General features: G+C 37.3%; 2 protein-coding genes, 1 long non-coding RNA gene, 1 other non-coding gene and 1 pseudogene across 8 annotated transcripts; 2 read left to right on the top strand and 3 right to left on the bottom strand.

Moving 5' to 3' along the window:
* Positions 1-184,763: 184,763 nt before the first annotated feature.
* On the bottom strand, positions 184,764-1,044,758 carry DIAPH2 (diaphanous related formin 2). Of its 5 annotated transcripts, none has more exons than XM_058659089.1 (28): positions 1,044,335-1,044,756; positions 1,001,100-1,001,132; positions 997,866-998,042; positions 978,918-979,022; positions 974,071-974,091; positions 865,357-865,496; positions 841,516-841,590; positions 841,367-841,436; positions 837,750-837,886; positions 827,258-827,366; positions 817,173-817,283; positions 806,666-806,784; positions 803,783-803,899; positions 801,770-801,888; positions 798,646-798,710; positions 795,378-795,482; positions 791,538-791,849; positions 789,212-789,326; positions 693,972-694,073; positions 690,837-690,931; positions 657,521-657,622; positions 636,259-636,498; positions 607,785-607,914; positions 520,820-520,944; positions 416,270-416,434; positions 381,113-381,248; positions 346,962-347,057; positions 184,764-185,894 (listed from the first exon to the last, which is right to left on the bottom strand). In XM_058659089.1, the coding sequence occupies exons 1-28, from the start codon at positions 1,044,467-1,044,469 to the stop codon at positions 185,830-185,832; spliced, it is 3,321 nt and encodes a 1,106-aa protein (XP_058515072.1). In that variant the 5' UTR covers positions 1,044,470-1,044,756; the 3' UTR covers positions 184,764-185,829. The 5 variants fall into 5 exon arrangements, with proteins under 5 accessions (XP_058515072.1, XP_004590179.2, XP_058515069.1 ...); XM_058659086.1 differs by lacking the exon at positions 184,764-185,894 and adding an exon at positions 340,583-341,396 and having other exon boundaries at positions 1,044,335-1,044,758; XM_004590122.3 differs by lacking the exon at positions 974,071-974,091.
* Positions 540,006-540,153, top strand: LOC118760496 (U4 spliceosomal RNA). The gene has a single exon (XR_004996804.1). It is a non-coding gene; the product is annotated as a U4 spliceosomal RNA (small nuclear RNA).
* LOC118760564 (U2 spliceosomal RNA) lies at positions 640,946-641,096 on the bottom strand (annotated as a pseudogene).
* LOC105942098 (dual specificity protein phosphatase 12-like) lies at positions 858,175-859,303 on the bottom strand. The gene is made up of 2 exons (XM_036497873.2): positions 858,630-859,303; positions 858,175-858,448 (listed from the first exon to the last, which is right to left on the bottom strand). The coding sequence occupies exons 1-2, from the start codon at positions 859,301-859,303 to the stop codon at positions 858,370-858,372; spliced, it is 753 nt and encodes a 250-aa protein (XP_036353766.2). The 3' UTR covers positions 858,175-858,369.
* Positions 1,044,759-1,044,886: 128 nt separating the features above from the next.
* Positions 1,044,887-1,080,194, top strand: LOC131478476 (uncharacterized). The gene is made up of 3 exons (XR_009244484.1): positions 1,044,887-1,045,031; positions 1,046,016-1,046,123; positions 1,080,093-1,080,194. It is a non-coding gene; the product is annotated as an uncharacterized LOC131478476 (long non-coding RNA).
* Positions 1,080,195-1,153,433: the final 73,239 nt, after the last annotated feature.

The following is a 1,153,433-nucleotide window of genomic DNA, read 5'->3' as shown; positions in this document are numbered from 1 at the left end:
CTTTCATCCTCACTTGGAGCTGAACTCTTCTTTAAGAGCGTTTATGTTATTTTTTCTTGCTTCTGCTTTGTGTTAGAGTTGCCCAAACGCATCGTAAGAAAACTCACAAATTGCAGCCATTAACACATACTGTCAAAACAACACCACAACTTGGCCATCGATTCATATAGGGCAGTGTCAATGCAGGAAGGATAACATTACCAAATTCAGTTATTCCTAGGTAAGGTGACATGCCATAGTGACTCTGTGTGATGGGTATGGCTACTGATTGTAGAATGTTGAGCTTTCTTAGGGTGTCAGTATCTGTATTCAGTCTCTCCCTTATATTGTAAACATTTCAAATGTTAAATATGGCGAAAGCTAAGCTTATCAGTAATTTTGCTTCATTTTTAAGTAGCACATTAAAAAAACAGGAAAATGTACATTGGATCAGTCTTCTCATTACTGACACTGGGTTATTTAGACGCAATGAAAGGTATCTAGAAGACCAACACCATAGCTTAGTGAACTAACCACTTTTTCACTCCTATAACATATCTGAGAGGCACAACTTGGCAGGGGAAGGAAACTGATTTCAACTTAAAATTCGGAGGTTCGTCCCAAGATGGGGCAAACCAGTAGTCTGGAATCTGGTAGAGGCTGACACTGATGGAGAGGATATAGAGGAATGACCACATGGTGAGCCAGAAAGCAGAGAGACCTAGGGTACATACTCTTCTTCATCTGTACTCTGTGTAGTCTGGCTTTAATATGCCACCATGATTCATTCATTGAACCCTATCTTAGCACCCTAACCCAAACCAATCACTTTCCAATAACCATACCTTCAGACACCAGGATGGAATCAATCCTCCTTCCTAATCTGTTAGTCATGATCATTAATGCACTACCATTAACCTAAAACTTGCAGTTCTGAACATCTGCGTCATGAGTTTGGGGTGCTAAGTGCTGTTGGCTCCATAGCATCTTGGTTATCCAAAAAAAAAAAAAAAAAAAAAAACCAAACCTGAAACCAAAGTGTGTATGTTAATAATTGACCTAACAAGGTGATACCAGGGACAGGAAGGAGGGACAAGGGAGCACAAAAGAATCAATTCCAGAATGCAGCATTGGGTAGGCTGCAACTGTGATTGTTCAATTACGGTGGCTCCTCTGATTTTCTTCAGTAAGTGTAATTCATTACCACCCACCTAGAAGGAAAGGAAAACCATTCAACCATCAACTCTGTTTCCTACAAGCTAAAGGCAGCCTTGCCAAGTATAAGCTTTCCCCTATCCTACTTCCAGTTTGCTCTCCTTTGAATGCCAGAAAGCCTTATTGAAGAATCCCCCATTAAGGAATTAGAAAAGCCCCAGGACCAGAAGTGAGTTTCATTTGTGACTGGCCAAAGACAAGGCACTGCTATGTATTATTGCTGCATTACTGTTACAAAAAGCCTGCTCGACCACTCAGATATGACGGGTAATACATGCTGAAACCTGTTTATCTGAAGTGGTGCCCAAGAAGCACCTAAAATTAACTTCACAGAAACTGTTGTCCAAAAGCTACTTAATGCTTTATTGGATAGTGACAGACACCAGAGCAGCTGCTTTTCATTTAAGATTTTTTTTTTTGGAAAGGCAGATTTACAGAGAAGATGCAGAGAGAAAAATCTTCCATCCTTTGATTCACTCCCCAAGTGACCTCAATGGCCAGAGCTGAGCCAATTCCATGCAAAGAGCCAGGAGTCAGGTGCTTCTTCCGGATCACCCATGTGGGCACAGGGTCCCAAGGCTTTGGGCCATCCTTGACTGCTTTCCCAGGCCACAAGCAGGGATCTAGAAGGAAAGTGGAGCAGCTGGGACACAAACTGGCCCCCATAGCGGATCCTGATGCATGCAATGTGAGGATTTAGCCACTGAGCCATTGCTCTAGGCCTGAGCAGCTTACTTCTTTATAACCAATTTTTTTGAGCTCTCCTATGCGATGTAAACATACAGCGTAGAAGTTTGTTCCCCTTTCAATTAGCATGAATGAATAATGCCATTGGTGTCGGTTGCTTGATAAGCATCATGGAACTGATGAAAATGCATTTTTATTACTATTTGATCCTTATTAGTAGGGAAATTCCACAATCATGCCATTACACATAATTTTGGATAAGCAGCTTCTGATAATTATAAAATACAGAGTTATGGAATCTAATTTAAATAATTCCACTTACTAGAAGGTTTAAAATCACATCTGTGATTTTGTTCAAGACCGAGGATGACAAGTTTGCCTTTCATGACAGAAGACAATTTACTTCGCAACAAAAATCTGATTGTAATTACTAATGTGTCTAAATAGACACATACCCTTTCTGGTATTGATTTGAAGTATTTTGAAATAATAAAACTGCTACTACCTAACTTTGTGGTTGACCATGTACTTTGCAAAAGTCATACTTATTCCATTTGCTGTAATTCCCTTAGCATATGTCCATGTGGACTGAGAATAGAGGAGAGAGTTGAGAGAGGAAGCAGAAGGAAGGAGTGTTTGAAGACTGTATTATTAATATCTGCCATTGATTGAACTCCCAAAATATGATTGTCACTCTGCCAGATAAGTGCTTTTCACATACAGTGTCATTTGATAATCACCAAACAAACAAAACAAATGTTATTCATTTCCATTCAACAGATTAGGAAAGTGAAGCTCAGAGAGTTTTAGTAAGTTATGGCTGTAACCTATATAGTCAGGATTCAAACATATATTTAGCAACAGTATTCAGTCAGTATTCTGTGTTTGGGTTTTTGTTGTTGTTGCTGCTGTTTGCTTTTGAATTAGAGTCCTAGAATGGCTCATGAATTTTTGTACATGGGATTTTCTAGAAATTAGGTCTTTTGATTAATGTCTGGAGTCCAAAGTCTAGGAAAAAAAAATCCATCGCTACTGCCTCTTTCTGTACTTACAGCCTTAGAAAAACTCCTGTCAAGTCGGCTGCCAGTTACTTCATTTTCCTCTCAGCTGTGGTCAGCCAACACGACTTGGCTTTCTTTTTGAATAGTCCTAGAGCTTTCCAAACAGTACATTATTTTCAAGGAAAATGATGAGTAAAACTCATTAGCATTTCTATTCATCAATTTTTCATCATCCTTACAGAAATTCATTTTCTGAATTTTAATTGAAACTTCTAAATATTATATTCTCAACTGCACTAACAATTTAAAAGTTTTGATGCTGTCTAGGCCACTTTCCCAGGAATACTCTGCACAGAATCACCACACACTTTAAGCCCACCTCACTACCATCCATGTTCTCAAATGACAAGCTGAACAATGTTCATCAAATTAATTAAACTTGTCATTTTTATATATTCCAGTAGATACTTGGGCACTCAATGGAACTATGATTCTTTACTTTTCCTCAAGCAGAAATGACTCAGCAAGGCAAATGGGTTACAGACAGTATTCTGGGTTCTTTATTTCCGGAAAATGTGCGGCTCAACTTGGAAATAAACACATTATCTCTGCCCCAGTCTTAGTAAATGTTCCTGTATAATTGCTAATACCCGACCAAATTAGCCTGTATGTCATGAAGCAAGACTACTGGAAAGGTGTAGGCTTAATTAATTGACAGATAAAACATGTTTTTCTGCACATACTGGTTCCTGTTGGAGCAATGTCCTTTCAAAAGGATCATCACACCAAGACAGAGGTCAAATCTTTTATCATGTTTTGCATCAAGTTTCCAGTTGACATATGATGCCATTTAGTGGTTATAGGAATGATTAAAGCTCTATAGGAAGTATCTATAACAACAATTAGCTAACTATATAATAGAAGGACAAATGACACTTAGAAAGTTCACTTAGTTAATTACCAAGCCTTCCTTTGGGACATGTCGGGGTTGTTTGGCTCGGGCAGGCTGTTAATGTCACTTCTTTGAGCAACTGAACATGTGATTGGGAGAGTTAAATAACCTACATGTTGAATGTGTGGGTCAAAGTTTTTTGTGGCAATTTCCAAAAAGAAAAGCTATTGAAATATCCATATTGCTCTCTCAAATCATTTTTGACTACACGTCAAGGGAGATTATGATCACTAAACAGTCCAAGGTAGTCTGATTGCAGTCATAAAGAGCTTCAAATGTCAGTGGCTAAGTATGAAAATTTCATTTCGTATTCACCATATGGTCCAATCCAGTCATCTGTGAAAAACCTGCTACAAAGCCATACTGGAATCCAGATTATTTTCATGATGTGATGGCCCTAACCCCAAGTGCATCAAAGGCCCCCTTGGGATATTCTCCTTCTAGTTGTGTTACAGGGGAAGAGAAAACACAGAGAAGATGTATGTTAGACTTAGCTACCTGAACCAAACCATGACACACATAACCTCTGCCCACACCCATAGCAAGATCTAGTCACATGGCTCATACAGACGCAGTAGGACTAGGGAATAGACTATTGTAATATATGCCCAAAAAAGGGAAAGAAATGGATCTGCTTAACCACAATGAGAAACACATTTGAAGGATTATATCCTATGGCAGCAACATGGGTATTCGTTTTATAACATATCACAACACACCATTATATTATTGATGACCAAAATCAGTTTACTTGTTATTCTGCTTTGTTTTGCTTTTTTTGTCTCCCAAATAAGAAGGCATGGAGAATAATGACTTTGTCTGTGTTTCCTGCAATTGTCTTCCCAGCACCTGGGAATGCTTGCATTCCAATGCTAATGTAACAAAAAATAAAAGAGCAACCCTAACCAATAATTAATTCTAAGATGTGCTACCTAAGGAAAAATAGATTGGCAGTGGTGCAGAGGATCACCACCATAAGAAATACAAATATTGAGAATAAGGCACTACAGAATTCAGAAATATTGCTCTGAAAACTGTATAAGAATTCATGATAATTCTGGCTGGTGGATTCTGCAAGATTTCATTGAAGATATGTCATTTGCGCTAATGGAAAGCTGGCATTGTCAAGTTTAAAAAAAAAAACATGAAAAAAAAAAAACATGTTGGACATAGAGAATAGCATGGAGCTCCTCCCTTGGGAACAGTAACTTGATATAGTTAAGGTGAAGAGTGCTCAAGGGAGCAACTGAAGATGAGTCTGGAAAGACAGGCTCCAGCAATAGAATGTCATCGACAAATTCTAAGCAAAGAACTAACACTGTCAGTTTTGAGTTTTGCAAAAGTGATTCTGGTGGCACCATGAAGAATGCTACTACTAAGGGGGTCTGGAATCAAGGAAGCCAGTCATAAGGTGAGTGGGAAAATGTGAAGTAAATAGAAGGGTAAGTGGTTGTTACAGAAGGATATGTCAAAAACTTCATGACAAATGGAATTGGAAGATAAGTTAATTTTAGGTACAAAAAAAAAGTTGAATTCCATGCATACAAGGGACCTTTAAAAGATTCATGGGGAATGCATGCTATGGATTTCAAAATTTGCTTTGCACCAAAACAAACTTATTTTTTAATTCCATTTTCCACAAAATTTGTGAAGACCTTCATTTATGTTGACTCAATAAAATATGGCTAAGCTCTCTCTTCACTCTCCCATGAGACAATATGAAAAGCCATATTCTGTTCTATACAAAGGATAATGAAAGGATGACAGGAAAAAATTATTGTATGGAACTATTTGCTGAAGATAATGCCTCAAAATATCTAATCATCTTGGGCCACTTTATGAAAAATAGAAACCACTTTGTCAATACAGACTTTGCCCTTATAATGATCTATTTTTGCAACGTTCTATGTTGGGTTCAGTGTTGCGGCTAAACAGGCTAATTCTCTACATGACACCACCAACATCCCATATGGGCTCTAGTTGCTAGGTAAGCTGATCCACTTCTGATCAAGTTCCTTGCTAATGGTCTGAGAAGGCAACAGAAGATGACTCAAGTTCTTGGGTCCCTGCACCCACGTGGGAAATCTGGAAGAATCTCCTGGCTCCCAGTTTCAGATCAGCTAAGTTCTGGCCATTACAGCCATTTGTAGAGTGAGCTAGTGGGTAGAAGATCTCTCTGTTGCTTCTTTATTTTGTTAACTGTGACTTTCTTTTTTGTTTTTTTTTTTTTTTTTACGATTCATTTATTTTTATTACAAAGTCAGATATACAGAGAGGAGGAGAAACAGAGAGGAAGATCTTCCGTCCGATGATTCACTCCCCAAGTGAGCCACAACAGCCGGTGCTGTGCCGATCCAAAGCCAGGAACCAGGAACCTCCTCCAGGTCTCCCATGCGAGTGCAGGGTCCCAAAGCTTTGGGTCGTCCTCAACTGCTTTCCCAGACCACAAGCAGGGAGCTGGATGGGAAGTGGAGCTTCCAGGATTAGAACCGGCACCCATATGGGATCCCGGCATGTTCAAGGCAAGGACTTTAGCCGCTAGGCCACGCCGCCGGGCCCAACTGTGACTTTCAAATAAAAATCAAATAAATCTTTTTCTGAAGAATGATTTATACTGAATGTTCATTTTCTCTTTCTCTTTGTCTAAGCAATAAAGAACATTCCAGAGCTTGCAGCAATAGCCTAGTGGCTAAAATCCTCACCTTGCAGATGCTGGGACACCATATGGGCACCAGCTCATGTCTTGGTTGCTCCACTTTCACTCCATTTTCCTGCCTGTGGCATGGGAAAGCAGTAGAGGATGACCCAAAGTCTTGGGACCTTGCACCCATGTGGGAGACCCCGAGGAAGCTCCTGGCTCCTGGCTTTGGGTTGGCTCAGCTCCAGCTCTTGTGACCACTTGGGGAGTGACTCCGCGGATGGAAGATCTTTCTTTGTGTCTCTCCTTTTCTCTGTAGATCTAGATTTCTAATAAAAATGATGAATACATCATTCAAAAAAGAATGTTTCATCTCCATCATTTATTAAACTCAGTATGTGATAGAAGTTGTTTTGCTTTCTCTATGCCCCAAATCTTTCCTTTTTCCTATGTATACAGAACGTTATGAACTACACTTTAATGTTTTGCTTATGGATTTGAAGCTCTCTTTACTTTTTTTCTTGAATTCAGTGGCATTAGTATGACAGAGTTGAGAAATGAAAACCTGATGTGTGTTCTACTGAATGCTTCCTAGACATATCACAATTTATGGAAAGGAAAACAGGCTTTAGAGATGGAGAGACCTGGGCTGAGTCCTAGTGCCATCACTTACTGTACATTTCCTAATCGTCACTTCAATGAGAGTTTGGCAAAAGTATAATGTACTGCTTTAGCTAAAGGGCCTGGACATTGCCCCAGAGCTCAATTAATACGGATTGCATCTCATCCTGCAGGACCCCAGCCATCCATATAACCTCTCTCATGCTTTTTTGTGGCGCATATTCACACTTTAACTCTTCATATCACCACTGTAATTTGGCTCATATTTATTATTTTTTCAAGATTTACCTATTTATTTGGAAGTCAGAGTTGCAGTGGGAGACCCAGAGAGAGAAACAGAACCTTCCATCCATTGCTTTAGCCCCAACATGCATGCAATGGCCAGGGCTGGGCCAAGCTAAAGCTAGGAGCCAGGGGCATCATCCAGGTGTCCCATGTGAGTACAGGGACCCAAGTCCATTAGCAAAGAGCTGAATGGCAAGTGAAACAGCAGGAACATGAACCAGAGCCCATATGGGATGTCAGAATTACAGCCTGCAGCTTTACCCTTTATGTCACCATGCCTGTCCCTGGCTTGCATTTAAACACTTACCCACAGATAGCTTTCTTTCTGTTTTATATTTTTTTAATGGAAAACATTTTTAAACAACCTTTCCTTGCCTTTCATCCCTTTGTCCCAGTCAGCCTTCACAACACTTTCTCTCAATCAGTGTTGTCTTAGAATTTGTTCCCTTATCAGCAATGGGATCAGTTAGAAAATGTGAAGCAGTAGCAAGTATTTCTTAGCAATTCCGCTGCAGATGTGCATGGCTTTTGTATGTTTCTGCCAGTTACATAGTACCATCATAGCTCCCTATGACCCTTGTTGTTTCCTAAAAGGTGGGAATGCTGGTTCTCTCCATTGCAGAGACACTTTCAGTGACTTCTCTATTTTCAAATGTTTGTAGCTTAGTGCACATGATTTTCTTCTTTTCTAAGTGTTAATACTGTGGATTCAGTCTTCCTGCTCTGAACTTTTCTGGAGGTTTCCGCATTTTAAAGCCTTTCTTTGACTCCCACACAACTAGTTATTCTTGGCTCATAATCATTCCGCTTCAGGACTAGACCAGTTCGTTTTTAGCTCACCTCTAGCCATTGTTACAACACCCTTGCTTATGCTTCTCACTCAACTGTTTTGATTGCATACATGTGATGAGATTGAAAGCAGTGACTGTGATTTTGATTTATTGTTGTTCTGATGGTAGTAGGAAATTCTTTATAAAGTTCTTTTAAAAAATGCTTGTTTGAAAAAGCATCAAAGTAGAAAGAGAGATGAGTTAGAGGGAGAGAAGAAGAGGAGGGGAGTGGAGAGAGATCAATCCTCTATTTGTGGGTTTACTTTCTAAATGTTTACAATCACCAGAGCTGAGCCAGGCCAAAACCAGCAGCCAGAAGCTCCATCTGAGTCTTCCACAGGAGTGGCAAAGACCCACGGCCTGGGGCCATCTTCTGACCTCCTACAAGGTGCATTAGCAGGGAGCTGCCTTGGAAACAGAGCGGCCAGGGAGGCGCCAGTGTTTGAAAACAGCAACTTAACCCTACCGTAACATTGGCCTTGAATTCTTTTTAAGAAAAGACTTTCTTTTTGCTTCTTTATTATACAAGGTGGATGTGCATTGCCTTTTCTGTATACTTTCTCCTCTATACATTAAAAGGAACTTAAGACATCAGCCAGTCTTAAAATCATTTGGAATGTAGTGATTGTCTCAGTAATTTGAAGCAGCTGCTTCCTTTGTCAATAAAGTCTGATAGGCACATAACAGATAACACACAGTGCTTGGAACCTTCAGCAAAGGACTACCTCCTGAATCCCTAAGTTATATCCAGAGAATACAAGAAAATCCCTGTACTCTATCAGCATGGCTGTGATTCTGCCTTGGGCAAGGCTATGGCTTTAACATTTTGAATGATTAAGCAACTGGAATAAATACATTCAGAGTATTCATACTCAAAATTTATGAGTTATCTTGTTTCCCTTCCTGGAGCAAAAGCAACCTAGAGATAAAACACAAAGCCACAATGCAATAAGACTCAACATTTATTGAGTGTGTACTGTATGCCACTAACTGGTCATAAGGACCCCATCCAATTTCCAGAGAATGTGAAGAAGATGGAAAAATTTTGAGATTTAAATTCATAATCCAGGAATCATAGAAACCATTGGGCCTTTTTAAATCTCCATAAAACTCTGAAATGTCTGTTAATCTTCCTTATATTATTTGATTCAGCAAAGATGGTTTCTTGCATTTGAAGAGCAGAAGCATAAAAAGCCACAAATGTTGAAGCGGTTCTTTAGACAACAAACCAAAGGAAGGCAAAAATGCTGGTGTTTCAGTTATCAGCCTTCTGCCTAGTTAACCTTTGTTGTGAGACTGTAGACAGATGTGTGACTGTTGTCTGCCTGCTGTGATGGACACCATGAAATTATCCATCCCAATATGGTCATTTGGAATAACTCAGGCAATCAAAAAATTAGGTGTGCCTATTCACAAGCCACAAAGCCCTCATCAGAAGCCAAGAAGATGATAAAACCATGGGCCACAAGAAAAAAAAAAAGAACTTTAAAAATTATTCAGGTTCTTAGGGCCAGCACAGTAACGCAACAGCAATCCTCCGCCTATGGCACTGGCATTCCATATACACAATAGTTTGAATCCCAGATGTTTCACTCCCAATCCAGCTGCCTGATAATGACCTAAAGAAGCAGCACATTATGGCCAGGATCTTTGGGCTGCTGCATCCATGCGAGAAATCTGGAAGATGCCCCATGGCTCCTAACTTTGGACCCACCAAATTCCAGCCATTGCAAACACTTGCAGCATGAACCAGCAGATGGACGATCTTTCTCTCATACTTTCTCTTTCTGAAACTTTATGTTTCCAATAAAAATAAAGAGATCTTTCTCTAAAAAATTATTCGATCTCAAGTATTCTGTCATATCAACAAGAAATAGACAAACATTGGCATCTTATCACTTTACACCCTATTGTACCTTCGCCCACAACTAGTTGTGTGTACATATACATGCATGTGCTCATTTTGACCAATATAAGGATGATTTCAAATCATGTGGGCAAGAACTGCTGTTTTTACAATTGGTTGAGGGAGGAGAAACCCTCAGTTTAGAGAGGGACCCTGAGGAGGGCTAGAGCAGAAGACTCAAAGAGATGAAATGAGCTCTGGCAACACTGAGGCTTTTTGGACTGTCTGGTAGTTAAAGATGGAAGTTGAGGAACAAAACACAACCCTGATGCCCACAACAATCAACCTTGACATGGACAATGGCTTTATCATTATGGCCCTCAAAGAATGAGGCCTTTAAGGGATTTTTAATGACATAAGATGTGAATCAATAAGAATAGAAGAAACATGGCAATCCTAGCTCTTGGGAGAAACTAATAGGCTGGTTTGTAGGTACATATAAAACATTCCTCTAGAGACTCTTAGAAATGACTAACACTTGCTGTCTGTAAGGTTAAGACTACTTCTGCACAGTGGGAAGTTAGCACATCAATGCATCCATCGGTGGGTTGCAGTCAGTAATGCTTTCCCCATACCAGCACACAAAGCAGAGGGCATGGAGAACTAAAACTCAACACTTTGGCACTCTGGCCTCAAAAAGAGTCTAGGTTTCCATCTAACTACATCTCCAGAGGAAAAGCTAGTTCTCCAGCCATGCTTTATGGAACCCATGCTCACTTCACCATACACACACAGCCATCTAATATTTAATCTAAAAGCCTACTTTGTCTATATGCATCCCTCATATTTATCCAAACCTACCCCCACAATTCCCCTGCACCTCAGATCTTCCCCAAACAGCACGAAGTGAACTTATTATTTTGAAGTGTCAAATTTCTGCTGCAAATTTAGAATTTTTCTTCATGACTCCTTGGTATCAGTGGGAAAACCACTCATGTACCATTGCATTTCTCATTTTGGTTGCAACACTCTCAAATGTGCCCTTTTTATCCCATGTAATTACTTCTCACCTTTCCTCTTAGTGTCTTTTCATTGTCTTTCTACTTTTAAAAAAACGTATTTATTGCAGAGGGAGACAGAAAGAAAGAGAGAGAGGAGGACGTGATGCCCTCTGCTGGTTCACTCCCCAAATCCCTACAATGACCCCAGGCCAGGGATAAAAGCCAGGAGTTGAGAACTCAGGTCAGGTCTTCCACATGAGTTACATGGATCCAATCACTTGGGCAATCACCAGTGCTTCGCAACATTTGGTTAGTAGGAAGCTAGATTGAGGAGTTAGTAGTGAATATGACCCAGGTAGTTCAGAGTAGAACATGGGCATTCTATTTGGCATTTTAACCAATTAGGCCAAAGACCTGCCTCTTCAATTTTCTTTCCACACTCTACTCATCATCTTGCTGGGAAGTTGCTAGAAACCCAATTCTTCCAGAAGCAGAAACTTTTGAGTCTAATCTCCTAGGAAATTTATATTTGAATGAAGAACATCCCTCAATCAGAAGAAATTAAGTATCCCTGATGAAATTCAAAATCAGGAAAAGGTGCTGAAAAGTTTGCCTGGTAGTCCAATCACATCCATGGTTTTGCTTTCTGTGATCATGGTTATCCATAGTCTCGAAAATTATTAAATGGAAAATTCCATAGTTACACATTTTAAATTGTGTACCCCTTTGAGTAGTGTACCGCTCATACTCTTCTACTCAAGATGTGAATCATACTTTATCATCATGTCCATGTTACGTGTGCTACCTGCCTGTCACTTAGTTGCTAAGTTTTTGTTGTCAGATTGTTATGGCACTGAAGTACTTGAGATGTAGGCAAGGAGGTAACTAGCAAAGAGGAAGATTGGATGGCCTGCACATGTGTTGCATCCCCCACCAGCCCCATATGCCACTAAAACTCCACCACCTTCCATGCCAACCATGGCTTCAAAGGGTTTCACTGCTTAATAGGTGTCCTTGTCTAAAAATATTCAATACAGCCACAGACTGGGAGCCCGCAATGTCTTTTAGATCATTATGATGTCATTATAATAAGATTACCATACTTAGCATATCCACTCCTGTCACACATCTGACCCCAAGAGACTTCCAAGATTTCTTCACTTGCTCTTAAGGAACTCACATGTAAACCCAAATCTCATTCCCATAATGCACCTGAACTCTAGCCCCATCATGTACCTGACTCCATGGTACTTCCAAGATTTCTAAAAAGAACATGTACATAGGTGGTATTCAATACCCATCCAAAACTGTCTTCATTTGAATACTAAATAAAGCACCACCACCCCCTTATGCCTCCAGATCCTTTAAAAGGAAATCCTTAACTTTCGTTGAAGGCAGTGCTTTTCCATAAGATTGCCTGAACTTCACTTGAGTGTGTTCTTTCCCTTTGCCTTTAAATAAATTTTGCTTCTCTGCTCACCTTCACATCTCCACCTTGAATTCTTTCTCATATGGGGACAAGAACATGAACCAAGTCCAGCTAAGGGTACTGTTACAACCTTTGTGTTCACGTAATCTTTATGTGGTACCTTAACATGACACCACAATGCCTACAGCATTGAACTCAGTCATGTCATCACAAAGGATAACATCATCTCAAATTATCACAAAATGGTGACTATATGGTACATTAAGATATTTAGAGAGAGAGCAACCACGTTCGCATAACATATATTGCAGGGCAATGTTATAATTTTCCTACTTCCTTACTAGTAATTGTTGTTAAGCTTATTGTGCCTAATTTATAAATTAAACTTAAAAGATTTGTTTGAAAGGCAGAGTGATAGAGAAAAACTGAGAGAGAGAGAGAGAGAGAGAGAGAGAGAGAGAGAGAGAGAGAATCTTCTACCTGCTGATTCATTCTCCAAATGAGTGTAATTGCCAGATCTGGGACAACATGAAACTAGGAGACAAGAACTCCACCTAGATCCTACACTCTTCCAGCAGGTGCCCAAGTACTTGAGGCATCTTGTACTGTTTTCTCAGGTGCATTAGCAGAGTGCTGGTTCAGAAGTAAAATAGCAGCTAGGACAGTGGCAACATAGCCTGCAGCAACACAACACTAACCCCAACCCCTATCAAATTAAACTTTATCATAAGTATTCATGTATGTGTAAAAAAACCCCATAGTTTACATGGTGTTTAGTACTAGCTGCAGTTTCAGACATCCACTGAAGGTGATGGGGACAATTCTATAGAAAGTGAGGGAGGTCTCATCTTACTGCACATCTTACCACTGAACAATTGTATGCATTAAGGTTGAGTAGGTGACTTCGTTTTGATAAAATTTGGGACTTCAATTCCACAGAGCGCCCTCCTCCTGCCCCTGAATCTCATCAAGTCTATTTCCCCACACATTTGACTCATAGTTTGTGAGGAAGAATGGCTAGGGTCCAAATACCATTGCTATTTTGCTGATCCTGGTTGTTTAGACAAAAGGAGTAAAACCACATCTCATGTAAGAAGGAGCATAAGTTGATTTTCTCCTAGCTAGCGAATTATTTTGCTTGTGAGCCGCATGTAATCACTAATTTATATCTTCAGTAGTTGTATTCACCAGGTTCCTTTCCTCTAAAGAGTATGATATACTCTGACATGTCTTGTTTTTGAAGTAATAGAGTCTGAGCAGTTAGTGGAATACTGTCATAACACAGTCTTGAAACAATACCGACATGTTCAGAAAACAGCCTTCATCGGGAACCAGATTGTTCTGGGTTTGGTTTGAAGTAATGAGGACAGGACTTTGGTGGAGGAGTCTAAATTATGTTGTTTTGCTATTGAGAAGCAGTGGGGTTGAAACCGATTCACAGGAATTGTACATTCATAAGTAGAAGTAGGTTAAAGTAATTAATGCTGTGTCTTGCAGCCCCAACGTTTTCTCTCTTAAGAGAAATGACCCAGGGTCCAAGGCAGCTAACAATAAGGTGTAGTGATAAAGTGCTTGAGTTCTTTCTGGTTTGGGACCTGTTATTTGCTGCAATGTATGTTAGTCTGTTGCATGCAAAGTAAGTATTTTAAGCCAAAGAGCAAATATAAATTTCATGTATCCTCATATCCCCAGTCACAGATATGGAAAAATGCTTTTAGAAACATGAAATCACATTTTTAAAAGTAACTCAGTGGAACTATTCAAGAAGCAATTAGATGCCATCCTGGGGGGAAAAAACTTCAATAAAATGAGTGGGTAATTTCTCTTAGCATTTCTTATATTTCTAGTTTCATGCTTAATGAAACAGAAGCAGGAGAAAGAAGCTCAGCCCATTACCAGCTTTTTTTTTCCTGAGTAACTTTAAAGTAGTTTTGAAAAGTGCAATGTTATATAGGATCTTTGGACAAATAACTCCATGTAGCAACCCTGCTCCTGCCAATATTAAACCTGAAACTAAGTGCTTCATTCATTCTTATACTGGAAAACTCGAAAGCACACTTCATGTATTCATTCACAGATCAGCAAGAATAAAAGATGGACTCTCAGTCTAACGCCTTTGCTAGCTATCCGAGTAGTATGGAGATCCCTTTAGAACAAGCCACACAGAGTGCTTCTTTTATTCTAGGCATGGTGCAAAGTGCACTTGATCTTAGCCAACAGGCCGAGAAGCGATGCATGGTGCAAAGTGAACTTTAAGAATACCATAGCATTGGCAGGCACAGTAACCAAAGCATTTTGATTTCAAAAACAAAGTAACTAAGCATCAACAAGTTGAAGTGTTTTATCCCAGTAAGGGGTAAAGCTACTCCAAAGCGATTCCAAAGCCGAAAGTGTCTTCTTGTATTGACTCATTCCGCACATTGACCTCCCCCTGCACATAACTTGCTCCTACACCACATAAGAGAAAACACATACCAGTTTTTGGACAGTACAATTAAAATCCCTGCTTGGATGCTGATTAGGAAGCATCCTAAGCAAGGGTGAAAGAGCAGAGCTGAAATATACCAGGTCGGCAAAACAGACCAATTCACCCACCCAGCTCTACAACAGACGGAAAAGCCGGGAGCAGTTAGTTCTCCACAAAGCTTTGTTTGAGCAAAAATGTGACTTTGACCTCACTTATGAACCATGCTGGCCTCAGATTTTCTCATTTTTACCTTAGCAATCAAGGCTTGGAATATTTAAAAACAAACCCAGGTGACTGGAAATTTCAAAACTTCTAGAATCCCATATTTAATGCGTGCACACACACACCCAGTTCTGTCTGGAGTTCAGAATGTGCTTGTGAAATAATAATACATTGATTTCTTCCCCTAGATGCTTGCACAGAGCTTCGAAAGCCCTTGTAAGCTCCTTGCTGATAGATGCATCTTTATTCTAATTGAGGTATCTTGCAGGGCTTCTCACTAAGACAAATAAGCTGTGATTAGCAGCTTAGAAACTTCAGCTCCACTCCTCATCTTCTAGAAAAGCAAGAGGGCCTGGGAGTAGAGTTTGTCCTTGTTCATGCTTCTGTGAACATCCCCAAAGGGTGGAGTTCAGGGGCAGTTTTGGGATAGTGAATAAAGACGTGTCCTAGTACTGCTGGTCCATGGAGGCAGATGCCACTGGAGACTTCCTTTTTGTCTTAGGTATATCTTCATCTGGGTGACCACTTGTATCCTTTACCACATTCTTTATAATAAAGCATGCACAGTAAGTAAACTCATTTGGTTTGCGTGTACCACACATGGAAGGTGAGCCTGAACGGAGGTTGGGTTGGAACCTATGATTGCTGCCAAATCGAAGTTACAGGTAACCTGGGAACGAATAGTTTCAGCTTTTCGGTTCTGAAGTGGCAGGGAGGAGGCTTGTAGGGGGGAAGCCTTCCCTGTGAGGTCTGCACTAATTCTGGTGGGTGATCAAAACTGAAATGAACTATAGCATGCCTAGTTGATTTCAGAGATTTTCTTAATGTATGTGTATGCTGCAGGGGGCGAGGGGTGCGCTCATATTCCATCACAGATGTGTTCTACACTGACTGTTGAAAGTATGAAAAGGGAAAGTGCATGTTTGTTTCTCTCCAGACAATGCTCTATTCAGAAGCATGGACGAACGTCCTAGAAATGCTATTCCCCTTTAGGGGGAAAAAGTCATTTACCAAGTTTTTCCTCTGCTAAAATAAATGTCACCTTGATGGATATAGCTAAATAGAATATTGAAGGAATGGGAAGATCTGTCATTCTGAGGAGGAAAATTTCAGAATTTTATTTGTTTTAAAACTTAGTCAAATGAATGCAGTTTGAATAAATATGTGTGTAATAAAATAGCAGTATTTTGAACATATTAATTTTTAAGCCTACTTTTTTGGTAATGATTAATGATGAATCATTTTATAAAGCCTGGGTGATTCATCATCAAAGCAGCATGCCTTTAAAACAGGTGTTCTAGGAATTCACTAACTCCATCATACCGAGTTTTCTTTAGTCTTCGTATTATGGAGATTTCCAAGTTACCTGAAAGCAGGAATAGAGACAAAGAAAGTAGGAGGTATCTACTCTCAGCTTCCCAAATTCTTCCCATCTTCTTGGGGTCTTAATAAATTCAGCTATAACAAAATGTAAATCACAAGCAGAGTCCCATTTCAATAGAAGCCTAACAGCATTATTTTAAAACGATTGTATAGCTTTTGTAGCTTTTGTGGCACTGTTCTGCTTTGAAGTGTTTTGTCCTTGATGACAAAAGAAAAAAAAAAAAAAACCTCAGTAATAGCAAAAATGTGTCTCTTCCAGAGCTCATGTACTTTAAAAATGTGTGTAAAATGCCTAGACTTATACCATAGAAGAAAGAGTGCAAACATCATTTTAGTTAGAAGATATATAAGATGGTATGACAGAGACTAAGAGGTAGGAAGCGATGGAAGAGAAGCAGGTAATTACCTGCTCTTTGCATACCTCATCAAATAATTACATGATGGAAAGGTAATGATCACCCCTTACTTTTGTATCATAGCTTTAGTTTATCCAAAAATAAGGTCTCAATTTAAATGGCCAGCAATCAAAATGTTCAAATTATGATACACATGTGATAGGGCACAGCATGGCCCTATAATGAATGCTTTAGTACAATAGTTAAAATGCTTTTAATATCATTGAATAAAAAAATATACTTAAAATAGTATGATCTCAATTTAGAATATTTGGCTATAAAAATGATGCATGCTAATATTAGCAATGAGTATGTACGAACAGATTTCTTTTATCTTTCGTACTGTATGCCTCAAATATCCTACAATAAACTTGCATTTGTTTCACTATTAGAAAACAGTCACACTTTTTTAAGTCTTAAAGTTAAAGCTTTCTATTTTTAAACCAACACCAAATGTTGACTTATTTTTATCACTTTTTATTTTTCTAGTAACAAAAAAATTAACTCTAACATACAGTGAAGAGTGCCAGGACTTTTTCATTCTCTCTCTTTCTCTCTCTCTCTCTGCTTATACATGGCCTTCATATAGCCTTCTAACACAAAGATTCAGATTGTCCATTTCACATTGTGTTTAGCTTTCTTCTCTAAAAATAAAATTAATCATGTTTGTGATTGTCCAATGCTGATGTTTGTATAGTTATTTATCTGTTCATTTACTCCCTCAGAATTATTTTATTGAGAGATGCCAGAAGAGCTATGTCTCAGTGAGAGGAAGAGTTTAACCAAGAAAAAACAATGGGAGATGAGCTGACTAAAAAGATGCAGACCTAAGATAGGTCAGAATACGAAGAAAGGAATAGAGTAAAAAGATATTGAAAGAATGTGAAGAACAGAAGTTGATGACTCTGCATGTGCATATGCAACTGTGCCAGTACGACCCATATTCCCTGCTAATGTTGCTTGTACTGCGGTAAACAAGATGCACCTCTTCACTCTGCAAATCTCCAACACAACCTAATTCATTTCTCCCTTTCTCAACGAATGGCCTTATTCTTCTTTTGAGAAAACAGAGAAACCAGAAGAGAATTGCATCACAGTTCTATCTCCAATGTACTCACCTGCATCATCCACATAACAAGCAATCTTCAGTTTGTGGAAAATAATGTGTATTATGAAAAAAAATCAATAAATCTAAAAATTGTTTACACTGCAACGAAAGTATCTTAACTTCATGAACTTTTCAAAGTGCCCTTATATATTTTTTTTAAAGATTTATTTTATTTTTATTACAAAGTCAGATATACTGAGAGGAGGAGAGACAGAGAGGAAGTGGAGCTGCCGGGATTAGAACCAGCAGCCACATGGGATCAAGGCGAGGACCTTAGCCATTAGGCCACGCTGCCGAGCCCAAAGTGCCCTTATATTTTGACTTTCCTACTGTTAAAATGGAAAATGTGGACTGGGTAAGGTAGCTTAGCTGCCAAAGTCCTCGCCTTGCACGTGCCGGGATCCCATATGGACACCAGTTCCAATCCCAGTCACTCTGCTTCCCATCCAGCTCCCTGCTTGTAACCTGGGAAAGCAGTAGAGGACGGCCCAAAGTCTTGGGACCCTGCACCTGCATGGGAGACCCAAAAGAAGATCCTGGCTTCCGGCTTTGGATCAACTCAGCTCTGGCAGTTGGGGCCATTGGGCGTGAATCAGGGATGAAAGATCTTCCCCTCTGTCTCTCCTTCTCTCTGTAGATCTGAGTTTCCAATAAATAAATAAACAAACAAACAAATAAATAAATAAATAAATCTATCTTTAAAAATAACAAATCCTAAAAAGAAATGGAAAATCTGCCTACTTGCTCATGTGTATCGTGAATCTCCTCCTATCACCTCTTCAAAGATGTCATCTTTCTATTTGCCATAATAGTATGCACCTGCAAAACAACTCCCTCCATTGCATCATTCTAGTCAACTGACAATTAGTCTTCTAGTCACTAATCTTCAATATGTCCTTGATCTGAACATCTTGCAATCCAGCTAATATCCTATTTCTCTGCTAAAGATGCTTTTAAAACTCAAGATTTATCTACCTTGATATTTAGACTTACTCTGTCTCCATTCTTTCTAGAAGCCAATTGTGTTAGTCATTTGTCCAGGCAGCCTTACCCAAACTGAACTTATAATTGTCGCCAGTGATCACCAGGTTGTAAGAAACAAAGGCAGGGTCAAATTCATGGTGTTTGTACAGTCTGCACAATTGCCTAGGACAACTGCATTGAGAAAAGTCTCCTGCTTCTGTAATGCTCTGTCTTTGCCATCCTGTGATTTTTATTTTTTGGACAAAGAGCTCTGCATTTTCATTTTCAGTCACTGGCCTCAGCAAATTATTTAGCTGACTCTGTCTCTAGATTTGACAGCATTTGGCTGATTCGATCAGACCCTCCTGCACCTTTTCTCACTTGGCTTCCTGAACACTGTCCTGGCAGTTTTCCTTCTGTCTCACTGACTCTCCTGACCAGTAAGCAAGTCCTTGTATTCCTGACCTCTAAAGTAGTGAGTGGCTCAGAGTTCAGTATGCTGGTCCACTCTATCTATATTCCTTCTCTGAGTTATTTCATTTAGACCTATGATATTAAATAGAATTTAAATATAATTGCTCATCACTCTCCCTGACAAAAATCTCTCCTGGACTGGAATCTTGTATAAGCAATAGCTTGCTTAGTATCTATTTGAATGTTCAGTAGGTGGAATAACTATGCATCTCACTTTGGGGTAGTCACAACTTATACCTACCATCTATAAGTAGTGTTACCTTTTCACAGTCAAAAGCATAATGGCTTGGACAAGAAATTATATGGCGATCCTCTCAGTTGAAATATCTAACTGCACACATCCAAAATAAAATCCTGGTGTTCTTTCTCAAGCCTACCACACTCTCCTTCTTCTTAGTAAAATATACAACCATTCATGTAATTATTCAGAACCAAAAGTGCACACACAGTGTAGTTCACAAAGGCTCCATGATTCCTGATTTACACGTGCCCTTCCAGGACTGCAACTGTGAGTCTTAGCAATGCATCCACATAGTCACAAAGCCATATATGACACTGTAAAGACTTTTAATGAAGGCGTAGATTATTCTATTGAGACACAGACTTGAAAATATGCTGGGGATGGGCCCAGAGCAGTAGCCTTGCTGCTAAAGTTCTCACTTGGCACATGTCAGAATCCCATATGGGCACGTTTGTTCCCAGCTGCTCCATCCCTTCCAGCTCCCTGCCTGTGGCCTGGGAAAGCAGTAGAGGACAGCCCAAAGTCTTGGACCCTGCACCCACATGAGAAACCTGGAAGAAGAGGAGGAAGACCATGATTTCAGGTTTTTTATTAGCTCAGTTTTGGCAGTTGTGGCCACTTGGGGAGTGAAAATCTGATTTTCCAATAAAAATACATAAATTTTAAAAATATATATGTATATGTATATGTATATATATATATATATATACACATATATACCCATTTAAAAATATGCTGGGGAAATATTTAGTCACAGTTTTCTAGAGAAACAGATCTAATAAGACACATAGGAGATTTATTATAAAAACTGGCTCATCAATAATGGTGATCAAGAAGTTTCACAATAACTTTCCTATAGACTAGAAATTCACAAAGGCTGGTGGTGTAATGTGGCCTGAGTGTGAAAGCCTGACAGGAAAACCGATGGTATAGTTTCTGGCCTAGGGAGGAATAAAGGAGGTTTCTGGTGCCTGGAATGGAAAGGTCTGAGAAGTAACAGATCTGACACTTAAGAGCAGGAAAGGGCTGATGCCTTTGCTCAAGGAGAGAGGCTATTCCTCCCTTTCTCTGCCGTTGATTCTGTTAGGGCCTCCAATGAATTAGATGGGGGGCTGTCCACATTGATGCGATCGGATCTTCCTTATCGTCTGCTCATTTAAGTTCCTCCTGAGACACGCCCACATACACACTCAGAAGTGTTTTACTGGCTATGTGGGTATCCCGTAGTTCAGTCAAATTGATACATAAAATTAACCAACGTAATAAGTGTCAGTAGAATAGAGAAAATGTATAGATTCTTGATTTGGCTGAATACAAAAGCGGTTCCTTCTGTCATCTTTAAATTTATTTATTAAAGCACAGAGAAAATTCAGATAAAAAATTAATGAAACCAGAAGCACAAGTGGCAATGATGAGTGATGAAATCAATAAAGATTATTCTGACATTGAAAACTGAAATATATTTTACAGACCGTGCCAAAAGTAGTAATTCATTAGAAGGAAGTAATACATTTTTAATACAAGTAACAAATAGGTTCTTGAATTGTGTAAAAATCCAAATAGTAAAAAGAAGTGAATCATAAGAAAATTGGAAAAAGATTTAAATGTATTGCTTATTTGACACAATCTCATTGATTGACATAACAAAAACCCACAATAAAGCCATAACATGCACACTGACTCAAACTGCTTCATGAAGACCATCCATTCAGATAGCATTAAACATTAGTCAGTTTACAAGGAAACATGCCCTGAAAGCTTCAAGCTTATAAATTTAGTAAATTGAATGGAAATTTTGTTGACTTTGGCAAAAATCCTAAGGTTGGACATGTCATCATCAATAGGAAGTTGTGGAGAGAAAAAAATAATATAAAAACTATCAGTAACATAGTTGACCAACCATGACAGGGGGAAGAATGCCATCTTCTCAAAGTATCCAGACAAAAGCCATAGGAAAAAGACAACACAGCAGCCGACAGTTAACAAAAGTATTATGTTTTTTCCTGGCTTCGTACCATGTTGGCAGTTTTGTCAGCTTTTTTTTTTTAATAAGTGGTTTAAAGTGGCATCACTTGTCATTCTATAACAGTTGTATATTGCTATATTACAAATTATATCTGTAAGTAAAGCACTGAGAAGTATCTTGATTGGTATTCACATTCAGAGCCTCTCACACAGCAGTCATTAAGATGGTGGCTGAGGGCCCTGGCGCGATAACGTAGTGGTTAAAGTCCTCGCCTTGCATGCGCTGGGATCCCATATGGGTGCCTGCGTGGGAGACCCGGAAGAGCTCCTGGCTCCTGGGTTCGGATTGGCTCCGCTCCAGCTGTTGCAGCCACTTGGGGAGTGAACCATCGGACGGAAGATCTTCCTCTCTGTATCTCTCCTCCTCTCTGTATATCCGCCTTTCCAATAAAATTAAATAAATCTTAAAAAAAAAAGGTGGTGGCTGAAGATACCCATCAACGTAGACTGAATAAAGAAAATGTTGTATATATATACAGTATGAAGTATCTTTCATCCGTAAGAATTAAATCTGGTCTTTTGTAACTTAATGGAAACCATTATTCAACCAATTGGTAAATCATATTTTCCATGAGTTTGTGATAACTAATACCAGAGTCCAAAAAAACAAACAATAAGAAGTAACCAATTTGAGCAGGATTGACATCCTGGGAGTTGATTACTGTTTACAGTGTGTTTATTCTCCTGTGGAATAGTGGGCTTGATTTGTTTTGTTTTGTTTTCCTACTTGCTATGTGTTGACATCTTAACCTAATGGAGTTTTATGCTTGTGATTGTCAGCTGATATGAAAATATGCTATTGTAAAAATCAGAGAAAAAAAAGTAATAGGAAAGGGGGACGGTGGGTGGGGAAATGCAGGCAGGAAGAACATATCACTGTACTCCTAAATATGTATTGTGAAATACATAAGATGTGTTTACTGTATATACAAATAAATACATTTGTTAAAGATTTATTGATTTTATTTCAAAGGCAGATTTTTTTATAGAGAAAGAAGGGAGACAGGTCTTCCATCCTCTAGTTCGCTTCCCGATTGACTGCAATGCTCAGAGATGAGCCAGTCCGAAGCCAGAATGCAAGAGCTTCCTCCTGACCTGCCACCTGGGTGCAGGGGCCCAAAGCCTCAGACCATCCTCTGCTTTTTCCCCAAGCTACTCTGGACCAGTAAGCAAGCAGCCCATGTTGGATGCTGGTGCCACAGGCAGCAGCCTTACTTGCTACATCATAATGTTGGCCTCACCAAAGGTCATTCTAGAAGCCTGCTATCATCATCCTCCCTCTGACCATCTGTAGGAGGACAATGTGACTCTAGAAGGTTAGCTAGTACAGGATTACAATGGATAGGATGATATTTGTATGAAAGCAGCTGAGTGGGCACCATTCGTATAGCTAAATGGATATCATTTGTATGAGAACAACTGAGTGGACAGCTTGGGAATGAGAACACTTGGTGGATATACAAAACGAGAGTTCCAAGCAAAAGTATAGAAACAGCTGATGGGTTTTGTTGATAAGCTCAATACCTCCTCCCTTATCCTATATGACCCTCAGTGTATAAAGTCTAATGCTCCTAATAAACTTCGGCTTTCGACCATCAGTCAGAGTCCACGCGTGCTATTATCGGCTCAGTGCACCAAGTCCATCACTGCAGGACAGCGGCAACCATCAAAGATTCATCTTCTTGCTTCACATCTCTTTCATGTCCATCAGTTTAATATCATTCCACAATTAGTTCAGAGTCTAGAAACTTCTCCTCTCAATCTCACATGATCGTGTAGATGAGGATCTCTTAGGGCAGATCCTTTTTTTTTTTTTTAAATTTTTTTATTGTATTTTTGTTGACAATATTTACATAGTTAATCATGGTAAAAAAAAAAAAGGTTCAGGGGGTATAGGGAAGTGGGTAATAGTATTATGTCCATATTGTTTCCATCATGTATCTGAGGTAAAGGGGGGTATTGATGGAGAAGCCCCACCCAGTTTCCCACCCACCCCAAGTCCCAGATGTGGGGTATGCTCTGAGTTCCTTGTTCAAATGGTTTTAATAGTTCTCCAGTTATGAATCGCTGCCAGTTTCACTCGGTGAGGTCGTCCACTGATTGACACAGTCCACCATAGAGTCTTCATTTGCCCAGTATTTCGCTGTCAACATTTAGCTGAGATGGTTGATTGACTTGCTCTGTCCTCTGTCTTTTCTTGGCTAGGGTTCTGAGTCCAGCAGTTCGACTGGGGAGATCTCCAAAGAAACTTTGAGGTATTCCCAGACCAGATTCTTGTATGTTCTAGCAAGCACAGGGCCCAGAATAGTCTATCGCCCTGTTCAGCTGGTGGTTGCAATTGCTGGGTTGGTTCTGTTTTCAGTCCTGATTTCCACTGGAACCAATGGGTGTTGCAGTCCAGCCTGGTTCTGCCCAGCGCACACTCGGCCCCTGCATCAACCAGTGAGAGCTGCAGCCTAGTCGGGGTGACCCACAATAACCCCCTCCAGGCCCGCCCCCTACCCTGGTTTGCCAGTATGTGTAGCAGACTAGTCCAGTCTGTCCCACATCCTATTTGGCTCTTGTACTTGTCAGTGGGTATTAAAGCTTAGTTTCATCTAACCAACTCAACTCTCCAGCCCTCACGCATGTTGTTGAGTGCCTCTCTGTCTAGCCACCCCAGCCCCCATCTTAGTTTTCATGCCCTCCCACGGGAGTAGTGACCCAAGAGGGGGAAACCCACTATTTCCCTCCCAGGTCTCTCTCAGTCCCGGTTTATGCACTCTTCTGGTGGTTCTAGGGCAGATCCTTAAATTTAGCTCCACCTGAGTTTTGGCCCCAGGTCCTGGCAACTGAGGAGATTTACTTGCTTTCCACACATGCAGTGTGTGATAACGTGGTCGGCATAGCTAGGCTGTTCACTATAGATCTTTCTATTGAAGAAAAAGGGGCAACAGGCGGTGCACTGGCCCAATAAAGATGAAACAAAGCTGGAGCAAATGTTGCAAAGGCCTGTGGTTTGGCCTAACCCTTATTACTCTAGGGATTATTTTGCAAGGCCTTTGGCTCTACTCTTGTGCTCTTCGTTCTATCCTCTGAGTCCACATTTTCAGTTGCATGGTTTTTCAATCTGCTTTTTGGCTGTTAAAAAAAAAAAAAGCTTTAGAATCCGAAGTACTGCTTTTATTACAAGTTTTCTCTACTTTTCAGCAAAAATAGCAGTATATCTTCCAATACAGATTTTTTTGTTTGGTTTGGTTTGGTTTGGTTTTGGTTTTGAGAAAGTGAGAGAAAAATAGAAAGAGAGAACCCAACCTCTAATTTACTCTCCTAATGTCTGCAATGCTTGAAGCTGGGCAAGGCTGAAGTCTGAAGCCAGGAACCCAAGCCACATCTCTCACATCACTGACAGGAACTCAATCGCTTGAGTTATCATCACTGCTGCTCAGGTTCAACATGAGCAGTAAGCTGGAATCAGAGACCAGAGACCTGTTGAACCCAGGCTCTCCAATCAGGTACCTGGGCATCTTAAACAACATCTTATCTGCTAGACCAAACACTCACTGATCTGCCCTGATCCTTCCTCACATCTCCACAAACTCCTTCAGCTTCTGCTCACTACTTTTGCTCCAAAATGTCTCAATATTTTAAGCTTTTAGTATGGTAGACACCATTCCTGGCACTGAAACCTGATTTATATATCTTTCCTGCATACAAAATGACTCTAAATGTAGTGTCCTAAAATACAAATATTTATAGCATCGCACAGTTTCTATGGATCAGAAATCCAGCAATGATTCACTGGCTGGTTTTGGCTTGGCTTTTTTCAGAACATTGCACTCAAGATACGGCAGTCAAGATCATTAATAACCATCTTGGGGTCAGATCACCACACATTCATAATAAATGTTTGCTTCTTCATATGTATTTTCATTTATAATTTTGTGCTCGCAACTTGTAATTTTTAGTTTCCACAACATTTGGTTCTCCACTAACTCAGGCCAAAACTTGTCTCTGCCATTTTCTTATATCCCACAGTTGCTCTGTTAGTACAACCTGTTGGGTCCAGCTTCAAAATATATCTCAATTTAGTCACACACCACAACTTCCACTGTTACAATTTTCCTTTAAATGATAATACTATCTTACTGATTTTATTGCAATAGTCTTTTGTTGTGCTGGGATTTGTGCTGGGACAGCGGCAATTATGGCGGCAGCATCGCAGCTGAGTCTCTGGCTGACGGGACAGCAGCATAGATGGCTTCTGCCGTCATGAGCCAACGTGGAACTGTTGTAGCTTGGGCTACAGCGAGCCGCCTTGCTGTGACAGTGGTGCAGCTCTGGCTATGGTGAACCAGAGCCTGCAGCCGCTCTCGCTACTGCTGCTGCCATCCGCCTCTGTCCTGAGTTCCCCAAATCAATCGCCAGGAGTCGAACCTCAATGCAAACGCACAGGGGCGGTTTATTTGTGCCAGCTTGAGTCTCACGGATTGAGACTGGAGTGAGACCCCAAGGCAGACAATTGTAGGGTTTTTATACAGTCAAACAGCCAATCAGAATTGTAGCCTTTACGATCTTATGTACATAGAATCTTATCTCGGGGCATACTATTGGTCATTTATTACTCTAGCTTTTACTAATTTATTTGCATAGAGGCAATGACTATGGGGATACACTTTGAGCAAATAAGTCATATCTAAAAAGCACACCAGTGAGGAATGTTCTGTCATCGTGAGCTTGCACAGTTTCTTAGCTAAACAGGCAAAGCAGAAGTTACAGAAGCAGAAAATATCGCAGTTAGCAATGAGCAATGGGCCAATGGCTGGGATTCTGATTCTGAGCTTGTTCACCTTTTAGTTAGTTCTCCTGTTTCTATCTTTGTCTTCCTCCAGTCTGCCAACAAAATAACTAACAATGTGATCATTTAACGTAAAAGTCAGATCATGGTATTACAGTAATCACCCTGTCCGATTTCACCTTTCAGTTTCAGTTGCCTCTATTCAACCATGGTCAGATTATGCTAAACGGAAAAGCCCACAAATAAACAATTCACACACCATAGATTGTGTGCTATTATGAGTAGTATGATGATGTCCCACTGTATTCAGTCCAGGACATGAATCATTGCTTTGTTTATCATATCCACACTGTATATAGTACCTGCCCTTTAGTTATCTAGTGACTGCCAAATTTATCAGAACAATAATCTTGGTATTGCAGTATTTTTCCTCAACTAACTCTTATTTTATTTAATAATGGCCCCCCAGCACACAAAGAATGATGCTGGCAGATTGGATATTGAAAAAGAGAAGCCTTAAATTCCCTTCTTTAGGTGAAAATGTGAAATTAGGATATTTCAAGAGAGAGAAAACCAATCATGTAACTTTTATCTTAATATGTTGTCTTGATTATTATTTTATTATCGCTTATTGTTACTAAATTGTCACTGTATCCAATTGCTAAATTTTATCATAGTAATACATACCGTAGGAAATAAAACAGTGTATACATATATAAAATTTGGTGTTATCCTTAGTTTTGGGACTCTACTGGTAGTCTTGAAACTTACACTCTGCTAATAAGGAGAGACTGTCCTCCTTTGGTCAAACCTTTCTGTAACTCCCTAATTCACCCTGGTCATAGTCAAATCCCCTACAAGTTCTTTAAGACTTGGCATGATCAGGCCTTTCTCTGACCACTTACCTATCTCTCCTACTTAGCTCTGGCTACAATGGCCTCCAGCTGCTCCTTCCAGGAAAGCGTCATTTTTTGTTGTTGTTGTTAGTTTCTCTGAGTGTTCCTTCTTAACATACATTCCTCTTTCATTAAATAATACATTCATTTCACTCTTTTTACAAAATGTGTGTTTATTACCTCTCACCCTCCACTAAAATGTGAACTCTCTGAGTGAAGAAATTTTGTTTTATTCAGATTAGTACTCTTAATACAGAGAGAATAAGGCTTAAACCAGGTATCTAGTCGATAACTATTTATTATGTGAATGTACGGATGGATGGATGAATTAAAAATGAAGTTTTGGAAAGGTCAAATTTAGGCATAGGGTTGTAGAGTGCTAATGGTCAGGAGGAAAATGGAAACAAAAGAAAATGAAGTAATCATTTCTGTTGTATGCTATGGGGAGGCAGAAGATAAGGCCTGAAATCTACAGGGTAGGAAGAAAGGTCAAATTTTACAATTGGAAGATTATTTTATATAGTAGATGAACTGCGGTTGTGAAAGTGAGAATCAATGCCAAAAGGTAATGAGAGTGATAAGGAAATAAAGAGTTTGTGAGTATCCTTTTGAGAAAAAGGATCATGAATGAAAAGGAAGAAGGAAAAGGAAATAAGGGAAGGAGGGACAGAGGAAAGGAAGAAGAGAGGGATAAAGTAACAGAGATGAAGACTAAGACAGAGAAAGGACAGACCCAGTGCAGTAGTTAAGAGTTCTGGAGGAACAGTTACTAGTTCAAGCTCCACTTCCACTGCTAAGTATCTGCATGATTTGAATCAAGTTACTTAAACTCAAGAACCTTAGTTTTCTTTTTTCAGTTGGGAATAATAATATTTCCTCGCATATAAGGTTAATTTGAGGATTAAATACAAGTGTTTGAGTTCAAATCCATGTTTCAGCTGAAAAGAAAAAGCTTGCTTGAGACATAGTAAGCACTCAGTTAAGTATTACTCAAGAGTAAGTATCCTGGGGTTTACTCTGTGGCACTGTGGGTTAAAGTGCTGCCTACAAAATTGGTACCACAAATGGGTGCCAATTCAAGTTCCATCTGTTCCACTTCTTATCCAACTGCCTGTAATGCACTTGGAAAAGCAGCAGAAGATGGCTTAGTCCTTGGGTCTCTGCACTATGTGGGAGACCTACATACAGCTCCAAGATCTTGGGCCTGGCCTAACCCCAGCTGATACAGGTATTCAGGGAGTAAAACAGCAAACCAACCAGTAGATGGAAGATTGTGTGTGTGTGTGTGTGTGTGTGTGTGTGTGTGCATCTATTCCTCTGTCTGTTACTCTGACTTTCAAATAAATTTAAAAGTCAAATAAATAAATAAGTGTCTTAAATAATTGATAATGCTGGGAAAGGGAGTTTTATGTTTTGGTGTCATTTAGGACATGAGAAGGACGGATCAAGCTTAAAAGCCAATCAAAATAGCTGGTGAAAAGAGAAACAAAAAGTGTAAGAAATGCAAGTATGACATGAAAGTGGAAGGTTTTGGGTAGTCTTGGGAAGAATGGAATTGAATGATAAAGTCTACATTCTTGCCATGAAGTAGGTAAGAAAGATAATTGAATTGATGACTTGGAGAGATTTCAGAAGTGTAGGAAGCCATGCAGTTGGGTCGGATGGCATGGGTGTGTGATAAGCACTGCTCCTTGGTTAGCAAGGCTATGAGGAGTTTCTAGCAGCGAGGCAAGGCCCAGCGGAACGTCTCTGGTCACCTCATTGCTGCCTCACCCCATTGTATGGACACTCAATCACCTCTCTGATGTTTCATAGAATTCTCCTGAGGGTGTTGTTGTTGTTTTTCTGTTAATGTGAAGTGATTCCTGTAACTGGTATGACGCTACAGATTGATCAATCATGTTATGATAAAAACATCTTTAGCGATGTAAGGCTATGACACACAGCTAAAGTATACAATGGTACAACTGAGTCCACTATGTTTCCAAATATCCTGTTATGTGCCCACTTTTGTCCTGGAATTTGCCCTAGTATAAGTAATGTTTTCCTTAAGAAATGGCTTGATAGTATCTTGCAACTGATGGCAATCATGGAGGTACAAAGAGTTTGTTTACCATGCACCTTGAACTGTTACAACACATGATATGACGCATTCTAGTTTCTCACCACAGAAAGCAAAAGTATATGGGGCATCTTCTAAAGGGAAACAAATGTGAACCCCCTCAAAATGGCTTAAAATCTTAATCTTATATTGGCACTCATGTTTAGGGAAAGAAAACAGTTTATAAAGATAAAAGGAAGTTTCTTGCAAAGGCCCTCTGTTTGTAGATTGGCTGAGCTGCCTTGATCCCTTTCACTGCCCTTTAACAAAAGAACAAAAAACAATTGATTCAGTACTAGGTGAAGGTGACGGTAATTAATGCATGACTTGATTATAAGATTTAGCAAAGAATCTATGTTATATGCTTTTATAAGATCCTTTTATGATCTTTTAATTCTGTACTCTTAATATTCTAAGCAACATTAGTTTGCTTGTGTTTAGTAAAAATTCATTTTAAGTATAAGTAAATCATTTGTCACTATGTAACCACATGCACTGCCATCTGTGGAGTTCCTGACTTTAGCCAGGTGACTGCAGGTTTCAGTGAGTAATGATTGTTGAAAATGTTTTCCTTAGGATTGTTTTTTGTATTCTCTTAATCATGATGTAAAAGTGAAACAAGTGGATATTGTGCAAAAGCTTGTGATGATTTGTGTATAAATAAAGAAGGCAGCTTTTCTGAGTTGTCCATTATGAGCATCAAGCCATAATGGTCCGTGTCTTATCTGTTCTTCTTATCATCTCGCCGGTCCACGCATCCTTTGCAAGCTCTCAGTCAGCTGGAGCAGGTCTTCGGCACAGAAGGAGATCTTACTGTAAGTTAAACAGAAGGAATCTAGGCATCTGTTGAGAGGATGAAGCCATGGGATTGAAAGCTGAGCAAGGTACCGCCTCATTCTTTCCAGGTTTCTATTGCCTTAAAGGCTCGGATACTGTTTGCTCAAATTCATCCTCTCCTCGCCACGATCAGCTGGTGGTTGCAATTGCTGGATTGGTTCTGCTCTCAGTCCCGACTTGTACTGGAACCAATGGGTGTGGCGATGGACTGTGCCGGGCCCGGTGCTTACTAGAACATACAAGAATCTGGTCTGGGAATACCTCAAAGTTTCTTTGGAGATCTCCCCAGTCGAACTGCTGGACTCAGAACCATAGCCAAGAAAAGACAGAGGACAGAACAAGTCAATCAACCACCTCAGCTATATGTTGGGCAGCGAAATACTGGGCAAATGAAGACCCTATGGTGGACTGTGTCAATCAGTGGATTCTTCAATGGCCTCATCGAGCTGGGAGTGGCGAGATTGGCAGCGATCCATAACTGGAGAACTATTAAAACCACTTGAGCAAGTATCTCAGAGCATGCCCCACATCCGGGACTTTGGGCGGGTGGGAAACTGGGTGGGGCTTCTCCCTCAATATCCCCCTTTACCTCAGATACATGAAGGAAACAATATGGACATAAAAGTCTTACCCACTTCCCTATAGCCCCTGAACCTTTATACTGTAATTAACTATGTAAAGATTGTCAACAATATAATAAATTAAAAAAAAATTCATCCTCTCCTTCAGTGTTTCCCACAGTCTCCAGCACAACCAGATACTACCTTGTGTTTGCCTTGGAAAATGAGAGGATATTGACATCTTCTTTTTAAAAGATGATGCTCATGACCTAGAATGTGTGGTTTTATTTTTAATAACAAAACAGAAGCTTTTCAGGATTCATGTCAAAAAATAATTTTAAAGTTTTTCTATCTTCCACATCAGGCCATGACTACACATGCCTCAATGGATAATCAAATCATCAGACATCATTATTGTATCAACCCACATGGTGACTATATAGAAAATATTTCCTTTTTTAAAAACAAAGATTTATTTTATTTGTTTGAAAGGCAAACTTCTAGAAAGAGAGGAGAGACAGAGAAAGATCTTCCATCAGCTGGTTCAGTCCCCAAGTGGATACAATAACATGGGTTGACCAGGCCAAAATTTGAGTGGCAGGAGACCAAATACTTGGGGCATCTTCTTCTACCTTCACAGGGAGCTGGATCAGAAGCAAGGCAGCTAGACTTAGAATCAAAGCTCCAATACTGGATGCCAGGGCGACAAGCAGTGCCTTCCAAAGGTGCACCATAATACTTGCCCTGGAAAACATTTTCTGTTTTTCAGTTTTCTAAAAGCTGGCCTACATAATGTTTTGGCTTGGGTTTTGTTATTAGGGAAAGGGGTTTCCATCTGGTTTGTGAATGCAAGAGGATCAAGAATGGGCAATGTAGGGTGAGCTGCTCCAATCTTCTCAGGCAGAGAAGTCAGAAAGAAATAACCGCATTGAATAGACCTGGAACTACAGCACTGTGGCAGTGAAGGGTGAGAAAAAAATGCCCTAAAAGCACTTCGTGCTTTCTGGTGACATTGCTTCACTCCAAGGTTGACTAGCTCTATTTGTGGCTTTGAATAAACTGTGGGATATAGGAGAGGGTGAAGGGGAGAAATAGTGGGTCAGCTTTTACATTTAAAAAATGGTTTTTGGTCTGATAAATACAATCATCATCAACAACACCAAACATTTGTTGAGTACTTAGGACTTTGAGAGGAATTCTAAGGTCAGAGGAATGATTTTAAATGTCACTGCTTAGCACTGGGAGATTTATCAAGAGAAAAGAAGACATCAGTTGGATATTACTTGATCAGCTTTTTAAAAGACAGCTGGGTTTTCCAAATGATTCTGTCGTGTGTCTTCTAAACCCTAAGATAAGAAAACAAAGATATTATTAGTTAAATGGGCAAAGTGAGTGCATTTTTTCACATCATTCATTTATATAGAACTTAATAATTGCTTTTCATGCTAAATGCATGCATTAGAAAACATGTGGAGGGTATGAACACTTGTTACACATCACTGCTTAATTAAAGCTACCTTTTTGTTATTGAAATCTTAGTGAAGTAACTGAACCTCCATAATAATTGCTCCTATGGGAAATGTAATTCATTGTGTCGTAGTTTACAAGATCATAATGCAACTAATAATAGGGATCATATAGATTTTGTTTCCATTTCAAAATGTATGCATCACTTAAATGCACACTATATGAGTGTTCACGAGCTCAAGCATCTTGATTGGAATCAGCTGAAGAATAACATCTACCTCCCTGCCACACCCTCCCTTCTCTTCCTCCCTCCCCTATTCCCTATCAAGCAGGGAAAAGATGCAAATCCTAGAGAAGTATATCCTTATTTAAAATCAGGTCCTTAGAGATTTGTTTTTGAAATCCTGTTTCAGTGTGTGATGCTGAAAAGAAAACAAAAAGGCTAGGCAGAGGTCATGTTCCAAAGAAATGGCTCTTTGAAGGAGGGCTACTTCAGGATGTTCTAGAAAGACTATTTTGAAACCTTGAAGAAGATTCTGGCCCTTGTGAATTTCAATAGAGTAATGAGAAAGCGAGTAATAATGCACTGGAGTTATAAGAGAACTTTGAGAGGCTTAAGAAGCATCCCTGAGGTGAAGTGGCTTCAAGTGCGTATGTTACAAGGTAACAAGAAAATACTGTGTTCAAACTTAGGTCTCAGTTTTGCTTTCTTTTTCTTGGCTCTGTATTTAATGTTGCTTAATGTGTTTGCTCAGAATTCACGACATGAATGAAAGAAAACTAGCATAATTAATCCTCAGAAATTTCAGCGAAATAAAACATGGATGGGAGTGTAATTTGAAGGGAATTTCCCATTCAATTTTCAAGGATCTTAAAAGTGTTGCCTTTGATTCAATAATTCCATGCCAAGACATACATTCTAAGAAAATGATTGAGTATAATAAGGGTTCTTTTTGAAGTTTGTATATTTTATTTGTATGAAAAGGGGAGAGAGAGACAGGAGGAGAGAGAGAGAGAGAGAGAGACATCAGTCTTAAACTAGCTGGCTCATTCTTCCAAATGTTTGGTGAAATTGGACAAAGCTGAAACCCAGAGCCAGGGACTCAGTTCAGGTCTCCCATGTGTATGGCAGGAACCCAACACTTGAATCATTACCCATCGCCTCCTGAAATGAAACACTACTATGAAGCTGGAATCGGGAGCAGAGGTTAGACTTGAACCTGGGCACTCTTATGTAGAGTGCAGACACCCCAAGTGGCACTGGCCTCTGCCTAAGGTTTTTATGTACAAATTAGAGCAGACTTATTACTGTTTTACTCCTTCCTTCCATTCCATTACAAATGTTAAAGAATAATATTGTGATGACCTACAATTCCACCACCCAGAGTCAGTCACTCCAAGAATGCTCTTCCTGATGTTATTGTCTCCCAAACTATGTTACTTCGCTACTTGAAGTTAGTGCCTTAAAACAACATTGGTTTGTTATCTTATTTTTATGTAGATCAAAAAAGTCTGATCCCTATCTTTTCTGACCTAAAATCAAGGTGTGAGTGGGGCTCCTCAGTTTTCTGGGACTTTTAGGTGGAATTCAATCCTCTGCCTTTTTGCAGCTTTGCACTGATGGCCTGCTTCCTCCGTCCTCAAAGCCAATGATGATACATCTCCACTTTTAATGACCCATGTGATTAGGTTGAACCCTCTCGGATAATCCAGGAAAACATCCTAATCTTAAATTCCTTAAATTGCATTTACAAAGTTCCTTTTACTATTGAAGGTGATATAGTCATAAACATCTTTGAGGTGGGGGACATTATTCCACCCAACAAATGTTTTTATGAATAACCAAAAAAAAAAAAAAAAAGAACCACTGTTTGAGACAAAACTAAGTTGTGCATCTTGCTTTTCTCCTACAATATTCTGAGAATTTCTTCCTGTCACTAGAAGTGTTTTGAAAATATGATTTTTTTTAATGATACATAGTTCTTAGCTTCAGGGCTTGACTGTAATTTATTTAGCCATTTCTAAATTTTCAGTAATTCTGAAAACCCATTTTAACTCTGTTTATGAATATCTTGCATATAAACCTTTAGGGATAATTATAATGAACTCTGGGATAAATTCCTAGAAGTAGAGTTATTATGTGAAATTATTAAAAGGATGTATCTGGAGATAATAAATAATTATTTGGTAAACACCTGACAGTTTTACTCGAATGTGCTCTCTTCATCTTCCCTGATCCTGCCTAGGTTCATGTCACCATCATTTATGTTCAAAATAATGACCATGTCTTCACAACAAATTCCTCTTTCCCTGGTTTTGTTTCACCCCATTATGCAGCCACTGCTAGAGTGATCTTTCTGAAATACAGTAGGACTCTGTCACTCTGCCATAGGCTACCTCCACCATGTTCACTATTCCAGGGTTTTTTGTTGCTTGTAGTTTAACTTCAAGGGTCTCCGATTAACACAAAACTTAATGATTTCTACTATCCCCGATTCCATCTACGACTGTGACTTTCTGCTTAATAATTTGGACTCTTACCTCACTTGCAGTTTCTCACATTTATGCCTTTGCTCATGCCAGTACTTTTTTCTTGGCCTCTTTTACTTTGCCTAACTCTTCTATGGTCCTGTGACAGTTAGCTTAGGTACAGCTTCCTGTCTGGCTGGCAATTGTTCTTCACTCAGTCCCCATGTACTGTACTTCTCTTTGTTCCATACCACTCTCTACATATCCCTGTCATTGAACTCATTGCTTTCTCTGGCAATAGGTCATTTCGTAATAATACATAATTTAACGCACCAGGAAAATAGAACAAGCTTAAATGTACGTAGCCTAGTAATGTGGACTCAAACTACATAAAGCAAACTTGTACTTATCATTCTGAAGTGACTTTCTTTAAATAGTGCTTTTGGTTTTGTGACTTACAGTCTATGTTGGATATATGAACTTTCATTTATTAGTTCAATACAATTAAATTTTTTCATCATTTTACTCTCAAACTGCATCTTTATATTTTAAATGTGTATTTTTGTTTTTGCTTTTATTTAAATCTATTTGAAAGGCAGAGTTACAGAGAGAGGAAGGGAGAAAAAAGAGAGAGAGAGAGAGAGAAGAGCTATCCACTATTCACTACCCACTGATTCCCTGATTAGCTCTTCTAGTGGTCACAATAGCCAGAGATGAGCAAGGCCAGAGCCAGACACCAGGAGCTTCATTTGCTTCCCACATGGGTAAATGGGGATCAAGGAATTGGGCCATTTTCTGGCATTTTCTCAGTATCATTAGCAGGGATCTGGATTACAACTAGAGCAGCCAGGACTCAAACCGGCAGACATATGGAATGCTAGCATTATAGACATCACCTTAACCTTAAGCTACAATGCGGGCCCGGTGAGGTAGCCTAGCAGCTAGTCTTCCCCTTGCACGTGCAATGATCCCATATGGTTACTGATTCTAATCCCGGTGCCCTCGCTAACCATCCAGCTCCCTGCTTGTGTCATGGGAAAGTAGTCAAAGACAGCCCAAAGCCTTGGGACTCTGTACCAGCATGGGAGACCCAGAAGAGCTCCTGGCTCCTGGCTTAGGATCTGCACAGCTCCAACCATTGCAGCCACTTGGGGAAGGAATCAACAGATGGAAGATCTTCCGTCTGTTTCTCCTCCTCTCTGTATGTCCAACTTTCCAATAATAAAATAAAATAAATCTTTTAAAAAGCAAAGCCACAATGCCTGCCCCCAAATGTATGCTTTTATTATTTTTTTTCTGCCTCACATGTTTCACTTAAACCAGATATAGAATTTTGTGTTTGATACTTAAGTTTTTTATCACATGCTAGATTTTACTACAATCTCTGACTTCCATTGTTACCTTTGAATAGTTAGCTATCAACCTATGTCGTTCCTTGAAAGTGACCTGTAATTCCTCCAATGACTGATTTTGGTGGTCTATAGCTTTATTGTTACGCATCTAAGCATGGACTTATTTTAATTTATCCCACTAGGGATTTGTTTGGATTTTTGAATCTATGAGTTGATAACTGTCCTTGGTTCTCAAAAACTCTTAGTTAAGGTCCCTTGATATTTTCACTGTTCTACTATTTTTTGTTACACTTCTTGGATTTCAATCAAACACATGCTAGAGTTTTGTTACTATAATCTGTATTTTTACCCTTGCATCCCTGTTCTTGGTCTTTCTATAACACATCATGTATAAAGTTTTTCTATCAACTGTCAGACTCCTAATTTACTATTATTGGCATAATTAGTATTTATTTTTTCTCATATTTGTCTCAGATAAACTTGGAAGCACAATCAATCTACTAGTAAGCTTTTTTTTGTTAACTTTGCTTCAAAGCATAAAACATGTGCAAAAGAGTGCATAGCTTACAAATGTACAGCTTAATAAATTCTCACAAACTCAGCATTCTTAACTAATGTTTCCAGATCAAGAAAGCAGATTGCTGCCAGCATTCCAGAAGCCTCCATGACACTTGCTAGATACCACCATGAAAAGTATTTGTGGCGGAGTGTAAACGAGATCATGCCAGACAAGTCTAGGATTTATTATTGAGTCTTTATTAAGCAAGCTTGGTGATAAGAGGGCCCACTATAAATTAGCAAGTGACAAGTCCATATGGCAATTAGGTCAATCATAACCCCAAGAGGAACGAATGGGCATTACCCAGAAGTTCATCTGTTAAACTTAAGATCTATGTCCAAGTTTCCACTGCAATAAAAGTTATCCTAAAGGACATACAGCCAACAGCCTGAGGGCACTTACAAAACTGCAGAATTCACCTTTCCCTGGCTTCTCTGCCCACATTCCATTACCATTAAGCCTCACCTCTCTGAAACTCTCGAATACACACAAATTATAAATGCAAAGCATCTTAGCGTTAACATCCTGATGTCCCGCCCAAGCAGTGAACAGAGTGTGAGGAGTACAGACATACAAGGGGCCATGCTCAAGGGGCTATCTGTCCTCAGAGTCTGTCCGCAGGGAGCCAGAGAGCAAGCAGGTGCTGGGGAGGCCAAGAGTCAGAGTGCCACAGCAATGGAAGCACATGACCAAGAGAGAACCCTTACCTATCATGGGCCTTTATGGGGGTTTGTGAGGGGAGTGATAACACAACAATACAATAAGGCCCCCTTTCAGGTTTCAGGCATCACAGGTGGGCAGGAGGAAACAGTTAGGAGGGGTGGGGGAGTGATTTCCAAGTTTGTGACCCTGAACCAGCTGCCTACCCCACAACAGTATCCATTATTCCTTCTTCTAACAGTATTTGATAGTGAGACCATCCAGGACTGCTGAGGTCTAGGCCACACGTTCAGGTGGGCGGCACTAGCATTGTCCACCCATTTCCTAACTGATTAAGAGACCACCAATGGGGAACATCTTACCTGTAGGTTTCCACCCAACAAGGAGGGGTCAGGGAATGCTTAAAATCCCAAGACCCTTCCTTAAACCTTTGGTATCTCTCTCCCTCCCCCTTCGAGGGGCACCCCAGCTCATGGCTTTCTCTCCCAAGGTGCTCTCCCCTTCCTCTCCTTTCCCTGTTCACCTGGTCCCTTTGCAAATAAACTTTTCTGTCTGCAACAGATTCCCAGCATTTTATTTCTATACTAAGCAGGAAAGAACCCATTGGGCATTAGTGTTAACAGATAGTTTTGACTGTTTCTGTGCTTTGTGCAAGCAAAATTATACAGAAAGTACACATTTCTTTCATACAACATTTTAAAATTCATGGATATAATAGTTTCAGATTCCTGAAAATTGTTCCTTTTTTAAAGATTTATTTATTTTCATTTGAAGTACATATTCACAGAGAAGGAGAGACAGAAAGAGAGATCTTCCACCTGTAGGTTCACTCCCCAAATGGGAGCAATGTCTGGAGCTGAGCCAATCTGAAACCAGGAGCCAAGAGGTCCCACAAGGAGTAGATGAGAATTACAGCAGCTAGGATACTAACCATAATCTATATGAGATGTTGGTGCCGACAGGCAGAGGATTAGCCTGCTGAACCACAGAGCTGCCCCCTTGTAGATTCTTTTCCCTACTATATACTATTTATACTATATCCAGTATCTCAACTTATTTATAATTTCTCATCCCATAGTCTCAGTTACTTATAATTAACTGAGATCCAAAAAACTAAAGATATTTGTCTTGACTCTCTCAAGACAAAGAAAACACATTCACAGACAGTATTTCTTTTACCTATTTAAAGGTTCTACTTATTTGACAGGTAGAGTTACAAAACTGGGCCAAGCCAAAACCAGGAACCAGGAGCTTCTTCTAGGTCTTCCCCGTGGATGCAGGGGGCCAAGGACTTGGTCTTATCTCCCTCCTTTCCCAGGTGCATTAGCAGGGAGCTGAATTTGAAATGAAGCAGCTGGAACTCGAACTGGTGCCCATACGTGATGCATAAAAGGCCAAGTGTGGGTTTTTTTCCTATTGTTGCAGGGAATCCAAGGAGAAACACAGCAGCAACCTTGTTTCTAGTCTCACACAAAAGAAAAGTTTTCATGTGGACAACTGTAGTTGGCAAAGCAGGATTTATTTAAGAAGAGGAGGGAAAGAGGCTCCCGCCCTAGTGGCAGGAGGGGGCTCCAAGAAAGGAAAAGACCCAAGGAGATCAAAAAGGGAAAGAGAATGATTTCCTGCCATAATGGCAGGAAGGAGACCTAAGGAAAGAAAAGTAACCCGAGAAAATGGTGGAGATGGTGCCTCTTAGACACCATTTCAGGGGAGTCACTCAAAGGACAAAACAAACAAACACCTCATTCACAATGAGCATCAATTTCTGTCACCTGGTCCAGAGCTAAAGCACATCAGAAGGGTGGGAATGGTCCCTTCTTCCTCCCACTCTGACGATAAGCTGAGAACTCAGGCACCATCTCTTTGACAGTGACCCAGAGATGAGATCAGTGGGGGCCAAGTCTCCTGGCTTTTGTTAGGACAACAACTCTGAGATGGGGAATTAATGTGTTGGTTCTGTCCCTTTATCCTCCCTCAAGTGAAGAATGTGCTCTTGGAAGGTTAAGAAATGGAGAGAAATACATTTTGCATTTTAAAGAATTAACTTCACCAATGACCAGAAACCCTAACTGCCCAATATCCTGTTTGACTCCTCACACAATTATGTCACACACAGAGCCAGCCTCTTCACATAACGTTTATTACGGTATATTATCTTGATTTTCTATCGTCTATGTAGTTATTATTGTGAATCCCCTACTCTACCTAATTCATATGTTGAACTTTATCATAAGTTTCTATGTTTAGGAAAATGGGGTACTCATTTAGAGAAAGTTCAACACGATGTGTCAACTGAGGTTCTTGAGCGTGTCCAAGTAAGGGAAGACTATTTTTTTTAAAGATTTATTTTATTTGTATTACAATGTCAGATATACTGAGAGGAGGAGAGACAGAGAGGAAGTGGAGCTGCCGGGATTAGAACCAGCGGCCATATGGGATCAAGGTGAGGACCTTAGCCACTAGGCCACGCTGCCGAGCCCCAAGGGAAGACTATTACAGTATTTGAAGATATGATCATATCATTATTTATGTATCCATTCTACATTGGATATTTGAGAAATTCTCAATATAGAGATGGTAAATCTGTATTATAAGGTAAGTAGCAATGAATTTCTTCATTTCTTCCAGCAATGAAAAGTTCTATCTGCTCTATATCCTTGTCAACGCTTGTTATTTTCTGTCAATCGCTTCTTAGACACTATGATGGGTACATTTGTTGGATTTTTACCGATACTATACTCAATGTAGTTCTATAATCCTAACTGTAGTTTTCATTTGATTGGATAATTATTCAGGAACGTGTTTTGAAGCTACAACTGGTGTGTCCCTTTAAACTGTTGAATATCAATTATATTCCATTGCAAAAAAATATTCTTTGCAGTTCCTGCTTTTTGCAATTTATTACCCTTTATGATCTAATATGTGAGTACATTTGAAAATGTAAATTGGATATTTGAAAGTAATACATGGATTCTGTATTGTTTTAAATTTATTATAAAGTCCTGTTTAATATTTAGATCATTTATTGTTTTTAACCTACTTAATCTACGATAGAAAGGGCGGATTAAAGATTTCCACTTCAATTGTGTTTCTCTCATTTGCTTGGAGGCAGCACATGCAGTGGTTCTTAAATCTTAGCATGCAGAAGAATCAACTAGAGTACTTGTTAAAATGCAAATTTCAAAGCTTTAGAATAGTCTGAGGTAGATCCCGAAGTTTGCAGTCTTAGTAAACAACCCCAGTCATTCTTTTTTTTCCTTTCTTTTTTTATATTATTTTTAATTCATTAATTACATTGTATTATGTGACACAGTTTCATAGGTACTGGGATTCTCCCCACCCCTCCCCAAACCCTCCCACCATGGTGGATTCCTCCACCTTGTTGCATAACCACAGCTCAAGTTCAGTTGAGATTCCCCCATTGCAAGTGTATACCAAACATAGAGTCCAGCATCTTATTGTCCAGTCAAGTTCAACAGCTTCTTAGTTTTTTTTCCTTTCTTTTCTTTTTTTTATTATTTTTAATTCATTAATTACATTGTATTACACCCCCAGTCATTCTGATGCAGAAATAAACTTTTGGACACATTAACATAGTTCCTTAGAAGTTTTTTAGTCAAAAAAACTTCAAATCCAAGATATGCTCATAACACCATGAACCCTGATCAGGTTGCTCAATTATTTGTGTTTAGTTGTTTCAGGTGCTAAATGAGAACAATAACCATGTCTATCACATAAGTATTCAATTAGTCAATGCGCGGGCAAGCATGGTACTTGACAAAATTGTTCATTATTATATGAAGGCTCATGTCTTTTGTTTTCATTGACTATTTACTATTTTAACAATGTAAAATATTTTATGAGAAATTGATCATTACTAATGACCACCTATATTTGTTTAAAACATTTTATTTTACTCCTTTGATAGGCACGTTAGAGGTACAAAGAGAGAGAGAGAGAGTGAAATTTTCCATTCACTGTTTCACTCTCCAAATTGTTGCAACAGTCAGGACTGGGCCAGGCTGAAGCCAGGAGTCAGGAGCTCCAGCCGGGTCTCCCACACTGGTGGCAGGGGCCCAAGTACTTGCATCCATTTTCTCTGCTTTCTCTAGCACATTACAAGACTGGATTGGAGATGGAGCAGCCACGACATAAACTGCTACCCATATGGAATGCCTGTTTCCCAGGTGATGGCTTAACCCACTATACTGTAATGCCAGCCCTAAATAAAACTTTTTGATTAGTTTCTCACTGTACTTTTACTGATTTTATTTTTTGCAATATTCTTGATGTACTTATTTATTTGAAAAGGAGAGTGAGTGAGACCAAGACAAATTAAATCATAGATCGTCCATTTACTGGGTCACTTTCCAAATTTCAATAAACAATGGAATGTGGACCAGACCCAAGCCAGGAGCCAGGAACTTAATCAAGATCTCCAACTTGTGTTGTCACCTGTTACCGGCACAGGATGCACATTAGCAACCACCTGGAACTGGGAGTGGAGCGAGGACTTGCATCCAAGCAGTTAAGCATGAGATACAGGCATCCCCGCTAGTATCTTAGATGTTGTCCCAAACAATCAACGCATTTTAAGACATTTTCTTAAGATTTGTTTATTTTTATTGGAAAGTCAGATATACAGAGAGGAGGAGACACAGAGAGGAAGATCTTCTGTCTGCTGAGTCACTCCTCAAGTGGCCGCAATGTCTGGAGCTGTGCTAATCTGAAGCCAGGAGCCAGAAGCTTCTTCGGGTCTCCCATGCAGGTGCAGCGTCCCAAGGCTTTGAATCATCCTCTACTGCTTTTCCAGGCCACAAGCAGGGAGCTGGATGGGAAGCAGGGCTGCCGGGATTAGAATCAGGACCCATATGGGATCCTGGCTGTTGCAAGTGAGGACTTTAGCTGCCAGGCTACCGCACCAGGCCTGACATTTTAATTGAATATGATATGTCTGTCTTAAGTCACGTTATCTCCTCTGAGTCCTTTTTGATTTAGCACTTCAATATTTTCTTGCTATTTACTTGGCTTTATATGTTATATTTGCCCTTTCTTTTGCTTAGCTATGTGGAGAAAATGAACCATGTTTTAAATTTGTCTTTGGTTTTAAAAACTTGTACTTATATTTCTATCGGTGTTAAGCATGAAGAATGTTTCTTGACTTTTCTCATCCATGAGACATTGCCCCTGTTATAACTAAAGCAATGCTTAACACACCTCAATGTTCATGGAATGTGTTTTGAAGCACTGAATTTTTTCGTTTTTTCACCTGGAAATCTCTGGTCTTACTTGCCTCATGTATTCTGCACTATAATTGACCTTTATCGGCACAAAGATTTCCTGTAAACTTTAGTTTTTCTTTCCCTTTAATTTCTCTGTTCGTGCTTTTTACAGCTGATTTGTACCCTGGGAGCTTGTTCCATCCTCAACAAAGTATGGAACAGATGAACAAATTGAGAAAACAATTTTTAACCAAAGACCTTCATGGAAAAGAACAGAGAATTTGAAGGAGCAGAGAAAAAGCTCAGGGAAAAACGGCCAGGAGGGGCTTGTTCAGAAGGAAAAAAAGCCATTGAAGGAAAGTGATCTGGGGGTCTTATGCCTGTTGGAAAGTTTGTACCAGGCCCTTTATCGAAAGATTTCTTGGGTGGTAAGCTCATCCTGCCTTCTTGTCCCGCATTCCTTTAATTTATTTGTGACTTTCATAGGACAGAGAGCAAGTTCTATCTTGGGGCCTGTGCCGGAGGGAGCTGTTTGGTTTTCATCATACTCGAGACTGGGCACAGATAAATCCAGCCCCCTAGCCTTATGAGTGACCTTGATACCAGAGTCTGCTTTTCTCCCCGCTAATCAACAACATTCTTCATGTCTCATTACCACGCTTGCTAGCTAGCTCAGACCTGTTTCCCCAGTTAGGCTAAGAAAATTGGTTTATTTATTTGAAAGTCACAGAGAAAGAGAGATTTTCTCTCTCTTGGTTCACTCCCCAGATGGCTGTAACAGCCAGCACAGGCCAGGTTGAAGTCAAGAACTTCACCCATGTCTCTCCCACATGGGTGCAAGGTCCCAGATGGCTGCATCATTTTCTGTTGCTTTAGAGAGCTGGATTGGAAGTGCAGTAGATGTGACATCAACTAGTGCTTATATAGAATGCCAGCATCACAGGCAGCAACTTTACCCACAATGCCAAACCCTAAAATAATTTTTTAAAGTCTTTTAGGACTTGACTCTAATCTCTAGACAGCGACCAGCATCAATCTCTCCTATATGTATAATTTACCATATTTATCATACACAAACACATTTGTGTAGCTCTTAAAAAATTGCAAGTTTTAAAAAAGATTGAACTATTTTAAAAAGAGTTACAGAGGAAGATGAAGAGAGAAAAAGAGGACTGTTCAATAAATTAATATAAATGAAGAATAAAAGCAAGACAGACCAGCTGGGCAATCAAACAGGACTAAATGTTCTATTTAATTTTCTTTTAAGAAGGGAAGAAAGTCAGAACATGATGTCCCATAATTTTATGTGTTCTGTTACATAAAAGATGTAAAAGAAATTGCAGTACACTGAAATAAGTGAAACTAGAATGGTATATTGTTAAAATCACACATAAGCACTATTAAGGTAGACTATATCCTTAATTTGTAATCATAGCTATATTCATAAACGACTCAGGGACTTATGCATGCTTGAGCTGGCCAAGACTAATAAGGCAACTCTGAACTCGATTTCTTGCAAATAGAATTTTGGAAAAAGTCAGAGCATGTCAATATCAAAAGATGCAGTCTTTTCATAAATTCAAAAATGCTTCGACCCAAAGGTGAACAATATAAGATATGACTAAGGCATTGAAAGTACAACATTGAATAGCACATGAAAAGTTGCCATCAGGGTGTTTACCTTCTTTTTTCAGGTTAAAAATTCTTAAGCTCTTTTTATAAATTTTATTTTTGATGATTTTTATGTAGTTGATTAGGGTGCGAAGGGTCAAGGGCTGCAGCAAAGTAGGTCAGACCATTGTTTCCACATTCTCTTCTTTCCTTCCTGTATCTGGGGGAAGATGGGAAATAAAGGGAGAAGCCACACCAAGCCTCTCAACCATCGCAGGGTCCCTGATGTGGCTGCACTCACTGTCAGGTACTGAGATCAAGCCCTGTCACACAGGCTCCCAGCCCTAGCTTTCTTGCGGGCTGGCGTGTGGTGGTCAGCAATGTTCCATGTTAACAAGCCTAGCTCGGAACTCCCATGTGTGCAGGTGCACTGGTCTGACCAATAAAGGTCTTCTGGTCTCTCCCCTTCAAATCATCAGGCCTTAGTCCTCTCGCTCACCTGCAGGTACAGTGGACTTGTCATTGGGGGTCCTTCTGGAGTCATTCCTCACCTAAATGTATGGTGACCTTTTTCAAGGATGTCCCTCAGCAGTAATTCCTCAACTGGGCAGTCCCTCAATCTCCCTGCAAATCCACAACCCTAAGTACCCAAAGTGCACCACTGCATGGCCCAAGGGTTTCACAGGTAAGGGAAGATGCCTCCTCCCACTACCCTCTATGGCAGCCTCAGCCCACCCAGGTGACTGCCAAACCTGGGAACGGGGAAGATTTTACCTTCTAATAAGGCAAAATATATGACTAATCAGAATCTTCTTTTTTTAAAAGATTTATTTTTATCTGAAAGTCAGATATACAGAGAGGAGGAAAGACAGAGAGAAAGTTCCTTCATCCGTTGATTCACTCCCCAAGTTCCACAACGGCCAGAGCTGAGCCCATCCAAATCCAGGAGCCAAATGCTTCTTCTGGGTCTCCCACATGGGTGCAGGGTCCCAAGTATTTGCGCCATCCTTGACTGCTTTCCCAGGCCACAAGCACGAAGCTGGGTGGGAAGCAGGGCAGCCGGGATACGTACCAGCGCCAATATGGGATCCCTGCTCATGCAAGGCAAGAACTTTAGCCACTAGTGTATTGTCACAGGCCCGACTAATCAGATCCTTTGCAATTGCATATGATGTACATACAGTAAATTGATAGGCCAGGCAAAGTACTAGCTACTATGACAACACAAATAAAGCATACTTAACCTGGAGTGAGGAATAACAAGATCTGCATAAGCTGTAACTCTTAATACTCATATGGTGGGCAAAGTTGACCTAGCAGTGAGAGAGGTAGACAGTTGTGGTGGGAGTTGCGAAACACATCTCAAAAAAGAGAACAAAGGAAACAGCCTTGAGGTAGAAATAACTGGGGGGGGGGGTGGGGAATGGGCTTTTGGATGGATTGGATGGCTTTGTAGGAAAATTGTGTTTATCAAAGTAACTCAAAAGATGGAAAACAAGAAGGATGCGCTGATATGTTTAAAAAGCACTCAGACGTGACATCATGAAGGCATCTGTTGATGCTGTTAAAGATTTTGAGCCATGTTAACATTTTAGAGCAATGAGGGGTCAAAAAATTATTTTAAACAAAATGATAGCATGATTGAATTACAGTTTTAATCTTTTTTGGAGGATTTATTTATTTTTACTGGAAAGCCATATTTATAGGGAGAAGAAAAGCCAGACAGATACTCCATCTGCTGGTTCACTCCCCAAGTGGCTGCAACAGCCAGAGTGAGTTGATCCAAAGCCAGGAGCCCCGAGAGGCTTCGGGCTAACCTCCATTACTTTTCTAGGCCACAAGCAGGGAGCTGGATGGGAAATGGAGCAGCACAATACAATACAGGTGCCCAAATGGGATACTGGTGCATACAAGGTGAAGGTTTTGCCACTGAACCATTACAACAGGCTCTGGATTACAGTTTCTTTCTAAGAAGTATTATCTTACTGTGTAAACAAACAAACAAAAATATTGAGACAAATTTTTCCCCTATGCTTTTCTGTATAGGGAGGATTGTCCAGAACAATAATTTACCTGTGTTGATTCAGTTACTGATTTATCTGATCCTTTGAATTAGGGAAGGTTAAATTATGCTGCAGTAACAAACAATCCCACAACTCCAGTGCTTAAAGCAAAAAAAAAAAAATTGCTTTTTGTTTGTGATACATATTCATTTTGGGTCAACTGGTGGACTTTGTTACATGTTATCCTCATTCTAGGATGCTTGCTGATAGAACAACTTGATCTGGAGTATTTCCTGTTGCTGAGGAATTGACCTGTGGTTACACATATGAAATAGTACAAGAGCTCCAGATTTTCTGATAGCAATAAGTCATAGGGAAGTGTAGTGCTAGAAACAACTGAAAAGAGGAGAATCTATTTATTCATGACACAGGACAATCTAAGGGCCTATAGAACTGTATCATAGAATGATGATGATAATTTAAAAAGAGATAAAATTAAGTTTTAAAAAAGGAAAATAATAAGTAACGATGGGGAGATGGAGAAAGTGAAATTCTCATACACTGTCACTAGAAATATTAAATAGTTCAACCAATGAGGTTCCTTGATATGTTATACACAATTACCACATGGTTGCAGTTCTACACCTATCTTCATTGGCCTGAAGAATTTAAAAGAGACATGCATTATGTATGTATTCATATGTAATACATATCACAGCACATATTGTATTTCATTCTATGTAATATGTTATATTACATGTAATATATTACATATACTTGTAGTTATATGTAACACATTATGATACATAACAGAATATAATTTAATCATAAAATTACATACTGATACATCCTGTGATATGGATCAATTTTGAAAATGGTGAGTGAACAAGGCAAAGTCTGAAAGATTGCATATTGTTTTATCCCATTTATAAGAAATACTCAAAAAAAGCAAACATATAAGAAATAGAAAGCAGATTGATGGTGCCAGGGTCTAAGAGAGAAGGGAAGTGGGGAGTAATTACTTAATTGGTGTAAGGTTTCTTTTGGGAGTAAAGAAAATTTTTTACAAATAGATAAAGGTTAGTGTTTGTATAAAATTTAAATGTACTGAATGCTACTAAATTATTCACTTTAAAATGATTAATTTTACATGACATGAATTTCACTTCAATAGAAAATATTATTTTTTGGAAGATCTAATAACTACCACATCCTTTCCTTAAAATACCTATAATGATAGCTTGTAGGATGTTCTGAAATATTTTAAAGTGAAAATGCATTTTGGAACATAATGTGACCTTTGAGGTCTTTAAATGTTTCATTATAGTTACAATCCCTACCTTTGCAACTTTTCCTTGAATACATGTTTTGTTTTACAGAAAGAGAAGGAAACACACACACACACACACACACACAGTATAAATCTTGTGTCTGCTGGTTCACTCACCAAATTACTGCAGTAGTCAGGGCTGGACCAGGCTGAAGCCAGAATCCAGGAACTCTCTGCAGGTCTTCCACATGGAGGACAGGGGCCCAAGGACTTGAGCTACATTCTACTTCCTTTCCAGGTGTGTCAGCAGGAAGATGGATGGGAAGTGAAGCGACTGGGACTTGAAGTGGCACTCCAAAATGGAATTCTGGCATCACAATTGTCAACTAAACTCACTGTGACATAAGCTTAACTCTTACATTTGTTTTGTTTTTAGTTTTTCTTCAAAACGTTTATAATCATTAAGAAAGTTCTGTTGACTCCCCATTCCTGAAAGAGCAATCAATCATTAGCCCCTCTATGGCAATGGAAGCCTTGTCTGTTTGTGTATGGGGATCAGCTGATTACAATGTGAATGTTTAAGAGCCAAAGCTAGCAGAATGTCATAATTCTTTGGGAGGAACTAACTTTTAGAGGGAACAGAATGCTCTGAAATTCTCAGATCTGGCCCAAATAACCTGTACTGGGTTTTTAAGTGATATATTGGTAAGGCCTGAAACGAAGCCCTCAAAGTCACTAAGAAGGTTAGCTATGCCTTCTGAAGAAAGGAGAAGAGGCACCAGTGCAATTTCAGGTCTCACAGAGTTCATGCTATTGAGCCCTTAATATAGCTGCTGACTAGGAGCGTACTGAGACAAGTCTGATCGTTTAAGGTCACTCTGGCTTGCACTTGCTTCCCAGAGACAGTTTGGTGGTATGATCAAGTCATGAAATTCAAATTTAACTTGCTAAATAAAATGAAAGATATTTAAATTGTTACAGTAGGTCAAAATAATTTATCTAATGGTTCCCCAAACAGTCACTGTCCTTTTAAATCTAAGTTGACACTGCTGACAACGGTGTTTTCCATAGCAGATTTCTTACCTCAGCAAGTAGTGCAAAGAATCATTCAAATGGAGTGGCCAATGCAAAACCTGCCCCTCCATCTCTTAGCAGTCTCACACAAAGCATTATGGGTGTTAGAGAGCAATGGGTCCCAAAGGATATAGGCAAAGCAACAGCTGGTGATTTCTCTTTGGAGCCAGATACAAAATCCATCCAGACGGATGAGAACAGGATATAACATAATCCACAAGAGGAAGGAAGCGAAAACAGAGGAAAGCTGGTGTTAAGAGACTTTTGAAATTCTGAAAATTTTAAAATTCTGCTTCCACTGCTTACTAGCTGTGTGACCTTTGCCCATAACTTACTGTGCCTTGGCTTCTTCATCTATAAAACAGAGATGGTAATAATAACACATAGGGTTGCTATAAGGATTGCAAGAAATTGATACATGAAAAATGCTTAGAACACTGGTCTCAAATTTTCTCTGGTGCTGAAGCTGTTGTAAGGCTTTGTTGAAAGAAGGTGCTGCATCCTACCCCCAGAGAGCCTGTTTCAGTAGGTCTGAAATGGGACATGAAACTTGGTGTTTTTACCAAGTTCCCAGAGGTGGCTGCTGCTGCTGCTGCTGCTGCTGCTGGTGGTGGTTTAGGGATCAGCTTTGTCAAAACACCAGACCACTTGCATGTAGTAAGCTAGAAATTACTGTTTTATAAAACTCAATCGCCAATCAGCTTTTGCTTGCAGGCTAGCTACTAGATAGATTATTTTCTGTGTATTGCATCACATAAACAGCACAACGTTCTGAAGGAGGTGTTGTAAACCAATTCCTGACCACCGAGGAAGAAATTAACACAGAAAGAAGTTGGGCCAGTTGCTAACAGAGATGCAGATTAACTCAGTCTGGTGGCTGCTCAAATCTGTCACTGCCATTCTTCTCAGTAGTGCCTTGACCCAGGCCCCTGTACCTTTGTGCAATTCTCTTGGATAACCAGGAATTATTCTCCTTGCTATGCTCAGCCAGACCTTTAAAACGTCTATTTTGTGTGTGTTTGTTTTTCCCCATGACCTCCACCCTTATCGTCTAGCCCCAACCAGAGGGCAGGGGTCCAGTGTAACACCATCTGTATCAGCAATGCCCTTCTCTCCTCTCTACCTTAGAGATTTGCTGTTTTCTATTTTTTTCATGAATACCTAGCTCAGATGTCATCTTTAGAAATGCTTCCGTATTTACTTTTCTCTTTTTCTTCCCAATGAAGGTTCATCACATTTTTCTTCCCAGATTGCGGAAGAGTAGCTAAGAGCACAGCTTGTGAATTCTCAACTTATCCCTTATGTGTACTAGTTTCTTGGCTTTAAACAGCTTACTCAACCTCTCTTGGCCTCTGTCATTTAGCTTTAAACTGGTGATAATGATTGTGCTTTCCTAAAGATTATTATACATGGATTTATCCCTGCAAAATATGTACTTAGTATAGAAAATCTATGACCTGAAATGAAGAAAACACTCGAGACATCAGCAGCATTTTCATACTGTCTTTAAAATACAGTTTATATCTAAAATCTACACCTAACATATTACCTTATTGTGATTCTGTATTTGTAATCACTTTGCCCTTGTCTATGCCTTTTGCTACACCTGCAGGTCCCTGAGGAGTCCTTTTCCTCTGTATTCTTCATACCCACAGTTTTTAGGTGGTCTCTGCTTGGAGTTCAGAGATTGAGTCTGGAGTCTAGGTCATGGACCTAGGTTAGCTACACACTCCATTACTTTGACTTTGGACAATAAACTTCCGTCAGCCCAAGCAACACAGTGTGACTCATCAGATACCCTGTGAAGCACAAAGATTCTCTTTCTCAATTTCCAAGGCTCTACATTGATGATTCTCAAAGTCTAGACTTTGGACCTGTCAGCACCATCAGCATTTCCTGGGAACTCTACAGGAAGGACCACTATTTTGTGTTTTTAGCAAACCGTGGGCTAAAGTTGAGGACCACTGCTTTACCATGCCTGCTTAACACCTGCCTTAACTCCTGAGTGTCTACATGTTAGTAGCTTTTCTTATCTCCACAGGCACACAAGCGTATTGTGTGTTTTGGGTTTTTTTTTTTTGAGATTTTTCTGGAGTCAGTCTAGCAACATCACAGTGAAACACAAATTACTAGAGTCTGAGTTCATACCAAGGTTACTCTGAGAAGGAAATATGGATCTCAATATTGTACAAGATATTCTTAAACTCACTGTGTTGCTCAAACTACAATTTTCTAAGATTGCGCTATTCCTATGAGGAAAATATCATTTTTAGCCATCCTTATCACAATTAATAAAGCATCAAAAGACTAAAAGAAAACAAGCCTCTTTCGACAACAACAACAAAAAATATCCCTCTTTATGCTAAACTGAGACAATTTCCCATTGATCACAAGATATCTCTTCATCACATATTTAACTCCTCTATTGAATTGTGCTGCCTATTTATGCATACAGACAATTACTGACAACTGTAGAGAATTTTAACTTCTTGAGAGAGTTCCAGAGGCAATTCCTTAGTGGCAAAACAAAAGTGGCAACTTTATCAAAATACTCTAGACTTCATTTCCACATTGCAATGTGTTCAGTACTCTCCACGACTCCTGAAGACATGTGTTGCTTACATATGAACTAACAATAGTCTTAGCTGGTGAGGCTACAAAAATTCACTTTGGGGAGAGCTTCAGAGAATGCTGAGTGGGGAGTTAGGGCCCTTGCATTCTTGTCCAGGACCTGCTATGTTCTAGCTATGTAACCTTGAGCAAATCCTTCGCCTTTACACATCACACATCTATAAAATAAGAATGTTTGTCTAGTAATGTTCAAACATATGGCTTGAGCCTAGTGTGGTAGCCTAGTGGCTAAAGTCCTTGCCTGGGACGAACTGGAATCCCATATGGGTGTTGGTCCTAATCCCGGCTGCCCTGCTTGTGGCTGAGAAAGCAGCAGAGAATGACCCAAAGCCTTGGGACCCTGCATCCATGTGGGAGACCTTCAGGAGGCTCCTGGCTTCTGGCTTCAGATTGGCTCAGCTTGAGCCGTTGTGGTCACTTGGGGAGTAAATTAGCTGCAGACTAAAGATTTTCCTCTCTGTCTCTCCTCCTCTCTATAAATCTGACTTTCCAATCAAAATAAAACAAATCTTTAACAAAATGGCTTTTTAAAACTTTCTGGGTAGAAAGCAGAGATCATTTTCTCATAACTGGAATCATAATAGCATGAGTCTAAACAGTCTTTGTGAAAGGCTGTCTAGAAAGCACTGACGATAAGCATGGATGGTATGAGACTATGAGCAGAGATCCCATTCCTGCTTCGGGCTTCTCGGGTTCACTCTGTCTCTCACAGACCATTGAGGCTCAGATTGCTAATTCCTAAACACATCTGAAACAGTTCTGATCAAATCTAGGTGTTTGATATCTGTGGGCAGCTCTTTCCAACAATAGTGACAATGTAGCCAGAGGCTCTGAAAGTAACGTGGCTCACTTGGGACCATCTACAGCTCTGTAACGCTGCGTAACAATTCTCTGGGATAACGACTCTATCCTCACTGTTTAGGCCACTGTGTCTTAGAATCTGCTTCCAACTCCAAGATCTACAGAGCTTGCGGATTTGTCACTGTGACCTGTGCCACTGAGCATGTACTAGGATGATGTACTCTATTATTATTATCATCATCATCATTATTATTATTAATATTCTTTGGTGAAGTTGAAAACACTTTCTAGTGCTTCTTATGTATCTAAAATAGATTCCTCTAAAAATCTTTGCATCTGGAAAAGTCTTAGGTCATTAGTATTAGTAAAGTTTTATATTGCTAAGACATCCATCATCATTAATTTTTGAAAAACAAGAACAAAGTGTGAGAGATCTTCGAATTTATCCCAAGACAGGAAATAATGACACATTAGCCCTTGATCCACACAATTCAATATTGGAAAGCCTGATACAGGTTGAATTTCCCTTATCCAAAATAGGAGGGACCAGAAGTGTTTCAGATTTTGGAATTCTTTGGTTTGGGGGATCTCTGAATAAACATGACATATCAAGAGGATGGGACTCAATTCTAAACACAAATTCATTTATGTTTCATACACACCTTAGACACAGTTTGAAGGTAATTCAATGCAATCTTTGTAATGTGAGTACATTTTGAAGGGAACCCCTTTCCATGAGGTCCAGGATGGAATTTTCTACCTGTAGCATCACTTTGGTGCTCAAACAGTTTTGGATTTGGTAACATTTGAGATCTGGGGATTCAGGAAGTTCCACTTTTATCGGCATTGGTGATAAAACTATATGGGAGATATGTCAAAAGTTGTAGGTTGCAGATCATGATAGTGTTCATTGTCTAATTCTGGAGCCTTTTCTGTTGCTGGCTGAACTTTGAAATGCTTGTTTTGATCTGCAGGTATGAATTTGATGCTTCCTGATTTTGTCTGCTTGATTTTGGGTCATTACCCTTGTTTTACTCTTGGTTTTCATATTTAAATTCCAATGATTTTTTTTTTGTAAAGCTGGTAAATACTAAAACAGCTTCAAGATGAGCATAAGCATCTGAGTGCCCCGGGAACTGGCAGTTAGACAAACAAATACAGTTTAAGCAGATGCTTTACCAGCCAGGGGAGGCCTTGGGCAGAACTGAGTACTCAGCTTACAAGAGAGGCTGGCAGAGCCTGGAGACCCTCGTTTCCCAGTTTGTAAGCGGCCTAATCTCCCAGTGTTATGCCTCCAGTTGGGGGGGGTGGTGTTGTGGGCAAGAAGAAGGTTATTTCAGACATCAAAGTAGGTTCCAGGAAATTGGCCTCACTTATCCCAAACCTTTGCCTGAAGAGACCTAGAAAATGACATGGGGAAGCACAAACTCAAAGCAGACATAAAATCCCCAAAGTCTAAAAAGCATTTCCATGAATTTTAAAACAAGAGTTAGCATTCGTGGAGCACTTCTTACTTGCTAGGCACTGTGGCAAGTGCTTTCCACGGATTATCTAATATAATCTCCCACAACAGTCTACGCGGTAAATGCTATTTTCTCCCTTTACCAATGAAGAAACTCAAGCTGAAAGAAGCTAAGTGACATGCACAAGGTCACAGAGGTAGTAAGAAGTGGAATTAACTCTTAGATTCAAATCGTGTGACACCAGAGCCCACGTTCCTTGCCCCTACACCCCACAATCTGTACATAGCCTGTAGTATGAGTCACTTTTGCTGGACTATGTGTACTGAAGGCTACCCCAGGCAGCACCTGAGCAGTGTGCACTTACTGCCTGTGCATCGCATGCAAGCCCAGCACAGCAAATTGCCTCAAAGGTGATGTCATTATCTCCAGAGCATACCTGTTCTGGGAGAGGTAATTCTGCCAAACAAAACTCAGCAGATAAAAACCACTGCAGTCAAAAATTGGCCTGACAGGACACCAGGTGGCAAGAAATAAGGAAGAAAACACAGCAAAGGCCAGGATGATTTGAGGGAAGCCTGAGGGGCCATGGGAGGTAGAGAAAAAATAGCTTCTTCTCATTTGCCAAATGCACCCTGGGAAAGTTCCGTTTCAGAAAAAAAAAAATCCAGCCAACACACCAATATGCAGGTGAGTTAACTGGCTTCTAGCAGGTGCACAAAACCATTAAAATAATATCCTGTTTTTCCTGCACAGTCCCATCCTTGATGAGCTGTTCTTACTGATTCTATCCTGGTATGCCAAGATTGCTCCTGGACCTGGAGCAATCATCATCATCGTCATCGTCATCCTCTTCAGAGGAGTCTGGGGACTCTAGGTCAAGCACACAACCATGGGTGACCAAGCAAGTTTTTTTCTCCCCAAGGAAGTAATGCAAAACAAAACAAAACAAAACAAAAAAAAGTGGGTCAGGGGGAAGACTCTTCAGAGAAACCAGATGACAATGACCCCTGAAGAAGGCCCACGTCTTTTTGGTATGTGTCATAGACCACTTTGAAGATTATTCTGTGAGCATCAAGTTTACTTTACTCATGAGTAATGCAGGCAAGACATTGTACAACTGCAATTTCATCTACAGACTAAATCCCTTTGCCCCCCTGTGGTATTTTCTCAGCATCACTCTGCCCTGCTGTCCTCATATCTTGGAAAACACAGAGACCATAGCCTAATTTGCTCTCCTGGAAGAAGGCAATTTGTCCTTCACATACTGTGTTTCATTCACTCACATATTGAATGCTATGCATTGTAGTTAACCACTATCAAGGCTACACAAGGTAATTAGATATTTGACATCATCCTGACCTCATAGACGGCAGAAAACCAGAGGCGTTTCCCAAGTCGTTTTTTTTTTTCAGTCATTTAAAAAAAAATTCATTGGAAAATCAGATATATAAGAGGAGGAGAGAGACAGAGGAAGAACTTCATCCGTTGATTCACTGCCCAAGTGACTGCAATGGCCAGAGCTGTGCCAGCCCAAAGCTAGAAGCCTCTTCCATGCCTCCCATGCGGGTACAGGGTCCGAAGACTTTGGATCGTCCTTGACTGCTTTCCCAGGCCACAAGCAAGGAGCTTGTGGGGCTGCTGGTATTAGAACCAGCACCCATATGGGATTTTGGCATGTGCAAGTTGAGTAATTTGACTGCTAGGCTATTGCGCCATGCCCCCAAGTCTTAACAACTACAAGTACACATGAGACCACTTTTTGGCAATGACCAACATCTCATTTCTTTGTCCCACTTGCTAAGGTAGCAGCTTTAAGTTCTATCCAAACCTGTAAGAATGTTTAGCAAACACTGCTTTCAGGTGTCATTTGTCTCACCTCCTCTTACCATGTGGAGCTTAGGCATGAGCAAAATGGGAAGCTGAACTGGCAGTTAAACTCACTGGTATCCAGTAAACAGGGAACAAAAACTTGAGTCTATTTGATTTCAGGATTTGATCTCTTTCAGCACTATGTTGTGGATATTCCGACACATTGAGAGTCCTGTTTATTTGTGAATGTGAGCTTTTCAGTGGATATTATTTTGTCTTTCTATTTGCACATTCCAAACTTGAGTTAAGAGTATGGGCTTAGGGGCCAAGCACGGTAGCCTAACGGCTAAAGTCCTTTCTTTCCATGTGCTAGGATCCCATATGGACGCCGGTTGTAATCCCAGTGCCCCTGTTTCCCATCCAGCTCTCTGCTTGCGACCTGGGAAAGCGACTGAGGATGGTCCAAATCCTTGGAACCCTGCACCTGTGTGGGAGACCCAGAAGAGGCTCTGGGCTCCTGGCTTCGGATCAGCTCAACTGCGGCCGCTTGGGAGTAAATCATCAAACAGAAGATCTTCCTCTCTGTTTCTCCTTTTCTCTGTATGTCTGACTTCCTAATAAAAATAAAATAAATCTTAAAAAAAAAAAAGTATGGGCTTAGGGTCCAGCATGGTAGCCTAGTAGCTAAAGTACTCACCTTGAATAAGACGGGATCCCATTTGGGTGCCGGTTCATATCCTGGCTGCTATGCTTTGTATCCCAGCTGCTCTACTGCCCATCCAGCACCCTACTTGTGGTCTAGGAAAGCAGTAGATGATGGCCCAAGGGCTTGAGACCCTGCAGCTGAGTGGGAGACCCAGAAGAAGCTCCTGGATCCTGGCTTCAGATCAGCTCGGCTCTGGCCGTTGTGGCCACCTGAGTAGCAAACCAGCCGATGCAAGATCTTTCTCTCTGTATTTCCTTCTCTGTAAATCTGAGTTTCCAATAAAAATAAATAAATCTTTAAAAAAATATGGGCTTAGACAAAACAGAAAGGAAGGGTAATAATAATAAATATTAAAACCCATACCTCCACAGTGCCAAGTTTACAATCTCTCTCAGCTGTGGAAACAGAATTAGGCTCTTTCCAAAGCACCTTCCAATTCTAAGAGCGGAGAAAGCCCAGAATTTGCGAGCAGAGTCACTAGACACTGAAAAGCCAGACGGTACAGTACTGAGTACAAAGTACTCCACAGCCTGTTCTCGACTTTCATCTTTAGACTCTTTTCTGTATGATAGTGGTAGCTGAGGCTGTCTAAATTCACTACCTGCTATATGTCCTGCCCTATTTTTCTCCCTGAAAATGATGGTTTCGATTCATCTAATTTCTTCCCTTTGCGGCATTAACTCAAGGTGGCTTCAAAATGGTGTTGACCCAGTGAGTTTAATTATTCTCTAATATGCCTCACTGTGGCAAAGTTGTGTTTACTCCATAAATAGCTATTGTAGAAGACAGCAAGCATTTGTGTTTGCATCTCATCCTATTATGTTTTAGGGTTTTAAATCTTAAATCGTGACCTTTTCCAAGTAATGATACACTATAGCAAAATTGTCCGTTGGAACACAAACCTTTCTGTCTCTACCAAAAAACATTTTAATCACTTGTTTTTGTTCATCTATTTAATTCAAAAAACACAGATAAAGAAACAGAGATCTTCCAACTTTCAGTTAACTCTTCAACTGCCTTCACAGCCAAGGTTGAACTAGACCGGCTAGACACTTAACCTGGGTATCCCATTCAGGTGACAGGGACCTCAGCATTTGAACCATCAGCTACTGCCTTCCAGGTTGCTCATTCTCAGGAAATTGGAATCCCAAGTGAAGCTGGGCTTTGAACCTAGGCACCCTGATGTATAAAGTAAACAAATACCTTCAGCAGCATTTTAACTGCTATGCCAAATGGCCACAACCATATGTTTGTTTATCTGTTTATGTATTTGAAAGAAAAAAAAAACATGAAAGAGAGAGGGGGAGATAGAAACTTTTATCCATTGGTTCACTTCCCAAAAGCTGTTGTCAGCTTGACAGCTATGGTTGAATCAAGGCTAAACTTACAAGACCTGAACTCAATTGAGGTTTCCCATATAGGCAATATGAGCCTGATTTATTGAAACAACACCACTGCCTTGTAGGGTGAGCATGAGCAAGAAGCTAGAACTAGGAACCAGAGCTGGGAATTGGACCCATGCACGCGGATATAGAATGCAAAAGTCGTAACTACTAAGCCAATGTTTACTTTTTTTTGGTAAATAAAATTGAGTCAATTTTTACTATCATCTTTATCAAGTTAGTTCTCTCCACATCATTTTTCAAATGACTTGCGTTAGGATTTTTTAAAAAGGAAAGATTTATTAATTGAGAGGCAGAGTTAGAAAGAGGAGGGAGGGGTGAGGAACAACAGAGTTCTTCCATCTGCTAGTTCACTCTCCAAATGGTAACAGGTTGAAACCAGGAGACCTGAGCTCCATCTATGTCTCCCAGATGGATAACGTGGCTTAAGCACTTGGGCTGCCTTCTGCAGCTTTCCAAGGCACATTGGCAGGGAGCTAGTTTGGAGGTAGAGCAACCAGGATTTAACAGGTATTCACTTTGGTTGCTTGTGTTCCAATTGGGGGCTTAACCCACTATGCCAACAACGCCAGCCTCACCGCCAAATCACTGATTCTCTTGCAGAACATTTGGGTTATTTACTGTAGGATTAAGGTAGAATATGGCAGTATGTGTGTTAAAATGAAAGCAAAATAGAATAAAATATAGGAGAAGAAAACTCTTCGTCTTTTACTATTTGAACCACTTGTACTTGAAAAATCAAAATTATATTTGTCTTTGAGATTTTTTGTTCAAATCCTCTTCCTTTTTAATTTGTGATGTCAGAACAAGATACAGTATACTACCTTAAAGAGAAGTTTCCCAATTCTCTCTACAACAAAATATCCATTTCTTATTGTTCAGGATTCATTTTTTCCTCGCATGCAGAAATGATTTCTCAACTAGAAACTGCTTTTGTTTTTCATATCTTCACTTCACAACAGAAAGACTTTCTGTAGCGGCTTTGGCTACCACTTTCCAAGATAGTGTGAAGTTGCTCTGAGACTGTCTTCGGGACCCACAGCCTACTCAGACCTGCCCTACAAGGAATGCGCAGAAGGAAAATAGTCTCTGGCAGGCGGGACTTACCATTCAGAAAGAATTTGCTCATTTCATTCTTCTTTTACACTGTGTTTCCTTGTGCTCGATTTTGCAAAGACTGATGTTTCAAGCTTTGAGTTTCACACAATAAGCCAATGCCATTTGGAGAGCTTCCATAATCATATGATTATGGAAAGACTTCACAGGAAATTGTATGTTGGGCATGTGAAATGGAAACTTAAGTAGATCAAATTAACATAATAATACCTCCTTATACTTGTTTCAAGGAACTTTAAGTCTTGCAAAGCACTTTCATATGCGTTAGCTTATTTAATTCTCCTGTGGATTCTGTGAATTTCTACAGGGTAGGTATTTTCCCCAATTAAGCCATTTCTGAGGTTCTGAGAGGTTATGATTTGTCCCATAATCATGCTTCTCACCAAAATAAAAAGCTCTCTGAAGGTACTTTGCACATGTCATTGGAAAATTTGAACTATAATCAAATATTTGTTTCTAACACTTCTTCCAGGAGTTCATTTGCATCTGTAAAAATCCTACTTGAGTTATCCACTAGGGACATATATGCCACTATTTTCTCCCATTAGAACAGTTCTTGGGTGTTCCCAGGCACAACCACTAGGATTAACTGACCCTACATAGACAATGCTGGCAATATTCTGAAATTATCAAGAATTTTTTTGTGTAACAGGTAGCTGAATGCCCAAATATCAATTCATTCAATCACTGTTCTATCCCACCAAGTGGCAAACACTATTCTAAACACTGGAGACACATTGTTAGCACATAGCTAAACTACTTGAAGCTCTCATGGAGCTTACATACGAATGGTAGCAGAAGTACAGACCAGAAACACACAGAGGAGAAATAAGATGGCAGAATAGGGTAAGGACACATTTAAATGGATGGAAAAACATTAATCAGACAAGCAGTGAGGGAACAGGGTGTATTTCACAGCCCAGTCAGCCTCCCTAGAGCCTAATCAGGCGTCATTTTGTTTATGGAGGCAAAAGCTATGGGGCAGGACTGCACATGCACAGAGCTTGGAGTGAACTCATTTCTGATTCAGCAAACTGCAACAGCTTGGCATCCTATGGTTACACCCAAGACAGGTCCAGGTAGCCCCCAGACCTGACAGCCAACAGATCAAGAACTATAGTAGTGGCATGTCAGGCACCATTTTGTACAATGTGGCAAAAGTTTTAGGACTGAAGGCACAACAGTGAGCTGCACATGGAATGAGCTGGTCCCACAGGAAAATAATACTGACAGTACAGGTCCAAACAGGTCCATGTGGCCCTCAGATCTAACAGCCAACACGTTCCTGCAAGATTACCAGCAACAATCTGGCTGTGTAAGACTCCTGGTGCCTCCCTAATCCTGGTACCTGCTCTAACGTGAAGTGGGAGAAAGGTTGTAGAAACAATGGTACACCCTCAGCAGAGTGTCACAGGAGATGGAGACTGGTGAGCCAGAAGCTAGGGCTATGGAGATCTTGGTGGAAATCTAACCTAAGAACCCAGACCTGGAACTTGCTGGAGGAATTGGCATAAGTGACTGCAAACAAAGAGCCATGTACCAAATGCAATAAGTAAAATCGAACTGTAGACCTAGGGGTGAGAGGGCTTTGAAATTTGCCCCAAGGAGAAGATTTTGATAACCTGAAGTACAATGACCAAGAGCAAAAGAAGAGACAAAGGCACAATGAATATTACTGAAGACTCCCCTGCAAAGGATCAAAACCCTTTACCAACTTCAGAGTTAACTGAGGAAAACATTGAGAAAATGGGGGACACAGAATTCAAAACACTTGTTATAAAACTTCTTATCAACAAAGAGAAGCACATAAAGCAGGCATTCAAGAAATTTAAGGAATATGTCACACTGGATATGAATCAAATGAAAGCTGACACATCAGAAATGAAGAATACAGTGGAGCAGATTAAAAGTACAGTGGAGAGTCTCCAATATAGAATGAAGGAGGCAGAAGAAAGAATCTCAAAATTAGAAGCTATTTCTTGTCACCAGGGGGAAACAAACAAACAAACAAAAAGCTGGAAGCAAAGCTGGATCAAGCTAAAAAACTGTTCAAGAATTGGAAGACACTATTAAGAGGCCTAATATAAGAGTTATGGGGGGTCCCGAAAGGTGCAGAAAGAGAAGCTGGGTTTAAAAATATATTTAATGAAATAATAAGAGAAAATTTCCCCAATCTGGAGAAAGAATTGGGAAACAACATCCAGGAAGGGCACAGAACTCCCAACAGACTTGATCAAAAGTGATCTTCACCAAGACACATGATCATCAAGCTCTCTTCAACTCAACATAATAAAAAAGCTCCTTAAATGTACACGTGAAAAAATTCAACTGACATATAAAGGAATGCCAATTAAACTCACAGGAGATCTCTCACAGGAAACTATAGGCCAGAAGGGAATGGAGCCACATATTCCAAACTTTCAAAGCAAAAAATTGTCGGCCCAGGATAACATATCCAGCAAAACTTTTTGTCTTTGAAAATGAAATAAAATTTTTCCTCAGTAAAGAAAAGTTCAAAGAATATGTCTCTTCCAAACCTGCCCTAGAAAGGATACTTAAATATGTTCTCTTGACAGAGAAGAGGAAAAGCACCCACCAAAACCAAAGGCAAATGCAAAGAATATCGTAGTAAAATGACAACAGAAGACTAAATCAAAGAACAACCCATTGCTAAAATGATAGGACCAAATTACCACCTATTTGTAGTAAATGGGTTAAGCTCAATCAAACTTGTCTACGGGAGACACATTTCACCAAAAAAATCAGCAGAAACTGTATCTCATGGATTTTGATTTTTTGTTGTTGTTAGTTTCATCTCTTCAAAACACTTTCTTCTGATTAAATTAATCAATGACTCATAGATCATACAGTACCATCATTTTCTTCAAGAAGGCTCTTGATTTCCTTTTTCATTTCTTCAATGACACATTAGTCAATTCAGTAGCATGTTATTTAACTTCATGGTGCTGTTAATTTGTTTTTCTTCCTGCTGTTGATTTTGTTTGTGACATTTCATTTAAGGGGATGTATAGTAGCTGTGTAATGGAGACTCTCATATCTAGTAACATGTTATTTAACTTCATGGCATTGTAAATTTCTATTTTTCTTCCTATTATTGTTTTTGTATTGTGGCTTCTCATTTAAGGACATGTATAGTAATTGTATAATGGAGACTAACATATCTTGATGTGAGGATCCAATGCGGTATGCATCTCTACTTCCAGACTAAAGATGAACTCCCAAATGAAGCTGTTTACTATATGACAATAGTATGATAGACTCTCTGCCATTGCCCATGTCCTCAATAATGGACATATGACTGTGTTTGATACTTCAGTAATGATAGATGGGAATTTGGTGGGTGGACTAGGGGAAATTGGGGAGGGGATAAGGGAAACTCTCCAGGCCTATGGAACTGTATCATAAAATGATGATGATGATGATGATGATAATAAAAGTTTTTTAAAAAATAAACACACAGAATACAAACTTCAGATGATCAGGAATGATATGAATAGAATAAAATAAATGATGGGTTCTGTGACACAGAGTAATTTATGTTGGATTTTCATTATTACAGACTAACAAAGTGGCCAGTCTGTCTGAGGAGATGGTCTTTGAGCTGCAAATTGAATTGCAGTCCTGGTAGTGTGCCATTTCCCAGCTCTACGAACCTTAGGCAAGTAACTTAACTTTTAAAAGTGTTAGTTTATATCTCTGCTGAATTGAACAGAACTTGGCTCCTCAAACTCATGGAGATGTTTATACCCCATTCTCATGCTAATTGATATATGAAGAATGGAGAATAGATCTAATTATACCATCTGAGAGATGGGCCTTGTGGGACTACTGAGGGCTTGCCCTCAGAAACTAGCTCTCATGAGCTGGTCGGTTGTTCAAGCTCAGTGGCTTCCCATGCCTCCCTTTGCTTACAGGCTCCCAGGCACTCATTTTTCTACACACACTTGGCCATTGCCAGGTTCCGGAAGCATAACTGTGAACCTCCAATGTATAAACAGAAATAAAGCTCCTCTTTCTCTAGGAGTTCCTCTTAGTTATTTAGTAAAGCAAAACTGACTAACATATCTGTCAAATGTGGGTTGTACGTAAAAGCAGACTATCTACCTTATGGTGTCATTTAGAGAATTTAAACAAGATAATGCACATGGAGAATTTTTCATAAAGTTTAAGACAGTCATGAATCACATGTTGATATTTCATTCAACAATAGGACAAGTATATGATAATAGTCCTTTAATATTATAGTGGAGGTGAAAACTTCCTATAACTTAGCATGAAGACATCATAGTTTTCATACAATGCATTACTCACGGTTTATGGTGATACTGGTCTAAACAAAGCTACTGTGCTGCTTGCTGTAAGTCCTCCTATAAAAGTGTAGCACATGCAATCATTTGTAGTGTATAACATTTGGCCATGGTAATACCCAATTCCTACAAAATACATAAAACATTTGTATATACCATGTCATACTTTTGATCATTAGCTTAGAGTGGACTCCTGTGTGTTATGAAAACAGTCTGGGGCCCGGTGCAGTAGCCTAGTGGCTAATGTCCTCACCTTGAATTCACCAGGATCCCATATGGGAGCTGGTCCTAATTCCAGCTGCTCCACTTCCTTTTCAGCTACCTGCTTGTGGTCTGGGAAAGCAGTCGAGAACAGCCAAAAGCCTTGGGACCCTGCACCTATTTGGGAGACCCAGAGGAATTTCCTGGCTCCTGACTTCGAACAGCTTAGCTCTGGCTGTTGGGGCCACCTGGGGAGTGGAACAATGGATAGAAGACCTTTCTCTCTCTATCTCCTTCTCTCTGTACATTTGCTTTTCCAAACAAACAAAACCCACAGTCTGCCATCTGCCAATATGCTGTGATATATAGCCATCAGCCTCATTTAATCTTTTGTACATCAAGTGGCCACACTGGGTGGTTGACCTGCCCCATCTTGGTTTACGTTAAGTGTACTCTGTGATGTTCACTCAGTGTCAGCGTTATCTGACAACACATTTCTCAGAATGTATCCCTGTTGCTAAGTGATTCATAGCCGTGACAACAGCCATGCACTCAGCAACATGAGTACTTACCCCTGGTGTTACTTTGTCCTTTTAGACAAACTAGTGGTGCTTGTAAGATGGGGATTATCACGGCGATTTTGAAGTCAAGAAGATTGACATTTGGAAAGCTGAGGTGAGACTGGATTATTCCATGTATTGGTAACCTGCCGATGTTATCTATTTGCAAGTTAATATGGGTTCTATTAGCTATGTGTTTCCTGAGGCTGAAAACCAGGCAGACTTAGGGACAGACAACCCTTTTACACCTTTTAAATTAGAATAGGATTTGTCATTCCACGTTCAGACTGTCAGAGGGGTGTAGAACGTTTTAATGGTCATTTTCGTGGTCTCTAGAAAGTCGGTCTCATTCTGAGGATTCAGTAATGCTAAATATGTGCAGTATAAAGCAGCTTTGTTAGGATAGTTACTCCATGACTTGCTCCTATAATAATAATCAATGCATCGCCATCAAAATGAATACTCTCTGGCAAAATTCCAACCTATTTTTTTTTAACTTAGCCCTATGCATTTTTTTAAATATTTATTGATTTTATTACAAAGTCAGATATACATAGAGAAGGAGAGACAGAGAGGAAGATCTTCCATCCGATGATTCACTCCCCAAGTGAGCACAACAGCCGGTGCTGCGCCAATCCGAAGCCAGGAACCAGGAACCTCTTCCAGGTCTCCCACACGGGTGCAGGGTCCCAAAGCTTTGGGCTGTCCTCGACTGCTTTCCCAGACCACAAGCAGGGAGCTGGATGGGAAATGGAGCTGCTGGGATTAGAACCGGCGCCCATATGGGATCCCTGTGCGTTCAAGGCGAGGACTTTAGCCGCTAGGCCACACCGCCGGGCCCGCCCTATGCATTTTTTAATCTAATAGATTTAGAAAGAGTTTCTTCATAAGTGCTAAAAGCATCACATTTTTATATTTGAAGTGTCTGATATATAGGATCTATAAACTAATAGGTTATGATGGTGCATAATAAGATTAGACTAATATCCCTCAGAACAATTCACAAACCTGGGGGGGCGGGAACAATCTTTGTAGTAAAATAATCTACTTTAGAGGCAAAAGCTGAATGTATCTTCCTGTGACCACTTGAGTTGCACCATCCCCTTAAAGTGGCCTAGAATCTGGAATTGCCTTCAGGACAGAATTTGGGGTCCACTTCCATCCAGGTAGCAAAAATAACAGACGCAGATGACTTCCAGTTCCAAGTTGGGAATCAAAATGTCCAGTGGCCTTCAATTACACTTCATACTACTAAGTTAGGAACTTTGTGTTGTCCCTTTTAATAATTAACACAATAAGTGTGAATGATATTGCAGCCTTTATTTGGCGAGTTTGACAAGGATTAATTAATTTATTTGTCATCTTAGTTTCTGGGGCCACCATAACAAATATCACAAACTAGGCAGGTTGCAAATATAAATGTAGCAGCCAGCTTTGTCACACAGCAAGTTAAACTTCTGTGTGTGATATCCCCAAATAGGAATGCCAGTTAGTTCTTTCTGCTCTGCTTTCAATCCAACTCCCTGTTGATGCACCTGGGGAGTAAGTGGGGGGTGGTGCAAGCACTTGCGCCAAGGTCAATCACATTGGAGACTAAGGTGAAATTCCTGACTACTGCCTTTGGTCTAATCCAGCCTTTCTCTCTCTCTCTCTCTCTCTCTCTCTCTCTCCACTTTTAAAAGAAACAAAATCTTTTTAAGAGCCTTGATATTTCTGTTCTTACAGTTCTGGCTAGTCCAAGTTCAAGGCATTACCATTCTTGCTTGCTTCTGAGACCTCCATTTTTGCCTAACCAACAGTTGTTGTCTTAACTGCCTCTGCACATAAGTTTTCCTCGCTGACATTATACTCCACTGTTTCTTCTTTTTTAAAGTTTTAGCTATTTATTTGATAAGCAGAGTGACAGACCCATAGATGGAGAAGAGAGAGTTCATGTGTGAAACCGAAAGTGCAAAGAAGCTGTTCCATCACTCATCAATGTCCACAACATGCAAATCTAGCCCAGGCTGAAAGTAGGAGCCTGGGATTCCATCAGGGTTTGCCACATGGGTGGTAAACACCCAATACTTGAGCTAACACTGCTGCCTCCCAGCACATGCATTAGCAGGAAACTGTGTCAGAAACATAGAGTAGCTGTGACTCAAACCAGGAACTCTGATGTGGGATGAGGGCATTCAAGATGCAACTTAACCTGCTGTACTGCAGTGACTACTCCTTTAGCTTCATATCATTACAGCTCCACTGTAATGGCTTCATTTTTACTTAACTCTTTAAAGAACGTACATTCATCTGTATTATGTGATACGTGAAATTCATTCATTTTACATATATTTTAAAAAGATCTTGATCAATGTTGTGGTACAGCAGACTAATCCTTTACCTCTGGCATCAGCATTCTATGTGGATGTCAGTTCGTGTCCCAGCTGCTCCACTTCTGATCCAGCTTCCTGCTTAAGGCCTGAGAAAGCAAAGAAGGCTGATGCAAGTCCTTGGAGCCCTACACCCACGTGGGAGACCCAGAAGAAGCTTCTGGCTCCTGGGTACAGATTGGTCCAGGTCTGGCCTTAGCAGCCACAACAGAGTGAAATAGCAGTAGAAAGATCTATCTTTCTGTTCCCTCCCACCTTCTCCCCATAATTCTAACTTTCAAGTAAAATAAATAAAATTTTTAAAAAAGAATCTTATCTCCAAATAAGTTCACATTCTGTGATGCTAGATATTGGTTCATCCACGTGAATTTGGGGAAATGCATTTCAATCCCTATAAACATCTTTGCTTTAGAAATGAGGAAACTAGGCACCAGGGAATTGGGTACCTTGTGCCTAACAACAAAGTAGTTAATGTTAGAGCTGGGATTTGAACCCAAGGAGTTTGTCTGCTGAGCTAATGTACCTGATATGCCAGGAATGTGGGAATTCCCTGATGGCTCCTTGAAAGCCTTTTGGCAGTTCAATCCCTGTGCACTGCTTTTCTCTGTGTTGGGGTGTTGAAGGCAAACCACTGACAGTCAGTGCTGACTGAATTTTACGGTTTTCTTGAAATGTGGGAGATGAAGCGGTCAAACTACTGTTTGTTTACCCAAAGAACAATTTATAGTTTATGTGTATTCTCTGAAAGAGGATTATGTCTAAAGGGCAGCCCAGTCCCATCTTTCTTCATATCCTAAGGCTTCCATTTGTGATGCAACAAATTGTATGATGAATTCCACACTGTAAAATCAGTTAACCTTGATTTCCTTAAGAGGTCCGCAATGTCAAGTTTTCCTATAAACCTACCTCCCAGTGGCTGGGTATGTTCAGCCCTGGTCTCTCTTCCTTTTCCCTGTGACAGAGAAGGATAAAAGTGAAGATCAACTTTATTTGAGCTGAGGGCAAAGGGGACTTGACTCATGTAGCTTTGCCCTTGAGCTGGACATCAAGGAGATTTGTCCCACTTCTGAATAGGTCACCCTCTGCCGTGCTTGTTCAAAGTTGCTTAAGCTGATGGCTATCGCTTTTGGCTGCCCTCATCCTTTCTGTAAAATTGCTATAAACAGAGTTTCTTTACATTTGTGAACTAGAAGCAGGAGGTTGAGAAGCAATGTAGAAATCAGTATGAAACCTTCATTTACCCGAATCGTTAGGAGACTGCTTTGTGCAGCTGTTCTAGCATAGACAGGTCATTTTGAGAAAGATTTGTCAGTAGCTTCCTGGGATCACACACTTCCAGGTTTGTAGGACAAATTCATGATCGTTAAGTGCTATGAAACAATAAAGGACTTTTCAATGTCTAAATGTCATATCCAAAAAGAATTTAAAACAGACAGATGGCCAAACACTGATTTCTTTGGACAAAGGAGTCATGGAATTATACTTAATAAAATCTAGCCTATTCGTGAGCTTCAGAGCTGGCTTTTTCTGGTGGACACTTCTCCCTCTGCCATTGATGAAAATGATTAAGCCAATTTTTTCTTGAATTTCCAAACTGAAAGAATATTAGAGATTATTCAGCTCAGCTTTTTCATAAAGCTGGGCTTTAAAATTCATATTAAATGGTAGAAGAACTAGTTAATAAGTTCCATGGGTATGGATATGGTCTTTTCTCTGCTGCTTTCTTCAGAGTCCTTGGTCTATGGTAGGTATTCAATAAGTAGTTTCAAATGGATAAATGATGGGATACTCTTATGGCTGAAAAAGACCTTAAGAAATGCCATATGATTAATTCTCCTAACTTTTTCAAAGCCATATTAAATCCTCTACAAAACACACATTCATCTTGTTGCAGAAAGCTATCAAAGAAGGAAATTTCATAACCTCTATGGTGCAATATTCTAAGCACTAATGATTTTCACTGATCAGAAATCTGCTTTTGATAGAACTTCCATCCTTTATTCACATGATTCCCAAGTTGATGGAATTTTTGAAGGCCAATGTTCACTTGTCCCACTGTCATCTTTTTTCTAGCTTGAATAGATTTCACCGGTTTGACGTTTTAGTCATCGTGTTTCTCCTTTGGGACCTCTAAACTTTTCTGGTATTAAAATCCTCCAGATATATAGAGGTCAAATATTAAAACTAGTACAACAGTGTGAATGGACTGATAAAAATCTATTTCAAATGCAAATACACACAAAATGATAAGGATAAGCATTTTTTTCTCTCTTTTCATAACTACCTTTGAAAAGAAAATTTGATTTGGCAAGGAGAAATAAGGGTTGGGGTGGTCATGATTGTTTCAAACAAAACTTCCTTCATTTTCTCACCCAAGATTCTTGTTTTTTGCTTTTTATTTTTTTGGTCCTCCTTGCATTCTCTGCCTAAAGATTGTCTGGAGGTCTACTATTTCAAATATGTTGTCGTGCCTGTCTTCACATTTTCTATGATTTTAAAGAGAAGGTTCATATACTAAAGTTCCAAATATATTTAATAGCTTTCCAGTAAGTAAACTGAAAAAAAAAACTCTTTTTCATTTAGATATTTAGATATGATTCATTAAAATTCAATACATTTAAAGATTTTGTTTTCCAACTGGCCAGTTCTCCACAGCCTCATGTGACATTGACTACTCTAATAGACAATGCAGGCCTCATCACATGGTGACACTTTGTTTTCTAGATTTAGATACAATCAACATCCAACAGGTTGGAAACAAGACTTAGTCACTTTTGTTATTCCCCAAATTACGCAGATATATACACATATTTCCTTCCTGTCTTCCCTTTCTTCTCTTATGATAATATTATTTTGGAGGTCAGCAAAATTGTGGCACAGCAAGTTAAGCCACCACCTGAGACACTAGCATCCTATGTGAGTGCCATCTAGCCTCCCAGCTGCTCCACTTACGATTCAACAGTCTGTTAATACAGCTTGCAAAGCAGTACTTGACTCTTTTTTTTATGTTTTTTTTTATTATTATTTTTAATTCATTAATTACATTGTATTATGTGACACAGTTTCATAGGTACTTGGGTTCTCCCCACCCCTCCCCAAACCCTCCCACCATGGTGGATTCCTCCACCTTGTTGCATAACCACAGTTCAAGTTCTGTTGAGATTCCCCCATTGCAAGCGTATACCAAACATAGAGTCCAGCATCTTATTGTCCAGTCAAGTTCAACGGCTTCTTAGGTATACCCTTTCTGGTCTGAAGACAGAGCCAGCAGAGTATCATCCCAGTCAATTGAAAGCTCCAACATACCATCAGCAAAAATTTACATCATTATGGAATTAATTGACATAGTAATGAGTAACCAATATGTTAAAAGTAAATGCGAGTTCCTAGCCACCTTCTGTGACCACCTCACTTACATTTCAATTTTAGTTTATACACAACATATAACATACATAACATAACATGTTATACATAACATCATATCATCTTTAATTAAGGCAAACATGCAGCTGGCAAAGCAGTACTTGACTCTTACAACCCATGTGAGAGATTTAAAATGTGATTCCTGGCTCCTAACTGTGGCATGGCTAACCTTGCTCATTGCAGTTATTTTCAGAAGTGAATCAGCCAATGGAACATCTCTCTCTCTCTCTCTCTCTCTCTCTCTCTCTCTACCCCCACCCCACCACTCTGCATTTAAAATAAATTAAGTGAATCTTTTTAAAACTGTCATTTTGATTAAACCAGCATAGTCAATAGTTGTCTTTTTTTTCTTAGCTTTTCATGTACTTACTTTTTCCTCATGTCAGAATTTCCTCTTAAAAATACATTCAGATACAAGAAGTATGGTATCCACTTAATATTCTTGGCAAAATAATCTTTCTTAAATCTGTAGAATGTTCCAAGATGCTTCTTGTCATCATTCTGAGGATTCTCTGCCTTTCTTCTAAGGCAAAGCCTGTATGGGTCTCACCACTGGCCTCCTTCTCAGTTCACACCTCCATTTGGTGGAAGATATGTGTTAGTGATTTTCTACAAAGGAGTGTTTGAGGAGAATGGTGTATGTTTTGAGACATTTCCATTCTGAAAGTGCTTATTTACCCTCACAGTTGACTAATAGTTTTCCTAGATTTACAATTCCAGGTTGAAAGTAATTTTATCTCAATGTTTTGAAATCTTGCATTCCCTTCTAATTTCCAATGTTGCAAGTAAAAGTTCTATTAGTCTGACTTCAGTTCATTCTTACTGAATTTTTATAGGCTCCTCTCTTTGTCCTACGTATCCTGATGTTGATCTTTTGTGGTAGATCATTTCAATATGGTCATTGCCATCTTGTATGAATGGATATTTTTCTTGAATTATTTCTTAGATTTTCTTCACTAGATTTTCACTGTCTCTTTTTCTTGAAACTTCCTGCTATTCTAATGTTGAATTTTCTGTGATGGTCTAACTTTTTATCCTTTTTCTACCAGTCTGCCTTTTTGCTTTATATTCTGATAAACTTGTATCTATCTTTAGAATCTGCCTTTGGAATACCATATCATGAGGCTAACAGGGTAGCACTGAGGGGAAAGCTGTTTCATGTGATGCCAATATTCCATGTAGGTGTGACTGTTCAAGTCCTGGCTACTCTCCTTCTGATCCTGCTTCTTGCTGCTGTGAGGCAGCAGAAGACAGGCTAAGTACCCGGGTACTGGGTAGAGTTCCTGGTCTTGTACTAGGCCTTTGGCTTTGTCTGGCCTAGTTGCTGGGGTGCGCCTGGCTTCTGCCAACATGGGTTGGGTCATAGGTGCTTGGGAGTACAAGCTTGCAGAGGCCTTGGGGGAAGGCACCTGCATGGGTGTGTTGGGACCTGGTTGTTCATGCCCTTACAGGTGGAACTGCCTGGGGATTTCCCCACATGCCTTATCCCAGGTCATGGGGAATGCGCTGGGTGGGGAGAGCCCTAGGTTAGCAGTTTGGCATGGTGTGTTGGTGGATTGGGCTTGTGGAACTTCGAAAGTATTTGAATTTTAGGTGGACAGATGGGTAGGGTTCCAGGCCAGCACCCATGCCAGAAACTTGGGTCTCTAGTATGCAGGCAGAGCTCCAGACCAGCACACATCACTGGAAGACTGGATTTGGAAAGACTGGGCTGAGGAACCCATACGCTCCCAGGCATAGGGACTTTGCATTGCTCAGGTAAGGCAGTTATTGGATGTGTGGGATGGAGGACCATTGAAGAAGTATGTTGAAGTGAGGAATGATTTCTTAGGGTCCATTGGCAAGGCTGATGTACTTACAAGTAAGGGGGGGCACTGAGATTGAGCTGTTTGTTGAAAGTAAGCTGGAGGATCTTTCTGAATCAGACTGATACACCTGCCCACACAGGAGATCTCAGCTGGGCTAGCTAGCATTGACTGCCACCAACTGACACCCACCAGCACATAATAAAGCTAGGGTTGGGGGCCTACCTGGTAGGGCTAGACCACAGTACTCATCAGTGAGTGAGGGTGCAGGGGACGGGTAATGTTAGGCTGGGCATGACATTAACCAGCATACAAGAGAACCAGATCTGGGTGCAGATTCTATGTGGTATACATGGGCTTACCCCTGTAGAACTGCAGTTTCTACTGGTTTGCTCGAGAGCTGGGCATACTGATGGGCTGATCTAGGTATGACTATGGAACCCCAAGACACACATGGATACTGGGGTTAGGAATAGGCAAGGCTGGTCCAGGCTGCAGCTCCTGTATGTGCACCCATGAATAAGGTATGGGGCAAACTGGGCCACAACATCTACTAGCTCACACAAAGGCTGAGACAGAGGGGGCAGACTATGTCAGGTTAGTGCCTAGTACCCACCGGTACATGTGAGATCTGGGTCTGGGAGTAGGCCTGGTGTGGGAAATTTGGACACTCCCCTAATGAGCTGGTGAGCACATGAGTTAGTTTTGGTGTTGATCAGGCTGCGTAAAACAATTCCATTTTTTGGCGAGTGTGTGGGTTGGTTGGGGGGAGAGGGCAGCAGACTAGGCAGGGCCAGACCAAACCTTAGCACACTGGCACATGTAGGAGCCAAAATGCGGTGCAGGCCATGCTGGACTAGGCTCTCACACCCACTGGCTTGCATGAAAGACAGGAAAGGGTGCAGCCTGGGCAGGGCTAAGCTACAGCACCCACTAGAGAGAGTTGAGACTGAGGACAGGCCAGGATAAGCCAGGCTTTAAATCCATTGGCGAAGGCCAAAATGGGGGATAGGCAATGCCAGTTTGGGTCAGAGCAACCACTGGTATGCACAGCATCTGTTGCTGGGAGCAGGCCTGGTTGGAAAGCTAAGGGGACACCACGGCTGGGTAGTGGTTTGCACTAGTGAGCACAAGAGGCAGTATGGGGGTGGCAAACTGGGCTGGACATGACATGGGTATGAACTGGGTCTGGGGTATGTAAGACTGGGCTAAACTCCAGCACCCGTCGGTGCTCACTAGAGCCATAGTGGGTGTAAGACAAGTTGGACTAGGTCTTGGCATCATCTGAACTTCCAAGAGCTGGATCTGGGGCTGGACCAGACATGGCTAGGCTATAGCACCCAACAGTAAAATCAGAATGCATGTGGGCTGGTTGAGCAAGGCTGCTATTCTTGACAGCACAGGAAATAGATTAAGTTAGACTAGGTCAAGGACCCACCAGTATGCATGAGATCTGCCACTAGGAGGTGACCTCATAGAGGAACTTGGGAATTCCTCTGTCAGGATGCAATCCCTGCTGGTGAGTGCAAGAATAAAGGCAAAAAGCAGCCCAGCCCAGGCCAGGTTACAGTATCTGCCAGCATGCATGTAGGTCAGATCTGGCCAGGATGGACTAGTTCATAACACCTACTGGCAGATCTAAGAACCAGGATGGGGTGCAGGACAGGCTGGGTGGGGCCACAGCCCCAGCCAGTTCATATTAGGACTGGAACGGTGGCAGTCTAGCAAATGCTGAGGTGAGGTGAGCCATGCCAATCCGCGGACACAGCACCAATCCACACATGTAAGACCCAGAGGGAAGATGGGGGATACCTGTAGGGGGACAACAAGGATTCCCCTGCTGGAGCACTGCTCCTGCTGGTGACAGAATTGGGACCAGGGACAGACCAGGCTAAGCATGGCAACAACACCCATTGGCCTGCATGTGAGTTGGTTTAGGGGGAGAACCAGGCTGGGCTAAGCATCTATATCCACTGGTGCATGCATGAGCCAGAGTAAGTCTAAGCTGGTCAAGCTTTGCCATAGCAAGTCCTGTCAAGCTAGACTGCATAACCACCTGGAAAGCATAAGATTGGTGGTTGGTAGTGGGCCTAGTAAGGAAACTATGGGCACCTATCTGATGGGTTGCAGCTCCTGCTAGTGAGCATAAGAACCAGGGCTGGGAGTAGACCTGGCAAGACAGGTGGTAGCACCAACCATTATATGAGTGTGGGCTGGATAGTGGGTCAGTTGTGCTAAGCTAAGATTCATCACCCATCAGTGTGTGCAAAAGCCAAATGGGATGTGGGACTGACCAAATCAGTCTGCTACACATACCATCATGTGCAGGACCAGGCCTTGGGGTGAACCTGGTGGGGTTATTGGGGATCACTCTGGGCTGCAGTTCCCACTGGTGTACATGAAGGCTGAATGTGTGGTGAGAAGGGATGTACTGTCCCAGCAGCACTCATTGGTTTGCCTAAGAGATGGGCTGGGGACAGAACTGACACAGAAACTGCAACCACCAGTGCCTGTGTAGGCTGATGTGGTGATGGACTGAGCCAGACCCTGAACTGACTAGAGAGTCAGATATGGGGTCAACTCAGACAAGGCTTATTTGGAGACCCTCCCCCAACTGAACTGCTGAACTATGAACTCTAACCATGGGGAGAATTGCAGAATCTGTAATATGATCATGGTGTGAATGTGTCAGAATTGGGCTTCCTCAGTTGCTGAAAACAGTACAGTGGATGGCATGCCCAGATCCACACTGAGGATATGGCAGTCCACTGGGGCCTGCAGAGGACATCTAGTACCATAGCAGAGGATGGAGGGCAGAACAAACTGGACAACTCTCCCAGGCAAGCATTGACAGCAAGTATGTGGACGAATGGAGACTTTAAAGTGGACCATGCTAGCCAATGGGCCTTGGAAGGATTTCCTCATCCTTGGACCAATGAAATCAACAACCTCTTAGAACTGTAGAAAGCATTTGAGCAGAACCCTCGGAGCATGATCTGCCTTGGTGACTCTGGGATGACATTGGGTGGCCATCCCTTATCCTCAGGTACTGAGACAATTGGGAGGTTGGGTGTGGCTTCTCCCCTTCTTTGCCCCCTGCCCTCTTGCCCCAGATACAGAAAGAAGAAAAAGAAAATTGGAAATAATGCTGTCATCCACATTTTCCTATTCCTCAACCCTTTCCACCCTAATCAGTGCTCCACAAGGGATCCATTATTCTCAACACTGTAAGCATCATCAAAAATAAAATTAAAAAAAAAAAGAATATTTGGAAAGTGAACCAGTGGATGAAAGATCTCTTTCTCCCACAGTCTCTGATACTTGGCCTTTCAAATAAGTAAATGAAGCTTTGATAGTGATAAAATATCCCATTCTTTCGAGTAATTTAACTTCCGCTACATATTTAGTTTCTCAAATATCTTCCTCATTCTTTGAGTGTATATGTATGCATATGTGCTTAAAATGCAGTGTTTCATGAATTTCTCCTATTTCCTTTTTTAAGGAAGTATTTATTTGAAAGAGAAACTGACACTCAGAGAATTAGATCTTCTATTTGGGCTTATTTCCCAAATGGCCAAAGCCCAGGCTGGGCTATGCTGAAAACGGGAATCAGGAATTCTTTTTTCTTTTTGAAAATATTTATTTATTTATTTACAAAAGACAAGGGAAACAATGAAAAAAAATGTTCTATCTGCTGATTCACTCCCTAAATAGACCTAATGGTCAGCTGTTGTTGGTTAGTATTTATGGTCTGTCAACAGTGTTATAAAAATCCAAATGATACTTGACAAAAAACGGTTCCCCACCCTAATCCATCAGAGAGAGATGGGGGTGGGAGAAGAGAGAGAGAGAGAGAGAGAGAGAGAGAGAGAGAGAGAGAGAGAGAGAGAGAGAGGCACCTTTGTAGAAATGCCACATCAGAAACATTGGTGGGATCTAGTGTGATGGCTCAATGGTTAGACACTGACTTGCAATTACCAGGATCTCATATAGGTGCCAGTTCATGTCCTGGCTGCTCCACTTACTTTCCAGCTTCCAGTTTGTAGTCTGGAAAATCAGTATAGGATGGCCCAAAGCCTTGGGATCCTGTACGCACGTGGGAGATCAAGAAGCAGCTCCCGGTTCCTGGCCTTGGTTCGGCTCAGCTCTGGCTGTTGTTGCCATTGGGAAGTGAAGCAGTTCTCCTCCCCTTCTTTTTGCAAATCTATCTTTCCAATAAAAATAAATAAATGCTTTTTTTTTAAAAAAGAAAGAAATGTGTGATTTTACACAAATTGTCCGTATTAAAATACATAAAAACGTGACAACGTAAGTGCCAATAAGCCATAGTTCCAGAAATGTGTGATTTCTCCCCAACAAAATTTCTCCTGTCAGATTCAGAGGCCTGTATGTGTTATCGTACTTTACACTGAGTGCTATGACTTTTCCAATTGCCTGTGGGGAATTTTTTGAACACCTGGTCTCTGTTATGGGAAGCTGTAGTAAAATGAGAGCTGCATGTGGTCTGCACCATGAAGAATGTTGTGCCTGAATGGTCATTGGAAATAATTGACAGGCTATCTTCGTTGGCATTCTGATATAACAGCAGCATGGTAGCACCTAGTACAAAGCCTGAGGAGTCATAATTGCTCAAGCAATAACTGATAATGATGACAATGATAATGTTGATGATGATGATGCTATCAGTCTCACATAATCCAACTACAAGACTTGGACATATTATGATCTAGTCAGTATAAATGTTTCCATCAATTTATATTTTAATGCGGAGTGCTCTCTTTTATGCATGAACCACTGACCTTTTAAAAATTCAGTTTCAGAAACATCATCCCGGTCATTCAATAAAATAACCAAAAGCAGTATGCTAAGTAAATCAGGGGCCATTTTATGTAATTCAAATGACCTTCCAGTTTTAGTCAAATGTTAAACAGCTTGTTGGAGAGATGAAAGTATCGTTGTGCATCCAAACTAATACACAGCTTTTTCAAATTTTAAGGCATCTCCAATCAGGATGTAGCATATAAAGACCACGTATGTTTCTTCCCTCATTTTCAATGAACAAGGAAATGTTAGCAAATCTATATAATGTTCCCTTCAACAAATATTATTAAGGAAATATAACAAATAACATTAAGGAGAAATCCAGTTATTATCATAAACAGAAAAAAGGGTTTTTTCACCATGTTCTTCAGATAGTTTTAAAGAAAAGAAACAGGAATTATATAAGCTGGAGTGTCTGAAGAAACTTACCTCAGAATAACTAGGCCAATTGAATTGTGTCTAACCACACAAAAAACCAAATATACAAAGAGTATCCCTCACTGAGAAATAAACACCTTGCTCATTTTGGCCTCCTTTTTAACTCCAGTTCAAGTATCGAAAGGTTGGGGTTAGCATGGTGGTATAGCATGCTAATCTTCCATCTGTGTACCAGCACTCCATGTGGACACTGGTTCAACTCATTAGCTTCCTGCTAATGATCTGGGAAAACAGAAAGGGATCCCTGAGTCCTTGGGCCTCTGCACTCACACAGGACACCTAGGAAGAAGCTCCAGGCTCCCGGCTTCACAGACCAGAACTGCTCTGGGTGTGGCAACTATTTGTGGAGTTAATCAGCACCTGAAAGATCTCTCTATCTCCCTCTGTCTTTTCCTCTCTCTCTTTCTCTGTAGTTCTGGATAACAAGCAAAATATATATAAATCTTTTTAAAAAATAAAACACTGTTGTAGACTCCAAATTTTCATAGTGGCTTGAATTATGGCAACTACACCTCCAATTCAGCTTTCTGCTAATGAGCATTGCAAGGTGATTCAAGTACTTGAGCCTCTGCCACCTATGTGTGAGACCTGGATGCAGCCCCTGGCTGCGCCCTGGCTGAACAGTTATCTGGGAAGTGAACAACTCAGTCTCAATCTGTCTCTCTCTCTAATACTCTCCCTCTGAAGGAAGTAAGTAAATAAACTTAAAAACAGAAATGAAAAGTTAAAAACTAAAACAATCTTAAAAGCTATAAACTATTCATCCTCTTAGAGATTTAACCAAAGCTTATTTTGTGATAACTTTTTTTTTAAATGGAGGATAAGCCAGGCCAGTGTTGTATTATAAATAGGCTAAGGTGTCATACTGGAATGCTGATTAGTATCCCAGCTCTTCCTCTTTAAATCCAGCTTCCTACCTAGGAAATGTGACCTGAATGTTTGCATCCCTGCCACCCATGTGGGAGATCCTAATGGAATTACTGGCTCCAGGCTTCGAATTGGGTCAGCTCTAGTTGGTATGATCATGTGATGAGAGAATGAGTGAGTGGAAGATATCTCTCTGTCCCAGTGTCCCTCTTTCCCTCTGTTACTCTGACTTTCAAATAAAAGAACAAAGTATTGGAGCAGCATGTTAATCCTTCTCCTAAGGCACAACTTTACCATGTGGTTCTTATTAGTGGGACCACATGGCTGTACCATTCTACTACCTTTTTTTTTTTGTTTTAACATTGTCAATATTCTCTTGAATGTCAAAGCTTAAAAAATATGAAAAAAGAATAATACTTATGTATGTACTCAGAACTAATTTGTGGTCATTCATTCATCTACCTCCCTTTAGAAAGAAGCTATTATCATCCCTTTCTTCCATTTCCATTTCCATTTGTTTCCTTGTTTGCTAATTTGAAATATTGTGGTCTTAGCACATGGATTGAATCTTGGAGGAGATGAGCTTGTCTGTTTATATTTATGGTTCTGGAATGCTTTGATTAACTCGCTAACGACACAGGTGGAATCTCATTAGTTGAAAGCGTGTACCGATGATAAAATTCTGAAGTAGATGATAGTAAAGATGGTCCTGGCTAACATTATAAGATGTGTGAGATTTTTTTTTTCTTTTCTTTTTTTCCCATGCCTTGACTTCTTTCCCCTTTACTTCGATCTCTTTTAGCAGCTTTCTCTCCAGAGACCTGCTCTGGTTCTCTTTTCTTGGTTGGGATTATGACTTCTCACTCACGTCTCCCCTACAGCCTGCCCAGGGCTTCTCTCACTACATTTCCCTAAACTCTGTAATCAAATTGAAATTGATATGTCCTATATCTTCTCCCAAGCTCTTCAGGGTTGTTAATGCAGGATTTTCAACCTTCTTTCCATTGTGTCTCATGATATTACATATAAGGAGAGTACTTCAAAAGTTTGTGGAAAGTGATACAAGGAGGTAAGTTTATTTTGGTGCAAAAAGGTTTTCAAAATTCATGCATAGGCTTTTTCATAATACACAATTTCTATAAATTTTTGAAGACTCCTCAAATGAATGCATCTCAAAATATTTTGCATGGAATAAATGTATATTTTCATTCCATCTTCACACAAAGATTCTGAAATGCTCCCATACATGACCCAGTTCCCACACCATACCAGGATTTGCGCAGTTCTTTGTGTACAATCTCTAATTCACCAGTTAAAAAAGTATGTGCAAGTGTAAAAAGTAGAAATTGTGATATTCTAGGGCTATCTTAGAGTCTGCCCTAATTTAACTTGTTTTTGATGTAGATCTTTTCAACTTTAGAAAGTTGAAATCCACCATATCCCTTGTGATATCTCACAACTGGCTATGACACACAAAGGTGTCAGGACACTCGAATCCACTATGACACAATATGTCAGCAAGTTTATCTGAGGATCAAACCTTTGCTCAAAAATGTTGAGCTGACTTCCCTCTATCTCCCCAAATATCTACAAGAATATGAAAAGGAAGAGAGGAACATTCTGGTACATTATTAAGAGCTATATTTGAACCTCAGAGGGCCTTTTGCTAGCTTTTAAATAGTATCAGGCCATCAGTTTCTCTTTCTGTCTACGTGTAGAGTCATAGGTTTCCCAACCTTGGTCTAACAGACACCTATTAATCTCCAGCACACCTTTTCTAAGGTTTGTCCCCTCTCTGATCTACATGATTCCTATTGAAGCTATAAGTACATGCTGTGATTCCAACCCCTAGACACAACTGGTATTGAACCATTTGTGAGCTGAACTAATTTGTATATCTAGATGACAAAGAAATCAGTTTCTCTTTGGGTGGCTGCACTAGAGCATGAAATTCGGAGCATTGAGGGTTCCATGATTTTTATGATGCAGAGAGAAGCAACAGCAAAGTTGCATGGGGAGAATAATGAAGAAACCTCCAACGAATATGAGTTCTTGCTCTAGTTTGTTCTTGAGACCAAGTAGCGCTTCTGCCCTTCAGCTTTCTGAGGCACTGCACATTTCTTATCATGATCCTTCCTTTTTTGTTTGTTTGGTTTTTTTACCTACACTGAGTGGCTATTCCATCACCTTCCCTCAAAGAATTCCTCCATTAAAGATCTAGTAACATAAAACATACTCCAGCACTTTTTAAAGGGAAAGGATCATGTGAGGTTTGATTTGAAGAATGCGGTAAGTTTATTTTATGAATTTCTTCCTCATTCTTTTAGTTAAGTAAAACAATAGAAAATAAAACATGTATTACTTACATATCTATATGTCTTTCACTTGGAAATAAGCTCTCACTGGAAGGGACCATGATATTATTTGTATGATGTCTGAAGTATCTGGCATGATACCACACATGACACGACTTAATAAAATCTTCACGGTGTTGTATTTCATGACAGCAAGGGAAAATCTTAATTGCTTGGAGACTTAGGGAGCAAGCTAGCTGGAAAGCTGTGAGGAGACAGAGTGAGGTGAGTGCAGATGATATATTCCATAGATGGTTGCAACATCCACTCTGAGAAGTTGCCGAAAGTTGTCATTCCCTCTATCAAGAAATGCAGGTCATGTATCACAATGTCAGGCTGTACCTCTAAGTATGTAAAGCATTATGTACAAGCTGAAATTACTTATAAACTAATACATAAATAATGTGACTCGAATGCTGCCAATCCTTGAAATTAAGCTGGACTCATGTTTTCTTCTTTTTAAAAAATTCACTTGTTAGATGGCCAGAGTTCCCTACTGCAGCATAACATCTACAAATGCTCACAGGAACCCTAACTTTGACCTAAGCCAGACCTGGGAACTCAATCCAGGACTCCCAGGTAAGGGATAGAAACTCATTCAGTTAAGCCATCCCTGTCGACTCCCAGGATTTTCATCAGTAATAAGCCGGAGTCAAGATCCAGGGCTCAAACTCAGGTCCTCTGATGTGAGACACAGAGACCTTAACTTAGCTCTTTCCACTAGGCCAGATACTCACCGCTTGCTTCTGTTTTCCTTGTAACTGGTAAGGATCCAAAAATAGTGCTGCAGGATTTCCTAGGCTAGACCGTAGGAGGTGATACACTTCCCCTTTCTTTGCTGCTTTGAAACCAATGAGAAGAGAACTCCTGGAGAAGCATGAAAATCGCACAGAGACGGAGAGGGAGATGGGGAGGGACAGAGCGGTGCCCTGCCAGCCCGTTCTGCAAGAGCCTACCGCTGACCGGTTCCTGGTGCCCTTCAACTGAGTCTATAGTGTCAGAATCTCCCACGTCAGACTTTCTTGACTTCTGACCCACAGAAGCAGTGAGGGGTGATGAAATCGTTGTGGATGGTTTCAACTTTTATGCTTTCTGAGCCCTTTCCCCCTTAGTAATGGCAACTAGAATCAAAAGAGTAATCTCTCCAACTGCCACAGTGGAGGTTTCTGAAAAATATTAGGGTTATTTATCAACCAGCAAATAAGCAAAATCATTTCAGAATCGAAATGTGAAAACAGAGAAAGACATCAAATACATTATTCTTAGGTGTAGAATTTTTCTTAAAAGTAAATCTAGGATTTTTTTTATAAAAGTAATTTAACCTTTGTTTAGCTCAACACTCGTTTAGTGCTTTCAGTAGGAATGGCTCCCATATGTGAAATGTGCTGATAATGAGCCAGATGATGGATTCATTGGTGAAACTGTTCTGGTTACTCAATGATTGTCAGTTTCTACTGATGTGTACTCACAAACAACATCCTTACACACAACTGAAGGGAAGGAAAAGGAACAGAAAAAAAAAATCAATTTCAACATAATGGCTTATCCTGCTAATTTACTGACTGATTTAATAGTTACTGTAAGTTTTTCTGATACTCATATACCCCTTACAAAATGACTCACTTAGGTAGCAAATTGCCCATACAATTAATTGCCTTCTCTCTTTCTAGGTAGCATTGTAATGTGCTCTGTGTAACCAGTAGAAAGTAAAGGTTTAGAGGAACATCTAAAGGAGATTTGTGAATGAAACGGTGGCTTTGCTATAGATGCTATTGAGCAATACTTCAGAGGCTTTTCATGCAGACTTTCAACAATGGAGTGGAGGAAGGAGGGGAGTGGAAGGTTTCGTCCGATTCTTTAGGAATGAAAATGCAATCACAGCACACAAAGAAATCATTCCGCCTTCTATTTTCCAGGTGACAATCTAGTTTTAGCTCTTTGACTTGGTGTATCTTAAATAGCACATGCAAATTTCACTAGATATTTGAATTAATTTCCCAACTGCATGTGAAGTGAACTTTGACAGCCTGGGAACTAATATTAATTTCCTCTAGAGTCCCAGAATAGGGAAACTGTAATTTACCAAATGGCACCCCCGTGGTCTGCACGTTGATGCAGCTTCTCCAAGTGTCTAACTTTCCCCCAGGGAGGAGGGAAGCCTTTGGAGTATTTGGCTCATTAATAGTGAGAGATGTGAGGTTCACTCAAGGACTGCAGAGCAGAAGTAAAATTTGGCTGTTTGGGAGGTGTTTGAGATTCTGTCTTTTTGATTATTTCATTTCATGGCTCTCTGATGGACTATTGAATCCAGGAAGAAGAAACCTTACAAGGGAAAGTAAGTATGGCAAATATTAATAATACTAAGTTAGTCGTGCACTGCATGGGAATTTAAAATGCAGGGTTCTAGTTAAAATCAATTTCTTCCAGAAAATAAGGATTCGTTCCATCCAAAATACTAGGAAATGGAAAAAATACCCTGATTGAACAACTATATATTTAAGAGATAAGTATACTTATCCACGAAGCCTGATGTTGGTTGCCATTTAGTTATGGTTGTCATTATCTTACTTAATTAGCATGATTTTTAAAACAATCTGGTTCAAAAACACATGCACCAGCTTGGAACACTTAAAGTTATCATATTCCTAAGCTAACATGATGTCTACTCACCTTCAGCTATATGCATAACATCTGAATGTCATTTGAAACAGGTCGCTGTCTTGAGTGACAAAATTAGGGGACATAGCTGTGTTTAGTCCACTACCACCTTCTGCTTCAGAGCTACAAGTAATGTAACTATGTATTTTTTATTGAGGCAAAATTGGCATAAAAATTGACCTTTTTCAAGTATAAAACTAAGTTGTGTTTAGGATATTTACAATGGCAATCATCATTTGTGTCTAGTTTCAAAATCTTTTCACCACCCACCAAGGAGACCCCAGAGCCATTAAGCAGGTGCAGATGTTCTGCATTCCCTCTTCCTTCCAGTGCCTGGAAAGCACTAACCTGTTTCCTGTCTCTGGGAGTTCATCTATTCAGGATATTCCACATAACTGGAATCATGAAGCACATGGTGTCTTGTGTCTGGTTTCTTTTATCATGATGTTTTCAAGGTTCATATATGTTGCTGCATTGATCAGTAATACCTCAATCCTTTTACAAGTAGAATAATATTCCCCTAATGTGTGTGTGTGTGTGTGTGTGTGTGTGTATTCATATATTAATGGAAATTTGGATTATTTCTACCTTTTGGCTATTGAGGGCAGTGCTGTTATGAACATTCATTTACATTAAAGTGTTTGAACATCTTTTTTTCCTGTGTCTTGAGTATATACCTAAGAATGGAACTTCTGGGGGCTGGCATGACAGGTTAGTGGTTAAAATCCTTGCCTTGCATCTTCTGGTATTCCATATATGTGCTGGTTTCTCAACAGATGCTCCATTTCCCATCCATCTCCCTGCATGTGGCCTGGATGAGCAGTTGAGGATGGCCCAAAACCTTGGGTCCCTGCACTCACGTGGGAGACCCAGAAAAAACTCTTGGCTTCTGGCTTTGGATTGGCTCAGCTCTGGCCATTGCAGCCACTTGTGGAGTGAAACAGCAGATGGAAGAGCTTTCTCTCCATATCCCCTTCTCTCTGTAAATCTGCCTTCCAATGAAATAAATGTCAGAAAAAAAAATGGAATCTCTGGGTCATAATGTTCAACTTTTAACATTTAGGGTAATGGCCCTAAAAGTATGTTTAACTTTTAGGACAACAGCCAAGCTGTTTTATAGAATAGTTGAACAATTTTAACATTCTAACCAAATATTATGACACAATGTGACATGCTTTCGCCACATCCTCACAACACTTGTTATTTCTGAATTTTTAAATTATTTTTATTCTAACCATTCTAGTCAGTATCAGGTGATGTCTCCACACACTTTGGATTTAAATTTTCCTTCTAATGAATAATAATGTTGAATATCTTTGCATAACCTTATTGGCAATTTATGTATCTTCTTTGGAGAGGTGTCTATTCAAACAATCTATTCAATGTTTGGAGAGAGTTGTATTTTGTGATAGTATTTTATGTATTCTGAATACCAGACCCTTACCAGACAAATCAAATTGTGACAGTATTTTATATATTCAGAATATTATTTGTTAAACATATGAACCCCTGGTAATTTTGAAATCTACTGATCTAGTTGTAAGATAACACATTACTAAGTATGAAGGAATAGCAATAAGATTCCCTGGAAAATCATGGACTTTAATCAAAAGAATGAGGTCAAGACCAACAATTTGCCCTTATATACACAATGGTCCATGTGAAAATGAGAAGGTAGCATTTATTCTTGTATACTGATAAATAACCTCTGTGGAAGGTGGATTGAATTCTATATGCTTTCCATTTCCAAGTTCTGCCATAGATACAATAGGATATATTGGGGGCAAAAATTAAACCGTTCTTACATGAGAAGATAAATTATATATAACTCACTGGAAGAACACCATTTTTCCATCCACAGGAGAAACAAGAACCGGGAAATTATCTGACAATCAAATAAATCCACAGCTGGAACGGGCTGCAACCAATGCAACTGAATTTCACAGCCCTGGACATAGAAAAGCATAGCTTTTGAGACAAATAATTAAAATCCAAGTTACGTCACACAGATGAGCCGACTGTGTGACCTGGGTCAATGTTTAACACTTTAAAGCCTCAGTTTACTCATATGTAAGATTGGGTGAATAGCAACTACCTGTTGTAGCTGTCCAATAGGAATGCTATAGTGATTAAACGTTCCATCTAGAGCATGTGCCCACAAATGAGGAAAATCAATGATGTTATTGTAGTGACATTTCTTCTCTCTCCCTCCTTTTTTCCTTTTCTCTTTTTCCAGCCCCCTGCTCTCTTTTCCCTCTGTTTTCCTTCTCCTTTCTGTTGTGAGCATTGGTAGTTAAATTCACCTGTGTTAAATGTATTCGGCATGTGGCTCCTTTCCTAGCTAGCAGGAGATACTAGTCACCAGGGTGAGGATGGCATTCACGTATGAGTGTCCCATCAAGGAGTATCAGAAAAAAAATCAGGAAGAAGAACATGGCCTGTGGATGAGACAGCTCCCGAGAGACAATGGAACAGAAAGTGGTAGACCCCAAGCCACACAGAGAGCAGATTTTTGAATGTATAAATGAGATTAGAAGCAATTCATATTGGGGCCAGTAGCAGCATGGCACGGAGGCCAGGGTCCAAGTAGGGCAAGAAGGACATATGCTGAGTAAGTGGAGTTGCAGCAATAATAAAAAAATGGTAGATGTAGATAGATTGATAAAATAAGTAGCTACATTAAGAATACTGTAAAAATAGTTAAAATATGGAGAAAATATGATGAATTCTGTGGTGGTGGAAGGGCATTGTTGCTATTGATGTAAATTCGTCATTAATATAAATAGATAAATAAAAATATGGATGTTATTTGTGTATATATGTGTGTTTATATACACATGAATATGTTCCCTAATTTTGTTTATGAAGAGCTAATGTGAGCAGTGACTCTTAGCACAAGCACATTTACCACTCAGATCTTAGAGCGCTTAGGGTGGGTATTTCGTATATCAGTTAAGATGTCATTTGGGAGTGCTTGGTTTGAGTCCCAGCTCCTCAGCTTCCTACTCACCTTTCTGCCAATGTATACTCTAGGGGACAGTAGGTAATACTACAAGTACTTGGATCCTTGGCAGCCATGTGGGAGACTCAGACTGAGTTCTGGGCTCCTGGCTTCGACCTAGCTCAATGCTGGTTGCTGTGGCAAGTATTTAACTTCTCTCATCCACCCTCTTTCCCTTCTGCCTTTTGAAAGGAGACAAAAATGACCTTTTAAAAATTAATACGTATCTCTGCTAAAATGAATGATGACTCTATGTAGAAATGCTTGGTTCTGAAGCTAGGGCAGAGAAAATACAAAGCAGTCATGGGATATCTTATTGTGCCAGAAAGCAAGAAGGTACTGAGAATGATGAGTGCTTATTCAAAGGACATTGGAGTCAGTTTAAATGAGTCTCCCACAGATGAAATCTGGGACAATTTTAGCATCAAAATAAATACTGAATTTGTAGGTGCATAATTCTATATATAGAAAATACCAATAATCTCACAAACAGAAAAAAAACTACCAGGGATAATAAAAATATTCAGTAATGCTGAACTGTATAATATCAACACATCAAAAACAATTTTATTTATATACAGAACAATGAATAACCTAAAAATATATCGAAGAAAACAATTCATTTTATAGCAGTATCCAAAAGAGTAAAACACCCAGGAATAAGGTTAGCCAAGGAGGTAGACGTCTTCTGTACTGCAAACTATCCAACATTATTGAAAGAAATTAAACAAGACATAAATAAATGGAAAGATATTCTGTGTTCATGAATTGGAAGATTTAATAGTTTTAAGATTGTAATACTCTACAAAGTAGTATCCCACAATGGGATACCACTGACATACATAGATTCAGTGTATTTTTTAAATCAAGTTTCCAAAGATCTTTTGGAAAATATTTCTGTGATAACTTTTTTTAAAAGACTTATTTATTTTGAGGGTTCGTGAGCTCAGGCAGTGGGGGGGTCAGGTGGGACCAGGGTCACTTGGCCTTGTTCATTTGGCCAGCCTATGCAAGGGGAGCAGAGGGTTTGCTCCGGAGAGGGCCTGGAGCAGCCAGGGCCCAGGCCACCCAGCGGCATGTTTGCAGGCGCATGGAGGTACCGGCTTGCAAGGGTTCTGTGGGGAGGGCATAGGTGGAGCTGTGTAAGGATATGAGGGCTCATGTCCAGGATCGATGCAGTGCATGTGTCAGAACTGGGCCTTCTCAATGGAAAAACCGGCATGCTCAGATGTACATGGAGGATATGGCAGTCCATTGGAGCCTGAAGAGGACATGCAGTGCCATAGCAGAGGAAGGAGGGCAGAAGAAATTGAACAACTACCCCAGCCAAGCATTGATGGCAAATATCTGGACTAATGGAGACTCTAAAGTAGACTATGTCAGCCTATGGACCTTAGAAGGATTTCCTCATCCTTGGTTTGGCGATATCAACAGCATTTCAGAACTATTGAAGCCACTTAAACAAAATCCTCAGAACATGCTACACATAGGGACCTTGGGTTTATATCGGTTTGCGGTTCCCCATCCCCGTGCACTGTGTGATTGAGAGGCTGAGTGTGGCTTTTCCACTTACCTCTCTATTCCCCCAGATACAGGAGGAAGAAAAACAAAATTTGTAAACAACGGTCTCAACCACTTTCCTCTAACCCTCCCCACTCTGATAAACTATGCAAACACGATCATAAAAAAATTTATTTATTTTGGGCACAGCGAGATGGCCCAGTGATTAAATCCTGGCCTTACAATCGCCAGGATCTCATATGGGCACCAGTTGTGTCCCAGGTGCTTCATTTCCTATCCAGACCCCTGCTTGTGGCCTGAGAGAGCAGTAGAGGATGATCCAAAGCGTTGGGACCTTGCACCCATGTGGGAGACCTCGAGGAGGCTCCTGGATCCCAGCTTTGGATTGACTCAGCTCTAGCCATTGCAGCCACTTGGGGAGTGAACCAGTGGATGGAGGATCTTTCTCTCTGTCTCTCCTTTGTGTAAATCTGCATTTCTAACTAAAAATATATATTTACAAAGAGAAGCATAGACAAATATCTTCCATTCTCTGGTTCAGAGCTGAGCATATTTGAAGTCAGGGAGTTCTTCTGGGTCTCCTACATCCGTGTAGGGTCCTGAGACTTTGGGCTATCCTCAACTGCTTCCCCAGGCCACAAGCAGCGAGCTGGATGGGAAATAGAGCAGCTGGGACATGAACAGGCACCCATATGGGATCCCGCTGGCCCTTGCAACGTAACTATTCAGTCACTGAGCCATGGCTCTGAGTCCTTTAATGATATTTTTTTAACGTTTCTACTCATAAATTCATGGAATCTTCCCCAAATAGAAACAACAACCTCAACACATGTAAAAAGACAACAAAGTCAGATATTCACATATTCTGATCTTAAGACTTTCTATAAGTTTGCAATTATCAAAACACTGTGGTACTGGCCTTAACAGAAAGACAGATGGGATAGAATTTATAGCCCTAAAATAAAACTATGTATCTATGCACAATTTTCAAGAGTGCCCAAACCATTTAATGCTGCAAAAAATAGTTCCACCAATATATGGCGCTGAGACAATTGGATGCCCACATGCAGAAAACATCTTCGCATCATGCACAGTAATTAACCCCAAGTGGATGAACAACCTAAATAAAGAATTAAAACTATAGATTTTTAAAGAAAACATTGGGGTCAATATTAGTGACCTCATTTTTTATCATGAACTACTAGATGCAAAAATCAAGAATGTGAAAATTTAGCAAGATAAATTTGACTTTATGAAAATCACAGTGTACATTAGAGAACAGTATCTATAAATTGAAAATACAACTTACACAAAGGGAGAAGATGTTTGAAAATCACACATTTTCTGTAAGAATACACAAAGAACACTTAGTTCCTTTATAGGCTATATTAATAACAACATTAAAAAGATACTAATCTATTTTTAAAAAGAACAAAATATTTGCATAGACATTTTTCTAAGGAACACATCTAGATAACCAATAAGCATATTAAAAATTACTCGTTGTGCTTAGTGAAATAAGCCAGCCTCAGAAAAGACAACTATCACATGTTTTCCCTAATTTGTGGTAACTAATATAAAGAAAACAAAGAAATAAAAATGTAATGCATTTGAGTGGGAATAAAAAAGTAATGCCACTAATCATTAAGAAAATGCAAATCAAAACCACATTGGAACACCACTCACATCTGTGAGTCTGACTGCAATTTTTAAGGCAGAAAATGATTGGAGCTCTCATACATCATAGGCAGAGATGTAAAACAATGAAGCCACCATGGAAACAAGTGTTGGCAGAGACAGCAAACACATTAGCACTTGTCATAATCTGGGCAAAAAGAGGGGTTTGGGGCAGTGGGAAGACGAGCATCTGCTAACAGGTACAGGGTTTTATTTGGAGATCATGGAATGCTTTGGAACTAGATAACCTAGTGGTTAAACAGCAATTGTAAGCATATAAAATGCTTTGGATCGTTCACTTACAAATGATCAATTTTATGTTATGTGCACCTCACCTCAACAAAAATAATCATTGATAATAATAAATAATTGTCTTTTGAAGAAATTAGGAAATCTAAATCCATGGCAATATTAATCATTATTATATTTTAGTTTATTTATTTGTATATTTTCAATTTTGTTCTTATTTTCCATGATACAGTTTTGCAGGCATAGGGGCTCCTGCCTCCCATTCCCTTCTCCCTCTCTGTGTTTTCCTCTCCTGCCATTTCTCCCCCAATTTATCATAGTTAGTATAGTAAGTCCCTTAGTAATAGTTACAAGTTTAACTTTCTCTTATTTAAATGTATTCTAGCACGGTAGGTATAGGCAAAGTTGGAAAATCTAGTATCACACTGCAAAAGCATATGTAATGCTTCATTGGAAATCCTACTTTCATTTGGGGAGTACACTGAAAGCTTGATTAGGTGAAATAAACCAGGACCAAAAAGACAAATATTATATGCTTTCCCTGATTTGTGGCAACTACTATATGGAGTTCAAACATTTAATTGACATTTTCAAATCTGATTATTGTCTATAGCCATTGTCTATAATCTTAAGGAACAGCTTTTGCTCTACTTACTGCTTATTGTCTTTGTTTAGTGAGGGATTAAGCTCATGGTTATAAAGTTAACCGAAAATATGTCATAGTAAAAGTTAAAACAAAAATAAGAAAGGAGGAGGGAGGGTGGGAATGAGGGAAAGATGATGAGAAGTATCATATGTTTTTAAAACTATGTGTAGGAAATACATGAAATTTGCTTCCCTTTTATAAATTCATTTTTTTTTTAAAAAAGGAAGTTTGTTAAGAAATGATTTTCTGGGGCCCAGCGCGATAGCATAGTGGTTAAGATCCTTGCCTTGCACACGCAGTGATCCCATATGATCGCCAGTTCTAATCCCGGCGGCCCCGCTTCCCATCCAGCTCCCTGCTTGTGGCCTAGGAAAGCAGTTGAGGACGGCCCAGATCCTTGGGACTTTGCACCCGCATGGGAGACCCAGAAGAGCTCCTGGCTCCTGGCTTCGGATTGGCTCAGCTCCAGCCATTGTGGCCACTTGGGGAGTGAACCGTCGGACGGAAAATCTTCCTCTCTGTCTCTCCTCCTCTCTGTATATCTGCCTTTCCAATAAAAATAAATGAATCTAAAAAAAAGAAATAATTTTCTGCGCAGCTTCAATGTGCCACCACCTACACATATTTAATATTGTCAATGAAGAGGTTTATATTAGTGGAAGCTGGGTGATAAGTATATGAGATTCAATATACTATATGCTTGCTGTAAGTCTAAAATAATTTTAAAATAAACAACTACAAAATGTGATAAAGGGGAAAGATTAAATTTACAGCAGAGATGCCTGGCAGACATGATCTTAATGCAGTTATGAAAGTAAGTGAACATCAACAATAATGGAACAGATAGGAATCACATGCCGCTTGAAAGCATGTCGTGAGAAGGACGCAGCATCACTTCTCGGATATTCCTGCCAAAGGTCCATAATATGAACCCAATTAGGATGAAACATCAGACAGCTCAAAATCACAGACAAGCTGCCAAATAATTGGCCTATAATCTTTAAAAGTGTCACAGTGAAGAACCTCAGAATAAACTGAAGAAATGTCTTAGACTAAAGGAGGATATCGAAAAGAATGCAACTAATATGAACATTGTTTTCTAAACTGGAGCCTTTTGCTGTAGGAGGAATGGCTGGGACAACTGATGAAACCTTAATGGGCTTTGGGTATGAGATCACAGTGATGAATATCATGATGAAGGTGGTTGTATTGTGATTATGTAGGAGAGTTTACTTGCTTATAAGAAATAAGCACTGACAGGGCATCAACTTCTCATTAACTGATTTCGAGAAAAATATTATTTGTTCTGCTGCACTTTCTTTAAGGTTGAGGCTATATAAAAAAAAAAAAAAACAAACAAAGAGCAAGCAACCTAAAGCCAATTTACTAAAGGTGCTATTATTCGAGTGTATGAAATGTCATTCTGCAATACCTGCCTTATAAGAATCAGATTGCATTGTTTTGGCTGCAACTTGAAAGGACCAGCTCCATTATTTATCCTAATGATTTTCCTTTTCTTAAGATACATTATTCATATCATAGCTTAGTACCAAAGGTAGAGAAGGTAGAGGCAGCAAAGGCAGAATTCAGAGCAGCATGATGTTGCCAAGGAATGAGCTCTGCAGCAGGGGATGGCACAAGCCTCCAATCTAAGTTTTGCGGAGGTATATTGGGAACCAGTATTTAACCAAGCTACCCTATTGGCATTCCCCCTGCCATCCCTGGGTGATTGCTCCACTCTTTGAGCACAATACTGTGTAGTAATATCTAGATTACACTAGGACCTTGCTAGTTTCCTGGCAAATCCATCCATTTGAAGGGACCTAAGCAGACTCATCCTCTTTTCAGTTGAGAGAGTGAGAGCTTAGCTTTGCAGTTACTCTGTCAGAGTTTTTTTTTTTTTTTTTTTTTTAATTAGGACAAGGGATAGGAACAGAGGACTTTAACTTTGAAAAGTAAGAGAACCTCATTTCTTAGCATAATGACCAGGGAGCATAAAACAGTCCAAGGAGCCACAATATAAAAGTAATGTCTATCAAGTGTGCAGTTAAGCATTACCTAACTATAATAAACTGCAGGCAACAGCTTCCACCCAGCAACATGCAGTAAGATTACTCCCTTATCCTTTTATATTACAGTATGACAAAACCACTTTCGGAGAGAAATTGGGGCTTCTTCACAGCACTTGCAAAGTTATTACGAGCTTAGCCCCAGCCACATGGACTGCATTTACAAACACCATCTCTTTAAAATAAGACTACATTTAAAACTCTGCCTTACTACTGGACAAACAATCTAGGCAGGCAGTCAATGGGGATGATACATATTGGTTCCTCATCCTTTTTTGGACCCTTCTTTTATTCCTCGTGCTGTATTAACAGACTTTGGAAACCAGTGTCCCATGAAGTCAGAGTGAACACAGCATACGCTAAAATTCTTCCTAGTTAAAATATTGATAAGGCGTTGGCATGGGGGAGAAAAGGATTACATACAACTTGTTCCTTTGAAAATAGCCCTTTGAGTTTAGACAATTATACCACCCCAGCAACACGTAACATAACAGCTTTCTTTCATTTAAAAATCTCAAATAAATGTAACTTGATACTTGAATCATGATCCCTGTAATATAGTCAAGAACTTGTAGTCCCTATTTAATAGCATGTTTCACATCTCAGCTGTAGCAATTCATTGATAATTTTAAAAGATGATAAACCAGTAAACATACAACATCATTGGTCAAGAGAACTAGAAACCAGATCCATGGGAAAATGGACAAGTATCCTATCTCCTGAGGAAGCTTTTGTACTAGATCAAGGGTATGCAAAATATAGCAGTCAGGCCAAACTGGTTCAGCCTTCTGTTTTGTATTTTAATACTGGTTTTTACATGCTATGTTGTGTTGTTTTACCACCAATCCCATTCTTCTGCTGATTGTCCATGGTTGTTATTGTACTACAACTACAGAATTGTTGCCATAGACAATTGTAGATATAGTTGTTGACATAAACTGGTCAAGAAAACATAAAATAGCTACCATCTGGTTCTTTGCATGGAAAATTGTGCCAACCTCTGTCGTAGAAGCCTTTGGCATGTAGCATATCTTTTCTAACACAACTTCAGGTCACTGGATAGCCACCTGCTTTAGAGATACCACTAATAGTCCCATTGTCTATACAGTCCTGTTGGAGAATTTGTTTCCTCCATTAGTTGTATGGAGTTGCTCAAGAGACTCCACCACTCCTGAGCACCACTAGTAAGGCCTAGGATGGAAACCTGGCCCAATTACCAATGGAAATTGGCAAGCAAAACCATGTTTTATGTGGTGCCTGCAACGCTGAAGCCAGAATTATAGCTAGGAAACCAAATCAATGTGCAATCTAATGTGAGGAGGGAAGATGAGCTAAAAATTTTGCACTGAAGTTTCTATCTGCAGGAAATAAATTAGGAGCAGACACACAGTACATGAGAGACACTTCATGACCCCAGGGAAACAGAAGCAGATCATCTGTCTCAGTAATTTCTAGTCCCCTTGTGACTTGGCTCTGTTTCTTGTTTATTTATGCCTGTAAAATTTCTTATTTTTAACTTAAACATACTAAACTCAGTATTGCTTAACCTAGCTTGAGTGTTTGTAAGTAATTTACTACTTCTTATAGATAGGTACTCTATCTTGCTATATAAATACAGTCATGTGCTGCTTAACAATGAGGTGTCATTCTGAGAAATGCATCATTAGACAGTTTTGTCATTGTGTGCACATGAGAGAGTGTGCTTACAAAACCAAAAATGGCTGCAATGTCACTAGGCAATATAACCTTTTAGGACCACCTTTGTTTATATGGTCAATCTTTAATCAACATATCATGACTGTAATGTCTTGCATTATAAACAAATTACCTGAGGCTAAAATGTTTATTTTTATAATAATTGATCGTAGAAAAAAAAGACTCCTCACAAGAAGGTATAATATTTATTGTGTGCCTATCATGTGTCAAGCAGTTTTCTAGATGCTTAAAATGCAGCTGTATAGGAAGAATCCAAATCCACACCCTCATAGAATCCATATTTTAGTAGGAGGGTAGTGTATTTAGTTAAATTGCTTAGCTTTTCTTTATCACATCACACTCATTTGTGACAAGGAGGTTCCACCACTGTAGGATTTGTGTAATGATTAAATGAGATGTGTAATATGTGTATGTAAACCCCATCAAAGTCATGGCATAAATTACAGGTGTAATTAAAAGTGAGGCCTTTCTCTGAAAGGAAAGGCAGGAAATAAAGGCTATTGCCAGAGGAAATCTTGTGAATGCAGACAGATTCAGAGGTATTAGTGCAAAAATTGAAGAAACGTAGAATTGTATGTATCTTTGCTTTTTATAATACAGAAAGAACTTATCATTCAGTAATTTCAAGACAATCGGACAAGACTTCTTGTAACCAATCTCATAACTATTGATATAAAGGAGTGTCAGATAGACCTGAACAGTTTATAAACAAAGAAAGCTGATTTTGACCAAACCTGAAGACAACATTCATTTTAGAAATTTTCTTTTGAATAATGTACATTTTTGCAGACACAGCATGGGAGCAGGCAACCACTTAAAGTGGTCTCTGAATCAGCTGCACCTAAATCACCTGGGACAAATAGAGTGCTCCAGTTCAAAGAGTTTTGAGCTCACCATGATCCATTGACATAGAATACTTGTTGAGGTCCCATTGTGGTGGCTCTGTGGTTAAATTCTCGTCTTGCAAGTGCTAGGATCCCATACTGATGCCAGGTCATGTCCCGTCTGCTCCATTGCCCATCCAGCTTCCTGCTTGTGGCCTGGGAAAGCAGCAGAGGATGGCCCAAAACTTTGGGACCATGTACTTGTGTGATAGACCTAGAAGAAGTTCCTGACTTTGGATTGGCTCAGCTTCAGCTATTAAAGTAAATTTTTATTTGTTCACCAAAAAACTGCAACAACAGATCTGGGTCAGACCAAACTCAAGAGCTCAAAACTTAATTCATGGCTCCTCTATGGGCGACAGGAACTCAAATACTGGACAGTTATCTAATGACTTATGGATTATTAGCAGGAAGCTGGGATCACAAATTGAGTCAGGACTCAAACCCAGGCACACCTATATGGGAAGTGGGCATCCCAAACAGTGTCTTAACCGCTACAACAAATAACTTGCCTCTAACTATATTTTTTAAAAGATTCTTTGACTTTAATATCTGACCCTTTTAAAAATTAACTCTTTCTGGGAAAGGTAATATACTAAAGATGTAAACTTACTAATCAGCAATTCATTTATAAACAGCTATGCAACATCAGAGCTCCCAGAATACATGACTAGAATACAGAGAAAATGATGGAATCAGGAAAGCATTGGCCTCTTGTAAAAGTATTACAAAGAGAAGAAAGAGAAGTGGGCAATACTTCATAGTTTTCCCCACAAGTCTGTTCTGCTCACAATGTTGTGTACCAGCTTGTGTGGAAGCTCTTGGGTAGGTGATATCATTTCATCAGAAGTTGTACCTGATGTTAGGCATTTAGTTTAAGAGGACACACCATGTATCCTATGTCAAAGTGACTGTATTCATGACCCAACTCCATTCCCACGTCCAGCTTCCAATCCAACACACGTAGGAGGCTGGAGGCAATGTTTCATGGCTTAAGTAGTTGGGTCTCTGCCATGAGTGAGAGACAGTTTCTAGTTGCCAGCTTCAGCCTGGATCAACCCTGCGTTTTGTGGATATTTGAGAAAGTGAACCAATGAATGGGAGTTCTTTCTCTGTGTGTCTTCTTTCTCTTTTTCTCTCTGTCTCTGAAAAAGAAGCTGTTCTTGAGCTTAGCTTATGTCAGGAAGGCATATTACTGAGGAGGATAGAAGCTGTGTAAGTTTGGAAGGGGTCTTTCTAGGTACAACTCATCTAACTTGACCTTGATAGCAGTTCAGCCCTTGTGTGAGCGAAAGGGAGAGTGATGACCTTTATGTTCTCCGTTACAAGTACCTGCAAGACAGTAGGAACTGTAATCCCCCATTGAGAGCTCAAAGCTCTTTTTCCCTGGATGAAATGGTGACATTACTGAAAAAATCACCAACCCCATTATTGTTCCCACCTTGCCCATTGCTGAATTAAAGAAAAATCATTAGGTTTGTGGGGAACAAGCTTTCTTTCTTGTTAAATGATGTAAAGCCAAGCCTTGTGGGCAGCTCTGGCTGATTATCAGGATTTTCAAATTGACTCTTCTACTGTGTAGAAGGAACTTAATTCTGTATCTAGTTTTAATCTGCATCCCGTGGTCAGGCGTGTTGTGTTAAAGCATTTGTTAACATTTAAAGAGGGGGAGACGATTATATTGATCTTTCTTATGTAAATTGGCCAAGGTGATCAATTTTGGGTTGTAAACTTTTGGTGTTTAAATGCATTGCCTTAATATCATTTAAGCACAGTCAATTGTTAACCCCATTAACGCATGGTGTACGGTCTGAATTTGGATGTAACCCAATATTTCTGGAACAAGAACATGTCAAGAAAAGGCTAGCAATCTGTAAGCCAAGTAGGTCCATGTTTGTTTTACAGGCCCTTCTGTAGTATGTAATACTGAAATTTGCAGCCATGAGGTCCTTCTCATAGATACAGATTATATTACTGAGACTCTACTCCTACTTTCTCTTCCTGTATCAACTGTAATCACTTGAGAATACCCACACTCGTGTTAAGTTAGCATCTGGGAATTTAGTGTGCAGTGGAGGATTAATATTGACATCTGTTGTTGCAAACCATCAAGAGGCACACACAAAGACAAATATTGTCAGTGCAAAGCTGTTGACACAAAGAGGCTAAGTATCACAATTATTTCCACAGCCCTGGAGATGTTTCTCAAATACAAAGTGATGTGGTAGCAATAAAATTGCCAGCAGGTAATCCCCTCCCAAAGGGCTTCTGTGCTCTTTGCCCTAACAATAGATTCCCTCTATTAGGAAAAACCTTGATTGAATTCTATATCTATTATAATTATGTGTAACTGTGAGTGATTGAAAACCAAGTGACATAAACACATAAAGTTGAATCTTCTCACATGAGAGCTAGAGGTTGGTAATCCACAGACAGTATGGTGGTTCCATGGCATTTGCAGCGTTAATACCCCTCCATCCATAGGGCATGGACTCTTACGTTAATGACCCCAGATGTTGGCTTAAACTCTCGCTACTCACTATTACATCACACCTCCAGACAGCAGAACTTAGCCATTGACTGGATTCAGATATAAGGGAGACTGGAAAGTATGATCTTATGCATATGTTCTCATGAAATTCAATACTACCAGTGGAAGGAGCAGGTATTAGGGTTAACTGTCTCTTCCAAGTTCTATACATGTTGGAAGTGGAAAGAAGATTATTGAATCAAGCTTTTTGTTTTCCACTTTTATCTTGTCATCATGTACTGACAACACTAGGTTTCTTCTTGTCTCAACCCATCTAAAAAGGATTCAGCAACCCAGATAAGATTGAAAAGCCCCCAAAATCCTAACCCAGAAAGATCCAAGAGGAGTGAAAGTAGCACATGGGACATCAGTATTTCTTCCTCAAATGATTTCATTTGCTCATTTTATGAGATAGTCATGGTCCTCAGTTCTTTCTCATCTTCACTCCCATAAACTAAGAAGTGACTCATTTTTTCTTTTGATGTATTTGCATCTTCCATGAAAAAGCTGCTACTATTTTCAAATGAAGATCATTTGCCTGTGATTTGAGGAGTCTCCAGAAGAAACCTCCCCAGCTAGCATATCTGCTATTCCACTTGTTCTTGGTCATCCGTGAGGTGTCTTGCCATCTGGTGATGTCCCTTAACCATGTGTCCATGCTCCAAGATGTAGCTGAGGGTTCACTGGGTTCCCCTGGAACTGAAAAAGGTCTTTTCCTTAGGGAAATATTTTTAAGAACTGAGAATTCACATTTCTTTAGGGAAGTTTCTTGAACACCTATTTGGAAATGAAGAAATCTCTAATAAGGATGCTTCTCAACCTGGGGATTAGCTGAGCTTAATGATTCAGCACAGCTAAGCTTCACACTGCTCTCTTATTTTATGCTTCTTGACTGTCTCTTTGACTGCCCATCTATGTGTGCTGAGGGAATGCAAATTTAAGTTTAACAGAAGCCCAGGCAAAATATAATTGAGAAGGCAACTTTCTACCAAATAATATACAAGTTAAAATAGAAATGATTTTAAAATTATCAGTGTCACATTCATTGATGTGGATAATCAAGGAATGACTATACAGTAAAGCCTCATTATTTTGGGCTCCAGTAATTCAGAATTTTGTGATTAAATTTCTGCCCAGTTTCTGTTCAAATTACCATTGCCCTATCTCTGAATGAATGGTTAGCTAAGCAAAGTAATAGTGTAAACAAGATTGCAAAGAGACATGTTTAACCTAGGAAGGATCGATCTCTTTTTAAAGGCTTTGACACATTAATTATTTGCATGCAAATGAGTGTTACTCATTATAGATAAATCTTATTTAGTCATTAAAACTTGTAGTGAGACTTCGTTTGGGAGCATTTTGTTACTAATTGGTTTGTTGAAATGTATGATTGCAGGAAAAAAACTCTAGCCAATTTTTAAAATATGTAACTTGGATTGTTCACAAGTGAGACTACAGCTTGCCCCATTTGGCCTGAAGCAGTGCAGTTTCCCTTGTATGTATGGAGATCTGTCTAGCTGTCCACAGGCTGAGACTAACTCATTTATAGTAGAGTGACTATTTCTGAAAAAAAGGGGGCAACTAGCCTTATCCATATGCAGAAAGACAGGATAATTAAAAACCACCTGAAAGATTTATAAACTCTGAAGGCACTCAGGGGATGCACTAGTCAGAAATTCCAGCTTTGATTCTAGCCTAATTCTATCAAGTCACAGCCAACGACCTTAAAAGTACTAAAATGACACTGAAAGTCTTTCTTTGTTTAATGTATATCAGATCAGCACCACTACAAATTGAAGTAGCTAAGTATGTTTAAAACAACTGGAAAATAACAAATAGCATTTTAATACATTTAGTATCAGTGGCATTTTGGTTACATGGCTCATGTAACCCGGTTAACTCTTTATAATTAAAGTCCCAACTCGTAAGTTCCCTGGCTTACCAAACAGGCTTACTAAGAAAGTAGTATTTCATTTTGATTCAGAGCATAAGACAGCATAATTCAAACCTAGTTTTTCTTCTCTTACCTCAGGCATACCATAATATGGTCTCCTCACTTATAAAATGGGGAATATATTCCCTATGTCAAAGAGTAAGAATTTAGCAAGGTGCCTTGGAAATAATATCATCATCATAGCTTCCATTATTACTGGCAATACTCTTCACTGAATTTATGTAGCAAGGTCATAAAAGCAAAGAACTTTAAGAGGGACATACAGTCCATTGTTTGTGAGGCGCAAGGAGCTTAACCAATATGTATCCCCAGTCACTGGCATTTAGCCATGGAGTATTTAAACCTTAGTTAACCTTTTTATGTGTTGACAGACACAACTTGAAAGCCCATTATGAACTGTATTTGAGTGTAACTGAAAAAGGTCACTGTGGGATCGATAGTACCTTCCAAACTAAGCACATGTGAAATTTGTCCTCTGATTAGTGAGTGTGGCCACCATCCAAATTGCCTGCCACCTAGACTCACCATATGCCACGACATATTGTACACACATAAGAAATTCCCAGGCTCAAGTCATTTCAATGGTTTTAAAGATGTGCTCATAGATCACCACTGCCCACCACAAAAGCTAGAACAACAGTGGCACAGAAAAAACAGTAACACAAGTGAAAATCTGACTAAGGTCGTCAGCAAAACAGGCTTTCTTGCAGTATCATATGGAACGGCAAACCTTTCAAAAAGTAGTTTACAGCTTCTCAGCATCTTAATGTAAGAATACTGTATCAGCTATTCACCAATCTCTCTCCTTCAAAAGTACATATCACTGCATTACCAAAAGGATAAAACATAGGTGCATAAGAATTAAGAGAATGAAATTTGTCCTTATTTAGACTCTAACTATGCAAACTAAGAGGCAGCTTTTTTTCTTTTCCTTTTTCTTTTTCTTTTTTTTTTTTTTTTGCAGCTGAGAAAGAAAGTGGAATTGAAAAGCTACACTGTGTATCTGTAAGTGCTTAAAGATGTCAAAGGGAATTGGGTGAAAATAGTGAAGTACTGATATTTAGGTACGACGGAAACTTTGTAAGGCAAGAGTGAAATCAAAGCCATCCTTCCATAGGCATTATTTTCATTTATATGCATTCCTCTGATATTTTCTTGGGTGGCAGAGAAAAACGCAGACTATCTCTCATACACAAGAAATGGAGTATTGCACATAACAGGCATGTCAAAGATGTGAAGGACTGGATAGCAACATGCCCTACCTTGTGTATTGTGACTGAAAAAAAGATAACCACTGACTTACAATGTGCAGCACAGCACCTGCTGCCCAGGATTGGCCTTGCAATAAAAGCTCCTTGTTTCATTTTACTTTCTCATCTCTCCTCTTGTGGCAACCCTCAATTCCTTCATATCTGAAGAAATCTACTACCTGAGCTTTATCCTTAGAATTTATTTATGACCAATTAAAGTATAAAGTAGACTTTCCATTTTTTCTTTTATGTGTTAGATCACTTGTTTTTGGAATGTTCAGGACCTGATAGTGACAAACACTGATGGATTCACCTTTGCCCAAAAACTTACCTCATCTGAAGAAAAAACCTAGACAAAAACTACAAGAAGACTTTCTTGGGCAAATAATTGAACCCAAGCATAGGCATTTAGAGTGAAATGGCCACATATTTCTCAAGGTCACATTGTCACTGTGTAGTAATATGGAAATCTGCCTGTAGGAAAAATACTGAGTTTCTCACCTTAAAACAGATTAGAAAACAGTAATCTACCTCTTCATTAATGGGTTCTGAAGACTCTTAGATCAGTGCTTTTTTTTTTTTTAAAAAAGAATCATTTATTTTTATTGGAAAGGCAGATTTACAAAGAAGAGAGACAGAGAGAGATATTCTGTCCACTGGTTCATTTCCCAAGTGGCCACAATGGAGAGCTAAGCCAATCCGCAGCCAGGAGCCAGGAGGTTCATCTGGGAGACTCCCACATGGGTGCAGGGTCCCAAGGCTATGGGCCATCTTCTACTGCTTTACCAGGCCACAAGCAGGGAGCTGGACAGGAAGTGGAGCAGCCGGACATGAACTGGCGTCTTATGGGTTCCTGGAGTGTGCAAGATGAGGATTTTAGCCACTAAGTCATCATGCTGGGCCCTAGATTGATGCTTTTTAAAGGGAGGTTAAAGCAATGCTTAGTTCTTGTGTAGACAACTTAAAGCAGTGAATAATGGAATTTGTGCTTCATTAATCAGTTCTGCAATATAAGTGTATTAGGGGAAATCAGCCCGTTTTTTCAGCTTTCATTGAAAATTTACAGTTCTGAAATAATTTTGTGTTCCTACTTGCCAATTTGTCATTGACTATTGAAACTGGTGCCTGCTTATTGGTTTTGTGCGCATTCACCTATCCTCTGTTGAGAACTACTGGTAAATCAAAGGGTATCATGAGGATACAGTGTGTACCTGTAAGGAAGCTAGGGTATAGTTGGTGAAAGAGTGGATGCTGTCAATTCGGTCTGGAAATGCCATTAGCAGAATCAGTTTGTACCACTAGGTTTAAATAAACCTTAACTTAATATTTGCCCTGCATTTTAGAATATACTCGCAGTCTTCCACCTTGGCATGTGTGGCTGAACTCCTGGTATTTATGTACCAACCACAGTTCAGCTATTTATTCCACTGGGAAGAAGATCTAATCAAAAGGTATGATGTATTCTTCATACTTGAAAATTATAACTAGATCCTCAGATTGGAAGCTAAGGAAGAACTCTTAAATCAGAGAACAGACCAGCATTAATAATTCCTTTTCAAAATATTTTGGTCTATAGAGTTCAGTTGGATTTGCCAATGTTAACCAGTGTTACTCCTAGATAGTTGAAAAGCATATATTTGATGTTAAAGAACAAAATAATATTCTTGAAATATTAATAAGTTTGAGAAATAATGATAGAATGAGCATGCGTTTCTGCCAACACACAGTTTAAAATGTAAAACATTACCACTCTCTCCAGAGTCTGAAGTGTCACACACTGACTTGAGATCCTGTTTGCCCCCCTCAGAGGTCATCACTAGTTTGGATCATGTATTTATAATGATTGCATCCATTGCATTTCTTCTGCTTTATTGCAAATATTTGTTTCTTTAGATATTATCTCGCTTGGTTCTGCATGATTGTGAATTTGATTTCTAAATAAGAAGAATGCATATGATCTTATACTTAATTAGTAAAATTTTAACATACACACGAAAGCCACATGTTTGTGGAGTATCATATGATGTTTCAATGCATTTACATTAAATATCTTCCACTTGGTTCCAGTATGAGTCATCTGGATAGTAGCACGATTCTGTGCTTCATTAATTTTAATGACAATGTAGTATCAAGGATACAAAATCATTTCTTGGTTCACTTCACTATTGATGGCCTTCGGTTTGCTCTAGTTTTTGGCTACTAGGGACAGCTGTGCTACAAACACTAGTGTCCAAGTCTTCAACTCTGTATTTTTCTCACTTCACTGTCATTATATTTTTAGTTTTCTTAATGATTTGTTCTTTGTGTGTTTATAAAATATCTGGAGGGATACTACCGTGACATAGTAGGCTAGCCTCTGCCTGACATGCCAGCATCCAATACGGGCACCGGTTCGCGTCCCAGCTGCTCCACTCCCCATCCAGCTCCCTGCCTGTGGCTTGGGAAATCAGTGGAGAATGGCCCTAAGCCTTGGGGCCATATGCCCACATGGGAGACCCAGAAGGAGCTCCTGGTTCTTGGCTTCAATTTGGCACAGCTCCAGCAGTTGTGGTCATTTAGGGAGTAAACCAGCAGTTGGGTGATCTCTCGTTCTCTCCTCCCACCTCTTATAAATTTGTCTTTCAAATAAAAATTAAGTAAGTCTTCTAAAATAAATCTGTGTACTAATTGTTCATCGTGTATGTTGCAAATATTTTCTCTCAAACTGTTGTTTGTAGTTTTGCTTTATATTTTCCTATATAATATGACTTTTCCATAATTTCCTTGAGTATTCCTTTTCTACCTCAGAGTGATAAATATACATTATATATATGTACTCCCTACTGTAGAGTAATACATAGAGTATGTGTCTCCCATATGTGCCTTTGACAACAGTGATTTTTTTAACTTTACATTTTAGTCTTTAGTACACTGAGAAGGATTTTAAGTATACAATGCAAGATACCTATGTAATTGTGTTATGCATTTCTATGTAGCAAAACATCCCAAAATGTAGTGGATGAAAAAATAATTTGTTATTATTTCATATGAGTTTGAGAGTTGACAGGCTTATGTGGTGCAGATTAAGTTGTGGTTACTCATACAGTTGTTGTCAGAGGATTGCTGATACTAGAGTAAGCTGACAATTTCTTCATTCCTATTTGTGGGATCTGGGCTAGTCTCATGCCCCTTCTTCACAAAACTTTTCCATGTGCCTGACCTGGACTACTTCAGAGAACAGCAGGTCGGGGCAGTCGATAGCTAACTTCCTCCAGGCCAAATATTCTAAGGAAATGAAAGTGGAGATTGATAGTTTTAAAGACTCAAATCCAAAAAACTGGCACATATGAATATTCCAGTCTTCCATATTCCATTGTTCAGAAAAGTCACATGGTCTACCCACTTCCTGTGAGAGAAGTAGACCCCAACTCCCAATGAAGGATTTTCATAGAGTTTGAAACCGTCTGTAACTGGCCACAGTATCCAAATTTATTAATTTCCATATGGATAGTGACCCGGTCCACTAGAACCAACATGGTACCACTTCTGACAAAATGACCACTTTAAACTGAATTTCTAAGAACAACTTCCCCTCCACCCAATACTAATTTTTGAGACAAGCAGTTTTCTTTAGAATACCAGAGTATATGAGCAAGGATTGACCTTATTTGAAGTTCATCTTTACAATGGGGACATACTTTGGCGGATTCTAGTTTTATATGAAAGTAGTAGTGTTATGGTGAATTTTCTATTTGTTTGGCCCTGGTGTTTTAATTTTTTCCTTCACATCACACTCATAAGATCATAAAAAACTGAAAGCTCAAATACATTGCCAAATGCCTTCATGGCAGAACTGGGGTTCTTGCTTAGGATTCCTGCCTTCATTGTTGTCTCTTACTATGTATTTTCTACTTTCCCAATGACATACACACACACACACACACACACACACACAGACAGACACTTAGCATGGCTGAGCAAAACCGATGTCAAAAGAATGCTAGTGTTATGGAAATTAAAACATGTGAAGAAGAGAAGAGAACAACCACATTTTCCTGCAATGTGTAACTCAGTGGAAGCTGCCATGGTTTTCTTAGTCACTGCAATACTTTGATTTCATTTGGTTTTGGTTTGGTTTGTTCTTTGCACTGTTATTACAGAAGGTGTAGTTTCTTCATCTCAGGTCTGAAAAAGACACTCCATCTAGAAAGACAGTGGATCACACACAGGTAAATCATTACAAACTTGTGAACTTTAAAAAATGTGTTCAGCTAAAAAGGCATTTCTTGAGTGAAGTCTCATGTCATAAACTGCATGTGTTTTTCAATCCTCACTCAGAGGTATATGTGAAAAGTTTAACATTAAGAAAAAGATGAATAGATAAAGATTGGTAAAAATTTGAATGGTGGTTTTTATAGTGTGTGTTTATTTTGTGTGTTTTCTTTTACTTGAGGACATTTTTATGTGTCTTAAAAGGATAACCAAGTGATATGTTTCAAAAACAATTCTATTAGCAAGTAAAGTTTTAAAACACAATCCTTGACCTTATCCCACATCCAAATCTGAGATGAAAAAATATGGTATAAAGTCATTTGCAAGCACTCTGTAGCAACCCTGCTCCACTATTTCTTAGGCATGTATATAATTTTGTCATCAATTAATCCCTCAATTTTAGTTGCCTTCATCTGCAAATGGAGATAAATTAAATAGCCAGTGTCAAACAACACTTTCTTGGTTATTTAAACACTTAAATAACAGTTGTAGTTGTTGCTGTTAAAATAATGATTGATACTGTTGAATGAGCCTTGGGAATGATAATATAAAAAATACCAGATTTGAGGTGGGGGTTTTGTGGTGGGGCCGTTAAGAAGTTGCTTCGGATGTCTGCATCCTATACTGGAGTGTCTTAGGAGTTCTGACTGTGCTCCACATTCAGATTTCCTGCTAGCATGCACCCTGGGAGGCTCACATGATGGCTGATGGGTTCCTGTCACTGACATGAAAGACCTGAACTGAATGTCTGGCTACTCGGTCTACTCCAACTCCTGCTAAAGCGATCATCTAGGAAATGAAAATTAAATGGGACGATCTCTCCACTCACCCTTTTTCCACACCCCATTTCAAATAAAATAAGTAGATAAATAAAGAATAAGGGCTTTTTAAAATAATTAAAACGGAGTGACAAAATCAATGCTTTAGAAAAAAACAAAAATGAGACTTTAATCTAATTTACTTTAAAACCGTTGATTCTGAGTTGAGTATTTGATCTTGCAGTTGTGATGTCTGTATCCCACTTCAGAGAGCTTAGGTTTGATACTCAGCTTCATTCAAGACTTCATCTTCCTTGTAATGCAGAAGTGGTAGCGGTTCGAGTGATCGGATTCTTGCCACCCATATGGGAAACTTGGATTGAGTTTCTGGCTTCCAACTTTGAGACAATCTAGCCCTGGCATTATGGGCATTGAGGGAGTAGGCTGGCGGATGGAAGTGTGCCCTCTTTGCCCCTCTGTGCAAATGTGCTTGTCTCTCCATCACTGCCTCTCAAATAATTAATTGAAAAAAATCAAGCAGATGATTTTGAAAAAATAAAACACCTATGTCAAAAGGGCTGTGGCAAATTTCTTGCATCTTTTAATGAAGATCATAGTAAGGCCTTCAGTTTTGAAAAGCACATAGTCCAGTTTTTGCTGAATAATATAGGTAAACAGGGAAAGATGTGATTAATCCGGCTTTTGCTTCAGTCATGACTGCATTTCACCTAAGGGTGAATGGCAATGTCTATGGCAGGGCAAGGGAATAGGAATTAAAAGGAATCCAATAAGTTAAAAACTGTTTGCTGCATTTTTCACTTGAGCAAATTGTTGATTGAGCTAGCTCCTTCAATGTACAATTGCATGCACAGTTTTATTTATTAACAATCACCAATGAACTCCATAATTTGGATGTAATGGTTAAACAATTACCTATTGCATTTGAACTGGAAAAAAAAGAAGAAAGAAAGTCATTTAATTGCTAGTAATTTTTCCTCATTATACAAAAGCCCTTCCTTATAGCTTGGTAACGTAATAATAACAGCCAGATAAAACAGTGATTTGGCACTCAATAACTCGTTTCCCTCCTTAATAGCCAAACTATAAATCCCAAATGGCCTCATATAGCATATAAGCCATAGGGCTAAGAAGAATGTATTTTCAGTCCTTTAAAGAGAAAAGCAGAGAGGTCATGCTAAAACTTCAGACTAAGTGCAGTCTTTCTCCAGGCTCATGGTTTTTTTTAAAATCAATTTTACTTTTTTACATTTTTATTAATTATACTTATTTTTGATGATACTTGATTTGGGGTATAAGGATCAAGGGCTACAGAAAGGTGGCGAGCTCCCCATTTACACATTCTCTTTTTTTATCCTTCCTGTATCTTGGGGAAGTGGGGGAAAAGAGCAGAGAAGCCACAACCAGCCAACCAAATGCCTGTGTACCCAGGGATGGAGGACAGCAACTCAACACCACCCCAGGATCCCCAATGCATGGCATGCACTGAGGGTCCTGTTCAAGCGGTTCTGATAGTTCAACAGTTCTGAATTACTGCCTATCTCATCACTCCAAGCACAATGAAATCTCTCCAGAATTCACTGGTTGACATAGTCCACATTGGAGTCTGTGTTTTGTTTGCCCAGATATTCACTTCCAACACTTGGCTAGGGGTAGTTGATCAATTTGTTCTGCCCTCTGTCCTCTATTATGGTACCAGGTGTCCTCTGCCAGCTCCAACATACTGCCATATCCTCCATGTGCACCTGGATATGCTGTCCACTGCTCCATCTGAGCCACTGAAAAGGCCCAGCTCGGACACATGCACTCCATGGTCAGACCATGGGACCTGCAATTCTCTTCATGTTTGGGGATGTGAGTCCAGCAGTTCAGTAGGGGTGATCCCCAAAGAAACTTCCTCTGAGGTGATCCCAGACCTGATTCTTGTATGTGCTTGCTAGTACAGGGTCCAGCATAGTCGCTTGCCCCAGTCAGCTTGAGCACTTGCTGGTGGCTGCAATCACTGGGTCAGTTCTGCCTACAGCCCTGTCTTCAACAAAAACAAATGGGTGTTGTAGCCCTGCCAGATCCTACAAACCACATGCTCGGCCCTCACGCAAACCAGTGGGGCTACAGCCTAGTCAGAGTGACTCACAATAACCCATAACAATCCTGCTCCCTGTCCTGGTTTCCGTGCCTACCAGTATGTACAGTACACTGGCTCAGTCTGTTCCATATCTCATTCAGCTCTCATATATATCAATGGGCACTGAAGCCTAATTCAATCCAATCAACCGCACTATCCAGTCCACATATATGCTGGCAGATGCCTTGCTCTGTCTAGCAATGCTTGCCCCAGTCCTGGTTCTCAGGCTCACCAGGAGGAGTGGCAACCCAAGAGGGAACTGCCCACAGTTTCCCTACTAGGCTCACTCTCACTCCTGGATCCTAAACTATCCAGGTGATTCTGAAATTTAACTTGACAGAATTAGCCCCCAGTGCCAGCATCTAACAGCTAATGCTGCAGCAAAGTCAAACCAGCCCACACCCACTCTGACCTATGCATGCACCAGCAGGAACAGTCAGCCAAGCCTGGCTTTCCCTTGATCCAGCTCACATGAAGCCAGTAGGTGTTGTAGACCTGCTATTAGAATCTGCACTCATCCCAACGCACAATCTCTAGTGGGAGTGGTGATCTAGCAGAGGAGACGGACCCAGCCCCTCTTCCAGCTTAGACATCTCCACCCCCTGGGTCTTCCATGTGCTGGTTGGTGCTATGGCACAATCTGGCATGGCCAACATCAACCCGGCAATTGAAAGTGGATGCTGTAACCTGGTTGGGCCAAGCCCACACCCAGTTAAACTCACACTGGGGGGGGGGGGGGGCTACAACCTAGTCCACCCAAGCCAGCCCACAGTCTGGTACTCCATCCCAGGCAATGAAACTGGCTTGTATTGTGACCCAACCTGGTATGACCCACACTTCATTCTTGTATTCAGATCCAGCAGCAGTTGATGTGAACTGGCCCTGACTGTTCACCCCTGACCTATACCACATATATGTTGGAGGGTACCGTTCTCTGGCTTGATCTTGGCTATTTTCTATCAAGGCTGTTATGTTCACCTGTGGGGACTGTGTCCCAACAGATGTATCGCCCAAGCTCCTCCATCAGAACCTCTCCCAATACCAGATCTCACGCCCATGGTGAATCTATGGGCCAACCATAACAGTCCACCTCCTGTCCTAGCAGGAACAGTGCCCTTTCCTGATTTCCTTTCACTCATTCCAGTTGTTACTGTCTGGTGTTACAGCCTAGCCATCCAGGTCCAGACTCAGACAAGCTCACACATGGCTTAGCTGGGGCAGAGACTTAGTGTAGCCCATCCTACACCTATCCTGGTTCTCACGAGCACCAGTAGTTGCTAGAGCCTTGTCCAATCGGATGCACCTCAGACCCAGGCCATACTTGTGCCGAGGTATACTGCAGCCATGTCCAGACCAGAATGAAGCCCCACTCCAGCCTTGGCATTCACCAATGGGAACCACAACCCAGCCGGACCATCCCCTTAGCTCTCCAACCAGGCATGTTCCTCTACACAGATTTTGCATCTGACGGTGGATACTAAGACACACACTAACATATCCCTCACCTGTCATGGGCTTTGCCTTTGCATGCTGTAGCCTAGCTTAACCCAGCCTATCACCAGTCCCAACTCTTACTGGAGGGCCCTGGAACTTGGCCCTGCTCAGTATGCTCCCATCCATGGCTCATGCAAAACGGTAGGTGTGACAGCCTAGCCTGGAATGACCTGTGCTTCAGCCTTGTTTCTGCACTTGCCAGGGAGCTAAGATTTGCTTGGCCCTACCCAGTCTGCCCCCTTCCAAAACCAACCCACACATTGGACAACAGTTGAAGCTGTCCTGCCCAGCCTTCCTGATCTCCAGGCCTGGATCACGTGCTCACCAATGGGAGTAATGAACCATTAGGGGAGTTTTACACCTTCCCTACTCGGCCCACTCCCTTACCCAGATCTCATGCATGACAGCAGGTGTTAAGCCCTTACCCGGCATAGCCTGCCCCTCCATCTTGGCCTTGTATGAGCTGGTGAATGTTACAGCCAAGACTGTCCCACACCCTGTTTTAGGATGCACATGCAGGTGTTGCAGACTGCATCTGCCCAGACTATTCTCAGTCCGCGTATCGTGAGCATGGCAGGTTCCATGATCACACCTAGCTCAGCCCATCAGCACCACAACTCTTGAGCTAACCTTTGGGACTTGTATTTCCACAAGGTTGGGCCCACATATCCCACACAGACTCTATCCCTGGACCTGGTTGTCTCACGTGCTGCTTAGAGACATGGCCCTTCCTCATGGGACTAGTCTCCTGCTCTGACATTCAGTCAGGTACTGGGATCTAGGTCTGCTATGCAGTTCCTCAGTCTTAGTTTTCGAGTGGCCCGGCGTGTGGCGGTCAGCAATGTTCCATGCTAACAAGCCCTACTCAGAACTTTAATGTGGGCTGGTGTATCATTCTGACCCATACAGATCTTCCAGTATCTCCCCTCCAACCCACCAGGCTTATTGCCCTCTCTTACCTACAAGTACGGTGGCCTTATCAGTGCATGTCCCTAAGCAGTAGTTCCACAGCCCCAAGACTCCTGAGATCTCCATCAGGCAATCAAACTACAGAGTCCTGTGCCGGCTGGCGCTCTGTGTGCACAAGCCCAATATGGGGGAGGTAGGTGGAGTCCTGGACTGACCTGAATTCCCATGTGATCCCTTCACATAGTTCTTACTGTAAAGGGAGAAAATTCTCAGGCCTAGTCAATCCCTGGACTCACACTGCTTGGCAGTGATGGCTGGGGCTAGTGCTTTAAACATGAGTCCGACTAGGCTCAGGTACCCCCAGTAGCCGCCACACTGATGGGAGCTCCCTCCATCAAATCCCCAAGGTCTAATGCCCCTTGCCCCTTGCCGCCAAGATGGTGGCAGCTGGTGGAGCCAGAGACTGAACTGAGCTCCCAAGATATCCCTTCACAGTGTACCTATTGTGTTTTTTCATAATGCAGTTTACCAGAGCAATATAAAACCATGTTTAGTCTTCCTTTCCTCCTCCTTCTTCTCCCGTTGATACTTCTCCACACACCCACATACATGATCTTCTGACTGCAGTTTGAAATGGTTTGTAATGACAGATTTGAGTGAATAATTTGGTCATCTGGGTGAAAGAAAAAGATGATTTGAAATATGATTCGATTTATCTTGTTTTGGGGTTTTATTTCCAGATGTGTCAGAGCAGCTCACCAAGAGTAACATGAGTCAAACAGAAAAATCTGGGGTATTGGGAAGGTCACATATTTTCTGGCAGATTCCTTGTCATCTATATCCAAGTAATTTATTCATGTTAGTATCTACTTTAATCATGGAGAGAGTGAAAGAAAAACAAGTCTGAACAGTAATTTGGAAAACAGAAATTGTTGGGCTTCGCTCCCAGCATTAATGTCAACTGCCTTTATAGCCTGGGTGCATCCCAGAAGCATTCTCCAAGGATTAATTAGCTTACTAAATGCTTTGAATGTGAAATATGTTAAATAAACATATGACAACTTCAACTCACCAGAGGAAAAAGAAACTTGAATTTGGGAGGAGGGGTTGGAAAACCATTACAGAATGATAGATTATTCAATATTTGTTCATTCTTACTTGGAACAACAGGAAGAAAATATACTCAAGAGTTATTTCACTTTGTGCAAGCTGAAGGAGGAGGATAAGTTTTAAAAGTCATCAGAAACTAATAGAATATTTTGATCCATAACCAGGGACTAGAGGTTGGTGGCTGTGTGAAGATGAGGATGAACCATATCAAAATTCATTGCCAGTTTCTGAGGCTAGAAAAAAATAACTAATCTTTTGAGAAAGAAAATAAGACATTGGTCTAAGGAAGCAGAGAGCATGATAGTACAGCCAGGAAGCAACAAGCCTAGATAATTAGATGGACTTGACCCGGAGGAAATAAGTCAAGAGGAGGGGGAGGTGGGTAATTGTAATGCTATGGGGAGATGGCCACTATAACGCTAAAGCAATGTTGCTGAACCAAAACACAGGAGCTGAGAAATGATGTAGTCAAAACTAGAGGGAATGATTGAAAATGAGATGGGAAATTTACTGCAGTAAAATAATAAGCTAGTCCTAAAGTACCGCCTATCAGGTTGGAAAAAAACTGCAGTAAAATTTCAGAGGGGGTGGACAGTGTGAGAACATAATATGGCCCAAAATGCAGTTTCACTCAGGCATTAGAATATGCAGGAAGACAGAAGTGGAACCGTAACACACAAAAAAAGAGAGAGGTCCAGAAAATGAAATGATACTCAGGTGAGAGGGTAGACATTACACGAGTAGATTTGTTGCAGAATAAGGTCAAGCATGGAACTTTGACATGCCTGCTATCTAAAATTTCTATAAAGGAAGGGTTTAAAAACAGGAATGGAACTATTGTGATATATGACTTACTTGTTGAACCCAGCTTAGCTTCCCCATAATAACATTGCGTGTCCAGTTTGCATTTGCTTCTGCAGAATGGATGTGTACATCTGCTCAGATCACTTTGTTATCATATTAGCCTGTCCACTATGAAAATCAGAGTCAGAGCTTTCATTTCCCGCATATTGATGTAAATCCTACTTACCCCCATGATTTTCTGTAGAGGCAGTGATTCCACCTGGCAACTCTACTAGCACCGGCATCACTTCAGATGTTTGGGAAATCCACGTCGTCAACATCAACCAGTTAATTCTCAAGCTGTGAATTTTTTGACAGGGTATGTTAAAAGTTAAAACCTTTCTGTAAGCTTTTCCTTGCTTATCTTTATTTTACACAATGTTATGCCTCCTTGAAAATACTTACAATGCATTTCGTGAAACCCATGCTACAAAATTATTGGTGATTTAGCTAGTTACCTCTTCTGAATTAGCTAGATAAAAGCCATAAACCTTAATTACATAATAAAGTTTCCTCCTAAATATCAAAATCCCTAAGAGAACCATCATTTGCTGCATCCATCGGGTTTTATGTAGAAGATCACCATGTATCCTGTAGGGTTTAGTGTACAGACTACCACAGGTTCAGAGTTTACCTATTTAATTCACTGCCGTCTTTGCTTTACACCACCAGAAATAATTGACCTACAAATGGTAGAGGGTATTAATTCGGAATGAATTGGCTCTGCTATGTATTTTCTTCATTATGCTTGAATTGCTTAAGTTACCCCAGTTGACCACTCAAAATTGGCCCAATATCTATTGCAATAGCTTGCTTGATGCATTTTCTGTTATTATCATATTCCTATGAATTTCTTCAAAAATAATAATTGCTCATTATACAAAGTTAAATATACAAAAAAAGTGTCAAACAGAGACAAAGACTTGAATAGATACTTCTTCATGAAAGATACACACATGATTAACAGACCCATGAAAAGGTGCTCAACATCACCATTCAGCACAATATAAATTAAAACTACAACATGATTTCGTCTCACATCTACCAGGAGTGTCACTAGTGGATCATTAATTTCCAATCCAAAAGCAGAAAATAACACGCGTTGCCCAACATGTGGAGTAATTGGAACCCTCACACATTGTTGATGGGTATGTAAAAATGGTGCAGCCTTTATGGAAATCAGCATGAAAGTTTCTTATAAAATTAAAAATAGTATCATGGTATGATCAAACAATCCTGGGTGTATATCTAAAAGAATCGAAACCCAATTCTGAGTATATATCTAAAAGAATTCAAAGTAAGATCTCAAAGAGATGTTTACACTCCCATGTTCATTATAGCATTATTTACAACAGCCAAGAGATGAAAACAATCCAAAGACCTATTAATGGATGAATAAAGAAAATGTGATATATACATTCAATGGAATATCATTTAGCCTTAGAAATAAGAAAATCTTGTGATATGCCACCATACGGATGAACTCTGAGGATGCTATAACTAAGTGAAATGTTCTAATACCAAAAAGACACATACTGTATGATTCTATTTATGTGACTCATCTAAAACATTGGAACTCACAGAAACGTAAAATTAAACAGTGATTGCCAAAGGTTGAGGGAAGGGGGGGAATGGACATATCATTCAGTGGTTATAGAGCTTCAGTTTTGCAGAATGAATGCATTCTGGAGATGATACACAACAGTGGGAATACACTTGACACTATTAAACTGTACCCTTAAAATGGTTCAAATGGTAAATGTTACATTATTATTGTTAAACAATGATGAAAGCTAATTTTAAACACAGAAGAAGAAGCAGTGCTTTGACAAGTTTCCTGTATGCTGGGGCTCTCTGGCTTGTTAAGTTTGGGACATTGTCATGATGGGACTGTGTCCAGTCTAGTCTGCTGCAGGGTACAGGAGCACCTCTCAGTAGACAGCTAACTAGCACCGGCAAAGCCAACAGCCCATCTCAGACACAGGCAAGAGTCACAGCAAGGAACTGCTGAGCCTGAGCCAGAGCCTTGGCACCATCTTGCACAGCAGAGCCCAAATCGTTGACCTACATATTTTTAAGCTAAACAAATAGTTGTTTGAGAAAACAAAAACAAAAAACAAAAACAAAAAAACAGAAATAACTTAAAATCCTCCCGCCCAGAGTGATTACATTCTCTGGGGAAAAGCTATATAGAATAAATTACCCAGTGCATTAACTGATCTTTAACATGGAGGAGGTGGAGTGAATTTTCTTTTCATATCCATTTACAGCATTTCATCTTTTCAGTCCCACATCGTTTCACTCCAAAAATCATCTGATTAACCACCTTAATGAGCAGACTGAGAAAGACCTCTACAGACAATGAGAAGAAATATTAATGGGTAGGTTTTTATTATAGAGAGTGACACACAAATGCAACCCAAATAGAAATAAAATCTATTGCTACAGTTGCTATGTCTGCCAGGTCTACAAAATGTAGCAGAGTTTGCAGTGCCTAGGGTGAAATGCAATACACATTCGAAAGAGAAAACAGACACTAAGAGCTTTTATGTTAATAGTGTTAATAATATGCTAATAATGCTATAAGAACCACTAAATTGTGCTTGCATAAGTGCATGCAAAATATTGTTTTATCCACACCCTTGAGGAAGTAATATTAAGGTCTATTTATTGCTCATTTCCATCTATTTCAAATGCCAGCCAGTCTATGAAAGGTATATATCATGAAGCCTATTCAGCTGAAGGCTGTCATCTAAATGGCAAGAACAAACATTCTGTTTAGTGAGGTTTCCTCATAGCTAAATATTTTGAACTGCAAGCAAAAGAACCCTTTCTTCTTTTAAACTCATGAGTAAAAAAATGCTTTGTCCCTCTTACTGTCTGCAATGTGAGTATGACCTAAGAACTGTATGTGCCTGTGAACAGGAAAAAAGAGAAATATTTCCTTCAGGAGATTAGAGCACATAGTTTATTTGAGTTTAGACAAATGTATTTAGATTATGCTCAATAACTCATTACTTACTGGGCAGCTAATATCTTTGATGAATTTTTCTACAAACAAAGATTTTTGTCAGGTTCAATAATGGATTAACCAGGAAAGATGCTGGGTTAAAGTTGAACTTGGTGAGCCTGGATCCCAGAGTATCAGAGTGTGTGGGAGTCCCTGAGTTCCAATGTTCAGATCCAGTTTCCTAGGAGGCACACTGTGGAAAACAACACATGATGTGTAAGTACAAGGGCCCCTACTACCAACATGGGGGACCAAGATGGAGTCCTAGTCTCCTGGATTTCACCTCCCTTTGGCAGTTTGGCGGCATCTGGGGAGGGAGTCAGTGAATGAAAGAGCTCTTTCTCTGCTTTTCAAGTAAATGAAAATAAATAAACAAATATAAATATAAAAACATAAATGTAAAGGACAAGGGAGGGGTCCAAGGGTTCAACCTCAGGTCTTGGGTTTACGGACCTACCAACACCATGGTTGATGCTGGGGGATCTGAGCAAGGTCATACTTAATGCTTGGGGCCATAGCCACAGCCACTGCTGCCAAGCAATGGGCAAATCCCGGGATTGTGGGCTGCCAAGCGCAAACAGAGCAAGGGTTTCCCCCACTGGCCACCTGCTGTCAAACTCTGGGGTCTTGGGGGTGCGGAATTACTACCTAGACACATCCATGTATGTGTAGGTTAGGGATGTGTCCTGAGGGACTCCCACGACAGGGTTCTTGTACTTGCAAGTAAGAATGGATAAAACGTGGCAATTTGGAGGAGAGACTGAACGATTTGTATGGGTCAGAATAATACACCAGCCCACATTAAAGTTCTGAGTAGGGCTTGTTAGCATGGAACATTGCTGACCGCCACACGCCGGGCCACTCGAAAGCTAAGACTGAGGAACTACATAGCAGAGCTAGATCCCAGTACCTGACTGAATGTCAGAGCAGGAGACTAGTCCCATGAGGAAGGGCCATGTCTCTAAGCAGCACGTGAGACAACCAGGTCCAGGGATAGAGTCTGTGTGGGATATGTGGGCCCAACCTTGTGGAAATACAAGTCCCAAAGGTTAGCTCAAGAGTTGTGGTGCTGATGGGCTGAGCTAGGTGTGATCATGGAACCTGCCATGCTCACGATACGCGGACTGAGAATAGTCTGGGCAGATGCAGTCTGCAACACCTGCATGTGCATCCTAAAACAGGGTGTGGGACAGTCTTGGCTGTAACATTCACCAGCTCATACAAGGCCAAGATGGAGGGGCAGGCTATGCCGGGTAAGGGCTTAACACCTGCTGTCATGCATGAGATCTGGGTAAGGGAGTGGGCCGAGTAGGGAAGGTGTAAAACTCCCCTAATGGTTCATTACTCCCATTGGTGAGCACGTGATCCAGGCCTGGAGATCAGGAAGGCTGGGCAAGACAGCTTCAACAGTTGTCCAATGTGTGGGTTGGTTTTGGAAGGGGGCAGACTGGGTAGGGCCAAGCAAATCTTAGCTCCCTGGCAAGTGCAGAAACGAGGCTGAAGCACAGGTCATTCCAGGCTAGGCTGTCACACCTACCGTTTTGCATGAGCCATGGATGGGAGCATACTGAGCAGGGCCAAGTTCCAGGGCCCTCCAGTGAGAGTTGGGACTGGTGATAGGCTGGGTCAGGCTAGGCTACAGCATGCAAAGGCAAAGCCCATGACAGGTGAGGGATATGTTAGTGTGTGTCTTAGTATCCACTGTCAGATGCAAAATCTGTGTAGAGGAACATGCCTGGTTGGAGAGCTAAGGGGATGGTCCGGCTGGGTTGTGGTTCCCATTGGTGAATGCCAAGGCTGGAGTGGGGCTTCATTCTGGTCTGGACATGGCTGCAGTATACCTCGGCACAAGTATGGCCTGGGTCTGAGGTGCATCCGATTGGACAAGGCTCTAGCAACTACTGGTGCTCGTGAGAACCAGGATAGGTGTAGGATGGGCTACACTAAGTCTCTGCCCCAGCTAAGCCATGTGTGAGCTTGTCTGAGTCTGGACCTGGATGGCTAGGCTGTAACACCAGACAGTAACAACTGGAATGAGTGAAAGGAAATCAGGAAAGGGCACTGTTCCTGCTAGGACAGGAGGTGGACTGTTATGGTTGGCCCATAGATTCACCATGGGCGTGAGATCTGGTATTGGGAGAGGTTCTGATGGAGGAGCTTGGGCGACACCTCTGTTGGGACACAGTGCCAGCAATTGCAGCCACCAGCAAGTGCACGAGCTGAGTGGGGCAAGCGACTGTGTTGGACCCTGTACTGGCAAGCACACACAAGAATCAGGTCTGGGATCACCTCAGAGGAAGTTTCTTGGGGGTCCCCCCTACCGAACCACTGGACTCACATCCCCAAACATGAAGTGGACAGTGGACAGCATATCCAGGTGTACATGGAGGATATGGCGGTACGTTGGAGCCTGCAGAGGACACCTGGTACCATGATAGGGTACATCTGGTACCACAGCAGAGGAGAGAACAAATTGATCAACTACCCCTAGCCAAGTGTTGGAAGTGAATATCTGGGCAAACAAAACACAGACTCCAATGTGGACTATGTCAACCAGTGAATTCTGGAGAGATTTCATTGTGCTTGGAGTGATGAGATAGGCAGTAATTCAGAACTGTTGAACTATCAGAACCGCTTGAACAGGACCCTCAGTGCATGCCATGCATTGGGGATCCTGGGGTGGTGTTGAGTTGCTGTCCTCCATCCCTGTGTACACAGGCATTTGGTTGGCTGGTTGTGGCTTCTCTGCTTGTCTTACCTCTTCCTCCAGATACAAGAAGGAAAAACATGGAATATGGAAATGATGATCCCACCACCTTTCTGTAGCCCTTGATTTTTATCACTCCATTCAACTACGTAAAAATCATCCAAACTAAAAATATTTAATAATAAAATAAAGTATAAAGTTGTTAAATTAGTATTAGAAAACGAATGTGAGTAAGTGTATTGAAAATTATATATTGAGGCCAGTGTTGCGGAGAAGCAGAATACCCTAATGCACACAGTGCCAGCAGCCCATATGAGCACCGATTTGAATCCAGTTCTAATTCCCACGTAATGTTCTTTGGAAGACAGAGGAATACAGCCAAAAGCTTGGGCCCCTTCCACCTACGTGTGTGACCCTAATTAAATTCAAGTTTCCTGACTTTGTCTTGTTCCCATTCTGCTTGTTGCAGCCATCTGGGGAGTGAACCAGCAAATGGAAGCTTCTCTCTCTCTCTCTCTCTCTCTCTCTCTCTCTCTCTCTCTCTCTCTCTCTCTCCCCTCCCCATGTCCTCTCTTTCCCTGTAACCCTCCCATTTGAATTAATAAATGCATCTTGAAAAAAATTAAAAATACATAAGTGATGATATTAAAGCAATTGGAAAATTTCTTTGTCGTACTTTGTATAACTATTCCCTTGAGAATTACCAGAACTGAATCAGTATATAGGCAACTAATAAGAAGCCCTCTGGGTCCATCTCCAAGCCTCAGACTTTACTGACACTGTGCAGGCAGCAGCTATCACTAACAATCTGACATGCATCCTTACACACAGAACTTCCCCATCCCCTCCAACACCTGGAAGTGTGGTCAGTGTGTGGGTACACCAGAGCTATTCCAAAATGGGGATGAAGTCCCATGGAACCCCAAAGAAACTGTCTCTATTGCTGCTCCCCAACTGTTGTGCACAAAGCACCTTGTAGGGCTACATCTCATCATGTGCCAACAGCATAGCCAAGTCAGTGTGATACTAACCACTGAGAACAAATTTTCCAAAATGCTGTCATCATTAATTTGGGTAATGGTTAACAATTAACCTGATTTTATTGGGAGTGGTCATGGGGGTCAGGAATCTGCTTTCTCCCATGGTCACCCCACCTTCCCCACTCCTGGAGGGGCAAGCCAAAAGCTTCTTAATGTAATGCTAGGAGGCGTGGTTCGACTCTTGGAACAAGAGCACGTCTTTTTTTTTTCTTCTTGCCTGCTTTATTCGTAGCACTCTGCATGAGGGAGAGCATTTATGAGAGAACTGTTTCAAATGCCCAGCTGACTTAGTCTTGACATACACCTACATGTGTGAGCACACACACACTGACAGTAAGTTAAAGTAAACATGATTTCCTCCCACATTTTATTTTAGAAAAAGAATTTTCAGCAGACTTGTATGGTTAAATGCCTTAAATGTGGCATTTAACAAGCTACTAAAATTTCTCTTGTTCTCTCTCTCTTTCCCACTTTTGCTCCCCTTCTGGGAAGAAAAGAGAGCAGAATTTCAGACATTTGTCTTGTTTATGACCTAAAGATGGTAGACATGGTGTATTATAAACTTAAGATCCATGATTTAATTATATCTCCTCACCCCAGACATATATTTTCAGTGTTTTCCTCTTAACCAACGATTCTCCCTTATCTTTCCACTTTTCACATGAGGAATATAGGACCTGGACATCCCTGATATGCACGTATTATTGTAGATACAGAAAAAAGACTGAGATTGTGGGCAAGCAGATCTTTTACGTACACAAAAAGAATTGAAAGTATGCTGGCACAGTAATTAACACAGATGAAAATAGTTTGTATTCTTTGTTAGACTTCATGTGGGTGATGAATGGCCTTAGCTGCAAACTATATTTTCAAGTTATAAATCTTCATATGACTAATGACTTCCCTGTATCTTGCAATGAAATTGGAGAACAAATATTAAGATGTAGTCTTTACTTATCTATAAAATTATAATACCAGAGCAACAGCATGAACCTGCACAGGAAATTAGGGCCATAACTTATCACTTCACGGCCATTTTACCTATTAAAATACAAGGATAGCAGTAGGTAGATATAAAGGCAAGATAGCAATAGATCATAGTCCTTCTTCTAGTCAAGTGGTTAAAACCTCCCCATTGATGGAACCAATTAATTTTTGAACTATGCATTTTAATGTGAATCTTTTTTCATGGATTTGAAACTCAGATTACTGAAAAGATCAGAATCATGTAGCAAATACTTTTTTGATTGGATATTGCAGGTTGCTTACATGTCACAAGTGCTCCAGCCCACTGTTAAACTGGAAAACAGTTCAACAGAAAAATATTGCATCTACTGCTTTCAGCAGGCATTCAGGGGGACTGCTTCCTCAGTCCAAACGTTGCCTGGAAGGATTTTACTTGGAACTTAGAACAACACTCAAACATAGCCATGAACTTTTGAATACCATTCACATTAAAAAACATATTTATTTATTTGAAAATCTGAGTTACAGAGATGATGGGAAAAATAGAGAAAGAGGTTTTCCAGCCCAAAACTCCTGAAGTGGGTGCAACAGCCTGAGCCGAGCTAGGCGAAAGTCAGAAGCCAGGAGCTTCAAGGGGCTGATCCGTGGTGAGTGTCAAGGACCCAAAGACTTGGGCCATCTTCTGCTGCTGTCTCAGGCCATTTCCTGAGAGCTATCTTGGAAGTGGAACATTCAGGACATGCCCTGGTGACCAAGTAGAATGTAGGCAATGCCAACAGTGACCTTACTCGCTATACCACAATGCTGGCCCTAATTTTTTTTTTTTTTAAAGTGGAATGACCGAATTCTGAGCCAGAGTTACCATCATAGTCAAACAAATAGATTTCAATATAGGTAGACAAAAAATGAGTTTGACCTATGGCTCAGCAGCTCCTAAATCTTAAGTCTAACTACACTAGCCAACTCATGATGTGGGAGAAGCACATCTTTCAAACCTAAGAGCACTAACAGGCTATAGAAAACAGAAAAACTGTGTTACCCATGACACATAGAATTTCACCAAAGTTCAAATGCCCACCCATGGGGGATACAATAAGGGAAATTTACACATCAATGCACCTGAAGCCTATTCCAGCTTCCTCAATCTATGACCTGAAGGTAGAATTTTTTTAATGTTTAATTTTATTGTTAATATTGTTTACGTAGCTGAGATGGATGCATGCCCATGTGGGCCACCAATTAGGGTGGAGGCGGGTCAAGACATGGAGGAAGGTGAGTGGGACAAATGTTTCAGTTCTTTTTCTTTTTATGCTCCTGTGTCCTCAGAAGGGAAGGGGGAGGGATTTGTTCCTTGCTAACAGACTACATCAGCTTCCTGGGATGAGGGACAGTGATCTGTTGATCCCTTAGAGACCCTGATGGGATGGAAAATATTTTGAGGGTATTACTTGAGTGGCTTCTAATTAGGAGACATTGCTAGCTTTGTTGTTCCATTGTTGAGAAAATCTTTCCAAAGTCTATTGGCTGACCAAGTCTACCTTACAACATCCACACACCCAGATATTTGCTGCAAAATTAGCCAGGAGAGTTGTTCAGCCTTTTCTGCTTTCCATCTTCTGCTGAGGCACTCCACATCCTCTGCTGGCCTAGATGAGCTTGTTGTCATGTCTGTCATATGCACCTGGGCATGCTGTTCACTGTACAGGCATCAGCAACTAAGGAGGACCAGTCCAAATACATGTACTCCAAGGTCGGACCACATATATTGTGATTTCCCTTGAGGCAGGGATTTGAATCCAGTGACGTTCCCTAATAAACCTTACCTGGAGTGACCTCAGACCTGACTCAGGCAGATCAGCCAGCGCAGGGTCGGATTCAGTCCATCAACCACACCAGCTATCTCATTTACTAGTGGATGCAGCTGTCTAGTCAATTCCACTCCAAGCCCTATCTCTCATGCAAACCAATGAGTGCTGGAGGAAAGCCCAACGCAGCTAATTGCAGGCCTGGCCTAAACATACACCTACACATGCCACAGCCTAGTTGGGGTGATCCCCAATAACTTCTGCCGGGCCCACTCCAAGCTCAGGTTTACTCACATGCCAGGTTGTGCTGTGGCCTAGCCTGGCCTGTACCACATTCCATCCAGTTCTCATGCACTCATGAGTGCTGCAGCTTAGTTCAGCCCAACTCACCCCTAGACCCTACCTGCACATATGCTGGTGGGTTCTGATGCCAGGCCCAACCTTGACCTGACTCCAACCCTGGCTTTTGTACTCACCAGTGAGAGCTACATCCTTGCAGGAGAGTGTCCATAGTTCCCCTACCAAGCACATTCCAATCCCAGGATCTTGTGCTTGGGTTACTGTGGTACAGCCTAACATGAATTACACCCAGTTCCATCACTTAGCGGCTTGTTGGCCTAGCCAGGCCAGCCTGCACCCATTCTGGTTCTCACAAGTGCCACTGGGTACAAATGCCTAGTCCAACCTAGTTTGCTCCAAGACCAAGCATACATGTCAGCTGATAGGTGCTGCAGCCCTGCCTGGACTGGCCCACCGCCCAGTCCCAGCTCTCATGCACACTAGTGGAAGCGGTGGCCCAACACGGGAGCTGCCAAAGTTTTTCTACCAGGCCTCTCTGAGCCCTGGGTCTTGCATGTGCTGGCAGGTGCTGCAGCCCAGTCTGAGATGGCCTACCGCCAGTCTTGGCATTTGCTGGCAGGTGCTGTAGCCTGGATGATCCTGGCTCACCACAAGTCCTAACTCTTGCTGGTAGGTACAGCAGCCTATCCCAGCCTGGTTAACCCCCAGCCTTGGGCACTCATGTGAACCCAGACTGGCCTGCACTCCATCCTTGTTCTTGCTCATGGCAGTATATACTATGAACTGGCACAGCTCCCAGACCACCCTCAGACCCAGTCCACATGCACGCAAATGGGTGGCATAGCCCTACTTGGCCAACAGAGCCAGTAACATGGACAGAAAGAGGGTCTGGGGATGAAGCACTGACAGGAGACCAATGATAGTAGAAGTCTCTGCGAAGTCTCACTTTATTGTGCCTTCACCTCTCCTTATATACTCTTCCCCTACATCCTCATTTAGCAGGATATTGGATGCACATGAGTCCAATTAGTCTAGGTGCTTTTAGCCACAAGCCCAGTTCCTATTCCTGCCCAGGCTAACAAGCACTATTCAACTACTTAGCCCACAACAATGTGGACCACTACTAAGGATGGGAAAGGTCAAGGAATAAGGGAAAGTGGATGAGAGCATTGTTTCTACTTTCTTCCTCTTTTTCCCATATCTGGGGGAAGAGGTCAAGGGAAAGAGAAGGGAAGAAGCCACATCCAGCATCCTAATCATGTCAGTACCTGGGCATGGGAAACAGCCACCAGATGTCATCCCAGAGTCCCCAATGTGGATCATGCTCCGAGGGTTCTGCTCAAGTGGTTTCTATAGTTCTGAGAGATTGTTGATTTCATTGGTCCAGGGATGAGAAAATCCTTCCAAGGTCCATTAGCTGGCATAGTCCACCTTAGAGTCTCCATTCACCCACATACTTGCTGTTAGTGCTTGCCTGGGAGAGTTGTCCAATTTTGTTCTGCCCTCCATCCTCTGCTATGGTACTAGATGTCCTCTGCAGGCCCCAGTGGACTGCCATATCCTCAGTGTGGATCTGAGCATGCCACCCACTGCACTGTCTTCAGCAACTGAGGAGGCCCAATTCTGACACATTCACTCCATGATCATACCACAGATCCTGCAATTTTCCCCATGGTTGGAGTTCAGAGTCCAGTGGTTCAATTAAGGGGATGTCTCCGCAAAAACATCACCTCAAGTGACCTCAAATCTGACTCTTGTGGGTTCTAGAAGACAATGTATAGTCCAGACTTCAATATTCTAATAGCATGATGGACATACTGAGAAAAATACCACTTATTTCCCATTTTATCATCCCTTTTATGTTAATTTTATAACAAATTAAAATGAGTTAGGTTTCAGAATGGAATTGAGCCTTGTAACTTACTTAAACTCCCACACGTAACTATTGGAAACGTCACCTAATGTACTGCTGGAGGGAATGTAAACTACTACAACCACTATGGAAGACAATAAGAAGATTCCTCAGAAATCTCAAATTAGATATATCCCATGACCTGACCATTCCACATCTGGGAATTTAGCCAAATGAAATGAAATCAACATATGAAAGAGTTATCTGTATCCCACTTTATTGCAGCTTGGTGCATAATAGCTAAGATATGGAATAAGCCTAGATACACATCAACTGATGATGGAATGAAGGAATTATGGTATATACACTGTGAAGGATTACTCAGCCATAAAAAAGTCTTTTGGGCAACAAAATGAATATAGTTGAAAACCATTATGATTAGTAAAATATGCCAGGCCTCAAAAGACAAATAGCACATATTTTGTCTGATATGCAACAGTTAATGTAGAACACAAAAATATATAAGAAAAAATGTGCATCTTGTTATAGAAATATTGCTTTTAGTTCTTGTTTATGCTCCTGTGGGACTGCTGTCTTCCTCATTTTATTTGTTGGATATAATCGTTACTTGTGAATTTTGCCTGTAATTGTAGAATGCATTGAAAATTATCTTTTCAAAAATTAAAAAAAAATAAAGGCAGGAAGAAGAGGAGTTGAGGTAGGGAAAAAGAGATGAAGGGGAATATGGTTATCTTCTTGGAACTATAACTATATTGTATGACGTCTACTCTCTTTATATTAATAAACATGTTTTCATAAAAATGAGTTGACCCATTACATTACTAATTTATAATTAAAAAGATATAATAGGTGAAAATGTCAGGATTTGGTGAAAATCATCAACATAGAGAGATAAAATCTTAGCAAACACCAAGAAGTATAAATAAAACAAGAAACAGGCATCTCTCAATCTCATTTCTGAAACATATTAGCTAGGAAGTCATAAAAATGATCTTTCCCAATACTAACTCTAAATACAAAAATGTTGAAGATGCATGTCACAATCCCTAGACCTAACACTGCAAAATAAAAAGAACCAAAGTTAAAAGCCCAAATGACAAATTTAAGCAATATTAGTTTAAGATTTTAATTAATTCAAAAGACAGGAATGGGAGAATGGACAAACAAAATGTCAAATCAGAGAAATAAGACAAATTATGGGGCCAGCAAGATGGCTCAAATAGCTAATCCTTCACCTGCAAGCCCCAGAATTCAGTAAGGGCTCTGGTTCATGTCCACGTTGCTCCACTTCCTATCCAGCTTTTTACTTATGACCTGCGAAAGTAGTAGAGGATATCCCAGAGCCTTGGGACCCTGCACTCATGTGGGAGATCTGGAGGAAGCCCCAGGCTCATGGCTACAGATTAGTTCGGTCGTTGTGGCTATCTGGGGAGTGAACAAGAAGATTGACAGATTTTTCTCCCGACATCTCTCCTTCTCTGTAAATCTTCCTGTCCATTAAATAAATAATTAAATCTTTAATAATAACCGAATAAAAAAGTGACCTATTAAAAAGGAAGATAGTAGACTTCAACCCAAACATAGTAGTACTTATCTTTTTAGAAAGGTAGAATAATTTCCTAATTAGAAGGCAGATTTACAGCTGCATGTTACACCATAACCAACTAGTATTTATCTCCAGTGTGCAAAGACAATTCAACATACAAAAATCAATTAATGTGACACATCACATTAACAGAATAGATAAAAATATTGCATGATTCACTCAACACATGTTGAAAATAGCATTTAATAAAATTCATCCTTTCATAAGAGCCCTCCACAAATTAGCTACAGAAGAAATACAATGCAATACCTCAATACGATAAAGGAGGTCATCTATGACAAATACACAAATAATATCACTCATAAAAATCTTAAATCTTTTTCCCTAAGCTCAAGAGCAAGGTAAGCATGTCCATAGTTGATACTTTTATACAGCATAGTTCTGGAAGTCCTAAAACAAGCAGGAGGGGGGGAAATGGCATTAAAATCAGAAAGGAAAAAAAAAGATGTAAGATGGAACAGCAACACAAAAGCAGCCACATTTCTATCAATTAACAAATTAATTATGTCAGAGAAATTAAGGATTTCATTTGCAATACCACCGGAAAACTAAGTACTTAGAAATAAAAATCTACAAAATGTCTTTACACTAAAATCTATAAGGCTCTGATTAAGAAAATTTATAAATAACACAAATAAATGGAAATAAGCTCCGTGTTTATGAAACAGGTGATACAATATTGTCAAAGTATCTATTGTATCCACAGTGATCTACAGATTCAGTGCAATTTCTCTCAAAATTTCAATGTCATTTTTCAGAGAATTTAAAAAAATGTGAAAATTCCTATGGTGACACAAAATGCCCAAATAAAGAGATCATTAGCAACCAGAACCAAAGTGGAGGCATCACATTTTCGGATTGCAAATCTATACTAACCAAAATAATGTGGCACTGACTTAAAAACAGGCACACAGACCAACACAATGAAAGAGAAAATCCAGAATTAGACCATTGCACATATGGTTAACAAATCCTTGATAAAAACACCAAAAATGAGAAAAATAAACTCTGCAGTAAATGGTGCTCAGAAGACCCACTCTATAGCATGGTGACTGTAGTTGATAATTCTCTGTTATACATGTGGTATTTTCTAAGAGTAAATATTAACTGCTCTCATTATGCATAAAAAAGAATAGCTATAGGAGGTAATGAATATGCAAACTAAGCTTGAGTGTGATAATCATTGCACAATGACATCACAGCACATACCTCAAATACATATGTAGTTTTATGCATCCATGATACCTCAGTGATGGTAGAAAAATAAGTGAATAAAAGTAAACTGTAGTATACATTCTTGTCTGTTAAAAGAAGTGTTTTTATTCAACTTCCTCTAGCTATAACACCAAAATCATCACAGTAGTACCAAGGGAAATATTCTTTATCATTTTGTCTGCAAAGAAAACACTTTAATTTTGGATTTTAAAAAGTAGGTCATGGGCCTGGTGCAGTAGCCTAGAAACTAAAGTTCTCTCCTTGCATGTGCCGGGATCCCATATGGACACATGTTTTCCTACTTCCCATCCAGCTCCCGGCTTATGCCCTGGGAAAACAATAGAGGACGGCTCAAAGCCATGGGTCCCTGCACCTGCATGGAAGATCCAAAAGAAGCTCCTGGCTCCTGGCTTTGGATCAGCTTAGCTTCGTCCGTTGTGGCCACTTGGGAAGTGGATAGAAGATCTTTCTCTTTGCATCTCCTTCTCTCTGTGAATCTGTCTTTCAAATAAAAAAATATATATATATTTTTAAGTAGGTCACGATGTTTATCTGGAAACACATACTGTCCTACCAGTAATGGTCACTTCCTCCATTGGCAAAGAAAAGCAGTACTTATGATATGTACATATTCCTTAATAAAGATCTGTTGAGTGCTTGTAAAACCCACTACCTGTCCCATCAAAATAAACATATACTTTCTGCTTTTTTTGTAAAGCTTGTAGGCAATACTCAAAGAGGCACACTCAACCAGAATTTCTTCTAGATCTCCAAAGGATTCGTGGTCTTCATGGAGGTGCTGCTACTTGGTAGATGGTCTCTCTTAAGATACAAATAGTAATCACAATGCTTCTACCTGAGTGACTTTCAGGGTTTATTTCAAAGTTTCAGAAGACTCTCTCAATGCAGAATTCTGTCCAAGAGTCAAGGGAGAAAGCCTTGTTCTGCTTTTTAAAATCATCTAGGCGTATTACGTTGAACAATATGACGCTGCAATTGTTGTAGGCCAAAAACCAGATTAATGCAAGTTTCACGGAGATCATCCTAAGGTAAACTGAAAGCAGTCCCATGCATTCTGGAAGAAATGAAAAGATCACTTTCTGATAGGATTTTAAGTTAGTGAGGAAGCAAAGAAGGGAAACCACTGCCTTTGGTAACTCATTTGTTTGCTTCCTTCATAGTCATCATGAAATTCACTGTTGGTTAATCCAAATGAGCTAAATACTTCATTGGACTTCAAGAAGAACTGTAAAACTCAAAGGTAGGATTTATAAAGCGAACACTGGTTTTAGACCCACTTTTGACCCAAAGTTATAAGACGTCGTGTAATACTGATTGTCTCTAGTGGGCACACTTACTACCCAGGATGCAAGATAGTATGCTCTGCATCCTACACAGCAAAGGATCTTTGTCAGGTAGTGCATAAATCCCGCAGAGTGCCAGATGTTTTGAATGTGTCCCACTCGAAATTCATGTGGAAGCTTAATCTCCATTGCAGTGGTTTTTAAGAGAGGATTCTGTTTGAAGATGATTAGTTCATGGTGGTTCTGCCCTTGTGAATGAATTAGCGTGTTATAAAATGACGTGAGCAGAAGATTTTGTTATTTCTGTGCTTTTTGCCATATGACAAGAGAGCATTTATCTTCCCAAAGGACCCAGCACCATGGCACCATGTTGGAAGCACAGACAGCATTTGCTGTCAGATGACACCAAGTACTTGATCTTGGATTTCTTAACCTCCAGAATGATGAGAAATATATTTCTGTTCTCTGTAAATGACTCAGTCTCAGATATTTTGTTATAGCAGCACAAAGTAAGACAGAGAAGATATTACATCCATTTTGCTGGAAGTTGAGAAACAGAGAAATAGAGCTTAAAGAGATCATTATATTTTCCAAAGGTTTGGGACTCACTATTAACCTCACAGAGGGGTGTGGACACAACTTGGTGAATGCAAATAAGTGTATTTAAAGAGAGACTGTGATAAGTGTCATGGAGTCCAGAGAAGTAAAAATGTAATTCTCAATAGGAGATAGCAGTGAGAAATTTAGGAGAAACATTTGGCATGCAAGCGTGGGAGATTTTCTTTAATGTATTTAGTCAGAGTAGTGATGTCCAGAATAATGTCCATGTGGGGGGATGAAGACGGTGCTGAACTTCAGAGATGAGATTACAAACATTTGGCAAGTGATTAACTGAGATGACAAGTGCATAGGGGATTGGAATCTCATGCCAAACCTTTAAGCCTAAGTGAATGGGATGATCAACTTCCCACTTACAGAAGCAAAAATCATGCCTCTGTTATCTTACCCAATTCTAAAAATACTACATTGATGAGTTAGCATTTAATTCTTTACAATAAAGCAATTCAAATGCATACAGTAGTGGAGAGAACAATTCATTGAATCTACTTAACACCTAAATTCCATAGTTATCAACACTAGGTCCTTATTTTGATTTTAGTCTACATTCAGATTGTTTGGGTAGCCCAATTCTCCATGGATAAGTTTTATTTTATGAACAACCTAAGAGTATATAAAATTGTGTGTGCCTATGTACAGTCATAGACACAGAAAAAAATTCATACTTTCTAGTAGGTTCTATGATGTAACATCATCCTGTATCTGCCCACCTCCCAAAAGAATTTCTATAGAAAGAGAATTATTTAAGAGAATTCATTATTTATGACCACTGGGAGCTTGCAAGCAAGTTGACCATTGCTGTTGATGAGTTATCCTGATGCCTTAAGGCTGGAGTATTAAGGAAACTGGACACTAAGTGGGTACATTCTAATTTGGAAGTAAGAATATCTGGAACACGAAATGATGCATGCAGAGGATAACATCTATGGATGTGGTCCCATTTATATTGGACCATACATATGCTCACAGATGTAATGATGTCGCAGGAAATTCAAAGAGGATATCTAAAAAGGAAATGAATATTGACAATACACAGTCTTCATTTACTCATTCAGTGAACATTATCTTCCAGGCACTATGCTAGGCCATAAGGGTATAAAAAAGACTACTACTTTAGTAAATTATAGTGGAGACACATTATTGTAAAGAAAATTATATAGCAGCAAATGAAAAGAAAAACATAAGCAATAGTATGTGTAAATGCCGAGTGATGGGAATGAACATGAAAGCATATCTGCACCCTAAGCCATGGCCACAAATGGAAGGAATTAAAATCTTAGTGCTGACTGGTGCTCAGAGAATGAGGAAAAATCACACTGCATGATGGCATTTGATTGGCAGATAGGCAGGCGACAGACTCTGCTGGGCACTGAAAGCCATACTAAGGAGTGTTGTCTGAAAACTACAGAAAAGTTTCATATTTTCAACAGAGGTTCTGGGAAGAGCTTAAGTAAGTTGAACTGTTCATATCTGCATTCACTAAGATATGATTTTGTCTAGAATGTGAATATATATCGAGAATTCTTTATCTAAAATGCTTGGTATTGGTTGTGTTTCAGATTTGGATTTGGAATTATTTTTTTCTCTTTATGCAAGTTGGATTTTTTTTGGTGAATTTTATGGTACAATTCCATAGGTCTGGGATTTCCCCCAAATGAATTTCCCAATATTATTGCAATAATGTAGTCCTTAACAAGCATTCATAAGTCCATCAGACTGCTATTTAAGTGTGCCCCAACATTGCTGGTACAGACAATGTCAGGCAGTCCAACATCCCATTGTTTAGATATGTTCAACAGTTTCATTGGAGTCCATTTTTGATTTGGAGGTAGCGATGCATATCGCATTGTATCTTCATATCTGAATGTGATAGTCTATTAAGCCATCACTGTACATTCCGTCAAATAAGAAGCCATGAAACAAAGTCAACAACAGGTATGAATATAAAACAAAAAATTTACAGTACCATGCAGTTGAAAACCTCGCCACTGAATAACCAACGCATGGGTAAAGAAAACACAAAAGCCTCTTGAGTACAATGATGCCACCGTGTGATCCATGAGCCAGTGATTAAATCAACAAGAGAAAAAACACATTTGGAAGAAATGAAAATCTGAACAAAAACATAAAAACACATGGGTTGCAGCAAAAACAGTATGGAAAGGGCTATTGATTTTACAATCTGCATGAAGGCTGCTTTATATCAGAGAGAACATATGGCATTTGTCTTTTGGGGATTGACTTATTTCACTGAGCATATTGGTCTCTAGTTGCAAAAGGTATGATTTCATTCTTTTAATGGCTGAGTAATATTTCGCGGAGTACATGTACCACAATTTCATTAACTACTCCTGTTTGGATAGGCATCTGGGTTGTTTCCATGTCTTTGCTGTTGTAGATTGCGCTGCTATAATATAGTATTATAAATCCCTTTTCATATGCAGTTTGCATTTCCTTTGAATATATTCCTAGGAGCAGGATAGCTGGGTCATATGGCAGGTTTAATTGCATTTCTCTAAGCACTCTCCATGATGATTTCCATAGTACAAGCCTACACTCCCACCAGCAGGAAAGGAGGGTGCCTTTCTCTCCACATCCACGCCAGCAGGTATTGTTAGCAGAGTTCTGAATGTGGTCCAACCTCACTACAGTTAGGTGGAATCTCAGTGTGGTTTTCATTTGTATCTCCCTGATAGTTACGGAGAGCCTGGGCATCTTTTCATAAGTCTATTAGCCATTTGAATCTGTTCTTTTGAAAAATGTCTGTTCATTTCCTTTGCACCATTTCTTCACAGTTTTTTTTTTTAACTGTCCGTGGGTTTCTGGATCTCTTTGTAAATCCTGGATATTAAAGTCCCCTATCACTTGTGTAGCGTGCAAAGATTTTTTCCCATTCTGTTAGTTGCTTCTTCACTTTGTTAATACTTTGCTTTGCTATACAGAAGCTTTTTAGTTTGATGTAGTCTGACTTGTTTATTCTGATTTTGACTGCCTGTGTTTTGGGAGTCTTTTCCAAGAAGCCTTTCCCCATTCCTATATCTTGGAGAGTGTTTCCTATGCTTTCCTTTAATAGGATGGTTTCTGGGTGTAGATTTAGGGTTTTGATCCGTTTAAAGCTGATTTTTGTATAATATGACAGGTGCGAGTCTGGCTTCTATTTTTTCTTAATTTTAGAATATTTACACATACATAAAGAGATGCTTTAGAGATAGAATGCAATTCATTTATTATGTGAATAAGTGAAACTCATGTATTAGGTTTCATTTACATCTTATACTCATGGCCTGAAGGTGTTTTTATGCCTATTTTTAGTGTGCTGATATTTTGACTGCAGCCAGTCACATGAAATCAGCTGTGGAATTTTCTACTGGTGGAATCATTGAAGCACTTAAAAAATGTGGGAATGGGAACATTTCTGATTTCATATTTTCAGATTAAGAATGCCTGTTTGTCCTGAATTTGGAGAGGGGACACAATCCATGTGAAGTGACCAGCTTAGGGGAACATTTATAGTTCAGAGAGTTAAGGGTGGGCGTGAGGAACATGGGGAGAACTACATTTTGTACAGTCCCTTGATGTACTAAACAATTTTGACATAATCTACTGCACTGGGATGGTTGAGCCCCATGCATGACTATCCTCAAATGCTGTCACTTACGTGAGTTTCCTAGTAGCTTGGCTGTTCAAGTTGGAGTTAAAACTGTGAGTCAGGTTGAAAGCCACGTGTGACCAAGTCAGGCCTGGAGCACAGGCTTATGTTCAGGTTGTATGCTCAGGATAATCACCACTGATTAATTCTGCAAAACCCTTTGGTCAGGCATACCTATCTTATCCACAATCAATCAGCACAGCTTATTGACTGAGCACTGGGCAGAAAACACAAGTATCCCACAAAAATAACCTCTAGTGTACTAAGACATAAGCAGCCCCTCAATATGTATGATACACTCAATGAATAAATTTTAAATATCGAATAGCCACTATTGAACCTAGCACTAGGCTCTGCAGAATCGCCAACGGCAATTCACAGCATGGGCGTGCTAAAGAATCTTGAGTTGGATAAGGTAATTTCTAACTATTCGAATGAGAACATGGGGAAAGCCAATTGTGTTAGGTGTAAATAAAAGAACCTTAATGATTCTTTCTCTTAACTCAGAAAAAAAAGTAGCACATATGTTGATCTCCCTCATGATTGATCTCCTGCAGTGGTGTTTTTCTCCCTTTTTTTAGGACCTATACAAAAATATCATTAATAAAAGGCAATAGCTCTTTAATAGGAGGCTGGCAGAATCAGAGAATCGAAAAACACTGCTCTGGTATAAGGAACTGATGGTCTTGTACAAGGTATGAGCACAATTTATTTCATGAGCCTCAATTTACAGTAGCCTCCTGCCTGATCTGGCTGACCTTGCTCTGCCAACCTGCCAGAATCACTGACTCCTTAAGTGGGATGCTGACAACACCTTGCTTACTTTGTTACCCACCACCTGGCTGTCTGCCACTTTTCTTCACTTTTGATTTTAAGACCTGCTAGAGTTAGATCTGGTTTTATGTGGGCCAGTTCAGTAGCAGGGTATCCTAATCATCCACCTGTGGTGCCAGCATTCCATATAGGCACCAGTCCCAGCCCTGGCTACTTCACTTCTGATCCAGCTCCCTGCTTACAGCCTGAGAAAACAAAGAGGATAGCCCAACACCTTGGCCCCTGTACCCTCGTGAAATACCTGAAAGAAGCTCCTGGTTCCCAGTTTTAGAGCAGACCTCTCAGGACATTGTGGCCATGTGGGGAGTGAACCAGCAGGTAAAAAAATCTTTACCTCTCCTTCTTTCTCTGTAAATGTTACTTTCAAGTAAGAATAAAATAAATCTTTTTTTAAAAAAATTAGCTTCATATTTGAAAAGCATAAGGAACTCTTTCTGATTCACTCCTCCCATGCCCAAAACAGCAAGGACTGGGCCAACCCCAAGCCAGGAGCAATTTTCCAATGTAGGTATCAGAGACTCAAATATTTGAGCTGCTGCCTCCCAGAATGTTCCTTGGCAGGAAGCTGGAATCAGAAGCAGACACTCAGATTCAGGATGCAGGCTCCCTGAGTGGGGCATTAACCACCATGTCACCCACATACCCCTTCTCCATTCTTCAGTCTATCATCTTTACTACCACTTCTGGGTCCACATAGAGGCATTTGCCACTGCTTAGTGGTTGTCATGCTGCAACACCGGAAATTCCGAGTGCACCACCCTTGACTATGCTGCTCAATTCTGTCTACATGTTACCATGTTATATCTCTGTCAAATGGAGCTCCATAGACTGGCTTTGCATCCCACCTGCTACGGGTGGGTCTGGGACTAAGTATTTTTAGAAAACTTCCCAGGTGTTTTAGAAACAATCCAATTTACCAGTGTTTCAGACTCTATGCAAACTGTTGGACTTTGGGATCCGCTCAGAGGTTTCAAATTCCCAGCAAAGGACAGACATGTCAGCACCTCGCTAGTTATGCTTCTCTCAAGAAAAAGTACTCCTTCTCAGAACAGGACATCGAATTAAAGTACTACTGCTAACCCCAATTGCTGCAGGGAGTACACCATTTTCCACTCATACAAACCAATACATTTATTGAGCATTTAGTATGAGGAGTGATTCAAGTATCGACTGGAGTATCGGCCCTGAAAACTAATATGCCTCGCGCCTTTCAGACACTTGCTTCACCTTGGGTTTGGCTTCTGCAACTTCCGCATTCTTTAGAAGTTGCGTAAGCCAGTTCCTGGCCCCTAACAAAGTCTCCAAAAGAGGAAAATCCTAGATCCCTCACCAATCTGCTATCGTTCTTGGACCCTTAATGGCCAATCCTCCAATCCCTTACGGCCCCGTGCTTCCACTACCAGCCTCATTGATACGAAAAATGTGCTCCCTTTATTCTCTCTCTCTCTCTCTCTATTCACCCTCTTGAACTTTCTCGCTCGCTCGCTCTCTGCTTCTCTTCCTTCCTATGGCCACCTTCCTGTCCGCCGAATAACATTTAGTATGTGTTACTCAGTACGCAGTGTTTTTCACAATTTGCAGATTTCATCTTAACAATCTTCTGAGCATTTACAGTGACTTGCAGTAATCAGATGAGAGAAGGGAGCCTCAGAGAAGTAAGCACCCTGCCTGAGAGAAAGTGCTGTGTTTAATTCCAAATCTGACAGGTGGCAACATGCATTCTCCCAGCCACACAGTCAGTACCTCATAATAAACAAGTGGAAGAGTAAATGCTCTCCCCCTCTGCTGGACTCTTTGGAGCTCACTATAAAGTGCTCCATTGTGTTGAGCAGACACTCCCCTTACCTCCACCCCAGGATCAAGGAGGAGGTTTGGGCTGAGACCTGTACCAGCTGCCCGCAAATAAAGGTTTGATATCACTGGTGAGTCTCATAAGAAAGGTGGTAATAACAAACCTGAGGCAAAATCATGTGTTTTGAACACCCTGGCTGTTTTTCAATTCTTTCAGAACTACAGTTCCAACTACTGCCTCAGTAACTTCTGGGTTTTGCTGTGATGCTGTTACTTACTGTGAAAGTCACCACAGACCTGAGGTTGCCAATACTGCAGGTGAAGCTGCTGGCAGCCGCCTGGACACCATTGTCTTTCTGACCTCTGTAACTCACACAGTCTCCTCCCCCTCTGTAGGCAGCATTCATTATTCAGTAGCCCAGCCAGATGCCTTTATTCAGCTCCAGAAGGGGCAGAATAAACACAAAAAGGTACCCTCAACTTCATGGCTATTAAACTACTGTAATCATGGCAAAGTGCTCTGGCACTCCCAAGAAGTTGATGTGCCGTGGCTGAGTTCTGAGAAGTGTACAAGAAACAAAAGGATTTTGTAACAGATGGGATTCGTGTTGAGTTCTTAACATTTTCATTGCAGGTTCTATTTCTACTGAATTTGCCAGGGACAAATAACAGCAGTTTTGATCCTACTCTTCAGAAAAAAGCTATACGGTAATATAGTAGAAAGGCTGCTCATTATAGGAGATCTATTGGGATACAAGACACAATTAATTATTCTAAGATTTGCCAGCATTAAAATAAAATACCTGCTAATGATTTTACTTTCTAATGCAAAACTAGATTTTGGAAATAATCTGCATGTAATGTTTGCACCAAATACAAGTAACATCTGCTTTAAGTATTTCCTTTCTCACTGTGCATATACTATATTTCATTTTAAATTGTATTACACAGTATTAGTATCCTGATAAAGCAGATAATGAATACTTAAGAGTCAATAGAATGGATTTACCCATTTCTGATTATCTATGGAAATTAGATTACTGTTCGGTGCTTCCTGAAGAATCATATCTTAATATAAGCGGTAAAACTACGATGCAGGCAATGCAGGTTGTTCAGCCCAGCGGGCCATTTAGCTAGATAGGCTCCATGCAAAGATTACAGATCTCTCTTTTGCCATGCTCTGAAATGACTCCTTGATCCAGTTTGCATGAGTAAAAAGGCACTAAAGTGATCTGACACTGGCAAAGTATCAGCTAAGTGAAAAATTAGGCATAGTGAGTTTTGCCACAGCTAGAGACACAAAAAACAGGAAGGACAATTTTGTAGCTAAGCTTTTGGGAAGGTCTACCTGAAGAAGTTGATGAATTCCAAGCTGCTTGTATGCCCTGGAAGGCTGTAGAAATGTTGTGGCTTGACATATCCTTGCTCCCTTCTGGAGACACAAGTGTCTCCTTGCCCTCTTACTGGCATCACAGTATAGATAGACATTATTTTACAAACCAAGTCAGGCTTTAAATAAAGTCTTAGAAACGCAATACCCAAGAAACTGTGTTACTGAGCAGCACCCCAAACTGGTTAGAGGCATTGTGGATAGAACTCCCAAACTAGGTCCGCTCATCTGACACACAGAAAGCCAAGTATTTACTTCAGATGGTGGAAAAATTAAGTCTTGATTGCAATGTACATAGCAAGGAGCCAGGCAGCTATCACTTAATTCTCAGGCTCCCCAAGTAGTCAGGGGTGCAGGGTTTGCTTTTTTGTTGGCTTATTTTTGAGATTTATTTCTTTTTATTGAAAGGCAGTGTTACAGAGAGAAAGAGATAAAGAAAGATTTCTGTTTGCTGGTTCACTCCACTAGTGGCCACAATGGCCAAAGCTGAGCTGAGCTGAGCTGAAACCAGAAGCCAGGAGCCCAGAGCTCTTTACAAGTCTCCCATGCATGTGTAGGGTCCATAGGCTTTGGTCCATCCTCAACTGCTTTTGCAGGCCATGGATGGAAAGTGGAGCATCCGGGACACGAACCAGCACTCATATGGTGTCCTGGCACATGCAAGGCAAAGGCTTTAGCTACCACGCTGGGCCCAGGGGTGAAGGTTTTTACAGAAAAATTTGGGGCAAGTTTCCTCAGTTGGTTAGCCATGCTATGATCTTTAATGAATTTCCAATTATTCAGTAGGCTCCAGCTCATGGGGTAAGTATTACTTCAATATAGAAACAGGATTTCCTTCCAGAAAACACTGACAATTAAGATTCTTATCTATTGGGGAAGCAAATGACTCCTGGCAATCATTCCCTTCCTTAAGTCAGTGAATTCCTTTTGCTAAAAGGCAGGCAAGGATGCCCTGTGCTAAGGGAGACAGTCAAAGACACGTGGAGCTAAAGGAAGAGCATGGGTCTGGACCATGATTTAACAATGTAAGAGCTTGGTTTTCTTGACTTTTATTTATCCAAAATCTGAAAAACAATAGTTTCAAGTGAGTTAACAGATTCATCACATGATCATATCATGGAAGTTTCTGAAACAGGCCACGTGAAAGAACAAGAACACACGTTTGCATCTTTTTGTCCTTCCCAACAGGAGTTTTTAATACTATATTTTAAAAGGCCAGTCTAACCTGCTCTCATCCTGGTCTGCATTTCCTTGCCCTCAGTTAGCAGCACTACCAAGGTTGAAATGCCCTAGAATTTTCCTGGAATCCCCCTACTCTTAGGGATACTCCCAAACTTACAACGATAGAAAGCCCAGCTTGTTGAAGGGCTGGGCCCCTGTTACATGTTAACTCCATCTACATGGGCAATTGACCACCCTCTGTGGTTTTATTTTTCTTGGATCAAAAAAGAACTAAAATCAGATTTGTGAATCCCTACTACTGCCGGGAATTCGATGCAAACACGACAGCAACCTCATTTCTTGTCTAACACGAAAGAAAAATTTTCATGCAGACAAGTCTAGTTTGCCTTGGGACCCTGCACCGTCTAGTTTGCCTTGGGACCCTGCACCTGCGTGGGAGATCCAGAAGAGGCTCTTGGCTCCTTTCTTCAGATCAGTATAGCTCTGATTGTGGCCACTTGGGGAGTGAATCACAGGACAAAAATCATCCTCTCTGCCTCGCCTCCTCTCTGTATATTTGAGTTTGCAATAAAAATATATAAATCTTAAAAAATGGTAACTTTACCAGGGACCAGAGATCCTAACTGCCTGTTATCCCATCTGACTCCTCACACTACCCCATCTCTCTCTCTCTGTTCTGCTTCTGTTTCATAACACTACCTACCTTATGAAAAGTTTTGTTCCGTTTTTTTGTTTGTTTGTTTGTTTGTTTTGCTTGAGCTCACTAGTAAACTCACAAGAAAATAAGTACTTAGATTGTATGTGGAGGGGCTTATCCAATGAACTTGACCGTTTACTAAATCTAAAATTCTGACACATCCATATTAAGGGAAGTAAGTAGCTCTCAGCACATTCTTTAACTTGAAAAATTCCAATTTTGACGCCTTGCGATATTATTATATTAATTAAGTAATAATTATATATTGATTAATTATATAATTATTATTGATTATTATTTAGAGCCATTCCAGGAACTCAGGACTTTACAGGTAGAGATGGTCTCAGCGTAATGACTACAGAATCACGCTTTAAGGTTAGCTTCTATCAGCAGCCTTGGCAGGCAGCCTCCTGGTGCAGGCAGAGATACTCATACACACAGCGAACTGTATTTGAAACGCTGTCTTTCTAACATGAGTCAGTGTTTCCTGGAAGCATTTGCCTAATTAGCTCTTTTAACTTACTGCTTCCAAAGAGAATACCAGACATTAGTACCAAAAGATTGACGTTTTATTAGCAAGTGCATCAGTATAGATAGCATTAGCAGAAGTCCATGGCAATGCATTTGCCCAGCGATCTGCTGCAACACCAATCCCCGCATCATCAGAGTGGAAATTCCTGACACGAGAAAATGAACCTGGCAATGGGAACATTTTCAGCATGTCTTTGGACAAAAGCATCCTTCTTGTGTTGTGCTTCCCTCCTCTTTTTCTCCCCAGGTTTTGTACACAGCCTGTTTTGGAAGTGGAATGCAGAAAACAAAAATCAGTGACTAGGCTGAAGAGATGGTTATTAGAATATCGCACACATTCGACAAGATAGAGTGTTAATCACAGACAAACAGTACACAATCAGTGGCAGAGGAATTTGCTCTCAAAGCCGAGTTCGTCCGTGGTTCTCCCCTCAACTTGTTTTCCTCCCACCTCCTTATTTTCTTCCCCTTCTGTTGGCTCCTTGGAGCTGCAGTAAATCACGTTGCGAAATAAGATGAGTTGGAATAGCAAAAGCATTAAGATTTCACATTCTCCAGCATAACAATGAACTGCCTTATGTTAGAATTCCAGCTTGTTAGTAAGGCTCACAAATATTATCATCTCCTATAGTGGCAATTTACTACGCATCCAGAAAAGTGGCTTCTGCTACCACAGCCAATGTCAGCCAAGCCCTGAGAGCTGCAGATGGGATCTCTCCACCACAGTTCTATGTTCTGCACTGCACGACATCCAATTCGTGCTTGCAAGCCAGTGTGTCAGAATCTGTGATAGATTGTATGGAGGCATTGTGCTAAACACATGACGGGAATGGGAGCTCAAAGGGGATTTTCTTTGAGAGAGGCCAGGCAGCTCTGGGAAGGCAGGTCAGTGGCCGAGGACCACACTTACAGGGCCTGTTGAGTGCATCCAGTATACTAGTGCCGTGTCCAGATGAGGGAGGCATGCAGGAGACATCTCCAGTTAATTGTGACTCTATTCAATGACCTGCTTATTTAGTGGCATGGGCAGTGTCTGCTTCACTATCTTATGCTCTAATTCAGCCCTGAGAGTGTGGGGAGAGTGCATGATGGGGAAGAAGCACAGGAGAAGATGATGAAAAATTCTTTTTGAGACTGCCAACCAAAGCAATTGCTGTCGTTGAGTGCCATCAATCTCTCCCTCCCACCCTCAATTTCTACCTTAAGGGGTTTTGAGTCTTTCAAAAAGCCAGGCTACAAAACTAATAGTCCTCTTAACAAATAGGGAGGGACAGCCAGTGAGAAATTCTTCAGGACATGAACTGGCCTTGGTTGTAGTAAAATGGGAAACAATTCTTGTTGCCCTTTTTAATATTAGAATTCCTGAGACAAAGTGGATGACAGATTAATGTACATAGAAAAGGTTAATGTTAAGGTGTGTTTTTCTTCAGGTGATGATCAGAATTCAACTATTACTTTCCAAAAGCTTGAAATTTAGTACAAATCAAATCCTCATTGAGGGGCTAATTGCCATGCCTAGTTAGGAGACAGATGAAGAAAAAATGTCTTAAATTTAATAGAAATATCAGAGGACAGATAATATGCTGATGAGAAACAAGTTTTTATCTTTCTAACTAAAAAATATATTTTCTAAGTGGGATTTTGACAAGGAAAGTAAAGCTCTACAGATTTCTTGAATAGACACTTTGATTTTTAATCCTGGACTATATGACCTGAAATGTGTATTCACTGTGGATTCTTTTCCCTAGAGACATGACATCTTAGGTCTCAAAGGAATGAAAGCAAGCGTATGTTTTCATCTTTAGGGGAGACTTACATGAGTAGTAATGGAAGCGATGCTTTTTAATATTTTATCTTCCTAGAAAGAGAAAAAAGATTGCACAGAACAACTCCACAAGAGCCCTGTTGAAGTGAGTCTCAAATATGAGAGTGCGCTTTCACAGAAGTTTCCCTTTGGTGCTAAAATTTTAAAATGGCACATATGAAGGATCTTCAGAAAGTTCATGGAAACTGTGTAGTATGAGAAATTATAAGAGAGTTCAAGAAATTTTAAAGATTTATCTATTTTTATTGGAAAGGCAGATACATAGTGAGAAGGAGATACAGAGAGAGTGGCCAAGTAGCCGCAATAACTGGGGCAAAGCCTATCTATGAAGCCAGGAGCCAGGAACCTCTTCTGGGTCTCCCACATGGATGCAGAATCTCAAGCTTTAGGCCGTCCTCAACTGCTTTCCCAGGCCACAAGCAGGGAGCTGGATGGGAAGTGGAGCAGCTGGGAAATAAATCTGCCCCTATGTGGGATCTCGGCACTTGCAATATGAGTATTTACCCTCTAAGCTATCACCCTCCCCTCTCCCCCCACCCCAAAACTTTTGTATTTATTTTTTCATTCCATTTTCCAATAACTTTTGTTAAAAAGTGTTATATTTACTCACCACAGGGACTTTGATGTGGCAAGGAATCTATCCAATAGTACCACGTACATGCAGCTCCCGTGGTCCCATGGCAGAGAGGAGAAAGAGGTTTCAGGACTGTCTTGATCGTAGGAAATGAGAGCCAAAGATTCTTGTACTGACTGTAAAATGTTCTCAGCTCTCTGTTCTTACATTGACATAGGATTCATTCTTCCAACAGAAGACATTTTCAGTCAACATAATTCCATGTCAGAATCAATACAAAATCTTTTCCTGTAATATTTACCACTCTTGATACCATTCTGCTTTTCTCCTTTCTTCTAAGCCACATTCCTCAAAGAAATAGTCTGGTCTGGATCTTCTGTCTTCATTTGCCTATTTCCCAATTACTCCTTGAGTCACGACATTGGTTTCCTTGAGTCACAACACTGGTTTTTCTGTGAACCCCTAGAATGCCGCACACCACCAGCACCATCACAGCTCTATTTAGGATGTCCTAAGCATGGCAGTTGGCATTTGTATATAACAAAATCCAAAACTTGTTCTGTCTGACCTCCCATCACCATTTGCCATTTGACTTTCCTCCTTCAAATTCTCTTCTGTTGAATTCTGTTGCACTGATAGCTTTACTCCTGCTTATCCAACCCATCCTCCCCCAATTTTCTACAAACTTCACTGACTCTACCCAGTCATTAAAAACAGGTATTCATAAGGTTCTTGGGATTTTTTCATTTGTTTGCTTGCTTGTTCTTTAACCTTTATACTCCTCTTGGGTTAGCTCACATACTCAGATGCCCACGAAAATACAGCCTCATCTCTGACCTCTTTTCTGTTTCAGTCCTTTGTTGTCCCACTGCCTGATCGAAATTTCCCCTGGGATGTTTTGATGATATCACAAATTCCGACCTCTAATACTGAAGGCATCTTCCTCTCCAAACCTGCTACTTGTCTTGTGTTTCTGACCCTCATAAGTGACATCATCACTATTCCCCAAGCCAGAAATGTGATGCCATTCTTGGTACTGTCTTCTCCTTTTTCTCCTACGTCAAACTTAACCCCACCTGTCAAATCCATGTAGCTTGCTCTATCCTCATGCCATCACCTTAGCTGAAGCCACCATTATTTGCAGATTGGCTTCTTAACTGCACTCCCCTCTCTTGTTCTGATCCTTTTTCATGGGTTCTGGTGCCTTATAATCAGAGTATGCTTTCCCAAATGCAAACCCTGAGTTGGGTGGCTTCCTGTTTGTACCCTGCACATGGCTTCCTCTTGTACCCATCAATAATTCTTGAGCTTTTTGACTGAATTCAAAGGATCTTCATCTTCTCAACTTTTCATACTTAATCAATCTCTCTCTGGCCACACTTTCCTTTATACCCTACATTCTAATTATGCCTAACTGGTTTTATTCCCTCTCTCCTGCAAAAGTTACCAGGTTTCGCCTTCCCAGCAGACTTTCATACCTGGTATCTTCTCTGAACAATTTTTTCTGTTACTGCACTTCTTTGCCTCCTTGCAAATGAATTCCTGTTTAATCTGAGGTATAAATTCCTCAGAAAAGCCCAGGAAATGTGTTGTCTCTGATATAACTCTTTGATTTTTCATGGAATTAGTTACCTGTCCCTCTGCTAACTTGTACTTTCTTTGAGGTTTGGAAACTTACAAGTCTTATTCACCACTTTATCCCCAGTTTTTAGCATGAGTGTTCAGGAAACATTGGTTGAGCAATTGGTGAAAGAACAAAGTGTTATGGGAAAGGAGGTAGCAGAGAACTACTTTTCTGTGGAGATTTACAAAGATGTGGGAAAATGAAATGCATAAATAAGCTCATTTTGATGCAAAAAGCTTTTGGATGTGGTATATAGTTTTTCACATTTCCCATGAAAATTTTCAGGACCCCATCATATATTCTTTGATCTTGGAAGAATAGTTAATAGCTAATGAGAAATGCCAAAAATTACTCAAGGGTGGGCATTTAGCACAGTATTAAGATATTCTTGGGGGACAGGTGGAAATATGGGAGCTGTGGTAGAGTATGTAAAACCTCTGCTTATAGTGTCAGAATCCCATATGGGTACTGGTTCAAGTCCCAGCTACTCCACTTCCAATTCAGCTCCCTGCTTAAGGACTGGGAAAGCAGAGGACAATTGCTTAAGACCTTGGACCCCTGCACCGATGTAGGAGACCTGGAAGAAGCTCCCGGCTTCTGGCTTCAAACTGGTCCAGCTCTGGCAGTTGTGTCCATTTGTGGAATGAAGCTCTTTATCTCTCCTCTCTCCATAAATCTGCCTTTCAAATAAAAATAATGATTTTTTTAAAAAGCTAATGACTGGGAATGTCCATGCCCACTGTTGGAGTCCTGACTGCTCCTGATTTCCTCCTTCCGGTTATGTGCACTCTGGGAGGCAGCAGCTGCTTGACACTCTGCCATTCACATCAAAAGAGTTCCTTACTCCTGGTTTCTGCCTGACCCACCCTTGGCTATTGTGGGTATCTGGGGGAGAAAATCAGTAGATACAGATTCTCTCCCTCTTTCTCCCTTCTACCCAAAATGAATAAAACACATACTCTATTTTAAGTTTCTCATACACTTCATGGCCCTCTCTAGAGGAAATGCTTCTAATACTTAGAAAATTATCAACCAGAAAGAGTCAGCTCTGGATGGAGTATGCAAAATAACTGTAATAGTGGATCATTCAAACTACCTAAGGACATTTGGAAATGCTGTAACTGCATGGCGGAAAGGATCTGGTCCAAAATCAAAGGCAGCAGGACAATAATTTATCTGGGAGAAATAGATCGTGAATACGGGCATAAGGGCACTGGTGAGCACCCCATTATCAGTGTGAGGACTCAGCTACCCCAGTGGCAGAGAAAGCAATCATGAGCACAATCACCATCAGTTCAAGAAGTGCAGGGGCTACTATCTTTGCAATAGAAAGTGTAAGCCACTAGGAGTCTTTGGAAAAAGGGCTGCTAATTCTTGGAAATTCTAGCAATTCCTCTGGAATGAAAAATTTGTTTCATGACATGGGAACAGCAGGAGACTCTTGGTAGTTAGGATTCTGCCTAGGGCATTCTTAGTCTAGTTCCCCACATACAAATAGAGTGAACACTTCCTCTCTCCGAAGGGATAGAAGCCTTGTCTTGCTGCCTGCTCACTTCTGTCCACTGAACTATTACACACACACACACACACTAGCTGTCACTCACTTCTTTCCCAACCTAAGCTGATGTTTACAGCTAACACGAGATTTTCAAAGACAAATCACCTGGCACACTTCCCAAGATATAGTGATTCCTCACCTGCTGTTTACTTTCTAAACTACAAGTGGAAAATAAAAAAAAAAAAAGAAGAGGAGAAAAAATCTTCAGATTGCGAAGTAGCTGCCAAAAAAATGGTAAAGATACAGAAGAGAAATTAAACTTGGCACCGACGTGTTTCTGACTGAGCAACATACTTTCCCTTTATCTGAAGATATTTGATTTTGGAGCAACAAAGTTCTAGAGAATTCAAAACAGCATATTGAGCATGTGTAATGCCATATTGTCTTCTGTACCTTTACAAAGACATGCTGAGCTGTGTTCCTTTGAATGTTCACACATGTGGTTATTTGAATGTATGATTCAAAAGGAAGAGGGAAGAGGAACAGAAGGGAAAAGACCTTGAGGTGATATTAAGCACCATGAAGCAAAATTGATCTTCCTCTACCGTGTTTCTTCCAGGAAGCTGGCATGTTCAACAACATTGCCCAGAGCAGAAGCCAAATCACCTACGCTTAACAGTTGGGCTCATCGGCTGCACAGGGCTTTCCAAGTTTCATAACAAGAAAATGAATTCGAATAGTAAAAAAAAAATGCAGGGTGGAGGGACACACATTACAGTCCTGGAGAATTGCAATGGCAGCTATTTCAGTTTCTACTTTTAAATCAAGTTCAGGAAAAAGGCTGCCTTACTTCTCAACACTGTATTATGATTCTACCCTTAATTATTAAATATATTAATGATGTGTCTGCCTACTTTTAGAATCATAATCAATATCCCCTATGAAAACAGCCATTTATAAGTAGCAAATGTCATCAAGAATGAGAAAATGTGGTGTTCATTTCCTATGCTTTCAGATTCTCCATAGGCATGAGCTGGTCTTCTGAGAAAATATAGATATATAGGATGTTTTCTTTCACTATGATTCCATGGTTATTGGTGAAAACCTACAGTAAGAGTGTAACAAACATCAATTTGTTTAATCTGGATTTTTATCTCGCTCTGTGTTCCTTTTCTACTTTCTCTGTCTTTCTAGGATCTCTCAATGTCAACTCGCGCGCGTGTGTGTGTGTGTGTGTGTGTGTGTGTGTGTGCCTACCTCCCTTTGTTCTTTATCATCTTTCTCCCTTTTACATTTATTTTATTCTGAAACTCTCTTCTACTTGTAAATTTTCAAACTGATTTGAGAAAGAAAGAAACGAGAGAGAGAGAGAGAGAGAATGAGAGAGAGATTCCATTAGCTGGCTTACTCTCCAAATACTTACAACAGCCGAAGCTGGACCAGGGCAAAGTCAGAAACCTGGAAAACTCAATCCAGGTCCCCCGTATAGGTGGCATGGAACTAAACATTTGAGCTATTACCTGCTGCTTACCAAGGTGAGCATTATGAGAAAGCTGGAATCAGAAGCACAGCCAGGACTCAAATCCAGGTACTTCGATATGACATGGAATGCAGGCTTCCCAAGTGATGCCTTAACCGCTAGACCAAATATACCCCCTGCTCTTAGCTTTAGAGCCTCCAATGTTTGCAGTCTTTCTGTGACTCTGGTAGTCTCTTTGTACCAGCCTCTGTGTGTCTCTCCTTTTTTTGCTTTCTTGCTGGTATATTTCTCCTCACCCTTAAGGACTGAAAGATAATCCAACTTCCCTGAAAACCTTTGCTGAATACTGATTTATACTCATTCCTACTTGTCTTTTCTGTAGCTCTTTCACATTGAAGTGTAATCTGCAGTGAGAAAGAATAGTGTGGCTAACCAGGTCTGGTCTCAAAGTCTGTGTAACGTGATTTAAGAGTACTGGAAGGAATTCTTAATTAAAATGATCTCTATTCACCTCTAGTGTTGAGGCCTAAGGGGTTAAGCTGTCATCTGCAATGCTGGCATCCCATATGGGTGCGCTAGTTCAAGTCCTGGCTGCTCTACTTCCAATGCAGCTCCGTGCTAATGTGCCTGGGAAAACAGCAGAGGACGGACCAAGTGCTTAGGCCCTTTAATGCTCATGAGAGACCCAGAGGAAGTTCTTGGCTCTTGGTTTCACATCAACCCTGTTCTGGCCATTTTGGCCATTTAGGGAGTGAACCAGATATGGAAGTTCTATGTGTGTGTATCTATGTATTTGCCACTCTTTCTTTCATTTTAACTCTTCCTTTTACATACATAAAATAAATCCTTATTAAAATAAACTTTAATGCTCAAATTTCACTTCTGTTGCTTAAGAAAGGAGGGCATGCTTCCCTGCATCCATGACCTTGAGCAATGGTTCTAAACAACTGACACACACATTGGGTAATGGTTTCTCAGGTACCTGGTTAGATAGTGGAGTACATCTTGCCTCAGACACACCAATACCCGACTCCTTAACTCTGTCTGCACTTTGATGTGAGAATGGTGAGCTTCAGTCTTTGCTATGCGTCGGAATCCCTTTGGAAGTCTATTGAAGCTACAAATACCTTAGATCTTACTCTGGAATCAAAATTGGGGAGTATGCTGTTTGTATTTCTAACAAGCTCCCCAGGGCACCATGATGCTCAGTAAAGGCTGAAAATCAATCATTAGAGCATTTCTGTGGTTAAGCATTGATCATCCCCTGGACCTCATTTAAAGTAAAAGATGAGCATCCTCATGCGTTCTAGAAGAGCACCATAATAAGAAACCAATATCTTGGTATAGCAAATTTACCATCAGGATTCTTAAAGACATGAACTAAAACAATAAGCATATACTTAGCACACAACATATGCTAGACATTATGTTCCCAAACTACTTGATTGTTAGGCAAAATTCCTATTTCAATGGTCTTGCTAGCTACATTCCTTCTACTACAGTAAAACTTCAGAATTCTATTCCCACTCTCACTTCCACCCTTGAGATAGAATTGCCAGGTAAAATACTGGATGCCTATGACGTTCAAATTTCAGATTAATAGTCAATAATGTTGGTAGGATAAGTGTGTCCTAAACACTGTGTGGAATATATTTGTATTAAAGACTATTACTTGGGCCCCAATGTGGTGGTGGTTAAAGTCCTCACCTTGCAAGTACTGGGATTCCATATGGGTGTTGGTTCATTTTCCAGCTGTCCTGCTTCCCATCCAGCTCCCTGCCTGTGGCCTGCAAAAGCAGTCGAAGAAGGCCCAAAGTGTTGGGAATTGACACCCAAATGGGAGACCCGGAAGAAGCCCCTGGCTTCGGATCAGCTCAGCTCTAGCTAACGTGGTCACTTGAGAAGTGAACCAGCAGATAGAAAATCTTCTTCTGTCTCTCTTTCTCTCTGTAAATCTGACTTGCCAATAAAAATAAATCACTATTTTTTAAAAGTTTTAAGAAATACTTGTTGTCTGAAATTGGAATCTAACTGTGTTTTTACGTTGTGGTGTCTTAAATCTGGTGCTCTTACCTATGGGAGGAGTAGTGAATGATCTCAGCAGATTCAGTGATTTATATTCTGTACTTGGGTAGACGTCAGAAGACATCCTAAGCAAGTTTGTCTGCTCTAGAGACCTGAACTTCTACAAGTGAAATATCACGAAGACCAGAGGTAGACAGGAGAGAACTAATAAAACCATCTGGCTGTGTAATAGAGGTATTCTCTTGAGTTTGTCCTTATTGGCGATAACTTCACTTGCTCTACGCCTGCATTTAACAAGTATTTCTCAGTTGGTTCTGTAATTAGATATCCATCATTTCCTCCTCTAACAGCCACCGTGACTCTCTTATTTACCTTAATCTATTCAGTGCCTTTGTGAAGTAGGTGCTTTAATTCCTGTTTTATAATTTTAAAAATGGTAGATCACTCAAATAAGGAATGGAAGGAGAACAATTCAAAGTTCCCCACACATGCTTTGGCCTCAGGCATTTGATTAGGGTAGATTTTTCCATCCCATTAAAGTGAAACTGGCACCTGAATCTGTGTTTGACTTGGCTGTTCAAATACACTGGTCTTAAATCATGAGAAAAGAATAAAGCTTTCTGCGCTAATGGTGCCTTTATCCGTTTTGACAAAAGGAAACGTGAAGTATTGTCCTCTAACTCTCATCCAATGCTTTATGAATGCACAAACTATTTTTTTTCTAAACAACGAGAACAAGGCCAATGAAGAAGATAAAAAGCAGCAAGCCTAAGGGGAAAAAAAAATCCTCTCCTCAAACATCAATTAGAAACATTTATTTGTGGTATTCAATTGACACTTCACATTTATTTCCAAGAAAATAGGATGAATCCTCTTTAGGCTAGGATGTTTTAAAGGCTGAAGGTAGGATGTAGTGCTTCAGCATAATTGCTAAAGACAAGTGACCTTTGGAATCTAGCATTAGTCAGTCACAGGAAGAGAAAGAGAATATAGGCAAAAGACCAGTTGAAAACTCATCTTTAGATTTTTTTTTTCGTGGCTCTTTAGTTTAAGCCATGAGTGTATGCTATACATAAGTATTAGCTTTTTGAACAAATTAAAGGAGGTTGAAATAAGCAGTCACTTGAAAATGATTGAATATTAACTCTTGAATGTGCATCTGAATATGACTCTGTGTATCTGGGGCTGGATGTTTGAGTGTAAACCTGTTTTCTGTATTCAAATGTTTTTGTACACATCAGTTAAGCTTGACCCTGTCACTTGTCAACTACATCTCTCTTCATCTGTTATGGTACAAATCATACAAAGACACCTGCTATCGAGTCTGCTCAGCTGGTGTCACTGAGGCTTGTGGTCTGAGGGCTCATCCCCAGCAGTTCTTAAGCTATTCATGACCAGGGTAGAAAACATACTAGAGGTTTCAACCACACTCGTAGGTGGCAACTAAAGCTGTTGTTGCTGTCCTAGATCCTTTATCGCGTGTGCTGGCCTGACCCATGGACATTTGATGCTGCTTCCTTTCCATACCTTTCAGACTGGACCCCTCTGCCATGATTCTACCCTATTCAAGGCCAAAGTCTGCATGGCTCCCCTGATATTTTATGTTAGACTTTCAAGTCTTGCCTTCAGAGGTAGTCCTGTATTTTCCTCCTCCATGGTCACTTACTTCTTCACCTTCTTGCCACTGGCCTTCATTTATGTATGTTGAATCTCGTGCTAATCCTCACCCCTGATCATTGCTCATTATGAGGCCTGTTGATGCTGTGTTGCAAGAGTTCCCAACTTCTGTGCTTGTGATTGTATGAATGTTAATCCTTTAAGCATGAGGGATTTTTGCTTCAATTACACATCACTTACCATAAGTTACTCTAGCTGTTATGCAAATCCATGTGATACAAACATTCTGGCTTGAGTAGACCCTGACATGGCATTGCTGCTGTGATAATAGGGCTTCTCTTGGTGTGCTGTGGTTCAAAGCGTAAGTAAGAATATCTTCTAGGCTGAAAGAGACTCTTCTCTGATCAACAAATGTCTTTCTCTAGGGTGCATCTTCCTTTCCCATAGGGTTGAGGGATCCAAGCCTGAGTTTTTCTTTACCACTGTGTATACAGCAAGGAGTCTTAGGCAAATTTGAAGTATCTGTGCTGCCATCTACCCTCTTTCCTGAGTGATAACAGTAGCCATAAAAAGAGTTAAGTACAGTATGGAGAGAGATTGTTTACTAGTATTTGGAAAGCCCTAGGGAGAACCCTTCCAATGACTTGAGGGCCTTAATTTTGGAGATTCTATTAAGCTGGATCGGGTTTTGAGACAGTTGCATATGAGGCCTTCAGGTCTGTATTAAATATTCACTTTCTAGTATAACTCACTTTCTGGCTCTCTGTCCTGCTTTGTGACTGCTCTTGGTTTGGTTGGGGGCTCCTGCACACTTAAGGCAGGGGGGGTGGTGTCCACAGGAATGACGCAATCACTGGAGCTGATCAGTTCTACACTCTCAAAAGTACAAGTGGAGAACCTGAGCAAGGGGCACCGGCAGACCCTGACGATGATCAGACACAGCAAAGCAAAACTGGTCATCCTCTGCAACAACTGTCCAGCACTGAGGACATAGTAACAGAGAGTTGTACAGATTGAAAAACTGGTACCACCACAATAGTGGTAGATTGAATTGGCACAGAGAGGAAAACAGAACTTAGTACCAGCCCAGGCTACCAGCAATCCAAAGAATTCTGATATTATCAGAAATGAGCAACACCAGATGGTAAAAAAGGAAACCATGCCAAGTTTTCCTTGAATAATAAGCTAAAATAAGAGAATTTTAAAATAACACTAGTCATAAAGATAAGTAATACATGTAATGTTTCCCACTTCTAGCTGCCATGCTGTGTTCTTCCCACGTTATTTTCTCAGTTAAGAAACAGCACGATCGTAACTTACAGACTTTAAATCCATGAGCGCAGAGACCTTGTTATGTGTATTATCACGAACACCCAGTGTAGAGACCAACATAAGTTTGTTGAATGAATAAATGAAGGTTAGTTTTATTATTAACTTTTAGTTTTGGAGATAAAGGAATGGAAAAGATGATACAAGCAGTTAAGTAATGATCCCAGTGTTGCACGAATCAGTCTGAGATTCACATCAATCTCACTGCAAAACCTCCATTCTGAGTCCTGTGCTGTATGGTGCCTCTGTTCAGGAAATTTGTTACCACCCACCTGGTGTTCAATGACCACTTGGCTTCCACAAGAAAATCCTGATTGAGCTAGTCACCTGAAACAGTAGCAGAGAGCACATTGCTAGAATAGAAGCAGACTCCGTGATCCTCTGTGACATCATAAAAGCAGTCATCCCTGCCAGCTAATTATGTCCAGAAACCTTTGCATCAGATCCCTAGATGAATCTTAGGGTTTTAGTCTACAAGGAGTCACTCCAGCAGAATGATAAGCCACTGAGGAAATATTTTTGGTTCTGAGATATTTCAGCAGGACCTTTCACATCACAACACATGAGTGGCCTTGTATCCAAGGACAACCTAAGAAACACTCATTTTTTTCTCTACACTTAGCACATTAATACAGAAATGTGTCAAATGAATCCTTCAATGACATAAGGTAAGAAGTCATACAATGTAGAAAAAGATCACCTGTGAGAGGATGCCATACAGGCTTCTGTTAAGGGGTAAAAAGCAGTGTGGTGCAAAGTCAAATCAGGCAAGGTCCCTAACCTTCATATGGTTAAAATTTAGTTGACGACTAAGGCAGTTTAGGAGTGAAATCAATTCCATAATACATGAGCTGTCACAACTCCATCTGTGATAAACTTCCAAATGAGTAGTACAGGGAATGAAGACTGAGCTCAAAGGCATGAGAGCTCAGTGTGGATGGGAAAGGCTTCATTGCTTAGTTGACATCTCAGAAAGTTGTACACTTGCCTCCTGGTTTCTGGTTCATTCTTTTCAAAGCACTTATGATTCAAATAGTGTGTTTTCTGTATGAGATTCAGAACATTTCTCTATACAAAGCAGTAGCCTGTTTCTGTGACAAAGCAACAGAGTAACCCTCAGCTAGTGACTTATGCTACCCGTTTAGTTTCTCTTCCCCTAAATTTGAAAATGGGGATCAAATGCAATTGTTTCCAGATTCACATATCATATTCACCTTTCATCCATTCAGATTCCTCTATGCAGTTCAAATCCCACTGATTCAGAAATCTGGGTTTGAAAAAAATAGTATCTATAAATTTTGGAATATTCATGCATAAATTTGCTTCGAAACAATCTAAAAAGGAAGTGAGTTGGGTGAAATAGAAATGAAATGAGAGTGACCATGGGTGGATAATTGTGAAAGTTGGAGGATGAGCATTTGGGAGCTCTTGGCAATAGTCTCCCATTTTCTAAAAAATGTTTGAATTTGTGGGTAATAAAAAGCTTAGCGAAACTAAAGCCAAAAAAATCTACATTTGTCAGAAGTCCCCTGGTAATTCAGATGCAGCTGGATTGCAGACTGGCATTAAGGAGTCTTCAGACAAAATTATCTTTCAAAGCTTTTCTAGAGAAGACATAGTGTTTTCCTCACGGGGGCGGGGATGAGATCTGAATAGGACAAATCAGGAAGTGCCATTTTTGTTAGGGATATATGTTAGCTTTTCTGGGAATAAATTTAGATTAACATCTATACATGTTAAAGCAGGCAAATACATGAAAAAATACTGTCTATTCCGCATAGAAGTAAATCATAGAACTGAAAGGGCGAGTGATGAACAAACAGAAATCTTTTCCACTGGGATAAGTAGGAAGTGAAGAATCAAGAGGGACCTTTTTTAGCCAGTAATGATATTGTTCAAACCAGGGGTGGTGATGTTAATACCTTATAACACTATCCCCTTTAAATCAAATGCCTTACACATGATGTAAAGAAAAGAGGGTGGAGTGATACATGGGCATGGCAAGGATTTATTGTTTTTTTTCCTTTGTTTATTGTTTTATGGTATGATTGCAAAGTTCAATGTTGACTCAACATTGGTTTCAAGCCACTTTGCTTCCATAGATTAGTGGAGTCTACTACTACTTCAAAAGTCTTACATTAGGCTTCAGTAGTCCAGACATTTTCAAGTATACAAAATTACTTTTGCCAAGATAGAGCATTTAATTTTTAAAAAATTAGCAGTGGACATTAGTTGCCTATGTTTTTAAATTGAGGCAGAGTGTCCTTCTTTTAGAATAATAACAAAAAGAAAACTGAGTCTTGGGTACTATCCTAAAAGTAAGGGAAATGGTAACCCAACACCAGGACTTTGCAGAGGTAGATTTAGCCAGAAGAGGTGTGTGAAATTGGATCTGAAGCTGCAATGCATATTTCAAGGTTTCTTAACAAATGTTTGAGAAAAGATGCTTCTTGTCAACTTCTGAGCGACTATATTGAGCTTTCCCTCATTTAATTCTTAGGAGCGTTATGTTGCTAATCAAATATTCTATACACGTTACCTGAAAATGTACCTGGCGTGTCATAGAATCACCATTGATTATTCCTAACCATCAGACAACACTGAGTTGTTAAATGTAGTTGATGGCAGCACATATGAACAAAATAACAGTATCTGAACTATAAATTCACTTTTTGATTAATTGGAGTCAAAAATTTTCTGATACGAAGTAAAGTTGTCCCTGTAAATTTCATTAAACTGGTACGGAGCACACCTGGGTTCTCAGCATTGTTCAACCACTTGATTGACATTGATGGGTAGACTTTAGAAAACGTTACAAATTTGCTCCACATGCTAACCACAATCAAGTTACAAAGAACAGCAACATGTTCCACCTATCACCATCAAGCAAAGTTTATCGGAAATAAACTGCATAGCTTAGTAAGCTGTCGTCTCACAAGGAGTGTCCTGTTACTCCATCCTTCACTGCTCCATCCTCTACTGCTCTGCTATTAGGTCCGCTCAGTTATGCTTTCACTGCTTCTATTTTTTCCTCTACTGACCAATGGGACAGCTTTTTCAGGACCAAACTGGAACTGTTTCTGAGTGAAGATGTGATTGCCTAGACATCAATTCAGTGTTAAGTCATGGGCCATTGCTTAACCACATAAATACTGCCTTTGAGTGCAGTGTTAACCCACCATTCAGTTATTGATAGCCAAGTAACTGAGTCATATAGTAGGTTACCATCTGACCTCACTGATTACCTCATTTTTAAAAAGCTCCAAGTATATCTTCAATAGAAAATGAGAAAAGACAGTCGGCAATGAATGATCTTGTCTAGTGGACACTTTGCAAATGTATTTCAGCAATCAGATATATATAAGTATTATATATAATATATTGAGTAGAAATACAATATATCTAAAATATATAAACATATGATATAGATATATAGAGAAATATATAATATATATAGTATATTAAGTAAATATATATTGAGATATATTGACTCAGAGAGAGAAACAGAAAGAGAGAACTATATATAATGGAGAGAAAGAAAAGAAATTTCCCACTGGCTTTCTTATCAAAGGTTAAATGGAGATACTGATACATAAGAATTAGCTAAAAATGGATGAAAATTATCTGAAAAGTATAGCACTTGGACAGTATATTCTTTTTTAATATTTTGCAGATTAATTCTGCTTTTATTTGACTTTCATTCCATTTGCCAGTAAGAACTAAAAAGGAAATGTCATAACATTCACATTACACCACACTCATTTGAAAGATCATTGTAATAAAATGGCTCTGCAAATCCTTCCAAAAGCTACCCAAATTACTGAGATCCATAGGTCCTGCTAACAACATCTTGGATGCTGAACAGTATTACTAATTGCATCATGTGAAAGGACAATTAAAAATGACCACCTTTGAGAAAACAAATTCAAATAGAGAATACTTGAGCAAATAAACTAATTGTGTGGCCAATCACTTTTACAGTCTTCTTAAAGCATTCCTTTCATCAGCTGGACTGCAGCTACATGTGCTATTAAAATTTTTGGAGAATTATGACCAAATATCCAGTTGCTGCATAGTTAAAATGTTTACTTGACATGAGAAGCATCAATACACTGCCATCACAAGGTTTGTGTGGAGTTCATCAATGCTGGAAGCAAAAGCAGTGCAAAGACTCAATCTCTGTTCTAAAAAAAAAAAAAAAAAAATCAAGGTCTTCAAGTTCCCCAGACCATTTGGATCTGTCTGTGCCTTCAAATTTACTGGGCAACTCACAAGTTTTGGAATAATGAGTGAATATATTTCAACTCTTGGATCTAGATGTGTTTTGGCCTGAAGCTGACCAGATTTTTGAGGTGGCCATTTCTTAAAGTAAAATTCTTACGTGTTGAACATAAGGGATACTTGCCAGGTGAGGAGAAAACTAAGACGACTTATCAGTGCTAAACTACAACATGAAAACTTGAACAGGTCCCATCATTACCATTTGACGCCAGGATAACTTACAGGAACAAGCCAAGCACTTGGTGAATAAGACATGGGGCAGTGGTCATCACTGTTGTGCTTGTCTTGTCTCCAGACTAGGGGAGTTGACTTAAAGGTTAAGCAGATAGGTTTTGATTCATTTTCTCTTTGGGACCTTCCCTCTGGGGAACTTTGAACTCATATCAACACTCTTACAGAGTCAGGAGACTGTTCTCTTTGGGAAGAAAATAAATTTTGGATCATTGCAGTCTCTCTGGGAAGGAAAAGAGTGATTCATCTCTTCTATTCCTTTAAATATTTATCAAACACTTACTATATGCTGATCACTATGTTAGAAGAGGAGATAGGCTTTGACAAAACAATTACACTGATAGTGATGATCATATCATCAGAGGCTAACACAATACTATGAAGCAAAGAAAGATGATTCTCTGAAATCATATATAGAAAAGAAAATTCACTTAGAGAAGAAAGTCAGGAAAATATTTCTTTGGAAAAACATCTGAGACAAGATCCAAAAGATGAGTTGTGTGGTCAACTATGTATGTTTCAGTGGGTGTGTGGGGGTGTGGAGGGGATGCTGAGAACATTGTACATTGATAGCAGAGCTCATGCCGGAATTCTGTGGCATCCCAATTTTAGTAAATGTGCTGCCAAAGCAGGCACCATGCTAGAACTCTGCAACAGGAGGAACTGTGTCCTAGTCATGAAAAAGAAAAAGAGAAAAAGAAAATGAGTCTGGAACAACAGGATTAGCCAGGCCTGGCAGAGCCTTGTAGATCCTGATGAATCACTTAGTAACCATAAGAGCAACAGAAATCCATTGAAAGTTTTTGTTCAGATAGATGGCATACCAGAATTTTATGCAGGTATCTCCTGCAAGTATCTCCTGCAGAATGGATGATTAGGCAGCAAGAGTGAAAGTGGGGAGACCAGGTCAAAGGCTGGGGCAATAATCCAACTGAGTGAAAGTGGTAGATGAGTTCTAGATGGGCTAATCAAGGGACTGTAAGCCAATGAATAAATCAGCAAGGAATTACCACGCACCTGTCTATGTACGCATGAGTAGCTCTACTTATCATCTTGAAGGGAGATTCATCTTCGGCCTCCCACCTCTCTTTTTGGCAGTCTGGCTTCTTTCCAGTTATCAAGAATTCCAACTTAATGGTGCTGAGTTAATAAGGTGTTACTTTATTAAAAGTATTAGCATTTAAGGAAATCAGGAGAAAGAATTGATTCAAGTAATGTTAATGAGTGTTTTCTTAAGGAACAGTATTTCTCAATTGTTGATTCAAAAAGTTAATGTCTTAGAGTCCCCTGGAAGTCAGAGAGGAGGAGAGGAGGAAGGTTTTAAAAGACATCAAACTCCTGGACCCTAACCAAACTTATAGAACCAGGACCTGAGGTAGAGAAGAAGATTAAGAAAGGGTATGTTTAATCATTTGCCAGGTGATCCTGATACATATTAAAGCTTGACAATCCCTGCTTCTGTGAGTTAAATTGGAAATTGCTTTTTTTTCAAGTCTTACAGATTTCTTTCTTTTTATTGGAAAGGCAGATCAGATTTACAGAGACAAGGGGAGAAAGAGAGAAAAGATTTCCATCAGCTGGCTTACTCCCTAAATGACCACAATGTCTGGAGCTGAGCTTAGATGATCCAAAGCCAGCAGCCAGGAGCTTCTTCCAGATCTCCCACACAGGTGCAGGGTCCCAAGGCTTTGGACCATCCTCTACTGCTTTCCCAGGACACAAGCAGGGAGCTGGATGGGAAGTGAAACAGCCAGGACACAAACCGCTGCCCATAGGCGATGCTGGTGCTATTGGCAGAAGATTCTCTTGCTGTGCTACCACACTGGCCCCTTGTTGTTCATTTTCTGTCCTGTAATTTTACTAAATTCGTGTATCAGTTGCTGCCTTTCTAATTGATCGATGTAGGTACTAATTGCTGTTAGCATCCCTCTCAACACGGCTTTTGCCATAGCCCAGAAGTTTTGATACTTGGCATTGTTATTTTCATTTATTTCTAGGATTTTTTTTAGTTTTATTAATTACATTGCATTATGTGACACATTTTTATAGGCACTGGGATTTTCCCCCATCCCTCCCCCATCCCTCCCCAAACCCTCCTCCCACGGTGTATTCCTCCACCTTTTTGCATTACCATAGTTCAAATTCAGTTGAGATACTTTCATTGGCGGTATTTACCGAGCATAAAGTCCAGCATCTTATTGTCCTGGTAAGTTCAATGGTTTCTTGGTGAGACCATCTCTGGTCTGAAGGTAGAGTCGGCAGAGTATCATCCCAATCAATTAAAAGCCCCAACATAATATTTACAACAGTTTATAACATTATGGTATTAATTGACATGGTATTGATTAACCAATATGTTAATAGGAAAATGCAGATTCTCAACTACATCCTGTGACTTGTTCATAGACATTTCAATTTTGGTTTATATTCAACCGGGTTCTATTCACCTTAAAATGGCTATAGATTACTATTTAGCTGTCTGCTGTCCATTTTCTTTTTAGTATTTAGCTGTTTATAGTGTTGAAGCATGATTTTGCTGAACTTAGTTGTTTTTTGGAATGGTCTGAACTGGCTTATAGCTCTAACAAGAAATGTGTCAACAGTTCAAGTGCAGAACAGTTTTAGGAAGGGTGTGCAGAGAAATCCCCAATACCCCAGTGAGGAGTAACTAATCTTTGTGTCCCACCTAGTGAGATATGAGTAAATCCACGCTGGCCATTTCCTGTCTGATTCATCGGGATCGCTCCAAAAACCCCTCAAAACAAACACACAAACATACAAACAAACAAAAATAAACCTAGAATAGATAGACAACAACAAGGAATTGCTTTTTGAACAACAAGGAAAATGACTGTGACAGAGAAGAGAGGGCATTCTGGGTTGAAGATGATCTTGAGACATGCCACGAAATACTTAGCGATTTAAGTGCAAGGAAAGCAGTAAGTAAACTGATTTGGTAGCATGCAGGAGCCATTTTGGGGGCAATAAAAAATCCCCTTGATTGAATAGAAAAAAAGAGAAGAAAAAGGACAATATGCTTTAGACATCAGTTTTGTCAAACCTGAGCCACACCAAAGTAAGTACTTTCAGTTAATCATGGACTGACAGATATCTAGGAACAAAAACTTGGGATTTTACTCTTGTCTACAATGAATGAGTCATGGACATTATTCCTTCATCACTGCTGTAGTATGAGTGTTCATGTTGCCCCCCCCCCAATTTTTATGTTTATTAGGCTAAGAAAGCTGAGTCTTTTGGATTGGTGTTAGTGCCCTTATGAAAAGAGACCCAGGAGAGCTATCTTGCTCCTCTCCCCATAGGATGACATAGTGAGAAGGTACATTCTGTGACCAAGAAAGTGAGCCCTCACTAGACACCTTGTCTATTTCCATCTGGATCTTGGACTTCCTAGCTTCCCAAACTGTGAACAACTGAATTCTGTTGTTTATAAACCACTGAGTTCACACTATTAAGCTTTGGCAATATGAAGGGAACAAGACAGTCACATGGTGATACTTGCCAACATTATCAGTTTGTGCTACATGCCAGGCACTTTACAAAATATGATAAATGCTTTACATCATCTAATCCTGCAATGTCACTATGAGAAAGATACAATCATCCCCATTTTATAGATGAAGAAACTGAAACACAGGAAGATTTAATAGCTCATTCAAGGTCACATAGCTGATAAGTGGCTAAGCCAGAATGTTGGCCTAAGGTTCTTTTAAAAGATTGCACCTTTAATTACAATGCTGGATCAGTCAGATAATGTTTTAATGGTTTATATATGTATGTATATATGTATATATGTTAGTATTTAAAAGGCAGAGTGGCAGAGAGAGAAGGAGAGACACACAGAGAGATTTTCCATCGGCTGGTTCACTCCCCAAATGTCCACAACAGTCAGAGATAGGCCTATTCAAATCCAGGAGCAAAGAACTCCATCCTGGTCTCTCACACAAGTAGAAGAGACCCAGTGCTTAGGCTATCTCCCACTGCCTTCAAAGGCTCACGTGTGGGAAGCTAGATATGAAGCAGAGCAGCCAAGACTTAAACTGGTGCTGTGAGATTGAAAGTAGATGTCCTAAGCTTTAACTTAACACACTGCGTCACAATGCCAGCCCCCACACATATCACTTTTGACTCATTCCCCAGAGGGTTTGTATTCCTTTAAAGAAGGGCGCATGCACTCTCTTGAACTTGGTAATCATGATGAATCTGGGGGAGAGAAAGACAATTGGAAAGGGCCTGAACTGGCATACACTCATGCAGTACTCATCATATTTCTTTGAAGACTAAGCTATACATATAGCTATTGAGGGTTAGCACTCAGGGATACTACAACTTGAGAGCATTTCTCTGTTTCTCTAATACAAAAACTGGGAACCTTTTCTTTCATATGGCTTCTCTTTGTAATACAAGAATTTGTCTAGTAATTTATTTTTTATTATACTTTACAAAAAGTTTCAAAGGATTGAAAATTGAAAAGAAGCAAAACAGAGCAAATATTCTTGATTCTTCACTGCAGATGGTTTGTGGTGCATGGGTCTAATGGGTCTAATAAAAATGTAAGCCAGTAAAGCTGCCAAAATATTTTCCAATTCAGGTGTAGGTGGGAGGCTGATCAGTGAAGCTCAGCTGAATCTTTTCCTTTGACATGGCAGCCTTCTAAGTTACTGAATCAACCCTCTTGAGGATTAGTATGACAGCAGATTAGTGTGTGAAGCCAGCCCTTTTTAAAATAGTCTTAAATTCTTAGAGGTCATGCATTCAATGATGGGCAATTACTGTCAATTTAAACATTCAAGATGAAAGAAGGAAGTGTATAATTAATCAAGCACAGGCTTATAGAACCTAAGCAGTAGACTCAATGGGATAATGAAAGGGGGTATAGAGAAAGGGACTCTTATTAATTTCATTGACAGTATTCGCAGTCAGATGTTAATCTTAAACACTTCCAATTTGTACTTATGCCAAAACAGGGCAAGACATGGGGAAAACGACACAGTAACATTGAATGTGTCCTCTTCCTCATTGGTTCAACTTAATACTGGCCCTTCTGTTTGGCACTTGTGGCTACCAGTATTAACCAGATTGAACCCTGTCCTCAAGGATGCTACAGCTGAGTGGGACAGACATTGACATAGTCGTAACTAGAAATAAAGTCTGAGCAATATAGCTTCATTTCTTAAAGAGTTACACATATTCTTCAGAAGCAAAATGGGCAGGGTAGGAGAATAAATTGGAAGGATCTACCAATATTTATCATTATTATGTCACTATTGAGGCAGAAAAAATAAGCACACTGGTTTCTTTGTTTTTCCTATAAAATATTTTATTTATTTGAAAGACAGAGTTAGAGAGAGTGAGAGAGAGACAGAGAGAGAATATTCCATCTGCTGGTTCATTCCCCAGATGGCTACAACAGCTAGGATTGTCTTGGGCCAAGCCAAAGCCTGAAGCCAGTTCTCTCACATAGGTAGCAGGGATCTAAACACTTGTACCATTTTTCATAGCTTTCCCAGGCATATTAGCAGGGAGATGGATCAGAAGAGGAGCAGGCAGGACTTGAGCCAGCACTCTTACGGGATGTCACTATCACATGTGGCAGCTTCATTCACTACACCATAACGCCAGCCCCACATACTGGTTTCGTAACATCAAAAATGCTCAAATAGGGAGGCTGACCTCTCAACTGGGTATATACAAGTTCATGGAGGAAGGGGGCTAGCAGCAGCTCTGGTAGTGCAGATTTTTTTAGTTATTTATTTTCATTAGAAAGGTAGATCTACAGAGAGGAGAGACAGAAAGATCTTCCATCTGCTGGCTCACTCCCAAAATATCCTCAATGGCAGGAGCCAAGCTGATTCGAAGTCAGGAGCCAGAAGCTTCTTCTGAGTCCAAGGCTTTGCCCCCCTCTACTGCTTTCCCAGGCCACAAGCAAGGAGGTGGAAAGGAAGTAGAGCAGCTGGGACATGAACCAGTGCTCAAATGAGATCTCGCATGTGCAAGGTAAGGAATTTAGTCGCTAGTCTACCATGCTAGGACCAACTCTTTAATTTATACTCCTTCTGCTATACTATGTAACTTCTTAGAAACCATATTTGTTGGATTTTAAAATTTAGCTGCTGTGAACCTTTGGACCATGCCCCACACTGGGGACCCTGGGGTAGTGTCTTGTGTCTGTCCTCCATTCCAGTGTACAGAGGGGTTTTGGAGGCTGGGTGTGGCTTCTCTCCTTGTCTTCCCTTTTCCCCCAGATATAGGAAAGAGGAAAAAAAAGAGAGAATGTGGAAATGATAGTCTCATCTACTTTCCTGTAGCCCTTGACCCTTACCACAATAATTAACTATGTAAAAAATCATCAAAAAATCTTTAAAAAATTTAGCAGTTGTAATACAAAGATAAACCATGGTATTGTATTAGATAAGACACAAAAATGAAGTTCTACCATTAGATTGCTTTTGACCTGCAAACAACAGCGAATATTTCCACTGACGTTATAAAAGTCTGCAAGTGAGGGTAAATGCTTTCACTGCAAATAGTGATGTGATTAATTTACTTGCAATAATCATTGGACGCTAACATTATATTGATGCTAACAACTTTAGTGCACCAATTCTGGAAGTATTAGAATGTTTTTGTGGAAACAGGTATGCAAAAACTGACTTTAAAAGTGCCTTTCAAAGTAGAGCATCATGGTTGTGGTGCCGTAGGATAAGGTGCCATTTGAAAAGCCTGCTTCCCCTATCTTCGTGCCTGATTAGGTCCCAGAAATGCTGCAAGTACATTGTTTCCTACCATTCACAAGGGAGACTCTGATGGAGTTCCTGGCTGCTGGCTTCAGTCTGGCTTTTTTTTTTTTTTCATTATTATTAAGAACATTGCATTATGTGACACAGTTTCATAGGCTCTGGGATTCCCCCAACCCCTTCCCATACCCTTCCCCCATGGTGGATTCCTCCACCTTGTTGGGTAGTGCAGATATTTGACACAGTGGTTAAGCTCCCACTTGGAATGGCCACATCTCATATTAGTTCAAGTCTTTGATGCACTTTCAGCTCCAGTTTACTACTAATTTACACCTTGGGTAGCAGCTTGAGTATTTGGGTCCCTACCACCCACATAGGAAGCTTGGATTGTGTTCCAGGATCATGGCTTCTGCCTTGGCCAGTCGAAGCTGTTGTGGTAGGCATCAGAGGGTGGGAGACTCTCTCCCTCTCCCTCTCTCTTTCTTTCTCTCTGGTTCAAAATAAATAAAGCAAAGTTAATTTCCTTTTCAGTAAGTTCGTGTGAAGTGGAAAAAATTTATTTTTGTGCAAAAATATTTTGAGATCCATATACAGCTCTTTTTTTTAAAAATATTATCCTTGAATACATTGAGATACTTTGTATATTCATTCCAGTGTCTTTGCAAGGAGTAAGGGGAAAGGAAGAATGGAAAAACGTGAAATATTATTTGTAAGAGGAGCAGGTGTAAAAACACCAACAAATACTTATGAATTGAAAGTTAAAGGACAATCCATGGAAACTACCTGGGCTTGGGAAGAGGCAGATGCAAGGACCCTTCAAAAGTTTAATGTGAAAATGAAATGAAAAGATAAGCTTCTTTGGATGCAAAACCACTGTGAAATCCATGTAGAGGTTATTCATAATATGATTTTGTTTTAATTTTATTTCTTTTTATTATTATCATTTTATGATAAAATTCCATAGGCCCTGGAATTTCCCTTATTTTCTCCCCAAACCCCTTCCCCCGCACTGAGTCCTCCTATATCATTACAATAGTACAATTCCCCATAAACAGGACATGCAGGCATGGACAATGGCAGAGAGTCCAGCATCCTATTGTCCAATGTAATAGACAGTTTCAGTGGGAGTTCATCTTTGGAAGTAGAGATGCATACTGCATTGTATCCTCACATCTGGATATGATAGTCCACATTACACAGTTACTATTCTTAAATGAAAAGCCACAAAACAAAATTAACAGCAGGAAGTAAAAAAAAAAAGTAATTAACGACACCATGATGTTAAATAACATGCTAAAGAATGACTAACGTGTTGCTGAAGAAACGAAAAAGGAAATCAAGAACCTTCCTGGAGAAAATAATGCTACTCTATGATCTAAGAGTCACTGAAGAATTTAATCAGAAGAAAGTGTTTTGAGGAGATGAAACTAACAAAAAAAATCAAAATCCATGAAATATAGCTTCCGCTGATCTTTGTTGGTGAAATGTGTCTCCTGTAGGCAATAAATAGATGGGTTTTGTTTTTTAATACAATCTACTAATCTATGACGTCGGATTGATGAGTTTAAGCCACTTACATTCAGGGTTAATATGAATGGGTGGTAATTTGGTCATGTCACTTTAGCAATGGATTGTTCATTGATTTCGTCTTCTGTTGTCATTTTACTGGGATTTTTTCGCATTTGTCTTTGGTTTTGTTGGGTGCTATTACTTTTCTCTGTCAAGAAAACATCTATAAGTATCATTCTTATAGCAAGTTTGGAAGAGGCCTATTCTTTGAAATTTCTTTACTGTGGAAGAATTGTATTTCATTTTCAAAGACAAAGGAAAGTTTTGCTGGGTACAATATCCTGAGCAAACAATTTGTTTCCTTTAGAATCTGGAATATGTCTCTCCATTCTCTTCTGGGCTGTAGAGTTTCCTGTGAGAGATCTCCTGTGAGGTTCATTGGCATTCCTTTTTATGTCAGTTGATTTTTTCATGTGTACATCTAAGGATTTTTTCCTTATGTTTGAATGAAGAGAGCTTAATTATCATGTGTCTTGGTAAAAATTGCTTTTGGTAAAGCCTGTTGGGAGTTCTGTGCCCCTCCTGGATGTTGTTTCCCAATTCTTTCTCTAGATTGGGGAATTTTCCCTTATTATTTCATTAAATACATTTTTAAACCCAGCTTATCTTTCTGTACCTTCTGCGACTCCCATAACTCTTATATTTGACATTTTAATAGTGTCTTCCAATTCTTGAATACTTTTTTCAGCCTGATCCAGCTCTGCTTACAGCTTTTTGTTTGTTTCCCCCTGGTGACAGGAAATAGCTTCTAATTTTGAGATTCTTTCTTCTGCCTCCTTCATTCTATTTTGGAGACTCTCCACTGTACTTGTAATTTGCTCCACTGTATTCTTCATTTCTAATGTATCAGCTTTCATTTGATTCATATCCAGTGTGACATATTCCTTAAATTTCTTGAATGCCTGCTTTATGTGCTTCTCTTTGTTGATAAGAAGTTTTATAACAAGTGTTTTGAATTCTGTGTCCCCCATTTTCTCGATGTCTTCCTCAGTTAACTTTGAAGGGGAATCTTCAGTAATATTCGTTGTGCCTTGGTCTCTTCTTTTGCTCTTGGTCATTGTACTTCAGATTATCAGATTCTTCTCCTTGGGGCAGGTTTCTAAGCTCTGTGTCCCACGGGTCTACAGTTCGATTTTACTTATTGCATTTGGTACATGGCTCTTTGTTTGCAGTCACTTGTGCCACTCCCTCCAGTGAGTTCCAGGTCAAGGTTCTTAGGTTAGGTTTGCCACCAAGATCTCCATAGCCCCAGGTCCTGGCTCACCAGTCTCTACCTCTTGTGATACCGTTGTCTGTACAACCTTTCTCCCACTTCCAGTTGGAGTAGGTCCAAAGATCAGGGAGACACCAGGTTTCCTATATAGATAAGTTGTTGGTGATGCTGATCTTGCAGGAACGTGTTGGCTGTTAGATCTGAGGGCCACATGGAACTATGTTGACACCTATAATGCCATAGTAGGTAGTATTTTCCTCTGGGACCAGTGCAATGCACTGAGTTCAGTGAGTTCTCGCGAGCTCAGTGCATTTGCAACTCACTATTGTCCCCTGCAGTCTTAAATTCTTTGCCACATTGTAAGAAACGGGGCCTGATGTGTCACTACTAGAGTTCTTGATCTGCTGGGCGTCAGGTCTGAGGGCTATCCGGACCTGTCTTGGGTGGAACCTGTAGGATGCCATGTTGTTGCAGTTCACTGAGTCAGAAATGAGATCACTCGCAGCGCAGTGCACGTGCTGTCCTGCCCCATATCCTCTGCCTCCTTTAACAAAATGGTGCCTAATTTGGCTCTAGGAGGCAGATTGGGCTATGAAATCCACCCTGTTCCCATACTACTCGTCTGGGATCTGCCACTCTGTCTGTGCTCCTGGTCAAATCAACAGACCAGCAAGATGAAAAATTCTTTGTCTGGGTTAACATCTGGAGCTCCAGGTAAAAGTCCTTTCCCACCTGGTGGCTGGTGGAGTTCCAGCTGCTGGTGCAATTCAGATGGCCGTTAGCTGAATGCCGTTGGAGTATCAGTCACTGCAACACCACACTGTTGTGCCCGCTGCTTTCCTGTGTCTGTCAGTCTCCGGGTACCCCTCTGATATTGTTCTGTCCTCTCCTATTTCCTGGAATGTGCCCTCTCTGCTTTACATTGGCTAATATTTCTCCATCCATTTAAATGTGTCCTTACCCTTTTCTGCCATCTTGATTCTCCCCTATAATATAATTTTGTCCTAAAATTTTTAACAGCCATTAGGTAGAAACAATGCATATAGGATAAAAAAATCTTCAATAAGAAACAAGAATATGAGAAATAAAGAGCAGAGGCTGGTATTGCAATACAATAAGTAAACCCACTGCCTATGATTCTAGCATCCCATCTGGGCACTACTTGCTCCACTTCTGCTCCAGCTCTGTGCTAATAGTACCAGAAATCAGCAGGTGATCCAAGTGCTTTGGCCTCTGCATCCATGTGGGAGACCCAAAAGAAGCTTGTGGCTTCAGCTTCAGCCATTGAAGCCATGCTTTTCCCTCCATCCTTGGACATCAGAGAAGAGCTGATGCCAAACCCACCAAGGGCAGCCATTGTGCTCAACGATGCTGACTCTGACGTGTTTGGGATGTGATGCTAAGGTGGTAGCCGCTGGGGCTGGAATCCTTGGTTCTGAACACTGCACGTTTCAGAAATAGGACACAATAACCTCAACAGACTTCACAGGCTTGGGATGAGGCTTCAAATAAAATAGTTGATGTAAAACATTTTGTGAACTCTTAAAGCGCACATGATTGGATGTAGACTCTCCCGTTTCCAACTGTCCCTCCTCCCTACCCCAAGGCAATCAGAAGCCCTCAAGGAGAAGGAGACAATCGATGCAGAACACACTAAGCCCTGCAGAATGCAGTCAGCCTGTGGAAATATTAATAATAATGATCCACATCTGTTCCTTGCTGATAATGCCTTTCTTTAAAGTCTTGACACCAGAGGTACACACAATGCCCTCTACTGTTAAAAATAGGGTGCACTACTCTGTTTTCAGCTGCCAAGCATTTTCTTTCTTTCTTCTTCTTGTTCTTTTTTTTTTAATTTCAGTGCTTCTTGCCAAAATCTAGAGTCAGACACTTACGTAACTATTGTCTGTGAAAAATGTTCATCATCTCTCAGACCATCAACCAGATACCAGATCATGATGAGCCACTGGTCACATCTGGCCACAGCCCTTTGAGAAACTTTGTGTTAGGAATCCCTTGGTGGAGCAGAGCTCACAGAGAGACAAAGATGGGCAGCTTTTGAAAAACTTAAAGGATGGGCCAAGGCTCAGATCTGTATCATGCACCATGCAAAGCCTGGCTGGCTGAAGTCAGGGCATCCAGGAGAGAAGTGGGCAACCCCAAACCATGCCAGGCTGGCCCCTGGTACTAGCTGTGAAAAACACATTCACATCACCTTAAGTAGTGTGGCTTTCCCTTTGCAAGTACTTTCTGGTGAGCTGAAACACAGAAGCATCGGCATCTCTAGGAATGGCAGCAAGACTGACCAAGATCAGGACAAGGAAGTCAACAAAGCCAATCTCTGAATATCTCAGCTGCCCGCCCACCATCCTTGGGCCGTTTTGGGCCTTCTGGGCAACTCAGGCTTCAAGCACTTCCTGCTTTCCCTTCACACTCTTGTCTTGCATCCTGTTCCTAAGCACCTTACCCTGTGAAGTTCAGTTCTGCTGGATCTATTCAAACCAAGAAATTAATAGCTGTGAATGGCTCTGTTTTCCACACGAGTCTGTCTTAAAGCAGTGGCCATTGGATTTTGGAGTGGAGTGGGGAGCTAATTCTAGATCTCACTCCATTTATCACATGGAGAACATTGGGCGACAGGCTAGTTCTAGGGGGCAGAAATTCCACCGAGATTCAAAGACAGAAGAGAGAACATGGTGATATATTTTTTCCTTTACCTCAGCCCAAGAGAACTCAGAGTCAGACACTACAAACGTAATATATCACAATTAAAGCAAGTCTTGTAAATGGACTTAATCATTTCTCTTGCTCTCTGTGTCTTCGGGAGCAGTTTTTTTTTTTTTTTTTAATTCTATCGTCACCATCCAATAAATGGAGGCTTATAAATACAGCTAAACTTAATTTTTGAAGGGTGATCTAGCTTTTAAAATTAAGATTGTTCCCATTTTGTAGAAGAAAGTATCTACATGGTGGCACTGTGAGTCACTGGGACATGCGTGATTGAAATCTGGGAAGAAAATCAAGGCTGACAAAGAATTGTCTTGTCATTTGGGACACACTTTTTTTTCTTATTCTATAATCAGCAAGAGCTACTTTTCATGGGTCCTTCTAGTGACTCTAGAATTCTTCAGGTCAGAGAACAGGGAGTAGCTGAAAGGCTTCCCTCCCTTTCAAGCCATGGATCTCAGGCTTCAGTGTCCAGAATCCTCCAGCCAGGAGTCACGGAGGGAGTGCTCCGCAAGATGGACTGCAGCGCTTCTCAGAGCCTAATGCGCACACAAATCACCTGAGAAATGTGTGAAAATGCAGATTCCAATGTGGTCCTCTGGATGAAGGCCAGGGATGCTGCATTGCTAACAAGCTCCCTGCTGAGGCTGACACTGTGGTCCCTGGAGGCTATTTCCAGTAGCAAGAAGCACTTCCCCATGCAAAGTCTGAAGAGAGCCCTTTGCCTGGCCCTAGCAGTGACAGGCACAGAGAGGCTCAGCTGAAGAGCAGCAGAGACGGCAGGGCACAGAGCAAAGGAAACAAACAGCCGAGCTGAAGCACAGGACATTCACGCACCAGGGGGCTTCAAGCGCCACAGATTTCAATCAACACGTGCTGGAAAGGCAGCAAGGAGGACGAAATCCCTGCAGAGTTTTAGTTGCAGTATCCATTTCCATCAACTTTTTGAGGACTCCTTGTAGGCACTGATTTCCAGGTTCTTTTACACCGAAACAAACTAAATTTTAATTCCTTTTTCAAAGGACTTTTTGAAGGATCCTCCTATGGCTGCTGGTTAGAGTAGCTGTTACAGCACGTGCTGTACCACTTAGGCTAAACCTTGATTGTATGCTTCGCTCCCTGTCCCTCAGTCGATTCATCTGTAAAATATGAATAATAGAGGCTATCTCAGGATGGTTGTGAGGATTAAAAGAAATGAAGAGTGCAAAGCTTTCAAATAGCACTTGCCACATAGTGTTCAATAAGTGGTAGCTATTCTGACACTTCCCATCTTTGAGCTGATACGGCTTCAGTAGTACTGTGCTTTATTGAAGTGTTAGCCAGCCATGGTAGTGCCATATTGGCTTTTGATGTGAATCTCAAAGCAGCTTCCATTGTTTGAGACATACGAAAACTCGGAGATCTCAGATTTAAATAAATGAAATTGCAGACAAAAGCATCAGAGAATGAAGGAAAGCTCCCTCGCAGGAGCAATGCTTATTTTAGGCTTTGACCCTGGTCGCTGCCTCTGCCTATAACTTCACCAGCTTAAGAACTGTTTAGGGGAAAAGATGTTTTCAAAATAAAGATAGATTGGAGAAACAAACTGTCTTCTGTCTGTGCCAAAAAAAGATGCAGAAGCCAGGGCAGGCCAGGCCCAAGGCAGCAGAAGGGAAGAAAGAAGCCCTGGAGAAAAGTAAGCACAGACTTTGAATCAGGCATCAAATGTACAGGGAGCATCTATGTATTGTAGGCTCTGTCTGGAAATAAATCAAGACCATAGGCAGCAGTACTGGTCCTGGGGCTCATATTCCAATTGGAATGATATTAGAATCAAATAGACATGTATACGTGCACACACACACACACACACACACGGAGAGAGAGAATGCCAAGTTGTAGCAAAGCTCCAGAGAGATGCTTTGGGTACAGAAAAGGGTGGGATTCTGGGGGTGGGGTGAAAATTGTTCAAGAAAGGGAAATTAGATCTGACTGTGCAGGTCCCTGAATGTAAAGTGTACTCTCTCTGGACATAAGTGCAAGTAAATGATGTTTACATGGTGGTAGGGAAGTGTCTATTTAAAAAACTGTTTTAGGGAAGATTGATCAGGAAACAGTTTGGGCAATTTCACAATTTCCTGAGTGCGGCATAGAGCACCAGGGTCCGAAGTGCCGAGCTTGGCAAGGATACAGAAAAGACAATATCTATACTTCTAGGAATCAAACACCTCTGCCCCAGCAAAGAAGCAAATGTAATGATCTTTAATATGGGGTAGGAGCAATTTCAGGGCAATGTGTTATCAAAGTTGTATATGGAAGAATCTTTAACGTGGGCTCAATGCAGGGTCCACAATAAGGCATTCGGTTTGAATAGGATGGAAGATGTGTATTTAGGGCCCAGCGAGGTAGCCTAGTGGCTAAAGTCCTTATCTTGCATGCACAGGGATCCAAATGGGCACTGGCTCTAATCTTGGCAGCTCCACTTCCCATCCAGCTCCCTGTTTGTGGCCTGGGAAAGCAGTCAAGGACAGCCCCAAGCCTTGGGACCTTGTGCCCATGAGGGAGACCCAGAAGAGACTCCAGGCTCCTAGCTGTGGATAAGCTCAGCTCCAGCCCTTGCGGCCACTTGGGAAGTTAATAAGTAAATGGAAGATCTTCCTCTCTCCTCCTCCTCTCTGTATATCTCACTTTCCAATAAAAATAAATAAATCTTAAAAAAAACCGTGTTTATATGCAAGAGAACTTCAGAAAGTTTATAGAGAGGTATGAATTTGACACAGTGGTTAAGTCATTGCCTCAGATGTCTCATCCCATGTCTGCCTGAATTTGGATCCTAACCATGCTCCCTGATTCCAGCTTCTTGCTGATGCACATCACAAGAGGCCGCAGATGATGGCTCCAACACTTGAGTCTTTGCAACATGTGTGAGAGACCTGGTTGGCGTTCTGGGCTGCCAGCTTCAGCATGACCCAGCCCTGTTTGTTGTAAGCATCTAGGGAGTGAAACAGCTGATCGGAGAGCTTGCTTTTCCGCTTTTTTAAATAAAATGAAAATTAGGAAATATCTAAAAAGAAATGCTCATGGAAAGCAGAAGTACCAGTTGATTATTTTGGGACCCAGCATGGAGTCATAATGGCTAAATCTTTGCCTTGCATCAGCCAGGATCGCATACCAGTGCCTGTTCATGTCCCAGCTATTCTACTTCCCATCCAGCTCCCTGCTTGTGGCCTGAGAAGTAGTAGAGGATGGTTCAAAGCCTTGGGATCCTATACTCACGTGGGAGAGCCAAAGGAATCTCCCAGCTCTTGGTTTTGGATCAGCTCAGCTCTGGTCGTTATGGCCACTTGAGCAGTGAGCGAGCAGACAGATCTTTCTCTTTTTCTCCTTCTTTCTAAAAATCTGACTTTCCAATTAAAATAAATAAATCTTTAAAATATGTTGTTTATTTTGGTACAAAAATGTTGTGAAACCCATGTGTTGAAATATCACACTGCGCCTAATAAAAATATACAGGTATTATTGCTAATCGAAAGATTTTTTAAAAGGCAACTTTTTATAAACTTCCTATAACATATTTGTATACTCTGTAAGCATCTGCAAAAACATGGAAAGATCTAATAACATGGGTTGCCTCTAGGGAAAGGAATGAGAATGGCTGGGATAGTGGGCATAGACATATTGTATTCATACCCATTGGCACCTTCTTGAGTTGAAAGCAAAGCTTACATGATCCACTGAAGATGTTTAAAAATTGATCATAACACATGGTAACATGGGAGCCAAAAAAAGATAAGTGTGTGGATTGAGATATACTCTGAGTGTATAATCTGCACAGATATTTGGGGGCACAGTCTGTATAAAAGTGTGTAAAGCTTGTCATTAGTTTTTATATTGAAGTTGCAATTATATTACTCGGGATAGAGTGCGCTAAATGAACTATATTAAAATAAATTACGTGTGTTTCTCTTTACTTTTTTTTTTTAAACACAAGTGCTTGGTCATTGAAAATGTTATGTGTGGCTTCTGCAAATTTCTCCTAAATGGGTGCTGATGTACATCAGAGACATTTTCAATGAATAATGATTTCAGTTGGTATGGCTGCAGCAGAGGGTGTAATGGGTAAAAGTGGCAGGAAGGGTCAGGAAAAGTAAGCCCTGCCAAATTGTGGAGGGCATTAGCCACTCAGCTGGAGTTTGGCTTTGTATTTATTGGTGAATGACTGCAAGGCTGAATGAAGGAATTAGATGATCAAAAGGCTGCTTTGGTCACAGAATGAAAGTCTGTAGACAAGAAATATAGCTATTGTATGAGGGTCTTCAAAAATTTCATGGAAGTGTATCTCCTGTAAAACAGGAGTGAATTTTAAAATACTTAGCACCAAATAGACATCTTTTAATTCCATTTTTCATTAACTTTTTGGGGTCCCTTCACAGCAATGAAATCATGAGACTCCAGGTTCTGAGTTTGAGTTGTGGATTTGAAATCAGAACAAGAAACATGTAAACCATATTATAGAAGAACTGATAGAAATGAGTAGGTGAGTGGATGTCAGAGATAGCTTGAAGTTCTCTAGCCATGGTAAATAAGAGCATGTCCGTTCTAGGAAGAAAGATAATGAAGTCTGCAGAAGGAGCCAGATGTGGATTGCTGGGAGAAAAGATGAGTTTTATATGCTTTAATTTGGAAAGCAGAGTTACAGAGAGGAAGAAGAGAAAGAGAAATTTTCCATCTGCGGTTTCACTTCTAAAATGGCCACAACAGCCAGAACTGGGTGAGTCTGAAGCCAGGAGCCAGGAATTTCTTCTAACTCTCTCACATGGGTACAGGTACCCAAGGAGTTTGGGTATCTTCTGCTGCTTTCCCAGGTACATTAGCAGGGAACTGGATTGGAAGTGGAGGAGCTGGGCTCCATATGGAATGTCAGTGCTGCAAGTGGCAGCTTTACTCACTATACCACAGTACCAACCCTAGACCATTTTTATTTTTTCATGGTAGGGAGCTTCAGATGGCTGAAAACACACAACCGAGGGTATGGGAAACAGACAGATGTTTGCATCTTGATAGAGATGATCGTAGCAGTTAGATAATTACAATAATGATTATCATTTGCATTGCATTGTAATATGTAACATCTGTGTTTTATAGCTTATTTTATTGTACTTCTTACAGTAGTCTGAGGCTCAGAGAGTTGAGGTAACTTGCCCAAAGTCAACTATACAGCTACTTAGTGGCCAACATAGTGTGCCAAAAATCTCTCTTCTTTTCAGCATTTTATTAACACACACACACACACACACACACACACACGGTGGGGGGAGATCTCCTTTGATGATTACTCCTCAGATGAACTCAACAGCCAGTGCTTTACTCATATATCCCACATGTGTGGCAGCAACCAAAGTACTTAAGTCATCATCCATTGCATCCCAGGCACATTAGTAGGGAGCTAGATCAGAATAACATTCATATAGTAAATGGACATGCCAAGCGGTGTTTTATCTTGATGCACCACAACACCTACCCCTGTTTCTTTTCATTGTATTAATTGGAAAAAAATCCAGGAAAATGAAGAGAAGTTAAATTTTAAATTATTGTATGATATGGAATCAACCCAGTTGTTCATGAACACATAACTAAATAAAGGTAACATGGCATATACAAGCTATATTATACTACTCAGCTTTAAGAAAGAATGAAATCCTATCTTTTGCAACAAAAAATGGATGCAACTGTTAGTGTATAATAGTTTCCCAGTCCCAAAAGACAAACATGTTGTTTTCTCTGATAGGTAGTAGTTAATACAGGTACAAAAAATGTATAGGAACAAAATGGCATCTTGTGATTTGATTGTTCTTAGCTGTTGTTTGTACTCCTGAAGAACTGAGGTGTTTCTGCCTTTTACATTTTTTGTATTGTGGTTAGTAATGCAGTAACCTGTGTTTATAAAGTGGATTGAAAGCGTTATTTTGCAAAAAAAGGAACAAAAGCAAGAAAGGACAGAAGGGAATTTTGGGAGGGATAGGGGAAGGGATGGCATTATGGTTATCATCTTAGAATCATACCTATGAAAGTTTTCCCTTTACATTAATAAGCAATTTTTTTTAAAGATTTTATTATTATTGGAAAGCCGGATATACAGAGAGGAGGAGAGACAGAGAGGAAGATCTTCCGTCCGATGTTTCACTCCCCAAGTGAGCCGCAATGGGCCGGTACGCGCCAATCCGATGCCGGGACCAGGAACCTCTTCCGGGTCTCCCACGCGGGTGCAGGGTCCCAAAGCCTTGGGCCGTCCTCGACTGCTTTCCCAGGCCACAAGCAGGGAGCTGGATGGGAAGTGGAGCTGCTGGGATTAGAACCGGCGCCCATATGGGATCCCGGGGCTTTCAAGGCGAGGACTTTAGCCGCTAGGCCACGGTGCCGGGCCCAATAAGCAATTTTTAAAATTATACTTCTTCAGTTCCTCCAAGCTGCTTCCTAAGTTTAAGACAGTCTTCAACCCTGACAAAACCGTCTTAGATTATCTTCAATTGTTTCAAACATCATTTTTAGAGATAAAGAAACTGAGACCCTGCGACCTTAAGTAAGATGTCATGAATATCTACTGTAAGAAGATGTAACTGGAACTTGGACAAAGGCAATGGCAAACTGCGCTCTTGTTTCCAGGCGTTAATTCCTCCCTCCATGTTAGAGAGCATATGCCATGCTACTCAAATGAACCAGTACCAAGTGGCTTGGTTATAGTAGTCACCTGAGTCAATGTAGTTTGGGCTAAGGTGACCTCTGCCACATGCGATCAGGAGCTTGAAAGTCCATCTGTGCTTTTTTCCATCTGCTCTAAGATTGTCATGTCCAGAGAAAGGGCTCCTCCTCCAGCACTGATGAACGTGCTAGAACGTGTAATTGCTATCAACCAACATGGCTGTTGGCTGACAAATGAGGTTTGGGAATTGTTGGTAACTACAATTAAGTTTGGCAAAAGCTGACTAACACACTACCCTATTGTGTAGACTATTTCCTTTACACTGACTTCATGCAATTGCTGTCTTTTCATCTAACTAATTTCTACTCATCCTATCGAGCTCAAATTTAATAACGCTTCTTCAGAAAGGCTTCTCTATGGGCATAAATGTCTTAGCACACCCAACTTCCTCAAACATGCATGTAACACACCCTCCTTTTATCCTGTACTATTCTTTTATTACATGTCACTTAATCCAATTGTAATCATACATTGATTAATTTGCCATCATCATACTCCACCTGATTATGAACCCAGAAAGTCTCATAACATGTCTACTTTTTCTCACTGTTGTGGAATGCCTAACACAATACCAGTCATTTAGTAGATACCCAGTGAATATTTGTGAAATGAATGTTGAAGAGATGAGTGTCTTATTGTTAATATGATTTTGGGGTCAAAAAACAGGAGGGTGGTACAATTAGGGGAAATGAGATTCCTAACATACTTCTTGGGTGCAGAACGAACTAATTTCTTTTTCTTTCTTTTTTGGTCCTTCTCTTTCAAGGAAACTTTGAAGGCCATGGCACTTTTCAAAAATACTTAAAAATGGGTGAATTTGCCAATGGACTTCTTCTGCCTGGCACGTTTCCTGCCTGATTCCAAGAAAGCCTACAAATCTACTAGAATAACTCCGGAGAACAAGAAAAAGTACTTTTGCCAGATTATACATAGTTACATGGAGTAAGAGATCTGTGTTTTCCCTTCTGAATGGTTGGTCCAATTTATTGAGAACTTGGGGGAAGGGGACTGCTCAGAAAAAGGCATTATAAGTTATGTATAATAGATGCTTTTCTGGAACAATCAAGAAAAATCAGGTCTACTTTCCCTCACTTTATTTTCCAATGCACTTAAGAGATGGCTTTGGAATGTCTCACGTCAGCCTGACAATCAGGAGTTGGAAGGCCTTGTACAGAGTGGCCAGCTTGTTAAGGACAAGCTGTAGGGTTGACAATATCTGTTGCCTTGGATGGCAATGGAGGAGGATGAAAGAGAAATTCTGTGCTTTTGATCACATCATCCTTGTATGCAGAAGCCCACCAAGTCTCATAGTTTAAACTGTTGAAATACACAGGGACCCCTAACATAGAGGGGTTTAACGACAGTGGGCCCCTTACTGAAGGTGCCCATCAATCCTGTGATCCTGAAGTTCCTGCCTTTTGTGACTCCACAACACAAAGTCAGACCAAGTTCTCTAGGCAGAATAGGAGAAGCTTACAGGGATATACTGCACTTCTTAAAAGTAAAATAAATGTAACAAAAAAGCAGGAAGCATAATTGCCATGACTTTATACCCCATGACATTTGATAATAACAATGTTGGTACATTACAAATAAGTTCCACATTTACAACTCTGTCTTGATATTTGCACTTATTAAATTGTTTAGGGAGGTGGTTTCTGTATGCTGAGGGTCCATATGTATAAACTATATTAGCATAATTGGAACACAGCCAAATCCCTCAGTGTACATTGCAGACATTTGTTAAAAGTTTGACCTTGGAGAAGAAAAAAAAAACCTTTCTATTTGTCTTCACTCAATCATAAGTTCCTGCTGGTACTCCTCTAAAGTCAACTCCAGCCATCTACATTTGGGGGAGCTTGTCCTCAACACTGACCTTAGGCAGGTCCTCAGGTCCCAGGATGAGGTAATTAGCTATGATTTTCCATTACCTGTACCAAGCATTCCTTTTCATTTGTTTAATTCCCTGAGAGTTGACACTAGACATTAATTCATTGAGCAATTGCTTTGTGTAAAGGCCCAGAGATGAATGAGACAGTCATTGCTATCAAGGAACTAAGACTTTAGTCAAGGACACAGACAACTAGTTATGGTAGAAAGCATGATGAAATAACGGCCATAACAGAGGTATGAACAGATTGCTATGGGAGCATAGATAGCACAATTTGCTTTAATGGGGGAAGGAAAATTAAGAAAGCCTTCAGGAAGGCAATATTGGTCCTTGAAGGATTAAACAGTAGTAAAAGGGTAAGCTTGAGTGGTAAGGCTACAGCAGCCAGACTAAGCTGCATGTGTGCACAATGGCATGAAGGTATACACACATTTAAGTATGTAATCACATGTGTGTGGGATAGGCCTTTAGAGAGGCAGGTTAAATTGCTGCTTTGGACCCTGGTATCCATATCGAAGTGTCAAAGTTGGTGTCCCAGAGGCATTTTCAATTCTAGTTTCCTGTGAATGAGCATTCTGGGAGGCAGACGGTGAAGGTTCAAGGATTTGGGTCCCTACTACCCACATGGGAGACTTTTAATTGAGTTCCTGACACTTGCCTTCAGTCTGGGTCAGCCAAGGCTGATACAGGTATTCATGTAGTGGACCTGTGAACAGAAACTTTGTCTTTCAAATAAACAAAATAAACTCTTTGAAATGATGATTTTTGTTTAATGTTACATTCAAATGATAAACGCAGTGCAGCATTGTTAGAATAGGAGAAGCTTGAAAGTTAGGTTTAAGTCTGCTCCTTGGAACTCCGAAGGCGATACCACCTTGGTTAACAAAGGAGAACGATTAAAAATGAATTAAGTGGACCAAGAAAGGAACCGGAGGAAGCTATCTTGAAAAATCTGAAGGATGGGTGACAGATGTAGGAGATGGAAATGTGAAGAGCAGCTTCCAGCCTGAGTAGACTAAATATTAGGGGAGAGGGAAGTACACAGGATGCTTTCTGGCACATCTAGCCTTAAACACTGGGGAAAGATGGTGCCAGTAATGAGACAGGGAACCTGAATGGAAAAGTCAGTTTGTTGCACAACAAGCTGGGCCAGTGTGAGAAGGCAGTTGTGTGGCCCTCGGGAAATCTGAGTCTTCCGTTTGAAGGGAATTGTCAGCACTGTGGCTTTACAGGCGATGATGCTGAAGCTCAGGAGAATGCATACGGGAAGACAATCACTAGTGCAGGAGACTGGAGGAAGACAGGGCTAGAAATACTTGGAGGAAGATATGGGAGAAAGTATGTGGGGTGAGGATTGGGAGGGGTTCATAGCATTTGGCAGTTCATGGGTCATTGGCAGCCTTGAAAGAGGCAGGTTCACAGGAAGGCTGCAGTTTAATGAGTTGGTAGAAACTTGAGTATGTTTGTGCACAGAATGGAAGTGAGATGGTGGAATATTAGATGTGAAAAATGAAAGTCTTCAAACGTACAAAGTGTTACATAATATAAGGTCACAGCAAGTCAGCTTTTTATCATAGATGCTCCGGAGTTAAAAAGTTAATTGACATCTGAAAAACACTTTCTTATCAGTGTACTGGCTTGTGCTAGGGAGGCTTAGAACACAACACGTTTCGTCCTCCCGCCCCCATCTCCATAAGTGCCATCTGGTGTTCAGCTGAGGAAAGCATACCAGTTCTTGATTTTTCTCAAAAATTCTAGACTTATGTGATATTGTACAACCTAATTTTCTCCAAAGGCTATACAGAAAGAAAATCTATAGTATTGGCATATTTTTTTTAATTTAGTTCCCATTGTATTCTTTGGGTTTTATGGTAAAATGGAGGGGCAGTTGCATGAGGTATTTGGAACATAGGGAAGTAGAGTAAATTCATAAATCTGTTCCCATAATAAAACCATTTAAAATAAAGTCATTTGGTGTTACACGATCCAGCAGTTGAATGCACTTGGCATCAAACCATTATGGTTCTTTCAGTACCAAGGTATTTAGCTTAAAAGAAAGGATTTGGGGACAGTTTGGAGTCTGGGACCTTGCTGGGAAAAGAGTAAAATGGGAGAATTTTTTGACCTTTGGTAGAGTAATAATAATTCAATGGCCTCTTAAATGGATGGTTAAAATATTAAGCAGACACTTAAGAAGCTCTGTGAACTAATTAAACCTTTCCCCATAAATTGCACTTCATCTAAATGTCTTGCTTTCCTGTCAGTATGAGACCAAAGCTGAATCAGTACAATTTAATGTCCACTCAGATTTTGTTGGTTACTTTTTTTTCCTCCAGCAGCCATTTAATGTTTTGGTTTTCACCATTGTTAAAGAATGGGAGAAAAGAAAAGGGAAGGGAGTGGGGAAATAAAGGAAAGAAAAAGGAAAAAAAAGTAACCTAAAGAACTCTCCTTTCACCCTTATTGCCATAATCACTACACTCATTAGATAAGTTCGTACACAGAAATCATGTTCTCCTGTTTGCTCTATGCCTCAATGATTTGATGTTGCTTATATACAAAATTTGCATGAACCACTCTATATGGTTAATAGGCTCATACTAATGTCAGCTGTGACTGTGCATGGTCATGGTGCTGTAAAAAAGATGAGCTCTTGTGATCAATTTTTCTACTGAGGGCCCCCCATCAGTTTCTCAGGTCTGAAACCTTGGAGTCAAATTTAACCCCTCTCTTGGGCCTGGCATGATAGCATAGTGGTTCAAGTCCTCGCCTTGCATGCACCAGGATCCCATGTGGTCGCTGGTTCTAATCCCAGTGCCCCTGCTTCTCATCCAACTCCCTGCTTGTGGCCTGGGACAGCAGTTGAGGATAGCCCAAATCCTTGGGACTCTGCACCTGCGTGGGAGACCTGGAAGAGCTCCTGGTTCCCGGCTTCGGATCGGCTCAGTTCCAGCCGTTGTGTTCACTTGTGGAGTGAACCATTGGATGGAAGATCTTCCTCTTTGTCTCTCCTCCTCTCTGTATATCCGACTTTCCAGTAAAAAAAAAAAATAAGTCTTTAAAAAAAATTAACCCCTCTCTTTGTGCTTTCAAGCTCAATTGGCTACCAGTTCAATAGATTTCACATGGATCTGTCACACTGATGCTACCCCAGGTTTCACCCTCATTTCTGAAAAGTATAAGTGTACCATACTCCAACAACTTTGTCCTTCTCTAACATCTCAAATCTCAAACTGTCATATAACAGGATTTCTGGAGTTATCATTCTAACGTGCACCATGTAATTTCTTTGCTGGCAACCCCTTAATATTTTCCTCCTTTTGTAAAACCAAGCTCAAATCACACAACCACTACTTCCCTTCATCAAACATGTTTTATTCAGATTCAATTGTTCAACACTCCCTCAATATGCACCTTAATGTTCTACGTATGTGCCTTTGCTCATGATGTCTGCCCTCCTTGCTTAAAAAGACCTAAATTCCATGGGAACATGGGTGACATCTACCTGGTTCACTGTTAGATTCTCAGAGCCAAGTACTGTAGTAGATAATGAATATCCCTGAATGAACAGCAATGCCATATACACAGATGTGCCCATCTTACACATTTCAGTTCCAATGCCACTCATCCAAACGTCTACACTGATACCTCCTTCCTACCCCAACCCTCCCCACATCTCTGTCAAAGTGATTGGTGTCTGCTGGACTTCTACAGGCTTTATCTATAGTGCCCTTACAATGTTGATCAGTTTATTTCCACTTCAGATGGCAATTCTGATTGTACCTGTCTCTCACTAGATTGTGAGGTCTTGAGGATAGCTATGTCCTGAAAAAGCAGCTTCCACTTAAGTGGGTCCTCAGTGACTAGAACAGCCATGTTAGGAGGTGAGGGCAGGGAAGGTGTGAGTAAAGCAGAGAACTTGAAGTCTTCCCTATTATTTATTATTATGTCTAGTATATAATAGCTCTTGAACTTTGCTCATAAACATCAAATTTTGAATATCCTGGCTAGATCTCAAGCAGCCAAGATACAGGTGAAAATATGTTCTGAGCCTCTGTTAGTCAAGATGTAAGGTCATTATGGCTGAGAATTGAACTCTGGCAAATCTCCAAATGCTAGTAACAAAGTTATGACTTCCATAATTCATGTATTTACAAGTTGCTTTCCCTACAATGGGTACTAACTGTAGCAATATTTTATTTGTGGATAATGGGACTCTCAACACATAAAATTCAGTCTGTGAACAGGATCTTTTGCTATAGTTGCTATTTTACTATGAATTGAAAATATATAGTTTTACATGCGTAGTGTACATATGCATATTGCATACATGTGTATATATGTATGTGTATATATACGCATATATATACATAAACAATGCATGTAAGTGTATATATATATATATACACAAATTTCCACTTTCCTTGAGCTTTTGGAATGAAGCTCAAAATCCCCCTAGTTATGGATACTCAGGTTTTTAAGCTCCCTACTCAATAATTTACCTATTTGGAGGGAAAAAGACAGTATACTCACATATTTTTCCTAGGGTGAGTCATTCCAAGGGAACAATGGTCATGCTGGATTTTGGATCATATCTCACAGACCTGGCTATTATACTGTCCAGCCCTTCAACTTCAAGCCAGTCCACCCATAATGAAAGATTTTTTTGAAAGACCTCTAAAGCGCAATGATTTCAATCATCCTATTACTCTAGATTTTTATGTCTCTGAGCCTTTGAGGCTCATTGGCTTTTAGTTCTATACTCAAGACAAAAAGCAGACCACCCAAATCCTTTTGTCTGTAAGAGCATTTTCTGTGAAGCATGTAAATAGCACTTCTGACTTTCCTAGACTTCACTTGTTCAGTTGTATAAGCCTGCTGTTACTCTGGCAAACAGTGATAAAGAATACTAAACAGAACTTGAGTATGAGCTCATGATCTCCACCTGACCACACCCTTACAAAAGCTGACTGTGAGGCAAGTATTTGCTATAGCAGTTAATGTGCACCTCGGGATGCCTGCATCTCCTGTGAGAGTGCCTGTGCTTGTCACAGCTCCACTTTCAATTCCAGCTTTCTGAACACGCACACACCCAGGGAGACAGCAGGGCACGGCTCAAGTACTTGCGCTTCTGCCAATCACACAGGGGACCAGATGGAGTTTGTGGCACCTGCTTTAGGTTGAGCCCTGGCTGTTGTGGGCATCTGGAGAGCCTGTACATTGCAGATGTCTTTCTTTGCCTTTCCAATAAATAAAAGCAATGTTTAACAAATATTTATTTATTTATTTACTTAAATTAGAAAGGCAGATTTACAGAGAAAAAGATCTTCCATCCCCTGGTTCACTCCCCAAGTGGCAACAATGGCCAGAGCTCAGCCGATCTGAAGCCATGAGCCAGGAGCTTCCTTTGGATCTCCAATATGAGTGCAATCTCCACTGTTTTCACAGGCCACAAGCAGAGATGGATGGGAAGTGTAACAGCAGGGACATGAACCAGTTTCCCTATGGGATCCTGGCGATTGCAAGACAAGGATTTAGCCACTAGGCAACCGCACCAGGCCCCCCAAAATCCAATTTTTAAAACATACAAAACTCACACTTTGGTTCTATTGAAGCTTCTAGAATGTTCTCACATCCTGTCTTGATACTTCATTTGGTGTCTTTTCCACTGGCTCTAAATTGTCATAAGCAGCATATCATTTAACATACATCTTTATTTTATTGAATAAGTAAGTAGGCATTACATATAGATTGCAAGTCATTCTTGGTCCTGTTAAGAGACAGGATTTATTTCAAGATGAAATGAGAGCACAAATCCACAATTCTAATACTACTAAAAATACTTCTTCAGGATGGCTTGCAATGGACACAATCTCCCTCAATACCCATTCAAAGAAGTCTTTGCTTTCACCTCTCCCTTCAGCGGAGGGATTTACAATGTATAGAATACACTTGTAAAGAATCCTTCTGTACCAGAGGTAGTTTTGTGTCTGTGTTATGAATATTATGGGAAACATTTGGCCAAAGACTCCATAAAAGGTGTAGAAGAGATACAGAGATACACCAGAGCACAAAAAGGTGAGATCAATAATATTTTCAAGCTAAGTAGCCACAGATGCGAAAGTATTAACTAAAATTTAGACTAGCTAGTTCACCCACTTAACAAAGCATGCAGTAGTCTGTGTAGGCAGCTTTTAGAGACAACTTTCAATTTGGCTTGAGCACCAAGGATGTTTTAATTCTTGAAAAATATATGTTTATGTAATCACTAATGTAGTGGTCCCCACAGATATGTCCATGTTCTAATCCTGGGAACCTCTGGAACCTGCAATAATGCATTATGTAAAAAGAAGGGTCTTAACGAATATACTTAATTTAGGATCTTGAGATGAAGAAATTATCATGGATAATCTGAGGAAGTACTAAACGTCATCACAAGTGTCCTTACAATAGAAACAGAGGTAGATTAGATACACAGAGAAGGTGATATTAAAATAGCAGAGAAAGATTCAGCCACGAGCCAAGGAGTTACGACAAGCACAAGGAACTAGGAGATACTCAGGGTAACTGTACCTTTACAGTCCTGTCAACACCTTGATTTTGGATCTGGCCTCCAAAATAGCCAAACGAATATATTTCGGGCCCGGGGCAGTGGCCGAGAAGCTAGTCCTTGCCTTGAGCACACCAGGATCCCATATGGGAGCTGTTTCTATCCTGGCAGCCCAGCTTCCCATCCAACTCCCTGCTTGTGGCCTGGGAAATCAGTTGAGGATGGTCCAAAGCCTTGGAACCCTCATGGAAGACTCAGAAGAACTCCTGGTTCCTGGCTTTGTATCGGCTCAGCTCTGGTGGTTGCGGTCATTTGGGGAGTGAATCATTGGACAGAAGATCTTCCTCTCTGTCTCTCCTCCTCTCTATATATATCTGACTTTGCAATAAAAACAAAATAAATCTTAAAAAAATACATTTCTATTATTTTGAGCCACCAACTTTGAGGCAAATTGTTACAGCAGCCACAGTAATCTAATACAGATTTCAGTACTAGGAAATGTGATACTGCTATAAGAAATACCTAAAAATATAAAGTGGCTCTGGAATTGGATAAAGGCAACAGCCTGGAAGAATTCTGATACATGTGATACAAAAACAGACTGCCTTAACCAAACCCGAGGTAAAAATATGAATGTTGAAACTGTTTCTAGTGAAAGTTCAGAAGGACAGGTGAGAAACATTTTATTGGGAGCTAGATGAAAAGCTATCCCCGCTATATAGTGGCAAAACACTGATATGAATTGTATCCTGTGATGGGTAGAAGGCAGAACTTGCAAGTGATGAACTTGCCTGTTTTAGCTGAGCAGACTCCAAGCAAGGTGTTGCAAATGTGGCCTAATGTCCTGTTGTTGCTTGTATTAAACTAATAGAGGAAAGAGGCAAACAAAGGTAAGAGCTGCTAAGTGAAAAATAAATCACACTTTAATGAGTTGGGGAATTTGGTTGGGAGGTGGCTAAAATAAAGAGCTTCACAGATAGTAAAGTGTGCTCTGATATAAGCCTAAGGCTATGGCTGGACCTTTTGGTAAGGTTTAAGAAATTAGGACTGGTCCATGGATCTACTCTGGTATCTAAGTGCAATCTTATTATGGAGATGGGGTTATCCAGGATATATCAGTGAGGACCCTCTTTTGTAAAGGTAGGAATCGAGCGACATACACAGGAGAACCACATGGTTTTTGAAAATGTTGTATCAGCAGAAATACTTCTGGCTTGACTGAAAAGAGTCAGGAAAAAACGAGAGATGATGCCCAGACTACCAAAACTCTACAGGTAGGAAACAGGCCGACAAAACTACTGAGCTGCAAATATGCGTTACCTTTCATGATAAGGAGTAGAACTGTGAATGCAGAGGCAAAGGACCTAGCATTTCAACAAGGTGTGTGTATATATATATACAAACTGTGGGAACAGAGGCAGAGACCCAATACATAGTCTAGAAGGGAAGAGGTGCAGACACAATGGGTAGAGTCCTGAGACAAAGAGGTTATTGTCAGGCCTTGAAATCTAAGGGGAGTTTTTTTGGCTGCATTTTGAAAATGCTTGGGACACCTGAGTTCTTTCTACTTTGTATCCTCTTCCCTTTGGGTTTAGGAATGGCTGTGATTGTTATAGCATGCATGTCCCCATTGTAGTTTCAAATCAGTTAACTTCTTTTCCATTTGAGTGGTTCACAGGTGGAGAGGGATTTTTGTCATAGGATGGACCCTACCCAGAGTTTCACACACACGCAATTTAGATGATCTGGAGGATGAGATTTGGGACTTTGGAACTGATGAGATTTGGGCTTTTGAACTGCTGATATTTGGATGAGACAATGGATTTACAGTTGATGTTGTGATGGACTGAGACTGTTGGAAAAGTTGAGCATGACCATTATAAATATGGGGAAGCAAACCTTTCATCCTAATTGTTAGAATTTCCCTGAAAGACCCTAAAAGGCTTTTTTGTTTGTTTTTGTGAAAAGCATGTGAGAGTTTTCTAAATACAAATATATAATTTATCAGTAACAGCATTCACTGTTGTTCACACACTAGAAAATAAGGCAAGTTCACATCCAGAAAAGGCAATAATATATCAGTATTTCTACCTTGTCAAGTTTGGCAATATGGCAAGGCAAATGCCTCCCAGTTTTAGTCAGGGTTAAAATTTCTAAATCCCTTTGCTACAGGCTAAAAAGCTATCATTAGAAGATTCAAACAAGCCATACCACAATGGTTTCAGAAAAGATCTTGAAAGTCAAAAATACACATACTCAATATTTACATAAATTAGTGAAACCTAAACTTTTGTTGTTGTTAAAAAGTGTGAAGTTGGTATCTCTTAAATATGTGTGTGTGTGTTTTCAGTAAAGATAAAATTATAATGTCTCAGATGCCAATATTCTTTTTGATTTCTATACTGTAGCAGTTTCAGAGCATTTTGAAATATGCTACCTAAGTAAAACTGCACTGGAGGAAAAGACAGCAGTTGAAGCATTATAAATCTTGATCAAGGACCATGTGAACTACTGTCCACTTATTTCCATTCTCTCCAATGGTGACTTGCCAAGCCAGTCATTTGTTCTTCTCTTTGAATGTCTATAATGTGCTCTGTGGGAGAAGAAGTAGGATTTTCTACACAGGAAGGACACATATGAGAAATCTTTTATAATAATCACAATCATCTGCATGAATTAGTCTTAAAATTGCACTCAAGAGAAGTTATACCACATTATTCCAATGCATCTTTTAAAATAACAGACAAGTCAAGTGTAACTTTTGCTCCCTCGTCTATTTAAGAGAAATACAGAATAGGTTTTTCCTCCTATAGTTGTCTTGGCAGCATCATTACAATTTCTTGTTACACGGTAAGTAAGTATGATGACAATTGAGAAGTTCATTTAGTTAGTGGGAAGCAGAGTTGCTGCAGAAGGAGACGTAAATATATACACAAATACACACATACATACATGGAATTTAGTTTTCTTCTTCAGACCACCAAAATGGAATTGGAAAGGGGAGTAAAACAATTGACCTTTCAGACAGTTTTCTGCTGCCTCCTGCAGAAAGAAATCTTTTTCCTCTCAGGTCTTCTAGAACTCGATTCCCTGCCTTCAAGGGGGTCAAGGGAGGAAGAAGCAATAGAGAGAAGAAATAAACAACAGGGACTAGGAATCAATACCTGCTTTGGAAATCTACATGAAGGTAACAGAATCTTCGGGTTTATCCCTAACATAAACATTAAAACGTGAGAGCATTTTTCTCCTCAAAAATAGTCATACAAACTATCTGTATAAAGTAGACATCTGCATATAATTAGAAAATTTCTCTTTCAATAAAGTTTAGATCATTTTCCTTAACTGATTCCATGAAAACTTTGGTTTAGTTGTAGATGGTAAGTGCCTGTGATAGCATGCTGACAGTTTAGACTAATGATAAACTTTAAATGCAGCCACAGTAGATGAATCCGTCAGCTTTTCTTGGAGCTAAGATTCGAAATAACTCATCTGGGGTGATCAGTACTTTGGGGAATTTTCAAAAATGTGTTTTTTTAATTGTCTGTGCAATACTAGACCCTCTTCACATCATTAACATGCACGTTTTACTTGGCTTTTCCCTTTTCTGTATTACTGATTAGAAGTAGACATTAAATAATTTCTTCTTGTTCTCTTCTATTTTGGTGGAAGTAACCTACAAATGGTAAAATTTTTGCTGGATAAGATCCTTAGAACTCTTAAGTGTCTCACACTTTCATCACCACAGTCAGATCACACACAATGGCAAATAATATACATCTTTACAGTAAAATGAAAAATGCATTTTATAATCTTGGTGACAGTGTTCAGATCAGTACAATTGTGGGAAGTCTTGCAAGAGTTTTACAAACAGTGCTTCATCAAACTCAGCTCCATCTTCGCAGAAATGCACTTCTTTCTTCTCTATCCCTTGACTGCATGTTTTGTTCTTTTCAAATCATGCGACTTTGTTTACTTAAATATTTTCATATTCTTTGGCATCAGGAATCACTTGGATGAGATAGCTCCATTGTGGCGAGAGCGTGACCTTTCTAAAGGTACTCGTCTGTTATCTGGAAGACAAAGGAAAAAAAGAACCAAAAACAGTGAGCTTCAGATCTTGTCTGTTACAAGATGTTGGGTCGAGAGGCATTTTCAAATAGTCCTGAAAAATAACTTCAAATGAATATGTAAATAAGCATCAAGAAGCCAAGATCTGAGGTGTTCACACTGCAGCTGCCAGGCTGAGTTCAAGAGTTCCGCAATCAGCAATAAATGACTTTTCTTGATAAGCAAAGTCAGAGTGATAACAGAAATGGAAGAATTCTCTCAAGCACGGTCCCCTTGGAAATAGCAGGCAACAACAAAATTCCTTGGTAAAGATGTTAAATTGAAGGAGTCTATGTACAGTGCCTTTTGTTGGAAAGCACTCCATTTCCCCAGGAGTGTTCAATCTCTTATGTGGGCTACCTCTAAAGGACACCAGCGTGGGCAAAGAAGAAAAAGAGCTTTGTATTTTTTACAGTGATTGCAATATGTGGCAATCAAACCAGCTTCCAAGCCTGCCTGATTGTATGATGTAAACAAATTCAATACATTATAGAGTCATTACAGGAATGAATAATGAATGGGACCTGTTCTAGGTCCCATGCCCCCACCCATCACAGAAAGAATAATCACTGAAGAGATATGTGTTGGCACATAGCTTGGAAAACAAAGTTTAAAAGCAATGAAAGTTGCTGAAAATAGTTTTGGCTTTAATAGGAAAAAGGCTCACAGCTCTGCATTGCAATGATCACTACCATGTTATTATCTGTTTTATGCTCGGCTTAAATGCAATTGATGTGGATGAACATCTCTTTCTGACAAAAGCATAATATGCTTAGATTCTCCATTTAGAATGAGACTAGGTCCCCAGAAATAATGACAACCACCAGCACTTACATAAATGCTAACATTTTACACTTGTTAATTTGCTAATTCACACAACATCCCCGGGAGGTAAGCCCATTTCATTCTATCCTATTATCTCTGCTTTAGTGATGAAGGTTACGCAGCAAATCAATGGTATGATGGGGGATTAAAATGCAAAGTTAATGCCTAAATATCAGGCTTGCTTTGTTCAGAGGTACATGTTGGGACCTCCCAAGCTGCACTCATTTCCTCTCTAAGATGATGATGTCCAAATAACGCATCCTGCCTGTGACATGGAGAGGATGGTCTGAGAAGTGCTGAAGTTTTGCCATGGTGCTTTCCTTGTTCATGCTAAGGTTTCACGATGTTTGTGGTCAATTCACCAAGCAAAGCTAACTGGCCCCATGACCTTTTGCCTCATTAACACCAAGGTATGAGCACAGTGAGCTAACCAGCTGTGAGCTTAAAGCCTATCAAGTGCATCATAATGCAATAATATCACCAAGAGGTGTGAAAGAAAATGGCATTTTATATACTCAGAGATATATCTAGTGATGAATTATTTGGGTATCCTTTCGAAGATACTATTAAAAACTCCATTATTTAGTTTGTGATATGGATCACAATTCAGCCAAAAAAGGGGAAGATAACATTCTGGGGTAAATGTTTTATTACTTGGATGTCACTGGTTTGCATACAGATTGGTTTGGAACTTCTTGGAACACATTTAAAAATGAGATTACAATATAACAGCTTCCACTGCATTGCTAACATTTAAGCTTGAGTGGTAAAGCCATCAGATGTGAGAATGATAGCAGCATTCTTAGAAGAGTTTGTTGGTTTGAAAACACATATTCTGCCTTGGTGCTCTTACATACTGAAATAAATAGGCGGCCAGATTTCACTCCTGCAATGCCAATGGCATTCCTTACAATTACTCTCTCCTCCCCCACCCTCAGCCCAAATCCAAGACCAGAATGCTGCTAAAAGCCCAGCCTCAAAGCATTAAACCATGGGATTCATATCAACCTGAAACTTACTGATGCAACACGGTGTGAGAAAGTTTCAGGTCAAACCAAACTGAGGAAAGAATACAAAAGCTTTTGGAAAGCTGACTACACAGTGATTCAGGACCCATATCCAATATTTGGCATACACAAAAGAACATTGTTCTAGTTTTTCTACAACTTCTTTCTTCTCCCTCAGCCCCCATTTTTGTGGTTGCCTAATTGGTTCTCAAGTTAATGAGATAAGTATATGAATAATTCCATGAGGCTACCACTTACTTTTTCAAAATGTCAAGCTATAATCTTGTTTATGAAAAATTAGCAGCAAAGGTCGATCTGAATCTGTTGATTATTTTCAATTCTCTGTATTGATGTTAAAAACTAATTTAGTTACAAAAATATATTCAAATTACGGACTTGTATGGGTGAAGTTAGAAGTGAAATTTATAGAATACCACGAAATATACACATACTTGGGGACTTAGGGGACTTCAAAAAGTCCATGAAAAATGTTCATTGTTTTTAATTCTATTTTTCTATGAATTTTGGAAGGCTTTGGTGTATGGGTACCTCTCTAACTGTATTCATTTTTTCATCTGTCCCCATATCTAATGGCTAGCAATCTAATGATGACAACTTTTTATGCTTGGAGTCATGTTTTCTCAGAAGTAAAGATTGAAAAATCACTGATCTGTTTGATATACACCTTTTATATTTATAGTATTAAGAAATAATGGGTAAAAATCAGTGACCTGGCTCACATAAGGTCAGAACTCATAGATGGCATTACATTCATGAGGAAAGAACAAATGTTAGATATTATTGCTGTCACAGGTGATGGAGCAATTTGGGCTATAGACTGCATTTTCTATTTGGAAACACAGGTAGAAAAAGTGGGTGCCCATGTGATGATTTGGGCTTGATCCAAATATACTTTTTGAACTAGTTTTATTCTCCCAATATGCTGTGTAACTTAAATGGCAAAAATAGAAGTCTCTCCTCTAAAAAGTAGACAGTTTAAAGCATATGTATTTGTCTTAAATGATATGGAGAGTGGCTCTGATAACAAGTAGTGGCATCCTTTTTCATTTGCTCATTACCTTTTTGGAACTCAAAGAGTTGAAGAAGCAGGGGAAAAGATATCTTTGCATGTGTACTTGCTGGAACTTTATGCAATGAGATATAGAAAAACACATTTCATTGGAAGATGGGGGAGTACATGATTTGTCATGCTTTTCCTTTGATTCTGCTGTCTTAATTCACGGAGTAAACAGCATGTTAATGAGTAAGAAAGCCCAGATGGTCTAAAATATCCTCATGCTCTAAAAATTCATTCAGGAATTTAGTTAAGCTTATAAACACAAGGACTATTGAAGCAATTATCCTGAGATATGTGTCCCAAAACAAACCTTTCTAATCCATCATAGTTGGACATGCACACCCTGACAGATCCCTTTGTTCAATAAGGGTTTGGCTTTTAAATATGGCCCATGTTGAGACTGCACAGATTCTGATATTAAGGGGAGTGACATGAGCAAGATGAAGCTGGAGACAGGGACACAGATACAACAAAATACGTATTCTACAGAGGAAGGTTGGCCAAAATGAACACATTCAAGCCTTTCTCCAAAATGAAATATAATACCATGGCTCAGCTTCAACATAGTTACACCCCTTCTGAATAGCAGGCTAACCAGTCCACATTGGTGTCAGAGCTTCTCCTGCTGTCAAAAGAGCAACAAGTTTTACACCCTTTCCAAGTTAAAGTTGATTTGGCATTTATCTCAAGCTTTGATGAGGTTTTCAGTGAATGTATCAAATCCATGATTGTATTGCTCTAGAATTCATTTGGACAACCTTTGTTCAGCAACTATGTACAAAGCACATCATCCATGAAACACCTGAAAGGCACAAAATTTCAGATCTGCAACCAAATCTACAACATTAATTTCCTTCTCCCTGATAACTTTGCTAAGTGGAATATCTAAGGACTAGCACTGCACACTTTTTACACACAATGTGACATGGGGTCCACTAGATGACAGCAACTTGTGATATGTAACCTGAGTGTGTAAGTAACCCTTTAACAAAGTGAACTTATATCAAAAGTACAGTGCAGCTGTAACTTGCATGCTGTCTCAGAATGTTAAGCTGGAATTTGAAGAAAGTGTGATAAAGAGACCAGTTTTCCCTCCCCTAACCTCACATCCCACAACTTTCCTCGACTTGGTCGTATTGAAAATGTGAGTATTTTCTTTGGATGACAGAATTTTAAATAACCCATGAAAAGCTTCACTTTTCAAATAATCATCCCACTCAGGAGGATTACCTGGGCCTCATAAACTAATTTGTTTAGGTAAATGTCTGAGAAAAGTAGTGAAAAGATATGCCTTCTCTGGTTGCAAAATCTAGGAATCAAGCAATTTAACTTTTCCAAATTATACTCTTATCAATGCTTATAAGTGGATAGTAGATTCATTTATATGTGGATGTTCTTGTATAGCACTGTCATTGTTACCTATTGTTACCTAACACAGCACTCCAAATTGTAGTGACTAAAGTCGACAGCTACAGTTTTGTAGGTGGGCAATGTAGGCTGGTCCTTATGATCTCACATGGCCTGTTAGTCAACTGCAATTCACGAAGTTCAGTAAAAATAATGCTGAATATAAAATAAACTGCTGAATATAAAAGTGAAAATAGACACAAGACAGCTGAATAGTACCCTATAGTCATTTTAAGGTGGATAGCAGCCAGTTGTGTATAAACTAAGATTAAAATGTCAATGAAGTAGTCACAGGATATGGTTAAGAACTTGCATTCTCTAACATATTAGTCACTCAACAACATGTCAATTAACTCCATAGTGTTGTAAATTGTTGATGTTATGTTGTGGCTTTTAATTGGTCGGGATGATATTCTGCCAGCTCTGCTTTTAGACCAGAGATGGTCTCCCCAAGAAACTGTTGAATTTATCTGAACAATAAGAGGCTGGACTCTATGCATGGTACATGCTTGCAATGAAGGAATCATGAATGGATTTGATCTGTAATACTGCAACAAGGTGGAGAAACCCACCATGGAGGGAGGGCACGGGGAGGGGTTGGGGGAATCCCAGAGCCTATGAAATTGTGTCATAAAATGAAATGAAATAACAAACAATATTCTTTCTTAAAAAAAAAGAGACCAGTTTTCCATTATTCATTCCTCCTAAGATTAGGTATTACTTTGCTGTTCTCTATGGAAGAACCTTTTCCTTGTTTTCTTACTGTTGCTTCAAAGGCATGTAGATATACTAATGGAATGGTATACCTTAGCCCTTCATACCACAACAATATAAACCAAGACTCTGTTCTACATGTACTACACACTGTGCTATATCTTACTTTACTGCAAAATACTTGGGTAGAAACAAAGTAAAAGAAGTCTTCTGTGATTTACAGTGACAAGCTCTTCCAAAGCCATGATGTTGCAGATTTACCATCCAAGAGTGGCCACTGTTTCCAGTAAACATAGCAAATGGGGTTATGGGCCTACACGGCTTAGACCAGGCAAGAAAATGTCCACTAAATGCTTGTTGGCATCCCAAAAGTGATGAGGGATTAGATTGTTACACTGAAAGGATCTCATAGAAAGCCATGCTTCAGCTTTAATTTTCAGTTTGAACTCTACATGTTAAGATAGTAATCATTTAAACTATTTATTAGAAATGTTTCCCTTCGGTTGTTGACTACCTAATTGTTTTACTTTTTATGTGAGGCTTTAGGAACATAGAGTTTCATTTCCATCATTTTTATGTGACCAAAGATACTGATCTTTTACATTGTGTTTGGGAACCAAATCCCCAAATAGTGGTTTAAATGAAGATGTTAGATATCATCAATCCCCAGTTTCCTAGCCACCCCTCCCTTGGCTTAACTTACCCCTTAATCTGTTGACAGATTAAAGTTCTCTTGCTTTTATCCTAAAACCCTTGTCCTCGTTATTTTGATTGGCACTGGGGACAGAGACTGAATTTTCAGTAACAGCTTGTCCCATTGTTTTTTTGTTGTTGTTGTTGTTTTTTACATTTTTTTTATTGTTAATTATTTTACATTATGTGACAGTTTCATAGGCTCTGGGAATCCCCCCCTCCCTCCCCCTCCCCTCCCCCCAGTGGATTCCTCCACCTTGATGCAGTATTACAGTTCAAATTCAATCAAGATTCTTTCATTGCAAACATATACCAAGCATAGAGTCCAGCTACTTATTGTCCAGATGGGTTGAATAGTTTCTTGGGGAGACCTTTTCTGGTCTGAAGTTTGAGCTGGCAGAATATCATCACAGTCAATTAAGAGTCCCAATATAACATCAACAGCAATTTGCAATGTTATGGAATTGACATGGTTTTGAGTAACCAGTGTATTAAAAAGAAAAAAAAAAAAAAGGAAAACAAGTCCTAGCCACCACCTATGATTAGCTCATTGACATTTCAATTTTAGTTCATATACAGGACCGGCTGCTCTATACCTTAAAATGGCCATAAGGCACCATTCAGCTGTTTCGTGTCCATTTCATCTTAGTATTTAGCCAGTTGTTGTGTTGAAGTAAAATTTTGCTGATCTTGGCAGATTTTAGGATAATCCAGACTGGCTTGTAACTCTAACAAGATATATGTCAACATTTTAGGTGCAGAACATTTTTTTTGGGGGGGGGTGTGCAGGAAAATCCTCAACACCATGGTGAGGAGTAACTAATCTTTGTGACCCACCCAGCGAGGCATGAGCCAATCCATGCCAGCTCTTTCCTGTCAGATTTCAAGTTCTACTTTCTGTTGTTTATTTATTTTAGGTTTTTTTTTTTTTTTTTTTTTTTTTTTTTTTTTTTTTTTTTAGTTTGTATGATTGTTTGTTTGCTGTGAGGGGTTTTCGAAGCGATCCCGATGGTCATTGCGAGGGAGGGGGGGGGTCCAGAGGTGGAGCCAGGCTCGGACCAGAGAAAGCTCTCCTCCCTGGTCCCGAAGGACGTTTATTGTTCTTCTGTTTCTGCAGACCACTCAGGGCTTCTGGTTGTCTTTCCGATGACGTTGGTTTCTGCATGGTAGTGTTTGGACTTCTTCCATCCCCTGTGGAAGCTCCGGTTGGGGGTGGGTGACCTCAGAGTACTCGGCCTCCGAGGGCATCCAATTCCCTGTGGCCTCCTTGGCAGTTGGGATATAGTCCTTGTTGCTCGTATTAATAGTTTGTGGTGAAGGTCTGGGAGTCTTCATGGTTGGGATCCAAGCTTCCTCCTTACCACCTGCTCCACTCTGGAGTGCTCCCCTGCTCCACGCACATGACCTCCTGTTAAGAGGTTGTCAGGATCGCACCCGATTCCCCCCTCATGCATTGGTATAGTAGTTTTATTGTTGTTTAGCGCCGCTTTGAGTCTGTTATCTATGAATTACCAGATTTGATCTTGATAGGCTATATTGTACTTTTTTCTCACTCTTTTTATGGTCCTGAAAGATTTCCCTGCACTCCCCCCCATTACAGGTTAACATAGCGTATTGAGGGTATAGTAGGTTTTACAGTTTTTCGATGTAGATTTTAAGTATTCTGACATTAATTGTTGGTTTATAGATTATATCGCGTTATCTTATTGCATTGGATACAGGTTATAAGAGATTGCACTAATATTACAATATACAGGTACTATTTTCCAAGTTGTTCTCTTTTCATCTCAGATTAAGGCAAACATGTGGTATTTAACCTTTTGGGATTGGTTCATTTCTCTTAGCATGATGGATTCCAGTCGGGCCCATTTGTCCACAAAGAACTGCATTTTGTTTTTTTTAATAGCTGAGTAGTATTCCATGGAGTAGATGAACCATAGCTTTCTTAGCCAGTCTTCCGCTGATGGGCATTTTGGCTGCTTCCAGGTTTTTGCGATCATAGATTGTGCTGCTATGAACATAGGCGTGCATGTTGGTTTCTTGAGTAGAAGATGTTTTGGATATATCCCAAGGAGTGCTATTGCTGGATCATATGGTCCCATTGTTTTTAAGCTCAGAAATTCCTTTTAGAGCCAGACTCATTTGATAAATATTCATCTAAATCTCCTTTCATTCTTTAAGGTTTGAGTCTCTTCTCTTTTAAATATTTATTTTATTTATTTGAAAAGCAGAGTTACAGACAGAGAGAGAGACAGAGATCTTCCTCCTATCTACTGATTCACTCTCCCAAATGGCCACAGTGGCCAGGGCTAGGCCAGAAGCCAGAGGCCTCTGCCAGGTCTCCCTAATGGGTGTGAGTCCAAACACTTGGGCAGTCCTCCATTGCTTTCCCAGGTCAATAAGAGGGAGCTGGATCAGCAATAGAGCAGTCAGAACTCAAACCAGAATCCATATGGGATGCTGGCAACACAGGGAGTGGCTTAACCCATGATGCCATGACACTGACCTTGATTCTTCCAACATTTAACTAATCTGTAATTTATTTTATTGTAGGATGTCACATAAGTTTCCAAGCTGATTTTGTAGTTTCTTGAAGAAGACGTGGGTTTTACTAACACCATGTGTTGAAAAATCTTGAATTTCTGCACTGATCCATAATATGTCCTTTATCAATTATTATGATACATTAGAGTAAGTGAATGAATAAATAGACAGACAAGTCAAGTATAAAATGAAAACCACAGTAACAGAGAGGAAGAATTTTTCTCTCTATTGGTTCTCTTCCTCAAATGCCCACAATAGTCAGAGCAAAGTTGGGCTAAAGCCAGGAGCCAGGAGCCAGGAGCCAGGAATCTTGGTTTTGATGTATGTAGCAGGAATCCAAGCATTGGGGGGGGGGGGGGGCATTACCTTATTGCATTCAAGGTACATCAATAGCAAGCTGGATGTGAAATATGCGGTAGCCAGGTCTCAAAGCATATGGGGTACAGGCATCTCAAGCCATAGTCTACATAACTCACTGAGCCACAGTGTCTGCCCCTTTACTGATATTTTTAAAAGTTCTCACATTCATTTTCTTAAACACCTAATAAAAGTCTTTTCCCCTGTATTCGTATAAGTTTTGTTGACAAATGATCATTTTCCCCCTTAGAAATATAGCAAATTGTAGCCCTAACCAAAAGAATGCCTAGAGATTTTAGAATACAAGGAAGTTTCGCAAAGTTCTTGGAAAATACACATTATATTTTCATTCTATTTTCTACTGAGTTTTTGAAATCCTCTCTTGATTTTGCTCTCATGGGTTTTAACCTTGTCAACAATCTGAATAATTGGAATTAATAAGCACATGGTTTTATTGGCTATTGTAGAGTCTAGTGTTTCAGTTTGGAAACTATTTTCTTCCAAGTTTTACAGAAAATCTTATAAATTTGGCATCCACCAGAAACCACAGGTATCAACCTAAATGTATCTGGTTTATTCCAGTGTTATTGTGTATAAATGGTGCTGTGCAAAAATGCATACATAAAACCCAATCAGCTTCCTCCACTTAACAACTAGAGTTCTATCCCAATTCAAATCTTAGTCACATTGTAATGTTTTTAAAAATAAATCAGGCCATCCTTCACTATTTGCAAATAAATCCATGAAAAGAAAGCAGAACCCCGGGTTTCATTGGTAGTTCAAGTTGGCAGAAGAGGAGAAAGTTATTTTAATGAGGATGATAATGGAAAGCAATAATGTTAAAATAGTTCAGAGGTGACTGTGACTATAGACACACAACTCCCATTAACTGTAATTGGAGTTAAGCACATCTAATGATAACGAAATAGAACCTTAAATGCCTTTCCAATTGGAAAATAAGCAAATGTGTTCAAGGAAACAGCGTTCTTTTGTGTGGAAAATGCAGTATTCTAATTGAGAAGCACAAATTATTTTCACATTGATACTGTTCAATGTAGGATGCCAGAATTTTTTCTGTGCTTGGGGTGTAGTTCTCCTAGAGGTAACATCTGTACAAATGCCTTCCTTTTTCCTAATGCTCAGCATTCGTTATGTTATTAAAGGAAAAGTCTCAATAGCTGCAATGGATTTATTAATTCAGGAGCTTGTTATCAGCATGAAACTCTGCTGTGCTAGGGGAAAAACAAATTATATTTTATAAAACTGCAGTAGTGAGATTAAATCACTTTTCTATATTTCACTTTCTTCTAATCCTTCCTGCCAGGTAGTAACTCTACTCTCTATCTCTGTCTCTATTATGAACCTCATATTTTGCAAACTATCAAGTCTTGTAGTAATATAAAGGAACATTATCAAACAAACTCAATTATAGCAACTTTACGAAGATTGAAATAAGTGATAAAAGTAAAATCACATAGTACAATATTACTTCAAGGCATTTAAAAAAACAATATTAAGTAGCAAAGCATAGAAAATATGCAATACTTACTTTTGTCTATCATAAACAAGTTACTTTCATAACATGTAAAACCAATCTCTGAGTATTTTAAATGACTAGTATTTATATAATTTATAACTTGAGTGTTTCAAAGGATTTTTTAAAGAGTGGCTCAGAAAAAAAATCAAATTAGTACACTGTTCAGTATTTCAGATACCACAGTCTGTGTTATTGATTATCTTTGGACTCAGTGTCAAAGCTAGTGAATAGATTTCTCTTAATGTCCTTGGTTTTGTACATTAGCCATGCTTTATGTTTTTTTATTTTTATTAGTTTTTTTTTTTTTTACTTGAGACTACATCTCGGCTCTACAACAATTGTTTTTCTTTATGGGGTTGAAAATCTGATGAGGATGCTGACTGATCTGGAAAATGTGTGGAAACACTGACAAACAGAAATGTAAAAAATACTAAAATAGTTGAGGAAGCTCTTGAGGAAATTATATAAGTTAAGCTTATGTTGTGGAACAAACCAGCAGAAATCGCACAAACAGAGTTGCTCAAGGCATCTATCATAGCAGTTTCCACACAGCCATTTCTCAAACCATCTGATTATGTAATCATCCAGTCATCAGCAACAAATCAGGAATTGATCCTTGAATTCACCTTCAGCTATTCTGCTTATACAGAGGCAATTTTGCCAATAACATTGGAAAGGAAAGATATCCTTTGGTCTGTCTGTATATCCACAAGTTTCACTGCCTAAAATATCTTCAGGGACCCGCGTAGGAGACCTGGAAGAGGCTCTGAGCGCCTAGCTTCGGATTGATTCAGCTCCAGTCGTTGTGGCCGCTTGGGAAGTGAATCTTCGGATGGATGATCTTCCTCTCTGTCTCTCCATCTCTCTGTATATCTGCCTTTGCAATTAAAAGTAAATAAATCTTTAAAAAAATATCTGCAGGGCCCGGCACTGTGGCCTAGCAGCTGAAGTCCTTGCCTTGAACACGCCGGGATCCCGTATGGGAACCTGTTCTGGTCCCAGCAGCTCCACTTCCCATCCAGCTCCCTGCTTGTGGTCTGGGAAAGCAGTCAAGGATGGCCCAAAGCCTTGGGACCCTGCACCTGCGTGGGAGACCTGGAGGAAGTTCCTGGCTCTTGGCTCCAGATCAGCACAGCACCGGCTGTTGCGCTCACTTGGGGAGTGAAATATTGGACAGAAGATCTTCCTCTCTATCTCTCTTCCTTTCTATATACCTGACTTTGTAATAAAAATAAATAAATCTTTAAAAAATATGTGCAGGGTAGCATAGTAAGTCCCTTATGCATTATTGGGATGGAAAAGTGTACCAGCAAACATAATATATAACTATTTTTCTCTGTAGCATACAATACGTTCCAAGTACAGTGGAAATTTAGAGTTGAGCAAAATCATAGCCTTTAACAGTAGCAGTTGTGGTCAGTGAAAACTTCATCCCAATTAAGTTTTAAAAGGTATATATTTCAACAAGAAGAAACAGAAGCATAGTAGTCTTTAATTTTTTTTAAAAAAAGACAAATTAACTAATTTGAATGGCAGAGTAACAGAAAGGAAGAGTGGGAAAGAGAGTCCTCAGCCACTGGTTTACTCTCCCAATGTCTATAACAGTCGGATCTGGGCTGGGCTAAAGCCTGAAACCAGGATCTCCAACGTGGGTGGCAAGGACTCAAGGACTCGGGCCATCTTCCGCTGCTGTCCCTGGCACATCATCACGGAGCTGAATCAGTAGAGGAGCAGCAAGGACTGGAATTGCTGTATTGGTATGGGAAGCTGGCATAATAAGCAGCGGCCTAATCTTCTGCACCACATCGCTGGCCCCAAAATATAGCTGTTAATGTCTGATGGGAAGTATACCAGTTCCTTATACTGCTGAACACTTAATTGCCAAAATTTTCCTGTGAGTGGAGGATGCAACACAATGAAGATATAAATGGAGAATCAGCATGCCTACACATATATAATGTTACTTTTCCTAAGAAATAATGAAATGAAATGCACTGCCTGGATTCACAGTGAGGACTAGGATATAGTGGTGGCAGTTTGCATAAGCATGTGCCTTTGATCGTAGTTGCATTTTTTAAAGAAGAGTCCTGATATATTTACACTGTACTACCCAAAACAAAGAAAACAGAATGTTAGAAAATTGAGCCTTCTGAACTTGTCTGGTGAGGCTGTGTTGTTGAAGTCTAGACAGTGTGAGTGAGAGTGACAGTGGAAGAGCTGGGCAAAGCATAGATTGCAATGACCTTGGCCAAGAGTGCTTGGCAGGGTGAGAGCTTGAGTAGCCATTTGGGGTGATACAGAATAAACTAGTTGTTTAATGGCAGTGGGGCTACAGGGTCAATTCATTACTACCACCTGTCAACTTTGTGCCTTTCAAATCTGTGTATGGTATAGATCCCTGTGACTAAGCACAGCCATGTCTCTATCTTTGATCAGGTGATGGACAATCCTCTGTCATTTCCTGTGGCAGCTGCCTGTGATCTCACTGAGCTTTGTTGCTGATATGCTGACCTGGAATGTACTCACCTGTCATCTGCTTTTGTTTCTGAATCACTCTGAGACTACCTATCGATTCTTCTGTTTTGTTTTGAACGTGTGAAACCCATCTTTTGGGTCTGGGATACCTACTTCTTGCTGATGATGGAACTTTTCCAATAGTCAGCCGAACTCTCTGGCTTAAGGAGCCCCAGATAACAAGAAGGCAGAAATGGCAGTCCTTTTCTTGTTGATGCCTCCTTCTCCTAACGATCAGATCAGAGAAAAATAACACTAGCCATTCCTGTGATTTTGAATAGAGAATATATTTAACCTAGTGCTTATAATGCGAAAATCTGCAAACAGGTGTTCCCTATTAGTGGTATCGCCCATGCTAGCCTGTGCTTAATTACACAACAAGTTGTATGGACAAAGGCAACCTGTACAGTTAATATTACAGACACTTTAGCAGCTGCTAGTGCCATTGTTTTAAAATATAAACTGTTCCTCAAGGTAAAAGTCAGACAGCAGTTGCTTTAAATATGACCAATTATGATGGAGTTAAAATGCTGCAATCTCCATTTCGTATTCATAACTGGCAGAAGTCCCTTTGTAACTTTAGCGTCTAAATGTAATACTTGCACAAACTGAGAGCCAGGCCTAGCAACAAGGGAATGAAAATGGCTGCAAACTAGCAACTTATTTCTCACCTAAAAAGTTTCACAGACTCATTCTTGGTTTTTGAGTGTACTGGAATAAAGCCAGTCCTCACATTATCAGACAAATGCTTAAGTATGAATGGTTATTCTTTCAGTTTTTTGTAGAGCATTGTATGTGGCAGTAAAATCAAGAATAGCCTCCATGTGTATTAAAAGATTAGATATAGGATGGAATCTATGTACACTGGAATACTATGCAGCCACCCTAAATTATTAAAAAGATGGTTACGTGACAGAAAGAACTCCACATTACAAAGTGAAGAAGACAAGTTAAAAGGGAGTATATAGGGTAGGCCTTATGGTATAATGGGTTAACCTATCAGTTGCAATGCCCCCATCCTATATGAGAGTGCCAGTTTGAGTCTTGGCTATGTTGCTTGTGATCTAGCTTCCTGTAAATGTACCTGGGAAGGTAGTGGATGATGCATGTGGGAGACCTAGATGGAGTTTCAGTCTTCTGGTCTTAGATTGGCTCAAGAGGGCCCTATAGCTCAGGGGTTAGAGCACTGGTCTTGTAGATTGGCTCAGCCCTGGCTGCTAAAAGCATTTGGGGAGCGAGTTAACAGAGAAAATCTCTCTCCTCCCAGCCCCTGACACCCTGTCTTTCAAGCAAATATTTTTTGAACATGGAGAGTCTCATATTCTTATTTTTAAAATGTTATTTTAATATTTTTTATTTAGAGTTTAGAATGATATATATATATAGTTTTTTAAAGTGGTTGTTTATCTCTGAATGGTGGGATCATGATTTTTTTTGTTTAAAGTACTTCCCTTATTACCTGAAATTTTGGCAATGCAGATGACAGATTTGGCAAATTAGGGAAAAACCAGACTGGTTGTTAAACTTTCAATCATCAGCTACAAATTACATACTGTTTTCAATATATATAAAAAGAGCAGTTTAGGATTCAATAATCTCTGAATTAATTCCTTACTGATTATACCATCACTAAGTAAACTGTAATGGACAAAGAAAAAAGGCACAAAAAACAGGTGCCATTTTCCTGCCCTGCTTAAGTGAGGCCTACGGAATGTTCCCTGATGGGAAAGTAATAACTTACAAGTTTTAGAGTCTAAATAAAATTGTCTTCACACACTGTTATCATTTTAAAGGTATTTCAAATTTCTCAGATCCTAAATTCTTGAAGTTCAAGTCTCTTAAAAATGACTTTCTCCAAGTGGTAGATTTGCTCCAGAAATATAGGCAAAAATGCAGAAAGAGAAGTATGCCATTTTGTCATTCGGAGAGGGTTCTGTTGCAATGATAAAAATCACATGATACTTGAGAATTGCTCTGTAACGTATTCTCTGTAAATGACAATTAAGAAAAAATAAAATTGATCCTTTGAAGGAAGGTGATACTCATTTTCAGCAAGGCATGCATTCTGGTTTGTTTTTCAAATCTATTCTGCAGAAAGCAATGTATACGTGGGTGCAGAGGGGAAGTTTGACACTATGCATTATACTATTTCTTATCATTGTTGTTATTAGAATGCATGATGATGAAGCAATGAAATCTAGCTAATATATGTAGTCTTTAAACTTACTAACACAGTAGATGCAATTTTTTCTATGCAGACTTCTCTCACATATATGTGTATGTACATATATGCTACATGAACCTTTCTAAATTTCAATTGTCTCACCTGCAAAATGGATACAATAATAGTACTTGACACTGTGGCTGTTAATAAGACTAAAGAAGGTAATCACCCATTAGTAGATATAGAGTTTGCCTGTGTCTGTTCCCCCATGCTTGCATGCACATGTGTGCATTCATACATAGAGACACACACACATCTACAGACTTCTAGTGAAAAGTTTTGACTTTAAATGGATAGCCACAATTTTGAGTTACAGAGAAGTCCAAATGATGTATTTGCCTTCCTTTCTTTGTTCTGTCACTTAATAGTTATGTCTTCCTAATTTTAAATTCTCTTCTGTAAGCAATGAAAACAATGTGAAAAACCCAGAATGCTATCTGGTACAGAGTAAAAGCTGGATATTTCTAATACTTGATATTGTGAGGATCAAATCCCAAAGCTTTTAGCCTCAAGATTTTATTGTATGCTTTAGTCTACATAGATTCATCCAATCACTATGACATTTTTTAGCCACTTTTGGGAAAATGAGACAAGATGCATATAGATGTTTAAAGATGTCATTTTCAGATTAGCCTATAAAAACAAATACTTAATAAAGATCAGCCAGGAAATCAGAATTTATCAAACTTCTTGCATTTTATTTGTTTTAGAAACCATCAGGTACTACAGGTATTTATATTCTTAGGGAGCATTGAAAATTTTTCATAACTATTTTTCCTTCTCAGGAGTATGTAAGTAACGGGATATTGCCAGACCACTTTCTACTACTACTCTGCTTTAGGATTTCAGTTGTCTGAACAGATTTGTCCCTTAGGGTAGATAGAAGTTATTTCTAGAGATTCCAGCCTCACTTGAATGATGCATGTGAGGTAAGACACAAATGGTAAGACATGGGTTATACCCTCACACCCATCACACAAGCCTGGGTTTGAGCACTAGCTCTGCCTCCTTGCCTCCTGCTGTTGTGGAGCCTAGGAGGCAGTGATGATGGCTAAAATGACTGAATTCCTGCCACTCACAGGGGAGATTAACACTGAGTTCCCAGCTCCTGGCTTAGGCCTGAGTCAGCCTTTGCCATTGCTGACTTTCAGAGAGCAAATGAGTGATAAGAGATCTATGTCTGTGCCTCTGCCTCTCAAATACACAGAGAACAAAAATACACACCGAGAGCTTTTTCACTTAAAATAATATGCGTGGCTACAAGCAATTTAGTGTTGATTAATAGCAGGAGACTGCAGCCAGGATAGAGGCTGGTCTTTTATACTATCTTAAGGATTTTGGATTTTAGATGTGCAACTGTGTGTAATTATAAGATGATTTTTGGTGATCATGGAGTAGATGAACTTGGAGGACAAAGCAAAGATCAGACATTGATTGGATATGAGCCTCAGAGAAGAAGTCCAAAAAAATTTTAAGTTTTATAGCCTACATATTTTGGAGACTGCTGGTCCATCATTTAATATAAGATGCACATTCAATAAGAGAAGTTTGAGATGTGTTAAATTGGGGACAGTTTTAAAACATTCAGGTAAGCTCAAGAAAGGCAATACCAACAAAATAATCTGCCTAACAAATGTCCAAACGCTATGAATGAACATTTTTCAAAAGAAGAAATACAAATGATGGATATACACAAAGAAGCTCAAGAATCACAAGCTACAAGGAAAAAGCAAATAGAAACTGCAAAAAGTTATCACCTCACCACAGTTAGAATGATTATACAAAAATTTAAAAATAACAAATCCTAATGAGAACGTGGAAAAAGGAAAATCACTATTCAGTGGGAATGCAAATTAGTATACCCATTATGGAGAACAGTGTTGCTTTCCTCAATAAACTACAAATAGATCTACCTTATGACCCAACTAGTTCACTTCTGGGATTACATCTACAGGAAGTGAAGTCAGCATATGAAAGTGACACCTGTTCTCGCATGTTTGCAGCAGTCCAATTCAGAAAGACAGCAATATGGAATCCATTTTGATGTGCATCAACTATTGACTGGGCAAGCAAAATGTGGTATATAAACATGACAGACTATCACTGAGCCCTAGAAATGTCTAAAATCCTGATATTTGCAAAAATAAAAATAGGTGTAACTGGAGATCATTATGCTAAGTGAAATAAATCTGAGGCAGTAGAATAAGAAAAATTACATGCCTTCCTTCATGTATGGAAGTTAATACAAAGGGAGTATAAAAATGTTTGTGCTTGTATGCAAAATATAGTTAAAAATACCATCTTCACTGCATTATATCATCTATGTGACAATATATTCTTCACTTTATGATCATAGTTATGAATTCTACATTATGTGCTATTTAATGTCCCTATTTTGAAGAAAATACCATATTTTTATAGGTATATAATATCTACACACCAACATGAACCTAGAAAAATGTTAAACACCATTAAACCCTAGAACAAAAAATGCTTTTTTTAAAAATAAAAAGCTTTGGGGTACAAATCATAAAAGAAATACCATACTGTATTCCATAAACATATAAAATACTGTTTATAAAATACTTAATGAAAAACCTCAGGACAATCTAAGGATAAAAATTCTGTTAAATATCTAACAGGCTATTCAGTATTACAGGGCTGAGGAGTGGGGCAGGCAAAAAAACTGTAAGATTTGGAAGAATCATCACACAGACAGGAACAGAAGAATCAGTCAGGTATGTACATAGACAGAGTGGGGCAGTGGACTAATAATCAAATGCTGAGAAACACTGATATTTAGGAGATGGGCATAAGAAGAGAAAGACAGAAAATATTCAGAGAGGCACAGACAGAAGTAGTAAAGTAGTACATGTTATAGAACACAAGGTCATAAATGGAGAGTTTCAGAAAAAAAAAGAGGTGGGGGCAGAAGTAACAATATCATAGGTTAGAGAAAGATGCAGTAAAATAAAGACCAAAAACTATCATATTTTAAAATATTGAGGTCATTAGAGACCTTAATGAGAGCAATTTTAGTGAAATAAGGGGAATAGAATCCAGATTGCAGAAGGCCAAGGAATAAGTGAAAGCAATGAATATAACTTACACTCGCATTTCCCATGACCCTGGAAGAAGTGATATTTTCTGAGTGGAAACAGGTAGCTTGTGCGTGACAAGCTCACACCACTTCTAGCTGCAACTGATCTGCTCAGAGCTTTGTTTCTTTGTTTTTATTTTCTTCTCGCACAAGAGTGATCCACTGACTGAGCCAGAGAAGGCAATATTCATAAGTTCGCCAATATTTTGGATATGACATGATTTTTCACGAAAGGCACTACTTAATGGGGCAATTAACAAGATGAAAAAGAACAAAATGAACTGGTAAACAGAAGTAAATGCAAATAATTTTGTTTAAGGTTTTTGTAGTGAGTTTCTGTTCTAAAAAAAAAAAAGCCTAAAATGTAACAAATAAGTTAATTCTGTGATGTAATTTTCAATATTGTGGCAAATTTTATTTTTAAAATAGACCATCAAATTCACTACAAAATTATTTCTTACAGCAGTTTTCATTTTATAACCACATAAGCATATCTTGCCTTATGATCTTATAAATGCTTATTTCATTGATCACTGAGACATATAAAAGCCTAAGTATACATTTGTCTGATTTTTGTATCAGGAACCCCAGCCAACACCATGGTGTGCTATACTAATGAATGATTAATAATAATGTGAATAGAGAAAATGTACAGAGAACTGAATTACCACAGGATATGATACTCTTCTACAATGATACAGGAAAGCCGGACACATATTTCAATCCTAGCTTTATCCTCATGTGAGAAATACAACTTTACTAAGTTATCGAGTTAGTACTGTAATAAAATTGGAATTTGAGAGTTGTTCACTAGCAGAGTTTCACTTAAATATAAAGATGCTGAGTTCTATCACAAAGTCTTGTAGGTATTAATGCCATTTTGTCCAGCCTACTTATACAACAGATTCTCAGTATTAGGAACCCTGAGGGCACCATGTATAACTAGATCTGAAGCTAAATCTTTCTATTATTAACTTCTGCATCAACAATCACACTAAGCAAATGTTGACTTTATTTTCATCTGTTTTATAGTTACTTCTTAAAAAAATCCTATTTCATTGAAAAGCAAAGATACAGAGAGAGGTAAAGGAAAAGAGAAATATTTCCCATCCGCTGGTTCACTCCCCAAATGTCCACAAGAGCCAGGACCAGGCCAGGCCAAAGCAAGTGCTTCTGGGTTTCCAATATGGCTCACAGGGCACAAGGACTTGGGCCATCTTCTGCCTTTTTTTCCCCCATAACTGATAACAGAGAGCTGTATTGGAAGTGGAGCAGCTGGGACTTGAACCATGCATTATATGGGCTGCTGACACTGTAGAGAGCTGCTTAACTTGCTGCACTATAGCACTCAGCTCCTACAATTACTTACTTGTTTGAAAGAGGGGCCAGTACTGTGGTTTAATGGGTTAAGCTGCTGCTTGCAATCCCCGTATTCCACATGGAGGACCAGCTGGAGTCTTAGTTTCATTTTCAGTCCAGCTCACAGATAATGTGCATGGGAAGGCAATGGAAGATGTCCTAAGTCTCTGGGCCCGATCATTTGTGTGAAAGACTTGGATGAATTTCTTGTCTCCTGGCTTCAACCATTATGGCTGTTTCAGAAGTGAATCCACAGGAGGAAGATCTATGAATCTCCCTCAGTCACTCTGTTTTTAAATAAATAAATACAAAAGAGAGGGAGCTAGATAGGTAGGTAGGTAGGTAGGTAGGTAGATAGATAGATAGAGAAGATAGAAGATGAGTGTGCTTCTATCCACTGGTTCACTTCTCAAATGTCCACAACAGCCAGGACTGAGCCAGAGCCAAGAATTTATAACTTAATCTAGGTCTTGTACATGAGTGATAAGGATTAAATTATTTGGGCCAGGATTTGTTGCCTCCCAGGATCTGCTTAAATAGCAAGGTGGTACTGGGACTCAAACCTAAGTATTCTAACATGGGACTTGAGTCTTCTAATTGGCAATTCAGTTGCTGTGCAAAATGTACCATTTTAAACTTTTATAAAATTGTTAAAGATAAATGAGTTCATGCCAATTTTTACGTGTTGATATTTAAGTAACAATATATTATAAATAATATTAAGGTCATTAATGAAGACTCAAAAATTTTGGATACTCTTAAAAGGATGAATTAAGTCACTTTTGCTACTCCTAAAATTTGAAAACAGGGGTGGGTGCTATGAGGCAATGGGTTAAGTCAGAGCATGCAGTGCTGGTATTCCATGTGGGTTTGAGTTTGAGACTCAGATGCTCCATTCATTCTTCTTTTTGCTAATGTGCTTGAGAAAGCAGTAGAGAATGGCTCAAGTGCTTGCGATCCTGCACCAATGTGGGAGACCCAGAATAAGCTCCAGGTTCCTGGCTTCATATCAGCCAGCTTTGGCCATTACAATCATTTGGGGACAGAAGATGAAAAATCTCTCTGTATGTCTCTCCCATTCTTTGGGTAACTCTGCTTTGCAAATAAATACATACATAAATAAATCTTTAAAAAAAATACTTGAGAAACAAAGTTGTTATTCCCAAGCATAGGCTTTCCTCCCATCACGTCATAATCTAACCCATTTTTCCAAGGAGTCTTCTCCAAGAGACCTTACTACCCGGCTCAAAAGCTCAAAGTGGATTCTAAACAAGACTCACCGGCTTAATACTGATTTGAATCCCAATTGGTGAAAAAAAAGAGAGAGAGAGAAGAGAGAGAGAGAGAAAAGGCAACATTAAAAATAGTAACAAGCTAACTTGTTACAGGATTTCAAAAAAATCTCAATGATTAAAAGGCGCTGCAAGGTGAAACACAGGAAGATAAACACAGATTTACTCAAAAGGAAGCAGCTGGGGGAGATCAGAATATAACAAATTCGGCTATAAAATCTGTGCCAGTTAAAAAAACAAGGAAAGGCGATACTTCCAGTTACTGTTGTTTGTTTTTACAGCAATCTCATTTTGACCAATCAAATTTTCCCCAACTCACTATTACCCTACTACTCATCCTGGAATCTAGCTAGGTTGACTTCATAAACATCCCACAAACACTCCTACACATATTCCAGATTTCTGTTTATAGGGAGACTGTCTTTACAAGTCCAGCCTTCATTGTCCTGTCCAAATCTCACCTCAAACCTCCAGCCTGAACTTTCTCTGGATTCCATCAGTATACATGCAGCTTGTACCATATAACCCAGCTTCTAATTACAGCTGGTTTAACACTGTATAAATTTCATGTATTCGCTTTTCATGAAGATAGATCGGGTATGGCAAAACATGTATCACCTATCTTTTAAAAGACTTATTTATTTGAAAGGCAGAGTGACAGAAGGGAACAGACATGGAAACAGAGACAGAGACATTTTTTCATCTGATGGTCCATATACAAATGCCTGCAAAATCCAGCAGCTGGGAACTTCATGAATATTTCCCACACGGCTGGCAGGGACCCAAGCGAATGAGCCATTATCCACTGGTTTCCCAAGTGCTTTATCAGTGTGCTGGATTGGAACCGGGTAGCTTGGACTTTAACTGGGCAATTTGATACAGATATCGGTGTTCAGCTATGCCACATGACCTGCAGCTTTCCTATTTACTTTCTCTGTACTAAACAGCCAAGCAATAAATGTATATTGATTTTTTTCTCTGAATAAAACTTTCATGAGCATTTACAGACATATAAATATGTCATCTGTAACCAAATCTACATATTTGTTTGGAACAATAGTTTATAAACTCTCTGTTTTCCACACATTCTTTCCAAAGCAGATCGTGCATATATTCCTTCTAAAAGACAGTCTGTTGGGGTTATTTAATTACCCTTAAAAAACATTTCAGCATTGAATAATTTTATTGCATTTTAATTAGGTTTTATTAGATTTACTAGATTACTTAGTAAAATAAAATGTTGAGTAGTATAAAAGTTCATAGTACAATTTCATTTTTTTCCTTTTCTCTAAGTAATACAAATAGAGGGGAATTCTACTAAAAATGTAAAGTATGTTCCATGATGATTCCTTTCATGAACAGGCTTATCCTGAATCACTATCACGGTACCAACTTAAGTATTAAGACTTTTCCTTCCATCTTCATTTGTCTTGACCTCTTCATAGCACATGACAATGGTTCTTCGAAATTATTTATTTGAAACACAGAAACTCATGCACATGGAGCTCCATTTACTAGTTCATTTCTCAAATGCTCAGAATAGCTGAGGTCAGACCAGGACCAAATCCAGGAAAAAGCCCAGGACTGCAATCCATAATGCTTGACATGGATGGCAGGGACATCACTACTGATTTTCAAGGTCTGTGTGACACTGAAATCAGAATCATCAGCTGGTTACGGAGTGTAGGATCTCTGATTTGGTACATGGTTGTCAGAACTGGCATTTTAATTGAAAAGAAGGCAGGGAAAAGGAGAGGAGGGAGAGACAGATCTTCAGTATGTTGGTTTACTCTCTCAGTGGTCTCAACAGCTGGGGTGGCCCAGGTAGCAAGAATCCTGGGACTCCATGTGGTTTTTAACATGGGTGTTGGGCCAAGTACCAGCAGGTCACTGGATCAGATGCAGAGGAGCTGGGGTGCAAAAATGCCATTCACATGGGATGCAGACATTGCAGATGGTGACTTAACCTGGTATGCCACAGCACTGACCCATTGCTCTATTCTTTAATTTATTCCTTGTGAGATTTTCGGTGTTTTATATGTTCTTACTTCACATACTTGTTTTATATACTTTCCAAAAGTATAATCATCTACATGAAAAAAATGGTACCTCCTGTATGCAAAGGGAGTTCAATTCTGCATTTCCCAGGCTCTAGACAGTAGCTTCAATTACCTTCTGAGGTATTTCTCCAGATTATTTCAAATTTCCTAATTTCATCCTATTTCCTCCTTTTCATGTTTTCTTGTTTTAATGACTTGGAGTCATTTATGGGATGCATTTGTATTTCCCCAAAATTCATTTGTTGGAGTTTCTAATTCTCAGTAAGAACAAGATGATCCAGTCTTGAGTTTATTAGAACTGGTGTTCTAATAAAAATGGAGACAAACATATACTATGAAAGGTCATGAGAAGATGACGGCATTGATCAAAGTAATCACTTTCCCATTCAAAGAATGCCAACATTTCCAGAAACCCCAGGGATCCTAGATCAGATACTTCCCTAGCATGTTCAGAAGGAACATGACCCAGTTGACACCATAATATTGAACTTATAGTCTATGTGAGTTATGAGACAATATATTTCTGCTGATTAGGCCATTCAGTTTGCAGTATTTTAGAACAGAAGCCCTAACAAACTAAGATAGCTATCATATAACATGCCATAAAATAAATAATAGCTCCCCCCTTTCTTGTTATTATTCTATTTTATTTTTAATTTTATGATACACTTCATGGGCTCTGGGATTTCCCTTCTCCCTTCCCCAAATTCCCTCACCTCTACTGATTTTCCCCATATTATTACAATAGTATAGTCTTTCATAACCAGTCATAGGCTCATAATTCCGTTATTTAAGTATATGCTGACATTGTGGATACAGACAATGGCAAACAGTCCAGCATCCTATTTTTAAGATACACCCAGCTGTTTCAATGGGAGTCTACTTTGATTTGGAAGTAGAGATGCATACAGCATTGTATCTTCACAGCTGAATATGATAGTCTCTATTACACAGTTACCATACATCCCCTTAAATGAAAAGCAACCAAACAAAATCAACAACTGGAATAAAGTTTACAGATTTTACAACATCATGGAGTTATATAACATGCTAGTGAATAATGTGTCAATGAAGAAATGAAAAAAAAAAGAAAGCAAAAAACCTTCCTGGAGAAAATGATGTTACTGTATGATCTCTGGGTCAGTGAAGAATTCAACAAGAAAAAAAGTAACTATTTTGAATAAACAAAAATAAAAATAAAAACATCATGGCCCATGAGTGGCAGCAAAAACAGTATTGAAAGGGCTATTGATCTTGTAATTTACATGATGGTTGCCTTTTATCAGAGAGAACATATGGTATTTGTCCTTTTGGGATTGAGTTATTTTGTTGAGCATAATGGTCTCTAGTTGGGACCACTTGGTTGTCCTTCCCCCTTTTAATACTTATGTCTGATTCTTCAACAAATTCTGTCAGTCATAATTACTCAACCATCTTTGCATCTACTACGTCATCATCATCTTCACTACTACACTACTACTGCCCCAGGGCAGGCCTTCATTTTCTATTGCCTAGGTTGTCATCATAGATTCTCTAGGGAGACAGTCTTGCCTCTAGCCTCACCCCCATTGAATCAAACATCCACATCATTTCCGGACATAATCATTCCATGAAGGCTCGACATAAGTTAAAGCCTGAGATGACTGCCCAATATCCAAGCAGTAAAATTAATAAATTAATTAATTAAACTCCTCTCGTGGCTGTTTAGCTTTCCAGCCTCTCACATTTGTACTCTGGCAATTCTGAACAGTTGGTTCTTCCTTGAATATAACATGTTCGCCTAGTGCCTTCACAAATGCTGCTTCCTTTCTTGGATCATGCTTCTCTTTCTTTTCCTACCCAAGAAACTCCTACTCATCTGTTAAGATTCAGCTTGCGATTTATGCTGTGATTTCCCCAGTGCAATCTGTCCTCCCCCACTGTGCTGTGAGCTCTATCAAGGCAGGAAATACCTTTTTCATCTGCCTTCCTGGGGCCTGGAATATAATGGGTACTTAATAAATGATCTTTGAATGAATACACAAATGTACACATTTCCTTGTTCATCATATACCCCTTCCAAAAAAAGCAAAAATATTACATCATAATATTCACTTGAATAAGTAATTCTGTGGTATGTATTCAAATTATCCTTTAGGTAAGTGAACTCAGCTTTAATTCTCCTTCTTAGTAAAGAGTTAGACATATCCATCTTTCATTGTTGCTCAAGACATATTGCAAATTTTAATTTTTTCATGTCTTTGAAGCCTGCAACAAGAGAGTTCTACTGCTGATCTGTTAGTTCAATGGTCATTATAGGGCAGAATTAAATTCATCTTTCTACTCTTTAGATCTTTAAAGTTTTTTTATATCTGTCAAGTCTCCTTACACATCGTGTAGAAAAATCAAAGGCAGTCAATTTTATGTTACAACATACAGTGACATAGGAGAAATGAAACATTGCATTACTACAGAATGTCTAATTGCTACTTTCTACTTCAATAACCCAAATTACACTTGATACCATTTTATTTTCTGAACAGAAAGAGTTAGGTGGCCCTCATTTCTCACAGGTAGTATAGGTTAACGATCCTCTCCCCCGACCACCCTGCCAAGCATGCAGTGAGCTCAGTCATCGCTTACTATTGCCTCTAGGTAGCAAATCTTTGGGAGAATCATTATTATCTTGAAACAGCAAGAAAAACATTCCTGAAAATACATAATTCCCTCTTCTTCCTCTCCACACAGGATGAACCTAGCAGCACACACACACAGAGCTTAGTTAATACATCACAAAACATATTGCCAAAAAAAATACCGAGTGCTTGTGAAAATAGTAGCAAGTGCTTTCGGACCATAGCATTGAAACTGTTTTACTAAACCTTTAATGTGAATTTGCTCAATGGGACTGTGCATACAGGTGTAGAACAATTATTAGATTTGATATCTGAATGAACTCAGGTTCCCATTAGAGCTTGACTGCTTCAATGACCCCATTATTTTGCTTCCACTGCTCCCCAAACTGATCAACTTAATTATTCTGATTAACGAAACATTTAGGACATGAATTTCTTATTTGTTTTAAACCATATGGGACATCTAAAAGAGCTTCCCTTTAAAGAATTAGCATACAGAAGAAATGACTGTATATTAGAGGCTTGGAAGTAGGGCAGGACCAAGATCCATCCAGGACACATATAACTACACTTTGCCAGAATAGTTCTTCTGTTTAGACACCTTCTTGGTGCCAGTTGTTATTCTTTAGCAATTTCACTTTGCTACACTCAAAATGGAAATCACTAATTCGGTACTTGGAGGAAGGGACTGAAATCTTGTGTCCTCTACTGTAATAGATTTGTATTCTTAAAACAGCTAATGTTCAGAAAGGAAAATGAAATGCTTTGCAGAGCAAGGCAGTTAAGAGAGAATAAAGAAAAAGAAATAAATAGCACATGGAAAGGTAAGGAAGATAGCCTTTCATAGGTTGAGAATTGAGGGCAAATCACGATTCCTAACAAGAAGCAATATCATATTTGAAATACCGGATTTTTTTGTCATTAAGATTATGTGAAATAGTTAATCAGCAAAAATATGAAAGTGCTTCGAAAAGTCCATAGAAACGGAATTAAAGATATATAGTGCAAAAACTGAAATCCATACAGTTTTTTTTTTTTAGGATTTTTTGAAATTTATTTAATGGCAGTTACAGAGAGAGATGGACAGACACACACACACACACACACACACACACACACACACACACACAGAAGGCTGCAACTCCATCCTGGACTCCCACACCAAAAAGGGCTCAAGTACTTGATTCATCTTCTGATGATTTCCCAAGTACATTTGTGGGGACCTGGATTAGAAGTGGAGCAGCCAGGAGGTAAGCAATTCTCCAATGGGATGCTGGCATCACAGACAGTGGCTTAACCCACTGTGCCATTTTACCAACATCCCATACAGCTTTCTGATAATTCATATTTTCTTTCAGCCTTTGAAAACCCCTTGGGTTCAGGCCTGGCCGATGTGGCCTAGTGGCTAAAGTCCTCCCCTTGAAAGCCCCGGGATCCCATATGGGCGCCGGTTTTAATCCCGGCAGCTCCACTTCCCATCCAGCTCCCTGCTTGTGGCCTGGGAAAGCAGTCGAGGATGAGGACGGCCCAAAGCTTTGGAACCCTGCACCCACGTGGGAGACCCGGAAGAGGTTCCTGGTCCCGGCATCAGATTGGCGCGTACCGGCCCATTGCGGCTCACTTGGGGAGTGAAACATCGGATGTAAGATCTTCCTCTCTGTCTCTCCTCCTCTCTGTATATCCGGCTTTCCAATAATAATAAAATCTTAAAAAAAAAAAAAAAGAAAGAAAAAAGAAAACCCCTTTGGTTCATTCATTTATCATTTTGTGTTGAAAGATATTTTATTATATTTTCCACAAACTTTCTGAAGTATCCTTGTATATTGACTGAAAATTCACCATGGTTTCTTTTTTTTTAAGATTTATTTATTTATTTATTTATTATTTTTTATTATTTTAATTCATTAATTACATTGTATTATGTGACACAGTTTCATAGGTACTTGGGTTCTCCCCACCCCTCCCCAAACCCTCCCACCATGGTGGATTCCTCCACCTTGTTGCATAACCACAGCTCAAGTTCAGTTGAGATTCCCCCATTGCAAGCGTATACCAAACATAGAGTCCAGCATCTTATTGTCCAGTCAAGTTCAACGGCTTCTTAGGTATACCCTCTCTGGTCTGAAGACAGAGCCAGCAGAGTATCATCCCAGTCAATTGAAAGCTCCAACATACCATCAGCAAAAATTTACATCACCATGGAATTAATTGACATAGTAATGAGTAACCAATATGGTAAAAGTAAATGCGAGTTCCTAGCCACCTTCTGTGACCACCTCACTTACATTTCAATTTTAGTTTATACACAACATATAACATTCATAACATAACATGTTATACATAACATCATATCATCTTAAATTAAGGCAAACATGTGGTATTTAACCTTTTGGGATTGGCTCATTTCCCTTAGCCTTATGGTTTCCAGTTTGGCCCATTTGGCCACAAAGAACTGCATTTTGTTTTTTTTAATAGCTGAGTAGTATTCCATGGAGTAGATGAACCATAGCTTTCTTATCCAATCCTCTGTTGATGGGCATTTTGGTTGCTTCCATATTTTTGCAATTACTGATTTATTTATTTTTATTACAAAGTCAGATATACAGAGAGGAGAGACAGAGAGGAAGAGCTTCCCTCCGATGATTCACTCCCCAAGTGAGCGCAACGGCTGGAGCTGAGCCGATCCGAAGCCGGGAACCAGGAACCTCTTCCAGGTCTCCCACGTAGGTGCAGGGTCCCAAAGCTTTGGGCCATCCTCGACTGCTTTCCCAGGCCACAAGTAGGGAGCTGGATGGGAAGTGGAGCTGCCGGGATTAGAACCAGTGCCCACATGGGATCCCGGCGTGTTCAATGCCAGGACTTTAGCTGCTAGGCCACGCCACAGGGCCCCACCATGGTTTCTTAATTGATGTTTTTATTTACCACCTATAATACTGATCCTTATTTCAGTTTACGTTGATGAGTATTAAAATGTTATATGTTTGCCAATAGGAAAAGAAGAAGGCATGAAAGTATCACTGTTTTCCAAAGTTTCACAGATGCCAGCTTATTTCTTATCAGTGAATGCATTTGCCCTTAAAAAGAATGAAACTGACACAAAATGGTCCCTCTGGTCTGTTGCCTCCTTTCACTAATGATAATGTAACGGCTGCTGAGCCTGCAATAAACGTGTTCATGTCCAGTCGGATTGCCATCATTTACAATCCAATCTGATTTCTACAAAAATAAGTAAGTAAATAAATAAATAAATAAATAAATAAATAAAGAAGGAAGGAAGGAAATCACAAGAGACTAGCCCAAGTCCCTACTTCGAGGCAGTCACTGACATCCGCCTTCACTTTGTACTTCTGCTCAAAGCACCTGATTTGACAAAGCACACAGAGAAATGAGGAGACAAAGTGCGAAGAGAACTCTGGAGAGGAGTGTCTTCATCTCATCTCCGCAACTCTCCACCAGGAGTCAATAAAGATTGCTTCACACAGTCCCACTTTAACAATTGCAGATGAAAGCGTGAAGAGGAACTTGCATGCTGTTCCTTACACTGTTTTCCTAAAGAGGGGTGTCATCATGGCTCAGCCTCAGTGGGGCTCCTCTCCTCCTCTGGTCCCACCCTTTCTATTTGAACAGTAAATCGCTTAAATAACACAAGTTCCCAGGAGGTCAGGCAGCCATGCATGCCTCCTGCAAGCATGGAAGCCCAAACGGAAAAGAGCTGTCTATAATAAAAAAGCAGTCTGTCTTCTGTAAAAGAATTTTTTTAATAACAGAGGCTGGGTAAAATGATCTGCTCTTGTGTCCTCCTACTGTTTTTATACAAAGCGGCTACCATATTTTTCTTCTTCGGCTACATCTACCTACAGACTGTCAAAAGCAAACGACTTTTCCCCTTACAGTGCCATAATCATCTACTGTATTTTTAATGCAGTCAAGACAAATTTTCTTATTATAAAATAGTAGTGACAATCCTGGTATTCCCAGTGTAAAATGATATATTTGAAATACAATAATCATAAAAGCAGCCTATCCATAATTACCATTTTTAAATTAAATAAAATATCAACATTTTTTATTCATGCTTAGGTTAACATTTGCAATCAGTTGTTTGCAATATTTAAATGCAAATGAATATGTTATGAAAAAACTTTAGAAAAAACAAGTAAACTTGAAGATTGGTTCTTTGTTGCATGGCTTACTGTCCTTATCACTCACCCTGCAGCTTCATCACCTAACACGAAAGAAAAAACTCAGATTTGATGTTAGTGTGGTCATCCCATCATTCCTGTAGGCTATGTCTCTGTGACCACCAACTGTGACTCACTCAATTTTGAACATGCACTAAATGGTTATTTAGACTCTAAGTGGGTCTATTTTAATAAAATGTGCCATGGTAACAGGGATGAATAAATACAACCTAATTCACAAGATTCTGAAACATGCAGATTGGAAGCTGATTATACATCTGGATAATAACTACATGTCAGCTTGTGCATTTAAAACTAACTTTGGTAGCGATGATGGAGCCTGTATGATTAAAGGTCAAGGATAAGAACAAGTAGAGGCAACGTCTGAGTGTTTTTTTCTTAGGACAAAGAGCTCAGAAAACTAACCATGTTACTATGAAATATATGAGTAAATAGAAGATCGTAGTAGTAGGAGGGAAGATTTGGAAACAATGGTCTCACCCTGGTTAACTAGGTAAACATCGTCAAAAATTAAAACTAATTTTTTTTTTAAAAAAGATCTTACTGATGAATTGTGAAGAAAATTTCATTCTTGCTTTGCTCCCTCAAGTTAAACTCCCTGGCTAAAGTATACTACAAAGAATCTTAGCTGACATTTTGTTAGACATGATTACTTTCCCCAAGTATCTACAGTACTTCCCATATTTTTTGACAACCATTACATTGTGCACTGTATGACTGGCTACAGTTTGTTTCTTCTTACAATACTCTTTACCAAGGGAAGCGTTCCTCTGTGTTTCATCATAAACTTGAAGACTAATTATCCCTACATTTTCTCTTTCCTGGGACTATTTCCAAATGCATCCATCCCTCCTCATGGCATCAAGCAGAAAGGAGTTTTGATAACACAACAGTTTTCCATTCATGCACAACAATACAATAACAAGCTTTAAGTAGATGGATTTGAACAGTCTTGTGTCGGACCCGGCGCCGTGGCCTAGCAGCTAAAGTCCTCGCCTTGAACGTGACGGGATCCCATATGGGAACCTGTTCTGGTCCCGGCAGCTCCACTTCCCATCCAGCTCCCTGCTTATGGCCTGGGAAAGCAGTCAAGGACGGCATAAAGCCTTGGGACCCTGCACCTGTGTGGGAGAACTGGAAGAAGCTCCTGGCTCCTGGCTTCAGATTGGCGCAGCACTGGCAGTTGTGCTCACTTGGGGAGTGAATCATTGAACGGAAGATCTTCCTCTCTGTGTCTCCTCCTCTCTATATATCTGTCTGACTTTGTAATGAAAATGAAATAAATCTTAAAAGAGTCTTGTGAATTTATATAGTAATTTGAAGTTAGTGAATAGAACAGAGGTTTTTGAACCTGAAGGGAATTTGTGAATTATCTGTAGTCCAACTGTAGTCCAGCTTGATATTTTATAGACAATGATGCTACCTTCCAGAAAATAGAATTTACTGATCAAAAATAATACACACAACAAATATATGGAACTATAAGACCTAAATCAAGGAATGGCATATAAAGTAATGAGATATATAACTGCAAATATTCAATCACTCATTTTTTGGGCAGTTATGATTAAGCTTTGGCAAAACATACTTTTGAAGAAACATAGTAATACATGACAGACCATGATCATCTGATAATCATATATAATAATCATTCCGGTTAGGTAATTATGCAGTTACAGTGAATTTGAAACTGCTGCAACTTATAATAATGCAACATCTAGCAATTCACTTCTTTTGAAAGGGAAACTTCATCAGCTCCTATAATCTGCATTAATTTTTAAAAAATATATATTTATTTTCATTTTGCTTGGAATTGGGGAAAGAGATAGAAACAGAGAAAGAAGACAGACAGGCCTTCTGTCATCTGGCGCACTCCCAAAATGCCCATGCCAACCTGCAGTAGACTAGGCAGAAGGCAGGAGTCCAGAGCACAAGGATGGGATTGCATGTGTGTGCCAGGGGACAAAGTGCCTGAGCACCTGCTGCTTTCCTGGGTGTGTAGCAGCAGCAAGCTGGAATTGGAAACAGGGCCATGACTTGAACACCTGAAGATTCATATACATTCACACATGCACACATGTGCACGTACATGTAGGTAGAGATGCATATATCTGACACTTGGCACCATGTCTTTATTAAAATGTGTATTAGATATAGTTAAGATTGAAAGGTCAAAAGCTCTTCTGGCAAATGCAAGTTCAAAAGCCCAATACTGCCACCTCTGGAAACCTCAAGTGTCACATTGTTGATACAGTTCAAAGCTGCTACTATCCCATTAATGCTCACTGTCACCTCTTTTGTCAATCTTTGTCCTTACCTTAATCCTATTTACATACAGTATGTGTATTAGTATTCAGGACAGTGTCTGCATGGTTTGGCTGTGAGCTGGGTATTTTAATTTAGGTTGATTGGTAATAAAACATAATTCAAAGCCAACTGTCAGGTGAATAAGTTAAATGAGAACTCTGTTTCATAAAGTCTCTGTTTCCAATTATTCCCTGGAATTTGAATGAGCTGTACATCATCAACAGAGGTATTTAGAAGTTGACTAGAAAGCAATACCTTTCTTTGCAGGCATTTTTTATGCCACTTGCTATTGGGTATCTGTTTTAAAATGCTGTAAAATACTGTCCTTTCACTCACTGATTTCAACTCTGTAATTCTCTTTCTGAACAATTACCTTCTCACCTAGCTTCCTCACTCCCGTGAGCCATAAAGATAGTGACTAGAGCAAAAGGAGATGGGTGTTTATGCACACATGGTTTATATAAATGAATCTCATTACATTATAGCTGCATTTCCTATTTCTAAAATATTTCACTTTCCTCCAGGATATTCCCTTTCATTCTGCTAAAAAAAGATTATTTTCCAATTAATCATTCTATATGGTTCATAATGGTAAGTTTTCCTGCTTTCACTTTAAAACACCGGTTAGTGGAAACTGTACACATTTCAATTTCAGCAATATTCCAGCACTTGTAGAGAAACTAAGATCGCATTCATCTCAGTGCAGCCCTAATAACATCAAGTGATGAGTCACAAATATTTCTCATACCTGATATGACTTGGTGTACCAATCAATGTTTGATGCTTTAATTTATATTCCTTGTATTTTTAAATTTAGGATTCTCTAAAAGATTTTGGGGTTTTGTATGGCTTATGGTAACATGCAATAATATATTCATTTCCTGTTATTATTGGTCAGCATGCCAACTTCATGCTCCCCTTAAATGAAATTTCACGAAGTTTTAACAGCTTCTAAATTTTATGCAACTGACATCATTAAAGTAGTAGAGAATCTTGCTTTATATTCAGATTTCACTTAAACTATTTGTATAATTTTCATTGCTTTATATCAAATTTTCTAAACGCCTTACAAAGAAATTTTGTAGGGTCTGGCGCATTAGCCTAGTGGCTAAAGTCCTCATCTTGCATACCCAGAATTCCATATGGGCGCTGGTTCCAATCCCAGCAGCCCCACTTCCTATCCTGCTCCCTGCTTGTGACCTGGGATAGCAGTAGTGGACAGCCCAAAACCTTGGGACCCTGCATCCACATGGGAGACCTGGAAGAAGCTCTGGGCTTCTGGCCTTAGATTGGCTCAGCTCCGGCCCTTGTGGCCACTTGGGGAGTGGATCAACGGACACAAGATCTTCCTCTCAGTCTCTCCTCTTCTCTGTGTATCTGCTTTTTCAATGAAAATAAAATAAATCTTAAAAAAAATTGTAATAACAGCATACATGCTTAAGTGAGGAAAACAAATATACTTCAATAACATTTTGTTCTGCAGTGACAGGAAGAGAAGGAGAGAGAAAATGAAGAGAGAGAGTGTGTGCTCTTCTATCTGCTGGTTTACCATCCCAAAGCCCACAACAGCCAGGACTATGCCAAACCAAAGCCAGAAGCTAGGAACTTCATCTTGGTCTCCCACATGGGTGGCAGGAGCCCAAGCACTTGGTCAACTCCCTCTATTGCCTTTCCACAAGCAGTAGCAGGGAGCTGGAAAACATCACAATGATTTGGGATGCTGACATTTCACGTGGTAGATAGAAATCTTTTGCTAAAATGTTTTCTAAAATATCACTATGCATGTTTAAAACTACACTATAACTCATAATACTAAGTGAAGCTCTTTTCATTGGTAGCAAGCTACTTAAAAGGCACCATGGCAGGGGTGGGGATTTGGCACAGCAGTTAACATGCTAATTGGGATGCTTGTGGGTTTCAGTCCTGGCTCTGCTTCTGGTCCCAGCTTCCTCCTGATGCACACCCTGAGAGGCAAAAGAGGCTCAAGTGTAAGTCCCCGACACTCACGGGAGAAATCTGGGTTGAGTTCCGGGCTTCTGACTTCTGCAGGTATCTGGGGAGTGAACCCACAGTTAGAAGATGTCTGTCTTTCAGATGAAATGAAAATAAAAATAAGGGAGAGGGTCAGTGCCTTGGCAAAGCAAGCTAAGCATCCGCCTATGGTACCAGCATCCTATGTGTGTGGCAGTGCATGTCCCAGTTGCTCCACTTGTGATCCAGCTCCCTGTTTCTGGATTAGGAAGACAGTGGAGGATGGCTCAGGTTCTTAGGTCCAGGTATCCATATGGGAGACCTGGAGGAAGCTACTGGTTTCTGGTCAGCTCAGCTGTAGCCATTGTGGGCATTTGGGGAGTGAATCTGTGGATAAGCTTTCTCTGTCTCTCCTTCTCTCAGTAATTTTGCCCTTCCAATAAAAATTAAAATGCTTAAAATTAAGTTTTTAAAAGATTTATTTATTTTTATTTGAAAGGCAGACACAGAGAGAAATATCTTCCATCACTCACCATGTTGCCACAATGGCCAGAGTTGAGCCAATTCAAAATCAAGAGCTGGGAGCTTCTTCTGGGTTTCTTGCATGGGTACAGGGGGCCAAGGCTTTGGGTCATACTCCATTGCTTTCCCAAGGCCACAAGCAGGAAGCTAGATGAAAAGTGCCCATGTGGGATGCCGGTGTTTGCAAGGCAATGATTTGGCAAATAAGCCATTGCGTCAAGCCCCCAAAAGGCAGCACTTTAAAAAGGAAAGAATGTTCTGGACCAGAAGAGAACTATACACTGAACCGATGCTTAGTTTTGTCAAGCAAGAATGGGGATAATACTAAAAGAGTAGGGATAATAATCTAAAAATCCAGATCTCAGATGGTCACAATCAAGATCAAATAAATTCTGTTCTGTAGCATGTCAGGCAATGATGTGTTGCATATAGCAGATCATCACTTCCTCCAGTGTGTTAGGTACATATAAATCCAAACCTCAGTTTCCAATGCTTAATAAATACATCTCAATGTGTCAACTTGAGGCAAGGCAGAGGGAACATTCGACTGACAAAGAAAAGTCCAGATAGAGCAAACATTAGAAGTGAGAGAGACGTAATAAGGCAGTGACAAGTTTACATGTGCAGTATTTATTTAACAGGGGCAAAGAATTCATATTGTGGAGGGATTAAAAATGTAGATTGTTAGGATTTATGAGCAAAAGATTCTCATTTTTCTCATTACTATAACAAACAGTGATCAAAAAATGCCTCATCAGACTTACTGTAAAGAAGGGAACTGCAACTTCAATTAAGTCCTTGATTTATAGATAATGTTGCAACATCATACACAATGAACATCATTTTCTACTACAATCTATTTGCAAAGATATGTGTATGTGTTTTAGGGAATATGATGGGGAATCATTTTTCATTTCATTCTTTTCAAATTAGTATGCACTAAAATAACTATTACCGAAACAAAATGCAAATGAATGTTAAACTACTTATACTCTTTCAAATTCTTTTCCAATAGATGTCTACATACACACATTATTATAGGTATAATCAGTGTTTATATACTCACTTCTGATCTAATTCTTTCATTTAACACTGTTACGTGTATATATTTCCATGAATTATCAATCAGTGGTATTCCCATCAAGTTGTATCTGCTTCCCTTTAGTGTCTCTAACACCTTACTTTGGTTTTAGACATTACAATTGCTTCATGTTGGTACATTACTGACATATTAATTTACACTTCTCTCCTCATCTGGTGAAAAGCTTGTGTTTCCATGCGATGATTTATTATGATATGACATTTACATGTAAGATTTCTTCACCTTTATCGGTATGTAAGTGGTCTTGTGAAACAATTCTGTAGGCCTCTCAGAGCTATTTTGTCCAATATTAGCATAACAAAATTTGATGACAAATTTGTTACGAACTCTTGGGGATGGGGGGTACAATTCATATCTTCTCTCTGTAAATACTTTCTACATAGCAGACATTCAAGGTATTTCATTTGAATGGTATTTTCCCCTAGTTTAAAAAAAATACCAACATGATAAGAACATTGTCTCTTAAGGAGCTTTCACTATATCAGCATTTTGTTTTTTGGGGGTTTTTTTATTTTACTTTATTTTTTTTATTATTAAATTTATTCATTAATTACATTGTGTTGTAATTTCACAGGAACTGGGATTCTCCCCACACTTCCCCATACCCTCCCCCCATGGTGGGTTCCTCCACCTTGTTGCATAACCACAGTTCAAGTTCAGTTGCACCTCAGCATTTTGTACATATATGCAATGAGTAAAAAATACATGTTTATTTGAAAAATGTGTTAAAAGAGATTTTCAAGGAAATATTTCTCATATTCCCTAATACGAAGCAGATATCCTCTTAGCTCCATCCCAGGTATTTCTCAGAAAAAAAAGAAGGTTATTTAGATTCAAGTCCTTACAAAATCTAAGGGGTCATTTTTAAAATTGTTTCTAATATCAAAGTACTCTGAAGAATACTGATTCTTCTAGGACAACCGTAAATAGTAAGAGTTTCCCATGCTTATAGAGATAAACTTATAAGATGGGGACAGGGAAACAGATTCTGAAATGTAACAGAGATCACATAGCTATTTATATGGGACCTGATTTCACGGTATCAGTGTTGGGTATTATTATAAATGAACCGTTGGAAGATTAAAACTTAAAACTGGGGCAAATGCGGTGGTCAACAGGCACCAGGATCCCATATTGCTGCCAGTTCATGTTCAAGCTGCTTCACTTCCCCCCATCCAGCAACATGTTTAAGGCCTGGGAAAACAGTGGAGGAGACCCAAGAACTAAGGACACTGCATCCATGTAGGAAACCTGGAAGAAGCTCCCAGCTCCTGGTTTTGTTTTGGCCAAGCTGTGGCTGTCACAGTTATTTGAGGAATGAGACAGTGGATTGAAGATCTTTTCCTCTCTTTCTCTCCTCTTTATAAATCTGCCTTTCCAATGAAAATAAATTGTTAAGAAACAAGAGCATTGTAAAACTGCAACATAATAAATATTTCAAGAATATCACAAATATACACAAATAGGTTGAATAGAAAATCAGCATGATACAGTAAAATACAAATGGTATAGGGAATGGGGTAAAAATAACAGTGATGCTATCAAATATGGCTTAAGGTGCTATGCCTCTACCTAACAACTTAAATGGCCAATAATGTAATGTGCCCCAGAAAACTGTTACTGCGATTAAAAAACTGACTCTAGTGCTTCAACAAACACTGACATCAGAGACACATGTGTGAAGAGTCTAGACAGAATCATTTTACAAAATGGGTGCTGGGAGAAAAAGTGAATGATCTATGTAAAGATATTATTTTATGCCACTGTCAGTATGAATTAAGCATAACCAAATTACACATCATAATTAGACACTTTGCTATTTTATCTACATTTCTAAATGTCTACTTTGTCTCAACAAAATACATAAATATATTATTAGGAAATGGGTCTCATATATCATATTTGCTACAAAAATTTTTTGAGCTTTATAAGAAATCTTTTATTTTTTGATATGATTTTTTTACTTCTTTTTATTATTATCATTTTATGATACAGTTCCATAGGCCCTGAGATTTCCCTTATCCCCTCCCCAAACCCCTCCCCCCACACTGAGTCCCCCTATATCATTACAATAGTACAATTCCCCATAAACAGTCATGGACATGCAGGCATGGATGATGGCAGGGAGTCCAGCATCCTATTATCAAAATATAGTAAACAGTTTTGGGCCCGGCCGATGTGGTTTGAGGCTGAAGTCCTCGCCTTGAATGCCCCGGGATCCCATATGGGCGCCGGTTCTAATCCCGGCAGCTCCACTTCCCATCCAGCTCCCTGCTTGTGGCCTGGGAGGGCAGTTGAGGACGGCCCAATGCACTGGGACTCTGCACCCACGTGGGAGACCTGGAAGAGGTTCCTGGTTCCCGGATTCGGATTGGTGCACACAGGCCCATTGCGGTCACTTGGGGAGTGAATCATCGGATGGAAGATCTTCCTCTCTGTCTCTCCTCCTCTCTGCATATCTGACTTTGTAATAAAATGAATAAATCTTTAAAAAAATATGTAGTAAACAGTTTCACCAAGAGTCCATCTTTGTCTAGAAGTAGAGATGCATACTGCATTGTATCCTCACATCTGGATATGATAGTCTCCATTACACGGTTACTACACATCCCCTTAAATGAAAAGCCACAATACAAAATCAACAACAGGAAGAAAAAAAGAAATTTACAATGCCATGAAGTTAAATAACTTGCTGCTAGATATGATAGTCTCAATTACACAGTCACTATACATCCCCTTAAATGAAAAGCTGCAAAATAAAATAAACAGCAGGAAGAAAAAAAATTAACAACAGCATGAAGTTAAATAACATGCTACTGAAGAATGACTAATGTGTTGCTGAAGAAATGAAAACGAAAATCAAGAACCTTCTTGAAGAAAATGCTTCTGTGTGATCTATGAGTCACTGAAGAAAAAGAATAGTGCCCACCAATACCAAAGGCAAACGCGAAGAACATTCCACTAAAATAACAACTGAAGACTAAATCAATGAACAACTCATTGCTAAAACGACAGAACCAAATTACCACTTATTTGTATTAAACCTGAATGTAAACATATTAAACTCATCAATCAAACATCATAGATTAGTAGACTGCATTAAAATACAAAACCCATCTATTTGTAGCCTACACAAGACACATTTCACCAACAAAAATCAGTGGAAACTGTATCTCACGAATTTTGATTTTTTTGTTAGTTTCATCTCTTCAAAACACTTTCTTCTGACCAATGCTACAATATTTTGAACTCAGAGTTGTATATACTTAGCTCAGAAACATAGTATGAACTGTCGTTACATAGCATTTGGATTGTAATGCAAATGTGTTGTGAGTTACATATGCCAACAAATCTGTACATTAGGAAGTATGAACTCTTCTTGTAAATCAGAAGGGTGAGCCTCCAAGAAAGTGAAAATCAAGCTCAAGGTCATTGACTTAATAAGTGGTAGACATATGTGGAGTTTCATTGCCCATAACCTGACCCACCACACCATATGGTCTCCACAATCACTGAGATTCTAGGTGTGTGACTTTGACAAGATGATGTTTTGTGTAAAACAGGGGAGTCAAAAATAGGACAAGAACAAGAAGTTTTGAAATTCACAAATGGATTACTGTCACATTAATAACTCTTATCACACACTTTTAATCTAAAATCAGGAAACTACAAAATTCATGATATTTTGAGCTCCAATATTCTGGATGGGAGGCACAAAGTGATGCTTTGTAGAAAGGAATGGCTTGTCCTCCTTTACTTCTCTTATGAAGCAACCATATCTGTAGAGTATACGAATGGATCTGAACCACTTTTTACAACATGATAGTTCTGGGGGTAGGAATTTGGTGTAGGATGTAAGCCACTGCTTGGGACATCCACAACCCATATCAGAGTTCCTGGGTTCAAATCCGCGCTCCACTTCTTATCCAACTTTAATGCCCACTATGGGAGGATCAGGTGATGGCTCAAATTTGGGTCCACGTTGAATAAATGAAAGACCTGGAAAGAGTTCATCTCTTCATCTTTTAAAATAAATAAATAAATAATAATATTTATTATTTTAGAATGATTATATAATTTATATCATTGTATATAATTTATGTTACTATTATTTATATAATAATTTATATGATGATGTCAGTCCAAAGTATTTCATTACAGTCACCTAAATGGACTAAGATAATCCTTATTTTGAACAAACTTGGGTTTTGGTAAACAAGTTTGTACCTGTCCTAAGAAAACCTTTAAAAATTCATGGACTCTGCGTATGGCCTCACATATCCAGCATACTTTTTCAACAAAAAAGTTTCAGTGTTCTAGCCTTTCATAGCAAAATATTGCCTCCAGTTCTGAGTTTATAACAGTCTGATCTAGTGTGGTGCTCTCTAGTCTGATGAAGCACCAGGCTCCTTTTAAAAAAGAGCAGCAGCCAGAATCCCCAGTCACATACAAAGACCCCAATCATATACAAAGGAAGTAGAATGCTCTCTGGATGCCAATCTCTTTCCTGATGCTGACCAACAGCAGGATAAACATTGGTACTACAGTATATTCGTTAACTAACTTTAATGAAATGGTACTGCTCAGTTCTGGATCTCTTTTTAAGCACTGAGCTGGAGAAGTGGAAGCATGGCAGCCTGTGAATGCCAACTGGCTGTGTTCCTGTCTCCCTCCACGTGTTACTGAAGTTCACTCACAGCTTCTTGACGCCCTTAGGAGACTTCTGAGAGCTTCCTGCAGTGTCTCCCTAAAAGCCTGGCAATTCATTTTCAGTGACCTGAGAACAGCTGAGTGTCAAATGCAAACTCCCCAACTTCAGTTTTCAAAACTTTTTGATGAGACACAGCATTTTCTCCAGGTAATTAGGGTGATAGAGTTTAAAATTGAATGAAATATTTTAAATGTAAAATTATCCTCCAATTAAAAAAAAGAAAGGCTGGTCTGTGTTTTTGTTTGTTTGTTTGTTTTTTGTTTGTGTTTTTTTTTTTTTGGTTGGTTGCAATGATAGTTAAGAAAAGAAAAAAAAATAGAAATAAAAACCAATCAACCATAAAAACAAAACACAGACCAGCATGGTGGCTCAACAGCCTAACCCTTTGTCTACAATGCTGACATCTCATAAGATCTCTTGTTCGAATCCCAGCTGCTCTATTTCTACTCCAGCTCTCTGCTTATGGACTGGAAAAACAGTGGGGAATGGCCCCAGTCCTTGGGTCCCTTCACCCATGTGGGAGACCACAAAGAAATCCCTGGCTCCCAGCTTTGAATCAGCTCAGCTCTGGCTGTTGCTGCCATTTGGGGAGTGAACCAATAGATGGAAAATCCCTCCATCTCTGTTTCTCTGTAATAATCTGCCTTCCAAATAAATAAACCTTAAAAATATTCACTCTTCTTCACAGTGATAATGGAAAGTAAATCAGATGATAAGCCTCAATTTAGACATATTATTAGTCTCTCATATTTCATTTACTGTCATCAGTCCTTCCAATTGGCCCTTCCTCCTATTAGTTGCTTTGCAATTTAATCCTCCTTTTACATATTTAAAGAGCTTAACGTTTATCATTGTTTCATTTTTAAAATGGTACTTCCCATTCTAGGAAGCCTTATTAATTTTATAATATTCCATTTCAGATTGTAAGATAAATAATTTCTAGCTTTCTCAGATATGTCTCAATTGTTATGAGGGCTTATTATGAATTAAAAAAATCAATTAGCAGAAATTTAATTTTCTGTGGACATTTCACCAGAAAATAGTGAAGACAAGACGGCAATGATTTTAATGCAGTTGTTTTACTACATGAAAGAAATGTAATTCCATGCTATTTTTTCCAAGTTGCTTTGCAAAATTCAACTATACTTACTTTTGGGGATATCTTTCTTCATTTATACCACAAAACGATGATGTTGGTTTAAGTAATAACCACCATGATGTTTCCTTCCTCTATAAGTCTAGGCAATTGTGAATTGTTCAGTGGCCTTAAGAACTGTCTTAATTTTAAACTCTGTCCGGAACACAGCTTGCTTTTGTCAGTTAATATTGTTGGATGATGTGTTAAGCAAGAAAAATGGAAAGAGTACTGAGAACTTGAATTCAAGAATCTTTAGGCTCGAATTCTGGCTCAGCTTCATTCAAGCCAGGAAGCTAAGAGTAAGTCACTTCACCTGTAAAATGAGGACAACCCTACATCATTATGTTCACATATTTCTTCTAAAGATCAAATACAATATTATAAAATTAAAGTAGTTTATAAAAATAGCTTCCTAGGTAACTACAAAATTTTATTATAATTGTTTTATTAACTGCAAGTCTTATCTAAAGATAGACCATCTTTCAAGTGCACTAATTTATCTCTATTCTATTATTGCTTCTGTACTTTATCATAAGATATCTTGAAAAATACTCATGTTACTATGGCTATATTCATAGTAAAATATTTATACATTGTTACTCCTATTTACCATTTTTTTAAGTTCAGGTTCTTCAGCACAAACCATTCTGATGATGCTTAAAACAAGACTACCAAATGACACTATCATGATCTGAAAATGTGTTGCAAAGTCCATTGGTAAGTCTTAGCAAATGTTAGAGCATCTCTAAAGCAAGGCAGATTCTCAAGATGGGTAACAATCCCTGAAGTTAGTACAAAGATTCACCAGGGTACAGGGGAAAGGTCTACTTGATGCCCAAAGGTCAAGTGGCACAAGTTCAATGATGAGTAAAGCAAAAAGTCACTTAGCATTATGATTGGTGATGCCAAATCAGTGCAGGGTAATTTAAGAGACATACAGTCAAAATGGATACCTTAATCTATCTCTCTTCATTTTTGACCAAAAAAAATGTAGAAAAGCCAACAACTAAAAATGTCTCTAGGCAGCAGCCACCTGTTAAGCAGCAGTCAGTAGGCTATGTAGTTGAATCACAATTCAAAGGCACCATAGTGGAGGATAATTCACAGACTTACAGAGAAATTATCTTTACAAATCTATTAAGAATGGTCCTATTGGAGTGATTATCACTCCCAAATAAGTGGTTTATTTTTCTTTTATGTATTTATCAAGACAATGTAGAAATCTAAAAGAATTAGCCTAAGGGACCTAAATCAAATGACACAACTGTCATATATGGCAGTTGTATAGCTACTCTTGTGAAGTGTGCTTTTTCCTGTTAGTCCTTTTTTTTTTTCCATTTACAAATCAATTCAACTGAAGAGTTTAGGGAGAGAACTATTAAATAATAGCATTATAAATTATAAATAATGTTATAAAATGCTATGATTTACAATAAATACATTACTTTGATGTTGGCTAAAGTGTAACACAGGAGGTACAATTCATAAGCCCCAATTTGATAGTTTGGAGTTTGAAGCAGCTTGTTTTCTTAGATCTCATAGTATGTAAACACTATACATTTCAAGATAAACATTCAAATAAAATGCTACCAGTATATTTTGTTTATCTTGGTTAGATATGAGATTTTTTCTGGAAAAAAATTTTTTGCACAAAAAGGTGTTGGAAAATCATTGCTTCAATCTCTTCTTCCAAATTATTTCCAGGCACCTCCATCTAAAACTCAAATTCATGATGACTCTCTTCTGCTTAAAGCTTCTTAAAGGATTCAGTATCAGACAAGACATTCAAACTCCTCCGAATCAGAACTATTCTTGCTGTTGTCTAGTAGTCCAGCCTCATTCCCTATCTTGTTCCTTCATAGCCTAAATCAAGCCTTAACATACTCTTAATTTATAGCATCATTGGGACTTCAGCAAAGCCATAATGCCCTCTAACCACCTAAGGTATGTGTCCAATATCTAAGCTACTGACTCCACAGTTTAAACTATTATGATTCCCCAGTAAAACCACTCATTACACTTCAAAATTCAATCTAAATATAAAGCCTCCCTAGCAGGCTTCCTTCTTTACCTAGCAAAAAGCTATGTCTTCCTTCTATTGCATTCAGTCCGCAATCTGCATACATTACCATCCTCTAATTCAACAAGCTTTAATGTATTGTTTGTTTTCATCTTGGTTTCCCCAACTAGACTGTGAGTTGTATGAGGACAGGGACATTCTCTAATCTTTGAATCCTTGCTACTTAAGATGGAATCTGATTTCTAGGTGTTACGTAATAGATACATTTGAATAACTCAAGGGTGGCTAATTCAGAATTCATCACAGTTGCCTAGGGACTAGCATCAATGTTTACCTTTGTTTAGCAGACCCTTCCCCATAGATAATCTAAAATTAATAGCTTAAGTAAGATTATACGGAGAATATTTAAAATGCTTAGGAGAACTGACTTTTCAAATCCCCTCAAGTACTTTATAAGCATCAATTTACATACAAACAATTGATATGCTAATTACAATTTAGCCATATTTGTTCATTAAGACTGTGTCCTTGTGGGCCTCTACTAGGGGATGTTTAGAATGAGTGAAACTTTTAAACTCAGTTCCAGGTTCTATACATAATAGAAACAAGTTAAAATCCTTTTTCTTATATGTATTTTCTAATTCAAATAATTTTTTCAAAATCAAAATTTTGGTTTTCTAAAACTTGCAAGATATTTTATTTACTACTTCATTTTAAGACAAACTGAAATATGTTTTATTGCTTTAAGAACTAAGAAATATGTACAAGACTATTGGTATAGACCATCTCTTATATTTTATACAGCTCCAAGTCTCTGGCATGAGATAGAATACCTTCTGCCATCTACCATCTGCTCTTTATTCTCTTTGATATATTCCACCTCCATAATTTGCTACGCTATACAACCAAACCTAGTGACCAGTATATCAGTTCTATGCCTCTCATTCTTAAGGTACACAAGATCTTATCATGACCCCATTTACTCATATCACTGTTTTTTTGAGGTGTGAGAGTGTCCTTCACACCCTTAAAACCATGAATTCATCTGTGAACTCCAATATCTTTAACTCAAAAGACATTCCTCAGTTACATTTTTTTGTCATGTAAAACGATGTTATAGTCTTTCTTTTATTCATGTTCTCACAGCACATTTTTGGAACACATATTACAGTACTTATGATACCATATTATAATTATATATTTATGTCTACTGTCTTATGAAGTCCTTGAGTGCAGGGGACTTCATGTTATTCATTTTTCTATCCCAAGCATCTAAGATTGTAACTGGCAGAAAGATTTTTGCTGTGAGTTGAATTGTGTCCTCCACAAAGGTATGTGGAAATTTTAACCTCTAGAACTTGTGAAAGTTGCATTTCTTGGGATTGATGGGCTCTGTAGATGCAATCAAGTTAAGATGAGGTCATACTGCATTGTTTTGGACTTTAAGTGGAATGACAGGTATGTTTATTAGGAGAAAGAAATTGGGATATGCAGAGACACAGAATTGGAAGAAGCCATGTGATGACATATGCAGACACTGGAGTGAAACAACTGTTAAGTCAAAAAACTGCAAACATTACTGAGAAGCAATTGAAAACAGAAGACATGGAATGGACTCTCCCTTACAGCCTCTAGAAGGAGCCAATCCCATTCATACTCTGATGTCAAAACCTAGCCTCCAGAATAAATTTCTGTTAAGTCACCTAGTTTGTGGTAATATGTTACAGCAGACATAAAACCTAATACAACATCCCACACATTTTTAATGAATGAAAATTAAATGCATAGTGACTAACAAAGTTGGTTTTTTGTTTTGCTTGTTTGGTTTTTTTACTCAGTAGAGGAATCTACATTCAACCAGTTCTGCAAAGTCAGCCTCTCAGTCAGCATAATGGACAATACTGTCACAATCTCCACAGGTGTTTAATTCCACAATAATTTGGGTTGGAGGAAATAAAGTAATTGTAAAAGCCTTGGATAATTGACTGTGTCACCCTAACGTTATTCTCACTGGAGTTGGAGTAGATATCTCAAAGGAACAATTGGAAGATCTAGATCACAAATGAGCCTCCAAAATTGCTTCTCTGTTATAGTATATTCCCTTTTAAGTTTTGACTGAAATATTATGGTATTAAACAGGCCACACTGGTAGCTCTTCTGTGCAGCAGTTAAGACACTGCGTAGAATGCTCACATCTCGTACCATCGAAGTTCCCAGATGCTGGTCTTGGAAGCACTCCCAATTAGAGTTTCCAAATTACACCCAGGAGGCAATAGGTGGTGGCTCGGTTATTTGGGTTCCTATCCGATTGAGACCAAGATTGAATTCCTAGACCCATCTTGCCCAGGCCTGGCCATTAGGGACATTTGAGAAGTAAATCAGGCAGTGAGATTTATTCATTCATTCTCTTTCTCCCTCCCTTCCTTCAAATAAAAATTAAAAGAAATGCTTGATGCATTAGTTACAATTCTATTGTGGACAGCTGCATCTCATATCACATATCTAGGTTCAAGTCCTGGCTCTACTTCTCATTCCATCTTTCTACTAGTGTGCACCTGAGAAGGAAGTACGGTTGGCCGAGTAGTTTGGGCTCCACCACCCATGTGTCTGACTTGAATTGAGTTCCCAACTTCCAGCTTCTTCTTGGCCCAATCCCAGCTGTTGTAAGAATTTGAAGAGTGAGCTAGTAGATGGAAGATCTCCATTTTTTGTCTGTACTTTCTATCAGCCTTACAAATATGCAAAGATTGATCATATGATGCTGGAGCCCTCATGGGAATGTTCCCCAATCTTGTGGCAGAATGACAGACTAATCAGGACTGTTGCCAAGCCTGATATTGTAGATAAGATCTATTGCAAGGCAAGTTTGGTTTTGTTGTTGTTGTTGTTTTGTTTTGTTTTTGCTTTTTTAAAGGCATAGTAATGAACACAGTGAAGCCATATCTGAAACTGGGAAAGCTATTGCTTCTAAAATAATTTAATTAACACAGCCTTTGTTAAACAAACAGCCATCCCCAACGATCATGTAAAGCACTATTGTATATGAAAGGCTTACCACAGTATTATTTAAAATCAATATAAAATTATCTTTTACTCATTTTTTCAATATGTAGAAAAAATTTTTCTACCTTACTATCTTTGATTTCCTATCCTGACATTGATTTCTGGGTTTATTATAGGATTTCAGCTTCTTCATCTCTGTTTCTATCTTTCTTAATAACGTTTTCTCCCACTCCCCTTAATTATAACTACAGACCATCATATTCATTATAATGATATCTCTGTAAAAGGATTTCAACTCTCATTTTTGTAGCTAGCTCTTCCTTCTTAATTCCCTCACTTAAAAAGAGAAGATTAAATATTGAAGGCAAAAGAAGATTGAACTACTTAAGAGTTTGCATTGTAAGTTCTTTCCTGAAGAATGTAGATCTGGTTTGCAGGCGATAGGCCTGCCACTGTTTCTTTTTTTTTTTTTTTAAAGATTTATTCATTTTATTACAGCCAGATATACAGAGAGGAGGAGAGACAGAGAGGAAGATCTTCCCTCCGATGATTCACTCCCCAAGTGAGCTGCAACGGGCCGGTGCGCACCAATCCGAATCCGGGAACCAGGAACCTCTTCCGGGTCTCCCACACGGGTGCAGTGTCCCAATGCATTGGGCCGTCCTCAACTGCCCTCCCAGGCCACAAGCAGGGAGCTGGATGGGAAGTGGAGCTGCCGGGATTAGAACCGGCGCCCACATGGGATCCCGGGGCTTTCAAGGCGAGGACTTTAGCTGCTAGGCCACACCCGCCAGGCCCGCCACTGTTTCTTCGTGGGTACTAAAGTTACCATGATCAGGAAGTAACAGACCTCAATGTTACCAATATTTTTTCCTGTCCAGTGATGCGTATTGGTGAAAACAGATTAGTAAACCCAGAAAGAGGAGCTGGCATTGTGCTGCAATAGGTTAAGTTGCAGCTTGCAGTACCTGCCTCCCATATTGGAGTACTAGTTTGAGTCCCAGGTGCTCCATCTCTAATCTGGCTTCCTGTTAATGCACCTGGAAGATGATTAGAGATGGCCCAGGAGCCTGGGTTCCTACCACTCATACAAGAGACCAAGATGGCCTCAGGGGACCCTGGCTTTGGACTTGCCCAGATCTGACTTTTGGGCTTTCTGAGAGTAAACCTGCAGATGGAACATCTTTTCTGTTTCTTTCACTCTGTGTCATTCTGCCTTTCAAATAAATAAATAAATCATAAAAAGTTTAAATACAGAAAGAGACATACATTAATGATGAAGACACCAGAAACACAGATTGCGAAGTGCCAAAGAAATACACACCAAATGTCCCAGCAGTCTGTTTTTTAAAACTGCTTCCGGAAGATCTGAGATGAAACCTATTTATAATCTGTCTACAGTGAAGCCCAACACTAACACTGAGAGATCTACATCTGCCTCATTGTCAGTTCTTGGGTTCACAGCAGCACTCATTCCGGAAAATCTGTATGGAACATACTAGTTTGTGAACCACTACTGAAACATTAGACATTATTGGTTTTTATTTATGCATTACACACTTGGAGGAACTATTATCGTTCACGTAGTACCAGAAACTAATCTAAGAACATTAGAAATACAAATTCATTTAATCTTCGTAACTCCAGGAAAAATACACTCTCATGATCTCTGCTTTAGATGAGGAAAATGAAACATGGAAAAGTCAAATAACTTGACCAAGTCCTACAATTACATAGTTGCAGAGCTAGGTTTCAAGTCCTGCTAGTCCCTCCATGTATCAACCACTAGCTGTGCTTGTAAATGATTTCTCTCTTTCTTAAAATTTATTACTATCATCATCATGTCATGATACACTTCAATAGGCCTTGGGATCTACCCTACCTTCACCCCAAGTTCCCTACCCCTACTGAGTTCCCCTATATTATTACTATAGCATAATTCTTTATAAACAGTCATATGTCCATCATTGCAAGCATGGACAATGGCAGAATGCAGCATCCCATTGTCAAGATATAGTTAACTGTTTCAGTGGTAGTCCATCTTTAATCTGGAAGTAGAGATGCCCACTGCATTGTATCCTCTCTCAGTGGTTTCCTTTTTATAAATATATGTGTAGAGCTATGGCTGAATTCTGTCTTCCCATATTCATATGTTGAAACATTAACTGTCAATACCACCAGAACGTGACTGTATTGAAAGATTGGCTTTTAAAGTGGCAGTTAAGTTAAAATAGGGTCATTTGGGTGGACCTTAATCCAATCTGCCTGGTGTGCTTATAAGAGATTAGAAACAAGACATACAGAGGTACAACCTTGTCATAACATGGCAAGAAGGCTGTGAGATACAACAGAAACCATCCCTGCTTCATCTTAGATTTCTAGCTTTCATAATTCTGAGGAAATACATTTCTGTTGTTTAAGCAACCTCATCTGGATTTTCGCTTGGCAGTCACAGCAAACCAATGCAAGCAGAAATGACTAATAAGAAATTCCCGACCTTGAAACTTCTGCATCTTAATCAAATTCCATTGCCTTTGGATTGTTCACATAGGTGCCTATGTCTATTGTTTTTCCAGATGGAATTGATATTGTTTAAAATAAACATTAGTTATCAGGAGATTTTCTTTTGGGTTTCTTTTATAGGGATGAAGTTGTCTAGTCACAAGAAAAAAACAGCAATCATGAAAGGGATTAAATGCTGACTGTTAAGGTAATGTTTTCAGAGGGAACAAAACCCAGTCTTCAGAGTACGAATTCTTAAATGTATTCTTGTGTGGTCTGAGTCCATCTATTTGAAAGCCCTGTATTTAATTCAGGTTGTACTAGTTGTTTACCCAATTTATTAGTTTACCTATTCATTTCCAAGATTTATCTCTTGACTTTTCATATTCTTTTCCCTAAACAGGAATAAACTCTTTAGTAGAGATAAGAGATCTAGTGGGGTTTTTTTTTTCTAGTTTTCCATAGACAGTAGTATACAGTAGGAGCTTAACAAATATCTTGGCAATTAATGAGTGTATTCCCCCCCCTTATACATCTTCATAAATTCATATTCTCAGAATCATTAAGTTTATAACTTATAAGTTAATGCAGGGATCATCTAGTTCAACAAGCTCATTTTATGCAGATAGAGATTACTAAGGCCTAGAGAGGCTTAGGGATCATATCAAAATCACAGTTTTGGACTAGATTTAGCTATCTGATTATCAGTCTATGCTCTTTTCATGATCTGCAACTGCTAGCCGAGTCAGTGTTAGCAATTAGAAATGATTCATGCTGAACTATGGAACATTTCACTAATTGTCTACAGTTTATGTTATAATTTGTTGAAGAATGGGAAGAAAGAAATGGGATTTTAATATATCCTGAGAATAAAGTCATATGTAAAATTCCAGCATGCTAGAAGACTTCATATTCTGGGAATTAACAGTGTGGTATCTACATAAGGTCTTTTAAAATTACTCATCGCAGTAAACAGATTATAAAGGGAAAATAAAAAGAAAGGCAACAGTAATATAATTGCTTTACTAAATAACATCAGTACAAACTTCAGTTTCAAAATTTATTCAGGCAACAAACAGGAAGTGTTACTAATATTTATCATCATTCCTAGCTGTGTCAAACTTGAAATCATACTCGGGTTGCTTGTGTTGGTGCCACTAGAAGAGATTACAAAGTCATTGGTCTTCTACCAATTTTTTCCTGTATGCCTCTTCTGCCTCTTAGTGGAGGGCCCTCTTGCTGCTCATAACTCTCTGGTGTGGGAGCTCAAAAAGGCACCATTCTTCCATTTCTTTGCCTCTTCAAATAAATGTTCTACATAATCTAGATAGCAACAAGAATGGAGTGGTTAACAGGGTGTGGTGAAGTATTGATGTCATTTGCAACTACCATTGTATTTTACAGAAAAATCTTGTATTAAATGCAGCCAATGTATGTATAGGTAAAAACAAAGTATATCTGAGGTTCAGTACATTCTAATTTGGGCATCTGTCCATTGGAGTTCTTGGAATATATCCTCTTTAGACAAGGAATGACTATGCACACAAATACTCAGGGGTAAAAGGAATTAGTCATGTAACAATTCACTTTCAATCACTCAGAAAAAATTCATATATATGTACAGAAAGAATGAGAAAAGAAATATTGTAAATTAATAATATTTGGGTATCTAGGTAAAGGGTATATAAAGCTACAGATTATATTATAACTTTTCATATGAAGTTCTTTTTCAAAATAAGATATAGTTTGAAAGCCTTAAACTATTTTGAATCTTAGTATAAATGTCAGCTTATCTCAAAATTTACATATATACTTAAGCAGGATCAAAAGCCTCAAGCTCAAATTTTAGCTTCAAAGGTCTACTTCACAATACGTTACACCCAAATACTGAACCCCTTTAACAAGTGAGTCTATCTCCAAACCTCATCACAGAAAGGTACATAAAAGCAAGTAAATTGAATCAAAATCTAAGTCACAACATCAAATAAATTGAAAGTATTTTAAAATTTGGTTCTTGTATTTTTCCTCTAAAATTAAACAAATGGCATTTAGGATCATCTCTACTCATGATTTGTAAATGAGTTGCTTCTTGATATGAGCTTTAATGTCCAAATAATTCATTAAGATCATGGATTCTCCTTTTTAAAGTAATGAACATTTGAACTTGCTTTATCAGTGGCTGGCAAACTCATACTTCTTTAGGACTTATTTCCACCTATTACTGTGACAAGAAAAAACTTTCAAAATCAACATAAATGCTTAGAGCAATTTCAGTCAATTAATTAACTCAAGACATGTCCTAGGAGATCAAGCAATCTCAGTGCTTTGACCAAAAAAACTCTTTTAAATATACACCCTTATTTATAATAGTTTGAAAGAAAGGGAGAGACATATCTTACATCTCCTGACTCATTTTCCAAACAGCTGCAATAGCTTGGACCAAAGCTGGGAGAAGGGAATTTAATCCACATCTCCTAGGTTGGTGAAAGGCATTCAATCACTTGCACTATTCTCACCTATTGTATCCCAGGGTGCACATTAACAGAAGGTTGGAATCAGATGTGAGCTGGGACATTGACCTAGGCACTCAATTGTATCATGCAGGCATTTCAAGTAGAGTCTTAACCAGTATGCCAAATGTATTGTGTAATAATTTTTATTTTAAGGTATCAGTTTGCACAGAGAACACAAGAAAAATTATACATGGCATGAACACAAAACCATTTACCCAAAAAATAAGCAAACTATTACCCTTTGTTTTAAAGGTATTGTGAACTTTGGCAAGAAGGAAGGTTGCATAAGCATTGAATACACAATGCCTAAATCACTGTACATTTAACTAAATTAGATTAGAAAATTAGGCCAGGTCACTAAGTGTGGGTGCCTTCTAGTGATGAAGAAAACCAACAGGGCTCACAGCACCCTCCTGACACGCCCCTGTTTCTAGCCAGAGGAAATGCTTGTTCTTTAGAGCATATTCAGAAAGGAGATGGAGAATGAGCACTCACAACAAAGGGTCTCAGGGAAATCATGGAGAGTGAATCATCTTGAGGCATGCTCTAAGTCCATGTATTGAAGAGAAAAGAGAAGAACAAATTATGTACATTGGAAATGATTGCAAGGGAGTAACTTTTGAATGCAGTGTTTACAATACTGGCATACCATGTAGCAGTGCATGGTTAAAATCCCAGGCTCTGTTTTCAAATTCCATCTTCCTAATAATATATACCCTGGGAGGTAGCAAGTGATACTTCAAAGATTTGAGTGCCTGTCACATATATGGAAAACTCAGAATGTGTTCATGGTTCCTGGTTTCAACCTAGCCCAGTTCTAGGTGTTGGGGGCGTGTAAGGAGTGACCCATCAAATAGAAGATCTGTCTATCTCTCTCCCTTTCCAATAAATACAAAATTTTAAAAGGAAAAAAATGATTTGTACGGGTGGTTGTTGAGCCTAGCAGTTAAGACACTGGGCTCACATTCTCTATTAGTGTTTGTGGGTTCGATACTTCACTTGGGATCCTAACTCCAGCTCCTTTCAGAGATACTGAGAAGCAGTGTGAATGTCTGAAATACCCTGATTCTTGTTACTCACCCCACTGGGAGACCTGGATTAAGTTCCAAGAGCCTGCCTTTAGCATGCCTTTGCTTTGGCTATTACAGGTGTTTAGGGAATAAGTCAGGACATGGGAAATCTCTGTCTCTCAACATTAGTAAAGAAAATAGGATATTAAAATTGTGTACATACCAAAAGTGTGTGTGTGTAAGAGAGAGAGAGAGAGAGAATAAATGAGTGGGAGTTTCAATTGTGCAAAGTATACAGAATCCTCACATTTGTTCATTTCCTTCTAGACAGAGGCAATTTCCATTATTGAGTATGAAAGAATGGGTTTGAATTTATACTGTTCTCAGTTGCTACTTGAGCATTTCCATCAGCATCACTTCGCCAAGACCAGTTTTAAGACTTGCCGTTAAATTGACTGCAATAGGACATCCCCTAACTCTATCATTTGCCACCTACAAGACCTTTTGCAACTCATTTAGATTCCTTGGTACTCTATTTCTTCAATATAAAATGGTACCTAATCTGCAAAATCTCTTTGTGGATTAGATGAGTTGAGAGCACTTGCCAAACATTGGCACATAAAATAATTCTTTGGGAGCAAAGATTGGAATACTACCACATGGATGAGGTAAAGAACATAGAAGCAGAAAGCAAGATAACAAGCATGCAATGTAAAGGCTGATTTTAAGCAGAGGTTTGGGTAGAAAATTCAGCATCTTTTGAAGCAAAAGCTCAGGGATGTGCTGACAAGTGTTAATTATCCACTAATGAATAACTGGGATTTGGCGTTCACTCCCTGACTTCTTTGTACTTTTTATTATACTCCTCTTATTATTTTTATAGACATTTATACTTTTCTTGTGCTAAGTCAGCAACAGCTGCAATAGAAGGTTTAGTCAATCTAATGGATAAATTCTTCTATATCTAAAGCAGAGTATGAGACAGACATACAATGTATCTGGAGTAGATATAAGACAGTTTCTTGTGGAGCTGTACCAGTCTGGAAGCTGATACCACTGATCCCTAGCAAGAGTGGTGAAAGGCAGAAACAATGAAGCAATCACATGCCCGGAGTACTTACTGGTGAGAAACTTTACAGTGGAGCCTCATTCCTTAATGTGAGTATACTGACAGGTGAACATGAGCTACATCTACATTCAAATGTCTTGTACAGAACTGAGTTCTGAATAGACATACTTCAGAATTGTGTATGCTACCACTTCCTCTCAACTTGTACCAAAAAGGAAAAAAAAAAAAACCAGAACAGAATACAGAATGCTAAATTTGAGCAAACTGCTTAATGGAATTTGAAAAAAAAAGTGATGTGAGTGACACACACGAGATCATGGAGTTCTACTGCATGGAGAGAAATTCACTGACTTACTGCCTAGCTGAAAATGTGACTGTCATCTTGTATTGCCAAGTGGATGGGCATCTATCAGTAGCCTGATGAGACCTTTAATGTGCTGACTGATGGTCCACAGTGTAACCTGGGTTAGAAAAACAGTGAGTGAAGAGAATAAAAAGGTTTTATGCCTATTCATCAATGTCTCTCGATTTTTGTGTGATTTTACTGGTATATAAAAATCTATGCATATATATATGTATAGTTGAAAACAAAAAATTAAAAGCTATATTTCATTTGATATAAACATTTCTATAGTAATAACAGAGAAGTCAGCTTTTCGGGACTGAGCTGTAATATCAGTAATTGTTACTTATCAGGATTTGACAATAAAATTTATATTAGGGGAGGGATTTTTTGCTTTTGAGAAAAACACTATTAAATCTCATTCAAATAAATGTGTTACCGTATTGGATTTTTCTTTGATTTTCAAAGAATCACCTTATAGATTTTGCTATTTGGATTTGGGTAATAACTCTAGCAGCTATACCTTTCCATTTTGGCTCTGTTACAAAGAGGAGGGAATTTTTTAAAAAGTAAAAACACCTTCTGAATTAAATTTATTCTTTTTTCCCATTTAGACTAAACTGAAAATTGGATATCCAATTTACCACTGAGAGGGTATTCAAACATTTCTGCTCAATCCCTCATTGCTTCTAAATTCACTCAAAGGCAAGATTATTAATTCCTCCTGACAGAAAATCAAGATTTAATGAGCAGCTGGCAGCCCTTAGGAATTACAGGGGAAATTTGATACAATGGTTTTGACTAAATAATATGCTTTTACAAGTATGAGAAATACATTTTGCAGAATAATGAACATACAGTAAATATTAGCTTGGATATTCAATTTTGGACAACTGATTAGTAGGGCATATATATTTTTTATCAACCCTAAAAAGCGATTTTTTTTGACATGGTTACCTATGCTATACCTTTTAGCAAAGCACCACAATATTTTCTTTCATTCATTGCTAATTGCACTAAACAGTTATGTGGCCTCTTATTAAGTGCAAGATCTTGTAGGAGACAGAACAAAATGATGTTTTCTGCTTTCAGGACTTAAAGTCTACTGGATGGTGGAGAGAAGACACAGAGATGACTGTGGCCCAAAGAAGAGTTAAGGTGCCATGGGAGAGGACTGGTAGCCCTACGAATGGGGTGAATATATGGGACCAATGTGTATTTATATAGGAGACCTCACCAAGAGAGAATTTATGTTTGGGGTGAACCTTGAAGAGTGGTTAGGGTGAAAGGAATGAAAAAATCCTCAGAGTAGGAAAGGGAAGTGGTATTGTCAAAGAAAAAGTATTGTCAAAGAAAATTCACTTACACTGGTGTATAGCATAGACGAGAAGAGTTCTAGAAAATACAGTCAAAACCATCTGTTGAAGGCCAAATCTTAGAAGGTCTCTCTGAGTTGTTTAGTCTCATACTTTCGTCTCAGCAATTAGATTCTTAGCAACCTTTGATGCAGAAACTGTTATGTCTCTGTTATTCCCATAGCAACCCAGTATACCATGCAATAAAACACAGTCGGTCTGCAATAAACTCAGTGGATTGAATGATTCACAAAATTATTTTTACAATGGAGTTTTTGAAAGTTGTTAATGCTTTCTTAAGCCTTCTCTTAAGTCTTTTTAAAAACACTATAAATTGCCTAAGATGAAAATGTGAATGGAGTGGTAACCTAATCACCCAATCTTTTAAGTTTCACATAAAAAAAGCCACTGCTAGAGCTCAAGTAGCATGTATAACCTGGTGCCCCTGCAACCAAAACTGGCAAAGCAATGTCTTGTGATATATTTTATAGTAAATCTGACTCCTAATCCGTAAACATGGCATGGCCTATGTGATTTTTACATAGGATTTTAGCTTTCAGATATCCTCCATAGAAAAATAACATCAAAACTAAAATTGATGCAGAAAAATGGAGATTCAGTAACACTGTCTTGGGCATGCATTTGATTTCTGGTCTCCTCTTTCTTTGGAGGAACACTGTAAAACTAAAAAAAGAAGCTGCTACTAATTCATTTAAAATCCTCATTTAGTTGACAGTGTGACAACTGAATCAGTTTGATTTGAAATACTCTATACACGGGCTAACACATCACATAAAGGAATATGCATTTAAATATGTATGGTATTGATTTAACAGTCTATTAGCTTTCACTTCTTGAGAAGAGAGTATGTTTTATATGCATGGAATACAATATAAATAAGCTTTACCAGTTTCCTCTTCCCATGCTGCTATAATTTCATGTGATATGATTTCATGTGTGTCTCTGTGACAGTAAGGAGGTGACAAATGAAGATGTTCAATAATGAAGGATCCTTCTTGTGTTTTTGATTAATAGATTTAATGTGAATTAATCTTTTTTCTATCAAGGGTCAATCACTTAATAAAGAAAGTTCAACAATTATTATAATAAAGCAGCAAAGAGTTTATATCTAAAGTTACTGACAGATCGAACAGTGACAGATACATCATAGTGTCTGACACTAACAGGTGTCCAATGTCTACCAAATGAAGGAAATACAAATATTTCACATGACCTTTAGCTTTTAAGAGTATCAAAAATAAAATAGGTTGAGACATTTGCAAACCTGTTAAACACCCAGAGGCTGTATTAGTAACACTATAAAGTGGTATGCATTAAAAATGATAAAATGATCCCACCTGAAAGTATGGTAGATTTGCCATGCTTTTTTTTCATTATTGCTTTACATTCTGTGACTGATTAAGTATAAAAGAAGCTTCTCTCATCCAAAAGTAGAATCTATCTTCCTACCCTTTTAATCTGAGCTGTCCTTGTGGCCTGCTTTGAAGGACAAAATGTAGTGCAGTTGGCATTGTGCAACTTCTGACCTAGGCCTCAACAGATTGTGCAATTTCTATTCTTGACCTCTTGCAGTATGGTTTGCAATGGGACAAGCCTGAACTTCCTTTTGGAGAGTTCAGTAAATCTGAAGTGCTGAGCTGACTGTCCCAACTAACCACCAGGAATGCGCGTATTCCTGGCTTACCCCTGGGGCCCAAGATCCTCAGAACTGAACTTGTATGAATGACCAGAAGTGCAATTAGCCAGCAGTGGAAACCTGCTAGAGGCCAGTCCTAGTGGAACACTCATGAACAATCATTTTAAGCCATTTACATTTTGAGTGGTTACGCAGCCATTAATAATGTATATATTTCTAATACTAATACTCTTTTTGTGAGCCTCTCATTCTTTCTATGTTATATTTCTGATTCTTCTCACTTTTTTATCTTGGTCTTTTTAGCTATTTGTTCTGGATTTCTTAAAAATATTCTTCCTCCTCTTAAAGATTCAATTATATTTTTGCCACTTAGTTTAGCTTTTATGTTTAAGATCAATATAAGGAGTCGTGCATTCCAGGATACAGAATGATATAGCCATCACCCAAACCTCTGTCAGACAAGTGATTATCTGTTCCCTAGCATGGTATTACAGATATATAAAAATATGTGAAAGGGCAACAAGTTAAACTGTCAGTTTTGAATTTAAAATGCCATCCTGTTTCATCATACTTGCTAGGTAGTGGTAAATCACCCTCTCTGAATTGACATTTGGAAAGAATTCCCTTCACTTACAGTCAAATCAGAACATATGATTAAGTCATTGAGCCCATATCTATATTTACTTATACATAATACAAATAAAAAGGCCATAATATATTTGAGTTCACCAACATTTTAACCTGTAATTCTGAGCATCTAGCACCCAATACTACTTAAATTCTTACGTAAACGTCAGCTTGGATAATGTTCTACCCTTAACTGTACCTCTCCCTGGAGCCAAAATAAAACCTTCTCACAGCCTTCAGATTCAGAGGTTGGCATCACATGATTAAGTTAAAAATCAGCAAAGTCAAAGCAACAGCTTCAAAATGTCTAGCAATCTGCTTAATCTATCACGTGAAAGATCACATTTCAAATCAGCTCTTCACTCATTCAGTTATTTAGGCCTACATTATACTTCTAAGTATATTTCCATGAAAAAAATCAAAAAGCTGATCATTATGTATAACTGTATTCTAGCAAATTTCTCTATCTCCCTTTGCAAAACAGTTTTCACAATCCTTACAGATAAAAAAAATGTTTTTGAAGTCTAACACTATCTTAATTGTCATAATATAGTTTTATTTCTCATTAAAAGGAAAAAGAAAATATGTCCTCTTTAAGATTACAGAACCACACTCACCTTGCTTTTGATCATGTTCATCATGTTTTCTTTTATGTTAACAACATATAAAGGAAGCAAAATTCCCCAGGGTAATTAATAAAGTCAGATATTCATGTTTGCACTCACACATGCATGCACACAAAGTCAGAAATAAACCATCATTCTGGGTTGGCCTTTTCCTTCCCAGCTAAAAGATTATACAGCAAAGAAGTATTTTCGATCATTATACCTTCTTGGTGAGTATTTCATTAACAGGTCCATTTTCACATGGTACACGATAACAAGGCACATAGAAAGATGACTTGGAGGAAGAAAGTCAGCTTTCCTCTGTGATATCTTTCTCCTCGCCCAGTTTCACTTATGATATTATATATCTTTTGTGATTTCATAATGTATCTATGACTTCACTAGTATTTATGAAATTCATTTAATCCTAATTTTAGAAATGCTAAATATAAATGTTTTGGGGAAAAAGTGCTAAGATCCCTAGGTGGATTGGGAATGCTGCTAAATATTTTAGAAACAGAATTCTAATGTGCCATTTCAATATTTGGAACACATTGCTAAGGTCAGTTGGAGAGTTGGGTTACCCACGTGGAATAGGTAGGTAGAAAGTAGTTCATTTTCATCTTCCTACCTATGCATGCTCACTCACTCTTGTTTGCCAGCATTTCTCCCATTCTTCACTCATGTGAAAGCTCAAGAGAGATACATGGACACATGGACATTTCCCTACTAATAAAATAAATGTATGACAATTACTTACAAGGTTACAGACTCAGTGAAAAGTCTAAATTGTAATGACCAATAACTGATAATTAACAAAGGCACTGATGGTCATGCATCTTTACTTCTAATGAAATTTTTCACCAAGGCTGTTTTGCATCTAGCCTATCTTTTTAGTTAATTGCTATTTTTCAAGCATTTGCCTGCACTTTTTTTTTAACACTCAACAACACATGCCATCATACATATATATAGTTGGTTTACATATTTGTAACATCTAATTGCTTGCATAATGGCCAATACTTGATGAAGTTGGTAATATATAAGATTTTCTTTGAATTTAGAATTTACAAGTAGATTTCTAAAAACATGCAAAACAATGTGATTTAAACAAGTCCATGTAACTATTCTGAAGTTAACTATACATCACTTAATCTCAGCAAGATGCTAATTACCACAAAATTATACTGCAAATTTTGCAAATCAATTAAAAACCATTCAAATAAACAATATAATATCTTAACTCCCATGAAGGTCTCCATTTCCAGCTGACATTTCCAACGTCCTAGAATCTTCTTTGTTTAACTAACACACACACACACACACACACACACACACACAGACACACACACACTCCTGTTGGTAGGGGTGGGAAAAAGGGCCAAAGTAAACAAAGTAGCACATTATGTCCACATAATCCCTAAAAAATGTAAAAAATGCTTCACTCAGATCTTATCAGTGACTTATTGCAATTCATATAATTCTGTTTTGCATCTTGAATTTCATGCTTTTGAACAAATATCTGTTAATATCAACAGTGTACTGAGCATGATGTGATCAAAAGCAACTATTGATTCTTTGCGAACTTTCAGTGCTATAGCAAAAGGATAATTATGGGCCGGTGCCTTGAACTAATGATTTTGAAAGCAAATATATATTTTACTTGACAACATTTTCTTCATCTGTGAAATGCAGTATAATCTTAGACAATCTATAATGAGGTAAATGCATAATCCGTATTTTAACTAATGGGTACAATATTCTTATAATGTAGTAAGGACAGTGTATAAAATATAAATTTATATTTTTTCTCTTATGTGTTTTCTCAAGCTTTGTGGTAGCACCCAATAGAATGGGGTCTCAATATAGAATTAATTTTAGTTATAAAAAATAAAGAAAATTACATTTCTTATGTATCTGATTTTTGTAGATTTTACATTAATACCCAATAGATTTTGCATTTATACCCAATAAATATATCATTTGAAATGTGTCAGTTCCTTTAATATTGAGTGTCAAAGTTAAATGAATGAATAAATGAAATAGTTTGTCAAAGGAGATTTTAAATATATACACATATACACACACACATACACAATCTCGTATGAATATGTTAACATATCTTAATGCAATTACCAGGTCACCTGCTTGCTTTTCTTATGTTTTAAATCTAAATTATTCTACTTTCAGAAAATGGAATGGCTGGTATATGGCTTAGATTTAATCAAACTCAAGTAAATTCCAATTTTGGACCTACATATTGTTTTTGGATTTGTCTTTTAAAAACTCCAATACATTTGAAGGTCAGTATCAAGAAAAGAGAACAACATTTTGTTTTACCTCAAAATGTAGTCACTCTTTTCACCCTTTAGAAAAACTTGAACCTTCTGCAGCGACCTCTCTGGGAGGTCTACTCTAATCATAATTGAAAATCTGATTATACTTTTCCAGGCTACAGTGTCTTGATGCCGTTTTTTGTGGCTAAGGCACCATAGAGAGTCGGGAGGATTGGAATCATTCTGAGTGCTGACAGATATTTTTGTTCATTGAAATATTTTTGGGGGGAAGGACAACTTACACATTTGTGTAAAGCCATACAATCATTTTGATTAGGTTATAAAAGTAGTTGGCGGTAAGCATAGTCTTATTTGTTTCTCTTACTTCTAAGTATATTCAACATTTCAAAAATGAAAATAACCTGTTGATTATGAGTGTAAATAAAACAAAAAAAAACAAAAACAAAAATTGAAGAGTGATTGATTAAATGTAGTTCAAATTAATCTCACTAATACCCAGTTGTAGAATTCTAGTGGTAGTTTAATTTCATGGATGGGGAAACTTTCTGTATGCAGTGTTTTAGAGGTGGATCTATATAGATAGAAATCAACCATAAACGAGAAGTCAACTTAGTTTATCTTCACTTTTGACTTTGAGAGGTAGTTTCTGATTAGTACAGCATCCTTTTCAATTTGTTTTCTTATAATGTGCAACAGATACACCTGATTAATGAACTGATTGGTAACTTTAATTATTTTACAGTAGGTTTTTTCCCCCACTATCAAAGCTGCAGCAAAGTTAGTATTAATTGTAATACTTCCATACCGATAAGAACAAGCTTATTTTCCTAAAAAGGATGAGCAGAAAACATGAATAATGCCAATTTTTAAAATAGGTTCCTGTGATATCTCTTACATATAAATTCTGTATATTTCATTTCTCAAAATATTGTAAATATAAAGGATCACAAAAGTTTTACAATAGGAGATAATAGTTAAGATTATACCAAGCAATATGTAGAAATTTTTGGATTTGAGATTGCAACCAAGCACTGGCTACAGCTTTGATTTCAACAGAAGGTTCAACTAACACAGAATCTCCTTCCAACTCACTCACATGGCTGTTGGGCATGTGGGACTCTGCATAAGTAGAGATAAAGTATATTCACAAGACAGTAGCAGGTGATGGGTAAAGGGGACAGGGAGAAATACAAGATACTAGGAAAGCATGGACTTTTGATATCTTAATTTTGTGAGTGACACATCACCAGTTTTTTCACATTCTGTTAGAAGCCAATCATTAGGCCAAATGGCATGAATATCAGAGAGCAACAATTATCAGGGATCATTGTGGGTAAAATGATCCCCTGAAATTAAACATATCCACTTAACCTTATTATAACACTATCCAAGTCTTCTCTGTCCATTCCAATCTAGTGTTCATATGATTATCCATAACCAATTTAGAATCACTTTAAAATTCCACTGCTCAGACATCTTCAATGCTTCCCTTTACATAGAGTATGATGCTCAAACTCCCTCACAGAGATTTTGTCTTCTAAGAGCTGACTTCTCATTGTTTGCAAAGGACTACACAGATATGCACACTTTTCTACTTTCATTTTTTTCTGTATCTGAAATACTTCCCTTGCCATACTTACTTCCTTACCCTCCTAAGTTTAACTCATTCATTTATGATTTGGATCAAGTGCTTTTTCTGTGAAGAATGCTTCTGAGATGTCCCTAGTAAACTTTAGTCTTATTCTTCATCTATCCATACAAATTATATTTTACTGCAATTATTGATTTACGAATATGTACTAAAAATGCTTGGAAAATAAATGTGTCTCCTCCAATAAATTGTATACTCCTTGAAGACATGGACCATGATTGATTCAGCTTATTTTTAAATTTACTAATATGCATAATAAAGACATAAAGCATTTCAGGCTTAATTATTTCAGAATATTTTTGTATATTTGGGCTTATATTGGTTCTCACTCAACCTGATGACATATTCTTTGGGCACAGTGTTTTGTGAAGAGCCAGATTATGATTCTCAATTTAACATTTAAACATACTTGAAAAGATGTAACTGGGTTGTCACATTAATAGGGAAGAGGGTGTGAAATGCAACATTCTATATAAGGAATAGGTAAGAATACAGTGTTAAAATGCTGCAAATTTGTATATTTATAGTGTGGAATATTTAAAGCTAACAATAATTGAATTATTCTCTGGTTATAAATATGAAATGGCTATTTGTCTTTCTGCATACTTGTCATTCTTGCATAATCAAAATGTTGAGGATAATTTGTATATATAAGATCAGAGTAATGTCATTTGTTTATTAATGATTGGAGTCATGATAATTTCATTCCAAAGAGCCAAAAGTGTTATGGTTTCATATGGTCATAATGCATGTAAGCACCGTGGAAACAAGAGTTGTTACACATGGGTAATTTCATATTTAATATTCACAATGAAAAAGGTACTGAACTTTCAAAAAAGTTTGTTGTCTTTGTTCATAAAAATACCACTTATTGTAATAAATAAACCTGAGTTTGAATTGATAACATTTTTAAACTCTACATGATCTACTTGAGCAAATTTCTCTTTAATTCCTCAATCAGTAAACTTCAAATTCTTAGAATCCTTTGTTATTATGTTTCATTTGTGTGATATCTCTGCAAAGTAAGATGCAATTATCTCATTTAGATAATGCTTTCCCTAATGAGGTATGAATATTCTCTGTTGTTTGCATGAATTGTGTTGAACGATGTTAGCAATGTACTGGGACCAGACTCTTTAAATCATTTTCTTTTATTGTCATATTCTCTATAACATAATACTGATTAATTATCAATATCAGCAATTTCTAATTATACTTGCATACTTTGCTATTTTTTAAAATAAAGACCAAGATAATAGTGATCTTTGTATTATCTGTCCTTTACTGACCATTGAAAACATTTATGGTATTATTTTTAAACATTTATTTGCTTCATTTATTTATTGAAAGGCAGCATTATAGAGGGAGGAAAAGGCAGAGAATTATATTCCATCCACTGGTTCACTCCCCAAATGGTCAGAATGACTGAGGAATTTGGAACTCTATTCGGGTCTCTGATGTGGGTGGCAGGGACCTAAACCCTTGGGCCATCATCTGCTGAATTCCCAGACACATTAATAGAGTGCTGTAACAAAGCAGACCAACCAGGCATAGAACTGGCATTCCAACATGGGATGCGAGTATTACACATGATGGCTTAAGCCATTCTCCACCCCCATCACCGTGCCGCAATGCCAATCTCTATTGGGCTCCTTTTAACTGTAACAGTTTCTCAAACTTTTGAAGTTCTTGATGATAGTTTTAAAGTTACATATTTCAAATAATTGTGTTCAATTTGTGTCTGATGTTTTCAACATGCTTTGACTAGGGTTTTAGGGGAGAAGACCATAGAGATAAAATGACATTTTTATATGTGAAGAGGAAGGACTTATTTACATGACTTATTACCAATGATCTCAACTTTTATCACATGGTTGAAGCAGCCAGTTAGCCTAATTTTCCTCAATTTTGCTTTTCTAAAAGATATAAAAGATTTTAGTTTTCAACTAAGTAATCTATCATTTTTATATAATATAATAAGTAGTCAGGATACAAGAGTATGTTAAAATTATTTTTTTCATTGAAAATCCTGAAACTGTTTGCTATTCATGGAGAGTGATGAAATGACTGAAAGTTCAAATTAGGGGCAGCACTGAGGTGTAGCAAACTAAACCTCTGCCTGTGATGCTGGCATCCCGTTAGTGTAAGGGCTGGAGTTTCAGCTGATCCACTTATGATCTATCTCTTTGCAGATGTACCTATGAAAGCAGTGGGGGATAGCCAAGTGGTTTGGACCTCTACACCCATGTGGCAGAACTGAAAGAAACTCCAGGCACTTGACTTTGGCCTGGCTCAGCTCTGGCTGTTGTGGCCATTTGGGAAGTGTTAAGAGGAGGGAAGATACTCTCTCTGTCTTCTCCCTATAACTCTGCCTTTCAAATAAATAAACAAATAAATAAATTGTTAAAATAAGTTTAAAATAAAATTTTAGAATTACAAGGCTAAAATTACTAGAACTGTTGCACTGTTGAATAGAAGTTGTCTTTTGAATAGTTCACTAGGTATAGAATACCTATTGGCAATAATTATGCTAGATTTGTATAACCTTGATAAATTGAACTTATAATTTCTTTCATTGTGATGCTAAAATTTCTCATTTCCACTTCTAAAAAGGGCCAGGATATTTGTCAAATAACTTACACAAATAATTCATGAGACACAAGGATGATAACAAGCCTGAAAGATTTAAGAAATCTTGATTATTAAGTATTAAGCTGTGTAGGAGGAAAGAAGAAAGGATAAACATAAATAAATAAATATTACTAAATAGGGTGTTAATTTATAAAGAGATTGAAAAACAGGCTGGCACTGTGGCGTAATGGGTAAAGCTACTGCCTGGGATGAAGCCAGCACCCCATATGGGCATGGGTTTGTGGCCTGGATGCTTCACTTAACGTCCAACACCCTACTAATTGCCTGAAAAAAGCAATAGAAGATAGCCAAAGTACCTGTGCATTTACCACCAGATGGAAAATCTGGATGAAGCTTCTGGTTTGGGCTTGGCTCAGCCACGGACATTGCAGCCATTTGAAGGTAAACCAGCATTCAAACGATCTCTCCCTCTATCACTATCTCTCCCCTCTCTCTGTAACTCTAACATCTAATAAATAAATCAATAAATGATTTTTTTAAAAGAGAAAAGGCTGAAAACTAAAAGTGAGTTAAGAACAATAAGGTGGTTAAAAAAGTTACAGAATTCTGCCTATAAGCCATTTTTCTAAGAAGCATTAAAATTATGTTTATATATATTTGCAATACAATTTGTTCAGAAAAAGATACACTGATTCTGAGCATATACATTGAATCTAGAATAGAAATAATTTGTTTTTCATTTCTGCTTATTTCCATTGAGTTATAATGAGTAGGCTGCTCAGTGGGTACAGATCAGTGAAATTCCACCGAGAACAATTTCCTTTATTATAATACTGTCTAAGGAAATCAACTGAATTCTTCAGAAAATTCCCCAGAATAAATTGTGTTTCTTTTCCTGTTCCAAAAGAAATTAATTGCAACATCATTGTGGTACAGACTGGTCTAAGAAAAAAAAATCATCAATAGTTATTAAATCTATTGAAGCAATTGAAGTGGAGCAATATATTTACATGATTATGAAGTGTCTACTCATGTATTACTTATTAATTTAAGCAGGGAAATATATCTATACTAAGTGGAGATATCAAGTGATATACTGAGCAGATGATCAAAATTAACATCACCAATGAGAGACAGATGCTGTGTGTCTCGAGATGTGAAACCTTTAGAGGGGATATTCTTCACTTTTGTAACTATTCTGGATGGGAGCACACAAACTGAATTTCATAATAAGACAAATGAACACTGATCAGATTAGTATTGTTAGAATTTAACATTATCATAAAATACTACGAGAAAGAAAAAAGGACAAATCTGAACAAATATGAACTTGGACCTGACCCTGCACTGAAGGAAAAAATGCTACAAATGATGTCATTGGGACAACTGACACATTTAAAATATGGACTGTTGACTAAATGAAAACATTAATGTTAAATTTTGCGGTTTGCCAACTTACCTAAGAGAACATCCTTGTTCTTAGAAAAGTTACTAAAGTATTAAAAATTAAAGTGACATAATAGAGCATATAAGGTAAAAATGCTTAAATGGTGAATTCAGCAAATTTTTCTATAACTTTGAAACCACTAAAAATATTAAAAGTAGGGCCCGGTGTCGTGGCCTAGTGGCTAAAGTCCTCGCCCTGAACGTGCCGGGATCCCATATGGGCGCCGGTTCTAATCCCGGCAGCTCCACTTCCCATCCAGCTCCCTGCTTGTGGCCTGGGAAAGCAGTCGAGGATGGCCCAAAGCCTTGGGTTCCTGCACCCACGTGGGAGACCTGGAGGAGGTTCCAGGTTCCTGGCTTTGGATCGGCGCAGTACCAGCCGTTGCGGCTCACTTGGAGAGTGAATCATCAGATGGAAGATCTTCTTCTCTGTCTCTCCTCCTCTATGTATATCTGCCTTTCCAATACAAATAAATAAAATAAAATAAATTAAAGAAAAAAATATTAAAAGTAGAAATAATGATGAATTTTAGGAGCTCAATCCACATGGCTTATCTATCAAGAAAAACATTGCATAATTAGTCTGCATCTTTAAACACAGCAGGCAAAAAACAAACAAACAAAAGCAAAAAACCCTCCTCAGTAGCAATGCTATTTCTGCAGGATACTCTCGCAGTCTATGGAGAACATACTCCTCCTGATGAACAGAAGCTGATGTCTTTAGATAGGGCTTAAGTAAGGAAAAGGAATATTTAGCAGTTTCAGATCATTTCTACTGTACACAGGAGACTTTCACTTCAGTTATAATGAACTGACAATGTCTTCAAACAGGATCATAGGAACAAAAACACAGTTCGAGCTGCCTGGATTTTCAGGTTTTGTTCATCTATTTCTAACATTTCCCTGCTTTCAGCTGGTGATTTTATGGAACAGCCATTTCCTCTGTTTCAAACACCGTGCTTGTCCATCCTGTGAGAGAAGTCTCTCTGGGCCACCATTCAAGATGGAATCAGATTTAGTGACACTAAAGATTTGGCCTAGACTACAATGCAAAATAAAATGTCTAAGTTTTACAGTTCACGAAAATGCCCCTGCATTTACTCAGAGAAAAAAAAAAAACCAAAGCATTCAAGCTAGCTTTTCAGAAATATTACAGTTGTAAAATCTGTGACACCAGTAATGATTGTGCCAAGCATGGGTTTTATTTTAGCAAGTGGTTTATCTATGCCAATACTTAAGTGTACTTCTGTGCAAAAAGATGTGGATAATAGTTCTCTTTATAGAAAAATCAATGTACCCAAATAGTCGTAAAATATAACAGTGTGTACATGTACATGCATTATGCAAGTACAAACAGATTTACATTGGGCCAGATGTGATCTAATTGTCCTGGAAGTTCTGTTTAGGTACAAGATATTAAAAGTGCTGAACAGGCTTTTTTCCCCTCCAAGTAAAGCCATTCATTTCATATTACTACTACCAAATTATATTTGACATGTAATTTTAAAATGAAGTTACTCAATTTAAAGTAATAGTACAACAACAGGGATAAACAATGAAGCCTTTCATAAGGCAAAATGGATTTGAAAATTCAAGAGAGTTTTAGTTATAAGTAATTAGACATGCTATTTAAGAACACTTAAAATGTACTTCTTTCAGTAGTTAATTACATCAGAACAGCTATTGTTCCAAATGATGATGGACTAATAAATTGTAATAATCACCTCTCTAAAATCGGATTGCGATGTTTTAATAAGCAGTTTATATAACTACGGAAAGCTGTTTTTCCCTGTGCTAGAATTTCACTTCAGTAAGGTATTGTGTGGTATACACATGGCTACATATAGATACATACAAATAACAGGTATCAGTCTATGTAAGTGTATACATATTTCAGTGTGATATTTCAAAAAATAATAGGCTTCTGAAAGGCATTTTAATTGTATTGTGTGCTACGTAATTAAAAATTCACATTTTTTAGTCAGTTTTACTGGAATACCTATTATTTCCTAAAAACCCTTTCAGGTTTTGATGGCATTGTTTAGGTCTAAGTAGGTCTATGAATCCAGGGTAAACTTTATAGCAAATATTGGTGATGAAAAGCATAGATGATTTGATGCTATAAAATGTGGATACTCCCTACTCTCAGTTCACAACTATAACTGATATTTTCAATATTAGACCACGAAGAAAAAAAAAAGAAGAGGAAAGTGTAGGAGCAAAGAGGATGGAAAATGGAAAAGGATGGAAAAAAGGGAAGGTAAGGAGGAAGAAGAGAAAAAGAAAATAGGAAAAAGAAAGGGATTAGAGGAAAGGCAAAAGAAAAGGGAAGGGGGAAATTCTCAGATTCTTCTAGGCCTTGAGAACTCACACCAGCGCACTGCTCAAACTTTAGTGAAAATGATGACTGTCAGATGAATCATCAATCTATATTCAGCTTCATTACCTTACTAATCATGTGTATCTTAGCATTAAGAACAAAAGCCCAAGGCAGAGGCATATTAGGCTAATCCTCTACTTGTTAGCACTGCTGACGTTCCGTTATGATGCAGTACGTGTCCCAGACGCTCCACTTCTGACCCAGCTCCCTGCTTATGATTTAAGAAAGCAGTAGAGGATGCCTCAAGGCCTTGGGACCCAGCACCTAGGTGGGAGACCCAGAAAAGGCTTCTGGCTCCTGGCTTCAGATCAGCTCCGTTCCAGCCTTTGCGGCTATTTGAGGAATGAACCAACACATAGAAAACCTCTTTCTCTGTCTCTCCTTTTCTGTCTGTTAAATTTACATTTAAAGGTAAATAAATCTTTGGGAAAAAAATAGCCAAAGTGTTGCTAGCTCTGTGTTAAATATTATAGATAGTGATCACAAATTTATCATATGATTTTAAATAAGACAGTAAATGTCTATTTTGTATTTTTGAAGATTAGTATGCTATTCTTATGTTCAGAACCCCATCTACCTTCCATAAGTGATCCTCCTTACACACACCTGCCCCAATAATTTCCTTAAGACATCTAACTCAGACAACCTAGAGGCTAAATCCTCAGACTGCAAGGGCCGAGATCCCATGTGTGCACCAGTTCGTGTCCTGGCAACCCCGCTTCCCATCCAGCTCTCTGACGGTGGCTCAGGAAAGCAGTAGAGGATGGGCCAAAGCCTTGGGACCCTCCATCTGTGTGAGAGACCTAAAAGAGTCTCTGGGCTCCTGGCTTCGGATCAATTCAACTCTGGGCACTTGCAGCTACTTGGGGAGTGAACCAGTCTCTCTGTAAATCTGCCTTTCCACAAAAATACATTTTTTTTGTAAAGACATTTATCTCAACATAGTAATTTAAACTAATTTGACTTCAACTTACACAGGATAATCAACTCTTCTGTCTCCACCCCCCCCCCAATATCTCTGATATGTCCAGTTCTTTCCCATAGTAATTCCTACAGTACAATTTGTTTTAAAAGGCATTTCCTATTTCTGGACCCTTCCACATTGTTTTTAGTTATCAGTCTCTTCCGGTCCTACTTCTTTGCCTTGCAGACACTCTGGAGGACTGAGCTGAATCCTGGGAGTTGTTCTATGGACGTTCCTGAACATAAATTTTTGTCTCTTCAGGACTGTGAGATTAGGGAAAAATCTACTTTGTTTTACAGCTACTTTCCAGTTGACTAGTTAGGCTTTCTCATGTCATGCATAACTTGAGAATTTCACAAATGTCTAGAGATAAAAACTACTTATTGTCAAATTAATTTTCCTACTCATCTCCTCTCTTCAGAATTTGGGCCCCTAAAAACTGACTCTGTTTGTTTGTTTGTTTGTTTTTAATGAAACAGCTGAAATCCCTTAGCACTTCTCAGTATCATGTAGTACAAATTGCTAAATGTCTCAAAGAGAAATATTCTTCACTTCTCTATAGTTCTCTCTACTCAATATTTTAACTTTTCCCCTAACTACCTTGGCAATACTCTCATGCCGTTAAAAAGACTTTTGTTTTGGTATTTGCCTTTTGCAGATGACATTATAATAGAGCATTGCTTTGTCCCAAGGTGCTAACTACATCATTTCCAAAATTAGACATAGGTCTTCTGCAGTTTCTACCAACTCTTCTCTCCAGGCTCCTTGTCATATGTCCTAGGAACATTTACCTTATACTTCACTTCTTCTCTCTTGTCACAATTCTATACAGCTTTTACCTTCAGTCTAGAATATTCTAGGAAACATTTCCTAATTCCCACTGGCAGTATGCATATGTCCTTAATACTCAAAATACACAATTAGCACTTACCATAACTCATTATAATTTCTTATTTACCTATCTGCACTCTCTCACTCTCACTTAATAAAACATGAGAAAAGAGATAAGACCATGTTTACTACTATAATACTAATGACTTCCTGATTATATCTCTAAGCACTTGGGCTCAATGCCTACCATATAGCAGATTTAATAAAAATTTGTTTAATGAGTAGTTGACAATCAGCAAGGAAAATTAACTACCAACAGCAAAGAGAACTATGTGGCTCAACGTCTTTCTTTAACACTTCTTTCATTCCTCTACAAAGTCAAGATGCTATGAAGAGCTCTTCATCTTCTTTTCCAGATAAATTGTTTTTTCTTACTTTCACTGACAATTCAATTAACATGATTTTGTGAAATCTATCACACCAGTATAAGTAGAACAAAGCCAAGTTACCCATGGTTTCTCCACTAGCATAAAGCCATATACAAGTAAAAATCAATCAGAATAAAACATGATTGAAAACCAATATATAGTTACTGAATTCCCTCCAAGGACACCAAAGCAGTCCATTTATAAATGGACAGTAAGAGTGAAAACTTTCTCTATGTCTTTTTCAGATTTAGCATCTCACAACTGTGTTAAATCAGAGCAATCTCAACATTTCTTCTCGATTTCAAAAACTGTCCCACACAACTGAAGACCCACAATTAAAAAAGAGAAAATTAATTAACTCTCTCCATACCTCTATTCAAGCAAGCTTTGTAGTTTACGATCCCTTCTCATTTGTTTGTAATAGATTCAATTTAGCTTTTCCAACTTACTTTAATTTTTGTATTTATGTATATACATATAGAATGGCCTGAGAATACACTCCAAGTAAGAATGAATTCCTTTCCTTTGGATGCTAATGCTGACTGAATGGTAAAATATATAGTTTTTCTTTAAATATTCACTTTTATGTTTTATTGGAAATTCAGATACACAGAGAGCAGGAGAGACAAAGAGGAAGATCTTCCATCTGCGAATTCACTCCCCAAGTGGCCTCAATGGCTGGAGCTGAGCTGATCTAAAGGCAGAAGCCAGAATCCTTGTCAGGGTCTGCAATGCAGGCGCAGGGTCCCAAGGCTTTGGGCCATCCAAGACTGCTTTCCCAGGCCACAAGCAGGGAGCTGGATGGGAAGTGGGGCCACCAGGATTAGAACCCGCGGCCATATGGGACCCTGGCACATGCAAATCGAGGCCTTTAGCTGCTAGGCTACTGTGCCAGGCCCTTTTTTGTTTGTCACATTTGTATGTAAGTTTTCTCTTCTCAAACTTTTCTTCTGGTAAGTTATCATATCAAAGTACCTTGCCTTGTTTTATTTTGATCACTGGTAGTCTCCTCAATCATACTACAGTAGTCCCACTATGAAACTTTGATAATCAAAAATAGGAAGCAAAAGTACACAAGTTTTAACAGTGAGATTCAGTAAGGAACATGTGTCATTAAACATTTTCAAAGATGCTCATGACACATGTTCTGAAACATCACAGTCTTCTACTTCTTCAATTTCTTCCAGTTTAAACCTGCTTTCTTCAAGCACTACCATTCAAGGTAAAAATGTAAAATTATTTTAGTCAATGTCATCATTTTAATTAGTGGTGTCACAAACCTATTTGCTACCATTCACTGCAAATATACAGTATTTTAGTAACATTGGCTGTCCCTAGAGAGCCCAACCACCAGTTATAACTTTGCCTCAGTGGGAAAATGCATTTTGGAGTCTAAAGAACTGACATCAAAACAAGTTCTCCCACCAGAGTAATCAGGATTCAAACAATAATATGCCCTACATTTGTCTACAAGTTATTTGTAAGATGGCAACTGTTTGTATTTGCAAAACACATGCTAGTATGTTGCTCTTAACCAGGAGGGAAAACCCTCAGGATGATGTTTCCGTGACAGACTTTTCTTCCCAGTTTTCAATCATAATCCTACATTCATAGATGACTCATAAAAACCCTAAAGTAAATTCTGTTAGCATCACAGATCCTCTATTTTCAATTTTTTGAAAATAATTTCAATGTAGACGATACCAGATTACTGACACGTCTGAATAATTACAATAACCAGAGTTCTTCAAAACCAATTAATTTATAGGTACAGTTGTTTTATATCCAAAATTCCACCAAATGAATTTAGGAACCTCCTTTCACTACTGTTGGACCTAATCAACAAAGTACTGCTGTTGCCTATCGGCATTAGTTAACCTGAACACTACAGAGGCAGAATGAGTAATGCCTATTTACAAGGTTGAGACTGCAAAGCCAGGGGCAATTTAGTTGTAAGTGAATGAAGTCTGCTCTCAAGGATAGTGCTGAAATGGCTGACAGTGGAGTCATAGTTGGGTAAGAACAGAAATGAAACCAAGATGGAAAACTTAAATGCGAGAAAGGCTTATTATAGAAACAGCATGTGGGAAAGCATAAGTACATGGGGGTTATGAACTCACACAGGTATAAAGATGAGTAGAGGTGTTCAAGTAGAGAATTTTTGTCTAGAGTACCTCGAAGTATAACAGTTTCAAGAGACAATGAAAACTAAATTGGTTGCCATTATATTTAGGGGATCAATGAAAGGATTGAGTCAAACTTCATTCCAAGCATTTGAACCTACATGACTGGGTTCAGCTCTGATGCAGATGGAGATGGCTAAAGCAGGAGTAACATGCTTTGCAAAGAAGTCATACTCAGCACTGTGCTGGAAAAATACTAAGATAGTGTAATACTCCTTGACAATTTTTAGCTTTTTGTCAATGAGTGATAAACAAATATGGTGATTTTTCTTTCTCAAACAACCTGATCACATTTTATCTTTCCATTCTAATGGATTCAGTAAGAACTAATTCTATTTTATGCTCCTAAGAGCAATGGCATTTTGCCCTTCAGTCGATGGGTCACTTTAGGATAAACCATCCAAATCAGCCTCATGTTCAGTGTCACGATCATCTGTATAAAGCAATCTCTGCATGTCTGTTTCCAAGGCATCTGTGGAAGCCATGATCTGCTTGAGGGAAGAAAAGAGTTCTCAGTGAAAACTACACACTCCTGCTTAAGGTCACTTCCATTAGGAAACAGGTCTGACAAGACTCCACTGACACTAACTTGGCCTGCCATTCCAGGGTATAGCCATCTAAAGATGATGATGAATTTCTCTGGACAGTCAGAATTGTAAAGGGATCGCCAGAGGCCTAGTTTGCTGACATTGATCAAGGTCAGACTTATGCATTTGAAGTATGAACTTCAGAAACATTTTTCACTTATTACCACCATGCAAATTAAGTCCATACTCCAGGGGGCATATAATAAACCAAGCCAGAGGCAAAAAGAATTTCTATCAAAATTTGCAATATATAGTACAGAGCATAAGCAGTTTATCTGGCTCCATTTACTCTATGTATCATCAGTATTAAAACAGCAACGTCAGATGGAACAGTTCTGGAACATAAGACTACGTGGGCTGCTGGATTACAGCTTTTTAATGTCTTATCTGTTCCTAATAATTTTATCCAATTTATATCTAAAATAGAAGGAATATAATATATTCTTTGATAACCTAATAATGCAGCTCAAAGCCACCCTTTGTTTGCTATTCTTTTGTTCCTTCATCTAGTTTTGTATTCAAACATGTCTGCAGTGCCTATTAAGTTCCAAGTGACATGCTTAATCTGCAAAGATGAATAAGACATGGTACCCCCTGTCATCCACTGCCAAATCTGAGCACCAGAACAGAGTGTGGGTCGAGGCAGGTTTGGTCGCAACAAAACCAGTGCACCATACAGAATGCCAAGGTGAGGTTGCCTGTACTGGATGTGACCGCAGCGTCCAACCAGCATGCGTGAGAACCAGGAAGGGAGGGGGCAGAGCCGGCAGGGGAATAAGGGGTGGTTCCCTTGCTGGACAGCTACTCCCACTGGAGAGTGTGAGCTGGGATGGGGACAGACCAGACTAGGCAGGGCTACAACACCTGTGCACCTCATGTGGACTAGATCAGGGAAAAGCCAGGCTGGGCTGATTATTCCTACTGGTGCAAACAAAATTAGAGTGGGTGAGGGTTGTCTGGGCTTAGCCGCAGCATCAGCTGGCAGAAGCTCGCACTGGGAGCTAATTCTGTCAAGTCAAACCACAGAACCACCTGGAGAGTGAATAATCCAGGAGTGAGAGAGACCTGGGAGGGAAATAGTGGACTCCTCGCTCTTGGGTTACCACTACCACAGGAAGGCACGAAAATTAGGACAGGGGCTGGGGTGGCTAGACAGAGAAGCACTCAGCAACATCCGTGAGGGCTGGACAGTTGAGCTGGTTAGATGGAACTAAGCTTCAATACCCATCGACATGTACAAGGGCCAAATGGGATATGGGACAGACTGGACTAGTCTGCTACACAGACTGGCAAACCAGGGTAGGGGGTGGGCCTGATGGGGGTTATTGTGGGTCACTCCAACTAGGCTGCAGCTCCCACTGATTTATGCGAGGGTCGAGTATGTGCTGGGCAGAACCAGGCTGGACTGCAAACACCCATTGGTTCCAGTGGAAGTTGGGGCTGAAAACAGAACCAACCCAGCAATTGCAACCACCAGCTGATTGGGGTGATGGACTGTGCCGGGCCCTATGCTTGCTAGAACATACAAGAATTTGGTCTGGGAACAACACCTCAGACAAAGTTTCTTTGGGGATCTCCCCAATCAAAATGCCGGACTCAGAACCCTAACCAAGAAAAGACAAAACAAGTCAATCAACCACCTCAGCTATATGTTGGCAGCGAAATACTGGGCAAATGGAGACTCTATGATGGACTATGTCAATCAGTGGATTCTTCAGCGACAGAATTCATCAGAAGGAACTGCTTTTGTTCTTGTTTTTGTTTTGTGTTATGCTTCTTTTTTCTAAGATTTATTCATTTTTATTGGAAATGCAGATATACAGAGAGGAGGAGAGACAGAAAGGAAGGTCTTCCATCCTGTGATTCACTCCCCAAGTGACTCCAGTGCCAAAGCTGAGCTGATCTGAAGCCAGAATCCTCTTCGGGGTCTCCCACGCAGGTGCAGGGTCCCAAGGCTTTAGGCCATCCAAGACTGCTTTCCCAAGCCACAAGCAGGGAGCTGGATGGGAAGCTGGAGGATTTAGAACCAGCACCCATATGGGATCCTGGCACGTTCAGGGTGAGGACTTTAGCTGCTAGACTACTGCACTGGCCCAGAAGGAACTGGATTTAAAATCTAAGATTGCATACAGAACAGAATATCTACAGTGTTGGAATCCATGTGCAAACAGATAGTTACAAAGGTGAGAATGGACAGGCACTCACAAAGAGATGCTAGTGCAGATGAGAAAAAGAATCTAAGGGTGGAATCTTGGCAAATGGAAGAATTTAATGGTCAAGGTGATAAAAATGACAAGGACAAACAGAAAGGAATCAGAAAATTCAGGAAAAGTGTGTAATCATAAAAACAACACTAAAATTCAGCTTTGTGTAGAAGTCCACAAACTATGGAAGGGCAAAAATTGGAATTTTTGTCTGGGTATGTGTTCTAATAGAATAGCACGAATATATAATATTTTAATTATCTGTGTGTCCTTTCTAGGCAAGTGTATGGATTATTGTAAATTCTCCATGAATATTTGCTGAATGAATAAATATATCCTACTGCCAAGAATGTACAATGTTAAGTAAAAAATTAAGGCACGTGGACATGGAAAACACTTAAATCATTTTCATGATTATATCTAGGTTACTATCTTGGTGGTAATAAAATGACAAGTAAAGCTATTGATAACCATCCAGTCTGGGGAAAGATTTCTCAGGTATAAGAGAATGTTCATCACAGTACTTCCAGCGGGCAAGTTACATAACTCAGGCAGACAGTTCACTTACATAACAAATTTTGAGCAATGGTTGTAAATATTCACTACATACTCTGTTGCAGGCACACTCTGTTGTAGGGGAGTATTTGCATAATAACTTGGAGAGTCTTATGAAGTTTACATTTCAGTAGGAATGCAGGAGACAGATGATAAATAAATACATGTTATAAAGAAAAGTGAAGTACTTGGCCAGGTGATCAAGATCACCATTCTATAATTCACACTAAAATCTAGTTGCTTCTTAATTCTATACAAACGTTGTTTGAAGTCTTACAAAGCAACATTAAAACGAATTTAAGAGTCTAATAATTTGGAGAAAACTGAGATAGTATCAACGACTTCAAATATTTTTAAGTAATTCAGAAAATTTAAAAAATGAGGGGCTGGCATTATGATGTAATGGGGTAAAGCTCCTGAGTCTGACATTAGTGTCCTATATAGATGCTGTTTTGAGTCCAAGCTGTTTCACCTCTGATCCAATTCCCTGGTAATGCACCTGAGAAAACAGTGGAGGCTGGCTCTAAATTTGGGGCTTTCTCTTTCTATCTCTTCTGCTGTCTCTGTAACTCTTTCAAATAAATATAAAAAGACAGACATGGAACTGGTCATAAAAGAGAACACAATGGGAACACAACTACTGTCTATTAAGTGTTATCTTTTAAATACATAAATCTAGTTTAGAAACTCTTTTGAATTTCCTTCAATGCTTTTGTCTCTCACTTTACTCCCAGATCTTGTCATTTTCTTCCATAAGTATTGCCGAAAGGAGGTGGGGTGGGCAAGAGGAATTCTGGTGTGACACAGCTTCCATAAAGTACACCCTGGAAGCTGTAGAAGCAGAAGAAATAATTTCCCTAGGCAGGCTTTATTATCATCAGTACTGGCATCCTTTGGCTAATTGGAACTCGAAAGGACAAAGATAACCACTTAAATAAAATAGGATTATGAATTGGAATGGATATGAACGAGATGTTCAGTCTATTTAATTGTGGTCATTATCTTGAGCTTGAATCTGAGGGTACTTAGAATTCTTTCAAATGATTTCTATACATATTAGGAAGGAGAAGACGTCTTGCTGGAAGTCAGGGACAAAGGAATGCCTCATGAGTCTTATTTGCCTCTGTCTGGTCTAGAAAATACTTGGGGGACAGAGGGTAAGGAGGTGAAGGGGGACAAAAGAGAGGAAAACATTCCAATGTTCCACCAATTTGATTTCAAAGTACAGCAGGCAATTAAGAACAAAAGTCTTGGAAGAAAAGGCATCCTCTTTGCCCCTAGGCTGAAATGAATTGTCATTGTTCAGGAAAGCCCTGGGAGACATAGGTTTGACTCAGCTAGCTCCACTTTTTCCAGGATCTCCCAAGGCATGAGAGGAAGCTGTAACACCTTAGATAATAAAGTAGGCAAGCCCTGCCTGGCTCTCTTATGTGGTGCTTAAAAGCCTTGTGTTCTTTGCTTGTGATCGCCATTGCATTTTCTTGTGCCCTCAGTTCAGGACTGCAGTTGGTATCATACAGACCACTAGGGAGGCTGTGAGAGCGTGAACAAACAAAAATGTTTACTCCTGAAGGAGGGAAATACAGGAGGCAAATTTATTCACTGTCTACAGCAATGCAGTGATACTTCTCCTCCTAGCAGAAGCAAGAGCAAAAAGAATATTAATAATGACTGCGAGGACACAAAGGGAGGGCTCCTTTTGCCTAAAAGGCATATTGTAACTCAATTATCAGTAAAACCCAGTTCGGCTTTTGCCTTCCTTGCAATATGGAATTTACCTAATTAAAGTGCTAATGAAAGAAGTCATGATTTTTAAGCAAATAGACCTGCAAATATGAACTCCACATTGCAAGAATATGTGTTGACTAAATGTATCAAAGTTTCATTCACTAATCTGTCATTTTGAAAATGTCATTACAAAGCTGAGAAACTATTTATATAATAATTGGCTATGTAAGGTCTACAAAGAACACATAAGACTCAAATTTTACATATATAGGGACAGTCTGGATGCAAATATGAATATAATCTCACAAATACGCATTATATCATAGAAAAGTATGTCATCAGAAATATGATTTCTGGTGGCAATTTCTCTACTAACTAGCTTTGGTAACCTATACAAGTCCTTAAACTTTATGCAAAGTATGGGTTGGTCAATACACTTTAAGTTCATTTCCACCAGTTTCTATGATTCAAGGATCTGTATGCAAGTAAATCCTACTGACAAATATGGTTATTTTTTTAAAGATTTATTTTTTATTTTTATTACAAAGTCAGATATACTGAGAGGAGGAGAGATAGAGAGGAAGTGGAGCTGCCGGGATCAGAACCAGCGGCCATATGGGATCAAGGCGAGGAGGACCTTAGCCACTAGGCCACGCTGCCAAGCCCAAATATGGTTATTAATCAAAACTCCTTATAAAAAGGCTGGTTGGTAGGACAGTTCTAGGGTCTACAGATCCTGTGCATTTATAAATGCCTACAAGCCAAATTATGATATTAGAAGCACTTAGAAATAAAAGAAAATTTTCCTGTCCCAGAACCATCAACATTCACTTAACTTAAGGGATGTGGAAAGCTAGGAATGTGTATATGGGGAAAGGGGAATTGAGAAATGGCCAGAACACTTGATCCTGAATAAATATTATTTGTTGAGTGCCATATAAATGTATTCCATAAATGTTAGTGTCTTCGTCTACCCAGCATCCTCGAAAATGCCTTAATCTGGGTCATTTATACACAACAAAAATGTATTACAAGTTCTGGAGTTTAGGAGGCTCAAGGTCAAATAGTGTGGCTAGTGAAGCTCACTTTCTCATAGACACGGCTTTCTCATTGTGTAGTCATATAGCAGAAATGGCAAATAAACTCTTTTGGGCTTCTTTCAGAAGGGCACTATTTTAATCCATTCATGAAGACTCAACCCTCACAACCTATTTACCTTCCAAATGTAGTAGTGTAGTGATAATAATCTAGTGTTGTGATCATAGTATCAGTTTGGGGATTAGCAGTCAATGTTTGGATTTGGAGGGAGGGGGCGAGCACAAACCTGCAGACGATATTTAATTGTGCTTTATAAATGAACATAGCAAAGACAGTATTAAAACAATTTGCTAATGAAAATATGTGACAGCAAACAACATTTTGAGGTCATCTCTGAAAGTGGCATGAATGAAAATGTTGTTTGTTTTCCATTTTATTTTTAAATGTGTATTTTATTTTCATCGATTTGAAAGGCAGAGAGAAGGAAGGGGAGGGAGAGAGCGAGAGCGAGAAAGAGAGAGAGAGAGATACAGGGACAGGGAAATATTTTGCACAATTGTTTCATTCCCCAAATGACAACAGTCAGAGCTGGGCCAGGACAAAGTCAGGAGCATGAAGCGCCATAGTTATAAAATCTAGGTAGCCCAAACCCAAGAATTTGAGCTATCATCCTCTGGCTCCCAGGGTCACATTACCAGGAATCTATATCAGAAGCAGAGCAGCAGATAAGGGACAGAGGCACCCCAAGTGGTAACTTAGGCATCTGTGCCACAATACCTACTTTGTCTTCTATTTTTAACTGTTGTTAAATAATGAAACTGCTGTCAGATAATGAAAATAAGAAAATATAGCCTGTTTCCTTTTTATCTATGCTTCTGGAAGTTCAAAGCTAAAGTCAGTGTTCCATCAAAACAGCCACCTTTTAACTTAAGTATGCGAAATGTTATCCAAAAGTTTTTCACAATTGTTTAAAGCTTAGTTGTGACATTTTATTGCAGAACTACCTGAAATCTCTCTGGGAGGTAAATGGGGAAGTGTATACATCATTGTATACAAAATAAAAAAGAAAAGAAAGGGAGGCAGGGAAGGAGGTTGGCCTGTATAATTTAGATGGGAGGAGGAAAGTGGGTAAGTAGATCTTCCAGACTTTATTGTAATTTATTTTTGTTTGAGAGAGAGGGAAAGACAGAGAGAGATCTCCCATCTGCTGACTCACTCCCCAGATGTCTATGGTCTGAGCCAGAATGAACCCAGGATACTGGAACTCTATCTGGGTCTCCCACATGTCAGGGACTCAAGCACTTGAGGTATCACTTTTTGCTTTCCCAGGGTGTTCATTAAAAGGAAGCTGGAATTGCAAGTGGAGTAGGGAGGGACTCAAATTTTGGCACTCCAATATGGGGATGGAGGCATCCCAATCAATGTCTTAACCAGTGTTAAGATGCTAAATATCTGCCCCCCTCTTCTAGAATTTAAATCAGGATTAACAAAGGTAGTTATCTGGTTAGAATGCAATCAACACATATCCATTTTATATAAAAAGAGCAAGAGACCATTTATGCAATTAGAAATTGGAAGACACTTTAAAATATGATCTGAAAATATCCATTAGGGTTTGAGTAATTATTTTCATAAAAGTGCTGTTATTGTATGGGAAATGCTGTAACTGCTAACTAGATGTAGAAAACAGAAACACAGAATGTAAAAAATTCAGTGCCTTCAGCCATCACTGGGACTACACAGAGCATCAGGAAATTTAAAGAAAAACATGATAAAACATTTTTGAAAATGCAACATTTGGAAACTCTTTGAAGTCGCACAATTTTAACATTTTCCTTAAAAAAACACAGTCTCTACATACATCAAAAATTCTTTTTATTTCAATTGGAAAAGATGAAGAAAAGAAAGTCTAAGGATAGCTAAGATTAAAGTAAAGTGAAGTAACATTCTTGTTACCAGATTTGGTAGGTGAATTCTTTGATTCAGTATTAGAATGGAACTTTGGAGAAAGGGGGTGGGGATAAGTATATGGAAAGAACAAAATAAGCATAAGGAGCTAAAAACAAATCAATAACAAAATATTTGGCTCAGATTGACAGATGGATATCTGGGTCATCGTTGAAATGGTAACCTCTGTTGAAAATTGTAGGGAACCTTACCCATCACAGCTTCTTAGATTTAATGAGTACTATGCATCAACTACTGTTCCTTTAAATACTGAAAAGCATTTTAAAGAAATATAAACATTTTTTAAACAAAAAACATAGCTAGTGAATACAATATGCAGCAATAAATACCTTCTAGTCTATTCTTGCAGATTCAGGCGACTCCTGATTCTTACTATTTTTGAAATAGATAGAGACACTTTCAGTGCAACCTGTGAAATGACTAATGTAGCACTACAATGAATCTCTTAAAAGTCAGAAAGCCCTGAGGGAGGGGGAATAACTTCGTCCGTTTACCAATTTTGTAAAATAATATCTTAATTTACTATGTATGCTTAAACAGGGGCATATCCACATTCCACTGGGAGCAAAAATGAAGTAGCCCAGACTGGTTTTGGCACCTAAAATTGCAGCCATCAAAATGTACTGTTCAGAATGTTCAACTCTCTCTATAGGCTTCAGGTACTATATAACCCACTCTCAATTATCTAGGCTAATGGAGCAGAACTGTGGCATGGCTAATGTAAACCTTTGAATAATCTAGAAATCATTTATATAGATTTAGAAAACCATTACAAATCCAAAATTTCTTTGGAGGTATGAGTCACAATCCAGCAAGATTAGAAACTAAACTGGCATCAGGAATCTAGAGAGCTAAGCTATAACTTTCTTTATAAATTCTCCAGGCTTTATTGTGCCCAGGTTCTGGAATAGAGGGACCTCAAAAGTATGCAACTGTATCTGAAGTTAGAAAATCTAAAGAAGAGGAAAGGCAGAAAAGGGCCGTAGATGACTGTGGCATATAAAATTTCTAAAACAATCCCATATTTTCTCATTTGGGAATTTCCCTGCTCATTTACAGACTAGAGCAGCAGCCACTTGTGCTCCAATACACAGAATCCAATCCATAGAGAAGTTCATGGCTTGTAATAAACTAGTCAGATTAGACACTACTGAGAAAAAAAAACTAGGTGGAAAAACAATATGTCTATATAGGGACTTGGAAACAATTGGAACAGCTTTTCTAAAAGAATTTTGCAATCTGTTTTTCATTTGGGGTTAATAAAATGTCAATCTCTTCTGGGAATTTTTGCCTATTCTTGTTTTTCAGCATGTTCATGTGCTATTCCTTATCTCCTCTAGTTACAGAGCTATGCATAAATAAAACTTTTTTGCTTTCTATTGGTATGACAAACAAATACAAAAACTAAGGATTCCATGGTTATTTAAGTGTCTCTCCTACTGTCAGTTCTGCTTACCAAAAATAAGAGAATAGAATAGACTACAACTAAATAAACTGGCCTCCTGGGCACTAAGAATCCATATCCATCCTTCAAAGGCAATGAACAGCACTTCTTATCCATTTAATGTCTGAGAAGAAATTGGTAATAATCTGGCCCTTCAACCTCAGCTGTTTATACTGGCCACATAAGATCATGTTCCTAGTGTGAGGGGCAACAAGAACTGGCGCAGCACCTAACAGTGCCATTCATTTACAGAGTCACTTGATATCACAGGTGAGTAGTTACTGCTCTATGGAGTTCACTTCTGTGACTACCATCTTGCTTATCCTGTAACAGACACCTATTCTGGGATCTGAAGAGCATCAGCATTGGGAGGAGGAATGAAGCATTCGGATCTCTATAATGTGATTTTTTAGTTCTGATCAGCCATATGTCCAACCCTGAAAAATACATTTTTTTTTTTTTTGGCCTGTAGGGTTTCCTTTAACAAAACAGAGCTACAGGACTGTGGGGATGATGCTTGCAATCAGATTTTTAAAAATAATAAAAGATATGATACTGGTTTATGAAAGTCTAAGAACATGTCCCACTAAAGCTTCAGCTTCTCAGAAGTGATCAATAGGCTAATATTTTAATAGCAATACATTTTAATAGCAATTTATAAAAATGTATAGTTCGTATCCTCAGATCCCTTGCATTTAATTGTTAAAAAGCTGGGAGGAAAGGTCGTCATTTTATCTAGAAATAGTCTTTTTCTTCCTCCCCCTTTTGGTCTTGACACTCAGCCTTACAGATGCAAGAAACATAAATTATACATCACTGGCCTGCTTTGCGAAAGTTGTGAGACATGGTTTGAATTACTCATCTTTATTATTCTATGGAAAAGAAAAAAAAAAACAGAATCAAGATAAGATGTTGAGGTCTTAAAATAATTTTTTTCTCTTCAAACCACAGAACAAATGTTTGTAAAATGACAACAGATTTAGATTTGTTGCATGACAACAACTAAGGGGTAAGCTTGCCGAGTTCAAAATACTCTGTAATAACTGATTCCACTGTACTGCAGACTGAAGTGTGCTTGAATGGAGTCATTGCTAGAAACAATGTTGAAGTGACAACAACAACGGCAACAATCCAAAAGAAAAATAATTAAACATGTGAGGTGATGGAAAATCAGTTACCTTGCTTATGGAAATCATTTCATAGTATATACGTATATCAAAATATTATGCTATATATATGGGATACATGTAACTTTTGTCAATTATACCTCAGTAAAACTGAGAAAAGTGGACATGTTTGTAATTGTGCATGATAATGGATAATAAAGAGGAAGATAATAGAATAAAGCCAAGTACTAAGAAATTAAAGGAAAATGACAAAAATAGTAAGGAAATTATCTAAAAAGACATGATGTGATAATGAACTAAAATTATTTTTGAAAAGGAGATAGGATATGTAAGACACCACAGAATGATGTTTTTGAATATGTTTATTTTTTTGTATAACTTATGTTTTTGTATGGTTTGATAACCCATGGAAAGTGAGTGTGCTTTTTCTACTTTCACATTTCCTACAACATACCCACAAACATTCATGACCTTACGGGTTATTTTAATGCATACAATGCTTTAGAAGAATGCATCTAGAAGCTTCCCTGAGTGAGAAGGCCCTTCTTAGTTGTACTACTGTCACAAATACTGAAGAGGTTCAAGCTACACTACTCTACATTATGTCACCATGGTATTTGAGCAAAGAGCAAGAGCAGTAAGTTCCCTCTCACCTTCTTTTTCCCCTTCATTTCTGAAGCAGGTCATAAGATCTTCATTCCAAGGATGCCCTTCATATACTCAGAGTAAAGGAACACTTTCTCTCCGAAGAAATAAAAACACAGAGAAAAATCTGAACAAACAGGTCTCGCAGTAAGTCCCTCACCCATGGGCAGCATTAGATGAGATCTTCTTTGTCCAGTCATAAGTCTCTCCGCAATGATTTACTTCTTTATCAGACCTAAGCATAAAATTACACAGGCTTGGGCAGGCATTTGCCCTAGTGATTGGGATGCCTGCCTGGGTTGCCTGCTTCCCCTATGAGGATGCATGGATTTGAGTCTTGGCTTAGCTCCAGATTTAAACTTCCTGTTGATGACATGCTCTGGCAGGCAGCAGGATGAATCTTGCAACCCACCTAGGAGACCTGCTTTTAGTTTTGCCAGTCCTAGCTTCAGCATGGCTCTATCCTGAAATTGGCAATTGAACCAGTGCATGAGACCTCTGTCTGCTGTCTCTCTCATCATTGTCTCTGTCTCTCTCACTCTCTGCCTCTCCAATAATAAATAAAGACATTTTTTACAGTTTGGTTTTGCCAAGTTATTTAGGTCTTTATTTCTTCATGAAGGCTGTTATGTCATGTGAAACTTACGTCTATTAAATCAAATCATACACTTTTCCCTTGCTGAGCAGCCTTTTGTTACTGGGGCCCCAATAATAAGCCTAAAATGGAGAGAAGATAGAGTTCTTTCCACCTACACTGCATCAGGGAAACAGATTCAAAAGATATTATGAAAGACTGCTTTGTACAAAAAACAGTTCCTGTGCCAAAATTAGATTTAGCAAATGTTGCTTTTTTATCAGTATCCAGCATTCCAGCCTTCTCCAAAGGAAAGCTCTGTAAATTATAAACTTTGATGGAAATGAGCTATCTGCTTTCAGAGAACAAAACCAAGCCCTCCTGCGTTTGCCACTTCAAAATGTAATGTTTCACATGTATGAACCATAGGTATGCGAGACTAGGGGCGGACTGATGATGGGGAACAATAAGCACCGTTAAAGATACAGCACATACAGGTTTGCTGGCATAACTGAGTTTTACAGAATTCTTAACAAGGTAAATTAGGTAGGTCTATTAAACTTCTTTCATCCTCTATATAATATATGTAATCTCATTAGTCTTAACAAAGGTCAAACAGCGGAAAGTAAAGCAGTACATACAGTAGTATGCTTCAATTTCCTTCATTTATAATTAACACTCGTCATTATTGCATTTTAAACACTAATTTTGTCAGCTTTAATGTCTATATTAGCAATGAGAAATGAGAGTTCCTTAATACAGCCAAGTGTTTAGATTAAAAAGCAGTACAGCAGCTAAGAGAGGTGTGCAGCATACAGGTGGTCCCCAACTTAGGAATGCTTCCACTTAATAATTTTTTTGACTTTATGATGTTGCAAACATGATACATTGGCTTCTGAAGTAAGATCACTTGCTGGGCAAGCAATATGCACTGTGATGCTCTTAGGTAGCTGCAGGATCCTGAGAGGAAGCAACTGACACTCTCCAGTGTGCTGTATTGCTGAGCTAGATGAGAATCATTAAAGCCATTTTTTTTTCTTAGATCACTTTTAACTTATGATTGACTTAACAGGGCAGTTCTGATGAAAAGGCTGAAATAAAGAGTAAAATCAAAAGATCACGCGATTCTTTTTCCTTTTGAGATCTTATGTCTTATCTAGTGCAGATGTTGAATGTTTAAAATATAGAAGAGATTCCGAAAATTTCTTAGTCTCAGTGAGGATGTAAAGTGGGAACAGTCTTAGGCAGAGACACTGGAATGGAGAAATGGTACTAGTGGAGAACTATGCCACTGGGCTTGCAAAAGACACTTGTATGATCCTCCATATCATGACCACTACCTGCTGGCTCTAAAATTCCTACTCCTTCCACTTCTGGTCTTCCTTCAAGTACACTTTGCTCCCTACTGCTTTCTGACCTACCCATAGAACTCTACCATCAGCTCCTAAGGGTTGTGCTCTGCCTTAGACCGAGGGGCATCCACAGCCTGACTTTACGAAAAATAGCCATAGTCAACTCTAACTGTAAAGCAGATCATCTTTTCAAGTGGGCAGTGGAATGATTTCATTTGGATTCAAATTCTCCAACACCACAAATTTAGAGAATTCAAGAATGGAAACTCCCTGGAAGAAAAACACATTGTTTTAAATGTCACATATACAAAACGACCTCTTACTAAATGGTCACCATTTCAGAAAGCTTTCAGAATCAAATACGACTATGAATACTTCTCCTAAGGAGGCTAGATGATCAGGAACTGGTCATGAATACAAGTTGTATTAGAATGAGAAACCATTATTAAAGACCCGACTAAAATATCCTGACAAGTAAGCAGTGTTTGAGCTTTTTAAATTTCTCTCTAACATTATCCAGGGAAAGATTCTTAATATAAAACTCTTAAAATTAAATTTTATTACATGGTAGAGAAATGTTCATGATATTAAAGTACTGATTCCACAGACACTTCATTCATTCAATTAACAAATATTCAGTGACTCTCACATGTAACTATTGTGGGGATAAGAAACATTAATATCTGCTCCGTTTAACAGAATTTAGGCTGCCAAAAGTTTGGAACTGTTCTCAGTTTGATTCAAAATTTTTAAATTTTTATTTATTTTCTTTAAAAAGGCATATTTACAATGAGAAGGAGAGACAGAGAGAAAAATCCACCATCCACTGGTTCAATCATCAAGTGGCCACAATGTCCAGAGCTGAGCTGATCTGAAGCTAGGAGCCAGGAGCCTCTTCCAGGTTTCCCATGTGAGTACAGGGTCCCAAGAGCTTCAGCCATCCTCTACTATTTTCTTTTCTTTTTTTTTTTTTAAGATTTATTATTTATTTTATTACAAAGTGCGATATACACAGAGGAGGAGAGACAGAGAGGAAGATCTTCCGCCCGATGATTCACTCCCTAAGTGAGCTGCAACGGCCGGTGCGCACCGATCCGAATCCGGGAACCAGGAACCTCTTCCGGGTCTCCCACACAGGTGCAGGGTAACAAAGCATTGGACCGTCCTTGACTGCTTTCCCAGGCCATAAGCAGGGAGCTGGATGGGAAGTGGAGCTGCCGGGATTAGAACCGGCGCCCATATGGGATCCCGGTGCATTCAAGGCGAGGAATTTAGCCACTAGGCCACGCTGCCGGGCCCATCCTCTACTATTTTCACAGGCCACAAGCATGGAGCTGGATGGGAAGTGGAACATCCAGGACACAAGCCAGCACCCATATGGGATCTTGGTGCTTGCAAGGAAAGGATTTAGTCACTAGGCTACCACACCGGGTCCATTGTTCCAATGTTTTTAGAACAGAAGCCAGTAACCTTTGCCTTGCAAAAGGACAGACAGAAAATGATTTAGGTTTTTTTTTTTTTAACCAAATGTGATCTCAGTTGCATATTTTTTTGTTTTTACAACCTTTAGAAATATAAACATTATTCTTAGCTCAAGTCCAAGGGCTGGATTTAGCATGCTGACCATAGCCTGATCAAAGCAACAGCAAGAGTACATTGCATATTCTTTTAAATATATACATTGAATGAATGTATTTAATCTCAACAAGGCATAAGCAATGTGGAAATAGCAAAGATGGCAAGGCTGATGGCTTCCAAGAGCTAATGGATATAGAAATTCTATGTAGAGACAAATGGATAGAATTCTACATAGAAAAATCAGAATAATGTTCAGTAACAAAAAGAACATGATATTTGGACTAATTTTGGAAAAGATTTTAAATGGAAACTAATTCAAAATGAGTTCTAGGTAAAAGTCAGTTGTAGTGAACTGAATTAGAAAGGTAATTTTAGAGCATATGGAAAAAATACGTAGTTACTTCTACACTTCCTAGAAACTATAAACCAAGAAATAGTCAAAGTACAGGATGAGATTATAACTTTGCTTCCTTCTATTTCACCATCTAACAAAAAACAAAAAGCCCCATTGGATAGTCAGAAACATAATGCTGAAAGTCAAGAAATCTCTACTTTTCGCTGGAAGAAGATGATGAATTCAGTAGTCTTATCTTGCTAATATACTATAGTCTGTGGAAAGATGGAGTTAATGGTATATTCGTTTTGGTGCAAAAAGTGAAAACAAACTTCATATGTATAAGAGAACTTGTAAGGGTTCATAGAGAAATGCAAATTCTGAAAAAACTATCCATGAATTTCAGAATATACTTTACCGCAACAAACTTACCTTTTAATTTGCTCATACAAATGCCACGGCTAATGCCACACAATCTCAAAAATATTGTAGCCAGGACAAGTCTTTTAAGGTTGGTTACTAAGTATAATCAAACAAGGAAAATCCAAAAATAAGAAATAATGCTGAGGCGCCCTAGTTAATTAGGGAAATGCAAGTAAACACCACATTCAGATTCTACCTAACTCCAGTGAGAATGGTCTACATTAAAAAATAAGCTAACAACACCTGCTAATGTGGATGGGGGCAAAAGGTGCCCTACTGTACTCTTCCTGTGAGTGTAAGCTAGTACAGCCATTATGCAAGTTAGTATGGACAGTGTTAAGACAATTGAAAATTGATCTACTATATGACCTAGCCACTCCACTCCTAGGATTATATTCAAAGGAAATAAAATTTGCACATGAGAAAATGCTATGTAACCCTGTATTTATAGCAGTACAATCCACAACCCAGACACATATGGAAAAAGGAATGGACAGACACTGTGGCATATTAACTCTATGGAATACTAGATAGCCATTAAAAGAAGGAAATACTACTATTTCAATAAAATGGTCCCAACTAGAGACCATTATGCTCAGAGAAATAAGCCAACCCCAAAGGACTAACAGCATATGTTTTCTCTGATGCAAGGCAACACTCATGCAAAATACAAAGCAAACAGATATGTAGGTGAACAATGTATACATATATTCTCATGGATGAACGATATAATGAAGACTAGCATAGCAGCGGGTTAAGATGTGTTGCAGTAGATATCTCTACTCCTGAATAAAAGGGGGACTCATAATGCAACAGTTAGATATATCTTGACAGCATACTAGATTTTTTACCTTTGTCTATACCTGCAATTCCATGATGCATGTAAAAAGCAAAATGTTGGATTTTCAACTGTTACCAGAGGAATATACAATTGTAATAATGTGGGGGGAAATGATGGAAGGGGAAAATTGAGAGAAAGAGGAGGGCAAAGACGGAATCCCTATACCTATAAGAATGTATCATGGGCAATAATAAATAACAATAATTTTAAAAAGAGAGAGTGAATTGGCAGATACACCTCAGCTCACCAATCCACTTAGTACCCAATAATTAGGAGGACAGTGACAAAGCAGAGGCCCTGTTAATAAACTTGCATCTCGGCATTCTTATACAAGTCATTTGAGATTTTTAATACAACAGATGTGGAGTTAGTTTTGAACTGCTGTTCATTTCTATTACAAGATGCAGAGGGTTAAAAGAAAATTTCACAATTTACAAAAAAGACAAGTTCAAATGCTCTAGGACTGATGATTAAAAAAAAAAAGAAGAAGCCCTACCTCATTTGCTGCATTATGCTTCAGTGATCACTATGGCAGAATTGACCTTTCCTTATTAAGTACTGCATATGCTCATTCTCTATATGACATAGAAATGGATTCAAAATGCAGTGAGGCTACTGGTTCCATTACTGCAAACTGCAGGATGCTCATCTGCATGAAAGAGGTTATTCAGTTCTTTCTTTAGCCTTAACCCAAGACAAAACTGGCATGATTTTGGATGTCTTTAATCTTATTCAAATTGTCCCGTGCCTCTGTGTTGTCCTTGCTAATGTGGCTCCTGAGTCTTTTTCTTTTTTCATTCCCCTCCACATTACATGATGATGAATGCCCTTTCCCTGCTAACTTTTTCCCTGTTGAAAGTCACTGTTGTCAGCAGTGTGGCCTAACATGACTGGTGCCATACCCCATAATCATGATGACTCCAAAAAAAAACATGACACAGAAAGCAAAGGGCACCATCAGTCACAGAAAAGACCTGCTCTCTACAATGCAAGAATCGCAATGTTTTTAATTGCAAAGTGTAAAAACATAATTGCCCACTGATGTTTGAACTGATAAGAATGGCCATTTTGTACTCCATCCATCAGATTTCCAATTAGAGAAGACAATGTATAGAGTCTTCTTGTATTCGACTGATTGAGCCATGATTCTGACCTATGTGTATTGCAGCCAAGTAACCTTCACTGACCTATGTTTATTACAGCCATGTTACTCATTTTATACCAAGTTAACATGTCTATTAGTGAGTCACACTTAGAAATCCACATAAGAATTCACTTTCAGTTGTAATAAAAAGAGTGGTGGTCCCAAGTTGATCGTTTAGGAACACCTAATCTCTAAAAAAAAAAAGATCAAATTAGTGTACTTTTTCTTATTACTAAGTTTTCTGAGTTTAAAAAGAAATGTGTTAAATTTGGAATTCTTCTTTCTGTTCTACCTGGCATCACTCTGACATAGTAACTGACCAAGTAATAGTCAATTAAGTTGACTGCTGTCATTGTGCATGTGAAAGTATGGGATCTGCTTCAGAAAGGCAGCTCCAGTAAGCAATGACTTATTTATCACAGACATTTATATGGATGCTAAAAAACAGATCTAGGATGCTTGCCTGACAGCTGACTTACATAAAAAGGACAGTAAGAGCCAATGACAACATTATAATCTTCCTTTCTTGCTGCACACAATCAAAAAGACCTGTAAGGCAGCAGAAGGTAAAATCATTTATTTACATAGTGTATGCTTTAAAGGCTTCATTGGATTGAGATGGTCAGCAATTGAGCAGAGAAGTGTAGAGGTTTGACAGGCTGTATTATTCCACTTCAACAGAAAAGGTACAAGAAAAATCAGAAATGTCAAAAAGCCTAAAAAACAAGGAAACCACCATGAAAATGGGTAAAACAACAAGGAACTTTCATCCTTATTACAATAAAATCTCTATCATGCATTCTAGACAAGATAGGAAGGGTTGTGATGAACTTAGACACATTCATAATTATATAAAAACCTATCATAAGCATATTTCTCATTTCTCAAGATTTTGAATATAAAACATATTTAACAATGAAACCATAAAAACATAATAGAAAATTTTGTTGCTGTTGTTGGTTCAAACAATACTTTGGGGAATTACCCTGTTTCAGGGTCATTATTATTAGACATGTGACTCATCAGTATGCAGCAAACACACAAATGTGCTGGATAACAGAGATTTGTTTAAAATTGACCTACCTAATATGGCTCACTCTACTTATCTTAAAAAAATTTTCAAGAGGATTTAATGCACAAAATTAGACCTATGGCATTTTAGCCTATTTTTTCAATAAAATAATTGTTATTGGCTATTTACTTCAGTCTTCTTTTATTCTCTCATCTCTCAGACATGGGAAAGCAGTAGACACAACGGTGTGGTGCTGCAGTGACTGATACCCCAAAAGCATTCAGCAACTGGCAATTTGAATTGCACCAGCAGCCAGAACTCCACCAGCAACAAGATGGGAAGGGACTTTTACCTGGAGCTCCGGAGGTGAACCCAGACAAAGAAATGCCTGTCTTGCTGCTCTGTTTGATTTGATGAAGAGCACAGACAGAGCAGCAGATCCCAGATGGGCAGTGTGGGAACAGGGTAAATTTCACAGCCCAGTCTGCCCCCTAGAGCTGAATTGGGCGCCATTTCATTAAAGGAGGGAAAGGCTATGACACAGTACTATGCATGCGCTGAGCTGGGAGTGATCTCATTTCTGAATCAGTGAACTGCAACAACATGGCATCCTACAGGTTCCACCCAAGACAGGTCCGGGTAGCCCTCAGACCTGACGGCCAGCAGATCAAGAACTCTAGTAGTGGCACATCAGGCCCCGTTTCTTACAATGTGGCAAAGAATTTAATCTGCAGGGGACAACAGTGAGCTGTGTATTTGCTGAGCTCATGAAAACTCACTGAGCTCAGTGCATTGCACTGGTCCTAGAGGAAACTAATGATAACTATGGCATCGTACGGTCAAAATAGGTCCGTGTGGCCCTCAGACAAATGGCCAATAGGTTCCTAAAAGATTACCAGCAAAAACAACCTGGCTGTATAGGACTCCTGATGTATCCCTAATCCTGGGACCTGCTCTAATACGAAGTGGGAGAAAGGTTGTAGAAACAATGGTACAGCCTCAGCACGGTATTACAGGTGGTGGGGACTGGTGAGCCAGGCGCTAGGGCTATGGAGATCTTGAGGGAATCTAACGTGAGAAACCAGACCTGGAACTCACTGGAGGGAGTGGCACAAGTGACTGCAAACAAAGAGCCATGTACCAACTGCAATAAGTAAAATCGAACTGTAGACCCGTGGTACACAGAGCTTAGAAACCTGCCCCAAGGAGAAAAATCTGATAACCTGAAGTACAATGACCAAAAGCAAAAGAAGAGACCAAGGCACAACGAATATTACTGAAGACTCCCCTGCAAAGGATCAAAACCCTTGACCAACTTCAAAGTTAACTGAGGAAGACATCGAGAAAATGGGGGACACAGAATTCAAAACACTTGTTATAAAATTTCTTATCAACAAAGAGAAGCACATAAAGCAGGCATTCAAGAAATTTAAGGAATATGTCACACTGGATATGAATCAAATGAAAGTTGATACATTAGAAATGAAGAATACAATGGAGCAAATTAAAAGTACAGTGGAGAGTCTCCAAAATAGGATGAAGGAGGCAGAAGAAAGAATCTCAAAATTAGAAGCTATTTCCTGTCACCAGGGGGAAACAAACAAAAAGGTGGAAGCAGAGTTGGATCAAGCTAAAAAAAGTATTCAAGAATTGACACTATTAAAATGTCAAATATAAGAGTTATGGGAGTCGCAGAAGGTACAGAAAGAGAAGCTGGGTTTAAAAATATATTTAATGGGGCCCGGCGGCATGGCCTTGAAGTCCTCGCCTTGAATGCCCCGGGACCCCATACGGGCGCCAGTTCTAATCCCGGCAGCTCCACTTTCCATCCAGCTCCCTGCTTGTGGCCTGGCAAAGCAGTTGGGACACTGCACCCAAGTGGGAGACCTGGAAGAGGTCCCAGGTTCCCGGCTTCGGATCAGTGTGCATCGGCCCATTGTGGCTCACTTGGGGAGTGAAACATTAGATGGAAGATCTTCCTCTCTGTCTCTCCTCCTCTGTGTATATCTGGCTGTAATAAAATGAATAAATCTTTAAAATATATATGTATAGTTAATGAAATAATAAGGGAAAATTTCCCCAATCTAGAGAAAGAATTAGGAAACAACATCCAGGAGGGGCACAGAACTCCCAACAGGCTTGACCAAAAGTGATCTTCACCAAGACACATGATAATCAAGCTCTCTTCAATTGAACTTAAAGAAATGACCCTTAGATATGCATGTGAAAAAAAAATCAACTGACATATAAAGGAATGTCAATTAAACTCACAGGAGACCTCTCACAGGAAACTCTACAGGGCAGAAGAGAATGGAGAGACATATTCCAGATTATAAAAGCAAATAACTGTCAGCCCAAGATATCATACTCAGCAAAGCTTTCCTTTGTCTTTGAAAATGAAGTAAAATTCTTCCACAGTAAAGAAAAGTTGAAAGAATATGTTTCTTCCAAACCTGGCCTACAAAGGACACTTCAATATGTTCTCTTGACAAAGAAATGGAATAGTGCCCACCAAAACCAAAGGCAAATGTGAAGAACATCCCAGTAAAATGACAATGTAAAACTAATTCAATGAACAACCCATTGCTAAAATGACAGGTGGGGGGAATTGGGATTTATGGAAAGAAGGTAAATCCCAGAGCATATGGAATTGTGTTATTAAATATTAATAATAAAAACTGGAAAAAAGAAGTGAATGCATTTTTCTTCTAATTTGCACTTCCACATCTCCCAGTATTTTGTGCACATAAATGTTATAAAAATTTATTACAATTTGTAGCTCATTACTATTGCGTATATGGATTTTGCCTATTTTGTTACAAGTAATAACCAGTTGTTTGGAATAAAATATCTTCCTGTAAAATGGTAGGGCTAATTGTAACCACAGTATTTTCAGAAAGAGACTGGACTGACTCATGAAGGAATCAATGCTGACTTCTTAAATAATTCACTAAAAATACTACCAGGATTCTATGCAGGGCACTGCCTGTGCTATTAGAATTTCAGTTCCTACTTGAAACTGTGACGTTCAGAGTCAAAGGCTTAAAAGCCATGTCTTTTGGAAACACATTTGAAAAGGAATCTAGAAATAATAATAAAAAAGTTCTAATATGTTTCTATTGCTCACATTTCAGAAGTGAGCCTGGTGTAGTATAGTAAGAATTACTGTCACAACTTTCATTTGCCATTAACAATAGGATTCTAGTGAGGGAGCTCTATTAAAAGTTCACAGATTCATACAATGATCTTGTAAAGAAAGGGAAAAGAAGATCTGAAGACATGTTATAGAGCTGAAATGAATATACTGGTATCTGTCTGAACTACTTTGTTTAAAAAGTATGCTTTCTTCATATCTTGATTTTTACATATCTAACATTTAATGATGATTAATTGTGAAAGACACATGTAAGACCATGATACAGCTAACTGAAGCATTTTTAATTCATGAAACAACATAATTAGTTCTCCAAGGGTTAGTCAATATATTATTCTACTAAAAAGAATACTTGAAAATCCCACTTGAGTTTTAAATGCAATATGAAGCCTTTATTTTAAGCATGACTTCCTCTGTGTAATATTCTCATCATTGTATTCCAGCAACAAGAAATATTAGGTTGATTATTTTTATTCTAACTGCTAGCCCCTCATGCTGCGAAGAAAGCTACTTCATGAATACATTCATTTCAGTAAAAGAATTGACAGATTTGGGAAATATATGTAAAATAAGAAAAAGAAAAGATCTAACTTCAAACATTTTGTGCTAAAACAGTTGAACTAAAATAATATTTTTAAGAGCCCACATGTATTTAAAAAAAAACCCAAAATTAATTTTCTTCCCCCTACCACCACCAACAAAGAGAAACCTATCACATAATAGTATATAAATATAAATCAATTTTCAGTACAGAATTTGATTGAGGACAATTAAAATAAAATATACCAATAATATAGTAACTTTAGTATAAACTAAGTTAAAAAAACAAAAGGAAAAGTCTTCACTTTCATGCATGTTACCGTGAAGATAAATTCCTCTAGCTATTTACCTTTAAAATTAATGTGAGAATATATTTGCCAAAACTTTAAGTAAAATTGGTGAAAATGCATGTCACACATTCTGTTTTTTATTATACCTACGGCCTGCTAATTGTCTCCAGAGATTGTAAAACTTGAAAATACATCAAGTTTTTGAGAAGTTAGAAGAAGTCATTCATTTTGTTTTGTTTTATTTTGTTTTGTAATGCTTCTTTATTCTTCCAGGATTCCAGGGAATCTGATTTTCAGACATTGTTCCCAGTTTAGCTAGGAAATCCATGACCTTAAAGAATAGAATATATCTGCACAGTGGCTTGACACGGTGACAAGGTCTCTAGGTGCAGAACCAAATTAGTGAGCACAAAGTCATTGGAGAGCATTCATTCAAAAGCTGACAAAAGGACTGATGAGACTTTTGCTTATGTTAGGCTTAGGGCAGGGGAATGATGGGGGGGTTGTCTAGATTAGTTTCAGACAACAACAGAGGGCAATGTCACCCAATCATTAGCCATTTTCTATATCAAAGGGAGGGAAATACATGTTTGAATTAAAAAGGAAGGTAAAGGAAGAAATAGAAAAGTGTATTCAAGAAGACAATAACATAACATCATATTTTACACCATGGTTACACACAATTGTTATTTGCCATTTTTTTAAACAAAGGTGCTACCATTGTGGTACATTTGGTTAAGTTGCTGTTGAAATGCCAGCAACTCATTTTGGAGACCCAGTTAGAATCTACTACTAATCTAACTCCTTGCAATGTAGCTACCTGTAAAAGCTCCTGGGAATGCAGCAATCCCAAGTACTTGTGTTCCAGCCACCCACATGGGAAATCTGAACGGAGTTTCTGGTTTCTGGCTTTGGCATAGCCCAGACCTGGCTATGAGAAACCATTAGGGGAGGAAACCCAGAGATACTCTATTTCTCTATATATATCTAGGTAAATATATATAGACAGTCATTTAGGAGTTATCAGAAATGTATGCAGAATGGCAGAGGAGGATTTATCAGTAACCTACGTCCCAGCAGTCCTAGAATGTACCTGCAAGGGCTAGGATGGATGCATGGCACCAAAGGACCATATAGTTCACCTAAGTCAGTTTGGAAGCTGTTTAACATGTCACCATGCTGCCTCCCCAAAACCCTGAATGGCTGCTGTGGAATCAGAACATACTTACAAATATTTGATACCCTAATTTACAATATGTGTAACAAGTGGTACTTGAATTTTGACAACAAGGTTCACTTAACGGAAATAATGATAGAAAAGTACTATGCAAAAGAGGAGAGAGCATTTTATCATTAAAACTGAGTGCATATTTTAGGATACGTAAAGTTCAGGGTAATCAGACTGGCCCTTCAACTGTATTATAAGGATAATACTAGAGTTTGAGTCTCTCCCTCCACCCCCTCCCCTGAGTATAAGCACAGTCTAAAGTCTCAGAGCCCATATTTGTCACCTTATGAAATTCTCCTTATGAAGTGTCTAATGGAGTGACACATACAACTAGGCACTTTGCTATCCTCCTGAGCCAGGCTTGCTCTTGTTTGCACTTTCAAAGGAGTCACCTTGAGGCTTAACTGAGACCACAGTAGTCTTGAAGGTTATAAGGAAAGATTAGTTATCAAAGGCGTAGGAAATCTCAGAAGACAAAAAGGGCCCCAAGAGGTCAACTTCAAAATCATACTGGCTGCATTGCGTTATAATAGCTGTGGAATCTTTGAACAGTGAGCATCCAAAGATTCAGCAAGAAATCTGCATACATTATATAGGCTGTTCTTGTAGCCTTCTGTTTCACTCAGCATTATGACTTAATCCTTTTTACAGAGGACATCTAGCAACATCAAATAAAATACATGCTCAAAAAGAACACTGGGAGATATGATCTTAACAAATAGCCACTCCATATTTCACATTTGCAAACGTGGAGTAAACTGATCACTAAATGTCATGGAGGTCATTCAAGAATGGTCTTCTTAAATAACCACACACAACACTTCAAATCATGTGGTGGGAGAGCTAAGAGATTTTGGTGTGGGTTTTCTACCATGCCAATCACATTAATATAGAACTTTCTCTGTCCACGTGGCAGAGATAAATGTGAAAGGCATATTGATTTGCAATGTCAATGAAATTTGCATTATCTTTCTAACATCAAAAACAGAGTCAGTGAGTGGGTTTGATTCATTAATGTATCACCATTGTGAGTTTAAATCTCCTTTTGCTACGTGATTCATACACAGAATGCACCATTAGGTTTATAAGATGACCTTGCATTCCGAGATACAGTTGATGTAAAAGAAATAAACAAGGGGGATGCTTTTAAAAATAAAGCATGCAGCATAGTTGATCCTAGAATATAAATGAACGAACAGAATCAGAATTTTCTGCCATACTTATGGCATTTAAGTCAACATAGGAATACTTTAGTCTCCCTTTGGATTCATTTTATGAAATCTGTCAGACCTCTGTCCCAAACCACACTATGGACCCATGACTGGCCTCCTGTTCACTTATACATGAATACCTAATGTCTATTCACTGGAAACTATCAGCTGGCATCTCAAATTGGCCTTTAGTATTTATCCTACTCTAATGAGTCAGTCTTCAGGGACCTTGTTTCATTTCCACCCTTAGAAATACTTCAGGTACACAGAAAACACCATATTTCATCTTTTGAAAAACATTTTGTTTTCAAATTAAGCATCTCTGAAACTGGAATGCATCTAACAATTGATACGCTGTGTTTTGGAGCATTTATTTCTTCATGGAACATCAATGTGTATCTTACAAACAATTGATGTCATTTTGGATTCAATTACACACACAAATAAACACACACACACAGAGTAAAAGTAGCTAAGTATGTGAAGCCCCTTGATGTAATAATTTAATAAACGGAATAGTCTCAACATGGTGCCTGTCAGTTGCATTGTCCTCTTCTGAGATCCCTTCTAAAGTGGTACCTCATATGTAAGTCATAAAGCTTGGCATCATATTACCCTAATCACAGATTAGAAAATGGGTGGTTACACAAAAACAGATGTACCTCATTATATAGAGAACCCTTTATGACAGGAAACTTCTGTTTTGAATCAAACAAGCAAATATTTCCTGAAAAAATTTAATAAGACAAATGTAGAAGGGGATACAAATGTTGGGCAATAGCAAAAACTGAAGTGGGAGGGAGAAATGGAGAGAGAGTGAGAATGAGGGCAAGAGAGAGGGAAGTAGGGAAGAGAGGAAGTGGAAGGGAGGGAGTGGGGTAAGGAGGGACGGAGAGAGAGTGGGAGAGAGAGAAATATGATAAAAAACACACAGCACTAGAAACCACAAATAAGCATACAACTTGATGTACAAAGGAGAACAGAATCCACTCACTGTGAAGGGAATATAAATAAAAATTAGAAAATAAAAATGGAATGCCTCAGTCACTATCATGGCAACTCATGAGAGCAGAGAGATTGGGAAGGTACAGTTGGAGTCAAGCACAAAAGACACCTGCTTCTAAAGGATGATGATAATTGTGTCTTCAGAATTGCTGTTACACTGCCAGAGCCACTGTCATAAGTGGAACATTCTAGCTTTGGAAAGGGAAACCACTGTGATACTTCCTTCTTATAATTTCTTAATCTTAATTCTAAGAAAACTTCAGTATATTGGGACAAGTATTTGGTATAGCAGTTAGGCTACCACTTGGCATACCTGTGTCCTGTATCTGAGTACCTGTGGATATGTCCTGGCTCTATTTTCCACTTGCGTTTCCTGCTAATATGTACCCCCAGGAGGGAGCACGCACTATAACTCAAGAACTTGGATCCCTGCCAACCATGCAGTGACCCAGCTTGATAGACAGGCTCCTGATTTTGCCCAGTCTAATCCCAAATGCTCTTTGGAAATAGAAAATGTCCTTTATGTGTATGAAGTAACTGAATGAAAGCACATGATTAGAAGAAAGAGAATGTGATAAAAAGCTACAAAATGGTTGAGCCGAGAAAGGTGGAAGAGATTAGCACAGGTGATCTAAAAAACTGAGATGGATTAAGTAGGTGGGATTGCAGAGCAAGGGTACAGACAAACCAGAGATGTTGTTATCTCCTGTCTTTTATTTTCTGGAGGGCCATTAACACATACTACAGTTTCTTCTCCATGATAATATCTTGCTTGTCCCTGACCAAATTCTAAAATTTGGCTCAAATTCTTCTTAGCAATCACACCCAGAAGAACTCATGTTCAGTCCGCCTCCTTTCTACAACTCACCTACAAACTAATAAAACTCTGCCTTCCTTCCAGACAACAAATCTAACAATATGCCCATTTATTTGAATGACTTCATTTAAACAGACATTTGTTAGGATATTTTTTTCATATCCAACACACTTTTGCAGATTGATCAATGAAAATACTATAACTAAAAGCTTTTTTATTTACCTATTTATTTATTCATATATTTATTTGTTTATTTTGGTTTGGAAGTGAAATATGAAGCAGCATTGGTTGTTTTAAAATTTCATTTATTAAATATAAGAGTATAAGAACCATTTTTTGGTCTTCCTAAAAGAACACTGTCAGCCAAAGCTTCTAGTAACTAAGAGTTACAAGAAACTACTTGCCCAAAGAAGTAACAATGTGAACAAGGGTGTAAAGGAAACTATTTTCACTGATTAAATTGCTTTTTCAGATGATGAGAAACTTAAATATAGTTATATGCTTTATTTTCCTTTACCAAACATATGCACAAATTTAAAACTGAATGTGGTACTAATTCAAATTCAATATTTTACTCTTAATCTTTACTAAAGTATGATTCTATTATTTTCTCTAGCATCTGAATTCTACCAATAACCTTACAGAATAGTTTCTGCCCCTTAAATTCAATGCTCTTCTTGCACTACTTTGGTTTTGAAAAGACCAGAGCTTGTTTCATTTAGGAATCTTTGTTGCTATTTCTATGCTTTGACAATGTGGACTGAGCTGTGATTCACTTACATTTTGGCTACCTAAGAGACAATGATTTCCTAACATTATCACAGTGACACCTTCCAGGATGAGCCATAACTATGGTTATTACTGTGTGAGGAAGGGATAAAATAAAATGGTAATCTTGGCTCAAATATGCATGTGTCACCAGCACAAAAACAGTTCAAACAGTATACCTGATATCTGACAGCATTACTTTCAAAAGACATTTTCAAGGACTTTTATCATTTCTCTTTCTTATTCTCACATCACCTTGAATATGCAACAGTCATATCCCAAAATGTTATTTTCCAATACATCCACCAATAAAATGTAATAGCCTTGGGAATTCATAATGGTCATTCTTTAGATCAGTGATCCATGAGTATTTGGCATTATACTGCATCTCAAGCTGCATATACACATACCTGTCACTTACATGGTTACCATTTAAATATGTTTTATTTTAACAGTGATGGGTTGAAGGAAAATTCAGATGTCCTTTTCTAATTTAGTCATTTAAGGAGAAATACATAGATAAACCTGCACTAAATTTTATTGCTCACCTAAATAAAGGAAGCTTTCCATTTAAATAATACCTTGCTGGCATTACCAAAATGGTTTATTAGGAAGTTTTAGCCTGTTTTTGCCCACAGAAGCACCAATTTAACACTGCACAGGCAAAAACACCTTTACAAGAAGACCAGAATCCTGTCAAAAGGTTACAGAATATAAGCACAAAACTAGAAACACGTATATAGAAATGCTTAAGAGTAGCATCATTTCATCCATGTCAACTCCTCCCCCAAGGAGACACAACTCAGTGCTAAAAAATATCTATTCGGTTTGTCATTTCTTCTTCAAAGTGACAGAGTGAAGCATGCCTTCAATGTACCAGTCAGCTTCTTCACTGACTGAAGAACAGATTTCTGTTTTGTCTCATATGGCATTCATATGGAACGAACACAGTTGAATGTCCATAGGTAGATAAGAACAAAGGAAAAGGAGCAGGCAAATTACTTTACTGGGCAGAATTCCATAAGATGGAAACAAGGCAGAGAACCTGAGGGTCAGCCCACAGGACAAAGGGAGAGGAGTAGAATAGGTTTCTGACAATCTGGCCTTTCAGTGCAGACTTTTTTTTTTTTTTAAGATCAATTTATTTTTATTGGAAAGGCAGATTTACAGAGAGAAGGAGAGACAGAGAGAAACAGCTTCCATCTGCTAATTCACTACCCAAGTGGCCTTAATGACTGGAGCTAAGCTGATCTAAATCCAGAAGCCAGGAACTTCTATCATTTCTCCCAAATGTGTGCAGGGTCCCAAGGATTTTGGGCCATTATCTGCTTTCCTAGGCCATAAGCAGAGAGCTAGATGGGAAGCAGGGCCGCCAAGAAACAAGCCAGCAGCGATATGGTATCCTGGTGCATGTAAGGGGAGGATTTTAGCCGCTAGGCTACCATGCTAGGCCCACAAACAAGTTCTTGTGGGATTTATTTCTGTTTTGTTTCAGATGGAGTACTAGTTAAATTGGCATAGTTTGGTGGGACTAGCTAAAAATAAATATAAAATCTATTGATTTGCCGTCCCTAACATACTTCTACAAAATGAGAAGACAGAATGAAAACTTGAGGTTTCTTCACAGGATGAGAGAGAGGAAAAGAGTATGCTTTCAACTTAGTTCATGGAACTAAGTTAGATACAAAAGGGAGCAAGTGATTAGGGGATCCTGCATATAAAACGAAAGGAAACAATAAAACCTCCAATAAGAGATTAATCCACCTATGTGAAAAGAAGACCCATCCATGACAAAGGTTTGAGTTTCCCAGAATCTCTAGCTTAATACTTTTCCTGTCTAAGCCACTCTTGTACATTGGGAAGAGTAGCTATTTCCTGAAATCACAGATAGAATTTAGAGCTATAAGGAACATCAGGAATCTGGGAAACATAACAAAACGGAACAAATTAAATCTGATCATAAAGATACACTTATCTATGAGTTTTCTGTTAAATTGTTTAGTCATTTCAAGGAAGCTTAGGGACTTAAAAATGCATATATAAGTTTAAACATTAGGAAAATTATGAAGGAATAAATTGAGAATATCAACAATCAAACTATGTAACAGAAATATTAGAGCTGAAGAATACTAAAACTAAAGTATATAGTGATAGTGACTGAAAATTTAATTAGTCAGATTAACAAGAGACTTGATCAAACAGAAGAATCAATAAACTTGAATTTAAGTCATTTAAATTTATCAAAGAGGATCAAAAAGAAAAGAATGAAAGAGCATAGGAAGTTTGAGGTATCAACTGGATATTATAAAGAAGAAAAAAATATTCGTTATGAAACTCACAGGAGAAGACATATAGAAATGGGGAAAATTATTTAAGCAAACAATAGAAGGAACATCCGTATCTGGAAAGGGAAATGGATATCCAGATTCATGATTCCTAACGTCTGTAAGCAACAAAACCCCCCAAAAGTATATATCAATACATATAATCAAATTATCCAAAATCAGAAATAATTTTATTATCAGACTACCAGTGGGGCTCAGAGCAGAAATGTTGTAGGCCAATAGACATTCAAAGTGCTGATAGAAAAAAGCAAGCTGGCAATCAAAGACAATATACCTGCTGGAAATGTCCTTCAAAGAGAAATAGAAATGAACACTTTTTTTTCAATGAACAAAATTTGAAGGAGTTCATCACCACTAAACATCATGGTAAAAGAAATTTTTCTATTTAAAATGAAAAAATTAAAATTCTGAAGAACAACACAAAAGCATATAAAAGTATAAACTTAAAAAATAAAGGTAAGTAAATAAAAATTACAGAATATCATAATATTGTAGCAGTGGCTTATAAATCACTTTTAATTCTATGATGAAAATTCAAAGAAAAAAGTATTAAGAATATTTATACACAAATTTACTAAAGGATACATGAGAAAACCACTTGTGGAGACATGAAATTAAAAGAAAATACACATTTTCCATTAATTTTTGAAGGTTTTGTGTACAGTATAAAATATGTAAATTTGACATCAATAATTCAGTGCTATATTCTATGTAATCATGAAAAAAATAACTGTGAAGAAAACAATATTGTACACTTGTACATTTAAGAAGGCAAACATTAAATCAAGTGTCCTTAATACAACTAAAAAAAATATTTTTCCAAAGGAAAACAAAACGACAGTTTGATATTTCTGAGGGTAAAAGAAAATGTAGCTGGTTACTTACATGACAGAGTAGGAATATATACATACATATATTATATATACTATGTTATATATATATGTGTATAATATATATAATACATTATTATAAATGACCAGAAGTTATTGCCATTGCCTGGGTAATTTTATAAATCTAACTATAACATACATACTATTTAGATAACAGGTAAACTTTCTAATAGCTCTCACATTTTTCTCTATCTATAGAAGCCTAAACTGATCCAGAGAACACTGCTGCACAAAATGGGTATGAAAGGCAGATGTTATTGTCCTGGTCTAAAGTGATAATCTCAACAGGACATATTTAGATGGCCAAAACTATAGGTGCAGAATAAGTTCTGGAATTGACTCATAAATACTATTTTTAAATAATGAAAATTACTCATTGATTAAGTAACACAACAATTCAGTTAAACAGTTGTGGAAGATCCTGCCATTTATATCAACATTTATGTTCTAAATTACTAAGAGAATCTTACTATTCATTTGTATAGCACTTGGCTTACAAATTGCTCATACATATATTTCCCTTTAAATAGAAAAACAGCATAGGGCTTGGCAGTGTGGCCTAGTGGCTAAGGTCCTCGCCTTGATCCCATATGGCCGCTGGTTCTGGTCCCGGCAGCTCCACTTCCTCTCTGTCTCTCCTCCTCTCAGTATATCTGACTTTGTAATAAAAATAAAATAAATCTTTAAAAAAAAAAACAGCATAAATGAGATGCAATTTATTTTCTTAGAAAGAAATGCTGACCTCTATCCAAAACCTGCTAATAGTGTTCCCCCCACCCCTTGTATACACAGAGGAAGGGAGGGGAAAGAGTGGGGAAAGGGAGTATTATAAAGACTTTTTTTTTTGTAGAAGTGTTTCTTTGCAACTTCAATTACCTCATGGCAGGTGCAATGACTGTGCTATCTTGAGAACAAAAGTGGCAATTGATACTTACAAATAAAGAACCATACCAGTACAAATGAGGCCATGCCGAAAATTTGCCCCAAGATGTTTAAATGACACTGAGTTTTGACTCAAATTTACACATAAGTCAACACCAAATGCCAAATTTCAAGCTTCACAAGTTTAGACATTGATCAGGGACTTTGGAGCTTCAAAGTCATAAAGCTGAAAGCTTTGGGCCAAGGAACATTCAACAAAAACTGTGCAAGAATGCATCAGTGCAACGTGGTCACACTGGGCAAAAAAAAATCAACAAGGTATAACAATGAAGATTTCTAATTTCTAATTTCATCTATTTTTTTGGACTTCCCTGGAGAATGAGAATGCAACTACCGTCAAGAGTTGATAACTACATTTTCAAAATGGACTTTCAGTCCACTTGAGTGGATGTGAAGTAATACCGTTCAATTGTATAGCACTTAATTCACAAATGACTTTTACATGCAGTACCACAGTTCTGGGCAGGGTAGGGCAAACATGATTGTGATTTTATAGATGGAGGTACTAAGGGGAAGAAGTTTGTATGATGTATTAAAGCTAGGAGGCATTGGAACTCAAATCTAGTGACTTTGGCCTATTCCAGGCTACGAAGACACTCTCCAAGTTAAACATCATGATACTTAGCAAATTGTTTTTGGCTGTGAGGCAGTGCTGCTCTTAGTAACACTAAGCATTTTCTTTGGTGTATATAGTGTCACCTTGACCTCCTGGTCTCTGGGGAGCCCTCAGTCATCAAGTTCAGTACGCAAATTCTCTTTATACACTCATATATCTAGTTGTCTATAAACAGTTGATATCCATGAGGGTATGTTTTGCATGCCAGTAAGCTTGTACTCTCATTTCAGTCAATGATATTTTGGTGAAGTGATATTTATGATTATTTATTCTTAAATACTCTTAGAGATGTGAGAAAGTGTTATTCAGGTTAATAAACAATTGAAATAAAACCTAATATTTATATTACATGCAGGCCTTAAAATAACCCATGGAAAAGTACCTATTTCTAAATTCTAAAAAAATAAATATCAGTCATATTAACTAGGTACTGATATGAGCAGCCACTGTGCTGTTATACGTTCATTATTTTATTTAATCCTCAATACAGCTATTATTCCCTACCTTGTCATGGATGAGGAAATTGAATTTTAGAGAGATTTGGTAATTTGCCTAATTTCATTCTACTAGTAGTGGTGAAAAAAAAGCATCAGAATGAAAAAAATTGATTAAATACTGCTCTTTAACTCTTATGTTTCTGGTATTCAAACTTCAGTATAGCTTGCTGAAGAAGGATCTGAGGCACTCGTTAAAATGTAGGTAATGCAACTGAGCAGCATATGCATAGTGGAATAGACTGTGGTGAAGTCTAAGACACTGAATTTTAATAAGCTCCCCAGATAATTCTCATGCTGATGATTTTTTGTTGCCAGACTGTGGGAAATACTGTCATACATTATCCTGATATTGCTTTCTCTTAATTAATTTCAAATCCATGTTTCTAAAACAAGTTATATATCTGGAGTTCTTCTTTCCTTTTTTTTCCCCCCTGACATCCATGAGGTCCACTGTCCAAGTGCATTTGAGAAACTTGCTAGGAAAACAGAAAACTAGGCATGTGTGGGTACTGATATTTTCATGTTGATATCTGAATGTGTGAAACAGGCTTGTTCTGACTCACAAAAATAGTCATGCATGGGCATTGATAATTGCTTATTGATATTTGTATGTGTGAAATAGGTTAGGTCTGATTCAATGAAGCCAAACAATAGTCTTTTTGTGTAAGTGAAAGTGCAGACAACTAGACAAAAGAGAAAGGAGAAAGTGAAAGGAGCAGGACAAGGAAGAAAAGAGAGAAAAAGAGCAAAGTGAAATATCTAGCTACTTTTGAACGTAAATAAGCACATTTATCTTAAAAGACAAACAGGTTCTGATTAGAATTTGTGTTTTGACGGCCATGTCTTTGTCAGGGTTTGTGTGGATCCTTACATGGAATGACAGGGCACACAATCCAATTGGCAGTTGTGATTTAGAGATCAGGCAGTGAATTCAGTACTTTAAAAAAAAAATCCCCATCTCTCTTCTCCCTACTTCAACTGGCACTTTCCTCTCCTAGCTTATTCATAGCAGCAGGAAGCAATGGCTGAACACTGTCCTCCACTCATCAATCTAAGAACAAGCATCATTGTTATCTATTGCCTTAAGGGGGAAAAAATTTAATGATGTTTAGATAATCCAGTCACATCTATAACTTTTCGATTTTATTTATTTTCTTATCCTCCCTCCTTCTAAACTATTAAGCTAGTATGAAAATCTTACAAAATTAAAAGGCTTTTTAAGAAAAAGAATCACTTTTGTTTGTACAAAACAACAGTACAAAAAGATATTCCCAAGGACAGAATCTGTTAAAAATCAGATTATTTGCACCAAAATCCCCTATTCACCTGTCAGTAAACTATGTCCTCTCATTGTTTCAGTTTGAATGCCTACTTTTATCTGACTGGAGCTATATGGTCATTTTTGTATTTATTACTAAGTTCTTTAGGTCTCCTCCCCATTCTCCTCCCCCCACCACAGAGCATGTTTTTCTGTTGTTAAAAACTGGGCCACATGCCTCTGAGGAGAAAGGAATGCATTATTTCATTCCCACCTTTTCTTCTTTTTTGGCATCTCTGAGGCCTGCTATGCCCAGAAGTGCTTCCACTCAAGCTGGACCATCAAATCAATTATCACAGCAGTCTGCTTTCTAAATATGAATGGCAATGAATGACAACAGGCCAGGCAAACTTTCAGCTTTGATTTGTCATTGGTAATATAATTTTTTTTGTTTCCTCTCCATCTCCTTTCCTATCTGTTTCTTCCAGACCCCTACCAAGGCCGGCCTGTGTGTGTGTGTGTGTGTGTGTGTGTGTGTGTGAGAGAGAGAGAGAGAGAGAGAGAGAGAGAGAGAGATTTGAGAGGGTCCAATCATCTGATCAAATTCTCTACCCTGCTGCCTGCCTGTATCCAATCTTTAAACCAAGGTGTCACCTTTGTGAATCAAAGTCACAAGAGAAAAATGGTAGTGGGAGCCATTATTACTATCTCTTCTCGCTAACCTCTGAGCCTGATTATTACTGCATCTGAAGAAGCAAAACAGTTTTGCATCCTTATTTATTTGGACTGTTTAAAATTCTTTCCTGCTCCAGTATTTGAAGCTTCAATTGTTTTGTGCTTAATGTTGCTCATTTCATATCAAGTTCATGGTTATGTGAAATACTTTAATTTTTAAAATGTTATTATGTTCCAGCTTTTGAAAAAGATTGAGAATGCCATAAACAGAGAGACTGGTTTAAGCAAACTATAACTAGCTTTCATAATGTTGTATGCAGTCATTATTCTATCACTTCTGTGAGGATGATTGCAATTTCTAGTACACTATAGTGTCCTACCTTTCTCTTCTCAAGCTGATAGCAACTCTATTCATTGGCAAGTCATGCCATACTTTTACCAATTATATATGTTTTGCACTTAAAAATATTTTATTTTGTTTTATGACATAGTTTCATAGGCTCTGGGGTTGCCTGTGCCCTTCCTCTTCCCCAACTTCCCTCCCCAGATCCCGTTGATTTCCCCTCTAGTTTTACAAGTATGTCCTTCATGAACAGCTTCAAGTCTATCACGCTGTTACTGAAGTGTTCCTGACAATGTAGGCATGGCCATTGTCAGGGAGTCCATCACCTTACTGTTAGGATGTATTCAATCCTTTCACTGGGAATCCATCTCTAGTCTGTATGCATAGAGACATACAGCACTTTGTCTCCATATCTGAACATATCAGTCCCTAGTACACTTCCATCATATATTTCCTAAAATACAGAACCACTGAGCACAGTCCACATCAGGGTGAAAATAATAAATCTTCATCAACATGAAGTTAACAAATATGCTGCAAAAATAAAAATGCATCACAAGAGTGGTGAAAATGGGAATTGGGAACCTTCTTGTAGGAATAGATGCTAGTGCCTGACCCTTGTGGGGCTGAAGGAATTACAAATATAAAATAGACCTTCATTACTCATGTAGCAAAACAGTGTAGCTTGTAAATATTTGAGATTATAAATACCAATTATATTTATACATGTTGTTTTAAAAAGTGAGTTCAAAGAGGTAACATCACTTGAAAACAGGCAAGAGAGTAAATTATGCCAACTATTGTTAACCAAAATTCTGTGCCACTAGATTGTGTTGATGTAAGGAAATCATGATGAGTTGTTCAGGCTATGTGCTCGCTTCGGCAGCACATATACTAAAATTGGAGTTGTTCAGGCTGTTCCTAGACCAGTTTGGTGAATAAGGTTGAGATAGTGTCCTAAATCATTCACTATCATTGAAAATATTCATCACACCTTACTACTTTACAACATTCATATGATACTTTTTTTGCGTCTGTGTATGGAAATTGTAGGGAGTAGAGATACAAAAGTATAGTCCTAAGTCCTGTCTTCTAGAAACATCTAACTGATGAGCTAATCACAAAGATTCTTATTAAACTGGAGCCAGTTTCCTTTGGGCTCCCTTTTTGGTTAGGATTGACTTTTGGCTCAGTCTAACCCATTCAGTTTGTGCAAGCATCTTGTTTGGTTAATGCCAATCCCTCACATTTGATATCTGATCAAACTCTTCTCTTCAGCCCATCTATCTCACAACCTATCCTGCCACCTGCAGGAACTCAGTAGATTCAGTTTAGCATTTTCCCCACCTCTGATGCTTTCTGTTAGCAATTTTCTATCTACTGATTCTCACCTTATTCCTTGGTTTTATGGGTCCACTTGGTACTTGTATTGGTTCTGCATTAAGTTTCATTTTCCCACCATAAACTCACTGGTAGTTTTTCACTAAAAAAAATCTGCTTCTCAATTTTAATAAGTATGAGATTAATTTTTCTGTAACAATAAAATCCAAAGATACTAAAACAAAATTAAAAGGAAGGATACTATTTGCTAAGTATCAACAAAATTACACCAGGAACATAAATTGTGTGCTGGTGGGAAGCATATTACTTTGAGATAGGGGTTCTACAATGTCTAAATGAGGTAGGTGAAATCTGAGTTATACACAGTGGAAGCATAAAGGTAGAGGGAAGTTATTCCCAATAGGTAAGTAAACAGCTTTAAGTGATTTAATTACCCCCTGTTCTCTGAAAAATTAGTTTTGAGCCTTCAAGATTTTAGTATCTAATTTTATAAATACTTAACTGCAAAATGACAAAAGGCATTTGAAAAAAGTAAAAAAGAATATCAATGAATAATAACTCTAAGCAACAGGCTTTTTGCAGGTTGCTCACAGGCTCCTGCATATAATATGCTGTATCAAAAATGACTCTCAACAAGACTCATAATTGCTATAAGATGCATGATTCTTGTTCATACTGAATAGAATTTCTCTAAGAGTTTTCCTAATCTCTGAAGGAATTGTGAGTTGCTTCCAAGGATATTTCAATGGTCTATTTTTATCCAGATTAATAAAGATATTCTAGTCTGAAAATTGATGTCCTATAGTAGTTGCAATGTATCAATCAATGTTCCAATCCTGGGTTGTGTCCCCTCTGCAATATGTCCTAAGCCAGTGTTCATTCATACCTTTGGGATTAATAACCTAGGTTGGCTAAAATAAATTGGGAGACTTAGAAAAACAACAATATGATCTTTCTCAGCTCTGGAGGCAACAATTCTAACAGTGCTGGCAGCATTGTTTCCTTCTGAAAGCTTAAAGCAGAATTTGTTCCATTCGTCTCTGCTGCTGACCATCATCCATCTTCAGGTTTCCTTGCTTTGTAGCTGAACCACTGCAGACACTGCTCCCATAGTCATATGACATTCTCACAAGGATACTAGTTATCAGAAGGATCATATCATAACTTGCTTGTATCTCTGAAGACTCTTACTTTGCAAGGTTCTGTTTTGAAAATGTGATCCTATTCACAGACACAGGGGGTTAGGACACATCTATATCTGGGTGACACAATTCAACCCATAATGATTTCATTACTAATTATTAAAAGTATTGTTTTCCTACATGGTTGTACAGCTTTTTTGTTACTTTAACTAAAACTCCTGAGAGGAACGTCTTGGGAAGGAAAAGATTTATTTTGGCTTACAGTTTGGAGGTTCAAAGTCCCAGCTCAGGCAGCTGCAATAGTGTGGCATCTGGTAGAAACTGCCAACTGCAGAGCATTTGTAGAGGAGCTGTTAGATGGTGAATCAGGGAGCAGACACAGGAAGCATGTTCCCATTACATACCCAACCCTCTCACAGTAACTACCTGTGAGCCTGCAATGATCTGAAGATCTTCCACAAGATGAACCTCTCAAATGTCATAATTAAATCAAGTTTCCACTCATAATCTGGCAACTGCTAATACAAGATTTTTGGAGTTAAATGTCAAAATGAGTTTGGAGAGCCAAGTGCCTATAAGAGTGGGGTTATAAAAACACATTGCAGTAATTCACACCCCTCCTTTTATTATTTTGAAACAAATAAGTTCATACAACATTTGCATCTAATAACTACTTTCACCTTTAGGGCCTAATTTCTAATATATTCAGTATGTATTAGAGTTGTCTTCAAAATCCATTCTGTACCTTATATAGCAAGTGTAAGGTAGTGCACTCAAAGTTATATTAGGCCCTATGAGGAGATTAAAAAAAGAAAATTGGCTCCATCTCTCATATATTTTATAGGCTTCAGGTTTCGCAGCATAGAATGTTCACCATGAAAAAAATCATAAAGATCATCTATTCTAAACCACTCCTTTTACAGATGAGGCCTCTGATGCCCAGAGAGGTTAACTAACTTGCCCAGGGTTTGCAAAGTTTTTTGAGGAAATAGAAGACACAAGGGAAAACAAATGAAGGTCACAATTTTAAAGAAATCCAGCTCATATTTTGCTTACATATAGGAGTTAGACTCTGAAAGCTGATGATGTATTATGAAGAGATTAGATCCAAGTCAAAGCCTCAAGAGCAATTCTAGACTGGATGCCAAGGCTCTTCATCTCCTTCACCCTGATCTCTAAAGCTTCCAAGAAAGCAAAGTGACTTTCTCACCTTTAATTTCCTGGTAGGTTTGATTCAAGTTTCAGTTGTCTGAAGAAGCAACACCTTTATACTAGAAAAGAAGGACAGACTTTGTAGTGTGGCCTCATGTAATTCTGTGATGACTACAACCTAATACAGAAGCAGCCACAGTGAAAGTGGGGGAAGGACTCAAGACTTAGAGATTTGCTCTAATATATAGCTTATCCATTCCCATTCCAGGATGGAAATATTCAGTATTGCTGACTTTGAAGAAAAGACAGGGGTATAATGCTTAGTTCACACACAACCAATTGTTTGGACCATCACTGTGGTACAGCACATTAAGCTTTACCTGCAATGCAAGCATCCCATATGGGTATGGGTTCAAATTCCAGCTGCTCCACTTCTGATCCAGCTCCCTCGAAATACGCCTGGAGAAGTGGCAGAAGAAGGTCCAATTTCTTGGGCCCAGGAAACAATGTTGGATTTCTAGGCTCTTAGCTTTGGTTTGGCCTAGCTCCAGCCATTGCAGCCATGTGGGGAGTGAACCAGTAGGTGGAGGATTCTTTCTCTCTCTCTCCATCTCTGCCTCGCTGTAACTATTTCATATAAATAAATAAATCTTAAAAACATCAAATATAGCCATTTTTGGAATAGCTTGCAAGTCAGTTTATAATTCAAACTCTCCTGCCTCCCCCCCCCTTTTTTTTTTTTACAGAAAATGATATATTCAGAAGGACAACTGGTAATGGAATCTGAAGTAATCAGCCATTGGAATTAAAGAATAGTGAAGGATTATGACATTCTTTCATAGCCTAATCAGAGACATAACAAAATAACAACAAAAAATCTAAAAGAAATGATAAAAAAATCACAGGGATCAATTAATAATTTATATTTTACATCCATTATTAAATTGTCATTATCTGGCCTAATTTCCCTAAATTAATGGAAGTTGCATTTAATTTTTCTTACCTAATATAAAGATAAGCTTACCTCTTGTTAAAAAATGCACATGATTTAAAACTGAAGTAGAAAAACATCACTTTCCAAGTGTACTATTCTGAGATACATTGAAAAATTAACTCTGTTCCTACTAATTTATTCAATATTTCATTCAAAATATTCTTTGCATAATTACATTTCTTAGAGCTAACTCTAAGAACTGCAATTTCAAATTAGGTGATTTCAAGTACACCTATATGCTTAGATGTAAATTAACACAAATATTAGCATATCAACTTGAAAACAGAGCTGCGGAGAAACCAAGTAATGTGTTGCAGACAAACAAATTTACATAACTAGAGATTCGAAAACATAAGGGAATGTCACATTTTCTTTTTTGGTTCTGAAAACGGAATAATTTGAGAAATAATGCATTAATTATCATCATCTCCATGAATGTCTAATTGTGGAACAGAATTTTTACCTTACCAGCAATAAGAATTACATATTGGATATGTTAAGTGTGTGGACATCATAGTTCTTCGGGGATCTTAATAAAATTTTCACAATATAAAGAACTGACTCTCACGAAAAAATACTCCTTATGAGAAAATCACCATGCAGTTTAACTTTGGAAAACTCCACAAATGAATAACAGCTAGCAGATTCACTCTGACCTAACACTAATTTGTGTTTTTATAGCTGAGGTTTTGTCACTTATAATGTAGCTGAGGAGAGATGTTTTGTGTTGTTATTCTCATCAGAAGCCCCACAAAGATGTGTAACTGGGAAAGTACCCATCACCTGGGCATTAAATCTAAATTCTACAGTAGTCCCAACACTTTATTGCAGTGGTCAAACATACAAAAATCGATGTAAGATATCCACAAGAAATTTATAGAGAAATATAGTTTCACATATTTCAATCTAAATGTACTTCAATTTAGTAATTATTTGATATACCTTCTAAAACAGCGCAGGAGACTTACTTATATAACACCAACACAACGCATTACTTAGGAATTTTATTTTAGCATTACTACTCTTTCAAATGAAAAAAAAATTAATTCTATAACTCAGGCATTTTTGAAGTTATATCTTAAACTACAACTTCTATTAAAAAAAAACTTTTAAGCTTTTAAGTACTAGTTGAATTTTAGAATTCTAGTCCCCATACCCGGGGGGGGGGGGCATACAATTTAATTAAGATCAGGCAAAATGCATGGACCATGTACAATGGTGGCATAAAAAAAACAGTAGAATGCCTACACCTTTGTTATTTTGCTAGCACAAAACACAAGCCAAACTTTGTCAATTTGTTATGCATTTCCTTGGTAGACAGTGGCTTAGGTACAATTTTACACCTCAAATTGCTAGTGGAGAAAACCAGCATTCTTTACTCCATGTGGAAAGTACAGGCTCAGGGACAGGGTTTGGCATAGCAGCTAAACTTCACTTTGCATGCCCATATCCCATTTCAGAGTGCTCGGGTTTGAGACTGCATTTCAACCTACTCTTTTTTTTTTTTTTTTTTTTTTGTACCCTGGGAGGCAGTAGATGGTGGTGCAAATTCTTATGTCCGTGACACCCATGTGAGAGACCTGGCTTGAGTATCCAGCTCCTATCTTGTGCCTGGTCCAGCCCTGGCTATTATAAGCATTCAGAGAGTGAACCATCAGATAGAAGACCTTTGTGTGTGTTCAGTTCTTTCTGTCTTGCAAATAAAATGGAAGCAAACAAAAAGCAGGACTAAAATTTATAACCAGGTTAATTATGGTTATGTATTCCATGATTTTACTCAAAATTTGAACATTAATTCTCAAGCTTTATGTTGGTGGGATATGAGTTAACTCCAAAGGGACTCAAAATAATAAGCAAATATGGGCATTTCCCTTAAAGCAAAAGACTTAAATAAGAAATTTGTAATTAATATTAGTAGTGATATGTTGAGTTTTAGTAACACAAAGTAAAGCTCCACTGAATTAAGTTTCATAAATAATATGCACATGGGTGGAAGTCTAGTGTTTTCTTAATGACTCATATACAGTGCTTAATTTTTTAAAAAAAAATAATTGAATGGTTCCATTTAGGTTTACAGTATCACTGTCAATACATGATCAGTTTCGGGAAACCCCAAACTATGTCCCAGATTGACTTAGAGATGCAGCCTGACAACTACATTTACTTAATTGGCATGGTAATTAAAATCTAAACCTTTAAGTATGGCATATCGCTTATATAGCATTGACAATAAGATATTTCCTTGGAAAATACCTGAATGATGGATCATTCCTAGCATGCTTGGAGAAAACACAATAAGATAGCCCTTGCCTATTTTTTTCCACTCTGTAATATCTGCAGATGATCTCTATTTCAGATGACTCTAAGTTGCTAAACACAAATGAAAAAGAACACCTTTCTGGCTCATTAAGGCAATTGCTCAAGCTGTCATTAGCATTACCTCTCTAAAAATGCAGTACAGGGTGCAGCAGGCCTTGTCTCCTGCAGAAACTAATGGCATAGAGCTGCCTTTTGACAGCAGAACTAAATTTACATTCTTTACATATTCAGTGAGTCAAGGGATGATTTATCTTAATCAAATAAGCTATGTTTGGGGGATTTTCCCCCACTTTGAAATATACCTGTGCACCTTATAGGTCTCATTACTGACACCTTCATACTGATTGAATTCATTGTGCCAAATTAAAAGCAGCCATTTCCACTTATTTAACCCTAACCATATTCTATACGGCAATAGTAAATTGTGCCTCAAGAAGAGAAATAGCAAGTCATGCCTGAGATGAGATGCTCTGGTGTTCATCCTAGGACCTACGAGGCTGACTACCTGTCAGATAAGGTTGAAGCCAGGATTATGCCTTGAAAGGCTGACAAATCACAGATTTTTATCATCAAATCAAACCTGTTGGGTTTAAACTCTGTGAACTTTAATTATCTCATATTCAATTAAAAGAACTAGATTAAACCAGGAGTGGAGGGTGGGCATTCTACCAAAACAGAGTCAGGGAATTGTTAGGGATAAAAAGACTTCATCTTTACAAATCACATTTCTCATTTCTAATAAAGCAAGATTTACATATAGTGGCAATTCAAGGAATTGTTAAACTATACAATATTAGAGGTTTTCTAGTCTGTCCCAGAAAGATAATCATCTGTACTGTTATTAAAAATATGTACAGAAAAAGGCTCTGCATATGTTGAAAAGATTTTGAACTGCTATGGACACTATAAGTCAGTTTAACAGAGAATGAGGAAACAAAAATAGTCGTACTTCAACTAAAAGATAGGAATAACCTGGGCTTCAAAGACTGAGGTTCTTTTAATTTTTTTTCTTAAAGTAAAACTCATAATTACCAGTACTTTCTGAATATTCAAGTGCCGGCAAGCATACACAAGAATCAGGTCTGGGGTCACCTCAGAGGAAGTTTTCTTGGGGATAGCTCTAACTGAACTTCTGATCTCAGAACCCCAACCATGTAGAGAAGTGCAGTTTCCGTGGTCTGATCATGGAGTGAAAGTGTCAGAGCTGAGCCTCCTCAGAGGCTGAGACTGAGCAGTGGACAGCATATCCAAGTGCACAGGGCAGATATGGCAGTCCATTGGAACCTGCACAGGACACCTGGTACCACAACAGAGTTTGAAGGACAGAACAAATCAATCAACTACCCCAGCCATGTGTTGGTAGTGAAAATATGGACAAACGCAGCCTCTAAGGTGAACTGTCAGCCAGTGGATTCTGGAGAGATTTCATCTTACTTGGAATGGCGAGACTGGCAGCAAATTCAGAACTTTTGACCGATCAAAACCACCTGAGCAGGACTCTCAGTACATGTCCCACGTCAGGGAACTGGGATGAGTGGGAGGCTAGGTGCAGCTTCTCCCTTTATCTCTCCCTTTATCCCAGATGCAGAAAAAAAATAATAATGTGGAAGCAATGCTCTTACCGACTACACTTTCATGCAGCCCTTGACCCTTTTTGCCCTAACCATGTAAAGATTATCAAACTAAAATAATTACAAAAAAAGTAAAACTCATAATTACCAGTACTTTCCATGTATCCTTTCTTACATTCTTACTGGACTAGTAACAAGACAATAAATGATTTACCCCATAAGCGCTAACTGATGGTCTATTCAAGCATTTTTTAAAAATGCTTTATAAAGCATTAGGCAGTAAATACTTTAGGTAAGGTAAGCCATGGGTTCTTTGTCATAATTGCTCAACCCAGCTGTCGTAGTTCCAAAAGCAGCCATAAATAAGATATGAATGAATGTAGCTATGTCCCCAAATTTTCATTTATAGAAAGTTGGACTGCATACAATTTTAATGTGCAGTATCATCCTTCTAATTGTTTTTCCAGTCATTTATAAAAGGTTAAAAAAAAACCTTTAATTTTGAGTTGCATTTAGACTGCATACCACAGCTTATCATCCTCTGGACCTTTTGTCATTTAGACCATTATCAAGGGGGAAAATGATGTCAAATGTGGCCATTTTTCATAATGATTGGAGAAGCAATGACAAAAATATTAAAACAGTGGCAAGCAGTATCAGACAGCACATAATAAAGGGCTAAAATCTGTGGGACAGGCAATAGTAGTTAAAAGACCTGGATCAGATACAATTCTGATAGCTAAAATAGAACAAGACTTATGTAGCAACTAATAGTACCATAAGAATTTTATACAAAAGAGAGAAGAAAGCAGCAGTGCTGGAGGTGAAAGAACTAATATGAACCAAGATAGAGACATGGCAAATGTTTTATTTATGGGAAAGTAAAAGGGCCTAAGCAGTCAACTGAAAAGAAATCAACACATTCCATGTATAATTATCAGTCACTTTGGTGTGTTCATCATTATATTGAACATTACAGACACTATGATACATAAGAGCAAGTCTTGAGTCTACCCACTGCCGCCATGTTGGTGGGTAGAGTCCAGGTAAGTTGGCTCAGAGGTGTAGGTGTCTGAAACTTCCAGCCACGTGGCTGTGGCTGGGAGAACCCTTGTCAGGACAGGCTTCCTGCTGGGGATTCTAGCTCCCCATCTACCAAGACCGGTGGCAAGCTCTGGGGTCTTGGGGGTCTAGAATTACTGCCTAGGCACATCTAGTGCCCAAGGACTGCCACAGTAAATGTAGGTGGGGATGGAATCCCGAAAGACACTCCATGACAGGGCCACTATACTTGCAAGTACAGGGCTGGTTTTGCCCCTTCCCTCCATGCCTGGTGATTTGCAAGGGAGAGACTGAAAGATCTGTATGAATCAGACTCATGCAACAGCCCATGTGGGAATCTGGAGTGGGGCTTTTTATCATGCAACATTGCTGACTACCACACGCCAGTACACACAGAAGCTAAGACTTGGGGGCCTGTCTAGCAGGACTAGATCCCAGTACCTGACTGAATGTCGGAACAGGGGATGGGTCACATTAGGCAGGGCATGGCATTAACCAGCATATAAGAGAGCCAGGCCTGGGGGTAGATTCTGTGGGGGATATATGGAACAAACCCTGTGGAAATGCAAGTCCCACTGGTTAGCTCAAGTGTTGGGGTGGTGATGGGCTAAGCTAGGTGTGACCATGGAACATGCCATCACTCATGAATACAGGGACCAGGGATAGTCTGGGCAGGTCCACGCTGTAGCACCTGCATGTGCATCCTAAAACAGAGTGTGAGGTGGGTCGGGCCAAAACATTCACCAGCTCATACTAGGCTAAGATGGAGGAGCAGCTATTCCGGGCAAGAGCCTAACACTTGCTGGCATGCATGAGATCTGGGTCTGGGAGTGGGTTGAGTAGGGGAACTTAGGAAACTTCCCTAGTGGGTCATAGATCCTGCTAGTGAGCACATGGTTCAGGACTGGGAGTCGTGCAAGCTGGGCAAGGTAGCTCAGCTACCTTGGCTAATAGGTGGGTTTGTTTGGAACGAAGTGGACCAGGCAAGGTCGAGCAAAGCTTAGCTCCCTGGCAAGAGCAAAAACCAGGCTGGAGCGCAGGTCATGCTGGGCTAGGCCGTCACACCTACCAATTTGCATGAGCCAAGAAGGAGCAGACTGAGCAGGGCCAGGTCCCAGCAACTGCCAGTGAGAGTTAGGACTGGGGCCAGGCCAGGTCAAGCCAGGCTACAGCATCCAAGGCAAAAGCCAAGAAAAAAAATTGAGGGGCCATGCCAAGCTGTGTCAGAACAACCACTGGCATGCATGAGATCCGTGGCTGGGAACAGGCCTGACTGGGGAGCTAAACCTTGCCGGGTTGTGGTTCCCTCTGGTAAGTGCGAAGGCCAGAGTTGGGGCTGATAGTTCAGTCTGGGCATGGCTGCAGTGTTTCTCTGCACGGCTGTGGACTGGGTCTGGGGTGCATCAGACTGGGCTAGACTCCAGCACCCACTGATGCTTGAGAGAACTAGGGTAGGTGTAGGATGGACTAGGCTAGGTCTCTGCCCCTGCTGAGCCATGTGTGGGCTGTGTTTGGGTATGGACCAGGATTGGCTTGGCTGTAATACTCAACAGCAAAAACCAGAATGGGTAAAGGCCAGTCAGGAAAGGCCACTGTCTCTGCTAGGACAGGAGGTAGACTAGGGTGGGCCCATGGACCCACTGCTGGGCGCGAGACCTAGGACTGGGAGAGGTTCTGATGGAGGAGCTTGGAAACTCCTCTGTCGGACACAGTCCCTGCAGGTGAGCACAAGAACAATGATAGGGAGCAGCCCAGACCAGGCCAGGGGATGGTACCCACCGGTATACATTAGGCACAGGTTGGGGGCGAACCAGGCTAGGCTGGTTCATATCACTTGCTGCTAAATCTAAACACCAGAATGTAGTGTGGGTCAGGCCGGATTGAGTCACAACACAAGCCAGTTCACATGAGGGCCAGGTCTGAGGGCGGGCTGGGCTGTACTAGACTGTGCTAGCCCCCACCAGCACGAGTTGGAATTGGGGGTGGTCTGGGCCCAGACAAAGGCTACAGCAACCAATGACAAATGTCTAGGAGAGGCAGGCTATTCAAGACTGGGCTGTAGCACCCAACCAGCACATGTGAGACCCTGAGGGGAAGGGGCCCAAGCCAGTAGGGAGGATGTAGAGGGCTCCCCTGCTGCACTACAACTCCCACTGGACAGTGTGAGTTGGGATGGGGGCAGATCAGGCCTGGCAGGGTTACAATACCTGTTGGCCTCATGTGGTCTGGTTCAGGGGAAAGCCAGGCTGGGTTTACTGTTCCTATAGGTGCATACATAAATCAGAGTGTGTATACATTGGTTGGGTGTGCCACCGCATTAGCTGGCAGATGCACATGAAGGATATGGCAGTACATTGGAGTCTGCAGAAGACACCTGGTACCATGACAGGGGACGGAGGACAGAACAAATTGTTGTGTCGGCAGTGAATATCTGAACTAATGGAGGCTCTACAGTGGACTGTGTCAGCCAGTGGATTCTGGAGAGATTTCATCATGTTTGGAGAAACGAGATCGGCAGTAATTCAAAAGTATTGAATTATCAAAACCTCTTGAGCAGGACCCTCAGCGCATGTCCCACATCAGGCACCCTGGAGTGGTGTCAACTTGCTGTCCTCCATCCCAGGGTACAGAGGCGTTTGGAGGCTGGGAGTGGCTTCTCCTTGTCTCCTTCCTTCCTCCAGATACAGGAAGGAAAAAAAGAAAATGTAGAAATGGTGATCTCACCCACCTTCCTTTAGCCCTTGACCCTTATTACCCAAATCAACTGTGTAAAAATCATCACATATAAAAATAATTAATGATTTTAAAAAAGGAACAAGCCTTGACCTCCAATTATTCACAATCTTATTAGAGGACAAATAAGCAAACAACTAGGAGTCAGGATAATAAATGATACTTAATATGGAAGAATAATGTTATCTTGAAACAAATGTGGTATTTTGAAAACTCATATCAATTCACAACATTGCATGAATTGATATGAAGCAGAGATCTGTCATCTACATCATAAAAGGAATTTAAATGCAAAATAGCAATCTCTTTGTGTTCTACTCTAGGCTTGGTCATCGAAATATAACTGCTTGTCCTTCCTGGAGAAATGGTAAAATCACATAGACTTTCTGTATGGAATTTCCAAAGACCCTTTGAAGATTAGAATTTTAAAGGGGATTATTTTGTTGCCTTGATTCACTGGAACTGGGAATTAAGTTGGTGGGCCTAACAATTAGCATACACCTTTCTGGAAGCCTTTTTGGTCATCAGGTAAATCAGAGTAAAAAAGCCTAGAGTGTTGTTTTCTATCAGAGATCTTTAAGAAAAGGATCTTCACCTACCTACATGAGACTTCTCAGGATCAACAAGTACTAATTTTCGAATCCGTAATTTCAAAACTCTTTAAAGTATTCCAATTGGTACTTCCACAATTAATCACCCCTTCTTTGAAAATATGTTGGTGCTATTAGTCTCACTTGAGGCAAGAACTCAAAATTCAGATACAACTATTCCTGGCAGTATGACCAAAGAAAATCTGAAATCTCCTGAATCTTCTGCATAAACTCCTAAGTGAAAAACAATATTGTAAGAAAATGGCAGACTTTTTAAAAAGATTTATTTTATTTGTATTAGAAAGTCATACATACAGAGGAGAGACAGAGAAGATCTCCTGTCCAATGGTTTGCTCTCCATGTAGCCACAATGGCCACAGCTGTGCTGATCCAAAGCCAGGAGCCTGGAGCCTCCTCTGGGTCTCCCACATGGTCGCAGGGTCCCAAGAGCTTGGTCCGTCCTTGATTGCTTTCTCATGCCACAAGAGGGGAGCTGGATGTGAAGCGGGGCTGCCAGAACTAGAACCAGCACCCATATGGGATCCAGGAGCGTGCAAGGAGAGGACTTTAGCCGCTAGCCCATCATGCCACGCCTGCACATAGTTTTTGAAATACATTAACTGGTGCTCAGGTATTCAGAGCTGATTTAACCATTTACTAGCTGTAAGCTTGGGTAAGGTGTTTCTCTGATCTTCTAATTATCACTTATAAATTTGAGCAAACAGAACCTAATGTTCAGGATTATTGTGAAAATATAATGAAAGTACATGTGGCATCTAGCATGATGTCTAGCAAACAGAGAAGACTCAAAAAATAATGTTAAATTCCTCTGCTGGTTCTTCATTGCAAGCTCCGACACAATGGTTTCAAGGTAAAGATATTGAGCAGCAGGCACAAAGATGTCATTCACAGGGTAAGAGACCCAGGCAAGGTAAGTAATCACAAAAGAAAAAAGCAAGCTTGTGTGTGTGAGAGTGTGTGAACTGTTCTGCCTTTACTGCACTAGGATAGCCTTTGTGCTAATCAGCAACTAAGTCTACTAGGAGGGGTACCTCTTGAACCTCCCCTTCTTTCTGAATCCCAACACGTATCTGCAGGCTACACTTCCATTCTATATTTTAACACTTTCACAGCCACAGGCGAGGAATTAGTGAGCAAGATCCTTGCCAAAGGGAGAATTATCTGGTGAGAAAATTAAGAGGAAAATACAATACGTCTGTGTTCTACAATTGTTAAGACATATTCTTTGCTTTTGATCAGTTCATTTCCAAACTCACTGTCATGCCATTAAAATGCTGTAACATCACTACTGCCATTTGTGCTTCCCTATTCAGCTCTGCAATTGACTTCCTTAGCAAATAGATCCAGAAGACTGTTTGAGCTAGAACAAGTATAACCCCCTTGTGAATAGCAGCTCCACTAGCCTAAAAGTGCTTCCTGAAGTTCTTTTCTTAACCTGAATATTTCACACGTGGGAGCTGAGTCTGTTACATGAGCTTTTTATAGTCTTCAGATCTTCATTAAATTATATTATCTTTGTGCATTCTATACTTCCTTGCTACTAAATGCACGTGCAATAAGATGACTGTTCAATACATGATCTCTGAATGGATTAACTAAAAATTAAATTTATATTTCAACATAACCAATTCACAGGATTCCTAAAAATATCTCAATAGTAGAATATCAATAAATAAAGCGCATTTTTGGTAGACTATATTTGATAGACCTGGTTCCTACAGTAGAAAGTTTAATCAATCTTATATATGCAAAGACAGAAACATTTAAGTTCTATTTCAGTTATTTGTGATCACTGCAATTAAAACATCTGGGAATGTGAAACTATGGCATAGCAAGTAAATTTGTCCACCTGTAGTGCTGTAATCTCATACAAGTGCTGGATGGAGTCCTGGCTGTTCCACTTCAGACCCAACTCCCTGGATCTGGGATGTGTCTGGGAAAGCAGTAGAATATGGCCCAAGCACATGGTTTCCTGCAACCATATGGAAAAGACGCAGAAGTTCCTGGCACTGGGCTGATGTTGTTGTGGGCATTTGAGGAGTGAACCAGCAGATGGCAGATTTCTGCCTTTGTCTTTCCCTCTCACTCTTTGTAACTCAAATAAACAAATCAGGGTGTTTCAAGCTACAGAACTTCTTGAAGATGAGAATTAATTTATATACACTGAAATAATACATACTAAATATATACTTATAAGATATTTTACTTACATATAATATATATTGTCATATATATATATATATATATATATATATATGGCTAATACCTGGCAAACAATCACTCATAGTTACCTACTGGTTTTTCTACTCTTAAAAAACCCATTTCTTTTTATTATATTTGAAGGCAAGAGAGACAGAGACAGACAGAGGTCTTCCATCTACTAGTTGACTTTTCAAATGCCTGGAACAGATTGGGCCGAGCCAAACTGAATTTAGGAACATGGAATGCAAACTTGATCTCTTATATGACAGTAGGGATACAAGTACTTCAGCTCATCTTTAGTTTATGAGTCTCCTCAATAATGAGTAGAATATCTTTTTAAAGACACATTCAAAGAATAGAGATCATAGAAGACTCCTTTTATACCCTGCTTAATCCCTGGAGGGATGTTCTGCACACTACCTAGAAGTCATGTAGTGGCAAACGAATAGATCTACAGATATACATTGTAAAACATATACCTGGTCTCTTTTCAAGTCTATATTTTCTTTTTGAATATGTATTTGTTTGATTATCATGAAGCCAATATTAAGGGACCAACAGTATATACATTTTAGCAGAGATTTTTGGCAACAGGATGAGGAGATAGGGTGAAATGAATATCATGTTTATACTAGAAACTCTTACCATATGATTATCTTAAAAAATCATGCACCCAATCTTGTTTTAAATAGTACTGAGGTCATCTATGTGTTGATCTTGAATCAGCCTTGAGGCATAGGGTTCAATTATCACAATTATCATTTCAGAAAAGAAGAAATAAAGAGAAAAAATTGAAGAAATACCTAAACAAATAAACAAATATTACAGTTCATTTATACTCATAAGGCTGGTTTAGGATTTCACTATTGTAAGTTAAAATGAAAATGCCAACATTATACACAAATAACATTTTTATTTCATTGGTTATCATGCAGGTCATGATGAATAAGCCAGATAATAAAGGAATGAACTGTTGATTGCGAGCACTGCATTTCGAGCTGAATTCTTGCTTGTTTCTTTCAGAACTAATGTTAATGAATAGATGCTACTTTCTATGATACGGATGTCCTTCACTATTACAATCTATTGAATTCAGCAATGAATACATATTCATGAATGTGCACTCTTCTCAAAATAGGGATGTAGACAGTCTACTCCATTAAACATAAGTTTATTTTTCTTTCAGGTGCCAGCGAGAGAATCAACATTTTGGTCAGTGGCCTTTTCATGATGTTTGTCCTAATGGATGCCACCTGGAAATAAAATCAACTGATGTTTAATGGAATAGATTTACTAAATCTCCTTTCTGAGCATGGTATTGTTTGATGAAGAAGTAATTAATTCAAAATATTAAAAGTGAACCTAGCTTCATAAATATAACTGTAGCTTAATCTGATGCTAATTAAAATAAGAGCTAAACAACATGATATAAATTCCTTTTTTATTGTATATCCACATTTTATTCATGTTGTTAACATTAATTAGAGGCTGGGTACTGATGTTTGGTCTCGCAGTAAAGATTGGTTGAGATGCCTGTATCTTATGAGGTCTGGGTTTGAATCTTGTACTCTATATCTGATTGAGCTTTCTGCTAATTTTTACTCAGAGACCTGGGATACCTGGATGGAATTCTGGGCTGTTGGCTTCAACTATCCCAAGGATTGGCTATTACAGGGATTTGGGGGAATGGATTAAAGGATGAAAGATCCCATTTATCTCCTTGCCTTTTTAATGAAAATGAAACAAAAATTCTAATTAAAACAAAACATCAATTAGAACCTCATCATCAAGTTGATATTCTCATAGTTAAACTGTTTATTTTTGTCATCTTTCAGGGCTTTCTTGCATATCTGATGAGGTCAACTGTGTCAGTATGTTCCAGTTACCATAGGCATGAACAGTAGATTGCATATTAACAGATTGCTTATGCTGTGATTTGTTAATTTGTCACATGGGACTCTCAGTGTCACAATCATCTAAATGGTTAGCAAGCATTGAGGTATGTATTAGTGTTAAATGCAGTGGTCTCATAAAACCTAACAAACTGTACATCTAAATCTCATTTTGCTTTATGACAATAATCCACTTTCCTTTTTTTGCAAAAATCTTTGACATATACAAGCTCAACCAATAGATATACTACAATCATCTTTAAATGAAATAAGCTTGCTAAAAATAAAACAATAAACACTTGAGAACATGGAAGATGTATAAGAAAAATGTCTACTTTTTTTTAGGCTAAAATGGATAGGGAACAGGTTATAAAGACCATACTTATATGTGTTATATTTCTACTAGAATTTTTGTCCTTTTTTTAAAAAAAAAGATGTATTTTATTTATTTGAGAGGTAGGATTACAGAGAGGGAGGAAGAAAAAAAATGATAGAGACAGAGAGAAATAGATCTGCCATGTCCTGATCCATGACCCAAATGACTACAACAGCTGGGGCTGCGTGAGGTTAAAGCCTGGTGCCAGGAACACTATCTGGTTCTCCCACATGTATGGCAGGGGCCCAAGCATCTGCTTTCTCAGGTGCAATAGCAGGTATCTGGAATGCAAGTGGAGCAGCTGGGACTTGGACTTGCATGCATATGGGAAGCTGGTATCTGTTCAACACACAGCACCAAAAGGCTGGCCATAATGGTTTCAGTTCTTTCTGCTCAGTTATGAGCAACAAATACCTAAGCATCTTCTGTGTTTCCAGCTCTGTGATGAGATGCAAGTGTTAAATGAGTATCACAGAAATGCCTGTCTCCTTATAAATGTGCATGCTTTGATGACCATCCTGTACTATTACATACTTAGTAATCATGATGATCACTAAGAGCAACAAACATGCTTGAATTTGTAATGGTGGCCAAAGGCTGAAAATTACAACAAAATGGCTTATTCTACTCTGGCAAAATCTGTCTCTAGTGTGGACAATGTGATGACAGTAGGAATATAATGTGGAAAAATCATAAGTGGGAAAAGTTTGCTTCTATTTTAAATTACTTTTTCTGTTAGTTTGGTCTGATTGACAGCTCTCAGAGACTGACCTAATGAACCTTCTGCTTGGGAGCCTTCCCATACTCCCTGATAAGCAGTGAATGAAAGTTTTACAGTAGGCATCATCTCCTAAGCCCCAGAGATCTGACTAAAGTGGCATGGCCTCTAAATACCACCACAAACATTTACTGTGGGTTGATCCCAGCAGGAATGTTGTCAAACTGATTTTTCAGTTTTTACAGTATCTCTGCAAATCAGCTCAAAGCACATTGTTCCAAGTTTCAATGAGACATCTAATTGTGCTTCCCCATGGGAAACATGCACATTCTCAGTAAGGATTTTCCAAAAAGGTAAAATACAATATATAAAAAAACCATACAGACACAAATATATATGTGGATTGTGAAGTACACATTATTTTTTTTAAAATCTCTACGGTTAGTTGTTTTATGTTATCTTCTTTATCCTTTACAACCAGATTGCAAATATGTAAAATGAAAGATAAGACATAAGACTGAGGAAAGAATGTATTAAGACTATGATTTCTACTAAAAAGAAGAATATGCCATGTGGCCGGTACGATAGCTCAACTGGTTAATTCTCAACATGCAAGTGCCAGCATCTCAAATGTACACCAGTTTATGTCCAGGCTATACTACTTCTGGCTCACCTCTCTGTTTATGGTCTGGAAAAGCAACAGAGAATGGTTCAAGTCCTTGGGACCCTGCACCCACGTGGGAGACCTGGAAGAAGCTCCTGGCTTCTGGCTTCAGACTGACTCAGCTCTGGTGACTGTGGCCATTTGGGAAGTGAACCAGTTGATGGAAGATCTTTTTCTCTGTCTCTCCTTCTCTCTGTAAATACACCATTCCAATAAAAATAAGTAAATCCTGAAGATGGGTGTGTCCTGTACAGATGGAGTCACAGGGGATTCTTCTACAAAATTGTACATTGTAGGTCTTAATGTCTAATTTCACAGGAAAAGTATGGAAACCAGTCTATTACAAAGAGGAAGAGTGTCCAGTAATTTCAAATCTTTGTATAATAATAACATAGGAGACAATTTAAGTATCACTGGTTATCCAGAAGTAACAAATTATTTGCTTTGGAAATAAATGAGGATCATTAGAATTCAGTGCAAGTAAGTCGTAGTTAACATTTCAAATTTCTGAAACTGCTTTTATAATGGACTCTTCATATATCACATTCTCAAATTAAGTAAAAACATTTATGGCTCTAAATCTGAGATAAGGATGTGCTCATCAGATTGTACTGCTTATTCAAAGTTTTAATTTTAGATTTAAACTCATTCCTCTTAGAAACTGGAATGACTAATTTTGACAGATCAACTTCTTTTTAAAAACTGACTACAGAATGAAAATAACCAAAGGAAAAGACAAAAAAACTACACTTCTAAAATCGTTGCTTAAGTAAGTTATTAATTTTAAATTTGTCAGTAGAAATACATGCAATCATACTTACACATACACACTCAAGCTACAGAATTACCACAATAAGACGATATCTAAATACAAGGATGAAATTCAGCAAACGTCAACAGATTTGGTAAATCCATTGTGCTAAACCTCAACTATCCCCTTTGGAGTTTTTACCTGTACTTACAACACAGCTTCTGCATAATTATGGTAAAACAACAGCAATAACAACAGCAAAAATGAACAACAAAGGTCAATTCCGCTGGTTCAGCAGTTCTTTGGCAAAACATTTTTCTCACTCTGAGAGGTCCAAATTCATCTACTTTGTTTTCAGTGTGCCCCATGCACTTTCATTGACATTCTTTCCTATGTGAACATAAGTCCCCTAATTACCATCACAATAAGGAAAGTAGATGGGAGATAGAATACTTTCTCTTTTTGACAGGTCAGCAGTCAAGAAAGCTATACTGTAAGTTTTGAAGCTGTGTACCTAGATTTAACTGGATATTTGTATCTTGTATCACAATTTTGATATTATATATGACATGAACGTTTCTTTAAAAAAATCAGACAAGTTGGTAAATAAAATCTGTCCTCTTCAATGGTAGGTGTTTGGGGAGTTAGAGAATCAAGCAATGATTCTGTCACTGCAAAAAATCATTGTGAAATGCTTCTTTGGGAATCTCTTTAGAGTCAGCTCACATTGTTTTGCAGAGTTTTGATGACAGCAAATCCTTGATCTTTGATAGCAGTTTTGAGTTTTGGCAAATGCAAATACTTCAAAGTCAAACAGCATAAATAAGCTGGGTAATTAAGCTGTCAATACTAACATCTGGATAAACACTGGGCTACGGTGAAGAAATGAGGGGCAAATGGTTGGTTTGCAGTAGTTAATCCATTGGTTAGGATGCCCACATCCCATGTCAGATTCAATCTCCATTTGTGGCTCATTACTCCAGCTTCCTTTTTAGGTAACTTCTCAGAGGCAGTGGTGTTACCTCAATAAGTTGAGTTCCTACCACCCGAGTGGGAAATGTGGATTGAGTTTCCAGCTCCTGACTTTGGCCCTGGCCCAGCCACATCAGCTGATGGAATTTGGTTAGTTAACCAGGAGATGTGGGTGCACTGTTCTGCATTGCAAGTAAATGAAAATAACTATAAACAGATTCAAAAAAATTGAACTCAAAGAGGCCAATGCCTCAAACATGTCTTTGATGTAGGGTCATGTTCTATTATAGCTGTGAAAGTCATATTCAATCAAGGGAAATCAATGGAGAAAAAGAGGAGACAGAAATGAGTGACATGAAAGGACAAAGAGAGAAATTTTATTCCTAACTTTTCAAGTTTGGTTGTAGTACAAGGCATTACAAGGTCTAGTATTTCCTGTCCTTAGATGTATATAATTCTGCCTATTCTAAAGTATGTTCCCTTTCACTTGAACTAGCCTGAGATGTACATTTCCTGCCCCTAATTCCCTTGATCTTCTCTCTATCTCTTCAATGAACATTCATTTCAAATGATTTTTTGTCCATTGCAATCAGAAGGGGGTTAATTAAGGAATCTGCCTATTAAACATCAATGAGGTACCACCTAACACCAGTAAGATTGGCCCACATGAATAAAAGCACCAACAACACTTGTTGGCGAGGTTGCGGGGAAAAGGGAACCCTACTCCACTGCTGGTGGGGCTGCAGGCTGGTACAGCCTCTATGGAAATCAGTATGGAGAATATTCAAACAACTCAAAATCAACATACCGTATGATCCAGCAATAGCACTCCAAGGAATATATCCAGAACAATGCACTCCTATGTTCATAGCAGCACAATCAGTAATTGCAAAAACATGGAAGCAACCAAAATGCCCATCAACAGAGGATTGGATAAGAAAGCTATGGTTCATCTACTCCATGGAATACTACTCAGCTATTAAAAAAAAAAATGCAGTTCTTTGTGGCCAAATGGGCCAAACTGGAAACCATAATGCTAAGGGAAATGAACCAATCCCAAAAGGTTAAATACCACATGTTTGCCTTCATTTAAGAGGATATGATGTTATGTATAACATGTTATGTTATGAATGTTATATGTTATGAATAAACTAAAATTGAAATGTCAATGAGGTGGTCACAGAAGGTGGCTAGGAACTCGCATTTACTTTTAACATATTGGTTACTCATTACTATGTCAATTAATTCCATAATGATGTAAATTTTTGCTGATGGTATGTTGGAGCTTTTAATTGACTGGGATGATACTCTGCTGGCTCTGTCTTCAGACCAGAAAGGGTCTCACTAAGAAGCCGTTGAACTTGACTGGACAATAAGATGCTGGACTCTAGGTTTGGTATACGCTTGCAATGGGGGAATCTCAACTGAACTTGAACTGTGGTTATGCAACAAGGTGGAGGAATCCACCATGGTGGGAGGGTTTGGGGAGGGGTGGGGAGAACCCAAGTACCTATGAAACTGTGTCACATAATACAATGTAATTAATGAATTAAAAACAATAAATAATTTAAAAAAATACTACCTTGACATTCAGTTTGAAAATTAAAAGTAATCGTGTATATATAGCATAGAAGGTGGGGAATGCCCCAGATGCTTCCTACCTCAAGCAAGTCTTCTATAGTTCTCACATAGTTTTCTGGAACTGTCAATACAGTGCTTTAATTTCTCTCTTCCTGAATAAAAGAGCTATATTACCAGTGTTATCACCAGAAACTAAATGGCATGGATCTTAATAATGAGTAATTAATCATTCCATATCAATTTAGAATCACTGTATTCATTATGTTTAGTGTGATATATAATAGTTTAAGTCTATATTCTTCCAATTAAAATGTGCAAATGTTCTTTACTGAGGTCCTTTACCCTTACCAGGCTCACCACACTACAGAACATACTCTATAATTAGCAGCTGAGAAATACTGTTTAAAATGGCAAAATAGCAACCTGAGCACAACCAGAAGAAAAATAAGAGTACAGCAAATTGTAAACAACTTCACATGATTTATAGAAAAATAAGTCTACAAAGCTTCTTTAATGTCAGGATATAAACAGTTTTCAGTGCTATTTAGCTAAATGATGATTATAAAACTCATTGAACTGAATGAGAATTAGGGATGTTAGACAAATTCTTGTAAGGGGTTAATTAATTCATATGAACCACACAGCTCAGCTAAAACTGGGCTCATTATTCTAACCCACCAACGTGGTCTGCTTCTTAGATTCGTCCTCCTTCTACCATCAGATTCACCCTGTTGCACCCCTACCCCAGTAGTGAAAGTTAGGAGACAGAAATATTTAAAACGAAATGTGAGCTAACAGCATTTTGCAAGGGTACATCTCAGATACAAAGATGTCTGCTGGAACACTGAAATGGAAAGATCATTTATTAGTACACCATGGTTCGTAACATCCGAAAGGGTTCAATATTTTCATTACACTCATAAACATACCCCCTCTTCCTTTTCAAATGCCTCATTACAGCTAAGCCTGGAGCTTTTTTCTTAAAAAGCTTTCCACTGAAATTATTAATAATTTGAAGTTCCCTACAGGCCAAGGGTATTATTACAGTCAAAATACATCAATATGTATATATATACTTATATACTCTCTTTTACGATATTTTAAATAACAAAGTATTTAGCAGGAACAGTAAAGAATTTATAAGCCATGTACAGAAAAGCCTAGAGGAAGATGGCAATACCCCAGACTCTTGAAGCTTATTAGGTGGGTGTAGGAGACTGTAATAGGATTATGAGTTTTGGTTTAGCCTGTCCATCATTTCAAAATCCCCATAACTAAAGGGAATATCTTCATAGGGGTCTGGGTTTAATATTGAAGCTGCTTTATTTAATTCTTTCTATTTTATAATGCTGAGTGCTAATTAGTTCCATCCACTTTCTTCAGGCTTGTCAATAAGGCAACTTGGAAGCCAAGAACCTGCTGAATTATGGATTAACCAGTTCTGTGACAGCATATTCAAGCAACCTAGTTAGCTACTCCAAAGCATAATGGCATTATGGGCACAGGAAAGCATAAAATATTCTTTTGTTATTGTCTGCTTAAAAGCAGAAAATATGATTCCCTACAAGCAAACTGTTTTGATGTGTTAATAAACATTTTAGTTATGTAAAAGTAAAAATATTTTGTGTTTGAAATATAACCTATTACATTTAAATTATCTATAATCTCTACAAAAACATGACAAATTAGTGTTACCTCACTGTTGCCCATTTTTTTTTTCTTTGAAAGTAGGAAACAATAAAAGGCAAGGGAGCTTGGGGGTTTGAGCTTGACTAGCATGAGTCCCCTTGTGGCTTGTATTGAACCTGGATTCCAAACTTCCAGGGCCTTCCCAACACTTTTTTGCTCTTGGTATTTCAATTGACTCCTTTTTGTTCAGTTTGCCTCTAGAATCATCTTAGGTTCATAAATCCTGGGGTTAGAAGGAATGTTAGAGATAAACTGATGCAGTAAGTACTCTTAATTTTCCAAGTGAATTAACTGAGAGCCAAAGGTCAAGTGACCTACCAGCGTCATCAGAGCCAGCTGATAGCGGAGTTGGGGAATGATTCCAAGTCTTCTCAAATACAGAAGTGCTTCTTACCCTGCTTCTCATGATCATCCTACTCAAACATGCCCCAAAACCCAAATTGGCTGTGTCTTTTGTATGCTCTCTGGCTTACTCCTCAGTGTATACAGTCTACCCCTGCCTCCCCAAGCTTTCAATTCTACCTTCTTTTCTCATTGTTAAGGGATAATTATGCTTTTCTATTTGCTGTAAGAATGAGTCTGTCTCCCAAAAGCTTGGTCACCTGCCTTTGTTTAGACACTAATTATCTTCTAAGTGGTTATCTTCCTCATCTCTGTGGTAAACATTGTGTCCTCTTTGTCTCCTAAAGGCTAATGTTTCTACATCTATCCCTTTTCTTGCTAATAACTTCTGTCTCTTCCTCTTTACTGCTGCATTTCTTTAAACTCAAGTTAATGAAAATAATTCATAATATCAGTAATAACTAGGTAGCATACACAAAGTGATTATCATGTATTAGGCACTATTTCTATGCTTTGCAAGTATTAACTCATGTAGTGGTATTACAATATTCTTCATTTCACAGACAAGGAAACTAAGACACAAAAAGCTTAAATAACTTGTCCAAGGTACACATCTAGGAAATAATAGCACCAGAATTTGAACTCAAGGGTTTAGCTTTAGGTTCTGTGCTTTTAACCACCACCCTATTCTTTCACATATATCATGTCCAAATCATCACTAATTACCTCCTCACATTGGGCAAGCTACTTGATTTCTCAGAGACTCAGTTTCCTAAAAATGTGAAAATGGTTGTTAAAGTTCTAGGTATAATATGGAGATTAAGTGAACTAGAGGATACAGGTAATAAATTATGCCTGAAACATTTAATAAATGACATTTAATATAATAATGAGATTAACAACAGTCATCAAACCTAGCTTTTATCAAAAAATAATGCAGAGAAATACTCCCAGAAGAAGATACGCGTTCTTAACCAACTCTTACCAAGGATGGTCCTAAGCATAAACAATACACATTCATTTAGTATGTAAAACCACCATGAGGAGAATCCCATTACATCACATGAGAACAGTAAAAGCAGGGAGGTAATCCACTTCTGCAACATCGTGAAGCTATTAGGTAGCACAAACAAGATATGGACCCAAGCAGCTGAATGCCATAGTTCATGCTCTAGCTACAGTGCTGTGCTGGTTTCAATGTGATATTCCGGGATAGGAGGGTAACCTTGAGACATACATATCATGAGAGAGAAGAGCAAAGATGATTATAGCCTATAGTAAGCATGAAAAGACATATTCTAGCATACTGATCTGCAAATGTGTCAGCAGGAAATAATTTTATCCAGACATAAAAAAAAAAACTGAAACAGAATTCTGGGTCCCCTCCCATATGTGCTAAGTCTCCAAGAATGGAGCTTAGTGGAGAAAATAAGAATCTTACAGGAAGTTTTTAAAAATCCCCATATTCAGCCTGCTCCCTGGAGAATCTGCCTTATCTTATCCATGCTTATTCCTGCAGCTCACATGCTACCAAGAGAACATTCTAGGGAGCCAATAATTAGTTGGAACCTGATAAATAATATGATAGAATCAACCATTTATCGTGCCTTTACTATGTGAAATATATACCTCAATAGAACCAGATGTTTGATGAAGGGACATTTCTGTTTTATTGAAATATTAAAACCAATCAGCAAAGAACAAAGGTTAAACTATCACTCTTTTGAATTAATGATTCTAGGCAATGAGCATCAATAGCTGATAATATACCATGAAGAGTAAAGTATACATCGTGTGCTATATTATAAAACTATACTCTACCCACCACTTCCCAAAAATCTGGAATCTGAATCTGATCAAGCCACTATAAGGAAGTATAAATTTAGAGCTAGTCACAGATTAGGAGGATAAAGAAACATATACATAATATATGAGTACAATAAACAATAGACTATCAGACAAATAACCTGGCTACTTACTCATTAAAAAACAAAATTATGAGAAATAAGAGAGACCCAACTGGTGAAAAGCTGAGCTTGGAAACAGATAATCTACCCTCTGTCAATTCCATGGACAACTACAGAGCTGGCCACCATCTTGACTGCAACCAAACAGGAGATAACCCAAATGAGTCAGCTAAATTGTTTCCAAATTCCCAACACACACAAACTATGAGATAATAAATGTGGATAGTGTTAAGGTTCTAAGTTTGGAGTGTAATTAGTTATGTAGCAATTAACAACTAATTGATAATTAACACAAGAGGAAATTTCACAGTTTATAAGAGACATTACAAAACAATAATGATGAATAAACCTTATTTAATTCCTGATTCAAACTGGAAACAACTATAGATAATCAGAGAAATAGAAACAGTGATTAACTAGCTGTTATCAAGGAAATTTTGCTGTTTTGGTGAAGTGTGATAATAGCATTTGGTTATACAAGAACAATCCTGACTTTTTGTGGATACCTACATAAAAGCACTTAAGATAAAAAGATACAATGTCTGAAATTTGCTTCAAAAATTCTGAGGGTGATAGATAAAATAAGGCTGACCATTGGTGAAGCTGAGTCTCAGGTTCATTCTATTGTCTTCACACTTGGGGCCTAGAATTGTATCTATAAATCACACTGGATCTATTAAAAGATAATTTAAAATGCAAAAAAAAAAAAGAAAGAAAAATAAAGAGGAGAAAAAAAACATTGACTGACCACTGTGGATTTACAATTAGTTAAAGTAATTTCAACTATGCCCCTCAGGAAAGGAACAGTGTGACGATCCACATAACATGTCTCCATGGGCAGCAAGGCAGGCAAACTCACATACTGTATATACAGATACATATAGATTTTATAATGCTTTTTTGGTTTATTCATCTATTTTCTCCCAAGACAGATAAGCTAAAGTTAAGATAGTAAATTGGGAATAGGTTTTGTGTTTACATATCACTCATTCTTGAGATTTGTTGAAGTACAGGAAGCCCTGAATATTTTTGTAAAAAGAAGTCAATTAGAAATGTTTTTACTAGGGTTAGTGTTGTGCCACCATAGGCTAAGCTATTGCTTGCAATGTCAGCGTCTCACAAATAAATACTGGTTGAAGTCTTACTCTGCTTCCCATCCAGTTTCCTGCTAATATGCCTGGCCAGACAGTGGAAAATGGCCCAAGTGTGTGAGTCCCTGCTACCCATGTGGGAAACCCATATGAAACTCCAAGCACTTGGCTTCAGCCTGGACCAGTTTCAGCAGTTGAAGCCATTTGGAGAGTGAATTTCTCTCTCTCTCTCTCTGTATGTGTATACACCCTGAGGGTTTTTTCCACAGCTATCCTGGAAGATCCCAAGGTGAGATAACAGAGGCCCCACAGAATACTACCAGTGAAAGGAGGTGACGAGGAGTCAACCAACCAATCCATTTATTGAGTCAAATAGTGAAGTTATATACAGGGTGATAAACAGGAAGCATGGAGAACTAGCAACAGTAACCTGATTGGTTCACCCAACTGCCCCATTGCCACCAATCAACTTACAGGTCAGTTTTAGGTACAATCCTTCCTGTCAAGAGCAATCTGGAGGCCTGAGCTGAGTGCAGTGGCCCTAGCTGGTTCCCTCATTTCCCTACTACAAGGTGGGGGCCTTCCAAGCAGAGGAAAACAGGATAAGTCCATCCAGTCCCAGGCTGCCTGTCAGCCATCAGGTCAAAGTGGGGTTTCAGTTTGCTAAGCCCCCTGACGGGTTCCCAGAGTGCAGTGTGCTGCATCCTCATGTCCTCCAGAATAGGCCAGGAATACCTGGGTCCATGGACAACTACCCACTACTCCACTACTCCACTTGTCAAATAAATATTTTAAAAACTAAATTATTTATGTGAGAGAGACGTGAGTTAGCATGCTACCATTCACTGACTCACTTCAAAAATCACAAAAGTTGGAGTGGTGCAAAGCCAAAGACCAGAACTGGGAACTCAATCCTGGTGTCCCACATGGCAGGGATCCAGGTCCTTAAGCCATCACTTGCTGCCCCAACCCCCAGTATGTCCCAAATTAGCAGGAAATAGCAACAGAGGGGGCGAGGGCTTGAAGTCAATTACTCAGATATGGGATACAGGCATGTCATGGAGCACCTTAACTTCTGTGCCAAATACTCAACTCTGGCTTTGATTTTATTTTTTTTAATTATTTTAATATTTTATTAGAAAGATAAACAGAGAGAACATACAGAGAGGAAGATCTTCCATCTGTTGCTTCACTCCCCAAGTGGCCTCAATGACCAGAGCTGAGCCAATCCAAAGCCACGACCCTGGAGCTCTTCCAGGTCTCCCCCGTGGGTGCAAAGTCCCAAGGCTTTGGGCCATCTTCAACTGCTTTCCCAGGCCACAAGTAGGGAGCTGGATGGGAAGCATGACTACCAGGATTAGAACCAGCGCCCATATGGGATCCCAGCATGTAGTATGGGGGCCACTTTGGCCGCTAGGTTATCACTCCAGGGGCCCCCAGCTTTTAAGAGGAGATGGTAAGTAGTGATTGTACTCACATATTCTTATAGGACAAACAGAAACACATGATTCAAAACACCATATTCTTAATGTTGTATGTATTTTCTGAGGAAATCTCTCTGATGGCTTCACTAATTAATGATTTGATGGTAATACTCCGGAATGGTTTAGAAATTGTACAACATTTCTTATATTACTTTGGGAAAGTCTGAAAAAGCAAAGGTGAATCGGTAGAGGCAACATCAAACTGTAAAAACATCACCTATGAGAAAAGACGATTTATTTTAAGATATAACTGAGCCATTTAAAAAAAAAAAAGGCAATCACCTAAATACTTGTTTCCATGGCCATTGTCTGAGAATCACATCTCAATAAATAGCTATGGACACTTAGGAGGTGAGGCTTAGGTATAGTAATATTGAGTAATTTAATAAAACAAATATAAAAAACATACAGTGAGACCTGGGCTATCCAGAAACCTGAAACAATAAGTTGATCTGGATAGCAAACAGCAACTTTTTATTGTAACTAGTCTGTAGAGAGATGTTTTAGAAATACATAATACCTTTTGCTTCATTCATAAAGTTTATTGAATATACATTTTGGATGATCCACTTAATTACTGTGAACATCAAATGCTGTGATATGCTCTAAATACAAGGTCCATTGAGGGTATTTGAGATGTGTCTGTTATTTCTCTAAGATCCAAACTGTTCCACAAATAAAGTTTCTTTTTAAAGATTTGTTTTCATTTCAAAGCCAGATTTTTTAGACAGAGAGAAGACCTTCTATTTACTTGTTCTAACCAAATGGCTGCAACAGCCAGAGCTGAGCTGATCCAAGGCCAGGAGTCAGGAGCTTCTTCCAGGTTTCCCATATAGGTGCAGGGGCCCAAAGACTAGACCCATCCTCCACTGCTTTCCCAGGCCATGAGCATGGAGCCGCATCAGAAGTAAAGCAGCGGGACATAAACCAGTACCCATATGCGATGCCAGTGCCATAGGGGAGAGGATTAATGTGCTGTGCCACTGTGCTGGCCCCATAAAATTAGCTTTTTAAAATTTTATTTTAAGTCTCATTTTCTGGTTCTAATAATTTAATCAGTACATGGGCACTGAAGACTATCAGAAAAACTATGAAAGAAAAATAATTCACCTTTAATATCATGGCAAATCCACAAAGACTTTGATGTCTTTGATTAAATACTTTGATGTAATTCAATACAATTTTTAAAAGTGACTAAAAACATATTTTACATAATTCAGAATAATTATAAGTTGTTCAGAGTCTTTTTTTAAAGATAATATCTACCTTGATAGTCAGCTCATCTCTTCTACTGCAGTCAACCTATGAGTTCTCATTTTTCATGTTAGCAGCAGATCTCAAAATAGCCAACTACCTTCCCCGATTGGTACATTGCTTTCCATTTGTGGGAGGGGAAGCAAAACAGAAAACAACATTTGATAGAACTGTTTCTAATTCAAGAGTAAACATATTTGAGAGAGAGAGATTAAAAAAGGTCTCAAAGTCCACATACTGTTGCTTAGGGACTCAATCGACATTCCTTTTACCTACTGAGGGATGTATCTATATTGCTTACTTTCTGGTTTATGGTCATATTTCAAAGAGAGAGATGGCAGTTTCAGGTAGGTATGGTTGCTGGAATAGCTGAATATCAGAAAGGGGAAGGGTCATGGTGCTGCAGATAGTCATTAATCTGATGCATGAGTCTGACCTAGCATTTTTCTGATACACACCTACACAGACAACTTTATTTTTGCTGAATAAGCAGAAATGATCAATTAACTGTGTTCCCATAGTACTAGCTACTTGCTTCAACATTATCACTGTAGGATGCTAAGTTGAGCATATGAAACAATGTTTTATAGGTCAAAGTGGACAATCTCAAATGACTCATGCTAATAGCTAATTTATTGTCTCTTTTTTTTCACACAAGACCGTACATTCCCTTAGGGAAAGGTCCTTTTTTGTGCTCAAATTTTGGTTGTAACATATCGAAAATGTCTATTTAAAGAATATGAATATAGGGTCTGGCATTGTGACATAGTACGTAAAGCTACAACCTGTGATGACTCTAACTGGCACAGACAGGTGTTCTGGCTGCTCTACTTCCAATCCAGGTCCCTGCAAATTGCCTAGAAAGCACAACATAATATAGTCCAAGTGCTTGAGTTTCTATCCACCATGTGGGAGACCTGGGTGGAGTTTTGGATTGGCCCAACACTGGTCAGTGCAACCATTTCTCTTCCTCTTAAAATTCAAACCTTTGAAATAAACAAATATTTTATTTTATTTTTTAATATTTTATTTTTTATTTAATAATTTTTAAAAGCTGGGATTCTCCCCACCCCTCCCCAAACCCTCCCACCATGGTGGATTCCTCCACCTTGTTGCATAACCACAGTTCAAGTTCAGTTGAGATTCCCCCATTTCAAGCATATACCAAACATAGATTCCAGCATCTTATTGTCCAGTCAAGTTCAATGGCTTCTTAGGAAGACCCTCTCTGGTTTGAAGGCAGAGCCTGCAGAGTATCATGGAGCTTTTAATTGATCGGGATAAACAAATATTTTAAAAAAATAAAGTGTGTATATGAATGCGCCTCTAAAAGTTTGTTGTGAAAATAATTAAAATATAAGTTTACACAGTTGCAAAATTTTGAAGTCCATGGATGGCTTTTTTTCTGCGTGTTTTATTATTATTATTATTATTATCATCATCATTTTATGATACAGTTCCATAGGCTCCTGGGATTTTCCCTTACCCCCTCCCCAATTCCCCCCCTCAACCACCCACCTAGTTCCTCTATATCATTACTAAAGTATAGTTCTTCATACACAGTCATATGTCCATCATTGTGGGCATGGACAATGGTAGAGAGTCGAGCATCCTATTGTCAAGATATAGTAAACAGTTTCATTGGATGGCTTTTCAAAATACTCATTTTCCATTAATGTTTGGAAGACTCCTTTTGTGCATGGACTTCAATATTTTTTACATTAAAATAATCTCAGCATTTTGTTTCACTTTATATCAACTTTATAATGTACTTTTATAATATAAAATCAGCAATTAAAAATATTGTATTCTGACTTGACCTAGGCAAATCATGATGCATATATACATGGTTAGTAGTAAAGATTTTTCATTTTACTTCATTTACTTTTGAATTTCTTCTAGAATGGAGTTGTGTTGATTCATAAGTATATACATTATGTCTGGTAAACTATTTACTATAACATTATTAATAGTAGAACAAAATACAAACAAAATCAATGGCCAATTTGAGAGAATGATGCAGTGACCTACCATCCATCTTTAATTAAGAAGGAGTATATATTTGGCATAGCAGTTAAGATGGTGCTTGGGATGCCAATATCTCATGTCCAAGTGCTTGAGCTCAATTCCTATTTCTGCTTCTCATTCCAGCTTCCTGCACTCTGGCAGGCAGCAGAAGATGGCTCATTTACTTGGGTCCCTGCCACCTACCTTGGAGACTCAGTATGAGTTTCTGGTATTTGGCTTTGGCCAGGCAAAGCCTTGGCTGTTGCAACCATTTGGGGAGTGAATCAGCAGATAGGAAATTTCCTTCTTTGCCTCTCAAGTAAATAAAATAAATTGAAACATGTAAGAGAGCGAGAGAGAGACTGACTGACTCTCAGATTCATTAATAAGGAATGATGCTGGGAATGGGAAGGGAAGGGAAGGGGAAATCCCTGAACCTATGTCAGCCAGTGGATTCTGAATAGGTTTCATCGTGCTAGGAACAGTGAGATTGGCAGCAATTCAGAAATGTTGAACTATCAAAGCTGCTTGAGCAGGACCCTCGGAGCGGGCCTCACATCGGAGACCTGGGATGGGTGGGAGGCTGAGTGGGGCTTTTCCCTTTGTTTCTCCCCTGACCCCAGATGCAGGGGAAAAAATGATATTATTGTGGAAACAATGGTATTACCCACTTTCCTGTAGCCCTTGACCCTTTGTACCCTAATCAACTAAGTAAGATCATTTAAATGAATGAATAAATAAATAAATAAATAAGAAAAAAGGAACTGTATCGTGAAAAATAAAAATTTTGAAAAAGGAATGATGATTCCATATTTAGTGACAAAACATGTACAAGCAGGTATACAGTATTATATGAATATGTAAAATATGCAAAGAAATACAAGATTGAAGGAAACAAAGCAAATGTTAGTGAAGATTTCTTCTACAATGTTAGGTTGTATATATTTTTCTCTGTTTCTAAATTGATGCGTTTCTGAGTTTCCTGCTATAAGCACATACTATCTTTTTTACTGTAAACTATTTGTAGGTTAAAAACAAATATGTGATTTGGTCAAGAAGGTGAGACAAGAAGGATATATAATTGATAAGGGTAACTCTATTTACATAATTTATTCAATTATGCAACAATTTTTATTGCGAACATCCTATGTATCATCTTCTTAGCCAAGACTTTCCACATGGATAGTGTAAAATAGTTTAGAAGTGCATTTCCTTTGTGCTTTATTGGCTAGAAAATTGAATCAAACTATAACTTTTAGATAATTCCAGAATACTAGGAAAGGGGAACAAATCTTTGTAATTTTATAAGTATCCCTTTCATGTGGCATAACTCTTTTACACAGTCATGTTCATCATCAAGAACATCAAATATTAAAAAAAAGCAAGAATCTCTAGCACTTGAGAATAAGATACCACCAGAGTAATTATTCAGAATAGTCAAGCTCTGGATGACCTCAAAGAGAAAATTGAGTAACACTTTCTATAGCATGCTAAATTTGTCATCTGAAGACAATCTTCAACCATGGATAACTTCTGTTCATAGATTTCATGAAAGCAAATTTGAAGTGAAAATAATGTTTCAGCAACTGAATGAGCAATGAAAGCTATGGCCCCTCTAACCACAAGACTTATAAACACATGGATCTTTAATACTGAATACTTCAATGAGAACAACATGAAAATCTTTAGGAAGATATTAGAAGTATGGACAAGCTCTATTTCTTACATAAATATTCAATTACTATTTTTGCAACCTACCAAAAATAAAACAATTGAGGTTGAAATTTATCCAAGCGAATACTGGTGCTATAAATTTAGATTTTTTTTTCCTGAGATTGAAAAATTATGTGGAGAAAATGACTAAACTCCTAGAACCTAATCCAATTATTATTTTTATTTTAAATATTTCACTACAAGATGGGCAGTCACTTGACATATTAAGATCGTCCTCCAGACACCTGCATCCTATACCAGAGTGCCAAGTTCTAGTCCCAGCTCCTTCAGTTCCGTCCAGCTTACTGCTAACATACACCAATGAATGTAGCAGATGATGCCTCATGAAATCGGCTCCTGCCAGCTACATAGCAAACATGCACTGAGTTCCAGACCACTGTCCTCAACCTTGCTCTTCTCTGGCTGGTGCAGGCATTTGAAGAGGTAACCAGGACATGGAAAACCTATCTGTCTATCTTTTTGAATTTCAAATATAATAAAATAAATAAAAATTAATACCTTTTTATTGCAATAGCATAACTTATTATAATTGCCAAGAAGAGAATAAAATTTAACTGATGATCAGGATACAGACAATATTTCCACTGCTTTTTAAAATTTAAGGACAGGGGCCCGGCGGCGTGGCCTAGTGGCTAAAGTCCTCGCCTCGAACGCACCGGGATCCCATATGGGTGCCGGTTCTAATCCCGGCAGCTCCACTTCCCATCCAGCTCCCTGCCTGTGGCCTGGGAAAGCAGTCGAGGACGGCCCAAAGCTTTGGGACCCTGCACCCGCGTGGGAGACCTGGAAGAGGTTCCTGGTTCCCAGCATCGGATTGGTGCGTACCAGCCCGTTGCGGCTCATTTGGGGAGTGAAACATTGGATGGAAGATCTTCCTCTCTGTCTCTCCTCCTCTCTGTATATCTGGCTTTCCAATAACAATAAAATCTTTTAAAAAAATTTAAGGACAGAAAAAGTAAGTTTCATTATAATTACATAGAACCTGTAATGCTGGTAGAAGTATACCTTACAATGACATTTCTTGGATTGTGCTACTTCGGAAATGTTTATTTTTATTGCAAATCCAGATTTATAGAGAGGAGTAGAGACAGAGAGGAAGATCTTCCATCTGCTGCTTCACTCTCCAAGTGGCTACAATGGCCAGAGCTGAGCCCATATAAAGTCAGAAACCAGGAGCTTCTTCTGGGTCTCCCACATGGGTGCAGGGTTCCAAGGCTTTGGGCTGTCCTTGACTGCTTTGCCAGGCCACAGCAGGGAGCTGGGTGGAAAGCAGGGCTGCCGGGATAGAACCAGCAGCCATACGGGATCCCTGTGTGTGCAAGGCAAGGACTTTAGCTACTAGGCTACCGTGCCAGGCCCCTAACTTATATTTTAATTGTTCATTAGTTTAATCAACTATAAAGCTGCCAATAGCATTTACCTATTTTCATGATAATGGTAAAATAATTATAAGAAAACTTATTTGGCATTGCATCTTCCAATACCAAAATCCTTTTGCATTTTATCAAGAAACCCCATTATTACAGCAGAGTTCAAGAACATCCTTGTATCCAGAACAATGCTCTCTTTATTTTCCTAAAGATTTTTTTTCTGAAAGAGATTTACAGGGTCCAGAGATTTACAGAGAGAGAGAAAGAAGGAGAGCTAGAGAAAGAAGGGGAAATCTTCATCCAATGATTCAGTACCCAAAAGTCACAAAGCCAGAACTAAGTAGAATCCAAGCTGGGAACCAGGATATACTTCCAGGTCTCCAACATCGGTGCAGGGGCCCAATGACCTGGGCCATCCTCTGCTGGTTTCCCAGGCCATTAGCAGGGAACTGGATTAGAAGTGGAGCAGCTGGGAAACTAATCAGTGCACATAACAAATGTCAACGCCACAGGAAGAGGCTTACCTTACTATGCCATGGTGCTGGCCCCACTCCTTCCCTTTCTAATCTAATGATGCAACGTGCCACATTTTCTCCTAATCTTGAATTATTTGAGAAGAGGCAGATTCTACAAATCAAGGTCACATCTCACATTAGCTTTGGGTTAGTGTTAAAAACAATAAAAAACAATTGATTCTTTCCTAAAGGCAGTTGGAATCCACTGAAAATTTAAGTGACATTGATTTTAAAAAGTAATACTAATCTTTAAGCATTTTAAGGCTGTGTTCACATTTTAAATACGTACAGTAATGAAGATTCAAAGAAGTCTCACACCCACCACCTCATTTTATCTTTACAGCCATGGTAGGAAATAAGAAGAGTCCCCTCATCTGTGTTTCACTTATGCATTAATTTATTAACGTATGGAAAACGTGTTATCACAATGCAAACATTACCATGTTACATCTTACTCTTGTAAGAGATGTGGATGGATCAGCAATGTTAGATTAGCTAGGGATTTTTAGGGTTTTTTTTTTTTCTCTAAAATACTAATTTTCTACTCCTTTTTTTTCTTAATGTAGACCGTTGTGTAGGAGGCTTACCCTGTGAGTTAAAGCTGGTTATCACTCAAAATGGGCAGTATATATTAATGAAGGGAGCTCATTACATTAATGTTCTTTGCTACCACACAGCAAAACATAGTATGTGGGTACATTAATAAAAGACACAAACTATAAGTATAGCACTTCAGTTAGCTGTGGGACATAAGAGCTCCCAGAACCTCCAGGGAAATGAAAAGAGAAATTAAAAATACAATTAATTTGAAAGGATCAGAGAAGTTACAGTGAGGTGGGGACAGCAGAATGAGAGTCTCAGATCTAAAACAATCAGAGAGAGAATGGGAAAAATATTAGAATGGCACCAAGCGCTCTTGCTATTCTGCACTTAATACAGCTTCTTTATACCAAATCTTTCAAAAAGACTTTTCTAATTAAAATCCTCCCCTCCATACCATTGCAAGACACTAAACAAGCTTATGATTCCACAGTCTTTTTTTTTCACAAGGATGCTGTGACTTGAAGATTGTTTATTCACAATTTATCGCATTCACAGACGTCCCTTAGGTTGAAACCAGTATAAAAACCAAGCCATATATCCTGGCTTTGTAGTATCTTCAAGGATTTTGACCTCTTGCTACCTATCTGTAACTTCCACTCATTTGAAAGTGCAGATTTGTATGTGCTTACTGGTGGGCACACAGATGTATGTTTCAGTGAAAGGGTCCAAGGCAATGTGGAATTGAGGAATCAGGTAATTTTTTTTAAATTTTAAAACAGATAACAACTATTTACTATCCTTCATTTATTTATCAGAGCACTCAAGAAACGCAAACTGGTTTACCTACAGTATATAACAATTGCTTGATGTACATAAAAGAGCAAAGGCAGCTGCTTCTTAGGCTTAGCCACCCTACATAATGCTGGCAACAGTACAAGATAAATACTATAGCCAATCGAAATTGCATAAGCAATTTCAGTAAGTAGACTGTAAGATGTACAACATCATTCAGCGCTGTGTATAAGCAACAGTGTGAGGTGCTAACCCCTGGCACAATAGGACCCCCTAAGAACACCATGGTAGGCTCATTCCGACAGTGGTGCCTCCTCCCTTCTTTGTTCCTTTGCTATAGCTCTCCTTGCTTGTCATTTGAGTGGGGATTTAGTAAGATGAAATTTCCTAGGATTATAGTAGGAATAGTTTGGTTAAAAGCTTCGTAACCAATTGAAAATTCTACCTAACCCCCCCACTCCTCCTCTACAATCCTGCTTTTGAATGACTACAATTTGTTTCACAAAACAAAAACACATCTATATTGGAGAAACGTGTTTACCTGCTAGTTAACCAGGAAATATTTAGTTTTATTCCTTTAATTACAAAAATCATAAAATAAAATGCATATGCAATAAAAAGAGATTATGTAACAAATATCTGTTTTGAAATTGCCTTGGGACTGTTTATGGAGCTGTTTGGCCTAAAGTAATTACTAAAGCCAGATTTGAACGCTATTCTAAGCAGGCTCTGCTTATATAACCCATATTTATATTTATCAATAAAAGCTGAGACTTAAAGCTTGCAGTAAGAACTTCGTGGGGAAAGCAGGGCAAATTTATTATCTGTGATCCCTTCTTTATCTCTCCTATTACATCTGGGACAACTCTGGAGTACTTTAGTGATGTGACTAAATCTTATTAATGGAGGGCTTTTCTATTTTAAGCACAAATCTGGCATTTAAAAAAAATCCCCAAGTAAAAAAAATTAACATAGCAAATGTCAGGAAATTAAGCAAATTAAAAGATACTGTCAATAGCATGCAGCACTGTCAAAGGACTAATAACTTTAGTTTAAACAGTATTAGGAATGGATATTACGTCTTTGAAAGCGGATACCAAGGCAAGAGAGACATTTAGTGTCAAAATACAAAAGATAGAGTACAATAGCTGTTGTTTTAAACCATCAGTCCTTTGGTTATTATTTTATCATTTGCACAGTTGACACAGATGAGTACAAATAGAAGTAAAAATCTGTGAGATTTTTAAATCATCAGTTTGGCCCAGTGCTAGCCATGAATTATAGTCAGTGACATCATAAAAATAAGATCCATTTGCAACTTAATGTATTTAAGCATAAACTATAAAAATTGCAAATGGTATATTCTCTTTTCAAGGCAGACTTATTCTATTTTTTTGCTTTGTTACATTCTATTTCCACAGTGTTTAAGAGTCAGGTCCTCACTAATACAAACCACTCAATGTGAATTCTGTTTCAATTTGACTATGAGAAATGATCATTTTAATTTCATGTTAGTATAGAAAGAAAAATATTTATATGATAGCAAAAATTTTCCCTTGTTATTCTGATCCAGATTCTGACATTTATTAAAGGACTTAAAAGAACATGCTGGAGGACCTATTGAACTTTCACTTTAATAATGAACATGTAGTTTTGTGTAATTTTAAATTAATTTAAAGCTAGTGGAAAAGAAATAATGTTCTATGAAGCCTGTTTTGCTATCTCTTATTCAAATTTATCAAATGGCAGCAGTTTCCAGGACACTAGGCATAAAACATTCAAATTTGATGTCAAAGTTGTCTTCTATTATTTAAATAGAACTTAACTAATTTTTAATTTGCTGATTTTTAGAAAATTATTTACTCCTCACTAAAACTTTGTTTTGTAAAACAAACATCAAAAGCAATGATTATAAACAGTGTGGTGTTCAAATTGAAAACAAACAAAATGAAAGGCAGCATGAGAAAAGGTGAAATCATATAAAAGACACGCTGTCATGCAAAAGAGATAAGCAGAAAGGGCCTCTGCAAAGCCCTGTCATTCTCTGTCCCAAATGCAAGACAAATAAAAATGCCTTTTCATTGGGCCACACTGTAGGTCCTATGACCAAAGCTACCATGAAAAACTAACAGTGCTCTCCTTTCGAGCTAGCTGCCATTTTGACATTGTATAGCCTACAGAGGCTTCTCTCTGTATCACAGACATAGCTAACACACCACACATCATCTCTAAGGATGATGTTAGTTTGACAATATTCATTGATTCCATATTCTTGGTTGTTGTTCTAATAGAGATTGCCTTGGAATTATTCATTTCTATGCTCAAGCCCAATCCCCGTTATTCTTGTGAGGCGAAATCAATTGACAAAGGAGTAATATGCTTTTAAAAACCTGACTAAGGTGTTTGCATTACTGAGGCAAGGGCAATCTCTGAGACTTAGACAAGAATCAAAGAACTAGGATCTACCTGAAAGCTGGAACTTCCCTGCTGTGAGAAGCAGGAAGAAAGCACTGCATATACCAAGACCGCAGCTGCACTATTTCTGAAGTAGGACATTCAGAAAAGGGCACGCACTATTAATGTTTCTAGAAACATTACGGTTAATTCTCCTGCAAAAGATTTAGCAGCTTAGTGTGAAGAAGCAGCAGATGAAAAACAAAATGAAAGAATAGTTAGCTATGCAGGGAAATTTGCTTAAACTAATATTAGAAAGAAAATATTTCAGAAATGGTTGCCTCTAATAATTTCATACCCCAAGGCTAGAAGAAAGGTCACAGTTAATTGGTACAAAAGCAGGATTGGATACACAGTCAGGAAGTGATACTTGGTGATGAATTCTATCTTACAGTATCCTTTTTACCTTCAATTATGCCAGGACATGTACTGCATACTAGAGCCCTAAAAAGATGCCAAAAGAAGTTAAACTTCAAAATCGAGCTTTTCCTTTGCCACGTTTAATTTTCATAACCCAATCAACATGGAGGGGGAAAAATTCTATCTTATGGTCAAGAAAACAAGGTTTGTAGTAGTTTGAAATTACACAAAATGGAATTATTTTGGTAAAATTTATTTTAAAAACTCACCATAAATCAAAGACGCTACTCTTCAAGGACTGTACTTCAGTTTGGGTAAACAGATAAATGCCCACAGTACAAGCCCTACTTCTACTGGAGCTTGTTTCCATATTAAAAGAAATTGAATACACACCCATGTATTTTCAAAATGGTACAAAAATCAACTACCTTATAAGGGAGGTGCTTTCATAAAAAAATAATTTGGTTTACCATAAAACAGAACTCATACACTAAAACTAAATACTGATCTGCTCCAGTAAGAACTACTATTTTATCTGAATGAATTTGGAAAGATAAAAAAATAAGAAATAGTAAACCTACCAATCTGTTCTACTTACTGAAATCCAACACTTCCTTCCTTTTCATTGAACACATTCACACCTGTCAAGCTGTAAATAAATACGCACTGTAGTTTGGGGAACTTTTATAAAAAGATATTTTACCCTTTGAGGTATTTCCCCTTTTTTTTCAGTCTATAACTTTTTGAGAGCAAAATAATTATACAGTCATTTCACAACTCTCTGTGCTAACTGGTGAAATCATTGATACAGCAATACAAAACACTAATCATCTTCTTGATGCCTTTGTATCACAGGTACTTGTAAATTCTAGTGGTGATGAGGTCATAAATCCTCAGTCTGGAAGCCAAGAGTTCCATCCAGGAATTTTTGTCCATCCCTTTCCAAAATCCTTCATGGCTACCCCATCACATTCTCTACTCCAAAACCCGAACAATTTTATATAGGACATTTAGTAGAATAGCATGCATTGTCAGTCATTTTTTTCTTTCCCCTAACAGACACAGAATACTAATACCTAAGAGAAATAAAACAGGTTTCCAGCAATGATTCACCAAATACATTTCCTTGATGTTTCACAGCCTTCTTTACCTACAGTTAATGTGTGGACTAACAAAAGGGAGACCTGGAAGGTGAGAAACAGTGGTGTGAGAGAGATAAGCAGAATAAAACAGAGGGCTCCTTTGAAGTAGAAGTGAAGTGAGAAAGTAGTGTACAAAGGGACTTGGGACCACAAAGCATGGGAAGCAAAAAAAAAAAAAAAAAAAAAGTAAAGATATTAGAAACCTAAGAAGAATCTCCTATATACAGAATGTTCCTGGACAGCTTTCAACTTGACTATAGCACTTTCTCAATGGTTTGTGTCTTCCACTGCCAGGAAGTTGCAGTTCTAAAGGAGACAGGCAAACTGATTGATACCATATACGGCATATAAAAAAACTAGATGGGACATTTTCTTCTCATTTGTGACCCCTGAACTGTATCTTGCCTGAATAAAACATTCAAGATATTCTCTAATAATTTGCTACAGGAGACTAGGTTAACAGTGGGTTAAGCTGTTGCTTGGGAAGCCTTCAACTCATTTTTGGGTGCTATAATGACTTCTGGCTGCCCTCCTTCTGATGCAGCTCCTTATTCATGTGCTTGGGAAGCCAGCAGATGATAATTCAAGCAATTGAGTCCCTGTCACCCATGTGGAATACCAAGATGGAGTCCCTGGCTTCTGGCTTAGGCATGGTGCAGCTCAGGCTTTTGCAGCTATTTGCACAATGAATTATCAGCTAGGAGTCCACATGTGTGTGGGTGTGTGTGCATGCACATGTTTGTGTCATTCTGCCTTTCAAAGAGATGAAAGTACATGAGTAAAACATTTAGAAAAATTGCTAGAATTTCACTATGTGGGGACTTTATTTCTAAATTTGTTTTAAATGTTGGCTTGACAATGACTAATTTATTAAACCCAGTTACTTCGTTTGGGCATCTTCTTGGTGATGCCATGTGGGTTTTCTTTTTTTTTTTTTTTTTCTTTTTTTTTTTTTTTTAAGATTTTTATTGTTATCGGAAAGCCGGATATACAGAGAGGAGGAGAGACAGAGAGGAAGACCTTCCATCCGATGTTTCACTCCCCAAGTGAGCCGCAACGGGCCGGTATGCGCCAATCCGAATTCGGGAACCAGGAACCTCTTCCGGGTCTCCCACGAGGGTGCAGGGTCCCAAAGCCTTGGGCTGTCCTCGACTGCTTTCCCAGGCCACAAGCAGGGAGCTGGATGGGAAGTGGAGCTGCTGGGATTAGAACCGGCGCCCATATGGGATCCTGGTGCGTTCGAGGCGAGGATTTTAGCCGCTAGGCCACGCTGCCGGGCCTGCCATGTGGGTTTTCAAGGTTATTAACTGAGCTTGTTTTAATGTTCTCTATCAGTATATAAGCGTTCATTTAAATTTAGACCATAAGATGATATATCAATATCAATATATATGTAAATAGTTTTAAAGTTCACTTTTTTGGGGATGCTGGCACTGTGGCATAGCCAGCTAAGCCTCCCCCTGCAATGCTGATTCCCATATAAGCTCCGCTTTGAGTCCTGGCTGTACTACTTTGATTCAGCTCCCTGCTAAAGGCCTGAGAAAAGGCTCTCTGCTTTGGACAGGCTCTGCTCTGACCCTTGTGGCCATTTGGGGAGCGAACAGCAGATGGAAGAGCTCTCTGTTCGTCTCTACTCCTCTCTCTCTGCAACTCTGCCTTTTAAGTAGATATAGATATTTTTTAAAAAATGTTTTTCCTTCATAAAATTATGATTTTCCATGAGACAATATTGTAGGTATAGGGATCCCCGCTTTCCCTCCCCTTTTTTTCTATTTTCCCCTCCCATCACTTCACCTATATTAATTTTTACAGTAGTTTAGGCCTTTAGTAACAGTTACAAGTAAAACATCATGCTATTTAAGTGCATCATAGCATTGTAGTTATAGATAAGGGTAGAAAATCTAATATTATACTGTCAAGATATATTTAACTGTTTTATTGGGAGTCTATCTTTTATTAGGAGTAGAGATGCATACTGTAACATAATGTTTTTTATTCCAACCATCTGCTGATGTGACAATAAAATGAAGGTCAAAAATACTATGCAAATAGTTCTTTCATTTCTCATCTCTGCCACTTAAGGTAGTACTGATATGGAAAACTGAGATGATGTCACTGGACTATTGTCACAAAATCATACTGCTTACTCCTTCCTATGTAAATTCTCCTTTCTAGCTTAGCTCCACATATTTGAAGCTTATCAATCACTTTACTAAGAGAGAAGACAAACCTGCACATTTTTCACTAATAGTGAAAGCTGGAGTTCTAATAGGTATTACAGCTGTACCATAAACATGAAATCCATGCACTATAGTATTAACTTTCCAAATAACTTACATGAAAATCATATACTTGTTTTTGTTTTTCATTTCTTTGAGTACAGGATATACATCGACTTTCTGAAAACACTGCAGAGTTGTGAATAATGTATGAAATAAAAAAAATCCCACTTCATTGCCCAGAGAATGCTGTATTGTTTGCGATATACTACATCTGTGCTAGGCAAACAACAGAACAGACCAGGAAACAAAATCTCAAGCTAAAACCTTCCCTAGTGGAAAGGGAAAATACCATTCTGGATGCCAAAAGTCCCTCAAATAAACAGTTCAAATCCTTAGACTACTCTCATGTATTAGATAAAAATAAAATCTTAAATATCAGAATGATCTGTTCTCCTGAGTAAATCACCAAGAAACTTGGAAAACCAATTTAATTACTTAATGTTATTCTAGGGACAGCCACTAACTTCTGTGTACTTCTCTACCTTACAGGGAGTATTTGCAAAGTCTGATGAGAAGATATGCAAAGCTGAAGCCAAATGCTGTCATTGTCACTTATTTTCTCTGGTAACATTTAGGAATGTTGCCCTCTAAGTAGCTATGTAGGAGTGGAACAAACTGCAATTTGAGGTAAGAATGACAAAGAGTAGGCAGTCAAATGCAAGCACAATGGGCTTAATGGACTAATGGTATACAGTTATTATGTTTCTTTTATAATAAAGTTGGCATTTTCTTTCACTTGTCAAACCTAAACATTACTGAATAGAAAGATCAAGTGAGGGTAACATACACAGGACATTTAACTTTGCTCATAAAATAAACTCAGCTTGATGGAATTTCATTTATAGTAAGGTAGTATAAAATTTTTCTGTTTCTGTCATTTCTCAAATTCCAAACTCCAGAGATACCTTTAGGTACAATATATTGAAAAGGATTTACTGCAGATCAATTACTTTATAATCGTTATTCACCAAGCAGTTATTAAGAGCATATATACTAGATGCTCAAAGTAAATTGCAATCTTTTATTAGTAAAATGCAGTTTTAATATTTACCAAATTTTAACTCTGTATTATCTATATCTTTTAGAGTTGATGCTGAGCAGAACATTAAAAGTTTTCTAGGAACTGGTGAGATAATTCTATGAGTTTTAGGTATCTGGGCTTTTAGTTTTGCAAATATAAAATTTAACAATGAATAGTTCAGGAATTTGAATCTCAAAACATTACTAAGAAAATTAAGTTATCAATTGTTTGCCTGCCAGCCTGTCGGCCAATCTGCCTGCCTGCCTTCCTTCCTTCCTTACTCCTTCTATTCTTCCTTCCTTTCTTTCCTCTTTCCCGTATTCTTTCATCCCCTCCCCTAACTTTAACAGACATAAAGAAAGGAGTAAGGCTCAAATTCTAATACACAGAAGTATAACCCTGAAAGTTTAACAGAATATGGGAGGGGAAGTGGCAGAAGGAAGCGCATTATTTACAGGTGAATCTGGCTGTCTGGCCACTGGGGAAGCACTTGGGATTCTACTCCATAGGAAGCACAGTTTATGATTTCTTAATTCTGTTTAGGAAAATACTTAATAATATATCAGTGAATTCACATGAGACAAAAGCTAATTTAATATAGTACACTTAGAACAAGAAATAGTTTTCTTTTAGTTGTGAAAACATGAAAGTTTCGAAAAAAAAGGGACATATTTAGGATTATCTGATGAATACCTTGTTGGCATTTGTCATTACAAATGCACAGGATGTCTGCTCCTGTTAGCCTGGTATCATGCATTTGACATATAGGGTCCCAACCATTTATTCATGAATTGAAGGTTTGTAAATAAAGCAGATGCTTGTGTGAGCTTAGCTCCCAATATTAGCATGTCTGTGAATTTCTGACAGAGACTTAAAACTACCCAGAGAAATTTATTGCTGCATAAAAATCGCTTGCTCTCATTTATCCCCTGTTTAACATCCAAAGGAAAACTACTCTATTCATATTTTCATAAAAATCAACTGGAATTGACCTTATCTCACACTGTCCTACTGAGATCACCAATGGGAAAAAAAAATGTGCAGCAGGGTTGATTATATTATGTTAAGAAAATATGCAAGCCAGAGTGATTGGAATTTCTATAAGGAACATCATCAGTGCTTGAATAGAACAATTTTGCATATAAACAGGACGTGGATGGCCTTTGTTCAATTTGTTCTGTAGTTTCTGAAAAGCTATCAACGAAGGACAACATAACAATCTTCTGTTTCTAGCTTCCTTAATGCAAATCTGGATATTATTAATCAGTACATATATATGTCTATTCCCAAAGAAAAATTTAATTTTCATTAAGAAATAAAATAAAAAAGAAATTTAAGAAAACTGTATAATTAAAACAAATACACATTCCATAGACTCATAAGAACTAATGTAGTCTGAAAAATCAATCATGTTGAAAAACCACAAAACAAAATCAACATGATTGATTTAAGGGCATATATAGTAACTGTGTAATGGAGATTATCATATCCAGTAACATCTTATTAACTTCATGGCAATGGGAATTTCTATTTTTCTTCCTGTTGTTTATCTTGTTTTGTGGCTTTTCATTTAAGGGGATGTATGGTAACTGTGTAATGGAAAGTATCATATCCAGATGTGAGAATAAAATGCAATCTACAATTCCAGATCAAAGATGAACTCCCAATGAAACCATTAAATACATCTTGACAATAGGACACTGGACTCTCTGCCATTGTCCATGCCTGCAATGATGGACTTAAGACTGTTTATGAAGAACTATACTATTGTAATAATATAAGGGAATTCAGTGGGGGAGGAGGGAATTTAGGAAGGGGGTCAGGGAAATGAGGGCTTATGGAACTATATCATAAAATGATGATAATAACAAAAAAAATTTTAAAGAAGAAAAAAATCAATCATGTTTTTAGAACTCAGTGTAAACTGGTTTCTTCCCCTTTCTCATCGCCAGACTCAGTATGTCTTTTAAAATTGTTCCTTATCTTAAAATGGTAAAATTCCACATTAGGTGGCTATGAGTTACTTGACACACAAAGAATGAGAACATACACTGTTGATTACAAAGTACAAGGCATGCTATTGCTGTTTTAGCTGAGATGCATAGTATATGCTCAATAAATGCAGCAGAATGCAGGGAGGAGGCTATATATTTGGAAGTAAAATTTAAAACAATAGTTACGCTAGGAAACTCAATTCAAAACCTCTTAGTGTCTACAGTTTACTGTCAGACACTCTAAAACAAGTAAATGTTTCATTCTACTCTAATTACTTATGATTCATTCAAATCTCAACATTCTAAGTGTGGAAGGATTCTTCATTCCTTAATCCATTAGAAGCTGAATGTTGATCCACATGTGTCTGCCAAAATTGTTCAGGGGTCAAACACACTGATGGACTACTGACAATCACCACTTTCCCCAACATTCTATAGCATGTGTTCCTGCTGACTTCCCCATTTTGAAATCTCCCTAGTTCTGGTCATTTGGGTACTGTTTTAGTATTTTTAATGCCTTTCTCTCTTTTTCTAATCATTTTTCCCCTTTGAGTATACTTTGATTCCTCTTTGCCTCTTGAGCGCTGGAACTGCCAAATGTACTTTACAATCTTTTACTTCTCATTAAACATCTTCTTCCCAGAGAATCTCAAGATTTCAATAAACATATATGCACAGATGTCCTTCAAATTTGTTATCTTCCGCTTCAACCATACGTTTGTGCGTGTGTCCATATAATCATGTTATAACTTAAAAGCCCTGCTGCTCCATAGCTGCAACAAACATTTCATCATTTCTACTGCATTTTTTCATATCTCCATGACATAAATTTGCAATTTGCCTTTATACAAAACACCTCTTCTTTTTATTCTCCCTAAAACTATGACTTATTCCTGAAAACACAGCTCAAATGTCACTTTAATCATGAAAACATTCTTCATTTTTTTAGCTCTTTCTGCAAACTTACATCATGCCATATATATTGTGTATATTTCTCAGGAGAATCTATATTCTTGAGGGTAATATCCGTGTCCTATCCATCTTTGCACTCCAGCATCCTAGCTCAACTGTCTGCTCCTTAAGATCTGATCAATGGATATCATTTACATGAAGCCCATTCTGTCATTTATTTTCCTGTATTGCTTTTTTAAAACAAGATTTTGATTATACATTATACTACAAAGGATGTGTCATAAAATGCATGGGGCTTAAGTGGGATGCTATGACTTTTTTCAAAGGTGTATTTATTTTTATTGGAAAGGCAGAATCACAATGAGAAGGAGAGACAGGGAGAAAGATCTTTCATTCTCTGATTCATTTCCCAAGTGGCTGCAAAGTCCAGAGTCGAGTCGATCCGAAGCCAGCACTCCGGAGCCTCTCCCAGGTCTCCCTTGTGGGTACAGCATGCAAAGTTTGGGCCATCCTCTGCTACTTTCCCAGGCCATGAGCAGGGAGCTGGATGGAAAGTGGAGCATCCAGGACATAAATTGGTACCCATATGGCATACTGGTGCTTGCAAGGGGAAGATTTGGTAACTGAGCCATCAGGCTGAGTCCTGGTTGCTGTGATTCTAATGTTTACCAAATAGAGACTCATCAGTCTCATGGGGAAGAATTTATTCTAAGGGAGAAAGAAGTAATAAACAACATGGAAGCAATGATCTAGTAATAATAAAACAAAGCTAATGCAAAACCTCAGCAGATTTCAGTCACCCAGGAAAGATGATGCATGGGGTCTTTCATGGGTTGGTCTTTGGACGATGCAAAACAGGGCCAAATTTACAGAGTTTGGGAAGGCTATAATTGACAGCTAATTAAAACAATTTACATTCTCTTAAAACACCCGTAAGACTCTGAGGCTTAAGCAGTACGGTTCACTACACTATTGTAAGAGCTATGCTAAAAGAGAGAGATCCATTCTCCCCCTTAGACCCCACACACGTTGCTAATGGCCATTGTCCAGTCCCAGCATTTGGAAGGTCTGCACTAGAAAGCTGATCAACCGGGAAATCACTGATTTTTACTTTTTATTACAACAATAACTGTCATTACTGAAAGCTACTACTTTTCTATCTTCTTAATAGTTAACCTTCCTTTGCTTTAAAGAAAATAACAGTGAGAATCCTCCTCTTACAAGTGTTCCTTGTCTATCTTCCTTACCAACTCTTCATTTAGCCCGTCTAAATAGGAGCATTTTCAGATTTTGTTTTTGACTCCTTTTTCTCTTAATAATCCCTCTAGCAAGCACATCTATTCCACGCTACAATCAGAATACTCAATAACCCCAGAAATTTATCATGATCTGCATGCTCTGCTACCACATTCAGATTAACTTGTTCTGAACAGAATTTATTTTCTTCTATCAAAACTACTGATTTTCCTGATTAAATGAGTCAACGTTTTGTTACTTTAAGCAAAATTACTGTGAGGAGCAAATCAGAAAGGGAAAAGAAGTTTTATTTTGGCTTATAGTTTAGAGGTTCATAGTACAAAGTGGAACAGCCCCATTTGTCTGTCATCTGGAGGAGACTAACAATACTGGAACATACATGGAAGGTACATGTTCATGGCCAGTAAGGAGAGATGCAGGATACCCACTCTTCCTCTATTGTTTATGTGGTCTCTCCTTCTCCTGTCAAATTGATCCTAGGGCTGTATTCGAGCACCTAATTCATTCCAACTGCTTCATAAAACTCCAACCTTCAGACAACATAATAGGATCAAGCCTTCACCTTGATCTAACAACCATTAATCCATGTACCACTAATTTAAAATTTGGATATTTAGCATTCAGACAAGTTTGTGAAGCCAAATCTTGTTCAACCTACAATACTGGCTTTCCTGGTTTAGCAACCTCATTACTCCTCCAAGCTAGTCAAACTCAAAATCCTATGGTTATCTTTGACTTCTTGATGCTTTCCTCCCTGTAAATTATCTTCTTTGAAAATGTGCCAGAGGATTCCTATTTCATTACTTCCATGTCTGTAAAGTGAATGACCTGATCCAAAGTTGGATCACTGTTCTTCCCTAGCTTAAACACCTCAATAGATCCCCAATGCTGAAGAATTGTGTTCACACCTAAGCGTCTCATTGAAGCAGTCAATGAGGTGCTGTAAATCTATTTTTACAGAGTTATCTCCATAATTTACATGTTATGTATCCTATTTTCTTCCTTACTGCACTGTTTGTCATTGATGAGAAACACTTTGCACTTTCTCAACTCCATTTTTTGTCTTAAAGATATTTAATTTGACTAGAATGCTTTCTCCTCACCTCTAACCACCACTACTGAAATCCCTGCTCATCCTTCAAAGCTATTTCTGCTGTCATGATTTTTCTGACATATCAAAAAGGGCATACTGTCTCTCTCCTCTAAACTCACAGTATGTTCTTTGCATCTCTTGTATACTTTCTGCCTTAATCTGTAGACTTGCCATATTTCTTATCTTTCCTAAAAAACCTGAAGATCTTACAACTAATCAAATCTTAATTTTTAAGTCTTCTATCAGGTCTAGGATGAAACAGATGTATATAAAAGAATAAATGTTTGGGCCTCATTTCATAATCTGTGAGGTTTACATCTGCAGAGCCTGATTGTATTAATATGCAGTCAATATATACCATTACAAGCAAAATGGCTATTACCTCTATGCCTTCTGAATGGTTAGGCTCTGTGGCATATGAGTTAATATTTTCACTATCACCCATGATATGAGTCTCTGCCTTTGGAAGTGTTTTGGCACTTACTAACTGAAACAGCACAGTAGTATTTGGGGCAGTATTTGGGGACTCATTCTGAGTTCCCTAATGTGGTGGCTCTTGGGGAGGTGACACAGGCTCAGTATAAAAGATCACTAATTTAGGCAACTGACAATATCACTTACCAACATTTTGAGTTTTTAACGAAGAACAAAGACTATCGCCTCAGTTTGTTTAAACATGGGATTTAAAGTGTTGCACTAAGAAGCACATAGCAGAGCTCTGTATTTTACTTACAGTAATTCCCATCCATAAATGAGGGCAATGGAGAAGGCAAGCGAAGCAGTACATCCTTCCTGTTTGTAGTTAACTCTGATTTCAGATTGCTTGGGACTATTTCTTATTCTACTCTACTTGGGGGGAAAACAGACTTTTCTGGTTTTGTGTTATCATGTTGAAATGGAGATCCCTGGAAAGGAATGAGGGCATCAGTGCTATACAGGGAAAGCAGAGCAATACCAAGAGAATGGGATCCTGGAAAGGTACCCAATTAGATGCCCAAGAAAGTGATAACAACAGAGGATCAGCAATAAAAGATGATCTAGCTAAGAAAGGCTCAGACAAAGAAGAAACCTAGAAAATTCTCCACTATATCTGTTTCTAGAGAGAGACTGGAGACAAGGGAGTTTTGGGCACATTTGTAAACTTGCTGCCTTCTGGCCCCTCTCCTCTGCTTCCAAGTCTTCTGCTGGTGTTAACAGTGCTTTAATGATCCTAGCCACATCCATCTAGTTTCTTTCAACCTCTGAATATTTTCTTTGGCTGCTGCCACCTACAATGACTGCTACTCCTTAACGGGGTTGATATTTCAGACCCTATATGTTTACAGAGGCACAGTAGGCACAAAACAAAGGAGATCCTGATTTAGACTAGGTGGAGTTAGTGCTATAAAATGATGCAGTTTGTGAGTCTCATTGTTTCACGGTTGCCAACACTATATCCCCATGATTACAAAACTCACAGAAACCCTACGGAATGAGTTCTCTCTAAAATCAAGTCAAGGTCTGAGACTTATCAGACAGGGGCCTTACCAATGTGTATTTAAAAAAATATAAACAGACAGGAAAGATTATGGCAGCTTTTTATAGTCTCGACTAATATGCTTCGCTTATCAGCTGCCTAACAGAGAACTGAATTGACGCAAATTTTTTTTCAGCTCACCTTTTATTGATTATTATTGCTCTGATAGGACAAGAAAGAGCAGTTAAGGTTTTATTGTTGTTAAGAGGTGGTAGGAGGCTCCGATAATGCAGCCGAACATTCTCATTTTGTAGACAAAAGACAGGAGTAGGTAGAATGGCTGCCTCATAGGTCAGTTCTGTTCTTAGCAATTCAGCCATGCAGTATTAGCTTACATTAATATTAACACACAAGCACGGATTTTTCCTTTCTTTCCTCTACTCTTCCACTCTTTTTGCAGATCATTTTCAATGTCTTCATGCACAGAAAACAGTTTCATACTCCAACCAAAACGCTACCTTTCCTGTAATCAAATCTTACCTTCAGGCTAATCTCCCCAGGACTGTCCATGAGCAGCCACAGTATAATGTTTATCCATTACCCATCAGGATTTACTCAAATGTGAAAAAAGATGAATGTAACTTCACATCGTCTTCTGCCATAAATTTCATCATCATCAAAAGCTTTCCAGACATCTCTACATGGGGTCCTATTACTTTCACTGGCTTGTTGGAGTACAATGATTTTGAGAGCGAACAATTTTTATTCCAGTGGTATAGGAAAACTTCCAGTGCAAATACAGAATATCTTGAATTATAGGCTATTTGTGGCAAAGACTGATATTCTAAATTAAATAGGGTTCACATATTAACTACTGATTCTTTTTTTTAAAAAATGCATTTATTTGAGTCAAGGGCCAGTTTTGCAGCATAGTGTGTTGCATTACTGTCTGTTATGCTGACGGTCCCCTATGAGTCTTGGTTCAAGTCCTGGCTGCTCCATTTCAGATATGATGTCTTTCTTATATGACAGGGAAACCAGTAGCAGATGGCCTAGCTACTTGGGTTCCCGGCTATCCGTGTGGGAAACCTGGATCAAACTCTGTTCTCCTGGCTTTTGGTTTCAGCCTCTCCCAGCCCCAACCTCTGCAGTCATTTGCAGAGGGTACAGCTGAATGGGATTTATCTGTCTCTACTATTCTCTCTGTCAAACTCTTTATATAAACAAATAAATTTTTAAAATATTTGAGATGAAGAGAGAGAAAAAAAACCTCAAAGTCTCTCATTCACTATTCATTGCCCCAGAGTCTGCAATGGCAAGGGTGCTGAAGCCAAGATCCAAGAATTCAATTCAGTGGAACCCAACCATTTGAGCCGTTACCGCTGCATCCTAAGGGGATGCATTAGCACAAAGCTTGATTCAGCAGCCACACTAGGTATGGGAATTGGGTACCTTAACTCACACAGTTTTATCCACTAGGCCAAATGTCTACCCCAAATTTCTTTGCTCATTTCTCTACACAGCCTTAATCAGATGAAAGGACATCTAAAATTAACCAAACTAACTTCTTTTTCTAATTCAAGAAAGATATGAACTAAAAATATAAAACCTTACATAGAGATGGTAGATAGCTAAGTATTCCTGGGTTTTCCTGACAGAAGTCATGGGGAACGAACAGAGAAAGTGGACAACTTTCTAGTTATACTTAAGTGAGGAAAATTATTTTTGACTCTTAAATGTTTTATACTTTTTTTCTTTCGCAAGATCAAATTTAGTAGTAGAGCTTTATCTGTTACTAATGAAATATACCCAAAAGACATCATTCAATACTTTAGAATTTGGAAATGTGTTTCTCCTCCCTTTATCAACATGAGTAATATCGAACAGAGTGCATTGTAAAATCAAAATGGCCTCTAGGAACAAGCATTATCTCAATGTCCTTACCTGTGAAAAAATAATGTGATATTTTTAGGGTCAATTATTTCTGATGATTTAATTACATTTATGGTTTTACACAACCTTCCACTCAGACCACATGCTCTTACAATAACAATTAAAAATATTTAATATTAAACACAGCAGGAATACTTGGTTCCCAGCTTTTTGCATTCTCTAGTAATCTGAAGATATATTCACGAAACTGAAATTCACAGCCATGGAGATGAAGACGCCTACATGAGCTGAGACCAACTGTTAAAAAAGTCTTCATGCAGAAGTTTCATGGATATGTGGAGCAGGGTGGGGGGATTCAGTTCTTCACAGTCACATTTTATAAAACCATGAGAACTGGAATGGGACTTACCTGGATTCCTTGGAATCCGCTTTCTCCGGTCTCGGAATGCCGCACCTGATTGTAGGGCTTCTAGAAGATTATCCATCACGCCAGTCTCATCACCCTCTGGAGGAAGGAAGAAATTGGAATTAATCTGGGAACAATTAAAGTTAAACTACAGGAAAATAAAGGGAAAAACTCCTGTCAGATTTACATAATATCCTTAAATTAAAGACATATATCTGTTTTAGCATAATGGATCCTGTCAGTTTCTGGCACCACAGACTACTTCGCTTATTACGCACCATTAAGCAAAATTCATGCCAATCCCACTGTTCTTTCAACTTAAAGACCTTGTCTTTTGTATTATTGATGACACGCTCAGTATGCAAATAAACAGAGGCTGATCAGCTACTGCTGTCTTCCTGTTAAGATTTTTATAAGATATTCCTAAGCAAGAAGCCACTGACCCAGCTTAATGCAATCAATATGTGGGGCTTGATTTGATGAAGCGGAGTTACACAAGGTTAAATACTGATTTTATTAATACTTTCAGCATTCAACCATCATCTGCGATTATCTCAATAGAGACTATTTGCAAAACACATTTGCATTCAATTCCTACCTAATCCATGTCCTTTACTCATTTTGAAATGCTGACATTGTATAAAAGAAAAAAGGTGACCACATCATCTGAAAGGCCATGTTTCACATTTGAGAGATATCAGCCAGAGTCTTATTTCCTTTTTAGAATGCTGTTGTCTGCCTCAACTTTTCCTATGGGAAAGAACTGTAAGAAGTCATGATTGAAGTACTCAAAAGATGTTCATGGAAATTCCTAACCATAACAGCATTTAAAACATTTCACCCTACTCTCATCTTTGACAACTCTGGCCATCAAAAACACTTTTAAAATTTGTTAGAGCGTTTGTCTCAAAATGTCAATTGTCAGAAATTCGAAACTACACTGTGGATACTCTACAGAGATCTGAGCCTTTTCTTCCCAACTGGCTTAGCTCAAGAAAAGGACCCTAACACTAGGCGACTGTTCTGAGTGGTAGCTAACCATGCCTGTGCCTCTGAGGTAAAGGACATTCATAGGCAGGAAGGTTAAGGGGAGATGGCAGTGACAAGAGAGAAAGACACTGTTTCTGATGCTCTTCCAAGGTTAAATTTAAATCTGTGCTAAAAGAATGAACTACAGGGTATCGAGATCCCAGAAAAAAAAATTCTCTCGTGAGACAAGAAAAAGCTAAACTCTTTTTGATTATGCTCTTCGGTTGATTTGAGACTTGTTCAATGTCTCAATAAATTATTCTTTTAAAATAAACTCTCTAGGACAGGATATCGAATGAAAAAAAAAAAACCGAAAGTCTCCACAGGTCCAATATCTAGGAATAGCAAAAAGGGAAAAGCAAAAAGAAAGCAGAGTGCTGGTGACTAAATCGGGAAAGGGGACTGTGTACTTTTAATATTCATTAAGGTCACAGAAACATCTGAACCATTCACCTGTTCTTTTTTAATAGAAAAAAATAAGAACTGCAGGTAGTTGGGCATGGCTAGGATGTTGCTGAAAGAATTAAAATTTTATGCACTAGACACGTTCCATTTGTTATATCTTTTATTCCTCACAATCACACCCTGAGATGGATAATGACAGTATCCATTAGTAGTTAGAAACACTGAAACTGGACCCGGCAGTGTGGCCTAGTGGCTAAAGTCCTCGCCTTGAACGCCCCGGGATCCCATATGGGCGCCGGTTCTAATCCCAGCAGCTCCACTTCCCATCCAGCTCCCTGCTTGTGGCCTGGGAAAGCAGTCGAGGACGGCCCAATGCATTGGGACCCTGCACCCGTGTGGGAGACCCGGAAGAGGTTCCAGGTTCCTGGCTTCGGATCGGCGCGCATCGGCCCGTTGCGGCTCACTTGGGGAGTGAATCATCGGACGGAAGATCTTCCTCTCTGTCTCTCCTCCTGTCTGTATATCTGACTTTGTAATAAAAAATAAATAAATCTTTAAAAAAAAGAAACACTGAAACTTAGATATTGTACATCTGGCATGTAGGCATGTACATCTGGCATGTCTGAGTAGGAATCTGGATCCACATGACACCAAGGATTGCACTCTTTGCATGGCACCTTGCAAAAGTTGAAATGAACTAGGCACACTCCAAATGAAGAAAACCATAATAAGCTAGAACTGTCCAACAGATAGCTAGCAGAGGCCACAGAGATGAGTCACGCAATAATTTTTAATAATCCAGTAGCTACAGTGAAAGAAAGCAAGTGAAATCAATTGTAGTATATTAAGTAAATATTTAACCAAATAGATAAAAATTGAATGATATATAATAGACTAAATTTTTATAAATGTACTATACATTTAACTCTGTACATATCAAATAAGATTAGCTTTATTTTAGACACTCATTAGCCCAACATAGCTCACGGCTTTGCATTAGGGCATAGCTATAACCTCTCACCTTTATATTTCAGAGAGACTTTTCAGGCAGCATTGTGAAGTACTCAAAGGATTGCAAGATCAGAAGCTGAACAAATTCTTAGGGGTGTGGTATAATTGTCTAAATAACAGATAAAGCCTGAGATAATGAGAAATCTGAGAGAATGGAGAGGATAGCTACTTTGAATACAGTCCATAGGGCTTGGAGGTTGGAGAAGAGAAGGAAGCGAAATAGATAAAATAAGGTATTTACAGGATCAGGGATAAATAGGTTTGAGAATATATGATGCTACATTTGAGATTTCTATCGAATATCTAATTAAAAATAGCTGGCAAGCTATTTGAAACATTGGTCTAGAGTCAAGGAGTGAATCTGGGCTACAGCTAAAGACTAAATTGTCATTGGAAGATAGGATTTGAGTATACTAATATGATGGGCATGTCTAACATACTAATATATAACATATTATGTAATTATATATATATGTAATTTCTTATGGCTTAATAATCAGTGCTTCATAAATGCATCTCACTCAACCTTCCTGGCATCTCCATAAAACAATATAATCTTCTCACAACTGAGTTTATTATTTGTAAGGAATGGTACTCTTTCAAAATATTGCAGACTCCATTCAACCTGCCCAAATTCCCAGTCACTTGGGTTCCTCTATGAAAAAAATGTGATTTGTCTCCTCTCATTCTGGTACATAATAAAGAATAAAGGGATTTTAATCATTTTTTTAAAGCCATTGGAAAATTGCATATAATTGCACTGAGACGGAGTATTAGAAGAGGAAGGATTAGGGGCTCTGAGTGCTACTTTGAGTCCTAGCTGCTCTTCTTCAGATTCAGGTCCCAGCTAATGTTCCTGGGAAAGCAGCAGATGGTTTAAGTGCTTGGGTCTCTGCACCAACGAGGGAGCTCCTGGTTTCAGCCTGACCTAGCTGCAGCCATTATGACTATGTAGGGAGTAAACCAACAGGTGCTTTACTTACTTTCTGCTCTCTCTCTGTAACTCTGCCTTTCAAATAAATAATCTCTTCAACAAAAATCAATGAAAATAGAAGAGAAAGAGGTAGCAGATACAATTTATGCTCTACAATATGATGTTTTAATTAATGTATAAATTGTGGAATACCTAGAATAAGTACTTTACATATACAGTACCTCACTCACTTATCATTTATTGTAGTAAAAACATTTAAAATCTATCATCTTAGCAATTTTCAAATACTCATGACATTGCTATTTATGGTAACCACTATTAGTTTTATGTTCAGCCTCTTGAATGTATTCTTCCCTGAAATTTTGTGTCCTTTCACTACTATTGTTTCACTCTTCCTCCCCTCATGTCACAGGCAGTCAGGAGAAGCAGAATCACAAAGAAAGCAAGGAAGGCATTTTTAGTGAAAAAGAAGTGGAAGCAGGAGAGAATACCAACACAAGTGAATTTCATATATCCTTATTAAAATCATAAAGACTACAAAAAACCCAAATAAATGCAAATAAATGAAAAGTACAGACATGCATTTATGGTTTACATAAATAACAAGTAAAAGTTACATTTATAATAATGATATTATGATTGTAGAGTCATTAAAATTCTCTAGTGTTATTTCATTGTTATTGGACTAAAAAGGTGGAGAAATACTACAAAGCAGATAGGAAACAAAAACAAACACCTTTGCTTAATTTAACGGTTGTACCTAACATTATCTATCAAAGCATTATTATTCTGGATCAGTGTTAAGCAAAGATTTTCATCACCATCCCCTTACACTCTGTGAGTCTTTACAGACATCTTTGCTTCCTAATGCCCTCAAATGTCAAAGTTTAAAGCTGTGAACACATTTTATAGCTGTTTGAATGTGTTAGCTCTTTGTAGGGCTACAAACCATTGTAGTATCTAAGGCATTTTTTTCAATCTGCTTTGAAAGAGACAATATTCATCTCCTAGGATGAATATTATCGTTATCTGATGAGAATTCTTATGGTAGATCATTCTGTTTTTAAAAATAAAAAAAAACTCTGTAAACAGTCCATATATGGAATAAGGAAAAGAAACATAGGCTGCAGCCTCCAATTATGTTTTCATTTGCTCTACGACAGCTTTCTAAAAAGCTGATTTTTTTTTCATTTTTTTATTTGTTTTTTGTGGGTTTTTTATTGGAAAGATTTATTTTTTATTGGAAAGGCAGATTTACAGAGAGAAGAAGACACAAAGATTTTCCATCCACTAGTTCACTCCCCAAATGGCTGCAACTGCTGGAACTGAGCCAATCCAAAACCAGGAGCCAGGAGTCTCTTCTGGGTCTCCCAAGCAGGTGCAAGGTCTCAAGGCTTGGGCCATCCTCTGCTATTTGGATTGGAAGTGAAGCACCTGGGGAAAACTAGCGCATATAGAATACCAGCACTTTGAGGTGGAGGACAAACCAGTTGAGTGAACATGTCTCCCCAACCCTGAGCTGAGTGATTTTCATAAAATGTCTAACCCTACTGAATCAGAGCTTTATGAATATAAACATAATAGATGTATGCTTCAGCTAGTCTTCCTAAAACAAAATGGAAACAAAGATGACAACTTGAAAGGAACTATTCTTGAATGAATATTAGTGAAATTTTAATAGTGTAATGTTGACATTTCATTCACAATTTCTAAATTCATACATCCATTCATGTATATTGAGATGAGGCCAGCAGGAATGAGTAGCTTTTCCCTTTGTCTATGAGTTCTTATTTAAGGAAAACAAAATCTTCTAGCTGTTTTTCATTGAAAAAACATTACTGAATATATATGGGAAAAAAGGTGTTTTCTTCCAACATACAATATCTACTTTACTAAATGAAAGAATACCGAGGGGAAATTTGGTAGTGATTTTTAGCCATTAAAATGATAAATAAGTGCGTGTCTCAGAACTAAATTTTCTAATATTTCATCTTGAAACGAGTCACAGATTTGTACTAAGGAGTTAGGCAGACTGCATGTTGTCTGTGGCCTCTGTGCGTGCTCTTGTCATTGAATAACTGCTGAGTGCTGGTGATCTCAATTATTAGAACCAACATTTACCTGTGTGGTGTGGACCTAATTTTCCATAAGGTTTAGAGATGTTACAGATTAAAATTAGAACTAGAGAAAATAATGATCTCTGCTTCATTTTTGTGCAAGACTATTCTCCAGTGGTAAGCATATGCTTATTTAGAACCCATTCTTTATGGATTTCTGACATTTCTGCACATTCTGTGAACATAGGCAATGACAGCTTTTGTTTTATAATATCCTTTTACAAGGCTGTTTTTACAATGAATAGCACTGGAAAACATCCTGTCTCCCTCTAGGACAGATAATCTTCCCTCTAGGAAGATTCACTGTTTTGAAGCTGAATTATATCCTCCTCAGGACAAAGACAGGGTTGCTTTCAGTTCATTATACAGGATTTGGCTCCTTAAGTATGGTGTTCCTTTGCAGTGATACAAACCAGCTCTGTCTGCCTTAATATCACCCAATGGGGTTCAGAAGGCAAGGGAATAGTATGGACCTCATACCATGAGCAATACAGTTCTGTGTTTCAGATCTTGCAGTCTTGTGCATTATACTAACATCAATGAAACTGGTAGGCTAGCTTATTAGCATGTAAGCATTTCTGACTCTTAACAGTTTTGAAACTACACTTTTCCATGAAAGATTATAATTTGGATTAATACTTTTTCCTCTAGGAACATAAGCACCTAGCATCCTAGACTCAGTTTTTATTTGAGACCCTACTCTGAGTCATTGCACCTTGAAAATTACTGAACTAAAGCCAGTGTTATAAATGTCACTTCTTACAATCCTAACAACCTGGCATAATAGCTTTGATATATTGTTATAGCCTCCTTAAATCCTCAATTGTATAATTAAAGCCTCCTGCAAAAGTTAAACTGCTCAAAGCTGAAAAAAGTTGCCATCAACCAGTCAGTGCTAACTGATCCAAAAGAAACAAAAGGCTGGCTGTGCAACTGTTTACAGTGGTTAAGCCACCAATTGGGATGCCAGTGTACCACATTGGGGTGCCTGAATTTATATCTCACATCTGGTCACATACTACCATCCTGTTGGTGTATACCCTGGGATGTAGTAGGTAATGATTCAAATGGCTGAATCCCTGCTATCAAAGTGAAAGACCTGGATAAAGTTCTAGCTACTGCCTTTGGTGTGGTCTATCCCCAGCCACTGTGAACATCTGGGAATTGAGCTGATGGATGGGAGATTTCTGTCTCTGCAAAAAGAAGCAAAAGGTCAGCTACTGAGGATATGATCTTTCCATGTGAGATAATATTTGCATGTAATAAATAATTTGTTAAAAGATTTATGTATTGAAAAGCAAAGTAATCAAGAGTTTGGAGAGAAAGAGAAAGAAATTGAGATCTGCTAAGCTTCTACCGGGTCAGCTGAATTTAGAGGCCAGTAACTCCGACCAGATGTCCCACACAAGCAGCAGGAACTCAAGCACCTGAACCAACATTCATTACCTCCCAAGAGCACTAAAAGGAAGCTGGATCAGCAATGAAGGCAGGAATCAACCTTAGACAATCCAATATGGAATGTGGATACCCGAGATAGTGGTTCATTTTACTGTGCCACAACAGCCATCCCATGTTAAGCAATGTACTGAAACAAAATTGTGCTGTCTCTAGATTCTAAGAGTTGCAGATTTCACAGAAAGGATAGGGCCTAAGTTAAGCCAGTGAAATAATTATATTTCTAAAGCACTCTATGAATTACAATTCCATTTAAATGACACAAAATGGAAAAACAACAACGAGAAAAGCAGATGATAATGATCTGCTCAAATATATTAAAATTTAGATTCGTTAACCCCTGTACACAAATGTGTATTCATATTTTTATGTGAACGCATATATATACAAATTTAAATATTGAAATACACAGATCATAAATGTACAGTCTGAAGCATTTTGACAAATGCATACACTCAGGACCCCCACAACCAAGATAGTGAATATTTCTGACACCCCAGAAAGTATCCTCTTATCTTCACCAGTCAGAGGTTGATTTCTATCACCATGTATTAGATTTGCCTGTTCTTATAACTTTAAGGGAGTGAAAGAATTACTGTGATTTTGAACGGCTCTTGGAAATAAAATATGCATGATATGCATGATAAACCATGAGGAAAGAAACAGAGTTGAAAGATTCAGAAGTTACAGTTGGACAGATCAGAAGAAAGTTCAAAAAGCATTTGGGCATTACAGTAAGAAATCTGAATGTGCTTTAATGGACTCTAAAAATTGGCTGGTAGTTATTCAGCAGAACAGTGATGTGATGAAGGTGGCATTTAAGATATGCTTCACAATGATATGCAAAATGGACGAGAATAGGCGAGAAATCAATTATTCAAATAATAGAATCTAATTCATACTGCCAAAGACTCTACCTATAACCCTGGACAAAGCAGAATGGTTAACTTTGGCATTATTGGTAAAAGACTAAACAGAAGAATAAAATTGGTTTTGTCAGGTCATATGCAGTACTATATGGAAGCTGACAGCATAAGAAGGAAATCACAAGAGGAGTGCAAGAAAAATCAGTGTTAGATTCAATTTTTTTTCATACTATCATGGTCCAGAATTAGATGATTGTTCGCCTATTAAAGAAGAAGGGAACAAAATTTCTTGTCTAGAATGTTAAAAAAAGAAAAAAAAGAAAAAATGAAAGCCCAGGGCCGATAAACAGTTCTTAAAATTCAGTATGAACATAAGGAAGTAATAAAGGCAAAGTAAAAGCCAACCATAATATGGTGAAAATAGTACACTGTGCTACATGATGTTATGTACACATATTAGTAAGAGTAATATCATAAGTGACTCAGAAATAAGAGAAATGTGACCATAAGGGAAATTACGAAATCGACAAACATTGGCAAAAACCTGAGCAATGGGTACTGGCATCTACAAGCATCTACACTGCCTCAACCTGATGGAAGGTTTCTGTTAACATGAAGTTAAGTCGGCAGTGAGTAAAGAGTGGGGTGAACTGTGACTTGGGAAATCAACAGATGGTAACTAAGATAGTAGTCCATGAAGTTATATACAGTCATAAGAACATTTAACAAAGTTGAGATGTTTTTCTATAGAGATGTAAAGAGGACATAAACACAAAGTATAAAATACTCAGGGAAATAATGAAGGCAGATGCTCCTGTTCAAAACATGCAAACATTCAAGAGGGAAAAGAGGACATAGGAGTTTAGTAGGAATTACCAGAAACCAGAGGATGAGCTAGGGGCAATGTGGTGGATTGCATTAAGCAGTAGATGAGAATTTGTAAAACAACACAGAAAAAACATTATATTCCCAGGTTCAGTCCTTGCACAGTCGTATGTAACCAAGAAATAAAATTAATCTGAGTGCAATTGAAGTTAAACCTATAGGGCTGTGTGGTGAAGGGTGAGGTGTTTTCTCCCCAGTATCTACATTAGAGGTGTTAACCTATAAGTTTGTCAGTGGAGCTGAATTGGTGAGTTAACTTTCCTTGAAGTATTCACCTGTTAAAGAGAAGTTTGCTAACACAAATGAATTTTAAGGTTTGAGTGCAGGAACCTTTCTGCCAGAGGCACCTTTTGGGCAGTTTGGCCAAGGTAAGAGAGCTTAATAGTAAATGGCAGTTAAAAAAATAATGTTTATGTCTATTCATTTTTCCCAGTTACCTATATGCTAGAAGACTTAGAGAAGAAAATTATACATTCTATAAATAAATGCACACATAATAAACCTGAATATTAATGCTTACCAGAAAAACCACTGTTGATGCCTCTGGTAAAATATCTCACATTCAATATTTTAAATAATTAATATTTCAAAGAGGCTTTTGAAATACTCTGTGTGTCTTATCAGAATGAATCATTTACTAAGGGCATGGAACACTTGTGAAAGGAAAAGCATGCAAAAACATACTTGGAAAAAGAATAAATCTAACTCAGTGCAAATTCATCCAAAGTAAACCTAAGTTTATTTTTACGGTTAAGTAGTTGCAACAGAGACATTATGGTCCATGAAGCCTAAAGTATAATATTTGGTCCTTTACAGGAATTTTGCTGACCAGTTCTTTAGATCACATCATGCTAGATACAGACATCTGTGGGCCTCACAATCTGGCTGTATGGTGCTAAAGGACATTGGCAAAAGGTTGACCAAATATATAAAATTCACTACAGTTTAGAAGCTAGGCCAGAACAGCAGCAGTCAATCAATGTAAGCCAACTTGGCAATTGTGGTGCTTTCATTTAGAGGGTCAAATTCAAGAATGAGACAGGACAATGAAGCAACTAGTAAACACTCAATTCTATCAGGATTTAGTATTTAAGTCTCCTTGAAGCCCATTTCCAAAAGAATAGTCACAAAAAGAGTTCTTTCGAAGGCCAGTGGGAAATCTGTCCAAGTTTGGTTTCCCTACAATCTAGCTCACAATTATTGAATGGAAATGACTTTTCAAGAATTGCTTTTATGAGAGTGTAATCAAATGTCACACAGAGTAGTAATTGAAGCCCACCAGGTATGGTATTGAAATGTTGTAAACAAGAGGACTAGTACTCTTAATTACTATTGGGTAGGGTGAAAGGAAAATCCTGGTGGACAATTCAACAGCTTGCTAATCCAAATTTAAATTGTAGTATTTCTCTTGCTTTGCATATCAGATTTTATAACACATCAATTGTCCTGCTAACTTCCAGAACAACTATACAAAAGCACTAACAATCTCATTCTGGTTGTTTTTTTTTGTTTTTTTTTTTTTTTTTTTTTTTTTGCAAATGGACTTAACTCTGGCTCATTTTTTTTCTTTCTTTTTTTTTTTTTATTGATTACATTGCATTATGTGACACAGTTTTATAGGCATTGTGATTCCCCCAACCTCTCCCCAAACCCTCCCCCCATGGTGGATTCCTCCACCTTGTTGCAGTATTATAGTTCAAATTCAGTCAAGATTCTTTCATTGCAAGCATATACCAGGCATAGAGTCCAGCATCTTACTGTGCAGATAAATTCAAGTTACCATATCCTTTCAACGGGTGAATTTCCAGAGTCAGTGCTCTGGAAGCCTCAATGATGTAAATTCAGATAATTTAGATGTTATGTACAATATTCTGTTCCATTAAAAGAGGGGAAATTCAGATAGACCTTTAATTCTATACTTTACTAAATAAAACAGAAGTTTACCTCCAATAGAAAAAAGGTTAATTTCAATATGAATAAGACAACAAAAAATTTATAAGGCAGACAGAGCAAATTTAATACACTGCTCCTGCCATCTAGTTGAATCTAACCTTTAAATTTTTTTAAAAAAAGAGAATATAGTAAAACTAATATGGTAATTGCATATTGGGTGGCATTTTTGGCATTTCAAACCCTGATGACAACACAAATTAACATCTTAATGCTCATCCTAAAAAACATAGCTTTGCTAAGTTGAAATTTGTGAAAATTGAAACCCACAGAACTTCTGAGGACAGGGGCTTTATTAGAGGAAACCTATAATCAGTTTACAGAGCAAATAATATGGATGCCACTTAATTACATGAGAGCTGCTCATGTTAGAAGAAAATGGTATAGAATCACAAACTTAGGAACCAATATTTCATAGATATAATTATATCAATTTCTGAACATCATGTGGTTCTTCTAAAATAATGTCACAGTTGATAATTATGCTTAAATAAGTCTCTAAAAGCTGGTAAAAGGGAAAATACTGGCATTTAATACTGACATAATTTGGAACTTAACTTCGTAAGTGTTTAATATTGATGTACAAATTGGATCTTTATATTCCTTATATTTTCTTATTCAGAAATGTCCATTGTCTATAATATATGAAAGTAACTGTTTCCAGTAACTGCAGCAACTGTTCATTTGCTGTTGTGTCACTAATAATTACAAATATTGTTTTATTTTATTAAAATCCATAGAATTGAACTATCAAAACTGCTTGAGCAGGACCCTCGGAGCGGGCCTCACATTGGGGATCTGGGATGGGTGGGAGGCTGAGTGGGGCTTTTCCCTTTGTTTCTCCCCTGACCCCAGATGCAGGGGAAAAAAATGATATTAGTGTGGACACAATGGTATTACCCACTTTCCTGTAGCCCTTGACCCTTTGTACCCTAATCAACTAAGTAAGATTATTAAAAAATAGTAAAAAAAATCCATAGAATTATGGTCAGAGACAGTTATAAAAAAAGAGGTACTTCAATATAAAATAAGGTACTTAATAGCTTGTGACAAACTGGAAAATATGCACAATTTCAAACTTGTTTAATCCATGTTCCTTCTTGGAAAAGTAGGCTCCAGAGAGAAAGGCAGGAAGCGCTTTGCTACTGCTAATCAGCATTGCTTCAATTATATCCCTAGCACATTGTATATGTAGTTTCTGCTTAACTCAAACTATCCGTGCATAACTCCTAAGCCCTTACTCAATGGGCAGTGCTGTGCAAAACCACAAATTGGAAGGTATCCCCCTAATGCTGCATTATTATAAATAGGTAAATGACACATTTTCCCTATTTATGGGCTAATTTAAAATTAAGATAATTCTTGATTAATAAAAAGCCTCGTTGGTCAAACCAGGTAAAAACAAAATATCTTTCAAAGATCTTCACTTGTTTATACTTGAAGCATAAAAAGAATAGTATTAATGTTCACACCTCCAAACAGTAATTATCAAAACTGCTTATTTTTACATTGAAGTCTGGCCATACATTCAGCATTTGCAAAGCTAAGCTCCTACTGTTTAGAAAAACAACTTATTTTAGTATAGTTCACACGTTGATAAAATACGTCAGATTTTATTAAATAAAGGATATTAGTTACTATGCTTATTTTGCTTATCAAGTGAACAATCATTTTAATGTAATGTTCTTCCTTTAGAAAAGTGGAAAAAAGAAAAATAGATACATGTCACTTTTGCAAAACATGGGGTTGAAAAGTGGTTGTTCGCCAAGAGGGAATAAAACAAGGAGGCTACTAAAAGCTCCAACAAGATTTAGGATCAAGCAGTGTTTTGTCCTTCCTATGAATATCTTGTCTAAAGTCATCAGTGGCATCTTTGCATCCTATCTGATTTCATTCAAGACTGTTTATTTCCTATTTATAGCTTATATCAACATGGGGAAATTGCTGTCCAGAAAGAAATGCTAAGGGTCATCTTTTATTCAGTACTTCTATGGCAGTCAGTGAGTTTTAGTATAGTGGAAATTTATCCTCACCCTTTAAAATGAATACACTATTTATGACATATGGAATTTTGGGTCTTCAATAGGACCATGACTGTCTAACTCATAAGGAGGAAGAAAAAAGGATATCATGAGTTCCTTATAATAATTACCTAACTTCACAAGACTTAAGAAATGCCATTGGCCACCATCTTGTGGTGGGAGGGGCCTAGGGAGTTTGACCTTGGGGCTTGGGTAGTAGGAGCTTCCAGCAGCGTGGTGGCTGCTGGGGGTACCTGAGCCTGGTCAGACTCAATGCATGGGATGCTAGCCACAGCCACCACTGCCAAGTCATGAGCGAGTCCTGGGTGTGTGGGCAGCCGGAGTGCTAACTGGCACCAGGCTGGGATCACTGGCTGCCTGGCGGCAAGCTCTGGGGTCTTAGAGGTATGGAATTGCTGCCTAGGGACATCCACGGATAAGGCCACTGTGCATGTAGGGGATGATGAATCCTGAGGGACTGCCAAAAACAGGGTCACTGTACTTGCAGGAGACAGGGCTGGAGGCAGAACTGACCCAGCAATTGCAAACACCAGCATGTGCATAAGCTGATTGCGGTGACAGACTGTGCCAGACCCTGTACTGGCAAGCACATATAAGAATCAGGTCTGGGATCACCTCAAACGAAGTTTCTTTGGGGATCTCCCAAACTGAACTGTTGGACTCAGAATCCCATCCATGAAGAGAATTGCAGGTTCCATGGTCTGACTGTGGAGAGTACATGTGTCAGAGCTGGGCGTCCTCAGTGGCTCAGACAGATCAGTGGACAGCATATCCAGGTGCACATGGAGGACATGGCAGTACATTGGAGTCTGCAGAAGATACTTGGTACCATGACAGAGGACAAAACAAATTGATCAACTACCCCAGTCAAGGGTTGGCAGTGAAAATTTGGGCAAGTGGAGATGCTAAAGTGAACTATGTCATTTCTGGAGAGATTTCATCGTGCTTGGAATGGCAAGATTGGCAGCAATTCAGAACAGTTGACCTATCAAACCCACCTGAGCAATGCCCTCAGAGTATGCCCCACATCATGGACCATGGGATGGTTGGGAAGCTGGGTGTGGCTTCTCCCTTTATCTCCCCCCTTCCCTCAGATACAGGAAGGAAAAAAGATAATGTGGAAACAATGGTCTCACCCACTCTCCTGTAGCCTTGACCCTTTGCACCCTAATCAACTATGTAAAGATCATCAAAATAAAAAAAAATAATAAAAGAGAAAAAAAGAAATATCATTAAATTTGCTTTAGTAACTGGACATTTACATTAACACTATCTTCAGCACAGAAGGACAAAGGATTGAGAATTTGTTCATTACTGATATATTTTTTTAACATCTAGTCCGTAGGAAGCGGTTTTAAGATGCATCCTGAATTGGGGAGCAAAGTAAGGGAGAGTCACTTTTACGTCAGAACCCAAACTACAGAAATCAGCATGTGTGCAGTAGATTCATCTTTCAGTTTTCAGAGATGATTTAGAAACTTGTAGCTGAGGAAACCTTGTCAACATCCAACTCTGTCTAAGATCTTATTGCATCTCTTGATCTAATTGGAATGACCAGGGAATACTCCTTCAGCAACCATAAAATAGCAAAAGACACTATATATTTTCTAAAAAATATTATGCAATCTGGAGAAGAGTAAGCATAGGAGATTAAACTATTTATCACATAACTTCACTCGGGCCTGTTTCCCAGGGTAACTCTGAATGAGCAACAAAGAGCATATTCTTATTTAAAATCTTCCTTAAAGAACAAAAACCTGTAAGAAAATTCTCTTAAATGTCAAACAGCCGATAAATGACCAACTAAGGTAGATTTTTTTTTTTTTCATTTCATTCACAACAAAAACTAACTAATAGTTAAAGATATTACCACTCTGGAAATGACTAGATTGAGCCAGATGAGATTGCTGGTTTTATAGGTCAAAATGATCAAAAAGCAACAATTTCAGAGTTTAAAGCAAAAATAGTTTAAGCCATCTGATCTACTTACTAACCCTCTGAAAAAATATTCTCAAATTGAAGAGGGGTTAGCGAAGAGGACAGGAAGATTACACAATGTTGAAAGCTATGATGTGCATTTAAATATGCATCTAAAGTATTTTCTAAAATTAATTTCTTAAAAAAGCACAGTCATTCTAGTAGTTCCTATGTTCCACAACCCTAGCATCCATGATCTAGCTTTGTAGGAGCCATAACTACAACCATGGAAACAAGGTCAAGATCAACCATAGCTCAGCACAGTTAGCCTGTCCTTTAAATGAGTATCTTTAAAACGGAGAAGCTCTCAATTTTTCATGGAAGTAGATGATTTGAGCATTTTTTTTACAAAGTTTAGAAATGGTTTTTCAAGAGCTCCCAGAACTGTCCCTTGTCTCCATTGCAATACAGGGATGCGAGACAGCTTATCTTGTCATTTTAATGAACCATCTTTGAGGTCCGATTGCACTGGGGAGAGATTTAGAAATCAAAGCTTAAGCAGGGCTTGTGAAAGTAAGTTATGCAGTACTGAGCAAAATACAATCTCTGGAACTCATTTTTTCCCTCAGCAAGCATTAATGAATGTCAGGCTTTTATAGATTAGTTAATATACTTAGAGACATAGAATACATGTTTATTTTTCCAAAGCCTTGATTCAGCCAGTACTTCATTGAGAATTGAATAAATAAATCCACTTATTATAGTGTTTTTCAGAGGAAAATTTGGCAATATTTGCAAAAAAGTCAAGTTGATTTTTCTATTGTAAGCACATAAAATAATGACATTATTATTTGCTTTGACATCACCTAGAATATCAATATCTGTCACCTTTGCACTTTCATATTAATTATAATTTCATTGTGTGTTTTAGAATACATCAGATAGGAGAACAAACCAACCAACTCTATTCAAGAAAATAGCTAATTACATCTTTCATGCTGTCCTTGCAGTGAGTTGCTCGTAAGAGAACATCAGCATGATTTTTATTAATGTCAGGGAATGCATTTTTTTCCTTTTTGATAAAAGAAGAAAGGACCTTTCACATTCAAAATCCAATTTTTTCCCTAGTATTTCCAATATGACACAAACATAGGTAAATAAGATTATTCTAGTAAACAATACAGCCAGTGGACCACTCAGGGAAACTCTGAGCATGCTGTGCACATATCAAATAGTAAAGAACATCTGAAATGCAAAACTCATTGAACCTCTCAGAAAAACTGAATCACTCAATAGGTTTTCATTAAAGAAAAATAAATCTAAATAATAATCCCCGTACTGCCTATGTATCAGAGAGGGCTGGGAAACATGATGAGACAGTTGTCTAGAGTATGGCATAGTGGAACAGAATAGTTACAGAAGTGTTTTCTATTTTCAACAAGAACACAATTAAGGCATGGCTTAGAAATGGAATACTTTGAGGTAGAAGAATAAGATGTATCAAATAACTACAACAAAAGGGAAAGTAAAAAGTTTGCATTCCAGAACAATGGAACTTGTTAGAAATAAAAAGTGCAGTTGGTGTTTGCTAGAATATTCCTCACTATCTAAAGCTTGTCAGTGCTATTACATCTTTTTTCCAGGAACATTTGGAAACATGCCATTTGACCATTTGTCACACAGGGATAGAGGCAGGCATACTCAGAGTCAAGAAACTGGACTGGATAACCTAGAGATTACCCTAACATTTTATAGGAACAAAATGACAGAAAGCAAATTCAAAGGCTTTAGATTACTTAAAGTGAACTCAATGTCAAGCCTCAAAGATATGCTGCAAAATGAAATGCTATAAGCCTTAATACATTACTTATAAACAATTCTGTATAAAGTCTCTGTAGACATGATACCTTAACTCACTAGGGATTAAAAAAAAAAGACAAATAAGAAATCTCGTCAGTGAAATAAGTGAGAAATTTGAAGGTATTTGCTCAGAGTATGTAAAATATTCATCAGAGAAAAGTGGTCAAACCTACTTTAAGAGATGAGAACAATTTCTTAATATATCAAAAGTGAGCCAAAGAAGATTGTTTCATGACGGAAATTCTCACGGGAAAAGCTTTTTCCTCTTATTTGCTATAGAGATCATGTTGGAACTGATATGAAAACCTAGACATTTTGAAATAAATAAAAGTTCACTGGCAGAAAGAGTATTTTTTTTGTAAGTGCATTCTTGTTCAAAGATCCTCATTATCATTTAAGTCAAAACATTCATTTTTTCCATAAACAAAGGGATGCCAATGTTGCTTCTTTCGTTAACTGTACAAAGACATTTTCAGGAATTGGTGAGGAATGGAATTAAAAGATAAATTCATGTTGGTATAAACAGTTTTTTTGAAATTCCTGCATACAAGGGGTCCTCAAAAAGGGAATGGAAAAACCTGTGTTGCAAAAAAATAAATAAAAGTTGTTGTACCAATCCAAGCTTATCTTTGAATTTCCTTTTCAATACATTTTTTTGAAGTTTCTGAGTATCACTTAGGTAAAACACAGAGATTTCAAGGTGTACAACTTGGCAGTCACACAGAGGCCCCACACCCAGAAACAGCTTGCATTTGTTTTAATGCTTTGCTGCTGTTGTTTGGGAATTTTCTATAACCTGACTAGGAGGCCCTGCATTTTTACTTTGCAGTAGGCCTGAAAATGAGGACGTCACTTCTGGCAAAACCAAAATCATCTGTTAAATTAAAAAAAAAATGTCTTTATTGTCCATTTTTCATAGCATCCTTATTAATTTTTAAAAATTATAGTTTTCAAAATGATGTAGTACTTACTAGTCCAGATAATTTCTTAATGCTATTTTCCTTTGCATTTATAAAATTATATGAAGGGAAAATTTCTCAGTGGTTGTCACTTCCTTTACAGGATGCACTTTTTCAAGCCACTTGAGCGTGATTTAGTAAGAAAATTGTCTCAATGCTCCAACTCCTTATCATTTAAAAGAAATGTTTGGTTCTTAAAAACAAAATTGAAAGTAGTAGAAAAGATTGAAATGGTAGGTTTGTGTTTGTTTTCCTGTGAGTTCAGACTCATGTGGGTACATGGGATAAAGATGTCAAACTGAGACAAATGAAAACTCTCACAGAGGCTATTTGCTATCTAAGGAATACATGAGAATATTCATCAAAAGGGCAAAAACACCTTAAAGTATATATAAATAGCAATGACTATAGAATAAGGATACTAATATCATGCTAATAACTAATAGGAGGCAATCACTATCACAATAATAGATGTGTTCTGAACAGTTATGCAAGTCATTACCTACCTCCTTTCTACTACAAAGCAATTCTATTCTAACAGGAACATGATTACTCAAAAATTATCTACCAATTTATTTTACTATATATACATATATATACACACACCATATATATATACCTACATATACATACACATAAACACACAAACATATATACAGAGAGAGAGCATATAAATGATCATTCCTTAGGATCAGGTAAAGCTGCTGCCTGCAACAAAGCTGACATCCTTAGGGGTTCAAATCCTGGTGGTTTCACTTTTGATCCAGCTCCTTGGTAACATACTAGAAAAATCATCTGAAAATGGCCCAAGTGTCTGTTGGCATTTGTACTGTATCCTTTGGAAATTGCATGTTTATGTTCTTCGCCCATTTCTTAACTCTTTGCTTTGTAGTTTAGTTTCTGGAGCTCTGTATAGTTATTGTATATGAGTCCTCTCTCAGTTGCATAATCTTCAGATTTTTTTTTCCCATTCTGTTGCCTGTCTTTTCATTGTGAGGAGTCTTTCCTTTGCAGTGCAGAAACTTCTTAGCTTGATATTGTCCTATTTGTTTTTGCTTTAATTGTCTTTGGTTCAGAGAAGTCTTTGCCTGCTCCTATGTCTTACAGAGTTTCCCTGGTGTTTTGCTTTAGTAATTTGATAGTATCAGCTTGTAGATGTGGATCTTGGATTCATTCTGAGTTGATTTTTGGATGATGTATGAGTTATGGATCTTGTTTCATATTTTGAGACATGCAGATCCAGTTTTCCTTGCACCATCTGTTGAAGAAACTGTCCGTCCTCCCTGGATTGATTTCAGCTCACTTGTCAAATATTAGTTGGCTGTGGGTTACTTTGGGAGATTTTTATTCTGTTCCATTGGTCTGCAAGTCTATTTTTCTGCCAGTACCAGGCTGTTTTGATTACAACTTCCTTATAGTATGTCTTGAAGTTTGGTATTATGTGCCTGCAGCTTTGTTTTTGTGGTTTGAATTTGCATTTACTATTCTGGGTAGCTTGTGTGTGTGTGTTAATGTTATTTTTCTAGATCTGAGAAGAATGTCATAGGTATTTGGACTGGGGTAATACTGATTCTGTAAATTGCTTTTTGTACAACGGACATTTTTCTTTTAATTATACCAATCCACAGGTATGAAAAATTTTTCCATTTTATATTTCTTTAATATTTCATAATTTTCATCAAAGATATCCCTCACAATCTTGGATATATTTATTCCAAGGACTTTAAATGTTTTGCACTTATTTTGAATAGGACTGATCTTAAAAGAAATTTCTCAGTGTTGGAATTGCTTATGTATACAAAGGCTATTGCTTTTTGTGTGTCAATTTTATATCTCTTATCCCACCCTACTCCCAAAGTATGGTCTTTTTGGCCTTCCTGTTACAGGCTTTCATTCTTTTTTTTTTTTAAGATTTATTTATTTTTATTGGAAAGTCAGATACACAGAGAGGAGGAGAGACAGAGAGGAAGATCTTCCATCTACTGATTCACTCCCGAAGTGGCCACAATGGCCAGAGCTTCACCGATCTGAAGCCAGGAGCCAGGGGCTCTTCAGGGTCTCCCATACGGGTGCAGGGTAACAACGCTTTGGGCAGTCCTCGACTGCTTTCCCAGGCCACGAGCAGGGAGCTGGATGGGAAGCGAGGCCGCCAGGATTAGAACCAGCACACATATGGGATCCCAGCACGTGCAAGGTGAAGACTTCAGATGATAGGCTATTGCACTGGACCCCAAGCTTTCATTCTTATTGCCCTGTTTCACGGAAAGTTTTTCAGGTTTCCCAACACATTGCTTTAGCTGACTGCCTCCCATTTTCCTTAATGTACTATTGGCCGAAGTGTGTCATCCAGATTCGTGCATTATCTGGTTTCATTTTCTGGTTTAGGACTGTGCATAGTCTCAAAACTAAGCTTAATGTTCACAACTTTCTGGCTTCCTTGTGGCTTCCCCAGCTCTACTCCCTCTTCCCTAACCCTGCTGCTTATTAACAAACCAGTGCACTACCCTCTCTCAGCCTGAGTTACTTCTCTTGACATCCTTTGCAGTCCCCAGTTGATACTTTGTGGCATGTTGGCAGGTGCCTCAGGAATCCTGCTATTGTGACTTTCACACTACAGATTTTTTTGGGGGGGGCAGCCTGCTAGAGCAGTGGTTCTCAAGGTATGGTCCCTGTAATAGTAGCTTCAAGATAATCTGGGAATTTGTTAGAAATATAAAACTTCTCTAATATTACTTTGGCTGGTATTTTCTAATTACTGTATAATATTTTGGGAATGCAAATTTTATTTGAATGTCAACTACAGTTAAGCATGTGCCGTTTGTTTTTCTTACTCAGGTTTTGTAATTTGATAGAATGTTTTTATCACAATTTAATAAATGTTTGCTTTATTTAATAAAAAAAAAGAAATATAAAACTTCTGACTTCACTGTGGTCCTACTAAATGAGAAACTGGGTGTACGATAGCAATGTTTTTTTTTTTTTTTCATTTCTCCTTAACAAACTCTGTGATTCTGATGAACATTAATCTTAAGAACCCTTGAGTCCAATGACTTACTTTCTAGGTGTTACAACTGAGATAAAAACAGCATGTGAACAAGGTCATAAAATGAGTTTAACATTGAAGAGTAGGGCCAGAACTGTAGCCTGCTTCAGCGCACTGCTCTTTCTCCATTACTATGCTAGGTTGCTAGTGCCTAAAACTGTTTTTTAGTGGAACCGTCATGGTGGCATAATGAGCTTATCGCATGCCGTCATCCAATATGGATGACAGTTTGAGGCCTGACTGCTCCACTTCCCATGCGGATGGCCTGGGAAGGTAGTAGATGGAAAATGGCCCAGGTCCTAGATCCCCTACACCTGAATGGGAGGCCTTGCGGAAGTGCCTAGCTTCAGACTGACATCTCTCGCCGCAATGGCCATTTCGGGTATGAAGGGGCTGTAAGATCCTTCTTCCTCACGGCCCAATGCATTGGGACCCTGCACCCGTGTGGGAGACCCGGAAGAGGTTCCAGGTTCCCGGCACTGGATCGGCACAGCACCAGCCATTGCGGCTCATTTGGGGAGTGAATCATCGGACAGAAGATCTTCCTCTCTGTCTCTCCTCCTCTCTGTATATCTGACTTTGTAATAAAAATTTAAAAAAAAATCTTTAAAAAAAAAAGATCCTTTTTCCTCTGTCTGGCACTCTCTTTCTCTCTCTTTTAAGTAAAATAATAATAATAATAATAATACATATTTTTAAAAGATTTTTTTAGCTAAATACTTAAATTAAATCATAATATTACAGCACATTTGGAAATGAGAGGCTTAGCCTCCATGTTTTATATTCTTCAAGTTTTTACATTGAAAGTCAGAATTATGGGGCAGGAGGTGAAGAGAGAGAAGGAGAGAGAAAGAGATCTTATTTCTTTTGGTTCACTCCCCAGATGACCACAACGGCCAGGGCTGGACCAGCTGAAAGCCAGAAGCAAAGGGTTTCCTGAAGTTCTTTCACACGGATGCAGGGGCCCATACACTTGAGCCATCTTCAGATGATTTTGCTAGGATAATATCAAGGAACTGGACCAAAGTGAAACCACCAGGATTGGAACCCATAAGGATACCAGATTTGTTGCAGGCAGTAGCTTTACCTGATCCTAAGGAATGATCATTTATATGCTCTCTATGTGTGTGTGTGTGTGTATAGACATAGATATATATATATATATCTATGTCTATACACACACACACATATATAGATTGTCTCCTACGGAAGACATGGGGAAAAATGCTCAGGATTATTAGTCATCAAGGAAATACAAACAAAAACTGCAATGAGTTTTCACTTCTCCCAAGTTAGAATATCTACCATTTGGATATCAAAAGCCATATATATTAGTGAGGATGTGGAGAAAAGGTACACTGATCCACTCTCGGTGGGGATATCAAGTAGTGTAACCAGTATAAAGGACATTTTTTAGACTCCTCAGAAATCTGAAAAAAGATCTACCATATGACCCAGCCATTTCACTTTTGGGAATTTACCCAAAGGACATGCAATCAGCATATGGACACCTATATTTATTGTAGCTCAATTCACAATAGCTAAGATATGCAATAGCCAGATGTCCATCAATGGATGACTGGATAAAGAAAATGTGGTACACACACACACACACACACACTCACATACCCATACACACTATGGAGTATATTCAGCCATAAAAATATGAAAACATGTTTCTTTTTTTACAACAAAATGGATGCAACTAGAAATCATTTGAAACCATTATGCTTACAGAAATAAGCCAGTCTCAAAGAGAAAGAGACATACGTTTTCTCCAATATATGGCAGTTAGAATAGAATACAAACAAAAAAAAAGGTAGGAATCAGGTGGTCACTTTGGGATTGGATTGTCATTTTTAGCTCATATTTTACTCCAGTGGAAATGTGGATTTATGGTATTTTACATTTCTTTGCTGAATATGAGTAGAAGATTGAGCCTGTGAATACAGAGTGTATTGAAACTATATCAGTAAATACAGTTGAAGAGAGGGAAAGGAGATAGGGGTTAGGAGGAATGCAGGTTAGTGAGGAAGTATAATTGTCTTCTTTGGACTGTACCTATAGAATAAATAACATCTAGTATATTTATATTAATAAAGATATTTAAAATGACTAGTCAATGACATTTTTTAGCACACTCACAGCTATTCATTTCTCAGTCTGTATAGAAATATTCATAAGTCATACATTTTATTTTCATGTGTGCATATTGCACACAATAACTTTTGGTATATTTAAAAAGTGCAATTGCTAATGAACTACTTGTATTCACTTTTGAAAATACTGAAGTAAAGTTTTACTGATCTAACACATAATTCCATACCTATCAAAGCATATACAACACCTACAAATATACCATGACTACATAATTAAGAAATAAGAACCAAGTTTGATGTATTCTTTCTTGGCACTCTTCTATGATGAACACTTTCTTAACATCAGTGGAAACAAAAGCATACTGCTCAGAGCATCTGTATTCCTATGATACTTCTAGAAAATTATAGTTATTAGCTATGGCTGAACTCCCCATCTGGCGTGACCAAAATATATATAGAATGAGAGGTATATTACAACATACTGGGGCATTACATTTCCCAGGAAGATTTTGAGCCAATCAGATGTTTTTCAGAAATGGAGTGAAAGAAAAAAGAGCCCCCCTACAGTGCTTACGAAAATTGTGGAAACACAAAGTAAAGTGTAAGAACACAGAATGAGACTGCTTAATTCTTTCCAACTAGAAACTGAATTGTTGAAGCAGTTCTCACTGTCTTATTTATATATCAGATTGCTTACAAATCATGATGTTGCCCACCAGGAAGCAGTACATCAGGAGTGAGACAATGCAACCGTTCCAAAGTAAGAAGGGAGATAGGTGCAGCAGAATCATCAGAAAGCAAAAACTCATCAAAGGCAAATGGCTTTATGAGTAAATATCATTAAAAAGCATTGCATGGAAATCAGAAAACAGTTTCACAAACTATCTACAGACCGAAACTGCATATAACAAAAATATATATTTGGTGAACTGGAACTTGAGATTTTTTTTGAATATCAGAGGTTTTGAGATGGTTGACTCCCATAGAAAGGTTTCTTTTTCCTATCATTTTTGTGACACAAGCAGTTAGCCTCTTATTCCTTCCCTCAAAGAAAAAAGAAAGAAAAACACACAATGACCAAGCTACAAAATTAGACTAATATACAGTTCCACTTTTTTACTTAAATAATATAATTTTTTCTTAACACATATGACTGGTTGCTAATTTTTAGGTGGCTGGTCAATAATACACACTTCTTATTTCCTTTGGTGTGTAAGGATCAACTAATTTTATCTTTAAGGACTCACATATTTCAGGGAAAAAATATGTTAACTACTTAAATCTGGGTACATGGTACCATTTACAAAGGCAAAATGATCTGTGATTGGAAAAAAAAAGCCACATATATCTTCTTATGCAAATGTTTACTTTGTTCATCTGTGTTCTTAAAATGTGAGGTAAAAAGTGAGGGACTGTCCTCTCTATGCTGCTTTCTACCCTTGGTGGCAGTACTTTTGGGGGATTTCATCTCCTGTCATAGTAACTCAAGTGAAAATGGATGGATATTTTCTTTTTTTTTTTTTAATTTCTTTTTTTTATTATTCATTAATTACATTGTATTATGTGTCACAGTTTCATAGGTACTGGGATTCTCCCCACCCCTCCCCGGATATTTTCAACATTAATTCATCGCAGGAGCTCACAGAACTCCTTAAAAGCACAGGCTGTTGAGGCTAATGTTGGGGTGCACCAAAATAATTCACCATTTGTGATGCCAGCATCTCATTTTGGAATGTTGGCTCCAATCTGGGCTACTTCGCTTTGGATCCAGCTCCCTGCTTACGGCAACTAGGGAAAGTGGTGGGAGATGGTGCAAGTACTTGAGACCCTACCACCCACTTAGGAGACTCAAACAGAATTCTGGGCTATTGGTTTCTACCTAGCCCCAGGCCCAGTTCCCGTGGCCATTTGTAGACTGAATCAATATTTGCAAGATCTCTCCCTCTGCGTGAGTGTGTGTGACTCTCTTTTAAATAAATCTTAAAAACATACAGACTATTGTAGGGGAAGCAGTGTGGTTATATTCAAAAGTTAATGTAACCATAGTCCATCTCTGTAGTTCCATCTCGATTTCCCCTCAAAATATGATCAAATAGCCTTTAGAACAAAGCGGTATCGACACTTTGAGTGAAGAAAAAGAGATGCAAAGAACAGTATAACAATACATAACAACATAATGGATTCCGTTTATGCCGGATACAGCTCTGACTCAGAACCAGTTGCCTCAAACAAGTAAAGCAGCCTTTAAAAAGACTGGGGAAGACACAGGGGAGGCAGTTTCATATACCATACTGTAGTTCGGTAGAATGGGGTCAGTTAAGCACTCTGTCCTGAGACACACACCTTTCATTTTCAATTGTTTTCAAATAAAGAGAAAGAAATCCCCTTTTCAAGTTGGATTGTTTAAATGCACCTACAGCTACTCCTGTCTAGCAAAGGCTAGGCAAGCTCTCCCTACTGATGCATTTCAAAAAAGGTTCAATTGGCAAAAGAAAGCAAGTGCAAAGGGTTTTTGACAAAAGAGGACTAGAGGGAACACATTTTCCTTTCACAGAAATACTGTTCTAGAAAATCAGACAAGGTAGCAACTCAAGGAAGAATGCATAGATATTGATGAGATAAGCAGGGAATTCACAAAGCTTCTTCAATTTCAAATATTCAACTGCATCAAATAATTGTCTAAGGGTATGAATTACATTGTAAAAAGAAGGGGCAAAACAGACAAATAAAATAACACACTATGACTGCCACGTTATAGCCCAAACTAACCTCGCATAGTCACAATGGGGTTGTCTCACAACAGAACCACATAAATCTGAAAAGAATGCCCTGGATCCCGCCCAGGTCTCAGCAGGACTATGCCTGAGTCCTCTTAGACCTATATGCATCATTCCTCTTGAATGATGCTCCAAGTAATTTCTAGGCAAACTTGTCATAGGCTCAGCAAACAGAAAAGGCAAAATCAGACTCAGAAATGCTGAAATATCCACTTTCATAAAGATGATTTTTAAGACAGTGTCCACGCAAAATAGATCTCAAAATTGGTTCAAAGTATTATGATATCCATAGATTAATTGTACATTTAAAAGGATAATACTTTTTTTTTTGGATAATACTTTTTAAATGCCCAAATGAATCACTGAGCTATTATGAAATAGCTCATGAGATTGATTCAGATGGCAAGCAGTATGCTATCCTTAGATTTTAACACTTTTCCAGTATTATCATACAAAGATATAATCGTTTTCTTAGACGAAGACATATTTTTCCACTATTTCTTCCCCACTAACTAGAAGGCAGAAAATTTATAGATTGTTCATATGTTAAGGGTGTAACTGAGGACTAAGGATTGACTACTCATAATATCATGAAAAAAAAATACAAGTCTTGAAGATATACACACATAAAATTGGTAAAATATGAAATCTATATGCTGCCTGTTGCAGAGGGTCCTCTATGAGTGTACACTTCTACAAATACACACATGGGACTATATGTAACAAGAGTCTTTTTATTTTTGTTTTTGTTTTGCTGACGATACACACACACACAGAGGAAGACTGTAACTAATAACCCCTTAAGTAGGTTAATAATGTTGAATTATCAGACAATAATACTATCATTAGGGTGTGTCACCCTGCTCAACACATTGTGGGAATTCAATAAATACTTGAAGAATTAAATTAAAAATCACTGAAAGCTTTTCATCCATAATCATCGTTTTGCACATTTAGTTTAACAATAGATTTTGTCCTGATTCTGAAACAGCCCAGGGGTCCAGGAATTCAATGTGGGTGGAACAAATATAATTTTGGGAAAAAAGTCATTAGAGACTCTGTTGGGCTCAGTACAGTTTGTTAGTTCTGTGAATCTGTTAGGTGTAATTACTGACATGAATCTAAATGCATTTGACTGAGAACAGAGCCAAATTAATTGCAATGTTGTTATATAGCAGCTGTTATTTATTTGACACTTTCCTGTAATAAGAATTAGGATATTAAAGTTGGAACCAAAGTATGTTTCTAATAAATGATTAGGCCACCTACAATGTGTTTTGGTCATTTCTTATGTATTCAATTTTATTATTCTCACCCACCTGCTCCAATATTATCATGGATTTCTGCCTAGTGAAGTTGCATAAGGCATACATGGCAACAAGTGCACACTGCAGAGAGGAGCCAAATTTGCAATTGCCAGCGTTATTCATCTTCTACAGAGGAGCTGATTAAAAAAATCTTGTTAAATGCTCAGAACACTGAAGACACTGAAGACACTGAGTTTCTGCATTTAGAGTGTAAGAACTCAATGAGGTCTAATATGTATTTCCTATCTTGTCTCACGTATTTATTTTTATCACTCATTTAGAAAAATATTTTTAATAGATGCATAAATTTCACTGCTAAGGCAGACAGGATGAAAACTCAGTACTTATTTTCAGTGAACTAATACCAGAAATATAATTATTTTAGTATGAGGTCATTAAAAAAATTACTCATGATAAGTGGCTTAAGTAGGCTACAGGTAAAAATAACTAGAATTGTCAATTACTTTCCAGCACATTCCAGAAATAGTAGCGATTAATTGCCCTCTACGATATTAGTATACACTATTATCAATGCTCCAAATAACGGTCTCAGAACGATGGCAAACTCCAAAGATCTATCGTTAACTGAATACTGTGTGTTGGCTATTTAAATGCCACAATACTGCATGCCTCTACCTGCGTAAAATGTAAAGCCCAACATATGGAAGGATCTAGATGACACAGTGAAAGGAATGCTGTGTATGAATGACACGTGAGAGGAAGGCTGTGTGTGAAGAGATTCAAGAAAGATCACAGGTGATAAAGATGGATGCACAACTATGATGTTATTACAATCACTCAGCCATCGACAATTTTCCTTGATATGATCACTGAAACTAAAAAAAAAAGTTTGAAAATGTCTAATTTTTATTCAGAGCTACCCATGTTCCAGGCAGGTGCTAACAGATTCATGTCATCCTCTTACTTAACTCTTATGAAAACCTTATGAGTTAGCTGTTCTTTCTCTAGTGTTACCGGCAAGGAAAAAGAGTATCAGTATCAGAGAGGTTAGCTGAATTACCCAAAGATACACTGTGTAGGTGCCAGAATCAGGACTTGAATTCACATTTGTCTTGCACCCAAGGAAAAGGGATTGGATTAATTTCAATTCAGATCAACCAAAGATATAGAGATTTGTCTGAAATGACACTTCCCTGGGGTCAGGAGATGCACCCATTAGGGCGTGATTCACCATTGAAGCTCCTCTTTGTACTTAAGGGATTACCTCAGTGCTTGCCTTTGGAATTGCAAAAACTGTTTATTGAAAGAATGGCCTCAGATCTAAACCTACATCCAGAAACCTTCAAACTTTTGGAAGAAAATGTTGGAAACACACTGTAACACTTAGGGGTAGGCCCTCACTTCCTAAAAAAGACTCCAAAAGCAGTAGAAATCAAGACCAAAATAAACAATTGGGACCTCATCAAACTAAGAAGCTTCTGTACAGCTAGAGAAACAATCAACAAAGTAAAAAGGCAACCCACAGAATGGGAGAAGATCTTCGCACACGACATAGGTGATAGAGGGCTGATCTCCAGAATATACAAAGAACTACAAAACAACCAAAATGTCAAAACAAACAAGCCACTCAAGAAATGGGCACGGGAAATGGGCAAACACTTCACAAAGGAACAAACCCAAATGGCAAATAAACATATGAAAAAAGGCTCAAGTTCCCTGGCAATAAGGGAAATCCAAATTAAAACATCAGTGAGGTACCACCTAACACCAGTAAGATTGGCCCACATGAATAAAAGCACCAACAACACTTGTTGGTGAGGTTGCGGGGAAAAGGGAACCCTACTCCACTGCTGGTGGGGCTGCAGGCTGGTACAGCCTCTATGGAAATCAGTATGGAGAACATTCAAACAACTCAAATTCAACATACCGTATGATCCAGCAATAGCACTCCTAGGAATATATCCACAACACTTGTTTTATGAGAAACCAACATGTACTCCTATGCTCATAGCAGCACAATCAGTAATTGCAAAAACATGGAAGCAACCAAAATGCCCATCAGCAGAGGATTGGATAAGAAAGCTATGGTTCATCTACTCCATGGAATACTACTCAGCTATTAAAAAAAACAAAATGCAGTTCTTTGTGGCCAAATGGGCCAAACTGGAAACCATAATGCTAAGGGAAATGAGCCAATCCCAAAAGGTTAAATACCACATGTTTGCCTTAATTTAAGATGATATGATGTTATGTATAAAATGTTATGTTATGAATGTTATATGTTGTGTATAAACCAAAATTGAAGTATAGGTGAGGTGGTCACAGAAGGTGGCTGGGAACTCGCATTTACTTTTAACATATTGGTTACTCATTACTATGTCAATTCATTCCATAATGATGTAAATTTTTGCTGATGGTATGTTGGAGCTTTCAATTGACTGGGATGATACTCTGCTGGCTCTGTCTTCAGACCAGAGAGGGTATACCTAAGAAGCAGTTGAACTTGACTGGACAATAAGATGCTGGACTCTATGTTTGGTGTATGCTTGCAATGGGGGAATCTCAACTGAACTTGAGCTGTGGTTATGCAACAAGGTGGAGGAATCCACCATGGTGGGAGGGTTTGGGGAGGGGTGGGGAGAACCCAAGTACCTATGAAACTGTGTCACATAATACAATGTAATTAATGAAGTAAAAATAAAAAAAAAAGAATGGCCTCAGCATGACATGATACTGCCTTAAAATTCACATATGTATGTTCCACTGAAATAGCAAAGTACAGAATTTATACTAAACACCTTATTGTGCCAAAAGCTCCAGGCCAATTTTTATTGTGCTAAATAAGTTTAATCAGGGAAACAAACCCTGAATTTTCACCGAAAAATGTAAACTTAAGGAACAAGAGCAGAATTTCTGATTTTGAATATGCATAGACTTCTTGAAATATTTGCAAGTAAGGGACAAGTTAATGAAAACAAATTATCAGATTTTTTTTTCTCTTCATAGATAAGGTAATACTAGTTCGAACATTTTCTTTTAGGTTCACCAAGTACAAAAACGGATCTAGTTTTACATTCTTATCTATGAATTGTTGATAGTATTTATAAAATACACCAGAAAGATATTGCCTGCATTGTCTCAGTAATTGATGTTGTTGGTGTGCTTAAATACTGCTCGGATAAACCCCATTACTTGTGGGCTTTTAATCCTTAATAATGGTTATTACAACTTAATAGCTGCGGTATGACATTGGGAAATATAGTTTTGTTCTAGTCAGGTAAAATTAACATAATATGAAATGAATTTATTCTCTTGTAAAAAAATAATTTAAGCTTTGTAAAAAAAAGAAAATAAAATTTCTATCTCTTACTACTGATAGTTTAAATGAGTATGTCTTTTCATCAAAATTTGCTAGTCTATACTCAAAAAACTGATTTATCCTCCAACTTAATGTAGTGTATGCTTTGTCACTACACAAAAAACAAATAGGTAATTCTTATTTCCATATAAAATTATAATTAAAATTGTTCCTGATTAAATAGTATTCACTTAAAAATAACAGTTCGAAATTTCAAGACATTCACTTTATATATATTTTCGCTACTGCTTTTTCATCCACATACTTACAGTTAATTTGTTGCCTTTAACATATATTTGCATATATTCATATATATTTACATATTCACATAGATTTATTTGCAAATATTTGGTAAGCTTTCTTTCTATACTGTCAGAATTAATTAATCGTTTTTTTAGGTATCCCTAGGTTAATTATCTTCTATACTAATAGAAGCAAATGGTGGAGAACATAGATTATATCAAGTACTCTGCATAGTTTGCATACTGTTGTGCACATTTCAGAGTACATTTATTGATATAGTATAATTTTTGCTGCATTTAAATTAGCTTTTTCAATTTTGCATTTAAATAAATGGTGTATTACTGTGCATGCTCTAATTATAATTATTTGGGAAATGGTGCAATAAGTGTTGATTGGGTGAATAAAATAACCTAATATGCCAAAAGACATCAATATATAATTATCCATTGATAAAACTACACTATGCTGTTCTTTTTTAGAAGTGCTTTTATCATCAGTGCATTTGTTGCTACCAGTTTCAAATGCCTTTTTCCCCAAACTATTTAATGCATTTTTGCCTTCCCTTTTACAAAAAAAGATTTACTTATTCACCTGAAAGGCAGAATTATACAGAGAGAAGGAGGGAGAGACAGAGGAAAACCTTACATCCACTGGTTTACTTCCCATTCAGCTGCAATGGCCTGAGCTGGGCTGGTAAGAAGCCACAGGCCAGAATCCAAAAGCTTTCTTGGGACACCCACATGGGTAGTTGGCCCACATATTTGGGCCAGCATCTGCTGCTTTCCTATGTCATCTGCCAGGAACTAGATAAAAAGTTGAGCAGTTGGGACTTGAATTAGCGACCATGTGGGATGCTGGTACTGCACTGATTTGTCACAGCATCCAGCCCTACCACCATCTAAATGGCCACAGGTTGAAACTTTGTCCAAGAGGGAATCAGTTAATTCTCTTCTTTATCCACCACTGTTCTTTCCAGTGGCATCTATATTACAATCATTTCTCCTTCTTTGAACTTCTAGTTTACTACTTTGGTAATCCTTGAACAAATTCCCATAATACCCTTGGCTCTGCTACCTCATTATATCTCAACTCCCCTAACTATGAGGGTGATGTACCTTTATGACAGATACCCAAATCAAAACCTCCTCTGACAGTGAAAATACCCACCATTTAGCAATCAGAGACCGATCACAGGTCGAACGACATGGATTCATTATTGCTAAATAGATGAGTATAAATCTCCACAGTCTCTAGGGCTTTAAAAGGTTCCCTCATTTAGCTTTCTCAATGAAAGGATAGGCATTAATATTCTATTTTGTGACTGAGGAAATGAAGGCACAAAACAAGGAAATACCCTATCACAGATTATATGACCAGTAAACTGGAACTTGAATTTACAATTTGTCTCTTAATTGTGCTGAGATATCTTCTCAAGGGCCATTAAATATATCATCTATAAGGCCTGACTCCTTATGTCCTAGCGTGTACTACTGCTGAAGTTATTCACTTGAAAAATATTGCTTCTATTTAGCTGCATATTACCCATCCAAAACTGATATATGCAGAGACTACACTTGGCCTTTTCTGTCACCTTATGTCATCTTACCAGACCACACTGAGCTTCCCTCTAAGATGTTTTAAAGAACAATTGATTTCTATTATATATAGGTATACATTTTATTCTTTGCTGGTTCCACTTTATTTCTTCTCTGACAAAACTGAACTCTTCTTAAGGGTGGAGATGATTTCTTGAGACTGTCTTAAATTCCTCAATGAATACAATATGATTCTTTCAGCATTAGCATCAACAGCAGGTATACTCTGGGCCCTGTGTGGCACACTGTACTTAATTAGCTCATTTAATTATCACTCAAACTACAGGAAGCAAAAACCATTATCCTATATTACCTATGAGGTAACTGAGGCATGAAGAGATAAAGGAATTGAACAAGGTCATAAAGCTAGGTGTCAAAGGTAATAAACTCAACTTTCATTTTAAGATTTATTTTTATTGGAAAGGCAGATTTACAGAGAAGGAGAGACAAATCTTCCATCCCCTGGTCCATTACCCAAACAGGTGCAATGGCTGGAGTAGTGCCAATCCGAAACCAAGAACCAGAAGCTTCTTCCAGGTATCCCACATGGGTGCAGGGTTCCAAGGCTTTGAGTCATCCTAAGTTGTTTTCCTAGCACTAAATGAGGTGCTGAATGGGAAGTGAAGCAGCCAGGACACAAACCAATGCCCATATGGATTCTGGTAGTTGAAGTTAGAGAATTAGCTAGTTGAGTCATGGTGACAGCCCCTCCACTTTCTTATTGTAAATGCTTTAATAGTTTTTTAGTCATGCCATTTGAAATATCAAGTTGCTAGCTCCTTGCTGCCCAAATGGAGGACCCTGATTTTCTGACTCATGGCTTTGGTTTGGCCCAGCCCTGGCCTTGTGTACATTTGTGGGCAGTAGGTGAGAATTCTCTTCCTCTTTCACTCTCTCTGACTCAAAATTTACAAAAACAACAGCAACAACAATTTACAAAAACAACAATAATCAAACAATACATTATGGCCTTTACCTTCTAATCTCCAATTCTCCCAAAATGAAACCTTAGTAATGTTATTTTTTTATGGATTTAACTTGAAAGACAATTTTACAACTGCTTGGTTTTCTTTACTAATTCTAAGCTAGATTACAGAAATAATATTTTTTGCTGGCTATATCCTATTATTCTTGTGAATAAATTCTAAAATATTTCTCCTTGATGAATACATGTGATTTTGCCTGCCATAAAATATATATCTTACTATCGTTGTAAGTAGCTATTAAATATCACAGAAGATCTAAAAATAGGCGTTTGCTGTTTTGCTTAAGCTGTCGAAATAGAAACTTTAAAGAAAGGGTAAATATTTGTAAAATCGTAATTTCCGTTGTGACTTACTTTATCCAAGGGACCCTTTGGCATTTTTTGGTGTAAGATTCTCTAATTCTAGTGGTATGTATTTCTATTCATATGTATATGAAATAATCTCTGCATTCAATGGAGAATATATCTTAACGAGGCAATGAAATGTTCTACATCATTTCCAGTGGAAAGGATAATTAAAGGTTTAAATTGGATATATTTTAAGTTCTATAAATTACTGTCTGGCCACATCTCTCTCATGTGTTTCAGAGGCTTTCACACCTCATGGCGTTACGTTATGTATGTCTCCATCAGACTCTTTCTCAGTTTTCAGAAGGCCTGAGGTTGATATTCACATATTCAACAACAGTTTCTTTCTTCAGTCACTGAGAAGCATGCTGACATTGAGTTTCATCTTATCACCAACTCTATTCTAATTGTTTTCATCATCTTAGCTAAAGCTATATACTTCCAAGGGAAAGATTCAGTTTTGCAAATATATTTACCAGTATTTTGTATATGAGGCTCACAGCAGAAAAATGTCATTTCCTAGTTTTCTACATTGTAATAGTGCTGCCAATATCTAAAGCAACTTAAAATTTTCGAGTCCCTAGGAAGAATGTTAATATTGCATTTTGAAATTATATACAACAAAGTGAATTTAAAATCCAAGGCTCATCTCCCCATACCAGTTTCCACTTTCTACCTCACACTCTTCTCTCACCACACTATCACCTAGGACATAACACAAAATGGTAAAATAAATGAAGAAAAAAATGAATATTTCAAAAACCAATTTCAAAAGGACTATTTCAAAAAACTTGTGTTGGGGATCAAGATTTCTGAGTGCTCAGGATAATCTGATAAGAAATACAGATAGCATCACACACAACACACACAAGCTTTGACATAGTAATGAATAATTTTGTGAATTTTCCACCAAAACCACAATTAAACAATTACTTATAGTTCAAAAATAAATGAGTGTGATCATTTTATACTTTATCCATGGTCTTAAAAATTGGAAAATCTTCATACCTTTGTTTATATCAATGAGTTGTTTCTTTTTCTTCTGGCGTTCCAACTTTTCTTGTTCAGCTTTCTCTTTTGCAAGCTTTGCCCTCCTAGTTTTCTCTTCCATTTCTCTTCTCTTATTGTTTTCTTTCACTGCTTCCTGTATATATAAAGAAAGCTGGATTAAACTCCTTGACTTCCTTTTATAATTGAGAAGGTGCATGGTTTAAAAATTACGTAGGTACACAGAGACGGCAAGGTATTAAATCAGTTTCAAGATGCATGCATATATGTTTCAGAGAAATAAATAATCTTAGGAAAACTCTTCTTGAAAAAAATGCAGAAGTGCTTCATTCCTTATTCGCCATTACTTGAGATGCTAGAAAACAAGGGATACCAATAATGCAGCAGATTTAAGAATAAACACTGTCTCTTCATTTTTGAAACATGAAATAGTTTTGATATACAAGAAAAAGCTTAGTGTGGAAATACGGCATTGCAGACGTTCCAACACTTAACTGCATATTTTGCTGTTATCAGCAAAATGGAGATTTATAAAAACTATCTCAAAATTTCTGTGAGGAAAATCCAGAACCATGCATACAGTGTTTAGAGCAGATCCTGCTATTCTATAATCAAGAAATCTTAGTCTATGCTGATAAAAGTGATGATTACAGGGATAGTGGTAATGATTGCCTCTAATGATACAGGTCATGAAACAATCAGCAGTACTGCCAGAAAAGAAACACTGTCACTTTTTATGTGCTAAGATATCCTAAAACATTGAAACATATTGTAAGTTATTGTCTGTTTTATCTTGGATTGATTAACTGTGACGCTTCAGTGACTGAGTACATTCTAGTAGATGGTGTTACAGAAAGTTATAAGTGATCAGCTAGAAAATACCAACTTCCTTTTGGTTTAGATATGTCAATAATAGACATATCAACGAAAAACTCCTTTCATCAACTTTTGCTCTCATATTTTCCTTCTATGATTTATTAGATACATTTATAGCATGCTCTTTCTCAAAAAAAACCTATTTTTGTTTCAGAAAGCCTAAAGAAAAACATTCAATAATAAAACATATCTACAAGGTTTTGCCTGGAGGAGTCTATACTGAAATATTTTTCTTCATGTTATAAGACAAAATAGTTTGAAATAACCTTGAAAATACTTTCGAAAAGTTCCTGACATGCAAGAATTGATTTTCTTCTACAAAATTTTCATTTGCCCACACCCCCTTTTCTACTGCCAATGTTAAGCTTATACCAAAGTTATAGGCAACGATCATAAGACTATCTCACTTCTTCAGACAAACGCAAAGGCTACTACTTAACCTGTGAAACAAAAATCATGATTTCAGAGCAAGTTCTTAAACTCAGTACTACTGGAATTTTGGATTGAATAAGTCTTTGCTGTAGGATGCTGTCCTATGCATTATAGGAAACCTAGGTATATCTCTGGGCTCTATTTATTACATATCAGTTGCAACCTTCACTAGCTGTGACAATCAAAAATGTCTCCACAGATTTCCAAATGTCACCTGGAGGGAAAAATTTATCACAGGTTGAGAAGTACTAACTTATAGGGGTACATAAACATATTATTCACAAAAACAAAACAGTATTTACTATATCAAGCTTGTTTTTAGAGAAGTGGAAAATGAATTCTGAGTGACTTTAAATGCTTGCCTGAGGTCACATATTTATGTAGTTGCAATTTTGGAAAGAGAATTCACATATTTTCCCTCCTAATTTAGCATTGGTTTTATTCTTCAAGAAAGAAAAGACAATGTGGTTCTGGCACCACCAAAAATAAAATAGGCAAATACAACTTCATTGAAATACTAATTTTTAGAAAGTTCATGAAAAGGCATTATCAAGAAAGTGAAAAGACAATCCACAGTGTGGGAGTAAATATTTAGAAATCTACATGTCACAAGAATATATAGGTCAACATAAGAGAGGCAAATGCTTCAGTTAAAAAACAGCAAGGGAGTGCAGGCTCTGTGTTACTGCAGGTTAAGCAGCTGCTTGTGATTCCTGTATTCCATATCTAAGCGTCTAAGATCAAGTTCCATCTCTACTTGTGATCCAAAATTACTGCTAAACACACACTGGGAGGCAGCAGATGATGACTCAAGCACATGGGTTCCTGCCACTCAAATGAGAAACCTAGATAGGGTTCCTGGCTCTTTGGTTTTGCCTACCTAAACCATTTCTGTTACAGTCTCAGTCTCATTCTCTCTCTCTCTCAATATCTCTACCAGTCACTTTGCCACTGAAATAAATAAAAATGAATAAATTTAAGAAAACAACAAAGGACTTGCGTAGACGTTTCTCCAAAGTCGACATAGGTATGGTCAACAGGACGCGAAAAAATACTCAGCATCATTAATCACTAGGCAAATGCAACTCAAAACTGCAATAACATATCACATCATATCTACTAGGAAGGCAGCAATAATATCAATAATCATAATCATAACCAGATAATAATGAGTAAAAATACATAGAAATAGGAGCTTTTGGGTGTTGCTAGAATAAACTTCAAATGGTGACCATTTGGAAACATGTCCGGCAATCTCTCAAAGTGCTAAACAAAACTATCCAATAATTTCACTTCTATGTATCCACACAAGAGAAAAAAAAATATATATGTTCATACAAAAACTTGTCTAAGAACGTACACAGTAAACTTATCCCAAATATTCATTTAGTAAAAGCAACCCAAATGTTAAGGTTTGAATGAACCCAACAAACTCAAATATGCTGTGTTAGAATGAACAGAGTATATATGCACATAACTGAGTAGCATTTAGCCATAATGCAATGAAGCACTGAGAGAGAGAAATATTGGTCTTCCAATCGCTGGTTCACTGCTCAAACACTGGCAACAGCTGGGTCTAGGGCAGTTGGAATCCAGGAACCACAGATTCCACAGATAACCCACATGAGTTGGTAGGGGCCCAATTACTTGGATCATTATCCACTGCCCCCCAAGTGTATTAGCATGGAACAGAATTGGAAGCACAGAGTAGCTGAGACTCAGGACAGGCAGTACGATTAAGCAATGTGGCTATCTCAAACTGTGTTTCAATCCATTAGGCCACAAGACTCATCTATAATAATTTGCATTTGTATTTATTTTTATTCTGACAATAACAGCTGCCTTTAACTGAAAATGTATTCTGTACCAGACATTTCAACTACGTAATTTCTAATTTTTGTAAAAAAAAATTATAGCTATTTTTTTAGTTCTCAATATATACATGATAAAACTAAGGTTCAGGTAGATTAAGTGACATTCTCAAGGCTACTGTTACCTAACTACCAGTGTTACTCAGGCTTTTTGGGGATCTGTAACCAAGTTATTAACATTGCATTGATGCCTCCCAGGTAGAATGCCAGGCTCACCACTAACATTTGAATTTCATATGTACCATTAATATTTTTGTTGATTTCAGCATGTTCTATACAGTATTTGGGACATTTGTAAAGCAATGCATATGGGATTTGGCATAGAGTGATATTAAAACAAATGCAGTTTATCTGAAATCCAATTTTAATTAGGCACCCTAGGTTTTAATTTGATAAACTTGGCAATCATATTCCCAGCCCAGTATTTATATCTTAATAATTATTTAATTATTTATTTTTATTTTCTTTGAAAATAGAGAGAGAGACAGACAGACACAGAGAATTTGAATCTGCTGTTTTACTCTCCAAATGCACAAAAGCCAGGACGGGCCCAGAATAAAGTCAGGTCCCCTATGTGGGTGGTAGTGGTCCAGTTAAATGAACCAACATCTGTTGTCTTTCAGGGTGTATATTAGCAGGAAGCTGGAACAGAAACATTGAAGCTGGAACTGGAACACAAGTATTCCAATAAGGAATGTGGGCATTCTAAGCAGCAAATTCATGGCTGTGCCATATGGTAGCCTGTGAGTTCATTTCTGGTAAGCATTCTTTGACAAAGATCACTTAATAAAAGAGCAGACATCATGGCCAAAAACAGCCCTGTCTAAATTTAAACTATATTTTAAGACTATAAATTTTGATACAGCTTACTGGTTGCCATTACATTGTTAATATGTTTGAGTCATTCATAATATTTCAGTGAAATATAAATTACGGTTTATATAAAATCAAAACTTATGTAATCTGGGGTAGAAGAAGATAAGGTACTAATGAATGTCAAATTCGAATGCAGACATTTGGCATACACAAATAGGTTACGAGAGGGAAACTTGTAACAGGCACTACTAAGACAACATGAATGCCAATCTAGTAAAGGATCAAAGAGACTATATAATAAGTCCATCAGTTTACATCATAAATGTTTGAAGAACTGACTTAACTACAAAACAATCACGAAATTTGTAATGGCACATGTAATCCTAAAGAGGCCAAAACAGAAGGCGTAAGTTCAGTAGTTTGGCATTTAATGAAAAAAAAAAAAGTACCCATAAGAGCTTATATTTCTCAAGCAACACAGCTTGGGTAGTTAAGATTCTGGTCCTGACACTGCTAGTTCACTGCCTCATGCTGAAGAGAAGTCCTATCCCTCTTGGCATTTTTGGTCTTAGGCTCTAGCTTTGGGAAATTAGAAATGGGGAACACGTGCTTGTTTAATTCACTCTCCTTGAGAAAAACTAATAAATGAGAAGGGAAAATCTTTACGATGGTTCCATATCATGAATCTCCAGTTGTACTAGAGTTAAAGATAAGAAACTTCAGGACATTGTTGAACTTTCCTAAAAAAATGTAAAGGTTGATAAGGAAAGAACTCTTTTGAGAGACGGGATGTATTCTTATCACTTCTAGTTTTACAAAATGGAGAGAAAATAATTAAAAGAACAAAAGCAGCAGAGGCAAATTTAAGGTCAATTTTTTTAAATCTTTTAAATAATTCAGACTAACAATGTATGTTTCCAGTTTCAACATTCAAAACATTAACTCAGGAGACCTTAGACACTGTTTTCAAGTAAAGCATCAGTCACTATTGCTCAGGTTGAGAATATTAACCAATTAGATTGTTTCACTGTTTGAAGACAGTGCTTTGTTAAAAAAGATGCCAACTGAAAAAGTGTTTTGATACAAGTGTTTTGATACCTCATACAAGATAAGAAATGTGTTTACAGAAAAAAAGCCTCAGTTACGTGGGCATAGTTTTCAAGCAACAGTAAAAAGCACAGAAGGCACAAACTATAATAGAAAATGCGTCTGGGATTTACCAGAAAACATCCACCAACCTACTTTTATATCTTCCACTGAAATTTCTGTTGCTATGCTGACAGATGTGAATAAATTACAAATCTTATTTCCCTTTCTGTGCATGATTAACAAATGAGACCCATGAACGAAAAATGTCACATGCAAAAAAAAACCCCACATATAAATACTAGGACCTTTCATTTTTACCAATTAAGCTTTAACAAATGGATCAAACTGGCTCAAAGAGTCTAAGAAGCCATCTACCAGTCTTGTCCTGCTATATGATAACACATGCTGCCATCATCACCATCAATGCTCCTGATTTCCATCACCTCCAGTGGCATACAAGTCCACTGATATATGCAGAGGCATTTCACAAGTATTGTGACTTCACTGAAAGCTGTAGGTATATTTCAGGGATGGAGAAATTAAACAATAAGAAGTATGTAACCTAGAGTCTGAAAAATCTCGTTTCACATCCGAGCTCTATCATCTATTGTAAAATTTTCAAGACCCTGAACAAGTTACTTATGTCGTCTTTTTGAACTTTGCTTTCCACAACTGTAAAACCTAGATACCACTAGTTAAATCACAGGGTTGTCAAACAGAGGGAAATAATGCTTATATAAAACATCTAAAGCAATTCCTGGTGCAGAAGAAATGTTCATTACATGGTAGCTGTGCTTACAGCATACAAGTAGAATAGATACAGCTCAAAGTTTGCAAAGCACGAATTTTGCCACTGACAGACAAATGGCCACATTGTTATTCTGCACAACCATCTCCTTTTTTTGGAAGTTATGAGGACACGATATCGGGCTGAAAACATACAATCTTAACATAGTCTACTCTCACAAGCACATTGAATAGGATATTATTGACATCTAAGGTAATTTTAAAAAATTCACATATATGACTCTCACTTGTCAATCATGTAAAAGAAAAAAATTAGAAATGTATCCATTTTTGCTTTGGGGTTTGACAGCATTTATATTAGCTGTGGAGATATACCTGGCAAGACTTTCAATCCATTACCATATCAGAAGCTACATAATGGAAGGATCATATAAGCGTAAAAGAATGTAAATTGGATATATCCTGGTGAACAAATCGGTGACTCTGGTGCCAGGTGCATATGATGACTGAGCTGAGGAGTATTTCTTCATTCATCAGGGATGTTAGAAGGACTTGCAAATGATACCCAGACAAATGATTTGGCAACAATATAAAGAAGCCTGGTATGTAATACACTAAAAATCTTTCTAGAGACAAAACCTGAGAACAAGGTATTTTTAGGGGAAACAAAATCAGTGAAACTGTCTTAATTTTTTTTTTTTTTTGCTTGTTTGCACTAAGCTCTTAAAACTTGATTTTTCTCTTAGCTTTTCATCTAATTGCTGCTTTACTTTTTAAAAAATTCTTTCTGCTCTATGTTAGACATCCCACCATTTTAACTTAAAATGTGTAATCATTTTTTAAATGACAAAGCACAATGCAACTTTTTAAAAAGTCTTTATTTGAAAAATGGAGCAACCGAAAGTGTAAGAGAGACAGGGCCAGTGAGAGAGAGGAAGAAAGAGACATGGACAGATAAAGAGCGATCTTCCATCCATTTATTCACTCTCCAAATGCCTTGTGCAAGCAAGGACTTGGCTAGGCCAAATGCAGGATCCTAGAATTCCATCCTGGCCTCTCACATGGCTGGCAGGGGCCCAAGCACCTGGTCCATACACTGCTACTTTCCTAGGCACCACAGGAGGGAGCTGTACTCTAAGTAACAGGTGGCCCTAAAACTGAACGCCAGCATCAAAAGTGGCAGCTCAATATGCTGTGCCACAACAGAACCCAGAGCACTGAAACTTCAAATCAACAAACCACTGGTATGAATACTCTCATTTTCTATATTTCTTAGATAATTATTGTGATTCTAAGCCTTTATTTTTTATGCATCTTAATAAGCTTTTTGGGGGGAGGCGGTTTTAACTTCCAATCTGGAATTTTTTTAAGTCCAGAGCAAAAATAATGGAAAAGTGACTTGCTTATTTTGTTTACTCTAAGTTAGAACTCATAATCCAAATGTTCTAAATAGAACAATATACCTTAGTGAACACAGGATGGCTGTGAGTGGCTGAGCAATCTGGTTTAAGTCCTAGTTCTATCTAGAGACAATGGTGGTTTATCTGCTTGAGACATTTACTTAATTACACTAAGCCTCCTTTCTTGATCTGCGAAACACCTGCACATCACAGCGTTCGCTTGCGATTTCATGAGAAAACCCACATAAAGCATTTAAGCACTGTATCTGACACATCAAAAGCATTCAGTGAACACTGCTGGTTAATATTTTTACACATTTGGGCAATACTGATGTCCACACACTTCATGATCTCTTTTCTATTTCTGCCAAACAGGATCATGCCCACATAGCACATAGGGGAAAAGCAGGTTTTTTTTTTTAATATGGAAATCTTGCAAGGTTGGGTAAAAATACGAATAGATAAAAATACACACAAACCTTTCCATTTCAAAGACAATAGGATTTGTCTTCCAGAGCTATGAGAATGATGATATAGGTAGAATGAAATTCAACAAACTTTTTTTGGGAGAGGGGCTGGTGTTATTGTTGTACTTTTTTTTTAAAAAGATTTATTTATTTTTATTGGAAAGTCAGATATACAGATAGGAGGAGAGACAGGAAGATCTTCGCTCCCCAAGTGGCCACAACGGCTGGAGCTGAGCCAGTCTGAAGCCAGGAGCCAGGGGCTCTTCAGGGTCTCCCACACGGGTGCATGGTAACAAGGCTTTGGGCTGTCCTCTACTGCTTTCCCAGCTACAAGCAGGGAGCTAGATGGGAAGCAGGGCAACCAGGATTAGAACCGGCAGCCATATGGGATCCTGGCGCGTTCAAGGTGAGGACTTTAACCACTACGCTATCGCACCAGGTCCTGTTATTCTTGTTCTTAAGATGCCATGGTGGTATAGGGACTGTAGTTGTGGTATAGTGAGTTAAGCTGCCACCTGAGAGCCATCATCCCATTAGGTTCCAGTTTATGTCTCAGCTGCTCCACTTATGATCCAGTTCCCTGGTAATGGCCTAGGAAAAACAATGGAAGATGGCCCAAATTCTTGGGCCCAGCCACCTGAGAGATCTAGATGAAGCTGCTGGCCCTTGGCTCAACCTGGCTGATGAATCAGCAAACTGAAGATCTATCTCTGTCTCTCCTCTCTCTGTAATTATTTCAGATAAACAGATCTTTGCAAAAAGGATAATGGGTTTGACAAATCTAAGAAATAAAGATTACAAAATAATTTGCTATTTGGAATAATAAATTCAAATGTTTTCTTCAAGGAGGAGGCAACATGGAGTTAGCAATAGAAAGGTTGTCAAGGCTAGTAAACTAGGATTGTAGCAGCATGGTCCTTTTCTTGACCCAAAGATGTCCTGACCATGGCAGTAAAAAGGTAATTCTGTACATGAAAGCTTTTTATCATTATGAAAAAAAGTTTTCTTTTTGTAAAATTCTGCTGTTTCAGTGGGCCTTCAAATAGTTGCCTAACACATTCTTGAATTGTTCTGATTAGCAGTAACATTTTTGCAATTTGTGGCACTTTCCTGGAACCAAGGGTAAAAGAATTGCTAGGATACAAGCACAGCAATGTATCTTAACACTAACTGATGTGTACTGTGAGTTCAGATCTTTATGTGTCCCTAAAAGTGGGTGAAAGTCTTATAGAATACCAAATAGTGTGAAATATCAGGACTCATATATTTTTGCCCAGGTCTTTCTCTCTCTCATTTTTAGAATGAACATATTAGCTCACAAATGGGAAGATACAATGTGAATCAAGATAAGGGCTGTTTTTTATTTACTTTTCTTTAACACGTGAACAAGGACTTAGACAACTGGATGATTGGGGGTCAGGGAACCTACCTAAGATGGCAGTAGTGATTGATGAGAATTTTCAGCTGCAACTGGTGATTAATATGGTCTTTCTATTAAATGCAGGAAAGAAATCTATTTAATATCAAACAACATTATATATTCCTTTCTTATAGTTTCAGCATGTGTAAAGGGCATATTGGATTGAAGAAGTCATGACAAATGCTCAAGGCCAAGCATTTCCAGCTACAGCAACTAGACTCTTTAGAGTCGATACCTCTCAAGACTTTATCAGTACTATAATACTGTTAAACTTTTTCTTTCTCAGAGATTTCCACTTATTTTGGTACAGGTGACCTTTAAAGTTCCTCTTATGAGAGATCTCATGAATACTTCATCAACCAATCAACTACAATTGCAACAAAGAGGTATAACTTTCTTCCTCACTGGAGTAATTGAAATCTTGATTAGCTTGCTCAACTACTTAGAGGCCTCAGAAAAAGACACTGAACAAATGCATTGATGCTACAGTTATACAGTGATTAAAGTCATGCTTATTAACCTATGTAAATATGATCTGAATCACAGAGGTAGAACGGGACATAGATAACCCACAAATCAATAAAAGAAAATGCATTTTCTTTCCTTTTTAATTCTTGAACATGCTATGTTCCTTCCTTCCTATAGAAGGTATGACTCTATCTACTTTTTAGAATATACCTGATATTCCCAACCTTCAATTTTCACTTTCCTCTTCCCGTAAAGCTCTGTCCTCGTTTATATCTCTCCCTCCACCTCTCTCTCTCTCTCTCTCTCTCTCTCTCTGTGCATGCATGTCTGTCTGAGAGAAAATCCATATATTCTGATACAGAATAGAATGAAAGTAGCTGTTCCCATAGCCAAGGAGGCCATACATGATCTGACCCCTCACTACCTCTCTGGCCTCATCTGCTTCTCAATCTGTTTACTCCAGCTCCACTGGTCCCATTTGCACAGCATCCTTACACATGCGTTCCCTCTGCCCTCCACTGTCTCCTTAGCACTGACCCCCCTTATACAAAATAGCCCCTGGCAAACTCCAAGCTCCCCCTTCCCTTCAGAACATAAAAGGTCACAATCCATTTAAACTTTAGATACTCTTCACATTTCCAAGAATTAGCAGCTGGAGCTGGATGATTTACATAATAACAGTTTTCAGCCTGGGAGTCCTAAAATCTTGAAATTACCAAAAGCATCTCCACATGCATAGTTTCCTGCCAGCCTCATATTTCTTTATTGTGGAAAATCTCAGCAGCCTTGAAAACAGAATACCCACCTTCAAACGGTGGGTTTCACTCTAATCATCTATAGGTTATGGTTCACTGACATCTACATTTGTTTTCTTTAAAATGCCAATGCTTAGTGCTTCTGAAGCCTGATATCTGTGGCATTTGTGACATTTGTCACACTGACATAGCTCAATAGTCCTGCTGAGAAAATTCACTCGGTGTAGAGATTCATGTTTACAAAGAGTCTCCAAGGTTAAAGGAAAAGATGTGTTCTAATTTTGAAAATGAGATGTTTGTTTTGAATGAGGTATTTGCAGGATACCACAAACAGTAGAACTAAACAGCTTTTCCGGCAATCTCCTTTAAGACAAAACCTTTTCAGATTAAGGTGAAGGGTTAATACAAAAAGTTCTTTGAGTTTATTTGTATGAATGACTCTGTTTTGGCAGAGGGGAGTCTGGTAGAAGAAACAGATCTGCTGAAGGTGAGGGAGTCAGCTGAAGCAAAATCAAGCACATGCTCACTGCAGCAGCCCTCTTGCACGCAGCACAACCTGCTGGCTGAGCAGCCTCCGTAGGAAACGAATAAAAAATTAATGTATCTTTCACATGCAGTACATATCGGGAAGTTTGACAGACAAACAGATCTTTGCACACCAGCATGGGCGTGAAGAGAATCACAAAAGTAAATTATTAAAAAAAAAAGGCTGTTGTGTACAAATCTCCTTGGATATTAACCTTGCAGTTGGTTACAAAGCGGTCATGCACCTATAATGAAGGCTGGCTCTGATCCCCAAGGCCTTCTTCTAAAATGTGCCTTACAACTGCAAAAACATGTGATCTGAAGTTGGAGGAAAAACTCTCTCCTGTCACAGTCCATTAGAATGCTGAACTCCGATTAGTTAGAAGTTAATCTGCAATCTGCAGCATGGAAAAGGCTGTCAACTGTTTTGGGTTTCTGCAGACACATTTTTCTTAAGAGGTTCATGAGTATCCTTCTTTCCATCTGGGAAGGAAAAACAATTGAGTTCAACATGCTTCTGTGAACCTCTAGTTGATTAGTATCTACAAAGCACACTGAGTGACTGTAACAAATGAATGCGCAACTTTTTTTTTTAATCAAAGGAATAAAATGAAAACCTAAAGTAACTGATACAATATTTTAACAGGGAGGTATGGGTGGAGGAGGGTAATGAGAAGACAGGGGGTCTGTTTTGGGTCTGAGACCCTGGTTTATTGTCTTTATGCTGTCACCCCTGTAGAAGATGGAAGAGTCAGCATCATCAATAAGGCTTTTGACAAGATCTGTTTGGGTGGGGCGAGAAGCACTTTGGAGACTTGGATGAGAATGGCAAATTGCCTTGACTAGCACAATTACTGAATCAAAATAAGAAGGAGCTCAAGAAACACAAGTTCTAATCATCTGCCTGTAGATAGGGTTCCAAGACCTCCCTCAGGAACTCATTCTGTTTTTTTTTAATAAAGATTTATTATTACTGCAAAGCTGGATACACAGAGAGGAGGACAGACAGAGAGGAAGATCTTCCATCCGATGTTTCACTCCCCAAGTGAACTGCAACGGGCAGGTGCTCGCCGATCCGAAGCCAGGAACCTGGAACCTCTTCCGGGTCTCCCATGAGGGTGCAGGGTCCCAAAGCTTTGGGCCGTCCTCGACTGCTTTCCCAGGCCACAAGCAGGGAGCTGGATGGGAAGTGGAGCTGCCGGGATTAGAACCGGTGCCCATATGGGATCCTGGGGCATTCAAGGCGAGGACTTTAGCCGCTAGGCCACGCTGCCAGGCCCAGGAACTCATTCTTAATCATTTCTAAAAGGAAATGCTTCCTTGTACCCTTAAAAGCTGTTAGTTTTCTTAAAAAAAAAAAAAACCTATATCTTATCTGCTTGCCCCTGTGGAATACAAACCTGGTCAATATCTTACTTAAAAAAAATTGTCACGGCTTGTCCCCAAGAATCATTGTAATGCCCAAGTTCCACACACAGAGAAAAATGAAGCTAATCCTCAAATTAAATGCAGGTGGATTTTTTGAAAAGAATCAGGGTGGGGAGGGGAAGGGATGAGGTTGCAAAGGCTCTTGGGGAAATGCATTTCGACTCCAATGCAAGTCACTCAATACCATATTCTGGAGTAACACATTTCTCATTGGATTGTTTTCATAAATATACAATTTCTAGGTGTTCTTTTGTGTCTCCTTTACTTGTTGGATATAATTTTTATATTTAGGCTTCTGTATCCTCACATGTTTTCCCCAAAAAGAGGACAAGTTAGAAACAATACCCTAAGAGATGTGTTATCCAATATGTACCAGTCAATGTCCTAATTCTCTTAAAATGTTATATAGTTCTTGTTTTGTAACATTTCAAACTGCAACTATAAAGTTATAAAATTGGTGCCGATATAACCTTTGAAACCATTAATCCTGTCTCTCAAACAGCCACCTTGGGAAGACATAAACTTATTTTGGTGAGGGCCATTCCTCTGTGATTGAAACTCCTCTTTCAGAACTGACCTCTGAATCAAATGAAATCAGTCTCATTATTTTAGATTCACACTATTTTGGACCAGAAATTTTGTCACCCAGTTTGGTCATATGTTGCACTCATAAAACTGGGCCTAATTGCATGTGTCACTATTTCTAAAAGCTAAGTCCACCCAACAAGATAGCAAAGATTTTGCATGCTTGATAGATCTGGGAAACATATTTCTGTGTAACTGTTAGGGAAATCCAAAATGGGGGTCCACCAAATTTTAGGGCAATGTCATTATCCTTCAATTAACATAACAGAAGGTATAAAATTGCTTTGACTCTACTTCTGAATCACACCGCATACACTGCTAAATTATGGTTAGTAGTGGGTGGTCCATTAAAAACAAAGAACGTTTAGTGAATCTGTGCAACTTATCTCTGTGCTAGCTGCTTGATGCCCTTAACTTATAATTTATTAATTTCTAAATGAATTGATCACATTTCTTAGCGAGTACACATCTATGAAGGCCTATCTATTTTTTCAAAAGATAACTGTAGAAATATGTCTGAATATATTGCCATAGATCATTTATCCTTTGGGTTATAGGAGAGAAAGTAAAAATAAGAGGCCAATGAAACAAGAAAGGTAAGAGAAAAGTACCATGAATACTTTTACAGAGAAACAGAAAATGTCTGTTCATTGATCTTATACCATGTCACATACGACTCTAGCCTCTAGAGAATCAACAGTGAGCATTACAGCCAACGTTCTTTGATTCACAGCACTTATGGGTCATCAAAAGTAGTACTCGATTGTTAGTTGTCATTTGGTTTGTCTCCCAAGGCAATGGCATTGTTTCATTGTGAGTTAAAACAGAATTCTAGAGTCTAGGTCCTATTTTTTTCAATCCTCATTGAGAATGAATGTCACACGGGAGGGAATACAAACCTTAATGAATAAAGAGATGCTTCTTTCTCTTGGATTACAAGGCACTGATTCTTTCATAGAAGTAAATTAAAATGGTTTTGCTCAATTTGCTTTTCACAAAGCTATCTTGATTGCCAGTCAGAACCTGGTCCCTTCTAAGTAGAAAGTGATTGTTTGTTGATTTGTTGCTCAATCTTCCAAGGTATTGACAACAAGCTGTCCTTTCAGTAATTATGGGGTAGCACCTTTCCCTTTCTTGATGTTTTCTGAATAATCTGTTTAATTTTTGTGTGTAAAGAAATGCACACAACACTAAAACTGAATAGAAATCTAATGACATAAATAAGAAAGAGAACCCTGAAGAGACATCAGGAGGTATGGCAACACAGCCTGTAGGGATCAGAGGAGCCCATAAATTAACCCAACACCATCATGTTATATTTTTGATAAGGAACAAGAAATTAGAGACAATGACATCCCTTTAGAATTCTCCTCCTTCACAGTAAATTAGAGAATGCAAGGGCTGTTTCGCTAATACTGTAAGATGCTCTCAAACTTTCTTACATATAAGGTTAAGGTATTGGTAACATTTTAAAAAAATATGTTTGTAGGCCCATGTATTTTCTTCACACAGTTGCTTCAGTCTAGGCTTCACTTAAAAGCTTCTGATAGAAAGTATGCTTAGATAATATGCTTCTGGTAGAGCAGGCTCTGGGTTGGTTTAGAGTACATAAGGTTTGATCTTTCCATTAAGAAAGGCACTGTTAACTCTAAACCCAACACTAGCACCCTAAGCAAAGGAAGCATACAGTACCTATTTCATATATAATGAAGGAGGTATTTATTAACTTAATGAAAATACTAGTCAAGCACATGCATGTAATAATATCATTTTTCCTGGGGTTTATCCTTTCTGATAGCGTGGCCTTTTTAAAAGAGCTAAGCTAATTTCTCAAGGAATAAACAACTCTAAGAGTGGAAACAGATTCACTACAAATGAATGAAACAAGAGCCTTGAACCTCTCACGTGCACAGCACAGGAAGGTTGCCAGCAAGGTATTCACCTGGGCCCGTTCTTCTGCAAAATTTGCAATAAAGAAAAGACTTCATATTCTTTTTCTTAAATGGTTTCCCCGTGAATTGTAGAACTCACAAATCAGCATTTTAATGGATATGTGAAAAAATTCAAAAGAAGTCTAATGAAGAAGAGAAGTTCTTAAAGTTTGGGAAATACCAACCCATGAATAACAATTAATCTCAGGAAGGACTAGATTAAGGTTCATCAGTATATCAATGGACACGAAGTAGATATTTATCTAAAGGGCAAAACTTATTGGGCATCTTCCAAATTTTGAGAATTTAGAATGATGGAGCCTGTTTTTAAATTTTCTAAGATAAACAGAATTACAAAGAACTTTACAGGAAGGATTTGCAAAGTAACAGAACCAAGTGAAGTCATGAAACTGCTTTCCCTAGAAAACTGTTTGAAAAATGGGCCAGTTAGCTGTTGAAGGAGTAGGAGAATTATACCAAGGGTCTGAGTTATGATGTAAACCCACAGTGGATTCCTAAGTTTCTATTCTAGGATATTCAGGCTTTAAAGGTATACTCCTATGTGTCTGAGTCATTACTCTATAAAACCAGAAAAACAAAATGAATATGCAATTTCATATCTCTTTAAACATCTTGACTCTTGGGTATACTACAGTAGAGAGTTGATCTATGAAAACATCTGAAAATGATATATTTGGGGTGGGGCAGTCTCAACAAAATTGGGTTTAAAGAGATAGATGTCGGGGCCAGACATATTCTGCTTTATAAACCTCTTTTCCAAACCAGAAATAGTAAGGGCATTGTTATATAGTAGTGATTGCACTCTGGGAAGCGAGCCATTCCATCTGTATATGAACACTCCAGCTATATCCCATGATGTAAAACCCATCTCATTTGTAATTATATCCTTGATCATGACCTAGATTTGGCCAAATATCATTGCCTACTTACTGATGGGAATATTCCTTTCTTACTATGCTAATGATCGACTGCCCTTTCCTTTACCTCCTTCTCCCCAAGCACTATGTCATTATTTATACAAGAGTTCTCTGGCTTCATCATGAATCTTCTGCTTAAGTTGCCTTATTTATTGGTATAGAGGGATTTTGCCATTAGACTTGACATGTTGGACAAATCACTTACAAGAGGATTTAGGGAATTTACAGACATACTGGATTTTATTTCCTGTGCAAAACTTTGCAAGAATAAATGTCATGTTTAGACTCAATTTTTTTCAATGTGAACTTCTACATAATGCCTTTTCGAGCCATGTGTTCTCTCATACAATGAAATCTCAGTGTCGGTTTCTGCATATTGTGTTTACACTAAAGCACTCATAAAGGTAAAATATGATGCACTATGACATACCTCAGAAATTTAATATGACTAGATTTTATTCTGTAAAACTTATGACTATTTCATTACTTTTAAAGTCTAACAACTCCCCAAAAGAGAGAAGTTGGATTTTTTTTTTATTCTCTTCAAAGAGTCTTTGAAGATGGCAAGACTTAGAAAAAGTAGAAAGATCAGGTATATGTTTGAAGAATTATCTGTCTCTAATTATCCTTATCATAAAAAGAAAGAGAAATACTAGAGACATAAGCAGGTGACTAGATGGCTATGGATAAATAATTAATTTCTTTAAAAAGATTTATTTTATATATTTGAAAGGCAGAATTATAGGGATAGGAAGAGACAGAGACAAAGACAGAAGTCTTCCAACTGCTGGCTAATTCTGCAAATGGCTGCAATGGCCAGTGCTGGGCCGGCCCAAGCCAGGAGCCAGGAACAGGGAACCAGGAGCTGGGAGCCGGGAGCCACAATCCAGGATCCAGCAGTTTCTTCTGAGTTTCCCACATGAGTGCAGGGGCTCAAGTACTTAAGCAAACTTCTGCTGCTTTTTCAAGTGCATTAGCAAACAGCTGAATTAGAAATGGAGCAGACATGACTTGAAACAGCATCCATGTGGGATATCAGCACTGTAGGTGGCAACTGAGCTCGCCATACCACAATGCTGAACCTAATAATGAGTTGTTTGAAAATTATGTGTTTATTTAATTTGAAAGTGTGTGTGAGGAGAGATAAAGGGAGAAAGAAAGAGGATGAGTCTCCTATTTGCTAGCTCATTTCCCAAATGCCTGCAACAGCTAGGGCTGAGGCAGGCCAAAGCTAAGGGCCAAAAACTCAATCCAGGTGTACTTAGCCAACACCTGACCCCTCTCAGGGTGAAGTAAATTAGCAGGAACCTGGCATCCAGAACAGATCTGGGACTCAAACCCAGGCACGCTGATATTGGAATATGAGCATCGCAAGTAGCAGCTTAACAGTTACATGAAACATACACTCCAATAATTAAGATTTAAACGGTCACACTGATTACAAATAGATAGTGAATTACAAAGCTGTGCTAAAGAATGAGAAGTCTGATATTAGAATACATAAATAAACTGGAGTAAACATGAGATACTTCCTGAGCCTACTGTTAGCTCTGTTTAAGTGTTGTACATAGAAAATATAGTTCAATTTGAGATTTCACAATTTGGGATGATGAGGTCAAAGTAGACCAATTTACTTTAGTCAAATCTTTGCTAAATCAATATTGATGATGAGTCAAATAAATCATTAAAATAATAAGTTTCAAAAATTGAGAGAGAGAGAGTGCATAAGCAGTACTACAGGGTTTTGAAGCATTTAATCCAAAAGATCACTTATTTTTAGAATTCTGGTATAGGAGGAGCATGGCTGCCAGTTCTAAACACAGTTACCAACCAGTAAATACTTGCTGGTTCATTCTATGGACCACATATCCTCTATGCAATAAAAATTAAAACACAGACAAGTCATATTTACTCTAGAGGCAGGCACAGGATAAAGAAGAAGGTGTTACAACAACCAGAATGTGACATGAGTATGCAAAGTAGGAAGCAATCAATTTTCCTTGGAGTTGCGGGAGGAAAGCATTAAGAAAAATATGACAGACAGTGGTCATTGAATGAGTCTGAAAGCACAGAAATTATTTCTTCAGGGTATATGTTTGGTACAATGGTCAAGAAATATCATGAGGCATCCAAATCCCCTATCAGAGTGCCACGGTGCAAGGCTCAGCCCCACTCGCAATTCTAGCTTCCTAATAATATGCACCCTGGGAGGCAAAGGAGAGATAGCACAAATACCAGGGAGACTGCCATCCACATGAGAGACCTGGATCAAGTTGCCCACATCTAGTTCCAACCTGGTTCAGCCCCAGTTATTGCAAGCATTGGGGGAGTGTTGGAGTGAACCAGTAAATCAGATTTATTTCTCTCTCTCTCACTCTGTCCCCACAAGAAAATATTAAACACATGACTCTACCCAGTAGAAGAGAGCTTGTAAATGTGATGGTACTGAAACAGTGAAAATCATAGCAGTTGGGGGAAGTTATATGGCCAAGAGTTTCCAAATATTGGTCTAGAATGCACTGCCACAAATGTGAGGCCACTGTAAGGTTCTGAGAAGGTGAATGTCTCTAGGTCTTACAAAAATATTTGTGGCAGTAACATAAAGATAGCTTGCAGGGCACTAAGACTGAACTGAGGACAACTAGAAAGATTATTGCAGCAGTATATAACACATCCTGAACAGGGCAGATAAAATGAGAAGGAAGGTCTCATGGATTTGGGAAATATTTTTTCAGGCAGATGTATCCAAGTTAGAGATTTGAACAAATCAGGTATAAAAAAGAGACATGAAGGTGTGTTTTTATTTATTTTTTATTTTGTTTAAAGATTTGTTTCTTTTTATTGCAAAGCAGATATACAAAGAGGAGGAGAGACAATGAGGAAGATCTTGCGTCCGCTGATTTACTCTCCAAGCAGCCACAACGGCTGGAGCTGAGCCGATCTGAAGTCATGATATCGGAGTCTCTTCCAGGTCTCCCACAAGGGTGCAGGGTCCCAAGGCTTTGGGCCGTCCTTGAATGCTTTCCCAAGCCACAAGCATGGAGCTGGATGGGAAGCAGGACTGCTCGGATTAGAACCAGCACCCATATGGGATCCTGGCATATTCAAGGCAAGGACTTTAGCCACTAGGCTACCATGCTGGGCCCAAAGATGTTTTTAATACAAGAAAATATGGGAGGAAGTTAGAATGAGATGTGAGTTTTACTTTGAATATGCTGAAATTGAGAGTTGTGATCAATCTAGTTGAAGCCATCCAATAGACAATAAACTTCAATCTGCATCTAAAGAGTAAGAGCCCAACTCAGGAAACTTGGATGCCCTGAGAAAGATATGAATGGCTCAGGAAGTGCTCACTTCAGCAGCACATATACTAAAATTGGGATGAATGACTCAGGAAAAATTATGCAGGACCCGGGGCAGGGCCTTGGTAATGCTTCTATTGAAGACTAAAGGAAGGACATCAAAGGAAATAGCCTTAGGAGATATTTCTGCTGATTAAACAAAAATTCTATTTTCAGGATACCAAAGAATTGTTCTAGTGCTCAGGCTATATGTATACTGTACCTTAACAAAGACTATGACCAAAATATGGAGTGTAAAACATATAGTGCAAACCTACTATACTACACTGTTCTTTGCATCCATGGCTAAGTGAGGTGAGGTCACAGGCTGAATAGGACTAGGGTCTGACACAGTAAGGCTGGAGTCACTTCCTCTGGTCATCCTGTTTGGTATGCTTGATGAGTGCAGCGTTTCTGCTTAAGGGACAATATATAAAGTAAATAGTACCTGGAAAGGAAAAAGGAAATCAACGGCCAAGTGGATACCACATCTGTGCCAATGATACTCCAAATTCCCACCTTCTCAAAAGCTATTTCCTCTCTTAAAAAAGGAGTGTCACTGAAAATCAAAATTAAAAGGCTAAAGTCTTTGTCTTGCATCCCATATGGCTCCAGTTCGCATCCCGGCAGCTCCACTTCCCTTCCGGCTCCCTGCTTGTGGCCTGGGAACGCAGTAGAGGACGGCCTAAAGTCTTGGGGACCTGCACTCGGGTGAGAGATCCGGAGGAGTGTCCAGGCTCCTGGCCTCAAAACACTCCACGTTGGCCCTTGTGGCCGCATGGGAAGTGAACCGGTGGTTGGAAGATCTTTCTGTTTGTCTCTCCTTATCTCTGTAAATCTACCTTTCCAATCAAAAAAAAAAAAATGTTACTCTTAAAACAAAAAAAAAATTAAAAATCAAGACTTCTTATGATTTCTCTGATTCTCATTTTAATATTTAATTGACTTTTTAAGAAATGACAATCTTTTCTTTTTCATTTAAGAGCCAGAAAGCAAATGCATGTTTTAAATTTGGGGGTCAAATGGACTCAGTTACTCAGCATTGCCATTACAGTGTGAAAGCAGCCACAAACAACACTTGAAACAAATTAGTGGGCTGGATGTCAATACAGTTTTATTTACAAAGAACAGAGGGTAGGCTAAATTTGGGTGGCCCATTCCCTGACTTATTTCAGGGTGAAGGCCATTGCCAGAAAGGTGCCAATTTGGAAAACAAAAGCTGGTTTATAACACCACAACAGACTGACTAAACTGTGGGATTTTTTTTTTTTTTTTTTTTGCAGGGAATGGATGATCCCAGAGAGCGAAACATGAGGCGATCACACATATGATGTTCTTTTAGAGGTACAATACAGGCCGCTTGCACCCACCAATATTTCCTCTATCAGTTAGCCATGCTGCAAATAGTACTTGACAGTAGAACTGGAGCTGCTGAAGGAAGGCATTGTCCTGAAATTTAAAGGGCGCGTATGTAGTACAGAATGAGTGACACATTAGTACTGCATTACTTTATCAGATCAACTAGCTGACAGTTGGCAGTGAACAAGAATCAAGGGGAAGGAATCCAAGATGTACTAAATGTCTTTGCAAGCTCCTTGTAATTTTTCATACTTTTGGCACTAAAATATGCTTGTACGCCACTACATGCTTTGCTGTACATCTCATCTTTTGTCAGACTCTCCTGTCTAGGAACCTACTTTGAAATATTATTGTCTATCTTCCAGAGTAATATATCTGAGCTACCTTGGGGAAAAAGTAATTATTGAGATTGAATTAGTATTTTTTTTGTTGGTGCTTTTACTAGCAAAAAGAGTGTTTTGCTTTGTTTTGTTTTCTCTTCAAAAAGGAAATGTTTTTAACTTGCTTAATTCAGACAAAGGTCTTAAATTTTGAGATGGCATTGTGAAAAGGACAGATGATTTCTCACACATCTTGTGTTTTAAGTTTTTAACTTGACCTTTATCTAAAAGTAGGCACCATGCCACACATTTTCAGGTAAAATTCTTTGTTTGCATATCCTCCGTATTACAGAAGTGAATGTTAAAATTACTTAACTGAAATGATAGAGCCCTTGGCAAGACTCTTTTTCTCGAGTGGGATAGAATTCATTTCTTATTTCTTCTATGCCACATAAGGATACATAGCTGATGAAATTGTTAGGAATTGCATGAAAATTATCTAATTTCAACTTGCAAAGTCTTCTAAAGAGGAAAACTCAGTGATCTTTGCATTGAAGGAAAAATTTACAAGGCCAAACATCTAAGTCTCTTGGTTGTACAATAGGACTTTATAACTAATGTTGAAACCTCTCAGGCATTACTATGTGGCCAAACACTTGGCACAACTTCTCCTTTCCAAAGCACTTATATCCTAATATATGGTATACTTTTCCCAGAATCTGTATTTATGGCTTCACTTTCCCCATTACAAATGTGGTTCTATGACGGTGAACATTTTTGTATTTTTGTCTCCTGAATTAAATTAAGCAATGCCAGTTAAGAGAACAGTATCTGTCATTTAGTTGGAACATAAGAAATAGTTGCTCAATGAATGGATGAGAAAGAGTAAGTAAGTAAGCTAGAAAAACAGAACTATCTTATAAAAATATATTATAGCCAAAGATAGAACACAAACAGGAAGGATCATTTAAAGTAAATGGTTAGGGCCCGGCACGATGGCATAGTGGTTAAGGTCCTCAGCTTGAATGCACTGGGATCCCATATGGTTCTAAACCCGGTGGCCCCGCTTCCCATCAAGCTCCCTGCTTGTGGCCTGGGAAAGCAGTCGAGGACGGCCCAAAGCTTTGGGATCCTGCACCTGCGTGGGAGACCTGGAGGAGGCTCCTGGCTTCGGATTGGCTCAGCTCCAGCCGTTGCGGCTGCTGGGGAGTGAATCATCGGACAGAAGATCTTCCTCTCTGTCTCTCCTCCTCTCTGTATATCTGCCTTTCCAATAAAAATAAAATAAAATCTTTAAAGAAAATGATTAATGTTTTCTGTTTATATTTATTTCCCAAAACATACATGTGTACTTAAAAATCTATTTAAGTGGACAAAAGTGTGCATTTCAGTGAACAATATATATCTTTCAGCTGCATAATGCCAATTTGGAACTTCTGACAATTCAAACACTGCTGAGTAGGAATTTACTTTTGCACCATTTAACAGGCATTTAGTGGTCTGCACCAATGCATCCATCAGATGCTAACCTCTGTACTTGCTGGCAATGCTCTGGATTGTCTTGGCCACTCATTCACTCTACAGCCACATGCTCTGGGAAGGGGCCCTGTCTAAGTTCCAGAGATAGATCATGGTTAGTCTAAGATTCTACTTGATGGTGACTGTTTCAAGCATAGGCATGAGATCAAGCCAGGGGTGACAGAATATGAAGGATCAAATTGTCCAGGGACTTCTACAAATGTCTGCATATATTTCAAAACTTCATGGGAAACAACATCATCTTTTTTGTTAGATGTCATTCCATTTGCATGTAATGTTCAGGACAACTGCAAGGATCCTTCAACCAAGGCTCAATATGTCAAAGATAAAATGCCAATATTTGGAAAAGCCAAGATCCCAGATCCAAGATCAAGTGGTTGAATTAACCAATGAAGTAACTGCCTACCTTAATACTTCTTGTGGTGTAAGAGAATAAAGCCATAATCTCAAGATAATTTTACTCATGTGTTCTGTCACTTGGAAGCCAAAAGCCTCCTGATATTCTATGAAAAAAAGCAAACACCAAAACATGAAAGAAGTTTAAACGCAACATAAAATCAGTTGTTTTCAGGCATTTACAAAAATATTTTATCAATAATATTTATAAGTAACTATGATATATCTTGCATGTTAAGCTAAGGAACAAATACTTAGAAATGTCATGTGATAAAGGAGGAAAGCATATAAAATAAAAATAATTAAGACTCAAAGTAAGGTACTATTTAAATAGCTATGAAAAAGGAAACAAAGAAAAAATATAAAGTTCAAATTTGTTGAGGACATTGGCCCATAACTCTCCCCTAGACATGATATTGGTCATAACAGCTATGGTCATGATGTACCTATAATTCACATAACCATCTGTTTTTGCTCTTCTTAATCACTGCTGCTTTTGTGACTCTGATGTTTATGACTTAAGATTTTTTTTTTACTCCTAAGCCAAAGATAACTAAAAAAAAAAAAAATATGCACTACTCCAAGAAACAGTGATTCTAATGTAAGTTTGACTATTTTGTATACTTAATGAAATTTGAAAACAATAAAATGATCCCAGTTACACCATTATACTGAGTAAACAACTACCATAAACCTAGAATTTTATAAGATCCCTGAATAATGAATCAGGTATCTTCCTTTTCAAAATTTCAATAGATGACTGGTCTTCTATTTTCTGGCTTTTCAGGAATACCATGTATTCTCTGGTTTGTACAACAGTCCCATCAGGAATGTCAGAAAGGGTCAGCATTGTAGCATAACAAATTAAACTGCTGCCTACAGCACTGGTGCCCATACGAGTACTGACTCCAGTCCCTGATGCTCCTACTTTAGATCCAGCTTCCTGTTAATGCTTCTGGGAAAGCAGCAGAAATGGGCCTAAACGTTTGGGCTCCTACACCCATATGGGAGACCCACAGGGAGCTCTTAGCTTTTGTCTCGCCCAGTCCCAGCCATTGCGGCCATTCAGAAATTAAACTGGAAGATGGAAGAATTGTCTGTCTATCCCTCTCTCACTAACTCTGACTTTCAAATAAATAAATCTTTTTAAAAAAAGACAGAATGTCATAAAATTCTGAATATCATGAAAACAAATGCTTGCAGAAACTGAAATCAAGCAGACATACGTGTAAAAATAGTAGTTGATTCATTTTTATGATTATAACAAGTTTCACATCTTAAAAAAAGAGTTTTAAGAGACTGTGTTCTATGACATTGAGATTTGGTTCAAGGAGAGGATGGGAGAAAACAAAACACACAGGCACACACACACACACACACATTCAAGTCACTGCTCACAAATTTAAGGTCCCTTGCCTTAAGGAATTTTGATGAGCCTGTTTTGTAGAAAAGAGGAAGCGAGATTCCATTGGTCTATTTACAGGTGGCTTATAGTTGTCATGACTACTAGTTTGGTGCAAAAGTCCAGATGTTTGTAGAAAGACATCATAAAAGTACCAACTCACATCTTAATCACAACTGAAATTATAACCTAAGGCATAACACACTTACATATCTATACGAGCATAAAACACTAGCCTTTCTGCAAGTAAATATACATCTTGGGACTCATGTCATTACAAGACTTTGGATTGTAAAACAATAACCACACATACAAATATGTATAGGGAAATGTTTAGATGAATATATCCCAAACTATTTATCTTCTCTTTTGGGTGATTGATTCTTTCTATTCTAATTTTCTCATAATTTGCAGGCATGATTGATTAAAAATACACATTGCCTGGCATATAAATCCAGGATATTTTTTAATTATATAGAAAATATTCTGTGTGGTCCAACATTGGAGTGCATGTATTAGGACTGGACATCCTCCGTTGCTGATACCCATGCAGTAGACAGCATGTCCAGATGTACACGAGGGAAATAATGGTCAACTCATCTATGACAGCAGGGGATGTTGACTGCTTCATCAGAGGATGGAAAGAAGAACTCATTAGACCTTTCTCCTGGCCAAGGCCAAGCTTTGTAGCATGTCCCTGGGTCTGTAGATGTACTATGGTGGACTGTCAATAGACCTTCAAAAGTTTTCTCAACCCTGGAACCACTAAATCAACAACTTCTCAGAACTATCGAAACTACTCAAGTAACACCCTCACAACACTCTTCCCCACACTGGGGGTCTCTAAGCCATCACCAAAGGCCATCTTCCACTCCCAATGAAACTGTTGGAAACGTGTAGACAATGGGATACCAGACTGACACCGTCTGTACCAGCAATGTTGGGGTACACTTAAATAAGAGACTGATGGAATTCTGATGCCTTATGAAGGACTGTACTATTGTAGCAACATGGGGAAAGTGTCGGGTGGTGGGAGTTTGAGGTGAATCCCAAGTAATATAAAAATTTTTTTTGAATCTTAAAACAAAAAAAAAGACCCTCTTCAATCCCTGGGTGCTGATGTGGTTTTACAGTAAGGAGCAGCCCCCTCCCCTTCCTCCCCTGGGTGCACAGGAGGAAAAAAAAACTGAATCAATCATCTCATCCACTTTCCTTGATACCTGATCCTCCCCACCCTAACTAGAGTCCCTCATGGGCACGCATCCCTCTCAAATCTGTAAACAATACTAAAAAATAAAATTAAAAAACTAAAAAAAGAAAATATTAGTAACTAAGACCCGGTTGATCACTGGAAATATCATTAAAATAACAAACTGATAGGAGAAGTGTGTTATTAATTTATCTAGTACATTATTTTGCTTAGAAATGTGATTCATTACACACTATTTTCCAAATGATAAGTTTTAAAAATTTTTGCTTACTGAAATGAAAGATGAGGGAAGAGGAAGAGATCAATCACTCATCTGCTGGTCCACTCCCTAAATGCCTGCGATAGCCAGGGTAGGCCAGGACAAAATCAAAAATGCTCAACTCAATCTAGATTTCCAGTGTGGATGACAGGGATCCAACTACTCAAGCCACCATCTGCTGCATCCCAGGGTAGGCAACAGTGTAAATTTGGACTCAGCAGTAGCCCAGGACGCAAACTCCAGGGTAGCTAGCTAGCATTAGCAAGAGGAATTGAGGTGTGGTAGCTCCAATAACCTATACTCGGACAGCCATAGCCAAATTATCACATGAGAACCACTGGTGAGCAGTGCAGCCACAAAATCCCCAGCATGAGATTAATTAGGGCTCAACATCCAAACTTGCTTTCTGTGCACCAAGTTACTCCATCTCATGTAGCAGAAATCACAAGTTCCACAATTTTGCAAGCTCAGAATCAGCACCAAGCTAGAAATGTCCAATATGGCTCCAAGATATGTTCCTATGAAGATTTTTAGGTCATTGTAAGTCATTATAATAAGATTACCATGAGGGGCAGGCACTCTCACTATGTACCTCATACCATGACTCTTATGATATTTCCAAAGCAGGGCACGGAAATGGGCAGTACTGAAGCCCTGCCAAAACTCTACCGCAGAATCAGCAGCAATGCCTCTTGGTAATAGGGAAGCATGCCCAGATTTTCAGGTTTCTTTTCTTTTGGGGGAATATTTTGGGTTTCTCTGTTTTTTCATATTTTCTCTCTTTTTCCCTTGTTGGAGGGTTCATGATCTGTCTCTCTTGACCTTGCTAGCACTTAGGTCTTGAGTTTGCACTTTCTGTTTGCTTTAAATAACTTGTGCTTCTCCATAGACTATATGTCTCCATCATAAGTTCTTTCACCCGTGAAGGGAAGAGCATGGAGTAAGCCCAGCAAGGGGACCCACTGTCCACAACACTAATATGGAATGTGTGCCTCCCAAGTAGTATCTTAACCCCTGTCTCAAATATCAGCCCCCAAAATGATAATTAAAAAGCAAATTTTAAAAATCCACAATAAACAAAAAATACACAACTTTAGCAGATGGTACCAGAAAGGAAGTTTCTCAATCTCAACACTTATTGATATTTTGAGCCATTTCCCTTTGTTGTATGCAGAGAGTGGTGTTTTGCAGCATCCCTGTCTGCTATTAAATATAGTAGCATCTCCTCCTTGGTGTGACAATGAAAACTAGCTCTGGAACTTCCCAAACACGTTGAGGCGGGTAGGGGGAAGGGAATATCACTGTGAAAACAAGCCTGATTCTGATAGACAGTTTTTAAAAATGGCTGTTTTTGTGCTACACAATCTGCTATGATTGGTCTATTGCTCAAGACAGGTGTCAGTCATAAGAAATACTTGAAGTCCACTTAGTATTCATTTAACAAAAAAATGGATAACCTTAGAATATAATAATTAATTGGTAACTGCTTTTCTGGCAACAAAATAGCTGTTTTTCCATTTTAAGCTCTGCATGGAGCACTGGGACACAACGTATGTTTACCACTAAACTTAAGCACCAAATGAGGTTGGACGAAATAAAAAGGAAAGTACTTCTTTAACCATGAAAGGTCATATAGTAGTAAAACAATGACCAAACCTGCTTTACATGTCACTTTGTGAAGCCTTCTTTAAATCAGACTGAAATGCCTCTCCTCTGTGCTTTTATGTTCTTTGTAAACATGCATACTATATGCCTGTCCACAAGAATGGAAGTACTGAAGTGTAATCCTTTTGTATTTTTATATCTGTGGTTGTTTAGTTTACTCACTGTTTTATTGATTCATTAAATTATTCAAACAAATCATTAGTTCTTGGCATTGTGCTTGGTCCACAGATTGTTAATCACCGAGAACATGGAGATGGACACTCTACAAGGTAAAATATATTAGCATTGATGCAGGAAAGCACAATGAAGGGTTATCTAGACTAAGGTGAGAGTGTTATGGAGGGTTTCTTAGAAGAAGTGACTTGAACCAGTTGTTAAATAACTGAAGAAGGAAAGTGGTTGGGGAGAGGCAGTTGGCATAGAGAGCACAACAAGGAGGGTTCCAGAGTGTCTGGTCTTCTACTGCATTCCATAGGGCTAGGACCTCCTTTCTGATAAAAGATCTATAACCAAATAGACAAGCAAATAAAGATGCAGTACAATGAAAAAAATTCAGCAAACTGAAATGGTGCTATCTTCATGTTCAGATGGTAACCAGCATGCTTTGACAGGTATCTATCAGTCTTAGTTAATCTTAAACCTCACTGAAAAAATCAGCTTGTATACCATACTGTTTACCTATCTTTCCCCCACTTACTAGTATTGGGACATGACTCAACGATAACTTCTTTATGAGGAACATTTATGTGAAAAAATATTGCATAATGTATTACTGCTAGATTTAAAAGATACAGCATTTTTGTTTCCTGGTTTTAGTTTAGATTTTAATAGGAAAAGTAAGTACTGAGTTGATTTTACTAGTGTCATTGTCTTAGATTATAATGTAACATAATGTAATGTCTATTACATTGTCCCAGATGTTTAAACGTTTCTAAAAACATTCAGAAATACTTTTTGAAAATGTATGGTATTTACAAGTTTTACAATATTCATGTAAAAAAGTATACATATTTTAAAAAGCATTCAGACCAATAAGTATTGTTGTGCTACTGCAGAATTTGGGTTTCCTTTAAAGTATGTATGCCATTACTGTATATTATTCTTTAGGATATATTTAGCTTTTAATACAAAAAACAATCATGTCAGAAAAAAATAGAACATTCACTTTGGGCCCAAAGTAAACAGTGTAACAGAATACAGTAGCTGTGTAGATGACATCTTTTTCTAAAGAAGAATTCAATGATATGTGTATAATAAAGTTGACTGTCCAGCACAGCTGGGGAATGAAGCATTCTGGCCAAATATTCTACTTAATAGAGTTACCATATATTTTACATGGATTGCCTATTTTCAAAGAGTTGCAATAGATCAAAATAAACCTAAGGCTATGTAGCGAGGGTGGTCCCAACTGAGCTCAAAGGGAATTATCTGGGTGTGTGTGATTAACTAGAAGGAGATGGTAGACCTTAGGGCTCTATCTGCATGAAAGGATTGATGCTGGCATTTTATTTAGTCTTGTCTTCCAGGAAAAGGAGGATACATGCCTAGGTGCCTAAGTAAAAGGGAGGGAAGATAGGACAATGAAGAAACTTATGATATTCTGATCTCTTTCAGGTCTCTAGGTATTGAAACAGTTTAAAAAGCCTCCAAGGAGAAAAGAATGCGATGAGAAGTGAAAGAAACTGTTCTTATGAAGCATCGTATGAAGCACAGCTACTTTTGCACTGAGCATAACATCACGATGGAACGATAGGATTTCAATCGTCAGTGGCAAATTTGGAGCAATAGAAGATGGCACCCTTGTCCCACACATATGCATTTTCATTGAAGGTGACCCCAAGCAGTTCTGTCAGCAAAATGCATTTAGCAGAGAGGACCTCAAGTAGCAGTGAGACAGAAAAAGCAGACTTTGTTCTGCTGGGTACTTCATCGCGGCACTCCAGAATAGTAGGCACTCAGTAGCTCGACTGTGAACAAATGTCAAATGGTGTCTATAGCTGACATGCTTTTAGCACCTGTAAGATGATTGCAGATGCACCCAGAGTAGAGACTCCGCAGGTACGTCATTCCTGCCAGTTGGGAGGAAAAGAAGACCTAACTTGGGATATTTGGGTTATAGTGGCACCTCCTCTAAATGCCCAGATGATGAGACTCAGATACATGTAGCTCACAAAGAAAACATTCATGCTCTTGCATGTTCTCAAGGTGGTGTAAATGACTTATTTTATTGACAAAGAGGTACCCACTTAAAGGCATCAAATAGCAATTTGGACATAACAGAATTTTAGACAACAGAGTTTTCAATGTGCATTAACACATCAACTTTTAAACCAAAATATTTGATTTCTTGCATAAGCCTACCATTTTAATGGTGCTATACTGTACTATGCTAAAGTTTCTTTTAAATGTCAAGTGCCTTGTGACTTGATGTTTTAAAAATGTGTCAAAATAACTAATTATTCTTAGATCAGGAATTACATGCACAATCTTTTAATGCAGATATTCATCTTCATTTCTTTAAAGGCAAATTACCTTTAATGAATGAATAAAATATTCCGTATATTATCAGTCTAGTCTTCTGAGTCTAACTAAACGCAGATGCTCACTTTGGCTTTCCAATTAGCTTAGATTTGGACATGATTGAGGCCTTGTAAAAGGAAAGATAGTTTAAGAGAGATGAAAGTTTCTCAAAATTAAGTACCTCCAGAAGAACATGGCTACACCAGGAGCACTCAGACAAGTGTAAACTTTGAAAGAACAATTACTTAAAATAGAAGAAAGAACATCCCTGAGAATTACCCTAGAAGTAACCTTTGTTGTCATAACTCTCCATGTCTTATTAGCCATGGGAGAAATTAAGGCATCATGATAGGCACACACTGACCTCTCAATTTTCCTCTGTTTTTGATACTATGCTTCCAGTACTATTCTAAGAGGCTCAGGTGCTCTTTAGAAATCTAGGTTTTGTTCTGCTGCTTGCACTTGTTTCCCAGACTTGACTCTTCCTCCTGTGAGGCGAAAGTTAACTCTAAGTGTGGTCCATTCAGAGTCAGCTATCCATCTTGCCTTGAAGTAATCATGGCTCTTTGGATTTTGTAAACCACTTTAATTTTTAAAAGTTCAGTTTTTTTCCCGCATTCACAGGGAGCTCATAAAAGGATCCTAAGTCACGAAGATAACAATCACTTTGTTTCCTTTGTTTTTAATATAAATTTGACTATAATGTGGTGAATTGATTTGGAGCCAGAAATGACTAAGAGAACAAGACACACATATTAGTCAGGAGGTCGTTGTTATGGTCAAGCTGTAAGATGGTGGAGGCCCGGAACTATAAGAATATCTGTGGACATGGAGAGAAATAAGTGAATTTGGATTCAGAAGGCACATAGAAGATAAGGGTAGCGGGCCTGGCACAATAGCCTAGTGGCTAAAGTTCTTGCCTTGAACGCACTGGGATCCCATATGGCCAGCAGTTCTAATCCCAACATCCATGCTTCCCATCCAGCTCCCTGCCTGTGGCCTAGGAAAGCAGTCGAGGATGGCCCAAGGCCTTGGGACCCTGCACTCATGTGGGAGAGCCGGAGGACGCTCCTGGCTCCTGGCTTTGAATCGGCTCAGCTCTGGCCATTGTAGCCACTTGGGGAGTGAATCAGTGGATGAAAGATCTTTGTTTCTCCTTCTCTCTGTATATCTGCCTTCCCAATAAAAATAAATAAATCTTTAAAAACAATAGAAGATAGGTGTAGCAAGACTTGACATGGCATAAAACCCCATGATTATTTGATGTGACTTGTTCTCTCACAGCCATTTAAATGCTCATCTAAGAGCCGATCTAAAATTTATCAGATGAATGGAAACACATACTTACTTTGTTGAGCAGAAATCTGCTTGCACGATTAATAGTAAGTCAAATCTTCTTTTTAAGTTATGTCAATAAGTCTAATAAATCTACCACATATTTTGCCTGTATTTCCTTATTTGAGGTGTAGAATGAGAACATGCAAATATTTATTGAGTGCCTGGGTAACATATTGTTCTTTAACAAAACAAAACAAAACATACAGAAGCAGCAGGAAACTGACAGATTTAAAAGAGAAAAGGATTATTTTTTTATATTTTATCTGAAGCTATGAAAGTTATTGAAGTATAATACTTGCCTTGAATACTTTCCCAAAAGATGAAATTAATGTTTATGCCTAAGCAAGATACTTCATGGTGGTGAGACATATAAGGTTCACTGACTTTGAATATTCTATTCAAAATATCACAAAGAAAAAAAGACTTTGTGCAGTCAACTATTTGAACTAGTAAAAAGACTGAAGCATAAAGCAGAATAAACAAAAAAGATGTTTAGACATTGCATAAATTTGGAATTCGATTTTCTTCCACAAAATATTCAACTTACATTCATGGGTTGTTAAGTAATCTTGCCTATATTATGTATTCTTTTTTTTTAACTGAAACAAAACTCACAGAAAATACCTAGAAAGCCATTCTTCATTCTAAATTTGGAATTATTTCTCATTACCTGTATTTCCACACTAATATATTACATATTCATTCTGAATATCTTTAATGTCCTCATTATATGAATAATGTATAATATGAATGGTAATTAGTTATAGAGATTACCCAATTTGGTTTTTCATTTGAGTGTCATTACATTGGAAAAGGTCTTAATCCAAAGTGCCAATCCTTTTTCTTTATTTCTATTTTTCTTACTCTAAGGAAGAATTTTTGGTATGTGCATTTTGTATATACTGCGCATGCCAAATAGGTCTTCCAAGATGAAATCCTGAGTTCATTTGGAAGTAATTTTTGGTAGCACATGAATCAGAACTCTTATTTTCTTCTCAGCACTACTGGTATTTTATTGCTTCCATCTGTAGTCCAATATGCTTTTAGCACTAAGAACCCTGAGGCCAAACACCAAGCACTAAGAAAATGGGAACTTGTGGCGATTACAATTTTTGTCTCTCTTTCAGGGCTTTTCCCTCCCCTGGGAGAGTGAAATCACTTTAAGCCCACTATGAAACAGGAACATGGTGAGTACAAATGATTGACTGAAGTTTGTGATGCTGATTTAGGAATCTTTGGCTTATAGGTCAGGTGTAAAACCTTTAAACCTGCATGTCAAATCTGTTTGTCAAACTCCTATGAATTTTTCTTAACTCGGTCCAAATGTCACATTCACTATAAAAGCTTCTCTGTCCAGCACTAAGTTAGGCAGTTCCTCTCTTGTGTCACTATCATACCTCAATAAATTCCTATGATAGCACTTATCAAACTATATTGCTTTTATTTTTGCTACCTCTCTCCACTCATAGAGGGAGACTGTTCTTCTTTTATCTCTAGACCTGAACACTAACAAAACCTAGTTGGTTCTAAATAAATAATTGAAAGAATGGTCAGAGAATCATTAATAATACTCAACATCTGGCAAATGCCAGAATATCTTTTCAAATGAGGAAGACATGGCAGGAATTACCATCTATAGTTTTTAGATATGGAGACCAGATTCCAGAGTGGTTACAATGGCAAATCCAAGTTCAAACCAATTAAGAAGTCATACATCTAGTTCTTATGCTGGTGAGTACATAAAAATGTGTAGATAAAAGTGGTAGTAGCAGTGTATCTAAGAGAAAGATGGAAGTGGCTGGCCAGGAGTGCATTGGGGAAGCATTTCGGAGTGGCTGACACATAATAGGATCTGGTTACTTGTAAAATTAAACCTGAAAGGTTAGCAGGAAGGCAAGTGCATAAAAATTGAACATAAAAAATATGAACTTATTTTCATCAAATAAGATTTACAACACATTCATTCTCTGTATTCAAGAGAAAATGCAAAAAAGTCATAAACTATATCCTATATATGTATATATGACTGCTAGTTGAAATTCAGACCATAACTCATAGACTAATAAAAGGAATAAGTTGTTCTAGATTGGGACTCGGTCTTTCATTAAAAAATGGATAACTAGAAATAATAAATGACTTACCTAATGTCATATAGTGTTTGTGACAGCACCAGGACACAAAATCAGGTCTCTTTAACAATAATATCTTCATTTTTAAACAAGTTATGATTGAGAAGTAATACTAGTTTTTAGCAAGACATCTAGGCATCTGGTGAATTTGATTATGTACAAACAGATTATAATGCAGAAATATAATTAAAAACACATTGTGACATGGGAAAAGTACAGTACTTCTCTGTGTCTGTATATTGATAAATGAAGGAGTACATAATGTCACAGGCAATATTTAGAATCTAACTCACTATTTAAAATAATTTTTGAATGGAGATTGACAATATTATTTTTATTTGTATTCACCCATAGCATTATGGTAGTAGTAATAATTTATTGGGCTACCAATGCATTGGTGCAGCACGCTATTGCTCCACCTGGTTGCGCCAGCAACCCATATGGATGCCAGTCCATGTCCCTGCTGCTATATTTCTCCTCCAGCTCTTCTGCTCATAGCTTGGGAAGGCAGCAGAGGATGGCTCACATCCGTAGGACTCCGTACCTACATGGGAGATTTTGAAGAGACTGCTGGATCCTAGGTGTGGAGCTGCACAGCTCCAGCCATTTTGGTCATGTGGGGAGTAAACCAGCAGATGAAAGACCTTCTTTTCCTATCTCTCCTTGTCTCTGTAAAATCTGTCTTGCAAATAAAAACACATTTCAAAAAATGTTTATTGAATTTATCTTTCAAATGTGCAAATTGAATTCGGTTCTCATTTCTTGTTAACATTTTCTTTTTGAAAATAAGTAAATATAACTTGGTTTGTAAGTTCAAATCATATTTATGGTTTTAAGATTTGAAAGTGATTTGATCACTTTCTTCTCTTTGAGAATAAAATATGCACTACTATTTATTGGTTAGATAAAAGTTTGAATATGTATATATTTAGTGGCAAAGACAAAAGTTAGCTAATATTCTCACCAAAAAAGATAAATGATCATTTTCATAATGGTTTTTGGTTTGGATTCTATGACTGAAGTTGCTTATTTAGCTTTTGGGACAAGTTCTGGGTTATATCTCCTGGGTTAGTAAGATGAAAGCAATTTTGTTTCCACACGTATATTTGTTTCTTACAGATTTTGTAAGTCACATAAAAATCAAACAATTTCATGGGGTGACACTATTGACTGGGAGAGGGAGCTTTATTTAACAAATAACCTTGGAAATAAAAACACATGTCAAACTGCAATGAATTCATTTGCTAACTGCTGGAGGTAATCGGTGGAGTTCATTCTTTCAAAAATATGGACCTTTACCTATATACCACCTATTACGCATCTCTCTCTGCTACCATCTGCTTTCTTCTACTCCTTCATGGGATGCAGAGGAGATATGTTGTCACAGCATGCAGATAATACAACTTTATTCTGGCACCACAATTTGCATCCTAATTGCCTATCCGTAATACGTGCAAAAATTTCCTTTTATTTCTAGGAGTGACAGTCTAAATAAAAAAAAAATTGAAAGATACTTAAGGTGATTTACACAGTCCAATTTAAAATCAGGTTTTCATTTAGGCTATCAAACCGACTTGTTCATCAGTTTATAATCACTTAATGTAGTAAATGAAAAATGATTTTATATATGCATTTTTAAGCTGGGTGAAATTATGTTACAGAAAACAAAAATCACTTTAATGCCAATTTACTCATATTCTATAAATTTTTAATAGTGTTTCCCACATGCCTGCAGTCGAAGACAATTTAGTTAGATTCACATTTTACTTAAGTCAGTCAAATATTTTGACCCATGTCACATGTATAAAAATGCTGTCAATTCTTTAATAACTATAACATACACTCCATATAGTCAATAAGCACATAAAAATGACCAGTGAACAACAGCTCAAATGAAAGTGAAAGGCTTTGCAATAAGATCAACTACTCACCAGAAACAAAGTTCGAAAGTTGCTGAGATCACCAAAAAATTCTTCTATGCTCACTGTCTTAGAGTCAAAAATGAAGTATTCTCCGAGATTCTCATAGAGCTTGACCATGTTATTGTGCATGGTGGACAGTTTTTCATACTGGTCTCTGGCACTCTTTGTAAAACTGTAGCTTTGTGTTAAGGAACATGATTCAGTGGGCTAAGGACATAAACAGGCATTTCTCAAAGGATCAGATAAAAAAAAAAGATGAACAGAAACATGAAAAGATACTCAAGAACACTAGCTATTAGAAAAACATAAATTAAAAACACAATGAATTTTGATTTTACCCCAGTAAGAATAGCCACCATACACAATTCCAAAAATAACAAATGCTGGTGAGGATGTGGAGAAAAAAGTATTCTAGTACATTACTGGTGAGAATGCAAGTTAATAAAATTATTATGGAAAACAGTTTAGGGATTCCTCAGAAATCTGAAAATAGATCTGCCATATGATCTTTTGTGAGAAGTCAGACAGGACAATAGACAGCTAGGGTGTTTGGTCCCTGGTGAAATCATATTTTTAAAAATATAAAATTGTTTTTCCCAGGTCCCCCCCTTTTTTTTAAACTTTCCAAGAGCATGTTTCTTTTAAGGGGACATTCTCCCCTTGAGGAAGGACAGAGGTACAGAATTAACATATCAATTCACCATCTCAGTGTTGTAACAAAACAACCAAGAAGTAACCCACCTAATCTTTTTTTTTATATATTTTTATTAATATTTTGCATTATGTGACAGTTTCATAGGCTCTGGGAATCCTCCCACCCCTCCCCCTCCCCTCCCCCCTGGTGGATTCCTCCACCTTGATGCAGCATTACAGTTCAAATTCAAACCCACCTAATCTTATCTCTGGGTCACTGTCTAGAGGATGGTGCCTTATCATTAGAAGGGAAGGAACAAGTTGATCAGTCCCACCATTCTGAGATTCAAAACCAGGTGCTATTATGAACAAATGTTTCCCTTGTTCTTTGAGTAACTTCCCTGAGATGATGCATAAAAGACACCCTCTCCACCATTTCCTTGTTTTTGTTTTTGTTTTCTCACCCCATGAAATCCTGCTTTGCAAACTAGAATTGTCCTCATGCACAACCTGGACACACTTACAAAGTTGCAGACATTCACTTTTCCCTGGCTTCTCTGCCCACATTCCATTACTGTTAGACCTCAGCTCTCCTGGAACTCTTGAAAGTACACAAATCAGAAATGCAAAAAATCTAATATTAATGTCTTTACTGTCTTTCCCAAACAGTGAACAGAGGGTGAAGAATAAAGACATACAGGGGCCATGTTTAAGGGTATACCTTTCCCTGGAGTCTGTCCTCAGGAAGGAGAGCTAGCAGGTATTGAGAATGTCAAGTGCCACAATGAAGGAAGCACATGACCAAGAGTGTGAGCCTCTCCCTGTCATGGGCCTTTATATGGGCTTGCAAAGGGATTAGTTATTCAACAATGCAGTACCACTCCCTCTCACATTCCAGGAGATGATAGGTGGGCAGAACGGAGCAAACCCCTAAGTGATGATGGGGGAGTGGTTTCCAAGACCCTGAACTAGTTACCTACCCCAAAATAAATCCTGTCTTTTGCAACAAAATGGATGCAAATGGAGACCATTAGGCTTAGTGTAATTTGCCAACCTCCAAAAGCAGTATCTTTTATTTTCTTTGATTTGTGGTAGTAAAAATACACAGTACAAAAAATGTAATATACATGAGTAAAACTGATATGCTGAAATTTCATTATTGTTTTAGAACTTGTGCATATTTCTGAGGAACAGTGCTATTTTTAACTTATTAATTGTTGAGTTCTATGTTTATTGGAGAATGGAGTTGTCACTATAAACTAAACTGAAGGCATGTCGTAGCAAAAATTTTAAAAGATTAAGGAAGGAGGAGAGACAATGGAGAGAGAAAAAAAGTAATATATGAAATCTGTTATTTGTATACAACTAAATCTGTTTTTTTAAATTTATTTTAAAATTGAATCAATTACTTTTATAAATGCATCTGTAGTGGGCAAATACTTGTAAATTAGTTTGTAAGGCTGCTGTGATTAAATACTGCAGACTAGGTGGGACGAGTGCCACATTCCAGCCTGTAACTGATACAAGCTGCTTGGCAAGAACACTTCAGAAAAAGGTTTTTAAGTAGGCTTATCATGAAGTATAAAGGAAATTAAAATAATTTTAAAATTTGAGTTAAACTCATTAAAATCAATCATGAATCAGAAATAAAATTGCTTTGATTGAAAAGTAATAGACCTGGAATTGTAAAGAAGGGTTAATAGCACAGTTTGTTATATACCAATTTAGGATCCACTAGGGTGTTTTCAATATTTTATGCCGGCATTATTTTATCAGGTATTAATAATAGTACTACAGTACTTTGAAGTCTTGAAATATTTTATTTTAGCTTTTTTTTTAAAATTCTTCAATATTTTTATTATAACCGGGGGCCAAATTTATTTTCTGTGGGAACAAAATATTAGTTTTACAAAAGGAGTAAATGGAGAAACCAGGTCTTTTCTGGAAAATCACTTTGCAGCTGACACTTTCAGACTATACTATGATTTTAAAGGTGAGATGACTCCTACTAAATTCCTTTTTATATTACTTAATTATTACCATTCACATTAGCAACACAACAACCCATTCCCTCCTAACATGTGACATTTAAATCTTTCAAGTTGCAAGTCCATTTTGACATTAATAGACCTGAAAGAACTAATACACTTCTGACAGGCTATACTTTCTTTTTAGCAACAAAAGAAATCTATAATGCTTCATATTCATCCTGATTTTACCTTTGAGACTGTGTGAGGAGTTAGACTGGGCTGTTAGGGCATTCTGGGTCCCTGAGCCATTTTCTTCTCGAAGGTAAAATGGCATTTTCCCCACCATTTCTTAGATTCGCCAGAGCACGTTTCTTCCAAGAGACAAGGGTGACATTAACATGCCAATTCCCCACCTGAAGCATCAGCCACTGTCTCCAGCCATTGTGTGGGAGGGCCTCAGGCTGGTCTCTTTATCACTGAAAAGGGAAGGATACCTTTCTGGGCCTCTTGTTTCAAAACCAGGTAGCATGGAAACCAGGAATTTGCTTTTGTCTTTGGAGAAACCCCTTTGAAGTAAACCTTTAAAAGGTGCTTTCCCTACCATTAATACGGGTCTCTCTTTCCACTTTTCCTCCTGCCACTATGGCAGGGGGTAAGGGGTCCTTTCTATCTCAGAGCCCCCTCCTGTCACTAGGACAGGAGCCTCTTTTCTCAGCTTTTCTAATAAATCGTGCTTTAAAACTAAACTGTGTCCGCATGAAAATGCTTCTTACCTGCGAGACAAGAATTGAGGTTGCTGCTGTATTTGGGGTCAAAAGCCCTAGAACAAGACTATCACCATACCCTTCCTAGTTTCTAAGAAAATGTTACATATCCTGTTTAAGCATAACAGAAAGAAGACAACTACTTTTCATATCTTATTACAGAACTTAAAGTAAAATTTTTGTTTTCTTAAAAAACAACAGCAACAAAAAACCCGTTTTGTTTTCTATTCTCCTTTCCCTAAAATAAAATAGATTCATGCCAGAGAGCACTAGCCAGGAACACTTTGCAAAGGTCACTTACTTGAAATCTATTTGCAATGCAAATTACCAAACTATATATTTCAGAAAGCTCAACATCTGTAAGATATACAGAAAAAGCCAGCAATAACAAAAAGGCAAAACTGGTATGTTCCCCCATTTATCCTAACACAATCTTCCACCAGTTTAAATATGTCCAATTTGATACACAATTTTGTCAATTCGTTTTTATGGAACAAAAAATGATTTTGGAAATTGTTGCTACACCAAAGTGTGAAAATCTCAAAAAATTCTGGGAATAGTTTATTTTAGAAATAACAAATGGAAAGCAGCCCAAACTTTAAGTGTCTCACTTATCTTCACAGTGATTACTTCGTAAACCAAATAGATGGCATGAGTTGGCACGACTGCTACCATATAAACAAGTCCTACATGGGATTGGAAGTAAAATAAAATCGGACAAAATCACTTTTCTTTTAAAGGATCGTATTTTTTCATTATCTTAAATGGGAGGCATGGAGGAAAGGAGGGAAGGGGAGAAAGAGAGAGAGAGAGAAGCAAAAGGAGAATTAAAGAGACAAAGATATCTTTACCTGTTGCTGGTTCACACATCAAATGCCCACATACAGCCAGGATTGGACCAGGCAGAAGCCAGGAGCCAGGAACTCTAAATGGGTGTCACGTGGGTGGTGGGTACAAGGGTTGGAGCCATCATCTGTTATTTCCCAGAAAGCATTAGTAGGAAGCTGGATCCAAGGCAGGAGAGTTGGGACTCAAAACAGGTACCCTAAAAAGGGATGTAGATGCCCCAATTGGTAGCTTATCCTGCCACAATGGCTGCCCCAATATCATTCTTTCTCATTTCTTTATTTCATTAAAATAATTTTATGTTATTTTGTTAGTTGCCAGTGAACACATTATACTGGTCGATACTCTAAATAAGCACTGTGACTGACAGAGTGAGCATTATAACCTTCATCTTCACCCTGAAAAGTTCACAAGTATTACAAATATTTCTACTAGCATCAATATCTATCACGAAAGGACTTTTTATCATTTACAACATATTCTCCCTTCATTGTTTCTCATATTTTTCATAAGAACCTTTTTAAATAGGCAGATAAAGGGGATGTGTGGCTCAGCAAGGTGCCTGCAGCTCTTATCATAGTGACAATTCCAGCCATGGCTGCTATGCTTCCTTCTGATCCATTTTGTGTTAATGTACCTGGGAAGCAGGAATGGCAAGTCCAAGTACTTGAGTTCTTGTCACCTGCATGGAAGAGCTAGAAAGAATTATCTTCTGACTTCAACCTAACCCAAGCCCTGTTGTTGTGGCCATTTGGGAACTGAACCTACACATGGAAGAACTATGTATCTCCTAATCTCTCTGCCTTTTAAAGAAGTAAAAAAAAGCTTAGAAAAACAAAGGGCTTGCATTGTACCACATCAGCGTTGGCAGCTTCCTTTGATGCTGGCATTCCATTTTGGTGCCAGCTCAGCTACTCCACTTCTGCTCTAGTTCTGAGAGAGGAGTTAGACTGGGTAGTAGGCAGTTAGGGCATTCTGGTCCCTGAGTCATCATTTTTTCTTAAATATAAAGGGGTATTTTCCCCCACCATGTCTTGGATTCACCAGAGCAGTCTCTCCCAAGACAACTGCATATTCTAACATACCATAGGAACATGCTTCCCCAAGAGACAAGGGTGACATTAACATATCAATTCCCCACCTGAAGCATCAGCCTGATTCTGTCTCCAGCCATTGCCAAGGGGGGTGGGTTTCAGACCAGTCTCTTTAGAAAGGGAACAAGGAAGTTGGCTAGCGACACCTTTCTGGGCCTCTTGTTTCAAAACCAGGTAGCATGGAAACCAGGAATTTGCTTTTGTCTTTGGAGAAACCCCTTTGAAGTAAACCTTTAAAAGGTGCTTTCCCTACCATTAATATGGGTCTCTCTTTCCACTTTTCCTCCTGCCACTATGGCAGGGGGTAAGGGGTCCTTTCTATCTCAGAGCCCTCTCCTGTCACTAGGACAGGAGCCTCTTATCTCAGCTTTTCTAGTAAATCGTGCTTTAAAACTAAACTGTGTCCGCATGAAAATGCTTCTTACCTGCGAGACAAGAATTGAGGTTGCTGCTGTATTTGGGGTCAAAAATCCTACAACAGTTTCCTATGGATGGCTTAGGATAATTAGTGGAAGATGGTCCAAGTGTTTGGATCTCTGGCACTCATGTGGGATACATGGATGAATTCCCCGTTTTCAACCTGTCTCCTTCTTACCAACTCTGGCCATACAGGCACTAAACTAGCAGATAAAAATTTCTCTTTTTCTTCCTTTCTTTCTGTAACTCTACTGGAGTACATATGAGGAAGCCTGGGCCCTTCGCCATAGCTTAGTGGCTAACATCATCACGTTGCATGTTCTGGGATCCCATATGGACACTAGTTCCTATCCAAGCTGTTCCACTTCCCTTCCAGCTCCCTGCTAGTGCCCAGGGGAAACAGTTGAGGACAGCCCAAGGCCTTGCAATCCTGTGCCCATGTAGGAGACCCATAAGAAGCTCCTGGCTTTGGAACAGAATAGCTCTGGCCATTATGGTCACTTGGGGGGGGGGGTGAACCAATGAATGGAAGATATTTTTCTCTGTATCTCCATCTCTCTGTAAATTTTTTTGAAAGAATTATTTTATTTTTATCACAAAGTCAGATATACAGGCAGGAGGAAAGACAGAGAGGAAGATCTTCCATCTGCTGCAAGTAACTGCAACGGCTGGTGCTGCACCAACCCAGGACTTCCTCCAGGTCTCCCACACAGGTGCAAGGTCCCAAGGCTTTGGGCCATCCTCGACTGCTTTCCCAGGGAAAGCAAGCAGAGAGCTGGATGGGAAGTGGCGCTTCCCAGATTACAACCGGCGCCCATATGGGATCCCAGCACATTCAAAGTGAGGACTTTAGCCACTAGGCCACCGAGCCCCTCGCTGAAAATCTTTGAAAAAAAAAATCTTTAAAGAAAAAAATTTTAAGAGGAGGTTAAGCCTACCAGAGGATGCTTACAATGTGTTACCAAGAACACTTTGCAAAGTCTAGAAGGAAAAGGTATTAAACATACTTAAAATGTCAGTATCACCTTTACAATAGTTTACATTTTTTCACATTCTTGTAACATCAAAAAATTTCAGTGAGTTGCTACACAACCAGTTTAAGACAATTGGTAAACATGTAAATTTCTAAAATTGCATTAAACATCATGGTAGTTTCCACCATTTGCTCTTTGAATTAATATTTTATTCATTATTATTGTTGAGGTAGTGAAAGGAAACTAAGTTTGCATTTCTTTTCTTTTTTAAAGATTTTTTTTTTATTATTATTGGAAAGCCAGATATACAGAGAGGAGGAGAGACAGAGAGGAAGATCTTCCATCTGATGTTTCACTCCCCAAGTGAGCCGCAACGGCCGGCGCTACACCAATCCGATGCCGGGAACCCAGAACCTCTTCCAGGTCTCCAACATGGGTGCAGGGTCCCAGTGCATTGGACCATCCTCAACTGCTTTCCCAGGCCACAAGCAGGGAGCTGGATGGGAAGTGGAGTTGCCGGGATTAGAACCGGCGCCCATATGGGATCCTGGGGCTTTCAAAGCGAGGACTTTAGCCGCTAGGCCATGCCGCCGGGCCCTGTAAGTCTGCATTTCTTACAGAATATTTATGAGTATAATGCTTTGCTACAGAAATTCTTTTGCAAGTATACACATTAATTCAAATATTGCAAAAAGCTAGGGCCACTTTCTTTCAAGACAAGAGTGACCCAAATTGTTTTTATCAATAGACCACAACACTATTAGGAGTGATAAAGTAGGACTTTCAAATAAACAAATACTTTATAGAAATAAAAAAAGATTAAAAAGAGAAGAAATCCTATTATTGAACATTTAAGTCTTGAAAACCAGATAAAAGGCATTCATTGTCCCCCCCATCACAACAGCTAGCCCTTTTTGTATGCTATTAGTCCTCTGTTACTCTTTTGAGGTCCCAGCAGTATCTACTTAGTTTCTGTGACACAGTCTCTCACATTTATACATTTGTATCTCTGACCTCCTATCCTATGGCAACTTTCAAAACATGTCAGAGTGCCATGAGGTCTTGGTCCTAGAATCTCTGTCTCCTTGTATATTCTCTATCAGGATGATCTCAACAACCCACATGGTTTTAAATATCATCTAATGATGACATCCACATTTATCTAATATAACCCAAACCTCTCCCCTGATGTAGTGATATAAACTTTTACAAAAGCTGCCAATTCTACTTAAATGATTTTGTTTTATGGCTTTTCATTTAAGGGAATGTAGTAGAGACTGTTACATATGGATGTGAAGATACAGTGAAGTATGCATCTCTATTTACAAATCAGAGATGGACTCCCAATCAAACTGTTGAGTGTATCTTGACAATTAGATGCTGTAGTCTGCCATTGCTCATGCCCACAATGTCAGGATACACTTAAATGGTGGAATGATGGACATATGACTGATTGTGAAGGGGGAGAGGGACTTGGGGAGAGGAAAAGGGAAGCCCTGGAGCTTATGGAACCGTGTCATGAAATAATTAATTTTAAAAATACTGGGAATGGATCACCCGGTAGAAAAGAAACATTGTAGATAAAGAGAACAGTACTTGCAAAGGCCCTGAGTTGCTTATGCCCTTGGTATGTCCAAGCAATCTAAAGGTTAATATATCTAGGCACTTCTTAAGGCGAGACTATAAAACAAAATCATTCTCTGTTCTGTTACCTACTCAGACAGATTTGCCCAACCATCCAATCTAAAATATTCACACCTATCCATATTAATCCAGGCTATTTGATTTCGAACTGAAAACTTATTCACTACGTAATGCTACCCCTTTTCTTTATTTACCTGTTTATTGCCCACCTTTCCTCAATTAAATATATGGCCATCCGAGTAGAATTTATCTTTTTATTGGCCATTGACTCATTAGAATTTTGAACAGTGCCAGGCCTATAACAGAAATAGTAACCATAATAAACAAATGAAAATTAGCAGCAACAATGGTAACTAAATCTAAGTTACCATTTTAAAAAATGTATAGGGCCGGGCAGCGTGGTCTAGTGGCTGAAAGTCCTCGCCCTGAATGCCCCGGGATCCCATATGGGTGCCGGTTCTTATCCCAGCAGCTCCACTTCCCATCCAGCTCCCTGCTTGTGGCCTGGGAAAGCAGTTGAGGACGGCCCAAAGCCTTGGGTTCCTGCACCCGCGTGGGAGACCTGGAGGAGGTTCCAGGTTCCCGGCTTCGGATCGGCGCAGCACGGGCCATTATGCTCACTTGGGGAGTGAATCATCGGATGGAAGATCTTCCTCTCTGTCTCTCCTCCATGTATATCCGCCTTTCCAATAAAAAAATAAATAAATCTTTAAAAAAGAAAAGAAAAGAAAAGAAAAATGTATGAAGTGCAGGCAACTCTTAAGCATCAATTTGACTCCTGGCTGCTGTATGTCTGATCCAGCTCAATGTTAATGGTTTGAAAAGCAGCAGAGGATGGTATGGGTCCTTGGAGAACTGGAAGAAGATTCTGGATCATGTCTTAGGACAAGCTCAGCTCCGGCAGTTATAGCTATTGAAGAATGAACTATAAGATGGCAGACCTCTCTTTCTCTGTCTCTCCTATCTATAACTTTGCTTTTAAAACAAACAAATGTTTTAGAATTTTTTACGCTGTATGTAACACAATAGAATGTTTCCCATAGATTATTTAGTACAAGAGCTGATAAATATATTTTTTAATTGTCTAAGGTCACACAGCTATTATGTCTGAAAATGTAAATAAAGTAAATTTGGTTTCAGGGATCATACTCTTTTTATTTTGACTTTTTAAATTTTATGGTACAATTCTGTAGTCTGGGATTCCCCTCCGCCAGATTCCCACTACCAAAGTGATTTTCTCCAGTTGTTAACAACAGTCCTTCATACGGAGCTATAATTCCATCAGTCTATTATTTAAGTATGCCCCAACATAGGGATCACATATTTAAGCACTGCTCTGAGTAGTCGTTTAAGAAATAAATACTGGCCAAGCGCAATGGCCTAGTGGCTAAAATCCTTGCCTTGCATGCTCCAGAATCCCGTATGGGTACCAGTTTTAATCCAGATAGCCCCACTTCCTATTCAGCTCCCTGATTGTGGTCTAGGAAAGCAGCCAAGGACAACCCAAAGCCTTGGGACCCTGTGCCCATGTGGGAGACTCAGAAGAAGCTCCTGACTTTGAATCAGCTCAGCTCCGGCAGCTATGGCTGCCACTTATGGAGTAAATCAGTGGGCAGCAGCTCTTCCTCTCTGTCTTCTCTTTGTATATCTGACTTTACAATGAAGATAAATAAAGCTTTAAAAATATTTCTTAATTTAAAAAAATGAAATTCACATTGAAATGGAAACTTACTGTAACACAGTATTGGAAGATGGGCTAGGAGTGATTTGAATACGTAGAAAACAAAAATCACTTATGAGTCTTAAGATAAACCAATTTTGCAGCCAATTTTATTTATGGTAACATTTTAGAGTGTTTATTAATTAAAAATTATTTTCTTACTTTTTATCATTCCTGTCTTGTAAAGTATTTTTCAATATCAAGATAGTAAATCTACCAGTTTTGTTGTAAACATATGTATATAATAGCTAAGGAGGAGAAAGACTGTTTTACCAGTTCTGAATTGAAATGGGCTGTTCTTACCCCTTACATAGGGTTATTTAAAACTGAGTATAACCAGAAACTCAGAAAATGAGTAACAAACCACTGATGAACTTGACTAGGTCAGGCAGCCTGCCCTTAACTGTTAACATTACTTAGATTTTGACTTCTAGAGTGAAATGCTTGAAGCAGCCTAATAATGAAGGAAAGGCAGCTTTATTTAGGTTTCTGTGTTGAATGTTCAAGTCCAAATTTGGGAATTTCCATTGAATGGGCATCTGGTAAAGTAGCAGGGGACAATGGTACAGTACCTGGTGAGTCAAGAAGCAGAGAGTATCTGGGACTCTGCAGTCAACCTTTACAAGATTTACCCTCTAGAGGGAAAGCCTCCAAAGACTTAAGACCCACCCATTAGGCTTACATCCTAAACACGATAATTGGATCCCATTTCTGCCCTATTATCCTTGGCTTATAACTCTGAAGTTCAACCATCTGCAAGGAATCCAGATCCAGATTTTATTTAAACCCTAGCAGCTGTGCGTTGAGAGCACTTAAGATTGGTTATGGGCACAGTGTTCACTAGTGGTAGAACATCTAACCAGCTAAGGAGGAGAGTGTGGTGAGACGCAATAAAAGGGAATGTTCTCCTGAGTGCCACACTTCTGAGCCTTTGGAGCTAGGAGAAAGAGTGGCAACAGCTCTCACAGTTTTAAAGTATGGGGGATGGGGTGGGAATGATTAGACTGCCCTGGGAACAACACTTCGAGTGAATTCCTCCTAGCTGCTTACGCAAACTTTTAAGTCCTAGGGATATTTAAAGTGAACCTTGGGGAAACAATGGACTTTCCAAAAAAAAGAGTAATACCTAGTAATTTATATCCTAAACAAAAACATAACCTTAACATGGTGAAGTGGGACCTATCTGATGCATATAAGCTTATCAAATGTAACGGCTGTAGAAGCAACTCAGGGCAATTTTTCTTTTACTTACTCTACCTTAAAATTCTCTGTTCTTTACAAAGACAAGTATTTTTTATTTTCCACGCTTGGAAGTTATTCAAGATAACTGTGGGGCCTGGCATGATGGCCTAGTGGCTAAATCCTCGCCTTGAACGTGCCCGGATCCCATATTCTAATCCCAGCAGCCCCACTTCCCATCCAGCTCCCTGCTTGCTTTCCCTGGGAAAGCAGTCGAGGATGGCCCAAAACCTTGGGACACTGCACCTGTGTGGGAGACCTGAAGGAAGTTCCTGGCTCCTGGCTTTGGATCGGCCCAGCACTGGCTGTTGCGCTCACTTGGGGAGGCAATCATCGGATGGAATATCTTCCTCTGTCTCTCCTCCTCTCTGTCTATCAGACTTTGTAATAAAATAAATAAATCTTAAAAAAAAAAGATAACTGTGAACTAATCCTCCCTAACAGAAGTGTTCTTTGCAGGGTTTGTAAATGAAAATGTGTGCAGTATTTTAAAACACCAATTTGAAATCAATTTCATTTAACTTATGACTCTGGAAAGTTAATGTAGAAAACATATATATTATAAGCTACACAGAGTATTTTTGTGTTAATTCATTTGAAAATATGACCCAGGAAAGAAGTGATCACAATTACTTGGATATTAATGTACTATGTCTACTCGTCTAAAATTTTGCCACCTATATTTTTGTGTGATTATATATAAATTTATACATTATATTTGTGCATAATACAGCAGTGTTGAATTAAAATTCACCCTGAAATAATAATTCCTTCATAGGCTAATATTCAAATATAGAGCAAGATATTTCCTTTATACTTTCATGCGCATTTTATATTGGTTTTGATGATTTTAGGTAGCTACAACTTCTATTAACTGGAAGGAGATGGCAGTTTTATTTTTTGTCCCTTACCTGGAATAACAGCATCATTTCATCAAATCCTATGTGGAGAAAACTATTACTGTACTTAAGTTTGATGGAAGAAGCAATTGTTATTAGAAAATAGTTTTCCATTAGAACTGTAATAAGCATTAGCAGAGAACTAGGGATGAAACAGTTTATATATTTATAGCTATTTGAATCAAATCAGTTCTTACAATTTATCATCTTAATAGGCAGTATATTAGTTACTTATCAACCTTGAAACATTAAATATCATTACTGCTAGATTGTTGAAGAACATGGAAAAATCAACTTGAGATCCACTTAACCTTCACACAAGCTTTAGCTAGCTCCATAGCATAATTATGCAGTTGAATAAAAAGAAGTCAGAAATATACAATCTAGTAAGAAATACAGGCAGCCTTTCCACTTTCAATTATCTGTCAGAGAAGCTTCCTCTAAATGCTAAGACCAAAATACGAAATTTTCCATTTAATTTGAATAATTTAAGTCAGAACTTAATATGTCAAATATTTTAAAAAGAATTTTAGTGCATAATTTAAAAAATGTTAAAATTAATTTACTAAAAACACATCATGTGATGATTATGCATTGACAAATATTTCAAAATGTGAATCATTAGCAAAAACAATATAGGATATATGCATTAATTTTCACCTGTATTCAACGCAACACTTCAAAATACTTCAGGATATAGACTCAAAATTATGCTTAAAATCAGGTTACTAAAGTAAGGAATGAGATTTAAATAATCTAACATAGATGGCATAGTCAATGCTAAGAATGCTGAAACATTTCTTGAATTTTTAACATGTAGAAGGCAATTATGCTATCAGAAAGATGAAAATATTCTGTAATGAACTCACATTCCCACAGACAGCCTGAGTCACCTGGGACAAAGAAAATGCTTTTAGGAACAGGTGTTGGAGTGGCAGTAAAGATGCATTCCACGTAGGAGAACTTATGTTTAAGTTGCAGCTCTGCCCCCAATTCCAGCTTCCTGCTTCTGCAAACCTTGGGATGCAGTAGGGGACGACACAAATACTTCAGTCTCTGCCCCATGCAGGAGACCCCCAAATGGCCTCCAGGATTCTTGGTTCAGGCTGGTGAAGTCCTTACTTTTACAGTGTTTGGGGAGTGGACCAAAATAGGAACATCCCTTTTTTCTCTGCTTTCTAATAAAATAAAAGCAGAAATAAAGAAAATGCTCTTTAGAGTGCCTTCCAGTTAGTAGTATAAATGTGATATAAATAGAGATAAAAGGGAGTATCAAGATGGCAGAATAGGGTAAGGACACACTTAAATGGACAGAAAAACATTTAATCAGGATAAAGCAGACAGGACACATTCCAGGAAACAGAAGAGGACAGAACAACCGAAGAGGGGTACCTGGAGACTAAAAGACACAGGAAAGCAGTGGACACAATGGTGTGGTGTTGAAGTGACTGAGACCCAGCAGCACTCAGCTAACAGCCATCTGAACTCCACCAGCAGCCAGAACTCCACCAGCAACCAGGTGGGAAGGGACTTTCACTGGGAGCTTGAGAGGTGAACCCAGACAAAGAACCGTCCATCCTGCTAGTCCATTTGATTTGACCAGGAGCAGAGACAGAGCAGCAGAACTCAGACAGACAGTGCGAGAACAGGGTGGATTTCATAGCCCAGTCAGCCCACTAGAGGCAAATTGGGTGCCATTTTGCTTAAGGAGGTAAAGTAAGGGAAAGGTCTGAGCATACGCTGAGCTGGGAGTGAACTCATTTCTGACTCAGTGAACCGCATCAACGTGGCATTCTACAGGTTCCACCCAAGACAGGTCTGGGTAGCTCTCAGATCTGACAGCCAGCAGATTAAGAACTGTAGTAGTGGTACATCAGGCACCATTTTGTACACTGTGGCAAAAGCTTTAGGACTGCAGGGTACAACAGTGAACTGCGCATGTGCTGAATTCACAAGAACTCACTGAGTTCCGTGGATTGCACTGGTCCCACAGGAAAATAATACTGACTGTGACATCGTACGGGTCAAAATAGGTCCGTGTGGCACCCAGACCTAACGTCCAACAGGTTCCAGCAAGATCAGCGCCACCAACAACCTAGCTATAAAGGACACCTGGTGTCTCTCTAATCCTGGGACCTGCTCCAACCAGAAGTGGGAGAAAGGTTGCAGAGACAACAGTGCAGCCTCAGCATGGTATCACAGGCGGTGAAGATTGGTGAGCAAGGAGTTAGGACTGTGGAGACCACGGTGGAAATCTAACATAATAACCCAGACCTGAAACTCACTGGAGGGAGTAACACAATTGGCTGGAAGCAAAGAGTTGTGTATCAACTGCAAAAAGTAAAATCGAACTGCAGACCTGTGGGTGACACAGCTTTGAAACCTGCTCCAAGGAGAAGACTCTGCTAACCAGAAGTACAATGACCAAGAGCAAAAGAAGACACAAAGGCACAATGAACATTACTGAAAACTCCCCTGCAAAGGAGCAAAATCCTATGCCAACCTCAGAGTTAACTGAAAAAGATATCGAGAAAATGGGGCACACAGAATTCAGAAAACTCATTTTAAAGTTTCTGATCGTTTTGTAGCTCTTTGTATATTCTGGATATTAGCCCTCTATCACCTATGTCGTGTGCGAAGATCTTCTCCCATTCTGTGGGTTGCCTTTTTACTTTGTTGATTGTTTCTCTAGCTGTACAGAAGCTTCTTAGTTTGATGAGGTCCCAATTGTTTATTTTGGTCTTGATTTCTACTGCATCTGGAGTCTTTTTTAGGAAGTGAGGGCCTACCCCTAAGTGTTCCAGTGTGTTTCCAACATTTTCTTCCAAAAGTTTGAAGGTTTCTGGATGTAGGTTTAGATCTGTTATCCATTTAGATCTGATCTTAGTGTATGGTGAGAGATGTGGATCTATTTTTTTGTTTCTGCAGGCTATCAACCAGTTGTCCCAACAGCATTTATTGAACAGACCTTCCCATTTGCCTGGGTTGTCGTTTGTCTTTCTGCAAAGATTATTTGGCTGTATCTGTGTGGGTTTCCTTCTGGCGTTTCTATTCTGCTCCATTGATCTTCCTCTCTATCTTTGTGCCAGCACCACGCTGTTTTGATAACCACTGCCCTATAGTATGTCCAGAGGTCCGGAACTGTGATTCCCCCTGCTAACTTCCTGTTCTTCAGGATAGTTCTAGCTATCCGTGGTTTTTTGTGCTTCCAGATGAACCTTTGGATCATTGTTTCCAGTTCCATGAAGAATGTTTTGGGCAATTTGATTGGGATTGTGTTGAATGTATATATTGCTTTTGGCAGTATAGACATTTTAATGATATTGATTTTACCTATCCAGGAGCATGGGATGTTACTCCATCTTTTGAGGTCTTGTTCAATTTCTTTTTTAAGCAGTTTGTAGTTTTCTTCAAATAAGTCTTCTACATTTTTGGTTAGATTTATTCCCAGATATTTCATACTTTTCTCTGTTATTTTGAATGGTATCTTGCTGGTTAAGTCTTTTTCCATCTTGGGGCTGTTCGCATACACTATGGCTGTTGATTTTTGTTCATTAATTTTGTACCCTGCCACTCTACCAAACTCTCGTACAAGTTCTAGCAGTCTCTGTATTGAGTCTCTTGGCTCTTCTACATAAAGAATCATATCATCTGCGTATAGTGAGAGCTTGACTTCTTCGTTTCCCATTTGGATTCCTCTGATTTCTTTTTCTTGTCTTATGGCCTCAGCGAGTACCTCTAGGACTATGTTGAATAGTAGTGGAGAAATGGGCACGGGAAATGGGCAGACACTTCACAAAGGAACAAACCCAAATGGCAAATAAACATATGAAAAAATGCTCAAGTTCCCTGGCAATAAGGGAAATCCAAATTAAAACATCAATGAGGTACCACCTAACGCCAGTAAGACTGGCCCACATGAATAAAAGCACCAATGACACTTGTTGGCGAGGTTGCGGGGAAAAGGGAACCCTACTCCACTGCTGGTGGGGCTGCAGGCTGGTACAGCCTCTATGGAAATCAGTATGGAGAATATTCAAACAACTCAAATTCAACATACCGTATGATCCAGCAATAGCACTCCTAGGAATATATCCAGAACACTTGTTCTATGAGAAACCAACATGCACTCCTATGTTCATAGCAGCACAATCAGTAATTGCAAAAACATGGAAACAACCAAAATGCCCATCAACAGAGGATTGGATAAGAAAGCTATGGTTCATCTACTCCATGGAATACTACTCAGCTATTAAAAAAAACAAAATGCAGTTCTTTGTGGCCAAATGGGCCAAACTGGAAACCATAATGCTAAGGGAAATGAGCCAATCCCAAAAGGTTAAATACCACATGTTTGCCTTAATTTAAGATGATATGATGTTATGTATAACATGTTATGTTTTGAATGTTATATGTTGTGTATAAACTAAAATTGAAGTATAGGTGAGGTGGTCACAGAAGGTGGCTGGGAACCCGCATTTACTTTTAACATATTGGTTACTCATTACTATGTCAATTAATTCCATAATGATGTAAATTTTTGCTGATGGTATGTTGGAGCTTTCAATTGACTGGGATGATACTCTGCTGGCTCTGTCATCAGACCAGAGAGGGTATACCTAAGAAGCCGTTGAACTTGACGGGACAATAAGATGCTGGACTCTATGTTTGGTATACGCTTGCAATGGGGAAATCTCAACTGAACTTGAGCTGTGGTTATGCAACAAGGTGGAGGAATCCACCATGGTGGGAGGGTTTGGGGAGGGGTGGGGAGAACCCAAGTATCTATGTAACTGTGTCACATAATACAATGTAATTACTGAAGTTAAATAATAAATAATTAAAAAAAAAGTTTCTGATCAACAAAGAGAAGCACATACAAGAGTTCAAAGAATTTAAGGAATATTTTACATAAGCCACAGCAGCAATAAAGCAAATCAAGGCTGAGATATCAGAAATTAAGAGCACAGTAGAGCAAATTAAAAGTACAGTGGAGAGTCTCCAAAGTAGAATGAAGCAAGCAGAAGAAAGAATCTCAGAACTGGAAGATATTTCCTGTCACCAGGGGGAAGCAAACAAAAAGCTGGAAGCAGAGCTGGATCAGGTCAAAAAAAGTATTCAAGAATTGAAAGACACTATTAAGAGGCCAAATATAAGAGTTATGGGAGTCCCAGAAAGTGCTGGAAGAGAAACTGGTTTTGCAAAAATATTTAATGAAATAATAAAGGAAAATTTCCCCAATCTAGAGAAAGAATTGGGAAACAAGATCCAGGAAGGGCACAGAACTCCCAACAGACTTGACCAAAGGTGATCTTCACCAAGACACATGATAACCAAGCTCTCTTCAACTCAGCATAATAAAAAAGCTCCGTAAATGTGCACGTGAAAAAAATCAGTTGATGTATAAAGGAATGCCAATTAAACTCATAGGAGATTTCTCACAGGAAACTCTACAGGCAAGAAGAAAAAGGAGTGACATATTCCAGATTCTAAAAGAAAAAAAATAATTGTCGGCCTAGGATAACGTATCCAGCGAAGCTTTCTTTTGTCTCTGAAAATGAAATAAAATTCTTCCACAGTAAAGAAAAGTTAGAAGAATTTGCCTCTTCCAAACCTGCCCTACAAAGGATACTTCAAGATGTCCTCCTGACAGAGAAGAGGAATAGGACCCAACAAAACCAAAGGCAAATGGGAAGAATATCCCAGTAAAATGACAACAGAAGACTAAACCAACAAACAACCCATTCCTAAAATGACAGGATCAAAGTACCACCCATACGTATTAACCCTGAATGTAAATGGCTTAAGCTCAATCAAACATCATAGATTAGTAGACTGGATTAAAAAGCACAACCCATCTATTTGTTGTCTAGAAGAGACACATTTCACCAACAAAAATCAGTGGAAACTATATCACATGGGTTTTGATGTTTTCTGTTTCATCTCTTCAAAACACTTTTTTCTGATTAAATTATTGTATGACTCGTAGAACATGCAGTAGCATCATTTTTTGCAAGAAGGTTCTTGATTTTCATTTCTTCAGCTACACGTTAGTCATTTAGTAGTATGTTATTTAACTTCATGGTGTTGTTAATTTCTTTTTTCTCCCTGATGTTGATTTTGTTTTGTGGCTTTTCATTTAAGGGGATGTAATGAAAGATTGTGTAATGGAGACTGTCATATCTAGTAACATGTTATTTAACTTCATGGCATTGTAAATTTATATTTTTCTTTCTATTGTTGATTTTGTATTATGACTTTTAATTTAAGGGGATGTACAGTAGCTGTGAAATGGAGACTAACATCCAGATGTGAGGATACAATGTAGTATGCATTTCTACTTCCAGACAAAGATGGACTTACAATGAAACTGTTTACTGTATCTTGACAATAGGATGCTGGACTCTCTACCATTGTCCATGCCTACAATGATGGACAAATGACTGTGTATGAAGAACTATATTTTAGTAATGGTATAAAGGAACTATAAAGGAAATACCAGGAGCCTATGCAACTGTATCCTAAAATAATAATAATAATAATAATAAAATGTGAAAAAATAGAGATGAAGATTTAAAACTCCTACTGTTCTCTACCCCTTTTTCTTTCACCACCATCTATCTTTAATTTTTTTTTTTTAATTTAAGAGGCAGAAAGACAGAATGAGCGGCAGACAAATGGAGCTCTCATTCATTTGGGAGAGAGAAAGAGAGAGGCACGGAAAGCTTCCACATGTTGGTTCAATCTCCAAATGCCCACAATTTCTAGTACTGGAAAAACTGAAGCCAGCAACAAGGAACTCAATGCATGTCTTTTAGGTAGGTAGCAGGAATCCAAGGACTTGAGTTATTATTGCTGCTTCTGAGGGTGAATATGCATAAACAGGAAACTGGAATTGGGAGTAGAGAGGGGGAATTGAACTTAGGTACTACATATGGAATGCAGGCATTTTAATCTGTGGGTTAAATGTTACAGCAAAGGGCCACTTCTCCTTGTGCATTTCTCTTTTCCTTCCGTGGATGACAGAAACTATCCTTGAATTCATAGTTTCTGAGAAGGATTTCTTCACTCATTTATTCCGACAGTATGACCAAAGGCCTATTTACTATGTGTCAAGTTTTTTCACAGATACCATGATAAAGCAGTGAACATTCAAAGAAGGGTACTGCTTTTCTAGGAAATAACAGTTTAATGGGGGGGGTAATACATTTAACAAATAAATATCGAAATTTTAAAACTGGAAATTGAAAAATGTGACACAGTTTGTCATGAGACTATACTTGGGAGATGTACCTAAGACTTCTGAGAAGCAGAATGGGACAAGGGATCTAGCAACACCTCATGGAGGATTAAACGTGAAAAAAAAGACCTGATGGCAAGACCCAGGAGAAGGTACATTGCAGTAAGGTGAGGGGATGCTCAGGAGCATATTAAATATTCTGGGAACACAAAAAGAACAAGCCTATAAAGCAAGAGCCCGTGACCATGTGTGAGAAAGGAGGTAGATGGAATATGAGGTTTGAAGCACTATTAAGTGTTTTACAAATTTTCCTGAGGAGGTTGATAAGTTTTAAGCAGGAAAATGGTAGGCTCAGATGTCCCTTGTTAAAAGACCTAAAAAAACCTATGCTACCCAAGTTAAAATATATAAACACACATGCACACACAAAACAAAAATTCCTAGGACTAATAGAACATTAAATATTGCTCAAATGATGGATATTTCTAAATTCAGATGAGAAAACTGCATATTGTATAAATACCCAAATAAAATATACTTAATGAATTATCAATGTTACATTGAATCAATGCAGTTTAAATATACGTGGAGTTAGTCTAAAACCAGCAAGATTCACAATATGAATAATTGCATTGAGTAACATAAGAGTTATAATGATGCATTCATGAGATTGATGTATTTTAGAATGATTATTATTTAATATTTGCAGTCCACATGCACAGATATTACTTAAATCAATCCTATCTCTAACCCTGCCTAACATTCAGCTCTCACCATGATTTATCATGTGGTGATAACATGTAAGAAACTGCTAGGGATTAAGTAGAGAAAAGAAAGTACAGTGATAAGACATGGCTTTTAAAACTCACGGAATTTATAAAATTGTGTTGGGAGTCAGATAAATAACAGCAGAGCAAGAGTAGCAGGAACTGATGCATACTGAACAGTTACAATAAAGCAAACTCAGAAGTAAATGCTTAATAAAGTTATCTTTAACATCTCTATGCCCCTATGACCTGTACATGCTACTATTAACTCCATTTGCACATGATAAAATTGGCTTCAGGAAAGCCAGCTAACTTCTAAGTGTCATCCTGATGGTAGATGACACTTAGAAGTTTCTAAGATAGATCCTATCTATCTTAGATAGATAGATTCTAGATAGCTGGGTTACCCTATGGCATAGTTCCAAAATTTCCACTGTATGAAAAGGGGGTCAGGAAAGATAGGCATTGGGCACAGGAGTTAAGAGGCCACATGCTTCCTGCACACAATGTTACTTAGATCAATCCTATCAACCCTAACATTCAGGTCTCAGAATCATTATCACATGGTGATAACATATAATAAACTGTTACGAATTGAGTAGAGCAAAGAACAAGGGAAAGGAAAGGAATGACATGTTTACCTTGTGAGGCAGCAGCAGGGACCTATTTATTACGGTTCAAATAATTGGGTGCCTGCTTCCCATCCAGGTGACCTGGATTCAACTCGCAGTCCCTAGTTTCTGTCTGGGCCCAACCCTTGCTGTGAGAGCATATGAGAGGTAAAACAGTGGATGAGAGATTTCTTTCTGTAAGTGTCTCAATGTCCCTCTAAACAAACAAATGGCTACATGAAATTTTTTTTATAAAAATAAAATAGGTAGGTGTGGCAAGTTAAGCTGCCGATTGGAATGCCTGCAGCTTATACTGGGGTGTCTGGTTGGGTCATGAATAATCCATAATTTTCATCTAATTTTTGTCAAAGAGTCTGGGAGGCAGCAGACTATAGCCCAAGTTATTGGGTCCTTACTACCCACAGGGGGAGACAACCAAATTCCTGACCCCTAGTTTTGGTAATTTGGGGAGTGAACTAGGAACAGAATGATCTCTACAGTATCTCCCTCCCCCACCACTCTCACTCTGTTGTTACATTTCAAATACAAAAGTAAAAATTCTTTAGAAAACCAATTTTGCTAGAAAGCCTTAATTTGTCTTTCTTAATATGACCAGTTTTTTTTTAAAATGTGCTTTTTTTTTTCCCATTGGGAAGGCAGATACACAGAGAGAAGGAGATAAGGAGAAAGATCATCTGTCCACTGGTTCAGCTGCAGGGCTGGAGGTGAGCCTATCTGAAGCCAGGAGTCAGGAGTTTCTTCCAGGTCTACCATGCAGGTGCAGGGTCCCAAGGCTTTCAGTCATCCTGTACATACAATCCAGTGCTAATATGGGACCTCTGGCACAGGCAACATGAGGATTTAACCACTAGGCTATTGCACTAGGCACAAGGCTATATTTTTCTATAAAAATGCTTTCAAAGATGTTTTATGAAACATTTATAAGCTCTTAAGTAAATGTAATTTTAAGATTCTCTAATTATATATGCAATTGTGAGTGTATGTGTGTGTGTAGGCATTTCAAAAAATGGATAATAAAAGATACTTATTTTAATTTCAATTTTTTCTTAAAATCATGCATATAAAGGATATTCAAAACATTGTACAGTGTACAATGTGAAAAAAAAAAAGCCAAGAGGAAGACTTTTTTTGTACCAGAAAGCCTTGTTTTTAGAAAAGTTTATTTACTTGAAAGGCAGTTATGGGGTGGGTGGCAGGGAGAGAAAAAGAGACAGAGAATGTGCATGAGAGGAATCTCCCATCCAATGGTTTACTCCCCAAAGGGCCACAATGGGTAAGGCTGAGCCAAACCAAAGAAGCAACCAGGAACTTTCTTCAGCCCTATCATGTGGGGAGTAGGGGTCCAAGCCCTTGAGTCATATTCAGCTGCTTCTCCTGGTGTTATTAGCAACGATTTGCAGTCAGGACATAAAGTGATGTTCATATGGTTTACTAGCATCACCAGTGGTGCATTAACCCCTTGTAGACAACACCTTCCCCCCCGAATTTTTTAAGATGTTTTTTTGAAAGCAAGTTACAGAGAATAGGAGAGAGAGAAACATTATCTTAAATCAACTTTACACCAACTTTTTGAAATGTCTTCATACACATACATATGTGTAAGAGTTTATTAATTCCTCTTGCTGCTAGCACATTCTGTTTTCATTCAAGTATCAGTTAAAAGTATGTTTAAATATGAAAATGCAATAATTGACTGTGACAGACATTTCTAGAGACTTTATATGAAAGATGCTATTCATACATTATTTTGAAAGAACACATTCTTTTTCTTTGAGATAAAAAATGTGCCCGGTGAAAATTTTCTGCTTAAGGAAAATAAACAGTAATAAAAAAAGCTTCAATAGTGTTCTGTTTGTGACAAGGATAGAAACGAGAACTGCAAATCTATCTTCAATGTGTTTGCTGTCTTTAGGTATTTCTGACACCTCAAAAAATTACATGATCTTAGGATCCATGTATGTTTTAATGTCAGTGTGTTTTCAAAACAAGCACTTGTACTGAAAAAAGTAAAACATTTTGAAGAGACATTTATAGTCTTAGCCAAGAGGTTGAAATAATCTAGATGCCCACAGATGGATATTTAAGGAAATGAATTATACACATACAATAAAATAGTCTTCAGCTTTTTCAGAAAGGAAATTCTGCAATATATGACAACACAGATGAAACCCGAGGACATTATGTTTAGTGAAATAAGGCTGACATAGTAGGATAAATACTGTGGTTCTCCTTACATGAAGTGTAATTTAAAGCGATCAGACTCAGAAAGTAGAAAGGTGGTTGCTAGGGTTTGGTGTGGAGGTGGGAGGGGAATGTCAAACAGCTGCTGTTTGCAAGACATCTTTCCTGCAAGATGAAGAAGTTCTTCTGACCTCTGGTATAACATTATGTTTATACTTAAGAGACACATTCTGTGCATTTCAAAATTTGTTGAGAGAAATCTCATATCTTTTTTTACAACAAAAAGTAAGAGAGAGACTTTTATTTAGGGTACTAACTCTACACACAGAGATGCATACACACCAAGTCAAAATTTAATTGAGTGTTAGTCTCATACCTATGGATAATCCCAAAGCAGAAGAGTCAGCAACTTCTCCTTTTGGCAATTCAATTTGTGCATACTTTGCTTAGGACTCCAGAAGTTGTATATTTGTGTGTGTGTGTGTGTGTGTGTGTGTGTGTGTATAAATGGCACAAAGGCAGAATGATTGATAGTAGATATGTCTGTACTGACTTTGAGATCAATATGTTGGAGTCACTAGTGATACCATCAAGAAAGCGCTTCTCAGTGCTAAGCGGTTACTCTGAGAACCACAATGGAGTCACAGTATATTGGCTACAACAGAAAAAGTCTATGATAATGGTGACCATATTGGAGAACTCGGCTGGTTCTCTTCCATGTAGTGTTCTTTCCTTATAACTCAATGTACCCTGGAAGGCATACTGCCACCTGATAATACTGCAAGTAGTCAGGGTCTGGTATAAAGAAATTCAGATATAGAAATAAGCACCTTACAATTGACAGAACAGGCTGTATACCAGTGTACAGTTAACGGAACAGTTTCAAAACAAACTAAAACATTGCAGTTGTTAATTTATTCTTTTTTGTTATATATCAATACTTGAAACACTCTGAAATAAATTTAGTAAACATAAGTAGTTTTCTCTTGATGTAAGCTCTTTCCTTTTGGTCTTTTAATGTGTTCTTATTTTAGTGGGGTGGGAAGGAGCAAGTGATTTTTACTCACATGTACAACCAAGAATATCATTCTTTTATCCTTAAATGCCCATAATTTATCACGACATAAGAGTCAAGTATGATGAAACATGAAGCTGTTAGTCATTTTGCATATAGCACCATCTAAACACATGTTAATTGAATAGCAGATGGTAGGGAAAAATCAGTTAGACTGTAGTGTGTGTGAAACACACCCAAGAAATGTCTGTAAAGATGGAAGCCTAGACATAAGAGATATCATATTGAGAAAGCTAATGGAATGTCTAATCTGATCCTTTCATCTTCACTGCTTTTGATTCATCTTCTCTCTATGAATACATTATTGACTTTATCATGATGCCTAAAAGCTATTTTTTGATGGAAATGGGTGGGGGGTGTGTGTGGAAGAAATATGTTTATATAGTAATACATCTGGGAAAGGAATCTAGTAATAATGACTTCTTCCGTGTTTGTTGCTGAAGGACTAGACTATCATAATAATATTGGGGAGAACTGGCCGGGGGGCGGGGGAAAGAACATGGAGTGTGGAAGGGAAAATCCCTGAGCCTATGGAAGTGTACCATGAAAAGTAAAAATGAAAGAGACTCATAATGATGCATGGTGCTTCTTGATATTTACTAGTAAATCAAAATTCACTAGCAAAAATGAATATAGCTATATAGTAGTCTAACAATACTAGAAATAGCTTAAGTTTAGTTTATGCATCAAGATAATAAATTATTTCCACATTTTAACATTATCCAATTCTCAATTTAAATAAAAGCAGAAAGATAGGGATAATCATCCAACATGTGGGAAAGAATAATTAAAACATTTAAATCATTAAAGCATTTGTTCATTTACTATTGGTTCAGGAATGTCAGTGAATAAAATTCACTAATTTGAAGTTCAGTTGCATAAACTAAGCAAGAGCAATGACTTATGTGAGGCTTAAAACAAAATAATTGCTAAGGAAGTAATTACCATATCTAGAGAGGAAAAAGTGATAAAATTAGGTTAAACCCCAGGATAGTTTTACCTATGTATTTCTATACCATTACAAAACAAGAAAACTCATACCCCAAGATAACAACAGGAAAAAAGCGATTACTTTGAGAGGGACATGCTTGCTCTTACATGACTTTAGAAGAAACTAACTAACTGGATAGGAGGAAAGGGTATGAAAGATAAGGGAGATGCCATTAAAACAAAATCCATGTATTAGGAAACTGTCAACTTTGAAAGCAGGTAAAAAACAAAACAAAGGTATTCCTTCAGCTCATGGAGAGTTGTCCATCAAAACAAAACTCGTTGGACATTCTTATGATTCAGAACACAAGAATAAAAATTAATACCAATATAGCTGTTTAGTTAATCAGTGGCTTGGATCATTGTCAAAAAGATTTCCAAACTGTCCTATAAAACTTCTCCTGTTTACTTTTAATCTGTTCTTACTTCCTTCTTCTGGAAAAGACCAATTAAAAATACCCCAGAGACTCCTGAGACAGCACAAAAAAACCATTTACACTGCTCTCCAGGACAGGTGTGCATCAATTATCATGGCAGGCCATGAGTGAGACTTTGCTATTGCTATGCTAAACTTAATATATGCACATTTGCAAAGCCAAAGGATATTAATCAATCATGGAGAGTCACTGAGTGCAGCTCAGCAGAACTGCAGACCACAATCTTGCTTTCCTTTGATGCCACTTGGCTGAAATCTCAACTCCAGCAGCACTGTTGTCCATTTGAGACTAGGTTTTGTGAACCTCTGGACAGGCTGAAAATGATATTGTCACACTCCATTATTATTTTCATAGCAGCCATCTCAAAGCTCTAGGAATCAAGTCTGTTTTGCATGCATAAAAGAAAATCCCAAGTCCTGGACAGGTGGGTAGATGGTTATTTCTGGCTGTAATTTTGCTAAGTTTCCAAACTAGTCTTGCTTTAATTAGGAGCTTCTCTACTGAGTTATTTTGATGTTAATAATATATGGCTGCTGCATTCCTTGTACATGTTCCCAAACAGTGATATAAACATTATTAAATCTAATCAGTGTTTATGGAGTATTCCATATGCTACCCGCTGTGAATCTTCTGGAATGTCATTTTGGTGGATAATGCATAAAGAAAGGTTGGTATATACAATGGCATGCATTTGTTCCCTTAGTCAATAATTTTTATGAAAAATTTTCTACAGATGTTCATTGCTTTCAATTTGTATTTGACCGTTTTAAAAATATTTTATTTTTAGACTTCTCTGCAATATATATTTAAATTCACAAAGATTGTATTCCAAATAGTACAATGATGAAGCTTCATTTGACTAAAGAATAAAAATAATGCTTCAAATGCCTTGAATAAAGTAGATTTTGTTAAAAAAAAAAAAAAAAGAAGAAGCCTCCCGGAACTATGCATTAAGAAATACATGGTTAGCAAGAATTTTTAAACACAAGAACCATACTCAAAATGCTTGAAGTAGTGTTAGGAGGAAAAACTAAACAATGTAAGCACTGAATCTTGTCCAAGACACCTGAGTAACTCCCCGTACTAGACTATCGCTGTGTATTACCTGTACTCAGTGCAGTAATTCCCAGTAATGCTAACCAGATGGTACTACGATCCTGAGGATGTACATAGGGGTTTTCGCTTACTGAGTAATGCCATCAAGTATTCTAAGTCTCTGAAGCAGATATGAGTGTGCACTAATCAGGAACAAGAGCAGTCAGAAAAGTTTGCTCGCATATGTACAGTGACAATGTAGGCTTTCTATTTACCTTCTCATTCACTGTTATGTACACAAATAACAATGAGTACCATCTCTGAGGGAGACATTTTCAAGAAAAACAACTTCTAGAGAATCTTCCCAGCAATTTCATGAAAGTGGCTGAGATTAGCACTGCTGAAGAGAGAATTACAGAAAGAGTTGATCAACACTGTTTTCCCCTTGGCATTGCAATAACAACAGTTTTAAGCTAAACAAACATTGTTTTACTGCTCCATATACAGGTTCTTCCGAATTTCTCACGCCTTTGTGTTTGAGTGCAGACTATCAGACTATATCCATGAGATTAGACAATAAAAAACAATTGGGGTGCCATCAGTGAAAACTGCAAGAGTTTAAAAGTAAAAATCCTCTTGCAAAACATGTTTTAAAAGTTTATTCTTTGACTATTCTATCATATCTGCTTTAAATGTGGGGTTGAGTCTTCTGTCATTTCACTGGTCTTATGCTGCTTTCCATCTACCTGAAAGGCAGGCAGTGCATTGTATAGCCAATGAAAGAATTTTCTATGAAATGACAGTGTACTTGGTACTGGAAAATATTAAGCAGGACATCTGAGTTTTAGTTACATGAGGCAGTTAGTTGCTCCTTTGACTTTAGCATCCTAGAGAATTAAACAAGGCACTCTTTGGCATGAAATCCACAACAGCCCTGCATCAGATTTGCCAGACCCACTGGCAGAAGTGCGACTTTCACTGAAGTATTGGAATTATATTAAAAGTATCTGCTATCTATTCAAATATGCTTTAATCAAAACAGAACCACCTTTATGGACCAAAGAATAACTATTTCCCTTGAAGTTGATTATTAACAGAATCAACAATATTGGAAACCTATTGCAAGCCAATTTAGGAATTAAGATCAACAAGTTGCTTGGGTTAGCCTGTAAACAGCCTGTGTTTTCAGAGCTTGCTTTTTAAGAACAGGGAATAATTTAAGAATTAAATGTCAAAAGATTTCAATTTCCATGGATCTGTCAAAGGTTAGTGCAAACATTAAACTTGCAAAAACACTTTTTGCTCTTAACCTACTTTTTAGTAAGAAAGAAAATCTTAATGTGCCACCTCTAATCTTAAATTGTGAATTCTAAGTTTTTATATAAAAGGGTACTTTTTTATATTTTGGGGAAAAATCCAATCAACATCAGTAGATGCAACTGACTTCCAGCTCTCTCCAAAACTGTGTATATTAAACTGGTGGCAAACAGTGAGCTCTGGTTTGCCAGTGCTGTCTTTCTGTATGCCTTCAGGCACACACATGTAATTTTGTGCTTCAAGGAGTTAGTGTTTCATAAAAACAGAGATGAGCACTTTATAAAACATATTCCAGTGCCCTCTGGAAGTAATTAAAAATATAGCCCTTCCCTGTACTCATTCCCTTTCCTTTTGGCATTGCCTTTTCTATTTCCTATGTTCAGCTTCCCCTTTAACACAGAATTATTTGACTTCTTTTTCTGTTTTAACACAAGGAAACATATCTGTAAAATTCACAAAACTTGCTAAGAATGATATTACTAGGGTTCTAAATACATTTTTACAAATTTATCTCAACCCTAACATGAATAAGCTTAGAACATTGGCTCCAACACACAATCCCTGTAGACTATTTTCTGTCCCGAAAGTGTGCTATAATTGTCTTCAAAGCAGTCTCCAAAGCGAAAAGGGAAACGGCACATTTTCATTAAATACAATGGGACATGTGTAAGAAATACATTACAATTTAATTACAACTAAATCTTTGACTCTACTATTGTGGACTTTACATTTGATGCCAACATTTGTTCCTTTAAATTCTTCAGTGATTGAGTTTCAGAATTAGGTCACTTGTAAATATAGTTTAAAGGTATAAATGAATATCTCTTGTGTATGATTGTGCCTAAAATTCAAACAAATCCAAATGTGAATTTCAATCATGACTGGATGGCAATTTTAAAGCTCTAGCCTGAGGTCATTTAAAAACAGATGATTGTACATAAATACACATGCATGTATGTATGTAAATTCACCTAACTTATGTTACTTCTTACTTTGCAAACATAATTTCCTGAATGCAAAAAAAGGAAAGTCACATTATTTTAATAACACCTTTTATTGCATAGTCAAAGGGCTATGATAATGTCCCTGTCACCTGCTATCTGAATTATTTCAGAATCTTAATACATTGTGGTGCTGTGGCACATGATATACTTGATTCTGACATGTTCAAAATGATCCATATTAAGAAGTTCCACAACATACTTTATCCCTAAATTTCTTTGCATATAGCTACAAATGTAACCCTAGCTCCCTAGAACATAATATGATTCAGAGGTTAATTCTTCATGTAGCTCTCTCTCTTCCAGTATGCAGTTATTACAGAACTGCATAATGTTACTCTAAATGTTTCAGCTTAGATAATGTGCTCTTATTCAGTCATCTTACAAATGATGTCATAAAGGATAAATGACAACCAGAATGAAATCATAACTACTAAATGAATTAGTAATAAAGTCTCTACTAATATCATCTGAAATTAAAGATATAGCTTTTAATGAAAATAATTTTTATACTTTTCTTTTTATTCTTTCTATGTTCAACATAATGCTATCTTTTCCAAGTAAAAGGAAAGACTGTTTGACTCAGCTTTTAATATTAGAAACCATTCAAAAGCTTTAATGTGAGAAATCTTCCCCCCAAATTTATCTACTACATTATAACCTCAACTTGACAGATTAATTTTGAGGGTAACCAGATTGTTCCACATGACTGGGATGGTCCCGGTTTTAGCAACAGAAGTCCTATGTCTGTGGAAACCCTCTGGTAAAACCTGCAAAGGTAGTTAATTTAAAGGTAGCACTCAAACATATGATCCCTTCAGGCTGTTTAACCATGTATGTCCTGGATATTTTATAAAGCAAATAAGTAGACTTGATTGGTTAGGAGTTACTATGTCTAGCAGTAGAAAAAATAACCTTCAAAGATTTTTCGATTGCATTTATACTATCCTGTACTTCTTACACGAACATCAACTCACTGACTACTCAACACCATGCACAGCAAAAGCATTAGTTGTTCTTGAAGGAATATTATGAGAATTTTACATTAGAAACACTTTAAAAATCTGATGTACCACAAAAGAGTTAAATGCATCCAAATTTAGAATGGAGGGAAAGACTGTTTTTCAGGCTTCATTAACCCAAATTTCAAGGACAATACATTTGAAAGTTTTTATTTGCAGAACTGTAATGGGAAGTATTAGGAGTAGCTGGAGAGAAAAGTACATTTCTTATCTATCTGCAGAATCTGGAGATTCTTCAAATGGACAGAATAGTAGATAATTACTGCTCCCTTCAGACACACTTATGCACATGAAGAGAAGTACTACATTGCATTCTTACACAATTGTAAAATATCATATTCCACAATTCTATTAATTTCCCATGAGAACTATTAGTCAAAAATCCACTTTCACAAAAGCCTCATATCTCTAAGACTAAGTTCAATGTGGTTTGGTTAATGCTGAGATTTCTCCCATCAAATCAGTACATGAAATTTAACATCTAAGTGATTCAACTTAAATTATCATCAGGCAATAGCAAGCAAAAGAGCAAGGTCTGTTGATAATCAACTAAAATATACGAGCAATCACTCAGAAGGAAGGGAAATTATATCACATTTTAAGCCTAAATTTTACCTTTCATTCCCCAGACAAAATAAAGTGAGGTATTTTTTTTTTTTTAGAATGTCCTAGTACCTGCAGAACACTTCTTATTTCAAAGCATTCTTAACAAGGTTGAGTTTGAAAAAGTTAAACTCAAGAAGTACTATTAACAATGTGCTGGACTGAAAAACTTACTTTGCAATCAGAAAAGCAGTGATTGTGCCAAAAAAACAAATGATAACATTTTAACATTTCCAGTGTTCACCTGCTTTAGTTTATTTTTTACAGACTATACCCAGAATGTGCACAGTAATCCATCTGGTTCAAGCTAAACATAAAGTCATCCTGAGCTTTCAGAAAATAATAGAAGCATTACAATAGTCATCATGCAATTCATATTCTAAGCAATTTGCTTTCTCATCTTACCTAGACACCCTGCACTGGTTTCTATTACCCTTCTGTTTCACTTCGTGCTGTTCCTATTATGGAAGCTGGTACACATCTAACTTTTTCATTTGGCATGGACCCCAATACGTAAACACATTTGCCCCAACTACAGAAGAGTGGTGAAGAATTTGTTCAAGACAAATAGAAACCCAGAGGGAAACTAGACAACTTGTCAAAACACATTTTTCCCTTAATGTGTAAATCAAGTCTATCTAAATAGAGTTTGGGGTACAGAAAAACAGAACTTGACTGTCTCCCTTTATCAAATCACCTGCAGTCCCCTATTCCTATTTCACTGGCTTCGTTTGCTTTTGTAAATTAGAGGGTTTAGAAACGAGAGAGAACAAAGAGGAAAGAGAAAAATGGAAGAGGAAGAGAGATAGGATAATGACAACTATTTTTCTTAAATATGAAATGGTAATATTTCTGTGGCAAAGTAGGGTAAATGGATGAGGTGGTTCAGGGTTGTTAAGGGAATCAGCTCGAGGAAGGGCATTGACTATCCAAAGGACTGAAAGTGGTGGCAGACAGATTTCCAAATTATAGAAAAAGACTACACAAAGGTAATGAAAATGTTTGCCCATTTTGTTAATGACCAGAAATAAATGCATATATATATATATATATAGAGAGAGAGAGAGAGATGATTTAAAGGATGCCAGATATAACCCTTTACAAAAACCAAACGAAGAGACTTAAAATAGACACATTTTAAAGCAGTAGCATTTCTTAATAAATACGCGAAGCTATTTTTCCAAAGATTTTTTTTAAGCTTATTTATTTACCTATCCGTCTTAATGGCAGATTGAAGAGAGGGAAACACAGAGATGGAGAGATCTTTCATCTGCTGGCTCATTCTTCCCAATGTCAAGAACAATCAGGAATAGGCCAGGACAAAGTATGGACAAGAAATTCCATCTGGGTCTTCTCATGAGTGACAGAGACCCACACTTGGGTTATTTCCTGCTGCTTTTCTAGGTATATTAACAGGGAGCTGGACTGAAAGCAGAGCATCTGGGACTCAAAGTGTCACTCTGCTCTAGTATGAATTCCAGCATCAGAGGCATCAGCATAATCTCCCATATCACAATGCCAGCCCCTTCCCAATATTTTAAAGTTATATCAACAATATAAGAAGGAGTTTAATATAACATCTATGCTTGCGATTTATTAGGAAACGTCAATCATCCAGTACAACAGATATTGTGTACGTGTTTGTCATTTTTGTCCTCACCACTGGGAGATACATGTAGGGAGCTTGCAATCATGGACAAGATATAAATCATCTAAAGACAAAACCAAAATTTCAACTGTGATTTTTTTTTCTCCAAAGTTTGTGTTCCTTTTACTAAAGCTGTGGTTCAAAATGGTTTTAAAACACCAAATAGGAGCCAACGCAATGGCTCAATTGGCTAATTTTCTGCCTGAAAACACTGGCATCCCATATGGGTACTGATTTGTGTCTCACCTTTTCAGTTTCCCATCCAGCTCTCTGCTCATGACCTGGGGAAGCAGCAGAGGATGGTTCAAGTCCTTGGGACTCTGTACCCAAATGTGAGATCAGAAGAAGCTCCCAGATCCTAGCTTCAGATCAGCTGAGCTCCAGCCTTTATGGCCACTTTGGAAGTGAAACAGCAGGTAGAAGACGCTTCTCTCTGTCTCTCCTTATCTCTGTGATTCTGCATTTACAATGAAAAGATATAAACTTAAAAAAAAAAATCAAACAAATGTCTTCAAAAAAGAATTAACATTTTGTTTCCATAAAGTCTTATTCCAATCCCAATTTATATATTTATTTATTAATTAATATGCATTAATATATAAATACCTTTCTTATATATATATATATATATATGTATATAAAGAAAGAGGAGCAAATCTTGTTAATTATGGCATGGTGGTTTAAGGAGGTTCCTGGAATGCCAGTATTCCACATGGCTACCAGTTTACTTTCCAGCCACTCCAACTTCCAATCTAGCTCTCTGTTAGTAGCCTGCAAAAATTAATGGAAGATAGTCCGAGTGTTTGAATTTTTTCCTCTGCATAGGAGAGCTGAAAGGAGCCCCTGGCTCCTGGCTTTACCCAGATGCAGCCCTGATTGTTGCAGTAATCTAGAGAGTAAGCCAGTGGACAGAATATTAATACCAATATCTCTCACTTTATCTCACTCTCTCTCTCTCTCTCCTTTTGCCCTTACCTCTTCCCTGGAGCTAATCTGTACATGTAAGAGAATAGGGGGATGGGGTAGAGGGAGCATGATTCCCATCCCATGAGCACACTTTGCATGCGTCTTGATAAAAATCTCTTTGGCATCTCAGAGTATACTTTGGGCAATGATTGCATTTCATCCTGAAATCCTACTGACTTCTATTCACATCTCAATCACCAGTAGGAACAGGATTTAAAATACAAATCTTTGTTACACATCCTGTCTTACAGTACTTGCTTTCTATATTTGTTTTGTCAGTTAGTGAGTCTTTAAGTGCAAAGGGAAGAATTAGCATTTAATAAAAAAAAAACCCTCTAAAACATACTAAGTTGTTTTAAATAAAACTAAGCCTGTTAAAGGTATGTTTCTTTAATAAGGAAAGTATATTACTTTTGCAATCCCTTCTTATCTCCCACAAGTATGTCTGAGGGGGGGAGATGTTAGAGATGTTCACTAATTCTGCTTCTAAGGATTGTTCAACAGCAAGATTTCTCAGCAATAAAAACCAAGCCTGCTTTCCAGTGAACTGGGGCACCGCTTACACTCACACACAATGTGTTATCTTGAAAATAGTAGCCTGAACAAATAGCTCTTATGTTTTCTAAATTGTGACAAACTGAATGACTCATTTAAGGATTTCTCTAAATTCTCTAACACCTTTTCAACCAAATTCTATTTTTCCTTCATAAATTCAAATGCAGAAGAAAAAACTCAGCTGCTAGAATATATAAAGACATAAATCACCCAGATTGCAAGTCAGGCAAAAAGATAAAGTCACAGTAAGCGGATAGATTTTTATCTTTAATTCATTCTGAGCAAATATTTTGACCTCCAATTAAAAATATGTTTTCAGCAGTCTTGGCAAAAAGCTATCAGTATTTGCTAATTGTTTCTTTGAATGCAACTCAATCCTACAAAGTTTCCACAATCTATATTTTGCTGCGATTAATACATTTCATATCTTAGTACAATTAAATAATACTTTGTCTAGTGTCTTATTGTCACTTTAAATGAATATACACAAAGAGTTTTCAAAATAGTCACGGATTGCCTAGCGTTAAGGCACTTGAGTTAAGTAGTCTCCTGTAACACTGGCATCCCATATGAGCACTGTTTTGAATCCCAGAGGCTCTGCTTCCAATCTATCTTCCTGCTAATGTGCCCGGGAAAACAGTAGAAGATGGGCCAATTTCTTGGCCCTGACAGACATGTGGGACATCTGGATGGAGTTATAAATTGTTGTGTTTGGCATGGTTCAAATGCAGTCACAGCAATCACTAAGGGAGTAAACCGGTGGATGGGAGATCTCTTTTTCTGTGTAACTCTGCTTTTTAAATAAATAAATAAATAAATGTGTGTTTTTGAAAAGGCTCAGAGAAAATGTATATTATAGGGAATTATGCATGAATTACAAAAAAAATGTGTACCAAAATAACTTATGTTTTAATTTCCTTTTTCCACAATCTTTTTGAACTACCTTTTTCCAATGTTCCTTATCAAAGCCATTTCGTAGAAAAACATCAACATTAGACCTGGGCATGTATGTTATTCACCTTCACTGCTTCCTGAAAGCAGTCTCATAAAAATGATAAAGCCTTATTGTATCTTGACTTCACAGTTCAATTTTCTACATGTGATCATAGAATATAAAGGCAATGCTTCCAAATCGTATACATCAACATACATTCTAGCTGAATTTTAACTGATATACAGCGACAGGGAGTCATGAAAGAATCTAATAAAACAAAAATGAGTTTAGACAATAAAAGTTGAAGAAATGGGAATTATAAAAAGTATTGAATTCCCATTTTTCATATTTCACTACATAAAAGAGACAAGTAATATGCTGTTTTCATGTGAAGATGACCATAGTGATTCGATATCAATCACTGTAACAGGAGAGCTTGATTATCTTAGTCAGTGAGGTGGATGGATCTAGAGTGAATTGTGCCCATGTGATTTTCTCGTGTCCACTTCTGTCCAGTGGTAAACAGCAGGGAAAGAACTATCTGAATTTAAAAACAAACAAAAAAGACAACAAACAACGAGTAAACCACCTCAGTCAACTAATAATAAAGTAAAGCAGACTAGCCAAGAAAAGTGTACACACAACAAATGCATTGGGATTGTCATTATTCCAATTAACAACAACTCATCCCACCAGGTGCAGAGGTAAAAAGCGAGGTAAAAAGCCACGTGGAGTTTTTTTTTTTTTTAATGTAAATCTCTTTTCACAGTCTGTATATCTTTTCCATCAAAATTATTTCGCAAAATTCTGTTCACTTTCCAAAAAGTCAGAATAATTAGGAATTGTGGTGCTCAGGAATTTAAAGTGGCCAAATATGGGCAATTTCAAACGGTTCACATATTTAGGTATTTGACTATTTTTCAACATTTCTATCAAAAATATCTCGGTGTAACCCATCATTATCTCAAAACTAGATTGCTGAGATAGTTGTTTAAACTATTGCAATTATTTCCTTTCTGGTGTCACTGCTTCTATCTGTCATGCTTATCAGTACATTTTAAAAATAGCAGTGATTTTTATCAATATCCACGTCTGTATATCTCTTTCCCCTGCTCAAAATCTTTCAATGGTTTCTCATCTTTCCTTACAGAGGGAGAAAAATAACAGCAACTACCAAATACAAAGGCAAGCATGTAGAACATCTCAATAAAACAACAACAGAAAGCAAAATCAAACAATGAGAAACCCAATGATAAAATTACAGGATATAATCACTGTGATATTAATCTTAAAAACAAATGGCTTAAACTCTTCAATCAAACCACATAGATAAATGACTGGATCATAAAACAAGTCTTATCTATCTGTTGCACAGAAGAGATATATCTCAAGAACAACAACAACAGCAAAACAAGGAAACTGAAAGTAAAAGGATAGAAAAGGATATCCCAGGCTAATGGAAAGGAAAAATGAGAGGGTGTAGCCATTCTAACATCAGATAATATTTTCACTTCAATATGAAAAGCATTAGAAGAGATGAAGAGGGACACCACATAATTGAGCATAGGATCCATCCACCCAGAAGGAATCACGATAATATATGTATATACACCAAATACCAGGGTACCTAGCTACACAAAACAAATATTAATTGATTTAAAGAGAGAAAAAAGATTCCAATACAATAATAGTAGGGGAAATTAACACCCCACAAAAATTAATGGGCAGTTCATGAGACAGAAACACAAAAAGCAAACAATAGAGCTCAACCAAACAATAGAACAAATAGACTTAATTGATACCTAAAGAACCTTTCATCCTAATGGTACAGGATAATTTTTTTTTTCTTCTCAGTACAGGATTGATCACATAACAGCATCGAATTTTCCAGGATTGATTACATGAATCAATAATAATTCTCAGAAAATTAAAAAAAAATTTGAAATCATACCATGCATCTTCTCAGATCATCATGGAATGAAACTAGAGACTAATAGGCCAAAATACCCCAGAAGACATGCAAATACTTGGAGACTGAACAATAATGCTGCTAAATGACCAATGGGCTATACAAGAAATCAAAGAGGAAGTTAAAAAGTTATTTGAAACGATTTAAGGCATGAACACAACATGTGAAAACATGTGGAACACAGTCAAGAGGTAATGTTAAAGGGAAAGTTTATTTCAATTAATGCCTATGTCATGAAACTAGAAAGACAGCAGGTAAAAAGGCTAACCATACATCTCAAGGAAGTAAAAAAGCAACAGCAAAATAATCTCAAGAATAGCAGAAAAAAAGAAATAATCAAAATAAGGGAGGATGAATAAATGATGAACTCCCAATGAACTGCTAAATATATCTTGACAACCATTGCCTATACCTACAGTGTCAGGATACACTTCAACTGCAAAATGATGGACTTGTGACTTTCTGAAGGACTATACTACTGTTATAAAATAGGAGAAATCAGGTTGTCGTCTACGGCCATACCACCCTGAATGCGCCTGATCTAGGAGAAATCAGTGGGGAGTAGTAAATTAGGGAAGGAGAGAGGAGAAATTCCTGGGCCCATGGAAGTGTGTCAAAAAAAATTTTTTTATTAAAGATTTATTCATTTTATTACAGCCAGATATACACAGAGGAGGAGAAACAGAGAGGAAGATCTTCCCTCCGATGTTTCACTCCCCAAGTGACCACAATGGGCCGATGCCAGGAACCAGGAACCTCTTCCGGGTCTCCCACGTGGGTGCAGGGTCCCAATGCATTAGGCCATCGTCAACTGCTTTCCCTGGCCACAAGCAGGGAGCTGGATGGGAAGTGGAGCTGCCGGGATTAGAACCGGCACCCATATGGGATCCCGGGGCTTTCAAGGTGAGGACTTTAGCTGCTAGGCCACACCGCCGGGCCCAAAAAAAATTTTTTTAAGTTACAAAAGGGGGGGTGTCATGAATAGCCAATGGCTAAACCCTCACCTTGCACCTGCCAGGATCCTATAGGGGTGTGAGTTGCGCCCCAGTTGATTCATGTCCCATCCAGCTCACTGCTAGTAGCGGATGCCACAATTACTTTAGACACTATACCTGCATGGGAGATGCAGAAAAAGCTCCTAACACCTGGCTTCAGATTAACCCAACTCTGACCATTGTGGCCATCTGAAAAGAGAACCAGCAGATGGAAGTTCTTTCTCTGTTTCTGCTTCTTTCTGCAAATCTGCCTTTTCAGGAAAATAAAGAACAAATTTAAAATTTAAAAAACAGTTACCAAAAAAAAAAAAGAAGAAATCGGAGAAAATAAATATTGTATTCTATTGGGCAAAACAAAACCAAAAAAAAAAAAAAAAAAAGAAAGAAAGAAAGAAAAAAGCAAGGCAAGAAATAAATCAAATAGAGACAGAAAGATCCACACACAAGTGCAATGAATCAAAGAGCTATTTTTTTATAAAAATCAGAAAAAGATTCTCCATTAGCCAAACTAATCAAAAAAGAAGGGACAAGATACAAATCAATTGAATCAGAGATAAAAAGGAAATAAAACAATGGAAACTTCAGACATAAAAAAATCAGGAAATATTACAAGCAAGTATACACCAACAAATTGGACAACCTAGAAAAAATGGATAAATTTCTGGACAAACATAAGTTAGCGAAACTGAACCAACAGTTAATTCAAAAATATCAATAGATTTATAACCGGATGGAGGTTGAATCAATACAGGTACAGAAAGAGAAAAAAACAATTAATGGAATAGAACAGATACCCCAGAATTGAAACACACATCTATAGCTAACTTATGTTAGCTACTTATTATACTGAAAATAATCCACGAGAAAAATCTGATCTCTTCAACAAATGTTGTTGAGATTAACTGGATAGCAGCCTGAAGAAATAAGAAGCAATACTCTCACCTGTTGCCTTATAGAAAAATCAGCTCTAAATGGATCAAGGACCTAAATCTGCAAGTAGAATTCATGAAACTATTGGAGGAAAACATAGAAGCACTCTTCAAGATATAGGCATTGGTAAAGACTTTTAAGAAATTCACCTAAAGCACAGGCAGTCAAAGCAAAAGTGGGACTACATCACATTAAGATGCTTCTGTACAGCAAAGGAAAGGACTGGCAAAGTGAAGAAGCAATCAAAAGAATGGGAGAAAATCTGCATACTCTAACACCAATAGGAGACTAATATTCAGGATTTACAATGCTTCAGAAACTCAGCCACAGCAAGACAAGCAGCCCCGTGAAGAAATGGGTGAAGGAAATGAACAGACATTTTTGAAAAGAACAAATTTAAATGGTTAATAATTACACACATGGAAAAATTCTCAGATTCTCTCTATATTAGGGAAATGTAAACAAAAACTACTTTGAAGTTGCACCTAACTCCAGTGAAATTGGCCTACATTCAGAACTCTACTAACAAACAACACCTGCTAGAGTGGATGTTGGTGGGAGTGTAGACTAATGTAGTCAATATGGAAGTTAGTATGGAGAGTGCTAAGAGAACTGAATATTGATCTGCCATATGACCCAGCAATTCCACTCCTGGAAATAAATCCAAAGAAGTGAAATCTGAATATGGCAAAGTACTCTCCAACCTTATATCTATAGCAGCACAATCAACAATAGTGAAAATATGGAAAAAAATTCAGATGCACATTGAAAGAGGACTGGACAAATAAACTGGTACATGTATTCCATGAAATACTACTCAGCAATTTAAAAGGAATGGAATTCTACCATTTTCAACAAAATGGCTACAATGCTGAGCGAAATAAGTCAAACCCAAAAGGACAAATATCATATGTTGTCTCTGATATATGGCGTCCTTCATGCAAAATACAAAATAGCTGTATAAGTAAATATGTATATACATATATTCATCTTAGAGGAATTGTATAATTGAGATTAGCATACTGAGAAGTGAAGACACTTTGCAGTATGTATGTATTTCTACTCTCAAATAAATGATGGACTCCCAAAGAAACTATTAAATATATCTTGACAATAGGATGTTGGACTTCTTACCACTGTCTTTATCTACAATGTCATGATACACTTAGAATGTCGGACTTGTGACTGTTCCTGAAGGTCATAAGATGGGACAAACTGTGTGAAGGGGGATCAGGGGTCGAGGGGGGATCCCTGTGCCTATGGAACCGTATCATGAACAATATTCATAAAAAGGGAAATAGAATTAACATTTATTGAATATCTGTAAAAGGGAAAACTTAAGTCCTTATTATTACCTATTATGTCCTACATCCTTAGGAAGGTACAACTCCCTACCTTATGACTTTTCTGATATTATCTTCTAATATACCTCCCATCCCCACCAATTCACTCTGTTTTAGACAGTTCAACTTCCTTACTTTTGGTGAAACACAATAGGTATGCAATTTTGCCTCAAAGGCAAAAAAGGGCCGTTTGTACTTGCTGTTTTTTTCCCCTTGGTATACTCTTTCAGTATTGGGACAACTTAACTTCCTTTTGGTCCTATTCAGAAGTAAGCATGTTAATAAGTCTTTCCCTTGCTACTTCATCTTTTTTTAAGATTTATTTATTTTTATTGGGAAGGCAGATATACAGAGAGGCGGAGAGACAGAGAGGAAGGTCTTCCATCCGATGATTCACTCCCCAAGTGACCACAATGGCCAGTGCTGCGCTGATCCGAAGATGGGAACTAGGAACGTCTTCTAGGTCTCCCACATGGGTACAGGGTCCCAAAGCTTTGGGCCGTCCTCGACTGCTTTCCCAGGCCACAAGCAGGGAGCTGGATGGGAAGTGGAGCTGCTGGGATTAGAACCGGTGCCCATATGGGATCCCGGTGCATTCAAGGCGAGGACTTTCAGCCACTAGGCCATGCCGCCAGGCCCGCTACTTCACCTTAACCAACTCCTTTTTTCTTGCTTTTTCTCTCCATAGCACTTTATCAAACTTCTTCCACAGTTTGTAATATCATGACTTTATCTATTCTTCCTTACTGGTACTTAAGCTCCAGGAAAGAAGACATTTTTATTGGATGTGCATACTGAGGTGTTCAGATATTAGAACAGTGTCTAGTACATTAGGAGGCACTCAATTTTTTTTTTCAGAATGAAGGAATATGTCTCAAGAATTCAGTTGATCAGTGGGTGGATTCACTCTTTATTCTATTCTCCATTTCTCATTCATGCTTTTTCTTAGTGGACATCTTGTCCCTTTGCAACAATAATGCCAGAAAGGCACAGATAAAGTAGTATAATGTAAGTTGCTTTATATTTTCTTTGTCATTCTCCAGGAATGGAACACTAACATTCCGTTTAGTTCTTCCCGTCCCCTCCCCTCCCCTCTGCTCTCCTTTCTCCTCCCCTGCCTTTCCTTCCCTTTACATTTCCCACTTTGCCCTTTCCACTCTGCCTTTCTCCTTCAAGAAGATCATGATTATTTAGTAACTTTCTTGTTAAGAGTAGAAATAATTCTATTAGAGGAAATATGTCTTTTACACTTTTACTTCACCATACTCAAGTCTATGAAAATGTTTCCTAGTCCTATTCTGAAATAGTTTTCTCTCTCAAAGACCCAACTAGATTTTTCACAAGTGGAGATGAAAACTTAAATTACTCTGTTCTATGTTTTATATTACATAATTCTGTCATCTATGAAAATAGTTCAGAACTGACCAGTATCTAAATATAGTATTTTCTTTATAGATATAAGAAAAATTGCTGGCAAAGATTTTGATAGCTATAAGAAAGCTAGAAAATACAGTTCTTGAAATGTTATTTATAAAACATTTTCTATGGCAACACTAGCAAAACAAATCATTTAAAAAGTCTAACTACATTCCTTTTAGTTATCTTATTGCTAAAGTTCACTAAGCATCAGGAAATAATATGTATGTTAGATGTTGCATTATATTTTAAGCCTTAGAACATACCAATGAAAAGTGGAGTTATAAAAAAGAAATTAAAATTAGCAAGTCACTGGTCAAAGAAATTTTTGAACACAAAAGCTTGCTCGCAAAAAGTTTTGTAAAAAAAAAAAAAAAATATGACCTATAGGCTTCACACAAGTAAAGGAAAAAATCAAGTATAGCATGCAAACCAAAGTGGTGGGATTTGAGTGGTTTCTCGCTGTCAAATACTACTGACCTCAATAAACACATTGTTGGAAGAATCTTGAAAGGAAAATGAGTCATGGTTTGTATCTAAGACAGGAGAAGGATAAGCAGTAATGAAATGCTGCTTCATTTACTTAGATAATTATGTGATTTATTCCTACCTACCTCATCCTAGGTCTTCGCAACTTTGTACCAAACAGTATGATTTTTAAACATTGCCAGAAAGCATCTCTAACTAATTTGTATTGATAGTAATGATACTATTTGAAAATACTTCTTAATACCAGAGGTCTACTGAAAAAGTAGATGACAATGGTGTCTCTGAGACTCAATGGTTAAGTTTGGAGAATCTATATAGTCTGTTTTTTGAACCATCTGTCAGCACTATTCTAGCACCAGATCTCTAGAAGGTAGGAACAGAACACCAACAGAAATAACCAGCCACTCAGGGAGGTAGAGTCATGCCAATCTATTCTAGGATGACTTTCTTTCTTTTTTTCATTTCTTTTCTTTTCCTTTTCCTTTCTTTTCTTTTTTCCTTCCTTTTCTTTCTTTTAAAATAGATTTTTTTTTTTAATTTTTGATGATTTTTAAATAGTTGATTCGGGTGATAAGGGTCAAGGGCTACTGGAAGATGGGTGAGACTGTTATTTCCACATTCTCTTTTTTTCTTTCCTGTATCTGGGGGAAGAGATGAGATTAAGGGAGAAGCCACGCCCAGCCTCCCAAACGCCTCTGCACCCTGGGATGGAGGACAGTGACCTGTCACCACCCAGGGTCCCTGATGTGGGGCATGCTCCGAGGGTCCCACTCAAGAGGTTTTGATAGCTCAATAGTTCTGAATTACTGCCAACCTCACCATTTCAAACACGATGAAATCTCTCCAGAATCCACTGGTTGACATAGTACACCTTAGAGTCTCCGTTTATCCTGATATTCAGTCAACACTTAGCTGGGGTAGTTGATCAATTTGTTTTGTCCTCCATCCTCTGTTATAATACCAGGTGTCCTCTTCAGACTTCAATGTATTGCCATATCATCCATGAGCATCTGGATATGCTGTCCATTGCTCCATCTAAGCTGCTGAGGAGGCCCAGCTCTGACGCATGCGTTCCATGGTCAGAACATGAAACCTGCAATTCTCTCCATAACTGGGTTATGTGTCCAGCAGTTCAGTTGGGTGGATTCCCAAAGAAACTTCATCCTAGGTGACCCCAGATCTGATTCTTGTGTGTGTTAGCCAATACAGGCTCCAGCACAGTCTGTTGCCCCAATCAGCTTATGCACATATAGATGGTTGCAATTTCTGGGTAAGTTCTGTCTCCAGCCCTGTCTTCTACACAAACAATGAGTGCTGGAGCCCAGCTCTATCATGGCCACTTCACACTTGGCCCTCATGCAAACCAGTGGGAGCAGCCACCTAGTTGGAGCGATCCCAATAAACCCTGCAAGGCCTGCCCCCTCCCCTGGTTCCCGTGCTTATCAATATGTACAGCAGACTGGTCCAGTCTGTTCCACATCCCATTAAGCTCTCATATATGTCAATGGGTATTGAAGCCTGCTTGAACCCAACCAGCCCCACTATCCAGTCCACAAACATGCCAGTGGGTGCCAGTCTGTCTAATCATGCCTGCCCCAGTCCTGATTCTCATGTTCACCAACTGGATTTGCAACCCAAGTAGGTGCCCACTCCCACTCCAGGATCTTCTTCTCTCTAGGTGATTCTGCAGCTTAACTTGACAAGATTTGCCTCCCGTGACAGAATCTGCCAGCTAATGCTGTGGCAAAGCCCAATCAACCCACACCCACTCTGACTTATGCATGCACCAGTAGGAACAGTCTACCTAGACTGGCTTTCCCCTGATCCAGCTCATATGAGGCCAAAAGTTGTTGTAGCCCCTGCTCGGCCTGGTCTGCCCCCATCCCAGCTCTCATGCTCACCGGTCGGGAGTGGCGGTCCAGCAGGGGAGTCCAACACAGCCTCCCCTACTCGGTTAACTCCCTACCCCCTTTGGTCTCACGTGTCTCATTGACTTCTGTGGCCCAGTCTGGCATGGACTACCTTACCTTAGCATTTGCCAGTGGGTGCTATAGCCTGTCTGGGACTGCCCCACCCCCAATTCCAGCCCATGCTGTTGGAGGCTACAGCCAAACTCAGCCCAGGCAATTCCCATTTCTGGCTCTCATGTAAACTGGCTTGTGTTATGGTCCAACCAGGCCTGACCCACACTCCATTCTGGTGCTTGGAGTTGCTAGTGGTGATATGAACTGGTCCAGACTGCTTCGCCCTTGACCTGAGCCAAATATATGCTTGTGTACCATTCCCTGGTCTGGTTTGGGCTGCTCCATATCATGTTAGAACAACCCTTTCTTATGGCTAACAGTGTACACTAATGAAGTTAAACAACTGATATGTGTACTCTTTTCTACTCAGAATGAATCTTAAATCTATAAACGCTTGTTAAATATCATACAAAATAAGAAAAAAAACCATTTCTATGTCTTAAAAAATCTCCTCAGGCAGGATCTGTTGCACATAAGTCACACATAACTATAATCTTCCTCCAATCAAGCGATAATTCAGTCTCAAACTTTTACCTTTCCAGGGCAAGTGTTCTATACCTGAAAGACAATCTTAGTGATTGAGCAGCAGCTTTTTCTTCCTTCATGTCTGGCCCCTGACACTGAGGTCCTATCTCTAAACCTTATTTACACATATAATATAGAAGCTTGTTCCTTAGGTATTCAAGATTCTAATGAATTTGTTCACAATCAATGATATATATTGTACCATTCCATTCACAATTCATAGCTCATTCAGTAATCCAGTTAAATGTAGCAATACACTGCCATATAAAGACTCAGATTTCTCCATTTTTCAGCTTTTGTTAGCTGTACTTTTCTTATGAAGATCTTATCTCTATTTCTGCTTCAGATACAAAATGGGAAACCAGTTCCTTGGAGATAGATGACAAAGTTCCAAATCAAGTATTTAACTATCATAAGTGATTTCATGAAGCTAAGTAGGAAAAACAACATAAAAGACAAAAAAATCCACATGGGGGAGTTATCTGGTGCAGCATTTAAAATATTTTATGGGATATCTACATTACATATCTGAGTTCCTGGGTTTGAGTCCCTGATCAACTCCCAATTTCAGCTTCCTGCTAACGTATATAACCTGGGAGGCAGCAAATGATGTTTCATATAGTTGGTTTCCTGTCTCCTGGGAGATGTAGAGTGCGTTCTGATCTCCTAGCTATAGTCCAGTCTAGATTCAGGTGGTGTGTGCTATTGGAAAGTAAACCAGTAGAAGGACATGTGCTCATAAGCATCTACAGGAAAGGACACTAGACAGTCATGTGGAGGGGGACAGGAGAAAAAAAAACCTGATCAGTAGGAAAACAGAGAAAAAGATACTGGTCCAGGAAACTGGGCATTTATTCTGCTTGCTTTTGTCTGCAATGCCGTTTGGTTCCACAACAAGGAAAGCCCAGTGGTTGTAAATTCCCAATAAATGGCAATCTCTTTAGATTGTGGAAATTCTTTTTGAATGGTATTGATGGATGCTTGCTGAGAAATATCAGTAGCACAGCAAGATTTCAGGTTCTCAGATCTCGTGACAGATTACAGTGAAGGACAGGAAGTCAGTTCCTATCTATTACCATCCCACAACCCTCCCCTTGCCTGCCACCAATTCTCTGCCTCCTGAAGAAACCCTGGGAGCCAAAGAGAGCTATGCCAAATTTCTGATGTCTGTACTTCTGCCCGCCCTTCTTGCCACATGGTGCATCTTTGGTGAATTCAATTGGAAACAACTTCTAACCTGAGAAAGAGCACAAGGGAGAGAAGAATGCAAGAGGAAATTGATGGGTTGGGTTTGTTTCCAATGTGTGACTGATGAAAAATGCCTTCAGTGCCTTTGCTAGAATAACACACATTAATGACACAAGATTTACTTGCATTTTGCCCCCCTCCTTTCTTCAGATATTATTCAAACTTGCTCAGTTTATTTTACAAACTTCAGTGGATAGCCAGAAAATTCAAAATGCCATGGAAAGGCCCAGCATAGTAGTACTTGCCTTGCATGCATGGGGTCCCATATGGGCACCAGTTTGTGTCCCAGCTGCCCCACTTCCCATCCATCACTGTGCTTGTGGCCTGGGACAGCAGTAGAGGATGGCCCATAGCCTTAGGACCCTGCACCTGCATGGGAGACCCAGAAAACAGCTCCTGGATCCTAGGTTCGGATTGACTCAGATACAGCCATTGTAGCCATTTGGGGAGTGAATCAACAGATGAAAGATCTTTCTCTATATCTCTCCCTCTCTATAAATTTGCCTTTCCAATATAAATGAATGAATGAATGAATGAATAAGATGCCATGGAACCTGGGGCTAAATGCAGCTCCAGGGAGATAAACATGACCTAGCACAACTATTTCAACTGCACTAGTGATGACTCCCTGCTTTCTTACCCTCCAGTGTTTTTAATCCTTGTTCTCATTCTGGAATCTCTTAGCTCTTAGTCTTGGCTATGGAATTAGACATTGCCTCAGCTTCATCTTAGGACAGTGACGCCTACTGTCTTTGGATCTTTATAATACTGCAGTGATTCTTGGACCATGTTGAACCTGATGCCCTGCTTGTTTTGCCCATACTAATTTTCATCTCTATCCAACATATAGTTCAACCATGTGGTATTGCTTATGCTGCAATTTATGTTTGAAAGCACATACATGTACACTACCTAAAAGCAACTGTAAAACGCATATAACTATAGATGCTTTAAAAATATTTATTTATTTTTATTGGAAAGGCAGATATACAGAGAGGAGTGACAGAGAGGAAGATCTTCTATCCAATGGTTCACTCCCCAAGCGGCCGCAACGGTTGGAGCTGAGCCAATCCGAAGCCAGGAGCTTCTTCCAGGTCTCCTGGCTGGTGCAGGGTCCCAAGGCCTTGGGCCGTCCTCGACTGCTTTCCCAGGCCACAGGCAGGGAGGTGGATGGGAAGCAGTGCCGCCAGGATTAGAACCAGCGCCCATGTGAGATCCTGGTGCATTCAAGGTGAGGACCCTAACCACTATGCTATTGCACCAAGCCCATAACTATAGATGCTTTTTAATAATGAAAACACAAAGCACACTAATTGAAACATCAAAAAAATATAATTCTACTTTGTCGGTAGCAAAATGCTCACAATACTTCAATGACTATAGCAGCATGCAGCATGCAATTTCTGAAAAGACAGCTTCATGCCAGTGTTTATATGTAACAGCACCCTTTATTAAAAAGGAAACAGCTATTATAACCACAAATCATTGTGACAACAGGAATCATGCTATCCACAAACCCATCAAAATGGAATCAAACATCATAAGATGAATGCTATCATAGAGATATGTACAAGTGCTTTACCCATTTGGGATTCTCTGCTACTTCATTTTGAAACTACAGAACTAGGGCAACTGTTTCTAGCAATATATCTATGTCGTTTTTCTTCAGTGTTATTCTATTCTCAGCAATGGCTCACAGAGAGGTTTAAGTTGTAAAAAGGTTCTTTCTTGATCACAACTTCATTGCAGCTTCATGTTTTAATGCTAGTATTAAAATTATTCAAGTTCAGTTACTTTATTTTCAGATAACTAATTCTTTTGGGGAACCCTTTTAGAATGGCTTAAGTAACTCCCATAACAAATAATGCATTTACAGACAGACAATGCTTGGGTGGTGTTTAGGGTGTATTGGTGCAACTGGACCACATGATCTGAAAGTCACATCTTTTTTATTGATAATAGCTAGGATTACTTTCTTAAATAGCTTTATAACATTCTGAGGTCCTGGGTATATTTAGTATAAGTCATCAGGTTAACTTACAAAGTTGCTAAAAGTCAATGCAAGTGTGTGTTTATTAAGCAGGCAGGTTGAGTATGGGATGCTGGGGAAGACAGCCCTTCCATCTGCAAGTTCACTTTATAAGTGCTTGCAACAGCTGTGGTTAGGCCAGGATGAACCCAGGAGCCTATAACTCAATCTGGATCACTCACATGGGCGTCAGGGACTCAACCACTTGAACTTCTATCGCCATCTCTTACTGCATCAATTATCAAGAAGCTGGAGTCAAGAGTCAAAGCTGTGAACTGAACCCAGGCATTCTGACATGGAATACAGATGTCCTAACTAGAGCACTGATCACTAAATACTACCAATTCACTTAAAAAGCAAGCCTGCTTGATTTTTTTTCTCCCCATAAATATTTCAATAAAGATGTTCTATAAGCAGTAAGTTTTGCTAACAGATTATGTCAGCATTCTATAAGCATTTAAACAACTCTATCCTTGCACACTACATCCATGTCTATGCATACAAGTGTAACTACCTAGATCACCTTTCCCCAAACTGTGTGCTATGCTTGTGATGTTAAAAAGTGTTAAACATAAATACATACCACGGCTAAATAATTTAGGGGAATATTTTATACTATAGTTCATCATATTTACCAGAAGAGTAGCATACTAGATGCTATGAGAAATTCTGTAGTAAATAGGTTAGTCTTTGGTTTAACTTAACATATTCAAAACTCACTTGCTACAGAAAATATCTGAGACTATCTCCATACTTTTAAGGTTTTTTTTTTAGCATTTCATGGAGCAATATTCTGTAGAACACAATTTGAGAGCATTATACTCAATAAATAAATAATATCTCCCATGTATAATTTAAGGTAATTTCAACATCTCAAAACAGAAATATAGCCTAACCTTTTTTTCCCCTTGAGAATTCCAGTTTATCAAGACTGGTATAAAACATTTTCTCAATTTTACAGGACTAAGAAATTGAGGTGGATACTAGAAATTTGTAATGAACTCTCCCTACCGTACAATATACACAAACATACAGTGAGATAGAACGTGTTAGCAACAAAAGCACATGTCTTTAATGCTCCACAATCTAAATTAGGTAGAAAAGCCAAAACAATTGGAAAGCAGATCATCATCCATTGGATGCCAAACCAAATGATTTCTCCTAACTGGTCAAAACACCAAGTAACCAAAACTGAATCCAAAAAATGGTACATGTCTTCTTTCTATATCAAATAAAATCAAAAAAACCAAGTGATCCAAAGATTAGTCACTCCTCACCATGGTGTTGAGGATTTTCCTGCACACCGCCCCAAAGAAAAAATGTTCTGCGCCTTAATTGTCAACAAATGTCTTGTTAGAGTTACAAGCCAGTCTAGATTATCCTAAAATCTGCCAAGATCAGCAAAATTATACTTCAACACAACAAATGGCTAAATACTAAAATGAAATAGACACGAGACAGCTGAATGGTACCTTATAGCCATTTTAAGGTATATAGCAGCCGGTCCTGTATATGAACTAAAATTGAAATGTCAATGAGCTAATCATAGGTTGTGGTTAGGACTTGCTTCTTTTTTTTTTTTTTAACATACTGGTTACTCAAAACCATGTCAATTCCATAATATTGCAAATTGCTGTTGATGTTATATTGGGACTCTTAATTGACTGTGATGATATTATACCAGCTCTAACTTTGGACCAGAGATGGTCTCCCCAAGAAACTGTTCAACCCATCTGGACAATAAGTAGCTGGACTCTATGCTTGGTATACATTTGCAAGGAAAGAATCTTGATTGAATTTGAAGTGTAATACTGCATCAAGGTGGAGGAATCCACCAGGGGGGAGGGGCGTGGGGAGGGGTGGGAGGATTCCCAGAGCCTATGAAACTGTCACATAATGCAAAATAATTAATAAAAAAAATGCCTAGGCAAAAAAAAAAATCAAGTGATCAGCAAATCTGAATAGCAAAAAGATAAGCAGGACTATATGTGACAAGAAAACCAAGGCAAATTGAATTGAAATTTTAATTATGCAAGATGATTTCATGCTGACAGGTTAGGTAAAATATGGAAGATATCTCCCCAATATAATTTTTACTAACTACACTTATACTAGTCATATGCATCAAAAATCAGAGTGTTACATAAGGAGTATACAACAGCCTTTTCTCATCTGGTTTCACGAACTCTATTAATACAGTGAATGTCTAATACTTTCATAAAAGGTTTAGTAAGTGTCTAACAAATTGACTGGAGCATTTGGTTCTATGGCCCATTGTTAAGCTCTATTGATCTTAAGAAATCAGATCAGCAAACTCCCTACTGCTGAAACAGCCAATTTACTATGAGATAAGGAGCTGGTGCAAGAATGTAAATCAGCTGTTACTGTATGGGGTAGGGTAGGGGTGTCACAAAATTCATACTCTCAGTGATCAATTCAGATCTAGTTATATCAAAAAATGTACTACATGTGTCTCTTTATTTCATGATTTTGTTCCTGATGATCTGAGTTAAAATTTTATTTAAACTTTCCAAATATCCCAAGAAAAGTTTTAAATTACCCTTAACATTACCAACATGCTTTGGGCTTTTTCCCTGAAAGTTACCCATTTAAATGGAGTTAGAAGTGGGAACTAAATTCTCAAGAACTTAGTCCTTATATATGGCTCTAAGCATCCTGCTCCAAGTGACTTCGAATATTTTGCTCTTTGTTGCTATAAATAAATAGCTTATAAGCTAAGGTATGGCATATAAGAAGCATTGACTTAATGTGTTATATATGACAAGCATTTAAATGTTTAAACTTTTGTAAAGGGTATAACTCATGCCAAAATGTATATACTATCATTCCTCAATGTCTGCAAGAATTCAGTACCAGACCACTACTTCCTGTCCCACAATTCAGGGGGAGAGGGGCACAGATGCTCAAGTTTTTACATAAAGTAATTGTCATAATATTTGCATATCACCAATGCAATCCTCGCACATACTTTAAATAGTCTTTAGATTATTTATAATGCCTAGTACAATGTACATGCCACGCAAATGGTCATTATGCTACATTGTTTAGGCAGTAATGGTAAGGGAAAAAAATTCACATATGTTTGGTATAGGCCTAATTATTTTATGGAGTATCTTTGGGTTGTGATGTAGCATACATGAATATGGACAGATGACTTATATATGTGTTCTTTATCTGAACACCATAAATACATCACAATTCACTTCAAGTGTATATAAAAACAACTTACTCAGCTACTTCCATTTTCATAATTGTTATGCTATAAATAAATATGGGTCCAGTTTCCTTAATTCTTAGAAATAAGCTAATATATTACAGATTACCAGTAGAGTTTGGCAACTCTGGACATGGTAGAATACATAAACCAGGGTCTGATAAAGATGGGAAGCTTCACTGCATTGTTCTTTGTAACTACATTAATTAGTTACTATAATTACTCATTTCTTTACTAATGGCATACATGTTTCAAAAGTGTACTTTTTTCAATGATAAGAAACAATTTGAAGCTTGACATCTTTACTGTAAGAACACAACCCGTTCAGGGATAGTCCAATTTCTTCAGACTTGTAGGATATGTTCCCTTAATCGTGTACCTAAGCATCAATCTCTGTTATTTACTTGACAGGTTTTTTCCTTCAACAATCCAAATGATAAGAGTTCTGACTAGCATAAATCTTAGTAGTATGTTCTGGAGTGTGACTATCTGTCAGCAAGCAAATGAGTCAACATGCCATTCAAATTCATTATCAATCACAAACTACTTCACCACTGAATAATCTCCTATTCTATATCTAATGAGCTGTTAGCCACACCAAGAGGCTATATTACCATGTATGTTATATAGCAAGTTGTGTGCTCTAAGAACAATGTACAATTTATTCTATGAACAGCCACAATATATGCCCTTTCTAAATGTATGCCCTTTTAAAAGTTTTTAAGGTGTCAGAAAACATGCAGAAAATCCTGATATGCAAATGCCTAAGTATAGCAAAATATGATCTCTCTACAAATAGCTTAGAATTGCAAATTACCTATTCAACTTTAATGTTTGTCAGTCTTAAAACACACAATTGGAACAGAATTCTTATTACATCATTTATATCTATAATCATGTTTCCCTGTTGCATTAGCAAGCAAAGCTCTCAAGCTTCTATTGTTCTAAAACAAAGAGGTACAATAAATAAATCTCAACCAGTATTTGAACAAAAAGAACATTTCCATGGCTTGGAGTACAATTTAGCCTTGATATTTGATACTTGACTTTGAGTGCATTTTAAACATATGACACATGGAATAAATTTGCTATAAGATGAATATATTTTCCAGAATCGAGGAAAGATTCTTAAATTCTAACATTTAAGATAGAAGAAACAATCTCAGAATTGGAATATATTTCTTGCCACAATGGTGAAACAATCAAAAAGCTGGAAGAGGAACTGAGTCAAACTAAGAAAATTATTCAAGAATTAAGGGACACAATTAAAAGGCCAAATACAAGAGTTATGGAAGTTCCAGAAGGCACAGAAAAAGCTGGGTTTAAAAATGTATTTAATTAAATAGTAAAGCAAAATTTCCCTAATCTGGAGAAAGAATCAGAAAACAGAATACATGAGGGGCACAGAACTCCGAACAGCATTGACCAAAAATGATCTTTTACCAAGACAGATGATAATCAAGCTCTCTTCAGTCAAACATAAGGATAAGATCCTTAAATATGCACATGAAAAAATCAATTGACATATATAGGAATGGCAATCAGACTCACAGCTGACTTCTCACAGGAAATTCTACTGGCCAGAAGAGAATGTAGTGACATAATCCAGACTCTAAAATGAAAAAAATGTCAGCCCAGAAATACATACCCAGAAAAGCTTTCTTTTTTCTTTGAAAAAGAAATAAAATTCTTCCACAGTAAAAAAGCTAAAAGAATATGCCTCTTCCAGACCTGCCTTACAAACAATACTTCAACAAGTTCTCTTGACAGAGGAAAGGAACAGTACCCACCAAATTCAAAGGCAAATACGAAAAACACCCCAGTAAAATAACTACAGAAGACTAAATCAAACAACAATGACAGGACCAAATTACCACCTATATATATTAACCCTGAATGCAAAAGGCTTAAACTCATCAATCAAATGTCACAGATTAGTAAGCTGGATCATAAAAGAAAGCCCATCTGTTTCCTAGTGGAGACATATCTCACTAACAAAGATCAGCAGAAACTGTATCTCACGGATTTTGATGTTTTGTTTTTGTGTGCTGATGGGCATCCTCATTGGGGTACTCCGAACATTGAGGCTTAATGCATTATATTTTCATGCATATGCCCCATCACATGAGGATATACTAATATTAATGATACTAGTATTAACATCACTATTACTAATATTAATGGTGACTGTAGACATGCAGGCTAATTTAGTCCAATGCTTTATAGACAGTGAGAATCATTACTCCTATTTATAGAACATTGTATTCCATACTGTGATAGATACTTTATAACTCTTTCTCAGTATGCAAAGCTAGATCTAATTATTTTCCTTTTATAGATAATTCCTTTTCTGACAAAAAAGCCAAGAAATAAATGCTCTGTTGGCTTGGAAACATTTAAAAAGTTTTATTAGTTTTATTAAGGACCCCTCCTTTTGCATTCTGTTTAAAAATGTGGGGACGAGCCCAAGGGAAGTAGGCCAGCATAAAGCTACATATCAAACATAACTTTATAGATTATTAACAGCAAATTCTATATGCCGAGTTCCTGCACTTTTCAATGTTCAAATGAACTTTGCAAACATTCTAGTTCTTAAATCTTATTAAATTACATATGCTGTTTTAATTTTTTTTATTTATTTAAATAACTTACCTACTTATTTATGAGAAACACACAGAGAGAAAGAAAAAAAACCAGTTTCCATCTACTGGTTCATTCCCCAAATGATAGCAATGGCAAGGGCTTGGCTGGGGAAAGGCAGGGAGCAAGAAATATTGTTAAAGCATCTCACAAGTTAACTATTCAATCTACCCCCTGGCATGAGCAGGAAGCTGGAATCATCAGTGAGCTAGGACTTGAAGCCAATCATTCAGGCTAACAGAGGATTTGGGTTTCCCAAGTGGCCTCTTCACAACTGCATCAAATGCTTGCCTGTAAGTAGGATTAGAAAAGCTACAATTTTCATATTTATTAGTAGTAGATTCATTTCTGTATTGAAAAAATGAGGAAATCATAAAAAGATAGCCCCAGGCCCCTGCCCTGCTGCCTGAAGGGCATGGCTTAAGCCTAACCCTCCCCTTGGCCTGAGGCAGAGCTTTCAGGCCTACACCTGGAATGTGACTTCCAACATGGCTACAAGGTCAAGGGGAGTATACCTGAACATGACCTCTGACATCATGGGAAGATCTAGGGAGATAGACGTCTCATACAGCCAATTATAGCATCTTTGGTGGGCGTGGGGTCTGCCAGAAGGCTCCCTCCTGCCCCCCCTCTTCCTTACCCTTTAAAACCTGTAACCTCTGCATAATAAAGTGAACACTCCTCGCCAGCTTGTCTCCAGTGGTATTTGCAGCTGAAGGCCACAGTCGGCCTCACCCCCAGTGACCTCAGGGTCTGCTGGCAGGACTAAACCCCGAGAAAAAGACACTCTTGATCGTTCCATGTTCCTCAGCATGTTAACAATGTCAAATATCGACCTCAATGCACATCTCTGTTTCAGTTATCCCCCACCCTCAAAATCCAGAAACCAAAGCTCAGTTATATCACACTATTCAAACTAAAGGATTTTCCTAAAGTTATAAAATTCAGATGACAATCAGGACTAGGTCTTAGTTTAAAAAAAAATACTGTATCAAATTTCACCATGCATTTTGATAACAAACAAAATAGCAACAGTTTATCTTGGAGTAAAAGGTCATTCTTGTGGGCATCCTTGGCATCTGTCCATTATCTAAACCACTAGAAGCATGACAATTTTCTGTTTTTCTCTGTTTTAGTATAAAACCACAGGGAACAAAAAAAATCAGCGCACCACAAATCAACACTGAAAAGAACTGACAGAGTTGTTGGGGAATTGTGTAGGATACTTGCACTCACTAGATCATGTTTGCCACCAGTGCTATTTTCATGAATAAAAATTTACAGGAAAATTGACAAACACATATTACTGACAGATGGTTAGAGCCTCTGTTCTATATATATATAGTATATATATATCTAAATTACATAACAAAGAAAATAGTATATCTGGACCACTTCCCTGCTCCCTATCTCTACTGATATGGCTGTATTTTCATTTTAAATACGAAGCAGGATCACAATAAAAAATTTGATATAAGTTGCTAAATTCAGGTCTCAATTTGGATATACTGTTTAAGGAAATTATTTCCCACAACACCATAGTATAGTTTTGCTTTATGATTTGGTGATAGTGTAATTTGTATATGTTAGAGTTGGTTAGATCATAGTGCTGATGAGGCCAAGGTCATGAAATTAATTCCTGTACGAGCCAGTTAGTTACATACTAAGGACAAAAAAAGAAAAGTTCTGAAACCAGTGCCTACAACTACAGCCTTTTAAGGTAAAAATTCATGTCATTGGTCAAAATAAGAAACAGAGGTACAGTGGAGTTTAGAAAAAACATCAGCGCTAATAGGAGCAAGTCAAAGGTTATTTCTCCATATTCCAAGTGAAAACATAGTTTTTACAGTAGTCCAATAAATATTGGGAAATTAAAAGTGGAGAATCCTGCTAATCAAATTAGAAACATTTTCATAATACATCAACAACATAGGCTGGGGTGAAAGAGAAATTTTTAAAGGATTAAGAGGGAAAACAAATAGTACCTACATTTAGTGTCTACTATGTGTTGCAGAGAAATATCTGTGCACCTGTATAACATATTTACATAAAAAAGTACACAGAGCTGACAACTTCAGGCACAGACTAATGAGTATATACAAAGAATCATGCTTCAGGAAGTTATGCTGTTGTCTTAGAGCACACAATAAATGAAAGGTAATAGGGAAAATTCCTGTATGGGCTATTGAGTTTGGCACTAGTCCATTTTTCTTCAGGTGAGGGACAGCACCTAGCCAGTCTTTGGAAAGATTTGTCTCAGCACAGTATATGCTGTGAACAGGAAGAAGGTGGGGTCTGCAGAGGTAGAATCTGTGGAGGTAGTCTACTACTGCAAAAACCTGGACAAGAAGCAATGAGAACCGGTAATAAGGTAGTAACAGATAGTGACTAGGTGGAAACTGGAGTAGACATACAAGTTACAAAATAATTTAATAGCCAATTTGATGCAGTGATCAAGAGTTTAGATTTTGAAGTCACTCTGTGTGGCTTTGAATCACAGCTGTTTCACTTACTAACCTCTTGATCTTAGAACTATATGTTTTTTTCTGATAGAAAACAACATTCATATAAAACACAAAAAACAGATATGTAATCATGCATATGCATATATTCTCAGAGATGAACCTATTATAATGGAGCTAGTCTACTGGGACGTGAAGATGCATTGCAGCATACATCTCTACTCCTGAATAAAACGAGGACTCCAAAAGAAACTGTTAAATATATCTTAACAATATGATATTAAATTTTTTACCACTGTCTATACTAAAAATGTCATGGTATACTGAAAGAGCAGAATGTTGAACTGAGACTATTGCTGAAGAACAGTCTATTGTAATAATATGGGAGAGAATGGTATGGGGCAAGAATGGGGAAAGAAGAAGGGAAGGTGGAGAGGGGATCCCTACACCTACAAAACCATACCATGGAAAATAACAACAACATTAAGAATACAAAAATACAAACACATATGTGTGCAAAACAACTAATAAGCTATTAACTTTGCATCAATAATCCCACTGAAAAACAGGGATCTTAATTCATGGGAATGCTTTGGGAATTGAATACTAAGGGTCTGTTGCATTCCAAATGCTATTACTGAATAAACAATGGAGAAAGGCATGGGGATAATCACCAGTGATTAAATGAATATCTATAAGTCAGTAAGCTGATGGCAACAATAAAAGAAGTAGGATCCAGGGGAAGGAAGTTTGTTAGTAATTATACTGTGTTTTAAGCGTTGAAACTAAATATGTCTATGAAGAAATGTGCATCTAATGGGTAGAAGACTAGATCTGGTGCATGTAAAAAATGATTTGCCGACCTAGTAGACTAGCCCTGTATGTTGAAGAACTGATTGGAGCTATTGGACTAGTGAAGACCACCAAGGGAAATGAAGGAAGAAGGAAAGAAAGGGAAATTATAAAAGTAGATGAAGTGTTTCATATCCAAAAGCAATATCAACTATATTGAGTAAATAAAACATAGCTTCATAAATATTAGTTGCTAAATTATAAAAACTACTCTCAATTTTACAATTCAATCCTGTGACCTACATATTTTCCAGAGAAACTAATATCATGATGGCAGTGCATAACAAATAGTTGCAAGGTTCAATAGAATATGATGTATCTAAATTGTTAAGTACTATAGATTTTTTTCCTTGTGGTTGCTCTGCATTCCTATAATTATCTGTGTGAAATAGAGTAAGACAAACTAGTCTGCCTCCTGCAAATAATATGTACAAATACAACTTGAATAACTCAAACGAAAACATATTTTTTTGCAAAAGCTCTACAAAGCTACAGAAGCTGTCTATATATTTAGAATTTAAAAAAATACCAAATGTTATTTGATGCAGATGTAAGTCACTTCCTCTCTGGCTTTCCCTTGTCACATACATTAAAACCAATAGGTTAATAACAGAAGGTGATCAGATGGAAACACTTCTTTCTTTCTAGTGCTAGGTCCTGCCAATAAATTTGGCTCAATAGCTTTCTTCAAGCTGTTTTTATAAGATTTCTTCTGTACATAGCAGCTTGTATTCTTCCTGATATTAGCTGCTACAATTTTACCTTAGGTACTTTTTACATATTAAGACAGTAGCTTTTGAAATTCAAATATTCTCTCCTGCAGTAGCCACTCTGAACTATAATCACTATTCACCCACGAATTAGAAATAAACTAAGAAAAATGAAAATCAAGAAAATGTGAAACAGGCTATTAAAAGAATGTTGTTTTTCCCTAGAGTGTGATTAAGCACAATTGTTTAAATTACAACAAGGGAACAAACTACAATAATCCAAACATAGTGGTTCTATAAAAATAATCAAATATTCATTAAACACACATTTCCTAAATGCTGTTAACTCTACCATGAAAGATGAGATATTCAAATGTTGAAATCTCTAGTCATGACATATGGAAAACAATAACAAAGGAATGCTAACCACAAGAGAGCTAAAATAAAAATTATAACACCCAATCATGAATGACTATAAAAATCTGACAGATGTTGAGCAGGACACAGAGGCACTAGGATACATAATGGCATTCGTATAGTCATTAAGAGTAAGTTTGTTGGCCTAAATCTTTTATAGCTTTGCACATTCTTTTTAGCATTCCTTATCATTCAATCTTTTATTTAATTAGGGTTTGCTTATCTGTCTTGTCAGCTACTTCCTGCTTTAATGAGCTTGAATGGGTCAATCTGCTATACTATTGCTAACCCATTTTAATGCTGTTTTTCCTTTTACATAAATTTCCAAACGGTAATGGTTATTTTTAGTTTATTAAAATTTTTTCCTTTTGCATACATTTTCAAATGGCTATTATTAGTTTAATAAATAAGGATTTATATCCTAACCACTTACATGTGTGTTTAAAGTTACCTTATAAAATTTATATAAGAAAAATGAAGTATAATATGAAAACAGCATTTTCCAAAGTTTCAGTCAGGCATTTGGCCTTACACTTAAGTCTCAGCTTAGAATGTACCCATCCCATATGCATTTCCTGGGTTCAGCTTCTGGCTTGGCTTCTTGGAAAAGCATGCCCTGGAAAGCAGCATGTACTCAAGTACTTGGGTCTCTGTTACTGCCAGACTGGGTTCTGGATTCCTGGATGTGTGCCTCTGTCTACAGCTCTACATATCAAATAAAATGAAAACAAACCAACAAAAATGTTAAAAAATAGCAGAATTGGAAGAACTGTTTTTTGTGTGTATGTGAGGGGTCATGCAATATATTTTAAATACACATTTTTTAAGTAATTTAGAGTCACAGAAAAATTGAGCAAAAGATATAGTTATACCCTATCCATTCTCTGCTCTTACATGTACACAATTGACTCTATTTTCATTATCTACAACCAGCATGTCATATTTGTTCCAATCAATGAACCCACATCGATACATCAATTACCATCTCAAGTCCATAGTTTACTTTTGGGTTTACTGCTGTGTGGTACATTCCACATGTTTGGACAAACCTCATGTTGATCTTGATAGGATCAAAAGAGCAGCTTGACTATTTTGAAATTTCTCTGCCCTGTTGATTTAGTAAGCAATCTTCTACCTGTAACAAACACTTAGCTTTGTATTGTCTCCACAATTGTTTTTTCCAGAATGTCATATAGTTGGAGTCATATATTTTGTAGCCTTTTCATATAGGTTTCTTTACACTTCATAATATACACATAAGGCTTCTCCATGGTGTTATGGCTTATACCTCATTTGTTTTCAATGATGATTAATAGTACACTATCTGGATGGTTCACAGTTGATTTACCCATTTACCTGCTGAAGGACATCTTGGTTGCTTCTGAGTTTGGGAAATTAGTAATAACACTGATATAGACAGTTTTGTGTAGGTTTTTAAAATATATATATACTCACAAGTTTTCAACTCCTATGAATTAATACAAACATTGTTAATTGTTGGATCTATGGTGAGAGCATGCTTTGTTTTGTAATATATAACCCAACTATCCTTCAAAGTGGTTGCGTATGCTATTTTTTATTCCCACCAACAGGGAAAAGGAATTCCTGTCACTTACTTTGTCACACCACTATTTTTTCAAAGATTTTATCTATTTATCTGCAAGGCAGAACTACAGAGAGGAGAGACAGAGTTCTTTTATCCCCCCACCTTTCACTCCCCAAATTGCTGCAATGACCAGAGCTGATCTGATCTGAAGTGAGAGCCAGGAGCTTCTTCTGGGTCTCCACATGTGTGCAGGGGCCCAAGGACTTGAGTTGTCCTCTACGGCTTTCCAAGGCCATAAACATGGTACTGGGTCAGAAGTGAAGCAGCCAGGACTTAGGCAATGCTTGTACACTGGTTCCTGGCATTCATAGATGGAGGATTAACCTATTGAATAACTTTGCAGGTTCCTAATTTTGGTCATTCTAATGGGTCTTCAGTTTTTCTGTTCGAATTTGCATTTTCCCAAAGACACGTGATGTGGCATATTTTCATATTACCTGCCATCTGAGAAAGCTCTTTGGTAAGTTTTCTGCTGAGTATGGTCCTGCCAAAGTAAAAATTGTAGACCATCCAGTACTACCATTGAGTTTTTCTTTGTACATCCCCAAGTCACATTCTCATTGATACTTAGTAACTAAACATGCATGTAATACATTGTGATATTTCAAAATTAATATATCAGATGTGATCAGATTAGGGTAACTAGAATATCTATCATACAAATATTTATCATTTCTTTGCATTAGTAACATTTAAAATCTTTTCTAGGGGCTGCCACAGTGGCATAATGAACTAATCTTCTACCTGCAGCTCAGGCATCTCATATGGGTGCTAATTCGAGTCCTGAGTGTTCCACTTCTGATCCTACTCTCGCTTATGACCTGCGAAAGCAAAGGATAACCCAATTCCTTTGGGACCTGTACATGGAAAACACGGGGAAGCTAATCTGAGGAAGGAACTAGTGAATAGAAGACCTTTTCTTTATGTCTCTCCTTCCCTTTCTGTAAAAGTCTGTCTTCCAAATAAATAAATAAATAAATCTTTTAAAAAAATGAGATAGTAGCTATTTGAAATAGTAAATCAATTGTTGCTAACTATAGTTTCTTGATTATGCTATAGAACATCAGAGGTTATTCCTTCTATTCAACTGCATCACTGTGAACAGGTGTTATATAAGCTAGTTTTGCACTATGGGTATTAAATTTTAATATAAACGCCCTGTCAGTTATACAAAATGGGGATGTAATTAAAATAACTTACAGACTTTCTGGTATTAAACCAAACAAAATAATCATGTACCTCTCTGACAGATTTTGAAAATATAGTATATAATGATTTTAACCATTCAACTAGTAAAGTCCCCTCAAATGCCCTATTAAACACATGCTTTAAAAATTGCATCAGGAACATGTGCTCAGCAAAGCAGGTAAGACACTGCTTGGACAACATCATCATCTATATGAGTGTCTGGCTCAAGTTCTTGCTCTACTTCCAATTCCAGTGTCCTGCCGTTATGCACCATGGGAAGCAGCAGCAGATGATGGCTGAAGTACTTGGGCCCCTGACATCCACATGGTAAGCCCTGATGGAGTTATGGGCTCTTGCCTTGACCTAGCCAAGCCCTGGTTGTTGTATGCATTTGGGGGAGTGAAGCAACAGATGGAAGACCTCCGAGTTTCTGTGTCTCTCTCTGCCTTTCTAATGAAAACAAACAAACAGACAGACAAATAAATAAATAAAGGATTAAGAAAAGTTCCTTCGGGCCCGGCGGCGTGGCCTAGCGGCTAAAGTCCTCGCCTTGAAAGCCCCGGGATCCAATATGGGCGCCGGTTCTAATCCCGGCAGCTCCACTTCCCATCCAGCTCCCTGCTTGTGGCCTGGGAAAGCAGTCGAGAACGGCCCAAAGCTTTGGGACACTGCACCCGCGTGGGAGACCTGGAAGAGGTTCCTGGTTCCCGGCTTCGGATCGGCGCGAACCAGCCCGTTGCGGCTCACTTGGGGAGTGAAACATTGGATGGAAGATCCTCCTCTCTGTCTCTCCTCCTCTCTGTATATCCGGCTTTCCAATAATAATAAAATCTTTAAAAAAAAAAAAAAGAAAAGTTCATTCACAAATAGTTGCTAACAATAATGTTAGCAATACTGGCAGATTAAAATACCAGTAGTAAAAGTGTCAGAAAGGCTAATCTGAATCCTATACACATCAATCACTGTCATGCAATTTCCAGCAAGTCACTTGACTATTTCATTATCTGCAAACCACAGAACAATATGTCTTGCCTAGAAACCAGAGAATCAATTTCAGTGCTGTACACAAGAATGTTTAAATGCTACATTAATGCAAACTATTTGCTAGTATCATCACTTCTGTTACAAACCACAGAAAAATGAGATAGACATTAAAGACATCGGTTATATCTTGTCTCCTGGCATGTGCGTGCGTGTGTGTGTGTGTATATATATATATATATATATAAATTTATAAATTTATAAATATATAAATATATAAATAAATAAATATATATATATATATTCTTAAAAAGTGGAAGGGATGGGCTAAAGAATTGGACTTTTTGTATTGATTTAGTCTCACACCAAGTACAGATTTCTGAGTACCACTGGTCAAAGGTTAGGGACTGTCACCATAGTTCTCAGAGCTACAACTCTAGGATTCTTATTTACTTGGTCTAGGCTAGTGCCTAGGCATCAGTATTTTTTAAAAGTTCCCCAGGTGATTCTAATGTATATCCAGGGTTGAGAACCACTGAGTTACAAGAACTTTAAAGAGCAATAAGTTAAATGAGATGTAGCAGCTCAAGGTGTTAAGGTATAAATAAACCAACTAATTAGCAGAGCAGGCCTGCTGGGGAAGTCTATTAAATGGACAATGTAAATGAAGATACAAACAGAATACTGTTTAAAGCAAATCAAGTAGCAACGATTGGAGGCATTACAACATGTGTTGTGTTTTCCATCTATCTTGAATATTTCTGAGTTTCTGAAAGGATTAAACAATAATAGTATTTGTTGAAAGGTAAAGCAGTGTGAAACTACCGTTTCAAGAATATCTTGAGAAGATTTTAGACGAATGTTACATAATTATGGACACATTATTTAAAACATCAATTTAGAAAGCAAGATTTCTCTGCATCATTATTTACAGCTTTCTCTCTCACCAGTGTGGTATTTTGCTGATAATTCATTTGAGCAAAAGGCAGTATGTTCATGTTCAAAATAGTCGTGGGAGCTCACTCTAAATAAAAAAAATTGGTAAGCTTACAAAATATCTGGTAAAGATTTTTCTTAAGACATTAATTCACCATGAGGATTAAACTTTAAAAAGTTGTTACAAGAGAAGAAATATTACTCGCAAGAAGATTTAAAGTGGAAGATATGGAACTAATGACATGCTAAATCCACAGGGGAAAGAGGTCATGGTTGAGGCAAAGCATACACCATATATGGACACTGATTCATGTTCTGGATGCTCCATTTCCAGTCCAGCTCCTATTAATGCATCTGGGAAACCAGCGGAAGGTAGTTCAAGCACTTGAGCTCCTGCACCCATATGGGCAACCTGGAAGAAGCTGCTGGCTTTGCCTGATCCAGTCCCATCCATTCCAGCCATCTGGAGTGAACCAGCACACAGAAGACCTTCTCTCTCTCTCTCTCTCTCTCTCTGTCTCTGTCTCTCTCCCCTTCCCTTCATCATCCCTTCCATCCCTCCTAACTTACAAATAAACATATCTTAAAAAAAAATCATGGTAGTTTTAAGTAATCAAGAAAATTATATGAGATTAGCCAGAAACAATGGGTTGACTTTTCAATGTTACAGGAAAGTCCCTGAAGTGAAGAGTGCTAATAAAAAAATTAATGAATTATGAAGAAAAAGTATGATGTAGTGGAAAAACATGCACTTTAGAATCAGGTAGAGGGACTGCCATTGGGTCACAGTGCATAAATCCACCTCCTGCAATGCCTGCATCCCATCGGGCACCAGTTTGTGTCCTGCCTGTTCCATTTCCTATGCAGCTCCATGGTAATAGCCTGGAAAGCAGTAAAAGATGACTCAAGTCTTTGGCGCCTGCCATACACATGGGAGACACAGATGAAGCTCGTGGCTTTATCCTGGGCCATCACTGGCCATTGTAGAAATTTGGGTAATGAATCAGTAGGCCAAAGATGCTTATCACTCTTTCTGTAACTCTGCCTTTCAAATAAATAAATCTTTCTTCATATTAAAGTTAGAAGTAGATATTGGTTTGACACAACTTACGCATTTAAAAAGCAGCCATGAAATGTCTTACATCTTTAATTTTATGAATCTATTTTTCTCATCTTAAAAACATAATTACTTGTTAAAACTATAATTCTTGAAACTAAATGATAGCTATACATGTATTCATTTCATGTGCTATTACTTTATATATGCTCAGTATTCCCCCAAATACTAAAATAATTGAATATTGATGGGTTAGTATGAAAATTAAAAATAAATGTGAAGAGTCCAAGCCATGGTAGATACTACACAAATCAGTTGTTCTTCTTTTCCTAATATAATTTCCATTCTTTTACTTTTCCTCTTTCCACTTGTTCCTTACACATGCTGTTCAACTGTAACAACACCCTACACTCATGCCATTGATGTAGAGTTATAGCAAATTCAACCGGCAGCTGGCTTACAGATTCTTCAGAGCTAACAGCAGTTAAAATTATTCTGCATGACTTCAGCTGCCCTTCTCTGTCATGGCCACAGATTGATAGTTTGTTATGACCTAAATGACAAATACATGCTTATTCTACCTCTGAAATCTTATACTCAAAATCTAACTCCATGACAAATTCTCAAAGCCTTCTATTCTTGCCCACCCTCATTCTTCACATTTGTTTTTTACTTGCACAGAGAATTTTAATTCCTTGTGGATTTCATAAATGTGATTTAACTCTGCAGAACAGCATTGCTCTTGAAATTGTCAAGTTCAATGTTTCCTTTTGGGGTCACAATCATGCATTCTCAAGCCTTCTTATTCCTAGTACAGCTGCAGAAATTCTGCAGAAATCTTTTCTTTTAAGTCATCTATCAGTTTATTCTCAGTCAGCCTTTCTTTTGCTTCCCAGCATGGCCCCATCTCACATCATTTGAACTAAGCAATCATTAGCCCTGACAATTTCCTTCAAAGCTCTCATTCCTCATCTGCTAAGTAAACCTCCAACTAGATCAATACTACAACTAGCACCTGTGCTGTTTTGCTAAGACAACTGCATGATACTGAAGAAAAATTAACACAACTAAAAAGAAGCAATAGGACAAACGCATATTTCTGAATTTCACTCAGCATCAACTATAAATAATTCTAATTTCTGTGTGATTAGATATCCCTCCTTTTCTGCACAACTAATATTGTAAAGCCACCATCTTTCTAATGTCCTATAAGTAGACTGCCAGTCAAACAAAATTCAGTTACATTTTTAAGTCTCTCACCTTCCACAACAAGATGTTCATATTTCTGAAGGTGTAATCGACTCTTAAGCTTTTTAGAGGTCAAGGTATGAACTTCAAAGATGAGTGTCTGATTCTGTACTCTTAATTGCTATCCCATCTATGCTAGGCCTGCCATAACCTGCATATCTGTGGTGGCAAATGAAAGTACTTGATTGACACTCATGGCTAAAATCACTACTAATAAAGAAATGCCTTTGACGGCCTTATACAGCTTACTGACATATTAAGCATTCCAAGAGTGAAAATGAAATAACAAAAATATACCTAACATGTAACTAGATATTAAAGATGGACTATTCTCATTTTTTACTGATATATCACTCCATTGATATAGAGTGGAGAAAAAGATATCATTCTTCAGGAAAAAAATGTTGTCATGCTGACAGCATTATGGCACATCAGTTAAGCTGCTGATTATCTCACTAGAATTTGTTATTGGAGTGCTGTACTGTATGTTCCACTTCTGTTCTAACTCATTGTTAATACTACTGGAAAGGCAGCAGCAGATGATTCAAGCACTTGGGCACTGGAGTTCCAGGCTCCTGATTTCAGCCTGGCCCAGATACGGACATTAAGACTACATAGACAGTAAACCAGCAGGTGCAAGTACTGTCTCCCCCCTTTCCACCACACACACACACCACCCCCACAGTGCTCCTATACTATCTACAAAATAAATGAAAACAAACAAAAATGTGCCATCATGACCCCTGCCCTGTCCTACCTTACTGTACTGCCAAGACTGAGTATATGTGTGGAGATGATCCATCCTTCAATTTGTGCTAAGTGACAGGGTTTCCATTGGGTTGTTCAGAGCAGGAATGTGTTCCCTGCAGATGGAGGACACAGAAGTGTATCTTTTTTTCATTCCTGCTAAAGCAGTCTATGACATTGTATCAAGTCTTCTGGGTGTTAGTCTCTATACTCCCAGTTTCTGAGGACCAGGATCTGCGTAACTATTTTCCCTGGGCAGGAAGTAAGTCACAAGGGAGAGAGAAAGGATTTGGTGTTGGTATTTGACTCCTATCCAAGAGGAACATCTGAGAAAGTTGGTTACATTCCCCCAGAGAATCCCTGTTACAACATGTGTGGCCTGGAGTTGGCCAGAGTAGAACAAGAAGAAAGTGGCAAGGTGGGGGAAATGCATGACCTACATCCAAGAAGTTGCAGGGGAGGCTCTCAAAACACTGAAGGGCCTTGTCCCCTCTTCACACTGTCACGGCCTAGCTTGAGAAGCAGAAGACATTTTGCTTTCAACTTGAAGTCTGTGAGTTTAGATTGCTGGTATTGCTAGCATGCTGGAGGCAAGGATTCTAGTTTCTAGACTGAAATTGTGTTTGCAACTTAAAGAGACTTTAGAGACCTAAAAGCAGCAGGAACGTCATGGAAACGGCCTACATTTCATCTAGGTACAGGACAAGATAGTCCCCACAGAATAAATGTTAAAGAAGTTGCAGGAGACACACAATGATTTTTATCATGGTCTATGAATTCTATTTCTTCAGCAAATGAGTTACAAATTCAAGATTACAGCAATAATCAAGTTTGTTGTATCTATCCTGACATATTGACGTAATATTACAAAGTGGCGCAACACTAGCATTTGAAGCAATCTTACAGACACCTGCCTTCCTATGTTTGAATTAGAAATTATTTGTCATGTTGCATCAAATACAAGAAAGGTAGAAGGGGAGCAATCAAATGAGATAACTGTGTTTCATTTCAAATTTCTTTACCTGCAGATATTATTATTACAGATATGTGCGAGTGTGCCTAAAAATTATGGAATTAGGAAATTGTACTGTTTTCCTTTGTTTTATGTATGAGAAGGAACTCTCATAGAATGCTTAATGACCTTGACAAAAAAAGGGGAGCTTTTAAAAAATTCAGAGAGTACTCACACCAACACATGCACAACAGTATCCAGATAAATTCTTTCTCTCTCTCCATTTATATATATATATATATATATATATATATATATATATATATATATACACACACACACACACACACACACACACTTTATGAATATGCATGCCATGCTTGTGCAGGGACATGTGTCCTATATCATTCAGCCTTAGTAGCTAGAACAGGAAAATTTCTCTCTTTGAAGTTAGCCTCTTGATTACCTAGAAAATGGTCCCTCCTTCATGGGGTTTAGTGTTTTGATTCATTTGATAAATACTGAGTAAGTGCTTTGTAACTAGTACTGTGCTAAACAATAGGGATAGATGTGAATAAGATACAGCCCCTGCCCTCTAACTATTCTTAGTATAGAAAAGAGAAAGAAACACGAGTAAGCTATAGCTAATAGTATTTTTCCTTTACTTTAACTCTAAAGATTCAGTTTAAGAAATTCCTTGGGGATGATGAGAAGGAGGCCTAGGACATGTCCATCTATTTCTAAGGATCTAATCGTGTAAAACATATGTAGTGTACATCTACTCTACATTAAGTTATGTGTCCTTATGAATGTGACAATGATCATTGTCAATTATCTTGACCAGTTAAGGCAACGTGGCAAGGTGGTATTTAGTGCAGATACAAAGGGATAGCGATGCTAGTTATGGAAATATTGAAAGCATATTATCTGTGTGTGTTTGGTATAGTAATCAAGACACCAATTCAGATGCCTGTATTCCATAATGGAGTGCCCAAGTTCAAATTCTGCGAAGCTGATGGATGGTTCAAGTACCTGGGTCTATGCCATCTATGTGGGAGACCCAGGTCATGTTGTAGGCTCTCAGTTTCAGCCCTGCCTGCCCAGTCCTGACTGTTGAGGACAGTTAGGGAATAAACACGGGGCAGGAGATCTCTGCCTGTCTCCCTTTCAAATTAGTAAAACAAACAAAAACTACATTAAAATTAATTGTATACTTAGTAAATCACTGCTGTCTTATCTGTCCTAGATCCTTCTCAGGATTCATCACATTACACTCATGATCTGGTAATTAAAGGTAATCTGAGAACTCAGAGCTTTCTAGATCCTACTCCAGTTCATGGTTATATTCATTCTGATTTGCCAGTGCTCCACATATAGGTTGTTAACTATTTGATAATATTTTAGTTTTATTCAAAAAGCAGAGACAGAGTAACATACCTACACAAAGAATAAGAATGTTCCCATATACTGACTAGTTCATTTTTCAAATGCCTACAATAACCAGGGTTGGGTAAAGCTGAAGCTAGAATCAGGGAATTCAATCCAGGTCTCCCACATGGGTGGCAGGGAACCCCATTACAGGAGCCATAATCCTCTACCTATCAGGATACACAGGTAGCTGGAATCTGAATTTAAGACTTGAATCTAGACACTCTAATATGGGATACTGGAATTCCAAGTACTATCTTAGCCACCATGTCAAATGTTCACTCCACATTGTTAAATATTTAAAATGCCATTCCTTGAATTTTAGGAAATTTTAAAATATGTCAAGCAGACAATGCTCATATATGAGCAAAAATGTATGGAAATAGAAATAGTAATGAAACATATGCATGCTTAGGGAGTAGCATTCCTAATAAGATGCTCCTTAAACACTAGCAGAAGCATTGACATTCAGATGGAACTTACCATGTTTCCAAACTGAACACTCATTACCTATGTGGCATGGACAAGTTATTGTACCTCTGCAAACCTCGGTTATAATTTTGAAGAGTAATGACTATCTAGTATCATCAATGTCATCACAAAGAGAGGGTAGCTACGTATAGTTTCACTTATGATAGGGGTTATAAACAAACATAAGATAAAAGAGAAATCACTTATAATAAAATACTTGTCACTGTCAATAAGTAGACTGATACTATGCATACATGTGCGATGCATGATTTGACCACCAACTGGCTATACAACCACATGCAAATTATATAATTGGCTTAGGAATACCCAGTGTTTCTAGATCAGTTTTGGAAGGTATTTGTCAGCCTCTATAATTAACACCCTTGATTTCTAAATGAATATATGACACAAACCTATGCTATGGCATCTTAATGTCTCATCTCACTGAGAAAAAAGTCAGAAATGTGATATAACATGACACATGATAGTGCATGAAATCTCCTATGCACAGTATGGAGCAAGCCATGAACTTTTTGTCCTGTAACACGGAAAGAAACACTATTGGTAAGATAAAAATATTAAAACTAAAAGTATAAATTAATATTACTACTATCATGCTAGACTTGTTCGCCACCTCATTTTCGTTACATCATGCCTCTGTCAGAAATTGTCAGAAAGCACAAATATAAATACATCTATGAGGAGGACACTAACAGGAAAGGGTTAAGGATGAACTCAGTCAAACAATATGCTTTTCTTAACTCATTCAGCCTGTTATTTGGAGGCGTTCTTTTAGGAATGCACTGAATGCGGCTGCTGGGAATTGCGATTTAGCACTTTTGGGTGTGATTCAGTTGCAGTTTGGAAGACACAGGCACATTAAGACAAAATACAGGTGCCTTCTGCTGTACCTAAGCCCAGGAGACTTCATCAAGCGTATGTTTGAACTCCGAGGGTATAATTTGACAAATTAGTTTTTCTACTCCCCAAGCTGCGCAACTGAGTCCTTAATCAGTAAATAAAAATTTCATATTCCCATAAATGTTTTATTTTTCTTTCTTAAAAGCAACACACCAATGTGGGCTTTCAATCAAGGCAGTCCCCCTTTTCTGCAGAGTTAACTGTAAAAAAAAAAGGCTAGCTTTTTCGGTTAGTGCAACCCAGGAGTAACATTTCTCAGTATATTTAATATTAATGCAAGATTTACCTTTTCTGGCTTTAAATACATGAAGCTAAGGAACTTTATATTATGCATGTTTTTTTTTTACAGATTTTGATGAGCTTTGTTGTAAATGTATATACAATGAATTGCGTTTGACCTTCACCTTTCTTATATATCCTTTGAAATACTTCACTGTTTCTAGGTAATATACTAAAGGGATTAGGAGCCTTAAAGTTCTACTCATGAATTTCAATATGTTCCAACAAATCCTCAGAAAAGGATCAGAGGTATCAGTTCAATCATGAATAGCTATAAATGTGGTAAATAGTAAGGATGTTAATCTATTAAAATAAAATTCTAAAGAAGAACTTGTTCCAGATAGATTACACTACTCCAATGATGTGTTTACACATAAATATATATCACTTTTCAAGAAATACTTTATCTTCATGTTTTCTCCCATGTGCATCTCAATAGAACTATTAAATATAAACCAATTCTAAAGGGGCATAAAGAATGTTACTATTGGAATTGAGTTTAAGGTAACATATCATGATACAGACAGTAGAAAATCTTTCAATTCAAGAGGAACTTAATATAAAGTCAAAACACATTTTCACATTTTGCTTCCTTTGCTTTTTAAACGACTGACAGTACACCTGTAAAATAGTCATTACTCAGTTTAAATTAGTGATAGCTGAAAGGTATACAAAAAGATCTGGTGGTTTTAATTTTATTCTTCACATCTCTACCTCAGGGACCTGGGGAAATGCAGAGAAGTGCACTGCATATTTATAAGGCCTCTGGGACCCTAACAGACTTTCAAATGCCTTGTTTGTTGCAATCTGCTTGTCAAACTATTAAAGAAGTAAAACCCACACTCTATCCCCTATTGTATATGCAGCCTTTCCCTGTTAATTAAATCAAAACTATATGACTGCAAGGAGGAGAACTGATATAACACCTAGTGTCTCACCAACTTCTCCAGAATTATTTTGGAGACAAAAATTTTTAGCACCAGGTTTTCATTTAGGAAGACTGATCATTAACTATCATATTAATTACCTATTTTAACCCTGACTGATTACTAGAAATATTCACTAAAACACCAGCTTTAGCAAGTCTATTATTAAAAATGTCTGCAGGCTAGTTCTTAATTACCATTTCTGTAAAGTAATTCTAATGTGGTATGGACCCATTCACCTCTGTGATCTATGAGGCTAAACATGAAATAAGATTTAGATTAATAAGAGTTCTTTCTAAAGAAAATGAAGATCCAGGAGTCTGTGCTCAGTATGTATTACACAGAGAAAGGAATTCATTTCTTAATATATTTGTGATGGAAAAAAATTAGTGATTGTGCAAGCACATGAATTGCATCCAGGTCAAATGGAAGGCCCTTCTCAATGGCTCCAGTATTGAAGATTACAGTGTTATAAATTTGGTAGCTGCATTGGAAGCAATAAAGAGAGAATGAGAAGTACATACTTCTTCCTATTTCCAATAATCACTTTCTATACATGCTACTATGACTATAAATAATTATTGTTATCCTTTTGAATTTTGTTTGCTGAATGCAACCAGTCCTATCACTGTTGAAATGTCTTATGAAATAACTGACCATCAAAACATTGCAGAATTACATGATTTAGAAACAAGGTAGGATCGACGTTTTCTATGTAGTTAGGATGGAAAAAAACATTCAGTTCCCTTCAATCTGTATTTCTTTTTCATTTATCAACAACTTAGTATACATAATAAATGCCTCTTAAGATAAATTCTTCATTGAAAATCAGGAAGTACAGCGCAAAATAATAGGAAAGTTTAGATCTATATTTGTTAACTCAAATAATGCTAAAATTTTGCTGTATTGTCTCATTCAAATTAGTTGATTTCCTCCATGATTAAAATCAGGGGGTAGAATAAGAGGATCAACTTTCAGAATTTAGAGAAATTCCAGATGAAATTCAGTACCTTTGTTTTATAGCTCGAAGTCTAGAGAGCTTAACTGCTGTAAGGCACCCAATAAACCACAGAGCAGACATGAACTGCAGACGCTGCTGAGAGATTGTCTTGGATTCTTTCCTTACACACCTTGTTCTGCCCAGCCAACTGGTGTAGCAGACCTCTTCCTCATCTCCCTGGCAGTGATTCTCTGGTTGTAACAGCATGTTCTAGCAACACTAATACATTGCAACCTTTACCAGGAGCCAAGTCATATAGAAATCAGACTTGCAACTGTTTTCAAAACAATATGGTTATTTCTGGGCCCCCAGGCTGTGGAATATTATTCACCAATAAAAAGAAACGAGCCATTAAGCACAGTAGACATAGTGGGACATTAAATGTATATTGCTAAATAAAAGGGAACAATTTAAAAGGTAGTGTATTATATGATTCCAACTATACTACTCTCTGGGAAAGGTAAAACTATAGAAAAAAATGGAAAAAAAGATCAGTAGTTGCCAAGGGCTCTGGGGGAAGGCAGCAGACAAAGGTGAAGCATAGGAGATGCCTAAGGCAGTAAAATTATTCTATGTGAGACAGTAATGATGGTTATGTGACGTCACAATTTGTCAAAATCTGCAGGATGCAGGAAAGAAACCATGAATCCTACTGTAACCACTTTCATTAGTAATAATATATCAATATTTGCTCATCAATTACAGCAAAGCTACTACCTTCTTGCAAAATAATATAGGAAACTGTGAGGGTTAGTGGGTGCATATTCAGTACTGTCTGCTCAGATTTTCTACAAACAGTAAGCTCCAAAAATAAACTACATTATTTAACAAACAGATGTTTGATTTCAAACAGCTCATGAAGGGTGGACATTTGACACAGTGATTAAGATGTTGGGTGGATCACTAAAATGCCATCTGAGAGTGCCTGAGTTCAAGTCTCAGCACTACTTTCAATCAGAATTGCTGCTAATGGGCATCCTGGGAGGTAAAAGAGTATTTTGGTCCCTATCATATGTATGGAAAAACTAGATTGAGTCCCTGGCTCCTGGCTTAAGACTGGCCCAGCCCTGGCTATTACAGCATTTAGGTAGTGAAGCAGTGAATAGAAAAGTCTATTTCCATCTGTCCTCTGATTTTCAAAATAAAACTTAAAATTTCAAAAAGTGTCATAGAAAATGGTTATCAGGGACTGGAGAGAGAGTAGCAGGGAAGGAGTGATGGGATGAGTTGGCTCAAAGAACTGAATTTCAGTTAGATAAGAGAAATAGGTTCTAGTATTCTATTATACACTAGGATGACTAGTTAATAATAAAACATCGCATATTTCAAAAATACAAGTTTTTACATATTTTCAACACAACACAAAAAACAAATTTGAGGAGATATGATTGGCCTGACTTGGACATTATACAACACATAAATGCATAGAAACATTATGCAGAACTCTACAAATATGTATAATTTTATGTGTCAATTAAAACTCTATAAATATCTTTTAAAAGCTCCTTTCACAGAGTTTGAAGGAATAATTCTAAGTATAAAGAAGCAGAAGAGAAGTCCTTCAAGGCCTGTAATTACTACAACCTCGTCTTGTAGAAAGCATCTTTCCTCTGATTCCTTCCTTCCTAGCATTTTATCTAATATATGAAATAGACTTCCAGTTGGTCTCAACATATCATTTTTTTATTAATTATTTTGCATTATGTGACAGTTTCATAAGCTCTGGGAATCCCCACGCCCCTCCCCCCTGGTGGATTCCTCCACCTTGGTGCAGTATTACAGTTCAAATTCAATCAAGATTCTTTCCTTGCAAACGTATACCAAGCATAGAGTCCAGCTACTTATTGTCCAGATGGGTTGAACAGTTTCTTGGGGAGACCATTGCTGGTCCAAAGTTAGAGCTGGTAGAATATCATCCCAGTCAATTAAGAGTCCCAATATAACATCAACAGCAATTTGCAACATTATGGAATTGACATGGTTTTGAGTAACCAGTATGTTAAAAAAAAAAAGAAGAAGCAAGTCCTAACCACAACCTATGATTAGCTCATTGACATTTCAATTTTAGTTTATATACAGGTCCGGCTGCTATATACCTTAAAATGGCTATAAGGTACCATTCAGCTGTCTCGTGTCTATTTCATTTTAGTATTTAGCCATTTGTTGTGTTGAAGTATAATTTTGCTGATCTTGCAGGGAAATCTTTCAGGACCATAAAAAGAGTGAGAAAAAAGTACAATATAGCCTATCAAGATCAAATCTGGTAATTCATAGACAACAGACTCAAAGCGGCACTAAACAACAATAAAACTACTATACCAATGCATGAGGGGGGAATCGGGTGCGGTCCTGACAACCTCTTAACAGGAAGTCATGTGCGTGGAGCAGGGGGGCACTCCAGAGTGGAGCAGGTGGTAAGGAGGAAGCTTGGATCCCAACCACGAAGACTCCCAGACCTTCACCACAAACTATTAATACGAGCAACATATCATTTTATATAATAGAGTTGGCTTTTCTTCTGTGCCATAGGCTGCTCTATTGTTCGGTTTTATACAATGCACAAGATGCAACAGATATTCAGTAACAATTGTTTTCAGAATTTTTCTTTGTTATATGGAACATGCTAAATAAAAATTTTTGTTTGGTTTGTAAGTACTTTAGTGAAGATAGTATCCTTGATTTTTACTGTATCATTTACTCATTTGTCCTAATGACTCTGTTTCACTTTTCAAGATTTCTCTGACAGCTTTTACTACATGAAATATTCATACAACATCCAAATCGAAAGAGGAAACATTAAGGCCCTTTATGCAACTGTGGAACAGACTCAGCATTCAGAATTAGAAAGAATCATAACTAGTTTATGCTGTTCTTTATTTTACAGATGAAGAAACAGATAAAGGGAGTGATTTTTAAACAAATACCCAACTTTTTTGGTGGGGGGAGGGGTTGGGTATGGCAGGATCAGGATCAGGATCAGGATTTGAATTGATCTCTCCTAATTTAGTGGTCTAACCTCTCACAAGCCTCTTTGAGATACAGCATTTTTGAACTAGAAAATGTTCAATAAGTCACAAAGTCACATGACAAAATATCTAATATTGATCAGCAGAAGCTAATCTTAAATAGCTTTTCTCAGGTATTGTGTTATAGTGATGAAACACTATCTAATACAAATGCTGAATTAGAAAGTCTAGAAATCCGGATTGTTTTCTTAGTTCTTTTTATCCAAGGACCCTCAGATGAACCTTTCCATACTTTAAAAATGAAAAACTAGATGGGTTGTGAACTTTGCAACCAGAAGCTGTTTGGCTTAGTTATGGAAAGGAAATCTCCATAGTGAGTTAGCATGGTATGGCTTGACTTTGCCACCAGCTTTTCCACTACATATGGTTTTCATCTAAAGACAAACAGGAAAAAGAAAAAAAATCATAGCAAAATGTTTTTAAAACTTGGCCTGAAGATGATGGAATTAAAATATAGCTTTTTGTAACTTGATATGGCTCCACAGATTCATCAGCCATCGGGTATATAACTCTCAGCATATTTCTCATAACCAAATAAAGTTGTGATTACCTTGCATTATCTTGGCTTTATTTAATTATATGTGTGTTCCTGATGATCTCAAAGATGAATGTTCAATATATCTGTTAGTTCATGTATATTTTAAATACAGGAGAAATATTTTCCCATCTCTTCCTGTCCATACACACACACACACACAGAGTTGTATTTGCTATTAAAGTTTCAAGGTTTCATTTGGTTTTACCTATTACCTTGAAAGTGATGATGATTATTTCAACTTCTGGTTGGCAATGATGTCAAAGCCAAGAGCAAATACATGGAATTATTGGCATAGTGGATAAGGTTTCCTAAAGCTCAAGTATTCATTAGAAGGACCACTGTTAAATTACCTGTGAAACTAGATAATGACTCAGTGGAAACCTAAAATAATATTACCCTAGCCCTCGGGTGGCCTAATTAGTCAGACTTCTACAGCCACTTTAGATGTAAGAATGGATCCTTAAAACTCAGTTTACTAAAAAATACCACAGGTATCACTGAGGAATAGATAGTGTAGCTGATGATAAATGTTTCTGAATATGTTTGTTTCTTACACACACACACACGCACACAATTTTTCATTTCACTTTTGGTAGAACCACAGGACAATATAGGTTTTAGGTTTTTCTTGTACTCTGCCCTTTAATGAATTTGAGACACTGAGGATTTTTATAATGTCTCTGAGCACAAAAAATGAGATAAGGTTAAGAAAACATATGTGCTATTGTACCTAAATAAGTAACTAGGTAGTCTTTTGTTGTCAATATATGTGTGTTTCTTTGCAAACCTTCCCAGACTACATAATGATTTTATTTATAAGACGCATAGTTAGAACACTAATCTCTAGTAATATATTCAGAGCCACGTCAGAAACAAAAGCTGTTGCTCTTGTAGCTATTACATTGTTGACAATAATTTTTAAATTTATTTGCTTTTTTACTTATTTTCTACCCCTCATAAATGTATGGAAACCTGCCTTTTATTTTCCAGGGTAGAGGCTTACATGTAGTCAACAGAATTTCTGATATATTCCTACAGCTTGTAATTCTCAGTCTGTTTGAATTATTTTCCTGTCTTCATTGGTATTTTCTACATATATTAGTTTATTATCCATAAACTTAATTAAAATGTTGTTTACTGGTACTCCTTACAGATCATTAGTGATGTCTTTAATTAATTATAGGCCTAGCACTATCAAAATCTCTAACATAATGAAGGAACCTCTCCTATCCCATTATATTTTAGCCCCTGCAGTAATTTCACAGAAGTCCTGCCGAATAAAATACCAACTTCTTGAAATGGCTTCTTTTCAAATTTTATACTACATTAAAGTTTTCTATCATACCTAATTATTGGTAAGGTAAGATGAATAAATGTATGATGCAAAGTGTGCCAAGAGAGACAGCAGAAAGGATAACTTGTTCACAGATAGACACTCAAAGTTTTAGAAATGGACATATACCATTATTTATAGCACCCTACGTCATTGATATTGAATGAAAGCATGTACTCACCTAGTTCTATAAGTACATAAAATATAGTGACACACACACATTCTACCCTTCTGAGAAAAAAAAAAACATATCAAATGGTAAATTATTGGGGTTATTATCTGACTTGAACTTGATGGCAGGACTCCTTGATGCTCTGTACAAAAGCCAGTTGAATGGTCCAGGTAGAGATGCTTTGTTGTTGTAGCTGCATTTTCTACCATGATAACAATATTAGCCAGAACAATGGCACTAAAGGAGCAGCCCATAATGGCTACCTACAAGATTCTTCTGTTGGGCTCACAGGGTGGCCAAAAGCTTCTCAGACAATAATAGTGGATCTTTTCCAACGAAGTTGAGGCCTGATCAATACTAAAAAACTCTATACTTTTAGCTGCTGAATTGCTTTGCTGTCTTTCAAACATTGCATTAAAACATTTCTTCTGGGGAAATATGCTTCTCTGTTGCGTTTGTTAACCTGGCAAACAAAACTTTAAAAAAAATTCAAACAGCAAAGACTTTCTTACTGTCATTAGTATATGTGAACATAAGAATACTTATTTGAAGAACAATATAAACAGATACTACATTTTTCTCAATCATTCATTAGAAATGTTCAATATTCATTCTCACTGCTTAGGGTCCAGTGCTCGGAGCTGTGGGGAATACAAGGCTGCATTAGCAGTCTCTGCTCGGAGTTTTGCAATCCTTTGAAGTAACTAAGGCATAAACAAAGTGCATCTAGCAAGTCACAGCTTCTTCAAAACCTGACTGAAGCAGGTGCAGATAACAGTTCTATGTACCGGTTTGTATTTTAACTGATAATTGCAACAACCTGGATATCAAGGGAAGAGTTTAGAGTGGCACATGCTTCATTTGTGCATAGGAGTCAGATGTTATTCTCTCCAACTGATATCACCCGGTTCAGCATTTTGCATAGCAGGCACACCATAAATAGCCAATGAAAAAAACCAGAAAATACTAATTATTCTCCAATTTAATTTTCCTTTTATACCTAGGTGTCCAACAAATACAAAAACAATAGAGATTTCAAGCAAAAGGCATAGTAGATGTTTTCCTATACTTGTATAGCTATCACATGGATAGTTTAGTTAGTATGATGTCAGAAAGGGCAGCACAGTGGCATAGTAGCGTACCTTTCAGCCTACAGCACAGGCATCCTATATGGGAGCTGGGTCAAGTCCTGATAGGTCCACATAAGATCCAGCTACCGGCTTATGCTCTGGGAAAACAGTGGAGAATGGCTCCAAGTTATTGGGCCCCTACACACATGCGGGGAAATCAAAAAATCTCCTGGCTCAGGATGGGCTCAGCTATAGCCACTGCTGCCATTTATGGTCTGCAACACTAAATGGAAGATCCCCCTCTGTATGTGTCCCTCCTTCTATCTGTAACTCTTTCACATAAATATAAAAATAAATCAGTTCTTTGTGGCCAAATGGGCCAAACTGGAAACCATAATGCTAAGGGAAATGAACCAATCCCAAAAGGTTAGATACCACATGTTTGCCTTAATTTAAGATGATATGATGTTTAGCATAACATGTTATGTTATGGCTATTATGTCATATGTAGTATATAAACTAAAACTGAACTGTGAATGGGGGGGTCACAGAAAGTGGTTAAGAAATCGCATTTATTTTTAACATGTTGACTGCTCAATACCATGTCAATTAATTCTATAATGATGTTAATTGTTGCAGATGGTATATTAGTGCTTTTATTTGACAAGGATGATACTCTGCTGTCTCTGCCCTCAGACCAGAGAGGGTCTACCCAATAAGTAGTTGGACTTGACTGGACTATAAGATGTTGGACTCTATATGCTTGGCATATACTTGCAAAGAGGGAATTTCAACTGAACTTGAACTATGGTTATGCAACAAGGTGGAGGGACCCACCATGGGGGGAGTGTGGGGGAGAATCCCAGATTCTATGTAATTACAACACAATGTAATTAATGAATAAATTTAATAAAAAATAAATCATAAAAAAATGAAAGCAGTCATAGAATCAATGGGTGGAAGTTACAAAGAAGGCAGCTTTTGACTTAAACTCACAACTCTAGAAATTACAGCTGTCCAAAAAATATAGCTGCCCATTTCATGAGCTAGTTTACTCCCTGCTGTTTCAATAGATTCCCAAATACAAATCAAAATGACTCCTTGTTATGGATTCTAACTGGATGCTGCAAACTGACATTTATTTCTGTGCCAATCAGGGAGGAAGGGAGAATCAGCACAGCATCATAGCTAAAAGTGTTACCTCTAGAACCCAACTTCTAGTGTTCAAACTCCAACCCTGTCCTTTGTATGATCTTGTGCAGCTTCAGATTCTTTGTATCAAAATGTTCTTATCCCATAAAATGAAGTTACAACCTTGTGGTTTAAAAGAAAATTAAATTATTTACTATTATTATTTACTATTATGAAACCTTCACAACAGTAGCTATCATATTGTATATGAATATCTGTTAAACTTACATATATATTTATGCAATGAAATGCAAAATGGTAAACATTGATAAATCCAAAATAATATTTAAATAACTAAATATCAAAAAACACAAAGAGGGCTAGAGTCATGGCACAATGGATTAACAGTCCCTAGCAGAGTGCCAGTTGGAGTCGAGGCTACACTTATCCTATACAGCTCCCTGCTAACTAGCCTAAGACCTGGTGGATGACAGTTTAAGAACCTGTGTTCCTGCTACCTGCACTGGAGATCTGGATGGAGTTCCTGGCTCCTGGCTTTTTCCTGACACTGCACCACATGTTGTTACCATTTGGGAAAGCAGACCACAAATGAACTTCTCACACACTCTCTCAGCCTTTCAAATAAATAAAGCTTTAAAAGAATTAATGATGTTGATAGTAAGATAGGGCTTAGTACCTACAAAGTGTTTTTGAAAGAATTTCCTGTAAATTATTTTTTATACCAATTTTTCACCTATTTGCCTTTTCCCTAGAGTTTATTGCTTTTTCTTCCTAACAGCTTTGACACTTTTGTACGCATCATTCATTCTTCCTATGTTCTTGGAAACTATATCCTAACTGTTCATGTGCTGGGCTTCTCCACCCACAACACTCTGGACTCCTCACAACAGCGACTACAAAATCATCTGTTCTCTATTTGTCTAAACAATGCTCAAACAAATGAGAGCTACTTGGTCATTCAATTGAATGAACAACTTACTGGGTCATACTCTACCATTAACAGTGGGAAAAACAAAAGATTTAACAAACATTCCATACACGATCAATGTTTGCCACATTGAATATGGTGTTGTAAGGTTTGGGGGAGCTTTTGTAAGGTTTGAGCAAGAAATAGCAAGTAATTTCCCTAAGGTCACACAATTGGTAGACTCAACCATATAACTCTTAAGTTGCATGCTCTTCCCCAGTAGATAATATCATTCAAAAGAAATTGCATTACACAGTAGTCATGACATTTTTAAACACAGTCATCTTTACGTGGCCAGAGAAATGGCATAGCAATCAACATAGCACCATTGCAGAGTAAATATGAAATAAGATGTGATGACATAAGTCTTCTTCCAGCTAGGACTTGGAAAAATACCAAACTGATTAGAGTTAGAATGATTTCAAAATGAGTGAGTATGCATTGCTTTAGAAATACGTAGAGTGTAAATGAGAAATAAAATGAAATTCTTTGTAAATGAAATTAAATTATTCAAGCATGTATAATACCACAACTCAAGGGTCAGTAATTTGCTCCATTTTACAAATTAATAAGAAGGGGAGAAGTAGAAGAGTGGGCTACTCAAAACAACACAGGGAGCTGCCAGGAAAAACACAAATTGGCCAGAAATCAGAACTTGCATATTTTCTGAAATAACTCTCCAAATATGGTAAACTGCCAGGTCCAACAATGCTTAACTTTTTCCAGGCTATAACAGTCCATTTGGTAAATGGCTCTAAATGACAACAAAGTGCCTACATATCCCTTACTGGCCTGAAACTAGACAGCCAATTGGGAACAAAAAATTCACTCTTTAGGGGGAAGTGACCAATTTGAAGCAGACCCTCCCAGGCGGGCAAGCTATTGATGGGTGTCTATGTTGGCCAGTTAGATTGTACTTTAAGTCTTTATAGTCACAATGGGGTCCAAGTGCCCTAAAAGAGCCATATATTTAAAAAGCCTAATTAATACCCCAGGGAATACCTTATTCATTAAGCAGGGTCTGACACGCCATGACATGAGTTTTCCATTCCACTTAGTAAAAGCAAGTTCTTAGTTCCTTCAATCAGTGCTCCTGAAGACAAGAAGCGGTTTTGGAAATAACATTTAATGGCTAAATTTATTTCTTGTCTGAAAGTTAAGAAGTTATTGGGACTTCCTACTTGTTAGCAGTGCAACTGGGAGCGTGGCAGATTCTAAGATTGTCATTATTCATCTTAATGAGGGCACAAAGACAAAAGGGTTAGGAAAAAAGCAAGGACGCTAGAAAGGTCAGCGGTCAGGGACGCTTTTTTAAAGGTTTTTCACTGTATTGTAAGTTAATTTTAAAAGAAAAAGACCCACTTAATAGATTAAATTTTTCTATGCAAAAAGAATATTTGTGACAGATGGCTAAGCTGAGCAACATTTACCACAATACTTAACTTGAATGCAGCTGACACACCCTGTCATATTTCATACACTAGTCTTATTATCAATAACTTAGAATCTCGGTAGATTCTTAATGTGTATGAAGTCAGATGGAACAACTGAGAACTGGTGAGTTAATTTGTAGTACCAAACAACTCTATATACAGTCCAAATGGCAGCAACCTGTATAAGAAAATCAATTCTTTTATATGTACATGTTTCTGGCTAAATACATCATTTACTGATTTGATTGGAGATGTTAGAAAATTTATTCTTGGGCCTGGCATAATAGTGTAGCAGATAAAGTCCTTGCCTTGAAACCACCGGTATCCCATATGGGCGCCAGTTCTAATATTGGCATGTCCACTTCCAATCCAGCTCCCTGCTGGTGGCCTGGGAAAACAGTTGAGGACAGTCCAACGCTTTGGGACCATGCACCCAAATGGGAGATTTGGAAAAGGTTCCTGGTTTTGGATTGGCTCAGCTCCAGCCGTTGCGGCCACTTGGGGAGTCAACCATCGGATGGAAGATCTTCCTCTCTGTATTTCTGCCTTTCTAATAAAAATAAATAACTTTTTAAAAGAAAGTTTATTCTTATAGATTAGCCATACTTTGCAAGCTCAAAACAAGGAGGCTGTTCCATGCCACGGAATCTTAACTACAGTCAAGCATGTGTCAGAAAATGAGTTCTTCAACACTTTCAAAAATCAACAAAAATCACATATCATGTGTACTATTTTGGTTCAAAGAATTATCTTGTCATGTTTGACACATGCAGCAAAGCACGATAATGTTTCTTTAAAGGTGAGGCCAAAATAGATATGGCAATTAGAATTATGTTGGTTGTTCAAAAATATTTGTAGAAACCACAATAGACATACATTTGGTTTTGTGCTTCACAGAAACAATCACAAATTGACATGTTAGGCGCTTTACCAGGCTAAAGGATTTGTATTCAATGTTGCAAAGTTTCTGCTTTGCCTCACTCCACTTTACAAATTAGATTATGACCAGAGAATTTCATAAATGGAGAAGTCACAGGATATCTAACCACGAAGAGTGATTTGTTTGCAACTAGATGGCATAGCTTCTTTATATTAGACATCTTGCCAGCTGTCTTGGCAGGGCTCCAATAAGGATGATGACAGTTATTGCATAATTCTCAGGAAACACATAAAAAGATAATACTTTCCAAACTGAGAGTGAATGAAGCTCACCCTTTTGAAGTCCATCATCAAAATAAAATCTGGCAAAAAGATCCTTATGAGTCATAGTAGTGTGTAGAAATCAAAAGGAAATAGCTAATGCTTATAATTTTTTTTAGAAATTTATGAAGAAATTTGATTTTTTTAAATTAAAAGGATATTATTTCTATGGCAAACTTCTGCAGGGCAAGTACCATAAGTTGTTAACCATTCTAACTCTGCCATCTAGGAAGCTTCTGGCTCAGAGTTAGTCAAAGAATAGCATTTGAGAAATGAACAATGGTCAGTGAAAATGAGGCAACCTGCTTTACTGATATCATGTACAAAAAATGCTCTTTCAGAACCACAGCTAGGTCTACACATGGTAGTTTTGCAACAATGTGTTCCAAGACATTGAGAGAGGGGGCAGTCGGAAGTAATAGAAATTGTAGACATTTAGTAATGTGAGAATGATTTAATCCTAAATCCAGTTCATTTGGAGAACTATCTAGTTAAAACAGAACTCTGATACAATAATAATATGCAACATCTAGATGGATGTAGTTATGCTAAAACTAACCTGGTTTATCTTTTGACTATTTCTTTGTATCTGGATACAAAGACATTTCAGAAAAACTATGGAAAATGAAGTAAAAAGCTAAGCATATTTAAATGCAAAAATTTTTTGAAATCTACTCATAATACATAACAATTTCCATGAGCTTTTCCATATTTATTTCCACTTTACTAACTATACACCAGTATTACTGGGCTGCTTTTCTATTTTTTGGATATGTTAGGTTTGTTTACTAAAGGTAATTTGAATATTTATAATGTCATTTGTGGACCACGCAAAAACATCAGCTTAAAATTTAGCCTGCTTGGGCCTGGCGTGATAGTGTAGTGGTTAAAATCCTCGCCTTGAACACTCTGGGATCCCATATGGGCGCAGGTTCTAATCTTGGCAGCCGCTTCCCATTCAACTCCCTGCCTGTGGCCTGGGAATGCAGTCGAGGACGGCCCAAAGCTTTGGGACCCTACACCCGTGTGAGAGACCTGGAAGAAGCTCCTGGCTCCTGACTTTGGATTGGCTCAGTTCCAGCCGTTGCAGCTGCTTGGGAAGTGAACCATAGGATGGAAGATCTTCCTCTCTGTCTCTGCTCTCTGTATATCTGCCTTTCCAATAAAAATAAAATAAATCTTTAAAAAAGGCCTGTTTATAGCAATATTAAATCTTGAAATCCACCTGTGGTTGTCTTGGCACGGCCAGAGCTTATGACTATTTGGGCTTTATATGGCCAACAGTTTGCATATTCCACACTCCTGCAATAAAACCAAGGTAAGTTAAAGTATCAGGAGCTGAAAATGCATTTCAAAATGAAGATTAAGTTTTTTATATATAATGAATTTCAGTACATGACATTTTGTAGGTGCATGCATCCATGAGTGAATATGTGAGCCATACACACATGTAGAATGAAAAAGATGAAAGACATATGTTTATATTCACACAGGAGGAGGCAAGCAATGATTTTTGCCTCATTAGCATTAAGTACAGCATTGTTTAAGTAAAAAATGTTTCAGATCTAAGGAAGGACTGAGAAAAGAGGCATTCTAAGCAAACAGTACTGAACCATATAGAGCCAGATATCTCTAAAGAAGTTCACAGGAATTAATAATAACCCAAGATCATCACAATATGGTTCAATTAATATTGAACCATTTGAGGAAAAGTGTATAGTTATAATGCCTCTAAAAATCTATGCTAGACGGTCCCCCTTCCAAAAAAGAAGATGACGACGACGATGATGACGAAAACTCTGGCATTAAAATGGTTAATGCAGAAACTTTGGGGAAATCTAGTTATCTATAAAGAGATATATGCCACTAGAATTCCACACAGTTGAGATTTCGCTGAATTCTTGCTCAAAGTATTTCACAGCCTTTAGTACACAGATCTTTTAAAAACATGAAATGAATGGCTTATGGCAATTATTTGTGATGTAACTGACAATTTAATGGGGGCATTTTGATTGATCTGGAAAGAGAGTCAGCTATGATAGAAGAAAAAAACACTAATGCATGTGCTATTCGTACAACCAGCAAAGTGAAAGAAGAAATGCATGATATGAGCTACATTTAGTCAATAAAATACTTAAAAGGTTCTGAAGTCACTAACTTGTTTCTGCTCTCTGTTTCCAATGCCTGACCAACAAAACCTTTTTAATCACAGAATAAATGAGCCTACTTCAAATGACCCTTCTTCAAACCCTTTCATCACTTGGCTTCCAGGTCACTCAGTTTAGCACACAGGTCCCAGTTTTTACGTCTCGCCATCCATTTGTTAAAAGTCTTTCCAATTTCCCAACTTCAAAATGTTGGCCTATCCTGTGAAAGATCTCCCTTGGATCTTTGCCTGCCCAACCCATGTGGGAGGCCATAGGCACATGACACACTGTGTCCCCAAAGGGGACCCCTGACAGGAGTCTCGGCTGGCGGAGACCACAACATGGCATTTTCTCTGGGCATGCAGCTAGAGCCATGGGCTGCACCCCAGTCTCTCTTCTCTGCCTCTTTAAGGAACTGTGCTAGGACTTCCTTTATAAACAACTCTAGGAAGTCAAATGTTACATTCATCCTGCTTTTTAGCAGGTAAAGAGTCTGTCCTGAGACACAGCTTCCTGATATTTAACTTCATTGGAGGGTCCACTGTTAGCCAGTAGCCTGGTTGTTGTTGGGTGGAAGTAACGATGGGACCATCTGCCTGCCCCATTTTACTACTTGATATTAGCTTGTGACTTCAAATAAATGGACACCCTTCATCACCAGTTTGTCTCTAGTGTTTCTGCTGAACAGCACTGTCGCCTCACCCCTTGGTGGTCTTGGAGGCCTGTTGGACAGAAGATCCCCAAGACTGCTCCAGATACAAGCCCTGGGAATTTTGTCTTCTCTGTCTATAGCATAGACTGCAGGTAATCTAATCTGGTATAATGGCTTTTAAAACAGTATGCATACTGATGGTCCCCAAATTTATTTCTAGTCTGAAACTCCCCCTTATACGCTGGGCTCAAGTATCTCTGACTCCATTTATTGGCCTAAGAAGTATGTTAATGTGTCTGAGGCCAAACTCTTGATTCATTACTCGCATAGCCTTCCTTCTTTTTCATCCAGTCCTCCTCATCTCTGAAACTGTCATTCTCTTTTATAACTCTAATAATTTTCATTGTACAATGAGGTCTTCCATGATTTCACTTCAAAATAATTGCTTCTCCTTTTATTTCTCACTGGCTATCCAGCCTCTTGTCTTCTTGCTCTTCATAGAATTCCTATGTTGCTAGCACCAGAACTGAGGGGCTTTGTACTAGTTCTCTAGTCTGTACAGAAAACTCTTCCTTGAAACATGAAACTCATCTCCTAACTTAATTCAAACTTCTGTTTCTTTTTTTTTTACCATTTGGAGGCCTACGCAGTGGTACATGACTTAAGCCACCATCTGCAGAGCTGATGTCCCATATACACACCAGTTCAAGTTCTGGCTATACCACTTCCAAGCCAGCTCCTTGTTAATGTTCTTGGGAAAGAGGCAGAGGATTATCCATCTGCTTGGGTTTCTGCATCAACATGGGACACCTGGATGAAGCTCCTGGCTTCTGGCTTTGGCCTAGACTAGCCCTGGCTCTTGTGGTTATCTGGGGAGTGAAACAATGGATAACCAATCTCTGTAACTTTCAGATAAATAAATAAATCTTTTTTCTTTAAAAAAGGCAGAGATACTTGGGGGAGGGGAAGGGAGAGGGAGAGGGAGGGAGGGAGGGAGGGAGGGAGAGAGAGAGAGAGAAAGAGAGATCTTTCATCAATTGGTTCACTCCCCAAGTGGCCAGAATAGCAGGGGCTGGCCCCGGCAAAGGCAGAATCCTAGAAAATCGTCTTTGTCTCCCATGTGGGTGGCAGGGATCCAAACATTTGAGCCATCACTTGCTGTCTCCCAGTTCACATTGACAGGGAGCTTAATCCAAAGCTGAGGAGCTGGGACTTGAACTCAGACACGTCTGTATGTGATATGCGCATCCCAGGAATGTGCTTATACTGCTGCATCATAACAGCTACTGTAAAACCTCTGAAAGTTATTCTCTCAGAGGGACCCTTTACTGATCTTGATTTAAAAAGAACTTAATAGAAAAAAAAAGGCACCATTATTTCTCTTAATCATTAAGTTATATGCCACAATTTTTATAATTTATCATTGTCAGATGTTATACTAAATATTTGTTTTTTGAGGGGAAATTTGGTTTAGATTCTCAGCATTGAGAACCTAGTGGTGAAAACAGGTTTAGGCACATCATATGTGCTCAATCTACATTTGATGCATGAAGAAATAAAATTGTTAGAAATGGAAAAACTTGTAGTATTATATTGTCAACACTGATGCAAAGGATCAGAGAGGAAATTAAAGTCAATATTTAGGCATTTAATGGCTGAGCACAACATGAATTGAAAAATCACATCGAATTAAGAACATATGAATTGGGCCCGGTATGGAAGCCTAGCTGTCTTGAATACACCTGGATTCCATATGGGCTCCGGTTCTAATCCCGGTGGCCCCACTTCCCATCCAGCTTCCTGCTTGTGGCCTGGGAAAGCAAATATGGCCCAAAGCCTTGGGACTCTGCACCCAAGTGGGAGACCCGAAGGAAGCTCCAGGCTTCTGGCTTCGGATAGGCTCAGTTCTGCCTCATGGGGCCATTTGGGGAGTGCATCATCACACACAACTTCCTCTCTGTCTCTCCTCTCTGTATATCTGACTTTCCAATAAAAATAAATAAAGCTTTTAAAAAAAACAAGAATTTTTAGAACTGAAAAGAATGGTGGAGATCACCCAATACAATCCTTTTCACTTATAAGTACTTATTTGCACAGCCAGAACTCTTATTTATCTTCTTTGACTTTTTGGGTTCAGGCTAATTTATTGAAACTTGATATTTTTATTTCCTCTAAAGGAAATGAACATTAAACACTTTCTTCTTGATAACACTGATTTAGATGCAAAGCAATGACTTCCAAAAGGAGAAAATAGGTAACCATGATTCATAGGTCCAAAGAGGTTTGGATAAATATTAGTGTTTTTAACCTAACTATACCCTTGGAAATTTATGAAATCATCAACAACATATAAAATATGCAAGAAAATGGATACTGAGACAAATTGCCTCATGTGCTACGACTGAGTTTATACACCTACAGAAATGCTTCCTTAACATAAAAATAATGTATTTCACATACAAGCACAGGCACACAAGCATGTGTGCATACTTGTGTACATGGGACACAAATTGAAAGAATTGCCTATTTCTATAAACTTACAATTCAAAGATACAACCTTGCAATGAAATACTAGATCTTTTCAGTGCTTTAAAGACTATCATTGTACAACGTCAACCACCTGCAGGCAGCAGAGTTTCTTCTGCAAGAGTAAGCCATGGCAGCTGCATTTCATTTTTATTTGAAAAGACTGATCTGGTGTTTTTATAGCTCTCGATTAAGCTGTTTAAACAAAAAAAGTAAATGTTGAAAGAGGAAACCACTGTAGTTAAGCCTTATATAAACTAGTAATGGGCAAATCACTGGTGGTTTCAAAGTTTGGTTTGAATAAACACCTAAATCTGTTGGAACCTCTCCTCAGCTGAAAAATTCCAGCTCCCACAAGGTTAGTAGAGTTTTAGGGTTTCCACTGAATCTGCCATTGATTTTCACAAATGCCTACAATCTCAGGCAAATAGTAAGAGCAAGTTTGGGCAGAGGGCAAGTTACGAAATATAAAATAGCCTCAGTGTTTGGCTCCAAATGGGGGAATTCTAATTCTCCAACTTTAAAACTCCGGGTGTAAAGTCATTGCAATCACAGACAAATTATATGCATGTGGCAATACAGCTAACAAAACCATCATCTGGTTACCAAACTTTGAAGCACTTTAATTACTTGGTAATGGGGTGGACATTTGGCATAACAGCTAATTTACCAGCATCCAATATTGGAGAGCATGGTAGGATCCAGATTCCTGCTAATGCACACACTGGGAGGCAGTAGGTGATGGCTCAAAACCCTGGGTCCTGGGCCCTGACAAACAGCGTAGTGGTTAAAGTTCTCGCCTTGAACGCCCCGGGATCCCATAAGCGTACAGGTTCTAACCCCTGAGGCCCGGCTTCCCATCCAGCTCCCTGCCTATGGCCTGGGAAAGCAGTTGAGGATGGCCCAAAGCCTTGGAACCCTGTACCCACATGGGAGACCCAGAAGAGCTCCGGGGTCCTAGCTTTGGATTGGCTCAGCTCCCACCGTTGCAGCCACTTGGGGAGTGAACCATCAGATGGAAGAACTTAAAAACAAACAAAACAAAACAAAACAAAAACCTTGGGTCCTTACTACTCACACAGAGACCTGGATGGAGATCTAGGTTACTGGTTTCTGCATGGTCCAGTCCTGACTGTTATTCGCTTTCGGGAAAAGATAAGCAGATAGAAGCACTCCTGTCCACATTTCAGAAATAAAATATAATTTAAAAAAATGACAATAAACACAATGAAGTACAAAAAAATCATCTTTACTGTTTCTGAGTAGTTGTTACTCGTGCTTCAGATTTCAGGGCAAGAATCACTTTCTTAGGAGAGAATTTGCAAACTAGGCTATTGACTAATGTGGCATTATAAATTTTCATTCCGCCCAGCATGGTATTTTATGTAGGTGTTTAATATCTCCCACTTCCAACATTAAAATTATCCCAAATCTAAGATCTATTTTTCACTTGTATTCCATGTACTTAACATGGTGCTTAGTACACGGTGAGTAATCACTCAATATTTATGGATTGGTTGCATACTCAAAAAACATTAACTAGGTGCATGACTTTGTATGAGCTTTCACTATTAACATTTCAGAGTAGAAATAGGAAGATTTTTTTCAAATTATAAAACACTACATTATTGCAATTTATGAGAAGTGTATTACAAATCCAAACTATAAGTCTTTTAGATGCACTATTGAGGTAAAGAAACGCCCATCTGCTCCAACAGACACACATGTTCATGACAAAATCAAGGAGATAAACCTTATATACACTGAGAACTTCATTTTAGCAGCTGAATTAACTTCTCCATGAAGCTGCTCCTCCAAAGCATAATGCCCCCTGCCTTGCTATCCTAATGAATTTATAACAATGCCAAACAAGAAAACTTTACTAAACACCACCCTTTTAGCCAATAGTTCTTATGTGTGTGATCCTAATTAAAGGTTACATTTCCTTATGGCCAACAGATCAATTTGTATTTCATTTTTCTACTTCAGTCTCAAGGTATCTGGTACAGTGCTGAGAACTACAACAGCTGCTTAATACATATGAGGGTGAATCAACAAATTCACGGAAAATGGAACTTAAAAATAAGTGAATTTTGGTTCAAACAAAAAGTTGAAGTCTTTGCCTAAGTGTGATGTTCTATACATCATCCACAATCACTTTGAACTGTATAACTCCTCAAACTATATATAACTCCTCAAACTATATAACTGATAAAATTATGAAAAAAAACTTGTGAACCAGAAGAAAATGTTGATACATCCAATTTAAATTATTTGTGTTAAGGAAGATAATTAGCTTAAAAAAACAACAACCAAAAAATAATTTCCATTTGGCTCTGGAACATATTTGTTTAAACAGCAATCTCAGAATTTAGACTGAAATAGGACACAAATAGTCCATGATTGTTTACAAAGAACACTTTCCTTTGGGAAATATTTTATTTTCCACTTGTGAGGTTTATGGCAGAATGACAAGCCAGTGACATTTTATATATGGTTTTTCCATTTTACACAGCATTTTCCATTTACAAAGTATGTGAGAAGTCCTTACATCAAGTCCTAACACCTGCGTATGTGGAGGCGGAAAGCCAAATTAAAAAAAAAAAAAAAATAAAGGGGGGAACAGAACATCTTCCTTAAGAACACAAAGACCAAAGTTAGAGTTTAGATTTACTGATACTCAGAGATCAAGTATCTTTTCATTCAAATGCATGGAGAAAAAATATTTTGCATTTGCAAAAATATTACAATTTCAAATTACAAATATATGTATACACATGGAGTAAATATAATAGACAATGTATTTCTCAATAGTGCATAGAATGAGATCTCTTTAGGGTCTGAGTCAGACCTATGACAAAGGAATCCAAAGATACAGTAACTAACAGATTGACCATGCACATATTTTTAAACAACTTATAAGATATAAAAAATCTTCTTTAACATTTGGTTTTGATAGTTTGATTTCCTAAATTTTTGGAACAATTTTCAACTCATTTATTGTCTTTTCTCTATCCAGACAACATCAAAGATGACTAAGTCCTATCGTCTTCTTTACTGATGATCTTTGGAAAGCCTGTTTATAATTCTCTCTTTTTTTATTATTAGTTTTATTTGTGTTTCCATTCTCACCATTAAATGAGTCCCTTATCTTTAAACAAGTAGCTGAGATGCTAATCTCTCAGCTTCATTGCAATGCTAAATATATTTCTATGAAATACATATATATTACTATCATCAAAATTCAATTAGATAATTTTTAGTAATGTTAGAATTTTTTAAATTTCTGACTGCATGAATGAGTATAATAGCTTATCTCTGTAACACAAGAGACTGCATCATTGTGTGATGATTAAATATACTGACATGCTTTTTTATATTTTTTATAAAGCTAACATACTTCCTCTAAAGTTTAAACCAGAACAAGAAATACTCACGGGAAAACTAAATTTACTTGCTATACATTTCATAAGCTATATCACGAATCTTTAGTAGAAATAAGTTACCTATTTTATGGGAAGATGTACTGACATATTCTTTGATACAATTTTTTAATAGATTTATTTATTCGAAAAGCAGACCTAAAGTGGGGAAGAGGCAGAAAATGAAGAACAAAGCAGATATAGGGTGAGAGGCAGAGAGAGAAGCCTTCATCCCACTGGTTCACTACCCAGATGGCCACAATGGCCCGGGCTGGGCAAGGGCAAAGTCAGGAGCCAGGCACTTCTTCCTGGTCTCTCATTTGGTGGCAAGGTCCAACCACTTGGGCCATCCTCCACTGCTTTTTCCAGGAGAATTAGAGGGAGCTAGATTAGAAATGCAACAGCCAAACCTTGATTTGGTGTCCATATGGGAAACTATAGGAGGCAACTTAATGAGCTACTTCACAGCATAGGCTTCAGATCTATTCTTTTTTTTTTTTTAAGATTCATGTATCTATTTTTTTAAATATTTATTTTTATTGTAAAATCAGATATACAGGGAGTAGTAGAGACATAGAGAAAGATCTTCCATTTGATGCTTTACTCCAAGTGGCTTCAATGGCCAGAACTGAGCAGATCCGAAGCCAGAAGCCAGGAGCTGCTTATGGGTCTCCCATGCAGGTGCAGGGTCCCAAGGCTTTGGGGCATTCTCTACTGCTTTCCCAGGCCACAAGCAGGGAGGTGGTTTGGAAGCAGGGCCGCTGGGATTAGAACCAGTGACTGTACAGGATCCTGGAGCAGGCAAGGCAAGATTTTAGCCACTAGGCTACCGCGACTGGCCCACATATATCTATTTTCATTTCTTCATTTGAACAATGTAGACATAAGAAAAAAAGGTCAAGTTTTCTAGCTATTAAGGAAATGCAAATAAAAACCACTTTGATGTTCCACTTAACTCCGGTGAAAACGGCCTACATACATACATAAATTAACAAAACAACAAATGCTGGTGAAGATGTGGGGAAAAGGTAGCTTATTCCATGGTTGGTGGGAGTGTAGACTAGTACAGTCACTATGGAAGCTAGTATAGACAGTATCAGATAACTGTAAATTGATCTACAGTGTAACCCAGCTATCCCACTCCTGGGAAGATATTCAAAGGAAATGAAAGCTGCATGTAGCAATCTGCAACCCTGTATTTACAGCAGCAAAGTTCACAATGATAAAGACATGGAAACAACCCAGGTAGCCATTAACAGATGGATAAAGAAATTGTGGTACATCTTATCTATGGTATACTACTCAGCCATAAAAGGGAATGAAATCTTACCATTTACAAAAAAAAAAAAAATTCCAACTCGAGAAAATCATGCTTAGTGAAATAAGCCAGTCCCAATGGGACACATATCATATGTTCTCTCTAAGATAGCGTTTGGACAAAATACAAATTAAACGGATATAGGTAATCACATACACACATATTCTCTCACAAATGAATGGTATAGCAGGGACCAGCACACTGGGAGTAAAGATATATCATGGAATGTGTCTCTACTCTTGAGACTCCCATTTTGAAACGTGAATATGGCTGTACAGCAGACTAAATTTTCTACCTCTACCTATACCTACTATGCCATGATACACTTAAAAAGCAGAAAGTTCATCTTGTAACTATTACTAAGAGATCACTGTGATAATTTGAGGAATGTAAGTGGGGAGGGATGTAAGCAGAGGGGAGGGAAGAACTCATATTACTACCACACTGTAACAATTAAAATAATAAAAATCTGTATTTGTTTGAACTGCAGTTATGGGGTATGGAGGGAGGTGGAGGGAGGCTGAGCAAGGGAAGAGAAAAAGCTAGCACATAAGCGTAAACTGCTGCAATGAGTAGGGCTGGGCCATGAACCAGGAACTCCATCTGGGTTTTTCACGTGGGCAGCAGGGATCGATGTTCTTGACCCACTGTCTACTGCCTCCCAGGATGTGCACTAACAGGAAACACAGAGTAACAGTGCAGGATGTGAACACACAAAGATGCAGTTTGCCCTCAAACCATAATGCCTGAAGTAGCATACTCTGGCATAAAAATCTCAATCATGGATTATGTTCATAAATGTAAAAGAATATATTGGAGGCCGACTTCGGGGTGCAGCAGGTGAAACCATCATCTGCAATCCTGCCAATCCATAGGAGCACCTATTCAAGTGTCACTGCTCCACTTCTGATCCAGCTTCCTACTAGTGCACCTGGAAAAGCAGCAGAACACGGCCCAAGCACTTGAATCCCTATCATCCATATAGGAGACTGGAGGAAATTCCAGGCTTCTGGCTTTGGCCAAGCCCAACCCTGGTAGTGATTCAGTGGATGAGATGATCTTTCTTCTTCTCCTAGTTTTTTGTCTTTCAAATTTCAAATATGTAAACACATACATGTGTGTATATATATGTGTGTGCATAGTATATTACTTGAAGTTATACTACTGTCATTATTATTGCTTATCAGTTAAATGAATTAAGCATACCATATGTCCTTTATAATGAAAATAAAGAATTTCATTGAGTTTTAAATCAAAGTAAAAGGAAAACAACCATAGATTCTTTGTACAAATAACTAACTTGTGATCCTGAAAAATTCCAAAATGCCGTTCTCTATCTGTATCTGTGATTAGATATGTGTATTTGTATTATACTATATGTTCTATGACATGCACACACACACAAATCCAACTTGGGTAATTCATTTTGTCAAGCTTTTTTTGAATGATCCCTACTTGATATGAGTAAATCCAATAGAAAAGGTTTTTAATCTCTTAACACTTAACTTCTGGTGAGAAAGATGAGAAATTGTCAGGCTGAGGGTACATTAACTCTTTCAGATAAATTAAGTCCTATTTTACGTTCTGAGAAAGATCATTCCCCAGATGAGCCTCTCGTGGCCTGAAAGGGTTTATGCAACCCTTAACTGAGCAATATATTCTCTTTTCACCATTAGCATCATGCACCAAATGTCTATCCATTCCCTGAACAACATTTGAAAAATGTAGCTCATAGTCTCTGTAATTTCAGGCTGAATTTCAAGCAATCAAGACTCACAGAAAAAAAAAATTCTGCTCACAGATCCTAGGAAACATATACTTCATTCAGACAATTTCTTGGAATGTTTATTTCTATCAAAGAGTTTAAGACATAATTTTCAATCCCGATTTTAAATCAAAACATGATGGAGGGATAATTGTAACATGTTAGACCTCTTTTTTTTTTTTTTGGTCAAACTGATGTTATGCCAAAATAACAAGCTAATGTTCTCTGTTTACTTGAAGAATATTCAGTTTAATTTCATTATACAATGAACTCTAACCTATTTAAGTAAACATTTATTACACACTTAATTTTCTACAAGTGTTGATCTAGGCTTATTGTATTCCAAGATGAGGAAGAATCAGTATCCCCAGAGTTTACAGTCCAGCATGCACAATAGACATGTACATAAACAGAGTAGAGAAAAACCAGCAAGTGTGATGATCAAAGTATTAAAGTGTTATGAGAACACAAGGGACAGGAAAATTAATTGTGATTATTATGCTTAGGGAAGACTTTCTAGAGAAGATGGTATAAGTGAGCAGCTAAGTTTTAAATTCATCTACAATCATTTCAAAAAGACCATCTTTTTAATCATTTGAGGAATATAGGAGAAGACACAGTAAGATAGTTTCACAGGGAACAAATGTGGATTTTAAGATTTAGGAGCCTTTCTGAACTACAAAACAGAATAACATCTGAACTAAAAACATAAGGCTTAAGATCTGAAAGATCAAAATTGGAATCCAGAACCTCACTAACCATACATATTGCTATATGTTCTCAAACACATGACTGAGCTCCGGTATGCACAATTTTCTCACATTGAAAATTAAGCTAATTGAAATGAGTTTATCAAAATTATCTAACTCATACAATTGTTTTGGAAATCAATTGTAGAGAAAAACGTGCATCAAAACACACACACACACACACACACACACACATACAAGTTGAACATTCCTCTAAGTTGAAATCAAATTAGGTCTACAATTCAAAACTGCTTGAGCACCCACATGATGCCACAGGTAGAAACTCCACATCTGACATCATGTTGGGTGAAAGTCAAAATGCAGGTGTATTGAGCACACTATGTATAATTACCCTTGGGATGCCATTTAGAGGTGATGACTGAGATACCCAAATCCCATAATGGTGTGGCTTCCTTTAAGTCCTAGCTTCATTTCTAATTCCCAGCTCCTTGCTAACACATACCCTGAGAGGCAGAATGTCTTCAGCCTCATTTGGAGAGTGAAGCAGCAGATAAAAGATCCTTCTCTCTGTCGTTCTGAATGACTCGAACAATATAATGATCCTTAGATTATGCACAGAAGGGGTATCAGAAACTAATGAATTTTATGTTTAGACATGGTCTCATCTCCAACACATCCTAAAGATATGTGAATGTATGCAAATATATTCCATAATCCTGAAAATTTTGAAATCTAAAACACGTTTGGTCCTAAGCATTTCAGATCAGGGATACTCAAGATATATGTGCAAGGAGACTTCAGGGAAGTTTGTTGAAAAATGGAATTAAAAATATTCGTGTTGGCACAAAAATTGTTGAACGTCATCATCGTCGAACACCCTTTATAAGCACATTTGCTAAGGTTCCTCTGTCTTGCTTTTTTAATACACCTCAACACTGGACTCTGTCCTTGGCTCCCATAGTTCAGTTCTGGCAAGAATCCTGCTGAGTGAGTTTAGTGAAAAATCGTCCATATTTGCTTTCTGATTGAATCGATTATGCTTCACCTTTGCTCCTTAGCTTGACCAAATTCCATACCCTCCAACTTTTATATCACTTTCAGCAGTAACCCTATCAAGTCAGTTTAGGCAAAATTCCCTTTATCTCTGATATTTCATTTTCCTAATTTTCCATCCACTGGGTTCCAGCTTGCTCCTTAGCTATAAATGGCTGAAGCCAAGCCCCTCTACATTGTCTCAAATATTGATGCTAGGCTTCATCAGGGGCTAGTCTCTCAGCCTCCTTCCCTTAGCTTTGAAGGCCATGGCTTGCCTTGCCTTTTGATGCTGAATCAGCTGCTTAGTCAAAAGAACTGACTGAATAGAGTTGCACAGCTGCCCCTATAAGGTTCTAATCACTTTTTCACAAGGTCATTTGTTTCTTCCAAGGACAATATCTCCCGTCTCATGGAGTTTCTCTTCCAGAAACTCCAGGCCTAGGGCCAAACAAAAGTGTAAGAAAAAAAAAGTCAAACTGTAAGGAAAACTTTCACCCTAACTCCTGGAGGATCCCTGGAATTAAGCAACAGCTACCCAGATCCTTGCTCTGTCCTTTGCAATAAACTTATCTTTCCTTAAATACCCAAAGTCTGTGATTGGCTTCTTATGCATCTTGATAGCAAATCCAGTTTGGGGGCTTCTAGAGAAACTCCTCCAGTCAACTTAGGGGTTATTGCATCTCATCTCTCCTTGTCCTGTGATCCTCTGAATATAGCCTACCTGTGGACTTGGTAGTGGAGATGCATGGACTAGAGATTCTTCACACAAGAAAGCAGGCATAGGCTATACAGTAGAGGTAAGCAAGGTAGCAAGGTTTAATGGGGTAGGGAATCTGTCAGAACAGATGGGCACCTCTTTGGACAGAATCTGACAGAGAGGATGTCCAGCCATTCAGAGATATGCAAGATTACATAGTTTAAGGAAGAGAAAATGCCAGAAAGGCCAGGCGAACATCTCAGGAAGTGGCAGAGAGCTCAGAGCAATACACCTTATAGACCAGGCTGGCATCTCAGGGAAGAGCTGAGTGCAGTCTGTATTCAAACTTGGGCTTATCAGGGAATGGGGTCCTTTTTCTCCCAACCCTCACTGGACAAAATTTTGCTGAAAGGGAAATAGGTAAAATTCCTCCCACAGTTACATTGGGAAGAATGTTATCACACTGAGTAGCCTCCTAGCACCAGTAAGCCTGTGTTCTCTCAGGATCCCTTCCTCTGGAAAACATTGGGACCAGTTTGCAGGGTACAGGCTGGATTCCAGTGTAAAATACTATCCTGCTACCAAGTATATCGCTGAGGCTGCTAGCATATGTTACATCTCTCTCTCACACACAGGCTAATTTGTAACTTCCTACCTAACATACCAAGGTTTCTCTTTCCCTCCTGGAATATCTGTCTATCTGTCTTCAGTACTCTAACTTTTGTCTGGCTCTGGTTTTATTTAATAATAATTGCTATTATTTCTATTTCATAATTTAAATTTTTTATTGTAAATGAATATAACTTCTATTTCAAGTCAATGTACTAAATTGAACTAAACTGAACTAAATCCCCAATACCATCATGGAGAGTATGTATTTCAAATAATTTTCCTTTTAAAAGAAATAAAAATTAACTAAATAAAAGAAGCAATGTTTTCTGACATGTGGTGTTGAAAAAACAATCTTCTTTTCCACACTGGCATTATCTCCTCCATGGACCACATACTTTTGCTTGAAGCGTGTACCCTCACACCTGATCATAAGAAAAACAATCTTGTTTTGAACTTCCTGCTTGTCTTGAGTTTGACAAAAGTAGGTAACTGAGGATAAGGAGAGAGTTGGAAGTAAACTTACTTCTGCTCTAGTCTGAAGTTCTGAATTTTTCTTCAGCAGCTACAAAATTGCCTGGATTGCTTATGGCCTTCATACCAAAATAAATAAGACCAAACAAACAAAAAACCAAAAATAAACTAAATTAACATTTGTTTCCAATGTTTATTTTGGTTTTGTCAATTATGTATGCAATTTACTTTGCAAAGTATAGACTCTCATCCCGCTAAAACCTGCTCCTGGCTTATTCTCAGAGGTGATAAATGTTACTTTGTAAGAATAAGCTTTTTTCCCCATCTATTTAAAAATTATTCTCTTAATACTGAATGATGGAATAAAAACGAACATAATGGCAGTAAGGTCAGGCCCGAAATTTGTTTTGAATTGTCAGGAAAGCACAGTGTGCTTCCTCAGTAACTTGATTTGTAACCACTTCAAATGACTCTCACTTATACACTGAGGAAATCCCAGGTGTTGATAGTTAGTTGACAGGGTGTTAATGTAATTAACATTCTGTCAGCTCTTCCTGTCAATGTGTTAATGGTGCCCCTGCTGCTCAGTCACTCCCTGTCCTCCAATTGGGGAAATGATTCAGCCAGCAGTCAATCAAAAAGCTAAGCTGATTTTGGGCAACAGACAGCTCTGCCATTGACAAAAAATCTCTGTGTGTAAATGTGGTAAGAAATTTGTCAACAGGATATAAGCAGTAAGGTCAACATTGTGGTTAATGTGCTTTTGCAGATGGTTACAGATGTTAAGAGTGGGCCACGGCGCACACTTTTAAGTCCAAGGAGCCCACTTTTAACCACAAAGAGAGAGAGGGCAAAGAAGGGATAGAAGAGTGGGAGGAAGGAGGAGAAGGAAAGGGAAGGGCAGAGAGAGGTGAAAAGGAGAGGGCAATAGTAAGAATGGGTAAGGGAGAGTGACTCAAGGGTAAGGGAGAGTGCCTAATGGGTAAGGGAGAGTGACCCATGTGTAAGGGAGAGTGACTCATTGCTCAGAAAGTGGCTGATCACCAGAGTATCTTGAGTTCAAGGAGATAGAGATGTTGTAGAAGCAAAAGGTCTCTGACCATTCCTTGCCTTCGTTTTTCTCTCTAAGGAAAACAGGGAAACTAGAATTGCTCTCTTGGAGCAAGCAATAACTTAAATTCAAAAAGGAAGTCTATTTTGTCCTCCTTTTTGCCACTGAAGCAGAACACGTGTCTTGCTCCCTACCTGTGGCACAACAGGGCAGGGGAATCTTGCTGGGAACCCTCTCCAAGTTTATGACTACTAGATCATGCCACTTTTTGTCCAATCATGTTTTTACAACAACTGTCCAATGCTTCCACCACACTCATCACAAAAATATATACTCCCAAAGTTGGTGGGGGGGAGGGGTCTTCATCTGAAGACTGTTGTTTCAACAAAAACTTGGATTAAATAAACATGTTCTGCTTTAGCCTTATTAATCTGCCTTTTCATGTAGAATGTCAGCAATCAGTTTTGTAATTGGTAAGAAAAAGATATTACTATTTCTCCTTTATAAAAAAGAAAACTCCTGGGGAGATTCTGCTGTTTGTTATTCCTAGGGTTATTAAAGCTGTTGTTTGTAATGTGTGTATCCCATCTCCAAGATCCAGTTGAAATTCTGGCCATTCTTCCAATTCACCTTCCTTTTAATGTGTTTAGGGAAGCAATGGAGGATAGCCCAAATACTTGTGTCCTTGGCAACCATGTGGGAAACCTGGATAGAGCTCCTTAGCCCCTGGCTTAATCTGGCCCATTGTTGTAGTCATCTGGGAAAGTGAACCAGCAGATCTCTTTCTTTGCTGTCTCCCCCAGACCCCCATCTCTGTCACTCTGCCTTAGAAACAAAAGGAAAGAACAAATTAATTTAAAAGTAAAGAAAAAAAGAAAAAGAAAAACAACACTTGCCAGTCATACTCATGGTACTCATGGCCAAGAAGATAAAAGTTGAAATGTTATATATAATGTCAATGTCACATGGAATGTCAAGTAGAAGAGAAAATGGTTGACAGTAGCATAGTGTCCATTCCTGGTATTCTCTCTCTCTTTCTCAGGTGTGGGTTATTTTTCAAAGTGCAGGAACCCAATGTCATTCTAAACGCCACCGCACCAATATTTGTAATGAATGACGAACATGGATACATATTACATAATTCCTGGTTATCTTAAAGATAAAAAGATGATTTGTTAGATATGAATAAATTATGCACAAAGGTCAACAGTGTTGTGGCACACGGTTTTATAAGTTGTTTCAGTTTCTTAATAGAAGGTGGCTTCCTACAATGACACAGAGACAACTGTGATCAATTTTATCAGAAGAAATAGAAAAGATCCTGTTAGATAAATAGGAACTTCCAAAATTATATTTATTTTCATCCTATTTGAAAGGCATTGGGAAGGAGGGAAGGAGAAAGAGACAGAGGCATTGATCTTCCAACTGTCAGTGCACTCCCTAAATGTCCACATTAGCCAGGCCTAGGCACAGCCCAGGTCATGAGCCAGTGAACCAGTTTGAGACTCCAATGTGGATGACAGAGACACAAGGATGTGAGCCATCACCTGCTGCTCTCCACAGTGTGTGTTAGCAGGAAGCTGGATTGGAAGCAAAGTAGCCAGTACTTGAAATACACAAAGTTATGGCATGTGAGAATCCCAACTGGCAAATTAACCACTGTGCCCAACACATGCCTTGACATTCTTTCCTGTTAAAATTCAGGGTAACAGCACTAGTTTCTCTACATAGTATTTTGAACTTCTGAACAACATGTGTTAACATGCGTAGCATTAGTAAATGCTGTGATTTGTTCGAGAGTTTCTCTCTGTTTTATAGTCTTATATTTTTTAGGATTTATTTTGTATATATTTGAAAAGCAGAGTTATAGAGAGAGACAGTGGGAGAGAGAATCTTCTATACAATGGTTCACTCACTAAATGGCCACAATGGCCAGGGCCTATCCAGGCCAAAGCCATGAGACAGGAACTTTTTCCTGGTCTCTACATGGGTACAGGGATCCAAGGACTTGGGTGATCTTTTGATATTTTCCCAATCACATTAGCAGGGAGATGGATAAGAAGTAGAGTAGCTAGAACTTCAACTGGCAACCACAGCAGATTCTAGTTTTGCAGGTGGAGGCTTAGCTCATATACCACAATGGCTGCTCCTTTATAATCTTATAAAACTGATTCTGCTTGTTTTGTTTGTTCTGTTGATAGAGCATGCAACTGTAATCCCAACATGTGGCCCTTGGTTGGCTTAATCTATTCCTGATGTAGTAACCAATACCTTGGCCTGGGTAACTTAGAAATAATAAAGATTTTTCACAGTTCTAGGGGCTAACAAGCCCAAAACCAAGGTACCAAAGAGTCTCCTCTGGGGATTACGTTTCAGCAGATGTAAACAGCATTGGGCACACTGGGTAGCTGAATCTGACAGAAACCGAGGTAAACAGCAGAAATAACAACGTCTCTCTAATCTTCTCCAAATCCCCTCTCTCCTAGAGTCTATCATAAAAACTAGAATCTCCCTTCCACTTCATCCCTGAGGCCGACTATCAAAGCTAGGAGGATCATTCGCTGCCCTTCCTTTCTCCTCCTCCGTCATGTGTCAAATATCTTGCCGTATACTTACAGAGAGCAAATGTCACATAGGGAAGCCAAGAGGAATCTGAACAAACATGTTTCTAAGTGGCCATAAATTTTGTTACAACTAGATCACAATCTTGTCTTTCAGTCATACTCTAGACAACTGTCCACAAAAACAGTTTGTCCATTTCTTTGGTCTTCATATATGAAGGCTCCACATCATATAAACCTTGTATTAAACAAATCTGCATTCCTTTCCTTTGATTTGTCCTTTGTTATAGGAATGTAAGCTATGAACATTAAAGTGAGAAAAGAAAGCTTTTCTCTCTTATTATTTTTTCTGAATCAGAAAAGTCACTAGTTCTGGAGAGAAAGGGGGAAATAGAAGTGATTAGTTTCCTTCTAAAAGCACTGACTTTGATCAGCTGGAAATAGCCTAGGTCATTTCATTTACGATAGAGCTTTTCTTCTCCTTCTTATTTTTTGGTCAATATTTTTTGACATTTACTTTAAAAGATGTGGGTCATTTCTTCTAAAATAAACTATACTTTTATATAACCATGCTCTACAAAAAAGATTCAACATTACTCAAGATTTTGAGACTTTCATGGAAAAAATTTAACAATAAGTACAGCCTATCACTATCGGACAATATCCATTTGAGGGGGTCAGTGAATGCAGATTCTTGGACTGGATGACTGCAACTGTGACTAAACACACATTAACTGAGTGTGTGTACTCTATTAAATCATTATGATGGGCAAGCTTGGGAACATCCAGATAGATAGCATGCAAGTTCCAAAGTGTTGGCAGTTTAAGGTCAATTTTTGCATCACATGCCTGCTATATTATCATGGCTTGGCAATAACTAGCATATTGAAAGTTCTCAATCAATATTATAAGTAAGCTTGAACACAGGTTGCAGCTTAACACAGCACAACTTGGGAACTGGGTGTTGCTCTGCTGTAACCACTACACTCAGATTCCTCAAACATAGATGCTGTTCAAATAGCCAATATTACTTTCAAGAGAAACTACTCCTATAGTTGTTCCCATTGTGATTAAGATTTAAAGGGCCAGTGAACTGAAGCAAAACAATTTATTTGCCGGGGACAGAAATTCTAGAAAGATCATCTAGAATAATTCCATACTAAAAATTGACTCATTGCTCTAAATTTAAAATAGGATGAAGTATCTCACAATAATATTTTCTCATTTGATAGTTAGAAGGAAGAAAAATATTAACTAGGCAATGCAACTGATATGAAATACACATATATATATATATGATGGCTATGCATTTTCTTTCTTTCTAGAAGTTTAAAGCTCTCAACAGCAGAAATCCTCCTAAGCAGAATAATTTGAGCAATAATTTATCATTATAGTAGATTAATTCATCTTTGTTGAGAAACTCAGCTCAGTATTTTAACATATTCTCTAAAATAAATTAGTACACTATTATTTTTAAAATATAATATGCAAAGCTACAACTCCATACATTTTAATATAGTTTCCAATCCACTTGTAGACAGTCACACTTTAGTGCCACTTAAATGAAGAATAACCATTCATCTGTAACTTACAGATACAGAAGGCTTTGAATTTTCATTTTAAAGTGCTTAATTACCTGAACTAAAGAGAAATAAAATGAGGTGTCCAGGCCAAGTTCATGAGAGTTTGAAATTACTTTTCTTTTTCTAAATTAGCAACAAAGACTCAATGTTGCAAGCTGTTGTGTGGTCATCAGCCAAGTGGAGAAGAAAATATTCAAGAGAAAAGACAAGAACCAAAATTGAAAGGAAAAGCAAAAAGGCTGCATTTCTACCCACAAGACAATGTAATGTATTTGACACAAAAAACTAATCAGCAGTAAAAGACAGCTTTTATTTTAAGTATTCCAGTGTGGCCAGTTATACTGTAACCCAAAGTCATCACTGATGATTTTCTGCCTCCAATCACTGCCAAAATTTGCTTGCAATATTTGTATTTATGAATGTACTCAGCATCATTAAGGGGCAAACAAAACACAGTATCACTTCATGAACTAATACACTGAGAGTGAATTTTTCTTTATATAAATCTAAATCATCATCCTCAAGTGATTCAAGTTCAATACCATAACTTCCACATTGGGTAGTAAAGGAAGAAAAAGGCAAAAGGTTTAACCTTGAAACAAGGTGACTGTCATACATTTCTTGAAGGAATTTACTTATTATCAGATAAAGAATTTATACTATTCACTGCCTCAAGAGATATAAAATGGTGAATCAATCTGCAGTTCAAGATATTTGTATAAACCCAGAGGAAGAGGATATGACTTTAACTTTTGAAAGCCAAAATAGGAAAAAAAAAAAGCTCTAATGTAATCTTTAGATACTGGATTTAACATTAAACAATTCTAGCTAAATAGATTTTATCATGTTTTCCTTTAAGTATATTTTTATAATTTATATATTAAATAAAAAGTAAGGGTTTGAAAATGTTTGCTTAGCAAGAGATGTTTATATATTATATGCTTACACACACACACACACATGTATATATATACACACAAATTTATTTAGATACATCATCTACAGACCTTGCATACATCCAGGCTTCCATTTATCTTTCAAAATCCTTTTATTGGACTGATATTAGTGATCTGCACAGCATCCTTGACTATGTACCAATGTCCTTGGGAAAATACATGCATTCATAATGAGAAATAATCTGCTGATCACCTTTAAGCATCTGGTTACACAAGAAGACATTTTTAAAAAGTTACACTTTAGATCTAATCAAGTCTCCTTTGACTTACCTTGCATATCTTGTGGGTTTTCCATGAAATTCTTCTTTGATAAATGGCATTTTTCTGACCTAATTGTTCCCTTGCCTATTAAATGTAGTTCAAAACATCATGAAACATAATTTGTACAACTAAAATAAAATCACCACAAATCCATCTAGATGGTGCTACAGACAAAATCTATAACTAATCGGAGAAGTTAGTAAATAGACAGTTAGATAGACAGCAGACACAGAGACCCACAAATACATGAAATGCTTGAATAAATAAAGGATATCGTCATCTTTTCCACAAACTTATCATGTAGATTTTCTGCTTGGGGGAATTTCTTGATGTCACGTTCCAGATGTACAATTTGTTGCTCCATTGCTGCGAGGTTGCTCTTGAGAATTTGAGCCGAAACTAAAACAACACAAAACAAAACAATGTGCAAAGAATTTAGCATATTTTAGCAGGTACTTTACAAAATAACTAAAAAAAATAGTATCTGTTAAAATATATGCTTATTGTGCAGAAGATTTCTGTGAAGTCAATTCACACTTCTCTGAATTACTGCTGATAAAAATTCTAGCCACCATGAAATAAATGAAAATGTATAATATACTATACCAAGTCATTATGCTTAATATAGGAATGTCACCATTTTGCTCAGCCATTAGTTAAAATTAATCTAATTCTACTTGAAATTATTAGTGGAATCCCTCATATTTCATCCTTTAAAATTCGAAGATTAAAATGAAACTAAGGTTCAAAGAGATCTTATCTTAGTAGTGCATATTCTTAGCTCTATCAATGATTTATGTTTATATTGCACAAGAGGATCAAACATTTTTCTTTTGTTGAAGAAATACCCAGATTTTTATAAGGCAACATCTATGGGAAAAAGTTGGCCACATTTAAAAGTACATTCCATACCCACAGAGCTATAGGTAAGCTAACTGTTGATATAGAAAGAGAATTTAGAGCAAACTCAAGGAATACATATGCACAGACACAACCACAAATGCTTTACCAGGCCTTCAGACACTATCATTAGTTGCATTAATTACCCCTAACACTTGCTGCACTTTTCTTTTTCATTCATTGACAACTAATAATTTTAAGTATTGTATTCAAACTAAAGGCATACTTAGCAGATTTCTCATGATGTCTTCTTTTCAGAGGTGTTTTTTCTAAAGACTTACAACTATTTTATAGATTCTCTATTACCACACAACTGCCAATTACGCATGAATACACTTCCATCAGTATCAACAGAATTTGGCAGGATTCTAGTTTAATAGACAAGGCAAGTACTGCATTTTGATAGGTAGTCTGTGAGACTGTAAGATTAATTTCTAAATCCAGGCCTTGGAAATATGTTTTTTTTAATTAAAGACCATGAAATATAAGAGGAAAGTATTACAATAGCTTTTTTTAAAGTATATTTTGTCCCATTCAGAGACATGTCAGCATTACAATGAAAAATTCAAAAGACTGAAAAAATGAACCGCTTGGCAAATTTCAGCCACACTGTTTTGATACAAATCCATCACACTGACATGCACACTTTTCTAACTCAAGCAGGACAAATCATCTTAAATATACATGGGAGTTTAAGAGCCTAAAAATCAAACAGCAACACTAAAGACTAATTTTTTCCCTTATTAATCTGTCAGTTTAAGTAGCTCTACCCAATTTAGTTTAAATCTGACAAGCTTGAAAATTATTTTTGTTGGAGAAATCTGTGAGTTTTGCCTTGCTAACAATTTACTGATAGTGCAGCATTCATTACTTGTTGTATTTAAAGGATGAAATTGAAGTGAATAAAATTTTGACTTTCCCACTCATTTTAAGGTAGGCGTGTGTGTGTGTGTGTGTGTGTGTGTGTGTGTGTGTGTATGTGTGTGTGTTTAGGTATGTGTACATCTATGCTTGCATTGTCATTAATTGTTCAAAAGATTTTATTTTTCTATGTACTTGATTACAAACTGGAAGAAATGAAATTGAGCACCTGCTTGTATCATTTAGGCTACATGAAATGTGCTGGATTTTAGGACACATTATCCCAAATAAGGAGCATTACAATTTAAAGCTGAAAGAACTGGAGAATTGATCTGTATAGGCAGGACTTTGGGATCTTCCCTGAAAGCAGGTCATAAGAACCTCATGCAAAAGTTTCTCACGATTCCTACAGGCAATGAAAATGTTGGTGCCCCAAGAAAAAGGAACAAAGACAGGAATTTGGAAGAACAGGTCTTGCTAAGTGTTCCTCAGCCTATTATATGTTGCTCATACTAATTCTTATCCCTATGATATTTTTCTGACACTCTGTATTGTGCATCAAATATACCACAAAAAAACCCACTTAAGTTGAACAGTTTCTTTGAGTCTTAATTTCCTTATGAAAGCTCCCGTGTCAATTAAAACTTAATAACATTTTTTTCTCTCACCGATCTGTCTTTTGTGACAGGAATCCTAGCCAATGAATCTGAAATAGGTAGAAGAAAATAATTTTTCTCCCATTCAGGTTAGAAAACCTAGAGTTTCACTCTAAGCAAGCCATAAAAGCCAGAAAAGGCACTTGCCAGCATCTCTTCTGCCTTCTCTCTTGAAGACTATCATTGCAGAAGAGTCCTACTCCACATCTGGGAGAAAGCAGTGCTACATACAGAGGCCAAGAAGACTGAACAGATTAGCCTTCCTTGGGTTTCCTGTCTCAATTTGGCTCCATTAGATGATATTTTGTTCAATCACATTTTCTAAACATCTGTCCATACTTCATTAAGCTAAGCATAAGAATAGACAGTTTTCTGTGGGTCTTTGGGTATTAATGTCTAAAGACTTGTGTGTCACATAAAACTTTACCTTATCTGTTATGATTTTCTGTCATCAAGCTGCCTCGTGTTGGCTGTTGTTATCCATGTGATTTATGACAAAAGGCATCATCCCTTTCTGCACTATACCTAATGGTAACAAACAAAACCAACTTATCAAGTTGTTTGCTTCTCCCTCAGTACTTGGAACTTGTTTATTATAGGAATATACACTTTTAAGAAGTGTGGTTTACAGTTAAATCGATATCCATTTCTGCTAATCAGAGTGCAAATAGAGTTCAGAAACAATCACAGTGAGCAAAAGTTAACATACCATTTACTACATGAGTATAGGAGGGAAGCATGAGGTTGAAATCTGTCTCAAATATACTTAGGAGGGAAGGCTGTAGGAGATGCTTAGGCATATGAGAAAGTGAGAGAAGAGCCTAGGAAAAACAGCATTTTTCTTAAAAGTGCATTCCTTTATCCTATTCCTTTAAAGGGTTATTAGTATTATGCATGACCAAATGATAATAAGACCTTAAAAACACAGGAATCCAGGAATTTAAGCTGGCATGTAAATTTATGCCTATAACAAGCAAGCAGTACCATCATTCTATAAAATGTTTTCCCTTACATTGGGGGAATTTTGTTAATTTTGAAATAAAATTGACACTAAAGCATACTTGGATTGGCCTATCAGATTTCAAAAACCCTAATTACAGTGTCATATTCTATATATCTGGAAAAAAGGCTTGAGATACAGCTTACTCATTAATGCTTTGTGGGTGGATAAGGGTGGGGTGTAGGCATCAGGAGAAGGGAAAAGAGCAACTGCAAGGTAACCTTTGGAATTTGCAACAGCTTTAAAAAAGATACAGTTGGTTGCTTAATGTCTCAGCTTGGCTCTTGCCGCACTGACTTCATGGACATGTGAATGTGCAGTTGTGCAGGGCCTTGCACCTTAATACTTTGCTGTTGTTTCGAAATTTAAAATTTTTCCAGTGAGGCTCCATATTTGCATTCTTTCCATGGTTCCAGAAATTACTTAGTTGGTTCTGGTTTCTAGCTGAAATAAATGTAACTTGGAAGAGTTGGCTAGAGAAACTGAGCAATTAATTCACCTGTTGGCTACTGCACATTTCCTTTTTGTTCACGGACAAAAAAAAATTATATTTCAATGGGTGTCATTTCACAGTAAATTGTGCTTGGGGACAGGAGGAAGCAAAGGAGAGGTACCCATTAATCTAGGGTGCTGCAGAACTGAGACTGGAACAGAATATCCCCTAAATCCTAAGTGTCACATACCGTTTAAAAATTTATTTATTTGAAAGGCAGATCATCAAAGAAACAAAGAGAGAGAGAAAGAGAGACACAGAGAGAGAATCTTCCATCTATTGGTTCCCTTCTCATGCCTGCAACAACTGGATCTGGGCCAGGCTGAAGACAAGAGCCAAGAACTGATCCAGATCTTCCACATGGGATGTCAAGCGCATGGGCCATCTTCTGTTGCCTTTCCAGGAGCAACAGAAGAATGTTGAAGAAGTACAACAACTAGGACTGAAAATGCTACTCTGATATAGGATACCAGTTAAGCAGCAACTTACCCAGTTATACCACAACACAGGTTACCTTATTTCATTTTGAATTAATATCATTAATTTTTTTTTGCTTGCAACCAAAATGAGCCTGCTTGAACTGTTTCCCATCAGCCATAATCTTGTCTTGTGGCAATCCCAGTCAAGTCTACACCCAACTGTATAGACAAGATATCAGTCATACTTTTGTCATCTACTCTGGCTATAGATACCATGTTCCTTCAATCAGTTTTCCTGTGGCTTAACGGTTGGATATTTCATCTAGCACTCACTGCTGCTCATGAGAACCAGGGTAAGTGTAGGCGGGGATGAGCTAGTTCTCTGCCCCTACAGAACCATGTGTGAGCTGTGTCTGGGTGTGGACCAGACTTGGTTGGACTATAACACTCAACAGTAAAAATCAGAATGGGTGAGGGATGGTCAGGAAAGTCTACTGTTCTTGCTAGGACAGGAAGTGAACTAATAGGGCTGGCCAAGGAACCAACTGGTGGGCGTGAGATCTGGCACTGGGAGAGGTTCTGATGGAGAAGACTAGAGAACTACTGTGTCGGGACACAATCCCTGTAGGTGAGCACAAGAACCATGATGGGGAGCAGCCCAGACCAGGTCAAGTGATGGTATCCACCAACATACATTTGGCTCAGGTTGGGGGAGAACCAGGCAGGGCCAGGACACATCACCTGCTGGTGAATCTGAGCATCAGAATGGAGTGTGGGTCAGGCCAGGTGGGGCCACAACACAAGTCAGTTGGAGGACAGCTGGGCTGGGCTAGGCTGTAGCCCCCACCAGCATGAGCTGAAATTGGGCATTGGGTGGGCCTGGCCAGACTACAGTACCCACTGAAAAATGCTGAGGTGAGGCAGCCCATGCCAGACTGGGCCACAGCACTCAACCAGAACATGAGGGACCCGGGGACGGTGGGAAGAGGTAAACTAGATAGTGGGGCTGTGTGGGGCTCCCTTGCTGGACCACCACTCCCACTGGTGAGTGTGAGAGCTGGGATAGGGGCAGAACAGGCCAAGCTGGGCTACAATAGCTGTTGCCCTCTGTGAGTTGGATCAGGGGAAAGCCAGGCTGGTTGACTGTTACTACTAGTGCAAAAATAAGCCAGAGTGGATGTGGGCTAGTTGGGCTTTGCCACAGCATCAGGTGACAGATGCTGGCACGGGGACAAATCTTGTCAAGTTAAACTGCAGGATCCAGGAGTGGGCCCAGTAGGAAAACAGTGGGCACCTCCTTGGCGGGCTTTGCAGGGGTTATTGGGATCACTCCAACTAGGTGGCTGCTCCCACTGGTTTGCATGAGGGCCAAGTGTGAGGTGGGCAGGATCGAAATGTGTTCTAACAGCCATTGTGTGTGTAGAAGACAAGGCTGGAGATAGACCTGACCCAGTAATTACAACCACCAGCATGTATATAAGCTGATTAGGGCAACAGACTGTGCTGGAGTCTGTATTGGCTAACACACACAAGAATCAGGTCTGGGGTCACTTAGGATGAAGTTTCTTTGGGGATCCCTCCAACTGAACTGCTGAACTCGGAACCTCAATTATGGATAGAATTGCAGGTCCCATGGTCTGACCATGGAGTGCATGTGTCAGAGCTGGGCCTCCTCAGTGGCTCAGATGGAGCAATGGACAGCACATTCAGTTGCACATGGAGGATATGGCAGTACATTGGAGTCTGTAGAAGACACCTGATGCCATAACAGAGGATGAAGGACAAAACAAATTAATCAACTACCCCAGAAAGTGTTGGCAATGAATATCAGGATAAACGGAGACTCTAAGGCATACTATGTCAATCAGTGGATTCTGGAGAGATTTCATCGTGCTTGGAGTGGCAAGGTTGGCAGTAATCCATAATTGTTGAACCCTCTTGAGTGGGACCCTCGGATCATGCCCCACATCAGGGACCCTGGGATGGCATCAGTTGACTGTCCTTAGTCCCATGTTATCGAGGTGGTTGAGGGGTTGGGTGTGGCTTCTCCCCTTATCTCATCTCTTCCCCCAGATACAGGAAGGAAAAAAAGAGAATGTGGAAAAAATGGTCTCACCCACCTTCCTGTAGCTCTTGACCCTTATCACCTTAATCAACTATGTAAAAATCATCAAAATAAAAATAACTATCTTAACAAAATAAAAAACATATAAAAGCTCATGGAAAGTAGAAAAAAAGCATTTGCCATTAAGTTCTTTTTTTTTTTTTAAAGATTTATTTATTTTATCACAAAGTCATATATACAGAGAGGAGGAGAGACAGAGAGGAAGATCTTCCGTCCAGTAATTCACTCCCCAAGTGAGCCGCAACGGCCGGCGCTATGTCAATCCGAAGCTGGGAACCCAGAACCTCTTCCGGGTCTCCCACGCGGGTGCAGGGTCCCAATGCATTGGGCCGTCCTCTCCTGCTTTCCCAGGCCACAAGCAGGGAGCTGGATGGGAAGTGGAGCTGCCGGGATTAGAACCGGCGCCCATATGGGATCCCGGGGCTTTCAAGGAGAGGACTTTAGCCGCTAGGCCATGCCACCGGGCCCCTGCCATTAAGTTCTTAATGAAGAATGAACATTTACTAATGCTTAGCATGTACTAGAAATTAAAGTAACTTTATGTGTTTACTCATCTAATTCCTAATACATTTCATGAAGCATGTATTATTCTTAACGGATGACAAGAGGAAATGGACCTGTTCTCAGGAAATCGTAAATGAAAAGCACTGTCCCTAGAAGTTGGAAGGTCAGCATCTTCAAATAAAATTTGGATTCCTTACCACTTATTGTCACAACAGCATGTTAGCGACAAATAAATGCTCTTCAATAATTCATGGAAAATGAATATTATAAAAAAACTATCCATGGATTTCAATTTTCTTCTGGCTCCAAAATAAATCTTTTTTTAAAGATAAGGTTTCTTAATGTACTTGAAAATCAGAATTACATAGAGAGAAGGAGACACAGACTTATTTTCCATCTTCTGTTTCACTTCCCAAATGGCTGGAGCTGGGCTGATCTGAAGCCCAGAGCTTCCTCAGCGTCCCCCAGGTGGGTCCAGGGGCCCAAGCACTTGGACTGACCTCCACTGTTTTCACAGACACAGGAAGTGAAGCAGGTAGGACTCAACTAGTGCTTATATAGGAGGACAGTGTCACAGGTGGTGACTTAACCTAGTATACCATGTAAACATATCTTTTCATTATTTTCCATAGGTTTTGCAGTACCTTGATATGTAGTTGTAGCAGAATAGGGTGCAACATTAATGGTACTGAAAGTCATACAGGCCTAGGTTCTTACTTTAGCCATACCAATCATTAGTTGTATTATCATAAGCCAATGATTTTGCTTCTCTGAATCCTTGTTTCCCAGGTTGCAATATCCAGACACTAATATCTTCATTAAATAGCAGTAATCCAAGTTAGACAATTTGGCAAGTATAAAGTATCCATATTCCTGTCATTAATAAGTAATTTATAAATAATTATTTCCTAGTTCATCTTGCTCTCTCTTATCTCTTATCTTTTAATATACAAAGTCACAGTGGATAAACGTCAACATGAATTAAACAATTTACAAAAACAGACATTCCCAACCTGCTACCTTTATTGTGGACTATTTCATATTACTCTTCTTTCTAACCAATGTAACAAAGTTTAGGTCGTGTTTTTTGTTGGTAGATTCCACAAAGTGCATCAAATTTTAGGTCGGGGAACAGTCACAATTACACCAATAATAAGGCAACTTCTTGGGGATATCAGCAAGTTCTTAAAATAAAGGGTATCTTAAATGATATTTCTATAAAATGAAACTTATATAATGTTCTATATATTTCTAGGACCATTCAAAATGAGCTATTTTGGCTTTCCAGAAGAAAGGTGTTTGAAAAGAATAAACATTTTTCCATCTGATTACTTGCTTTGAATAAATTCACTTCAATCTTGAGTTGGGAGTTAATTAATGTTGTGATTATTTATTTAATTAGGTCTTACCCTACCTTATTACTAAGGGATAGGATGAAAGGAAGAGAAGGAAGCAGAGAGCAACAGAGAAATATCTAGAAGGTGGAAAGGAGGAGAAAGAAGAGGGACATACATTATGTGTATATATATATTTTGTTTTTGCTAGAGACAGCAGGCAGATGAAGGTACTTGGAACTCCAAGAATATTTAAGTATCAGGGCGTGTTAGAACACTTGCCTTTTGCATAACCTCAGCCTTAGGGGATATTTTTGCGCCTGTCATTATATCAGTTCACTAATATAAATTACGGAGTCTTTAATGATGGTGCAAACACTTTGAATCTGAGTAAATTCCCACTACAGGCATTTTCAATGACTGATTAGTCAGTCTGGTAGCACTTTAATTTTTTTCTCTCATTTCATTTTTTACATCTGCTATTGAATTTGAATTATAACACTAAAAATTAAATTATAGCTTTGGGGTTCTTTATTATAGCTTTCTTCCTCGTACTCCATAAATAACCTTTTAAGCTCAATATACTCTCTTGAGTTACATGTAGGGGAAACTTTCTCTACCAATCTTATTTATCTACTTGCTTCAAGCAAATATATGATATGGTTTGGTTTTCATTGGAAACATTTTAAATGACAGACTGTCTACTTAGTACTTTTAAGAAAATAAAGTATGAGATAAATAAGACGGATACTTTGGAAAGATTTTTCATTATATTCTTCAACTCTACAGCATGTAAGAACGGATAATTCAAGAAGCAAAAAAGAGATCACAGTATTTTGGTGACACCCTTTAGATCATATTCTGAATGTGTAAATTTATCTAAATATCAAAGATTTTCCAGAAGCATGTGGGTTTTTGAATTAAATATTAATTTTAATCATAGAAAAAGTAACAGTTACATTTTGCTCTTAGAAAGGCCAAGTAAAAATTTACTCTTGCAAGTACATATGTGAACAGACCCAAACACAAGCATAGCATACTGTAATATTCTTTAACTACATATGTTTAGTAGAAGAATGATTATCAGCTGAGCTGCACACCACTAAAGTGACTCATCCAGAAATCATGTTAAAAAAAAAAAAAAAGGAATATTACAAGTACCCTGGACAGGGGACACTGTTGTAGTCTTTGTTAACTGCATTTATAATTTAATAGCTTCATTTGTATGAATACCATACATGGAAATGAAGCAGATGTGTTAATTTAGCAGCAGTAACAAAGGCTCATCATTGTGGGCTTCTTTAAAGAAAATATTTTCTTTAAAGAAAATAAAGAGTATATGGCACGCATGTAAGAAGTTCCTTATGTGAAAAAAAAAGTTAGAAAAAGACTAATTTTTCATGGAAAAAATATTGAAAAGTCATCCTTAAACAAAACTAAATAAATCTTAGAATTATTTTTAAATTGCATTAAAACTATGTGGTAATGATAAGTGTTCAAAAGTACCATTACTTGCCCATGAGTGCCATGCCTAGAACTAATGCTGAGAACAGAGGAATTTCAATATGAAAACTGCATTATATGGCTGGACTCTATAAACTTCACTGAGCACATTGCTGTATCTGAGATTATACCTCTATACAAATTCTGAGAATGCTGGATTTTCTACTATTCTCTATACCAAGAATATTGGGATGTACTTAAAAGGCAGAATGATGGACTTGTGGCTGTTATTAAGGGACTAAATAAACAATATGGGGGAAACAGTGGGGAGGGGTGGCTTAAGTTGGAAGGTGAAATCCCTAAGCCTAAGGACCTCTAACATGAAAAACAAAGAATTAAAAAAAAGATGCAAACAGAAAAAAAAATTTCAACCTGAAAAAGCTCAATCTGAATGTATTAAAAGAAAAAAAAAGCTGTAGCCTTCTCACAAGAGGAAATGAAAAACAATCTATAGCTGGGTGGTATGGCTGACGAACAGCTGGAATAGAGGAGTAGAGGAAGTTTGAAAGCCTGGAAATAGTGATTTGCTGTAAAAAGTTCTTGTAGCCTGACCACATAACCGACAGTGGTGGACAGCTGCCCGTGAAGAACTGCATGCCTTTCCCTGCTGTCTCTTCTGCAACTCTTAATCAGCCTTCCGCAAATACTATGTACGAATTTTAACATGAAAGGCAAACAAAGTCAAACAAACCAAAGCAAAATAAAACAAACCAACTGAAGTTCCCTACTCTTGCTGACAGTCCTTCCTTAGCTCCAGGCCAGGTCTGAGAAGTATATATGCAGGTGGAAGGTTTTATAGAGCAGGAAAAGGTCTTACTGCAATAGCTTGCTCTAGTTAGAAAAAGCATTTTAAGGCTCATTTACTTTCTTTGCAACCAAAAAATACACACCCATCTGCACTTCAAGTATTAATGGCTCAAGTCCAATCGAGTTGAGATTCGGCTATATTGAATTTTCCTCCTATGGAGATTTCCATTAAATCACTGAAATGGTATTTTCCTCAATTAAAACAGAACAAAACAACAGCAACAAAAATAAACTTGTCAAAATCTTCTAATAGTAATAAATCCTTTACGACACCCCGATATTCTGTTCACTTCTCAAATGTTTGTTATGCATTCTGCTTTAACCTTGGATTTAGAGTGCTAATGATAAAGGTGAACATTTTCAGAGAGGGTTAACAACAAATGAACTTACAGCAAACTTACAGAGTTATTGAAAATAGGGCCTATGGAAATGTAGACTGAGACTAGAAAGAACAAGTACTTGGGTTGTCTTCTGTTTCCTTCCCAGGTATACTAGTAGGAAACGGGACCAGAAGCAAAGCAACCAGCAATCAAACTGGCACTCAGACACATGATGCTGGCAATGACATCCATGGCCTAACCAGTTACCTCACAATGCTAGTTACATCTACTTGCTTCATAAGTACGTTTTCTTTTTCTTTTTTTTTTTTTTATTAATGTCATTGCGTTATGTGACACGCATTTTTTTTTTATGCACTGGAATTCCCCCCGCCCCTCCCCAAACCCTCCCCCCACCCACAGTGGATTGCTCCACCCCGCTGTATTTCCATAGTTCAAACTCAGTTGAGATTCTTTCATTGGAGGTTTTGACCAATCATAAAGTCCAGCATCTAATTGTCCTGGCAAGTTCAATGGCTTCCTGGTGAGACCATCTCTGGTCCAAAGGCAGAACCAGCAGAGTATCATCCCAATCAAGTAAAAAACTCAACCTAATATTTACAACCATTTACAGCATTATGGCATTAATTGACATGGTATTGATTAACCAATATGTTACTAGGAAAATGCATGTTCTCGACCACAACCTGTGACTTCCTCATAGACATTTCAACTTTGGTTTACATTCAACCATGTTCTATATACCTTAAAATGGCTATAGATTGCTATTCAGCTGTCTCTTGTCTATTTCAATGTTAGTATTTAGCATTTTATAGCATTGAAGCGTGATTTTGCACACCCCTCCCAAAAACATTCACCTGAACTGTTGACATTTGTCCTGTTAAAGTTATAGAGTTGGACTACCCGAAAAACAGCCAGGTTCAGCATAAGTACGTTTTCACAGCTGCCTTTAATCAAGTCATCATTAACTGGTCACTTTAACAATACGCCCTTACTTCTCGCATATTATATCCAAAATAAGGTGAGAAAACACCATATAAACTGATAACACCTTTTGAATACTTTCTTCTTTTAAAAATGTAAATTTATTTGTTTTTATTGGAAAGGCAGATTTAGAGAGAGAAGGAGAGACACACAGCGATCTTCCGTCTGCTAGTTTATTCCTCAAATGGTTACAAGGGCTGGAGCTAAGCCATTGTGAGACGAGCAGCTAGGAACTGCCTTCAGGTCTCCTTTGTGGGTTCAGGGGCCCAACGACTGGGGCCACCCTCTGCTGCTTTCCTAGGCCATAAGCAGGGAGCTAGATTGAAAGTAGAACCACAAGGACTAAAACTGATGCACACAGTGGATGTCGGTGCCACAAGCAGAGGCTTAGCTGCCTATGCTACAGTGCAAGCCTCAAACAGGTACTTTATTGCACAAGAATTACACAAAGTTTGATTTAATGAAGATTCATAAAGCTAGAATTCCATATTAAAGGAACCATCGGATTGGACATTGTGTCAGAGTGGATTAAGCTGCCACTTGACATGCCCACACACCATATTTGGGTGTTAGGATTTGCCTGCACTTTGATTTCAGCTTCCTGCTAATAAATCATGTATAGGTCTAAGTAGCTGGGTGGTTGCCTCACACAATGGCAGAGGCAGATGAGATTCCTGGCCCTTGGCTTTGGTGTGGCCCAGCCTTAACTCTTCTGGGAATTTGGGGATAGAAATTAAAAAAAAAAAAGTAGACAGAAGATACCATGTCCTATTTCTTGGTCTATGTCACTCTGCCTTTCAAAACTTAAATGTATGTTTAAAAGACAACCAATAAAAAAGAATGCTAGTTATCTTAGGCATCAATCTGGTGATCATGGCCAAATTTTTCATAAGCTCTTTTTCCAAATACATCAGGGAAATTAAAAAGCCTATACATAGCATAGCTATTCCTGTATTTGGGAACTTATCCAGAACAATTTTACTGTAAGAAGTACACAGATATGTACAAGTACAATAAATACATTAATTTTCAACCAAACTGAATACTATTTTTCATGACATCAGTGATGTTATGCTGAGGTCATAATACAAGAACACTTAAGATCCATTTCACATTACTGCTGTCTGGATTAGCAATTATTCTGCTGTATAACAGAGTTACAGGTCAGACAGAAGATGATTGAGAGGGTATATTAAGCCTCTGGTTGTACTATCCTTATTTCATTAGCTGATCGTGGGTGCTAATAGGATTATTATATTCACAGAAATAACAGTTTGGTAAACTAAACAATAAGAAAAATCTAATGATTTTCTGTGTTGCTCACAACTATAATCAATCACTAAATAAAGTAGGGCTTGATTAGTTGCATGAGTATTATCATCGGATAAATCTATCTTAAATATTTTTCTGTCACAACCTAATAATAATAATAATTAGTAATAATAACAGAGATGCAAGAAGGATATTTGGGCAAGCTGGATAGGAACTGCTTATGATTCCAACTTTTTTAATGAGGGGCTCAATTTGAGTCCTGCATTTACTTCTGTTCTAGCTTCCTGCTAATGCCTTTGGGAAGAAGCAGGTGATAGCATGCATTCTTGGGACCCTGCCAGCCAAGTGGTTGACGTAGATGACAAATCTGGCTCTTGGCTTCAGTCTGGTCTAGCCCTGGCTACTGTGGACATAGGGAATGTGAACCAGCCTTCTTTCCTTAGCTTAAAATTTCCTTGCTCTGCTTTTAGGATTGTAAATCAGTCTGTTAATGAAATTACCTTACTAAATTGAGGGAGTGCTGCAATAAGCCCTACAGAAGTCCTGAACACAACATGCATGAGGTCATGTTTATCTACTTTAGATTGCATTTTGGTAATTGGTCTTTCTCGAGACAATCTCTGCCCCCCTGCCCAGGAACCTCAGGCCTTAAGTAAAAAGTAACTTCTATCTACACAGAATCCCTAGACTGCCTAGAATCCATCTTGCCATCTCAAATAATCAAATGAGTGTCACAAGCACTTTAAGCCAACTATGGAGCTGGACATGAGCTGAATATACATCTCTTAGCACCAAATTCAATCTATAAGGACCTTTGATCCTAACACTTTGAAGATCTTTCAAAGTATGTGATAACTGCCTGGCTCCTTCCTCTAAGTTCTAAATATCTCCTTTTTCTACCAGCCTACTGTTAATAATTTCCTTGCTGAATATTAAGCAATTATATACAGAATTGTGGACCCCCATAACAACTATCTTTGGTGCTTGTTGGAGTTTTTCCATTTGCATTCTACCAGTTATTATGGCTGGTTTTCTCAAGAGAAGCATATTTTTAAAGCAGAGTGAGGCTTAAAAAATAATCTTCCTATTCTCACCTTATAACACCATACTTCCATATAAGAAATGGCTAGCACATTTTGCTTAAACCAAGTCTCCATTTCTTTCATTTATCTAGTTACCAAACAGGTGAATTTTTTTTTAAGTGTAAACTGCGTTGTTAAGCTTATGGTATGTTTACAGGAACTTTCATACCATGCTAACAACAAAAAAAAAAAAAACAAAAACAACAAGCAACATGTTTTTTCTAGAAAAGAATTAACAAGAGGCTACAAGTACTTTCAATTTTTAGCTAGTTGTTGTATTCTCTTCAACAAAGTGCCTAACTGAAAAAAAATGTGAGCTTTCACCAAATAAATTAAAATGGTCTTATTTGTAGTGTCAGTAAAGGACATCAATTAGATGACAAACCATAAGAGAATGATTAAATAATAGCTTTGATATAATACTATATTCGTATAAATACCAATTATTCAAAAATTATGAAAACTTTTGAAAACTAGAGAAACATTTTTGCTTCCATGTTAAGTGAAAAAAAAAAAACACAACATCATGAAGGGTTCTTTTTCATAGAAAGATCTTAACTGTGTAACACTTTTTGAAAAGAAATTTAACTTTGAACAGTACCACAATATCACTAGGTCACTTGCTCATTCTACATATTAAAGTGGTAGTTTGGATAATGTTCCGAATTAGGGTTAGTGACTAGTCAGCAAAGAAGGGAATGAACCTACCTAAACCTATGTACTTTGAAATAACATCTATACAAAACTGTTGGATATTCATTAGGTTCTAAATAAAGGAACTATCTTAGAGGCACAAAGATGGTTTTAAATCTGTCCTCTTTATAAGATTTAAATACATATCTGGACTGTGTTATTCAGAATTCTCATTGTATTAAAATGTGCTTCTACAAAGTTCTTCCACTCTACAGATACATTGATGAAATTTAAATAACAACTAGTTTCAAACATGGCACAAAGAAAGATTGTTGATGCTTTCAGTAATCTACATAGGTGGTAAGATGTCAGTCAAAACAAAGATTCATCAAAAGTCCAGTTTTCCAAGTGCTCTGACAAAAAAAAATATACAATCTCTCTCTCTCTCTCTCTCTCTCTCTCTCTCTCTCACACACACACACACACACACACACACACACACACTGCCTGGTAATTATTCATGAAACATTGGAAAGGAAATTAAAAGTGATCATTTATATAAGTATTGTGAGATAATGTCTTGCATACAGCAGGTTTTCAAACGGATATATTCAATAGAATGTTTGATTAATTCAAGTCAGCATTTGACTAACTATTGCCCACATACAAAATTTAGTTGGCTATGTGTTTTAGCATGGCCTATGAGGGAATGCTTCGATATTTTTAAAGTGTTTATAAAAATGAAAGGAGTATATTATCTTTGTGATACACTAGATTTGCCTAATGTTGAAATTTTAGTGCCGATACATAGGATGCTATTAGAACACAGCCAGGTTTGATTACTTGCACCACAAGGGCAGAGATGTATCTTTGTGACAGGGGCTTGGAGTAGTCTACAAGTGCTAACTATTTCCAGTGTGGATCTTTGAAGGAAAAAAAAGGATGGGCTGACCCATCCTGTAGTTTCATAAAACACATTCTTGACAACATTACCAATTTCTGAGTCCAGATTTTTCATGACAACATGGTGATAGGAATCCAGAGTGGATTGCTCAGGAACATACAATCTGGCACTGGCTTTTGTTTCCTCTAAACCTCCAATGCATCTGTGTCTCTGCAAAGAGTTCACATTTCTGAGGGTAAAATGTACACTGTGGATTCCATCATTTTGAATGGGTACACAGGTTTATGCTGTTGAATTCATCAAGAGAACGATAATTTAACAGAATTTCAGAAAAGCATTTTCTATGGCTAGAACAATGCTTACAGAGTGCATTAAATTACTCTGGTCAAAATGTACGTTAGGTCCTAAAACTGAATAAATAAAATGAAAAAGCAACAGATACATGTAGAAATCAAAGCCAGGCTTGCATAGCCACTAGCCAAAGTACAAAATACAACCACCACAATGTAACACCAAGTTTAGTCTCAATGGTCACTCAAACTGACAAAATCAAAGCCAAGGAAATTTGAAAGCAAGTTACCGAATGTGGCGTCATTTTCAATGGAGAAATGATCAACACTGATCTCCTATTTTCCATTAAGTTAACATTTATTTATGTGGTTCCCTACTGGACTTGTATTTACACATACAGATTGTTTTTTCCTTAGTGGACGTTTTTGTATTGTTCGTTGAGTTGATGCAGGGTAACATTTAGAAAAAAATAAGACAGAAATCTGCTGAAGAGAGTATGATTAGCATAAAGTGAAAATCAGATTTTAGCAGAGCAATATTTATTATTTCTCTCAGGATGCAGACTGACAAAAATTGTGTTTGGGCTCTTACAATAGCATTCATTTAAACATCTTGAGCAGTTTTGCTTTGGATCTTTTCAAAGTCGATAATATAAAAATAATTTGTGATGCTTTCAAGATGAGAATGGCATGTTGCTGTAAAAATTGTCTTTTTAGCTATTCATGTTACACTGAATTAATAAGTTAATAGATACACCAGGATATTTTTAGCAAGGCACTGCAGATTTGCAGGCTTTTCTCTCTCTCTCTCTCTCTCTCTCTCTCTCTCTCTCTCTCTCTCTTGTTTTAAAAGAACTTCATAAAATGTCAGAGAGGTACAATGAATTTTTAATTGGATAATACAGTTTACTGACCATTTTTATTCTCAAATGGCCACAGTTTTCAGATATGGATATTCTATAGTAAAACAGTACATGCAGATGTTAAGAGATGAATGTACTACTCCCCTGAATGTAAGCCACATATGTTTTGCAAGCCAATTAAGTTTGCTAGGCCTCTAGAGGGTACCAATAAGAATACTTCAAGAGTCATTCACAGGGGCTAGCATTGTGGTATAGCAGGTAAAACCACAACCTGTGATGCCAGCATCTCATGTGGGTGCCAGTTTGAAACCTGGTGCTCCATTTATGATCAGCTCCCTGCTAATAGTCTGAGAAAGGCAGCAGAAGACGATCCAAGCACTTAACATCCTGCCATCCACATAGGACATTTTGATGAAGTGCCTGGCTCCTGATTTTGGGGCCAGGCCATTGTGGCCGTGTCGGGACTGAACCAGATGACATAAGATATCTCTCGTTTCCCCCTCCTTCCCTCCCCCTCTATATCACTTCATCTCTGCAACTCTGACTTTTGAATTTTTTTTTTAAATTAAGGGTAATTTAAATGCCAAAAAGTTGAAAAAATTCTCTTTAATATATCGAGAAGAGTTCAGACAACAATTACTTTTGACCTATCATCAATGTATAGAACACTGCCTCAACATATTGCTATTCAGTGAAACAGAGAGAAAATTCACTGCATACCCTTAGGATATGCCATAATGAAATTATGAAGTTTCTCTCATAGGAGACTTTGAGGAAATGTATAAAAAATGTGAGATAGCACAGTAATAACAAAAAGAAAGCTTGTCTTGGAAGACGTCAGTCTTGTTTACTTTCCATATGACTTAGTGTAAGGCTCTTAACATCTTTGTGCACCGGAAATTATATTACCTATCCTAAGAACTTGAGGGGTGGTTATAAACATATAAATGAGTGGTGACTCTGTATAAATAGTATTAGCGACAAAAAAAATTCTGTAATCGATGGTAGTATAAATGTTGTCATAAGGAAATTGCACTTGACAACAGGATGGGGCCAATTTAGCTTCTTAGCTTTTTTTTCCAGTGTGTCTGTATAAATTTAAGGTTTCAATGGAAGACACAGTACATGGAACATATTTTCCAGAGAAAAAATTTCAGGAAAGTCTAATTCTACAGTGAGAGATACCAGAATTAGAACTTTATCAAATCATTAAAATAGTTATGTTTCTTTTCAGACGCACAGAATATAAGGTGAAGAATTCTGAGGGTACGTATCATAGTTCAGGGGGTTAAGCCACTACGTTGGATGCCCATGTAACACAGTGGAGTGCCTGACATCAGGTTCCACATCTGATCCAGCTTTCCGCAAATACACTTAGGAGACAGAGGATGATGTATCAACATTTGGAATCCTATCAGTCATCAGCAGACACAGATGGAGTTACATAATCCTCGTTTCAGACTGCTCCAGGCCTGGTGCTTGCAAGCAACTGCGGAATGAACCAGCAGACAGAAGATCTCTCTACCCCACCGCCTAACCCCAACCCAAACAACTTCCTGCTACAGCAGGCCCTGGGAGGTAAGGGTGCTGGCTCAAGCTATTGGGTTCTTGCCCCCCATATGGGAGACCTGGACAGGGTCCTCAGGTCCTCATTTCATCTCCAGTCAGGGACAGAGCCACTAGATGGGGTCGGTCTCTCTCTCTCTCTCTCTCTCTCTCTCTCTGCCTTTTCAATAAGTAAATGCATTTTTTTTTTTTAATGTAGAAAAGAAGAATCTTGTAGCACTTCCCTTTAAAGCTTCCACTGTCTAAACATTTCAAGTGGCCTCTAGAGGATTTAAAAGCCATGGGATGGAAGGTCTGTCTGTCAAGATTGAGGATGCTGATGATGCTGGAAAGCCTTGTCCCAGAGGCCTGAGGCTTCTACCTCAAAAAGTCAGAATTCAACAAGACACATTTTGGAACAAGCAAGACAAGAAATGTGTGCACTGTGCTTGATTGTTGAAGTGGATACATAAGGATTGTTGTATTAATCCCACTACTTTTTGATAGGTTTGAAAGTTTCCATAGTACTAAAATAAAATAAAAATAAAATAGAATAAAACAAAATAAAAAATATAAAGAAATCTATACACCTGAAATTTCTCCATATTCCTGACTTGTCTGAAAGATGGAGGGAAGAAGAAAAAAGGAGAGGGAGGGAGAGAGAATGAAAGTGAACAAATCATTCATACTGTGGTTCAATCCTTAGATGGCTACAATGGCTGGGAAGGGGCTTGGCTGAAACCAGAAGCCTCAAACTCCATTCAGATCACCCATGTGGATGGCAGGGGCCCCAAACAGATCAGAAGCAGTGCATTCAGAACTTGAACCAGCACTAGTATGGGATGCCGACATCTCAGGCAGCAGTTTGATCCCCTGTGCCACAATACCTGCTTCTTGACAAACTCTTCATCTTAACACACTGTTCTGAAACCAATACTTTCATTATCAGCTTTGCCCAGTGGCAGTATCGTAGCCAATGAGATTTATCCAAGGCGCAATTATTGCTAATTGAAAAATTTTCTCATTATTATACATATGGTGAGGATTTCCAAATCTCTGTATCCAAGTCCTCTTATTTGAGGAACAGTTTTCTGTATCACATAAAGCTAAACATATCCAAGTGGTGGTCTTTATAAGCATTATATTCAGAATTCTTTCCCCAGAAACCAAATCTATTCCTGATTATCTTGTATTCCCCTGTGGTACCACCATTCCACAAGCTGCAATTAGCTTTTTCTATCATGCAATCAGCTTTTTCTCGGTCAATTGTATTTATTAAATCCATATAAATGAGACCTAGTTGAACATCAAAGTCTCATCAGTGAGTGTTTTCTAAAATTTCTTTTGAGAATAATTTTTGCATCTCCATTGCTATCATTCCTTCTTTAAAAAAAAGGGTTCTGCCAAGTTCAGCAAAATTATGCTTCAATACTATAAACCGCTAAATACTAAAATGAAAATAAGACACGAGACAGCTGAATAGTACCCTGTAGCCACTTTAAGGTGTATAGAAGTTGGTTGTATATAAACTAAAATTGAAATGTCAATGAAATAGTCACAAGATGTGTTTAAGAACTTGCATTTTTAAAACATATTGGTTACTCAATATCATGTCAATTAATTCCATAATGTTGTAAATTGTTGTTGATGTTATATTGTAGCTTTTCATTGGATGGGATGATATTCTGCCAGCTCTACCTTCAGACTAGAGATGGTCTCCCCAAGAAACCGTTTAATTTATCTGGACAATAAGATGCTGGACTCTATGCTTGGTATATGCTTGCAAAGAAAGAATCTTGACTGAATTTGAACTGTAATACTGCAATAAAGTAGAGGAATCTGCCATGGTGGGAGGGCATGGGGAGGGGTTGGGGAAATCCCAGAGCCTATGAAACTGTGTCACATAATGCAATGTAATTAATAAAAAAAGAAAAGGTTCTTATTTGAGAGGTAAGAAGAGACACAGAGAGAGAGAGAGAGAGAGAGAGAGAGAGAGAGACACAGAAAGATGGGTGGTGGGGGTAGGGGTAAATCAAGGGGCACAATCCACTGGTTCCCAATCCAAAGGTCCACAAGGGCCTGAACAATGTCAGGCTGAAGTTGAAAATGGGAGAATCGATCAGATTCTCCCAGGTGGGTGGCAGGGATGTAGCTACTTGAGCCATCTGTTGCCCCTCCCAGGATATACATTAGCAGGAAGCCAGGATTGGAAGCAAAGCCGAAAATTAAACCCAGGTATTCTGGTATGGGATGTAGGCATTTCTTCCATTTCCCAAACACCTCTACCACTTTTCTGAAACTCTTCTCACCTAAAGACTTAACTAATTGCTGGTCCTGTGATTTCAATCAACCTTACGTAACACCTCTGGGAGAGAAACAAAATCAGTCTTAAAATACTGATATCACTACATCACCGTTTGATTCAATCAACTAAATTAAAACCATCAATTACATCTGAAGTCCCAAAAGCAACCACATGTTAGAGAATGCAACTACAAACTAATAAATATTTAGGTAAAATTCTGAATGTAAGTCAAGGAGTTTTTAGGACAGAAAACATTAAAACATGACAAAGAAATTAAAATGCTATAGCAAATAGAAAAAAAATCGTTGTCATCTTCATGATGAACTTAAGATGAAATTGCAGACCACATATACCAGCAATTCTGTCACTGGAGAACTAGAAGTGTACCTCTGTCCTTTTGGTAAACACATGAGCCCTGATGGACATAGCTGGACAAAGGCACATCCGTAACACATTCTTTCTGTAATCTGAGTTAGAAGCAATAATTTAAATCAATTCCTTAAATATGCAAATCACATTTTATGTTTAGATCCCTCACTGATAACACAAAGACGAGCTCTCAGCTACATTTTTAATATGACATACAAAGCTAAGTCTCAATTTTGCCAAAATAATCTTATTTTATTACACTCCTACAGTTCTATCTTTGCAAATTGTTAGTAGTGTCACCCTTTAATGAGAAGTTAGGTACAGGGATTCCAATTTTATTCGAGATTTTATTCATTTAGCGGGGAAAAGTTCTATTACTTCTCAGAAATAGAAAACCTATGTCTTATTTACATAACTGTAAACTGCTCATTTTCTTTTCTCCATTAACAGAATATTGTTGCCTAATAAAGGGTATGATCTTAGGAAGAAAAAAGCAACTATACACTAATGAGTAGTACCAGAGGGAAACAGCAAGGTTGGGAGACACATTTTTTTCACTTATCTTACTCACCATCTATCAACAGACTTCATTTTCTACATGAATTCTCTTCTCACAAAAAACCGTATTTTTAAATTTTCCACAATGCACACAGAATCCAGTACATGACCCCAATCATTTTAAGACCCATAGTTTCATGTTATTTGCAGTTAAAGTTTAAATATTAGACATGAAAACTAACATTTCCTCCATGAGATTTGGCACAAGTATCTGCTGAATTTTCTAATATGAATTTTGGACAGGATTTAATAATACAAATTGCTTAAGAATTTAAACATTTGCTTTGGAATCATTTGGAACTTTAAAAACAGGATCTCAAATTCATAATTTTATATACTTTTGTTTTATAGTAACTAACCTATACGGACCAAAGGATTTATACTTTCTGATATTGCTGTGTCTTATGTGAACCAAAATGGCCTTGTTTTGCTTTAGTATGCACTATCACGTGCAGCTCTAATTTTGTGAGACTTAGAATAAGCTAAAGCCTGTCTGAGACAGATCTTTGAAAACTTTCTCTTAGAATCTACTTGGTTAAATTTTTGGCTATCAGATTATCAAAAAGATTAAATCTGTCACCCCCTTACAGGTAAGGAGTGCCTTTTTTACTCCCCCATAGACTTAGTGTATTGTGTTGCCAATAGTAAGACTAGATACATATTGGTTAACATGAATAAACATGGTACCATTCAATGGTCTAATTATCAGCTAACTAGCAGAAAACAATATAAAATTTTAAGTAATAATGGACATATCCTTATAACAGTTACATGTCATGGTGATCTATGTTGCTTTTTTCAGTTGTAAGTCTGCAACTATGCTTAAATTACTACTACATGAATAGTTTAAGAATTTTGTTTAACTTATTAAGTAAATGAATAAATAATGTAAATTTTAATATTAACATATTTCATGTAATTAGGCACAGTGTGACTACCAGAACACATACACACACATACTCCTAAAGATTAAAGTTCTTGAGAGAACTTTTCACCTGAAATGTTGAAATGAATGGCCAACTTGTATAAAACAATTATTTTTATAGGCTAATACACCAAGATAGAGATTATGAGCCAAGTTCCAATTCCACCTCATTCTAAAAAATAGTGATGGCTTGATTTAAAAGACAGAGATAGGAAACACAGAGAGAGAGAAAAAGAGAGAAACAGATTTATCTTCCATTTGCTCACTTATTCTCCAAATGTCTGCAACAACCAGGGCTCATACAGGCGAAAGTCAGGTTTTTTTTTTTTTTTTTTTTTTTTTAGAGATTTTATTATTATTGGAAAGCCGGATATACAGAGAGGAGGAGAGACAGAGAGGAAGATCTTCCATCTGATGTTTCACTCCCCAAGTGAGTCGCAACGGGCCGGTACGTGCCAAACCGATGCCGGGACCAGGAACCTCTTCTAGGTCTCCCACGCGGGTGCAGTGTCCCAAAGCTTTGGGCCTTCCTCTCCTGCTTTCCCAGGCCACAAGCAGGGAGCTGGATGGGAAGTGGAGCTGCCGGGATTAGAACCGGTGCCCATATGGGATTCCGGGGCTTTCAAGGCGAGGACTTTAGCTGCTAGGCCACGACGCCAGGCCCGAAAGTCAGGATCTTGAAACATCATTTGAGTCACCCACATGGGTGGCAGGAACCTAGAACTTTGGTCATCATCTTTTACCCTGCAGGCACATTAACAGGAGACTAGATAGGAAGATAGTACGTGGAAGCCAAGATTTAACCCATGCAATGAAGTGTGCATTTTGGGCATATAGAGCAGCAGCTTAACCTGGTACACCAATGAATTCCATCCAATTACATAGTATTCATTTGACTCATTGGCTGATTCAGTAATTATATGAGTTTTAAATATACACTTACTTTCATCCTTCATAAACAAGACAAGGCATGTTTTAATTATATGACATAATTCCTAATATTTATTTTTACAGCCATAATAATGTTTTATCAGCTATTCTACAATATAGAATGGAAAAGGCATTCCATTAATAATACTGACAGACTTCCAAACAATTCTTCCTCACCTATTCTTTCATTAGATATGGGTAATTATTTGGGGATTATTAAAATAATGACTCCTTTTAATACTCCTTTGTCTTAGTTCTTAGAAAATTTACAATTTATCTCCCTCCAAAAGCATTAGTCTTTTATTGTTTTCTAAGTGCTTGTTATTTGTAAATCTTACGTTTCCAATAAGAATGTAAGTTTTTCTAGAGTGACTGTGTCATTGTTGTCGCTTAGGATAGGCTATGCTTAGACACCACTGTAAATCCTTACAACTTATCTCTGACATTACAATTAAGACTGCTGACAAAATTATGCTTATATCACCATTAGATTTCCCTTCGCAGATTGTATGCTTCTGCTCACAAAACACAATAGGAACTAGACACATTTTTGAAGTATATTAACAGGATAAATACATGGAAGTTGAGCTCATCTTCAGGGATTAAAAGGATCTTCAAGATATAAATACCCAATGGTCCATTTTTACACTCTAAAGAGGAGAGAAAATGATGGACTTAGATTATGAAGTTAACACTTTTAGTGAATATGAGAGAGCAGCCATAAAGTTTTTAATATACTAGAAAGACATGACTAGGAAAGATAATTAGAAATTCAGGCAAGGTCAATTAATCAAAGAGGTCAGTAATATCGATGTTCATAAAACATGACATATCTGCTAACTATTTAAAAGTTATAATATAAATAAGCTTCATCTGCTAATCTTTTTGATATAGAGCTAAGGTATTTTAGGTGGGTTAGGATTCTGATCGGCTATCATCAGAGCCTTGTTTGCATAGAACTGAGGCATGAAATGCATTCCCAAACATGTTTCAAGATTTATTTCTAGAACTTAAATATTCATGCCAGATTTTGATTACAGAGAGATTTTGCAGTTGCTTCCTTTCTTTTAAGTTTTTTTTTTCTACTGGCACATTTAAGCTTGTTTTTATAAAAGTGATCTTTTTTTAAATGCAGTTTTTTGGTTTACATATTTAACAAGTGTATAACTGCACTAACAAAACACACGTTATATGTAGCAGGTATGGAGAAAATAAGCATATTTGACGCACAGTAAGCAAAGCTGTACTTGAGGAGAGCTTACTATTCCAAGTATTTGGAGAGTCCTAGGCCTCAGTCAACATCTTATATTCAGTGAAGTGTAAGCACAGAATCATCAAAGATATTGACTACAAGAACATGGGTTAAGAGAACTCCTAACATACAGGTAAGAAATGGGAGAAAGCCCAAGAAGAGTTGTCTCCTTTACAAATTCCATATTGAGATAATTTTTCAATTAGTACATTCAGATGTTTCTATTATGGAATCCAATGAGATAGATATCTTTCTAAAATAAATGTCTAAGAATTAAGATACCACTGATACAGGAGTTCACCTATTCTTAGAAAATGCATTTTTCTGTCAAAAATATGTTTACTATGTTTACCAGCTGGAAGAGAACACAGCGTTTGTTCTTAAAACATAGTGGTTTACCTGGAAATAACCTGCTACATGGATAAACTCATATAAAAATTCAAGAAAATAACACACATACTAAGCATTTCTGTCTGGAAATCTTCCTTTCAAGAATGAAAGAAAATGTGGTTGTTGTCAGATTTGCACACAATTAGAGAGAAGTAGTATCATTAGAGGCCGAAGTGGTTTACTGATGGCCCTCATTGTTCTCAGTTCATAAATGAAACCGTTTTGCTCCTAATGATCATAATCCCCTCCTTAATCTTGACAGTGCTAAATTACAGTTGGATATTTAATGATCTCAATCTTTCCCTTAGTTTATAAAAGTGTAAAAAGATGAAGTAGATATTAAGTGACCTGACAATAGTTAAAGAAAGATCATATCATAGTTTTACTAATTCTCTGGTAATTGCCAACAACGACATTTGTCACCATAGTCTAGCTGGAAACCTTGAAATATTGAAATCTTATATTCTCAAAATCTAGAACTAAAATAAGGATAATAGAAATCAGTAGTGATCTTAAAAATAATCAAAGTGTGGTAAGGTTAGTAGTATGAATGGATTAGTTTGTTATCCAGAAAGATAATAGGGACTAAATTTATTTAAAACAATCTGATGTAAGTTAATTTGAATCACTCAAATTTGAGAAAAAAATAATTTAAAGAAAACACTATTAGTGAACTGTGTTGGGGGAAGCTGGAAGTGAATCTACAACTAATACGAGAAAATGTAGAAAGACATTTCAAAAATGAGGGTGTAAAAATTGAATCATGTATTTAAGAATAAAAATTCCTCAGTTAAAATATAAACATAGTAAAAAGAGGAAAATTTTACTTTGGGCTCAGCACTAAGGATAACAGAAGGACGAGGGAGAAACTAAGATCTTTCATACTTAGAGAGTAAACAAAAACTAACCATAGAAGCAACTGTACTCTTCTGGCAATTTTCTCCTGGAACACAGGAGTCACATTATACTGGCACTGTGTATTATTTTAAGCAGGTGAATGAACAAAAACCAATCATATTATTTTTGTTTTATGCTTTAAGAATTTTACCACACTTTACAGTAACTGTGGTTATAGTAACGTCATATTGTCTTTTAAAATTGTATCATATGGGTTAAAGTGAATTGGAGAAATCCAAGAGATAACTAATGTTTAATATATGTTTGTATCATTAAGAACTGACTCTAAATTTCAACCTCTAGAAGCAGCTTCATCTACTTTCATCATACACGTTCTGCCATTTAGGAGCACATGTTTTTCCATTCAATAATGTAGATTTTTCTTTTATTTTTCAAACAGTGAAATCTACAACAAAATGAATAACCAAGCCGGCATATAATTTAGATGCTTTTCAAATCCAATGTTTGCTTCAGCATAATGCAATGAGGTTGGCTACAGAAAATATAATTAACACTTCGGATACTGTTGGAATAACTTCTTCTAAATATCAATTTTTGGTACAAAGCCTAATTCAATTTTCATTTCAGCTTAGAAAACTAGCACTTCTAGATTAAAGAAAGAGATATATAATATCAATCAATTGTGTACTTCATGGAATCAGTTCATTCCAATGTAAAATATCTCATAAGCAAGCAAAAAGAGAAGAAAATCATTTTGTTAAGTTGTGAGAAAATTTTAATACTATGTGTTTAGACAAAATTTTAAGCAAAAAATTCCATTGATCAGCTTACAAATCAATCCTTTATTTAAAAAAATAGGCTACATTTCTGTTGAAGCAGATATTTTCATGTATAGCAACATTACTTCTAAGTGGATGTTTTAGCAAAAGAGATTTCGGTTAATTTATTACACTTCAACAAATGCTCTCAGAGTATTTCTATGGAGACAAACTCCAGCATCTATTCAAATAATATTTAATTGAGCTGGGTATATTATATGGTGATCTTTATATAACTGTAAGACCGAACGTACATGTACATTGTTTATATTTCTTATTTATTTGTTTATCCAAACTCAAAGTACAAGGGGCCTTCAAAAACTTTGTGGGAAATGTATGTTCTAAAAGCACTAGGTATAGGTTAAAAAATTCTGTGCATCAAAATAATCTTATTTTTACTTCTCTATTTTCATAAAATTTTTGGAAGAATAAAAATGTTTCTATAAAATTGAGCCAAACAATTTTTAGGTGGAAAACAGAATATTGTTGATTAGACTGCCTTAATTAATACAATATGTTTTTCCTTCAGCCATGCCATATGGAGAAAAACTTCAAATTATTTCACCACGGATATTCTCTAAGGGCAGTTTAGGCAGTAGCAATGGCAGTAACATTTGCAATGGATACACTTTTAGGAAAAAAATGAGACCCTATTTAAAGCTGTTTGATATTTAAATTAAGCCATTTTCTTTTTTTCTTTTCTTTCTTTAAAATAACATTAAGCTACAGATGAGCAAAGCAAATTCTCCTATGAGTCCTACAAACTTAATGTCAAAAAGAATAAACCACTTAACTACTTTTAACAGTTTCTCTTATTATATAGACTGCATGACAAAGCTTTTATATTGATAGCTATATATGAATATGTGTACATATACATATGCATATGCATATTATTACATGTTCTAATTATTACTCACCAGGAAATCAAGTAAAATGAATACTTTTCCCCTAATCTCAGTGCATTGATCATTCCACACATATAAAAAATATTTTAAATAAGTTGTAGATTAAGGAAAGAAATGTTTTATTGAAGCTGTAATCGAAGAAGCAGTGCGGTGACAGCAAATGAGTAAAGTTTGAGGCCACAAGTCACAAAGTGGAGTTTTGAAACATTGGGCAATTGACACAGCTTGTTAGTACATCCACCTCTCTGTAACCATGCCAACCATGCCATGGAGTGGCTCTCTTCCCAGCTACCATCTGCTCCCACATCACCTTCCCTGCTCTCACCCCATCTCTGTTGTACAATGTCCCCTCTGGCCCCGCCCTTCTATCTCACTCCCCTGCAACTCTGCTACAGGATGGCGGGGAACAGATGGCGGAACAGAAGTGTTTACTGGTAAACCTGCATCTTCAAGTTGTTCTCTTTGCTCTCCTCAAGACCCAAGTTAAATAATGACATTAGAGGTCATTTCACATTTCTTTCTTTTTTCCTCATTCTAAAATGTTTTAAGTACTGATGAGGTCATATGGGAAGGGTGGGGGCTGGGGGTGAGGCATGTACAAATGAAACTTTCATGCATTCAGCATAAAAATTCCATTTCTCAAGATAGGAAATATGGACATTGCAGAATCTTAGGAATCAGAACTGAACTAAACTTTATGCAGCAAACAAAGGCTAGCCAAAAAAATAACATTTTGATAGAAGGTGTGATGCTTCTAGAAATAGGAAAATGTATTATATAGCAAATGTGGCTTGGCAATAAATACAGGTGTAATTTTCTGCTCGCAGTGTTTATTCTGCAAACAATCTCAAAATATAAACCATTCCCTCCTTGACTTGTTATCATGAAAGGAAAATATCCTTGAGAATTGACTGAATCACTACTACGATTTTTGCATGCCTGTTGAAAGATCTATTTTCAGTTTTAACTTGTCCTTGCCAATCTTCTAAGTGGTCCATAATTCTCAATGATGAGTATTTTGCAGACAGTAAATCTAATCATTCTGACATCTCTAAAAGATATTCAGCTGGTAAGTAAGATGAAAAATGATGGTGCAGAAATATGAAGTCTATCTTGGGATAACAATAAAGCTACAACTATGGGTAAGTGTACCTTTATCAAGGTAGTTTCTATTTAAAGCTCTATTTCCATTTTTATATTAGTAATATTCTTGAATAAAACAGCATATAAAGTTGTATATGTATATTTACTTATTGGATTTTATTGTAATTTCTAGCTGTAAAATCCTAGGAATAAAAATGTGGCTTGGTGATTTTATTTAAAAAAATGATAACATTAGCACTTATAATACCTTTCAGATTATGGACATTATTTTGCCTCTTATTATCTGTACTTTTCAAACTCTCTAAGTATCATGGAAGAAAACCCATTTACCTTCCTTTGTTTTTTCCCAGACAACAATAAAAATTTCAGCATTGACTTCAAAGATCCAATATAATTTTCAATTTTTTAAAATAAGACCCTATCAAATGGTATAAAATACACACACTATACAGGCATATATATGTTAATTATCCACCACAAAAATCACTAAACTACTCACATTTACCACAGAATTTTACTATGGAATATCCCTTTAGAATATACTTATTTGGAAAGACTTTCTTTCCAAAGAATCTGTCCAGCACCAGGTCAAATTCTTATGTTCAACTTAGTGCACAAAGGGGGCACTAATCCATATTTGCAAAACATATTCACTGTATCTGTATTTTGAAGGGGCTTAACATATTGTATTCTGCTTTAGTAAATTTATTTTGTGAAGTATGAGTTACAGTATTCAATAGATAAGAAAACTTCTTCATGGAATATATTGGTATATATATATACACGTATATATTTGCCTGTTTTCTTGTTTTGATTTTTTTAGTTTGGTCAAAAAGCTAAAGTTAGTATTACTGAAGGAATATACATACCTTTACAAAATCTTAATAACTTAAGGTATGCACGTTTTACAGTGTTATCTTCAAGAACTAGTTCATATTTGAACATATTTTACATGAAAAGGTTGTGCTAACTCTGCAAAATAGAATTGAGGAGTTCTTTGTAGTCCTGGAGCCTGTCCCATTCTTAATTTTATGGGAAATTCTAAGTTTTTGCAAACATTGAATTAGCACTGGAATTGAAAACAAAAAAGAAATAAGTGAACAGCCATGTAGAACTGTGAGAAAATACTTGATTAGGGAAAGAACTAAATGGGGAAATATCCTTCATTCAGAGTGGAGACAAAAGAGGACTTCTCTGGAAAATTGGAAGGTAACTGGAGAGTTGGGTAACACAGAAGAAAACATGGCAAATGCTAGTGGAACAACTTTTGGCAGTGATCATGAGGGTATCAGGGTAAGCAGCCATAAGAAACTTGTTTTTTCTTCCTTACTGTTGTTTTAAGGGAGCTTCTAAAACAAGGGACTAATTAAGTAATTGTTCATCCTGATAGTGACTTAGAATATGAATCTCTTCAGTATGGTCTGAGTGAATAAGAAAAATTTGAAGTAAAATGAAAATCTCAAGTTTTTAATGTGGTCTTAGCCCTCTGTAGGAGGGTTTATAGGAGAGATTATGATCAAGGGTATATACTTGAAAGAGAGATACACAATGAGTTATCCTAGCTGCTTGTTTACTTCCCGCATGCTCCTAATAGACAGGGCTAGGCCAGGATAAAATTGGGAGCAGGTCATTCCAACCGTGAGTGTCAGAGTCCAAACTACTCCAGTCATCCATCATCTGCTACTGCCCAGGTAGGGTTAGGAATCAGGAAAGTGGAGTCAGGAGCAAAACCAGAACTTGAAGCTAGCACTTCTATTTGGGCTGTGCATCCCAACTGGCATCTTCATCATTATACCAAATGCCCGTAACAACTGATTCATTTAAGTGCAGCTCAGGAGATTCGGAGCAAATATATTCCTTCTTTCATTAGGTTTGTATACTTCTTAGCTTCAACCTGATTAATATTAGAATTAATAAACTCAGTTAATATTATTAAACTCAATTAAGTGTTAACCATATGAGACAAGTCCTGTGTTAGGTATGGCAAGAAGTGTCTGTACCACATTTCTCCTTTCTCTTTTCCTGAATATAGATGCTAAAATTGAGTCAAGGCTGCCAAACATACAGTTCAAGGCAGAAAATTAGAGTTCCTTAAGAGAATTACAAAAGTCTTGACTATTCAAAGGATGACTCCATTATCCCCAGTGAGATATTATTGAAGAGCAAGAATTTGAGATGCAGCTCAAAGGACTCACAAATTTTATCTGTAACATATAATTACTCTATTAAGGATCATACAGATGCTGCATCCTGATTCTTCCTATCTACCTGTTCTTTGCTTAACAAACACTTAATTGTTTCTTAAGAAACATGTAGCATGAGCAGCTAACAATTTTATCTATAACCTAGATTACACTCCTTTTTTAATTAAGAAACATCTTTGACATAGTCAACATCATTTTGAAATATATTTCCCACAGAAGATTCATTAATTCAGTCCTCGCAGTATCTTTATTTGTGTGACAGCATTCCTTAGTAAGAAACACTACACATAATGTCCTCAATTAACTCTATCATGCATAAATGTATGAGCCATATTTACATATGTTATGCATATCTATGCAGATGTGCCCCACATTGCCATGGGGTTACATTACAGTAAATTCATGTTACAAACCATTGTAAGTAAAAAATGCATTGGATCCACCCAACCTATGACATATGTGAGCTTAGCAGCACAGAGCACTGGCAGAGTAGAGAGTGCTCACCCTGATGGTCATGCGGCAGACTGAGAACAGCATAAGGATTATACTGCACGCTGCTAGCCCAGAGGGTTGATTGGTTCCCACTATGGCAACATTAATCAACTCAGGTAGAGGACAGTAGCAGCTGTTTAACAGTATAAACAAGCAGCCCTTCACAAGATATGTAAAATAATTTAACACAAAAGAGAGGGGTTCATATATCACCTTGCAATTTCTTACTACGCAATCCCATGAATGAAAGGGGGGGGGGGATGAAGTACCATTGGATAAATGACCAGACGCTGGAAAATATCTCCTTATCTCCTTAACCTTCATCTTTAGTGACGACACAGTTGATGAAGACCAACTGAGTCCCCATTTCTATTTCTCATAGTGATACAATTCACTTCATAAAGATACCTAGAAATAGAACTAGAAATTAACAGTGTTTGAAACAGCTTAAATCCATTTCTCTTTTAGCAGTGCACATGATTCATATCACTGTTAATAACAGTTGAATTCTTGCATGACTACAGAAGAAAAATTTCCTTGATATGGTAGTTTAATCCAAGTTAGTAAAAGGCCTCTAAAGCAATAAACCGCTGAGATTCAATGAAAGCAAACCGTTATCTAATATTCAAGAAAACTATACTAGAAGGACCAGGAGAGGAAGATCAGTAAGCTACTGCCAACGGAGACAGATTTGATGAAATCTTTAAAAATATTTCCTTTATGCATGTTATTAAAAAACAAACAAAGCACAAATGTATTCATCTAGGTTACATGCTATATACAAACTGAATGCCAGGGGATTTTTTTTCTTAAGCAAGATTATAGGAGCCTAAACCAACTCCTTTATTTCATTACTAGAATTTATGCAATTTAAGTACTTAATCATTTCTTGTCTAAACTGTTTTTTCTTATTATTATAGGAAAAAATCTAAGTAAATCAAGAAATACAACATATAATATTAGAAAAGGTATTTTAAAATTTAGGATCAATTTTTTAAGAAAGAAAATTCTAGAAAAGCCCTAAGTATGTATTATTTTTATTTATTTTTTAAAAAAAATATTTATTTTTTATTTGAAAGTCCAATATGCAGAGAGGAGGAGAGGCAGAGAGGAAGATCTTCTGTCCTATGATTCACTCCCCAAGCGGCTGCAACAGCCAAAGCCAAGCCAATCCGAAGCCAGGAGCCAGGAGCTCTTCAGGTTCTCCTACATGGGTGCAGGGTCCCAAGGCTTTGGGCCGTCCTCAACTGCTTTCCCAGGCCACAAGCAGGGAGCTGGATGGGAAACGGGGCTACCAGGATTAGAACCGGCACCCATATGGGATCTCAGCACTTGCAAGGTGAGCACCTCAGCCGCTAGGCTACCGCGCCGGGCCCGTATTACAATTTTTAACAATCTACATGCAACACAGACAAATAATTCTCATGCTTATTTTTCAGTGAAAATATGTCATATTTAAATCCTACAATTATTACAGCTTAGCAGAATGTCAACAACTAATGAGCAGCTTTTAATTACCAAGTGCTAAAGATCTGATTCTATGATTCTAAAATCAGCCACTCCTTGGTCTATGTTAGATTCATTTAGGACTCCATTTTCATGTACATGGAATTTATTTCTCTTACACTTCTTGCTACTTGGCAATCTTTCACTGATTCTCTAAGAACAAGATCTGAGTAAACTACTCAGTAAAGCTTTCCCGGACTTAAACAGGCAGATTTAGTTGCTATGCTCATTGTACTCCATAGCACTGTGAATACTGGTGTAACATAAGCTGATATGCTATACAATATTTGCTTAGGTATATGTTTACAACATTGTGGAATTCTGGATGGTAGGTAGCACACAGTATTTATCTTTGCATTCTCAAATTATCTGATATGCTGATGCTTAATAATGGTTTACTGAATTTACTCCTAAAAACAAAATCACAACTACTAACAAAATGATTCTCTAGAGTTAAAGAGTATATTCATAGCCTGCTTCAGTACATTCAGTCCTTTACTAACATTAAAATAGTTACAAGTTACTGTGAAACTGTGAACATTTTTAGAAGATACAAATCCATGTTTATTGCATCTTAGCAACTGATAAATCAGGGACAGTGGTAAAACATGACTTCGGTGGCTTTAGTAACTAACAGTAATTTGATAGGAAATGAAAGAAGTGGCTTAGCTGTATTTCCATTAACACCATCATGCTATACAGTGTGAATTTTTTAACATTTCTAAATGTATGGTTTCAGCTAAAGTTAACAGGTTGAAATATGTCTATTATTTTAACATATTTTCATCTTATATCATAGTAATTAGTGTTGTTCCGTTTCCTATTTAAAGATCATATCCAAAGAAAAAAATATATGCAGTTACTTTCTCTATAGTGAAAGTATTTTGTACACAAAACAAAGCAATGTCTTTACCAAAACTATATGTTGACTTTCACATTTAAAAAGCCATTAAGTATTACCAACAGAAACTGCATTTTCTACACATTCTAACCTTTCTTTTACAGCACACAGACAAAATCAAATTGGATAAGGGGAAAATAGGCAAACCTTTCATTCAAATACTTAATCAATAAATTCCTACTTAAAAATGTTAAAAGCCTCATATCCTCCAGTGAATGCAGGAAGTACTTTCATGTCTAAGTAGATTATTTCACTTAATTTCAATAAAACTTTCACCGAAGACAACTATAACTATTTTACAGCACAACTCTAACACATCCCAAGTACTGAACATGCCTAACATCACACATCCAGTTATTAAGGAAAGGACTGAAAGTCAGGTCTCTTGCTCTCTGTATATCTGACTTTCCACTAAAAATAAGTAAATCTAAAAAAGTATAAAATCAAGTACAATTTCAGATGTTGAACAGAATTTTTTGTTCAGAAAGCAAAATAAAAAGTGTATATTATTTTAATCTTCATTAATAATGCTTAAGAATTTAGGAATAAAATTTATCATTCCATGAAAAGGGAGGGCCCAAAGATAATATAAAATTACATTTTGAAATGGTCCTAGATTTTATTTTCTTATGTTATCAAACATGGAATTTGACTGATAATCTTTTAAGCCTAGTATTATTTTTATTGATGGTCAGTATTTTGCTGTTTTTTATTGTTAGGATTATTTTTCATACAAAAATACTGCTGTTAAGCCAGTACACAAGGGCAAGTTTTCAAAGCTGATTAGATAGCAAACTAATCACAATTTACATAGAAAGAAGCTTCAAATTCAAGATATTTTAGGTAATAGGACACAATATGCCACATGACAGAAAGTTATTTACCAAGTATTGTACTGCAGAGCAGCTCTCTAAAATATTGTGCAATGACTCAAGAGGAAAGGCAAAAGTACAGAGTTCTATAAGTTTTCTGGTGTGGAGTCAGAGGAAGTCTACATAGATGTGGAACTCATTTTCTGAGTGCAGAGTGCAGTAATGGCAGAGTAGAAGGAGAGGAAGAAGGAACGTCATATTATTTTGTAGATGATGATCCAAACTCTAAAGACTCCTTGAAACTTTTATTTAGGTGTCCTACAAATATCCATACCTTAAAGGCTTAATTCTCAGAGTGGTGCTACTGGGAGATGATGAGACATTTTGGGGTAGGGCCTAGTTGCAGGCCATTAGGGTTTCTTCTGGGGATTGTACCCTTTTAAGAGAGCTCTCATGAGAGGGTTGTTATAAAATAAAAACCTGAGTTTGCACCCAGTCTCTCTCATTGCTGATGGGAGAGATCACCACTCAATGCAACGTATGGTCCCAAAGTAGGTTACTATCTCATTCACTAGATATGAAAACAACAAACACCTAGTCATGGACATGAACCTTCAACATGTGAGCTGATTGGAATCTTTTCTCTTTGAAAAGCTGGCTGACTCAAGTTATTTCATCACAGTAACAGACGGATGACACAGCCAGCATGTCCCAGAGCTTGCCAACATCCTCCTTCCTTCTTCACAAAGTAGTTTCAAATTGGTTTATTTAAATATTTACCTCCCTTTATCCCCCTCCCATACATACCAACCTACAATTATGGCCCAGATTATATAATGGAAAATAAAGGGAGAAATGTAATTATTGTTGTTTTGTTTTGATTTGTGGAATGAATCTATTAAATAAGATGAAATAAGAACAACTACTGTAATGTCTCTTTTACTAAATATGAACAGAATCTTACCTATATTCTTGCCTTATCTTGTAGTGCTTAAAAAGTAAAAACATTGCTTTTCAAATAGAGCCTATTAGATATGTTCTGTATGTCCAAATTGGGCCAAAGGGGATTAAAACAAAATAAAATGAGCAAATATTGTATAAGTTTTTAGATTCCCTTTTTATGCTGATCTACTTTATGCATAATTTGAATCTCTCACCCCATGGGCCTATTTGAGTAAAACAATATTTTAGTTTGTCAAAGATAAAGTGCACTGTACATTGACTTCACTGTCTTGTCCATTCCTTTTGCCAACAGAGACAGAACAAAATTTTAAGATAAGAGTGCTTCATAACAAGGCCAGCTCAAAGTAGCTCCTGGCCTCATCAGAGTTTAATGAGACATTCAATCTAAGAAATAAATTAAATGACATTTTGGGATCATGCTTAATGAAGCGGGTATCTACAGAAGCTCTGGATTGCAAAAATGTTCTTATAATCTGTGGAGAATAGGGCAGGAGAATGTCATCAATCATTTGGGACAAAATGGCACTCTGTGGAATAGAAACTGTTGAACCACAGTAGCTGCTGGTCTCAATCATGGCCCGGAACTGGTTTCTTGTTATGTCAGTATCATAAAAGAGTTTTTTACGTTCTTATTTTAGTTCCATAAGTCAGTGTCTTGTCACCATCACAACCATATAAAAATACACAGTGTTTGTGAAATTCTATAATGAACACAGTTTTAAAAACGTAATATTGGAAAAGCAAAGTAATTTTTTTCTAAGTTAAGTTATCCTATCACAGAAACAAAAGTACAGTAGGTCTAAAACATTCATAGCAGTTACACTAGTTAAGAAGATACTTCTGTTAAATCATTAAAGGAACAATAAATGGTACAAGTACCAGAACACAGTTCACACACTGTATCTCTGACAAATAAACTCATTTAACATTTGATTTGAAATCAACAAATACTTCCCTTGAGACTAAATTTAAGCCACACTACCAATATTCAAGACAAATATATCAAGTCATAATTAAAATGGTATGCAAAGTTTCAAAAATTACAATCACATAAGTATACTTAAACAGAATAGGGAGACATATATATCAGATGTGTTATATGAAGAAGTCACACAAAAAAAAGAGAAAGGCATTTTACCCAACAAATAAATGGACAAAGAACATACTGAATCAATTAAAAAAATTACTGCTATAACTAGCTTAAAAAGGAAATGTATTCTCTTTCATTAGAGTAGTAGCAATTATCATTGAATATATATTGGCACAATTTTTAAAAAATGACTCATTTCTGCATTTGCCTTAACTGCATTTTTGCATTCTTTGTTGTTTATGAAATCTTTCTCAAGCTCTCTGTGGTAGTTAGAGCTACACAGACAACACAGATAAGACCACTGCTTTTTCTTTTTGTGATGAGCCCCATACAATCACTTATTCCTAACATTGTGTGTATTGGTACAATCGTCTTGGAAAATATCTTTTCTAGAAATTTCAAGGGTAGAAAGAACATTTATTTCTCTTTGTACACACAAAAAAATAACCAAATCAAGGGAAGACACATATAGTTAAAATAGAAATAGTAATTTTTAAAAGAGTAATTTTTAAGAGGTCTTTGTACTCCATAATTGGAGAAATAATTGATGAAATTTGCTACATCTGTTTTTGAATCAGTATTATGCAATAGTTACAAACAATTATGAATAAAATATGACAATAGAGAAAATATATTATTAAAAAATAACTGCAATAACGTCAATACAAAGTACAGAAATTCAGTAAACATTGCCAATAGACAAAAATTGGAAAAGAAACTCAATGGAGACACAAAGACTAATCACTGCCTTAGATTTTTGGAAGAATGTTTAAAAATGTATTTCATTGGTTTAATCTTTAAAAAGTAAATACATTAAAAATCCAAATATTGCAAAGGCTTACATAATTGTCCACATAATTCTGGCCCAACAGAATGAGCATCCTACTCAAAAGATATTTTTTAGAAGAACATTTGTTTGAGTAGTTTATTATCTCAAACAACCAGAAATTATACACATTCCTCTCTAGATATACACTATGCAGACTATTTTCACATTTAATTTATATAAAATTTTGTCAATCATTTCTTTGAGGCAAAACTAGCTAGCAGAGAGAAGTAGCCCTTATCTAATAGTCGGCTAATGCATTAAATAGATCCAAACTAGTCTCAAAAAAGACTGAGACAAATTAAGCAAATTTAATTCTATTTTGAAGTAAAATTTATGCTTATAATCTGAATTGCAAAGCTAGTTAACTCTTTAAGAGTTAATCACACTTCAAGAAAGTGAGCATATATAACCTACATGGATAAAGGGTCTCTATTCTTTTCCTGAGTTCAACTAAGTGGGTTTTTTTTTTATTGTTTTTTTATTTTTTTTTTATTTATTTTTTTTTAAAGATTTATTCATTTTATTAGCCAGATATACACAGAGGAGAGACAGAGAGGAAGATCTTCCGTCCGATGATTCACTGCCCAAGTGAGCCGCAACGGGCCGGTGCGCACCGATCTGATACCGGGAACCTGGAACCTCTTCCGGGTCTCCCACGCGGGTGCAGTGTCCCAATGCACTGGGCCGTCCTCAACTGCTTTCCCAGGCCACAAGCAGGGAGCTGGATGGGAAGTGGAGCTGCCGGGATTAGAACCGGCGCCCATATGGGATCCCGGGGCTTTCAAGGCGAGGACTCTAGCCGCTAGGCCACGCCGCCGGGCCCTAAGTGGGTTATTTTTGAAAACAGTAACCATACCTTGTTTACTAATGTATCATCATCACCTCTATGTTGTTGCTCACACAGCAAATCATGGGAAATATGGTGGAATAGATGTACATTAAGAATATTCACAGGGTAACATAAGAAATTTTCCTTTTCAATTATGATGTACTTGGCAGTGAAGTTTTTTCCTTACAATTTGCAAAAAAAAAAAAAATCAATCCACAATAGATCCAGGATTTAAACTGACAACCTAATACCATCAAAATACTAGAGGAAAACACAGAGGAAACTGTGCAAGACATTGGTAGAGGCAATGGCTTCTTGAAAAGACCCCAAAAGCAGAGGCAATAAAGAAGAAAAGCCAAGTAAACACAAAACTAGGCAATTAAGAAAAAATAGATTATATCACACTAAGAAGCTTCCACTCTGCAAAGGAATATTTCACAAAGTGAAAAGGTTAGTGAACTAATGGGAGAAAATATCTGCAAATTATACAACTCATAAAGGATTAACACCTAGGTTCTATGAAAAGCTCAGGAAGCTCAACAACAAGACAAACAATCCATTTAAAAGATGAGCAACAGACAATGACCAGGCAATTTCCAAAGGATAAAAATTTTTAAAGTCCAACAGAAACATGAAAAAATGCTCAGCAGACACATGAAAAAAAATGCTCCAGGAAACACAAATAAAAATTATAATGAGGTTTCATCTAGATAGAACTGCTATTATCCAAATATTACAAAACCATAAATGCTGAGTAGTATATAGAGGAATCAGTATTCTCATTGACTCTAGGCAGGAATGTAAACAAATACAACCTTAATGGAAGAACATATGGAAATTGTTCAAAAATCTGAAAACAGATCTACCATGTGACTCAGCCATCCCATTTAGGGAATTTACCCAAAGTAAATAAAATCAGCACATGAGAGTTATTTGTACACTCATATTTACTGCAGCTCATTTTACAATAGCTAAGATATGGAATAATCTCAAATGTCCAGCAACGAATGACTGGATAAGCAAAATGTGTACATGTACATTACAGAACTCAGCCATAAAAAGGAAATCCTCTCTTTTTCAACAAAATGGATCCAACTCAAACCATTATGCTTAGTATAATGATCTAGTCTAAAATAGACAAATACCATATATTTTCTCTGATTTCTGGTGGACAACTTAGGATACAATGACATGGTCATTTTCAGATATGATTGCAATATGATTCAGTTATGATTGTCTTGCTGACACTCCTATGAAACCAAGTCTTTCTTTTCACTTGTTCAGGTTTATGATTTGTAGTGAATTAAGCTTGTAAATATAAAGTTGATTAAAATTTTTAAAAAGAGAAACAAGAAATGAATGGTGACCATGTCTTATTTCCCACTACATTCCTATCATCTAGTATGGTTATTGGTCACCTAGTGAATAATGAATGCAGGGACTGACGGATGAGCATACATGAGAAATATTCACAGCAGAACTTCTTTTATTTCCATGATTACGCAGCTGCTGATAAACTTCTTTTACAAAATATAACAGGGATTTTAGTAGGAATGTCTTCAGTGCATACTGCTTAGTACTCTGTCTATAGAGATGATAATACAGGTCATGATTTATCAGTCACACTTCATAAAATTATTATTGTTGTGTAGCTCCCAGAATTAATCAAATATTGGACAAAATGTAAGAAACATTTTAGTGTAACAACATGATACTTAAAAAACAGGGTTCAGATTTTGCATTTGACAGTTTCTAGTTTGGAAATTTGAGAATGTCAAGTAACTGCTCAGTGCTTCAGTATGCTTACCTGTAAAATGGAATGATTATGGTTCTTACCTTAATGTTGTTTAAAGGATTAAGTAAACTAATCCAAGTTCATTCCCTACAATAGGGTCTGATCCATACTTGAGCTCAATAAATATGAACTGCCATCGTCATCATCATCATCATCATCATCATCATTTTGATAATACTTTTACAACCTTCCCAAGCACAATCTTAGAAACTATCCACAAATGCTTATTCAATGAGCAGCTTTCAATCTATCTTGAGTTTATGTAATGCTGAAAAAGCTAACGCTTTTAAAACTAAACTCTGCAGATAGATATTATTATGTGATGTCTATAAGACTACTTACATTTTTTCTATGTTGTCAGAATCTTACATTTTTAAAGATTCTTCTTTTGGGCTCAGCAGAGTAGCTTAGTGGCTAAATCCTTACCTTGCCTCTGCTGGGATCCCATATGGATGCTGGTTCATGTCCTGGCTGTTCCACTTCCTCCCAGCTCCAAGTTTGTGGCCTGGGAAAGCAGGTGAGGATGCTAAAAGCCTTGGGATGCCACATCCATGTGCGAGACCCAGAAGAAGCTCTTGGCTTCTGCTTTGGATCAGCCTAGCTCTGACTGGTGTGGTCACTTGGGGAGTGAGCCAGCAGATGGAAGATCTTTCTCTCTCTTTTTCTCTTTGTAAAATCTGATCTTCCAATAAAAGCAAATGAATCTTAAAAAAGGATTCAGCTTTTGTTTTTATTTGAAAGGCAGAGTAACAGAGAGGGAAAGAAAGAGGGACATCTTCCACCAGCAGGTTCAATGCCCAAATGGCCAGACTAGCAAGAGCTGGGCCAGGCTGAACCCAAGAGTCAGCATCTTTGTCAAGATTTTCCAAATTGGTACATAGGCCTGAGTACTTGGGTAATATTCCAAATAATTCCCCAGGTGCATTAGCAAGGAGCTGAATCAGAAATGGAGTACCCAGGATACTAACTGGCACTCATGTAGGATGCTGGAGTTGAAGGCAACAACTCCACTCACTCTACCATGCTAGCACTATTGACAGAATCTTTTAAAAGGGATAGAAAATGCAAGCAAATATCCATTTCATCTACTGGGTTAGTCTTTCTCACACACACACACACACACACACACAACATAAAGATAAAGATAAAGATAAAGATAAAGATAAAGATAAAGATAAAGATAAAGATAAAGAAAGATAATACTACAGTAGGCAAAGGTTAAGTTAGTAGCAGTGGCAAAATTCAACAAGATGGTAGTAGGTTTCATTTATGGTCCAGAAGGCAAGGAGTTAATAAGAGATCACTGTGAAGGCTGACACTAAAATGTAGGAGATGCCCAAAGCAAACATCCAGAACATGCACCTCTCCACAAAAAAAAGCCAAGATAATTGTTAATAGAGGTAGGGAATCCCAATATGCCTTTAGAATAATTCTGCTACATGATATCATAACAGGCAGGGATGGTTTTTAATGTTTGATGTGCATACTATTATTTATAAGTATATATGACTATTGTAGACCCATAGTATCTTAAAAGTACAACCTGGAAATTGACAGGTACAGATGGAGTACCCTTTATATGAAATTCCGGGCATCAGAATTAGATTTTTTAAAGATTTATTTATTTTTCTTTAAAAGTCAGATTTCACACAAAGAGAAGGATATATAGAGAGAAGGCTTTCCATCTGTTGTTTTACTCCACAAATAGACGTGAGGCCAGAGCTGTGAGGATCTGAAGCTGGGAGCCTGGAGCCTCTCTTTCTGGTCTGCTACATGGGTACAGGGGCCCAAGCACTTGAGCCATTCTCAACTGCTTTCCCAGGCCACAATCAGGGAGCAGGATAAGAAGTAGAGCAGTTGAAACTTGAACCAGTACCCATAAGGGATTCTGGCACCACAGGGTGGAGAAATAGCCTACTGTGCTAAGTCACTGGACACTCAGAATTCTTATATTCCAGATTATTAGAGATTTAGCGATATATATATCTGAGTGTAAAATGAGAGATATTGAGGATGAGATCCAAATCTAATTTATTGATGTTCATATACAGCCTATGCACTTAACCTGAGGCTATTTTATATACCATGTGCTATGTGCCTGCATTCTGACACTGACATGCCACACTACGTCAGGTGCAAAGGTTTTCCTTTGTTGTATCACCTTGGCATCCAAAAAATTTTGGCTTTTTGAACAATTTTGGGTTTAAGAATTTCAGATTAATGAATTTCAGCGAATCTATAAATATGTTGTTTTTGTTTTATGTTAAACACACTAGTTTGAAAGTACTAAGTGTTTTCAGGTTAAGTAAAAATTATTTTAGAAAAATACAAATAGAGCTTAAAATGGATCAAACGCTAAGTGAAAGTACTGAACATCACAGTAGATATGACTAACACAAGGGGTATTATAAGATTATCATTTGAGTATGCATGTTATATATGCTTGAACACATTTATTATATACAATGCAAATTTTCAATGTGCCTGTTTTGAAATGACTCTATATAAGTAGTACCCATTTTTTCCCCACTAAACCTGACAAGGAGTATCAAAAACCACTGTAGGACCCATAATTATTATATTCACAGTAATTAAAATATTCAAATAGGTCAGTCTTTTTATAACATGTCACTTCCAGGAGCATCCAGGAAGAAGTAAAGTATGCTGACATAAATGTATATAATTTTGTTATACTCAGAGTAGCACTTTAAACAGTAGGTAACCTATAAAAAGTATCTAAGTCAAGAAATGAAATATAAGAGAACATATATTCAGATTACATCAGGAGTGAAAAAATTTCAGATAATTCAAGGACAAGAGGATGACTACATAGTTCATAGAAATTAGAGTAAAAGCCAAAGCATTAGGCCGCTATTAATATCAATGTGGTTTTAGGAAGTCTCTCCCTTCTCTACTCCTTTACCCAGTCTTAGCTCAAATCAGAACTGATAACAGCAGTTGGTATATGCAAAGGTCCCAGTGCAGTGCTGAGAAGATTAATGTTTCACAAGAGCTAGAACCTGTTGGTAGATGAAAGAAGGAAAAATAGATACTGCTTCAATAAAGGTGCAGGGAATGTCCCTGGAACAAGCTTCTATAAATGCTTGCTTGTGAGAATGAAATGAAGAATTTTCTCATGGAGAAACATTAAGATAGAAAGACAGATAGAAAGCAATCCACACACATATATGTGTCTGTTTACAAGGGTAATTCAAAGTGTTAGTGGAAAAGCAGAATTAAAGTACAAATTAATTTTGGTGTAAACATATTGAATCAATGTATAGTTTTTCATAAATGCATTTCTAGGCACTTTTTAAAAACCCATATGAGTGATTGTTACTTTTTTTCACCAAACATATTTTAGTGTAATTTTCATTAACATTCTGAAGAACCTGCACATTTACACACAATAAAAGCTATTTAACTTATATATCATGATAAAACAATAATTATGTTTATAAGCCATTTACTGTCAAATTTTCTAAGTGGCATTTGTATGTCTGTCTGTGTGTTTCTGTGCAATTGTACTTATCAAAACCTACCTCACAGCATTACTTAGTGCCTAAACTCTTCCATTCACATGTTATGTACTCCAACTCCACCCTCCCAAGACAAAGGATTCTCTGAGTGCTACTTCTTCCTTCTACTTTCACTTTATCTTACCTTTACTCAAGTTTAGTAATAGCTAACATGCCCATCTAATATATATTGTAAGTAGAATATCTTTCATTTTCCTTAACACGGTATGATCCCTTAAAAGTATGGGGTCGTTTGTGAGCTACTAGAAATGGAACTACCAAATTAAATGTGTTTAGAAATCATTGTAGGTTTATCGCAGAAGGCTGCATTGCTATGTAGGTGAAGTTCAATGCAGTTGATTAAATCCATAAGGTACTCATTCATCTTACTCAGCATTGAACTAATAGGTAAAAATCTGAGAGATGACATGGCCTATAAGCCTGAAGTACCTATAAATTCCACAGAATAAAAGAACTAGAAACAACATGCACATAAGACATTGATTATTCTGTAAATTCATACTGACATTTTATATAAACACAAACTTCTCTTACTTATAAATGTAAAAACATCAAGTATGATTTTGAAGGACTATACATTGTAATAATACAGGAAAAATCAGCCAGGGAACTTGGCGGGGGCGGGGGGGAAGAATCCCTGACCTTATGCAAATGTAGCATAAAACTCAAAATAAAGGAAAAACATATTTGTCCAAACGAAGTAAGTTCTAGTCTCATTTTTATTCATTTTTACGGGAAGGACTTGAGATATAAATTTAGCATTAAGGATGTGTTAAAACATGTTATTACACACACACACACACACACACACACACACACACAAATACAAGAGCTTTAGAAGCCTCACAAAAGGGGCCAGCATTGTGGCTTGCTGGTAAACCTGTTGCCCACAAGACCAACATCCCATAGCTGTACCATTTCATGTCCCAGCTGCTTAATTACCAATGCAGCTCTCTGATAACGGCCTGAAAAAAGCAGCAGAAAATGGTCCAAGTGTTTGGGCCTCTCACCTACCTTGGGAGTGAACAAGCTGACGGAGGATCACAGACATAAAATATTCCCTCTTTGAAATAGATAAATTAATCTTTTAAATTAGCTCATGGAATACATGAATTATGAAAAAAGTGTGGCTCACAATTTTTGTAATAAAAGACATCTTTTCATTTCCTTTTTCCATGAAGTACCCTCAACACATTTACCTATGCACATGTGTATATGTATGTGTGTTAACTTGTGGTATAGATGCATATACACCTTTCAACAATACTCAGTAATTTTAATTGGCATGTTTTAAATCAAAACCCAGCATAACTAAGATTCTTACATCGCTCTTTCATTCAATGGGTTCTTTTAAAACCATAAAGAAAGATTTTTTTTTTAACATTCATGACACATGATCTAGAATCACTCATTTCCATTTTCTTTTGAAAGAAACAAATGGTTTTCAGCTGGCTCTCATGAATCTGACAGTCTGAGTCCTATAAAGCTGTCTGAGTGATGCAAACATAACTGGCTTGTTTCAGAATATTGAGTAGCCTTTTCACTTCTATTTATTCAGTTGAAAACACACAAGACTTGGACAACAGAGAAATCACAATTTAACCATCAGCTTGACCAAATGCTATTAGCTCCTAACAACATTGTTTGGTTAAGCGAATCATAAAATGAACTGAATACTTTAAACTTAACTTTGCATCAAGGCTGAAGGGTAATAATCATTAAGTTGAATCTACTAATTCTGTAAATTACACATATAAATATCACCAATAAACATGCCCCAATGAACAAAGGTATCAAAATAGCAAGTGAAGCACCGTTAATGTATTTTGAAATGCAGATATAACTTGCATTCTACTGCAGAATTTTCTTGAAATAAAGTGGGCTAATTTCCAACATATGGAATAAACTGTTAAGAACCTGAAAAGAGTTTGAGTTACTGACACTCTATTTTCAGGTGAGATAAATATTTACCTGCCTGGTGTTTTTTTTTATATAGAAAAACTATTCTAATTAGGATTTTAAAATTAGGCATGTCTGCACATTTAAGATATTCTTTTATGGGTATCCAGAAGATGTGAGGAAATACATTTTTAAAAACTGTCTAATTAGAAAAGGAATATATAAGATAAACAGAAGACTACTTGTTGCTCTACCATTACCTACGTGCTTTACTTGTTACGTATGACATCTACTTCTTCCCGTATGTCAGGAAAGAAAATGAACAAATTCATAAGTGTTCAATCGACAAATTGCATTCCCCATTTGCTATTTTCTGTGTTACATGGAAGGTGATTTATACACTCATCCAAAAGGGTACTTCAAAAAGGTTGTGGAAAATCGGATTAAAACTCTATTTTGGTATAAAAACTTTCTGAAGTCCAGGCGTCATTTTTTCTTCCAGGTCTTCCACATATGATCAAGGGACCAAGTACTTGGTTCATTTTCTGCTGCTTTCTCAGGCTGATGGGGGGAGGGGGAAATCTGGATTGAAAGTGGAGCAGACAAGACTGCATTTGGTGCACACATGCAATGTCAAATTTACAACAGTCAGTGACTTTGCCCACTACACAATGACAATGGCCCCATATATACAAACCTTGAAAGAAGTCATTGGTAAAGGTTGTAGTGAACATGTTTCCTCTTTTTTTAGTGACAGACTTCTAGTATTAACTCATAATTGAGGCGTTTCATATTATTTCTCTCTAGTATCTCTAACATTTCTCTATTTTATTAGCATTTGATGACAAATTTCATGTTATTAGCTGTTTGAATTTCATACCACTACAACCACATTTTCTTTGAACAAATTTCTGTTGGCATCTGATGATATCCTAATGCTTCCAATCTTTTGTTATATCCTGCATGGCTTTCGAACACATACGAAATCAGCAATGTGGAACTGAATGAAGGAAGGAAAATAAACACCGAAAACATCTCCCTTTTTTATTGTTCTTTCTCCAAGCACTGAAATGGAACATGATTATACACACATGCCTATGTGCATTTTTTGAGGTACATGAATACAACTAATTCTCAGTTCCAGTTACATTTATTATCTACCAAGATGACTAGTCTGTGAAATAATCACTATGGGTTTTTAATTTAACTAACAGTATCTTAAAATATCAGTGAGATATTCTTTCATATTCTGTCTCATATTTTAGATTTAAGTATAGCTTTGATTTCAATCAGCACAATGGATTCAAATATTGCTAAGATTATTTTATTATGAAAAGCAAGAGTAACATATTGAACTTGTATTTTATTTACACATGCACATGTTTACTTGGCCATTAGTTATTTAGCTACTGATCAAAGTTCTCTTGTACAAACAGATAGGCTTTCCATCGTCAATGTATGCCTGGTCCCATTTTACAACATGCCATATTTACTTTCCTTTTATTTCATCAATATGTAGAAATAATCGTTCAAAACAAATAATTTATAGCATGATACGAGGGTACAGATTACTTTAGAGTTTGTACCACTTTTCATTTGTTAGCCATCTATCTAATTTTAATCATTTCTGATTTTATGAAGTAGTCACCATCTACTCCTAAACATACCTCAAGAGAAAATTCTGAAGTCACATTTTGATATTCATTTACTAATGTATTCTTATTACAGTTTCTGTATTGTTATATAACATTTTTGAATGTTACACAGGTTTGAATTATCTCCCACAGGGTATAATTTGTCCTTTTATACTTTTTTTCTTGATGACAAAATTTATCAATTGATATGTATCTAGTGAAATACAAGTATGCTCTTTACTAAATTTATTCATTTCAGTGATCCCAGCCTAACATCTGCCAAAAGTTGCCCATGTTTTGTTCCCTTTTATTAGATTTTGCTGTTTCAATCTATAGGGAATTTAATTTAGGATATGACCTGAGCTTGAGACTTAAACCCTACATCCAAATGGTTCAACCAAATAGTTATGCAATCCATGCTTGAATAAAGTGGTGTTGTGTTTGGAGTTAGTTTTGGTGCATATAAAATCAAAATACCTTTTCTAACTTGATTGTGGGCTCTTTTTTCTTGCTGATATAATTAATATGCTATTGTATGGTGTTAAGCTATAAAATGGTTCATTTAATCGCATTTAATTGAGTTTATGATTTTACACTTAATTCAGGCTTAAACTCTAAAATGATACTATCCATTCTCTCTCCACCCTTCTCATCAGGGTGTTTGAAGGGGATTAGTTAAGCAGGTGGAACCAGTAAAACAAATTAAAATTTTGAAAACATTTCTGAGATATTCAAATGATAATGTGGTTTTTTTTTTTTTTTTACTAAAAATGGTATGACTGTTGGGAAGTAAGAGGCCATTTCTTCAAGAATAATATGCAAATAGTGTCAGATGTGGTAGCCTAGTGGATAAAGTCCTAATGGATGCCAGTTCTAATCCCGGCAGCTCCACTTCCCATCCAGCTCCCTTCTTGTGGCCTGGGAAAGCAGTCAAAGATGGCCCAAAGCCTTGGGACCCTGCACCCGCGTGGAAGACCCGGAAAAGCTCGTTGCTTCAGATGGGCACAGCACTGGCTGTTGTGCTCACTTTGGGAGAGAATCATCGGACAGAAGATACTTCTCTCTCTCTCTCCTCATCTCTATATATCTGACTTACAATAAAATAAACAAATCTTTAAATACACAAATAGAAGTATTGGTATAAAGCTGAGATACGGGGAAAAAAATCGATGACTTGGAGTCATATACTGTTTTACTCCTGAACCTCCCACTTCATGGTTCTTGTGCTACTCTGGGAACAAAAACCTAATATATGTGTAACTATGACACCCATAAAATGGGAATAAGTAAATATGCCATTCCAATGTTACTGGAAAAACATGTCCTGATAATGTATGTTAAAGATCTGATGAACACTAGAAAGAAATAAACACTGCTTTATTATATTATGCATTACGTAAATATATAATATTACCCAGAGATCAATCTATAGACCCAGGAATTAGAATCTTTTATTCACAGACTTAAATTTTCCACTTCACTTGATAACCTAACTCCATCAGAAAAAGCAAAGTGATTGGGCAATTCCTGGGGTCAGATAATAATTTGTGAGGATGCCTGATAAGCAGCAAAATTAAATAAATGGATGTACTATGTAATTAAAGGCATTATACCAGCACCCATCCAGATCAACTCATCAGCATAATCTTCACCAGAAAATGAAATAGCTTTTCAAGAACAAGGAGCCAGTCAGGTACAATGTAATCAATGCCTTTATTAAATGATATCAGTGGGGAGATGACTCAGTCTTAGCACAAGGGCAATAAAAGGCCTTAAATTTTTGACAAGTGTCCTTTAATTCACTTTAGCAAAAATAAGGTATAAATCAATAATTAAAAGGTGCTTGACAGAGTAATTTAACTTCATAATGAAAGTAACGAAGTGCAGGATCAATATATCAAAATACAGGTGTTTCAAATGTGATAAAAGAAGAAAAATAAAACTGACAAGCTTAAGACTGATTTTAAAACAGAAATGCATTATGTAAGAATAAAAGCGGTCCATTTCCTGCTTTATTCAGATCTCTTTACTAGTAATATGGATGTCTGAGTTCCAGTTTTCATCCAGTGACTTCCTGTCAATAAACTGTAGATAACTGCTGAGATTTTAAGTATGAAACATTAAGATTAAACTAGACCAGTTGCTCTCAGGTTTGGGATTTCAGGAACCATGTAAAAAATATAGGTAATGGGGACATGAATGTTCTGTATTGCCCGATCAGGCTATATCAACACTTGCATCTCAAAAAAGTAAGGCATTCTATTATGAAAAGAAGATACAAGGGAACAATCTGAAAGCAAAGGAGCAGTTCTTTGTATTGAAGAAACTTAGCTTTATATTTGTGTGTGTGTGTGTTTATCTTAGACTATCACTTAACTACAGACTGATGAAAACCTCCCAGATTGACAGTGGCCTATACATCAGTGTTTTAGAAGCAATGGAGCTTAAAAGTGCCTCCAGTTCTGATATTCTATGGCTCATATATCTCTTTCGACTCCCATTTATTTCCCATCAAGCATATATTTATGTATAAAAAATGTTTTGGTATTTGGATATTAGGGATGGAGGTGAAGAGGATTCCTACATTTTTTAAACGATCATTATTTCCATTGTGTCAAAGCAAAGTCTTGTCTGTGATAAAGTGTGTGTGTGTGAGAGTGTGCGTGTGCGTGTGTGTTTAAAACTATTTTAATATCAGGTTAGCTTAGCTTCTTACTACTTCCTTTTTAGATTATTACAATAGACTCACATTCATCTTTCAGCATTGATTTGGAGGGTGACAAAATTTATGCTTCAATCCTGTCACTTTATCTCACCTTTCCCTTTATCTCCGTAACAGTTAATTGGAAACTCAGGAAATAATGAAAATGTAAAGTTGAGAGGCCTACAGAGACGTATAAGAAATGTGTACTTTGTGTTATACCTGCAATCATATATGCTTGAAGGAACAAATCCAACCAGTGTGAAACTTCTAATTTTTATGGATGGGATCCAAGTCAATTTGGCATTTGGGTACTGCATAAAGAACTAGGGGGCAGGTAAGAGGACATTCTAGGCTTAGAACCAAGAATACTGCCTTTTGGCTTCAGATAATGGAGTGGAAAGGAGGACTAGAATACATTCATCTTCTTGAATTCAATGTACTTAGAGACCTGTACCTTTGATTTTGCTCTCTTGTTAATAAAGGTCAACATGGGTCAGGTCTCTCCATTGAGGTTTACTCTCAATGCATTCCTTCAGAAGCTGCTGAGACATGTTCTTTTGTAATTCTAGCATATGTTATTTCAAAAGTTACAAAAAAAAGATGGGGTAGAGAGGGAGAGAAAATGGGCAAGAAGGGTAATGAAGGAGAAAGGGAATATCATTGCATTCTTAGAATCTATTAAATATTAATTAAGAATTAAATTTAAAAATAAGCCTAAAAAGAAACTTTCTTAAAAGTTATATGGTAGGAAATTCAAACTCTACTAATATTATGTTATTTTTTAAGTTTCTAATATTTAGTTTTTTAAAAAAAACCAATAACCCACAGAAAAATCTTTAAAACTTTTTTGCTAGTTAGGGCTAGTACAACATCCTGAATCATAATTCTCTCCATCTACCCTGGTGATGACCCATAGTATTATAAGCAAAAACCTATCACTGATGTTATAGGTACTCTGGAGACTGGTACTTTGCACAGACATACAGAATGAGGCAAATGCTGTGAATATCTATGCAACTGGGTTGAAAAACACAACATATCATTTGTGGCTAAGCAAGTGACTAGAATAAATTAGGGAATAAATTCCAAATATGTTTGTTATTTCATTGTGACTTAAGACTGGTAAAGCCCTGTTAACACTTTGTAAAACAGGCATTTTCTAAGACCATTCAAATTTTTCTCCTGAGTCCAAACACCCATATATGCAGCACACAATAAGTCAAGTATAAAAGTCATCAGAGATTGAATAGGCAGCAGCTTCCACTGGCTACGTGTTGACAGTCTCTGCCTCTGGTTTTGCCCTAAGAACTCTACAATCGTCAGACCTGCCTATTTAAGCATCTCTCTAGAGCCTTGCCCTACAGAGGCAGGTAACTCACACTGCAGGCTGGCTTTAAAGGTTACATTTTCTCATAATAAATCATACTTGCTTTTTGTTTTCATTCTCTTTTTGGCTAGGCAAAGGAAAGATTTTTTTTTACTATTGTGTTCATTTTAGTTGAGGCTTTAATTGTATAAGATTGGCCAATTGGAACTGGCAGTTTTAAATGAACAAAATGATGTTATTTTCATAGTGAAACAAGTTGTTTAGCTTCTTAATTAAAGTATATATTTATGTCCATCAACATGAAAGGCAGAGCAACACACACACAGAAAGCCAGAGACAGAGAGAGACAGAGAGAGAGAGAAGAGATTGATTTCCTGTGTGTTGGATGACTCCATGAATGACCACAATAGCCAGGACTTAGCCAACCTGATGCAAGGAGCCTGGGATTCCATGGTCTCATCTGGCTTGCAGGGAAGCAAGCACCTGAGCCATAACTCACTGCCTTCCTGGATGCATCAGCACAAAGCTTGATCAAAAGAAGAGTAGCAAGCACTTGAACTGCCGCTCTGATACCAGATGCAGCATCCCAATGCATGGCTTGAACCATTTTGGCACAATGCCCACTCCCAATGAGTAGCTTTAATACCATTTATACTTTACTACCCATATTCCTGAGGTCAGTCTGTGGATATACTGTACTTTCACATGTTCAGTCATTATGTAGCATGCAAGAAAGCAAGAAGTGATTTGGTTCTCAAAGCTTCCTGTTGGCCTAATTTTACCTATGAGGCAACATTTTTTACTTCTGTTTTTCTAGATGTTATTGCTGCAAGAAATCTAGCTAACCCTAGCTATTCATTACCTGGGGTTCACACATGACAATCTTTTCCTTAACTTCTGCATCTTAGGATATGTTCACTCATCTCCTAAAACATATGCCTGAATTACTTGTGATCACCTTTTCTATTTCCATATCCATTTTATTCTAAATTCCTAAGTACTTCTTCTTTCTTATTTTTGGGCAAATGGATGTATTGGCATGGCAAAGAAAACGTAACCTTGCCAGCATTTTTGGCTGTTGTTTACCTTTCTTCATTTCTGTTTTCTACCAGCTCTCTGTCTTCACATGCTCATATATATCCACAAAATTCAGAAATAGATTACTAGACAAGGTAAATGATGGTAGCAGTCTCAAAGCAAGAAATGTGAAATACAAAACTTACAAACATGTTATACCACTCAGCTGACAAAATGCTTTCCATGTTGCATGATGTGGCATAACCGTGCTTCTATGACCATGATAAAAAGTTTTGAAATTATTTTTTAAAGTATGCACATAAAATGTAATTAAAGTGTTCTGTAGTATTGTAAATCTAAAGTAATTTAGAGAACAACATTCATTGGTTTTACAAGAAAGCTAACATCTGTCTATTTTTAAAGTTATGCAGAGTAAAGAACCAATTAATTTTATTCTTACAGTTGTTAAACTATGTACTATTATTGAGCAATCTGAAGTTAAAGTCCATTAAAACAATATAAGAAACTTGTAGTAATTTTTCAGCAATGAAGTTTATCCAACTTCCCTTTCCTTTTCATCACAGAAGAGTAACAACAAAGCAGGAAGCAACAGGAAAGCATTTTTTACTTCACAATCATTCATTTTGGACAGTCTATTGCTCCTGATTGCCTCACTGTTGATCATACCTTGTGTGTATGTTGACTATATTATGGATGCCATTCTCCTGAACACCTTCTGTGGAAGGTCTCCAATAACTATGCTATCAACAAACATGAAGGTCTGATAGCAACTAAACTTTTCAACTTCTTTGTGCAAGTTGATGATATTCTTTTATACAACACCTCTTAAAAATGCTTTCATGGCTAGACACCTAAGCCACAGAACACCAGTTGCTCATCCTCTTGCTTCTAACAATCTCCTTGTTAGTTTTTTTTTTCAACCCCTATCCTTAATTTAGACATGGTTCTTTAAGAGATTATTAGCAACTGCTGCTTTTCACACCACAGGCTCTTCTTTGAATTCGCCTGTTTGTCTATGGCCATACCACCCTGAACGTGCCCGATCTTGTCTGAATTCGCCTGTTTATTTATTCACTTGTTTTGGTGCTTTGCAAACACCTCTCTAGCTAAGACTGTTAACTAAGGGCCTTGTGTTGTGGCATATCGGGCGAAACTGTCACCTGTAACACCACATCTCATATGAGCATGAAGTTCAGCCCTACATGTTCCACTTGCAATTCAGTTTCCTGCTAATGAACCTGGTAAAGCCGCAGAGGATGACCCAAGTGCTTGGGTGACTGAATAAAAATGGGGGGCCCAGAATAAGCTCCTGGCTTTGACCCGGCTCATCTAGAGTTTCCATGGACATCTTAGGGAGTGAACCTGCAGAGAGAAAATCTCTCTCTGTATTTCTCTCTCTCTTTAGTTTTGCTTTTCAAGTAAATACAACAAATCTAAAATAAAAGTTAACCTGAATATACCAATACAATTCTAAACCTACTACCACTTTCACTCTGCTCACCTACTCAAGTTTCATTCCTACTTTATTTTTGTGTGTGTTAAAAAAAAAAAGTTTCAACCTTCTTGCATCAAAATCCTTAATTATTCTTAATTTTTTTACTAAATTGTTTCATATTTTGTTATTTGCCTGTTTGGCCACCAGATTTTCTAAACTTGTTTTACACTGCTACTCATCAGAACTTATCATTACTCACATGGGAGATAATAGGAACTAAACTGGTCTTCTATTCCTACTCATTCCTCTGATACTCCCAATATTACTTCTAGAAAAAAAGTGGAAATTTATGAACCTATCCCCTGTACTTTAAGACTGATAATTCATATTTACTAAGTTCCACATCATGATGTTCTAGTAAGTTACTATTCTTCTGAAATTTGTACGGAAAAAAAAAAAGACAGGTTTATGGGTAGATTGACATCTCATAGGCAGGATAAAGTCATTCCTAGTAATAATTATCTTGAGAAAAGGCATGTCTTTCTTTCTACAGATACACATTGAAAGACTGGAACTTAGCTAAAGCGACATGGTTATATGTCTTTTCTTGGTTTGTGTTAAAGAATCATAAAATCCAAAATGATTACCCTGAATGACGCTTATTAAATGGCATTGAAAACATAGGCAAAGAGAAAATTAGTGGAAGTGAGGAATTCACGCAAAGCTTTTAACTGCCCATAGGGTCTCCATGTGGAACAGACCAGGTCCTGTAGGTCACATTAGAAAGTGGGAGATTAGAATCCTATATTTCACAATTCAGCTTGTATACATTTCTTCTATACCTCTACCATTTCCTTACTAGGCAGAAATATTGATAAAAATATCAACCTTTCAATTGAAAGAAAATGAAGTAGTCCAAAAGCTGTCATATAGTTGAGTATTTGAAAGCTCTTCAAAAATTTTTTTAATTTAAATTCTCTTAAAAAAAAACTACAAATCAAGAAGTTTGGATTATGCAAAATAATTGTTGCCAAATTACTGGCCACTATTTCTTAAACAAAATCAGTTGGAAACTAAACGCATAAAATACTTCTATTTTATGAATTTGAGCAAATTCTGGCAGTATGATATTGTGGGAAATGAAAAGGTATACCATGGACAAGGTAACAGGACAGTTTGACTGACTTTAACTTAGTTTATAAATCAAATTCAAAGGCAAACAACTATCACATCAGTGTAATATTAGGGTGGTTCTGGTAGTCAGTTGCCAGTATTTCTCCTTGTTTTTGTGATTTTCAGCACATTAATTGCTTAGAAGACAGATATCACTTGAGGGTATTTTGTTAAGCCTGCAAATGAAGTAACACCCAAGGGGATTGATAATATGCTAAGCAACAGAATCAGGACTCATCTCTAAAAGGCAACAGTGAACTTACAGAAACACAATTAAGTTTCACAGGGAGAAGCACAAATTCTTATTTTTTTAAATCAATTATGTATGTCCAGCACTTGGGATGGATTAATGTGAATGTAGCTTATCTTTTGAAACAAAAATAAGCTAAATAAGAGAAAGAAATGTGGCTTTCAGCTGACCACACAGAGTCAACATTTGCCTGAAACATGATATAATTACTGTCAAAGCCAAAATATACTGCATTTGCCATCGGGAATGTAGGATAGGATTTGACCTTTAAACCTATAATGTATGCATAACATTTTGTTTAACTGTATTCCACAAAGGTATTCTTATTTCAAACACTAGACTAAAGCGTATGACATGTTAGAGCAGTAGTGACAACTTTTAGGAAAAGAGAAGAGAAGCAACCAATATTTCGGACAGGTCAATAACCAAGGAAGGTTTGACAAAAATACACATTGTACCACAATATAGTACCAGGAAGGCTTCAGATAACTGACTATTGCAATGAAAACATAAGACTCAAATCTGTATTGACTCACACAGCAGAACAGAGTGAAAATTTACAGATAGACCGATCTCAAGTCAGTATGGAAAATATGTATTAAATGGAGTAGGAGCTCATAGAGTAAGAGATCTCATTTCAAGGGGCTGCCTGCAGCAGCAGATCCCACTTGAATGCTGGTTTGAGTCCTCACTGCTCCAATTCTGATCCAGCTTAGCTCACTACTAATGTGCCTGGGAAAAGCTTGTAACATGGCCTGAGCCCTTCAGCTCCAGTAACTCACCTGAGACACCTGCATGAAGTTCCAAGTTCCTGGCTTTGGCCTGGTCCATACTTGGCTATTGTTGCCATGTGGGGGAGGGAATCAGTGTATGGAAGATCTTTCTCTCTCCCTGCCTTCTGTAATAAATAAAACTCTGCTTTTCAAATAAATAAATTAAAATGATTCCATATCACTGGAAATTTATTTTGCAGAGCTATTATAGAACCACTATACCAAGGGGCAACTCTGTGGCATAGCCAGTAAAACTGCCTGCAGCATGGGCATACCAAATAGGTGGTAGTTTGAGTCCCAGCTATTCCTCTTCTGTTCCAGAAAAATGCTAATGTCCCTAGAAAGCAGCAGAAGATGACCCAAGTACTTGGGCTCCTGCCATCCACATGGGAGACCTCAAAGAAGGTTGTAACTCCTGGCTTTGGCCTGGCCAAGCACTGGCCACTCTGGCCATCTGGGACGTGAACCAGAAAACAGAATAGTTCTCTCTGTGTCTCCAAATTTCACCCTGTAACTCTTAAAAAAAAACCAGATACATTCTTTAAATGTACTGCTCCATTAGAAAAAGTGATTAAAATAGATTATTGTGTAAGGTAACTTCTAAACGTAAGATTTCATGAGTGTGGAAGTATGAACCAACATCATGTGAGCAGCACAACAATACAGTGTTCTACCATGCTCTTTATTTAGAGTAAGAATTTAGTTGCCAAACAAGCAAAATCCCTAACTGTTTTCTTCCTTCCATAATGGACAGCCTCTCCTGGCGACCCCCATGGGGTGCCCCTTGATCACATGCTGGCAATGTGAGCAGGGATGGTTGGCTTGGGTGGTAGGGGGCAGTGCGTGGGAGCCCAGGGCTTTCCACGAGGAAGCTGGGCTTCAAGAAAGAAAGAGGGGGAGGAAGGGAGGAAGGAAGGAAAGAAGGAAGGAAGGAAGGGAGGGAGGAAGGGAGGGAAGAGAAAGAAAGAAAGAAAGAAAGAAAGAAAGAAAGAAAGAAAGAAAGAAAGAAAGAAAGAAAGAAAGAAAGAAAGAAAGAAAGAAAGAAAGAAAGAAAGAAAGAAAGAAAGAAAGAAAGAAAGAAAGAGAAAAGGAAAAGAAAGAAGGAAAGAGAGAGAGAGAGAGAGAGACAGGCAGGCAGGCAGGCAGGCAGGCATAGGGATTATCCCATGTGAACCTAATGGTCTAAACTGACCTCTGAGCTAAAAAGCTAAACTTGTGCTTTACAACCGTTCCTTCACTGTTCGGTGATATGGATGGCATTTCTTTGCATGTGTGCACACCAGGGTAATTCACAGTTCATAGGAAAATTGAATTAAAAGACAGGTGTATGTTGTCGTAAAACATTTTGAAATTCATACATAGGCTTTTCATGACATGAACTTTTCAAGAACTTTTTCAGGAACACTTAGAGATGCTTGTATGAATCACCTGACAGAGGTAGAATAAGAGTGAAAGAATGGAGATAATGCAGCAATGAAATATAACACCTTGTCTGCAGAAAAAGAAACCAGCAGCAGTTTTCTAAGGTGAAAACTTACAGGAAAGCCCTTGTTTGTCAATTCTAGGGCAAAAAAAGAAACAGAAGGCTAAAGAGGAAAATAAAGGCTCATTGCCCTGGTGGCAGTCAATTCAACAGAGAAATTACAATCAGACCTCCACGGAAGTATGATTTACTCCAACAGAACCTTTTCTTCATGATAATTATCTCATTATTTGACCAGAATTAGAAAATATTTCTCAAATAAACCCTCAAAATGGGACATTTTACCTGGTGTGGGGTTTTAGCACTACAAATCAACAGAAGCCAGTCAGAAGTTAATTGTGCATTGGCAAATTACATTTTGTTGCTCATTAGTATTGGAAGATTAGTGCATTCAGTTCTATATCAGAGAGCTTACAATATACAAATAATATCCATTTTCTTTCTCATTTTTTGTTGTTCATGCAGCACATATTTATCTTAATGAGTACATGGCTTTTTAAATGATAGTTGTAAAACAAAATAGCACTATTTGCATTTTAGAGTAATCTGTACTATTCAAGTTGAATTTTGTCCAGAACAAAATGGTGCTGCAGAGAATATGCCTCATGCTGATCAGTTCAAAATCTGAAATGATAGCTTTAAAAATCTGCTACAAAATGATGAAAAATGTTTCTTTCATGTGATATTAAAATTTAGGCTAGACTTAGTTAATATTATGAATGTAAAAAATATGCAATGCACACTTTTTGAAAAGACTGCAAACTATGCAAATATGCCTTCCTCTCATTATCACCTGGTACCTACTTAACACCTTACAATGTGAACTCTGCTCTTTCTTTTTCTACTGAAATCATTCTTGCAGCACCAGCAATAAGATATAGCTTAGTAAACCCAAGGACCTACTTTTCATTCCTCAATGCACTTGTCTTCTCTTTAAATTTTTACATTGAAAATTAACCCTTACTACCTAAAATTTCTAAAAGCTTTTTTTAAAAAAAAATATTTATTTTACTAATTTGAAAACCAGAATGATGGAGACAGGAGAGACAAAAGAAAAGTAAAAAGATCACCATCTCCAATTCACCCCTAAAATGATCACACCAGCCAGGACTAGGCCAGGCCAACTCCAGGAGCCAAGCACTCCATTTGCATCTCCCACGTGAGTTGCGGTGGTCCAAGTACTTGGGCTATCTTTCACCACCTTTCCAGGCACATTATCACAGAGGTGGAACATGAGCAGAATAACTAGGACTTGAATCCAAACCAGTGCTCTGATACAGTATGCTGGAAGTGCAAAATGATTAATTTACTAAGTCACAATACCAGCTGTGTCCATAAGCTTTTTCACCACTGTTTAGTATGATTCTCTCATGCAACCACTTCCACAGACTTTTTCTTCTCTGGTAATTCGTGTCTGTACTCAGATGAGGTATTCTCAGATGAGTTCTTTCCTTGTCCTCAGATCTACCTTATATTTTGTGTGCTAGATCTCTCTCTAATCTCATCATTTTAATCATACATTTGGAAGGATAGCTGCAACAATAGGTAATCAATTATACCCTTCACTCTGTTCAAACACTATATGCTCAGATCCCTACTAGGCACTCTTATCTATATATTAAATCTGTAGCCAAAGCCAGAGAAATTAAAAATTAATTTCTCCCCCAAATCAGGATCTTTCCTCCAAACTTAGTGTTGTCTTAAAAAAAGAAAGCAGGGGTGGAGTGGTGAGGCTAGAATCACATCCCTATTTAGAAGGTTATTTAGGCTTAGAATTATTTTTGATCACTAAGTTTCATTTACTCTGGTTGACATGCCTTTTGCTTGTACTATTTGCAAACAGCAATATTTTCTCATTCTTTAGTTTTTCCTCTATTCATTGCATCAAATCTGTCATTTTAATCTTCTTCAAGTCACTTTAGATAATATTTCTCTGTAATTTAAAATTTTTAAATGACCTCCTTCAACCCTCTACCCTATAAATAAAATCTAAAATCATTAATGTGGCATTCAAAGCTGTTCTCCATATGGGCTAAAAGTTCCTTTTCAGCATAATTTCTATAAACATTATACACTTAAACAATGCTGTTTTCTTCACTTTGCATTTTTGGTTCAATTTATTCTTTCTACTGTAGAACTCCAATCTTTGCCTTTCCCCCACCATCCATACCTAACACAGGTCATTCTAAGATGTCAACCTGCTGATGTTCCACCAAGGGATCCCACTACCTCTAGGAAGTAGTCATTTTCCTAGTTAGAAATTGTCTCTATCATCACTGAGCTTCCAAGATGGGTATTTGGGAGATGTATTAATTCATTTGAAAGGCAGAGTTACACAGAGAGAGGAAAAGCAGATATCTTGGTCCACTGTTTCATTCTCCAAACAGAACCTGGATGGGTCAGATGGAAGCCAGGTGCCAAGGGCCAGGTTAAAGCAAAGAGTCAAACAGGGAGCTTTTCTTGATTTCCCATGTGAGTGGTAAGGGTCCAAGGTCTTAGGCTACCTTTTAATGCTTTCCCATGTACATTAGCAAGTAGCTGTAACAGAAGCAGAGCAGTTGAGACTGGAACCACTGCCTGTATGGGATGTTGGCAGCACAGATGGTATTTAGGCTGGCTATGCCACAGCACCCATCCAATCCCAAGATTTTTAAAATTTTTTAAAATTTATTTTTATTGTAAATACAGATATACAGAAAGAAGGAGATACAGATAGAAGGTTCCTCTATCTCCTGTTCACTTTGCAAGTTGCCACAAAGGCCAGAACTGAACCAATCAAAAGCTTGGAGTCAGGAGTTTCCTCCGGGTCTCCCATGCGGGTGCAGGGTGCAGGGTGCCAAGGCTTTGTGCCATGCTCTACTGTTCTCCCAGGCCACAAACAGGGAGTTGGAAGAAGTGGAACAGTCAGGACAGGAACCATAACTCATATGGGATTTCAGTGCTTGCAATGTGAGGATTTTGTTGCTAGGCCATTGGGCCAGGCACCCTAAGACGCTTTTACATACTATATTCCAGGATTCATTTTTGTAATTCAGAATCCTGAAAAACATGATAGCAAAGAGAGGGAAAACAAATGGCTGGCTGGTGATGCAAGGTCTTAAAAGAGTGCTGTGAAGTTTCATAACTATCTTACAGAGTAGAACATATTAACATACCATGGCCTTGACATAAAAGCTAAATTTATAGTGCACTATTGGTTTCAATCTGGAAAGCATATAAAATGTTACAATGGTCATCTATTTGTATAATTTACCTTGTGAAGACTAGTTTTGACACATTAACTAAAACTTGGATGACACAGATGCATCAAGGAATTTCTTCTTTAAAAGAACACTGGTAGAATACAGAATTACCACAAAATCCCAGCCTGCCATTCACTCAAAGAATATTATTTGCATCATACATCAATAATCCCATCACAACTACCCAGATATCAGTTTACTAAGCATATTATAGATATTTAATTAATCTAAAGCATAGAGAGGTTGTCTGTGCTGTTGTAACAGAGTATGACAAATTGGGTAATTTGTAATCAGTTGAAATGTATTTCTGATGGTTCTGGCCAGGATGAAGGCTGACAAGTCTGGAGAAAGCCGCTTCCACTATGGCACATTGTAGCTGCACTCTCCAGAAAAGAGGAACATTTTGTCTTTATATGGCAGAAGAAAAGAGAAAGAAGCCATTTGCTCAAGCCATTGTATAAGGTTCCCAATGCCATCAAAGAGTATTCATGACTTGATCACTTCTTAAAAGTCCTACCTCTCAATAGAATCATACTAGTGATTAGATTTTAAAACAGCCTTCTTGGCGGACAATCATATTGTAGTAATGGTGATATAAGAGCATATAGAAATAAATCCATTCATAGATACAGGGGAGCTTAATCATATTTTCTAAAAAGCTGTCCATACAATACAATTTAAAAATGAATCACAATTCCCCCCACCAAAATCACCTTTTCCAAATCTTGAAAATACTATTGCAGTCCTACATTTCTGTTCACCATTCTCTGAGTAAAGTATACATCTATCTAGACTTTTAAATTAAATTAGGTTACTCTGCAGTATACAGCAATATTACTTTATTGGCAAAAAGTTGGAGCGCAGAGTGTTTACGCTACTGGCTAAGGTAAGAAAAAAAAGTCAAGATTTCCTTATTCCCAATCTAGTGCTTTATTCAGCAATCCAGAAAGAAAAGACATCTAGCAGGTTGATTTTTTCTATTCTTTTCCTTTAATAGTCTTTTCAGAGTTAGAACAAAAAGCCGGAGATGTGCAAAAATTTCAAGGAAAAATTAGAGAATCTGTATGGTTCTTGAAAGTGCATTAATGAAAGAAGTCAGGACCTGATGGGAGAGGAAAAGAAAAGAAAAGAAGGAAGTTAGGAAAATGAAATGGAGCACAACTGAATTCTTTTTGAGTATAAATCCAGAAGTCAGATAAGTCAGTGCATCGGATGAGAAATTTGAAGCTAAGGAGCAGAAAGAAATTCAACAGCACAGAGTTAAGCAACTTGCAAGTGAAGAAGACAGAACATGTTTAAGTCATTCTCCTGCAAAGAATATTTGACAAATTATTGAAGCCATGAGCTCTCAGCTTTCTCACTGGTAAAATGAGGTTGAACAGCATTAACAGTATATGACAGAGGACTCTGACAAGGCTACACTCAGGTTAAAGAGAATAAGAAACTGCTCAAAGCCTAGAGTGATAGCTGTATTGGACCGTCAGGTGAGAAACCAATACATAGATGAATTTTAGAATCCGAATTTACTTTTATTCAACTAATCAAATGTAACACAAAACCCACTAACACAAACATTTATTTTTTTAAAATGCTTACTCATTTCATTTATTTTTGTATGTCTGAAAAGTCAGAGAAACACAGAGAGTGTGTGTTATCTTTTCTTTTTCTATATTTACCTAAATGTTTTAACAGCCAGGGACTGGGACAGGCCAAAGTAAAGTGCCAGAAACTACATTCAGATCTTCTATGTAAGTAGTAGGGACTCAAGTACTTGAGCCATCTTCCACCTAGGATGTGTAACAGATGGAAGGTGGACAGGAAGCACAAGTGACACTTAAACTTTGGAATTTCATACAAGTGCAACAATCCCAAGAGGTGAACCACAAAGCCTTCACAATAGAAGCCATTTCTACAATATATGTTAAAAAAAATAAGCAAACAGATACAAGGGCTCTGTCAATGACTCAAGTTAATTCTTCAACTCCAGCTACAGACAATCCATATGGGTGCTGCTTCAAGCACTAGCCACTCCACTTCCCAACCAGTTCCCTCCTTGGGGCCTGGAAAAGCAGTAGAGCATAGCCCAAAGCCTTGGGACCTTGCACCTGTGTGGAAGACCCGAAAGAAGCCAACAGCTTCAGGACAGCTCATTTCTCATATTGTGATCATTTGGGGAATAAACCAGCAGATGGAAGATCTTTATCTCTTTGTCTCTCTATAAATCTGTTTCTTCATTGAAAAACAAAACAAAACAAAACAAAATAAATGTAACAGAAGGCCAAAGATATAGGAGGATAAAGAATGAGGGAAGGTAAAACAGGGAACATGGATCCACATTATTTGGAACTGAACCACTTTACAGCCACACTAAGAACAATGTGTCCCATTCCTTGTCTTAAGAAAGAGAATCTTAATATTGAAAGGTGGAGGGAGCTAGAGAAAGGAGCTCTCACTACTAAGGACACTCTTTAATCCAAAGGTTCCCATTATTACTCAGCAACTCCTTAAGTCCTAAGGCACAAATATTTCATAGAACAAAACACTAATACATACAAACTTTTGGTTACTCTATTTGGTGGCATCTTCTGAAAATTATCTGTGAAATATAATGCCACCAATTCTTGTATAAAGCTAATAAATGGTTTACAAATAAACACCAAAGAAGACATGTTGTCAGTTAATCTACAGTTATCATATACTTTTTATGTGTAAATGTACTTTTAGTAAAACTGGCAGTAATCTTTACACACATGACCAATACTTAAAGTGAATTTATCAGAGCAAGTGACATTTGGCTGAACTAAAAGGCAGTTGCAGCTATTTTACTGCAAAGTGTCAACAGAAGTGATCAGAGGGTGGGAGTAGTTTAAAACGGCAGCAATTCCAAAACAAGCAATTGTTTAACACACACACACACACACACACACACACACACACACACACACAAATAATTGCCATAATAGCTGACATTAACCTTGTATATAGTATTATAATATATTTTCAGTTTGCTTTTCTGCAGAATCAAGAAGGCAGTCAAGATGCTTGACTAGCAGAGAATAGCAGAATGTGGTTTTACAAAATGTGTTTAGTTGTTCATGCAGCAGGTTTCACAAGATATTTTAAACATAATTTTCTAATTTCTATTCGATGGGTCAAAAATTCTTTATATTTCACCATAATAGCAGGCATCATAGAGCTATGGCACCACCTATTGTGACATTCCTTAAATGCTGATATCAAATGATAGACTATTATATATTTGAGGAACAGTGCAGTGTATCTAGTGTGCAAGAAAAGGTGATTATTTTCTTCAATTGCTCCTTGTCAGGACCATAATTCTATAAAAGCTATTTGCAAAACGGAGCCTTAAACTTGTCATAACTTCATGCAAATCTATTAGAAATAGGTTCAGTATGTATCGAGTGCATATGACTGTCTTAGACAATAATGGTAGGACTATCATTATTAACAACATTCTTTTACTCAAGTGGCCTCAAATTGGGATAATGGTTATTATAATCCCCTGAAAGACATCTTCAAAGCATTAAAAATAAACCCTTTCCTGCTCCATTCCTGGAACACATACTAACACAGCGGGCAGGTCATACATACTTGGACTCAATTCTTGCTAAGTTACTCTTCTCTAACGAAAGAACAACCCAAAGACATCATATGGAAATGTCAAGTCAAACTGGCTTAAACATTTTTCCTTGATAAATATTTTAAGAGGTTGTTCTAATTTGGAACTTAGAAAGCAGAATAAGTCAAAAATAACCAACATATCACAACAGGATGCATTATATGTAGTCTTACCAACAAATCTTTTATTTTAAATACACAAAAACTTTTACAAATGGAACTCCAAGCATCACGCTTTGGAAGAACCCACAACAGACAAAACAATAGAAAAAAATGAAGTCTAGAGAATCAAATTATTTTATGAAAGCCTGTATAAACGTGTTTTTCCTTTAATATGCAGGACAATGAAAGATATATTACACTAACCCTCTCCAATCGTTAAGAGCCCCTTCAAAAGCAAAGTCACAAAGCATATGACTCAATTCACACAAATGTATTCTTTTTAATATTCATAAGACTGTAATCCTAAAACCCAAGTATTATTTTCCCCTTTTTCCTTTTCTATGTTCTAAGGCTAAATTTGAAAATATTGCATTCTTGATATGCCTTTTATTTGACTTCTGTTTCAGTACAACAACTTCCACTGCTTTCCCAGGTCAATCACAGGGAGCTAGATCAGAAGTGGAGAAACTGGGACTCAAATTACTGCCTGCATGGGATCTAGGTGTCTCAGCCAGTGGCTTAACCTAATGTACCACAAAGCCAGCAGCATTGTAACAGTTTAGCAAATACAACTTTTGAGAAGATTTGAAGAAATGCAGATGTTTTGGCAAGTAGTAATCTTAGCCAATTTGCTTGGCTTGTTCTAAGTCTAAACTCAGAGACTATTACTGAATGTCAATTAAGATCATAAATAATATCAACTCCTACCAAAATGTTACATTGATGTTTTTGCTGGGAATAACTGAAACGCGAAGAAAAAATGGCTTCTTGATTGACTTAACACATTTCTCAAGATAGTAAAATTATTGGAAAAATATGAAATTCATGTAGTTTAAAGTCAAGAAAGAAAAATGTTTATGTTTGTCTTTTAGAAACTACAGCATTCGGCTCTGTCTTCAGACCAGAGAGGGTATACCTAAGAAGCCGTTGAACTTGACTGGACAATAAGATGCTGGACTCTAGGTTTGGTATATGCTTGCAATGGGGGAATCTCAACTGAACTTGACCTGTGGTTATGCAACAAGGTGGAGGAATCCACCATGGGGAGAGGGTTTGGGGAGGGGTGGGGAGAACTCAAGTACCTATGAAACTGTGTCACATAATACAATGTAATTAATTAATTAAAAATAATAAATAATTTAAAAATAAAAAAGAAGAAAATGATAAAAAAAAAAACTACAGCACTCAACCAGATGATTTAAATTTTTAAAATATAGGACTATATGCGAACTTCTATTCAGTACCCTATTAATATAACAGAAATTAAAATTCTTTAACTGCAATACAGACATATTGGGGTGTTCTAAATGCTCACTTCCAAACAAAAGCTTATGCATGAATTTTAAAGAATTTAAACCAAAATAAAACTACTTTAATTTTTGTTTTCCACAAACCTTGTTTAAAGATTTGTTTATTTGAAAGGCAGAGTTATACGTACATACACATACACACAGTCACCCTCACGCTGGAGGGAGGGAGAAGGAAAGGGACGGAGAAAGAGAAGGAGGGAGAAGGGGAAGGACGGAGGGAGGGAGACAAGATAGAGAGAGAAAGAGAGAAACGGAGAGGAGGGGAGGGGAGGAGAGGGACATCTTCCATCTGTTGATGACTCCCCAGACAGCCATAAGGCCATAGCTGAGCCAGGATCTTCTTTGGGGTCTCCCACATGAGTCACATGAGTGCTGAGACCTAAGTACTTAAGGCATCCTTTGCTGCTTTCCCAGGTGCATTATTACCAGGGAACAGGAACAGGCTCAGAGCATCAGGGACTCAAATCAGTGCCCATAAGGGATACTAGTGATGCATCCACAATGCTGACTCCTTTCTAGAAAGTTTTTGAAGTCCCTTTGCATATATGACAAACAGGGATAAGTTTGATTCCAGTATTCATACAATGTTTATTCTACTTACACCTGTAAGATTTATGGTATAATTTAATTATGTGGCTTATTTAAGAATATAGAAAGCTTCTGACCTCAAAATTGCTATGCTGCAATTCTATCCATTTTTTTCTTTTCTTCCATTTAGTCACATATATTTTTGGGGGGACCTGATGAAAAATAGCTTTTCCTTACCAATTTGTCAAAATACAATGTTAAGAAATTGAAAAGTCCCAGATACAGGGGAAAATGATATTAATGTGGAAACAATAATATTACCCACTTTTCTGTAGCCCTTGACCCTTTGTACCTAATTAACTAAGTAAAATTATTACAGAAAATAAGAAAAAAATGAAATGGAAAAATGAGCTCAAATTATGAGGGAGTTTAAAAAAAATTCACGGAAATTGCAACCTAAACATCAGTTTGGGGGCAAGCAGTTACCTTAGTGAATAAATGTAGCTTCTGTTTTCTCACTAGACACACTAGCAGGGAGCCAGATCAGAAGTGGAGCAGCCAAGAATACAATCAGTGTGAGATATAGGACAGCAATATCACATGGCAGCTGCTCAAGCCACTGTGCCACAATGCCAGCTCCAGATCTTTCTATTATTGAGACTTCTTCCTATCAGGCAACTTCTCATTCTTCCTGGGTTACCTTGTGCTGGTAGACATTTCTGCTCTTTCATTGAAACCCCTCCATCTGTTGCCATGGTAGCAATAGTTCTATGCATTCTTTTTTTATAACATAGTACACAGAACCACCACCATCACAGTATTCTTTTTGTGGATACTGATCAGTGGGCTAATGGCGTAAATAAATATATGGGAATAAGTAGGTCATATATTATAGTTATATATACAATGTTTGTTTCAATTCTTATAGTAGAAAATAATAAATGCAACAGAATGGCATTTAAAAAATTGTGGATATTTACTAGAAAACTTATATATTCCTTTTCTTAAGAACAAACATAATGGCTGTATAGTAAATAAGACTTATTGATAACAACAATGTTAATATTTAAAACTTTTGAGACCAATGAAGTCAACAAAATTGGGTACTTTAAAACTGATAAATTCCAGAATTAAAAACATTCATTTGTAAGCATAGAATATAAGCCCAAATTACGTACTTCGTGCTACAGGCACATATTCTTTCTGTTTATGATGCACATAATTCTCCTTTCTTAGATTTTTTGTTATTTTAGCCCAAGACATGCAAAGTTGGTAGACTGAGACTCAGACATTTTCCTAACGATGACACTATAGTTTTTGTATACCTGTTAAATGTTTGGACCTCATGTGGCCTAGTGCCTAACGTATTGCCTTGCACACACTGCAATCCCATATGGGCACTGGTTCTAATCCCAGCAGCCTGCTTCCCATCCAGCTCCCTGCTTGTGGCCTGAGATAGCAGTCAAGGACGGCCCAAAACCTTGGGACCCTGCACCTGCATGGGAGAACTGGAAGAAAATCCAGGCTCCTGACTTCAGATCTGCTCAGCTCTGGCCATTGCAGCCACTAGGGAAGTGAATCAATAGGTGGAAGATCTTCGTCTCTGTCTCTCATTCTATTTATCTGACTTTCCACTAAAAATATGTAAATCTTTAAAAAAATACTCTCTTTAATGTTTGCCCCCCTTTTTTCATGATCTTTTTCCATGGCATGAATTCTGTTTGGCAGAAGTGAGTATAAGGCTTATTTATTAGTTCCGTAGAGAGTAGGTAACCTTTCTCTTGGAAAGATTTAGTTAGAAAGATTCACAATATGGAGAAATTTTTACTTGTGAGTCTGATGTTTTATTGACTTGTCAATGATTTGCCATATTTGTATTACAAACCCTAATCATGAGGTACAAGAAAATCAGACTGAGAACAAAAATGAAACCCAGGGAGAAAATATAACTACAGTGGAGTGGTGAGATGGAAACATGGCAGAATGGGAAAGTAAAAAACAATGGAGCAGTACTGTCTGGTAGATTGTGGACAAAAGAGGTGCTTGGAGGGGAGAGGTGAGGTGATGAGGGCTAGAGAAAAGCAAAGAGATGCCCGCACTGAAAGCAGACGTGAGGCTATCTCATTGGATCACAGTGAAATGAAAGAGGAAACATTTTCATGACTTGAGATATCACAAAACTTGAACCCAAAAAAGTCCCTATCTGAAGTCCGGAAGTAAGGAAATGCTGCACACTTACTGAGGGCTTCATCCCTAGTATATGCACCAATAAGTCACTGGTGGTTAATACCAGTCTGAGATTATAAATGTCTTATTTAAAACTTTTTCAAATTTTGCTTAAACTGAATGCATCTGAGAAGTAATCTAAAATATTAGTTTTCATAACCAGCAAAAATAATTGCTAATATTATAAGCCAAAATTATGATTAATTCAATATTAAATTTCATTTAAAAAATGTCCTGATTATTTGTTAATATGTATCATGCATCTAATGTTTTATATATATAAAATTTCAAATGATCAGTTTAACCTTTTAATCCCAATGGTGTTCTCTCACTTTTGGAGAGAAATAGCCAGTTATTTGGCTATAATATTGATAAACTACTAAGTATATTTTATAAGCATTTACACTATTTGTAGCAGAAGTGTTTTTTCTTATGGCAGCAAAGCAAGTACAAAATTTCTTAAATCTAATACCTAATTAGACTAACAAAAGTTCTCTATTAATCAGTTATACAAGTTGACTTAACATGCGTCATTTTTTATAGTTAGGGAATCAAATGTACTATTTCACTTAAACAATTAATAGCACAGGAAGTACTATAGGTTAATTTGAACACTTAGTGCATATTTCATTACATTCAAACCCATCACTACTACCACAGGTTGAAAATGTGTATGCCAACCTTTAGTCCAAAGTGATTTTTAAAGCTGAGTTATGAATCCCAACTGAAACAGTGGGTATGTAATGGAACTGCTGACAACCTTAAGTATAGCAGCACAAACAACACTGACTATAATAAAATCCTTGTTCAGATATAACTCACATAAAAAGTAAAAGCCAAGGGCTGTGCACAGCTCAGTATATTTAAGCCATTTTTCAACACATTTGAAATCCATGTAATTCTTTCAAAGCAACACCTGATGGCTTTGCAGGCTTCTGTGTTTTGTTTCCAAAAATCTGTATATCTCAATATCACACACGACTCCCTGTGAAACATTTTTCATCTTTTATCTTCAGCTAGTGAAAGTGCTAATGAAACTTTCATAAAATAAATGCTATTTTCACCAGACTTTGCATTTTCAATATCTCTAGAAATGGGCTTGTTCAGTGAATTAACAGATATAACAAAGGCCCAGAAAACTCTGGATGGCAAAGCTTGTTAGTGCCTCAGCCTTCGAATTGTTAATATAGAACAAAGAAACAATAATGTTCCTGCAAGTCCAGTTTTCCTCCTGAATGTCAGAGGAGTGGTTTCCTTTCTGCAAATACTTTAATAAGGAGAAGAAAACAGCATTTCAGTCCAAAAGCTCTAACACAAGCAACAGTGATAGTCACTATTTATTTTTAATTAAGGTGTTAAAGAAAGTAATCACTAACAACTCCCACTTCCCTCTCTTCTCTCATCCTCCCTCGCCCCCTTCACTGCATGCTGAAGAGAATGTGCAGGCCACTGACAGCATTACTTCTCTTGTCTATACTCCCCTCACATTCAATCTGTATAAACAGAATTCAGGAATCTGGAGAAACAGAAAGAATAAAACTGACTTCTGTTAACTCCTTCTAGCAAACATTGGACATTACTTATGGAAGATAAAGCATTTGTTTCCTCTGAGCTCAGATATTTACTTCTTACTTTCAATAATATATCATTTAATTGTAAATAAGGTCTTAAATTACATCTTGCAAATATCTTCACTAATCACAATCACATAAAGACTATGGAAAACCAGAATACGGCAACAGAATGAAAGTGATTAACTGATTAAGATGCTTAGAGATTCATATATATATGAATCTCTAAGCATCTACATATATATAAATATATATATTCATATATATGTATATGACAACCATGTTTAGAGATGCTCTTTTACCTTGATTAATGCTCATAAGATGTTAAATTATATTTTGCAAAAAAAAATTTGAACTACACAAGCATTCATCATAGTAAGATTTACCATATACTTTCATATTTAAGCACTACCCATGACACTGAATACTAGACAACTGATTCGTTTTCAGAAAGGAATTATAGTTAGAACACAACATATAAACACAATAAGTGTTTGACTCTGCAATACACCTTATTTTGTGATTTGCTTAAGCAGAAAAAAAAATCTCTTTATGTATCCTTCTACATTTAATTAATGCTATGGGAGAAACTAACATTACATCTAAGTTTTTGACTAGTATGTTACTTTTGAGTGTCAGTGGACTAACACCACTGATAGTTGGAATAAAATCAATTCAAGGAATCATGTCTGGTAAGAATAACAGATACATGCAGGTTTAAATGATCACAAATATAATTTAGCATTCAATTACAAACCCATCTGGGTTTTTTTTCACTTTTTTGATTATTTATTATTTTTAATTCATTAATTGCATTGTATTATGTGACACAGTTTCATAGGTACTTGGGTTCTCCCCACCCCTCCCCAAACCCTCCCACCATGGTGGATTCCTCCACCTTGTTGCATAACCACAGTTCAAGTTCAGTTGAGATTCCCCCATTGCAAGCATATACCAAACATAGAGTCCAGCAACTTATTGTCCAGTCAAGTTTTTTTCACTTTTTAAAAAAAATTCATTTCATTTTATGACACAGTTTCATAAGCTCTGGGATCCCCCAAACCCCTCTCCATACCCTCCCCCCATGGTGGATTCCTCCACCTTATTGCAGTATTACAGTTCATATTCAGTCATGATTCCTTCATTGCGAGCATGTACCATGCATAGAGTCCAGCATCTTATTGTCCAGATAATTTCAGCAGCTTCCTTGGGCAGACCACCTCTGGTCTGAAAGCAGAGCTGGCAGAAAATCATCCCATCCAATGAAAAGCCACAACACAATATCAACAACAATTCACAGCATTATGGAGTTAATTGACATGATATTGAGTAACCAATATGTTAGAAAAAGCAAGTTCTTAACCACATCCTGTGACTACTTCATTGACATTTCAATTTTAGTTTATACACAACTGGCTGCTATACACCTTAAAATGGCTATAGGGTACTATTCAGCTGTCTCATGTCTATTTTTGTGTTAGTATTTAGCAGTTTATAGTATTGAAGCATAATTTTGCTGAACTTGGCAAATTTTAGGATAGTCCAAACAGGCTTATAACTCTAACAACACATATGTCAACAGTTTAGGCGCAGAACAGTTTTAGGAGGGGTGTACAGAGAAATCTTCAATGCCTTAGTGAGAAGTAACTAACCTTGTGTTCTACCTAGTAAGGTATCCGTCTGGTTTTGCAATTGTTTTTCCCACTAGTGGTTTCCTCATTTACCACTCATGATACTCCTAATCCAACACATATTTAAACCTCATGTCATCCCAATATCCTTCCCTTTCTGGTCTCACAGCCATGACTCTACAGTATCTTATAAATTGAGGCCCTGTATATGGAAAGATGCAAATTGTATGTACAAACAATATAAGAAGGCTAACAAATATGTTTCATTCTGGAGGTTAGTTCTGTATTTATGATCGCATTTTATTTACGTATTTTCATCTTATTTGAAAGTCAATGAGAGAAAGACCATTGATCGATTAATTTTCTTCACTGGTTCACTCTATAAATGCCTGCAACAGCCAAGGCTGGGACAGGCAAAGGTCCCAGGAACTCAGTCAGGGCCTTCTACATGTGTGGTACCAATCCAGGTGTTTAAGCCATCATCTGCTACCTTCCCAGTAGGTGTTATTAGTGGGAAGGTGGAAATGAAGTAGAGTCAGGACTCAAATCAGGCACTCCCATTTCTGATGTGAGCATCTCAAGCAGTAGCTTAAACATGGTATCAAACTCTTGCCCCAATTATTTATTATTTACAAAGATTTGACAGCATAGGTAATTATGTAATGCACATTTTTGCTTTTATGAAATAATCACCAAAAGAGAAAAATTAAAATACAATGATTTTTAGCGATTCCTCTTCAGAAGAGCATTATACAGTCCATATAACATTTCAAGTTTGTACCAAGTGTTATTTAAGATTAGTTAGTTATCTTAACAGATACAGCTCAATGAGTGCAAAATGAAATTTTACTTTACTAGGCCTTATTTTGGTAAACAGCATTTTCAAGTAAACCAATTAGCTGGACTGGCATTTGGCTCACAACTTTCAGAGAGAACAGCTGTCTAACTTCATTGCTAGCAATGCAAAAGCATTAGAAATGTGTTGCTCACTGCCACATAGCAATCATGTCAGGCCTTAGAAGATGTTACACCAATTATTACCACACAACCCTTGTTTACATCCACTTGACCCATACACATGTTTAAACTGCATCCATTTCCTGAAATTACCTGCCTGCTTCAATTCCCTTCAGCGTAATTATATTTCAGTGCATGCACATATAATCAGAATACAGAAACATGCATTAGTCTCCCTTTCAAAACAGAAACAAAAAAGCTGCTGATTACAAATAGGTGTCTTCAATATGTATTTAAAATCAACATTAAAAACTAGAGGGAGGAATACATTGTAGTAATCGTAAAGCTGCAAAAATGCTGTCTATTTTCTTCAATGAATTTTTGTAAGGATATCAATTGGATCAAACTTCTGAAAAGAAGGTAAATATACCGAAGATTTAAAAAAATAATAAAATGCATATGTTAAAAAAATACTGAGAATTTTAAGGTAATGAATCTTCACACACTTGAAGAGCCTAGAAATCCTAGAATAATGCATCATTTTTGCATGTGTTAATGTCCCAATAAGTATGTATGGGGGTTTACAATGATCAATAGTTTATAGACAGGGTGGGCATTGTGACACTGTGGGTTAAATGGCCCCCGTGTGATTTCCACGTCACATATTGGAGCATCATTTGAAATCCAGGTTACCCCTCCTCCAATCAAATGTCCTGTCAATGTACCTAGGAAAACAGTGAATGACAGTCCAGGTGTTTGAGTCCCTGCCACCCATGTCGAAGTCCAGATGTAGTTCTTGGCATCTCAACTTCAGTGTAACTCAATCTTGGCTCTTACAGTCAGCTAGGGAATGAATCAGCAAACAAAAGGTCTCTCTATTTCTCATTCATTCACATGCACACTCATACACATCCTTCCTTTCTCTGTCACTCTGCATTTTGAATTAAAAAGAAAATACAATTTTTAAAGTGTACATATATATATTTTTCAGGGATATTTCATTAAGTTTTACTTTTTGAAAAGTAGAGCAAGAAAGTGAAAGAGAGAGTGAATGAGAGACAAAAGTCTTTTACTGTTGGTTTACTTCGCAAATGCCTTCAACAGGCAGGGATGGGGCAAGCAGAAATCAGAAGCCAGGAACTCCATCTGGCCTCCCACAAGGGTGGTAGGGGGCTAAGTATTTGAGCCATCTGCTGTTGCTTTCCCAGTTGTACAATACCAATACTCTGATTGGAGGAAATAGTGGGATTTGAACACAGGTACTTCAGTAGGAGGATTTTAAGTGTCCGAAGAAAATGCCTTAACCACTATGTTGCATGCCTGCCCCTTCAGGGTTATTTTACACACACACACACACACACACACACACACACACACACACACATGCGCTTATTTAGGTATCTATATATTAGTATTTTCTCTTTAAAACAGAAGCCCACTTCACTCGGAAACATATGGTTCAGTCAGACTCTTCCGTTCTTTCATCTACACTCACTCATTTGGTCATCTTATCCATTCACACAGACTTAAATACTACTTAAATGCTCATGACTCTACATTTCTTCTGCAGCCTCAATATTTCCTTGGAGTCTAAATTCTCCTATCCAATTCCCTACTTGACATCTCCATTTTGAATGTGTAATAGGTATCTAAAATTCAAGCATGTCCAAATCCAAGCTTCTGATATTTGCAACTTCCAAATAATTTTGCTCACTCCAAGTAATCCTTTTTCAGTTGCTTTGCTCAAAGCATTTGGGATCATAATCAAGAAATTTTATTCTAGTATTTCACATTTTACTTATTAGAAAATATACTTGCAGTTTTTCAATATACCTACTTCTCATAGCTTTCACCATTGTCACTTTAATCGATGTTAACATCTTTCCTCAGTTGGTATACATTTGATATCCATCTGCTGTAACCATATTGCAATTCATTTCATCCAAACAGAATCCAAATGATTTTCTGAAACTTAGATTACCATATTGTTTCCATATTGTCAACTTCTTTATTGCTTTTTATCAGACTCAGAGTAAACTTCAAGCCAGTTCATGTCCTGGTTGCTTTATTTCTCATCCAGCTCCCTGCTTATGGTGTAGGAAAGCAATAAAGGATGGACCAAAGTCCTGGAATCTGTACTCTCTTGGGAGACCCAGAAGAGGTTCCTGAATTCTGGCTTCAAATCAGCTCAGCTCCATCCATTACAGCCATTGGAGAGTGAAGCAGCAGAAAGAGGATCTTTGTCTCTCTTTCTCTCCATGAATCTCATCTGCCTTTCCAATAAAGATAAATAAATCTTAGTTGTTCATAAAGTTTTTGAATGAATGAACAATGAATTATGTGCTAAAAATCAATCATGATTATAACTATATTTAGTCTTCATTATTCTTGGATTCCATATTTACAAATTTATCTGTTTGTCCCAGCCTATACATAATTCAAAATTCAAAATAAAAATATATTAAAAATGTCTATCTAAAACCTCACTTGATAGTTGTAGCAATTTCTTGGTCATTCACAAACATGCACTTTGCAGAGTAGTGAAAAATGGTCAGTAATCCCACAATGCTCACCTTCCCAGATGATACTAAAAAAGCTGATGTTTGTCTTCTTATTTCAGATGTTGTAAGGTAAGCAAGTGTATCTTATATGTTCTATTTAGTGCCATGTTTTTCTCACTTTTGTTGTCCTGGCTAAGTCTGTTCTTTAAAATGGGTCCCAAATATAGTACTGAATTATTGTTCAGTGTTCATAAGAGCAAGGAGACTGAGATCTGTCTGGTAGAGAAAATGTGTATTCTAAGCTAAAATATGAGTACTGGTCTGGGTTCAGTCTTAACAAACAACAATATACATTAGATATGGTATCTTACATTAGAAATGTACACAAAATAAAGTTATGTATTTATTAGTTGATGAAAATGTCAGATGTTCACAAAAACACTGCCTTTTAATTTCCTTAGGAATAATGACTTAGTATTCTTTAATCCAGGGTATATGATAAATTTATGGAATATAACTACTAAAAATAATAAAAATCAACTGTGCATACTAAATAAAATTATGGAAGATACAACATTGTTTATTTCAAAATTACAAAGATTAAATGTTAACCTAATTCATATAATTTAAAATGTATTATATTATTTTCATTTGTCATGTAATTAAGTTTTTAAAACCTTGTTATATCAACATATAACACATATATACATTCTGTGACTCATGGTATTACTTTCTTTAATCACCAGCTATTTGGAATACCTTTAATTTCTTCTACATGTCATAACAAACTTCTTGATTTTATAATCTGTTGTCAGTTTCTATTTTCTTAAAAAATTTTAACATTTTCAATTAATATAAGGTTCTTGATACATTTTGCTTTTGAAAAGCTGAAACCATCTGAAACTTAGACCGTAAATATCTATTATAATCCCTGTACCAGAACTCCATATATGTTACAGTTTATGACCATGGTCAATTTGATGACTTAAACTTACATCTAATTGTTTTATGTTCATTTCTCTCATTTTTAGGTGAAGATGGATAAATTGCACTGTTTTTCTTCTGAGAATGTTATAGACATGTACCATGTGCCTTTTTAAGAATTAAGAATTATCTCTATTGAATTTCTAACTAAACCACCAACTGAGAAAATCAGCATAAACATTTGAAATATTTCATTTTCCTTTGAAAATTACCTGTCAAGCATGGTTTCTAATGGTAAAAAAAAAGTCATCTGCTGAAGTACTCAAATATTATATAATTTTCTTTTCTCCCTTGTTTATATGTATGTTAAAGAAAAAAGACATTCTAACAAAATAGGACAGTGGTACTTTTATGGTCAATCCTTGAACAGGACAATGATTCTTCCATAAAAGCATACAGATTACTTAAAATAACATGAGTCTTGTGATTAAATTTTCTTAGCCTTATTGTGAAAAGGATCCAAAGTAGAAAATACGTGTGAAAGAAATTAACAATATTGTACTTTATTTATGAAAGCTTAAATTGAACACATGAGTTTTTGCATGCATTTTAAAGGTTAGGCTGAACAAAAATATTGATCAAAATTAACATCCTCACACTAGTTTGAATAAAAACCATTATTCAAATATAACACCTTTTCCCAAAGGCATTTCCATATTCAATATAATTTTATTATCATAATCACCTTGAAGAAACTAGGCTAAATATTATCATCTCTATTTTTTATAAAGAAATGCTGTACAAATGAGGAAACACACACTGAGAGACGGTCAAATTATGATAAAAAGAAGCAGCTGGTGACAAAGTATAAACCAGATAGTATATGGACTTATTCCAACCCCTGAAAATTATTTTTCCACATGTGTTTATCTCAGATATGACTAGATTAGAATCTTCTGCCACATAGCTGATAATGTCCAATAGGACTGAAGGACATCTCCCTACTACTTTAACAAATCTTCAGATAACAGTGTCCATTGTTTTATTAGTTTATGTGTAAATTTCATTAAATATTTTAGGTTATACATTAAAGCACTAAATTTTCCACTAAGTTTACTGCATCAATTTATAGATTACAAATTTCAGCAAAGAACCTCAATCAACTTCAAGGAAATTTCAAGAAAATGGGTTAGTCTTTGTGTTCAATTCAGTTTTGAAATATGTAAGAAGTAGAGAATGTATGCAATTGCTAGATAGTGTGATTATTCTGATTTTATTCTGGTACTCTGTTGAAATCTCCAACAACTACATTCGTGAACTAAATTCAGCCTGATTGATGCTTATATCAGAAAGCCTGGGAGCCATGAAAACTGCAGTAATTGTAATTGAGTTGGTGGGCAGATCTCACTTATTTTCCTTAGGGTCATAAGCAAGCTCCGTAAGAATATGGTCTACTTTCTCTCCTCCTGTTTAATTTCTTTTGTGTATTTTCATTTTGTTTGAAAAATCAAGAGAAATACAAATATTCTCTCCAGTGGTTCACTTTCCAAATGCCTGTATTGGTCAGGTATAGGCTAGGCCAGAGCCAGGGGTCTCAAACTCAGTCCAGGTCTTCTACATGGGTGGTAGGGATCTAAACAATTTACCAATCATCTGTTATCTCTCAGGAGGGTCATCAGCAGGAAGTTGGAATGGGAACCAGAAAAACTAAGACTCAAACTGGCACTGCAACATGGGATGCAGGGGCTCAAGTGGTATTTTTACTGCTGCGCCAAATGATACCTTTTCTTAGGAATCTTCTCTGGGAGCAGTTGGCTAATTCTTTTTTTCTGTCATTCTTCCAATTCCTTTACGCTCCCTTTTCTACTTGGCAATGCTGTTCAACATCAATAATTAAATTCTTACTTCAAATATGTCTCTATTTTACTTCAGGACTTAAAGTAGAACACCCAACATCTGAATATTAACTTCTTAAGAAATTACATTGAATTCACAGTGAGATTAAACTGATCAATATTCTCACATATCCTATTTTTTGAGACTAAAGCAAAGATACAAGAATTAAAAAAAACAGTGACAGATTCTTGGTGGACATTTTAACTCAGTATGTATTAAGGACATGTTAGATTTCCATGATATTCTTGACAGCATAGTACTATAACAATTAAGATAAGGATCATATCAATATATGCTATATAATGTAGTTGATATATATTTTTCTCTTCTTCCTCCTCCTTTGCTTAAAAATTTTCAGGATTTCGAATAAAGAATAGCAGTTATTTCAACAGTTACTTTGATATTACACTGTGACAACTAGCTCCCATTGGGTCCTACAGGACTGAGACCTTAGTGCTTATCATAAACCTCTTGCTTGCTGACCTCCATAAGCTTAGGTCCCCTCCATTATTAACTCGATTGCATCCAATTTTAACTTTCACCTCGAAAGAAGTAAAACAAGGCCAGACAACTGTTAAAACCCAGTGTCCTCCTCAGTTTAGTCTAACTGGCTCATTTTCTTGTATTTATTGTGAACTAACTTTAAGTTGCAATTTTCCATTTTTCAATCTCCATGATGTTTTATTTTCAAATATGCCTGCTGTAGCAAAATGATAAGCAATTACTTGCTTTAATAAGCATTGACTGAGTACTTACTTCTGTCTCAGATGTTGTGCTAGTAATGAGACTGTAAGGGCAAATGAAACATAGTTGTCACAACTAAGGAACCCCAAGAAGGAGGCTGATACTGAAGAAAACCATGAATCCAAGTACCTATGAAACTGTGTCACATAATACAATGTAATTAATGAATTAAAAATAATAAATAAAATAAAAAAAAAGAAAACCATGAAATAAAAAGGCAATTGTAGTATGCATTTTATCACCAAAATCAACAAAATGCTGCTGGGACACAGAGGACAAAGATGTTAATTCTGTCACAACAGGACTAGAGAGATTGTGGACAAATACATAGGGGAAGTGGTATTTACAATTTCATTAGGCATTTTATTTGGTCAGCATTCACTTTCTATGAATTGTTCAACACATGAGCATGAACTTCTGTTCTATGTTTTAGTTCACAGAGAAAGTAATAATACACACACACAAACACACACACACACACACAAAATAATTCTAGACAAGATCTGCACAAATCTGTTGACGACCCTCCAGTTGCAGGATCATGGACAATTCCTTCCTCATTCTGGAACTTTGCTTCATTTACTGTAAAATGATGAATTTGGACTAAAAGCTATCATGGGCCCATTTTAGTTAATAATAGATGACCTCTAAATCTTACACTAGCTCTGGTTTTTGTAAAATGGTTTCTTTCTGCCGACTTATTTATGATATCATTTTTCTTAAAATTTATTTCATAGATTTTCCCCCTACATTTTCTTTAATCTGAAAATTCATCATTATTAATCCTGAGAGGAAGTCAGAAGGGTTAAACAGCTTATCCATGACTAATATGACATGGAAACATGGCAGAAAATACAAGGTATAGTTGATCATTAAAATGCATAATTTGTTTAATTCTTGACAAATTAATACTGTCAAGAACTTGCATTTTTAACATATTGGTTACTCAATGCTATGTCAATTAATTCCATAATGTTATAAATTGTGCTGATGTTAATGTTGGGGCTTTTAATTGATCGGGATGATACTCTGCCGGCTCTACCTTCAGACCAGAGATGGTCTCCCCAAGAAGCCATTGAACTTATCTGGACAATAAGATGCTGGACTCTATGCTTGGTATATGCTTGCAATGAAAGAATCTCAACTGAACTTGAACTGTGGTAATGCAACAAGTGGAGGAATCCACCATGGGGGGAGAGTTTGGGGAGGGGTGGGGGGAACCCCAGTGCCTATAAAACTGTGTCACATAATGCAATGTAATTAATTAAAAAATAATATTATGAGGAAATTGAAAAACAAAGCAAGAAACTTCTCCCTTCCACAAAAAAAAAAAAGAATAAATACAACTAGATTTAGCTTGTAAGATGGCACTAATTCAACTAAAATGAGATCCATTTTGGATTTACACAAAACCTTTTGATTAATAGTGTCTTCAAATATATTAATATGATTTTTCCCCTTTGGAAGGAATAATTTTAATTGAATTTTAGTAACCATTTTGGTTTAATCCCTGGAGCAAATCTATAAAAGAGCAGAAGTTTTAAATCAAACTTTTAAATGTCTCAAAGATGAAAGTTAAAGTGAGAGTCAAAAGGTGAAAATAATAAAAAATGATCAAATATTTAATTATGACTAATATATCAGCAACACATTATGCAACATACACCTATGACAAATAGGTTTATATATGAATACACAATACAATCAATATATATTTACATATATAAATATTATATATATAGTATGGCATATATAATTAAATATATATGTATATGTGTGTATATATATATATATATATATATATATATATATATATAATTCTTTAAAGCTAATCATCGGGAAAAAGGTAAAGTGGTTTATCAAAAGTTAGGCATTGGAGTATAGAGTAACCTTTATTTTTTTCTCAGTAAAGACTTACTGATATATCAGATATGAATTAAAGGAACTACATATTTATAATTTAATCTGGACTAAAATGACCAGAGCAATACTGTTTTATTAATTTCACTGGTAATGAAGTTTGAACTACCAGATTTTCTGTTAAGCTTAAGTAGTATAAAAGTTTCTGTTAAGAAGGAAGTGATTCATTCGGCATGGGTCAGGCAGACCAGGCTGAATCAGTCCATGTCATCCACTGGCAAATCCGAACACCAGAACAGAGTGTGGGTTGAGCCGGGTTTGGTCACGACAAAACCAGTACACATTATGGAATGCCAGGGTGAGGTTGCCTGTACTGGATTTGACTGCAGCACCCAACCAGCACACGTGAGATCCAGGAAGGGAGGGACAGAGCTGGCAGGGGGATTAAAGGGCTGGTCCCCTCGCCAGACAGCTACTCCCACTGGAGAGCGTGGGCTGGGATGAGGACAGACCAGACTAAGCAAGGCTGCAACACCTGTGCGCTGCACGTGGACTAGATCAGGGAAAAGCCAGGCTGGGCTGATTATTCCTGTGGGTGCAAGCATGAATTAGAGCGGGTGAGGGATGTTTGGGCTTCCCACAGCATCAGCTGGCAGAAGCTGGCACTGGGGACTAATTCTGTCAAGTCAAATCACAGAACCACCTAAAGAGTACATAAACCGGGAGTGAGAGAGACCTGGGAGGGAAGGGTTCCCCCTTCCTGGGTCACTAGTCCTGCGGGAGGGCCTGAAAACTAGGACGGGGGCTGAGGTGGCTAGACAGAGAGGCACTCAACAACATCCGTGAGGGCTGGATGGTTGAGTTGGTTAGAAGGAACCAAGCTTTAATACCCATTGACAAGTACAAGAGCCAAATGGGATGGGGGACAGACTGGTCTACTGCTACACATACTGGCAAACCAGGGTAGGGGGTGGGCCTGATGGGGGTTATTGTGGGTCGCCCTGACTAGGCTGCAGCTCCCACTGGTTGATGTAAGGGCCGAGTATGTGCTGGGCAGAACCAGACTGGACTGCAACACCCATTGGTTCCAGTGCAACTCAGGACTGAAAACAGAACCAACCCAGCTACTGCAACCACCAGCTGATCGGGCTGATGGACTGTGCCGGGCCCTGTGCTTGCTAGAACATACAAGAATCTGGTCTGGGAATACCTCAAGGTTTCTTTGGAGATCTCCCCAATCGAACTGCTGGACTCAGAACTCTAACCAGAAAAGGACAGAAGACAGAACAGGTCAATCATTCATCTCAGCTATATGTTGGCATCAAAATATGGGGCAAACGGAGACTTTATGATGGATCATATCAATCAGCGGACAACCTCATCGAGTGAAACTGGCAGCGATTCATAACTGGAGAACTATTAAAACCACTTGAGCAAATATCTCAGAGCATGCCCCACATCCGGGACTTGGGGTGGGCGGGAAACCGGGTGGGGCTTCTCCCTCAATATCCCCCTTTACCTCAGATACATGATGGAAACAATATGGACATAATAGTATTACCCACTTCCCTATACCCCCGAACCTTTTTTTTAACCACAATTAACTATGTAAAGATTGTCAACAATACAATACAATAAAATAAAAAAAAGAAACTTCAAAAAAAAAAAAAGAAGGAAGTGATTGCCTCACGTTCTGTTTGCCTCCCCTCTCACTAACTAGCTGCATATACTGAAACCCAAACAAAATCACTTTCTGATTCTTTAGGCACTGTTTCATGAACTTCACCCACCAAAACACCCTAATGGAAGAGAAGATGGAACATGTGCCCCAAGGGATCTGCTGCAAGGATGAAATTTCTTTGAAGTTATCTTACAGTTTAAAAATTCATGTTTGTTTTGCATTCTACTCCGTGAAATATATCTGTTTTAATGTAAAAATGATGTATTTTCCCCCAATATCTTTGAGCTACATGGCTCTAAGAAAATATGTAAGGTTATATCACAATTCAAATCTGCCAAGAAGCCCATAATTTTGGAAGGTTGGATTTACACACAATAAAGGCAATTATAAAACAAACTTTTCTTTGGCAAACCACATGGTTCTATCCGTGCATTTTCTCTCATTTCAATTTGATTTTTTATTCATTTGTCAGTTATTTTGAGGCATATAACTGCAGAACTGAAATAAAATGAATTTTAATTGTCTATAAAGACAGACCTACATTATTAGTCTAGGTAACTAAATTTGAATAATCCAAAACACAGAAGCAGGTATTGCTAGTCATACAATCACCCTTTAAATATCTAAAATAATTATCTATAGACCTCCAGTGGTTTTTTTTTTTTTGGTTTTGTGTTTGTTTTACAAATGGGTATTTCACTTTTTTTTTGTTTTTGAAATGAAGGGAATTTTTAAAAAGGGGGTACGGTCCGGGGCTGGTGTTGTGGTGCAGCATGTGAAGCTGTCTCCTGCAATGCGAGCATCCCTTCTGGCTATTGCATCCAGTCCTAGGTGTTCAACTTCTAACCCAGTTCCTTGCTAACTGGGAAAAGCAGAGAAAGACAACCAAAGTGTTTGAGCCACTGCACTCACATGAGAGTCCTAGATAAAGCTCCTGGCTCTTACCTTGGACCTGGTGGGCCACCCTGGCCACTATGACAGTCTAGGGCGCGCTCTCTCTCTCTCTCTCTCTCTCTCTCTCTCTCTCCCTTTCTTTCTCTTTCCCGCACCCCCTTCTTTCCTCTGCCCCCCACTGTGTTTGTGTGTGTATCTACTTCCCTCTGTCCCGCCCCCTTTCCCTTTCTCTCTCCCCCTTCCATTCCTCATCCCTCTCTTTCTCACTGTAACACTTTCAAATAAATAAAACAGAATTTTTTAAAAAGTAAAAATGAAACAGCCCACCATGAAAGCAAGCAATTAGGTAATACTGATTTGTTTTCCTTTTTCTGGTGACAGAATATACAGTACCAAAGTTGATTGAATGTGATTCAGAAAGGATTGATAGACTAAATGAGCAAGACAAATTAGACTCAAATACCAAGGAAATGTGTCTAACTGTAAATAAGAGGACACTAGCTTGATTTTGATCCTTTTTTATTTCTTCTTGCAGACTAAGTTTGAAATTATTTTCTCTTACGGCTTTAGTAACAAAACATTTCAAGAAGAATAAAACAAAAGTGACCGGATTCTTAACAGTGATTTCACAAATGGCAGTCAGTTGTCTTAGAAGACAGGGCACGTATGATTTCCAGGCAGGGGATGCAGCATGAGATCGTTCATGGAGACAGGATTATTATAAAGGAATAAAAATGGCTCAAGAGAATATATGTCCGAGCACAGTGAAATGAGTACTAGAAGAAAATGAAAGAAGGATGCAAGCAGGTGGAATGTGCTTAAGAACTTTTTGAGTTGAGAGCTATAAGCCTCAATTTCATAGGGAAGGAAAAGAACTAGTCAAATAACTTGAGCATGGGGATTGCTATGGCCCTAACAGTGAGACAGGAAAAGGATTTTTTGGCAACAGTCTTTTGAATGCACTAGCAGGAAGAATACACAACAGCAGAAATAATCAAAACACAACAGAGAGATTTTGCTCTTCAAATGTATAGGGAGAAAAAGGCTGGTGATACTGAAAAAGAAAAATATGAAGGGATTGACCTGAAGCCCAGGCATAAAAAAACCAACAGAATTCAATATCATACATACTTATTTGAGAGTAAAGCTATATAAGATAGCCTTACAATTATTCCATTATAATATAATTGTAATGTAATAGTATGTCAATTAATATTATCACAATTATACTTACTAGTAAAGATAGTAGTATGGAAACAGCTAGATACTTGTTTCAAGCAATTTAAGGTACTTTGTATATGTTAACATACTTAATCTAACTGTTACTAGTGCTTTGATTTGTTCCAAATAAAGAAATAAAACCTGGTAAGCTTAAATTACTAGCTCAAGGGCTAGAGTAATGGCATAGCAAGCTAATCCTCCACCTGCTCTTGCCAGCATCCCATATAAGTGCTGGTTCCTGTCCCAGCTGCTTCACTTCCCATCTAAATCCCTGCTTATGGCCTAGAAATACAGCAGAGGATGACTCAAGTCCATGTACCCATGTGGGAGTTCCTGGCTCCCAGGTTCTGATCAGCTCAGCTCTTACCACTGCAGTCATTTAGAGAGTGAAACAGTGGATCAAAGACCTCTCTATCTTCCTATCTCTGTAAAATCTACCTTTCAAATTAAAATAAATAAATCTGAAAACAAATTACTAGCTAAAGTCCACAGAACTAGCAAGTTGTAGAGTTTCAGATAGAAATTTATAATATCTAGCCCAAATGATTGTACTCTATAGTCTATCTTTATCAGTGGAGATAGTGAAAAGTGTATGATAGGATCTAAAGTCTAACTTATAATACACATGCAAAACCCTATGTGTACAAATATACTTATGTATATATTTGAATGCCTACAGTCAAATATACCACATTTAGACAAAAACACGTACACATATACCCACCCACACACTACAGACCACAATAGTTTGTGTCCGCCCTCCCCCCCAAAAAAAACATGTTAGAAACTCAATCTTCAAGATAACTGTATTGGGAGGAGGGCCTACAGGAGATAACCAGATCATGAGGGCTTCACCCTTGTGGAATGAATTAATGCAAGTTATAAAAGGGTTGATACTGTGAGTTCAATCTCTTGCCCTCTCTCTCCATGTGACATTTTCTGTCCTGTTATGATGTCAAAAGAATTCCCTCACTCGATGTGGCTCCTTGATCTTAAACTTCTCAGCCTCCAGAGTCATGCGAAACAAATGAAAAATAAAAATTCATATTTTTCCAAATACAGAAGCTTACCTTCAGAAAATTTTTTCTTTGATTTATTCTTTTTTAACCTTTCAACTTATCCCAGGAGTACAGACTATTTACTGATTGACAGAACTAATTATCAAGAATTAAAATCTCAAAGATTCCTGCCATCCCCTCTCCTGTTTTTCACTGGGGCCTAGTGTTGCCCATTCTGTCCCTTCAATGTTATCTTACTGCCTGTCCCATGAAGAGGAGACTCACTAGCCTAGTACTGCAGTCTCTCAGATACCTGATTTCTTGCTCCAACTTATATTCAACTATTCCTCTCATTTTTCTTAAATATTGGGCCACTGTGCGTTGTTCAGGTTTTCTCCTCTTCTCATAGTTGCCTCTTTGGTCTTGTCCACAAAGCCTTCTCATGTCTACCCATTCAGAAGTGCTCTCTCATCAAAAATCCAGGATATCACCTTTGCATGTAGCCACAGCTCATCTTGACTTTTGTTAAAGTAGCGATTAATCTATCTTTCCAGACCTTTCACATTTTTAATCACACTCCAGCAAGCACTGTTTGTAAATAAATTTTCATATCACCAGAGGCCCACTAGTATGATTCCTTTGGAAACAATGCATATCCCTCAGTGTTAATCAAAGGAAAGAACAAACATATGTTACCAGAGGTTTGAAAACTACAACAAACCAGCAGTACTCCTCACCATGGTGTTGAGGATTTTCCTGCACACCCCCCCCCAAAAAAAAAAAAAGAAAAATGTTCTGCACCTAAAATGTTGACATATATCTTGTTAGAGTTACAAGCCAGTCTGGATTATCCTAAAATCTGCCAAGATCAGCAAAATTTTACTTCAACACAACAACTGGCTAAATACTAAGATGAAATGGACACGAAACAGCTGAATGGTGCCTTATGGCCATTTTAAGGTATAGAGCAGCCGGTCCTGTATATGAACTAAATTGAAATGTCAATGAGCTAATCATAGGTTGTGGCTAGGACTTGTTTTCCTTTTTTTTTTTTTTTTTTTTTTTAAATTTATTTTTTTTCTTTTTAATACACTGGTTACTCAAAACCATGTCAACTCCATAACATTGCAAATTGCTGTTGATGTTATATTGGGACTCTTAATTGACTGTGATGATATTCTGCCAGCTCAAACTTCAGACCAGAAAAGGTCTCCCCAAGAAACTGTTCAACCAATCTGGACAATAAGTAGCTGGACTCTATGCTTGGTATATGTTTGCAATGAAAGAATCTTGATTGAATTTGAACTGTAATACTGCATCAAGGTGGAGGAATCCACCGGGGGGAGGGGAGGGGGAGGGAGGGGAGGGGGAGGGAGGGGGGGATACCCAGAGCCTATGAAACTGTCACATAATGCAAAATAATTAACAATAAAAAAAAAAAAAGAAAAAAAAAGAGTCAACAGAGAAAGATAACTGATTCGCACTATACTGTGAAAGATAAGCTAGAGGTGTCTTCTTACTTTTCTCATGCATTTATAAATGAACAAAATATTTTATAGTTAATAATGTTGATAGACTCTTTAATCCTCCTAGTTAAGATAAAACACACAGGCAAAGAAGAGTGTTGAGGCAATTGCAAATCAATTACCTTTGCTTGCACTTTCTACATGTTCCAATTCTTCTGGAAATTTTAGGATATCCCGGTACTTTTCTTCACATATTTCAGCAATAAAATGCAAAAGGGTTGTTTTCTGATCTGCTGACTTAGTATCTCTGATCTGCAAGGAAACAATAACAACAAACTGTTTAGCGTTTTAAACACAGATTTTTTTTCCCTAAGTGAGTGAAAGAAATGTATAAATTCACTTCACTATAACACATTCAAATTAGAACAAATGTATGGAGTAGGTTCCTAATGGGGTCTAGAAGCAATGCTCTCTATTTTAAAAGCGAGAAAGATGACTAAGAAAAGCATCAAATTAAAACTTAATCTATATTTTCAAAAATGCCTAAAACCACTACAGAAAAATGAACTAATTAATGAGCATTAATTTAAGCATTGATAGCAATGGTACAAGTTAATGTGTGCATATGTTATTAGCAGTCTGTTCGTCATTACAAACATACTCTTACAAGCTGGGTTCATTTGTGAGTTTATATTTATTTCTAGACACTAATGATACAAACTAAGATAAAAGAAAAAAGGAATTCTTCTTTATTTAGCCAGGCCATGAAGAAAGAATTCTCAGTGTTGCTCTTACCCAGAACTATAAAAGGAATCTCATCCGCAATCATGATAATAATGATACATTTTAGGATTTACTTTTCTGGTTATATATTATATTTCCTCTTTGAGGACATGAGAAAAGAAATGTCATAATTACAAGGATAATAATTCTTTAAAGTACAAGACAAAAAACATGATGAGAATCTAGTGTGTCCTGTAATACAACTCTGACTAGTCTAAGCTGCAAATGAAATCAAGGATTTACTTAGAATCAAAGCCAAATACAGCATAAAGTACAAGTTTTTTCATTCTATTGGATGTTTTAATTCTATAATCCTTAGATGATGGGTTTGTCCACTGATGTTCATACTGATTCAAGGTTTTGAGCTCTCAGGATTACTCTGTTTAGAATAAATGAGTATTCTTCACAAGCAGGTTTATGAAAAGGCTGCAGAGGATATTTAGGTAATTACAGAGTAAATTAATCCTTATTGTTCCAGAGGCTAAAATGAAAAACACATAGCATTTAATAAATCAGGTCCATACTGAATTTGTTTTGTACTGCAGCTTTTACAAGTCATTTACATTGTGATGATGTGGACAACTTAAAATATATTAGTCCCAAGGCCCCAAATAAATAGCCACAGCAGGCACAGAATTGATAGTTCCAGGGTCACAGTTGTTTCATTTAGAATTTCTAGGAGTCTCTTGTATCATAAAGGTAAAATATTTAAAATTTTGCATGATCATGCTGATCCACTAAACCCTTCTAAGTACCACAAGATCAAATGCAAGCATTCAAGGACAAACTGTAAGAACAAAGTGCAACCCAATTCTCAAGGGCAAGTTTTCTTAAATAAGGCTAGCAGCTGTGGGGGAATCAATGGGAGGCCCTCGCTCTGAAAGAGAGGTCTTTACCCAGGATTACTGTGTTATAGGTTCACAAAGGGCATTGTTTTCAGAGTACCTTGAGCGTTCCAAATTATAAGAAAATTAAGACTCTGTTTTCTTGCAAAGCATTCAGCTCCTAAATCCTTAAAAATGGTGCATGGGGAATTACAGGTGCATGTTCTTCAAGGAAAGGAATCTGATCTATAGTTTATATGAACTTTATGGAGGGAAGAAAACAACCCCACGCAGCACCCCAAACAACAAAAGCCGATGTAGCTTTTCAGGTCACCAAATTTTATAAATATTATAATTATTTGAATGCATATAACTTAATACTAGAATGCAAATAAAGAAATAGAAAAGTGGCACAGTGTTCATACATCAATTTTTGTGTCTTTTTTTGCTTCTCACTGATATTGATTTGTTTTGCATCAAAAAAATTTAAGCTCTTGAAATATATACTTTACTGTAACACATTTGATGAAATCAGAAAGGCTTGCCAAACCAGCATGCACAAGCTATTTTAGAATCATGGTATTCTGCTCAAAGCAGAAACAAACATGGCCAAGACCTTATATTGTCAAGCTGAGAAAAAACATAGTTTGTCTCAGAGACAAACTGCTTAATCAGAATTGCAATATTTATTTTTTTAGAAAACTTTATACAGAGAGTCCACTTTAATGTTTCAAATTGAAAAGGACTCATGAGAAATAGGTAATGTTTTCAGCTTTTTTCCATATTTCTGACCTTAGAGGAATGCCCCTAAAATATATAAAATATACCATATAAAATGCTATTTATTGAACTTTTTGCTTTATATTATTATGTTATCAGTCTTCCTCACCAAATCTATATCATTCACACATCAGTTATTCTCCATATCTTAGGCCTTATTGCTTTGTTCAATGTCAGCACAAGAGGCAACCTAAGAACATTCACATTCAGCAGGTAAACTAGTTAAGGGCATTTATCCAATAATTTTTCCTTCCATACATGCTAGCTTATGTGTGTATATATATATATATTTAAATTTAGGGTATGACATAAATAACCAAATCCAAGTACATATACAAAATCAATTTCAAACTATTTGATTTAGTTGATACCTGCTTAATTGAAGTAATCTTTAAATTTAAATAAACATCAAATACCCTAATAATACTTGCCCAGATCGCTTAAGTCTCACTGGTAACTATACTGTAAGCATTTTAAGGTCCTCTCTATTCAGAAGCACAGCACATTTTTGTATGCTTGCCTGTGCCCTCCCTCTCATCCTCTCCCTAGCCCCAAGCAAGCAGGGAAATAATACAGATGACTGGCTCCTGTCGTATAAGATACAGAGGCTGAATAAAATGATCACTATACAATTCTATGCCTTGTCTGCATCTGGAAACAAAAATAAAAACATCAGTTCCAGACATTAAAAATACTTCAAAATGCTAAAAAAAGGTTTTTCTAGCATTTTGATAAGCTGACTTAGTAACACATAATAACAATAATAGAAGTATGAGTCACTGTATTAACTGATAGTGTCATCAGTTAACAAACAATATAGCAATTTTAATTATAATCATCTGACCAATAAATATTACACATAAAGATTCATAACTGAATTCCAATGAGTTTTATTTACCTAATATTTAATGACTTTCGGAAATGCAACATACATGAATACAAAATACCTTTAACAGAACACTGATTGCTATAATGAAGTTTCATGATTTCTCTTTTAGTAACAAAACTGGATGTTATTTTGCCAAAGATAGCTTCCATATTTTATATGCACAAATATACTTCCAAAACTTAAGCCAGCAAAATATGTAAATAACTAATCGAAACCTAAGAATAACCCTCATTAGACATACTCTCAAATGAGCCTGAAACTCTTCAGTCTCTCTTGTGTCTTTGAAATCAGACTGAGCACACAGTGAGTACACAGAAACCAGCACACAGCCAGCGAGCTGGAGAAAACATTTTACTGATCTGTGTCAGTCACACTCAACCACTCTGTGAAAGACCCCTCCTGTATGTAATTTTCTCTTCTGCTGATATTCAAGCCTATGCCTTTCTACTTTTTCCTCAGTGGGAACTGAAAATAATTTGTCACACCTGCTTTATAACAGCCTCAGAGAGGGAAAATTCCTTTCTCATGGGTCTTGTTCTCTAAACTATACAACTGCACTTACATCTCCACATTGATGTTGCTTGTCAAATGTTTAATTTTTTTCACACTAATTAGAATCCACCAATTTCCATTGTAAAGGTTTCTTCTCATCTAGAGAAGTAGACAAAATCCCTTGTCTAGCATACAACACACATGGTGAGCTGGGTCTTCCTTGCTAACCTGTCTCCTGCTGCTTTTGGTCTAATTACTATTGCTAGGACACGCCATGCCTTTTCATAGCATTGTGTTATTTTGCAGAAATGCTTCACTCTTGTTAGATGCTCCTTGTTTTAAAATTCCATCTGCCGGGTAAGTACCTACTCACTGTTCAAGACTACTCAACTGATATCCCATGACTGAAGACTTCTGTATCTTAAGAGGAATTAATGACTCTTGTTTTGCCATTTAAAATACCTCATTACAGTAGTTCCTTGTAGACAACACGAGTTCTTTTCAAAACAGTAGCATTGTTTCATTTGTTTTCAAAGTACCAAAGATAATGCTAGGATACACTCAATAGTGAATAATCATTCCTGAATGGAGATTTTTCAACCACATTAACTCTCACTGGAGCTGCCTACAAAGCACTGTTTTAAAATGTAACTCTACTCTTGCTTAGTGTGAATGTGTGTGTGTGTTTCTGTGTATTTACATTCAAAGGCAGAAACACACACACACACACACACACACTCCAAAAGCCAGACTTTTCCAGGACACTATATTTTCTGAAACACAGATGGGAGTGCTGGCTAGAATAAAGTTAGAAATTGTTCCTTAGGATATAGAGTACCATACACTTTTTAAGGGTTAGGATCAAACAAATATATGCAAAAATGTATTCAGTGTTCCACTATGAGCTAGGGACTGTGACAAGCACCCGGGATAACAGAGGAATACATAAATCAGGGTACCTTTGCAGCCTGAGGCTCCAAATTAAGTTGAAAAGGCAAATTTATACTAAAAAGATGATATACCAAAATAATTAATTGGACAACATCAAGGATTAAAAGAACTGAAGTGATCATTAAGATGTGTGCAGAAACGACAAAGAAATACACATTTAGGAGATACTGAAAATAAAAATAGGACTTAGTCACTGCGATGAGGGAAAGTAAGAGGCCAAATATTCCAATAGTTTCAAACTTGAATGATTAAAAGAATAGTGTAAGAATATGGAAAAGGACAATTCTACAGTGAGCCATCCTTAGAAAGAGATGGATGCTCATATTGGGAACAGAAGTATTTGTGATGTAGAGATATTCTATGAGGAGGTGGGTATGACTATTCTGCTCCCTAAGCTTCATTTCTTCCTGTGTGATTCAAAGCTGATTATGGTTCTTAACTATGCAATGTGACCATGTCACTCTCTTTCTTAAAACAAACAAACAAAACTGATTCTCCCTTTGTCTCTCCATTTCCCCCAGATACAGGAAAGAAAAAAGAGAATGGAAATAATGGACTCACCCACTTTCCTGTAGCCCTTGACCTATTGAGCCCTAATCAATTATATAAAGATATTCAAAGTAAAAAAAAAAGAGAAAAAGAAAAATACTGATTCTCCATAATTCATGCAGCAAAGTTCAAATTTCTAATGAGCACATATATTGGATTAAGACAGTATCAGGTTTGTACCTTTACACTACCATTTCCTATTTGTATCACCCTGGGTAAATTTCTTAAATACTCCCTATCGCAGTTCTTTTAGCTATCAAACAGGTATTAGATAAGTAAACAAGTTCATGGACATATCTGTAAAATTCAGCAAAATAATCTATTATTATCACCAAAAATAAAAAGACTATGAGTTTACCTTAGCTCCCCATCCTGATCAACAGTAAGTCAATTACCTTAAACTCAGAATCCCTCTACAATTAACTCCAGCTGCCACCTTCTACCTCATTCCCAGACACACACATTAGTTATCCTGGGCATAACAACAGTGTTTATGTTTTTCTTGTTTGTTTGCATATTCAAGATTACTTACTGAGTATCTTGAACCCTGGGTTGCATACAATGTATTTGTTGACTGCACAACTATATTCTACCCACTTGCAATATGTTGCTTTTCACCTTTGAAACTTCCCTTCCTTAAGAAAAGAGGAGAATGAATATTTCAAAAAAATTGCATTTATTTATTTTTATTTACTTGGAAGGCACAAGAAGAAAGTTCCACCATCCTCTGGTTCACTCCTTAATGCTAGCAACACCCAGAACTGGGCCATTTGAATACTAGGAGATGTGAATGCAATCTGGTTCTCCCAGTGGCAGAGACCCTACTATTTGAGCCATCACTATGATGATTCCCATGGTCTATATTAGCAGGTAGCTAAATCAGAGGCAGAGTTGAGACTTGAACCAGGCATTCCAATATAGGATGCAGACATTTCAAATGGCATCTTCTCTGTTATGCTTGCCCTGAGAATCAATATTTGCTACTCATTTATCAGGTTACATATGTGGCAGGCACTATGGTTAGGCTTCAGGGTTTCAAATGCAGCACTTTTTAAAGCAAATCCTAACAACAATTCAGTGAATTCGTTATCAATATGCCTATTCTACAAATATGATCAAACACATAAGTACCTTGTACTTTGCATAGCTAATACGTGTTGGTGCCAGAACAAATCAAGATAACTTATTACTAGCTTTTTAACAAAAACCTACTAGACCAAATTAAGTATCAGGGCTATGAAAAATTCATGGGAGAAGAAAAAACATCATTCAGGGACAGCAGTAGTTACTAGTAATGAGCCTTTTCTGACTTCCCTGCATAGAATTAATAAATTATGTTTTCATATGCACATGTGGATAAATATATACACTCATTTTACTCATAGTATTTATTTAAAATATATAACTTTGTTTACACAATAAGTGTCACCAGATTGTGAATGCCTTAATAATGAAGACTCTATCAATTTTGTTCAGTAACTGTTGAACTAATAAATGTAACAATCAGGGCAAAGATAATTTGGGCTAATTTGTTGATTAAAGAAATCTTTGGTGACCTTCAAGCACTGTTTCCATACATTGCAAGGATGCAAAAATAAAAAATAATGGATAACCAGAAAGAGAAGGTAATGTGTGGGGATAATTTATTCAAAATATTGATTGTGGATATTAACCAGCTAATAGAGGGGGCAGCAGAGCCAGAAGCTGGAAAATGGTGAAGCTAGTGACAAAAGTGATTATAATTACTGTCCTGAATAAGTTCAGCTTAATTAAGCCTGAAGAGTTCGAGCAATGGAAAAAATATGAAAAACGTATTCATATGCAATGACAACTTTATTGGTTCTCAAACTGTGGTCCCAGCATTAACAATATAACCTGGGAATCCAAAAGAAAATATAAATTTGAAGGGATGCATCCCAATTGACTGAATCAGAAGCTGCAGCAAATTTCATGGTAACAAATTACGAAAAAAAAATCTAGTATCACATAAATGAGACTTTGATGAAGGCCGTCTATGACCCACCAAATTGTGAAAGCTATTTTCAAAGGAAAACGTATCTGGAGATTGAATATAAGTTGCCTAAGTCCTGCCTGAATTGTTTTTAAATTTAACCAGGTAAAATGTCTGTGTGTTTTTCTACTCCAGTGTCAATTTCAAACTAGAGAGGAACTGTCTAGCAATTTGTGGCATCTAAAGGACAGAATCACTGTGAATACTCGTGATTAATTCACATAAAATGAGACAGATTCATAGCACAATTTACCACCTACTTATGAGAGCAAATCAGCCAAAAGTACGCCCTGTGTGGTGAAGTTTTCAGATACATTGCTCATAAGTCTTCTAAACTGTCTCTCATCCTTCACCTAAAACTATATTGAAAATACACTTAAATGATGCTTTTATGTCTTGTCTACTACTTGTTATTACAATGATGGACTAGACAAGCTAGCAGATCATTCATGCCTTCCAATTGTAACTCTGGCTGCAAATTCACTTATTACTAAACATGAATTGTTGCTTAGGTACTTACTGAGAAAGTTTGAATCAAAATATCAATTTTTCAGTTGTAGACTTCAGATTTCAGTGCTTGCAATACAAGAGTTTGCACTCTTAATGTACATTATCTGCCCAAATTTCAGGACTAATGTATCCTGGCTCTAAGGGGCCTTATGAACACATAGAGTTAAGTGTGTTTAAACTTTATTATGAGTTAATAGTCCATGTCTTTAGGCTGTATCTGAAGAAGTCATGTGACAGGCCCCCTAGCTCTGAGTATTTACAAATGGCCATATGGAATGCAGTAAACTCAGCAACAGGTCCTGTACTCAGAAAAACCACAAACAGGACTAATCATTCTTCATCAAGGAATCAGTTTTAACACACAGCAACACCACAGAGTACACTTTCTATTGGATTGTCCTTGAAAAGCAATGAGATTCAGTGGAGGGATTATAAACTACCAATATGATTATATACTTCAACTTACATCTAGTAAAAATTTTCCCTAAGTAGGGCTTCCTTTTTCGTTATTACATTTCTATATTCATGCAACAGTTAATATTTAAGCAATCAAGAATGCTCCACTGCATAGATCAAAACAACTACTACTGCTTGCCAGTCCTGATAGAGCACATGAATTCTAATGTTAGTCTCCTTTATTTAAACAAAATTAAGTTCTGTGCTCTCTGCCAAGGGTTGTTCACAAATTATTGCTTTCATCAACACTACCACACACTGCAATAACACTGAAAAAGATAATGTATTTTTAAGGATTGTAATTATCATAAAGACATTAGTTCTGTAACTATGACCAGACAGCTTTAATGCATGCTTTCCTGATTTTATTTCTAAATCTGTCACCAAAAATGCTTTTCTGGGTGCCACAGGATCAGGGCTGACTCTAATTTAGCCAAATGTACCTTACAATGGAAAGATATCTTAATTCTTTAGGAAGAGTTGATCCTTCAGTTTTTTTACACTCCTGAATTTGGTATTATAACAGTGTTTGCAACAAAAAGAGAGCAGATACCAACTGTATAAAAAGTCAAGCAATTTAAGAGTTCTGCACTTGTTAATTTATGGTAGCAATCTGTGAAAGGAAAACTTAAACTTCAAACCAGGAAAAAATTAAATGGAATCAGGCTTCATCTCAATTGCTATGCTTCAACTCAGCACAGATTTTGCGATGTTAGTTTCTCAGAAAAGAAAAATCCTTTCCTAGTCTCCCCAACCCTTCCAGCTCGACTCTTAGTCTTTTCCCTTGCATTCTCATGCCTACAAGGAGAATTCCCTGTATGCACATTAGCATAGAGTAGCCAGGATCAGTTACAAATCAACAGCCATTTGTACATAGTTTACAAGAGACCAGAATGAATTAATGAAATGTGTCTATGTAAAGAAAAAAAAATCATTGGCTCAGTACTGGTAATTGCTTTAAGTTAATCAACCTGTCTATAGTAGGCTTACCAAACAGAAATTGTCCTGAGAATAGTTTCAACAAAGCTAAAATTATTTAAATTGGTGTATAAATGGTTACAAGCATAAATATCCCTTTGTGTTAAATAATTTCTTCTCAGACATACTTTATGCTTTAAACTTGTATTGTCATGAACATTTTACTTAACAAAACATTGTTATACTTTCATGTGTGAGGTTTGAGAGTGGGTGGAATAAATACATTTTTCCATGTATATCACTTCAAAGATTGTCACCAACACCAAAGTGGGCATAGGATTGATTAGCAATGTATGCCTATTGTAAATAAATGGAATTTAAAGACTTAACATTAGTGAAAAAATAATTCTGAAATTCCAAGACATGTGGTATTATTAAAGCATAATTGGAATCTAGCATTGAGAAGCAGTTGTGCAAAGGTGAATTATTTTAATATGTTGCATTTACAGAAATATTCATTCAATTATTTTCATTACTGTACACTATTTCATCATATGAAAATAACTTTAGTTACATTCTGTTGAACATTCCATCATCGAGTATTTTATTGTAGGGGAATCACATTTTTTAAGATTTTTTTAAAAAATTAAAGGTTAAATGTTATTTCGAAGGTAGAGTTACAGAGGGGGAGGGAGGGGGAAAGAGAGAGTAGGGAACTAAAGAGAGAATATTTTCCATCGGCTGATTCATACCACCTCCTCCAATACATCCCCAGCAGCCAGGACTGTGCCCAGCCAAAGCCAGGAGGTTTGGAGCAGCCAGATGTTGAGAAAGAATAATAATCCAGCCTACATCAGACAAATTACATCTACAAACCCATTCTTCAGAGATTTAATAAACTGAAAATTTGGGGATATAATAAAGGTTTCACACTAATCAAACTAGAGAATTATAAATGTGGTAACATTTATGTACAAATAATCCAATTCTGAGAAAAGAGGTCTTCCAAGTGGGTGCAGAAGACCCAGCTCTTAGGCCATGTTTCCTTGCTTTCCCAATTGTGTAAGCAGAGAGCTAGATCAGAAATGGATCAGGCTCAAACTGGCACCCACATGGTATGGCAGTACTGTAGGCAGCAGTACTACACCACAGCACTGACCCCAGCAATCATGATTTCTAATACAACCAGTAATGTTACTGTTAACATTTAATTACAATAAAATGCATATAAACATTTAACATTTTACTCATTTTAAATACATTAATCAGTGGCATTAAGCACATGAACATTATTTTGCAGCTATTAACACCACCTAAATCCAGAACTTTTTCATCATCCCATACAATTTTTAAACTTTTTGTTATTATTATTATCATTTTATGATACATTTCCATAGGCCCTGGGATTTCCTTAACCCCATCCCCTCCTCCTCCACTGATTTCCCCTATATTATTAATATAGTATAGCTCTTCATAAGCAGTCATATGTCCATCATTGCAGGCATGGACAAAGGCAAAAAGTCCAGCAACCTATTGTCAAGATGTAGTAAACAGTTTCATTGGGATTCCATCTTTGATCTGGAAGTAGAGATGTATACTACATTGTATCCTCATATCGGGATATGAGAGTCTGCATTACGCAGTTACTACACATCCCCTTAAATGAAAAGCCACAATATAAAATCAACAGGAGGAACAAAAATGGAGCATCCCATACAATTGTACCCATTAAATTCTAACTCCCCTTCCTCTTTTCCCCACAACTCCCCACTACCTGTGAATTAGACATTTGAGAGAAGTTATATGAGTGGAATCAAAAGCTCTTCTCTTGTCTGGTTTATTTCATTCAGAATATCATCAATGTTTATCAAAGTTGTGAATTATATAGTTTCATTCTGATTAAGACATATAAACTACATATATACATATATATTAATGACCCAAAAATGAACATTTGGGTTGTTTCCACTTTCTGGGTCTCATTAATAATATTGCTATAACTATTAGAAACAAATATCTGCTTGAGTTGGTATCTTTAATTCTTTTACATATATACTCAAAAGTCAAATTGTGTTTAACTGTTGCAGTAATCATCACACTGTTTCCCATGGCAGCTGCAGTATTTTACATTTACACAAGTAATGCACAAGGATTCCAATTTTTCCACATCTTTGCTAACAATAGTTTCCTGTTGTTTTGCAGTATCTATCCTAATGGGTGTGAATGGGTAGTTCATTGTGGCTTTGCATTTCCCTAATGATGAATGATTTTGAACATCTTTTCATGTGCTTGTAGGCCACCTGCATATTTTCTTTGGAGAAATGTTTTCTGAAGTCTGTTGGCTATTTTGAATAAGATTCCTTGCTTTTGTTATTGAGTTGTGGTAAGTTTTGAAATACTCTGGGTATTATTTATCAAATTCATGGCTTACTCATATTTTATTCCATTTGTGTATGCCTTTTTATTTTAGCGAGAGTATCATTGGGTATTACAGTTATTCTTGGGCATGTCTCCAGATTTCTTATATCACAGTAGTATATGCTAGGAGTGCCATTTGTAGATCTTGCAATATTTAACATTCTTTACCATACTGTGCATACAAACTTATATTCATACTAGCAAATCCCTTTGTTTCCTCTTATCTACACTTAATATTACTAGCAATTAAATTTTTGCTAATATTGTGGCTATGAAACAGCATAGGACTGTGATTTAATTTAATCATAAGTATGATGAAAATAGTACATTTTGGAAAAAAGTATCTTTTATAAGTTAAGCTAAACTTTGTATGTGACCCTTGACTCCCATTTCTAAGTATTTTCTCAAGGTAAATAAATTTATGACATGCATATGACTATTGATAGCAACATTATATATAATATTCCAAAAGTGAAAGTACTCAAATGTCTGTGGGCTGTTAAATGGATATATGAAATACGGTATATCTGTATAATGAAATACCATCTGGCATTACATTCAATTTTTACTACAAGGCACATTATATCAAGTGAAAGAAGACATACACAAAACAAAGTAACACAGAAACTCTATAACTGTATGATACCATTCATATGAAATTCTAAAAGACAGCAACATATGGTGATTTAAAGAAAATCCATAGCTGCCTGGAGCTGGAAATTTTGATCAACATTACAGGAGCATAAAGAGATGATACTGGTTGACTGAGGTATAGGTTCCAAAGTCATACAAAAATGATAGCTCATCAAACTGTGCATCTAAAATGAGTAAATTTTGTTGTGTATATATCAATTAGTAATGTCTCATTAAAGTTTTTTAGAGGTGAGTTATGGACAAGCCTCTTTCTAACATAAACACATTTTACTTGTGATAAAATAATACAAACACAAGTATTATGGGGACACTTTCAGAAGTCAATAAACAGCCTAGGCTTTCTAGCTAAGTTGCCTGAATTTGAAGACTGCACTGTTTTCTTCAGGCTGACAGCCTTTGAATTACTTATATTTCCTCATCCCAGGTTGTTCAAGTGGTAAGCAGTAAATAACAACTTTCCTTACTTAAAAAAAAATTTTTTTATGACATCCTTTGCTAAAAGAAAAATGACTGCCTATTGACAAATTAGTGAATGAGGAGGGTTTCAAATGTAATGGGCACAACAGTGCTATTATAAAACTGTTTTTGAATAGGCATTGATTTTATCCAAAACTTTAAAAAGCATAATATTCAGTAATAATGAACGCAAAACAAAACCAGAAAAGTAGTTTTAAAGATACCCTTATGGTAGCACACAAAGGAAGTGAGTAATCTGAGAATTCAGATTAAAAATGTAAAATACACAAAAATAAAACAAAATAAACAAGGCTCCATGCTTGTCCCAATGCCTACTGTCAGGAAAAACAAAACTGAAGAGATGAGGAAGAGAAGCAAAAGGTTATGCTGTAAATGCGGCTAATGTTATCCTTTTCCCTTCCAAAGAGGTAGAGCACCTTTCAATCATGAGGCATCATCCAGCAGGGTATGTTCTTGTTTTGTGGTTCATTAGTCAGTGTTTATAAGTAACATGATTTTTCATGTACTTTATTACATAAAATCCATGTTCCTCTTCACATAGATGTGTCACCCTGTCTCCCTCCCTCCCCATCTTTAGTATTACAGTATTCGCTATCTGACAAATAACTCAGAAACTCCTACAGGACTGGCGATGTATGTTTTACCCCTGCAAACATACATTGCACAGGCTCCCATATAAAACACAGGCTCAAGAAATGTGGCCAGCTTGCCAAAAAAGTACCAAGTAAAAAAGAATTCAGACGCATAGAAATAAATCTTAGATTCCCTCAAATCACCACACAGCTTTATCTTAGCATCAATTGCAACTTTATAAACCACTTTTCATGCTGTCTTTCCTTGTACAGGTTGTACTACAGTGCCTTCTTTAGAATGGCATTCCTTTGACAGGAAAGTCAGCTTCCAAGATGACTGGCCATACTCACTCCCAGAAGCCATGTCTTACAATAACAGCCTCACACAGGGTCAAAATCCCCTTTCAACTAAGCTTTTATAGAATTAGAAGGCATTTGTTTTCAAACTTACTAATTATATTCACTAAATGCTGTTCATGTTGTCAACTTTCCCCCACTGTGAGAATCACAAAATCAGTCATAGGATTAAACTGCAAAAATGACTGCAGCAATTCACAGAATACTAAGCCAGCTGGGTTCATTTAAATCCTCTGTGGAGATAATCTTGATGGCGAACCAAGTAAGAACTATTGCTAGCCTCATAAATCATCATTTGCTCCAGTGCTGGACATGTTTATTGCTGTCCCTGATAAATGGGGTACTCATCAGGAACCCCCCCAAAGGTATTTTGTACCAGAAGATTATTCATCTATTAGTTATACTACTTGACAGAACAGTTCACGAAAACTGTTATTGTTTAGTCATAATGACTGCAAGTATGGTAAAAGCATAATACTGAGTAAATTACATTTTGGGTGCTAGTGCATAAGGATACGTATTTTTAAATGGAAGAACTTAAAAACAATATCTTTATATTCATCTGTTTGCCATGAGTCAAAAGCTAAGCCCATACATAAATCCTGTATAGAAAGCAAACTGCATCCTTCACTTAGGTTACATTTAAAAGTGTGTGAGTGCGTGTGTGTGTGTGTGTGCATGTATAGCTAAGTTTTCAGCAGTGATTATTGATAGATGGGAAACCTAATTTGATAATTCTTATTTTGCACTTTCAGTACTCTTTACAAGTGTGCCAACTTATGTGAAAAAGAAACACTGAAGTAGATGCTTGACTATACAATTGATTATACCAGCCCGAAAGCCACCATTGATTCCTCTCATTCTTTAATTATCTTTTTCTCTGTGTCTTTGTCTCTTACTCTCTGTAATGTATACCCCTTGTGGTTTTGTCTGGCACTTAAATCATTTCCCTATTTTTCTCTCTAATACGAAACTTTCAATAACTGGAATCTCTTCCATATTAAAAAGGTTATGGTTTGGATGGTGGGACATAATAACTAAATATATGTAGTACTTAAAGGAAAACATGCTTCACATATACTCTCATATATTAGGGTGTTTATGGGCGCCAGTTCTAATCCCGGCAGCTCCACTTCCCATCCAGCTCCCTGCTTGTGGCCTGGGAAAGCAGTCGAGGATGGCCCAATGCTTTGGGACCCTGCACCCGCGTGGGAGACCTGGAAAAGGTTCCTGGTTCCCGGCTTCGGATCGGCGCTCACCGGCCGTTGCGGCTCACTTGGGGAGTGAAACATCGGACGGAAGATCTTCCTCTCTGTCTCTCCTCCTCTCTGTATATCTGACTTTGTAATCAAATAAATAAATCTTAAAAAAAAAGTTCACAAAATAACATTAAGAGATAGCTTGTTCAGGTTCAAAACTATGAAATATGGGTTTTTTTTTAAAAAGAAATAAATTTGGTTGCGATAAAAAAAAAAAAAAAAAAAAAAAAAAAAAGTACAAAACACAAAATGCCAAGGTGAAATGGCCTGTGCTAGCAGGGAATGCAACACCCGACCAGCACTCCTCCCACTGGTTTAGGTGAGGGACAAGAGTGTGATGGGCAGAGCCGGGGAGAGATGCGATACTCATTGGTTCCAATAGAGGTCGGGGCTCAGAAGAGAACCAACCCAGGGGTTAAAACCATCAGCTGATCGGAGTGATGGACGGTGGCGGGCACTGTGCTTACTAGTAGTACATGTAGGAGCCTGGACTGGGAATGCCTCAAAGTTTTTTTTTAGGGGGATTCCCCTGAACAAAATGGAGGAATCAAAGCATTAATCAAAAAAAGATGGAAAATGGAGTAGATGAATCAACCACCTCAGCTTTATGCTTGCAGCGGAAAACTGGACAAGGGGAAACCCTAAGACGGACTATGTCAATCAGTGGACTCTGCACCAGCCTCATCATACCTGGACTGTTGCTGATGATATGTTGGTGCTTCTAATTGATCGAGGTGACGCTCTGCTGGCTCTGCCTACAAACCTGAGAGGGCCTCCCTAAGAGGCCGTTGAACTTGAACTGGACAAGTGGGATGCTGGACTCTGTATGGTGTAAACTTTTAATTAGGGAATCTCAACGGAACTTCAGCTGTGGTTATGCATCAAGGTGAAGGAATTCATGATGGGGGAAGGGTTTGGGGTGAAGGGGGGGGAATCCCAGTACCTATGAAATTGTGTCATGTAATGCAATGTAATTAATGAATAAATGAATATTTAAAAAAAAAAATAAAAAAAATAAAAATGGAGCTTAAAAAAAAAAAAAAAAAAAGAAATAAATTTTCCATTAACTTCTAATGACCTCTCAGGACACCTTACAGCAGGTTACCTAGCTATCTAGAAGGCAGATAGAACCACAATATATCAGTTAAAATCAGAGATAGCAGCGCAGTCTTCACCATACTGATCATCACAGGAGGTTAAGGGCCTTAGGGGTGTGTAAATATGTATTTGTGTACAGATGTGGGTGTGTTTAGAGGCAGAATCTTTTAACACATAGAAGCAGAACAAGAAAAAATGGCAAGACTCCAAGTAGTTAAATATTGAGAACAAATACTAATCCAGTCACCGTCAGACCAATTACATTTATAAACTACTGTTCTCGAGAGAATTAATTAAGTGAAAATTCAGTGGTATAATAAAGTTTTCACACTATTCAAAATATAGAATTATAAGTGTGGCAAAATCTACAGAGACATAATCAAATTTTGAGAAAATGAGTGACAAAGTATTACCTGAATAATTTGAACCACTCAATGTAAATTAACAAGTATTTCAACTTAGAGAAAAATCTTTAAATACACTCATGAGACCTCTATATCTTTAGAGGCAATGAGGAGAATAAAAATGTGAGCTACAATGTTTAATCAAGGTTCAATCTTAAAAAAAAAAAGGTATCTGAGAGGTATATTTTTTCTTAACTATTGCAATTTAAACAAGTAATCTACAAATCATGTTAATCTCAGTGCCTGATATGATCATATAACTTGACTCTGGTGTGATTAGTTTATTACAAAGTTAGAATTTGCTTCCATGTCAAGTTTTTTTAAGATTCATTTATTTTTATTGAAAGTCAGATTTACAGAGAGGAAAGACAGAGAGAAAGCTCTTCTATCTGCTGGTTAACTCCCCAAATGGCTGCAATGGCAGAAGCTGAGCCCATCCAAAGCCAAGAGCCTGGAGCTTCTTCCGGGTCTCCCATGTAGGAGCAGGGTCCCAAGACTTCGTGTTATCCTCTACTGCTTTCCCAGGTCACAAGTACTGGAAGGGGAGTGGAGCAGCTGGGATATGAAGTGGAGCCCATACAGGATCCTAGCGTGTGCAATGTGAGGACTTCAGTCATTAGACTATCGCACCAGGTCCCCATGTCAATTTTTAATGTGATTTCAGAGAATAAGTAAAATAAAATGTAGCTTCATATTAAACATCAATTAAGAAATGTTGTGCTTGATTAGAAAAGCTGAGATCATCATTTTAGATGAAAGTGCAGATAAAGATAGAAACATGACAGGGGGATTTGGTATAGTGATTAAGACATAATTTTGGATTCCAAAATCCTGTATTAGGGTACCCAGATTAAAATCCAGGTCTATACCTATTCCACACCCTGGGAGTAAACAAGTCATGACTCAGGTATTTGTGTCATTGCCATCTACATGAGAGACTCCAAGTTATTTACCAATTCTTGGCATGAGCCTGGGATAGCCAAGCTATGGTTAGCATTTGGGGAGTGATCTAGTAGATGCAGAGTTCACTCTCTTGCTCACTCTTCAGTAAATCAATCAATTAATTTTTAGAGTTCATATACAAATACTCGCATCATCAACTACTGCTTTACTTAAGCAGGCACTCAGCAAATGCATGGTGATAGTACACCTATATACACATAAGGAAACTAGAACCCTACATCTAAGAAGTAGGAAAGGAGCGACTTTCCTGACTGAACGACACTCTTCAAAGCACATGATAGTGTACCCACATGATTAGAAAATCAAGGAGCGCTGATTTTTGCTTTGAGCATTTCCAGGGCCATATTTTTAAAGAAGATAAGCTCAGAGGAAATGGTTTATGTCCACATGCTTCAAATGGCACAGGGCTCACAAAGGTGAAGGCTTCAGATTGGAAGTTCAACTAAGCATCCAAAGATCTTTGCTACTGGAGAAATGTGATGACTCAAAGAATCTTTCATTATTATTATTTGCTTATATATACAAGTCCATTTGCATAGATCAACCTTACATGCCTTATAATGAATAATATATGGAAATTAAAAGACCTTTACCTTCAAAATATAAAATCGCTGTTCTGTAAATTTGAATACGACTTACTAACTTAAGTAAAACTTAATGTTTGCTGTTTAGAGAAGCACAATTTTAGTGTGTTGATTTAATTAAGAGGTATAATGGGACAAAAAAAAAAAAGAAAAACCAAAATAGGACACATCATGAAAACTGAATGTAAAATTTCACCACAGGCAGTAGCCTGCAGGCTGCTGGTGGGTCTCAGGTTGGGGCGTCTTCATACTCAGATCCCTGACTCCAGCCACCCCGTGCACGTGGTGAGCTGTCCCTGGGCCTGCCTGGGTTCCAGGGGCTGTTCCCTTCAGGGTGAGTACACCGAGGGCTGGAGTCTCAGTGGCCCAGGCAGGCACAGTGGCCACCCACCACCATCACTGGGCAGAGGATGGGATTGGGGGGTGGGGCGCAACCTTGCACCTGGGGATTGAAACTTCTGGCAGCCTGTTGGCTGTTGGTGGGTCTCAAGCCGGGGTGTCTTCATGCTAGCCACCATGTACACGAGGTGAGCTGTCCTTGGGCGGCCTGCATGCCATTTGGCGCCAGGCTCTGACTGCTGGATGCTCGGCCACGAACTCTGGGGTTTTGGTTATTTCAATCACTGCTTATGTAGCTTCACGGTGAAGCCACTGTGCCTCTGGGATGTGAATCAATCCTATAGATTCTCAACGACAGAGTAACTTTTCCTTTGAAGAACTTGTAATCACTGAACAATGCTGACCACCAAACACCAGTCCATGCAAAAGCTAAGACTCTGAGCTTGTCTAGCAGGAGCATATCCTATTACCTGATGTGATGGTGGGTTAGGAGACAGGTCACATTAGGAAGGGCCACGACATTAACTAGCACACTAGAGAATCATATCCAGGGGAAGATTCTGTGGGGGACATGTGGGCCAAACCCTGTGGAAATTCTACCCCACTGGTTAGCTCGAGGGTTGGGGTAATGATGGACTAAGCTAGGTGTGACCAAGGAGCCTGCCATCAATCACAGTTTAAGGAACCCACAACAGTCTGGACTGGTCTAGGCAACAGCACCCAAATGTGCATTCTGAACAGGGTGTGGGGTGGGCCGGGCTGCAACGTTCACCAGCTCATACAAGGCCAAATGTAAGGCCAGACTACACCGGGCACTGGCCTAAAACCCACTGGCATGTATGAGAACTGGGTCTGGGAGGGGATCAAGTAGAGGAACTTGGGAAACTCCCCTGGCAAGTCACAGCTCCCTCTGGTGAACATGTGGTACAGACTTGGGGTTGGACAAGCTGGGAAAAGTAGCTTCAATGGCTTGTCAGTGTATGAAATGATGATGGAACGAGGTGTACCAGGCAGGACTGAGCAACCTTAGCCCATAAGTAAAATTAGAAACCAGGTTGGAGCACAGGGCATGTCGAGCTAGGCTCTTGCACCTACTGGTCTGCATGAGCCAGGGACACTAAGCCACAGTGTCCAAGGCAGGGGTCGCGACAGGTGAGGGGCTGTGCCAAGCTGAGTCAGAGCAACCACTGGCATGTGCATGATCTATGGCTGGGAACAGGCCCGGTTGGGGAGCTAAGCGGACAACCTAGCTGGGTGGAGGTTCCCACCAAGGGGCGTATGGGCTGGAATGGGGGCTGCATTCTGATCAGGATACAGTTGTAGTCTCCCTTGGCACAAGTGTGGACTGGGACTGGACGCACCAAGCTGGGTCAGACTCCAACACCTTCTGGTGGTCTGGAGGACCAGGGTAGATTTGGGATGGACTAGGCTAGGTCTCAACCCTTAGTGAGCCACGTGTGTGTGGATGAGCCGTGGCTGGGCTGAAACATCCAACAGGAAGAACCAGATTGGTTTGAAGGCCAGTCAGGAAAAGCCACTGTTCCTGCTAGGACAGGAGGTGAACTGAGTAGTGCTGGCTCATGGACCCACTGGTATGCACAAAATCTGGCATTCGGAGGGGTTCTGATGGAGGAGCCTGGGCAACTCCTCTGGCAGGACACAGACCCAGCAGGTAAGCACAAGAAGCATGATAGGAAACAACCCAGAACAGGCCATGGAAAGTTTCCCACTGGCATACATTTGGCATGGATAAGGGGCATGCCAGGCTGAACCAGTTCACGTCATCCACTGGAAAATTGGAGCACCAGAACAGAGTGTGGGTTGAGCCAAGGTTGGTCGCGACAAAAACCAGTGCACATTACGTAATGCCAAGGTGAGGTGACCTGTACTGGATGTGACCGCAGTGCCCAACAGCACACGTCAGAACCAGGAAGGGAGAGGGCAGAGCCGGCAGGGGAATAAGGGGTGGTTCCCATACTGGACAGCTACTCCCATTGGAGAGTGTGAGCTGGGACAAGGGCAAATCAGACTAGGCAGGGCTACAATACTTGTGGGCCTCATGAGGACTAGATCAGGGAAAAGCCAGGCTGGACTGATTGACCCTACTGGTACAAACTACAATTAGAGTGGGTGAGGGTTGTTGGGGCTTAGCCGCAGCATCAGCTAGCAGAAGCTGGCATTGGGGGATAATTCTGTCATGTTAAGCCACAGAAGCACCTGGAGAGTGCAAAATCAGGGAGTGGGAATGGCCTGGGAGGGAAATAGTGGGCTCCTCCCTCTTGGGATACCACTACTACGGGAAGGCAAGAAAACTAGGACAGGGGCTGAGGTGGTTAGACAGAGATACACCGACCAACATCCCTGATGGCTGGATAGTTGAGCTGCTTAGATGGAACTAGGCTTTAATACCCACTGATACGTATGAGAGCCGAATGGGATATGGAAGAGACTGAACTAGTCTGCTGCACATACTGGCAAACCAGGGCAAGGGGGCAGGCTTGGTGGGGGTTATTGGGGGTCGCTCTGACTAAGCTGCAGCCCACATTGGTTTGTGTTAGGGCTTTGTATGTGCTGGGCAGAATCAGGCTGAACTGTCAAAACCACTTGAGCAAGACCATCGGAGCAGGCCCCACATTGGGGACCTGGGGCGGGTGGGAGACTGGGTGGGGCTTCTCCCTTAAAATCCCCCTTTACCTCAGGTATATGAAGGAAACAACATGGAACTAATAGTCTTACCCATTTTCCTGTAGCCCTTGAACCTTTTTACCCTAATTAACTATGTAAAGATTGTCAAAAATATAATAAAAAATGGAAAAAATTCACCACAGGTTTAATACTACCACAGTGTAACATTTATTTTTAAGCTCAAGAAACTATTCAGTGGTTCTCAATGCTTAGAGTCCAGTAAATACAACACAACAAAACACAATGGACTTACGAAAAGGCCACCCATCAGAGAAACTAAATAAAGAAAACTATTTAAAATTAAGAATAATATTCTATCCTGTATCTTTCCATGGCGATTAATTATTTCAGAGATTTAAGGTATGGAGTATGTTCTTACTTTAATGTAATATAATGAGGCAAAGACAGAACCTTAAACATTTTGTTCATCTGCACTGGCCATGAATTCAGAACAAATGGCACATCATCTCAATATATTATTATATAAGGACATTTGCAAACATAAAGTACCATAATTTTTTTTTTTTGCTGTAGCATGGGATCTTAAATCACTGATTACCAACCATTCACTTGAAGAGATCAACAAAAGATAACCCCCAGCTACAAGAAATTCCAAAGGAAGGAAAGCTAAAAAGATATACAGAAAGAAAAAGCAAAGCTAGGAGAGAGGACCTAATATGTCATTCTACTCCATAAATGACAGTTTAATATGGCCTTTTAGGGAACTTTTCCAAGAAAAAGTGTAACCCTCAAGTCATTTGCTTCTCAGTGCATTATCAATTCCAAGCTTAAAAAAGCACTAAACATTGTCTGATGGGGGGCAGGGGAATCCTATCTTAGTGAAACGAAATAGTTAATGTAGACTCTAAAAACATCCTGATAAACTGAAAAATCTTTTTGAAATTAGAATAGGAAAAGCAGGATCTTAATTCTGCCTTTGTCTCCAAATGATCCTGGATACAGTATCTCTCTGGAGAGTAGATTTGCATTTGTAAAATATCCAGGGCAACAGTCAATCTTGCATGCACACAACTGATATGCTCAGAGATCCTATACAATGCCAAGCGACAGTTCTATATCTATTTAATTATTAGGTACTATTTAATTACAAATATATGGGTCTAATGCCTGAGTATATTATAAGAAGAGATATTTTCTATTAAGAAAACTAGAAATACTCCCAACTTAAGACAAGAAATTCCAAGTTTCATAAGCTGCCAGGGAGTCAAGAAAATCCACACCAAGTTAGGTACTGTAGTACTTCCTGGAACTGAACCATGCATAATCAAACATTCTGTTGCACTGCAGTGAGAGGCAGAATGTTGCATTCTTTGGGACACAGTTCCCACTATGGAACTTCACCAGTGTTTTAATACTGAAAAAATTGTATGACCACACTAGGGTGCAGTTTTTTAATTTGCAAAACTGGGTTAATATTATTTAACCTACCTGCACAGCAAATAAAGCACTTCATACAAAAACTAGCAGCTAAACGTGGGAACAGCTGCTCCTGATTCAGCAATCAATGCTAGGTTTCTGTTCATTACACCCTAGAGTGGCTCTTCTCTAAAATATCTTTGGTTTAAAATTAGTAATCCTATAGATTTATTAACTCATATTCCAAGATGAATTGTTCATTTAGATTTACAGAAAACAATACATTTTTATGTCTTTACAAGTAAACAGTAAGAAAATCTTATAATTACATATTCAGTAGTTCTGCTGGTAAAATATATATCCCTTATTCCAGTGAGAAACAAAATTCTCTCTCTTATAAAAAAAAGTTATTATATATGTTAACAACAAATCCTTTATTTAATCAAGTTGCCTGACTTTCACTTAATAATGTTATTAAGGTTTAATATATAATAAACACTGGAGAAATAATGCACAGTAAAGAACAGATCTACATTTGATGACTCCTGAATCTTGTGAAGGAGAAAGATAAATAAAGTAGTAAATTAACGACCATGTGAAGACACAGCAAGAAGGTAGCAATCTCCAACATAAGGAGAGAGGCTTCACTAAAAACCAGACACCTTGGTATCAAGAACTTGGACTTCCACTTTTAAGAATTGTGCAGGAATCATTTTCCATTGGTTAAGCCACCCCAGCCCATTGCTGCTTTGCAAATAAAGGCATTGCCTGTCATCTTATATGGGCACTACTTCGAGTCACAGCTGCTCCACTTCTGATCAGGCTCCCTGTTAATGTACCTGGGAAACCAGTTCGAAGATGGTTCAAGTATTAGCATCCTTGCACCAATGTGGGAGACCCAGATTGAGCTTCTGCTTCTGCTTTCGGCCTGACACAGTCCTGGGCATTGTAGATACTTGGGTAATGAACCATTGATGAAACTGCACTGATTCTCCCTCTGTATCTCCTTCCATCACTGTTCCCACCCCACTGACTCTGAAATAGATATATATTTTTAAAGAGAGTCATCAGCCTAGGGACTAGCACAACAGTGTAGCAGTTAAAGTCCTCCCCTTGAATGCACTGGGATCCCATATGGTCACCAGTTCTAATCCCAGTGCCCCGCTTCCCATCCAGCTACCCATCCAGCTCCCTGCTTATGGCCTGGGGAGGCAGTTGAGGATGGCCCAAAGCCTTGGGTTCCTGTGCCTGCGTGGGGGACCCTGAAGAAGTTCCTGGCTCCTGGCTTCGGACTGGCTCAGCTCCAGCTGTTGCAGTCACTTGGGGAGTGAACCATTGAATGGAAGATCTTCTTTGTCTCTCCTCCTCTCTGTATATCTGCCTCTCCAATAAAAATAAATAAATCTTACAAAAAAAGATAGTCACCAGCCTTTTGGTTATAGCAGCTCAATTTGACCAAATGACTAACAAAAATAATTTTGTACCTCTGGACTTCACATTTCTCACTGCAGACTGCAAAGGCTATGGCTACTTCACTTTCTAAGCTAAGATTAGAAGCTTAGATGGGTACAACCCACATCATTCCAGTTTAAAAAGATTAGACTCTATATAAAAATTTTTGAGTATTTTCAATATGACCATTTCCTTAGGTCCTTTGTAGATTTTCTCCTGGAGTTTGTATTTCTAAATTTTAATGCCACAGACAGAAGCATTTTTTTCTATACAAATCATATATTGTAATAGACAGCATTCTTTCTCACTGTGAAGAAGCTAATTAATTCTACTTCCTTTCCTTCAACTTCCATGGGGGAGGAAAGAATGTGACCACCTCTAGGACATGAATCTTTTACACATTATACTCTACATAAATATAATATATGTTATATATCTATAATTTTTTCAAAGTGAACCTAGAAGTTTTATTTTTACTGCATGTTTTACATCTCAATGCAAAACTATCATCCTACTTTATTATAATTTTTGTGTGCTTCTCTTAATAGCTAATCTGAGTAGAAAAACACAGCATAGATAAAGGAGATATTAACTCGAGGTAGGAAAAAAAAGCATGTAATCATTACACCAAAAGAAAATTTTTGGTGTTTATAATCTACTAAATTGGCTATGAATTATTTCCCTTAAAAAGTTATGGATGCAAGATATCCAGACGAGCATAAAAGCTCACAAACTTCTCAAACTTGCCTAGTGATGCTATTGATTTCAGCATCAACCCAATATTCCAGGCAATGTAGGTTTTTAATTCATCCAAAAATACATCATAAGTACTCCAATTTGCATACTGTGATTCAAAAAACTAATGCCATTTGTTTAATATTGCAGCTTTCAAAGTGCTCTAACAAAATACTTTCATTATGGAAAGAATCCTATGGAAACAGACACAGGCTAATGCATTTTCTCATTTAAGAAACAACAACAACAACAACAACAAAAAAAAACCCACTGAGGTTCAGAGATGATAAGCAACACAGATGTTAACATTTGACCAGGAAATGGCAAAGAGGAATCCACAATGCACATACTGAGATTGCAATGTCCTTCACTCTTGTAAGATTTTGGCCTTTTCTCGTCACACATGCTAACCTTTTGGATACTTCATCTATGTAACCCTTTGTATACTTCTGTTTTAGTTCATCACTACTGCCCAATTACCAAAGATCCATCCCTTCTCTGGATTCCTGTTAATCCCAATGGTCATTAACTTTTGTATTCGTAAACAGTGTACCTTGTTGTGTTACATAACCCCCAAAATATGTATTTCCTGCAACTCAATCGTACTGCAAGCTTCCATGGGTTACTTTTATAAATTTTTTAAAACTAATTTCATGTTGAATTAAAGAGATATGGTATCTATTGCTATATTCTCAGAATGACTTTAACACATGGGGCTGGGTCAGGCCAAAGTCAGTATCTTGGAACTCAGTCAGTCTCCCATGAGTGGAAGTGCCCCAAGTATTTCAGCCTTCATCTCATTCATTGCTACCCAGCATATGCATATGCTTTACAGGAAGCTGGACTCAGAAGCGGAGCCAGAATCAAACCCAAGTGCTGTGATAAGCACTACACTTGTGTTAAGAGGAGTCTCTGAGCCAAAAATCCATACCTTCTTTATATTTCTGTATTGTTGATACAACCCTGGGTATACAGATAATCTGTTTTGGTATGTCTTCATATGCCTGTGTCTGCCTAGGGTCCTTTCACCTGCCCCTAAATTGTGCAATCTCTGCCATGGCAGGAAGAATCGACTGTGCTCTAAATCAAGATCCTCTGCCTTCTGTCAAGGTGTTTCATGTAAACCACATAGGATATGAGGTCTCTCTCATTAGAATAAACACAGGGAAAGGAGGAGGAAAATGTTTGGAGCTGATACATCACAAAGGCACCCATAGTGAAATCACTTTGTATCCCTGAATTCTCAAACTGCCACAGTTGTTCTTTTAAAGGCAAAGTTCTTCAGCTTTTCCTGTTAACTGCTTAGTTGCCTCATACCCTTCCAATAAATGTCCTTTTTTGTGTGTGTCTGTGAATCACACACAGTCACTTTTTGTTGCATGCAGACAAGTCCCTTAGCTATACACCCACAAAGCTTAGTTCAGAGGGAGTACTCAGTATATTGAAATATTTTGTTCTTCTGTACATTATACATGCTAGCACACACTGCAAACAAAATATCAAATGTCCCTTAAGTATAGCCTGCTATGAGTCAAAACTGAAACAACTAACAAGCCAGCACATATCAAGATACTATTGGGAGCTCATCTTCACTCAGATGATTTTTATTGCACTTAGAATACTGGTTTGGTTACTCACCAAGTGATAATTCATGGCTATAAGTTAACAAAATATTTTGTGGTGAGAGTAGTACTTATAGTAATGACACTTTTAGTGTTATTTGACAGTTTGGTTAGCCCATTTGTTTTTGTCTTTTTCCCAAATATCACTGCTGAGCATTATCTGACCAACTGAATTTTTAATATTATCTTTCCTATAAGATACATCTGATAAGCTCAACTGCTAATATCATGATTCTTTTTAAATACGTGATTATTTTAACATACTCTATAGTTTTTTTGTGAAAAGCAGTGGATAAAAGTTTTAAATTCGCTGCAAAAGGTAATTATCATTAGAGAAATTTACATGAGCAAATGGTGTCATTTTTAAAGAACAATCAGTGTTCTACAAGAATTTCATTTTTAAGAAAAAAAATCACTAAGAAAATCAACCGCGCAATCTTTTATTATATAACTGAAATTTAAGAGCAATTCTAGCTAATCACAGATCAATAGTTAATTCCATTTTCAAAAGATTACAGACCAAAGCTATTTCTATGTACTTCAGGAAATGTCTGTCATTTTAGACATTTGCATCTACTCAGAGTCCTTTGTATTCCAGGAACATCATTTTAATCTTAGACATTATGGGACTATCATTCATGTATAAGATATGTGTATCTTTCTTTATGACACGTATTTTCCTAGAAATATATTCCAGAATATTAAAAACTCCTACTGAAATCTGGCATGGTGTGTGTGTGTTGGGGGAGGGGGTATAAATTTTAAAACCTTTCCTTTCTCTTTTAAAATCCCTATGACTACATGATAGTAGTGCCCACAAGACTATTTTTTTATTTGAAGTGGGCCAAAACCTTTGTGCACAATCCTTTGAGCATACCTCTACTGATAGATGTCAGATCAGTGTGTGTGCAAGAACTTTTATTTGACAGGAGGATGACAGGAAGAAGCCTCCCTCCAAACTGTAAGATTTAACTGTAAAATCCTTCTGTGACATTAGTGCAAGCTATTGTTCCTATATATAAATAACCTACTCATACTATTTGAATAGTATGAAACTAAGGCACTTGAAAGTGTATGTTTGTTCAGATTAGTATAGTTTAAACACCCTTTCATATGACTTCAATGTGGTATATGTAAACATTTTAATGATACTTTTAATTTACAATTTTTCTAAAATTATCAGCCAAGAACACTTTCAAATTTACTCACCATGCAGACAGCAAATACTCTATCTAATCAAATAGCATCATAGGAAAAGCCAACTTGGTCACAATCAGGTATAGCGTATGTACTACATGAAAACAGACCTAAATGACTAGCTATGCCTTGTAAATCTTGTTATGATTTACTCAAATGTATTACATGCATTATTCTATTTTTCTTATAAATGATTTTGTCTGTCGCACAATGTCAAGACAATATATTAAAAATATTTTCTCAACAAAATCATGTATTTTCATATAATATTCCTTATAATTCCTTCTTGTCTTGCCTTCAACCATCTAACTCTCCTATTAGCTAAAAATATTATTCTTCATCTGAGTAAGAACTACTAGGATCACATCATCTTTGATACAGTTTAAAATACTTGTCCACACACAAGACAATTACAAAAAGCTCATGGGAAATGGCTAATATGAAAAAATATGCATAACTTATCTTAATTTCACTTCTGAAAACCTTTCAAATAATGCATAATTACTTAATGAATGAATATAAAGGAAATTTATATACATTCCTAGACTTGTGATTTTTGCTATATATTATCCTTCAAGAAATAATCAAAGTTATACAGTATTTTCAGATATGGTAGGGAAAAAGCAGTGAAAGAATGGTGAGATGTCAAAGACTACTTGTTTTCATCTCTAGCTTTCTTAAAAGCCTTCACCTTGGAATCTGTTCAGTTTTCTCTCTATGACAGATCTTTTTTCTTAGGTAAGGTAACTTGCTCCAGCTGCAAATGGATACACACAATAACTTTTTAAGTTTTCTTTATCTTCCTATAAAGTTGTTCTCAAAAATAATGCAATAAATGATCCAGTCAAAAAAATATCATAATGACTTGCCTTTTTTTCTTTTAAGGTAATGCACACAGTAAACCATGTAAGATTAATGCTACAAAACTATGCAACAATGAAGTACAAAGGACCCTCAAAACTTCATAGAAAATGCATATTATGAAAAAAAAATCCTTCAATTTCAATATTATTAGGCCCCAAAATAAACTTGTCATTTAATTTTTTTCATGTTCTTTTTGGTATTATAATAGAATAAGAAAAGCACATTTGATATAAAACTTTTGGCTATTTATCTCAATGAATTTAATTCCCCAAATACATACTGAAGAGGCAAAATAAAATAAAGAGATTGAGAAAATATGCTTTTAGATGCAATTTGTGAACTATAAAATTAAAAGCAAAAAATTTCATAGTGTATGTAATATTACTATTGAGAGTAACCCTTCTCTTTGACAAGATACTGGAACATATAATCTTACCTTACAAAGAAAGTTGATTTTAAATCCCAGTGACTGGGCATTTCTTGAGCCTGAGTTCATGTAGTTTCCAACCAAAAGAACTAACTCTAAAAGTCTGTTAAAGCTTTCACTTTTCTTCAGTTCTTCACAGGCAAGAGTGACTGCTATGATGCTTGGTTTGATGTTGTTTACGTGTTCTTCAAACATGAGCTTGAAAAGAATGCTATTGAGACGAGGCCGCAACATTTTCACTGAGCTCATCTGTAAGATAAGGAGTGCTCTATGAGAATATACATTTAAAACCTCTTATTTTATCTCTTTACTGGAGATAATTTCATAGACACACTGTAAAATTTCTGCATCAAGTGAATTCTCTGAGTTTTAAAAACAGACTTTAACTTGTTTTAAACATTCTAAAGTAATGTTTTACTGACGTTTTAAAAATCAGCTTACTGTTTGGTTTTTAAAATAAATATAGGCATCTTTACAATCTTATTGTTAATAAAACATTATTAAGCCTGAGCAGTTGGTATTTTGTTAATTGCTATCAGTAGCATTCAACTGACACAATCTATACATCAGGTGAATTAAGAAAATCTATAAATATGAAACTGAGTTTCTAGCTTGGCCACAGATACGAGGTGTTCATGATGACTGAAAATATAACTGAAATGTTTTCTAAAATTACCTACCATTATGCAGTTTATAATCAGAGAACTAGCTGATGGAACATTTTTAAATATTTTTAAATCTCTGCATCTAGGACAGTATCATGCATGTATTGAACAATCAAATACTTGCTGATTTGATTTTAAAAGCACTCCTTTAACTGACTAGCCATTTTCTAGATCTTTGTCTAAGAAGGAGATTGTCTACTGAACAAAATTAAGAGTTGATTATAATATTTTACTATTCCCAAAATAATGTCTTCAAGGTGTAATGTCAAATCAGGAATTATAGGGATTATTCTTAATTGAACTGCAATTACTGGGTGTTAATCCACCATCAGTCATCCTGATTTCAGCAAGAAGTTTCATATTACAAGGCCAAGGTTTCCCTTTTTTGCTGGTGAAATTTTCTTCATTCCTTCATCCCCTACAAAATGATTTGACACAAGGCAGGTGATAAATGAGATAGGTGATTAAAAATAATAGTAAAATGAACAAAATGTATGCATTCATTCACACCAAGTAGGAACCACCCTGTCAGAAAAAGATTGCGCTGAGAAGAATATGCATACTACAGAGAGGTATAAAAGCCATCTGATGTTGGGGAGAAGCAGTTAGGCAATATCATTTGTAACCTGATGGGAAACTTGAAAATACTCCTAGCAGAAAACTTATCTCAAATTCACAGCTCCATATAACTAGTTTTAAGGGTTGACTTTGAGAGAGATTTTCTCCTGGTCCCAGGAGAAGGAGAGAATCAATTCTCTGCATTTTTCAGATTCATAATATAAGTTGCTATGACAGAAACTGACTTCTGAATTATACAGACCTGAACTTGAATTATTCTACAGTCACTTTACAATTATGTGACTTACTGCAGATTAAATATACTAAGTCTATTTTATCATCAGGAAAATGCATTCATTCAATTATATATGCAAGTTGCAGCAGGACTTAAACGAGAACATGCAGCCATCTTATCTCAGTAGCTGATGCAATGTAAGCCCCTTCAAACAATAGCAATTGTTATTACCTTCTTTATTCATCTTCAGAAATTCTCAGAAATAAGGACTAACCAGACAGAAAGTTTCTCTTAATGATGACTAAGGAATGTATGTTTCCAGAGTTCAGTGAAGAACAAAGCTAGAGCTAAATTTCCATTAAATATAGCATAAATATTCAATGCTCCCTTCTGCCAATGCAGAATGTACATTGACTATTAGAAGTGTCATCAGTGCAAACTTGTTATTACAAAATCAAGGGACTATGAAGGAAGTGAGTTTATGTAGGCCCATCTTGTGCAAAATATACTGACATAATTTTCACAATCATGAGTGAATTTTTATGATCAATCTAGGGCACACTGAGAGACAAGAGTTGAAGCTATCAGATGATTTGGGCTTATAAAGGAATGTACTGAACAGCAAAACTTAAAAATAACAGGAAGCACGGCGCAACATTGCCAGCCACAAATACAATTATTAAACAGTTTATGTCGCTGAAAAGGAGCTGAGTACACATGAGCAATATAAGCAAATAAAACAAAAATTCTGTCGAAATCTGTTTGTTTTTAGTTGTGATCCCGCACAGCATTTAAGTAGACTGGCATCTTTTGTTTCATAATTCATTTCTTGAAATAGTATGGGATGCTGACCAGAGTGTTGCATTATGTAGGGGATTTATTTGTGGTACGAAGTACTTGTCTATCAAATTATATCAAGTAGCTCTCAATTCTTTAGCTGATCTGTACTCTATGAAAAATAAAGTACATTGATAGCTTTTGTGAAAGTAACTGTAAGTAGGCTATTTCCCCAGAGAATTGGGTACAGTTCTGTTTGTGTAATTTGAAATTTATATCCTTCACTACTTCTGTAGATGGTGAATACTGATCTAGTACCAAACTACAGTAAGAATACATAGAGACAAAAAGGCAAAAAAAAAAAAAAAAAAAAAAGGCAGCACATATACAGGAAGAAGAAACAAGCACATGGCACCCTCGCAGTCACATGGCCTCCAGGGTTAATTCTATCATCTTTCTGTTACACTATAAGAAACACAACTTTAAAGGCCACTGTATGTGAGCATAATTCAACCTCTAATCTCTAAATCCTAATTGAACAAATAATTAGATTTTGCTTTGTTCTTGTTTATACAAATCCTCAAGATGGATAATTTATTTGAGACATTATTTAATGTAAGAATTTAAAGGTACAAACATCCCTGCTAATGCTGTTTTTGCTGCTATCCCAATGCTCTGATATTTTGTGTTTTCATTTTCACTCAAGAAATTGTATGCTTTCTAGTTTCTTCAATCAACGATTGATCATTCACTAGATTTTCAATTTGTATGTTGTCTAATTCTTATTTGTAAGTGTTCCTCTAATCTTCTTGTTGTTTCATTCCTTTGGGGTCTTGGAGGATACATGATATGATTTCAATCTTTTTGAATACACTGAGACTTGATTTGTGGCCTAATATATTGCCTATCCTAGAAAATATTCCATGTACTAATAAGAAGAATGTGTATCCTGGAGCTGTTGGATGAGATGTTCTATAAATGTCTGTTAGATGTATTTGCTCAATTCTATGGTCCACCTCCAATATATCTTTGTTGATTTTCTTACTGAATGATTGAGCCACTGATGAAACTGGGGTGTTGAGAACCCCACAATTATTATAATGGAATCTCTCTCTCTCATTTCAGGTCTAATATGCTTTACTGTATATATTTGCATGGTTTTGTGATAGTATTTGCAAGTTTTTTATGCGACAAAGTATTTATAAAATGTCAAAAGAAAAACCCCACTAATCTAGCTAAAAACATGGACAAAGGACCTATGCAGACAGGTCTCCAAGAAGATTACAAATGACTAACAAATATATGAGAAAACAACACTCAGCATCACTATCCATCAGGGAAATACCAATCCAAATCACAATTAGATCTTGTCTTACCCCATCAGAACAGTTATTACTAAAAAACAAAATAATACAAAGAGCAAGAAATGTTGGTAAAGATACAGAGAGATCAGAACTTTTATACGCTGTTGGTGCAAAGGCAAATTAGTGTAGCAGCCATGGAAAATAATATGGAAATTTCATTGAAAACTAGCAATAGACTTGCCCTATGGTTCAGTAATACCACTACTGGGTACATGTGCAACATGATCGCATGACCACATCAAATGAAAGTGCTAACTGCACCACCAGGTTTATAGCAGCACTGCTCTAGCACTGCTCTCAATAGCAAAAAATACAGAATTCAACAAAGGTATCTGTAAGCAGATGAATGGATAATAAAAATTAAAGGTCTAGCATGATGGATGGACCTTGTGGGAGGCCCAAAAGATGCTCCTGGTTCCTGGTTTTCCCTAAGTTAAACCCCAGCCATTGCAGTTATCTGGGGAGTGAGCCATCAGAAAGAAGATATCTCTCTCGCTCTGTATCTCAGTCTCTCTGTAAGTATATCTTTGCAATTAAAATGAATAAATCTGTATTTTTTAAAAAAGTGGTGTATGTAGATATTTATATGCATACACACATATATGCAAATATATATACTGAGAAATAAATGCAATAGTATTCAGCTATATAAAAATGAAATTCTATCATTTATCTGAAAATTGTAACTGGAAGACATGTTGATTGAAGTAAGCAGAATACAGAAAGAAAAACACCACATGCTCTTTCATATATGTGAGATTTAAAGTTGAAAAAAAGAGAAACAATAAAACAAATATAGAAAAATCTGTGTGTAACAGCTTTGTTAAAAATAGTTTTGTGAAACTTTATTTTAAATCTTTGTTAAACAGTTCAGAAAGATACACTATTATAGTTTTTATTGACATGACTATTTTAAAATTTGAAACTGATACACTATCCATTAAATATATATTAAAAATTGAGTTTGTAACTGTAATACAGGGGATGATAATGAAGCTACATGAAAGAAGGAGGTATTGAAGTTAGACAGCAAGCAGAACTTCACACAAATTGATTCAAAAGCTGCCTGCAGATATAGATATGGGAAGATGTTGATTAAAAGGTGCAAAATTTCAGTTACAAGGAGAGATAGCTCCTGATGACCTAATGCACAGCTTGGTGAGGGCACTCAACAATAGTGCAATGTATATTTCAAACTGATAAGAACAGATACTACACTGGATCTTAGCCAAAAGTCCCAGAAGTCATCACATAAGGAGTAGATTCTAAGGGTCTCATCACAAGAAATACATGTGTTAATTTACAGATATATTAGCCTCAGTTGATGATCCTACAATATATACATATGTCCAAATGATACTGTGCCTTACAAACATATACATTTATTTCTCAGTTATAAATAAAATGAAATGTTAAACCAACAATAATATAGAAAATAAGGGTATCATGATTCTCCCTTAATTACATAATTTCTATATATATGGAAATATATATTTATATATATGTACTTATAAATTAGACAAATACCTCCTCAAAAGCAAGACTGCTGCTAATCCTCAATGTACTTTCTGCAGCAAATTCAAGAACTGTTTTCGAAGAAGTAATCAATTGAAGTTTATATGCTATTTGTAGCAAACAGCAATGTTAGCACATTAGACATGAAAGGTTAACAGCAACTGTTAATTTGTGATGTGGAGGCTTTGAAAAAATGAACTGTTAAAAACTGCAGAGCAGAGTAATTATGCTGATAGGAAGTACTTCTCCAAAGATCATAACATGTGCAAATTATGCCTCAATAAGCAACTACTTGTCTTTAGCTGAGAATCGACCATAACTTCTGTCCTTAAAGACAGTGTCAATTCAAAGCAATCATTCTAAAAAGTTCAGCAATACACTTAAAAAGTCACTCTCAAAACAACTTTGTGGCCACAAATAGCCGTCAAACTTCTACTGTGATGTTATGCTATTTTATTACAAATGAGTGACAAATTAACGATTTGTGTGATTTAATGAAAAGCAATCAACAGCAGAATTGCTTGATATACATAAGCCTAAAGTGAATATCTGGTTTTCAGTTGATTTTATTTTACCTTGTTCTGTTTCAACAGATGAAGGAAATAAGCAATCACGTCACCCAAAAAAGGATTATTAGAAGTTAATGAAATGAACAAGAAAATAAATACATGGATTTGGGAATTAAGTTTCTTTTCCCCTATCTGAAGATTAGAAAGCCAGTTTATTCCCAACTAAAATAAATACACATCTGAAAAGCTATCATTCATATTTATAAAGAGAATGAAATTAGAAACAATTAGGGCATTACATATCAAAACACTGAACACTTTGAATGCAAGCAGATAAAGTACATCTTGCCCCATGAATATACAAACTTATAAAGTGATTTAATATTAATAGAAAAGATCTAAATTTTTCTATTGAAGCTAATTGCCGTTGATAATATAAGGAAGAAAATATCATTTTAGAATTTCCTTTTCACCTGGTTAAGCTATCATAAATAGACCTAATAAACTCTTCCAAAGCTGTTAAGAACTTAAAGCACAACAATTTTATAATTCTATTTCCAACTACAGACATAAATCCAAACTTCTTGTGTAAATAAAAAAAATTAAGTGTGCTGTCAGCAATATCACATTAATGTGTGCATTTCATTACAAATATGTTTATGCATGAGGTAATCTCAACATCTTTTTGTTGTATTATAGCTTTAAAATGTTTTTAATTGAAAAATATGGGTAATTTTGAAGTCAGAAAAACAAAGTACCGATTACTAAGAGAACTAATTATTGTCTTCTTTTTCTCAGAAGATGTGTTAGTTTAATAGATACACACAGTATGGGTCTCTATGCTCAGTGCGACACAAGTGGGAATTTCCGTAACTCTGAGGTTGGATAACAGCTGAGCTGAAAACATACTCCAAAGAGTCTAAAAGCTCCTGCTGGGGAGCTTTCAAAGATCTGTGCTTCTTTTCTAGTACAGGTATAGCACATAATTACAACAGTGCACTGAATTCAATTCTATGGGAGGTAGGTTGGAAGACAAGTCAGTGGGAAGCTAGGCAACCAATATACCCCTCTGAAGAAGAGGATTATTGATCATAGAAGGTGCAGGAACTAGTATATCCTTTTCCAGGAGGTCTGCCTCTAAAAATAAAGGTCTCTTCTTTTTTCTTCCTTCTTTTTGCTTTTCTCACTTTTCTCTCCCCACCACACACCCCAGCCTGCTTATGTGTGAATATACGTTAACCCAATGATATGGTTGCTAGAAAACCCAAAAGGCTACACAAATCTTAGTAACACAGCCACCATCTCACACAAGCTTCTTTCTTTCAGAATTTCTCTCAGGATTGCCAATTCTACTATTTTCCATCGTTATTACTACTACTACTACTACTACTACTACTACTACTACTACTACTGTAATGAATCTTGTACTAGTTATCTCACACCATGTCTATGCTTAGCAGCACGTCTATCCTGACAAAGTTTTGGTTTTACTATGTATATAATAACAGAATCTCTGTAGGATACTGGCTAGGGTTAGGGGAATATAACTTAAAATCATTTATTGATTATGTAAGGAAGGAAAGAATTTTTCTTCTTTTTTAAAGGTTTATTTATTTATATTTATTGGAAAGTCAGATATACAGAGAGAAGGAGAGACAAAGATCTTCCATCCGCTGGTTCGCTCCCCAAGTGGCCACAATTACCTAAGTTGAGCTCATCTGAAGCCAGGAGCTTCTTCCAGGTTTCCCACGTGGGTACAGGGTCCTAAGGCTTTGGGCCATCTTCAACTACTTTCCCAGGCCACAAGCAGGGAGTTTGATGGGAAGTAGAGTCTAAAAGCTCCTGTTGGGGGGGTTAACTGCCAGAACTTTGAAAGATCTTTGCTTCTTTTCCAGTAAAGACACAACACTTAATTACAATAGTGTACCAAATTCAGATCTTTGGGAGGCAGGCTGGAGGACAAATCAGTGGGAAGCTGGCAATCAATACAAACAGGAAACTGAGTGGGAAGTGGAGCTGCTGGGATAAAAAACAGCACCCATATGGGATCCCTGAGGATCCAAGGCAAGGATTCAGCCACTAGGCTATCACAACAGGCCCATAAGGAAAGGTTTTAAAAAAGAGCTGAGGTGCCACCATTGTGGCAGAGTAGGTTTAGCCACCCCACAAAATGTCGGCATCCCATGCTGGAATGTCACTTTGAGTTGGATGCACTGCTTCCAATCCAGTGCCTTGCCAATGTGACTCTGAAAACACTGGAAGATGGCAAATATGTTTGGGTCCCTGTCACCCATGTGGGAGACCAAGCTGAAGTTCCAGGATCCTGACTTCGGCCTGGCTAAGCCCCAGGTGCTACAGCCATTTGGAGATTAAACAGCAATTGGGAAATTTCTCCTTCCTTCCTCTCTACGCTGCCACTCTTCCTTTCAATTAAATATGTAAATATATTTTAACAGAGCCTAATTTTTAAATGTCATAAATATCCAAATGAATCTAGGAAAAGACAGAACTGACAAGAGTCCACTTGACTTTGTCTTCATGGTAATTAATTTAAAAATATTCATTAAGTACAATTTCCAATCCAGAAGAATTAATAACATTTTATAAATAGCCTCAAAAATAGATGTTTCGTTAAATACCATAATAATTCGGAAAGGAAAAAAAAGGTGTTCAGAGTTTAGTAGGAAGTCTTAGTTTTCCATGACAGGTAAATGATGGTTTCACTAGGTAGGCAAAAGTGAAGCTAATATTTGAAGAATGAGCAGAAGAATAGGCAGTCAATAGAGATAAGAGGGAGCAGTATGTGCACGGTCCTTAGGCAGCAAAGCACAATGTAGCTGAAGCATATTGAGCAAAATCAAGCCACAGAAGATTAGGGTACATGCAAGAGCACCAGACCAGACAGTGCCTTGTAAATCATAAGAAGTTGATAAATACAGCTTTCATGTTACAGAAAAGCATTGAGGATGATCATGAAAACAAAAGTGGTCTGATATAGATAGGCACAAATGAGTAAGCCAGTTATATATTTTAGATGCAACCAGAAAGTAATCATTGACTGATCAAGAGGTAATTAATGACCTTTCAGAAAATTTCCTATACATTGTTTAAGCATGCGATTGGTTGAGCTTGAATGAGAGGTAAAACAATACAGAATAAAAGGAGATTAATTCTTACAAAAATTGAAATTAGAAAATGGAGGGCCTGGCGCAGCAGCCTAACGGCTTTGAATGTGCTGGGATCCCATATGGGCACCAGTTCTAATCCCAGCAGCCTCAATTCCTATCTAGCTCCATGCTTGTGGCCTGGGAAAGTAGTGGAGAACGGCCTGAAGCCCTGAGATCCTGCACCCACATGGGAGATCTGAAAGAGACTTCTGGCTCCTGGCGTTGGATCAGCTCAGCTCCAGCCACTGAGGTCACTTGGGGAGTGAATCAACGGACAGAAGATATTCTTCTCTGTCTCTCCTCCCCTATATGTATCTGACTTTCAAATAAAAAAATAAATAAATCTTAAAAAAAAAGAAAATGGAGATAGAGTTGTAGCTAGCAGGGACCTCAGAAACAATGAGGGATATTTATACATTTATCCACCCAAGTACCTATTTATTTATTTAGGAAGAAAATTAGTTATGCTTTTGTTTTTGTATATTCTTTTCCTGAAGTGATGGGGGAAAATGGAGACTGACAACCTGAAATGGCAATAATAATATTAACATAAGTAAAGTGGGCAAGCAATGCTACTGACCTCAATAAGAAGGGGATATCATTGCCCAACATAGAGGTGAAAATGTATTATTCAGTGGAACAACTCTCTGTCTCTGCATACTGAATAAAAGCACTGCCTATGAATTTCAACTGTCTGGGTCTGAATTCTGAATCTACTAACTTTATAATCTAGGTCAATTTACCAAGTCTTCAGTGGATGTAGTTTCCTAATCTACTATGAAAAAAAAAAAAAAAAAAACTCTGTGTGTCCATGGAGCTAATAGTGCTTGGCACATAGGGTTCGGGAACAAACAGGTTAAGTCTGTGCTCTGAACAGACTCTTCATAGTAACCCTTCAAAATATTTGCTTTATCAGTAACAATGATAATAGTCATAGTAACAATCATTGGTTATCTAGTTTGATTTTGACAGAGAATGGATTAATGAAAGACATGGCTAGAGACAGTTTTATAGGTAAAAGAGGTATTGTAAATGTTGACATCAGGGTTTCTCCTTTTCTATCACAAGAAAGAAGTTAGGTAGCTGTGGTAAGTAAAAAGAATAGGAAGGTGACAGAGTTTGAGGGGGATGGGTAATTAAGGAAAAATTGCTGTGAAAAAAGTGAATGATCACTGAATGGGTACAAGTGAAGTAATTGCTGAAATGACACTGAAGGGTCAAATGAGGTGAAATCTAAAACGTCAAAAAATAGTGATTCAATAAGTTCACCAAACGAAGCAGGAAGATGAAAGAATAAGAGAACAATAAGACTGTCAAGAAACTTTATTTATTTTATAAATTCAGGAAAACGGTAGAAATTTTGATACAGAAATCATAAGATATAAACTCAAGTATTTATAAAGTAAGCAATGATCATGTTAATGGGAGATGAGAATAGAGGCCAAAAGATTATCCCATTTGGAGACTCTCAATAGTACAGAAGATTATATACATTTCCAAAAACTGCCATCATTATGAGTGTTGACAAATGACAAATGGGCCAAACTGGAAACCATAATGCTAAGGGAAATGAGCCAATCCCAAAAGGTTAAATACCACATGTTTGCCTTAATTTAAGATGATATGATGTTATGTATAACATGTTATGTTTTGAATGTTATATGTTGTGTATAAACTAAATTGAAGTATAGGTGAGGTGGTCACAGAAGGTGGCTGGGAACTCGCATTTACTTTTAACATATTGGTTACTCATTACTATGTCAATTAATTCCATAATGATGTAAATTTTTGCTGATGGTATGTTGGAGCTTTCAATTGACTGGGATAATACTCTGCTAGCTCTGTCTTCAGACCAGAGAGGGTATTCCTAAGAAGCCGTTGAACTTGACTGGACAATAAGATGCTGGACTCTATGTTTGGTATATGCTTGCAATGGGGGAATCTCAACTGAACTTGAACTGTGGTTATGCAACAAGGTGGAGGAATCCACCATGGTGGGAGGGTTTGGGGAGGGGTGGGAGAACCCAAGTATCTATGTAACTGTGTCACATAATACAATGTAATTAATGAAGTTAAATAATAAAAAAAAAAAGAGCCAAAAAGGACTTGGAAATATTCACACAAAGTAAACTCAATTCCAGCACATATATGAAGAAATGTGCATCTGGTAAATTTTGACGTTTTTAAAAAAATTATTTATTTTTATTGGAAAGTCAGATATACAGAGAGGAGGAGAGACAGAGAGGAAGATAGTCCATCCAATCATTCACTCCCCAAGAGACTGCAATGGCTGGAGCTAAGCTGATCCAAAGCAAGGAGCCAGGAGCTTCTTCCAGGGCTCCCATGCACATGCAGGGTCCCAGACTTTGGGCCGTCCTCCTCCACTACTTTCCCAGGCCACAAGCAGGGAGCTGGATGGGAAGTGGGGCCACCACGATTAGAATTGGTGCCTACATAGGAACCCAGCATCTGCAAAGTGAGGACTTTATCCAGTAGAATACAGCTCTGGGGCCCAAATTTTTACTTTTTAAATATTAATTTGCATATTTGAAAGGCAAGGTTACAGAGTTAGGGACACAGACACCCCCCTTCACACACACATACCCCTTCCATCAGGTGGTTCACTCCCCAAATGGCCAAAACAAATAGGATAGGGCCAAGTTGAATCAGGAGCCAGGAGCTTTATCTGGGTCTCCCAAAAGGGTGACAGAAGCCTAAGTACTTGGACCATTTTACACTGTTTTCCAGACACATCATCAGCAAACTGGATCAGAAGTGATAAGGGAGTACAGGAACCAGCACTTAAAAACTATGTCTATGCTGCATGTGGTTTCTTAACCCATTGTAACACAAAGCCAGCCTCATAAATTTTCACTTTTATGAAGCTAAAATATGCTATTTCTGAATTTTTGTTCGGACTTAGTTTTATTAAATGTCCATAGGGCTGCTACAGCAATCACATCACATTTGTGCACTGGTTTTAGTTCTAGCTGTTCCACTTCCAATCTAGCTCTTTGTTAATGGCCTGGGAAAGTGGACTACGATGGCCCAAGTGCTTGGGTGCATGCATCCACATGGGGGATCAGGAAGAAGCTCCTAGCTCTTGGTTTCACACCAATCCATCTCCAGTAGTTGTGGCAACTTGGGTAGTGAACTAGAGGGTGATCTCTCTCTCTCTGTCTCTCTGTCTTTCTCTCTCTCTCTGTAACTCTGCCTTTCATATAAATCTGAACGTATTTTTTAAATTTCCATGATTCCATTCAACACATAATTTTTTGCTCATTTAATACAAGATATTGCTCTAAGCACTGCAAAATATGTCTTATAGAATTACTTCAAAGATATTATTCTTTATAAGTTTACCTAAATTTTGTTTGGCAAATCCTGATGGATAGTATCTTAAGTAATTTCCGTAGTATAAACTATTTCCTAATGGCCTTTATCACTTTTAAGTTTTTTCTTAAAGATTTATCTATTTTATTACAAAGCCAGATATACAGGAGAGACAGAGAGGAAGATCTTCCGTCCGATGATTTACTCCCCAAGTGAGCCACAACGGGCTGATGCGTGCCCATCCGATGCCAGGAACCAGGAACCTCTTCCGGGTCTCCCACACTGGTGCAGGGTCCCAATGCATTGGGCCGTCCTCAACTGCTTTCCCAGGCCACAAGCAGGGAGCTGGATGGGAAGTGGAGCTGCTGGGATTAGAATCGGTGCCCATATGGGATCCCGGGGCTTTCAAGGCGAGGACTTTAGCCGCTAGGCCACACCGCCGGGCCCCACTTTTAAGTTTTGTGAAAGAAAGTTAATATAGGATCAGATAACTTTATGCACACACATCCACAGAATTATTTATGGATATGTACATAAACAAGAAATCTCTTCCACGTTTTAGTTTCCTTTCGGTTCAGAAGGTATATTACTTTTTATGTTCCTAACCTTCATTTCCTCAGAGTGATACTAAGGATATTCCTTTCGAAGGACTTGCTTGGCAAACTAATACATCTTCTAAGATAAACTGCATTAAGAAATAAATAGCTTCAGAGAAATTGTGTAGTATACTTACTGTAAAACTTATAACCATCATGACACAGCTGAATTCTCAGATGGAATATAGCCTTACTTCAACTCTAATATGAATTTATGCAGCTTAGGTTTCAAGTGTGGACTTTGGGTGTAGGAAATGGAATTTAATATTGCATTCAAGCGATGCTAGTTAATAAATAATAATTACCAATCCAGTTAATTAATTTGTCTGCCTCAATGTACACATTTCAAGTATCTCTATATGCTCAATATGATCTCAAATGCATATTTTTATTTCATTTTTATGGATTTGATAGAATCCATGTACATCATTGTAGGTTGTGCTATATCTTACATTAAAACCTCTAAGTATGGGCAAAAGGTTACTAAGCATGTTCAAAAATAATACTATATGCTTAATCTCTTACAATTTCATTTTAACTGGGGCTTTTTTTTCTGTTTTACTTTAAACATGACTTTTAAAGAGCAAAGTACCAAAGTTGATCAGTTATAATATATTTGTGTCAGAAAGATTACAAAATATTTTAGAATGAATGAGACAATCTTTATTGGCCAAGGAGTATGCTGGAGATTTTAAAATTCTTAGAATGTGGATGGAGGCTTTCAAGAATTCAGGCTACAGGTAGAAACAATAAAGAAACTGCTCCTTAATACAGCAAACAAACTTGTACTGCATACCTAAATAAAGAAGAGCTTTTACATCTATGAAAGTAAGTAAATCATGATGTCCAGCTTTTTACCCTTTTTAGGTCAAATAAATAGCAAGTTTTAAGAATACTAAACACATGGGTCTACATATTTTAATACAAACATATACTTCATCAACAAAAGTACCCCTTAAATAGAACAGAGGAGACTCGCAAGATGGCCGACATAGGAGGATGGATGTAAGGGAGCTCACAGACAGAGAGGGATAGAATGCAACAAAAGCATAACTGGAGCAGCATAGAGCTGCAGGGAGAGGAACGTGAAGTTCCCTGGACAGTGTGGAGCCAAAAAAAATCCACACAACTCGGAGGAGCAACCAGGAAAAAACAAAACAAAACAAAACAAAACACAAGGCAGGGAAGATGGCTTCCCGCTCCAGAACTGCTGAGTCACGTTTAAGTGCAGCCACCAGGAGCCGCAGTCGCCAGGACCTGCAGTCTTCAGGACCCACACTCACCACAGTCGTCAGGACCTGCACCTGCAGCAGTCGCCAGGAGACGCACCCGCAGCGAAGGTCCTCACCAGCGGCAGAAACAGACTGCAAGAACCTGAGGTTTGAGTGAGCTGGGTAGGGGTGGCAGTGGGTTGGGGACTCCCGGAGTTAACCCTCCAGGGGCATGCACAAAGCCTGAACATCCTTGGTGCTCATCTCCCCACCCCTCCCCCCCGGAGATTCCAGCGTCTGGGGACACAGGGCAAGTGCCTTGAAACTGCCAAAACTGTGTCTTGGAGGTAATGCACAGCGGTCCTGTGCGCTGAGGAGAAAGGCAAAAGGCACACTGAATACTCCCCCATGACTTGTGGACTGGCACACAGCCAGGCGGCACTGATCCACAGGAACCCGAGCACGCCTCTGGACTGTGCAGACCCAGGCGTGCCTCTGGGCTGGGTGGTCCCGTTCAAGCACTGGGGTGGGCGGTCCCGTGCTGCTGGGGTGGGCGGACCTGCGTAGGAGGCGCTTCCAGAGAGCACCTGGAACACCCCACGCCCTATAGTCCTGTGCTTGGGAGACTCACCAGGAGGGTACTGCGGACCAGCGTACAGGAGGCGTTCCCAGAGAGCACCTGGAACCTCCATGCCCTGCAGTCCCTGGCACTGCGGACACACCAAGAAACCACCTAGAATCCTGCGTGCCCTGTGATCCCACGCACAGGGGGCGTACACAGAGAGTGCCTTCATTCCCCCACACCCTGTGGTCGCATACGTGTAGGGGACGAGCTGAGAGTACACTTTGAATCCGCTGGGCCTTGGAAGTGGCGCCCTGAGGTCCAGTGTACTGGAGACGCACCAAAAGTGCTTTGAAAATTCCCGCACCCTGCTACTCCACGCCTGCAGGCTCCGATCTCTGCAGGATAACACTTGGAGACCCCTCAGCACGCTGGAGCCTGGGTCTCTCAAAACAGAAACACTAACACAATGGGAAGAAATACCAGAAAAGGTAATGATCCAGATGAGACAGCCAGCACCCCACCAACAAAGGATCAAAAGCCAATGTCTATTTCAGAGATGTGAGATGAAGACATGGAAGATCTACCAGACAAGGAATTCAAAAAAATAATGTTAAAATCTGTCAGAGACAATGAGAAGAATTGGGAGGACTTCAAGGAATTCAAGAACCACATAGTCACAGAAATACAACAAATGAAAAGTAAAATCCTTGACTTAGAACACAAAATTGAGAGCCTAATCAACAGAATAAATACAGCAGAAGAGAGGATCTCTGAAACGGAAGACACACCAAATGAACATACCCAGCTCATTAAACAGCTGGAGACAAGTCTGAACAAAGCCAATAAGACCATACAAGAAATGAAAGACAACCTCAGAAAATCGAATATTAGGATTATTGGTCTTCCTGAAGGAGCAGAAAGAGAGTCAGGAATGCAAATGGTGCTCGACGAAATTATACAGGAAAACTTCCAAAACATTTGGAACTGAACCCAGCCCAAATCCAGGATGGTCAGAGGACTCCCAGCAGATATGACACAAAGCAATCTTCACCCAGACATGCGGTTCTCAAGTTCCACTCCAATGAAGACAAAGAAAGAATCCTGAGACAAGTATGAAGCAGAGAAAAGATCACATACCGGGGAAAACCAATCAGAATCACTGCTGACTTCTCTGAAGAGACCTTACAAGCAAGAAGAGAATGGACAAAGATCTTCCAAATCCTGAAACAGAACAACTGTCAACCAAGAATATTGTACCCAGCAAAGATCTCATTCGTATTTGAGAACGAAATCAGATACTTCCATAGCAAAGTGAAATTAGAAGAATATGCCAGCACCAAACCAGCTCTACAAAATTCCTTAGAAATGCACTAAATCCAGAAAAAAAGGAGGCGAATCATAAGCAAAGATGGCAAACAGGAAGGTCTCCCCAATAAAGTCCACACAAGGAGGGACAATTACACAGATATCAACACCCACAAAAACAAGTATGGCAGGGCAAAATCACAACCTCTCAATTTTAACTCTTAACACAAATGGCCTGAACTCACCAATCAAAAGGCATAGATTAATAGAATGGATCATCAAACAGGACCCAACTATCTGTTGCCTACAAGAGACACATCTAACCAGAAAAGACTCTAAGAAACTGAAAGTGAAGGGATGGAAAAAGATATTTCATGCCAATGGACGAGAAAAAAAGGCTGGGGTAGCTATCCTAATTTCAGATGATGTGGACTTCAATCTGACACACATCAAAAAGGACAGGGAAGGACATTATATATTGGTGAAGGGACTGATCCATCAGGAAGTAATCACCATTGTGAACATATATGCACCTAATTCCAACGCACCTAGCTACGTGAAGCAATTACTTACAGACTTAAGGGGAGACACAGATATGCACACAATAATAGTGGGTGATCTTAACACCCCGCTAACAACAATAGACAGATCAACAAAACAAAAACTCAACAAAGAAACAACACAGCTCATACAAACAACAGAACAACTGGACATGATAGATATTTATAGAATTTTTTACCCTAAGGCCACAGATTATGCATTTTTTTCAGCAGTGCATGGCACCTTCTCCAGGATCGACCACATGATAGGACACAAAGCAAACCTAAATAACTTCAAAAAGATAGGAATCATACCATGTACCCTCTCAGACCACCACGGAATGAAATTAGAAAGCAGCAATTCAAAATGCCCCAGGAAATACAGAAACTCTTGGAGGCTGAACAATATGCTATTAAACGAACAATGGATCAGAGAAGAAATTAGAGATCAAAAAATTTATGGAAACCAATGAAAACTCTGACACAACATTCCAAAATTTGTGGGACACTGCCAAAGCAGTGCTGCGGGGTAAACTCATCGCAACTGGAGCTCATGTCAAGGCCCAAGAGAGGCGCCAAATACAGGAACTAAAAACACACACACAGGAATTGGAAAAACAGCAGCAGAAGAGCCCCACACACAATAGGAAACAAGAAATCATCAAAACAAGGGAGGAAATTAATCAGATGGAAATAAAAAAAACTATACACAAAATAAATGAATCAAAAAGGCTGGTTTTTTGAGAAGACAAGCAAAATAGACACCCCACTAGCCCAACTGACAAAGAAAAAAAAAGAGAAGGCAAGAATTAACAGCATCAAAGATGAAAAAGGCAACATAACAACAGACACTGCAACCATTAAGGACATAATTAGAAATTACTACAAAGCACCGTACTCCAACAAATCAGAAGACCACCAAGAAATGGAAAAGTTCTTAGACTTCTACCACCTGCCAAAACTTAGCCCACAGGCAACAAACGACCTGAACAAACCCATAACTGAAGCAGAGATTGAATCAGTGATTAAAGATCTCCCAACAAAGAAAAGCCCAGGCCCAGACGGCTTCACTGCAGAATTCTACAAAACATTCCGAACAGAACTAACCCCAATCCTCTACAAACTCTTCAAAACAATAGAAAAGGCAGCAACCCTTCCAAACTCATTCTTGAAGCCAACATTACCTTAATCCCAAAACCAGAGGACCAACAGAGAAGGAAAACTACAGACCTATCTCTCTGATGAACATTGATGCTAAGATTCTCAACAAAATCCTAGCCAATAGAATTCAAAAACACATCAGACAGATCATTCATCCGGATCAAGTAGGATTCATCCCTGGAATGCAGGGGTGGTTCAACATTCGGAAATCCATAAATGTGATACACCACATCCAAAAACTGAAAAACAAGAATCACATGATAGTATCAATAGATGCAGAAAAAGCTTTCGACAAACTCCAACACCACTTCCTGCTAAAAACCCTAACCAAGGTAGGCATGGATGGAAAAATCCACAACATATTTAAAGCAATATATGAAAAACCCAACGCCAGCTGAATGGAGAAAAACTGGAACCCTTCCCACTGAGATCTGGAACAAGACAGGGATGTCCACTTTCGCCACTACTATTCAACACAGTCCTAGAGGTACTCGCTGAGGCCATAAGACAAGAAAAAGAAATCAGAGGAATCCAAATGGGAAACGAAGAAGTCAAGCTCTCACTATACACAGATGATATGATTCTTTATGTAGAAGAGCCAAGAGACTCAATACAGAGACTGCTAGAACTTATACGAGAGTTTGGTAGAGTGGCAGGGTACAAAATTAATGAACAAAAATCAACAGCCATAGTGTATGCGAACAGCCCAAAGATGGAAAAAGACCTAACCAGCAAGATACCATTCAAAATAACTGAGAAAAGTATGAAATATCTGGGAATAAACCTAACCAAAAACGTAGGAGACCTATTTGAAGAAAACTACAAACTGCTTAAAAAAGAAATTGAACAGGACCTCAAAAGATGGAGTAACATCCCATGCTCCTGGATAGGTAAAATCAATTTCATGAAAATGTCTATACTGCCAAAAGCAATATATACATTCAACGCAATTCCAATCAAATTGCCCAAAACATTCTTCATGTAACTGGAAACAATGATTCAAAGGTTCATCTGGAAACACAAAAAAAAACACGGATAGCTAGAACCATCCTGAAGAACAGGAGCTTAGCAGGGGGAATCACAGTCCCAGACCTCTGGACATAGTATAGGGCAGTGGTTATCAAAACAGCCTGATACTGGCACAAAGATAGAGAGAAAGATCAGTGGAGCAGAATAGAAACAGCAGAAGGGAACCCACACAGATACAGCCAAATAATCTTTGACAAAAAGACAAATGACAATCCAGGGAAGAAGGAAGGTCTGTTCAATAAATGCTGTTGGGACAACTGGTTGATAGCCTGCAGAAACAAGAAGATAGACCCACATCTCTCACCATACACTAAGATCAAATCTAAATGGATAACAGATCTAAACCTACATCCAGAAACCTTCAAACTTTTGGAAGAAAATGTTGGAAATACTCTGCAAGATCTAGGGGTAGGGCCCGACTTCCTAAAAAGGACACCAAAGGCAATAGAAATCAAGACCAGAATAAACCAATGGGATCTCATCAAACTAAGAAGCTTCTGTACAGCAAGGGAAATAATCAACAAAGTAAAAAAGCAACCCACAGATTGGGAGAAGATCTTCGCGCACTACGTAGGTGATAGAGGGCTAATCTCCAGAATATACAAAGAGCTACAAAACAACCAAAATGCCAAAACAAACAAGCCACTCAAGAAATGGGCATGGGAAATGGGCAGACACTTCACAAAGCAATAAACCCAAATGGCCAATAAACATATGAAAAAATGCTCAAGTTCCCTGGCAATAAGGGAAATCCAAATTAAAACGTCAATGAAGTACCACCTAACACCAGTAAGACTGGCCCACATGAATAAAAGCACCAACAACACTTGTTGGCGAGGTTGCGGGGAAAAGGGAACCCTACTCCACTGCTGGTGGGGCTGCAGGCTGGTACAACCTCTATGGAAATCAGTATGGAGAACATTCAAACAACTCAAAATCAACATACCGTATGATCCAGCAATAGCACTCCTAGGAATATATCCAGAACAATTGTTTTGTGAGAAACCAACATGCACTCCTATGTTCATAGCAGCACAATCAGTAATTGCAAAAACATGGAAGCAGCCAAAATGCCCATCAGCAGAGGACTGGATAAGAAAGCTATGGTTCATCTACTCCATGGAATACTACTCAGCTATTAAAAAAAAAACAAAATGCAGTTCTTTGTGGCCAAACGGGCCAAACTGGAAACCATAATGCTAAGGGAAATGAGCCAATCCCAAAAGGTTAAATACCACATGTTTGCCTTCATTTAAGAGGATATGATGTTATGTATAACATGTTATGTTATGTATGTTATATGTTGTGTATAAACTAAAATTGAAATGTCAATGAGGTGGTCACAGAAGGTGGTTAAGAACCCGCATTTATTTTTAACATATCGGTTACTCATTATTATGTCAATTAACTCCATAATGATGTAAATTTTTGCTGATGGTATGTTGGAGCTTTTAATTGATCGGGATGATACTCTGCTGGGTCTGTCTTCAGACCAGAGAGGGTATACCTAAGAAGCCGTTGAACTTGACTGGACAATAAGATGCTGGACTCTATGTTTGGTATACGCTTGCAATGGGGGAATCTCAACTGAACTTGAACTGTGGTTATGCAACAAGGTGGAGGAATCCACCATGGTGGGAGGGTTTGGGGAGGGCTGGGGAGAATCCAAGTACCTATGAAACTGTGTCACATAATACAATGTAATTAATGAATAAAAAAATAAAAAAATAAAGTAAAAAAAATAGAATAGAGGATAAGAAAAAAGAATTTAGTCTCATAATAATTTAATTGCATTATGATAAACTACGTGAGTATTTTGAGGATGAACCATCTGAAACAATGTACTTCCTCGCCAAAATTTGCAAGGCAGACACAAAAACAACAACATGGAGATCCCACCTCCCGACTCACTCTCTGAAATCTTCAATGGGAGAAACTGCTATGAGGACAGCAGGTTAAGCTGATGTTCAGGATGCTCACATCCCACATTAGAATACCAGTTTGGGTTTCAAGGTTTCCCATTTCTAATTCAGCTGTCCAACATACCAAGGAAGCCATAGATGATGGCTCAAAAAATACCTGAGTTTCTGCTACCCATGTGGGAGATCTGCACGGAGTTCCAGGGTTCTGGCATTGGCCTGGTTAAGCTCTGAATGTTGTAGCCATTAGGTGATAAACCAGCAGATGGAAGATTTTCTCCTCCCTATACCACCCTCTCTCAACCCTTCATTGCCTTTCAAGTAAATAAAGATGTATTCAAGAAAAAATTATAATGCCTTGGGCTGGGTTGGAAGCTGAAAGCAGGAAACATGAGCTCAATTAAACAGTCTCCTAGATGGTGGCAGTAACAGCAGTTACTTAAGGCCTCAATGCTGCTTCCCAAGGTTTGTTATTACCCTTTTATTTCAGTCTAAAACTTTGGGGCTAGATACTAACAGAAATATCAAAATTAAAAAATAGCAAATAAAATCCAATATAAAACATTACATATACAAGTAATAGTACTAGTATAAAGGCCATCTGGTAAGGTACCCAAAGGTATTTTGCATGCATAGAAGTCAATTTAATTATCTTCAATAAAATGACAGACAATGACAGCTACATTAGGACTTTGGACAGACAATACTACATTACTTAGCTATACAGAAAAAAATAAAGACAATTGAAATGCTTTTCTTTTCACTGTTTCTGACAAGTGTCACCTCCCAGCTGATTTGTGAGCTTTATGCTCGCAATACATACCACAACTCCAAATTGTTCAGGCTCACAGAGGTCATCATATTCATTTTTGAGCTGTGCTAGTTCATTGAGTACCTTCTGTTCAGGAAGATGTTTTATTAGGTTCTAAAAAGAAATAAAAATATAAAGGCTCAGTTTTTATTATTATTCTAAAGATGTATTAACAATTCTAAAATGCTTAACTACTAGGATAGTAACTTTCTACATATAATTGTATTATAGTACCAGAATGTAGTTGTCATATGGTAAGGAATATTCTCTTCTCTCAAAAACTGAACTAAAACAGACTGCAAAGAAATATGAATAAAGTATATAAAGTTGTTTGGCTTCTATGGACACCATTACATATGTGTTAAAGTGGATTACATAGGAATCTCAAAATTAAGCAATCTTAAGTAACCTAAACACACAGCCCAATATTTTAAGTATTTTTCATTAGTTGGTCAATTTAAATTGAAAATATGAAAATACTTCACAGAATTAGCTAAAATATAGTAATACTAAAACATTTGCTAGTCATGCTTTTTTAAAACTCAGAATCCTCTTCAATCCTTTTTTTTTTTAAGAACTACTTATTTTTATTGGAAAGAAAGATATATACAGAGAAGGAGAGACAAAGATCTTCCATCTGCTAGTTCTCTCCTCAAGTAGCCACAGTGACCAGAGCTGAGCCAATCCAAAGACGGGAGTCAGGAGCTTTTTCTGGATCTCCCACACAGGTACAGGGTCCCAAGGCTTTGTTCCAACCTTAACTGCTTTCCTAGGCCCCAGTCAGGGAGCTGTAATGGAACTGGGACAGTTGGGACTTGAACCAAAACTCATATTGGATAGGAAAACGGAGCAGCTGGGACATGAATTGGTACCCATATGGAATCCCAGTGTGCACAAGATGAGGTCTTCAGCCACTAAACTACCACGCTGAGCCCCCTCTTCAATGTTATAAACTTGTAGAAACACCTCACATTATTTAAAATATCTATATTTAATTACAAATTGCACATTTACATATAATGAACATTTAAACTTAATCGGTGAATTCTGATGAATGCTAAATTTTGAGGCCTATCATGGATTAAATGCTTGAGCTCCAGCAAAATTCACATGCTGACATCTAACATTTAATGACATAGTTTTGGAAATAAGGCCTTTGGGAGCTAGTTAGGTCAAAAGGGTCAAGGCTGTATGAATGGGATTAGTGTCATCTAAAGAACAGGCAAGAATGCTATTTTTCTGTCATATGCGAATATAGTGAGAGGGCAGCAGTTTGCAATATTATGGAAAGTCCTTCAAAAAATCCAACCATGCTGACACCCTGATGGGTTCCCTTGCAGGCAGTGAATAAGCTTGTTGAGCCACCATGCAAGTAGCTGGGGCCGGGGGGCAGGGGGGAGGATATGTTATGCTAATAAACAAGCTCAGCAAAAATTCAGCTTATACAACCAACAGGCAAAAATTAGTTGCATTTGTATGCATTAGCAAAACTCTAAAAAGCAAAGAAAAAAATCCATTCATAATGGTATCAAAATAGCAATTACAGTAACTACTGCTTCATTCTCACTAAAATGGTTGTTATCCAAAAATGAAGACAACAAGTTGGTAAGAATGTGGAAATACAGAAATCTTATGCATTGCTTGAGAAGACATAAAATGGCAAAATGATCATCGGAAAACAGTGTGGTCGGTCCTCAAATTTAAATGGAATTGTTATATAATCTCCAATTCTGCCACCAATGTGATTAATATATCAACTTGGTCAAGTCACAGGATGTCCAGATCAAATATAATTTCTAGGTGTGACTATTAGGGTGTTTCTAGATGAGATCAGATTCTGAATTAACATATGTAGATTCCACTCCCCCATGTGAGCAGACTGCAATCTACTGAGAGTTGAGTAGAAGAAGATGGCCAAAGGAGGAATCTGCTTCATTATGTTTCTGGACTGCCTGCTTGAACTGAGATATAGACCATCTTGTGTCATTCAACTGCAATTTGTGCTGCTTTTTCATCTCCCCTGCTCCACAAGCCTTCAGACCCAGCAGTGGGACTAGAATTGTGTTACTGTCTCCCCTCAGGTGAATGTACAAATGACAAGACAGGGGACTTCGCAGTCTCCCTAATGGAATGAGCCACATTCTCATAATAATAGATCAGCTACTATGTTTGCTTTTCTGGGGATCCTGAACCAATACACCTAGAGATGTACACACACAAACAGGTAACTGCAAACAGGTCTCAAACAGAAATGGTACAGAAGTGTATATAGCATCACTATTAAATATTCAGAAGATGAAAACAACTACCTAGCTATCCAGTAATACATTGATAAAATGTGGTATATACGTAGTTTTTATTATTGAAGATAAAGGTGAAAGAGGGTTTACTTTCTAGATGCCCACAATAACTGGAATCCTAGAATACCATCCAGGTTCCCATCAAGGCTGGGAGGGAGCTATCACCTGCTGCCTCCCAGGATACATATAATAGAAAGCTAGATCAGATGCAGAGTAGCCAACATGGGTTGCAGGTGTCCTAAGTAGCAGCTTTATTTGCTGCACCATGGCATTTAGCCTAGAATAATATTTTGATACACACACTAACAAAGATAAACCTTGACACTTTGCTTAGTGAAATATGAAGAGAAAGCACAAATATTTCATCATTCCATTGGTATAAATTATCTAGAATAAGCAAAATTTTTTTATACAGAAAATGGAATTGCAGTTACTTACATCCACAGTCTAGGATGCAGGGAGTTACTGCTCATTGGGTGCAGAATTTCTATTTGGGTGTATAAAAGATTTCTAGAATAGGGGTGATGGCTGCATAGAAATGTAAATGTACTTAATGCAATTTAATCACTTAAAAGTGGGTAAAAGTACATTTTGCATGTTACATACTTATTCATAATATAAGTAAGCAGGATAGGCAATATACATGGTTAAGTTCCATATAATATAAGCTCAATATAGTCTAAATATTTTAGCTTGTCATAAGTGCCCCTTTGTTTTCCTCATTTATCTTTCCTGTCCTCCCATTAAGTTTTGGTTTTCTATTAAGCTCTATGTCAGTAATGGCAACCCAGCATCTAATTAGTTGAGGTTCAAGTTTTGAATAACTGTGCCCTTTGACTCAGAGATGTATACAATTGCATACATGCATGAGCAACAAAGAACATTCCTTACTTGGTTTTATTACATAGGAATGTTAGAGTTTCTTTTTCACTATCTCTCTCTTATTCCATTTATTTAGTTGGAATGCAGTGGTACAAAGAGAGGAGAAACAGAGGATGAGGTTAAGGCCAAAAGAGATTTTCCATTTGTTGTCTCATTCCTTAAATGGCTTCAATGACCAGGGTTGGCCCAAGCCAAATTAGAAGGCTGGGATTCCACACAGGTATTCAACTTGAGTAACAGGGGCCCAAGTACTTGGGCTATCTTTTACTGGTTCCCCATGAACATTAGAAGGGAACTAGATTGAAGTGGAACAACTAGAACACTAAATGGTGTCCATACAGAATGCCAGCATTTCAAGTGGCAGCCTACATCAGCATTCCAGAAAAACATGCCCTACACAACTATGCAAGAACAACAGGCCCATTTTCTTAATGCTCAGGTATCATTTCCATTTTGTCCACAGTATTTTCAGGTATGGAAATTATTCAACTGTTTCTATTTTTTTTTTCTGTTAGTGGGATTCTTTGTGAAGTATATCAGTCCATTATTCCAGAAAAGATTCAGTTTTGCCTTTTTTATTGAAATTAAATTAGAAAGATTAAGAACATTATTAAAATTATTTTTAAAATTCAGTTCTGAATACTTAAAACTCTTCATCTCAATTTTAAGATATTATGAAATCAATCAAGCTGAAAATAGAATTTTAGCTCAGAATGTGAAAGTTTCTGGTGTTATTTTATATCATGTCTAGCTATAGATAACCTGATAACTCACTTCAGAATGCAAGCTCCACAGTGGGAGGTGACGTATCCTTTCTTCTCTGCTGAGCTTTATGAAATATTTAACACATTCAGTGGGCTTGGACAGATTCCGACTTTGGATTCTGTTTTGCCAGTAAATTGTAAGTTTATAGACCACCAGAGCTTAGTAGGTCCTATTTCAATAACTGGAATACAATTTATATTCTTAAATCTGTGGCAAATACAGATTAATTTTATAGTTTTAACTTGTCAACTCCCTGTAAGAGCTTGAAAGTTTTCATCATACTATATGCCTAAAGATAGCTGATTTTTTTTCCATGTAATACTAAACTCTGATGCAAAGACAAATTGTGCCATAAAACATTTTCATGCTCATGAATTCCTGATGGGAAGAGGAAGATAATAAAAAGACACATAGGAATACATTCAACGTAATCCCAAACTACCCAGAACATTCTTCATAGAGCTGGAAAAATTATACAAGGCGTCATCTAGAAACACAAAAAAAAACACGAATAGTAGAACCATCCTGAAGAATAGGAATCTAATACGGGGGATCACAATCTCAGACCTCTGGACATACTATAGGGCGGTGGTTATTAAAACAGCCTGGTATGGGCCCGGCGGCGTGGCCTAGCAGCTAAAGTCCTTGCCTTGAAAGCCCCGGGATCCCATATGGGCACTGGTTCTAATCCCGGCAGCTCCACTTCCCTTCCAGCTCCCTGCTTGTGGCCTGGGAAAGCAGTTGAGGACGGCCCAATGCATTGGGACACTGCACCTGCGTGGGAGACCTGGAAGAGGTTCCTGGTTCCCGGCATCGGATGGGCGCGCATCGGCCCGTTGTGGCTCACTTGGGGAGTGAATCATCGGATAGAAGATCTTCCTCTCTGTCTCTCCTCCTCCGTGTATATCTGACTTTGTAATAAAATGAATAAATCTTAAAAAAAAAAACCAGCCTGGTACTGGTACAAAGACAGAAAGGAAGATTCATGGAATAGAATAGAAACAGCAGAAGGGAACCCACACAGATACAGCCAAATAATCTTTGACAAAAAAACAAATGACAATCCAGGGAAGAAGGAAGGTCTCTTCAATAACTGCTGTTGGGACAACTGGTTGATAGCCTGCAGAAACAAGAAGATAGACCCACATCTTTCACTATACACTAAGATCAAATCTAAATGGATAACAGACCTAAGCCTACATCCAAAAACCTTAAAACTATTGTAAGAAAATGATGGAAACATTCTGCAAGATTTAGGAGTAGGCCCTGACTTCCTAAAAAAAAAAAATCACCAAAAGCAATAGCAATCAAGATCAAAATAAACAAATGGGACTCCATCAAACGAAGAAGCTTCTGCACAGCAAAGCAAACAATCAACAAAGTAAAAAAGCAACCCACAAAATGGGAGAAGATCTTTGCACACTACACAGGGGACAAGTGGGTAATCTCCAGAATATACAAAGATCTCCAGAACAACCAAAACAACAATACAAACAAACCATTCAAGAAATGGGCATGGGAAATGGGCAGACACTATACAAAGGAACAAATCCAAATGGCCGACAAACATATGGAAAATACTCAGACTCCCAGGCAATAAGGGAAATCCAACTTAAGACATCACTGAGGTGCAATCTAATGCCAGTAAGAATGGCTCACATACAAAAACCACCAACAAGACTTGCTGGAGTGGATATGGGGAAAAGTGAACCCTATGCCACTGCTGGTGGGATTGCAGGTTGGTGCAGCCTCTATGGAAATCAGTATGGAGAACACTCAAACAACTGAAAATCTGCATACCATATGACCCAGCAATAGCACTTGTAGGTATATATTCAAAACACCTGTTACACAAGAAATCAACATGCACCCCCTATGTTTACAGCACAATCAATAATTACAAAAACTTGGAAGCAACCAAAATGCCCATCAACAGAAGACTGGGTTAGGAAACTATGGTTCATCTGCTCTATGGAATACTACTCAGCTATTGAAACGCAATGCATTTCTCTATGGCCAAATGGGCCCAACTGGAAACCATTATGCTAAGAGAAATGAGCCAATCCCAAAAAGTCAGATATCACATGTTTGCCTTAATGTAAGATGAAAAAATGTCAATCCTAAAAATAGTACCTGTAAATTGTAATATTATTACACTCTCACAGTCTGTAGCACATGCAATAAAATACTGTAATGTAACCAATGAACCAATAATCAATGAGAGACAGACTGCTTATAACACTGTGAAAAAATTTGCTTTTAACAATTAATTTTTTTAACTAATTACATTGCATTATGTGACACAGTTTCATAGGCTCTGGGATTACCACAACGCCTCCCCAAACCCTCCCCCCATGGCGGATTCCTCCACCTTGTTGCAGTATTACAGTTCAAATTCAGTCAAGACTCTTTCTTTGCAAACATATACCAAGCATAGAGTCCAGCATCTCATTGTCCAGATAAATTCAACAGTTTCTTAGGGAGACCTTCTCTGGTCTGAAGGTAGAGCTGGCAGAATGCCATCCCGATCAATTAAAGGCCCCAACACAACATCAACAACAATTTACAACATTATGGAATTACTTGACATGGTACTGACTAATCAATATGTTTAACAAATGCAATAATAATAATAAAGAAGACACATAGCAGAGAGAGGCTGTCTGTGGTGATCATTTGCCTCCATTTACTCCTTCCACCCATGAAAAGCATGACAAGACATAACACTGATAAAAATACAGGGGTTCAAGGTGCATCCTGAGACAGATGTGGACAGTACTAGGAATCAGCCTCAATTCTACTTGTGTGGATGATTAAGGGCTCTACTGGGACAGACACCTAAAGGAAGAAAAGCCCGTAGCAAGCATTTAGGTTGAGTCCAGTAAGAAACCTCACAATTTAGAAAGTTATGAGTGCTTCTGACTTCAACCTATTTGTTTTTAGTATGTGTCTCCAGGCCCAGCCTACTCATCCCCAAAATAGCTAAATGTCTGAGTGTCATGGAAAACAAAGTTATGATATGAGCACAGTTTAGGCACCACTCGAATCAAGTAGAGGGTAAGATTTGTTTCCCTCCTTTCCACAGAATATCCCATAGCCTTGGCATCTAGATGGCTTCAATATGTCACCAGCTATGTCCCATGGGAAACTCTTCCCAATGCCCACACATAGCTGCCCCATGAATGGGGTTCAAAAGAGAAAATGTATGTTGGAGCTTTTAATTGATCGGGATGAAACTCTGCTGGCTCTGTCTTCAGACCAGAGAGGGTATACCTAAGAAGCCGTTGAACTTGACTGGACAATAAGATGCTGGACTCTATGTTTGGTATATGCTTGCAATGGGGGAATCTCAACTGAACTTGAACTGTGGTTATGCAACAAGGTGGAGGAATCCACCATGGTGGGAGGGTTTGGGGAGGGTTGGGGAGAACCCAAGTACCTATGAAACTGTGTCACATAATACAATGTAATTAATGAATAAAAAATACAGATTTTTATGTAAGCAGCTAAATAAACATATCTTTAAAAAAAAAAGAAAATGGGCAAAATCATTCACAGTTGACACAGGTAAACTGACACTGTTCATTTTGTGGAATGTGTAAGTTGTTCCTTGAGACTCCTAGGAACATCCATGGCAGGGGTTTTTGAAAAGTATTTTGGTCATATAACAGCAGCTAGGAATAGCAGCAGGAAAAATACAGGCAACAGATGTGACTCAAAGCAGTGTTGTGAAATTCACATTGCCCAAAACTCTGTACTTAAGAAAATTAAGATGATGTCCTGGATACCATGGCTACCGCTGCTCTCTTAATTGCAAAGGTGAGACAATAGTCCAAACATTCTCTATGCTCCTTGTATGTAAAAAGCTGTTTTTACAAGTCAAGGTAAGAAATTATAAATTTGTTTTAACTCCAACAGATTCTGATGAACTGTGAGCTGATAGGCAAATATCTTGCAGTTTCAAGGCACAAACTCTTCCATTTCTACTTGCCTCCCCCCGGCCCCCACCCACTGCTGCTGCTTACTACAAAGCAGTATATTTTTTCTCTCAAAGATTTCAGGATTTTTATTTCAAAGATCAATTCTGGGTCAGTATGAAAGTTTCATTCTAGAAAATGTCAGTGGGCTGAGTTTCACAAAAGAAAACAACAAAGGAGAAAGCAGAAGATGTGTTACCAAATTAATAGCTATTTTCTTCACCTTTTACTCATCACAAATTCCCTTTCTGATGACTGTCAATGGTATCTGAAGGAATTTCTCCTAACAGACCACAGGTTTTAAACTATTTATATTTCTTCAATTACTCTATAATGCTTCCAAAGCTTTATTTTCTTTAAATGTTAATTGCACACTTAAAGGTTAGTTAAGTTAAAGGTATTGAACCATGATGCCCTTTCCTTCTTGCTAAAATATAACCTTTCTTTTTTGTCTTATATCTCATTAATGCATGTTAGGACCAGAAGAACTGAGTTAGGTTCATTCTTAGTGAATTTATGTGACATATATGGATTTCAGCCAGCATTTTAAAATATATCATACTATTGTATATAAACAGGACATCAAATACTATTATTTTAATTACATGATAGCTTGATATTTTTAAAAATTCAAATAAGTAACATTTTCCCCTGAGTCTTGACTAAATTCCCATTCATCTTAACAGACCTCTCCCCCACTTTGAATGACCAGAAAACTCAATTCCTTAATGCAATTTATTATGCCATGTTTTTCTTTTTTTTAAAGATTTATTCATTTTATTACAGCCAGATATACAGAGAGGAGGAGAGGCAGAGAGGAAGATCTTCCATCCGATGATTCACTCCCAAAGTGAGCCACAACGGGCCGATGCGTGCCCATCCGAAGCCGGGAACCTGGAACCTCTTCCGGGTCTCCCACGCAGGTACAGTGTCCCAATGCATTGGGCCGTCCTCAACTGCTTTCCCAGGCCACAAGCAGGGAGCTGGAAGGGAAGTGGAGCTGCCGGGATTAGAACCGGCGCCCATATGGGATCCCGGGGCTTTCAAGGCAAGAACTTTAGCTGCTAGGCCACACCGCCGGGCCCTATGCCATGTTTTTCATTACTTAACGGTTTATGCCTTAAACTAGTACTTGTTCGTGTGCATAATTAATATAAATCAGATTCACGTGTTGTTTTTATTCTTTCAAATGGCAAGCACATTGATGACAGGGACTGGTTCTACACATATATTTTTTTCTTCTTCCTTTCAAGAAACATTCTGACTGCATTACTATGAAATTCCCAGTGCATTCACCACTCAAGATTCTGCCTTCATTAAGATTATAGGTTCAAAAGGGCCAGGTATGTGCTTGCACACACAGTGAAATTATAATAAGCATATAAGAGAATTTTGTGTTCATCTGATGCAAAATAAATTCTTGTCAAGTGGATTTGGTATAATTCTCTTATTTTGATTTGAACTTCCTAACGTTTCTATAATTTCCATATTCAATTAGTAAGAGACAATATACCAAATGCTAATTAACTGGTTTCTAGCATTCAGGGGAACAAATCCTCTACATGGAGTCACCAATTTAAAAAAAAAAAACACATTGGTTGGTAAAAGTACAGGTAGGCTTTGAAAACCTGATGAGAACAATTCCTGATTATGGACTACAACAACTGAATTTTATAAACAGCCAGTTATTATAGGGTTCCTACATTACTGATCTTTAACTTGGTTCAGGTAGAGGAACTTACACTTAAATCATTTGAAATTCAGATTAAGTTTGGTCCTCTAAATGCCTTGTTGACTCTCCTAGGACAACTTTCACTTTAGTGTTAATACCCACACTGATTTCTAACCCTGACTCATGCCCATCCTCAAGTTTCACACTCTATTTAAAAATATATATTTATTTTTGGTGTGAACTCAGATTTATAAAGAGAAGGAGAGACAGAGAGAAAGATCATCCATCCACTGGTTCACTACCCAAGTGGCTACAAGGACCAAAGTTTAGCTGAACCAGGAGCTTCTTCCAGGTCTTCCATGCAGGTGCAGTGTCCCAAGGCTTTGGGCCACTCTAGACTACTTTCCCAGGCCACAGGCAGAGATCTAGAAGAGAAGTGAAGCTTCTGGGATACAAAGTGGTGCCCATATTGGATCCTGGCACATGGAAGCTGAGGACTTTAGCCATTAGGCTACTGAACTGGATCCCAATTTCCATATTTCTAATCGACATTCCCATTAACTCAACTGGAACAACTCTAAAGGGGAACTGAATCTCACTCTGACCCCCTTAATATGTTCTAATGCTTATTCTAACCTGATTCTAACACTTATCAGCTTTTCCTAATGGGCCAATCCTACCCACATGACTGGCCTCCTCTCCATTTTCTAAGACTTCAAATTAAAATTACTGTTCAGCCACAAGTTTTGACACTTCTTCCTGGTAAAATTCCTTCCAGATTTCACCCTGCCATTAAATGCCACAGACAAAAAATCTGGGCTAGGGATATCACATGGTATCTAAACATTTCCTAATTTCACTTCAATTAACTTCTTCAAAATGTTCCATTGTTGTACTATATGGATTAATAGAGATCACAGATAAATTGATAATTTCTATAATTATAAAAGCAAACATTGGGAATATTTTGTATATTTTAAAAAAACCTTGCTCATATCATGATCCTACTGTGTAGAAGAAACATTATGTTCTAAAATAATTTGTGATTAATCTAAAAGACAATTAAAATATTACTCTGATGCCAATTTTATTTTGTTTATTACCTACTTTTTGCTTTAAAAAATTTTAAACCATATTAAACATAAAAATATTATAATCCTTAAAAATAATATAATGAATGACACATTATAAGCACTGAATAATAAATGAGGTGTATAAGTACATATATAAATGTAACAGTCTTCCTAAATATAACACAGATGGTTAATATCTATCCAAACCATGTGGGTAGAACCCTTGAAGCATGCACCACACCAGGGACCCTGGATTGATATTGGGTGGTCGTTCCCTATCTCTGGGTACTGGGATGGTTTGGAGGCTTGGAATGGCTCATTCCCTTATCACCCCCAGCTTTCCCCAGATACAAGAATAACAAATAGAAAATTTGATAACAATTATCATACCCACTTTTTCTTAATCCTCAATCCTTCCTAGCCTGAACAACTATGTAAATATCATCAAAAACTCTTTAAAATGAAAAAGTACATATGTAAATGTAACATTATCCTTAAATATAACACAGATGGTTACACATGTTAATAATCTTTCATGAATTATATATTTTCTTGTATTTTAAAGTAATAAGATTCACATAATATATATTCTAATTTTAAGAAACATTCTCCAATACATAATAGCTTTTTGATAGACAAAAAAGGATGACAGCTAAACAATATATTCCTTACACTATATTCTGTTTAGGTATCACTTTTTCAGGGTCATGGCTAACTGCCACAAACCAATATAATCCTTTATTAGTATAAAATATCATAGGTAGATGTTTCTAAAGGTGAATTATACTGTGATAATCAAAGACCCAATCTATCAAACCAGTATGTTTTTATGTTGTTGTTGTTTTGTTTCAAATTGTTTTTATTATTTTTTTTAGGTACAGGGATTCCTCTCTCTCCTTTCCCCTCTACCTCCCTAACTGTATGGTTGTAAGGTACAATGTGCTTTATGTGGACTGCTCAGAAAAACTCTCTTGAAATTTTATCCAAATATACTAAAGGTAAATATTAATGCTATATTCAATCACTGAACTTTTAGTTTATATGTTTCCTTCATGGTTTAAAAAGAAAAACAACCATTTCTTTGAAAGGAAGGGTTGCAGAGACTAGGAGAGACAGGGAAGAGAGTTTTCCATCTCCTGACTGACCTTCCTAAATGGTTACAATATCAGGCTGTTCCAGGCCAAAGCCTGCAACTACATCTGAGTTGCCCATATGAGGAGCAAGGAACCAATACTTGCTCCATCATCTGTTGCCCTTCCATGTATATTTTCAGGGAGCCATCAGGGACTCAAACGGATGCTCTAATATGAGATGCAAGAATTGAAAGCAGCATCTTAACATGCTGTGCCACAGTTCTTGCCTCTCCTCTATGATCATGACCTGGGCATCTGAAGCTACGTGATTCTGTAAAGACCATGAAAGCTAGTATACAAGCAGAATGATCACACAGTTAAATGAACCATGGTACATCGGAATGCTACCACTCCTCTGTGGATCCAAAGAAAGAAACAAATCTCATTCCATGAAGAAAAACACATGTAAGTACAAACTTGATTCAATTTACAAGATTTTTACATCAATAAGTAAATAATTTCAATTAGTTTAAAAAGTGTTCTAGAAATCACCATATAGGATTTGCTTTCATTAGATACTTATTTATCCATTTTAAGGTAAGTATTACTTCCAAATTCTAGCATTCAAAATGATAGTAAATGCAAACAGGTACCCAGTAAAGAAGCAAAGCTAAAGCATCCATGGTACCCTGGGCATTTTTTAAAATATTTATTTACTTGCTTGCTTACTTATATGAAAGATAGAGTGACACAGAAAGAGACAGAAAGAGAGAGGGATTCTTTTAATTGCTTTTAGTCCTCAAATAGCTACAACAGCCTGGATGGCCATTTGGATGACCAAATGGTTGGCAGGGGCCAAAATATTTAGGCCACCTTTCACTGCCTTTTAGAGGACATTAGCAAGAAACTCAGTTGGATGTGAAGTATCCAGGACTCGAACCTAGGCCCATATAGGATAATGGCATTGCTAGCAATATTTTAACCTTCCATGCTACAGTGTCAGTTCCATACTGAACATTTTGACACATCAGGTATCCTTCATCAGCTGATATTTTCCTGTTAAATTAAGAATAAAGAACACTTGATGTCAAATACACTAATATAAACATGGTGGGCATTGGGCAGTAGCTATTATTTTTTCCTGCTTCCCAATAAAAGGACCCTAGAGACACATTAGGGAAAAACAAAACAAACAAACGAGCAACTTCTACTTCTAGCAAAATAGCTGACTAGTTGCCAGAAGGTTATCAATTTGTAGAATATCTAAAATGGTGGATAAAATTTTAAAAGTATGTCTTTTGGTGAAAACCAAGCTGGCAAGAAATTAAGGAAAAAACCTTAACACTCACCTCATTTACTTCCCCAAGGGGAAAAATAAAAAGAAATACACTTTCACAAACATAATCGAACACTGCAGGTCACATCGTCCCCCCATGAATTCTACCAAAATACAAATCAAGTACAAAAACACCAAAAGACAAAGCTTATGACTCAGAATGCATTTAAAATAGCAATAATTCTTCATGGAAACACCCAATGAAGAAAATGAAAGAAAATCCAGAAAACCATTTAGAATACATAGGTGAGAGCAAATTACTGTCCCTAAAACATCAAGAACCTGTGGAAAATAACATCAAAATGAGTGACACAACAGAAGAAAAGGCAAAAGACTCAAGCAAGCATTTTACATAAGAGGAAACAAATGGCTCCTAAAATGGCCCACAAATGGTCTTAATGGTGCAGTCTTTCATTAGTCATCAAGAACTCAGAAATAAGATGTTCTTCTCCTCCATGTGTGGCAAAATATATAATTGCTACAATATTAAGTATTACTCAGGGCACATACCAACAGTTTTCAATACCATCTTCCCATTAAAGCAACCTTGGAAGTTCTTCTTTAAAAAAATATTGCTAGACTTCATCCCCAGACATTCTGATTTAACTGATCTAGGGACAGGGTGGCAGAGCTGTAGTACTCTTTCCATAAATGATAAAAATGGCAGCTGACTTTCAGAATTATCTATTTAGAGCAACAAGGATTCTTCTACAGCATTTGTACGAGGATAAACTGGTACAATCATTTCTGAAAATAATTTAGCATTTTTTGAAGTGCTGAGGACACATACAAGCCCATAGTTTAATAATTCTGAGACCACAGAATCATTCTTAATCTCTAGCACACTACAGGATCTCACAGAGGGATAAGCACAGACTGCTATTCTCAAAGCATTTTTAACATTAAGAAAACACTTACTTCTTTCTTTCTTTCTTCAGGAGAAAGAGAGCATGAGAGAGTAAGTAAACTACAATCTACTACTTCTGTTCCCAAATGCCTACAACATCTGCTGCTGGGCCTACCCAAATCCAGGAGTGTAGATATCATGGTCTCAAGTACTTGAATTATTACTACTATCTCCAAGAATCTACATTAATCACCACCTGGATCTGGAATCAGGAAGAAGAAACATGGAATCAAAACCTAGTACTCTGATATGGGGTTTGAGGCATATTAATCACCATGCTAAATGCCTACACCAAGATCTTCTGTTTCTAAATGATTTCCAAGTGATGCTGAGCCTGCTGGTCTGTGATCACACTATGAGAATGCCTGATCTAGAGGAGTGCGTCAATATTTATAGAACAATTAAACAAATATTCAGTCACAGTACTTGTATTAACATATTTATGGTGACAATAACAAAAATAATAAAAACAAAAGCCAAATTTCAGTAATACTATGCAAAATTTTTATTTATTTATTTATTTATTATTCATTAATTACATTGTATTATGTGACACAGTTTCATAGGTACTTGGATTCTCCCCAACCTTCCCCAAACCCTCCCACCATGGTGGATTCCTCCACCTTGTTGCATAACCACAGTTCAAGTTCAGTTGAGATTCCCCCATTGCAAGCATATACCAAACATAGAGTCCAGCATCTTATTGTCCAGTCAAGTTCAACGGCTTCTTAGGTATACCCTCTCTGGTCTGAAGACAGAGCCAGCAGAGTTTCATCCCGATCAATTAAAAGCTCCAACATACCATCAGCAAAAATTTTCATCATTATGGAATTAATTGACATAGTAATGAGTAACCAATATGTTAAAAATAAACGCGAGTTCTTAACCACCTTCTGTGACCACCTCATTGACATTTCAATTTTAGTTTGTACACAACATATAACATACATAACATGTTATACATAACATCGTATCCTCTTAAATTAAGGCAAACGTGGTATTTAACCTTTTGGGATTGGTTCATTTCCCTTAGCATTATGGTTTCCAGTTTGGCCCATTTGGCCACAAAGAACTGCATATTGTTTTTTTTAATAGCTGAGTAGTATTCCATGGAGTAGATGAACAATTGGGACCTCATCAAACTAAGAAGCTTCTGTACAGCAAGGGAAATAATCTACAAAGTAAAAAAGCAACCCACAGATTGGGAGAAGATCTTCGCGCACTACGTAGGTGATAGAGGGCTAATCTCCAGAATATACAAAGAGCTACAAAACAACCAAAATGCCAAAACAAACAAGCCACTCAAGAAATGGGCACGGGAAATGGGCAGACATTTCACAAAGGAATAAACCCAAATGGCCAATAAACATATGAAAAAATGCTCAATTTCCCTGGCAATAAGGGAAATCCAAATTAAAACATCAATGAAGTACCACCTAACGCCAGTAAGACTGGCCCACATGAATAAAAGCACCAACAACACTTGTTGGCGAGGTTGCGGGGAAAAGGGAACCCTACTCCACTGCTGGTGGGGCTGCAGGTTGGTACAGCCTCTATGGAAATCAGTATGGAGAACATTCAAGCAACTCAAAATCAACATACCGTATGATCCAGCAATAGCACTCCTAGGAATATATCCAGAACAATTGTTTTATGAGAAACCAACATGCACTCCTATGTTCATAGCAGCACAATCAGTAATTGCAAAAACATGGAAGCAGCCAAAATGCCCATCAGCAGAGGATTGGATAAGAAACTATGCAAAATTATAGTTTATGAATGCTACAGACCACTATGCCACAGTAAAAACATCAAAAAAAAATTTCCGTACACATAAAACTGATGAATCTCAACAAATTGCAAAATCTAACTGTAGAACCTACACATAGTATGATTCTGTATTTTAAAAAGTTAAAAGCAAGGCATAGATAAATAACATATCTTTTAGTCAAACAAAAATATGTGACATAATTATGAAGAAACACATGGGTATAATAAGCCTTCAATTATATCCAAATTTTTGTTTTTGTATTTGTTTTTTTTGTTTGTTTTTGTTTTTGTTTTGGGTTAGGGGGACAAGGGATAAATAAAAGCTTCATGGATGTCACCAATGTGAGCATATATTTTATTGATAAACATTTATTGAAACTATGTTTTGAGCTGTAGACATATATCCTCAGGCTACATGAGTGTACCTTGTGACCCTTTATGTGCAAATTAATTCAACTACATAGCCTCAGATAACTTATTTCTTTAAAAGAATTTTGGGGCTTTCTGAGCCTTCCATTCATCTGACCCAATTTAGTATGAACTTCTTTTTATGAGTCTATTACAAAGAGTATTTGGTGCAAGACTATTAGCTAGTTAAGGACTCCTGATACTTACAATGTATAAATATATTCCTAAACTTGCAGCTCAAGGTTTAAACTCATCTGCTTCAATCTGTGTTTTTTGAAGAAAAATAATTATTGTGAACTGTCTCTAAATATTCCATAGAGAATCTTCAACTGAGTTTAAAAGCAATGATTTTAAGGTGTATAGAACCCGACAGTATATAAACCAAAATTGAAATGTCTATGAGGAAGTCACAGGATGTGGTTAGGAACCTGCACTTTCCTTTTAACATACTGGTTAATCAATACCATATCAATTAATATCATAACGTTGTAAATTGTTGCTGATGTTATCTTGGGGCTTTTAATTGATTGGGATGATACTCTGCAGGCTCTGCCTTCGGACTGGAGATGGTCTCTCCAAGAAACTATTGAACTTGGACAACAAGTAGCTGGACTCCATGCTTAATATATGTTTGCAAGGAAAAAAAAAAAAAAGAAACTATTGAACTTACTAGGACGATAAGATGCTGGACTTCATGCTTGGTAAACACTTCCAATGAAAGAATCTCAACTAAATTTGAACTGTGGTGATGCAGCGGGGTGGAGGAGTCCACCATGGGGGGAGGGTTGGGGGAGGGTTGGGGGAACTCCAGTGCCTATAACACTGTGTCACATAATGCAATGTAATTAATAAAATAAAGGAAAATTTTAAAAAAGCAATGATTTAAGTGATATGAGATGACCCTGAAACACTTCTATTCTTAGGCATTCTTTGTACCAAAAAAAGATTCAAACAGAAAAATGAAGAACCTCTACAGCAAATTACAAATCTAGTTTTGTTACAAGTATATTCCCCTAGAAGCAAAGTTCAAATTACATAAGTATCCCAGAGAAGTATTCTTGGTCTCGGGAATTGAGTCCCTGATAGGTATCAAAGTTAATAACATTCTTCTCTAACGCAGTTCTCAAAATTGACCATTTTCTCAATTGGAAATAGACATGTTCAAGTTTATTGATAAATTTCCATCAAACAAACACTTCCACAATTTTACCTCAAAATGGAAAGCAATGGAATAGATAGAAAGGCTCTGGGATACACATTAATGCCAAATCAGGTGAAAATAAAACAAATTCGCATATATAGCATAGTATATCAGTATAGAATTGTCAAATACATGTTATCCCATGAATTCTTTTATATTTGTTAAGTTTGTTGTTTTGCAACACATTGGCTTGACTTCACATGTAGTTTTGTACCAAGTAGTTACTGCTACATGACTACCCAATTTTTTATTAATAACTTACCAATTCTCTGCATATGTTTTTTAAAAATTTATTTGAGCAAGTTATACAGGTAGAGAGGGAGAGAGAAGGGGAGAGAAAGGGAAAGAGGGAAGGAGGGAGAGAGGTATGGAGAGAAAGAGAGAGAGAGAGAGAGAAGGAAGGAGGGAGGGAGGGAAGAGAGCGAGAGACAGAGAGAGATACCGACAGAGAAAGCACAACACAATTAATTGGTTTAATCCTTCAAATGCTTAAAATGACTGGAATAGGCTAAGCCAAAGCCAGGAGAAGGTAATGAAATCTAGCTTTCCAACATGACAACAGGACTAAATTGCTTCAATCACCTTGTACGATCTATGCCATTAGGAAGCTGGAGTATGGAGCCAGAGTTGAGAATCAAACCTGGGCTTGCAGATGTGGAATGAGATGCCCAGATAGTTCAAACACCTCCGCATAGGCCCTATCCTGTTACTGACACTTGACATGTTGTTCCTTCTATGCAGACCTGGACAGAACATCAGATAAGCAAATCTATGTGTTCAGGACTTAAGAGGCCTGCTAAATGTTGCCAAGTTCCATTTTAGCAGGCTGAACCTGTTTCTATTCCTCTATAATTTCCTGTCTTGTACAGGGGAAGTACACATTTACATTTTTTATATCCTGGTTAGTATCTGTTGTCTTACAAATACGTCAAATGGTCTTCAGGCATTTAGGATACCCAATAACAAAAGCTTCCCTGTTTTTAATGACCTCTTCAGTAACATAAAATGTATGGAAGAAATCAATTTACTGTTATTATAACTATATGAAATACTGACCCTTAATAAACAATACAGCAGTTGTTCCCTCTGGATTTATTGCAGTACACAACTCATGCACTTAGGCTAAAGGGTACCAGAAATATTCCCTTGAGTGAATCATGCCATCCATCATACACATCTGCAGTACAGGGAATCCATGTAGATGGGTATGGGTTTTGACTCTATGCATAAGAATTTTCACAGAATTCATGTGTGACCAAAATATTTATGGACAGCAGAAAAGCCCAGAACTTATGATGACTCTGTACTTGTATAAATAATGTTGTCATTTTATATGGAATTCTTATTCCTACTTTCATATAGTTTGGTTTGTTCATTAAGGGAAGTTGGGATGGTTCTTATAATTTTCAGAAAACAATGAGATAAGATATCTTAATAGCAGAACTAATGAAATTCATAAGTATGACACTAAGCTAAGAATGAACTGCTTATTACTTCACTATAAACTTGAATGGATTACCAGTCTCACAGGTTAAAAAACAATACATTTAAAATATAACCTGGAGCTGGTAGGCTTCAAGCATGAAGAAAAGGAAATAGAAAACCTAATTCTCTGAAATTCTTATCAGTTCATATCATATATGTATATATATATATGTGTGTGTGTGTGTTGAAATAACTGCACTATACTATATATATATTGTACCATACTATATATATTATCCACAACATACATATTTCACTTTACTGTATTATATTATATATTATACTATAATTGTGGTATACATAAAATTTGCAAACATTGCATGTTCATTGAAACAAAAAGCAATTTATTAGCACCAAATAACACAAGTTATCACATAAAATGAGGCACTATCATCATTTACTTGGCTGAAAATTAAAAAGAATGATCCAAGCAAACAATGTGTATATGGTTGAGATGGTTGGCATCGTATATGAAATCCATTTTCAAAAGCCTTTGAAAAATTTATGAATTATAAACTAGAAAGGAGATGATGAGTTAAGGAGACTGTTCAGTCTGGTAGAAAAAAAGTAGGGAGCATTTCTACTAGAGGATGACTTTCAGTCAAATATTCAAAAATATAAAAGACACTTAAAACATATGTGGTCATGTATAAGGAGAAGAATGAAAACAAAGTCAAGGGCCTAGCGTGGTAGCCTAGTGGCTAAAGTCCTTGGCTTGCGTGCGCCAGGATCCACTACGGGTGTCAGTTTGTGTCCTGTCTGCTCCAGTTCCATTCCACATCCCTGCTTTGGCTGAGGAAAGCAGTAGAGAATGGCCCAAAGCCGTGGGACCCTGTACCCATATGGAAGACTCAGAAGAAGCTCCTCCTGGCTTCAGATCAGCTCAGCTCTGGCCGTTGGGGCCACTTGGGAAGTGAACCAGGGTATGAAAGATTTTTCCCCCTCTCTCCCCTTGTCTCTGCTGATCTGAGCTTCCAATAAAAGTAAATAAATCTCTTTTAAAAGGCAAGTTGGATATATAATTCAATATTAAGACATTGATAAATTCATCAAATCTTTGAGATAGCTAATCATTGCAGTACTTAAAATTGGTGGTAATCATTGCTACTCTTATTTAAGAAAGGCAATGAGTTTTCAGAGAAAAAGAAAACCTAATGATTAAAATAAGACACACTAGACTGAGGCAGTTCTAGAGAAAAAAGGACCAGTTAGGAAACAATGGTAGTAAAATTACTAAAAAGATAAAAGATTAGTCCAGTCAAGTATGAATGGAATATTCGATCTGACAGATCTCCAATAAAGTATGAGTCCAATGCCTATATTTGGATGAGTATCAGGCAGTGTCAAGGTTGTGAGAAGGGATGACAATATAGCAGAAAATTAGGAAAGTAGGGAGATGGTACAAGGATATGAGTCTTATTTAGGGTGTTCAACTGATAATCGAATGTTGGAGTGGATAGGTATTTAAGATAAATGGTTAGAAAAGGTGAGGGATAAGGGCTAAATAGATACTCAACATGCTCGTCTATATTTTTGTTTGCTGAGTATTTCATAGTTTCTAAGAGTTTCAACATATGCTCCAATTTATTTTATAATAACTCAGTTTGCTAAGCATGCATTTCCTCATTTGGTTGGCCAGAAATACAGGATTAAAGAAGCAAAGTAACTTGCATCAAAATCCTACAGGGAATAAGTGAATAAAACCAAGACCATGGTATTCCTCCCTGCAAGCCCACCGCCCCGGACACTACACTGAGTAGCATTTTAAGTGTGAATCACTTCAGGATAGAAACTACAATGAGACAATATGACAATTAGTCCTTGGCATTCAAGGAAGAAAAGTAGATACCTTATTTACTTTTACTTTAATTGTTACTGCAACTTTTAATGACTCATTTTTCACTCTATTCAGCTATATACTTTGAAAAAAAATATGAAATGAAGGCCAAAGCATTTAGTCTTATTTTTTCCCACAATGCTGAAAGACTACATTTCATTAAATAGTTCTATCACTCTGAATCTTTCATTTAGAATAAAATAAATATTTTTTTAGTTGAAACATTATTTCATTTTACTAAAATGTTATGTATTAGGCAGAAACAGAATTCAATGGCCCTTATATTACTAAGTAAAATTAAATATGTCTTGTCACCTAACTACATTTATATATATGTATATATTCACAGAAAAAAAAAAACAGATTTCAGTGAAGTCATTTTTAATGCCTTATCCTGGAAAAAGATATTTTAAGAATAATTTAACGTCTACTCTGATTTCCAAGAAAAGACATACTAGAACATATTTAATCAATCATTTTGGTTACGTTTATTAAAGTGTAAATTCCCCCATTTCCCATTTGCCTGCATACTGCAGCATGGAAAACCATGTGGGTTAAAAAAATCAATAAAATGAATTTCAAATACTTATGTTCTCAAATTAGTGAAATAATCTTGTTTACCTTACCTAAATAACACATTAAAGTGTTTTCTTCAAAAGTGCTATAAATTGTCCAAGACTTACTTTGTAAAGTACACCAAAAAGGCAAATACTCTGTCATAAAAGAAAATCAGCCAACTCATCACTGACTTTCTGAACAGTTGAAGATAAGTATGGTTTGTAACTTTAATACTTGACTGAGGAACACTGCAGTATAACAGGATTGCATTTTATCAGAATAAATGCTTGGCAAGACTACTTGTATTCCTGAAATTTAAAAAATTAAGTTTTTTTTTAAACATATGAAATTCTTTTCTGGTCTGTTTTTTAAGCTTATACCAATCAACTATCTGAAATCTGTCATGAAGTTTGTAAAGGACGTGAAAAATAAAAGCAAATGAATAGATGTCTATTAAATTCTGAAACCTTACTAGTTAGAAGGGTAACTTAAAAAACTTTTGCAAAAAATTAATTGAAAGAAAAATTTGCCTTAGTGAAAAATTTTTAAATCTATGTATATATTTTCATAATATATATTATATATATATAATATATATATATATATATATATATATATATATATATATATACACCACTCAACTAATTGATTACAAGCAAAGGATTCAAAAGAGCCAGTATTGTGGCATACCAGACTAGGCTGGTGATTCGGGCAACTTTATCCCCTATCAGAGTGCAGGTTCAATTGCCGACAACCGTGTTTCCAGTCCAGTGTCCATGGAAAATGGCTCAAGTACCTGGACTTCTGTATCCCATGAGAGACATTCAGATGTAGCCCCAGGTTCCTTTGATCTGGTCCTTCCAGCCCTGGCTACTGTGGATGTTTGGTGTGAAGAACCAGCAAATGGAAGAAATCAAAATCAACCAGTCTCTCATTCTCAGTGTGTACAGTGAAGAGTGTATGCATGTGTATGTGTAACTCATCTTAAATAAGATGCAAAATGAATTTTTATAAAGCTAAAACAGAATAGTAGATCATGGATAAAAGCATTTTTAGATTGCAATTGTACTATAAGAAATGGGATTGAAATGCTTTATGATTATCACTGTCATTGCTAATGTTTCATATTCCCTAAAGAATCATGAAAATTAACATAGTTAATACAGGATTTTGTTTAAGAGAAAAATGTTTTCAAGTTGTGCAAAATTAATGTCATTATGGCCTTAATTGATGTATTTGTAGTCTTTCAAAGTCGTCAACCTTTGTGACGTGCACAAACACATGGCAGACTCACAAGCTTGCATAAAATCCAGATGGTCAATAGCCACATAAATAGATCAATGATTACAAAGACTGATTAACGAAACAAAAATGAGCTCTACTATTACACATGCATGAACTTCCTGACTGCAAGAATTACACTCTAGAACTGGTTAATTGAAGGAAGTTGGAGAATCTTTTCTCACTGCAGAATCAATAGATTTCCATCAGTCTTTCACGGCTAAGGTTTCTGCCTGGCATTGGCAGAGTGGATGGCATGACGTTAACTTCATTTAATGAATTTGTCACTATCGAATAATCAGTTATATAGATCACATTATGTGTTTTGAGACTTAAAATCACATTTGGAAAAACAAAAAAACTGTTACAACGTATAGATCCTAAACACATTGGGTACAGTGCTAGATATTGAAATGGATATAAAAGAACAGCAACACAACTAGCTTATATGACAATTATTGGGGTGGGTCAAAGGGCAGGAAAGCAAGCTGGGATATCTCCAATGGATGCATTGCAGTATTACACAGAACATCCCCAAAGGAATTTTCGTAGATTTCAGGTAGAAAAGAGCTATATTTTACCTGAGGTATTATTAAGAAGCATTTAGGCCTGTTTATTAAAAAAGGAATTAACTTTAAATGAAAGCAAGGGAGGGGGAGAAGGGAGGGAGTACTGGAATAGCTACCTAAACATTTCAATTGGGGTGTCAAAAGAGATAGTCATAGCCTTTCCCTATTTTCCTACCTGACAATTGTCTTTTTTCTTTGTATTTGTTGAACTCTATTAATGGAGTCATGAAACTTTTGACTATATAGTAAACCAAAGAATGTCATAAAGACTATTAAAATGGGAAAAAAAAAACATGTTTAAGAAACAGTAGAGAATAAAAGATGTTTTCTCTGTTCTCTTTTACTTATCACACCACTAAAATTTCCTGTGTCGGCTTCTGTGACATCTGACAAGTACCCAAGCCCTCTCTCTGATATGTTAATTTCTTTTTATCTGATTGATTTACTATTATCCATGTTCTTAATCCATGTGGCTTCCAGAAACACAGTCTTTGCCATCCATGTGGGGAGACCCAGATGGGAACTCCTGGCTCCTTGATTCAGCCTGGGCTAACACTAGCCTGTGAGATATTTCCTTCTAATTCTATCTTTGAAGTTAGCAAATAAATCTTTAAAATAAAATCTTCCCTTCTCTAGTGGAGGTATTTTCTCTCCATCATAATTCACCTCTTTTTGTCAGTGGTATAATCAAAGTCCTTATTACCAAGACTTTTTATGAATCAGAATTTAACTTATTATTTACCTATCTTCCACTTTTATCCTACCCCTAATATATTTCAGGTATCTGTTATACCGTAAACTTAAAATTTCAATTGTCTCCTATGTTCAGTCTCTTCATGTCAAGCCCTTTGGAATACTGCAGATAAGGTAACTTTCCTAAGCAAACAACTGGAGCATTCTAAACTCAACAGTTTAGCATTCAAGTTGTCTTCCAACGATCAAAGATCTGGTGCTTATAGGGCTAATAATGAGTTAGAGTGCAGGTAGAAGGCAGAAAGAAGAGATAGGTTCTGATATTAGTTGGAGTGTGTATAACATTAAAAATCTATTTAACCATTATAAAGATCAAGAGAATTTGAGAGCACGAAAAAGGGGAGAGATAAAGCAGAATGATTCTGAGTTAGTTAGTGCTGTTTATGTCTGTACAATACAACCCCAATCAATACGATCTTTCCTATTGCCACCCAAAGACTCTTGGGCTATACCAGAATGATGAAAACATTACCCTGTATACGCCTCAAGCCTTTCTCCAAAATTCTTTTCTCTAATCCCAATCTGAATTGAAGGCCACTAGTGTGTCAATATCAAGAACAAATATCACTTCAAGAATGGCTATTTTAATCCGAACCCTGCAACTCCCTTCTCTAAGACTCTATACAATGTTCCAGTCTTCTTTATTTCTCCATGGAAAGCTTCTGCATAAGCTTTTAGATCCCTTCTCAGACACAAAGGATCATAAAAGAAATATACTGAGTTATATAGATATTTACAAAAATAAATTGTGACACAAGCGATCTGCTTCTTGATTAGAACATTCAAAAATAAGATATAAGTAGTTCTGTCATGATTTTGAAGTAATAATGAGGATAAACAAAACTTCAAGATATCTGCGCAACTGCAACGGGATAAAAAATGTTTATTTTTCCAATTAGTGTCACGTTTAGTGATACTATTAATATGATTTTGGTCTGGTACTTGCATTGTTAATTAAAGGAAATACTGAATATTGATTAGAGGTTAATGAAAAATGAAGATGCAATATTATTCACATCTAACTTCAGGGTTTCTTTTTTTTTTTTTTTAAGATTTTATTCATTTTATTACAGCCAGATATACACAGAGGAGGAGAGACAGAGAGGAAGATCTTCTGTCCGATGATTCACTCCCCAAGTGAGCCGCAACGGGCCGATGCGCGCCCATCCGATGCCGGGAACCAGGAACCTCTTCCGGGTCTCCCACGCGGGTGCAGTGTCCCAATGCATTGGGCCGTCCTCAACTGCTTTCCCAGGCCACAAGCAGGGAGCTGGATGGGAAGTGGAGCTGCCGGGATTAGAACCGGCGCCCATATGGGATCCCGGGGCTTTCAAGGCGAGGACTTTAGCCACTAGGCCACGCCGCCGGGCCCTAACTTCAGGGTTTCTTGAGTTCTCTCCATAGCTTTCAAAAGGGGTTATTGATTCCTTGATTCTTAATCCCTGCTCCACCACATCTTTGTAAATCATCATACAATAACAATACACTACATCATACGTGGATCATCTTTTACTCATATATACCTTCTGACTTGGAGCAGAAATTATCTACAAAATGTTTTTTTTCTCAGAATTTAAAACTATTTGTACACTCCAGCGAGCTTAACTAGAACATGCTTTCCTTTATCGCAAAATATGTGGATCACTTTTTTTGAAACTCTGAGTTTATTAATGTTCTATAAGACTGTCTACAAATATTTTCTTTTTACCACTGAAACACTAAAAACAATGACTAATCTTAGATTTGTTTCTCAATAGATCAAAGTAAATGATGCTGAATCAGATTTCCAAACCTAGGATAATAAACATCAACTAAATTTAGTGCACATTTTTTGGAAGCAATTTATAATTACATGTATTAAAGTCTCCTCAGGGCCCGGCGGCGTGGTCTAGCGGCTAAAGTCCTCGCCTTGAAAGCCCCGGGATCCCATATGGGCGCCGGTTCTAATCCCGGCAGCTCCACTTCCCATCCAGCTCCCTGCTTGTGGCCTGGGAAAGCAGTCGAGGACAGCCCAATGCTTTGGGACACTGCACCCGCGTGGGAGACCCGGAAGAGGTTCCAGGTTCCCGGCTTCGGATCGGCGCGCACCGGCCCGTTGCGGCTCACTTGGGGAGTGAATCATCGGACAGAAGATCTTCCTCTCTGTCTCTCCTCCTCTGTGTATATCTGGCTGTAATAAAATGAATAAATCTTAAAAAAAAAAAGTCTCCTCAGGGTATGTAAACTTTTAAATATTTTTACATGTTTCTATGTCTTAGGACATTTCAATTCTTCCTACACAATGAATTCATTTTCTATTTTAAGGTTTGACACTTTGTATCAAAAAATCTATTAATATTTATCATAATTATCTTACAATTTGAGCTTGATCTTACTGATCAAATAAAGGTTTTCTTTTTCTTTACTAAGGCACTTACCTTGCCAAATTACCAAAATCTATTAGTGGTTTGCAAGGATAAGCCTATTGACTCACACTAAGAAAAATAATACTGGTGTACATTCCAGTTGTTAGGAAGTGATGCATTGTTGTTGTTGTTGTTATAAGGAAACAGCCATGCAATATGAGCAGCAAACAATGATTTTGCATGGATGAAGTTCAGTACGCTGTAATCAGATGAACTTACAAGAAAGTTATTCCAATGATACATATTTTTTTTTGATGGTGGAAAGCCGAAGTTTACTAGTGGCATCAGACTTAACACAGCAAGGGTCATATAGGATAAGGGAGGAGGTATTGACCTTATCAACAAAATCCATCAACTGCTTCTATACTTTTGTTTGGAACTCCTCTTGTGTTTATATATATATATATATACAATATATATTATTAACCTTACATAGTTGACTAGGACACAAAGGGTCAAGGGCTACAGGAAAGTGGGTAAGATCATTGTTTCCACATTATTTTTTCTCTGTATCTGGGAGGAGGGGAGAGATAAAGGGCAAGGCCCCACCCAGCCTCCCACTCACCCCAGGTCCCCAAAGTGAGGTATGCTCCGAGGGTCCTGCTCATGTAGTTTTGATAGTTCAACGGTTCTGAATTGCTGCCAGTCCTGCCATTCTAAAAACAATGAAATCTATTCAGAATCCTCTGGTTGACATAGTCTCTTCATGGTTGGCGTTCTGAGATCAGCAATTCAGTTGGAGGAATCTCCAAAGAAACTTCGTCTGAGGTGATCCCAGACCTGATTCTTGTGTGTGCTTGCCAGTACAGGGTCTGGCACCATCCATGGCCCCAGTCAGCTTATGCACATGCTGGTTGTTGCAACTGTTGGGTCTTTTCTGATTTCAGCCCTGTCTTCCACGCAAACTAATGGGTGTTGTAGTCCAGCCCGATCCTGCCCACTTCATACTCGGCCCTCTCACAAACGAGTGGGAGCTGCAGCCTAGTCAGGGAAACTCCCCATAACCCCCACCAGGCCTGCACCCTACCCTGGTTCCCATGTTTGCCAGTATGTACCGCAGACTTGTTCAGTCTGTCCCACATCCCATTTAGCTCTCATACATGTCAATGGGCATTGAAGCCTAGTTCAACCCAACCAGCCCTGCTATCCAGTCCACACACATACTGGCAGGTGCCTTTCTGTCTAGTCACCCCTGACCCTGTCCTGGTTTTCAGGCTCTCCAGTGGGAGTGGTAACCCAAGAGGAAGGTGCCCACTATTTCCCTCCCAGGCCACTCCCACTCCCTGATTATGCACTCTCCAGGTGGTTATGGAGTTTAACTTGACAGAATTAGACCCCAATGCCAGCCTCTGAGAGATTATGCTGCAGCAAAGTCCAACCAACCATCACCTAGTCTAATTTATGCTTGCACCAGTAGGAGCAGTCAGCCAAGACTGGCTTTTCCCTGATCTAGTTCAAATGAGGCTTATAGGTGTTGTAGCCCTGCCTGGTCTTATCTGCCCCCATCCCAACTCAGGCTCTCCAATGGGAGTGGCTGTCCAGCAGGGGATCCCATATTCCCCCTGCCGGCTTTGCCCCCTCCCTCCCTGGTTCTTACGTGTGCTGGATGGGCGCTGTGGCCACATCTGGTATAACTCACTTCACCTTGGCTTTCCATCATGTGCACTGGTATATGCTGTGACTGATCCTGGCACAACCCACACTCTGTTCTAGTGCTGGGATTCGCCAGCAGGTGATGTGAACTGGTTCAGCCGGGTCTGCCCTCAACCTAAGCCAAATGTATGCTGGTGGATATCTTTCTCTGACCTGGTCTGAGTTGCTCCCTATTGTGGTTCTTGCGCTCACCTGCAGGGACTGTGTCCCAACAGAGTAGTTGCCCAAGCTCCTCCATCACAACCTCTCTCTATGAGCATACCTGTGGGTTCATGGGCCAGCCCTACTTGGTCTACCTCCTGTCCTGACAGTAACAGTGGCGTTTCCTTGCTGTCCTTCAATCCATTCCTGTTTTTACTGTTGGATATTTCAGCCCAGCCAAGGCTCATCAATACCCAGACACTGCTAACACCACACATGGCTCAGCAGCGGCAGAGACCTACCCTAGTCCATCCTACATCTACCCAGGTTCTACAGAGCACCAGATGGTGCTAGAGTCTAGCCTCGTTAGGTTTGCCCAGCCCCAGTTTACACTTGTGCCAAGGGAGATTGCAGCCACATCCAGACCAGAGTGCAGCCTCCACTCCAACCCACGCATTCTCCCATTGGAACCCCAACCCAGCAAGAGTGTACTTTCACAGCTCCCCAACCAGGTCTATTCCCAGCTCTAGATTACACACACATGCCAGTGGTTGCTCTGACCCAGCTGGCTTAGCCCCTCACCTGTCTCAGCCTTTGCCTTCGATGCTGTGGCATAGTACCCCCGGCTCATGCAGACCAGTCAGCGTAAGAGCCTAGCTCTGCATGACCTGTGCTCCATATTGATTTCTGTTCTTCCTTGTGAGTTAAGGGTTGCTCGGCCCTGCCTGGTCCGCCCCCTTGCAGTCACTGCTTGACCCACCCCACATGCTGTTTTAGGATGCACATTCAGGTACTACTACATTGACATGCACAGACTGTTGTCGGTTCCTTTACCCGTAAGTGATGGCAGGTTCCATGGCCACACCTAGCTCAGCCCATCACCACCCAAGCTTGCACGTTAATCTGTGGGACTTGTATTTCCACAGGATTGGGCCCACACTTCCCCCCCAGAATCTTTCCCCAGACCTGGTTCTCCTGTGTGCCGGTTAGTGTCTTGAACCTGCCAAGTGTGACCCATCCATTGTTCCACCAGTCAGGTACTGGTACCTAACCCTGCCAGACAGGTCCACAGCCATAGCTTTCATGTGGACTGGTGTGTGGCAGTCAGTGATGCTCTACGCTAACAGCCCATCTCAGGATTCATGTGTGGGCTGGTGAATCAGTCTGGCCCAAATAGATGTTATGGATTCTCTCCTTCAAACCACCAGATCTCAGTCCCCATGCTTGTCAGAAATTTCCATGACCCCGTTACTGGGAATCACCCAGGAATCATCCCTCACCTACACTCACACTGGGCTTATCCATGGATGTCCCTAGGCAGCAATTACATACCTTAAAAACCCCAGAGCTTGCCACGGGGTGGCCAGCAGGCACAGCCATGTGCCAAACAGGCACACTGGCCTCCTAAAAGTTAGGACTTGGTCACCACTTGGCAGCAGTGACCATGGCCGGAGTCCCTAGCATGTGGCCTGGCTGGGGCACCCCCTGCAGCCACGATGCTGCAAGAGGCTCCTTTTGCCCCAGCCCAATGGCTGAACTGATGATACCTATTTAGTGCTATGCGTTATCAATGTATTACATGATAATTAGACATAAATGGTAAAGAAGCCATATGAATGGCAAATTCATGTTACTTATCCATCACTAAAGCAAACACTTCTGGGATGGGAATGGTAAATAGGTTCTGGTTATTCCAATCTTCTCTCCCAAAAAAGGGAACTGGTCTTTGGAGGTTGGAAAGTCATATTAACTATTTTGGTACAGGAAGAGCCTAACTTAACAGAAATGCTTAATATTTGATCTGTATGAATAGAAACAATATTCACATTGTTAATTCATATGAGTTGTTTATCATTTGTGCAACATACCCAAGTAACACAATTTCAATTATGCATATTAAAGTGTTTTCTTCCTATAAGCAGAACTAAGAAAATAAGTTTTGATTGAGCAAGGTAAAGAAAAAAATATAGAATATTGGACACTGTGAAGCATAAAACATGGCATTTTTAAAGTTCCTAGAACATAGAAGGCACAAAACTAAAGGGGCAAAGGAGTGAAACAGCCGGAGAAAGAAAGTGAGTGAGTGAAAGAGAAGAGGGAATGGGAAAAAAGAATAGGGAAGATAGATTTTAAAAAACAGGATGAAGAGAGATAGGTCCAGGTCAGCTCATACATAGCACTCAGAAAACATACAGAAGCACAGAGTATTAGAGCAGGATTTATACCTTGCGATTCTCCGTCATTACACCCTCCCAGAGAACAAGCCAAGATTTAGCATCACAATGTAATTTTATAAGCACTGTTTTTGACCAAAAAATGGAGAAAATTAAAGCCAGCAAATCCAAGAATTGAGATATAATTATTGCCAACTCCAAATTTTAAGCAATCCATGCTTCCCAATAGGACTATATTTATCCAATTTAAACAGGGAAACAGAGACATATTTTTTACATATAATAAAATTAGACCTAAAAATAACCTAGGTAATATATTTCTGGTGAAATATGTTAAAAGCTTGTTGTATGCAAGCCACATTCCTAAGGTGAGAATCTCTGCCGGTTCTACATTCCGTGAAGACTTGAAAATATAACTCTAATAAATATTTTTAATATTACCATCAAATAAGTAACAAAGTACAAGCACCATTCCACATATGTATATTCTTTTCTTTATTTACTGAGACATATGAAAGAAAATCTATCCTGTTTTAATGGTAAAATAATGACTACATTGATTAACTCTTCAAACTACAGTTCTATTGTAGTATAATTTTATTACATAGAAAAGATTAGAAAACTTCACTTAGAGTAGCATTACAGGTTTATTTACCATGCAATATTTTAAAACTAAAGGCTCCAATTGGAAGAAAGAGGGAAACTTCATGCCTTTTTACTGTGTGAACAATCAATGGACTAATAAGGATAGGATAAATAGGCGTCTTCAATAAGGTCATGGCAACTGACATTACAAAAAAATTACATATGAATTTAAAATATTTTATACCAAAAAAAACTAATCTTTTAATTTCAAATTTTTTGAACTTTTTTCAGGTTCCCTCACTTGATCAATTCTCCATTTACTTTCAGAGAACTATACATCAGTTTGGTGCACTAAGTTTTTTTTTTTTAAATGGTTTTTTCACATTGTGATTTCTTATTAAAGTGTAGCTTTAATTGATATAGCTACAGTACGATAACAAAGAGCCTGTATAAACTCAATAAACTTCAATCTCACAAAAAAATCATGCCTAGATTTCAAATATGTAAGTGGGAAAATATGTGACATAAGCCTATAACTCTAAAGAACATTTGGAGAGACACGTCGCAAATAGTTCACACGGGTTCTCTGAGATTTAGAAACAATTTGAGCACAACATGGCAAAATTGCAAAATTACTGATTGTAAAGGACTCAGTGTCTTGTTAAAGTTAAAATAAATGTATTCACTGGTTCATTCCCCAAATGGCTTCCAATGGCAACAGCTGATGATCCCAAGTCAGGAGCAAAAAGGACTTTCTCCAAGTCCTCCACGTGAGTGCAGGGGCAAAAGGCTCTGGGCCATCCTCCACTGCTTTCCTATGCCATAAGCAGGGGGGCTAGAGCAGACATCGAGCAACTGGGACATGAACTGGTGCCCACATTAAATGCAAGCCCTAAATAAAATATTTTTTGTTTTTTTTATAAAAAAGCGGCAAGTGTGGGTGCTTGGCCTAGCAATATCTGTTAAAATGCTGATGTCCCACATCACAATATGTGGGTTCAACTAATCGCCCTAGCTCCTGATGTCATCTTCAGAGGAATAAAGCACTGTAGAAGGCAGCAGTCATGCATCAGTTAGTTCGATTTCCAACACCCAGGTGATAGACTTAGATTTAGTACAGCTGCTAACTCCCAGGTCTAGTGCAGCCCAGGCCCAGTTATTGCAGGAAATTGATGAATGAACCAGAGAATGCAGAGCTGCACACATACACTCACTTTCTTGCTCACATTTTCTTCCTTGCCTTTACAAATGAGTAACTTCAAAGACATCAAATAAGTCTAAACAACCCTCCCCCAGAAACACATCATGACTACATCTTGTTTTATTGCTCTTTAAAAAAATAAAGAACTTATTTATTTATTTGAAAGGTGGAATTACAGAAAGAATGAGAGAGAGAGAGAGAGGAGGGGGGAGGCAGGGAGAGAGAGAAAGAGAGAAACACTCAGGGCCATACGTAGCTAGAATTAAAACATTTCTACGTAGTGCTTTACTATACAGAGCATTTTATGTGGCCTATTCCTGACAACTGCCCTGCAACGATAGATGAGAAAGCAGAGTTTTAGAAAACTAAACTTGCTTACCCATGGGAGGCAGAATATCATAATGTATTTAGAGCCCAGATAGACCTTGTTTTGAATCTCAGGTCAGCCTGTCTACTAACTGAAAGCCTGTACCATTAAGCAATAACTCTAAGCCTCAGTTTCCTGATTTGAAAAATGCATATAACAGTTATATCACAGAATTATCCTAAGGTCAATGAAGTAATAAATACATAAGGTCGTTGTCTTAATCACCAGGAATCTTGTAGTACCCAACAAAAGACAACTCTATCACTTAATCCTTAATCCAGAACAACCTATTTAGCCTCTTAAATTGTGTTTTCATCCATAAAATAATCACTATTTTATGCATTTAATGAGATGATATACATATCACTTCATGTACAGTGAATGATAGATAATGATATGCATGTATAGACTTTATTTAAAAGAATAAAAGCTAATAAACAGTGGGGGAAAAAAGAAGCTAAAGCTTCTGCAGTGAGCTCTTTTTTAAAAGATTTATTTTATTTATTTGAAAGGCAAAGTGACAAAAGGAGAGACAGAGAAAGAGATATCCTATATGCAGGTTCAATCCTCAAAAGCCCTCAACAGCAGTGGCTACGGTAGGTGGAACTGAGGAGCCAGGAACTGCATCTAGGTCCCAGATGTCCCAGGTGGGCAGCAGGGGCCCAGATACCCTGTTATAGTTGCTGTTTTCCAGGTGCAGGATCAGAAGTGGAACATTCTGAACCTACACAGGGGAACAGGTGTTCTAACAGGGAAGCTGGTGTCAGTGGCAGCAGCTTAACCCACGGTATCACAATGCTGGTTTCCTGGTAAGAACACTTAAGATCAACACAACTAAACATTCCTGATTCTATTAGCCATGATATAGAAGACCACTTTCTCATAATTCCATGGAAAAGAAAGCAATTGAGATACACCTCTAAAAATGTTCTCAAAAAGAAAATATCCAAGTTACCTGAATTAAGGCCTCACTCAGCATGTCTTCATCAACTTCCAAGATAATGTTTTTTATGTCTTCATATGGCATGCGATATGATCCCAGGAATATTGCTAAAAGAAAATTTTATATTTAAAAATAGAACAGCAACAAAAATTTAAAAGTCTTAAGAAATACCTGACATTGATTTCATAGACTCAAAATATAGTTTTTGTCACAAACTTTAATTCACAGATTTATGAACACACAAAAGTTACTTCCATGTGATAGATGTTTCTAACCACCTAACCAAAGTGACCTATTACCTCAGGCTCTAAAATTTACAGCTCATGTAGATTTCTGTACCAAATAAAACCCTTAGTAATTTAGCACTCACTCTTATATGTTTACATTTTAGGTTGGGATGGTACAAAACAGTCCATAAAAACTTAAGAGATTTTATTTCACACTGGACTTTTAATTCAATGTATAATTTTGTGTTGATGAAAACAACCACACAGCACAACTTAGCTAAAAGTATCCAAATAAAAGGCAGCAGATCATTTTTCAGTGGCCTCCCCTTATATGTGGTTTCTAGTTTCACAGTCTGCTGCAGAATACAAACAAAAAAACAAAAAAAAGACCTAAAAATGTGCAGTTGGAATTTTTAAAGATTGTCTAAGTTTAAAGGTTTTAAATTACATGATATTTTGCTTTTCTCTAATTTTTATCAATTTTATTTACTTGTTTGATAGCGCTTACATCCCTTCATTTTCTCTTCACATGCCTATAGTAGCCAGTGAGGGGAGCAGTGCAGTGGGAGAAGTAAATTCAGGAAGCAGAAACTGAATCCAGTCTCCTATGTGTGAGTGGCAGGAACACAACTGCTTAAGAGATGGCAGCTGCCTTCCAAAGTCTGCATTAGCAGGTGGCTGGAATCAAGAGCCAGAAACAAGAGTCAAATCCAGGATCCCTGATGTGGGAGGTGGGTACTTTCATCAGTTCTAACCACTAGGCCAAACAGTTCTGTAGTTCATTTTTCACTGTGTGATGAAATATCAGTGACTTCCTAATATGCTAAACCCAGAACACAAATCATTCTTGTGTCTAGCACATCCATGTTGCAAAAGCTACCTGTCCACTGGTTGGCTATTGGTCATCTCTGTTATCAGACTATTTGTCACTTTAAGGCATTGCTAGTACTAAAGAATTTCTTATTTTACTTACAATGAACCCAAGAGGCCAGAATAGTTATATCAGCAATTCTGATATGAGAAACAGAAGCCATAAAGGGCTTTAAGTATTATATACCATCAAAAGAAAAGATGAAGTACCATAGGATATTTGGAGAAGAGAGGCTACATTCATGTTACTTCATTACAGTGTATTTTTATAATTGGTCTTTTAGTATTTGCTATAGTTAATATTGCACTATGCCTAACTCATAAATTAAGCTTCATCATAGTACATACACATTGAAAAATACAGGCATCCACTGGAAGTCTTGAAACACAACCATCACCGATGAGGGTAGATTACTGACCTTACAATTGTTTCACATAAAAAAAAAAGTGCCCAGAACATCAGTGCCTTTGCTTTCCTGCTGGCAGTGATGTGGCATACTATTAGTCACTTCATACAAGGAATCATGATTTCTCCTCTCAACTTTTTCTTAACTGGGTATACATTATATTGAAATGGCTTAACAAATTATACCTAGAATTGCTCATAATTGCTCAAAGAATTTTTAATGGCATGTTCCACTTTAATCTCCATTAAACGGTTTTTAAAATAGAGATCTGTTCTCACCAAAATCTGAACATACTTTTTTTTTTTCATGACAAAGCTTATGACCTCATTGGTAGCGGAACAAATTTTGTCTATGTAAATGTTTACCTATTTATTAGTAGCAAACAAGATCCTTCCCAATTGAAATTAAAAAAAATGTTGATAGATATCAACCAGTAATTAACATCATGTTGTGTTACGGAAAAGGTATTGAGCAAGAACTTTATAAAGAAAATTTACTATTAAATGAGCCATGTACAAATTCACTACTGTCAGAAGGCTGTTTCCCTGACAGCAACGTTCTGACACAAGAATGATGAGTTGTTTGATTTGAATGTTATTTTCTATAGTACATTCTTTAACAAAATTAACTCCCATGGTATCCCTTTGTACAATTAGAAATACCTGATGTGCTGAAATTTCTAATACATACATTTCAATATCTTTAGAATCTAAACAGTATACTATTGTAACAAGAAAAAAATGATTCTGAATTCAACAAAAGAGAAGTTTGTCAGAATAACAGCTTTCTTAAAAGAAGATGAGTTTGTCAAGCTACATTAGCAAAAGCATATTTAATAGCTGACTGGTTTGTTAATATGTCAGTATTAACTAACCAGTTTTATCGTGCAGAGGTTTAACTCTCTCACATTACATTTACTTAGAATCTAAAGGAACAACAGTAAAAGGTTTTCGTCAATATGACGAGCAAATACTCTAAAACCCCCAATCCCAACCCCAAATAAATAAATTAATTAATTAATTAACTCTTTTAACTGTGTCTGATGCTTAACTGTGATCTCCAATAATAATGACTTCCCAAAGGGCTGGTGCCATAGCTCAACAGGCTAATCCTTCACCTTCAAGTGCTGGGATCCCATATGGGCACCAGTTCGTGTACCAGTTACTCCACTTCTGATCCAGCTCCCTGCTTATGGCCTTGGAAAACAGCGGAAGATGATACAAGTCCTTACAACCCTGTACCCATGTTGGAGACCTGGCTTTGGATCAGCTCTGGCCATTTGCGGCCATTTGCAGCCATTTCGGGGAATGAAACAGTGGGTGGAAGAACTTTGTCTCTCCTCCTCTCTGTAAATCAGCCTTTCTAAAAAAAATAAACAAATCTTTCAAGAAAGAAGACCTCACAAACATTTATTATTCATCAGTTTTGTCTGATCTGTCTATGGCTAAATTATTATTTTATCCAAACAGTCTCCATGTTGAATAAATGACAAAAAAAGACATTCCAAATTATGTTTGCTCAGAATTTGCTTCTAGTAGATGTTAAATGCTCACGTTCAAAGAAGTTACAACTTTGGTGAAATACATTCAATAACCCTTTACCATCACCACTTCCACCACCCTTATGCAGAAAATGTTACATACACAGATTTTGAGCTGTTTTGGAATCCAAAATTCTCAATTCTTTCAGTTTCTTCTTTGCAGGCATAGACTTCTTTTCTTCTGAAGCTTCAACATTTTTTTGAACTGAAATAAAAAAAATGTAGATTCATAAACAACGATACTAATCCAAGTACATCAAATGACATTAGTAAGGCATATTAACTACATTAATAAACTTCATTCTGAAATCAATGAATGTGCTTATTTCATTAGCTCAAGGAAGAGGATAAACATAAAAATATAGACCTGTTTAGAGGTTTCCCTACAAATTAAATATCAGCACTTAAACAGAAAAGATAAGCCAAATAGCCAAAAATCAATTGCTGCTTCTTAGCTAATGTGCAACATTAATTACTTCTTTACCAGGTACCTACAACAGCACTAGAATTAAGTATATAGCAAAAATTCACTAATTTGGACTAATTGAGGCAAAAGCAAGACTTGCATTTCTCTTAAACTATGTTAAAACTTAGATATTATTTAATTCAATTAAGTTACTTTAAACCACCTAAGGTAACGGCAACTGCAAACAGGTTGCCATAGAACACACATTACTGAGACTGCTTTAAACAATGAATATGAACCATCTGCAAGTTGCATAACAGTGGCACCTATTTGCATACATATAATTAGAGAATGGCAAAGATGTAGGTCTTTTGAGTGAGTTATTTCTGTCTCCCTTATTAAAAAAAGTGTTATTTGCTTTCTTAGAAGAATAAATCTACCTTTACATTTTCCAGAAGATAACCATATAAATCAAAGTGCTTAAATGGACCGAGATTGTCAGGTGTGGAAGGGCCAAAGATGGCTTTAGTCCAGTGCCTACTCCATGCTCAATTGGATAACCAGTGAGTTCACTCAAACCCCTCCCCCAAGTAAATACACCCTAAAAAATATGGCAGCCAAGTCAGAAAAAAGAAGAAGTTTGAAACCAAAGACATATACAGTTCTTTGAATACACTTGCTAGATTGGTCCTATTAGCTCCTAGTCTCTCATCATCTCCCAGCCACACTGCCTTGACCCATAGTCTCCTTGACCTCCTAGAATTGCCAATCAAGTTCTTATTAAAATTAGCTCACCAAATGGCTCATGTATTGCATCTAAGGACCTACAAGTTTCTGGAAGACAAAGCTCATGAAGCCATTGTATCTCTCTTGTAGACAATATCTTCATGTTCCTGCTTATCTGGATAATCTTGAGGGATATCTTTGCTAGGTACTTCAGGCCCAAGAAAAACATAGCTATCACCTACATGTAGCCAGCACACAGTCTGAAGACCATTTTGCCACTATTAAAATTCCCTAAAAAATATGATATGACCAATCCATCAAATAACTATTGAAGACCAATCAGGAACTTGGAGAGCAGCTCAACAAGGGCTTCTCAGCCCCAATGTCAATCTAAAAGAAACTTCACCCCTGATCCCTTAGGAAGCCCCAGGAATTAAGTGACAGCTATCATATTTAAAGCTCTGTGCTCTGAAATAATACCTATTTTTTTTCACCACAGCAGTGTCAGTAATTGGTTTCCTACTCACTGGGCAACTGCATCCAGTTTTACAATTCTATGCCATTTCCTCCAACCACTTTTGGGGAAGCAGTTCAAATCCCTGAACTGCTACTACATAGAAAAATCTATTGCCTGTATTATACTCTAGTATTGGCAGTTAAGTTTTTCCAGTGTAAAACTAGGGTTGTATGTAATGGCACTATTAAAATTTTACGAGAAAATTAGGTCAACATTTTTTTCAATCAAGGAGTGATAGGCTTTTGCTCCCAAACCCATGCTCTTAAATTTCATCACTGATGCCTATAATCATTATGTTTGTTTACTACTATCACAAATATAACATCACTTTGAGGCAATAATAATATTTATTACTATAATTCATCTAATCATTATAAGATCAGAAACAAATCACTGGTTTTCTGTTTAAGATGAAAAACAACATACTACCATAGTGCACTTTTGTTCAGGCAATACATTCACAGATATTAGCACTCAAGAGTTTTTCATGATGCATTATAGAATGCATCAAAAATACTGCAAGTCCATTAAGACTCATTTTGTTTAATGTGCAACATACAGAAAAATGAAATGAATTGACTTAATATTAAACTAATGGGTAAAATAAAATTCCTTAGTAACTTAAGTTCTAACACTTCTATACTTTATCAGACTCATAAATATAAAATAATGTACAATTTAAGAGGAGATAATAATTACATTTGAAAATTATGATCTTAAGATAGCTGACAAATAGTTTATCATATCAAGTCAACACAATAGTTATTATTACTACTCAAAGGGCTTTTAATATACTGCTAAAATTATCATAAATATGACTTAAAGGATGTTCCAGGAACTGGTGGTGTGGCACACTGGGTTAAACTGAGACTTGCAACAGCAACATCATATATCCAGAGCACCACTTCAGGTCCTTGGGTGCCCTGCTTCTGATCCAGCTTCCTGTCAATATGCATGAGAAGGCAGCAAATTATGGTCTAAATATTTTGGTCCCAGCCACTCCAGGAAGATGAAGCTCCAGGTTCCTGATTTTGGCCTGACCCAAACCTGTCTGTGCAGTCATCTGTCAAATGAAACAGGAGACAGAAATCAATCTCCCTCTCTCCCTCTCTCCTTCTTCCAATCCCTTCACTGAACCCATGAGGCAGTGAAAGGGCAAACTAAAATTACTCTCTCTCCCTTTTCCTCCCTCCTTCCCTGCTTCTCTCTGATGTTCTTCCTTTCCAAATTCATAAATCCTTTTAAAAAGTGGTATTTTAAAATATTTCTTCATTTTTATTGGAAAGGCAGATTTACAGAGAGAAGGAGAGACAGAGAGAAAGATTCTCCATCTGTTTCACTCCCCAAGTGGCCACAATGGCCAGAGCTGAGCTGATCCAAAGCCAAGAGCCAGCAGATTCTTTCCGGTCTTCCACACGGGTGCAGGGTTCCAAGGCTTTGGGTCATCCTCAACTGCTTTCCAGGCCACAAGCAGGGAGCTGGATGGGAAATGGAATAGCCAGGACCCAACAGACACCCATATGGGGTCTCAGTGATTGCAAGGCTGAGGATTACAACCATAGATCACAACCACAGGCTTATAATAGACAAGTCTGAGTGGCAATGAATCATTAAATGTCACTACAGCATCAATGATTTCATATGTTCAAAATCACCTGTTTCATAGTGACCTCAAAATATCAACTTATTTAGGATGTTTTTATACCATATGTATTACTAATGCTTATAAAACAAAATGCAAAAGTTCTACAATTATTTGAAATTGCTTGGATGTGACTGAAGATTTCACTTTTTTTTTCAAGTTTCAGTAGAAAAACTTCAAACATTGATTTTGTCTTCAATTGTATTATTGTCCTCGGGTTCATAATGAGTCCTGCAGTCAAGCATAATGTTCCGCCACACCAATAAGAAGCCCTATTTTGACTTGGTTTGAAACCAATAGATTAAATTTAGTGCCTATAAAGGCACTACTAATTGACACAATAATAATGAAACATAAAATACTGTCTGTAAGAGGATAATGATGCTAATATTAAAGGCATTAGTATTATTAGATATGTTAAAATTGCAGCACTCATTACCTAAGATAAAATGCCCACTGAGCACTCCTATGTTTCTTTTAATACATGGATTTTTATAAGCAAATGTACTATAAATTCTTTTACAACTGAGGAATGCTCATCAGGATAAATAAAATAAACACAGTCGTATTCTTTCCCTAATCTAGTTTAGGTAATCTTCAGGAATCTCCTATTAATTTCTACCATTTCCATGGACATACTGAGCATGTGATGAGATGATTATAATTTATATCAAATATTAAGAGACATACTGAGCATGTGATGAGATGATTATAATTTATATCAAATATTAAGACATTTTAAACAGGTAAAATCGGATCTTTCACAAAGTGATGACTAATCAAAAAATGATAATTAAATTGCATTAGTAATTTATCTCAATATTCCAGTGAGAAAGATAAATTTAAAAAGAATTTACAATATTCATTTACTCATTCATTTATTCATTCATTCACACAGTAAGTGTTTGTTGTACTACACAATGGTGCAAAAGACTTAAAATATATACTCATTTTGTGGTCATATATGAACTACTAGCTATGGAAGTATACTTAGAAACTATATAATAGGATGGTGCAGGTAAAGGCACTGTTATGTCAGCATCATGTCTCCACAGTCAGTTTGATTCCTGGCTACTCCACTGCCAAAACAGTTCCTTGCTAATGGCCTGAGAAAAGCTCAAGTTCTTGGGCTCTGGCTATCCACATGGTAGATCTGAATGGTGCTCCTGGTTTACCCTGGGCCAATGTTGCCTGTTGAAGCCATGTGGGGAATAAATCAATACATGGAACATTTCTCTGTCTCTGTATCTCTGGCTTTCAAAAAACAAATGTTTTTTTAAAGCTATAAAACATCTCTTATTATCGATAAAAATATAACTTGCATGAAATATGCATATCAGTAAATTATTTTCTGTTTTTCATTTGTGATAATAATCTCGTATTAGCAAATATTTTTAATCTTTGAATCAGCATCAACTGATGTGCCGCATCATTTTATAAGGAGTATGAAGGAAAGTAAAACTATCACACTATATAAAATATACACAGTATAGTACTCTATGTAAAGCTGAATTTTTTAAAGCTAACGATAGTGTTAAAAGCACAATGAAATTTATGTAAATTCATGTACATTACATGTAAATATACATAGATGTATATGAACATATGTATACATATATGTATACATATGCGTGTGTGTGTATATATAACCAACAAGTATGTTCATTTAATTGTAAGAACTGGAGCCAGCAGAGTGGTGTAGCAGCCTAATCCTTTACCTGCAGTACCAGGACTCCATATGGGCACCAGTTGCTGGCACTCCATACGTGTCCCAGCTGTACCACTTCTGATCCAGGTCCCTGTCCATGGCCTGGAAAAACAGCAGGGGATGGATCAATTCCTTAGGCCCCTGAACTCAAGTAGGAGACCTACAGAGAACTCCTGTCTCTGGCTTCTGACTGGCTCAGCTCCAACCATTGAGGCCCATTGGGGAGTGAAGCAGAGGACAGAAGATCTCTCTCTGTCAATTCTTTCTCCCTGTAAATCTACCATTAAAAAACACACATATTAAAACATAAATAAATAAATAAATAAATAAATAAATAAATAAATGTCAGAACTACAATCTCTTTATATCTAAATACACATTTAAGTGGATATAACCATAAAAGTAATTCTAATCACAAAATAAATCAGACTAATCTCCCTCATGCATTACTTTTTGACATTTATTTTTATTGGAAAAGCAGATTTACACAGAGCAGGAGAGACAAAGAGAGAAAAATCTTTCATACATTGGTTCATTCCCCAAATGACCACAATGGCCAGAGCTGAGCAAATGGAAAGCCAGGAGCCAGCAGCTTTCCCGGATTTGACACATGGGTGCAGGTCCCAGGGCTTTAGGCCACCCTCCCCCACACACACTGCTTTCCTACACTACAGAGAATTAGATGGAAAGGGGAGCAGTCTGCATTTGAACTGACACCCATTTTGAGACGCCAGGGCTTGAAAGCAGATTATTATCCACTTGAGCCATCCTTCCAGTCCCAACTCCTACGTTTTTATAGAGGAGCATTATGTCATAAAATTATAAAAAAAAAAAAAAACAACCATGAACCAGGTACTCAATAGATTGAGTTTCCTATTGATAGTAGCTTTGCTTAGGGAACAAAGGTGAAGATGAGTAAGTAGAACTTTAGAAACTTTAGCTTTAACTCTAAGGTTTATTTAATTTCCTTAAAAAACAAGCATCTGTAGTAAACATAACCAAATGCTAACATCTGTTCATCCTGGATGTTTAGCACATGGGTGCTTGCTGCATTACTTCTTGTAAATGCCCATTTTTTCAACATAAAAATGAAACAGCGGCTGGCACCATGGCTCAATAGACTAATCCTGCATTGACAAGCACCAGCAGTGTGTATGGGTGCCAGTTAGTGTCCCGGCTGCTCTATGTCTGACTCGGCTTCCTGTATGTGGCCTGGGAAAACAATATAGAGGGTGGCTCATGTGCTTGGGTTAATGTGCCCACATGGGAGACACAGAAGAGAATCCTGGATCCTGGTTTCAGATTGGCTCAGCTGTGGCCATTGTAGCTATCTGGGTGTAAACTAGTGGATAGAATATCTTTGTCTCTCCTTCTTTCTGTGAAAATTGCCTTTCCAATAAAAACAAACAAATACTAAAAGAGCTATGACTAACTTTCGTAAACATTTCAGTTTATTTGTATAGTATAAAAGTTGTTAGCTGCAGAAATTCCAAGGACCAACCATAGATGGAAATGATAAAACTATCAAAGAACACAACAAAAGAAAAGAAGTAAAGACTAGTCGGTTTGGAAAGCCACCCCAAGTTTGTGTTTGTTTCTTCCAGACTCTATTTTGTCTGAAACACATACTGGTATACCAAACCCGAAGAAAGAAAACTGATGTTATCTGCAGGAACAGGATGTATTTCTACCTCCTCTTATGTGAAGCATATTACAGCAGGGAAGCTTCCCTTTTCCTTGTTGCCTACATCTGCACACTCACTATGGCATCCCACAGAAGGATGGGTTTCATTCTGACACTTGCAAAGTATCTGAAGCTACAGGAATGGCATTATCTGGAGTGTTCGCAAAGTTCAGAGCACATTAAACAAGACTTATGGTTCTAATAGTGGGAATCACACACACACATTTTGTAATGATCTCCTAATTAAGGAACAGATCGTACTGGTTGTAGTTTTATACAAGAATCCCCCAAATCAGAAAGCACATGTTACTACAAATTAACATCTGCATAACTGACATACTTGTACACCTGTTCATTAAGCCAATTACTGAGCATTGCTAAATGTCATCAGAATTCTGTGTTTAACATTGCGTTTAGCTAATAGTGTATATTTTCAAATGGGCTTCAATAGCCCAGAAAATGACATATACCTTAAGGAAGGACAAATACAGTCACCTACAATGTTTTAGGGAACATTTTACATTGTCTGATGTGTTCATATAAACACCAAAAAACGAAGTGCAATTCTTACTTTAAAAGAGTTTTGGGAACTAAAGTTGTTGAAATTCTTACTTTGCTCCAGCTGAAATTAGCCCTTTTACTCACATGCTGTCTAGTTTTGTAAATATCAACATTCTTCTAATTATCATGGATATTTACAGAACACTTCCTTACATAAAATCTCATAACTCATGTCATAAATCAGTGAGTCTAGTAATGACTAAACAAATTTAAGTGTAACAAAAACAAAGGAATATTAACATAAGTCTAACAGCAGGACATATGATGCTAAACACAAGTATCACCAGGAAAAGAAAATATTACTTGTGGGGAATATAATTTATACCTTTATTATAGCCAGACTTTTCTGATTTAATGTTGATTTCAGACTGGTACAAACCCTGAATATGTTGTACTTTAATGAATAATGTTAACTTGGGTAAGACTGAATAAAATAAAATAATGAAATAGCTATAACCATTGTTTTGACTTGGCATTAAAATATTGTTTCAGTGTAGGATTTAGAATACCTCTGACTATGTCTAGAGAATCATTATTGTTGATTACACTAGGAATTTATTCAAATGAGACTATGGGGAAACTTCTTTATCCTAAAATATTTTGCCAGTTCCTCCTTATCTCCTGTATAAGAACAGTTGATCATCTACTAAAGTTCTCAAATGTATCACATCCGAAACCAAACTCTCAGCCAGAATTCCAAACATCACCATCAAAATGTGAGGTCATTATGGACTCTTCATTCTCCCAGTTACAGCCATTCTTTAGTAAAAGCCGTAGCTGATGCCTTTTCATAACTTCCATTTCTTGCTAAGTATTTCAAGCCACCAAAACGTGTAGTTGGTGTTAATACAGGAGACTCATAACCAGTTTATAGTTCTTCTTTTTCCCTTATCTTATCAATTAAGTAACCTAATGTTATTCACCACTGTTTCAGTTAGCATAGATTTCTTCAAGTTTCATGTACACGACACTACATTCCCATAACACAGCCTCCCACTGAATGTCTTGCATCTGGACATCAACACCCAATGGCATTTTCTCACATAATCCTGATGTGTTTAAAATTGAAATTGTTCCCTCTTGCCACTCATATTTCATAGTTTTCTTCATTTTTCTGTGTAATAATTATCTCACATAAGACTTCTTATTTATTTCTTATATCTTCCACTATGATACCAGCTCTGTTAAAAAGAGGGATTTGTGATCACATTCACTGTTTTATACTAGTATTGAGAAATGTGTCTTGAAAAGAATAGAAATTCCAATTATCTTGAAGTTTGTCATATACACATTACCATCAGTGCAAAATGGTTTATGTATAAGATTATGTATTCCAGTATTGTTAACAGAAAAAGATTCTGAATGTTAATCAATTAAGACCATTTTAATAATTTATGGTACACTGGGCATTGTTTATAAAAGTAAAAGATTTAAACATCCCAAAAACTTGTAAGCAGAAACTATTTAATTAAGCTGTTTTAATCCATTCACTAGACCTCTCTGTAGCTATATCAATGAACAAGCAAGCTGTGCCTGAAATGATATAGGATAAATTTAAGAATTTTAAATAGTAATGCTAATCAAACAAGCTACACAGACAGCAGCATACACTAGGGCTGTTGACAGGAGTGGGGCAGGATTAGGAATTAGAATGTGAACCAGAACGTCTCTCCATTTGCGTCATTCAGCTTTTCAAATAAACAAATGAAAAGGAGAGAGAGAATGAATAAATGAATGAATGAATGAAGACCAAGGTTGGATATTTGGAGCAGCAATTAAGTCCTCCATGGGACATTAGCATTCCATATTGGAGTATCTATGTTTGATTTTCGGCTCTTCTCCAACTTAGATATTACATAACCTAAGAGGCAACAGTGATGGCTTAAGTTACATGAATCTCTACCACATGTGTGAGACACAGACTGAGTTCCAGGATCCTGGCTTCTGCCCAGTCCAGTCCTGACTACTGTGGCAATTTAAAGAGAGAAACATTGATTATTTCAGGGATGCAGGGGTTCAGAGAAATTGCTGTGAGCAAAAATGGCTGTGCAGAATAGAAAAATATACTTACAGAAGATGCAGCCATGATGAGAAAGCCTAAACCAAAGTATGCTAGATAACTAGTTTCTCATCACCTCCATCCACCCAAGGATCAAAAATCTAAACTGTATAGCTTTTCAAAGGCAGCTGAGGCAAACTACAGGAATTATATAACTGGGGGTTGAGTGCTAGGAAAATATTAATAAAGCATCTTTTAGTTTTGAAATACAAGAAACAGATTACTTTATTACTTTACATTTATTACTTTAATATGTGGAAAGTGATACCTTCTTTCACTGGAGTATTGTAAGAAATAAATGGAACACATGTATATGGACATAAAAGTTCCAATAACACAATATAAAACTCAGAACCTTTTTCTATACAGCACCAGAGAAAAACTATTTCAAGGTAATATGATCGATGATGTTAAAAAAAATGAGCATGAAGCTCTTGTTTACAAAAAATAAGTAGCTGGTGAGATTTGGCCTTTAAGTTTTAGTCAGCCAAATCCTCACATAACCAGTGCTCAGTGACTGGCCACTTTCCTCTTTTGTTGTTAGTAAGATCAATTTGTTTTTACTTTCATAATTTGAACATAACCCTTGCAAAACAGCATCTAGAAGTGCCTTGCCATATTGATTGATTATTCTGGTTTTCAAATAGCATGCACATTATCAAATACATTTATATCCTTCATAATTTTTAAATATGTCAAACCTACAGGGATGAACAATTTGATCTCAAACCATATTTGTCCTTTATTTTATTCTTCACATTAAATTACAAAATTTGTTTCTAGTACCCTATTATTAGAGCTGAATGAGAACTCACAAGTTGTAGTGTTACATAATGCGTCATCTGGCATATACTGGTGTATGATAAAATGAAAAAATTAGTTCTACAAAAACATACATAAACCAGACCATTGGACTTAATATACTTCCTTTATTTTATGCACATAAAATATTGCTGAAAATCTCAATTTGGTTTGTTGCTGGCTAAGCTCAATGGGAAACAACAAGAGTTACATTGTCTCTGTTTTCCCCATTAGGATTCCAACTGGTTTCAATTTTATTTTTCAGCAGTAATTTTCTTTAGTTCAAAAACCACATCAGTGTAATCAGTTGAAGGTGAACAAGGCATTTTAGAAAGATTTTAAGGGGGTAAGCAGAAATACCTGATATTTTCATGTCTTTGTTTTTAACTCAAGTTTAGTCTCTTGGTGACTTCTATTTGAAAGCAGAAAAATAGTATTTGAGAGTATTTGGAAATGTGGAAAATATAATAAAAAAATTCAAATGAACTTTAGGTTCTACTTTTCTTGGTATCACCAGACTCACTGACATTCTTCCTTTCAATGTAAAATCCTCTCTGTCATTCTCCCAAGTTTATTAGAAGATTCCCTAACACTACCTCCTTCTTCTTTCCTCTCCTCTCATCCATATGTAATAGAAATTCTAATACACCTCCATCTGAATCTCAACACTACAAATTTTTCTTAGCTGTACTTATTTATTTAAGAATCTGAATGACAGAAAGACCAAGAAACACAGTAATTAGATCTTTCAAGTGCTTATTCATTGCCCTATTGGGTCAAAATGGTCCCAGACTAGAAAATGCCTAAACCAGGAAGCTGGATATCCATCCTTGTTTCCCATTTGCGTGACAAGAGTTCAAGTATTCATGCCATGTTCTACTGCTTTCCCAGGCATTTTAGTAGGGAACTGGATCAGAAATGCAGCAACAGGGACTCAGACCACTGCTCAAATGCGATGCTGGTGTCACAGGTTTAGGCTTAACCAAATGGGCCATAATGCCAGGCCCTTTATAGGTAGGGTTTCAAGAACTGTATCTCCCAAAAACTCCCCCAGGTAATGATGACAACTACAAGGTGCTGTAAAAACTGCTCTATGGCACATAATGAAACATTCTTTAGTAGCTCAATAAATATTCCCCAAATTGAAGAGTAAAATATCATCAACAACAACCAATGGAAGTCTTCTCCAGAATTTCTTCTAAATCACCTCAAAATAACAATGAAGGTAACAGCTGGACATTAATCTGATTCAAATATGATTTTGAAGGAAAGCAAACAATACTTAGTGGACTCATTACCTGTAAATCAATTATGATGTGTGTGTGTGTGTGTGTATCTTCAATGGCAATGAGTTTTCATATACTTGTATAACTTGTTCAGTTAGCTTTATGGGATTTTTTTGCAACAAAACTAATACACTGTATATATTAATCACATATATATATGAATATATATAATATTGCTTCTCTCCCATATACACAATTATCAAAAAAGTAGAAGAGGTGACAAAAATCCAATCATCTGCTACTGAAAAGTAAAGCAAAATGCAACTGAAAAGCAAATCTATTTTTGTGTATATATACATGCTCCTACTTTGCCAGATCATTGAAAACAATCAGCGCACAAAAGGAGTTGGAATATGTAAAATAGAAAATGGCAAAATATTTTATTCAATTAAAAAAAGAATATTCATACAACTGGAAGTTCAGTTTAACTAAAACTTAGAGTTGGGCTACACAAAATGTTAAACAAGCATACCATATCCTAATTTCCCTGCTTTTGCAATAACATAGTGATTTTAAAGCTTACGTGTCTTAGACCAATAAACCTCAAGATCCAAATTCTACTGCAAATTTATTATTACTAACAACAATATTCTGTTTTATTAGCAAGGCAAAGTTCAGTTATACTCCTAGCTAATAACATGTTCATATTGCTTATAAACAATGAGAATTATGATGACCTAATTGCAATATGTAAGCTATTTATAAAACAAAATGGAGCAAACTTGTATGAAATCTATGCAGTGGGTTAATTCAGCCTAATGCTGACTCATTGGTAATCACAGTTTGCATGTGTATATGTATAATTAAATATATCATAGTTAGATGTATTCAGCTTAACAATGAACTTCCATGAGTTACTGCGTTCTTTTATATATCAAGTCAGTTTACGTAAATTTTTAAGAATTTAAAAAAGTAATTGGATGAGAGCCCAGCTGCGAGAGTGTCTCCTGTGACAACTTGTCCTTTAATATTACTATATTCATTACTCTAAATATTTTGACGTTTCTCCAAAACTATAACACAGAATATGAATATATGCCTAGAGATATATTATAGAATAACTGATAATTGAACAGTATTTAGTTTTTACTAAATATTTAGCTTAGCAATTAGATAATACAGGATTCTGTAGTATTTCTGAAGTTAAATATATGATGAAACTATGTTTAAGAAACATTATAACCTAGTGCAAAACAGAAGTCAAATGTGTACTGCACCCTCAATAGAGAGCCTCTCAAATTCTTATTAGTTTTGTGAACTCTGCAAAAGTAAGATAAAACTATAATCATATAAAACAAACTATATCTCAAAAATGTGTTATGAAACCTATATTATGCTAGGAAAAAAAATCAGAAATTCTTCTAATTAAAGGTTTTCCTATAAAGCCACTTAAGATACAAGAGAAAATAATAGACCAGGTAAGAAGCAGCTGTTAATAGTCACAGACAGCAAATAAATTTGACTGGATCAGGACAGCAACCTGCTGACTCCTTTTCCTAGCAAACTATTTCAGTCCTGCTGTGCTTGCCATTAGACTGGCCTTTACTTTACCCTAGTCACTTCAGTCCTCCACAGTGGGGGATCATTGTTGCTTCCCTCATGGCTGCCACCAAATGGGCCCCTGCTTTTAGTCTAAAATGCTTTGAATGTGAATTTGAGCACTAGTTTTAACTATACAGAGGGGCAGGAGGTCAACACATAAAATTTGGAACAGAAGTGTTAGTGTCACAAAGAAATACTATCAAATTAAAGAAATTGGCTAATAAGAAGTGAAAGGTTGCTATTTCTTACTGGAAAAGTGTACTTAAATGTTAGTTCAAAAGCATGAACTCCAAAGTGTCATGTGAGAACACATGAAAATGATAGAAATGTTAATAGATGTAGCTTTCCCTGTACATTTCACGGAATCAAATCTGTTAAGAGATTCAAATGGAAGCATTATTTAAAGAATCGGTTCATGTAAGCTGCAAATAGAAATAAGTGATACAGAATATAAAATACTTATACTTATTTAACATCCTTTCTACAGTACTGCCTCCACAATACTCATCTGTAATACATTATGAGTATGACCTGAATTATTACAAGCAATTATTCTTTTTACCTAATATAGATGAAAAGATTACAGGTTTTAATATTAAGTGATTTCTGCTATTTGACTACCTGGGACAATTAGAATGAAAGATAGAGAAGGTATGCCTGGATTCCTAACTGTCTGTAAAACATCTTCAACTCATTTCCTTTCACCTATTTGCTGTCAAATATTTATTTATCCATTAAAGTCCAAGTAAAGTATCACTTTCTCTATGAAACCATCTATAATTACCAATATATTTTTTAACCTTCCCTAAAGCACTAACATATCTACACAAACTGGTCTTAACTAATGTTCAGATATGCATCTTATTGTCTATGGAAGCTATACCCTTCATGGGGTAAGGGGACACACACACACACACACACACATACACACACACTTGCCAGAGCTTCACCTCAATAAAACAGGTATGAGAAAAGGAGAGGAATGTATTGCCCTCACACTGAGGAAAAAATGTTTTAATACGAGAAAACAATCAACAGTATCAAAAGTAGCAGAAAGATGAAGCACATCTTCTATATATCCTGAAAGAAAGACCAGTAGAAAACAGGTCATTTCAGCTTACAGACAACAACTGCAAAAGAATATTGAAGATAGAGGATATCTAATAGAAAGTAAGAAAGAAGGGAAAGGACACTAAGTAGAGACCACTCTGTAAAATGAGTGGCTGTGTCTATGGTGTAAAGACAAAAAAAAAAAAAAAATCAAGTGACTGAATCCCATCGTATGAGTTTGCCTATTACAGGACGGCACCTGATTGTCACATTCAAGAACAGCTTTTATGACCTGAATGATCTCAGAACAAATGCAGCTACAAAGATTTACTGGACAAGATCAATAGAAACTGTGCAAAAGAGATTATACTGTTCAGTGATCCATGATGCATCAATATCTATAATGGAAAGAGGCAAGACAATGCAATGGCCCAGAGCTTCCCAGAATTGCTCTTTAACAAAATGAACCAGGAAAAATAAAGTCAACACAGAAAGGAAGTAAATATCATACACTCTTTTTGCCTGGTGCAAAATACCATTTCCCAACACCATAGGAAGAAAAAAAGGTACATTTGGGGCCGTACTGTGGCATAGCATACTAATTCTCCAGCTGAAGAGTGGGCAGCCCATATGGGTCCTGATTCATGTCTGGGTGTTCCACTTCTGATCCAGCATTCTGCTTATGGCCTGGGAAAGCAGAAGAGTATGCTTCCAGTAGTTGGGTCCCTGTACCCACATGGGAGACCTCTAAGAAGCTCCTGGCTCCCAGCTTCAGAAGGGCTCAGCTTGGGTTGTAGGAGCCCATGAGGGGGAGGGTAGGCAGTAAAACAGCAGATCTCTCTCTATCTTACTTTCTCTCTGTGTGTGAGTGTGTATTTCTCTTTCTGACTTGAAGTAAAATAAATAAATCATTAAAAAAATAACGTGTTGCAATACCAATAGAACCAAGCCTGAAATTTTGAAATTAAACAATTAAATAAAGATAATCCACAAGAGCCAGTCAATATTTTTAGCAAAGAAACATGACAACCTCATCAATCTGAATCAAAAAATCACCAAAACTAGTATACTTAATGGTAAATGCCACAGACGCAATGCCCTATATCATTTTGGGGGATGCATACAAAAGTTACTGAGGGGCCAGTGTGTTAAGTATTAAGTCACCTCTTTACACTCCAACATCCCACATCAGAGATTTGGTTGCTCTGATTCCCTTTCAGATTCCTGCTAGTGTGCCTGGAAAGGCAACAAAAGATACTGTAAGTGCTAAGTCCCTTGTCATCCATGTGGGAAACAATGATAGCATTCCTGGCTCCTGTCTTCCATCTGGTCCAGTCTTTCGTGTTATGTCTGTTTGGAGAATATCTTCTACTTGGAAGATAACTAAAGGATTAAAAACACATATTTTCATTTTCTCTCTCTCTGTAGGCCTGTGTGTGTTTGTCTTTCATCCTCTTTCCCTTCCTCCCTTTTTTCTCTTTCTGTCACTTTTTTATTTTACTTTTATGGCAAAAGTAGATGTACAGAGAGAAAGAGAAACAAAAAGTTATTCTGTGTGTTGGTTCACTGACCAGTGGCCCCAAAGGCCAGAACTGAGCTGATCTGAAGCCAGGAGCTTCTTCCGGGTCTCCTACATGGGTGTTCGGTCCCAAGGCTTTGGCATTGTCCTCCACTGCTTTTCCAGGCCACAAGCAGAGAACTGGATGGGAAATGGAGCAGACTGGACAGGAACTGGCACCCACAGGCTATTCCAGCACATGCAAGGTAAGCATTTAGTCAGTGAGCCATTGTGCTAGTCTCCACCCTGACTTTCAATAAATAAACGTATCCTTTAAACAAAGAGCTATTCAGTAGTACCACTAATGAAGTTTAGATCACAAATTGTTTCAAATTAGATCTAAACCAAGCTATGAATTATGTGTCTATATCATTAGCTAAAGCAATTGACTGGCTGCCATCCAGTTATCTATGATGTCCCAAATGTGTGAAATTTGACAATCTGCAGACCTAATGGTACTTCTCAAAGCTTCCCTCCATACTGAGGACAGGTGAACCAGATAGGTAGCCTGCCAATAAAGCAACAGGTTCTTTCTCAAAAAAAAATTGTTGGCTATTTTTATTATACTATTAACAGAAAATATTCTAATGAAGGAATACAATTGGCTGGATCTATTTAATGACAAAAGTATACTAACTCAAATAATTTCAAAGACACACAATTAAATAATAAGTGTTAGGGGGGAAGGTGTATTACTAAGAAAGGAAAGACTTTCAGGAAGTACTCACTGGCCTTTAGAAATGCATAACATTCCATATGACTGCCATAACAGGATTTCGATTTCGTTTAAGTTTTATTTGAAAGACTATTGCTGATACTCTCTTATGTCTCTATGTACCACATATGACTTACCAGGTTGTGATAACACTCAAAGCAAAGCAATTAATTGCCTTTTTCATATAGTTATTAATAATGTTGGTTAACACATTATCCCCTACTTAATTAATACCTTAGATTATATATTTCCCTTCCTTAGTTATCATAATAACTCTTCAAGGAAACAATCTCAATTTTACTACATCAAGATTTGGCCTCAGATGAGTGAAGCAACTTCATTCACCTAATAAGTAATCTGGGGCTGAAACCCAGGTAAGTACCTCTTCCTATTGATATTTGTTTCTCTAAAGCAAACTGCCTCCCTCAGCATGCTTGTACATCATTTCAATAATTGAAGTAAAATGTAGAAAACACAAAGCAGGGTAACTGTCACTAAATAACTTCTGCAAATCTATCAAGTCTCATTTAATGGTCCCCTACAATCATTCCTACATATAGACCAACAGACTGAGCTTACAAAAAGAAAGGACCCTGTAAAGTTACAAGTAAGCATTTCACACAGAAAATTCTACTACTAAGGGCGATAGCAACAAAACTTAGTTTAGCAGAGGAAAGAGAAATAAATCAACTAAGTACACTGAAGTACATCCATTGATACACTTGGTGTTAATTCAAGCATGATGGTATGACTTAAATTTGACTTTCCCAAAGGCAAAGATGACTATTTGCTGGCAATTTTCAGGGCTAGTCTTTTAATGTATATGATCATTATCATTCTAAAAGAATCTCAGTATGAATTTTGCCTAAGTAATTCTGGCAATTAATAATCTATAGTAAAAAAATGCACACTAATGTGATAATATAAAATCAAGGATTCTAAACAATGTGGAATGAAATTTCCCTGATAAAAGGAATTTAGGAACGAGTTACCTCTTGGCAAAATAAGGAATATCAAAATAACAAAATACTTGACAAATACATTAAGAGACATGTAAGATTTTCAGCATTTATTAAATATTGTAGTTCACTACCACAAAAAGATCCTACAACTTACACCTTCAATACTGGGCCACATTAAAACCTTTTAGAACATGTAATCAATGAAACTGAAATCCATAAATACATGTAACAAAAAACTACATGAAGCATATAAGTAGAAAAATAGGAGTTCATTTTCTTAGATGAAAATGACCCCAAGAGAGTTTGCTCTTTATTTTCTTTACTCCTTATTAATTGGCTTGTTGGTTTAAGATCTGAAACTGCATGACAAGACTGTTCTTACCATCCTCCAACACAGTAAAAACATAGGTGATTTATATATATCCATATTCAAGGATATTTCAAAACATCATGGAATTTGGAATCAACACAGTGGTTTAACAGGCTAATCCTCCACCTGCAGGTGCTGGCATCCCATATATGCACTGGTTTCTGTCCCAGCTACTCTATTTTCCATCGAGCTCACTGCTTGTGGCTTGGTAAGGTAATGGAAAAGAGCAAGAGGGAGATCTGGAAGAATTTCTTGACTCCTGGATTCAGCTCAGTTCAGCTACAGCAAACTATTGCTGGAGGCCAGTTAGGGAGAGAACCAGCTAATGGATGCTGTTTCTGTCTCTCCTCTCGGTAAATCTACCTTTCCAATAAAAATTTTTAAATCTTTTTTTTTTTTAAATTAGGGCCTGGCATGGTGGCCTAACAGCTAAATTCCTCACATTGAATGTACCAGGATTCCATATTGGTGCCAGTTCTAATCCTGGCAGCCCTGCTTCCCATCCAGCTCCCTGCTTGAGGCCTGGGAAAGCAGTGGAGGATGGCCCAAAGCCTTGGGACCCTGCACCTGTGTAGGAGACCCAGAAGAAGCTCCTGGCTCCTAGCTTTGGATCGGCTCAGCTCCAGCCATTGCAGCCGCTTGGGGAGTGAATCAGTGGATGGAAGATTTTCATCTCTGTCTCTCTCTTCCTCTCTCTATATATTTGACTTTGCAGTAAAAATAAAACTAAATCTTAAAAAAAGTTATAGAATAAGTTTCAATTAGTTTAAGAATCTTGAAATTGGCACAGTATTTATATAACATTATTTTTCCATGAATTTTTGAAGATGTTACACCTGCATGGACTTCAAAATTTTTGCATTAGAAGAAATGTACTTTAACAAAAAAAAATCATTTATTAATTTATTTGTAAAGCAGACTAAAAAAGAGGAGGGAAGAGAATGATAAATATTCCTTGTGCTGGTTTCCTCCATAAATAGCCACAACAGTCAGCTTTGGCCCAGGCTGAAACTAAGGAGCCAGGAACATGATCCCTGTTTGTACATGGTGGGCAAGGACCCAAGTCTTTGGCCACCACCAGCTGCTTTACCAAGCAGATTAGCAGGGAGGTAGATCAGAAGCAAAACAGGAGCTCATACTCAAACCAGCACTTTGATATGGGATGCATTGTATGTGTGGCTTAAACTGCTATACCATAACGGAAGCACCTTATTGAATACTTGTGTTTCCATAAGCCTTCTGAAGTACTTTTGTATATATGCAGCCATATTGGAATTTATTAAATGCATCAAATTACCAAATATTTGTTCTTGCAACTTTCTCCTCAATGATTTAATAAAGCAGGCTTGCTTTATAAAGAATTCTATGCTTCTGATTAATCCTTAGTTGTCCATATTGCATTCTCTTCTCCTAGCTACTTTATAAATATTAGTGACTCCAAAGTCACCATGCTGAAGTATTTCACTGTATGTTCTTGCCATGTGCAATTTACTACATTGACTTTAATCATTAACCTTTGTGCTTACATTTCTTAAATCTGTATCTACAAATCATACCCTTTCCCCTGAGTTGTAGATCCATAAGTACAACTCCTTACTTTTACTACAGTATCCTCAAAGATCGTTCAATGTGAACTCTGTATACAGTTATCCAAAAAGAGTTCTATAAAATTCCACCTCTATTTCCATAATCTGATTTAGAGCCATCCACAATTCTTGCTCAGACCAATCATTCATTAATCCATTTTAAATTTCTCTAAGTGCTATGGAAGGCAATGTGAATACAAAGTTAAAATACAATGTCTGTATTAAAGGGATTAAATTAAAGCAATCAAAGGTACTTCAAAAAGTACCTGGAAAATGAAATTAGAAGATAATTGAATACTGGTGCAAAAAAAAAAAAAAAAAAAAGAAAATTGAAACCTATGCATGTAGTACTAAAGGGTATAGAAGTGCTATAAATTTACACTAGTTTCTGGTAGTTTTGTATTTTCTCCAGTTTATTCTAACTATTTCAATTTCTTTTACACATTGATTACTGGGGTTGTCTTTTTTGAGATATTAAGATGTTATTATTCATCATCAATTTCTTTTCATTACCTATTAGAGAAAGCTTAAATGATTAGCTTGGCAGTCAGGCCCTTTTCAAATCAAGCTCCAAACTAATTTAATTGCCTCCCAGGAACAGCAATGTTCCAGCTACATCAGACAACCCACCACTCCATGACAAAGTTAGGACATTTCAAGACTGTACATCTCTGCTGAATTCTCTTTATATTCCACTCTTTCTCAGTCTGAACACATTTGGCTGGGCTAAAATACCATCTCCTCTGGGAAGCCTTCCTGAACTCTTCCAAGCAGAATTAATTATTCCCTCCTCTGGGCCTTTACAACATTTTATTCCTATCATGTATATAGCATTTAATATACTGCATTATCATTTGTTTGAATATCTAGTCCTCAATTCAATGTGAGCTCCTTAAAGCCTTCAGCCATATCTTTACTATCTTTGCATCGCTAGAAACTAGTACCAATTTGACACATAATGGGCATTGAAAATGATGCTTATTGAAACTGAAAGTGGAATACTGCCGAATTGAAAAAAAAAGAATACTAAAGTCTACATATTAGACATTGAAATGTTTCCTAATTTAACAAATTTAAAGACAATCTTTCTATGGTTATTGACGTTAACCTTTATATCAATAATTAAATTGCACTTAAAATGCCACAGTCCTTCACTGGTGCATTTTACAGTTAATAATGGTGATTCTATGATTGATTTATGTTTTACATTTCCATCACAAGTATGAAGTTTAACAGCTGGCATATGCGTTTCCCTAGTAAAATCCATTACTGGTGGCAGATAACAAATAAGACAGATTTTCCTATGGCAAAATCCTATAGTGTCAAATCATTCTCCAGCCTAAGCAGAACTTCTGTGAGTGCTCTGAGAACTTGTAGCAACTACATGTAGGCACTTTTCACTCTGCCCTCGAGCCTGAGTTGACAAATCACAAAGCACACAGATATATAGAGAAGTATATGTACATGCACCATTAGGAGCACATTAATAAGATAATGTCATGTGTAAACTGTACTAATTTTTTTCCTTGGATGTTTTCATTTTTTATTTAATTCAAAGTCTTGTGTATTCATTCATTGTTATTTATATAAAGGGAATAAATTTCACATATTTCATATACTTATAAAAGCATAATATTTTCCACTCTACCCTCGTTAACTTCCACTATCCTTCCCACTTACTTTCTTGTTTTTCTTTGAACATTTACATTGATGTACTTTCAATATTCTTAGAACAACAATTTTAACCTTCCAAATGAGTAAAGAATTCAACAAGCAATATGCAGAAAAAAATCACTGTTCTTCAAGAGCATAGACAAGGGATGTAAACAATTTTAAAAAATCTCAAAGTCAGAGTGACAGAGAGGGAGTTGGGGAAGGGGAGCAAGAGGGGAGAAGGAGGGTGAGGGTCGATGGGCAAGGAGAGGGAGACTTCCACAGCAGGTTCACCAAAATGCCTACAACAGTTGGGAACTAGCAAGGCTGAAGCTTTGTAAATGGGGAGGGGATAAGGATTGTAAGTTAAAACCATCAACCGAACATAATTCTTACCCATGAAATCACCTCCTGGATCACCCTGATTTCCCAATAGTGGCTATAACATGACTGCTCTTCCTAAGAAATGAGTAGTAGTAAATACCTATGTAAAATCAGAAAAGTCAGGTAGCATAATTTGTGCATCCAAATTATCACCATCTCAGATTTAGAAAACTGTCACATTTTCATATAAAAACTAACCACCTCTGTTTTTGAAAGTATGGCAGAATATATAATCTGACCAAAAATCCCAGTGAAAGGAACCAAACATGGTGAGTACTTTTTCAAGTATTTAAAAATGCATATATAATCTGGCTAGAAAGCGAGGAGTACCTGGAGGTCAAAAGCTAAATAAAAGGTGAATCCAGATAGATAAACATGAGCAGCATGAACCCTCATTGCTAAATACAAATGAACTTGAGATTCGGTTTCTGAGGCCTTGAGTGTGGAACACTGGAAATTAAGCCCAAGGTCTGATCACAGTAGAAATAGAAATAGCAAATGGCTACAAACAACAGAAAATTAGACCTCAGTTTAATATTAAATTAGAAATAAACTTGCTCATCCCCCAAGGAACCTACGAGAAAACTATCTATATAAAACCATTACTGCTGAATACAGAAGAAAACATCTTCTGTAAGGATTTCAGTTCAAAAGATAGCTTCCACACAGCCTAAATTCACAGCTCTTCAAATGTGTGAAAAGAAAACAGGATCTCCAGTTGGTAGCAACCTAGCAAAAAACAAACAGAAATCTCATGCTAGGCTACAGAATTGCTCCGTATCAGTGTATGAGCACTCTCAATCTAATTTAGGCTCCTAACTCCAGGTTTCTGCAGGCAGCTTACCTAAAGGACAGGTGACAATGATGGCCCAGGTAATTGGATTTCTGTCATATACATGGGAGACCTGGGCTACATTCCTGGTTCCCAGTTTTGTCCAGGTTCAGCCTCAGTCACTGCAGGCTTAGAGGGAATGAATAAGCAGATAGAAAGACAGCTTTTCCTCCCTGACTTTCTGCACTTCTTTTTTTCTTGTCCTCTCTCTGAGAAAAAAAAAAATAATTTTGCACAACACAAGACTGGCCCTTCCAAGAAGCATAATAGATCCGATTGGATGACAATAACCAAGAACCCAAACTTATAGTTTACAAGATAAGGTTATCAACTTGCACTGAGACTGTTTTCTTTTGTCTTTCTATTTCCTATTTATATTAAATGGATCACACTTTTTCAGTCACAGTGTTTCAAAATTCCATGGTAACTTTGACCTATTCCTATGTCCTACTACACAAACAATAAGATCCCTCATACTAGAGATTCAAACTCAATATTGGTACTTGTATTTTTCTTCTCACCATTCCCAAAGGCAACATTACTCTTTTCCCTATGCTGTCCACTAAGCTCTTTCTTAGTGAAGCTCTGCTCATCATCTGTCTTGTAAAACCCTTCAATGTTTCCAAACTTTTTAATTAAAGTCTGCATTTCTTACATAAGTATTAAAGTCTCTTATACTCCAGCTCAAACATAACTTTCTAAAACCATTATCTGCCATTTCCCTAAAAGTCACCCCACTCATCTCCAGCATGACTAATACAGCAAAGTTACACACACACACACACACACACACACCTTATTCTGAGGTCCTAAATAAAAAAGCATAAGTCTAACTTAGTCATATTGATAGATCTCACAACACTTACTCAAATATCTTTACATAACAGTTCAACAAATATTGTTTAAAATAATGCTTCAAATTTAACAAGTACTTAATTCAGAAATCACTACAGTACAGAGAAGATCTACATACTGAAACATAATCATCCAAGCTCCCTGCTGTCTGATTGTATTTCTAACCAAGGCAGTTAATAAGAAAGATGACTCAAAATAAATAAATAAATAAATCAGCACTAGCCCAGGTTGTTCACAAGTTGTCTTTTTTTTTTTAGATTAACTGGAGAAAGTGTTACTTTCCTTAGTTCAGAATGAACCATGAACCGCTGTTTTCACTTTCTTTCTTGCAAGCAACCTATCCAGCTGGTTATAAAAATTCTATATTATCCTTGAAAGTATGTTCAGCAGGGCCAATGTTGTGGCACAAGTGTGTAAAGCTGCTGCTTAAAACCCTGGGCATCCTATGTTAGAGTACCAGTTTAATGCCTAACTGTTGCATAATTTTCATGCAGCTTCCAGCGAATGTATCCAAGAAGCAGGGGATGATGGCCCAATAACTTGGGCCCCTGTGATCAAACTGACAAAGCAAGATAGAGCTCATGGCTCTTGGCTTCACAGTTTCCCACCCCCTGCTGTTGATGCCACTTGGGGAATGAATCAGCAGATCTAAGATATTTTTCTCTCTGGTATTCTGTTCTGAGTCAGCATCTCTCTCTCTCTCTCTCTCTCTCTCTCTCTCTCTCTCTCTCTCTCTCTCCTTTCTCCCTCTCTCAATGTTACTCAGCCATACAAATTCATAAACAAATCTTTTTTTAAAGACAACTGTTTCTTTCTAGAAGCTAGTTTATTTGTAGAATAAGGGGATAAAGTTATATGCAGCTACTTAATAGAAACGGTCATCCAATTCAAAGATTATGTTAGCTAAGTCCTCTGAATCCTGAATATGGCTTGGGATGAGTAAACTAAAAACAAAAAACAAAACAGGAAACAAAACAAGACAGTTGTATACCACCAAGACAGTAAAGAAATGGACATTCATTAAGCCAGAGAATAGAGAACTATCGCTAGATATGTTTGAGAACATTTTAACTTCCAGATTCTAGAAGTACCTACTGGACTATATACCTACAAATAGCAGTTGGGTGATCTATTCACATATTCCCAATACCACTTGGAAATCGTGCAAATTATATGGCCTATTCATACAAGAAAATATACAAATGTCTCTGCTGAATTCTTACCCTTTCTGTATCACAAAAGATAACAACCCTGATAAGGGAGATTGTATAATTAAGAGTAAAAATCTTCCTGATTTAAATACTGTAATCAGCCTTTGCTATCACTTTCATTATATGATAACCAGAAAAGGAGAAATGTAATTTGCTATGGAGAATTATAACCTTTATTTTAAACAAACTATAAAATGAGAATATATTGTTAATGTTCTAGATATCTAAAAACAAGATTTAAATACATCAAAAATTGATACTTTTAACAACATTGCTCTATGTATGTATAAACCATGTTACCTCCTTCATTTTACATGCCTATAAGCTCAAAAAACAACATTCTAAACAGTTTACTTTAAATTCAGTAAGTAATATGACTGGAAGCAATCAGTGTACAGATATTCATTTAGACAGTGTAAAAAAGTAAAAGAAATAAACACCAAGTAGTGATCTAAATATGAAACAAATAAAGTAAAAAGAACTGTAAAAAAATCATAAATCAGACAGACATATTAAACAGGATCCTCAGGCAATGATCAAGTTTAATGTAACACTCAAAGAGCATAACAGAGTTCTTCTGTTCCCTGAAGCTAAGTAAGTATCTTTGTATGGTTTCACAAAACTGACATTTGAATAAAGTCCAATGATGTCTCTAGTTTCAACATGACTAACAGGAGGATTTCCTTGCTAGAGGAAGGAAAACACACACACACACACACACACACACACACACACACACATGGTTCAATTACTTGAAAGTTGTTTATGTCTCATACAGGTTGGGTTAATCTAAAAGAAATTCATTTAATATACTCCTGTAATTATGATGATATTAATGAATCAAGTGAGAATACAAAGTTATTCACAAAGCAGGATGCAGTAAAAGGAAAAACAAATTAAAATGCTGGTTAAAAGCCATATGCAGCTGAGACATGTCCCAAAAATATTCCCAAAAGTAAACATTTGAGTGTAATGCTCATAAAGAAAGGGAGAAAGGTACAGCATTAGTTCAAAGACATGTTTTAGAGAAAACATCCAAAAATATAGAACATTAGGAATAGTTTTTGGAGAGAAAAAATGTATATTTTTCTATGACCAGATATGGCACTAATAATAGAAGAAAACATCAAATGCTGTTATCTTCAGAAACCTAAGTTCTGACATTAGCGCTTAGTAGTTTAATAAAATTTGCATTAAAAAGTTATTCTAACGTATTTTAGAAAAAAACAGAATGGATTCTGCCATTCATTAGAAGTACCGGTAATTTGTAAAATTTTAAACAAATAGAATTCTGGGGTTGGTGTTTTAGCTCAGCTGCTTAACTGCCAACTGAGATATCAGTATCCCAGATGGGCCCTGGTTCATGGTCTGGGTTCTCGATTTCTGATTCCGTTTCCTGTTATTGCACTGGGGAAAGGAGCAGCAGATGACCCAAATACTTGGGTTTCTGTCACACACATGGGAGACAACCTTTCTTGCAAATAATTAAAAAAGTCAATTTTTTTTAAAAAAACAAATAGTGCCACTTTGAAGTTTCTGAGCATAACTCAATCAAGAAAATATTTTGCTTTGTTTTGGTTAAGTTTGTTTTTACTACCACAAATCTAATCTATCAGCAATTATCATTGGATCTATCTTCAAAACAAGCAAAGCATGAGCAAAGGATCTTGAGAAAGAGTGGGATGTTAAAGAAGGAAATATACAGTCACAGCAATCTATATACAAAATCTCTCTAAGAAAGAGTGCTCAACTGCACCAAATGTTTCTAAGAGTCTAAAATAACAATGGAGAATCAGTGATGGGATTTTTGAATAGGGTAGATTTGTTGAATGATTCAGATATCAATGAAGAGATTAGGATGAGAATGTAATGTCAGTGATGAGTAGACTAGGGAGATTTATTCAGGAGGTGTTATTCAGTGAAAAGCAGAGGAGAGGAAATACTTGGGGAAAGAACTCTACCATTAACTGTGGTTCTTTTACCAAAAAAAGATACTGGTACATTCCTATGTGCTGCTATCAGAATCCATAACAGAAGATGTGGTATGAGGGAAGGAGCTAAATCACTGAGTGGTGGGGCCCAGTGCAGTATAAAGCATTATAAGGCAGGGCGCCCTTTCACAGGCACAGGGCCTTTTTTTTTCCTGCAGTTAAAAAAAAAACAATCTGTAGACACAGATTTCTGGCAATTGTGTATACCTAGCAAAAGAGGATAAAAAGAATCTTGGTTGAATGCTTCTAAATTTGTCAAGAAATTCTGTGGTAGTTCCTTAAGGGTGTGTGAATTTTTTAGTATGTCTATGAGTCTGTGTGGTATATATCTTGGCGATAGAAGTGAAGATCACAAAGAAGTTGAAGAAAAAAGCCGGAAAAAATAATGTTAAACAATAAGAAAGACAAAGTAAAAGGGAATTCACTTTATAGTAATGAATGTTTACTTTATCATATGTGGGATTGGATCAAAGAATTTACAAATACACCAGTTTAGTAAATTTTCTCTTGCTGCAAAATTTCATATTATACACAGAACTATTTTGGAAGATAAGAACATTACATATTTGCTATGTGACCACACTAGGAACCTCTATTACAAAGATCCACAAATAAAATGACACTCTTGTAGACAAACAAGTTTTCCATTTTCCTTTAAACAAATTGATTTCTGTATAAAGATAGCAAAAGTTAATTTGAAGATATAGAAGCATGTAATTAATCTTTCACTATGGTAAAAACTGTGCCCATTTCTATTATTCTGTGGTTTGCCTTACATGATCAGAAACTATGTTGTCCTAATGTTAAGAATATTTAAATAAAATTGTATCAAGTAAGCAGTTGTAGTTAACAACACAAGCAGAACTAGCTGAAACTGTCTGCCTGTCACTTAGCATTTTAACTTAGATATTTCTAAATGCAAATTAGGGAAAGAAGGTTAGTGATCAGTAGATAACAAGTAGAGTTTTTTCTCCATTTTTTTCATATCATATTTGTGTTTATGTTGTTACTTACAGGTTATACATTTATATACAATTTCCATGTATAGCACTTAAAATATTAATAAAGTATTAAAAGAATGCCTATAATTACCTACTATAAAATTTCTAATATAAAATTATAATTGTCCACCAAAGCCCCCGAAAATACTAATTTTACAAAGACTAAACTGCCAGTACATGAAAACAACCACTATAAGAATATATGCACCTAACCAACTCTTCCAACCATTATATAAATACAAAAAAAAAAATCCATGAAAGTTAAAACAGCCCAAGCTATAAAATTCACTGTATTACAATCTTTGAATTCTTGACTCCACTTCTGCCTTAGGCTGATTATACTACTTCCTGGTCTAAGCAGCAGGAGGGAAATTTAAGCGTTCATCTGTGAAGCAAAGATAGCAATAGCTGGAGAGATTTTTTTTTTAAATAATCAGAGCTTTAAGGAGTTAAATCTAAAATGCGAGGGACTTTCAAATAATCTCAGAGGCATATACTCTGCTGAAAAACCTGCCACATGTAAAAATTTTTGTAGCACCAACAACATTTACATTCACTTGGTTTCTTAAGTGTCACTTTGGATAAAACAAAATAAATCAAATGCTTACATAAGTAAATCTGAACTATCAGAATCAATGTCATGCATTTTAGTCTAGAGATATTGCTAAATAAGTCAGGGCCCAGTGTGGTGGCTAGCAGCTAAAGTCCTTACCTTGAATGTGCTAGGATCCAATATGGCCACCAGCTCAAATCCCAGTGAACACGCTTCCCATCCAGCTCCCTGCTTGTGGCCTAGGAAAGCATGGCCCAAAGCCTTGGGACCCTGAATCCACGTCGGAGACCTGGAAGAAGCTCCTGGCTCCTGGATTCAGATCAGCATAGCTCCGGCCAATACAGGCACTTGGGGAATGAATCGACACATGAAAGGCCTTTCTGTCTGTCTCTCCCCTCTGTATATCTGACTTTCTAGGAAAAATAAACAAACCTTTAAAAAAGAGAACTATATACTCCAAAGTGGTTTTCAAATAAAAGTATCTTTAACAGATTTTATATCTTCTTCAAATATTCTGGCTAAAAAAAAAATAGCTGTCTTGAAAGATTTTAACCAACTACAATGAGTTACAAATTTTAGCAGAATTTTTCAAATATAAACATGCTTGAATTTTGCTAGATATCAGTTAATAAAGTAAACACAACAAACACACACAAAAAAATCAATAGTTTCTCCAAGTTAATGATAATAAATGCTTCACTTTGATTTTGTGGAACTATCAAATTTGGACTGATCTCACAAAAACAAAAAGGAACAAAAATAGTATTCAAGGTCACACAACATACACAGAGACACTCACACACACACAGGTAAATACATGAAAAACTTAGTGTTACAACAGTAAAACTCAAAGATGTAGCATTCCTTATTTTAAAATGTAACAACCAAAACCATTTTGATGAGATTGTATTTTCAACAAACGACATGTACATTTCCTGTACTTTTATCTGGTAACATTACCATTCTGCTGATACTCAAAAAAAAAAAAAAAAAAAAAAAAAAGCACATAAAACAGGAGCGTAAAAGAAAGAAAATGATGTTCCACTTTCTAAACAGAACAAGGACTGTGGTTCAATAAATAATATGAAAATTTTCAAAGTAATCTATTATTTATAAAAACAAATCTGTCTCTTGACCAATATGCTTGTATAGAAAACACTAGTAATGCAGTAGTCACAGCTCAAGATCATTGATTTTGTCTATTGTGCTTGTCATTATTGTCGCTACAAATTGTAAGCAGTGAGTAACTGCAATGCTTTCATCTGTATTATTCTATTTAATCATATTAACATCAACATAAGAACAGTAGAATAATGATTCAGAACAGATTCAGAATATTTAAAAAACTATCCCTGATTGCAAAGCAGCTAATAATTAGCTATTATTTATTTTTAATACTTAAATTTTTGAAAATAGACTGACAGAAAGGGAGAGGTTCAAGAAAAGGGTGAGGGTGAGGGTATGGGTGAAGGTAAAGGTGAGGGAGAGGAAGAGAGAGAGGTATTGGGAGAAATAAAGTGAGAGGAAGAACGAGACTGAGAGGGATACCTTTCATCTCCTGGTTTACCCCTCAGATGCTCACGATGGCTGAGGCTGGGCCAGTATGAAGTCAGGAGCCAAGAAATACCCACATGGGGAGCAGGAGCCTAAGTATTTGTTCTATCTTCTGCTGTCTTTCTAGGCCCATTGGCAAGAAATCTGAAGGGTAACAGAGCAGCCAGGATTTGAACTGGCTCAGATATGTATATACACCATTGTGATGCTGCAGCCATCACAACGGTCAGTTTAACCTACTAAGTCACAATGCTTGCACAAGCAGCTAATATTTAAATAAAACCTCTGGCTTCAAATCATACATTCTTTATTAAACACTTCAAAAAAAACCAGTAATAACTAAGTTGTGCCAGAGTATTAGTTGGCAGATTAGATAAGATCAACCAAGGTATTGTGATTATGTTTCCTGTGGGGGTATATTAATCAGCGAGTCAGTCTATACATTCTTATCAAAAAGCAAACAATTGATAGGATCAGAAAATAACATAAGTGGCCCAAGACTATATTAATCACATTCACTTTGCTGGTGTATAAGTATGTATGTGTGTATGTATCTATGTATCTATGCGTGTATGTACATATGTATGTACATACATATGTATATATTTGTTATCTTAGCAATATAAAAGTACTCATGTTTGAATCACCAAAAATGTTAAGTACCAAATATCATTCGCACTAATCAGTAGATATATGGTAGAAAGTGTGTAAATGGAAATTACCCAAATTAAGATTTTCCACTAACTTGCACTATCTTGGAGTTAACAAATAGTTCTTAGAAAAATACTGCTTTGTTAAATGCTTTTGTTAACTTCTAACAGAGAAGGCATGAGGATATGTCCATGATAAACTGGGAAATGTACAGAACAGTCACCAGTGAAAGTGGTTCCTCATCCTACTTCCATGCAAATAAATGTCTGAAACATAATGGACACATGGGCATCTTCACAGAATTCTATCTGTGAAATAACATTAAAAAATGTGTGGAATGGCTAATCAGAGAAAGCACTCAAGGAAGGGTTACTGCAAACACGTATGAACAAAAAGAGTTAATGTGGCCTGGCACAGTAGCCTAGCGGCTAAATTCCTTGCCTTTCATGCACCAGGATCCCTTATGGGCGCTGGTTCTAATCCCGGCTGCTACACTTCCCATCAGCTCCCTGCTTGTAGCTTGGGAAACCAGTGAAGGGTGGCCCAAAGCCTTGGGATCCTGCGCCAGGGTAGGAGACCTGGAAAGAAGCTCCTGGCTCCTGACTTTGTATTGCCTCAGCCCCAGCTATTGCGGCCACTTGAGGAGTGACTCATCAGACATAAGATCTTCCTCTCTGTCTCTCTTCCTCTGTATATCTGACTTTCAAATAAAAACAAATTTAAAAAAAAAAAACTCAAAATGAGTTAATGAATGAGTGAAGCAAAGAAGAGATATATAGTCATCAAAGCATAAAAATACAGCAGACAGAATATTCGGCATTTGTCAAAAGACAGAACTGTAACAAAAAGGGTAATTCTTCATATCAATTGTAGATTTGAATATTAATTTGCCAATATAGATTGATCAATTGTAACATATACATGACATTAGTGCAAAATGTTAGTCAGATGAAAAATTCTGTGGAAGACAATGTGAAATAGGAGAACTCTGAACTTTTTCCTTAATTTTCCTGTAAGCATAAAACTGCTCTAAAAAATATTTTCAAAAATTAACTGTTATTTTCAACCCCTCGCTAAGAAGCTAACCTTTATACAATTCTTATTTTAGAAATAATAAAAATAACAGAAAGAAAAATAGTAACATTTCCAGTGAAAGATTATAGTTATCAAAAGGAAGTTTAATGAGAGAAAACTATGAACATCAAATAAATTATTTATTATTTTGATTTCTACAACAGACTGAGCCAAACATACCTCTACCAGCATGTAGGGAAATATATCAATCTGCCTATTAAAATGAAAATTGTTAAAAACAACCACATAAAAGTGAATAAAGCAGGGGTATAAATGAAATTCAAAATATATGTAATGTAAGCACAAGTTTCAAATCCTAGAAAAAGATAAACCAGTAAGAGACATATTTGCCCAAAGCCCTGACATCTCATGACATGGGCTACAGTCCTATCAATTCAGGAGGGGATACTACGCCTCACATGAGGGCTTAACACATTCCTAGGCTACAATCAGTAGACCATTCCAAGCTGGGAAGTGACATTTTGACAAAACTATAGTGAGACAGGTAAATTCAGTAGCACTCAAGTGGACTGAGCTATGTTTAGTTAAGTGATATAAAATGTGAAAAATAGTTCCTTTTATTTTACTATGTGAACATTCAAGTGCTTTTATTAAATGTTTCAAATAATAATACAAGTGTAGACACTACAATCTTGGAAAAGTTCTCAAATGTCTGTTATTTGCTAAGTCTCACCCTACAAAGTTTGTGATAGTAAAGAGACATGCAATTTAAAAAATGTCTGGATTATTAGATCAAGAAGATATTATACTATCATAAAGTAGAAATTACATGGATAAGTGAGCTCAATAACAACAAAATCTCTAAAACACAATGTGGCTGTCCAGGAGCCAACTAAGTGGATCACTCCTCAATATAGTGCACATGCCTAAAAAAAGCAAGCAAAGCAGAGTTCTGGATCTGACTCACCTGTGCAGTGACAATTTTAAATCATATCTTTAAGGCTGTTTTCATATTTCATATGTTCTAGTTTTATGACAGAGAACCTGCTAAAGCTTTAGAAAATTTGAGTCTTTCATGTTACATACATGAAAGGGAGCTCCTCCCAGAAAGCAAAAATTGACTCAACCCCAACCATAAATATCAAAGTTAGAGGTAGACTGAAATCCTGCCAAGAGACTGTCACAGATGGAGATCAGGACAGGGAATATGAAAATAACAAATCTAGCTCCATTTGAAAAGGAGCCAGAGATAATGAATAGCATTATTTGTATAATTTCTCTTGAGCGTATATTGCAATTATTAAACTCTTCTCCACTTCCCTGAAGGAATTAAACTGAAACTTCTCTATTTAAAAGGGAAATTACACTCTAAATGTTTCCATCAATGTTACAAAAAACAACTTTAGTTTAAAACCATGATAAAATACAATAAAAAAGAAAAAATTATTTTTATAAATATTTTTCTCAAGATAGATTTCTTCAGAAAAAAAACACTTAGGACATCTAAGGCATTGAATCCAAGCCTTCACATTTTCTGCAATATAATATTCCCACACCACCATATTTAAAATATCAAAGTGATACGCAATGCCTAGTACATCTCTAATTCAAGAGATTGAGATCAAATGATTTGCTAATTAAGTCGCTTGGTAATATGAAAGGTAACTATTGTTCCCTACCTTGTATATTTCATAATTTTTAGAAAAAAGGTCCATATTAATTTGATATCATGTCAGGATGTGCAATTTAATTTTTCCCCAGAAAATTAGTTTGCAAAATCAAAAAGTTAAAATACTATTTTAAAATCGTTTTTACAGCATAACTCCAGGATTTCTCTTCATTAACTTCATGCAAAAGTCATTCGCAATAATGACAGTGTCTCATAGATCAAGACTACTTATATGAATGTATTCATATTTCATGCTAATTAGCCCCTGTACACGTAATCTTTCCCTAATGTGTACAGTACATGTGTCTCTGTCCAAGATTGCTCATTAAATCTGCTATAGTTCATTTAAGCACTGCATCACTGTGACTGAATTAGACATTTCAGAATTCAAGGCCTATGATTCCTTCCTCTTGTGTATTTCTTACAAAATCCTACAAGCAAAGCTCAGGTACTATTGTAAAAATAATGCATATAGCAGTCGATATGTTGTGAAAGTGTATAAACAAGGTTATCACAAAGGAAGGTCGGTATCCTCCATGCCTGCATTGTGCATGCAGGTAAAATGTCCAGGATCTGACAGGATTTGAGAAGTTGCAATCCTTACTCTTTTTAATGGAGACCTCTGAGACCACCAATGTCTAGGAAAATACCATGCTCACTGTAACACAGAGACTATTCCTATATCAGTGTATCCAATCCACATACACTTTTTTTGCACATACATAAACACACACACATTTTTAAGCAGCAGAGAATGTTCATTAGCTACAATGGTAATATGCTCCTGTTTGAACTATAATGTTCAGAATCTAGTTCTTCATAAGTGACAGAAGGAGGTTATGTTCAAATAACACGGTGGTACTGGGGTTTTAAGAATGGATTAATTTTTAAATCATTACTTGGCAGTAGTTTGATTTCTACGTTTTTTTTTTTTTTGACTCCTACATTATGAAAGAATGTTGCTGGAGGATAAAGTTTTTGACTTTTCTTTCAAAACCAGTTCTGTACAATCCCAAGGTAAATTATTTTGCAAGACTTGACAATTCCACATTGATTTTCACTTTCATATTTTTTGAAACCTTAGGCTAACAACATTTAAAACACTCTGTCCTTTATGAATCATATAGATTATTGTAAAGATCAAACTGTTTCACACATGTGTCTACTCATATATCTGAAACTGTTAATAATGTATACATATAGTAGCTGACTAAAACACTGTGATAATTACAATTTTCATTTAGTTTTATACTTAATTTCTCTATACTAAAAGTGATAATTGCATGCTACCCAGCAATATCTGCAATCTCAGTTTTGTTGGTTTCTAGCAGTGATAAAATAATTTGCCATTAGATTTTTGAATTTTTTCATAATGCTATTTGAAGGTCAGAATTACAGGAGATGAGGAGAGGGAAAGAGAGGTCATTCATTCGATGGTTCACTCCCCAAATGGAAGCCATGGCCCGAGCTGGACCCATCTGAAGCTGGAAGCCAGAAACTTCTTCCAGGTCTCTCACATGTGTGCAGGGGCCCAAGGATTTGGTCAACCCTGCTGCTTTCCCAGGGCATTAGCAGGGAACTGAATAGAAGTGCAACACCTGGGACACTAACAAGTGTCCATATAGGATGATGTAATCACAGGCAGAGAATTTACTGGCCATCAGGCCTACTCTATTATTTGCCATTATAAGGAAAATATATTCATAAAATCAGTACAATGGTTTAAAATCCATACACTTTACAATGTCTAATCCACAAAAACAAAATGATTTCCAAATTGGTGGTTTAAATCTGAAATCCTTAATAAGTTATCAATAAAATATAAATTAATAAGAAGCTGCTTTTATGATATTTTCAGCTAGTAGGACAGTAATTAGAAGGAAAAACTTCATTCCAATTACAAGAAAAATATTAATTATGAAATAAAAACATTGTCATCAAAAGAAAAAGCTGTAGTTAGTTTGATCCTCTAAATCTCTTTATATTTTCTTTTGGAAGTCCCTTTTGATAAATACCTACTCATATCTTTAAGATGAGTCAGATGTTGATTTACGCAACACACATAGTTTAAGAGCTTGAAAAATTGGCTTGATCCATCAGCTGGTTAAGGAAATTACTCATATGTACCACAAATTAACACCCTGCGGAAAATGACTAATCCTTGCAATGGTGATTTAAAAAAAAAAATTCCAGTTGTTTTCTTTCCAACACTTTTAAAGAAATGTTCACTCCATGTTAAAGTATTCTATTGCCTTGATTATTTTTCTATGGAGACTAAACAATTCATAAATGCTTCTATTTAGTTGAAAGTATAATATACCATTGCCCATTTTAAGGAGGGAGAGGGAGAAAGAAAAAGAAAGCATCACGGAGAGCAACACAGGAGCTAATAAAGATGACCTTCCTAAAAGTTACTGTTCTAGAATTCTAACGCAATGACTGGGTTTATTAGGTATGGAATTCTTATAGTGTTCAATTTTATTATTTTGCAAAATAAGTTTATTTTGAAAATGAGGATTTCAAATATTTAAGGTTGCTAACTTATTTTAATTATATTCTAATTTTGCTCAAAGAAATTTCACATTTTCATTTCTTGTCACAGGATGGATATCTAATCTAGATGTATCTATGGAAACGTAACTATATCTGAAGTTCAAATACTCGCAAGAAAATAGCATACTGGGAATTGTTTGTTTAGTAGAAAACAAGAAAAATCATTGTGAATGGCTAGCAGTGGATTTGAGATTTTCCAAACACATAACCTGGAAATCTTTGGGAAGGACACCATGCAATGGTTTAAGCATATCTTAAAGGCATCATAGGGCTTGACTTTAGAATTATAACCTCCTTAAGTATAGCTGGCCTTCAGTAAATGAGTGTGAAGCAATTACTGACTCCAAAAGAGGTACTGAATTATTTGAGAAAACATAAAACAGCCAATGCAGTTAGTTATATAAATCAGACTCTCTTAAAATGGTTTGATCTTTTAGCAAAAACTAAAATGGAGCAAATAACAGAAAACGTGTAAAATGCAGAGGAGAGAGAGGGAAGGGATAGAGAGTAGGAGGGAATAAGGAATATACTATTCTTAGATCTATGAAGTACACTGAATCTTTCTTTGTATTAACATTACATGAACATGAAAAAATAAAATATTATAAAAGGGAAAAATGTCCCATTAAAAATATTTGAGGAAGCTTACATAAATCCTTTGGCAATTGGGATAATTTCTTTCATTTTATTTTTACATAAGATTTTATAAACTGTATTGCTTTGTAAAGTGGAGCATAAGAGTAATAGAAAATATGAAACAGAATAAGAATACCACAGCAATTCCCAAGAACTTAAGAATTAGAAAAAATAGAAAACAACCTACATATAATGGCTATAATACATATCCAGTGGCAAAAAACTGACTGCTTCCAAGATTAACACTAAGTTGTCAAGCTCACACTAAAGAGTTTCCAATCAAGACAACAGGCATATTCTTAGGAAACAGAACTATAATTTAGCCAACTGAATAATAGTCCTCATCAAGTACTAAAACAGAATTTTACAGTTTCTACATCTACTGAATATATATCAACCTCTTATTATCACTATGTTTGTTTGGTCATTTGCAATGTCTTGGCTACAGTTTTATTGCAATAAGTTCCAAATCAGTGTCTCTGCTTCAGACCGAATGTCCCTCTAAACCACCAGTCAAGTCCCAATCATCTCTCATACCATAATTCTAGTGAACTTTGTGAAGTTTCAATTTGACAATATTATTTTTCACTTTAGCATATCAATAGTGTATGTAGAATTGAGGACACAATCCAATTTCCTACATACTGCATGTTAGGGTATAGCACACAATCATTTTTTATGCCTTTCTCTGAAACACACTATCACTGTAGCAAACAAGTTCTAATTTCCTAAAAAATCATCATTTTTTCTTAAACCTTAACACATGCGTCAATGTGTTCTGATTTCCCATTTAGAATTCCTTGCTATTCCAATTCTTTCTTAGTGGATGAATTCCCATGAAAACTTTGAAATTCCAACCCAACTTCAATACTTTCTAGGAATTCTTGCACACTTACTCTACTTGGAGTTCAGTTGCCCTCTTATCCCTATAGTCTTGCAGTATTACACTCAGTTCTATTCCAGTGTTCACACATGTTGTGATAATAGCCCATGCACATACATATCTATCTTGTGCACTATCCTTGAATTCCCCAAGAACATTTTATTGCTTTATTTTCAACACTCAGCTCAATGCCTGGGGGGGGGGGAAACTACACATTTCAATCATGCATACTGATTAAATGAAACACAAAAGTGACTAACATTTACAGTTAACACCTGATTTCAAAATTGAATATGGGTTTAAACAACTAACAGATGGTACCAAAAAATAATGGAAATACATTAAACTACCAACAACCTTTCTTCAGCAGAGGGTAATTGGGATGCTCTAAGCCTTACAGAATTAGGAACTGTTTCATTATTTTTCCAACTTCCTACATTGTAATATCAGAGTTTTGTTTCATTTATTTTCCCCATAGCTTCTATTGAACGCAGTTGGGCTGCTGGGAGCAGCCTTTTCTCATTCTCTCTTCATTTACCCTGATACAGGAAAAAAAAAATAAAGGATTGGAAACAGTTGGCTTATCCACTTCCGGCATTCTTCAACCCTACCCACCATAATCAGTGGTTCACATGAGCATTCATCTTTCTTAATTAAGTAAACATCTTCAAAAATAAAAGTTATTATTTAAAAATTCAGAATATTATTCCTCAATATTTTATCATTTTGCATTCCAGTAAAACTATTTAAGGAGACTTAAGGAGGAGTCTACGGTTTCCAGAAATAAATACTCGCCCTAAATTGTATCAGGACAATGGTTACAAGGAACACCGAAAATCCCTCTAAATGGTTTCATCTGATCAGGCAAACTAGGACTGTGAAACGTTGTAAAGGATGCTTAATTAGTGAGTCTTAGCAAGGCAGAAAAGTATACAGAAGCTAAAGCAAGTAGCAGCTACTGAACTGGACAGATATTTTCAACTCCTGAATAAAGTACTCTGTTCAAGAAAATAACAATTAAATGAATGTTCAAAATTATGGAAAGTAAAGGCAATAAATCTCTAAGAATTGTATATGATATCCACATTATTTTAAAAATTTGTTCTACTCAGTAAAATTCAACCCATGCCTTAGTTTTGAGTAACTGGATCTATCACCAAGATGAAACTGACACTACTGTATTTTCACTGGGCTATAAAAAAACAATTCACTAAGTGGTTAAGAAATCGCATTTATTTTTAACATGTTGACTGCTCAATATCATGTCAATTAATTCCATAACGATGTTAATTGTTAAAAAAAAACAATTCACTAAAAACCCACAGGGATTAATGTAATATTCTACTTACAAATTAAACCGATTAGAGATTATATGTATATCTAGCACATTACATCTGTGATAAGGAAGAGTAAAAATTAATAAAGCAATTACAAACATGTGGAAAACACGAGACAGAAACAATGAAGTCATGCTAAAAATATGAAGGTAAAAATGAGAACTCTTAACTTCTGTGATGTGTAAATTTCACCTGGTTGCCAAATAGAGTTTATGGGTAGGCATGATACTTATGGACATAACATTGGCGTATTAAATCAAATATGATCATGACACTCCCATAATAAAACTACCAAACACATTTGTACTGTGTTTCTATAGCTTCAGCCAAAATAATATTGTGTCAGATTTTTTAAAATATAATCACTTTATGAGTAGAACAAAAGTGGGAAAATAGTGGTGATCATAATTGTTGAAATACAGCAAAATGTAATTTCTTTTCAATCTCCACTATTCAATTATTCATAATTAAGTCTTGTTAATTATACCTTTTAAGAACTCCATCTCTAACAGTTTAGTCTCTTCTATGATTTGCTTCAGACCTGAGTTATACTAATTGTGCAATACAGAGAGAAACTACATTCAGATATTTAGCTTTTCCCTTTACTTTCCACTACAGGATCTATAGGAATAATTAAATAGGATGTGTATCATTGTGAATATTTTTCTAAAGAAAGCAAATAAGGCATATAAAAATCAGAAATGATAATTATAGTTTATGCTTGGAGTGATGGTAAAAAGGAAAAGACAAGACAAAAGCTGGTGAGGAGAAGGTGATCATAATAAGAAAACAGAAGACTAAGTGATATGATGTATACCAAAAAGATAAGAGCAAGCAGGACTTGCAGTTGCTAACATCAAGCTTACTATAAAGTTACAGTAAGTAAGACACTGATTCTGGCATTAGGACAAACATGCAGATCAATGGAATAAAACTCTGCTTCGAAAAGTAGTCCCTTACATTTGCAGTCGATGAGCTTTGGATAAGGCTCCAAGAAAATTATGAGGGATAATAATCTAAACAAATGATTCTATGACATTGATAAGCACATGTAAAAGGATGAAGTAAGTTAAAATGATAAAACTCTTCCAGTAAAATATAGGTACAAATGATTGTGAAAACAGACCATCAATGCTTTCTTAATATATGACCAAAAGTACAATAATTGATAGAAAAATAAATTGGACTTCATTAAAGATGAAAACTGTGTTTCAAAAGACAGTATTAACAAAGTAAAAATATAAAGAGGATGGGAGGAGACATTTTCAAGAACCCAACAATAAAAATTGAAATCCATTAAAGGAAAATAAAGTACTTGCACTGCTATACACAAATAGCTGAAAAACACACAAAGAGCTGTTTGACATCATTAGCCACTGGGAAAAAGGAAATTCAAGTCACAATACTCTGTCTTATACCCATGAGAAAGACTATAAGCAAAGAGAGTAATAAATATGACAGAGGTTGTGGGGAAATTCCAACCTTCTAACATGGTTGGTGGGGGTGTGAAATAGCGTATCACTTTGGATATCAGTTAGGTTCTTCCTCAAAATGTTTAAACAGAATTAGCATGCCATATAGCCTGCAATTCCAATTCTAGGTATATACCTAAGATTTGATAGCAGTCACTCAACCAAGTGCAGAAACATTAAAACACCATTATTCCTTAGCAAAAAGCTAAACAAATAAATGTCTATCAATAGATGAATGGTTAAATCAAATATGGAATATCATACACTGAAATGCTGCTTACCTATAAAAATGAAGAGATGAAACACACTACAACATATACGTACACCCAAAACATGCTTAGAAGAAGCTAGACAAAAAATTAACACATTGCGTGATTCAACTTATTTATATGTCTTGACCAAAGTCAGAGAAAAAAAATCTACATTAATGATTTCTAGGGACAGAAAATTAAGAATGACAGATGAAAAGTGAATGCTAATAGATTTCTTTAAAAACAAAAACAATAGAAAATATCAGGAAGGCCTTTTCAAACATAAAATAAGAAACAACTAACAGAGAAGGCTGAAACATAGGAACTAGAGGAAACAGAGAGGGCTATTTCAGTAGAGTCACAGACATGGGCTTTGTGCTGCCAGGAGGTGGTGAAAGAGCTGAACAGTACAGGTACCGAATGTAGACATACTGAAGATGATTAAGCTATGCAAGAAATAAAGAAAGATCATTTTGGTGTCAGGACAATTAGTCATACTGAAAACAATTCCATGACCATTTTCAAGATATTCTAAGGATCAGGTATCATTATGTCTATAAATAAAATTAAATTTCTAATAGCTTAAGAAGAGATTAAGGTAGTATGTGTGCAAATGACTAAACTTATGACACTGTCAAAGATTTTTCAGTAATACCATTTTTAAAATTGAAGTCAAAGTTTTGAATTTTTTCTATTATTCTGAATCAATTACAATCCTCAAAATAAAGACCTGGAGGTAATCACAAGCAAACTAAAAAAGAAACACAGGCAGACTCAATGTTTACAAGTGCCCTTGCTTGTTGCAAGCTCTGGTTTCTTCTGGAGCCATTGGAATGCTACTCTTTATGTAGGTCCATTGTGTAGTGATGAATGAAATGGCTACTGATGCTCTCTAAATAAAAGACTCACTCTCCTTCTACAGAAGCAGGTGCTATCGAACAGCTACTGTTTGCACAGTGACTTTCTAGACAAAAACTTTACACAAAAGGAACATACAAATAATTCCTGGGAGGCCTACTCTGTGAATATCCTATACAATAGCCCAGCTGCAATAATGCCACCTGTGCCATTTTTAAGGTCAATTTGGTCTCTGCCTTTTTTTATAGCACTACAACAAGTATATTTATAAGATGCACATCATAGATTGGACATTTGGGGTTATATTTTACTACTTGATGAATTCCTTAATATCAGATCTTTATTGCACACAATAATTTGGCTGTTGGTGTTTACAGCTTTAACAAAATTAAGTATTGACAAGACATACCTTTATAGTACTTTCTGTAGCACCCATCAAAATTTATACTAATATTTTAAAAAGGCAGCAATTTCAGGTACTTTTAGTTACAAGATTTACATTTGTGGCTTACAAAAATAGAAAGTGATATTATTATTTATCATAATTCAAGAACATACACTAATGGCTATGTGACTTCTAATTTACTTCTGCATGTAATTTGCATGAATGTTTATAGTTCTGCACCTCAATGGTCTCAGGCAACTTCTTTAAAATAACAATTAGAATGAAAAAAGATACAGAAGAGACTTAGGTTTCCACTCAAAGTTGCATCCAAAGATTTTCATATTCATTTATTTTCCAACTTCAAAAATTTCTGTAGTAGCAGTTGTACACAGCAGGAATTAAAGCACAAAACAGCAATGCTATTCTTAAAGTCGGATGAAAGAAAACGAATAGGATGCTATGGGGGTTTTCTTTTTTTAAAATTAATGCTGAAACACTGTTATGCTTAAGAATCGTTATCAACAGGAATTCACTCTGGGCAAATCCTCATATAAATTCTATAAGAAAATCAAAAGAATTAGGAATACAGCAACATTTTAAAAAGAAACCGCAGCCCACATGTGATATAACATGGCCATGTTGCATATAGTCTAATAAGTCAATTATCAGAAGTTTGAAGATGAAATCTTATGATCTTGAAGAATGTATTCTTCCAGCTAGAAGAGATGAAGAATGGAGAATAACGGTTCTTAACCTAAATTTAGAAGTGAAAGATCAAGAGAGCCACCTGCAGTATGAAATCTAGAAATAGAAAAATTCCTCTGACCCACTATTTAAAAGCATGGTTTCTGGTGATAAACCTTCAAGATCTTCTGATTAAAACAAGCTTAGTGAAAATGATGCTACTGTGTGATCTAGGTTTTTTGTTTTCCTTTTCATTTCTTCACCGACACATTAGTTATTCAGCAGCATGTTGTTGAACTCCATGGTGTTGTAAAATTTTTATACCTTATTCCTCTTGTTGATTTTGTTTTTTTATGCCTTTTCATTGAAGGGAATGCATAGAACTATGTAGTAGAGACTGTCTTATCCAGATGTGAAGGTACAATGCAGTATGCACCTCTACTTGCAAATCAGAGACAGACTCCCAGTGAAACTGTTGGATATATCTTGACTGACAATAGCAGCCTGGACTCTCTGCCATTGTCTGTACCCACAATGTCAGGATATACTTAAATAGTAAAATGATGGACTTATGACTGCTTAAGAAAGACTATGCTACTGCAATACAAATCAGTTGGGGCAAATCAGTTGGGGCGGGGATTTGGCAAGAGGGTAAGGGAAATCCCAGAGCCTATTAAACCTCATCATAAAATTAAAAGTAAGTTAGAAGAAAAAAACATGCCTGGTTAAAAAAAAGCACAATGCAATATCACTTGGATACACTACAAAAGGAACATTGCATTTTAAGTTCTCAATTCCTATCAATTTTAGTTTTTTATTCTTTTACAATCATACTTTAATAAAACCATAAACAAGTGAAACATATATTGAGCATATAATACATGGGATTGCTTTTTATTTACAATCCAGACGGAGCAGGACTCCTATTTAAATGGTATTTCCCTATCAGCTATGCACTTATATTGGTTCTCATCAAACCAACCTTTGACATTTGGAGGCACCATCAAAAGATACATTTACCACGTTTTTTTAAACCAAAGATTCCATTTTCAAGTTTTGATTACATGGTTCTCAAAATATTGTCTCTCTTTCCCATTTTGGGTACTATAATATACTCATGGCCCGGATCAAACATGCCCCCCCCCCCAATATGAGGTTATGTCACAATGACAGTAGAACATATTTAGGAAACTAAGCTTACTTTATTGTATAAATCTTCCGAAGCCATACATAATTTTTCACAAAACACATTTCATAAAATTCTGAATCCTCCTACTGCACATGGATCTAATTATTTTTACACCCAAATAAATTTAGGTTTTGCTTCTTTTATTTTCCATGTACCTTTGAAAAACTATCATAGATGGATACCAGTTGATAAAGCTTTCAGGTAGGAGAATAGCCTTTTGTGAACCATGAATGTATCATAATTATCAAGAGGTAGCACCAAACTCTGTGCACCCATGTTAAGTTTTTAGGAGATCACAGCCCCTAAGGATATAAACATTTCATCCTGGGGTGGGTTATTTCCTACGTGGGGTTTTCACAATGCAAGAGATTCTCCTTACTATTAGACCGAAGGGAAAGCTGACTGGAATTATTTGTATTTTGTACCACTAATAAAAATTACTACATTATTTCTCAACTGTTTAAAAAAGAAAAAGAAAATTTAAAACCATTGCATTTTCAGTTGAGTTCTGGGTTGGTAACTCTGGAGTTTGGAGCTGAAAAAACCAACTTTTCATAAAACCTAACATGACACAATACTAAAACTTTATAAACGTAAGTAAAGGTTCTCTTTAAAGTTGTGTGTTAGCTTTCTCCAGTATAAGCCCACCTTCTAAATTCAAGGTATTAGAAAAACAAAACAGAGGGAATGGCACCTAATCAACAGCAGTCTGCTGGTTTTTCAAAGAGGTTATAAGAGTTGATTATATCACCTGTCAGTAGCAAGTCAAGTCATTCTCCAGTTGAGAAAGGAATTTGTTATTTTCTCTCTTTTTTTTTTCTTTTTTGCAATGATTACCAGCTTTCATATTAGCTAGTTGATTTGTTCCTTTACCTCTTCTCATCATATCAGAATCAGGATAAAAGAGTGGAAATATAAATGCATGGTTCATATCTGTTAATACTGTATACTTCTGCTAAATTTGTTAGAAAATAAACCCCCATCATGTCTAGCACTAACAGTTTGTGGAGAGGGGGTGAACCTTCATTTGAATCAAAGAGTGATCAACGGCTGACCCACAAATTATTTCTTGTCTCCCTATATCACACAGACTGAAACATGTCTTTCTCTGATGTGGGAATAACTTGTCTTTCCATCTCTTTCAGAAACACTGGCTCTGAGTTACACACACACACACACAAATGATACAGGATGGGATGGGGAAACACTAACTGGAATCTTGACCTCTAAGGTTAATCACCCACCTGCTCCTTGCCACTTCAAAGACCTTGATACCATTAATAACAATAACAGCAATATCATATTTATAGAAAAATCTATATACAAAGAAGAAATAATTTTAAATAGAATTTCTAAATATAAAATTATAAAGACTCTCAATCTATTGTAGTTTCCCATAAGATTCCATGTGAGTTGATGTGTAAGAAAAGTCCTAAGGCATTGATTTTTTGTTTTGTTTTGTTTTCTCATATAGTGAGACTATAGGGATTCGTGTTTAAACATACTCCAATTCCACTCATGTTGTCGCAAATCACAGAACTTTGCTTTAAAATTTATACAGTTTCCTGCTGTGTATAAATTCTACATTTCTTTTATCTATTCATCCATTTGGTAGACATTTGGATTGCTTCTGTATCTTGCTTTTTTTAAGATAATAACCATTGGCAGTATCTTTTGACATATCTATTTTAATTCCAGTGAACATACACCCCAGAGTAGAACTGGTAGATTATGTGATAATTCTATTTTTATTTTTTTAAAAGAAATTTCATGCCATTTTCCAAACTGTACTAATGTATATTATCATCAATCTTCTTGTAAGGGTTCCCTTTTCTCTATATCCTCGAACCCTTTTCTCTGTATCATCTACGCATACTGTTGTTAATCCTTTTGAAAATGGCCATCCTAACACATATAATTCAGAATGTCATACTTTACTCCATATATAATTATCAAATAAAAAATTTAAAATGTCTATCTTATTGTTGTATGGATGGTTAGCACTTCGCAATCAACTACTGTGGATCTAAACATTTCTAGATAGCCAACAAGTTAAAGACTAAATAACACACACACATATATTTTTAAATGATTGCTTATGAATCATTTAATGTCAATCAAAATCTGTTTTACATTAAAAAATGCTTTATGTATACTACCCAACCAAGATAAATCATTTTAAGATGTTCAATTATACAAGTAGAAAGTAATTACAAATAAAAGAAAGAATTTTAAAAATTGCTGGTCAAAATAGTATAGCCTGTTTTCTTAATGGTTACATTCTTTAATGTTACAAGTATCAATTGAGAATTGCTTCTAATATGTTGTTTTCAGAAATATTTAATGATAAAGCCCAGTGTTATCGTCTAGCAGTTGTGGTTTTGTTTAAAGATTTCTGCATTTATCAGAAAAGCAGATTTAGAGGGAGAGAGAAACAAAGGAAAAACAAAAAATCCCTCCGAGTCTCCCAGAGAGGTTGCAGGGACACAGATTCGGGCTATTTTCTGCTGTTTCCCCAGTACATTAGCAGGGAGTTTAGTCAGAAGTCAGGCAGCAGGGAATAGAACCGACACTTGAATTGTATGTGGCCATCACAGATGGCAGCTGAAGTCAACGAGCTACACCACCAGCTCTAGCACAACACTTTAAGCCCTTGCTCACAACACCAGAAGCCTTTATTAGAGCACCAGTTTCATTTCTGAATACTCCACATCTGATTTACTTTTTTCCTGATGTGCCTGGGGATGAAGTGGAGCATTTTACAAGTACTTGGTCCCCGGCCTCTGACATGGAGGAACAGGATAGAACTCCTTAGTATTGGCTTCATCACGATCCAGCTCTGCTCATGGAGGAGTGAACCAGTACATGATTCACATCCTTTCTCTTTTGCTTTCCAAATTAAAAAAAATACATCTTGCCATCATTAAAGTGTATGGAAAAGTTCACCACGAATATGCAGATAAATGGGTTAAGAATATGAGATGTGGAGGCAGACTAATTTGATTAAAAAAAAACCCTACAGCTCTTCTACTTATAATTTGTATGAACTTAATTTAGTTACTTACATATTTTGTTCTTCACTTTTGTCCTTCATGAAATTAGGATGGTATTCACCTGCCTGTGTTACTACAAATATTAAATGAACCCATAAACAGAAATATTTAATGTCTGGCATATAGTAGTTTCCACATATGTGTTGTCTTTTATTATTGCTACAGACATTAACATTATTGAAATTAACTAAGACACACAGAAAGACACTAAACTACAAAATCTTCAATAACATTAAATATCAAATATTAGAAACAATGCAATAAGAGAAAAAGCAGCAAGTGTAATGTTCGACATGAAGCAATTCAAACCTGAAAATACAAGGTGCCGCGCCAAGTGGCAACGCAGTATACTGAGTAATTTCAAGATAATAATATGTAGGACTCAGAAGCCTGAATTATCAAGTAAATCAAGCATTACACTAATGTTTAATGAAATTTAGAACTACCAAACACCTCTTACATCTCATAAAACACATACAACAATATAAACTTAACCACATACCTGACGAGATTAACATTCACAATATTATACATTATTAAATATTATCCAAACTTGCCCAAATTCCAGATAATAGCAATTTTGTTGATACAATTATTTTCCAGATTTGCCACTACTTTCTGTAGATTTTCTTTTCCATAAAAGGAAAGTATTTTTTTTATAATAAAATATGTACCAGAATGAACTGGTCATAAAGCATTAATTTCAAAAGAAAAGCTAACTTGACACAAACAATTGCATTGTAAAAAATAAAAGTTTACATCTGTTCTATAGGCATTTAACCTACAGAGTAAATGCAGGCCTTCTATTTTCAAAGCTCCTGTTAATGGTACCTTGTTGAACTTTTCTTAACACAAAGAAAATGGTATTACATACTTCTCCAAACAAATGTCAGAATGGACAAAACCAGACATTGTCACAGTGGAAACAGTATATGGGAAAATGTATGTAGAATTTTAAAGGTAAAACTTTTTTACATTTATACATCATGCTATAAAAATTGCCACGTGACAGAGTTTAGACTGGAGAAAAAAAAAGGTTCACGCAAATTGACTTCCTTCATGGCAGGCAAGAATTACAAAGCTGGGATTTTTAGCTAGAATCTTAAGAATTCAAGTGTATATTACCTTCTATTCCTATACACAGACTATAATCCACAACCTTTAATAATCCAACAGCAAACTCTCATCTCTAATCAAGCTGACTTGGGGTTTGTTTCTCTGTTTGCCCATCACTTTTACATTTAGTACATTCTTCCTTTATACTGGAAACAGTCACATGGCACTTACTCATGTGGATATATTTTAAAAATGAGTTCTTAGGTGATTTTTGCCATTGTAGGAACATCATACAGTTGACTCATATAAGCTGAGATGAGCACATCAAAGTAATCAACATAGTTTAATGGCACTAACGTTAAGTATGTGGTTCTCTCTTGACTGAAAGGTTATATTGTTGTATGACTGTATCTTACTTTACCACAATCATGTCTTTATAAGGTTTTCTCCCTAATAAAGTATAAGTATGCATGAGTTCCAAAATGTCTGTCACCAAAATAAAATTGGCTACACTTTTATTTTCCGTGATCCCCCTGAAGCATTCCCATGACAGTAATTACACCAGTTAATCTTCATGGCCCCAGAATAAAGGAAAATACTATGCACAAAAAAATTGCTGAGCCAAACTATTACTTAAACATATACAGTATACTCTACTCATCTAGCCTATGATCCTTGACAAATGTATTGATATGTTATAAGCATATTACTTCTTTTCCATAACACTTAGAATCTACTTAGTTATTTTGTATATTTTAATATTACCAAAGTTAATTTCATTTTAGATGTTACCACTGTTTACAGAATACTATTTGGTTTTTACAAAAGTTCTAACCTTTACTGTAAATGCATTACTCAAAGCTTTCAATATCCTTTATACTGTTTTAAAGTTTTCTCTGTATAGGTCTCTAGTAACAGTAAGAGGAATAGAAATAGGAATAGAAATAGAAGAGGAATATCTCACCTTATGGAGGAAATATAGACTTTTTTCTCCTCAGGATTAAAAAAGTCTACACAAATCAAAAGTTGTTATCATGCTGCCAGCAACTCATTTGGTGGCTTAAATTGTCTTTCTTATGTTTAATAAGATGTGTTAGTAACTGATAATAAGTATAACTGCCAGATCATTATGGCACTTTATACATTCAGAAGTTTCTACTGTTGAGTAGAAAGAATCTACATAAGTTATAGCTACATGAACATGTGTGCATAAACATGATACCCACACATACATTCAGAGAGCACTAACTAAATTAGGAAGAGTATTCGTTAGTGAATTCAGTAAGCATTTATTTATAGTATGCTTCAAGTTCATTCTCACTATAAAGTGTTTCATACACTGATGTTAACCACTATTTGTTAAAACATTGATGCTGAAGTCAGTGTTAACTGGATTACTTGAACAGAGAAGTGAATAATAGGTCAAGCACAGCACCACATAGCCACGAGCCTGAATTTTCCTTGTGCTTCAGAACTTCTTTAGCCTAGCTGATGATTCAGTCAAAAATGGCATTAGTCCCATTAGCTTTAGGGTGCAGGTAGATTTAAAACACAGGAGTCTTAGCATTAATGATTTGATGTATTCCCCCAAGATGTGTGTCACATAAGGATATGACAGTCGTAGTCTTACCTGATTTGTATAACTTCACTAACAGTTTAGTTTTTTTTAGCAGAAATTTTTATGTTCCAATAAAGAATGTACCATTAATATATGGAAGGGCATCAAAATGAATAAATTACTATTATACACATTTCACGTGAAAATCTACTATTGCCTATTGTGAATTAAAGAGAACAGTTTACAACTATTCACATTATTCCTAAGAAGTATGTCATAAATAATCAAGTGGCTTTTAAACTATAAATGTACACGAACTATTATTGGCCTCAGTTTGTGGGAGGCCAGGTATAAACTGGTAAAGAGGTACGCACTTCAGCACTAAGTGATTGTCTGAACTCTAGATTTTATTTTGGACAGTGAGTTCAAATATACGATCAAAATAACTAGTTGAATAAAAAATGAGGCACCCACAGATATATGAGTGGGTTAAGAACTAAGGGATTGTAATTAATCCGTTTCTGTAGACCTGAAATACAAAGATGACTAATTCAACAGACAAAATAGCATTACCCATACAAAATTAATATTTCCATATGATCTAGAAATCACACTACTTCATGTTTGCTAGGATGAACTGAAAACATTTGTTAACAACTCTGCACAAGATTATTCATGCTTCCTTTGTGCACAACTGCCAACACCTGGAAGCAGCAAAGACTGCTTGCAAATCCTTCAATAGGTGGAAGGATAAACTAGCTAGTATATCCATACATTACAATATTACTCAGTAATTTAAAAAAGTGACCTTTCGAGCCATGAAAATATATGGAATGACTTTAATGTATGCTGCACAGTGAGAGAGACTGATTTGTAAAGAATAGGCTAACCACGGAAAAACTCAAAGGATCACTGGTTGCCAGAAATATGAAGGAAAAGAAAAGAGGGCTGAACATACAGAGCACAGAGGAGTTTCAAGGCAGTGAAATTCTCTGCATGATCCTGCAAGGAGGGACACAATCCATTGATATATTGTTCAAAACCACAGAACAGACTAAACCATGAATGTTAATCACAGGGGAAACTAGAGGCCAGAGGGGGAGCAAAGGTTATGGTCTAGACAGAAACTTTTTACTTTTCACTCAATTTTTCTGTAAACTTAAAAGTACCTTGAAAGTTAAAACCATAAAAAAATAGCACAGCCATTTAATAATGATTAAGTAAATATAACTAATCTCTATTAAAGTCAGTGAATAAGTATGTTAAGCGTGATACAAAAACAGAACAAAAAAATCTATCTTGATATATTGATTATATTACAAGAGCAGCATAGTGTTTCTCCTTAAAGAAAAACTAATAACCAACAATGACTAAATCCTTACTCTGCAATAACCGAATAATTTCAAAACTTCCTAAATAAACATATAAACTTTTACACTAAATGTCTAAGAGGGCAGCATCGCCTGTTTGACACATGAATAAGTCAAAAAAAAAAAAATAGAAGCTTCTTAACAGGACAAGGCAGCTTGCTTTATTTAAAATGATTAATCAACTAAAATGAGTATATGAGGTTGGCATGCAGGGAAATTTTAAGCATTTATTATCCTCTGGAATCTGGTCTTTTGTTTAAAACACAAAAAAAATGTTTTAAATGTATTATGAATCTAATAAATGCAAATGTTTTGCTGACTAGTAACTTCCAATAGGCCTTGCAAGCAGCAATTTACTTGTTCAGCTAGGCAACTAAGATTCTGCTAAATTTGTCTCTAAAGTCCAGCTCTCTCTACCATGCCATCTTGGCAGAAAGCTTTAAGTACAACTAATTAACAGCAGATCAGATCCTCTCATATAGCTTTCCCTTCTCCTATTATTTGGGTTTCATAAAGATTGTGCCAGTAATAGGGAGAAGAGGCAGTTAGATAATTTTCTTAAAGTCATAGCACTGTAACTTTCTAGTTTATCTCATCATTGTTGAAACACTTGAAAAATACTGAGGGAATTGATCACTACAAATTGCTTTCACCTTCAACTACCATCGAACTGCATCATAAGTTGCAGGTGGGGTAAAAATATTAAATTACAGCAATAGGCATGGGCCTAGCAGTTAAAGAGTCCTTCATTCCACATTGGAGAACATGGATTTGATTCACATCTCTTGATTTTAGCTTCCTGCCAATGCAGATCCTGGGGGGCAGCAGGTAATGGTTCAAGCAATTGGCTTCCTGCCAACCACATGGGTGACCTGGAGTTTGAGTTCCAGGCTACTGGCTCAGGCATTTTGCGGAGTGCATCAGCTGATGTGAACTTGTGTTCTAACTCTGCCACTCAAATTAAAAAAAAAATCAATAAATAGCATTAAGCGAAAATTTGTGATGTAATGAGTTTAATTAAAATCATATATTTTGGTCTACCTGAACTCTCTTTTAAAACATAAAGTGCGATTGCATTGAACATATGTGTAAAATGAACCAAAAAGGTCTCTACTTACATTGAGTCATTTCTTAACTCTTCCTTGATTTTAAAATTATTTCTGAATTTATGTTACAACACAATGCTTAATCAGTTTTACTGTATTTATGAGTTTGATGTGATGTATTATTTATTTAAAAATGAGAGCTCTTTCCTTATCTCCATTAATCAAAGATGGAAAAATATTTGAAACTACCAATATACAGTTAATAAAAAAATCAAAGAGGGAAATAAAAGACTAATGGTGACTATAATTCTTTTCTCAAATAACATTAAAAAATTTAGTGATCAGCAAGTTTGTATTCAGATACACACCTTGGTTATGGTTTTCTGATAATTATATTTGATTATATTAAAATCAGTAAGTCCAGTTGAGGTACATACAAAGATGCAGCAATTCGCTCCAGGAAATATACTAAAACCAGAAGTAGAGCTAACTTCATTTCCACCTTCCAAATGGGAGCCTGGGACTGACCTCACAAATGTTCAACTACACCTAGGATAAAAAAACACAGTCTATTACCTAGCAAAGATTGAATTAATTCTTTTATAAACTAACACATTATTTCCTCCTCAGCACACAACAGCTGAAAAGCTTCAGTGTGAGCTGAAATGAGTACACAGAAGTAAAACATAATGACTGAAGCTATGCTTTAAAACAAAAAAGCAAGGTACATACTGCAACAAGCGTAAAAACAATAGAAGTAATTGAGAACAGGTAATGTGCAAGAACTAGTAACTGAGTGACTCCTGTTGAATTATTTTCTTAATTTAAGAAGAGACTAAAGCAACTTGCTACAGGTATCAGCATACCCTACTGATAAACAGTGGGTGCAGTCTAAAACCAGAAGAGAAAAAAAAAAAAAGCAGAGCTACATTCTGCTATGGAAAAACAAGCATGCATATAGAGCATAAACTGTATCAACATAACAATTCCTTACACAGAAAACCTGAGTAACCTACGAGATATGGGAATTTTTGAAAAATCTATCTGCAATATCATACTTAATATTTTAAACTTTTTTAAAAAGTTGTATTTATTTTAACGCTAGAGTGATGGTTCAAGCCTCAAAATACCACAACAGCCAGATCTGGGCCTGAATGACACCACGGGATAGGAGCCAAGAACACCACGCTGATCCCCTAGATTAGTGGCAAGGGCCCTAGTGGCCATCATTTGCTGCCTTCCTAAGCCCAACAGGAAGCTGCATCAGAAATAGAGCTGCCAGGACTCAAATTCATGCTGTAATATAGCATGCTGGCATTTTATGTGGTGGCTTAACCCCATTGTGCCACAAAGTTGTTTTTTCATGACACTCTGATGACACAGACACAATATTCTAATACAAAATATAAAGAGTTAATTTTCATTTTCATACTTTCAAATGTGTTCTCACTTTCTGCCAAATTGCACAAACGCATAGGATAAGTGAGATTTTATCCAGGACAAATGAGAGTAACTTAACCTTAAGAAAAGCTCAACATCACTTCTTTTTTTCTATGAATTAGCAACTGGTAGGATTACATTTCTTCAGAAGAAAGATTAAATGTCGATTTCACACTTGGTGAGCTGCCCCACCTACTGATCCAAATGAAAACAGAAGAAATTCATCACTAACATTTTGACAGCTTGTGATTTGTTTCAAGTCAAACCTTTTTACCAGTATTCTAGTCAGAGGATAATAGATTTCTACCATACAAAGGAAACAATAGGTCCTGATATAATTGTTGTACTTCTAACACAAAGACTCAGTAGCTTTTAAATGCATTCCTAGCAGCAAGAGTAAATATAATGTACTCATAAATAAATAAAGCATATAGGAACTGATCAATACATAGTTTTAGTGTATAAATTTCACAATAGAACACTCCATTACAGTTATTAATTTTCTCTAACATAGCCCATCTGCTGCAAACTGCTAGCTGAAGAGGTTATTTTAAACAAGTGATTTTGAGACAATGAGGAAGATATGTCATGAATCCACACAATAGAAGACATGCCACATTAACATGTACATAGTCACATGGTTTGCATGATTCACCAGGCATAGTAGACATAATAAAAATATGAAAATCAGTTTGACATAAGGTCATTATATTCAGTGATATCTATCACTAAAGAAGCTAAGGATTAGGCAATGAAGACACCATAGCCCCATACTGGAGTATCTGGGTTTCATAAGATACCCAACTCTGTCTTCTAAATTCAGCTTCCTATTAATGCAGACTCTAATAGGCAGTGGTGTATACTCAAGTAGCTTCCTTACTAGCACTCACATAGGAGACCTGGATTATGTAGAAGATCCTAACATCAGGCACCAACAGGTAAAAGCAAATATAGGTATTTGGGAAGTCAACCAGCATATGGGAACTCTGTCTATTTTCTTCTTTTTCTGCCTTGGAGAGGAAGGAAGGGAGGGAAAGGGAGGGAGGGGGAGTGGCAGAGGGAGAGAGAGGGGTAGGGAGAGGTGGAGAGAGAGAGAGAGAGAGAGAGAGAGAGAGAGAGAGAGAGAGACTGACTGGAAGAATTTTCAGAAGCTAAGTCACATAAAAAGCAATTGAAGAATGAAAGCAAACAGAAGATCATGAAAATTAGCAAAATGAGGCAATTTGTATTGTGAATCAGAGGACATGAAAATTAGGTCTTCTTCAAAATGTAGCACTAAGGGATCCATGGAGGGCACAACACAGACATGATAATAAACATATCATCAAAAATGTATTTTAAAAATATTGTTCCTTGGGCCTGGCGGTGTGGCCTAGCAGCTAAAGTCCTCACCTTGAAAGCCCCGGGATCCCATATGGGCGCCGGTTCTAATCCCGGCAGCTCCACTTCCCATCCAGCTCCCTGCTTGTGGCCTGGGAAAGCAGTTGAGGACGGCCCAATGCATTGGGACCCTGCACCCGCGTGGGAGACCCGGAAGAGGTTCCTGGTTCCTGGCTTCGGAGAGGCGCACACTGGCCGTTGCGGCTCACTTGGGGAGTGAATCATCGGATGGAAGATGTTCCTCTCTGTCTCTCCTCCTCTCTGTATATCTGACTTAAAAAAAAAAAAAACTGTTCCTCAAAAATGTGTATTGCCACACATACAGGTATTAGCTGATATTATAATGTAAATGTGGGCTATTTTTTATTAATATTTATGATATACTTCCCTAGGCTCTGGAATTTACTGCCTCCATGTCACCGCCGCCCAGCAGCGACACTGAAACGATGAGGCACACTCTTGCGGGTCTGGGAAAAGCCGGAACCGCAACCGGACCCCTCACTGCCAAAAGCGGCTGCATTTCAAACCTTCTCCCCGCTGCTCCTGTCCCCATTGGTCTAAGCTTTCCTCCCCGCTTCTCCAGCTCTCTCTCCAGCACACTTCCTCACGCCCATCCTTCCTCTTCCTCATCCTGTCTTTCTCCGTCAGCTGTCCATCCGTCCCAGTCCATCCGTCTGTCGTCTGTCCATCCTAGTCCATCTCGCCTAGCTTTTACCAGCTACTTTTATTTCGGTCTCAACCAATCACTTCTCCCCATGGGTCTACTTGGCGCTACGTGATAGGCCAGTAATCACAGCGGGGGTATCAGCCTATCCCTGTGACTTCCTATTTACCTGCTGCGAGACCAACTCCGTCTCCTGGCCCTGGGCCAGCCGCCATCTTGCAACGGCCCCTACTAACCCCAGGAGCGGCTTTAGCACCCTGCTCCCCACACCTCCATCCCCAAGTCCCTTCCAACAGTGATCCTTCAGTACTCTAAAAGTACATGATTCCACCACTGGAGTGTTTCCCAACATTGTATGCATGGACAATGTTAGGAAGTCCAGCATTCCTATTGTCAGGATATATTCAGCAGATTCGCCAGGAGTCCATCTTTGGTCTGAATGCAGACATGTATATACTGCAATACTGCACTTTGTCTCCACATCCGACATGTCAGTATCCACTATACTTCTATTATACATCTGTTTAAATAGAGAGCAAGAAAAGAAAATCCACAATAGGGAGAAAAACAGAAAACGTACATCAACATGAAGTTAAGCAACATGCTACGAAATGACCAATGTGTCACTAAAGTGATGAAAAAGAAAATCAAAAACCTTCTTGTAGAAATTGATGCTACTGCATGACCCAGGTGGTGCTGATGAAATGACAATAAAAGCTAGAATATAAATACCCATGAGATACAGCAAAAACAGTGTTGAAAGTGAATTTACAACACCAGGTACTTAGAAATAATCAAAATTTCTCATATGAATGATTAATGAATCACAAGGACTTGTTGAAAAAGACACAAATGAATAGGAAGAGTGAAAAGGTAAAATTCACAGCAATAGGATTTGAAATTAAAAAAATTATAAATTGAAACAAGAAAGCACCATTGCATAAGATAAGCAAAACAAACCCTTGGCCACATAACAGAGCATCATAAGAGAACAATCACTTAAAATTAGAGATGGAAGTGAAATGGTTCCAACTTTGCTCTTCATGTGGGTCATGGCACTGTTGGTATAGGCAATAGCAGAGATTTGAATTTTTTGTTGTCGAGGTAGATTTAGAAGTTTCATTGGGAGATTGTCTTTATTTCTTAGTAGAGATGCATTCTGTTGATTTTATTTGATTCCTAGTACTGCAGTCCTCATCACATCCTTTGTTTGTGGGGTTACCCATGTGTATTTATTCACCTTCATTTATTTACTTTTTAAATTGGGAGTTGTCTTATATTAGAGCAAATATATAATATCTGTCCTTTTGGGATTGGCTCATTTCAGTTAGCAAAATGTTCTCCAGCTGGGCCCATTTGGGTGCAAATGATCGAAGTTAATTCTTTTTAAATAGCTGAATAATATTCCACAGAGTAGATGTAGCACAGTTTCTTTAACCAGTCCTGTTTCAATGGTGGAATTCAGCAGTGAAGCCATCTGGTCCAGGGCTTTTTGAAATTTTTTTCTTTTTATTTAGATGGTATTTACATAGTTGATCAGGGTGGGAAGGATCCAGGGTTAGGGAAAAGTGGGTGTGATCACTGTTTCCACATGTTCTATTGCTTCTTCCTGCTTCCGGGGAAAGGGGGCAGATAACCATAACCAGTCTTCCAACTGCTCCAGTACTCTGGGATCGAGAATGGCCACCCAATATTAACCCAGGGTATCAATGTGGCACACACTCTAAAGGTTCTGCCCAAATGGTTTTGATAGTTTAGAAGCACTGTATATCATGCCAATACAAGGATAAAGAAACTTCCAATATCCATTGGCTGACATAGTGAAACTTGGAGCCTCCATTTTCCCAAATATTTGATTGACATCAAATATCACTTGGCTGGGGTAGTTGTCAAACTTGCTCTGTTCTCTTTTCTCTGCTATGGTACCAGATGTCTTGTGCAGGCCCTGATGTCCACTGAGGCGGACCAGTTCTCACAGATAGGGCTAAGAACCCAAGCCCTGCCAGACACCCTGCTCTGGGGCTCATGGCCCTGGCACCAACCATGTAGGCAGGCCCAGGGAACCAGGCCACGCAATCTGGACTCCACCAGACCCAGCACCCACCAGCCCCAGACTGGCATGGCTCACCTCACCTCAGCAACCACCAGTGGATGCTACAGACTGGCTTAGTCCATCCTGCCCCCAGTTCCCACTCCTGCGGTTGGGTGCTGCCCAGAACTTTTCTTAGTTGGGAAGTATTTAACATTGATTCATTCTCCATTCTGGTTATAGAACTATTTAAATTTTAAGGTACCACATGATTCAATTTTTGGGTTGCATTTATCCAAAAACCTATCCATTTCTTCTATATGCTGATTTGGCATATAGTTTCTTATAATAATTCCTGATTATTCTACATGTATCTGAGGTATCTGTTGTTATATTTACTTTTTCTTTGATTCTATTAAGATGTATCTTCTCCCTCCTTTTTTTTGATTAGCTGGCCTAATGGAGGATCTATTTGGTTGATTTTCCCAAAGACCCAGCTCGTCAATTTGTTGATATTATGTATTATTTTTCAGTCTCCATTTAGCTGATTTTCCTTATTTTGATTATTTTTTTTCCTGTTAAATTTGGGGTTATTTTGCTGTTGCTTTTCTAGTTCCTTCAGATGTATGGTTAGCCCATTTACCTGGTGTCTTACGAGTTTCTTGATATTGGTGCTAATTGCAATGAACTTTCTTTTTAGTACTGCCTTGCTCTGTACAACAAATCCTGATACGTTGTGTTGATGTCTTCATTCAGTTCAAGCAGGGTTTTTTTTCAATTTTTCTTTGATTTCTTCTATAACCTATTGCTCATTTAGATGTTGTTCAATCTCCAAGAATTTGCATATCTTCTATAATATGTTGACTTGTTAGTCTACAGTTTCACTCCAAGATTGTCTGAGAAAATGCATGGTATGGCTATGATTTTCTGACAGTTGTTGAGGCTTGTTTTGTGGCCTATAATGTAATCAATCCTGGAAAAGACTGTACATACTGGTTAAAAAAAAGTGCATTGTGTCTATAGGATGAAGGTTCTACAGCTATCAATTAAGTCCATTTGTTCAGCTGTCTTAAAAATGAAATCAATGACTTTGTAAGTAATGTTGTCTACTATATCAAAATGAAAATAAAATTAGGTCTGAAAATTATATATGTTTGTAGTTCATATACATGTTTTATGTCTGTATATAAGACAGTGAGATAGTAGCAACAAGACAATGGCATCTAAGGTTCACGTAACACTACAGGATAGGACATACGGCCCAGTGCAAAGGATAAATTGGTTAATCCTCCCTCATAACTGTCAAAATTCCATTTGGATTCCTGCTTATGTCTGGCTGCTCCACTTTCCATCCAGCTCCCTGCTTGTGGCTTGCGAAAGTAGCAGAGGATCGCCCAAAATCTTGGGGCCCTGCACTTGCATGGGAGACCTAGAGGAGGCTCCTGGCTCCTGGCCTCGTATTCACTTAGCTCCAGGTATTGCAGGCATTTAGGGAGTGAGTCAGCCAATGGAAGATGTTTCTCTCTGTCTCTCACTTCTGTAAATTTGTCTTTCTAATAAAATGAATAAATATTTAAAAATAGGACATAATTCACAAAAACATTCACAAAAACCCAATTGACTGAGTTAGGTACTACTATTGTCCCTCTTAGTTTTGAAAATTTATTTTCCAATTTTTATGAACATAGTGTACATATATAAGTAATAGAGTATGATACTGTAAGACATGCATATAATGTATCAGTATCAGACCAGGGTAATTGGCACATCCATCACCTCAAACATTTATCATTTATTTGTGTTAGGAACATTAAGACAAGGAAATGGAGATTTAAGAGGTTAGGTAAATTGTCCAAAGTCACTTAGTGCATAAGTGGCAGTGCTAGGTTTCAAATGAAGCATATGTTCCAAACTAGAATTTATTGAACTACTTTGGAGCTATTGAAACACACACACACACACACACACACACACACACACACACACACACAGATAGTCTCTTACAAGTAATTGTTCTCAGAGAAGTTGAAGTTGTGGAATTGGCATGATTCAAAGTGTTGTAAAAGTTGGTGCTTAGGATTTATGATAGAACAAAAAAAAATATGAGGCTTTGTGAGGGAGAGTAGAAATCAGTGTGGGGAGAAATTGAGGCAAAGAAAAGTATACCATCAAAGTAATAACTCCACAAATATGAGACAAAAATAGAAATGAATTTCATAAAAAGAAAATAGCATCACTCTATGAAACAAAGCCAAGAAACAAAATGCACTTCACATTTGAGCCCCAGCAACTTGGTTCTCAGATATACCACTTGACTAAAACTGCTGGTTTTGTCCATACATTTTCCCTGAATCCATTTCTAGCTTCTTTCCAGGTGAACTATTATTTAACCTTAAATACTGATCACTATCACTACTCTTTTGCAACTAGTTCTCTCTTCTGCCATTAACCTGGGCTGCTTCCCATAGTTCAAAACTGTATTTCTACTTCTAATATTGCCTAATGTGATCTAATATATACCTAAGATTATATCTATTATCTACTACATATCTAATATTATATCTAAGATACATAGCTAATATCGTCTAGTAATTTCAGAAAGCTCATTTTTCACATCTCTATTTTTTATTGCCTAAAAGTCATCTCTGTATATACTACCCTCTCACAAAAGTAAACATGCCTGTAATGCCATTCATCACCAGAAAGCCCTTTGCTACTTCATCATCATCATCTAAGGTATTCTCTGCCTTGTAGAACTTCTCAGTGCATTCAGCCATTTGGCTTTATTGTCAAGGCACATTGAAAGTACTCTCTTCCCATCAATGTACACTGCTACTAGCACCATTTCTAAGCTTTCATTTCTCTTCATTGCTTTCTTAAATGTATTTCGCATTACTTGTCAATATGCTTTTCCCAATCAAAACTAATTTGCATGCTCCCATCCAATATAATTTTTGAAAACTGTGTCTCTGTGCCTTTAAAAGTAAGAAACTGAAAATAACACATTGGATTTTGAATAGTTAATTGCACATAGAAAATTTAGCATTTATTGAATGGCAAAGAAACTGGGCTACTTGAGTTTGCATCACAACACTGGAAAATAGGTATCATTAAGTATCTTGAGTGAAAAGAACAAATTGTAAGGCCAAATTCTGCATGCAAGTTCACAGAACACAATCTAAGTCTGACCTCTCCTTCATACTACTATCCTCTTTTTTTTTTTCTGTGCATAATCATCTCTCAAATTCAACTGGAAACCACAGGTAATCCTGCTGTCCCTTCTGAACTCAGCAAAGTCTCTTTCCTGCTGTTGCTTCCTGTGCACCTGCTGCTGCTGCAAGCTGCAGGTTTCCTAGCTTATCTGATAACTTAGAGACAAAGGTGATACTTCTAATTTCTTTAAGGCTAGAACTTGAGCCCCAACTACTGGGGTATTGCAGGAGCACTGACAACCACATGAAGTGACAGCTGACAGCAAGGGAGAAGACAAAACACATACAAAAAAGCAGACACAAAACTATTAAATTACAGCAGATGGAGGCCAGGAGACTTCCCTGGTATTCTCTCTGTGCATTTCTCTCCAACTTAAATCTGACAAGCAACAAAAGAGAAGCAGTCCACCCACTTTTCTCCATGACTATTTTGTGCTCGATGAGCACATGGAGGAAAATGGGGGTGGGAGGAGAGTTATTTCTTTAGTCCCTGTGGTTTCCTTCATGCTTAGCCCATGACTACCCCCGTCTTTGTCCCCTGAGGACACCCATATTACCAACCAAGGGGACATTCAGCTCTCAGCAACTGCGAAATTCAAGGTGGTTTGCTAGGATGGTTTTTCCGGGCTTCATCCAGTTATTTCAACCCATTTATCTGCACCGAACTCCTACTCATTTACAAAGGTCCAAAGTCACTTCTTCCACTTATACTCCTATTAAACACACAAGGAAAGTATATAATAAAACGCATAAGATCCTAAGCTTATCGTATTATTCCCATTTTATAACTAGGAAAAATCTAAGTTTTGTCTAACTTTAAAGGTCCTGACAATGCAGATAGTAGCAGGTTTTCTCGAAGAACTTATAGTTATTATTTGAAGATATCAGAATCAAGTCACTCAGTGCTTTCTATAGACCATGTGATTCACCAGATACTATTCGTAATAGCTTTGAAAAGTAATTATCGTTTTTTACTTTAAATTTTTTCAGATTTTTAAACTTGGAAATACAGATTTACAGAGAGAAGAAGATACAGAGAGAAAGATCCATCCGCTAATTTACTACTGAATTGGCTGCAATGGCAGAAGCTGAGCTGATACAAAGCCTGGACCAGGAACTTCCTCCAGGTTTCCCATGTGGGTTCAGGTTCCCAAGACATTGTACCTTCTTCCATTGCTTTCCCAGACTATAAATAGGGAGCTGGATGGGAAGTGGAACAGCCAGGTACCAACTAGCACCCATATGGAGTACTAGCACATGCAAAACGAGGATGTAGCTACTGAGCCATCATACCAGGCCCTGTGCTTATTATTAAATTCAACTTAGCATCCTTAGCATGAAAAACCTAAACAACATTTAAAGTTACACAGGCAGTAACAAAAATAGGGCTCAACATTTTTTTTGTCTTTTGCACTGAATCTAATGATTTCCTCCCAATTATATGTGTGGAGTGTTCTGTAAGTCTTTAAAAATATCTCAGGCATATCATACATCATTTTATTCTGTAATTATATACATTGCCATGCACAAGTCTTGGACTGTGAAAATATCAATAAATTTCCACTATAACATAAGTGAGATCTTTTAACATGGAATTTACATGTGGAGAAAGGATCTAGAGTTGGACTGACTAGGCTCAATGCCCAGTTCTACACTGTCAACAAATTGTTTTAACCACCTGGAGCTTCCATTTTTTCCCTCTTAATTGGGCTTCAGTAACTATATCTACTTCTGGGGATTATAAAGAGTGAGACAATGCAAATGATATGTTTAGGATAGTGGTCAGTACACATCAACCACTTGGTGAATTTAGTAGCTATTATTCTCTTTTAAAATATTTATTTATTTGAAAGTCAGCACTAAAGAGAGAGAAAGATGGAAAGAGAGAGACCTTCCATCATTGGTTCATTCTCCAGATGGCCACAGCAACCAGGGCTGATCAACATTGAAGTTATCAGCCAGGAGTCTTACAGATCTCTCATGTGGGTGGCAGGGACTAAAACACTTGAAGTATATTGCATTGTTCTTCCCAGATCATTAGCCTGGAACTGAAATAGAAGTTGAATAACTGGGACACAATCTGGCACCCATCTGGAATGCTGCCATCATAGGCTGCAGCTTTATTCGCAACACCAGAATACCAACTGCAAAAGCTATTATTCTTATTATTCTTTTGTTTTCACAAAATTCATTTTTTTCTTGGAAAGAGGTAGAGGATGGCACAAAACCTTGGGACCCTGCACCCACATGGGAGACCCAGAATAAACTCCAAGCTCCTTACTTCAGATTTGTTTAGCTCTAGCCATTGCAGCCTTTTGGGGGAGTGAACCAGCAGATGGAAGGCCTTTCTCTCAGTCACTCGCTCTCTGTGCATCTGCATTTCCAGTAAGAATGTTCGAAAAATTAAAAGTTCTGATTACAGCTTCCTGCTAATATGGATCCTGGAAGTAATGGATATGGCTCAAATGGTTGAGTTACTGATATAATGTGGGATATCTGGATTGAGTTCCTGGGTCCTGGGCACCTGGCTCCTGGATCTGGCCACCCAATGGCTGCCAACATGTAAGGAGTGAATCAGCAGATGAGAAGTATTTCTATCTCTACCAGTCTCAAAAAAACACTAATTAAAAGTTTAAAAGAATATATATTTTAAGAAGCATTTTGAAAATCCCTCGTGGTAATGATCACATTGTAGTATAATTTATTTCACTTACCTGTTCATCTGCTCACTCATCTCTGTAACTAGACTGAAATTTTTTCATGTCAGGATCCGCTTTTATTCATTGGATTAGCCCCAGCCCAAGAATTCAATAAAGTAGCTGAAACCTAAGGTCTAGATATTTGGATGAAGGATTTGTGAGTAAATGAATCAAGCAAGGACTAACCAACACATAGTGCACTTTTTAAGTAGAATTTGGAAGATTCTGAAGTAACTAAGCTCCTGGTTATTGCTTCAGAATTGCACTGATTGCTACAAGTCCTATAGAAAAGCATATTTTAAGAAGAATTCATATTTTCATGAATTATTTTAGTTTGAAAATAGAGCTATTTATGAAAAAGAAGCATATTTCAGCAAAATCAGAATCAACAATATATGAGGACAATTCAAAAAATATGTAAAAATCTAAATCATTTCCTCTTTGAAAACAGGGTGTAGTTTTCCTGCACACATATTTTGTAAACCAAAGTAAAGAAAATGAGATAGGGTGGGGAAAGGGCAAGAAGTGGCAAACAAAGTTAGAACAGGAAGACAATAGACTCTCAATCAGTAAGTCTAATACGCATCCATGCATTAAAGACCTGAATTATGGAGATAGTATTTGTGCATCAACTTTTTAAAAAACACAGAAAAGCTAATTACATCTATGAATTGCTTCCTTTAGATTTTTTAATGTTCGTTCTGATTTCAAGAAAACGCCAACTTACATAAAATACTGACTCAGGTTTAGAAACCCTACATTCTTTCAAATGCAGAGCCAGTTACATATACCGTGAAATAGGACCATCTTCGATAAAGGAAAATTCAAGTCTACAGGTACAAGTTTCAAAGCCTAAGGTCTTAAGGATTTTCTCCCAGGATTCAGCCAAAAAAAAGGAGAAATGATAAAAGGAAAATTCAACATTGACATAATCCATGCTAATAATAAATATATTAATATGTTTGCCTTGGGCTTTTAAACAAGTCATAAATTTCCCCCACCAACTCCTGTATTTACCCATTTTTTTTATCATGTAAGCTAATTCAAAATAAATTTGCATACCCTGAGCATTTCCCCAGTGTGAAGTCAGTCAAGAAATAGCTTGAACTAAACATGCACTAGTGCTGTAAAGGGAGCAAAACAGATGACCTGTTTCCAACCCCCAAGAAGCTAGAAACAGGTTGAGGACACCAAAGAGAACATTTAAGAGTAACTCAAGGGCATTTAGAAAACAAAATGCACATGTTAATAGAAAGCATATTAAGAAAATGAAAGGCTCCACTCAGGCATAGTTAAAACTCCTCAGTATTCTCAAAGCTGTTATCAGGTGTAATTAGAAGTAAACAAGAATGTAAAGGAGGTAAGAGGCACTGAGATTAGATAAGTCAGAAGCATCAGAGATTTTATTTGCTTTAGTTGTGTGTGACAGGTACATGATCATACTACTTAGCTCTCCAGTAAGGACAACCAAATCAGCTAGACTGAAGCAAGAAAATTGAACACAAATATCAATTTTGAAAACAATGAGGGCTAAATGGTGAACTAGTAGATAATAATGGCAGATGACAACAGGGATATGTGAGAAATTATTTTGCTTTTTGTAATAGTGGTACAGGCATTTTCATTTAAAGCAAAAACAGCTTTACGGAATTCATAAAAGAGGCCTATGTTTAACGTATTTCATACAAACTCATGCTTTTGGTAAACTAAATCCCTAAATAATTGAGAGAGAAATTAATAGCATTCACCTTAAAGATATGGAACTGAATGAATCCTGAAATTTTAGGCATCTCTGCTGAAAAAAGGAGGGAATTTCAATGCTACAGTTGTCAGACTTTTAGTTTGAAAGTGGACAATTTCGAAATATTGCATTCCACTTTATGTTAAAAGTGAACAATTTGGGAATATTACATTCCTACCACTGATGTCTTTTTTAGCCTGTCTTCTACTCACAGTGACTAAAATCAATCTCTTGGTCTTTTTCTTCTTTCATTTGTCATTAACATGATTCTCCTACATTCAAAGTGTGACTTTTACCACACCATAAGTGACATAGACAGTTTTGTACTAGATATCAACAGAAAGATAATGCAACCAACCGCATTTCAGACCTCACTTTTCCATGAGAAAATCAAAACAATAGACACGCAAACCAATCTTTTACACATTTACTACATGTTCCTTATTCTGAAGGAACTCACTATTCAAAAATGGAAGAAAGGGAGACAGTCAGAAGGCATGGGAATAAACTCCCAGTGTCAACCATAGTCCAGGAAAACAGAGAACAAAGAAACTGCATCTCTACACTTCAAGATGCCTGCTGCTATAAATATTACTAACGGTGATAGAGATGATCACAACCACCACATTCATCATGTGGTATGTGTTTCAAATATTTCACATCAATTAACAATGATCACCATAACCCTAAAGGGTATGCCACTCCTATCCCCATTTTCCAAATGAAGAGAATGACACATTATGTATCCTGCCCAAGATCATACCAGATTCTGACTCTACAATCTGATTTCCTAATCACTTACCTAAATACCCCAAAGCCCTGTTTGCTCTGAGTCTTTTGTTTCATTTTCCCACCCCAACCCCACTGATGAGCATAAAATACAAATAAAATTAGTGAAATTTCCTTACGTTTCTTCTGTCATGCATGACTATTTTTAACAGGGACTTGCATATAAATCAATGTTTCATCTTTACCATCAAAAATAATTAGAAAACTAATATGTTTGGCTTCATTCAACAACAAAAACAATTACTAATATTAAAGAAATCCAGTATTACAAACTGAAATGTCCCTAATCTAGAGAAAGAATTGGGAAACAACATCCAGGAGGCACACAGAACTCCAAACAAGGTTGACCAAAAGCGATCTTCTCCACAACACATGATCATCAAGCTCTCTTCAGTTAAGCATAAGGAAAAGACCCTTAAATGTGCACATGAAAAAAAATCAACTGACATATAAAAGAATGCCAATTAAACTCACAGGAGACGTCTCATAGGAAACTCTACAGGCCAGAAGAGAATGGAAAGACATATTTCAGATTCTAAAAGAAATCTTTGTCTTTAAAATGAAATAAAATTCTCCCACATTAAAGAAAAGTTAAAAGAATAAGACTCTTCCAAACCTGCCCTACAGATGATACTTAAAGATGTTCTCTTGAAAGAGAAAAGAAGTAGTACCCACAAAAACCAAAGACAAATGTGCAGAATATCCCAGTATAATAACAATTGAAGAGTAAATTAATGAACATTGCTAAAATGACAGAACCAAATTACCACCTATTTTTATTAACACTGAATGCAAATGATTAATTCATCAATCAAACACCATACATTAGTAGACCAAATTAAAAAAACCAAAACCCATCCATTTGTTGCCTACAGGAGACATATCTCAACAACAAAGATCAGCAGAAACTATAGTTCATGGATTTTGATTTTTTTTTTTTAGTTTCATCTCTTCCACTTTTTTTTCTCATTAAATTCTTCAATGACTCATAGATCATGCAGCAGCATCATTTTATTCAAGAATATTCTTGATTTTCTTTTTAATTTCTTCAGTGACATATTAGTCATTCAGTAACATGTAACTTCATGTCATTTTTAATTCCTTTTTTTCTTCCTGTTATTGAGTTTGCTTGGTGGATTTTCATTTAAAGGGATGTATAAGTGTGTAATGGAGATTATAGTAACTGTGTAATGGAGATGCAGTATGCATCTCTAGTTCCAGATCAAAGATGGACTTATAATGAAACTGTTAACTCTATTTTGACAATAGGATGCTGGACTCTCTGCCATTATCCATGCCCGCAATGCTGAACATATGACTGTTTATGAAGAACTATACTATAGTAATAATACAGGGGAACTCAGTGGTTGGGGTTTGACTTAGGGTTTGGGTAAGGGAATTCCCAGGGCCTATGGAACTGTATCATAAAATGATAATAATAATTTAAGAAGTGAAAAAAGAAATCAGTTAAAAATTTACACTCTAAACTGAAATGTCAGAGATATTAGATTTATATATATGTATATACATGCATGTAATACATATACATTGCATACTTATGTTAATATATATCACTATTCTTATTGAGATAAATATAAACATGTTTTCAGGGTATAGGTGTTTTGGTGACTGACAAAATATACAACTACAATCACAGGAAGCAGAATTTAAGGATGTCCACTAAGGAAGAATCATTTGCTTGCTCTTCTGTAAAATACTGTCATTTAAGCATAAATACAGTCTCCCACAATTTAATCTACTAAAACCTAAGCCATTACTAGTAGGCAAGGACATTTATAATAGAAGCACAGATTACACATATGATAGCTGGTTGTCTACCTTAGAAATTTTAACATTGCATTCACAATCTCATCTTTAATGTTTATGCTATCCAGTGAAATATTTTTTCAAAGGAGGAATATTCAAAGCTGGAAATTTAGTATAATCAAAGTGGTCACAATCACCAGATGAAATGACAAAATTCAGCAAAGTATATAAGACACCAAAGACTATTAGCAAAACAGAGATGACTATTGAGGTGGGGCTTTGAATCTAGGCCTGCTGATACAGCAATGACAGCTCAAGGTCTTCTCAAGACTGGTGAAATTGACAGATTCTTAGAGAAGGACTGTTTAAGATTTTGAGATCCATTTTCCATAATCAGTTACAAAAATTTTAATGATTCCTATATGCTATAAAAGATGAAATGATAACTACTTCAGATGAAGAAAAATATTTAATTGGAGAAAAAAGACAAGGTTACTGAGGTTTAGGATAGGTATGAATTGGCTATATGTAATTCAAAATATAATTAAATCTGCCATATATTTCACAGGACACCGTGGATAGTGTACGTATCATCCAAATCTCTTTCACACACTGAGGCAAAATATCTGAGGGGGCATTTTCCCAGGGCTAATACAGCTCCAAGATAGTACAACCACGGCATGTCCAAACATGCATACATTCAAAACACTTCTCCGTTTTACAACTCTCTCACTCTCTCTCTCTACACACACACACACACACACACACACACACACACACACACACATATGCAACCAAGTCTGGACACACAAATTCTACAGAGGAAGAGATGTGACCTTTGTTTGCAAAAAAATAATAAGTTTCCATTAAAATAATTACTGGCATAACTAAAGGAGACTTTTCACCACTATATTACCATATTTCTATACTCAATATACTTTAATATTAGTCCTTTAGAAAATCTTGTGTCGGTTATAATCATCATGGTAAAGAAGGTTGCAGTGAAAAGAAAAATCACCATGCAACAGCAACTCTTAGGTAGTAACCTTTGCTTTTTCATAAAATACACAGCACTGACAATATGACAAGGAGGAATAATAAGAAAATACCATGATTTTTGTCATTACTTCCACTTTGGAATTTTGTTAATTTCAAAGTGATTTTTTGAACTAAATTGTAGATATCCAAATTCAATGCTCAATATAAATATACATTACGGTCAATATAAAATGATTAACAGTTTTAAAATATGCAAATAATCTTACCACCTCCAAATACATAATTTATATACATAGTCTTTGAGGATATATAACAATATGAACTAAATATGTATTTACTGAAAATTGTGACTAGGGCCAGTATGTCTTGACACAACACACACTTTAATTAAGGCAATATTTAATGAACTAGTGGGAGTTACTAAGGAAATAATGAGCAAAATCTGGCCTTATCATTAGACAGTTTTCTCAACAAATCTGACAGTATTGTCAATGAGAATTCAACTATGTAGTTCTTTTCTGTCAACATTTTACTGACAAAAATGCCCTAATAGAATCCTTGACCTTCAATAAACAGTTTAAATGCATCAAGCACAAATCATTAAGTGTTTCTCAAAATCATACAATAGCATTTTTGACATCTTACAAGGTCATTTTCAAAAGCATAAATGGATAAAGGGTTTCATTCCACAAAATCCCTAACAGAATTTTATTAAAATTAATAATGTCAATCATACTCAAATATTTTTACTAGTATCAAAAACTATGCAACAAAACAGCTTATATATATATATTTTAAACTTCACAGAGCTAGGGAGAAAGAGGGGGAGACAGAGAAAGATCTCTTCCATCTACTAGTTCACTGCCCCAAAAGGCTACAATAGCCGGAGCTGAGCTCTTCCAAAGCTGGGAGCCAGGAACTTCTTCCAGGAGTCACATATAGGTGCAGAGGCCCAAGAACTTGGGTCATTCTCTGCTGCTTTCTCAGGCCATAAGCAGTGGGACCTCAAACCAGTGGCCCATATGGGATGCCAACATTATAAGTGGATAATTTAATCTGTTATATCAATGTACAGCCCAACTTTTTTTTTAATTAACTAGGATCTTAGAAAATGTAATCTTGAGGTATTAACTGCCCTAACCAATGTTACAGTATATTAAATTGATCAGTTTTTGGAGAAAGCTAAGCTAACAAATTTCTTTAATTGCTAATTGTCTCATTTGCAAATTGTGATGTTGATGTATATTGATGTAATGTATTATACCTTTATAAAATGTGCCATTTTTCTGTAAAGAATTAATTCAATCTTATTTAAAAATACAGCTGAGAATATCCAGTGAGTTCTCAACTACCAAAAAACCTTTCAAATTCTTATCTGCAGGCCAGATTGCTGTTACAAGTTTCAGACTTAAACATCTCCTGTCTATCACATGCAACAAGACTCACATTGCATTTTTTCTTTCTGCATAATTTCCATGACTAGCATCACCAGATACCTCCAATTCCCATACCTTCCAAAGAATCACTGTTTGGTGTTATCAATACTGTTGGAAAACCCATACGCTAAAAATCACTAAGTTTCTTCCCATACTGCCAAATCTAAAAGATCCACTGGCACTAAACATATTAATATTCAGGTATTAATCCTTAAACACTTTTGTCATTTTAAGTAATCTCATCCATTATCAAACTTTTTAATTTCACACAGCAGTGGAACAAAGTACACATCTCTCCCTCTCAAACCCACAAATTCTTCTAAATTCTAGTTTTCAACATACAATTACCTACAGAACATAGGCATTTAACTGTCATATTTTCCAAATTTATGTTAGAAACTTAATTTTTACTCTTCCAATTCTTTTATACCTCAGCAACTAACACCATAATCCACTTGGCTGCATATGAGAGATACACAAGGATCAAATCAGTCTCTTGTTTCCCCTTTTTCTTCTCTCTCACATCACCAAATGTAAAATTCCATTAATGGTTATTAACTTCACATTCTAAATATTTAGCTACCTCCTTCCCATCTCCACCGCCACTGCCTTAGTTGAAGTCATTAAAATCTCTCAATTGGGCAATTATTGTAAAGTGTCCTATGCATACTACCAGTAATTCTAAACTTTACAATGGAAAGTGATAATTCTAAATCATACTATTACAAACTCCTAATTAAGAATGCATTGAAGTTTGCCCACAGGTTATAGTGAAAAGGTCCTTTACCAGGAGATTGCAATTTGTCTTTCCATCTCCCCCAGTCCTTCATCTGACATTCTTCAACTAAACATTTTAAGCTTTACTCCCAACCATGTGATGTTTTATCATGCTTTCTCTTGTTAATGCAATTTCTTCTGTTTTGAATTGTCATTACTTTTGGAAGAAAAATCAAATCTCAATGCAAATATTATTTTCTCTAAAACTTTTTTTAAAGATTTATTTTATTTTCATTACAAAGTCAGACATACTGAGAGGAGGAGAGACAGAGAGGAAGTGGAGCTGCCGGGATTAGAACCAGCAGCCACATGGGATCAAGGCGAGGACCTCAGCCACCAGGCCATGCCACCAAGCCCATTTCTCTAAAACTTTTAACGCATCTTGAATTATTCTCTAATTTTCTATATTTTCTTGCAACTTTACAAAATGTATTTAACATTTGTATCTCTTTTTAATAAATTCTTAATTTAAAAAAACACATCTAATTCACCTTCATATTCACAACTGCACATAACATGGTACCCTGAAACACAAAACTCTCCTGTAAACAACAATATTGGCTTATTGCCCTTTTTCTCACATAAACCTATTACAGGAAGTGTCTTCCTTTTTGTATAATCATGGACCACAACCTAGAGGATCACAGCAAAAATCTTTTCATATTAGTGTCAAGCATCATTTCTGAAGTAAGATACTCAGGTTTTGCACATATTTTCTTAAAGTTTGTGATTCAATTATTTTACGAAAAAAATGTGTTTCACATGTTGTCCATGTAACAGTCATTCCAGTTTTGTATGTAAATTCCACCAAACCTTACTGAAAATGAAGATGACCTAACAGAGTTATTGTTAAGGACAAGAATAACTGCATTATGTCTTGTAGATGAGCATGGAAGAAGTCACAATATGAGCATCAGTCATTACCAAGTAAAGTCAGGACAAGTACCACTCAAAATCTGCTTTTCAAAATTCTTTTAAATAGAAACAAGTTTGTATACTTTCCTGATTTCCTACCTAGAAACAGTTTCAATAATCTCTCCTTACATTATATTTCAAGTAAGTCTTTGTTAATTCTACCTATGTCCACTGATCTATCCTACTCCCTGAACTAGACTCAGCTATCATGACAAAATGCATTACTATGTATATACAAAATGCAAAGAAAAATAAGATTGTCTAATAACAAAAACATTCACAAAACCTTAAATAAAAGTAATAAGAAAATTTTTCTTTCAGAAAGGCACATGTAGAAGACGGGCAGTTCATCCTACACTGTGTCTGTAGTTTCAAACAGAAAGGAACATGCTATTTTGAGATATATTATGCTCATTGTTGTAAAGTATCACTCATTTCTGATTCTTTGTCAGGGAAATTCTTGTCTAGATCTCCTTCCTAAATACTTTCAATTGGTATCAAACATCAAAGTGTCAAAAGGAATGTAGCTGATAATATGGTTTGTGTTAAAATGAGATAGAACATACCCCTTTCTGCTATGTGCTTTTTATTATCTTGGTTTCATCACTGCTATTTAACCATCCCTTGATAATTGTATTGAGGTTTAATGCCAAGCAACCAGTAGAAATTATACTATTAATAATCTTCTGACTTTAAAGGGGCCAAATGGACCCAACCTCCTTATACTCACATTAACATTTTAGGTTACACAGCAGCCAAGCAACATGCACACCAAGGACACTGCCTGTACTTATGAAGTATATATCTATGAACTATAAACTGCTATTGTAAACTTCAGAAATTATGAAAACTTAGGGTGTAGATCTATGGGCCATTTGTTCTATGGGCTCATACACCAGGTAAAAAATCCACATCACTAACTGGAACATTTGATATCTGGCTTTAGTTCCTGACTCCAGTTTCCCATTGATACAGACTCTAAGAAGCTGCACTAATGGATAAATTAATTGGATTCCTGCAACCCATGTGGGAGACCTGCATTCAATTCTCCACTCCTGCTCTCATCCAGCCCTGACCGTGACAGGAATTGTGTAGTAAACCAACACAGGGGTTTGTTATGCCTGTTTAACCACCTCTTTTTGTCACCATGTCTCTCAATTTATAACTTATTGAATTTTTTATTTAGTGGAGGGTTAAGCTTGTTAGTATAAACTGAACTGAAACTACATAATTGTAAATAACTAAAAGAAAATTCGGAAAGGAAGAGGAGGGAGGTTGGGAGAGAGGATTGGAAGTATCATTATGCTCCTAAAATTGTATATATGAAATACTTGAAATTTGCTCCATATATATAAATAACAAAGTTTTAGAAACAAAAAATCTGCCAAAAGTATGTTTTCTAAAGATGAAAAAATATGTAGTAAGAGATAGGGAGAAATAACAGAATGCTGAAATACATTCCATATTCCAGAGATTTTGTCAAAATAGTGATAGTAAATGCAACTCTTTAGGTTAACCTTACTCTTATTCTCCAGAGACATAATTAAACACAGTGTAATTACCTTTCTGCAAGTCAGAAAAGGCAGACGCAGAAGAGAAAAGAGTAGAGCAGCACAGAGCAGAATGTGTTGCAGAAAACCCTTTGAGGAGAGGCTAAGCCGTGAAGGACACACAGCCAGGTATAGCAGCTACCTACAGCACAGTTTGTCAAGGCTGTCTCCTAATTGGGTGACATTTATGTGCAAATTAGAAAAAGAAAAGAAATAGCAGTACAAATAACCTGAGATTTTATGCAGAAATGTAAACCAGAGACATACATTTAAAAACATGAACATGGGCATTTGGTCCAGTTAAGATATAGGTTAAGCCACCAGGATCCACACTAAAGTGTCTAGGTTCTACTCCTTATTCTAGCTTTTAGCTCTACAGACTCAGAAACAGTGATTATGCCACAAGTGTTTAGATTCTTGCCACCCACTGGGGGGGCTTAGATTGAGTTTTCAGTTCCAGGCTGGTGTTGGCTAGCCCAAACCATTATTAACATTTGGGGAGCAAGGGCCCGGCGCCGTGGCCTAGCAGCTAAAGTCCTCACCTTGCATGCCAGGATCCCATATGAGTGCCGGTTCTAATCCCGGCAGCTCCTCTTCCCATCCAACTCCCTGCTTGTGGCCTGGGAAAGCAGTTGAGGACAGCCCAAAGCTTTGGGACCCTGCACCCGCGTGGGAGACCAAGAGGAAGTTCCTGGTTCCCGGCATCGGATCGGCACAGCACCGACTGTTGCGGCTCACTTGGGGAGTGAACCATCGGACGGAAGATGTTCCTCTCTGTCTCTCCTCCTCTCTGTATATCTGACTTTGTAATAAAAATAAATAAATCTTAAAAAAAAAAACATTTGGAGAGCAAACCAGCAAAAAGAGGAATACCAAATGTGAAACTTACCATGTATAAAACACTGAAATAATGCTGGTCGCACTTCAACATATATTTGTAAGCCTATACAGAAATTTCTGAATCAGTACTTCCTTTCCTTTACCATGACACAAATTGCAGAAGAGTGAAAAAGAAAATTCAACTGCTAAAATTGTGTGATTCTTTTTACATTTGTCAAATTCAAAATGTGGAGTGACAAACACCACAAACAGAAGGGAGAACAGATGACTAACACATGGTGTTAAACTTTTTTAGGTACTACCCAGAGGCCTTCCAAAATCATTTCTTTGGCATTTGCTAATCAAATAAACTAAGCTACACTAGTTGAAAGCTAGCAAAAGTCAATCACAATATGCTTCCTGCTAGAATGCTGTTTGAAAAGAGTACCATACAGAGAAGCCATATCATCTTCTTGATTGTAATTCCCAAACAGCTCTACAAATGAAGTTATTATAATGGCTCTAAGATGCCACTCTACCAAACTGGAATGAAGGAAATATTACAGTTGAATATACTTCAGTTGTCCTGGATAAAGCTGGAAAGTCAAGTCTATCCACTGAGAATTTGGATTTGAAACTGAGTTTTCTGGGCAATAAAAGATGAGGAAATAATCAACAATCACAATTACTTTCCTAATCCCATTCACTCTGTAGTACTATTCTATTAGTGCTCCAAGAAATGTGTACAAGGACCCTTACTGATCTACCATAAGTAATAATTTAGCCAAAAGAAAAACACTTCACATTTTATACATAAGAGCTTTGGTCCATATGTATAATCCATGCTGGCAATTTCCCAGTAGTTAAACTCTGCATGTACTTTCAACATCTATAAGATAATGCATGACCTTATTAAAATATCCTGGATCAAAGTTATCGTTTCTATATGAAAAATAGCAACTTAAGCCATTTAGTAGAAGAAACAAAAGAAATAACAAACACTTCTTCTGAACAAGTATCATTTCTTTTTAACAGCACAGACTTACATCAGTACACTTTTAGTGCTCCTCACACATAAAGGATGTAAAGATACTTCTTAGATCACAGATTTAGTTGGAATGTGAATTAAATCATCTCTCCACCAGAACAAAATGGTTCAATTTTAATTAAATCATGATCAGTATAGAGTATAACCTCAGACTAGATTAAATCAAAAGAAATGCTCAGATATGCAATATTCATTTAACCAGATAGTTAAGTACAAAGAAAAACGTAAAGGTTGTCTTTACAGAAAAATCAAGAGAGCCAAACCCTTAGAATTGAAGCAAAGGTTAATGCTAAACAATGAGCAGTTCATTTCTGTGTATCGACACTGAACGAATTCAAGCTGCAGTGCATTTATTTTGAAAATGTATCAGCATAGTGTATCCTGAGAGAGTTTGAACTTCTACTTAAAAAAATTTTTAAGAAATTTTAACGACAAATTTGCTTTGAAACAAATGACAGAGGTAAGAGAAGAGAGGGATACAGAGAGAAATATTTCATTTGTTTCACTCTACAAATACCTTACACAGCCAGAACTGGACGAGGTCAAATCCAGGTGCCCAGAATTCTATCTCCCAAGTACTCCCAAAGACCCAAGGTTGTACCTGCTGCCTCAAAGGATGTATGTCAGAAGGAAGCTAGAATGCAGTCAAGTTAAGACTTTCGAACAGAGACTGAGATACAAGATGTCAGCATAACAAGCTATGATACAACACTTTTCCAAGATGTTTTCTATCAATTATTACATTGTTTTATTCATCAGAAAATTTTCTCTGTCAACAATATCCCCCTTAGTCTCTTCTGATTCGATAGTTAGAATATATTTACTGAACTGTACTCTATTTGGCTCAATTCACAATGCTATAAGAGATTTTGACTGGCTGTAATGTTTCTTTGTTTGTTTGTTTTATGGCCTGTATCCAACTCCTCAAAATTTACTGTTGGCTTTTGCATCTGAAAACCTGATTTTTGGATTTTTTTGAAGTTTTTAATTTTCATGATACAGTTCCATAGGCTCAAGGATTTCTTCTTCCACCCTCCTGTTTTCCCTCCTCCATCACTGTTTCTCATATATTGTTACAATAGCACAGTGTACGCAACAATCACAAGCCGACCATTCTGATTTTTAGGTGCATTATGAGATTGTAGGCACAGACAATGGCAGAAAATCCAGCATCCTACTGTCTAGATACATTTAACAGTTTCATTGGAATTCCACTTTTTGTTTGAAAGTAGAGATGAAATCACTGTATCTTTGATTTTATTTGAAAGCAGAAAATCACTACACCTTGATCTTCAAATACCCAAGTTCAGAGACAGCAAGACAGTGTGATTGGGTGAAGACATATTAGACAGAGAAGAATAGTGGGGGGAAAGCAGAGAGAGAGCAATCCTGGGAAATAGGAATGGAAGGGCAACAGTAGACAGACACCTGGAAACCCATGGTATTGGAAACAGCAGACAATGGACTCCTGCTGTAGGAAACAGATACCCCAACAGTGATCAGAGCTCTACCAGTGGTCAAGTTCCAGGAAGACGTGACCTTTGAGAAAGCAGGAGGTGAATCAAGCAGGCCCTGCTGATTTTTTACTAAACCTACCATGAGTCAATGCAGAGTGGCACAGCTATATAAGACAGTGGTGGAAATGGGGAGGATTTCACAGCTCACACTCCCACCAGAGTTACAACGGGCATTGTTTTTAGTTCTAGGGTAAAACCCCTGGGTTGGGAGGACCATAGCCAGCTGTGTATGCTCTAAGGCAGAGTATGATTTACTTGCTTCTCAACACATTGTACTGCTCCCACAGGGAAAATAATACTGACTTGGCATCCCATGGGTTCCATCTAAGATAAGTGTGAGTTGTCCCCAGACTTAACTGCCAGCAGTTTTCACCAAGAGGAAAAAAAACTGTTTGGGTGCTGTTGAAAATTCTGTGATCTAGTTTAAAGTCACAGCTAATGTCTCTTTAATCTCAGGTATTATTGGAACTGTGAACAGCAGAAAGGCTGAGGAGATAACAGTGAGGACACAACATGGGATGACAAGGGGCAGAGACTGCTGACCTAGGATCTCTGGCTGTGAAGAGTAGCACAGGAGCCCACGACTAAAACTCACTGAGGCAGTGGCACAATGACACAGAGACCTGGCATTGAACAGGATCAGCATATTCAATCTGGAAACCTGTGGCTAACATAGCTTAATACTCAGCCCCAGGAGAAGAATCTGCTAATCTGAGTTGCAATGTCCAAGGATTAGAGAAGAGACAAAACCTCAATGAATGAGGTTGTAGATGCCTTGCCCATAAAGGCACAAAAGACTATTTCAACCTCAGAGTTAACTGAGAAAAATATTGAGGATCAACCAGAAAATGATTTTAAAAAAATAATCAAAAACCACCTTAAAGACAAGAACAAGCACATTCAGGAGTTCTAGGAATTTAAGTAATATGTTATACAAGACATACCAACATTAAAACAAAATAAAACTGAATTATTAGAAATGAAGAATACAGAAAAGTGAAAATTAAACAGAAACCCTCAATAATAATAGGAGTTAGGCAGAAGAAGGAAATTCAGAACTGGAAGACATCTCATGTGAAAATACTGAAATAGAAAGCTGTAAGAAGAACTGAAAAAGTTAAGAAAAAAGTAGGAGAAATAAGTGCTATCATAAGGATTATGGGAGTTCCTGAATTCAGGGAAAGAGAAGCTGGATTAAGAGATACAGTCAATGAAATAACAACTGAGAACTTTACCAACAGGGACAAAGAAAGGGGAGACAAAATACAGGAAGGGTCCCAAGTGAAGATCATTATGTTCACTGAAAAACATTTAATCCCTAAAGGACAAATGTCCTATGTTATCTCTGATATAAGCCACCCTTCATGCAAAATTTAAAAATAGCTATACAGGTAAACATCTATATACCAATATTCTCATAGATGAACTGTATAATGTGGACTAGCATATCTAGAAGTGAAGATACTTTGGAGTACGTATCTTCACTCAGAATGAAATGACTCCAGATGAAGCAAATTTACCATATGAATAGAATACTAGAATTTCTAACATTTCCTATAGCTACAATGCCACGATACACTTAGATTGAAGAATGCTGGAGCTGTGACTGCTGCTGAAGGACTATACTAATGCAATAATATGGGGGGATCATGGTGGGAGAGAATGAGGAGGGAGGAAGAGAAGGTGGAGTAGGAAAACTTACAACAACAAAACTGTAACATGGAAATAAATAGCAATAACAAATACAAAAAGCGAAATAAACTATCAACTTCAAATATTTCAAAATCACTTTCTTAACCATTACACTTAATCTTTCACCCAAGTAATCCTCCATCATATTACTAACTTTTATGTTCTTTAGAATAGCTAGCATTATCTGAAGTTTGCAGTAATTTAAGTGTATTTTTATAATGATATCTTTTTGGTTGGAGAGTAAATTCTAAAATAAAACGTGGGATCCCATCTGCCTAAATTACACCTATATTCTTTTAGGCCTAGGCTAGCATCTGGTACAGCACAGATTTGTTATATATCTATGAATACAAGAATGAACAAAAGAATGAACTGACTCATTACAATTAAGGGATCTGTACTTTCTAGAAGCATTGTTTATTGCATACTTCTTGAAAATGAATGCATTTCTGAGAAAACACAGTTTCTTTACAGAAAATTCAATTACCAATCTATATATATCAAATACCAAGTAAGACCAAAAGTACAATATAGGAATCTGGACAGTCTTTATCACTATCTTACTTTTTCTTTTACTGGAAACAAGTTTCTTCTCCACTTTGATTGCCAAAATTCAAAATGTCGGTCAACCCCCCAATTCACTGGCCCTTTCTGATAAGACTGAGTTTTCACAGGCAGTGAGAAGACTCAGATGCAAATAGACCAGGAAAGAAAAAAGGAATAACTTACTAGAAGGTTTCAGGAAAACACTTCCTCTGTTGATATACAATAGTTCAGTTACTACAAAACAGTTTACGGATGTCTAAATCAGAACAATAACACACCATTTGGATTATATGAGATTATATAAGGGAATAAAAAGAAATAGTTAAGCTTGATTCTACGAAAGTAACTGGGTCTAAAGCCTAGAAACATAAGAATGCCAGTATGACAAAACAATATAAATAAATCATGTTTCTACTACTAAGAATTTAGATACTCATTGGTTGGGTCAGGAGCCTAATCAAACAATAAGCATTCTGTAAAAACAAGAAGTATATGGCATATCATAGAAATTCAATTTATATTTGTTGGATGAGCAAATAAGAAAAGGAGGATAGCCTCAATGGAAGCCTAGAAGAACTGATAGAATAATGCTGTTCTCTCATTTCTATAGCAAATCAGTCAGCATGCTGGTCATCATTTCTTAACGCTCATAAAGAAAAATGTAACTCCCAGTACCTGAACATCAATAGGTCCAAACATTTCACTTTTCTCAAGGCCAGGAATTGACCCAGTATTTAAGATCCCATCTGGGAAACTTCATAACATACCAGAATGTCTGACATCAAGTACCATTCTGCTGCTCCCATTTCTAACTTCTTGCTACGATATATCCTGGGAGGCAGTAGGTGATCACTTCAGTAATTAGGTCCCTGCCATCCATGCATAAGTCCTTGACTGACAACCAGGCTTTTACCTTTGATCTGTCTAGGTCCTAGCTATTGCAGGCGTTTGAAAAATAAACCAGCAGAGGGGAAGATCACTTTGTATCTTTCCCTCTTTTTTTTTTTTTTTCTGTCTCTCTGACTTTCAAAAAAATAAAGAAATCTTATCTCAAAAATAAAACACTTTTTGGGGTCAGCATGGCGCTTAACAAGCTAATCCTCCACCTGCAGTACTAGTATCCCAAATGGTAGCCAGTCATATCCTGGCTGAACCATTTAGAATCCTGCTCCATGCTTATGGCATGGGAAAGCAGTAGAGGATGCACCAAAGTCTTGGGACCCTATATGCACTGGGAGACCTGGAAGAAGCTATTGACTCCTGGCTTCATGTCAGGTCAGTAATGGCCATTGCAGCCTTATACAAGGGGAGTGAACCAGCAGATGAAGGACAGCTCTCATTATCTCTGTCCTTCTGTCTGTAAATCTGCCTTTCAAAAAAATCTTTAAAAAAGCAAATAATAAAAATACTTTTCACTAAGAATATATAATTACAGAGGTTAAAATACCAATTGCAATTTCTTTTAAGAATTTTACGTGTTCTTCCCAAATACCAAATATTCCCATCAATATTTAACCCTAGGATAAGTACACTTACATACTAAGAATGGATAACACTGCTCAGAAACACAAAGGAAGGAAAAGTAACAATTTGGAAATATTCCCACAGCCACATTTTCTCACTTTTCCAGAATCTTAATTCTTGTCATACCTATGCTGGCTAACAAGGAAACTCTAGACATCCTGGAGCATCTATCAGACCAACGTAATAGAATAGTGGCTTCCATGATACAACAGAGTACTTCAAAAAGGTCATAAAATGGAATAAAAAGTAAGATTCTATTCATCAGAAAATCCTAAAATTCATACATATGAGAGGTCCTCAAAGGTCAATAAAAACACCTGTTGTGGAAGCTTAAGTGAAATTTATGTACCATTTTATTCCCATTCCCATAAGCTTCTTAGTTATTTGAAAATTTGAAATGCAAAGTGACAGGAAAAAAATCTCCTATCCATCACCTCATAATCACGCTGTGCCAAGCTGAAGCCAGGAGTCAGAATCTCCTTCCGCCATGTGGGTGGGAGGGGCTCATGTGCTTGAAACCTAACCTGCCACATCTCAGCGTGTACATTATGAGAAGACTACATGAGCAGTAGAGGCAGGACTCAACTTCAAGTACTCTGATATGGTATACATGCATCCTAAGATCTGTATCTATATCTATATCTCTATCTATCTGAGAAACGTGGTACATAAGAAGTTCTTTATTAATCCATCCCTTTCCTTTCACATGATCTATTCTGCTATAGAGAATAGTAACTTTCCAGTTCATTTGTACATTCCCAGTTTGCAGTTGCTGAGTGCCCAGGGACCAGGGACTACCCTCAATAATTAGCCAGGATTGTGGCCATAAACCAAAGTTAGCTGAGCAGATTACACAAATCAATTCACATTATACATATTTATTGAAATTCTAACCACATCAATCCTCTGGTATACAAACCTGAACAACAATATCACTTGTTCTACAAGACACACATAATAGAGATGTGGAAATAAGAAAATCTATACAAAGAGAGCCATGAAACGTAAGGCTCAAAATGGTACATGCCCATAGGAATTCTTATCACCATGGAGAAATTCAACAAAAGATAGGGGGTTTCCTGTAATGTATGGCCCAAAAGAAAGTTATGGCCAGAGAATAAGCTTATACAGAAAACTTTCCAGAGGCCTAGAGCCACCATTTTTTCTCTGCTACAAAATTTTCAGATGATTAAAAAAAATCCTAAAGATTTGGCCTTATCGTTTGATTTGCTTCATGTTTATACTCTAGGAGAACGCAAATTTTGCTGAGGTAAATAAAGAAAGCAAAATAAAAGCAAAACATGTTATAAAAATATTTAACCGCCTTTGCCTTCTATGCATTCCTCTAAAGTTCAAAATACTTGTTCCTCTCCAGTAAATAGAAATCAGCTACATAGCTCACATAATTGAATCATTTTTAAAAATATTACCCATGTATGACCATTTACAAAATTCATAAAAGTTAGAGTGGATTCATAAAACTTTGATTTTATTAGCTTCAAATTAGGTCCTATTCTAATTAAGCTGATCTATTAATAATAATTCTCAAGCAAGTATGATATAATACAAAAAACATTGAAGTATAAATATAATGTGTGCAAGAAAATTGGTAATGGTGTTTCCAAAGATATTATTAAATCTGAAATCATTGATAATACTAACTGATAACTTCAAGGTCTCTAAGGGCATGAGATTATATACACTCTCAGTAAAACTATAAAAGTGATAACATAATATTATAATACTAAAAAATTAAAAACTGTGTGTAAGTCACCATCTCTTAATATACTTCAGTTTAAGAACACTCAGTTATGTCACTGAAAAGAACAAATGAACTGTTGGCTCATCTTGGTTTAAAAAATAAGATCAATTATATATTGTTATAGGTTTGTCTTGGAAGGTCCAAAATTTAAAATATATTTTCAATAATGAGAACAATTCTATACTGTCATACTTTTATCTGTGGATGTACTAAATTTAAAATAGACTTTCAGTGGCCTTCAATACTAAAAAAAAATTTAAGAACACTACAGTAAACAAGCACTACTAAGTTCACAAGGCTGCTTGGAACTGAATGCAACTCTAGCTATCTTCATCATTATATGTATCTACGACTGATAGTCAACTGTTTCAATTTATTCGATTACCAAATCAAAACACAGAGTCAATGTATTCAACACATACTAGGTCAGTTAGTTTTGTTCTGTGCTATAGATACAAATTTTATCCATAGCCCCTTGTCATAAATGAGTGTCAATGGTCATAGGAAGTAGTATCCAAAAATGGGGAAAAAATATCAGTTTAAAGAATACTACTAAAAATCAAAATAGCACTGTTCCCTATTAATGACAGTATGTAACACTGTCATTAAATAAGGATGACCACCAGTATTAGCAGAGAAAATAATTTATATGAAAATTCTATAATTCTTTAATTCCATAATTATATCCTATGGTAGATATAATTCCATTGAAACAAAAATATGGCTCATGGGGCCAGTGTTATGATGGGTTAAGCCACTGTCTACAATGCCTGGCATTCCATCTAGGCACCAGTTTATGTCCTGGCCACTCTGTTTGCAATCCAAGTCCATGCTAATGTGGCTGGGAAAGCAGCATAGGATGGTCCAAGTGTTTGGCACCTACCTGGGAGACCCAGATGAAACTTCGGATTCTGGACTTCTAGCTCACACAGCTCTGGTCATTGCAGCCATTTGGGGAGTGAGCCAATGATTGAAATATCTCTCTCCTCTGTGCACCCCCACCATGACTCTGCCTTTCAAATAATAGTAATAAAATAATATGGCTTATTGCAAGTCTTTTTGCAAAAGGATAAAAAAATGTTTAGGGGATATCCCTTAGCTAAATAACATCCTTGCATGAAATACTCAAAAATAGATTTGTATTTCAAACTCCTGTCTTACACTTAAAAAATCGTATAATCTTTTGAATTTTTAAAATTATGTCATGAAATGGATTGTGACATACCATTATTAATACTTTGAATGTCTTATGAACTATATTACAAAGACTTTAGGACCATATTATGATCCATTGTACACATAAACCTAGCATTTGACAATGTAATCATGTATTAAATTCTTTAATTATTAGCACTGAAGAAACAAAAGTATGTGAAATAGAATCAAAATACCAATAATTAACAAGGATGTGATCTGATACCACAAGAGCAAAAAGTAAGTTTAATTGATGAAAGTGATGATAGCATCTTTATTATTGCTGTTAATGGAAGAAAGAATACCTAATCACGCCAGCCTCTCTCTTGAAAGAAAATTACAAATATCTTAATAGCATCACATGTCACAGAGTAGTCACTTTTGTTGCCTTCTAGTAAAAGCAATTACATGCTAGGCAACAACACATTATCATCACACATTGCCAGGAGCATGTTATCAGTCTGTTCTTATCACATGAAGCCAGGCGCAGTAAACCATTCTAATGGAAGAACTACTGATATTTCAAAATAATTATATTTGCAATTTGAATGCCTTACATTTTTTCCTGGGTTCTTGCTAAATCAATTTTTTTAAAGATTTATTTATTTTATTACAAAGTCAGATATACAGAGAGGAGAGACAGAGAGGAAGATCTTCCATCTGATGATTCACTCCCCAAGTGAGCTGCAACAGCCGGTGCTGCGCTGAACCGATGCCAGGAACCAGGAACCTCTTCCAGGTCTCCCACGCGGGTGCAGGGTCCCAAAACTTTCGGCCATCCTCGACTGCTTTCCCAGGCCACAATCAGGGAGCTGGATGAGAAGTGGAGCTGCCGGGATTAGAACCGGCGCCCATATGGGATCCCGGGGCGTTCAAGGCGAGGACTTTAGCTGCTAGGCCACGGCGCCGGGCCGCTAAATCAATTTAAATAAAAAATTGTGATCCTTAAGCTAGTACCTACAGATGACAACAGACATAAGGAAACAGTGCTTGGAATTCAGGGAAACATTGGACAAGTATTGACATTGTGCATGCGTAAACCAAAGGTAGACAGTACATGCATAAGAAACTTAAGCCAGGGTGCCTAGCAACTTCAGCATATTGTCATCCAATCTATGTTAGTTTTATAACACAAGGCATGTTTCAACATACTGCAAACCATTCTGTAGGCAAACTGATTCATTCAGCTAGCTTTACATTTTTATTGAATCCAAGTAATAGAAATGTATTAGTACTATACCTAAGCTCTGTACAACTGGGTAAGCAAGCATAATCTACTTTAAAGAGCAAGCATTCACATAAATAGCTTTTTTGTGAGTAAGAAAAAAGGTCTTCAACAGAGCTGTCTGATAGTAGGTCTTTAATTGGGCACAGATACAACACAAAGAAAGACAGCAAAGCAGTGTTTAATACTAAAAGCTGTGGAACCACACAGCTCTGGTCATTGCAGCCATTTGGGGAGTGAACCAATGATTGAAATATCTCTCTCCTCTGTGTTGCTATCTCCTACGTTCATGTTATTGTGCATTTACTTAGCCTAGCAGAGTAGTGAAGCATTGAGGCTATGAAATCAGCTCGATTTTTTTCCAGTTCACTTTGTTGATCTGCAAAATGGCTAGAACGATGCTTCTTAATGCATGGGTTACAGGGCAATTTCACCAACTACTTTATGCACGTATTTCTCTCTCTCTCTCTCTCTCTCTCTCTCTCTCTCTCAGTATATGTGTGTGTGTAAGTATACGCATGAGAGTATGAGTAACTGAATTAATTGCTAGAAACTAACAGAATTTCAGTTTCTATTATGTGACTACTACGCATAGTTTGTTATTTACATTGTTACCATGAAAACAAATATACACAGCTGTAAATCCGTTGTGAATCATTACACATGCCTGTATTTATTAGATGATGTGGTACATGATAGGAAAACTAAACAAAACAGAAATACTTCTTGATTGCAAAAACATCAGTGTCTAAGGTGAAACACAGGTGAGTAAAAATGAAAATATACTGAAATGGGTGAATTCTTATGGAAATGGCAACCACAAGGAGAGGCCAAAAGAAAAACTGAGGGAAGTGAGTTCAGAGGAAAGCTGTAGAAACTGGTAAATCTCAAATGCAACAGCAAAGGAGCTCACTCTAATTTAGGGAAAGTGAAACGTTAAGTGACCTTGACATACAAGAGAAGGAGTTTCAGTGTCCTCCTGAAGAAAATGGACAGTTAGTGAAATGTTCAATATCGTGTCATGGTCACAACAGAACAGAAACAAAGGCAGAAACACCAACTAAGACTATTCTGAAGTTATACAGACATACAATAGCAGTTGCAATAAGTAAGAAACAAACTATGTATATCCATGTGGTAGGTAACTTCTAAACAATTCCCTAATGATTTCTGCCAGTTGCTATCTGTGTCTTTGAGTAATCTCCATCCTGTATGTATATGAGGGATCAACCTGTTTCTTTTGTTTGTTTGTTTGTTTGTTATGATGAACATAGACTTCTAAACATTGTCATTTTCTTATTGCTATTATGTTCTAATCTTTCTTCGATTGTATTATTTGATGAAGTAAACAGCCATTTGTAAGCTGCCCTACTCAGAGGCCTACACGTAAGGAAATGAGGGTAAAGAATGGTCAAAAAGGATGGTGGCCATCAGTACAAAAGCACAGGAGGAAGTGAGTCCCATCAATAACTACACAGGGGAATTTATAAGCAAATCTTTCCACTATCAAGCCATCAGATGAGGCCACAACCCTGGCGATACTGCATTTTCAGCCTTGTGAGGAAACATTAAATAAAGGACACAGTTGAGATCTGTCAAGATTCCTGAAACTATTTGGAAATGAATGTGTGTCCTACTAATAAGCCAAACTTGGGGATAATCAGCTGTTGATGATTAGAAACCCACGTCAATAAGAAAAGTTAAAACGGTTTTACATGGTAATCATACACAAAATATCAATGCTTTCAAGTGTAATTATAGTCTTAGAAGTAGGAAATGAAATAGAAAAGAGATCTGTAAGCTATAATAATGGATTTGTTGATTCTTCTACCTTACATATATTTGGAGGGCACCTAAAAACTACACTTAGTTCACTCAATTGACACACTTACATTAAAAGACATTGACATTGTTTCAAATTAATGACTTATTATTATAAAGATGAAAATAATGGTGACAAGAACAGATTCGACTTAAAGGAAATTTATAACATTAATTTTATAACCATAAACTATTATAACAATAAATAAACTATTAAAATGTTTGGTTTATTCACTAACAAGGATAAATGTTGAAAGAAATTACTTATATTTAATGCTTCAAAATAGTCACTAGATTTGAACTTCTCTAAACTGAGCATATTTGTTAAATTGGGGAAATCTATTCTTACTTCTTATATTTTTCAAGATATAGTCTAAAACTGGTTTAGCAGACATTAACATTACAATTATGACAAAGAACATCCCTTTGCAGTATTCTTTAGCAGTGTTAACATTTTTACTGTATTTCAATATAAATAATATATATTTGTCAATAAAACTCTAAGTTACCTAAAACAATGATTTCAAAATAAATGAGGATCTATGTGATTTTTTAATAGTATCAGTGGAACTCCTGCTAAAATGTTTATTCTATATATTTATCAGCAAAAATCACTAAAGTGAAAAGAGGAAGTCTTACCAACACAAAGCTAAGAAATACCACATTAAAACAACACAAGTTTGCCTATAATGTTATAAAGGCAACCAACAAAGAGTTTACATGAAAAACTCATTTCATTACTTTCTGCATCTCACATTTATCATTATATCATTTCTGGGGCTCATGTTGTGGCATATGAAGTTAAACAACCACTTACTACACTGGCTCTTCATATCCAAGTGCCATTCGAGTCCGGACTGTTTGGCTCATGATCAAGCTCTCTAACCTGCCTGGAAATTCAGTAGTAGTTGGCCCAAATATAGGGCTCCCTGCCATCCATGAGAAAAACAAGAATGGAGTTCTTGGCTCCTGGCTTTCATCTGACTCAAATTGGCTGCTGCGGCTATCTGGGGAGTGAAACAACTGATGGAACTTATCTTTTTCTTTCTGTCTATTGTATGTTCCCTCTCCCTCCCTCTCTGTCTCTTTGCATTTCAAATACATAAATGTAAAATATATCATTACTCAACATCTAATTACCTGAAGACCTACTTCATTCATTCACAATTTTAAAGAGAGATGTAAAGTTATAACAGTGCATTACAACTCACAAATTCCACACAGATAATGTCTAAAACTGCCTTAGTCACAGAAAGCACAAACTTATATGGTTTAGCAAACCTACGACTACACAGCATTGGTTTGTCCTTTAAGAAACTGTCTTCAGGGCTAGGGTAAACTGATTTATACATTTTACAAGTAAATGTGTGGGACTATCATTAACTGTATGAAAAGCAAAAGATTAACTATGCAGCCAAACACAATAGTTACTAGAGCCATAAAAGTCATGAAAAATCACTGGTACAAACTAGGACAACTAAACATAAATCTGGGTTCAAACTGCAGTTTTCCCATTTATTAGCTATATAACTTGATTAATCTCACATAGTCTCTGTCTATTTACCTACAAAACAATAAAAAGAGTATTCTGTGCTAAAAGGAGTTTTAATGAAATATAAATTTAAACTATATATTGCAGTTTGGGGGATATACTGAATGTTTAATAATTAGGTTGTTATTATAACTGCTATTAAGAGGAGTAGTAGCAATCATTGTGGCAAAGGTGTTAATACAGGTAACACAATCACCATACCACATCAAAAAAGGAAGTCATTTTAAAGCTTACTTGGTTAAGAGCCAGAAAATTTTCTTTCAACTTCTCCCTACAATGGTGAATTATATGTGTAAAAAATGGTACATATTTAATGATTTTAAAAATGTCTTCCTCTTTTACATAAATCAGGGCATTCTCCGGTGCTACAAAATGCCAGTTCAAAATAAATCTATGTGTACAAGTTATTATAATTTGAAACACATAAAATGCTGACCCCGAAAAGTATCTTTGGCAAGGTGAAAGAAAAAAGTAGTAAGTTTATCTATGTATACAAAAAAGACTTGGGATATAGCAAAAATGATGAAACTGTATGCAAAGATTGCAATGGATTAAATATTTAAGTCTCTATAAAAAATTTACATGTTGAAATCTAACCTTCCAAGGGCTGATTTGGGAGGTAGAGCCTTTGAGGGTGATCAGTTCATGAAGGTGGAGCCCTCATGAATGAGATTTGTCCCATATAAAAGAGGCCCCCCAAACATTAACTAGCTCCTTCTATCATATGAGGATACAATGAGAAGATACCTGCATATATCAGAAAGCAAGCCTTAACAAGAAACCAAATCGACTGGTGACCTGATCATTGATTTCCTGGGTTCGAGAACTGGGTGAAATCTCTGGTGTTTATAAAGTACCCAGTCCTGGTATCTACAACCCAACAGACTAAGATCAGTAGCAATGCTATTAGTGTGCTCTGTGACAGAAATGCTCCTTCTCTATTATCCTTCATATTTTAAAGCTAATACTATAGAAGAATACATGCTGACAAAATAAGATGATGAACTATTAGAATATTGGCTGTCTCAGCCCACATTAGCATGTATGGTAAAAGGGGTATACAGTCTGGAACTGACATCTCAGTCACTTTCAAGAATTTCTATCTTATGAAGACACAGATAAATTATATTTTAACAAAATTGTCTTTTCATTACTTTTTTAAATATAGAAGACTATATCAAGTAACCAAGCATGGGTGCGTATCTTCAAAAGCAGCAAGTTTATACTACAACTAAAAACTACAATTTAAAATACAGTCCTAGAGGAAAGTGTTTTCATGCACACACACATTCACCATAATTTTTAAATGATGGCCAATTTTTAAGTAATGCAAAATGACACTAATATATTTTAAATATTTATAATACCTCAATTTTCTATTACTAAAACTAAATTGCATAGCAGAAATATATTATTGAAGAAGCTCAATTTTATTAACCTCTTAAGTTTATTTCTTATATTCCCTCCAAGAAACATTAAAAACAGAGAAATTGCTTACAATTTCCACACTCTAACTTTGTTATTCCTGAAGCCTCTAGAGAACCCTAGAAATTCTAATTAGAATTAGCAGCTCTAAGCTACACATTTTATTATTATTTCAAATTTAGTTAGTACTACCCATAATTAGTATAATTTATATAGGATATTATTTATCAACAATTACTATGGATTTTAGAGGCAAATAATGCTATTACTATATCTTTGACAGTTATGGATACTCAAATACCAAATTGACCAATAAACTAAAGGAAGAATACATAGACAAATTCCAACAGCAATATTTATGATACATATTCAAGTTTATTAACAGGGTCTTCTCCAGATGCCATCTTGTATTTTTCTCTCTTGCTACACACACACACACACATACACACATATATAGTGTGTGTGTGTATATATATATTTCATTAATCCGAATTTTTTCAAATGTATTTTGTATGATGCTTCATTACTGCTTATAAGGAGACTCTAAATGTTGTAGCAATTGGGAACTAAAAGAAACTTTAGAGGTGACAAGCAGCAGTTCATATTTGAAGTGGACATTTGGCCTCGTAACTGGGTTCTACACGAGGCCTCCAGGTCCTAACTCCAACTTTTTTGCCAATGTAGACTCTCAAAGGCAGACGGTTATGGCTGAAGTAACTGGGTTCCTGATATTCCATGTTGGAGATTGAGGTTGAGTTCTCATTATTTAGCTTCAGCCTCAACACAAGTAATTTCCATTATGTGTTCCCACCATTTTCTTAAAAGTATTCTAGAATTTACTATAATTTGACTAAATATACTATACATTTCTCTACCTCTCATGCTCCACTATAAGTTATCTGATATACAGATAAGTCCACATTCATCTTTGCCCCTCTCAGTCAGAATAGTACATTGAACAGAGCAATTATATTACAAATTTAAACTAAATGAAATGAGAGATTGAATGTCTCACAAAACAGATATAATGCAACATTAAAATACATGCATTGTGGTAAAGTAAGCTAAGTACTGTGATGACAGCACTCCATATCTGAGTGCTGGTTCAAGTTCCCAACAGCTTTGCTTCCTAACAAGCGTCCTGCTTATGTATGTGGGAAAGCAGGACATGGCCTAAGCAATAGGGCCCCTGCACCAATATGGGACACCCAATGGGATTGCTGTCTCCTGAGGCTTCAGCTTGGCCCTATCTCAGCAAGTGAAGCCATTCGGGGAGGGAAACAGTATATTAAAGATGTCTTTACCTCTCAGTCTGTCATGCTTGCTAATCAAATAAATTAATGTTTTTAAAAATAATTGTCTCTAGATGGTAACGAAGTGGCTAAAGTCCTCACCTTGAATGTGCCGGGATCCTATATGGGTGCCAGTTCGTATCCCTGCTGCTCCTCTTCCCTTCCAGGTCCCTGTCTGTGGCCGGGCAAAGCATTCAAGGAAAGCCCAAAGCCTTTAGGACTCTGGACCCACATGGGAGACTCAGAGAAAAGCTCCTGGCCCTTGGCTTTAGATTGGCACAGCTCTGGCCACTGCGGCCACTTGGGAAGTGAACCAGCAGAAGGAAATATTTCAATCTCTCCTTCTCTTTGTGAATCTGACTTTCCAATTAAAAAAATCTTTAAATAAATTACCTCTAAATTGCTAAGATTGAGACACACAGAATATATAATTTTGTGATGTACATATTAAATGTTTACATATTTAAATATTTTAAATCTCAGGACTCAATTATTTTAAAGTCCCTATTTAGCAAAGCTAAGTTACCTTCAATTCATAAATATTATCTCAAAACACAGAGTAGTAATGCTTTACAGTGCATTTACTGAGAACAGAGATAAGAATTTTCCATTATTCTTGTAATAGGGGGAAGCTCTCAAATGTTCTGGGACACGGGGCCTAATGACAAGGGACTTAAGCTAGAATAGGAAGATCAACAAATAGTTACTGAATTTTAAACAAATGGGCAGTTTTGGATCATTGTAATGAATTCTGGATATGCCATGCATGTCTATGCAGGTATGGCATCTACTATGAGGCCTGACTGATCCATTACGTGTTCTTTCAGAAATAAACCTTAAGAAATAACGGTACTAAAAGGTGCCTGTATCATGATTTACACTTGAATATTCAAAATTAGTAAAGTACAAGCAATATCACTGAGAAAACTCAGAGTAACAAAGGAAAGGAAACACAGCATTCAACATCAGTGAGCACTTGAGTACCTTTAGATGATTTCTGTTTGCTTTTACCTTGGGTTGATTAGCTTTTGGCAGCTGCAACAAGAATTGCTTCATTGTAACTGATTAGCTCTATAGTGTTGCATAAAAAGGCAGGAAATTCTCTTGCTGAATTAGCAGTTATATTAAGTGCCAATAACTAAAGCAAAAGCAGAATTTTCACACATGCACACACCCACACACACTAACATCAGGCAAAATGAAATGGAAAGGGATTTAATATTAAATACCTACTGTTTACTAGATAAACATCAACTTATTCCCTTGAATGAGAAAAGTTACTCTCTGAGGTTTCGAGTATCACAGCCAGAACGGAAGGATATAAAACTCTGTTCCGTCTTATTTGTCCCTATTCTGCCACACAACCTTTAGAAATTCTCTACTTCAAGTTATCTTATACTTACCTCTCTGTCCACAGCTTTATAAAATAACTTGAAATCACTTCTAATGCTCACACTAATTGCAAACCTTTATAAAATAAATGCTCTTTAAGGAATCACTGAAAAAAGGGGGCCCGGCGGCGTAGCCTAGCAGCTAAAGTCCTCGCCTTGAACATGCTGGGATCCCATATGGGTGCTGGTTCTAATCACACCAGCTCCCCTTCCCATCCAGCTCCCTGCTTGTGGCCTGGGAGAGAAGTCGAGAATGGCCCAAAGCTTTGGGACCCTGTACCCATGTGGGAGACCTGCAGGAAGTTCCTGGCTCCTGGCTTCGGTTCAGCACAGCTCTGGCCGTTGTGGTCGCTGGGGAGTGAAACATCGGACAGAAGATCTTCCTCTCTATCTCTCCTCCTCTTTGCATATCTGACTTTGTAAAAAAACTAAACTAAAATAAATCTTAAAAAAAAAAAAAAAACGGTAACTAATCAGGTCTGGTGCTGTGATGCATAATCCAATATCTGAGTACACTGGCATTCTGGCTACTGTGCTTCCAAACAAACTCCCTAGCACTGCAACTGGGAAAGCAGCAGGAGGTGGACCATGTGGTTGTGTCCCTACCACCAATGTGGAAGACGTACATCGGAATCTTTGCTGATGATTACAGCATGTAGCAGATCTGGCTGTTACAGCCATTTGAGCAGTGAACCTGCAGATGGAAGACTCCTCTGTGTATGTCGGCCACACGCTCAGCTATGCTGCCTTCCAAACAAATTTATTATTTTTATATTCATTTTAAACAGCAACTTCTCAGCAGCAAATATGCAAAGAAGTGAATGGTGGAGTTCACAAAAAAAAAACCTAAAATTGATTTCACCCATACTATCACAATAGTATAGTCCTTCATAAGAAGTCATAAGTCCGTCATTCTGTTATTTAAATGCATCCTGACATTGCAGGCATGCACAATTGTAGATAGTCCAGCATCCTATGGTCAAGATATATCCAACAGTTTCATTGGGAGTACATCTTTGATTTGCATATAGAGATGCATATTGCATTGTACTTTCATATCTGGATAAGATAGTTTCTATTACACAGTTAATATACATTCGATTAAATGAAAAGCCATAAAACAAAATCAACAACTGGAATAAAATCGAAAAATTTACAACATCATGGAGTTAAATATCATGCTGCTGAATAACCAATGTGTCAATGAAAAAATGAAAAAAAAGCAAAAAAAATCTTGGAAAAAATGGTGCTACTGTGTGATATATGAGTCAGTGAAGAATTTAATAAGAAAAATACTATTTTTAAGAACTTAAAATATAAATAAAAATATAAAATCCATGGATTGCAACAGAAACAATATTGAAAGGGCTATGGATCTTATAATTGAATGAAGGTTGCCTTATATCAGAGAGAACAAATGGCATCTGCCCTTTTGTCATTGACTTATTTCACTAAGCATGATTGTCTATATTTGGGAGCAGTTGGATGCAAGTGGTAGAATTTAATTCTTTTTAGTGGCTGCATAGTATTCCATGGAGTAGATGTACCACAGTTTCTTTATTCACTTTTCTTTGAACAAGCATCTCAGTTGTTTCCATGTCTTTGCTATTGTAGATTGGGCTGTGTAAATATAGGATTGCAGATTCCTTTCTCATAGGCAGAAATCATTTCCTTTGGATATATTCCTAGGAGCAGGATAGCTGGGTCATATGCCAGGTTTATTTGCAGTTAGAAATCAGTTGGGGGGAGCGAGTTTGGGGAGGGGATAAGGGAACTCCCAGAGACTATGGATTTGTATCATAAAATTAAAAATAAAATAGAAAGCAAAAGAAAATTAAAATTGATTGTAAATAGAATAAAAGCTGCTAATCTTAATTTAAAAAGTAAAGTATACAATATCACTAACATTCTTATTTTCTTTTACAACTTTTACATGCTTTTATTTGACGAACAGTGATAGGAAAATGGGGATGGATACCTCCCAATTACTGGTTCATGTTCTAGCAGGCGTGGACGGGGTTGCATAGAAGCCTGGAACTGAGAACCCATAGAGGTCCCACAGACGTGAGAGGAACTGGAATATTTAAATCGTCACTGCTGCCTGTCAAGTTCCACAATAGGGGCAAGCTGGAATCAGGAGCTGGGGCTCTATGAAGAACTCAGACACTATGTTGGCAGGAACGGGCATCTTTACAGCATTTAACTACCAAGCTAAACACCCACACTAGATTATCATTTTCACCACTGGGACAGGCAAAGTGTCTGAAATGCTTGTGGACAGATGTGTTTTAGATTTTAGAGTTTTCCAAATTTTGGACTACTTGCATATATAAAATATTGGGCAAGTAGGATCAAAGTCTAAAGATGAAATTCATTTATGCACATAAATATGACTTAAACATAATTTAAGGGTGTTTTATGCAATATTTTTAGTGTACCTGTGTTCTAACATGACAGATCATGGAAGTATTATATTTTCTACTTGTGGTATCATGTTAGTGTTCAAAAGGGTCAGATATCTAAATTAGAGTGTTCAGCCCATGCTCATATACATTCTTGGTCACATTATACGTTGATATACAATTTTTGGAAGGCAATTTAAAAATGTCTGAAAATTCTAAATGTATACAACATTTTATCAAGAAAACTCAATTCTAGAATTGAAAGTACAAATAACTCCACATATATACACATAGATATATAAGGCAGAAAAGTAAGATTTATCACCACACTTCTTGAAAGAGCAGAAGCCTTGACTAAACTAAATATTCATTAATAACACAATTCAGTTAAATGAATTAAGAATGTCTCCATCAAAAATTATATGAGGTATGTGTGAAAGAACCCACCAGATATACACAAGCTCCTATAGGATAATTTCCAATTAGTGCAAATGACAAAAATAAAAAAAACCTAATGAACACTTCTGGAGACACACACTAGCACTAGGAGGTAATGTGGGAAATTAATAATAATGTTTTTCCCTATGGAAGAAGCTGCGATTCTGAGATTGGAAGGTGATTGATTTTCAACTGTGTATCTTTTTGTAACTACATGAACAGTTCACTATAAGCAATTATGCCATTTCAAAAGTAAGTAGAATAAATAGTAATTTCCAGAATCATTAAGAAATCCTTACAACTGAACTTGGTCACATCACTGTTTGCTTCAAGTAGTAAGCTCTGTTTCAAGGAGTAAGATTTATTTCAATAGTAAGATTTTTTTAAATGCCATACACAATTCTATAGTGACCAACTCAGATTTTGTTCTGCATGTGCACTTCAATTTTTAAGAAATAATAAACAGAACACAAGTACTTCCAGTGTACAAGACATGATAAATAGCTGGAAAGGAATAATTTTCATCTCTCTCCTTCTCTCTAAGGAATAATTTTCATCTCTCTGTCTCTCTCTTTCTCTCTCATTCTCTGAATCTTGCAAAACACGTTTTCTCAATTTCTAGGATCTAGGACATGTTGTGACAAATTAGACAAATGAACAGTAAAAGCTCCAGTTACAATGGTATGAAAGTATAGAATATATTTTAAATGTAAGGACTCATTCAGTCACAAAAATGTCTATGTTTACCTGAATCACTTCTTCAATAATTCCTGAAAATCTCACATTGAAATAAAATAGCAAAAACACACAAAACAAAATCATTACACATAAGATAATACTAATGCATAGTATCAAAATCACATGTGAAATTCACAAGAAGTACCTAATGATAAGCTAGATACTTCATTATGAAATCAATACACTGCACTTATTACGTACCATATTTTATATTCACCAAAATATCTACTTATAGCAAAAACAGTAAAACTTCTAGGACACCAAACTAATAAGCGACAAAAATTTAATGGCAAAGATGGTTTAAGTAATAGAGTAAAAATCTTAATCCAATTTCGCAAAATGGTTTGAACCACCGAAGTTTTGTTATATTATTTTCTCTTACACCACAAATCAATAAATTGATAGCCCCTGATTCTGAGTAAAAATGACAGTTTTATATAATATAATTCACATCACAACATGAAAATAATTTATATTTCACATGGCCATGTATACAAAGTAAAATTTAAAGAAGAAACTTAGTTATTTGATGAATTATGATAGCATGTTTATCTTGGCCCTTGCTAGTGTGAGAAATTTACACAAAAATACATTACTGAATATTGTTAGCCAATTACTAGAATAAATAAACGAGAGTCTTGAATTTATTAACAAAATAAAATGTACCTTTTATCTGGGTAGCAAAGTTCAGTGCCAATTTTGCAAAGAGATCTGGATTCTCAAACTTGTCTTCTTTAACTTTTAACCAGAAACAATTCTCAGATAATTCTTTGGGCTCAATCTGAAGCAAAAATAACAAAGATTAGTTTCTAAATTATTACTTACATTTAATTTTCCAAAGAATTAACTTTCAACATAGTTGAATGACAGTTCCATTATTCATTTACCTGCTAAATCAATTTTACCATCTATCAAAATAACATTTCTAAAGTAAATATTCATTTTGAAATTCTCATGATTCTATTAGTGTGAACAAAAGATATACAATAGCAACAGGATACACAGAAAATCACATTTTCTATTGGAAAGCCACAGGTTTACAGAGAGAAGACACAGAGAGAAAGATTTACCATCAGATGGTGCACTCCCCAAGTAGCTGCAGTGACTGGAGCTGAGCCAATCTGAAGATAGCCACCAGGAGCTTCTTCCTGGTCTCCCACATGGGGACAGTGTCCCAAGGCTTTGGGCCATCCTGTACCTCTTTCCCAGACCACAAACAGGGAGCTGGATGGGAAGTGGAGCAGCCAGGATGCAAACTGGTGCCGATATGAGATCCCCGCACTTGCAAGGTAAGGATTTAGCCACTGAGCCATTGCAGTGTGCCCAACAAATTTTAAAATTTCTTCTACTGATAGGAGACTTAAAAATAACTTACTAAAATTTTCCTTCAACTCTCATACAATATTTTGGCAGGAAAATTTTTGCAAACGGGGAAAATGAGACTCATAAAAGGGAATTTCTAATATTTTCTAATTAGGTTAAAATATCAACTATATTTGCAGTTAACAGTTACATATCTCCTGCTATTTAGAGGCATTATTTTAATTGATCTGTGAATATTAATTTATCCATTCCTCAGGATGCTCCTTTCATACAAAGTTTAGTATTATCTGCTGGCTAAGGACAAGAAAATTATGTCTTAGAAAAAGTAGCTGTCCAAATAAGTAAAAGGTAGCCTTGGGATTTAAGCTAAGGGATTCTAGCTCCAGAGAATCGGGCTCTTAACCACTACACATAAAGCCTAGATTAGAGTTGTGACTTGGCTTAAGATTTATTTTCAGTTATTTGAAAGACTTGGTTATGAGAGAGAGAGAGAGAGAGAGAGAGAGAGAGAGAGAGAGAGAGAGAGACAGAATCTTTTATGGTGTCTTCCCGAATGGTCGCAATATTCAGGGCTGAGCTAGGCTGAGACCAGCCGCCAGGAGCTACTTTCAGATCTCTCAAGTGGGACCAGAACAAGAACCTACACTGTCTCCCACTGCTTTCCCAGCCACAATTAGCAGGGAGTTGGACTGGAAGTGGAGCATCTGGAACTACAGCCAAAGGCCACATGAAATGCTGGCTTTACAGGTCACAGCTTAGCCCACTATGCCACACCTGCAGCCCCTAGACTGTGCAGTTTCCATTGATCATAAAGGTTCATATATGTATACCATTACACAGTTACTGAATAGAAAACATATCATTACATTTACACATATAGATAAGTGGTCCAACATCTTCTGAATCCACCATTGTGGTAGAATGGGCCTAATTAAAATAAACTTCATTTAGCATAATTTAATACTCATTTACTCTTATAAGTAAAGCAAAAGTATGTGATTGGCATTTAAAAAAATAATTAAATATCTATTTGGTGAACCATTTCACTACCTAAAGCCTGATAGTATAGTGTGTATATTCTTGGAAGAGCCATTTCACCAAATTGGTGGTATAGGGACAAGTATTTCAACTAGAAGAATAGTTCCTGGAGAATGAAGACAAAGCAGATACTTATAATAACTTCTTATAACAATAAAGATTTTATTTGGTAATAGGAAAATAAATATTTTCATGTACATAAAAATTTGGTCACATCACTGCTGAATACTGCCACATATTTCATACTACTTAAAAGTTAAAAATACAACAAAAAAATCATTCTCTAAAACCAAAAATAACTAAAATTACAAGACCCAACCAGAAAAAAAATGAAGATACAAAGTAAGAATCATCTTTCATTTGTTGATGTATTTCAAATCTTTCTTACTACACTACTTCGCATTTCTTAAAATGTCAAATTTGTATCTTCCTCAAAATGTCAAACCACCTGGGGTTTTCTAGTTATCTAGATGGTGAAATGAAAGCTGGGCACAGGATGGTGAATTTCCAGGGAATCACAGTCAGCAGTCACAGACTCAAATATGACAACACCTATAGAAGCAATACAGCTATTCACACACCAATATCTAACATGGCTAGATAACTCAATAAAATCTAATTAGAGTATTACCTTAGACCAGTTGATTCTTTTCATGGATACTTCAGGCTTATATATTTTTTTCTGTTTCATTCCATAAGGCAGATCAAACTGTGCTCCTGGTAGAGGAGGAGCTACTCCAAAGGGTGGTGGTGGAGGAGGTGCCCCAAACAAAGGTGGTGGTGGTGGAATACCACCAGCTAAAGGAGGTGGTGGAGGAGGAGGAGGGATTGCTCCAGGGAGAGGTGGCGGTGGTGGAGGTGGTGGTCCAGAGACTGAAGCATCTGGCAATGGAGGTGGTGGAGGAGGGCCTGGAATTCCTGATGAACTTGTGAGCCCATGTCCCTAAAGTATAAACAATCCAAGTTCAAATGCATATAAATTATACAATATCAAATACACATGAGGAGACATTTGAAGTTTAAGGTTACACATACTTTACATAATTTTTGTAGTCATATTGACTTTATGTATTAGAGGAGAGTTTGGTAGTACATGAAACAGACTTGTGTACAATTTAGTTACATTTTACAGTTTGGAGTAAGTATTTCTGCCAATGCTAGGAAAGTAGGCATTCTCCAAGGTTTTCTAAAAAATTCCCTGAAAGTAATGAAACATTACTTTTCTTTATAAATACATACAAAGAGGAAATACTGTATATTTCTTGGGCCTGTTAGTCTATTTCGTTGGATATATGAAAATTAAGACAAGGTCATGGATTTAAATCCCTTGTGGGGCAATTAGCTTTAAACAAAGGGTCTGTTGCACAGCACCATTTACTTAGCTGTCTTTTAATATGAATAATTAATACTAAGTAGATGTACTTATCAAGTTTTTTTTAACATTTAATATTTTATTCCTTATAACCCTTTAATACCGATATAGCATTTTTATCTCACCTTTGCTTCATTGCTTATAGACAAGAAAACTATAATTACAAAAGAGCTAAATGACTAACTAAAGGTCATATCATCTGAAACACGTCTTTTCTAAAAGATTTATTTATTTTTATTGGAAAGGCAGATAAATATATATAGAGAAAGGAGGAGAGACAGAAAGATCTTCCGTCTGATGATTCACTCCCAAGGGACCACAAGAGCCAGAGCTCTGCCAATCCGAAGCCAGGAGCCAGGAGCTCTATCAGGTCTCCCACACGGGTGCAGGGTCCCAAAGCATTGGGGTGTCCTTGACTGCTTTCCCAGGCCACAAGCAGGGAGCTGGATGGGAAGCAGAGCTGCTGTGATTATAACCGGCGACCATATGGGATCCCAGTGTGTGCAAGGCGAGTACTTTAGCCACTAGGCCACGCCGCCAAGCCCCTGAATCACATCTCTTTAAAGTTTTTTTTTTAATTTACTTGAAACGCAGACTTATGGAGAGACAAAGAGATCTTCCCTCTGCTGTTTTATTCCGTAAATGGCTGGCTTAGCAGAAGCTGGGACCCAAGAAATTCATCCATGTTTCGCACACGGATGCTGAGGCCCAAGGACTTAGCCCATCTTCAACTGCTTTCCCAGGCACATGAAGCAGGGTGCTGGATCAGAAACGGCTTCAAACTTGCACCCACGTATGATGCTGGCATCACAGGTAGTGGGTGGCTTTACCTAATATGTCACAACATTGCCCCGAAGATGAATTTTAGTTCAGTGAAATTTTTGAAGTACTCCTCACAATCTGTCCTTCAGTGCTTATGTTTAAGGAAAGAAAACAAAGGGGACACAGAAACAAAAATAGTATTAGTTGCCCAAAAACATTTTTGAGTTTAAGAAAATTTTCCTAATGGAGTTTTTGATGATGCAGTCCAAAGGACATCTTCCTGACCTTCTTACAGGACTGCACTGTCTGCAATGCCCAGCCTACATGGGTGCTAGTTCGAGTCCTGGCTGCTACAGTTCCTATCCAGCTCCATGCTGATGCACACCTGGGAAAAGCAGAGATGTCCCAAGTCCTTGGGGTCCTGCACCCACTTGGGAATTGTGGCAGCTCCTGGCATCTGGCTTAGGCTTAGCCAGGACTAGACAACTTTATGCATAAAGGGAGTGAACCAGCTGATTGAAGATGCCTATCACTTCCTCTCTAACACTGTTGTTCAAATGAATAGATATTTTTTAAATGAACATATATCACATGCATAGATGAGCAGAGAAAAAACCTACAGCAAATGTTTTTCAAATAAGCTCCATTAAAATACAATTTCTGGGAGATGCTGATAGGTATTCTGTGATAAACCATTCCATGGTCAAATGAGAACAGAAAAGTTATATGAGACACATTTAGATAGGTTTCTAATGTGGAAGACATCTCAGACCTTTCAACACGCTAAGGAGTATTATGAATCTCTAAGAAGTTAAAATTCACATGTGCCCACAAATGTTTTCCTCCCCAAATAAATTTGCATCTGTGTAACTAACGTCTGGGAGAAGCTGGCAGAGGCAAAGTGTGGAAACAGTAAGTTGTGAAATATAAATGGCAATAAGGTGCCTTCCCTGCAACAGAGGCTGCATAGAGGGGAGCAGTCAGAGCCAAGGCTGCAAAGGGGAGATAAGGCGCCCATGCCACAAGGCCTTAACATGCCTGGTAAGGAGATTTTATTTAATCCGGACTGCAACAGGAAGCCACAGAACATATTAAAGCCTGGAGTGACAATAATCAGGGCAGTGTTTTAGGAAGATTAATTTGCCACTGACATAAAGGATAAATTTGAGGAAGAAAACACTATAGGCAGAAAAGGCAGGGAACAATTGACAGAGCTTAGGCAAGCTGTAACAAGAGAGCAGGGGTTCTGGCTTTTGATGCAAACAGGGCAAACGTCCGAAAAATGATCCACATAAAAGAGTGATCAGTCTAATCTGTATGGTGGTGGAAAATCCAACAAGGAAAGAAAAATCCAGCTTCACTATCTTAAAATAAAAAGGAAGAAAGTAAAGAAAGAAAGAGAGAGAGAAAAGGAGAGAGAGGGAGAGAGAGAAAGGAAGGAAGGAAGGAAGAAAAAGAGGGAGAGACCAAACTGGCTTGATGAAAAGAGGAGACCCACAAATACTGACTTTGACCTCAACATTCATAGATAATCTCAAGAAACATGAAGTCATCTAAGACATTGTATGTGAACGTATGATATAGAATGGATTACTAGTACTCAAACATTTACAAGAGGGAGGCAGAGGATTCAGGAAGAAATACTCATTAACAAATGATCAAATACTAGTTAAGTGATGAAAGCAGAGGGAAGGAAAAGGTTACCACACTGATTAGAGTTTACTGATGACCTTGGAGGTAATTTTTTCAGTGAATTCATGGAATAGATCTAGTCAAAAATAAACACCATTTGCATATTCAATATATTAAAGCATCATTTTCAATTTCATAAAATTAATTCAGGATGTAAAACGTGTTGAGGGAAGTACTAAATCAGTACTAAAGTTTAGACACTGCGAGATTTAAAGTATATATGTGAGCTTTGCATCACAGGCAATGTAGGTAGAAATGTAGAGTTTACAAGTTTTGAAATGTTAGTCAAGATTTGAAGATATTTCAAAATACTTTGGGATAATCAAAACTAATGTGCAGTTCCATATTCTTTTTGAAAGAAAATACGATATAACCATTTTTTCAAATCATGAAAATTTAATCTCAAAAAATAATTTTGCTGGTGTTGTAACACTCAGGGCTTCTTCAACAACTAATGTTTTATATTTCTTCAAACATTAAAATGATTTATTTTCCTGGAAAATCAAACCTGCACTTACTTCATCTAAAATTTGAAACTGCCAAAAAGTCTGCTTCTAGTCACATTTTTCCTTCTATGTAACAGGATAATTTTCTACCATCGAACTCACTGTGACATGACACAAAGTCTATATCTTGTTTCATTACCTGGGTTCGAAGTTGCTGGATTTCTGTTTCAAGTTCTTTGATTTTTTCTTCTCTTTTTTGAAGCTCAGCTTGAGCCTCCTGTCGAGCTGTGAATTCTTCATCGAACTGCAATGATCACCAGCATAAACATACAGTTAGTAATATAGTTTTGAGAAAGCTTTAAACCATATTATGTGGTAAATACCTGGAATGATTTTTGCTTAGTTGAATTCCCAGGTCATTCAGAATATCAGAGTACTTGCTTATTTTAATGACAATTAAGTATTCACATGGGGGTTATAATTGCTTTGGATAATAGTGGTATAAAGAAGAATTATGCCTATGCACTGCCCCTGTCCCCACATAAGGTGGGCAAATCCATTTGAATTCTGAAAAAAAATACAAAGAAAATGCGAAGTCTCTCTTCAGGCAAATGGATATTTTAATTTTAATTTGATACTCAATTTCAGATTTACTAATTTTTAAATGCTCCATCCTATACTAAATGAATTAGAAAATGAAATATAAAAATATGCTGTCAAGCAGTTTCTATTTCAGTATATAGCTAACCTTGCTGAGATTTGTACTTTGATAATGCACAAATGAATGTACATTATTACATAACATTATTACAAATAGAATGCTTCTATTACAGTGTTACTTGTCTAGTATCCAAAAAGTGGTGTTCCACAAAATCTGACAGAATGATATATGCTATTATGGCACATTCCTTCATATATATATCCAAAACACTTATGTAGCATATTAGGAGAGTGAAAATAAGAGATTAAAATAAGGTGTGCTAAATTAAGAGTTTATCTGAATGGTGAACATTCATTTAGTGCCTCCTGCCCCAGACATTTCTTAGGTCAAGGTCTGCGTGAAGCAGGTGCTAACTAGCCTGCATATTTACAATTCAGTATAAAACCTTTTATTGGCCCCATTATTGTCAGTCTCACTTCAAGTCACTTTTGGGAACTTGTACATTAGTCTACAAACAGTATTTCCATTTATAATTGCCATATGTATATAACTGTCCAGAACTATCTTTAGAACATAAAAAGTATGTTCATTATAAATAACTGCTTATGCTCATGGTACATTTGACATTTGACATCTGCAAAAGTGTGGCAGAGAAAAACTGGATAATATCATTTGGTTTAAATCTGCAAGATTACTTAGTAACATTTTTCTTCTTTTATCTGCACTTGAGTCTCTGGAAAACATCTTCCAGAATCAGATCCTAACCTTCTCCAATTTTCTTGTATTTCAAATCCACCCTAGATTCCTGGAAGGAAAGATTTATTGATACTTCAGATAATGCTTTTTTTTCCTAGTTCATTAAAAAGATGGAGGTCCTCCAATGTGGGCATGCTTGACTTCACTACTATCAGTGTCAATACTCATCTGAATCTTAATATATATTTTTCCTCCCAAAGTTAGCATCTCCTGTGTGCTTCACAAATATGGTCTCAGCAAAAGCATAACACATTCAACTGTGGCTATATAAATGATTTATTGGCAGATTTGAAAAGAAGGACAGGATGCTTCTCACTTTAACTAAAAATTATATTAATCCATAAACACATAGAAAAGCAGTCAAATCCTAAAATATATAAGCTGGAAGAGGTCTTTCTGCAAGCCCACTAATTTTATCCTGTGTGAAACCAAGGTTCAAGGAGAGTAAGTGGCTTATTTAAAAGCCACAGCTAATTAGTGGAAAAGCTAAAATCACACCTAAAAGTATTGTCTGTCATACTAGCACCTAAGAAACTGTTTTCTGCTGCCTGTAGACTCCCTGTGAACTAGTTAAATATACCTCGACAGTATGATACTAGATTCTATCTTTGTCTAGAACAACAATGTCATAATGCACTTGAACAGCACAATGACAGAATTGTAACTGTTGCTAAAGGACTATACAAATGTGGTAATAAGGGAGAAATGATGAAAAGGTAAGATATGGAGAGAGGAGAGGAAAAAGGTGGGATCCCCATACCTACAATTATATCAAGAAAAATAATAAAGATAATTTTTAAAATAAACCAATTATAGTTAACCACTAGGAGACCAAACATGTTTCTCCATTCATTTTAAATGTTGACAATGAAATTTCTTTTCTACAATTTCAGATTTTTTTTTGCCCATAATATATATGCTTACAGAAAACCTAACTAGAAAATCACAATCTTCTCCATTCTTGTGGTATTTAATTATATTAGCAGCCAAAATTATGGAGACCTTGTGATTTTCAAAGGAAATTTTAAATGTGTTATTTAAAATAAGATCGTTAAGAAGTATAAAGGCTTATTAATCAAAAAGCAACTGTCATAAAATGATTTTCAAACAAACATTTTATACTCAACCCCAAGCTCTTAAAATCTATTCTAGTAACTGAAAGAGCAAAGACATTTCTTCAGATGCCCCGAAGTAACTCTGTAATTTCCAGAGTGATAGCAAAAGTGATTATCTAATCTCCAAGGTAAGTCATAACTTTGAAGAGACAGCAATATGTAAGCACTTTATCTTGCTGTCAGAAGGCTGAAAACTGGAGAGCTTCTGCTTCAATCCTCCCTGCACGCAACAGGAGAGAAATACTATACAAATGTTTAATAGGAACTAGAACAACAAAAAAAATAAAGTTCTAGTAGAAACTAATAAACTTGTAGCTATGTTTTCATGAACCAAAAAAACAGACAATCTCAACAGACAGAACTAAATAAAACTATGATATTCTTAAAGCTGGCATTGGCTTAAAGTCAAGTATGTAAGGTATTAAACACAGAGAATGACAAACCTCAAATTCCACTAAACATAGAAGATGTAGCCACAATATTTGGAAGACGCCATCATAAAATTCAAAGAGAAAGACCATTGGGACATTCCACCGCTATCAACTTCATGAACTTCATGAACTCTAAAGGCCACAATGGCCTGTATATAAATCTCATAAATCTCACAACAGATACCTAGTGTAAGAAAGTGAAATCTATAGGACAGATATAAGGGGAATTTGCTTTGGATGAATGCTTCTAAATATATCTTTTAGGCAACCTGGTTTTATTACATTTATTATTTTTCTTCTCTAAAACACTGAAAATTATGAAGAAAAATAATGGTAATTATGACTTACTAGGATATAAATCAATATCCTCTTAGGTTTGAATTTAGAAATAGAAGGTACTGCATAATAAAAATAACATTCATAAAGCTTTCCATAATGAAATAAGGTCAAAAATTTGTGATCAAATTACTAAAGTAACAATAACATGCATTTTATAAGCTTTACCTTTTTTGAGAATTCCACTGCTTTTTGCTCACTTTCTTCAACTTTTGCTTTGTTCACACAAGAATCTGTTAAGATTAATAAAAAGAAATTACAAATTATAGCATGAATTCCCTAGGCAAAAGATGGATGCAAGCCCATAGAAATAGGTTGATTAGCATTTCTATGTCAATTGGTATTAAAACTAAATGATCTACACTACAAAAAAAAAACATAAACTGTGATATTTTCTTTATCTTTTATCTCTGTCATACTAACTTAACTTCACAATAGGACTACTGAGGCACAAAACCAAGCATACCTAAATGCATTTCATTAAGTGATCATTGCTTTAAATATGCATAAATCTTTTCCAACTTTTACACTGACACAACTGTTTTAAAAACTGACTGTATTGTGAGCAAATAGGTGAAAAATAGTACATACTTAAGATTATTAAGATCCAATAAGAACCTTTTTAAAAGAGAGGGGGCCATAAGAGTGAAGCTCATTAATTTAAGCAAACAAGTAAAATATTTCACTTCTAATCTTATATTGCATAAGGGAACAACATTCAAACCATATAAATCTTATCAAACACTTCCCAATACAAATAATTTAACAGCCTCTTTCTTGCAATATTGCAACTCCCAATATCACATAAAGTCCATCTACTTATTTACTCCAAAGAAGTGAAAACATATATCCATACAGAAACTTGTATTCAAATGTTCACAAAAGTTTGTAACAATCAAAAACAAGCAAAGATCCCAATGACTATCAAAAAGTATAAATTCTATAGAGGAATGTAAATATTATTGCATATAACAGAATGGCACAGGATACCATAGAATAAGCACGCTTAATGAAAGCAGACAAAAAGAGAGCACATGCTACATACTTCCACTAACACAAAATCTTAACAAATGGAACTAGTAAGAGAGAAATAATAAAATGAAACCAGAAACAAAACTTAGTGGCTGTCTCAAGAAAGAGAAACATGGGAAGCAGAAACTGAGAGAGAATGCACATATTTTATAGAGTAATGGTCACTTGCACCAGGAAAGCTTTTGTTTTGTTTTTTAATGTATGGCTAGAGCATAGGAACGGAGGCAGAATGTGCGAGGCGATGAAGTAAAAGGAGCCACATCGATGAGAGTCAGGCTGGTAAAGCTTTGAATTTCAACTTCAATGGAAAGGTACTAGAAACTTTTTTTTTTTTTTTGAATCTTTTTTTTTTTTTTTAATTGTTAATTATTTTGCATTATGTGACAGTTTCATAGGCTCTGGGTATCCCCCCCTCCCTCCCCCTCCCCTCCCCCCGGTGGATTCCTCCATCTTGATGCAGTATTACAGTTCAAATTCAATCAAGATTCTTTCATTGCAAACATATACCAAGCATAGAGTCCAGCTACTTATTGTCCAGATTGGTTGAACAGTTTCTTGGGGAGACCTTTTCTGGTCTGAAGTTTGAGCTGGCAGAATATCATCACAGTCAATTAAGAGTCCCAATATAACATCAACAGCAATTTGCAATGTTATGGAGTTGACATGGTTTTGAGTAACCAGTGTATTAAAAAGAAAAGAAAAAAAAAAAAAAAGGAAAACAAGTCCTAGCCACAACCTATGATTAGCTCATTGACATTTCAATTTAGTTCATATACAGGACCAGCTGCTCTATAAAAGGTACTAGAAACTTTTAAACCAAGGCACTGATATTAGATAATAGACTTACAGAACTGTGGAATCAAGAAATATTCTAATATCCTCAGGGCCACAAAACCAAAACAGAGATCCAAAGATAACTTGGAAGTTCTTCAAATATTTGATAATTTTGTTATATGGATGTGTGTGTGTGTGTGTGTGTGTGTGCGTGCGCACAGATGGACACATATCCCAACAAAACTTTCAAGGTGTCTTCAGTTTCTCAGAAATAATTTTGAGCATATATTTGAATTAATTTTTAAAGTTGAAGAAACTGAAATCTAAAAAAAAAATGTAACATAACTTGTTCACAGTCACAGGGATGCTATATGCATAAGGCTTGTGGCCTGGGAAAGCCTTGTGACCCTGCACCCACGTGGGAGACCCAGAAGAGGCTCCTAGTTGCTGGCTTTGGATGAGCTCAGCTCCGGCCTTTGCAGCCTCTTGAGGAGTGAATCAGTGGATGGAAGATCTTCTCTTTCTCTCCTCCTCTCTGTATATCTGACTTTCTAATAAAAATAATATAAATCTTAAAAAAAAACAAGATGAAGTCATTATATGCTCTCTTTGCATCAACATGGTTGTTCAGAGAAATGGGTCTATTGCTGAAATCCAAGATTTCCAGGATAAATAGTACAGCCAGAGTATTTAGATGAGACCAATTGCTGCTTGGTCAGCATCTCAAGCCAAGAACATGACGTATTCCTTGAAGGAAAGCACACTGAACTTGTTTCAAAGTCAGCTGATTTGATTGAGCAGACAAGAAGAGTTAGAAACCAGGACATCAGACATGAGAAAAGGCTTGAAAGAGTAGTTGGGCAGGTGATGAATAAGATGTAAAATTTGTTCAGCTACAGAAGAAACAAATTGCGACTTAATAGCATTTTAGCAATGCAATAAAGGATTACTGATTTGAGACTTAAAAAAAGGAAATGACAAAAATTGAAGATTACCTGAAACTGAAATTTTTTTAAAAAAAAGGATCAGTGAAATGAAGAGCTGGTTTTGCAAATAAATAAATAACCAAAATTGGCCCAGATATTCAATAAGGCAGGCAAAAATAATCCTGCCTAGCACTATGAAGACATATAGCATAAAGTACTTAACAAGAGAGCTTTTACATTTTTCTTCAGAGACATATCTGAGAAAAACTGCCATAAAGAAAAGCACTAATAATGAAATTGTGGTACTGATGAGGCCCTAGCAAACATGTAATTTCTATAGATCTACTAAGGTACCAGTGAAAGTTGAGCTAAAATTCAAAAACACCAAATAGGTTTACATTTAGAACCATACAGGCAAAACTATGACTATCAATTTGAGAGCCCATGACATAATGAATTACCAGATATGAACACAAGTTCAATGAGAGACCTACCTTTAAAGGATACAGTTTAACCAGAAGGTGTAAGATACAAACAATACTGAGATGTGTGTTACATACCTATCAGATGCGTTAAATCAATGTCTAATCTTTGCCTATACTTGAAGTCTGGATCCATACCACTGCAATGCAGCACTATCTGTGAAACACACTCCTCAATTATTTTATAATACTGTGGCCTGAAAGAAATGGAAACATTTGTGAATATCTTTTCTATCTAAACACATTAATTTTGTTAAGAAGGGATTTGGTATGCCAAAAGCACTATTTTCCTAGAGATGTAAAAGATACTTTTACACATTATACCCCCATAGGAAAAAAAATTCTAAGCTTAAATATGGTGTAGATTTTATATTGCAAAATTCCTTATAATGTAATGAACTGCCAATGTTTAGTGACTTTAGGATTCATGTTTGTACTCAAAAGTATTAATCAACATAATCTCTTTATATAAGTTATTGTTTCTACGGTTGGCGGAAATAAATGATCCCTTAGGCTGGTGGTATCCACGGTATGAACAAGGCCATAAAAATCTACAAGTTCTCAGTTTTTGTAAGAGTTTAGTTTGGCAAGCAACATCCTAACTTTCCTACAAAACTTTTATAGACAATGGATTACAAAACTGAACTGAGCCCTTTATGCTAAAGACTATTCGAATATTGACTTATGAAACATAATTTTAATGATTCATGATCTAAACATATATATACATATGCTCAGTTAATAAGCATGACCATAATTGTTTAAACTGAAAAATATTTTAAAACATCTTAATGCTGCAGTTTATTAAGTTAATTCTGGCCTTAAAGATGACCATTCACATAATGCAACAAAATTTTTAAAGATATTTTTTCCATTAAAATTTGAAGATGACTTTCAAAAGAGGTCAATACTGAAAAATCCTATTGTAGATAAGTTAGGATGCAATTACACCTAGACATAGTGTTGATAACTAGCCAGTTTATATAAGTTTAAATACAAAGTCACGCAAATTCTAATTGCTCTTATATATCCTTACTCGTGGAATGGCTTCTCCAAATAAGAACAAATACATGGATGTTCTTCGGATGCATAGGATGCAATGTGAGAGTCACTTCATTCACTGTTTCACATAAATGACGCTTGTAGGCAATTGAGTAATATTTGCTATGTAGTGTATCTTTACTATACACATTAATTATGAGAGCTAAATTTAGAAAACAGCAACCATTTTAATGCATTAAATGGTTTTTTTTAATTTCACTGATTTTTAAAAGTCTATAGTTTAATATGTTTAACATTTACTGTCTCTGTAACATGATGCCCATGAAATTACTGTACCATCTAAATTATAACAGTTCTCCAACTTTGTGTTCACTAGACTTCTCATTTTTGCTGTGACTATACCTGATTGTCTCTTTCTATGAAGCATGTTTCGGAGAAATCAGAAAAGTTGTTATAACTTCGTGCAAATTAGATTATGAAAATGACTAAGAATTTTTGAATAAAAAAATATTATATCAATAGCCTGAAAATAATTTCACAATTTCAAAAATGCCTTTATAAAATTTTGGCTTTCAAGTATATGCCTAGTTTCTAGATTTCAAAAGCTTTAACCATATATGTTATTGTCACCATATTTATTTTGGAAAAATATATTACTGAACAAAAAACCAAAACACTAGCATTGCTATTTTCTTAAATGCTAAAATTATTACCATATAATACTACATGATAGAAATGAAAGAATAATATTTCATATTAAAATGGACAAAAACCTAAAAAACTCTATCCTTAAAGTTTAGTGCTTGGTCTGTGCTTCTACTATATAGCAAAGGAAATTTATCCCAGGGTCAGTAGTATCTGTTGGTTTTATTGATAGTAACATTCTTATCATTGATGTACCACATTTTAATGAGTAGATCTCCCTTGTACCATGTTTAAAAATAAACTAACACCTTTTTAAAAAAATTACTTAAAGTAGTTACACTCTCGCACCCTATGTAAGCATATGTATCTGAACCCCACCACACTGTGACATTTCCTTTAATATAGAATTCAAATAATACATATTTTATTCTCCAAAACTCCTACCTGACATAATAATCATTTCTGATGAGCAAAAAATGTTGCAGAATGGATAATAAGTAATTTTCAGCAGCAGTGTCCTTCAACATATTATAAAGAAGATGGTACACTTCATTCATATCAGTAGAAAGTTAAGTAAAGGAAACATAAAATCAGAGATTTCTGATGAAAGACTCATGAACAACAAAAACACTTTAATTTTCTCAAATTCAGCATTATTATTTTGTTTCCATTATTGGTTCATAGCCTTCAACTCAATGACCCAGCATTTAAACATTTACATAAATAAAATGCTTCCATGGACTTAATTCAATGGTTTAACTAGAGAAACATACTGCAAAAATCATTTACAAGACCATTGTATTATCAACACTCTAAGTGATGAGTTACTCATTATATCTCAAAAGAAAAATTTAACTAGTACCAGTATAATAGCAATGGCATCAGGGTATATGGTTTTCTCTTGATCTCCCTGGTGTGGCATTGAAGGAGTTAGACAAAGGGTATTCAAACATCCAGTGGAAAATGCAAAAAGCTTCTGAAAAAAGTTTGCTTGGATCTCAATTTTTTTGCACCAAGTTAAACTTTTAATCTAGTTTTTCTTTTTTTTTTTTTTTCAGTGTTTCCTCTTCTAAGAATTCTAATCTTCATTCTACTATACATAGCCCAAGAATAGGCCACTACTATTCTTGTCCTCAATTGGGGCTTTCTCATTTTAAAAAAAGATATTTGATCTATTTATTTGAAAACCACAGTGATGGGGAGAGAGGAACTAAAAAATATTCAATCCACTGGATCACTCTCCAAATGGCCCTACAGCTAAAGCTAGGTCAGGTCAAAACTAGTACCACAGAACTCCACCAGGGTTTCCACCATAAGTGGAAGATGCCCAAATACTTAATACCATGCTCCCCTGTCTTCCCAGGCACATTCACAGGAGTTGAGATAGGCTACAGAGCAGTCAGGAATTTAACTGTACTTTAATAATATGATGCTTACATTATGAGCAGTAGCTTAACCAGCTACTTAAAACAACAGTCTCTTAATTTCATTTTTCCATGAAGATTTCTTACATTACTCATGCAAATCATGTTTATACTTTCTCCACCATATAAGATAGACACACATGTACATTATGAACTGATTAAAAATATTAACAAAAATTGTTTTATTTCAACCTGATGAAATAAATACTAGTCTTAAAATTATTGTTGCTTAATTTATTTCTTTTTCATTATTTATTAAAAGATGGAGGGTAAAGACAACAGGAAATAAATGTATTGTTCTAAGAATATGAAACAGAGTGATAGAAATGTAGATGCTTTTGTCTACTTTCAACTCAAAGACAGACTCCCAATGAAACTGTTAAATATATCTTGACGATACACTGCTGTACTCTCTGCTATTGTCCATACCTACAATGTCAGGATACATTTAAATAGCACAATGATGGACTTATGACAGCTTATGAAGGAGTATACTATTGTAATAATATATAGGAAATTGGGCAGGTTGGATTTGGAAAAGGGGTAAGGGAAATCTCAGAGCCAATGGAACTGTATAATAAAATAATAACAAAAAGAGAAGAAAGTCTATATGCTTTTAGTAACATAGAAAATATACATCAAAAACGGATTTGCTTTTAAAATAAAAGGGCCTAGAAAATCGACGTAAAACAGAGACAAGAAGAAATCAAACTTCCTAAAAGTAACCTGAAATGTCACCATTTTCTCTGAGGTAGAAGATAGCTTACTTTTTGCATTGCATCTTAGAATGTGGAATTAAGCTGCAAAGCATCCCTTAAGTAGCTACAGAGTAGATTTGAAACAAGCTTTATGGTGAGGGTGATTGTGAGAAAGATAAATACAAAGAATGTATTTATTAACTTATACCAGAATCATTAATATTAGAGCAGCCATTGCAGATTTTTGGAATAGTGATTGATAAAAAATTACTTGAAGTCATTTCTCATTTCTAATAACAAAAACATTGTTATTCATTGCACACACATTTACCAATGCCTACATGTAAGGGCAATCTATGGGGAAATTAGAAGAAAAACTTGAAATGTAACATTTCTGCCTTCAATCTCACAGGGCCAGAGAAGTGTACATAAATAGGACAGAACAAACAGAGTACTGTGGGAGTTTCAAGGAAGTGAATATCACTTCCACCTTGCAAGGGTGGAGGAGGTAAAGGGACGTAGAATGAACACATCAGGGAGAAAAAGTCCAGCTCAAAGGTCACTTTGGTTCTGCAATGCTTGCTGGCTTCTCCGGAATCTGTAAAAAAAAAATACTTAATGGGCATGAAACACCTGGCTGAGAATACTATGCCCATCTCTTAGATTAGAAATCATTTCATATGAAATCACTGCCATAGGAAGATTATATTCTGTTTTTGACTCAGAGATATTTCCACAACACAACCTTGGTGTAGTCAGATACCGCTGAACCAAAACATTTTTTTGGGTTATTGTTAAATATTTGAATAGAGAATAAGATAATTATTTAAACTGAATCATATCTCTAAATAGAGTATCATTTAGTATACTGAAAATTTATGTGTCTAAAGTCACAGGGAAGTTTCCCCATCCTTACATGCACAACACACTGCCCGAGACTCTCAATTACACAGGATTACAGAGGAATATACAACTACAGTCCAGTGAACCACTATGCAGATTTCAACACGGTCTGTGTAAATCATTGCAGCAATCTGACAATTCTTCAGCATGAATTTTCAAGGACAACATCGTAGTGAAATTTTACTGTAATAAATGGATATAAATTGGGCTGGCTGACAAAAACTCTAATAATGCTCCACCAATCACCCACAATTTTTGTTCACAACACACAAAAAGTATTTCTGTGATTTGTCAAAGGATATTCCATTTCAGCTCGAATGTCATTGAGACGATGTGATAATTCAGTTAAATCATCCTCTTTGTTCTCATCAAATACTTTCAACTGAATGTCGAGCTCATCATTTTCTTTTTCTTTTAAATCCTAATACATAAACATAAAACTTAGCAGACAAATAGCAGTTGAAAAACATCGTACTTTGATAATGCAAGGCAGAACACAATCATTCATACAATAAAAAGCAGTTTCAAATATTGACCTACATATTGCATTTCTTGAAACAAAGTACATATAGCTAAGTTGCTCTCAAACTGAAGCAACTTCATTGAATTTTCTTTCCTTTTCCCAATTTTTGATTATTCTCATAAAAATTAGCGATCACTTCTAAAAGAACAACAAAAATGCTAAATGCTCACAACCCAAATTAAATGCTCTCATTTTGACAAAACACACTAATCAAAAATTGCAAAAGAACTCATGCAGTTAGAACATTCACATATGCCTCTGGCAAAAAAACCAAAACTATAGATCAATTATATTAATGAAGAACAAATGCAAGGATATATTCAAGCACAACAGTCCCAAGTATGGCGTGAAAACTTGTGCAAATGATTCCATATTAAATATTTTGTGATTTTAAAGCAAAAAGGTGTTGGGACTTTTTTTTATCAAGATATAACTGATAAGCTCCTCCCCCAACTTTCAATTTTTGCTTAGCCTAATCACAAAATACCAATTTGGGCATCAAAGATTCATTTTTGTAATACATTATAAGCACATGCATTACAAACCTCTCATTATTGCCAAAATCAAAGTACAGAATAAAAAAATTTGAAAGCATGCCACACTAGAGATTGTTGGGCTTAATATATATCACCTGGAGTATCTTTTAATGTGTGTCCATTAAGATGCAGCTTTCAAAACCCAAACTGATAATCACAACTGTGGATGCTCCTAGGTGATACCAAAAGTGACTGAGCTTGAACTCTAAAAGAAAATGCAAGCATGGTGTAGTTCAAATTAGGTAAATAAAACAAAAGGGATACATGACTTATTGCTATATTTTATTCAATAGAAAAATTATAAATGAACATGTAATTATTACTATTGAATTAAAAAACACATTTAAACAATTGCTTGAAATTATCTTTCTGGCACCTACATAAATGATGTACTGACAGTTTATCTAAAGGTCATGTCAAAATATTTGTTCTCTATTTACATATAATTTCATATAAAACATAATATAATAAATATGTTTGAACTTAGGTTTCCTCCATAAATCTTACATGCTTTAGGTTGAATTTTCCAATTTGAAGAGAAATAAAATTTATTGAAAGGTAAAATCATATCATGGGTGGATCATATTATTGGATGATTTCTGAATTTTATTTTGAAAATCAAAGAAGCCAGACATAAGTAGTATGCTGGGCATTATATAAACAGCCCTTACTTAATTAATGGATTTTTTCCTATTCTTAAGTCATAATATATTCATAGACACTAATGATAAAGCTTAAAAACCTTTAAGTATATTGAAACAATAGGAAAAATCAGTTAAACACTGTCATGTATCAGAACTTCACAAAACATGGATAACACTCTGCATGATTATTTTATCCCTTTTTTCTCTGTTTCTCCTCCTTTCCGTAAATCTGATCTGCCTTTAAAAAAATAAAAATAAAAAGATACTGTTAAAATATTTTCAGTGGTGACCAGCCTCCCATATTGGAGTGGCACTTCAAGTTTTGATTGCTCCATTTCCTCTCCAATTCTTTTTGAATGCCCCTGGGAAAGAAGCAGAAGATGGCCCAAGAGCTGAACTCCTGCCATGCTTGCATGGACCAGGGTGAGATCCAGGCTCCTGGCATTCGCCTCATGGAACCCTAGCCTTTATGACCACTTGGGGAGGTGATTGGTGGATTAAAAGAACTGTTTATATTCCTTCTCTGTCATTTTTTCTTTCAAATAAAGAAAGCTTTAAAAAATAAAAGCAATAACACATTTTCAAAGAACATAACTGTTAAAATTTGTAATTTAGCTCTTGGGTCCAGCTATTTACACAATCTATAAATTATGTACACATATAACAATAAAAATATACACAAATAAAAATGCAGCATATTATCTTTTGTACTAATAGTTTCAGTGTATTAAAATAAATATTTATGCATATATACAAATCCATACACATATACAAATATATTGGTAGGTGTAAAATTTCTGCCAGTCAAAAGTCAATCTTGAAAATATGTCTAGGTGAGTATCATGGCATGATGGTTTAAATTGCTAATATGTGATGCCAATATGGGCAATATGGGCAGTAGTTCAATTCCTGATTGCTACATTTTTGACCCAGTTTTTTGCTAATGGTGTGAGAATGTAACAAGTGTTTGAACTCTGCACACACATGTGAGACCCAGTTGAAACTCCTGGCTCCTGGCTTTAACTCAGTTCAGCTCTGGAAGTTTTAGTCATTTGAGGAGTGAAACAAAGGCTGGAAGATCTCTCTCTCCCTCCCTCACTCTTTCAAACAAGTAAAATGAAAAAAATATATTCATGATTATTGATGTATATTTAGTGAATTCATAAAGCCTTTTACATTCAACAAATATGACAAATATCAAAGAAAATTAAGTTGTATCCATAAACATTTATATTTTAAAAATGGAATATCACAAATTACACAATCACCCTGCTAATAAATTCATGACATATTACATATGTGTGTATATATTTCAGCTAGTTCTTAAATCTAAATACTTCATTGATATGAAATGATTTTTGCAGAATTCCTGAAATATAATTGTCTATACTATAATATACTATCCATTTATATTAACCTGATTAAACATCAATCAAATGTCATACATAAGTAGAATGGATTAAAAAACAAAACCCATCTATTTGTTGCCTATAGAAGACACATCTCACCAACAAAGCTCAGCAGAAACTATATTTCTTGCATTTTGATGTGTTTTTTTTTAGTTTCATCTCTTCAAAACATTTCTCATTAAATTCTTCACTGACTCATAGATCATATAGCAGCATCATTTTCTTCAATAAAATTCTTGGTTTTCTTTTTCATTTCTTCAGAGACACATTAGTCAGTCAATAGCATGTTATTTAGCTTCATGGCATTTTTAATTTCTATTTTTTTTTCCTGTTGATTTTGTTTTGTGGTTTTTCATTTAAGGGGATGTACAGTAACTGTGTAATTGAGACTAGCATATCCAGTAGCATGTTATTTCATTTCATGGTGTTTTACATTTCTATTTTCTTCCTTTTCTTGGTTTTGTATTGTGGCTTTTTATTTAAGGGGATGTGTAACAGAGACTATCATATCCAGATATGAGAATACAATGCATTATACATCTCTACTTCCAGATCAAAGATGGACTCCCAATGAAAGTTTTAACAATATGTTGACAACAGGATGCTGGATTCCCTGCCATTGTCCATGCCCGCAATGATGGACATATGCCTGTCTATGAAGAACTATGTTATTGTAATAATATAGGGGAACTCAGTGTGGGCGGAGAGTGGCCTTGCAGAGAGTATAAGGGAAATTTCAGGGCCTATGGAACTGCTCCATAAAATGATAATAACGAAAAAAAGAAGTTAAAACAAAACATACTTCAAAGTAAATCAAAGTGTATTACAGTATATTACTGATTATCAGTCAAACCATAAAAATTAAATCTTCAAAAGAATAAGAATGGTTTGTCTGTCTTTTAAAAGAAATGAAGTTGTGCAGGTGCTGTGGCTTGGCACATTAACCCACTGCCTCGAGTACCAATATTCTACATGGGAGTCAGTTCAAGTCCCAGATGCTCCACTGCCAATATAGCGCCCACTAATGCATCTGGGAAAGTAGCATACGAAGGCCAAGTACTTTGGCCCTGCATCCATGGGGCAGTTCTGGAGGATGCTCCAATTCCAGCCACTACAGTCCTCTCTCTGGAAGGGAAAATCAACTTGCTGTATACTGTCTACAAATAAATACTCTTACTAATTTGTTTTATGTGTCCTCTTTAGTTTATATGATAAAGAAAGAGGGAGACAGAGAAAATTTCATAAGAAATCAGTGCAAGTTAAATATCCAACAAAAATCGCTGAAGAGTATACAACAACTCATTTATTTTAAATGACAAAAACAAACATATCAAAAGCAGTATTTCTCTCCTATCCGTACATCTGCCTTTACAATATTTTTTTTAAAAGGCAGTATTTTCCACATAAATGAAATATCAAATCCCTTTAAACATCAATATTTAACCATAAGAAGGAGAAGTTAAAACAAATTTCTAGAGGCTATAAAAAAATAACTGCGCTGTGTGGAGGATATTTATTAAGAAAACAGTTCCATTCTGTAATAATATCATGCTTCTCTCAAGGTTTGCTAGCATTGTAGCTACCATATTTCTCTAAATTTTACCGGCTCAAAACAATTATACTTTTTTATTCATGATAAGAAAATGAATACAGTCCCGAGCCACATCTAATTTGCTATCCATAATATCTAGATTCTGGAAAAGGCAGGTGCTCCTCGTCTTACAATTTTGCATAAAATTAAAAAAAATAGAAAAGTAAGGCTTTTAAAGGCTCATCTATAAATGTATTATTAAGCTTTAGTGCCTGTATAAACCTGGCTTAAATTCAGGTATTGAGTTAAATAGACAGTAGTTGATATATGAGGTAATCTAGCATATTGGTACATAAATCCAAACCTTGATAGGTCTGACCACTCTGTCCTATTCCAAATTGTGAAAATCAAGTTACAATAGTAATAATGAATACTCTAATACTAGATAAACTGTTTCTAATATTTTCAGGGTCTATCTGCCTGGCCTCTGACTCCCATCTTGTGCATCAGAAATACCTGTAGATGGCATTTTTTTCAAGTCAAATTCCCTGTCCACCTTCAATTATAGATGATCTCTCTTTAAAGGCATATGTTCAACTCCTTGACTGGGAAATTGAGCCATATTTAGTCATTTGCAGCTCTACTATCTTTAAGAAAATTAATCTCTTTAGCCTCTATTCTCAAAATTTACAAGAAACATGAAACTTTGCACTTTTCTTTTGCTTAGGAATCTGAGAGGCAGAGTATATAATAACATAGCAGTTAAAGAGAAGTTAGATTTATTTTTCAAGAATACATACATCATTGTGGCATAGCAAGTAAGGCCACTACATTAGAATTCTCGCATGCCATATACAGGTGTCTTGGCTGCTAAACTAGTGTTCCAGCCACCTGCTAAAGGTCTTCTTGGAAAGGCATCAGAAGACAGGCCAAGTGTTTGGGATTCTGCTCTGTACAGGTTAGATCAGGAGGGAGCTCCTGATTTTAATCTGGCATACCCTGCCCACTGCAGCCAATTGAGAACTAAATCAGCATATGGAACAGCTCTCTCAGTAACTCAAATACATAATAAATCTATTTTTCAATACATAAACAAGAACATGGTGACAAAGCGGGCTTTATATAGGGATAATGTAGCCCATTGAAAAACTGTAGGTTTTTCAGAAACATTGTAAAATCTTAGCTGTCAATTTAACAAATCAGTAAGTAATCTCAATGCCAACAAGTCAACTAGTGACTAATACAACGAGACAAAAGTGCAAAATCAAGGGCAAGAACCAATCATTTTCTGAAAAGATGAGGAAAAAAAATATGTTAACAAGCACTTTGGTTTTCCAGCTATTCAGAAGTATAAGCAGAAAACAAATTTGAAGTTATACAAATGTGGAGGGGGACTGAAAGTCGTAGAAATGACTAAGACATAAAACACGGTGTATTAAATAAGTGTAAAATAGCCCTTGAAGCCTACAACTTGCCAAACATATTACTTTCCCACCAAAAAATTAGTACAGCAAGGGCTAACATGGACAACAATGAGAAGGATATCCAAAAGCAAAAAAGAATCAAGGATATTCATAATAACAAATTTTAAGAAATGTATTTATTTATTTTTGGAAAGGCATGTTTACAAAGAGAAGGAGATACAGAGAGAAAGATCTTCAATCCATTGGTTCACTCCCCAAGTGGCCAGAATGGCAGGAGATGAGCTGAGCTGAAGCCAGGGGCCAGGAGCTTTTTCCAGGTCTACCATGTCGGTGCGTCCCAAGGCTGTGGATCATCCTCTGCTATCTTCCCAGGCCAAAAGCAGGGAGCTGGATTAGAAGTGGAGCAGCCAGGACATGAACCTGAGCTCATATTGGATCCCAGCTCTTGAAAGGGGAGCATCAGCTAGTTGAGCCATTGCACAGGGCCGAAATATCAAGATTTTAAGATTATCTCTAGCCACCTTTGGCCACAGACAATTTATAAAATGAGGTTGCAGATAAAATAGTTGTATAGTACAAATACCATGAATGGTGAATATATTTAAATTAAATGTAAACTAAGCCTTGACATAAATTATTTTTAAAAATTTACTGATTCACTAGTCAATTCCTTGTAGGTTGTTTGATTGGCTGCTTGCTTGAGGTTTTAGTAATAATGATATCACCTCTAAGATCAGGTTTATGTTTTTCATCTTGTATTCATGATGAAATAATTTCTTGTTTTTAAAGTAAAGAATTAAAGAAATACTCAAGTGGCACAACAACTTCCAAACCAAGTACATCAAGTCATAGATCTTTTTAAATTGGGATTAAATAGATCCAATCATATAATTTATGATGTTGTCCAGCTTCTTTCAATCAAAAATATTCCAGGAGGGAGCGTCTTGCTTGGATCCCGTTCCCAGGCACCATGTGCTCATGATGAGCTAGGCCTGGACGGCCAGTGTGCCATTTGGCACCAGGCTGTGCCTGCTGGCCGCCCGGCCGGGGAGCTCTGGGGTATTGGTTGTCTGAATCGCTGCTTAGGTTGCTCCAGACTGATCCCACACTTCCCGGGATCTGAGTCAATCCTAAAGATGCCCAATGCCAGTAGCTCTTGCTTTGAAGAACTTCTAATCACTTAACAATGCTGAGCTGTGAACACCTATCATGCAAAAGATAAGGCTCAGGGCTTGTCTAGCAGGATATTGTTTTGCCTGACATGATGATGGTTCAGGAGACTGGTCACATTAGGCAGGGCCATAATATTAACTAGCACTCTAGAATCTTATCTTGGGGTAGATTCTGTGCAGGATGTGTGGGCCACACCCTGTAGAAAGTTTAGCCCCACTGGTAAACCTAAAAGTTTGGGTGGTTTGGACTAAGCTAGGTGTGACCAAGGAGCCTGCCATCAATCACAGGTAAAGGGACCTGCAACAGTCTGGACTGGGCAAGGCAGCAGCACCCAAATGTGCATCCTGAATAGAGTGTGGGGAGGGCCGGGCTGCAACATTGACCAGCTCATACAAGGCCAAATGGAAGGCCAGAGTATGCCGAGCACTGGCCTAAAACCCAATGGAATGTATGTGAACTGAGTCTGGGAGTGGATCAAGTGGAAAAACTTGGGAAACTCCTTTGCCAAGTCATAGCTCTCGCTGGTGAACACGTCGTCCAGATCTGGGGGTCGGACAAGCAGGACATAGTAGCTCCAAGATGTGTAAATTGGTAATGGAAAGGAATGTACTGGGTAGGACTGAGCAAACCTTAGCCTACAAGCAAAACTAGAAACCAGTATGGAGCACAAGTCATACCGAGCTAGGCTCTTGCACCTATTGGCCCTCAGAGCAACCACGGGCAGGTACGTGATTTACGGCTAGGAACAAGCCCAATTGGGGAGGTAAGGGGATACCCTAACAGGGTTGAAGTTCCCACCAAGGGGCGCGTGTGCTGGAATGGGGGCTGCGTTCTATCTAGGAAACAGTTGTAGTCACCCAAGGCACTAGTGTGGGCTGGGATTGGATGCACCAGGCCAGTTCAGAGCCCAACACCATCTGGTGTCATGGAGAACCAGGGTAGATGTGGGACTGACTAGGCTGGGTCTCACTCCCCTACTGAGCCATGTGTGAGCTGTATGTGGGTATGGACGAGCCATGGCTGGGCTGAAACATCCAACAACAAGAACCAGAATGGGGTGAAAGCCAGCCAGGAAGAGTCACTGTTCCTGCTAGGACAGGAGGTGAACTGAGTAGGGATGGCTCAAGGACCCCCTGGTATGTGCAAAATCTGGCATTGGGAGGGGTTCTGATGGAGGAGCCTGGGCAACTCCTCTGGCACGACACAGTCCCTGCAGGTAAGCGCAAGAAGCATGATAGGAAACAGCCCAGAATAGGCCATGGAAAGTTTCCCACTGGCACACATTTGGCATGGGTCTGGGGCAGACCAGGCTGAATCAGTTCATGTCATCCACTGGCAAATCCAAACACCAGAACAGAGTGTGGGTTGAGCCGGGTTTGGTCACGACAAAACCAGTACACATTATGGAATGCCAGGGTGAGGTAGCCTGTACTGTATTTGACTGCAGCACCCAACCAGCACACGTGAGATCCAGGAAGGGAGGGACAGAGCTGGCAGGGGGATTAAGGGGCTGGTCCCCTCACCAGACAGCTACTCCCACTGGAGAGCATGGGCTGGGATGAGGACTGACCAGACTAAGCAAGGCTGCAACACCTGTGCGCTGCATGTGGACTAGATCAGGGAAAAGCCAGGCTGGGCAGATTATTCCTGCTGGTGCAAGCATAAATTAGAGTGGGTGAGGGATGTTTGGGCTTAGCTGCAGCATCAGCTGGCAGAAGCTGGCACTGGGGACTAATTCTGTCAAGTCAAATCACAGAACCACCTAAAGAGTGCATAAACCGGGAGTGAGACCTGGGAGGGAAAAAGTGGGTCCCCCTCCCTCTTGGGTCACTAGTCCTGCGGGAGGGCATGAAAACTAGGACGGGGGCTGGGGTACCTAGACAGAGAGGCACTCAACAACATCCGTGAGGGCTGGATGGTTGAGTTGGTTAGATGGAACTAAGCTTTAATACCCATTGACAAGTACAAGAGCCAAATGGGATGGGGGACAGACTGGTCTACTGCTACACATACTGGCAAATCAGGGTAGGGGGTGGGCCTGGTGGGGGTTATTGTGGGTCGCCCCAACTAGGCTGCAGCTCTCACTGGTTGATGTAAGGGCCGAGTATGTGCTGGGCAGAACCAGACTGGACTGCAACACCCATTGGTTCCAGTGCAACTCGGGACTGAAAACAGAACCAACCCAGCAATTGAAACCACCAGCTGATCGGGCTGATGGACTGTGCCGGGCCCTGTGCTTGCTAGAACATACAAGAATCTGGTCTGGGAATACCTCAAAGTTTCTTTGGAGATCTCCCCAATCGAACTGCTGGACTCAGAACTCTAACCAAGAAAAGACAGAAGACAGAACAGGTCAATCATTCATCTCAGCTATAGGTTGGCAGCGAAATATGGGGCAAACAGAGACTTTATGATGGACCATATCAATCAGTGGACAACCTCATCGAGCGAAACTGGCAGCGATTCATAACTGGAGAACTATTCACATCACTTGAGCAAATATCTCAGAGCATGCCCCACATCTGGGACTTGGGGTGGGTGGGAAACCGGGTGGGGCTTCTACCTCAATCTCCCCCTTTACCTCAGATACATGATGGAAACAATATGGACATAATAGTATTACCCATTTCCCTATACCCCCTGAACCTTTTTTTTAACCGTAATTAACTATGTAAAGATTGTCAACAACAATACAATAAAATAAATTTAAAAATTAAAAAAAAGAATATTAAATTACAAGTTATGGAAACATGCTATACACTGCCTCTTCACCATGAAAGTTCCCCACTTTTGGTATTCCTAGTACATTAGGCTTTATATACATAATATATAAAGATTCATTGACATTTTTTGTTTTACTTTTTGTGCCTTTGTTTTATTCCTCTCTTAATTCTGGTTTCTCAAGTGTATTCTAAGTAGTATAACTAAAAAGAAGAGTAAGATTCTCCTGTCTCATTTAACAATAATAGGGTCTTGAAAATTTTTTTTCTACACATTAGTATAGTTAAAACAGACAGCCACAATAATACTTGCATTTAGAAATACTTGTGCACTTATCTTCAATTCAGCCTCCAAAATTATTCCAAAAATGCCTTCAGTTTCATAATTATAGTGATTATTGACATTCAATTTAAGAAATAAAATGTCTCTCATTAGAAAAGTTCCTAAAGATTTATATCAAGTATATCATTCCTAAACAACATGATTAAAACACAGTAGTCAAAATTCTGCACCTACATGTGCTGAAAATTACTAAATTACTAAAGCAGAAACAAAAATTTTTAAATTAAAAATTCAAACAGTATGATATGAATTAATATTCAATTATAAAGGAAAGATTTTTATTTTGACATAAAGAAGGCAAAATAAATAAATTAAAAAAATAAATACCCCAAAACACATCATTTCAGAGCACATCATTAGCTGAATTCCAAATCAAAACTTATATAGAAATTGATATTAATACAATATAAAATATATAAATCTTTACAAAAGAAAATAGCAAAGCACATGTAGTTAAAAATAATATTAAAGTTCATCAGCATAATAAATGTATACACACAACTTACTGGTAACATTGTTTTTAGTCCTGAACGTAGGAATTCATTCCTTAAATGTATTCGAAAATCAAGTTCATAAGGAGAAGTAACAAGGGCATTTATAAACTGCATGCAGGCCACCTGTAATTAGAAAGGAAATTTTGTTTAAAAATTCAAATGAATTAAAGATATTTTTATTTTATGCAATCAGTGGATCATTAAAAGATACATACTATAAAATAAGAAATGTAAACACTTCTACAAGTATAATGCTGATTATGAATATTCAGTATAATTATAAAATTAACAATTATAAAATTTCTATTGCCCAAAAAAGATCTAACAAAGAAGAGATGAATGTATGTTTCACTCTGGCAAACAATAATTTATCAGAGTATTAAGCTAATTCTAAACACTCAAACATCCAAAATTTCCTTATAGAGACTTTTTAAAAGATCATTAAGTGTATCCTTCCATTTCAGCTTTCCTCAAAGTGTACTTGGCCTCAATTCTTGCTGGTTATAAATACTTTTCTAAAGTAAATCCAATAAAGTTATAAAAGTATCATACTATTAAGTAGAAGATAGTGATAGTTTTATAAAATCATTACATTTTTATGCTTTCCAAGCAAGTTATTTGGCTTAATTTGCATGAGTATTAAAAATTATAATTAAGATGAATTAATATGTGAGGTATGAGAGCTAAGGGTAAGTGAGTTAATACTGACCTGATAATACTGTGATACCTCTACTAGGGTGTATAATATAATAAAGTGCATATATGGCATAATAAACGACAGATAAAGGCTGTTTCCCAAGTGAAATGTTCCTTGAATTACACTGACACTACAAACTAAGCTTTACTTTTTTATTTAACCCTCTGATGTGAGGTTATCTATTAAAAAGGGGAAATATTCACTATAAATTTCAACCTTAAAATGCTATATATTATTCTTGAATAGAGTAGAAAATGCTACATATCTATTATATATTATATTGTATATATGGCAACCAATATCTTAACTGCATTGCTGAATATTTAAATTGATTTTATTGAATGTAAAATTTTTTGTTTGTTTTATGATATGGCTCCATAGGCTCTGGGGTTGCTCGCTATTTTTACAAAATGAATAATAATAGAATATTTAGAGCTGACAACAATGTGACTTCCAGAATGTATCAGTTTCAGTAAAGATGTCAAGCATATAAAAAAGAATACAAATAAACCAATAGTTAGTATGAGAGAAACCCATGACAATGTATTTCAGTTTAGTTTCTCTAGACTATTTTGTCATTCATATTTTTCAAGATAGAGAGAGTAGATTAAAATGCATACTGCTTTTACCTTCAGACCTACAGCTTGCATACTCAAGGTGATTTCTTTTTAGATGAGCCCATTTGTCTTAAATCTAGCTTCAAAAATCAAAGGTTGCGTGCATTGAAGAGGATGATTGAGGTTGTTTATAACATTAATAGACATTTAAAGGATAAGGAACAACTTATCCAATTTACCTAACAAAGTATTAAGAAGAAATACTTCTACAATTATGACATGATAAAGCAAGATAAATTATACTTTCAATCCAAAATTAATAGAAAATTTATATATAGTAGAATTGTTTTTATTAGAAGAAATTCTGGCTTAATGACTTTTATTAATGTCCCAATAGTAAAGAATATATTTCCATAAGCAACAAGCTAATCAGTCCAATAACTGTACCTTTATACAAACAACATATTTCTATCAAGAGAATAAAAATAGCAAGTCAATCAAAGTAATGAATGCATGATCATCAACATAATTATGTCTTATGAAAGTTTCAATATTAAGTATTTAATTATATATGAAAATATAGTTGAATATTAGACTTTATGTTACCCATTGACTATAGCATAAAAAAAAACAGGAGACACTATGAAGTCAGTAGCTTTCATTGGCACTGGTTTAAATACTGTACCATTTACTGTTTATCAAATCCTGCTATATGTCACATTAATGAAAAACAATAAGTCAAACTACACATTTTTCTCCAACATACTAGCAATACTATTTTACAGAAATATTTATACTGTGTAAATCTGGGGAATAAGAAAGCCATATTAATTATTTCCACCCCTATATGTTACTAAACAAGTATTGCTTTTTCATCTGAGGACAGGATTGAAATGGATTTATAGTTTATATAATCTACACATGTCAATTTAAATTTTAAAAAAATTAGCTTAAAAAGAAAAACATCTTATTATTTAATCATAAGCATAAAATGTTCAATTTATAGATCTGGAGTTCATAGCTAAATATAAGCAGTGAGCTATTTTCATTGTAATGATTATTCTTGTTGCTAACAAATCAGCAGCTTTACATAATTCACCATCTAATCTCATCCCCATTAAAAACTATACAAAGTTTATCATGTTTTACAGTGAAACTAAGACTGAAAGCTGACTTACACAAGGAGGCATATACTTACACGCTTTAAGCTATAGTGCTTTACTAAAACATATAATTGAAAATATCCACCATATCAGATATCTCATAAACTTAAAACAGACTTCTGCAACAAAATATTTTAAACATAGTAAGATTTAACCGCTACAACATACTTAATAAACTAGGAACATAAATTTTAATTGAAAAACATACAATTAATTTAAAAATTTGTTGTCTAGAATGTAAAGTGGATATCCTAATACAAAATGGAATTTTTATAAAAAGCAGAAGTAGAAAATGGCTTCTTGGATTTTATAAGTTCTACTTCATATACATCTTGACAAATAAGCACAGAAACCAATAATTTGAAATAATGGTCTCTCAATGCCTCTCCTTTACATTCCGCCCAAATTTTCCCTATACAACATAGATATGCATGTGTGCCTATTCACACACATACAAACCATAGCACTATGCTGCTCAATATGAGAGCTATTAACAATCTTTAAATAAACTTTAACATTTAGTTGGTAGGTTTCAGTAGCCAAGTTCAAATGCTCAACAGGAACATGTCACTGCTAGTTCCTATACTGTAGAGCACAAAAATATAGTACTGTAGAAAACATGAATAGCAATGTACTCAAGACTTAATAGACAAGATTTCCAGTATAATCCTAATACTTTGCTTGAAAGAAGTGCAAAGCTCATTTTTAAATTATTGCTATTATTTTGTTTTATAACAATTTTATAGGCAGAGGTTTCCACTCGACACTGAATTCTCCTCCAGTTTTACAATGGGTGTCTTTCATGAACGTTTGTAAGTCCTACATGCAGCCACTGAAGTGTCTCCCAACAATGTAGACATAAATTTCATTGGTACGTTCAACATCCAAATATACATTTTTTAAAATGTGAGGCAGCTCTATTATTCTCTGATAATGCAAAAGCAATCTACTTCTAAAAAAATCTCCATTTCTCAAGAAAGAAAATGAAGAATCACTGGACTTTAGAGTCAGATAAAACATCAAACTCTCTGGTCCAATATATTAACTTTGAGTTAAAAAAATGAAAATCTAAAAAGATTAGATAATTTACCCAAGAGCACACTGATAAGGAACTCCAATTATAAGACTCAGGGCTCATGACTTTTGGCTTTGGATTCTTTCAACTACAATCCACAAATATGGTCTTGCTGAAAATCATTTTCCTTTATACTAAAGAGAAAACTAATGCTCTTGAACTGTGTATCAAAAAGTTCAATACTAAGATTTCTTTTGTGGTATGGTTTCCTGATAAGGGTTCTAAGTTTCAACATGGTTTATCACATCTATTTTAGTTTTAAACTTCCATGAGAATCAAAACTTTATATCACAGAAAATCATGAATATTATAATTATCTCCTTATTTTATAATGGAATTTCAATTATTTCCCACACTCTTTTTTCTATATACGCAGGCATACATGATCTTGAATGAATTCAAACACAAATAATACACTATAATTGCTGCCATGTAAGTATATACTAAATTTAATTACTATCAGTTTTTAACAACACATTATGAATTTATCCTGCTGTAACATTATCTTTCTGCAGCAATTAAATAAATTCTTTATTCACAGCAATGTAGTATAGAGGGCAAACTGCCACAGAAAAGGTTATAAATCTTCTAAAGGCAACTCTCATGTACTTCTTTTTCTTTGTGACTCCTAGTTATTCCCCTCAAAATGTTAAAAATACACTAAATTAATACCATATGTATATTTCAGATTTTATTTTATCACAATTCATACAGCAATGTAGAAAAATATTTGTCAAACCCAGGACATTTTCAGATTCCTCAAATTGCTATTAACTGTGACAAATTGTGCTTTTGAAATTTTATTGACACTGCCACATATTTGACCTTATTAAGTCCTCTGCTGACATTAACAAGGTTTTTTTTTTTTTTTCTTTACTCTTACCCAGACAGGCGTTAGGAAAAGGGATGGTTTAAGGGAAAGTAAGTGCCAACCAATAAAGACACAGATATATAGAACAAGTTAGTTAAGTCCAAAAATGGAAAAACAACATTCCAGGCAAAAAGAAGACATGTATGAAGGCATGGAAGTAGAGTGACAAATAGCATAAAGATATCCAGGAAAGAAATGATGGTATGACTAAACAAACAACAAAAAAAATCACATGGAGAAACATGACAGTGTATTGAGACTAGAGAGAAGGTAACAAGTGAAAACAAATTTTAACTGAAGAAGTTCTTGGAAGCCATTGTCATATTTAAGCCATGATCTAAAAAGAATCACATTTCAGACACAAAACATTGTGAAAGGTTATTTAAAGAAGAGTTGGAACAAAAGAGTGATAGGACTCAAAATTCCAGGTAATATTGTGAGATGTGATGATATCTTGAAATAAAGAAATGGAAGTGGCGGGGGGGGGGGGTAAAGAAGGAGGGATAGTATGCCAAAGAAAAGAGTAAAATATTATGGAAGTAGAACATAACATCTAGTCACTGATGGAATAGAGGACAGAGTAAAGGCAGATTCGAAGTTGACTATTACATTTCTGCCATATGCCAACTAAATGCTAAAGTTAACCAGGATTGAAAATACAAGAAATGAGCAGATCAAGGTTGGTGAGGGGATAGGAGTAGGAAAGAGAAGGATAAAGAAAAAGAAAGTGCAGTTAGAACAATATTGAACTTGAATTGCAGTCAGGAGGCACCCGAATATGTGGGGGTTTAATGAGATATGGGGGAATTTGAAAGAGATTGGATTAGGCTACTGAAGGTTCATCATGAGATAGCAAAGTATGATAAGATTGATAAGGTTCAAACACAGAAATAAGAGATTTTTAAATGAAACAAAGGCAAAATAAAAATAAGGAGAGCTTAACATCATGCAACCAAAAGACACAGGTTTGATAAGAGTGCTAAGCGTGTTAAATGTAATTGAATTTCAAAATGTTTATGGAAACGGAGTTAAAACATAAGTTTATTTTGGTGCAAAATATGAATTCCATGTATAGTTTTTCATAATACCCATTTCCATAAACTTTTTGGAGACCCCTCAAAGTGCTAAAGAAATCAATATAATGGTTTCAAAAGCTGTCGGTCACTTTTTATATTATCTAAGACACTGTTGACTCTCCAGAACTGAAAATAGTACATATGATCATAATTCAACTTTAAAATCTTCAATAAATAAAATAAGTTACCTAAGTAACATTAGACCATCATTCAAAAGGTAATAGTTAACATGCTTATTCTCACAAATTCTCTTCTTATTTGTAAGCTATAGTGAATTTTTTTTAAATTACAAAGTTTTTTTTTTCTCCACAGACTAATAATAAATGATTCATAAAAGCTACTGACTGAGGGACGGAGGTACAGTGAACCAGTCTATTTGGGTGTATCTAAGATATAACCTCTGCTTTCACATGAAATATTTTCTGAAGGTAATTACACAACTTTCATAACAGAATAGACTAGATATAACTCAATATGCCTTGCTGACTCAAGAGCATCCATTAATAGAAGTTGCTGAGCCAACCTGTAACACACAGTGTATAGGGCAACTTGTCCAGACCTTAAATGATACCAAAAGTTAGCACTATTTGCATTCCAGCATCAGTCTTTTATTATGTTGTTATCTATTCTCACCTTGCTATCAATCTGACAGTTATAACTTCTGGATTTTCTCTGTGCCTCTGTTCCACAGTTAGTTCTGCAAAGTTCAGATTTTTCTGTAAGCACGCCTGTAAATTATCTCTTAGGATACTCATACCAGCACATATGAAGCAGTAGCTTTTATGAAACATTTATTATTAGTCAGGGAACCTCAGATTATTCATCTATTAAATGAAGCTACTTCTACAAATTCTCTCAGAGAATTAGTGTAAGGTTCAAATCAGATAACACATATAAACTATTGAGAATATTATCTGGCATTTAGTTTATAAAAGCTGTTTTTAATTTCCTTTTAATAAATCTTGCAAGAAAACCAGTCAGGTATTTGAATAAGTAGTTTAAGTACAGAAAGAAGTCTGGAATTTTGAATCAGGAAAATCATTAAAACATGGATGGATATTTAAGTTAGACAAACAGTTGAGAAGATTCATGGAGAAAATAGATATACATGTCTATAAGAACATATAAATATATATGTCCTTACTTATACAAGTATACATATATAAAACAGAAGACCACATATAGAAATTCAGAAACAAAATATCCGAGTAGAAAGCAAGCCACACATTTAAAAGGCAGAAAATGGACGGTTAAAGATGACCCGAGAGCAGAAGACAATGTTACCTCTAGGAACAGGACATTAAAAAACACATCCAAGACGACAGCTGACAATGGGATCAACTGAATGGAACCAGAAAGAGGCCCTGAATATGATAGTATAGGATCACTGCAGAACTTTTCACAAATGGTTACAAAGATGTCATGAAAGTAATTGCAAAAACAGGAAAAATATAATTACTTTTACAAATGTAGACTATAAAAGAACAGAGAGATGACACACTCGCAAGAAGGTTAAGTCATATCAAAAGAAGATGTGATAGTGTGGAGGATGCTGGAAGATGCTATTAAGCTGGGGGATTCAATGACGGTAGAGCATATGAAGACATACGATGTATTGTTTATTTCTTGAACCACTGACAATAAAAATCTTCTCACACATACAAAATTTCACTTAAAGTGAGTTAGATATTCATAAAAATAATCTGCTTGAAAGTACAAAAAAGTATGTATACAGTTTTTGTTTAAAACTGTTATTAGTCCTGTATTTTAACAATTACTTCCTCAGACTGTAATGACATCTTAAGAAGTCTCAGGATATTACAGGAATAGAAAAGTCATTTTATTAAAATACAACACTAATTATATTTTTTAAACAATAGTTTTAAACTTTTGCTTTTTGTTTCTGTACTCTGAACAGATTTTTTTTTTAATTTTAGAGGATACTTTTGTTCATGCTAAGTATTTTCAATAAACAAACCCACTTCACAATTCTTGTAAAAGCTCTAGGCTCTGCATACAACAAATTAATTTTGTAGTTTATTAAAGAAAGAAATTTTAAATTTTGGTTTGGGTGTATTTGCACGTATAATCAATAGTTAAAAACTTCTTAAATACTTCTTAGCAAGGTTTTGATTCTCCCATATGTTACTTGTTAACAAACTGACTTGAGGCTAATGAAGTCAATTCCAAATCATAAGGTGAGGTGAACCATTCCTTGGCAGAGATATCAATTGAAAGGCCAGGAAACCCAGTATACAAATGTTGGCATCACATATACCTAGGTTCAAATAACAGTTCTATTCCCTAATAGCTGTACAATTTTTAAGTGTGTCATTTAGACTTCCAGTAACTCAATTCCCTCAAAAGTAAACTGTAGATAATAATACATAATTCACAGAAATGTGGTGAAAGCTCATTTAAAGAAAAGTTTAAAGTATGTAAATATACTTGCCAAGTGTGGTAAACTGAGCACATAATGAAAGAAAATTTTGAATGTAAGTAAAATATTTTATTTCTCCTAAATAAATTTGGCAAGAGAATTACAACCATAACTTTATGCCTGAAAGTCAATGACATTTAGTTGGATAAACACAGTGCAGAAACCAAATCCATAACTCCCAGGAACTCAGGTTAAAAAAAATGTTGTAACCTTTTAGTTGAGGTATAAAATTTTATAAATGGTACTTGTTATATTAAAAATATCTTATGAACAGAAAAATAGTAAAAGAAACACATGAATTTTTAAATATAATATATTTGACATATAAAGCACACCATGAAAGTTTATCCAATATTTCACTATACTTGGAGCAGAAAAAATACTGAATAACAAATATCTTTAAATATGTGAATAAGTATTACAGTTTTAATATTACAGATTTCCTTTAGATAAATCAAATCATCTATATGATACAATTTCAAATTCTGGCCAAAAACGGAAGCCATTATTTCATAGTTCAATAAAATTGGATTTGTTTCATCCCAAATAAAGATTTTTAATATTTAAATACTGCTGGGGCCAGCACTGTGGTGCACAAGGTTAAGATACAGTGACACTGTAATGCAATGTAAGCATCCCATAAGAAGGCTGGTACCAATCCCAGCTGCTCCCTGTCCAATGGACCAGGGAAAGCACCAGAACACGGTCGAAGTGATTGAGTTTGTTAAGTACATGGGAGACCTTGATGGAGTTCCTGGCTCCTGCCTTAAGCCTCGCTCAACTGTAGCTGTTGTAGTCATTTGGAAAGTGAATTCAGTAGATGGAAGATTTTCTCTCTCTCTCTCTCTCTCTTTCTCCCGTTTTCTCTTCTCCCACATTCCACACCCTGACACCATGAAACTCTGCCTTTAAACCATAGACATATTTTAAAAACACCAAATAGTAAAAAAAAAAAAAAAATCGAACACTATTGAACCATATTGTTATTGCTCAACGACAAAGCAAGAGCTTAAGCAACATTTTACAAAGACATTTTTATGGTGCATTAAACAGTACACATAGTCTAAAAGAAATCACAGCATCTGGCATCAAATTCTAATAAGATCTGTTTGATTTCTCCACTTAAAAACTGCATCACCTGAGACACTGTATCTAATCTTTCTTAATCAATTTATCTCACAGGCAAAACAGAGACAAAAATAATACCTAACCGGTTGGGTTATGAGAATTTAAAAATATATGCACATTCAAATGTTCAGTCCAGGACCAAATCCCATTAACTTGGACAATGAGTATAACTTCTCATTTCTCAAAAGCAAAACTTTCATTCACAAAATGGTTCATTTCCTGAAACCATTTAAGAAAGGTTATAAATTCTGTAATTTCTTAAGGAGCTATTTAAGCTGGGTCTACACAGGGCTAACAGATGAATCCTAACTTTGAAATTACAATTCAACTCCCTTTATTCTAGTACATCTTTAAATGTTTCAATGACACATAGTAGAATATTAAACTTCCTTAATTTCCTACAAACCCATGGTCTTCATAAATATTTTTTAGGATAATGGCATTAACTAAACTGCATAGTCTTTTCACCTGATTATTGTTAAGACACAAATTTTCCTGGTTATCATATTAATTGCTAAATTTACACTGAAAAATTAATGATACTCATAATCATAATATTGACAATAATTCAGAAGATTTTCTCTAATTTTAAACAAATTATTGCTTTCACAAACAAAACTAAAAAGCAGAAGAATGCTTTTGGCATTTCATTCTATTTAAATGCCAGCTAAAACCAAGTTGGTGTAACACAAAATAAGCACTCTAAGTATACCTCTAGAAATAAACAAAATAGGGCCCGGCGGTGTGGCCTAGTGGCTGAAGTCCTCGCCTTGAACGCCCCAGGATCCCATATGGGCACCAGTTTAATCCCGGCAGCTCCACTTCCCATCTAGCTCCCTGCTTGTGGCCTGGGAAAGCAGTCGAGGACGGCCCAATGCATTGGGACCCTGCACCCGCATGGGAGACCCGGAAGAGGTTCCTGGTTCCTGGCTTCGGAGCGGCACACACTGGCCCTTGCGGCTCACTTGGGGAGTGAATCATCGGACGGAAGATCTTCCTCTCTGTCTCTCCTCTTCTCTGTATAATCTGACTTTGTAAATAAAATCTTTAAAAAAAAGAAATAAAATAGAAATAGACAAAAGCCAATCACCTGTAATTGCAAGGCTTCATGATTTTCTAATCCTTCAACAATTGGTGAAAATCGTTCCCTGTTATTTCTTTCTGCTGCTGTAGTTATGGCTCCTAAAAGTTTATCTAAACTGTATGGGCAGAGGGGGAAAAAACAAGAAATGCATGTTATATACACAACATGAGCATGAATCATTCCTTCAGATCCTACCTGTTTTCCTTATGATGCTTGATGCCTACACACAATACCATACTTTAAAAACACATTTCAATTGAAAAAAAGGGTGTGTTTTATTTTAACAATACAATGTTTTGAAATATACATACACTATGGAGTGGCTAATTCAAGATACTTAATATATTCATTACCTCATATACTTATCTTTTCTGCCTTAAAACATTTAAAATTAATTTTGGCTATCTTCAAGTATACACTATATTGCTGCTAATCATAATCACCATCTTAAATTCATTCCTTCTACCTAAAGCGTCATTACAAATTAAGAACCATTTTGAGGCCAGCACAATGGTTCAATTGGGTAATCCTCCAACTCTAAGCACCAGCATCCCATATGGGCACCAGTGTATGTCCCAGCTGCTCCACTTCCAATCCAGTTCCCTGCTTATGGCCTTGGAAAACTGGAGGATAGTCCAAATTCTTGGGACCCTGTACCCACGTGGGAGTCCTGGAAGAGGCTCCTGGCTTTAGGCCAGATCAGTATCAGCTGGCCATCGCACTGAAGATACTAATTACTCTGGGCACAGTTTAAATATTTCAGAAGAAAATTAATGTGTATTAAAAAGCACTGCAACTGAAGTTTCTAGACTTGATATGCCATGTGTTAACATTGAAAGTAATGTGAAATAAATATACTATTTATAATTATTATATACTTATTTGAAAAGTATGCAAAGATTGTATCAATAATAAAGTTTAAACAGGCTCTAATATTAATGTCATAATAAAGTATTGAAGAGTGAACATTTTAAAAAGAAGTTAAAAAGCAAAATTCTTTGATAATACAACTAAAAGTAACCTTAAAAAAAAAGTCCAGTAATTTAAAGAAGCAACAACACTTATATAGTACAAGAATCTATTTACCTAAAAAAAAACTGGGCAACTGTTTCCATACAATTTTAAAGCAAAATTAACCTCAAAATAGTGTGCCACTCCTACAAAATGATAAGTGAAACTATAATTAAATACAACAAAGATTAACACACTGGGTTATACATTATGAATTGAGAACTAAAAATTTAATTGACAAGCAAAATATTCCTTACTCATACAGAAACTATTCTTTATAACCTAAAGAAATGTAATGATTTCCTGTGTTATCTCATTGTCAACTTGCTATTACAGAGAAAATATTTAATGCTATATGATGATATTTCCATTTACAGTTTCAGCTTTGGTTCCAAATGTCAGCTACTAACATTAACAAAATTTAAAAAAACTCATTTCATTCTAACTATTGTAATAGAGTTCACAAATTAAGATATCTTTAAATCTTCACATGGCTCTAATGGCTCTGTTCTGACCCAAATTTAAAGTATTACTGTCACACAAAGTACTAAGAAGAAATATTTTAGTTCATGCTCTTAGCAGATATTCCATCACAACAGTTTCTGAGATACAGGACTTACAGATGATACCGCATCTTACCTTTCTTCGGATTCAATATTATTTCCATAAGAACATATGACCTAGGTCTCGGAAGATGACGGACCATAGAGAGTTGGTGTAGGGCAGTGTGGGGACAGAGGGGAATCGATGCAGCAGAGAAACAAACCAGGAGACACAGAATTGTGGGGATAGGTGTAGGAAGGTCACTGGAGTTCGCTGAAGTAAGAAGATCTACACGGTGTGGAGAGACAACCATAAAAAGGAAAAAAGAGGAGACAGCACGCAGCAAGAATTCTGGTGAGTCGCGATCCCAGCCAGGGGGAAGGTGGCGGAATCTCAGCCATTCCAGGGAGGACAAAGGCAGTTGGAAGGACAGGCGTCCACACCGACAGAAGCACAGACCAGTGGAGTGCAGGAGACCCTAAAGGAGGCTGCTGGATTGAACAAAGGGGGCATCAACCCACGAAGATAAGCAGGGGGGGTTGCCCAGAAACGTGCCTCCCAGCAGGTCAGCAGCTTTGAGAGAGTGCAGAGGAGACTGGAGCTGCGCTCCAGGGACCGGGTTGCAGTAATCCCCAACTCAGCTCCGAATGGTTGACTAGCTGCAAGAGACTCCAGTGGAAACTGTTGCTGGGCTCAGCCTGAGCACTAGGAGCGGGGCAACACTCGGCAGAGCCTCCCTGGACAGAGGTGCAGGCTGGTGGGAGCACGGCTACATGACTCCCATGGCTCTGCTCCCAACGGCGAAACACCTTTGAGAAAGTGCACACACACACACACAAAAAAAAAAAACAGAGAGAAAAAAGCCTTGTAAAGGGGGCAGGGCAGGACTGTGAACTCCAGCAGATCCCCTGCTGTGCTCAGCTCAGCAGGAGACCCTGAAGCAAAGCCTGTTCTGCAGAACTGCAGGGCAAGTTCTCCCAGTGGACAGAAGCTGCAGGCGGCTAAACAAAGCCTGCTGGCCTGGCAGCAGAGTCTCTATAGTAGATCTCCCAGTGGGACAACTCTTTTGAGTGGGAATTCCAGGGAGAAGAACTTGATGGATCTTTCCAACCCAGCCTAGGGTGTAGATTCCAAACCACAGGAGGCAGGGGCCCAGGACAGAGACTCCCGCAGTGTGCAGCACAGGCACCCAGCCCAAGAGGCAAGACGTGGCTCTGTGGACCTGTGGCCTGAGGTGGCTCAGAGGCCCCCTACTAGGCTCGGCCCGGCCCCAGTCCCTGCCCCGAGCCAAGGAGGCAAGACTCTGTGGACCTGTGGCCTGAGGTGACACAGGGGCCACAGCTACACGCGGCTCCCGCACCAAGCCCAAGAGGCGGGACGCGGCTCTGTAGACCTGTGGCCTGAGGTGACACAGAGGCCCCAGCTGCACACTGCTCACGTCCCAAGAACAAGAGGCGGGACGCGGATCTGCAGACCTGTGGCCTGAGGTGGCGCAGAGGCCCTGAGCCCAAGAGGCAAGACACAGGTCGGCAGAGTCAACTAAACCTGACAGAGGCGTGGAGCAGTGTGTCTCCCAGGGGGGCAACGAATTTGAGTGGGAGCTGCAGGGGGAAGGCCTGGCACTAGGGCTGGGACATAGAGCCTCCTGACCCAGCTTGGGGCTGTGGTCCACAAACTCCGAGCAACAAGCAGCTGGAGTCTCAGGCAGAACCCCCTGCTGTGCTTAGCTAGAGCCCCAGAGTCAGTGGCACCACACAACAGATCTCCTGAACCTGGAAGAAACACAGGCAAGCAGGGCCACAGCAGGGTGTTTCCTATCAGGGGACTACATCTATGATGGTATAGTTGGATGTGGAACAGCAAGCTCTACATCTACCCAGAGCAAAGAGAAGAAGCCCAAGGTTACAAACTATACAATTTACATCCTATCCACATTGGCACACATAGGACAACACACAACCAACTAGCTACAACGGAGACAAGTGGCAGAGATATAAACCCAGGCGCAAACGAAGCCAATCAACACCCACCTGACCATGATCTGCTGTCCCCAATAGAGTAAGAAGTATACTTAGGCCCACACTCCATACAGCAGTTGCTGGGTCACACTTCCTATAAGCTACAGCACCGAAGGCAACGGCTCTGGACAAGCAAGTCAAACGCTAAAATCCCAAAATGGCAAGAAACAACAACACAATGAGGAGAAGTATCAGAAAAAGCAATGACTCAGAAGAAAGATCAAGCATTTCCCCCCAAACAACCAAAAACTAATCTCAATACCTGAGATGCAAGATGATGACATAGAGGAATTACCAGATAAGGAATTTAAGAAACTAGTGATGAGATTCATCAGAGACAGCGAGAAACGCTGGGAAGAGTCCAAGGTATTCGAAAACCATGTCACTGCAGAAATAAATCAAGTCAAAAAGGGAATCCTCGATATAGAACACAAAATTGAAAGCCTAACCAACAGAATGAACACAGCAGAGGACAGAATATCAGAATTGGAAGACATTCAGAATGAAAGGCAGCAGTTCATCAAACAGTTGGAGACAAATCTGCAGAAAGCCAATAGGTCCATACAGGAAATGAAAGACAACCTCAAAAAATCAAATATTAGAATAATAGGCCTTCCAGAAGGAGTGGAAAGGGAGATAGGCTTGCAACGGGTGCTCAACGAGATAATACAGGAGAACTTCCAGAACACCGGAAATATAAATCCAACACAAATCCAGGAAGGTCAGAGAACCCCCAAATAGATTCGACCCAAAGCGATCCTCACCCAGACATGTGGTCCTCAAACTGCCTTCAAGCGAATACAAGGAAACAATTCTAAGACAAGTTAGAAAAAAGGACAAGATTACTTTCAGAGGAAGGCAAATCAGAATCACAGCAGATCTCTCAGAAGAAACACTCCAGACAAGAAGAGAATGGGGTAAAACCTTTCAAATCCTGAAACAAAACAACTGCCAACCGAGAATAATGTACCCGGCAAAACTCTCATTTGTATTTGAGAATGAAATTAAATATTTCAACAGCAAAGAGAAACTAGAAGAATACACCAGCACAAAACCAGCTCTAGACAACCTCCTCAGGAAGGTGCTAAACCCAGAAACAAAAAATGAAAACCAAAATCAAAGAGGGCAAATGGGAAGACCACCCCACTAATATCCATAAGAGGATAGTCAACCAGGCAGAGATTCTAATAGTCGCAAATACACACTTGCACACTTACACTTGCTCATGGCAGCCCAAAATCAATTTCTCTCAATATTATCTCTAAACACAAATGGCCTAAACTCACCAATCAAAGACACAGATTAACAGACTGGATCCTGAAACAGAACCCAACAATCTGTTGCCTAAAAGAGACACATCTAACCAGAAAAGACTCTAAGAAACTGAAAGTAAAGGGATGGAAAAAGATATTTCATGCCAATGGACGAGAAAAAAAGGCTGGGGTAGCTATTGTAATATCAGATGATGTAGACTTCAAGCTGACAGACATCAAAAAAGACAGAGAAGGTCATTATATATTGGTGAAGGGACTGATACATCAGGAAGTAATCACCATTGTGAATATATATGCACCAAATTCCAATGCGCCTAGCTACGTGAAGCAATTACTTACAGACTTAAGAAGAGACATTGATATGCACACAATAATAGTTGCTGACCTTAACACCCCGCTAACAACAATAGACAGATCAACAAAACAAAAACTCAACAAAGAAACAACAGAGCTCGTACAAACAGTAGAACAACTGGACTTGGTAGACATTTATAGAACTTTTTACCCCAAGGCCAAGATTATACATTTTTTTCAGCAGTGCATGGCACCTTCTCCAGGATGGACCACAGGATAGGACACAAAGCAAACCTAAATAACTTCAAAAAGATAGGACTCATACCATGTACCCTCTCAGACCACCACAGAATGAAATTGGAAATCAGCAATTCAAAATGCCCCAGGAAATACAGAAACTCTTGGAGGCTGAACAATATGCTATTAAACGAACAATGGATCAGAGAAGAAATTAAAGATGAGATCAAAAAATTTATGGAAACCAATGAAAACCCTGACACAACATTCCAAAATGTGTGGGACACGGCCAAAGCAGTGCTGCGGGGTAAATTCATCGCAATTGGAGCCCATGTCAAGGCCCAAGAGAGGCGTCAAATACAGGAACTAACCACACCTCCAGGATTTGGAAAAACAGCAGCAGAAGAGCCCCACACACAATAGGAAACAAGAAATCATCAAAACAAGGGACGAAATTAATCAGATAGAAACAAAAAATAACTATACACAAAATCAATGAATCAAAAAGCTGGTTTTTTGAAAAGATAAACAAAATAGACACCCCACTGGCCCAACTGACAAAGAAAAAACAAGAGAAAGCAAGAATTAACAGCATCAAAGATGAAAAAGGCAACATAACAACAGACACTGCAACCATTAAGAACATCATCAGAAATTACTACAAAGCACTATACTCCAACAAATCAGAAGACCACCAAGAAATGGAAAAGTTCTTAGACTTACACAACTTGACAAAACTTAGCCCAGAGGCAACAAACGACCTGAACAAACCCATAACTGAAGCAGAGACTGAATCAGTGATTAAAGATCTCCCAACAAAGAAAAGCCCCGGCCCAGACGGCTTCACTACAGAATTCTACAAAACATTCCGAACAGAACTGACCCCAATCCTCTACAAACTCTTCAAAACAATAGAAAAAGAGGCAACTCTTCCAAACTCATTCTATGATGCCAACATCACCTTAATCCCAAAACCAGACAGGGACCCAATTGAGAAGGAAAACTACAGAACTATCTCTCTGATGAACATCAATGCTAAGATTCTCAACAAAATCCTAGCCAATAGAATTCAAAAAATCATCCAACAGATCATTAATCCAGATCAAGTAGGATTCATCCCTGGAACGCAGGGATGGTTCAACATCTGGAAATCCATAAATGTGATACACCACATCCAAAAACTGAAAAGCAAGAACCACATGATAGTATCAATAGATGCAGAAAAAGCTTTCGACAAAATCCAACACAATTTCCTGCTAAAAACCCTAACCAAGGTAGACATAGATGGAAAAATCCACAACATAATTAAAGCAATATATGAAAAACCCAACGCCAGCATCATACTGAATGGAGAAAAACCGGAACCCTTCCCACTGAAATCTGGAACAAGACAAGGATGTCTGCTTTCTCCGCTGCTGTTCAACAAAGTCCTAGAGGTACTCGCTGAGGTCATAAGACAAGAAAAAGTAATCAAAGGAATCCAAATGGGAATCAAAGAAAAAGAAGTCAAGCTTTCACTATAAGCAGATGACATGATTCTCTACATAGAAGACCCAAGAGACTCAATACAGAGACTGCTAGAACTTATACAAGAGTTTGGAAGAGTGGCAGGATGCAAAATTAATGAACCAAAATCAACAGCCATAGTGTACGCAAATAGCCCCAACTTGGAAAAAGACCTAACCAGCAAGATACCATTCAAAATAACAGAGAAAAGTATGAAGTATCTGGGAATAAACTTAACCAAAAATGTAGGAGACCTATTTGAAGAAAACTACAAACTGCTTAAAAAAGAAATTGAACAAGACCTCAAAAGATGGAATAACATCCCATGCTCCTGGATAGGTAAAATCAATATCATTAAAATGTCTATACTGCCAAAAGCAATATATACATTCAACGCAATCCCAATCAAATTGCCAAAAACATTCTTCACAGATCTGGAAACAATGATTCAAAGGTTCATCTGGAAACACAAAAAACCACGAATAGCTAGAACCATCCTGAAGAAAAGGAAGTTAGCAGGGGGAATCACAGTTCCAGACCTCTGGACATACTATAGGGCAGTGGTTATCAAAACAGCCTGGTACTGGCACAAAGATAGAGAGGAAGATCAACGGAGCAGAATAGAAACACCAGATGGGAACCCACACAAATACAGCCACATAATCTTTGACAAAAAGACAAACGACAATCCAGGTAAATGGGAAGGTCTGTTCAATAAATGCTGTTGGGACAACTGGTTGATAGCCTGCAGAAACCAAAAGATAGACCCACATCTCTCACCATACACTAAGATCAAATCTAAATGGATAAAAGATCTAAATCTACATCCAGAAACCTTCAAACTTTTGGAAGAAAATGTCGGAAATACTCTACAAGATCTAGGGGTAGGGCCCGACTTCCTAAAAAGGACACCAAAAGCATTAGCAATCAAAACCAGAATAAACCAATGGGACCTCATCAAACTAACAAGCCTCTGTACAGTGAAGGAAACAATCAACAAAGTAAAAAAGCAACCCACAGAATGGGAGAAGATCTTCGCGCACCACATAGGTGACAGAGGGCTAATTTCCAGAATATACAAAGAACTACAAAACAACCAAAATGTCAAAACAAACAAGCCACTCAAGAAATGGGCACGGGAAATGGGCAAACACTTCAAAAAGAACAAACCCAAATGGCAAATAAACATATGAAACAATGCTCAAGTTCCCTGGCAATAAGGGAAATCCAAATTAAAACATCAATGAGGTACCACCTAACGCCAGTAAGAGTGGCCCACATGAATAAAAGCACCAACAACACTTGTTGGCGAGGTTGCGGGGAAAAGGGAACCCTACTCCACTGCTGGTGGGGCTGCAGGCTGGTACAGCCTCTATGGAAATCAGTATGGAGAACATTCAAACAACTCAAAATCAACATACCGTATGATCCAGCAATAGCACTCCTAGGAATATATCCAAAACACCTGTTTTATGAGAAGCCAACATGCACTCCTATGCTCATAGCAGCACAATCAGTAATTGCAAAAACATGGAAGCAACCGAAATGCCCATCAGCAGAGGATTGGATAAGAAAGCTATGGTTCATCTACTCCATGGAATACTACTCAGCTATTAAAAAAAAAACAAAATGCAGTTCTTTGTGGCCAAATGGGCCAAACTGGAAACCATAATGCTAAGGGAAATGAGCCAATCCCAAAAGTTCAGATACCACATGTTTGCTTTAAGATGATATGATATTATGTAAAATAAGTTATGTTATGTATATTATGTTATATGTTGTGTATAAACTAAAACTCAATTGACAATGAGGTGATCACAGAAGATGGTTAAGAAATTGCAATTGTTTTTAACATTGGTTACTCGATACTATAACTATTACTTACACAACAAAGTTAATTGTTGCTGAGGGTATGTTGGAGCCTTTAATTGATCGGGTTGATAATCTGATGGTTCTGCCCTCGGACCGGACAGGGTCTCCCCAGGAAGCTGAGGAACTAGATTGGACTATAAGATGTTGGACTCTATGTTTAGTTTATGCTTGCAAAGAGGAAATCTCAACTGTGCTTGATCAGTGGATATGCAACAAGGTGGAATATTCCACATGAGGGGAGGGCGGGGAGAGGGGTGGGATGATTCCCACTTCCAACGAAACTGTATCACATAATACAATGTAATCAATGAATAAAATAAAATTTAAAAAAAGAAAGAAAAGAACATATGACCTAATGAATTTTTGTCAATAAACTGCTTAATTATATACACATATATAATTAAGCATTATATATATATTTTTATATATATATATATACTTGGTATAATTATAAACAGCTCTCTTTTCAACAAGTTATTTCACTCAGTAAATGCTTTCTTCACCATTTCTTTTATGGTACATAAAAATGAGATAATAGCCCAAAATAAATTTATCAAGTAAATTCAATTAAATAATTCAGTTAGTTATACAACACAGCATAAGTTTCATTGCATGAGTGCATGAATATGTGTGTATGTGTGAGATATAAATTATTTTACTCTTATATTATATAGATTATATATTATACTCTATTATATATAGAGAATATGTATAATTTTAATATTTTAATTTGAATATATATATATAATTTTCCTTGATATGGTTCCAGAGCCACAGGGATTCCTACTAATAACCTACCAGCCTCCCCATACTGTTTCCTCCCATATTATTATTAGCAGCATAGTCTGCCAGCAACAATCACAAGTTGAACTTTCTGCTATTTAAGGATATCATGCATTTTAGGTATAGACAGTGGTATAAAGCCTAGTATCATATTGTAAACATATATTTAACAGTTTTATTGAGAATCATCTTTTTATTTGGAGTAGAGATGCATACCACAATACATCTTCACTTCCTGGAAGCTAGTCTCCCTAATACATGTTCGATTCACCACTCGGCAAAATGTTAGATTTGCTGACCACCAGGGAAAGTATAACTCAGCCGAATATATAAAAAGAATATAGACGGCCTTTATTTCAGGGAACCACAGTGATGGGCTTCCCTTTCCCAGTGGACAGACAGATGTGAAGGAGTGGGCTGCAGAGGAAGAAGAGCGCAGAATAGACAGGGAAGGGGCTTTTGAAACTATCCTTGACACGGAAGCTGTGATGCGAATGCCTTAACCCTTATTGGTGGGGGTATATGGATCTGTGCCCCTCATTGGTGCAACAGTGGTCTCACCACCTGAGGGGTCCGCCAGAATTCCACCATCCGCTCTGGGTTTGGTTGGACGCAAATTCTGCCCTTCTCAGTTTACCATGGTAGCCATCAATATGTTTCAATTATGAAAATCTGTTGAACTTGTATTTTGCATGAAAGTTGTATGTTCTCTTTGGTACCTACATTTATAGTAATGATTTTACCTTCAGCAACACAAAATGCTTTACTTTCATTTTGAATTCAACTTTAAATCTTTCACATTAGAAATGTTAAATCTAATTTTCATTACATCAACAGAATGCTAAATAAAATATGGAGATCAAGTTCAATCAAAACTTCAAAAATATAATAAATAAGTACATATTTATTGTTTAAATACCATTTTACATGCCATCAATACAATAGTGCAGCAATACTTACATATTCTCTTCACCAACAATGCAAATAGCAGAAAGTATTTTCACTATTTCAGTCATCATGTTGGGTTGTTTAGGGTCAATTGCTCTTGCCAATAGTAAAAGACTTCTTTCATCTCCTAAAATCCTTTGCAACCCAAACTAAAGGGGAGAAGGGGAAAACATACATTCAAATGGAAACCAGGAAAATAGGTTTAACAGAAAAAAAAACTTAAAATGATTTTCAAAAAAATTCATACCACCACAGAAACTCTAGCTACTTATATGAATGTTTTCAAGGGCATTTATTTATCTTTATTTTTATATAAAGTGACTACATTTTAGAGATTTTGCTCCTTGATTATTATATACATCCCCCTTAGAGCACCACAAAAATTCTAAAAATTTTTCAAAAACATGGACCAATTGGCATTTCTTTAACAAAGGAGAACATGTGTAAAATATATATTGACAGGATTTCCTAAATCCCACTTATCTCATTTGATCTACCTGGAGATGTCTGAAATTTACAGCTAAATTATCCAACAGGTTTGTGTGAACCATTAAAAAGCTTTGTATGGTATATGACAGTATAAGAAACAACACACCTCAGTATGAGCTTTCTCATACCTATATTCTTCCCCATTCAGGCATGTAGTTCCCCATATGGAACTACAAATGCTGTTAACTCAAAGAATTGCAATCAGAATTCTATTAAGTGTCATAGTCAAGTGGGTGGAGAAGACATCATTATTACTTGTTTTCTAGACATGAAGACATGCTTGTGCACATACATGTGCCAGTTATAACAAAAGAAAGATGTGAAAGGCAGTCTTAAACTTGGATTTTTATCACATAAAGGCAATAACAATCTAAATATCAGAGTAATTTTATATCAATATAAATTAAGAACAATGAGTGCTTTTATATGCACTAGATAAAGGGAAATGAATTTTGATCTCTATACCACAAAGTGTTTCTTAGCTTTCATACAAAAATATGTGTTTCTTTTTTAAAATTTTTTTTGCTTTTTAAAAATTGTTTTTGATACAGTTTAGTTGTTGCTGGGGTGTCCCTTCCCCCTCCGCCAAGTTCCTTCCCCTGTTTGTTTCATTTTAAAGAATAACAGTGAAAACTGACAACTTTTCAGCAGAATAAAATTATTATTTCAAGCTAAACTTAAGTAAAGTATTACATACATGACTAAGGCATTCCAGGAACTGTTCCTAATTGAAACTCTAAAAGAACTTGTGGTGGGAAACAGAGTTAAAGCTCCTAAATGTTATGTTGCCACAGAGCATAATAAATGAGGAGATATATTAAGATAAGATAGTCAAAAAGAAAAATGTAAGGGAAAACAGTATAAAAAGCTAACATCACAAAGGGAATACATACAAAGAAGGCCAGGAACCCATTAAATGCACTAAGTAAGTAAAAAATTGAAGGTGAAACTGACAAATTATCACCAATTACCAAACAAAATAAGAGCTATAATAATCAGTTAGACTGAATGGCAAAGATTCGAAATTTTCAAATCTTCAAATATAAAAGTACATTTCTAACATGGAGGCACATACTGAGACAAAATGTAAACATCTGAAAGACCAGAAATCCAAACATCACAGCTGTATTATAGCAATGTGAGTTAAGGAACATATGAGTTTCTCTTTGTGATACTATTACCAAATGAAATAGATAAGAGAAGAGTTTTGAAGCATGCAATCTAAACTCCATGGGGCCCAAAACTTGATGGCTAAATAATTTCAGATGAAAGTGTTCTAACTTGCTTTGGACAAAACAAAATGGACACATCAGTATATATTTTCTTTTTGAATGTATATTTTATGCCTATTATTTGACATACCTATATTTTGAAAGATCTGCTTTTTCATGTTCTGAGCCCATCATATATGCAAGACATCAATACGGGCTAAACAAATTTAACCTTAGTTAAACCAGGTGGCATCATCGTATTCTTCAAAACAATAACATACTTAATAATTTAAAAGACTATGTATTCATATAGCAGAGGATGACATGTAGAAAAAGATTCTGGAAAAAAATCATAATGTGAATTTGTCTTGTGACTACCATGGTTAAATTTACTTTGTATTGTGGAAATTTGTGATTGTTGTCAAGGTGAGTCAATAGGAATTTAGAACAATGTTCCTATAGCTAAATTTCAAAATGTGCAAACTAATAACCATAAAGGTTAAATGCTTTTCCAAAGGCCACTCAACTTATCAGTGGTAAAGTATGAACTGTATTTTCTGACTTCTAGTATCCTGTTTCCTTTTTACTAAGTCATTATCTCACTCAATTGAAGAAAGTTTCATCTTGAGCTATGGAGAAGTATTGTGTATTATTTTTCATAAGGCATCAGGCTCTACATAACTACAGCTACAGACATAACAAACGTTACAAGTTTCTGTCCTAGACAAGAAAACACAACTAACATTCTATATGGGAATTCCATATAAACCAGAAGCATCTACTATTAAGGACAATATCTTTGTTGATACATGTATAAATTTATATATAACTTCACAAACTTTAGAAAGACTATAGATTCGTTAAATATGTATTGTTACTGCATTTATAGTTAACACATTTGCATATTTTCTGGATATGGTTACAATTATTTCTACTAAATATTCTATGATTTTTAAAATACCATCTACAGGTAATTACACAATTCAGTGTATTCTACCTGCTTGCATAAAGAACATTCTCATACTCAGAGCACATTCTTCACAAGACAAAACTTTGCCTAAAAGGTTTCTCCCATTGCAAACCACATTATTTTGAAAAGTCTCTGCCATCTTTCAGGGATGTCTTTTATGTATACTAACTAATATTAATTGAATCTTAAGAGAAAAATGATAACTTTTGCCATGGTTTTATGATTATTTGGTTCACAAACCTAGGCAGCGTTCAGTTAATGGCACTGAAGGGTGGAAACACAATATAATTAACGTGCTTGGGAGGTAAGCTAGCTAGGAGATCTTCTGGGTAACTGGGGGCATGTCCTTGTAATTCTTCATGTAAGAACTGCTTACAAAGTCTGAGCGGGGCCCAGCTTACTTTTACTGGCTGGATCAGTATTTGGTCCTTGCTGTGTGCATGTATTGCCTTTGTCATTTGATGCTCTTATCAGAGAGCAGACCAATAAATCTGCCCAATGATGGATAAGATGATCCAAAAGTAAGCTAAAAAAACATTTTAGTCTTCACTAGTAGCTTCCCTCAGGTACTTTGTTATAGTAATATAAAATTAATACAACCTTAAATCATTCTTCGCAAACAAGTCAAAAAATGCCCATGATTTTTCCCTTTTCAGTGCAAAAGGAAACCTTAATATGGAATGCATGTAATATGATATTTCACTTTTCCTTCTACTACAAAAGAAAAAATATGACCTAACTTGCCTGAAGACCCATAGGTTTGCATGATTATAAAAACATATGAATAAATAACTTTTGTAGAAAAGTATATTTTAAATAACATTTAAAGGAAATATTATTTGTATCACAAAGACCATTTTGTAAACTGAATAAACATTCACTGCTTTGTCTACTTCACACTTGCACACTGTCAGGAAACCTCACCTTTTGTAACAAAAGCTGAAATAAACACTGCTTACCTTATTATTCATAAATGCTTTAAGACACTGAATAAGTTTATACTGATTCTTCTTGTCAATATTTTCTTGTCTAGACAAGAGAAAAAAACATATTATGCTATGCTTAATACTTTCTCCTCTGGTAAATTTTTGCAAATATTTATACTTACTGTTTTTTGTCCAGAAGCTTTTCCAGAACATCCAATAAGAGTCCAAGACCTTCATGGCCAAAGTTGTTAACCCAGCTGAGAAATAAACAAAAATCATACATGTATGAATAAATATCTATGTTAAAGACATTAAATATTCAAAGCAGTTCTTTCTCATATTTGATAATCCTGTTTTACTTGTTTTAGTTGTTAGATGACAAGTTTTATTTGTCAGTCTTTTGTTCTACATCCATTGATTCAAATACAGACTTTAAAAAGACACAGGAATTATTTACCTTAATCTACATCCTTCACATTTTACATTGTCCATTACACAGCACAGCTTTAATCTCTAGCATTATATACTTCAGGCTTAATTTATAAATTGAATTTATAATTGAATTTATTGAATTTATAATTGAATTTATCTCTACATAGACTCCAAAGCAACTCCTCCTCCACTCCTCAAATATTCTATTAAAAACATCTCTAGCTTTTGAATCTTTTACATTTAAAATACCAGCATAACTTTCTGAACCCCTATTTGTTTCATCCTTGCATTTATTCACCTGAGTAACAAGTTTGCTTTAGGTCAGGCTTAGGGAATTCTTTTTTCTGCAAGGATCATTTGGATATCTATATATCTATATCTATATCTATATCTATAGCTATAGCTATATCTATATCTATATCTATATCTATAGATATATATATAACACAACTGAGGGGCCATAAAAAACTATCAACATAAAAGTATCAACTTAAAAATTGTCCTAGTTTAGATTCATTGAAATTTTATCACCAGCTGCATTTACTTAGGCAGAGCCAGAGCAAATGACTTTGTAGGTTGCTAAGCTCATGTGCCAGACATTCTGCATCCTTGAGTAGGTGATAGACATACAGCAAGCAATGGCAATAAACCGTCATCCTCAGGAACCTTATTGTCTAAAGAGGCAGACATCACTGTATAAGTAATGTGTAAGTAATGTTAGTATAACATTATAAGTAATGTTAGTCCTTTGATGCAATGAAGAAAAATAAACTTCAGTAAACAGAGTAAAAGGAGATTCAGAATGCTATTTTTCAATGAACCAGCAAGGTAAGATTCATTGAAGAAACAGATAAGAAGATAATTCAAGCGGATTCATGAACAAAAAGTGTTCCCAGGAAAAGAATTAAAGGCAAATCCTGGGTTCTTGAGATTTAGCTAGTCCATTTGGAATGTTTCAAAAGGTGTATGGGGACTAATGAGATAAGAGCTTGGTAAGGAGGCATGGGAAAGTGGCAATATATGTATGTCTGGTACAAGGCTAGAAGATTTCCATATTTCACTTTCTGGCATTCACCCATAAACATCATGTTTCTATAATGACTATTCCAAATGTTCCTTCCCTATTAACATATTTTTAGAGATTTACTTATTTTTATTGGAAAGGTAAATGTACATAGAGAAGGAGAGACAGAGTGAAAGATGTTTCACCTTCTGGTTCACTCCCCAATTGGCCACAGCAGCTGAAGCTGAACCTATCTGAAGCCAGGAGTCAGGCAGGAGTTTCTTCCAGGTCTCCTAGGTGAGTACAAGGTCCCATGGTTTTGCGTTGTCCTCAACTGCTTTCCTAGGCCACAAGCAGGGAGCTAGCTGGGAAGTGGAGCAGCTGGGATGTGAACCGTTTCCCATATGGGATCCCAGCACAAAGAGATGATTTAGCCACTAAGCTATCGTGCCGGGCCCAACTACTAACATTTTATATTAGCCATTTTTCAATATGATCCCAAACTGCATTCCTTCCTTTCACATATTTTATAAAACGTCAGGTTAAATTTAATTTAACGAGTCTTCTGTATGAAAATTTCCTCTGGACTACATAATACCTTTTTAGAAATAATTTGATTTTCTTTGTCTGAAAGGCAGAAAGATTCGACATAGACATGCTCCATCCAGTGGTCCATTCTCCAAATGGCGACAGCCACTGAGGCTGTGTCAAGTTTAAGGTAGGAGCCTGGGGCTTCATTTGAATATCTGACAAGGTGTCAGAGGCCCAAGTACTCTGATAATCTTCTACTGGTTTCACAGGTTTATTTGCAGGGAGCTGGATTGGAAACATGGCAGCTAGGACTTAAACTGGCACTCCACTTTAGAATGCCTAAGTCACTGACAGCAGCTTAATCCATGTGCCATAACATTAGTCTCCCAATACATTTTAAAACCTCATCCCCAAATTATGATCCAACCTTAATCTACCTTCTTGCTATAAGCCTTGAATGTATCCAAAAAATCAGACAAATCAACGTTCCGGGAGCCCTACCTGCACTACCTTGTATAAGCCCACTTATTCCTTCTTACCACAAGGTAACGTCAATTTCATATCTTCAAACTTTCAATGTCAGATGGGCTTTTTGAGCCATTACTGACTTCCCCTCTATGTCCTGTGATCAATTTAAAGTCCTCTTTGGAGATGGTCCCTCAGTATAATAGGTTAAACCTCTACCTGTATTAGCAGCATCCCATAAAAGCAATAGCATATCCTGGTTACTTTGCCTCCAATCCAGCTCCCTGCTCTGGCCTCGGGAAGGAGTGAAGGATGGCCCAATCCTTGGGCTCCTGCACCCATGTAGGAGACCTGGAGCTGCTTGCTCCTAGCTTGGGCCCAGATACAGCACTTGTGGCTATTTAGGGAGTGAAGCAACAGAAAGAAGATTCATTCATTCATTCTCATTCTTCTCATTCTAATTCATTCTCTCTCTCTCTCTCTCTCTCTCTCTCTCTCTCTCTCTCTCTCTCTCTCTTTCTCTCACCCTTCCTCCCTCCCTCCCTCTCATCCATACGGATGTGTCTCTCCTTCCCTCTCCCTCTAGCCCTCTCTTTTACTCCCTGCTAATATGATTTTGCCACATACTTTACTCCATCCTCTGGATTATAAATTCTCTGAAGACAGTCATATTACCACATTCATCTTTCTGTTTCCCATAGTGTTTATCAAAGTGGCATATCCAAGTCATTGAATAAATATTTATATTACATAGTATCAACACAATGTATGCCAGTTAAGCATCATCTGCAAGGTTTAAATCCCATACAAGTGCCAGTTCAAGCCCTGGTTGCTACACTTCTGATCAAGCTCCATATGAATGCTCTTGGGAAAGCAGCAGAATAGGGCCCAAATGCTTGTGCCCCACACCCACCCACATAGAAGATCCCAATGGAGCCCGTGCTTCATTGCTTCAGCCTGTCCCAGTCAAAGTGACACTCATGCAAAGTGACACTAACAAATCAAAGGTCTCTCAATTTCTGTCAATCTGCCTTTCAAATAAATACATCTTTTAAGAAATTATTTAGAGTCAACACTATTTGTTAGATTAAATTTAAACTTACTGATTTGTGTGGTTAACAGCCTAAGCAATCTAATATTGTCTAAGAACAAAAATTTATATTTGTAAAGCAAATGACTTTTGTAAAGCAATACTAAAAGTCTATAATCTACATACTTAGGTAACATCTATATCTTGTACAGATTTAAAGTATCCTTTTTATGTCTACCTCAGCTTCAACTCAACAAAACAGAAATTTAAATTTCTATAAGAGTATAAGTAAGATATTAGATCACTGTAGAAAATACATTTTAAAGATAGCTTATATTCAGAACCAATCACACTCATAAAATATATGGAAGCTCATTTTAAACAATCTGCTTTAATTTCCATTATGGAAATGAGAAAAATCAATATGGCATTGTAATGATAATTGGCAGCAAGCTACTGTTCAGTTGAGGGATGTAATCACCCTGTGCAATGAGCTATTTTCTCTAAACACTCTTGATAATCAGTGGGGAAGTGGTTATGGGATAAAGCGACATCAGTTCAAACTGTAATATACTGTATTTAATCTATAACATCGAGAAACCAGCAGATATCATTACACTGCATTATAACACTTTAACATAATAGAAATTTAACATAATAGAAATTTTGATCAAAATTATATATATAGCCCTCTACATTTGCTTCAGCTTTAGCAGAAAGAAAATAATGCGATTTTGCTAAATTTAATTCACATTTAAAAAAAATTTCTAAATTCTACTCATCTTTTCATATAGAGTTTTTAAAAGGAGTGGGATTATTTTTATTATTTTAGTATTTTATTATTTTATTTGACATAAAATTTATATTTATTTAAAATCAGCTACCCATAATTTCCAGACTGATTTGAATTGTGCAGTTTATGTTACTTCGATTTCATTCAGTGAAAATTACTACTGTTCTTGCAAAACAAAAGAGGAAGTGCACCAGGAAACACAAGCATGAGTAAGAAGGGCCTATCTGTTACAAACCGGGAAGCTAAAAGTCTGCTCTGAGAACATTTTAGTTCACTGGCAAAGTAGATCTTGTGTATTCAAAAATTTTTTTAATATTGCTTACATAGTTGAGAGAGATGCATGCCCGTATGCACCTCTGCTTCCAGTGGAGAGGGGGATTTAGAGATAGAGGAAGGTGGGTGGGATGAATTTCACATTTTTTTTTTAATCTGATATGGGAGGCAGAAGATAGCAACTCTTTGCTATCATACCTCATAGGTACCCTGGGATGGGAGACAGTCAATGATGCCACAGAGGCCCTAATGTGAAGAATGATGTTTTGAGGGTGTTACTTGAATGGTTTTTGACAATTTTGAGACACCGTCTCCTTGGTTGCACCAGGGTTGGGAAAGGCTTTCCAAGGTCTTCTGGATGATGAATCTACTTTAGTGCATCCACAGATCCAGACACTTTGCTGCAAAGCGTGGCCAGGAGAGTTGTCCAAACAGTTCTGCTTTCCAACCTCTCATGAGCCACTCAAAGTCCTCTGGTAGTCTAGATGAACTGGCTGTTCTGTCTCCTGTGTGCATTTGGGCATATTCTCCACCGCACAGACATCAGCAACTGAGGAGGCCCAGTACTAATACATGCATTCCAAGGTCATACCACATATCTTGGGATTTTTCTCTGTAGCTGGGGTTTGAGTCTAGCGATCTGGTTGGGGAGTCCCCCAAGAAACCTCACCTGGAGTAATGCCAGAGTTGGCTCCTATGTGTGTGCATCAGCCTGTACATGTTCAGGTTTGATTCATCACCTACACCAGCCAATAAATACACCAGTAGATATAACTGTCTAGTGAGTTCTGCCCTAAGTCCCATCTCTCATATGAACTGACAGGGTGATATGTCCTAGCCAAGCCAGCCTACCACAGGCCCAGTCACCACTCAAAACAGTGGGCACCACACACTAGTTGGGGCAACACCCAATAATCCCCACCAGGTCTGCCCCCAAGCCCTGGATTTTGTGTGTGCTGGCATGTGCTGTGGCCTAGTCTTGTCTGTTCCACATACCATCTGGTTCTCATGCACATCCATGGGTGCTATAACTTAGCTCAGCCTGCCCCAATCCCAAACCTCGCCTAACATGTAAGCTGATGGATGCTGCTGCCTTGAACAGCCTGGCCAGCCACCAGCCCTGACTCTCACACTAGCCAGTGAGGGATGTAGCCCAGCAGGGCAGTGCCCAAAGTTCCCCTACCCGACCTGCCCTCAGCTCTTCCCCTCACCACTGGCAGAAGTGGATCAGTAGGGGAGTTCCTGAGGTTCCCTATTAGGCTTTCTCCAAGTCACAGGTCTTGAATGAAGCAGCAACTTTTGAGGCTCAATCTGAGATGGACTACCTTCAGTCTTGTAACTCACCAGCATGTGCTGCAATCTGTCTCAGCCCAACCCACCCCAAAAGTCCCAGTGCTTGCTTGAGGATTCAACAGCCTAGTCCACTCTGCCTACTCTCAGCCCCAGCCCTCATGTATTGCTGTCCAACCTGGGCTGGCCTCCATGCTGTCCTAGTACTTGCACATACTAGTGTGAGCTGTGGACTGGCCCAGGTCAGCTTGCCCCCAGTCCCAGTCCACATGTATGTTGATGGCTGAAGCAGACCATCCTGGCCTATCCTGTCCACAGCCCTGGCTCTTGCACTCACCAGAGGGAGCTACAGCCTCTCAGGAAAATTTCCCATGTTCCCCTACCGGGCCAACTCTAACCCCAGATCTCAGGAGTTTCAGCAGGTATTGTGGCCCAGCCAGAAATGACCAGACCTCAATCCTGGCATTTACTAGTGGGTGCTACAGACTGGCCCATCCTGGCCTCCTCCTAGTCCCAGCTCCAGCAAGTATCATGTAATTTCTTTTCAGGTGAGTTCTGAAGTCCAGCTTGTCTCAGCCCATCAACACCGCCCATGTTTCAGGCAAACCAGCAGGTGCTCCAGTCCCACACAGCAAGCTCACAAGTCCCCTACAGAATCTGTCTCCAGATCCAGTTTTTCCCTTGTCCAAGTGGGTGCCATGGCCCACAATGACATGCCCCTCCCTCACACTGCCTCTACACTTGGGAGGTGCTGAAACCAAACCCAATCAGGCATATACTCCAGTCGCAGCTTTCCTGTGTACTGTCAGGCAGCAAATAATGCAACTTAACTCGGTCTAGGTCTCCCAAGTGGGTGAGTGCCTTGGCCTGTCCCAGACATACTCTCTGGTTGTCTCCCTCTAAACCACCCCATCTCAACTCCTTTGCCTACCTGCCAGTGCCCATGAAACTGTCCCAAAGTCATCTGTCCCGTATAAAACATTCCCTCAGCCACTCTGACTCCTACATGTCCCCAGACTCCTTCCCTGGGCAATCTTCAGCTACCCACCTGGATGTTGGGTGGCATGTCCCAACCCAGTATTTCCTGCTTTCCCCACATATCTTTAACAAATATATAGAATAGGAAACTATGCTGGCACACTAGTATAGTTAACATAAATTTGGTATTAACCTGGCCCAGAATGCCTGCCAGCTATTGGCTGCTTTTTTCCCAGCAGTTTAACATTTGTACAAGGCAACCCAGGCAGTTGTCTACAAGGTTGTGTCTTCAGAACTTTAAAATTAGAGAGAACAGCAGTCTAAAAAGAGATTATTCCTGGGAGATAAAAGTAATTATGATGTGGTGTGATAACATTTAACAAATTAAAAAGAGATATATATGGCTTATGCATACTTTTTCTTGTTTTCCTTTCTGTTTCTTTCCAACATGGTTAATCTTTCAAGCATCAAACATTTTATGGCCTATAGTCAAATGCTTACTGTCTTTTGTCTTTCTCTCTCGCCCTCTCTCTCTCTCCTCCTTCCCTCTTACACACACACACACACACAAGTATTCCAGAAAGTTCATGGAAAAATGAAATTTAAAAATCTGCTTATTTCGGTTAAAAAAAAAGGGAAATCCATACATAATTTTTTGATAATGCACAATTTCCACTTTTTCCATTAATTTTCTGAAGATCCTACACAAACAGACACACACACACAGTGACGAAGGAATTATAAAACAGTTTAAAAAGAAAATTTGGCTCCAGTATGTGGACAGGAATTTTGACATTGTGGTTCCAGAAGTAAGCCTATGGTAGTACTTGCGAAAATATGCACCAGAAACCATTTGCACCAACATCAGATTGAACTTTTTACAAATTCCAGTGTGGGAGAGGTAGCAGTAACTGGTATTTAAACTACTCCTCAAGGCGATTTTAATGCTTGCTTAAGTCTGTAAATCATGGCAGAGACCCATAGTGTGCTGAAAAGACAAGTTTGCCAGACAGAGAGCTCCAGTGCTTTAAACTCCCTCCCAAAACATGTATACTCTCACTGCCACAGGAGAAACATCAGGAAACCACTAATGCAGGTATAGCTGGCTTCTTTTTTGAAGTATGCAAATTCCACTTAGAATTCTTTAACATAACTCAAATATCCAAAACCATAAGAGATATAGCTGATAACTCGATTTAAATCTGACTCAGATATTGCAAATAGACAGATAAAAGCATAAATTTTCATGTAGTAGCTCAGCCTTGCAATAAGAAATTGTAATTCATCTTGCACCTTAAATTTATGAGTGACACAGACAAAGCAGAGAATAATGAAGAACCAAACAGAAGAAAAAGTAGGGAAAGAGAATGATATTTTATTATTTCGATAATCATCCTGAATCATGAGTTATTTTTCTTTCCCTTTTACTGAGGTATTGTTTACACAGAACCAAATTCATCTTTTTGACAAAATTATAGTTATATATCCACAAGCAATAGTCCCTCATTCTCCATTACAGTCAATTCGCTTTCCCTGTTCTGAGCCCATTCGTACCTATTATCCCATTTGTGTATCTACAAGTTTTGCTTTTTACAAGATACCTTGTAAGTACAGTTTATGACATTTTGTGCTTGGATTCTTTCACTTAGCATAAATATAATATTCCAAAATCCTATTGCATATGGGAGTTATTCACTCCCTGTTATTACACGAATATACCACAATTTGGTCATTAATCCATTAATCCATTTTTGTTCAAACATAATCAAAGCAGCAAGAGTTGTATTGAAATATTTCAATGTTTCAAAACAGAAATGTATCTCAGATATTCAGAACTTCTGAAGCTATTATTTTAGAAAGGCCTACTTACAATCATAAGAATAACCAAAGCTATTTTCTCTCTAGTTCTGGAGAGAAAAACCCTGCATAAATATACCTACCTGAAGGAGAAGATGAAATTCTGCTCCTTCAGATTCACAAAAAATGACAGTCCTTTACAGTTTCCCAAGACCAGATCCTCTCATATATAAATGAAGATATCCAAACTGATGACTTACTTAGTTATATTTCATGTAAATATAACTAAGAGTCAGAGATTTGGTACATAGATCATAAAAGCATCATAAAAAAGCAAATAGTAACTGCATGCCTACTTATGATTAGATCGCCTGGATGTGCTCAAAAGGGTTAAAGCTAAAATTAGAAAGTTCCATACTGTGTACCCAAAGCTGTAAAGGTAATTGGTCTCATGTGAAGGAGTCCAATATTAGTCATGTCATCCCTTTATCACTGTTTGTGCAGTGCTAAAGGCTAGTATGGAGGGTTATGTGTTCTGTACAAAGGATTTTATTTCTCTCTAATGGTGTTCTAGTCCCGTGTGTAATCTCATACTACAAACCAAATCATTGGAACATCAAATAAAATGAATGATAGTACAGAGTTTCTTCAGGGAATTCAGAAATTTGGTAAATTCATAACACATAAAACAACTCAAAGAGCTGAGATGTTAAAGACTATTGTAAACAGTGTGGTTACAGGTTGTTTATTTTTTTAAAAGAGAAACTTATAATTCTAATAACAATGTCAATGCAATGTTTTGAGTTCAATTAAAACTAAAGTTTGGTTAAATGCACTTATGGAAAAAAGAGAGAGAGAAAGCCCTGGGTACTTAAAAACCAATATGTAACCCAATACAAACAAATCATACTAAATTTATCAACAGTCCAAAATAAGAGTCAAGATAAAACACGTATTTTCAACATTTTAAGGCATATTTTTCTAGCTAAATCCACTTCACAATTATTATTAGAACATGCTAAAAAATTAAAAACCACATGGACTTAGCCTTCATCCAATGAAATACTATATATTAACTCAGCTTTTTTTCCACACACACACAAAAAACACAATAGTACTGGGCTTCTGAATGTCCCAGAAAAAATATACCAGAATCATTTAATATCCAAACTATCTTTGATCAATTATAAAGTATCTATTTGATGCAATATTGCCATTTACAGATACTTGTGCATAAGCCTTTACAGCAGGACATTCACTGATCCTCTATTTCACCTGATTCATGGAAAGGTTGAACGCCTCATTTGTCCAGCTCTGTCATTCAGTGGTTTTCACTTTCAGTGTTGTGATAGACTATAGTTTCCTTAGAAAACACTAAAGAAGACAATCTATTTTTCAGTCTGGCTGCATTTATTCTCTCAATCTAATTGAAAATGTCCTAATCTGCTGTATGCAACTCATATATTTTTAAGAGTTCTTTTTAGAGAAGGCAGTGCACATTCTTTCTAGTTGCTTGCATTATATAAAAACAAATTTCTCTGACACATAAAAAGCTCTTAAGGGCAACAGTTTAAGTAAAAATTCTCTCTCAGGGATAAAAATATGCTATTCTTTAAAATCAATTTGTGTATATTGCTTCAGAGAACGTCTAAGGAAGAAAACGTCTTTGGAATGGTCCAAATCCATTCAAATGCCTAATAACTTTCACAATAAATAATATGAATACTTTCCCACCATATTCCATTATATATTATTTTTCAAAAAGCACAACATGAGCCCGGATGCAGTAGCCTACTGGCTAAAGCCTTCACCTTGCATGCGCCAGAAACCCATATCCCAGCTGCTCACACTTCCCTTCCAGCTCCCTGCTTGTGGCCTGAGAAGGCAGTAGAGGATGACCCAAGGCCTTGGAACCCTGCACCCATGTGGGAGACCTAGAAGAAGCCCCCAGCTCTTGGCTTCAGATTGGCTCATTTAGGGAGCCACTTGGGGATTGAACTAGCAGATGGAAGATCTTTCTCTCTGTGTCTTCTTTTCTCTGTAGATATGATTTTCCAATAAAAAAAAGAAATAGAAAAATACTCCAAAAGTAAATGAAAACAATGATGTGTACAATAGAAAACAGAACTCCAAACATCGAAACAAGTATACATCTAAGTGGTTTGAAATTGTAAATATAATTAAGTTAAGACATTTACCAAGGCTGCTTCACAGTGACAGAACCAGTCAAATTCATAATAAAATACATCGCTTCATTTTCCTAAGCTAAGTAATACAGTTAAAATTCTATCATGCAATTCACAGGACACCTAATTTCTTTCAGCTTAGTGGAATTTTGTTAAAATGAATTTACTCCAAGAAATCACACTGCTAATCCATAAACCCTGGAAATGAAATGAAGTTGACACAAAGTTTATCTGTCCCGAATAAGATAAGTAAGTTCTTTAAACACAGTAAGGAAACCCAAGAGGTATAAGCACATAGCATTTGCCTGCATCCTTTTTTCCTAACCCAATATGTATGTTATGCTGCTCAGTTCTGGTGAAGTTAAATGAGATTTCTTTCACAGTAACAGGGGCAAGGATAGCTAAAGGCTAATTGTTATTTGATGACTGAACAACAGAAATGCATTAAACCTCACCTACCCGGTGCAGAGTCAAAAACATATAATTAAAGACTCATTATAGAATATGATAACTACATAGGCAAAGATCAAAAGTTTTTTTTTTCTTTTTAATGACAGAGTTGCAACCATATCTAGAAAGAACTATTTTTCCTAGGTCTTCTTTGTGGATGTCAAAAAATTAGCAGGTTCAAACTTTTTGGTCTCAGAAGATGATATGTAACATTAAATGCTTCATTCTTTTATAATTTATTTTTGCATATTTAAAATCCACTTTTCCTAAAATTGAGAAATATACTGCGGGGATAATATGCTTTTCTAGGCCTACACTTACATATATACATCCTTAATCATGATTAAAGACATTTTTTCCATTGACTATGTGTTTTAATCGACAAAATCATATATATGTATGTGTAAAACATGAGATTTTGATATCTTTCTATATATTAGAATGGATATATCAAACTAACTGACCTCTCATACTTTTGTGGTGAGAACAATAAAATCCACTCTTTAATCAATATTCAATAATATAATATATTGCTATTACATTCACCATGATAGGCTAAATATCTTATTATCACTAAAATTTTGCATCCTTTGACCAACATAAACAAATTAACGTAAAAATCTTCAAAAAAACTTTTAAAAAGATCATCATTTAAAAATAGAATATTCAGAACACTTAATAATCTCACATTAAACAACTTGGGAATTATTAAGACTTTTCTTAACAACCTACTCTTCATTTTTCTCTATCATGGTGATACAATTACTCAGAGCAGGTATGAGAAACAGCCAGCCTGAAGTATATAAGGCCTGAAGAATCAGTTGACCTAGTCATGGCACAGCAATCAGAGGTGGGAGTCAAAATTTAAAAACTCTATACAAGGTTAATTTCAACTTAATCATTTTATATAGACAACAAATGACATTATAAATATCCAAACAAAGGTCCTTCAAAGGAAAAAAAAAAGTTGCCCTGCAATGGATCTAAAGCAATAAAACAACAACAACAACAACAAGACACACACACACACACACACACACACACACATCAATACAGTCAAAAACCTAAGATTAAATGTAGCATAATGTCTCTAAGAAAAAAATTTTAACCTTCTCTTTCATTTAGCCTGGCTTGCACTTATTAAAAAAAAGACATGTTTAAGAGCATAAGTAATCCTGGAATATACATATTTACACTTATTAAGTCTTTCGGAACACATAAACAACTTTTGAAGAAAATATGATCTAGAGGCCTGAAAATGGGTTTTAATTGGAAAAGATAAAAACTAAAACAACCAACAATTTAAATTATTTTTGTCCTCATTTACAAACCAAAATCCATACCAAAAAAAAAAAAATACACACTGAAAAGAGAAGGTTTTTTGGCTGAGAAACCAATTACCCCATTTTGTGGTTGCAGAAATCAAAGAAGCCAAATAGCTCAAGTCACACGGTTTGCAATTGCAAGACCATGATCAGAATCCGGCACTCCTTATTCAATGCCTGCCAGTTAATTCTGCTATTAATTGATGACAGATGTTTTGAGATTTTTGGCTATTTTGTTTTCATGAGTGACTACTGGATCAAAATCAACTATATACATTTCTCATAAGTCTATTCAAACAGAAGTAATGTTTAAGTAAATCTATAAATGTGGTAGAATAAACTATGGAAAATGGCATAACCATTTATGTCTACACAGAGAAAAATTATGTGTAGGCATTTCTCCAGATAAGAATACAGGAACCAAATCCGTTAACTACAGATATAGCATCTTTCATATATATTATTCAGGAATTTCTAAGAACATATTTAGAAAACCAAACTAGCTGCAATTTATTCTTGTTCCTCAAAATGAACTCCTTCGTAGCTATCTCTTTAGTTTTTTATTTATTCAGTTTTCTAAGCTCATTTGAAAGAGTTGAAAAAATGTATTATGATAAAAAGCTTTATAATCCAGTTATGGTTATCAGCAAATTCAGACATTTCTATTTGTAAATCATTGTTATACAGAACACAAAATAATATAAAAAACTAAATTAATAAGAAAGCCTATATACTAACAAAACATCTCAAGTCATTCCACTTTCTATTCTCAAGAAAAAACTAATGATAGAAAAATTGACAGGAAAAAATGTTTCATACACAACATATATCAGATCTTTAGAGAATACCTCGGGTCAATATCCTTTATCACTTAACCACTCACATTTTCATTAGAATACTATCTTAATGAGTGCCCATAATACTGATTTAAGACTATAAACATTTTAAGCAATTTTTTATATCAATGAAATATATCCTGATTCTTCATACAGCTTCAGTACTAGTTCTATCTCAGAGTATTGTTATTCTTTGACAAATATTAACTCACAAGTAGAAATTATAACTCAACTTTTAAAAACTATGCTTACTACACCTCAATCTTCAATGCTTTTTGGTGAGTGAATCACAAAGCTAACAAATGATCTCCAGGAATCTCTCTAGGAAGCTGATTATGAAGGAGTATGGTATCACTTAACAATCCTGGAGCAAAGCACAGGTCCTGAGGAACATCCTCTAAAACAGACAGTAGTAGAGTCAATCTGCATATTTTCAACTACACGAGATGCTACAGAAAAAAAAAAAAAAAACTTGGGCAACAACCTGGGTGTGTGAATGCTTGAGATTCATGTTCATATGGCAAGCTATTGAACTGTCTCACCAAAAGCTAGTTTCATTTTTAAATGTATCCTGTCTTCTATATTCTGCCTTCATGGGTTCCATCTCAACCAAAGATCTGTAAGTTTGAGCAGCTTGATATGAGAAGCTACACACCTACAGCTTTGCTGACCAGTTGGGAAATCTTGAAATTAGCTGTCCTTTAGCTACCACCAAACAGCTGGGATCACAGAGCAAAAATTACTTGCTAGTGCACAGGGGCATCCTTTCAATCATCCATACAGGTACAAGCTGGAAATTTAATTGTGAATTGTCTGCTATCTAGCTCCTATCAAAAGTCCAGCAGAGATAATAGATATACATAGGAAGAAAGCCTCATAGACATTTCTCAATTCAGCACACCTTGGTAGCACAGGTTATATTACTAGAAACCTGCATATCAACACTAATATTACTCTAGGGAGTCTAATAGAAACACTGCAATCTTGGCTTTGCGGACATTCAAAGAAATTGTCCATATTTTTATAAAAAATTACTGAGAACTCAGTCTAATGCATCATTCAATATTCCTCATTTGCTTATTCAGATAGGGGAAAAGAACACACATAAACACAGACACACAAAGAGATATTCCATCTGCTGACACATTCCCCAAATGACCCTAATGGTCTGAGAGAGACCCAATAGACACCAGGAGCCAAAAATCAATCTGGATTTCTCACATGCATGGCAATGATCCAAGTACCTGAGCCATCACTTGCTGCCTCCCGAGGTTTGCAATAGCAGGAGGGTGGAAGGGGAAATGGAGCCAGAAATCATCACCAGCAGACAAGTTTGGGATTACTCATCCCAAATGGTATATTAATACAATTTCAAACACCAACTCTGATACCTGTCTTTTAAAAAAGCACAAAATAAAATTCCCTGAGTTCCTAATTAGGAAAAATATCCTTCCTTTTAAAAAAAGAAGAAAGGGCCTGGCAGGGTAGCCTAATGGCTAAAGTACTCACCATGAATGTACCAGGAACCCATATGGTCACCAGTTCTAATCCCGGTGGCCCCACTTCCCATCCAGCTCCCTGTTTGTGGCCTGGGAGAGCAGTGGAGGATGACACAAAGCCTTGTTACCCTGCACCCACGTAGGAGACTCTTAAGAGGCTCTGGGCTCCTGACTTCGGGTCAGCTCAACACCGGCCAATGCGGCCACTTGAAGAGTGAATCAAGGGATGGAAGATCTTACTCTTTGTCTTTCCTCCTCTCTGTGTATCTGACTTTCCAATAAAAATAAATCTTAAAAATACAGAAGAAAAAAGATTCTCATACATCATGTAATGGCTATTCTAAGAGTAATTTTTTAAACTTTTAGATACTAGGAAATTTGGAATTATGCTATCATCAAATAATTTATACAATGCTATACTAGAATTTTACAGAAGTACCTCCTTCCTTCCTTGATATTTGAAGTTTGTATTTTGCTCTCTTCTTAATGATACGAGGATATCCACATCTCTTAATGAGAAACTGCTTTAGCAAAAATCACATAATAACAGAAGTATAATAAAACTATAGAACACATCTAAGATCTTGGGGTCAAATAATACCTCAAACAAAAATATTGGAAATGACAACACAAACATCTTCCGATCATAACTAATTTTGAACATATAGAAAAATGCATATATTTTCAAATATAAGGAAGCTAGTCTCATATTCCATTCAACTGTCATGTCCAAATTCTAAGAGTACATTTTACATATGAATATGTATATATGAATATAGTCATTTAAAATTTTGTAACAGTTTTAGATGACTTTACATATATGTAACATGATTTTCAAATTCAATATGCATCACTTAAATGAGAAAACACATTTCCTTGGTGTCACCTGTATATTATGTTATGGAGTAATCAAATAAATGGTAACATAAAAGCTGTTATTTAATGTCTCCTACATTTGTCCCAACTAAAACAATTTGGGTACTTTTAATGCCAAATTCCTCTTAGATAAAACATAGGACACAAAGATTTTTTTAAAAAGATTTATTTTTATTACAAAGTCAGATATACAGAGAGGAGGAGAGACAGAGAAGAAGATCTCCCATCCAATGATTCACTCCCCAAGTGAGCGCAATGGCTGGGTGGTGCACCGATCCGAAGTCAGGAACCTGGAACTTCCTCCAGGTATCCCACACGGGTGCAGGAACCCAAGGCTTTGGGCCATCCTCGACTGCTTTCCCAGGTCACAATCAGGGAGCTGGATGGGAAGCAGAGCAGCCGGGATTAGAACCGGCGCCCATATGGGGTCCTGGCGCATTCAGGGCGAGGACTTTCGCTGTTAGGCCACGCCGCTGGGCCCCTGAGATATTATTTTTTTTTAACATTCTAATCAGTCTTATTGATGGCCTTTTACATTTCTAAGAAAAACCCAGACATAAATAGGTTTTCTAGTTTCCCTTAAAAGAAAGAAAAATCTCAAAATTATGAGGGACTTTAACAAGCTCATGGAAAAATGTAATTCAAAGATTAAGTTTAGGAGCAGGCATTTGGCACAGTAAAAATGCTATAAGAAACATCCATCTCCACATCCCATTTCAGAGCGCCTGAATTCAAATCCTCACTAAACTTCCTATTCCAGCTTCCTGCAAATACAGGCTACGGCAGGTTATGGAATTTTATATCTTCTGCCACTCATGTGGGAGAGATGGATTGAGTTTCTTTCTAGCTCTTAATTTCATCGCAGCCTCTGCCTACAACATCTGAAAAGTGAATCAACAGATGAGAGATCTTTTTCTAAACCTATGTTAAACAAAGGAAGTATTTGCATCATAAAAGATTTTACTAACAAACAAATTTATATGGCTATGATTACTACATACTCTACTTATATCATGTAATAAGCAAGTAACAGGGCAGTTTCCAGGTTACATCAAGTGATTTTTTTTTTCACATTGCCAGTGAAATGCTGATTGCCTACAAACTAGGCAACCTGACATGAATGATTAAAAAGAGGGACAGAATATTATCTTCACGAAGGTTCTTCCCAAGCTCACAAATGTCACACATTTACATTTTTTCTTGTTTGTGATCCCAAAACTGGCCGTATTTTCTTTTCATCCACTCAGTTCTTACGTCTTTGGCAAGCAGGTGTTATCCATCTTCCACATGAGCACTGTTCACCATACCAGTTGAAGGAACCCAACTTGGCACTGCATTTTGGACAAAGAAGCTGCCCATCCATCACTCCCAACAAAGCAGATTCCATCCACTGTACAGGTTCAAGGAAGTAGGATGTACATTGAGTCCCCATGGCAACCAGGAATGTTGGTGCCATTCTCTTGTGGACAAATGGCATAGGTCGAATTCCTTCACTATGATCCAAAATACTAGAGCTTCAAAATAAAGATCGCCTGCACTTTCTACACTTGTAGAGAATCTCATCTTTCAATCCTTGTGAGGCAGTGGCTGGATCAACAGCAAAGAGTTCTTGAGGTAAATTCTGTAATTCTGGATACTTCTCTGTAACATTCTGCAAGCGATATTGCTTATACATTGTACTAGAGGTATCCATCTCATATCCCATGGCCTGGTATAATTTCAGTTGCCACTGAAACCCTTCATTCATCTGGGCCTCTGGCTGGATGGGTCGGAGGCTCTCATAGGCTTCCTCAAAGCTGAGCTGGTCTGTCTTCCTCACAAAAGCTGTCACTACAACCACACTGCCAGTGACTCCGGCATGACAGTGCACCAACACCGCACGGCCCTCCAGGCAGGTCTGGTGGATGAAGGCCACGCACTGGTCCAGGTGGCTGAGCAGGTCGGTCTCGGGTTTATCCAGCGCTGGCAAAAAGAGGCTCCGCAGACTCTCGACTCCAGCCCCTGCCGTGAAACCAGGCTCCTCCGAGTCCACCATCAGCACGGCTGTAATCCCCGCCACCCTGAGCTGGTCCAGCTTCGCATTGGCCACGGTCCCACCCAGGTACAGCCCCAGCCGCACTTCCAACATGTGCGGGGGGCAGCCAGTAGGGTTCTCACTCAGATTGGGGCCCTGGCAACCATGGCTGGAACCCTGAGCGTCCAACATGACCAATATTATTATTATGTTATTTTTTAATATGAGGTGTAATAATAGATGTGCCTTAAGTCAAAATTATGTCTTGAAGCTAAGAATATATGGTTAAAAATTCAGGAACTATACTTTGTATGTCATCAAAACAGTTAAACTTCGGAGGTAAATATTAATTCAAATTGTTGACCAAGATTTTCACACAAAACACATAAACTCATATAACTGCTATGGATTTACTACTTTCCATTCTCTGCATTCACATCGGGACTGGTGCTATACAATGGGTTAAGTCACTGTTGGGAATGATGCCCATATCCCATATCAAAGTGTCTGGCTCAAGTCCAGCTAGGCTGCTTGAAATTTATCTTTCTGTCTGAGTATCCTGGGAGGCAGCAGATAAATGTTCAAATGCTTGGGCCCTGGCACATGTAGGAGTCCCAGAGAGAGTTCCTGGCTCCCGGCTATGTCCTGCTCCAGTCCTGGCTGTTGTGACCCTTTAGGAAGTGAATTAGCATATGCATTCTTTCTGTGTGTGTGTCTATCTGTGACACACTTGCAAGTAAATGTAAATAGATAAATGGACAGTAAAATGATTTATGTATTTGAAAGTTAATGCAAACACATTCAAAATTTAAACCAACATTTAAAACTCTGTTTTCATAATATTCTTCCCAATGCTGCCTTATTCAATCTACTGACAATTTAAGTCCTGTTCATATTTCTACACTACATAACTGTAGGTCTCATTACTCCAATTTTCATAAGTAGTCCCAAGGAAAATGTTCTGATAGTATTGATCTTTGCCTACCTTCATATTAACTTCCTAAGTAGTGTCGGCTGCTTTGCCAAGCTTCAGCTAAGTTTGTACAGGCTGTTTAAATAGTTATTAACACCCATAACTAAGAAAACTGTTTTCATTTCTAATTTGTATTGCTGCCAAGATCCAGCTATTTTCATTATGATGATTACGTTAAAATGCACGTTTTCTAGGAGAGTATGTTTGAATTTATACGGGAGAGAATATTAAATAAAAACAAACATTCCATGGCTAGGATTGTAGTGCAATGGATTAATCCACTGCTTATAACGCAGGCATTGTATTTCAGAATACCAGTTTGAGTCCCACCCACAGCACTTCTTATCCAGCTTCCTGGTAAAGTGTGTGTGAAAATACCAAAGACAGCCCAGTAGTTGGGCATCTATTCTCAATGTAGGAGACCTAAATGGAATTCTAGGCTCCTGGCTTCAGTCTAAATCAATGCCTACTGTTTTCACCATGTATATATATGGTGAAATATATATGTGTAAATATATATGTGTTTACATATTATTCTCAAATACACGTATTTTTTTAAAAGCATCAGAGATGTAATACAAATAACTGCATATTTATAAAGTCTTAAGTGATATTTTTTCTGTTTTTCCCTGTTTGGAAAACATAGGCTGTAGAAGCAATCTTCTGTGGAAATGGCAAGATTCTATGGCATGAGCTTGGCAGATACAAGTGTTTAGGCAAAGCAGAAATAGCAGTTTTCCTAGTGGGGTAAAATATCCCTCAAAAGTATAAGGCAATTTCAGCAACAAGTCTAAAAGGAATTCTATGTAATCACGACTCTGTGATACTATTCTTCAAACTAGTATTTGCTGTTTTCCTCATGTGCTAAAAAAACCTTAGTGACAATGATTTATTGCTGCACATTTCTTCGTTTCTTCATAAACATATTGCCAAATACCCATACATCCTGTAATGAGTTGGCTGGGAATAAAAATGTCCAAACTCATTGGTCATTTCTCAATAGATACTGCTTCTTTTCAGAAACTTTAGTAAAGAGATATGAATAAAATTCTTTAAATAATATAGATTTTATTCTAAGCCATAGTGATGCAACGGAATATGCAAAGCTTAGTGCAATTTGTGACGGCAGATTAGGATTTATTTTATAATCAAAGCACATGAATTTTTTGTGCATTAAACAGAGTTGTAAACATTCAATTCCGTTAATTCACCATGCAACTCCAAAAAAACTACTGTGTAAAGCATGCTATGCTGTCTGCAGTTTATGAATGTGGTTCAAATCGAACTAGTAAGATTCACTCTTACATAGACGAAGTTAACTGCATCATTTTTTCTGCTTACATCTAAAATGTCTGGCCATGGGAAGCAGAAAAAGAGGGCAGAATAGGAAAAGAACACATTAAAACAGACTGAGAAGGATTTGTGTAAGAGAAATGGAGGGCACGATCCTGGACGGTAAGAGAGGCAGGCCAACAGCAGAGAGACACGTGGGGAGCCGTGGATATGGGGAATCAACAGAAGCAGAAGAGTAAGGGTTCAGGCTAACAGATACCCCAGTGGGGATTGCAGCCCCACCTGTAGACAAGTAAGCAGGGGAGAATGCAGGAAACACAAGAGATAAACCAAGCCATAGAATTGTGAGTCCTGATGATCTTTTGAACCAATCACAAGCTGAGACAAAACAGTGCAGCCCTTGTTGATCACTATGGGAGGTGGGGATAGTTCTCAACTCAGCTTTCCACTAATGCCATAGGCAGCATGTGAGTACTGCAGCAAAGCAGGTGGGTGAGACCAAAACAAGGATACATAAAATCAACAAAGTGAACAGCTGCATCTTTGAGAAAATAACAACAAAACAGATAACTGACTAGCCCATCTAATCAAAAAGAAAGAGGGAGAAGACATGAATTAATGGAATAAGAGACAGAAAAAGGAAAAATTTAACAATGGACACCTCAGACAGAGTAAACAAGAACCAGCAAAAGCAACTATATGCCAACAAATCAGAACAACTAGAAGAAATGGATAGATTTCTGGACACATACAAGTAACAAAAACTGAATTATGATGTAATTAATAATATAAAAAGAACTATAAAAGCACAGAGTATTTAACCAGCAATTAAATTCCTCCCAACAAAGAAATTTCCAGGGACAGGGATAGCTTCACCACTGAATGCTATCAAAAAATTCAAAAACTTACCCCAATACTCCAGAAGCTACTCAAAAATATAGAAAGGGAGGCAACCCTTCCAAACTCTATGAACCTAACATCACCTTAATATCAAAGCCAGACAGAGACATGGTAGAGAAAGAGCAATACAGATTGATATCTGTGATAATCAGTAAAACCATATAATCATCTCAGTAGATGCAAAGAAGGTATTTAATAAAATCTAACATCATTTCACCCTGATAATCCTAAGCAAGGTAGGCATACAACTAATCAATGCAATACTACTCAGCCATTAAAAGGAATGAAATTTTATCATTTACAACAAAATGGGCCCAACTAGAGACCACTATTCTCAGTGAAACAAGTCAATCCCAAAAGGACAAATATATATTTTCTCTGATATATGGCAATCTTCATGCAAAATATGAGATCAAGTGTCCTCTCAATGCTATTTTTTGCTACATCTCATGGGTTTTGATACTTTTGTCTGTGTTTCCATTCATTCAAAAAACACTTTTTTAAAATTTCCTCACTAACTCATATGTCATACGGTAGCATCATTTGCTTCAAAGATTTTCATTTTCATTGTTTCAACACATTGTTCATTCCATAGCATATTGTTTAACTTCAGATTGATGTAAATTTTCTATTTTTCTCTTATTGCCGATTTTGTTTTACTGCTTTTCCTTTAAGGAAATGTGTAGTAACTGTGTAGTAAGAACTACCACATACAGATGTGAGGATACAATGCAGTGTGCATCTCTAATTCCAAATCAAAGATGGACTTTCAATGAAACTGTTAAATATATTTTGACAATATATAGGATGCTGTACTCTCTGCCATTGTCCATACCTACAATGTTAGGATACAATGAAATAGCAGAATGATGGGCTGATGATTATATTTGAAGCACTATGCTATTGTAATAATATAGAGGAAAACAAGGTGGGGGGAATGGGGACTTGGAGATAGGGTAAGGGAAATTCTAGAATCTATGGAAGAGTATCATAAAATACTAAAATGAGTAAATTAAGATAGAAAGTAACATTCTATAACACAATCAATGCAACACATGCAATGTACAGCACCAGCATCATACTGGGGAAAAACTGGAATCTTCCCCATTTAAATCTAGAACTAAACAAACACATTCACTTTAACCATGGCTATTCAACATAATATATTACCCAGGGAATATAGAAAAGAAAGGTTCACAGTTGGAAAGCCCTGATCCCATTTTTATATGGAGAAACAGAGGCCTAAGAGATCCACTGAAAAAACAAGCTCACCACAAGCAGTAATCAAGAACAAGAATCAGATATCATAATTTGCATTCCTGTGTGACTCTATCATATAACACACTCTATCATATCAAAACTACTTAGGCCCCTGTCACCCATTTGGAAGTTCTAAATGCAAATCCTAGCTCTTTACTTCAGCCTGGCTCAGCTTCTGTTCTTGTAAGCTTTGCAGAGTAAATTTATGCACTGAAGGCCTCTTTTCTCTTTGTGTTTGTCACTATGCCTTTAAAGTAAACAAAATTGGAGGCCTGCATGATGGTTCAACTTGCTATTTCTCTATAGACAAGCACTGGCACCCCATATGGTTGCCAGTTCTTGTCTTAGATGCTCCACTTCCCATCCAGCTCCCTGCTTGAAGCCTAGGAAAAAAGCAGAGGATGGCCAAAGTTCTTGGGCCCACATGGGAGATTCAGAATAAACTCCTGGTTCTTGGCTTCACATCAGCTCAACTCAGCTCCAGCTGTTGCAGCAACCTTGGGAGTGAACCAGCAGATACAAGATCTTTCTCTATTATTATTATTATTATTATTATTATTATTATTATTATTATTATTTGGCCAGCATTGTGGCATAGTGGGTTCAGCTCTTGCTTACAATTCCAGCATCCCTTGTGGATGACAGCTCAAGCTCCCTGCTGATGTGCCTGGAAAAAGCAGCAGAAGATGTTCCAAGTGTGTGGGCCCCTGAATGCATGTGGCAAAAACAAATGGAATTCCAAACTCCTGGCTTCATCCTGGCCCAATACACTGTTCATATAAATGAATAAAAAGTGAATGAATGTGCTCTACTCTACTGACAAGACTCTGTGGACAGATTTCAATAGTATCAGACATGGGAACATGTAAAACAGAAAAATTGTATGCTTCTATATACAATTTATTGTTATTGTTGCTTTTCTATTATTCATTTTATGCTTTTTATGCTTTTTATTTTTTCATGATACAGTGTCATAGGTTCAGAGATATCCCATTCCACCCTCCTATTCCCCCTTTGCACCACTGTTTTTCCCTATACTATTAAGACAGTATAGTTCTTCAACAACAGTCACAAGTCCATCATTTTGCTATTTAAGTGTATAACACTGTAGGTACAGACAAGGGTCTATATCCATTACACTTCAACTTATGATCCTAGAAACTGTGTAAGTAGATCAAATAATATTTTGATAAAAAATTCAACATCATTTTTTCTTTTTAAAAATATTTTCCTATGAGTGTTATTAAGTTAAATGCTTACAGTTAATAATGGAACAAGAATTTTTAGAATCCACCACTAGTAGCAAGATTGTCCTTAATAATCCTCTATATTCAATTAGTTGCACAGAATTTTAAGGATTTTATTAATAATTTTAAGTGTTTTATTAAAATAACTTCATTCTTTTGATCTATAATTACAAAAACATGTAACCATAACTAAAACTTGCATATAAAATCGCATATATTTCTCAAGCTTAAAAGGAATAAAAGCATAAAACCAATATACAATTTGTTCATAAATATATATTATCTGATATTATAAACTGACTTCCACATATAAGTATCAATGTTTTGTTCTATGTTATCTACAAAGAGGAATTATCCAAGTAATTTTTGTATTATTTAAAAATTACACATTACCAGAGATCCAGTTGACTAAATACCTTGTTTATTCTAGAGCATGACAGGAATTGTTGTTTTATTAGTTAATAATAAAACAGCCTATCAGTCAGAAAACATATATCAAAGTAACAGAACTTATGATATTCCCAAGCAATGGTAATTATATGATTCCTAACAAAAGGATAAGAATGACCTACCTCACAGGATTGCTGGTTAAAGAAACTCTCAGGGATTCTAGGCAGTTAAGAAGTTTCTCATCTGATATACCAGATCTTAATTCATGAACATACTCTTGTGAAGACAGGGTGCATTCATGTTTGCTGTTTTTCAGCCCACCCTAAAAAATAAAAGATAAAAATAGCTTTAAATCATTTTAAGTAAATCAATGTGTAGGATATATACACATTTTGCTGCATGTACAATTTGCTAGGCATTTAAAAATTCTTCAACACAGAATTGAGTAGTAAAATTGTGATGATATATATATATCAACATTCTCCTCATCTTCATTTATAACTAACCAACTGGCACCCATTAGTTGAATGGAAAATGAGAGTTCTTTAAACAGTTCATAGAGATGCATATTATGAAAAAACAAATGAATTTCCAAATAGAAGCACAGTAAACTTTTCTAAAGATTCATTTATTTGAAAGGTAGAGTGCTAGATAGAGAGAAAGAGAGACAGAGAGAGAGAGAGAGAAATAATGAATATAAAAATATATTCCATCTATCACTGGCTCATTCCAAAATGCCCAAAGTAGCTGGGTTGGGTCAAACTGAAACCAGGAACCAGGAACTCAGAAAAAAATATATACATTCTTTGTAAGAATGAATGCTTTTTACCTAAGTTAGAGCTTTGACACTTGGCATAAGCTCATATTTGAAAAATATGAAAACATGATAAAATGTAAAGATTTCTGAAGATTAGCTGTCCAAATATGTTCATGATAGAAATAAACAATCAGGGGCTGGTATTGTGGTATAACATTTTAAGCAAACACCTGTGACACCAGCATCCATATGGGTACCAGCTCTGGTCCCAGCTGCTCCACTTCTATTTTAGATCCCTACTAATGTGCCTGGGAAGGCAACAGAAGATGGTCCAAGAACTTGGGGCCTTGCAACCCACATTAGAGACTCTGACGGAGTTACTGGCTCCTGGCTTCAACTTGGGCCAATTCTGGCTGTTTCAGCCATCTGGAAAAAGCACCAGCAATAAGAAGAAATATCTATCTCTCTGTCTTTGTAGCTCTTTCAAATAAATACTCAAATAAATATTTTAAAAACAGAAATGACAAATCTACATGGTAGTCACGGTTCACATAATCAATGAAGCGATGTGTGTAAAACACATACACTGTGATACTCAGCAATTTCTTCCTCTACCATATATGTCACTTCCACAAACATTGAATTTTAAAAATAATGAAGTGTTTAATCTCAAAATATCTATAACAAAAGTGTAAAAGTATCTTCAATATAATCATCATGTTATAAGCTATTGAGGAAGCCATGTGAAAACAAAATAGTGTAATAGATTAACTAATTCACACTATACTTAATAGGTCTGCAATACAAGACTGCCTTATTAACATTCTGTACTGATACTGAACAAAAGAAACAATTAGATAATGGATGGATAATAATGGAAATTTTAATTAGCTTCTCCGTGGGAGATAAATGAGAATTACCAGTGTGTCCATTTGATCTTTAAAAAATAATTCAGACAAAGTTAACAATTAGTGCACATGCTATTGTAAAGCTAGGTGAACAAAACGTTCTAATGTGAGGCTATGCCTTAATTGGAAAATTATCATGGCTGAAATACTTGTCAGTATGGCTGTGCTTGACTTATTCTAATATTGTATACAAAGATCTAAAAGGTACTCTCTGGGTGAGTTCAATAATCATGCATTCCCTTTATTCTGACATAAAAGTTAATATTAAAACATTGTAAACAGAACATTAAGTCTGCAGTACAGATAAACACTTCCAAATTTAGATTAACTTAGTCTTAACATGATCTGTTATTCTTCAATGTAAAATAGATTTACCTATAATTTAAGAAAAGGTTTCATAGGTTTTAGCTCTAAAAGTATCTTGCTGAAGACATTGGATGGAGCTATTGACTGTGCAAAAGTTTGCTCAACTGCCATATGCACCACATGACAATTACTAACCGTAGTCTAATTTTCAAACAGAAATGGCACTATGATCATGAAAACAGTAATGCTGCTGTTATTGACTATGATTGATAAATCCTAACATCATCAGCTTCATTTGGCGATTTCAATCCAGTGGGATTCTTATTTGACGTTGTACTTCTTTCAAAACACAATGTCATAAATGAATACAGTTCACATATCTACAAAGGTTCATAGTGCTGTTTTTTGAGTCTCCTACAGTTTTAAAAGCAATAGAAACCAAAAAACCATTTTCCTCATCATCAATTCCATCAGTTCAAGTAGCAAAAACATAGAAGCCAATCTACTTATTTACTCTGATAGTGATGTATTTGGTAAATTACACAATTGTAAATATATTGCTTAAGCCCTTTAGAAGGTTTCACTCCAACTACATAACAAAAATCTCTTAAAGGGAGGGTATTAGATTAATTAATACATTAAGTAAAATGTACAAAATATTTTAATATATTACATTAGAACATTTCAAATAATTTTTATGAATTGTGCACAGAAATCTCTCAATTAGCATAGGCAAAATATACTATTTATCACCAACTGACGTCTAAAAGAAAAAAACTATATCGAAAATTATCAGGAAACAACTTTATATGGTATAATTTTTCATTGTGAAAGTCATTATTTTAATTGACATTTTCAGAAGATGTAAGTTACATGTAGGATAGGAGATCATATCCCAAGTTCAAAGGCAGGGGACAAAAATCTGTGTTACAATAATGTAGAAGCATCATAATTCTTCTGAGTAGTCATATGTTCTTCCAAGATTATTTGACTAAGCTTGCCTGAATGTGATTTGCTAAATGTTTAATGAATGAAAAGTTTCTAGGTTTTTTTTTTGATGACATCATTCATTGTTTGCGTAAACTTTTGCATATTAAATACCAGTTAAGCATTTTATTCCTAAATTACAGAATGTAAGACCATCAGGGAATGAATATTTATTTCATTTTCTGAGCATATGTACTATAAAAACACCAAGTACAAAAGAAAATTCTAAATATACAACGAATTCTGGTACCCAAGTTTTTACTATTTTTGTGTGAAATATACATAAACCATATAGAGGAAAACATTTGATAATAATCTTAAATATTAAGTCCGATATACATTTAAAATTTTACCACTAATAGAAAACAAAGATGATACTTGAAAGCAGAATGTTTATCTCACAATAAATGGCTAACAGACATATGAAAAAATACTCAGGCTCCCTGGCTGTCAAGGAAATACATACAAATGGAAACCACATTGAGGTTCGATCTAACTCCAGTGAGATTGGCCTACATTCAGAACTCTACTGACAGGACATGCTAGCGTGGATGTGAGAAGAAAGGTACTCTCCTTCACTGTTGGAGGAAGTATAGGCTAGTATAATCACTATGGAATTTAGTATGAAGAGTGCTAAGAGAACTGAAAATCAAACTGCCATTTGACCCAGCTATCTTACTTCTGGGAATATGCCAAAATGAAATGAAATCTGCATATGAGAAAGGGATCTATAATCCTATATTTACAGTAGCACAATCTACAATAGCAAAGACACGGAAACTACCCAGTTGCCCATCAAAAGAGGAGTGGATAAAGAAACTGTTGTACATCTACTCCTGCAGCAGCACAATCTACAATAGCAAGGACATGGAAACAATCCAGATGTGCATCCAAAGAAGAGTGGCTAAAGAAACTGTGGCACATCTACTCCATGGAATATTATTCAGCTATTAAGAAGAATGAAATTATACTATTTACAAGTAGGTGGTCCCAACTAGTTATAAATTATGCTCAGTGAAATGAGTCAATCACAAAAGAACAAATACCATGTGTAGACAATGGATGCTGGACTGTGTGACATTGTTTGTATCAACAATGTTGGGGTACACTTAAATAAGAGACTGATAGAATTATGATTCCTTATGAAGGACTAAATCATTGTAGTAAAATGGGGAAAAATCTGTCGGGGGGTGGGAGTTCAGGGGAGAATCCCAGCCTTTATGAAATATAACCACATAACTCAAAATTCAAAATAAAAATATATTTTAAAAAAAGAATGACATTCAACGATTTGCAACAAAATGGGCCCAACCAGAGACCACAATTCTCAGTGAAACAAGTCAATCACAAATAGACAAAAACATATTCTCTCTGACATATGGTAATCTTCATGCAAAATATGAGCTCATTAGCCCTTTCAATACTATTTTTGCTACATCTCATGGGTTTTGATGCCTTTTTTATATTTCCATTCATTCAAAAAATGTTTTTTTTTTTTATTAATTTCTTCACAGACTCAAAGTCACACAACAGCATTGTTTGCTTCAGGAAGGTCTTTGATTTTCTCTTCATTTCTTCAGCGACACACTGGTCATTCAGTAGCATGTTATTTGATTAAATATTGCTGTAAATTTTCTTTTCTCCCCCTTGGTTGCCGATTTTGTTTTATGACTTTTCATTTATGGTAATGTATAGTAACTGTGCAGTAAAGACTATCACATACAGATGTGAAGATGCAATGTCCTTCCAAATCAAAGATGGACTTCCAATGAAACTTCTGAATGTATACTGACAAGAGGATGGTGGACTCTCTACCACTGTCCCTGCCTGCAATGTCAGGACACACTTAAACAGCAGAATGATGGACCTATGATTGATTGTGAAGGACTACACTATTGTAATAATGTAGGCGAAACCAGGGTGGGCAGAGTGGGGATTTGGGGATGGGATGAGAGAAATCCCAGAGCCAAGTGAACTGTATCATGGTATACTAAAATAAATAAATAAATTTTAAAAACTACACATACACACAAAATATTGAACTACAAATCTCGTGAAACAACAGCCTCATTTAATATCGAAGCCTTGAGACACATCAACAACAAAAGGTTAAACTGCCATTAACTGATTTGTTAGTCAAAGTAGTTTAAAACATATAATGATATTCAGTTTTGTTACAACTGAATAGTATGTGATCAAATTGGCCTATTTCTCTTTTCTATTAGACAATAAATTTATGGTCTATTCAATATTTAAAATGTACTCATACTTGAATTTTAAAACTAGTATTAATTATGATGAATAATGTACATATTGGTAAATGACATCCAGTAATCTTTAAAACTTAAAAAGGAGCCTACTGGCACTTTTTATCAGCCCTTATCACCAACCACAGCACTTCAGGAAAATGGTTAAAGTATTATATTTGTCTTTTATTTGACAGAGGCCCCTTGAGATACACCAGATAATGAAGCATAAACAGACATAAACCAACCCAGGGTTTCTTAGCTTAGGGACTTAATCCAAGAGGTATGTAAATTTTGAGTGGGGAAAATAACATCTTTATTTTCAGAAACCTCTAACTTAACTTTAGATTTTCTTTCAATCATGAATATACACAAGTGAAAGAACAGTATTATCAGCACTGGCAACTTAGTCATTAATAGAAGTCACACATTTTCCTATTGTAAGACAGAAATATTTGTGAGTATATGAGTGTTACTTATCTTCAGCACATCTCTGAAATTATCCTAGTTATACAGCCTGCCACTTATCTATTCGATGATTACTAAGATGCACAGTACCATTCCTACAATCTTACTGAAAGTGTCTATTTTGAAGTATCAGATACACACAAACAATTCTAAGGAATAATGAAGAGATTCCTTACTTCTCCTAAAGGTTATAAATCTATTTATAAAATCACACCTTGGATGCCAACACTGACAAAATTCACCTTTCTCTTTCAGAATTCCCTAATTTCTGTGTGTATACTTTAGATGGGGAAGTTTCCTAAAGATCAGAAATTTATGGCTGGGCCTTTTATGTGTAGGTAGTTCTATGTCATTATATCAACTTCAAGAACAAGTTTCCAATGACCACAAGCACGATTCTTTGCCATACCTACAATGCCAAGATATACTTAATTAGCAGAAAGATGGACTTATGACTTATAGTGAAGGATTATACTATTATAATGATATGGGAGAAATTAGTGTGGGGTATGGGGATTTGAGGAGGGGGGAGGGAAATCCCAGGGCCGGTAGCGTACATAACTGTATCATGGAATAATAAAACAAATATATATTTTAAAGATATGCATACAATCACATCACAAGGATCCCTCAATTAGTTCTTTCATAATCATATCCTCCTCCCTCATACAACCTGTCACTTAACATTCACTAATCTAGTCTCCACTTCTTTAAGTTTCTCTTCTCATGAATGTCATATGTAGGAAATAAAATTTATGTAAACTGTTGCCACAGGCTACGTGATTCAGCACAATGTCCTGGAAATTCATGCAAGTCATTGCATATATCAATAGTTTGTTCCCATGAGTTGACAAGTTGTATTTCATGATATAGATATACTACAGTTCACTTTACTATCCATTCACTGAATTATACTTGGGCTGTTTCTAGTTTTGGTCCATGATGGCTAAAACTAATATGAACATTCAGGCACAAGTTTTTGTGCAAGTCTATGCCTTATGTCTCTTGAATATGTAATAATTTTAAAAACCCTGCAAGTATATTGATATAATTTATTACATTTTAAATAATTTTGTATTTATTTCAGAAGTAGGCAATAAAAACTCCCATCCAAGGGAGAGTCAGAAATTCAATCTAAATCTGCCACATGAGTGACAGGGAGTCAACCATTTGAGCTACTACAGGTACCTCTCAAGTTCACGTTAGTATGAGGCTAGAATTGGGAGTACAGATAAAACTTGAACTCATGCAATCTTGTGTGGAATGCAGCCATCCCTTTTTTTTCTTCTTTTAACATATTTAAAAGGATTATTCTAAGATTATGCCTAAGGGATCACAAGAATGCCAAAAGGGACTATAGCACAAAACAACTTAAGAATCCAATCTCCTCTATTTTACAATTACACCACATTTACTACATCCACTGGCTCATTAAAAAAGACAATGCATACTATCATTTAAAATGAAGTATATCTACTTAAACATGACTTAGATAATAGACAGAATTTTATCAATAATAGTGTACACAATAGAACAGCCAACATATTTAGCAAAACCAGTCTCTGTATTGTTCTATTTAAAGGCAGAAATAACACTGAAAACATTATCAGTTACATTGAGGCAAAGATTATGAAGATATTTACTGCTTTTCCCTTCCTGTTTTACCATTTTATAGATCTAATTCTATGAGTAGCTTTGGACACCATGGCGAAATTTAATAATACTTTCACAGATTATAAATGTTTTCCATAGCAAGATAAAACTACATTTTAAGTAGGTAATGAAGCTGCAAATTGTATATGAAATGCTGAAAAATTCCTTCCACAAAACAAAAAATTATCCCATTATTTTCAAACTATAGCTTTTCAAACATTTTAGTAAGTGCTATCAGCCAAAATGAATATATTAAATTTGATTCAATTTCATTATCCATCTGCTGATGGGAGATAGCGGAGCAACAGAAAAAAAATGTCAAAGCACCAGAAAGCAAGGAAATAGAAAGAAATTGCAACTCATTGACATCTAAAGAAATGGTTATGTGTATCTGGCATTTAATTTTAAATGGATAGATTTAAATGCTAAACAATATCTTAGGGTCAGCATTAAGGCATTTCAGGTTAAGCTGTTGCCTACAACACCAACACCAGCATCCTATATTAGAGGGTTCCTTGGAGCCCTGCCTGCTCAACTCTGACCTGGTTCCCTGTTAATGTACCTGGAAAGGCTATGGAAATAGCTTCAATCTTTGGGCTACTACTACCTGCATAGGAAAGCTCGATGAAAATTCAGGCTTCTAGCTTAGCACTGAATCAGCTCCAAACAGCCATTTGGGGAGTAAACCAGCAAATGGAGGATCTTTCAATTTCTCTCTCTGAGTCAGTCTTTCAAATAAATAAATATTTTATTTTTTAAAGATTCATTTATTTTTATTGTAAAAGCAGATATTCAGAGACAAGGAGAGACAGAGAAGATCTTCCACCCGCTGATTCACTCTCCAAGTGGTCGCAACAGTTGGAGCTGAACCAATCCGAAGCCAGGAGCACAGAACCTCTTCCAGGTCTCCCATGTGGGTGCACTGTCCCAGACTTTGGGCCATTCTCAACTGCTTTCCCATGCCAAAAGCTGGGAACTGGATGGGAAGTGGAGCCACGGAGATTAGAACAGATGTCTATATGGGATCCTGGCACATACAATGTGAGGACTTTAACCGCTAGGCTACCACACCAGGTCCTAAGTAAATCAATATTTTTAAAAATACATAGCATTTTATACTATAAGCATCATTCACAACATGCATTATTTCACGTACCAACAGGGGAAATACATTATTAGAAGAGTATTTTTTCCCTTTGCAATGAAAACTGAATTACGGAGAAGTCATTAGCTGCCTGAGACTGTATAACTGGCATAACCTAAAACCCAAATTAGAGACTTTTTTTTAAGACATCCTCAAGGAGCATGGTTTATTCACAATAAAAACTATGGAAAAAGTAGGCGAAATTTCTTAAATATTCTTTATTGTTAAGCGCTATGTGATTTTAGTCCATCTATTACCTTTCTGAGATTTGGGTTCCTTATTTGCAAGATGGGAACAATCTGGTATCTAATCTCAAGTTAGTCATAAGGATGAAATAAAAATCCAGGTAAAATGCAATGCCTACTATGCAATAAATACTTAATTAATATTTGCATATTTGCTATCATTGAAACTTATAAATTTCATGAGTTTTTTTTAAACAATCATGTAGGTATAAAATACTTGGTGTCATGAAATCATTAGCTTCTGGTGACCTAAATTATTTAGGCAGCGGTGGGCTGATCATCTTTCTGAGACACTTAGAAAAGGACCCATTTTTTTTTAATTTATTCATTAATTATATTGTATTATGTGACACAGTTTCATAGGTACTTGGGTTCTCCCCACCCCTCCCCAAACCCTCCCACCATGGTGGGTTCCTCCACCTTGTTGCATAACCACAGTTCAAGTTCAGTTGAGATTCCCTCATTGCAAGCATATACCAAACATAGAGTCCAGCATCTTATTGTCCAGTCAAGTTCAACGGCTTCTTAGGTAGACCCTCTCTGGTTTGAAGGCAGAACCAGCAGAGTATCATCCCGATCAATTAAAAGCTCCGACATACCTTCAGCAAAAATTTACATCATTATGGAATTAATTGACATAGTAATGAGCAACCAATATGTTAAAAATAAATGCGAGTTCTGTGTATAATCTAAAATTCAAATGTCAATGAGGTGGTCACAGAATGTGGTTAAGGACCCATTCTTTAGGAAAAGACTATGCTGTTACTTTCAAACTACATTCTGAGAGGGTTCAGACTTCCTTTTGGTGTTGTCAAGATGGTTTGAGGGGCTTAGGAATGAATACGTAAAATTGCAGCACATTGGGAGTGTGCCCAAGTCTTCTGTTGCCTCAATAATTTGGATGCTTATCTCCTTTACATATCCATATTCCATATATGATTTCTTAACAAAAAAAGCTGCTCTAGCTTTAAATAAAGTTTTAAACCCAGTGAATTTCATGATCTCAAAGATCATGCCATTTTCTGTGTATGACCTAAAGCATGCTATCCCACATATACTAAGGCAGGGTTTTTCTTCCTAGAGCACAAAACTTTAATTGCTTACCATATTATCTGCATACATGTGGATTATCCATGCTTTTAATTTCTCCATGGATTAATACCACAGAGACATAAGTATTTATCTCCTATTACACATATGATGTCCTTTATATTACAGAGTATTACCATTTAATGTTTCCTGAATTCCAACAGGCTTCAAGGCACTAGAGATACACAGAACAGCTAGGATATACTGTTACTATTGCACAACCTATTTTATTTAGGGTATGGTGATGAATAATAAGCAGATATTTATTAAGCAAAATAATGAAAAGTAAATTAAGAAAAGTAAATAGGGTTAGTCTGAAGAGTAGGTAACCTGACTGTATTTGGGGAATCAGAAAGCCTATGAGAGCTGACCAGCCATTGTAGGCGTAGTTATGTTAGAAAAAGCTAAAATAAATATTGAGGCATATTAAAATATGCCATATTTGGGGATTTGCTAAAGGATCAATGAACATGAAAGTCATGGATAAGGTTTATCAAATTGGAATCCCTGAACATGGTCTAAACTAGTCATTGAGTCATATAAGGTAATGTGGCAAAGCTGAGCATAACTTGGATTCCTGATAACCACATTAAGCAAATATTGGCATCTATATGTTCATTTAGAAAACACTATTGCCAGGAAGTACAACCTATATTTCCCCAGGCTAATGAGTGGTCTTATAATCAAAACACATTTGTACTAAAAGGCCATATGACATCACAATAGGCTACACTAATCAAAATGTAACCATACATCAAACAGAGGACACTGTTGGTAAAATTGGGTCACCCTGTGCTGCTACAGGCAAAGAACTCAACAGCACATGAACTGTACTATACTCACATTGTGACTTGTAATTTAGATTCAGAAAAATCACTTCAAATCATGCTAATTTGTAGCTTATTGGTTTTGTGTTTTCTGCTTAACAAACCTAGCTGATTTTACAAGTTATATAAGAATTACTGGTATAGCTTATATATTATTTTTTCATTGGTGCATATTTCAACAGCATAATTAAAACTTTCAGGGCCTGGAATTGTGCAGTGGAAAAGGTACCACCTGTTGTGTTGGCATCACATATGGATATTGGTACATGTGACAGTTGCTCCACTTAACATCTAGTTCCCTTATCATGGCCTGGAAAAAGAAATGGAAAACAGCCCAAGTCCCTGTGCCTCTGCATCCTCACTTGAGACTCAAATGAAGCTCCTGGATCCTGGCTTTGGCATAGGTCATCCCTCAGCCCTGTAGACATCTGAGATATGATGACACAGAGAGACAGAACTTCCATCAATTGGCTCAATCCCTAGACAGTCTAAATGGTCAGGGTTGACCTAGGTAGAAACCAGGAGCCAAGGTCCTCTTCAGGGTCTCCCACATGGGTGGCAAGATCCCAAATACTTTATCCATTTTCCACTGCTTTTCACAAACCATTAGTACATAGCTGGATCAGAAGTGGAGCAAGTGGGACACAAACTGGCGCCCATAACAGGATGCTTATTCTCAGGAGGTGACTTTATCTGCTATGCTGCAGTATCATCCCCAAAAAATAAATCTCGAAAAAACCACATTTTAAGTTAGCACTGGTGTCTTTGACAAGACCTTTCATTTAAAGGGGATTTATAGCTTACTCACATTTCAGAAACTGCCATTCATAAGTGAGAAGGCAGCATTAAAAAAGTTTCATCTATCAAGTGAGAAACATATCCTTATTTAAGGGCCCAAGCCCTTGGGAACCTGCACTCATGTGGGAAACTCAGGAGAACTCCAATCTCCTGGTTTCCTATTGGCTCATCTCTGGCCATTGAGGGCATTTGGGTAATGAACCAGCAGATGGTAGATCTTTATGTCTCTTTTTCTCTCTATAAATCTGCCCTTTCAAAAACAAATATATAAATCTTTAAAAAAATACTAACAAATAAAATATCTCATGATCACACTACTATTTACATCTAAAATATTGATTTCTTTAGAGAATGTAACGGCAATTAACAAGGACTAGGGGTGGTTGGGCATCAGGGGAGATGCTAGCCAAATAAGACGCATTTGCAGATAGGTAGGAGGAACAAGTTCTAGAGATTCAGACTTGACTATATTCAAATGAGTAGTGACTATAACTGATGTTATTATAATTTTGAAAAATGCTGAGAGTTAATGTTAAGTGCACTTACCACAAAATGAATAACCATATGAAGTAATGCATTTGTTAATTAGTTAGATTTAACCTTGCACACACAATATTCATATACTAAAAATCATGTTGTCCTTGATAAATACATATAGTTTTATGTATCTGTTTTCAATATCTAAAAACTGGATAAAAGGAATACCAGGTAGTCCTTACATTTAGGAGCACACAAATTAATTGCAAAATAGAATAGTTTATAGGCAGACAATAATGAACAAGAGAGTGATGGCATACTTATTTTCACATAAGTAATGAAACGTTCCGTGTTTATATTATATGAGCTAAACTGGAAAACAAAGCACTACAGTGCTAAACGGTGACCACTTTTTTTACAGTAAAGGCATCTAGTATATAAATGCTCAGGTTAGTGAAATAAACAGTTATCTTTAGAATTAAATAATGCTTTTAGGAAGACAGTCTGGTTAATGTTCAAAAGAACGACAGAAGATTTATTTCTGTGAATATATGTAAAATATTAGAATATATGGAAGCTGATCTTTTCGGTTTCATTTGAATAAACTGAGTTTATCTAACAAATGCAAATGCTTGGGTTTATTTTCTATGGTAGTGATGGATTTAGAGGGTATTCAGGCTTTCTTATGATAAATAATTCATCTATGCTTCATGAAAACCAATTTTTGTTCTCAAATAGTATACAATGATTATCACAAAACATTGCTTACCCAAAGCCAAAGTCTAACTTAAAAGAACAACCTGATAAGAATACTGCCCTTGTATTTCATTACATAGTCATCATGGTTCATATATATATATATATACCTACACACACACAAATATATATATATATATATACAAAAATTTAAAAAAAACATTAGGGTCCATAAGTGCTGTAAATCAAAGTACAGATAGAGGAAATGGCAATAAAAACAGCAATACAACATTATCAATATGATGGTATTTACACCATACCAACCATCTGTCTGTTTTGGTAACCCTTTTACCTTTAAAGATCTAAGTTGTAAAGCTGAACTTAAGAGGACACACATTCTTGTTACTTCAAAATAATTATTTTCTAAATTAAACATCTTCATGATTCCCATTCTATAATTTATCATTTTAGCATACCATTTATTTCCCAGAGAAAATTAAAATGCTCAAACAAAACACACACACATTCAGACACGCCCCTCAAAGGCTTAATTTTTTTCCTATATGATTCAAAATAGGATATAGATGTCAAATATCTGTAACAGTTATTACAACCAGTAATATTTTTATAAATTTTCTCACAAAAGGAGTAAGTCTTCTAAAATTTATCAAATACTTAGTAAGAATTTTAATTAGATGATTTTTAGGTTTTGATTTCCATTTAAATTGACAGGTAGATCTCAATGATCCACCAAACTGATTCACTGCTAAAATGACCTCAACAGCCACGCATAGGTTAGATTGAAAAAAGAAGTCCAGAATCTCCATCAGTGTCTCCCATACGGATATCACGGACCCAAGTGCTGGGACCATCACTTTTTGTCCCAACGATATACATTAGCAGGCAGCTGGTTCAGAAGGGAAGTATATGGGGTCTGAATCAGGTACTCTTATTTGTGATGTATGTGTATAATTCATAAGGTTTTTCAATTGCATGTTTACATGACAAATAGCCATTTACACTACTTAAATCTAATATCAGTTATATCATCTAACTCTAATTTTGATGCTAGTTCTACATTTCATTAAACAAAACAAGGCAGAGAAATTTTTTTTAAAAAAGTTAGCCATCTGAGCTCAGCAGGTTAATGCATTATCCTGACAATTATGCACATCAAGGGCACGATATTAAAGAGACTGCTAAATGATAATATGACTTTGGAAAAAATAACAAATGTGGAAAAATTAAAAATGGAGATTAGTTTTTAAAATTATGGTATGTTGCTGAAAAGTATTAACATCATGATGCAGATCCACATAATAAAGCAGTATAATAATATTCTTTGGGAAGAACATGGCATTATCCTAAGCATCAGGAGAAATGTGAAAATGCATTGAAGTTCCAGTCTACTGAGAGCTGTTGAAGCAATGTCAGTTACTGCTCTCATTTCGAAAGGCATGTATAGCCATAAAGCATACTTAGATATAAAACCAGCCAAAAATCAAATGATTGACTATTTCAATATTATGTAAAAGCACTGATACTGGATTCATACAAATTTGATTTGGGGTCAGAGCCATGACTTCATTGGCTAATCCTCCACATGCAAGCACTGGCATCCCCTCTGAGCAGCATTTCAAATCCTGGCTGCTCCGTTTTTGTTCCAGCTGCCTGCTCATGTGCATAGAGCTGAATGTACATAGAGCAGCATGTACATAGAGCTGAATAGGATTTGGAACAGACTGGGCCAGTCTGCAGCATATACTGGCAAGCAAAGGAACCAGGAACCATCATAGCTTGTGTAATGAAGTTCATGCAACAAACCTAAGGGAGCCAGATGGAACTCCCACCTCCAATGTTTGCCCTTGGCCCAGCCACAGGGCATTTAGGAATGAACCAAGAGAGGGCATTTGAGAGCTCGCTCACACACTCTAACACATAAATAATTGAAACAATATATCTTAAGATGCTTACAATGTTCACCACAGGCCAAATCCATACCCTATTATTCAAAGAATAAATATCAATCATCCACTATATGTCACTCTGCTGACCCTGTGGTACAATAATAAGAACAGTTAATTGCTACATTACTCAGTTAATTGCTACATTTCAGCAATACAAGTATAAAGCAAATGGCACAATGTGGTATGCAACACTGACAGGTGTAACCCACATGTGAAATATGTGAAGTATGAAACCTAAACGATAAACAGACAGCAGATAACTTTTAAAGATACTGTCATACCAGGAGCTATTTTTTACACAATATTCTAATGTTCAATTACATATTTGACAGCATAAGCCATACCACACATGTAATTTCTTTTAACCCTTGTATATCCTTTATTTTTCTACAGTTATTTTAATGCCTATCATGATATTCTCTCAAGTAATACCTCATAATTAAAATATTACTCCTTTATTACAGTTAATATGTCTAGCCACACCAATTTTCCATTAGTATAAGCACACTTGCTTATACACCCTATCAGAGCAGTCAATACATATAAGTGTTCTACATGTTCCAAATGTTTTTCAAACACATTTACTGCTAATAAAATAAAGGCTTACAAATTTCAGGGTAATAGATAATGTCACCTTTATTATTTTCAGTTGATTAGATAGAAAACTATCTGATTTTTTAAAGCATACTTCTTTCTCAAAAAATGATTTACTGGAAAAGCAAAGTTGGAGAGAGAAGGACAGGGAGATCTCTCTAACTGGTTCACTGCACAAATGGTGGAAACGAGCTGGGCTGGGCCAGGCTGAACACAGGAGCCAGGAGCCTCCGCTGGGTCTCCCACATCAGTGCAGAAACCCGGAGACTAGACCCATATTCCACAGCTTTGCTGGGTACATTAGAAGAGAGCTAGATTGGTCATGGAGGAAACAGGACTCATACTGGTAACTGTAAGGGATGTTGGCTTTACAGGTGGCTGCTTAACCAATTGTGCCAAAATGCCCAGCCATACAATTTGTATTTCTCATTTTGAATGTTCCTGGCTTTCTCCAGCTCACTAGTTTTATTTCTACATATCTGTATTATCTAATTTTTGCACATTTACCTATCCAAACTATTTTTTCCCAATCATGCTCCATGGCAGTGTTTAGATATTAACACTATTCAGTTCTTGCTTAAGATCTGAATTTTTAATATTTTGACAGTTCTTCATACACCTTAGTTTTCATCCATTCAAAGCAGTAAATCTTCTCTCTTATGATTTCAATTACTTTAAAGCTTGTGAAATCTTCACTCTGATATTTACTTTTAATCTTTCTATGATGTTGGGATACAACATGAAATATGTACCTAATTTCTCCAGATTAATGAGCAGGTTATTCATAGAGCAAGGATATTCATTTTCTTACACAAATTCTAATATATATTCTATTATTATATTTTCCTATTGGATAATAGGAAGATAGGAATTCATTTACATGAACGTATGTGCACTTACTTATCTTTGAAAATTCTGAGACAAGAGATTCGCAATCCGGTTAAGACACCATTTGCAATGTTTGTGTCCCACCATCACAAGTGTTTCGCCTCAAATTCAGGCACTGCTTCTAAAGCAGCAACTTGTTAATACTCTGGAAAGGAGTATGTTAAGGGCTCAGATGCTTGGGCTTGCCACTCATGGAGTATATACAGATTGAATACTGAGCTCATCGCTTCTGTCTGGCCCAGTTTGCCTACTGCAGGTATCCTGGAAGTCAACAAGAATGTGCTTAAATTCTCTCTTTCTATCTCTCCTTATAATTAAAACTTTAAAAAAGAAGTTCTAGTGTTTTATATTATGGTGGGATTATTGTAACTTAAACCTACCAAAATGTGGCCCTAATTCTCCAAATGTCATTTTAATGTATTGCTAGTTTTCTTTTCTGCATATATCAGAATCTTACCAAAAAGTCTGTTTTATTATAATGTAGCATATAAATCTAAAAAGAGAAATTTCATATATGTAGAGCCTTTGCTTATTTCAATGACTCTTTGTACAGCTCACAAAGCACTACAGACATAATTTTCCAAGCTATACATATTTTATATTAAGTTTCTTAAAAATCAATGAGTTATTTCTTAGCAAATAATATTTTCTTGTATTCTCTCTAACTTGTCACTATTATACATGATACTGATAACTCTCACCGTTAAACACAAAATTTAAAATTCTGATACTTCAAGTTTGGAAAGACATTTAGTCAATGATTTCTTTAATCCAATTCTTTCAAAAGTTCACCCCCCCCCCCAATTTTAAGAAGAGATAAAAATGTATATAGCCTCAAGCTTTTAAAGTTTGAGTCATGGATCCCATTGGCCTTACAGGTATTTTTCAAAAATTGTTGGCTATATCAGTTAATCCCTGACTTCAGTCAACAGAAGCATAGAAAACCTGAGAGACATCACATTACAGCTACACATCTCGTGTCACTGGTATGTTCATGTCATTAATATGTTTCAGTTACTGACATCTTGAATATTCAGGTTATAATGACCAAAGGTCTCAAAATATTTAGGATCCACATTACTGTCTGTAAATTTTATCTAGATAATTTTGCTATTGTCCAAAATTGTAAATCCAATATCCTTAGAGTATACATCCTTTGCTGGGAGAGGAACTTGATACAAACTATAGTTAATTTAGCAACATGCTAAGCTATTCCCACTTTCCCCTAAGAAATAAATATAGTATCTGGATGGGTAAATTTTGCTACAAACAAGACTGGTCTCCCAGAAATGTAATTCCACAACAGAAGACCATGGCTACAACCAGATCAGAATGGCTGGATATTATCAATAGGCCAAATAAAAACGCCATTTTATCATATTTATTCAAACCTAAATTTCAATTATGGCTACTCTACACAGAAGACTCAACTAACTCCCAAAATATCAGCTCATAGTTATCAATTTGCATCCTGTCAGCACAGATAATTCATGACACTAGTGACCAATATATTCTTCAAGGACGAAATAACCCAATGCAGAGCAAATATAACCAGTGATAACTATGAGTCACTTTCTTCAGAAATCCTGGAATATAAGAACAATCTACATATGCACTTTAAAGGAATTAATCCTTGTAAGTTTACTTAATATACTATTAAATAATCAATAAAAATAATGTGTTCATATGGTTTCCTTCAAATATTTACACTAACGTAATAATAAATATTGTAAGAGCAAGAAATTTAATATGGTTTTTATAACATGTTGTTTCATTTATTGCCCTAGACAAAAACGTCTAAAACTAAGAATCGTAAAACAGGTGTACAGCATATTATATATTATTATAACTTAATAAGCATATTCGCATATATTTTGTCATTTAATTCTTATTAAAAATCCTGTGTGATAAACAGGGCAAAGAAGAACAGAGCATGGAAAATATAGTCCTTGTAAACTAACTCTGCTGATAAACCTACACAAGTGACACTGGAACAGAATTCACATGCTGTAGTAACTCTTAGTTCAGTGTTCAACTTTACATCAAGTAATACTATTTTGAAAGAAGAAAAAAGTTATTCCAATACGGAAGTCAAATTATATAGTAAAATCAGCGTATTTTTAAAAATGTATGAAATGTACAAGCTTTGTACCCTTGAAAAGATACTGATCTTTTTCATGCATATTTAATACACAATGAAGGAAATATTTTTAGTAATCTATATTTAGACATTTTTTTAAATATTTGTTTTGGACCCAGTACCATAGCCTATTGGCTAAATCCTTGTCTGGCATGCACCAGGATCACATATGGGTGCCGGTTCTTGTCCCAGCTGCTCCACTTCCCATCCAGTTCCCTGCTTGTGACCTACAAAAGCAGTGGAGAATGGTCCAAAGCCTTTCGAATCTGTGCCCCCATTGGAGCCCCAGAAGAAGCTCCTGACTCTTGGCTTCGGACTGGCCTCAGTTCTGGCCATTGTGACCACTTTGGGAGTGAACCAGTAGACAGAAGATCTTTGTCTCTGTCTCTCCTCTCTTTAAACCTGACTTTCCAATAAAAAAATAAACAAATCTTTTTTAAAAAAATCAAATATTTTTATTTATTTGAAGGTAGAATCACAGACACGCAGAAACAAAGTGCTATCTTCTGGTGGCTCAGTGCTCAGTTGCCTGCGGTGGCTAGAGCTGGGCCAGGTCATAACCAGTAGCAAGCAGCTCATCTCAGTCTTCCATGTGGGTTCAAGGGTGGCCCCAAAATGGTCCATCTTCTGCTACTTTTCCAGGCTCATTAGCAGGGAGCTGGACTGGAAGTGGGGCAGACAGGACTGGAACTGGAACTCATATGGGATACTGACTCTGAAGGCATAAGATTTACTTGTTATACCACAGCACTGGTCATTATAAATTGATTTTAAATGTTTCTTGAAAAATAATGTCTCTAGAAATACTACGTTTGAGCTTTTTTCATTACAATAAACTATTCTAACTCCCTGGTGAAGTAATAATTTTCAATTTATTAGAATTTTTGTAAATATGTAAATGGTTACACAGTATATTTATTCAGGCTTTCCTATAAAAAATACAAAGCATATACGTTTGAAAATGATAAAAATAAACTTACACTAGTTTCAAGTAGTGTTACAGCATATACATTCAAATCCATTCACATTATGTTTATTTGGGAGGCATTAAAAATGAAACACTAAGGCAAGTATTTTCAATCTCTTCCTAATTTAAAACAAAACAAACCAAGGCACTCCTGAATTTAAAAGGATAGACAAGTTGAGAATATATACATACATACTTTTCATTTCACTGCTAATATTGAAAATTCAACTGCAAAGAACATGTTCTTTGTTTCTTAACAAAAACACCACATACCCTAAATGGTCATAAATATTTACTAAAACAGAGAGTGAGTATGTATCGGTAATTTAGAATGATTAGAAAGCTTTTGTTTTACCCTGTCTCTGTACAAGTTTGTGTGCATTTCTTTAAATAGCATGTCAAATATTCACCTTTTATGAAATATGCAAAATCTACCTAATTACAACCTATGTTATTAGAACTACATAGATTTTAAAGTAAACATAGTGTTATCACAGTGAAACTTAAAGGAAAAAACCTTGAATTCTGTTTTTATTCTTCTGCTACCTCATTCAGCAGTCACACAACTTATTTAACTGTGTAAGAACTGGGGTGTCTGAAGGTAGCACAGATAACAAAATACCTTTTATTGCACAGAGGGCTGAAGCATACATAGCTATCTAGAATAGATACACTTAAACATGCAGGTGGATGATTCTTACCAGTAAACACAATAGTTAGAAGTTACCAAGATTAAAAAGTCAGACACCTAACCATAGTTTGTCTGCTATAAAAGGGGGATGCAGAATTAGGTATCATACTAGCTCCGTAAAAACATAATTCATGCTTTGAATTAATGATTCCTCCATTCCATTCCACTCCACACATGGGTTAATGTATTATTTTTGTTAGTATGTTTTTCCACATTCCCTTCTTGATCAAAGTATCTACTGACATTTTTCTGGCTACAATATTTCCTTCTTAATACCCTACTTAAGCCCAATTTGGACTAGTTTGTGTAACCCAAAGCTTCATTCAAATCAGAATACATATTTCAGCAGGATTCTGAAAACCATACTGTTTTTGTTATTTCCATATTGCTCTAAAGCTCACAATATTTGAAACAACTTAAAATCTTAGCTCTGGTTATTATCCTCTGATCAGCTCAAACACTTTGAACAACTTGGTCTCTAATTTGCCCACATTCAAAATGTTTTTAGGAAAGGTGCTGTAGCTCCACAGATTAAGCTGACACTTGGGGATGCTTGCAATCCATGTCAGAGTTGACCGGGTTTAAGACTGCATTTGATTCAGATTTCACCTTCCTTATCAATATATATGCATGGAAGACATCAAATGATATCTCAAGTGCTTCAAGACCCAAGTGGAATTCTTAGCTCCTAAATTCACCATAACCCTAACCTTGACTGTTAGGTGCACTTGGGGAATGAACCAGTGGATAGAATTCATTCATTCATTCATTCATTCTCTCTCTCTCTCTCTCTCTCTCTCTCTCTTTCTTTCTCTCTCTTTCTCTCTCTCCCCTTCACTCTTCTTTTTCCAGTCTTTCAAGTAAATGAAAATAATATTTTAAAAATGCAATGTTCTTCCTTTTCCCTTTGATAATCCATTTGTTACTCATCAATAAAGATTTGAATGAAACATCACTTCCACAGGGAAGCCTTCCCCATCATTCCAAACCACAGCTCTTTAATCTCCTAGCTGTCTCCTTTAAGTACTAAGGTTAATTAAAATAAATGTTGGATTTACATCTACCTCTCTGTCTTCATATGGACACAGAGCAAGCCCTATTTCTTTCAATTAATTTTTTTCTAATAGACACATGAATGAAATCTATGCATATTTATGGAGTGCAAGGGGTGCTTGTGTTGTATAATGTTTAACTAGGATGAATATTTCTATAGCCTCAAACATTTAACATTTCTTTATAATCATTATACTCAAAATATTTTCTACCTATTTAAATGCATAATACATTAACATTATATATGGTCTCCCTATAACAAAACAGCAGAAATCCAGAACTTCCTACTCCTTTCAAACTCTAAGTTACTAACCTCTTAATCAAGTCCCTCCTCATCCTGCTTTCTATTAACTAGCACTGCACTTTTAACTTCCATGTTGTTACTAGACTACTACGTGGGTGACATCATGAGATACTTGTCTCTCTGGGCTTGGCTTATTTCACTGAACATAATGACCTCTAGTTCTACCCACACTATTGTAAATGATAGATTTCATAGTTTTTATGACAGTAGTATTCCATTGTGAATATTATGTTTTGTTATCCATTTATCGGTTGGTGAATATACAGATCATTTCCATTTCTTGGCTATTGTGAGCTGTGCTGCTATAAAGACAGAATGCATTTGTCTCCTCAAAATACGGATTTAATTTCTATTGGATATACACTCAGAAGTTCAAGTGGTAGGTCACACGGTACTTCTATTTTTAGGTTTTTAAGGAACATCCATATTGAATTACATAACAACTATACCAAGTTACACTTATTTATTGATTTATCCTTATGTATAACATTCAATAAAAATGCACATTCAAATAAATCACTGCATATCTCTGTTATTAATTTTTATTCAGAAAGAAGGATGTGTAACCCTTGCCTTCATATACTACTTAATAAACAATCATAATTAAAAAGACACTATAATCATGGCTATAAATGTTTAGGTTTTAATGCTAAAGCTATAACCTCAGCTCTCAATTCTAATTTGGATAAAATATGTTCAATCATGAGTTTAATTATACTATAACTATTCTAATTGAGTAAAGAAGAGAAAAATCATCACATTATACCAACATTTCAGAGAAAAACCTAAACGATAAAAATTTCTAATTATCTCAGGAAGATATTCCCGACAAGACAAATATAGGCTAATCACAAAATATAAAATATAAATTAAGAAATTAAAAGGTAGAATGAACTCAAATTAGATTTACAACTTTAGAGTTTTGAATTAAGCCTACATACAAAAAGATGGATCCCATAAAATATTCCTTCCTTCACTATATTAAACTGTTCAATTCAGATGCATCCAAGCTATACCTTAAATACTAAAGATTATGGTTTAAATTAGTCACTTGACTTTCAAGATTTCTGTGGGTTGCTTGTTTGTTGTTTGATTTCAGTTTTCAACATCATTTCATTTCAAAGCATTGTCTGTCACATGAAACACATAATAGAACAAGCTAAGTTACACAAGTTAGAATAAAGTTAGGGTAATTTTACAACCCTTCACGCCACAACTTTGGACATTTCACTTCCGTTTTTTACAATATTACTACAACTTCCCATTGTGTTTTAAAGAAATATCTGCTACTAGTAATAATAATTAGCTTTGAAATTAACAATATTTGAACATTTTATTAGGAAACTGGAATCTCTCTTTAATATAAAAACTAACAAAGTGATCTTTTGTTTAGTATAGTCTTACACATGAAAATTCTGTGGTCCTTCTTAGTTTAAATAATTTTAAGACACTCAGAATAGGTCTGTAAGAAAGAAAAAACAAACACTTAAAATGCACCATTATCTTTGACAAGTTTAAAAATACCATGTTAATAACTTTTAACCTAATATGTTAACCTTGGCCTAGGAGAGCAGTGGAAGATGGATCTTTAACTTCCTGGGTCCCTGCATCCACACAGGAGACCCAGAATCAGCTCCTGGATACTGCTGGCTCCTGGCTTTAGATCAATGCAGCTCTGTCTGCTGCAGCCTATTTGGGTGGTGAACCAATGGATGGAAGATTCTTATTCATTCATTCATTCTCTTTCTCTCTCTCCCCTGTGGAAATCAGCCTTTTAAACAAAGTAAATAAATCTTTACATAAGGTGCCTTCCACACTGAAGGCTTCCAAAAGAGGGTTAGTTCAACTACAATAAAAGAGAAATGATATCCACTTTATGTCAGTCTCTAAAATACTAATTAAAATAAACTAAAATGTATGTATATATGTATATATGTATATACACACATACGTACACACATGTACAGAAAGCATGAGAATCTCTTTTTTAAAAAGTAATGGGGTGGTGATGGAATAAAGGGAATCACAACCTATTTCTTCACTCTCTAGATGAGAGACAATAGACTGTGTAAGCTCTCAACTGCTAATTCACTCATGAAATGTTCACAAGGACTGAGGCTGAATCTCTGCTGAACAAAGACTGAAAATGGATGTCAGGAATTAATCTAGGTCTTCCAAATGGATTGCAGGAACCCAGCCCACTTAGGCCATCACCCTCTTTGTCCCAGAGTGCACATTAGCAGGAAACTGGAATCAGCAGCCTGAGCCAGGACTCAAACTCAGACACTCTAATGTGGGACCTGGGCATCTCAACTGACATCTTAACCATTACAACAAACACCCATCCGCAAAGCCAGGGGTTCTAGAGAGAGGTAACAGATGCTTAAAACACATTTATTATTAACTTAAAAATATGAATGAAAAGTTTATCATAGTAAGCAAAACACAACCATTAATCTGCTCAGTGACTCATTGATAGTGAAAATCTTACCACTTAAGACAATTGCTTTTCAACAAACAAAACAATAATGAACTAAAATTAATGTTTGCTATAATGATGGCATGATGTTGATTTCATCTGTTTTATGTTGCTGTAGCAAAATACCACACATTGGGTAATTCATAAAGACAGACCATCATTAGTTCTAGCGCCCAGAAGTCCATGATCAAGTCCCACAACCACTAAGAGCCTGTTTTTAGTGTCATCCCAGAGGAAAAGATAAAACATGTAAAAAGAGAGCTGCCTCCACATTTATAACAAGCTCATTTTCATAATAACAACACACTCAATAGTAGCAACATTAATCCATTAATGAGAATAGATCCTTGTGAGCTAATCCACTTCTAAGAAATGCCAACTTGTCTTATGTAAAGTTCCTACACCACTGCATCCAGAGGTAAGTTTCTAACAAACACATGATACATTCAAACCACAAAAGTTATATTTCATTTAATTTTCACTATAAACTTTCCTAACTATATCATCTTTGTGTTGATTATGGACAATCTTGTTTAAATTGTGTGTGCATCAATACAGCTAAAATACAAGAAATGACATTCTAGAGTATAAAATATCTTGATGATTTCCCAAAGTCATCACTATAAATAACAATCAGCACTGTACCTCACTACAGAATAGGGCACAGTGGAGAAGCATAAGATTTTGGCAAAATCTTCATTCATTCATATGCCGAGTCTCATTGAGACACACTGTAAACTAAACATCATTTGCTTTATTAAAGTTATATATCACTTTCCATTTCAATTAGGATTTATAAATGCAGAAAAATCAATATTTTTTTACTATGTAGTTTTTTTCAATTAAAATTATTCTAAAAATCTAGCAGCTTCACCGTTCATGAGGAAAGATTTTTACAAGGATTCTCATACCTGTCATTTAAGAATAACAGTTGAGTAAGCAAGTCAATGTATGAATTACACTGGTTAGCAAAAAAGTAAAAGTATCTTTAATAGTAATCCTTAAAACATGTTATCAGGGCGGACACAATGACTAATCTGCCTACAAGTGCTGACACCCCTAGAGGCATCGGTTTGTTCCCTGCTGCTCCACTTCACATTCATCTCCATGCTTAATGCCTGGGAAGCAGTGAGAATGGCCCAAAGCCATGGAACCCTGCACCCATATGAGAGACCTGGAAGAAGCTCCCAGCTCCTAGTTTCAGATCATCTCAGCTCTGCCTGTTGCAGTCACTGAGGGACTGAATCAGATGATGGAATAACTCTCTCTGTCTCTCTTTCTCTCTATAAATCTGTCTTTAAAATAAAATAACTTTAAAAAATATTAAGAAAGCATCGTATCATTAAATTCTAGCCCTACATAGATACTATGCATCCTAAAAAGAAGCATTTCCACCTAGCTGAGTAAAATTTGAAAACAGGTTTCAAAGAATCAAAGCTTTTTAAGAATGTTTCAGAAGTATGTTACATAAGATCAAAAATGTACTGCCCCAAAGTTATCATCAGAAGCAGATAATATTCTAGATAATACTTTTACTGCTCCCGGAACAACTACTAATAGTTTTGTTGGCATTTAATGCAACAAAGGGTTAGGATATCATTCACTCTGACTTTACCTTGATCCTGAATACTCTAACAGTGGGAAAAAAAATACTTACTCTGTCATTATCATATCACTTATGAATCTTTCACCCAAGATTCTTGTGCCATTTGTGATTTCTTCACAAAGTCTGACTAATATAAATGCATTTTATTACAATCCTCTTGAATGCCTTACTTCCCCTCCAAAACATTATCAGCAATACAGACATGGAAATCATTTTAACAACTTGATGTTGACGAATTTTAACCAAATTGTATAATACAATCAGAGCAATATATGAAAAACCTAATGCCAGCATTATACTAAATGGGGAAAGACTGGAAGCTTTTCCCCTAAGATCTAGAACTAGACAAGGTTGTCCACTTTTAGCACTGACATCCAATAGAGTATTGGAAGTACTTTCCAGAGCTATTATGCAACAAGAACAAATTAAAGGACTTTTTAAAAAATTATTTTTATTTTGATAATTTTTACGTAGTTGATTAGAGTGATAAGGGTCAAGGGATACAGAAAGGTGGGTGAGACAATTATTTACAGATTATTTTTTTTCTTTCCTGTATCTGGGGGAAGAAGGGAGAAAAAAGGAGAAACCTTTTGTGGCACAGTCCTCCCCACATCCTGTTTTAGAATGCACATGCGGGTTCTGTAGCCTAGACCTGCTCACTCTATTCTCGGTCTCTGTACCTGTGCATGTGGCAGGTCCATGGTCACATCTAGCTCAGCCCATCACCACCCCAACTCTTGCAGTAACCAGTGGGACTTGTATTTCCATAGAGTTTGGCCCACATATCCCCCACAGGATCTACCCTCCGACCTGGTTCTCTCACATGCTTGTTAGTGACATGCGTACAGTTTTATATTTGTTTATAGTAAACTTTGGAAAGGATATTATTGGTCATGTATCCATGTGAAATGTACATTTTTAAAACATGATTGTAGAAGGGCTTTTATAAACTAATAAGACATCGGTATTTTCAGGCTTTCAATGAATCAGAACGATCCAGAATCTACTAGTATACTGCCTATCATAGGAAAAGTTTTATGGAATATGTTCTAGCTTGGAATAATTAACATACCAAGAATTTGTCAACAAAACTGGGTGTCACAAATATACTTGAGGACATTTGAAAAAGGGGTGGAAAACTAGCATTAATCGTGTGGCACAATTTATGAATTCCTCACACTGCCCTGTGAGGTAGATCACCAGAGATTTAACAAGTGTTTCTTAGAGAGTTTAAAACCTAATGCTTAAATTACAAAACAAACAAGTGGCAAAATAGCATCTGAATACATATATATTTTCAATTCCAACAGTACATGTACACTTTCAGATATGCCAATTTCTAATTTTAATATTCTTTTGGGTTTTTTTGGTACTCCATTAATTTTACTAGCAAACATTTCATAAGTACTATGAAGAGCACAGTTGGCATACAAAATCCACATTCATACTTCTTGACTGTAAGTGAAAAATGAAAGCATATTGTACCTGTTTAAACTGTCATAAATCAATTCCATCTTTTCAATTATGCATAAGCTTGCACAGGTAGAGTGGCTTAGTTTTCATTAAAGAAACTTTCTTGAATATACAATTTAAGAGCTATACTCATTATCATGCTTTATAAATGATATTATTACTCTTAGTGCACCTAGTCATCTGCTTTACGTATCCTTTATTTTTTAAAAAAAGTAAGTTTTTTTTTTAATTTAACTTCAAAGAAGAGATAATATTAAAAATAAACCTTGTTGTTTGGATTGTTAAGCTACTGGAGTGGCAGTTTCATTCCCTCTGCTCTGCTTCTGATCCAGGTTACAATCCTTATCCTTACTGATGCACCTGGAAAGGCAATGAAAATGACCTAAGTGCTTTGTTCTCTGTGACCCAAGAGGAAGAAACCAGGATAGGGTTTCTGGTTCCTGTCATCACCCTGGCCAGGTCCTGATTGCTGTAGCCATTTGGGGAGTGAGTCACAGGTGGAAGATTTCTTTGTCTCTTCTCTCTGCTGTCACTCTACCTTTGAAATAAATAAGTAAATCCCATTTCAACATAAATATTAAATTTTTCTTTGATTTATAGATACAGTATCTGAAGGTTTACATACCTAATGGTTTTCTTAATTAAATTTCCTAACCTACTATAGTGTATGGTGACAGCTTGATTTCATATGGATAATAGAAAACCTCAATCAGTTTTAAAAATTTATATTGACACAAGTTTTTAAAGGATTATTTACCATACTGTAGAGAAAGTGCTATTTCACATTAGTGTACTAACTAACCCTCTCTAAACTCCCATTTGCTGAAAACATTTAATACACTCTTCATTGCACAAGTGAGAGTTCTTAAAAGCTAGCAAGCTTTAACATTCTTTCACAATTCAGTTATAGCTATGAAACATGAAATAACATTTTAATATTATTTTTTTAATTTATTTATTTATTATTTTTAATTCATTAATTACATTGTATTATGTGACACAGTTTCATAGGTACTTGGATTCTCCCCACCTCTCCCCAAACCCTCCCACCATGGTGGATTCCTCCACCTTGTTGCATAACCACAGTTCAAGTTCAGTTGAGATTCCCCCATTGCAAGCATATACCAAACATAGAGTCCAGCATCTTATTGTCCAGTCAAGTTCAACGGCTTCTTAGGTATACCCTCTCTGGTCTGAAGACAGAGCCAGCAGAATATCATCCCAATCAATTAAAAGCTCCAACATACCATCAGCAAAAATTTACATCATTATGGAATGAATTGACATAGTAATGAGCAACCAATATGTTACAAGGAAATGCGAGTTCTTAACCACCTTCTGTGACCACCTCATTGACATTTCAATTTTAGTTTATACACAACATATAACATACATAACATGTTATACATAACATCACATCATCTTAAATTAAGGCAAACATGTGGTATTTAACCTTTTGGGATTGGCTCATTTCCCTTAGCATTATGGTTTCCAGTTTGGCCCATTTGGCCACAAAGAACTGCATTTTGCTTTTTTTAATAGCTGAGTAGTATTCCATGGAGTAGATGAACCATAGCTTTCTTATCCAATCCTCTGCTGATGGGCATTTTGGTACAGCAAGGGAAATAATCAACAAAGTAAAAAAGCAACCCACAGAATGGGAGAAGATCTTCGTGCACTACGTAGGTGATAGAGGGCTAATCTCCAGAATATACAAAGAGCTACAAAACAACCAAAATGTCAAAACAAACAAGCCACTCAAGAAATGGGCACGGGAAATGGGCAGACACTTCACAAAGTAACAAACCCAAATGGCAAATAAACATATGAAACAATGCTCAAGTTCCCTGGCAATAAGGGAAATCCAAATTAAAACATCAATGAGGTACCACCTAACGCCAGTAAGACTGGCCCACATGAATAAAAGCACCAACAACACTTGTTGGCGAGGTTGCGGGGAAAAGGGAACCCTACTCCACTGCTGGTGGGGCTGCAGGCTGGTACAGCCTCTATGGAAATCAGTATGGAGAACATTCAAACAACTCAAAATCAACATACCGTATGATCCGGCAATAGCACTCCTAGGAATATATCCAGAACACTTGTTTTATGAGAAACCAACATGCACTCCTATGTTCATAGCAGCACAATCAATAATTGCAAAAACATTTTAATCTTATTTTAAAAAACACTTTGGCATGGAAAACACATTTCTTATTAGCCTGTCATTAATCTGTTTTTTCATATGGGCTGGTCCCACTTATTTGGGGGTAGTTAATCACTAAATATTTTTAGCGGCAAAAACCTGTCCTTACAAAAAAGATTTCTGTCTTCCTGTCACACATTTCTCATTTTTCTTTCTGGATTTTTAAGCTAGAAAATGCTGTTAATATGCTAAGGTAGTACTGCCTTTTTTGTTTGTTTCTGCCAAATAGAAATGATAGCTCTCTAGCATTCCTTGTCCTTCCTTGCAGGTGGCATATTATTTAGATACAACTTCAAAGAGACTTAGCTTCTCAACCCTATGCAAATAAATAGATTATTTTCATTCAGACACTGGATTGAATACCTGATTAAAATAATATTAATCCTCCTAGCGAAAAACAAGGTTACCTATTATTGAAAAGACTATGCTATTAATGCTTTAAAGGACATTAACATCTTGGTGAGCTTTGATGTTTCTCTGTTAATCCTGATCAACAAATAATTATACCATGTAGGGAAATAGGTAAAGTATGCATTTACAGTTGGTAGTTGTGTTGAATTTCATTCAGGGAATTTCTCAATACAGATATGAATGTGGCAAGAATATTTTTATGTTTTGCCTTTACCTCTCTAATATGATATTTCTAATTTCCTTTGCTTCTTATTAGAACTGCTATAAAATATCAGTTAAAGCAAAACCACCACTTAGAGTTTAGTGTGAAAAAGTCCTCACAGGAAGAAAAGGTGATCCATGTATCAACCCATGCATTTATGTTTCGCTTGCATCACCAAATAGATTTTTATTTGAGAATTGGTAATATTATGAAAGATGTGATATTATCTAGAGGCAAACTAACTTACTTATTTTAAAGTCAGTTACAGGAATGAGTGGGCAAAGACAAAAAGGGATTCTCCATATGCTGGTTAACTTCCTAGATGGTCACAAATGCCAACTGTGAGTCAGGCTGAATCCAGGAGCCAGGAGCTTCATCTGGGTTTCCTTTTTGGGTGGCAGGGGCGCAAACACTTGGGACATCTTCTGGCGCTTTTCCCAGGCCATTGGCAGGGAGCTAGATCAGAGTTAATGTAGGCAGGATACAACCTGATGCCTGTATGGGATGCTGATGACATAAACACAAACAAGTTTTACCTATCATGCTACAATGATAATTCCTAGCATTAAATTTTAACCTAAAGTAAATTATTGATTTGTCTGATTCTATTCCTATTAACTTAGTCCATTTTCTCATTTCACATATACAACAAAGCAAGCAATTATAAAATATGCATACCTTGAGAATTACAATTTAAATATAAAATGTAAGATATTCAAGATGAATGAATTAATACTGGAAATAGTTTTCTCATTAGGTACGTAGTGCTTCTTAATAGTGTTTCGCAAAGTCTAATTTGGGGGGGGGGGGGTTGGCACTGTGGTATGGTTTGTTATGTCCCTTCCTGTGACAGCAGCATCTCTTATTGCTGCCAGCTCACATCTTGCCTATTTCACTTCTAATCCAAATCTATGTTAATGACCTAGGGAAAGCAGTGAAAGATGGCCCAAATAATTGGGACTCTGATACTCATCTGAGAGACTTGGATGAGGCTCCTGGCTTGGGCTTAGTCCAGCGCTGGTCACTGTGGCCATCTCGGGAGTGAACCAGCAGATGAAGAGCTCCTTCACACTCTCTCCCTCCCCATTCTGCCTCCCACCTCATCCAAACTGCTGCTTTTCAAAATCACCATTTTTTTTAAAGTCTAAACTTTTCAAGTATAATACTATTTTTAAAGAAAGAGAACGAGGCATAAATTTCAGCCTTGTGTTTATAAGTACAGAATGATTTCTATGTGACATCACAATCGCGTTTGCTGTGCCAAATTTGAGTTCTACACAGTTTTGGTGATAATGCAACTGTGATTGCTGGAATATTCAGATCTAGTAGAATGATTAACTATGTTAGTAAGCCTTTCTTGGGAGATGAAGTATAATGGAAAGGATATATGAATTTTGTTTTCTGACAGATGTGTATTCTAGTTTTAGCTAGATTATTTATTACCTATATGGCCACAAACAAATCACTAGTTGACAAATCCATATTTATTTTCTAAAGTATTAGACAATATGTAAAATGTAGGTTCCAATATTCTCTCGATTGAATTTTTTGGTTCCCCTATGTAGACAATCATGTCATTTGCAAACAGGGTTAATTTTAATTCCACAGTTCCAAGCTAAATTCCTTTAATTTGGTGGAGTTCAGATAAATCTGGGCAGAAGCACGGGTGTAAGTATCTGTGCCAGGCCAGCTTTCTACTGGATATCCTAGCTCCCTGGCCACCACTGCTAGGCAGTGGGGGTAGGGGGTCCTGAGCTTGTTCAGGCTTGAGGTTCAAGAATTTCCGCTATCCACAGCGATCATGCTGTAGGCAGATCTCGGCTGGTCTGGGCATGCTTGGGACCATGGCTTCGCCTACTACCACCATGTTGTTGGGCAAAGTCCAGGTAACTCTAAGCAGAGGTGTGGTTGTCCATGTCAGCCCAGGTTTCCTGCTGGGGATCCCAGCTCCCTGTTCACAGCTGCTAGGCGGTGGGCAAATCCTGAGCTTGCAGGTGCTGAGAGCTCCAAAGGCTCCAGGTTTCACCTGTTGGCCACTTGGTGGCAAGCTCTGGCGTCTTCGGGGTGTCGAATTACTACCTAGGGACATCTGTGGATAAGGCCACTGTATGTGTAGGTGAGGAATGAATCCTGAGAGACACCCAACCACAGGGCCACTTTATGTGAGAGTAAGTAAGTGGCTAAGACCTGACAGTTTGGAGGGGAGAGACTGGAAGATCTTCATGAGTCCAACTGATAATCCAACCCACATGGGAATCCTCAGTTGGACTTGTTAGCATGGAACATTGCTGACCACCACATGCAAGTCCACACGAGAGCTAGAGCTGGGATCTTATTAGCAGCACTTGATCCTAATACATGACGAATGTTGGAACAGGGGCCGGTCACATTAAGCAGGGCCAAGTCACTAACAAGCATGTGAGAGAACCAGGTCGGAGGGTAGATCCTGTGGGGGATATGTGGGCCAAACTCTATGGAAATACAAGTCCCACTGGTTACTGCAAGAGTTGGGGTGGTGATGGGCTGAGCTAGATGTGACCATGGACCTGCCACATGCATGGGTGCAAGGACCGAGAATAGAGTGAGCAGGTCAGCATGTGCATTCTAAAACAGGATGTGGGGAGCACTGCGCCACAACATTCACTAGCTCATACAAGGCCAAGATGGAGGGGAAAGCTATGTCGGGAAAGGGCTTAGCACCCAGTGGCATGCATGAGATCTGGGTCTGGGAGAGGGCAAGGTGGGAGAACTTGGGAAACTCCCCTAATGGGTCACAGATCCTGCTGGAGAGCATATGGTCCAGAACTAGGGAATGGGCAGGCTGTGCATGGTAGCCCCAACTATTGGCAAATGTGTGAGTTGGTTTTGGAAGGGGTGGAACAGACAGGAAAGAGAAAATCTTAGCTCACTGGCAAGTGCAGAAAACAGGCTGGAGCATAGCTCATGCCAGGCTAGGCTGTCACACCCACCAGTCTGCATGAACCAGGTATAGAAGCAGACTGATCCGGGCCAGGTTTCAGCACCCACCAGCAAAAGTTGGAACTGGGGGCAGGCGGGTCAGGCCAGGCTACTGCATCCAAAGGCAAAAGCCAAGACAGGTACAGGTGAGCAACAGGGCACGCTGGGTCAAAGCAATCACTGGAACATGCAAGATCTATGGCTGGGAACAGGCCTGGTTGGGAAGTAGAGGGGACACTCTGGCTGGCTTCTAGTTTCCACTGGTGAGTGTGATGACCAGAGTTGGTGTTGCTGTCTGGTCTGCACATGGCTGCAGTGTCCATCTACACAAGTGTGGACTGAGTCTGGTGTGCACCAGACTGGGCCAGACTCTAGCACCCACTGGTGCTCGTAAGAAGCAAAGTAGGTGTATGATGGGCTAGGCTAGCTCGCTGGTCCTGCTGAGCCATGTGTGAGCTGTGTCTGGGTATGGACCAGGCTTGGCTGGGCTGTAACATTCAACATCAAAAACTGGGATTGGTGAAGGCCAGTCAGGAAAGCGCACTGTTCCTGCTAGGACAGGAGGTGGACTAAGTCGGAATAGCCCATGGACCCACCGAAGGGCGTAGGATCTGGCAATGGGAGAGGTTCTGAGGGAGGAGCTTGGTAAACTCTGTTAAAGACACAGTCCCTGCAGGTGAGCACAAGAACCAAGAAAGCAAGCAGCCCAGACTAGGCCAGGGAACAGTACCCACCAACATACATTTGCCACAGTTCGAGGGTGAACCTGGCTGGGGCAGTTCATATCACCTGCTGCTGAATCTAATCACCAGAATGGAGTGTGGGTCGGGCTGGGTTGGGTTGGGTTGCAACAGAAGCCAATTCACATGAGAGCTGTGCCAGCTGGACTAGGCTAGGCTGAACTTGAATTGGGTAAAGGCCGAGCCTGGCTAGACTACAGCATCCAGTGGCAAACGCCAAGGTGAGGCAGGTCATGCCAGACTGGAACACAGCACCAAACAAATGCATGTGTGACTGGGTCGGGGGATAGACCCAGTAAGTGGGGCTGTGTGCAGCTCCCCTGCTGGACCATTACTCCCACTGTTAAGTATGAGACTTGGGATGGGGGCAGATCAGGGAGGGCAGGGCTACAACACCTATTGGACGCATATGAGCTGGATCAGGGGAAAACCAGGCTGGACTGACTGTTTCCACTTGTACATGTATAACCCAGAGTGGGTGTGGGTTGGTTTGGGCTTTGCTGCAGCATCAGCTGGCAGATGCTAGCACAGGAGGCAAATCTTGTCAAGTTCAACTGCAGAACCACCTAGAGCGTGAGTGGAGCCAATAGGGAAACACTGGGTACCTCAGTCTTGGGTTGCCATTCCAACTGGTCTGCATGAGAACCAGAATTGGGGCAGGCATGGCTAGACAGAGTGTGACACCCATGGCACATATTTGAGTGTGATAGTGGGGTTGGTTGTGTTGAACTAGGCTTCAATGCCTATTGAGATATATGAGAGCTGAATGTGATGTGGGACAGACTGGATCAGAATGCTATACATACTAGCAAGCATGGGAACCATGGGTAGGGGACGGGTTTTGTGGGGGATATTGCTGGTTGCTCCAACAAGGCAGCCACTCCAATTGGCGTACTTGAAAGCAAAGTGTGTGGTGGGCAGGATCGTGCTAGGCTGTAACACCCATTGTTTTCTGTAGAAGGCAGGGCTGGATGTAGAACTGACCTAGCAATTGCAACCACCTATATGTGCATAAGCTGATTGGGGCGATGGACTGTGCTGGACCCTGTATATGCAGTCACATATAATAATCAAGTCTGGGATCACCTCAGATGAACTTTATCTGGGGATCTCCCCAAATGAATTGTTGGACTCAGAATTGCCAACCATGGAGAGAACTACAGGTTCCATTGTCTGATCATAGAATGCATGTGTCAAAGCCGGGCCTCCTCAGTGGCTTAGGTGGAGCAGTGGATAGCATATCCAAGTGCACATGGAGGTCATGGCAGTAAATTTGAGTCTGCAGAAGATACCTGGTACCACAACAGAAGATGGACAACACAACAAATTGATCAACTACCCCAGCCAAGTGTTTGCAGTGAATATCTGGGCAAATGGAGACTCGAAGGTGGACTAGGTCAACCAGTGGATTCTAGAGAGATTTCATCACGCTTCGAGTGGCAATATCAGCAGTAATTCAAAACTGTTGAACTCTGGAAATTTCTTGAACAGGACCCTAAGAGCATTCCCCACACTGGGGCCCCTGGGGGGGTGTCGGGTGGCTGTCCTCCATCCCCAGGTGCAGAGAAATTTGAAAGGCTGGGTGTGGCTTCTTCCCTTTTCTCCCCTCTTCCCCCAGATAAAGGAAGAAAAAAAAAGAGAATGTGGAAATGGTGATTTCACCCACCTGTCCTTGACCCTTTACGCCCTAATCAACTATGTGAAAATTATCAAAAAAGAAAATTAATGGAAAGAAAAAAATGTAAGCAACATGTTCACACTAGTGCACCTTAGGGAATGGAAATAAGGACTATCACATGGAAATTCCTTCACCATAATACCATCATGCTTGAATCAGTTGATATAGTTTCCAGACTCTTGCCTCCTACCTCCAGCAAAGCATACTTGTTTATGCTAAGTCTGTATTTTTGGGTCAAGATTCAGATTCCAGCTCTGTCAATTATAACTCAATTTGGGTAATTAGATCACTTAATTTAACTTCATTTCATCATCTCTAAAATTGAGATACCCCACAAACTACACAGCAATACCACTGCTATTTAACGAAATAATGTAATTAAAGCACCCAGTAGACATTTAATACATGCCATTTCTTCCCCATTATGTAACTCTTAAGCTAAGATATTCAAAGAAATTCCAATGGATTTTCAAATGCTGCATACAACAATGAATTTCACACTCATTCACAACAAGCATAAACAGGTCTTGTTCCTTGATTACAGATATAAAAGAAACACGCCTTGTATAATGGCTAGCACACATACATTTAATAAACAATATTTTTCTTAATTTCCATCCCCAGGATTTTGCCATCAAATAAGCAAGAATCATTAAAATTATCACACAATGGGTAAAGCAAGAAACATGTGAATGAAAAGTATCATAAGAAATCAAAGTGTAATGCCAGTGGAGAAGAGAGACATTATGGAAAACAGAAATGACAGTGAATTTTTATGGTGGCTTGAAGCAGAAGGGCACTCTGTGAAGGAGCAAAATCAAGAACAGAAGAAAGTTTGAAAGTATATTAGGAAACCGCAAATAATAAAGTTGAGCTAAACTGCAAGGCATTCAGGTTAGTTAAGAGATGATTAGTGGGGAGGGAAGGAACAATAGATAGTGCTGACAGGTTATTCTTGGAAGCAGCCTGCTAAACACCCCACTCATCTTAATGTGCAGCAACACTGTGAAACAACAAGAAATAATAATATGAACACATCTATTTTTAGAATAACTCTAGAGGCACTATTAAAGGAGAATGGGTACACTCTAGAAGACTCTTCTGAATGTTCTGGTCTAAGAATACGTAATTGGGAAAGTAGTGGAGAAAAGGCAATTAATTCAAAAGATATTCAGTTAATAAGAGTTTCAAATATAGATAAATTGGAGACAGTGAGCCAGTTTCATTCAATCCCTGAGTTCTTTTCTTGTTTTTAAATATTTTCTCATTTCTAAAAACACATTGAATGGCTTTATGTCATCTTATTTGGTTAGAATAATATATAATCATGACTGAAAATATGACTACAAATAATTGCAATATGTGTTGGAAAGGGAAAAAAACCCATATTACTAATCAATAAAGTTCAAAGGAGATAATTTTCAATCCCAACAATACCTGGGCAACTCATACTCAAAATGCAAAGCAATTGATCTGATTTAATTCAGCGCACAGCAAAGTGTGGCTTAAACAACTAGTAGATATTTAGAGATGATGGATAATTAATAAGAGAAAAAAACATCAACAGAACCACAGCTAATTGTATGTGACGGCTACATTCCATTAAATATCTAGTCTGGAACAGAAAAAAAAAAATCCTGACCTGCATTCCCAAAATGCACAAGTTAAGTGGGAAAAGAAATTTCAAGTTGTGTAAGAAATCTGAAAGGGTCAGGTTTATTGTATAAACATGGGCCTTGCAAAGAATCTGGGTCTCATTTTCACATGGGCAAAATCAGAACATCAAGTTATATCTGTGATTCTCAATGGGGAAGGCAAGCTCTCCTACCTCAGTGTGGCATCAATTAGGATCATCAGGTGAATACATTCCCCCTCCCCAACTAGAGGAAACAGCTACTTTCACCTGGATTTATGGATAATTTCTTACCACACAGGTATGACCCTTTCATAAGCCACTAGCTCTATTCCCAGTGTATCTTATCATAATGAATACATTTTTAAAAACAGGACTCTAAATTTGCACTTTCCATAATGGTAGACCTCAGTCACACGTAGCTACTGTTATCCTGAAATGTGGCTAGTTGGAATTGAAATGTAGCATATCACACAAACAATATTTGGAACAGTTAATAAAAAAATGCAATATATATCAATAAATTTCTATTGATTACATATTAACTTACAAAACACATTAAATAAATTACTATTAAAATTTAAGCTATCTTTACTTTTTAATGTGGCTTCCAGAAAAGTTTAAAATTATACCATTCACACTGTATTTCTTACAGACAGTTCTGCTTTAAATTTTTACATTCCTTCTTGATATGGTATCAAGACTTCACTGCTAAAATTAAAAAAAAAGAAAATCATAACTAGTTCTTTCATGTTTATAGTGAATAACAAAAAATATCTGAAAAATATCCCAAACACAAGACTGACAATAAATGCCAAAGTGACATTAAATGCCACCAAATACAAAAGAACACTATAAGCACCAACATTAATTTCAAGAAAATTATATTGAACTTCATTATTTAAAAGCATTCCTACTGACAGCACACACAAAAAAATCATGCCCATGGTAAAATATTCTTTGCTTCAATTAAATTTAAATTAATGCTGAACATAATTTGACAAAAATTAGGTGTTTAATAGTTTTAGAAATTTAATTGTTTTAGAAATAGTTTTAGAATCAGAGGAAAAAACATCTCTTTAAATTAAAAATGACAACATACCATTCCTCCAAGAAGTAATTATACCTTAGTTGGCTATTTAAAATAGTCAGAGAGACTCTCCATAACATTTTATTTCCAGATTATAGGCAGGACATTTAGTTATAGGAGGCAAGAGCATTAAACTTTATTATACATTATGACTGAAAGATGAATGCTTTAGAAAGAGGATATGGGCAAAGAAAGACATTTAAATACAAAGTGGGGAGTGTGAAAGCATTTAGGGAAAATGACATTTTAAAAACGCTTACAGAAAGAATAAAAGCTTGAGTTTGAGTCACACAGACTGGGTTTAAATCCAGTGTCTGAATCCAAATCTCACCACTTCAACTACTTTATATTTCTCCCAATATGTAATTACAAATGTTATGAACAAAGAAAATGTTTGTCCCTTGGTCAATTTTCTTGAATGAATGCTTTAGAACTGCTTCTTCATGGTATATTCCTAAGCACACATTTCTAAGATGTACTTACTATACAGTATCTGTCCTGCTAACACTTTTTTCTCATAAATCCTTTGCACACATTTGATCTATAACACATCTACTCCATTAGTATGTGTTGCAATGTCTGATATGATGGGATGGTGCTTCAAAAAATGTTGTGGAAAAGTGTGATTTAAAATAAGTTTATTGTGATACAGGCAAAATTTACGGATAGTTTTGGTATTAACTGCTATTATCCATGAACTTCTCGAGGAGCCTCCATTTGCATTCATTTCAATATATTTTACACCAAAATATATTTAACTTTTAATTTCATTTGCCATAAAAGTTATTAAAACAAAACACTAGTGAAACTGAGAAAGAGAAAGCTTAACAAAAGAAGCTCTTATCTGCTTATTCACTCCCCCAAATGCCTGAAATAGAACATGCTGGGCAAGGCTTAAGGAATGAGGTCATTCTGAGCCTGTCACACGGGGCAGAGGGCATAGGTCCAACCAGTCAAGATATTACGGCTTCCCAAGTTTTATGATAGCAGGAAGCTGGATCAGAAAGGGAACCAGGACTTGAACCTAGGCACTCCAATATGAAATTCAAATGTTCTGCAACACATCCTAACAGCCATGCCAAACACCAGCCTCCATTTTGCAAGAACATTCTGAAGTACTCTTAGAGATGTATTTTGGATTTCAACGGCTTTTCTCTTTCCAATTAACAAATGAGAATTATATTCAGCCATGAAAATCCAAATATATCTAAAAATCTGATGATAAACATTAGAATCAATTTTTGTTTTCTGCAGGAGAACTACCTTTTTGATAACACATTTAAATACTGACTTAGGGAAATTCATTACAATTCTGCATAGGCTTAGTTCCAATATTAGAAACATGCCTCTAGGCTCATTTATACAAGAATTTCTTATTCAGCATCTCAGCTGCACGGGTTTCCACACAGAAATGAGCAGGTAAAAGTGGTTAGAGCTTCATAATGAGTCAACATTAACATAATTACTTTCCATTTCATCTATTACGGTACACTGTTTGACTCTCTCATTTCTTTTCATTTCAATCATTCCCTTAGAACACCCACAAGGCCCTCTTAAGGAAATGAGACTTTAGAGGCTGCACTATAGAAACTGAGGTGAGCTAAATAGTTTTTGTAATTTTCCCTTAGAAATGATCAAATGTTCCACACTAACATAAATGGTGTAATTTTGTATTCTAATACATATTTCTTTATATCACCTTAAATACACACACACACACACACACACACACACACACACACACAATTAGATAATGACATCAAAGTGAAATACTTTAGCATCCAAAATGTGACTATAAAATATCCAGGTTTTTTTCTTGTGTTTTAAGCAAACAGAACTTAATCTTCCCAATGTGCATTATCTATCACAGTTGTCTCAGAGGCTGCATGCTTAGTATAATTACACTGTTGCTGCTGAAAACATTTTTTGAACATCATTTTTTTGGATAAAGGAATTACCCTCAAGGAAAGTTTGCCACCAAACACTAAAACATGTCTCACCGTTTTATATTTTAAGGCCAGTATTTGATCTGTTAGTCACTCATATTCGTCAAATTTAAAGCAGAAAATTGTGGCTGTTTCTAAAGATTATTTCCACTTTCAGAAGACAAAGATTTATTACCACTTGGTTTCAAATATAAGCCCCAGAGCTTACTAGCCTGCAACTATATGGCAGCTTACTTAAATTCAGAGTCAGAATCAAAAATTGGGAAATGGAAATTGCATGGTTCATTTTCAGTCCAAAGTGAGGGTATCTGCTAAATAGGAACATCTGTAGGAGTAGTACCATAGCGCATAACAAGAAGTAGGGATCACCAGATAAATACACTGCTTACGTTACGGAGAAATGAATTCTAGGAGCCACACATGAAAAATCTAAGCATCTTAAAAAATTCTTGTATGCTGACACTGGTCCAAAACATACTGCTCCATTTCTGTTACAGAATTACCATATCTAGTAAATATACTTCCTTAAAATTAGTGTAAATATTTTCAGAATCAAAATATAACTCTTCTTTGTGAGAAAAATTTTATCATACAAAACTTTTAAGGATTTGAGCATCTATGTTTAAGTACAGGTACGGGCATTGAAAGAGAGAAAAAGGAACATACAGTTTCAGAACTTAAAGAATTGAATTACTTAAACAGTGACTTATTTTGATAAACCTGGAGGCTTCACTACCTCACCTTGAAGGTAGGACCTTTGCTTTCTCTCTCCCTTTACCTCCTCTCTCACAGAAACACAAGCATGCACACACACACATATAGTACATGACTTAACATGCAAACATGTTCATCTATAAAGTTATCTATCACACTCCATTAAGAAAACATCATTACCTACCATGATTTCTGTATTAGGTTTTTATATCCATATTTCATAAAACTGCTTTATGTATTAATTAAATTTTAAAATAATATTTAAAATAGCAATGGCTGTCTTTCCAGTGACAACATGTTACTTTCAAACATGCAAAGAAAGGGATAATTGATACGTGACTTTCAGTTAATTATTACTTTGGTTAGAATAGCTGTATTCTTACGCTAAATATACCTGCAGTACTTCCTTAAAATGAACTTAACCAAATACCTGTGATTGGAAGTTGAGAGAAAAAAGAAACATCATACAAAATAACATTTTCCACTGATTTTGTTTTCTATACTCCATGAGTAAAAAGAATGGTTTAGAGTAGACTGATTACTCAGCCTATGAAAGAATAGTCATTAATTATATTCAAAAATTATGCAAAATCCAAGATTGTTTTGCTAATAATCTAGAATACAACTAGCTATATAATTATATGGAAATCAATACGCCTTTGAGAATAGTCATTTATCAGGAGAAAATTCATAAAAAAAGGTTCTCAAAATCAGTAGATTACATAATGCTTTCTTTAAGGCAAGGACTTGCCTGTCAGGCTAGACAGCAATACCATCTGGAAGGAGCAAGATCCGGGGCTGGGAAGGGGCCTAGCAGGGAAACTGTGGGCACCTCTCTTAGGGGCTGTAGCTCCCATCACGCTCATGAGAACCAAGGCTGGAGGGTGGTCTGGATAGACAGGTGGTAGCACATACCAGCATAAGTTTTAACTGGATATAGTGGAGTCAGCTGGGCTGAGCTTGGCTGCAGCACCCACTGTTATGTATGAGAGCCGAACGAGATGAAGGCCCAATTGGACCCAGTCTTCTGCACATACCAGCATGCATAGAAACCAGAGCTGGGGGAAGGCCTGGAGGGGGTTACTGGGGGTCTGTCCGACTAGGTCACTGATGTGCATGAGGCCAAGTGTGGGTGGGCAGGGTTCAGCTGGGCCACAGCAACCTTTGGTTTGTGTACAAGATGGAGTTAGGGACAGAACTGACCCAGCAACTGCAGCCACCAGTGTGTGTGTAAGCTAATATGGGTGATGGAATGAGCCAGATTACACAGGTTGGCATATACAGGACCCAGGTCTGGGGTCACCGCGGATGACGTTTCTTTGGAGACCCATCCAAACGGGTCACTGGACTCAGAAATCCAATCACAGGGAACATCACAGGATCTGTAACTTGTTCATGAAGTGCTTGTGTCAGAACACGGCATCTTTGAGTAAAGCACAGGGTGGACTATGTCAGTCAATGGACCTTGGAAGGATTTCCTCAACCTTAGAGCGATGGAATTAACATCTCAGAACTATCAAAACCACTTAAGCAGTACCCCTGGAACATGCTCCATTTCAGGGACTCTAGATGACACTGAGTGGTCTTTCAGAATCCCTGGGTACTGATGCAGAGCAGCCCTCTCCCCTTCTCTCCCTGCTTGCCCCAGATATATGAACTTCATTGTCTCATCACTTTCTCTCATTCTTCTACCCTCCCACCCTAATCAGTAGCCCACAAATGTATATATTCTTCTCAACTATGCAAACATCATGAAAAATAAATTAAATTTATTTCTAAAAGGGGGACAAGGACTTGAAAAATAAAGTCCTCCTCAGCTTTCAAGCCCTTTTCTCTCTTGACCAGAGTGATGCAATTGTAGAAACTAGTCTAATGGTCAGTTGTGATTATCAGTACACTCCCATGCACAAAAAAAATTTATTTTTATAGTTAAGTAGATAGATTTACTAACCCAATGGCATGCCTCCTATGAGAAAGGGAAACAACTTACATTTTTAAATCTTTTAAACATAAAACTCAAAATAAAATCTCTTAAGATGATGGACTTTCAAGAAAATAGTTGTAAATTATAAAATGTACAAAGAAACTCATACAGATTAGGCATTAAGTTGGTGGGTGAGGAAACACGAAAGGAAATTACAAAATTTCATTGGCTCTTCTTTTTACAAAACTTTTGATAATCACCTAACACAGGTTTTCCATGAAATGCAAAGATATATAATAACCGTTTTTAATGCCCCCTTGTTACTCCTGGTGGTTATGATGGAAGGGAGAGAGCTTTTTCCTTACGAGATGGCAGGGGGAATAGTTGTCTAAATTAGGTTCTATACAAAGAGCACTTAGTGTACAGCATGCAATAGGTGTTCAATTAATGTTAATTATCATTATTGCTAACTGTTATTGTTGTTCTTACTCCTTTGCTTACTAGGACATTCCATATCTTTGAACTAGGTCAGTTTTTTCATTGTCACTTCTTTATTTTAAGTTCTGTTTTTCCTCTTATTTGGTTATATTAGAAAGTTCAACTCAACAATACAATTAACCTCTCAATAGATCAAACCACATAATCATAAATTTCTTAAATATATTTTATACTCTATCATTATTATCCACACTAATTGCTGCCTGGAATAAATACTAACCATTAATTGACAAGTAGTACACTTGTGTTTGTTTCTCTCTAGCTTAATCTATAACAAAGGATATGAAAATGCTGACCTATCAGGAGATAAGTTTTAATTTTAATTTCCATTAGCATTTATTATTTTGAAAATGTAATTAAAAGGTAATGGCAATGTTTACTAAATACGCTTTTGTCCTTAAAATGGTATATTGCTAAAAGTTAAGCAAGGGCTTCCATCTACATTAAGTGTATAAGTAGAACTAATATGCTATATATATGTGCCTATTTTTTACTCTGCGGATTTTAATTATCGGTTTTAACTGCCATATCTTATTTTCTTAACTGTTTTGATCATGCATGAGTAACTACTAAAGGAAAAGCTTAGAATTGCTAGAAATGTAAGAAAAGGAAAAATATTACACATATTTCGATATACTCCCTCAAGATGTATCTCAAGGGCCTGGCGAGATAGTCTAGCAGCAAAAGTCCTCGCCTCACATGCGCCGGGATCCCATATCGGCACTGGTTCTAATCCCAGCTGCCCTGCTTCCCATCTAGCTCCCTGCTTGTGGCCTGAGAACATAGTCGAGGATGGCCCAAAGCCTTGGGATCCTACACCTGCATGGGAGAGCCGAAAGAGGCTGCTGGCTCCTGGCTTCAGATTGGCTCAGCTCCAGCTACTGCAGCCGCTTGAGGAGTGAATCACTGGACAGAAGATCTTCCTCTCTGTCTCTCTTCCGGTCTGTCTCTCCTCCTCTCTGTATATCTGACTGTCCAATAAAAACAAATTTAAAAAAAAAAGATATATCTCACATTTTTTGGCAATATTGTATCACTGGTTGGTACAGACTGCAAGTCATGAAATAAATAAAATATATTATGGGAGGCACACTCTAAATGCAGCTGATAAACCACCAACAAAATGAAGAGATAGCAAACAAAATGGTAGAAAATATTTGCAAACAATGCAATTAATGGAGAATTACCATCAAGGATGTATAAAGAGCTTAAGAAACTCCATAATAATAAAATAAACAGTCCACTTTAGAAATGCGCCAAGGACATAACAAACATCTTTCAAATGATGCAACTCAAATGACCAACAGGCATATGAAAAAATTTCTCAGACTCACTAGCCTTTAAAGAAACACAAATAAGAACACCAATGAGGTTTCACCTCACCCCCGTTAGACTAACTAGAAATTAAAAAACAATAAATGCTGTCAAGAATATATTGAAAAGGGAACTTTAACCCATTGTTGTGGGAGTATAAGCTACTCAAGTATTATTAAGACAGTATGAGGATTCCTTATATATCTGAAAGTAGATCTATGATACAACCCAGGCATCCCAACCCTGGGAATTTATCCAAATGAAATGAAAGTAGTACATGAGAGAGTTATCTGTTTATAGCAGCTCAATTCACAATAGCTAATATACAGAATGGATGCAAACATCCACCAACTGAAGACTACATAAACAAAAGGTGAGATACGTAGCTATAGATATACATAAACATATTACAGACTACTATGTAGCTGTAAAAAAAAGGAAGAAAATCTCAAAATTTCAATATAAAGGGAGAAAGAAAGGAAGAAAAACAACAGATTAGACAAAATATCAATATATTCTTAGAACTTATCAATGAACCCCATTGAATCTGTTCTCTTTGTATAACTATAACATTAAGATGGGAATTGTGGGGCCCAACACAGTAACATAATGGTTAAGGCCCTGGCCTTGAAAGCACCAGGATTCCATATGGGCACTGGTTCTAGTCCCAGCAGCTCCACTTCCTGTCCAGCTCCCTGCTTGTGGGAGGTAAAGCAGCTGAGGACGGCCCAAAGCCTTGGGACCCTGCACTCTCGTGGGAGACTCGGAAAAAAGTTCCTGGCTCCTGACTTCGGATTGGCACAGCACCAACCGTTGCGGCTCACTTGGGGAGTGAATCATCAGAAGGAAGATCTTCCTCTCTGTCTCTCCTCCTCTCTGTACATCTGCCTTTCCAATAAAAATATATAAATCTTTTTTTTAAAAAAGATGAGAGCTGTGTTGTAATAATTAGCATGAATTTAGTGTGACCCTCAGAATTGAACATATTAATAAATGTCTTCAATTTAAAATAAAAACAGGATATGATTGCAGTGATATTATCATCTCAATCTCCAGCTGTATTCCTGTTCTTATAAGTCTACATACACAGACTAGTGTAAAAATAGAAACAGTTCTCAGAGTATAACGAAAGGGATCCAGGATTTCCTGGAGACCCTTCCAGGGACAAATGCAAAGGCAAAATTATTGTCATAGAATACCAAGAAGTAATCTGACTGTTGCAACTCCATTTCCTCAGAAGTGTACAAGTATAAGACTTTTCCTGGGGTTATATGATAAGGGAGGACTTCACTCTGATGGCAATGGGAGGGAGTGCTTCCCTGGTCTTCACTATGTTTTAAAATATTTTTCAGCTTTAATCAAATTGGAAAATAGTCACAGATATAAATCACACTAAGAAACTAACTGTGGGTCTTCAATAGTTTTAAGAGAGTAAAGAGCCCAAAGATCAAAAAAAGTTCAAAGGGCATTTATAAGTAACTGGCCTAAGCATGCTTTATTGCTTTAACACAACTGGTTTTGCTCTCCCTGAAACTAAGTCCTTTAGGGATTACAGCGCTAATTTTGTTTTCACCAAAGATGCTATTTTCACTAGGACTAGGACTTGACAGATGCAAGATAGACAATATTTTTACTTCATAATAACCTCATCAACTCTGCAAACTATATTCAGACAATACTTCCCAAGCTTTTGTAATTTCTTTCACCCTTTAAATTCTTAGCTAATAATGTCACCTTTGTTTTACAGTGGTATAATCACATTGTTTAGCATGTTATAGCGGTAACAGATAACAGAAAAATTTGGAAAATTAGAATTATAAATTAAACTATGGCCTAGACTAGGTTTCCACTACAGATATAGAGTTTTAACTTGTTTTTGTTTCTAAGAATGCTTTACTTTAATGTATCATCCTATACTTCATTCCAAATAGTTAACCAAAAAAGTACAAGAATGAGCTTCACAAAAAATTTTAAACTTAGTAATACAATGTACATTTGCCCTTTAACCCAAAGTTCCATTTCCCATGGCTAAGTAATCAATTTTCTCAAGTAGCCCAAACATTAACTCTTTCACATGCTAAGTTCAACTTTTACTGCTAGCTAGCTAGTTCTAAAACTAGCTATAAATCTTTGAACAAGGCATCTCCCTTTTCCTCTTTAAAAGGAGAGCGTCGAACTAATCTATTATAGTTCTAATCCCAAGCAGAATCTTAACTGCTGTACAAAACACCTTCCACTGTAATTGCAATTGTTATTAACCTTTTCTAATTAACTTTTCAATTTCTTTAGCTACCAGAACCCCTAGATTTTAAATTCACTTAACTTTAGGTGGACTTAAATTGCAAAATTCAATGGGCAAGTTAAATCGTGATATAAAAGGGACTCCAGGAAGCAGTCGTTTTGAGGAGTGCTTTATTGGAACACTGAACAAAATTAAAATATGTGGGTGGACGGTAAAGAGGAGATTAACCTTTATAAAAGTTACTCTGAAGGCATTTTGGAGGAAGCGTTTGGACAAGGGATGTAGATATAATGAGGGTAAAGCTATGGGTTCTAGCTGGGAACTCAGAGATACTGTGGAGTGTTTAGGGAGTAAACATTAGACTATTTAACTGAGTGAATGGCGATGTTATTAACAGTGTCAAGAACCACAGAGAAAAACCAAATGAAAGAAAACTGCACTGGAAAATAAAGAAAAGTCACAGAGCCCAAAATAACTATATTAAGGTAAGGTATCAGTAGAACATACAAGTATGGCTTAAAATAATCACTATTTAGGAACAGATCATAGAAAAACTTATTACATCATGATAAAATTATAATAAAAGAAACTTAATTCAATCAAGCACTATCCCTTATAGATTGGATTTTATAGCAAGAAAAAGGTTTTATGCCCAATTCTATGTTTTAACATATTTTTATTCATATAAATCAGTCTAATAAAAATCCATTTAAGTAGGGGCAGGCATTGAGGGGCAGTGGGACACTGCACGCCATATCAGAGTTCAGCTCAAAACCTAGCTATTGCAACTCTAATTCAGCTTCCTGCTAATGTTCTGGGGGAAACACCAGCTGATAGCTGAATTACTTGCCCCTGAAACCCATGCTGGAGACCTGGATGGTATTCCTGAGCCCTACCTAGTCTGGCCAAACCTTGGTTGTTGCAGACATTTGAGAAGTAGTGAACCAACAGATGGAATATCGATTTCAATCTCTTCCTCTCTTGTTCACACCATCTCTCTATATTTCACATGAATAATAAACGTTTTTAAAAGTAATTAGTCTATATAATAATTCTGAGCTTTTTAAAATTGAAAAATGTATCTCATCAGAAAAGCATTTAATGCTGGTTTAGAAGAAAAAGCTTATTTTAGTAATATATAAACAAACCTTTACCAAAAGAGTTTCATCTTAAGAGATACATCTAAGCAACACAATTGTCTTTGCTAGCATATATTTGTCAAAATGCAGTGAGGATTGGTGGCATATGGTACATGTTCAACTTAAACTTTACATAAAAAATTAGAAAATATAATCATATCATCTGCAGGCCAATTATTCATATATCCACATCAAATGACATTTGCTTACATAGTTCATAATATTGGTCTTTTGAGAAAATAAAAACACTTTGAAGGAATAGCATTTCAATGAACATCTGTAAGGAAAGTTAAGCTAGAATGTTTGTCCATTACAACTATACATAATGTTATCATCTGAATATATTATCAAAACCTAAGATCGTGAAGCATTTGTTTGCTTTTTAAGTGTTTACTGCCATGAGCTTGGACAGTATGACTCCTACTTGCAATAAAAAAGAGCAGATGGGAAAATGTTACCAACTACCAAACCTCTTTTACTTTTATTCTTAACATCTGTACCAACATTATATTTACAATAAGTTGATAATTTAGGGACATAAAATTTCTCCCCTGTGTGTTCTTTAACTCTGAAAATCCGATACTCACTTAAATTTCATCTGTTTTAATTTTTTCCCCTTAGAAGCCATTATTTTTAGCTTCCTAGCCTATTAAAGAAACATAAAGGCTGGCTATATTCTATTTCTAAATTTTAACTCTGATCATGTTGTCATTACAGACTACACAAATATAAGACCCTATAAATGTGCTCAAAATAAAAACCTCATGATGACACAACTTGAGGTTAAGATATGACTAGAAAGAGAAAACTGTGTGAAGAGAAAGTTACTTATATATGTTTTTCTATTTTTTTCTATAAATCTATTTTCTTCTTTGCTCTTAATTAAAAGCAACATATAAAATATTTGTCTTTTATAATACCTTAAATGATAGGTAAAAGAATTGCTGTGGTTTCAATTATCTCTGTCCTCTATACCAACGCAAAGTAGAAAATATATTTTAATCTACAATAAACAAAAAAATATTGAAATAATAGGCTCTTTAATGTTCAATGTGCAAGAGCTTGACTTTTGCAGAAAGAACCCTAAACATCCAACTTTGAATCCTAAGGCAGGCACCTCCCAGGTGCCCAAGATGCCACCAGCATGGTGCTGAGCAGAGAGAAGACAGGCCAGGGGTTCCTCGCCATTGTCCTAGGCAGCTGCTACTTTGGTACATCACAGTACTAGGCCAGGAACCTGAGGATAGGGTCTTGTCGGGGTGGTGTGCCCCACTGACAGCCTTTGGTGGTCCAGGAGCCTCCAAAAGTACTAGGCAGGAACTAGCAAGCCAAGGACCTAGTGCCTGTGTCCTAGACAAGCCACTCCCATGATGCATGCCCATGCTACCCAATGGATGGGCATTCCACTTCCATGAAATTCCAGCATGCCACTCTGGGAGCTGGCAAGCCAGAGTCATCACAGTTGCTAAGCAGGTTGCACAGCGTGGGAGAGGGCAGACCAGGCCCTCATGGGTCCTTGGCAGGTCACACCATGGCATGTCACTACACTAGTCCAGGGGAATGAGGTCAGGGTTCTACGCATGTGTGGCAGAAGGGAATACACTGATGGTTTTTGGCAGATCACACCTGTAGCACAGCGGTGTGAGAACAGCAGGCCAGAGACCTGAAGATTTTTAAGTGGTAGCACCTTCCATGTACCACCACACTAAGCAGCAGCCCGAGGCCAGAGTCCGAAGTAGGGCTGCTGATACCCTTTTGCATCACCAAGAAGTCCAGGCCTTTGTGTCCACTTGACCCAAGACATGACAGCATCTCTGATCTCAGGGACCAGAGGCCAGAGGTGTGTGTCCTGACATCAGAGCACACAGTACATGTTGTGTCAGATCATGTGCTGAATCCTGTGCAAGGGAAAGGATCGTGTCCAGGTACACAAGAATGATGAGTCAGCCCACCCCTGTGAATGAGTCAAGGACCCGGGATATATCTTCACAAAAAGCATGGTCTTTGCTTTCATCACTGCTTTCAGACAGACATATTTTTTCCTTTATCTTCTCTCAAGCCTCTGTTTCTATTTTTACAAAGTTGTTATTTCAAGATCAAGAAAATATTAGCCATATTAATTCCTAGGTGATTTATAGTTTTAACTTTATACCCACCTTTCTATTCTTGTGACTTGTTATAATGACATAATTAGATAGGCAAAAATTACATAGATGGATGGATGGATGGAGAGAGAGACAGACAGACAGACTTTAAAGGAATCCAATGTACCTTTAAAAGTGCTTCTAAAGTGAAAGTAACTTTAAGAGATAAAAGTCATAGCCAGTAACAATATTAGTGAGTGAAAAATGAGTTACATTAAGTCTTGCTTTCAAAAGACATAAAAGCTATGAAACAGGAAAATAAATATTATTAAAAGTATAGGAGAATTATTGAGGAATCTAAAAGAAAAATTATTAAAAATTTAAAAAGATCTAATATTTGTAGATCTTAATTTAATTCTTACATGATAGTACCACTCCAGCCATAGTTCTTTGTGCCATGATTTTGGTTAATTACAAATCAAGCACAGTCTTAAACTATTCAGTGGAATATACCAAGAGAAAATAAATAACAAATCTTAAATAAAACTTACTATAGTATGCATTATAATGTGGCTATTTTATGATTAGTTGCTGCTCTTAATAACTTATTATACCAATGAAACTTGATAGTGAGTACATTTGTGTATGAAAAACAAAGTATATATAAAATTGGGTACTATCTGTGGTTCTTATATTAACTGTTCTCTTAGCCAAGGCAGAAATTCCTCCTGATCTTCACAAGGTATCTTCCTATCATGTAGGTTTCAAAACATAGAGCACTACATTAGAAAAGCCTTCTCTGAGGATCATGTTAAAGGAGCTAGCCTGTCAGCAGCACATATTTCCAATGTTTTTCTCTATAGCACTTGTCCCTGTCATGCTTTCTTAGTCAAAAACTTGTTCAAGGGGCTAGCATTAAGCCACCAATTGTGTCGCTGCATCAGAGGGTCAGTTTGAGTCCCAGCTGTTCTGTTTCCTCTCCAGCTCTCCAGTAATGTGCCTGAGAAAGAAAGAGAAGAAGGCCCAAGTACTTGTAACCCCACCCCCTATGAGGGAGACCGAGATGGGGTCACTGACTCCAGATTTCAGCCTAGAGCACTTCAAACCATTGCAGCCATTGGGGCAGTGAACCAAAGGATGAAAGATGTCTATCATTCTTGGCTCTTCTCTCTGTATAACTTAGGCTTCCAAATAAATCTTTTTTCTTAAAGAACATGTTTATTTTGTCTCAATCCTTCCTGTAAGCTACAAAGAGCAGAAATTTTTAATGTTTTTTTTCACTATAATATACACAGCACTTGGAACACTGGTATATTTTAAGTTTTCAATAGCTGTCAAGCAAACACATTGAACTATTTTCCATTTCTGTTTTGAAAAACAATCAACTATGAATGGTTGTGATTGCTTCTAAGGACCGGTTAGGTATTGCAGACTATGTCTTTCTTTTAAAAAATTTGTTACTTTTATTGGGAAGGCAGATTTACAGAGAAAAGGAGAGACAGAGAAAAGACCTTCCATCTACGGGCTCAATACGCAAATTGCCACAGCAGCTGGAGCTGAGCTGCTCCTAAGACAAGAGTCAGAAGCATCTTCTCGGTGTCCCACACAGGTGCAGAGTCCCAAGGCTCTGGACCACCTCTACTGCCTTCCCAGGCCACAAGCAGGAAGCTAGATAGAAACTGGAGCATCCAGGACACAAACTGGAGCCCTTACAGGGTCCAGTGCTTACAATGTGTGGATTTAGCCATCGAGCTATTGCACCAGGCCTGGAGACCATGCCTTTTTATAAACATAAACTTTCTCCTAAAATATTTTAGGGCTATCAAACTGTTATTCTAATCAGCCTGGAATACAATAAGACAGGACCAGAGTTGTCTCTGCCCTCCAGTTGCTGCTAGCATTATTTACCTTTCTTATTACTTCAGTGAATAAGGTCATGGAAATAAACAAGATTTTGTTATTATTTTTACAGATTTATTTATTTTAATTGGAAAGTAAGATAAACAGAGAGTAGGAGAGATAAAGATCATGATCTGTCCGCTGATTCACTCCCCAAGTGGCCAAAATGGCTGCAACTGAGCTGATCCAAAGCCAGGAGCTTCCTTCTCTGTCTCTCACATGAATGCAGGGTCCCAAGATTTTGGGCCATCCTCTACCGCAGTCCCAGGCCACAATTAGGGAGTTGGATGGGAAGCGGGGTAGGTGGGACAGGAACCAGTGCCCATATGGGATCCTGGCGCATGCAAGGTGAGTATTTAGCCACTAGGCTAACGTGCAGGGCCCACTGAAACAGTTGTTGATGTATTCCAGGATAAGGTAGAAATAGGAGACAACTTTGAGTTTTAAACAAGTCTGAGATTAAACTTCGACTAAACTGAAATTTAAGTTTAATCTCACTAAACTGTACAGAAGGAATTAAATTTTTTTTAATTTGATTTGTAGATCCATCTCTAGCACCTAGGAAAAAACTCCCAGCACAAAAAGATTCAATAAAAATTTCTCGAGCGAGTCACTGACTGAAAAGATAAAGGGATGGATACAGATTTAAAGTACTGAATTAGAGAGGCCATCACAGTGCAGCAGCAAGCTAGCCCTCCAGTGGCTCAAGTAACTGGCACCCTGTATCCAAATGGGAGACTCAAAAGAAGTTCTTCACTCCCTGCTTCAGATCAGCTAGCTCTGGCCATTGTGGCTATTTGGGAAGTGAAGCAGCAGATGCAAAAACTCCCTCTCTCTCTCTCCTTCTATCTCTGAGAAAAAAATAAATTTAAAAAATCTTCCTGTCAAATAAAAATAAATAAATTTTTTAAAATGTAAAATTACAGAAGTTAAAAAAAAATTTGGCTTGTTTACCCAGGTTTGGTCCTCTTACACTTTATGTAGCAGCACAAACTACAATTAGATTTTTTAAAAAGATTTATTTTTAATTTTTATTGGAAACTCAGATATATATAGAGGAGGAGAGACAGAGAGGAAGATCCTCTATACGCTGTTTCACTCCCCAAGCAGCCACAACAGCCAGAACTGAGCCCATCTGAAGTCAGGAGTCAGGAACTTCTTCCAGGTCTCCCAAGTGGGTGCAGGGTCCCAAGGCTTTGGGCCATCCTCGACTGCTTTCCCAGGCCACAAGCAGAGAGCTGGACGGGAAGTGGAACTGCCGGGATTAGAACCGGTGCCCATATGGGATCCCGGGGCGTTCAAGGCGAGGACTTTAGCCGCTAGGCCACGCCGCCGGGCCCAGGAATATAAAATTTAATTGTAGGGCCTGGCACAGTAGCCTAGCAACTAAAGTCCTCACATCACATGTGCTAGGATCCCATATGGGTGTCAGTTTGTATCCTGGCTGCTCCGCTTTGGGACCCTGCACCCGCGTGGGAGACCCGGAAGATGTTCCTGGTTCCCGGCATCGGATTGGCGCGGATTGGCGTGCATCGGCCCATTGTGGCTCACTTGGGGAGTGAAACATTGGGTGGAAGATCTTCGTCTCTGTCTCTCCTCCTCTCTGTATATCCGGCTTTCCAATAATAATAAATCTTTAAAAAAAAATTATATTCCTGCTTGCCAAAACTAAGAAAATATCACTGATAATAGGTGTCAAAATGGTAAAATGGCTCAAATATCAAATGCCCTGTGAAAATAGCCAAAGAATATTTATTACTTATAATAAACTTGCATAAATTTGAAAGGCTGGCAATTATTATTTCATTATATTTTGTCCTATATTTAAGAGATGTAAACTATCTATGAACACTTGAATGTAATGTAAATTAAAGACATTATCTCAACATTTAAAAATGAGACAGAAAAGAGGAAGATGAGAGGAAGAGAAGGAGGAAATATTATTAGATTCTCAGATTTCTATCTATGAACAAATGAAATGTGTTAAAAACTTAGAAACTGCACCTGAAACAAATAAAGGCAAATAATGCTTTTCAGTACACTATGTAACATATTTACAACTGTATACTTGACTATTAATTCTCCATATCATGTATGTATATTTCAGAGTAATTATAAAACAATCAACTTACTGATTTCATAATTAAATTTTTAAGTATTAAATTTGATAAGGACACAAAATTAATTTTAAAAAATGACATTGACTTATATAAATCTTTTGTGGTGTGGAAAATCCGTAAGGAAGTAAATCCAAATATGTACATTTCTTTTAGGTGTGACCTATAATAATAATCAGTAGTCACTTGAGACTACTAAGCATATGAAATAGTTAATGTGACTGAGAAACTATTTTATTTTATTCAATTTCAATTAATCTAAATAGTCATCTGTGACCCAGGGCTATATTAGACTTAAACTCACCACTCAGCACTTAAGTGTAGGCAATAGAAAAGTAGTGCTTTCTCTCAAAATGTTGGTGTTATTTCTTTGACCCCCCCAAAAGGAATTCCTTGGCAACAACGGTTTGGGAAACACTAGATTCAAATTACATTAAATTTTTAATATGCTGACACCATTAATTTCTAAGAATCTGAATGGCAAAAAAAAATCCTTTTGTTTGTTGGGGTGGGGTTGGAGGGAAAAGGCTCTTAACACAGCCATTAAAACACTTCCCGGGCTGCCTGCATCCCACTTTAAAGGGACTGGGTTCCAAACTTGGCTCTGTACAACTCTTGCTTCCTACTGATATGCACCCTGTAGGGCAGCAAGTGATGCCTCAGATGGCTGAGTTCCTATCAGCCATGTCAGAGGCCCAGTGTGAGTGTCAGCCATGGCTGCTGTGGACATCTGAGGAGTAAATCATGGGAGGCTGCTATTTATCTCCCTGTAGCTGTGTGTATGCATGTATCTCTTTCTCCCTCTCTTTCTCACTCACATACTGTCTCTCTCACTCGCTTTCTCTCACTCTTCCTCTCATTTCCCCATCCTTCCTTCCACCTTTTAAATAAACAAACAATAAAAAACGTTCCTAATTTGAAATTCTAACACCCAAAGTGATGATGGCAGAGTAAGAGGTTCGGGAGGTGAGGAGATCATAAACAAACCGCAGGAATGAGATTAGTGTCCATTTGAAATGACCCTGTCATCCTCCATCCGCAGTGTGAAGAAGATAATAAGTTAGTAGTCTGCCACCCAAAAGAGCTCTCTTACCCCCAACCCCCCAAAAAAGGAGACACTAATCTCAGACTGGCAGGTTTCAGAACTATAAGAAATAAATTTTCGTTTTTAATAAGACATGAAAATCTACAGTACTTTGATAAAGATGCCCAAAATGCCTAACATAAGATGCCAACATGTCCAATGATAATATGACTTTGTTTTTGATTATGGTTTACAAATTATATGGAAATTCATAATAGATACTATTAAAAGCAGCGTTTTTCTTCTTGAAGTAATTTTCTCTAGTTCCAAACACCAATGAAAAAACAACCACATAGAAGAGATATATCAGCAAGACCCATAGAGGGACCTCTATTCGTGCATCACAATTTCCGTTGTAAGAATCAACACATCATATAAGAAAAATCCCGTACAGTTGAGCCAAAACACAACTGCATTGAACTGAGCAGGAAAATTCATCACACCCTCTCACCATAGCATCTGCACCATACAGTAGGGAAATTCTAGTTCATGGCTTTTTTTGGGGGGGGAAGCAAAGAGAAAACTAGAATGTAGATGTCACACACTCCAACCCTCAAAGATGCTGCCCAAGTCATGCCTTTTGTCTCAGAGCACTAATGGGATTACCACACACTCATGTCTGAACCCACCTGAAGCAAGTAAGAGCTGGACAACATGATGTACGTCCAGCAGACCTGCAGTACAGCAAACAAAGGCAAAAACACCTAAAACTCAGGGGAAAGAAAAGGGCCTATCAATCATTCTGGCTTTTGACAGGTGACTAAGGGACTCATTTCTGCCTCGCTTTGCTCACAGCAGCACAAACACTAGTGTATTAGAGATGCATGGGAGCTGCTGGAAACAAAAGCACCTGGGTAACGTACTGTTGTTTCAAATACAGAGCAGAAGGTAGGTAATACAAGAAGCAACAGATTGCACTTAAATAACAGACCAATGGAATCGTAACTCCTTGTAAAGGACTATACTATTGTAGCAACGTGGGGAAAATCTGTTGGGGGGGAGGGAACATGGAGGGGGAAAGAACTTGGAGGAGGAAATCCCAATCGCAATGAAATTGTACCATAAGATTGAAAAATTCAAAATAAAAATTTAACAAAAAAAGAGAATAAAGATGGCAGAATAGGGTAAGGACATGTTTAAATGGACAGAAAAACATTGAATCAGGATGAAGCAGAGAAGACACATTCCAGGAAATAGGAAAGGACAGAACAACAGAAGAGGGGTACCTGGAGACTGACAGACACAGGAAAGCAGTGGACACAACAGTGTGGTGTTGCAGTGACCGATACTCCAGCAGCATTCAGCTAACAGTGATTTGAACTCCACCAGCAGCTGGAACTCCACCAGCAACCAGGTGGGAAGAGACTTTCACTGGGAGCTTGGGAGGTGAACCCAGACAAAGAACTGTCCATCCTGCTGGTCCATTTGATTTGACCAGGAGCAGAGACAGAGCAGCAGATCACAGATGGGCAGTGCGAGAACAGGGTGGATTTCACAGCCCAGTCACCCCACTAGAGCCAAATTGGGCGCCATTTTGCATAAGGAGGCAAAGGCAAAAGAAAGGACTGAGCATAAACTGAGCTGGGAGTGAACTCATTTCTGACTCAGTGAACTGCAGCAACGTGGCATTCTACAGGTTCCACCCAAGACAGGTCTGGGTAGCCCTCAGACCTGATGGCCAGCAGATCAAGAACTCTAGTAGTGGTACCACAGGTGCCATTTTGTGCACTGTGGCAATAGCTTTAGGACTGCATGGGACAACAGTGAGCTGCACATGTGCTGAATTCACGAGAACTCACTGAATTCTGTGGATTGCACTGGTCTCACCGGAAAATAATACCGACTATGGCATTGTACAGGTCAAAATAGGTTCATGTGGCACCCAGACCTAACGTCCAACAGGTTCCAGCAAGATCAGCGCCACCAACAATCTAGCTACATAGGACACCTGGTGTCTCTCTATTCCTGGGACCTGCTTCAACCGAAATTGGGAGAAAGGTTGCAGAGACAGTGGTGCAGCCTCAGCACAGTATCACAGGAGGTGGAGAGTGGTGAGCCAAGAGCTGAGGCTACGGAGACCACAGTGGAAATCTAACATAAGAACCCAGACCTGGAACTCACTGGACGGAGTAGCACAATTGGCTGCAAGCAAAGAGCCATGTACCAACTGCAATAAGTAAAAACGCATTGTAGACCTGTGGGTGACACAGCTTAGAAAACTGCCCCAAGGAGAAGACACTGTTAACCAGAAGCACAATGACCAAGAGCAAAAGAAGAGACAAAGGCACAATGAATATTACTGAAAACTCCCCTGCAAAGCAGCAAAACCTTATACCAACCTCAGAGTTAACTGAGGAAGACACTGAGAAAATGGGGCACACAGAATTCAGAAAATTCATTTTAAAGCTTCTGATGAACAATGAGAAGCTCATACAAGAGTTCAAAGGAAGCAACAAAGCAAATCAAGGCTGATATATCAGAAATTAAGAGCATAGCAGAGCAAATTAAAAGGACAGTGGAGAGTCTCCAAAGGTATAATGACATATATGTATTTTTAATACATTCCTTTCAACAAAAAGAACATCTAGAAAAAAAGACCAATAGGAAAAGAGAGAGCTTGAGCAATCATATTAAACAGGGCAAACAGGTAGATGCAGATCATTCTAGCCAACAACAATACAATACATTCCAAAGTATATACAAATCATTCATCAGGAAACATCACATCTTTGTCACAAAACAAGTCTAGTCACAACAAATTTGCAAAATCATACCACATATCTTTCCTGATTACAAGGAAATATTAACTAGCAAAAAAAGTTTCAAAGTTCATAAATAGGCGCTAAACAATAGAATACTGAATAAATAATGAATAAAGATAGAAGTAAAAAAGGAAATTCAAAAAATCCCTGACCAAAGAAAAACAAAATAAAACAGATGAAACTTACAGAATGTAGCAAAAACGTAACTCAGAAGGAAGTTTATACTGATAAATACCTATATTAAAAAAAAGAAAGATCTGAAATAACCAACCTAACTCTGTCCTGCAAAGAACTATAAAAAGAACAAACAATATTCACAATGAGCAGACGGAAGGAAACCAAAGAGATTAAAAGAATAATACATAAAATACACAAGAGGAAAAAATAGAAAAATCAATAAAACTGTAAGGTATTTGAAAAGAAACAAAATAGAAAAGTTATGCTATGAGGAAAAGAAAAGACTCATATAATTTGGGAAATGGAAGAGGAGACAGAGCAACCAATACCATAAATATTAAAAGGATTATAAAAGAAGCAGGTGCTCACTACAGCATTTAAGTCACAGTTAGGATGCCCATATCCTCAATCAGCTTGCTGGTTTGAGTCCTGACTCCTCTGCTACTGATTCAGCTTTCGGCTGATAGAATACCCTGGGAGGCAGCAAGTGATCCATCAAGTATGTGGATCTCTGGCACCCACCCAGAAGATTCAGATTGTGGTACAGGTTCCAGCTTCAGCACAGCCCAGGTTCAATTGTTGGCATTTGGAATATAAGCCAAATTAGCAAAGATTTCTCATCCTCCCTCTTTTCCTCCCTCACTCTTTCCTTCTCTCTCTCCAGTAACCAATCCTATATTATAAAAGAAAGCAGAAGAAAGGAGTACTGAGACAGCTAGATAGTAAGAATATAAAGTTCTGCAGATTCTACTGCTCAGCAGGATGATTTTGCATAATGATAATTTACTGTGCATTCCTCTAATTTAAAAAAAAACTTGCACAAAACATGCAAATACATGGACACTGAATATGAACCTCAATGAACAATGAGTCATAGAGGAAATCAAAAGGGAAATAGAAAAATTCCTAAAAATGTATAAAGATGACAACAAAACATATCAAAACTTACACAATGCAGAAAAAAAACAATTTTAAGAGAAACCACAACTGGTGTCTACACCAAGAAATTGTAATGTCATCAAATAAATAAACTAAAAACCCATCTCAAGGACCTAAGAAAAGAAAGACCAAACCTGAAATTAGTATAAGGAAAGAAATAATAAACATTAGAAAATAAAACTGAAACAAAGAAAAGATATAAAAGATCTGTGAAAATAAAAAGCTGGTTTTCTTGAACAAACAAATGCTGTAAAAAATTGTATCAACAAACAATGCACAGTATTGGTCAAGACACTTATAAAAAGCATTTTTAGGGAACAAAGAGGATAAAGGTAGATATTGGGCATCATGTAATTTAAATCCATCATCAATAGAAGAAAAATTAAGAGAAAATGTTAGAAATGGTGAGAGAACCAATATAGGTGGTATCATAAAGATCCAATGGCAGCGAAGATACTGCATTTCTATTAGTTTTTTTCTCAATGTGGCATTTCAAGCTAAGTTCCAGAGTAGTCAGTGCTGTGCAGCCTTTCATTTATTCAATAAATGGCTTAATAAAAGCGTTTATAGAGCGGAAAAGCATTCACATTGAAAATGTAAAATGCTTTCTTTAATGGACAATTAAGCATTACCACATTTACGTGAAGTGACTACTGCATTTCAGATTTTTTTCCCCATAATCTAATGAGGATGGGGAGAAGCAGAGAGAAAGAATGGGAGAAGGAACGTGAGGGAAGTAGAAGGAAACTGAGGCATACATAGGTTGAGAACGGAAGAGGCAGAACAGAAGAGAAAGAATGAAGGAGGAGGGAGTAAGAAGAGAGAGATCAAAGACAAAACTTAATCCATTTTCTATATGGGTGGCAGAAAGCCAGAATCAGGAGATGGAGCCCCAGACTGAATCCAAGTATGCGGATATCAGACATGCCAAACTGGAATATTAACACTAAGCCAAAGGCTCACCTCCACACATCTGCAATACAGACATCTTTCACCTCTGAAAGGCAAAGAGACCTCAGAGACACAGGCATAGACAGAAAGAGACTGAGTAAAAGAGCTCCGTTCCACTGGTTCGCTACCCAAATGCCAGCAAAAATCCAGCGAGGCTGAATCCAGGAGTCTGACACTCACATTTTGGTGACAGCAACAAAAGTAATTGAGCCATTACCTCCTGTTTCTCAGAGTACATGTTAGCAAGAAGCTGGAATTGGAAATAAAGCTAGGACTTGAGCCCAAGCACTCTGCTATGGGAAGCCAACATCATCCAAAATGCCATCTTGATCACTACACCAAATGTATACCCCAAATCTGATGTTTAAACTTAAGTCTGCCTTTGCAGATATTTTCAAAAGACAACATGGGATAGGGAAAGAATGCACACAAATTTTACTACTGCCTATTTGCTGGGGAAGGTTTTTCTTCCAAAGGCCTTTTTTCTATTTAAAATATCATTCATGTGCCATATAAAATCAGCAAATTAAAAAATCAGCCTGCTATGTATTTACTGAATTTCAAGTCCTACTTCTGGTTGCCTTGTCAGAGTCAAACTAAATGATTTCATTGGTCTCATAATGCCCATAGGTGGGACATTCCCCACCAATAGCCTAGTAAAAAACCATTTGTCAGAATTATCTCAGAATAATGATTTGCTTTTGTAGTTTCAGTACTAGTGTAACATAACATTTTTTAAACTTTATCATTCTACATTTATACATTTGTTTTTTTAACTGATGTTAGGTTAAATAATATGTACAGAACAGTTGTTTAATCTGCACAGTTACAAACATACGAGAGTAGGAAATACGGCACCTTCATTAAAAAGCCTAGAAAGTAGAGTGAAAGGTAACAAAAATACATTGAAAAATATTTATCTCCATGTAAGAATGAGTCAAACAATACACTTGCACTCACTGGTCTTTGAGATATAATTAGTAACTTATTTTACAGGGTCTCATATTTTTTTAGGATCCACAAAGAGACTTAGGGGAGGTGAAATGTAGTATTTATACACACAAAAAAATCTCATTTTTGGCAGATAGCAAATTTGGATACTTCCACTTCCCCAACTAAAGAGCCATGGACCATGTCTCCTCTGTATGTCCTGCCTGTACTAATACATTCCTTAGTGAACAAGAGTATAGCTTAGGGCCCGGCACAGTGACCTAGCAGCTAAAGTCCTTGCCTTGAACGTACCGGGATCCCATATGGGCACCGGTTCTAATCCCGGCAGCCCCACTTCCTGTCCAGCTCCCTGCTTGTGCTCTAGGAAAGCAGTTGAGGATGGCCCAAAGCTTTGGGATCCTGCACCCGCATGGGAGACCTGGAAGAGCTCCTGGCTCCTGGCTTCAGACCAGCGCAGTACCGGCCATTACAGTCACATGGGGAGCAAATCATCAGATGGAAGATCTTCCTCTCTGTCTCTCCTCCTCTCTATATCCTCCTTTGCAAGAAAAACAAATAAATCTCTTTTAAAAAGTATAGTTTAAAATCTTAGCTCCATATATAGGTTTATGAACCCATGGTACTCTTTATCCTCTGCCTTGCATCTCTGATCTCTCTTTGGCATGTTTTTCTTTCTTTAAACACTATTCCTGAGTGACAGATCCCATTTCCTACCTTCCTAGTGGTAATTAGTGACAGAACACTAATGAGACATGACCCCAGTGCTCTGGGTTCCTATCGAAGAACATCAAGAAACAACTGACTATAAACAATTAGATTCTCAGAAACCCAGACTAATTAAAGTAGAAACTTCCAAGTACTCTTCCACAGGAGATTTCATATCTCCTTTGCCTTGCTTCTGTATTTATTAATAAACATCTTCCCGTCATGTCCCTGGGTTGAACCCCAATTGCTTTTGGCTTGGCATTTACCAAATCTGGAATCCCTGCTCACTAAAATTAGCTCTTCATATTTTAAAGAGCTTCAGTTTATCTTACAACAAGGAACTCTTAATGATAACTCCTCAACACTGAGACACTGTATGTCTAAACCTATCACATTCACCTATATTTATTACCTTACAGTTTGCTCACCGGCCCAAGTGGATTATTACAGGTCCATGTTCTCATTTGCCAATGAGTCCAGAATGGCTACACCTATCTTATCCTCCATTATTGCAAGAGTAAAAAAATATATATATACACTTGGCTAACCAAAAACACAAGTGAGTTTAGTGGTAAAGTAACAGAAAAACTAAGTAAAAGTAGATCATTTATAGACAAAATCTATTATATGTAACATCTAAATTTTAGTTTTTCAAGTAATCAGCCTTGAGTATTCAAATTTGAATTTCTGTAATGGTGTGTGTTGTGGTTCGAATGTGTTTCCTCCCATGTTGGAAGAAACAGTTTCCCATGCAACAGTGTCAGAGGGTATGGCCTAATGGAAGGTGTCTAGGTGAAGAGAGCTCCACCCTCACAAACAGAATGACATCATTCTCAGAAGACAGGGTTCATTCTTGAGACAGAGGTTTTTCTAAAAGTGTACTCAACTTCCTACATTTTATCTTGCTCCCACCGTCTTGCCTTCTACCATGCTAAAAACCAGCAACAATCCAGAAGCTAAAATGATGACAGGACCAAACCAGGGGACTTCAAGCCACCAATACCATGAAATAAAATAAATTTCTTTGCTTTATAAGTTATGCTGTCTGTGAAATGTGTTATAGCAACGGAAAACTAAGATAGTTTGCTACTGGAAAGTTGAGGATTTATTTGTAAAAGTATGGATAACTAAAATCCCCACAATAGATAACAGGATTCTGAATACAATAGTAGAAATTCATGATACAATCATTAGGATAATCACCAAACAACCTGTAAAGTCACACATGTGTTTATGCTAATGACAGCAAGAAGCAACATAACCAACTAACAGAACTCCATCTAAATTTTACGTCCCATGCTTTTTCAGTTCTCCAGTTATACTGATGGTGAGTAATGGTCAAAGTCAGCAACAAGAGCAGATGTTACCTAATTTGAAAAAGTCATTTCCTATGCTTAGTGATTTGAGGGCTACTGGTCTTACCTGTCTTCCCCCTTACCTAGCCAGGAATAAACAGCATTATTTCACTCAATACATAATAGCATTATAAGAAATATTTTCAAAAGAGTCACTGTTACAACAGCTACATTTTAGTTAGTATTGCCTACTAAGCCATTTTACCTTCTCTCTAATTTTTAAATTGGCAAATCTGTACTCAAAAACAAACAGGTTCAGAGATGGGAGTGGTGCAGCATTTTTAGTCTAAGTTGATTTCACTAGTTACGGAAATACTATGCACCCTCTTGAATGGCAGGGGCAGCATGCTACCCCAGTGAAGGTTCTGACAGTTAAACAGAAGCCAAGATGGAGCACTTCCCCAGAATGGAGTAAGCCTTCCCTAGCACGGTACCTTTACATTACCAAAGAGAAAGTGGTAATTTATTAAATGCTTCTAGGTTTGTTAACTGAATAATTCAGGCACTGAGTCCTTACAGGAATGAAGTGAAAAGTGAGAAAAAAAATCAATCAGAATAAACTTATCTTTTAGTTCCACTTTCTGTAAATAATTTGAGGTACCCGCCCCACACACATGTGCACACATTAACACATACATTTAGAAATGCCTGCATATTTGCACATATTTAATGTATTTGGAGTAAACCAGCTGGTATAAGTTCTTTCCCTCTCTGTACTTCTGCCTTTACAATAAAAGCAAATAAATTTTTAAAAAAAGAATTGACATCATGCTTCCTTTCCAATGATCTAGCACTAATTCTGCACTGTTTTCCAAAAGCAACTGGTCTATCCAAAAATTATGGCTATAAAATGATTTACATTTGGTTAACATAGTTAAGTTGAACTCTATTTAGTGGAGTATTATACATTCAACTACTAATTAAAAATATGTTCTCTCAAAAATAAGAAAAATTAAACATGGAGGGAAAGGAGAAAGTGATGTATCATTATATTCTTTACATGGAATTCAATTACATGGAATCTGTATTACTTATATTAAATACCACATTAACATGAGAATTGGTAGGAAGTATGTTATAGTAACTATCACATATTTTATGTGACCCTGAGAACTGAATATTTATTCCATTAAAAATAGAAAATCAAATTTTAATTTTTAGTGTATTTATGCCATGGAATACTATTCCATCACACAAAAAGAAAAAAAAAATCTTGCATTTTTACAACATAATAGATGCAGCTGGAAACAATTATTCTTGGTCAAATAAGCAAATATCATGTTTCCCCTGATTTGTGGTAACTAAGACACAGAGAAAAAAAACATGTAATCTGTATGAATAAAATTGACATCTGGAGATTTGATTGTTTTACAGCCTTTGTCTACACTACTGAGAATGCTCTTCTCCATGTTTACTATTTCTTGAAATGTTTACCCAATGAGTGTTAATTAAGCCTGTGAACATGAAGTGAACTGAAAATAAGGCATTTTAAAAATTACACAAAAAATTTATACCTAGATTTGACATATTATCTTACATTCGAGAAAATATATGATATATGACCTTCTGTGATTGGCTCATTTCCCTTAGCATAATGGTCTCTAGTTTGGCCCATCTGGTTACAAAATACTTTATTTCATTTTTTAATAGGCGGGTAGTGTTCCATAGTATAGATGATAAAGCTTACTCTTTATCAATTCAAATTCACCTGTACCTTCTGTAATAAGATCTTGTGATGTAATTCATGAATCAACCATCCGTAAGTGGCTGATTGGTTGTAATTAAAAATAATTACTGTCCAGAAAAAAAAATTAAAAGAAGAAGGAAGGAGGAGGATGGTAGGTGGCAATTGAAGGCAGGAGGGAGAGTAGAGTGGGAAATAGAACTGTGATCCTAAATCTGTGTTGTGAAATACACAAAATTGGTTCACCTTACACAAATAAAAAAAAAAATGTCACTTAGAAAGCAGCAGTGAATTCTCTAGTGAGAACTGAATAAAATGTGCCATTCCTTCCCTTATCTTTCATTCAATCAACAGGAAGACTATATTCTTTATTACTTACAGAAGCTTACTAAAATACTTCTTTCCCCTTCGTGTGTTAAATGGAGAAAAGTAAAGAGAATTATTATGAATCTTACTAGTTTCCCTTTTTATACTGAAGTTTCAAAAGATGAGATGAAATGTGATACCTTCTAGGTCTCTCAAAATATAAAAAGCAGATGGCAAGAAGTCCAGACTTAAGTTGTAAATTTTGGAACATCCACACAGTTGATAGTAATGTATCATCATAGCAGACAAGTTTTAGTGAGAGAAAAAAACAGAGCCTGGAACAAAAGCTTGGGAATTAGGCAAAATTATTGGATCAAAAAGATATGAAGCTTGGAAACAGAAACGGAAGACACACAGGCATAAAATACATTAGTTTCAATTAAGTATGATTATCTACCAAAGTATTAAAAAGCAGTATACAGGATGCAAGGAGAATATTTTACTTTTATTTTATATGCTTCCTTATTTTTCAAGACTTTAAACAAGTCTGGATTATTCTAGGAATGTGAAAAAAAGCTGTAAAACGATGTATATAATTAAATGGAGATCTTCTATATTATCGACATGACCTAATATATTGTGGGCACTCAAGTGGCAACAGCAAGTCAGAATGTGACTGTTTAAAACACTTAATATCTCTAAGTTTTTTGAGCCATTAACAATACAAAATCCATTTTTACACATTACTATTTATGTTTTATCCAAGGTTCATAATCTTATGAAATTCTCACATTTATGCTTTTTAAAATATAATCTTAATTATCTTTGTCAGATTATAGCTGTTATACATCTCCTACCTTTAGTAATACTGTGCATTAACATGGTGGTCTTAACCATCCCCTTAAGCTAATTTTCTTCCTTCTCAAAGAGATAATAGACTTCAAGAATTGAAAGTGACATTTTAAAAAAAAAATGGTTCTGGCATCTACCAATTGTTGCCTAAGACAAAGATTTAAGAAAGAACTATTTCTGTAAGATTTAGTGATTGCTTTCTGTAGTAAGTTCTTTTGTCTAGTCTCTCATACGCTCCCTAGAGCGTCTTGCTCAGTATGCAACAAAACAATGATAGAGCGGCTTTGACAAAGAGCCCATCTCCCTACTGAGGTGGCATTACAGGATAATAGCTGACTAAGCTATACAATTCAATGAGATATATTTTAGTATTAAAATATCTGTTAATCAGTTTTTAAAGCTATGATGTTCAAAACTCAGAACAATATGTAAAACATTCCTTTACCAAAGGGAATGACTAATCTTCTGTACGGCTTTGATAAGTTACAAGAAATAGGTTTATCTCAGAAGACTGGTTATGATTAATATGCAGTTTATAAAGCTCCTTAGCTCTGTATGGTCTCTCTCTAACTGAATCTAATAAAGATAGGTCACGCATTTTTCATATTCCTTTTTCACCCATGACAGATCTCTAATAGGATTTATATGCATTTGATATTAATTGTATCAGGGAATGCACCAACTGCAATAATCCTTCATTTCTTTGCCTTTTTAAAGCTATACATAAATTACAAAGTTTCCATTTTTGTTTGACTACAGCTCTCACTGACAATCAACCACGCTAATAATAGAGAGGTAGAGAAAGATTAAGAACCACCTCACCTAGTTCACTGAAATGCCAAATGATACGAAAGGCTATAAAGTCAGCTTGGAGAGTTGTTTTAGCGCTCCTCTCCCTTGTGTCAGAAGAGCTCAAGTATATAACATCAGTGAAAACCTTGCACTCTGAATTGAAGAGGAAAGGACATGCTTTTAATAACCATCTCACAGAGGGGTGCTGGCAGTAACCCATCCTTGTGATGAACTATTGCTTTTCTAACCATCTACAGAGACAACACAGGAAATGTAAAAATGAGATAGTGCTACCTAGAAAGAAAAACTGAGTATCCTGGGGACTCAATCTAAAATAGTCCTTAATTTCAAAAAAGGCTTCACTTATATCTGGGGAAAAATACATCTTGAGAGACTATTCAGCTTATAATTGTAGTGAAGAGAAGCAAACAATTATATTTTCATATTCTATATTCTCTACTATGACATAACTAGTGAAGAATTTCATTTGCCAAAAGATAGCAAGGGATTTGAGAAACTAATAAAATGTTGCCTTACACTCTATCAAAACACTTGGCTATTAGTGAATCAAATCCCATGGAAAAAAGTAGGTCACAATTGTAATGATTTTCTCTTTTACTTGACACAGACTATATACAAATTCAGCATGTAAATGTCTTTCATAGACAGAGGATTTTTAAAAACTCACAAGGAAAATTGCGTGAATCAACTGTTTCCAGTCACTGGACAGCTGGCAAGAAACAATGCCACAGTATTGTGGTATTGCAGAACTCAAGACAAATATGGGTGTCAGGGATACTGAGGCAGCTTCAGATTTAGGAAACTCAATATCAGGGAAGAGAAATTCCTGCAGAAACAAGCTACAGATATCCACAGGGATGTTGACTGTGCCTCTGCCTGACTATCACACTGCATGTGACTACAGGACATTCCACGAGACTGGGCCTCACTAGAAAAAGAAACAATGACTGAGAAGAATAATATTACTAGCTATCATACAGGAAAGAATGACATTTAGTCCTGATCAGTCAGGAAGGAGAAATTTCACTGGACAGAAAGAGCTCCACTTTAATAGTATAAAACCATCCCTATAGCAAGTGCTACTTTATATTCCTGCAAAACTTCAAAATGTGTCTTTAAATGATTAGACTTTTCTTATTTAAATTAACTAGCTGCCACAACAAAAAAACAATGCTTTTTGAGACAACCAAATTCCAATATTTAACACTGTCATGTTCTAATAACAAGCATCTAGGCAAAAAAAATTACCAATGAATGAAGCAAGAAAATATAGCTCACTGGAAATAAATCCAGATATAGCATATATGATGGAAATATCAGGCTGAGACTTGAAAACACATATTATTAGTCCATGAATAAAAACAAAACAAAAATAGGAATGCAATGCAAGGAAATACAAAACTCTCTCTCAAAAAGCCAAACAGGACTCTATAGCTGAAAAAACTACCCTTCATGTAATTAAAATTTTAGTACACTGTAACAAATAATATGAGTGAAGTTAAAAATAATGGCAATGGAAACTATCAATCTGAAACAAGGATGTGTGGGCCAAACCCTAGGATGAGCCAAAGGATGTGTGGGCCAAACCCTAGGTGGGCCAAACAAGAATATGTTTTGAATGTTATATGTTGTGTATAAACTAAAATTGAAGTATAGGTGAGGTGGTCACAGAAGGTGGCTGGGAACCCGCATTTACTTTTAACATATTGGTTACTCATTACTATGTCAATTAATTCCATAATGATGTAAATTTTTGCTGATGGTATGTTGGAGCTTTCAATTGACTGGGATGATACTCTGCTGGCTCTGTCATCAGACCAGAGAGGGTATACCTAAGAAACCGTTGAACTTGACGGGACAATAAGATGCTGGACTCTATGTTTGGTATACGCTTGCAATGGGGAAATCTCAACTGAACTTGAGCTGTGGTTATGCAATAAGGTGGAGGAATCCACCATGGTGGGAGGGTTTGGGGAGGGGTGGGGAGAACCCAAGTATCTATGTAACTGTGTCACATAATACAATGTAATTACTGAAGTTAAATAATAAATAATTAAAAAAAAAAAAAAAAAAAAAAAAAGAATGTGTGGGCCAAACCCTATGGAAATTCTAGCCGAACAGGTTACTTCAAAAGATGGAGTGGTGGTGGACTAAGCTAGGTGTGACCGCGGAGTCTGCCATCGATCACAGATTGGAGAACCAATGCCAGTCTGGACTGGTTGGGGCAGTGGCGCTTGAGTGTGCATCCTGAGTGGGGTGTGGGGTGGGCCAGGTTGCAATGTTCACCAGCTCATGCAAGGCCAAGGGGAGGGCCAGACTGTGCCGGGCACTGGCCTAAAGCCCAGTGTCCTGTATGAAAACTGGGTCTGGGAGGGGACCGGGGGAGAAACTTGGGAAGCTCCCCTGGTGAATCATAGCTCCCACTGGCAAACAGGTGGTCCAGACCTGGGGGTCGGACGGGCTGGACAAAGTAGCTCCAATGGCTCGTCAAAGTATGAAAAGGCGATGGAACGGGCACACCGGGCAGTACTGAGCAAACCTTAGCCCACAAGTAAGACTGGAAACCAGGATGGAGCACAGGACATCCCCAGCTAGGTTCCTGCACCAACTGGTCTGCATGAGCCAGGGACACTAAGCCACAGTGTCTAAGACAGGGGTCACGACAGGTGAGGGGATGTGCCAAGCTGAGTCAGAGCAACCACTGGCATGATCTATGGCTGGGAACAGGCCCGGTTGGGGAGCTAAGCGGACAACCTAGCCGGGTGGAGGTTCCCACTAACGGCACATGAGCTGGAATGGGGCTGCTTTCTGGTCAGGATACAGTTGTAGTCTCCCTTGGCACAAGTATGGACTGGGACAAGACGCACCAGGCCGGGCCAGACTGCAACACCTGCTCGTGTTCTGGAGGACCAGGGTAGATGTGGGACGGACTAGACTAGGTCTCAATCCCAACTGAGTCATGTATGAGCTATATGTGGATATGGACGAGCCATGGCTGGGCTGAAATATCCAACAGCATGAACCAGATTGGGTTGAAGGCCAGTCAGGAAAAGCCACTGTTCCTGCTAGGACAGGAGGTGAACTGGCTGGCTCATGGACCCACTCGTACACGTGAAATCTGGCACTTGGAGGGGTTCTGATGAAGTATCCTGGGCAACTCCTCTGGCAGGACACAGACCCTGCAGGTAAGCGCAAGAAGCATGGAGGGAAACACCCCAGAAGAGGTCATGGAAAGTGTCCCACTGGCATACATTTGGCATGAGTCGGGGGCAGACCAGGCTGAATCAATTCACGTCACCCACTGGCAAATCAGAACACCTGAACAGAGTGTGGGTCGAGCCAGGTTTGGTTGCGACAAAAGCAGTGCACAACACGGAATGCCAAGGTGAGGTTGCCTGTGCCAGATGTGACCGCAGCACCCAACAGCACACGTGAGAATCAGGAAGGGAGGGGGCAGAGCAGGCAGGGGAATAAGGGGTGGTTTCCTTGCTGGACAGCTACTCCCACTGGAGACCATGAGCTGGGATGGGGACCGACCAGACTAGGCAGGGCTACAACACCTGTGCGCCTCCTGTGGACCAGATCAGAGAAAAACCAGGCTGGGCTGATTATTCCTACTGATGCAATCTACAATTAGAGTGGGTGAGGGTTGTTTGGGCTTAGCCACAGCATCAGCTGGCAGAAGCTGGCACTAGGGGCTAGTTCTGTCAAGTTAAACCACAAAACTACCTGGAGAGTGCATAATCTGGGAGTGGGAGTGGCCTGGGAGGGAAATAGTGGGCTCCTCCCTCTTGGTTTACCACTACCACGGAGGGCACAAAAACTAGGGACAGGGGATGGGGTGGCTAGACAGACATGAACAACATCCGTGAAGGCTGGATAGTTGCACTGGTTAGATGGAACAAGTTTTAATACCCATTGACATGTATGAGAGCCAAATGGGATGTGGGACAGACTGGACTAGTCTGCTGCACAGACTGGCAAACCAGGGTAGGGGGCGGGCCTAGTGGGGATTATTGTGGGTCGCTCCAACTAGGCTGCAGCTCCCACTGGTTTATGTGAGAGCCGAGAATGTGCTGGGCAGAACCAGGCTGGACTGCAAACACCCATTGGTTCCAGTGGAAGGCAGGGATGGAAACAGAACCAACCCAGCAACTGCAACCACCAGCTGATTGGGACAATGGACTATGTCGGGCCCTGTGTTTGCTAGAACATACAAGAATCCAGTCTGGGAACACCTCACACAGTTTCTTTGGGGATCCCCCCAATCGAGCTTCCGGACTCAGAACCCTAACCATCATAAGACAGAGGACAGAACAAGTCAATCAACCACCTCAGCTATATGTTGGCAATGAAAATACTGGGCAGAGACTCTATGATGGACTATGTCAATCAGTGGATTCTCCAACGACCACATTGTGCTTGGAGTGGTGAGAATGGCAGTGATTCATAACTGTTGAACTATCAAAACCACTTGAGCAAGACCCTCGGAGCATGCCCCACAACTGGGACCTGGGGTGGGTGGGAGACTGAGTGGGGCTTCTCCCTTAAAATCCCCTTTTACATCAGATATATTAAGGAAACAATTTGGAACTAATTGTCTTGCCCATCTTCCTGTAGTACTTGAACCTTTTTTACCCTAATTATGTCAAAATTGTCAAAAATAAATAAATAAAGAGGAAAACACATATTATTAGTCCATGAATAAAAACAAAACAAAAATAGGAATGTAATGCAAGGAAATACAAAACTCTCTCTCAAAAAGCCAAACAGGACTCTATAGCTGAAAAAACTACCCTACATGTAATTAAAATTTTAGTACACTGTAACAAACAATATGAGTGGAGTTAAAATAATGGCAATGGAAACTATCAATCTGAAATAAGCCGAGGAAGCTGGGGCAAAGGCTGAAAATTTAGCAGTTTCAATGACATATGAAACAATGCAAAGTGATCTAGTACAGAAATATTTCTAAAAACAAAGAGATTAAATCAAAACAATTGAAAAGATAATGGTACACAATTTTCCACATTGCATTAAAACTACCAACACACAAATGTAAAAACTTTGTGTATCTGAATCAGAATAAAAACTAAAAAAAAAAAAAAAAAAAAAAAAACTAAAAGGAACTCCACGGCACACAAACATCACTTTGTCAAGACAATGACAAAGAAAAAATAATAATAGTAGATTAAAGACATGATACAAAGGAAGTGATAAGATTTAAAAATGATTGCCTATTTCTCATCAAAAGCAATGGAATTCAGAAGACAACAGATGAAATTTTTAAAGTACTGAAGGAAAACAAAATAAAAGTGTAAAACAGCTGTCATCTTAAAACTCTGCAGCCTTAAAAATATTCATTTAAAAGCAAGGTACAATAAATACATTGACAGATGAGTACTATTTTAAAATTTGAAAACAAGCAATCTTATACTTTCAGAAATATTTCAAAGAAATTCTTCAGGCTGAAAAAATTCCTATCAAACAAACTCTGATGCACATACAAGAATGCAGAGTATCAGAAATCTATTTGAAGTATGTAAAAACATACAGGATGGCTATAATTTATTTTCCTTAAAATATAATTGATCATTTAAAGAAAACTAATATAAAGTCAGACTTATAAACATATGTAAAAGTAAAATGTATAATATTAACACAGGATATGGGGAGAATATGTTTTTGTAAGGTATTTATAAAAGATTATATATAATCTTACCTTTAAAGCTAGATTGTTATAAGTGAAAGATGCATACTGGAAAACCTGTACTAACTACTGTTGACTAACACAAGGAGGAATGTCGAATGAACCAACAGATGAATTAGATAGGACAGTTGGAAAAAAACACAATAAAGGGAAGACATTGAAAGAGTAAAGAGGAACAAAGGACATTTAAAAATAAAACAAATGTAAAAAAAATTAAAAGCAGATTTAAACAGAAACACATTAATGATACTAACCATACAAATTAAAAGGCAGAGATTTTCAGATAGCATTAAAAAATATTCAAACATGCTACCTCCCAGTCTTACCTTAAATATAAAGATACGGATGGGTTAAATGTCAAAACATAGAAAATCATATAACACACAAATATTAAAATTAAGAAAACGTGGAGTTTAGACAGACATTGTGCCATAGCAGATAAATCGTGGCATAGCAGATGAAGCCAAAGCTGCTATCCCATAAGAGTTGGTTCATGTGCTGCTCTCTGCACTTCCAATCCAGTTCACTGTTAATAGTCTGGGAAAAACAGTGGAGGATGACCCAAGTGCTTGGGCCTATGTCACTAAGGTGAGAAACCCAGATGTAGCTTCCGTCTTCAGGCTTTGGCCTGGCCCAACCCTGGCCTTTAAGGCCATATAGAGAGTGAATCAGCACATGAAGGCTTAATCTCTGTGTAGCTCCCTGGCTGTCTATAACTCTAACATTTAAATATATAACTAAATGGTTTTTTATATAGAAAGGTAGAGTAGCTAAATAAGTAGGACACATTGTATAGTCTAAGATTATAGACTATAAATATTATCAAAGATGAACAAAGGTGAAATAGCTAAATAAATATAACACATGGTATAATTTAGGGCAATATCAGAGATGAAGAATGTTCCATTAATTATACAATGATCAAGCAATTAAGAGAAAATCTTCAAAGCATATATAGTAAAAATACTTCACATACATGAAGCAAAAATCAATGTCTAAAACAGAAGCAAACAAATTTATAATTTTAGTGGGTGGTTTTACAATTGGGAGAATAATTAGACAGAAAATAATCAAGAACATAAAAAAAACTTGAGCACTAATACCAACTGAACTGATCTATATGTTATTCTTAGAACACTTCAAGCCACCACAGAATACACTTTTTAAACTATATTGAACATTCAACAAAACAAACTGTGTCAGGCCATTAATCTAACCTCATTATATTTACAAGTAATGAAATAAACTATAATCATTCTTCCTTCAAATTTTCAATTATTGAAGTAGTAATGAAATAATCCACCACATACCAAGAACTAGCAAAAGACCTGAACAAAAAAAAAATGGAGGTTAGGCTTAGTTTCAGGACAAGGACATGCTGTTCCAAAAACCGCTGAAACAGTGGGATGATGACATTGGCCGTCATAAAGATCTCTCTACATTGTTGCCTTCAGAATCTGTGAAGTTAATCTTACCTGGAAAAAGGATCACTGCAAATAAAATTAAGGCTCTCAAAATGAGATAATCCTGGATTCTACAAGTGCACTATAAATACAGCTAGTATCTCTACATAGGAGATAAAGAAGAAAGTCATATCAGGAAATCAGAAGTTTCTGTAAATGTTGAAGATATTAGTATTATGTAACCACAATTCAGGAATGTGTGGAGTTATTAGAAGCTAAAAGTGTTGAGGGAAGCATAGCTATTTAAAAATGCTATAGGATGTGTGTAGCCTTCAAAACATTTGGATGTAGATTTTTGATTTCCAGAACTATGAGGGAAATTTTTCTGTTCTTTTAAGCTACTGGGTTTGTGGTAACTTGTTATGTTGGCGTCATGAAACTAACACAATTACTTAGTCAAGTTTCTCTAGAGTTTTATATTAAATGAGATTTGATAAACCATAGCATGTAGTTAAATTCCACTTGATTTGATTGAATCAGTTTGTTTCAATATAATTTTAGCTATGGATGCTACCCTGAGATGAAGACGAAAGCATTCTCAGACTTTTAAGTGCAATTTTAATGAGTATAAAATGACATTGGTCTTGGGGCAGCTGGACAGCCTGAACTATATTGTCCATGCTATCTCAAAAAGTCTATTTCCATGATTTTTCATTCATCTGTTCAACCTAACTTTACCCACTTTTTGGCAGGCACTGTGCTCAGTCAAAGATACTGTCATGGTCTCATTGTAGCCCTAAAATTCATGGTGACACCTAATTCCCAAAGTGACAGCATTCAGAAGTGCAGTCTTTCACAAGTGACTTAAGAATTGAATGCGATTAATGCCCTTATAGTACAAAGCCAAAGGAACCTGTATGTATGAGGCAAGTAGCAAGAATGTGCCATCAGTTAAGCAGAGTGAGTCCTTACGAGAAAACACATTTGCTGGTGATTTGATCTTACACACTGGACTCGACAGAACTGTGGGAAATAAACATATACTCTTTATAAGCTACCATGTTTGTTGTTTTGTTGTCACATCTTGAAGAAATTTAGACAAATATGCATGTACATGGAAAACATATATTCTCATAGATGAACTGTATAATGGAGACTAGCATAATAGGGGTGAAGATAAGTTGTAATATGTATCTCTACTAGATCTTCTGCATTAGTACTAGACCTTCTACCTTTGCCTATGCCTACAATGCCCTGATACATTTAAACAGCAGCATATTATTTGTAACTATGACTAAAAGACTATGCTACTATAATAACATGGGAGCATATGGCATAAAGATAGGGAGCACATAGTAAAAAGATAAGATAGAGATGGAGTAAGGGGAGAAGGAGGGGAAAATCCCTGCACTTACAAGACTGTATCTTGGAAAATAATAACAAAAATAATTTACATAAATGCTGTCTGACATTCAGCCTCACCAGCTACCTCACTAAAACAGCTTGCCTTACTCTATATGCACATACATCTATGTGCTCATGTGTATTACACTATCTTTTGATGTGTAAGTATTGACTTAAAATATCTGATTCATATGAAAAACCTATTATGAACTAAATGTTTGTGGCTCTACTTTCTACTCCAAATTCACATTATGGAGGCCAAATTCCAGTGCAACTGCATTAGAAGATAAGGCCCAAGTGCTGGCATCATGGTACTGGTAGCTTAGCTTTCCAACTGTGGTACTGGTATCCCATCTGGGGTTAGATTCTGGTTGCTCCATTTCTGATTCAACTCCCTGTTAGTGTGCCTGGAACAGCAGCAAAAATATAGCCAATGTCCTTTTACCCTTGCACCCATGTGAGAGACCCCGGGGGTGCCTACAAGCTCCTGGATTTGAACAGGCTCAACTCCAGCCACCTCACCCATTTGGGGAGTGAGTCAGCAGATGGAAGATGTGTGTGTGTTTCTTCTCTATATATAAATCTTCTTTGCACACAAACAAAAATCTTAAAAAAGAAGATACAGTCTTTAGGATGTAATCAAGTGAAAATGAGTTCAGGAAGGTAGATTCCCCATAATGGAATTAGTGCACTTATAAAAGGAGGAAGAAATACCACAGATGCCTGTCCCTGTCAGGTGAAGATACAGTAAGAAAGGGGGCAGTCTGCAAGCCAGGAAAAGGACCCTCACAAGGAATCGAGTATAACATAGCTCATGGTCTCTTTTTTATTTATGCCACCTGAGACTATGATAATTTGCTAGAGCAATCTAAGCTAAGATCATGCCATACAGACACATGCATATGAACATACAAATCTACACATGTAGATTTTTTTCTCTTAACTTGAATGTAATCTTGGTAACACTGAGATCCCATTTCTATCAGTCTACTTTTCAAATGTATCATCTAGTGGTTTGACCATAAAAGTCCAATAAATCTTTTCAGAAATTTGTCAAAGGGAGAAACTCAAATCCATGCATTTGTTTTAACTTCATGCTATATACTCCAAGGTTTAGAAACAGGATGGATTTTTCTTTTTGGTATGGAATTTTCCACTTTCTGAAATATCAATCTTTCTGATAAAGAAGGAAATTTATGGGAAGTCTATGTAACTAAACCAGAAACTGCTGGTCAAAAACAAAGATGTTTCCAGTAAGATATTAAAACAGTTTTATGGAAACCAGATGTAACTATAGAAAAGTAAAATGGTAAAACATTGATTTCAAATAATATAATGTTCTCAATAATGTGATCTTTAGTTAACTGCAATTTAATAATTATAGAAATGCAACGTAAGGATTCGAATGTGGTGGAAAACCAAGGACTTTTGTATCAAACAAGGCTGATTTCCTGATTTCACAGGAATTATGTAACTTTATACAAGATATAAAGTTCTATAACTTTATACAAAGAACTCTATAACTTTAAACACGTTGCTTTATCTTTCTACACTTCAGGGTTTTTGTTTGTTTCTTTGTTTTAATCTCAAAACAGCAGGAATACTATCTACCTGAAAGAAATATGAGAATTAAATGAGATAAAGGTATTCAATATATAGTCAATACTCCAATATGAAAGTTCTTTCCCAATTCCTTCACAAAAAATGGAACGCAAAATAGGTGTGAAGGTTGGCAGTAGTTATCAAGTTTTCAAACACTGACCCACAGAATCTATTTTTATATGTGAACAATGAAAATTAAAACATGGCTAACATGGTATAAATAAAATAAACTCAAAAGAAACCCAAATATTTTAAAACAGTGAAACTGTTTTCTTTTAATAGCTGAGTAGTATTCTATGGAGTTGATGAACCTTAGAATTCTTATCCAATCTTTTGTTGATGGGTATTTCAGTTGCTTCCAAGCTTTTGCAATTACTTATTGTGCTGCTATGAACATGGGGGTGCATGTTGGTTTCGCTATTAAAAAAAAAAAAAAAAAAAAAAACGAAATTCTTTTCTTTGTGGCCAAATGAACCCAATTGGAAACCAATATGCTAAGGGAAATGAGCCAATCCCAAAAGGTTAATACCACATGTTTGCCTTAATTTAAGACAAAATGATGTCAATCTTAAAAAAAAAAAGTACCTGTAAATTGTATTATTATTACACCCTCAAACAACCTGTATCACATGCAATAAGATATTGTGATGTAACTAATGAACCAATAATCAATGAGAGACAGACTTAGGATCTACATCAAAGAACTGAAAAGCCTGATATGCTTTTAATATCCTATGTTATTCCCGCAAAGGGTCGGTAGAGAAGAGAAATCTTCCACCTTGTTAGAGTGTGTGATGAAGATGTTAAGTATAACCTATCAAGATTTTTTTTTTTTTTTAGCCAAGAACCAGGAACCTCTTCCAGGCCTCCCACACGGGTGCAGGGTCCCAAAGCATTGGGCCGTCCTCGACTGCCTTCCCAGGCCACAAGCAGGGAGCTGGATGGGAAGTGGAGCTGCCGGGATTAGAACCGGCGCCCATATGGAATCCCGGGGCGTTCAAGGAGAGGAATTTTAGCTGCTAGGCCACGCCGCTGGGCCCACCTATCAAGATTTTAACAGGTAACTTACAGACAGCATATTTGAATCTGCATTAGACATTAGCAAAAACTATAAAAACATACAGTGGGACGCAAGAGTGATCCTGACAGCCTCTTCACAGGAGGTCGTATGCACAGAGTAGGAGGGAACCCTAGAGTGAAACAGAAGGACAGGAGGAGGCTTGTATCCCAACCCTGGAGACTCCTGGTGCCTCACCAAGGACTATCAGTATGGGCACCAAGAGCTGTATCCCAACTGCCAATGAGGTCACAGGGAAGTGGAGTGCCCTCATATGCCAAGAACTCTGAGGTCAATCATTCCCTATAGGATCTCCTTCATGGGGTAGAAGAAGCGCAGATCCTACCTCAGAGGATCTAATGTCATCAGAACAACAGCCAGGACCCCTGAGCGGTCCTCAGAAACAGAAGAACAACAAACTTCCTTCAGGAATCAGGAGAGGAGCTTTCTCTGGTCCTTACTTAGTTCCAACTTTGAATCTCCACCCTCTCTTGCAATGATTATCATGGTCATTGGGAGCCTCCCCCCCAAAATTAGATCAGATAGAGATCAATAAGGAAAGCTTAGAACAGACAGGAAACAGTCAGCTTGGACTCCCATATACCTTACTAGATAGGACACAAAGATTAGTTACTCCTCACTAAGATTTCTCTGCACACCCCTCCTAAAACTGTTCTGTGCCTCAATTGTTGACATATGCCCTGTTAGAGTTATAAGCCAGTTTAGACTATCCTAAAATTCGCAAAGTTCTGTAAAAATCACACTTGAGGGCCCGGCAGCGTGGCCTAGCGGATAAAGTCCTCGCCTTGAACGCCCCGGGATCTCATATGGGCGCCGGTTCTAATCCCGGCAGCTCCACTTCCCATCCAGCTCCCTGCTTGTGGCCTGGGAAAGCAGTCGAGGACGGCCCAAAGCTTTGGGACCCTGCACCCCCGGCATCGGATCGGCACGCATCGGCCCATTGCAGCTCACCTGGGGAGTGAATCATTGGACAGAAGATCTTCCTCTCTGTCTCTCCTCCTCTCTCTGTATATCCTGGCTTTCCAATAATAATAAAAAAAATCTTTAAAAAAAATTACACTTGAATACTATAAGCTGCTAAATATATAAATAAAAATAAACATGAAACAGCTGAATAGTACCCTCTAACTATTTTAAGGTTTATAGCAGCCAGTTGTATAGAACTAAAATTGAGATGTCAATGAAGTAGTTACAAAATGTGGTTAAGAACTTGCATTTTCCAACATATTAGTCACTCAATACCATGGTCAGTTAACTTCATGACGTTGTAAATTGTTCTTGAAGTTATGTAGTGGCTTTTCATTGGAGGAGATAATATTCTGCCAGTTCTACTTTTAGACCTAGGATGGTCTCCCAATGAAACTGTTGAATTTATCTGGACAATACGATGCTGGACTCTACGCATGGTCCATGCCCGCAATGGAGGAATCATGACTGGATATGAACTGTACTACTGTAACAATATGGAGGAATTCAATATGAGGGGAGCACTTTTTGGAGGGATTGGGGGAATCCCAGAGCCTATGAAACTGTGTCATAAAACGAAACTAAAAAAAAATAATAAAATAAAAAAAATAGTGAAATTGTGAAATAATGTGTTGAATATCCAGACGAGTTCTGCGATACGTTTCTAAACTGAAAAGACCTGCCCCCTGCACTCTGAAGGGAACTTCATTAGAAAAAAGATTTCTTGGGGCCTGTGCAGTGGCCTTTCATACTAATCCTCCTTCTGTCATGCCAGTATCCCATTTAGATGCTGGTTCGAGTCCCAGTTGCTCAACTTCCAATCCAGGTCCCTGATAATGGCCCAGAAAAGCAACAGAGTACAGTCTAATGCCTTAGACTCATGCTCCCATGTAGGACACCCAGAAGAATCTCCTGGCTCCAAGTTTCAGACCAGCCCAGCTCTGGATGTTGCATTCATATTGGGTGTGATCCAGTGGATGGATGATCTTTCTCTCTGTCACTCTCTCTGTTATCCATCTCTAACTCCTTCAAGCAGAAATATTTTCCCAAAAAAATTTTTTAAGAAGACTATATAATCTCCTTTTCAAGTTCTCACTTTCTCTTCTGCACACAAATATGCATGCACTGACTCTATCTTATTTATTCTTTTCTCTAAGACTTAACTTACCACTCTCTACCATTACTTTATTTCACCAAGGTATGCCCAATTAGGTCTCCCTCCACCCCAAATAGTCTGCTGTTCTCTTAAAGACAGAATATGCAGCAAATTATCAACATTCCCGCATACCATAAAGATACTAAAAATCTTGTGTGCTTATTCATTTTGATATGACAAGATAAGCATATTATTGTGCTGTATAACACAGGACACTAAACACATATACAAACCTTAACATTGCTCTGCTTAGGATAGTGAGAACAAAAATTCTCTTTTAAAAAAAAAAAGAAGTATATTATCTTAACTAGTTTTTCTGTAAAATGTCTGTTCTATTTGTAAACACTTATTATTCTTTAAGTAGGAAAGAGAATACAAAGAAATCGGCAACATAAAAAAACATGAGTAATCAGCACAATACAGAGCAAAAAAAGAATTTGTAATAAGTTAGAGTAATCTCTTTCAAATCTCCAATGATATAAAGGTCCCAGAATTGGGTTTAAGTGGGCTTTCGTCAAATGGAAGTTGTAAAACGGTGTAATCTAAAATCCAATAACCCAAAATAACAGAGCTTTTAATATCTTAAGTAAAATCCTATTGCTCCTGAAACTATCAAAATGATGTATTGCAAAATTAGTTCTCATAACAGGTAGTGTGCCATGTAACAAGAGCATTTTACAGGGATTTTACCATCAATCCATTAGGTTGGTGCATTGACAAAGCACACTTTTGTAAAAGAATTCAAACTCTACTAATAATTTAATAACCTTTGGAGCCTATTTGAAAATTCAGCAACTTCCATTTCAAAATGTAATGGCATTGAAATAAAAATAAATAACAGGCCTATAGAAACAATCCTATTTTAAAATATTAAAATGTAAAAACATTAACATCGAAATGAACAAACTAACCTGAATCTCCAGTTACATTAAATTTACATACTACACAAATTACACTTTTATAGCAAGTATTAAACTGCAGCATATACAATTTCATATGTATCACATGATTCAAACTAACAAAAATATTAAATCTAATGTGATAGAAAAAGTATTACCAATCCTATATGTGTTATATAAGCAGTTTCAACATACAATATGTTGTATTATAAAGTGTATTTGTCAATCACTTGGTTTTACCAAAAAAAAAAAAAAAAAGCCTCTTGGACTGTGGCTGGCATTTATTCTAGCAGATAAGACACAACTTATACTGGCTTGCCCAGGTTCAATAACTGTCTTCAGCGCCTGACTCCAGCTTCTTACAAATGTAGATCCTGGGAGACAGTAATGATGGCTCAAGGACTTGAGTCTTCTGGCACTAATGTGACTGACCTGGCCTGAGTTCCTAAATCCCAGATTCAGCCCAAGTCAGTACTAATGCTCAAGAGCATTTTTTAAGTGCTAAGACTATCATAAAAACACACTTATCATTTATATGATACAACAATGTACTTGTACTATCATAATAATATAAGTCATAAGTCTAGGTCAGTTGGTAGAAGGGATACATGGAGCTAGGAGGAAGCCCTGAAAACTGAGATGCGATCTGAGGATAGAGCAGCTCTATACCAGCTATGGAACACTGGGAGATCCAAAGCAATAAAGGAGAATACTAGCGTCTTGGGATCCAGGATTCAATGTTCAGAAAGGTAAGTGAATTGTTCCCAAAATGTGCAATCAGAAACTGCTTATAAGAAAGTCTCCAAACAATCCAGGAAGTGGAACTGCACAAAATCACATGGATATTAGTAAATACCATGAAATGAAGTGCTAGTTCACTGTTCTGCACTTCAAAAAATAAGACAGTCACTTTGATTCCCTTAATGGAAATTTCTAGCGCAAGAAGGCACCATTTTCCACTTCTTGCAAGATTATATCACTCTTTCCTAGATAGTGACTGGGGAAAATCTAATGGATATTGCATGATGGCACCTAGGAAGTATATTTTGGTCAGAAATAGCGCAGCACAGCAATTAGGAGATCACAGTTCAACGTCAAACACAACGAACTTTGGGCAAATTAATAAACTTTTCTGAATTTAGCCTCCTTCTAAACTGGAGGTAACAGTAATGATAGCTCACTAGGAGTTCAGTGAGGCTTAAATGAGTTCATCCACAAAAACCACTTATTTCTCATAGCACCAGACGCACCATCCTAATTGGTCGGAAAGTATCACTAAACAATCACCTGGCACAGGTGCTAGGACACAGACACACTTAGAGAACAAAGCCGGCATCATTCCTACCTCACATTAAAAGTGAAACTGTCAGATTATCGAAGGACTACATTCTGGAAACCTGAAAAATCAGAGCTTTCCTCTCTGCCCCATTGGATGGCCATACGGTTCATGTAAGCCTTATTTTATGTTTGATTTCCTTCCTTCTCACCATAAGGGTTTTTTGTTTGATTTTGTTTTTGTTTCTGTTTTTATAGAGAGGAAGATCTTCCGTCCAATGATTCATTCCCCAAGCAGCCACAATGGCTGAGCTGAGTTGATCTGAAGCCAGGAGCCAGGAGTTTCTTCTGGGTCTCCCACATGGATGCAGGGTCCCAAGGCTTTGAGCCATCCTCGACTACTTTCCCAGGCCACAAGCAGGGAGCTGAATGGGAAGTGGAGCTGGTGGGATTAGAATTGGCACCCTATGGGATCCCGGCACATACAAGGTGAGGACTTTAGCTGCTAGGCCACTGCGCCAGGCCCTGCGTATCACTTTGATGATGCCTCTACAATAATACAGAATGCCCAGTAAAACAACTGAAGACTCTGGGTTTGTTTTTAACTCTGTGGAATAACTAAAAACTACTATATTTTTATAGTTCCTTCTTCTGTTGTTTGCTGTCACATCTGTCAAATAGCACCTTTCATGCTGCTGTTTCTTTTTTTTTTCTTTTTTTCTTTTTGTTTTTTTTTTTTTTTGCAAATAAAAGATAAACTGGGTGAGAACTTGAGTTGACACCTTGGATTCTTTAAGACACATAGGAATCTTCCCCATCCCTTAATTTGCAAAGAAATAAAAAAAATTTTAACACAATACTGAAAATAGATCTGATCAATTAGAATACCGAATTCCCAATAAAGGAGCCATTACTGAATACAGAAGTGCAACAACTATATTTCTAAAAGCTGAAAGACATAGTCCAATTGACAGAAATCTTTAAAAATCAGAAAACATGATGTCCCAGAAAACTGCATAAAGCAATAATCTACAGTGAATTTCTCTAAATGACCATGGAAATGTCAATTATAATGGATTCATTAAAAGAATTTAAAAAGTATTAAACTTTGAAATATTTTAGTTAGTATGATACTACAGCAATAGTCAAAGGTTTTCCAGACTCTTCAGTTTTGTTTGCTTTCATGGCTCCTGTTCTATGAATATCCAAACCTAGCAACAGAAATAAATAAAATGGTCTGAATAAAGCCAATGTAACACAGATGGGTCTATAACAACTCCCCATAACTGAAAATCAACAGAGAGCATGCCCCTTTGACTACACCTGTATGAGCAGCCATACTTATAGCAAGCTTTCAAGCTCTGGTTGGGAAAGGACGGCTTAAGGCATATTGCTATATTCATAAAGCTCAAGCATGCAATGTAAGTAATAATGCAAGTCACTGAGCAGTCATACCACCAAAGCATTAGAGGCTTTACTAATAAGGAACTGAAACCTTAATCACCTTAATAAAGCATAAGATTCGCCTGAAATATTAAAAGAACTACCACACAGTTTTCTTCTCCTATGAAAACCAAAAGTCATGCTATGTAAGAAAATTTAATACAGCAAGTCTCAGACGGCTCTCTATAGAAAGGTTTCCTCGCAAGGCTGGGCCCTGGCTAGTGTCTGGAAATTTGGATATGTGGATTATTTCTGTTGCTCTCTAAATGCTAATGGTGGTTTATTACATCTAAAAGAAAAAAAGGAAGTAAACAACCCATTCTAATTCCAGGCTATACATGTGAGACATTCACATAAGGCAATATGACAGTGAAGATGAGGAGCATGTGAATAATCATCTCAACTACTAGATGCCACTAATGTTAGAAAACCAATGGCTAACAAGCAGCTAACAACTATAAAATTAGCTTTAAGATTATTACCTGTATTTTGTAAGTTATATATTCTATAGAATTATAACTGCATTTTATGAAAGTATAATTTTTGATACGGAAGCTAGTATGACATATCCTTTAGAAGCAATGTCTTATCATCCTAATCAACAATAAGATTGTTGAGTAAATTGCATTAGGCCCTATTTAGGCCCTCAAATTATATAATTATGCATTTTCCCATTAGACAAAATTCCCAACATTGAAAGATATGTTTAGTTCTATTTAGCTCTGTATTGAGAAGCAGCCTAATTTATAAACCAATTTCCTTTAAGCCAACCAAAAAACAATGTCTACAAAGGGGAAATAAATCTTGAAATTACTTTTAATCACATCATTAGATTTAAACCTCTTTACCTTTAAAAAAAAAGTCACTCATTTTTTTCTTTACACCTAACATTACAATCTTCTTTCTTTGAAGACTTCAAAAATATATTAGTTGAAAATCCATTTCTTGGTTCCCACTGAGATTTAAATTACCTGAAACTAACAGCCTCCCTGCAAGAGTTCTATTCCATGGCTTGTAAGTTGAATTCAGCAGCATGACATCTATGTTTTATATATGTAAATTCCACAGGTTTACTGTAAATTCATGACATCGACAATGCTGGTTGCCTAAAAGATTGGTACTGCTACTGAAACAAATACACAAAATGAGACAGGAAGTAGTCATAATTTTTCCTGCTTGCATGTTTCATTGTGGTAATCATGGAAAAAATGGAGATGGTCTACAGCACAAAAACTAAGATAGCAGCTGCAAGCAATGTACTGTATAAAAAAGTAGAAATATTTGCATATAAATCAAAGAAAGCAATAAGGTTTATATCACAGTACATAATATAAAATTATTATAGAAGCAACTGCTTGCATACTAGCTTCAATTATTACATTTTCTAAAATTTGGCAAGGCAATATTAAAACAAAATTTATTAGCAATAAAGCACAGTACTGACTCCTTTGCCTTTTCAATTCTTTCTAACACTGTAAGAGTCTAGTCCACACAACAAAATATTACATTACTTCTGGATTAAAAACATTAATGTCATCAGCAGTGAAAGTTTAAAGCCCAGACAGAAGTGTTTCAGTTTGAAAATCTCTCACTTCTATGTATATATTTTTTCCTCCGTGAAATAGTTATGCAAATAACATTGGCAGTGCTCATCAGTTTGGAAATCAATAGTTCATGTGATTTTTTTTACACATACAGAAGCTGATCTAAATATAGCTGCTGTCTTCTATATAACAAGAATTGCATAAAAATAACCGTTATATTTTTACTCAGTTTAGATACTCTAGCAAAATTTGCTTACAATCATAGCTCTTGCCAAAGGAAAAGACTAATTCCAAGTTCTAATTACCTGAAGCCTCTTTCTCCCACAGTACTTTAATCACTCCCTGGTAATCAGGTGAGCACTTAAAGTAGAACAGTAACTTCTTCCACAGTTATCAAGGGGCCATTTTGTTCATTTCAGCTGCCAAAATCTTGACAACAACCATATTAGCTAACTTTTATGTGATGTTATAGAGCAACGTTTCACTGATTGCAACAGGGGACCTTTTGGTATATTTCCATTGAAAAGGGATGGCAGTACAATCTATTCTGGATTAACTCCCTTAGTTTCTTCAATTCTACCTTCAAACATACATGCTTTCATCAACCCTGTGAAGCCTTCACCCACCTCTGCTCACTTTGCTGCTTATAATCCACAAGGACATTGTCCTTTCACTCTTGTAGCTTCTCCATTACCTCCAGTTCACCCTTCCGCGCTCTAAACATGCCCATTCTCCCATATACAACTTAAACCCTTTATACTTTGTCTACTCTCTCTCCCTCAGGGGGCCCCAAATTTTACAGAAAATGAACCCTTTACGAGAATTTATATGGTTCCAGTATTTTTTTTCTTTTCCAACTCCATGGTTGTTATTAGGGTATTAAGAAGTAGAACCTGACACAGGTAATAAATGGATTAATTCCAACATAAAAAGGCAAGTTCAGTCTCCCTTTTGTCTCTGACCTTCTGCTCCCCACCAAGTGAGCACTAAAATAAACTTAATTTCTGGTATTTATAAATTACCAAGTCTCACTTGCCAGTGTAGTGGCATGTGCGTTAAGCTGCTACTTGCAATGCAGTATCCCATATGGGTGTAACTGTGTGACATGGCTGCTCCATTTCCAATCCAGCACCTTGTTAATGTGCCCAAAAAAGCAGCAAGTGATGGGCCAAGTGATTGGGCCCTTTTCCACTCATGTGGGAGGCTCAAAAGAAGCACCTTGATCTTGACTTCAGCCCAGGTGATATGGTCACTTGCAGAGTGAACCAGTGGATGAAAGACTTCTATGTGTGTGTGTCTTTGTCACTCCTTTTCTCTGTAACTCTTTCAAATAAATAACTATTTTTACAAACTACCCAATCTTGGATATTCTGTTACAGCACCACAGGCAGACAAAGTCAAGGACACAAAATACCAAATCTGGCTCTCTAGTTTTATCTAATATCTACAGGCTCTTCCACAGCTTAGTGAATGTTTCTGCTTATATTCAACAATTCTACACACCATAACCATTGTTACGGGTACAGAACCCATCTTACTCCTCTAGTTACAATTACAGTAGCAATCCCTGATATCTACCCTTCAAAATTTACCTTAGAAGTAGTTATAATATGCCATCTCATTTTACAGGTAAGAAAATTAAGTTCACATATTCTGGCATACAGGCAGACAGATTCAAGCTGTTGCCTTCTTTATTGCTCATCAAATCTGAGATAATCTATGATTTACCCAACTTCTCAGAAATTGTTATTGTGCAATTATAGCAAAGATCTGGTCAGCATTTCTTAGGTCTTCACCCCATACTGACAACTTACTCCACAAAAGGTCAATATTGAGACAGTTACTAGGATGCTGTTTAAGGTACAGTTCTATGAACCAGGACCTGATGCTCTTCACTTTTCTCCAAACTCATAGACCATCATCCATCACATCTTCCTCTTTCTAATAAAGCAAGCCACATACATAGTGCAGAGATATAAGAAGAGAGATGTTCAAGTTGTTTGCCTATATGATCACTTCCAGTTTAATTTTTTCAAGCCATTCACCTTTAAAAAAATGCTCATAGCCAAAAACTGAGCTTCATTTTCACTGATTTTATTGCAAATGGTTACATTTACACAATTGTTTTAAATAAGAATTAGAAGAGATTTTAATAGATGGAGGAATCTCCTCCTCATGAAGTATATAAGTTTAAAAGAGCAGATTATATCTCGGTCAAGAATGCCAATTTGGTATATCGACAGTCACAAGAAATCAAAGGCCAGGATATGTTTCTTAATTCCAACTAGTGGACAATGACCAAATAAATTACATATGGTCATAATATGGCTGTTAACCTTTTAATAAAAGTGGGTGCATTATTCATAAAGATGGCAAACATTCATTTTTGTTGCTGTACTACTTTTTACAACATGAGAGAATCTTAAGTTTATAAATATACAACAGGTCTGCATCCTTCTTTGCAAAGAAAACAGGTTTTCCTATATGGAATAATAAAAATCGCCCAGAAACAAGGTCAATAAAGCAAAACAGAATCAATGCGGAATCAAACGTTTTAGAAAAATATACTCTGGGGAAATGAATGTTTCTCTTCCAACATATCTACTTCAAGGATTTAAGAGGAAACATTTCTTTGTCTACAATATTTCGCTATTCATCCCAGTGATCCAATTATTTTACAATATGCCATAGATAAAACTGGGATATTCAGATGCATACGGATGGCAACTAAGGCCAAATGATTGCCAGCATATTTTACACTCACCTAATATCCTTATAAATCAAGATGCCAGCAGATATTTCTGTACAAATATACCCACACTTGCACATACATACATCACACACACACACACACACAAGACTACAGGCAAGAGGGGCCAGCATTCTTGGACAACGGATTAAGCCGACACCGGAGATATCAGCATCCCACTTGGGTCCTGGTTCAAGTCTAGGGCACTCTACTTCACATCCAGCTCTCTGCTAACGTGCCCAGGAAAGCAGCAGAAGATGCCCCAGCTTTGGCTGTCTGCCACCCATATAAGAGACCAGGAAAAATCCCTTGGGATTGGCTTTGTCCAGCTCCTGTAACTGTGGCCAATTATAGAGTGAACCAATGGATGTAAGATAGTCTCTCTCCTCCCTCTCTCTCTTCAACTCTGGCTTTCAAACAATAAATCTTAAAAAAAAAAAAAAAAAGACTAAAGGAATGAATCCCACGGAGGAAGGGAGAAGTTTTGCCAGGGAGAAGTATCTGTCCTCAGAATCAAGGCTGAGAAGAAGTCAATTTCTCAAACTGGAGACATTCCTCATCTGCAGCTCAGAGCTCCCACAAAGGGGCTTCCCTGCGACTTTGCTAATTCAGTCTTTCTATGCTCCATGACCTGCTGATATAGAGTTCTCCTCTATGTCTTTCTCCCCATCTGAATTTCTCGTTCGGTATTTCTAAGACTCAAAAGAAAGTTGTTAGCACCATCTCTAGTTTCCATTAGTCTGTAATAGCTTTAATCTCTGCAAGCCACTAATGTTAATAAGATCACCGATCACTTCGACTTCTCTGCTTTCTTAGTCTCCCTACTTCTCCTTTTAGCTTCAGACCAAAGCAGCTAGGTTTCTGAAGTCAGTTTCCAGTCAGAACATGCCTTTTGCTCTTGCTATCAGACCAGTGACTTAATGTGTAAAAATGTAATTCTCAAGTGTTCTTTGCCTCTGGCTCTAGCTGGCAAGCACATTCTCCTGCCTCCACCATTGTCCTCCACGCCCAGTTGAGTCAGTGCTTTTTTCAGCACCACAGGAGATCCCCACCCCAGCCTTTACTGCTATAATGATATTTGTGTAGCTGTTTAACAAATATTGCCAAGATTTATCCATGACTCAGCTAAAATTTTACTGTGGTCTGATTTTATGCTTTGGCTGCATAATATTAAATAATCTTATGTGGGAACACAAAATAAAGTTTGTAAAAGACAAAAAGAAGCACTCATGGTGTCTGAAAAGAAACAAACATAACAAAACACCTTTTGATAGGATAATAACTGCAGTTATGTGAAATATGTAATTTGCAAAGGACTACAAAAACTACCAAGTGTGACCCGCACCCACTCCTTGAAGTGAAAGGATGGAAATCCACAACAGAAATACACTCATCATGGATCTGCTGTAACACTAACCCAAGTATCCGTTAAGCTCAGGGAACATTTTTCCCCTATTGCTTCTTCCTTCCCCCAACATCTAAAAAAAGCATCAGGCATGACTGATGTAGTACAGTGGGCAAAGCCCACCACATTATTCCTGGCTGTTCTGCTTAATCCAACTCACTGATAATGCCTGGGAAAGCACTGGAAGATGGCACAACAGCCTGAGACTCTACACCCAAATAGGAGACCTGGATGAAGCTCCTCGCTCCAGGATTCGGACTGGTTCAGTCCTGGTTTTTGCAGCGATCTGAAGAATAAACCAGTAGGTGGAAGACCTCTTTGTGTGTTTCTCTCCCTTTCTGTAACTTTTTCAAATAAGCATATTTTTTTAAAGATTTAAAGGGCCCAATGCAGTAGCCAATTGGTTGAATCTGCAGGGATCCCATATGGTCACCAGTTCATATTCCAGTTGCTCCAATTTCTATCCAGCTCCCTACTTGTAGCCTGGGAAATCAGTCAGAGTTGCCCCAAAACCTTGGGACACTACACCTGCCTGGAAGACACAGAAGAATCTAAAGAAACCCCTGGCTCCTGGCTCCTGGCTTCATATCAGCTCAGTTGCAACCATTGCAGCCACTTGGCGAGTGAACCAGCAGGTGGAAGAACTTTTAACGTCTTCAACAAACTTTTAAATAAATGAGAAATACTGAGGTTAAATACCAGTTGAACTTGACTGGACAATAAGATGCTGGACTCTATGTTTGGTATATGCTTGCAATGGGGGAATCTCAACTGAACTTGAGCTGTGGTTATGCAACAAGGTGGAGGAATCCACCATGGGGGGAGGGTTTGGGGAGGGGTGGGGAGAACCCAAGTACCTATGAAACTGTGTCACATAATACAATGCAATTAATGAATAAATTAAAAAAATATACCAGTATAAAATATTTTAACGCAGGGCCCGGTGCAATAGCCTAGGGCTAAAGCCCTTGCCTTGAATGCGCCAACATCTCACATAACCACCAGTTCAAGTCCCAGCCACCCTGCTTCCCATTCCTGGTTATGGCCTGGGAAAGCAGTAGAGGACAGCCCAAAGCCTTGGGACCTTGCGCCCACGTGGGAGACCTGGAAGAATCTCCTAGTTCCTGGCTTCAGAACTGCTCAGCTCCAGCCATTGCAGTCACTTGGGGAGTGAATCAACAGACAGAAGATTTTCCTTTCTGTCTGCCCTCATTTTTGTATATCTGACTTTCCAATAAAAATAAATAAATCTTTAAAAATAATAATAATTCAACAGAATGAAATGGGGAACTCATACATACTTAATACCATTATATGATAAATTTATACCTTTACTTTCCATAATATTATTTCTATTTTGTCAATAGATGTGTTTTTAGCACACTGAAGTTTTAATGCACTCTCTGTTACTATTTTTCCTTAAAGAGTTACCGAGCATATTATTTTACTTAAGCTAGTTTCTTGCATAAGAATGCTATATATAAGACCTTAAAGAGTTAACCTACAACTAGTAGTTCCTTACAAAAGGAAATTTTCTCATTCTATCTTCATCCAATTTGCAGATAGCTTATTTATGTTTATGCAGTAATTTTCCTTTTACTTACATTATGTATGTCAATGTAAATAGTTTGAACATAGGCCCAAAGAATAATGTTGGAGATTGTAAAACATTACTTAAGAAGTCTTCATACCCTAAGAGACAGCAAATAATGTTTATATTAGAATTACAAACATACTTTATCCCAATTATTCAAAGTAGCTTGATTAAAGGAAATCAATACAAATAAAAACAATTTGATATGGTAAAGGTCTCAAGATAACCTTCTATCAGAAGGTGAAAGTTTGTTTTGGAAGAATAGCATTCCATCAGCATGAAGAAAGAATTTATTGAGGGTTCCAAAACTTTTAGTTAAACTTTACCTTGATCTTATACATAATAAAAGTTCCAGTGTCCACTCTGAAAAATAATATAATGCCATGATACACTTTTCTTCTAAAATCTCCCTGGTCACTTGGCTATGATCCGTGTTTCACCCATATTAATAGAGACTGATCAGACGATATTTGTTTTTACTTGAGGCAGCAGGAATTCCAACTTTTACCCTTTATCTTACTTCATAAAGATCAGAGAGAAATCATTTTTAAATTCTGGCTCAATTTACCATAATAGGAAATAAAAAGACATATGCAACTCACAAGGTCAAACATATTTGCATACAGCTTAAATAATGGGTATACTAAATTCTCATATTGAAATGGATATCTTCTCTAATGTTTTAAGAGATTTTGTTTTCATCAAGATTACCCATTTTGGCAAATAAACATATGAAAAAATGCTCAAGTTCCCTGGCAATAAGGGAAATCTAAATTAAAACATCAATGAGGTACCACCTAACGCCAGTAAGAGTGGCCCACATGAATAAAAGCACCAACAACACTTGTTGGCGAGGTTGCGGGGAAAAGGGAACCCTACTCCACTGCTGGTGGGGCTACAGCCTGGTACAGCCTCTATGGAAATCAGTATGGAGAACATTCAAACAACTCAAAATTCAACATACCGTATGATCCAGCAATAGCACTCCTAGGAATATATCCACAACACTTGTTTTATGAGAAACCAACATGCACTCCTATGTTCATAGCAGCACAATCAGTAATTGCAAAAACATGGAAGCAGCCAAAGGGCCCATCAACAGAGGATTGGATAAGAAAGCTATGGTTCATCTACTCCATGGAATACTACCCAGCTATTAAAAAAAACAATATGCAGTTCTTTGTGGCCAAATGGGCCAAACTGGAAACCATAATGCTAAGGGAAATGAGCCAATCCCAAAAGGTTAAATAACACATGTTTGCCTTAATTTAAGATGATATGATGTTATGTATAACATGTTATGTTATGTATGTTATATGTTGTGTATAAACTAAAATTGAAATGTCAGTGAGGTGGTCACAGAAGGTGGTTAAGAACTCGCATTTACTTTTACCATATTGGTTACTCATTACTATGTCAATTCATTCCATAATGATGTAAATTTTTGCTGATGGTATGTTGGAGCTTTTAATTGACTGGGATGATACTCTGCTGGCTCTGTCTTCAGAACAGAGAGGGTATACCTAAGAAGCCGTTGAACTTGACTGGACAATAAGATGCTGGACTCAATGTTTAGTATATGCTTGCAATGGGGGAATCTCAACTGAACTTGAACTGTGGTTATGCAACAAGGTGGAGGAATCCACCATGGTGGGAGGGTTTGGGGAGGGGTGGGGAGAACCCAAGTACCTATGAAACTGTGTCACATAATACAATATAATTAATGACGTAAAAAAAATAAATAATTAAAAAAAAAAAGATTACCCATTTTTTTCAAGCACAATAAACTAGTACTCCATTAGTGATACTTGATCTTAAAAGTCAATCCGGAAGAACAATGAGATACTATGAGTAAACGGAAACATTTATCACCAGGCTTTTCATAGAACTATCATCCTATGAAATAAAACAGCCACATGATTCAGACATGTTGCTCAAGTTATATCATAAGAAATCTCTGTATTTTTGTAAATATCTATAGAGTGTTAAAATAGCATCTCATACTATCTTAGAATAAGCATACAAGAGAAGCTACATTTAGGTTGTAGACAAAAAGAAAACAAAGGAGAAATTAAAAAAAAAGAGGTAAGATAAAGTATAAGGTTAACAATTAGAGAATCAGAGTGACAGGTTAATGGATATTTATTGGAATGCTTTTGTGATGTTTCTATATATTTGAACCTTCTCAAAAGAAGATATAACAGAATGTGTCTAGTCTTATGACTTATTAATTTGAAGGTCTGATGTGGGTGCTACTTTTATGTCTTCTTAAAATTAGTAGAATTCTTTTGAAAAGAATGGACTGGGGGTGGGGGCTTATAGAAAAGAAACACATAACTCATGAAGCACTTCTACAAAAGCCTGAGGTAAACAGCTTGCAAGGATGATAACTTCAAAAGCCTTGTTCTGAGATACGTGGCAACACATATCCCTATAAAAAAATCATAATTTTTTCAGAAAAAAAAACATTGTATTTATATATTTACATTTAATAATAGCAATGATAAGCTTCAGCTGACTTAACTTTTTAAGCAGTGAACCCTGAAACTGAAGATGGCTTGCAGCATGCAAATTCAAATAGCAAATCTAATATTTTATGTCCAATAAGGTGCAACAGTAGATTTTCATGTTTTGAATGCTCAGTATGACTATGCAGTAAAAACTATAAGGCCATAATAAACAACTTCAGTGAACTGATGTATCACATCAATCATTTCATTACTTCAAATTTCTCTGTACCTAATATATATATTTTTTTTTCCGGAAAAGGGGAAGAAGGGAACTGAACTCCTGCAAAATGAGAGCTAATGAACTAGAATGGGTACGATTACAGTACAAAGCAAACAGATGTTAATTGTTTGATTTTCTTGTGTGTTAGTTTTCAGTAAGCAAATGAAAGGCTTTTACAGATTTTATATCAACAGTTTATGGGAGTGAATTGAATTGAATTTGAAAATAACATTTGTGAGTGCATACTACTGTTTTTTTAAAAATTAAAAAGGGGAAGAGAAAGAAAAGCTCCTCATTAAAGGAGAATATCAGGCAATAAAAATAGAACGATGAACTTAGAAAATTAATATTTTGTAACAATCCCAGTTATAACTGATGCAGGTAAGAATCTCATCAATGGATGTTAAAAGCAATTGAAATTTTGCTGGGGAACAGACTATTTACATTTAACAGTTCACAGTTGTTGGTTACATAGACAAATAATCACACTTAACATCACCATAAATGGCACAAACTTATATCCATGGGCCTTATGACAGGCTGCACTGGAGAACAATGTAACCTATTCAGAGAGAACAATGTAACCTTCTGCAAAACAACTGGCTTGCTTTCTTCAAAATGTCAACAAAATGATTTTTTTAAGTAGAAGGATTGTTCTAGATTAAATAACATGATGAAGAAATCAGAAAAAATATGCTATAAAACCTTCAAAAGGAAAAAACGTTACAAAGAGCATTGCTGTGATAGTTTCGAAAATTTGAATATAGCTTCTAAATTATGTAATAGCATTGCATCAGTGGTAAATATCAAATGTGATCATTATACTGTGCTTGCCCTTAGGAAATGGCATGCTTAAATATATAGGGAAGAAGTATTTTACGTCAGCACTGAAGACATTGAAAAGAAAACAAGGAGAAATTAAAAAAAAAGAGGGAGGATAAAGCAAATAAAGTATAAGGTTAACAGAGAATCAGAGTGACAATTTAAAGGATATTCATTGGAATATTTTTGTGATGTTTCTATATATTTGAACATTCTCCAAATAAGATATTATAACAAAATGTAAAATGCATTTGTTAGGTTGTAGAAGTTCAAAAACAAGATGGACAAAATAAGGAACTACATAATAATGTATCAATTCCTTCAATAGAAGCATTAACTGTCAAAATTGTCATCTTAAATTCAAATGGTCAATTTTTAAGGTAAAAAAGCTGAGAAAATCGTTTCAGCACTTTTAATCAACTACTTAAAATGTGATAACTCAAAAATAAAATTAAAATTATGTACTTTCATATTCACAATTTGATGTGACATTATAATTAGCATACATTAAAAACAATAGCATGGAATTGTTTTGGAAGCTATTTCAGCCTAGTCATCTAATACAAGTAATTTTTACAAATAAATACTCTAGAACATTTTCAATAATTCAACACTTCTCCCTCCAAAATAGATTTTTTAAATCTTATAAATTTAACTGAAACATTTTCTGCCACTATCTATCCATTCAAATCCTAGATTTTTTCCTGATTCATATCTCCTAAAGAAAAATGTATTATTATATAATGTTGCCAACATGAGAATAGAGATTTAATGCTGTTTTTAACTCAATAGAAAATGTGTCTACTTTATCAAATGATGGGATAAATCACGGATAAACCATTATGTTTTTTAAGCTATTCAGAGAAATAGATTAAAATGGCCTATAAGATTTCACAAATTTAAACACTGCTAAGGATATAATAATGCCATAACCATTCAGGGCATAAAACATTTTTACACATTGAGTTTTCAGTAAGCAGACTATATAATTAAGTGAAACCAGGTTCATTAAAATATCAGTTTGCTCTGAGAAGCAATAATCTACCAAATCTTTCTGTATCAGTTTACATTACCATAGAGTAGCAATTCCTTTCTGAATCGAACATTTAGGTACAAAAAGAGATATTAATCTCAAAAATGTAACTATGTAGCAGAGAAATTACTGGATATAAATGTATCAAATTATTAACAATGGTTTATTTTCAGGATTCTCAGGATATCAGTGATTTTTTTAATTCCCTGCCCTTAACTCTATTATTTAACTTTTTGAAGGTATTCATTGCATAACTCTTATCATGAAAACAACGTACTTAAAAAGGATTTGCTTTACATGACATGTTCAAGGGAAATACAACCTCTTATTTTTAATTCGTGATACTTTTTTTTTAATCCCAAATAAATATTTGAATGCTTGGGACTAGAAGCAGTTCAGATATCAAGAGTTCTTTGGATTTTTGGATATATACATCAACTTTACTGGCTAAACATGCCTAACAGGAAAATCTTAAGTCTGTCCAAAAGTTTCAAATATCCAAACATTTTGGATTTCAGATTTTCAGATTAGGGATGCTCAGCATGTACCACAAATCTCAAAGTACTGCTTCAGAAACTTACTCCCCTTTCAGTTCATATAACCTTAGCTTAGACATAGTTATGGAATCCCTAATTTATAAAGTTTATGCAATATTTAGCTGGAAAAGGAGCTCACATTAAATTGAAAAAGAACATGAGGCTACAATTTAGAGTGGAGATAATTAAATATTTAGATGGAAGTTTCAGAGTAATCTGAACAGCTGCTTGTGCCTTTTCATAAGGAGGGTGACTTTAAACAGTCTGTGATCTTTGGGACTGCCTTAGAAGACTTGCACTTTAGAGAAGATAAAACTATGCACTGCACTAAGCAAAAGGAATGAATGTTTGAGTGCATTAGAAGCTGACAATAGTTGTGGTTCAAAGTATTTGTTCAAAATATACAAGAATATTACCAAAAGTTTATAAGTGGGTTTACAAGGATGTTTATTTGGTGTAAAAAAAGGAAATACATGCATAATTTTTCCTAATCTATATTCTAAGCATTATGAAAAAAGCAACAAAATAAACTTTATATTTTATTTATTTATTTATTTGTGTGTTTCTTTATAATGGAAAACACAGACTTTCTTGCATGTATTTCAGGTTTATCATGTTCACAATGATCTTGCTTCCCAGTAAATCAATATAAAATGGATTTTAAGAAACATCAGAAAAACAGGTTTAAACTGATTGTAAGGATGGAAGTTTGATCATTTTTTGAACAATTATTGCAATTACTTTAATCTAACATACCTTACATTTAAAAGTGCTTCCTAAATATGAGAATGCTTGAATAAGTATAGACAAAGAGATCTGTACCTAAAAATCATTGGGTATTGTAACCCAAATTACTCAGTCATTAAGAGACAGAACCATGCAGTTAGTAGAATGGTTCAACAGGCTAATCCTTGACCTGCAGAGCCAGCTTTCCAAACCAGGAAAAGTGTCTCAGCCACTCCACTTCCAATCCAGCTCCCTGCTTACGGCCTAGGAAAGCAGCAGGTGGCTCAAGTCCTTGGGACTTTGCACCCATATGGGAAACCCAGAAGAATATCCTAGCTATTGTCTGTGGACTACCCTAGCTCTGGCCATTGTGGTCACTTTGAGAATGAACCAGAGGATGAAGATCTCTTTTTCTGTCTCCGTGAAACTGCCTTTCAAACAAAAGTAAATCATTTTTAAAAAGAGAGAGCCATGACCCGAATTTCCAAGTCTTTAACAGGCAAATACTAATTTTCACTATGTTACACACTATGCTCTGGGCACCTATTTCATATGATGGTTTTCTATGGGTACAACTCACTTTGTATGCAAAATTGTGAGTCAAAACGAGCAGAGAAAAATGCTGAGCATTCAGGTGATTCCAGCTGATGCGATAAAGAGCCACTATTGGAGTTTCTCCGTAATAGTAAATAATGAGGCAGGGGTCCTCTCAGTATATTTAATTTACACATGGATACAAAAATCACAATCATGGCCAATTAAGTGGCATCAAACAGTGCATACATACATACACACACGTGTGCAAGTATGTATCTGTTAAGTAAAATGAGAATAAGAACATTACATTCAATGCATTATCAAGTGGCATTTACAGTTGTGAAATTCCTAACTAAAGACACCCCAAAAGCAATTTTAAAAAGATACCACTCCATGGAAAACTCAGAAGGGGAAGAGCTGATGGATCACATAAACATTTACGTATTCTTAGACTCCATGGGTGCTGATGAAAAACTGTCCTCAGTAGAAGGAACAAACTTATCATAAGAGAACTAAATGTAATGGAACAAATTTCATTTTGGTCTTGGAAAGAAAGGAAATGATTTTAAGATGCTAAAATAGGGCCCGGCGGCGTGGCCTAGTGGCTAGAGTCCTCGCCTTGAAAGCCCAGGATCCCATATGGGCGCCGGTTCTAATCCCGGCAGCTCCACTTCCCATCCAGCTCCCTGCTTGTGGCTTGGGAAAGCAGTCGAGGACAGCCCAATGCTTTGGGACCCTGCACCCACATGGGAGACCTGGAAGAGGTTCCTGGTTCCCGGCATCGGATCAGTGCAGCACCGGCCCGCTGCGGTCACTTTAGGAGTGAATTACCGGACGGAAGATCTTCCTCTCTGTCTCTCCTCCTCTCTATATGTCTGACTTTGTAATAAAAATAAATCTTTAAAAAAAAAGATGCTAGAATAAATTTCCAACTGAAGAGGACTTCTGATTTCAGTTTATACGTAATTCAGTGAGACTCGGGTTGTAAATATGTAGAGACTGAACAAAGTAGGCTTAATTATTTTATTCCAGTATAGTCTAGTGTACTTTAAAATGTCTAAGGTGTATTAAGACATGGTTGTTGCCCTCTGAGAGCTTGTGTTTTAACTACATATTACTAATTAAACAAAAGTGATGTTTAATTGAAATTAATTATATAAGAGCACATAACAAAGGTGAACACAGATGGTATAAAATGAAGAAGCATGTTTAGTCCATTTCACATATCAAAAATGGCTCAAAATATAGATCATTACTAATAACATTTCTAATTTTTTTATTTTAACTGATAAAGAAGCAGTATCTTTTTCCTGACATGAAAGAGACTCAGAAAAGTTTGTTTGCTAATATTATCTATTTGCAACATCTGCTTGAAAAATTGAAAGATTATGCCTGCTCATTTTTGGCCCATAGAGCAATAGTGCATAGAGGCTCATTTAATGTTCTGCAATACAGCAGCTTTTCCAGGGGCAGTGTTCTCTTTATGCTGTAGACGTGACAAACCATTCTCAAGTTGGCAGAAAATAAATATTGCCTATTAGCACACGGTGATGGCTTAAATATTAACAGTGTTAAAGTCAGTCCTACGGTACTGATCATCATCCACAATTGCCTTAAATCTAGTGAGTCTTCGGTAACCATTGGTTAAGAACTCAAGCTTTGAAGTTAGTATCACTGGATTCAAATCCTGGCTCTCCAACATACAATTCAAACTTACACAGTATACTTGCTTTTTTAAACCTCATATTACTCATCTATAAAATGGGGGCAGTACGCATTATTATGAGAAATAAATTAATTTTGTATGCAGTCTCCTTGGCACAATTCATGCATGGACTTAGTATTCTTTAAAAGTTAGCTATTATTAAGTGTTAAATTTAATTTTAAATGCTATATTAGCTTGCTAAGGACTACAATAGCAAAATACTACAATTGAGTGAATTAAAGAACAGAAATTGATTCCCTGTTTTTGAGGCTCAGACCAAGGTACCAGCAACTTTAGTTTCTTGAGGTCTCTCTTTTGGGCCTGCACAATGTCTACATTGTACATCCTCACATGGCCTTTGCTCTATGTGCCTGCCTCGTTCATCCTTGTCTCTCTGTTCAAATTTTCTCTTATTGGGTTAACAGAATGGAATTGGGTCTGCTCTAGAAGCCTTGTTTTAATTTATTCAATCTTTCTAAAGGTCCTATCTCCAAATACAGCCATATTCTGAGATATTCAGAGTTAGTACATTGTAAGTGTTTGGGGCGAATACAATTTAGTTCATACTTTTAACTTTTCTCATTTCAAGAAAAAGTCCTTGCCAGAAGAAAATGTGAAATATTTTTTGGTTTCAGATCTCTTGTAATATTTCTCAGCTTTCAAACATAGAACAACCCTATTAAAGCTAATTTGGGGAGAACAGACGGACAGATGGGTAAATATCTACAGAGATAAATATAAACATATGTACTAACTATATATACGACAATCATACTTTTAGCTCTCTGAATTCATAACCACTCTATCAAACATATTCATCGATACAAAGTGATTTACTGAGAGTTTGAAAACTGTAGCTTTCAACACACAAAAATTACACAGAATAAGCAGATTATCTTCTCTTAAATCACAAGTTCATTGAAGACAAAAATCATAACACAGTAGTACAAATTTCTAAAAACATCAGCACAAAAGCTAAACCCTGAAAGCTTTTGCTACCTGTGAAAGAGCTTTTAAGATTTTGTTTTGCTGGCTGCATTTTTGATAAGGAATTTGCACTTGCAACCACAATAACACATGGCATTTGAACTATGATAACTTAATAAAAAATACGTCACTAGTCATATGACCATTATTTAGAGATGATGATCTACAAACCCTTTCATAAAAACTTATAAACTGGATGCTATTCAAATATGAATATTAGCTGACCACTAACAGGAAATACATTAGTCAGGAAGCACCACTCAAAGGACTCCACATAGAGTTATTTGTCAGAAACAACTCTACAGGACAGTGTCACACTTTAACCACTTTCCAAGGATTTAATGGATTTAGGATTTAGGATTTAGGATTTAATGGTAGATAAACCAAAGAAAGAAACTTAACAAAAATGGAAAATGAAACAAAACATGTTTTTAAAAATGCCCAAATTTTGATACATATTAAGGATGCTTTGTAACAGTTGATAATATTTTTGTGTCACACTATTTTTTTAGTGGTAACAGAAAAGTTTACACAAATCTCCTAAAGTATACATACCTTAGAAACTATATTACTCAACAAATAAAACACATATACATATAAATATGATACATAGATCAAAACACAGAATGTAAAATCAACTCAATCCTAAAGACCTATACTCATTTTAAATGTCTTACATAAATCATCAGGCTTTAAATTTAGTCTTTTTATCTGATTACATACACAGAAATACTCTCAACAGAAATTTGTAAGATCATAACAAACAAAATACAAAACTAATGAACCTGCAATGTGGAATCTACATAGAAAGTAAATCTTTTCATTTCTAGTATCAAGACATATTATGAAACATAACAACCCATATCGATAAATATTAATGCAATCAATTTACTATATCTCAAAACATAATGCCAATACAGATGCTGCTTTTTAGACATTTCCAAATGCCAACTGCCAAAGTAAGATGACTTGCTAATATTTCATAACCTGCATCATTTTAGCATTTCTTAAACAAGAAATTAATCCTGAATAATCAAGTAACATAATTTATGAGATCATACCACAAGGAAAGACAGTGGTGTAGATTTAAATAATAAATCCTTTCCAAACATATTTGAGTGACACTACACAAAACAAGTTTAAACACAGATCAGCTTCCAGAATTAAAACATCAGCAAATAGGAAACTGGCAATGCATTGTATATAATGAATGTGAAATTGCAAGACTGAGACTCGCAGTTAATAGCGTTTGTGCTATTTTTAAAATATTACTTGTATTACAACATCATTAAACAGTCTCAGTCCTTATTCCCATCTTAATTCAAATGAGTTCCCCTTTTTAAATATACTAGTTAAACCTGATGACATTGATTATTTTCACTCATCTTGAATTTAGATTTCTGACAAAAAGTTCCCCACCCTGGAAACTAAATTTTTACAATAGGGATTTTCTTACAATTGTCTAAGCCGACAAGAAGAAAAAAAATCAAACTGAATTGCGAAAGTAATGCTTTAGCATCATGCAGCTGCAAATTCAAACTACAATAATCAGTGTTTTGTCTCCCCCTTCTGGCCTACACCAAGAGAAAAAGTAAAAAGATGGTAAAAATGACAATCTTTTTTCACATGATATATTCATATAACTGGCCAGGGAAAAGTTTGATGCTGCATAAGGTAAAACTCGTATAGTATTCTATTAGTAAACTTATAAAACTTCAATGTATAAATGCAATAGCAGGTTGACATCTTATAAAAACACTTATTGTAATTTTACGGATTTAACTACTATTAGGGTGCTGATAGTATGAAACACATTTAAAAATTATGAAATTATCACTTTGATCCTTGCCACTAGTTTATACTTTTAAAAGCAACCTACTTGCAATACTACTTTTACCAGCCCAGGGAATTAAATTCACTTGCCTGTATTTTGAGGAAAAAAAAGGTCCAGTTGTAGTTACTAACTTAGTGCTCATGATTCCCTGCCTCAATTAGGGCACAGGAACATACATTCACACCAAACCTTCAATACCATGGGGTTTTCTTGCTGAGATTACATAGAAACAACGCAAGATCCACTTATATCCTCTTAATTATAGAATATGACTCATGTGGTATCGGGGTCTCCCGTCCCGCGGAAGAAATCACCCGACACTCCAGGCTCTGCTTCAAGAGGCACTTTTTTCTTCCAACCAGTCGATCTCCCAGCCAGTCAACTCGACTTCCCCCTTAGCCAAAACCCCCACTGTTTATCACACACACCGCATGAACACACACACAATCAGCCGAACCAGGAAAGCAAAGGCCAATGAAAAAGGGTAGCTGCCCGAATAGGAAAAAGCGAGCTCCCCCTTTTCGCCTAAAGCGGGCTGCTTATACATCCTTTTTTCGCGTGGGTCCACCGGGTGCTGATTGGCCAAGGCCCTGGAGAGGAGGCAAATTTGCCTCACCTGCAACCTCCAGGCCAGGCCCTCGAGAGGAGGCAGATTTGCCTCACCTGCAACCTCCAGGCCAGGCCCTCGAGAGGAGGCAGATTTGCCTCACCTGCGTCCTTCCGTCTTCCTGCTGCCTCTTGGCCTTGAGCCAGGTGCCATCTTAGGGCAGGGCACTCGTGCAGTGCTCCCAATAATGTGGTAGGTAATACAACAGGCAACCAAAATGGTTGGTTCTTGTCTTTCTTGGTTCACTAAATCATCTTGATTAACAGCCTTTATTATCTCCTAAAGCTATTCAGGCATCAGTTTATATTCAGACAAAGGTTATAAGAATGGTAACCAAAAAAAATCTCAGCAGCAATATACCAAAAAGTACCAAAAGCTAACAGTTTGAAATTGAGAGGGAAATTATAACGTTACACTGCTAATGTTACAAGAGCTACAGAAGTGTGCCTACTTAGTCCTAAATTTTGTGATTTTACTAATTTCTCCTAGATTAACAGGTCTAATTGAATTCATCACATTTTATTGTAAGGTTGGTCTTCCCCCTGGCTTTTCCATCAATTCTCATAATTTTAGTCACCTACAAGTGAAATTTCAGTCACTAATGATTTATACAACTCTTGTGCCCATTTTATTAATTTGCTGAGGCTGACTTCTTTATTTTTATTTTTGAAATTTAGCATACTATGGTTGACACATTCTACTTCCACAATCTTTCTCTCATCTACCATCCATTTAGTTCCTACTAACCATATTCTACATCGAGATAATATTACTTAAACTACTACAACCTCAGCTTGATCTCCCTGCCCTTGTCTCTAACCTCTCCAATCTCCATCATTACATTAGTTTTCCCCAAACACACTTTAGATTTTGTCATCTCAATTTTCAAAACTTTCCAGAGATCCTCATTGATCCTTAATAAAGAAATTCCTTGGGATCTCTCTAGAAATGACTTGAATTTACCTTTCCAAATGCACAATTTTGCTAACTTTGTTTTAGCCACCTTGAGTGACTCTTGATGTTATTAAAATGCCCTATTACTTTTGTACACCCCACTTCACCGACACTGCCCTCTGCTATTCCTCAAACATTCCAAGAAGACTCCTGCATATCAAGATCACTGCCATTTGATGTACCCTCTTATCAAGTTCTCACCTAGAAATCTCCACGTCTCTCTTCATTTTCGTTCCGGTGCCAGCTGACATGTCATTGGTTCAGAGAGATCATATTTGTAAAAAATAATACATCCTTACTCTCATTTTTCTCATCATGCTTTTGTTTTCCTTCATGGCACTTAACAAAGCCTGCCATTATGTTTCATATGTGTCTTAGTAAATGTTTCGCCAAGCATAACATAAGTTCCACAAGGACTTTATTTGCTTGATTCATCATTCCAGAATGTAGAATAATTCCTGGTACATAAGAGATCCTCAGTAACTTTTTCTTCAAGAAATAAAACTGTGACTAGAGACATTTAACAAGGTGATAGGAGAGGAAGGAGTTGGTGAATCAGGGAATCATACTCAGATATTTTTTTTTAAAGATTTATTTTATTTTTATTACAAAGTCAGATATACTGAGAGGAGGAGAGATAGAGAGGAAGTGGAGCCGCCGGGATTAGAACCAGCGGCCATATGGGATCAAGGCGAGGACCTTAGCCACTAGGCCATGCTGCCGAGCCCAATACTCAGATATTTCTGATGACAGTATTTTTGCTCAAGAGCACCTGCTGATCTCCAAAAAACTCAGCTATGTCATTAAAATAACTTATATTTAATACTTTATGATCCAGTCATTATAATTCTATTTGCCAGTTCTCATACACAATCATGCTAATTCTTGCCTTTTTTTAAGAAAAAAAGATGTTTTTCTACATCTGGATAAATTATTCCTGGCTGGCAAGAAAATAAAATGTAATTATTTGGTTGCTTTATAAATCTGTTTCATGAAATTTATTAAAAACTAAAATCTATACAGATTCACAAAGTTCTTTCACATTTATGTAGAACTGGAAACCACTGGAAAAATTAGTTTTTTCAATCTTTACGTTATTCTACACTTTCTTTGCAATTTCAGATATATAAAAGGGAAGATAATTCATCATTTTCCTTCACAAACAGTATCCATATTGAATCATCCAGAATTGCATTAAATCTTTAAAATAATCTTATTAAGGATATCTTGAGACTACATGTGAAATTTTCTCAAGGTCCAGCAATAATCCACATCACATAACACACAGCTTACAAAAATTAAGGCAAATATTTTTTCTTTCAACAGCAATCTGAATTCTTCCCAACATTCTCAGTCCAGGTAAAATTCCTAGTTTTCCCTAAAAAAAATCTTCAAACACCACGTATGTTGCATACTCATCAGAAAATACAGACAGAAAAAAAAAGACTCCTGGTATTACCTATCATTTAACCATATACTCTTTGTTTTATGCCTTTCACATCAAAATTTTTTAAGTGTGCAAAGCAAGATTTATTTTACTGCATGAAAGGTAGGTCCCCTCTCATAGTGACAGGAGGACTCCAAGGGAGGAAAACCCCGAGGAAATTTAAGAAAGAATGAGATCTACAATAGCAACAGGAGGTGGCTCCAAGGAAGGAAAAGCCTGAGAAAGTGCTGGAAGTAGTGTCTTTTATGCACCACCTCAAAGGAGGTGCACAAAATACATATTTTGCAGAACTGAACATGTCCACTAAAAATTAATTCTGACCTACTTTTTATAAGTTTCTTCATATCTCAATACATGAAATATAAATAAAAATCGTCAAAAAGATCCTGAATTTAGTATCATCATGCTCATTTTGTCCATGAGGAGCATAAACTGCACAAAGCTTACTTGAATTAGTAAAGGCTAAACAGCTAGGACATAGCAGAATCAGAACAGGAACCATGTCCATTTACTTCCGAATCCATTATGTCTATTTGCAGTGTTGATAAAGTTTGTTTTGAACAACAACCCCAAAAAAGGCAGATATATAGGATGATGGAGTGTTTTATTCAAGGACGTAAATTACTATAAAGCTAAATGAAATTACTGAAGATGTCTTTAAGAATTGCCTAACAGGAGCTATAAAGTAGAAACAGATTTTATAAGAGAGTTAAAAATAACATGTTATTGGAGTTCAGACAAATTACTAGGTAGAAAGAGGGAATTGGGGATCAAGATCAACACAGGCATCATGAAAGAGCTGTGGAGATGGGCAGAATGCTTACAAAGAAAAAAAATTCTATATAAAAAAGGATTCCAGGAGCAAAGTCAGAAGCAAAACTGTCTGAGGCTAAGGGGGTGGTTATGTTCAGATAACAGGCAGTTTTCTAGTTTGAGTTTTAAAGTAAAATTTACAAAGAAAAATAGTTCAAAGTAAAGCTGATGGTAGTTCAAAATTAGGAAGGCTTCAAAAGCCTTCACTTCTGCTTCTAATCAACACCAGAAAGACAAAGAAAAAACATGACCACACAGACCTAGTTCATTATATATTTTATGTTTCCAATTTTTATCTGGATTTCATATCACTCAAACTTTCACCAATGTATTTTTAAAATACATCTAGGAAACCACAACACTCAAAGCAGTTATCCTAGAGTTTCTTCTCTCTCTGGAACACCTCTAAGAAAGCCCTCCCTGATCATTTTGTGCAGAAACAAACAGCTCCTGTTTTTTGAAGATTAATGAAACCATTACACATATATATTTTTTGTACATGCCTTTCACCAGAGTGATTTTATATATCATTTTCTCATTCGTTTTGCTAGTTGCATGAAAACAACAAAAAAGTCTTCCATAAGGCAATTTTCCAACCTAAACTGTGAAGCAAACCCACCATCATTTCCTCAAGAAGCTGTTTCCTAGTTTCCTTCCTTTATAGCAGAATTCCAACACTGAAATATGAGATAGGTCACAATACAATCAGCATGAAATAGCTTATATTGTGGATGAAACTAACATCATGTAATTATATCATCTTTCCAAACAGTCTAGGAACCATAAATATGGACCACATACATCCTGCTGAACTGTCACTTTTTGATTTTTACTATGTCACATCTTCAACCTCTATCTTCATTCGGTTTACTTTCTGGTCTTCCACTCCCCCCATTAGATCTAGTTTCTGTATGGCACAAACTATGCTCACTGGGGAAAAATACATACATACATGTATGCATATATATATGCATATATATAGTAAGATATATATCTTACTATAGTAAATACAGGAAATATTTTAACAGCTATATGCAACAGTGCTATGGAAAGAAAGGGCTTATCTATCACAGCTTCTCCTGACATGAAGCTTATTATTGATGAATACTCAGGAGCTTGCTGTGCATACCAAAGTAGAAAAGGGCATTAAAGAAAAGAATGTTAAGGCAATGGCAAGTGTTTTTAAATGGATGGAGGACATCCATGTAAGAATGCAGCTGAAGATGAAATTAGAAAAGGGGACAGGGATAAGATGACAAAGAGCAAGCGCAAGCCATGTGAAGGTTGTGTCAATGAAATTAGAGTGATCCCTAGTAACACTGTAAAACATTAAGAGGCAGGGTAAGAGAAAAGCAGACAGCTTAGGAGTCTAGAGCAATCACAGCTATGTTAAGGTGAGAGACTGAACTAAGGAAGTAAGAGTGTAATTTAGGGAAAGAGTTGAGACTTGCTTAGGAGACATAATCAACAGAACTTAATAACTGATTTGTTGTGGAAAAATCAGTAATATTTTATTGGCTTCTAGCATAATATGGTGCCAAGATCAAAAAAGCAAGCTGTAGCTCATGCTTTCTGTATTAACCCAAATTTCCTGATTGAATCCTACCCTTCACACGCCTGGCCTCCAGCTTAAAGCAGATCCTAACAGAGCCACTAAAACGTGTTCTAGGTAGCTCCCAAACAACTCATTCTATCTATAATTTCTAAGATAGACTTTTCTTTAGCCTACCTTAACAAAATCTCCTATGGTGCTAGACAAAAAAAAAAAGACTTGGTCACATCTCAGTCTCAATCATAGTTCTGAGGGAGGAGGACAAAATTTACATTTTGATAGACTTTGAAATTTAACAACCGGGCTCGGCAGGGTGGCCTGGTGGCTAAGGTCCTCGCCTTGATCCCATATGGCTGCTGGTTCTAATCCCGGCAGTTCCACTTCCTCTATGTCTCTCCTCCTCTCAGTATGTCTGACTTTGTAATAAAAATAAAATAAATCTTTAAAAAAAAAAAAAGAAAAAGAAATTTAACAACCAACAGCCTAATCCAGCCCATTAACCTATGAAATTTTCTTCCCTTAAGCCCTACCTTGCTTTTTTATGATTTCTTTCTTTTTCTTGAAAATAAACATCAGATTTACAGAGAAAAGGTCTTCCAACCACTGGCTCAGTCATCAAATGGCTGCAATGGCCAGAACTGAGCCAATCCAAAGCCAGAAGCATCCTCCAGCTCTCCCACACAGATGCAGAGTCACAAGGCTTTGAGCCATCCTCTACTGCTTCCTCAGGCCACAAGCAGGGAGTTGGATGAAAGGTGGAGCAATCAGGACACAAACCAGTGCCCACATGGGATACAGGTGCTTGCAAGGTGAGCATTTAGCTACTGAGTCATCGCACTAGCTGCTCCCACCCTTCCAAGCCCCACTTTAAGCACTTTACTCTCAAGGTCAAAGAGTGTCTGACTGAACCTCAGGATCCTCATTCAAATCACTGTTTTCATCTTTCCCATGAAGATTCTTTGTTCCAGGAAAGTCAATCTCATCCCCCACCTTTCTCTTCTTTGTTCTCCACATGCATGGTTGGGCTCTCTTTCCAGATCTCTGCATATATTATTACATCCAGCACCTGAGCATTGCTCCATAGTATCGTCTTAGTCAAACTGCCGTTATCATAACTATTTCTGAATGTTCAACTTAACTTGATATTTTCAAGCAGTTTTCACTATTTACTCTAATTTTCCTCTCCTACTTATGCCATTTGTACTATATGTATTTTCAGCTTCACAATTTAAGGTTTGCTTATTTCAACATGTATCAACTAGAAGGTCCTACCTTACACCTATTTTCCAGTCATCCATGTACCTAGCATAGTTTTTCTCATATAACAGGTATTAAATAAATATATGCTGATTCAAAATGTTCAGACTGCTGATAGCCTTCTCCCATAAACGTACAATTTGTAAAAATAAAGATATCACTTTTAAAAACTGTAACAAATGTTAAATACACTTACCATTCTAGATATCTTAGTACTCTATGATGTTAAACATGTTTGCTACCTGTTTCCCTAAACAAAGATTGTGTTTCTTACTCTATCCTCTAAATATTTACTCATAAAAGCAAGGCAATTACCAACAGTCCTCAGTCACAATACAGGGAACTTTTAACCCATTACATAATAGTGTGTCATGTAATTATAGCACTAAAATACAGTGCCTTGAATATAACACACTTACATGACAGCAATGGAAAGAATCCTAAGATATAATTTAAGTGAATCATTTCAGTTTACCCATTTAATAATTGAACCCCAGAGAAATTGCGTAATTTACCCAAAGTCAGAGAGCTGAATAGGAGTACTCAAAACAAGCATCCAGGCCTCCTAACTACAAGACAAGGGTCTTTCGAACTACAACATGTGCTCAGGGAAACAAAAATCAAAATGAAATGCTTCAATAAAATTTCATATTAGCAAAAACAAAGATTTAGCAGTCATGCCTCTGTCATACTAGAAAGTTGAGATAAAACGCACAGTTTCTTCACAATCCAAAAGACTGGCAAAAACACAATACTCCCTGGCCCCGAAAAGCAATTAGGTGCTTACTCTAAATACATAAACAGTTCCCATAACTACAGGAAAAAAATACTTACCACAGCAAAATTCTAATCATCTGATGTTAAAATCAGTGCCTTAGTAAGATACACCCCAAAAGAGGAAGCAAAAATATTAAATACTATAAGCTAAAAAAAATCTTAATTCCCCAAAGCACAAAGTTATCTAAGGGTAAAACACGTCTTTTGTACTCACCGTAACTTTACTTCCAACTATCTGCATGGAGTGGTCAACGTAGAATGGTTACAGTGTAAAAAAAAACAAACAGCAACAATATTAGTAATCAGAAGCTTGACAGAAGTTAAGTGTTTAGTAAATTAGTAAATAGCTAACTCTGTTGATACTTCTAATACTTTAGACCTAAAGCTAAATCAAACATACCAACACTAAGTTCTATCATATTTCAAAACCGTAAAGTCTGTAGGGTAAAGATCTCCAAATAAAGGGTAATCCCTGTTTTGGATTTTTTAAAATGCCCTATAATAGGATTCTCATATTCTACAATCTAAACATCAACTAATACAAGATTAAATGTAATCAGACATAAGATATTTTACTAGCTTATAGCCCCTCAAAATTACCAATGGAAAATTTATTTTTCCCAAATATTCCTTCTTTTCCTTTTCTTATTTTAACAGGTAAAATTTTAACGTTGCATCTAAAGTTTGTATTAAGATCAGAAAAGAACTTCAGGTTGAAAACTAAGATACTTTACATTGTTATGGATAATACTATTTTATTTTATACTTGGAAATTACAAGAAGATATATTGCTTATTATTTTCATTTTTTAGGTCACCCCAGCATTTCTATTATAACATCTGAGTTTTCTGTATAATGGGAAGACAAAGAAACTAAATATGCCCACATTCATAAGAAAAAAACAGTTTAAAATCACAATGTTGAGTGAGCATCCTAATGAATAAGAGATAAGACAATTTCTTAGAGGCAGAATTGCTCTAAAAAGCAAGAAGTAAATGTCCAATACATAATCTAATGTCGTAGTCCGAATCATTCATTGTTATCAAGTTCTCATACTTGGCATAACAAGCAGTGTCTTAAAAAAAAGAGCTAAACCACAATCTAAAACCATTAATCTTACAGTAGTTACTGTAACAATGTGTTCTATTTATCAGCTAGTACATTACAAATAAAAATCAGATTTTAGTGAAACCTCAGTAAGAATCCTAAATTGAGGAGGATATCACAAGATACTAAAAGATATGAGAGTTTCCAAGTAAATTACTACAGAAAACTATCATTTTCCATATGCAGAACCAGCTTTCTTTAATAACCATTCAATAACCTATTTACAGGCACTCATTATTCAGTTGAATAAAAGCCTCTTTGGTACTATTAACAATCTTCTGCATTGAAAGATATGCTATTGATGTAAATCATTTCTTCCCACCCAAAAAGAAAGAGGTCATAGGTGTTCCTTATTTATTTAGCACAGACAAGAGAAAAAGAATTCAAGCCTGTCTTAACAATTAGAGCAAGTCTATACTCAGAGAAACAGCATATGATCCACTTAATGATTCATTTGGATTGTAAAATAACTGTACTTAGCTAAAGCACATACAGCATTAGACTAGATTGATTAGCCAGGGAAACTAGTTTGGTTATGTCTGGGTTCAAATATATCATCATATCCGGATCACCCCTGAAAAAGACCTGTGAAACAAAGTATCAAAATGACAAAAGCAAAACCATACTAAATGTACATGCAGGCACACATAGATGTACTACAACTTGTAACTGCTTGTTACACAGGTCAATTGAGTAAATCTGTAGATGTAAGTGGTATTACTATTTTTTAAAAAAAGTTATTTCCTATTGAAAACAACTATTGAATCAATGATATTCCTCATTGGCCTTCTAAAACTGAAAAACTTCACATAGTTTGAAATCTCAAAAGACTGATTTAAGCTAACAACAAACTAGTCTCTCAATCATCTAATAAGTACATTGGCATTTGGCAAGCTAATCTTAGGTGAGCAATTTTTCCTCAATAAATGTCTATATATACTATTCAATGCATACAAGATCCCACTGAAATCATCATTATGCTTCATCTATTTCAGGATTATGAATTGCTTAGGATACGTTTTGCAATATTAATAAGGCATGAGTTTCCATCCCTTAAAACATATGCTGGTCTTCTAAAAATAAACTATTCCAGATTATTTTTCAAAATTATCTAGGAATGACCTTAAGTCAGTTCCATAACCATACATTGTGCAGAGCAGAAAAATCAAAATCCTGGAGGATAAATACAAAGAGCTTCTTTTGCATTCTCCTATTTTAATGTTCATTTATAACTGACAGAGCTATTCAAATTAAACACTGATACAACTTTACAACAGAATCAAAAAATTAAGATTTTCCCTCATCACTTCATAGTTTGCATTATAGCTCTGTATTGCACATTAGTTTTAGCAAAGTTGAAACAAAAAAAAAATGAGTTTGCTTCAGGATAGGATTGGACCACAAGTAGGTATGCTTTTGTATCCTTACCCAGGATCCCAGGAGCACGATGGACATTTCTTGTTGAACTCATGTCTTGTTTATTTGATTTCAGATGCAATACAAAAATGACTAATGCATGTGTTAAGGGGGAAAATGCACAGTTTTTATGTCAATTTAACTATAATTCTCATACGTTTTACAGGTAACCATAACCAACATCTTTCTACCAGAGACTCTAGCCCTTGACTTTATTTTTGCTCCAGGATGAAAACTGTGACTACTCGTAAAACATTTTCATAAAGTAGCGGCTTTAATCACATAGGCTTAAAATGAGGAAATATTTCTATTAAATAAGTAGATGAGTGTAATGAAAACATTAACAAGGGAAAAAAAGTAAAAGACATACAAAACGTATTTAAAGCCTACTGAAAAACTGCTGAAAAACTATGATAGAAACTGGTTATTCACAGGTAAGCAGTTCATACATTTGGTTATAATAGGTACAAATTTTATTGTGATCATAAGAAGGTCAAAGGATTAGAGTGTTTGTCACTGAATGCCATTCTCACTTCCAAAAGGAAATTGCATAAACATTTTTCATATTGTTAATGATAAAAAAGTACAGCACTAATTAATGTCTCCCCAAGGTGAGAAAGCTTCAAAATATGCTTGTCAACAAACTTTCTTCCATCATAATATTTGGACCATAAAAATATTAGCAAAAAATGAATAATATTGAAACTCTTATGAAAGTACTAAACGTATGTCAGGTATACTGATGTATACTGAATGGGGTATGCTGAAATCAGGCTCATAAACTAAATAGTGCCTATTTAAGACTAGTGTCTTAAATGTGGCATTTTCAAGTCTTTTGAGAAACATTCAAATTCTTTCTCTTGAATAAATCAATTCAAATGGATTCATCTAATATTTACAGAAGCCTTTATATTTTAATCTGAAAAATGAGCATATAACTTAAAGTGCATTTCTACAGTAAAGTTGAAGGGGAACTTAAGAGGATAAATTAAATTCGGATGGATCAAAACTGAATAATAAAAGGCCATGGAATAAAAGCTTCATGTGATCTTCATTATATGCAGTAGCACTTACACAAACAAATGAGTCGGACATTAACAAAAATCTTTAAAACACCACATGATTATTCATATGATCTTTTTTGCACTCAGATTTAGTTACATAGTTTTACTACTGTATTTGCCTTTAGGTGTTTGAAAAATAAGACTGAATGCACACCCTGCATTTCCTTAAGCATTTCACTGTGAACAATAACTCGAGTGCAAAATGAGAAGAGATTCGTCAGGATTTCAAAGTAAAACCCTATGCATCACCTAATTCTATTGAAAACGATGCTCATGGCAAATTTCACTTATCGCTTGAAACATTTCTGCCCTTGGATACTAGAAGCAAATTTAAAAACATGCTGTTGCTCTGTTCTGGCAGAGCTGCAATGCGTTATGTTTAAACAGCTCAGCATTCAGATTTGGCTTGTTAATGTACAATATAGAATCAATATAATCAGAGATTTCAGGGCAAACTGCATTTGTAATTGCCACTAGAATTACTGTAAATTGATAATAGCACTAATAGGAGAAGCTATATAACTTTAGCATGTATTTTTCCAACAAAAACTCTTGTCTTCAGTAGTCAATTTTCTGAAAGTCAGTATTTAAAAATGTATACATGTACATGTATATAAAAACACATACATAGCCACATATATGAACACAAAACCACTGCATGTATATACATACACATACATACACACACACATATATATAGTTATTTTTCTTTACAGAACCAAAATAACATTTTGTCTTACGTCCTTACACCCCAGAAAAAATATTCAAATGCTATTTTGAGAAACACCTTAGGAAATCAATAAAGAAAAATACTGCATTAAAATGCTAAAATTTTGCATTGATAACAAGTCCTTTCAATGACACATGTTTTCAAGTCTTGAGACACACACAAAAAGATTTGATTAAAGCTACTCTTAAGTGCCGTCCTTTACATTAAATAAAATTGTAAAGTAACAATTACAAGGCTGTTTTCAGAGTTTATACTGCATATCGGAAAGAACTGACAAAACTACATATTAACAACATAGCTAAAATTTACAATAAAGCAGACACCAGACATGTAACTTCAATGTAAACTTAATTAAGGCTAATTATGCTCTGTGTTTTCTCCCTCAAAATCCCAGACTGTCATCTAGCAAATTGAATATTAACTGGAATACCTGCAAAATATTCAGTCTTTAGTGAGTGCACAAAACCTCAGGCCCCAAATCCCTGAATTTATTCTATCCTTTTTTCTTCCTCTGCTTCTTCCATCATTGTTAGTCTGTCCTGTATACAATAATGAAAATCTCATTTCTCACAAAGAACTGTTTTCAAAAGATACTAGATGTATAAACATGCATATGGAAATAATTTTGTGCATAGTAAACTTTTTATTTCAAGGCAAGAATTAGAAGATCTCTGGCTTGTGCATATTTTAAAATAAATAATGAGAAGTTCATTCTGCTGGTGCTGGGAAAGTTTCCCTACTTACAGATTTAGCAGTGGCAGAAATATACTGGACAACCATCTCACGCTTTGTGCTGAAATCTTTGTTTCGTAAAGGAGCCTTTTTCTCTTCATTAAGGTTCATGTCTTCCTGTTAGAAAGAACATTAACTGTGAGCATTGATAAACCTCGGCCAAAGAGTTTCAAAAGTGTACAATAATCATAATTAATTTTTCTTAAAATATTAAGTCATGCTATGCTATGACCAACAAAAACAACCCTTCCTTTAAATACTTCCTATTATTTCTCACTCTGGATAACATAATCTTATGTAAATTTTTATCATATATTCATAGTTTTTATCTACCTAGCCAACTAATGAGCAGAAACAGCAAAAAAATGAAATTATTTTACAGCCTAAACTCGCAATTTATAGCACAAACATGTGAGAGTAACTTCCATAAAGTGGTAGGAGAATGAAAAGACATGTATTTGACTACAAAAAAAAATTTTAAATAAATAAAAGTAAAATAATCTTGAAATCCATGCACCATTTTTGCATAATATACATTTCCCATACTTTCACACTTTATTTGCATAGATTTCTAAATTTTTTACTAAAATAAACATTTTTACTCTATATTATGTAAACTTTTTGAACAATTGCTATACATTTTACAGTCCTAGTAAAGCTATTTATCTTAATAGCAAAAACAAATACACACACATGCACACACAAATCACTGAACTGACTATTTCCCATACACTTCATTAACACGTTTATTATCAAGGAAAGCAAATGTGATTTGAAAATTAACAGGGAATTTTCATCCACAATGTGTCATTGAAGGAAAATTCATAAGAAGTTGCCATATTAGAAAAAAGTTTAAAACTAAATATATAATTATCTGTATTGGGACAAAAAATCATTCTTTCACTTAAAAGAACATATTTTTTGAGATTCAACAAGGTTTAATTTCATTGAGAATCTATATACACACAAATAACACTTTAATTACATGATTTTCTTCATTTGAAACACAGTATCCTTGACAACATACAAAGACACCCTTCAGGAGTTCACAAACTCAAAGTGGAAATGATGGCGTTTCAAAATGCAAAAAGTGAAGTGAAATGTCAACCCTATATTATCAGTGCAAATGTCTACAACTCCTATGGCTGATAGAGATGTGTATCCAGATATATAAATTCTTGCAAGTCAACAAAGAACATAATCTCATCAAAATTTACAAACAATTTGAATAGGTATCTTTGTAAAGAGGATTCACAAGTGGCCAACAAGCACAGGATTTTGATTATTTCTCATTTTGAAAAACACACATCAATAGCACAAAGATACCACTTCATTCCTACAGTTATCATAAAATGATGAACAATAATACTACCAAAGACATGGAGAAATCGGAACCTTCACACATTCCTGGTAGGAATATAAAATGATACAATCACTTTGAAAAACAAACATGGTTATCTTACAACTTAGCTTACATACACAAAGGAAATGAAAACATATCTCTACTCTCTCACGTGAGAGTTCACAAAAGCATTATTCATCAGAAGCAAACTGAATTAAATAACCCAAATATGAATCAACCGATGATTGGGAAAACAAAAATGGTGACACAGCCACACAACAGAACAGTATTCAGTCACAAAAGGAGCACAGATACACATAGTCACATAAATGAACCCTGCAATTACATTATGCTAAGTGAAAGAAATCAGTCACAAAAGATCAACTATTGAACGATTACACTGATATTCAATACCCAGAACAGGCAAATGTAAAAGGGCAACAGACGAGAGGTTGTCAGGGAGAGGAGAAAGCAAGAATTTGGGGTATGCTTGCTTATAAATGTGATGTGTCTTTTGGGGTAACACAAAAAAAATTTTTTAATGATGTTTGAATACATCTTAGAATATACCAAAAAACATTAAATTGTACAGTCTTAAAATGTGAATTTTGTAGCAAATGAGCTGTATCACAATTTTTAAAATATTCAAGTTTTATGCTTGACACATAGTTGTATATATTTGTAAAACACAATGTTATATTTCAATACAAGTATATATTTTGTAATAATCAAATCATGCTATTTAGTTTTCAGCTCCAACAATCCAACTACATGGTATACACATATACATTTTATATCTGTATATTATTCATGGAAAAAATATATATATGAAAGATATAAAATCCTTATGGTTTAGGATATGTGCATTCCCATGCTTATTATAACTCTCTTCATAATATCCAAGATAGGATATCAGCGAAAGGGTCCATCAATGGATGACTGGATAAAGTGTGTGTGTGTGTGTGTGTATATATATACGTAAATATATATGCATGTATATACATTCAATGGACTACCTTCCAACCATATAACAGATGAAATGCTGTCCTTTGCAGCAAAGTGGATAGAACTGAGGACATTGGGTTAAATGAAATCAGCTAGAAATGGAAAAATATCACATTATCTCGCTAATACATGCAAGTTAATTTGTAAAAAATATATATTTTTTTAAAAAAATCAAGTAAACTATTTAGCAATAAGAACACAATTAAAAATATTTTAGATTTCTATGTGACAATGATTGAGGGCACCAAGAAAAGCAATTAAACTGAATCCACCTATTGAATATAATTTCACTGACAAGATCATTGTCTATATTTGCACTCAACACAGACTCATATGATCCATTCATAATCAATGCCTATAAACTGCATATGTATATGCAGGTTCTTTCTTCCCAATAACCTAAAGTACTCTCTCTGCCCCCACATGTTCCATTTTATATCTTACTTCTCATTTGTATAACTTATTTGCTAATAGCTTACTAGAAGGTAGAAGATATCTTTACATCTCCATCTCTCACACAGGATCCAACAGTACTGAATTACAGTAGAATCATAGAAATTAGGCTGGAGAGCCTTTGAATATAGTCCACACATGATCATCTTTGTACCATATCATTTCAAATAACAGGGAACTCACTACCTTCACAGCACAGTCCACCTTATGGCAGCTTAATCTTTGCAAATTTTTCCCTTGGAGAACAGGATGTGATGTATGTACAACAGAATACCAATAGTGTCTTAAAGTGGCATGACTGAGTCATGCTTTTATTTTCGTTCTCACTTTTCAAATTCAGGATCCATATTTACCAGCTTCAGTTATGTACCACAGTTATCACATGATGGCTAGCAGAATGAAAATTTGACATTTCTTCTATGCTCAAAAATGGATATTTTAAGAAACACTTAGAAAGATACCTGATTCTATATAGCAGCCGGTCCTGTATACAAACTAAAATTGAAATGTCAATGAGCAAATCATAGGTTGTGGTTAACAACTTGTTTTTTGGTTTTTTTTAACATACTGGTTACGCAAAACCATGTCAATTCCATAATGTTACAAATTGCTGTTAATGTTATATTGGGACTCTTAATTGACTGGGATGATATTCTACCAGCTCTAACTTTGGACCAGAAATGGTCTCCCCAAGAAACTGTTCAACCCATCTGGACAATAAGTAGCTGGACTCTATGTTTGGCGTATGTTTGCAAGGAAAGAATCTTGATTGAATTTGAACTGTAATACTGCACCAAAGTGGAGGAATCCACCAGGGGGGAGGGGCGTGGGGCGGGGTGGGGGGATTCCCAGAGCCTATGAAACTGTCACATAATGCATAATAATTAATTTTTAAAAAGTCAAAAAAAAAAGATACCTGATTCTCAGCAAATGCTATGTGTTTGGTGGATAAGTAAAGATAATCTATGGTCTAGTAGGAGTAAATAACTATAATAGAAACATTTGTAGAACAGAAAGGTGAAAGTAGTCTTGTCCAGGATTTGAGTCCTAAAGAATGAGAAAAATTTTAATTAAAGGGAACAATGCCAGCCAAAAGATGCCAGTGCTCATTTGACATTTTTATATCACTGGAACAAGCTTTTCACATTTTAATGTAACCTCACATTGTCAACCCTGCCTAACAAAGGTAAGATACATAAAACAGCCTTTGTCAGGCTCCCTTATAACCAGGGCATAGACACCTGGCTTAGTCTTCACCAATAAAATGAACTTATAAGAGCTATAAATTAGTCATGAACTAACTCAGGCAGCAGAACATACAGGCTATTTTGCTTGAGTGGGTTGCAACAGATGTGATGCAGTTATGCAACCAAAGGCAATAACTACATTCCTTTTTATAAGAGACAGAGGGCATCCATTTACTGGTTAATTCCCAAAAATGTCTATGAAAGCTGAAACTAGGACCACAACTGCTAGCCAAGAGCTGAACCCAGGTCTCCTAGGTATATGGCAGAAGCCCAGGTATTTGAGCCATCACCAGTGCCTCTCAGGCTCTGCATTAGCAGGAAGCTGGAGCCAAGTATTAAAGCCAGATACCCTAATCTGGGACATGAATGTCTTAAGTGGCATCTTAACTTGCAGGACAAACATACACCTCACCATATCCTGTGATTAAGACACTTTTATCAAGTGGTTTTGGTGGTGATAATAGCTCCTTAATTGGACTATGTTGCAGCTGCATGGTTCTGGAAGTTAACATTATAAGGCTATCTGGATCCTACTTATGCAACTCTCCTGATTTAAGAACTACCATGCTTCAATAATGATATTTTACTTGAACTAGTCAGAGTAGATTTTTTTATGCTCAATATGTTGGGCTATTGAAGTAAATCAAATGTGATTAAGAGTCAAATTGAGATAGATGGTAGTCAGATTGGAAGAAGGAAATTAATTTGAACATGATATAAATGTTATTTGAAGGCAGTATTTTCTCCTTCTGACTAAAATATACCTACCTGCTCCAATTTACCTTCATGTGACATGGCTTAGTGCCTACATCTGTCTTAAATAATCCTTGGTTTCACAAAGCAAAGAAAGACCATTATTTCACTGGCCAAGCACATCACTTGGGTGGCTCACATTGCATTTGTTTTCATCAAATTTCCTAAGTTTTACTCATATGTGCTGGGCTGTATCACAATCTGTCAGAAAACATTCATACAAACTTTGAGTCTAGAGTAAATGTAGTTATCGTGAATCTGCAGCCCTCAAGCAGAGCCCATTAACAACATTGACAGGACTGAGTATGTATTTCTGTAATTCACAGCCAGATCTGGCCCAGGGATGTGATAGTGCCATCTTTGGCAGTCTCTAGGTAGTTTGCTCTCCTTTCAGCGATTTTATTTTTAATTTTAATTTTTCAGAATACAGTTCCATAGGCTCAGGGATTTTCCCTTCCACTCCCCATCCCAACTCTCCCCCACACTGTTTTCTACTATTTTATTATAACTGTGTAGTTCTCCAACCACAGTCACAAGTCCATCATTCCTCTACTTAAGTTACTCCTCTCAGTGTAGGTATAGACAAAAGTAGAAAGTCCAGCATCCTACTGTCAAGAATATATTTAACAGTTTCAGGTTTTAAAAAAACTGTTAAACAGCTGATTTGAAAGGCAAAGCAACAAAGACAGATAGAGGAAGACAGAGCTCCCAGGCACTAGTTCACTCCCCAAATAGCCATAACAGCCTGAGTTGACCCAGACCTAAACCAGGAGCCAAGAATTTAATCTGAGTCTCGCATATGAAGTGCAGAGATCCAATTACGTGAGCAATCATGGTTTCCCTCCTGGGTGCACATTAGCAGGAAACTGAAATCTGGAGCAAACCCAGGACTTGATATGGGCACACCATACCAATGTGGGATGAATGCATTGTAAGCAGTGTTTTAACAACTGCAGCAAATGCCTGCTCCTTCCAAGGAGATTTTTACATCACTATATACTTCCAATCAATGTTTAGTGGCACATACTACTGAGCTCATGCTATCAAGGTAGAATTATGTAGGTAGATGAGAACAATAAAAAATAAGATTATAGACTTCAGCAGGATTTTGTCAAGATTGAATATGATCAGCAATATCAAAAGTCTCCAAAAAATGTTAACTGTGGTGTTGCCACCTCCTCAAGTTATTTTTGAAATCATTTTTTTTCTTATCCTTGGCATTTTCTAAGATGTTAGTAGTTTTGCTACATATAGTATCCCATCACATACTGTTGTCTTTTCAGTATGCCACCCTGTCAGCCTGAAATACTGGTATTGTTAACTTTTGCCTGTGTTAATCAGCCCTCCACTTGCTGCCAAAAACCATATTTACATAACAATTACATTTCAAGACTATATTCAACCACTAATTTTCCAGGAAGATTTCCCCCAAAATATTCCATTTGGAAATGACTGTTCTTGTCCAGTTTTTCCATATTAATTCCCATACTTTAGTACTTTCATGGATAAATTCATGGTTTCTAAAGTATATGCCAACTGAGGACAGGAACTCTTGGATCTTTGTATTCGCAGCAAAGAGCATAGTTCCAAGAATGTTGTAAGCATTCAATAAATACACATTGCACCAATATGATAAGGCCTTTTCTTCAAACACTATAACTTTCTTTAGAGTTATAAACATTATTTATCCCTATAAATTTGCTGTGCAGCCCAACTCAAAATGGATGCCATTTATATAATCAAAAGGGATTATAATGACTCACTTTATTGTCATAGAAATAAGAAACATACTACTAATTAGGCAGCTAATACTTCCAAATCATTAACTTATTTTATAGCACAACAATAAAACTAAATAGAGCAATATTCATAATTCAGTATTAACTCTAAACAATGCAACTGAATATGAAACTACTCCAAAACACAATGTATTTTTATACTTGTCAATACAAAAAAGCAAGCTTTTAGTATCTTTAATGTTTATTTCATATATCTACAATACATGAGAGAATGTCATATTTTCTGGTACCGATTTCTTAAAAATGCTGTTTGATGTTTAAATAATGACCCATTTATAATAGTTTTAAAATCATATTGGTAAACACTGAGCTATTTTTTTATACTTCCACATATGCCAATGATTACATTTTTTTCTGTTTATAATTTCTTCATCAAATGATGAACTTATTGATAAAGAACTATGTGAGAGGAACTAGCAATATAGCAAAAGGGAAAAACCACCACCTGAGATGCCATCATCCCAAATGGGCTCTGTTTCCTATCCTGGCTGCTCGATCTTTGATCCAGCTCAATGCTAATGGCCTAGGAAAACAGTAGAAGATGCCCCAAGGTCTTGGTCCCCGCCATCCAAGTGGGAAACCTGGAAGACACTCCCAGCTCCTGGCTTTGGCTTGGTCCAGCCCCAGCCATTGCAACCATCTAGGTAGTATATGGAAGCAGCATATGGAAGATGTCTGTCTTTCCTTCTTTATATACAAACATGACTTTCAAATAAAGATTTTAAAGAAAACTGTACAATAGTCAAATGATGTCAGACTTTGAACCAGCTATTATTCATTTGTACTCATTTATTCTCACACACACACCACCAACACAGAGACAAAATATACTCATTCTCTTCCTTTCCTTTTCCCTTCTATCATATAATTTTTAGATAGATAACAATATGACAGGTAACAATAACTTTAAATAGGTAACAATATCACAATAATGAGTGTAAAGTTAAGTTTAAAACTTTCCCCTCATCTTACAGCATGATCTTCTATTTTTCTATTTCTTCCATTATTTTTCTGTTTTGCTTCATAAAAGGTAAATAGCAAATCTGTTTTATTTCACATCTCTTCATTCCCTACTGTTCCTTCTAAAAAAATCCTAAAATGCAACTTTGGGTTGCATTTCTACTTTGTTTTTATATCTGAATGCCACATCACAATCAAATGCTTATCTCCTTCCTTCTGGCTCTTAATAGTAATTATTCAAGTGTTCTCTGATCTTGATGTTGAAGGAGTTTGTACATCTGACAAGAGTCAGTGATATAGAAATATTTGAAAATATATTCCAACATGAACAGGGATTAAAGTTATGTTTGATTATTTGGTGATTCTAAGTGAAGTTTCACAACATATATTTATTTTCTAAATGGATGCTGCAAATTTCAAGTGTCTATAGGCTAGAATGGACAATACAACTTATCTTAAAATTCCAATGAATGTATCAAGGAATGTCTACTTGATTAAACAAGTGGTCAATTTAACCTGGCATTAATTAATCATCTCATGTGTCTTAATATTCAGTTAACTTTACCATAATTGACTGTAACCACATAACATACAAAACTCAAATGAAAAACAAAGTGCTGGAGGGAGGGAAAGCTGTCTAAATACATTATCTGTAAAGATAGTGTGAAGTCAAAATAAAAGAATCATACTAAGTGAATATTGATATGTATGGCACATGATTATTTGATATATTTCTATTTTCATGTCTCTATTGAAAGGATGCAACTTTGAATACCTACATATATCCATTTACCATCAGGAATGTAAATGCAGAACACATATTTCAATGTTAGAATATGAATATTATTTTTACTTTCCCATAATTCTTAATCCAGAGCTCAAACTTTAAAGCAGTGGTTTCCAGAATAGAGATGATTACATAACAACTTCACTGAGATCTGGAAAACATTGTTATTAAAAAACAAAAGAAAGATTTACTAATGTTTAATGAGCATAAATGCTACAGCTCTCAGTGAATCCATAGGCCCAAATGGTACATGAGGTACCATACAAGAAGAATACATAGTCACGAAACATAATTTGCTCACATGCAGTGTACTGAAACATACTGCAGCTTACATGTACCTGGACAGGAGGCTTTACAGATGATTTTATCTAATTTTAACTAAATTAACCCTCACAAAATGGAAAAGTAGCTCACAAAAGCTTTTGCAGTGACAACAGATGGAGGATAATAATATGAATAGTGCAAGCACAAAAGAACAAGAAAATGCCTGTTACATCTCTTACTCAAAAGTCTCCATTTTTCATCCATTATCACACTGTAGAAATAACAAGTCTAAGGCTAATAAACTCACCTAACAAGATTAGAATCATTAAGGTGACTATTTGGACTGTGGATATATATCCACTGCTTCGGAAAAGCATACATATAATTTAGAGGGAGCAGGTATTAACACACAATAGGGCTATGACACCATCATCCCATGTGAGTCCTGGTTGCTCCACTTCCAATCCATGTGTCTGCTAATACAACTGTGAAGGCAGCAGAAGACATCCCAAGTGCTTGGCACCCTTCCACTCAAGTAGGAGACCCAGGAGGAGATCTAGGCACCTGGTTTCATCCTGGCCCAGCCCCTGTTGCAGTGAGATGGAAGATTCATTCATTCATTCATCCATTCATTCTCTTTCTTTCTCTCTCTCTCTCTCTCTCTGTCTCTCTCTCTCTGTCACAGTTGAGTAGGAAATCTTTGGTTGTACTCATGGACTGAACTAAAAAAAAACATTGTTTTGATTTAATAAGTGTTGCTAACTTCTTCCCTTTGGAACTGTACATATTTATCAAGTTTATGTTTCAACTATGATGGACATTAAGCCAAATATCAAAATAAAATGAACTTGGAACTAGACCTTTAGATTACTGTCTCATTTTAAGCAAGACATAAAAAATGACACAGCAGCATTCCTCTCAATAAAAAATTATTAATCAAGACAGTAAAGGCTTTTTTATAATAGACTCACTTTGAAATATTTAAAATCATGTTTATTTCCTTTTTTCCCATTCTTAATTATGTGTATATTATATAACACACACTTTAGGAAACATATGTATGTGATTTTTCAATAAATTAAAGTTAGTTCCTCAATTGTGACTTACGGGAGTACTTAACTTTGTGGAAATGGAATTAAAAGCTGATTTTGATGTAAATTATTCACCAAGTAACATTTTTATTTTTCAAAAATCTCATGAGTATGTATCATGAAATGATGTATTAATTGCAAAGTACATTTTGCATCCAATTAAATTTATTTTTATCCCATTTCCATAAATTTTTAAAGTATATTCATATATACCTATATTTATTTCAATCACTAAAAGAAAAATTTAACAGAGGAAAAATTATTACCAAAATTGATAGTTTACACCTGATGTGGTAGTAAATCAAAAAGTTAGAGAATAGGCATTAGCCCAGAAGCTGGCAAACATTTTAAGTTGCCAGAAAGCAAATTTTTAGACATTGTATTCATTATAGTCTTTGTTAAATTACTCAAATTTAGCACAAAAAAGCCACAGTAATACATAAACAAATTAACATCACTGCACAGAACAAATCTATTTCTGGATGCTGAAATGCATACGAAGTCTTTTTCTTGGCCATCTAAAAATTTATATTTTTATAAACCATTCCAATGTTACAGACCATATAAAATACACCTTTGTGGCAGGGATAGTATCGGACATTTTTATGGTCCAAGCACCTAACAAAGTCTCTGTCATTGAATCAGAAGCTGTCAAACTTCAGCATGACAAAGTATTTGGCAAACAGAAGGCATTGAACTTGGACACACTAAACTGTTCAGTTAGGAGAATACTTAACTACAAAAAAAGATTAGTAATTCAGAAGTAACACTGAGTTTTATAGCATGCATGGATACTTGAAAATTTCAGGGAAAATGGAATTAAAACATCACTTATTCAAATGAAAAACAAAACAAAACAAAACAAAACACCTCTAACCTTGCCCTGCGTGGTGTAGCAGCCTAGCAGCTGAAGTCCTCATCTCGCAAGCACTGGGATCGCATATGCCTACCAGTTCTAATTCTGGCAGCCCTGCTACCCATCCAACTCCCTACTGTGGCCTGGGAAAGCAGTCGAGGATGGCCCAATGCCTTGGGACCTTGCACCTGCGTGGGAGACTCAGAAGAGCTCCTGGCTCCTGGCTTTGGATCCACACAGCTCCGGCTGTAGCAGTCACTTGGGGAGTGAATCATCGGACGCAAGAACTTCCTCTGTCTCTCCTCCTCTCTGCATATCTGACTTTCCAATAAAAATAAACAAATCTTAAAAAAAACTCTAATCTAGGTACATAAATGGTCTTCAAAAGGTTCACAAAAATGCATACTATGAAATTACACATGAATTTCAATTTTTATACCAAATACTTTTTTCAATTTTCCTACAAACTTTTAAAATATATTTATTAATTTTTAATTTGCCATTTTATTTTTAATATTATTTACAAAATGGAGAGGCACATCCATGTGGCCTCTAATTAGGATAGTGAGGGTCAAGGTATGGAAGAAGGTGGGTAGAACAAATTTTTCCGTTCTTTTTATCTTCCTGGACTTGCTGGTGGGGAAATGGAGGGGACTGCTCCCTGTTGCCAAACTGTATCAGCACCCAAAGATGGGGCACAGACATTTGATGACACCTTAGAGACCCAGACATAGGGGAAAATGTTCTGATGGTGTTCCTTGAGTGGCTTTAGTATTTCTGAGACATTGTCAGCTTTGTTGCACCATGTTGAGAAAGTTCTACTGGCTGAGCAAGTTCACCTCAGTTTCCATCCACAGACCCAGAAACTTGCTACAAAGTTTGGCCAGGAGAATGGTCCAAATTATTTTGCTTTCGATACTCTATCAATGCTGTCAATGTCCTCTGATGCCTAGATGATCTGGCTATCATGTCCTCTGTGTGTATCTGTGCATACTGTCCACCGCACATGCATCAGCAACTGGGGGGGCCCAGTCCCAATATATGCATGCACATATCTTGTGATTTTCCCTGTGACCAGGACTTGAGTTTATCTAGTTGGGGAATCTCCCGAAAAACCTTGCCTGGGGTGACTTGAGTTGACTATTGTGTGCACCAGCTAGTGAGCAGCCAGGTTCAATCTGTTACCCTCACCATTGAACACACACTGGAAAATGCAGCTGCCCGGTAAGTTTCGACCATAGCGTCATCTCTTATGTGAATAGGTGGGTTCTGTGGCCCAACCCAACCCAGCTCACCACAGGCCCCATCTTCACATACCAGCAGTTATCACAACCTAGTTGGGCAACCCACAAAACCCCCCACCAGGCCTACACTCAGCCCTGGTTTTTGCATGTTCCAGTATCTGCTATGGCCTAGCCTGGTCTAACCCACATTCCATCTAGTTCTAATGCACACCCATGGATGCTGAATCTTAGCTCAGCCCAATCCAACCCAAGACCTGGCCCACGAACAGACCCAGCCAGCATGTATGATGATGGGTATTGCCACCTTGACCAGCCTGGCCCACCCCCATCCCTCAATTGTAGGCTCATCAGCACAAGCTGTAGTCCAGCAGGGGTGTGACTACGGTTCCACTCCCAGGCCCATGAACATCCTCAAATCTTGTGCCAACCAGTGGGTACTGTTGTTCAATCTGATATAATTTGCACCCAGTCTCAGCATTTGCCACCTATTTCTATAGCCTAACTGGCAGGCCCATACCCATTCTGGTTCTCTTAAGCCACAGCAGTTGCAGCAATCTAGCCCACCCAGGCCTGCGCCCAGACCCAGCCCAAATGCTGGCTGATGAGTACTGCAGACTGCAGGTCTGCCCAGATTGACCCATCCCCAGTCCCAGCTCTCATGCTCAGCAGTGGAATCAACTGCCCAGCAAGGTAGTCCCCAGGTTCCCCCACCTGGCCTACTCACAGGCCAAGGTCTTGCACGTGCCAGCAGGTGCTGTGGCCTGCCTCCAGTCCCAGCATTTTCCAGTAATTAAATTTAAAAGTTAGTATTTTAAAAAGTCTTATGGCCATTTTGGATTTAGCCCTATTATTTAAAACTACAAGTTTATACAATGAGAACTGTTGATTGGTATGATGCACATGTATAGTTTCAATTACCATGACAAGATAGTTATATTTGAACATTGCTTTTTGTAAAGTTTCTCATCAAGAGTCACAACAATATATAACATTATCTAAGAATTCCATGTAATAAATTATACTAGCAATTTTAAAGTAATTTATTTCTTGTGTAGCAGCTCAAACTATAAATATGTTATTTGATAAATGTTTTATAACTTGGAATATGCTATCATAAAATACACATTAGTATTTAGGCCTAAACATTAATGCTGTAGTTCTCTAAACTCTAGCAAAGTCTATCAACAGTACTCAAAGGAGTGAAATTAAAAAAAAAAAAAAAAAAACAAGAGGGGGAATTTCATATCTGGAAATCTACTTCTGACTTTCAGAAACAAAAATTATTTAAGTGCTTCCTCCTAATTACCTGCGATACTGACATTTGAACAGTTTTCCATTACTACATTGTTAAGTTCTCTCTTTCCAATGATGCTCTGTAAAAAGCAATTACATGAAACTTTCTGTCATCAGTAGCAAATAATCCTTCCAAGGCTGGCTTTACCTGCTACCCTCTGTACTTCTGAGTTGCCTTCTACTTCCACTCAGTATGTGTGCAAAGGAACATAAAGAGCAATTTTATGGGCCCAGCAGCGTGGCCTAGCAGCTAAAGTCCTCGCATTGCACGAGCTGGAATCCCACATGGGCATGGGTTCTAATCCTGGCAGCTCCACTTCCCATCCAGCTCCCTGCCTGTGGCCTGGGAAAGCAGTCGAGGACGGCCCAAAGCCTTGGGACCCTGTACCCACATGGGTGGGAGACCCGGAAGAGGTTCCTGGTTCCTGGCTTCATATTGGCATAGCATCAGCCCGTTGCGTTCACTTGGGGAGTGAATCATCGGATGGAAGCTCTTCCTCTCTATCTCTCCTCCTCTCTGTATATCTGAATTTGTAATAAAAATAAATAAATCTTTTTTTTAAAAAAAAGCAATTTTATGTTTAGTTTAAGTGAAACAAGATGAAAAGCAAATGTTATAAACATGCCAATTTGTTAAATTTTTATGAATGTATGTTACAGATCAGCCCTTAGTAGATGGGACAAGGTAATAAATCAATTTTCTTAGGCTCTCCCTAAGCCTCAATTTCCTTATCACAAAATGGGGTATAATAATGTGACCTACTTTGTGGCACTGTCTCAAAAAGTGACAGAAAGAAAACAAACTGTTAGTTTCAGACTTAGGCCATCAGTGCACAGCAAATTAAAATTATGCTCATTTATTATGCAAGCCATTTTTTATAAAACACGTGTGGTCAAACTAAATGTAATATATAAACTATTTAAGGTATGAATGGACTTTAAAAAGAAAGGAACACAGCTTAAAAGATTTTTCTGTAAGTCATTTGGTTGGTACTTTTAATAAAATTTAATTTTTTTAATTTTTAAATTTTTGTATGATACAGTTCCATAGGCGCAGGGATTTTCCCTCCTATCCTCCTCATTCCCCTCCCTGTCACTGATTTCCCGTATATTATTACAATAGTATAGCTTTTCACAAACAGTCACAGATCCATCATTCTGCTATTTAAGTGTATGTGACAAATAAAATTTCTCCAAAATTGCATACTTCTTGCATTACTATCCTTTTTATAGCATAGAATACACTGATCTAAACTATAAATGTTTAGTTGATCAAATGTATTTTTACTATGTACAATACGTTTTAAAAAGTATATATATGTGAATGACTTGATCTAGTTATGTTTGTAGCAAGAATCACAGAACTATGTTCTCTGAAAATTTCAAGAATATATTAACTGTATGTACTATTTACATCACGATGTTTTAAAGTACATATAAGAATGCTTAAATCTAGTTTATTAACATATGCATTATCATGCATAATTATGTTGTAGTTAACACACATTACCTCTTGGTCTTCAGTAACTGTCAAGAATTGGGCATATTAACCACATTCAACATTGTTTCTTGGCCTTTTGGCTAAGATCAAGTGTAAGCACATTCACCATGTACAATCCAGCTCTTGAGGTTATTCTTCCAACATAATGGTAGTTTTATCCTTTGACCATCATTTTACCCTCTATTTCAATAAAATCAATTTTTTAAGATTCTCCAAATAAGTCAAAGTACGTGGTATTTTTTCCTTTATGTGACTTCACTTAACATAATGCAAATTAAAACCATGAAATATCACTTCATAATTGCTATTGTCCAAAAAATAGAAATATTGGTGAAAGCAGAAAACAGGAAATTATTCTACACTGTTGGCAAGAATGAAAATTAGAATAGCTATTGTAAAAAAATATGAGGCTTTCTTTAAAATAATAGAACTACTATTTGATCCAGCAATCCCTCTGAGTAGAAATACACTTTCATGTCTAAATACATATAAATTTATGTTTGAATATGTAATATAAAAACATAAACTAGACAAATAAAACTATAATACATTATGATAACATCTGAAAAACATTTTCTTACTATAATAAACTTAAATGGAAGGAAAATTCACATGAGAAAAAATGTGGTACTGAGTCGTATGCTACAACTCACATTTATGTATGTAATAAGTGTTTACTAACAGGTTTAAAGAAAAAACTTTTCTGATAAAATAGCACATTTGATAATCAAACCATAAAATAAAAATGGTGTACAAAGTTTTAAGTAATTCCAAACGTTGAACACAAATTGAAAATTTGAGAACACCAAGAAACACTTTTGCTCAGCATTACAATCACACTAATGGCATGTGTGCAACTGAAGAAAGTGAACTTTGATCTATCATATGACCCAGCTAGCCCACTCCTGGTAACATATCCAAAGGAAGTGAAATCTGCATATGAGAAAATGACCTGCAATCTTACATTAAGAGAAGCACAATTTGCAATAATGAAGATAAGGAAATAACCCAGATACCTGCCAAAAGAGGAATGGATATAAAATACCTGTGATAAATCCCTTCCATGGAAGACTAAGCAGCCAATAAAAAGAATGAAATGCTTCCATTTGCAAATGAAGGTCCCAAGTAGAGACTACTGGGCTCAGTGAAATAAGCCAATTTCAAAAGGACAAATATCATATATGTTCTCTCTGATATAAGCCAAACTTCATGCAAAATTCAAGATCAATAGATATACAGGTAATCAAGAATATACTCTCATATGTGTGCTGTAGAATGGAAACTAGCATAGAGAGAAGTGAAAATACAGTGCAGTATGCATCTCTACTCCCTAATAAACGAGGACTCCTAAAGAAATTGTTAAATATACCTTGACAATAGGGTACTAGACACTCTATTATTGCCTATACCTACAAAGTCATAATACACTTAAATAGCACAAGGTCAGATATGTGAGTACTGTTGAGGAATTATAATATTGTAATATGAGGGAAAACACTATACGGGGTAGAAAGTGGAGGAAGGAAATGGAGGTGGAAGAGAGGATCCTATACCTATAAAACTGCTTCATGAAAAACACTACAATTTTTTTTTAATTTTTTTTAAAAATTAAAAGGAAAGAATTTGAAAGATAAGCTACCAGAAACAGGGCATTTTAACAAAATTATTGTTAGGTACCTTGATTCAAAGAAAGGTAAATATAAAGAGGGTTAACTAGTAACAGAGAATTGATCAAGAGAAAGCTTTTATAAGATGGAAGAATGTATGGCTGGCATTAAGGTGTAGCATGTTCATACTCTACCCTGTGGCACTGGCATCCCATATGTGCCAGTTACTGCCCAAGCTGCTTCATTTCCAACTCATCTTTCTGCTTATTTGTGGGAAAGCAGTGGAGGATGGCTCAAGTCCTTGGGACCCTTCACTCATGTGGGAGAACAAGAAGGAGCTCCTGGCTCCTGGCTTCAGATAGGCACAGCTCCAGACACTGCAGTCATTTGCCACAGGAGGTGAAAGGGGTGTGAGTCAGCAGATGAAGATCTTTCTCTCTGTCTCTCTCTCTCTCTCTCTTTTTTTTTGTAAAATCTGCCTATTAAATAAAAATAATTTGTTAACAAACAGAGATGGAATGATGTATCTGTATGCCTCTTGGAATGGTAGCAGAAAAGAAAAGTATACAAAAAATCTCCTTGAGAAGCTGAAAAGAAATGTGATTTTATAAAAAGAAGGATAAGGAAATGAAAACTTCATCTAGCTCAATAGGCCACAAGACACACTATGGAAGTTCTTGTCGGATCACTTCAGCTTACTCAGTAAATTAAGCATGAAGGTCATCATTAAAGAATAGATATAGAACAGCTTTATACAACAAAGTAAAGGTATAAAATAAGCATCAGAGATAAAAGGGAACTTTTATTCTTGCAAAACCACTCACCAAATATTTATTAAAGGCCATTAACTCCTCAAGGTAGAGGAGAAAAATAGTGGTGCTAAGGAATATTGATAAGCTATTCCATTTGAGCAAAATAGAAGGATCTAGATTTCACTGGCTCTGAACCCTTTATTATTTTTGTTTTCATTTTCATTTTATTTGAAAGGCAAAGGAGGGCCCGGCGGCGTGGCCTAGCAGCTAAAGTCCTCGCCTTGAACGCCCCGGGATCCCATATGGGCGCCGGTTCTAATCCCGGCAGCTCCACTTCCCATCCAGCTCCCTGCTTGTGGCCTGGGAAAGCAGTCGAGGACAGCCCAATGCTTTGGGACCCTGCACCCGCGTGGGAGACCCAGAAGATCTTCCTCTCTGTCTCTCCTCCTCTCCTCCTCTCTGTATATCCGGCTTTCCAATAATAATAAATCTTTAAAAAAAAAAAAAAAAAAAGAAAGGCAAAGGAAAAGACAGAGCTTCTTTCCATTGGTTTATTGTCTAAATGCCAACAGGCCATGCCAAAGCCAGGAGCTGTAAACTCCGTTCAATTTTCCCATGTGGATGGCACAAGCCCAAGTACTTCAGTCATTATCTGCTATCTCCCAGAATGCATACTGACAGGAAGCTGGATCAGAAGCAGAGGAGTTGGAACAGGTATTCAAATCACCAACCTGTTATGTCAAACACTTACACCTTAACTTTTCATTCTGACATGGTTAAAGGATCTTAGAAACTCCTATGGACCTTAACTGCATATAATACAAATCCACAAAAAATGGCAGTGATAGTAATGTGGAATTTTACGTAACTGAATTAACAAACAGGAGCTCTAGTTGCTCTCCAGCAAAGCTAACCAATGAAAGCCACATTATCCAGATGCCTCATTTCTCTCTGTTCCTACCTTAAACTGCAACACAGGATATTCATTATCTAAAATAAAATATGATTTGGAGCACAAATAAAAAGCATACAAAATGTTAGAAAATGTATAAAAATTTCTAATACAAAAAATTTGAGCAAAATCATTTCTCTGTTCCCGGTAATGTGTCTTAGCCTGTGCACTTGAAACTTCACTTCATTATTCAACAAGAGACTTTGTGCTTTCTGAACAGTGGACTTGAGCCAATTTTGCTTTATAGAAATGGGCACTTAAATCAGTTAATTGAAAAACTGATTCAAGGTGCCAAACAACACTAACTACTCAAGAAAAGAGTAATACTGTTTTCTGTTCTTAAAAGCTCATGGTAGAAGATACAAACCAGTAAGGACTTCTGAATTCAAATACTTAATGAAAATAATTATATATACTGGAGCTGACATTGTGGTACTGTGTGTAAAGCTGCCATCTGAGATGACGACGATCCATACGCAGTTTGTGTCCCAATTGCTCCACTTCCGATCCAGCTCTGTCCTGATGCCATAAGAAAGCAGTGAAAGATGGTACAAATGGTTCTACCCCTGCAACCTATACATGAGTCCTAGCTCCTGGCTTGGGCTTAGCCCTCTCCTGGCAGCCATTTGGGGAGTGGATCAGTGAATATAAGTTCAATCTCTCTTTTTCTCTCATTCTCTTTCCTCCCCCTTCCAACGCCCCTGACCCCGTAACTCTGCCTTTCATTAAGCCTGTGATTACAGAATGGATTGAAATGATATTTTTATAAAATACAAAAATAAAAACAAGAAAAAATAATTGAGGAATGCAGAGAGGGAAAGAGAATATGCTGTTATCAGAATTCTATCTATAAAGTACATAAAACCTATCGTGTTTATATTAATAAAAATTTAAACTAAATAAATCTTTAAAAAAAAAAAAACCAACGTATATACCAAGTTTCTGTTCTCTTCTTCAAATGATATACTTACAGTTTGAATAAATGGACTGACTCTGGTAATATTCCAGGAATGCAGCTTTGAAAATTACAGCAAAATCAGGGGATCTAACTTACCATCATTTTTTCAAAGAGATCCAGTACTTCCTTTTCTGACAGATTTAAAGATCTTTCATCATACAGTGGCTGAGCTGCTGGAAATTCACTCATCGGAACTTGAGAATCAATAGGATGTTGAATAAGGAGCTTTTCTTTTTTGACAGTAGATTTTCTAAAACTCGTAATTCGGTCACGCTGCAAACATAAAAAAAAATACCTAAGAGAAACATCAAAACCACAAAGGTGAAGAATGACGAATTAGAACATAAAAATGGCACTTATAATATACATCATTACGGTCTCTTGACAGGATATTACTTTCAGCAGCAAGCTCCAGTTAGAGATTGTACTGTGTTGAGGCCATGAAGCAACTCTTCAACCCCAGATGTACAGAGATGGGAAATCTTTCTCAAAAGTAAAATTCTTGTCATGTCTGTTTCGCAAAGTAGGTGAAAAACATATTGGTTCAAAGTTCCATGATTGTTGCCAGGAGCACGTGTCTTTAATAGAAACATTAGAACATTAAAAAAAAAAAAAGTAACAGGGACTTTCGCAGTAGCCTAGTGGCTGAAGTCCTCGCCTCGCAACCACCAGGATCCCCTATGGCCATCGGTTCGTGTCCCTGTCCCGGCTGCTCCACTTCCCTTTCAGCTCCCTGTTTGTGGGCTGGGAAGGCACTAAGGATAGCCCAAAGCCCTGGGACCCTGCACCTGCCAGGGAGACCAGGAAGAAGCTCCTGGCTTCTGATCCGCTCAGCTCCAACTATTGTGGCCACTTAGAGAGTGAACAAGCAGACAGAAGATCTTTCTCCCTGTATCTCCTTCTCTCTGTATGTCTGCCTTTCCAATAAAAATAAATCTTTAGAAAAAAAAAGAGTAACAAGAACAGAAACAGTTACTGATACATCCAATTCTAGAATAAAATTACGATAATTTTTTTCTTTCTCAAAGTGGCAAAAATTGTGACAAGCATATATGGATTATTTGTCAATGCAAGTCAGATAGCCTGATTAGGCTTTGCCATTTACTAGTTAAGTAACTTTAAGCAAGTAACTTGATCTATAACTATGTCCTTTTCTTTAAAACCAGAGGGGGATAAAATTCTTTACACCACAGGCTTACTGAAACATTTAAATAGATATGTTTACCATCATCAGTTGCCATTATTATGCTGCTCTTTATACTATAATTATTTTCCTTAACTTTTTCTTCCTTAAAAAGTGGGACCAGTATGGAAGGAAAATATTAAAAAAAAGAATTCCCATATATTATAAATGCAAATTAAATATAAATATCTTATTGCTACAAAAACTGTTATAAACAACTTGTTTAATGGATACTGACTTTGAACCACTGACTACGTGTACAATCTCTAGTAATTTGCTTGGTATTTCACATAAAGTGAGTTAATGGATTCAGCTGCATGTAAACACAAGACATCAGAAATCAAAAATTAGTAATATGCATAAAACTGAATGCAACTCAGTTTTATTCTGGTTTCTGTTAGGAAGCACATGCACCCCCTCAGCTCACGTTACATAAGCAGACATGTTAGATATGAGGACAGTGCACCCTCACTGTCACCAAAGTCCTTATAAATTACTTAGCCACATAAAAACATCAGACGTTATTACCAGAGCTTATGTGAAAGTTCGTTGACTTCCACTGAGGAAACATATCTTTTATTGATTCAAAGAACATTTTTCTTTCAACTAAAAATACACTTCGAAAGAAATGTTAGCAATCTTAAGCAGCTTATTTCGGATTACAAAAATGATTTGAGTACATGGTTGTTTACAAAGAGATTATATAAATCAGAATATTCTAGCACTGAGAAAAAAACTGAAATAATCACCTAAACCAACTCCTTCATTTCACAGAAAAAGAAATGCATCTAAATTCATGAGCCTCTGGCTTTTATCTCAGCCTATACATTAACTTAAGATTTATTCCTTCAAGCAATTCTGAAAAATATTTTCAAATTTCTCCTTTTAATAAATTCTTTGAGGGAAATTAAGTTGGTTTAGATATGTAGTCTACTTTCAAACAACCAAAGAAAAATTGTAATCCTAAATAAGCTGAGTATATGTATATAACATTCAAAGTTTATGAAAAGATATGGTGGACATGAAAGCATTTAAATGTGCAACTTGCAATTAAATTGACATAACTTTTTCTGTCCATATTACTTAATATTTACTTTTGCAGTAACAGTGGAGAGCTTTTTTACTAAGTATTTATTGATCCTCCATAATATTCTTTATTTTCACTTCTACAATCACCTATATCTTGCTAGGAAAATGAGGTGAAACAACAGGTTTTTGCCACGTTAGAGCACTAAACATTTTATACTATTTGTGAACAGGTAATTTCACAAAAAAAAATTCACATTGCTTCAATTATCACTTACAAGTTTAGTGATAAGAGGACACACTCAAAATTTTGAGCCAGGGGCCCATGCTATGGCATTTTAGGCTAACCCTCTGTCTGCAGCAATGGCATTCCATAAAGGCACTGGATTGTTTTCTGGCTGCTACACTCCCCATCCAGCTCCCTGCTTGTGGCCTGGGAAAGCAGTACAGGACAGCCCAAAGCCTTGGGTCCCTGCACTCACATGGGAGACCCACATGGGAGACTCACAGGAAGATCCAGTCTCCTGGTTTCAGATTGGTTCAGCTCCAACAATTGCAGCCATTTGAAAAGTGAACCAACAGATGGAAGACCTCTTTCTCTCTTTCTCTCTGTAAAAATCTGCCTTTCAAATAAAAATATATATCTTTATATAACGTGTCTACCTCCAAAATACATTTAAAATATTTTGAGCCCAAAATGTTCTAGCAATTATTATGATAGATTCAGCTTGAAAATATTTAGTCTTTTTAAATAGAATATCTCTAACACGATGAGCTTGATTTCCTTTCTATTTGAAATGAATTTCCTCTGATATTAATATTAGATATGTTCAATCAACTTATTTGGCCATCAAAAATAGAAAAATCTGTATTTTTCAGAGTCTAGATTTACAGAGATTTTAAAAGCATTTAATTTGGATGCTTGTGATGAAGATAAAAAAATGTTGAGCTCTCACACAATGTTTTATTAATATTCAAAAAGAACTCACTATATTAAAAACTATATTGTACTTTGTAAATATCCATTTTAAATCATACATATGTTGATGCTTTAATGTCCACCCATGTTAATTAAGAAGTCAGCATGCATAAGAAATAACATTGTGCTAAGACCACCTTACCACATCATCTGCCAAAGTTTTTATTTGAATGTTCTATTAAAATCAAAGGAAATAAACAAAAAGAAATACTAGTCAGATAAGAGAAATTCATAGTTCAAACAAGAAAATAATTGAAGAACTTTTATGTTTTATTTTACAAACTTAAACCAGTAAAAAATAAAATAAAATTCAAACATACCCATAATATATAATTTACAAAATAAATGACACATAACTGTTTTAAAAATTAAAAAAAGAAATGTGGTGGAGGGCATTTATTTTTTTTTTTGTAATGTATTTTCCAAGTCCCCAAATTCAGATCTGAATCCGACATCAACACCACAGTGCAAGAATGTAACAAAAGATATATCAAAATCATATGCCCTTGAAATTTTTTCAAAGTTCCATAAGGAATACTCATGTCTTCAAGATATCTCAATTTTAAAACATGTACGATAGAAAAAAATCACATTAAATACTAATGAAATGTAGTCAGTGAAGCAAACTGATGAATATTCAGACATCTTAATAAATACTATAAATAAAGTTGAACCTAATGATTCTGCTAATATACACTATTTCTCAAACACCCGTTTTCCATGAGGTTTTCAACATCTAATACTGAAAATGACTAGAAATAGTGTATCCTAGTTCATAAAATACAAGAATTTATAAAAAATATAACATATATGCAGCACTAAAGCATACAAAAGTACAACACTAAAGAAATACTTAACAATTTATCCAAATTTCATGATTTCGAAAATACCACAAGTAGCTTATGATTGCTAAGAGCAGTTCTTATGTTATAAATATGGTCCTACATAATAATCTTGCTTTAACAATAATATTTAACAATGAGTATATACTATGAAATGGTTGTTAAGTAACATTACTATTGTGTTAACATCATAGAGTATACAATTACACAAACTGAGATCCCACATCCCTAGGGCAATATCATCATACAAGACCATCACTGTACATGCGGCCCATTGATGACCAACAAGTCAATTATACGCCACATAATTGCACCTTTAAATGCCAATTAAGATGTGATTAGGAAAGAATGAGATATTTTAAAATTGTGTTTGAGGAACTGAGTTGAACTCTTCTGCCACTTTGCATACATTTACTTCTAAGAGCAGAAGATGAATAACGTGTAGCAACTTGGTCATGCATGCGCACATCTCTTTTTACTAAGGAAAGTAGTCTTCTCTCTGAAGGAAGATTTCATTGTGAGTTTTAAGTGAGAATAACCTTGATCCCATGAACTCAAGAAACAGGTTTTACTGCACTGTTACTAAAAATCACCCATCCTTGGATCAGCAGGGGGGCAAATACCCTAATATAATACTATACATATTATATATATTATATATACATTACATATAATATATTATATATTTTATGATATATATCATATATTATATAATATGTGATACATTATATATTAGATAGATTATATTTTATATATTTTATATATATATATAAAATAAAATTGTTCTGCTACTTTTGATCCATTAATTCCCTTACAATTCTAAACTAGTCTTTGTGCTATGTTTTCATCACATCCTGCTGACAGAAACCTCTATCAATCTTGAAAAAATGGAGATTATTTATATCAAAACTGAAACCACTTTCAGAAAGTTAAATTCACTCTAGAAGTCCGCCAGGTACTTTTGAAATTTTTTTTCAGTCCTGGCACAGTGCCCTAGCAGCTAAAGTCCTCTCCTTGAACGCACCAAGATCCCATATGAGCGTCAGTTCTAATCCCAGCAGCCCCACTTCCCATCCAGCTCCCTGCTTGTGGCCTGGGAAAGCAGTCGAGAATGGCCCTAAGCCTTGGGATCCTGCACCTGCCCCAGAGATCAGAAGAAGCTCCTGGTTCCTGGCTTTGAATCGGCACAGTTCCAGCCGTTGCAGTCACTTGGGGAGTGAATCCACAGATGGAAGGTCTTCCTCTCTGTCTCTCTGCCTTTCCAATAAAAATAAATAAATCTTAATAAATAAATAAATAAATGATTTTTAATGGGTTAGAAAAACTGCTTTATACCAGTGAAAAGCTTCATGATTTCCTGTAATGTAAAATCAGAGCAAGAAATGGTAAACTATCCGAAGTATCTCACCTAACCCTGGTACCGTATGAGTGCAATTCTGTCCACCTAGTATTTGCAGATTATACAATTCTCCAAGCAGCTCCTGCTTTCCTTTCCTTCTTATCCTTTTGGGGTTATAAACTCAAGATTGCAAACACATCTGTATTTCCAAAGCAAGAACATCAATTAAGTGAAACTATTACTTGCTTTAGTCAACTTCTCCAAGCTAACATTATGGCAGAAGCACTTCAAATCTGTATGCCAGTTTAATCCATGTTGACAATTTAATCATGGAGACAGACACAAGGAAAAAAGAATTGTTAGCAATATTTCCAAATGTTACTATGAAAAGTGACTTGCTTCTTCTAATCTACTCCCAACTATTAACTTCTTTGGAATTAACACACTTTTGGTTCATGTTAAACTACACAGTAGAGTCAGAGACAATTAGTATTGGATGGAATCTGAGATAATTTGGTTAAAGCTTCTCATTTTACAATTGAAAGGGTAACATTTATGTTAATGGGATCACCAACACTCCATTTGTCTAGATCTAATATTTCTTTGTTACCTGTTCTCTTTTTTCTCCTTGATTCTCAAAATCCCAGTAACTATTTCAGCCTACAGTAACCTTTCTACAGAAGTGTCTGACTCCAAGCAGCACCAACTACTATGTAATTTTTTCATAGTAAGCCCACCTAACCTGTTTCCAGTCTCCCTGCTCCGATCTTTGTTCCCCTAAAATACATTCCAAACACAGTAGACAAAATGATGCTGTGAACACCGAAGTCAGCTCTGAGCTCTCCAATAGCTATTTTTGTTTCCAATGCAAATCAAAGCCACTGCCATGGCCTACTAGGCCTCACTGATCTACAGCTAAAAAAAAAAATCTGCTTTCATAAGTATCATGTTTTATAAACTGAGTAGCATACTTTACAATTCTATGAGTATTCAAGAAAAAAGACAAATGTGATCTACTAAAATGGAAAACTATATAGCAGATATTTGTTTCAAAATGAGTAATTTTGGCCATTGTATATTAAAATGTATAGAAATCGTTGTGTAAGTTATAAGTGAATGATGTACAATAGAGTATAAATTATTCCTGTCACTCAATTGTCTTTTTAAATTTAGGGGAAAAAAGTACAAAAGAACTAAGGAGTAACAACAAAAACAACACCAAAAATTAAAAAGTTCAGAGCATAGTAAAGATTTGGTTTTTACAAGATTAAAGAATGGTCCTTTTTATGTGATCTGTCCTTTAAAATACATATCCAGTAGCATGTTATTTAACTTCATGGCATTGTAAATTTCTATTTTTTTTTCCTGTTATTGATTTTGTATTGTGGCTTTTCATATCAGGGGATGTATAGTAACTGTAATGGAGACTAACATATCCAGATATTAGGATACAACGCAGTATGCATCTCTATTTCCAGACAAAGATGGACTTACAATGAAACTGTTAACTATATCTTGACAATAGATTGCTAGACTCTGCCATTGTCCATGCCTGCAATGATGGACATATGGCTGTATATGAAGAACTATACTATAGTAATACTACAGGGAACTCGGCGGAAGCAGAGGGGACTTGGGGACAGGGTAAGGGAAAACCCAGGACCTATGGAATTGTATCATGAAACGGTAATAATAATTTAAAAAGAAGTAAAAAAATGAAAAATAGAATGGCTTAATTAAAATATATTTTCATTATAACACCCATGAGTGAATATGATTTATAATGTATGTACATCCCTAATTTTATCTTAATTTACACATGAATGTGCATCTTTCTCATACCACACACAAGTAGACACTATGGTTTTAACTCATAGGTAAATATTATAGAGCTACCATAGAGTTAAAAATATAAAAAAAATAAAACTTATTCCCAAAACCTTTATTAGAGTCACATCCTTGAATTAAAAGCACTAACATTTTAGTAAGTTTGCATTATGCAAATCTAATGATAATGGTCATTACAAGAAGGGCACGTTACATCAATAAGTATAGTGTACATACATTTTCATTAAAATTAACTTTGGAAAAACCAATAAAATTATGCATTAGTCAAGCAATCAGAGTTTATTAAACTTCGTTTATGAACAGCTATATTAAATATAACAGTACAGTATTATATGAATACTGTATAATTATAAACGTATCACTCTAGAGTCTTGAGCTCTTAAGAATAACAAATGTCTGACTTACTTATAAACTCTAATGCTGAAGTTCTGCAATATAAGAGTCCATTATTCCAAGAAAATTGAGTTTTAATTCTCCTAATCAGGCAGAAATTAACAAAAACAGCAAGATGTAAAGATTCAACTCTCTTTTGGTAAATGTCACATAGTAATACAATGTTTTATAAACATTGTGCAATTATTCTAGTGCCACAGAAATTAGACAACTAAATTGCATATAAATCAGAAGTCTCATCACTAACTGAAAAACTTAGCTACACTATTTGAATGACATTTTCCTCATGTGAAGAAAATAGTAAGTAGGACAATTCAACAAAGATGAAGGGTCAATCATTTACTGAGCTTTACGTTGCTCGCTCTCCAAGAAGAGCAGGACCAATACCGTTATAAAAAAGCATGCTCAATTCAGTCAAGCAAATGTCTGAGCATCTATGACGCACCTAGACAGTGCTGCACAGTAGGAATACAGTAGTCAGCACAGGTGTGCTTTCTTCCTTTATGGAAGTACAGTCTAGTTGAAGATCAGAGGAATGAAAGAACAATCACAATCAAAAGATGCTCGGAGTTCTGACAGAGGAATACCCTTTTATAACCTCCCTATGCTATCCAAATTAGAAAGGACCTTGAGGAAGGTGTTCAATGGCAATCACTGATCCAGGGTTTGATTTCTCTGGAGGATATTCCTGCCCAATACTTGCTCAGATCAGCAACAGTCACAGAAAGCAGCAATAACTATTTAAAGGTCTATTTCCATCTTTTCACATGATGTCCTCACCCTGAACTTTACAATCAGTAATCGTAATCAAGACGGTTCAAGGCCATTTGATCACATAGTAACCAGACTTCGCATTCTATGCAGGTCTTCAAGTATTTTATTACAAAGATAAGTTTTGTCAGCTGATTATCTCTGTTGTGATTACTTCACCAAGAAAGCAGTCAACAATCAGAGTCTTTAGGACTGAGATAAATGTAGAGGGGCTTGACTCCAAGATGACTGGGGAAAATAAAACCATTGAACTATTTACTGACTATAATTAAAATTACTTCCAAACATTCTTTCGTCTACTTCCTAACTGCCTGTGTAATTTTCAAACACCTATGCATCATCTCACTGCAGTCCTCTATCATCATCACTTATGAATAGACAAAGGACCATTTAACAGAGCAATATTTTTATATTCTTGTAACCATAAACATACTATCCCCTTTGCAGATTTTCTTTACACAATGTTTTTCTGATTTTTTTAAAAAGTTTCATTTACAAGATATCAAACATAATATCAGATTACAGCGTTTTGCTCTTATTTGTGAGGTAGAAGACTGTTTCTTCACTGGATTCATAGTATAAATTTGTCAATACAAGATATGCAAAATTTTAAATGAATTATCTTGCCATAAATTTCAATCTTAAACTGGGAAGCATCATGACTATGGTATGGAACTCCAGCAGTCTGTTCTCTGCTACAAGTACGATCTGCTTCAACCCTAATGGCCAATGGCTCAGGAAATCACTGTTTAATGCATATATCTTTGAAAAGAATCATGTTAATGAACTGAAGGAAGTTACTTAGTACCTGACAAACAAAATCAATGGCAGGAATTAGCTTTTTAAGAGTAGTAGTTTCTTCAGATACAATGTTTGCTTTGAATTAGATATAAAAATAATTTTGCTTTGAATTAAACTACTCAACATAGTTTAATGCATGAGACATGAAAGTTCTTCTCTCTTTCTAGTCTATGAAGAAATGTTGACAGAAATGTAAAAGGAAAGCTAGCTTTGCAAAAAAAAAAAAAGTTTCAATGCCCAGCACAGTATTCTATACATAACAGATATCCATAAATCATTTACAAATACAGAACTTAATATTCAATAAACTCTCACCTTCTCTGATTTTAAAAGACAGTATCTCAAGCAAAGATTAATCAAGAACATATCCTTAACCAAATAAAAAAAAATACCCTGTGCATAGCCACATAAAAACAAATACATAAATAATGCTAAACTATAAAGTTCTAAGCTCTGTAGCTTGCCCTCCTCCCTAGGCACTATTCACACTATTTACTTCCTTGTGTTCTAATAAGAAAACACATTCTCATATAGCAGAGATCCTATTTGTTTCAGTTCTGAATCTCTGAAACTTAGAATAAAAGCTGGCACAAGACATCTACTCAAATTTTTGATGAATAGACTCATCTAATAAGAATTTGGAGAAGAAACAGATAGAGTTTTGCTGAGAAACTACAAAACATAATGACTTAGTTGTTAGATAGGATTGGAATAGCCAGAAGGAGGAGAGAGGAGAAAGAGAAGTCAGAAGGAATGGCATTAACATTTTACCTCAGGAAAGTCAAGAACAGCAACTTCATGAAGCACGGGGTTGAAGAAGAAGGGTATTAAATTTTGAATATGTTTCATGAGTCAGGCAAGAGGCAGTCTTGAAAACTACAAGGAATAGTCTAGACAACAAAGACATGAAGGAAGCGATATTTTATCAAACTGATTTCACGTAGCACAGATCTACAATTTTCAACTCTCGAATCCAGTTGCATTTTCGGGGTAATTTGGGATGTTTCATGTTTTAGAAAGGAATCTGGTATATATACCAATGTATAAATTATATATAGTTACAGATATATAATTTATATTTATAATTTTAAAATATACAACAAGGTGTAGGACAGTATACGTACTCAAATGCATTCGGGGTTAGCCGTGAAAATCTGATTTTCAACCAACTCGTATAAATATACCATATACAGCCTCAAGTAGGTTGAGGTCTGTGACCCAATTATAAATATTTTCTTACAGATTTTAGAATTTCAGTGAAAGGTTATGCACTTGTAATATGCAGGACAGACAGGAGAAGGAATTATCCAAGAAGGTTTTCACAAATTAAAAAGTTTGGGATTCTACCAAAATAATGGCTACAATCTACTGAGAATTTGTTAGGTGCCAAGTAACATGCCAAGAACTTTACATGCTTTACAAGAACTTTTCTCATCTAAATCCGTAACAATAATCCACTATACCAGAATTTACTGTTTTGGTTTCCTAATGCACAAGTTGATAATGTATAGTCATTAAATCATTTGTCCAAAGTCACAAAAGAAATTCTAAGAGCTGTGAGCAGCATTGAGATCTGACTGGAAAACATACTCTACTAAAACCTCCACCTTTATTTTGAATTCTACATGCAAAAGTCTTCATCAATGTAGCAATATTTGTTGCAGCTCCAGCTGTTTTACATCTTTGGCCTTTCTGATTAAGTCCTTTGCTCTTTTTAGAGGGCTCTGTTCACCCTGTCCCCTTTTTTCTTCATCTAGCCATCCCCTACTTGCCCTTTCAGCTCTCACCTACGGTTACAGTTAGTTTCCCATAGTTCTTAAACTTCCCCTTTGGCAACACACTCCAAGTATCAAATTACAATTTCCTATCAAGAACAGTCTTCCCTGCTATGCAATGGGTCTTCAAAAATTCATACAAAATGTATATTGTTAAAAATTGTGCCTGGCTTTAAAAATTTTCCAGCACAGAAGTAGGCTACTTAGTTCATGTCATTTTCCTATGAACTTCCTTTAGTCTTCTTATACAGCAAATTCAGTGTAGTAACTACTAGGTCTCTCGTTTCCACCATGCCCTTGGGTTTTCCCATTGTTTCTAGAATGCAGTAAGCCTTCATAACTGCACTGACTGATAGAACTGGGATGGGAGGAAGAGGGACACAGAAAGTGATCCAATTGTGAGATAAGCGCTTATCCTAGTCTGGTAGCAAGAGGAATAGAGAAGGCAGTTAGTATATGTAATTTTGTTTAAAATTACACTTGTCATGGAAGCAATGTACCCAGACATATGATTGTTGTTTGTATTAAATAGAGTAATTTAAATACCTGTTGTTGTGATTACTATCTTTACAACACACAAATAACCTCTAAGTGGCTCTGATTATCACTCTGGAGATACTTCACCTCACAATGACTTGCCATGAATCTACTTCAAGTAGCTTTTATAAATAACCACATCATTTAGTTGTGTGATGTAGCTGCAAAATTAATCTGACAAAACAAATGATTCACTCCTTTAAGAATTCAAGAGTATAAATAGCCTAAAACTGAAAATTACACCTGAGTTTTGAGTAAGGTGTTATTATGCGATATTTTTCATAGGAAAAATACATAAAAGTCAACCAATGATTTAAGTTCATTTCACTAACAACAATTTTAACTAATATTCTTCCATTTTCAACTCAGGAATGGGTACTAACTAAAAGTTCATTTGTATAGCAGTTGTTTTGCTCTTGAAACACAGGTACCTAAAAGTGAAACCCATAATAAACTGTTTCTACAATGAAAGGCTACATCCCTTTCCTTATGGTAAACAAAAGCAGCTTGTTTGGATTTTACATAAGAATAATAATTTAAATAACCAAACATTATAATAAAGCTTAAAAGTTTAAGCACAATATTATATCATATGCAGAAATCATTTGGATTTTCTGAAATCTTATGAGTTTTTCAAATAATTTAGTATTAACAAAAGATACTACATTGTTAAAACCAGGTTGTCTCCCTCAATGGGCTTCATATTCCATGCTGAGTAGTGATAACTGTTCAAAGTTTTTGTTCCATAGTGTTCCTTGCACTTTTTTTTTTACTTCTTTTGAATGTAGAAACGGGTTCCTCAGTGCAGTGAAATTCTGCCAAAATGGCACATAGCAGAAAAATGTCATTTATGTCACTGTGTTTTACAAATAGTATCATTATGAATCAGCAAGTAGATTAACTCTTTATAGTGATAACTGTACAACTGTGCTTCTTCTACCCATGGTTTTTATAATGAATTATTCATGCAATTGAATACCTGAGATGGAATAGAAACTGCAAATAAATCAGCAACTAAATTTAGCCCTTCAAGACTCTTATGTGCTAAGTACTCAATATATTACAGTATTTTTAAAAAAATCACTTACATGCCTCTATATCTGAAAATTTACATGCAACTCCAGAACTAACATCATGAACTTTACACATGTATACTTCAGAGCAGATAGTCCTTGGCAGAAAAATTGTTCCCCATCCCTGATTTAGAATCTCCCTTGTTCGTATGCACTGGTACAGCAAGACATCAACAAGTGAAGGAAATATAATGAAGGAAAAAATAAAGGAAAGGAAAGAGACAGAGACAGACAGACAGAGACAGAGACAAAGGGAGGGAAGAAGAGAAAAGGAGGGACGGTAGAAGATGACAATGAAAAAGAATCTCACTACCTGCCAGATTGTGTGAAGGTGAGTGTGCAACAGTGAATTGTGTTATTTATAATTTTCATGTCAAATTTTTAAAAATAATAATAATAATTCACTCCATAACCACTTTTAGTACCACAACGATTCACAAGGGACAGATATTTGGAAAAGTGGTTAAGACACTGCCTGGAATATCCACATCCCATTTCAAAGTATCTCATCACTAGCTCCATTCCTAATTATATCTTCCTGGTAATGCATACCCTGGAAGGCAGCAGTAACGGTTCAAGCTCCGGGGTCCGTACCAGACCTGTGGAGGACGTGGTGTGAATTCTGGGCACCTGGCCTCAGCCTGGCCCAGTCTTGTCTGTCGCAGGCACTTGGGGAGTGAACCAGCTGATACAGATCTCTATCTGTCTGCCTTTCGAATACACTAAATACATAAAAATATTTCAAAACATTCTCTGAGCACTTGGATCAAGCATTCTTCTTACTGCTTCGATTGAATTAACTAATGTCACAGCAAACTTTTAATATAGCTATTACTGTTTTCTCAATCTTAAGTGATTGGGAAATTGATGCACATGGGTTAAACAAAACTATTTTATATAATGGTGTTCATTGATCTGTAGCATCACCATGCCACTGAAGAATATTCCTTCACAAGATAAATAGCAAACAAAATGCTACACTAAATTGAAATCCATCAGAGTATTTGAAATCTCTCTTGGCTAGAAACCAATGCAAGTTTTTGACCCAACAGCTTATAATCAGAATTCAAGCAGGAACATTATAGCACAAAGGTCCTGTGCCTCCCAAGTGATTTCACAAGAACTTAGCTTGCATAACAAAATCTGTCTATAAAAACACTTCAATTTATAACACAGATCTTTGCAGATATGCATTAGTCAGCACTTGACTAATCAACTACAAAATATAAAACAATTGGGAAGCAACAACTACACTGTCATGTGCACATACCCATGGCATTTACATTAAACATAAACATCAAGAAAATGACATGAAATAAATGTTAATCTCTGTAGGGTTAACTTTCACTTTAGATTTGGATTAAAAATTTATTCTATGTATTCAAATTATATAACCATAAAATCAGGTACTTGTGTTATACATAATAAACCTTAAAACACCTCCCAGCTTCTACTTTAAGATTTATTTATTATTATTATCAGAAAGTCAGATACAGAGAGGAGGAGAGACAGAGAGGAAGACCTCCTGTCCAATGATTCACTCTTCAAGCGGCCACGACAGCTGGAGCTGAGCCATTCCAAAGTCAGGAGTCTCTTCTAGGTCTCCCATGTGGGTGTAGGATCCCAAAGCTTTTGGGCCGTCCTGTGCTGCTTTCCCAGGCCACAAGCAGGGAGCTGCATGGGAAGTGGGGCTGCCAAGATCAGAACCAGTGCTCTTATGGGATCCCAACCTATGCAAGGTGAGGACTTTTGCTGTTAGCCTACCGCACCGGGACCCCAGCTTCCACTTCCACCTACCTAAATGTAGTTTAAAATAATATACAAAATGAATATATTAACTTAACTTCTAAGGACTTGACTACTTCAACATAAACTTTAAGGATAGCCAATAATGAAGAATTCATTCTCTAACGAAGTGTCCCTCAACTACTAGCAAGAAAATAGAACCACAAACTAATGTTCTTAGTAAATGCAATCAGGAGAGAGTAAGACTAGTATAACGTAAGGTTAACATAAAATAGTACTAAAGCATTTCCTAGTCTCTATATCCCTATGGTTTAGTCATGCCATTATAGGAGACAGTTTGAAGAGGGGGGAAATGTAGTAGCACTGAAAACAAATCAGAAGACATTATTTCAGAAATACCCATTGATAACTGAGTACTTTGTTGTAAACCCTCCAGAAGAATATATATCACAAGTAAAATTTGCCAAATTGATGGGAAGTCTTCTGCCAAAATCCTTCCTGATGTGATCATCTAGCTTAGATGTTAAATTTGTTTTTGCTGAATACTGACTTGGAATTTCTTCTACCTTTCCTGCTCCCTCCCAGCATAGCCAATGAGAATATTCTATCTAAAATAACAAAGGTATGATTATAAGATAATCCCAAAACTATACTACTTATTTAAAGAATTCCAACACAATTTTATCTGAATTTTTACAACAACCATGAATAAAAATATTTTTAACCCTGTGTGACAACACAAACTAGAAGCTTACTGGAGAGAGATTAAAAAGTATAATCTCAATCTCTTCAAGTTTAAGTAATAAACTTTAAGGTTCTTATTAGCAATAAAATGTTATTTGTATGCTCTATTTCAATTAAAATACACATTTCTGAATAAATATTTTGATATGTGAACCCAGAAAGGTAAAATTTTGACTAAAGTTGAGAAGAACTGTATAATCAACAGAAAAGGAATATACTCCATAATGAGAGGGAGAACATTTAGAAGAAGAATGTTTGGAAACAGAAAGGAGCTATGTGCATGCAGTTTTAATGAATGAACAAATGTGATAGAAGAAATAATGACCAAATAACTATCAAGCAAAATAAAAGGACACTTCCAGGTTGAAGTTATATAATTGTTGAGTAAGCAATTTTGATTCAAATCTATGAGATTTCATCTGGAACCTAAGCTAGAAATTTGGAAAAGTTTGGTTAACATTCAGCATGAGTAGGTGTTTCAGGGGCAGCGACAAAGAGAAGTAAAAGAAAATCCTAATCATAGATATATAATCTAATTCTGGCCAATTTACCATCTGATGATACAAACACACACCAAAAACATCCACATATAAATAATTCAAGCAATTACTTTTTAGAAATTAGCAGACAATGCAGGACAGTGATATCCAAAAAATAATAAACAAATTATGTGAGATCTACAATTGCCCAACCATACTGTGTGGAGAGTTGATAAACCATGCCTCAAGGAGGAAACCCAGGCAGAGTTCTGTGGACAATATGGATTAACTTGAGCATTCCACAAAAACAGACTGACACAATTGAGGAGGGAGAGAGAGAATGGCAGAAAGGAGAGAGGCACACAGCAAAACTTCAGGAGATCTGCAAAGGGAGCCACCTTGAGTAACAGACCACTCATTGGCACGAATCATCCAAGAAGGTAAGAGTGATCACTATTACCTGGCACTCACAAAGAGCCAGAAATAAAACTGGTTTCTACCAGTCAGACTGGAAAAATCTCATAACTAATGAAGCACTGGATAGAGTTTTTAAAAATCTCTGCATTCCAGAGGTAGGGAATAATTAGCCCTAGATTAAACCTTGAGCTGGCCTTGCCAAACGAATATTAAAAGCAAGACCCAAAGGATCAACTTGATTCCAAACAACTGCATCCCAGAACAAATCTCTAAAATAAATATGGGAATAGAAAAAAAACATTCAACTAAATAAAAATTCATAAAATCTGATATTTCATCAAAAAAGAGAAGACATGCAAAAAAAGGAAAAATTGATCAATAATGAAGCCAAAAAATCAAAGCTGATGAGATGTTAAAGCTAACAGATAAGGCATTGAAAGTTGTTTTAACTTTACCCCACATTTGTAAATATGTAAAGGAAAATATAAATACAGCCAAAATTGAACTCCAAGAGGTGAAAAATACAACATCTATATAGAAAATTCATGGATAAGATTAATACCAGATTAGACAATGCAAGAGGACTTAAAGACATAATGCTATAGAAACTTCCCAACATCAGGCACAGAGAAAAAAAGAAACAAATAAAAATGAAGAGTATCAGTAATATGGGACAAATTTATAAATAACCAAAATACATGAATAATTAAAATCTTAAGAGAAGAGGAAAACATGAAGAACATTTAGATATAATGGTTAAAATTTTTAGATTTGATTTTATGAAAAAAAAATATGAACACACTGATCCAGCCAAATAAACCCTAGCTTAAAAATACAAAGAGGCTAAATAACAGACTGATGGAATTATAACACTTCATGAAGGACTATACTATTGTAACAATATGGGGAAAAATCAGTAGGAGAGGTGGGAATTTGGCAGGGGGGGCCTCGGGGGAATCCCTGACTCTACAGAATTGTATCATAAGATTCAAAATTAAAATTAAAAAAATACAAAAAGGTGTCAAGGTGATAGCTCAACTCAAAATGAATAAATAAATCTTAAAAATATTAAGTAAGTCAGGCCAAGGCACATGTTAATCAAATTATTCAAAACTAGTGATAAAGAGAAAATATTAAATGCAGCCAGAGGGAGGAAAGAAACAAAAAATGTTATGTGAAAGAACAGAAGATAAACGAAGCTAACACTAGTCAGAATAAGGTTAGGGTGGTCATATTAATATTAGGCAAAGTGGATTTCAAAGCAAAATTATTAATAGAATTAAAAAGGTTATTTCATAATGACAAAAAGGGTCAATTAATCAGGATATAACAATTCCAAATGTTTACATCTGTCATAACACAGCTTTAAAATATATTAATCAGACACCAAAAATATGCAAGGAAAAATAAATCCACAATTATAATCGGAAACTACTGCCCCTCTCAATAGACAGAAATCAGAATTGAGGACGTGAACAATACTCAGCCCAACAACAGAATACATAATCTTTGTAAATACAAATGCATATGACACATTTACCACAGTCTCAGTACACCCAAAGTATTCAAGCCATGTAAGTATACTCTCTGATCACAGAACTGTATTAGAAATCACAAACAAAAGACTGCAAAACCAATGCCTTGACATAGTAAGCTAAGCCTCTGCCTGAAAGTCCTGGCATCCCATAATGGGCATTGGTTTGAGTTGCTGCTGTTCCTCTTCCAATCTAGCTCCCTGCTGATAGCCTGGGAAAGCAGTAGAAGTCAGCCCAGGTTCTTGAGCCCCTGCATCCACACTGGCGGTCCAGAGGACACTCCTGGTTTCTGAATTCACACAAGCCAAGTTGCAGCAGTTGAGGCCATTAGGAAGTGAACCCTCTCTCATTGTAACTCTGCCTTTCTAATAAAAGTAACACTTAAAAAAATTTATGCCAAATCCCCAAATATTTGGAAAGCAACAGACTTTTAAATAACCAATGAATCAAAGAAAAAAATCAAAAAAGCAACTTAAAAACATTTTGAAGTAAATGAAAATAAAATCACCACATATCAAAAGGTGGTGTATACCACAGAAGAACCAATAAGGAGGGATTTATAACAATGACTGCTTATACTATAAAATAAGAAGGTTCTCAAATCAATGAACTTTACCTGTCATCTTAAGAAAATACAGAGAATGGCAAATGAATCCCAAAGTAAGCAAAAGACTGAAACTTAATAAAAGTTAAAATTGAAATAATATAAAAACAGTACAGAAAAAAAATCAATAAGACCAAGTCTGTTCTTTGAAAAGATCCATAAAATTTATAAAGAATAAAAAAGACGACCCAATATTATAGCTTTACTGATGATTTCTATCAATTCTACAGATGGTCTTCCTGAAAAATGATGACAATGCAAAAACGATTCTTGATTTGAAAATAAATGAAAGAAAAGGAGAGGTTACCAAGAGGTATACATAACCCCTTTTTGGGTGGAATCATGTCTTCATTCTGGGATGACTTTGTACAAATAAAAATGTTTAGTAAACTATGCAGGTTAAATATGTGCAGCTTATTATATTCAACTATACTTAAGAGACAAATGAAAGCTAAATACTAGTAATCAACTTTTCTGCATTCACAAGTTGTAGAAATAAGGAGTCTTTTGCTTTCTACTTGCTAAACTTCTTTTCTGATGAAACCTTAAGTCCTTTATTGTATTATAAAGTTAAAACAATTTGCCTCAAAAAACTAAAGTAATAAAAAAGAAAGGGGAAGGAGGGAGAAATGGGGATGGAGAAAGGAAATATTCTTAGAACACTATGTACAAACTATTGAATATGTTTGAAACTAATCAAACATGTTTACAAAGGGAAAACTGAATTATTTAATATAAAAGAACATATATACTCAAATCATGTGTTCCTTTTCAAAATATAGTAAAAATTGAAAACTACTGAACACTCAAAAATATTAGACTCAAAAAAATATGTGATCATAAAACTAGCTTTCTCATTTATCTCATAAACCTAGTTCTGGGGCAGTTGTTGGGCCTAGCAGTTCCGACACTGATTGGGATGCTCAGGTTCTACCTTAAAGTACCTCGATCTGACTCCAGATTTCAGCCTCATACTAAAGTAGAGCCTGAAAGACAGCAGTGAATGGCTCAAATTGTGCTTCTCACAACCACATGGGAATCCTGGATTGAGTTACATCTCCCAGCTTAGTTCCTTGTTGGCCTTTGTGAGCATTTGTGGAGTGAACGAGCAGGTAAGATCTCTCTTTTCTGTTTGTCTCTGTCTCTCAAATAATTTCAAAAAAATTAACCTAGTCCTGTACATAGTTCCCAAGCACTCCAAAAAGCATTTGGGGAAAAGGTGGCCATATCAGGACCAAATACAAATTCCATATCATCCATTTTGACTATATCAAAAAGAACATTTTGTGTGTCAATCGATACTAAAAAGGAAGTATTTTAATTTCCTGCAAAATTTGTTGCAAGACAGTATAAGGTATTGAAGTTTAAAACAGAAATAAAGATGAGGTAAAGCATCACATTACATGTTCAGTGTGCCACGCTTCCTCTTAACAGTGACTGCTTAACTCCTATGATGACAGAGACTAAATCTTCACTGCTTAATCAATATTGACATGTGAAAGCATACATAATCCAGCCACAAAGAGTGAGGTATTACAGTAAGTGCCCCTGGAGTATGACTTTCAATGAGATTTCACTCCATTAATAGTTTTCCTTAAGTTAAAATCTTTGTTCTGAAGTTCACTGTCAACAGCAAGACTATTTTATTGCACAAAAATGAATGATCTGAGTATCTTGCTCTACATACTATTTTCCAGTTGAAAATTACATGATTATTATAAATAACCTGCATGCAAGTCTTCAGAAAGATTTTAAGTACTTATTTTCCCCACGTGCAATAAGCATTTATCCCATAATAACACAAGTTTTATTGTGCTGATTTTTTAAAATAGAGAACTTTTCAATTCACTATTTAATCATTCATGACACTTAAGAAACATCTTTCATCTAATAGCATTACACTTTACAAAAATAATCACCTAATATTGTCTGCTACATCAACGGCTACCAGAAATTAATTCACTCGAAAACACTCTATTTGGAGTGGGCATTTGGCATAATGCTTAAGATGCAACTTGGGACTCCTGCATGCTATATGGGAGCACCCAGGTTACAGCCCCAATTCTGCTACCTTCAACTTCATACTGCTACGCATGTTGGAGATAGTAGGTGATAACTTAAGTACTTGGGACTCAATCACCAAAATGAGAGACCAAGATTGAGCTCATGACTTCGGCCTCACCCAGTCCCAACTACTGAAGGTATGAACTAACAAATAAGAGATTCATTCTCATCTCTCACTTTCTCTCTCCCTCTCTCATAAATCATGTATTTACTTCAAGCATACTCAAGCACATATACATATTGAGAGACACACAGCCAAAATATAGGATTTGCAGAGGTTTTTGTGTCTAGTCTCTTCTAATACAAAGTTTCAAAACATTTGCCCAGCATTTTCTTCCTGGCAAAATTTTTAAGCAAAACAAACGTGCAAATCAAAACATAATTATAGAAAATAACAGTGGCATAGCATTCTAATCACTTGTCTATGGTGGGGCAACAGTTTGTATTCCTACTCTACTTCTAATCCACCTCCCTACTGATGACCAAGGAAAGCAGAAGCAAATAGCCCAAGTCCTTGGGCCCCAGTTTACATGTACAAGACCCAAAAGAAGCTCTTGGCTCCCAGCTTTGGACTGACTCAAATCTGGCCTGGGCCTCCATTTGGGGAGTCAAACAGCAGCTGAAGAATTTGTTTCTCCCTGTCTCTTTCTCTAAATCTCAATTTCAATGAAATATTTTTTTAGAAAAAGAGTACTGATGCAAATTACTGATTTTTAATATACCCACTAATTCATTAATTTAACATATACTTGATAAATACTTGCTAAAGCGATACACACTGTGCTAGGTACTAGAGACAAAACAGCAAAAATTGAAACATGACCCATGCTTGCATGGAGCATACAAATTTATGGCAGGGGCCATGAAAGATATGCTATGAAAGCATAGGATGGAAGAAATTACTGTATTAATGAAGTGGTAAGAGCTCGTGTTAGGGAAGAGTAGAAATTAGGAGAAAAAAAGTGGGGGCCATAGGAGCAACCTTTGCAAAATCCTTGTTACAGCTTCTCTGAAAGACAGTTGGAAATGTCCTTATAAAACTATTGTAACAATGTGCAGAAAAATCAGTCGCGGGATGGGATTTTTGGGGGGCGGGGGCAGGAATCCCAGACTTCACAAAATTGTACCATGAAATTCAAAAATTCAAAATAAAAATTCAAAAAAATATATTTTCAATTGTAAAAAAAACTACATCTATCCTTACCATATAATAAGCCAAGAATCACAACTTTTTATCCAAATTAAGCAAAATAATGTCTACACAAAAAAATGGATAAATGTTTACTAGCTTTATTCGTAATTATTAAAATCTGGAAGTTATCAAGATGTCCTTCAGCAGACAAATGGATAAACTGTGGAAAACCAGATATCAGAATACTATGCAGCATGAAAAAGAAGTGAGTCATCAAGACATTTAAAAGCATGGAGTCGTCTTGGGTACATCCTGTTAAGTTACAAGTGATAGACAATCTGAAAAGGCTGCAAAATTCCAACTGTAAGGCATTCTAAAAAAGTTAAAACTGTGAAGAGAGTGAAAAGATCAGTGATTGCCAAGGTAAGACAGAGAGGTGAATAGTTGGAGAACAGCAGATTTTTAGGGCACTGAAAATATTATGCATGATACTATAATGTTGACCACATGTCATTACACATTTGTCCAAACCCACAGAATGCACAACATCAAAACCAAACCGATAAAAATCTATGGACCTTGGGTGATAATAATGCTTTTATTATTGCCAAAATGTATTTTAGCAATGTCCCTGGATAGGTCCAGCTTTGGCCTTTGCAACCATTTGAGGAGTGGGGTAGTGAATTCAAGGTCTCTCCTCTCTTTCTCTTTTTGTTTTGCATTTATTTTACTTGAAAGAGTTACAAACAAAAATTGGGGCTGGGGAGCAATCCTAGATCCTATGGAATTGTACCATAAATTTCAAAATAAAAAATAAAATAAAAACAAAAATTATCTACGAAACTTTTAAGGTTGCTCAGCACTTTTGACAGTGTGGAAACTTTTAAAAACTTAAATTTATAGCAAAACCAGGGGTAGACATTTGGTACAATGTTTAAGACAACACGTGGAAGGCCTGTAACCCCTAGTCTGCCTAGGCGCAAATCCCAGTTGCAATACCGATTCCAGCTGCCTCTAATGTTCACCCTGAGTAATGGCGTGCATACTTGAAGCCTTCTGGCATCCACTTGGGAAACAAGTTTTAAGTTTCTGGCTTTACATTGAGCCATTCTAGGCCATTGTGAAGTATTGGGAAAGTGAACCAGCAGAAATGATCTCTGTCTTTCTCTGTGTCTGTCTGTCTGTCTGTCTCTCTCTCTCTCTCTCTGATGTCAAATAAATACTGAAAAACATAAATAATGCAATAGGGGCCAAAATGGGGAGGATGCTTGGTCCAGCAATCAAAATGTCACTTGAGATGTATTCCATAATATAGTACCAGGGTTCAAATCCCAGCCCCAGCTCAAAATTCCAATTCCCTGTTAAGTCATACCCCAGAATGTAACCGGTAATGTCTCAAGAAGTTAAGTCCTGGCCACCCTTCTGAAGACCTAGATTGAGTTCCCAGCTCCCACCTTCATCTGATATAGCCCTAACCAATACAGGCATTTGGGGAGCAAACCATCAGATGGGAAATCTCTAACTCTGTATCTCTGTATGGTTGCTTCTCAAATGAATATATTTTGAAGGGATTAACAGAAGATCTATGCATTAAAGTTGCAAACAAAAATTCAGAAGGACATCAGATATTGTTCTTCATAGTCTTAAATTACATAAGATTATACAAAAGATTAAAAAAACTGTATACTCACACTGTAAGAACAAAAAATTATGCTATTATAATGATAAGCATAAAGTGATGAATGGCAATGTGTGAGCTTAATCTTCTTGTATCACAACAGGAAGTCAATAGATAATGTCTAAAATAGATAAAGACATCCTATAACCATATTATTTAGAGATAAGGAGGAAATTATGAGATGAAATAAATAAAAGAGTTATAGAGGAGTAACCCCTAATGAACAACACCAAAGACAAGACTGGGTGGGACAGGAGTTACTATTTTTTATTACAAACCTTTCAGTATATTTATCTATACACATGTAATACTCTGATCAAAAGACTTTTTTGCCAAAAAAAAAATGACCCAAGATTGGAAAAAAATGAAAACTCAGCTGACAGAGGTCTAGAATGAAAGAACGGATAAACTGTATAAGTAAACAAAAGAAGTGACAATAATAAGGAGAATAAAATATCTGAAAAATAATGTTAAACACATGACAAATGGGTTAAGGATATAACATCAAATACAATAGGAAAGAACATTATGTAACAGTTGCAGAGAAGATGATGTGCATTAACATGAAGGAGTATTAAGTAGTGATGTGGCTAAAGCCAGAGATGAATCAAGATTAGAACTGGGCCCGGTGCAGTGGCGTAGAGGCTAAGGTACTCACCTTGAATGCGCCAAGATTCCTTATGGACATGGGTTCTAATCCTGGCAGCCCCACTTCCCATCCAGCTCCCTGCTTGTAGCCTGGGAAAGCAGTTGAGGATGGCCCAAACCCTTGGGACCCTGCACCCACGTGGAAGACCCAGATGAAGTCCTGTTTCCTGACTTCGGATCAGCACAGCACCAGCCATTGCAGTCACTTGGGGAGTGAAATCATTGGATGGAAGATCTTCCTCTCTGTATATCTGGCTTTGTAATAAAAACAAAATAAATCTTAAAAAAAAGATTAGAACCAATTTTCCTATTTTTTAAAGGTTGATTTATGGGCTCAAAATGCAGAATTCCAGAGAGAAATGGGGAGAGACAGATCTTCCATCCACAGGTTTACTCTCCTAATGGCAGCAGCAACCAGAGCCGGACCAGCCCTAGGTCAGGAGCCTGGAGCTTAGTCAGAGTCTCCCACAAGGGGGCAGAGTCCCAAGCACTTGGGCTATCTTCCACTGCTTTGGCAGGCACATTAGCAGGGAGCTGGATGGGACATAGAACAGGCAGGACAAGAACCAGCACCCATATGGGACAAAGGCAATACAGGAGTCGGTTTTGCCACATTAGTTCACTCTCCAAATGCTTGCAAAAGCCATCTCTGGGCCAGGCCAAAGCTGGAGCTCCTTTCTGGTCTTCCACATAGGGCCATCTCTTGCTGCCTTCCTAAATGCATTAGTAGGAAGAGGGATTGCAAGGAGAATAGCCAAGACCCCAATTGGCACTCTACAGTGGAATGCAGGAATCACAAGCAGCAGCTTAATCTCCCACAACTCAACAGCAGTCCCTCAGTTACCTCAGTTATGCTTGATTCATTTAGCAATCTTTTTAAGTACTTTAGCAAACTGACACACAAATTATTAATTTTCAAATAAATAATTCTTATTCCCAAACTCACATTTTACCAACTTACATGGTTCAGCTAAACCATATAGTGACAACAGCAATAACAAGCTGGCAATATATAGATAGGTTTGGGAAATATGCAAGCAATTCTTTGGTAAGCACAGGACCGAACTCATAGGAAGAGCAAGTAGTTGGTAAGTTATTAGGTACCAATATTTTAATGATACTTAGCATTTCTCTCAATTATCAAATTGTTTCATCTTACAAAGTATACAATACCATTTATAGGTAAGAAATATGAAATGATCTTTAAAATTTTAATCACTATAAAAATTAAGCTACCATAATATATTCTCTTCTCTCAAAAAGCCATGCAGGAAATCCCAGACTTACATAAATCCTATGGAGTCATTCATATGTAGTAGCATTCCCTACTAGCCTTCCAGAAAAAAAGTTCCGAGAGTTAGGCTCACATATAAATAAAACCAAGACTGGAAATGTAGAAATATATTATAGACAATTATTTCTAGGGAAGAATCTTAAACGGGGACTGCTTACATTATTATATACTTCCTCCACTACCTGCCTTTATTCACTTCCCTTGCTACATGATGGATATTTGAACAAGCAATCAATTCATGCTAACCATATTTCCTTAAATGTCTTTATCTATTTGAAAGCTAGAGTGACACAGAGGGAGAGGGAGAGAATCTTCCATGCACAAAATGATCCTATTAGCCAAGACTGGGTGAGAGCAAAGCCAGGTTTCATCTGAATTTCCCATGTGGGTGGCAGGGACCCAAGTGCATGAGCCATACCTCAGTCACTGACTTCGCAGGTACACCAGCAAGAAGCTGGATGGAATGCAGAGCAGCTGAGACTCAAATTGGCATTCCATACGGCGTGCCAGCACTCAAAGGGCCCAGTGAACTCTCTGAGCCACAGCCTCAGCTCTGATGTTAACACTTTTTAAAAAGTAACATAACATTTCCAAAAAGGCCTCTAGCATTGCTTAGATCATCCAGCTACTTAGTAGAAACAAGTTATATGAAAGTAGGTGTTGAGGAAGACAAGTTATGTAATTTTGAAATACAGAGCACTGGGAAAAATCTGGAGACACAGGAAGCCACAGAGGGAAGGGAGGGGGCCCTTTTTATTGAAAGAGGTCCAGAAAGGGATATGGAGAACTCTCAAAATAAAATCTCGTTTCAGAATACAGCCTAACTTCAACCCTGCACTGAAGAATGAGGAAGGAACTTTCTTCATTGTTCCTACACCGTATGACACATGTCTGCTCTCATGGCTCTGACTCACACTACTAACAAACAGCTTATCTGCAATGTACATTAAGGGTGATCTGAAAAGAGGGAGCCACCCTAAGAAACTAACCTCCATTCATAACATCTTCCCACAGAAAGAATTTCTTGGAGGTACAAAAAGAAAGAAGAAAATGCCTTACAAATACTTATTTGAACACAGCATGCTTTCCGTACCTACAAAACTAAAGAACATCTACAGAGAAAAATTTAAGACACAGAAGAGATAAAGGGATAAAGAATCCAAAATTACCATTTTTGAGAAAGAACTGTTCATCATTAAGTCACTATGTCATCATCATCATCATATCCTACAGCAGTGTGTCAACCTTTGCTAACCTTTGACTTCTTTGAATAAAAATCTCACACCCTCCAGGATTTCAGATACACCTCCACCCAGAGATTTTGTGTGTGTTTATGAGTGTGTGTCCACCCTTGTTAGATTAAGATTTAAGATATGCTTCTTTCCTTTTATTACTGCTAGATACAACTTTATAGCTCTTTTCTTCCCAACTTACATTAGGAAATGATGGTAGGCTTTGGAGCACACTGTATGTAGCTAGATACACACCCAAATTTTCATATGCTCCTAACACAATACTGTAGAATACTCCACAGTAAGTTATACATCAGGAACTAACAATGATGGCCCACAATCACCCAAAGTGACTGAATACAAAGCAAATTCATCCTCCTACTTACTTCCATTTCTCCTGATTCCACCATTTTTGTTTTGCCTCTCCCATCCAGAGGCAACCCAATCCAGTAAGTTAACAAGGTTGGTAAATTCTAAAATTTCACCTTTTCTTATCTTTTGCATCCCCAGTACCACCACCTTAGTTCAGTGGCTCATTTTTTCTACATAACTATAAGAACATCGCTGTGGTCTCCTAGTCTCAAATATCACCTCTTTCCAATCATTTCTTCTGTTTTTAATATAGGTCAGCTGTAAGTAAACAAACATCAATTAATACTTGACTCTGGATGAAATGCAGGAGGCATATATCCATTCAACTAAGACAGGCCTTATTCAGGAAAAAATGGACTGCTTCCAGTCACGTGTGAAACTGAGCTCAAGACAGCAAAATTACTCTAGTGTGTCAAGGGAAGCCAGAAATTTGGATTTATATGTATCAACTCCCAAATCTTACGAGCTGGCAATGAAATCAGATTTTAAAAACCACTTTACCAACATTGGAAGCCAAAGAAACAAATCTGTGGGCTGGATATGATTTCAAGGCTACCATTTTACAAACCGTATACAAGAATTTATTTTCCAACCTTCCAGTACAGAATTATCTAGGCAGTTTATTAATGCAGAGTCTTAGGGCCCACACTCAAAGGATTCCGATTCAGTGAGCTCGAGAATCTACATTTTTGGCAAGCTATCCTGAAGCCTTGAGAAAAGTGATCTTAAAAGCACACCTTATAAATCTACCTGAAAGGATGTCTAGAGGATTAAAGAAAATGAGAACAGTGGAAAAATGGAAATTATGCAAAATGTTCTCATTTTAATGTTATCCTAGGGAAATATAATTTATTATCACACTTGTTTCAACTTTGAACAAGAAAGCTCATTTGTAAACATTCTCAACAATACATGAAAACAGAATTAAGAAATTATGGTTTTGCATGTACTTGACATTTCAGATCATTAGCATAGTAGTGGTTACAATTAACGCTAAAATATAAAGAGGATTCCTAAAAAAAAAAATCAAGAATATTTTGTCAAAAATTTATTTAAAATGTATTACTTAAAATATTTATATATTTATTAACAAACCAAAGTTTCGAAGAACCTGCTACAATAACCCTCTGCTGATTATTGTCAAAACACTCATTGCCTTTTAGTAAGTTATTGCTTAATTGTTTATATATTTGGAAGACAGAGGTACAGAGAGAAGGACAGAGAGAGACCTTACAACAACCGGGCTGCAGGATCAAAAGTGCAGCAGCATGAATCCAAACACAGTGCCCAGATGGGATGTCAGTACCACAGGCAGAGGCCCAGCCTATTATACCACAGTGCCAACCCACTCACTGCTTTTTTTAATTAGTTATTGTTTATTTTATGACAGTTTAATAGGTATTGGGGTTTCCGCACCCCTTCCCATCCCCCCCCGCCGCCTTTGTTCTCTCCTCCAGTCTTTAATAGGTATCTTCCGAATACCCTCACAAGTGCATCATACTGCCATTGAGGTGTCTCCTAACAGTGTAGGGACTCATCTGGTTCACTGAGAGACCATCCTTGTATTGCAAGTACAGGGATATACTTTTCTGTTTCTGCTATGGACATATTTTTTCCCACTACGCTTCCATTATAGCTCCACTTAGGTACAGTCCACCATGGATTAAGGGAAGAGAAAGAAAATTTAAATAAAATTAAATACTGAGCATTCATCTCCATGGTGTTGTCAAACTCGTACCAGGGGTATCAATTTGACACTAGGGTGGCGCAAAAGAGTATCCTATATCTTCCAGCAGAAATTAATGCTAATGTAAGATTTTCTGAGCTCCTAATTTGAAAACAAAAATTTCTGAAGCCTTTGAGCATTAGGCCTTTCAAACTAAATAAAAGTATATATCCTAAAAAAAAAAAAAGAAGAAATTAATGCTAATGACTCATTTCTCAATGGAATACTGCACAGCTATTTAAAAATATGAAATACTCTTCTTTGTATCCAAATGGGCCCAAGTGGAAACCATTATGCTAAGGGACATGAGCCAATCCCAAAAGGTCAGATATCATGTTTGCCTTATAATAATACAATGCCAACTCTAAAAATTGTACCTGTAAATTGTATCTTATCACACTTCTCAGCTGTCTGTACCACACGCAGTAAGATTTTGTGATGTAACCTATTAATAATTCATGAGAGACTGATTACATGTGATCACCTGAGACTGCTAATATCTCTCTGACTACTGTTATACTACTACCCATGGGTAACGATGATCTAGTCCATATTGTACTTCCATTTGAACCACATGGGTCATACACTCGTTGCTTTTGAACTGGTTGTTTCCTTCATTCATATTTCTGCTGGTATAAAATATACCCATGCCTTAAATTTTTATTTTTTATCTTTATTAATATAAATAGACAGGGTCCATGTATTTCATAGGTATAGTTCTAAGAAGATAATCATGCTTTCCTCTTTCTGTCTCCCTCCTTTCCTCACTTCTTATCTGTTCATTAATTTTTGCAAAGATATAATTTTAATGAACTTTATATAATCACAGGCTTAATTCACCACTAATCATAATACTCATCAAATAGAAAGTGGGCTAAAAACAATAATATCACAAGATATCTGCTTCATTCTTATACATTCTATATTATTCTATTAACTGGCACACATCACAGAAAACATATTTTTCTTTTTTGAGAATGGCTTGTTTCACTAAGCAATCCAGTCTACATGGAAATCCAAAACTTGAGTATACTGTGACTATGGATTCATAGTTGAATATTCTGTTTTCAATCCCAAATACCTGTTACCACTGGCAACTGTCTTTATATGTACATGGCAGGGGATTGAGGCAGAAGTTCCTAGTGATTCAGATCCTAGCCTATTTTAACTCAAATCATTAACTTTCCCTGTCTCTAAATCCCAGCCATACATACGCCATTTACCAAATATCTGTGTGTGTGTATGCATGTGTGTACAAAATCTATTCTGTCCTTATATTGTAAATTTCTTGATATTTGGCAGCTATATCTCATAACTTATATTCTGTAGCACTAAAAAGAATATTGGGAAACTGAGCTATAGCATAATAAGTATGAAATAAAGGCACAACAGCTATGGGAAGAGAGGTTCCACACTCTTGAGCACAGGGAAGAAGGATCAGCAGCAGAGGAAAAACTCTGGCCTATCAGTCCCCATTGTGGCAATAGACTCAGAAGGCAGGGCAAGTGGAAGGAATGCCTGGGAATTACATTACTACAGAACCACCACTAATGGGGGTCACCAAGAAGGAAACAAAACACACTATTCTGAAGCTGGCTTGGGGCTCCAATTCCCAAGGAAACTCCAATAGAAATGAGGACAAAAAAGGATAGGCAGTATGTATATTTTTGGCTCGACATACCAAACAAGCCCCTGCCCCAGGGTCTTTCATGTGGCCATGTATTTATAACTCAGGAAGTTCCTGTCCTCGGCATTCATAGTAATGCTCTTCATGTTTCCAGGGCTCCACAGGGATTTTGCAGGAATCACAGATCTCTCATGAGAAAGTTGTCTAGCAAAGGATGACTCATGTCCTAAAGAGCTATATCTTTTTAAACTACATTTCTGACACAAGGAGCTTGAAGATTTTATTAATCCATACCTTGTGAAATAACGTCCTGTTTCCACAGTGACAAACCACCACATTCAACACACACTCACTCGTTTTCAGTAATATGATGACTAATATCCCTAAACTCAAGAAACAGCAAGTAAGCATAAACTATTCAATTTTAACCTATTTTTGTCTTCAACTAAGCTGAAATACTGAATAACAATTACAACAGAAATAAAATTATCCTTAATGGGAATACCTAAGCCCTAAATCTCTATATACACATTTTTGAAGTTTTTTGTGTTCAAATCAACATCAATAAAAATTACAATAAATGTAAGATCATATTAACACAGGTATCTAAAATCCTAGAAAAAAAATTTTAATGAAAACAGATGAATTTTCATTATCCTCACTTTTGTCTCAGATTCACTTGGAACTCTGTTCCTGAACACTCTCCTTGAGAAGCTGTAGTAATAGCGCTGTGTTGTCAGGATCTCTTGTTATCTTACTTGCGTAAGTGATTTTTAAAGAAGGAACTTGAGTTAAGGTCAGAGCCCCAAATCTACCTTGTTGCCATGTTTTGAGGGACACATCTCTTCCTATTTTGTCATAGGATATTCACATGTGGAAAAAAACAAGCATGACAACATTTCAGTGAGGGTAAGTTTACCTAGTTTTGTATGTCATAAATCACACACAGCTTCTGTTGAAGGATTCCAGGAACTATAAAACTGTAATTCAACCAAGATGCACACATTCTTTTTCACAGCAGCAGCTTTGCAATCTAAGCTACCTGACCTTTAGAGCAGTATTCATAGTGTGGTAGGGCCAAAAAAAAAAAAAGGCAACAAGAACTTTAGACTTAGAACAAGAACTTCAGAGGCTCAGATTTACAGAACGGTAGGCTGGGAGCAAGGGCCAATTAAATTGCTACAAAACTGTAAGTTATCAAAGTACACAGTATTTACAATACATGCTTAATTTCACAAGTTCAAAGCTGTCAAATTAAAGCATACCAAAAGATATCAGAAATTAATGCATGCCTTTATATTCACACTACAAACAGGCCAATTACTGTGGAGTTTTGACAAAAGATTTCAGATTTCATGACGCTACCAATTATAAAAAGTCTAAAGTAAGGTCTGATTGCAAGCTCTGATCACATCACTTCCCCTAATCTACTGCTCAAAGACTCCAAAGATACTATAAAATGATGTCCAAAGAGGTTAGCTAAGCATTCAAAGCTCACTATGATCTAGCTACAATTCTCCCCATTCACATTGACCTCTCCCACTCTTATGCATACATCTGGGCCTCACTAGGCTAATTCAAATTTCCTCCAACATTCCTGAACTTCTTCCTTCCCTGCACTTGTATATCATTATGGGCTGCATGTCTGTGTCCTCTCTAAATTTGCATGTTGAAACTCTACCCCCTCCAGTGATGGTAGGCCTCTTGGATTAGGTGATAAGTATTCAACGAGGTCATGGAGGTAGAACCCTCAGGAATGGAATCTACAGCATTTTCAGAGTGGCAAGAGAACTTCCTTCCCCTCTAGGCTCTCTGCATTGTGAGGATATCACGAGAATCCTTCAGTCAACAGTATTTAAGAAGGCCCCTCCTCAGCATTTTATCAGGTTGCCATGGGACCTTTAAATCCCCAGACTAAGACTGTAAGAAATAAATTTCTGTTGTCTATAAATCACTTAGTGCACAGAATTTTGCTACAGCAGCAAGTGCTAAGATACGTAGACTTCATTACACAGAACTGCCCGCTTCTGCTTTACAGTTACCCTTTAAGATAACTATACTTTAACATTCACCTTTCATATTTCACCCCAATCTGTACATCAGATTCTCTGACTCAATGTTCCCAAGGGGCAGAAATTATTTATTTTAACCTTGATAATATTTATCACAGTACTCAGATAGTTGTTTCCAAAATATTTTATTAAGTTATACTAGGTATTGAAAAAGAAATTCAGAATTAGGAATTTTTTTTTCAATTACACAGCTAGTCCAAATTCTTGGCAGTAAAACTAACCATATATAGCTGCAATCTAAATGTCTGTGGACAATTCCTAGCCAACGTCTCAATCTGCTATTTCTCAACTACTGTAATATAACAAAAATGAAATATGTTAGATGCATTTATTACTCTCTAATAAGGGTTGTGACAGGAAATAAAATATAAAATATATTATATGTAAATAATAATTATAGGTAATTTCAAGATTCTAAATGCAGTCTTATTTCTAAGTAGGCAGAAAAGTAGGTTTTCAAAAAATGGCATGCATTTAGGAATCAGAATCAGTTAACCGGAGACTCAATTTACCTTGTTAAACATGGCAAACCACTACACTTACCATATATGAAACAAATTAACTAAGATGGTGATAGAAAGTTCCTAATACAATGTCTGAAATACAGTTAAGTTTACTCAGTCAATGTTAGTTCTTTCCCTCTTCTGAGTTGGTTAAAAAAAAAAAATTTCTAGGATCAACTATATTCACTTACAAAGAAACATTCCCTCCAAGATCTTAACATTTTAAAGCATCTACTTTGATACATACCTCTAAACTCACATAGAGAATGATCATTCTATTGAGAATGGCTTGCCCTTTTTAACCTTACAACACCATTGCTCTTCATTCTCCAGAACCCAGGTCAATCATTACCTTTGCATAGTCTCGCCTCTCCTCACCAAGCACAATGGGTAGCCTTACCAAAAGCTCACTACTCACATCTATTTTTTAGAAGACCTGCTAATTTATACAATCTTTGGGCACCATCGGTCTTCATTTATTGACTACCATCAAAGTACCAGCTTTCCTTGCCACTCATCTCAAAATTTTCTGTTTGCTCCTCTCCAGATACGACTGGAGACAATCGGATGCCTCTTCAAATACAACCTGCCTATCCTGACATCTAAGTTTTATATTCTATCATTGTTTGCTGAGAGGCATCTCCCAGGTATGATGCAATTCTGTAAAAACCTGCATAAATTCTGCAATAATTTGCTGCAGTTTTGAATAATCTGTCTCGGCAATGAAAATGAAAAATAACTTCAATCCTCCCCCCGACACACAGAGCACACATGAAATTGATTAAGTTTACCTTTTCAGGTAAATGTTTACTCTTGCTTCACTTATCGCTAGACTGTGTTTCTCTATTATTAGTCACTGACCTTTAGGATTCCTGATCCAGTTGCAGCAAGGTTAAATTCTCTTATTTAACCAATTAAGGTCAATGACTACTCCTTAGTCAACCTAGGACTTTGTCTATTTTTTAAAAAAATATTACTATTATGAGAGAGAATATGGATGAAAACAAACACTAGTTCATTCCCCAAGTGCTCACAACAACTGAAAAAGGATGGAAGCCAGCAGTTATAAACTCAATTCAGTTCTTGCAAGTGGCAGTAGTAGCCAAGTTACTATTGGCTTTCAGGATTTGCATTAACAGTGAGCTAGAATCAGCAGCTGAATCTGAGTTTTGAACCCAAGACTTCCATTCAGCTCCCCATTCAAGGATTGAGAAGGCAGCATAACTCAGTCCAAGCCCTTGAAACACCCACATGAAACACCCACATGAAGCTCCTGGAAAAGCCTGGAAAAGCCCAGGTGTTGCTGCCATTTGGTGAGTCAGCGAATGAACAATCTCTCTGTTTTCCTCTCTGTGTACCTCTGCTTTTCAAGTAAATAAATAAATCATTAAAAACCAAAGAATCACTGAGCAGCCACAAGATTTTGTACACATTAAATATGTAAAAAGTCACGGTGTCGTAAGCAAGGTTTCTCAACCTTGACAATCTTTCGCAACCTTCTTAATCTTGACATTTTCTACTGAATAATTATTTGCAGTAGAAGGACTATCCTATGAATTGTAGGATGTCAAGCAATGAGATGCTAGTAGCACCCTCCCACGATTGTGAAAACTAAAAATGTCTCCAGACATTACCCAATGCTCCCTAAGTGGTAAAATTGTCCCTTACTGAGAACTACTGGTTTATACAAAATGTACTTCCTTTGTGAGACAGAGAAATGTAACATCCTTTCTCATATATTTGTCCTTAACACAGTCCTTTGGATTAAAGAAAGTCAAAATACAAAGAAAATATCAGTAACCAGGACCATATGTGGAGGAAATATTAATCTGTAAGAACAGAGAAGGATATTTGAAAAATATCACTTTAACAAAATCATTAGTCTACTTAATTATCACTTCTGCCAACATGTCTACACCATCATGAGTGCTTAAGATACCTTGCACCTATAATTTAATGCTATTTTACACATATTTTTAAGGACAGAACACAGAATTTCAACTAATTAAGATTGGTGATCATAGATGTGAAGTAGCCTGATTGCAGGCATATACCTGTGTATTCATGACACATTTTATCTACTGCATTTTAAAAAAAATTAATGGCTCCTTTTTTTTCCCTTTTCAGATGGTTGATAGGTAAAGTGAGGGCAGCAGAATTTAAACTATCATCCACGCCCATACTTTTTAACACTTCAGTCCATAGTTTAGGGCACTAGTATTCATCCCATGCCAATGCTAAAACGGTTTGTCACAACACTTGCTGCAGACTAATTAAAAAAGATAGCTCTTGGCTGGGTATGCCATACTTTTATAGCAGCCAATCTTTAGGCACAGCGAGCACAGGAAGCAGCAGGAGAAGGTAGGTGGTTCTTGGCACTTCCCTAAACAAGAAACAATGCATATCATCTACTTGTGTAACAGGAGATGATGGCACTCGTTTTTTTCAAAACAGTTTTACTTCACACAAAAGTTCCCAAACAAATAGAAGGAGAGAGGGAAAGGGAAGAGAAAGAGAAACTAAAAGATGAAGCTGCAAAATCATTCGCATGGTAACCCATTCAGCAGCTATTCTCCATAAGGCCAATGTACAAAAGACAACAAAGAGAACCATGCTCATACATAACAGCAGTAAAGTACAACAGGTTTTACGTTGACCACGAACTTAAAGCACAGGCAGCCAGATTGGTATTTTTTTTTTTTTAGAACTGCACTCATGTATCCTTAAACTCTGCAGCTGCTTCACTTCTGTCTTCATGGCTCTTTCCTAGCATGTGTTCACATATCTGCCTTACTACTTTATAGCAGTGAGTCAAAAAAGTTTAACTTTTGATTATCAGTGGCACTAAAATGAACAGTTCTTCCACTCTGTCTTTTCAATTTTACATAAGCCTAGTACAAATCTAGGACAGGTATAACCACTACCAGTCTACAGGACCACTAAGTCTTCAGGATAATTTAGAATTACCTTGAGGTTTGGGTTCTTAGACAGTATAGGAAACTACGGTTTTAAAACATGAATTTTATAGTTGCACTGGTCTTAAATTCCAAATTCACCAGAGCATATCCTTGGGCAAATTACTTATCTGCTCTGAGCCTTTTTCCCCTCCTAAAAAATGATTGCCTTGAGGATGAAATGAATTAATATTGATGAGGGAGCCAATCCACCCTCAATCCCCGAGCATCCCTGCACATTCTCACCAGGTATGTGAAGACTAAAGGACACTGACAGTATTTTACCCAAGCCATTTCCCAGGGTTTTGTTTGCAGCAGCGAACTGAACAATGAGATAATCTCTCCCTGGTCCATACAAAGAGTACACTGCCTTCTTCTTACTATAAAAGTGGCAAATCTCCCCAAACTCAGTGTTCTCCTGTAATGCAACTCACTATGTGAGCATCATCCTGATCCACCCCATGGCGCTTAAACTAACAGTAAACCCACATGTCATTCTGACAACTGCATTTGCAATGAATAATAAACTGTATTTTGTCTCTGACCCAGGAGTCTTGGGCATTTTGTAATCACCATGAAATAGTTACAGATGGGAAAGTAGGTTAATACTCCAAATCTTAAACAGTTTTTGACAAATATATGCAAAACTTTTAGAATAGCAACTAGCACATTTGATATTACATATTAGGAAAAATCACTCCTGGGTAGGCTTATGCATTGCACTCAGTCACTGAACCAAGGCAAATTATTTGAGATTAGGATGACCTAGAGTACAGCCAGCAATCTTGAGGGCTTGGTACATTGTCCTATGTACAATGCCTGGTTGGAAGAATATTGATTTAGCCTTCATTTGTGACATGTAAAGTCAGACTCTAGAAACAGAGCAGTAAAGTTAACTGGGATATTCACTCTTTAGCATTCAAGCTTAAACAATCACATTTCAAAGTTCCAACCTTTCATCTAACCAGCATCAAGACAGCAAGTAATTATGTTAGGGTAGATTCATTAAAGCTCTCAACAACCTTTGACTCAGGATATGTCAAAGCTGAATGGAAACTATCATGTCATCTTTTTCATCTCCACTGTTTTACACAATAAACTGACACTAAGAAAAGAAACTGCTCACAGTTACATTTTTATAAAGCAATTAGCTTATTTCTATATACATACCCAGGAAAAAAGTTTTTTTTAAAGATTTAAGGGCCAGTGTCATGGCAGAGTAGAACAGGTCACCTCTTCCAATGCCCACATTCAACATGAATGCCTGTTCAAGCCCCAGCTGTTCAAGTGCTTGTATCCCTAGATAGAGTCCAGGCTCCTGGATTTGGCTTCATCTATCACATGCCATTGCAACCATTTGGAGAGTGAACCAGCAAATGGAAGATCTGTCTTTTCCTATTAATGCTGCCTTTCAAATAAATAAACAAAGTATTAAATTAAAAAATTATATCAGATCTCCTGTTTATCTTATTTCAACTCTTCTTATAATATTAAATGTTGTTAGTCCATAAAATAAAACATTGTGTCTTGAAACACAAATTAGTGGTGTTAATATCAAAATGAAGTCTCTACAAATTCATGGCAATATAGTGGGTGATGGGTATGGATGGTAGATTGGTCACAGAAAGAATATGCAGAGGGAAGGCCTAACAATAGGCTACAACACTGATAATAGTCACTGAGGACAACAAAAATGACAAGGAATATTATGACCTTCAGGGTTAGAAACATACTAGTGATAGCAGATCATCTAAAGAACAGGAAGGCTATTGAAAGCAGAGATCTGTAACATAACATAGCTTGAGTCACACTCAGCTGCAACAGAACTGCTGGGAAAAGCATGGAAATATGGAACCAGAGCCTGGAAAAATTTGTACCTTATAGTGCTAACTAATACTCCAATTTCTTTTCATACAGAGAAATGGCCACTGAAAATTTAGTATTTTGTCTCAGGCTGTCTCAGTTTTTATTAAAATAGAGGATCTGGATCTCATAGATACTCCTAAGAACCTCTAAAAACAGTTTGATGAAGCAATATCATGCTGTACTGTACTGAAGAAAACCAAGAATTTATGGAGAGAACATGGGCAACTGTGCATTAGTAAAACAAATACATGAAAATTCAAAACAGCAACAATGGATAAAGTCCAGGACATTTTAAAGTTATTTATTCATTGAATTATTGATTGATTGATTTTTGCATGGTAAGCATACTCTTTCCTTTAATAGCTACTCAACCAAAAGGGGAGAAATATAAGCTAATGTAGTATCAGAGAAAAACAAGCTGTGAGGGCAGCCTGCAAAAAGTTTTTTTTTCACTAACAAATGTTTTATATACACAATGACTCCTCTGGAAAACATTGATTTTGTAATGTGAGATACCAGACTGCAGAGCATATTATTAGAGTGAAAACCTCTGCCAAATTTGTTTTAACCCAATTTAACTTTCTGTATGTTCTTGACTTGTATCATGGGTGACATAAATGAAAAAGCTACGACACAAACTTCCAAAACCAGTGTAGTGATGCCCACACAACCTGTAAATATGGGAAGCTCTGTCAAAAAAAAAATGCCAAAAAGTTACTGGAAGAGAAAGGGAAGAGCCTGAAAAAAAAGAAGGTAATCAACGTACAGAACTTCTAGTCTAGTCCCTCAAGGACCCAGGCATCGAAATTTGAAGATTTAAATCATTCAAAAGCAAACGTAGTCAGGTTTTCGATACTGTATTAACAGTTATTCAGCTGACACTCTTTGTACAGAATATATGACATGAAAAATTTCTATTCTAAATGGGACATTACATCATGTGCTGTGCATTGGTGAATTTCTTATCAGGTATGAGAATAAAAATCCATGAGGGTTTAGATGCAGCAGCTAGCCCATACGGGATCTCTAAGCAAAAAACAATAAAAGTAGCCTCAGGAAAATAGTACTATGACTGACCCATGATTTTGTCAATGAACAGGGCCCAATTACACACAGCAGCCCTCGGCTCCATCACAAAACATGTTACTGAGGTTCATAATGTAAGTGTATAGCCTAGCCAAAGACATTCTATGTATACACGGAATCTTCCTAAATAGCTTCAGCCACCATAAAATACCATAACATATTTAAGATTTTATCAGCAACTGATTTCAAAGCACATGGAACAATTCCATAGCCACCCCACCCATTGAACAAAACAAGGAGAAAATGTTAGCTGACTATCCCTAGCAATTATCATTCACTCATCTGTCTGTTTTGAGGAAAATCACCCACCTGATTGGGCAGTAAATAGTCAGTGAAGAAGTTATAGAGATAAATTACCAGTCTAAACCTACTTGAGTCCACAGAATTAGAAAAATTATATGCCTCTTACCCACGAGCACAGGAACAGCACTAAATTGCTGTCTTGAAGGTAGTGGTTACACAATGTCTTTAGTTGAACCTGTGTGGAGTCTAGGTTGTTTGCCCAAGTTGCTTTCTCGTACTTACCCACCCCACCTTTCCCCAGATCCATCAACTCATTATGGTAGCCTGGTTTTCAATTTAATTCCACAAATATCCAAATAAGGGATTGAGGGCCCTTTGTGAAGGTCTGCTCATGAAACTATACAGATTCTATAACCTAGATTATATCAAAGTGGCCAAAACTCAGACCCCTCAAGTACCAAATTGGCATCTGTTCTGAAATAAAACCAGAACAAGCAACACAAAACTTAGTTGCTTAAGCCTTTATCTAGAAAATTTATGAACATTTTTTTCCTTTGCCTAACTGACAACATTTCACTTTAAGAAAAATTCTTAGAAACTCCACCCAATTTCACAAACTGCACAATGAAAAATGAAGGCTTACCCAATCAATCAATAAAGCCAAAAGTCTGCATTTGGTTTATTTTCTATGGAGTCTACACACACTCACACTTCCATGGCATTAAACACAAAAACAAACAATCTGAGCTGATGCTTTGTGAGAGTGCTTCAGGTGGAGTAACTTTGAACAAGATTTTACCATTAATTTTAAATTGTATCTATGTAGCTCAGTGACATACATTAATCTGGCAAATGATGGATTAAATATCCAGTTAATTGGGAATATCTGATATGGATTGTGAGATGACACCAAGAACATGTTAATGTTCCAGAATGTAACAATGGAATGGCAGTTACTTGGTTCTGGTTATTTTTGAAGGTATTTCTTTACAGGTGCACACTGAAGCAACTAGGAGTAAAATGACATGATACCTGAGATTCACACTAAATTATTTCAGCAAAAAAAAAAAAAAAAAAAAAAGAATGGATGAAAAAGCAAATGTAAAATTCAAGCAACTTATTCAACTAGGAAATAAGTACAAATTGTGGCTCATCATACTATCCCGGCTACTTGAAAATTTTTCTAACGTTTCACAGAAGTCTTCACTAGTTCATATCATAAAATAAAAAGTTAACTGCCTTTAGCTTGATAGGAAGTAAACAAATGAAGGGTAGATCTAACATTCCTTACAATTTTGAGCACATCTTTATCAAAACATGTGGCTATCTGCTGAAGAACAATTAGGTTTTTAAACAAATAGACTGCACCCAGTCTTTTCTCCCCTGAGTGAACACCAGAACTGGCAGGTGACTGAGTCTGTGGCTATTGGGAATAATCCTTCCTAATCGTGTTTTAGATTCCCGAGTAGCTACCCAGAGCTTTTCATTGGCACTACTGTACAGAACCCTAACAGAAGGACAGAGCAGTGGCCAATGGGCTGGTCTGTATATGGTAGCAATAGTTCCCCTAAAACAATACAGTTAAAAAACTGTCATCAGCCCAAAGCTTGTCTAAATGGTTATTAGTATGAATTTGGCCTTCTGCATTCTTTGAAGAATATGGTTCTCTCAGGCTACCTCACACAAAGCAAACAAGTACCAGAATCCACTTTACTGTCTAAGCTACAGCTAAATCCTTCATACTCAGATTCAGCCTGATCAGGTAAACAAGACTAAATTCTTTCTCTTGCTGGCATTCACAACAAATAAATAGAAATGTGAAAACAGGTTTCAATATTCCTTCTCATGCATCAATTTTGAGCTATCTTCCACATAGATGCCTTCTACATGATGCCTGCTTAGACATCAAGCTATATGTTAAGTTACCCAGCTATGATCTTAGATTCCCCAATCTTAATAAAACAAGCAAGTACTAAACACCACAAATCAGACAGCGGGAACTGATCTCTTCTGTATCACTAACTAGATAAAACTACATGAGAAAACTGAGGCTTTGATACTAATCCATGCAGTACTTGTGATAGCCAGTAATACTGAAGCAGATGTGCTTACTCACATAAATTAGCATATATTATATATGTACTATTTTAAGAGCACCTGTTACTTAGAGTTCTTTGAGACCAAGTTGGAATACAGTATGATTTCATTTCAATGACATGTGCTACTGCCAAAGTACTTAGTACTGGGAGTGAAATCTAGGTAGATTATAATAATAATTGTTCCAAAACAGAACAAAAGAATGGTGAGATTGAATAATTCTCATATTTTACATCCCTGAAGTATGACTCAGTGCGATAGACAACCTCTACAATAGAAGCGACAGCTTTTAAACTTATCTCTAAGTCAGTTCCCTTAATACTTCAATGACTCAGTTTCCTTACTTATACAATAGCAATAAGCTGCCTGAGAAGGCAAAATGTCATAAATATCTAATGGAAGTTTTTGCTTTTTAACCAAAATCTGTAAATGACTCAATATGATAAAGTGAAAAAAAGAACAGCTTGGTTCTTGAAAAAACAGTTAAACCTACATCTTACATTCATTCAGCAGAATTATTATTAAAAGAACAGAATATATCATTTCCCAAACAGCAGTGAGATTAAAAAAAAAGTCAATCAACATATAACCATATTCTTTTCTTCACACAAACTTGTTACAATTTGCAAGGAAGCCATTAGACCATTAAATCACAATCACATTTGATCCAGGTGAATCACAGTTGATCTCTGTACTTGGATAATAGAGAATTTCCTAAAAACTTTCTCATTATTTTACCTAAGCCACTTTGTGTAGCAAATCAATCTTTTCATTTTCAACTACTAGACATAATAAAAGAGCTAAAAGTTCTGATGTTAAACACTCATCAATGCTTACAAGCAAATAAAAGATGGAATGAACAAGCACTGGAACCTAGGTCCCTCAGCTCTCCAGTCTGCGTTCTTTGGCCAGTAAGCTGAAGTCACCTACTCATTACAGCGAAACGTTACTTGGCACATCCACTGTGGTATTGTTTCTATGCATGGAAGTTCAGGCCCTGACGTAACAAAAATTCAAACAAAGGCAACAAGGGATTTCTCATGGCCTTGAAGGCGTTTTCTGAATTTCAAAATTAGAGAAAAAACACAGAGGAATCTATAGATAGGTTCATTCAGTGCTCTGTGTGTGTATGTACCAAGAAAAGATATGACATATATAGTACATACTTTCTAAAAGCCTCTTTCCAACAGTAAATACCTCAGAACGCCTGGTCCAATGCTGGGGGTAGGGGGAAATCCCAGCTAATAGTCATCTACTGAGTTGTGGACCGAAGCACTAGCCTGCCAGGTTTTCAAAGATAAGCACAAATTGGGACTCCTGCCCAGAAGCACTTTAAAATCTTGGTAGAGACAAGATCAGTATATGATGTTTAAACTCAAAATAGTTATGATTTCAGAGAGAAGGAAGAGTAAGCTGAGCTAATCAGTGAAGTTTCAGTGGAAGAAGGAGCATACTGAGGTATGAACTCTCAGAAAGGCTTGAGATTTATAAAATGCAGGCAAGGTGGAACTTTATTTGGTGAGGATGGCCAGGGTGCATGGCAGGAAGGAAAGACAACAGAAATGACAGGAGCAAGCTAAGGCATCTAGGACGACTACTCATACATTGGGAAACTGGTAAAGGGATGACGAGGAGCTGAATTGGAATCCAAGTCTCTACACATAAACCTCAAGCACTTCTGCTCCTCCGCTCCTCTGCTCCTCCCAATTGGCCTTCCTGCCTCCTGCCTGGCTCCTTTCTCTGAGAGAGCTTTCATATGGCTCCGTGTCTTTCTAAAATACAAATCTAGCCAGGCAGCACTACCATTCCTTTCTGAAATGGGTTAGTCTGACTTCCAGAAATAAGGCAAAACACTAACATGACATTATGATATGGATCCCATCTCTTCTTGCAGTTACATCATAGGGAGTTCAAAAATTCATGAAAAAAATGAAATCAAAAGATCTATTATGGAGCAAAGCATTTTGAAATACATGCATAGTTTTTTTTTTTCCATAATACCTATTTTACATGAACTTTTTAAATAACCCTCATATCTTTTGCTTCAGCCCCAAACACATGCACCTGAACCCTCCTAATTAGGCAAGTTCCCTTATCTACCTACCTTTGTAGACATTCTTCTCCCAACCTCAAATGCCCTTCCCTCTCTTTCTCCAATTAAAGCCTTATTCTTCAAGCTTCACTTCAAATGCCACCAACTATGATTAAGCCCTTCCTTACCATGCTCAGGCATTGTTCCCTGTGACTTAACAGATCCCGCCTGTGAGTATGCCCGCAGTAACTTATCTCACTGTTTTCTAATCACTAATTATCTTCCCTGAATGTTTCCACCAGATTATGGGCATCTTTATATCCCCGACTCTTAGAATAATGGCTGCACATAGTAGGTGCTCAGTAAGTGCATGATGCATAAATGCAGCAATTGTGCTAATATCATTATTAAAATTGAGACATTTATTCTACTGTAGACAAATAGCCAAAGTTACATAACCAGAGAATTAACTTGTAACAAGTTACTACTTTGACTCTCGTGTAAAAACCCAAAGATTTCAGAAATCATACACAAACACAAATTCTGAAAGTAAAACCACCAAATGCTCAGTCATCATCGTGTCTGTGTGTGTGTGTGTGTGTGTCTGTGTTAGTTCTACCTTAACACTGTTCTCTTAAAGGTTAGGTCACTGCTGCAAACATGTGGAATTCAGTATGTAGCTCCTTCAAAACACGGCTCGCTCTCATACTCAATCTAACAAAATACATTCCTTGGTTAGCATGAAATTACTAATTAATCTAAGATCTGTGCTGTTTGACGCCATGCAACAATCTGGGCCTAGACAGATAGTTATACAAAATCCAAACTCTACTACCAATCATTATTCAAAATGTATTGAGTCCAAGACAGGACTGCCTTCCTTAAAAACAATTAAAAATAAAAGGGTCATTATGAAGATGCATAGATAAAGAAAATGGAAATGAATTTCATTAAATTTTGATTTGATTTAAACAGAAGTCTTAACAGTCCTGACATGCCACTCTGAAACAATTTTCACCTTTTAATATGCATTAAAAGGTGAGGATATAAATGAAAAGAATTCCTTTTTATAGATAATGTGCCTTCTATCTCTAGTCTTCCAGAACTATGAGGGACTAAATGTAAACAAAAGAATCACAAGCCTTATACTTTATGAATGCGGTAAAATTTTCCATGTGGTAGAAACTTTAGTCTTAGCTAATACCACATAGAGATCATGTATTTTTTTTATCCCCAGAAGAATTTCATTCACTACCAACAATTCTTGTGGTCAATGCTATTCCCCTTCTCCCTCATCACACACCTCCCCCGGTCTCCAGTAATGCAGAATGGAATCAGCTGCTACTTCCTTTACTACCTTCAGCAAAGCAATAGTTCTTACTTTTCCATAGGTGATGGATATTTTTAAGAATCTGATCAAAATTATGGAGCCCATTAAAACAAACATGCCTCCATATACTAATTTCACACAATTTTGAGTTTAAGAGCTTCTAAACCAGCAGAACAATCTTTCTCTTTCCCTCCCTTTGCCTTTCAAATAAAAATAAAACTTTAAGAGAACTTATCTCCTTCACAATCATCTACATACAAAAAATATTGTTATGACTGTCTTTTATAATCCCACACAACTTCTTCACACACACACACACAAATTAAGAACGAATGTCATGACTGCTAACATAAGTCTCAGCAGAATAAATTTAGTCTGACTAAAACTTTTTCTTACTTGTGAAACTTTAAAAATCCTAGGTGAACTCTCTAATGAAAAACTTTGCCAAGTCTTGCGGATGTAGCAATGTGCTTCCCTTAAAATGTGTTGTAATAGCTTCCTAAAGTTTGTCCTTATCAAAACTAATACATCTGTTTATAAAACTGCATAAGGCTCAAGTAGTACATTGAACAAAACAGAATCATGTTATTAACAAATGCTCGGATTCAAATGTGTTCTAATATATCAAGCTATGTTCAACAAGCAGCAGAGACGTCAGCTGGGACACGCAAGTGATACTATCTCCTAACTATCTAGTTACCTTGTCCAAAGCAAGTAAAACATGAAAGGTGAAACAGGGCAAATGGCCACAGGGAAGAGAAGTATTTAATCAAGGTGTTACAACTAAAAGAGGTAAGTGTTTTCTCTGGATAGTACATTTCTTAAAAGTGGGATGTTCTTGCTAGATGTGCTAAATGATTTGTGGAAACTTTCAGGTAACTTTTATTTTTACCTAAATTTTTCATCACAGATTAAATCAGTTCTCTGCTAGATCCAAGAAAATTAAAAAAGGAAATATAGTCACTCTTTCACCACAAACTGATAAATTTAAAAACCATACCACCAGAATTTTAAAAATATGTTAAACTCCCCTGAAACACTCAGTAAAACTCAAGTTTTGTACAGGAACCCGTTCAACCTTTGCCAGAATAGCCAAGTCACAAACAACCCCTGACTCAGCCTCTTCATTTGTAAAGCCTAAGGCAAAAGGAGACATCAACTAGTCAGTCCAAGTTCTCAATTTGCCTCAAATTAGTGTGTAACTGACCACACATTAAACTGGCTGCATTAATCTGGAAGGCAGCATGTTTCTTAAAAAGAAAATACTTCAATCTCTGTTTTCCAATATGGACAATCCATAAAGGCAAATAGCACAGAAAGACAACAGAGCCAATGCAAATGAAAAGCTTTTGACAAACATACAAGGGAACTTCAAAAGCATGTGAAAATGGAATTATGAAAAAAACCTATTTTAGTGCAAAGCAAAAAAAACTGAAATCCCTGTTCAGTTTTGTATAATACATGTTTTCCATTCTCTGAAGACCCTTCATATGTCACCATCTTTCTTATCATAATCAAGTCACTGGTTAAAAGTGAAATCCAGGAAAGCAACATGTGGCTTGGGCTCGTGTCTAACAATTCAGTTCTAAGAGGTTCCTGCTGAATTTGCGCAGGAAAACCCTTGGCCCTCACACCACTCAAATTAGAAAGTTTAGAAAAAGAGGAACCCTTTTAACTGTTGAGTTGAGGAAACTCCAGTATTTCCCAATGCAATACCAGGCCCCATCGATTTCATTTCTCTGCACTCTCGGGGGCAGGAAATGGGCTGCTGCCACTGGTTCACGCTGTCAGGAGGGTGCGCCTACTGCTTTTGAACGTTTTTAAGCAACGAAGTGGAAGGACTGTGTAACTATGCCTGTCGCATTCACAATACAGTCGGTGGTACCTCCCCAAGCTTCAACTCCCACGCCCCCCCACCCCCAAAGAAATGTATTCTTGAGAGCACATGGAGAAGCGAGGCGGGGAAACGCACGTAGGCGCCTCTTTCTTAGATTTCTGGTAAAGTAGAAAGACTAGGGCGGGGGCGGGGGGTCGCTACGCGGTGTTTCTCTTGATTTACCAGGCTGTGGGTGTGCTCCAAAGTATTTGGACTGAAGGGGAGTGGAGGGGGAAGGGGTTGCCCTGGCCCGGACCCTGAGTGATAAGGAGGCAAAACAGCAACTGACACAGAAGCGAGAGGGAAATGGAAGGACTCAAAGAGGGTTCGTGCCACAAGTTGGACAAACAGCCTAGCCGCTACTTCAGGTCTCCCCAAGTTGGGGTGGGGCCTTTCTGCTTCCCGCACTGCTTGAGGAGCTGACCAGAGCGAGGATTAAGTGGAGAAGGGGGGTGCTCTTCCGCCCCCACGCCGTCTCCGCGCCTCGGCGTGGCCACTCCTTTAGCGGCTCCCCGAGTTGCACAGCGAGGTCGCGGTCACACTTGGGAGGGGGCTCCCGGGTCCCCCCCGTGCTCAACGGCAGGAGGAGCCCCGGAGCTCACCCCGTCCCCAAGGCCGGCGGGGGCTGCGGGAGCACTCACCAATTTGGGTTTGTTTTTCGTTTCCTCTTCGTTGGCGGCCCGGTTGCCCGTGCTCCGCTTGTTGCTCCGGCCCCCGCCGGCTTCCTCAGGGCCGCCTCCCGCTCCCGACGCCGCCGCCGCCCCGGGTTGCTCCATCTTTCTCCGGCCCTGTCACCTGTGCCCTGTCACCCCCACCTCTCCTCAACTGCGGAAGCCCCTCGGGGCGCTCGCGCTGCCCCGCGCCAATTGGGTAGTGCCTCTTCCAAAGGGTTGTGCGGCTGCCCCGGGAGTTGCCGAGTTCAGGCCCCCAGGGCTTAGGCTCCCAAGCACCCGCGAAGCAACCACGCCACCGCCACCACTACTCTCGGCGCTGGGGCCAGCCCTGCCCCTGAGCAGCTGCAGTTACCACGGTCGCCGCCGCCGCCGCCCTCAGGGCGGTGTTTAGAGCAGAGGAAAAGTGGGTGCCTATCTCTTTAAGAAGGCCTCGCCACACGTGATTCATCAAAGTGCCCGCTGTGGGCCGCGCGGGCGAGCACGAAGAGCTTGCTTCCTACTCGCCGCGGAGCGGCCCCCCTCCCCCCGCTACTGAGCATGCCCGGCGCCGAGACCGGAGCTTAACTGAGACTCTCAGGCGCGGTTAAGCACTGATTTCACTTCCTACTGTTCTCGCGTACGATAGGAAGGCGTTCGACCGACAGAAGGGTAGCCCATTTTAGAGGTGGGGAAACTGAGATCTGGAGAACTCGCGTTCGCTTTTACTGGCGGCGTCACTGGAGTCTGAGCTTTCCACTAGTGTAGACCTATGCACCTTGCCTCACTGAGACCCTATCACCAGCACCAAGGGGAGGTGTGGGCTGTCAAAATCCTGTGAGAAGATTTTAATTAGCAAGGCAACTGGCGCCCTATAGCAAAACCACGGGAAGCGCCGATTAATTGCCTAGACAGACCGTGCGGGTCAAAGTGGAAAGAGTGGATGTTTGCTGTTGCCGTGATTGCATGGTGACTGAAGAAATACAGTCGATCCTTTATTCCCAGGCTGACAGAGCCTGGGCAGCTGGCGCCCTTCCCTCTAATCCCTAGGGAGTTGTTAAGCTCTTTAAGCGAAACACCTAACCACTGCGAACAGTTGGGTTGAGTGCTATATCTTCAGCTTCCCAAACTAGTTTAGGCTGAGCATTGTGTTGCGGGGTGAATGAAAGAATGGGTGTGGAATCTTTGTTTAAATGCAAATTCCTAGCCTAAATGCTTGGTGTTTTTATTTTGCAGTGGTACTACTCAGAGTGAAGTGTTTAACCCCTGAGGTGCACCCAGTATTTTGCCCACAGGGAGAGGCCTACTATCTAAGATTTCTTCTATCCTCTTTTAAACGGGACCCTTTAAAAAAAATCAGAGGTTCACAATGAGAGCAAGACTGCAATGAGCCATCATCATAGATGATGGCTACGTTATAGAAAAGCACGGATGCTGGAGAAGTTGGCTGCAATGTAAACTTCCATAATGGGTGTGTCAACATGCGCTCTTCCCCTTCAGCCTATATTTTACCATGCTGCTTTGAATCTGAACTTAATTAATCAGAATGTATTAGAATAAATTTGCCCATTATACAGATTTAATGAGGTGGCTCCAGTTGGACAGTAGAGTGAACAGAATGTTAGATATCTGAGAGCTGTTTTAAACCCAGGTCTTTTTCGACACCCTCAAGCTTTTCCTGAATCGTGCAGGTGTGGTTTCTCCTTGGGAGGTAAACTCACCAAGGAAGGCAGAGAAGGGGAATACCTGCTCCTTGCCATGGTGGATATGAAGCCCCAAGGTAAATTTGTTCCTGTTTGACTTTCGAGTTTGATGAATATTTTAGATTTGGCTCACTGCACAAATACACACTTTTTATATAAGTCTCCCTTCCTGAAATATTGAGCCTAGATGGATGCTGCAGAAGACATGACCTGTTTATTCGATGCTTTCATGCCGTGGTTATTTGACAGAAGTAGCTGTGGGCAATAGCTTCAGGCTCTCCAAGCTCAAACATGCTTAGCAGACATTTTTGGAGTGCCTTAAAGCATATCATATGACATGCATTGGGCCGTGACTTCGAAGGATCGAGCTGGCGGAGGTTCAGTCTTTTAGACTCTCTGACAGAGACAATTAAAGAACTGTACTGTGTTATACGAGATAGAAACAACTCATGGAGCAAGTGAGAGATGAAATTAATGGAATTTCAGAAGATAAAAAGAGTGCTAGCAATCAGTAATTGCAAAAACATGGAAACAACCAAAATGCCCATCAGCAGAGGATTGGATAAGAAAGCTATGGTTCATCTACTCCATGGAATACTACTCAGCTATTAAAAAAAACAAAATGCAGTTCTTTGTGGCCAAATGGGCCAAACTGGAAACCATAATGCTAAGGGAAATGAACCAATCCCAAAAGGTTAGGTACCACATGTTTGCCTTAATTTAATATGATATGATGTTAAGCATATCATGTTATGTTATGGATATTATGTCATTTGTAATATATAAACTAAAATTGAACTGTGAATGGGGGGTCACAGAAAGTGGTTAAGAAATCGCATTTATTTTTAGCATGTTGACTGCTCAATATCATGTCAATTCAATCCATAATGATGTTAATTGTTGCAGACGGTATATTAGTGCTTTTATTTGACCCGGAAGATGCTCTGCTGACTCTGCCCTCAGACCAGAGAGGGTCTTCCCAATAAGTAGATGGACTTGTCTGGACTATGGGATGTTGGACTCTATGCTTGGCAAATTCTTGCAGGGAGGGAACTTCAACTAAACTTGAACTATGGTTATGCAGCGGGGTGGAGGAACCCACCATGGGGGGAGGGTGGGGGGGAGAATCCCAGATTCTATGTAATTACAACACAATGTAATTAATGAATAAATTTAATAAAAAAAAAAAAGAGTGCTAGAACAAGAAGGCTCCTACTGGTAAGTTCATCAGTGGTGTTTACAAAGGGTAGAGTGAAGGATGGACATTGCAATAGGAATGGGTTCTGTTTGGTACGATAAATAGACCTCCAAATGGATTGATATTATCCAAATTCACCATCCTCAGGCCAGGCTAATCAATATTTGATGTCAAGTCAGAAGTACATAAAGGATAATCAGCTTTCTTTTTTTTCAGAAATCTGGTCCTTCTAAGACTTCACAATTGACTACATTATAGAAATTTCAGCCCTTGTCTGAATTCTTTATGTTTGTTTTTCAACATTCTGCTCCAGTTAATGTAAACAGTAGTTAAAAACAAACCAAAGCACTTTCTTCTTCAGGCATCAGGGTCACTGGCCTCTCTTGGAAGCTAAGCGAGTCACTACATTCCAGCAAGGACACCTTGTCCACTGATCATGAACCAAGCACTTTGCTGATTGCGGTCCTATGGCTTGTCTCACGGCACCTACTTTCCTTTGCTTTCACCTTCCTGGGCAATAGACTGGTGGACTTAGAAGCATCTGTTCTCTGATGCCAAAGAAAGAAAGAGTTGGGTTCTCCAGCAGCAGAGTGACAAAAAGATGCTTTAGACCTACTAACCTTGCAACTTCTCTCTTCTAGCCTCTTAGGAGAGCAGCACTCAATCAGAATTTTAAAGCAATAAAAAACTTGAAGGTTCAGTTTTCAAATTGACCTGAGGATTACCTGGAAGTTTCTGATGATCATTTTTGTATCCTTCTGGTTTGCTGCCTCTTCTGGCTGACACATGTGCCCATCTAAACAACTGGGAACATTCACAGATAAATGGGAGGAAACACTTATTAGGAAAAAAAAAAGAGAAATAACCAATCTTAGCACCACAGCAAAAAAAAATTTATGAATTGCAGGATGCCTACAGATATGTATTTACTAAAAATATACTACCTGGGCAGCACAAAACTAGATGTTGCGCAGATTTAAAAAAAAAGTGTCAGGCATTCTATAAGGGCAGATGACTCACTAGTAAAAGAGTCTTTTATTCTATAAAATTGCACACCTAAAGGAAAAAGGGTTTAAGAGAAAATTACAGTTAGGGAAGAGCACTTAAATAAAGGCAGTACAACTTTGTAATGAGAACGTCAATGAAAACAGCAGGCAGCCTCGTGTAAAACACTCAGTAAAGTCTCCAGTGGTATTTACACCCAGAACCGCAGGCATCAATGCCTGCCCAAGGTCATGCTTCTTCCTTCCTAATGTGGATTCTCAAGAGCACGCACTTTTATTTGGATGCCATTTCCATCAGAATTAAAAATGTAATTGTAGAATAGGCAACTCCATAGAACCACGCACTGAAAAGTCATTACAGATCCACCAGATAGTTTTAATGTTTTTGAAAATTTACAGTTCGAAGCCACTCAAGGCACTTTTGTGCAGAATCTTTCACCTTTCCTTAGTCTTCGTATATTGCTGCTTGTGAGGAAGTTTGCTGTTATGCACTACAATATATATAAGTGCTAAGAAAATGCACACACGAATCATCTGGACTTCCACACTGTTTGGCACCATTCTGTATTTACCAATTGCTGAAGTGTTGTTTGTGATACACACATACCTGTAATGGAACAGGCTGTAAAACATAAAGCCCCTGCCATCAGCATACCTTAAGTTGACTTCAGGAAAAAAAGTTGTGAAACATTGCAAGGAAATTAGCTGCCTATTTTGGAGATACTGAGTCTAAATTCAACATTACCTGGGAGAGGGACAGGATCAATCAGAACTGAAACACTTGAAGGTTTCAAGGAGGAGCTAAGATTTTAGCTGCTGAACTGTGTAGCAGAAATGAAACTTGAATGGGCAAAGCAAAGAAAGGAAGCTACAAAAAGAGAACATATGGAATGATCTAAAACAATACCAGTCAATAATGTTGGGAAGTCGAGGAACCTCAACTAGAATGGTGAGAACACAAACGTTGAATAATGGTAGGAAATGTGGTTATCCCCATAGTGTTTTCCCAGTATGTAAAAGGATTTGAGTGTCAGAAACATTGGTAGTAACTGACAAAGATCTTTAATGGAAAAGTTTGGAACAAGAAGTGTTTGCAAAAGCTACTGTGGCAGTGATGTGCAAAATAACTTTGAATACTGATTTTCAGATTTATTTTTCCGTTAACAACATGACTTTTTCTCTAAATAAAACTGGTCACAGTACCCAATATATACAACAGTTGCAGATTGAGCTGATGTGTTTGAAGCTACTGTGGGAGTCAAGACCTGCTCATGTCCACTTGGCCTCTCTATTATCCTCTGAGGTGACTCTTTGAGGCACCACTGCTGAACTCTAACCAAAGCTAGATAAAAGCGTGCCAGATAAAGCTGTAAGGATTGGAACTGGAGCAGCCCCAGAGGAAATGAAGAGAAAGGAATGAATCCAACACATGTTAAATAGGAACAGACTATTTCCTCTCCACCGTTATAGACAGGAAATAAAGGGAAAAAAGAACAAACAAGAATTACCACAATGATGACCCAGGGAAATAAAAGACAACTGGTAAACTAGGTGATTATCTCAACAGGTGTTTGTCGTTGGCAGTCAGCACCAGATCAAGTTGCCCAGTATGCAGAAACACAAGAAACTAATTAGGGCAGCAAAGGAAAACTAAGACTGTCCCGTTGTCACCAACAGGAAGTGTCTGGACAGGCTGGTAAAGCATAAGGGGAGTCTAGCAGCAGGCAATGAACAGGCAAACATCCAGACACTGGCAGCCCAGCAGTAGATATCCTGGCATGCAGACAGCAAACAGAATCTGGGAAATTTGATGGCAGGCAATAAGCAGTTGAATCAAGCAGTCTGTAGCAGGATTCCAGTCATAGGGCTGAGATTAAAAAACAAATTAGCAATCCCTGATGAGGTCTGGCATGACACTGCTGAACAAGGCAAAACACCTATGCTAAGGGAACCTGGAAATCAAATGAGGTCCAGGAAGAAGTCAGATGCAGGCAAATAAAAGCTGGTACCCAAGGTATCCAATTACTTCCACTGGTCTATGAGATTAGAGCAACGGTAGGTTCACCTGATGCAATTCCAAACTACTGAAATACTCTTTAAATCCTCTCTGATCAGGAGCAACATTTCTCAGTGGAGGAACAGAGGACAAAAAGAAAAGGTCTGGAAGCAATCAGTGGCAGTAAGGATCATTTACCTGGGGGCAAAGGTTAATGGGTTCAGGTGTGATGATTATAGCCTTTGGGGCCAGGAGCTAGGCAACAAAAGCAAGGCCTCACAGTTCAGGCAACAACAGCGCTAATTTCTCTTCTGGGGGAAAGTATCAAGCCTAATAAGAGACAGCATCCCCAGTTTCTGCCTTCTATGGTTTTACACAATATGCTGAAAACCAACTCTTTGCATTGTATCTGAAAAATCTGCTTCTAAGAACAGATTTCCCTGTTTTGTATTAACCAAAGCCCCCAAGGGATGCTCAAGGTTGGCTTAACAGAACATGTCCATTCTATAAGATTCAAGACATAAGCCAGTAAAGAACAGTAGGAAAATGTTGAATTTGCTTGCTGTATATGGATCAGAGAAATACATAATGGCATTCATGAGTACTTTTTGTGAAGTATTAGACTTTTAAAATCAGTATAAGCAGTCTCTTGAGCACAGTTTAAAAGCAGGGCTAAGATTATGCAATTAAAATTGATTGTCGGGGCCCAGCATGATAGCCTAGTGGCTGAAGTTCTCACCTTCCACGCGCCAGGATCCCATATGGGTGCCGGTTCTAATCCCAATGGTCCCACTTCCCATCTAGCTCCCTGCTTGTAGCCTGGGAAAGCAGTCAAGGATGGTCCAAACCTTAGGACCCTGTGCCCCTGTGAGAGACCTGGAAGAGGCTCTTGTCTCCTGGCTTCGGTTTGGCGCAGCTCTGGCCGTTGCAGCCACTGGAGGAATGATTCGGTGGGTGGAAGATCTTCCTCTCTGTCTCTCCTCTTCTTATGTGTGACTTTCCAATATAAATATAAACAAATCTTTTAAAAACAGATTGTCTTTTGTTTTGTGGTTTGTGTCCTTTGTTAAAGAATTATTACCTGAAAATTAAGGAATGTATGTGTAAACATCTGTAAATAATAGAAACATGATTTCATTTTCTGGGTAAGCCTGGAAACAGGTTTGTTTGTGTCTTATATAATCTCCTACATCAACTTTAACTACTTTATTGAGACACAATGCACATGCAATTCATCCTTTCAGAATAGCTCATTCAATGGTTTTCAGTATATTTACAGAATTGTGCAACTAACACACGATCAGATTTAGAAATTTGGGGGGTTTGGCACAGTAGCATACTAGATTAAGCTGGCATTCCCTATGGATGCAAGTTCAAATCCCGGTTGCCCCACTTCCAACCCAACTCCATGTTAATGACATGAAAAGGCAGCAGAAAATGGCGCAAATGCTTGAGCCTCTTGTACCCATGTGAGAAACCTGGAGGGAATTCCTGATCCTGGCTTCAGATTGATTGTGGCTGTTTGGGGAGGGAACCAATGGATGTAAGACCCCTTTCTGTCTGTCCTCTCTAAACCTGCCTTTCACATGAAAATGAAACTTTTTTCAAAAAGCATATTTTCATAACCCCCCAAAGAAACTGCATTCCTTAGTTCTCACTCCCTGCTCCTCAGCCCTGCCAACGCACATCTCCTAGCCCGGGGCAACGATCTGCATTGCATCTCTACAGTTTTGCTTTTCCAAACATTTTTTAAAATAAATGGAATCAGACAATAGGCAGGCTTCTATGATTGGTGTTTTTCACTGGAAAAACTTTTTTTTTTTTTTTTTTTTTTTTTTTTTTTACGATTCTATTACCTATTTGAAAGGCAGAGTGAAAGAGAAAGAGAAATCTAGTTCACTTTCCAGATGGTTGCAACTGCTAGGGCTGGGTTAGGCTGAAGCCAAGATCCTGGAATTCCATCCAGGTCTCCTGTGTGGATGGCTGGGACCCAAATATTTGGACCATTTTCTACTGCCATCGTAGACGCATTAACAGGGAACTGCATCAAAAGTAGAGCAGCTGGGTCTCAAACTGGCATTGACTTAACCTACTACACCACAACACCAACCCCAAGAGAATACTATTTTCATGTTTCATCTATTTTAATTTGTTCATTTGTATCCATTTATTTGACACAGATAAAATTGTGTATTTGGAACCCCTTCTCTTATTGTGCACACAATGACATATGTACGTATTTAGAATTCAAAAGACCTGATGCTATTGCGTGAACACCAGTCTTGCCCCTTTTTGCTTTATAAATGCAGATTTTCAATGTTCTATACAGTGATATAACAGCAGAACATATTTTTAACCCAGGGCCCGAATGTCTGCTATTTTATCAAAATGATCACAGACATCATATTTAGTCAACTACACTTTATGTACCAGAACAGCTCTTAGTAGTTTACATAAATCAATTTAACAGTATAATCTAAGACCCAATTAGATTTCATTTTACCTAACACAGTAACAGAATACACGTTTCACCTATTTTTTTTTAAAGATTTTATTTCTTTTTATTAGAAAGGCAAGCTTACAGAGAAAGGAGAAAAAAAAAAAAAAAGTACCACCCAGTCTCACCGGATCAGAAACTGCAATGAAATGGAGCAATTTCTGCTTTAGGATGCTCTCCAGGTGATTCTGATGTACCCTAAACTTTGAGAACCATTGAGGTAAATGCAAGCAAGTCATGAGCAGGAGGGTTTTGTTGCATAGGAGGGAGAAAAACAAAGTACCAGCAATAGAAAGGTAGGAGTAGGTTACTGGAGTAAATCACCAAATGATATCATGCTAAGAACCATTCTTCTATTCTAATATTTTATTTTCATTTTTTATTTCTAAAATTTTATTTCATTTTATTGGAAAGGCAGATCAGTTTCATGGAGAGAAGGAGAGACAGCAAAATCTTCCATCTAGTTGGTTCACTCTCCAAGTGGCCACAACAGCCAGAGCTGAGCCGATCTGAAGCATGAAGCCAGGAGCCAGGAGCTTCTTCCGAGTCTCCCACACAGGTGAAGGGTCCCAAGGTTTTGGGTCCTGCTCCGCTGCTTTCCCAGGCCATGAACAAGGAGCTGGATGGTAAGTAGAGCAGCCGTGCACACATATGGGATCCTGGTGCTTGCAACATGAGGATTTAGCCACTGAGCCGTCTGGTGGGGCCCTATGCTGATGTTTCAAAAGTAATACACTGCACATTTAAAATTCAACAATAACTGAAGTGGAATGGGTGACCAATTGTTTAGTGAAACAAAACAACACAATCGAAGGTAGATTGTGTAAACAATGGATCAGACCCATGCCTGCAGGAACTGCCACAAGTAGAACAAAGCACACCGGTGGTAGAAGATGGATGACTCAGTTGTTTTGGATACTACAGGAAAGCTCTGAAGTTGCTGATACTATCAGAGAGAAAAAAACAAACTGTTCCAAAGTTGGGAACGGGGTCAAGGAGAAGGGCTGTGTGGGGAAGTGGAGTGCAGGATGGGAGGTTTAACATTCCAAAATTATCTGAATGGATGCTTGAACAAAACAAGACAGTTTGTGTAATTTAGTCCCTTGGTATTGGAGCAAGAGCGAAGACTATTCCACATTCCACATTCCAAACCCTCAACTGCCCTATTCCACATTCCAAACCCTCAACTGTGCTTGGAATTTGAAACACCAACCTGAATCACTGAATCCGTGAAAAAGAGATACATTTAAATCAGACTAAGAGTGCTTGTGCACTAACCTTTTCATAACTCAGATATGCTTGTTGGGGGTTGTTAGGTTCATGAGCCACACTGACTTTGTGAGAGGAAATTACTTAGGACTGGTAGAGACCCAGCTAATTAAGGTCAAAGACCTAGGAACTCATCTGTACTATTTGTCTTGGAGTGGTACAGAAGAGCAAGTGGGCCATGCAGGTAGAAAGGCTAAGCAGACCCCAGAGTAATTCAGGCATAAGTATCCAGGGAGCAGCAAGTGGGCCAAAATAGTGAGGAATCCAGACTGTAAATGTCTGTATTCAACATCTATCTGATCGGATGAGTACAGATCTATTTGCATATTCTGTATGCTCAATTTCTAAAGAAGTTCAAAGTCACAAATTTCAGAGATAGGGAAAGAAGCAGAGAAATAGATCTTCCATCCACTGGTTCACTCCACAGTGGGCACTAAGGCCAGAACTAGGATGGTCCAAATCTGGGAGTCAGGAGCTTCCTCTGGGTCTCCCGCAAAGGTGCAGGGGCCCAGTGATTTGAGTCGTTCTCTGATGCTTTCCCAGGCCATAAGTAGGGAAATAGATAGAAAGTGGGAGCAGTCAAGACTGGAACAGCCATCCAGATCGGATACCAGTGCTTGTAGGTCGATGAATTGCTTGTTGAGTCACACATCAGCCCCCATGCAGTAATTTTTACTTTAGGGACTGTACTTTGTATAGGATATCTAAGAAATCTTTACCTAATGCAAACCAGCAAAAAATTCCCTATATTTTAATCTAAAGTTTTCCTGTTTTTGATGTTACATTTAGACTTTATAACCCATTTTGAATTAAACCCATAAGGGCATAAGATATTTATTAAACATTTGGGCATTTTACAAATTATTTGATAATTAGAGAGAGACGAAAAGAGAGAAAATTCTCATCCACTGGTTCGCTCCTCAGAAGCACACATCAGCTGGGGTTAGTCTAGTGCTGGAGCCAGGACCAGGAAATTCAATCCAGGTCTCCCACAGGCATTGCAGGAATCTAGTCATGGCAGCCATCACTGCTGCCTGCCAGGGTTTGAATTAGCAGCAATGCTAGAGTAAGCCACAAGAAGTAACATTGAACCTAGATTCTACAACATGTAACACAGGCATCTTAACACTAGGCCAAATGCCCACCCCATAAAGTTTGATTTTTGTTTTGCAAATAGAAACCAATTATTCTATCATTTGTTGAAAGAAAAAAACTAGCCTCTCTTCACCCTTACATTTTACTCCATTTTATACCTTTAGAAAATAAATATCATATGCTTTTTGATGTGTGCTAGTTAAAATAGAATTTAAAAAGTTATATAGGAATGAAACAGACATCTTGTGACCTGATTATTGTTTTTAGCCCATGTTTATACTCCTGTGGAACTGTGCTCTTTCTACTATTTATTTGCTGAATATCATGGCTAGTGATACATTAAGCCTGAGATTGTAGAATGGATTGAAATTATTTCCAAAAAAGGAAAGAAAGAAGGAGGGGAATTGAGAGCAGGAGGGAAGTATGCTTATCTTAAAATTGTGCTTATGAAATACATGAAATCTATTCTCTTTATTATTCATAAAAAATTTTAAATAACCAAAAAAAATCAGTTGCTCAGATGAGTAGGTATATAGGTTTAGTCACGGACTTGCTTCAGTTCTGTTGATCTATTGGTCTATTTTTAGTTTAATGTACTACCTTTATGATTGCTACAGTTAAAAACAATCTCTGAAATCAGATAATATTAGCTTTCCAACTTCATTTTTCTCTTTCAAAATAAATATTTCATACTTTTTGACAGGATCATAAATAATATTTTTTAAATTTTTAGTTTGTCATTTTTATTGGTAATATATTAAAATACAACTGAATTTCACATGTTGTTATTGATTCTTGCAATTTTGCTAAATTCACTTATGAATCCTACTAGTGTTATTGTAGATATGATTGGATCGTCTGTGTAGTGAACAATGGCATCTTTCAGAAAGACAGTTTTATTTTACCTTTTGCAGTCTAGATGCATTCCATTCCTTTCTTTGTATTGAACAACACCAGCTAGAACAACCAGTAAAAATGTTGAATAGAAGTAGCTAGAGCTTCTTGAATTTTATCAACCTCTTAACTTCAGATTCACAGTGTTGTCAAGGCTGTGTACTGCTATCATAAGGTATAAATCAAAATTAAAGTTATGTTCAATTGACTTTCAACAAATAGTCAATGGGGAATAGACTTCTTAACAAATTCTGCTGACTTAGCTATTGGATAAAACAACAGTGGCCTTTTCTTCACTCCATTAACAAATTGATTCAAAATGAATCACAACACCAAATGGAAAAGCTAAATCTGAAAATTCTTAGATATAGTTCTAAAATATTTCTTACTAAAGTTTCTTAACATCCAAAGGATGAGTGACCAAAATAAATAAATAGAACTTCATCAAAATTAAATACTTTAGCTTCGCTAGATACCCTTCAATAAAAGGGTAAGAACCTGCAGAAAATATTTACGAATCACGTTTCTGATAAGGGTCTAGTATCTAGAGTTCATAGAAAACTTGCAACTCAACAATAAAAATAACAAAAGCACAATCCAAACCAAAATAGTTGGTGGTGGGGATTTGAATAGATATTTCTCAAAAAGAACATACAAGAAGGACTAACTGAAAACCATGTGAAAATATTTTCAATATCATTAGCCACGGGTATAATACAAATAAAATCCACAAAAGTCCTCCTTGATACCAATAAATGGTAGTTACAATCAAGAAGATAAAAAATACTAAGTATTGACATGGGAGAAGAGAAATTGTAACCTTTGGGCCTAGAACAATGGCTCAGTAGCTAAACCCTCATCTTGCAACCACCAGGGTTCCATGTGGCACTGGTTTGTGTCCCAGCTGCTCCACTTCCCATCCAGCTCCCTGCTTATGCCTTGGGAATGCAGTAGAAGATGGCCCAAAACCTTAGGCCCTGAGCCTTCTTGGGAGACCTGGAGGAAGTTCTTGCCTCCTAGATTCAGATCGGCTCAGCTCAGGCAATTGCAGTCACTTGGGGAGTGAACCAGCAGATGGAAGATCTTTATCTCTCTCTCCCTCTCTCTGTAGATCTACCTTTCTGATAAAAACAAAATAAATCTAAAACAAATTTAAAAAAAAGGAACTGTAGCCTTCATATTTAGCTAATGGGAATATGAAATGTAAAATGGCTTTGGAAAACAGTTGGAAAGTTTCTCAAAAAGTTAAACATATGACCTAACAATTCTACTTTTTCTTATTTTCAAGAGAATAGGAAATATATACCAGGCTGGGCATTTGGTGCATCAGTTAAGATGCTGCTTATAATGCCCACATTGCTTATGCTGCCTGAGGTTTTGGAGTCCCAGCCCCACTCCTGACTTCAACATCCTGTTCATAGGCACCCTGGGTAAGCAACAGATGATGTTTTCAGTAGTTGGGTCCCAGTCACCCTCATAAAAGACCAAAGCAGAGTCTTCAGCCCACAGGCATTTGTGGAATGAATCTTTGGATGCAGTTCTGGTTGTCTATCTCTTTTTATGCCTCTCAAGTAAGTAAAATAGGTAAATGTTTAAAGTTCAAGAAAATATATATACTCACAAAAGTATGTATGTGAATGTTCATAACACAATTATTCTCAATAGCTAAAAGAAGCAAATATCCCTAATGTCTACCAACTTATGAGTAGATAAATAATATGTGGTATTGCCCATACAATGAATTATCCAGATACAAAAATAAAGAACTAATTCATGTTACAACATGAATGAACCTTGAAAACATGGGTTTTGGGGAAGGGGAACAATGAGTTAATAAATACTAAGTTTATTCTCAAGAGAATGGAAAATGTTGTACAACTTTGCAGATATTCTCAAAACTATCAGATCGTGTACTTGGAAGTGGTAAGGCATGTGAATTGTGTCTCCATATATATACACACATATGTATATATATGTATATATGCATATATGTATACACACATATATACATATATTATATTTGTACAGAGGATTGCTACAGAAAATAGAAATAATATTTGCCTCCAGAGTTTACTATATATCATAAATGATAAATTCACTTACAGAACAACTATTTCATGAGAAGATCTCCTGCAACCTTCTTTGCATTACCTTGGGAAAAGTGTCACTCAAGGAAGTGGAACAGGTGCTGATATGCTAGCCATTCCTATTGCTGATATTAGTAAACTGTCCCTTGTCTCTGATCCTGACTTGTTGCATTTCCTGCCAACAGCTATGAAACTGTGGTTTAGCAACTTGCTTGACCTTGTTGTAAAATCTGAGATCCTTCAAAAACAAGGACCATAAAATAATTTAATTGATGTTTCTAATTTTATGTTTCAAAGCTAAATAATACATTTATGCTATTTCCAAAAAAATCCAAGGAAGAATAAATGCACAGGAAGCAAACGTATGTTGGGTTACTCTATGAATTGGGTTTATCAGCCTTTGACAACTTCATTCTGTTTGCATTTCTCATGCCACATTACTCTTTGTTTACAGTATTTATTCTTATACCATTTTGACACAGCTTTTTAGAGGATTCTCTGATCTTTTATTGGAGGCATTTGTAGAACTAAAACCTCTTATTTAGTCTTATTTTTGTCTCAAAAGATGTACTTTTTTATTCAAAAGGTAGAGTAACAAAGAAGGAGAAGGGGGCGGGAGAGGTTTAGGAGGCGAGTGACAGAGAGAAAGTGAGAGAGAGAGAGATCTTCCTTCCACTGAGTCATTCTCCATTTAGTCACAACAGCCAGGACTGGACCAAGCAGAAGCCAGGAGGAGCATTCCATCTAAGTCTCCCACATAGGGGACAGGAGTCCAAGAACTTGGGACATAATCTGCTGCTTTCCAAGATGCATAAGCAAGGATCTGGGCCCAAAGTGGTGCAGCCATGATCTGAAAAGAAATGACACTCCACTATGAGCTGTGGCCTGGCAAGCAGTGATTTAACCCTGCTGTGCCACAAGTCCAGCCACATCTATCTGCTTTTTTAAAATTTTATTTTATTTTTATTAACTATTTTGCATTATGTGACAGTTTCATAGGCTCTGGGAATCCCCCCACCCCTCCCCACACCCTTCCCCCCTGGTGGATTCCTCCACCTTGTTGCAGTATTACAGTTCAAATTCAATCAAGATTCTTTCTTTGCAAACATATACCAAGCATAGAGTCCAGCTACTTACTGTCCAGATGGGTTGAACAGTTTCTTGGGGAGACTATTTCTGGTCTGAAGTTAGTCTTTAACAGACTAAAAGACTTAGTAGTTTTACACATCTGTTGCAACTTAACCCCCTTACTGCCCAAATATACAGCTCCCATCTAATAGCTATGCAGCAGGACTTAAATCCCCCAACTGTTCACAAGTCTTCCTTTTGATTTCCTTTTATCATATAACTACACCTTGCCCTTGACCTTCCCCAATCTCATGTCTATTCCTAAATTCCCTGTCCCATCTGTCATCTTAAATTGCTTTGACAAGATATTGACAGTGGAAGTGACTAACTTTATTAATCTGACAGCATTCTTGTAAGCAGATGAACATGCTAGAGGTATGGCACCCAAAGCAATGGAATTGCTTTGTTAAGTTCCCTATGCTTTTTTTTTTTTATTAATTACATTGCATTATGTGACACAGTTTCATAGGCTCTGGGATTCCCCCCACCCCTCCCTATGCCCTTCACGCATGGTGGATTCCTCCACCTTGTTGCAGTATTAGAATTCAAATTCAGTCAAGATTCTTTCATTGCAAGCATATACCAAGCATAGAGTCCAGCATCTATTGTCCAGATCAATTCAACAGTTTCTTGGGGAGACCATCTCTGGGCTGAAGGTAGAGCTGGTTGGGGCTTTTAATTGATCGAGATGATATTCTGCCAGTTTTTTTTTTTTAAACTGTCCTTGGATTTCTGAAATCTTCTATAAAACCTTGCATTTAATTATGGCTTACCTTATAGTATCCTATCAAGGCTGATTTTTAATTTGGAAAACATAGTTTTCAAGGCCATAACTATCTAATTAGGACAAAAATTAACATATTCTTACTGAACTATTTTGGCAAATATATAATTTTATATTTTCAAGATAATCTACATCAAGTGGTTTTATCATGTTTTGTTAAATACATCAAATGAGTTTAACACTTGAGGCAGAAAAGCTAAATAGATGAATCAATTAATTTCAAAATAATAGGCTCTAAAGCTGTACACAGTGGTGATAATTAGACAGTATTCTGGAGAGTGATACATTGCTTTATTGTGACTGGGTCACTGAGGCTAGCTGAATTTCTTCCTTCTGCGTTACATTTCCTCTTTCGTAATAGTTAACACATTTCATTGTGTTGTTTATTTATATTATTTTCCCTCATCCAGATAGAAAGTCTTCTAGGGTAAGAAACTTATTTTCTTTGTCTTTTCAGCGTTAGCACCTACAATGGAATCTGCAAAAGTTGTTGATGCCGTGGATTGCTTACACCCTTAGAAAGGTGGTCTACTACATTCTGCCAAATATCTGATTCTCAAATTCATATTAGATGATATATATGTGCTTATAACTCTTTGAATCAATGTATGTGGAAGCCTGGAATAAATACTGTGGGCTCATTATAGTTTCCAAAGTACATATGTTGAAGTCCTGATCTACAGCACATTGGGATGTGGTTGTATTTGGACACAGAGCCTTTAAAGAAGTAATTAAGTTACAGTGAGGTCATTACAGTGGGTCTTATCCCAATATGATTAGTGTTCTGCCAAGAAGATCGGGACACAGACACGCAGTGGGAAGGCCGTTGAGGAAACAGGAGGAGATGGCCATCTGGAAGCCAAGGAGAGAGGCTTCGCAAGGAACCACACCGGCTGACACCTGCACCTCAGGCTTCCAGCTCCAGGACTTGGGCAAATTAAGTGTCTGTTGTTCAAACCAACCAGTCTTTGCTACTTGCTTATGAAAAGCCTCACAACTAAATATAATAGCTAGAAAACTAATAACATCACTAAAATATTTTGGAAGTATAGAATATTTTGAATATTTAATTATTTATTTGAAAGAGGGAGAGTGAGACAGTAAATAAGAGAGAGATTTTCCTTTTTCTTTAAATTTATTTCTTTTTATTACAAAGTCAGATATACAGAGAGGAGAGACAGAGAGGAAAATCTTCCGTCTGATGATTCACTCCCCAAGTGAGCTGCAACGGCCAGTGCTGCACCAATCCGAAGCTGGGAACCAGGAACATCTTCCAGGTCTCCCACGCGGGTGCAGGGTCCCAAAGCATTGGGCCGTCCTCCACTGCTTTCCCAGGCCACAAGCAGGGAGCTGGATGGGAAGTGGAGCTGCCGGGGTTAGAACCAGAGTCCATATGGGATCCCGGCACGTTCAAGGCGAGGACTTTATCCGCTAGGCCACGCCGCCGGGCCCGAGAGAGATTTCAATTCATTGGTTAACTGTACAAATGGCCTCAGCTGCCAGGGCTGTCCAAGGCTGAAGCCAGGAACTCCGTCCAGTTCCCCCATGTAAATGGCTGGGACTCTAAGACTTGAACCATCTTCTGTTGTTTTCCCAGGCACATTAGCATAAGTTGGATCAGAAGTGGACCAGCCGGGACTCAGACTAGTACTTTGATATGGAATGTCAGCAGCACAAGTGGCAGCTTAACCTACTGTTGGCCCTACAAGTTTTTGAAAAGAGAAATATAATGGTCTGGTGCGAATATTTATAGAATAGATTTTAAAAAGTTTGTGGAAAGTGTATCATGAAAAAGTTATGCATGGATTTTGGGAATTTTTGAACCAAATATACTTATTTTAATTTAAATATAAAATTTCAGTTTCAATTTACACTTTAATTATAATTTTTCCATAAATTTGGAAGCATGTATTACATTTATTTGATATCTACAACTCTTTTTTTTTTTCTTTTTAGCAAAATCTGCTGGTATTCTGTTGAGGAAAATACAGCAGGATAGTTCTTAATAGCCTTGCATATATTCAGCTCTTGCACAGATTTTAACTCTGCTATTAACATTGAATTAGGGCTTCTTGTGCTCTAGAGAAAGTATAAATCTACAGTGATTCAGTATTTTTTTAATGTCTTTTCCCAAATTTGTATATACGGACACACTTATTTTCTAGCTATTCTCTAAGTTTTTAAACAACATAATCCTTTAGCTCTTGAAAAGAAGATTCACAGCAAGAATGATGGTTTGGTTCCTCCGCCATACTCTTATATTTTCTAATGCATTATCTAATTTCTGTTTAACTATTTGCTATCATACATTTCTTTCACATTAATAACTTAATAGCAGGCCCAGCATGATAGCCTTGTGGCTAAATTCTCGCCTTGCATGAGCCAGGAACCGGTATGAGCACCTTTTGATTCCCAGCTTGCTCCATTTCTCATCCAGCTCCCAGCGTGTGGCCTGGGAAAGCAGTGGAGGACTACCTAAAGCCTTGGGACCCTATATCCACATTGGAGACCCAGAAGAAGGTCCTGGCTTTGGATTGCCTCAGCTCCGGCCGTTGCAGCCACTTGGGAAGTGAACCAGAAAATGGAAGATCTTTCTTTCTGCCTCTACTCTCTCTATAAATCTGACTTTCCAACAAAAATAAATGAATCTTAAAAAAATAACTTACCAGCACAATATGTTTTAGGACATTTGTCTTGGAAAATCTTGAATGCTAGATAGAATTAGTATATACAAATAAAGAATGACATCTCATTGTTCTTCCAATGTTTTAAAGGATTTCTTTGTTTTACTTGAAAGTTAGAGTTACAGAGAATACAGAAGAAACAGAGATAGAAAGAAAGATATTCCATCTGCTAGTTCACTCTCCAAATGGCAGCACTAGCCCGAGTTAGACTACCTAAAACCAGGAATTTCTTTTGAGTCTTGCACATGGATGCAGGTACCTGAGGACTTGGGGCATTCTCTGCTGCTTTCTCAGGCCATAAGCATCCATAAGGAATATCAGTGCTGCAGGTAGAAGACTAGCATACTATATTATGCCACCACAGCAGTCCCTTCTGGTTTAATTTTGAAGTCAGAATGGACGTAATTTTGTCACAGAAAAGGGCCTGGTATTAGTGTTCTTTTCAAAAGCAGCAATTGTGTTTTTCGGTGGTTTTTTTCCCTAGTAAAGTTACAAAGAATGAATAAGAATATTCACAGCTTTTCTGAAAATGAAGCAGTATGTTGCAATATTTTGAAGTTCAATAGCATGTTTTCAACAAGATATACGCAACTTTGGAGAGCTATGTAGATAGCTATTTTGACATAATAACAAAACACATTAGTCGATTTCTCAGAAGAAGAATATTTCTTACCATAGTAGAATATTTACAGGCCATCAAATTTGGTTTGAGTACAGCTCTGGGATTCCCAAGTGGGTTGATCCTCAAGAGTTATCTAGTCCATGCTGTATTTCACATGATGTATTTTCAAACTTATAGTTATCTATCTTTTTTATGAAGACACAAAAACAGTTTCTAACTGAACAGTAGACATGAACTCAACTTGAAATTTCCTCCTTTATGGATAAAAATTATTAGAATGTGGAAATCTGCACACCCAGAGTTATTGATGCAAGTGAGAACTCAAACATTTGGCGATTTCAGGTGGCAGCAGTTTGTCAGGAAAAGCTGGATTTAAAGTACCGCATAACCAGCTGAAAAAATTAAAACAAATCAAGGCAATTCGTGGGTATGTTGTTGCTAATCTTGTTGTTTTGACGACTATATCTAATCTACCAACTCAATTATTGATTCATTTTCATCAAGGTGACTATACATGCTGCCTGTCGGCTTGGTTTAAGCTCAGAGGAAAACTGGTCTGTTGTTAGTCTTACCTGGTTTACCTTTGCTTTTAAATGAAGGACAAACATTGAGTCAATTAGACTCAAAAACCATACTATTCCACCTGTTTTCCCACTATAATTTCTCACTAAAACTAGCAGTCTGAAGGTCATGACTCTGATCTCATCAAGTCCAAAGCCCACTCTATGTCAGCTACACACTCCATGGTTTCACTTTAGTTTGTGCAACATTTAGGGCATTTTGTTTTGAGAAAGCCCCTTTATGATTTTCATGCAAATTAAGTTGTTGACAACATTTTTCAAAAAACATTGCTCTGAATTTGAGTCTATGGGGTGGAGATGGTTGGGAGAGCTCCGTGTTTCTTTTCTTGTAAAGTAGATCAATTCTGCCTGCTTTCCTGCCCTTTATACAGTTGACATACTCTTATATATTCTTCAGTATCTAAATGAATGTAAAACACTTTATGGTAACTTCTGTTTAACAACTTGTTCTAGGGTATCTCATGCATGTCTTTATTGTGGTAATGCTTGATCCTGTCTACTGAAATTGTCAAGTTCCTCACTTTTCTTGTTTGTCATCCATTTTCTTTATTTTTTTACACACTCCATGGGTGATAACTTCTGTCTATATGTAGTTTTCCCTATCGCACATGTGACTAATGTCTATCAAATCTGTAACTCTGATACATATCTCTCTTCTGAACTCCAGATCCACACTTCCAATGGTCTACTGGACATCTCCACTTGATTGTTATTTTTATCATATATATCAAAGTCCAACACTGAAAATGCTTTCCTACTGCATTCCCCAAACATTTTCTTTTCTATATTTTCTATATAAATGGAATCACTATGCACTCAGATATTGAATACAGAACCAAAGTCATTCATTCTCTCTTCAATCCCTCATTTGATGCTATCAGTTCTTCTGAGATCTTTAACAGTACATTCTTTACCTTCCAACACATCTGTAAAATCTGTATGTACCATATCATCTGGTAGCTTTTGGAGCACCAGGATAAAATATACTGCTTGGTAAAAGGAAAATAATTATACCTGCTAATTCTTAAAACATCTTCCATGTTGATTCCATTACAGAAGACACTGAAGGTATATTTATGAAGAGCAAGTAGAGAGTAGTATTTAGCCAAATCCTCATCTTTCACAGAACATATGCATAATGTGTAAAATTATTAAATCAAGAAATAACAGTGTTAAACCTCCACCTGTAACACTGCATCCCATTTGGGTGTGAATTCTAGTCCCAGCTATTCCACTTCCAGCCAACTTCTTGCTAATGTATCTAGGAAAGTAGCTGAAGATTTCTCCAGTGCTTGGTCCCCTGTATCCATGTAGAAGACCCAGAAAAACCTTTGGCCCTGCCCAGCAATTGCAGTCATTTGCGGATTGAACTTTATTTCTTATACTCTCTCTCTGTATGCATAACTATCTTTCAAATAAATAAAAAATGCATCTCAAAAAAATAAAATACTTTGAGACAAGCTATACAAAAAATTATCTCAGAGGGGTGCGTATTATTGTGCAGTGGGTTAAATCAAGGTCTGACACTGGTTTCCTGTTTATGACTGCTGATTTGAGTCCTGGTTATTGTTTTTCACATCCAGTTCTTTGCTAGGAAGCAATGGATGATTTCGCAAATACTTGAGTTTCTGCTGCCAATGTGGGAAACCCGGATGGAATTTTTGGCTCTTGACTTATGCCTGGCCCAGACCTGATTCTGACAGCCATCTGAGAAGTGAATCAGTGGATGAAAATTTCCTCTCTGATGCTACAACTCTTGCTCTCTTTGTTTCTTTCTTTATCCCTTTCAAAAGTAAGCATTATAGAGACAAGGAAAGACACAGATATCTCCAAATGACTGCTATGGCCAGAGTTGGGCAGGTCTGAAGCTGAGAGTCAGGAGTTTCCTATGGGTCTCCCACATTGGATTCTGGGTCCCAAGAACTTGGGCCATTCTCTGTTGCCCTCCCTGGCCATTATCAGGTTGCTAGAATAGAGGTGGAACAGCTGGGACTCAAAACAACACTCAAATGGGATCTCAGTGCCACACATAGAGAATTAGCCTGTTATAGCATGATGCCAGCCCCAAAAGAAATAAATTTTTTAGAATTTGCAGAATATACACTCCAAAAATGTAAACTAAGAATTATTTATGGCAGTATCAAAGATGTAATGTAAAACCTAAAATTGTAAATCTCTTAAAAATGTTAGAAAAAAGTGAGGTCTTGAATTTAGGAAAATTTTCTTAGCGGTAACATACTAAGGACATAATGCATAATAGAACAAATTGATAAATTGGACTCCATCCTAATGTTTTAAGCTTCTGTTATTCAAAAGACTTCCTTTTAGAATAATAAAGTAAACCAACAGTCAGAGAACATCCTTGCAAAGTATATATTTGTGTTTTCATTTAAAAAGATTTATTTGAAAGGCAGATGGAGAGGGAGCAGGAAAGCAAAAATGAGAGCAAGAGAGACATCTTCCAAGTTCTGATTCACTGTCTAGGTGGTCATGACAGCCAGGTCTGATACAGGTCAAAACCAGAAATCAGGAATGCCATTGTCTCCTATTTGAAAGTCAGGAGCCCAGGTATGTGGGCCATCATCTGATGACTTCCCATGTAGAATAATAGGAAGTTGGTTAGAAGAAGAGCATCTGGATTTCAAAACGGTACCCCTATATGGGTTGTCAGCATTGTAAGTGGTAGCTTAACTCACTATGCCACAACACCAGCATTGCAAAGCATATTTCACAAGCGATTGCATCTTGGATATATATATATATATACCTAAAACTGAACAATAAGTAAATAAGCAACCTGTTGATAAAATGTAAGTGAAGAAAGCATTAACACAGCAGGTTTTGTTAATAACTCCATACATGTCTCCAAGAGAACTTAGAGTTATTGTTGATCACTGAGCAATTCGGAATGTGGTACTTAGTTCTTTATGTTAATGGTTGAGGATTTTATTGTTTACACCTGGAGCAATGTACTATACTGATTGCTTTGCAAAAGTATAAAGATTGATGTTTGAAGAATGTTGCCCCTTATCTCATTATTGGGATCCTGAATTTTGGTTGCCAAAGCATAACAGAATATGCTGTGTATGCAGCCTTCCATAAAAACCTCAGACCCTAAGGTTTAAAATTGACTTCTGTGTATGGAGAGTCTTCATATACAATGTAGTTGACAACCTGAGAAGAAGTATGTCCTGTGAGATCCCAGATGAGACAGGACTTGGTAACCTGTGCCCAACTACTCTGGACTCTACCCACTAGATACATTGTTCCTATTGTACTTATATTGCACACTTTGCTGAAATAAATATTAGCATTAAGAAAAAGCTGTTACTGAGAGTTTGTATGAATTTCCAGTGACCTTGAATGTGCTCCTAAGACTCCTGAGGCCATAGGAAAATAATGTGAACCAACATTTCACCAAGGAAGATAAAAATACAGCTAATCAGGACATGAAGAGCTGCTTGATAACATTAGTCAATTGACAAATCCAAAATAAACCACAATGATATGCTGGTACTCCACCAATTAGATAATAACTGAAACTTGAAAGGTTGATTACACCAAGAACATCAAGGATCTAGAGGGATTGAAACTCATACTGCTGATAGGAATACATAATGATGTATTGCTCCAGGAAAACAGTTTCTTAAAAAACAAAAAAACTATACCTGTATCCACAATACAATAATATATCCATTTCAACTCTATGCGTTTACTCAAGAGGAAAGAACATGTTCATGCAGAAATGTATTGATGAATGCCCATAACAGGTTTACTTATAATATCCCCAAACTGGAAACACTCCCAATTCATTGCGAGTTGAATAAATACATTGTTGAGTATTCATTCAATGGACATTTACTGAGCAACAAAAATGAAAGAATTGTGAATGCACAGAACAATGTGAATGAGCCTCATGATAATTAAGCCTGAGGGAAGGAATCCAGATTTAGAGCATACATATTATGTGATTCCATTTATTTTCAACTGCAGAAAATGCAAGTAAATCAATCATGTCAGAAAGCAGACATGTGGTTTTTAGATTTGGGAAAAGCATGTAGGGAAAGGTAGAATGACATAAGACTCTATGGATAATGGATGTATTTAGTATTTTGAGGTGGTAGTTTTATCAGGTGTATATTTTACAAATTTCAAATTATATACTTTTAGTGTGTACAATTCATTGTACGTACATTATACCAAAAAAATCCCTCATAATTATCACTTAAGAATAAAAGTGACAAAATTCTAAGATTCCGCATCCATTTCCTGTGTTCCCAGCACATAGTGGGGCTGGGCAGTAGGGCTAGAAGATACAATTGGCCTCTGCACTCAACGACTGGTGAGTAGGGGAAGAAAACTAGAAACAGAAAGAAGCTTTCAGGGCCGAAGTTGTGGTACAATAGATGAAGCCGCAATCTGTGTGCCTGCATCCACAAAGAGCACCACTTCAAGTAATGTGTCTGGGAATGCAACTAGTGCACCAGGAAGGCAACAGAAGATGGTGCAGATGTTTCTGCCCCTTCCACTCACATGGAAGATCCATTTAAAGTCCCAGGCTCCTGGTCTAGCCTGGTCCAACCCTGAACATTGGGACTATTTGGGGAGTGAATCAGCAGAAATTTCTTCTCTCTGTCTTTCCCTCTCTATCCTACTAATTCTGCCTTTCATATAAATAAATATTGCTTTAAAACTCTAAAAAATGGGAAGAGATTCTAAATGTAGTGCTATTGGCAAAATTCTTATAATTTGTGTAGTTGGGTTGATAGCCTTATGGATTTTATTACAGTAAAGGTGTTTATTAGCTTAACATATGGATTAACAGAAGAACTAAAATCCAAAATATTTGACATTCATTGTATAAAGGAAATGAAATTGTGGGAAAGGGGCACTGCTATTTTTTACTGACTAAATTTGTACCCAGGTTATGTATTGTTTTGTTAAAAGTAGGGACAGCGACCCAGTGTGGTAGTCTAGTGGCTAAAGTCCTTGCCTTGAATGCTCCAGGATCCCATATGGCCGCTGGTTCTAATCCCAGCAGCCCTACTTTCCATCCAGCTCCCTGCTTGTGGCCTGGGAAAGCAGTGGAGGACGGCCCCAAGCCTTGGGACCCTGCGCCTGTGTGGGAGACCCAGAAGAAATTCCAGGCTCCTGGCTTTAGATTGGCTCAGCTCCAGCCGTTATGGCCACTTGGGGAGTGAATCATTGGAAGGAAGATTCCTCTCTGTCTCTCCTCTCTCTGTATATCTGACTTTGCAATAAAAATAAATAAATAAAATAAAACAAAGATGGAACAGGCATTTGCCTAATGATTAAGACATCACCAATTCAGACACTCATGTCCCTTATCAAAATACTTGGGATCAATTCCAGACTCTGCTGTTGGCTCCAGTTTCCTATGAATGTGGACACCAGGAGGCAACAGGCATTGTCTCATTATTTGGGGTTCTGCCACTGAAGTGGGCATTCGCAGCACCTGGCTTCAGCCCTGACCCAGCCTACATGATTATGGGTATTTTGAAAGTTAATCAATAGGTGGGCACAAAGTCTCTGTCTCTCTGCCTCACAGATAGTTGGTTTTTGTTATTTTTTTCATAAAATGATGAATATTGTTTTAAAAAGCTACTAAAAAATGAAAGAAATTTTGAAAGGATTAAGTAGACAGGATATATATATTTTAAAATATTCAACATCTCTCATGTGAAGTCAGTTATATAAATTCATTAATGATTAATGCATTAAATTTAGCCATTTTCGTAATCACTTGTATTTTGAAAGCTAAGCTTTTAAAAATTCAGATTTATTCTTGTACACTTTGAGTTGAAGAAAGAAATTCTAAATTTGGAAATTGTAAGTACTCAGATATTTGAAAGCTGTTAGGCTTTTATTTAAGAATATATAATTTTGGTACTGCTTTATAAGTTGAAATGAATTGTTGACAGGCTGCTTATACATACATATCAAATAGCTTGTACTTGCAGTTGAGAGGCATTTTTATTATATTCTAAATCACTATTATCCTTCAATGTATAATAGAGTAAAAAAATTCAGAAACGGGGAGAGTTAAAGAAAGGAAAAAAAGTCTTCATCCATCCTCTACTCATCACTCCAGAGGAATGCTTCACACAATGAAAGGAATTTTAGAAATTAAAAATTGGGGGAGTTTTTGTTTCTGAGGACTTGAAAAAGGGGCTGTGATTCACAGTGAATTCAAAACACTTCATCAAAATGGTGCCCTGACTGAGGGAATTTCATTTGCTAATAAATCTGAAAATACAGAAAGTGCTAGGAATGCTGGATTAAATCGGTGATACCAAGGATACTTTTCTGAAAGAATCCTCTCCTTTCCTTCCAAAAGTAACAACCTGAAAAGATTTTCACAACACCGTGAAATGTCTTGTTACAGATCTACAACCTCCAAATTTACCTGAGTCTTTGACATACTTGTAGTAGAGATCGCACAACAAGCAGAATTTAAGGGCACCAGTTTCTGTTAAGCTAACCTGGACTGGAATCCCAGATCTTGGCGCAAGTAGTTCTTCTGAGTCTCAGGCTCCTCTTCTGTAAACAACCACGATGAAAGTAACTACTTCACAAGCTTGTTGTACTCAGTAAGATTTACGTAGTGTTAGGCCTGAAAATCAATAGTAGGTAAGTCACACGTCTTTTTTGCCTGTACATTTCCTTAGTGTTTATTATTAAGAGTATCGGGTTCATTTTATTAATTAAAAGAAAAATTATTTTCATAGTAATTAATGAGCTTTAAGAGGGTGAAATAGCTAATCCAGTGCATGATAGGGTTTTTAAGTGTCTCAGAATGATTTCAACTCTCTGATACTCATGTAAGCACAAAATATTGTATTCACTTTCATTTCACACATACAGTTCCCTGTGTTTATTGATCAAAATTTTTATACCACCAGGATGAGTACTTTCATATATTTAAATAAGGTATTACATTAAATATCTAAAGTTAATTTTGATTCTCTGGAAAGGAGAGACTAGAAAGGAGAGGCCCTGGATAGAAGAAAGTGGGTAAAAGATAGTAACTACCAAGGAATTCTCTCTCCCCATCCTGTACATCACGGTTAGGGAAGACATTGAACTTAATGCACTGCTTCCCAAACACAGCAGACAATTAACAAACCACATGGGTCATGTGCTAAATAAGTGGAATTCCATACTAAGCCCTATCTTGGAATGTCATAGCTTTAAGATGGGGCTCAGGAATCTGAATAGTTACTTAACATCCAAGGAATTTCTAAGAGCTGACATGTTTGAGGACAGCTGGAGAGGCTAGGCACCTCCGGATCATACTACGTCTAAGTTCAAATCCTAGATTCCCTTCTTAAGGGTGTAACCAGATATAAAATAAAGCAACTTTTTAAAAATACTTAAATGTAAAGCCAGGAAGCTGATGCTTCAAGGTTGGATTACTGGCTTCCAGCTAACCCATGTCCTAAGGCACAAACTGTGTTCTTCCTTATCTCAACTTGTTTTGCAGAGCAGGAAGATCTGGTTAGGCTAGATCTAATCAACACCTGTGGGCCTCAAAGACCACTATGACAAAACAAGTCTTGGTGCCTAACCCAGGAGACCCACAGCTCTTTCCTGATTTCACCATACTTCCTTCTTTGTAGACCCTTAAGCCCCCAAACACCCTCATCCAGTGGAGCAGTAGTCCTTGAGACCTGGAAGGCAGCTACCCTTCTCATCTGTTGACAAACTGAATGTTCTCTTTCTTTCAACCGGAAGTCCTTCCTTTCTTTATTTTGACACAGGGACGGAGCTTCTGGTAACCAGGTGGCTCATGGAATTAACCTCAGTTTCTATTCCCACAAAATGTTGTTTTGGATTATGTAAGTTAATGTACATAAAATGTGCATCACAGTGGGAAATGAAAACAATTTTTGGCATTACTATTAAATTTCACTTAATTTATACTTACATATGAATCTTTAGTGTTTTCTGGGCAAAATGCCAACATGGTCAATGATTTTCTAGAACCTTTTGTTTGCTCTCTAACATATCCTTATCTTCGAAGCCAGAGTCAGAGAAATTAGCATTGTTATTGTGATTAGCTGTTGAGGGTCACCTTTTATGTGTTCATACCTTATCATGTAAATTAAGCATTTAGAGTATCTGAGTATTCCACTTGTACCTCAGGAGTTGCAAATCACCTCTCCCTGGAAGGTTGGTTTGCCTCAGAGTTATCATTTTCAGACCTTAGCCTTCTCTGTGACCTCCAGGGACAGTGTCAGCAGGACTTTGAAAGCGCTTCTGAGGCCAGAAGGAGGTGGTTGCCAGAGAAATAGAAATGGACACACAGAAGAAGACAAGGCAGGGGCAAAGTCTAAGACATGTTGTCGATAATGAGGAAAAGACTGTGAAAAAGAGACAGGCAGCTGGGCAGTGCAGGCTAGACAACAAGGACAATTGAGCAGACACAATGACAGAGAGAGAAAAGACATTAAAAATTGAGGGGGCCTTCAAAAAGTATATGGGAAATGAAATACATATTATGAAAAGACAACAAGGATTAAAAAAAGTTATCAAACCAAAATAAACTTATCATTTAATTCCAGTTTTCCATGATTTTTTTTTATTTGAGACATGGAGGTATATTTAGGGACAGAGATGGATACATATAGAAAGCTTCTCTTGTTATTTATGTATGTGGGCTTCACTTAAGGAATTAACCTAGCAGTTGAGGGGTGGGCAGGGATTGATTCATTCCACAGCATGGGGAAAGGCACAGCTAAGCACTGAAAATTCAAGCTTTCCATCCCCTAGGTGAGGGAAGAAAGAGAGTGATAAGGCAGAAGGTGGTGAGCAGCATTAAAATGCAAAGTGATTTTTAATCCAGGAAAGGAGAGAATTGATTCATTTGGAGTATAGAGAAGGTAGCATTAAAGCTGGGCCCTGAAGGATAAATAAGTATTTAACAGATGGTAAGGGAAGGAATGTAGTAAAAAATTCATGCAAGGAAAACAAGGGACATATTTAAAGAAAGAAATTTAGGTTATAAGTAGAGGAACTGGTAGGAAAATTTTTAAAAAGGTAATTGTGTGTGTGGAATAGGCATTGAAGGTGAGAGTGAGGGTTTTTATTCAGGGGAGTAATAAGTCTCTGGGTGGGGAGAATTGGATGAAAACCTGAACGTTTGGAACTAAAGATATTAAAATGAGTGTTTGTATTTTATGGTCTTAGAGGTGAGTGCTATCAAATGTGTCATGATCATCCCTGCACCGCACCTCTCTCTGCTCACCAGTATCCTCCTACTTATTAAGTTTTGATTGGAGATAGAGAATACCATCAAGGGGGCAAACACAACAGTCTAAAGGCTCTAGCTTGAGTAATTGGGAGGCTCTTAGTGTCATTAACAGAAACAGCTTTGGAGAAGATGAGTCTAGTCTTTTTATGTGGAATATTAGAAAAGCTGGTGTATCATTCAGGAGTGGTTAATCTTTATTCTGCCAAGGACCACTTGGGTATTTATAACATCTTTTGTGTGCCATTATACTATGAACTTAAAAATTAACCTGTTAATGCAGAAGAACAGAACTAACTGGACAACTGTTGTAGGGTTTTTGAACCCCGAATACTGCAGCAACCTCAAATTCTTGTCTAGCAGGAAAGAAGAATTTTCATGCGGACGCAGTTTAGTTTTAAAGTAAGATTTATTAGAAATAGTTGAGAAAGTAGACTCCCATCCTAGTGATGGGAGGGGGCCTCGAGATCCTCTGCCATAGTGGCAGGGGGAAAGGCAAGAGAGAAAAACCCATATTAATGGTGGAGAAAGCATCTTTTAAAGGTTCCCCTCAAAGATGTTTCTCCATAAGCAAAGGAAATTCCTGGTTTCCATGGTACCTGGTCTTGGGACAAAAGGCCAGAAAGGTGTCACTGGCCAACTTCCTTGGTCCCTTTCTAATGATAAAGAGGCCCGTCTGAAGCCCTCCCCCTTGGCAATGGCTGGAGACAGAATTGGGCGGAGGCTTCAGGTGAGGAATAGATATGTTAATGTCACCCTTGTCTCCTGGGGGAAACACTCCTGATAAAATATGCATTTGTCTTGGGAGAGACGTGTTCTGGTGAATCCAAGACATGGTGGGGAAAATACCCCTTTATATTTGGGAAGAAAAATGACTTGGGGACCCAGAAAACCCTAACTGCCTACCACCCAGTCTAACTCCTCTCACACAACTACTCCAAACAGACGATGACAGCAAAAAATCTCGGTGAATGGAGCCAATGGATATTGGGTGGGTGACATCATCCTCGGATCAGTGAAATTGGCAGCATTTCAGAACCATCCAAAGCACTTGGACACAACCCTCGGAATATGTACACATTGAGACTCTGGGTTGATATGAGGTGGCAGTTTCTCATCCCTGGTATTGGGAGGTATGGATAGTCATGAGTGGTTTCCCTCTTTGTCTCTCCCCTTCTCCCAGAAACAAGAAGAAGAAATATTAAGTTTGGAAGCAAGGAGTACACACAAATTTCCCTAAGCCTCGATCCTTCCCACTCTGATCCACCATGTAATCATTATAAAAAATTATTAAAAAAGAAAAAATTAACTTGATACAAATTTATTAAATTTTGAGTCCTGCCTTGCAATTGCCTGCACAGGACCAGATCAAATGATTCCACAGGCCTTGCACTGCTCACAAGTCAGATGTTTGCCACCCCTGACAGATGATGTCTAGGAGGTGGTTGGATTGTGCATCTGGACATTTGGAGAGTTATACGTTATAAAGCCTAGAGATTATGAAGTACTCCAGGGGATTGAGTAAAGCAAGCTCTACAGGAAGAGTTCTTACAGCCTCAGTTCCTTTTTTGTTGGATCTTGCAACCATAGGTTAAGCTGTCATGTCTCTCAGTTATAGATTCACCATTCTACTCAATTGTCACCTCTATCCATAAGGCACCTTTACAGACCTACAGGGGAAACAGGAAGAGAATAGACAGTCATAACATATCAACAGAGGGATAATACAGGTGTTCTTTTTCAGACACCTGCCTGCCTTAACATTTGACTTCATCTGATAAGCAGAGTCATAACAGATGGCATGAGAACGCGCATGGCCATGTGACATGATTGTCCATTTAGGCTGTCCTGCTTCACTCTTTGGGTCTAGGGAGGCAGTATTTTGACGATTTGTACAGACATGATAAGGACTAGTTCAAGTGATTGAGGGAAAAAGCTACTGTCTCTATATGAGTACTTGCTTCCTTCCTTAAGGACTCTGTAACCCTAAACCCTTCATGATGGAATGGAGGGAGGTTTGCTATGAGGAAGTAAGGTCAACTGTGGAAACCTTTAACTGTCTCACCACCTGTCATCATTGATTTCTTTCATTCCATGGTGTCTTTTAAACCCTCTCCATTTCTTCTGTGGTATTACAGATGTTGGCTTCACTCTATATTTACTGTGACCATATTCAGTGTAAAGTATCCCTTAAGCTCTGTAAAAATGTGTATATTTTTGTCATTTAAAATAATTAGATTCGAAGAATGGGATACAGATTCTTGGGTTTTTAGAAAGTGACCTTTTAACTCTGAATGCCTTGAAGCAATTGATTGAGTACTGCGGATATCAACTGTTAAGGTACATGTGAATAACCTTAGGGAACCTTTTAAACATACAGAAGGCCAGAGCCACTTTATGATGTATGAGTGCTTTACTTTGGAGGCAGGACCCAGGAATACGATATTTAATAAACAGGTAATATCCATATTACTTGAGTTACCAGAATATTAATAATTTTTGGCCTTTTACTGCACTAGTTGAGCCCTGCAGGCTTTAGGACTTGTTCCCTAAGTATATTAGTATCATGAATCAATGAGCCTTAAGACTGACCATGAGATTCATGAAGGGGAATATTTGAAAATGCATACTCTCAGGACTCCTCCATGTAGACTATATTAGCATCTCTGCAAAACAGTTGCCTGGAATCTGTATTTTTACAAATACCACAGTTACATGCAGTGGGCTAGTCTGTAAACATCACATTAAGAAAGACTGAGCTAAAAAAAAAAAAAAAAAAAGACTGATCTACATGCCGGAAGCTAAAAGTTGGCCTCTGTTGACAGGAGTGATGAGGTTTGCAGCGCAGTAGAACAAGGAGGTAGATCTGATCAGCTATTGAGTCACTGCAACTCAGTGGACCATAAAGGTCACGGTTTGAGGCTCAGCTTCAGTAACGTACTGAACTGTGGTTACAGCCTAGGCAAATGAGGCAATATGACAGCTGGAAAAAAATGCTAATTAATTAAACCTGGTCTAAGGTCAGTCCAACAACTGGCAGCATGGGTTCTTTTTTTATTCAGAGAATGTAGACAAGTGTCATAGGAAAGATCGGCAATGTAGGAACTTTTCCTTGTGCTTCTCCAACTGCTCTTGTTTCTCTCAGGGCTTAAGGAGTTTCTGCTGTGACAGCATCAGATTTGACTGTTGAATTATTATTCATTGTTAAATTATGTTAGGAATGCATTTGAAATTCAAGAACACGGTGTACAATGTAGTCACTATTTATAAAGACACTTAGATTTTTTTTTTTAAGTGAGGGAGAAATATTTTTTTTCCAGTAGGGGCAAAAAATGAACGCAATGCTTATATTTATCGTGGCATGTTTTTGTGAAACCATCTCAGTATTTTATGGTTAAGTGTCCTTCAGCTGTGAAAGGTCATACAAGATAGGGTTGGTTTGCTTCATTTTTATGGCAGAGACAGAAGGCATAGCTCTTACTTACAGCTAAACTGATTTTGAGATTTCACATATGCAGGGGCTTTCTGTTTTTGTCTTTATTAATTTTTATGTAGAGTATTATCTCCTCTTCCAACAGGAAGACATCATTATATTCCTCCATGAAGTACTTATAGCACATGACCACATATACAGCAGGCTCCCAGTAATGTTTGAAATTAGGGGCCAGCATCATGACACAGCAAGTTATAATGCTCTTTCTGATGCCAGCATCCCATGTCAGAGCGTGAACTCAAGTCCTGGCTTCTCTGCTTCAAAGCAACATCTCTGTTAATGTGCCTAGGAAAGCAGCAGATGATGGCCATGTAGTCAGCCCCTGCCGCCAACATGGGGGACTCAGCCTTGGGAACCTGCACCCGTGTGGGAGACCTGGAGGAGGTTCCTGGCTACTGGCTTTGGATCGGCGTAGCACCGTCGTTGTGGTCGCTTGGGGAGTGAATCATTGGACGGAAGATCTTCCTCTCTGTCTCTCCTCCTCTCTGTATATCTGACTTTGTAATAAAAAAAATGAATAAATCTTTAAAAAAAAAGATCTTCAGGAAATAAAATGCATTATGTAAATTAGATCAGACAACTATGTATTTAATAAGAACCTTTTTGGTTTTCATTTCACTAGCTGCATGTTCATCAGAATACATATCAAATGTCTACTTCCCTCTTTAACTCCAGATATTTTCTGATAAAATTATCTTTAGGTGAGCTCAACCCCACACACAAATGTCAAAACCAGATTCTGCTCACGCTGAGAGTGGGACGTAGAGGGACATGGTGGGGTTGAGAACGTAGAAAGGCTTAAAGTGACAAGCAGGCAGCATGGCAGGCAGTTTGGAAGGACCCTAATAGCAGGCATCAGGAAGAGTTTCAGTCATAGTTCAGGGGCGACGTTGAAGTTCAGTTGGGCCAAGGAGTGTAAAGAAGTCTTGCTATAGATTGCAAACATCAAGTCATGAGGATCAGTTTCAGAGCAGGCAGACTCTGATCACACACACACACACACACACACACACACACACACACACACACAAGAGACCCACATGGATTCCTAGGTAGGTATAAAGCTAAGATGGGTTGTAATAAAGCAAGAGATAAGAATGACATTTAAAATAAAAATGGAAGTACTGATATTGAAATTATGGTTACAGAATTGGGGCTGGGGGTGAATCCATGGCAGAAATTCATTGATTTTAACTATTAGAACTAATTAACTGTTAGGATTCGAAACTACGATTCAGGACTGCTACCATTCCGCCAATACAAAATAATTTTAATTTTTGCGTCTCTCCAAATAATTTCTCTTACTTCTAAAATTGCACCTTATAGGTGTTCTGAGAAAACAAAGGAGGACTCTAGAACTGTCGTGTTATGAAAAACTTCCAAGAGACTTTGGTGCTTAATCTGATTTTTCTAAGAAGTAACCAAATAAAAACATGTGGCAAACAATATCTATTCTTCCCTTCCTGTGTACAAACCTAATTGGAAATTTTCTGAGTCTACATTGTGTCTAGTTTTGCTTCTCATACACTGTCCTAGACAGAGTGTTCTAGACAGAGATGTAAAAGTCCAACGGGTGGGGTTTTGTTGCAAGTCTTCTTGTTCTTGATTAAAAGTACTCCGCTGACGGATTGTTCACTCTCACTTTTTTACCTTCTTGGAATGCTACCTAAAAGTTAGAGATAGAACCATCATCTTCAAGCTGTGAGAATAAAGTCTTCATTATAATGAGGGTAAAACCAAAAGACAGTGGGAGTCTTTGTCCTGACAGTATGAAGCAGCTTCTATTTCTTTCGTACTTTTTTCTTCTATTTCTTTATTATTATTATTATCATTATCATTTTATGATAGAGTTCCATAGGCCCTCCAATTCCATCCTGCCCACTGAATTCCCCTATATTATTACTATAGTGTAGTTCTTAATACACAGTCATGTGTCCATCATTGCAGGCATGGACAATGGCAGAGAGTCCAGCATCCTATTGTCAACATACAGTTAACAGTTTCATTGGGAGTCCATCTTTGATCTGGAAGTAGAGATGCATACTGCATTGTTTCCTCATATCTGGACATGATAGTCTCCATCACACAGTTACCATATAACCCCTTAAAGAAAAAGCACAAAACAAAATCAACGACAGGAAGAAAAATAGAAATAAAAAATGCCATGAAGTTAAATAGCATTCTACTGAATGAATAAGGTGTCATTGAAGAAATGAAAAAGAAAATCAAGAACCTTCTTAAAGAAAATGATGCTACTGTATAATCTATGCGTCAGTGAAGAATTCAATGAGAACGTTTTGAAGAGATGAAACAAAACATCAAAATTCATGATATATAGTTTCTGCTTATCTTTGCTGGTGAGATATGTCTCCTGTAGGCAACAAATAAATGTGTGTGTTTTTTTTTCATCCAGTCTACTTATCTACGAGTTTCGATTGATGAGCTTAAGCCATTTACATTCAGGGTTAATATGAATGGGTTGTGATTTGGTCCTGTCATTTTAGCAATGGGCTGTTCATTGATCTAGTCTTCTGGTGTTATTTTACTGGGATGTTCTTTGCATTTGCCTTTGGTTTTGGTGGGCACTATTGCTTTTCTCTGTGAAGAGAACATCTTTAAGTATCATTTGTAGGGCAGGTTTGGAAGAGGCAAATTCTTGTAACTGTTCTCTACTGTGGAAGAATTTTATTTCATTTTCAAAGACAAAGGAAAGTTTTGCTGGGTACGTTATCCTGGGCTGACAATTTTTTTGCTTTGGGAATCTGGAATATGTCGCTCCAATCTCTTCTTGCTTGTAGAGTTTCCTGTGAGTGGTGTCCTGTGAGTTTAATTGGCATTCCTTTATATGTCAGCTATTTTTTTTCACTTGCACATTTTAGGATCTTTTCCTTATGTTAGACTGAAGAAAGCTTGATTATCATGTGTCGTGGTGAAGATTGCTTTTGGTCAAGCCTGTTGGGAATTCTGTGCCCCTCCTGGATCTTGTTTCCCAATTCTTTCTCCAGAATAGGGCAATTTTCCCTTATTATTTCATGAAATACATTTGTAAACTTAGATTCTCTTTCTGCACCTTATAACTCTTACAGTTGGCCTTCTAATAGTCTTTCAGTGCTTCAACTTCTTTTAGCTTACCCAGCTCTGCTTCCAGCTTGTTGTGGTTCTGGCTGCCGGTGCAGTTCAGATGGCTGCTTGCTAAATGCTGCTGAGGTATTGGTCACTGCAACACCACACTGTTGTGTCTGCTGCTTTCCTGTGTCTGTCAGTCTCCAGGTGCCCCCTGCTGTCATTCTGTCCTCTCCTGATTCCTGGAATGTGACCTCTCTGCTTCACCCTGGCTAATGTTTCTCCATCTGTTTAAACGTCCTTACACTATTCGGCCATCTTGATTAATCTGTACTTTGTTTAAGCCACTGTTGTTACTTTTTCCTTTATGTCTGTATTAGTAAAGCTAATTCTGGGTAATAAAAATAGTGCTGGAATATGGAGTTTGAAAGAAGCACCTCAGACAAAGGAAATAATAGTAAAGGTATGGAGTGAAGAAACTGTAAGTAGACCAAACTGGTTAGGCTTATGAAAGGGACAAGTTCAGAGACGAAGATGGAGAGGTAAGTAAAGACCTGTTCTTTATAACCGGCATTAAAGAGTATGGGCTTTTTTTGTGAATGTAGTAAGAGAGCAATGCCTTCTGGATTTTCAATTGTCCTAGAATTTGCATTTTAGAAAAATCATTTTCATAGACTATTCAAGACAGTTTTGGAGTGGAGAGGCTTATGGCAGGCAGACCAAAAAAGACACAATCAGCCTGCTGATCACAAACCAAAACTAAGGGAATAGATATAAATTGATAGAAGGACTGGAATTATTGATAACAGGTCCCTAGAGGAGACTCAAAATGCTTCAAAAGAGATGCAAAGTCAACATAGACTGTGTGTTTGAATTTAACGAGAATGTTCTCTCAAGGATGAGTGTCAGGTTTTTGTTCTGAGTGACCAGATGGTTCACCAAGATAAGAAAAAGAGAAGATGATAGTTATATAATAATCCAAGCTGATATCTCTGATAAGCAAACTATCTTTTTCTTAAAGATTTATTTTACTGCATTATTTTGTTATTATTAACATTATTTTATTGGTAAGGCAGATATACAGAGAGAATGAGATACAGAAAGAAAGATTTTTCATCCACTGTTTCACTCCCCAAGTGCTGGCAACAGCTGGAGATGAGTGGAACTGAAGCCAGGAGCCGGGAGCTTTTTATCAATCTCCCACATGGGGACAGGTTCCCAAGGCTTTGGGCTATTCTCCACTGCCTTCCCAGATCACTGGCAGGGAGCTGGAAGGGAAGGGAAGGGAAGTAGCCAGGATACGAACTGGTGCCCATATGGGATCTCAACAGATGCAAGGCAAGGGTTTAGCCACTGTGCAGAACCCAGCAAAATCTGTTTTACCAACAGCAGTAATAACCTGTTCTCAGTCCTTGAATTTGACATTTATATAAAGTTAGTATTTTCAGAAAATTTCCAATAGATTGAAATCAAGAAAATAACATTTTATATATGGGTTCCATTGTGTAATGGTGAGCACTCTGGACTCTGAAAATAACATTTTATTTTTATTTAGTACTGTCTATATTGCCTTTTAATATGTCTTTAAAACATGGATAGAAAAACATGTTAAAAAATAAGAAAACTGCTAGATGACAGAACCTTAATAAATTTTGTTTGTTTGTTTTATCAGCTCAGTGCAAATTAGGTAAGGAGAAAATGATGAATGGAAAGAATACAGAAAAAATGTGCCATAAAGACATTTAGCAGATGTTATTTTAATGTGTCTGACATAGCTCTGCATAGTTTTACACCTTTATGACGGTATTGTGATCATGGTGGCGAGGAGATGCCAGCTCAAGGCATTGCTAAGTAATGATACAATTTCGGATTTTACTTGATACCTTCATCAAAATACGTTTACAAAGTCTTCCTTTCAGTCAGCCTAAAAAATAGTAGCAAAAAAGTCTTGCAAATGCAGAAGACAATCAAAATGATTTTTATGCTTTTCCAGGTACATGTTCTTCTCTTTTGTATTTATTTTAAGGATGTATTTATTTATTTGAAAGGCAATGCAACAGCAGTGGAAAGAGAGGGAAAGGAGAGGAAAGGAGAGGGGAAGGGAGGGCAGGGGAGGGCAGTGGAGGGGAGGGGTTAGCTGCTATGCTAACGCCAGGCTGAAAGTAGTATTTCACCTGACACTCCGATAAGGAATGCCAGTGTCACCTGTGAAGACTAAACCTGCTAAACCACAACCACAACATTAGCCCATATCTATTCTATCTCTTGTTAGGCAAAACCTGGATGAAGGACAGAGTAGGCTGGCAATTTTTAACAGTAGTAAAATAGGGCTCGGCGGCATGGCCTAGAGGCTTAAGTCTTCACCTTGAACACGGGCCGGGATCCCACATGGACACCGGTTCTAAACTCGGCAGCAACACTTTGCATCCAGCTCCCTGCTTGTGGTCTGGGAGAGCAGTCCCAGACCAGCAGTCCCTTGTGGTCTGGGAGGACAGCCCAAAGCCTTGGGACCCTGCTCCCACGTGGGAGACCTGGAGGAAGAGCTCCTGGTTCCTGGCTTCGGATTGGCTCAGCTCCAGCCATTGTGATCACTTGGGGAGTGAATCCTCAGATGGAAGATCTTCCTCTCTGTCTCTCCTCTTCTCTGTATATCTAACTTTCCAATAAAAATGAAAAAAATCGTAAAAAAAAAAACCAGTAATAAAACATGCTAACTGTGAAATTGATGATGTCCACTACGAGTAACTGATTCCAAAGGACAGGTGAGCTCTAACTTCAGTATTTGACCATATCAGCCAGGAATTCATATTTTCCCAAAAAGCTACAAAATAGTCATCATATGTCTCATTTTGATAGTGTGAATAATTATGACTGTTTTCTGAATTAAATGACTCCAAGGAGGGCACTTTAAATGATTCAGAAAAGTTTTTTTTTCAAGTCCCAAATTGTGACTAAGCAGGTTAAGCTGATTCCTATGATATTAGCAACACATGTTGGAGTGGTTGCCTTGAGTCCCACCTACTCCACATCCAAACCAGCTCCCTGCTGATGTGCATGGGAAAGCAGCAAAAACGGCCTAACTACCTGGGGCCGTGTTACCACATGGGAGAGCAGGATGAAATTCTAGGGTCCTGATTTAAGCATGGCTCAGCCCCACCGCCGTTGTGGTCGTTTGGAAATTGAACCATGGAAGACATTCTCTCTCTCTCTCTTTTCCCCCTTCAAACAAACAAATAAATCATTCTCTTTCCTTTTCCTTTTGTAAGAAAAGCGGCTACCACTCTATGTGCTGCTGCTTTTCTTTGTAAGATTTATTTTATGGGCCCGGTACAGTGCCTAGCAGAAAAAGTCCTCTCCCAGAACGTGCCGGGATCCCATGTGGGTGCTGGTTCTAATCCTGGCAGCTCCACTTCCCATCTAGCTCTCTGCTTGTGACCTGGGAAAGCAGTGGAGGACGGCCCAAGGATTTGGGAACCTGCACCTGCGTGGGAGACCTGGAGGAAGTTCCTGGCTTCGGAACGGTGTAGCATCAGCCGTTGCGGCTCACTTGGGGAGTGAATCACTGACGGAAGATCTTCCTCTCTGTCTCTCCTCCTCTCTGTATATCTGACTTTACAAGGAAAATAAATCAATCTTTAAAAAAAAGGATTTATTTTATTTTTCTGAATGCAAAGTTGCACAGAGATGAAGACACACACACACACACACACACACACACACACACACATCTTCTTTCAGCTCGTTCAGTGCCCAAATGGCCATAACAGCTGTGACTAATTCTGACCAAAGCCAAGAGCACGGAACTCCATCCTAGTTTCCTATAAGAGAAGCAGAGGGCATCATCCTGGAACACTTCCGCTGATTTCCCAAACACATTATCAGGGGAATGGATGGGAAGTGGGGCAGACAGTACTCCCACTGGCATTCTTATATGGGATGCTGGCATCTCATGTTAAACTTCATCAATTGTGCCACAGCACTGCCCCCTGTAATTCATAAACAGTGGAAGACTCTTATGATACATAGGCAGATATTGATGTGAAGGGATAAACACAGATATTTGAGGAATAACTTGATTCTTATGAGTAGAAATATGGGTTAGGAAATAAATGGTTGACTCTGATCACTGGAGCTTTTTTGACATTACAAAGAAAGTTTTCAAAAGTAAAGGATTGGGCCCGGTGGCGTGGCTTAGCAGCTAAAGTCCTCGCCTTGAACGCCTCGGGATCCCATATGGGCGCCGGTTCTAATCCCGGCAGCTCCACTTCCCATCCAGCTCCCTGCTTGTGGCCTGGGAAAGCAGTTGAGGACGGTCCAATGCCTTGGGACACTGCACCCGCGTGGGAGACCCGGAAGAGGTTCCAGGTTCCCGGCTTCAGATCGGCGTGCACCGGCCCGTTGCGGCTCACTTGGGGAGTGAAACATCGGACGGAAGATCTTCCTCTCTCTCTCCTCCTCTCTGTATATCTGACTTTGTAATAAAATAAATAAATGTTTAAAAAAAAAAAGTAAAGGATTACCTTGAGGGCCTGGCTCAGTAGCCTAGTGGTTAAAGTCCTTGCCTTGCATGCACTGGAATCCCATATGGCCGCTGGTTCGTGTCCCAGCGGCTCTGTTTCCCTTCCAGTCTCTTCTCTCCATATATCTGCATTTCCAATAAAAATAAATAAATTAAAAAAAAAGATTACCTTAAAATATTTTTGGGGGACCCCACATGATGGTTTAATAGCTAAATTCTCACCTTGCAAGTACTAGAATCCCATAACAGCGCTGGTTCATGTCCTGGCTGTTACACTTCCCATCCAGCTCCCTGTTTATGGCCTGAGAAAACAGTGGAAGATGATCCAAAATCTTGGGACGCTGCACCCTTTTGGAAGATCCAAAAGAAGCTCCTGGCTCCTGGCTTCTGATCAGCTCAGCTCAAGCTGTTGTGGTAATTTGGGGAGTGAATTGGTGGATGGAAGATATTTCTCTCTCACCTCCTCTCCATAAATCTGATCTGCCATTCCAATAAAAATAAATACATCTTAACAACAATTCTTTTTTTTTTTTTTTTTTTTTTTAGACTCCGGCCATTACTGAGGTTTGTAAAATATTCTGTGGCATTGACTCAGATACCAGTGCATTATTTGCTGAATTATTGTTTCAAGGTTTGGAGGGCTAGGCATCATATGAACTTTTTATCCACCTGTTTAATTCACATCTTCCTGACACAGTGCTCAGTTGTGGTGTTTGGACAGGGAGGTAAATCCAAAACTCTATGGGATAAGAAAATAATACACTGGGTATACACTTAAAGGACATGAAGCCATTACGCCAAAGAGACACCAGTTCTACCATGTTTATTGCAGCATAATATGTGTTATGATCAACCAAGGTTTCCATCATCACATGAATGGGTAAAGAAAATGTTGTATATGTACACCATTCAGTTATCAAAAAAGAATGAAATTCTCTGTTTTATAGCTAAATAGATGGAATTGTAGGGCATCATTTTGAGTAAAATAAACCAGTCATAGAAAGACAAATACCACATTGTTTCCCTTGTATGTGGGAGCTAAAATTATAATATATAATATTTGTATATTATAAATATATATTTGTATGTGATATATATATATATTTGGTAAAAATCCACACAACTTGATCCGAACACAGAATTACTAAAGGTTGGGAAAAGTGTGTGTCTGTTGGGGAGTGGGTGTGGTGGATAAAAGAAATTTGGATCAAAACATAGGAGAATCTGAGTGTGTTGACAAAGATAATATGAGATGCTAATACAGAAAATTGCCTGAGGGTATATGGAAATTTTTTTATTACTATACCACAATTTCTGTTTTATATGTTCATAACTATTCTGAAATAGAATGTTAAAGATCTTCAGAGAGAAGTTTTTTCTAATCCTTGATAACATTCCTTTAACATCTAGAAGGACAAGGACTCATCTATATATATATTTGTGTGTGTGTGTATTTTTTTTTTTTACTGGAAAGGCAGATGTACAGAGAGGAGATACATAGAGAAAGATCTTCCATCTGCTGGTTCATTTTCCAAGTGGCTGCAATGGCAAGAGCTGAGCCGATCTGAAGCCAGCCGCCAGGAGCTTCTTCCGGATCTCCCATGTGGTTACAGGATCCCAAGGCTTTAGGCCATCCTCCACTGCTTTCCCAGGCCACAAGCAGGGAGCTGGATGGGAAGTGGAGCATCCGGGACATGAACCAGTATCCACATGGGATACTGGTGCATGCAAGGTGAGGATTTAGTCACTAGGTTATTGCAGTGGGCCGAAGGACTCATTTTTTATTTTATCTTCTCCTTTTCTGTAACAACTCATCACAGATGGCTTTCATAGTAATGTGTGATTTTTCTTTTTTGATTTACTTCAATTCTTGCTTCTAACATTCATTTTCTAGGAGACTTTGCACAATTCCATGGCATTTTAATTCTAAAGCTGGTTTTTATATATAAGCAAAGAGTGTAAGGCTCACCAATGAGAAATGTAGGAATCAAATGGTTGTATGTCTAGGAACACATTATAGTGATTTGGAGCCAGACCAGGTGGTGAGTTAGTGGCCATCATGACATAAGATCCTCATTGTTGCCATTTTTCATACAAGTGGGAAGATGCAAGAAAAAGCAATGGTATTTTCAAATGTTATAAGAGAAAGGAAAAGAGTAAGAAATAAAGCTGAACTCAAAGAAATGGCCTCTAATTTATGTTTCATTATGTGTGAAGACTATAGAGGACCACCTGATATCTCTATTAGGAAAAACAATGCATAAAAGGCATGAATAAATTTTGTTTATATATATATATATAATTTATAAACTGAAATATGGAAATCAGCCCGTTTGAAGATGAACATGCCTCAGCAGCCACATCAGTAAATTCAGATCCACAGGACTGCCAACCCACTTTGCTTGTTTCAAAGTCATGTTACTTACCTTTGTAAGATGTAACTGAAATAAAATAAAAAAAGTTTCAAAGCAAATTATGAGATACTCAGGCTTCAAGAATTTGGTTTTGACAAGTTCCCAACGTTAAAAAGGGTAGTCGACTTTCCAACTTTGTCTTAAAGATGGTGACAAGTATTTGCCTTTTTTTAAAAGTCAGAACCAGCAGCTAATCTATTCAAGAACTGATTGATGAACAGCTTCTGTGTGTCAGGCAGTAACTGGACTAAATACTAGATGTGCTGAATATGAGAACTAGGCAGGATTTACTTCAACCCAGGAGAAGAAGGACTAGACCCGGGTGAGATTTTATATGAATGATAGACTTTAGCTGTATCTCATTTCTCACCAGATCAGTACTTATCGAAAAAGCAGCTCTACTAATAAATAAGACATCAGAAATATTTTCTCAGTTTTTGATTCTTTTTTTTTTATAATGAAGGCAGTAAAGACATCATTTTAAATGAAAACATGATTGATCAGAATAAAAGCTTCCAATGCTTTAAGAAACTTCTGGAGGGCAGATGCTGTGGTGCAGCAGCTTAAGCTACCAATTGAGACACCTGCACCCTACATTCTGAGTTGAGTACTGCTTTGTGCTTCTCAGCAAGCTTCCTGCTAATGTGCCTGGGAAATAGCACATGATGGCTCGCTTGCTTAGACTCCTGCCACCTGGTGGGAGACCTGGATGGAGATCTAGGCTTCTGGCTTTCAGGGTTCTGCCTGGCCCAGTCTTGGTTCTTACCTTCATTTGAGGGCAAGGACCAGTGAATGGAAGACCTCTCTCCCCCCCTCCATCTCTTATATAAATATTCTTGAAATACCTATAGTTTCTGACCTCCTAATAATTATGACAAATCTCACAATGGCCACGCCCTTAGTATATTCTTATCTCTCATGGACTTTTTCCCTTTGGCTTTAGATTTTTTTTTTTTGATAGACTTTTAAAAATAGTAGTTGTGGGCCCGGGGCAGTGGCCTAGAGCCTAAAATCTTCGCCTTGAATGTTCCGGGATCCCATATGGGTGCCTGCTCTAATCCTTGTAGTTCTACTTCCCATCCAGCTCCCCGCTTGTGGCCTGGGAAAACAGTGGAGGACGGTCCAAAGCCTTGGGACCCTGCACCCGCGTGGGAGACCTGGAAGAGATCCTGGTTCCTGGCTTCAGGTTGGTGCAGCTCCAGCCATTGCAGTCAGTTGGGGAGTGAATCATCGGACGGAAGACTTTCCTCTCTGTTGCTCCTCCTCTCTGTATATCTGACTTTGTAATAAAAAATAAATATATCTTTTAAAAAGTGAGTAGTTATAAGTGCACAACAATATTGAGTAGGACATAGAGGGAGTTTTCATATACCTCCTGACTCCAGACATGCAGAGCTGCCTCATATTCACATCTCCCGCTAGAGTTGTAAATTTGATACAGTCACTGAACCTACATGAGTATATCATTATTATTACTCTAAGCCAATAATTAACTCTAGGTTCACTCTCGGTGTTATACATTCTATGAGTTTAGACACATGTATAATGTCACGCAACCATCATTATAATATGCAGAAGATGGGGCCAGCATGGAGGCATAGGAAGCTCAGCCTCTATCTGTGTTGCCAGCAATCCATATGGGCATCTGTTTCAAGTCCCTGCTGCTCTGAGACTTCCAAACCAGCTTCCGGCTCATGTGCCTGGGAAAACACACAAAGAAGACCCAAATGCTTGGGCCCTTGCACTCATGCAGGAGACCTGGATGGAGCTCCTGGCTCATGGGTTTAGAGCAGCCTAGCTTCAGCCATTGTAGCCACTTGAGGAATGAACCAGCACATGGAAGATCTCTCTCTCTGTCTCTCTCTCACCACCTATCCTTCTGTCTGTATAACTGCCTTCTCAATGTAAATAAATAATTCTTTTAAAAATAATAAAATATGATGGGCCCAGTGGTGTGGCCTAGCGGCTAAAGTCCTCGCCTTGAAAGCCCCAGGATCCCATATGGGCGCCGGTTCTAATCCCGGCAGCTCCACTTCCCATCTAGCTCCCTGCTTGTGGCCTGGGAAAGCAGTCTAGGATGGTCAAAGCCTTGGGACCCTGCACCCGTGTGGGAGACCCGGAAGAGATCCTGGTTCCCGGCTTTGGATCGGCGCGCACCGGCTCACTTGGGGAGTGAATCATTGGACGGAAGATCTTCCTCTCTCTCTCTCCTCCTCTGTGTATATCTGGCTGTAATAAAATGAATAAATCTTTTTTAAAAAAAAGAGTTCTATCTAAATTTAAACAAAAAAATAAAAATAATAAAATATGAAAAACTTTCATTGCTTTAAAAATCCTTTTTCCTCTCCGTTCAACCTATTCATTCCCTCCTCCCTCCCCCTCTACCATGAATAAACATGTATTTGCTTCTCCTCTTTGATTTTATGATACCAAGGAAAAGTGAAATACTAGATATGTCTTTCACTTCGTTTAATGTTTTCAAAATCATTGAAAGACATTTGTTCACTTAAAACAATGACAATTGGCATATTTGTGTTGCTGTTGTAGTTGCAAATCTTAGGTATATGTGCAAGGTATGTGAGGTATCATAATACCTTCTGAATAATTTTCCCGTTTCATGTTTCACTTTAAAAACTGCTCAGCGGGCCAGGTGCAATAGCGGAGCTCCAAAATAAATCTTTCTCTTTCCTTTTCTTTTTATAAGAAAAGCTGTTGCCACTCTATGTGCTGCTGCTTTTCTTTGTAAGATTTATTTTATGGGCCTGGCGCAGTGCCCTAGCAGCAAAAGTCCTCGCCCTGAACGCCCCGGGATCCCATATGGGTGCTGGTTCTAATCCTGGCAGCTCCACTTCCCATCCAGCTCCCTGTTTATGGCCTGGGAAAACAATCAAGCACGGGCCAAAGCCTTGGGATCTTGCACCTGTGTGGGAGACCTGGAAGAGCTCCTGGCTCCTGGCTTAGGATTGGCTAAGCTCCAGCAGTTGCAGCCACTTGGGGAGTGTACCATCGGACAGAAGATCTTCCTCTCTGTCTCTCCTCCTCTCTGTCTGTCCTCCTGTCTGTATATCTGACTTCGCAATAAAAATAAATAAAATCTAAAAAAAAATAACAACAGTTACAAAAAACTGCTCAGTATTTGGCCAAAGCTGAACATTGAGCAATCTCACTGAACTATGACAAGCTTTAAAGGTGTTGTTTCCCTGATGATGTACTAATTCAGAATGTTCCAAAGTATGCAGCAGTTTAATTTTTTCTAGTGTGCATTGATTGGTCATAGTGATATTAAATTGTAGCTGTCATTGTTCATCTGCTGCCCAATGATAACATTTGCTCAGTTTCCCAGGAGTGTTTTATAATTCTCCGCTCATCTTGTCTAGCTCTAATATTTATTGTTCTCTCGTTCTTAATAAATTGATGAAACTGCAGCTCACCACCCATACATAGGGTTGTGCCACCTCCTCATTAACCTTTAATATACACTGAAAGTTGGTCATTTATTCTTTCTATTAGCTGCTACCTCTTAAATACTTTATAATCTGTAGCTAAGATGGAATATGCTTACCCTTTGGTTTCTGCATGTAACAGGTAAGCACCAAAGGCTTTGAGAATACTATGGTTTTCATGCAGGCAAACTCTTCATTTTCGGAGGCTATTTTTTACCTATTAAGTATCATAGACGATGATCTCTAAATTTTATCATTAAAAATATTTTATTCAGTGTTTCAACTCTGCTTCTGTGTTGTTTGTTGCTCCTTTAATGGACTAAACACCCTGAAATATGTTCATTGAAGTTATAAGACATATGTTCATAAGAAACTTCACAATATAAATATAAATGTTCAACTCACTTTTTTCATGTAGCAATAGTTTAGAAATACATACCAGAATGCAATATATAAGGGAGAGTCTTCAAAATGTTCATTGACAATGGGCATTATATATTCCAAAAAATTGCATGGATTACAAAAAATTTATACCAAAATAAACTTTAGTTTTGATTCTACTTTCCCTTAATTAGGAAGTACCTTCATGTGTGTTAGAATATACATACATTCTCATTTTTATAGACTATAGAATAGAATTTCTTTAGATGAAAAAAAATGATAAAGTATTATTTCCAGAGAGAAGGCTTGGAACTTTAGTAAATTAATATGCTGTTGAATTAGATATTTGGTGTCCTCACACTAGAATGTGTAGAGCTACCTGAGAAAGCCACTAAGGAATCATTATCTATTTTATGGAGAATAGTAGATATGCATTCCATTCGGGGAGCTACAGCAAATTAACAAATCTTCCTTTCTTATAAAGTTTATATACTAATTAGAGAGTAGTTAACAAAGTTGAAATTTATTCCAAGTTAGAAATAATGATACACCCACACACACCTTTCAGTAACCTGTCTGCCTGTTTCAAAATTAGGTAGCTTCAGCTGGTTTTATTAGCTTTTACTTTGGCTTTTTTTTCAAGACATTTTGGAAAGGTGAAATAGAGAAGAAAATCATTAAAATATTACAATTTTTCTGTACTGACTATATTTGGTATTTTGATTTGTTTTTCTCGTAAGTATTTGGTAATAAATTCTAAATTCAAATGAAGGTTTTTTCTGTTGTTTTGTTTTTTTGGTAAGAGGCCTGCTAGAAAGAAAAAACTCTTGATGCGAGATATACTCTTTCTGGCTAACAAGCCAGCAAGGGTGGGTGTATTTAAGAGGGAAGTTAGGAAAACAAAATGAGTCTTTTCAATTGAAAACTCTGTAGATGTTCAGGCTTTTTTCTGATGAGGATCCATTTAGCACCTCCAGGGGCAAAAGTCCTGGCATCAGCCAAATGGAAACCTGGACCAAGGTGCGCAGCAACAGGTGGATTGGATTGTTGACCAAAGTATTACAAATCATTTCCCTTCAGGAGGCTCGTGACATTTTTTTTCTTTTTCCTTTGAAGGTTTATTTTAAGGCGGATTTAGAGAGAAAGAGAGAGAGAGAGAGAGAGAGAGAGAGAGAGAGAGAGAGAGAGAATCTTCCAACCACTGACTGGTTCAGTCCCCAAACGGCTCCAACAGGTCGGATCTGAGCCTGTCTGAAGCCAGGAGCTACAAGATACTGCAGGGGCCCAAGTACTTGATGTGAGGAATGACTTGAATATCAGCCCTGAAGGCCCCCAACATTTTGGCCTCTGTACTAGTTTAGATATCTGCTTCACCTTTCCCATGGCTTGCAAATTTCGTGCCATTCTGGTTGCCCACCAATGCTGCGCTGGCCCTTCCCTCTAATCCCCGCCCACCTACCAATTCCCTGTGGCTCCAACAATCCTATCTACCAGTCCCTCATGGCCACCCTCTCATCCACTCCCTCTTCCTCCCTCACTTCCTTCTCCTTTCCCTGTGCATGCTGTAGCTTCCTCACCTGGCTCTCCCCTGTCTTCCTCCATCTTTCCCCCTTACCCTGCCCTGCAGCCCCCTCCTGCCACCATGGCAGGAGATGTTTCCCTTCTTGTTCTCTCCCCTTCCATCCCAGCTCCCGTCCCTGCCCTGCTGGAATAAAGGACTTCTAAGTACCTCACTGTGTCTGGCATTTTGGCTTATGGCAGCAAATTTAACCTGAGAACAAAAACAAAAACAAACAAACAAAAAAACAGGATTTGGCTGTCTGAGAAATTAACTGTGTGTAAGAACTTAAGTGTGTATAAAAGATAACACTTGAGCCATCCTCTGATGGTTTCCCAGGCACATTAGCAAGACAGCTGGGTTGGAAATAAAGTAGCCTGGACTCTGGGATTTCAGCAGTAGTTTTACCCACTATACCACATTTCCCCTCCTGAAATTCTTGTGTAAATGTTACTATTCCTCATAAAAAGCACAGTTAACTCACAATATCAGTAACTAGGATTTTTAAATATAAAGTGTGAAAAGAAGGGAAAGGTAAGGAAGATGCATATATTACTGTTATACATTCTCAATTGTCAATTTTTCTATTCTATTTCTATGGAATATTGATGTCAGCTCCATTCCAAATGCTTCCTGCTGATTGGGGAGGGATTATGGAATTTTTAGAATGGAACATTTTGATATGATAAAAGACAACACCTTTGTTTTCCGTTGCTGAGAGAGCTAAGTCAATTTGCAAAGTGTCCATACACATGACATAATGACATTAAACCTTAATTCCACAAGTGTTATTCCTCTTATTCTTTTTGCATTTTTCATGTACTTTTAAATTATTATTATTATTATTATTATTATTATTTTGATGACGGTGTTTACATAGTTGATCAGTGTGTGAAGGTGAGGGGAGCAGGGGGCTAAAGCCGCTCCTGGGATTGGGAGAGGCCGTTACAAGATGGCGGCTGGCCCAGGGCCAGGAGGCGGAGTTGGTCTCATGAGCAGGTTAACAGGAAGTCACAGGGATAGGCTAATGCCCTCGCTGCGATTATGTCATTGCTACTGGCCTATCACATAGCGCCGAGTGGACCCACGGGGAGAAGTGATTGGTGGAGAATGATATAAAAGTAGCTGGTAAAAGCTAGGACGGACACACAGATGACGGCGATGACTATGATGAGAAAGACGGAGAGACTACAACAGAGAAAGATGGGGAGGAGAACGAGGGCTGGAATGAGAAGAATAGGGCAGGGGAAGATGGGTGGGGAAAGCGGAGAGAGGGCTGGAAAAGCAGGTAGGAAAGCTAAGTCCAACAGGGACAGGGGCAGCGGAGAGAAGGGTTTAAACGCAGCTGCTTTTGGCAGTGAAGGGTTCGGTTGTGGTTCCAGCTTTTCCCAGACCCTCCAGAGTATGCCTCGTCATTTTAGTGTCACTGTGGGACGGCGACAGAAAGATTGAGGGTAAGTCATTGTTTCCAAGTATTCTTTTCCTTCCTCCTGTATGATAAGGGGAGAAGCCACACCCAGGCTCCCAACTACTTCTGTATCCAGGGATGGGGAATGGCCATCTGATCTCACTCCCGGTCAATGTCTTCCCTATAGGTCTTCCCCAGACAAGGAGGAGTCAGGGAATGCTTAAAAACTGACCTTTCTGCAAATCTTTGGTGTCTCTCCCTCTGTCCTTTCAAAAGTTACCCCATCTCTGACTCCTCCAGGAGGTTGCGTTCCCATTCTTTTCCCATTCACCTGCTCACTTCTCAAATACAACTTAACTATCTGCAGCTGATTCCGGTTCATTCTTTTCCTACGGACTCCCAGCTCATTTCTTTTCGTTTCGTTTCGTTTCGTTTCGTTTCGTTTCGTTTCTTTCTCTCTCTCTCGTTATTCTTTCTCTCTTGTTTTCTTTCTCTCTCTCTCTTTTCTTTCTTTCTCTCTCTCTTTTCTTTCTTCCCCTCTTTTTTTCAAGATATATTTATTTTTATTGGAAATGCAGGTCAGATTTATGGAGAGACAGAGAGACAGAGACTAAAACCTTCTGCCTGGTTCTATCCACCAAATGGTCACAATTGCTGGAGCTGAGCCAGTCTGAAGCCAGGAGCCAGGAGCTTCTGTTGAGTCTCCCATGTGGGTGCAGGGTCCCAAGGCTTTGGGCCATCCTTGACTGCTTCCCCAACCCACAAGCAGGGAGCTGGGCAGAAAGTGAGGCAGCTGGGAAACAAACCAGTGCCCATATGGGACCCTAACACTTGCAAGGAGAGGATTAGCGAATTGAGCATTGTACTGGACCCCAGCTTTTTATTTCTATACTAAGCTGAGAAAATAACCTGCAGGGCTTCGCCAGGAACAGCTATGAGGATGTCTTAAGCTATTTGGCTATGAAGGATTGTCTTCTTCGATTGGAAAGCTTAAAAAAGAATCATCTTTCCCTTTTACATAGCCCAACAGGCACATAGCACAAAAAGGTACAGACTCAGTGTAAATATTTATTTTCTTTAGTGTTCCCAGAGAGAAGGCATGGACCAGGGCAATTAATTTGCCTTTTGGGCAGAAATATCTAGTGGTAGTGATTTTGCTTATAAAGTTTCCTGAAATGTTACTAAACGTTATATTTAGCCTTTCATTTCTTTAATCTTATATAGATCTATGGGGATATCAATTAGATACAGCCTGCCAGCATATGCTGTTCAAAGCACTTAAACATAGATTCCTCAGAAGGGTCTAGATGCAAACTGGCTATATTAACAGACAATACAATTTTTAGAATAATTAGATTATCAGATAATATGGCTTAATGATTCCCAAACAGAAATAAGTGAGTAGATAAACTCTCTATGATTTCATATATGGAAATTTGTCATTGCCCCGCAGCAACACTAAAATGACGAGGAATCTCGAGGGCCTGGAAAAACAGGAACTGCCACCGCACTGGCACACATACACCGAACGAACACACGAACACACATACAAACAAGCGAACGAGAAAAGGGAGGCAAAAGAAGGGCGAACGAACGAAAAGGGGAAGGTGAACCAAAAAGGGGTTTATTGCTGAAAGCGGGCTGCTTATATACAGTTCTATACCAATCACTTCTCCCCGTGGGTCCACTGGGCACTATCTGATAGGCCAGTAGCAATCGCAGCGGGGGAGCATTAGCCTATCCTTGTGACTTCCTGCTTGCCTACTGGCGGGACAAATCCCACCTCCTGGCCCTCAGCCAGCCGCCATCTTGTGACCGCCTAACATACACGTGGGGTCGGCCACTCCCCACAGAAATGTGTAATGAAATGGCTACTTAACAGTGAACTACTCAATTTCTCATAGTATATTCAGCCTGTTGTCCAGGCTGTCATTCAGCTAGCCTTGGTTGGCAATGTCCAGACTTTTAATTAGATACCATTGAGCATTTCATTTCATTTTAGATTTTTGAGTTAATACGCTCAGTCTAATTCTTTATTCCTTTCTGATTACCAAAAACTTGAAGAGGTATCTCATACCTGACAATCCTAATATGGGTGCCAGATACAGACTTTAGCGTAAATTGTGAAAATTCCAAACATCAAGTCTAGTTAGCACATCCTTGAAATGGTAGCCTTCTGCTGAGGCTGCAGCTTTGGCAACCTACTGTAACAAGCATCATCAGGTAATCTTGCATAAGCACTCTTTTTCATAACCTCTCAGCTGTATCCTTTAGTTCAGGACTCCATCTTAACTCCCATACTTCCCCCTTACCTTTTTCATGAAAGCACAATTAATCAGTCACACTATAGATAGTCCCTTTTTTTTTCCATGTTGCCAGGAGGAACTTGGTCTTCGTTGTTCGGTCTTATCTGGTCCCTTCTTGGGGGCACAGGATGGAGAATGACTACCAGGAGCCTATGTCAGAAACCCTTTCAGTCACATTTGAACAACAAAGAGGTCCTGGCTGTGCTCTGACCAGCCCTGACTGTTGACCTATTGGAGAGTATACCAGTGCACAAAAGATCTTTCTCTCTCTTTCTCTGCATCAATGTCTTTCTAATAAATGAAACTAGAATTTGCTTCCCTATGTTAAAGCAATAAAGATTTTAATATATAAATATTAATAATAAATAGTTGCAAGAGGTTTTGACATTTGGTTTTAATGTCTAGATGACTGAGTCTTACGAGTTTAAGGTTTTGAATATCTTTTAAAAATATATGTTTTTACTGTTTTATGGATGTAGCAAAATCTGGTCATTAGCTGGTAAAATTTCCCTGATGAAATACATGATTATTATTATTTAATAATCAGGCATGCTATTTTGACATTAAAAAAATAGTGCTTTGATGTGTTTTCTTACAATCAATATTCTAAATTAAGTCCTTTGACCTTGACTTCCAGCTGGGATCGTGAAAGTCCTCAAAGTATGGCACACATCTTCTAGAGATTATAGCTAATTGGGCTTACTTTGTGAGGAAAGCATTGTCAGAGTATAAGTTGATGAAGTATAAGTCACATTTGCAGGTATATTTCTGATGTAGACCTTCTACAGATTTTACAACATTGATAGAAATTTGATATTTCTTTGGAGATTTTATAAGTTGTAATTGTTTTTTGAAAAGTGGGTCTGGGGTCTTTAAAAGATCTTTACACCCCATAAGACTTTATTTTTGTGGAGACTTCAAAATAACCAGGACTGTTGTGTTGGGTTGTGTTGAATACTATTTCTTTGCAAACAAATGTAGAAATGAAGACTTTGGTTGAAATTGCTTCCATGCCATCATAGGGTAGGATGATGTAATAGTTTCTAAAACACTTCTGTGCTTTTGAAATGCTCTGCATATTTGGAATAATGATATGTTCTTTTCTATTGCTAAATTATTTTCCAAATTTCAACTGTGAAGCCTTGTCATAGGCAGTTTTGGTTCTTCTCTGGAAGCATTTTGAATCCTAAGATTCTAAGAAACATTTATCAACACAGGTTTGCAACAAAAGATCAATGGAGTAATCAAAAATTTTCAGAACTCTGAAGAAGGAAATAGCAGATTCATGAAATGGCCAATGAAGACTCAATGAACTGGTAAAATTTGCCGGTTTCCAGGTTGTTTACTTAAAACATTGTAGTTTCTATTCTTCAATGTTTTGTTTTGTAGGCTTAAAGATTATCCTGAGATCTCTAGAGTTTTAAAACTTTGGTGAACTGTGTATTAAGAAAATAAGATGATTTACCTTTTTAAGCATTCTTACTGTTCATGGCAATGTGGTTGTTCACACAGATTCAGAATGCTCCTCAAGGGGACAAAATTGTGAACATTGGCACATCTAAAATAGTGTTTCATATTTTCAAGGGCTCCCAGCCTTTCTGTGGATAAATTAAATTTCCAAAAATCAAATACTATAGTTTATATATGTAATACACACACACACAGATATACATGCACATATAAATATGCCTTGGTTGGACATGCAGATTTTAAGAGTTTTCCAAATCTGAGATTACTGTGTGGTAATCAATGAACAAACTATACTGTTCGCAGCTAGGTTATGCTTATTTTATTTTATTTTTTATTGGAAAGTGAGATATACAAAGAGGAGGAGAGACAGAGAGGAAGATATTCTGTCTAATGATTCACTCCCCAAGTGACCGCAATGGCCAGAGCTGAGCCAATCCGAAGCCAGGAGCCCAGAACTTCTTCTGGGTCTCCCGTGCAGGTGCAGGATCCCAAGGCTTTGGGCCATCCTTGACTGCTTTCTCAGGCTACAAGTGGCAACTGGTTGGGAAGCACAGATGCCAGGATACAAATTGGCACCCAATATCCCTTCTGGTGCACGCAAGGGGAGAACTTTAGCCCTTAGGCTACCACACCGGGCCCATGTTTATTGTTTTTAAGATGCAAATGTGATTTTTTAAAATGATATTATTGGTTTTGCCCTACATTTCCCACTTTTTTGAGTATTGTGCCTATTGCCTGTCAGTATTCTATGGAAGTATAATAATTCCTAGTGAGGAAATGCTGGCCCTATGCCTTGGGATGATAACTTTGCTGAAGTAATCAAGTTATCTTTAATGGTGGACTCCATACAAAATAGAGCTAGAAAACCTCTGTTTTCTACCTCTTTGTTGCTCACAAAATGTTTCTGACACAAATTAATTTTTAAAATCAAATTTGGAAGAGGAATATCTCCAAACAACCTGTTATACTTTACTTGTGAAAATGAAGTGAAAAGTTTAACAAAAGTGGAAGAGAACTTACAATACAAGGATTTTCACAAAAATTAATCTGATCTATTGATTAACTCGAATTCCAAGTCCAACTTTTGAACCAAAGTTTCTTATGGCATTACAGCTAATCTGTCATGACTGTTGTTACATAAATAGCTTTTGTGCACTACGCCAAGTACAAAGTGCTCTCATTTCCAAATCCTTGAAAAACTGTTTGTGATGACATTGAATAAATAAGAATTTTTTAAAACTTATTGGCCATTGCTACAATCAAGTGAATTTCAGCATTTCTTTCCTAGAGCTATTTTGCATATTGGGTCATACAGCAGTTTTAGTCTCAATAACTGTCTATTTTGGGAACTCACCTACAATCTGGTAACATTATGGAAAAAGTATGAAATTAGAACTGTAATATGAGTAAAAAAGCAAACATCCAGAGTTTAAATGATTATCTTAGTACTTAGCTACTTTTCATTTATAAAGGTGCTTTATAAGCACTAACTAATCCGCTTAAAACCTTTGTGAACATGACTGGATTAGGAGAAACTCCTAGTTTTAAGCTTTGAGAAGAGGAAAAGTGAAAAGTTTCTAACAGAGTATATTTTTTCCATAGCTCATTCTAGGCAGAATCTCCTAAATAGGGACATCAGTTAAATTTCTTTTATCTGAACAGTCAGAGTGTTCAGTACATTAAGAAATTCTTTTTTGGCTGACACACTTAGGCGTTGTTCCACAGTATACCAAAGCTTTAGTATTCAGAAAAAAGGGAACCTTGAGTCATCTTGGATGTTTGGATGTTTTTAGGATCTGTGATGGACTGGTAGAAACCTGAATAAAACAATGTTTCTGGCTAGTATTTACATATTTCTAAGAAAATAACCAGTTGATACCCCATGTCTAATCCTTGCAGATTAATAATTCGTTTCTGACTATGGCGGTTTCAATCAAACTTCTGGAACTAAGGAATGCACATGGATGTTTCAGATACCCGCTGGTAGGCGTGGGGAGTAGTCAGGATAGTAGGCAGTTAGGGTTTCTGGTCCCTTGGTGGAGTTACATTTTAAAATATAAAATTGTGCTTCTCTCCATTTCTTACCCTTCCAAGCACATGTTCTTACCTTAAAGGGTAACCAAAGGATAGATTCAAAGTATTAATTCTCCTCTTTTAGCATAATCAGAATGGGAGGAGGAAGCCACCAGTCCCATCCTCCAATGTCCTTTGGTTCTGGATGAGGTGTTACATTGCTGCACATTGTGAATGAGTTTTTCCCCCTTCTTTTTTGTCCCTTTGAGATAGTGCATAAAAGATACCATTTCCACCATTACCAATGGATTTTTCCTTCCTTGAAGCCCCCTCCTGCCACTATAGCAGAAGATATCTCTCTTTCTATCTTAGATTTTCTCGGGTCTTTCCTCGTTTGGAGCCTCCTAGCATGAGGAAGAAAAAAAAAGTTGAGACGAAATATAATGAGAAAGGGGATTGTGGTAGATCATCAACAAATTGTCAAGATACTAGCCAATATTTCAACCATTGGCCAGAGAGCAGTGCACCAAATGTGTTGTTAGTTAAATCTATGGCATGAGAAAGAGCAAATTCAAAAATAGAGACAGGATCATGCTGGAAAATGCAGGAAGATGACTATGCACAATAACCAGGTCATGAAGGAATCATGCTAGAAACCCATGATGTCAACATGCGGATATAATCTCTAACTGAAACAAAATATAATCAGGAAATATGTCAGATTCAAGTATGTACCCAGAATGAACAATGAAACCATGCATACATGCACAAAGCACTCACACATACATACAAACACACATACCTAACACCATATGTCTGTTCTATTTTTACATAGAATTGCAGATTTCTAACATATTTCACAATTTACTATGTGGTTTTTCCCTCACCCCATAAAATGGAAATTGTGCCATGGTAAAAGTATTGTTTTGTTCATTGATATATGCCTAGCATATACTATATAATCAGGTCTCAAATATTTTGTGGCTTGGGGAATTAGGTGAGGTTTAAGAAATGAGTTTAGGGGCCTGGCGGTGTTGCCTAACAGCTAAAATCCTCGCCTTGAAAGCACCGGGATCCCATATGGGCGCCGGTTCTAATCCCGGCAGCTCTACTTCCCATGAGGCTCCCTGCTTGTGGCCTGGGAAAGCAGTCAGGGATGGCCCAATGCATTGGGACCCTGTACCCGTGTGGGAGACCCGGAAGAAGTTCCTGGTTCCCGGCTTCGAATCGGTATAGAACTGGTCATTGTGGTCACTTGGGGAGTGAATCATCGGATGGAAGATCTTCCTCTGTCATGGTGAGATTCCCCCATTGCAAGCATATACCAAACATAGAGTCCAGCATCTTATTGTCCAGTCAAGTTCAACGGCTTCTTAGGGAGACCCTCTCTGGTCTGAAGACAGAGCCAGCAGAGTATCATCCCGATCAATTAAAAGCTCCAACATACCATCAGCAAAAATTTACATCATTATGGAATTAATTGACATAGTAATGAGTAACCAATATGGTAAAAGTAAATGTGAGTTCTTAACCACCTTCTGTGACCATCTCATTGACATTTCAATTTTAGTTTATACACAACATATAACAAACCTAACATAACATGTTATACATAACATCGTGTCATCTTAAATTAAGACAAACATGTGGTATTTAACCTTTTGGGATTGGCTCATTTCCCTTAGCATTATGGTTTCCAGTTTGGCCCATTTGGCCATAAAGAACTGCATTTTGTTTTTTTAAATAGCTGAGTAGTATTCTATGGAGTAGATGAACCATAGCTTTCTTATCCAATCCTCTGCTGATGGGCATTTTGGCTGCTTCCATGTTTTTGCAATTACTGATTGTGCTGCTATGAACATAGGAGTGCATGTTGGTTTCTCATAAAACAAGTGTTGTGGATATATTCCTAGGAGTGCTATTGCCGGATCATATGGTATGTTGAATTTGAGTTGTTTGAATGTTCTCCATACTGATTTCCATAGAGGCTGTACCAGCCTGCAGCCCCACCAGCAGTGGAGTAGGGTTCCCTTTTCCCCGCAACCTCGCCAACAAGTGTTGTTGGTGCTTTTATTCATGTGGGCCAGTCTTACTGGCGTTAGGTGGTACCTCATTGATGTTTTAATTTGGATTTCCCTTATTGCCAGGGAACTTGAGCATTTTTTCATATGTTTATTTGCCATTTGGGTTTGTTCCTTTGTGAAGTGTTTGCCCATTTCCCATGCCCATTTCTTGAGTGGCTTGTTTGTTTTGACATTTTGGTTGTTTCGTAGTTCTTTGTATATTCTGGAGATTAGCCCTCTATAACCTATGTCGTGCGCGAAGATCTTCTCCCATTCTGTGGGTTGCCTTTTTACTTTGTTGATTGTTTCTCTAGCTGTACAGAAGCTTCTTAGTTTGATGAGGTCCCAATTGTTTATTTTGGTCTCGATTTCTACTGCTTTTGGAGTCTTTTTTAGGAAGTGAGGGCCTACCCCTAAGTGTTGCAGTGTGTTTCCAACATTTTCTTCCAAAAGTTTGGAGGTTTCTGGATGTAGGTTTAGATCTGTTATCCATTTTGATCTGATCTTAGTGTATGGTGAGAGATGTGGGTTTATCTTTTTGTTTCTGCAGGCTGTTAACCAGTTGTCCCAACAGCATTTATTGAATAGACCTTCCCATTTGCCTGGGTTGTCATTTGTCTTTTTGTCAAAGATTATTTGGCTGTATTTGTGTGGGTTCCCTTCTGGTGTTTCTATTCTGCTCCATTGATCTTCCTTTCTATCTTTGTGCCAGTACCAGGCTGTTTTGATAACCACTGCCCTATAGTATGTCCAGAGGTCCGGCACTGTGATTCCCCCTGCTAACTTCCTGTTCTTCAGGATGGTTCTAGCTATCCATAGTTTTTTGTGTTTCCAGATGAACCTTTGGATCATTGATTCCAGATCTGTGAAGAATGTTTTGGGCAATTTGATTGGGATTGCGTTGAATAGGGGAGAATCCAAGTACCTATGAAACTGTGTTACATAATACAATGTAATTAATGAATTAAAATGATAAATAAATTAAAAAAAAGATCTTCCTCTGTCTCTCCTCCTCTCTGTATATCTGACTTTGTATTAAAATAAATAAATCTTTAAAAAAAAAAGAAATGAGTTTAGGATGTTCCAAAGAAGATAATTGAAGGCTACAATGAACACTGAATTCATTGCCCTGGATTGTTTATTGACTGTTACTTTTATGGCCATGCAAAAGTGCAAATTCTCTATAACTGCTGTTTATTAGAGAAATAGGATGGAGATCAGCGTAGCTGACATGGAGAGAGAAAGTGGAGGAATATAAGCATTTCAGAGAGAGTGCTGAAAAGTGAGGGAGGTTTGGTTATTTAGTTTACTGGGCCCTGTTTTCTGTTGTAAGAATTTTGGCATTGATACAAAGTGAAAAGTTTAAGGTGAGGAATGATTTGATTTAAGTTGTATTGTATCAGACATATCTTTGAATTTTGTGTGAAGAATAAACTGTAGGTACAAAGGCTGAAGCTGGGAGGACAGTTAAAAAGCTACTACAATTCAAAAGGTAGATGATGTTGCCTTTCACCTGGGTGGTAGCACTGGAAAGTTTAAGAACTGGTTAGATTGGATATATTTTGAACAGTTAGCCAATAGGATTTAGTTTTCTAAAAGTTACTTTACTGGGATATGATGGACATACAGCAAATGTGTAAATATGTAAGGTTTACAGTTTGCTAAGTTTGCAAATAAGTATGCAAGTATGCAAACATCACCACAATTTTTGCCATAAATATGTCCATTGCTTCCAAAAGTTGCCTCATTCTTTGTTATTCATTACTATTTTAAAATAACACTTAACATATGAGCTACTTTCATGGAAAAAATGTATTTTCATCAGCAGAAATGGTATTCATTGTATTTTAATGAACCAACACTTTGTCACCATCATTAAGTGAAAATGAATTGCATTTTTAATCTGAAGTTGCACTGGCATCCCACATGAACTGTATCCTGCCCCACAGGGGACATGTTCTTTTTTGGAAGGCCTTGTGGCACTTTTATAGGCGCTTGATTCTTATACAGTGTTTACCACTTTCATTTTTGCATTTATTGAAGAGATATTGCTGTGAACTTCAGAGATATCAGCATTTTCTAACCCAAGCATCTTTATTCTATATTTTTCCCCATAGGGATGCCATTTTATAATTTTTATGTTGGTGGCATATACATATACAGTGAGGTTCCTGTGGATTTCTGCCATATTCTTCATGATCAGCAGTTAAAATCTGGAAAACTTTATCTGGAATGCCTGATGACATAAATCTGTGACAAATCCATTGTGAAAAAAGGAGGGACTCCTCATCTTTTGCCATAGTCAGCCTAGGGATTGCTGAACTATGAGTGTCAAATTTCTGCCAACAGATAAGAGGCAATATCTGCTGATCAGCCAAATTGAACCTCCCCACCAAGAAGCTTGGCAAAATTTTTAAGTTTACAATGCAGTATTGCTAACAATGGTCAGTTTAGTGATGGTAGAAATAGGGTGTGAGAGTAGAGTAAGTGAAGGTTGGTACACTGCCTTTTGGCTTAACGAAGGATGAGATGTTATTCAATGATATGGAAAAGTCCTGGTAGGCTGAAAAATTGGGGCTGTTTAAATAAAAATGTTTGTTGGAGGCTTAAGTATGTTTCTCCCTTTGCTTGGAGTTGGGAGAGGTTAAGTATCAAAAGTTGTAAACAGAGATTATTATTATTTCTGAGAACTTAATATAATGCAGTGTAAATAATACTCAGTATATTTCTACACAAGGATTTCATTTTTGTTTGCAGTGAAATAAGCAACTTTTTCAAAAGATGTGTTTATTTTTATTTTTTTATTTTCAATTTATTTTTAATATTATTTACATAGTTGAGAGAAATACATGCCTGTGGGAGCAGGGTGCTGGAGCCGCTCCTAGGAATAGGAGAGGCCTTCGCAGGATGGTGGCTGGCCCAGGGCCAGGAAGCGGGGTTGGTCTAACCAGCAGGTTAACAGGAAGTCACAGGGATAGGCTGATGTCCTCGCTGCGATTATGTCATTGCTACTGGCCTATCAGGTAGCGCCGAGTGGACCCACGGGGAGAAGTGATTGGTGGAGAGCGATATAAAAGCAGCTGCTAAAAGCAATAAGATGAATGAGGAGAAGAACGGGGCAGCAGAGAGGGGTACAAAAGCAATAAGACCTATGGGAAGGACAGGGAGAAGAACCGGACAGCAGAGATGGGTACAAAAGCAATAAGGTCTACAGAGAAAAGCTGTGGAGAGAGGGCTAGAAAAGCAGCAGAGAAAAGCTAAGATGTATGGGAAGAAAAGCAGTGGAGAAAAGCTAAGACCTATGGAGAAAAGCAGCGGAGAGAGGGGAGAAAAGGAGAGAGGGGAGAAAATGAGCCGCTTTTGGCAATAAGGGGTTCGGTTGTGGTTCCTGTTTTCCCAGACCCTCAAGAGTGTGCCTTGTCATTAGTGTCACTGCTGGTCGGCGACAACTGGTGGCCCATACGGGGAACTTTCAGGCCTGAGACAAACAGGAGGGAGTGTGACACATGCCCATATGGTCTTCTGGTTAGGGTGTGGAGGCTGGTGGGTAGAACAGATGTTTCAATTTTTTTTTCCTGTGTTCCCAGGGGCTGCTCCTCGCTGTCAAACTACTTCAGTACCTGGGACTGGGTGACGGTCCTTTGATGACACCTTAGAGACCCCGATGTAGGGAACATTGTTCCGAGGTTGTGGCTTGATAATTGTGAGATGTTATTGGCTTTGTTGCATCAGTGTTGAGAAAGAGTTACAGAGAGAAGGAGATACAAGCAAGAGATATCTTCATCCATGGGTTTGTTCCCTAAATATTCACAATGGCTGAAGCTAGGCCATTCTGGAGCTGGGAACCAGGAGCCTCATCCAATGAAGGGCCCAGGAACTTGGGCCTCTTTCCAGTTCTTTCCCAGTCCATACATAGGGAGCTGGATTAGAAGTGAAGCAGCCGGGACTCAAACCACCACCTGTATGGGATGCTGGCAGCACATGTGGAAGCTTAATTTACTACAAGACAGCACTGACTCCATAAGCTCATCTTTTTAATTATATTATGCATAAACTCTTTGAAATACCCTCTTGTACTAACATATTAAAAAGTAATACATTGTGTTAATATAGATTATTTGTGCATATTAAAGTGAATGCAGTTAATGTTTTAATGTGATAATTTACCAAGCGAAATTAAGTAATTTTGGTGCCTAGCTGTTTTCTTAAATTGATAGATATCAGTAATATCTACAAATTAGATATCCATGCATGCATATTTTGGGAATCAATACCAAAAACAAGATCAGGGTGACAGTCAGCCATACCATGTTAATTTAAAGATTATATATACACACCTCAGAGCATACTGATACTCAATCCAGTAGAGTATATTTCTGTATTTCCTCTTGTCAAACAAATTTATACAATTTCAGCATGATTAAAATTAGGGCATTTAGTAAGCAAGGAAAATGTTTGAAGATTCATCTGTATACTTTGGCCTAGAATTCCACTTTTACTTATTTTACTCATGGTAATATTAAGAATGTACACAGAGATTTACATTCCAGAGTGTTTCTCTCATAGCTTTTGTTATAATAAGATATATTGGGACCAATTTAATTATTTAAATCTGAAATATAAAACTAAATTATGGTACCATAACACAAAGGAATATTATACATCCAATTCAAAGAATGATGTAGAAATATATTTATTAGCACAAAAAAGTGACATACTGAGTAAAGAAAATAGTTACAAAAACAGTATTATATCTGACCCAATTTGGAGGATGGTGGATTAATTTATGAGTGCAAAAGTTCTGCAAATACATGCTACAAAAAATATTTATCAATAGTGGGATTATTGTCAATTTTTAATGATTATCCCTAGCAGAAATAAACATGTAATCCTTTCATAATACAGATGTTGAAATTCGTAGAACAACAAAGATTACATAGATTGAAGCCTTTCATGATTTAGAAAGTTACACAACCTTTGTTTTCCCTATTGACACAACTTTATTCATGCATCGTTGGATAAACCTCTAACAGCATGCTGTTACTCGCTTTCCCTGACTACAACATTTCTGATTGTGCGAAATAATAAGTTGCCAAATTAGGTATTTAAAGCACTTGCAGAAAATCCTTCAAATGTGAGAAATGTGACTAAATATTCACATGTCCATAAAATTTCTTTCAGGGCTTTGCCAATTACACTAATAATTAAGCAAATAATTAGTGCGGATTCTCACAGAGCCTTGTGTGTTTTTCAGTTAGTTACACAAAAGAGGAATGAAGGAGAAAATTCTTTACAGGAATAGAACAGGAAGTCAATACTTTGAATTTTTCCCTTAAAGGTCCACTTCTTTGAACAAATGGCAAAGCGAATAATGTATATGCAGTCATGACTGGATTAGGCAGGGTCATGAGGGACAGAAACAACGTGGATAATTGAGATCCACTGATAATCCAGAAACCTAATTTTACCTAATAGTTGTAACCACCACCTGGACAGAGCCCTTCAGTGGAGCTGCTAATGAGAAGCATTACTGAGTAGTTTGAGTTCATCTGCTTTCAGTTATCTTTTGCAGGTGCTAATGAATAGTGAAGTGGTCAAAAGGCTGTAAGCCAAAGGAAGCAGCAGGAGAAAAACAGGACCAGGATAACTCAGAAACAGGATTATTTGCCTTAAAATGGTTGGGTTGAGTGCAGAGAGGATCTGCTATCAAATATTTGCCTAACTAAATTCCATGAGTGCTTCACATGAAAGACTTTCACATATACACGGTCTAGCTTGGCTAATATGAACCATGATATAACCCTAGAAATTGTCTATACTGTGGTGATTCTCCTTGGCGGCAATGATAAGCTATTTATTGTCGGAGCACAGCTAATGAACTACAGGCTTCTTTGCTAAATATGGCCAACAGGGTGCTTATGAGTCAGGGCTCTGGCAAATGGTCCTGTTTTTAGACCAATGGGAATGTTACTGATTCACTCACATGCCTTTCTGGGAGAGGACATAAGCATTGCTGGTATCCAAATATTTTTTTAGTTGCTGCTCCAAATTCATGTTTTAGCAAACAGCATTTTTAAAGTATTGTTATGTGAACATTTTGTGGTTTAAGTTAAGCATTTGGTTTTCAAGAATTGTTGAAAATAAATGTTTTTAGAGTGTAATTATTTTCAAGTATGACACAATAAACTCTAATATTTAAAACTATATTTTTGAATAGTAATTAAGCTTTCAAATGCTTATGAAAGTAATTTCCCTTTATAAGGCTGTACTTTAGGACAAATTACTTGATCTACTCTCTAATATTTAGAACTCCAACTGTATCTACACATGCTTATGAATGCAGCTTTCTATAGTAGTAGAAAAAGTGATTTCCATTTATGGCAGTACTTTAAAAGAAAGTACACTGTAAACTATCTGATATTTGTAAGTTAAAATTGCATCTGTGCATGCATATTAATTATATTTTCTACAGCAATTGTGAGAACCATCTCCATTAATAGCAGTCATTTTAAAGAAATGAAATTTTAATCATTTTAATATCAACTGGTATTTCTTGATCTTATCCTTCATCAGCATGTTCTTTTGCCCATTGTGGGTGAAAGGGCAAATGAGCTAGTTTTATACAATGTGAGTTGTTTAAGCCACTTGAATATTTTCGACTACTTCCTAACTTTTGCTTAAAACTAAGAAATAGATTTTCAGTTCTGATTTAGTAAAAATTCAATTTGCTTTTTGGGAGTACAGCGATATGGTTACATGAATTATAAAATGCATCCTTTCTGTGCATTTATTATATGCCTGACATGCCGGTAAGTACTTTATATGCATTCACTCATTTTGTACATTCAAAAAAAAATCTGTGGGGGAAATTTACTATTATACTTCTAATTTACTACACATTGGAAGCTGAGATTAATTTGTCAAAATTCACATAGAATTTTTTAAAATTTATTTATTATTTTTAATTCATTAATTACATTGTATTATGTGACACAGTTTCATAGGTACTTGGGTTCTCCCCACCCCTCCCCAAGCCCTCCCACCATGGTGGATTCCTCCACCTTGTTGCATAACCACAGCTCAAGTTCAGTTGAGATTCCCCCATTGCAAGCATATACCAAACATAGAGTCCAGCATCTTATTGTCCAGTCAAGTTCAACGGCTTCTTAGGTATACCCTCTCTGGTCTGAAGGCAGAGCCAGCAGAGTATCATCCCGATCAATTAAAAGCTCCAACACACCATCAGCAAAAATTCACATCATTATGGAATGAATTGACATAGTAATGAGTAACCAATATGGTAAAAGTAAATGCGAGTTCTTAACCACCTTCTGTGACCACCTCATTGACATTTCAATTTTAGTTTATACACAACATATAACATACATAACATAACATGTTATACATAACATCATATCATCTTAAATTAAGACAAACATGTGGTATTTAACCTTTTGGGATTGGCTCATTTCCCTTAGCATTATGGTTTCCAGTTTGGCCCATTTGGCCACAAAGAACTGCATTTTGTTTTTTTTAATAGCTGAGTAGTATTCCATGGAGTAGATGAACCATAGCTTTCTTATCCAATCCTCTGCTGATGGGCATTTTGGCTGCTTCCATGTTTTTGCAATTACTGATTGTGCTGCTATGAACATAGGAGTGTGAATTTTAAGTGATGAGTCTCAAGTAGGTGATTTTGGGGGACAAACCTTTTGTAGTGCTCCATGCTGTGTGGGTTCACTTAGGTTTCTGTCATCTAAGGTATGCAGACTAAGCATTACTAGTAATTTTAGCCACCCTTTAACTGTCTTCCAACTTTTGTTTCTATTTGCTTGGCAAGTGTGCCCTTGTGTCTTGGGCTCAAGCAGGTTCACAAAAATTCTAGTTAGCTCACAGATGATTAATTACTTCTTCCATTTTTATCAACTTGATTTCTTCGAATATCCATTTTACTCTTTTAAACCTTCTTCATTTTTTGATGCTTTCATTTTTCCTTCTGACACAGATTTCTAACAAACCAAATAAAAAGGAACTCAGTATAATTCACGGCATTTGTAAAGCACTTTACATATATATATATTATGTAAGGTAGCTATATATATATAATATATAATATATATACCTATATATATACCTATTACATATATATACGTATTATATATACCTATTATATATATACCTTCTTGAAAGCCAGGAGAAGAGGAAGAGGGAGAGCTAGGGCAATGCCCACAAAATCCAGAAACTCCATCCAGATCACACCTGTGGGTGACAGGGGCTTTGGAATTTGAGACATTGTCTTCAGCTGTGAGGCTAATAGGCAGTTCTGCCATGTCCCTGTTGAAATGAGGAAATATGGGAAGAGTTCCTTTAAATGCTGACAAAACACTTCTTCCCAGAAGCTGCCTTTATAAAGACAAAAGTACTCTTGTCACTGTTAGATGATGACCACCGACTGACCGCCCGCCCGCTGGTGGAATAATATCAGCAAGTTGTTCAGAGTTGTAACGGAAGCTTTATTGGAAAATCCGCTCCTGTGCCCCCTTCGCGCAGAGGGGAAGGACGAGGGAGGCGAAAAGGACAGCTGAGCTACGTGTGGAGTTTTATATCCTTCTAGACACGTGGGCAGGCAAAGGGGTGGTCTGTGCCCCAACTATGTAAGGAATGTCCACTCAGGTGTGCCATTGGTCAACTGGAATCCCACCAGGTCGGTGACATAACTGGCTCCTGTGGCCCCTCCTGTTCCAGGCTGAAGCCTGGGAGACATGCCGGGTCTGGAGCAGACCAGGCCCTGGTCTCCAGTGCCCTGGGCAGCCATCAGCCACCCCACTGTGCTTCTAGTTTTTTCCTTGGAGAAGAGCAAGGAAGTAGTGATCCCACCCTTCTGATGCTATTGTTTTGTTTTGTTTTCGTCATGAGCCGGCTGAACAAGATTTTAAGTTTGGCGTTCTGACGGGTTTTGTCTCCACTCTCGGTTAGCTGTTATTCTGCTCCCCAAAATAGTGCTGAAAAGGCACCACATTGACAAACTTCTCTGTTTTCCTCCCTTGGAGCCCTCCTCTTGAGGCTGCAGCAGAAGTTTTCTGACTTAAATAAATCTTGCTTTGCTCACTGTCCTGCCTGCTTAGAAATTCCTCTACATGAGACAAGGATGGGGATTGCTTCTGTCGTTGTTTTCCTGTAACAGTGCCACCCAAGATGCCTTAACAAGGAACCTGATGGGAGGTGGAGTGAGCAGGATTAATTCTAGCACTCCAATAGAGAGTACAGATGTCACTAGTGGTGGCTTAACCTGCTATCGCCACAGTACCTGATCCTTTGCCAAGTACATTCACATGCTTACTCTCATTTTGTTCTCTCAGGATTTTTAGCTAGTTTTTAATTACGAAGCTATTCAAGTCCAAGTCTTCAAGTGATAGGCAATGTTGTGGCTAACTCCCACTGTGGATTCAAACAGGCCTGAGCATGTCTAGATGCCAAACCAGACAGAACCAACAGGGGTTTATTTACATAAAAGGCCTGAGGACTCTGATGTGAATTATAACTGGAACAGTTGAAACTGATACCTGCCTCCAGCGATGAAATCTATCCCCAACCTTTGGGGCAATAAGAGTACTCCCTTGAATAAGAACTTGGTTGTATAGACGACAATGAACCAACTTTGAGGTGAGATATTTTTGAAGTAAGCTGGTTTGATCAGAAAAAAAAAAAAGGATGGTGGAACAGTGAATGTATTGTGCTGGAGGCTCAGGCTCAGGGCTGCACTGCTGGGCTCTGGGAGCCGTTGTAAGAAGTTGAAAGCTAAAGGCCAAGCCATTTGTGACTGAGCAATACATAAATAAGCATAGAAATGACAGTCTAAACAGAATGATAAAGCAACTAAGGCTGCCATCAGAGGTGTTAAGGAAACAGTAGTTGCAACAAGAACACAGGTCTGGAGCAGCAGAGGCACAGATGATCAATGCTGTATCAAGGAGGAAAACCGTAAGTAGCCATTCAACAGTCATGTGAACTTGTCCTTAAACCTGCCCCACACTCTTGAAGCAGAAAGTAGAGATAGAAAGGAGGAATCAATCCAGAGACTCAACTGTTGTCTGAGAAATTGGCTTGATTTTATTATTATTACAACTCCTCTTTTTAAATAACTTTTATTTTTATTTGAAAGACAGTTACATAAAGGAGAGATAGAGATCTTTCATCTATTGTTTCTCTACCCAAATGACCGCAATGACTAGAGCTGAGCTGATCTGAAGCCAGGAGCCAGGAGCTTGTTTTGTGTGCATGCAGGTGCCCAAGGACTTGAGCCATCCTCCCCTGCTTTCCCAGGGTGTAATCAGGGAGCTGGATGGGAAGTGGAGCAGCTGGGATGCAAACCGGTACTCATATGGGATGCTAGTGCTGCAACTGAGGTTTATCCCACTACACCATGACACCGACCTCAACTATGACTCTTTAAGACAATATCATACTGAATAGTATGGTTAGTATAAAGAAACTAAGGCTGTCATGGGTGAGGTTGGGGTCTAAATTTTTATTCCGAAAGCATCCTATTTAGAGGCACAAATACAGTGCATAAGTTTACTTACAAGGTGAGGAAAACACACACACACACACACACACACACACACACACACACACGGGGATTGTTCAGGAATTGAGTGGGGTACAGACACAGTGCCTCACCTTCCTTATCTCCTCCTTGTCTGTGAGGGGTGTGTTTAGGGAGTTTGTAGCCCCGTCCAATTGCTGGCTTCTTGTGAGGTTAGAAGGGGAGTAGCTACATAATACCAATGAAAGTAAATATATTTAGAAAGAACATGTTTACTGATCTGTTTTAAAGAGAGACAAAGAGACTGTCAGATCTTCTATGTGTTGGTTCATTCCTCATGTGCCAATGATAATTTGGTAGTGATATGAACATATACTCATACCACCACTGCTTTAGACTATCAATACAGTATTTAGTATGTATCCAGCAATGTCTTAAAATATATGCATCTAGCTGTGTGCTAATATAAGTGCTGTCAGCACACTTCAAGTAGGTTAGGCTAAGGTATGCCAGGTGTTTGGTAAATTTAGGTCTATTATGTGCATTTTTGGCTTAGGTTATTTTCAGTTGATGACGGATTTATCAGGTGTGATCCCATGGTAAGCCACAGAAAAGCTGAATAATTATTTTTGCAACATTACCAACACCAACCAACGTGGGCAAATCCTCATCCAACTTATCACTTTCCAGTTTGATGTTAGCACAATTGTTGAATAATCATTTGATGCTTATTGTTAGCTCTCTTTGCCTTCTACCCATAATTTGCTTTATTATTTCTTCTTAGGTTTACAGAATTATTTTTAAATACTTTTTTATTTGAAAGATTCTGTTACTGAGAGAAAGAGAGAGAGAGAAACAGAGAGAGAGAAGGAAGAGACAGAAATAGAGAGATGTTCCATTCACTTGCTCACTTGTTAAGTGGCCACAATGACTGGGGCTAGGCTAAGCCAAAATTAGGTGTGAGGAGCTTCATCTCAGTCTGTCACGTGAGTGGCAGGGCCCAAAACACTTGAGCCACCTTCTACTGCTTTTCCAAGTGCGTGAGCAGGGAGGTGAATGAGACATTGACAGAACCAGTGCCCATATGTGATGCCACATTGCAGGTGGCAGCTATACAGGTGCTTTCAGTCCAGTGAAAGTGCTAGATAGGTTCACACTTTGTAAAATACCATATAGCAGATGAAGAAGTTCAGGGAATACACAAGTTTATACGCGAACATGAGATTTCTCATATTCTAGGTCCCAAGTTGATGGAGAGGCCATTTTTTTGTCTATTCTTTGTTCATATTCTTGTCTAGTAATACAGTCAATATTGTTTCTACCTGTATTAGACAATATGGGAGCCAGAGGATTGAGCAGTGGGTGAAGCTACCATCTGTTACATCACATTCCCATATCAGAACATTCAAGTGCCGGCAGATCCACTTTACATGCAGCTCCCTGCTAATGTACCTGGGAAATAATGGCCCAAGTGCTTGGACACTGATACAAACATGGGATTCCTGAATGGGGTTCCAGGTTTCTGGATTCCTTCTGGATTAGCCTGGGCTGTTGCAGGCATTTCTCCTCTCTCTCGCTCTCTCTCTCTCTGTCATTCAGACTTTCAAAGCAAATAGGCCTTTTAAAAAAGGAGAATAGGATGGTTATTTTCTTTTTCGAATACATTGCAAAATCATAAAATTCAGAATTTTTGAAAGATTATCTTAGGCAATCTTTAGCTTAACATCAGATTCAGGGAGTGTACTTTAAGCTATAATGTGGAATAGGGAACAGTTAGATTTGAGTTTGGCGTGGAGCTAGAGAACCAAAACTGGAATGGAGAACCAAATGATCCATTTAAAAAGCCAAGTCAAAGGAACAAGGAGAAAAAGTTAAAAAACATGAGTTAAACAACATGTTTACACCCAAAAGGCTGCTAAGATGAAGGAAGTGCGCTGAGAGGTAGGATAAGAGAAGCATGCCAGAAAATATTCCTCTTCTGTGCTAGACAATAGAGGCAGCAACCTTTTGTGAGGCATCCATGGCCTCATCTGCGGATAGGAAAGAAACTATTATGTTATCAAACCTACTCACATACAATCAATATTACTGTTATTTCCTTCAATTATTTGGACAATGGATTTTGAAAGTCCTCTGTTTCAGCCTGTGTAAATATCAACAAGTGGTATGTCCATTCCTTACAGATTTCTTTTGGGTACATTATTGTTATACAGACTTGAACTCACCTTCCAGCTCACAGCGAGTTAATAGCTTGATTGAATATCACAATTAAGGGGATATGTGTCCAACCCAGCCATGTATTATTTATAGGAGACATTCCTAAAATTGAAGAAATGGCTAAAGCAAATGGATGAGTGAATATATGTGTGACAATCGCATAGAAAGTAAAAAGCAATGTCAATATTAGTGTCAGATAAGACAATTTAAGAAAAAAAGCATTTAAGTTGACATCAATTTAAAAACATAATGAAAATGAAGATATTTTAGCCATGAACTTATTATGCACTGAAAAGCAACATCAAATTTCATCAAGCCTGTGATGATAATGTTAAATATCAGAAGGGAAACGGGTGAAATTACAAAAGCTTAGCTATGATCATTGGCCTCTAAGTATTAAGTAGATTAAAAATATGGATGTATGAGTATATTCATTATAATATGTAATAGCAAGACATTGGAATCTAAATGTCCATCATGACACTATCAGCTAAGTAAATTATAGTAATCCTACAATAGATTGCCATAAAGCCCTTTAAAAATATGATATCTCTACAAAATGATATGGGAAGGTGACCTTGTTCTATTGTTAAATGAAATAGAAATCAGACTAATATGTTTAGGATGAAGCTATTCTTATAAAGACCAAAACTATATGTATTGTGTGCATATAAACACATTTTCAATGCATAAAGAAATAGTTGGTAAAAGTCATTATCTCAGGTAAGGATAAGAAAAGCTGTCACCGTTTTACTCTGTATTTGAATAGTTGGTAGTTTACATGATGTGTTTGTATCTTATTTTTGTGTATTTATAGAATGATTAAAAAAAGACACCTTGTCAAAAAATAGTTGGCACAATCATTTAGATGCTTCTTGAAATTCGCAGCCCTATATCACAGTCCTTGGGTTCGAGTCCTGACTCCACTCATTCTAGTTTCCTGCTAATATATATCCTTGGAGAAAGGAGGTGATTGCTCAAGTACTTTGGTTCCAGGTGCCCACAATGGAAACCTGAGTGAATGATGAGTTCTTAGCTTCCGCCTGCCAAGACCTGGCTATTGGGTACATTTGGGAGTGAACTAACAGATGGAAATTTTCTCCATTTGTTTCTCTCTTGCTTGCTCTCTTTAGCTTCAGAATACATAGAAGTAAATTAAAGCACTAAAGAATGAGTATTAAAAGATTTTCCTCCAAAAACTCTCTTGGCGTTTGAACATTTACAGCAAAATTTCAGTGCAAAGTCACCTATTCAAGACCATCAAACTGATGAATGTCATCTGGGGTACACTTTACATTTTGTCATCCTTTTTTCTGGATGGTTCTTGAGTATGTTTCATGCTATACTGCATCTGAACTTCCTTTTTATGTTTGAAAAATTAAGAGTATAAGGGAAAGGCTGGACTTGCAACTAGGAACCCAGAGCCTCCTCTGGGTTTTCCATTTGGTGCTGGGGCCCAAACCCCTGGACCACCTTCCACTGCTTTTCCAGTTGCATTAGAAGGGAGATGGACTAGAAGTGAAGCACCCAGAACTCATATTGGCTCCCATGTGGAATAATGGTGTTGTAGGTGGTACATTAACCTGATAACCTACAATCCTGGCACATGTTCCTTCTGTTTAAAAGTAGTCGAATATTAAGTATCTACTACATGCAAAATGTAGAGCCCAACATTGCATTCTGTAGGTAAACAAGATATGGTCACTTATGGAAACTATGATGTAATCAAAGTAAAGACAAGGGAATATATATAAAATATAATGTGCTAACTTGGTGGAAGTTTGCACACATTACTCTGTTAGCATAGGAAAGCAACTCTTGACACAGATAAGAGTTTCAAGAAAGGCTTCTTGAAAAGATGATTCTTGCTGTGCCCTGAGAGGTTGGTCTTAAGAGAAATGAGACATCTCATTAACACAAAAATGAATAAGAGAAGTGTTGGTGAAAATGAAAGTGTAATTGGGCACAGCATGCTGATTCAACTGGCTAATTCTCCATATCCAAGCACCAGAATACTGTAGGGGCTCCAGTTTCTGTCCCAGCTGCTCCACTGCCATCCAGCTCCCCGCCTGTGGTCTGCAAAAGAATGACCAAAAGCTTTGGTGCTCTGCACTCACATGGGAGACCCGGAAGAAGCTCCTGGCTCTTGGCTTCAGATGTGCTAAGCTCCAGCAATCGTGGCTATTTGGAGAGTGAACCAGCAGATGGAAGATCTTTCTTTTTGTAAATCTGTGTTGTTAGTAAAAATAAACAAGTCTTTAAAAAAGAGGAAGGTATAATATATGCAGCAGGAAAGGTTAGAATAACAGATTAGATTGACTAAACATATTCACTTTATTTCCACTCTGTAGTTACCAATACAATGTATGCTGTTATAAATACTGGCATAGACTCTTAAGAAAATAGTTGTCTCAGTCTTTCTGTCTGCGTTTTTTGTTTTCCAATTTATTCTTTGCAAATCATAAAAATTGAAGTTAAAGAACTTAAATCATACCACTACATTCCTACAAGTCCTCAGTATCTGCTGTTCTTAGAATAAAATAAGATATTGCATCATATGGAACCTACCATCTGCTTCAACTTCATTCATATCACTCTTTCTTAGTAGGCTCCAGTAGCAATAGTTTTCCTTTTGTCCTGAACACATCAAAATTTTTGCCTTTGGTCATTGGGATTACTTTCCCTTAGCCTGGTTTTTCTTAGCTCCTCCACCCTGCTCTTCCTGCCTATGTGTTTTTACCTTCTATCTTCTTTTTATCTGTTGAGTCTTACCTACAACCCAGTATCTTCAGTAAGAAATTGTATAACCCTTCTCTTTTATTTACCCTTTGTCATTGTTTATTCTAACTATCTTACAAATATACTTGGTGCATCTCATGTTTACTTATTTTTCTGATTTCTATTTGAATATAAGTTCCTTGAGTGCAGGGATTTTGTTTGTCTTATTCATCACTATGTCCCTACAACTCAGACTATTGTCTGGCACGTAACAGTTTGTCTGTAAGTAATTGTTGGGGTTGTTTCTACGGCGGATTGGATAAAGACAACACCTGTGGTGACAGCATCACAAACGGATGCTGGTTCAAGTCATAGCTGCTCTATTTCTTTTTTTTTTAAACATATATTTTTATTGCATTTCCTTTTTTTAAAACTAATTACATTGCATTATGTGATACATTTTTTTATGCACTGGGATTCCCCCCGCCCCTCCCAAACCCCACCCCCCACGGTGGATTGCTCCACCTTGTTGCATTTCCATAGTTCAAATTCATTTGACATTCTTTCATTGGAGGTATTTACCAAGCATAAAGTCCAGCATCTTATTGTCCTGGTAAGTTCAATGGTTTCTTGGTGAGACCATCTCTGGTCTGAAGGTAGAGCCGGCAGAGTATTATTCCAATCAATTAAAAGTCCCAACGTAATATTTCCAACCATTTACAACATTATGGCATTAATTGACATGGTATTGATTAACCAATATGTTAATAGGAAAATGCAGGTTCTCAACCACAATCTGTGACTTCTTCATAGACATTTCAATTTTGGTTTATATTCAACCGTATTCTATACACCTTAAAATGGCTTAGATTGCTATTCAGCTGTCTCATGCCTATTTTAATTTTAGTCTTTAGCAGTTTATAGCATTGAAACATGATTTCGCTGAACCTGGCTGTTTTTCGGGTGGTCTAACTCTATAATTCTAACAGGATATATGTCAACAGTTTAGGTGAGCATGTTTAGGAGGGGTGTGCAGAGAAATCTTCCATATCCCAGTTAGGAGTAACTAATCTTTGTGTCCCACCCAGTGAGGTATAAGTGCATTCCCGCTGACCGTTTCCTGTCTGGTTCTAAGCTTTCCTTGTTGTTCTGTCTATCTATTCTAGTTTGTTTGTTTGTTTGTTTTGAGGGGTTTCTGGAGCGCTCCTGATGGTTATTATGAGAGGGGGGTGGGGACCCAAAGTTGGAAGCAGGCAAGGACCAGAGAAAGCTCCTCTCCCTAGTCCCGAAGGAAGTTTACTGTTCTTCTGTTTCTGCGGACCGCTCAGGGATCCTGGTTGTTGTTCCGATGACCTTGGAACCTGCTAGGCAGGATTTGGGCTTCTTCCATCCCATGTGGTAGATCCAGATGGGGGTGGTTGACCTCAGAGTTCTTGGTCTCCGAAGGTACTCCATTTCCCCGTGGTCTCCTTGGCAGTAGGGATGTAGTCCTCGGTGCTCCTTGTGAGGATCTGGGAGTCTTCAGGATTGGGATAAAGGCCTCCTCCTGTCCGCCTGCTCCACTCTGGGGTCCCCCCCTGCTCTATGCGTATGACCTCCTGTTAAGAGGTTGTTAGGATTACTCCTGATTCCCCCATATCTATTTCTGATACAGTTCTCTGCTAATACACCTGGGAAATGAGTAGGAAACAAGCCCAAGTTCTTGGGACCCTGAATTCATGTGCTAGACCCAGAAGAAGCTTTCAACTCCCAGCTTTGGACAGGCCCAGCTTTGGTCATAGGAGCCATTTGGGGTATGAATCAGTGAATGGAAGATCTCTTTCTGTTTCTCTCTCTTTCTCTATAACTCTAGCTTTCACATAAACAAAAGTTTTTAAAATTAATAAGTTTTGGCTCTAGGGGATGGATTGAGCTGTGAAATCCATCCTGTTCCCGCATGGTTCATCCTGGGACCTGCTGCTCTGTCTCTGCTCCTGGTCAAATCAAACAGACCAGCAGGATGGGTAATTCTTTGTCTGGATTTACATCCTGAGCTCCCAGTGAATGTCCCTTCCCACCTGGTTGCTGGTGGAGTTCTGGCTGCTGGTGGAGTTCAGATCGCTGTTAGCTGAATGCTACTGGGACATCAGCCACTGCAACATCATACCGTTGTTTTCACTCCTTTTCTGTGTCTGTCAGTCTGCAGGTACTCCTCTGCTGTTGTTCTGTCCTCTCCTATTTCCTGGAATGTGCCCTCTCTGCTTCACACCGATAAACATTTCTCCATCTGTTTAAATGTGTCCTTACCCTATTCTACCATCTTGATTCTCCAAACACTTTCTCATTAAATTCTTCAGTGACTCATAGATCATACATCAGCACCATTTTCTTCAAGAAAGCTCTTGATTTTCTTTTTCATCTCTTCAGCGACTTATTAGTCATTCAGCAGAATGTTATTTAACTTCATGGCATTTTTAATTTCCATTTTTTTCCTGTCGTTGATTTTGTTTTGTGGCTTTTCATATAAGTGGATGTATAGTAGTTGTGTAATGGAGACTATCATATCCAGATGTGAGGATACATTGCAGTATGCATCTCTACTTCCAGATCAAAGATAGACTCCCATTGAAACTGTTAACTATATGTTGACAATAGGACGCTGGACTCTCTGCCATTGCCCATGCCTGCAATGATGGACGTATGACTGTTTATGAAGAATTATAATATAGTGATAATATAGGGGAACTCAGAGGGGGAAGGGGTCTTGGGGACGGGGGAATGGAAATCCCAAGGCCTATGGACCTGTATCATTAAATGATAATAATAATAAAACCAAACTGATAATTTAAAAAATAAGTTTTTTGGTTGAAAGCATTAATCTTTTTTAAAATGTGTTATAGAAAAATTTATTTTTTATTTATTTTTAAATTTTTTTCCTTTTTAAAAATTTGATTACATTGCATTATGTGACACAGTTTTATAGGCACTGGGATTCCCCCCATCCCTCCACAAACCCTCCCTCCCCACCCATGGTGGATTCCTCCACCTTGCTGCATTACCACAGTTCAAGCTCAGTTGAGATTCTTTCATTGCAAGCATCTACCAAGCATAGAGTCCAGCATCTTACTGTCCAGGTAAGTTCAACGGTTTCTTGGGGAGACCATCTCTGGGCTGAAGGTAGAGCCGGCAGATTATCATCCCGATCAATTAAAAGCCCCGACATTACATCAGTAACAATTTATAACGTTATGGAATTAATTGACATGGTATTGAGTAACCAATATGTTAAAAGAGAAAAAAAAAGAATGCAAGTTCTGAACCACATCCTGTGACTTCTTCATTGACATTTCAATTATTAGTTTATATACAACTGGGTTCTATACACCTTAAAATGGCTATAGATTACTATTCAGCTGTCTCATGTCTATTCTAATTTCAGTATTTAGCATTTTACAGCATTGAAGCATAATTTTGCTGAACCTGGCTGTTTTTAGGGTAGTCTAACTCTATAACTCTAACAAGACATGTGTCAACAGTTTAGGTGAATAGTTTTAGGAGGGGTGTGCAGAGAAATCTTTAGTACGCTAGTGAGGAGTAACTAATCTTTGTGTTCCACCCAGTGAGTTATAAGTGCATCCCTGCTGACCGTTTCCTGTCTGATTCTAAGCTTTCCTTGTTGTTCTCTATCTATTCTAGTTTGTTTGTTTGTTTTGAGGGGTTTCTGGAGTGATCCTGATGGTCCTCACGAAAGAGGGTGGGGACCCAAAGTTGGAAGCAGGCAAGGACCAGAGAAAATTCCTCACCCTAGTCCCGAAGGAAGTTTACTGTTCTTCTGTTTCTGTGGGCCACTCAGTGCTCCTGGTTGTTGTTCCGATGACCTTGGATCCTGCAAGGCATGATTTGGGCTTCTTCCATCCCATGTGGTAGATCCAAATGGGGGTGGAAAGCATTAATTTTTACATAGCAAAAAACTATAAATTACACTAAAGCATAAATGTCAAACAAGAAAAAAAATATTTGCAATACATAAGCAATGTATAATGTCCACAGTGTTAACACTGGCAAACATGCAGAGCTATTATATATTAACTAAGACAATCAAATCAAGTATGCACAAAAGATACAGACAAATAGTTTATGGAAGAAGAAAGGCACACGGTGCTTACACAGATGAAAATATGTTCAATCTGTTAATCATAAAAGTGGAATTCTTGTAAGTCAGATATTAGATTGACAAATATTGATGCAAGTGTTAATATTCCACACTGGGAATCTCATATGCTCTGTATCAAAATGTAAATTGCTACAGTTTTTCTGGAGAGAAATTCTATGTTAACTTTGAACTCCAGCATTTTTATTTTCAGGAACTTTTCACACAGAAATGTCCCAGTTTGAGTAGACACAATTATTTTAAAGAAATTGCATCAACAGATTAACTATATATAGTTAGTTTTTGCAGTATGATAATGTGCTGATGGTATGAAGAATTTTTTATATGTAGTGGCCTATAAGGATGCAGAATATAACCTGCTTTTTCTTATTTACCCCCACCTTTTGAGCTTCCTGATTCTTTCTAATAGGCAGAGACAGCTGCATGGTTCAGAGGTAATTTTACATAGTTGCAGTAAGAATTAACAAGGAAAGAATGAATGACAAGGAAAGAATAAATGTACACTTCCTATTTTTAAAATAGGGAAGTGTCCTCTGAAAAACAGAATATTGAGTTTATGGCAATATGGAAGCTTCTAAAGAAAACAGAAGGGCGAAGGGCTTTGTCTACCCATTCCTCTTCCATCCTTGAAAGGAGGTCAAATTCGTGTCAGTTTGGTATGAAAGGAGGGTGTGTGTGTGTGTGTGTGTGTGTGTGTGTGTGTGTGTGTGTTGGGGGGGTCAGAGAGAGGGCGGGCTTGGAGTTTGTAAAGGATAGATCCTTGGAAGTGATCATAAGCTAAAGACAGAAAGACTAGACATAGGGGAGTGCTAATGATAGGAGGGAGTCAGCATTGGAGAACACCAAGTATTTTCATTGGTGACCACTGCCACAAAACCAAATGAAAGATGAGTGAATACCAGTAAACATTTATTACTAATGAGAATGAGAATTACTAATACCACTATGCCTAGGACTAATGTCACTTTTTGTCTGTGAGATGAAATTTTAAGATCTCCCTAAGATCTTAAATACTCTAAACAAATTTACTTATTTTCATTTTTATTTGAAATGAAAACAGTGAAAAAGTGAGAGAGAGAAAGAGGAGAAAGTGAGAAAGTGCTAACAGTCAACAAGATAGATTTATTTTTATTGCTTTACATTTTTAAATTGAAATTTTTAATAAGAAGCATGTGTTACTTTTATAATAAAAAGTGCTCTCATAAAAAAGTAGAAAAATCTACTAGATAATGCAAATGCTGCATTTTATCTGACTTGTTGATAAGGAGTATAAATTAGGTGTTCCTTCAGAAGCACTTAATGTTTATAGCAGTTATTTGTTAATGTCACTGCATATGGAATGCCCAGGCACTTGGGGTCAAGACAGCTTTAAAATAAACCAGGGTTCAGTGGAAAATAATTATCTATTCTAAAAAATGTTAACTAAATATATTTCAGCATCATTTTCTCAGCCTTTGTGTCTATGGCTATATTTCTTAGTGGTTTTGCAGGGAGTATTTTGAGGACTTCTGCTTCCACTCGCAAAAAAACACTTCCTGTGAGACTTGCGCTCGCATCATAAACAACTATAAAGTTGCACAAAATAGATTTTAAAAAGCTCTTCAGGCATGAGACAACAGGCTATCCATGATTTCCATCCCTGAGAGAAGGGAAATAAATGAGAGGAGGTTCACGAGTGCCTTGACTTTTTGGCTAGAGCACATTCCTGATGTGGCACAGGAAGAGGATTCTCACTGGGTGCTATCAAGGTCAGAATTTGGAGAAGCCATTGCAACTAAAATTTGCAAGAGAGCAAACTGGAAAGGAGGGCACTATACAGAGAGATGGCTCCAGAAATCTACTCAAGACTCTCCTCAAGTCTGTGGCTAAAACCCATGCATACATATGTAGGGTGAACCTCTTTCACGCTGAGAGGCAAAGAATGGGGAAGCCATAAGCCAGGCAGTTTCAAGAGTACATAGATCTGGGAAGCATTTTGAATCTAACAGGCCAAAAGGGAGACATATTGTTGAATACTTTGGCTGTTCAGTAGAGATCTCAGGGACTTAAAAGGTTCAAATATAAAGCCTCAGAAGCATTCTGGTCTTAACTATTTTCCAAAATAAAGGCTTATGCTCTACATAGCAATATTATAAAATCTGCCAACCTCCAATGTAAAATTCACAGTATTTGCCACCTAGTAAAATAATTGACAGGTGAAAAGGCAGGATAATTTTAATGACAAAGCAGAAGAAAACAGGCCATGAGATGAGATATGATGGATTTTGCAAAAACATTTAAAAAAACTGTATCCAAGGGTGCCTGAAGAATTTATGGGAAATGGTATTAAATGGTAAGTATTTTGGTGCAAAAAATTCAAAATCCATGCATAGAAAGGATATTAGGAAATTAATGGATAATAAATTTGAGCAAAATTATTCCTAAATATTAGAGTAATTCAAAAAGTCATGGAAAATGAAATTCAAAGGTAATGAGAATTTTTCATGAGCTTTTAGAAGTTCCCTTGTACGTTCTATTTGCTTAAGAATATTCACAGAATGCAATCAACAAAATCATAAGCACAATAGTGAGAGAAATGAAAACCATACAGGCATCTAAATGGAGCCTACAGTGATGGAAAGTACAATATATGAAATGATAACTTTTTGTATGTATTAACATTAGACATTGCAGAACCAAAGATCATTGAACTTGAAGATACTGCAATGAAATCTATGCAAATTGAAGCATAGACTAAAAAGAACACTAAAAAATGAAAGGAGCCTCAGTAATCACACTAAGAAGTAATCTTATCAAGCATTCTAACATGCTTGTAATTAGAGCCCAAGGAAACTGATTTGGGAAGAGAAATAAAGAAATAATGGTTGTTTTCCAAATTTGATGAAATCTACAAATTCATGCAGATATCCAGCAAGCTCAAGGAACTCAAAGCAGGATAGAGGAAGTGGCCATTTGTACCTATTTTTTTATTTCCCCTTAATCCAGGTTTATGAGCAAGCTTGTATTCTGTTTATGTAGTGCTGCTTTGCCTTATTTCTGGCTCCTTAATGATGCATATTTTCCGGTTTCTCAAAACTGATTACCATCAGGACCAAAGGAATGACACTCTCCATGCTCTCAAGGAGGAAGAGATGTAAATTAGTAAAACCCCTCCTTTGTACATATTCAAATTGTCTTCTTAGTTAGGAGATCTCTAATCTCTATCTTCACTATGCCATCTTAGACTTTGGGGCCTAGCAATGACTTTATGGTGTTAGATTTATTTTACAGTATGTGTTTGGTAATATTACTACTCTGTTGGAATGTTTCGAATAATAAGAACTGGATCTAAGGATCATTTCTAGTTCCCAAGTATCTATTTGTTGCATTACATGTAAACCAATCAATGAATGTAGACATTGATTGGGGTGGAGAATGTCTGGCCTGTGGGTCATACACAGACTTGGAAATCATTTGATCTGGCTCTGCCAACGTAACCACAGGTGAAACTCAATATTCAATAAATATATATAGCAGGCTGATTTTTAAGTTGATAATTTTGTTTGGAATGCAAATGATTTTGTGAACATCCAATGGCTCTTGGCAGGAAAAATATGTTCCCCAAACTCTAGCATGTCTCAGAATCATGGGGAGAATTGAGAAATCAGACTGCTGTGCCTTAATACAGAGTTTATTATTCATTAAATCTCGCCAAAAGTTCTGTAATTTGCATTTCTAGCAAGTTCTCAGGTGATGCTGATGTTGCTTGTCCTCAAGCCTCATACTGACAATTACTATATTTTATTTGTGGGATTCAATTGTTGTGAAATCCTGCATGCTTTAAGTCTTTTTTTTTTTTAAAGATTTATTTTATTTTTATTACCAAGTCAGATATACTGAGAGGAGGAGAGATAGAAAGGAAGTGGAGCTGCCGGGATCAGAACCAGCAGCCATATGGGATCAAGGTGAGGACCTTAGCCACTAGGCCACGCTGCCAAGCCCACTTTAAGTCTATCTTTAAACACTATCTCCTCCATATAGAATTTTTTTCTACTTGAGAACAGTAGCTCTTTTTCTAATAAGTATTTCACATCCTTTCTCTACACAATAGCTATAATAATCTTTCTATTTCTATATTGTTTGCACAATGTGTCAATCTTTTGTACTAGACTGTTTTTGATAGAAGCCAGTTTTGAAGACACACATACAGTAGGTGGTTGATGCTCAGTGAATGTGTGTCGATAGTGCAGAATTAGTTCTTTAAACGCCAGAGCAGATAACAAATTGATGTTTTTGCAAAATGTATATTATGATGCATATATACCTACTTAGAGAAAATAAATTCTTCGTTTTAAGATTAAACAAGTGATGACGTAAGTGAAGGTAATAACTAAAAATATCTCAATTCCTGCTGCTTTATATACACCAAATTTTAAAAAGTGCTGGATAGAATTTATGGTTTTGAATTAAAAATAATTCTAGGATGGTGTATCTATTCTTCACTTTAGTCCTAATTATTGTTAGTATAGCACTCTTGCTGCTAGAAGATTCACATATCAACAACTCTTTTAGAAGACAAAGAGGACAAGTCTCTAAGAGGGAATACATAATTTTCAAGAAGTATAGCTTTCCTTAACAAATAAGTGAAAGTGTAAACCTCAACTGTGGTCAAACGTGAAAAGTATGGTAAGATTTACTTTTTCCAACTTGAAAAGTTGGTAAAATAACTTTTTTTTTTTTTTTGTAAAGCGACATTAACTTGTGATTAGAGTTTGTGTTACAGGAGATAGCTTAGGCAAGTTCTAAGTTTTTCAAGGAAGATTTTCTATGTGTCATTTTTAGAAAAGATTCTATTTTTATTGGAAAGGCAGATTTACAGTGAGAAGGAGATACAAAGACAAAGATCTTCTCATCTACTGGTTCACTCCTCAAGTGGCAGCAACGGCTAGAGCTGAATTGATCCAAAGCCAGGAGCCAGGAGATTCTTCCAGGCCTCCCATAAGGGTGTAGGGTCCCAAGGCTTTGGGCAATGGCCTTCCCAGGCCACAAGCAGGAAGCTGCAAGGAAAAGTGGAGCCCTGGAACACGAACTGGCACTCATTTGGGATCCTGGTGCCTGTAAGGTAAGGATTTGGCTGCTGAGCCAATGTGCTGGGTCCCTATGTGTCCATTTTTTCACTTTCAGAATGAAAGGCCTGAAAGTAGAAGGAGAGAAGTCAAGAACACGGAATGACCCTTTGAAAAAGCACTATGACACCCTATTTACATTTTTAAAATTTATTTTCATTTTATCTGAAAGGCAAAGAGACAGTGAAAGACATCTTTGATATTGGTTTCTTCTGCAAATGCCTACAACAGTCAGAGCTGGGTCAGGACAAAGCCAGAAGCATGGAACTCGATCCAGGCCTTCAAAGTGGATGGCATGCTGTCAACTGCATGAGATTCTAGGGGGTGCATTACCAGAAAGCTGGATTGAAAGAGGGAGTAGCCAGGCACTAGGATGTGGGAAGCAGGCATCCCAGGTGGCAATTGAAGTATGTGTAAGCACCAATCCCTAAGTCACTCTTTACTTTTAGTCTACTCCCTAGGTTAGGATGGGAATAAGATAGATAAAGAACCATCATTCATAAATGATTCAGCCCATTTTAACCTGAAGCTATATAGAGAGATGAACCCACAGCCAGAATACCAATTACATTTCTTCAGTGTCTCCTCCTCTAGTGAACCGGCCAATGGAAAATCTCTCTCTGTTTCCAGCCCCCTCTTTGTAACCGCCTTTCTAATACATATTCCTCAAAACCTCATTCAGAAGGAAGAATCAATATAGAATTGAAGACTCAAGGATTTGGGATTTTGACTATTTTTCTACACATTAGTAATATGATTAATACAAGTATCCTATGTGTTCAGTTATGTAAGCTATGGGATCTGTTTCATGTGAAGGATGTGATTGATTTCAAATATCTCAATGACTAAATTCATTGTGAAAATGATACAGTATTATTATTTTAATCAAGAAAATAAACTGTTAATAGAATTCACTTGATCTTCTAAAACAAAATTTGACAGCCATGCTATATTTGTAGCAAAGCCCAAGTTTTGCAATAGATGTTATAAATATCACTATAACAAGTTGAATTGTTTTTCCTGACATAGGTTCCCTGTTTCTTCATTTCCAGAGAGGACATAGCCCTTCTTATAAAGTGTCCTTCCCATATTTATAAGTTCTCTGCCACTCTGTGTGTTGATACTATGAAGAGTTAATTAATCATTACTGCCAGCCTACCAATAAAATCATTTTCATGATCAGATCTAAATGATTTTATATTATTGTAAAAGAGCATAGTTGGAATAAATTATAATTACATTTCTTTTATGCTGAAATGAAAGGTCATTTCCTCAGGACTTTACTCATACTGAAGTATTAAACATGTATTCTAATAAGCTACATTCTACTTTTTCTAATACACCATCTTTATTGGTTTCTCTCTATCCTACATTTCATTTACTGATCTGCATTTCTGTTTATGCCAGCACCCTCTAATAATGCCATGACTTGCTCAGCAAAATGCTACCACTTCTGGCAATTGACCAAGCTTACACAATGTGCTTTCACATAAAAGCGTTCTCACTGGAAACTGCTATGTGAACTATTTTGGTAGAGATTTTTATAATACTGCTTTGTAATTAAATGAATGAAAATTAAGGATCCAATTTCAAATGAGCTTGTACAAAGCTATTATCTATTATTCTGACTAGACAATCAGTAGGCTGTATTTCACCTGAAAAAAGTGCTAGTGGGAAAGACATACCACTTGTCCTAACGCTTAATATCATATTCATATTTGAACACAATCTAATTATATTTAATAAAATGTAGGAATATCTAAAAAGCATAGGTCACTTGTGATGATTCACATCTTTAAGATAGTGTCTGGAAGCTTCTGTGCAATTTATTAAATAGATATACCACTGCAAGTTAACTTGAAGCATTTGGTATGTGCCCATCAGCATGAACTTTGTGTGAAAAAGATTCCAGAAGATAGAAAAATGCTTGGTGATAATTTTGGAATTTTAAAAATTGCGAATACTCAAATGTGCTTAAATTTGATCATTGTCTCTTAATAAAATATTGTAAAGAAACTGATCTCTTATTGATATAAACATAAAAGTTATTTTCTTAGAACAGACAACTACTATGCAATGAATAGAGACCAAAACATGTGTTCCCTCTTATGTACCAGGAAATAATGTGCTTTGTTTTGTATTGTGCTTGTTTAGCGTAATTAAAAACAGCTGAGTGACAATCACAATGACAATACTTCTAGTGTTGATTTTGGAAATCTGTGAACACACACACTAAATATTATATAATTATATAAGGTTTGTTTTTCATGACCAAAATGAATGAGACCTGCATTAGCACTGGGTCATAAGTTCAGAAATGTATCTTTTTGCCATTTGTGCATGCATGTTTGCATGCATATATTTGTACACAAAGAGCATTGCTTGACAATATAAAGCAATTCATTAGTGATCAGTTTTTGGTGTTGAAAGTAAAAGTTAGTTAAAGGAGTGTTGGTAAATTTCACTTCCCATGACAACCCTTCTGACAACTATAATGTGGTCACAGTGTGTCATGTGTGTCAATTATAATAATGATATTAATACTTGGCAATAGTATTAATACTACTCTCTGTCACCTGGTCCTGATGATCATTTAGCTGCTCCATTCTATCAAGGAAGTCATACATCTATCTATATTTTGTATCTAAGAAGTTATACCATTCTGTAGACTTGTTTATAGTCATTTCCCTTTTAGAAACAGCTATAATGAGACCATTGAACAATGATCATAATTAGAATCTTGAAGTTTAGATATGCTACTATATTATAAACAGAGGAGACTTTCATTGCCAGCTTACAATATAAATATGCTTACAACTCCTTCAATACCCAAATTCAGAATTCAAGGGAATCCATTTCCTTTAAAAATTACAATTTCTATGTTAGAAAATAGTAGCAACTCATTATTAAGGAATTACAAAATACATCAAAGACATTTCCATTGTAATGCCTGATACTTAAATTCTGCCATACCCATGACATTAGATAAATTTTAAAGTCTTTACCAAAATTCTTGCCACTCAATGTGATTATGTCAGTGAATGTTTCCCTGATACCATGATTTCTTCCCTTGAAACAGAAGAAAGTGCTTTGAAGATTACTAATTTCTATATGTATTTAATTTGGGTCAATTTATTGGATTAAAACATACACAGTGTCATGCTTAAGACTGCATTAAAATGAGAAAATATAAATATATTGTATATGTCTCTCATTTTAATACATAATTTCACTGACTTGAAATCTACTTTCACGTGTAAAAGGAAGTACATATTGCATTTGTTGCAACCACAGGTGGAAAGTTTGACTTATTATGGGTTATTTCAAGAGGTGGACATATTATTTAGGAAATTTGCTCTTCCTTGATTACATAAATGCTAATATGACCCCACCAATAATACAAAATCAGAGTGACAAAAGGTCTATTATGATGAATTCATTCCACATTTCATGGCTTGACAAATATTCCTAAAACATGGTTTCTATTTTGCCAACTCTTTGACTAAGAAAAAGCTACTTAACTTACTGCCGCATTAAATCTAAATTTTTCTTCCAAGTGTCTGAAACTTTCCATACCAGGCCTTCTTCTTCTTTCTAGTCTTATCTCCAACCTCTTGATTGAGAAAAACAATCAGAAAATTCTTAGATATTAACAACACCTGCCTTCTAGGGGGCAGGAGCTGTGGCACAGCCAGATAAACTATGGTTTATACAGGCATCCCATATGGGAGTACCAGTTTAAGCACCAATTGTTCTGCTTCTAGGCCACCTACCTAGTGAAGTTCTTGAGTAGGCAGTGGAAAGTAGCCCCAAGGCTTGAGCCCCTGTCACCTATGTGGGAGACTACGAGACCTAACTGTTGTAGGCATTGAACAGTAAGCGAGTGAACCAGCAGATGTTGGATCTCTCTGTCTTTCAATCAGGAAATATTTTAAAAACTCCACTCTTCAGCCCATGATTGAATACCATGATCCCCAATCATTGGCTCTTTTTGTATTGTTTGAGTTTTGACCTTTCCTATTTAGATTTAAAGATTCCCTTCATCATTCATTTGTTTTTAAATTTATTTATGAGAGAGAGAGAGAGAGAGGGAGACAGACAGAGAAAGAGAGAGAGAGCTTCCATCTGCTGATGCACTCCCCCAAATATTCACAAGAGGTGAGCTGGACCGGGCTGAAGCCAGGAGAATGGAGCTCCATCTGAGCCTCCTACATGAGCAACAAAGACTAAACAAGGTGGGCCATAATCTGTGACTTCTCAGGATATGCAATAAAAGTAAATTGGGGGCCCAGCACAGTGGCCTAGTGGTTAAAGTCCTTGCCTTGAACATGCCAGGATCCCATATGGGTGCTGGTTCTAATTCCGGTGGCTCTGCTTCCTGTCCAGCTCCCGGCGTAATGGCTTTCTTGGGAAAGCAGTTAAGAATGACCCAAACTAAGCCACGGCATCCGAAACCCCTCAAAACAAACAAACAAACAAACAAACAAACAAACAAACAAAACATCTAGAATAGAGAACAACACGGAAAGCTTAGAATAAGACAGGAAACGGTCAGCGTGGATTCACTTATACCTTACTAAATGGGACACAAAGATTAGTTACTCCTCACTAGCGTACTGAAGATTTCTCTGCACACCCCTCCTAAAACTGTTCTGCACCTCAGCTATTGACAAATGTCTTGTTAGAGTTATAAGCCAGTCTAGACTACCCAAAAAACAGCCAGGTTCAGCAAAATTATGCTTCAACGCTATAAAATGCTAAATACTATAATGAAAATAGACACGAGACAGCTGAATAATAATTTATAACCTTTTTGGTGTATAGAAGCTGGTTGTATATAAACTAAAATTGAAATGTCAATGTAGAAGTCACAGGATGTAGTTAAGAACTTGCATTTTTTTCTTTTAACATATTTATTACTCAATACCATGTCAATTAATTCCATAACGTTATAAATTGTTGCTGATGTTATGTTGGGGCTTTTAATTGATCGGGATGATACTCTGTCGGCTCTACCTTCAGATCAGAGATGGTCTCCCCAAGAAACCGTTGAACTTACCTGGACAATAAGATGCTGGACTCTATGCTTGGTATATGATTGCAATGAAAGAGTCTCAACTGAATTTGAACTGTGGTAATGCAACAAGGTGGAGGAATCCACCATGGGTGGGGAGGGAGGGTTGGTGGAGGGTTGGGGGGGATCCCAGTGCCTATAAAACTGTGTCACATAATGCAATGTAATTAATAAAAAAAAGAATGACCCAAAGTTTTGGGACCCTGCACCCACGTGGGATACCCAGAAGAAGCTCCTGGCTCCTGGCTTTGGATCGGCTCAGCTCTGGCCACTGTAGTCACTTGGGGAATGAATCATTGGACGAAAGACCTTCCTCTCTGTCTCTCCTCCTCTCTGTATATCTGACTTTGCAATACAAATCAATAGATCTTAAAAAGAAAAAGAAAAGAAAAAGTAAATTGGAATTGGGAGTAGAGGATCTGAGATTTGAAACCAGGGATTCCAATATGGGATGCAAGTTGCCCAAGCTAGCATTTATGTCTTCTCTCACCACGAATGTGTTTCTTACTCAAATCTCTGTTACTGGTCAGAAATGTGTCCTGGTCTCCCTGATTTCCTTGCAGCCCAACCTCAAACATGATGCATGTTCTTACCCAAAATTAGTGCCAATCTTTGCTTGTACTATTCCTCATCCTGGAATGATACTAATTAGGTTCAAGTTATTCAATTACTATCTAGTCCTCAAAGCCTAGTTCAGTTTCCAATCCCTGCATTAAATCATCAGTCGGTACTTCTTTCCCCAGGGCTTCCTTGTCCCCCACTCCTTTCATATGTATATGTATTATCTCAATCTTCACTTTGTTCTTTATCAAATACATATTTAGGTTTATCTGCATGCCAGACTATCTCAGAGCAGTATAAGCCTATGCCTTAGAATTTATAGATTATTGGAGGGATAATCAAATGATAACAAAAGGTAATAAGAGTTACTATGGGGGCAAAATAAGAAATTAAAACAATATATCATGGGGTCTAAATTGAAGGGGAAAGGAACAATAGAATAATGGCAGATACAAAAACAGAGTCAAGAGACTAGAGAGCCTGCAGGGTCATGGATAAAATGTAGTGAAAGTAATAAGACAAAGGAAAGAAAAGAGGCTGTGGCGAGAGAATAAGATGTCCCAATATCAGATTTCAAAAATGGGGCAATTCTGGATGATGATAAATTCCAAGATATGGCCATGAGCGTAACTTGTTAAAGGCAAACACTAAATTCTCCTTCAGTACCTGTGTGCTAATTCTCTTTTATAATGAATATTATTGAGGGATGTGGTCAACATAAATCTAAGATGATTACATTGGCCTTAGCCTTTATATAATCTCCTTCCTTTGAGTATGGATGGAACCTGTGAATGTTTGAGACATCACTTGCATGATTACATCACATTTTGTAGCAAAAGAGATTTTGTCTTTGTGGCTTGATTAAAATGCACCAGGCTCTTCCTGGATACAGAAATTTGAAGCATAACAGGAATTACATACAAGATCAATTTTCTACTGTTGGATTAAAGCTGGAGCAGATTCATGCAGAAAAGAAAATGTGCTGTGGGTAGTCAGAGTATCCCTGACTCCCAGAACAGTTGATAACTGCAACATCAGCATCCTGTATGAGCACTGGTTTGAGTCCTGGCTGCTTTGTTTCTGATCCAGCTCCCTGCTAATGCACCTGAGAAAGCAGCCAATGACAGCCTGAGTACTTGTGCCCTTGATAGCTGCAGGGGAGATCCATTAAAGTTTCAGAATCCTCACTTCAGCTGGTTCTGCTCTGGCCATTGCAATCAGTGGATGGGAGACCTGTCTCTCTTTTTATGTAATTCTGCTTTTCAAATAAATAAAAAAATTAAAGAATGTTCACCTCACCTTGGTTATGTATGCAGATCTGTTCTCGGCATGGGGGATATACTCATAAATGAAATTGATAAAGTTTGCCATTAATGTGACATTTACTCCAACGATACTAGGGATTGAATATTTTGATTGAGTCGCTTCCCACCTGTGGATCCTCTAAGCTCCATTAGGGATCATATAACCCTTCTTTGTATTAGCTTCATCACAGACATTTGGATATAGTCATCTAAGTAATCTAAGATTTAGGCTCTCACGATTAAATATTCAGTTTATTTTGCTGCATAGTTGCGTCCATTTCTATATGAAACAAAGTAAGCCTGTGTCTTTCAACTTTGTCCACTATTTAGTTTCTCTAGACATCAAGTCAGCTCTGTCCCTCTAAGAAAATGGTTCTCACTTCTGAATAGAGTCACCAAAGAAGACTTCAACAATAATAACATCTATTCTCAGTGCACTTACTTAGTCCCCGACATTAATGTGTGCTGAAAACTCTGAGGCAGTTAACAATTCTGATGTGCAGCTAAGATGTGAAACCACTCTTCCAGTCCTTTCACCGAGTTGTGTCCTGCTTTTTGAACTTGTATTTATGGCTGGATACCCATTTGTGTTGCCCAATCCCCTCAATGATAACATATGATTAGCTATCCACCAAATCTTGATTCAGTTCCTTGCTGTAGCAAAGGTATGATTAGCTAAGGCATAACCGATTTTCTGTTTGTGTATAGGTGTCAACAAAAGTGAAGTATGGCTATCAATGTGGTTAAGAAGTTGATATGTCTTTTTGATGCCATCTTATTTCTTCTGAAGTGACCAACAAAATAATATATTAAAAATAACTTGTAGGGCTGACATCATTTGTAGTAGATAGGCCTCTGCCCATGGCTCTGCCATCCCATATGAGTGCCAATTCATGTCCCTGCTGCTCCACTTTTGATCAAGAGCTCTGCTTATGGCCTGGGAAAGCAGCAGCAGATGAGTCAAGTTCTTGGGCCCCTGCACCCATATGGGAGACCTGGAAAAAGTTCCAGGCTTCTGACTTTGGATCGGTTCAGCTCTGGCCATCGTGGCCATTTAAGGAATGAATCAGCAGAAAGAAAGTCTCTCTGCCTGTCTCTCTTTCTTTCTGTAACTTTGTTTTTGAACAAAAATAAAATAAATAATTTTAAAATAATTAAAAATTAGTTCGCAGGATGCAAGGAGCCTGGGTCCTTGAATCAATGAATGGAAAGCCTCTTACCAAATATTGCATTTGATTTTTTAGATGTGCTAGCTGCCTATTCAACATATATTCTCCCCTTCATCCTTTTAACAAAATTTCCATACAGTTGAAGATAGTAATGAGTGAAGATAAAAATAGTTAAATGTCATGATCGCCTTTACAGATAAAAATACTAAATTTAGACATTGCAGAAGTAGTCAGTTCTAGGGAGTCTATTATCAAGAGTTTGCTATACTTTAATCCATTTCACCTATGCTTCCTCTATGAAAGAAGATGTAATGGTTAAAGTTTCAGTGACCATTATTTTACCTTAAGGAGAAAAATAACCACATTCTAGAGATGACAAATAAAGACAATAAGGGAGGGCTACGTGACGTCACTGATACGCATAAAAATCACTAGATTTTCAATTACATAAAAGAAAAAACTTAGATATTCAGTATTTTCACATTTTTGGTAACTTACAGAAAGGAAGAATCTCCAATGTCATATATTCCGAACTTCGGGGAGTCTCTCTCGCCACTTGATGACTCTTCCTGCCAGTATCTGTTTCTCTACTTGCACTTGCAGCTTGCTCTTTGAATCTCTGTCATTTCCTCATCAATCAGCCCTGTTTCCTGCTCCTTGGTTGTCTCCTGTTTGGTCTGTTTGTCTTCCATAGAAACTTGGCTCATATTATCCAGATTAACGTGAATATTTGAAAATTACTTTGAGGCAGATTCTAACATACACACCAATGAATGTAAAGCAAGCATGTTAATTCTCTCAGTATGTTTTTGATGTCCGGTTTTCTCACAAGCAGTTTTAGATGGCCTTTCCAGCTCCATTTTTTTGGGGTGAAAGTGAAAGAACGACTAGTATATAGATTGGATGACGTATAACTCCATATGAAGCCCATCATGAAAGGAATGGAGGAGATTGAATGGTGTGACCTATGATTTATAGGTGGGAAGACACTACTTTTCATCTCTAAGAGGATCTGTTATAGCTCTGGGCTGTGTTCATGCTGTGTAGTATATTGTTTTCCAGGTAGAGTAAATCTCACATCCCTCCTAGAGTTGTTTATTTCTTTTGTATCCCTACAAAGGTAGGGAAACAATAAAAGATGCTCACAAGACAACTCATGAACCAGTAACTTTTGTTCTCAACCTGGGAACAAGATTGAGAGTGAAAATGTGAGGCTTGGCACACAGCATGGTCTAGCTGTTTGAAGAGCATCCTTTGAGGAAAGCAGAAAGCAGCCACAAAGGGAGAAGAAACACAAACAGCAGGAAAGTCACATCAGTGGGTGGCTGTGTGGCTTCTGATTTGTTCATTATCACCTTAAGAAAACCAACTGAAGGTGGATAGCTTTGTGTATCTGTTAATTCAGATAACAGAATGGTAACAACAACACGGAGTGAAAAACTAGATAAAAAATATTGAACATTTTTCTAAAGTAGTCATATTTCTTCCAGAGTAATAATGTTTCTACACAAGGAAAATCTTACATTTTGGATTCAACACTGTAAGCTCCTGTTCTTAATGCTCAGCTGATTAAAATGAAATAGTGTGTACAATGGGGGTCCACATGTTTAAAACTGAATTAATAATTAAGTATTTTCACTTGACTGGTCTTTTTGTTTTCTTGTCAGAACTCTTTTAAGCTAGCATGACTGTTAGTTCCCCAACAGTCAAGTTCAAGTTATTCAAACTCTCAAAGAATAATAGAATAGTTTGTCTAGAGACAATTTCTAATTATTTGTGCTCATAAGAAAATGTAAAGTAATGGACAAATGCTAAGCATGCACCCCTTTCCTGCCCTAGAGGTAATTTAGTCATTAGTTTTATTCTCTTTAATCACTAAGTTTTGTTCTTTGAAAATGGCCAAAAAAAAATCACTAAACCTTAGCATACTATTTTGTCTGCACACCACTTCCAAAACATTTTTCTGAAATTCAGGGAACAAATATATCCTTAGTGTGTTGAGATGCTCTGAATCCTTACATCGTTTCTGTGTGTTTTTTGTCCAATAAGGAGGAAGTAGAATTAACTAGAGAGAGAAAGAAGAATGATTGGATGTGTTATCCTACCCTGATTTCGGTCCTCAAAAATATGTTTTCAGGTAATCTTTTTTTTTTTTTTAAGATTTATTTATTTTTCTTGGAAAGGCAGATATACGGATAGGAGGAGAGACAAAGAAGATGCTCTTTCGCCTGCTGATTCCCTCCCCAAGTAGCCACAATGGCCAGAGCTGAGCTGAGCTGAAGCCAGGAGACAGGAGCCTCCTCTGTGTCTCCCATATGGGTGCAGGATCCTAAAGCTTTAGGCTGTCCTCAACTGCCTTCCCAGGCCCCAATCAGGGAGCTGGATGGGAAGCGGGGCTGCTGGGATTAGAACTGGCACCCACATGGGATTCTAAAAGTTCAAGATGAGGACTTTAGCTGTACTGCACTGGGCCCTACTTTTTTTTTTTTTCTTGCAGGATATCCCTCTCCCCTCAATACCATATAAGCTCCATGAAGATTTTGTTCTCTAGAGATTTTGTTCTGATCATCATTTTTATTCCTCTTTTGTGTTATATTGTATAGGCTAGAATAGGTGCTCAATAAACATCTATTGAAGGAATGGCTGATTTATAGACTAGCACAAATTATGGAAGCACAAAAGAATGGCTCAAATGTGGTGTGAATGATGACTAGTAAGGACTTGCTGGCGGAGATGATCCCTGAATGTGTAATAAAGCATGATACAGAAAAAGAATACGGGAGGTTTCCTTTTATATGTGGACCAAGGGTTGAAAGACAGTCTCTGAAAGACAAATTCCATTTTTTTCTGATATGTAGTAGTTAGTATTGAATAAAAAATGTTTAGGAATGAAACAGGAATTTTTTTTAATATGATTATCGTTTTAGTTCATGCTTATACTCCACTGGAACTGATGTCTTCCTGGTTTTTATTTGTTGATTGTTATGATTTGGCATGAATTAAGTCTGTGAATGTAGAGTGAATTCACATTATGTCTTTGCAAAAAGTGTTTGGGGAGAGTGGCTACTGATGGGGAGCAAGCAAAGTGTGGTAGGTCATCCTAGAACTGTACCTACAAAATGCACAAAATTTGTCCTGTTTATATAAACCTACAACGCCATGATACACTTAAATGGCAAAATTTTGGACTTGTGACTGTTGCTGAAGGACTATATTGTAATGATAATATGGAGAAAAACATTGTGGGAGGGAGAAGCAGAGGTGCAGGGGGATGCCCTATACCTATAAAACTGTATCATGGAAAACAATAAATAAATAAAACTAAATAAAGTGTGCTCCTAAGTTGAAAAATCCCTGTGTCCAGATTCTTGTTGTGATGCCTTCACTGGTCAGCCTGCTTAAGGACTATGGACCAGTGGATGGTACCAAATCTAAAGCTGAACTCTTTCCCTTTTATGTCTTAAACTAGTTTTTCTTCTCTTTCCTCATTGAGTCCAGAGGCTGAAAGGCTGACTTGGACCTCCTCTAAGCCTGTTCCTATTATGATGTTTTTCTGCTTTAGTTTATCTGATTCTGGGGTTCAGACCTTGGGGTTGGGGACAACTGCAGCTCCCTGCAGTGTGGCGGCTGTGGGGGGTGCCCCTGCCTGGCCGGACCCAATGCTGAGGAGTCGAGCCAAATACACTGCTGGAAGGCAGTGAACGAGTCCTCGACTTCCTCCAGGACCCAAAAGAGCTTTTCCCTCAGGGTAAATATGCCATGAGGCAACTTGGGAACCGGATTAAAGTCCTAGTTTATCTGATTCTTCCAAAATCTTACCATAGAAATTACATAGGAAATTTCATGATCTTTACGTATTATTATATGCTGAAATATTCCACTATTATCCTTGGGGAAAGCTAGAATCATTTGCAGCCAAATTAGTTTCCCATACCAGGCATCCTAATATATAAATAATGATGTAAATAACAACAATTACAATAGTTATAGTGTATGTATCTGCACAACGTTCTGCATATTTTCAAGACCTTTGTGTATATCATCTCACTTGAATTTCACAAAGAGAACTATATGAAATAGAACATGACAATTATTGCCAGTTTACCGATGGGAAAAAACAGATAAGAACCTGCATAGTGACTTTCTATTTCAAAGGTGTCTTAACACTTGGTATTATGAATTGAAGTCCTGAGGTACAGTAGAAATTAGGTGAAAAAAATCCAAAGTTACAATCTGCTTCCAAATGAAAAACAGTGCACACATTGTCTTCATGCCCCTTAAAGAAGAAGAGGGATAGAGGGCACAGGAAACATGTGCCAAAATACACATTGTTATTTTTGCTTATTACTGTCTGCCATGATCAGGAAAGATGCACAGACTTCATTTAATGTGAAATTGCATAAATGAAAATAGATCAAGCTCATATAATTTGAGGTCAACATGAATTGGGTAGAATGCTGTGTAAATCATATTTCTTTAAAACATTCCTTAAATGAAAATATGTGTGTGTCACTAAAACAAATAAGGGATATAAGATAAATACAATGACCTGACGTATTAAACATAAAGAAAACATTTAATTTTGGTTATCTGCTTAAGATAAAACAAGAAATAAAGTAATAGAACATATTTTTTCTGTGAATCAAACTATAAACATTTCATTTCCAGTTATAAATATTGTTCACAAAAATTAAGCTCTGATCAATCAATATATGGCCCATTTTCACTAAAAAAGATAGATTTATAAATGTTGTATTTTGCTTAACGCTTTGCTATTCAACATAAGTGTCATAGAATGAGATGCTTGGAATGCGAGTTAAATTCATTTACATTCAAAGTATCACATAGCCAATATTAAAATTGCAGGATCAAGTTAAAATTTCATTGTCAGTATTAAAATTAGTCACAACCAGTTTAATTATTTAAAAGAATTATAATATCATCAAGGGTAATTAGATGGGTATGGCAATCAATTATATAGGATGCATGTAAAGTTTTTAAATAAAAAGAGCAGTTTTTACATATTCAGTATGAACATTCTTGGTACTTGGCCAAGACAAAAGTACTAAAGTAATTTCTTCCGAGATTTCTGTGAAATAAAATTACATGGATTTTAGTTATATTGTAGTAATGCTGATACAACAGAGAGTTTAGTATTTGGAAATTAAACACAAAATATTTAAAAGCTTATAGAATCGTATGTGAGTACACCTTATTAACTGTAATAATGGAAATAAATTAAAAACTTATGGGAGATATTCTTTAGATGAATAGCTTTAATTCCCACATCCTATCCCCTCCCAAAAGAAAACTCATCCTTTATGTTGATAACACCTTGAGTGAAAGTATCATAATATAATAATTATAAGTAACAGGATTATAATCCTTCTAAATTAAATGAGACCTTGCATATCACCTGATTTAACCCCTTAGTTCATGAAGACAGAATAAAGGTTCCTGTCTGACTTTCCCAAGGCCGACAAAACACTGCTGAAACTGGAATCTAAGGTTTCTCCTTCCTGCTCCAAACTCATTTGTCTATAACATTGGTTTACATTTGAACCAAAGATATGACTTTACAAGGCACTCAAGATTTTAAAATATTAAGTATAGCGATGACAGTTTTCAGGATGTTAAGCACATAAATACTACATTTTCACTGACGGGCAATGAGGCAATATTATTATTTTGTTTAATCTATCCTTTACAAGGCTAGGGTATCTATTTTTATTCTCTCAAGTCAAGCAAACTTTTTCCTTATTTTGATCTAGATGATCTGATGGGCAACAGGACACATACCCAGGTTCATTGTAACCATTTCTTTCAATTTCAGTGAATGAAATTTTTTGCCATGCAAAGTACAGCCATTTTAAACATCAATATTTGGATGCACTCACCTGATGCCTGAAACAACTGGCACAACTGCACTTTGATTCATGTCCACGGAAATACATAATCATGACAAAGGCTTAATCATGTCCTATGTCTAGAAGCTCCTTGACATTTCTCTGAAATTCACCTACTCACAAAACCATGATCATATTTTCATATTCCTCTGCATTTTTCTGGAATCACAATTCTTGTTTTTTTTTTATTTACTTTTTTTTTATTGGAAAGGCAGATTTACTCTCCAAGCGGCCGTAACAGCTGGAGCTGACCCAGTCAAAAGCCAGGAGCCTCTTCTGGGTCTCCCACGCAGGAACAGGGTCCCAAGGCTTTGGTCTGTCCCAGATTGCCTTCCCAGACCAGAAATAGGGAACGAATGTGGGAAGTGAAGCAGCTGGGCTATGAACCAGTGTTCACACTGGATCCAAGCACAAAGCGAGGACCTCAGCCACCAGGCTACCGCTTGGGGCCTTCTTACTTTCTTAAAGACTTATTTATTTATCATTTTCAGAGTCAGAGTTAGTGAGTGAGTGAGTAAAGAACTCCTCCATTCACTGGTTCACTCCCTACATTGCTTGAAAAGCCAGTGCTGGGTCAAGCTGATGCCAGGAGCCAGGAACTTGATCTTGATCTCTCCAATGGGTGGCAAGGGCCAAGCACTTGTGTCTTCTGCTGCTTTTTCTAGGTCATTAGCAGAGAGCTGGATCAGAAGCAGAGAAAGCTGGGACTCTGGCTGGCACCACAATGCCAGCTCCCACTTTTTTTTCAACAAAAATTCATTTTTTGACTGGTTGAGTGAACAGTGATGGAGCCTGAAACTCCACCAGGGTCTCCCAAGTGGGTGGCAAAGGTCCAAGCATTAAGCCATTTTTTCCATTCTTTCCCAGATAGATTTAACATTAAATTGGATTGGAGCAGCTTGGACTTGAACTTGGGTTGCCGTTATAGGGTGGTGGTATTATAAGTGGCAACTGAACTTGCTGTGGCACAATGCTGGTCTCCTTCATTCTATTCTTGGACATATCTGTGTGTACTGATTTTTCAGAATTCACTAAAATTGGGACCCGTGACTTTACACAGAAGGTATGCCTCTGCCGCCTGTGACACTGATATCCTGTATGAGCACTGGTTCGAGTCTCACCTGTTCCACTTCCAGTCCAGCTCCCTGCTAATGACCTGGGAAAGCAATGGAGAGTGGTTCAAATCCTTGGGACTCAGCATCCCCTTGAGAGATCTGGAAGAAGTTCCTGGCTCCTAGCTTTGGATGGACTCATCTCTAGGCCATTGTGGTCAATTGTAGAGTGAATCAACTGATGGTTCTCTCCTACTGTCTCTGTGACTCTGCCTTTCAAATAAAAATAAAAGTATGTTTTAAAAAAGTTTTTTTTAAATCACTAAAATCCTAGACTGATGATCATTCCTTCTGTCCACTCCTTTGGACACATAAATTTTTCAAGGATCAATTAAAAAATCCGTTCTGGTCACCCTCAGGTATTCGGTGACTCACTCTGCTGCATGGCAAGGCTGCATACTGAGGTTATTTGAGGAGAATGAAAACATCTCAAAATGTCAATGCAGTGCATGCCAAGTGTTTTCCTCTATGTGCAATCATAAGAAAACAGTCCAAGGGATAGGCTGTGCCCAGAGGCCTTCACTCAGACATTTCTGTTATGGGCTGAATTGTGTATCCTGATAATTCATGTGTTGACGTGCTAACTCTTAGGATCTCAGAATGTGACTCTATTTGGAAATAGGGCAATTGGAGCTGGGATTATTTAAGATGAGGTCATTAGGGTAAGCCTCAAGCCCACATCACTGGTGTACTTCTATAAAGAGGGAATCTTGAACATTTGGACAAAGGCACACAGAAAAGATGATGTGAAGAGACATAGAGAAGAAATGATCAGTTCCTTCCTTCTTAGCCCTCAGGAAAAACTAACCCTGAACACAACTTGATCTCAGTCTTGTAGCTTCCTGAAGTGTGAGATAATAAGTCTGTGTTGTTTAACTCACCCAGTTTTTGGTACTTTGTTATAGGAGCCCTGCCAAATACAATTGCCTATCTGGAATTTCAGCCAAAACATTTTTTTTAAAAATGTCTCTACACTGAATAATCAAAAGTCATAAAACAAAGTCTACAAAAGTGACACCTGTGGAGGCGTTTAATATATAGAGAGGCCTTTTATATGTATGTTGTACTTTTGAAGTTAATTGAGAGAGATCCTTAAGCCAACCGAGGAATTTAATTAAATACAATCTCAATTTCTCAACTAAGCGGAATCTTTGGAATGCTCACTAGAAATCATACACTGAAGACATTAGTACCAAGCAAAAGCTAGCTGTCATTTCTACTATCAGGAAGCTTATAGTAATATGGAGGAGAGTGTGTGTTTAAATTAAACAACAACATAAAATAATAAGAATGGGAAACAACTCTTCAGTATTTAAATACACGCTATCTCATTTAATGTTCATAATAATGTTATGATATTCTTATCTCTGTCTTAAATGAAAAAGCTCAAGTATAGTGACAATAAGAACTGAGAAGTAGTGAGACTGAGATACAAACCCAGATCCAACTACAAAAGCTGCTTCAATAATCAGTTTTGTAGAGAGAAAAGGAGAAATGGGCAATGTGTGCATCCGCATAATTCATGTAGTGCTGTATATTTATTCATCAGCGTAATCTAAAAGCTGTATGGGAAATTGAATTAAAAATCAACTTATTTTGATACAATTTTTTTAAAAATCTGGGATGAATGCTCTGTAACTGATATTGCAGTGCTTGGATTTGAATTCTGGCTTCTCTCCCAATTCCAGTTTCCTGGTAACATGCACCTTGCGAGGCAGCAGATGATGACTCACATACTTGGGTCTCCACCATCAAGATAGTAGACCCAGATTGAGCTCCAGGCTCCTGGCTTCGAGTTGGTCCAGCTCAAACTGATGCAGATATATGCAGGGAGAACCAGTGGACAGATCTCTCTCTCTTTCTCTCTCTCTCTCTCTCTCTCTATCTATCTCTGCCTTTCAAGTAAATAAATATTTTTCTAATCTATGGCAAATTTGACATAACACGTAATTTCCACAAATATTTTGTAAACCCTTTGCATAGTCTATTAGCATTTTACCAGTCGGAGAGATACTTTGTTTCCTCAGTGTGTGCTTAGCTGCATTAGTACTTGAATACAATTTAAGTAAATTAAAATTTAACTCTTACGGGCCTGGTGCAATGGCTCAATTGCCTAATCTTCCACCTTCAAATGCCAGGATCCCATATGGATACCATTCGTGTCCTGGTTGCTCCACTTTCCATCCAGCTCCCTGCTTGTCATCTGGGAAAGCAGGGGAGGATGCCCCAAAGCCTTGGGACCCTGAACCTGCATGACAGACCCAGAAGAGGCTCCTGGATCCTGGATCCTGGCTTTGGATGGGCTCAACTCTGGCTATTGTGGCCATTTGGGGAGTGAACCAGCAAGTGATAAATCTTTTCTTTGTATCTCCTTCTTTCTATAAATCTGTTTCATAATGAAAGTAAATAAACCTTTAAAAGATAAAATTTAACTCTTAGAGGGTAAAACAATTTCTATATTATTGGAAGATTCCTCAGTATTGCCTATACGTGCTCCTCCTTTCTTCCATGCAACTTCTGCAATACGCAAAACCTTATATCCTTATATTCAGAGAGGAGCTCTCTCTGGTGCAGATTTCTCTTCTGTGTTTCTGTGAAAACTTCCAGGATATTTTTAGAGCATGCTATATCACTTTAATGGAATTTTTATAGTCTTAATGCTAAGAGCTTTATCACATTTTTAAAACAAATGTTCTTGTTTATGTAAGAGATATAGAAAGGTGCTCATATAGGAACTTCAAGTTTAGATTAATATATGTTAGTAGTGACAAAAACTAAGAGATTTTTACATTGTTCAAATTTTAAAATTATCTCTATAAACAATATATATCAATAGTTATTTAATGATATTTGCATATAAAAATCCAATCTTGCGGGTATTTTTTTTCTATGTTGCTTTGTGAACTAGATGGATTTCTGGAAAGTTCCTATTGAAGTGTAGTGAAAAGAGCCCTGGATATGGAGGTCCTGAGGTCTGAACCTTCTTCCTGAGCATTGTTTTATGTTCTCTGGCAAATGCTTGAAAACCGAACCACTTGGTCTTTACACATATCAGCGTTGTGCTGAGGTATGGGTGACTGCAGGGCCAATGTCTGATGGGAGTACGGGGCAGAGGTTCCAACGTTCTCAGGGTGTTCTACTAAAAGGAATGATGCTTGACCTATTAAACTCCAGAGCCATCAATTTCTGCATCGTGCTTTCAACAAAAACAAAATTTCTTTTGTTACTATCTCAGATATTTAATATGAAGTTAGCTTAGGCTCTTTTTGCTCATTGATTTGTCAAGTTATATATATAATTTGATACTATATTAGTTCTTGCTCTTTTGCTTCTTTGCATTCTATTCCTACTGCTGTTGTCTCAGCCCCCCCCCCCCCCATCACGGACAAATGGTCTCCAGAGAGTTCATAGAAAATGCATATTATGAATATCTACTCATGGATTTCAACTTTTTGAACCTGAATAAACTTATCTTTAAGTTCCATTTTTCTATGAGTCTTTTGAAGTCCTCAGATATTATCTGAGTTACACTAAGTCTCCTTTCTCTTCATCTTGTTTCACCTGTCTCTCAGTCATTCCTAAATACTGAACAATAATCTAAAACACATATCTGAGTATAGCATGTCTTCAACTAATGTGTTTCATTAGTTTCCTAGGGCTTACTAGTTAGACTTTGGTTCAAGGGGGTGCTTTATCTTGTGGCTCAACCAGCCTTCTATGTAACTTTGTCACAAACACACTTAGCCATATTTATAAACTATTTATAGTTCCTCTAATCTTCTATGCTATTTTTTCCTTATATGCATCACTCCCTCTTCTTGAAATACTTTTCTTCCCTTCTTACAAATTCGTTTTCCCCTTGTTTAACTACTACTGGCTTTCAAGACTCAGTTTAAGTATTGTCGCCTCCAGCTAGCCTTCTATAATATTCCCCTTTGTATTTCCATGATTCCCTTTATATACTTTCATAACACATTCTATTCCAATTGTTGATTCTTTGTATCTCACTAGACAATAAGCTTTCTGAGGACAAAGGTTTGGTTCCATTCATCTTTGTATCACCAACAAAGAAAAGAAAATGCTTTGCTCAGGTAAAATACATGTTAAATGAATATACTTGTTTAAGTTTCTTCTTTAAGAATTTGGGGCTGGGCCCGGCGCGATAGCATAGTGGTTAAAGTCCTCGCCTTGCATGTGCAGGGATCCCATATGGTCTCTGGTTCTAATCCCGGCCACCCCGCTTCCCATCCAGCTCCCTGCTTGTGGCCTGGGAAAGCAGTCAAGGACAACCCAGAGCCTTGGGACCCTGCACCCGTGTGGGAGACCAAGAAGAGTCCCTGGTTCCTGGCTTCGGATTGGCTCAGCTCCAGCCATTGCGGCGGCTTGGAGAGTGAATCATCGGGTGGAAGATCTTCCTCTCTATCTCTCCTTCTCTCTGTATATCTGCCTTTCCAATAAAAATAAATAAATCTTTAAAAAAAAAGAATTTGAGGTCATATGTAACCTAGACACTAAAATCTAAGTAAGAGAAGCACAATGATTTACTAGAATCAAAGTATCAGGCAAGATGCGGCAGAGGGTCATGCAATCTCATAATGACTAAGGTCCAGAGAGGTGATTAGTACGCTGGGGAACGTAAAACAAATGCCAACATCATAAACCAGAGTAGACGTTTTGAGTCTGAGGAAGATTAAGGCTGTAAATATCAAAAGTATCAAAGGCCCTCAGCCTTTGGTGAGAAGTTTTGAGCAATAGACCAGCTCTTGCATGAGAATGATGAAAAGATGTATTGTGCCTGGCTTCTGGGCTTCCTGGGTGACAAGCACTAGGTCAGACAGAAAATCTTAGTTACCCTGAGTTAGAGCTAGACATCTGGCAGGTATAAATGTATGCCACACTGGTCTTGCCACATTATAAATATCAGGCCAAACTGTTCCTATTCGTGAAAGCTGAAAATGACACATGTGGTTTTTTAAAAAAAAAAAAATTAGAATGATCCTATTAAATTAGCCTTTAAATGTTATTTTTAATGGTGAATTTCATGGTTAATAAAGCCATTAAAAACTCAAAAGGAGTGACCTTATCATACACTTTGCAGTTTAACTTTAATGTATAAATCAATATGCAATTGATTAAGGAAGCTGCAGCTAGTCCTTTCACAACATGATTCGCTTCACATTTGCAAATATTCCAACTGTCAAGAGTTTTACTATGACTTGTGTGACTTTTAAAAATCATTCTTTTTCTAAATAACTGTTAACCAATTCCACATCAACTATAGCTCAGAAATTGTTGGGATGAGTTTGTTTGGTCTGAAACTTTTTCATTTTTTGTTTCTGTGATATTTCTTCCACTATATATGCTTTTTAGGCAATCATGTTAGCCTAATTGACTTACTATTGCTTCAAAGCAATCAGTTTTTTATTGGTAAAGACAATAATCTTCTATTCTGCCGAAGTACAGTAACAGAATGTAGAAATAAACTGGAGTAATTTTTGTAAGGCACTTTTAGTAGCTTTTGGAAAATATCAATATAGCCTGCTGAATTGCAGTAACAGATGCGCATTTCATTCGTCATATTTTACACAGCACATTGATATACACTCCTTGAAAGCAAGGGTTATATTTGATTCAGTCTATGCATCACAATTCTTGGTACATAGTTGCTATTAAATATTGACTAAATGAATATATGAATGCAACTTTACATAACAATTTTGTTGCTGTAATGAAGAATGGCAATTCATTTATTTATTTAACATTTTTCATATTCTGCTTCTTCAATATTTATAAGCCTATTCTCCTTTCTTGAGCTTTTTAAGCATTAATGTCCACATGGAAATTTACATAACCAAAGCCTGAAGTTACCAAATTTGGATTAAATTGTAATCATTCATTCATTGATTAATTTTCTTAAAATTTTTATTTTAGATAGCATATTCTTCCTGGACACAAGTATAATTTGAATTATCAATTGTTTGTAAACAAAATCTCATGTTTTCTTTTTTGAAACTTTATTAAAGGTTTGGGGAATAATAAGTCTTCCGGGTAAAACCATAAGCCTGAAAACAAAAACAACACTAAGAAGTTATCTAAGATGCTTCTTGGACATTTATCATGACTTCTTCAAATAGTGTAGGCCAGGCAGTAATAGTAGTATTTTGAAAGATTATCCAACTGAACAAGTTCCTTTGGTAGCACAAGCTGCAGTTTACTGACTCCTTATGTCATTTAAATCCCTTCTGGGATAATGCCAACTTACTTCCTTTTTCCTAGCTTTAGTGAACATTGAAAAACAAAAATCTGGCAGACAACTTATGTAACACAGCATTTGATTTAACTGATGGACACTTTGAAATTATCCTTCTCTTCTTGGCTTTGGTTGGTTTAGCTTCATTTGTTATTATGACCTGAATGCCTGTGATTCCTGCATATGAACATGTGGACATTCTCACTCATTGCACCACTCGCTCAATGTGATGGTAGTGGGTGGTGGGGTCTTTGGAAAGTGTTTAGGTCAGGAAGTCAGTCCTAATGAGTGGAATCAGTGTCCTTATTAAAAAGAAGCTCCAGATAATGATTACTCATCTTTTCTACCATCTGAGGATCCAGCAAGAAGATATCATCTCTGAACTGGAAAATGAGACTTCACCATACAATAAATTGGTTGGTGATTGGATCTTGTACTTTCTAACATTCAGAATTGTGATAAATGAATTTCTATTTCTCATAAATCATACAGTTTGTGGGATGTCTTAATAGTAGCCCAAATGAAGCAAGACATTTACATTCATAATGCTGTTATTTGCTTCTTCTGTTTTCACTATCTGCAATAATCTCTTTCTTCCTTCCAGTTTAATGTTCAGTGTTCTTAAATTTCCCCCCAAAGTATCCATTGGAATTTATAATCACTATTTTAAGTGGAAGAGAGAGAGAGAGAGGCCCCAGAAAATGCTCTCAAAGAATTAGCAATTTAGAAGACAAAACGAAATGATAATATATGGCAAGTACTGGAGACTGTAGCCTATGAAGTAAATATGGTTTGCTTAATGTTACTGTAAATAAAGTTTTTTTTTTAAATATAGCCAGGGTCATTCATTTACATATTTTCTATGGATATTTTCAATCTACGAAATTCTAGAACATGTTGATCGAGAGCAGAGTAGTTGTAAAGATACCATGTGGCCTGTATGTCCTTAAATATTTAGTATCTGATCCTTTACACAGAATATTTGCTAGCCCTTGAATTAAGTCAATAAATGATCATTAGACAACTGGCCATGATTTAGTGGGTACACTAAGAAAGTAGTAGAAGAATGCTTTAGAATAGTGTTTTGGGATCTGTGTGATAAGGAACCAGCCCTTTTCTTCCCTTTTGCCTCAATCCAATCCATCATGGACCTTTTTAAAATTCAGTAAAATATTTTAATAAAAAACGAAAAATACATAAAATAAAACCTCATAAGGTTTAGTATTCAGTTCAGCCAATATAAATTTACTTTATCAAATTGCAGCAAAATTTCTAATTGTTTACTCTAAGTTTCAGTACTTATTTCAACATAGACCCATACCAAATTGTTCCCATTTAGGCATCAATCCAAGGACGACATGTTTAGTAGCTTCTATCTATAAAATTTCTGAGCAAGCCTACCTCTTTTGTGCCTGAGACACTATTTGCAATCAGGGTTATAGTGAAGAGCATATCCAAGCTTGTGAAATATTTGGTCCTATTAAGATGATTTTTGTGGTTCTGATCTAATACATGTGTTGATGTTATTTAGAGCTGAGTGGACACTTTTGTTTCTTCTATATTCAAAACTCTCAGTATATTAAATATGAACTCATTCTAGCCAAACAGATACAACAATATTTTTGTTCAGTGAGGAATAATTGTTACAAGAGTGACTTTATCAATAGTGCATTTTTCCCTGTTGAGAAACGTATATAAAAAATTAAGGCAAATATTCTGTATCTTGACTCTTATTGTACTTATGCATCCACATGCATATGTCACAATAAACAAAACTGCGTCCTTAAAAGGGATGCTTTTAAATATATATAAATTATACTGCAAGAAAACTGACTTTTAAAATGCAGGTTGCAGGGGCCTTTCTGCTGTGAAGTTTTCTCAGTCAGTGGGCAGGAACAGCTGGCACCAGTGAGATCAGAAGTATGTGAAGTTTATTGGCTAGAAGCCTCTGCATGCTTTCCACAGGAAAGCTTAAGCCAAGCTTCCCTCTCTCCTGGAAGGTGCTATGTGAACAAAGCCAACTCTTGTAGGATTTGTTATCACTGTTTCTGATCAACACTTGCCTTCCTTAGATACATAAACTAATTAAATTAGGATGCAGTCAAGTGTTGGTGACCTGTGAATCATTCTGATGATACAAGGTGACTGTGTGTTTCTGTTCTGATACCTTTTGTAATTGTCTTCATTCATGGCCGGTTTCTTGTGGTGCAAGTAGGGGTTGCCAAAGGATATCAGGCTGCACACTCTTGATAAGTGGTAGGAATATTCAGAGTTTGGGAGAGAACAGAGGGTTCTACAGTTACAAAGGCTCCATGGAAAAGGTGGGATTAATGTGGCTATCTGTGATTAGAATTTGTACAGAAATGTTCCATATGAGAAACTTGAGGCAAACTATTTAAGTCAGTCTAGCTGGACCAGGAGATTATCATTGGGATGGGATAAGGTGAGAGAAACAGACTTATCCTGTAGGCAGTGAAAAATCATTTCAAGTTTTTTTTTTGTAAAAATGTATAATTCTCCTTAAAAATCCAACAAAATTCCTACTTGTTTAAGTCTGTGTTTTAAGTTCATCCTGTGTAAGACTTCACAACATTCTGTTTTCTCTGTGCACTTTGTTTTTCTGACTAGACCTCAAGCTCTCATAGGCAGGAAGTCTCTTTGTTTGTTTTGGAATGGCTAGTACTTACTGAGCTAGTTGGAAAGCATTCCTTATTTAACCAATTGCAGTCTTCTAAGGTGACTTCCAAACACAGCTTCAAATTTCTAAGTATCTCTTCAATATTCAGTTTTCCAAGATTGTGAGCTATAGGGAGGCAGTTGCCTAATAGTTACTAGATAAAATATAACAGTTAATTCAAACAATTCTACAACCTCAAGTCATTGGCTGGAAGTTTAGATATTTGTTGTGAGCATCATCTTCGAAAATGTACCAAAAAATTCTCACTGAATGTGGAAACTGTTACAAGAGGCTGGCACCCTGTGGAATAAAGTCAACTTTGTGAAGTTAAAAAATGATTTGTAGCCGTTTCCCAGCTTGTCCCGAGAAACAACTCTATCCTGTCACATAATGGTGAGTTGGTTACAAAGCTTGAGTTATAACTAGAAAAAAACTTGTGGCAACATAATAACATTTGTTGGATCACTTTTTGGTGTGGAAAGAGTAAACTATCTACCAAAGACTTTCTCTTCCTTAAGGAGAGAAGGGAATGGAAAGAAAGTTGTTATGGGGATTTTCTGTATGAAATATACTCCAATCTTAAACTCTTTCCTCCCACGGGCTGAGTTGAATGACGATACTTTGCATGCTCAAAGTGATTATTATTTTTCAAAACTTTACTACATTCTACTCATATTGAGTATCTGTTTCTTTCATACTGGGTAAGATTTTTCAGTAACAAGGAGTGGTTCTTGATCATCTCTGTTTCACCAACAGTTAGTAGAGTGCCTGACACATGACTGTTAGTGTGTATTTGTTGAACAGAGCTAAGACTAGTAACATTGATAATTGTTAACATTGAGGGTATTTACTTAGTACCTGACAGTGTTTTAAACACTTGATTAGTAAATTAATTTACCTCCATCTTTATAGTCATGGGACGTATCTAGAGTAAACAGATCAGAAAAAGAACAATGAAGTATCAAGTGTATTCTATGTTTTAAAAGTGGTGAGTGGCAGAGGTAGGATTCAAACCCATGATGCAGGGGCCTTCATTAATATGGTATACATATATATTGGGAGAAAGAATTGATATGCTAATAAAATTGTCTACATAAGAACACTAATTAAGTAAGAATGCAATCTGAAAATAGCCAGGAGTACAAGTTCATTACATTCTTTTAAGGTTTAGCCATAATTTCCCATTACAACTTCCTACTCCTTAATATAGTTATTCCCAGGCAGTTACCTTTGCATACATTTGTGATGTTGGCTTCTTTTGCATGGCATTTGGATAGTGAATAAATTGAATTAAAATATGGATTGTGAACTTGAATATCTTGCATGTTTTCATTGGATAATATGTGGGAACAATTTGAATCTTGAAGTCCGATTATGTGTAGTCTGGTAATATTTTTCAGATCACTTGAGCTTTTAAACATTTTTTAAGATTTTTTTTATTTCTATCAAACGGACAGATTTACAGAGAGAGACAAAGAGAGAAAGATCTTCCATCTGCCGATTCACTCCCCAAATGACCACAACAGCCAGAGCTGAGCCCAATCGAAACTAAGAGTCAGGATCCTCTTTTGGGTCTTCCAAATGACTGCAGGGTCCAAAGGCTTTGAGCCATTCACCACTGCTTTCTGAGGACATAAGCAGTGGCTTAAACTGGAAGAGCAGTAGCAGGGACACAAACTTGGGTCCATATCATATGCCAGTGTTTGCAGGTCAAGGATTAGCCAGTTCTTTAGCCAGAGGAATTACACTGGTCCCACATTTTTTTCTAAATCGTCTTTATTTTTAAATACAAGAATGCATCAATAAATTCACATTGGAAAAAATACGATATAATGTGAAAATTATTCTACCCTTATCTCCACCTTAACCCTTTGCATAGAAATACATTTTATTTTCATGTACATTATTAAATACAATACGTATCGTTAAGTGTATTTTTGTATAAGAAATACATACTCTAATGTTAAATTTTAATACATACTATTAAAGTAGTAAATTTCTTTTGTATTTTAATACATATGTACATACAGAAATACATGCTGTTTTGTGTGGACAAGTGTGTGTTTTACATAGGCATGTATGTTTTATAATGCACTTCATTTAATCATATGTTTTGGGCATTGTTTCATTTGAAAAAATGTAAATTAACTTCATTATATTTGGTTAATGCATAGTATTCAAAGTATGAATGTATATTTTAAATCATTTATCTATTGATAGATATTTAAGTTATTTTCAGTTTTTTTGCTACCGTAGAGAATACTATAGGCTATTTAGAGTATGGATTTTCTTTAGGATTGATAAAGAATTGTTGACTCACAGGATGTGTGTATTTTCACGGTGATAGGTATGACTGAATTGTTTTCCTATGTGGCTGCAACAATGCACTGGAATCTTCTCCATATAAAACTGATTCGGAATAAATGGAGATATATGACATGTTCCTAGATGGTCTCAATTTTCTCAAGACAGTAGTTCTCAAAAAATTTATATGTAAATTCAAGAGAAAATTTTAAAGGAGTGTTACATGATGATTCTACATTTTAATAGAGAAAATAAGCAAAATAATTGATAACTGTAAATTACAAAAATGAAATGGTAATGTTCCAAGAATATTCACATTGTTAAAATGGAAGAGAAAAGAGGTCTCATATATACATAACAATTACGAAAAATAGAGAAAGATGAAATTTCAATTCTACGAGAAAAGATAATCAGGCCCAGCGCAGTGGCCTAGTGGCTAAAGTCCTCGCCTTGAACGCTCCAGGATCCCATATGGGCGCCGGTTCTAATCCCAGCAGCTCCACTTCCCATCCAGCTCCTGGCTTGTGGCCTGAGAGAGCAGATGAGGACGGCCCAAAGCCTTGGGACCCTGCACCCGTGTGGGAAGTCTAAAAGAAGTTCCTGGTTCCTGGCTTCAAATCGGCGCAGTTCTGGCCGTTGCGGTCATTTGGGGAGTGAATCATTGGACGGAAGATCTTCTTCTCTGTCTCTCCTCCTCTCTGTATATCTGACTTTGCAATAAAAATAAATAAATCTTAAAAAAAAGATAATCTATTTAACACTGCTGGTAAATTTGGCTATTTATTTAGAAGCAAACTGAATTCCTACTTTATGCCATACATAAATCTAAATTAATTAACTTAAAAAATAAAGTCAATATTTATATTACAGAAAATAGAAGAATGAGAATTTTAAAGGACAGCTTGAGATAACGTGATATCTGGGGTTGTAGAAAATTTCCTAATCTTGGAAAAACCCAGAAATCACATAATTAATGATAGATGCTTGTATATAAATTATTACTTATAATGTCAAAAGGACAACAGACTTAAAAACCAGTGGAAAAATATTTTT

This window comes from Ochotona princeps, chromosome X (genome assembly GCF_030435755.1).
Source record: "Ochotona princeps isolate mOchPri1 chromosome X, mOchPri1.hap1, whole genome shotgun sequence".
Taxonomy (NCBI): Eukaryota; Metazoa; Chordata; class Mammalia; order Lagomorpha; family Ochotonidae; genus Ochotona; species Ochotona princeps.
Note: the sequence above shows the minus strand (reverse complement) of the source record. Positions and strands in the feature narration are given on the sequence as shown.

Excerpts from the sequence above, each read along its gene's own strand:
- LOC105942098 (XM_036497873.2), bottom strand. The coding sequence starts at position 859,303 with ATGTTGGACGCTCAGGGTTCCAGCCATGGTTGCCAGGGCCCCAATCTG. Across the intron at positions 858,449-858,629 it reads TACAAGTGTAGAAAGTGCAG|CTTCTTTGTCCAAAATGCAG; the intron begins GCGATCTTTATT and ends ATGGATGGGCAG.
- DIAPH2 (XM_058659086.1), bottom strand. The coding sequence starts at position 1,044,469 with ATGGAGCAACCCGGGGCGGCGGCGGCGTCGGGAGCGGGAGGCGGCCCT. Across the intron at positions 803,900-806,665 it reads GACATTCGAGCTGAAATGGA|TGATATGAATGAAGTGTACC; the intron begins ATATCCTTTGAC and ends TTAACTTTCTAC. Across the intron at positions 607,915-636,258 it reads AAATCAACTTTCTTTGTAAG|ATCAGAGATACTAAGTCAGC; the intron begins GTAAGATTATAT and ends GTTTCCTTGCAG.